General features: G+C 40.6%; 5 protein-coding genes, 1 long non-coding RNA gene and 1 other non-coding gene across 18 annotated transcripts; 3 read left to right on the top strand and 4 right to left on the bottom strand.

Annotated features, from left to right (window-relative positions):
- Window positions 1–28852: 28852 nt before the first annotated feature.
- Window positions 28853–106275, bottom strand: TASP1 (taspase 1). Of its 11 annotated transcripts, none has more exons than XM_040060010.1 (14): window positions 106201–106275; window positions 103409–103626; window positions 101678–101745; window positions 100132–100200; window positions 92384–92504; window positions 91183–91267; window positions 85469–85548; window positions 75028–75134; window positions 68718–68837; window positions 67658–67736; window positions 52383–52493; window positions 43188–43298; window positions 39689–39762; window positions 28853–30340 (listed from the first exon to the last, which is right to left on the bottom strand). In XM_040060010.1, the coding sequence occupies exons 2-14, from the start codon at window positions 103545–103547 to the stop codon at window positions 30245–30247; spliced, it is 1260 nt and encodes a 419-aa protein (XP_039915944.1). In that variant the 5' UTR covers window positions 103548–103626; window positions 106201–106275; the 3' UTR covers window positions 28853–30244. The 11 variants fall into 11 exon arrangements, with proteins under 11 accessions (XP_039915944.1, XP_039915952.1, XP_039915949.1 ...); XM_040060015.1 differs by having other exon boundaries at window positions 28854–30340; window positions 85484–85548; XM_040060011.2 differs by lacking the exon at window positions 106201–106275 and adding an exon at window positions 105643–105915 and having other exon boundaries at window positions 28861–30340.
- Window positions 106276–117953: 11678 nt separating this feature from the next.
- On the bottom strand, window positions 117954–146578 carry ESF1 (ESF1 nucleolar pre-rRNA processing protein homolog). Its single transcript, XM_040060354.2, has 14 exons — window positions 146522–146578; window positions 144183–144879; window positions 143146–143474; window positions 142271–142384; window positions 141409–141509; window positions 140404–140556; window positions 138882–138996; window positions 137809–137947; window positions 132003–132164; window positions 125628–125749; window positions 124349–124439; window positions 119816–119883; window positions 118994–119140; window positions 117954–118842 (listed from the first exon to the last, which is right to left on the bottom strand). Exons 2-14 carry the CDS (start codon window positions 144877–144879, stop codon window positions 118543–118545), a joined length of 2538 nt encoding a protein of 845 aa, XP_039916288.1. The 5' UTR covers window positions 146522–146578; the 3' UTR covers window positions 117954–118542.
- Window positions 146579–146659: 81 nt separating this feature from the next.
- On the top strand, window positions 146660–154142 carry NDUFAF5 (NADH:ubiquinone oxidoreductase complex assembly factor 5). Its single transcript, XM_040060149.2, has 11 exons — window positions 146660–146875; window positions 147412–147452; window positions 147666–147729; window positions 148395–148442; window positions 148544–148647; window positions 149131–149170; window positions 150878–151075; window positions 151674–151734; window positions 153241–153324; window positions 153681–153763; window positions 153910–154142. The coding sequence occupies exons 1-11, from the start codon at window positions 146660–146662 to the stop codon at window positions 153994–153996; spliced, it is 1026 nt and encodes a 341-aa protein (XP_039916083.1). The 3' UTR covers window positions 153997–154142.
- A 42736-nt stretch (window positions 154143–196878) lies between these two features.
- On the bottom strand, window positions 196879–200271 carry LOC120750562 (uncharacterized). Its single transcript, XR_005700045.1, has 3 exons — window positions 199459–200271; window positions 198816–198884; window positions 196879–198373 (listed from the first exon to the last, which is right to left on the bottom strand). It is a non-coding gene; the product is annotated as an uncharacterized LOC120750562 (long non-coding RNA).
- Window positions 200272–200816: 545 nt separating this feature from the next.
- Window positions 200817–1043876, top strand: MACROD2 (mono-ADP ribosylhydrolase 2). Of its 2 annotated transcripts, XM_058419895.1 has the most exons (18): window positions 200817–201027; window positions 204925–205041; window positions 220631–220738; window positions 380986–381015; window positions 459418–459534; window positions 692887–693008; window positions 766954–766984; window positions 793973–794046; window positions 962272–962353; window positions 977353–977394; window positions 986778–986846; window positions 998597–998659; window positions 1002016–1002081; window positions 1010876–1010953; window positions 1011556–1011633; window positions 1012127–1012223; window positions 1038307–1038389; window positions 1043802–1043876. In XM_058419895.1, the coding sequence occupies exons 1-18, from the start codon at window positions 200982–200984 to the stop codon at window positions 1043861–1043863; spliced, it is 1365 nt and encodes a 454-aa protein (XP_058275878.1). In that variant the 5' UTR covers window positions 200817–200981; the 3' UTR covers window positions 1043864–1043876. The 2 variants fall into 2 exon arrangements, with proteins under 2 accessions (XP_058275878.1, XP_039915098.1); XM_040059164.2 differs by lacking the exons at window positions 1038307–1038389; window positions 1043802–1043876 and having other exon boundaries at window positions 1012127–1012522.
- On the bottom strand, window positions 294100–308963 carry FLRT3 (fibronectin leucine rich transmembrane protein 3). Its single transcript, XM_040059157.2, has 3 exons — window positions 308873–308963; window positions 300885–301630; window positions 294100–299794 (listed from the first exon to the last, which is right to left on the bottom strand). The coding sequence occupies exon 3, from the start codon at window positions 299747–299749 to the stop codon at window positions 297800–297802; it is 1950 nt and encodes a 649-aa protein (XP_039915091.1). The 5' UTR covers window positions 299750–299794; window positions 300885–301630; window positions 308873–308963; the 3' UTR covers window positions 294100–297799.
- On the top strand, window positions 583840–584015 carry LOC120751335 (U2 spliceosomal RNA). Its single transcript, XR_005700398.1, has one exon. It is a non-coding gene; the product is annotated as a U2 spliceosomal RNA (small nuclear RNA).
- Window positions 1043877–1088741: the final 44865 nt, after the last annotated feature.

Here is a 1088741-nt window from a genome sequence, read left to right as displayed (position 1 = left end):
AAATTGACAGCAGATGGATGGAAGGCACAAGGAGCTCCAGGATCACTTCACAGGGAAGACAGGTATTTTCAGGGAGAAAGCTCTGCTTCTTACTTAACAGTGTGGGGGGGAACAACATTCTCAGGTTTCTCTGGGAGAGAGATGAGAGAGCTGTTGGTCACAATTCTTGAAATATAAAACACATCCCTGCCCTTTGTGGATTAGTAAATTATGGTGCTATTGAGAAACACTACCACACTATTAATGCAGAGCGTAGCACATAAAGTGTCAGGGAAGAGGAAAAATTATTCTAATAAATGAAATGACGCACAAAGTTTCGAGTCTAACCACTCGTAATTTGCTGAGGCTGGAAACTCTGAAGGAGCCAAGTAACTTCTGATAGGACCTACAAGGTGTTTCGTAGGACGAGTCCCGGAGTGCAGACTGAGATAGTCTGTTCTCCTAAGCAACAGTCTTTGTTAAAAACAAAGCCTGTCCTACTTCATGATAAATTATGATCCATTCAGAGCCCGGCTGCTTATTTCATTTTCTGTTTTCTTTATCTCCTCTCCAATGACCAAAATTGTACATGAAATGACTTTGTGTAGTTGACTTCAGCGAGGTGCTGGAGTTTACCATGGCCAAATTTGGCTCCGTCTTTTAAGTATGGGAACTCCTCATATTCGAACAAGCCCCGAGGAAGGGTTTGTGGCTCACATTCCCAGGCACAGGTCGATGGTTAGGAGAAGCTGCTGGTGTGTTCCTTACGTTACCACAGAACAGGCATGTTGGAACACTCAACCAAAGATATGGGGGGGGGTGCTTTGAAACAAGCATAACTGAACAGGGAGACTGAAACAAGGAACCAGTCAAGTCATCCAACTTATTTTTAACCCCTGATCAATCAGCAGATACAAATTGCAGCACAGCTTCTGAGTCAAGTTGGTGGGAATGCATTAAGCTGGCACAGCTGCTCTGAAAGATGTGTGGAGCAGTGCCCCGAGGCAGCCATAAATGGGTTGAATCGTACCTTTGATGGTTAAAAGGATGAGTGGGCCTGGCTTCACATTGCCCGGACAGCTGCTGAGCAGCAAAATTCCACTCACATAACCCACAGTGATGCATATGGGTTATAGGACAATATAGCGAAAACCAGAACCATACACACATCCACGAATCCCCGCAGCCCTGCATTAGTTACCAGCTGCTCTTCCCCCCTCCCGCTGTGCAGGCTGGTTAGCACTGTCAACACAAGGCATTCTTTGGAAAAACGCTCTTTGGAGCTCGTGGGGCTGTTCCAGATACAGCGATCGCGGTGAGGTTGCAGGGCTGGTCGCTGGTGAGCTGCTGATGCACCTGGCGCTTACATCTGAGTGGGGCCGGGCCAGATGAAGGCAGGAAAGGGGGAAATTTACCTTTTCCCGTTGAAGAATCTGCCCTGCCTGAATGGTGGGGCCGTAAATGCCACGGTGTCTTACTTGTGGTGTCCCCATGGTTGGCGGTGGGAAGGGAGTGAGGGAGAGCTGAGTGATGGCCCAGCGAGCTGCCTCTCCTGAGGAGCCACCGCTGCTCCCCCAGGCCTTCCCTTTCCCCCCTTCCCTCGCTCTCCATCAGGACACCCCTGGAACAGCCCAGCAGCCGACGTGGCTCACGGCAGCTTGGCTGTGGCTTTTGCCACACGCTCATCCATGCCTGGGGAAAGTCACGTTCAGGCTGGACACACTGCGCGGAAACCCGGCACGTGCCGCTCCTGGCGAGGGCAGGGAGCTGTCAGGGCAGGGAGCCTGTTCATCCCCCACCCAGGCACAGCAGCCCACTGTCACCCACAGGACCATGCAGCACCACACAAGGGGCAGTGGCGTGCTGAGGCTCGCTCTCACCCAGAGGAGGAAAGCTGCAGAAGAGATACGGACAAACCCGGATTTCCTCATGTTCACGGCATCCACCTGCACAGGCACCAGCACGGCCACGTCCCCCCCCTCCAAACACACAGAACCCAGCACGCCGAGGAGGGAGAGCATCAGCAGGAAGAGCAGCAGAATAAAGATGACGCTTTTCCCAGCAAACTGGAGCGAGTGTGTGTTGCCTCCTGGCTCCATGGCATTTCTGTGCCAGCTGAGAGAGCATGTGTTTTTCTATCACCGATTCCCCGCTTCTTTCCCTTTGTAACTTTTAATGGAAAAATGTGTGGGCAGTTTCCATTATGCCTGTGCTGTTTCAGACAAATTAAGGGGTTGGCTAAGAAATGGCTGGTTTCATATTTCATACAGAAAACACACACATGCATATATTTATATGTCTGTGTAAATTAATTTAGGATATCCTCTAGTCATGTGCTGTACAGCGGTTCGCTGCTGAGTGGTGCCTTCAGGAAGGGTCCCACGGCAGAGCACTCCCCTGCCTCCTGCACAGGGCATGAGGCTATTTTTGGACTTTCACAGGGGGAGAGAAGGGCCAGGAGGCTAAAATGGCAGCAGTCATTCTTCAGCTCTGCCTCTTACTTTATGACTGGCAGGTTTATTCATTTTTCCCTTTCAGCTGCACTGCTAAAGCCACAGACGCCTTTTATGACTGTGCTAATTTTCTATCAGTTCAGGGAGTTATAAAGTTTTTCCTTATTTATTCTCTATCACAAGAAGGATCTGGGAACGGGGAGGGATTTTTAAACATACAGAGAAACTTTTCATTCAATACGTTGCACAATTTATAAGGGTTTCAGAATGTTATACTCTGGAAGTGATAGCAATATTGCACAGGTCGAACTGGCCAAACCTAACACAGCTAAGTGTGGGTGGCTCTGATCTTCAGAGGAGTGCTTAGATAATATTTCCTTTTTAAAACTGGGCAAACAGTATTACATGTGTTAAATGTCAGAGCTCGCTGTTTATTATGGGTCTGACCAATGCTTTGCTTGAAGTGGAACAGTGCTTCACTTATGGATTTCAGGAGGACTCTGGTAAGGACTCTGAAACATGCCTGAAGCAAGGGACAGCATGTGCACATCATGGTGGTGGATACAGGATGTGAGTCAGAAAGTTTGGGGAGCAGAGGAGGCTTGGGAACAAATTTCCACTCCAGGCACCATATTCCAGGCTGGCTCCTGCCTCTGCACAGCTGTGCTTAACCCATTTGCTTTGCTTAGCCCGTTCCTTTGTCCCCAGATCCAAGCTGCAGCCATTCCCCTTTCCACACTTCCCAGGGGCAGCTCTTGAGGGGACGTTGCTCAGCCATGAAACACAGAACTAGGACACAGCTGGCCTTGGAAAAGTCCCATCTGCCTGAGCAGGGCTCCCTGAGCTGGGTAAGGAAATGGGAGAAGTGCAAATGAACTGGACCACGCAGACACAGGGATTCCTGTGTCCCACTGTCTCTGGCAGTGTTTACCATCAAGCAGTCCATGGGGAGCACCTTCTAACCACGGTGCAGCCCGACTTCATGCACCTCCTGCCTGCCAAAAATCATGACGGCAAGCCGTAAGCAGCTTTCCAGCCCTGCTGCTGTTCCTGTTACCCCAAAAAGGACAGGGGGTCCAGCCTGGCGTGACATCTCCGTCCAGGAGCCAGCTCCTACCAGGAGGCAGAAGCACAGCTCCATCTCATGTGCAAGTGTCCCAGCTATTCCAGTAGAACCAGCAAGTGACAGCTTGGAGAAACAGCAAGGTCTGCCTCTACTGCCCTGCAGCAGGAACCACATCTGAACACCCTGAGTTCTGTGCATCAGTTCTCCTACACATCCCTCTTCTTACAACCTGCCTGAGAAACACCAAGAAAGAGTGTGGGAACAGGAGGATCCTTGTTGGGTTGAGAGGATGCAGTAACAGGAATGGAAAGAACCTCTGCCCAGCGCGGAGAGGAAAGAACAGTGCATTGAATTACCTTGTGGCCTCATTAAGGGTCATCCCAATTTAAATCAGTGCGTGGATAATGATATCCTGAAGGAGGGTGGTCTCAGACGGGGGCAAGCCAGAAGGATCAAAGCAAATCTTGAAAAGGAGCAGAGCAAACACAGTGTCTACGTGCAAAGCAGGCTGAGGGCTTCCCTTGCCTGGCTGTCCACTGACAGAGCCATTCCCCAAACATTTCACCGCGTGTTAAATCACCACTAGGTACACGAGCCCAGAAAAGCCAAATTAAAAGGTGCAGCTGGTAGGTGCAAGGGGAGGAGACATTCCCGAGCCGTTTTCCCGGATAGCAGCGCCCGTGGCCGCGTGCTCAGGGAGGCCGCGGCACAGCGGTGGCTGCACCACAGCTCCCAGCTGCTCCATGGCGGTGGTTAACCTTGACAAATAACTGGGTTTTGCCCTTGCCCATAGCGGCACAGCCCTCAGCACTCCTGTAATTTAGTGCAGCTTTCGCTCAGAAGGCCAGCCCCCCTTCCCCTCACCCCCTTATCCGAGGTTTGCCCCGCTCCCGGCGCCACTGGGAGCGCTGCCTGGGGTCTCTTTTCCCACAAGGAAAGGGGGACCTGGCCTCGACTTCCCAGCACACAGGCAGGAGGCACGAAGCCACCGGAGCAGCGCAGGCTGGAGGTGGGGGAGGAAGCTGACTCAACCTCAAACACAACCGCATCCATCACCGCTGGGCTGGGTGGCCCGGTTGGAAAGGCTGGGCTGTTTTCGCAGCCCCGCGCGTTCAGTCTGTGAGCCGGAGGGAAAGCAGGGCCGTGCTCCGTGTCTGACTGCTCAGCACTGCTGGGGAGGAGGAAGGTGGGAAGCACCGGGAGCTGTGTGCTTTTAGATCCAGCCGCATCCAGGAGCCAGCACTGCCAATCTGAATCTCAGTCCTGGGATCCCATAGCGCCCAGGCAGCCACACAGGGAGCTGGGGCCGAAGGGGCACATGGAAGGAGAGCCCAGCTTTGATGTCTAGGTCACTGTCAGGGTGGGTTTGGTCTGCATTTGAAAGGTGAGACCAGAAAATTCCAGCTTTAGAAGAGGAGATCTGCAAGGCCAGGGAATCCCACAGGACTCTCTACTCCATCTGACGCCTCCAGGCTGGCAATTCTACCATGAGCTGCAGAAGTCTTTTTGAACAGAGCTTGAACAGGGCAGAGCAAATTTAATAGAAAGAGATTTTTTTCTTCCCAAGAATATCCACCTATTTCTCGCAAAGATTGCCTTCTGCAAAACTTCCCGATGCTTTCAGCAGATGTAGAGCTTCTCTCCAACATTTTCAAATCCAGAGCCCTCTAGAGAGGATCATGGTTTGGGTTGGAAGGGAGCTCAAAGCTCATCTTGTTCCACCCACTTTGCCACAGGCAGGGACAACTCCGACTGCACCAGGCTGCTCAGAGCTCCATCTCACCCAGCCTCGAAAGGTTCATTGGCAGCAAATCCTTGAAGGGAGACAGCAGCAATATAGCCAGCCCCCCCACAGCTCAGTCACCACTGTGTCATTGCACCCCCAAAAATGCCAAGAGCTGCCAGGCCCGTTTTGAAACAGCACTCCCAACTTTCCTGCCCGCTGGCTGAGTTGTTCAGGTCAATCCAGCTGTGGACTTCAATGAAAAGGCTTAAAAGCCTTCTCTAGGGGACACTGATCTGATATTCTTGCTGCTAGCCCTGGGGCACAGGGGACAAGTGACAGCCCCTCTCCTACCAGGAACTTGCCCTGTGTTGGTTTTGCAAAGGCATCGCAGCATCCCTGAGCATTCAGGCCTGGCAGCACAGCCCAGCACCCCTGGCCATGGCCACTGCATCCCAAGACACTTCTCATGCCAGATTTTTGGTTTTTTAATGGGAAGAGACACAAATCCAGACCTCGTGTATGAAGACAATTTGTCTCTTCTGGATAAGTTCCAGCATGAGGAGGGTACTTTAAACATATGGGCTCTCTTTCATGTTTGATTGCTGGACTAAGACCACATTGTTGTCCAGCCCAAGGAAGGGAGAAAAAAAAAAACAGCAAAAAACCACACAAATCAGGAAAACATTAGGTAAACTTAGCCCAGAATACATCTTCTGACCAAATGGAGAGCAACGCTCTCTCTTATAATTAGACCGTCTGCCGGAAGTCAAACAGAACAAATTGTGATATTTTCAGTGCTGTGGGAGCTGTGCAGTCCCCAGGAGATGATCACATCTTCCCCACAGCATTAGCTGTCACCCCTGAACAGGTTGCGAGGGCAGACTGAGGTTTAGAAAACCCTCAGAAACTCTTTCATTTCACTGCAGTTCCAAATGCCATTCCTCAGTCACAGAATCACAGAGAGTTTTGGATAGGAAGGGACTTTGGAGACGATCCAGTTCCATCCCCCCTGCCATGGGCAGGGATGCCACCCCCAAAACAAGTTGCTCAGGCGCCCATCCACCCTGGCCAGTCAATGAAGAGACACTCATGCGGGAAGACGAGATGTGAAAACAAACCCTGACTGACCAAAAAGCATTTGAACATCGCCTTCAAATTTGCATCAGGTGAGCAAAACGCTGCGTTTGGCAGCAAAGGGAAAGTGGCACAGCCAACAGGAGAGCAGGTCCAAACACTGGAGGGAAAGCACTCTGTACCGACACGTGATATCAAAGAGTAAATGATCCTGTCCTTCAGGTAAGGTTTCTTCCAACAATAACCCTTTCTGTAACTGGAGAGGCACAAATGGCTTTGAAACACACAGGCACAAGCAGTGGGGATTCAAAGGGCCCCCAAAGCCAACAGCAAGGCTCAAATCATCCGTAGCCCGATCTGTTGTTTCGGGAATCGACTCTTTACCGAGAAGAAACGAGTAAAAATTTTCCATCCTTTTCTCTTCCTAGACGTTAAGCAAGAGTAACTTGTAAATTGCTTCCAGCAACTTCCAGACAACAAGGGAACAAACAACTATCAACAGGCATTACATTCATTGCTTCACATGAGAACGGTTATGAGGCTGAAGGGGTCCTGACAGGCAATTGGAAAGCAGTCCTTTTTATGCTAAATTTACTGTATTTTAGTACTATTTTCCATTATTTAAAATGTGTGATGCAATAAAGAGCCGGAATGCCTTCTTTTGTCACAATATTTCACACCCAAGGCCTCAGAACACTTTTGTGAATCAAGCTCTCTGCAGTAGTTTTGCAAAGCCAATGGTTTAGGAAGCAATGAACTGGAAAGAGAGGGAAGTTTCCAGAGCTGTTGGTGGTCACAGAGGAGCCTATAACGAAACCGAAGCAGCATCCCGATATCTGGGCTGCCTGATCCCGTGCCCTCCTTGGGCAGATGTCTGCCGCCAGCCCACCAGATCTCCTCACCTGGAGCTGGAGCCCCTCACCTGCGCTGCCATGAGAGGAACGCAGAAAGAAAGATGAGATGGGTTCATCGAGGGAGGAAAACGCAGGGAGAGAAACATCGCACATTTTGCTGCATCCCAGATTCTTCCTGGGAGGAAAACAGCGCCAGCTGTCTTGGCACCACTGCCGAGCAGACCATAGCTAACTGGGACCGTTTGAGGGTCCCAGCTCAGTTCCCGTGGAGCCAGTTGTAACCAGCGCTGTAGACAAAGGGCTCAAAGCCCGAGCAGACGGGGGGCTGAGCTGGTTTTGGATATCCCACACACATGTGGGTGACGGTTTTAGGACTTCCAAGCAGAGGAACTCGCCTGTAACCATAGGCCATGGTAACGGAAATTCCTTCGGTTATCAGCACGTAACCAAATGGTCTCAGGGTTAAGCTGTTAGCTCAACTACACTTCTAGAGCAGAGCCCTTCCTGAGGGCATTCACAGAACCCTGGAATCATTAAGGTTGGCAAAGACCTCCAAGATCATCAAGCCCAGTCAACCGAATATCTCCATGTCCACTAAAAGATATCCTCCACCACGGGCAGGATTTCCACTCAAAATGGGGAAGGAGCCGACGCCTTTCTAGTAACACAGGCTTTCTCATTATGTTAAAACCAAAATCAGGGGTGTCTTAGTGAGCCAAAGTCAGCCCCTACACAGTGGGACAGGACAGGCTTAAGCAGCAGGATCACAACCATACCTTGGTGTGGTTCTCCATACTCAGAGCATTTCTATGCTACATTACAAAATGTCTCTAAGTCCCTCCTGGGGATCTCAGCTCAACAAACTTTCATTACCCAATTTCCCCACAGTTTTTAAAGCACGATAGTAATATTAAGAAAAATCATGGTGTCAAGAAAATTAACCTGGCTGAAGTCAGAGAGGAAGAGCTGTGGCAAAACTGGGACCTGACTGCAAATCCCTTTTCCCTTAGGGCTCCATCTTACTTCTAAAAGCATGAGCACTATTATGAAAGATCACCGAAACACAGGTGGTATTAATGCTGGTATTTCTGAGGATTCCAGTAATTGTGTCTCATACCCACCAGTGGCTTAGACAGAAACTGAGCAGCCACCAGGCTGTGCGAGGCAAGAACAGGTTTGTGTTCACGTTAAACGCTGTCCACACCTCAAAGCAGCACGCAGACAAATCCCTCAAAGAACCGGGAACGGGTGGAGGCAGTCAGGGCACACTGTGCAGGATTTGGTCTCAGTGCCTCTCTGCAGTGTGCCACTCACAGAGGATGCATTGTCCTGCATCCAGGATCCCTCTGGGGTGAAACCTCAGCCCTCAGTTTATTAAATGCGATTGCAGAAGCCGAAGGGGTGGGTCACAGCCAGCTGTGTGAGCACACATATGATGGAAGCCCACAGGACACGTAATTCCATCACATGGATTGCTTGGGTCCAGCAAAACCCTTTGGATGGGCACAGGTTGGGACACAGCCCCAGCCATCACCTCGCACCTGGTGCCAGACAGCGCTCAGGCAGACACTCTGTCCTCCAGCCCCTCTGAAAAGATAAATTAGGAAATGGGAAAGGGAGGGGAAGGGGGATGAGAGCTTCTAAAGCTCCCCCAGGAGAAGCTGCTGGCACAGGACACCTTTGCAGACAGTGCTGACAGCGGGATGCAGAGCCCACGGAAGCGAGGGCTGCAGCACGTCCTGGCTCCAGCTGGGAGGTGTTTTCCTGACCCCTCTGCTCAGCAGACTGCAAAGCCTTCACTGGGATTAAACACCTGCCCCACCACGGGAGCCACAGCGGGGCAGGGGGCTGCTGGCCAGAACAGGTTCCCGACTCTCCTCTGCACCGGGCTGATCGACTGGATCATGCTTGGGAAAACCAAGGATGCCCTTGGAGCAGCACCAGGGGAGAGGAAAGGGGGAGCAAACACCTGCGGGTGCTGCTGCTGCCGTGGCAGAGATGTCTTGACCTCAGAGAGGAACCTGCTGTATCCCCACAGGGTCTGGAAGGAAAACAAAAGCTACAACTGAAAATCATCTCCAGGGCCAGCTGTGCCTTTGCATCACCATCGCTCACAAGTTTCCATCCCACGGCTGTGACCGCCTTTGGTGGTGTAGGTAGACACACAGAAAAGCAGCCAGGGGTCGGATCCCCTTTGTTCTCCTCGCTCAGACTGTCTCTTTTCCTTACCCCCTGCCTCCAGCCAGATGTGCTCACCGCCTCTCTCCTGCCAGCCTTTGCGTTCACCCTGGTGTTCGTTCAGCAATTCAATTCAGGAAGCTGATCCAGCTGAAATCCTCAGCAAGGAAAAAAGAAGAAGTTTCCAACCAGAATATAAGCAGTGTCTTTGAACACACACACACACAAAAAAACAACCTTCCTAATTTGTTGGGTTTTTTTTTTTTAATAGAAGAAAGAAAGTGATTGAACTGTCTTCATAAAAATTTCCTTTCAAGTTGAAGAGAAATGCCATAAAAAATACCAACCTTCTAACACCGTAAATTGAGTTGTAGAGGAGATGGTGCCTTTACCGAAAGAGGCTGTATGGAATTCATCACTGCTTTACTCTTTTAAAATAAATCAGCTGGCAAGGTTGTGACGTGACCTACTTAATTTGTTGTCTTGAAACTTGATGAGGATTTAAGATTTGTTCCCAACGCCTGGAAAATGAGAGAAAGGGGGAAAGTGCAGGCACCGTATCCAAATCCCTGTGTTGAGATGCTGCTTTCTTTCAGACACTACAGGAGTCAGTGGCTGCAGCAGCGCTGCTTGTGAGAGGGAAACTGGGCTCCAGTGGCCCTCACCAGGAGTTCCAGCCATCGTCCTGCCTTAAAGCAGGTCAGATACTGCTTCTAGCAGGGATTTGTTCCATACATCTTGAGAAGTTTCCACTGCTGGAGGTTTTACTCCACACCTGAGCAAGCCGTCTTCCTCACCACTAAGTTTTTTCAGAAGCCTTCTCCCTTTCTGCTTCCAAGGCACGCTTTTCTACAGGTGACAGACACAGAGAGCAACACTCTCCCTCTCTCCATGCACAGTTGGAGGCTGTCACCATTCCAAGCCTTGCAACTCCTTGCACTTTCTCTCTTGCTCTCTTCTCACTTCCCCATTTTTATTCACTTTCCACAAAATGTGGAGCCCAAATCCATGGGGCTTTCTCTGCCAGGGTGCACTTCTGGGGACATGCTTTTGTCCCAACGCACCACAGCTCCAACACACTCATTTCAGGTTCAGTGCACGCCCTCATGCTGCCAACCCACCCTTTGGAAAAGTATCCACAACTCACTCAAAATCTATTTACCTCTGTTATTATTGTCATGACCTAAGACTATCCAGACTTCCATATCTGAAACAACAACAAAAAAATAATCAAACACCACAAAGCCCTCTCAAAAATCCCAAATGTCCCTACTCTTCCCCAGGTGAGACACTGAAAACCCCCCCTGACACCTCCAGAAGCACAGCACTGCACCAAAAATGTGGCTCAAGGGCTCCGAAAACCAAAGGTTTGGTGAGTAGATCTTGGCCCTCTGACTAAAAATCCTTACGAAGTTTAAAAGTGTTTGGGTGTTTGGGGAATTTATTTGTAGGCAGAGAAATCAATTACATCTACCTGTTTGTGTTTATGGCAGCTTAACCTTCTTGGAGATTTTGTTTCTTCTCCGATTTGATAAGATTGTGGCCCTTTAATAAGCTGAAGTATTCATATCCTTATGACAATCTGGCGCTGGAATTGTTTGCTTTAGCGCTGCAGATTGCACAAGAGACATGAAAGGTTTCAGCGTAGCTGGAAAGTCACTTTTGATGAAATCACCCATCGCTCCAGGGGCTGCATTCCTTACAATTTGTGCATACTGATGATATGTGTCTTCAGATGCGTTTTGGCAACCCCGTGCCATTTTCAGAAATCCATCTGGGACTCAGGAACAAAGCAAACGCACACGAACATGAGGAAGACAGAGCTGGCACAGCTACTGGGTGGAATTTCTTTAAGGAAGCTCAATGGCTTGTTCGTTCTGCTGGCAGGAAAAGATAGGAAAATGAGTGTTCCTGTTCTCGATGAACTTTGTGATACTGTTAAATCCCTCAGACAACATATAATTCATGGCAAAGCTGTGGCAGAATTCCTTTGCACTTATCCACAATGTGGCTCTCCCCCAAAACGCAGATCTCTGCCTTCATTTCATACACAAAAATTGCCCAGATGAACAATGGCTCTAACTTTAGAAAAAAATCAGAACACTTGCTCTTATTTTTTTGCTTCAAAACTGCCAAAATTTAATATTATTATTCCATCGGTGGAAAAAGTGCATCTTTTCTTGCACTAAAACACAGAAGCACACTCCATGCTGGAGTGATGTGGATTGGGAGGTGACTTTTGGAGAGAGTTTCCCCACTGATGGCTCGAGCTTTGTGCTGGAAACCCTGAAAGAGAAGGCCCAGATTATGCCCCGTACCTGGCACTGCCCCTGAGCACCAAGGGCACCCAGCAGCGCTCCCGAGGCAGCACGAGGGCACATCCCAGAATGAGGAGGTGGCACGAGCTCTGATCCAGCTCTGATCACCAACCCAGCCTAAATCTCCTCCATAGGTGCCGGTGGATATTTGAGTTGCACCAGCCATGGATGTAGCCCCAGACTGCAACCCGTAATCAATACCCATCCCAGCTTTGCATTTCTTTTGGAGAAGAGCCGTGACTCACTGAAGTGGAGCCTTGCAGAGGAAATCCTCAGCCACAACAAAAAGATTTCGTGCTTTATCTCCCCCTCTCAAGTATTTTAGCAGACAGACGGAGGATTTTCCTCCCAGTGACAACAATAACTACGCTCATTGAAGAAAAATATGTGGAACAGGAAGACCTACATTCCTTGTGTGAAAAATAAGAGTGGTCTGTGCCAACTGCATTTTTCAGGAACAACTCATCCACAAGAAAAAATGGCTGCTGTGATAGTGTCCCGAACAGCGAGGCAACGGTAATGTGCTATACAACTGACAGATGGGAAAAGAAGAGGGAAAAACAAGGCTTGGTCTTTGTTTATTCCTAATATTCCATTTTTAATATGCTCCTTTGACTCACATTTGAATGACTTGCACCTTCTCCACTCCCTGCTCCTGCTGCTTTGTGTAGCAGCTGTACCTTACTCCTAAATTCACCGTTCTCAGAAGTTTTATTACTTTGTGTTTAAGAATCTTCATGAAGTAAATCATGATGTCTTGGGGTGTTCAGGGCATGGATTTGGAAAGCTTGTGCTTCAGTCATTTAGGTATGAACTCAACTTAATTTGTATGTCCCTAAATTAATTCAGCTTACCCAAGAGGTGTGGCAGCCTGGTAGTCCAGACAACTGTATTGTCATGATGATCACAATGATCACGATAATTATGGTGATGAATTATTATTGTTGTTGTTGTTGTTATTGGTATTACCACCATTGTTGTTGCTGTTACTTTTTTTGCTGTCGTTATTATTATTTTTAAAAGAGAACTCAAAAGAGGAATAAAGAGCTAGGGAATATTTCCTAACCCGAGATTAGCTCAGTTGGTTGGAGCATGATGCTCGTATCACGAGGGCTGTGAGTTCAATCCCATTTAAGAATTGGACTCCATGATCCTTGTGGAGGATCCAACTCAGAATATTTTATGAGTCTGGGAACCTCTTCTAAAAGGGAAAGAATGACGAGGACACACATATGAGGTAAGGCAGCACCCACATTTTACAAAATCGGGTCTTTAAAACACAAGGAGAACACAATTCCTACTTCCAACCTGAGCACTGTCATCTTCAGTGCAGGAGGTTTCCCAGTTCCAGACTCCCTGATGGCACTGGTGCGAGTGCTTCTCCCGCACCCAGTGGGTTTGCCCAAGCCCCCCACGGCCGTGAGAGCAAAGGGCAGAGTCTCCTTTAAACGGGGCTGCTGTGACTCCTTCCCGTGGTGACAGACCTGCAGGAAACACGGGGCAAAATCAAAGGCAGAGGAAGAGCCTTTGCCAAAGTGTGAAGGAGGAGTGGCAGCACAGGCGGCCGCGGGCTCGGAGCGGGCATCGGCGCCAGCTGAAGGAGCAGAGGCTGAGCCGTGCCAGTCCCACCGAGCACAAACACTCAGCTCCCTTTCAGCCGTTAAAATGAATGAAGAGCAAGACTGTTTGGATAAACATCAGCCAAAAGAAACCTTGGAGGCAGTTAGAAGGCTACTGCTTCATACAATATGGACCATGTTTCCAAATACAAATATTACACTTGGCAGAGACGCTCCTTTGCTTCATGAGTTATGTTGCACTTTTTGTTATGTTTAAGTTTGTGCAAGAGGTATAAATAGCTGGGCTGGTATTAAATGAGCTTTTCATTCTTTTTTTCTTTTTTTTTTTCTTCAAAATATCAAAATGGTCCCAGCTCTTCATGGAACAAACACACACTATATTCCTGTGCCTGAATTTTTGTTGCTAATTACAGAAAATAACATGTAACCGACAAACAATGTTCAAGAGCCAGACGTGAAAAACACATCTTTCCTATATGAAGTCATTTTTTTTTCAGAAGGCTGTCTGGAGGAGGGCATCTGGATCACCCTAGAATTGACATGTGTGCATATATGCTCTGTGGCCTCACAGAACAGCAGTTTCCGCTCACGCTGCGGGGTGGAAAGCCCCATGTCCCAGCTGAGGAGGGGCTGAGTGAGACAGAGGGACCTGGTCTGGGGTGCTGATCACAACTTTGGCTGATCCTGTACTCCCTAAGAGCAGAGATAACAGGCAGTCCTGATTATGTCCCGATTATGGACACGAGACGATGCCGTGTACTGTGTACAGCGACAATTATGGGCAGGAGGAAAATCCCAGCAACCACCCAAGCCTCCCCATCTCAACGTGAGAAGATACAACAGTTTGAAGGCCTAAAGGCATTTTCATTTCTCTTTGGTAAATCTGAGTGTGCATAAGCACAGGAGCACAGCTGGGCCCTCACTAGGCAAATCCCCACTTCTTTGTCACCGCAATGGCAGCGTCCAGCTGGTTTAGCCAATTCCTGCCTGAAGGGAGAAAAGAGTCACTTTTGAAGATGGATGCAGACTGAACTGTCCAACGTGGATGCAACATGAACTGACTGTCTTAGATAAACCAGAGAGAGCAGTCCAAACTCTCAGGTTAGTTTAGCACAGAAAAGGGTTATCAACTTCAGACAGCACAAAGGGCCGTCTATTCCCACTGAAGTCAGTATTTATTTCCATAAAAAAAAAAAAAAAATCTTCCTAAATATTCCCAAGTTTTTTTCAAAGTGTACAAAGACCACCAAACCAATAGAGCAGACATCGACTGAAAATGTGAGATTAGTGATTAATGATCACAACTTCTGCGGCCCACAGAAAATGAATAATGAATACTGTTGAGTTGCGGGGACGTTAAAGGGAGTGGTTCACAAAATCCCTCCTTAAATGAAAGATATTTTGCTTGCAAGTGGACATGGGGAATGTGATTATTCAATGTGTCGTGCAGAACCTTTCCACCCATTCATTCCACCTCAGCAGTCAGGTGAGAGCAACCAAAGAGAGTCTCACCTCACAAATGCCTTGGGGCTCAGATGTTGGAGCAGAGTCAGATCAAATGCTGTGGATTAACAGGAAAAAGTACAGGAAGAAACACAAAGCCATTTTCTCCTCTAATCCCTCATGCTTTTGCTGACCCACTCATCAGAAGCAGATGAGCGTGCATTGCATTATATTTTTATAAATAGCTCGTTGACTGTTCTTCTGGTTATTTCCTCCTAGTACCAATGTAGGGAAAAATATTGGTGGCCACTCTTACAGTGGCTGATGGAACAGAATAAGAATTACTTTCAGAACCCCACAGAAGTATTGGCAATTTTAGCTCCTGTCCAACCAGCAACAGCCATCCTACAGCACTGTGGCCAATCTCAGTCAAAGGGCTTCTGCTTATCTCACAATCAATGGCTCTTGGGCTCATTTTCAGTTCACATTTTTGGCTGTGAAAGGCAGCCTGTTTTTCAGCCAGCATGACAATCCCCAGAAAGCACACTTGCAAAGAGCTGGGTTAGACTTAGGCAGCTCTAGACGCGTTTTCTACAAAAACAGCGTCTCCCAAAACAAAGGTGTGGGACAAAGCAAACACAACTGTGAACTAGAGAAGAGCCGTTCCCAGTGTTTGTTTGCTGCCATTTCTCGTTTGGAAAAAAGTGTATTTTTAACAACACAGAATTAGTGTGGTGAGCTTTAAGCTGTCATTAGAGGCTGCCAAACGAGCCAGTGTCCCTTGTGCTGGTGAGTAAACAGGGGTGTACGAGGGCTGAGCAAACAAACAAACAGAGCAGGCAGGGGTGGCTTTTTGGACTCCAGCAGAGGTCAGTGGTGTGGGAGTGAAGAGAAGCCCTGAGCTATTTTTTCTCTCTGCTTTCACACCAGACACTGGTAGGGGTGCCTGGGGTCCGTGTCTGGAGTGGCGAGGTCAGCCCACTCTCCTGCTTCCCTGTGGTTAAACCCATCCAAGCATCATTCCACTCACAGTGGAGCCCCTCGCAGTACTGTTGAAGAAGCACAACGTGGAAGAAATCCAGCCTCTGGATGGATGGTGAGTGAGATTCCTTTACAAACCAGGCAGATGCCAGCCCATCAGAGCTGCAGGATATATGCGCAGAGTTTTATACTTCTTAACACGTGTAGCTTGCACGGAGCCGCATCACAGCAGGAGCTGGGCCTGGGAACCCTCCAGTGCAACCTCCTGTGCACGGTCAGACACACCTGGGTGAATCGTACCAGTGTAAATCTGACATGCAGACCGCTCTGTGAATGGTTTGGGCTCTGTGCCTGCCCGTGCACGGTGACTTCAAACGTTCTCAAACATTCTCTTCTCAATCACCTCCCTGGGAAATCAAATGCCAGCCAGACTTGGGACACCTCTCTGAGGGTGGCCTTGCCAGCTGAGCTCAGACAAAACTCCCTGCATTCATGTGGAGAAATAAAAGTATCATCCTTCAGTTCCTTTCCCCAGCCTGCCCACAAAAGCCTAGCAGAATTTCTGCTGAAATTAAAATCTTACTCGTGCATAAAGGAGGAAAAAAAAAGGAGGCTGATGTGCACAGACTTGGCAAACACCAGTCTTGGTTTCTGCGTGGGGATTAGGACAGCCCAGCCTATAGCCTCTCTGGGCCATCTCACAGCTATATTTATGCTAGCTGTGCTTCTGCTATGGATTTGTTTTCCCATTCACACAATATTCCACACCTTCTTACTCCATCTTCACCCTGAATCCAAAATTGTCCATCTACTTTGAAGCCTTACTGACTCAACTCCTTCTCCTTGACTAAGATAGTTCTGTCAAGGAAAGGTAACACCTTAAAAATGCTTTGACTTTGCTTTTTGTACTTACTGCGCACTTAAGAGATTAAAGTTTTCTTCTCATTTTTTAAAATGTAAAACTATCATTGTGCTAAACGCGTCCATCAAAGGCAACAACTGCTTTCACTTGCATATTGTTACCATAAAATCTCTCTGAATGACCTGCAGAACCGACATTCTCACACAGGCAACAACGACAAAGAGCATGCTGTGCATGCATTTTTGGTTTTTTAAGTCATGATCTAAAGGTAGAAAGAAAGCAGTGAGCTACCAATTGTCTGTTGACATTCTGAGGTTTCTCTCCCTCACTGCTCTGTGTAAAACAAACAGGTGAAAGCAGCCCCCTTCCAGCACCAAGAGTACCCACTGCCAAGAAATGGATGTGGCGCTGGCTGTTGCCTTTCAGAGGCGCGATGTTTGTTTTCCGAGGGGGGGGAGTTCAGGGAATTTCCCTCCCCCTTCCCGTGCACACACATTCCTTTGGCCATGCACTCACAGGCTGCCTCCCCTGCACCTCTAGCTGGTGCAGGCTGTGCCTGACCTGTGGAGATTCTGCCTGAGGTGGCTCCGTTGGGAAGCTCTGCCCATGGACCCTGGTGAGCCTGAGCTCTGTTATGCAGTTTGAAAGGAGTTTCCCTACATAATTCACAGGCATCATTCAACCAAAGCCAAACACTTGCCTTCTGTATCCCCCTAAACACTGTCCCTGCTTCTGCTCCAGGGTTCATTTAAGTTACTGGCGTTTAGCAGGCTGTCAAAAAGTTCCCAAAGTTCCTGCAGTTTGCAGAGGTGGGTGGTGCTGTGGAAACCCAGGAGCTGCGCAGCTGAGACAGGGATGGGCATCCCCCCCCTGGAATGCCCCACAGCCCCTCGTGTTTCCTGTCCTTCTCCCCATCCCTGGGTGCCAGGTGGCTCCAAACTCCAGCACGTTCACGAGTCAGGGACATTTCTAGGGGAGCACACACAGAGCATGAGGCAGCCGTGATTTAGCTGGTGAGGAAGCAATGATTGATATTAACATTTGAAGCACGTCACTAAATACGACCCCCTCACTGCAAACCCCACGCTGACCAAGATATTTTCTTGTAAATGATTTACCAGCAAGGTTTCATGCTTTCAGCCTTGTAGGTTTTCCATGAGTGAAGTCAGGCTCACTCACTTTTCCCAAACCCTGGTAGCAGCTTTGCTTCGAACTGTGAACACATCTGAAGGCTGCTGCAAATTGGCTGGGACAGGTCAGCAAGGAAGCAGAATTTGGGGTTGTTTGTGGCTTTTTCTGTCCCAGTTCTGTGATGAGGTGTATGAGAAGTCCAGGAGGTTTTCCTTGGGGCAGCCAGGCAACCTCCGGTTGACTTTATCTAATGTCTGGATCTCAGTGGATGGACCTCACACCTGCCAAGGAAGGGGCACTGCTCTTCTCTGAGCTCTCAGCTCCAAGGCCAGCTGAGCCTGCAGGTGGGTCCCCGCCTGCACGTGGACCCTTGTGTCTGCTACACTCCTGCAACAGCACAGGGATTTCTGCTGCGGCTGCTCTTCCCGGGATGGCAGCTCCTGCACTCCAGCCAGGGAAACTCAGGTCATGGTGGAGGGCAGCAGCACGGGCAGCAGGTCAGGGGAGGGGATTCTCCCCCTCTGCTCTTCTCTGGTGAGACCCCACCTGGGGTGCTGCCTCCAAGTCTGGGATCCTCAGCACAGGAAGGACACGGACTTGTTGGAGCAGGTCCGGATGAAGATAACCAGAGCTCTGGGCACCTGTGCTGTGAAAACAAGCTGAGAGAGGGGGGCTTGCTCAGCCTGGAGAAGAGAAGGCTCCAGGGAAGTCTTCAAGCCCCTTCCAATACCTAAAGGGGGCTTCTAAAAAAGGTGGGGATAAACTTTGTAGCAGATCCTGTTGCCGTAGGATAAAGTGTATCTTAAACTGAAGGAGGGTTGATTTAGAGTAGGTATTAGGAAGAATTTTTTTACAGTGAGGATGGTGAAACACCGGCATAAAGGTGTCCAGAGAAGCTGTGGATGCTCCATCCCTGGAAACATTTAAGGGCAGGTTGGATGGTGTTTTGAGCAACCTGATGTAGTGGAAGATGTCCTTGCTCACTGCAAAGGGGTTGGACTAGCTGGCCTTTAATGGTTCCCTCAAACCCAACCCATTCCATGATTCTGTGATAATGGAGCACCCGGAGCTGTTCTCCTTGACGGGGAAACCCCAAATCCTGCTTGCACGCCCTCCTCTGGGAGTGACCATCTTCAACAGGAATCTGCAGAACACCTTTTCAAGGCAGAGGTTTGGGAGACTGAAGCAGTCGCCGCAGTGCCCATACCCCGTTTTTTCCATCACGGATTAAGTTGTACTCGTGTCCTTCAGAGAGGCATTTTTAGTTTTGCAACCTCCCGTCATCCAATCCAAACTCCCACTGAAGTCCATGGAAGCAATCTATCTTGTGTTGTGTCAGTTTCAGGCCAGGCTTCAGTCTCCAAAGGACAATCACAGCTGAAGATAAACAAACAAGCTGCACAGTTCTGTTTGATTTTGCCTTTTAAGTATAATTTTTCATCTGTCTAACTAGAACTGTTCCTTCACAAATGAGGCTGGATCATATTGCATGCTGCTTTTGATAGTATGAGAAACAAAATATTCGCGTTTATTTAGCTGGCAGATTGCTTTCTCCTTCTGTGGAGGGGGAAAAGGACCTCTCTCAAAAAATGAGAATATTTATTCTCATCATAAAGAACACTGATTTCTGGTATTCTGAGCATCTGAAGTGTCTTAAAGAAGAAGATCCTTATAAAATCAAATAATAAACATGATTAAAGGATAAGTAATAAAGCCCCATTCTTGCTTTAGGAGCAGCCACATATGAGGTATCAATATTGAAAACATGCAGTATTTGATGTCAAGCAAGTTCATACCTACACCACAAGCAGCTGGAAGATGACAACACTGCCAGGAAGGCAGATAATTTTTTTTTTTTTTTTTTTTTTTTTTTTTTTTTTTTTTTTTTTTTTTTTTTTTTTTTACAGAGTCTCATGTAAACCATACAAGGGAAAACTATTTGCTCGTGAGCATGCTTGTAACTTTAATTTTTTTTTTTTTTCTTAAAATTCTCCAGCCTTTGGACGATTCCAGGTGCCCTGGTTGATGCCAGTGTCGTTCCTGCCTGGTGCAATCCATGCAGCTGCTCCAGCCCAGCCACAGAGCCGAGCCCGGCGTGTCCGGAGCCACCAGGGAGATGACTGGATGCGCTGGCGCTCAGCTCATCCTCTAGGTCCCTGAGAAGGGAAAGGAGGATGTGTTGAATTCCAGCCTCCCCGAGCAAGGCGGGTTTTTCCCGGACCGCCTCACTCTCCGTTTTCCCCCGGGGCAGGGTGTGAAGCATCCCCGCTGCCCAACCTGCCGTGCCCGGCAGCCCCAGCCCCTGCCTCGCACCTCAGGGGCTCCATCCGGCATACCAGGAGATGGCTCCATCCTGCGGATCCCCAGCACTCGGCGGAGAAAGCTCTGCGAGGGATTCCCCTGCGGAGACACATGGGGCTGAGCCCTGACCGCCGCCCTGCTGCCACCCTGGATACAAACCAGGCAGGAGAGGGAAGGGAGCAGCGCGGTGTGCTGTGTCCCAGCGCTGTCAGTGCGGCTGCCGGCAGCGTGTCCCGGTGTCCCCGTGTCCCGGTCTCCCCGTGTCCCGATGTCCCGGTGTTCCCGTGTCCCGGTGTCCCCGTGTTCCCGTGTCCCGGTGTCCCCGTGTCCCGGTGTTCCCGTGTCCCGGTGTCCTGATATCCCGGAGTCCCGGTCTCCCCGTGTCCTGATGTCCCGGTGTCCCCCTGTCCCGGTGTCCCGGTGTCCCCGTGTCCCGGTGTCCCGGTGTTCCCGTGTTCCTATGTCCCCGTGTCCCGGTGTCCCCGTGTCCCCGTGTTCCCGTGTCCCGGTGTCCCCGTGTCCCGGTGTCCCCGTGTCCCGATGTTCCCGTGTCCCGGTGTTCCCGTGTTCCCGTGTTCCCGTGTCCCGGTGTCCCGGTGTTCCCGTGTCCCCGTGTCCCGGTGTTCCCCTGTCCCCGTGTCCCGGTGTCCCGATGTCCCGGTGTTCCCGTGTCCCAGTGTTCCCGTGTCCCCGTGTCCCCGGTACCCTCCTGTGGCCAGCCCTGACATAGCAGCGGCCCCGCACCTGCCGGGCTCCAGCCGGGAGCGGCTTGGGATGGCAGGGACCTTCACAGGCGCCTGATCCAACCCCGCTGCCCTGAGCAGGGACATCTTCGACCACACCGGGCTGCTCAGAGCCCCATCCAGCCCCACCCCGGGTGTTTCCAGGGATGGGGAATCCAACCCGCGCCGGCGTTTCTGGCGCAAACCTTCACCCGTGCCACCGCGGTGCCTCTCCCCGAGGGATCAGCATCCCTTGCGCTCATCCAGAGCCCCCTCCAAGCCACCCGCAGCGCTGCTGCCTCCCCAGCGATCCCCAGGCCACTCTTGGTGCTTGTCCCGGCCTTTGGAGCCCGCTGGGAGCCGCTCGGGGCTCAGCAGCTCGGCAGGCAGCGGCTGCCGCGCCCGGTGGGGCGAGTTTGGGCTGGAAAACCAAAGGAAATGGTGCGGGGACACCGGGTCCTCATCGCCGCCCAGGTCTGCGGCACGCTCAGCGGGCACCGGGCGCTCCTGCTTTTGGAGGATGCTGAAGATGCAGGGGAGCCCAGGGATGCGGGAACTCTCCCGACTGGTCTGGCACGACAGCAATTGTTTTCCCCATGCCCCCTGTCTATCATCTCCTTCACATTCCAAGCAAAAAGGCTGTTCTTGCTGAAGCGGGGGAGGGAGGAGAAGGGTAATTTTGGGGGTTTTTTTGCCTTTTCCCGATATGGCAAAGCAATGCCAACAGATGGAGCTGTGCGGAGCGGACGCCGCTCGCTTCGGCCGAGCGCAGGGGAAGCAGCAGCCCAGCGCGGAATTCCAATCCTTGAGCACAACGACAGATGAATCATCTCCGAGCAGGAGACAAACTTTTATTTACTACGCTCGAGTGAAAAATAAGGCTGTCAACAAAGCTGTAGGCCAGAATGGGGGAATCCCAGGATTTCTGCATCCCTTCATGTGAGGATGTTCTGTCCCAGGAGAGAGGAAGGGCTCATCACAGCCCTTCAGCACAGGCTGGAGCCTCGAAGTCCTGAGCTGAACTCACATCATCACTCACCAGAGCTTCACATCAAAAGGATATATCGTGCAGGACCTCTTCCTTCCCCCAGCCTAATCCCAGACTTCAAAGCCCGGACACAAGAGCATGGCACAGAGCTTCCACCCATCATCTCCTTGGAGCTGGATCAAAGTTCTCGACAGAGGCCTCTTCCCTAAGCCAAGGCCACAGGCACACTATGAAAACTCCACAGCTCACCAGCAACCAGGAAAGCAGGGACACAGGAGCAGCAGGATCAGAGGGACAGAAAGAGAAAAGGATCAGCAGCAGGTGACCTTTTCTGAATTTGTATGTGCGTGCGGCGAATTTGAGAGCTGCATTGTTTCACCAACACATAAACTTACCTTGTTTAGCTAAACTTATAGACTTAAAAGTCCACTGTTAAGGTGGTGCTTTTTTTTTTTTTTTTTTTCTTGACAAGATGGATTGAAACAAAATGTACTTGGCAACCTCGCTGGCGCATGACTTAACAAGAGCAAGGTCTTGCAGCCTATCTGCATGGGAGATAGAAACAATTAGAATATTTAAGGTGAGGAGGAGATGTCAGCTCTCATTTGGTATTTTCAGGTGAGGAGAATTAGTTACCAGGAAGGAAAAAGGGATTATATCTTCTTGCCAGCCACATGAAAGGTTCCAGCAAAGAAGAAACAAAAGCTTATGTGGTCCTTCTCTTACAAGCCCTGTTCAAGAAAGTCACTGTATCTATTTTTATGTCATGAATAGAGGATTTTTCAAGGCAAAATTACACGAACACCCTATCGGTCTTTGCAAAAGGACTGCATGAAGCAACACCTTTGATGGAGAATTTTTAGGGCAGAAAAATTAAAGCCACCAGAAAGTACAAAAAGCAGGGATGGCTCCTTTGCCCCCCTCACCAGCTCCCCTGTTGTCAGCAGGGATGCACGCCTTCTTCAGGTGATATTCAGTGTAAGACTGGCACTACATTGCTGTGCAGGTGATTTTTACCAGTTGTGAAAAGTCTGAGAAGTGAAGAATATGAGAAATTAAATAGTTAAAAAAAAAAAAAAAAGTGAAACTAAACAGAAATAAAAATTCAAAACCTTTGCACCAGCTTAAAAGGTTCTCATTTGTGAATGAAGCTGTTCTGTAATCAACAGATTACAGATGTTCTGGATCAAACAATGCCTGGTCTCTTCCACATTTGTGCCAACAGAGCTCACAGCAACCTACATTTTAGCTCTAACTTGGGAAAAAAACCCTGCACAAAGGCTTTTTTTGGGCATGGATCCTTGAGGGACTCATCAGACTCCTTTCAATTCAGGAACTTGATGTATTTCCTTGTTCTTTCTAGCCACACACATTCATTTCACAGGGGAAATTTAATTACTGACCCTCTGTTAATAGTACTGAAGCGAAACAAGTGATGGTGCTGGGGAAAGAGAAAATAAAGATGAAAAGAGTGGAGAGAGCAGGACATAATGTGGACAGGAATAAAAACAACACACACACATGCAATCCAGGAGCACACTGGCCTGAAAGAGCCTACACCTAGGATTTCCAAATGAATAGTCAGTCACACTCATTAGCCAGCCTGGTCACCATTATTGCTAAAAAACACACTGAAATGTAGTTTTTGGAGTCTCTTGACTTTTTTAAGGTGGAGACCTCAAGCGTTTTCACAGGCAAATTATTCTGCTGATTCAGACACCTGAATGCATTTGGATGCCATTCTCTGCAGGGTTAGTTCCTACTGACCTGGGCTTGGCATCCCCACAGAAGTAAAAGCATCTTTGTTTTAAATTAATTTGTGTGACTTCCGAGATAGCTAAAGCAGAAATGGTTTAGCAAGGCAAAAGCAAAGACATCTTAATTTCAAAACTGAAAACAAATAAAACAGAAAAGTACCAAAAGAAGAAAAGGGCATTAGCTGTTTTAAGTTCATACCTGAACTTAACATTCTGTCTAAGCCACACCTTGGAGAACAGGATAATTCAGTTGCCTTGTGCATGAACAGTGAGCTTTTTGCCAGGTTTCTGCTCATCATTTTTAGCTGGGTGTTTCCTTATTTTTGAGTTCTTTCCTAATTCAGGTACCTCCCTAATGCTGGTCAAGATTCTTTAAACTGATCTGGGAGTAACGATCCTTTTGATGTGCAAAGAAGATACTCAAAATAATGTTTTTTCCTATCCATTAATCCTTTCCCCCGAGGAATTAATGGAATTACAGTTTGCAAATCATCTATCCTACAGCAGTCTCTGCTGTGCTATGGCGTTGTCTTTTGGTTGGATAAATTTTCTTTCAGGGACACATTACTACAATAAAATGGGGTGTGAAACAATATCCCTCCCCCCCACAGACCCACAGTTAGTTTCAAAGGCCATCATGGCACAACATTGACCATTAATTATCTCAAGCCTCAGCCTGTTCTTATCTCCCCAGAGGAGTTCACTGCCTCCAAACTTTGGAAACTCTTTCTTCATTGGATCAAGAATCGTACTTCACTAGGATTGATTCCCATAAAATCAGCCACAAATTCTGTTTTATAAACATTGAAATGTTTTCCCAACAAGATCCATGGTGCCTTGCAGCAGTTACTTCCAGGGATGGACTGGGAGCACTATGAGCAACATCCAACATGAAGAGCAATCACAGTGAGCAGGATGATGAGGATGATGGGGGCAGTTTCATTTAATGCCCAATTTAACATCAGTTAAAAGCAAGGTTTTCTGTCTTCCCCATCCCTCTTCCAGCCATTCATTCCCATGTTTCCTTTACACTGTCATGGAGCTGCAGGGCCCAAAAACATCATCCCCTCGTGCAAGAGAAAATTAACCTACCAGAAGAATATTTTCTGCGAAATTTTACTCTTTGGATCCAGTCCTGAAGAGAACCGCGGCTGCAGAGGTGATTGATACTGGTATCTTCATGGGCAAAAGAAACTCGGCTAGGAGAAAATTAATTCAATGTATGGCTAATTAAAATAGGTTTGGATAGTGACAGACAAAGGCAAATTAAAACACCACCTTCTCTCTTTCCCACCCCATATCCTCTTTCCCAGGCTCAGTGTTACTCCCTCATCCATAAATCCTGCAAGAAGGGCTTGTGGGGCTTTCTCACATTTTTTTTTCTCACTCCTTGCTACCCATCCTGCTTCTCTAGAGCCAGGGCCCTGACACCTGTCCACAGTACAATACCAGAGGCAGAAGGGGTTACTCTGAGCTGCAAAAAACAGCAGTATTTTCAAGTATGGAGAATTTGATCCCAACTTTAGCCCAAATCTCAGGCTGACAGGGAGCAGGACCAGGAGATCTCCAGCACAGAACTGCATTGTGTGGCTGTTATCAGTGACAACTCACATTTTAAGGAAAATATTCTAACAACTCAATAGGATTTCTGTCACAGGTACAGTACATCCAGCAGATGTTACAATCCAGGCTGGTGCTGTGGTTTATTGGCACTCAGCTGGGACACAGTGCTTTGCCACAGGTGAGCTGTACCACGGGAATCCTTGCCTGAGGTTGGGCTCTGGTGGTTTGTTGTTGGTATCATCCACACACACGTTCCTGAAGGGAAAGCAGGGCTGCAGAAATGATCATCTTTAGGAAAACCTGGGAATTATAAAACAGTGCTGAGAGCCCTCTAGCTCCTTTTAGCGCAGTCATTGCTTGGCTACAGCAGATTATTTGCCCAGAGGAGTCTGTGGTTGGTTCCTCCACTTGGCTTGCTGGAGCCTTACACGCCCAGCAGATATTCCCAGATAATCCAAAAAATAGGTATGAGTCATCCAAACATCTCACACCACCTCATTTCCAAAGCCTCCAGTATTGGCATTAAGGGACCCATAAAGTTTGAGTCCTCGAAGATAAATACCTCCAAGGATGACACCCTGGCTCCACTGAAGCTGATGGCTGAGCTCCAAGCGACCTCACCAGGGACAGGATCTCACCTCAGACACTTGCCTTCGTGTGATGCTCTCTCAAAATGGCATTTCACTTTGAAAGGCTTTTTGTTTCAGGCAGATGAGCTTAGCTGGTCTCTGTCTCTGTGCCCCAGTGGATATTTGCAGCAATACGTTATCACTGAGACCTCGGAGGTAAGGGAGGGTACGATGGTTTAGGCACAAGGCCAAGGGAAAGCAGGTCTCACAGTACCTGCTGCTCATGCCAACACACTTTATTTGCTTCATCAGGCAGACAGGAGTGGGTAACAAGACACATTTGTGGTGTTTAAATCACCACCAAGTGATGCTAATGGTCTCTCTGGGATGTAAGGCCCAGGTTTATGTGGAACGTGTACAATCTAATCCATGTCGCTGTAGCATCTAAAACAACAGAAGTCAGTGTACAAGTCCTCCTTATCTCTGTGTTATCTCCCAATGGACTGAATAATCGAGCATGGGGCTCTCACAGCAGCAAAACCTCCCCCAAGCCTTCCTGTAAAAAATGAGCAAAAAGGGAAGAGGTAAGTTTCATCAATCAGAAATGCTGTCTTTAGGCCCACTACAGGAGTCCTTTGCCACAAGCTTCCATATAAAATCTCAAGACATTTTCCTGCAAGTTACGGGTTCTCAGCACTTCTTGGCAGATCTGGCCTCTGGTGTGAGGCAGTGGCCCTTTCCCAACCCTCGTGCAAGGAATCTACAAAACCTCCGCTGACATCCATGGAGGCTAAAAGCCACAGAAATTCTGTGTTTGACTTCACTTTGCTGCAAACCAAAACAAGTCTTTCACGCGGAAACCAAGTGTAATGGAGCAGTTCATACTTTGTCTCTTCAAATACCCCTTGGAAGATGAGCCCTAATAGCATGTGAAGGACATATCAATTCTTTGAAAACCCAGGTTTCTTGGTTATTGCATCTTATCCTTTTTTTTCCTTCAAAATAATTTTGTTTTTCCTCTACCACTTTCCATTAATTTCTGCTCTCCCTGTTGGTAATTCTGTGTACTCTGCTAACAAGAGCCCTTATTTCCCTACCCAGCTACAGTATGAACGTTCCCTTCAACTCTTCAATTCTCTCCTAAACCTTCTCCTATCGACCAAGCTGACATGAAAACAAGGATCTTCGCCTAAGTCATATTTTAATATGAAAAAGTGACTCTCTGCTAAGAGGGTGGGATGTCAGCCACCCAGAATTACACTGATCCCAATTCTGTTTAGAGTGGCAAACCCGAGAATGAAACGAACTGAGGTGGTTCAGTTACTTGCACACATAGCACTATAAAAACTGGCCGTGAAATTCGGTGTCTTTCAACAGATAAATCCTGCCACCGCTGACTGACAGAACTCTTGATATATCTCACTGACTCAAAACTACTCACATAACAACTGGAAGAAAAAGAAATCATTGAACTGCAAGCCTTCATTTTAACAAGCATGTAAATACACACTTGAGAGCTTCCCATCTAATTCTGCATCATTCTGCTCAAAACTGGGTTACAAAGACTGTCCAGCTGCACAGTTACCACGTGCCACTGTGAAATATTGTACCTGTAATGTCACAACCACCAATTCCTTTGGCTACTTTTTCTATATTCTGCTTTTAATTCACATTTTAAGTAACAACAGCAGCTACCCCAACCTTGCTAGTAACCCTAGATTTATTAACAGCTTTGTTTTCTTTTAGGCTTCCTTCTTTTCACAGCACCTTCGGTATTGTCCTTTACAGGTGACAGCTCCCCTAAATCAGCTCCTCTACCTCAGTCAAAGCTCTCATTTGCCTCTCACAGGTTAATTTACAAGCAGAAAAGCATAGTCTTCATATGTACAGAGTATAAAACCTGCAGTTTTTATTAAAAAACCCCAAACCAACCAAAACCCCTCACAACTGGAATTCAAATCAGCTCTTCAGATTTTTAGTGTAACAAGCCTGTCTTCCATAACTTGCTCGGTTGGAACCCTTTGAAACCACTCACCATAGGCTCATGCTGCAAACGCACATGAGCAAAGTAAGACAAAAAAAAAAATGGGTAATGTGTCAGGTTTGGTTTAGCCTATTAGAAACTTTCAACAAGAAAATTCATTGTGGCTCAAGACTGAATCGGACCGCTCTGGCACCGACCTGTCTGCCGCAAAATCCTCTAGGACACGTAATTGTGAGTTTGAGTATAAAATCAACAGCACTCAAATTTTATTTCTATGTATTTCACTTGCTCATCCTTCCTTTATAATTTCAGCAGCTATTGCTGTCGACTGTGTAATTTCCTCTTGAGCTGTATCTGGTTACTCATCACACCCAGGGCTTACAGACCACGTCACTGCAAGGTCCCTCCTCACCATTTATATTTCATAAGCCTCTTTTAACCTCAAAATAGAACTAGTAGCACAATTAGACCCATAATTAAAGCAGTGTAAGATATTTCATTGGCTTAAGTGGGAGTTTGATAGGAAATTCTGCTCCTGTCAGTCTTCGTAATTGCTGATACCAAAATTCGTACGTGCTAAGGCAGATTTCTTCTCATAGAAAACTCTGCACCAAAAAGAAGGAAAAAAAATTGACTGGGGTATTGTATAGACACAGAAGTAAAGTAAAAACAAACCCAAAAAATCCTATGCTGGAATCTAAACCTCCAAAAAGAGAGACTAAACACGTAAGGGGAAGAGACAATTTATCCATTTACACATTTTACAAGGTGTCCTGCCACGCTTATGGCATGAAAGAGTGAACTTCCGCCAAAATTTCTACAATGTCAGTACAGAAAAGCACTTTTAAAATAAAAGCAGGCTAACACTGTTCCTCTAGCTTTTCTAATAACAAGGCCATTTTCGAATTTGGGTATGTACAAAGCCACATACATCACCTTCAAATTTTCACTCACCACACAGTGAAGGGTGCCCACAATCATTTACTCATTAACCATGTCAGAGCAGTTCTAAGGGCTGTGACAACACAGCTTCTGCTGCATCATTTCTGGAGTGCTGCAGGACAGTCCTTCATCTCCTCAGACCACGAGTGTACCACTGAGGATCCAACCTCAAGCACTGTATTTGGGCACAAACTACACTTCAAGGCAGGTACATTCCACCTTGTTGTTGTGCAATCTGGAAAGCTGCTGTTTCATATTATTTACACAACCGTATTGAAATATCTTCAACTATAGGGCCACATTGAAGCCACAATTTAAAAAAAAACACACACTGATGACAGTGTCTCAATGTATGCTGTAGTATAATAGTGAAAATGAACTCAGGCTATTAAAAAAATTTTATTTTTTCCATGAAAGATCGGTACTACAATCAATATAACAATTTCATCAGTCAAGTATGTCTGTTATAGGCAGGCACAACATTACAGAACAGGCAAGTACAATGCCTGATTAAGCAAATACAGTCTGAATATCTATTCATCCACTATTTGTGAAAACAGTATTATCAAATATCCACCAGGGAAAAAGATGAACTAATTTCAGTTTCTCTTTGGCATACTTATCAGGACAACGAATCAATTACAAAAGTCTTCTATTGCTGCCAGTGCTGTGAAGGAAAAAGGACTGAGCGGAAGGCTGCACGTCAGAACTCGCCTTCAGGACTTGGGCAGCCTGGCTGACGTATCCAAACAGGAGACAAATGACAGTTCAGCTGCCAATGCTTCTTCACGAGGCAGACAAGGATTTCCGTTGTTTTACACTGCACGCTTGTCGAGGGTATCAAAAGAGTTACAGTAAATTTATGCACAGTACATACATATTACACACAGTTATATAAATACCCATGCTGCGGCCAGACTCGAGGGAGTTGCTCAGTATCAGACCTCCCACCAGCCACTTAATACACATTGCACTTTGCATCCAGGAATATGTCCATTTCTGTACCTCTCTTAAAAATAGATTTAAAGCAGAAGTGAAGAATAATATCGAATCTTTCCATAAACTTTGCTTTCTTATTTACACTGTAATATTCCATTATACATAAAGACTGCGTAACGATACATTATCTTCATATAGCTTTTTGCAATACATACAGCTTGGAGCTATTAACATCTTGGTTTGGGAACACAGATATGACCTATAAGACTATTTAAAAACAATTTGAGCCTTTATTTTGCTCTAGTTCGTTTCACTGAAACCATTCTTTGAACAACAAAAAAAATATCCTCCTTACTGGAGAGGAAAAAAACAACTCCTGTTTAAACCACCTCTGGATTTCCCTAAACCACTGAGAAACTTAGAAACCATAATCATTTTTTGCATAATTATAACGCCACTTCAAAGGCCTGTTACTTTTAAATTTAGAATATGAATGACAATTGTGACCATATCTTTAAATCATTTTTTTCCTAACTTTCGACTACTTTTTAACACAAAAAAAAAAAAAGAAAATGCAATCATTAATCATACATGATTCTTTGCACAGCTGGGGAGTGTTCCTATTTTATTCGTGGGACAAAATGAACATGCACAGGACCCCCGTTCACAGAGTGAGAACGTAAACTACAGCAGCACTTGTCTCAAGTTATGGTGCACATGGTTGCAATACGGAGTATAAAACAAAAGCAGAACTTCCAACATCTGTTAAAACACGAAAGAAAACCCCCTTATTGTACAAAAAGTCATTCACATTCTTTGCAATGAAGTGAAGGATCAGCTGCTTTCTGGACTCTCCAGCCTGCAAACTCCTCCTTCTATTGCCACGGACTGTCCTGCCACAGCTCCAGGAGGAAGTCTTGAAATGTGAGTCTGTGGAAAAGTCAAAAGAATATTATGGACTGAGAAAAAGGCAAAATTATGCAGGACAAAGTAAGCTTGTAACTATTGAACAATTAATCTGTTCCCTCACTGAAGGCTGAGAACAAACTACAAAGCAACTTGAAAAGCAACTGAGATTCTTTTTCTATTTTGTTTGCATTCATGTTTAACACATGAAGAGAAAGACCATGACACGTGCATAGAAAAGGAAAATTGGATGAATCAATGCACTGAAAGTACAAAGAAAGATCCAAAGTGAAGACAAAAGAAAAGAATTCTGGCATTTCATGGTTTATAGGTCTTTTTTTTAGGGAGATTCCGAAGTCTTTATTATCGCATACAGAAATACACCTTCAAGAAACCTCAGACAGAATTAAATATCTGACAAACTAACACTTCAGAGCATAAGACAACTGCAATGATCAGGATGCAAGGAAGAAATTTCTCTGCATAAAATACCTACTCATCCACCTAAAAAACTCCAAAGATTCCTATTGCCAGCTACCAAACAAATCAACCCAAAGAACAATTGTGTTTCCACCAACAGGCATCTTTTCCACAGAAAGTTTTAAAAGCCTTTGAGAAGGCACCGGGATATTTCAGCCAGGAAGTGGGTACGTCTGTCTGTGTACACAAAACTCCAGTTTACAGCTGAATTGTAACTCAGTGACCCTAAAAATCTGTTAATGATCCTTTATGTACTGGGGTATGTTTTATTACTGATGGGCAAAAGCACCTGCTTATGAAAAGATACTCTGACTTACTGTTAAGAATAATGATATTTTATCCCCTTTTGCACGTGTTTTTACACTGTGAAAGCTGCTGCTATATTAAATTAGGAACTAGAAATGATTCTTACTATGGTGTAAAGCTCACAACATAACGTTGCTGGTATTTAGAAACTACAGCTTCCTCTAAGTGCAGCCCACCACATACTTGCTTGTGCATACATTATCCCATTTAAAAGATCCCATTTAGTTGTTGCAAAACGTGCAACTTGCAATGAGGCAACAGGTTGTCACAAAAAGTACAGATACAAAAGTTCAGTAAGAAAAATTTGCATCAAATGAGCAGAAAGTGATTTGAGACTCTAAACTCAGTTCATCACACTGAAGAAATATTTTTGTGTCTCGGGCAGCTTCTTTTAATTCCTTTCTTGATAAGGGTATCCTGGTGCCTGTACTTAGGTGGTCTTGTTTTCAGTTAAATCACAGAATAAGATTTAATTAAAAACATGTCAATGTTTTCCTTTTATGGCTAAAACTTTGATCTCTGGCTTTCCTGCTTGATGTACAAACATGTTCCCGCTTTCAGAACAATTTCAGTTACAATTGTAATTTACTCTCTTCAAATCTGTTACAGTTTCCCCCAAAATGTAATTTTTCAAATTTCAAAATTTTCAAAATGACAATTTTTCTGTAGATGTCATTTCATAAATTTAAAAGAACAAATTAAAAGGAAGAAAATCTAGTGGAAGAAAGGCATTTTTTTATTCTGTGACTGACAGATCCAAGATATTTTCCAGGTCTGTGAAAATTTCAAAATGAAAAGGATGACAGTATAAAAGCAGCACTGATGGATGGGCATGGTAGCAAATTTGTTTCCTCAGAGGAAGAACGCTACTGGTTGTTTAGCGAGGTACTGGAATCAGAGCAAACCAGGAAGTTAATCCTAATAAGTTTTTGAGCAAGGGAAGGAAAATGTACAAGAGGGAATAGCAGGTATTCACTATTTATTAATACATTAGCAAGTAGCTATGCTTAAATAGCTGCCCAAAACACATTTCCTACAGAAAACCTCATTTCCTGTGTCAGGAGAAACACATTTCCCATACACAAGACCCCAAACCACTACACTCCAGCATCTGAAGATTTCCACTGACAGAAACATTGAAACCACATATAACAAAGCATTTCTCAAAGCCTTCACTTGCATCCTGTTTATTTCCATACTTTCTATGATGGAGTAAATACAAACCTGGTTTACACTGACTACCTTTTATGACTTTCACCAATGGCTGCCTTATGTAGAACAAAAATGAGACAAATCTAAGATGATAATGTTTAAGATGTTACTTAATAAATAATTTGAAAGGATAACATTGCCCTGTCAAGACAACTTCAGAAAACTCCCAAATGAATTCTTACAATTATATCTCCCTTGTTCTTAACCATAAGAACAAACTCCAGTAAATAAAAAGAAACATCAAAGAACACTGAATATTTTTAAATGAACCACAGAACTTATTTGTAAAGTTAGTTACATTTTTATATCCCAACATCATATTTTACATTAAGTCCAGATTGTATAGTCAACTTAAAAATAAAAAAGAACGGCAAGGAAAGGTTTTAATTGAACTCAATTAGTCTGTCAGCTTTACAAGTTGAATGAACCCACACCTGGAAGAAATTGTGCCTGGGACCAGAAGAAAAAAAAAAAAAAAAAGGAAAATTATTTATTTTCATGAATTCATCCTCCACTCAACTCCACAGAAAACCCTTTTTGAAGGAAGCATTTGTCAAAGAATGGTAGATTAAGAATGATGTTGTTATCCATATTTCAGCTTCATATATAGGCGTTTTACTGTCCCAAGAATATTTGGATTTGCTTTGCTTTCCCAGAGAAAAGCAAGGTTGGTGAGGGCCCAACAGAAGATGAGACACCAGTCAGTCACCACAGATTTTTGCTGCAGCTTAAATTAAGGAGGAACCTCTTGCCCACAGTTCCACAGGACAAAAGGTAAATGCTGAAAGAAACATTGGATCTTTTGCTTCCTACCCCCCCACAAAGCCCAAACGAGCTAACCAACCTTCAGATGCTGATTCTTGCTCCATGTTCTTGCCTCCCAAACACACAGTGGTTCCCTCCTTCCCTCCTAACCAAACCAACATCATGGAACTACTGATCCCCTCAACTCAGTGCTGCAGACACTGGAATGTTTCTCTCTCCCAGTGCTTTTTTTTGATGGAAAGTTCCCCGCTGCTTACAGAACTACTAGGTCTTTCTGCTCTGGAATACACAGAATACAACTACTACAGGAACAATACATGGTTTCATCTTTTTGACTTATTTCATGTATCATAGACAAGGATTCTAAAACAACCTTGGGACCAAGGAATATGAAAAAGGTTTTCTTTTAAAGAGCTAGTCTCCTCCTTCTATTCACATGAAAGTATCAGTTTGTCACAACAACTTAGAGAATTTTTCTTTCATTAAATAGCGTAAATACAAAGTAAAATGAATATATAAAATTTAAGCCAAGGGACAGACAGTGCTGCATGAGAAAGCTGAAATCAATCAAATGCTGCCAAGAGGACAGAGTACAACTACCAGATGGCAGCACATTCAGTTCTTAAGCAAATCTAGGGAGTACTTCATGTGTTTAGCACTCTTATTACACACTCAGGATGTGCTTTAGACAGAATAATTCATAAAACAAACTTTTTCCATTCATTACACTACAGAGATGAAATATAATGAAAGACCAAGGACACCATATCCTTAAGGAAATTGCTTCCTACAGCTTTGCTCCCTGAAAAAAAGAGCATCACCAAACCTACATATTCTTTAGAAATTTGGAGCCTTCTAGCTGGGTACACACTTCCACCATCAGAACCATTCCGAATTTATTTTCTAAACACTAAGAGCCCATTTTGGCAGCAACTCTGCTACTCTGTCCCCTGGTAATCTCTGCTCCTGGTCTGTATGTACACCTGTGGTATGGCAGGAGAAGTTGCCCCACTAAATAATGGCAACTGCTACTATCAGAAAATGTCACATGCATCTTGTTTGATGAAACCTTAATAAAGAAAAAAAAAATGGGGAAAAAATAAAAGGAGAGGCTCCAGAATAACGTCCTTGTTGGGAAACAACAGAAAGACACAGTGATGGGGTACTTCTGGTCTCACTGCCCTGAAAATAATGATTTTACACGCAGGTTGTTCAGGAAGTCAACAGTCTTCTGAGCTCAGATTCATACTGTGGGTTAAATACATTACCATAAACTATTTATGCAGCTAACTAAATCACTCATACCTGCATCACGACAGCCTACAGACACATACCAACCAATCATCCCATCAGCTCAGCATCCCAGGGTTTTGTAGAGGCATTTAAAACCCTGTCATGAATCTTCAAACGTGATTCGTATCACTGTGAGTTGCAGGGGCAGTCAGGTTATCGCGTTTACATTTGCATATCTGCACACACAATCCCACCTTCCCTACTCCACTCTATCAGCCAAATCCAAGGAGAGTTCCAGAACTGCTGGCTTTATGCAAGAACCCAACCCAAAAAGTGAACTTATCTTCTCATCTCAGAGCCAGTTAATTTCCGTGAAGGTCTACGAGCCAAACATTTTAAGCGGTATTTTAGCACTGAAGGTTATTTCCAACAAACAGAAAAACCTTATTTTTTATGAGAGAACTGGATGGTCCGCTGTATGCACAGAGTAGTGTTCAAATGAAATTTTCTGACTGATTCCCCAGTCTCCAAACAAGAGCGAAGATTAAAGAAAATAAGTAGAACAGTGACATATACTTTTCCTGTCTCATGAAGTTAAAAGACTGTCTCTGTAGTCTGAAATGAATGACTGAATTATTTGACTTCATATTTCTGCTCACTAAACAGGCTCAGTAAATTTTTCCACTAATTTCCAAATTAGAATTAGGATTCTTCCAAGATGTGTTTCTTCACCCAATGAGCACTGGAAAGCTGCCCTTCTCCTGACAAAGGGCTTTCTCAGACCTTTCGCTCACAAATACAGAAGCTCACTCTCGGAAAACCAACAACAATCGCTACGATCAGTGTTTGTCACATGTATCACTTCAAACACAGAGGGAAGGACTTCTGCTAAATTTTACAGCGTCAGTAAAGGAGAATAAATCTGATGATGACAGCTTACATCTCCACAGGAAAAGTGAACTGGAGATGGTCTCCCGTGTCCACCATGTTTGCTCGTACTGGCAAATGAAATTAACTGTCAAAGATAAAAGTTTCTGTTTGCACATCGCGACCACAACATTTGGTGTGGACAGCAGTTGCTGCTGATGGATGTTTTCAAACTCGGCAATATGCAACACTCCACTGCTGCTGCACCACGTCTTGCAAAACATTGTGAATTCAGTTCATTTGAGAATGGAAAGAACGGCTTATGCAGCTTTGCATTATTAAAACCTGCCATAACATAAAGCTTAGCAGTTCTAAGAACTGAATAGCTGCCAAAAGGAGATTTAAACTGGCAACTGAATTGGATTATACTCAATATTGCAACTGAGCTTTTTAAATTTGCTGTCTAAGTCATCCAGCCGTTAGAAAAACTAAAACCTAGGAGTCTGAACCACTACTCAAAAATATTGCAACATTTACAATAATTGCCAACATTTGCAACATTTATAAAGATCATATAGCAGATTTATAATGCTAAGAAATATAGCAAGCTGAGAAATTATTTCAAATACTTACACAAAATAAATTACCAAAACTGCATTTTACTGGTATTGAGACTGGATCTTGCACTGGAAAAAAAGCACCCTGACTGCGAATACTGTTGAAAACAAAGTGAGGAATCACCTATCTTCAAGCAGAAACTCAGCCACCACCAACTGCTCTCAATCACCATGACAAGACACTTGTCAGATCCAGGAAAAAGTAAGTATCCCAGCCACTTACACTTTCTGCATACAGATCACTGCAGGACTTGAGCAAACAAATACTCTGCAGACCCTGCCTGAGATAAAAGGGCTCCTGTCTGATTATGCACAGATACACAACGTTAAATCAAAGAAAGGCTGCCTACCCATAGCCAGAACCTTCAAGAGATGCCACTGGTATGTGAACTCGCATTGCAGGCATACGCTGCACTCTCATTTGAGATTGAAGAATTTATTTTCCTTTGAAGCATCCTCCACTGAGCAAGCAGACATGGAACAAGAAGATACGAAGTCTTTATAACTAAGAAGAGTCAATTAACTTGTGCAACCTAACCATTAACACCCTTCCTTCCCATTCCTCATTTTAATCTAAAATCACATTACGGGTGAACTGAAGGAGTTATTTCCTCCCACCCCAAATTACACGACAGAAAGTCTGCGAGCCCTTTGTGCCAGCTGACACTGAAATTGCTCTACCAAATGCTGCATAAACTGTTAAGGCCTGAAGTATTGCACGTTGTCCATGACTGTATGGACAGAGCTGCAAGAAGCAACACCTTAGAGCAGAGCTACCTCTCCAGTAGTGACAACAAAAATTAAGTTTTTAAGTTCTCAGAACATAACCCAGTCAGTCCAGGAAAACAGGGAAAGATAATTGAACCCTCCCAGAGTAATGTTAAGGAAGTCAGAGCCACAGTAACAGGGTGACTTTCTTAGCTTATGCCAAGATCAGTTGTTAGATCTATTATGGATCCATAAAAAACCCCAAGCATCCGAAGACCAACTAGTATCTCAGAAAGAGAAGAAAATTTGGACTGGAAAAAGAAATAATTGCTTATCAAAGAACTGAAATTCATATCAAGTAACTAACGAGTCAAGAACACAATAATAAAAAATACCCAAACTTCTCAGTTCATGCAGTTACTTCATCCCCCAGTCCTTCAATCTAGAAGTCATAACCTTTGTGGATGCAGCAGTACTCCTCCAAAAGGAGCTGTGTGAGTACAGAGAGACTCCACAAACTAACATTTTCTACCTGCTTCTATGTATTCTCACGGATGCAGCCAGAAACTTCTGCTGCAGCCCAGAATATTCCAACAGCCTCACTAACAGACAGACAGAAAGAGCTGAGCATCAGCTACTGTGACAATTCTACCATCACAGAGGTGGCAAGACAAGACCTTGCTTCAAGAGGTCTTGGGAAGCCTGTTCATCTTCCAAAGAACAGGGCAGATCTTGAAACAATCTGCCCCAGTATTGCTGCAGGAAGGAGGTTTGGCTCCAGCAGCTCCTAAACCAGAGGCTATCAGCCCCTTAAGCTCATGATAACCAGCCTGGGTCAGGTGCAGCCCCTGGTGGTGCAGGTTAGTTCAAGAAGTATAGGAGAGAGCCAAAACGTTCAGATGAAAAGCTTGCGTCCTTCCACATCCAATTTATGACAAATGCTGGCAACCAAGTGATTATGAAGTTGCTTGTGTTGAGAAGGAAGACAAGAAAAAAAGAAAAGCACAGTTGAAGCAGCTGAGATATGCCCTGATTAGCTGTTTGTGGCATAAGAATCTGAGGGAAGCCACTGGGACATCCACTGTGCAGGTGCTGGAGATGACATTTCCAGAGCTATGAGCGCTGGAGGAGCTGAAATAGTTCCAGCATCAAGAAAGAGCTGACAGGACACACAACCAGAGGTGACTGTATCAGCAGTAAGGTGTGAACTTGGCTCATCTGGCAAGGCTTAGGCAGGATTTTTAAAGCAACGTGTGAATTGCATTAACCTCCCGTGCCCAAAGAATCACACCAAGGTGGTAAAGCAGGCTCCTTTTCTCTTTAGTATGTATCCCCTTATATGACTCTAATATTAGTCCAACTCGTAACAGCAGATACTTTAAAACCTCCTCACTTTTTAAGTCTTGCTTTTGTTTCATATTCATTAAATTGTTGATTAATTTGAACCAGGTCAACATCATCCATTGTGACAACCCCTCGGTTTAAGAACAAAACTCAAGTCCTTGTCTGATGAAAGAAATAAAACCTGAAGGCCTTTACCACCTTAGAAAAACAGGAAAGCAAATGTTTCCTTACAAGCTGCTGCCTAATCATTTTGCTATGGCCCTCATAAACAAGTGATATTTTATACTTTTATGAACTCTTATCCCATTATTCTTTCATGGCAAGCAGTCAAAATTAACTGTAGCAAAACAGTCACTCTATTAAAGAACAGAGATCTTTTTTTTTCTTCACTTGCAATACATTGTGTTCTATTTCAAGCCCAGTTTTCCATCTATAACTTAGTCCTAGTTGTAGCAGAACAAAATTCCAGCTTTTATGACAGAAGACTTTTTTTGATCAATAGAAGTCAGCAGCAAAAGCATTTGTGGTTTTTCTCTGGAAAGCATTTGTGGCCACAGACTCAAAGAAGGAAGAAAGGGAGGGGGATTAACTCTTCAGTGAAGGTCAAAAACATAATTTAAAAGTGAACCAAGAAGAGCAGCTGTGTCTGTCAGCACAATCAGGATTACCAGCTGGAGAATTTACCAGCAGTATGAAAACAATGCACACCAGATGTCAAATGTTGCAACTGTGAGTAGGAAAGCGACTCTGGGCATGGCACTGTCATGTTAATACTCATTACCAGAGAGATTTCATATTTAGTATTTATTTAATAATTAGACACTGCCAGGAAGAAACAATAACATTTTGAGCTTCACAGTGTAAGTCAGAGGCAGGTGTGCACTGGAAATATTTTACATCCTTTACTCTCAGTTATTCTTTCACTGCAAATGCAAGAAAACAATTTTAAAGCTAACTAGCAAATACTAGAACATCTGTGGCTGAACTTGCCTGAGTTTCATTCAGTTCAATCTGAACTTTTAACTTCAGTTTGGACTTTTTTTTCAACTAAATCTGAAATAAATATTAAGAAAAGAAGTAAAACCACACTCTATTCCATGGATAGCTATCTGGAAAAAATTGTACCTAAGTTATTCAAAAGTGAAACAAAATACTTCACTTACACCTCTACCAGAACTCCCTTCATCAGCTGCTTGTTATCTTTCTTGTCTTTCTGGGGCATTCTTGTCTTCTTTTTCCTGCACGTTTTATGCCTTGAAGATGAACTCATTCATTCCAGTGCTTGACTAATCCCTACTCCTTGATCATGATGTGAGAGAATTTTCCAGTTTTCATTGTAAAATTCAATTTTAACTACTATTTCTCTCATTAAAAATCAATTATAAGGCCCCAAGAAACTGAAAATACGGATGGGAATATTGGAATTATTTATCACAGAGGCTATTCTAGGAAGCTGTTTGAAGTTTGTTTTATATCTTCCTTGATGGTGCAATTGCTTTATCTGGAGGAAGACATGCCCACAGAAAAATATGGTACCAGCATAACTGAATCAAGATGAATAAAGTTATTCATATACAATTAACTGTCAGCAGAGGGAATGGAAACATGTTTGTGGCACCTTATCTTGAATATATGTTAGTATAGGGTTGTTAACTGCTGCAATTAGAAAAAGAAAATAGAAATGCCTAATCAATGGACCCATTTAACGGCTTATGCTACCATTACTACTTCTGTTCTCTTAAAGGAAGGAATTTCTTATATATTTGATTATCATTAATTCAAATTCTCCTTAGCTTCTGCACTCATTCTGCTGTATTACAGCCTGTTCCTCATGGCTTACCTTAGCTTTGCCATCCTGTGCAGACATGTACCCAACACACATGCTCTCTGTTGTATGGCTCCACAGAAATTCCACTGTAAAGGAAAATGCAAGAATTGCTTTAAAATACAAGATGCCATTTAACAAGATTGGTGTCTTGAGGAACAAATACAGCAAGGATAAAAAAAAGACAAAGAACAAAAACTGCTTAGAGCAATTAAATCTCCAAAGAAACAGCTATCAAACAAACAAGGTTTTCCTGAGTATTCGCAGCCACACACTGCAGAACTCTTACCCAGAGCGAGAATGTTACTTTGATGACACGGACCCTCTAAAATGAGAAATCCATCAGCTCCAACTGCAGTCTAAAACTGGAGCAACTTCTAAAGCAGTGGCCTGTTCCACCCATCAGTAAAAAGTGACAGAACTTGCACTTGCCTGCCTTGAACCCAGACAAAAGCACCCTGCAACAGCATAAAGCCACATGGCCGACTTGCAACAGGTAAAGGGGGATTTGTGGCTGAGCTGCCCAAGCGGGATACAGGCAAACATGCAGAAATAGTCAAGTCTGCAATATGGGAATTGAAGGGACAGAGCAGGCAGGAAAGACATCTGGTCAAAGCAAAATTGTCCTGCAGAAGAAGGAGGAGAGGTGTCTGATGGAATCAGAGTAACACGCACAATAAGAAAGAAAGGTTTCTGGCAAAATTAGAGGAAGTCCTGCGTTCGGAAGTATGCTGAATTACAACAGCAGATGAAAACACCCCCCTTCTCTGTGAGGAGTGCAAGGAGCACCAAAGGTAAGACAGGAAAGAAAGATGAAGAAACCTCTATCAAAGCACTCCAGGTCTGATTACCTGGACTTCCAGCACCAGGTATACAACATCAGCTCTCTGCTACTGCACTCACAGCTAATTCAGGATATCAGCGTTAAAAACCAACTGTCATGTGATAATGTGTCAGTGATAATGATTAAGAAAACTAATCACTGCTCACATGTATTGTTAATGCCTGTTAGTCCAGTAAGGTGCTGTCCTGAAGTCTGAAAGCATCCTGATTAATTATTTAACAGTCTGCTCCAGTTATCCTTAATTGCCTGATACATATGCAGGTATCTTTATGTACACAAACACACTCCTACTCAGCTGCAATGCAAAGTTCAGACAAAGAGCATGTTATTTTTATGTTCAGCTCTCTGTCAGAGGAGCTTTATAAATTGCCACAGTTTTCTTCCTGCTCTCTGTCACGGTCGTTTTTCTTTGTGTTCACAAAGTCCGTAACTTGGAAAAGGGGAAATTAAAAAAAATTAGCTGATCAGAATTCAAGGCATTTCACAGAATTCTGTTAAAGGTTAAAAAAAAGAAAATGCACTGAAGCACAAATTCTTCTTCTGGATTATGGGAGGTGTCTTACATGAATTACACAAGATGCCATGAACAGACATTTCCACACATTTCTCATGAGAGTGACTTTCACAGAGTGCAAAAAAAGCATCGCTGGATGGCTTTAAAAGTTTTACTCATTCCTATTGCTCACGTTCCTTTAACGTGGCTGACGAAGGTCACAGCCTGCTGAGCACGCTTATCCTTTGAACCACTTCTCCTTGCATAGCAATGAAACCAGAGCAGGAGATCAAAAGGTTGGACGAGCCCAGCAAGACCTGAAGATTTCTGACAGATATGCAGATACCATCATAAAAGAAAAATGAACTTCATCGTGGTGTGTGCTCTGCTCCTAACAGACTCATGACTGACACCACCAAAGGTGAATCAAAAGCTTTCAGAGAGTGAAACATATCCAGCACAATCAACGTGTGTTTGATGGGGCCAACCTCTCTGTGGCACCCCTAAGGCTCCACTGTCAGTGAAAGCGTTTTTTTTAAAGACATATTTAATCCAATCTTTCAATTTTGAGAAGTTGGGAAACAGTTCAGGCCAAATAGCCTCAAAATATTGTATCTTTGCCTTTGATAACTACCAGAAGTAGCCTGTACTAGCACAAACCTTGGCTATTGTTAGCCATTACAAGTAGTGAACTATAATGAAAATTCTAAATTACATGTATCTTCAGATAAGTGTACATTCAACCATTTAATAAGTCACTTCCTTGCCATTTGTTTCAATATTAAAACAAAACAAAAAGGTGATCCCTGTAACAAAGACATGAGCATTCCTTATTCTATACACCAAGTTTTTCGATATTAACTAACTTATTTTCAGTCCAAACAACAGAAGTACTACATATGCTTAGTTATGTATAATCTCTGCATTCATTATGAGGCAGGATATTTCCAAAGGTACAGAAAAAGTACCGTGTTACAGTTAATCTCAGTGTTATTTCAGTGGAAAGAAAACCAAGAATCAATGGACAAATAGTCTTACTTACGATGTATGATATATGGGAATTTTAAAAATTAATTTCTGAGGAAAAAATGCCAAATGTTCATCAATAGAATATGTTCTCTTACATGAATGACAAACACTAAATGAATAGAAAAAATTCTCTCACTTCCAAATCTCGGGAATTGAAGGTTAAGTTGATCTTGTTTGTTCTTACTTAATCAGACTTGTATTTTCATTCTCTTAACTCTTTTTTTAAGGATAGAATTTATGTTGCAGGATGCTGTTGCACTAGATAATGTCACAGTTGGGTAAATAATAATAAAGCAGAGTATTATACAAAGGCAAAACACTTTAATTCTGGTAACATAACCCCAATCTATATTAGACAGGTCAGTGTCACCCAGTAAATAAGAACATAGCTCCACATCTGAGGAGCACCACAGGAAAGGAGATGGCACAAGTGTCATCCTGAAGTAATTCATATGCCCCCAGTCCCAAATTCCTTCCCTTAAAGAGGCTTTATTGTCTCAGGGTTGTATTTCCACCCTGTTCTGCTCTTAGTCTACAGCCTTCAGTTCCCATCTGTTTCTCCCACACGAACCATGTGACAGTTTTCCATAACAGATTTTTCTGTTGTAAAGCAGCAAGATAGAGATTGTGTTACCAGGACAGAAAGGGAGATGAAGGGATGTTTCCTGGCCATTATCAAGAATAAGCAACCATGAACAACTTTCCTTAAAAGTTTTAAGTTTATCCTCCAAATTCACACATTTTCTTCTGCTAAAAGGAGGAATAAAGAACTTTTTAGAAAGCATTTTTCACAAATAAGCTACTGAGAAGGAAGGAGTAAACAGCTACATGCATTACCCCCAGCTATAGATGTAATTTTTCCTACGAGGAACACATCCTGCCTCTCCACAAGCAACTCTTACATCCATGCCATAGATTTAGAAGGATCCCACCCAATCCTCTCAATGACAATTCTGCTTAGCAATAACGACTCAGAAAGAACGCTCTTTTCTGGAGTTTTATTGATATTAGCCTTGTTCGTTCCCTATTTCGCTTTCTAGATTTTTTTTGTTCTTTCAGCATCTATTCCTTTTTGCACAGAGATTTTATTTCACCCTTCACTTTGAGTTAGCACCCAGCTGAATTAAAAATGTGTACGAGTTTCTTACCTAGTAAAGTTGGCTTTTCCTGTGAGGACTCGGGGTCTGCTGAACACCTGCAGGAGCGGAGAACTATCACACCTCCGAGTACACCATCTTCATTGGCCAGAAAAGGTGAACCTGGGCAACATTGTCGGGGAGGATTACTTGCAACAGGAATAGTCTTTTTTATTATTTTACTTTCTGCCTTTCCCCTTTAATCTCGTCACGAAGGGTTGAAAAGACTGACAGATCAAACAGCGCTTTTACAAAAGCATCAGTTCTCTTTTTTCCTGGTTTTTCAAAATAACAATTCTATAGAACGTTAATCTACTAATTCACCAGTAATCAAAAAAATGAAGAGCTACATGGAATAAAACAAGAATGTTAAACATTGCATTTGTGAGCGCAAACCCATTTGTTCACGGATCGAGGAAAATATAATGAAAAATGGAGTGTCAAGTTGAAAAAAAAAATTGTGACTCAATATTTAGTTCTTTCTGTTCTATAAAGACGTATCTCAAAAATCAAGCAAGTTTAGGGAATTTTTACATTTATTCCTTTTTGCCAATTTAAAGCCCTTTGTACAGAGACATCATCAAACTGCTATACTGTCTGCATTGCCGTTTGATGAATACTAGCAGAAAAGCCTAAGCACATCCTTTTCACAGTGGCTCCTCTGTTGTTAATTTAAGACATAGGATATAAAAGTCTTCTATCAGAAGCTGGAAAAGCTTTAAAGGTAGCTGAGCCAAGCCTAAGTATTTCTCTGGTCTGCAATTTGAAAAAAGATTCCTATAGCTTTAAATGTGGAAACGATGGTATAATTTACATATAATTTAAAATGTCTTGAGTCACAAAATTAATCAAGTTCTTGCACTTAGGCCCATAGACATCCTAGTTAAACACCTGCATTATACTGTCATTTAAAATTGAACATACAATTGCAATAGCCATTTAATGTAATTCTTTTCAATTCTTTCTTTAAAATAAATTAGTGTACAGACACTGGAATTTGCCAGCCACAAGAACATTACAGCAGATCTATTCATCAGACTCCTTTAACTTGCCCACAGCTATTTGTATGATTAAAATTACTCCTTTAATGCAAATAACAACAAAAAAACAGCCCAATAAAATCCCACTTTGAGCTTTACCATAAAGAAAACTAAAAGCTTTATTGTGTTTTCTCTAAACATTAGAGCAGCCACCTTCAAAAGTGATACATGGTGATCACTGCAATAGAAGCCCACGTTGCAGGAAAATAATGAATGTACTATGCTTAATAAGCAGTAATATCTTATTTGATCTAATGCAAACAGATATTATCTTTAAAGTGCCACTTGCTTTGTAAAAGAACTATTACCAGTTACAGTTACAGCTCCTGTACGCCCTGACTGTGACCAAATCCCTGTGAAACAAGAATCCAGCCCATGATAAGGATATAGAGAACAAACCAGGAAAATATGTTTGGTTAAAATAGAAACACAAGGCTCGGAAAGTTGTGAAGAGTTTTACCACCCAAGTCAAAACCAGGCACTTCAAAGACAATGCCTCTACCTGGACTTGGTCTGCAGACTTAATCTCACACTAAACTGCACAAATGATTTAGGCTCTAAGCCATGCTGTGGCAAAAAGCCATTGCAATGAGACAGAAAAAGTTCTGGTTTGGTTTTTAATAAGCAGTTTCTCCTTCCCTTTCAAGGCCTGTGAAGGATTCCTCCAAGGTTCTAGTGAAAAATATGAATTCTCTCTCTAATTAGAATGGTTAAAAATGTTCTATTTCATCACAACACCGCCAGAAATCAGTATATTCAAGGCCACAGTAAAACACTGGGACTGGATGAATGCACATAATACCAGACAGAAACGACTGATTATAGTTTATGGAGTTGGTGCCACTGAAGTCTTGTTCTAGAAATGCTTCCATTAGAATAATCCCTTTTTTGGGGGGATTTTGTTTCTCCCACACTGAAAAAAACAGATGAAAGGGAAGTCTGTAAATAAGCTAATTACATATTTCTTCATTTTCCCAGTATTTTTTCCAATATGCCATCATAACTGATCAAAATTTCAGTAACCTGAGTAACGTGCACATCATCTTTTGAAATCTTACAAGGTTTACAAGGCTTCTTTCCATGTAGAGACTGCAGAAAAGCACGTAACACTGCATTTTCATCAGAATTCTTCCATTTTTACAGGGATTTCTTTGCAAGAACTAAATATTCATCTTCAGTAAAACACAGACTAAAATAAAACAATCACTCAAAGCAAGTGTTTTGTGAAACTTATTTTGAAAGAGGGCTTGAATAAGTTATTTAAAACTTGAGCTTCAAGCACATAAGACAAAGTCTTCAGCTTACAACTTGATCCAAGAAGATGCTCAACCTCTACACGAACAACTGCGAGCCCCAGTTCTGTCAGCATAAACAGCATTTATTTACTGACATTAAACATGGTGTCCATTATACTGCCCCTAAGAATGCACACAATTGTTTTCTGAACAAATTACTTCCTTCGACAACGATGCACCATGGAAGCTTTTATTACCAGTCCACAAAACTCAAAGGCTTTGAAGACCACTCAAAAGTTGAAAAACCAATTGTATTAATTCAGCCTTTGTTAAAGTCCACTGCCACCCTGCTGCAGCTGGAAAACTCCAGGAGAGGATTAACTTAATAGCACTGCACCTGAGATAAAAGTCTTAATTTCAATATCCATAAAACACAATAGATGGGCAAGACACTGACTTTCTGAGAATGACACAGGTTGGGCTCTTGGACTAAGAAGAAATGTTGGTTATGTCACATGAAACCAGGTCACACTGCACTAACTTTGTAACAGTACTATTGGTGAGACAGAGATTAATAAAATAATTTTAAGTGACTTGTAGCAGGTAATTTGAATGGAGTATTGACTCAAATGTCTTAAAAGTTTGTGTTACGCAAACAAAGCAAGGATGATGGGAGACATTATCTCTCCTACAGACAAAAACATAGCCTTGCTTGCCCTTTTGATCTTCTACACCATTTCATCATCCCCTGCAGAACGAGCATTATTCTGGAACGGTGGGAGAAGTCTGAAGAAAGAACTCACCCCTTGTTTTCATCTCCAAACACAAGCAGCAAACGAAGACGCAGTCACTTGCGCTACCCCGCAAAGGTTCAGCATCTTCCCACCCACACCTCTTCCAAGGGCCACCCTGCTTCCCCGTTTGTGCTGAAGGCTGCCATTCCCAGAGACATCAGAAGCAAATTCTGTGACTACACCCTCACCCATCCCAAATGCCTTCAGCAGCAAGTTCAGCTCAATCATCTCGAGTGCAAAATCAGCAACAAAGCGGTGCATGTCTCCAACTCACTGCCTGAGCTGTGGGGAATCGACCTCTAAAAAGTGTCAGTAAAAACAAGTTGCCTGCAATAATAACGTGACAATATTCTAGGTTCCAGTACATTCAGGCTGTTTCTCTGCTCTTTAAAATCAGACCCTAGGCCAAATTAAATACATGCTGAACAGCATATTGTTTAAAAGTTACTTATTTTCCAATTAAAGCAAATTTTCAAGAATGTTAAAAGAAGGATTCAGTATAATACCTTTTTTAAACAAGGATCTTTCTAGATTTGCAGACGTACTGATGATGACTACAATTGTGCTAAAGAGTGCATTTTAACAAACCAGACAGTGCAAATGAGGAGGTTTATGGCACGCAAAATTCCAGACAGATGAATGCTATGCATCCATCATTAAATCTGTAAAAATAATGGTACAAAAGCAGTATTATACTTTATTTCTAAAGAGAATCCATGTACCATACACAGGAATTAATCTGAGTGTTCTCAAAACACTGTGAATTCAAAAGTTAGGAACATGTTTCATTAATTTAGTTCTAAAACTCATTTTGTTACAGCTGACCCATTGAGAAAAAGAAATAACAGAGCAGACTTTGGTAAAAAATACCAATATAGGTAATGGCTTTTTAATATATATATTTAATTAGTATTTCAAGAGGAGGAGAAAAAGCGGAAGTAAAATACTGCCACTTATATTAAAGGCAGGATGGCTTCTCATTAGAAGGAAAAAGTTATCTGGCTCCCACCTCCTACACAATTTTTGCTCTCTCTTTACTCTTCAGAAAGATAGATTTTCCTGTACAAATTCAAAATTTAGTTAAAATAGAGCCAAAAATATGCCTACTAGCAAAAACCACTGTTTTCCACTGCAATAAAATAGAATTGCTGCATAAATCTTTGATTTAATAGCTTGCTAATGACAAAATTAAAAAAACCTGGGGCTTTAAATATAATTTTAAGTCTCATGAAGCTCCGTGCTCCTTTCCCAGTTACACTGGCATACCACTGAGGAATGTGGCATGAAAAATCCAAAGTAAAACTCCAACTGCAGCATTAACTAATAACGTTAGCACTGACTGGCCACACCAGAGAGAAGGGGGAGGATAAAACCAAACAGACCCCATATTTCAATAGTTTTGGTCAAGTCCTCACCTGCCCCAGTCACAAAACTACATTTTACAAAACACATTTCAAAAGCTCGACTACTCTGTTATTGCTGTGCGGCACACAGAAAGCATTCTTACATTTTTATTTGTGTATTTTGTATGTTATTAACCTGCAGCAACGGTGTCTCAAAAACAAGCAAGCAGGTCTTCACAGCAACTCCACATTCACTGATCCCTTGAAGTTCTGCAAGAGCAGCCAGAGCTGAACACCACGACCCAGATCCAGCCACTGAGCAGGGACAGAGCTGAGAGACTTCACAAGTGTTAAAGCAAATAATGGCCTCAACAACCAGCCTTGCTCTGAAGGAGCTCCAGTTACAAGTTACTTTTTCTTCAGTGTCTCTTGCGATGAAGAATGTTTCCTCCAGATCGTGGGATTGATAGGAGTTGTTCATTTCTGATCCTCTGCCTTTTTTCCCCATAGAACCATTCCAGCTCAGATTCAACACTAAGCTGTAAATGAAGTGTTTTATTTACACTTACCCAGCTGTTCATCAGATGTTTTTACACTCATACTCTTCCGTAGCACAGAAACCATTACCAGCTTCATTGCTTACATCAGCTTTCAAAGGCTTAAAGCTTGGGTCTAAACACTGACTGTGGTGTAACCAATTAAGTGCTTCAGCATCCCCCGGTTTTAACAGAGGGCATTAAACAATTCTAAACCTTCTCAAGCACTGTGTGAGTGGAACTCTGGCTTTTTCAGGTCAACAGTCTGCAGATCACCTCAGCCACTGGACTGTCAGCTCGTGTACAGAACGTGGTGGAAGCCAAGCTGTTTGCCACTCTGCTTTTCTGCTATGTATCCCACTAAACTCCAAGGTAACAACTGAAATAAACATTAGAGGAATATAATAAGCACTAAATGAAGCCTGCTTTTAATTTCATGCACCATTATTTGGTGAATGTTTAAGCACAAGCTGTCTCAAGTCAGAGGTCTTTATATTTCATGATACATTAAGTTACGACATCTATGCTGAATTTTTAAAGAAGGTGCAAGGGAAAACACCTGCATTTTAAAACTTTACAGGGAAGATTTTAAGAAATTAAACAACTGAGGATACCACAGACCAATAAAATCCCAGTGCTTTTGACATGGAGATGCACAGGGAAGACCCATACAAATCCTTGTGGAACATCACCACACTGTGTTTATGAAACGTCAGGATCACTTCATTCTCTGCTGAAATCTTTTCCTCTGTCATGGAGAAGCATAATAATGCTTCCATAGTTTGTCTCCTCTGCTAGAAAACCACAAAGGATACTACAAAGTTTAGAGTGATGCAGCACCAAAGGAAACTATAATGTAAAGTAAATAGAACACTGTGCAATGCCAGTCACAGTCTTGTTACTGTTAAAGTACGAGGCATTTTCCTCCCCAGCAAGCATAACTAATAATCAGGAGATTAATATTCTAAGGTTCCTAGCGGTCCAAAGTCCTGCTCAGAAGAGAGGATTTTGACACTAAATTTCTAGAAGGGAAAGTATCAGCCTTATCCTTCTGCTATTACCTTTCTGCAGACTTCACTCAACTGAAGCATTGTTTAAAAATATAAGAATAGAGAAACATATCTCTGCTAAGGAAAGAATAAATATCAGATTCCAACTGTGTCTTTCAGCTCATTATTTTCTAGTACTTCATAAGAAGTTTTAAAGCACCATTGGTATCGCTGCCATTGTTAAAAGCCCAGATTTCCCGCCAATGAGATGACACAAATATTTACTCTTAAGTCTACATTCCACAAACTTGGCTGCATTTGAAAGGAATGATGAGTAACAAAATCCTCTGTTCTGTTTGGAAGGTATTTGTGTTTACAGAACACCATTCTTTAACTGTGAACCAAGCCTTTCGTGCTCTTTGACTGAAGATATAGAACCCATTCCATTTACAAAAAAGTCTAGATTTGATTTCTCTCACCTCTGATTCAACCACCAGTTGTGCATTCTCCACAGTAAGCTGGCTCTGAGAAAGGATGAGAGAAGCACATCTGACATGAGTTTGCTCATCACCTGCTGTTTAAACAGCACTCGCTGTCTAAGCCAGGCATTCCCTAGCTGGAAGGATTCCCAGGGCTCTGCAGAGACTCGGAGAATCCTATAAACAGGAAGCACCAAACTGATGGCAAGTGCCAAAATCAGCTGTTCATTCCTCTGATATAAGTAATACACATTTGGACTTCTGATAAAACGTTCTAGCTCAGCTTTGTTAAAGACTGGGTTTTTTTTTTCCAGTGCCTTTGGTCCATTATAATTCTGATGACAGTTTGACAAGAGCACAAAGCAGGGCTCTAAGGCAGGCAAGGGAAGCCTCCATGCACGCAGCAAGGCATCTATTAGCCCATTTTACTCTGTTCTTTCACAGTAACAAATCCTGCACCATACCACACATCCCGTGCTAGCAACTAGCACAGCACCTACGAAAAGTCAAGGCAAAAAAACATGTTTAGTACAAACCTACTGCTCTAAGTGCAATGCACGTTTTTAACTGTTGCTCTGTATTTGCTGCATGTAACTTTGCAGTCCATCTGCAGAACTGCCAAGATCTCCAAAATTTCTCTACCAGCTACAAACACAATACTATTCTCACATGTTACCAGCAAGATGTATCCGGATTTTGATGTTTTCCTCTATCAGTCTTCAATCGCAGGACAGCTGAGCACAAATAGATTTTATGTTTTCTAACCCAACCACTTCATCTACACAAAAAATAAAAGTGGTTGTGTCTTTTTTCCCCACATCAGCACTGCCCAGAGTATAACTGAGCAGATCCTACGCATTCCTGCTGTCAGGCAGCAGAAGCTTGCAAGTTTCTGAAAACACAAGCCAGACCTGTCCTGAATTAAAACTATAAAAAAGGAATTACAAAGCATTTCTATAATTGTTAAATAAACCTTTTTTTTTCAAATTTTCTTTTCATGAAGAGCATTAATTTGATCCTGTCTCTCACCCTTTTCACTTTCTGCTGTTTAGCTGGGTTCAGTGTTTTCCCAAGGCAGTAACACATCACACTGATAACCTGGTACCTCTGTGCAGCTCCTCTTTTCTCTGCAATTGATAACTCAGGCGTAACAAAAACTTCTGCAACATTTAACGGGCTCTTATCTCCGACAGAAACATTTTCATATTTCCACTAAAGAACTCAAGGTGTGTATCACATAGGAGCCAGTTAACATTTAAATGAAAACACCTGTTACGAAAAGTGGTGGCAAAATATGTTTGCGTTAAACAGCAAAACGAGAATTGGGGTTTTTTGCTAACCGTTACCAAACACAACAAAGCAAGCCCAGAAAAGTCGAAGCAACTTAAAGAAGGTACCTTTAACTAAAAAAAAAAAATTAAATTTTGGGCTTTTATCAGCCAGTCTCTATGAATTACCTCGTCAGTAGCTTTCCATCTTGTGTGTGTATATGCGCTAATATGAAATTGCGGAAGGCAACATGCTATTTGGGCTTGCTTTTAGTACTCTTACCACAAACAGCACAATGAATTTTGAGAGTGTGGACTAAAGATCTGACTTTCCTAAAGTTAGGCCACTTCCATACAACATCTGCAAAGCTGGTTACAAATTAGGAAAGCCACCACAAGCACCCTTCCTAAACGCTTCTTTTGGGTACACAAATTCCTAATTTTGTGCCTCACAGCATGGGAATGCATGATTAAATATAAAAAGCTACATTTTTGCTGCTTGGATCAGAATTTGTTTTAGGTAACACACAGAGTGTTCCGCACTCCTGTAACACCTAGAAATGACTGCAGCACAGCAGCACATTATCAAGCGCAGTCTTCCAATGTGAAGGTGACTTCCCCTCAAACAGTCAAATGTCAGAAGCAGAATCTAACATGAATTCAGCATTATAAAAGAAATCAAAAGTTGCTTGCCAAGACCAAGGGCATCAGTCCTTGGGACTCCAAAAGGTGTGTGTATGTCCCTCTTCCAGTTCTAAATAAAGTCTCGCAAAATGAGCTCTGGCAACACAGTGCATGAGTATTATGTTGTCCGTAAGAAATTTTGGAGATGGAAATTGTCTGAAGATTAAAGCATGAAAAATTTTAAGAGGTATGAAAACACTGCAAGTCAACATATGTGCCACAAGTTTCACCAGAATTTTCAAAAGGGCAAGACTTCATGGTTATTTTAAAAATCCACATTCATATTTTGCTTATGACTTGAGGAAAGATCTATAATTACAAGAAATTGAAGACATATTGCACAATTCTCTTAAATCAAAGAAAAATTTGGTTTTTTTAACAAAGTCCATTTCACTTTTTCAAGGAATTAATTTTATGATATAAATAACAAACCAGAATCTGTATGTCCAAAGCATTTAATTAGAACATGAAATGGTTTTGAGGTCTACTATTTTTAAAAGGGTTAACATGAGGAATAATTTTTACTAATGCTCCTAACCCATCAATTCTAAAATATGCAATCGTACACCACAGCTCATGATTCAGACAGGAAATTCCTTCTTCAAACCTCTCCGGGTATTCTATGACTCACATAACAATTGAGGTATTTCCAAGGGTTTTCCTTTAAATTTCCTAATATATTCTTCTGTAGTTTAACATTTTTCAGATGTAACACAGCGCTAAATCTGAAGCCAACCGCAACACGAGGCTTCAACAGAAAACACAAGAAAAAGTATCTTCATTTAATAGAGTTACTTGCATTTTCAACGATGTTGGGTGACATTTAGGCAAATACTCACCAATAAACTTGTTTTGCATAGTCTCTAGGAGAGCTTGGTGGGCATCCTCTGTTTGCAAAGCACACGAACATTCTCTGGCCAGTATGGTCCGGACAAGGTGCTCTCCACAACCTAAAGAAATATTAAGATTGGGAACAGTCAAAATACAGACATCACGATGAAGAAACCCTGCCATTAATTTATATCATCACATTAATTTGGCTGTGATGATGCAAAATAATGACAGTTTCTTCACAGCGATGTACACGACAAGTTTCTGCCACGTATTTATATTTTTTCAAAAGGTTGACACAGAGTCACTCAAAAACTCAACTAAGTCAGGGGTTTCCTCAAAACTTTCCTGAAATTTTGACTTCACAAAGTCATAAACCAAACAAAAGTTAAGTACAGTAAGAAGAAACAGCAACACTATCTCTGACTTGGCATCTCTATCCAAATAGAATCCTCTTACTAATCATTCTCTTGGGAATGATCCTTGCATGCAGCTCTTCGAACCAAGAACAACTTCAGTGACACAGTAACTCCTTTTGCATGACAGAATCTTCTACTTAGTCCATCTGATTCAGCCTTTTTGCAACAAAGGAATACATGAATTCACCCGTGCTTTTATTGCCAAAGTGGCTGGTCATTGGACTCCTAATACAAATTCCTGTAATTTTTAAAGGTTCGTCCTCAAGAAACGAAAAAGCTTCTGCAAACAACCATTTATTGCCTCAGTGCTTTCTGTACCTATCCCCTGAAACCTATTTTTGGTGAAGACAAGCAGGTCATTACTGCTACTCTTGTTCTGTAGGAACACTCACACCTGCTGTTTTTTCTCCTGCATCCTTTTTCATTCCTGTGCTTTGGGACACACAGCTGCAGCCAAAGGGCACCGTGAATATTTACTGGACCAACTGCACTTTCTTGGACAGGAAAACTCACTGCTGATATCTTCCCCACATAGACCAAGGTCATCACACTGCTTCTGCCTCCTGTTTGTTGACATTTTTCCCCAATGGCAGGGAACCAGACAGAGTAGCTAGAAGAGGTTTAATGAAGAGCCAGGTGAACTGTGTTATCCAGTTAGGAAAGAAAAAAAATCCCATAACTAATGTAGACCTATAAGGTAACAATGAATCCAAGTTATCTAAATGTAACTGACTACATTTTGATCAGATTTGTAACTCATCAGGACCTAAAACTGCATTAGACACCAAAATGTACAGAGAGAAATCCGATACAGTCCGTTCACAATTACATATAAATATTTCTAGCACACTTCTCATTAAATACAAGATGATGCAAGCACTGGAACCAAAAGAAAAAAAAAAAAAAAAGAAAATCTGCTATAATCCAGTTGGACTTCTTAGCTCAGGTACAGAACTACATAAATACACCTACACAACCTCCAGAAACAAATTTATGGCTGGAAACAGCCTAGTTGCTTCCAAGTGGCAGGGAGCTGGAGCTGGTAAGACATCAGACCTAGGCTGGCTTCAGACAAAGGCAGCTCAGTCTCCACGGGTAGCTCCCACTTTACTGGAAGCACTAACAAGCCCAGAAGAGAGCTGAAGCCAGCCTAGATGTGGCATAAAGAAAGATTTCATAATTAAACCCAACCCAAAGTGGCTCCAGTGCAGCCTGCTGAGCGTCTCATCGCTGGGCATATGCTGAGTTTAGAGCTCTGACTGGTTTGGGTACGGCACAAACATGTTGGCAGGTCTGGCACTGCGTATTGCAGCTACTCACAGACTGGTTTCTAGCTCTTCTCACCATTTTAAACCCTAATTAACATGGCAACCTACTCCAAGAATCACCCTCTCTGGCTACTTGTAACACAGTTATACCCATCCCCTTAAATGCACAGTGAGTTCCCACCTTTCTTCAAACATTGCTAGTACAGAAGGAAAAGGAGAAAACCACCCTCCTCATTTTCAAGATTTTTAAAAAAAACCAACAAACCAACCCCCCCACCCTCTGGAGCACTATGGGTGCATTAGATGTCAGAGAATCAGCCCAGAGACCAGATTGCTGAAAAATTGTGTACACGTGTTCCAAAATCCTGCTATGTTCAATGATCAAAAAAATACCTTGGTCTTCAGTTATGTGTCCCTGCTAATGGGCAGCGTCTCCTGATTAATACAATTCAGCTAAACTGAGTTGTTTGAAGTGGGACGCTTTGGCACTGAATCTACAAAGAACTGGCACAACAGAAAGACAAAAAATTCTTTGTATAGCAAACAGATTGAGTAAAAACCAGTTACAAATTTAGAGGAAAATGAAAGAGCCAGAATACTACAACAATTACACAGCCAAGGGAAGTCGTTCTTGAGAGAGCACAAGGGAAAAAGTGTTTTCATTGAGACTGTCAAGCTCTCAAGTTAATGAAAGAAGTGTCCTGGTTAGGAGATAATCTTCAAGAGGCTCGTGCAATAGAGCAACCTCAGCAGCTGCTTACAGGAGGGTCTGTCCATTCATTTCCCTCATTCCACCCACACTCAGAAGCTGCTGCCCACATAGAATTGCGAGTTATCTACTACTTATTCCAAAGTGATGGATGAAGAACATGAAAAAACCCCACAAGATGCATTTTACCCATAGATAAAAACAGGGACATTACTTTTTTTTAACTAAGAAACTTTATCCACCATCAAGTTTTACTGTAAAGAACAAAACAGGCCATTTTTTTCTTGAAAAAACCTGTTAGTACCTTTAAAATATAACATGTATTACCTTTAAATAGAACTATATTAATAAGGAGCAGAGGACTTAGACTAGGAATCAAACAAATGAGACACAGATATCAGAGCGAGCCTATGCATCTCCAGTGCATCAAGTAATAAAACCAGATGTTACTACTTCACAATTTTCAAGTATTTCCTAAATTGGCATCAAAAAAAACAATGGCCATTTTTTAGCATGACGTATAATGTCATTTCCCCCTCCCCAAGAGAATGACTTTATTGAAGAGTTCCCATAACATCAAGTCTGCTCCAAAAAAATTTCAGAGAGAGAAAACTTAATATGGGTTAAGAACAGCTGCAGCCCACGGATGTGATCCAGGATCAACCACAAGGAAAGCAGCTTTGCAGTTCTACTAACACATCACACATCTCTACATCCCCACAGACAAAGTTATTTCTTTTTGTCATATTTATGTCAACCTATAAGGCAGCAAACTTACAGACTGCTGCTGGCAGCGTATGTAAAAATCTTTCAACACATCACTTGCTGGCAGTCTTCAGGGACAGATAACTAAGGAAAACAATTCCCCCATTTGGAAAAGAAAAATTTGTTACTGTAGTTTTTGATGTAGGAACACCTATTTTTGAAGAAGAAAAAAGAACAGCTAAGCAGCGTTTCACATATTTTGACCAGATACAGGCTGAGAAAAAGAATTACACTTTCTATTATCTCAAGTCAGAACCAAACTTCTTGGAGGTTTAGCAGATCCATATATCTATATAGCCTATAACTGGGGACACACTGCACGTAGTACTAGGACTAGGCACAAAATTAATGTATACATTACTAGGGGCAATCAAAACTGATTTATAACTTACAATATAAAGTTGTGGGTTCAAATTTATAGTTCAGTCACTTTAGTCTAACCGCCAGCACTAGCCAACTTCCAAAAGAGTTGTATTAACATGACTCAAGACAGCAACTCCAGTGAAAGCTACTTAAACACATCTCCAAATCATGCACACAAGCTGATGAAAATGTAAATCTGGTTCAATTGCTTAACTATCTCACATTATACTACATTTAACGGCAAGTGTTAATACATTTGGCATTTCCTTCACTGAATAGTACTAAAACCAAACCAAGAGGGACTCCCACAAAGAATCTTTCAATTCTGCATTAAAGTCTCAAATACATTCATTTTACTAACTTTCCTGTAAACAGAGTTTAAATCATTTTATTATCCTTTCCCAGTTATGATGATGACTTCTTCAGTAACCTGAAGCTCATTATATTTCAGAGATGAGCATTTTGCAATGACAGACAAATGCTTCCCTAAGACTTCACACGAGTGACTCAAGAATGAGATGACTAGCTGGAAAAATTTACTGGGTTAAATTAGTGCTTCACACTGAAGTAACTGTTTCATATAGTAAACAATTAATTTTCCTAACACAGTAATATTTTGCAAACACCATGTTGCCTTCTCGTAACTCCTCCACTGACAAAAACACTGTTGTTGGAACTGCTGCTGTCAGTTTTTGCAGGGCTAAGTACAATTAACTGCCTTCCTCTAGGATTGCTGCTGGCAAAGGCAAAAATGCTTCTACAGAAAACAAAGAGTTTACAGAGATTATTTTGATAAATCATGCCTGACAAATTTGGTGACCTCCTACGATGAGGTTACGGCATTGAAGGGTAGGAGAAGAGCAACTGGTGCCATCCAGCTGGACTTGTGCAAAATATTTGACACAGTCCTGCACAACATCCTTGTCTCTGCTTTAGGGAGGTGTGGATTTGATGGGCAGATAGCTCAGAGGACAAGGAACTGGCTGGACAGCCACACCAGAGGAGTTGTGGCAATGGCTCGACGTCCAAGGGGACACCAGTGACGAGTGGTGCTCCTCAATCTCTGGGACACTGGGATTGAGAGCACCCCCAGCAAGTTCAACAAGGCCAAGAACAAGGTGCTGCACCCGGGCAACCACAAATAGAGGCTGGAGGAGAAGGGATTGAGAGCAGCCCTGAGGACTTCTGGGTTTTTGGTGGACAAGCTGCTCAACGTGACCTGACAATGTGTGCTCACAGCCCAAAAAACCAACTGCATCCCAGGCTGCACCCAAGACAAGAGCATATAGTAACAGGACAAGGGGGAATGTCTTTACAGGGAAGGAGGGTTGATTTAAATTAGGTACTAGGGGGAAAATTCTTTACTGTGATGGTGGTGAGACACTGGAACTGGTTGCCCAGGGAAGTTCTCAACGTGCCATCCCTGGAAGTGTTCATGTCCAAGCTGGAAGGGACTTTAAGCAACCTGTTCTAGTGGAAGGTGTTCCTGCCCATAGCAGGGTGTTGGAACAGGATGATCTTTAAGGTCCCTCCCAACCCAAACCATTCCAATATCCTACAAAAAAATCAACAGAAACATACAGACGGGTATTTTGACGCAAATTTCCAGTCTCCTAGATTAAGGGGAAAGAATACACAGATTCCTAAAGGCTCCAGGGATATATGGCAACAGATTCCTATGACAAGGGAAGGAAAGAAAAATGCGGTCTAATGGCCACAACACCTTCATTTTGTAAACAAACTACAAACCCAAACAAAACTCTAAGAGATCCCAAAACACCTGTCTTCAACCAGAAGTTTCAATTCCAGTCTGAAAATTACTTGGAGATCCTACACAAAATCACTTGAAGATCATACAGAAACAGCGACACTGCTTTTCAGAGAGACATATCCCGGATCATGCCACAGTACAGATTCTGATGCAGTGCTTCTTTCAAAGTGCCAGGCACACTAAGGGTGAAATAGAACTTGCCTTTTCTGCAGTTATTGAAATGAATAATTACTGAGAATAATACAGTTTTACCTCCTGTTTAAATACTCCTCATTGTTTACTACAAGATTTGCACAGGAACAGTCAGGAATCAACAACCTTTTTTTTTTTTTTTATAGGCTCTTTTTCTTCTGTTATCTTACGAAAATATAGCTGTTTCGGATGTATCAGTAATCCTGTCAAGTTACTATTTCAGCAGTAGTAATTTGCTAGTTAGCCTATACACAGCCTATGCACAGCTTCCACAACGACCAAGTTATTAGGGGGGATTTCGTGATATTTTTATTTTTTAAGATTGATAACATCTTCAATTTTTAGCTATTATATTAGATACTATCTTACATTGCAAACAATTTTGAAAAAAGGTACGAAATCTGAGCTATAATTTCTAAATGTTCGTCTTTCTGATAATTAGTTACCAAACAGTAACTAATACCCAACTCACGGGTTATACAAACCTTAACCTGCTACAGACTTGCATCTTCCATTTGAGCTCCATGCAAGAAACCAAGGATTAAACCACCGGGGTTTTTCCTCAGCATAGTGACTTCTCAAGACGTCTAATGCTTGAAATTACCACAACAAGAGGAGAAAGAGCCCAGCACAATGTAAGCTGCACATCCCATTCAATGCGTGCTCTGCATCTCATAACGTTCCTCCGATGGAACCAAGATGGCAAAGGAAAGGAAGGCCTTGTGCAAAGCCAGGGCCTCCGAGCAGCGTGTCAGAGAGAAATTGTTTTTCTGCTTCTTTTGATGGGAGATGCTTTCAAGTCAGGAAATTAGAAACAGGTGTGCCAGAGGGCACACACACACACACACACACACACATCCATGCACCACACTGAAAAACACGCGTTTTCAATTTTCAGACATGAAAGAGGCTCCTGTTGAATGGAAGGAGAAATGAAAATCTCGTTTGCTTTCTACGAGCCACAAGCAGAGGGCTTATGGAGCTCTGACAGGCTGCAGGAGCCTGTCTAGCTAGGAAACACACAGTACACCTCGACACAAAGTGTTGGAACTTCTTTTAAAGGAGTACAGAATGGAAACTTGCATTACATAAGGTCAAGAATGGAAAAATTAATCTAGTTTACTCCACTGCCAAAGTATGACTCTTCGCTTTTCAGACGCTAAAGACAGAAGTTACACGTTATCTGTATTTTATCATCTATTCTATGCAGCAGAGTCTGAACCTGGCCCTGTTGTTTCTGTCCTGTTAAGCTTTGATGTTATTTTCAGTTCAATAGCAGTCTCTAAAGTGTCAGCTAACAAGTTAAAGAACTACTATTTCTGCTTTATTTCCTGGATAACTTTTAGTTATGCCTAATGGAAACACAGTGAAACCTAGTAAGTTCTGCTCGTCATTTCCTGCATCTCTAGAAAGAGCTGACTAAAAACTTGCAGGCAATGATTTTAAAGAACAGAATACAGTACAATAAAAATATTTGGTTGGCAAGACACTGATACAGGTAGTTACATACTGAAATAAAATTTTAATGTATAACTCTCAAAAGACAAAATGCTGCAGTCTAGCAGGATGCACTACAGTGTTAAATTAAAGTTACATAACTTAGATTTTTTTTTTTTACTCCTATCAGCTGCTGTATCTTGTCTTCATACTAGCAGGGGAAATTTTTAAATTACTGACCTGCTGCCAGAAAAAACACCTGCAGACAAAGTCCTGTCCAATTCCTAAAGCATTGATCCTGGAGGGCTCAATGGAGCACATTCCTGCAGCAGACAGAATACTCTCAGATGATTTACCGACTAAGAAAATGCAATGGAAATTTTCCAAAAGGTTGAAACTTTAGTAAATTTGGGCAGTTTTCAAAGATAACAAAAGACAAATTCAACATGCAGACAAACTTGTGTCTAAAGTATCTTCTCTAAGGAAAGGTAGAAAAATTGTCTCTAAGTTTTTCATATGAGAAAAAGAAACTAAAATCACTCTAAAGAACAACTCATTCAGCTTTTCTACAATATGACAGATAAGAAAAAAAAAGTTATAGAGATACAATGCCGAACGAATGAATCCCTAAATTCTAAACAGTGGTAAATGGCAGATAATTTATTTTAAAAGCTTCTTGTTTGAATTACTATGAACAAAAAGAATATCAGATGTACCTCCAAGAGAGGTTAGGATGAAGAAAAAACGTAGGTCCCTTAAAGAGGATGTACTTTTTACATTCTTCATTACATTTAATACATTTTGAAAGATTAATTTCAGTTCAGATGTAAAGAAAGAAGCCTACACTTTTGCCCATGCCTTCCTCAAAAGCGAGCCCGGAGCCTTCCGCAGGAGGCTACAACTTCCACAAGCCTCTGCCACCTTCAAGCCTAATAAACATCATAACATCAAGTCCAACTAAAATTTCGAGAGGCAATAAGCACTCTGATTACTGTATCCATCCAGTTCTGCTTCCCAACAAGCCTTCCAAGGGCAATTCAAACAGCCATTGTGATCCTCGTGATGACAAACCCCTCCGCTCTGAACGCTGCAGCGCTGCGTTTCATTGACCGCTTCTCGATGCTCCCATTCCCACAAATCCTCTCTGCCTGGGACCTCCTCTCTCCTGCCAGCCTCGTGGTGGTGCTGGGTTACTTCACACACCGCATGCCACAAGCACTGAAGCCTCCCAACTGCATCTGTACACAAAGGCTGAATGAACTCCTGACAGAAACATTCCCTTCACAAGGTAAACGCTGATCCGCCTGGAGATCGACCTCCTCTTCCTCCACCCTACTCCCTGGTTCACGGTAACAAGGACATAACTCTTCTCCAGATGCAGCTGCTTCATCTGGGATGCATTAAATTACCTCTTATTCCCCAAATCTTACAGGACCAGACTGATTTTGAGAGATAATACATATGTCTACGAAGAGATCAATTGTATGATAATACCTATCTCACGTAGTGTAGCTCAAACAAGCTGCACAGGATACAAGATTTGCATGTGAAATTCCTCTGGGCATTCGGGAGCGTGGACTCGGAAGGACAGGCCAGACAGACAATGCTGCATTTGTGTGTTATAGAAGGGCTAATAACAAGTTTGAAGAAAGATTTATGATCACATTATAAATGTCAATCACTAGCACAAGTTGCTCAGAGAAACTGTGGATGTCCCATCCCTGGAACTGTTCAAGGCCAGGCTGGATGGAGCTTTGAGGAAAAAGTATCCTTGCCCAGGGTAGAGGGGTTTCATCCATTAAGGTCCTTCCAACTCAAGCTATTCCATGGCTCTATGAAACAGCACTGGCCAGGTATTCACTCACTGGATCCTAACACAGCCACTACTGCCCTCAACAAAAAGGAATCACAAAGCTGAAGTTATGCATTACAAGTTAATTTGTTCGCATTAAAGCTTCCCTGAAAAGTATTCACTCTAGATTTGCACATCACTGTGGTTTGTTTGGAAAAGGAGTTTTCAAGCAAGAATCTACAGAACAGCTTCCTTAAGGAGACCAAAAGGCTGGCTGAGAGCACAGCTCAACAAACAATTTAACAACCACAGCCCACCTCTGCACAGGTGACACTCCTATTCCATCCTATTCCATGTTACCCATTCCATATTGCCTGCAAAAGTACCCACAGGACACACAATGGACTGGAAAGAACGACAGGTGTGAACACACAATTTGAGCAGGAAAAGGTGGGGCAAGGAAAAGTGAATATATTCATTCCCTTATTGACATCCATTTCAAAAACAAGAGAAGCCTCCTTGAGCAGGGGGCTAGACTAGACCTCCAGAGGTTCTTTTCAAATTAAACAACTCTGTGATTCTTCACAGCACAAAGTGTGCTATTTTTCCTTCATGGAATGATGAATTATATATACAAATGTCTATCCAACATGGCTTTTAAAGCATTATGATCTAATCTCCTTTATGAGAACAGAGGCCACTGCTTTTGTCATGAGATCTTAGCAGTTTTTTAGGATCTTGGTGAATTCACCAACCCCAAAAACTGTCAAGAAAGTTTACACAGAATAAATACAGTTTATTTACATGTATTCCTAAAACACTGATGTTTTCTCGATCTGATTTTCATTCCATTCAAGAAAAGATTCTGTGCAGGGGAGAAGAGCAAGAGATCACTTAAAGACCTGTCCCAGACAGAATCCTCAACTACATCTCATAAATTAAATCTGGTATTTCCAGAAATCTGATATCCCTGCTACCTTCTCAAGAAAACACAACTCTGGCTCAGCCCTAAAACCAAATTATGTTTGGTAGCATCCTTAATTTTTCTGAATGAGTTCAATGTATTTCAAGTTTCTACTTCTTCTTCTTCGGGATCATAAATCAGGTCATATTTTAAATCTCCCTAGGATAACCTATGTGCCTTTCTTGTATCAAATAGTCTCTTCAAATACATTTTAGTAAAAGCTGGAGATTTTGCAGCTTTGTGTTAAAGAATTTCTGCATTTTTAAGATAATGCAAGACTGTCTATCTTCAGAAATGCAATATTAAAGGTTTGCTTGCTTCAATGGCTGGTACCTAGAGACAAAACACACCCATCCCTTGCATGCCTTTTACTTCCCGCTGTTGTAAAGACGAAAGAAATGCAAGGCATCATTTTCAGTCTTTACACTTCCACTCAAAGACTCCACTTACATTTGCCCACATTAGCTCTTACTGTAATTTTATATTTATCTTTGTATTTATTGTTTAAGGTTCTGTATATCCAAAGAGAATGACTATTTTTCAGTTCATCTCCTGGGAAAGCTACAGCCTGCTTCTTACCCAGCAGTATTACTTTTGGCACAGTTAGTGAATGAATATTCACAATCATCACGGATATTCCAGCTGGGTAGGAGATTCAGTGTCACACTTGGTATTATTCCGAATGAGAAGACTATGCACAAAGTCTTTGATTCTTCTTATGCTCAGGAAAAAATAGGAAATGTTTTCTTAAAGCACGGCCAAAAAACCGGACTATTGTTTCTCATGTGGTTGGGTTTTGTTCACAAATGTTTTCCCTCCAAATAACACCCATCTTCCTATGTTTACATTCATATACCAACAAAAAACACCCACTAAAGAGTTCCAAGCAGCCTTAGAAGTGTGGTTCTAGCCTCTTTTTGGGGAGAGGTGGTGGGGGTGCTTAAAGGGAAGCCCGTTTTGCTTGCGTCTGTGTGCACACACGCATGGAGAATCTTTTCAACACCACACATTTGGCTTCTACTACGTTGATCCAAAACCCAGTTTAGCTGTTTATTACATTTATACTAAATAAAAGCCACTGCTCATCTCATTTAACAAGCTCTCACTCCATCTCTGCCATCATTCCTGCCCAGGATGGCCCTTGCACAGTTGTTAGACGTCACAGTTAAGGTTGCCCAGGTATCCTGGCTGTGCCTGCAACTGCAACGTTCTCTGAATTTCTTGAATTTTAATGCTGGTTTTGAGATACTTAAATTCCTGTAATGTTTAGCCTTCAGCTGCCAATGAAGACTCACAACCATTTTTTCCCTGAACAAAATATTAATTTTAATATAATTCAGGATTTATACATCAAAGTGTCTGAAAAAAGTGATGGGAAGAAAAAAAATCAGAAAGGCTTTACTCATTTACACAAAAACTGAATTTTAGACTGAGTGTTACAGAATAAACCTTGGATTTAAGGCCCCCTACGTTTCACCATCTCCCCCACTGTGTTTTTAGAAAGTCTCCATCTTTTGATTTCAGTTGTCCCGGGCCCTGTTAAACTATAGCCATAAAATGTGAGTTTTACAATACCCTGTATTTTGTAAACCTTGAAGTAAATTTTGAAAAGCCAAAAAAAAAAAACCCCAAAACCAAACCACCCAAAAAAACCCCCAGAGACACTGTGGTTAAACAACAAGGCCAAGTGACTGTTAGAGGTATGAAATTACCGTGCAAAAAGTTGAAGTCATGCCCAAACAAGTTCAGAACCACCACCTTTGGCACAGTCATCATAAAAACATGATAAAAATAGCCAAAAATATTTATGAAATAACTTGCTAAAAGGCATAAGAACTAATACCAAATCCTTCCTGAACAGGCAAAAGCAGGAAGTCTCCCAGCAGCCACAGGGCCAACAGAAGATCCAAATTGTCTTCAAATTAAATACACAACCACTGAAAGAAAACTGCAGGAACTTGGAATTACTTTTAAGTACTTGTGTGGTGACATCTTCCCCCAGCCTGCTTCTTTTTTTCCTAATGCAGCAGGTACTGAAAGACATTGAAGCTTCAACTGGAGCATTTAAAAACAAAATTAATAAAAATTCAAGAATAAAGCCTACTGTGTTATTAACTGTGGCAGTTAAACTAAAACTTTTCCTTTTCCAAAGAAGTTTCTACAAAGGTAACCACAGAATAAAACTATTCCCAACAAAATTTAAATATCCGGTCTCCTAAGAACAAAATCTTGAGAAGTCACCCCGACCTATTAGAACAAATATATCTCCACTTTATAAAGACCCAATATCATCAATTGCCAGAAGCCTGGCTTAAGCAGTGGTGGTGCTTTTCCCAGTCCTGCACTTTTCCCTGGAGAACTGCAAACACCCTCTAAGTGAGACAGAACCAAACTGGAGCTCTGGTTCGACCCAATGTGCCCATTCCTGGTGGATTTCAATGTGCAAGAGTTTGCACTCTGCCTGCTCTCAATTACTATGCCAAACTCTCCTCTCTCCACACCCCAGCTTTCCCCCAACCTGTTCAATCTCTAACTGATCATCACTTCCAAGACCCAAAGACATGAGTAATTTCTTAAGTATAGAGTGAAAAGAGTTTACAAAACCTGACCTTCAGAATTGCTTGTATGAAACCAATGCCCAAGAAGATCCTTCTTCATGACTGAATATAGAGCCTGACATAACAAACTCTCAAGTTTTAAATTTCTATTCTTAGAGATCACTAAAAAGGTTAAAAGTAAAAATCAGCACAAAAGAGAAACCTTTTACTTCCCAAAGAATTATTCAGCCAAAATTATTTGGTTTAGCACACATTGATACCAAATAATTTTGAGGACAGTTTTGATAAAGCTTTAGGGGAATTAGAGCCTAACTTTTTATTCAAGATTTTTTTTTTTTTAATTCCAAATGTGATTTGATGAGTCAGCTATTCTCTGAAGTCATGTAACAATAAACATCAAGCATTACTCAATACCCACAGCAACCACAGTCTAATTTTACTCTTTTTTTCCTTCTCCCCACAAAACGGAAAAATATTCCCTGTAGAAACTATTAGATTTCTGCCAAATTTATGACTCAAAGACAAATAAAATAAATAGACACGTGAAATTAAAACAATAAAATGTTATATTGTGAAAAACCACAGAAAGTTAAACTGATTGTAGACTTCTTTTATGTACATCCTTTAAATACATTTACATACAGGTGTAAATGTCTGAATGTAAAATGAAACATAAAAAAAATGTACACATGTACACAGTTTTTATTTATATAGAACATGCAAGTTGCATTTGTTGCCGAATATCCACACAAAACTCATTTAGAAATCTACTAGAGGGGGTATAAACACTATTACAAATACACTCTGGGTTCAGTTACATCCAGGGACAGTGGTGATATTCTATTGAGAATCACTGTCCATCTTGGAGCTTTCTAAATCAAGGAATCTTCTAGAGTTTAGACAGTACATTTATTTTCTAAACATTTAACAATGATATCTCTTAATGCATTATTCTTTTCCTTGGCCATGGCAGTTTCACCTGAATATTTGCAGATGTTTATGCCCCCATTCTCATCTCCTGTTGTGATCCAGCCAAGCTGTAAGTTTCATTCTTCCAACTTTTCCTACAATTTAATTTTCCATCCCTTTACTCCTTAATTAAATTCATGGTTCACATTGTTGAATGTTCATATTTTAAACAAGAGTCAGGCATCAATACATTTTAGAACTGCGCTAAACATAAAGTTCATTATAAAATAAAACATTATGAGCTTCTGAAATGGAAAAAAGAATGGTATTGATTACAGAAGAGTTCTCACTTCCCGTAAACATTTCTATCTCCCTCCCTCTCACAGACATACACGTACTTTAAAGGAAAACCAGAAACAAGAGTTTAATTAAACACCACTAGTCTGAATTTCAAATCCATGAATGAACAGAAACAAGAGTTTAATTAAACACCACTAGTCTGAATTTCAAATCCTTGAATGAACAGATGGCCACGCTTCACAGCCCGGCAGCAGGCCACTCCAATTAACTGGGACTGGGATCAGGGAAATGTCATGGAAGCTAGATTTGAACCAAACACCCATCTATGTGTGTTTGGGACAGTTATAAATAGTATAGCATTGAAGTATTTAGCACTATACAAAAGCGGTACCAGCAAAAAGAGAGGAGGCTTCTATTTCAGGGCATCATTGAATCTAGTCATCTCCTGTGAGTGCACCAGGATGCTTGTCAGTACTCACACAGACTTCAAATCCAGCTGACTTTGCAAAGAACAGCTTTAAAAACTAAATAAGTTGTCCACTCGAGCTTTTTCACAAACAATCTCTAATACTGGACTTGTGCTGACTAATTAACATTAAATATTTAAATGCACTTGGTTACATCGGTAAGCATTTATTAAACTAAAATCAGTACTGTGTCCCTTGAGTAAAAACGTCTTCTGACACTCCTGCACTCAGCAGAACCATCCCTTGAGTAAGTACCAAAGAGGACATCTGCTTTTACTGACATTAAACTTAAGGATGAACATCCACACAAATTTTCAACAGCGCAAGACAGACGTGAACACAGGGGAAATAAACGCAATACAGAATATTCTTGAATATTATCTTCAGCCTCTATCAAATTTTAATTCTGCAACCTTGCTCCCCCCAGTATTTCTGTAGCAGGACTCTAACTCTGCACTGCCCATGGGATATAGCTGACACGACCTGAATCTGAACTCTGCAGATTTTCTTCACCTCTCCCTGTGCTGAATGCTGGTAACTCTCACCACTGAGCAGTGGGCAATACAATAAATTTTACAACCTGACATAAGCACTTATGAAAAAGTGTTACAAGTGTTTTTTCTGATTGAGGCTGTCCATACAACTAGGAGGGGAAAAAAAAGAAAAATAAAAGCAACTCCTACATAATTTCACCTTAAGACTTTTGTGCTCTGCAAGGCATCAAATAAGCACAAGACTTCTGTGTGTCCAGGTCCCTGTGCCCTCCAAAGAGAACAGAAGCTCTCTTAATTCTTACATCACTTTCACAATTGCTGAATGAATATTTTCTGATATACTCATCCCAGTATTTTTGGTTTGCCTCTTCCCTTTCAGAAGGAAAAGAGAGATGAAGAAAAAATTCACTTAAATACTCATATGAAATAGTTATTAAATATTTTTGAGAAAAATACACTGTATGTAGTGGTTTTGTATCCAAAGGACCCTCTTAGATTATCTTAGTCCTTTACACAAGGCTTCCACCCCAGAAGTATTGTGCATTTAATACAATACTGGGCTAAGAAGCAGCTCTTCACAGGAATACAAGTTTCTTAACACTTAACAAACACAGCACATCCTTTCAGTGCAATACAAAACAGGATAAAAATTCCCGTGGTTGCTAATTAAGTAAAAAGGGTAATGCAAGCAACCAACAAGAGATCAATTAATGGATTTAAAGACAATACTGACACACACAGACATACATATATATGGCAAATAAATTATATAAATTTAGACTATAGTCCGGAAATGATGTTGGTATTTTAAATTTGCAAACTAATTACAGAGAAAGATAGCAACTTCATTAAATATTTATAAAAGTAGTAAATACCTGAAGTACTCACAGCAGTGGAATAAGGGTTATGAGCTCCTGTATTTTCAGCCCAGCAGCCACAACCATAAAGAGCTGCCTAAGGGAAAAAGCACATTGTTCATAAATTTTAAGTGTATGAGGTTTTTGGTTTATTCCCGTTCCTTAAATTATATATACATATATATATATATATAAACAACCTCAAACCAACAAGAATAACAAAAAAAGAAACCCAAAAAAGAAGATCCAAACATTAATATAAAAGATGAGTAAGAATATCATAACCATACTGTAATTCCACTCCATTTTGCTACATCCTTTTACTGTTCTTGAGATCTGAGTGCGTTTGTCATAGACACAGTATTTTAGACTAGCTTAACAGAAAATGAGGGTAGAGATAACCTTGTTCATATAAAGTGTCTTTCACTCTGCTATTCAAAACACATGCAAAAAATAAAAACACTTCAAAAGAGAACCACATTTTGAACAGTAGAAAATGTCCAAAAATACAGCTGTACAGCAGTGGAGGGTAAAATTTCTGATGCACTTCAAAATTCCCTAACAACAACAGGGTGACACATGATAAATATATTATTAACATTAATAATAAATAGAACTATACATAATTTATAAACATAATAATAATTATATGTAACACATCATAAATACCTAATGTGTTCTTTTATTACTTTTGTCACTTCCTCCAATTCACAAGATCATTTAAAAATGAATTAGGACAGCTTCCCTAAATATTGAGAGAAATCTTATTTTAAGAGTATAAGCATGTAAGAGACCATTTCTGGTATTAAGTAGGTATTTGAGCCCAAGAAATTAACTTCATGATATTTCTATCAAAAGGTAACTGACTACAAAGCATCTACCCATCACTGTTTTATTACACTGATGGAGGACACCAAAAACAACACGTGCACATCGACACAATGAAAATGCCTTCAGCCTCTAACAGGAAGGAACGGAGAACAGAATTTTGCTGTCAAAGCTCTTGTTTGACACCTGCCTGTGACACTGAACAACCATTCCCAACTAAAAAAATAAAACAAAAAAGTACAATGATCACCTGACCAACTCTTCCAGGATGCTTCAGTGCTAAACCTCCACTGGAGACAGCAGCAGCAACATTTCCTTCTTGGTCAACAACAACTGCACCAACTGTATCCAACGTTCCTGAGTCGTTCTCCTGCAGGACATACAAACAGAAAAATATAGCAAAAATAGCAGATTAAAGTCAGATCATACTCTCCTCAGGAGTGTGCAAGAGGCCTAGTAACAAAATGGAATTGTTATCATGCACTTTGTACCCACTGCCATACATCTTCCCAAAACGCTGGTTTGCCTCAGACAGGACCTTAATAAAGCTTCTCCAGTAATAAACAGGTAAAAATAAGAAGGTAATAAACATCTCAGAACTCATGCAATGCTTGGATCACCTGCTTTTACTCACAGAAGTGCCAGAAATCATTTTTTTAGTGGTTGGTACTTGTCCACTAAGAAATGATTCAGCAACTGATGCCACATCAAAAGGCCCAAGAGAACATTTTCAGAGGCTCTGATCTTTAAAGATGTGATTTTTTTAAAAAAAATTAAATGAAAACAAAACCAAACCCAACAAAGTACCACAAAAAAACCCCAAGCAGCTGTTTATCATGTAAAGAGAAAATACTGATACTTTGAGCAAGAAAATTGTGATATTCTGAGCAAGACAGTAAATAGAAGCCTCAAGAAAAAAAAAAATCTCCCTAGGAGAGATTCTTTCTGACTCGTTGTCACTTCAGGAATCTTTAGGGAGTGAAGCAATTTTTGCTCCCTGTAACTAGAGGGTAACTAGGAAAATGTCTTTACTTCCATGACTTCTGAGGTAGGTTAATTCCCCCAAGGAGCAGGGGTCTGTCTTTATATCCTTCCCCATTCCTCAATACACCACACCAAGCCCCTCTTAGAGAGGGAGCAGTTTTCCCCTCTCTGCTTAAGCTTGGCCTAGATTCCCCTCTCTGCAGAACCCAGGGCAAGGCACTCAGACCTCATGCTCCACCACACACACAGCATGCAGTGTACAGAAAATAAATGAACAAAACTGATCCATCACCCATCACGTACTCCAGAGAAGCACACTGCTGCTGCACAAGCCTCAAGCCTCTTATATAGAATTACCCAGTGAAAAAATGGCAAAGGTTACTAAGTTTTTCATATAAGTGTGAATTTTCTGGGCTAGAATTCAGAGAGAGGAATTCAAACAAACAAACGAACACCTAACTATTCAACTTCAAATTATCAGGTTCCCACCATCAATTAAAATTTCCTTGGGCATCCTATGTCACTTATCAAGCACCATTTCTAGTACCACAATGCTCATAGTACTCTGGCCACACTTAAGAGTGAACACTTGGGTTAATTGTGTGTCAGTCTCAAAAGGAAAAATAGGCAGTACTTTTCAAGCAACTGGAACTCCCAGGCAAGAGTTTCATCCTCTTTTACCCAGAGAAACAGCAAGCTTCTCCTCTGCACCTACACCTAGATCTCTGGCTCTGCACTCAGGTGCTGGCACTGACCATACTCAATACTAAAACAAATGGATGGATGCCCCAACAATAAAACAGAGTAACTGCTTAACTGGGAAGAATAAGAAGTTGAAAAAACACAGGAAGGAAGGATTACGGATCAGGGAGGGTAGGGAAAAGTAGAAACAAAAGGAGTTCTGACGATGGAAGCAAAGGGGTTAAGAAAAGAGCCAGCTCCCTTCCAAGTTCTAAAGATGAAAGAAAACTTTTTTAACATCTCATGTGCAAAAGTATTTCCCAACTCCCAGGACACCCAGACACACCCTGAGCTGATACTAACCCAGTTCAAACAATACTACTCAGAGGATTGAAAAGACTTTAAGCAGCAGAGCAGGCTGCTCACAGGAGGTGCAGATTCCCATCCTTGGAGATTTCCAGCACCAGACTGGACAAAGCTCTTCTCAACATGATTTATATGTAGAGAAGAACTACTATAATACAGGTGCTGCTGTCTACCCCCTGCACCCTTTTATCAAAGGAAATTATACCCATGACAAAAAATTCAATTAATAGACAACTACACATATTTAAAAAAAAAAAAATCAAGCCTGTCAAAGGTAGTTTAAATGAGGCAACTTCAAGGCTGGATATCTTTTCTAAAGGAAGCATTGCTAAGGGAAGGTTGAGCTGGCCCACACAACCTTCTGAAGGAAGTCTGTATCACTGAAGCAAAGGAATTCTGTATTTTTCTTCTCAGTGATATAGGTTTGGTGTTGAAGGGGCTGGTTTGTGAGTGAAAAAAAAGAAGTCACTGATATTGATGCTGTATTAATCCTTATTCAGCAAACTGAAAACCAGTGATGACCAGTTCTATCCCACATCCAATGGGAAAAAAAAACATTGTCAGTATCTTCTGCCTATGTGAACTGTATTGGCAATCCTACGATTTCCAGGTCAGTAAATAAAGAGCTCATCACAATTTAACAGAGGAATTTCCTGTGCACCTCCCTACAGAAAAGCATCACGTGCCTGAGAAGTCACTGCAAGACTGCACCTTCTGAGAAGACTTTCAGTGTCACACACTTCATCTCTTCAAATCACATGAATGTTGAAAAGCAGAGGATCCTGTTAAGCTAGTGTAGGGACAATAAAAGCAACTATGATAAACAGTACAATTTACAAAGTCTAAAATAAGATCAAGCTTTATATAGGTCCAACAGGGACTAAACAAGATTCAGCTTGCTTGTCCTTATCTTTCCATTGATTGATTTATTTAGCTATTGAAGTTTTAAAATTCTGTGCATTCCAAAGGAAACTTGGTGATATCTGTTTGCAAATTCTGTATCTGACTTCAGCTAATAAATGATACTTGTCCACTGCAAAAGTAGTTTGGAGGTTTTCACAATGCAGTATTGTAACCTAAATATAATCTATTATGTAGTTAATAATTTGCACAGAAACAATAAAGTCAGCGTTCTAAGTCAGACCTCACATTTCTTAATTTGCACCTTGCAGCAGGAAAGGAAATTAATTTATTAAACCACGGTCCAAATGCTCAAATTTTGCTAAGAACACGCACACAAAACAGGAAGGTGCTCATCTGCACAAAGGCAGAGTTCTATCAAGCATTTTTAAAAAACCCTCCTTACCTCCTGCACATAGAAAAATGTTACTATTCATCACAACAAGCCCCTAAGGAAGCAATTAGCAGATTAGGAGAGCTCTACCCAGTGCCCACTGAAAGATTCTACACACAGGGCCTTTGCCCTCTCCACCTGAGATAGTTTTAAAATGCCATGAAAAGTAATCACCACTAAATCTCATCTCTGAGTATAATGACAAAACACAAAATTAATCAGATTGAAGCAATTAACATTTATATGCTATTGCCCAACTATCTAATTATACAAAGCTTGATGAACAATCCCAACCTTCCCAGTTTAACAGTTGTTTGGTGTGTAAAAAAGCACATTTTGTCTGATCTTCATGTGCAAGATGAGGAAATCATTCCATACTCAATTTCCACAGATAAGCTTTGTTGTTTTGGCTTTAACTAGAATGGGTGAAAATTATTTAGGTTTCTTTTCCTGTATTAAATGGATTTTGAAGCATACTTTTGAAAACTGTCAGGTATTATTATCAAAGACCACTTGCACACAAATGTGGGATGGAACATTTATTTCTTTTTTAAGGAAATTTCCAAACTGCAAGACTAAATAAGACAGACACTAGGATTGTCATAGTTGACTGCTACACTCACAATTACCTGCACATAGACAAAAATATTTTCTAAATATGTTCAGTCTTAATACAGTAACTGAAGGACATGGAACCCTTGACTCCACGCATATAATTCCAACTGGTGTACACATATATCAGTACCTCTGTTAAACTAGATAAAAAACAAGCCACTTTTAACAAAACTCAACCAAAAAACGTTATTTATGGAGCTAAATAACTAGAATATAAAATACTAACTTACAAACATTAATCTGTTCCAAAAAACTCATGTGTACTGGGGGTTCTTAAAGTCATTTATTCAAATCAAGGAGGATAACTTTCTTCAGAGATGCTGAGATCACTGGTAAAAGTTTGTAATGGCAGAAGACAAATTAAAATCAGGGCTTCTAGCCAAACTCTGCTAAGATATTTTCAATGGCAATTTCCTCTGGCAAAAGACAGACTAACAGTAAGCAGACAAATATTTACTTCTGATATTTACTGGTGCTTGAGGGGAGAATTTGAGAATGGCATCTGGCCATAGTCACCCTCCATGAGAATGTTTAGTTAATTTTTCTGTGTGTATTACTTCTCAGCTACGTAAATCAGTAAGACTCCACAACTTTAAAAAGACTAAATTTTTACACCTTCAAAATTTGTTTATTAATGGATCTTCCCTCTGCAAAACCTACATTGGGTGCATGACGAAAAACACAGCAAAGAGAAAACTCCATTTATCAGGAAATAAAACTCCTTTAGTAAGTTACACTGCCAAGTTTTTCCCATACAAACTCTAACAAATTTAAACAGCCTCATTTTTTTTAAGGCTGGTATAATTACACTTCTATTGAAAACTAATTTTTAAGCCTATTTTTTTTTTTTTTTAAGCTGGTGACATTTATCAGTAGCTCAAATTTCCAAGTAATTTCAGTCTGTTTTGGTCTGCAGTACTGTCTCTTCATACTGGCCTAGCAGTTTTGATCCCATTTAACTCCAGCTTTGTTAACATCCTTTCCACCTTGCTCTCCCCACAGCCTGCAGTACGACAGCAGAGCTACACAAGCTCAGCTGTAGCAGAGTTGAAGTGAGTGAGACCAGTCTGCAGCTCCAGAGAAGCGCAGCTGATAAAAAAGTTACATGAGTATTTATCAATTAAAATCACTTTGACGAGAAGATTAACTTCTAATTACTCAAGTATTTAAATGGTTTTAGACTGGTTATTTTAAAATCTTTTATGCGAGCACAGCTGTGACACTGTGAGCTTTAGGGCAACAAATCACACGCTTTGTCCTTGCTAAATGACCTTTTTCTATTAGTTTGGGGAGATATATTCTAGTTTTTCTTTTAGAATTTGATTTCTCATTTCTATTCCATTCTGAAAAACTGCTTTGAAAACCTCACTTCCTGTAAAGCTGCAATCACCCTACACTCTGTGGATAGCACGAGAACTCCATATTGAGAGCACGGGTTGGTTTTCATCCCTGCTCCACGGACAGGATGCGCCCAGAGAGCTGAAAAAAGCAGCGTGGATTATTCACCAGGGAGAAGAGCTCTGGCTGGGCACCTCCTTTACCTACTGGCCATTGGGAATCTCCCACAGGAGCTGCATAGGACTCTGGAGCCCTTGAAATTTCCAACTGCAGGTCGGTAAGCTCATGCACTGGCATATGTTTCAAGCATTGACTTGCCCCTTATTATGTGAACAGCAATCCAGCACAGGGCCCCCTCCTCCTCCCTCAGGTCCACAAGGAGGTAACTGAAGTCCTGTGAACGAGGAAAGTTCCAAAATGAACAACTAACTTCCACGGCTCCCCCATCCTTCATGTCTTCACAGGTCTTAGCTCCTCAGAAAAACAAAAATTAGCACCCTGCTAGAAAAGACACCTAAGAACACAGATGTAAATTGCCTAATTTATCACTGTTTGCATTTGCAGACCACAGAGAATACACTTTTGCTAACAATTCTCTGGGATTTATACTTTATTTCTATCAACATATGGAACTACTCCGTGGTCAGAAGCTCAGCAAAGAGAAATGGCCAATCCAAAGGCCCAGAAGCCCCAAATAAAGCACAGGCACTTAATTTCATGAGCTATACTTTGATATTCAGCATTAAACAAAAATTCTCTCAGTGACATTCTCACAGGTAACCAAAGCTCTACATTTCAACTAAGAATGAGGGGAACAGAGGGAATCCTGGTCATTTTGTAGCACAAGTAATATGGGCCAGGTCAATGCCAGATGCATGCACAGATGCACATGTTTACCTACCTGATATTTCAAATTTCACCAATTCCAGTTCCACAATGCAGTGTGCTCAGGAAACATTAAAAAGTGGGAAACAGTGACAGAGATCCCAAGCTAAAGAAAATGTTTTGGTAAATAATTATCTGTTTGTATTTATATGTCATATTTCCAGTTGAAAAAGAGCAAAATACTTTTCTTAGCACAAGCAAGATATAAAGCGATGGTATGGTTTTGAAACAGCAAGGCAGGAAACTTTACCTGCACTAAGTTTTCATTATATCATCTAAACATCAAGATGGACAACAGGCTTCTGAGGCTACATCAGTCTTATCAAATAAGACATGAAATTTATTAGCAGTCAGCTGTAAGTTTAGGATGAGACAAGAATTTGAAACAAGAGCTAACCTTTTCATTTGATTGTCTTCTTTTCTTTAGTTGAATGAGATCTGTTTCCACCTTTTCGGCCAACTCCAGCTTCCTCTTGTTCCTCTTAAAAGCTGCTAAACTAAACCCTATAAAAATAGTTCAAAAGCACGTAACTAAGTAAAATTTACTTGTTTTAAGCAAATATTGATAAGTTGACATTTTGAAGGACACATCCCCCACTTCTTTACTGATGCAAAAAGCATCAATAAAAAGCCAAAACCTAAGTATTCAAGCTCCAGTGCAAGATGTTCACATCTTTTCCTAAGTTAAAAAGGTTCTACTATCGTTCAGCAACGGTGATGAGTAAAATATCTGGTAGAAACACAGCGTGAACACATGGAAGCTGGTCTAAGTATCTTTGGCAAAGAAGCAGCACTGCACAGAAGAGAGCAGAATAAGCAGCTTGTGTTAAAATTGTTTTTGACTGCTGACAAGTAAATAGGTACCATGTGAGCTCATTCTGATAGCCATAAAATCAGGCTACTATTTTATTACCTCAATCACATATCTGTATGTTTACCCACATATTTAGAGCCACACACAAGTCTAGCAGTAGTTTATGCTCCATAATCCGACACAGTCTAAAGACCACCTAGGTCTCAAGAAGACAAACATCTACTTTCCACATCTAAGCCCCACGTTCAGAAAGGAAGTGCTCTCTAAAGTGGACTAAAAAATAGAATTGTTATGCTTAAGAGACCAAAATGACAGGTTCCCATTTTAGAAGTTTCAGTTCATGAACAAATTGTAGATACTGACGTACTTAGTTTAAATTAGTTTTGACTCAATAGCATCCCCAGGCTGTTTTAACATCCTCTGTAAAATGTAAAGAGGTGGGGAGAAAATGGCTTCTGTCACTTGTTGAACCACACCAAATCAAGCTATTGGGAGAATGGAGCAATTTGAACCTTTTACTTACACGAGTAAGTCATAGATTCAATGGAAATGAAAAAGCACAGGTTTTTCTATAAACTTCAAAAAATGCCATTTTAAATGAAATTCTGAATACAGCTACATCACTATTATTCAGAAGACTGGAACAGCTGCATGAACTCTAGCAATAAACTCAGTATTGCAGAGCCAATGGAACCCAGAGCTTTCATTTACAATTCTCACAAAGAACACAGACAGTGAGCATTTTACTTCAAAACTTCTCCACGCAGGTGTCAAATTCACCCAGTGAACTCTTTTAATCATGTCTTTAAGTATTTAAAACTGAACCTTAATGTGCACAGAGTTATTCAAATGTGTAACCCAAAAAGCAGTGAGAAAGCTGAAATTTCTCTCCAAAAACCTAATGAATATCAGTTTTCTACAAATGTAAACCCATATTAATCTGCCATCACCAAGAAAGGTATTCATTCTACTATATAGAGCTGATTAATGCAGCTACTTAGGATAACACATTTCTGTGTTTGAAATGAGGACAAAGAGGTAAAACCTGAATACTTGATAAGGGGGAGCAGGCGAAGAATCATTTTAGTCAAGAACTAATTGGCAGTGGGGAGAAACAAACTAAAAACCTCTCACAGATCAAGAACTTAGTAAACAGAAGTGCCCCCAAATAAACTAAGCTAGCACGTTGTTTTTAAGAGAATTTTTAAACAGGGAAACTTGTAAATTGACACAAGTTCACCAAGCACAGCAAATACCTATGGGCAGAGCCATATGGGGTGAGCATGAATGGTGTGTGGCTGTGGTATTCCTCAAAAGCAGGCATCACAAAGGGATAAATCTGCCCAAGCCTGTTACCTGCTGCTGCCACTGCCTCTGACAAGCTGGAAAAAAGTGGACCCAGAAAGACAAAAGGGTGCAGGAGCCCACACATGCAAACCTGAACAGGTTCTTCATATTTCAGAGTGGAATGTCAGCAGTGTCCTGAAAGCTTCTGCAGTATTTGCATGTTCACCATGCAAATACATGCACAAAAATCACATCAAATACAGAGAACACATGGACTAGCTCCAAGCTGCCCTGCTAGCTGCACAGAGTGCTGCCATATGGCCTCTCAGCATCTCCACTCCACCTATACCTTGGTAGCATATTTATCCTGCCATTTTTCCACAACACACAAAATTCTCCAAGCTTGAGAGATGTTTCATTCACTTAAGACCGCGGTCCCTAGCTAAGCAATTAATTTTCAGAGGTTACCCTGTGCTTTAAGATTGTTTGTCTTTCCAAAACAAGAAAAAAACCTGAAGATTTGCTCTGAATGATCTGTTAACAGTAACTTCTTATCTGCATTGTTAATTCAAAGTGGTATCAGTAAGTTGTGAAATGCAGGGCAGAAAAAAAATTGTCATGAGCAGTAAGGACGTATACATCTCTTGGGCCAGACAGATGAAGACAGCTTTTTAGCAACACTTAATGATGTAGGTTGGAAGGGATATCAGGAGGTTGTGCAGTCCAACCTCCAAAAAAAGCCCCGAATCAAATTTAAAAGGATTTGTCAGATTCTGCGTATTTTCAACAATGGAGATTTCACAACTCCTCTGGGCCTCTGCTTCAACATTGGATCAACCTCAGGTTTAAATAAATAAAGTATGAATTCATACTATTCAGTTTTGTTCAGTTTACCATGAAACATCATACCTTTCATACCTGTGAGGGAACATCAATCTAGTCAGACATCCCCTAGCAGGGAAATTCTTGTGCCCGGGCTACATTCAACTTCAGAATAGTTAATAGGATTAACTTTCATCTAGAAGGTGAAGATCTTGTTTTAGCAAGGACTGATGAATAACAGCCTTTCATCATTTAAGGAAAATAATTACTAGCAGTAATTATCTATTCCTCTTAGCAGGATAAGCCTGTTACTGCCTCCAAAGTGACCAAATAACCCTGAAATAAAGGACCAGGTTACAACTCAAAACCTGGCAATTTTTTCCTCTGATACTTCCATTTTAAAAAATGCCTTGAACCTTACTTGAATCTTAGATTTGTTTTTTTTCTCCCCAGAATAAGGGAATAAAGACTAAAGTGACAGGCTGCCTGCCCTCAGTTTATTCCTGCCTTTGTGATGTTCTATCTATGTAAAACCACTATAAATGCCATTAAAAGGAGCAGTACTCTCATTGCTTCATCTTGGTCTGCTAGTGACAAAAGAAACTGAGGAACACAAGTGAGCTTCAAACTACACACATGAAAGATGAAATTAGAGTTTTCTGAAAACATCCTCTAAGTTTGGTCCTTGACAAAGAACATACTAAAACATTAAATTAAAACATTTCATGAACTAAAATACAATCCGGGATTCAAATGTGCTTGGTTAACAACGCACACACAACACAGAAAAACAACCCACAGAAAATTTACTTTGAAAAGCAGCACTACAGACAGAAACAAAACACTTACACACAATTTGAGTTCATAGTTCCCATTAAATCTAAAACAAAACCTCAACTTTGTGGTGCAAAGACACTACAAAATTCCATTTGTCCTTAATGACAGTATAAAAACCACCCTCACCTTCTCCTACCAGATAGTGTATGCCAAGCTTGGGAAAAGGAAAGGGTCACAACACAGCGATGAAGGCAAGCATGTTTGCCTAAAACAAATGCAATACTGCTACATCAGCCTGATGTTGCCTGGGTCCAAGAGGAAGGGAATTAAGAGCAGCAGAGTTTACTCACCGGGGAGAAAGCTAGGAAGAGAGGTAAAGGAGCTGATGGAATTTTAGCTTGAAAAAGTTTTGGATCGCAGCCCAGTGGTATTGTTGTTGAAATCTATGGAAAGGTATTCAGTAAGACATGCTTTGATTTTGCTCAAGAATTTAAAAGTTTAGATGTAATTCAAACAAGAACTTTCAGATAAAACCCCCGGCAGTTATTACCCTACCCAGTAACAGCATGTACACTCCACACCATGCTTAGAAGAGCTGAGAATTGAGTCTTGGGAGCCACAGAGTACAACCAGCCCATCTCTTCTGCTCCCTCATTTATGCACCTACTGGCATAAGCAAACTGCCTCAGAGCTGCTGGGAGGGGAAGGAAAAAAAGAAAAAAGCCCCACAGCTTTACAAAATTACTGTTCTTGTTTAAACACCATTCTCAGGCTTCATCCAGACTAAGGACTTAGTGAGAACCAAAGTATTATAAATAAATCCAACCTCATTTATAGCATTTATCACACATCCCTGCCTTGCAGCATGGGGGTGCCTCTTCTGGCACAAATAATCTTGAAGGATTATTTGGAAACACCTTCCTAATCCTGCACATCTCCCCTTCAGCCTCCAGGGCACCAAGAGGAGAGGCCCACGTGTACTCTGCAATTTGGGTGCAACTGTGCCAGCCAGGGGAGGCACTGGTGGAATAAACACTTGGTCAAGGCAGAGGTGAGACAAGTGTAGGGGTTTGCCTGGAGAAGGGTCAGTGGCTGAGCACAGAAGAGGTGGAAGCAGCTCCTGCTCAACATCACTGGCCTGCTGGAGAGGTTGGCATTAGTGGATGTGGTATCATTTATCTGTAAATGCAGAACAAAAGTCTCACACTCCTCTTGTTCAAAGCTAAGGCAGCTGTAGATGTTCAAAAGGTTCTGATGCTCCTGCATACCCTGATGAGAAAGGGCCACAAGATCTCCATTACATGATTAATTAGCACAAGATTCACCTCCTAAACTATCACTGCTAGACAATAAATACACCTTTTTTACAGGCTTTTTTTCATTGTTATCACCACGTAACAGAGATGAGAAAGTAATTTCCAGCAAGGAGGTCACTGGAACAGGTCATTAGCCTCTGAGTCAGTTCAGAGATTCATCTGTGCCACTTGTTTGCCATAAAACTTCCACGTCATTTACTCATCACCTGTACTCTGATCATTCCCTTAACTCCTTTAACCATTTTACTATGTACAAGTAAAAATTTAATCAAAAATCCTGACAGTTCTATTAGATAATGCTGCAGTGACTAAGTAAATGAAACACAACTGTATTGCCTATTCCACATAGCTCTTCAGGAGTTTTTCTTAGTCACCTTTCCTAGCCCACTAGAAATGATTCAGAGAGGACGGGCAAATGAAAAGCAGACTTGACCTACACATGGAGTCCCTGAAATTACTGAATTGTACATACAGACCTAAATAAAACACTGAGACACCTTTTCATTTTTTAAATAATGGTACAACTGATACATATCTAAATGTTAATTCTAGCCCTGTGTACTTTAAACAGGCCTGCAGACAACAGGCTGGTTAATAGAATACGCTATTAACTTCTTGCCCAAAGTTATTGCAAAACATTTTTTACTATGAAGTCCAAGTTTCCTTAAAATCCCCATGCTTTTATAAGCCACATCTTTTCCCTTCTTTATTTTCAGCAAGGTGGAAGATTTAGAAAATGGCTATGTGAACAACTATATTTTGAAACAGGGGTAGGAAATACAAATTTTTAGCACCACTAAATGACAAACCAAGTTCAGGACAATATTCAAACCTTCCCAGTTACAGTGGTGGAACAGCGTGCTGGGAACACAAACACCAAACACAAACTTTCTATCACACACATTACAAATTATTATGCAACCAAACATTACGCAACCCGTAAGCGTTCAGCAATCCTCGTTTAAAAACAAACTATAAACTGAAAATATTAAGAAAATTCCAAGAATATTTTTAAATCTTTGAAGTAGTGCTAGAGCTTTGGCCAATCATATAGCACCCCCTGGCAGACAGTGCTTAGAGTCAGCTGGGAGAAGCTTTCTGCATTTTATCTTCCTATTCCATATTAAAAGAGAATGCAGCTATTGGAGAAGAGAATTAAAAAGGAATATACTAACAAATTAGTTAACCCACAGGAATTCAAATGATCCTGTGAAGAATTCTGTTGAGTAGTTGCTAAAATAAATGACACAAATGAAAACAGACAGATGAAAATAAATTTCTTTTTAACAAAGCTATTTTAAATGACAAATTAACACCATTTAGGCTTGTGTTGGGACAAAAAGACTACTAGAGATAGCTTCCATGTTGCCATACTTTGACAGAAACAGCAACATGAATGGGGGAAAAAAGCACTTTGCAAAAGCATATTAAAAAAAATAACCTATCTCTCAGAGCACTACTCTATAGATCTGTTCTTTATAACACAAACTCAGGGTAAACTACTGCTGGACATAGAATTTCTTACTACTTCCTGGAAGAAATCTTGTTTTCTATCAAGCAGCCTTTCCTGAGCCTGGAAGATTTTCATTCCAAGCATCTTCTGGGCACTTTAGACCAATCTTTTTCCTGGGCAACTTACAGCTGTTCTCTCAGCTGCACTCAGCTGTTCTTTCAGAACAGCAAGTGACCCTACAAACACAGCCTCCAAGTTCAGGGAGGATTTACATTAATGACTCAGATTAATCAAGCTTCCTTACCAATTCTCTAGAACCCTTGAATTTTTCTCCAAATCTTTCATCCTCCCCTCAAAAATAAAGAAAAATGGTCTGAAACACTGCCTGAAATTTATAGCACAGTTCCAGCAATACGGCAAAAGTTTTTCTTAATACAGTAATAATGAAATAATGAGAGAACTGGGAGTGAGGTGAGATTTGGGGTTTTGGAAGAGAGGCAGGCAATACTGATAGTGAGGGAGACAGTGTCACTAGAAACAGCAGAGTCTTGCACTACACTCATCCAGAAAAGACTCTTCCTCATTAAAGAATCCAAGCAGCCCTAAGATAAACAAGAATTTCCTTGCACGCACACAGTTAGTTAAAAAAACCCCAACAAAGTACAAGTAAAAAAATGGTCTGTTACAAGCAGAACACCAAACTAACCCATATCAACCCTCAGTTTGTTGAACAAAATGTGATTTTACTGATGACATAAGTTATCCAAGGTAATTAGAGAATTTGACTGAAGAAGGATTCTAATAATGAAGCAGCAGCTTCAATTCAGCAAGTCTCAAAACAAGGACAATGAGGTAACCCAGAGTTGTAAAGGTTTTTGCAGGTGCTGGAAACTAATTTGGGTTCCAAAGGAAGCAAAAATTTCACGTCAGAAAATGCCACTGTTTACTTTCCAGGTATGCAGGAGTCACTAACAAGTCAGGAACAATATAAAGGACAGGGGAAGGGAAGCAAATACTTGCTCTGTTCTTACATCCTTCCTTAAGCATCTTATTTGTGGCTACTCTTGAACTGCAGTTAACAAGTTATGTGGACTGCTGCTAGTTTTGTCCTTATATAATATTATTCACTGAGGTGCTTACAGTCACTTCCACATTGTTACAAGTTTGCTGCATGAGTAGGTGCCTTCCTTCTCTTTCCCTTTGGAGACTTAAAATTGCAAGCAAATGCAAGATGCTGTGTTACACCATGTTATCTTTGTCAAAGGTAATTTGCATCTATTATAGGCTGAACTGATAATTTCAGATAGAAGTGTTTTGGTTATTACCACTGCAGGCACCGATATTGGCAGTCAAGGATGTAACTCAAATACAAGTTGTATATTTAAAGTGTACTTTTAACATTTTTAAGAGACTGCATTGTACAGTTATTCAGCACTTCTAAATTGTATTTACACGGTAACACTTGGATTACACTTTCAAAGCAGTTCTCTAGCAACAAAGTGCTGGGATAAGCCACTATGGGCTGTGTACTGGCAGGCTCTAGTTTGGGCAGGGATTAATAAATTCAGTTTCCTTGCAGACTGTGAGCCATACAGACAGATCACATTTCAGGTGTTTGGGGGTCTTTTTAAACCACCCACTCTGTACACTGGAAAGTCACCAGGTTTCTACAAACAGTAGAAATCCCATTTCCTCACACACTTGACAAACCAAAGTAGCCAAAGCACGTGAGCCTTGACAAAACTTTGATGTAATTCAACAGGTAACACAGTTTAAATCACGCTTCCAGTTTGGTGCTCAGATACTTTGATAGTTCTGAGAGAATTACGGAGTGTGACGGCCAAGCTGATCCCGACCCGTTCTTTGATACCAATCCCAGGGAAGCTCCATCCGTGCAAACCAACCACCCAATCCCCCAGCCTTACTTACAGCAGCTAGAACATTACTCTTCTCATCTCAGGGCCAAGGAAAGGGAGACAGAACAAGACAACTGCAAGAATGTATTTTCCATGTGCAGCACAGAGAAGCCAAAACATGCACAACGTTCTCCCTGCCAATACTTACTGCAAGTACACGTCTGAATTTGGATTCGAGGTTTTTGGGGGGGATTTGGGTTTGGTTGTTTGTCAATAAGTTGCTAAGAATGTTTTCCTGATGTTTGGCAATTAGTTCAGTTCTTTGTTTTACAGAGCTAGTCAGAAGATACGTGATTTCCAGTTAATTTACCCCCCGTTCTCCGCGCAAACTTTACCACAGCAATGGTAGCAAGTACAGCCAAAAAAGTCTCTTTTTTTTCATAGATTGGTACATTATTTAACAAAACAGCTCACTTCAGATGAGATCTCTTTGTGGTTGCTTGGAAACAACATTCTCTTTGTTTCTTAAGCATATCTAACTTTCCTTTCCATGGTAACATTGGACAAATTAAATTTGGCTTCTTACATGTTACCTGTGAGAGCTTCCAATTTCTTTTCACTTGTAACAACCCCATGTTGTTAATGGTATTTTTCAATCCCACTGACCAGAGGTCAATGAAGTACAAGATTTACTTGGCTAAGGACTGGGACAGGAATCAGCGTAACATTTTTTCAAACCAATTTTTTAGGTTTTTGTTTACTCTTGCCTTTTCTTTTTTCCCAAAAAAAAACCCCTCAGATCTACTACTATAACTAACTGTACTGCAAAATTAACTTGTCAGTCCTGGTTGTTTTAACTGCTTTAATGCAAATTGCTTTGTCAAATAGAAGTATGCTGAACGTACTACAGAAACAAAATGCAATTAGTGGTCTTCTGGAGTGGGATTGTGAAAATACATTGGCTGGGATTATTCTTCTGGTGTTTCCCCAATGTAAATTCATTGTATGGATTAGGCAAACCAAACTAGCAGCGGCCATCCCTATTTTTAAGACTGTAATGCGTAGGTTTGATTGGGTACATTGTAGCTAGCAAATGTATCATCTGGCAATTAATGTCACAATCTAATCATCTCTGTCACAACAGAAACACACACTGGTACTAGAAACAGTAGAAATCTGTGCATGCAAACAGAATTATTCAAGGCACCTTCTTGTGGAAGTACCTCCTGCATGTAAGTAACAACTACTTTCCTATAAAGAAAAAAAAAAGGCAAATGCCCTCCTCCCTAAAAAACCTTCAAAGTCTTAGGTGTGTTTACTCTTTCTAGAGCCACAGAAATAAAGGTGTTCTGCTCAACTCAGCACAACAGTTTTTGCGCAAATGCCGTTTTGGACAGTAGATAGGTAGAGCAAAAGTTTCAGTCATGTCGAGCTAGAGATCAAAACTTTCTTTCCAAAATGAAATGTGTTGTGAATACGGATGAAAACTGGCGCAATCAAATAAAACAGTGCCACTCTTTCAGGGGCTATACTCCAGCACTGAGTATTGACAATTCTGAGCTGCAGTTTCCAGGTATTTATCTACATTTAAAATTAGACCCAATAAAAGGCTTAATGGGAGCTCTGATCTAGGGACGAGTCAGATATTGGAAGTAGTACTGTTTACTGTAATATAAACATTGCTAATCTCCTGTGTTCTCTTTCTTTAGGTAATAACTTCTGATTTCTTTCCTGCATAAGCTCAACAGGCAGCACAGGGCATGTTCTCACCTACGACAAACTACAGACTGGTGGTAATGGCACTTTCCAAAAGGGAGGGGAGCTGAAGAAGAGAAGGAAGGGAACCACATCCGCCTCATTTTTAGCCTAGTTCATAGATGATGTATGAATATAACACAATCACTTATTTCATTTTAAGACAAGAAGCTTTTCTAAGAAACTAGGGTTAGTATACAGTATAATCCAAGTCTGTTTTCCAGACTGGGTTGTTCTATCAGATTAGGTAAAGTGAAGTTCTAGGTCGTTAAAAAAAAAAAAAAAAAAAAGGCAAGTTAATTTGACAGCAGCCTGTTTAGAGAAGAGCAGTTCTGGACAAAGACCCAGAGATGGGTGTAACTACATAATCTCAGAGACAAACTGGCACCTGCTGAATTTTGATACATGGCTAGCTGGTGCTGTTAGGATCCAAGATGGATCACTTGGAGACTTGTAAGACTGAACTTTTAAAGAGCCTACATTTTGGTCAAAAAGAAGCCCATCACTGGATTTAGGCCTAAAATCACAGAATCACTCAAATTAGATGTTGCTAAAATGCAGCTAAAGTAATAGTTGACATTTTTTTTCTATTTAGATACTTATTAGAAAATTAGCAAACTTAAACAACCCTTATAGACCATAACACCATAAGCTAGTTGACTGTTAAGAACAATGAAGTGACGTACACCTCAAAAGATGAGGCACCATTTAAAGTTACTCTGCCCTGTTCTTCCTACTGACACCACCAGTTTACTCACTTGTAGCCATGATACCTGGAGGACATGCTGGTATCCCGTGATCAACTGCCCATCTGAAAGCTCCTTCACCAACTAAAAAGCTAGGAGACACAGAAGAGGGAGTTTAAACAAAACCATATAACAAATCCCCCTTTGCTTGCAATTATTTTTTTCCATTTGGTTTGGTCATTTTTTAAATCATAAGCTGTCTATATTTCACAGGACTGTCTGCTATAATTACATTTGGCAACCTTATGTAGTTTCATTAAAAGATTATGCAGCTCTGGCATTAAATTTATTACTGGAAAAAAACAAGTGCTATAAAATTTGAAACTCATTACAAAACAGCATCAGCTTTCAACTGCAGCTAAAACAGGACAGAGCCGTCTTGAGGCTTACTCTCTATAACAACTTAGCAAGATCCCAAAGACCAAAAGTATGGGATGAAAAAGGTGAGAATGCTAAGGTATTTCCAGTCAAGCCAGGCAGTGCCAAAGGAATACCAAGAAGTATTGTGAGAAGTACAACACAAGCTAAAAACTAACCTTATTTAGAAGGATTAAGGTCTATTTGGTGGAGTTTTATCGAGCATTTGCAAATGAGACTAGCCCACTAATTTTTAAATATACTTGTACAAAAACTCCAGCCATCTGACAAGCTGTTTTCTAGTCAGTACTGAACACTTTACCATAGTGAGACAGTACACACTGCTATGACAACAAACAAGAGCAAGAAATATACACACATACACATACGGAACTTCTAGGGATAGAAGAAAAAGCAAACCTCAAAAGGTTGTTTCCCCTTAAAGAAATTAATCTTATTGCCAAAAGAAGGGTATGCAGTAGCTGGAAATGAGATACTTTCATAAAGCTGCTGTGCAACACAATAAAGGACAACTACTTCCCATCTTATTTCAAAAATGAACACTGAAGTTAAGAATAACACAACTGTCTAATGGACACAACAAGCAAAGACTAGGAATTTTCAGCAAATTGGAAAAAGTTTTAGAGAAATACCAGAGTTATGAAGAGGAGTTTAAACAAGCTATTCCAGTTACAAAGTAGTCCCTGGGGCCATGCAGTTCTCAGTTTCTGAGAACACTATTGATACAGCAAATTTGTTGGCATTAATGCTGCTGGAAGTTTTCCTGACAGTGCTACATCCAACACCTGCAGCTTTCTTATACAGTATTTTGTGATGGAATTTCCATCTTCTACACGATTTAACCAATCCAAGAGGCATGCCCCGTCTTTCTTTACAAAAAAAAAAAAGGTTGATCTAAATGAGAATTTGAATTGTTAAATGCGTATTTCTTACCATTGTTAGTGCAGCTCCAGGTAAGAATTGTTCACGTTGCAAGATACTGTAGGTTAAGTTATTGGGTACTTTGGCAGAACTCAAGCAGCTACTGTTAGGTAAGTTAGTGCTCAAGAAACAACCTGGCACTGACACATAACATAAAATGCTTTCAATATTAACATAGGAAAGAAAGATATGCAAACTGTAGCCAAACCTCATTTAGTAGTATTCATTGTCTAAAAGAAGGTGGGTTTGGTCTTTATCAAACAATACTTCTTTGGGCGGTAAATAAGCACTTCCTTTTCAATAAAATAATTTACACAGAGAGAAAGGTTAAGCGGGAAAAGCATCAAACTCAACATGGGGAGTTTGATATACGGCAACTCCAGCACAGGTCAGTCAGAAACTTGTGCTTAACAAGCAGTTTCACAACTGCCTTTTTAATACTTAAAATCAGAAAATGTCACTTGTATTTATGAAGAATGCAAAAAAGCATCCCCAAGAGTGTCTGCTAACTTATGTGATGTGACTTTTAGTTTGTTCACTTTTCTGTCTCAATTCCTAGATTCCTTTCCCTCCTATTAACACACACAGTTTTAGTCCCAAAGAGTGATTAAATTAGTTAGAACAGAAAACTAATTGAGGCTCCATGTCACCACAGAGATCATCCACCTTTTTTAAAACTGTTCAGTTCGGACCTTTAAAGGACACCATGATCACAGAAAAGTTCAAATAAATTGTTTACAGGACAAGTAACATCAGGATCTCAGAGCTTTGTTATCTGTACACAAAAACAAAACTACCACCAACTTGATTTATTGGGGGAGAGGGAAGAGGGAGTAAAGCCAGTACACTATAGAAAGCAGTCAAAACCACCCCAAGTTTCAAAAGCCTTCAGGCTAATTCAGAATACAGTTTTCCAGAGGGAGGGGATAAACAAAGGATGAATGAGTTTATTCTCTGCTACTCTGAAAGCTGAGTCTGCACAAACAGGATGTAAAGATCTTTCTTGCAAATATATCAGACAGGGTACTCTGCAGTTCTTACAGGCTCAGAAGATGAAAATACCCTCCCAGCAAGGAGGTGCTGCTCAGATGTGCTTTCCAGTTCCAGGCACTTTAGGCCATATTAATAGAAAATATAAGTAAAGGTCTCTAAAATGGTTTTTTTAAGCAATTTTAACATGATTATGCTGGTGCTGAATACTCCAAACAGGGCCATTTAATATGGGCTGTGGGGATACAGGCTGCTCCAAGCTAAACAGAAGTGTCAGAAGGTTTCCTTCATGGTCAAGGTGATCCTGAATGTAATAAATACACTTTGTAACATTTTATCATAAAATGCAGCAATCACTATGAAATCAGTGTTGCAAGAAAGAAATTGTTCTGAAGAAATACAGAGCAGAGATGATAGAAGGTGGTGCAAGTCTTCTTTCACTCTGGGAACTTTCACGACTACCCACTGCCCTACCAATCAGGCAACGTTTGTATCCTGCACACAATATTGTAAAGTTGCAAAGCAATTACGAATTCCTGTATATCCAAAGCAGGGAAAACCTAAGAAGGAATTATTTCCCATACAGTAATTATTGAGAATGGGATATGGATGTGGACTTGGCGTCAGTACTGCTAAGGAGTTCTAAGAAAGGAAGCATTTTAGGAGCATTTGTGCTGTCCTGCAAAGCTTACCAACAGGCATCTAAGAGCAGACAGATGTAAAGATGCCTTTTTACTTAGGTCAAAGTTTCATAGTAGGGTAACAGAAAATCCTCAAGCTTATTACTACAAAACATCTAATTCATTAATCTGGGCTCAAAGACCATTTCCAAGGTTTGTAACCAGGCAATTACAAAAGAACTCTCTTTCGTAAAAGTTATACAGGGAACAAGAATATCTTACACGAGATTATGCAATATTTACAAGTTAAGTATTTTCTGTTCCTCCATCAGAGAAAATCCTGACAACACCAAGCTGAATGAAGTGCGACAGAAAGATGTCAGGACCTTAGAGGTTTCAACAACTGCACCATGCATTCAGGGTTTCTCTGAACTTTTAAAATTCTATTTTGGAGAGTGGAATTCTGTGTTTTAAACAACACAAGAGATTGATCCAGAAGGACACACTCCGCAGAGCAATTTACAGCACGTTAGATACATCAGTTCAGACACTTGATCCCTCCCTTCCCAATAAGTTTACCATCTCTGAACAACTTAAATCACACTCATTGGAATCTCTCCTGTGGAAAATCAGAAATATACCACTTTGAATTGGTTTTGAACTGCCACTATGAAAATGTATGCTGCACAGGGGTAAAAAGGCCAAGCAAACTGTCTCCACGTGTTCTTTTAGAGTGAAAAAACTCCCTAATGCCACTTTTACTAACCTCACAGCTCCCAAACTTTTCCTGTTTGGTCATGTACCAAATGTTTTTGGCAGAAAACATTAAGGCAGCTTAGCCCATGCTACAGAAACAGTCTGTACCATAGGTTTCTTTAAGCAGGTTCTTAGGCTAAGCAGTATCTGGAAGATTCCCCAATATATTATGTGCCAGTGAGAACCAAGATGAAAATGAATCTTTACAATTAAACAATCACTTACTAGAATCCTGACGCTTCCTAGGAATGCCAAAATACGGCCAATCTCTTGTCATTTGACTCTAAAGCATTCCCAGCTTGGGCAGGAATATATTTCAGTCCCAAAACAATGTCATGCCAACCCCAGCCAGAAAGGCAAGGCATGAAATCCTCCATACCATCACCTTCAATGTACATGAACTTTATCACTCTGAACTCAACACACTGTGGGTACAGAAGCATCCACCACAGCAAGCCCAAAGCATAACCCATCATATCCCACCAGTATAGACTGTTTCCAGGGTAAAAAAAAAATGCCTTAATAAGATGTGCATTCTAAATCCAGAAGGGGGAATAGAGGAAATGAAAATACTTCTCAGGTAACCCAAGTGCACAACATTGGCACAATAAACTGCACGTGTTGGTTCCAAAGACAACTCCTCTCTCACCTGAAGATTTGAGTTTCCCTGTCTCTAAAAGCATCTACTAGCCTTGCATAGTACTCAAAAGATTTAGTCTTGCCCTTGGAGGGCAAGAGGATATAGTTCCTTTTCCACTCAGTATTTTTTAAATAATAGCATCATAAACTAGGTCATAAAGTCACAGCAAGTGCTCTTCTTTACAATAATTCTAGAACACTGATGACAGAAGTATACAATCCCAGGTGTTTGCTCCTCTAGCTGACTTCAGTACTACTTCTGGAACACCAAAAAACCCACATTTCACACTCATTTCCCATTCTAATGTACCTCAGCAAAGCCTCATTTCTTTCTGACAGCTAAAGAAACGAGCAGCTAACAGCTATTGAAATTAAAGCTCCTACTCTTTAGTAAACCTCTCCACAATCACTCTGTTCTTTATCCATTAAGGAAAAGTGTTTAAAATGTAAAATTTGTCTGTGGATGGTTTGATTCCAGGGTGGGGTTTTTTTGATCTATGAACTTTTTTTGCACGTGACAGAACACTGAAATCCTCGCTGTTTAAACTGGAATACTGCACCATCCAACTATAGGCTACTTGGCTGATTTTACTACAGTAAGGAAAGTAAAATTTTCAAATCTATTTTTTTTTTTTTAACTAGATAAATGCTGGTTTAATACTTCTGCAAATACTGACCACTAGCTGGCAGAGGGGAGCAAGTTCTGCCAAAAGTATAACTGATGATAGCAGTAAATTAACATGAATGCATTATTCAAGTTCTCTACCTGTCAATTTAAACTGCTAATGAAAATAAGATGGTTTTAAGAGCAATCAGCTCTGACACATTTCTTGGATTCTTTCCAAAGTGAGGCAATAACATGTGAACTTAATCTGTGTTTAAGACTTACCTCTTCCATCTAAGTTTTATATCCATCTCAATGAGGGACTGCTTGTTTTCATTTTTGTTGTAAATATTATTAAATTTATCTTCAAAATAAGAGGATGTTACTAAACACTGGACATTTCCACAAAGCCACAAAGGCAGTAAAATAGGATTGTTTTCTATGCTCATTAAGCTGCTTTTTGTTAAAGGTAGACAGAGGCAAAGGCAAGAGAATTTCCCTTTAATCATGACTTTTTTGGGGATTTCTCAAAAGGCTACAGTATCCAACATTAAGAATGAAGTATGACAACTGGAAATAATCAGACAGACAGAAACTATCACAAAATGATGTTGCCATTTATATCTCCTACTCCCTTCCACTGAGTGCACAAGAAGTTTCAAGATCAGACAACAAAGCTTATCTTCTTTTTAAAGGCACACTATCAGTGGTATGTAAAACAGCAAGAGCCTTCCTGGGTGAGATAAAACCTTCAAACATTGCATCCACTCAGCAGAGACGAAAGACTGAAGCAAAGTCAAGCAGAACAAAGCAATTACCAAGGTGGAATTCTGCCAGCAGAGAGTTTCCCCTTCTGCCCTTCACACAACAATCTATTTGCAACCGAAACGGGATTCTTGATTCCTAAAAAAAAAAAAAAATCAGCAAAAAATGGGACCAAAACATTCAAATATCTTTCCTCGTAGCATTACAGTGTTCGTTTTGGCAGTGGAACTCAGCTTCCTTTAATTTCCAAGGCTTTGTCAAGTCATTAAGGGACACCTTATGTTTCAATGTAGTAACTTTTTCAGTTTTCCCTTCACACGCTGCTAGCAGTGACCAAGCCTTCCAGTCAACACCTGCCCTACATTTTTTTTTTTTAAAGAAAGAACAAACCATTGAAATAGGAGGAGTGATCTCCTAGCACAAAAATCTCATCTAAAATGTACTGTAATTAAGGGTCAAAGATGTTTATAAGCATTAATTTTTCTAGGTGGAATTTCCATTTGGATCTATCCAGCCAGAACAGAAATTACAGGATTCAGGCTTAAATGTCTCTCAATTTCCTCCTTCCCCATGGTTGGAAGGATACATTTTGTAACAAACAAAGCTTGAAACACTTAATTTTACTATTTCTTTTAGATTTATATCTACATGAGGAAGCTATTACCAGTTTAGAACTCTTCTAGGATAAAGAACAAAGCTTGAAATCTTGTCAGAAAAGCTGTAACAGCTAAGCCTGTTCATGTGCTTAGAATGAAACCTCAACAATCCCTGTTTGGGATTTTATATCTATATTAGTTTTATACTGAAAGCTAACACTAGACAAAAGAGAAACACATTAGTTCTCATATTAAATAAGTCCCATATGGAAATAAATGCCTGAGCACAAGAAACAAATAAAAAGCCTAATTTAAATACTTGTAATATTTTTTAACAATTGAATTTTACTATGAAAATACTGCTCCTCAAATTCATCTGAGCAAACTGAGTCCCACTGTGAATACTGTGTGGTATCACACAATTGTGCAACGTCAAAAGATTATCAGTGAATTAATAAGACAACATGTTACACAAAGAAATTATCACAAATCAGTATTTCAGGGAGCAGGAATGCCTCTCCCTTTTTTAAAGGAGCAGAATTTATTTAAGCACAGCAGAATTTACAATGAGTCCCCCTTCAAAACAGCAGCAAAAAAACCCAAAATTGATCTTTGCACTTAAATCAGTAGTTAACCTTGTAATACATAATTAACATACCACTCAGGGCTCCAACTGCTCCAAAATTCAATGACTTTCCATCCATTATACTGGCATCACATTCTATCTCACCCAGAAGGTTTAGGTTAGATCCCAATCCTGCATTTGTAAAAGGAGAATCCTAAAAATAAGAATGAAACACTATAAGGCCACATCCATAACAGACTAGAACAAAATCTCTGTATAACTGATCTGATGACACTGATCTTGGGGCAGTGTATTTCCTTATTTTAGTAGTTTAATCTTCCACAAAAAAAACATGGGCAATTTGAACAGAGCAACTAAAATTACACCAATGGACAGCAACTAAAATTACACCAATGGACAGCTTTCACACCTGTAGGGTGTGATATAACTCAGATGTAATAATGCACTAATATAAAAACCAATCACCCAACCATTTAAAATTATCATTTCTGCGCAAGCAAAAGTCTTACAATACAAGTGAAAATCTCTCCCTCCCCCAAAGTACACGCTTCCCTTGGTCCTTAACCCATCAAGTAACATTTGAGTAACATCTTATAATCACTGCACCAGTCTACCTTTGAAACTCCTAAGTATGACACTACAGCAGAACAGAACTGTCCTTTTTCTGAACATTCTAAGCCCGTTTCTGCAGCTCCACACACAGAAATGAAGAACTGGCATCACTAACGATTCACTTTGTAAAATTCCTATCCAACCATTAGCACAAATACTGTGGTCTGGAAGCTTCTTGACTAAAAACCAATACTTATTTCATAGAAGCTATGGAGCAACATTTTAACAACATCATGAACTTAACTCCTTTTTTGTTAACACCTGCTGTGGCTGTTAACAAACCCAAGGTTGTCAAAGAGTAAGTTCTGCATGCTAGAACTAAATCCCTTTTTTATCCCTCCATTTCATCCGAGCATACCCATGACTTTAAAACCACAACATTTCAAAGCAGCACAGTTCAGCAGTCACTGCCAGCCCAATGCAATCCCCTCTTCTAGATGCAAGGAATATAAGACAGAGAATAGCTAAATCCAATTTCAGGGAGATACTGCATGCTTTCAGAGCTTCCTATATTTAAATTACAAGAGTGTAACAACCTGATGTGACAAAGACCAATGTTTGTCTAGACCAGGTGTGAACATGCACTGTAGAAGTATGACATTTCACTGATGAGGCATAAAAGCTGAATCAGGAAACTAATTACTGGAAACAGCTCAAAGTTCTGCCTTACATTTAAAATGAACAGGATGGGTCTTGAACATACTAATTTGCAATGAATTTATAGAAATAAAAGAGAGGTGAACACATAGAAATGACAAATAAATCTGATGTCAGTTAGCTTTTATTAACTTTCAAGTGAGCAAATTCACAATCTGCTCTGCAAGACATTGATTCAAATTTACAGAGACACGTAAAGAGTTCTCAGCGTTTGAGTCACCAAAACACTGTCCTTCTGAAGAATCATGAATACAAGATCTCTGACTAATACATAATCATGAAACTGGCCTTCATTTTCTGCTGTTTACTTCTGTAGCAGCACAAGATTTTATCCTATTTTATCCCATCCTGTTGTACTCCACACCACAACACTTCTTCCAATTCACTGCGTACATTTGGTCTGTTGTTCATTTTGACAGCTACACCTCACAACAAATGAGTAAATTTGAAAGGATTTTAGGATAATGAAACATCTACAGTTCAGACTGCACAAGTAACCTTCTGTAAAAAGGAGATGGATGGGGGAAAATATGTTTAGAAACAGATTACGGCCTTGAAAAGGCAGAAGACTCAGAGCAGCCGCTGGCTAAACTGGCCTCATTGCTCCCCAGGCTCTACAAATATGAAGAAAATTAAGTCAGGTTTAGAAAAATGAGAGCAGAGAAGTGGTGGAAAGAACTGAAAGCAAACAGTGGAAGGTACTTGAAAGACACAGTAAAACCAGGAATGCTTAGGATGAACAATGCTCCCTCCTAGTGCTGTCCAAATCCTCTGCCCTTGGGTAATCAGAGTGCAAAGACCAGTGAGTCTGAAGACAAATCTCTAATGTTCTGTTCCAAACACAATCACTCAGTGCATTATACCCTAAAAAGAATTAGCAAAGAGGAAAAATGTTGTGCTCCACAGATTTGTCGCTGCCACAGAGACAGCTTATTATCTTAAGAATAGATGTCATGGCCAAATAAACGGAGTAAGAAGGACCCACCAGAAAAGAAGTCCTGCTGTAACACTGTCCAGAATCCCTCTGACTCAAGGCACAAAGGTCTCTACCATCTAGTAAAGGTAATAATCAATGAGGGAAGGGAAAAAATACGGGATACAGAGTTCACCTTATTTCTAAGGATCAGTATGTGCTATGTGCTTTGGCATAGCACCTTCACTGGCACAACCTCAAGGATGCACAAGAGATAATTTACTCTGAGGATCTAAGAACAACGGGAACATCATCTATTTCTCCCTACAGAATATTTATCAGAATACTACAGAATTTTTAGTAAGTAAGAACTCCACACCAAATTGCAGATGTCTGTTTGGTGGGGTAACACTTATTTTAGGACTCAGAAGGAATCTTACCTGTAACAACACGAGTTACTTCTCCAGTAAAAAGAAATAAAGACCAAATTCCAAGCATCTGCTCAAAATTTCTGTGGAGTTTCACTTATCTTTAGAACCAGATTGCATTCAATTAAGAAAATAGTCTCAGAATTCCTAAGAGGAAGATGGTTTAACTTCACACATCTGAAAGATAATCTGAAAACAGCTTTAGAGAAACTGGGTGTGAACCCATGGAATTTTTGATATCTACCTGAGTGACTCTGAGGTGAGATAAAAGCCTTTGAAACAAGATAGGGGGAAAACCTTTATTAATAAAATGGAAACAAGACATTCACACCTACTGCTACGAATAGGTAAAGACACAAAATACACCACACAATCTCTTTTTGAAAACATGAATCTCTGCGAAGTCTGACCAAAAGATTTCAAGAATCTGATATGCAAGTGGAGGAATATGATGTGTGAACATCAAGGTGTATTTTGAAATGAAAATCCAAAACTTTCAAGGAATGCAGAAACATTTAACCAGAAGCATGAATGCCTTCCAAGAGGGAAGAAACAAACTGACCTAAGTGCAAGTCCCTTCATACCCCCAGAGAGAAAAATGCAGCACTGCAAGACCTGACTTCCATAAAATGGGGAAGAACCCAGCCAAAGCATGTGTCCACGAGAAGGGAGGACAGGAAAAGACAAAAGGGTATCTTCAGGAATATACTTTTATTTAAAATCACAAGCAGCAATCAGCCTTTGTGTTTTTAAGGAAAAGGAAAAAGACAAGTAAGCAAACCAAGCCTGAGCTTTGCATGTTAGCAGCAAGCCTTGCTTCCATAGAACAGCAGGAGAGAAAAGACAAACAGATAGTTATTCAAAGCATTTTAACAAAATGTAACTCTTCAATTACCTGAAAAATACTAGACTTCCTGGCAATTACTCCACAAAGTATCTCTAACTTACCATGTAAACCTGTAGCAAAGAAGGTGAGAATGCTTTAAGACCTGAAATAAGAGTTTGGTTTTCCCAAGTTACCCATCTTGCAAAAACTCTCAAGCTTCTGAAGGTATAATTTTTATTTTTAGAATCCTTTTTACTCAAAAATGTATTTATAAATGTTCTGGCAGCGAATATAGGCATCCTGAAATTTGTAGCTGCAGTCAAGAGCTGGAATGCTTGAAGGTCTTACTCAGCTCTGTAACAGCTAGGCAAATAGTTGAAATGCTCAGTTTTCAATGAACATAAAAGAACATTCCATCCATCTTTGATACAGTTTTGGCCATGGCTTATTTGTAATTTCTAAAACAAATTCAAAGTTTACAGGCACTTCTTTCCACATACTGTAATTTTAAAAGTTACTTTTCTGGAGAATTTCACGACAATCAATAGTCTACAGGGATGAGTCACATCCCTTTCCACTACATGAGCAAAAATGTTTTTAGACAACACTATTAACACAAATTACTGTAAGTCACTGCAGCAGCACATCATAGTACTGCTTTTAACTAGAATTAACAACTTCTAGTTCATTACCCATTAGAAGTTCATCTATGGTGACTGCCTTAATATTACAAGGATGCTTCTGCTTGAAAGAGAAATCCTTGGGACTAAGTCTGTATATTCAAAAGTCTTAATTACTAGGAAAATAATTAAGAAAAAAAAAAAAGAGAAAAAACAATTCATCAAGAAAAAGGTTCTTTCACTGCAAAATTTTGCTGACAACCACAGAAACACATTGCTTGAGTATAATAAGTCCAAAATATTCTTTGCATTGATCCACAATAACAACATGCAAAATACACGGAGCAATTTCAGTAGCAAGGAGATTGCAACCCAAAATGTGACATCCGCTTCCCCATCAATCATATTAACTCCCAATTTAAATGATGTTCAGAAAGTATATTCTACTAAAGTCAGATAAAGAAACAAGTAACCTACATACATATTAATAAAGGATTACACTAAACTCAGAAACAATTTGAAATCTTCATCATTCTTTACAACCACTGCATGTTCCTGTCTCTAGTACCTGATCAGCAGACTTCATTAAGTGCTCCATAGTCAAAGAAAAGCTTGGAATTGCATAATTTTCTCACAGCCAGACATAAATGTAAATCAACATGTGGTTTTGCAGCACGTTTCAAGTGGGTTGTATGGGGTCTGCTCCCCGCCACCGAAAAAAAAAAATTAATAACTTCATTGTGTTTCAAGAAAAATCCAGGCATCTTATGATAGCAAGAGTGCAAAAATTAACAGCACTGCAATAATGTCTTTGTAGAAGTTACCAGAGTAGATAATGGTCATATGAAATACCTTGTCCGGACCATATCATTACCAAAGGATGACAGAGGTAACACGTTCATTTGTTTCTCTGCAATGCCAGAGTTCTCAAACCAGAAAACACACCTGCCTTAATGACCTTATCAAATACAGCTGATGCTTATGAAGACCAGCACAGCTGTTTTAACAATATTCTGCGTCAGTCTTGTCCCTTTGCAAAAGAAATCCACCTTTTTTCCTCTAGTTAACTATTAGCATTTTTATCATATTCACAAAACAGCATTTCACTTGAGTCGCACAGTCCAGCAAAGAAAGGCTCTTCTTTCTGCACTTAGAGCCTGAAAAATTAAAACACGGGCAGCATACCACAAGCAAACTGTCAGCTTGCTCATAAAAGATCAAGAGCAACTCTTGTGCCTCAACAAGTCTTTGAAGTGATGCCTTTTGGATGAGCTGTAATCCTGTGTAACAGGAGTTTTGTAATTGAGCAGAACCGAGGAAAAATATTCATCTTTTGTGAGATTTCCACAAAAAGGTATTTGTGCCTTGCAAAGACTACAAATGTTTGGAATACAGTATTAAAAGTCTGAGAGAACTGTAAAAGTGATTAAATATTTCAGACAAACTCAGAGCAATGTGTCCTACAGAAACCAAAATATCAAGAAGTTACAGTCAGTACACTTGGCAATGAAATCTGTTATCATTTAATATAATCTTTGTTGTTCTACATCTTCATGTGTGTTACGGGGAGACAAGAAAACAAACAGTTTCACACAGATTTTTGTTATGTATTTGCCAACTTCAAATGCTAAAACAGATTATGTTTATGCTTTAGCATAAACAAAAGGGAGTGACAGATCACTAGAGACCGTCAACACAAACCTATATCTTCACTCATAAAATCTTGCAATTAGTGAGAAAAACTATTCTGATTGCTTTGTTGATTTGCCATGTGTAGTTTGTTTTCCACCAGAAAAACCACCAGTACTAAACCAGAAGATGCAGCACCAGAAACAACAGAGATGTCTGGAGGTGGTGCTCAGAACGAGGTATGAGTAGATACAAAACTTTCCATATTTTGGAAGCTGACAGTCTAACACTTGGGAGTTTCTCATATCAGATCCAAAAAACTGCCACTGCAAACCACAACATTTTCTGGTTTAGGTACAAATTTGACAAATTAGGTACAAAACATTTTCTGGTTTAGGTACAAATTTCCTCAGTGCAACTGCATAATTAACTATTTAAATCTGCAAGAAGCCCAAATCCCAAAGCCAGTACTCCTATTCCAGTAACAGACAAAACATTCAATTAAGAGATTATATAAATCACTTAATGAATAAATGAAAGTGAATAATTAGATTAATGACTGCAGTACAACCAGAACAAAATAACATTTTATCTTAAAAACAGGGGAAAGGGAGAAAAAAGGTTTTGTGCAACAGAACACAAAAATACTACCTAAGACAATTGCAGAACCAGAAAGTGGAATGACGGCAGGCATCAGCACAGAACTAGCAAGATAGATAAGGAGAAAAAGGTTTCTGATTGGAGTAACTGGAAAAAACTTTTTCATTTCATCTGAAAGCCATAACTTGTTCTACAGAAGCTACTTCAGAGTATTTAAATCTACTAAAGTCTCTTGGGGATAACAAAAACATATAATATTTACCCCAGACACAGCTGCAAAGAGATCTATAACTGTTCGGTTAAGCTTCTCAAAATATGTCTTCCTCTGCAGCTCAGGAACATGATAAAAATCACAACCCAAAGTAGGTTTTTATTTTTGTTTTCCCCTGAGGAGGGAGCTGACACAAAAACCAGTCTGGTGGAGTGAGAGCAGCCGCAGTGAGCTTAGGGAAGCGCAGTGTAAATAATCCCATTAGGGAGACACCCGCTGCTTTCTGCGAGCTATACTCTAACGTGTAAGATAACACATGAAAGCATATCTCAACAGCTCAGGGAGACCCACAGGAGCGCTGGGAGCCAAGGCACTTGCCAAGTTCACAGTGTGACTGAAGCCTTGGCTCCTAGTCAGCATGTCTAACACATACCGAAGTCTGCACTTACTGCCTGCCTTACGCTAACCCCGGCAAGTACATTAATGAACGCTTTCCCAACATCTGGGTAAGCAAATCCACTGCTAATCCTCTTGGAATACTACCATAAATTCCAAGCGCAGGAAATTATTTTTACAGCACAACACTTACCTTGCCTTCCTTTTTTTTAATAATAAAGTCAGAGAGGAAGAAGCAATTACTACTTACAGCAGAAGAATACCTGTTTCCATCATTACTGTCATGAGGGATTAGTGGATCTGGGACAATGACCAAACTGCCTCATTTACCTCCCAGAAATGTTTAGCTTTACTCACTTGTAAATTATTTCATGGGGACCTTCACTGAAGGCAGATGCTATAAAAATCTCATCACTCCAAAAAGACACTTTTTCCAAAAACCTCACCAGCAGCTGCTCGTCAAGATGTTCTATCTTAATTAACAAGTACTCTTTTGAAATAAGTGTTACTTGTCCTATTCCTCTGCATGTATTTTGTCATAATAATCAGAACCAGTAGGATATTTTTTCTCTAAGAAGCAGAGCCAGAAGAATTTGTCTGTAGCTCAGCAAGTCAGAAACAAAGTTCCTTACAAAGTGTTCAATGTGTCTTTAATCACTACATTTATTCTTAAAGGGTAAAGACTACCTGATAAGACATAGCTAGGATGACAACCAAACAGCATCGACTAGTAAACTTCTATTCAATTTGCATTTTTATAAAGTACTTCAACACATTTATACCAAAATATAGTGGAAAAGCAGAAGATAAAAATCAGCATAGCACAAAACCAAAAATCCACTGAGATACCCCATTTAACACCCCCCTACAGAAAGGTCTGGCAAGATTTACCTAAGAGACATATTTACTACTAGTCAGAAATTCATACCTCTAATTCTATAAGTGCTGCAGTCACTGCATCTGTTGCAAGAGCACCAGCCTGTAGCTTTTCAATTGCCTGTAAAACAAAAGTTTTAGCTGATATTAAGGAAATTCTATAATTCTGTGACTGAGCCCTACATTTTCCCTAGTCCTGTACCAAATAAAATCTTCACCAAATTAGTTCAAAATGTAAGAGGGTGTAAAAACAAGAGGCACTGGAAAAAGTCAGTATGAACCATGTGAGGGCAGATCTGAAGGTATGATTTTACTACTATGACATTGTGACACTGCACTGAGTAGCAGATTTCCGCATAGCCAAATTTATATTAAAGTAACTTCTTATACTTGATGTCCTCAAACACCAAATGTTTCAGTCAACAAGTTTCAACTTCTCCTTCCAAGATTCAACAAAAATTTCTAGTACCACATATAGCAATTACCATAAAATTGAAGAGAATTTCACAACCTCATCTAAAAGCGAACACAAATCAAGTAAGATAACGTCACCTTCAAATTACATACACACACAACAATGAACTTGTAGAGTCTAATAGTATTTATTAGATCCATACTGAACAAGACCTTGCAGACAAAGCTTTCTCAGGAAATTCCAGATAACAACTCTGGCTGCAAGACAAACCTGAAATTGTTTGTTCCTCACAGAAGTTACTCATGTTGGCTACTCAGCTCAAGAGTAGCTACACAGAATCTCAAGCTGGACTTGAATTCAACAGCAGATCTCACATCACTAGCTGGAAAATGACTTTCACTAAGGCTAATAAAACCAGTGTTAAGTTAGGATGATTTGTGAGGCCTCTCATTACATAATTAGATTGGTATTAGGATTGAGCAACAAACTGTAACACAAAGTGATAATTATCAGAGACCAACTCTGAGACTCTTCTAAAAATCCTGCCAAGCTCCCAAGCTCCTTCTCCCTGGAGAAAGCAAAAGACATTAAAAATTTTAGAGAGAGGTCTTCCAGATACTCATTCAACACTTAAAAGACAGGACTTGCCTGTTCCAAAGCAAAGTTCTTGGAAGAGATAAAAACATATTAGTTTCAATGGAAATTAACATCTTGCTATTTCTCCCTTTCCAGCTTCGGTATTTTTGGTTTTGTTTTCCCTTTTTCTACTTCCCTTCCTATTAAGAGGGTAAGAGCGACCAAGAAGAAAATAATTCTAGAAACCTCTGTGTTCACAGAGCAACTTGGATGCTAGAGTTAAATAAACTCCAAAGAGTGAACATGGAAGAAACCAAAATACAGACACCATATTTAGCTCCAGAAACCCAGGAGAAGTGCAGGAAGCTGTAGGAAACCCCCCTGTAGGCATCACTGGGACCTTCTCTTGTTCTCCAACTGTTCCTTTGGTGTCTGCTATTTGCCAGCACTGATGAGAATGTTGCTGCAGCTCACGGCCACATATTGTCCTGTTTCATGTCAACTGTTTCTGCTCTGTTTTCCCCCATTTCCCTCTATAAACCCATAGAGCTAAGTCCAGATATTTCTTGTGTACCCAGTACAGGACTGTGGAGCTGGTGACACCTACCTTCTGGCAGGCTCTTTTGCACACATGCTTGTACTCTTTAGCTTTGGATTCGGAATGATAACCTGCACCTGCAATTGAAGCAAAAGGAAAACGTATTACAGTACCTGGCAAAAGACAGCCTGCAGTTCACAGAGAGATTTAAAACACAGGCAGATGCAGCGTTCCTTATTCTGGCATTTCCTTTTTCTGCCAGTGATTGACAACTTCATGCATTCCAACACAGAATCAAACACACTCAGTAAAACACGGGATACAGATCGTATATCCAGAAGCATGCAGGTATAAATATCAGCATCAATCTCTGCCTATTAAAACGTTCCAAGAGATTTCAGTTTCACTCGTTCTTGGAGGATTTTCAGCATAGTTTTTTTCTTTACTGTCCATGATTTGGCAAACCCCTCAGTTTTATGTCAAACTCTGATTTTCTTTCTACCACCATTACCATTCGGTTCATTTTCTCATGTTTATGCTACATTTTTAGAGCTTGTTAGTTAGAATAAGGAGTTCTTTGAAATGAAGATCATACAGATTTTTCACCTTTCTCTTATTTTCAGTCTTTATATCTATCCTGTTATATTGAACCATTCTGTCCTATTCTGAAGCTACTGCTTCTACTTCCACACCTGAAAAATTTATCAATGTCACCATTCAACTAAATGCAGCATCAGAAAAACAAGAATGGCACACTTATATTTAAAATCAACTTCTGTTTTACCAGGTTTTTCACCTAAAGACGTGCTTGTATTTATCTGAACTTCCCTTTGCTCACCTTTAGAAATACTAGTTTTGAGAAACTCTAATAAAATAAGCTTTCACACTAATACCAAAGTGACCCAGAGTAAAGGACACTATATTGAGCAATTTCATTTGCCCTTAAAATAGAATACCAGAGTCATCAAACATCAACTCAGAATAAATTATTTGAGGTTTGGGGTTGTTTTTTTCAACCTTAATGATTTTATAAAGCAAGTAACATGCTGGCTTTCCAAATATTTTAGGCGTGACCAGGCCACTTTTCTCTATTTCACCTCATGTACTCACACAGATGCCCAAAACAAATACACACCCAAATATAAGCACTGTTAACTTCATGATTCATGGTATTTAATAAAAAACCTATGAGAGAAGAATTTATGAGCAAGACACACATAACGTACAATTTTTGTATCAGATCTGAGTAGAGGAGCCCTTCATTACATGTGGAAAGAATAAAGAGTAACTCATTTAAACATGAACAAGATCAAAATAACAGACTTGGAAGAAAAATGTCAGAAGGGTAAAAAAAGTTCTGCAACAAACAGCCCAAGGAGATTTCAGATGGTCTTAGCTGGACTGTCCTCATGGACAAGCTAAACAAGAAACCATCAATAATGAAACCACTGTATCTGATCCTTCCATAGGTAAAGAAACAGATGAAATAGCTCCCTCATTTTGAAAGTTTGCCAAGCTTAGCAGACAACTGCAGAACATGACATTTTACAGCCATTTAAATTTAGGGGTTTTCATTGTCAAGGAGAACAAAAATACCACCCAGAACACCCAAACAGCTACATTTTGATTAAGAGTTTCCAGTGCAATTTCCAATCGAACACCCTATTCCTGCACACAGAGTTAACATCACTTTATTAGCACATTAGTAGTCCAAAGCCACTACAAAATTTTTGTTGGTATCTAGTTTGCTATCAAAATATGCATTATTTCCATTGCAGCTGTTCTGCTCCCACATCTTACCTGCATGGACAAGCACAAATCCCACTCGTTTCCCTCTTTGGGTTTGCTTTGTTTCGGGCTCTTTGACCACCACTTTTACAGCTGTAACCTGAGATGATTTGGAAGGTAACACTTCTACTGAACTTAGCCCCTTCTCCATGATCGTACATTAGGATCACCATCTTCTACTGGGAAGGAGCACACTTCCATTCAAAAATAAACTCTGGAGAGAAATCATCCTAAAACCAGATCAGATGTACACGTTAGACACCGATTTCAAGAGGTGAATGTCACACAAATAACCTCACAAAGAACTTTTGGGAGAGAGGTTTGAACCAAGGGGAACGCATCTCTCCAAAGCAAGGCTTCCAACTTCTGCCTCTTCCCTAGCCAGCAGCATTAATTAATGAGACCGAAAATAATCAAAGTTCATGTTGCAAGCTGAAAGCACTGCAACATAACTCGAACCTAATGATCTCGCCAGACACTGGAAGGAACTGTTAATGTAAGTTTTGCTTTCCATGGTGTCCTGTTTTCCAACAATATAACTAATTTCTCCACCCATCACATCTAACTAGCACACGAGTACCTATTTAAAACACCACACCTTTTCCTTTCTTTAGCAAGGAACACCTGTTTAAGACCCCATAAGGAACTCCTATTCTTCTACACTGTTTCATCCCATCTCCTTATAATTCCCCACTAATTTGCACCAGGAAAAGACAATAATAAATTAGCTTTTTTTTTTAATTACGAAGTATTTCTAAAGCAAAACCAAGTAAGCCTTAAACAGTCAAATAATGTTTATCTGGGTAAGTAGAGCCACTGTGATTTCTAGTGAACCACAGCTTGCTTAAGTCAAGCTCAAATAATTTAGTAACTACATCGGTTTTGATGGTTATCCCTAAGATGTTAAGGCAAATAATGTTTATAGAAAGCTAACGGAAATAATGTCAGTACTGTATCGCACACGAAACAAAAAAGTAGCAATGCAGAATGATGTATTTATCAGGAGTTGCCAAACAAACTCTCTGTATTTACTGCTGCTCGTATCCACAGCTTATTACATATTAATCCTGACACAAAAGCATTTGTCTAGTTCAGCAGGTAAAATAGAAACAGAGACATTCCACACACTGAATTACTAAAGGAAGTGAAAAGCACGTAGTGTTAATGCAGAAATGGAGAAAACCTCTGTAATACATTAGGAGAGTTTATATATTAAGCACCAGATGAATTTTAAGCTCCCTTCCAATCCAAACCATTCTCAGACTCTACGCCTCTATACTCCAGTGTAATGTCCACCACTCCTACCATCTCGAAAAGGACTCTGTAACACAAGAACACTGGAAGGTGAACAGAAGTGGGAAAATGAGATGTTTATTGCATGAGACTTAAACCACTGACTTTGCATATGCTGTATGCCTTACTCCAGCAATTAAATACCACTCCATTTAAACGGCCCAAACTATGCAAATGTTGTTTAGCAAGATTCAGCACTGCCACAGAACAAACCCAGTGGTTTGCCATAACTCTTCATAAGAAGAATCAGCACAGCTCTGGAGGAAATTATTTATTTACTATCACTTCTTAAATGCTAAACTTAGTAATCTTCATACATTACTAAATTTACTTATCAAAATTAAATACGAACTTACTGTTATAATTTTATTTGTCCTGACACAAAATGAAAGGCCTCTACAACACATAGGCTCTACAGAAAGAGTGTTTATGGATTACATCCAATTGTAATGGTCACTTGAAAAAGCTTCAGTGCTAGAATTAAAGTATTCATCATTGCATTTACTTTCGTTTTACCAATAACACTAAAGAGAGCCCCAGCAACCATTGCTCCTCTTTGCTGCACCTTGTTACACTCTACAGAAAGTCACTCCTGCAACAGGGGCACAGCACAGACTTGGGTAAAGAGACAGAGGAGCAAGTAACGAATTTAAACTCTCCCAGTAAAGAAATAGCGTGGTGGTAAGGGAAAGCAATAATGATGAGAAAACGGCTTTTGAAAATTAAGACGGAGATGTCACTTACAGACTTACTGACAGTGTAACTGCAGGCTGAAAATCCTAATTAGGCCTTTGCAGCTGGGTCTAAGGATGTGTTCATTTCTACAGAGAACATACAGGCAACCTATCTCTCTCGTTTGTTTCCATTTCTAACTCTTCCTCCGCACCAACTCAATTTTCTCAAACCCCTCCCATCTCCAACTGTTCAAGTCCTTTCACATTTCATTCACAAACCTGCCTCTTCCACTCGTTAAGCTCCCACCGGACCCAACTTTTCCCTTTCAAGCCTCCTCCAGGATTTATCAGTTCTCCCTACTGGCTGTCGTACTTCCACCGCTCCTGACTTCATTCCTCCTCGCTACACATTCCCTGTTCTCCACGCGTACAGCGGCAGAAACCTTGGAAGAACACACAACAGCGTGCCAGCCGGAGAACGGGAACCAAAAACAATTTCACCGAAACAGCCAATGCCCTGACCGCGCCGCAAAAGTAACTTCGACCGCTAGGAAAAACACAACCGCACGCGAGGGCGCGGCCGGGGCAGCCCCGCGGGCCCGGGGTGCCGCAGAGGAGCGGCCGGGAGCGCGGGGCGGGCAGGGCCCGCCGCTCCCCCGCCTCCCTCCCGAGCCCGGCGGCGCGCCGCTCCCGCCGCCCGGCCCGTGACGTCAGGCGGGGCAGCCCCCGCCGGCGCGGCCCCTGCCCGGCCCGCTCAGCGCCGCGGGCGGGACGCGCCGCGCCGGGGGAGGCGGGAGCGGCGGGTCGGGGCAGACCCCGCCACGGCGCCGCACTCACCCTGCACCGCCGCCATCCGGGACCGCCCGCCCGCCCGTTGCCTCGGTGAGCGCGAGGCGTCCCGCCCCCGCCCCGCGCCCGTTGGCCGGGCCGCGCCTGGCGGCCGGAAGTGGCGCCGGTGTTGATTGGCGTTCCGCGGGGCCAATGGCGCGGCGGGGCAGGGCGCTCCCCGGTCCGGTCCGGTCCGGTCCGGTTCGGTCGGGCACGGCGGTGCCGCTCCATCGGCGCCGGGCAGGGCCTCCTGGCGAAGCAGCACAACCCCACGGATGCCATCTGTGTGTCAGGGGGGTGGAGAGCGGCCTCCGTGCGCACCAGGGCAATATACATACATCTCTTATCAATACACGTATTTATCGTACCCATATGCGCACATCAAAGAATATGTAATGTAGATTTATATCTATGCAATATACATATATATCATATATATCACCCAATATGCAATGTACAAATATATAAATGTGTTACATACCTATTTATCATATCAATACACATATTTCTATCAATATGCATATAGAGTCAATATACATATATATCATCCAATATGCAATACATCTATATGTCAACATACAAGGTAGATATATATCATCAATATATACCATACAATATGCAATATACATATGTATCATATCACTATACATATATATAACACAGTATACCGTGTATAGCACAATACACAATATACACAAATATGGATATGCAGGATACATACACGTCTACACGTGTGACTCCTCATAGCTGCCCAAAACTAACCTTATTGATTAAAAACACATATTTCATAATAGACTTGCTAAGAAATTCTCACAACAGTCATATCTTTTACATCTTTCTGCTTCAGTGAGCATTGGACTATAGTGTTCTGCTAGAGGTACTAAGTTTTTATTAATTTCTGTCCACTTTGTTGTAGAGGTGACACATTGTTTCCTGAAGCTGCCTTCCCAGCATCAAGGACAGCTGTATATGAATCCCATTTCCATGATACTTTCTCTGATGGTCACTATTATCAGTCCTGGGAGCCAGCTATGTGTGTGTGAGACATTATCCCAGTCCACAATGTCCACTGTTTCCAAAGTGCCTCCACACTTCCAGCCCCTTGCTCCTCTTCTTTGTAGAACCATGAAATGAGTCCAGACGTCCTTACGGATTTACTTACATTGTAAATTTATTTCAGCTGACACCCCAAATTCTCATTTGCAAAGCTCAGCCTTTTAAAGTCGAAACTCTAAAGCTTTGATTAGATCAAGACAAGGCTGTTCTGCTTGCAGAATTCACGTGCTGTCTTGCTCAAGCTCCACCATGGGATGTGAAAGGATGCATATTAAACAAAAGATTATCCCGACCCCTCTAGATGAAGTAGATTTTAACTGCTCTGTTTTGTTTTCCTAGAAGTAAGCCCAGCATGTAGCTGTTACACTGGTTCCTGCAACAGTGGACAGTAACATTCATTCTCTGCCAACAACCTGACAGAAAATCGCCCGCTTCAGCCAAACAACAATTTTTCCAAATAAAATTTCTATGGTACGTCTCTGACAATGAATTCATTCACTACTAATAAAAGCTTTCTAAGTAAACAGTTTTAATAATAATACTAGAAAGCTGTACGAGGAATCTTGCAGTGTATCGATCCATTTCCTAGCAGGTGTTTTCTTCTCCATCAGAGAAAATCGCTGCCTCCTTGTCTAAGCCCTCGCACACTTTCTTGTTCCCTCCTCTCTGGAGCAGCTCCCCACGCAGAGCCCCAGGAGCATGGAGAGCCCCGGGCGGAGCATGGCCGAGCTGCCCCAGGAGCTGCGGTCCCCGACCCCGGGCTGTGCCCGTGGGCTGTGAGCGAGGTGGTGGCATCAGCTGCGATGTCCAAGGCTGTTGCCTGGCAGCCAGAGGCTGGGAATGTCAAAGCGAGGCCCGACCAGAGGGTCTGAGTGAGTGGCTACTCCGTCTCACTCTGCCTTTGCATTTGAAAATGAAGATAGAGATGCCATTTCAACACTAACTAGGAGCATAACTCCAGGCTGAGAATCCTAATTAGGCCTTTGCATATATTTGGGTCTCAGGATATATTTATTTCTACATATGGTTGACTCATCTCAGTAATTTCATAACACTTCCTCCTCATCAGGTCAATTTGGCCAAACCACTTCCATCTCAAAATATTATTCATGTCCATTTACATTTCATTTAGGAAACTGCTGCTTCCACCTTGTAAGATCACATTGGACCCATCCTTTCACTTTCAAACTTCTAGTATTTATCAGTTCCTCTTCCTGGCTGTCATGCTTTTATCAGTCCTGATCTTGACCCTCCTTGTCATACATTTTGCTGTTCTCCATCTGTATAGCTAATGAAACAGTAGAGGAGGAATACAAAGTAATGTGACGTCTGAAGAACATGAACAAAAAGGATTTAAGGACTTGGTGGTGCTGGTGTATGAGGGGCTGGATATGATGTGGCAATGTGCTCTGGCAGCCCAGAAGCCAGCCCTGTTCTGGGCTGTGTCCAAAGCCCTGTGGGCAGCAGGTGAGGGGGGATTCTGCCCCTCTGCCCCTCTCTGGTGTGACCCCACCTGCAGGGCTGTGTCCAGACCTGGGGTCCAGCACAGGAAGGACATGGAGCTGTTGGAGTGAGGCCAGAAGAGGCGTCCAGGATGATCAGAGGGATGGAGCAGCTTTCCTCGAGGAAAAACTGAGAGATTTCGGGTTGCTCGGGTGAGGGGTGACCTAACTGTGGCCTTCCAGTACCTGAAGGGAGCCACAGGAAAGATGGAGAGGGACTGTTCACAAGGGCTTGGAGTGACAGCACAAGGGAGAATGGCTTCAAACTGACAGAGAGCAGGTTCAGATTAGATATGAGGAGGAAGTTCCGAGCTGTGAGGGTGCTGAGGCCCTGGCACAGGTTGCCCAGAGAAGTTATGGACGCCCTATCCCTGGAAGCGTTCAAGGCCAGGTTGGATGGAGCTCTGAGCAACCTGGTCTCCTGGAAGGTGCCCAAAACCCTGACTGGACCGCAAAAACAACTCTGAATCCTAAGCAGGCGCCGGGAGAACAACAAACGCACGCGAGGGTCACGCCGAGGCATCAGGAGCCTCTGAGCCGCCCGAGGAACCCCGCAGGACGCGAAGCCCGGCAGGGAACGGCCACGGAGCGAGCGGAGCGCAGGGGCGGGCAGGGCCCGACGCTGCCATGTCCGTGTATCAGCGCTGCCGTGTCCGTGTGTCAGCACCACAGCGCGGCGGAGCTCGTTCCCAGGCGGGTTCCGGTCCCACAGCGAGCCCCGGCCCGGGCGGACCCCGGCCCGCCGCCTCCTCCCGCCGCCCGCCCCGTGACGTCACCCGGAGCGGCCCGTGACGTCACGCCGAGCGGCTGCGCGCGGCCGCCTCGCGGCGCTGCCCTCAGCGCCCTCAGGGGCTCGCCCGCCGGAGTTCCGTTTTCGAAGGGAATTTTGGCAAATTTCTGCAGCATTTGACTGTCGTAAATGGCAGTAGAATATTGGCTGTCGCATTTATGTATCAGCTGCTGCGTGTTGCTGTTGTCATGAGTGTTTTGATGTAGTACAATTTATAATTCCTTTCAGCTGTTCGTTAGTATAATATAATCTATCCATTTATAGATGCACCATATGACCTATATAAATGATAGCGTGAAAAACAGATATCATAAGCCTTAGCAATATATAAAAATGGAGACTATGCAATGTTAAAATGCTTTGATGTAACTAACTCAGAAAATAGTGTAAAACAATTATGTTGTTTCTCACATCTGTAAACTGGCCTCTCCAAGTGAGAACAGTGACAAAAACCAGAGCACCAGAGAAGAATTTTACCAGGGAGTGTGAAACAACAAGATAGAACCACAAGAAGAAATAAAATATATTGACCTAATATACAAGATGTTATGCAAACAAGTCAAAGGTTACAACCAAACAAAAAACATAAAAAACTAACAAAAATGCTTGAATAATGTATAAACTCATAAATATGTATGTACCCCCATGTAACAGTATATCAAGAACATTATTTTAAGTTGACTGTGTGTTCTTTGGCCAATTGCCAGTGCTGGATGTTGTTCCTTTATCCCTTATTAAACTTTTCTAAAAGTTCTAGAAAGATTTTATAAAAATTCTAGAAAGTGAACTTTGTTTTTCACACTTACTATAGGACTTCCTAAAAATCACCATTTCATTCACCAGCCAAAATACGTTTTGTAACAAATGATAACTAGTAACAGATATCTTACGCTTCTCGCCATCAGCAAGAGAAGTGCCATTTGCTTTTGTGTTTGTGGCGAGCACAGGTTATTTTGTGTATTAGTGGCAAGAACCAAACACAGAATCGTAGAACCGTAGACTGGTTTGGGTTGGATGGAGCCTTTAAAGAGCATCCAGTTCAAACCCCCCTGCTGTGCATAGGGACATCTGGAAACTAACATTTTCACCCCTAGATTTTATTCTATCTCCACCACATCCTAATCATCCTACATCGGATCTCCCCCAGGAATTCGGAAGGCTCCTTCCTGGCCTGCCTAATAGTCACAGAAACCCTTTCTATGGCTTTTTTCCCAATAAAAATATGCTTCCACTTTTGTATTACTGATTTCTGTTTTTTTTTTTTTTTTCAAAGACCAGCCTTACATTTTTTTAACAATGCAAAATATGTCAGGAACAAATGCAAGTCTTTTTCAACACAAGTTTCTGGCACATGAAACTATGTGGCTTTTGGAGAGCAGCTTTTGTCTTCCACATTACCAGGTGCTTCCTATTCTGTTGGACAAAACTACAAGGAAATAACATGCAACCCACAAACCCTCAGGAAATCTTTGGCCACCTTTCACAGATTTTAACCTGAGGTCCAAATCCCAGTTGCGAGTTGCCTCATTGCCTTTTTTAAATTTTTTTTTCCCCCTTTTGTTTTATTTAAAGCCCTTGTAATTCTTGACAGTGCTGCAGTGGAACAAGGAGATTCCTCAAAGTACTTTTTTTTGCATCTCAGATGGAAATAGGTACATTTGAGTGAAGACAGGATGATTTGAGGGAAAGGAGGGTGTTGTGGAAATATTGCAACGCATTTGCCTTCTCTCTGCAGCCCCTCTTCGATGTGCAGCATTGGCCACCCCCAAGGCAACTTTGGTTTGACCTTGTGCATTCACCTCTGTCCTGTGCAAGGTCCTGTGCACCCTCTGCCTCCCATTTTCCCTCTCTGTGTCCAGCTGTTACGTCTGTGGCTAAGAAAGAGGCAGCACAGGTGTCTGACTCTCAGCTACACACAGTTTGACTTGCATTGCCCGTCAAATCTCCTTGAAGTTTGCAATAGGTTTTAATTACAAAGGTAGGGCTGTCACACTGATAGACAATATCACAGAGCACTTCGTTCTTTAGCAGGGAAGCTAAAGCCTTGTCATTGTTTGGTCCTATACCATTTTCCAGAGCTGGATTTCAAACCCAAATGTCTGTTTTCACTTTTTTTTTGATGCCTTTACATACCTTGTCCTCTGCTGCTGGTGACAGTTTTCAAACTGGCCAAATATTTCTTGAGTTTTTTTCCTATTTTCTGGTCCTTACTTTCCTGTAGATTTGATTCTGTAATGTTGCTACTCCAATAAAAAGGTGATCTCATTCTGTAAACTGTTCCTCAGCATCCAGGTTTGAAGTGAAAGATTTTCTTAATTCCTTTTGCAAATATTCTAACTGTGTTTTAAAGCCTGTGGGGTTTTTTTTATTCTGTTTCTTCTTGATTATTTTAGATTTCTTCTTGCACTTTGTCTTTTGAGGCACACTTTACTGGTTTTACTTCCTAATAATATAAAGAGCTTATCTGCTCCTTTAATTTATTCTGGGTGAAAGTGGCTATTGAAGTTCTTAGACTTCAGTGAGGTTTCACAAAAGATGTTCTCAGCAAGAAATACCTGAACCTTTGGTTTGGGAGGTTTCAGTGCTTTTGGACACCTGCTAAGGACAAAGCTGATGGGAAAGGGCAGTAGAAGAGGAGAGGACTCACATCCCTTTTCTATAACTTTTAACCCTGGTGAGAGGGTTAACCAATCAATTAAACCAATCAGTTAAAGATAACTTTAATGTTTTAATGAAGGATTTGTCCGGAAAGTTGCCACGAGGAAAAGAGGGAAAAAAAAAAAAAAAAAAAAAAGCAAGTACATAGAAATACAGCCCTGTATGAACCATTCCAGCTTCAGTTAGGAGCTTTGCAACTCACTTCTACAGTCAACAGAAAAAGCAGCTGAATGCACCCGTAAATACAAACAGGAACTGTTGTCTGGATGATGGCATGCAAGAGGAGAATAGCAGCTGAAGGCTGGAATCAATCCACTCAAACACCACATCATCAATCCCCCCAAAAGACTGGCTGATCCTTGCAGGTAGCATAAAAAAGCCTGCAGTCTCCTCCAGGCATGCTTGTTGCTTCCTCTCCATGTGAAGAGGCCCCTTCTTTGACTTCCAGCCAGTAAAATAATGTTTTTTCCAGATAATGAGCTACTTCAGATGAAGAAAATACTCTAGCATCCTGGACCTGTCTATTTAGCATTCCACATACTCCCCGCTGCTCAACACCCACACGCGATTATTTCCAGCGCTCATTCCATTGCAGCTCAGAAAGCTCTAACTCGGTGTGATTGCGATCTGTCAGCCAGCTTTTCAGGGGGGCCAAATCACAAGACACGGGACTTTTGAGAAATGCAGCTTCAAAAATGTGTTCATCACTCGTTGCCAAAATAACCACAAGTAGTAAATCCCGGCAAGGTTTTGTCTTCATTCCTTGAAAAGTGAGTTAAATGTGTACTGGGTACATACTGGCCACTGCAGTAGGTAGAACAGTCATCTCCGAGTGACAGCTACAGGAAATCAGGAAGCCAAGACTTGCAGAAAAGTGGTTTCCAGAATCAGAGAACATTTTTCTTCATGCCTACGAAGTACGGTGAAGGTTTAAATATGACGATCTAAAAATACATATTTTGGCAAAACGGGTCACGTTGGCAACTAAGTAATTCCTGAACTAGGAATTACTCTAGGCTTTCTCCACAGGTTAGATCATCTCATTATTGTTATGGATTTTGACCTGCGTGGTTGCTCTCTGCAGCTCTCCATGGCTAATGATTCAGTCCAAACCGGAGCTGGTTTATTGTACCCAGGGTATGATTTCAGTAGCTTAGCCTTCGCAGCATCCTTTTTCAAGGATCTTCAAATTCTGTGATACTGATCCCATTGCAACAGAGAGATTTCAGGGTTCCTAAGTGTACTATGATTTAAGAATAATTAGCAGAATCATTCTCTAACTGGGGAAGTTCTGATCTTCAAGATACAAAATGAGGAGAAAAAAAAATATCTGTTCTCATCCCTCAGACAAATGAGCTCTATCAGCAAATTCATATTTTGGTGAAGTTGAGATCAGTACAAAAATCAGTGCAGGTTTATCTTAGGACAAATTTAAACTATATCTTAATACACAACTAAATTGATTACTGTTACCCTTTTTCTGTATTTTGTACCTTCTGTCTTTCAAAAAATGTAACTCACAGAAAAACAAAGCAGTTATTCTGTGATCAAATCATCTTTGTTTACCAAGGCAACTTACTTTGCTATCAAAGGTGAATTTTGGGCCTCTTAAGAAAAGCAGATAACTTAAGTGATAGATTCATATTCCTTTTAAGAGTGGTCTGCTACACCTGTTTTGATTTTACTACAGGAGTGTTGCAGTAGCTGTATGGCCACCGCCCCGTGAAGCATTTCTACTCCTCTGCAGAGGGCATAAAAAGCACAGGAATGAGATGTTGGAGTGTTCACTTGGGATGTTCACTCAAGTGCCCAGTCTCCTCTTCTGGTTTGAGGGGATCATCCATCCATGAGACAGCTGAGTTTCTGTGGAGCATAAAGGTTGTGGCTTTTATTTCATTAAAATAAAGGAAAATTAATACCCTGCTGACAAAACAGTTATTTTGCAAAGTTGAGCACTTGGACACCAAAATATCGAATAATGAAGACTGCTTCCCTTAACACAGTATTTTCTTGCCAGGTTAGAGCTTAAAGAAAAGCATCTGTTCAGGTAACTGCAACAAATTCCAGAGCTTATTTCACATTTACTCTGCTCGATTTTCTCTCTGATGTGGTTTTGGTTCCTAGGCACTTGTATTTCGTTTCCTCATAGGGAGCTCTAAAATTCACCAAACAAGAAATACATGGGGGGGCGGGGGGGGGGGGGGGGGGAAGTCTCTCTTCTGCTTGGTTCAAGAATTGCAGACCCTCTTTCCCCCCTCCAACTGCAAGGACACCCTTAAACTCTCTGCCATCCCCAGAGGCATCGCTCATCACTGCACATCTTCTCAGGCTCTCTCCCTGCTGACGCTCCTCAGTCTCTAGAACTGCTCAGCAGAAGTAACTTCTGCTGAGGAAAAGGACCAGCCTGTCCCTCCAAAGCCCAAGGCATCCATTCTTGGGCCAGCTCATGTACCTACTCCCTCTTTGAGTGCCCAGGCATTGACCTAAGGGGAAAAGCAGACACGGGGCACTGAGGAAGGGAAGCAGCTTATGCTTGAGAGTCTTGCATTCCACAGAATTGATTTCATCTCTTAATCACCTGTAGCAATCACAGCCACCCTAAACCATTCCTTTGCTATTCCCAGGCCCTCTGGTAACTTCTATTAACATGCATTTTTCATGGACAGCCTGCCAGCCCCTTTGGGCAGCGGTTCAGCCACACACGTTGCTGACTGCCCTGGGCAGTTTTTCTGTTCACGCTTACAATGCCCATCCTTGATCCCGCTGTCAGAAGTCACTACAAACCCCATCTGCCTCAGCTGTCCTTTCCCCCCTTCCTTGCCCCAGAAATACAAAAGGAGGAAGGTCTAAGTGCACTGGGCAGGATTTCAATGCAAAGCCAAGAGGTTTGTGCAGTGCCAAGGAGCTCATGGGACGCAGTCCAGGAGCATTTGCCCATGAAATTGCGGCAACCAGCCGGGGGACCGGGTGTCTGTGAGGATGGGAGAGGAGCGAGGTTTGCCAGTTTAAATGTTGTTTAAAACTCAGTGCTGCATGGCTGAAATACAGAGCTGGAACAGTTCTGAGTAGGGATTACTCCCATGTTAGTGCTGAGAGGGATAGAAAGTAGTAATGACCTTAGGTGACGTTCATCTAGACCGGGTCCAGAATCCAGACAAAAATACTCCCATTTATAATGCTGTATGTTAAGGACAGAAAACTTCAGAACAGACCTTTCTGCCACTTTGTCTTGCTTCTTACAGGAATGCAGTAACATAGCCCTCCACATGAAAAGGTCCATTTTTACACTAAGAAATTACAGTTCTTTAAACTATCCCAGGAATTAATAAAATTGCTGTGCCATCAGAAGTACCAGTGTTGTTTTCCTAATCACAGCTACAAAACTTGACTAAGGCATTTAACGTATTTAAGGTAAATGCAAAGCAAACTAAGTACTCTAGTACTTTTAAATATAGATCATATATAACGTAAGTTTCTAAGACTTTCTTTAGAAAACCCACAGTATTTTGGTTGTTTGCTTTGTTTGCTAAAAAAGTATGTGATGGCACAACTTACTGTTATTTTTGGATACTATCAAAATATGAAAAGAACAAAAAGCCAGCTTGCTATTAATTGGAAATAATACATTTAATTTTTAGACAGAAGGAATGATTGAAAACACACATGGTTCTTCATCTCTTGTTGTCTGATCTTACTCAGTTTTTAAATAAATCAAAGCCTCTTGTGATTTCCACTTTTAATATTAGAGCTTTAAAGGCCTGGCTTACATTCAATATGAGCTTTGCTAGCTGCCAATTTGGAGACAAATTACTTTATAACAGACCTCCATAAGTTGCTAGAAAAATTATTTGTCTCACTTTTAACAGTCCCAGTTTTTAATATGTTATTTTACTTCACTGCCTTCACTTTTGCAGGTTACATGACGCCTAGTGAAAGTAAAAAGTAAAATCATATTTTAAAGTTGAGAGGTTGGAACTTCTAGATCCTATTTCCAAGTTTAAAAGAACGAGATGGTCAAAACAATCATTTATTTTGTTTACACCAAGGGATGTGGATTGCAGGGAATTCTAGATTCTTACCAGATTTTCAAGATATGCTTCTGCTGTTGACACAGAAAGCATGTCAGATTTTGCTCACATTGATCTGGAATCATGAGGATTAGATGATGGGATTTGAATTACTAATTAGCAATTCAAACTTTTTTTTAAAGGGGAGAAGGGAAAAGATGTTTTAGAGCTAATAATTTTCTAAACAAACAAAATTTCCATCTAAGATGGATGCTAGGACAGATCCTGAAGTTCTCCAGTTCTTCCCAACCAAGATGCCCCCTCAGCACTCGGTAACTTGAGAACAAAACCATCAACAAAAATATTTGATTACATAAAATGATCATACATTAAGCATGTACAGGAATACATGTTACCATAGAACAAAATAATTATTTCAACCAATAATTAAAATCACTGTGAAGTCTGCCTTCATCTTTCCATGCATTTTGTCTTGCTATGACATCCAAGTAGAGGCCAGGTTTCCTAAAAGGATAAAGTAGCCGGCATACACCCATGTGAAGACAGAACATAATTAATACAATCTAATTTCAATTAGAAGTCCTCACAATTCGTGACTTTTTAATTTTAACAACCAGAGTTTTCAAATGAAAAATTCCAGCAAAGTTCGTGTCAAGGACACAGGGGTTGCAGGAGTACAGAAGTTCTGGTGGAGAGCTTTGTACCAGTGAGTAACTCAGCACATCTGGGCAATCTGCAGGAGCAGAGATCCACCAGTTCCACAACAATTCCCAGTTATAAAAGCGCCAAGCTGGAAAGAAAAGCACCGGTAACACACAAGTGTTTGGTAGAACTCGGCAGAGCCAGTGCAGTTTGTGGCTGCCTTTCATTCCCCAACGAATTTGTTTTCCATACAAATTACTAAACAAAGTTATGGGAGATTCTCTATGGGCCTGGTATTAAAACAAAGTAACTCTGAAGATGTTCAAATGTTTATGGAGAGTAATTACATTTAGAACACTCAAGGTCTGCAAGTATTCCACAGGCACATCATTGCAAAGCACTTCTTCAAAATCTATCTGCACCTGTTTTTTGTATATTATGTTCCTTAATACCTGTGGCTGTTTTGGTCACTCTACAGCCTTCCATGCTCTCATCCAGCTCTCTTATCTCCTTTTCATATTGAGATAAATTTACTTTATTTAAACACTGGTTTTCTGGTTATCTATCATTTTAACCTCTGTTTTCATAGAAGTCTTTGTTTAGATTAGTAGAACATCTTAGAAATTAAAAATTATGCCTTTAAAATGGAAAATTACCTTTCAGCTCCTTGTTTCTCAAGTTTTCAGCCTTTTTTGTAAAGCCATGTTGTTTTCCATTATACCTGATAAGAGCAAACATTTTAAAAAATTCTAACACCCCAAACCACACCAAACCTTAAGACAAATCAGTGGCCACACTCTAGGGAAGAGTGATCATTTTCTACTTACTGTATTCTCCCTGCACCTTTGATACCTTCATCACCAACACCAACATGGCCAAACAACATGGTTTCTAAAACTGCACCATTTACAGCTCCCTTTGATTTTTTCCTTTCCCCCTCTCCTCACTTTTTTTTTTTTTTTAATGCTGGAAGACTTTGTATAAGTATCATATTCATGGAAATGTAGTAACAATAGCAAAAAAGTTTATTTTGATGTAATTTAATTTAGGCGTGAGAGAAAAGAACACAGCTAGTACCCAAAGTTCTTTTGGGCCAATTTAAACTATTTATTTCCATAGTATGTTAAGGAAACACTTCTAAATGACAATATTTCCGGTAACTAATTGTATAACCTTCAAGTATTTAAAAGAGAAGTTAATACAGCATTTATGCAATTTTTTTTTAAATCTACAAAACACTTGCATACAAAATTTCTTCCATTTGTAGTTATATTATTACTTTCTTTATCAAGACTTCTGTGGAATAAAAAACTTTAAAACCACTTAGTTTCAGCAGTAAATCTCTGCAGAATTGTTTTTATTATTTATAAATAAAACCATAATTAGGATTTTTGTAGGCATCTTCAGCACATCTATTATTTTTAACAGATGACAAGATAGAAAAGAAACTACTCCAAAACCATCATTTCCTTACATATGTGCAAAACAGTATTTGCTGTGGCAAAAGAAAAGAGCAATAATTCTCTGAACACTTCAAAATTCTCCAACGTAGTTAAATGACTTTTCAGGACATTTTAGGTGGACAGGAATTGGAGCAGGCTGCAGTAACATTAACAGGAATCTCCAGTTAGAAGGGCTGGGACTAAAGTAAAGTCTGAGTAAGAACAAAGTACAATTATTTGAATTTCTGCTTTTTCCGTGCCTGAAACTCTTCGGTTTTATTTTTGACAGACTTTATTAGCATTGACAGGGCAGGATCTATGGCTTTCTTGGCAACCTCTCCTTTCTTTGCCATCCTGTTCTCCTGGCCCTTGTTTGCCTCCTTAAGATCTTGCTCCTTTTCTTCTCTTCGGCGAGCTTTCTCTTCCAGGATCTTTTCCACTGCTTTTGTCTTCTTGAAATTTGGATCTGAAGGATCCAAATTAAACAGGGGAGAAGTAAACATGGCCTGGAATCTTGTATCAGCAACATTTACCTGAAGGGAGAAAAGACACATTTATTTTAGGCAAACTTCTCCCATGAGAGGAAAGCTTTTAAGCCCAATAAAACATGAGCTGCTTCAGAAATCACAGTTCATGAGATTCCTGGAACTGCTCCAGTCACAAAGTCAACAAGTACACAATTACCTGGAAGTCATCTTCTAGTAATTCTTTCCTTTTCATAAGAAGTTTCTTTTTCCTCTTGCTCAAATTCTGTTGTTCTACAATCTTTTTATAATTAAAATGTTTTCTGCTGTCATCCTCATCATCCATCATCAGTAGGGCCATTTCAGCCTGTTACAAAATAAGAAAGTCCATGAACACAATGAAAGTCTTCTGTGAAAAAATTCAGCATCTCATTACTAAAGCCTGTATGAGTCTACATTTATTTAAACAAGTTGAAACAGGGTCATCAGAGCAGTATTATTTCATCCATAAAAACATTATTTTAACATTTTGAGGTGTAGTATTAGTACAAATTGATTTCCTTCTTACTAGATATAAAATAAATGCAAATACCCACATTCAATTTTCAAACACTAACAATCTCACCTGAAAATTGTACACCACAGCTTAGAAGTAACTAATGGATACAATTTAATACTGGTATTCATACAGCAAAATAAAAACTAACTTATCTGCATTTAAGTAATTTCTTTAGCTAACTTGTTCTGAGACGGAAATGAAAAGAAAACACAAAATAGCAAATAACTCAATCTTCAAGGACAAAAATGTCCAGGACAAGGTTTGAACTCACAAATGTTTCATACAGTACTGACGTTAAAAAAATAAAAACCTGGCACTGCCCAACGCACAAACTTCTTGGTAGTTTTTGTTCCAAAAGCTCTCACTATTAAAATTGTAGAGTTTTATTCTACTGCCATCCTATGAAATTCTGCAGACCCACTCATAAACACATACCAAAAACTTGCAGAATTCATGCAGTGCAACATTTTTACATCACTTTACCTTCTGTTTTTCAACTTCATCTTCATCTTCTGAGGCACTTTCCACAGATTCTGGCTTCTTCTTTAAACCTAAGTGCAAATACAGGGCATGAACACATTGATCCAAGCTTAAGCATGAGGGCACAATTTACCTATAGCTAGAACTTATGAGTACATCTCATTTTCTTGCAGTCAGTATTTAAATATCAGGTGTGAGAAAAGGCTGCAAAGTTAAGAAAACCCAAGGAGACTTAAAGCAATAAAAATAGTTGAATAAACTGGATGGTTGCTCAGTTTAAGGAGGTAGCACCATTCAAATGGCATAAATAAGTTAAACCCATGGTTTTACAGTATTTTTCAGAGAAGTACCACAATAGTGCAGGCAAAGCCATGACATCACACCACTCCCAGGGTGTTTTCTAATGGAAATCAGAGGATGATTGACTCTGCTCAGACTGAATATTGTTCTGAGGAAGCTCTCCTATTCCCTTAGCATCAGAGACACAGTGCTGATTAGACAGACATAATGAACAGGAACAGCATAAAGCATTAGTCAAACCTAACATCTAATGAAAACAGACCTGTTTATAAATCCTACTAAATCAGATTCTTCTCTTTGGAATGCCTGTACATCTTGATCAAGAAAAAGCAGGAAAAGCAGAAGGTTTCCTGACCTGAACCACACACTCTGACCTTTGAGCTTGGAATGACATTCCCAGGCAATTTACTGCAGTCCACTGGGGGTACTCTTCAGGAAGATATTTGGCTTCATTTTGTTGAGACAGGTTTGTACTCAGATTGGAAATACAGACATGCCAGACACATGTCAAGTTATATCACTAAGGATACTCTGGAAGAGGATGTATTTCTTGAGGAAGGCTTTTTCCTGCCTTGACTATTCCCTTGACTATTTCTACATGGATTCCAAACTGGAAGTGGATTTCCAGAAGAAACAAACCACTACCATGAAAAAATAAACTACCCTCATGCACAGTGACATCAGGTCAAATACTATTGATTTAGTAGTTCCAGAAAATGTGCAGGAAAATCAGATTCAGATATGATATTGTTACCTAAACTACACGATTTAAGTTAATTTGTAGAAGGGAGAAATAAATGTTTTCTGTAGGACTTCAACAACTATGGAATCTTTTCTGTCTTTCAGAAGTGGCTAAACTACAGAAAAGGAGCACAGAGATACAATTGGAGACAATTAGATGAGCAGTTAGAGCAGTAAATTTCTTTTTTTTCCACACATTTCCCAAAGGAAAGTCATTCAAGTCACCTTCCCTCCTCTTTCACTCTATGGGGAATCACAGAAGTGATCCTTATGGCTTCAGAGTTTTCTGTGGCTGCAGATGGGGCTGAACAAGGAGTCGGTATCAAACTGAGCTCTTCTCCATGAAAATAAATAAACTAGTAAACCCTTTATGCCTTACTTTGACACTAGGCAGCTAATAAAACCAACTTGGGACCAAAAATCACCCTTGGGACTCAAACATTTCTATCATACCGTCCCACCTACGGCAGAAGATACGTCAGTGTGACGCAGAACTAATTGGTAGCTGCCGGCAGCCAGTACAAAAAGTGTCCAGTTTCTGCTGGAATCCCCACTCAAGCTGCCATTTGACTCTTTCTCAGCTCAAGAATTTTGTTTGCAACGTTAACTTTGCGCACCAACAACTTTCCAGCTGACAGCAAAAGCTTATCTTAACTTTGAGACTTCAGGCACAGAAACTGACCTCAAATCGAAAACTCCTCTCACAAGAACTCTGCCTTAGTCAGAAACTTGAGTCAGTCTCAAAAAGCCTTACAAAGACACGCAGTAAATGAATCTTTTCATCTACTTTATCTTTCAAGTACAGGTTCTACAACTATACTCTGATTTTGTTGTTAAGCTCTTAGGTCCTTGCGCTTGTACTGCTCCCTTCTGGCTTTAAAAAGCCATCAATGCCTACCAACGTCCTAAATTAGATCATGAGAAGGCATCCAATGGTTTGGGGCTAACAGGAGTTACAATAATGTGTGAAGAATTCCTCACAGGTTCAACAGAAACTATGTTTAATAGTCTAATGTGTTCTGAAACTGTTCGGTGATCTCCAAAAGCAGGACCTTGCTCTCATGTTAATAAGCAATTACATTATTTAGCTAATAATTTTTCAGCAGTTTAGGTTACAAGAGTAGTTCTGTCTCCCTCTTTTAAGACCCCACAGAAGCTGATGCAGTGACAGTGAAACTGCCCAAGTCAAACCCAAGTCTTCCAAGGCTTTTTCAAACAGTATGGGCATCAGTGCAAAATGAAAGTGACAATTGTTATTTTTTTTCTTGACAATATGAAGCTTCTAGAATGCATCAAGGCTCGTGTATCGGCAGCATCTGACATTTTAGCCTGTGGGACTATTAAAAAGTCACATGAAAACTGTGCAAAGCAAGTACTACCATGAACCCCACACAGACAGCTTTTGGGCACAGCAGGCACAAAGAGTTTGTTCCACCTTGTCTCTCCCTAGGTGAAGCACCCGCAGTGTAAGAATCACTGCCTCCTTATCAGGAACAGTTATCTGAACAAAGACATACCTGAGGAACATACGCTTTGGAAGACTTCCCACAAATTCCAGTTTTCCTTTCACAGCACTCAGAGTTTTTAGGCCCTTGGTCTAGCAGCTCCTTATGTTCTTGTTTCCCTTCAATTGCCTCAGCTTGACAGAAACCAAGCTACACAAGAGCCATGCATGTTACAGCCAGCAAATGAATCCAGCACTACTGCATCCTCAGTTTCTGCATTGGTCCACAGGAGTCTGCAAATAAACTCTGTCATATGCTCTTTCAGCATAATTTAAATAATCTGACAGCCAATTTAAGGGTGAAATTTCAATCTTGCAGGGGAATTTTGGAAGGCTTGTGAAAAATGACGGTTATTTAAGTCGCCTGTACCCTAAATACAAAGTTGGCAGAATTACAGCCAAGTTCAGAGATGACTGTAATCCATTCTCCCTCTCTGGATAAGTTGTGCTTAAAAGCAACCCCAGCTGTGAGACAGAGGCTGTTCTGGGTGAACTTGGTGAAAGCCAAAGTTGTGCTGTGTAATTACCATTAAAATGTAAACTGGCTCGTAGCCAGCCACTGAACTGTCCCTTTAGAACTTCTCCAGGGCTAACCACGTTCTGGTCTTCTCCTGTATCTCAGTAATTAGCAGCAATCTTGAAGACAAAAGCTTCACTTTCTTAACCTTTATGTGTATTCAACTATCCCCAAAGACTCCACAAACATTAAAGTCTATTCTCCATGTTATGGACAAGGTTTAAAAAGGTGCAGATAAGCTCATTCTCTGCCAGCCCGTTTAGGACACAACTTCTCACATAATGCAGAAGAAACCATTTTTTTCAGAGATTTCACAGAGAACAGCACACATCATATGGGAGTAGCCTAGGTATTTCTTGCTATTAAAGAAAAATTAAACAATTTGGTGCAAGGAATGCTTATCTCTACAACGAGTTACTTTAACCTATACACGAGCCACGCAGAAGGCATGGCAGAAAACAGCACTACGTGACACTTTGGACTGTGGTGGTTTCTTCTAAAACATGGACAGGACTCACACTCCTCTTCTGTATTTCAGATTATTAAGCACAAAACCATCCAGATTTTGGAGTTTAGTGATTTATTTTATCCTAGGATACATTTTAACATTCAGGACAGAAGCTTGTGCTGCCAAGTATAAAAGTAACTTACCCTTTTTAAATGGAACTTGGATCTACATCTCTATGCTCAAAAAACCCCCAACCAAATAACAGATTGGCAGTATTAGTAAATCTGTTGCTATCTTCTTTATGCTTTTCTTCTTTTGTTTTTATGTCATTTTTCTTCTTTTAATATACAATAATATGAGCCACCCTTAGGATCTGGCTCCCAGAAGTATGGAACATCAGAAACTTACCTTTATTGATTTTACTCAGCAAAATCACTCAAAATAAATTTGCTGCTACCATGGCAAAAGCTAATTTAAACATCAGAATAAAAAGCTTGTGAAAAAGGTATCCTAGAAATCTAAACCGGGTAAGTTATTTTCTAAAATACTACATTTTACTATTGGGGTTTCTAAGCAGCCAAGAGTACTCCAGTAAAAACGTGCATCAGACTAAGAGGAAAGTGGTTTCTTCTCAAAGACAACTTCTTTTATGATGCAAAAACATTTGATGTTTTTGTAATTGACCCAAGCTTCAAAGGGACACACACATATATATATATAAAGACTTCAAAAGCGATGGAGTTCTTTTCTCTGGAATACTTTGGGGAGCAGCTCGTTTTTAACAGCCATCCCCAGAAACTGGATAACTAATGGTCTCTGGTGAAAGCCAAGGGAGTATTCCCTACCATTCCATCTATTATATAATATCCATAATTTTACAGGAACAGCAATGTTAGGCAAATGACATCTACTTCATTTAATTCTGAACATTCTATCTCTGTGTTTAGTCCAGCCTGACTTTGTTTTGAAAACTCAGTATTTAACAAAAGGGCAGTTTTACTCTAGAAGCTGTCTGTCTTGACTGACCTGTTTTCTCAAATTCTTCAGCAAAATAGGGGTCATTGAGATCAACATCAGGTGGAAGCTCATCTTCACTCTCTTCTCTCTCAGCAGCAGCCTGTAACAAAGCACAAACATTATTTCAATCAACATGTAACTACTATTTAAGCTTCACTGGAATGAGATGTTCTGTTAGAAGCTAGGAAGATGAAAAGTGAAACACTGTACATGGAACATCAAAAAGCAAGAGCACACTAATAATTGATAGTACAGACAAATCAACAATTTCAACCCTCTTCCATACATTTTGATGGGGCATATCCCCAGACTGTGATGTATCAGACAACCATTCCAACAAATTACAGGATCAGAACTGTTAATGTCCTTACTTTATGTTCCACAAAAGCTATGCTTAGGGACAAACTTAGTAAGAAAGTTCATTCTGTGCTGCAAATTTCAAAAAGCTGGAGTTTAGATTTAAAAGAACAAATTATCTTACTGGCAGTAGTGTGTCATACTCCTTGCTCCCTGACTTAACTTATCAAAGTGGACAAGAATGTTATGCTAGACAAAGCTGCTCTGCTGCAGACCCGTGCTGCTTATTCCATTTTGAGCACTTACCAGCTTAAAGAAGTTACTCATCAAGTGCCAGTTACAACTAAGTGACATGCACAGAGTAACTCAAGGTGTAGAGTTACTCTTTGAAGTGTAATTCAGCAATGTGAGTTACACTGGGAGTAACTTAAGACTTCAGAGAACCTAGATTCTGCATGCCACATGCCTTTTTTTGTTTGTTTGTGTGTTTGTTTAGTTTTGTTTTGTTTTCTTTTTCCCTCTTGCAACTTGAAATTTGAATAGTACTTTGCAACTATTAATTCTTTGCTATTGCAGCTTTGGGAAACAAGCCTTTATTATTTTAGCCCCAAAATTTCCAAACCTACAATTATCACTGTCATAACAACTTAGAATTGATAGGCACACAGCAGCCAAAAGACTGCTTCTAATGCAAATTAAAGCAAATTATTGTTATTATGATTAATTTATCTTTACAGCAGCACACATAGATAGAAGATGTTTTGTGTAAGCATATGTATGGTCAGCAGTGTGCTGAACATCCTTTTGCTCTGTAGGTTTGATGAAGCACTCTCAGTACTTCCAGGTGAGTGACCATTGCATATATTCTAACCTTAAAATAGCACTGGCAGCTGGACAATTTATTTTGTTTATCTGAAAAAGAAACATTAACAACAAAATAAGAAAACAAACAAACAACAACTCCCCCTCAAATGGCCAATATAAACATTACCTTTCTCTTTTTCTTAAGGATTCTTTTTTCTTTCTTCTTCTCTAGATATTTTTGCCATGGAGTCAGGTTATCCTTTCCTTCCAACCTGTTTTTGACCATTTCTTCAGCAGTTTCTTTGAGACCTAGAAAAAAAGCCATAGTAAATTTAAAAAATGTGATGAATCTGAGTTTTTTTTAATCAACTGCTTTCTCCTTTGTAAAAGAACTATCTAGCTTTTCTTCAACAAGTCTGTGGAAACAGCACAAATATTGCTTAAAACCCCATCTTTACAAAGAAGATCGCTTTACAGGATGTGTTTTTCCAAATAAAACATTCCTTTGGTAAAAACTGTACAAGAGTCAGAAGAAGAGTTTGCTATGTGATGTGTGATTCCCAACACTCCTGCTGTTCCTTAGAAAGGTCTCTTCTCCAGACATTCAACTGTGCAGTCTACAGATGCCAGAATGAGTGACACTGATGCCTTGGGAAGGCTGACTGGAGACTGGATAGAGATAAGAGAATAAAGTAGGTATTTATTAAAAGACCTTTAAGGATACACCTTGGGCAGGACAAGAGCCTGACCAGGGCTACACCCAAGGTGGATCCAAAATGGTCGCAGAATGGACAACCGGTCACCAGGTCTCACACTTTTATAAGTCTTGGTCCATTTGCATATTGGGGTTTAATTGTCCAATTACAGCTTCAGATTACAAAGTCCCATCCTTGTTTTCTCTCTTCAGCCTGTTGTTGTTCGTGCTTTTGGGCCTGAAAACTTTTAACAGTTGTCCTTGGTCTCCAGCAGGAAGAGGATTTGTTTTGTCTCCCTACTCTGTGAAGAGAGCTGGCTAACACTCCATATGAGGCTCAGGACTGCACCCCTGGCCAGCACAGAGTCTGGAAAACACAGAAACTGAAACTTAGGCATCAACACAATAAAACCAACAGACATACACAGAGCCCTTATGTTTCATGTACCACACTATGATTAGTTAAGATTCTGAATTAATTTAGATTCTGAATTGCTGAAGCTTTGCCTCTGTGACGATACTTTGACAATGCTGCAGGATCTCTGCTGACCACTTGTATTTTTTGTTCTAGAAAAGTAAACCCCATACAAGTGCAACGGGACCAGACAGTTAAGTTTGGATGTGTGAATTAGGTTTACATTGAATTCCACAATTTAGCACAGACATCCACAGTTTCTATGCCCAGCACCTGCACCTGCACAGACAAGTGTGTCCTAACATTTAAACTTTTTGTAAACAGAACAGAGTGAAGTTTTCTATCAACATGCATCATTAGAGTATTCAATGATGTAAGAACATCACCTTAAAAATAAATCCGTTAAATAACTGAGGCATTCCCATTTTACATGTAGAATACTTAAATCCAGAGTATACACTTCATTTAAAAGCAGTCTTCTGATTCTGGTAAAAAAAATCCACACACTTTTCTAAAGTTCATTGCATCACAGAGCATTTGGATGTTACGAGGATGAAAACTGATTTCTGATGTACCTTATAAACTTTCAGCCCACTCTTCACAAGATGGGCACTTGCAAAAACAAAATTTCATGATCGAAGGAGATTAAGTGACTTGCCTTGCAATGCACTGGAGCACAATTCAGTGGAAGAAACAGAATCCACTTCCCTGGTAGGAGGTAACAGCCTGGGCAACGAAGTCTTTTTCTCCTACCTGCAATTCCTTGCTTCATTCCTCCACACTTTTTTTTTAAACTTCTGGAACACATCAGTCAGATATCCTACAGGTAACACCGTCTCCCATGAAGTAACTGAATTATCGTGGGAGTTTGTAGGAATCCTCTTTCTGCTTTGCCCTCCAAGCCTGACATTTGTTACCTCTTCCCCAGTCCTGCTTCTAGTGGTCTCTCCTCAGCATTCTCTTCTGCCACCCCAGTCCAGCCCTGACCTGACCATGTCCAACTCTCCCACCCCTCATTCCAGTCTTATTGCTTAGAAATCATCCTCAGACCGCTCCAGATGTCTCAGACTAGATCCCATTCTTTCTCCCAGATTTCTCAGTTGCCAGATCCCCACTCCTCATCATTCCTTCCAGCTCCCCTCAGTATGGAGGAGCTGAAAACAGTGATCATGATGGAAGAAACGGGGCAGCTTTCATGGACAGTTCTAGCCCACCCCAGAAGAGCAGGCAGAAGATTTTTCTGAAAAACTGCAAACACCAATCCCTGGCTTTGTGCTCCTGGATACTCCAAAAATAATTTCCAAGGCTGGGGAGCTGGTTACAACTTGTCTGAAAGACGAAGTGTGGACAAGATCTAAAATCATATTAAACCATAGAATCGTAGGAGGAAAAGAGTGGAGCGAAAACAAGATAAAGGATCCTTCTACTACTCTGGAAAGGTGCCAGAATGAACAGTAAAGTGGCAAACTCTTACAGCCACAAAACCTGGGTACTTAACCAGCAAACAAATCAGAGCCACGATAAAGGAAGGGTTTTGCATAGATTCCCTGAAAACACGCCATTAAGAAACTCTCATGCAACAACAACAAATATTTAGTTATCTTCAAAGTCCATGAAAGCAGAGTCATTAGCTTCCTTGAAATTGAACCACTATAACTTTGGCTACTTTGTAGTACTTTCATGGGAAAAAGAAAAAAAAAAAATACTGGTCAGGTAACAACCTTGCAGATTCTCTTTGAAGATAGTAAATAGAGAATTAAAAAAAAAACGTATGTCACATCTCCAGCAAAAGAGAGACCCAAAATCTGAAAGGAAGTTACAATATTTCTGATTTATTTGCCTGGAAAATGGAATCATTTGATCCATCTGGCACTGAAGAACTTGGAGAAAAATCCAGCCCTTTCTTGTGGTATTTGGCAGACTCATGAAAGGCATTACAGTTTCTCCACAGATTAGAATGGCTTAGAAACTACTGTCCAGACCACTTCCCGAGAATAAGAGTGTATTTAAGTGGTCAAAAGGATTTTGATTGCAGAAGGGGAAAGGAATTGTCTACTTTAGGTAGAAATATTAGCTGGCCATAGAAAGGTCTAATTTATATACCCTTATTGATACTGTTTTTTGGGTTTTTTTAGAATTAATGGATCACAATAGTTTTATTTAATCTTCACAAACGTGGACAAGGAAAGAGAGGAAAAAGTTCATCTATAATAGCATGCAGCAAAATCATACTTCAGCTAAAGGATGAAAAGTGTAAATACTACAGCAAACCTAAACACACTGCTGTTCACACTGGTGGGACAGCAAGGGATGGGTGCAGGCCAGAATTTTAACCTCATCAAGAAATGCAGTTGTGGTCTTCTCTCTTTTCACTTTCTAAGGGGACCTTTGAGAGCTGGATAAGGATTCATCGTAATTGTTGTTTAAATCAGATATGATTAAGAAAACAGATGGATGCTTAAATATAACACTGATTTTGTGCCTAGAAGAAACAGACCAAAGGGAGTTGGAACTACATCTATTTTATTTTTGCTGGCACTGTGGTTTATTTAAAACTATCATGATTCAAGAATAACTGAATCATTGACAAAGTATGCTTTCTATAACCATGTGTAAATAACTCTGCCAAAACTCAAAATTTTGAATTAATTCAAATATCTGCCTTTCAACTGAACAACTTCCTAGATTTGTTGTAACTCTTCCATGCATTAAACATTTGGGCAGGAAAAAAGATTTTGCAGTAAGTCAAGCACGTTAAGGCAGAACTTGATAATAAAAATATTTCAGCAGACGTAAACTAGTTCTGAAAAAAAATTAAGGAGTCTTCAGAGATTATAACAGAAACTATTTTTGAATGCCCAGAATGCTCCAAGTGAACATAAATGCTTTTGAAATTTAAAAGATCCCATTTGTTCAAGAAAAAATAACATAAGGAAGCACAGCCTCGAGCGTGTAGAAACTGCCAGAGCCATAAACTACTGTTCAGTGTGTGCTGCCCATGCTCCACCATATCAAAAACATATATAAAAGAGCATTCCCTTCAGGTGTGCAGGACCTCTTCTCCAAATGCTGGCTGAATTTTTGACTCAAAAGCAAACTTAAGACACCCATTTTCACTCTTATGACTCGTGTTTTTGACAAAACCACATTGCAGGGGTCAACAGCCAGAAGTGGCCCTGCTGCCCTTGTGGAGGTGGACAGTCCCCAACAAAGGCGAGTGAGCACCTCTGTGATTTCCAGAACTTCTGCTCTCCAATAAACCTCTCACTTTTTCAGGGTGAGAAATGAGGAGATGTTAACATATACTGTAAAATCATGGTTGCTAAATTAACATCAAATACTATAAACTATCCATGTAAAATGCATTGTGCACACATGCACACTGAACCTAAAATTATATGAACAAACCTGACCCTGTGCATGGACATCCAGCTAAATTTAGACAAAATCAGTCAACTTTATCAAGATGAGGGGGGTTTTCTTTGGCTGTTTGGGTTTTTTTACCATCCCTCCCTCAAAAGAGTTAAGGACCTAGCGAAAGTCCCAAGAGTCCTACGAGAAGGTGCAGTAGGGAAGGGGTTGGCCAGGTATAAGCATGGAACAAATCCAATTTTCTAAAGTCAAGTTCCATTGCAAAGAGGGAGCCCATGAACCAGGGAACTGGATTCCATCTCTACTACAGTTAATATTCCATTGCTACTAAATACTAATGCAATTTACTCACAGCAGGCAAGGTACAGTCTTAAGGACAGCCTCTTAGAAAACTTCTTGCTCTCTCAGGGCAAGCAAGGCTAAAGACTTTCCTTTGGTCTTCCTTAAAACTATTTTCCACCTCCTCAAATGAATGGTTTGCTCTAGAGTCCTGACTATGTTATCACATTAAGTTGCTCAAACTTTTTTAAATTTACAGGACTTCTTTCATACAATTTGCAAAATTCTTCAAATAAAACAGAAAGCATAATAAACAAAACCACCCTCCAAACGTGTTTTTCAAAACCAACACAAAAAATGATTGCTTTAACAACACCTAAATCCAAAACACACTCCTAGGAGCAACCGATTCACCTGTGGTTTCCACCTTCACTCTGAAAGGCGGCAACAACAAATCTCTGTGGAAATCTTATAAAGCTATTTATGTATGAAAACTCCTTGGCCTTGAATGCTCAGTGACACAGTGGATTAACTACTGAGTGAGCAGCATTGTGAATGCAAGTGCTGACACGCTGTGGACAGATGGAGTACGAGCACATGTCCTGGCTGCATGATACATGCTTTTTCAGCAAGGTTTTGACAGAATTCACGGCAGAAATTCCTGGAATTATAAAAGCACGGTTGAAAGCACATCTTTAATGCCCATGTATCCTTCTCAATACAGGTCTGATGAAGAAACAGGCATGAAATCATTCTGTTCAGTTTAATCCATTTCAGTGAACTGCTACAGACCGGAATATTTCAAACCGAGCAGAACTCCTATTCAGCAGAATTACCTGAGTGAACTCAGAATAAAATTCTGTATAAATCAGACCATTAGCTATGCATTCCTAGCTAGGATTAACCCATCAGCAGTGAAGGGCCCGGATTCTGCTGTGTGTCTGGTCCTGCAAAACACAGCAACAGAACGGGGCTGTGTCCTGCCATAGGCTGCAGTCCCACACCTGCTGCATCTTGCTGCTCCCAGAAGGGAATCTCATCCTTCCCTATTCTTTCATTTGTACATTTAACCCTCTGAACATTTGCCTATCTGACATGCTAACTCAGTGGAAAAGATCCAGATATTTTCTTTTCCAGAGTAGTTCTGTTATTTTAGCAAACAAAATTAGGCTTGCAAAGAGACCTACCAAGTGCTAGGGCTGGTAGAGGCAGTCAGAATGAGCTCTGGGCCAGGATCAAGGTGATGCCACGGTGCAAACCTCTCCCTTCATGGATATAGTGAGCTGTTAAACTGGCTCATTGCACTTCAGGGAAAGCATTCAGTCTGAGTGGGGTTTTGTCACAAAGAAAAAGAGAATTAGACACGGGTGTTTGGCTCTCTGGATGAGCTCTGCTGGGATGCTTGTATGGTGAAGTTTCCTCTCACTGATTTCCATGTTTCCAAATCATACTGGGTTTCATTTTTAGAAGTGTAAGTAAGTTTTATGACTCTTATAGCAAACACATGAATTCTACTTTAAAAAAAATCTATAAAGTGATAACTGAAAAAGCAAACACAAAAAATCCTAGCAAAAAAGAACCTATAAAGAGAAACTTACAGCCGAGGAACTGAGTTCAGTCATGTTATTTCTTCTTTTTCCCTCACTGTAAACAATCTGGATTTCAATTTATGGGTTAAAAAAAAAAAAAAAAGGGTTTGTTTCTCCTACTATAAATTCAGCACCTTACACTATATCCCTGTCAGCAGACCAATACTGCATATCTGCCAAGGCAGGAAAAGGAAAAAATAAAATAAACCCTACCTGGAACCCATTTAATCTCCATTCCTATATCCTTTTCTTCCTGTTTTTTCTCTTTTTCTTGGATACTTTGCAAAAGTTCTCTATACTTGGCAATTTGCTCTTCATCATCTTTTTGGCTTTTCCTCGGTTTGTCATCTTCCATTTCATTAGCTTCATCACCATCTAGGAGAAGAGTGCAAAGTTATCACAGAGACCCTCAAGAAAGGGAGAAACTGAAGTTAATCTTTAGGAAATAAACCTGTGAAACACACATTATTTCCAGAAGATAATATAAAATATTTCCACCTATTATTACCCCACAGAGAAGTCAGTTTAAGAATTTCCTTATTTAAATGAAATAAAAGTGGTATCTGAAAAGGCAAAAGACAGTTTGTCCAGTAAAGGAAATCAATGACTGGACACAGCAGCCTTCACTGTATTTTAAAATTAATATTAGAGTCCCTTCCAGCAGAGTAGAATTTAAATCCCCAAACCCAGCCCTTCCAGCCCTTTGTGTAGATGGGCATTACATCTGCTAACTTCCAGTCAACTGGGACCTCCCTGACTATCCAGGACTGCTGAAAAATGATGGAAAGTGGCTAAGTGAGCACGTGCTATCTGCCAGCTCCCTCTGTACCCTTGGGTGGATCCCATCTGACCCCACAGACTCGTGTGTCTCTAAGTGGTGCAGCAGGTCACTCAGCATTTCCCTTTGGATTAGGGGGCTTCTCTCTGCTCCCTGTTCCTGCCTCCCAGTTCAGAGAACTGGCATTGCTGTTAAAGACTGAGGCAGAGGAGGCATTCAGTACTGCAGTCTTTCCCTCATTCTTTGTCACAGTGCTTCCCTCTACATCCAGTAAAGGATGGAGATGCTCCTTAGCTTCCTTCTATTGCAAATGTATTTATAGAGATAATTTTTGTCTTTCACAGCAGCAACCAGGTTAAGCTCTAGCTTGGCTGTGACCCTTCTAATTTTCTCCCTGCATAACCTCCCAACACCCTTGTACTCCCCCTGAATTGCCTGCCCCTTCTCCTGAGGTTCATCAACCCTCCTTTCTTCCCTAAGTTGCAGGCAAAGCTCTCTGTTCAGCCGGGCTGGGCTCGTTCCCTGCCGGCTCATCTTCGCACGGCACACGGGGACAAGTCAGCTGCGGCTGCTTTTCCGCTCTCCTCATCAGAAGCTGAGATCTAAGAGGGAAGCATCTGCTCATCCAGAAAGAAAAAGGCAACTCTGTTTGGAAGGCAAGTAGAAAAAGAAGACATTTGGTTGTTTCTTCCTCCTAGTGTCCTGAGAGAGAAGAAGCTGTAGCGGATGGGAACTGAAAAAATCCTGAAGCTAAAAGAGGATCCCTAGAACCTGGATAGGCAAGAGGCTAGAAGTTTGTATTTATCACTCATTTTGCTAGGAGAAATTGAAGCGGTAATGCATGTTGTCATTCTTTCCCATTTAGACAGAACTTGCATTTCTCCTGTCAAAATGAAGTTTTAAAACAAATGTTCACCGTCGCCTTCAAAAGAACTGTAGGAGCTTCTAATTCTGTAAGCAAATAAAGCACATTTGACAACAGCTGCAAGAAAGGAAAGTGAGCTGAGTATGTTCTCAAAGTTTGTTCAGAGTTCAAATGACCTTGTCAGTGGCTTTCAAGTCTCACGCTGTATTGCACAACATCAGGAACCACTTTCTGATGGATATTAAGGCAGCAATGCTTTCTGCCAACAGCTTGCTCAAAGGCTTTTTGAACAAAACACACAAAGTGAAAAGTTCTGGGGCATTAACCGCTGCACTGAAAGAGAAATACAATCAACCTGGGAAGGAGAAAAAGGCAAAAAACACTGATGAAATTTAGAGTATAAAATACAAGTATATTATTATTGTTTTCAAAAGGAAGCAGCAATAGAAGTGCTAAAAGATTTTATAAGAAGAAAGTTCAGATTGTGAGGCTGGTCAGGAACATTCCAATACAATTTGTTTTTAGAAGATGATATTAATACAAAATATAACCAAATGCAGAGGTTCAATATATTAAATTGGTGACCGGCAGCTGAGTTAGCTGAGATCACGTTCTTGTAGTCAGAGCGTTGTAAAGAGATCCTGTTCTTAGTCTGAGAAGATTATCTTGCAATAGCTGATTACTTTTTTAAAAAAACCTCACCCTTAGAGACTAAAGACAGTGGAAAACTTGTAGCAGATATAACATCTGACAAGAGGTCTGCTGCAAAGATGAATTTTTCTGAAGATGAGGGGGAATTTTCTTTCTGTGATGTAACTGGCAAAGCAGAAAACTCAGCTACTGGCTTGGATGCTGATGGCCATACCATAAAAATTGCCCTAAATGAATGCCTCAATTCTATCCAGGGTAGTTATTCAAATTCAGATAGATAAAAAACAAACCCCAAAAAACGTACAATGCACGTAGACCCACAGAACTAAAACTAAAAGGCTTTACACTATAGTGTTCAAGAATCAAGTCTGAGGTAAAGGCTTTTGCACTGCACTACAGCATGCTATGAAAAATTAAACGTGTTGACGTCAGTCTTGAGCCAGAAAATAATGTAAAAAAAATCCCACTGGGGTTTAACCCCATTTTCCACACATTCTAAGCACTTCCTGAACAGGGACTTGTGCAAATCCCATTAGTCCATCCCAATGATAATTAATAAAAAAAATCGAATCAAAAAGAAGTTTATTCAAAGCCTATCAGAGTTGATGCCTTTTTGCAAGATTTTTAAGATTTTTCAGGAAGAAAAGATACTGGAAGAAGAGAATGCAAAAAGACAGATAACAGTAAATGAACGTTAAACATTGAATTAAGGTGTTTTCTTAGATTTTTTTGCATTTTCCTTTGGGTCTGTCTAGTCTAACTATTGAAGGGTGTGCACTGGGTGGAATTTTAAACCTCCCCTTACAAACCAGGTTGAGTTTTGTAGCTGCAGCCTCTAAGCACCTGTCTGTGCAGAGGTGACCTGGCATCACCAGAGCCATGCCTCTGAGCCAGCCAGGCCTAAGGCAAGGTTAATCTGGCAATCAGAGTCAGCTCTGAGCCTGAAAAAGCACAGGGAGAAGTGTTCTTTAACTCCAAGTTGCTGGACACCTCCAACAGTTTATATGAAATTCCTAGAAGGAATGCTGACATGATCCTTTTTGGTCTTCCAAGCATCTTTAATTACAAAACAAACCCAACCCAACACTTCCTGCAAACATGCATTGGAAAAGTATCCAACACCTTTGTATCGTGGTTCTGATGCTTCACAGAAAGAAATTAATCAGGTTGTGGTATTTGTATTCTGAAATTCCCATGAAATCCCATCCAGGCTTGGCCAACTCATAAACTGCTAAACCCTCTTGCTTCTTCTTTACAGAGACAATAATAACTGCATGTTCTGTCACCCTCCTTTTCTCAGCCTTCTGAAACAGCTTTAGCAAATAAACACATGTGGATGCTGCTCCTTTTTAAGAGAAAAAGGCTGTACCATTATCTAATAAAATGCTATATATGCATTTAAATTTATATACATAGCCATCAGTTATTGCACCAAACAGATTTAACAACTCATCTGATTCTATTTAACCTTAATTCTTGATAATAAGATTTAGCAGCATGATTTACACAAAAACTCCTCCCTCCCAACCACTACATTTCCTTTCTCTGCCCTTGTGCACCTCTGGCATCAGGGCAGCAGCACAAAACAAGAGACCAAAGGCAACAAAAGACAAAAAGGCTTTGTGGAGCCTTATATTGGAAGTCAAATACCACAGGAGACTGGGTAGGCTCAGATTCCTACTGAGGAGAGCAGGGATCTGCACGGAGCTCCCTCCAAGCCTGGTGGTGTTCGGTGTCTGCACAACTCTTAGGTTTAACTTTTAGGTTGCCCTTTGTGGAGTCACAACTTGGACCCAGTGATTCTCATGGGTCCCTTCCAACTCAGGATATTCCATATTGATTCCATCAGGACCAGCTAATTAAAAAAAAAAAAAGTCCTATAAAAGTATTTTGTCATATAGTCTGTTTCAGTGTTTGTGTGCTGTGCAAAGCAGAACAGCTGAAAAGATGGTGCTCTTGTAAAGATTAAAAAGAAAACAGATTAAAAGCTTTGACACAAACCCCATAATGCTTAATTTGAAGCATATTCAAAATGCCATACACGAAGTCACTGGTGCTCATTGTCAAAATAGCAATTATGGGCTGGATTTGATGAATGCCACAAACACTTCCCAACTGGGATAAATGTACCCAAGTAACAGAAAATTCAGAAGCAATGTAAAGGAGAAATTTTGTGCTATGAGCCACAGCATTCCAGGTCACTGGAATCCTTGCTGTTGCAGAACTGTTGTTTAACAGTAATACTAACATTCATGATGCACATATTTTAAGATGAAAAATTCCATGGAAAAAAAAAAAAAGTATTACAACAGGCCAACAGGCCATTTATAAATGAAACACTTTAATAAGTTTGAAAAGTATGAATAGAATCCAGGACATTTTTTCCTCCTTATCAGACTCCTACATTTCCATTCAAGCAGCTGACATTGATTTTTCCCATTTGTGCATAGCACCACGTAATTCTGCTGGATGGAACCCTGACAGATGGAATCCTGTTTTGCATCACATCACTGAATGGATAAAATGTCAGGAACACATTAAAGACATGACAACATAATTCCTCTATTAGGAACTTACTTTTCAAAGCATCACTTGAATCCAGACATTTCCAGGTTTAAAATTTATTAGTTTGATAAGATTATTTAAGGTCTTTTTTTTTTTTTTTTCCTTTCCTTCCCAGCAATGGAATTTTGCTCTTTAAAATTCCTGAAGTGTTGTTCACAGGAATATTTGCTTTCATCACCACCCTATCACAGATGCTCTTCTTTAACATCACAGTAGCCTTGTAGGTGAAAGGAGATGGAGTCTGTGAGGTTTTATGTCAGGTGAGAAACAAATGGACATTGCTGCTGCCAAGACAATGCCAAGATGAGTTTGCTGCCACGAGATTTCCCAACTCTACAAGCAGAGGAATCTGTAATTTTTTTTTGCATGCTCCAAGCTCATCTCTGATTGAAGCAACCTGCTTTAATGCAGTATAAATCAATTTCAACATCTGTTTGGAAGAGCTAATTAAGGCTTAATGAAATTTTATTTGCCTTGTAATCCAGGCTGTATATGTTATTAAGAGCAGGATGAATTTTAGAATGAAAACAAGCAATTTAAATCAGGAATTTAAACACTGCTGCACCATATGCAGAAGACTCGTGTTCGTTACAAAGTTAGATGAACTTCTCTTTATATTCTTAAGAAGTATGTGAATCAAAAAGCATTTGAAAGATGTTCCTGTTCCTTTAGTCATTATCCACCTTGCATTTCAAACGAGGATTTTCCTCTGACAAGGAAACACTTCAAGTTCTGTGGGCCTATAACCTATCTCAGAAATGAACAGATTAAAAGCTGATATTGCCACACTTGACAAAGAGATGTCAAGATACCCTGAAAAAAGAGAAAAAAGGGAGTAGGAGGAGAAATAAAATGCAAGAAAATTATTTTCCATTCAGGGGTGTAAGCTCCTATTCAGAAAGCAGCTACTGTATCCAGTGGAAGGTGTCCCTGTCAATGGCAGGGGGCTGGAGCTGGATGGTCTTTAAGGTCCCTTCCAATCTGAACCATTTAGTGATTTTGCTCAGGGGCACAGTCATTATACAACAAATATAATATTGTCCTTGTAAAGGATGACATTCCAAGCATTTTCTGTAGATACGACATTTGAATACGGAAATAATTTGTATTGAAAACCCTGCAGCTAACGACTTTGTGTACAACATTTATCACCACAGTACCTTGCTGCTGTTCCTCCTCTTCTTCACTTGATGAAGCCAAATAAGCTTGAAAATCCATGTCTAGAAGCTCCTCTTTGTTAAAAGTCCTGCTGAGTGACGTCACTCGCTCGTGATCTGTCTCATCCCATGTGATATCTACCTTCAAAGTAAGAACACCAGGTGTACAAGCTGGAACGCTAAAACTCAACACTGTAACGCTGTCTTTTTAGGGACAATTATTTTACACTTTCCATTCAATATAAATCTGTTAGCAATGCTCTCTACAATAAGCAGTCAGTAACATGATTTTAATGATAACATTTTGGGATTTATTCTACAGTCAGTTTGAGCTACGAGAACTGAACAAATCTCCTCACGCACGGGTTCTGTAACAGCAGATCCCACAGCACAAAACCTCTGTAAGCCAAATTTCCTTTGTGGCATCAGATGCTGGCTTTGAAGCAGCCACCAAGCCCTCCCTTTTCCTTTTCCAGCAGCAACGCGCTGCCGGAATCACACACGGACTGCAGCGGGGACAATGGAAGCGTTTGCGCAAGCGCAACCCTCAAGCGGGACGTGGAGCAGATCTGACTGAAAAATGATCCAGCACAAAGTGCTTCCTTCTCAACTAATCACTTCTCCACTCCGGTTCACTTCATGGCCAGATGGAAATTCCGGCTGTCAGGAGGACAGAGGAGGAATGAATTGTTACAAGGAGGGGATGCAACTGTTGAAGCCTGGCATTACTACCAAAGAAGCTCTTAGTGATTTATACACTAGCGTCCATTTAAGGCAAATTAAAAGATTTAACTGTAAATAACGAAGTCATTTCATGTGCAGCTTGTCACAGAGATAGAATGAGGTCAAAATTCAATATTTAATTTGTAACAGAGAAGCCCAATCTCCTTTAAAATCCAAACCAGGGTTGCAACTTGTGGGTGCATAGCATGCTTAAATCTTTTAATACGTTTGATGTCTTTATTTTGAAATGACAGAGATCATCGGGAACCTTTTCCCCAGTACATACATCATTCATAAGCTGACAGCAAAACTAAACAAATAAGAAAAACATTGCAAAAACACTGTAAAGATACCTTTGATGTTCCCATAGCAGCAGATGTGAAGTACTTTGGCTTATAAGCAGCTATGTTCACTTCTGAGGCTACATCTTTTGGCTTATCATCAAATGTAACATTATCTGGAATAAATCTTAAAAGGCAAATAAAACATGTTACTCTTCAAATACACTGGGAAATTGCATAGTATAAACAGTCTAAGCTTTCATGAGTATGGTACATCAGCATGAAAGAATTAGCTAAAATAAAAAGGGGGTAAGCCTGAAAAGGGGAAAAAAAAGAAATGGACAAATACTCCACACGTGTAAGATTCACTGCCTGGCTTCTGCAGATCTGTCCCACCGGGTTTCAGGGTATAACAACACCCTGTTTGGGGAGCATTTCAATTTTCAGTCTGGTATAAACAGGGTCACGGGTGGTTTTTTGGGTGGTTTTCTTTGTTTTAAGAACCATCTTTTCAGAAAGGTTAACATTAAAAATTAAAAAGTGAATAAAATAGGGTTTGGAAATAGATGAATAAGAAATTCCAAACCTTTTAGGAAAGCCTGCTACATCTTGAGAATTGTAATTAGTAAGGAGAAAAAAAGTTTAAAAGAACAAAGTCATGAGTAACAATTGAAGAACTTAGTTTAAAAAAAAACCTTGGTATACTACATGAGAAATTACTTGGGATTTTTTTAAAATCTTTGCAAATGTAATCTGATAAATAGTATTCAACATGAAAATTTAACAAAGCAGAAGATTAGGAAAACCACTGCAGAATTTCAAACAGCTGTATTTGTTGTAAAACATTCTAAGTGTTTAAAATGATGAAAAGTTACAGGATCCCTTAGCAAAGATGTCTTTTCCATAATGTTTCAAAGCAAATTAACTGAGTTCCTCTAGAAAAGGATTCAAAGCAAAAAACCCTTAACTTTCACTGACTTCCAAGAGTGTCCATAACAGAGGCCCCAGCAGACAAACAGGGCTTTTGTCACAACTTATGATTTAGTAACTTTCCTGCTTAGAATGAAAGGGGTTTTTTTTGCAACAAAAGGAAACACTAGCAATAAGCCAAACCATAATTTAAAATCCTTTCTTCCCCAAACATGACTTTTGAAATATCAGAGCATCCAGCAGCTCATTCACAAGGACTAACAGATCTATTGCAGCTTTGTGACAACAGCAGCAATACTCTCACCCTTGGAATCACAAAATCACAAAAAAAGACCCTTGGGGAGAGATAGAGAAAAAAAGTTTTATTTTCTGAATCCTATCACTTTACTTAATTATACCAAAAGCTTGAAGATGTAAGCACAACTTTTTATCTGGCTTTTCTGAAAAGACTATGCAGAGATCCTCCTGAACTTCCCATTTTACAATAAAAATGGTCAAAAAGAAGAAAGAAGGACCAAAGGGAAACCTAACAACTCACTGGATGCCCAATTTATCTTCATATCTTGTTTTGCTTAGAGAATAAAGCCAACATTGTTTATTCCAAATTATTATAAACTGCCTTTAATTCACACTCCCTGGCCCAACATGTCACCAGTGGAGTTACCTCAGGTCTATGAAAGAACAGCTACTCTCAAATTCCAGTCCATCACATTCCTCATAAATCTTATTGGCTGTTTCAGGAGAATCACATTCTACGACTGCATAGAAGTATTTCAGCCGCTTGAACTGGTATTCCCGCAGTTTCTCCCTGTAAATCCTGCAAAAGTGGAGAAAAGACCCATCAGGTGAGCTGGCTTCAACACCTCTTTATTCACCAAATCTTCTAATTCAAGTCATTAAAAACCTGTGCCCAGCAACCTGCTCTCCTAATCCTGTAAAACTTGTTAAACAGAATCAAGGTCCACCAGCACTGAGTTTTCTTCGAGTAAAAAGCCAATTTCAGACAGTTTTATTAAGTGGAAAATCTGTACATGAAAGGTCACAGGGAGGAGGTTCAGTGAAATATGAAGGGCACAGGGATCACTGAGATAGCAGGGGCCGCCAAACATCTGGAAATTCTGGAAAAATATCGAAGCAAAACCTTGAGCTAAAGTTTAAAAAAGGCAAAAAAGACATGCCTGAAGAAGCCAAGGCAATGACAGGACTGAGGAGCTCAGCCTAGCAGGCCAGGGCTGCTGCTGGTGGCACTCCGGAAATCTCAGTCTGGGAATTCTTGCACTAAGGTCCCTGTTGATTCACAGAGAAGAATGCTGACAGTGAGCACTGAAGGGAGTTCACTGCAAAAATGGCAATTTGTAGAGGAGAAATGCTGGGTTTTTAAGCTACCCATGTATTTGTTCCATTGATTATTCCAATGAGCTACATCCTAAAATGTTGAGCTCACAACAACAAGCAAATCTTTTCAAGTTTCATCATAATGCAGTTATTAAATGCCCTGATAAGGGACCAGTGCCTGTTGTAAAACAACCTTTGGAAAAAAAACTAAAAAATTAAGGTGTCCACAGGACACTTCCACACGTGAACTCCTAGAAAGAGGACTTGATTTGGATTTCCACTAAGAATTAAACATATTACATCTCTCATTTGAAGACAAAATTAAAATTAATACCCATCATCCTCTGTGGTATTCTCTGGAAGATCAAACAGTTCCACAGGTCCCTTTTGTTCTTCCTCTTTCAATCTCTCTTTTCCAAACTCTGAAGGATAAATCTACAAAATAAATCTCTTATTTTCTAAATACAAGAACACAAAACTAAATTTTTAACCGTAGTGTAGTGTACACTAGCTAAGAAAAAAAAAAATCTCTCTCCAGGCTTTTACACTTTACGGTTTTTATTTAAGATCAGTAAAGGGATCAATTCCATAAATTTTAATACCTGCCTAATTTTATCATATGGAAAAGACAGTAGAATAACCAAACTGCCTGCTAGGAATCTTGAGGCAGAGGAGGAACAGGAACCCTGACTTTGTTCATTGTACTGTGGCCTTCTTCAGAAAGAGGTATCTGATTAAATTTTCTCAGAGGGCTGAGGCAGACAGGAATAATGGAAAAATACAACTTAATTGGCCAGAATATGAGCAATTTATTAGGAAGGTGAGAGGCTGGAACTTAAGTCTGAGGTTGGGTTACCTGCCATATAGACCACTGAATATTAAACTAATCAAGGAAATGTATATTAAACTAATCAAGGAAATGTAGTCTCCTCCTGCTAGAACTGAGAATTCAGTATTAGTCTCAGAAAACCAGACTGAGAGCCAACCTCATAAACATGAGAAGTCAATGGCTTTGGCCTCTAACTCTGCCAAATACATGCCTGCTACAGCAAGTTAAACTGCAACACAGTTTCTCTCTTTAAACACATTAATATTTCTCTTGGTTCTCCACAGCACTGTCTTACTTCTTATTTTGTAATCTATTTTTTTTTAACAGTAAAAGCCAGTACTCCTTTCAGAAACCAGGAATTTCTTACCTTAACAGAAAATACTGTTCCTCCTTTGGGTGTGAAAGAATTAAATAGAGCCAGCAAATCCTTAGCCTTCAACCTGTCCCAATCCATATTACAAACTGCCAATCTACTTGTGATCTGAAAGAAAAGAACAAAAGAACATGTTCAATTGTTAACTGTTGTGGGGAATACACAGTTCCCTAGCAGAACTCAGTGGTAAAAATCAAAGTCAGCAATAAACTTTGCTGAAAAGCAGCACTGTCATCATGACTTTTTATCACTTAAACTAGCAAAGGTGAGAAGCAGCAATTACCAGAGCATATAAAAAGGACATAAATAGTGAAGCACCACAGAACAGACTGCACCAATCACAGATTTAGAACAATATAATCACTTAAGATTTTGTTATCATCAAACACTGACAGTCTCAGGAGCAATGACTATCACTATTGTGACAGCACTAGAGTACTGTGGTTTCTTACACACTGATTGTGCTTGTTGTAAAATCCTATTTCACTGTCTCATGATGCCTTAATTTCCTAAAGTGTGAGTTAAATAACTCAATTTTTGAAAAGTGAAAAAAAATCAGTCATGAATGAAAGCAGTACTGTTTAAATTCTGGAATTTCTGAAAGGCTCAATTTTGTTTGTCCTTTCACCTGTAGACACTTTATCCATAGGAATGGGTAAGTGTGCTTAGGGAAAGAGGAGAAACCATTGAAAACTGCAAGCCTCTCACTGCCAGACAATTCCATCACCACTTCCATTTGTCACTAAAGGGCTGAAAAACCTTTATGAAAAATACTTCCACGAACTGCTCCATACATGATGGCCTACAGCGAGCTCATAACACTTCTGAGTTTGTCATGCAGCAACTTTTCCCATGCCAAGTGCTGTCACCTCATCTCCACGAGGGGCATCCTTATCCAGCTCACGCCACGAGTGCTCGATCTCTGGCTCCTTTGGAAACAGCTCATTTAAATCCTCATCATCTTCTGAGCTCGTTTCAATGTTCCCTATGCCTCTGGCTAGATCAGGCCCACTATCGCTTTCTTCATCATCTTCTGAGTCACTGTCATCTTCACCCGTTTCCCCATCATCTTCTGGCTCCTCTTCCTCGCCTGTTTCTCCAGCATCTTCTGATTCCTCCTCTTCCGATTCTGCACCCTCACTTGCAGAGGTTTCTTCCTCTAACTGGCTTTTACATTTGACACTTTGGTCACAGATGTCTGTTCACAGAAAGATAAACACGAGATACATTTTTATGTTAGAATTACACATGACCCTTCTCAAAAAGGAAGACTTCAGGGCTTTTCCACACCTGTTTACAGGATTCCTGAAAGGTGTAATGATGCAGGAGCAAATAAGAGAAAACATCTTTTGTTTGTCTGGTCTAATCTAATCTAATTACTCTTTAGGTCCAAAATTGTATTATCAGTCTCAACTGCAATGACATTTTCTGCTATTTTATTTATATTACAGAACCAACAGGTAGAAATCTATTTAATAATGGAGGCTATACACATACACATGCACGAGCAATATAAGGTTTTTCATTAAGTTACCTGTTCTTTCTGATCCCCTCTAAAATTAATGGCTCAATGCTGCCACAGCTACAATTTCAGTCCAGGAGTTGTGCCTCCATGGTATCAGTTCATGTATCTGCTGGTCAGTTTCATAAATACAGCATTGTACACGCTGTTGTAAATTTTACCAACAAGTTCAGTGCCAGCAATTAAAAGGACAGGAATGTTCACAGTCTTTCTGAAAGATCAGAAGTGATTCTATACAGAGCTGACCAATCCTTCAGCGGCGCTGAATCTGAGTCAGTCAGCTGTTTTATAACTAATCTTGCAAAGTATCTTCTATGGATAAAACAAAAGCAGCAACATCCAAACAAACAGAGCTGAATTCTCCTTGTTATTTGAACAACTAACCTGATTCTTTTATTTTCCCTCCTGAGGAGTGGTCCTTCCTGGGAGCTTTGGCTGATGTAGCAGCACTTCCTCGTGAAGACTTTTCCTTGTTTTGAACTGAAATGGATCTTCCCCCTGACACACCTCCTTGCTTGTTTTGCCCTTTGGGTAAGAGGCCCTTGTTTCCCTGAGAGCAATCAACTCCCACTGCAGGTTTCTGTGAGTCCTCTTTCAAGCTGCACTTAGATTTACTTTTTTGTCCTTCCTTTTTAAGGTCATTCAGTTCAGTCGCCGCTTCACACGTTTGGTCCACGCCTTGCTGGTTTTTTTTGCTCTCCTCCTTTGTGAGGCCACCAGCAAGGGCTTTTGCAGAATCTGCTTCTCCTTTACCTTTAGCTTTCTTTTTCTTTTTTTTCTTCGCCCTGAGCTCTTTACTCTCACTTTCCGAAAGATCCGAGTCGGATTCCGACAAGGCGTAAAACTTCCTGAGGTTCTCTGTAGAGGTGTAGTTAACAGGGCGGCCTCTTTTGTCCACAGTGTACCTCAGCTTGAACTTCTTGTCGTGGAACATGGCTCGGAATCGCTTGTCAATCTTGACTTTACGCTCCTTTTCGGGCATCTCCCAAAACCTGGGATCCCTTGCGATGCAGCTGAACCGGCCATCGCTCAGGATTTCCTCCTGGGATGACATTTTCGATGCCATTGCAGGCTTGGACATCTACAATATGGGAAAAAAAAAACCCAAACACTTCTGATTAAAAAAAAAATACTCAACCATTTAACATTGGTTTAGATACGTAACTGAAAACAAGCCAAGCATTAAACGAAGCTGGATTTTTAACCTGTCTCTAAAAAGTTCTTTCCAAAAGCACAGTTTCATGGCATCACACAACACCTGGTTGGAAGGGACCTCAAGGACCACCTGGCCCAACGTTTCTTGGCAAAAAGCATTGCGTAGATGAGATGGCACAGCACTCTGTCCAGCCAAATCTTGTAGGTGGAAATCCACCACTTCCCTGGCAAGATTATTCCAGGGTTTGCACATTGAGGAAAATTTTCCTCTTGTACCTAAATGAAATCTCCCCAGGAATAACTTGTACCTATTGCCCTCGGTCTTTTGCTTGTGACTTCTGGTAAAAACGGAGTCTCCACCTTCTCTGCAGCCACCTTTTAAACACTGGAACATGAGGAAAAGATCTCCCCTGAGCCTTCTTTCCTCAAGGCAGAACAAACCCAGCTCTCTCTGCCTTTCCTCACATGGCAGCTTCCCAGTTCTTTGCTCATCCTTGTGGCTCTTCTCTGGACCCTCTCCAGCCTGTCCACATCTTTTTTGTACAGCAGGAACCAAAACTCGCCACAGAATTCCAGATGTGACCTGAGAAGCACCAAGTGGGATAAAGACTTCTTTATCTCTGCTAGTGATGCCTGGTTGATGGAACCCAGCACCCCTGGGTTGGCTTTGATGCAGCAGCAGATTTAAACAAGTCACAAATAATCCTGTACCTAACCACAGTCTCAGCCACAAATCTTTGCTTTGCCAGCTGTGCTGGCAGCCCAGAAATCCCCTGTGCCCAAAGCTCCATGGACAGCAGGTGAGGAAGGGAATTCTGGCCCTCTGCTCTGCTCAGGGGAGAGCCCACCTAAAGTGCTGCGGGTCCCAACACAGGAAGAACACGGAGCTGTTGGAGCAAGTCCAGAGATCACCAAGATAATTAGAGGGATGGAGATTGTCTCCTATGAGAAAAGCCTGAGAGAATTGAAATTGTTCAGCCTGGAGAAGAGAAGGCTTCAGGAGACCTAACTGTGGCCCTCCAGTATCTGAAGGGAGCCTACAAGAAAGGTGGAGAAAGATTATTTACAAGGGTCTGGAGTAACAGGACAACGGGGGATGGCTTCAACCCATTAGAAGGTAGGTTTAAATTAGATGGGGGGGGGGAAGTTCTTCCCTGTGAGGGTGGTGAGACAGTGGTAGAGGCTGCCCGGAGAAGCTGTGGCTGCCTCATCCCTGGAAGCGTTCACGGGCAGGGTGGATGGGGCTCTGAGCAGCCTGGTCTGGTGGAAGGTGCCCCTGCTCGTGAGAGAAGGCTTCGAACGAGACTAAATTTAAGATCCCTTTCATCCCAGGCCCTTCCACGATTCTACGGTAACCTGGGTACACCTGGGCTGCAAACACATCCCTCCGCGACTCCCCACCGCCCCACGTACGGGACCTTCCACGAGATCAGCCCGGTGCCCATCGCAGCTACCAGCATCACCAGCCGCGCCAAGGCCGCCGCAGCCCCCGCACCCGCTCCGTCCCCGACCCCAGCTCCGGAGGCGGCCGCAGGGAGGAGCCCCGAGGTCGCTCCGTTCGCACCCACCGTGCCCGGCGCCCGCCGCTCCCTCGCCGCCCGCACGCCGCCGCCGCTGCACGGCCACTTCCGGCGGCGCTACGGCGGCCGCGGCGGGACACGCCTCCCCCGCACTGCGCACGCGCAGAGGCGCGCCAGGCCGAGCCGATGAGGGGTCTGGCCCGGCCGGCGCTGAGGGCGCCGTGGTGCCGCCGGCTCTGGGCGCTGCCCGCCAGGGCCGCCGCCGCTTCGCCGTCTCCTCCCGCCGGAGCCTCGCCGGGCTCGGGCGCGCTGAACCCGTTCGACCGCCGGCTGAAGCGGAAGCAGAAGAACTGGGCGGCGCTGCAGGCCGAGCCCGCCAAGTGCGATTACCTGCGGGAGGAGGTGCGGGGCCGGGGGCGTTGGCGGGGGTCACCTCCAGTGCTGTGGCGTGTTCTGGGCTCCACAGCTCAGGGACGATATTGGGAAGCTGTAGCGGGGCTGGTGGAGGGGCTGGAGCCCAAGGCCCCTGAGGGAGCTGGGATGTTCAGCCTGGAAACCCCAGAGATAAAAGAAGGCTCAGGGGTCACCTTATCACTGTCTGTAACTCTTACAGATGGTGGCTGTAGCCAGGTAGAGGTCGGTCTCTTTTCCTAGGCAGCTTGTGACAGGATAGGAGAACTATCCGTCTCAAGCTCTGCCAGGGGAAGTTTAGGTTGGACGTTAGCAATTTCTTCACAAAAAAGAGTGATCAGACATTGGAATGGGCTGCCCAGGGAGGTGGTGGAGTCACCGTCCCCGGAGGTGTCGAAGGAAAGACACACTCGGTGCCGCGGTTTAGTTGACGAGGTGCTGTTTACTAATAGGCTGTACTTGAAGATCTCAGAGGCCTTTTCCAGCCTCATTGGTGCTGTGGTTCTGACCGCCGGCTCTCTCCGCAGGTCGGCGGCAGGATCGCGGACCGCGTGTTTGACATCACCAGGTGAGCCCCGCCCTGTCCCCTCATCGCCAGGGACGGGACCCTGGCGAGACCCGCGGGGTGCGGAGCGCCCTTCCCCGGGGTGCCACAAAAGGGTGCTCGGTGGGCTGAGTTCAGTAAGGCGCTTGGAGATGAGCAGGTGAAGCGTAATGCAGTCTAAAGTTAAAAATATCTTAAGACTTGGTCATGTTTTGTGTTGCTGATCTTATCCTTTAGGACGTTTCCTCTCGCTTTGGATGTCGGCTCTGGAAGAGGTTACATAGCTCAGCACTTAACCAAGGTACTGTCGTTCTCTTCATACTTAAAATTATTTAAAGGAAGTTCCCTCCCTTTCAAATAGGGCTCTGTTACAACTCAAAATGATCACCTGAGTCTTGAGTTAATCTTCCCCCCCCCCCCCCCCCGCCTCTACCCCTACACCTTTAGTTACAGTTCAAAGCTGTGCGTTGTGCAGGCTATTCTTGGTTTATTGCCACTGAAAACTGGACAAATGGTAGTGCAAGGGAGGTTGTCTGTTTTAGTACAGTTAACTTTTAGTTTTGGGTAGGAACATGCGTGGTTTTTTGGTGACGCTATTGGCCACAGTTAGTTGTTAAAGAGAAGTGTCATTATGGAGACTTTGAAGGCATTAAGAGTTTACCCTTCATGAACCAGGCTGTAAGTAAAGATGCTTCCTTGGCTGTTAGTCCATGGTTTATGTTTAACTAAACTTAGGCCTAAAATTCCAGAACGTGCTTTCTGTTACCACTTCTGCCTCAGCTGTTGTCCCAGGGAGCAGGTGTCATGCTGGGTGGGGAAAAGTGCTTTCTGCTTTAGATGAAGCTTTTATCAAGAGTGGAAATGATTCTGAGTTAGTATAAATAGGTGTAAGTGCCAAAAAAATTACTTAACGTCCATTTACAAAATAATTTACACATTTAATAGGCTTTTAAAATTCTATTTCAGGAAACAGTTGAAAAGCTTGTTCAAGTTGATATCGCAGAGAATGCTTTAGTAAGTAGCTTTTTGAATGCTAAAGTGCTTCAGTTCTGTAATACAGGAAAGCAAAAGAAGTGAGTGTCTGATGAGCTGTTTTCCTTCTAACCCAACTTTAGAAAAATGCTGTAGAGTCTGAAATCCCAACGGTCAGGGTCGTTGCTGATGAGGAATTCCTTCCTTTCAAAGAAGATACCTTTGATCTTGTTGTCAGCAGCTTAAGGTATGTATTAATAATTTGTTTATTTTGTTTTGTTTAAGTTGTTCATAATGTTCTTTTCAGAGTAGCTTTAAGAAAATCAATCCAGCAAAGATTACTAGTCCATTAAAAAGCAATAAGAAATGTACTTGCATAGTTAATATGAGCTTGCATTAGGAAAAACTGCTGTCCTGGTTATTCTTCCTGTTCTGTTTGTTTATTTTCCTACAAAACACTTGGAGCTTCTCTCTTTCCTGCATTTTGACAAACGAGTCTCCAGGACTTGCACTTTCTCAACCAAAAAAAAGAAAGAAAAAAGTGCTACGTGGATAAACTTTGGTTCTTGTTTAGTATCAGTTTCAAGCAGGTGTTTCAGCATGGTTGCACCTTGAGAAACCAGTTTGTAGCTTTGGCTCCTGAAACTTACATAGATCATTAAACAGTTACTTGCATTCCCTAAATTTGATTTAATCTGAAATTATAAAATGTTCGCTTTTGTTATTTCAGTTTACATTGGGTGAATGACCTTCCTAAAGCTTTCAGAGAGGTAAGAAACTATTTTTTAATGCTTTAAGTCAGCACTTGCCACTGCTTGCATTCAGAGCACTCTGTATTTCCAGGTCTTCTTTAAAGAAGAGGCACACAAGTAACTCATGTTGCACTCAAGTGTTGTTTGCAATCCTTCGGGCAGTTTGAGGAGCATTAGTTGATATTGCTACTGATTTGCTTCCTCAAATCAATTTGGAATGACTGAAACAACATGTTTATGTGATATTTTGGTAACTAATGTTACCTGAGGCAGTGCTCGTGATTTTTATTGTTAGCTCTTACTATTTGTAGTACAATGCTGCACTTCTCCAGAACTGCTTTATGGAGCTTGAGTTATTTTTGTGTCTCAGCTGTTTATTTTGAAATACAGCTTTGATCAAGGCTTTCTGATTTTGAAATTAAGCAAATAACTTGTTAAGGACAGAAATTGATTTTCTTTTTTTCAGTAACTGTTTTGGTCATTTTGGATTAGTTCATCTCTTTCTTGCAGGTGTAAACTTTAGTCCAATCAAAAACGTGGCACAAGATCAAGGAGCACATTAACCAGTTTGCTGTTTTTTCATTTATTTCAAATTGATCAGTTATTGCAGCGCTGTTCTGTCACCTGTTGGTAAGAATAGGACTACCCTACTGTTACTGAAATAATGAAAATCAATTGAAATGCATTCAGTACTTATAAAAGAAACTTTGCAAGAAATATACATTTTTCTCTGGAATTTAAGTGTTCTGTAGAGTGTCAGATACGTTCTCCCTCAGTAAATATAACTGACACTGTCTTACAGTGGGGAGGGAACTGGGCTTTTTGGCCAACTTTCATGATTTCCTGTGTTGCTACCACTGTCTTTAACTAGTGGAAACTGCTTTTAACTCCCTGATTTTCTTACCTGTCAATTAAAGGCTTTTTTACTAGCACAGAAAAGGTAGCTTGATGAATACTTCATTAAAAAGCTGTTGAAAGTATTGTTTTTAAAAAGCACTGGAAACACTTGCTGTCTTGTTAGCCTGGTTATATTATCAGGCTCTTCTGGATGCCTTAACCAGAGATCCTTTCCAGCTCTTAAACAAGAAAGCATGAATTTATTGGCCTTCTCACTAGGAACTTAGGAGACCAGAAAGCAGCTTGTCAGCCTTGGTGTTTGAGTTATGACATTGCTGTTCTGGCAAGTTAATAATAAGTAATCGTAGACATAATAAAAATGGCATTACTCTCTTGTCTCAGAAGTGCAGAGATCACTACTGGAAACTAAAGCCTCCATTCCTCTTAAGTCAGGCCATTAAAAAGTGCTTTTGCTGCTCTCAGAAGGTAAAAGTAAATATCATACTTACCTTAATCTACCCTCCTTTCAGAAGGAAATCAATTGAGAATATTGTTTTAGGAGTATTCTGCTGAAAATAGTTTTACCCTCAGTTTCCACGGTTTGTTCCGTGTTTCCTGACTGTAAGTGAAATTGACTGAAATTACACTTAGAGTCAGGAAACACAGAACATTTCTGAAGATTTACTCTTAAAAATAGAAAACAGTCTCTCTCCAGCCAGAGTGTTTGTTTGCAGCGTGCCCAGAAGCTGCATCACAGCGTGCGCTGCAGAGCGCAGGCGATATTAAAAGTCTGTTACAGCTCTTGGAACGATTGCCTTGGATTTCATTCACATACAAAGTCTCAGAACCGCGTGGCAAAGCCGTGACCTGCGTGTGTGTGCTCCGCAGATCCACCAGGTGCTGAAGCCGGACGGGGTGTTCATCGGGGCCATGTTTGGGGGGGACACTCTGTACGAGCTGCGCTGCTCCCTGCAGCTGGCCGAGCTGGAGAGGGAGGGCGGCTTCTCCCCTCACGTGTCGCCCTTCACTGCCGTCGCCGATCTGGGACGTCTGCTCTCCAGGGCTGGCTTCAACACGCTCACCGTGGTAATTATAAGTAAGAGAACCGTCAGGCAGAGCAATCCAGAACGTCAGAGCCGCTGGAAGGTGTAAAAATCACCGTTTGCTAATGGAGTAGTAACGTGCCGCTTCCTTCGGCGTGCCGCGCCTCGCGGAGCAGGGTGCAGAAGCAGCCTGGACTGCCACTGCTCTTGGCTTTGTGGTGATTAATGGAACCAACTGAAGTGTGTCTTTGGCTCGTGGCCCGGTAGAATCTGGATGGTTTTCTTGGAGAAATGTCAGAGAATGCTAGACCTGCATGAAAAAATTACAGACACTTGCTCTTCTTTCTAAAACTGAGAAGAAAGTAATGGCATTTAAATTAAAATTTGATTGCATTTGGGCTACTAAGTAAAACTTTTTAGAAATGTTGAAATAGTACATGCTTTCTAGAAATACATGATATGAGCAGAAGAGGCAGATAAACAGAATTGTAGAATGGTTTGTGTTGGAAGGGACCTCAAAAATCATCTAGTTCCAACCCTCCTGCCATGGGCAGGGAATAGTTTGGTAGTACAGCAAGGCTGAAATAATGCTATTGGTTTAGCTTGATATTCTCTAAAACTGAACTTCCCAATTCTTCTAGGATACTGATGAAATCCAGGTGAACTACCCAGGGTTATTTGAGGTTATGGAAGACTTACAAGGCAAGTATATTCTTTGTGGAAATATAAATGTTTTCTGTATCAGTGGTGCAGACACAGAAGAGTTTTACTGTGTGTTTCTTAACTCCAAATCACACATGCAACCAGTTGGGTTGGAAAGAACTTTTAAAGGCCATCTCGTCCAACTCCCTGCAGTGAGCAGGGACATCTTGAATTAGATCAGGTTGCTCAGTGTAGGAGAAGGGAATACAGGTGGCCTGGCCCCTGCCCAGTAACAGCTGTGTTAATTACCTACAGCCTCACCCCTGAGGAGTCACAGCTGTATCCAATAAAGATGAGTGATAAAAGGGAGTGGGTCAGCTGGTGAGGGGGAGTCATGAAGGAGGAGGAGTTTTGAGGAAGAGGGAAGGAGAGGAGCATGAAGGATCCTGAGGAGAGAGAATCCCTGCTCTGAGGTCAGTCTGGGTGTGCAGTCAGAGCCTGTTGGAATCTGCAGTCAGAGTCCAGCAGGAAATAACCAGCAGTCAGAGGCTGCAAGGGAAACCTCCAGTAGGAGCTTGCTGCAGCCAGGGTCAGTGAATGGTTGGAGTCAGGATAACTGAATTGTAACGAGGAATAAACCAGGACCCTTTTGATACTGTGATAAACGAGAAGCCTGTGTCTCAGCTCATTTCTACCCTCTAACAAAGAGGGCTGCTGCAACAGCTCAGCTCTGTGCAACCTGGTCTTGGATGTTTCCAGGTCCCTGAGCAACCTGAGCTGGTGTTCCACCATCTTCATCACAAAACATTTCTTTCTTAAAAAAATATAAATCTTCTTGCAGCAGGGGAAGCATTAGTTTTTTTTCCTGCTGTCTAGTGAGTCAGGAGATTATGCCTTTCAGGAGATTTGTGTTGGGAAGCACAAGTCAAAGACTTGCTGCTTCATGGTCTGCTCTGAGTGTTTTGCTTCCCTGGGGTTGCTGTTCTGCATGAGCCTGTTCAGTGTCAGGTGCAGAAAAACCCTTAAAGGGAGGCAGAAGCCCGAATCCCACACGCTGACCTTTCCTGTGAGCCTTTCTAATCACCAGGGCAATCAGCAAGCTGCTTTGGAATGAGAATAAATATATCCTCAGTTTGGAGTCTGCTGAGGAACAGCAAAGAGTTGAGTAAGGATTTTGTTAATATTCTGATTGCATTTGTCATGGATTGTAAAGATTATCAGTTAAAACAATGTGGTCATGTGTCTGAACAAACTCTTTGCACTCATTCTTAAAATTAGGTATACTTAAAAGCCTAAGTGTTTGAAGACTCAGGCTGAAGAAGTAATAATTTGAAAAGATTCCTAGCAATGCAAACTGTAAATTACAAAGCCTAGGAATGAAAAGTTTTGGATTCTTACACGTAAGAATCAACCTCACCTAATGAGCTGTGGTATGTTCTCTCTTACATGAAGTGCAGAAGATTCTGTACTTATTCTGGTTTAGTAAGAATCTGTCCTTAGTGCATGACATTTAACTCATGGCATGTGCTGTATCTTCTTTTTCTTAAAGCTAAAACATATTTTTAGGTATGGGGGAGAGTAATTGCTCTTGGAATAGAAAACCTCTGCTACACAGGGAGACAATGCTGGCAGCTGCTGCAATATACCAAGGTCAGTATTTGAGAGGCAATGAGTTCATCTAAAATGACTTTAAGAACTTTTTTTCTGTCTTTTTCCATGACCTTTGTGTAAAAAACCCTCAAAACCAAAACAAGCCTAAAGCAAAACCAAATACCCCAAATACTTCAGAACAAAATGCCATTACCACAAGCTATTTTTAACCTTAATTGTAATGCCGGGATTTGAACTGTACTGATGCACCAGTGTGAGGTATTTTTATTGTCCCAAATCTTTCACCAGGAGTCATTATGATGAATATGTCACACTCAGTTCTGCTGCTCTGAGAACTGAGTGTATCCTAGAGCTGATGGTCTGTTCCTTTTCTCTCTCCCTTCCTACCCTGACAGAAATGTATGGAAACAGCGATGGCTCGGTACCTGCCACGTTTCAGATCTACTATATGATTGGCTGGAAATACCATGAGTCACAGGTAATGTGAAGCTGTTATTTTCTCTTTGAAAGAACTATTTAAATAAGCATTGTTTTAAAAGCTTTTAACAAAACATTTTAATTTAAAATTACCCCATATGTATTTTCTTCTTTCTTTCTTTCTTTTTTTTTTTTTTTTTTTCTTAGGCAAAACCAGCCCAGCGAGGTTCTGCAACAGTTTCATTTGGAGATCTGGCAAAAATAGAAGGACTTCTTAAAAGAGAAAAAAAATAGTTGTTCATCAGAAATAGTAATTGTCTTGGAACTTCTATAAAAGCTTTAATTGCAGACAGTCTTCACTTGTGTTTATTTAGTGATGACATCCTGAAATGATAATAAAGTACGCATAGTAGAGGTTTTTATACTGTGCCACAGCATCATCTGTGTGAAATGGTGTTAATTTTTTGTTTCTAGATAAATATTTGAGCAGTTTGTTCCCTCAAGTCTTTGAGAGAGCAGTTCAGCTCTCAGCTTTTTATTGAATTTACTGTTTTCAAAAATAATGCCTCTTCCAGCATCACAGGCTGCTCCAGGTATGGTCTACATGTCATGAATGTATTTTTGAATTATTTCTCAATGATAGTAGATGATAATATAAGTAAAGAATGGTAGCCAGGTGCATTGATGAGACATCCTATAAGAGAAACTACCAGCAAATGCAAAAGATATAAATTCTTATGGTTTTTATGAGTTGGAAAGTATGGGTAAAAAGTTACTGTAAGTATTGTTTGAGAGTTGAATAATTAAGTGATACTTTGTCTAAATGTTAGTTGAAAATTACATTTGCACATTACTTTCCACTTTTCTATCACAGAGAGCAAGAAGAGTAATTTTCTCTTTAGCTGTGCCATGGAGCTATGACTTTTCCTGTCTATATAACTGCATTACCAGAAATTGATATTAATTGCAACCATGACCCATTAATATGAGAGGTTTAGAAAAAGTATCTGCCCAGAGATTCTGCTTGATTGTAGCACTCACAGAGATGGGGAGAAACAGAAAGGATGAAGACTCTACAACCAAGTACACACTTCAATAAGTTTTATCAGAGTATCTGAGTGTTGTATCAATCCTGGTGGAACTAAAGCCTTTTAAAGTTTATTTCCTAGCCTTTTTAAGATTATCCACCAGGTGGAGTCTGACAGAGCTTGTGCACGGCACAAACCAGGCCGGGCAGGCAGAAGCCTTCTTGTCTATAAGGTCCTGATTGGAGGTTATTTTATCAACCAGGCTTTGACTTTGAATAAGAAATGGGCAGAGAAGGTGGAAATCATGAGAAGGAGGGCAGCAATATCCTGTCCTGGTTTTGTTTACAAGCCTGACCTGTAATTATTCGAGGGAAATGAGTTCATCTTTTGCTTTCCTAGGAAAGAACAGTAATGCTGCTGGAAAAAGGGGGAGAGATTCTAAATGGTCTGATAACCTTTAAAGCCCTCTAAAGGCTACATCTAAAACAAGAGCTTGTTTCTGTGAAAGTTTCTTTTTTGTTTAATGCTACATGGGTGGACTCTGTAAAAGATACTGCATCTCTCCGCAGGTCTTCTCTGGCTTAAAAAACATTCCCTTGTTTCTGGAGGAATCTCTGGTTTCCCAGATGGAGGTTTCTGTGAAGTTGTGTGTCAAATGAACGTAACTTTGTGAATCCTTGCTTTAGTAGGTTAATTTCCAGTCACTTGAGCTGCAGGTTGTGACTCAGACGAGTTTAAGGGAATGAGGAGGTGGAATATGCTGGGTAAATGTTAATTGGAGAAGTGCTCCTCCTGTGCTCCTTTGAAGTACTCAAGTTAGGGAGAAAAGCAAGGATTTTTACTTCTTTGATTTCACATTTCATAGATGGCATACATAAATAGTTAAATGTTTTGGTAGTGGGAAAACATATCTTCTGAACAGGGAGAAAAGGTGAGTAGCTTTTTTCCTAGCCCTTGGGGGGAAAAAGGTGTAGATATTCCACTAATATGGGAAAGGGCTGGGGAGCAATAGAAGTGAGAAGTAGTAAATATGGCATTGGAGCAGCATGGGTTGGAATTAGGGAACATGCAACATGCAGGCAAGGTATTAGTTTCCCTGGCTGTGTTGGAATAACTGCCTTTTCTGGTCAGTTTTAACTGCAGTTTTTTCTGTAGTACATCTTGGGATTCTAGGTTACTCCTGGTTTCGACTAGTTGCTTGAATAAGTAACTTTGAAAACACTTAGTTTACTATGAGCAGATGTTTTTGTCACAAGGCTCTGTTTCACTTTAATTCTTTTTCAGATTTAAGTCTTTATGGCTTTCTGAAATTGTTATGAAGAAGAACATGATTGCCAATTGCTAGCCTAGTACTTCATGTATGCTGAAAGTCAGCTCTTGCAGAGTGAGTAACTTCTAAAAAATATTTGTAAAGGTGACATAATGTCTCCTGTAAGCTTAGTTAATTTAAAAAGCTTTATGCATAATACAGAATATTTTTCTCCTGAATACAGAAGGAGAAAAGAATTCAAGGAGCTAATTATTTTGATTAATCAAAAGCTAGGAGCCTGTATATAAAGTAAAAATAAGTTTAGAAAAGAAGCATGGTTCCACTTAATGAACATGAGTGTTTTATTTTAGAGTTTGAGTCACAGATTGGTGAATAAGCTTGCTCTGGGTCTTGGGTTTCAAGATCTGTCAATAGTTTTATTCAAGCCTGTTTAGGATAAAGGAATGAGATCCTGTACTTTCAAGATTAAGAATTTTTGAAGTTAAAACATGAGAAGAGATTCTTCATTACCTCTAATTTATAAAAATGTCATCAGCAGAAGTACAAAAGTGAACCATACAAAAATAAACTTTATTTCTTTATGCTGTTTAGAAAAGAAAAATACGAATGACACTCTTAATGTTTTCTGGAAGAACCAGGAGCTAACACTGAGCTTTCAGTTGCAGGGGGAGAAACACACCAAGCTTTCATATGATGTTTAATTGGAATTTCCTGAAGCAAAAACCTGATCTCAGGGATTAAAATCATTAGAGCATCTTGTGTAAGAAGCCGCAATTTAGAAGGCTAGCATGTATGTTAAACCTCTTAAGTTTTCATCTGTCTAACCCAGAGACTTAATACGCACTCTTCAAAGATGTGATCCAGTTTTGCCCAGGTTTTGTAGCCCATTACTTTGGAGGAGTGCAATTATTGCAGTTCTTTGATTGGAATCATTCTGAGTACCGAAGCAGGTGTGACCTGTGTAGATAATGGTTTGATTTCCTGAATATCTTGGGCACCTTCAGGTGAAAGAAAACGAAGAAGAGAATAAAAGAGAAAAATAAAAACCTGAAATAGGTAAGTTTAGCTCAAGGCTACATGTCAGAGTGAAGCAGAAGACACAAGGAGTGCATTTGCTGCTCGTAAGGAAAAAACAGCTCATGCCTTACTTAAATCAAGTTAGAATGGAAGTAATTTGCTGATTTATTGATAGCTTGTAATTAATAGTCCATTAACTATAGATGCAGGATTAATAGCAGCAATCTAACAGATAAATGACTGCTACACCCTTACAAAACTTTAGTAAACACCTTCACATACCTAAACACACTCCTATAACAACCCCCACACATATGCCTCAAATTAGCAGGTAAGTGCTCACCCCGTCCCCTTACCAGGGGGTTTCAGTGGAATGAGCCCACCCTTGTCAGAAGATTTTTCTTATCCTGTGTGCATCCATCATCTGAGCAGATGCAGGTGCTGTGGCTGTGTTCTCAGCTGGGCTGTTCCTGTCATCTGCTGATCCCAAAGGTGACACCCCAGGAGTGACCTGTGCTTGTTGCACCCTGTGTTCTCAGCCCATTGCCAGGGGAGGGTGTTCCCTCAAGCCTCCACAGAGCTTGAGGTGCCAGGGGCTCCTTCTTGGTTTAAAACAAGTTTTTCACTGTTTTTTTTTTTTTCTCCCTGTTAGAAATGTTAAGGCTTTTTGTATTTGATTTTTAAGCTGATTTTTCTTTCCCACCTGAGGTCTCTTGGCGACTGCCCAGTTACTATTTCACTTGAATGAAGATTATCTTCATTTTCAGACAATCTTTGCAGATTTTGAGCAAACATCCTCTCAGTACTGCGTGTTTTGTTCATACACCTTGCACTTGTATTTCTGTCATAGCAGCTGATGTCCAGGATTTTTTGCCATATTGTTCTCCGTGTAGGTTTCCCCCATTATTTGGAGCTGGGATACAAGGTGTGTTGATAAAGGAAGAGAACAAATTCCACAGAAAGAATGTTCCTGTTTGGAACCCTTTTTTGAGGCAGTGAATGATGAATGCTGGGGAATGCTATTTGGCCTCAAACTGTTCATAGGCCAGAATATATTGAAATTTGCAAGTTTTCTAATAATTGTAAAATAAGGAGGATGTTTCATTATTCAGATGCAATCTGTATGATGTATATCAGATAGAATTTCTGCTTTCATAGATGACAAAACTGCAGGGACAGTAACACATTAGATACATTTCACCAGCTTTCCAGTACTAAAGGGGCTGCAAAAGAGCTGCTGAGGGACTTTTTGAGGAGGTGTGGGGGGGTTGGAACAAGGCAAGCTTTAACATTTCTCTCAACCCAAGCATTCTATGATCCTTTGTATAAAATACCACCTTTTTAGCCAAATTACAATGTAAAAGGAAGTTACTGTTTTACTCAGTAGCTGCATTGGTTTAAATGCTTTGAATCTCTAACCTTGAAATTTTTTACATCTAAAGCACCCTAATATTAAAATATAACTTATTTTGTGGAAATCCTAGCCAAAATGAACAATTTACTAAGGGAATCTACTGGGTAACAGGTCTAAGAAGTATTAACTTAGTTTTTGTTGATAGTGGAATCGTACTCCCTAAGGTTTTTTTTCCCCTCTGGAATTGTTTTCTCCCTGAACTGAGCCACAGATGATTGTATGTGATGCCCATTTTTTTTAGCTGTTCTATTATCTTGTCTTCACAAAGTGTGTATTGCTGTAGCATTCAGGTGCCAGAGGCATCAGTTCTTACCAAAAACTCCTTAAGAAATGTTTTGAAGTCTCCCATTTTTCTACCATATATTCTAATTTTTAGTTTTGTGAAGGTCTGTTACTTGATTCCACTTCTAGAACTATTGTTTGCTTTAATTTGATGCAGAACTTATATTTGTTACAGAACTCTTGATGTTATTTCCTAATGTCAGTTGCTTTCACTTCTGTAATTAAAAGTGTAATTCCCATCAAGCACCAGTTCAGATTTGGTGATTATATTCGCAGTCAATTTCTTTTCTTACTCAAAACCAAGATGCCCAATCTTTGAGTAATATTGCAGTTCTGAGGCAGCAGCTGTAATAAGCTTTACCTGGTAAACTAATGCTGAACTTCATAAGTAGCTAAATTCAAAATATAAGCCAGTCATAACTCAGTACAGTTTATATAGCATCTTGTCCAGGTCTTGCTTTTTATATGTGATTTTTTTTCACTATCGTTGTTTTCTGAAATTCTAAAAGAATAGCTGAGCTGCAGCTACTGCCAAGAGGTTTTGTTAATCACATCTCAAACAAAGCATTCCTCAGATGATTTTGCCTCCAGGATTCAACTTGGAAGGCATTCTCAGGAGGAGCTGCAGTGCTGTCACAGCACTGTTGAGTCAACAGATGTAGAGCACTTGTTTGATGCATGGGTGACTGATCTTCGATTACCACCTTTCACAAACAAAAACATCTGTTCTTTTATTTATATGTGAGCTTTCCAAGTAGATGTGTACAATTTTCTTTTGTTTGTTTTTGTTGCTGTGTTCTTTTTCCCTCCTGACTCTCTGAATCTTCATTGTATGGAAGGTGAAATTTGGAGCCCTGAATGGATTGGGTGATGGCATCTCTATTCAGGATGCTTTCTACAGTGTGGTATAAAAACTTTTTGTACCTAAAAGTTTATTGTCCCTTAGAAGAGGGCTAAGCACAGAATTTTAAATTAAATTCTGTCCCAAACATTTGGCATTAAGACAATAGTATGATAATTTATTAGCTTATGTTTGGAGCAGATTTAGTTGTTCTGCTTTGGGAAAGAATTCGGGTTTATGAGCGCAAAGGCTTCCAAAGTGCAGGGCAGAGAGTTAGTAAATCTTCACAAATATAAAATGACTCAGTCCCTGCACACCTTTCTGGCATTTTCTGCTGGATGGCTTAGCTTTGTTATACTGGCCCTCCTAGGTGTCTGAACGGTCACATGGAGACTGTGCATGATTTTAGAAGTCCTGAGGACTGAAATCTGAGCCCCTTAGCTGTAAAAAGGATCTGAGTTAGATCACAGAATGGCTTGGGTTGGAAGGGACCTTAAAGCTCACCTGGTTCCAACCCCCTTGCCATGGGCTGGGGCACCTTTCACCAGAGCACGGCCCTGAGTGCTGCAGCAATACAAATGCTCCTGTGCACCTGCTTGTTCAGTCTCTGCTTTTGAGTATTGCTGCATAACTCCATTTAACTGTGCTGTAAATATTATTTGTTTTCGAGCAGTTAACCATCTTGAAAACACATCAACGCGACTTAGTCAGTGTAACACTTGATGAATTTACAAATGGATCTTGGCATAAGGCAGGGCGCATTTTAACGCTGCGGTTTGTGTGCCTGCTCCCTGCATATTTATTTTCAACTTCCAGTTGATTAGCTGCTTTGTCTTGTGTGTAGAAATGGCCTGTTTAATGCAGTGGGAAGTCGAGTAGAAGCCAGCATTTGTTAATGGATGCTTTGAACGGGCACAGTCAGACATTTGAAATTATTCGAACTAAGCAGGAATTCTAATTTATTTCTAAAGATAGAAGTACAACAACCCAATTACCTAGTTTTCTCACAGACTGTAATGAGTATAATTAGCATAAAATTGGTCTATAAATTTAATGGGCAATTTCTTGTGTGGACATTGAAAACACTAGTAAAAATGTGGCAAGCTATATTAGAGTCCATATAATAACTTGTTCCCATTGGATGCTTCCTGGACAGAAGGCATTGCTGTAAAACACCAATTAAATCTGTTCTGCACAAGGAGTTTTTAAGGTGTTGGTTCAAACAGGCATGCCAGTAGGTTTGAGAGTTCCCTCAGTCAGAGAATTGTTTTGTTTGGGTTGGCAGTAGGGTTTTTACCTTTTAAAGATTGTGTTCTGGCTTTGTTCAAACTTATATATGTGAGGATGTGACTAGCTCTGTGTGTAGCCTCATAAGAATAGCTGGAGCAGTTGTTCTAGATGTAGAATATACAGCTGGCAATAAAGATAATAAAATACTGTTTATTGCTCTTGAAAGTGGAAAGGGTGCTGGAGTCCCACACCTGATGCAGAGATTCTCAGATCATGATTCAGGTTGGTGCCAGCACTTGTGCAGTTGGTTGGATGTAACCAGCTGTGGGGCATTTCAGAAGTTCTAGATGATGGAATTTCGGGGATAATTTTCCCTCCCTTCTAACAGCTGATTGGTTTATGATGGAGAATTCTCTATGTAAATGCATTTTCATCTAGTACAGTAAACTCAGAGATAGCAAAGTTGTGGTGACCTGCTGAGACTAAAATGGTGAGAATTAATGCTGTGAGGGAGAACATTTACTTAGAAGAACATGAAGTTTCTTCTGCTTTGTCTGTTCCCTAGAGGGTGAATAAACAAACAAAAAAATCCAGCCCTGAGTCTTGAAGATTAGGACCAAGTTCTTCAGAGTATGTTTTCATGATGGATTTTTGATTTCACCCTCGTGCAAGCTGACACTACTGGAAAGAGAGATAAATGTAAGAAACTGTTCTCTAAAACAAACTTACCAATCATGAAAATGCTTTAATTCCTTCAGGAGTGCATCTATTTTAAAGGTACTTTTATCGCATTATTCTGTTAAGTACAATGAATAAAATTATAGCTGCAACTGTGAAAATAAAAATAACAAGTTCTTCCTTGTTAGAACAGCAACTCTTAGGGATTTATGCCCTACCACGTTTTTCCCTGTCTGATAATTTCATGGAGTGCACTTTCCTGCCTTCATCTTTTGCCTTATCATTGAGCAAAGGAAATAGTTTGTAGATTCTGGGCTGCTTTGGAGGGCTGGTGGGCTACTGTGTGTTCTCTGTGGCTAGCAGCCTGCCAAAAAAAATGGGCAGTGTGTTCAATTTACTTGGTTGTAGGGCTGTGCATATTTACATTTCTAGGATTTAACTCCGGGCAATGTAAGTTATTTTATTATTTTTTTTTTAACATGTAGTTAATAATTCTGTTCCAGGTTAAACCCAAATCTTTCTTATTTGGGTTTATTCAAGAAATAGTATTTTAAAGTAGGTATTTTTTAAAAAAGGGGTTTTTTTAAAGTTCCTGAACTCAATGTGAACCCCACAGTGAGGGGAGAAAAGCAAGGAGCAGTCTGTTACTGGCCTCCCTCAAACTGAGCTGTACTCTGCTAAAATAGAACTTCTTATGGAGGAGAAGTCTTCTGAGGTCTTTTTTTTCCACAGAGAGTCACGGAAAAGATAGGTCAAAGTTTTAAATAAATCTCTTAGGAGAGTGTATTCATATCTTACCTGGTAAATCAGTGCATCTCTTCACTAGTAGCTGAAGATTAAAGATGTCATTCTATAATAAGGGAGTTTTGGCAGTAGAACATGTAAGAAGTAAAATATTTTGTTGGTCTGTGTAGGAATTTGGGTGTGTTTAACTTGGAATATGAGAACCACCTCATTAATCCCAATCATAGGAATAAAGTTATTCATAGGCAGTGCAGGAGGGGGCTGATTTTTGTGGCTGTGCTCACAGGGCTAGCTGATCCCAAGCCCTAGCAATGTTTCAGGGCTGCTCTCACCTATGCAGGCAAAAACAAACAAACAAAACCACCACCAACAAAAAAATTAAAAGCTGCCATCTCTGGAAATATGGTCAAGCTGGATGGGCCTGTGAGCAACCTAAAGGTGTCCCTGCTCTTTGCAGGGAGGTTGGACTAGACGGCCTTTAAGGGGCCTTTAAACCCAAACTGTTCTATGATTCTGCCATCTTACTGAAGTGGAAATTATAATGTATTTCTCTCCTAAAATGCTTTGTGATCAACAAAATAGAACCAGGTGTAAGCACAAAGCAACCCCCTTTCCCAAGGAGTTTCAGAAGCTAAAAATGGATGTGTAGATAAGTTTGGAATTTGACTGCAAGGCCAGGTAAGTAGAGCAACATTGTTGCTTGTAAAAATAATTGTGTTGATTTTTCATTTCTGTGGGTTTGTCTTTTTTTCAGCACAGGCTTTTACCATCTATTGGAAGCAGAGCACTTGTGCTCTGAAATGAATAATTAGCTGTTGAAGTAGGTCTGTGCTGTGTCAGTACTCTCTTCCACTTGCCTTCTCTTATGTAACAGAGATTGAAACTAAAACAGGGAAAAGTTACCAAATGCTGTACAGAGGTTTAACTTTTAAGTGAAAATGGGATTGTGATGTTAGGAAGATGCTGCTTGGGAAAGACACCTTTCCTCCTAGTGTTCTAGTAATCATGTTTTCAGCAGTGTTCTTGCAGAACTGAATTTCTGAGCATATTTCATTAAAAAAAAAAAAATAGTAATTTAAATTCTAACATGGTGCCATGAACTGGCTCTTTTTGCAAAATGGCACCATGAGAAGCAAATCACTTGACATTATAAGGACATTAAATTCAGGATTCTATGGATCATATATGGTTTTTATTTTAGTAAAACATGCACATTTAATTTTTTATAACATCCTTTGCATAAATGCTGAATGTGATTACTTTTTTTTTACTCTGGTTGCAGATATTGTCACTTGCATCAAGTTGTTTTGCAACTTGTCCAGTGCTGTTGAATACAGCTAACTGTATGTTGGTGTCTAATGTAGTTAACTTTTTTATTAAAAGGCATAATTATTTATAAAACAAATTATGAAAATCCCTGTTCTGATAGTTTACCCATAACCACAGAAGAATGAAATCTCTGATGGAAGGGAAAGGTAATTGGAAAGGTCCAGCTCTAATAGAGGAATGTGTGTGAACACCATGAAGACCTGTCTCTTTCACTGAGAACTGGAATAATGAAGACAAGGGCTGGAAACTGAGGAGAGAAAGATCACTCATAACCTAAATGTTGAAATTCACACTCAAAACTAATGAGACAGGTTATTGCCAGCTCAAGATTTTAAAAAGAAAAGTATAATATTTTTCATTAGCCTTCTTTAATAATTTAGATTTCATGTGTGTTTTTCCATTTCACCTTTTCATGCCCTGCCTTCCCCTTTATATACTGTAGATAACTCTCTGCTGATTTTTAATTTCCAAGCTGTGTTACTTAGAGGTACTCAATTATATATCACAATAGTGTCATTCTTTCCATTTACAGAATGACAAAGTGCATAATTTCTGCATTGATTCATATGTTAGGTTGCCATAAATGCTTACGCTTAAGACCTTGACATTAATTCTTTCTCCACAGCCATTTATATCAAGAAAACTCAATTGTTTGAGCACTTGTGGAAAGTAAATGCAAGAAGTGCCCTGATATCATGAAATTAATTTAAAAATGTGCCAAGTTGAAGGTATGTGGCTGCAGATCTGGAGTTTGGTGGGACATGGAGATGAGCCTTGTAGCCTGCTTGAGCTCAGCTATTTTTATTGCTTATGCAGGAATTAGCTGGATATATAATCTGCCAGCAGGTCACGTAGCAGTTTGACTAGAACTTCAACCTCCAGATTGCCAGCTTACTGCAGCTGGTGTTTGCTGCAGGCACTTGTCACTGGTTTTTAAAGCTGGTGATTATTATCATACGCTGTGCTGAAAGGAAGCAAAGGGTATAGCTACAAACAGTGAAAGTGTGGCCAACACATAAATAATGTCATTGTTCTGAGCACTCCTAGATAGTTGTAGGGATGGAAGTTTAGGCTCCTGATAAGGAGCCTCCTCAAAGGAAAGGCAGAAGGCACAAAGAATTGAGGAATGAATCCTAATTGTACTTTCTGTTTGCTCCTTGTTGCTCAGGCCTTGAAGTGCCAAGGTTGCTAAGTGGCTTGAAAATTTCTGAGGGTTTTTTTTTTTTTTCCCCAAGTGGAATAAAAGCACTACAGAGCAGCATATTTGTTACAGTTCTGTGTTTAGCTAGAACGTAGAGGGACTTGTGAGGCCAAAACCCTTGTCTTGGGATCTGACTCAAGAAAGCATTTTTGCTTCCTCTTCCTGTTACCAAAAATAAAAAGCATCCTTAAGCAATGTTGTTTGCAGCTATGCCAGGGAGCTGTATTGCTTCCATGTGATTGCACAGAGTATTGACAGAGAGCACTATGAAAAGGGCCCAGAAACATGGGGCATTTGGAGAGGAGAGCTCAGAGGGCACCACAGGCAAAGCTAAAGCCTGAGATATCAGCTCACATAAGGGGCAGAGAGTTTTGAATCTGAAAATGAAAAGCTTAAGTGTCAAAGGTAAAGGAATGATAAAAGCAGCTGTCAAGGGTGGGGTGGTCAACAGCTGGATTCCCAATACATTGAAGGACTTAGGGTGATGAGCAGGAAAAGGGGTACTGTCAAAAGCATCTACTATGGTTTCAGGATCAGAGAGAGAGGGGAAAACAGGTTTATAGAACAACATGAAAGGAAGGCAGATAGGATTCAGCAACAGCTTCACTAAAGGAGAAATAGGTTGAATGTTCAAATGGGTGGAAGAGAAGGACAAGTTTGAGTGAGAGGAGAGGGATCTGACTAACTTGAAACTTTCTTTTTGTTAGTAAGCTGAAGGTGACAAGGCATACCTTCGATTCTGGTGCTAAAAATGGGTGCTTGGAGGACAGCCAGAAGATATTTAGATCACTCAAAGGCAGAAATTACTTTTGAAAATACTGAGAAGAGGTGATGTCATTTAAGTGAAAGAGGGAAAGTGCACCAAAAGAGGCTGCAGGAAAATCTGTCTTTTTATCAGCTTATTAAATCAGGCTTTCTTTTAGGAGGAGAAGTAGTTATTGCTTCTCCTTTCTTCTTTGACACTATATAGATTGATAGGTGTAGTCACTGAAAATATTTTAAAAGTTAGTATGGAGATAGGATTTGGACTTTGTCATCGTGGTCACTCAGATACGTCAAATTTCAGTGAAGGAAAGGAAAAAGTATGTTATAGATTGAAAAGGATTAGAAGTAGTAGAGCAACAGGAATTACTTTGCTATACCAAACACTGAAGAAGTTTTGGAGAGAGGTTGGCTGGAACAGGTTCAGTGATGAAGGTGAGAGGCTGAAAACGAGAGGAGTCAGTGTGGGGAGTGATGTAGGTTGACTCCTACTCTATGTGAAATTCACGGTCAGCTCAGTATTTCTTGGCACTGTGAACAAGGTTGAGTTTTAATGCCTAAGAGGTGAGGGGAAAATAAATTTCCTCTCCCAGAGAGGATGAAAACCAACTCCTGTGGCTGCTGCTACCTGTTAAAGAGTGAGTAAATCTGCAGCTATTGTAGAGAAGAAGTCAGATGCAGTGCCATGGCAACTGCTCTGAGACCAAGCAAGTCTGCCTCTTCTTGCTTTCTTATGTTATGCTTTTTCCATCCCATGAGTCTAAAAGGTTATCTTTTCTCTCCCTCCCCCCACCCCAGTAGTTACTTGCTTTGATAATAGTGCATAAAAATGAGGAGAGACATCAAATTGTTAAAGAAAGATAAGAACACAGGGATTAAATCACTTGAGAAGGCATCAAAAATACTGATTGTTTTTAATGGACAGATGAGAAGGTATGTTTCTGTTTTTTGAATAAGAACTCTTCCTCAGTACAGTAGTAAAATTAAATCTGTCAGTCCCTTAGTGTTTGAGGGCTCCTGTGGAGTCGTGCTGGCTTGAAAGTTTCTTAAGAGTTTTGATGCTGATTGGTAAAACTTTTTTGTGCCTGGGGTCGTCAGGAGCTCAGTACCTGTCTTTGGGGCATCACCTCCTAGGGACATCACCTCCTAGGGACATCATTCAGAATGCTGAAGAAGTCTTGGTGACTTCAGTAAAGGACCCAAATGATATTTAATCTTGATTTGAAAGCTGAATTGCAGGAGAAGCTACCACAGGCCTTATTTGCAATGATTGATTATTCACTATTTTAAAAATGTGAACCTTACTTTCAGCCTGAAGTCTGGAGCTTGCAGCTGTTGGGTTGGTTATGGATTGCTGTGTAAGACTGTAGCCCTTCAGAGTAGAAACAAACCTGAGAGGGGATGGTGATCAAATTATATTTTAACATACTTGGATGAAAAAGAAAGTGTCTTTAGAACTGCTTATTCTTTAAACAGCATTTAATTGAACTAAGTACTGTATGTTTAACAGGGAAAATCTTTTTACCCATTTCCCTCAATTTTTATGCTTAATTTATTTCAATTTTTTGAGGAAACATGATGACTTTTCTTCTAGAAGAGATTAATTTAGTGAAAGACTTTTTTTCTCTTTTACAGTTTTACCAACTGTAGATATGGTACAGAGTGGATAACTTAGATAACTTAATGATGCAAAGAATATTTATGTATGATGATTATGTAAGTGAGAGGTATGGTTGCACAACCCGAGGATGTGAAAACCTGCTGTGCATCACTTTTAATATGCATAAAGCTTCATAGCATGTTATTTTGTGAACTGATCACAGAATAAATCCTTTGATGACAGAGTAACTGCATTCTCAGGACCAAATGTGGATTGATTTCACCAGTGTGAGAAAGAAAATACACAGTACAGAAGTTCTTAGAGCAGCTTTCCTGTTCAAAAGCACTTAGGTAAAGCTGGACAGAAAAGTAGCAGTAGAACTCAGATTTTACACGTCTGCAGCACAGCTAAGCAATGAGCCAGACCTGAGTGTTTAAATATGCATGAAGCATTCTCTGCTTTAATGAGACCTTGAGCTTTGGCTCTGAAGATTGTTAGTGCCCTGGTGAATAGCCCTTCAGACTTCAGGCATACAATGAGAATTTGCTTCCTCTTTCAATTCTTCAACTTCTTGGATAGAATTTATTATTTCCCTAAATATGCTGTCAAAATTCTTTATATATTATAGTACCCCTTTTTGCTATTTTTAACTCCATCTCATTAAGTGAATTACATGGTTGCCTTTATTAATTAAGTGCAGATTAAATATGATATTAAAACCATAAGAAATTACACCTTTTCAATGCCATTATGAATTTTTTTAAAGGCAAAAGAATGACTGATTTTTTTTTTTCCCAGAAATGTTGGTCAATAAAATAAATACATCTTGTTCTTGTTGATGTGATCATATAATCAAAAATGTCAAGATGAAATATGCTTTGTTCTTTCCCACTTAAATTCCGTTCAAAGGTAATTAATTTCTTTTGCCTATTTTATCCTTTCATTCTTTGGGTAATAATGACTTCCTTCCAAGATTATTGTTGGCTATGGGTTATCTGGACACCAGGAAACCCTGAATAGTAGTAGAGTCAGTGAACAGAGAAAAAATGGAAATCTAGTAGGGGCTTGCATATTAATTCGATAAATACTGGCTTTATTTGATAATAAAATAGCATTTCTATTCCCACCAGCTGCATAGAGTCAAACCAATCCATGAAAACTACTTATAAAAATTCTGCCTGTTATAAAACTTGATCAAGACAAGCATGATGAACCCAAAGGTTTCTTCATATCAACTTGCGGAGTCCCAAATCTAAACTCAACCTATTTAACATCAATCAGTTAAGACTCTCCATAGAAACAAGAGAGGTATTAGTTCTTCCAGAGATTTGATTCCCGCCTCAGACTTGCATCACCCCTGGAAGCACCTCTCTGCAGTTACTGCCCATGAGGTGAGGCAGCCACTCTCCTGCTCCCAGTGCCCCATTAATGCCTAAAGCCGGGGGAATAGAAACTTGGTGGTCCCCACTGATTCCAGTGAAGCCAGACTGCTTCATGTAACTTGGTCTTGTATTTTTGGAGTTAAGCTCTTTGTTCTCCTCCTGCTTTTCTTGGAGTTTGGCTCAGCTGTGGCATTGAAATTCTCACTGAGCCAGCTGGTTTTAGCTCCACAAGGGCTCAATACACTCTGAGGGTGTCCAGCACCTCACAGAAATAGCTTAAAACAATTGCGAGACGGCTCATTGGGTGGTGCTTTGAAAAGGAAAAGGTTTTAATAAATGAGATAATAACAAATGATAAAAAAAAACCCCAAAAAACAGAAAATGTGCACAGATGCAGGAAAGCCCCTTACACCCGGCTAAGATATGCCAAAAAGCACTGTGAGGGGTGTTGTGCTTGTTCTTAAGTACTTTATGTTTTAGCAGGGCTTTTTACTTGCTGCCCAACAGAAACTAGCTACATTTCTGAAGAACTGCTGCAGAGACCAACAGGTGCCTTTGTCTGGGCACTGAGCCAACCACGGTAAGAAGAGCACAGAAGATTCTCCTTTTTTCTTCCTTTAAAGTCTTGAGGTGAAACTGAAACCCTTTTCCTTATTTGGAAACATCCACTTGGGTGTGAGGATGCACTGCAGCAATATGGTTTGAGTACAAAGTGTGTGTTATTAACTATCTCAATCTGGATCCTAGAGAGATTACTTTGGGTAATACTGTTGCTAATTCTAATTTATCTGATTTCAAACTAAGTCAGCAATTGCATGATTTCTAGGAACTAAGTTCTCTTCCCGGGAATGGGATGTAATGACAATCAGCCCATTTTGTCACCAGCGCTCAAGTGAAGCTACAGCTTCTGGAAAAGAACATTTTCTGGAAAAGAACAAAAAGCAGCCATCATACTACTCATATGCACCTGAGCAGCTGCATTAGACTTAGCCATTATCAAGTCCTTAATGATGGCAATTTATCAAATTGGCCTTAAAATAATACATACCTTTTCCCAAATGCTGTACCATTAGCGTGCCCAATTTTGACTGTCGTTATCAAATAGTAAAAAGTTTTCTTTAAAATAGGTCTTTCCACTCACCCCCAAAAAGGTGAAATGAGTTTAATATAGTCTACATTTTCATTTTGTTTCCTATGAATTGAAAAATATTAAAATGCACTAAAATGTGTCCCCCTGATTAGCTTTTTAATCTGATTTCTTGCTAAATGTGGTTGTTACAGATGCGGTCCCACTCAGCAGATTTGTCATGACAAAATAGCCATAGTTTAGCGTGGGAGGTGGAAAGTGGCTGAATCTGAGGTTGTATGTGAGGAGTTAGATATTTCAGCTGGAAAAAAATCTTTCTAAAGAACAAGATCAGGTTAACTCTGCTAGAACCAGACAAACCAGCAATTTGGAATGCTTGTTGTGGTGCATTGGTATGTATGGAAGATGGTACTTTTTGTGGAAACATGAAATGGTGTTCCAAAGTATTTTCACTGAAAATAGATTTCCTGCTCTGCCCAGCTGATACTAGTATCTCTGAAAGTGCTCAGCAAAGTATAAAAATAATGGGTATATATATATATTTATGTGTGTATGATTTATATAAATGTCTTTTGAGAGGGCAAGCCTTAGGCACAAGGAGGTACTTACATCTTTGTTGTTTTGCAAAGCCTTGCAGACTATGCTGACCTAGTAAGTAAGAATTGTTCCTTCTTTTCTGGCAGTGGGGATAGAAAGAAAAGAGACTAACCTTCTGATTCAATTGCTTTTCCTTGCAGCACTAAAGTAGGAAGGAACTTTCTCCTAGCTTGATGCTGTCTGGCAACCTCAGTTCCCCTTTTGCTGGAGACCTGGAATCTACTTTGATTCCATATTTGCAGCCTTTTATCTTTCTTTCATATTTCTAGGTTTTATTACTATTGCAGTATTGGATCTTAGGTTCTAGATTGAAGTCTCATTGTTCTGGGCACAGTGAAAACAAGTACAAGGACTGGCTTCCACCCTGAGAAGTCCTGAAATACAAGCTGCTCTTCCTCAAGATTTTCAGTTCTGCAGGCTGCGTCTTTGTTAGCAAACAGTGTGGAGCAGTGGATGTGGAATCTGCAGGAGCAAACAGGCTGCAGGTACCCACTTGTGTGGGTTTTGAAGGGGTGAGGTTGACTCTAAGATCTCATTCTGTGAACTAATTGCCCATTTGTGGCTGATGTGCACTTCCAATTTAGCTGCACCTTAAAGTAATCGAGTCAGTGCATATCAAAACTGGTCCACAATGTGAACCAAATCAGGTGAATGGGGACAGTGAGATTTGCTTTGAAAAGTATATTCTTGAGCACCAGCAGCAAACCCAGGACTGTTTGTGTAAAATTTGCTGTTGTAGTAGTGAAATATGATTGGTGTCCGAGACAGACACATGCTGAGTGCCCCATGCTGGGGAACCATGAATCTAAATGGATACAGTTGAAACCATTGGCTTTATATCTTCTGGTTGGGTTCTACGATTTTCTGTGCCCAAAACACAGGGCTTAATGACTTACACACACCACACTCACAAGTTTTTCGTGTGTGACAGTACCTACCTTGAGCAGAGGGCTGAAACACATCCCCATAAACTCCAAATCACTGTTGCCTTTTGTGTTGCTCCCGTTTCGCCCCAGGCAATTTAAACAAAATATCTGAGCGTTTCCCCCAAACCTTGTTACCAACACAGAGCTTAGTGCTTAAATGCTCAGCTATTGTCCATCTTCAATCTTTTTAATCCAACAGCAGTTGTTAATAAACTGGAAGACCTGAGGCTGAGATGAAAAAAGAGCAGTGTATAGTGACCCAGAGATATCAAACCAGCCAGCTTATGCTAAACATAATGAAACTGCATAAACGTCTTGGGTAACTAGAATAAACATGCACAAGGAAATACTTCTAATATTTATTTATCTTCTTAGTAATTATTGGACAGTTCAGTAAAAAAAAGAACAGTAGCTGGAAGAATTCCATGCCAGGGCTTAAACTGGAAATTATCAACAATTCACCCTTCATGTGGCTGCAGATACAAGGCCAACAAGAAATGAGAAATAATGGTCTTATTTACCAAAATATAGGGTTTCTGTTAGCTCTGTATGTCTCTGTTAGCTCTGTATTTGCTATTGCTGCACTAAGGACGCTATTTCAAGACTGTTGGTTTGTGAAATAAGATACTTTCATTTTACCATCACTCATGTAAACTGGATGATGCTTTAAGGATAAAATTGCCTCTAACGAAAAGGTAATAATATAAGAAAACTCAAATTGACTATGCTAGCTTCAAATATTAAAATATGGTTTCAGCCATTACAAATAGAATTTCTTATGAAGCTCACTATGCTTCAGAAACAGAGTTAAAAGTAAAAATTTATGACTTAAAAATTATTACTTTTTTTTTGTTTGTTTTTGAAGTACAGCATAATCTTGGGAATTAGGGGAGCTTCTAATTGGTGCTTCAGTATCTGGGCCAGAAATGTTCCCATCCCTACCCACCTGCAGAACGGAGCTTGGCACCATTTCCCACAGGAAGCTTAGTCAGCTCTGTTAAATAAATTGCAATAGTAGGGTTTCAAATTGCATGACAAAACTTAACACCTACTCTCGCAGTTAATGTAGGGTACAGTCATTTTAAAAGAATAAAGTATTTGGGGAACTCGTAACTCAGAGGGCCGAACTGGTTTTGCTTGTAACAACGTCAGGGAAGCAGCACAGGTCTCGTGAGCTAAGGCTCTGCTGGCTCAGCTTGATTTCGAAGAAGCCTTAAATGTAGTTCTCTCATGCTCTGCAAGACAAAATGGGATATAAATGCAATCAAATATGAAGCCATTAGAGCTGTACAATCAGGTTAATTTCTTGGCTTAAAGCACTAGTGCACACTTCAAATTTGACATGCAAGGCTACAGTGGCACAAAACGCAGCAAGTTGTCTCATGGAATCTCTGCATGGTGGAGTTGTTCTGTTTCATTTTGGGTGTCTTTTGGTTGGGTTTGTTTTGTTTTTGTTTTGGGGTTGTTTTATGGAATATGTCAACTACTGAACCTAGAAATGTTTTTCAGGAATAGGTATGCCCATTTGGTGTTGAGTAAAGTTTTCATAGCACACTTTGGAAATTCCCATGAATAGCTGGAAGAGATTTAATTGGCTTGTGGCTTTCATTTTAAAAAAAGTCCCACCCACCACAAAACCGTAAGTTTTTAATGGAATTTAGGATAAAAACGGTCTTGATTGCAATATCTTTGACCTTTCCAGTGTGGGCTGCTGAGAATGACAGAGTCCAGTGAACTCTATGGCTCAGAAATGCAGATAATCACAAAATCATAGAGGCTGGGAGCCCACAAATTAAGCCAATGGCAACTGATGTAGAGTCTGGGGTATGCCATTTTTGCTGTGTATTCCAAGATTTTTGGTAGCTACAATCTGGAATTAAAACCATGAATTATTAGAAAGAGGGAAATCTACAGCAGATCCTGCAGACAGTCCAGTGAAGCTCCATCCACACATTCAAGGAAATAGTACTGGAGCATATTCAAAATAAGAATTACAATTCTTAGAGATAATTCTAGACAATTATTATATCAGACATTAGTTTTATTATTTTGATTGAATTAATGTTCATTTTATGTATTAATGTATTTTTGTAAGGAATATAGAATTCTTCAGAGCCTTTAAAATGAATTAATGGGAAAGATAAGTGCATAATTCATGGACCATTTGCATCCCACTATTCTGCACAAGAGGGAAAGTTCAGAGAAATAAAAGGCAATCACCTGTACAATTTAAAAGAAGCTGTTGTGATGTTAAATAAGGAAGAAATAGAACTTCTCTTCCTCAATTTCCTCTGAAGCCTGAGTTAAGTCTAAAGGAAAAGCATGCTGGAGCACTGGAGAGACTTTTGACCAAGGCAATGGAGGTTTCACAGTCAAGAGTGACAATTTCTAAATAGAACTGCATAGCTGCACCCTGTTTCTTGCAAAGCTGTAACAAACTGCCGTCCTAACAAGCTCTTATTATACAACTGCACCTTAAATTGTCACTTACTGCAGCACCCCTTGTTGGTCATGGCGCTTTTTAATCTTATCTACTGTAAAACAACAGGAAATATTGCAAAGGAACATTATAGGAAAAAATAAATGTTATTTTTCCAGGTTCTCTGCAGGAGACCGGAGCAGTCTGCCAGGCAGAAATTCCAAAAGCAGCCTTGCTGTCTGAGATGCTTTGGGGGGAGCATGGAGCAGCTGAGGAACAGAGAATTACTGTTATATAAGCCTTCTTATTTCCTGGCTGAACAAGACGGGTATCTTGTAGAAACTGAAGCCACGAGCTAACATCAATCCCTAATACGTGTGACAAAGTGTAACAGTGAAGTGGGAAAAGGCATCCCCAAGTGTCAGAGCTCTGCAGGATGTGCCCAGCTTGTGGCTGTCTCTGGGTGCTTCAGATGAAATGTAGGTGAGTGAAATTATTTTACTGGTAAAAAAAAAAAAAAAAAAAAACTTTCACACAAGAAGCGGAATGGGCAGATCTGGTTTGTAGGGACAAGGGAAGCGGTAAATGGTGCTGGGGCCAGCGTGTTCCTTCTTTCCAGCTGGTGCCTCCCATGGCAGTTTTTATCAACTCCTTAGCAGTGGAATGCGGTTACCAAAGTGTGCCGTGTGTGGTATTTCACTCCTTTGAAGCTCATACTTCAAGGGGAAGAGCAAAGAGAGATCCTGCCAGAGTACTCGGGTGGATTCAGTTCAGCTGCCTTTGTAGCTTAAGAAGGAAGTGAAAAAAGGCAAAGTAAGTGGAGAGGGAAAAGAAGTTCTTGCTCAGTCCAGGACTGGGTAAAGTTGATTCAAATCTTGGTTTGATTAGCATGTATAGGAGTCATTTACCGTAATTTACCTGCCTTTTCCCTAGTGCTTTTGTCCTAAACTCATTTTGCACTGCAAAGTAAGGCAGTTATCAGCTGCTTTTCTGTTACCCTCTGAGGGGAGCATTTTCTGCAGCTGCTGAATTGCACTCCGAAGAGTCGAGAATGATCACCATGATTTACAAGGAGGCTTCAGGTCAATACCCTGCTGAGGAAGTGAAGGAGCAGGGGCTGATCAGACAGAGATAACTGCTTCTGCCTGGAGGTTAAACGGCTGCCCTTGAGGGGAGACTGCCCAGGAATCGCAGGTTCAATCGCTCCAGGGATGTGGTAATCACTAGATGGGTCATTTACCTAAGGAGTCTGGAGACAGCGATAACTATTCATTACTGCAGAGCTATCAAGTTGATGACTCTCTTTTTTCCTTATTTTCTTGGGCTTAGCACGTAAAGAACAAAACAGGAACGCCATTATATTAAACAGCTCTTAAATAAGATGTAACAATGAGCTTAGTTATAAGTAGTGTTTGTAAATGGTACTGAAGAAGAATAAAATCCAGAGAGGACGGTCTATTGCTATTAAACACAAATTATCTCCAGTCATGGGTTTGTAAAGTTCTTAATCCAAATTAACTGGACTTCCTGCTTTGGAGAGAGTAATGCCACAAGAGATTGGCAGTCTTCCCTTTTGAGCACTGGAGTAAAAGGAGAAAGATGGGCATTCAAATTGGTGTCATCCGAAGAAAGGTAGAATCATGCCAAAGAAACCTGAAGTTCAAACTGCCTGGGGCACTACGTGGCACAAGATTTAAACACGATGTTCAAACTGCATGGTTAAAGAGCACAGGTTACAGAGGCCAGACAGCTGAGACCCAGTAAAGGGAGAGCTGATCCCGTGCTGGTAAAACTGATCTGTTGGCTCAGGCATTTAGCTGGAATGCAGTAGAATTGTCTTCTATTTCAGGTTTTATAAAGACAGCCCATGCTCCCTGGACAGATAGTTATCCAACTTCTTCTGTAGTTCCTACGTGAGAAATTGGTGTAATAATTCTCTTGCTCATGGTCATGTGCTGGTAAGCAGCAGAAAAGATCACTGCCATGGTGCTTGAACTCAACTCCCTTCCACTAAAAGTTCAGAGAAACAAGGATGAATGTGTTTTTCCTGTGGGCTTTGCTTATGAAATATGTTTTCACTGAATCGAAGCAGAGGTTGATGCATGCTTATTTGCCTGACCTAATGTTTACTGAAGTCAGCAGAAATATTTCACGGGGTGTTTAATGTCTTCCCCTCCCTGTCTTGCCATGATGCTTTATGGTCAGCGGAGCAGCTGAGGAAAAATGCTTGAGATTAAAAGCTCTTAGGATGAGTATTAAGGCAACAGGGTTCCAGCAAAAATAATCTGAAGGGTCACCCAGTTTATATTTAAAAAGTGATTGTAGTCCTACAGAGACAGTGTTAGTGTAAGGTCTGTTGCAGCCTTGATGGTATATGGGAAATAAGGTTGTTTAACTTAAGGTCTAAATCAAATTTAAATGCATTTATTCTAGCATTTATTACACTTATCCCCATGGTCTGTACTGCAGAACAGAGTGTTCAATAAGCTGAGCACTGACCCAATAAATCTTTGTATTTTATCAGGTAAAGCAATTGAATTTTGAAGTGGAAAATGTTGTTTCAACTTTTGGAACTCTTTGCTTGACACATAACCTTCATTAGATAACAGTGTCTTGAATTTGCCTTCTTTTCCCACAAAGACTTTCAATAATAACCTGGAATACAGGCAAGGACCAGAAGCAGGAGGAGCATGCTGTACAGGGAAAGGCTGTGTCCGGCCACAGCCCACCCAGCTCTGCTCCAGGACAAGTGGTCCTGGTCATAGAGAGGAGCTTGGCCACTGAGGGGTCACATTCAAGCTCTGGGAACACCAGTGGCAGCTCCAGACAAACTCAGTGCACAAGGATGTGGGCAATGCTGAAAGAAGACAGGGAGGTAGTTCCTGAAATTGCAGGATTTTGTTCGGACAGGAATGAGGAAGATTTCAGTTTTTACTTCTCTTGGGAAAAATAAAATTTTAGTGTAGCATTCTTTCTTCTTCACTCCTGTTCTGTGATTCGCAAATCCTGACTTATTTTCTCATGTGTAATAGTTACGTGATGAACTCCAGCCATAACTTGGGCACGTTGAGCCTCTTTTCGCATCAAATGCTTATTTAGGAAATAGCTAGAGGACTGTTTGTAATTATTATGACACATTCAGTATGTCCATGGAGTGTTCAGAAGGGGATTTACTGTTATCTATTTCCTTTATCTCTCTGTTTATCGTTTCCAGAGTGCTTTTTATGTCTTTAAGACAAATTAAATGATGAACTTGGCCTGAGAAGTAGCATTTAGACCTAAAGACCAAAATTCCTAAAAGGAATTTGAAGTTCTTTTCTTGTTCTTCAAGTTCTACAGCTGTGGGATTTTTATGAATGAATAAGGAGCAGACACAAGAGGTCTTCAGGTAAGACACTTTGCACAGTCTCAGCAGTAAGTGAAAATGCCTTGAAAATTCTGCCATCACTTGATATTTATTCTTCTGTCCCTTGTGCGTTATCTTTTAGACTATGTTTTCTATACCACATTGTTATGCAGTGATAATGGGTTCAACAAAATGAAAAATTATTTGAATGAAAAATGGGAATAAGACTATGACTTGCATGGTTTGTACAGATAAGGGAGTATATGAAATATCATGTTATCAGCTTAATCCATGTTACTTTGGACATTGCCACACTTATATTTTATTAACAGTAGGATTTCTGCTCTGTAGGTTTTGTACCAGCTAAGTTGCTTAGCAACCTTAACTCCAAGATAACTATGTCTTGCTGCCTGTGATTAAAGAATCATTTTTTCCCCATATTCTGTTTATGATATATCTAACTTACATATTTTGTTGTTTGCAAAGTCTTTCCCTCAATTTTCATTCCAAATATAGCAAGGTGTATATATATGTTCCTTGAAGCACTTTATCTTTGAAATTCACCACAGTCACCTACTTGAGTGAATGCAAGTAGCACAACAGTATTATGAGAAAACCCACACCACACAGTAATGCAAAGAACATAAAATGGAGAAGCAGCCTATAGAACTGCTCCTGATACTGCTGCATAAATCCTTAAAATCTTTTCAGCACAAGTGCATTGCTAATAACGGTGGATAATGCTCTAGTTCTGTGGTTTAATTCTCCTCTTAAATAAATAAATAGAAAGCTCTGGGACTTGCCCGTATGTGATGCTGTGCTTTGGAACTGGTCCAGAAATGTGAAAAAATGTACTTTAAATGGTAGCAAATGCCTCTTGATAAAGCTGGGAGATAGATCAATTGCTCTAATAGTATTACAGAAGTCCACTGGACCTCAGCATTAACAGTATTGTGAGCTAGAGTCTGAAGGATGGCACACATTAAAATGGATATGGAATGGCATTAATATATTAATATATTTCAAAATATTATGTTAATTCCTGAACAGCTTATCACCATGGTTACTGTGACAGGAAATTAAACAAATAGGAAAAAAAATTAAATTAATCCATCCTGGATAAGATTCCAATGGAATCTGGACTCTTATTTAAACATTGGGACCCACAATAAAGAGTGGCAGCTCTTTGGATAATGATATAACCCATGCCTGCTGGAAGAGGGAGGAGTTCTGCCCTGGGATTTGGGATGTCTGTCATAAAATACCTCCCATATTGTAGGAAGCAATGGGTGTGTGATGGAGAACCTAGATGGGAGCTACTGATGTAAACCGGCTGCTCCCAGCAGACTGGAATTAAATCGGTAACTCTTCATGATGCAGAGGGTTGTAAATGAAGTGTTGGTATTGGTAGGGATGCAATGGGAATATCTGTGTGTTACAGCACCAGAGGTTACAGCAAAGTATTGTGAGCTTGGGATCTGTCTTGAACTCCCAAGACATGGTACCCAATGGTAACACTGAGGAGAATTCTGTTTAAATCCAAGTGAGAAAGGGGCACAGCACAGATGCTTCCTCGAGGCAAGGCCCCCGCATTGCTAAACTCAGGATGCAACAAGTTGTGGGGCATCATGTGTGCCAGTCCTTTCCTTTTTCCCCAACAGGAACACTTACATTTCAATCAAAAAAACCAAACAGACAAGGCATAATGAGCTGACCAAAATTTACAGCACTACTGGAGTCAAGAGCAAAGTACTACCTGTCAAAATTGGTAAATGTCTTGTCTTTGTATTTAAGTATTAATGCTACATTCACCGCTCTTCATCTAAGAGATGTGACCAAATCCTGTAGTATGGCATTTACCTGCTGCTTTGAAGGGTTTCTAATGTATCAAGTTTGCAGTTTCTCGCTGTTTATTTGAACAATTATCATTTCTCAGCAATTCTGCTCTGAGTATTTGGAGCATGATTTTGGTTACTGACCTGGACTGGCTTCTGTTGCAGTGGTGGGTGTGTGAGGGTGTTACAGAAGCAGGAGGGGAAGGTATCTGTGATACACAATGATGTTAATGTCTGTAGTGAACCGTTCTGTAGAGCAACAATTGAAAAATCTGAGCATTTCTACAGTGAATTCCTGCTCCATCAGCCTGGTGTTTCTTGAATATTTTTGTGAAGAATACTTTAAAGAACAAAAGTACTGCCTCAATGGAAATAGGAGTTGTCCCATGCAGGATATAGTTCCCTTACGTGAAGCATTTGTTTCAAATGTCTCCCTGCCAGGTGGATAAAGTCTGAGATTGTGTTTGGTGCTTAGTTTAAAGTGGAAACTCTGTTCTTCTGTCTGTTCATCCTATTGTTGCCATAGGTGCCACGGGATCTGAAACAGATGACAAAACTGTTCTTTCCAAGGAAATTCATACAACCAACACGCAAAACCTTGGCCAGAGCAACACCAAGGCATAACAGGATCACTTTAATGTCAATTAAAAGATCTTCTTGAGTGACAGGTTTATGCCACATTTACTTTACTTCACTTCACCAAACAAACACGTTTATGCAAGTAAATATTTGGCATCTGGAGATCCCCCTTGACTTGAAATTAGGCATCAATTAAAGCACTTTAGCTTACGCTGAACTAGATATTAGTCTGTGCTGGACAATACAGTGAGAAGCGTCTTAATAGATATACATGTGGAGGACCTCATCCACTGATAATTATGAATGAAATTAATAGAATCTGGAGTACCTGATTTTGCAGTGACATTCCCAGGGGGGAGCTCACAGTGATAATGCTGGCTGGCTCTGGAAATGAAGGTGCATTAAATGACAGTGAGTTGTAATGGGAAGTGAATCTGGAATGAGTCATCAGAAAAGAGCAACTGGGAAAAACATTGTTTTTAAGGGAAGACCTTTAACCCAAGTACTTAATGCATATATAGTCACAAAGGAGCTTCACTCAGACTAAAATTCTTCAAAATTACATCTGGTATTCAAGAGATTTAGGCAAATCAGAAAGTCTTCACTGTGAGAAGTTAAAGTATTTTCTATTTTTGAATTATAGTTAATGTTTTTCCACAGGAAAGTATTTTGACCTTTTTAGCATTCAAAGATGAACCTATAACTCTGACAGCTAAATATAGTTTTTGGTGTAGTGTAAGAACATCTGAATTGAAACAGTCAAAACATCTCTCACATTATGCATTCACTCAGAATTCAGGTTTAAAACCTTCTTGGGGATTAATATTTAATATTTAGTTAAACATTGCCAATTATCTTTGGAGCCATGGTATAAAACAGAACTTTAGTAATTGTCACAAAAAATGACATGGAACAGCTTATTCCAATGTGAATGAACATAAGTAATTCTTTTAAAGAATAAAAAGGAAATACATTAAAAGTTCAGTATCAGTCATTAATATTAGTTATTTCCAACACTGATCAGGAAATGTGATCCTCTAAAACTATCTCAAAGAGGATGCTGTCATTTGGATAATTACATGTGACCCCAATTAATGCCAAGACATATGTAGAAGTAAACCAATTCTTATGCTATTCAAATCTATATAAGCTTTCCAGCTGAGTAATGCTAATTAAAGCTTTATACACTTACAAAGAAAATTTAAAATAGTCCTTTTAGCTTGGCTTTTATAAAATCCTTTTCTTTATTTCTTTTCCCCAAGATGTCATACAGCAGCACAGCTGCAGGGGCACCGTGTGCAGAAGTCCGGGAGGTCTGAAGAGTAAACCAGGATCTCTTTTTTCCATTCAGCTTTCCTATGGCTGTTGTTTTGCTGGCATTGCTAGACTCTAATTCAGAATCGAGGGGTTCAAACTGAATTTAAATGTTTCCTGAGGTGTTTAAGAGTAGTTACAGAGCAATGGCCTGAACACCAGTAGCTACTATTCCACTGTCTGCCAGCTAACTGCAGCACGTTTTTCTGGCAACAAAGATCTTTCAAGTTCTGTTTCTCCTCCCACACTCCCAGGGTAGTAGTTCCAACTTAATGTGACTATTACTTGGTAACATTAATATTTACATGAGGTTAGGGTTAATAACATTAAGGAATAAAAAAGATGACCTGCAAATTAACTTGCAGGGAAAACTGGTTCAGACTTAGATAAAGCTTCTGGTAAGGGAGAGAGGACTTCTGAAGCCCTTTGCATTTATTAAAGGTGGGGCTGGATATACACCCGAAGCTGTAGAAACCTAAAGGAAGCCACCAGAGGGACAGTAAAAATACTGTCAGGACACTCAGTAAAATACTGCCAGGTCACTGATAGCCCAGACCAGTTTCTTCACCCAGATCAATATTTGTGCCAATGCAAGGGGGAGGGTGGCACGAGGTGAGAATAAGGAACCAAGGATTATTTGTTTTGGTGCCAATGCATTTCCAGCTTAAACTTTGTGTGAAAAGATAAGATAGCTGTCTTCGGTGTAAAGGAAATTCTGCTTGACAATTAAGCTGAAGAGAAAGAAACAGTATTTTCCTCCATTCTATGTAAGGTACCATTAATTCCTCTGTTGGAATTGCATTATTGTGAAGCCTGATTTCTGGGTACAAAGGATGTGGGTTTGGAAGTGTTGTTTCTACCGGAGTCATAGAGGTTTCCTCTGAGTAAAAGAGGGGCAGAGCACGTAACGCATGTGAATCTGTGCACGCTATACAACTGCTCGGCACCTTGGTAGCCAGTTGGGTTGTTCTGGGGGATAGATGGGGCAATACTTCCACCAAAAGGAAAAATACGCAGCCTGAAATTGGTGGTTCCAAATGTTTGTCACTGGCTAAAATAAAACATCTCACTGTTGTTACTATTTGGTAAGCAGAGTGCTGCAACAACAAGTGCTCTCTCTGTAGCAGTGTCCTGTGCTTCGGGCAGAAGTTCTTTATAGGAAGGTGCCTTAGGTGCTAAAATCTGTCTTAGATCTTTAGTGAGGTTTTTTGTTTTGGTTTTTTTTTTTTTTTTTTTTTTTTTTTTTTTTTTTTTTTTAAATAAAGATGAGCAAAGGGATGCCAAGTTATTTCTTGAATTCTTTAGTAGACTTTTGTGCTGTGAATGGCTGCTGGAAAAGTACTAATTGCTTCTCCCTCACAAAGAACACGCTTCCTTCTCAATCTATCTTCCCTCATCCTCAACATCTAAATGAGGATTTCACCTGTTTTTGTGTGTGTTTTTAAGGATTAGAAGTTAACATTATCTTGCATGTTTCTTCCTTTTGGTTTTGTTATGTTAAAACCTACAACTACTTGAAGGAGAAGGTTATATGAAAGATTGGTACCTATAAAATCTGTTAAGTCTTAATGTGTTTTATTCAAGTATGGCTGTGCTAGTTTTTATCTAAGCTGAATTCTAAATGGATGTCACTGGTTTTCAAAAGCTTTATTTCGATGCATAACTTGTAAAAAATATATAATGCCTTATTTTTATAGAGTTATTTAATTTGTCATAGCCACACATTGATATCAGACAAATTAATCAAAGCATTTGTCATTTGAGTACTCACATTAATATACCTGCATAAAGTAGCATAATCTTTCTTGCAGTGATATTGTAAAATGACACCTGTTATTGTCACATTTACTGAGAGGTTTATACTGTGTTTGACACTTCCCAGTGGTCACACAGTTCAGACCACAGTTCAGCCCAGGCACTGACCAGTGCTCACCAGATCATGTATATTTGAGGATAGCAGTAAGTGCTGTCAAAGGTGGTCTGGATCTCTTCCTTCTCTTATTTTTTTCTGTTCTTCATTTTGGTCTCCCCCTGCACCTTTTCTGTTTCCTGTCTTCTGTAATTATTTGTTTCTTTCTGCATTGCTTAGGGAGAACACTTCAGCCTGTCCTGAAATGGAGACTCAAGGGAAGAGTGACTGAATGGGGAATGTTCCTGAAAAATTACTAAAGGGGTAAGTACACAGGATACTTTCTAGTCTCCATCTGCTGAGAAGCTCAGAGACTTCTTGATCTAGATACAGTGCTTGAATATGTAATAACTATCACTGGTTTTATTTTCTGTGAGGTTGTTCAGTGTTCCCTAGAACTCCTGCAAGTTTTTGGCACCCACTGCACCTTTTGGCATGTAGTTCCTTAGCTCCCCTCTCTGCTACATGAAGAAAACTTTCATTTATTTCTAGTGTAGCTCCTAATAGCTTCATTTGATCCCCCACAGGTTTTGTTTTGAAAGAGGCAATGCATACTTGGTTTCTCTCCAACTTCTCCATACAACTTGTGATTTTTGTAGATCCTTGTCATACCCCTTTTTAGTCATCCCTCTTTCAGATAAGAGAAAAAAACTTCTTGGACAAGTTCAAGAAAAAAACAAAACAGAACCGTTTTTAAGGCTTTCAGGAAACACTACTGCCTAGGTATTACATCATCCATTGTGTAGAACAATGGGCAGCGTTCTGCTTTGCTCCATGATTAATAGATGGTGGAGCTGTCTAATTTCATGTTTGCTGTGCCTTTATCATCACTTGCAAGGTAGCAATCCTTATCATGATGGGGTTTGCTATAGTTTGCCAGGTTGTTTTGCAGGCAAAAAAACCCACCCAAATAAATTACAGCGCCAAGCATAGCTAAGAGATGTTTCCTTTCTTCCTATTTATTATCTTACTGAGACAGCTTTAGTAGTTAACAGAGACACTTGTCAATGTATTTTTAGGAAGGACTGCCAATCACAATGAAAGTAAGGTAATCCCATCTCCAATCAGACACAGCTATAATAATCAAAAGAATTCTACTATCAATGCACTACTTGGGAAAAGCCAGCAGTCAAATTAAATAAGAAATTATTATTCTTTGACTACTTGAGTATAGATTAGATTATGTTAAGGGAAAAATACCAAGACTCCAGCTTCTTTTGCAGTAAAGAAAAATTGCTTTCTTTACTGAATTTTATCACAGAGTGGATGAGATTGGGTGGGATCTCTAGAGATCACCTGCTTAGTGCTTGTGATCAGGCGTGGTCTCCAGAGAGGTTGTGGCAGCTTCATCCTTGGAGATATTCAAAACCTGTTGTAGTGATCACCTTCACATAAATAAGCATTTTCTTATATTTAGCTGGGGTTTCCTGTATTTTAAGATGCTTCTTGTCCTGTCTAGATACCACTGAGAAGACAGCGGCAGTTTTCTTTACCAAAAGTCAGATTGAAGTGAAAAAGGCATTGAGTACTTTGCTCTTTTCTGTGTCCTCTGTCATCAGTTCCCTGTCCTGCTCAGGGGTAGTCCCAAAATTTCCCTAGACTTCCTCTTGCTGCTGATCTACTTGTAGAAACCCATTTTTTGCACCTCACATTTTTTCAGTAGTTCATCTGCAGATGAGTTTCAGTTTAAATGTAACAGATGAGTTTCGATAGATTTAGCTAATTCCAAAACTTCTTGCAAATTAGTCTGGTTGAGTTTTACAGATGCTACTTGTTACTTGTTTACCTGAGGAAATAAAATGTCCTTATTTCTCAGTTTAGCTGGAGCTTATGTAAAACAGGTATCATACTAGATTTAGCTTGTGTATAACATATACTTCTCTAATTATATTTAATTGATTTCTGAGTAATGATAAAAAAAAAATATTTGGTTTCGGTGGTTTAGCATTCTGAAAGCTCTAGGTTAGAAAATTTCTTTGCCTCACAAGTCCCTCAAACATCTGCTACAGCACTGAAAATCACTATTGACCACGATATAGACCTAAAGACTGTGTACTTCACAGTTAAAATATAGCAAACATTTCAGAAATCTTCATGATTTTGTTTCATGACTATTTCTTCATTTTGATGTACTCACTGCACACTTCCCCACTGAGTCACTTTCTTGGATCATCAAACAATCTATAATCTGCATTTTACAGAACAGTTTTCAAAAAATAATAACCTACTCCCAAATGCAAATCAAAGGAACAATGAGGAATTGGGCCCACATTCAATTAAAACTTTAGGCAAATGCTCAAAAATTTCACCTCATGGAAGCACTTCTGAATGTGAATTGAAAATTAACCCCGTATGGGATTAAAAAGCTGAACTGGGAAGGCAGAGCCTGTGAACGCCCAGAAATCAAATGTGACACTTGTATTTATTGGCTCATTCATTGTCCTCTTTTATGGCACTATTAAGGAAGATTAGATGGGGATGTATTGAGCTTGCATGGCCTGGTTTTGGTAGCAGTGGGGCTGCAGGGGTGGCTTCTGCAAGGAGCTGCCAGAAGCTTCCACCATGTCTGGCAGAGACAATTCCTGGCAGCTCCAAAGACAGAATTGCCACTGGCAAGCCTGGGACAATTAGAAATGGTGGGAAAGCCTCTGTGGTAACACATTTAAGATGAAAGAATAAAGAAGTTGTTGTGCAGTTGTAATTGCCAGAGAAGAGTGGGGTGGAACAACTCTGCAGACACCAAGGTGAGTGCAGAAGGAGGGGCAGGAGGTGCTCCAGGCACCGGAGCTGGGATTCCTCTGCAGCCTGTGGTGAAGACCACAGTGAGGCAGCTGTGCCCTGCAGCCCATGGGTATCCATGGGGATGCAGAAAGCCACCTGCAGCCCATGGGGATCCATGGGGATGCAGAGATCCACCTGCAGCCCATGGAGGAGACCCTGCCAGAGCAGGCGGATGCCTGAGAGGAGGCTGTGACCCCGTGGGAGGCCCCTGGAGAGAGGAACCCATGCCAGAGCAGCCTGTCCTTGAAGGACTGCACCCCATGGAAGAGTGACCCGCACTGCAGTGGATTTGGGAGGACTGCTGCTCATGGGATGGAGTCACACTGCAGCACTTGGCAGGGAGCTGCTGCTCATGGGATGAGCTCACATCGGAGAAGTTAACGGAGAACTGTCTCCCGTGGGAAGGACCCCACAGTGCGGCAGGGGAACATCTGGAGTGGACATGATGTAACAGGTAAAAGTAGAAGAAAGTGAATTTTTTTGTTAAAGATGATGCTTTAAATTTTTGAGACATGTCTGCTTCAGAAAAGCTTTGTAATTCCATTGTCTCACACTGCCAGCATGCTTTACACAGGGCAAGCATCATGTGGGGAAAGCAGACACTTAAAGCCAAGGCTGTTACTTGCAGTGAGGTGACGTCTTCCACTCTTAATCTTTGAAATTCATTCAGTATGTCCTGGATATGAGAAGGAAAGAAATGATGCACCATTTCTTTCAAAGCAATCTTTATTTTTGAGGTATGCACACAACTTTCTGTGTATTTCTAGGTATCGTTCATCATTCATATTAGCAATAACTGACGTAAAATGTCACTCAGTTCTCTACTTTTATTCTTAATATATAGGATTTCAACAGTCTTGTTATGCTGCTGAGCTGTATTTGCAACATTTGTTGAGACTGACATCCCATACATAAAACATCTAAAAATTCAGCTTATCTGCTTTTGAGATGGCACAAATGTATTCACATATTTGTATGAGCTGAAGGAGTCTGGGCTCCTTAGGTTGAAGAAAAGCAGGTTATAATTGGTAGCTGGAAACAGTGTGATCATTGAAAAAATATACACTGTAGGTACTTTTAAAAAGCAGGATTAATGGCCCATTCACTCTTTAGAAGACATTTCAATAAGTATTTACAGATTCTGTTTTATTAGCACTAGGAATTCAGTAGTAACAGATAACAGAACTCCAGTGTTATAATTGAAATCTCATATTTAATGATATTTAATGTTTATCAGATTTTGTAGAAAGCAAAAAATAAAAGAAGATATAGTCGTGTAGCAAACATCTTCCATTTGTTACTATTCATAATTTTGCACCTGTGCTTCTCTATTTAATTTAATTTTTTTTCTTAAACCGTTCTCATTAAAGGAGGCTGCTCTTTTCCCAGAGACGCATCTGCTTAAATGTGCACCATAGAGGTTTCACCCAAGTCAGCATGTTTCTAGAACTCACAAACCTGGAACCAAAACACTTGTCTCAAAAAGTAAGTAAATCTGATAGACCCTTTCCAAATAGAGTATCTGACAGAATAACTGAGATAAAAGTTCACTGAAAATAAAAGTTTACGGAAATTCCCAAAAAACTATTGTTTCATTTAGTGTGCCATGGGCATCACAAACACTTGAACATCTTTTTTTTTTTCTCTGAGTGTTTGCCTGATTGTGTTTCACATTAGCCTGACCTAATTTACCCATGCCAGGTTTGATTCCCTGTATGTCAGCATAGCCTTCACAGACAGCCTGGGGATATGTACAGATCCAGTGAATGTACCTGTAGCCTTGTTTTATTACTGCTGGAATTTGACCTATAAGAAGGGACCTTGCTTCCATTTTTATCCTGCCAAAGCTATTCCTTAAGCCAAAATTCTGATTTTTCCTAAGAAAACAAACAAACTCCAATAAATCGCGTACCCAATTTCCCACCCCTCTCCACCCACCAAAACACTGTCCATGGCTACTGATATAAATCTTGTTAATGACCCTCACTTTTACTTCCTGTTTGGAGCTATCCTTGATCTACATTTTGTTCCTGAAGAAAACTTTCATAATCAACTTTGCTATAAGGGAAGAATCATAAGTCTTTGTAGAAATAAAATTTTAGCATTCCCATTACTTTTTTCTTCAGAATCTGGAGCATGATGTCTGGTGTTCAGGTAGTTCCCATTTTAGTTTTCTCTTTTGCAGTGTTAGTTTCTCAGCTGAAACTTGACGTCACTTCTGAAATGGCATTTGTGACCACATATGATACTCAATCATCACTGAAGGTAATGGGCACTTTTGCCTGCAGCATCTGCCCTTTGGGACTAAAAACCTCTTCAGGCTTGTCTCTAATCCTGCTCAGATGCAGGAATATACCAGAAGAATCCAACAAGACTGGCATCAGACCAGTTTTGATGGTTTTATGCAGTTTGCTAACATTAAACTAGCATACAAAAAAGTTCAAACATTTTAAAGCTGTAGCTGTCATTGCTGAATCACTGCAGTATTTCATTTAGACAGCACGATGTGAAACTGCCTAAACAGGGTGATGGCCAATTAAGGGTGGAAAGAAAGGCAGAGGCAGATCTTGTATGAGGCTGGATAATACACACCAAAAAGTCTGCTGGCAGAGTTATATCAGTAAATGAGTGTTTTGGCAAGGATTGGTTCATCAAGCAAATCAGCTATGCTAACAAAAGCACTTTAATATCAGACTTGTGTCTATGCTGGAAGGACAGTGGAGAACTAATAAAAGATAACTAATGAAAACACCGGTGTTTCTAATTTAGAACTTTTTTTAGACTGGGTTTAAATTGATTTTTCACTAAATAATTATCCCTAGGATTTCTATTTTCTGTTTTTTCATTTCCCTCTCTCCATGATTTGCACTGTGATGACCTCCTTAATCTAGATTTTAAATCATCTCTATCAAACTAAGATCAAACGATCTCATCTTGGTATTACAATATTAATATACTTTGCTCTTTTTCAGCTTGGCAGCCTTGTTCAGAAATGCACATCATTTATATTCAGGTAAGTCTTTATTTGCATGAAGGAGTTCAAGTGCAGCAGCTTTTCTATTTTCCCTGGAATATTTTTCACGTTTGAAACCTGTAACCGTTCTAGATCACCTTTTCCACAGCTTGTGTAAGTCTATCAAAATCAAATTTGCTCTAGGCAATAAACCAACCTAAAGCTGAAATACTGGCTGTGACCCTTTGGAAAGATGTAAAGAATTCATCAGTGAAAGTGTTACGTCCCTTTGGCAGTGTCTCAATTAATTATCCTTGTGCCACTGTAGGTCTGGCAGGTATATTGCCATCAAATGGCCAGGGTAAACTAAAATACATTCTGTTATTCCATTTTTCATGCCCAAACTATTTTAAAGCTAAGCAGAGACTGTTATTGTAGAAAGGGGGGAATTGAGCAAATTTACTGCAGAGCTCTGCTAAGGCGGATGTGGTTGTACACTGTTAATCTGGTGGTTTAACTTCTCATAGAGGTTGTGGTCTGCACCTTCTGACACGATCTTAAGTTGTGTGTTTAACCAGACAAACAGAAGTAGAAACCACAGAAAAACTGTGAATGTTACCTGCCGCATACGGCTTAGTGTTGGGGGGCTGATGGAGAGAGGGTTGTTCTGTCAGCTCCACTTGAACTAACCTCATTACCTTTGGATTCTTCCCTGAGGCTATTTCTACCCCATTTTGTACAACTAGAGCAACATGACGAGACTGAAGTTTTGCAGGCTTGAGTCTATAACATGAAATACTAATTTTTTTTTTTTTTTTTTAAGGAGTAGTTGATTTCCCTTGTACAGGGAACTTGTTAAATTGTCCAATTAAATTGCCAGAAGGGACAATTTATTATTAAGGTCTGAGTAGTCATATTCTACGTGGGTTTTTTTGTGGATTTACATCTGTTATGATTAAATAATATTTTTTGGCAACATTTCGTATCACTTAATTTTTAGGGTGATGTTAAATAGGGGAAATTATCAGCAATTAAGAGGAGTGTCAAATCCAGAAATCATCATGAAAACTGGTTTGCTGCCTTACAGAGGCAGGCTAAAATAATGGCATTTTAAAAAAACTGTAATACATATTCTGTGAACAGAAAATTGTTAATATTTCACAAACCACAGAAGGGCTTCATGATGAACATAGTATTTTTCTTCTTGTTAACAGTGCTTTTTGCCAATCCAGAAAAGTTAACCTTGTTTTCAAATGCAACTGAAGCAAGGCCCAAAGAACTATCTCAATTATTTAATACCCTGGTTCCAGATGGATTGTGTATCGATAAACCTGTTTATTATTACCCCACATGCAAAGCATCAGCACAAAATAAATTCAGTCTAAAATATGTGCAAGTCTCCAGCGGAAAAAAAAATTAACCATAACGAGCTTATGGAGAGCAGCCTGTGATTCTCTTGTTCACAGGCAAGACTGTCTCTGTTACAGCTTATTTCCAATAAAAACATTCAAATGCAACTGGATTTACTTCTAAAATAAGGTTTTATTGAAAAACTTACTACCAAAATAATTGCATTTGGAAGCAAATACTTGGTAAACATTTCTTACGTACATCTCAACTACAGCTTAGCACTTGAAATTGAACTCATTTTTAATGAGTGCCCTTTTCACAAATCATGTCTATGAGGTATTGATTTGGATACTAAAAATGAGCAGAACCAAAATTAATGACCACTTTGCAAAATGTGATTGTATTCAAATATGGTGGGGCAACTCCAGCTGTATGTGGTGAATTTCCATTTCGACCTGACTCCTGCTTTAAGAACCTGGACTGATTCATCAGTCTTGGAGGGACTTTTCAGGTTCCTGCTTTATCAGCAGCAAGGTACAGCTGCTGGTATATACAAGTATATGCTGCTATATATAACAGCAGCTTAATGCTGTTTCATTTTTCCAATAATAACAATATATTTCACCACGGTAAAGATAGCACATTGTTAGACTTTATTGAAAATTGCAATTTTTAGTGATCACTTTTGAGAACACTTACTGTAAGAAACAGTCTTTCAGACTCAGGACTTTAAAGTGAGCTCTCGTTAGCTCTGCCCATTTCTGCGCTCAAATGTATTTCACTGCCCAGTTCTGTAGTGCTGAACAGCTATCAGAGAGAGAGACAGATAATGAGAGATGCTTATGGCTCAGCTAATTACTAGTAAAGTAGATGTGTGGTAAAATGTGTGGCTGGGGAGGGAGAACAATTTCTGTGAGGTGGCAGCTGTTTACTGAATTAATTTCCGGGTCCTGGGGACAAATGCCAGGCAATGTGTCCCACTGATGGTCCTGCTCCTCCCGAGCACAGGACATGGCTGCTGGACTTCACTGCTGTGTGAAGTGCAGACCTGAGATCTCCAGGGACTTCTGGTGACAAGTCATTTGGGAACACATGGTCTCGACATCTGTGGTGGCCCCGGCGGGGCAGTCAAATTGTGAAGGTGGGCAGTTGTACTCTGAATTGCATGCACTTATTCTTCAGCAGCTTCTCTGTGGCAGCTGCCCTGCAGAGACTAGTTTAGATTGTGTCCCATTTTAGCCATTCATAAGAGCTGTGAGTGTCCCTGAGACATCATCTGATCTCCCTTGTTCCCGCCTGCTGTGCCCTCAAGTGTCATCTCAGTGTCCAGACAGAACAGTGCCCCTCTGAGCGAGGGCTCGACAAGAAGCACAAATCCCTGCAGCGCTCCCTGAGAGTGACTGGAATTGTTGCCATTGCTTTGTGACCTTCCAGTCCTGGCAGGCTCTGCAAGTCCTTCACACAAATATCGATGGTGCTGTGCTCCCAGCTCCGGGAAGCTCACGGTACACACAGCGACTGACCCTCCCTCGCTGTTACTCCTCAGCGATGCGATCGGCTCATGCTGATTTTTGCCAAGCTTGCCCAACCTCATCACCACGGGGCCCCAGCAGGTTCTGAGCTCCTGCTGGCCCCCACAGCACTGCTTTGGGTCTGCCCAGATACCACCACATACCTGAAAGCTGCTTCCCAGGTGGGCACTAAATGCTCCAGTTCCAAAGGTTCCATTAGCAGTCAGTGTGTGGGACTGCTGCCTATCCTTCAAATAACTGCGTGCAGGCAATTTGGGTGCCAGTAAAAAATACTGGTACTTCGGACCATTTCTCAAATTTATTAAGAGAAGTAATGTGCGACGCATTTTGTGACTGTGTTGGAGGGAGGGAGTAAACCTTCTTCCTGATAAATGACACAATTATGCTTTGAAATGCATTTACTTGTTTTGAAACATTATTTCTCTGTGGTCTTAAAAAAAAAAAAATGTTTTCTGCCTCTGAAAATGAGCAAGTTATTGGTAAGAGGGTTCATTTTGTTATAAAACTGTTCTGTTTCTATCCAAACAGAATGTATCTGAGACAAATGGTCTTAATTTGCTAACTGATTATATATATTTTTTTCTAGATAATTCCTACCACCTTAATAATCCAGTAGGATAGTTATTAAAATACAAGAGATGATATTCTAATGAGAACGCTCCAGGCCGCGTCTGGAAGAGGGCTTTCAGGAAGGGATTGCTAAAAGAAGAAAAGAAAGAGTAAATTCATTTTCCAGCTTATAACAAAAGGCAGCATTGCAGCACCGAGCTGTAGCCACCTACACGAATAATCATAAATTAAGTGGTTTTTTAGCCAGCTAGCTATCCCTTAGACTGCTATGCATGAGCAGGCAGAAAGTCTTCATTTTCCCTGGAACGGATTATTTGGAGAATTTGCCGTGTGTCAGCCTTAACTGTACTACTTCTTGTACATAAGTACAGATGGACTGACAACAAAGAGGGTGTCAGGACCTTTGTCAATCTTGTAGATCACCCATGGAAGAGGATACGCAATGCAAACTCCTGTGTGTCACTGGGCAGTCAGGAAATGGCCTGGAAGCACTGCAGGGCCACGGGGATAAGGCTGCTGGGTCAGGGAGGAGAGTGGGCAAGGACCAGCACCAGAGTGCTGCCCAGCTCCCAGAAGGAGGGAGCAAAATGTTTTATACTCCCTGCTCCAGCTGACGCTGTTAGGATTTGGAGTCACTGTTGCAAAGATCATTCTGTAGCCACAGTAAATCCTTCACTCAGGGTCAAAATAAAAGGAAGGTTTCACGGGGAGTTCGATAGGAACAGAGCTCATAATACAATTCTTGACCAACTTGAGGGGGAATAAAAACAAACCTGCCTCCTACAGGTCAAGAAATACTTGTGGACTAGTAAAAAGGTCTGCACTGATCTGGGCACATTAGGAAAAGCTATTAACATACAAAACATCAAAAGCTGCTGTAGCAAGGCAAAAAAAGTAGTTAACGGCGTTGAGGACTATAAAAAAGAAAATGAAAGTCAGAATTCAAACATCTTGTAATAATTATGATGTAAATCTACTTTTCTTGTCTATCACATAGTATGTCACTGATACAGTAACTGCTACTTACAAAGCAGTAAATTCCAATTATGGGGGAGACATTTTAATTAACACCATTCAGGCTCAGTATTATTACATATAAGAAAATGATTTTTAATTTTATCTCCTTTAAAACCTGAATTCCCAAATTTTGAACGAATTTTTTGCCAAGTGATAAAATTACACTGAATACAATATACACAAAGTGTTATGATACCCAGGTGATTAAAGGTAAAGCAGTTATTTTTACAACATTTCTGTTCTCCCCTCACACCAAACAAATAATTTAGAATAATTTAATTGAGAGGAAAATAGTGAAGTGGGTATGGTGTATATTGCATTAAGATGGAAGAAAAAGAAATGGAAAATGTAGATATGCTTGTGCAGAGCTGGAATCATTGCAAGAAAAGGAGCAGGAGCATGTGTTGCATTTACAGGGGATAAAAATACACTGAGCTACTAATGGAAAGATGAGCAACAAGCACCAAGAAATATTAGGCAAAGCAAACAAAATGCAAGAGAAGACAAAAGAGTAAACTAAAATTAGAGAGAAAAATTACCTAGAAAGCAACCATGCCATTGCTTCAGCAGATGCCCTCCACCCCAGCTCTTTATTTTGTGTTGGGCTCTACAATATAAAGACACGGTTCTTTGCCTAAAAGCCACACTATCCAGCAGAGGTCTGAGGCTACAGCAGGATCAGTGTAGTGCAAGAAAGGTACAGTGTGGGGATACACTCACTCAGCCCTGGGTATTGTGGTACACCAGTCAATTGAACTGAAATTCCTTGGACTATTCCTTTAAAGCTGTTTTGTTCTGGATGAAAATTTAAAAAGGGTGGTGGCAAACTTCAGCCAATCCAGCCAAGGCTGGGACAGGTTGCCTGAAGAGGCTGTGAATTCACTACTCCAGGAGGTGTTCAGCACCTAATCTGTCAAATCTCTGACCACCCTGGAGCAACCTTGCTTTGGACTAAGATCTTCCAGCCACAGTGTTCCTTCATTTTGCACATGCCGGGATTCTGCTTGTATCACACAGAGAATCTCACTAATGTTCACTAGCCCCTGAACTTTCATAATCAAAACACGCCTTGATGTTTGCTTCCAGCCTGTGCACCAAAAGGTGTGTAGGAATGGATGGATTTTAACAAGGAAATCAATCAGAAATGGTGAGAATAGCAAGCCATGAATAGATGGCATCATTTGGAGGGAATAAATCTAAACCAAACAAAATAACCAAGTAAAGGAGAGAGATGGAAAAGCAAACTTGAAAAATTAATTAAGTTATTTCTTGTTACATATGAAATAAACATATATTTGTAGTGGTATAATTCCACTGATTTTGATGTTGCATGTTATCTGTTGAAACAAAAATAGTAAGATGTATAACATCTACATTCAAAATGGCCTCACTTCTAATCACCTGTTCTGTACCAGCTTTACACTGTATGTAATTTTGAAATTTTGAGTTATTTTTCCAATTCTTACATCATTTATCTGTTCTGTCTGCTTGTTCTTTCAACTCTCAATCACCTCTTAGCTTTTTTTTTTCCCTGTCTGGCAACAAAGTTGTTATAAAAGACAAAACAGATAAAATAGCAGAATAATGACAGTGGATGTCCCCTCTGGTGAGATCTGGATTTCCTCAGTGGCGAATGTATGACATTCTTTCATTTCTGACACTTGAAAGCTTTCTTTAATAATGTAATTTCAGCCTAATTTAACGATCAGCATGTTAGATGTCTTTTAAAGGTATCCCATCCTTTATTGGTTTGAGCAACCCATTACTTCCCAGCCCAACCAGCCCCAGTTCAGCTCTAGACTGGCACAGCATGTTGGAATAAATCACTTGCCTTTTGCCCTTTGCAGTCTTAAAATAAAAATCCAAGCATGGATGTGGCTGTGTGCAGTGGTGAGGGAAGAACCAAAACAAGAAAATGCATGTTTGCTTCCTCTTAGGGTCACCTGGCTTGAATGTTTCTAATGCCAGGATGTTGTTTTTCTGGAAAGGAGATATAATTTAAGGAATTTTATAACCAGGAAATATTTTTACTACTACGGCAGATTGACGTTATGCTTTCCTCTGCTAGATGTGATCCCATTTAATTAAGTTCTATCCTTGCAGAGGCACTTGATGATGTGGCTCTCTTGATGATGAGAAGGTTGTACACAGCCTGCCGAGGTCAAGTTCCCAGCAGTCACAGAGTACGTCAGTGGAGCCGGTGAAGTCAACGGAATTGCTTTTATGTACTTTATGTTTGAGCACATGGTTAAACCCTGCTTTTATAATTTTTTTTTTTTTTTTAAGCTCTATTCTTCTCTATTGAAGTCACATCGACTTTCATTCTGTTTGTGGTTTCAGTCTCTATTTTTTACTGAGGACATTGTAGGCTGAACAGGAATTCCACCTTTTCAAGCGGCATACAGAAGAGGAATTTCCTTCTTAAAGTTTTCTTCTCTCTCAAGTACTTTGTGTAATAGTTTGTTCAGATACAGAATGACTGAGATTGAGACTTCTGTTTCCAACAGCCACTGGCAGAGGCCTGGAAAGATTTGTGCAAGCACCACCATCACACCTACACACATCTGAACTGTGGCAAACTCCCAGGGAGCCAGTGTGCCATTCCACTTGACTCTGCATTGAATAATTTCTGAGCTGGGACCCTTCTCTTTGCTTCCTCTTTTCCTCTCCAGGAGTCAGAAATAGTTCCAGGAGCAGAAGACAGTTTCAGTCTGAATCAACTGCTGAATTTTTCAGCTTGTATTTTTATCCCTTCCATATGATGCTGATCCTGGAGAGGAGCCTAAGTTGAACATTCCTGCCTTTTTTTCCTGGGTCTTCTGCTGCACCTAAAAAATCAGGTCTGTGGCGTTATTGTGGAAACTCTGAAAAGCTCTTTCTCTTTTACCTTTCTCCCTTGCCTCCTTTGTCTATGGCTGTAGTGAACAGCAGCATTCACTGCAGAACTCAGGTACAACATGGTAGCAGCATGCAGCAATTATGCATCAGTCCCACATGGTGTACATAACCACACCCAGTATTTCGGAACTGTAATTAAGTCTTGGGGAAATGCTCCACTCATTTACATCACCAGACTGAACTGTGTTAACATACTACTATATCGGAACAATGCTTTCCAAAATAGTTGATTTAAAACAGGTCTGACTTCTAAGGCTCTACAAAATTCTCTTCTAAAAGTTTGTAATGCCGCAACAAATCAAAAATGAGACGTGTATATCAAAATATTAAAAAATTATTCTTGTCATAAATGTCGATAATATGTATATATTAGATTATTTGACTAATTATCTTAAATGATTTATGTGTTTAATGTATTATTTATTTAATATCAAAAATGATGATATCTAGGTACAACTATAACCTTAGCGGTTAAACTGAAACACTCTGCATTTGATTACTTATGAAGCAATAGAATCAGGCAATCATACCAACAGACATATCAGAAGTACAGAAACATTTGTTTTTTCTTTCTTTGAATAGCTTTAGCGATCACATTATTTTATGGACCAAAAGATAGTTCCCTGACAAATTGGATGAAAATCACAAAGCTGTGACTAACACGAGTATATTGCCTTTCATCTTCATCTCCACTCACCCACTTGGACAAATGGGTCTTGCAGTTACTTCTTTCCTCTTCAGCACGTTTGCCCCAGGCAACAAACCAAAGAAATTACAGGTAACAGTTTATCAAATGCTTGCAGGCAGGTAGCTCCCACTCTTCTGTCACTCAGCATCATTTTATTAAGAGAACCTTGACCCAGGTGTGCCATGAGCTTGAAAGTTCAGGAGTTGGGATGCAGCTGTCACATGAAAGATGGATGATGTGCATTTTATGTTTTCAATGCATGTTAGTGTATCTCAGAGAGGACGTGCTAATAAAAAGAGACATCTTACCAGCGATATTGTGGGAGCCTTGGGAAAAGGGCTTGGAACAGTTCCAGCACGTGATAGGAATGGACAGGAGGAGAGACTTCATGGTCAATGTACAGGGGCTGTAAGTTTGCATTTGAATTTCCAGCAGTGGAAACGTGCATGGCACAGGGTTTATCAAAATCAGCAGGACCGTGTGTAGTGCACGGTTTGCTACACAAGCAAGGTTTGAGAAGAGTAATGCTGGCTGAAATAAATTTTTATTAAACATAAATAATTTATAAATGCATTTTAGATTATTATATTGCTCTGTTATTGGTGTAATAAATCAATTTTGTTTAATAGCTACAGATATTATGCATTTAAAAAGGTACTTTCACGTACATGACGAATTTTTTCTTAACATGTGAAACTGTCCATAATGTTCTGTTGCTTTCTTCTTCAATGAGGTATAAATTCAGGAAATAATCTGGATATAGATCTGCATTTTAAAGTTTTATCAATAAATTTGATATTTAAATTATGAAAATTTGAATTACTTAAGAACTTTTAAGATATCTTAATTTCATATCTACCCTTTTCACTGTATTCAAGGAAGAAATTAATAAAGAGTGTAAAAAACAACTGGCTTCCACTGTAAACAATGAAGAGAGCTGCTTATTGCCATTTTCATAAATTTTCTTCTCGTTAAACTTCACGCTTTTTCTCACTAAACTGCCCAGTTTCGCTGCCACGGTTCAATGCCCACCAGCACAGGCTCTGACCCTGCACCACGCTGTGGTTGTGAAGGTGGCACCACTTTGCCCTTCCCTCTTTCGACGCAGAATTTTTCAAACATTTTTAAGGCTATCAAGACTTGGAACAGCCAACTTCCCTTCCCGTCTCTATTTCTTCAGCAACTGATATTTTGATCCTTTCTTCAAAACCTGCATCTCACACCGGCTCTCTCCTGGCGTGCCAGGGCTCCCGCAGCACAGCTGACCCCCACGGATCCAGTGCTCATCCAGCAGCCCCAAAGTGCCTCCTGCAGGGCCCTGGATCTGCTCAGCTTTGCTCTGCAGCGGGCTCAGCGCAGGATCTGCTGTGCCACAGCCTTCGTTTTGGTCAGGATGGCTGATGGCAGTGGAATTGCTGCACGTAGGGGCCTTAATGCTGGTTCGGTTGGACGATCCAGCAGTTTGGATCGAGGCTCTAGCTCTCCTTCGGTACGTTTATTCACTTCTATAGCATGGTATTTGCTCTCATATTAATTTACATTTCCTATTATATCTCTAATGGGAGCCCTCTAACCAGTCATTACTTTATCCATATGTTAAATGTTCATTTTGCAGCTATTAGTATTCTGCCTAGGCTATATATCTGTTAAACACTAATTTTGGACATTGCCCAGTTTTCCTGTCTTCCTCTGCAGAATGTCACCATTCTGAACCTAGTTCCCTAGGCCTTGGACGGACTAAACACACACAGATCAACAGACCAACACCAATTCTTTTTTGTTGCCATTTTCATGCTCACTGTTTCAACAGAACATTTTTAAGCTCTTCTGAGCATTGCTTTAGCCTTCGATGTACACAGCTTGCTACAGTGTTCTCAGAAAATAACCTCCCGGTTTGCAGCGTGATTGGTTTTCATCCGAACACTGAAATGCTACTTTTTTAGGTGAATTTTCCCACTGTGTATGACAATGCTGATTGTTTCTCTGCCTTCAGGCCTCCAGAATCAACAAGTGTAAAAAGGCAGGTCACACTCATATCAGTCAGTGGCACGATTTCTTACTTCTTCAGTGGGATACATTGTATCACCGGCGCCTGAAGAGAAAAAACGTAAAGTACAGTAAGAATTTTCTTGCTGGAATTGCAACGTTTGGACATTTCTGTTTTTAAGCTGAAGATCAGTTTTATTCCTTTTATCTCGTCTTTCATTTTGGTGCTGGTGTAAACGTCAGGCTTAATTTTTTTTCCCTTTTAATATATCTACATACTTGCTTTAGATATTTTCCAAAATTATGGCTATTGTAGCTGCTTTTACAAATGAAACCGCAGAATGCATGCAGATGGCCTCTACAGGAAGAGAGCTAAGTTTTCTCCTTCTCCCCTTCTGGTCCAATAAACATTGATTTATAAAATGTGGAACAGATCCCACAGGACACTAGAATATTCAGTAGCTTGGTAAATATTCAATGATCTAGGATATGCATTCAAATATTTGCTGCGCATAACGGATGTAAAAAGAAGAAAAGAAAAAAATTACCTGTTGGTTCCTCTCTCATTTTTATTAACAAGGTGAGAAAATTGTTCTTGGGGTACCAAGGCACATCACCTGGGCAAAGCGAAGAAATCAGGTAAAGATAACAACAACCCCCAGGAGGTGGTCTAATATGAACATGCTTTCACAAATGCTTTGTAAAGAGGACTCAGTCTGATTTATTAAAAGGTAAACTGGATTCTCCCCTGCATCACTGAGTGGGATAAGATTAACGATTTTACTGTAAGCAACTGTACCAAGATTCATGGTTATAGTAGACATGCTAATGTTTGTGTTTGGCAGAAACTATGAGTGAAGAAGTGAAATGTTGCTAAGTTTTACCTCACCTTTCTTTGATACAGGTGAAGCACAGGAGTGTATCACAAGAGAAAAGCCAGTCCTTGACCTGGGGCTGGGCACGAGACATTCTCTGTATGATTTAGCTGGAATCCCATTTTCCATATGAACAGATGTGGACCCCGTGTTTGACTTCAATCAGAAACCTCTGCACCCCTGTGAACTGTTCTGTCATGGTGAAGCTGTGTCAGATAATAAGCACGGTGAGGCTGCGACGTGTCCTGTGTCACATCACTCCCCCTCATCACCCCTGCTCTATGTCAGGCTGTGCTCCAGGGCTAAATCCACTCACCTGCATGGGGAAAGGCCTTTCCCTCCATGGGGGCACAAGTGAAGCTAAGAGCATCTGTACAGCTGCAGGGAAGCTTTTGTAGGTATTTATTTAGTCCATGGTGTGAAGGACAAAATTACTCTCGGTACAGAGAAGGCTGAGTGGCGCAGGGGCCAAGGTGCCTTCCTTGATCTTTGAACCCAGGCGGACCTTGGCTGCAGGCAGCAGAGGTGAATTTCACAATAGGTGGGAATAGGGCCTGGGGGCGTGGTGTAGGGATCCCAGGAGTCACAGAATCTCAGAATCAATTAGGTTGAGAGATCATCTAGTTCAGCCTTTGAGCTAACACCAGATTGCCAACTACAACGTGGTACTGCGTGCCACATCCAGTGTTTTCCTAAACACCTTCAGGGATAGTAACACCACCACCTCTCTGGGAAGCGCATTCCAATGCCTAATCACCCTTTCTGCAAAGAAATTCCTCCTAATGTCCAACCTGAACCTCCATGGCCCAGCTAAAGACTATGTCCTCTTCTCCTGATGCTGGTTACATGGGGCCACTTGGCTGCAGCCTCCTTTCAGGGGGTTCTAGAGAGTGATAAAGCCACCTCTGAGCTTCCTTTTCTCCAGGCTGAGCATTCCCAGCTCCCTCAGCCGCTTCTCATCGCACTTCTGCTCCAGACCCTACGCCGGCTTTCTTGCCCTTCCCCGGACACACCAGCGGAGCTCCGCTCCCGGAAAGCTCAGCCCGGCACCTGCAGCTCCAGCAGCTGTTTTTAAACCGGCCGGGGCAGTTTCCTGCGTCGCGGACGCTCCGGGGGCCGCGCGGCTGCCGGGGCCGCACGGGAGGCGCTGCCGGGGCCGCACGGGAGGCGCTGCCGGGGCCGCACGGGAGGCGCTGCCGGGGCCGCACGGGAGGCGCTGCCGGGGCCGGCCCGGTTCGGGCCCGGGCCCGGCGCCGTCGCTCGGCAACGGCCCCGCCGCCCCGGGCACAGCCCGGCGCCGCCGCAACCCGGAAGCAGAGGGGCGGAGGAGGCGGGCGGGGGGCGGTGGCGGCGGGGCGGGGCGGGACGGGAGAGGGCTGCCCGCCCGCTCCCTCCCTCCCTCCCTCCCGCCCCGCGGGAGCTCCGAGCGCCGGCACGGCGCGGAGCGCGCAGCGTCGCAGCCGAGCAGCCGCCGCGCCGTGTGCCCCGCACAACACGCTGCCCCGAATCCTGCCGAGCCGGCGCCGCCGCGCTCAGGCTCCTCCCGGTCGGTGCGGGAGGAGGAGGAGGAGGCGGCTGCTGAGCGGCGGCTGCCGGAGCCAACGGGCGGCGGGGAGCGGGGCGGGCGCTGCGGGGGTGTCGGGGTAGAGCGAGGCGTGACCCGGCTGACGGGCACCGTGCGGCGGGCGCGGAGCCGGAGCCGGACCCGGCGGGATCAGCGGTACCAGCGGCGGCGCGGGGCGTCGGTAGCGCTCGGCTCTGGCTCTGGCGCGGCGTCTCCTCCACCCCCTCGTGAGCCTGGGGAACCTGCAGCTCAAAGCCGCCGCCAGCCACACCACCATGTACCCCGGCAACAAGCGGAAAAAGCTGTGGCGGGAGGAGAAAGGTATTATCGCCCTTCCCGGTGGCCGGGCCCGCTTCTCCCGCCTTTAACCCCACGTTGCGCCGGGAGGGAGCGAAGGAGCGGGGCGGGGGGGTCCCGGTGCTCTCGGAGCCGCCGCCGCCGCCGCCTCACCGCGGGCTGTCCGGCAGCGCTTCCCGCCGGCCGCGGCGGAGGGGACGGGGTGGGGACCGGGGAACTCCGTGCTCTCTGCGTTTGTCCTGGGGTCTCCCGGCTGAAAGAGCCTTCATGGCAGCCCGGGCGTGCGGGCATCGGGGATGTTTCCCCCCGCACCTCGGCGTATCCGTGAGGAGTGGAGCCCCGGGGCGGAGGGAGGGCGGTAAACAACCCCTCTCCTGAGGGCTTCCCGCCCCCGAGTCACCTTGTGGGAGTGTTTCAGGCCGAAAAGTTGGGCGCACGCTCTCAAAACGTGCTTTTTCTCCTTCCAGTGCGTTTGTTTCCTGAGGGGAAAACGTGGTTTATCGGAATCATTGGTGTAATCAGTTTAGATCCTAGTGTCGTTCAGCCGGGGTGAAGTGTTTGGGTACGGGAGTCTCAGAGAACCCCTACGTCCCATCTTTTGAACGATGTTATGTATTTTTATATATGTTTTGAGGATCCCCGCCTGGTTATTCTCAGTTTATAAAGCCCCTAAGACAAACTCCGGAGCGTGAAAACTGTGGGCCAAGCATTTGACGCAGACATTGGGGTTTTTTTTGTACTTTATATTGATCCCGAGGAGAGCAACGTTAGAAATTAAGAAATTCACAGAGTAGAAGCGCAGCGTTTATATCTGCGAGGAGGAAAGCTTCTTGCCCAGTGTGTTCCAAATAATGTAGTAATAGATGAGGAGAGGAAGAAGAACAGATCAGAGGGTCATGCTTTAAGTTTTCTCTTTTTTTCTTCCATCACCCTTGTGACTCTTAAGTATGTTTCAGGCTAAGAAGGCAGAAGATCAGTTCAATGAACAGGATTCAAGTGCACCTTTCTAGGGAAAAATTGTTAAAACACAGATGAACTCTTTCTCTAGGTTAGTTGCTCCAGTCAAACTCCTCTCAAATGAAGTGAGTCTTTTTTTCTTTCAAACCGTCTTGGAATACATGTTTCTGTAGTAAAGGTGAGGCAGCAAACTTCTACCTGGCAGAAGTTTCTGTTTTCAACGAAGAAGGTACAGTTAAATTGTTTTAAGCATTGTTTATATGTGATCAATTATAACCAACTTTTCCCTTAATGCTGTATGTTTCACCTTCAAAAAATGCTAGGGGCAGATGGGGAAAAGTTGCTCGTAGGCTCTAGTGAATGTTATTATTACTCCCACTTGTCTCTTTCAGCTCTGTTACTGTCTGTGTGAATTCAGAGCCTGGCAGGTGAGCTCAAACCAGGGCAGAGTGGAGGGTCTGGAAACTGGAGCTGCTGACACACTTTTGGTGTCTCAGTCAGCTGTGAGGATGGTGGTCTCCATCAGCACGGTGATGTTACTGAATGCAAACCAGCGCTGCTGAGGTTTTTCCATCCAGGAGGCATTTTTGAGTGCTAGCTGGCCACAACTCCCTGTCTTTTTGCCTAGTGAGAACGAAGGGCATTTGCCAGTCTTCTGCTCCAGTAACTGTTCCAGCACCATGCTGACAGTGTTGGCCCTGAGTACACTGAGTGAGGAGGGCAGAAAAAGCTCTCTTCATCGCTGGCATTGCCCTTCAGTTTTTAGCCCTGTAGGACTGTTCTTATCAAGTACCTCATTTACTGGAGAGGAAAACTACACAAGCCCAACTTTCTTTTTCCAGGTCTGCCTTCACCTCCCTGAACCCCTGCAAAGCTGGGCTCTGCTCGCTGGCTTTGTTCTTCCCAGGAAGCTCTGAGTGCAGTTGTTCTCAGCCTTTTATATTCTGAAGCACTTCTTTAAAGGGAAAAAAAAAGCACTGATTGCTAAATACTGAGTTCAAACCCACTGACAATACACTCGCTTTTCTTAATTACTTTCTTGGTATTTAAGGGTTGGTCCACATCCTCCCAGGGGAGATCTTCCTTGAGGACAGCTGAAACGGAGCAGGAGTGGAGGTGATTTCAGAGCCTTAGACACAGGACTGGGCTGCCAGCAAACTTCCCAAGTTTCTGCCACAGGCAGAAAACTGTACTTGCGCTTGCGGTGAAGGCTGTTGGGAGCATCCTCCGGGAGGTTTGTGTATAATTAAGGCTCAGTTTAAGTTCTTGCTGCTGACTCACAAGAGCAAACTTTTGTAAAGCCTTCCTGTAGAGAAGAACTCATGTTTTGAAGGCACAGGACTGGCTCTGTCAGCAGAAGGCACCTGGACTTGCTCTGCTTGTCTGTCCCTCGAAACTGACACGCTCTCTCAGCTCTGCCCTACCTGTAGGACTCCCAGTGTGCGCCTCAGATACCTGGAGTTTTGTGTGCCTGGAGCTCAGGGCCGTAGTGCAGAACCGTGACCCTCGTTATGTCAGTGCTGTGTAAATGTTCCACTGAGGCAACCAGGCTGAGTAAGGAGAGAGAAACGTTTCTGTCAGCCAGAGAAACTGGCGATAGTGTCAAAAAATACCAAAATAAACTTACTTTGTTAAGGGAGGCTGTGCTCAAAACTTGCCTTATTAGACTGCTGACTGCAGCCTGCATAATTAGGAAATTTATTTTGAAAAAACACGAACAAAAGAACCCCAAACCAGACCCCTGTGATCTTCTTTATTGTTTTTTTTTAAAGGTTTGATCTAAGAAGCAGTTTCCATGTTCACCTTTTGCTGCTTCTTCAATTTGAGATGAAAATGTTCTTTTTATGTTTGCCTAGTCCTGTATGTAAAATGCAAATAGCATAGGTCTAGCCTTTCCCTGCACCACTAAAAATTCTTCAGTCATTGAAGAGCATTAATTACTGATTAACAGGTCAAGAAAAACTGTTAGTGTGGCTAAAGTAGCACAGTGCTATGGTAAAAACAGACCCAGAAATTTGAGCAGAGTATGAGTGTCGTGATGTCCTCTACTGTTCTTTTTCTTTTCCCACCTTCTTTTGGGAGGGAAAAAAGCTCTGCATCTTGTGCTGAGCTGATACTAAGCATTGATGAGGAAGGGAGGGAAAAGAGGATGTGACTGCAAAAATGAGCAGAAGTGCTGGGGTTGCTTGCAGTTTTGGGTCATTGGGATGGCTTTTTTTTTTTACTGTAAAAGTCCATTTATAGCAGGGTCTGAAGAAGAGTGAAGTTGGCAGTAGCTGTCATACTTGTGCGATGTTTTTGAGGCTTTACTTTTCACTAAACATCTGAAAAAAGAGGTGGTGATGTTCTCAGGAGAAAACAAAAACAACTGTCTATGTGTATTTTAGTGTGGTAGCCAGGTGTGTCCTATTAATGCTGAAATGAAAATCTCTAAAGCTAAACTTGCCTTTTTTACCACCCCAGACTGCAACTGACAGAATGTTTGCTGCAGCTCTGATCTGTTTTGTTATGTAGTAGCATTTTGTTAATTTCCCACCTTGCTCCCCGCCTTTAATTGAACTTACGGGGTTTTTTTTCGTTCTGGTTTACAAATGCAGAACCTACACAGACTTTCCCACCTGAAAACTCCCTATAAAACAATTCCCTACTAAAGTTGCTGTTCTCTGACGCAGGAATTGAAGTGGCAGGAAGAGGCAGCACAGCAGTGATGTGGGGAGGGGGAGCCTGGACAGCTCAGGGTGTGGGGAAGAGGTGTTAACTTTGCAGAACTGGGATAGCCAGAAACAGGAGTGTGCACCGTGGTTAGCTCCTGTTGTAACTCGCTGCAGCGCTCCTGCTTGGTCCTCTCAAGTGGCCTGGATGAGTTTCATTCACCAAGGACACTGCACTGGTCACTGCCAGGCTCATATGCAACAATGTGTGAAAGCTTGCAAAACTTTTCTTACTGCTCTTTCCCCTAAACAGAGCGCTTGCTGAAGATGACCTTGGAAGAAAGACGCAAAGAGTACTTGGGGGATTATGTTGCATTGAAAACTATTCCTACGTGGATGGAAGACTTAAAAAGTAAGAGCGAAAGTGATGGTAAGTAAAATGGAGGAGTCTTAAAATACAGATTACTCTGTTTTGTCTGTCTCCAATTATTTCTAGGAAGGCCAAGCCTTAGAACCTATGTTTTGAACAGTGATAGCCTAAAATGGGGGTCGGGGGGAAGCCCCAACAAAATTTCTGAAAGCCTCACTGGTGTCCCAGAACTCTGCTGGTGTCCCCAGATGGAGTCACTGACCCTTAAGTGTGGTGTAAAATAAATCTTCTCTGCATGAGTCTTCCTTTCCAGATACTCCAGCAGTCAGCCATGCCTAAACTTACTGAGCATAATGATACAGGGGATCTGGGCAAAGCAGTGTTGCAGGTGACCCAAAAGAAGAGGGGAAATGTTCAAGGTGTGTTGTCCTAAGAATGCAGAAACTGGAGAAGATGGGGCCTCTCTTACTTTAGGTCCTGCCTGCTTTCTTGGGCTGAGGAACATCAGTCTGGCCTGGATTAACTCCCATTTCCTGAGCATGTGCAGCCTTACCATGGTTGTGATCACCAGCAGAGTTGTCTAAATACTTGCAGTGAGTTCTGACCAAAAATGTGAATCCTATTTGCTTACAGACTCCTCTACTCTGCAGGTAATTCTGTAACAGTTCCTTGTTCTTCCTCTAGTTCCCTTTTGTCCACACAAGGTGTGGAGGAATAGGGGATGGCTTCTACACTGGTTTACTCCTCTTTTTTTATTTTCCTGTGTTTTGCCATCCTACTTGGCTGAACCCTGTGTTTTTTTGGTTTTTTTTTTTGAAGGAGCATCTAACTATGAGACCTAAAGTGCTTCCTGTCTCTGCAGATATAGGACTAATTTTCTGACCCTTTTGTTATCATTAAAGGCAAATACTGGCCTGGGTGAAGACGTGTGTAGAGTAACTTTGTGGCTGCAGGTGAACATGATCTTTATGGTGATAGTCCAGGTGAAATGAGGCCTGGAACTAAACAGCTGTTTTTAATAAAGTTGGAAGGCTGTAGCACTTCGTTTAGCACAATCTGAAGGAGCCCACAGATTTTCAGAGGTCCTTGTCAAAAGCAGCTATTGCTATTGTCTACTCCTAAAAGCTTCTGGAATAACTTTCTTAGTGAAAATATGCCAAGAGATTGCTGAGCTCTTCAGCCCTGCTGTGAGTAGCTGTATTACATCAGTACCCATAGACCTCTTTCATGGTTTGAATAGGTCATTTATATCTTGCAACATCAGAAAGCCTGTCCATCTAGAAAACAAAGGCTGCAGAAAAATAAAAAAAGATTACCTGACTTCTCGCAAGCTGATTTTGGAGGCCTGTGGTATGTGAATATATGTCATGTGGTTTAACTGGGAGACTCTTTATTCCTCCTAGCCTAAACTATGTTTTTATTCCAGTTACTCTCAGATTCTCTATAAAGCACTGAAATTCAGGGATGTTGCATTACTTGGGCTGCTGAAAGTGACAAGGTTGTGGATTTATGTTGTGATTGCTGTTACACTTCACAGAAACAAAATGTCAGTGTCTAATATGTGGGTATTGAATCACGGCAGTGGTGAATTTATTTCCTTGTAGCTGCTCTTGCATTCTTTCTGTTAGTACCCAAGTACATTGCAAAAAATGCTGGAAGGCAAAAATTGTGCTGGAACACTTCTCTGCTATTTGAAGGCTTTGTTATGCTGTACGTTCAGGAGAAAATATCCATAGTCACTCTTTTTCTTTGATGTATTTGTTGTAAGTAAGCCATGTGTAATAGTGAACCTGTGGAAGGCTGGCCTGCTGAAATGTTTCCACGTTCCAACTGATTAGGACAATTAAAGGAACTACATTTATTAATGTGACTGTTACTTCTCTCTTTCAAACTTTATTTCTCTTAAATGTTGACCCTGTGCTGAAGGTATCAAGCGTGTCTAAAAGCTGTCTTTTTGAGCTGAATTACAGAAAAACTAGACTTTAAATTTTATTGCTCATGAGAACTTTTGCTCTCTTTGATGGGACGTGCAGAGGGCAACAGGTGCAGGCTGAAAGAGATTCTGGAGAGGACGAGTGAAGCCCCAGGTGTGATGGAATCAGTGATGATCTGACAAATGCCATGCTCAAGTTCTGATATTTTCTTCAAGTGAAAGGTGGCTGCTTGCACTGACAAGCAGAAGGGGTCTGAAGGGTGGTGAAAATAAAATCTTTGGTGTATTTGTCAAGCCAAAACAACTGATGGAGAATTTGGAAACATTTCCTTACAATTCACTCCCAATACCATGTACAGTAAAAAAATGACAGATTGATTAGTAAAGCACAGTGTGGCTGTTCAGGAAGAGTGATGAGGAGAAATCAAGAAAGCAACCAAGAACAAATCAAGTGAAGCAGGCACAATCAATCAGCTGCTGGAGTAAGAAGCTATAGGAGAAGGGCAGAGCATCTGAGCTGGCAGCCGTCCCCACAGACACTCAGTGCTCATCTGGAGATTACGGCTGTTCAGTCCTGCACAAATCTTTGTACTGGCTATTAGGAAAAATTGTACAATGTAAAACCGTCACAGAGCCCATTTTTAAATGCTGGTGACTCACTGGAGGGTGTTGGGAGGTTCCAGTTAGGCTTTTGTTATGTGGAAGTCCAATGGAAGATTATTGAAAAGTCTGTATGCAGAATTATGCAAACTGAAATGACCCAAGAGGTTCATATTGGGAAGGAGCTAATCTCACTTCATGTGTGCTCTTTATTGGCAAATTGGAAGAACATACCTTAGTTTGTGGAAGAAAGTTTTTCCCTATCCCTCCTCCACCTTTTGATAGAGGTGTTCAGAACCAAGTTCTGATGAAAACCAGCAAAGCTTGGTGGATGTTCAGTGTTTTGGTGAGGATGGAAGCCTTTGTAATCGAGTAACATAACAAAGGGATGTGCATCTATATGTAAAGACTCCCGAGGAGTGAAGTTACTGAATTCTGAATGGCAGCTGACAAGGGCTTTGTCTCTTTGTAGCAGCAAAGCTATTAGAAAACGTTTGGAAGTTCAAAGAAGCAGTGTCTTTTAAAATGCTCTGCTGTGACTAAAAAAAAAAACCCTTAGATTTTTTTACAGATCTCCTCATATGGACACAACTAGCTGTAAGAAATTAGGTTGGTGTATGTTTTGGCACGGAATTTGGTCAATGGTTGTGTTAAGCCTTGGTTTTGGGAAGAGGGTGGCACGATGTGGAATGCAAAGACATGGTGCCCACTTTCCTGAGCTAAGGGAAGCAATCTGATGTGGGCATGTTTGTTTCCAGAAGGGCTGTGCTGTTAACACCCCTGATTTTCGGTGTGCCGCCTGCCGGGCTGCGCAAGTGGATCTTGGCAATCGAGCATTGCAGCAGTGGAAGGGAAAGGGACAGTTAGTGGCAAGTGGCCCTCTTTAATGTCAAGAGGGGATGGTAGGAAGACAGAGCTCTTGTTCTTGAAGTGGTCCTGTAAATATAAGCTTTCTCTGGTTTAACTGTATTTATTAAGGAAATGAGGAGTTGCCCACTTTGGAAAGGAAGAATGACCTTGCCGTGGAGGGCTGGCTGTAATGCATTGTTCTCCCCTCTTGTTATCCTTCAGATACATCAGAAGCACGCACATCTCATCTGTTTTCTCATGTACTTTGAAACAAAGTGTCTTCCTGACAACATGTCAATAATGAACTTGTTTTATGTAGCTCTGGAATTTACACCCTTTGTTTCAATGCTGTTTGTTACATACCACTTTGTTAGGCACTCTTCTTGTATGGCAACAGGAGCTAATGCTGCTCAGTGAATAAAATGCCACCATGTAGGCTAACAACTAGAGTGTATTATGAAGTTAAATACCTATATTAGCATTTGGTTGGGTACACACTTATTCCCAAAGATACCTTTACACTGCAGTGGTGAATTTAAGAGATGACTTCTGAAAACTTTGCTGGAAAGCTTTTTGTAAGAATTAGGGTCTTGGGAATTTTGTTGTCGCCGAGTTTTGTGTGTCACTGGTAGAAAAACGTTTTGTTATATTAATTGGGTAATTCAGAAAATGGCATAAGTGATATTGTTTAACCCCAGGCAGCTGATAGTCCTGCTGACTCTCACAGCCCCTGGAATTCATTGGTATGACAGTGATGCCAAGAAAACAGCAAATTCAGGTGGTGGTTTAAAGAACTTTGCTAGTGATAAGAACTACTTATCATAGGATGAAGCTAAAATGGAAGGACATGGTAACTGAATTTATTTTTGTTTAAGATTAAATGATACAAAAGGTATGCAGTCCTTTTAAACATCTTGAAATATGTTTAGATGTTTTGGCAGTCTCTGAATCTTTTTAATCTGCTTTTTTTTAAGAAAATGATATGGCTCAAACTATTCAAATCAATCTATTTTAACACTGAGGGTTTTATGTATAATAATAAGGTTTGGATTTAATAAAAGCATTGTTGTACTATGAATGTGTAGCTTTCTAAATATTCACAGCGGGTTGACACAAGATTACAGAGACAAAGCATATAGATAAGCCACTCCAAATGCTTTGTGGTGGGAAGAAAATGTGTGGTAACACTGAGCTCTGACGAGCATTTCTTGAGATGGGTAACTAACACAAGTACTCTCCAAAGAACCCCAGTATCTCTGTGCAGCCCTGCTTGATATGAATATCTGTCCTGCAGGAACTAGGAGCCAAGGTGATGAGTACTAAACACACTTGGGAAAGTGACACCACTAGTAAACTGCAGTGAAATTCAGCCAGATATCTACAAGTAAGAAACGGCATCTCTCTAAACTGCTCAATATTATAAGTGATTTTTACAGAAAAAGAAATTATGTTCAGCTAGAACATTGAGATTTAGACAAGTTTGACAATCCCAAGTTCTGTTGGTAAGAGCTGTGTGAAACCTGTGTGCTTCAAGACCATCCCCCCCACCAAAAATCCAAGTCCATCAGCTTTCATTGTGATTTTTTTTTTCTTCTTACAATGACTGTAACAATGGTCTTTAAAACAGATTTTTAGCTTTTAGCTGAGTGACAAGGAGGAAAATAAATTGAGGCATCCCAGTGTAATTTTTGCTATCTCTCAAAAAAAAAAAAAAAAAAAAAAAAAAAAAAAAAAAAAATTATGCTTTTGCTACTGAAACTCTTGGTTTGATGAAGCTCAGAGTGCAGCAGTTTTTCTGCTGAGTACACACAGAAAACAGCAATAACTTGTGTGCCACCGTTCAGGGTCTCTGTTACCTGTGGCCCTGAGTGAGAATTCCAGCTTCACTTAAACTTGTGCTGTATTTGGCTTTGTCCTTACTTTTCACATGTTGGCATGCCACTGTTACTGATGCTAAACATCACAAGGACTTGGTGTGTTTAAGGTTACAAAACCGTGTCTACTAGATGCATATGGAGAGTGCTGCTTATTAATCGTTGTGTTTAATAGCTGGGGGAGCGCCGTGAAAAAATGCACTGTGGTTTCTGTGAGTTGTCTGAGGATCGTGGTAATTAAGTATTTCGGATGCTTGTGAAACATGCTTTTTGTGGAGGTGACTGAAAATCTGCTCATTTCTGCTCTCTGTCCACGTTACATGCATATTAAGGATGCAGCAAAGGATTGAGAGGGGCGAGAAGAGCAAACCATGTTTGCAGCTTCTTAGTCTGTGCTGAAGGTGTCCAGGATTCCGTGTGCCCGTGGCATAATGTGGAGTAGCTTTAAGGCTGAGTTGGTATTTGTTTGGCTGCAGCAGATACCCAAGGCTGCCAGGGCAGGAGGGTGTAACCAGAGCCCTGTGGGCTCTGCTTTGCTCAGGCTCTTGGCTGCCCTTTCAGGATGTGTCCTGAGCACATGCAAAGCTGCCGAGTGGTGCGTATCTGATCTGGTGACCCCACACACCTTTCTGGCTTTCCCAACGCACACCTTGGCTATTGATTTCCAAAGACAGACTTGCACAGTACAGAGATGGGAATAACTCTTCAGGTGCAAGTTTACTTGATCATAAACGGAGTAGTCATCTCTGTGTGTGTGTTGGTTTGTTTCTGGAGGTGAATTATCTCTAGTTAGTGATATCCTTGATAGAAGGAGATAAATTAGTGTGCTTAGAGTAAGGGGTGAAGGGAAGCTACAGTAAACAAAAGGACTGAAGCTGTATTCAATTTCGGTTGACCTTGTAATTCTCTGGGGAGCTTCATGCGAATAACCTTTGTAGGACGGAACAGCTGCCAAAGAGATGACGCTCGTTTTACAGTTTGCATTAAAGGGTTTTGGGGAAAAACAAAAAAGTTTCTTGCTTTCAGCAAGTATGAGATTATGATCATTAAAAAGTTCGGATCTGTTTATGTAGATTACGAACACAAAATCCAGTGTAGCTAATCCTCTCTCTAAGAAAGTAAATCAGTTGTCCTTGATGTAATTAAGATGATGACTTCTCTTTAAGCTGCTGCTCTGTGACTTTTTTAACAAGGTAACTTCCATACAGCAGTAAGCTTATACAGGTCCTGGATAGAGTTATTATTTTGTGGCTCTTCTGCCTGCAGCTGAGAAAGCTCTCTTATCTGCAGTGCCAGACAGCTCCTTGAGGGGCAAAAGTTAACCATAGGAAAGGATGCTGCTCTCAACAATAAATTGATAAACTGGTGTCCTTATTGAGACTCTGCAAGCTCTTGATGGGCTTTAGAGAGGGATAGCAGGTGGAGATGCAAAGGGAAGTTAGGCACATCTTTGCCAGAAAGAGCAGTTTTAATATTTAATCACTGGTGACATGAATCTTGACCAGATGAATAACTTTCAAGTTTCTGTCCTGTGCAATGTGAGAAACAATCCTATTTTTTTATAGCTGCTGAATGTCACTGCACTGAAGTTTTGTACAGAGGTCCCTAAGGAAGCATTTAGTAGAGTTAGGAAGTCAAGATGATGTGCTGTGCTGTCAGCTGGCAGGGTTGTTCAGGGTGTGAGGGAGGATGGCTTTAGCACCAGTGATGCTTTAAGTTGGGATGTTCTGTTCTTCAGAAACTGCTGAGGAAAGTTGTTGGTTCCATCTTGGAATATTTTGGTGGCTGACTTGAGTAAGATAGTTTAATATATGCAGGGGAAAAGTAACACTTTATGTATTTTGACTTCTGTCTTTGATATTTTTTTCTATTCTTTTTTTTTTTTTTTTTTAATATATATAAAGGGTGAGTTTCTTTTGAGTGTGGGGGACTGCAAGATCCAACCCCCAAATTAATGTACTGCTCTACAAAGACAATTTCAGTAAGTTGTCTAGCTTGCTCAGTATGGTAGCTTGGCTAATGCCCTCATCTATAATTTATCATGGATTGTGGCGTATGTCCTCACAGTCTTTTGCAGACAGATGTGAGCCAATGTGCCAGTGTGATTAGAAGCCATGTGCCTATGATTAGGTGAGGCCAAAACCAAGCTGTTAAACTGGACCCTTGTCATGGCTTGCTAATGTGGGTCTGCTGCCTGGCTATGTGACATTAAGATATTTTCAAATGCAGGTGGAAAAAGCTGATGTCCTTCTGCAGAAGATGGAACCCTCTTTTGATTAGACAGGTAGAGACTGGTATGTCTTGGTTTAATTTGATGTAGTTTAGATATATGACAGGTATTTATGAAGGTGTTGAACTATTGCCTCAACGAGGATTTGCTGCCTTGCTCTTTTTAATTGGTGATGACACAGGGTAGGCCACCCAGCTCTGGGTGTGGGAAGTTTGCAGTAAGTTTGAAAACTAACCTGACACTCGAAGTAATGATCATGCTTTAACTCCCTTGATGGTGTTGGGGGATCGCTGGTGCAGTTTAAGCTCACCAAACTCTCTGTTTGGATCATGTTAACTAACTTTTATGCGTAGCTGTATTTGCTTCGTGCACGGTTAAACACCCATTTACACATGTGTTATAAACCCAGTCGCTGGAAATAACATAAGGCTTCCCCTTTTTGATTCAGTAGACCCAAACTGCTCAGCATGTAGAAATGTGTCTTAACAAGCCAGCGAGGGTCTCAATAATTGTAGTGTAGAATTACAGGATTGTTAAGGCTGCAAAAGACCTCTAAATTCATTGAGTCCAACCAAGAAATGGTAGTAGTTAGTCTGTGAAGTGACCCGTGGCTTTCTCCAGTGGGGGCATCTGGCTGGAGTGTGTTTGGAAACACTCTTCAGCCGGTGCCCTGTGGATGGAGAAATGAGCTGCAAGGGCAGGGACGAGCGGAATCCTGGAATTGTAAAGGAGATGTATCAGAAACTCGGCAGCTGGAGCCTTGGGCTGTCCCAGCAGGTGTGGGGCTGCAGTGTAGCAAAAACCCCGGAGCAGTGGCTGCCGGCTCCCCTTTAGGGCCGGGAGAGGCTCCTTGGGAGGGAAAAGGGCTCCAGGATCCCGGGGTTTCCCCTCAGGCACCCAGGTAGATGGTGGAGGGTCCTTCGTTTGGCGAGGTCAGGTGTTAATAAGATCCCAGTGCTACAGAGCTCCACTCGTGGTAGGGGAAGGCAGCAGGAGACAGAACCCCGCAGTGGTAGCAAATTCTTACCACAGCGACTGCAGCCTGACTCCAGATGCCAAGAGCACAAGAGAAATCTAGGAGCTGCACCCAACCCCTTCCGCCAGCCCAAATCTTGTGATAGGTCTGCCCTTCCCAGAGGAATCCCCAAGTAAAGAGAGAGAGTAGCCGGCTGCACCCCTCCCTTGAGCTTGGCAACTTCTTTTGTCTCCCTCAAGTACCCGGTCGTTTTTCTCTCCTAGCAACATATGGTAGAAAATTACCTGAGAGAAAGAACAAAAGGTGAAAAACCTAAACCCCAACACCTACCTGTCCCAATACTAGAAAACTGAAGTTCCTTCTCCCACGGGGTAAGCTGTTGTCACAAAAACTGAGAGGTTTTTGAATGACAATGCCACGAAATATTTGCTGATGGTTTTGCACAAGTTTTGTAGATTTCTGGTAGTAGCACTTGATTTCCAAGCTTTACTTCAAGTACTACAAAAGCCTGTAATACTCAACCAGAGAAGTAATTGCTCAGCAATGGTGTAGAGAATTAAAAGAGCAGAAAATGTAGAATAAAAATTGTCTGACAGCTTAATAAGTTAGCGAAAGAAAGTAATGAATTTGTGGTTCCCCCCAATAAACTTATTTTAATCCTCCTTGATGCTGTATGTGCTCACCTATTTAAATAAAGTTCTCACATTTTGGTAAGTAAAACAGGTGCTGCTGAGGACTAAATACCTGGTTGGTCATGAAAAGTAATTTTTTTTCCAGTTTGTAAAGGTGAGTGGAGGAATGCTGCCCTGCTTGGTGGTATGTTTTGGGTGAAGGCTCATCATTACCCCAAGTGGTACTGGATCAGTTTGAACACACCAGGAGTAGTTGTATGAATGCTGTGATATTGCCAAGACAGCTCTTGCAGTGAAGGGGTCTGCTTTCTCTTGGAAGGAATCTAGTGAAGCAGAATCACGTGGAGTCCTCTAGTTTTATAGACAAGTGTCAACATACTCATGGGGCAATGAACAGCGATAGGAAGCAGTGTCGTATGTTTGTGCCTCCATTTTTGAACTTCCATTGTTAATGACTCTCTGTAGCAGGGGGAGGTTGTAAAGCAGGAACTGAGTTTGAGGCAATGCAGTGTAGTTCTTGCCTTCATGTGACCTTGGCTGACCATTTGATGGACTTCAGTACAACTCAGGCTGCCATTCACTGAGAAGAATCTGTAATTGAAATTCTTGGTATCACTTGGAGTGAGGTACTGATATTCAGGCTTGGGCAAGAACTTAGCAAAATACCATATCCAACAGCATTTTTATTCCACTATATCATTACAGAGTCTGTAAGCCCTCTGAAGGTCCACGTTATGAAACCAACCAGACAAGACAGTGATTGAATGGGTTTCTTCGCACAGGCAAAGCACAGCTCCTTCTGAGTCGCAGCTGAACCAGCAGCCTTTTCTATGGACCCTAAATCATGAAACCTCCAGCCAGCATAGCAACCAGAGCAGCTGGATGCTGACTCTCCAAGTAAACACACAAATACCCAAGGGTCCCAGCCTACTTATGTCGTGTCTTTGCTGTCAGTGTGCATGCTGATGAAGTGAGAAGACTGATTTATGAATTGACAGTTGCATGTCCCTGCAGATAAGGGTGCATCACAAATTAGAATGGAGAATGTATTCCTGTTCTTGTTCTCGTTTGTTGTTGCTCCTTTCTCAAACTTTGTTCTTCGGTACTTTAGCATTCCATACCAAGTCTTCTCTCGGTTTACAAAAACTTCATAAAAAAGGCAAGCTCTTCCTTTCCTTCTGCTTCTTTCTCTCCCAGACTTAAAGGGTTTTATTTGCCACTCAGCTTTGTTATTTTGGGGATATAGAGAGCTGTGTGGGATAGACTGAGAAAAAGGTTGTTTAAGGACTATGCAAGACCTTGTAACACAAGCAAATAGCATTTTTCATGAGTGTTGTGTGGGTTGTTCAGAGTGACTGGCTGTTTTGATCAATTCTCATGGTGCACCGTTCTTACTGTCGGTAATGTGTAAATGTCTTCAATGGCTTCCATTTAAATGTGGCTGAAAAGTCAAGGCTCACGCTTACAACCTTGACTGAGGGCTGCTAGTAGCTTTATCACTTTGTTAAACTTGGCCTGAGGGAGCGAGCTCGGGGCTTTTTTGCGGTCGTTGTACAGGGGTAATAGCCCATCAGACTGGGGATATTTCATGCCTCTTGTGGAGCCTTGAATAGGAGATACCATGACCGCCTGACCTGGAAGGTGGGGCAGAGTGTGACCTCAGGAGAGGTTGGTCGATGGTGCAGAACGGGAAAGTAGTTCATGCACCAGATGAGCCACAAAGATGATTAAAACATGATTAGGGGGCTGGAGCATCTCCTGTGCCTGGAGAGACTGAGGGAGCTGAAGTTTAGCCTGAAGAAGAGATACCCCAGGTGGGGTCTGATCAGTGTTTATAAACATAGAGTGGAAGGTGTAAAAGAGATCTCTCCAGACTCCTCTCTGTGGTACACAGTGACAGGACAAGGGGTCGTAGGCACAAGTTGAAAGAGGAAATTATTTCTGAGCGTTGAACCCCAAATCTACACATATACTGTGAGGCTGGCTGAACACTGGAACAGGTTACTTGGAGAGGTTGTAGAATCTCTGTCTTTGGAGGTACTTTAAACTCAACTGGGACAGGTCCTGGACAGCTTGCTCTGGGTGACTTGATCACTAGAGGTGCCACCCAGCCACACCCATTCCGCGATTCGTGGTGTCTGTTTGCCTCCTGTGTTGGTACTTGGCTCTAGTCCTCAGCTAATCCAATTATGCCACTTGGTAATTAGCTGAAACAGACCATATTGGCGGAGTGTGCAGCCAGGGAGAAGGTGTTGGTGTTCATCATCAAGTGCTTTTGACTTGCACGTTGTGCTGCATTTTTGGCTGGGTAGAGAGTCATTTGTCTGCAGCAGATGTTTCCTCCTTGTGCTCCGGTTCGGATCTCGTTTAAGTCCAAGAAGCGATAGAGCAAATCTGTACTACAAATCTGAAGTACTACAGTGCATCTGTGAATGCTTTCCCCCTGGTGATGGAACATATGGAAATAATGCTTATCTTGATTTAGATAAGCAATTGCCTTTCCTGTACAATCAATCCGTGCTTAGTAGGAGTAGAAGCAGACACATAATATTACAGGACTTATAATTTGTCTTTTCCAACGCTCCATAAGCCTATGCAGAAACAAATGGAATGGAAAGTTGGGTTAGATGTGAGATTAGTAATTGCTAATAGTTCATCATTTTTAGTCTCTACAGGAAACTTGTGGAAACAAAGCCTTAGGCACTGAAGGGAAGAAACACAGAGTTTGTAGCAGAATTGCTGCTGCACATTCCGCCTGGGTCAGATGCACTCCTAAAGCTCGCTCATCTCTTTTGCGTTTTCAGCAACCCAAGGAAAGTTGGTTTAGTGTCCCAGCCAAGTGTTTGCTGAGGATTCTTCCGGGAGTGGAGGGGCTGCATCTCGTGTGGGGATAATGTGATTCTTGTCCCTTGCTCAGGTTCTTTTTCCAGATCCTCTTAGAGAAGCCTTCCTTGTGGGAATATGTCTCTGCTAGTAGCTGTTGTAACAGGGTTGAGGTAGTGGGTAGATTTACTTCTGTTGAACTTGGAATTAATTTACTTCTTTCAGCTGTGGATTGAAAAGCTGACTAGAAATGATGAAACTTTCTTATTTTCAGTTTATTTTTTTTCTTGCAATCCAGTCTGCTACTTGTGTTTATGAACTTGAGAAATGTGTCATGTAACTTTGTTTAACAAACTTCCCTTATAACAGTGCGAGCCTGTGAGCCTTGCTGCCGTCAATCCTTCTCACTTTTCTCTCTTTGATTTCTTCTCTTATCGGCCTTTGCTCATGGAGTGCCAAGAGACTTTTACTTTGCCACAGGTATTGTTTTATACTATGGGGCTTTAGCACCTATTTTTTACTTTGTGTGTGCTCTTCTCTTTCACGAGCAGTCGTTTGAAAATGCAAATGCAGTGTTTTCTTTATAATGAGCTCTTCAAGCTGTAGGTTTTTCTCTTCCTTCTTGTGGCAAGCTCTTTGGTATTGCTGTAGGGATTTCTGTAATTGGATGCCTGAGACCTGTTTAAGAAATTAATACACTTTAAAATATATTAGACTTTAAAACTCTGGATATTTGAGCAGACATTGAGTTTCAGGGCTGATTGTAGGTTTGTGCCATCCTTGTCCGTTGCACCGAGTACATTTATGTTCTGGGTGGGGGCTCCCTCTAGTGAGATGTTCCTTTGTCCGCTTGGTTCAGATGAATTCAACCCGGTTTTTTTTCAAGTGCAGTTTTGGCGAGATCGGTCTAATTCGGTTTTTTATCCTTGTGTAAGCTGTAAAGCCCCTTTTCCTTAGGAGCGATCTGGAAGGAGTTGTAAACAAAGCTGAGGGCTAGGACTGCCTGTTTTCTCTATTGGGTGTGAAGAGCGCAGGTAATCAACCTCATCCTACTTCAAGCTGTGGCTCTTTGAACTCTTTCAGTTGTTCTGAACATGACTGAAGGACCAAAGGATGATGTAGGAGGAAGAGCTAAATGAAATTGGATTGTATAGGCAGAGGGGTAGAAAGATGATGGGTGATTCTAGAGGGGAAAAGTGGGGGTGGGACATGAACGTTCAGCTGTTTCTGCTGAAGATTTTCAGCTGTAATGTCTTACTGAGGCTGGGGCAGAGGAGACAAGAGGAGGACCTACAGCAGTGTTTCCACTTTTGTGTGTCATAAGTAATAGCTTAATCCCCCAGATTTTGGTAAGGATTTACCAGGATCAACTCCATGCTTCGTGAGTGTGTGTGCAGAGATGATTTAGTGAGGATTGACTTCACTTTCTCGTAAGAGTTACAATCAACTTGTTTGCAGGACTGAAGTTAAAACAGAAATAAAAGCTGTCTTACTTAATAAATTATTTTAATAATACTAGAAAGCTGTACGAGCAATCTTGCAGTATCTTGATCCATTTCCTAGCAGACGTTTTCTCCATCAGAGAACATCGCTGCCTCCTCGTCCAAGTGCCTGCACACGTTCTTGTTCCCTCCTCTCTGGAGCACGTCCCCCCGCAGGCAGCGCTGGCGCAGGTGCCTCAGGAAGCTCTTGATGGAGGCAGAGCTTTCCTTGTCTTGGCCGATCACCTCGTCATGGAGCGGGGAGCTCCTTGGCCGTGCCGAGCGTGTCCAGCCTTTCTCCTGGGAGGCACAGGGCGGGGAGCGGGATGAAGAGGGGCAGAGGGGCTGCGGGGCTGGGCCCCCTTGGGCTCTCCTGGGCAATCCGGCTGCCCCAGGCTGCAGCTTGTGTGGAGAAGACCTCGGGCACGTTCTGTCTCGTCCCGGTGGCGTCCCGGTGGCTCAGCCTGTCCTCGTTTCCTCCTGGGAGGAAGGCGGCCGAGCCCCACCTCTGCCCCTGGGCCGGGGGAAGCGGCAGAGGCCCCTCGGTGCCCGCCCAGCCTCTCCTCTGCGCGGGGGCCGGCGCTCCTCACCCCGCGGGCTGCAGCCGCCGGCCCCCGGCACCGTCCCGCCCGCCCGCTGCCCGTCCCTCACCTCTCTCCGCCGCCTCCGGGCTTTTCCCCGCAGGCTGCGGCCGAGGCACAGCGCGGCCAGCAGCAGGGCCAGGGCTAAGACGGGGCAGCAGCGCAGCCGCACGGAGCAGAGGCCGGCGCTGCCCGAGTCCGGCCGGCGCTGCCCGTCCTGGGCCCGCACGGGCAGCCGCGCCGCGCTCCCGGCGGGACAGCTGCGGGCTCCGGCCGTGCCGGGGAGCAGCGAGGCCACGCAGAGCCCCAGCAGCACGGAGAGCCCCGGGCGGAGCATGGCCGAGCTGCCCGAGGAGCTGCGGTCCCAGACCCCGGGCTGTGCCCGCGGGCTGTGAGCGAGGTGGTGGCATCAGCTGCGATGTCACAAGGCTCTTTATTGCGTGACAGCCAGAGGCTGGGAATGTCAAAGCAAGGCCGGACCAGAGGGTCTGAGCTTGTGGATGTCTCAGCCTTCTGCGTTGTCTCACCGGTGTGGGACAGGTTTCAGGAGCCTGGGGATGTGTTCCCTGTGTGCTCAGCAAGGAGCTGCTGGCGTGTCCGAGTTGGTACTCTTGAGTCGATGGAAATGGAGGGTAAGACTAGAGGGACAAAATTTGTTTGGACTGCTTGTATTTTCTCACTAAATATTGTGGACTCTTTGCTTACCAACAATGTTTACTTGTTTTGAAGATTTGAAATTGATTCACCTTTTGTTTTCCTCAGCAAATGAGTTCTATTCCTGACCAGCAGGCGAACTCAAGCTTCTTGAGTCTTATGTTGGAAGGACTTTGAAAAAAGTAATAGTAAAAGTGATAATCTTCCCTCCTCCGTTCATTTCTGGTGATGTGCATGTCTAACTTGGTGAAGTGCTGGGCAGTATGTTTGTGAAAGGGTTTAAGGTAACTGAGCTGTTCTGTAGACTGAATCGGATATAAGTGAAGTGATTCGGCGATGCAAAAATCATGAGAGTTTACAGGAATAAGGGTCCTATGGTAACATTATTTAGTAACAAATCTGTTGCAAGCTAGTGTATGTTGTCTTCACCGCCTGCCTCCTCCTAGCTGAGCAGTTTAAGGTGCCACAGCTCCAAGTTTAAATTTTGCATGGATTTTTTTTTTTTTTTTTTCCCCCCCCAGGCTTGTTGTCTAGCTACGTGTCTTCAGAAGTCATTCTGAATTTTGGGGCTGTTGGCAAATGGCGTGCTTGTGTATTTTTGTACTCATTTGGTACAATTCTGGATTGGCAAAGTTATTACGCTGGTTAGGAGGGTAATCTTAATTCCTCAATTTATTTTTGCAATTTACACCCTCGTGATTACCAAATAAAATTAACTTGATGGATCTCACTCCACAAATATATATGTTTCTACAGGTTTGGGTTTTTTTTACAGTAACCAAATGGTATGTGGATAAGGATTCAGTGCTTCCCACTAGCTTGTATTTGGAAACAATAAGCAAGCAGCCTGGTTTTAGGGCAGTGCTGGTGTCTCTGTGGGTTACCGGTGCCCTCTCGAGGTGAAACCGAAAGATGCTGCAGTCTGACAGCGGCGGTCACCTGCCTGTTCAGGGCTTGTAAATGATGACCCCGGACCCACACGTATAACCTGGTTTTTCTGCTTTCTTGGTTTGTAGGTGAAAACGCTAAAGAAGATCTGCAGGGGAAGAAAAGCCTGAGTGAGAAAGTTTCCCTCTACAGAGGTGACATTACGCTGCTTGAGGTTGATGCCATCGTTAATGCTGGTAGGTGGTTAAATATTTTATGTAGCTATGGCTTGAAAATCCTTTATAGCTCCATGGTGCAAGTGAGAACTCTGAAAAGTTGCCTAAAACTGGTGCGTCCTGTGGGGATCCGTTGGAAATACGGCTTTTTCCCCAGTTCCTTCGTATTGCATCATTTCATCCTGTGTGCATTTATTGCGGCAGGGATTATTGTGAAACTTCTATAGCATGGTGGCCATGAAGAAATTAATGATCTCGTGTCCATCTTTTGACTGAACTTGGTTAGCTGAGCCTTCACACTTTACATTGTAGAAGGCTCATTTCTGTTACTAAGCCAATGCAGTACATTCCAGCCTGCTTTTATAAATCAAGCCGTTTGTGGGCTAGGTAATGTGAGAACTTGAACAACGAGGTGATAGGAAAACAGAATTTGGTTTATGTGGTTCTCATGTTTGCTTTCTTGTTGGGAGATTGTATTTTTCAAGTTTTTGGCTGTGATCTACAGAGTTTTAAGTGTTTTAGTATCTCTTCATGCTCAGTGAGCGTGTCTCCGTGTGTGCAGCTGAGGTGAGGAACTGTGTGTAGCATCTTGTGACCAAAAAAAGGAAATGCCCATGCAGTTAATTAATTAGTGTATTAGATTTTAATAAGATAGATCATTTTTTGTAAAGAAATGATGGGACAGTTTACCCCTATGCACGTACCCATGACCAAATCTTGCTTGCACTTTCCATTCCAAAAAGAGTGTGTGGTTTGTGTGTCCCGAGGACGAAATTTTTTTCCCCCTGGTATTTGAGTGGCATTGACTAATTTTCAAGAAGTAATTTTGGCGGTACTCATTTCTTGGAAGGAAATGTGCTGCAGTATCTTCTCTGTGATGGAATAAAGTTCAGATATTCCCAGGGCTGTAATGGCCAAAATTGATGTGTTTGCTTCTCAGAGGAAAATGCCGTGTGGAGCTAGTGGTTCATGTGTGTAAAGAGCACAGGAATGTTTGCTCACACAGTGTACAGAGTAGTGAACAGACTCTCCCGGACTGATTGATTGTGTGACGTCCCACTTTGCCAGTGGACTCTGCTAATGGGTTTTGTGAAGTACAGGTGGAATCCTTAGCCATTTCAAAATAAGTTTTTGCATTCCAAGTACTGAGGCTGGTACTCCCAGGCAAAAAAAAAAAAAAAAAAAAAAAATTAATCTTCTAGCTTACTGATGCACAAAAGCCTTCCTAAATAACAAACACTACAGTAGCATCCATGTAGCATGATCCTCTCCTCACTGCGTTGACAAGGCCACTGAAGCTTTCATATTTTAATATTTTTTCCTCATTCTTTTTTGAAGATGATTTTTCCAGCACTGCTGTTGCTGACTTCCTTACTTTATTGCTTTCCAGTAAGTCAATATTAGCATACTTCTCTCCATTTATATTTAGCTTCTCTTTGTTCATAGGCCCCCCCCCCACCCTTGAATTACAGACTGGAACTTGTTAAGGATTAGCTTTAGAATAGGAATACTTCACTTTTCTTGATTTAATTCCCCCTTTAATTCTCCTGAAAGGTCCAAAAAACCTATATCCCAGACTGCAAATGATATTATCTGCCTATAAACCTATTATCTGCCTGCCATCCTGGTGAGAAATCCATCTCTCTGAGCAGAAAAGAAAAGGAATCAAATTAACACGTATTGATATGCTATTCTGAGAAAAAGTTTAAAGGCCACTCAAAACAGATTGAGGTTGAAACTCCTGAAGAGGGACATAACACTCTGAAAGTATCTAGAAAGCTTTTGGTAAAAAATAAGTTGTTTCTACTGTTGTCTTCTGTACGCTGAATTTGGGCTTAAAGGGAGATTCAGATTAGATGTTGGCAAAGCTGCTTATGGAAAGGAACATGTTTATACAGTGATACTTTGTTGTATCAGACTGACACAAACAGCAGTCCTAGAGCCAGGGCATTGGTACAGGTGGATTTTAAAAATTCTTCCAACTCTTTGGTAACCTTCTGTAGTTCCTAAAGGGCATAATATGTTAACTGTCATGAGCTACTAATAAGTTTAGGTTAAAATACTAACCTACAGTTTCTTTGGAAAAACCGTATGCTCTCTATATGTCAGTGCAGTAATTAAGTCTAAGCCTTTGATTTGCTCATGGTTTCAGTGTTGCTTTTTTTCTTTTACCCTTTCAAACTGTGGGGGATGGCTGCAAAGCTACACAGGGAAGGTGTTTTGGTTCAAGATCCATATTATTTATGCAAAACATCTGCTGTGCTGAGATTCTTTTTAAATCCAACAGTTTCAGTGAAAGTGTAGTGTCTCTTAGATGGTATTTAAGCCCATGTTTCTGCACCATATGATGCTTTTGCAAAGAACTGTTTTTTTTCCATTGTGTTTTCTTCTGCAACTGAAGTTATCCAAGCCTCAAAGACATAAAGCAGTAAGTAGCCACAGTACCAGTTTCTGTGTGTAAGTGGAATAAAATGCTGCCTGTTGAATATGGAACAGGAGATGGATTTTTGGAGATAAATCTGTGTAAAATCTTTTTATACTTAATGCTTTTTGACTACCTCAAATGTTTATGATGGACTCCCTCCTATCTGTTGCAAGCTGTGGGTTAGGAAAGGGGGGAAGAGACCCTCTGGAGACTTTCTCTCTGAATTTAGAAATTCCATTAACTGTCTCCTGTAATAAATAGTTTAAAATACAGCAAGTCATATCCAAATTAAAACTACAGGAAGACACAGGTTGCATGTTTATATTGACTTAAGTGAAGAAATAAACATGCTTGAAGTAAAGGGAATGGTCGGGCAAATTCTGGGGCTGTGGAAGAGGTTCCAGGTGGTTCAGATTGTCTCCAGATTTGGATGCAAACATACTGGCAAAAAGAAAAAAAGGCGTGTTCTCAAATATGTAAGGAAGAGATGAGACATAAATTAATATAAATGGTGATCTTCTGTAGCTAAATATCAGGATATCATTGATGAACACTGCTGCAAAAGCATCCTTTTTTTGTCCTAGACTTTTAGCAGACAAATTGAACGTTGCTTACTTTCCAAAAATACTTTATATATAGTTTGTGTCTTAGCTCATTGTCAAAAGAACCGCATCAAAACAGCCTCTTTGAAATCATTCAAGACTAGAGCTAGGAACTGAGATGCATTGTGAGAGAAAAAGGAGCTGATGTGCCATTTTGCTAAAATTGATGTCAATTATCTACCCCTGTAAATGTCTTTTCCTTACACAATGGTTTCCTAAAACTTCCTCGCTACTGATTGCATTGCAGACAGGTATTAGTTTAACTTCATATTTTGCTTAAGGTGTCCTGTTATGCCATTTCCTTCACACATTTTTTTAAAGGATTCAGGTAAGACTTGTATGAAAATCTTATTTTTACTCCCATATCCTCCTCTGTGCTTTGTCAATACACTCAGAGAATGTAAACAGGCTCTCCTTGAGGCATGTGCTTACTGCATTAATCTGTGCTGACTGGCCTTTTTAACAGATTAAATGTTCCTGGATGTCACTTCATCCTGATGCCAAAAGTGCTTCAAGCACTTGGAAGCCAGATAACCACAATTAGCCATCATCTGACTAAACCATCAGAGCAGAGCTCCGAGAGGGTGTGGTGTGTCTGTGTCTAGGGAGGGCAGAGAGGGGCCACTTATTCCCTCTGGCAACCCCAAATACAGAAATCAGCAGTAAAGGCCTGAGTAAGGCTTGAAAAACAACTTCTTCAATATTTATAGTACCAACTGAGCAGTGGAGGGCTACATTTCCTCTGCATTTTTGGCGAGGAGAGCTGTGTTGTTATTTCTGTCCCGTGCAGTAACTGTCTGAGGTTGGTACGGGAGTGGCATTTTGGGAGTGGGTGTGACGGGGATGCCTGTGTGCCTCACACACCTTCAGCAGCAGTTCATCACTACTGACCTCAGGTATTCATTCCCTTCCCACCTGTTCATAAATCTTGCTGTCCACTTGTAAGATAAGGAGGCATGTACGAATATGCTTGTGAGGGAGTTTTTGCTAGGAGGAAGAACAAAGGGAAACCATTATGTCAGGGGGAAAAAAGGATTCTCCTTATTTTTATCTGACAGGGAGGAGGAAAGATGATGACTTGCAGAACACTAGAAGAGATAATATTTCTTCTGATCTTTGAAAAATATTCTTGGTATCAGCACCAAAGTATGGTACTGAGAACAGAAACCTTTAATCTTCAGGAAGAAGGAAGATGTTCACGTCTATTCAACTAGATATTTCTGGTAATAGGTCTGTACTACTGCATCTACGTTTGCAATTAGAGAGTTGCTACGGTTATAGCAACTAGGTGTCTCCCTTTAAACTGTATTTGAGTGCTGGAATCATTTCTCTAATACTCAAAAAAAATCAGGGAAGAAACTCTCAGTTTGTAAAATGAATATCTTTTCTATGTGACAAAACAAACATGATTTGAAATAACATAAGTATCATAAGTAAACAACTCTTTATGTCCCATTTTTATTAAGCCCTGATGCTGGAATTTAGTTACTGAGCCTCACATAGCTCAAGGAGAGGTTTCCTCTGCAGGAAAGCTCCTTCCTGTGTGCAGTGAGTTGGCTCAGCTGGGAATGCTGGTTTGACAGGCACAGGTAGGTTCCTCAGCTTCCTTGGCTCCGTGTGCAGGGCCAGCCGAGGGAAGGAGCATGGAGGTGATGGTTTCCTGTGCTTTAAGAGGCAGAGTTGTTTCCAGGGAGAGGATTACAGCTGAGTTTTTAAACAAATTTGTACGAGTTTGGAATGCTTGTCCTGCTGTACATCCCTGTCCCGGTACTGAACATATGTGGAAGTGAAAAATATTCCATTTTAAATGCAACTTTTTTATCTGGAGATGGCAACATACTTTCTTCCAGATTCATCATTTCCCGGCCTTGACCTTGAATATGACTGTTTAACTCAATGAGGTGTCCCTTTTTTTTTTCCCCCCACAAACTCAAAATTACACATCAAGTTAGGAGAGCTATGTATTGATACTGAGAACTGAATATATTATCAGTGAATTATGCTTATACAAATGTGTAAGTATAGGCAGGGACTGAACTCTGCCGTTCCACACAAACAGCTCGTTAATGCGCAATCAGTCACTGCAGTTGCCTTGAACTTGGTGCTTAATGAACAGGTGGGGAAAAAGGATGGATTCTAATCTGGAACAGATCTGACATCAGGCAATTTCACTGATTGCTAATCCATTTCATTTGGCAACTTAATTTATCACACAGAATTTTTATCTTGTAACTTCTGAAGTAGAAATTACTTCAGAAGTGGCCTGCCTGAATATTATGAAGGTATTTGAGTCAGTCACTGGGCCTGATCTGGTATTGTGTGTATACTTATTCTTCCCCTTTTTATTTTACAGTGACTAGTAATTCTTACTCTGAAGCTCATTTGAAATTATTCTTCTATAATTTGCCATGAAAATAAGTCCCATAACTCAAATGTTCCTGATATTGAATATGGAAGAAAAAAAAAAAAAAAGTAAAATCTGCCCTTGTAGCATTTTTGACATGGAATTTTTACATTTACTAGGACTGATTTTTTGGTGGGGTTTTTATTTTCATTTTTTTTTTCAGTTGGGCTAAACATAAATGGTTGATTATACTGGGAGCTTCTTAGCAAGCTTGCTGTCCATTAGAACGTTTTATAAACATACTTGACAGGTTTTATCTCCCGCGGTAGGATGGGAAAATGGAAATCTTGTATTGAAATCTCTTGTATGGAGTCATCTGGCATCTGCCTATGAAACTTACACTGTTGTAATTTCCTCTAGGAATAGAACCAATATTGCTAACCAATTGTTGTTAATTCGGTTTTCATCTTTACTGTGAGCAGACTGTGGTGTTAATCAAAGGTTTCTCAAGTTAATTTACAGTTGGCACAATTACACTTGCGTGTAAAACCCCAGACTCATTTATACATAGTCCTCACTTACTCATCAGGAAAGTCAATGTTAATAGTTGAGGGAATCGGTCATGCTCAATTGTGACATCTGTGAGTGAGTTTATTACTGCTTTCTGTAGAAAATGCTCTAAGCCTGGCTGGTGAGCAGTAGCTGTGGTTAAACTTGCCCTCTGCTTTCAGTCTAATTTCATTCCAATGCTGTTCTTCCCTGCAGTGTAATAGTCGTATTGCGTGAAAAGTCTGTGTGTAGTGGCAGTGTTTGAGAGAACGAAATGGGAGGCAAGTACTGCTGGAGGTGTGGTTTAATTTAGGTGGAGAACTGCAGCAGCTGCCTCAGTCAAACGCCGTTTGCTGTAACAGCGTGGCCGAGGAGGCTCACTCAGAATTGCACTGCAGCAACGGTGGTCGCGAAGCACTTTGAAAATATCTCAGGTATAATTAGCATCACTCAAGCATTAAAAAAAAGAGAAAGGTTTGGCAGTGCTGCAGGCGCATATCAGGGAAGAACTTTTGTTCCTTGTTCTGGGGTGCTTTGGGAAGGGGAAATGAATTGTGGTGAAGTGTTTTCTTTCCAATATCCCAGCATGTAGGTAATTGAGGTGCCTCCTCACCGGGACGTTTTCCTGTCACACTGTGCGTGGTTCCCGTGAGCCAGAGAGTCTTGGGTGATGGAATGGAGACCTAAACCTCGCTGGCCTCAAGGAGAGCTTTGCCACTCAACCTGCCATATGGCCAGGCACTGCAAGCAGATAGGCACTGCATGTTAATGATAATCAAGTGATGATCTCAGGCAGTGGGATGTGAGTGTTCAGTGACTTACTGAGAAGCCATTAAAAAAACGGTAGAGAAGGAAATGTACTTTGCGCTGGAACAATGCACTCAAAAGGCTCCTTAAACGAACAGATTGTGGGCTGAAGCACCAGGCACAGATGCTGAGGTTCAGAGCTATGCTTTTCATCTTTTCACGTTATTCTGTGCTCCCACAGAATTCTGAGTGGAATGAGAGGAGCGTGCACGATCCTTAAGTGTCTGGTACCTGGCAATCTAAAACAGTTTGACCAGACAAGTTGTGGATGCCCCATCCCTGGAAATGTTCAAGGTCAGGTTGGAGGGAAGTCGAGCAATCTGGATTAGTGAAACATGTCCCTGCTCATGGTGAGGAGGAGTTGAACTAGATGATCTTGGATTCCTTCCAAAACAGGCCATTTTGTGATTCTAGGAAATCAACCTGACACAAAGTTAATGGCCAAGTCTCTCCTCTGACAGGATTCAGCATAGTCTGTCGTCTGAAAATCTAATACAAAATGGGCAAGGTAGATGTTTTAGTAGCCTTATCTAACCTGATGGTCTGTGGTAGCTGGATTTATTTACAAGTCTGTTTTCAGTCTTGATGCTTTCAGGACAGTATCTCTTTTACCTAGACAAGTGTGTTCTCATTTCTTTGTGCATCAGTTGTCGAACCCATTTATTATCTCTGACCCCAAAGTGATTATTGATCCTTCCTGCCGTGGTTACCCTGGACTTTTTTTGTGTGTGCTCTTTATAGGGAAAAGTAGCAAAAGGCAATCAGAACACCTGTGAATTTGGATTTCTTACAAAAGCCTGTGACTTCCCTCACTTGGGGAGCAGGAGGTGGAGTGGGATGCCGTGAATCCTCTCTGACAGCAGGTGGCAATAGTGCCCCGTTATCGTAAAACCACTCCTCGGCCTGCGTACCTTAATTTTCCCGGACATAAAATCGGTGATGACTTCAGCGGAGGAAACAAAATGCATGTGTCCGAGGCGTGCTTGTTGGATCGGCCGTCGATACAGCTCGTGCTTATTAAATGCCGACTCCATTCCATTATGTGTGTTCAGTGTGTGTTTGAAATAGAGCAGGAGACAGGCGTGGTTTGGAAGAACTGTAAGCATCTGTTTTACTTCACAGAGGAAAATATTTTGGAGAGACCTCGCTACCAGCCTGTCTTATCATGCATTTGACAGTGCAGCTGTCATCCTGACTGCGCCGATGGAGCGGAGTGGTGTAAGGAACTACTCAAGGTCGTCTTGAACAATTATGCTTCGTTTCATAATATTAAATCCACTTTTAATCAGGACTTGTGGGGGATTATCTGAAGGATTGCGGGGTTTTTAAGCCGATAGTTGCAACAGTGTGTTGTCAGTCAAGACAGGCGTGCAATGCTGTGGGTTTTTTCAAGCTTTTGCATTTAAAAAAACCCAAACCAGTCAAGTAATTTCCAAATGTTGGGACACAGAAGAGAAGACTTCTTTGAGATCTCTAGGTAGTGAGAGGTCGGCTGGTCGGCTGAGATGATCCCTGTAGTGTTAATACTGCCCTCCACACGTCTCTGTCCAGATGTATGTTCGTTGTTCCCTGCCTTTCTGTTTCTAACCATGCACACATTGGGTTTTTCTGGGTTTGCACAGATCAACACTATCTCAGTCGCTGTAAGTAGTACAGTAAGGTCAGCATGGGAATTAGCATTTCTATGTGCAACGTAATCTCGTTAAATATACGCGGTTAAGTATGGAACGGGGGGAAGGTCTGCTTTGATTGGAGCAAGTAAGCTTTAGGTTTATCTTACCTAATTTGCTAGCTGCAGAAAATCAGAGTTGATGTTCGAGACTGCTGTTGTGCAGCTGCCTGACCTCGTCTGTCTCCCCTGCATTCTCGGGCAGGAGGAGCTGCTTTTGCTTAATTCTCTTAGCTGCTGAGTCTTCCACCCTTTGCTAGGGTTTTGGGTTTGCCATTTGCTGCGGGTCTTGGAAATGTTAGTCCCTTGAAATACAGCTTCCATTACTTGTTAAATAAATAGTTATGGACTGTGAAATGCAGTTTAGGTTTTGTTTTGACCTATGGCTGTTAGCAACTGATTTTCTGAGAAAAGAAAAACATTTCTGTCTGCAAAAACACAAGTTGCTTTCTTTAGGAATTCAGAGTGCCTCTCACTTAGAAATTAGTATTGAGGGTACAGTTTGGCTTTAAAAATCCGGGCTCCGAACTCCTTTGTGTGACCCGCTGTCACAGTCATAAAAATTAGTAATGGCAGCTAAATAGACATCAAAGGTCGGTGGAAGCTTGTGAAAAGCGGTATTTGCCTGTTAATCCAAGCACAATGGCAAGTGTGTTTGTGTGCGAGGAGTAGTCACTTGTTAATATACCGTTGTTGGGATGTGTTCGGGAATTGTTTTAATTGCGGTATTGAAGGCGCTCTCCTCACAGCAGTGGGGCGATGAGATGCTGCTGCTCCCAAACCTCTTTCCCTTCACTCTGAGGTGACAGGAGCTATTCCAGGTTCACCTTAGTATCTCCAGCCTGGATTGTCACTTGCACAACGTGTGTGAATGGCCGAGGTGGGGGACCCACCCTCGGGGTACCCTGTCCCTAACACGTTCCTCCTGGATGCAGAGGAGCTGCTTGGAGCTCCGCAGCAGTCTCAGGAAGAAAGAATGACTTGGCGATGTTGTAATGGCCCCTGTTCTCAGATGGTTTCACCAGTGAAGCCTTGAAGCCTGGGGCTTTCATTGTCTATTGTGTCTGAGTGGTTGAAACTTGTGGGGGAAAAGCACCGATTTGGAGAACTTTTTAGGATTATTGCTCCTTCTCTCTTTTATCGCTTGCACGTCTGTGCCGCAGTAACTTTAATCTGGTGTGCGACATGAATCACTAAAGGATGTCTCTGTAGCACCTTCATTTTATGCTTGAAAGCCGGTTTCTGTCGAGTAATAAATAGAAATAGTTAATATCTGGCATGCCTGGTTGTGGGCAAAAAGATGGTTCTGTCAGCTATATTTGATTTGTATTTAGAATGTTTTGCATTGCAAATCCATGTTAGAAATGCTTTTTAAATTTAAAGTGCGAACCATATTGCTTTTTCAAGGGAACTGTACTCTTGTGTCGTGTGAAATAAGTTTTTATGTAAGGAAGAGGTGGTATTGCTTTCAACTCTATCAAACCAGGTTATAGAGGAGTGTAAGTCTTCCCTGTGACTTGATATGCCAAATAATAGTAGCTGGCAACCCATTCCCTTTACATTTCTAAGAATTTGTGGTGTACAGGCTATTTCTCTTTTCTCATCCTGTCAGTTTCAGTCCGCTTTGAAGGGATCACGTTGAGCAGTGTGGTCCAGGTCACTTGGCTAGTCCTGAATTTCTACAAATCTGAGTAATTTTATTACTCTTTCTGAAATGAAAGCCAAATCTTAGGATGATTTTTCAGAATTGCCAGTCAGCGAAGAATGGTACATTTTTGTGGGAGAACAGATAGAGGCAGTGCTGAAGGCACTCTTGCCCCTGATATATTGCAGCTGTGTTAATTACCAAAGAGTGGGAACAGCTTTGCCCTCGCAGGTGTGGGTGATTAAAGAGTGATTTAGCTGGTGGAGTGGTCAGTTGGAGTTTGCTGGCCCTGCTGTGAGGAGCAAGGGATGGGAAACAGTGAGCTGGAAATGCAGAAAAAAAGAGAGAAAAAGGAAAGAGTCAGAACTGTGTGGAACAACTCATGGAACTGCAACTTAGCAGAGGTATGGAAGAGTTTTTAAATAACATGGGACTGCAGTGTAGAGGAGGTACTGATGCTTGAGGCCCTCTGAAGTCTTGAAGAAGCACTCTTGAGTGCTGTGGCCATCTCAATGAAGACAACACATTTTACCTGCAGAGTTCACTGAAACAGGGAAGCTGAGAGAGGGGGGAGAAAACTGAGGGCATTTATTAATAATAACTTATTTCTTAGGTTCTGAAACTATTTTCATTTTAGGCTACCCATTACCTTAAAAAATAAAACAACAAAATCAGCCTTGGGGGAAGGGTAGACCAGAGCAAATGCTTACTTCTTGGTTTCCTTTGATTCCTTGGATGAAGGCATCTCTGAGTGCTGGATGCCAGACAGTTTTTGCGATGTCCCAGCAGAGTTTTGCCAACCAGCAGTTCGAGCCTTGGCCATGGTTCAACTAATTACAGCCCCCTTCCTCCACTAGATAACAAACACAGCATTTCAGGGAGCTGAGTGATCAGTATTAGGGCTGTTTCGCCACTAGGAGTGATTTCTCTATCTTCCTTCTGATATAAAAAAACCCTGCCCAAATGTGGAGTTTTGGCAGGGCTTACAGCCCAAAGGCTCTTTAGGTCAGGAGTTTACAGCTTCAGAAGCTGCAACTCTTGTTCAGAGGAGTCCCCACCACCAGTAATAGGCAAGATTAAAACAGAAACTGTTTCTTAAATCCGAAGTGAATCCCTGACGAACGGGCCAAAGGGGTGTTTTTAGGTGGGAGTGCTTATCTCTGTAGTTCTTATCAAACACCCAGCAAAAGGTTTTGGGCTCCCTACTTCTTTCTTAGCACCCATGTCCCAGGGGCCGAGTTACACGTGGCTTCACCTCTTTGTCATGCTGTTACTGTCAGACTGACACGAGAATTTGAGTCAGAAAGTATAGCTTAGTGATATCTCTGCTGCCTTCCTCTCCTGTCTTGTCCATCCAGCAGAGCAGCTTGTGTTGGCTGCAGCCTCCCTTTCTGCCCTTATCACTGGGGAGAAGGATGTGAGAGTGGGGGTGTGCACGGTGCTGCCTCTCTCCTTTAGAAAGGCCCCTGTGAGCTGGAACTGGATGTTGGAACTGGATGTAGCCTTGTAGCTGCAAAGTGGTGTCTCAAATCACAACTTCCCCGCCTGTGATTTCAGCAGCTAGGCAAGATGTGCTGATGTATTTAAGATTTCCTACTTGAGCCACTGCTAATCATCCAGGAAAGCCAGGTTTTGCTCTTCTTGGCGGCCTCTTTTGGAGAGCCAAGGCTGTTCTGCTTTGCCTGAGGGTGAGAGTGAGATGGATGGCACTTTGGTGTCTCTGCTATAGACACCGTGCCTCAGGAGTCTCCCTGGAGCGCTGCTGGAGTCACTTCATATTTCATAATTCCTTGCTGACAATTAAGTCAATTTGCTGGTGCAGGCATGATGAAGCTAAGCTAGGACTCGTTTCTTTTTTAGCCAAGATACGTAGTGAAAAGCTCACTCTTTTGCCTTGATTAAATTGAAAACTGAAGTATATCGTTACCTCTCCCTGGCTTGGAATGTGAATCTGATTTATCAGTGGCATTGTTGTCCTCTCTGGACTTCTTGCTCATGAATTTTTTTGTGTTGTTGTTGGTTTGTTTGTTTTGTTTAATGAGAGGAAGTCTCAAGGCAGGCACGCCTTGATATTGGGTGCTGAAGGTGGTAAAGCATCACTCCTCAGTAAGAAAAGATGCAGCTGTGAGCTGGGGCCTGTGGAACTCCAGTGGGCTTGGGCTTGATTGGCTGTGATGGAAGAGCATAGTTTCATGATCCAGGGCTTTAGGAAAAGGGCACAGGCACTTTGGATTTGTGCAAACTGAGTAAATCTCTCTCTTGCCTCCTGTGGTCTGAATCAAGGGATTTTTTTTTTTTTTTAAATTTTTTTTTTTTTTTTTAATTCCTTGGCCAAATGCAACATTCCTCCTGTTAGAAATATTGTTTTGAGCTTTAATTTTTTTTCACGTTTTTTTTACCTCTGTTAAATAGTGGTGCTGTCTTAGGTCTAATTTTTCTCCAGTCCTGGCATGAACACAGTGCTGCAAATGTGCACTTAGTCTGGTGAGACAGAGAATGATTTAATGTCAGAAGTGGAATTTTGGGTGCTTTCTGGTTGTGGTGAAATCAGTTAATGAATTGGCTTAACTTTTTTGCTTGGGGTTGTTATGCCTATGTTTAGACATGGGCTCTGTCTAGATGATGTTTATACACTTCAAGCATAGTATTTAATTTTCAATACTTGTACTGCAGCATGTAATATCTGTGTATATTTGCATTCTTTGTGTTTTACTTAAAAAAAAAAAAAATTAGCTGCAGTTTTAAATGTTTCTTCCAGACCAGCTAAAGAAATAGTCTGAACCATCAGCAGTCTGCATGGCATTGTGCAAATACAGAAGATAAATCCTATAAAATTAGTGAAACTGAAGAGTTTTTAGTTACAATCCTGAATTTTGATCCCTTGTCAGTGAGTATAATGAATCTATGAATTAGGTGAGAAAGAAAATGTGCATATGAACAGGAAATTAAATCAGTTGCTGAACAGCCCTAGGCTTTTAATTCAACTTTGGTATGAACTGGTCCAAGTAACCCAGAGGGCCGGTTCTTAGCAATATTGAGGTAAATCTATTAAATCTAACGCTTTTTATGTTCCAGAAGTTTCTTTCAATTAGATCTTCTTTTAAATGCTTTTTTTCTTTTTCTGTAGACTGTCATAATTGAACTGCCTGCCATGTAACAGGCATGCTTGTGTGAAGGTAGCTGATGGGAGAAGGGAATGGCAAGAAAGCTTGCCATTGTTTATGGATTGTTATTACTGTTCTTTTACACCAGTGCAACTGGTGGCTGACTTTTTTTCTTTTTAACACCTCGCTGAGAGAAGGTGTTAAATGTTACTTGTTAATGGATGTAGGATTTCTATTCTCAGCTCATGTCAACTATTTCATCTTAAGGACGGGAAATCCGCATCTGGTGCTTCCAAAGCATTTTTCTTCCTCCTTTGTCCAAAATATTTCCTTTCCAGAGTGCACAGTTGACTCTTTTTGGTACCAATGCATTATGCTTCTGAAGCTTAATACCTACATCACATATAATAGCTTGCAAGTTTAATGAAAATGCTGATTTTAAATAAGGCATTTGTGTCACTCAAAAGATTTGAGTTTAAGAGTTGAACCTGGAAAAAGCTGCACAAGTTCTTAAATTTAGTGCAGGCGTAGTCACGTTCACTTGGGAGGATTGTTCATACATAATTTAAGGACACATAAAATCTTGAAAAATGATGTGTTAAAGGACTATTTCTCATTGAAGCTGGTTTTGGTTTTTTTTTCTCCCCCGGTATTTAATAAAAAGGCACTAAGTCTTGTTCTCCTTAAAAGCTGCTCTCTAATCATGTAGTTCATTATTTCAGCTTCAAAGTGTAGTCTGTACAAAGAGGCAATGAGGTGTATCCACATCTAGAAATTAAGCAATAATCTGTAGTTTAGTGTTTCAACAGGGTTTGTTCATTAGTAGGTACAATGATCCATTGTAAGTACTTGCTGTAGTCATGATGTTCTTAACAGTCTGAAACTTAAACTCTCCAAAATTATTTTTTTTGGAGTGTATATTCCTGACTGAAGTGGTGCTACCATGGGCACCAAACGTGTCTTGTGAAATGGTAATTGTTCTGTGAAGTCATTCATTATGGGAAGGATGCCAAACATTTTGTGTTGGTGTAGTGTGTGTGTGCAGATGGACATGGCTTTGGATTAACCAATAATTCACGCCTGCACTAAGAAGAGGAGCAACAACTCTAGACATGGCAGAATGATTGGAAAAGCTTCTTGAATTTAAGCGCTTTTAAACAAAATGTAGCAAGAGAAGGTGAAACAAAGGCGCACTGGGAGTCACAGAGAAACACTGGGAGAAGCAGAGAAAGGGGAGAATTAAAACTGAAGTGCTGCAAATGAGTGGGAGAAGGAAGTTGGCGCTGAAATGCAGGAAGGCACATGGGGGAAAAAATCAGTGGTTTGATGGGTTTGAATTATTGAGGCTTATTTTGTCACTGAGTCCATGGAGTCACTAAGACAACACCTTCAGATTGTGAAGGTTGGTCAGTAAATCCACATGATGTGAAAAAATTTATGCTTTAATTTGAGAAGATAAAGGAATGATGGGCTAAAGGTGTGAGTGGGAAATGGCCACTTGACCAAGGTGTTGTGGCTTGGGGCTGTAGTTATATTGCAATTTAGAAGTTTCTCAGAAATTGAATTGAGGAATACTTTACCCTGAATGAGGGGGGGGTCTGTCTGTGTGCTTGAGTTCTTCCTCTAGGACCTGCCAAGCCAGGGCTGTTCTGGGTGAGTGCATGAAAACTCAGCCGTGCTGAATTGCTTTTATGATTTTTTTTCTGGATTTCTTTCACTTTTCCAGCCTCAGTGAAGCAAATGGCTTTGGGACTGGACATAAATTACTTTTTCTTGATAGTGTTGTGCAAGGTAACTGTAAAATGCTTACGGGGGTGGGGAGCAAGAGAAGTCCATGTTTTTAGTTATTTTTGGTATTGCAAATGAACTGTTTGTTGCAGAAGCACCTGTTGAAAAGCTGCTGATTTTCAGTTACATTTTACAGTGCAGACTGTGTGTGTAGCCTAGAAACTGCAAGAATAAGGCATGGTGTGCAGAGATCCCTGGAATCTGGTGGTTTGTGAGGAGGAGCGTCCTGGTTGCGGTGCTGCTGGAGCGCTGCTGTGGCATCTGCATGCAGGTCCTGCGCTGTTGTCTGCTGCAGGTGAGTTCTCAGCCAGTAGGACAAAGTGCAGAGCCATAGCTCATCGATGATTAATTATCAGTGTTTAAATCTGCCCCAAAGGAGTGGTAAACTGCGTATTAACCACAGTTGCCTTCACAGGGCAAGAGGGGGAACAAGCTTGGTGGTCCCAGACAAAGAGTGGTCAATCCTTTGCCTCCTAACAAGCATCAGATGGAGGCAGAGTTCAAACCACTGCTCCTTATCTTTTTTGGGGAGCTCAGCATTGAATTGATTTAGTTTTTACTGTGGAGACTTCGGGTCACTAGAGTGTGCTGCAGTCCCAGCCCTGGGCTGGAGCTCGCTCGCCCCAGTGCCTTCCCTGCCACTGGGCGACTGGGAATTTTTCATCACGTTGCTTTGCTGTCGCCTGGGCAACTTAAGCGAATCTCCCCGCTGTTTTCTTTGTGCTGCACCCTGCTTCCCTGGCAGTGAATGACTTGGTGGCTCGTTAGCTCGGTACCTGTGTGCCCCAGGAGAACATCTTGCTGTTAAGCATTGTACCGTCCCTATGGCCGCCTTTATTTTGCTGACTGAGGAGCCCATGAGAGGTTGCCACGCTGACAGCTTATAAAGAGTTGGTATCAACAGCGTTTAATTAAGCCATTTATAGGTGCCTGCCGTGTGGTGTAATGTTTATGGAGTTCAGCTTTGGAGCTTTGTAGTGGTGAATGTGGGGAAGACAATGCAGACCTCCTGCACAGGGCTGTGTGTAGAAGAAGGCATGTGGTGTATACGGAGTCAGGAAATGTATTAGTTTTATTTACCGAAATGTCTCAGTTCAGTCTTTTTAGAATAAATATGGTCTGTTTTCTATGTTACTGCAAGTTACTCTTTGATAGAGAGGCGCAAGTTGAAAGCAGTAATTTTTTTTGACATTCAGTGCTTTTTTTGCTTGCTCAGGAAAACTTTGTGAGTTGAATTCCTTTCATAGTTTTGGTGAAGGCTGAGGCAGTCTGGATGTCTAGCTTGAGGACAAATCCAAAACCGTAGAAATGTAATTAAAAGGTTTTTTATTACTTCTGCTGTCCTGTCTTATTTTAATTAAGTTCATCCTCTGATGAAAATTGCGCTCTGAATTATAGCGGGAAATCCATAATGTCGTCTCCTCTTCTTGGAAGAAGATCACGGTTGACAATCCTCCTCTGCGGGCACGGCGAGGCTGATGTGAAAAGAGAAGCTCATCCGTGCAGGGAGCAGTTTTCATGGGGACAGGGCTAAAGTTTTGAGGCTTCACACAGAAGCAAGGGACAGTTGCCTTCCATCTGAAGTATGAGATTAACCCGCCTTCCATGTTTTTCAAGCTGTGATTTTTCCAAAACCTGTTTAGAAAAAGCCCCGTTACATGTGCATTTCTATACCCGCACATTTTGCAACTTGTTACTTAAAACTCTGCTGGAAGGGAAGCGAAGGCCAGTGCAGAGCCCACCTGAGCACGCTGATACACCATGGGATTACCCATGGTTATGAGCTTCAGGCCCCTGTCATAGCCCCTCTTTCATTTCCCTCGCAGCTCCGTGTGCTGTTCCACCCTCCAGGATTCATCTCAGGACTGGCTCTGTGAAGCAGGCACGCTGTCTTGTGCAATTCAGCAGAAAACTCTGGGAAATACTAGTGTGGATGAGGACAGTTAGGGAAAAATGTTCTGCTGAAGGGCCCCCCTTTCCCTGTTCTCTCTGAGAACTTTGACTTTATGCAAAAAGAGGTTGCCCAGCTCTTTCCTGTTGAGCTTGTGGGTGAGGTGGCCAGATCAGAGCCGGCTGAATCTTTAAGTGCTGTTAGTGTTTTATAGCAACGTGATAAGATTATTTAATCTGGAAACAGTTACGGCTGCTAATATGTCAGGAATTCGTGCCAGATGGTCATTTTCTTGTCTAGAATGATAGAAGCTAAACCTGAAAAAAAGCCCAAACCCCAGCCGTACAAACAGGTCCAGCAGCTTTGCTGTGCTTACACTGCGCAGAGCTGCTGTGTCCGGTGTCTTTGATTGAACGTGATGAACATAGGTTTGGCATAGCAGCTTCTGAAAAATAAAAATTCTCTTTACAGGCCAGTGAGAGATGGGGGCTTCTTGTTAATTTTTGTTTCACTAATATGAGAAATACTTTTTTTTGAAACTATTATTTTTGAGCTGTATGTTAAGGCTGTAAATTTCCTTGGAAAGCTAGCAAATGGAACATGCCTATGAAGAGATTAAAGTAATTATACTGCAATGCTCCACTAGAAACAGAGAGCAGGCTGGGATAAAATTATTTGGAGAGACGCCAAAGCCAAGTTTGGTTCCGTTTTAAGCTAAAACTAATTAAAGCTGTCAGGTCTTACAGTGGTCAAAGGTTGCTTAGCTGCTACTTGAAATAAATGAATCTTTTCCTCAGTCGGTAACGCTAACAGCTACGTGTTTGCAGCTGTCTCATAACAAAGCTCCAAGAACCTTCTAGTTCTTGTGTGTATGTTTCCCTTTGTGCATGCCTATTTTAGCATGTCAAATAGTATATCCTGGCCACCATATAGAGTTTTGAGTCTTTTTGTCTGCCTGCCTTCTCCTTTGTGATTTAATTTCACTTGTGAGGAGGAATTCTTATGGAAGAAACTTCCTCAGGAAGCTGCTTTAACTCTTTCTGATTCAGGAAAACTCCTTTGTGTCTGCACATTCTGTATACTTAAAATAGCCATACAAGACTCATGAAAGCATATATAGGCTCTTTTGAATGTATTAGATTTCCTAAAATATTCCAGTACCCACAGGGAGCCTACTTTTTCAAGCGCATGTAGTGACAGGATGAGGTGGAATGGATTCAAACTGGAAGGGAGAAGGTTTAGATTAGATATTAGGAGAAAGTTCTTTGCTGTGAGGGTGCCCAGAAAAGCTGTGGATGCTCCATCCCTGGAAATGCTTAAGGCCAGGCTGGATGGGGCTCTGAGCAGTGTGGTTCAGTGGAAAGTGTCCCTTCCCACGACAAGGGTTTGGAAATAAATTATCATTAAGGTCCTTTCAAATGCAAACTATTCTGTGCTTCTATAACTCTAAGTTTTTCAAATGTCTTGTGCCAGATACAATTGATCCCAAATTCTGTTGAATGATGAGCTGTTGATCATTAGTAATGTTTCCAGTAAAAACTGACATCAAAATATTCTCGTGACATTTTGAAGAAGGGGTTTATGGCTCCAGTCACTAGTAGGTTTTTGTAAGAATCTGTATAGGGAATAACATTATTTGTAACAAGGATACACTATCCATATGCTCCTAAAGATGAGAAATTATTTAAAAGCATGGAATTGTAGATTGTTGTTCTTTTGTTCTTGTGATGTGGTGTTAGGTGTATTACTCGAGGTTTGATCTTGGCATCCTAAAACTGAATTTCTGCCATCTTGCATTTTGCAGTTTGTAGGAGGAAAGTTTGCAAATGTGTTTTGATGTTTTCCATACTCAGTTCTGGCTGCCTGACACAAATTTGGAAACTGCTTCACTTACGCACCTGTGCATATGTGCGAGCACACATGTGTTAAAAAATATAGCCAAGCAGGCCATTCCTTCATGCTTTTCTTATAGATGAGTTGTAAAACTTAGGCACTGTTTGCCTTTTTTTTAATCATTGTAGGGCTCAGTAGTGGTGCTGGGCCAGATTGCTGAGTGGAAGTGGTGGTTTTGCCTGTCTAGAAATAAATTTCTTTGCATTGCTCATTAGTTCAACTCCAAAATCATCAACAACAAATTTTCAAAACTAATTTTAAGGTTTTTTTATTAAATTTAGTGAGATCTGTTTGTATGTTGAGGAAAAAAAAAAAGATCTGAGAAGACATAGTAAAAAGGCTGATGCCAGTTTTATATATTACTGCTGCTAAATAAACTTTTATCTATAATACCACCAAGCTCTACTGTAGATTTACCATGAAATTTATGTCAGAATTGACCAGCTAAATTCCAGCTGGGATAATGAATAATTTGGCTTTGCCTTTTTTTTAAAATTTATTTTTAATTTTTAAAATTTATTTTATTTTAGGGAACAGCTTTGAAGTGGTATTTCTAGGTATACTGTGTGTGTATACGTGTATTTTAATACTGATATCCTTTGTATGTGAATATAATTAGGAGAATTGAGGAGATGAGCTTAAAAGTATGAGTTGGGATTGGATGTCTGTTGGCTTTCTGTGGTTTTGGGTGTCTCAACCCTGATATTTCATTGAAGGTTAAATTGACCTCGAGTGTTAGTCTTAGGAAGTAAAAAAGCTCAGTGGATATTGCAGGCTGCAAAGAGGTACTTTTACAGCAGCTATGTTGCCGTGGTATTTTTCATAGATGAAAATTGTAAACATATGAGATCAAACTGGTTGTGTAAGACTTGCTTTGAGTCTTTATGTCTATAGCGTCTGTGCATAATTTCAGCAGTCCTGTTTTAGTGCATTTATGAAATAATACTTTCATTCCTTTCCTGTAAATTTTTTTTTTTTTTTTTTTTGGTAGTTGTAGACTTTGCCCTTACAGCCAGTTCTTCTCTCTGTAGCTCTTCACAACAAGCTCTCAAAAGCAGCTACACAGAGGAGGCTTATTTAACCTGACTGGAGTGGCGATCTAAAGCGACGCTAACAAACCCTGTGGGATTGGGATAACTCCTACTTGGAGCAGGTGCTCTCTGAGCTGAGGTTTAGCAATTCATTGCCTCAAACTGTGAGGAAGGCAACCTGTCTGACCAGAATGTCAGTTTGTGAAGCTTCCATGGAGATGACTTGCATGATCGATGTGTAATGTTAAAAACTTAATGAACCCTTTCTATTAAAAGGAAAAATAGACTTAGGCTGAGCGCTTTTTGGAAAATTAAGGAAGTGCAATTGCAAGGCTTAATTTTTGGGTGAAAGAATCTTGAAACTATTTATTAACAACATAAAAAGGTGCATAATAATCATGTTAGACTGGATGCCTGTCTTGAGTTGTTACTTCCTGAGAGCTACTCAGCCATGGCAGTTCCTCCATGCCTGTTGAGGCAGGCACTGTTCAATCATACTGTGTTGTTCTGTGTCAATGGATGCAGGGAATTTTGAGTTCTACATTGAGCACAAACCTCTAAATGCCAGCTTTCTTAAGGCAGAAAGTACTTTAGGTTGTCTGCTGCTGTTGCTGCAAGTTTCCTTGTATTTCCTTACCGATCTCTGTTTTGGCCATCCCACTCCCCGTGGGAGTGACCTTTCAGAACACACGTAGCTTCAGTAGTGGACTTCTCTTATGTGATGAGGCAGATTCATAGTCAGCAGGTCATAAATGGACAGCAAAAGGACTGGACATAACTGTATGCTCTAACATCCTTAGTGGATCAGTTGAGAAGGCAGGGGGAATGCAAGGGGAAGAGACTGTGCAGTTGCCAGGCTGACGTGTTCTCCCTGAAAATCATCCCCTGTTGCTCCCATCAGGGAGAAAATCCTGGTTAGACAGACTATTAGTCTTGGGTGGTAAGGCATTTCTTCTTCTTGACAGTATCATGGACTAGGTGTTTCACAGTCTTAAAAACCAAGCTGCTCAGGTTTCTCAGGCTCATTTCCACTAACTGCCTCTGTTAGCAGGAAGAAGTTTAAATTTTCATAAAATATGGAGGAAATGACTCTGCATTTATTTTTTCCATTAGCACGGATATCTGGAGCCGTTTTTCCCTTGCAGGAACAAATGCTGTAAGCCAAGTCCACCTTCCCTAAATCCTTTTTGTTTTGCTTTGATGATGAGTGCCAGTTCAATTATTTCAGCACCATGAACCAGTTTGGGATGCTGTGGAATGGCACATAGATTTTTATATACATGAGCTTCAGTAGTTAAAGCTGACCAAGGCAGCGATGTGAAGTGGAAGCACTCTATTCCTAGAAACAGGAATAGCCAAGTGGCTATAATTGAATGATTGGAATGTGATACCTGTTGGGATTTGCTGTTGGGTGCATTAATAAACAATAACCACTAAAATGGAGAAGGGCAGCAATACACACAGATGTACACACTCACACACGTGTTTCTTGCCACAGCATTTGAATCAAGTACAGAACACATAGAGGGATGTATTTTGCTGTTTCTGTGCACACAGAAGTCTGGGCTATTTTCTTGTGAAGTTCACAGTGGATTACCAGATTTTTTTTGAATTTGCTTTCAAAACTACACCGTGTCAAACTGCACTTGTCGCTCGAGTTGCTAATGATACCTAGGAACCTTGTGTTAATCGCTAAAATCCACAAGCCCCTGAACAAGCAAGCAAGTCAAAGAAGTAATGGATTAGCTTGTTACGCTGTCCTGGATGACTTGTTTTTCAGTATGCTTATGGGGATTGCTTTCTGCTGCCTACTGGTTATTTAATCCTGTTTTAACACAGAAATTTGGTGGAAAAAGCTACTAAATCTCCTTTGCTAAAATAGGTCTTCCTTGTTTATCATGGAACAATTAAAATGAATGTGACTCTCTGTTTATGAAGGCACTAAAGCTTGTAATACCTTTCTTGTTTGCTTTGGGTTTATTTAAAGTGTTTTTTTTGAGGGCTACCAGTGCCAGGTAGGAAGTAAAGGACTTTTGAAGCAGAAACTGCATGGCTTTGTAAATTTTTTTGTTTGAATTTTAGGATTAAGGGATGATTATAAAGGGGACAGGTCTTCAAACAGTGCTAGAACAGTAACTGTAGTGTTTCAGTTAGATGTCTTGTTTAATCAGTAAAAATCATGAACTTTAAGTACTTGTACATCAGAAGATAATTTGAGTGATACTATGTACACTTTTGTAGTGGTTTTTTCTTTTTATCACAGAGTCCTTTGCTGTAAGTATTGAGTATTTCTGATATTCTGTATTTCACTGAGAAATACAATGGCATTTCTTTGCTTACTACTGGTAAAGAGTAAATACTCTCTTCATGTTTCATACCAGGGCTGGAGCAAATAAGTATCTACTGCTTTACCATGAAAGGCCTCCAAAGCTTCCAGGTTGCAGCTGGTGAGAGAGGCCACGTTTATATCTAAGAAGAGATTGATTAGACCTGCCAGCTCTGCTATAATTTGGTTATTACCCATTGCATGATGAATATCCTGCAGACAGAAAACGCGGAGTCCAGGCAGGAATGAAACTTGCTTTTCTTGGTCAGCCGTAACTGAAGGGGCTGCTGTAGGGGCTGCTGCCTGTCTTGAACAGAAAAGCTCTTGCTTTCATCTGAGGACTGCGGTGGAATGACAAAAGGGGAGACTTTCAAAAGCAGTAATGAGAATCGGGAGCTGAAATCCCATTGACTTTTAATGAAGGTTAGGGGCAGATGCTTTTGTTGTGCATCAGAAACTTCCTCTTTCTCAATTGTCCAAGTTGCTGATGGTGGATGAGATCTGCCTGTGCCACCTTTTGGACTCCTACAGGAACAAAAGTTACCTTGAGTTATGTTTGCTCTGTGGCCCGAGCTAAGCACAGATCCCCTTTACTTGTTTCCATGAGGAACTGTCAGTAATCACACTCCCGCCTTTGTCCTTCTCCTCTCTGTGCTGCAGAGCCTCTTGAGAGATAAAAGCCCTGAGAACTTACTGCTTGGTTACTCCGTGCTGCAGCACTGGGTATCTTCAGAAAACAGAGTGAAGATTTCCCCAAAGTTAAGTTGTTCTGTTGTATGAGAGAAACTTTGGTGACCTGCAAAAGGTGCTGCAAAGGTCTCTGTCGAGCAGTGTTGGAGGTACCTTCCATGAACCTACACATGGCTGTGCTTGCAGGAAAGCGAGTTTAATGATTAAAACACTTTGCCGCCTGAAAAAGTCTCCTCCCTAATTTTTCTTTGATAACACGTAAATCTACTGTAATAACTTACACACATTTTACAGTGGTGCCACTCACAACCTTGGAAGAAATGCTGCTAGGGTACTTGGTTTTTTTTGTTTTTAAATTTTTAAAAGCCATTTTAGATCTTCCTCACCAGGTATGCTTTTCCCATGCTGACAGGAAGCTGCTCCCGTGATGAGGATCGGTTGGCACACGCACGCTCACAAAATGCTCCGCAAAGTGCCCACGCACCTTTCCAACTGTGGCCCCAGTGCTCACGGAATAGGGTCACAGCCTCCCGGAGTGGGGAGGGAGGAGGGTTGCTTTGGGAAGTGTATGGGAAAAGCAGAGAAATATTTCTTGGAGACTTGCAGTATTCCTGCATACAAGATGGAATTAAAGCTAGCTGTAAGTCTTGTTTGTGCTCTCCTAATTGCCAGCTGGTTCCCCTCTCTCTGCATCTGTGAATGTATTGTGGGCCATAATCTCTGGGAATTCAGGGCTTCATTTGTAGTTGGTTTTGACAGAATTCTTGATTCCTCTTTTTGTGCTTGAAGGTCTTTGTATTTTGTGTGCTTATTGTAAGCGTAGCATTTAATTTTTAAACATTAAACTAGTTTAACTGTGGGGAACCTGCAGCAAGTCCCTCTATATTTCTGCCTTGTGTTAGGAGTTGAGAAGTATCTGTATGCAACCCTCACTTCTTTTTCAAAAGGTCTTTGGATGCATTATGGATGAAGCTAGAGACAAAGTGCTTTTTAAAAAGTTTATCTTGTGTAGTCACTCTCTGTATGAATGCACAATCTATACTTCTCACAGTGACTAACCTGGTGTCCACCTTTTTTGCTTGTGGCTTTCCTCCGCAGTTCAATAATCTTCTTTATTATTCATATATGACATGATGACTGATTGCTTCATAAAAGTTCACCAATACAGCGTTGGGAGGCATTGAAAGCAACGTAGGCTCACCATTTGCCTTGAGCTGGGTTTCACAAATGCCTGAACTGATACTTGCCAAAGCTGCTCTTCCATATGGGCTGTCTGTAGGAAACCAGTGTTCGTGCAAATTCACGGGCTTACTTCCATGGGTGTTGTACGTGGATTTGACTTTACCATCCCGTATCGGAAAACTCAATATCACAAGAACGAACATACCTTCAATTACAGTTTGAAGTAGTCTACATCACTGCTTGTTTTTCTTAAAGGTTAGAATGTATTTTCATAACCTGAACAGTAAGCTAAGGTCTCTGATTTTGGCTATTAATATTACACCCTTCAGCTGTTCTGTCTGCATCTTTATAGTTATGTAACTTTATTTTTGGTTTAATCTTTTCATTATGTAAGCTTTTGTCATTTTTAAGAACAGATTATGAAAGCACAAGTCTGAAGAAGCTAGTCTTTGGTGCTTCAGGAAAAAACTGAACATAAAGGAAGAAGTATGGAAATACCTTTATGACTGATTTAAGAAAGAAAAACAATTGGACTGGTTTCAACCATCTGAGCAGTATTTTTTTGGCTATTGTCAGTAGGGTCTTTGTGCTGGACAGTAACCTCCTGCCTTACCTTGATCTGTGTTTTATGTTACATTTACTCACAACCTAAACTGTTTTCTGTGTTTTGTTAACTGAGTATGTGACACAACATTATTAATAAAGTACAGATCTTGGAAGTCTGCAAGATAATGAAAGTACATAAACCACCAGTAAGAAGCACATAGCAAACAAGTGGTTGTATTAAACCAATAACTCTTTAACTACATAACCTTAGCAGCTAATGTACTGACATGGAGGCTGTACTACAATTCCTACTAGCATTGTTTTAATGATGGGAAGAGCTGAAATACCGTTTTAGAAACTACATTAAAAACAGAACAAAACAAAAAAAGCTTGGTGGGTTTTAGATTTGATCTCAGCCTCCCTCCCCCATTCACATAGATTTTATTCCTTGGACTGGTGGCCTGCAAACTCTTATGTGGGCTTAAGGATGGAGTTGGTACCTCTCTCTCCTTCTTGTTTAAAAATTAAAATGAAAGTAGGTTTGCTGCATGAGTTTCAGTAAATATGGCCAAGGCTCAAATCATGTTTGTTGCTTTGCTAAGGGAATAAGTGTTATTTTGGAAGCTTTGAAATGAGTGTAGCTGAGAAAGTGCCTCTTGCAGGTTTTTGATGGACTTGGATTTAACATCGTTCCCATCATTTGCTTTCTGTTAACTGGTGAAATTCGGACTCAGGATTGGCAGAGTGAGCTCTAAGGAGAGTTTAGTCTGAGGCTTCTCTACCTTTATATCCATCTGGTTATAGTACCTGCTTATAGTTCTGATGTGTTTGTGAATGCAGCTCTTTCTGGTTTTGCCATGAGATTCACAGAATGAACTAGGTTTGAAAAGACCTTTAAGTTCACCTAGTCCAACCTTCATTTAGTTTCAGCTGCTAGCTAGTGTTATTTTAGGGCTTATTTTGGTTTTGGGCTTTGCACAGCAGCATTGCCAGCTCAAGGATGTCCTTCATATTTCTGTTTTTGCTAGGATCAGTCAGATGGTACCTGATGGATGAATCACTTGCTCTGAATAAACATTTGAATGGTGTTACAGCCATTAGCTGGATATTTGTAGCTATGATAATAAGGACACCTGAGAAAACTTGCAAGCCTAATCTAATTTTTTAAGAGACTTGTTTTTATGGAGCATTATTTCTTTCTTACCTCTGCAGCTTAATTTACCCCTTGGGAAAACAAGCTTGCTCAGTGTACCTCCTGCCACCTCAAGTCCCTTGTCTTTCCAGCCTTGCAGACTTCTTTGGGGATCTATGTCAGGTTGCATTGTGTTTTTGATCAATCCTCAGGACAGGTGTCACACTCATTTTTAGGTATCTAACTTTCATCATGGGGAGAAAGAAGAGCAGGAGTAAAGGAGAAGATTGTATCTCTCCAGGTATTAATTCATTTGTGTGCTTTAACTTTCTCACCTTTCTTTTTTTCTTTCAATCTCTTCATTAAAAAAATAAAAATCTAAAGTAGTGTACTGCAGGTTTGCATGGAGTCCCTAATAACCTCCCTTTTGATGGTGGTAGCTTTAGCTCAGCAGAATTCCTTGGAATGATTCTTTGGTGTTGCTGAATGTCATAATTAATGGGATTTCTCTGGAAATACGACAGGTAGCCAGGGTTTTGGAAGCAGAAATCCTTTGTAGGGAAGAAGTTAATGAGACAGACAAGTTGCAAAAGCATCCACTGAAGTTCTTCAAAATTTTCCTTGCGCTGGGGCAGCTTTCTGCTTCCCTTCCTCTGCAGGCTGCTGCACTAAAACAGAGGAGAAGTACTATTTAAACCTCAGCTTCCCTTGTCTTTCTGCCTCTCTTTAGGAAAAGCAGGGGGCTGGGTTTGCTTACTTATTCTGGAGTGGGACTGCCCAAAATTTGTTTTCTGTCTAATCAATGCAGCTTCATGAACCAGAGATACTTTAGTGGAATGATAACACTGAAGACTTTTTGTTTCCTCAAAAGTTCCATGTGACTTAATTAGGAATTTTTTATTTCCAAAGGAGAACAAGATTTGTGAGTGTATGTGCTTGGGTTTCTCTTAGTCATATCCTTTCAAATTCAGCCTTCTCAGTGCCTTTGGAAGAAAACAACAGAAAAGTCTGAATAATTTAAAGCCATCTTTAAGGCAATATGTTACAACAGTTTACTTTTCGAAATTTCTGTGGCAAGGCAAGATCTACATTCTCTTAGAAGTGTAGTGCAGGAATTTAGTAGGATAGCAAGATGCATCTAGAGTATGTGGCAACAGAAAGATAGCACTGGGTGTTGTGTTAGTTACGGCACTATTAAAAGTTACAGAAATATTCCCTGTTCTTTCTGTGGAAGTTATTTTTTTCCTTGACTCACAACAGGAATGCTCAACTAGTCATTGAAACATCATTGCCAGATATTTTGAATACATTGTTTTCCTTGAGAAGGAAAAATTATCAACAAATTCAAGCGTGTATTTGGTTATGCCATATGTAGAAATAAGAAATTTGAATATTCATAAATAATTTCTCTTGGATTGCTAATGAAGTTGACAGGCAAGAAAACAAGCGGCATGCATTTTTATTTATTAACCTCGTTATTGAATTGAAGAGTTATTGAAAACTTCTTGACTCTCATCTTTATATCAGACTCTTTTTAATCTCTTTTAATTCCCTGTAACTTTTTTTTTTTTCTCCCCAGCTTTTTAAAGCATTGTACATTATCTGAATCCAGACATGTGGGATTTGAGCTATGCCGAATCTGTTCTTCTGGTGTTCTCTGTGCTTTTGGCCATATGGGCATCTTTGTTTTTCTTTTATGAGCCTCCTTTAAAGCCTTATAGCTTACAGTTAACAGGAACAGTTGTTTTTTCCTTCATTTTTATTTTTCCCACTTTTAAAAAGATATCAAAACCCAGGCAAGGGGAGTTTAAAAAAAAAAAAAAAAAGGCTTATTCATGTGAAGCATGGATGTTGTTACTGGCACCTGGGTCAGGGCAGCCCCCAGTTATCTGTCCAGGATATAGGGGATGAAGAGATTGGGAGCAACCCTGCCGGGAAGAAGTTGGAGGTGCTGGTGATGACCTGAGTCAAGGAGGGAGGGCACCAAGTTGATAAGAGAGATGGAGCTCCTCTCCTCGGAGGAAAGGCTGAGAGGATTGGGATTGTTCAGCCTGGAAAAAGACAAGGCTTTGGGGTGATGTAATTGCAGCCGTCCAGTACCTGAAGGGAAGAGTATTGGAGGGGAGACTATTTACAAGGGCGTGATTATTTATTTACAAGGGGGAATGGATCCAAACTGTCAGAGGGCAAATTTAGATTATGTATTAGGAGGGATTCCTTCACTGTGAGGGTGGTGAGGCACTGGCACAGGTTGCACAGAGAGGCTGTGGATGCCCCATCCCTGGCACTGTTCAAGGACAGGTTGGATGAGGCTTGAAGCAACCTGGTTTAGGAGAAGGTGTCCCTGCCCATGGCAGGGCATTGGAGTGATCCTTTCCAATGCAAATAATGTTACGATTTTATCCTAATACACCAAAAAAAGCATCTGTTGGCATTTCAAACTTTGATATAGTGGCATTTTATTGAGCTCTATGCAGACCAGGTTTGAGCTCTATACAGACCGGGTTTTTTCTCATTCGTATATCTGGAGTTGTTTTCTTGGTCTCTTTTCCTTGCTGCACAAATTATAAGTTTTTAAACGGCCAACGTTGCTTTGGAATGTAAATACAAAGGATAAAATTCCTCTAAGACTGAATTTAGGTTTGAGATTGCAGTGTAATGAAGAGAGATGGGAGCAGAGGTAGAACTTGGTCTTTTTTAATGACATTAATTTTTCTTGTGGCTGCTTCGTGCTTCAACATTCTAGCTTGATTAAAGTGAAGCTAAGGGCGCTCCTTTATTCTCCTTGAAATTTCCTACTGGGCTTCTGGAAAGCTTTTGTTAACTAATGTTTGCTGAGCTGATAACAGCAAAACTGTGGCTTTCAGGTGTGTGTCAGCACGCTGGAAGCTGAGACTCGCACCTGGTGGGCTGCATCAGTGGTGAGCCTCGGGGTGAGGCTCCCCATTGCCTTGGCAGTGACAGATTTCCCTCTGTCAGGTTCTGTTTGCCTCTTTGTTTCTTAGCTGTTTCATGCAAGTAACCAAGTTCTTCAGAAATATATACCCTGTGTTTTGAATTCCAAGCGTTTGGAAATCATTGTGGTGTTTATGTTCCTAAAATATGCAGTTGTCTGGGTGACAGCCTGGTGAGGCATCCCCTGGGCGAGGCGGGGAGGGTGAAGGTGTACTCTGTGGGTAAAGGAGGCAGAGTGCACATCCACTCGTTTCTCAGGAGCGTGCCTTCAAGGAGAAATTATGGTTTGGAGATGGGAATAAATGTGAGAGAGCAGAAATTTCAGTTGGATGACAAGGGAGGATTTTCGAGCTTTCTCCTGTGGAAAGCAGTCACAGCAGCTGAACTCTCTAACGTGAAAGCAAATGCAACACGCTGCCTGCACCAGCTCCAAGATGAGGGATGGCCTGGCTTTGCACAGCTTGTGCCTCTAAAGCAGCCAAGAAGCCCGAGAGCATTTGCATTTTCTGCCTTGAATTCAAGTTGCTTCAACACACATTTGTAATTTTGAGGCGTGTAATAGTAATGGAGTCAAAACTGCTTCCTGGAATGGAATTTGCAAGGAAGTGCTGCAAAGGAAGGCATTTCTGGTGCAAGACTCGGATTCATTCATCAAATAACCTGTTGCAGAGTTGGGCTCTCTCTGGGTTCGGCAGATGAGATGCTCGCAAGCCAAGTCTGCATAAAGCTTAACAGCAGGAGGAGTTTTGTGCACTGGAAACAGGAGCTGTGTCCCTTTTCAGGGAACTCGCCAGGCTTCTCATGAGTTGCCAGGTTCTTAAATGAGTCTTGAAACAGGGCAGTGCTGAAGAATTTATGGGATAGGTTTATAATCAACCGATAGTTTAATTAATGTAGCATCTTAACTGCTCGTCTCCAATTTAATTTTTTCCAGATGTTACGTTTTAATGAAAGTCTCTTCAGAGACTCGTGAGGAAGGTAACATCTGGGGAGAGCATTTAGGGCAAGCTTTAATGGAAGTGAAACAATATTCCCTTAGATGTTACCTTACATGTCAGCACAAGGCAGTCCTGAGATTTGGAGAGGTTTTATGTATTTTTACATTTATATGTATACACACGTATACTCTTTTGGATCGGCCAACTTGGCCTCAATACAGCTAATCTCACTCCCATGTTCCACTTTTCAATCCTTGTGTTGACTCTGTTCAGAGGAAAGATTGAGATAAAAACTGCTTTTCAATACCTCAGTAAGCTTTTGCTTTTATAGTACACTGTAGGAATTACAGGACAGGTTATATTTTCTATCCACATGCAAGTACTTAATAACATCAGTATTATTAAAAAAGCAGTGTTATGTCTTAGATGATCTGGTTGCTGTTTCTTTTGTTTGTGTGCCGGAGTGATTTTATTTCCAAATGTTTTCATGTTTTAGGAGAATCCATGTAAAGACTTCTGAATGGCAGCACCCAAACCCAAAGAGTAGTTCTCTCCCAAAGTTGGGACAAGTGAAGCACTTAGAGATGAGTTTAAAGGGTTAAAAAAAAAAAAAAAATCCCCAAAAGCTTTATGTTAAAACACATGTTTGTCCATATGTTTTAGATAGGCTATCTGTATTTTTGTAGAAAACTGATATTAAATGGAAACTCAAGCCTTGGCAGCTTTCTTAACAAAAGACACTTGTGGTCGGAGCTCTGTGGTCCCAGGACAGTTCCATTACTGTAATTCCGCAGCGTGAGCTTTAAACCTATCTGGAGATTTTAATGGATCACATGGGAAGTAAATCTCTTTGTACCTGCCTTAAGCCATATGTTACTGATACAAGATGTTGAGCTGCCTATCTCTTTCACTTGGACACAGCTGTGCACTTCCATAAGGGCTGGGTTTTGAACTGTAAAGGGAAGTTTCAGATTCCATTCTTCTCCCCTGGTACAGGAAATCTCATGCTTTCTAATTTCAGTTGTGTAATTTTATAGATTTTTCCAGAAGAGGTAGGTTTTTGATACATTTCTAAATCTAATGAAGCTTTTAAAAAATGCTTTATGACTTTTAATGTAATCCCTTCATTCTTCTGTTCTTTCATGCATTTCTTGTTGTTGGTCAAGTTTCTTTGTTCTTGCCATTTAAATAGAATGCACAAAGCCTATTTGTACCCAATTGTTATTGCTGAGTATCAATGCAAAGCAAAATTAAACATTAGATTTAAATAATGGACTTGTTTTTCCTGCTCCTTGTTTATTATTTTCTAATATAACTATAATCAGTGAATATTGTAAACAATTCATATAACTGGGAGACAAATAAAGCAGGATTGAAATTTTATGCCTGATAGGACACACAAACTGTTAATGTCTGAGATGCAATTTATCTGTAATAAACTAACAATTCCCATTTGCAACTCTAACCACTTTTCGGAAGGCTGCTTATTTTATTTGTTTTTCAGAAGTCGTATTAGTTACTCCACATTTCTTTTGCGAACACTTTATATCACCGGTTGAACTCCCCACCCTGGAAATCTGAGACCGATGTTCTCCCTCAATAACCAGGAACTTCTCTGCTGCAGTTTCTGGGGGAAAAAAAAAAAATATATATATATATTTATGGCCATCGTTCAGTAAATCATCTATAGCAAAGGGAGGCTTGTTCCATCCAAAATATCTTGGTAGTAATTGTAAGCCCAGGCCTTCTCTCTTACACATGAGTGGCATGGGACTTAAGGCAGTTACTTACCACTCCCTTTAGGCTCGTTTTCTTTCAGTGTCGGAAGAAGCATATATTTAAAAATGGAAAATGTAGGTGGGGAGGAGGTGCTTAGAAATCTGCTCCTCACAGAGCTGAAGCAGTAGGCAGCTCCTTTCTCAAAAGTGTATTTTAAATAGCAGAGAGGAGGAACCTCTGTAGAAAAATTTTTAAGTAGTAGGGGAGTAGTGTGATGACAGCAGAGAGTAATTTTTTACTACTTTTTCTCTTTGTAAGGAGTAGCTGGTTTTGAGAGGATGTTCGTGAATGAGGGGGAAAAGCCTCCACAGACAGTGTTGGGGTAGTGGTGTGTATATGATGAGGTGAAATGGCTAAGGGGGAAGCTAGCTGAACTGAGATAAGGTGTCAATGTTGGTGTGGAGGTTTTGAGAAGAAAAGAAGTTGATGATGTTTACTTGAATCTTCAGGATAGGTTTATTCCAGGCAGAGATGTAAAAGCCCATTTTTAGTATGACTATGGTTTCAGGGAATGACTAGAAGTTTAAATTTCTGTGGAAATCTAAATTTCTTATAGCATTAAGCAATATGAAGCTCATTATTTCAAGAAGAAAACTGTTGCAGTTATTGCTCACTTCAGCAAGATGCAAATTATATATGTAGTATTGTCAATAAAGTTTATACAAGATGCTCTGTATTCCTTGTCTTAGGTTTAATGAGCTGGGCTAATTATACTGTGCCATAACTAACCAAGTAACAACCAGATTGATTTTTTTTTTTTCTACAAGATGCTCTGTGCTTGTAGTTCTCAGATTTAATATACCCATGTAATTGCATAATGTTGCAGTTCAGCAAGTCATCGGGGAGTATTTGAGTTCTTAGTAGCAGCGTGAGAGCCTGTAGCTTCTTGTCCACTTTGTCCACACTTATGAGCCTGCCCTTGGGAATCACAGAATGATTTGGGTTGAGAAGATCATTTAGGTCATACTCCCCCATCCCTGGGCAGGGATTGACTCTGATTTCTGAGGAGAGGCCTTGTTATCTTAAACACAGAGCAGCTGAGTTTCACATGTCTGTGTGTGGGAAAGAAACCTTTCTCAATTTCACATTTCCATTTTCTCTTCCATTTAAGTGAGTCAAAGGCATGATGTTTTTGTAATAATGTATATCTTCTGTATTTTTTTTTTTCATGTCTGGATGAATTTGCCTCCCTTTCCATTGTCCTTTCCTTCTTCCATAGGCAGTGGAGCAGGAATGCCTCTCTGAAGGCAATCCATCCTTTCCTTAAAGAGGTGCCCCACAGCTGAGGTAGATTTCCTTTGGAGTAACTGATATCTCTCCATTTCCTATAGACAGAGACGGGAAGTGGTTAACCCAAGAAAAATGTCTAATTCAGATATTTGTCTTGGTCATAACATGTTAAAAGTAGCATCTTTCATATCTTTGCTTGCAATAACTGTCTTTTTCATATTGCCACTCTGAGTTAGTTGGACTGGATTTTAGTGGATGTTTCTACCTGTTTATGTCAAGCTAAGTGTTCAGGAACATGGGCAGCCTTTGAACTGAGACCCCTTAGCTCAAGAAACTGCTTCCCAACACGTTCTCCAAGTAGCCAGGTGATGTTCCCAGGTAAGCCAGGTAGACTTGACTTCCATAAGCAGATATGGAAGGGTCAGAGTAGGCTTCAGCCACATAAACTGACATAAATATTTTTTATTTTGTAGCTTGGCTTAAGCATAATGATTTTGTCATATTTTCTGTTACCTTAAGCAGGAAGTAAAAAAACCCCCAAAACCCTTGAAATGCTGTAAAATAAACATGTTTATTTCCTTTTAAGTAAGAGAATTAATGGAGCAGCTAATTCTACTTTAAATACCATAGAATCTACTATGCAGGAGGAAGAGACACCAAATTTTAGTGGATTTTGAATCATAATTTGACCATCAGCTGGTTTCTTTCAAATGCTGACCAATTAATACCAGTCTGAATTGTAAAACAAGCAAAATGGCAACCAAGCAAAAACGGCTTCCTTTGAAATATTTTGTGTGAAGTGTTTTGGGTTTAAATTTTTCAGCTGTATTACTTCTTGAACAGGGTAAAACTTTGAGTTCTGGGGCAAGTTGGCCATTATGCCTGTCTTTTTAATAGCTGAAGAAGGCTTGCTTTTATCAACGATATAATTTGTTTGCTTTTCCCCCCTGCATTTTCTTGAAGAGTCAGCAGAATATAAATGACAGATACTCTTCAAACAGGCACCTGGTATTTCACATCATTAGAACTAATGCCGCTGTTGCCGTAATGTTGCAAAAACGCCTCCAGTTGCATGCGTTTTCCTGGGACTGAATTCCAGATGTTAATTTACGGTCTGCCATCTGCTTGGTTTTGGTGGCTGCGTCAAGTCGCGGGTCAAAATGACCACTTGCTTGCTGCCAGGAGAACGGCGGCATTCGCAGCCCTCAAACCTTACGCCGAGTGCTTGGCTGTAATTGCAGCCTAGAGTGTATTTCCCTTACCTTGCTCTGAGTGGTTGAACGCCGATACAGTCACGGACAAAGACCCTCTAACTAATTAAAGTTAGAAAGTGGTATGTTTATTCACTGGCAGGCGGCACGGGAGTCATCTCCAAAAGGCGTGGCTGCCCCAAACAAGGCTCTTTGCTCTCTATTTGTTTTCCAAGATCTTACCTACAGTACATATGCATAACCCCAGCACCTCCCATCCCCGCTCTGTATTAAAATGAGGCTATTAGTCCTTCACGTGTGCACGGTTCTTCCCTTGAACTGGGTCGATGGTATCGAATAGGGTCAGTGGTCTCAGAGGATGAAGTCAGGAGAGTCTTCATCAGGTCTCTGTGACCCTCTGGCACGATCCAAGGTCCCCTGCTTTGTGATTGATTGATAGCAAGTCCAGGTGCTGGCCATTGTTCTTACTGGTTTCAATCTGTTCTTATGACGGTTCACTTACTGTTACCCTGGTTTTTCTGAGTTTTTTATAGCCTTTTGAATTTTCATAAAATGGAGTCAGATCTTTTAGCTATGGTACAATATTAGAAGCAGTTCTACCTTTTTCCCACAGATGTAACATAAACAAATACTTTGTTTTTCATTCTCTGTCCTTTGCATATTTCCAACCTGAAAACAATTGTAACTGACGGCTGGTCTGGCCAGTTGGCTTGAGAGGTGAAAACTCTAAAAGCCAATCTTCTGCTAGACCCACAAATGTATATAAAGTAAGAAATAAACAAGGAGGCTCTCTCCGCCCTGTCTCAGCCTTGAGCTGGATGGAGGAACCTCTGCTCTGCGAAACCTTTTGTCTGCGTGTGGCTGCTTTGTGTGTTGTGGTGACACACTTACTCCACTTTTTCTATAAACAAGCTCATAATGTAACAGTTAGCTCTACCTTGGGCATCTAATAATCATTAACCTACCATTTACTAATCTAACTTACATTTTGATCAATATAAATTGCTTCTAACCCTTAGCTAAAATCTTAACTCTTTAAAATCACGATTCAGCTAGAGGGAATGCACGCATAGCTGGGATTGCTGTGATTGTATGTGGCCCTTCTCGTGTGCTCCTTGGTTTCTGGTGTGTGCAGAGCTGCCAGGCTGTGCAGCTCCTCATTTGATGCTCTCTGAGCCTGTGGAGTGGGTGTGGCGGTGCCAGGGAGCAGACGGTGACCTTCTCATCTTGCGCAAGCCTTGAAGCTCCTCCTTTCTGCAGCCATCAAAAGCTGTTTTGTAATTATGGTTCTACAATGGTAGTAAATGTTGTAATCTCAGTCTTATGACTGTAGTAAATGTTGGGTTTATTGCTAGGTGAAAATACTTTCAGCTATTAACTATGGAATTATAAACTACACCTCTGTGACAGAAAAAACTAAATTCCATTCTCTCACTTTGAACTCTGGCTGAACAGTGTGTGCTAACAAGGTAGTATGATTTTTTTTTTTCCCCAGAGTCTCTGTTTGAATTAATGTGGAATTTGTGACATGTAGCCTTACTTGGAAACTCATTATAGTTCCAATCATTATCTAACACTTCAAAAGATAACTACACTTAATATTTTTTCAGACTTAGGCTGATTGTTGTTTTTTTTTTCCCACCGGAATACGTCTTTTTTGTTGGTTTGGTTTTACTTTTTTTCATGATGAGATAAAAAGGTCGTGAAGAAAGGGGATGATTGATGCTTCTGTGCTGTTGTTTTTGCCCTGGGGACACTGTAGGAGTTTGTTTTGATCCAAAAGTGACAGATCATAGCATCATGGAATGGTTTGGGTTGTGAGGGACCCTAAAGACCATCTTGTTCCCATCCCCTGCCATGGACAGGGACACCTTCCATGAGACCAGGTGCTCAGAGCCCCATCCAGCCTGGCCTGGGGCCGGGTTCTGCAGACACACATGAGCAAAGCTGTGCATATGCACGACTAATGGGAGTAGTCAAAACTCCTTTAATTTAGCTTATGGGCAAGCCTTCCCTGTAATTTGTCATCCTTGCATTCCAAGAGTTCCTGTTATTGAAGTTCCTCAAAGCTGTAAAGCAGCAGCTGAGGATGCTCAAGTGCTGACAGCAGAGTACCTGGGCTGTCAGCTGGGGTTTTTATGTGGTATTGAGCACTGTGCTGTACACTTTTTAAGAAGCAACTGACTCCACTTTTGCAAGATTTGCATTTAGGCAAATTTTATTTCTGTAATTCTGAATTTTAAGAGTTTTTGCTTATAAACGCCACATAGAGGTAGTTAAAATTACTTTATTTTTTCATTTAGCTTCCAGTAACTTGAATTTATGACCCACCTGTTATCAGGCATATCCCCTTTTTTTTTTCCCCTGGTCAGAAATATGTTCTGATATTTTAACTTATCTTCCCTCTTAAATGAAAGTTGCTATTGAGTCACTCTTTTGCAATGGACAGAAGTTTTACTCAGAAACCTTCTGTAGTAATAATTTCTGCTGGGTGCTCTTAACACATCTTTTTGCCAATTGATTTAACTTAGCTCATGTATATTGGCGCTGTGAATGGCCGTGTAAAAATTCTTTCCATTAAAATGCTTCATGCTTAGTGCTACCGTGCAAATGAAATAATTCAGGACAGTTTTTTGCATGTAAATTTTTGAAAGGGATAAAAGCGGTAGAGCAGTAATGCGAGTCTCTAATGTGTTTAGAGAATGAAAGATCAGACTGTAATGACTTCTTGAAAGGCAACAAAAAACTTGTATCTTTGCTTTTATAACCCAAAACTTGGGTGAGGAAATGTTCAGAGCAGGGAAGCACTTAAAGCAGTTTTATTAATGTTTAGCTTTTTTTTCCCTCCCCCTATATAAGAAATGAAACCACTTTTTGATGCAGTTAAAATGGAAATATTTTTTCTGGAAAGGTTACAACATAGAGTAAATAGGACCTTTTCTTTCTTCTACAGATTCACTTTCGTCCTTCACCTTCAACTTCAATTGAGTTTGCTTGCTATATGCAGATAGAGTGGTTTACCCAGATGTGTATGTGATGGTAATTGACAGCCCTGATTTAATTGCTGTTTCCATTTTATTAAGAGCTAAAATCCACCTGCAGATCTCAACTGCAAGGGTTAGGATTAAATTGCAGCTGTCAGTTACAAGGCAGCAAAACAAATCATCTCTAAGTTTTCAGTTACCTCTGTTAAACAAATGTGGGGGTTTGCAAACTCAAATAAGATTAATAAATCTTGTAGCTTAAATTTTCCTGCAATATTGCTAAAGAACTGAGGCCTTTGGTGCGTTTTTTTATATTTCTCTCCTACCCTGTTCTCACTGTATATTGCATTAAACATAAACAACACTTGTTTAAAGAACTGAAAACCTTCAAATCCTGGAACTGGAAAAGATTATCCAAAGGAATGAGAAGCTTCAGGGAGTACTTTCCTCCAGCTAAATTACCTTTTTTTCTCTCTGACCACAGCTCTTCAGTGCTGGATGGCCACACTCTTCTGCTCATTGTGGCATTTGGAGTGGGGATGGTGGTGGTGAGAAATTCAGGATGATGGAGAAGGTGGACAGGTGTCCTTGTCTCTGCTTCCCCTTGCTTCAGCTACTGATTTTTTTCTGCCAGTGGTGTGTGTGCATTGACAGGCCAGACATTGTAAAACCCTTCTCGTACCTTAGCATGGCCATGCTTTTGGTCTTTAATAAAATCTGGTAAAGAAAGCTTGTGAATTAATTATTAAATAATTAATCCACAGTTAGGCATTTGTTCTGACTGTTCAAAGTACATTGGAATAGTTTTTTTTCCCCTGCTCCTTCTCCCTAACCTACTTTTGCTTGTTTCCATCAGCTGCCAAATGCAGTGTAACAAAGCAAAGGGCAGAACCTGGGAACAAAAAAGTCAGATCTTGAGCGTTATTGTTGGAAGCACTTTGCCATGTGTATGTGCCCATCACCAGTTTACATGGGATTTGGTATTGGCTGTGAAATAGGAATTTGTTAACCTCTTAGTTTGCATTTTGGTACTTACATGACATTTTACTTAGTTGTAGTAATTTTCACAGGATGAACTCGAGTTTGCTGGCGTATTTTGTTTCTTGGATGCAATGAAACCAAGTTATTTTTTAAGTATCTTGTTATGCTGTAAAAGTTAGTAGATTTCCCTGAGTGGGCATAGGTAGAAGCTGTGATCAGGAGCTGCTGGGGCCTGTCTGTGGTGATCATGGCACTTATAAAATGTCGAAGTGTGGTGTATTTTTTTGCAAAACCTCCCTTTTTTGCGCATTCTTATGCCCCCAGTTGTGCTGCTACCAGCCAGGGAATCATGGTAATAGTTCCCTTTGCTGAGCTTTTTCCAGATAGAAATCACTTGAGTAAGGAGGAGGAAGATCCCAGGTATCTGATGTTTAAACTTTGTCTGAGGAATACTAGTGAGTGTTTTTGTTTCTTGAAAGAAAAAGAAAAGGAGGAGTGAGGAGAAAAAGTATTGGTGACTGGATTATATCTGTTGTGAAAATGTTTGGTTTATACATTAATGGAAGTAGAAAAGTAGTCATTGTTTGTGCATAAAAGCAGCTGGTACTGCTTGGTGCCAAAGAGAAGTTCCAGCAAATCCTGTGGAACAAAAACAGTGGGGGAGAGAAAAGTTGATTCACAGAAGTGAAGGAGTTACAATGCCAAGAAAAAGGAAAGGCAGCAGCTCCCCCAAAATTGGTTGAGGCAGGGATGTTCCATGGGATGCAGCAAAATACCCTAATGGTGTTCAGCTTCCGCTGGGAGCTCCGAGGGAATCCATTCCATGCACAGGTGGGTGCAGCGCTGGTCTCTGAAGGGGAAAAGACTTTCCTTGCCCAGACTGCTTGAGCTTTATGGACTTAATGCCAAACTTACTACAGTACCTGTGACTTGCTGTTCTCTGTGAAGAAACATGCTGGTTTGACTCAGTTTCTTCAGAGAGTTTTTACAGACCAGTACAAGGAGGGTTGAAGGTAGAGGGTGTTTTTCTGGGGGTGCGTGGAGAAGGTACTGCAGTTGGAATTGAATTTTGTCAAAACCCCTGAAGACTCAGCAAGGTATTCATCAGATTTGACAGAAGAATCCCACATAGGATAGGCACTGGCAAAGCCCAGAAGTGCCACATTTGCAGGAATGTGACAAAACGTGGCAGATTTCTAATGGTCTGTAGAAATAGAGCCTGAGAGGCAGCGTGTGCTGGTGTCTGCATCAGTGAATTTCTTCTCCCTTAATAACGATGCCCTGAAGGCACCGTTCAGCTTAGCTTCAAAATGGTTATGATCATTAAAAGCAACAAGCTGCTTCAAAAGTATATTGGAATTTAGGATACTTGATTTCAAAACAAGAGTAGAAATTACAAAGGCCGGAGCAAACAAGTTGGGACGTGCGGTTCCAGGTTGTAACTCTTCTGCCTTACGAAACCAGCTGTGATGCAGCTGTTCGAGTGCAGCCAGCATCAGTCAGTAATGAGTACTTGGAAAAGAATGGCATTATTACCTTGCTAGAATTGAAAAATACATGAGGGAAAGTTGGTTTCTGAAAGAAATGGATTCAGAAAAAAAATTTTGACTGCGTTGTGCAACGGGGGATGTTACGCTTGCAGTATAAGTGCTTAAATAGTTTAAAAGTTTTGCGTGAAATAGTTAAATAAAACAGGCGAGTAAAGTCAGACTCTCAGAGGAAAAGCACATCTGCAAGGCACAAATGACAGCTTATGGAATGTTTATCCCAGAAAGAACCATTGATATGTATGCGTGTGTATATAAAAATATTAGTACCCCAGTAGAGATAATAGCCAGAAATTACAGGCTGGGTATGAGTCTCAGTTAACTGTTCGATTTTTATCACTTCTGCAATATAAATTTCTAAATGTAGTGTTTAAACAGTAAGTCACTGGAATGTTCATTTTCACACAAAGTGCACAAGGAGTAATTAAAACAGCAATTTGCACAGAATTGTTTATATGATGTCAGTATTCATGTTTAAGGTAGCACATGAATCTGTAATTGCTGTTTTCTTGGTAAATACTATTACTACAAGGGTTTGTATCATTTGAAGAGGAGTAACTGTTTCTACCACATGTATCTTGAGTTGCATGTCTAATTATCAATAGTTGTGTATCAGCATTTTTTACAAATGTGACAGCGTCCTTTAAAATGAATGAGAATAATTTCTTCTGATAGAAATGTGGAACATTTCTTAGACTTCCTAATGAGAGATGATGCAGTTTGTTTTGGAGTTTATTAATTGGGTAATTAGTGATCGGTCAGACCTGTTGCCTGTGCTGTCTGGAGGGCACCAGGATCACCAGCAGTTCATTGCCCCTGTGAGACCATGGACTGACAATCAAGTGAGGCGTTTTGACAACACTTACATAGTAGCTAATTTATAATGTGGCATCTGTTACTACCCAAAATAAATAAATTTCCTGAAGTCAGTTTCTTACCTTCAGGTGTGCACAGTAGTCACATGTGATGCTGCTCCTTGCATCACTGCTTTTGCATCTTTACAAGGAAATACTACCCCTAGTACTACCAGAAAATGAAGAAAAATGTTCTGTTACGAGCTAAAACATTATTTTTGTAAAAACCATCCTAGAAACCTGTGATACTTCAACTTTCTCAGCAATTTTATCTGAATTACTGTTTTATCTCTTACACCCTCTTGCGTAGTAGCACCTGGAGTTTATTCTCATTTGATGCATTCTGGACTCTAAAACATGTCAGGGATGTTGGTTTTGTGTATGCTTTTAGTTTTCAAATATTTCAGGGCTTGTGTATATACAGTCAGCTTGTTCTATAAACATTTCAAGCTGGCCAGTCAACAGTTTGTGGTGTGCAAGAGAGTAGTAAAATGAAGGTGTAATGGTTAATATAAAATGCTTGTTTTCTGAGAGGAAGGAAGGAGAGGAAATTGAAGAGATGATTTGGGATTTTTCCTTTTACTTCTATAGTCACTAAGCTTGGACTGAGCTTTAGATAGCCAGACTTGAAATGGATTCATTCTCATGATACTCTGTATGAGAACTTAGTAAAAATTTTGTAAAATCTGGATCTTGATTAGATGACAAAACTTTTAGTAATGTTCTTGGTTAAATTGTTTGAATCTGTTCTGCTATTCACTTGAGGGAAAGATCCCTCAAACATGAAGAGCAGTATTTTTTTCCAGTTTCATTGTGTCACAAAAAAAAGAGGAAACAAGAGGGTATGTTGTTCTTTATATAGCACAAGAGGATCGCCAGATATTTTTTTTAACTGACTGCTTTTCATTCCCTTCAGTGGGCACTGACCAAGAGTAATATACCAAATATTTATCTTCCGTGTAAACTCAGTACCGCAATCCACGCATTGCTGCAAGAGTGAAAACAATTCTCTTATTCTTTGTGGTGTAAAAGGCCCCTGATTTTTTTCTCTGCAGTGTCTGTGCAGATGTGCATTGGTGTAAATATATTCTTAGACCTAGATGTCAAGAGTACATCTTTCCTTCTGTCTTCAAATGCCGCCTTAACGTGTTTCTTTATTTTTTTTGCTAGGTTTTTTTGTTTTTTTTTTTTTTTTTTTTTTTTAATTTTTATTTTTTTTAATTTTTATTTTCCCACCTGGCTGCTGGCTGGGACAGAGGTCTCTGTGCCCTGGCGCATTCTTGCTTTGTAAAACTGGCAAAGTGTTAACCAGGCCTCTGTAATCCACACCAACTCGATTTGTTGCCAGACATACAACTTAAATACAATACAAACATACAATACCTTTAATCTCTGCCTCTGAGGTTAGCAAGCTGAAGGTTAATGCAGGAGGCAATGATCACAAAAGTCCCTTCCCCTCGGAGAAAAAGATTACATTGGCAACAGTTTTGCCTGTGGTATAATATAATACTTTCCTATCAATCAGAAGCGTAGTCATTTGTTATTGTTTTATAAAGTATTATAGCTCACTCAGGCACAGATGCTATTTACTGCCTTGAATTGAGTTCATGGATCACTGTGCTATTCAAATACTCTTTCTCTGCTCTTTTTGACCCCAGTTGCTGCTGAACTTCTGAATGCGAAGGCTCATTGCGGTTCGGACTGATATTGATTTCTGCTGCTCTTGTGGGGTGTATCTGCTTCCAAACTGAGTGAAACAAAGAAGGTTGTTTCTTAGGCCTGGCTAATCTCTTAATACAACCATTCTCAAGACAGTGATGAAAACCAGCTGTTTTTGTCTCCTGAGGTGCCTTGGCCAATAGCTTCCCTTTTTTACCTTGGAGAAGCTTTGGAGGATGAGGTTCAAAGACTGCCAGTAGCTTGAGTTCTAGAAAATACAGAAATAATATGGATTTAATATTGTACTTCTTGAAGGCGAAATGATGTTGTTGCTAATAGCTGTTAATTCTGCGTTTGAGGACATAGTTGCTGCTCGTTTCTGTAAGAAAAATCAACATTGTTACAAATGTGTAACAAAATGAGTGTTACTAAAAATCTGCTGAATACTTGATTGTGTGTTTTGCAGGAAGATGAGATTTAAAAAAAAATCTTAAATACTGTGAGGTTTATGATCCTGTCCTCTTGGTTTTCAGGCTCTTTCATTCATACATTTTGTCATTCATCAGAATTTCTCATTTCTCTCAAATGTTCTGTAATTCTTAAGGGAATAGGGGATCCTGCCCTGGGTCACATTCCTGTTCATGCACAAGAAATTTCATTTCCCTGCAAATGTTCGTCATTTTTTTATCAGACGTTTTCTGTTTTCGTTTAGAAAAAATTCTGATACTTACTATAGCAGATTGCTTTTTCTGATACCATGAAATTTCATGGAACCTTGTTTCCTCAGATGCTTCTGAGGAAAATCTCTGGGTTTTTTCAGTAACTGTGGCAGTTTTTATATCTCAAGACCCTGTGTTCCCTCAGTCTTACTTGGTTTTCGCAGTCACGCCAACATATTTCTCAAGGTAGTTAAGGAATGATTTCTTTCTTTTTCACTTTAGAGTTACTTTATTCTCCTGAAGGAACAAGGAGAAGAAACAAAGCAGGGGAGAATTGATAGCATTACATAAACCCCTGAATATAAAACAGCTGCAATGTGTTCATGTGTTAGGGGAACTTGTGGCTTTATGAATTAACTGCTTTACCTAACTGCAGAAGCTGACTTATTACCTATGAGAAGTACTGACTTAGGCTGTAAAAATCTGAGGTTCTGTGTCTGTAATGCTGTGAAATAGGTGGTTATGAGTAAGATTGGTGGTTATGAATAAGCTTATGAATTTACCTCTCTTTATTTCCCCTTCTGGGGCATTCAAAGATTGTCTATTTCTCTCATTCAAAGAATGTCTAATTTCTCTGGGTAGGTTTGTTAGGTATCTCAGGGAGCCAATCACTTCATTTGTTGGCTCTGTGTGATGTATATATAATACCTAGTTATATAGAAATGTGCTTGTCAGTTTAGCAGAAATGGATCCAAGATCTTCAGTTTTATTCCTTCCCATCTGTTAACCTGGCTTCTTTGTTCACCAGGCTACGTCTAGGAAATACAAATGCAATAAGCCAGAAAGCTGGTAGGGATCTAAGTCTGCATCGAATCGAAGTAATCTAATTCTATCGCTGCTCAGGGAATTGAAGCCTCAATCCTGGTATTCCTGATTGATCAGTGTAAGAGCATTGATCCAGAAGCTTTGAGTGCAGCAGCAGGAAGGTGATGTAGCGGCAGGAAGGCGACTCCGTTCGTGTCTTGCGCCAGCGCTTCTCTGGACATATGGTGGGACATATGGCCCTGGCAGGACCGCGTGCCTGGGCTGGGCGTAGGTGACGAGCTCTGGATGGGCGAGGTGGCATGCAAACCTCGCCTCTGATGGCTTTGTCGTACCCTACACCATCCCGGGGAGGGCTTCTTACCCTGAATTCATCAGCTGCTCTCTTTCTTGGCAAGAGAAGAGAGACGATAGCACAAAGGTGGCTGACACCATCTCTGAGCCGATGCCACGGGCTGCCTCTGCTGCCAGGAAGCTCACAGGGTCTTCTGCCCACTGGGTGAAAAATTATTTTAGCTGTTTTAAATGGATTTTATCCTACTTTTAAATACTTTTCAGTTTCATGGGGTTTTTTTCAGCTTCTCTACAGAGGGTGCTGCTTTGTAAATCTGGATTTCTGCTTGCCTTTCCCATTCCAGTCTGGAGAGTCCCAGCCTTCCCAGTCTCCTGCTAATGTGAACGCACGAATGCGTGTTTTCAGCTGTATAGTTTTTAAATTGTAGCTTGCTGCGTAAGGTACAGTACTTGAGCAGCATTTGCAGTGAGGATTTGCTGGGAAATAAGCAGGAGTCAGACCCTATTCTTGTAAGTAAAAAGGTTTGGTCTGACAGTTCTACAATGTCTTGTAGAACTGTACTTTATGGATTTGTAAAGAATTAAAAAATGCCTTTAATGAAAGTTCTCAAGAGATTTCAGATGATGAAAACATAAGAGTGAGGCTAAGCCACTGTGTCTTTGTGTTCCTTGAGTTATTCTCAAAAAGTCTTCTGTGACACTGGAGTTCTTGAAAAAGAAGAAGCCAAGCCCTACAATTAAGGGAAATGGTTGGGTTTGACATGAAACCATCCAGCTTCTCTTTTATTTTCTTCAGCCCAGCTTTGCTACACAAGCATTACATTCCTCAGATGTGGGACACTGGGGTTACTCTGTGCACAGGAAAAGCTAGGAAGCTTTTATGGACCTTCTCCCACCATCTGCTGAAGGCAGACAAGCCGTGCAAGTGTGCCTCTCATTGACACCAGTTGCCTAGCTGGGGTTGAAGTGATTAGTTCTGTTTCAGTGTGAAGCATTCCTGCCTTTTGGACAGGTTTACAACCATCTCACACCTAGGGTTTTTGAGAATTGCATGGTTTTGTCCTTGTCTTGCAAGATGACTCCAATTTATTTAGTTAGTTAGTTAGTTAGTTAGTTAATTTTATGTCCATTCTATCCCAATACCCAGATGTCTGGGTAGGCTGCATGAGGAGAGTTGGCAGGCCACTGGGACAGTGGTTTTGACTGCTCTGAGTGAGGCTCATGTGTCACCCAAGTCACATCTTCTCAACTTCTAGCAGTGTTTTGGAGCCATGGCTCTGGTCTTAGCTACCATTGTAGCACAGTAGTTTTTACAGTAATGTTTTATCTAAGCAGATTAGCAAGCATACTTCTAAATTTTGTATCCAACCCTTGTTTTTGTGCCTTTTTTCTATCTTAAACCATCTTCTATTTGTCTCTGCTTCTACCCTCTTGCTGTGTTGCTTATTTCTCCTTCACGGTCTTTTTCTCAGTCAGTGACTTCTTCAATTTTCCTGCCTTCTAAGTTGTCGTAAACAAACTTTCATCTCTGTTTCCTTGTAATCTGGCAATTTATATTTCCTATTCTGCAGCTTTCCCAGAATATGTGTTTGCTAAACCTCTTTCCATGGCCTGTGCTCCTTTCACTGTTCACCAGTCTTGGATGCACTTACATCCTCTCATGTATATCGAGAGTGCTTTTGATTTTCTCGTTCCAAATACTCTTGTTTCGCTCTGGTTCCCTGCTGCCTCACTTCACTTCCCTCCAGTCTTACTCAGGAGCTCTGTTAGGAACCCTTAGAAAGTTATTCCTTCTCCAATTTCTTCCCAAGAAAAGTGGGGAAGAGCAGAAACAGAATCCAGCCTCTCCAGGAGCCTCTGCAACTGTGGATTTTTAAAGAAGGTGTCACTTACGCCCTGAATAGAGACCTTGCCCTGTACCTCACTTAGTCTTCAGGTGAAGCTTTTTCCAAATGTGCTTGGCATAGGAAAATGTGGTTCGCTTTTCCACAAAGACTTATTTTACAAAATGGGATATGAAGATAGGGTCTTGATGATTTGCATAAAAGTATAACAAAAACTTGAGGAGAAAAAGCCTGCTACTATTTTTTTAATCCCTTGTTCTAAGGTAGGATAGAAATTACTCACAGACACAGATAAATTTTATGTATTCATCACTGAGTAATCAAGCTTTAAAGGTGTGGGTTTGTGGTGTTTGTTTGTTTGGTTTTTTTTTTTTTTTTACTTTCCTTTTGGTGTTCCATCATAAAGGTTCATTAGAGAAAATCAGCCACTCATTTCTGGAGACAGTGACATGAGGGACACTCATGTGAGTGACACTCAGATGAGGTTTCACGAGGCAAAAACAATATTAAAATTGTTTTTCTGAAAAAACTATTAAAGGGAATTTGAGCTACATATGGAGCTTACCATTAATGTCTGATTTTTGTTGTTTGTGGATTCTTTGTTTCTTGTTTTGTTTTTTGAACAAGCGGTGGGCATGGTGGTTTTTAGATGTAGGTTTTAGGGTCCTGCTGCCAGGCAGAGCTTAAAGGTGGGTCTGCAATGACTTCAATGAATGATAGAAGGCTTTGAAGCAGGGGGGAAAAAAAGGCAGGTTTTATTATACTATAAACTAGAATAATTGACTGTTTAGACAGAAGTCAAATGATATGGGAAGGTATAAAAGAAATTAAGAGGTTCACATAGAAGTTGTTCCTTGATCGTTGTGTCCTGGGGAGTGGATTCATTCTCCCAGCCTTGATTTCAATTGTCCACTGACCCTGGTGGCAAGTGCTTACCTTGAGATTCAGTGTTCCCCTTGTTCAGTGTTCCCGTTTGTAATGAGGGCGTGGGCAGGGGTTTTGGGGCCTGTCTAGGGTTGGCTGCAGTGGGATCTGAGCAGTGAACAGGCAGTGATAAATTTTCCTTTAGTGAAAGGAGTGCTTTCAGCCTCCTCTGATGGGTAGCTCAGAGACTGCTTCAATACAGGGGCTTAACCTCCGGGGTCTCAGCTGCACATCCTTGACCTTTGCAGCAGGAAGGTCTCTCGTGCTGTGCTGGGAAACAGTCAGGGGATTTCAGCACATCCCTGTTTTATCTCCTTCCCATGATGGACACCATGGTCTTATACCATGTGGGTTTCACCAGTGGTGCTTCTTTGGCCTCGAAACTGGCCACATTCTCTGCATTTCAGTCTCCAGGCCATCTTTCCAGCCACTTTGTTATCCTGAGAAAAGAGCAAACGTTAGTAGACGTATTCCTTTGGGGGTTGGTTTATTTTCTTCCGAGAAAATCTTTCTTTGCTCAGCTCTTAAGCTTTTGAAAGGTGATTTGTTTCCAGTGTTGGGAAACACAGCTATGTTAAAGGACTGAACATCGGGAAAGCTTAATATATTGAGACAGCAAGAAATGAGAATGGAAACTTTCTTGTCTTCCTGGACCCAGCTTTCTATTTCAGTAGTAAACTCAGAAAACAAAGTAGGGGGACAGCGCTAGAAAATACAAAAGCTAATCGATGAAATTATAATTATTTTTGTATATAACTCTTTCTGATTATACTTCCAAATGGGAAAGGCATCTGGTGTCACAGCAGCAATGAAAGTGGCATAAATCTAATAGGAAATTACAAAACTTGTCCGAGACTTGATCCCTTTGTCAAATTCAGGCTGCTGCATGTATTTGTATAGGAGTATTTTATTTCTTATTAAAATAATTGCGCGTTTAGCCATTTTCTTTTTGGTGAAGTGGCAGCCTTAAAGGCAGCTTTGCAATTGCAGATCAGTAGTGACTGTGTTCAGAAAAAAATAATGCATTGTGTTGCATTTACTGGAGCAACAATACCGTAATGTGTCTTTTTGTCCAAAGCAGTCTGAGAAGTGCTTCATCATAGAATTGGTGAATTCAAAGGATAACTGTAGTGCTGACTGAAGAGTTCATTAAATTAACATAATTTCAACTGTATCAAAAGGGTTTTAGTGTATATTTGAATCTTAAAATGCTAGGGAAAAGAAATGTATTTTTCTGATTAAATGTCTATATTTTTTTAAAAAAAATTAGAGGGAATGGCTTTTTTATATGGCAAATGCATCATATTCTTTATAAATACAAACACAGCCTTTCCTATTCTGAAATGGTCTCATTGACCTTGTTTTAAACTTCTGTGTACCTGGACAGAAGAGTTTATATTTTCAATGAAAATTAAACATTTTGAAAGCACAACAGGTAGCATCGTAGTTTTCCTTTAAAAGGAATAACAGCAACAACCCCCCAGTCTATAGGTAATTTTTCCTCTCTGACTTGTATTTGGGAAAGGGGAGAAAAATGCACAGTGACATATTCAGTATAACAATGTCTGATTACAAGATTTTGGTGCATTGGCACAGAACAAGAGGTTATCTGTGTTTCTAGCCGCTTTCTGCCACTCTTCTCTCAATTAAACATGCTAACATGGCAAAAAACCTTTGTGTCACTGACACATGCTTTAAAATCTTTATCTGGAGGCCTGTTCTTATTTCATTCATTTTCCCTTAGGTAGCAGTGCCTAATTATGAGCTGCATTAAAACTTCTAATAAAAGAGGAAAAATCAGATGCAGATAAAAATCAGATTTTCTTTTTATTTTATAGGCTTTCTGGGGGGCAACATTTGAACTGCAATAACTGTAATGACAATTTAAAAAGAAGTCTCTGACTTCAGGGGTCTTTTTGAACCACAGGAACTGGACAAATTGGAATTGAAAGGACCTTGGCAATTAACACGTTGTCTTCTGCTTCTGTGTGGCACAATACACTGAATAGCCAGTTAATTACAGATGCTTCAGCTTGTGTTTTTAGGTCAGAGATGTGGCTCATGCCTCGTGATAGATATTTTTTTCCCTCCTTTTCTGGTGACCTATGGAGGAAAATAAGCAGTCCAGGGACAGTGGGGGGTAAGTTGGTGAGGTGACCTGGATCTAAATGTCACGTTCACATTATTGGACCAAAATTGGACTGTTGGTGTGAGAGGTGCTTTGCTCTGTGGCGGCTCCTGTGCAGTGACCTTGCTTCTCTTCTTCACAGAGGTTTGAAAAGCAAGGGTAGGGTAGCACTGAGAAAATTAGGAGAAGTAAAAACCTGCATATTCCAGTGGTTTTTAAGAAAGCCTGCAAAGGGTAATTGCTGATTATTTCCCCTCGCTGAAAACTTTGTCTTTCTTGAGTTGTTTTTGTTGTAGTAGCTCTGGGGTGCAAGAATTGCCAAGTGGGTGTAGCAGTTGTACTGCCCTGCTTGTTTGCAAACTCAGAAGTAGCTGAGCTTTGATACTGTTGTCTGCAGTTCTAGAGATGAGCCCCAAATCCTTTGAGACAAGGGATTTACTTTACTGACAGCTATTTCAGCCTGGGTTTGTGTGGAAAATTTAAAATAACGTGAATGAAGGTGGTAAGAATGTAGGCTCAAAAGCTTTCTACATCTCACAGGTGTTCTTTCACAAATTCTTGTCCTCCCAAACTCTCTGGACCCCAAAATTCAGGCTGTTCATCTGTGCACATTTATTGTACACTGTGCCTCACCCAAAGACACACTCTCTCTCTCTCTCAGGAGACACACTTGACTTTTCCTTCCTGCAGTACGGCTGTTTGCAAGGCCAGCAGTTCACTGGATGCTGACTATGGATTTCACTTGGCCTATAAACTATACTTTGCACCCACAGAGCAGAAATCTGTGCACCTTCTGCGGCTAGGTAGTGCTGCCAGCTCTCAGCAGCAAAGGCATTGGTTTAAAAAACCCAAAATGCAGCCATGAAAGAGGATTTTGTGTTTTTCTGCCTTTTGTGCATAATATTCTCCTTTACCCTTCAAACTTGGAGGGAAGTCTCCAGTGAGTGACATATGGCTGATTAGGTAGAAAATGTGTGCCTGAGCCATATTAATAGAAATGTTTGTGGCTGAACCACGTTAGTACAAACCTTGCTCGTTGCGATCCTGGGGGACGATGATAATGCTTGTTATGAAATCTGTGAGTGACAAATTAGCCATTAGGATTTTATAGCCAATGTTGTTATTAAATGCTTGATATAGGGTGTTAGGGCCTCAGAATCGATGTGCTACTGCTGTCTCGGGGCCACCTGAGGATGTTATTCCCAGGGGGGCAAGAAAATATTAAAGAACATCTAAATTACATGCAGCATCTTAAAAGGATGCTCAGAACATTGTTATGTACTTCTGATTTTGTTCGGTTTGAGGGACGCTTAGGGCCTGATCCCTGAGAAAGCAGCTGGGTTTATTTGGGAGACAAAAGTGGGGAAAAGCAGGGTGAAGCTGAAGGACTGTTAGGACATGAAGGAGCCTGCTGAGCACCGGTTCTGTGGTTGAACCAGAAAAAACAAGAGCTCTTCTTCCCCTGTGTGTTGTCCCTTTGGGCTGGGCACAGCCCAGCTGTGCTCTGCTGACCGCTGCATGCAGAACTATGTGGATATTTAAAGCTGCCATGCTCAACAGTGGCCACAAACATGTGGTTTCCAAAATCCTGGTTGTTCTGGTCCTGGTGGGGATTTAAGGACTTCTTTAATTCCTTTCTTTTGTTTTGCGAGAAGCGTTTCAATATGGTGGCTACAGTGGGAAAAATTTGAAGTTTCCAGGTATTAAATAATATCTCTCCTTTTCTCCCGGTAATGGAAAGATGGGGTAGAGGGCTCAGGAGTAATTCTGGATCTGTAAAATTGTATTGGAAGAAATGAAGTGCCTCTCAAGTGCCAAATAAATAGGTATATATTGACGTCATCTAATTTTAAGGTAATAGAATATGTTTGCTGCTCAAACCCCATTTAATTTTCTTATATCTGCACATTCAAAATAAGTCTGATTTCAATTTATTCTTGACTTTAAAAAATCGTGTTTAGACATCAAAAAATGAATTAACAATTCCATTATCCTTGTGTACTTCAATTTCAGGTTTATCTGCATCAATGAATCAGTCTTCTAGGAATATTTTTTTTTTTCAACTGGAAAAAGTCTATTATTACTTGCAAAACCTGTGTAGAAAGTTGCACAGTTGCTAATAATCTGGGATTTCCCCAGTGTATATTTTTTCCTTGCTTAGAGTATTTGCAATTAGAAGTCTCCATCTCAATGGGATAATTAAAAAATAATTTACCACTTGGAAAGAATAGGTCTCTTTGGGCAAACTGCACTGCTATTGGTTAATTATTACTAATTTTTGGTTATATCTGATACGGTTCTTCCTGACCTGACATCTGCATAATGTAGAAGCTAATGAGAACAGAAATTAAGCCTGGTAGTTGACATGTCCTCTGTTCAATTTGAGAGAGCAATGTGGAGAGGGAATAAAAACAAAATTGTCAAAGTGGGACATCAGCATTACTGGCAACTTTACATGATGCACCAAATTTTTATATAGATGGATAGATATGTGGAGAGAGAAAGACACACATGTGATTTAGCAACCTTCACTTGATTTTTTTTTTTTCCTGCTAGCTGAAATATTGGCAAAACATGAACATTGCTGTGTACTCTGGGTAACTTTAATGCCTAGTCATTGTGGGTCTTGCCATAAAATCAACATTTTCTTCTTCCTTTGCAATAAGTTTTTTGCTTGAGCACTTCTTAAGGCTATATTTCCATTTCATATCATTCTGTCTTTTACATTTTTAATGTATCTGAGTATCACTCCCATTTACAAATTGCACCGTTGTCGCTCTTCTGCTTGCTCCACTTGGTTGGAGAGGCGAGGTCCTGCTGCAACTTGTGCGAGTCACTCCTGTGGCACCACGCTGGTTCTTGCCCGGTGTTACACCCAACCGGTTTTCTACACCTCTCCTGGCCACAAAATGTTTATCTCAAAGGTGGATCTGTTAAAGGGGCTTCTTTTGAGACGTGATGGGAGGTGGACACTCTGGGATGTGATAGCACTTAGAGTCGCAGAACCACAGAATGGTTTGGGTTGGAAGTTTCCTCTTGTCCTCTCGCACTCCGTGCCCTTGTCAAAAATCCCTCTCTGGGTCTTGTAGCCCTTCTAAGATAGTGGAAGGTGCTCTGAAGTGTCTGTGGTGCCTCCTCTTTTCCAGACTGAACAACCCCAACTGTGTCACCTATCCTGAGGATAGGTGCTCCAGCCCTCTGATCACATTGGTGACCTCCTCTGGACTCACTCCAGCAGAATATTTCATACTTCAAAATACTCTTTAGCATCATTAAAAGTAGCGCATAAATTCTGGTAAAAGGAAAAGACAATCCTTCAGTTGTTAATGCAAATTACAGCTGGTGCGCAGTTAATTAATTGTGGGCACAGGGAGGCAAAAGGCATAAATAGAGTGCACGAGCAAAATAAACTGTGATTGTTTTAAAGCAAATAAAGGTGAGATTATATGACAGGACCATTACAGAAACGCTAACCTGATGTTCACCTGGGGTCCTGCAGCTCTCATACAGTAGTAAAAGGTTGTTTTATTTGGATAAGACCAGTTATTCCAATTAGCTGTGGACATGGAGATGCCTATTCAGAGACAGAAGGCCAACTAACACATTTTGGAGGTAGTTAGCCTATGTGATTGTGGTCTTTATTGATACAGAAGCATTATTAAGTTTTTAAGAAATGCTCCATTTTGCTTTTGTTGACAGCAGAGGGATAGAAGACTGTTGCACTTTGAATTTTTCTTAGTGAGAAAATACCTGTATCCCAATTGAGGGAATTATTATGATAAATGAGCAAAATCTGCTCCCATTTCAAAAACAAAACTTTTTTTTTTTTTTTTTTCCCTATTCAGAAGGCACACGGCTCACAGAAATATGACGACAGATGCAAACAAGCGAGTTACAAAGCCCTTACAATAATATTGCAGCAGAACTTTTGAAAAAGGGGGAGTGCAGCCATCTGTCTCTGTTGCCGAGCATTCCTTCCCTTGGAGAGCATAATTATGGGTCTGGCTTTTCTGTTGCTGGATTTTTATACAAAATTGTCCCTAAGAAAAATAGAATTGACTGAGAATAAGGTGAAACTTGCTTGTGCTACTGTATGTTCTTTGGACTGCAGCCATGGAGTTATAATTTCCATTGCTGTTTTCCATCTCTGCAATGGCACTCGGGGAGAATAGTGGAATCTGTGGTAGTGGGTTACTGACCCTGGTGGCTTGTCATTTAAAAAAGCTTTATCAGTAACAGAATTTATTAAGTTGGAATAAGTTTTTAGGGGTGACAGGTAAATTCTCAGCATGCTGCTTTAAGTGATGAATTGCTTTTGGGCTTGCTAAAGATTAATTAAATCTTTTAAAAGATAAATACATCTTAAATATATTGAAATATCTGTATCTTAATCATATAAAATATATATTACTATATATTATTAATATTATTATATCTTAAAATTGAAACAGCAGCTGAATTGTATTTCTTATAAGAGAGATTGAGCAAATTTTAGTATTTAGCTTAGAATTCTGGAATGTAATTTTTAATCTATTTTCAGACAAAATATTACTGTTTTAAATAATGCACGCTAGTATATGTGAATCAATCAAATTAGCCATCTCTTGTTCCATTTAGTCATAAATGACTTATTAAATAAAAAAAAGGCTTAAACCTTTGTATTGAAGTAGAACTGCATCAGGTCATTTTTACTTGGACCACAGCTGACTTACACTCCTGTCCCAGGTGGTGCAGAAGAATTCAGCACTGCTCCCTGCAAGCTTTTGTATTGCTTATGCAATTTCACATGTGTAAAAAATGAGGTTTCTAAAATAAATGCAGTGTGGGACAGGATCATCTCGAGTGGAAGTAAGATTGCTTTTCTCTCCTCACGTTGGCTTTGAACCTCGCTTCATGATGGAGGTGGTGTCAGGTATGGAAGCGGCACTGAGATGCATCTTGGCACAATAAGTAATAATGCAGTTAAGGGAACCATTAGGAGGGAATGAATTACGATGATCTTTAAATCCTTTCTACTTGGAGAAGTTGAGAACATTCAGCACGTTATTAAAAAATGAAGAAGTTGGTTTATATTTTGTATGTATTGTAGTGGTGAGAAGGAAAATCTCTTTTCTCCCTGTACGCTCTGAATCAGTTGGCCCTGTGAAATCTAGAGTTGTCTTTAATCTGTATTTTAAATACTTGCACAAAAGTTGGGCTCTGAAATGGTTTCCAAGCTTTGTTTCCGTCCAGTCCATCCTCTAGTCTTGCCTTAACTAGGTGCAGCTTTAGTGTCCCTGCTCCCTGACAGTGGACAGGCAGAGCCAGTGACCCACAGCCTTCCTTTTCCTAAACTGTTGTGGTGCTTTGGGTAACATCTGCTTTTCAGATGATCCCTTCCAGTCTTCCAGTAGCAGATGCTTATTTTAAAAACAAATATTAATACATTAGTATGCAATGCTCAGAGGGGCAATTTGAGAACACAGTTAATGTGATTTTCCTGTTCTGTAACACTTGTTTTCCTTGTATGCAAACTCTGGTGGAGCAACTGTGACAGTCTCTCAGTTGAAGTTTGCATATTAATTTTGCACTGGCTATAGGAGCTGGTACCAATGTAAACTTTTAACGAGGCTGGCACTCAGAAGCATTCATGTGTAACTGGTGCTGTCTTGAGAAAAGATGAGAACACTCTCAAGTCACCAAGGGGCAGCTGAAGTCGAGGAGCAGCTTGCCAGCTTTTATTATTTCCTTGACCGTCTCTTCTAGTTGGTTTTTCTCAGTTCAGTTGATGTTCTGCATGAATATGCAGGACTTCTTGCCTTCTCTATTTAAGATTTTCCTGTTAATTTACTACTTTGTCTTTTTTTTTAAAGGCCAAGACTAAACACTTTCAGAGTCAAGCATCAGGCAGCCCCTGAGATCAGAGAATTTGGATAACAAATCCTGTAGGGAACGGAGGATAATTGTTACGTAGCTTCTGATTGCTGACAGAAAACAAAATCCTCTCTATGTAAGACAAGTCAGTGAGGATGTTTGGACACCCTACCACATCCCATGCAGGGAAAGAATTGCTCGAGATGATGGTTATTGTGGTTTTGCACAATTTCCATGTTGCACAATTTCTGTCTGGAGTTTGGTTAACTTAGAAGATAAATTGATGCATAGCAGTGAGTTGCATTCTTTAACAGTAAGTTTAATCCTTTGGTGTGAGTTTTCCCAACAGGTTTTTATTTATCTTGAAGGTATATAGCTATTAATATTCACAAGTGTTCTTAAAAAAAGAACCACCAGAACCACCCACACCTATAAGTAAATGGCCTCCCCACAGTGACCAAAAGTAAGTTGTAAAACCCAGCCCTCCTTAAAGGATCCTCAAAAGATCTTTGGCAGAATTTGGCCAAGAGGCTTTTAGTGCTGGAGCTATAACTTTAAGTGCATTAGTAGGCTTTTTTTTTTTTTTTTTTTAAAGAGGATTAGTTGGACAGATTTTCAATCTAGCCAGTTAAGGAAACTGGGGCAAGTTCTGCTTGCTTTCTGCCATTGGTAATTCCTTGTGGTTACTGGAGCTGCTTATCTGGAGAGAAACACGAACAGAATTTGGTCTGTTATGGATAAGCACTAAAAAGTAAAATAACTGAGTCATAGCAAAATGTGTGTGCTGTGTGGGCAAATGCAGTGAAAACTGTTGGGGGCACATTTGAGTGGGAAAAGGACTTTGAGTATTTACACTGTGTTGTCAATGCATTTCCTTCGTGGCGTTTGGGGGAGCTGATTCTTACTCTGCTGAAGCTGTAGTGATGCTCTGGTTGGTTATGGCAGTGCTTAGGAGAAAATTGAAGACTTGAATCCTTCAGAAATCTGTGAAAGGATTCTCAGTTTGAGAAGCACAGGTTGAAGGATTTTCTGCATTATTTGCAGTGTGTATTGATTTCCTGCTCTGCACCTGAAATATGAAATGTGAGGTAATTTCCTGGTTACATGGAGTATTGGACTAAATCCAGAGGGGGACAGATGACTGCCAGTGGAGCAGAGCTGGTGTGTACTGTAACATGTGTCTTGTTCAGATGCAGGCAGGTAAGGGGTCTGGTGGAGTGACTTAGCAGGAGTCAAGGGAGTGGTTTACAACCAGCAGTTCTGCTCCTAACTTGTGCCACTTGGGGCAAATCACTTCAGCTTGGAGTGAAATACTGTTTTCATTAATTCAGACATAAACTTCTCTTGGTTCCAGTGGAATGTGTTCTCCTCCTCTGCAGTTTCTTGTGTTTTCTTTCAGATATAAGACACAGATGGGGAAAAAAAAAATGATATCATATTGAACATCATCAATGTTATTACAATACTGCCAGCATAGAAGCAAGCAAATAAAACTTATTGCGCCTGCATGTATTAAAGGTTTTCCTTTCACTGATGCTTTCCTTGGTTATTGAATAATTTTGCATTTTGTCATTTCCAAATCTTAGAACCTGTTGTTTTAATGACATTTATTGGCTTGATACATTTTAAAACATATAGTTTCTGCCAAATTTGCCTGTGGTGTTTGCACATCCAACATTTTTTTACTTGTGTGACACTCTTGTCCACTGGGGAAAAAGCCCACCCAACAACTGAAACAGTCGTAAGAAGTACATGTAGAAAATTACTTAATGCTGTAAATGCATAATTAATCTTGCCAACCATCTGAAGAAATCCATTTCATTACATTGTAATCTCTATAATTATTTCCAGATTATGGCATGATTAACAGTTGTCTTGGGTTCCACAAATTAAAGCATACCCAGCAAATGGCTACTGGAGATGGTTGAATAATTCCTGGTGGTGAAGGGTGGACTTTTCCTCTAGGTTAGTCTTAGAGCAGCTTACGTGAATTTATAAATAAAGCTCTTCCTCCCCTGCTCTCCTCCCAGACTGCAGTGCAGTCTGTGCAAGTCCAACTGGTCTTTCTTCCTCTGTTCTGTGTCTGTTTTTAGGCTCCAGCTGGAGCTTACGGCATGGAAAAGTGCTTTTAATCTTTTACAGAGTTGGAAGAACAGGTAGAGAAGTTTCAGGTACCGATCTCCAAGTTTTTTAGAGTGAAAAAGAAAGATAATTATTACCAAGGAATGAAACCATGGTCTAATTTTCTATAACCTGATAACTTTCAGTCACTGCTAACTGTGGCCTGATTTGAGCAAGCCACATAATAGTGAGCAATCATGTACAGGATTATTCAGTATATGCTAAACGTTAATTGTCATGTGGAATGAAACAACGGAATCATTGCTCCTACGCCAGAAAAGAATGCCAGCAGTTTGTATTTCAGCATGAGAATATGCTGGGAATTGGTCCATTGCTAATGAAAGAAGTGGGCAGAATTCTAGTTTTAATAAAAGGCTCCTAAGGACCTTCTCTCACTTGTTAGTTTTTTAGAATTTCAAAGAAAAACTTCTTTGCTAAAAATATTTGTTTGAACTTAGTCTTTATTTTAAAATGTAAAGTTAAAATCAACACTGCCAGCATAGCTCTAACAACGGTGGAATGCAGTGTCATTATATATTTCGTGATAAGTGATTCATTGTATTATAGGTGAAATGTGTGCTTACTTCAGAGACTGAGTATGTGACAAGGAGGAAAAATAGTGGCCAAGAAACTTGTTAGAAGGCAGAACAAGGTCTCATCCCTAGCCTCTTTTTCCCAGCACACTTTCTAAGGTTCATTAAGGCAGCTGCTTTCCTATAATCTTGGCTACACAGAAAAGGAGAAGCAGCTTCAAATGTTTCAGGGCAAAAGCAAAGCTGTGAATTCTGCAGATTACTGAGACCCTTCGCTAGCAACTCACCACTTTCTCACTTTACTGGTGGTAGATGCTTGAGTAATGAAGAAATTACTATTCAGTATACCCCTGTGGTCGTTGCACAAGCTGTGGTCTCTGTGGCTGCTGCAAAGACACCTCTGCCACATGTTGCACCACCTGAGTCTGTGTTTGGAAATGAGGTTTCCCTAAAGGGCTCTCAGGCAAACAAATATTTCCTTTCCAAGTGCTTCTTGGGAGTAGTATCTCCTGAGGAGGACTGTGCTGCAAACCTTCTGTGTGGTGGCTGTAACTCTCACCTTGGGGGAAAGGGTTTAAAGTATTCCCCCATTCCTAGTGGTGTTTAAATGGTTTTTGCCTTCAAGTGTGTCATCTGGAGAGAAAATACACTTAAGTATATCTTACTATGCTCTGTGACAGACAGAAGGTATGAAAGTACACCCTACTCAGGTGAGGTTTGCTAGATGTTAGTTGTAGGGAAATAAAAAGAAAATCTATGAATGAAATCAGTGGCTTTGTATTTTTTTCTAACTTTAAGATTCATCTCTTTGAATTGATAACGTGCTGCTTCACAGAGAAGAGCTTACTGTTTTTGAATCCAAGTCCTTAGTTTTGGAGGTGTGTGTTATTTAAGTATTCATCATTTCAAATTATGACTATGATATAGCCATCTATTGGACTTCATGTGCAGCAATCCTGTTCCAGGCTGGAGTTCTTTGATGTGCAAGCATTAAGAATAAGAGATTAACCTCTCTCCCTGGTGGATGAAGAGATTTATTGTTCATCTTTTTATGAAACCTCCTCCAGAAGTCATCAAAGTCTATGGAAACCATCCTATTTACTTCAATGGGAATTGAATGAGGAACATGATTGTTGTGGTCCAGTGGTTTAAAAAAAAAAAAAAAAAGCAACAAGAACTTTGCAGTAAAGCTATAATTGCATCCAGATGAGTTTCCTGAAGTGGTTGTGAAGCAGCTGATGGAAACACCTTGACATGACCAAATTCAGCATGCTGCTTTTTTCTGTGTGTGGGAAAATCTGACATAATCTGGATGTAATTAGTCTGGAACCAGCAGCACTCCCTGAGCAGTCCTTTTTAAATGAGTTGCAAAGAAAAAGGGCTAGAAAATCCCTAATAATAGGTATATTACCCACTGTGTGTTGTGGTAGGTGTTTTTATCAGTAACATGACTTCCATTTTTTAAATGTGTTTTTGACCTGCGTCACGCTGTACGTGCAGCACACTGTGATCATGGTTGTCTTCCTATTGTTTGATTTTTTTTTTTCCCTGTTCTTCTTTACATTACACAGTCTTCTGAGCCAAAATATCTTTTTTCCTTAACAGCTGGGACACTAGATTGGAATTTCTAAGCAATAATAGTTTGAGGATGTAGGCACAGGAGCATTTCCTGTGGACAATTTTCTGTACTCTGGCTGGGTCCTCTTGTGTATTGGTGCTGAGGAACTAAGAAATTTGAATAAAATACTTAAGAATACAGCTGAGGAGAAGCCCACTTACACAGGGAAATGGAGATAAGTGCACACATAATGTTCAGCAGTGGGTTTATTCTGTGTGGTGCTGCTCTGTCTGTGGTGATTCATTCCCAAGTGCAGCATCTCAGGGCAGAGCATCATCCTGCCTCTGACGGTGTTCTGTAGCAGCTGTGTAAGGAAGACAATAAAAAACCACAAAAAGCTAGTAACAGCCCACCAGAGTTATGTTCCCATCTTCAAAAATGGCCTGTAAATGTATCTCCCCAAATTAAGTGGAATTATTTTGTGCTGTTTCAAGTAAGGGAAATATGGAGGCAGGGTGGCCCTATATCTTGCCTTCCATGAGGTCAGTGCTGAACTGTTGAGCTATTACTGCTTGACCAGAGACCCTGAAAAAACAGGATGGAGCAAAATAGACAAGAAACTAAAAAAAAATTAAAGTCTGATTTGTGGTGGTTTTGTTTTGTTTTTTGTGGGGTTTTTGTTTGTTTGTTTTTTTTGTTGTTGCTGTATTTTTGTTTTGAGAAGCAGCATGTACAAGGATGGAAGCATTCTTTGGTACACTTTTTAAAAGGGCAATAGTACATGGGAGGTATATTTCTTAATGTGGAACGGGAAGAGGGAACAAAAGGGGAATTTCAGAAAAAATGTACTGATTGAAAGCCAGCACGACGTAATATACTCTCTAGCTTCTGAAACAGAGAAACAAAATTAACTTTTTCAATTCTGTTATGACTAGCTGAGCCGTAATGTAATATAGTAAATCTCTCAGTATTATGTAATAAAATTAGTCAAAAGATGACAAAAGCATAAACCATGCATTAATGAAAAAGCCTAGCAGGACTTGTATTTAAATTGGATTGTGCCTGTTTGATTTATGCTGGTGTATAAGTACACTTGGCTCAAGTGTTTGTGGAAGCATGGACAGTAGCCTCTCATTCTGTGTTTGCTGTTCCTTCTCATTGTTTGCCTTTTTTTGACATTTGGACATACATTATTAAATATTACAACAGCATTGTCATTTATAGGGTAGCGGGAATAGATAAGTCTGTTGTGCAGTCTGTGAATATAATTAGGAAGGAGGAAAAAGCCTTATTTTACTCCAGCATGGTAAATGGTAGAATTTGCTAGATTGTCTTGAGCTCACTTGGCTCAGCTTAGATGCACATAAAACCCATCAGCAGCAAACTTTTCACTCAAGCAGTATCAATGCATTTTAAGAGGAAGCACTCCCTTGGTTTCATTTAGATTGCAGGCCAGCTCTGCATGTGTTGATATTTCAGAAAGAAAAATATATTCAAATACCCTTTTTTCCCCAGCACAGTTTTTGATGGTACGTCTAATGATGCTGTGGGTTTAATGATGGTGGCGACTCTTTGTTCATGCATAAGCCTACAAGCTGTGCAGACACTGTCATCAGCTTTTAAAACAGCCCCCTGAATCAGGTATGGAGATGAATATCTAATTTATAGCTGTGAAAAATGAGAGGAAACAGAGGCGGCTCTTCCAGTTCCAAATCAATTCCTTTCCTTCTGTCTGAGTCTCATTTATGCTCTCTGCTCCTGTCTGCTGATAGAAAACACCCCTTGATGCTTCCTCAGTATATTGTTTTCAGCTGCAGCATGCAAACACTGTCAGGGTTTTCTTATCCCAAGACACGAGAGCTTAGCTCTTCCCTATTTCCATTCAGCTTGGCAGATGTTTGAGACCTCTGTCCTGAAGAAAAAAATGCACAGATAGAGGAAGCTGCTCTCCAACACAAGTTGTAAAGAAAGCAGCATAACGCTGTGGGAAGGATTAAAGAAATACATTAAAATTGAGCTTTTCTTTGTAAAAATGAAGTCAATTTAAATGAGGCAAAGAGAGAGATTGAATGTAAGCAAACATGATGCTAGCTGCTCTGGAATGAAATAGAATGGGCTGGGGACTCAGATGTGTTCCTGCTTTCAGAATCCAGTTTGCTTCCAGCACTACTCCTGGATTGATTCCTGCCTTGCACTCCAGCCAGGCCAGGAGGCTCTGTGCAGTGGTAGCGGGGTGATCAGGACTGCTCCCTTTTCCCTGGTGGCGTGGGATGTCTGCCATCACCTTGTCTGCTGTGGAAGGCACACCTGTCCTGTCCCCAGGGCTGCACCTCCCATGGAGCAAATCCCTGGCTGGCTCTTGGGCGCTCCCAGGCTTGCAGGATGTGGGGATCCCGTATCCCAGCTGGTTGGTGTGGCGTGCACGTGGCTGGTGTGCCAGTCGGTGAGGTTTGGTGTGCCGGCCAGCGTGCCCTGGCACATCCCATCCTCGTGTCACCTGCCCACCTGCGAGGCGTTACCGGAGCGGGAGCGGGTGGGAGGCAGCATCTGTCTGACAAGGCTTCCTCGAGTGCCGCAGGGATGAGGTAACGTTGCGGGGTTTAACGGGATCCACGTGACTCAAGCTGCTGATAACCAGTGCACTGGTTTGTGTGCTGATGGATCTGACAGGTGCCCCGTCTCCTTCGAGCCCTCCACCCCGGCCCGCCTTACGGAGATGCAACGAGGTAACGCTCATCCCGCGGTGGTTTCAGTCCACCCACACGCACCATATGCATAATTTTTCCATAAAGGATGACTGTTGGGATGTATGCGATCTCAGTTTAAGACAGTTGCACGTACTCTTCTTTTTCACGTACAACTGTTAAGCTGTATAATTTATCTAACTAAAACCGGTTGTTGAACACCCGAGCAAAGCTAATTGTTGCACTGACGGAATGCACCGTGCGATGCTTATTTAGCAAGAGTCCTGATACTTGCTATCTTAGTTTTCTGTTTCTCAGTTCCGCTGGGGTATCTTGTGTTTGTTAACATAAATGCTTTTACGGGAATTTTTGATAAATGCGAGGGTATTGTTTGCATTCCGAGTTAAAGATAATGGTCGGCTTTTCAGAAGTGCTCATTGTTGGGTGACTCATCTCATTTAAGTTGGTGGTTAAATCCTTCATTAGTATCAAAACTAGTACAGTTAAGGGAGCACACAGGCAGTTTTGGAAATGATGCTCTCAGAAGGTGTTTGCTTGCAGGACTGACAGGATAACAAGCTCATTGCTTCTGTTACAATGCTAGGATTTGGCTATTTGCATAATACAGAGCAGTAACACTTCAATTTACAGTTCACGAGTAGACATTTCAGGGAGTGGTTTCAGACACAACTGAAGTTTGTGAATGCTTCTCAGATAAATCGAAGGTTTTGAGCACATTTTGTTTATATCGGAAGGCTGAAATTATAATCAGCTGCCCAAGCCTGAAAACAGAACGTAATTTGGCATTCGTGTGTAAATGCTTCCTGAACAAGGGGAAATACTGATACAATTTAGTGTTTAGTTGTGCATGTAATAGATACTAACTTGGTCATTCTGAACTCGCATTGTAAACTTGCTGGTTTTGTTAATTGGTTGGCCATAAAGAGAAAAGGCTGCAGTTCAGAGAGACTCAGGATAAACTTTTTTCGTCTCTTAATCAATATTTAAGGGTAGTGCTAGTACCAAAGAAGGCCTGCTTGCTTTAGAGCTGTAATAAACCCTGCTAGGTTTGAGGCGGCCTCCTGTTCATCTGTGCACTTGTCGCAGCTGAACGATGTTGCTGGAGGTTTTTCCCCTGGTTGCTGCGCTGGTTCTTTTGGTTTAGAGTGTGATAAAGCATGGGGTGGGGCTTGGGAAGCGTTTGGTGGTGGTGCTCCTGGGCTGCAAGAACGTGTCTCCCAGCCACGGGATTGTGGTGTTCCCTGATGCCAGGGGAGCTGTGTGAAGATGAATGTGGGAGTAGGGGCAGATCAGATGTGCTGACTGAGGAGCTGCATCAGGAGATGCAGAGCTGAGAGAGAGATAGACGGTAAAGTCACGTATGATGTCTGTGATAGGCACGATAAAAACTTGCTGAGGAGCAGCTTGGATTACAAAGGACTTTCTGCCTCTTTCATGTCTCACGATAATTAAATGGTCCATTTTTATTCAACTTCTTTCAAATGGAGTTTTAATTAAGCAATAACTAATGAAATACGAGATTAAGCGGATCTCTGCTGGTCAGAGACGTGCCCAGGGCAAAGTTTAAAACAGTTTTGTAAAACTTGTGTTTGAAACAAAGCAAAAATATTTATTACTGAAGCAGGAGGCAGATTCTGTGAGTGTAAATGCAGATTGAATTAATTTTCTTAGTGTTATGCTGAACTGAAAGAGCATAAAATCCAATATGTATTCCTTTTAATGTGGTTGCGATATCATCACCGCAAATTTTTAAAAAATGCGTCTGCAACCAGATAAGAAGATGCTATCAGGCACTTCTAATTTTAATTAAGGTTCAACCTATTGGAGGAATATATATTTAAAGAATTAATTAAAATGCTGTTCGCTGTATAAGAGATATCAGTATAGGAAATTAGCTAATTGCAGTATCTTAGGGGATCTGTGCTTTGCAAGCTGTTTCATGATGCTAAGAAAGCATCTTCATGTGGATGAGGGGGGACATCTTGGGGGAGCCAGGAAGCGATGGCAATGACCTTTTTTTTCTGGGTTAGTTTGAGTAAAAGTGGTCACTGGGCTTGTTGCATCTGCGTATGTCAAACCGTGTTATATCAGCTTTTTGTTTTTCTTCGGGGTGGGTGGCTGGCACACATGCTTGAGATAATTGGACCTAATTTGATTGCATCATGGTAATCCTGTCTCCTTCGAGAAGGGCTTTTGAGGTGGTTAAGATACCTTTAAAGACTGGAGTCTTTCAGTGCTGTCATTCTTGATAACCTTTTTATCGCTGCAAGTTTGTGCAAAGGTACTGCTGGAGCTCCTCAAAGATCAAATCGTGCTTTATTTAATATTTTCATTAGCAGCCTTTACAGAAGAATTAAAAGCTTGCTAAATAAATTTGCCAACTCCAAAGCTGAGAGACACTGGCAAGGCGGGGGAGGACTGGATTATTAAGTGAGAAGAACTGCTTTCCTCTGCCATTAATTGGTTTCAGGAGAATGTCATGTGCTTAAGGACAGACAATATGATTTCCTTCTGTAAGCTCAACATCACCGTTTGAGAGCAGTAAAGGATGAAGGTGTCCTATCTGTACTTAGGAAGATGAGTTTAAACAGCCACAGGTCAAGGGAGGGTAATTAGGATAATAGTGGAAGGATCAGCCAGCTTTTTACCAGTAGCCTGGAAGAGCTTGGCTTCAGCCTAGAAAAACATAAGCTGACAGGAACTAGGATTGTTTTCTGTAAGTTTGTGGTAGAAGCATACCCCAAGAAGACCAAAATTATTTAAGCTAAAGGATGGCTTTAGAAGGTTGCATGGGGTGTGAATATGGACTCCACTTCATCTGGCAGGCAGGTGATTTTTCATCCTTTTCGGTGCTTCCATGGACACGGTGCCTTGAGCATTTGCTAGTTTTGGCAAACCCCAAGGTCAAGTGTTGGAAGTGTCGTTACCCCCCTCAAAAAAAAGCACATTTATTGGGAGTTACTTTAAATGATTTCTTTGAAAAGAAAGAACAAAGCTTCTAGAGAGAAGTACTTAAAAAGTGAACTTAATGCACAGGCAGCCCTGTCTTCTTTAAGAATTTAGTGCTGCTCTTGGTGGGTGTGTGGATGCGCCAGACGTCTTCCAACACCTCTGAGTAGGTGCCAGTCTGTCAGATTAACTCAACTAAAATAAACCTTTCTCCCACTCCCTGCCTGCTATCAGCCCTTTGAGAGAGAATTGCCTTTTAAAAAGTACTGGGGGGTTCGCTGGGCTTTTATTCTGCCGTTTTAAGCTAGTTTTGAAATGAGCAGAGAGAAGGTGAAAAATGTTAGACGCTTTTAACACTCATTTAATGATCTCATCCTTTGAGCCTGTTTGTGGAGAGGTGGCTTATCTTGAGCTGTTCTCTCCTTTCCTTGCCTGCTTTCCACGAGAATGTCTCCTATTGTGTTAAGCCAATAACCCTTTTTAATAGGTCAGCGCAGAGTATTAATGAGCTTTTCCACCGTGGTTGTAAATGTCACATGTGCTTCTAAGAGCAGGAGTGGGAAATAGAAAATATTGCCTGAATTTGTTCTCTTATTTTCAACAGCTTGAAACAGTTGATCTTCTGATTAAAAAAAAATAAAGCTTTGATCAATCAGATCTAGCTTTTGTTATTTAAAATGCAATCCTAAGGACCAGGCATGGTAGCACTTGCCTTCGTTAAGAACCTGCTTTAGGAAAGTTAAAAAAAAATGTAACTTTGCTGTGACATAGATGTGTCTGTAACAAGAAAATTTTGCAGGACAACCTGCAGATAAAAGTTGAGAGCTTTTATTTGTCACGTGAACCCGCAGTATGTTCACTTGGCTGCGACGAACCTCTGCTTGCAGCACAGCGGAGTTTTGTCACCTCCTCAAAAAGCAGCAGAATTAGTGCTGACAGAGGTATAAGTCTGATAGGCTTGGTTTATACCAGGAGTGGCCAGCATGACTGACTTGGTGTAACCTGTCCGAGCGTCCATATGGGTGGCAGGTCTAAGAAAACACACTGCACAGCCCAGAGAACAGCACAGTGGGCAAGGGACACCGTGGTTCATAGAAGGGAGGTGGTGGCAGCTCTCCGAGGCTCCCAGTCCTGCCTCCTTGCCAGTCTGAATTGCAGAGCTCCCCAGTAATGTCATCCTTCAGAGTTTCTACAGTTTAATTTCCTCCAGCAGCAGCCGCTCCAGCGCAGCGTTGCTGCTGGCAAGGCGAGGTAGCCCTGGTGCTGTCACTTCCATTTCGTTCTCAGCCGCAGCTACCTTAGTAAACAAAGGGCTGAACATCTGCAGTTTTGCTTTATCAAATGGCCCTATACTGCTGCAAACAAAGGAAAAGGGAAGCTGAAGGCATTTGAAAGTAGCATAATAAATTAGTATTAGTATTGTAATTTGCTCACTCTTTACTTTTGGCTGCTTAGCAGAAATTGCTTGGAAGACCTATTAATTTTATCGTAAGAATGATGATGCTGTATACAGAAAAATATCTGTCCGTGTACTTGTGTCTTTAAAGGACAAAGATTAATGAAATGTAATTTAAAAGGAAAAATAATTTATTATTATACATTAGGCTTTGAAATAAAATGGGGAATAGATTTAGAGCACTAGTGTTCCCATTTGTACTGTGGCTATGTATATAATATGTGGTTTTGTGAGATCAGGGTAGGTGTCATGTAAAGAGTGTTCTTGAATGGCAGAGTAAATATCACAAATTCTGCAGTGTTAAACAGACAATCTGATGCAGACTTGCACGGGTTTCAGTATTGTGTAGCTGACTTCATATCTTGTTAGTACATTTTACCTTCCTCTGGCATGTTATGCTGATTCCTTCTATTGCTGCTATAGCTCAGCCAAAAATTACCGGTCCCTTTCAAGCTGATTAGAAGAATATTTAAGAATCATTAGTAAAGGAAGAATGTTACAAAAAAGGCCTTACAGAGCATATTTTTAAAAAAGACTGTTCTGGACACAGAATATTTCCAGATTTTTTAAAATAAAGTTGGAATGTGTGAGTTGATCACTATGGTTGGAGGAGTGGGCGGAAGTGGGGTTTGTTTTTCTCTTCCTGCTAGTTTTCTTCTAACATGAAATACCTGCAATTAACACTGTTGCCTTTCCCCATATAGGAAATACTGGGTTTTTTTTTTTCTAGGCAGGTACTGTGATTACTCCTGCAAAACTGTCGATTTAGCAACAAATACCCCCAGCACTTTGCAGCGTTCAAGGAGCCTGCATCATCAGCATATAATCATGTTCTGCAGGTATTAAGTAGCAAGTAGTTTTATTACCATTAGAGTAACAGTCAAATCTGGGTCAGCTCCCAGAATAATAAGAGTTTAAAGGTCTTGGACAACTTCCTAGTGCCCGCTTCCCTGTTGTGCTTCAGTGGTTCAGGAAACATTGGCAGTTTTTCATGTGCTCTCCCAGTCCTGTGCTGAGGTTGCTCATCTGCGGGCTCACTGTGCTGCTGCCATCATTTGAAAGAGGGAGATGCTTCAGGCTGGCATGTGGCATCTCGGGATTGGTAACAGAGCTGCTGTTAGATGTCTGTCCTGCACCTCAACAAGTGATCCCCCAAAAATTTATTGTTTACTCATATCAGGTCATTGGGATGCACAACGTCCTAAAGTAACCCTGGTGCTACTGTTAATTTTTCTATTAATGGGCCCAAAAGAAAAAAAATAAATCAGATCTTGAAGAAGATGGGTCTTCTATCTTGGAAGTGTTTCAAAATGTCTGTGGGAGCTCAGGACCACTCCTTGCCTTGCTGTTCTCACTGCTATTGAGCAGAGTACAGCAATAATACAGCGCTAACCTGCTCAGCCAGATGGTGAATGTCATAGAGATATCTTCATGTTTGTTTGGGGTTTTTTCTTCAGTGTAAGGTGAAGTAGACTTCAGTAAATCTCTCATCTGATCATGGAGAGTAAATGTGATGTTGCTTTTGGGCATACTTATTCCGTATCCTCTTTCTTACTTGTTTTCAGGACATAAGTGACAGTAATTTGCACTTGCACAGTTCCTCTATCTTGATTACCGAGCAGGCTGGATGATGTGGAGATTAGCGATGACATTTTGAAAGACCAAACGCTTGCCAGCGTCTTTAAAATTCCCTGCTTTTCCTTCGCTGTTATGATCAAGCCCTGGGGGAAGATGTCAGAGGCAGCTTCCTACAAATGTGAAAGCACTAGAAAACATGATCCCTGGCTTGTTTGACAGATGAAAGTTTATCCCAGTGTTTGTTTTTTTTGCATTGACTGTCTGCTGACCAGGCCAAGCACAAGTAACAGCACCTGCCTGAGCTCCTTCTCAGCGGGGGAAAAAATTGTTTTTTCCCCTCCGTAGTGGCATTTTAGCTGGTTTTAAGAGACAGGAACAGATGCCTTGGCAGGTCTGCAGCCCCCATTGACACCTAGTGTGGTTTATTCCCCTGTCCTCAGGAATTCTTGCTTCATTCCTGGGAAGGCTCACGCATGTCCTAGATGGGTTCCTCAGCTGATGGTGATGCACCCAAGCATACCCAGACACGAGCTGCTTCTGTTTTTAAGACATTTTCCTATTTGATATCCTTAAGCACCAATTTATAGCAGCACCGTAGAGATTTCCATGAATGAGTATGGGAGACATCACTCATCACTCACGTATTGACTTGCAAACCTCAAAAAGAGGTCAATGCTGTGGGAGTTTGACCTAGCAACTTCCTAGAGCTGCTGAGCAAAACAGAGTAAGAAACACTTTGAAGAGCTAGATTTATTTTCTTTTCCTGGAAGTATTGCCACAGAAATCTTTGCATCAGTCATTTGCCGCACAAATTTTGCATAATCCAAACCAGGCTTTTGTTAATACTTCACTAGTATCCTTTCAGCCCGCTGAATGCGTTTTAATTGATTTGGCGGGATTATGCTGAAGGATAAAGTTAGTCTTTATTAGCACAAAGGAGAGCAGTACGTAATTTTAAATTTTATTTTCTTTTATCTAAATAAACCAGCAGTATCTAATGTAGCAAGTGAGTGCTTTCAGTAGCGTTAGGTATTCTGTGGAGGAAAAATAAAATACCTGATGATGGCAGCCTGCCCAGAGCTGAACTCATTGTAATAAAACCTCCTGGACTGGAATGGGTGCTGTTCACGCTCCTTGCCTCCCAAGCTGTTTTTGCAGTGTGAAACCCACAGCCAGCAGCCCTCAGGCCCGTGGGGCTCCTGTCCTTTGCAGGAGGTGTCAGCCGGGCCATGGCAACGGGGGCTGGAGCCTGGAGGAGCTCAAAGAGTGGGATTAGAAGAGCTTACATCCTTTGACTGTGTACCGGATCACTGGGCTGAAATCACTTTGATAGGTGCTTTTGGAGGATTTTGCAGGGTTGGTTTTTTGGTGGTTTTTTTTTTTTTTTTTTTAATTTGTTTGGGGGTTTATTTGAAGTCCCTGAGACTGAGTTGCTTTGCTCCCTAGTTTTGCAGCAACACCAAGCATTGAGTTTAAAATGGGTATGAAGGCAATCCAGCTTATTCTGACTCACCAGCGGGGTGCTCCTTCATGGGATGGAGGATATCACCTTCAAATCCATATCAAAGAGAGACACTCTCTTCCCCTCCCTTCCCAAAGTGGTGTGGTTGCTTTGGGAACAAGATGTATTCCTTGCATGAGCAGATCCTTTTGTCAAAATAGCTGCATTTGTGCAAGTTTGGTGGGTTTTTTTTTCCTCTCAGTAAAACAAGGAAAATCTCCCTGCAGCGTACAATAGCACCCTTTTTCCTCTAATTAGCATCCTAGTATAATGTCTCTGTCCTTTCCCTCTCACATCTCTAAGACCCTAAAAAAAATTTGGCAAACCACTTCTTGCACTTTTAGTATTTAATGGCTAAAATGATATCAGTGTTAAAGAAGTCAGTTGGTAACCCAGGGAAAATGGGTGGAAACTGTACTGCACAAGCAGCCATTTACTTCTGTGCAGAACATGTACTGAAAAACACTGGGGAGGTCCTCAAAAAACATGTGCTCATCATAGCATCGGGTATGAAGTCATATAAACAAAACCTTTAAAACTTATTTTACAGGTAAGGCTGAGCATTACATCAAATTTTCCATGCTTGAAAGATAAGCTGCGTGGTGTTTTTTTTTTTTTTTTTTTTTTTTTTTTTTTTAAGATGTGTAGGATAATAGTATATTTCAGAGTTTGGGACAAAATATTTTGGACAAAACACAGACATTTAGGAGATTTTTTTTTTTTTTAAACAGAACCAGTCCCTATTACTTTTGTTTAGGTATATTTGGCTTCTTTTAATGCCTCTCTCTGTACCCAAGGAACGCTCTGATCAGTGCAGCTCTGTCCCTAGGCCAGCAGATAATGGAAGTGGTGAGCATTTCCTGAGACAGATAAGTTATCATAAACCAAGTAGTTGTTCGGCATAATTCAATTCTCAGTAGCAGGAATGTGATTTTGTGGTATTGCACCTCGCCTCCAAAATTCTCTTTAATTGATTTTGTTTATTTCAACTTCTTAAATTCATATATGGAACATGGGAAAGCAACAGGGGTAAGAGCAACTTCCTAGGAACATATTCATATCTTGTTCCCCCCACCCTTAACATCATGTATCTGTAAGTTCAGGAAACAGTGGAGATTTCCAGGGAAAACATTTTGTGATGTGCCTGCCCTGGATTTAAGTGCAAACTCTTTAAGGAGGGTTCAGCACTACTCCACTATGTATCAACAAGTGCAATTAGCAATGAAGAGGTTTTTACACGCCCAACAGTCCTGTTTACTGAACAAACTCTCTCAATGAGCTTTATTTAATTAACAAAGGGAAAAAATAAAAAGAAGAAAGAATATAGAAAAGAGCTTAGGTATGGTGGTTGTCCAGCTGGTGCTCGACGTTTTTTGACCCTTGAAGGTACTTACAAATTTTCCTGTAGTCAAAAGCACCAAGGTGTGCATAACTGGGATAGGTGAGGGTCTGTCTGAGACAACCATGCTTGAGCTGCTGAGGTCCTACATGCAGTTCCATCGCTGCCTTTTCCTTTATCCAAGGAAATTGCATGAGGTCAGCAAGTTAGCTCCCCCAGTGATATTCTCCTGACTGCTTACTTCATTGGGCTGCACAGTGCTGAATTTCAGCAACCAGAAAACCTTCCAGGACCTTGGAAGTACTGCTGTGTTTCTCTTTAGTTTTTATTTTAGCATGGTGTATGTCACTGCTGTATCAGGGAGAAATGAAAAGGTTTTTAGTGGATGAAGTAGGTTACATGCCATTAAGGAGTTCTTAAGGTAAAATAATTGCTTTGAAGACATTAGGTGGAGGTTCTGTGTTATCAGCTAATGCCCTAAAATTGTATTTACTCACTGGGTTAGCATTTTCCCCGTATATGGCTTTCGTTCTATTAATGAGCTCATGTTCCTCGTGGGCAGTAATTTATTCCATCAGGCCTTGGAAATAATTGTCTTAATGTTTCTTGAGAAGATTACTGGAACCAGGTAAACAAACAAAATACCACAGATTCTGCAGCTATCCACATTCTTACGTTGTTGCTCAAACTGTGTGGAAAATGAAAATAGTTTCAAGAGGAGTGCAATGCAAATAACTTGAGTCCATTAAACGTAGCTTAAACAGGGGGTGAGCATATTGTACACACAATCAGGAGGTGTGTAGGGTTCACACAGGCTTGCATTTGGGATGTAATTCTGGAATAAGGGTTAAAACATCGTTCCTTAAATCCTCTACTTTGTCAGCATTCCTTGGCAGAAGGGCATGCCTTTTTAAAAGCTGTCACTTCTGTAGTTCTTCATTGAATCCATGGAAAAAAAACCACTTAGGGGAGCCACATTAACTCCACACACACAAACCGGTAGCTGAAGATGATGTGGAAGGTAAGGAGGCTTTTTCTTACTGCCCATTGAAGCTGCTGATGCTTGGTCTAGTAATTTAGGAAATTTTGTTAATGCAGCAGAGACTGGACTCTGACTTTGTCAGAGGTGGACAAAGGTTTAGATTGGCCATGGCATCCTGTGTGTAACCTTAAGGGCAGCCATGCCTGCATTATGGAAATACAACTGCTCGTGTGCGTATCAAAATTTAGAGGTCCCCAGTTTTCCTCTTGCGGCAGTGAAAACAGATTTCATTACCTTTTTGCAATCCTTGCAATAAAAGCAAGGCTTCAAGTTAAAAGCCTGGAAAGCATTATTGTGAGGCGAGATGGGAAAGCAGAGTTTGTGGGGACATCTTTTTGTCACACCAGCCGTGTCTGAGGGCATTCATTTAAAATGATCAACCAGTTGACTTCTGTATCCTATTAAAAATGGAAAGATTTGCAGTAAAATTATTTATTGTTCTTAATCACAAAAAAAAACCCCAAAGCAAAAGACAAGAAAAATTATTCAACAAAACCAGTCCCCACAGCCACAAAAAAAATCTGTTTTCATATGGAAAGCCAGTTTCCTGGTAAGCATTTATCAGGGACTGAGGCCACTGGAGGAAGTGGTATTACATAAATCAGAGCCAAATAAATTTTTAACTATTTTGCATAAATTAGGGACATTAAATTATGCATAAAGTGCATAATTTTGTCCTTTTGTAAATGATAGTTCCCACAGTTCGTGATTAAAGAACATGGTGCATCCCCTCGAGTTTGAACAATTAGACCTTCCACGGCTCTGCCGATAGATACTCCTTAAGCTGAGCCAGGGGATGGGAATGTGTGCTAGCACTTGGGTATGATCTGCTCCCTGTTTTTGATGACTTAAGAGGGCTGTTCAGGACAGAGTATCAGCCTATATGAACACCATCAACCAGCTTGAACAAGTCAGATTATTTAATTAGCCCTATTAAGACCATTCTATTTTTATAACTTATTTATGAGTGTTCTTGCTAAGCTTAGAAGGTCCAGCTTCAGATATCAAAAAGATGCTTTCAGCTCATGTTGTTAATCTTGAGGGGTTTTATACTGTGACTCTATTACATTTTCATCCTAAGGAGACAAAGAGGGGCTCTGAAAAGCAACTGAAGGTGGGAAATTCACATCTGCAGTCCCGACCCGCAGGTCTCAGGCATAGGGCATTTATGATGGACATTTGCTCAGTTGCCAAAATGGGTATTGTATGCCTTTGCATTAGACCATCAAAAATCCAGAGGATGTTTATTTAACACCCATTTGAAGTGCCTTGGTGTTTCCCCTCAGGGGAGAAATGTTCCTCAGGCATCGCTTAAAGACTGCTGTGCTGTGAGTATCTTACTTGATGTCCTGTGCTGAGAAAAGCAAGGTGATGGATGCTTGTTTTGAGCATCTGCTTTGCCACCCTTTCACTGAGATCCACGTTCTGCTTTGATCTAGGTTTTTCTTAAGGGAGGAGCAGGAAATTACTTGATGAAATAACTATTAAATCAAACGTTCATGTTTACCAAAAGAAAAAAACTTTTAAAGCGGTTGTGAGCAGAATGTAATACCTGTGTCATGGTTGTGCCTTCAGAGTGTTTGAAATAGCTCTAATTTCATCACAAAAGTGAGACTCCTATCCACCACCCCCAAATTAAATTCATTTGCAGAGGAAAAAAAAAAACCCAAAAAGGTAAAATTCTGATGTCTGAATTCAGTCAAAGAGCTTTTTCTCTGTGATGAAATCACTCTGGGCTAGTTTGGAAGATAAAAACTTTTCTGGTATGGAGTAACTTTATGCTTTGAAAAAAAAAAAAATCACTGATGGTAAGTGCTGGCCTGTGGCTTGAAGCTCTGGCTGTTCTGGTATCAGTAAAGAAACGGTTAATTAAATAAAGATCAGTCCCAAGGTGATGCTGTAACAATATATGGATTTGGAAGTAAGGTTAAGGCATTTTGAAAGTGGAGGGAACGTGTGTGAATTACGGTTCTGTCCAAAACTACCTCAAACAAACGTGGTTTGGATAAATCCGGGCAGATGTCATCTGCCAGCTCACTTCTGAAGATCTTATCCAACTTCAGCTGCAGGTGAATGTGCAAAATTTCATCCTCTCAGCAGGGAAGCTTATATGTATGCTTTAATGCACTATGTCATCAGTAAATTATTTGAATAGCAAATAAGCCTTTATTGTTTTTGCTCTTGCTTTATTGCATTTGCTGCTCTACATTCAATATGTACAGCATTGGCACAAGATAGCTTGCATGCTCGCTAGTGCATTAGCAGGAGAGATGGAAACTGTGTTCCAAGACCATAATACTTTGAATTTGGTACTGTTAAAGCCAGAAGAAAAAAACCCAAAAAAACCAAAAAAACCAAACAAAAACAAAACAAAAAAACAAAAAACCCTAACAGTTGCTGCACATCAGGCTCTGGTAGAAAGCTAGGAAATAACAGCTTATAAATGAAGCAAGTTTCTCACAGAATCATAGGATATACTGAGTACAAAGGACTCATTAGGATCACTGAGTCCAGCTCCTGGCCCTAGTTCTGGAATGTGCCAAAATCGGACAAAATTAATATGGTTTCCAAAGTACCAGGGTGTTTTTAGAGACAGCTTTCAGGTCAAAACAGAACTGTGGGCAAGTCAGGATAGCAATATAGATTTAAAAAGGGCATGGAATTTGAATATGGAGAGTACTGATCAAGTGAACTCACACAGGTTTAGGCAGCACTGAGGAAAAAAAACCCCACCCCTTGCTCCACAATTAAATATTGAGCAGTACACAGAAATAACATGGAATTCAAAAATGGAGATAAATTTAATGTGGGTTAATTTGGGTTATTTTGATAAACATGTTTATGAATAAACTGCCTACTGTAGTAATCAGCTTTGCCCGCACATATTACCTGTCTGACAGAAGGGATTTATGATGGTGCTGGGGAGCACTGCATGCAGGAAACTGCAGCACTAGGATAAGCAGCAGTCTTGAAGAAATGGGCCTGACGTGGAGAGGAACAGAAATTTATACAAACAGCCAAAGGAAAAAACAGACAGTTTAGCTTGAAAGCAATCTTTCACTTGCCAAATTAATTTTAACATGGCGTTTGTGGAGTAAAAGTTGCTGTAGAACCCGAGGAAGGTCTTGTACACTCTGGTGTGCCATTTTTTGCATTGACATCACACGTGGTAAGAGGACACCAGCTCTCCTGCAAGCCTGACCTGGTTTCCTGAGAAGACAGAGCCTTGTCCAGGTTTTCACTCTTGCTGGTGGAAGGTGAAGTAGGAATGAGTGGGTTGATTTACTGAAGTTGCTTTGGATTTGTACCCTATTGCCTCACAGATAAACACATCACATGAAAAGTCATTTCACTTAAGACTGTCATGCAATTATCTCTTCAAATGCCAACTTTTTTATGCTCTTATGACCTTGCATGGCATCACTGGAGTTGGTACATACCATTACCAGGCACTTCTGGCTTAGGTGCCTCAGAAGGCAAAGTAGTAATCACTAAATATAACTTTACATTTTTCAACATGAATTTGCAACATAAATTGAGCGTCAGTTGGGGGCAAGGTTTTTAAATAGCTTGAAAATCCAACAAAGCCTGTTTAATTTTGTTACTGGAGAACTGCTGGCAAAGAATTAGACTCTCTTGCCAGTGACCCAGCCATTAAATGGGCTCAGATACCAGGGATCCATGGGTGAGAGCAAAGAGAACAGGCCTGTCCAGTCTCTTTCTGTCATTTTCCTTTCCTGCTCACTGCTTGGGAAGGTTTTTGCCCATCAGCATAATGAGGCTCCGCGTGCTCAGTCTTTGCTTCTTGCCCTTCCCTAGACTGGCACCAGATGGATTAAAAGAGCAAAATAGTGTTGTTTGGTGCGTTACACTGAGCTGAGCACAGCATTACACTCCCCCTTCCATGGATCCATTCAATGCTCCCTGCAAAGGAGGCGTGGTTTGGGTAAGGTCAGTAGGGAAGCACAGTGCTGCGCCTCCACTGCTCGGGAAACTGCAGGAGACATTTTCGAGAGTGACGTGCCAACAATTCCATCGCACAGGGAGTTTGGAGAGCAACTTCCCTGGGCACATCCGGAAAATGAGGATGGAAAAAAAAGTGTGTTACTGGAAATTTGGGGTCTGCGCGGTTGATGGATCCCTGGTAGGAGATTCATTTTCAGGCTGATTGCTGAAACCATCAGTCTCAGTGCTGGTCACTCTTTCTTCTTCTGATCTCTCATTCTTTACCACTCTCAGGGAAGCAGGCCAAGCACCACTAATATTCTCATAGAATTGAACTGCATTTGGTATACATTCCTTCCTGTCTGAGATATTGTCTGAAATACTAAATATTTTTCATTTGCTATTTTTTTAAAAACCTGTATTTCACTGGGCTGTAACTCCACGCCTTCCCTCCTTTTCATTGTTCACACTGTTCACTGTTGTGAAAACTTTTTTCCAAGTAGTTAATAATGAAGAAAACCTACAAGTGTAATACTCTTAACCTGAACACAGAGAGAGGTGAAGCTCATGGCCTGAAAAGTAGTAGCTTCCAAGTGGGTTTCTTATCAGTGCACTGCAGAGGTGCAGCATAATTTTGAAGTAGCTTTTCAACTTGATTCATGAATAAGACCAGTATTTTTCATAGTTAAGTTACGTATGAAAAAGTGGGTATTTTATTATTTCCTTTTTTCTTAGTTTTTAAAAGCTTGATACATGTAGCGTTGGATCAAGGCACACACAAGACTGGCCAAAGGGCGTACAAAGCACTTTGGTTTTCAGTTGAAGAAACAGAATGAGTATTGCAACAAAGAGTGGCTTGGGGTTTTAACATGAAATAGCTCTTAGTTCAGCAGGAAGGCAGAAAGAAACACGTTACCTTACAGATTTGCCAAGGAATTTCTGGATAACTGTGACAGTAATGGGCAGTATTCCTGACCGTAACAGCAGTATACTGAACACAGACTCGTATATGCTTCAGAATAGCTGCATTCCCCATTTGTCTGCTCACCTTTGGGACCACAGTTTTTGAGACCTTGCTTTTATTGCCTTGGGTTTGGTCCTGCTCTCTTTTTTTTTGTGAAACTGCCCTTTCAGCCCTTTTCCTTTTCGAAGCAGTTTCAAAGTGTTGTCTCTGTCTTCCTGCCCTTGTCTCCCAAATGCCTGTGAGCATCCATCACTATTTTCTCTGCAAAATACAGACCACTGATTCTGATAACCAAAAATCTATTCCTAACCTCTATCTACCCCCTTGGTTTGTAGAACTTACCACCTTTTTTTTTTTTTTTTAAATTCCTTGTTAGGAATTTGGTTATGCTTTCCTGTAGGGATTAGATTTTTTAAACACTTGTCAAAAGCTTCCATCTCATGCATGTCATCAATTTGATTATTCTCATTTAAATTGGATTTCACCACTGTTGAATGGATATATCCAGACAGCTGATATTGCCCATTACTACACGCATTTTTGTTTATTGAATATTGTTGTGGTTTACAGATTTAATAGACCCAACACTGGAAGTTCTGTGAGCTTTTGTAACCGCTTTTTGATCTTCCTGATTTGCCAGGTTCAACATTATTTTATTGATACCAAAGTGAAAAATGGTCTGTGCTTACACTTACAAGGATCTCAGATGAATGTTCTGACTGCTCAACACGGCAAGAAAATTCACTTTCACAGTCAACAAGTCATCTTACTCAGTAGAACACAAAAGTTAAATGGTCTGTAACTTCAATATTAGCAAGGAAAATACAGTACAAATTACTAAAAAATACTAAAATATAGAATTGTGGTCAGGTATCCCCACTACATTAATCGCAGCAGTAGCCTGAAATTTGAAACTTTTAATAAAAAGTTCTTAAATATAAATTATATGGCAAATGTACAGTACATTGCTTTGTCAGTCTTTTAATCCAGTGTTTTGCAGTAGAACAGCAACTGTTAAGTCAGTCTTTTCTTGTTTTCTTTAAAAAACAAAACATACCCAAAAAACCCAACAAAACCCAAACCAGTCTTTTCACGTCCCTCAGTATCATGAGTGTGAATGATCTGAATCTGGAATACCACTGTCTCTGTAGCTCCTGTTACTACTGCTTTCACTGTGGCTGTTCTTGTACAGATTCATGCCGTTAGGTGGGAAAATGGTGTGTATTACAAATTCCTCCTTGGACACTTGGTCACTGGTTATTGGTATCATCTGGAAAGAAGTCTCCCTGATTTCCAGGATGGAGTTATCCTTCTTGGTTCCCGCTTCGGCGTAGTCATCTTTTCTCCGGCGTCCCTTGCTGTAGGTGCAGTTCCGGGAGAACAGGGACCCGTTTCTGTGGACGTACCAGCAGACTAGGGCCAGCAGCCCTATGGCCACCAGCGCCACCGCGCCGCCGATGATGGCGGCCAGGGGCAGGCTGGAGTTTTTGTAAGGCTCTTTCTCCTGCTCCCGATTGAGGGTGGTGGTAGGGTTGTACATCTTCAGAGGCGCCGTCTCGGTCTCGATGCATTCGGGCGTTTCGTCGGAGAGATAGATGTTGCTGGTTTCCATGGGAACCATGCACACACGGTATGGCGACTCTGGTTCGAGAGCCGTGAGCAGATAGTCGTTTCTGTCGCCCGTAACTATCGTTTCAGTTATAGATCCAAAGGCAGGGCTGTGACCCATCTTGAGCCAGCTCAGTCTCAAAGCAGTCATCGGCAGTGCAACTTTCCAGGAGATGTGAATAGTCTCTGTGCTTACAGATTTCACGAATATCGTAATGATTTTGCGTACCGGGCTTGCCGTGGTTCTGTAGTTCTTATTTAGGTTGGGGGTCTTGATGTCGGGTTGTTTGGTCACAGAAACGGGCCAGTGTCCCTGGGCCGGGTATAAGGTGTTTGGTACTGCAGTAGTGATCTGGATGGTGCTTATCACGCTATCATCCTTACAGTCAAACAGCTCTGCGCTGAGGTCTTTGATAGCCATCCCACGCACTTTTTCTGGTGCCTGACACATCAGCCCACGTACGTTCACTTTTAAAGGCAGTGACTGTAACCAGTCACGCACCCATTTCATTTTGCACCCGCAGTGCCAAGGGTTGTTGCGAAGAAAAAGCTGAGTGATGTTGTCCAGATCGTCAAAGACCCCCTGAGGTAAATTGCTGAGATTGTTATTGGACATATCTAGTCGGTACAGTTGCCGTAGGTAAGAGAAAGCATTGGGTGGCACACGGTTGATGTGGTTTTCTTGGAGGTAAAGCTTTCTTAGGTTTGTCCCTGGCAAATTCACCGGTGCAGCTGTGAGTGAATTGCGGACCAATGACAATTCCGTAAGATTGACTAGATTCATGAAGACTTTGTCTCCTAATCCATGATTATTTAGAAGATTCCCATCTAAAACAAGGCGTTTTAGATTTGTAAGGTCTTGAAGGGACAGCTCAGAAATTGTGGAAATACGATTATCATCCAAGCGTAGCTCTTCTATGGTTTTAGGCAAACCCCAGGGAATGGTGCTAAGGTGATTTCGCGAGAGGAAAAGAAGTCTGAGATAGATGTTGTCCCGGAAAGCTCCATCCTCGATGCTAACGGCGGAAACAGAATTATCATCCAAATGCAATTCTTCCAGATAAGGAATTTTTGAGAGTGAATCATAAGTAATGGTCCTTATATTGTTCTCCTGCAAATGCAGTTCCTTAATGTACTTAGGGAGGTTAGTGGGGAATTCATCTAGGCTGTTGCGGTATAAATAGATTCTTTCCACCCTAAGCAAGTTCTTCAGTTCTGAAGGAATCCCAGCATTATTTATTTGATTGTTCTGAAGGAAGAGGGTGGTTGCATCCTCTGGGATTCCTGTAGGAATAGACGTCAAATCGCGATCATTACAATATATGAAACCCACATCACAGCGACATACTGAAGGGCATGGTTTGGCACTAACAGAATAAGGTGCCATGTCAAGTAACAGCCCTATTTTAGTCCAAACTAGGAAGATGCTCCAGGTAACACTAATCATGGTCAGGAATGATGAGCTTTCTATACAGTTCTGATCTTCAACAATCTAAAAAAACCAAACAAACAAAATTATCCAGATCATCATTGAAGAAAACCGCATTAAAAAAAATCAACTTCAACATTACAGAAGACATCTGAAACACACATTAAACCAAAATTCAAGTGTGTGGATGCATTTTACTCTCTTTTCCTTACATTGATAATTCTACTGCTTGTACTAATTCAATTAACTTAATAACTGCACAGTGATTGAAAATAATATAATCAAGTATGCCTCATCTGTGAATGATTTTGCTTAAGCAACAAGACTCTTTCTAAGGATTCCTTCACGTTTCACGTGTACCAACAATCTTTGTTCACAGATAACCAGATAAGTACAGGACTGAAGTCACACCAGAGTTCAAGTAAATCATTCTGTATCTGAAAGATAAGAAGTAATTCCTAAGCCAGCTAACTTCCTCAGGAGCCCTTAAGTGAACTATAAAACCCTTACCAAACCCACAAGTCTAGTGGTAGCTATTTCAGAAGTTAAAAAAAGCCCTAAAGGCAAAGCATAAAATGCAGACAGAAGAGTGAGGGCCAGTAAAGACTTTTTCCCAAGTCTTTCCCAGTGCTCAACTTCACTGTGTGTAACTTACACACACTGTGGACTATTTTGCTTGGTTTTCAGGCTGAAGTGAGTGTTCAGAAAGGTGGATGTTACAACTGGCAGGTAACTGGTAGAGCTGTGGCTTTCTAGTTCACTGGATGAAATATTTCATTACATGCTTAATTTCATGTTTAAATATTTGTCCTTCTCAAAAGTCATCCTACTAAGTAGCACGCTCATAAGAGTCTATTTGGCAGGTTTAACCACATTTTCCCACCTTATTAGCAGCGTAGTATGAATTAACTCTTGAGACTGAGATTGTGCTTTGCATTGGTAGTGTGTTTGTACACTGAGCTCAGGTAATTAGCATTTTTATAGCTTTTAAGACAACATAATTCAATTACCATTGTAATTAGGGTTGTGAGAACTCCTGCAAGATGACCTATGCATTAAGCAGTGTCATGACCTTTTCTCTTATGGGTTCATGTATTAATTGAACTTTATTCTCAGAGGCATGAAAAGCAAAATAAATTAATATTGATCCTACCGTATTTCAAGGTATGAGTAAATTTTGTGCTTGAGGATATCCAGTTAAGGGATGTCTTTCTGCCCAGTCACTTTTACAGTTTACTCCATGAAGCAGTTTTCTCTCGATGGTGTTTACTCAGATGGTCCTTGGTGGTGGTGTGTGTTTCCTGGCTCCTGGCACGATACTCAATGAGCATTCCAACCAAGATTTATCATGGTACATAAGCACACCAGGCCCCAGTGTAGAAAAGCTTCAGCTTCCTTCTATTTTTGTCCTCGTGTAAAGTCTGTGAATGAAGAGCCTCTTTTGTTTGGTTTAATGCCTTTAGCAGGAATTACTTTCTTTGTAGCTCTTACAAACTCTTCTGTGCAGCGTAGTAGTCAGAGGAGGGAACTTTAGTGCCGCGTGATAGAAACCATTCATTATGCTGAGGCTCCAAGGACTGCAGCCTCTTCAGGAGGTCAGGAAAGGGATGCTTTTTCCTATCCACAATTATCCAAGTATGACCTTTGTGTACAGTAGCTACATCCTGGTACATCCACACCTCTTTCAGAGAACCATTTTCCAACTCCCACTTTTTAACGCTTCTTCCAAATTTGTAATGCGGGAAAGAATTCCTCCTGTGCTGCAAGAATGCAAGTTACATTACCACGGAAACATCAGGCAATTCAGATGGTTTTCTTCCTTATAAAAAACCCTCACAAAAATATGATTTCCTTCCCAGAAAACTCGCCTTTGAAAGCTTTCCTCGAACTCCTAATGTCCTGCAAAGGTAAAAACAAAAAAAATGGAGTTAATAACAACTGGTGCACACTAGTTTTAAGAGTTGCATCCCCTGTACATGAGTAGCACACCTTGTTTCCCCAAAGCATTGGTGTTTCAGCAAAATCCACAGAGCTCTTTCAAAAAATGTTTTGCTGTGTAGTTTCACGTTACTGCAGTTTTGCCGGAACTGTGTTTTCCTTTGTTTCAGTAGAAAAATAAAGGCAGAGAGTAACAAAGTATTTGTAAATTATGTTTTTCATCTGATGTCAAATGCTAGTGTTACCTCCTTGGAGGAGGCCAAAATGGTTGCTTGCTTTGTGTTCCTGGTAGATAGAGACAGATAATGATCTTCAGGGTTTTAAGAGTTAAAGGGAGCTAATTAGTTACTGGGTGAAGGGGAAAGCATTTTTGCCAAAATATTATAGGAATATTTCCCATTTGCAGCATGTGGATTCTGAGCTACGGACTAGCCAGGCATCTGTATCAGCTTTTTGGCAATACATAGGTCAGTTTAGTCTGTAAAATTTCTAAAAAGAAGAAAAATATTATTTCTTTTGTTGGTACTTTTTACAGAACACTAATTCTTTTTTAAACAGCGTTCTTAACTTAGGCTGCTTCGTATCACTACTGCATCAAGTATACAGTGAGATACCAACCCCCTCCCCCAAGAACCTGTAGGTAGCATGCCTGAAATAAAAGTGGTTAAATCTGAAATTAAACAAATCCTAAGCGTTTGCTTGCTTTTTTCCCTTTTGTGACTTCTCGTTTGTCCAAGGGACTGAGCACGATCCTTGGAGCCAAAACGCTTGGCAGGAGCAGTGTGCTGAGTAATGCTTGCTTCCTGGGAGCTAAACTAGAGCAGCTTCTGGTCCCCTGTAAAATACCTGAGCTAAACGCAAACTCTCTCCCTTTTAAAACTGTCTTTTGCGATTTGTAGCAGGTCAATTATGAAACAGACCAGTCATACTCCTCACAGCAACACAGAACATGCAGTGATACATTTAAATAGATACAAATTATGCTGCCCTTTTTCACAGAAGAATGTTAGCCATTCAAAAAAAAAACCAAACAAAACCAAAGCCCCCCATTTGAGAGATGGTGTGACTACCCAGTAAGAGAGTGGAAAAGACTTTTCTCTCTTGCTGCTGCTTTCCTGCTCCTTCTGAGCTTTGTTTTCAGCATCTTGTTATCAGCAGTTGTCCAATGAGAAAAAAAAAAAACAACTCAAAATGAGAGGCCCCCACTGTGGCAGAAATAAATATTTTTATGTATGCTTTATTTAAGGCACAAAACTCAATCTGTGTGGCCACATTTTAGACTAGAGGAGAATGCATGTTTATTGGTAACTTATGTAATTTGAGTAAATTATATAATCATGATGAAATGGAACAAAAAAAGCTCTGTATTCTTCCAGTGTCTAGTTTGCCTGCTCTGTACTACTCAAGTGTTTGGGGAGAGAAGCCCAGGCCCTATTCCTAAAACTTGGAAATAAACAGCAGCTTAAAAGCTGTGGAAAAAAAAAAGGTGTCTCTTAGGAACTAATGTGAAGTCGTGATAGAAGGTATTTTCTGGAAGGGTATGGTGAAATAGGAATATAAATTCCTTTAATAGGCCTTTGAAGGCTACAATAACTTTTAAGTACTTAAAATCATAAATTTTCTTTAGAACTCTGAGCTGTAAAAAACTTGTTAGCGTTAAGCAAAACGTCGGCTGTAGTATGCATGCATTACATAGATCTGTGCACACACAGAAAGTTCATTTGTTTTACCTTTCTAGCACATAAACTGTTTCCGCCGTGCTTCATTTGATAGTCATCTCTTCATTTATTGCCACTATTACAATAGCAGTAATGTGTAGGATTAAAATGAAAGCACTAAAGCTCATTAAGTTCCTGGAATTTTTTTTATCCCCATCTCTCAAAATTACATGAAAACAAGAGCAAGAAAAAGAAAAGGTCTCTTTGGAGAAGACGACACTGTTTCAAAAATGTGGATTAGGACTATACCCCCCACTCCCTTTTCTGAACTTAGAATAGTTTTTCTTCAGGTCTTGATTGTTTGATATCTCGCACTCCCCTTTCATATCTCAAGCTATAGCTGAAAACAATGTTTTTGCATATCAAAGGCTCCAGTGATCTGTCTACAGAGAAGAAGGGAATCCTGCTGCCATGCTCCAACTTTCCCCTTCTTGAGCTGTCTCTAAATATTCCCTGACACCAAGTCATTATAGCTGATCCGGCAGGATGAAAAGAAAAGTGACCCCCACTGGTACAGACACTGTGTCCAGGTTTCTGCAGCATCAGACCGGGAGGCTTCATGGACACATGGTTTTGAAAGAAGCCATTATTTCCGAGCAGACCAGATTTTAGGAACTCTGTGCTAAAATTGATTTCTTAAGTGCAAAAATCTCTCCTTGTTTTTTGGTAACGTTGGAAAAACTGAACAGCAGCCTTTTTGCTCTTCATCCTGAGCTGAATGTTTTCCTGAAGTTTTCTGAACCACGTGGTTAAATTAGTTTTCCTGGGACTGTGTAAGCAAGTGAATTACTAGAGATAGCAGGAACCTGTGGGCCTTGCACGTGGACTTACCACTGTGGTACAGCTAAGGGGACATCTCATTTTAAAATGTTCAACATAAGTTGAGCTATACAAGGAAAAAAAAAAAGTACCTAAGAAGAACATTGTATTTACTCTAAAATATGGAGTCCAGCTGTACTGCAGGCAGGCGATGGCTTAACAAAATAAATCATTTTGGTATATTTGAAAAGTAGGGATTTTTTTCTAAAAACAGTGTCAAAGATTTCTTTCCTAGCTGTGATAAAATGTGAATAAAATGAAGACCTGCCTCACTTGAGGTCACACAATGCTTATTTGAATTTCTAATTTACCTCTGTGTTCTCCAGCAGGAACTCTGGTAGCTCAGTGGCTTCTTTCTTACCATCAAATTAACAGAGGAAAGGGAAACTACTAGGTATTTTTAGGTTGTAAAAGACAAAACTATTGCTCAAAGCCACCACTAGAATATACATACTTGATAAGCCAATTTGCTTAACTATTGCAAAATTAACCCTTTAGAATCTGAAACATATCAGAAACACAAAATGTGCTTATTTTTTAAAATACTTGTTAAGTTCATCTACTGCTTATAATGTCAGTTGTGCTTACAAAGGTCATGCTGCAGCTTAAATGGCAACTTTTTTTTTTCCTTTTTAAATAAGTTCCACAGTGCTAATCTAGACTTAAAGCAATGTCCACACTTTGTTTTCTTTTAAGTGTATTACTCAGGGTTAGTTGATAGTGACAGCAAAATGCTTTCTAAGCACCCTGTCTAGGAGCTGCCATTTCCACGATCATCATATTTCAGGAAGGTGCCCCAGTCTTTTGTTTGGTGCTAGGCAAGCAGAAGGTCCTCTAGCTGTCTTTCCAAGGGGTAAAAAATGCAGAGGAGGTTGTTAAAGTGAGATTGAGCCCTTCTGTCAGGCTGCAGCACTGCACGTTGGCGAAATTCTTTTTTGTTGCTGTTTTTTTTTTTTTGTTGTAGATTTCATTTAGTTGCAGAAAACTTGCTCCCACTTCTTGTGCAGTAGGAATAATATTGCTTGTGTCTTATTAAGTCTAACTCGAGTGTCCTAAAAAATGCAAATTTTTATGTGATCTTCCCTCAAATGCAAGTAAATCTGACTTAGAAATTAATTCTGAGTAAAAGCTTGACTCCACACCTAAGCTCAGCCAAACCTGTATTTGCTGTAGAGGATGGAAATGAACTACGAGTGGTTCTCTTCTGAAGTTTACTTCTAAAATCTTTCCTAGGTTTGAAAGTGCTGGGTTGAAAAGACCCAGACTATTACTCTATTCCTTCTCGCTCTCTTGTTTTGACTACTCTGCTGTAGGAAAGGTTGCACGTTAAGAAAACACTTGGAGGGGGAGTCTTTTTTGCAATGGATTTTAGGTTTGTGTTTTAGTGCTCTTTGAGTTTAGCCAATTATGGCTTCTCGGTTTTCTTTTGAGAGCTGCTGCTGAGGTAACTTGTCTGGGCATTAAATAAAAGAATAGAGAACAAATGCTGCCGTTGTTTCAAGGGGGAAAAAAAAAAAATCTGTTTTTCCCCTCTTGACAAGTTTAGGTAGAATTATACCTGATATGGAGTTTCTGGCACAAAACTCACGACATGTAAAAACATTACTTAAACACTAGATAAAGTTTCAGTAGTTTTGTTTCTTTCCTTTTGAAGGCAGTTGTTTGCTCCTCTCCTGCTTATTAAGTTTGCTCCTCTAAAAATGAGAGAAAAAAAAGTGGAGCTGTAAGAATGTTTGGATTCATACCGCTCATGAAAGGCAGAAAAGAGTTAGTGATGCCATAAGATATGTACTGAACGCTTTTCAAGATTCCTGCCCCGAGTGCTATTTGGCTGCTTATTAAAAATAAGTGCAAGCAATCACTTATTAATTCTTTGTGCATTCCTGTGCTTTGAAGTGATTAAGGAAAAAACTTGAGAGCTAACTAGCCATTAGCATCCGTGCTTCCTGCTGCAAGGAGACAAAGATGGCCATTTCCCAACTGAAGCCACTTCAAATAACTGCAACTGCAAAGTTTGCAAACTCCAGCAATTGCTTCCATTAGTCACCATTGCCTTACACAATATCTGACAACTTCTAGCTACTGGTGACACAGGAAAAAAAAAAAATAAAACAAAACCGAACCAAAGCAAGCACCAAAAAGCCGGACCCAGAAACTCATCTTTATTTTTGTTCTTGCTGTAAAATGTATCCACTTTATTTCTGGAGATCAAAGCTGGCTGTGAGTTTACTAGAGTTTTTTGCCCACTGGGGGGTGGTACATGCTACAAAACCTGTGCTTTTAAGAGCCACAAGTCAGATGTTTTTTGCTGCTGTCCAGTTTTCTCTGCTTTAATTACAACAAAGTCTCCTGTTGAGAAAAACAGAGGCAGCCTGCAAAGGAGGGAATTATAAAAAAATAAAAGAAATCACTCTTTTAAAGAGTTTACAGAATTTCCCATGCTGATTACTTGCAGTATTTATCTGGTTGTTCTCCAGTTAAAATGGTATAAGTGTACAAAAAAAAAAAAAGAAGGAGGAGAATTAGCATTTTAAATATATGCCAAGGGCTGTCACTGTTTCTGGTACACAGGAGGAACACAGAAGACAGGAAAAAATACAGCTTTTAGAAGTGATTAAATGTAGATGGAAAAATAAAAAAGCTTGATAGCAGCATGAAGTAGGATTAGAATAAACTCAGTGCATTTTAAGATAATTGGCTTTCTGTAAACCCAGGTATACCTTTCATTTATGAAATATTTGAAACCCTATCTTCAACAGGGCTGTATTGTATGGTTTTGGAATAAATTAAAGGAAACTTGAAGGTGGGCTTTCTTTTGAGGGAGGAAGGGCACTGAAACCTCTTGAGTATGACCTAATGCATGGCATATATTGACAAGGAAAACACGGACTGATCTTTCTGTTTTACAGCAAATAATTCTTTCCTTTATACACTCGAATTGATGAATGCTTTTTTCAGTCTAATTCAGAGAAATGTTCATTAAAACGCCATATCCCCAGGCAGCAGATGGTGAGCATAACTGATGCTTCTATCTTTTTGGGTAGTATATTTTAGACAAGGAAATTGGGGTCAGGATAATGAACTGTTTTTTACAAAGTCTGAACATTTTCAGCCTCTTTGTATACTTTTTCTTTGTAGAAATGATTTACATGGAAATGCAAAATGTGCATTTTCTTATTTCGAAGAGGCAAAGAGAAAATGCATTCAGCTAACGTGCAGGAATAAGACTTAACTGTAAAGTAATTCTGCATTTTGGTGTGAATCTGGTGTAGAAAACACTCCACTGTACTCTTTTAACTGAGCAGAATTGATCCCTTGCAGAAGGGAAGCGACTTGCCTTCAGCCCAAATTAATAACCCGTCGGTAACAGCATTCCACGAATTAGTTAATTACACCCAGTCGTCCTCGCGTTTGCAACACTCCTCGCAACTTTGCCTGGATGTGCCAGGGTTGAGCTCAAACCCCTTTGCGGTCAGAGAGATTAAAATTGAGGCGACCTCAAAGAGCAGGACTGAGCCAGAAAGGCAGCTGTCTGTACAAGAGCTGAGCTTTTATTCACCAAGGGGATGAGCTTGGAAACTAAGCAGGAATAAAAAAAAAAAAAAAAAAAAGAACCAGCCAACCAACCCTAAAACCAGAAAGCTGTGCCTGGGTGCTGTGAGCTATGGCAGATGCTGGGAAGCAGGACCACTACGTTGGGAAATGCAGGAATACTCGGGCTTTGCCTGATCAACTAAGTTGCAGCTCCTAATTGCTTTTGAGGAGGAGGATTAAAACAAAAGATTCTGGCACAGCCAGCAGTCGTGAAACGATTTTTGGGGTCAGAATAACCTAGAGATGAGGTGTGCAACCAAGTGCGTGGTGAATTATTTATTTGCAGGCCATCTATAAATTAATTAGCTGCGCCTGTACGAGGGCAGACAATCACTTAATACACGGAAAACGGCAGAAAAGTTGATTACAACTAGGCGAGGACCTATGGAATGGCAGGAGGATTATGAGCCAGCTCTTCGTCCCCAAGAAAGTGGGGCGTCGGGGCGGGAATTCGGGCCTGTTGCATTCTTTCTGTGCAACCATTTTGTTGCCCATCTTCTCGCCCGCAGACTTTGTGGTGCGGGGGGCAGCGCTGCGCAGGGGCGCGAACGCATCTCCTCTTTTTTTTTTTTTCCCTTCTTTTTTTTTTTTTTTTAAATAGATGCAGCAAGAAGGGATGTAGGGAGGGGGAAGTTTCCCAGCCGATGCAGGGTACGGACAGGAGCACCCCGAAGCATCCGCGTTAAAACGCGCGGCCGGGGTCCCTGCGCCGCGGGGCGCGGGCGCCGCTCCGCGGGTCCCCCCGCGCTGCTCGCCGCCCCCGCGCACGGCGCCTTTGCCTTCGCTGCCTCCTGCTCCCGGGGCAGCGCCGGCACCGCACGCCCGGCTCGGGGAGCCCCCGGGTGCGCTCCAGATGTGCGGGCTGAGCCCTCTGCGCGCCCCGCCGGGAGGGCGGGCGGCTGGCTCTTCCCCGCCGCAGCGCCGTGCCCGCACCCCGGCGCTGGGAAGCGGGCGGCGGAGTGGGGAGCGCGCCCGAACTTCCTTCCACATCCTCCTCCTCCGCACCCCCCACCCCCCTCCTGGAGCCGCGCAAGTCCCGCGGAGGAGAAAAGAGCGCTTCTCCCTTGCTTACCTGCGGAGAGGCTGGCAGGGGCGGTCCCGGCGGCGGTGCCGGCGGTGCCGGGAGCGGAGCGCGGAGCGGAGCGGGCGCTGCGCTGTCGCGGGGCGGCCGCGGACGGAGCTCGGCGCGCGCCCCTCAAGTCGCGGCAGCAGCGGCGGCGCCGCGGGGGCGGGGCCGGACGTCACGGGGGGGCGGGGCCGGGCCCGGGGCGTGGCGCGGGGCCGCCGCTAGGGGGAGCAGCCGGCGGCGCCACGGCCGTTCATGAGGCGGGGTGTGTGAGGCGCGGGACGTGGCGCCTGGGCCCCGCACGGGGGGCTTTTAAAATTATTTCTTTACCCCCTTTTTTTTTTTTTTTTTTGTTTTTTTTTGTTTTGTTTTGTTTTTTTCCCCGTGGCATGGTGCCGCTGGTGGCCATGCCGGGAGCGGAATGGCTCCCCTTGATCCCCGAGTTCATCCCCCAGTGCCCGGTTTTGGTCTGGGCAGGTGATTTCCTGGGTTTTGGTCCAAGGACCAGGACAGGCCGCGAGTTTCACGAAGGTGCTTAAAAAAAGCCCTGTTTAAAACACAAATCAGTAAATTTCCTCAGTCTCAGTCACCACATGGCTGTGAGAGCCTGACACCTCCCTGGCTGTGGGGCATTCGTGTAAGGCATTGCAGGCTACGGCAGCTTTGGAAGATTTGAGGGTTTTCCCGAGGTGATTCCTTTTGGAATCGTCCATTGCATACGAACTGCGCGGTTCCTGCTCCACCCGGGACGGCGCTCACCGGGAAATACCTTATCGTGCCGGGCGGGACTGAGATTGAGGGGGATTGTGACCTGGCCAGGCTGCAGTCCTTAGGGATTTTTCCCTGAAATTTCACAACTCAAAATATATGGTAGTTAAAGGGCAAACTAGAACGCATCTTCTCTAGGTATTTTTTTTTATAAAACCCAGTTTCCTTTACCCGTAGCTCACAAGCACACAAGTAGCGTTAGTTTTGGCAGATGTGCGTGATGTTTCAATTTTTTTTTAAATTTTCCATCAAAAGGGGTGTCTTTCCCAGCAAGACAGCTGCTGGCTTCATGAGCATCCTGTTCCCTTCGTTAGCCGTGCCCAAGTGAACCTTGGCCACCTCATGTAGGGTTTTGACCAAGGTGTTCTCCAGCACAGAACCGGTGTCTGGGGGAAGGCAGACTCCTGAAAACTGTCTCCGCTGATCCTAGTTATCATCCCATATCGTACATCCAACATCCTATATCATCCTATTATCCTAGTTATAATCCTGTATCATCCATCCAACTGGATCCTTTAGTTGCACTTTTTGCTGGTATCAGAGGACTACAAGGCCAAGCTCCATTGATTTCAAAGAGGTCTTTACGTCTGTAAATCCTATGGAAACTGCCACCTTCTGTGTAAAATTTCAGTACTTCAATTTCTGTTGGTATCTTTTCTCAAAAACAAAGCCAGACAAAAGTGTCAAACCTCGTCCTTTTTCAAGAGGTTTCTAATAAATTTTTGAATGCTACTTGATGGATTTGATACTTAGATGTATGAAATGTTGTATTCATGCTATATTTATTTTACTAATTAAAAAAAAAAGTCTGGATTGATTTTCCTTGATAAGGAAGGAAAAGGATTTTTTCGCTGTCACTTCAATTCTAATCTTTCCCTGAGGAGAGTAAAAACTAATAATAAATTGACTTCAGGTTAAGGTGTAATTGTCTGTATTGATAGTCCTGGCAGCGAGCTGTGCCCTAACCAGCTCCGAGTAATCAGCTGTATTGCATATACATCTTAATGCACATCAGGCATGTTATAGGCATATGGATACATATGTGCATGTATTATATGAACAGTGATACATCTGGTACTACAGCATGCCCGCATCTCATCATGTGGGACAGAACAGTGGGCTGTGGAAATGCTAAGAGTTTGGAAACGCTGCAGCTATCCTGTTGGTTTTTTTATTTTTATTTTATTATTTTTTTTTTAAACTGAGATTCTTTTTAAGATTAGAGTGGTATTTTTCAAAAGCGTTGTGTGTTTGGTATTTCTCATGCCTGACTTAGCTGTATTAGTTAACAGATTCCAGGGTTATGTTGCTGTGCCATGTTGCTAAGCCTCAACACAGATCTGTGGGATGCTTATAAAAGATGTATATGGTACTCATCCAGCTATCTCTCAGCATAATTCCGAGGCTGGCCCAGTGCTTATGGCACTGGTTAGAAATTACAGTACATATTCCTAGAGAATTCCAAAGGGCATGTGAAAAATAATTAGATTTTACCCGGTCACAGCTGCTCTGGAGTACTGAAAGGTCTTTAATGTGCTGTTGCAAGCAGATTTTTGACTGTATTCTTTTATGTAAACTCCATAAATATACTTCTTAAGAACGTGGGTAGCCTTTAAAACACTCTCCACAAAAAAACCCTTGTACATGGAGATCTTGTATCTTTTTCTTAAAATGTAGGAATTCAAGGTGTTTTCAATTCCAGGAGAAGGGAGAAGTTCTGTTAATAAGGATGCAGTTACTCATATGTTGGGAATAAAACTATGAATATTTAACACTGACGTGCCAAAGCCTAGGAATATAATGAGAGATTTTAATTGAATTTCTAAGTTAAAATAGTGTTTTACCTGTATTTTGTTTATAGAATTAATTCATGCTCATGACACTGAGATTAAAGTTCTTGTCAGACCTACTGGGAAATTACCTTTCGGAAGGCACAGTAATCTTGTTAATGCTGAGGGGGTTTAAAAGGTTTGGGGTGGGAAATTCGGAGTATTCACACTACATAATGTGTTTTACAGAATTTTACTGCCAAGCTTATAGCACGCTCTTGTAAGGTGCTATTAGGTCAATGTGGTAATGATGATGCCTTTTTTCTTTCCTGGGCATGCTGATGGTGTGATAAGAATTGAAGTTCTGGGAACTCCCTCAGCCAAGGGTTGACCTGAATGACTCTCCCTGTGACTTGACAGACTTTTTGGATATACTTTGTCCTGCTGTAGATCAGGTTCCAGTCATATACATTTCCAGGCAGGGCATTTATGAAATATTGAGAAACCAAACACCTTGACTGGGAAGTGAAATTGAATCTGAGATCACTCATCCTCAGTGAAGGAGAGGGGCTGGCTGTCTTCAAGAATCAAAACTGAACCCTTGCTTCGTTGAGCATCTCAAGGACAGATTTCTGTCAGATAAAGCTGAGAGTAATAGTTTGATATTCAATGGAATAAGCTGAAATGAATGTTAGTGGGTTTTAGCTTCAGGCTTTTATGAGGTTATATTGATTTTCCAAAGCAAGCTGTCCCAAATCCAAGTTAGGCACAGGCTGATTTGTAGAGACGCGTAAAGAAAGAGGACACTATGATATATGAACTTTGGTGTGATACATGTTCTGTGAGGTTTCCTGATATTCACTAAGTCAAGTTTCTCAGCAAATACGTGTTGTATTTTGTAGTAGACTTTAGTCTTTAAGTGATCGGAGCCATTTCAGAATTAGAATCCAGTTTTGGATATATTCCTTCCAAGTACAAACGTCTGTCAAATTCAGCCTTCAGCGTTGTTTATGTACATAGAGCACCTTGTCAAAGTTGGTGCAGCAGCTGCGTATCAAACGCAACAAAAATGGAAGTGTAATTATGTGAGACAATCCATAGCAGAGCTATAAAGGTATGATGAGTCTAAAACTAAATACTCGTTTAAAATTAGGTGGGCTCAAGTGTGTTTCTTTCTTTTCCCCTGCCAGAGGAATGTGAGAGATAATAGTTGTAATTGTGGTTATTTTGTCTCTCTGTAAAGGCCAGGAGGTTAGACCACTGCACCTGTATTTTCTGCCATTCCTCCGTCTTCTCTCCATGCTTTCCCCCCATTCTTCTTTCCAGCTCTCCCAAACAGCCCCAGGGAAAAGCCCTGTCAACTCAGAAACACCCGTGATGCAATCACATCTGTATTTTCCCTAAGGCAAATAAATAGCTTTGCTTGTGAGATCATGTGCTATGGATAGCAAAATTAGGTAACTTAATAGGGTACTTGAAATTGCAAAGCCTTTGAGTAAGGTATTTATTTTTTATTATTTACCGGACACTGCAATTGGGTAAGGAAAGCTGACTACATAAACATAACTTTCCATTCCAGGAAAGTTTGCTCCTAATGCTTAAAGTTGATTTTTCTATTTAAAAAGCAATTTCCTCTATTTGTTAGATGTCAAACCATGAAGCCACCATGACAACATTTTTAGGAGAAGCAGTGCTAACTCCTTCACAGCTATGAAGAACATGGAGTTTTTCCTTGCTTACTTGACAAAGTAAGCGATGCTGTCAGAACAGAATAGACTTCCCTTTCACTTGATGTGGCTTTGAAAGTGTGTTAAAGGGAGGAAAAATAGTGTTCCTCCCAAACAACCTTGAGAACCTTCACTGAGATTGTTAGTAATGCCTAGTGTTTGTGAGGAAGAATCCTGTGAAGGAAACAACCTGCTGTTCTGCCCTCAGGGTAGTTTTGCATTTGCAAATTCACATTTTTATTGATGAGGCCTATACTGAGCTGAGCAAAGTGGTAAATGCGTTTTTACACCTACCTCTATAAAAAGGGTTCCAGTGATACAGGAATACACTAAAAAAAACCCAACCACAAAACAAAAAAAACAGCAAAAAACCAACAAAAATAAAAACTAACCTGAAACCTTCTGAAATGGCAGGAAGAAAAAAATCTGGTAGAATTTTGGTTTTGGGCTCTTTCTCAGAGCTTTGTTTGCTGCTTATGCAATGGTTGCCCAGAGCCAGCCTTCCAGGATAGAGAGATGAGCAAGGCAGGGGTGATTTGGGGATTGCTAAGAAGGGGCTTGGGGTGGATGACTCCTTTCTGTCCATGTTCCTCTTTTGCCTGTTAATGGTGGAACTCATTGCTGCTCCTGCTGTTGCCTGTTTAGATACTGGTCAGACAATCAGCTGGGCAAAATTCACGTTTCTTGTTGTATTTTCACATGCAGTTTTCATAAATCTCAGTTCTTCATAGGTTTATTCTGAAAGCTTGAAAGTCACATGCTGTCTCTCAAGTCTATTTGCAGGCCATGAAAATATTTCTTCTGGTCCTTTCTCTTTGTTTTTACTTCCTGATAGCCCCAGAGGATTTTCCGCCTTTGCCTTTCCTCTCTCTGTACTCAGCCTCCCTCTGCCAAGCTTTCTGCATACGCCCTGCCTCTTACCCAGCTCCTCTCATCCTCCCGCAGTGCCCAGCAGTTGTTTCTCCACACATCAACCCACATGGGAACATTCGCATTCCAGCTTCTTGTGCATTGATGTTATGCTGAGAGAAGCTGCTTCTGCTGAACTTTTTTCTCCCTCATTGTCCTTCTTTGGCCCCTTTTACATGCTAGAGAGTTTCCTATTTTCTTTCCTCCTCCTCTTAGCTGAGCAGTTTCACTTAGGTCTGATCTGGTAAAATTAGAGTGGCCAAGTTTTCTGCACTTGTATAATGTATGAGTTGCCCGATTTGAATATTTAGCATTCTTGGTAAACTCAAAGCAAGTGTATGGGGATACAGTGCTGCTGAAGGCATTAGGTGGTGATCTGTAATCTCTACAAAAATGTACACCCCCTGCTTTGCAGGCAAATCAAATCAAAGCATTAGCACACTATTTTGGCCAAATGCACCACCCTAGTTGTTTGTGTCTAGTCTGTGTTAGCATCCAGCAATGAGCCGGAGTCTGTGCATTTGCTGATTTGCTTGTGTAATACCTGGGTTTGAAATTACGAAAGACTGTGCCAGCGTTGAATATATGAATAACTCAAAAGTGTTTATTCTCAGGAAGGGCTAAGTTTACATTGTCTGAACAGATTTATTTAGTCGTGAGCAGGAGTTATTATTCTGTCTTCTTCTGCTCAGCAAGAGAGGCTGTTTCAGGAATGGCTTTGCACAACAGCAGTAAATAGGGTTGGCAGAAAGGTATGGGTTGATATGGTCATTAAAAGTGAGTTAATAGGAATTTTGAAATTTCCCTGGCCATGAAAAGCATAGTGATGAAATTCTGACTCAGGAAAAGGACACACATGCAGAAACTTTATCTTGGTTGAGAAGAGAAGTAAGTTTTGTACAAGGCTCAACCCCACCAGCACCATCTGCGTGAATTGGTGTGGGCGCTGGCGTGTTTTCAGCATCTGCGGGCTGAATGTGCTGTGGAAAGTTCCTTGAAGCTAAACAACAACAACAAAAATAGTTGTAAGGCATATGTATGTGTTCTTTCACATTTCCTTTCCTAGTGGTACATTATTAATGGTAATTTTACTTTTTAGCCATGAATTTTTGTTTAGGATTTATCTCAAATGCAAAGGAGATCTCATTCCTAAAGCACTGGCATGCTCAGCAGAGGCATCCTACCTCCTTTGAGCCTCAGAAGTACATTCGTGTTGGAGGGTTTCCCAGGTATTCCCAGAGCAATTTCTCTTCAGTTTTCACCCAGTGCCAATGCCTAGAATAATTAGGGATGCTGAGAAGTGAGAGAAGCTCTCCCCCACCTGGTGTCTGCCCAGAACTTGCTGGTGAGCAGGGAAGTTAGGAGAAGGCCTGAGACCTGAAAATTACTTTGAGCAGGTGATGGACATGCATTATTTAGTGGGTATGACTTGCTGCTACTGAGGATAAGGTTCATTGAAGTGGTAAGAGGCTGAATTTTTATGGGAATGGGAATCTGAAATTAATTTCAAGCTTCGTATCTGGAGCAGTGTTCCTTCTTCTTTCTTTTTTTTTTTTTTTTTCCCCCTTCCTTAATCCATCTTTAATCTCCTTCCTCAAAGGTTTTCTTCTTTGGCCTTTGGTGAGCACACACTAATTGCTGCTGCCAATCCCAAGGCCTTGGGGGAAGTGTTGGGAATCCTAAAGAGAAGTAACCTGTAGGAACCCATAAGAGACCTTCAGCTCTGTGACTCAGGAAAGCAAAGGCATTTTGGCTGACCTTGGGATGAATGCAGCTGTGCGTGATGAGCGGCACGTAAGAGAGTTGACTTGCCTGAGAAGGTGACAACAGCAGCTTTGCTAGGGAAGAACAGAGTTTGACTCTCTGAGTTCATTTTTTCTCTTCTCACCTTACAAGTAAGAAAACCAAATTCCTGCCTTTCACATACACAGCTGAGTGTGTTTTTGTCTCCCCTAGGAGTGGTCTACACTGTAGTAGCTTTGCATCCCAAGTCATTGGTAAGGAAAGAGATTTTCAAAGCTGCTTTACCATCACTCTTCCACTTGCTTCTCCACCTAAACCCCACTGTTCTTCACTGAAGGTTTGTGGCATGGATGCCAGAGGCTTCATCTCCGTTCCCTTTTGTAAAAAATGTCCAAGGCAGGCCTAGCTCTTCCAGGACAGCAGGTTAAACACAAGGCTTGTAGCACAGTCATTACTGTGCAAGGGATGTCATGGGGTAGAGAGATCAGTGATATACACTCTTAAATGGTTTGGCTTTTCATTTCTTTGCTTGGTACTCTAGATGGGTTTTAAAACCAGGATACAAATCTTTTTCTAATCTTTGGGTATTTTGACAAAACTCGGTGGTGCAAAACTCGGTTTTGCACATTGCTGTGAAAGCAGAGACTTACGTGGTGGTGGTATTGACAGGGCTAGCTGGACCCATGATCTGAATCAAATATGGTATATCTGTAGTCCTAATGAAGGCATTACTGTATCTCTTTCCACATAAGCAGGCTTTCAGCTACAGTAGAATGTGTGAGAGCTATTTAATTACCACTTATTGACAAAGAAAAAATAAAATCTTCATTTGAAATGAGAGAAGCAGGCAGAGTCCCTCATTAAAACTGGAGTAGTTCTTGACCTTAGCAATGATTCTTTAAAATCACGCATTTCTCAAACCACCAGCAGCCCAAACTAGCACATCATTTATAGGTTTTGTTCACCTGATACACACCCCAGTGTGTCTTCGGGTAGATTAAAAACCATGCAAGGTGCTTGTTAAAACAGCAACGTAGTTTTGTACATGAAACCTCAAACCTTTTGCAAATAAATTGACCACAGTACCCCCTGAGATGCAAAGTATGATTTTTGAAGGTGATGCCTGAAACATCTGCTTTTGTAGCTGTAGTGCACTGAAACCAGAAGTTTGCCTTGCAAATGCCAGCAGATGCAACACCCAAACTCCAAGAGAAGCTCAGGAAGAGCTGTTAACAGCTGCACTGGGAAATTACCTTCATATTTAAATATGAATGCATCTAAAAATAGCCCCAGTGAGAAATAAAAACTCCATTTGTTGTTAGCCTGCCTAGTATTTGTCTTTATTTCTAGTTGATGTTATTTTACGTTATTGTTCGTGAATATAACAAAGCCTATTTCATTTCTTCTTGATCATTTTTCCCAGGGGTTGCAGGGAGGTTCTGATTGCAATTGTAAATTCTTTAGCGAACAAGTCGTGATTGCTATGGATTGTTCAGCCACAATCATTTTGAGCCTGTGCCGGGTCAGCTCTCTGCTCTGTGCATGCAGTGGAGCCTAGAAGCACATAACAGAAGGGGTTCAGGTTATTGAGTTCAGATCCTCAATACTCCAGGCAAGAGCATCTAAAAATGGGTTTGCGGAACACATCTGGTCGGCTGCTGCCGCAGAGGGCAGCCCCATCTCAATTTTTGCATCAGCTTGTGTTTGGCCAGGCCTTCAGTCAGCTCAGCTGCCAAAAATGCAGACTTCCTCCCAGAATGAAGTACGTTTTGCTGGTGCTGCTTTCCCATGCAGCTCATGATGGAGCCAGACAAGTGCTGGTGCCTCCTTCCACTGCGCTTTGGTTGTTGGGTCCGGCGTGCTGCACTGTGGAGCTGAAGTTGCCTTCTGTGGTCAGCTTTAACTGGGCTGCAGGTATGCTTTTCAGAGAGGTGAAAAGTCAAGTTTTTAGGTCTCATTAGGTGCTCTATTTAGTCTCTGTGGATTTGATGGAAACTTTCTCTGTGTGTGCGCATGGAACGGTTTCAAGTCAAATCCATCCGCTCGAAGAGCAGATGAGCCAGCTCTGAATGACAGCCAGTCACACTGCACGTCACAAACTGCTGCTGGCTCAGTTTCACTTATTTGTTTATTTACTTCACCGTTCTGAGCTGCCTGCAAAACAACTGCAAAGCCCTGCTGCCTGCTAGTTATGGTTTTCCACTCACCATCGCCATTCAAAACCGACTTCAGCGCTGCATCTGTGAACTTCTGCCTTAGAGGTCTCGTACAGGCTTGTTCTTAGTAAATGTACGAGTCTGGCATATGCAGCTGTCAAATTTCTTACGGTTTATGTCGCCTGTCATATTACTACAAAAACATTTTTCTTCTTTGCTTTTCAATTTCTGAAACTTAAAAAACCCCCCCACTCAGCTCTTTTTGTAACCTGTAATTCTACATCTGCTGTATTTTTAATAACAATAGATGCCATAACACGCTGGTTCTGTTACTGTGGAATTGCTTTGTTGCTTTCCCGATGGTCTAAGGATTTTAATATGTTGGCCAAATGCCTCATTGAAAGGATCGTGGTATTGGCATGGGAAACTGGCACTTTCATCAAATTGTGTGGCAGCTGTTCGTTTTGTCGTGACTGTAGCAACCCTTTGCTCTCGCAATGTGGTGCTTGCGTTACTTAAGGTTTCAAGTGGAAACAGTCTCATGTAACTATTGATGAAATGTGCAGCGCTTGTTCTGGGAGTCCCTGAGCAGTGGGTGCTGCTAAAGACAGGGCAGGATCTCTTCACTCTTGTGACCAGTGACTCAAGGAAATGGAATGGAGCTGAGTCAGGGGAGGCTTGGGCTGAATATCGGAAGGGGGTTTTTTACCCACAGGGTGGGCGTGCACTGAACAGGCTCCCCAGGGCAGTGGTCACAGCACCAAGCCTGGCAGAGCTCCAGAAGCATTTGCACGACGCTCTTAGGCACATGGTGGGATTCTTAGGATGTGCTGTGCGGGGCCAGGAGTTGGACTCAATGATCCTGATAGGTCCCTTCCAACTCAGCATGGTCTGTGATTATATGATTATTAATCCTATGTAGCCAGCTCTGAAGGCTACCTGCCCTTCCATCCTAGGGTTGTTTGGGTTCGTTCCCTTCTTAGAAATGAAGAGAAGTTATTAACGTTTACCATTAGCTGCTTTTGGAGTGACTGCTGGGAAAACATCACTGTACCTCTGTAATCCCAGGAATGCTGTGCAGAAACCCAGGGAATGTCAGTTTGTCCTTTGCTGTAGTACCCCAGTCTGTAGAATGCTGTGTACTAGGAAAACACATTTACATAAGCTGGGCCAGAGAGCCAGGAGGACATGGTAGGGATTTGCATTTTTATTCCGGTGAGCAAACACGTTGCTGTGTTGTGTTTGTAGCAAAAAGCAGAGGTAGATGGGAGTGAAGGCAGCAGCGGCAGCCAAACCAGGAGTCATTTACCAGAGGAACGATGAGGCATCGCTGGAACAGGCACTGACCTGTTGCTGGCCCGTGAAGGGTTGTACCTCTCCTCTTTGAAGCTCTACAAGTCTAATAGTTTTAACCCAAAGGCTTTCGAATTCTGTTGGATATCCTTATAATACCATAGATGGCTTTGCCTACGTGTTTTTTATTTCATCTCGTGGCAGTGATATGCTGCCTGGATTATAGGCATCTTTTTGAAATTGTTAATTAAGATTCCTTTAAAGTTTTGGGATTTGCAGGCTGAGCTGTCTTCTGTATTGTTTCAAAAGTGGGTGTTATAAATTTTGTAGGCATTAGTGTGTTGTTTAGGAAGCAGATGTTATTTGGTATCTTCAAGTCATCTGACTTTTTCTGGGTAAGAGGGAGGGCACTGCAGACAAAGAGGGATTTAAAAACCTGGGCTCTCAATCTGTGTGTCCTGTGGCCTGCCAGCTCCTTTACCTTTTTCAGGCTTAGTCATCCATCCAGTTAGTGGTGAGTCTGCTTTAATTTAGGCACTTGAGGCCTGTGTTTTGGGTCTTTTATTTGAAGTGGAGTCCATAGCATTTTAAATTTTAAAACCATTACTTTGTAATAGTATATTGCAGTGATCTGCAGCAGAGAAAACAAATTGGTTAGTACAGGAGTAAACAATCTTCTAGAATAAGGGGGAAACAAAATGTAGAAGAATGAAGGAAATGTTTTATGGCTTCTAGAACTTTTTTTTAATTATCAAATTTGACTGCTTTTCTCCCTGTCTGTGCTCTGCACACACATGCACATACATATTTTCCTTCCATTACAAATATTTCTGATCAGAACAGCTAGTTGCAGGCACAAATGCTGTTAGGAAAATATCAGTCCTAGAAACAGCAGCTATTGAAAGATTAGAAGTGACTGAAAACAAAATCCTGTAGAAGAATGTCTAATGTAATTGTAACATAATTTGTTGCTGCTCTCGCTCTGCTATGGCATGATTAAGTACTGAATTTGAATCAGCTTTTAAAAGAAAATGCTTAGTTTCATTCCACAGCACAATTGGCAACTAAATAAAAGTTCAGACTGGATTTTTTTTTTTTTTCCCCAGCCCTCTTTTCACAGAGAAAGAAAAATGTACATAGGGTCTTTTGTATTTTGCGGAGAGGAAGTGTAGCACAATAGACCGTCGGGGGAAAGCAATTCCAATAATCAGTTTTCAGTACTACTTATTACAACTGGTCAGGACTGAGGTTTAATTAAATTTTAGGGATAAAGGACAATAGAGTGTGCTAAGGATGGCGAGTCAGCTTAAACTTAGAATTTCCTGGCTTTAATCCATTTCTGTGCCAACTCAGTAGTACTTCAATGTATGACTTCAGATGGGAGTCTCTTGTATAGAAAGTAATAACTGTTGAGGTTTTACAAGTTTTCCAGGGTCTCTTTTGACTTCCAGAGTAATTATTCGTTCATGTGTGGGTAATGGGACTGTGGCACCTGGGAATGCCCCCCTTCTGTGCCAAGTTTCAGCCCCGTGGGTTTATGCAGTAAGTTGCCAAGTTTGTTCATTTGTCACTGTTTTTAAAACAGTGCTAAAATAGAGTGATTTCAAAAGGATAGCCTATTAAGAGCAAATGTGTTTTGACTCTTCAATGCTTTCTATCAAGTTGAGAGAAGATGGAAAATAACCTAGTGTGCCATTATGACATTCAGAGTGACCTTCTGTATAATGGGGCCCAAATAACCTTTTGACACTATTTTTTGGTGTCACAGCTGTCACAGGCACAGCTTCAAAAGACATCCCATCTTCCGAGGTGAAGAGTCTGCTGCCTATTTTAAATATGAACTGTTGCATGCTTGTCCTCCCAACTGCCCTCGCTGTTCAAAGCTGTTCCAGTTTGTGATCTGCTTGGTGGCAGTGGTTTTGGATATTCTCAGCAAGACGAGTAATCTACATGATAAGAATTGTCACGTGTTCTGGGGTTTGATGGCTGCAGGTAAATCACTCCTGCCTTGCTGTTGGATGCCTATTAATTGCATTCTTCTGTTTGTCCACATTGAAACACAATTTCTAGGTCTTGGATTGTTTCTTTAGAGCTTTTCTAGTGCTTTTCTAGAGCCGTTAATTTTTTTTTCTCCAGGATAGATGCAGATGCAACAGTGTTTCCTTCAGTTTGTGCTCAACCAACAGTGCAAATTCAGAATAAAAAAGAATGAAACAAAATTTGAATTCCGTATTGATGGCATTCATACCCTGGCATCACTTTAGGCCATGCTTTTTTTGTCAGATTGACAGTCTACATACCTTTTAAAACCAGTTTTGTAGAATTGCATTTCTCAGGCACATCTGGAGTATTAAAAAAAAAAGAAAAGAATGAAGGACTATCTTGCAGGATGCCTGGAATTTTGCTTTTGTATTCTTTAACAGTCATAAGAAGCTTTAGCTGGTACTTCTCCCTGCACTGTACTTCTGTAGTACATTAATGTTTCTTAATGAACAAGTGCTACTCTTTTAGCATCCACTCACATAATTACTAGATAATTAAATAAAATATACTAATTGTGGAGAACCCTAAAACACTATGTTGAGATATGTTTAATTTTCCCACTGTGAAAGAAGATGCTGCTTCACAAACTTTTGTTTTCATGCTTTTTCCTTCGTACAGTTTATACTTTTGTGGGTGATATGCTCAGCTAAACTGGCATGTTATGCCCAGTCTGTGCTGCACTTCTGCATTACAGTAGTTTTTCTTAAGTAATGATGTGAGAAATTAAAAAATCCCAGCGTGATAACTCAGTACACAACTTAGACATTTTGTCTCTATCTGCCTTTTAGCTGCTCTTACAGGAGACATTTGTGGTCCTGCACAGTATGGGTTGGAAGACCTAAAATTTGAAAAACAAATAGGTTTGTAACTAGTTAATTCTGATGTAGAATAATTTTATTAATTTAATTGAATTGAATTAGAAACTATAATAAAATGGAGGAGACACCTATGAATTTTGCTGATGCATGACTAAAGTGAAAACTGCTTCACGCCACCTAATTGTATAAACAGTGTTAGTAAGCCTAATTTTATAGACTGTAAATATTTGGATTGGTATTTGTCATAGCATTTAGTTAGGACAAGCCCCTATACTGTATTTATTCCCAGACTAAGACATATGCTGCTTTTACACAGATGTTCCAAATCAGTGTATTCGGGCTGCTTATTCCCACCTACTTTCATGAATCATTTGAAAAGGGAAGATGGAAAACACTGACAATTTTAGCAAAGGCAATCCCAGAAACTCATTAATAAATACGTTTCACATGCCCCCAAACCTTGAATTAACAATAAACACAATGAGAACGTGAAAATGATATCTACTGCCCATTTTTTCCCGGTGTTTGTGCTGTAAATGGAACAGAGAAGGCTGCTGAGTAATTTTGCTCAGTGATGGGCTACATACTGCTTTTACAGAGACCAATTTTCTACTTCAGACAACAAAAGCTCTAGATTTTGTTGTTTGGTTTTTTTCCCCCAATTCTAATTGCTGAAAAATTATTTCAGCTACTCTTGCTTATCATATAACAATGAAGCTTTAGGGCAATTGACCTGCTGACCTTAATTCCCAGGAAACTGTCACATTTCTTCTTTATTCCTTTGTTCATCCTAACAATGTGACCCAAAATACTACGGAGCTTTAAAGTTTCTCAGCGTAGTAAGGTCAAGCTTTAGTCGCCATAGTTACAGTTCAGCTCCGCGGGTCAGAGGGCGAATAGATTAATGATGTCAGACACATCTTTAAATGGTTCTTAAACTGCTTCGCCATGCGGTGAGCAGCTGAGCATATTTGAGATGACAAAGGCCTCCTTAAGCCTTGCTAATAGGAGGATCTTTGGAGATGTCTGATGGAAAGGTCCTTTCCGCTGCGCGCCGGCGTTCCACGTCGAGCGGCGCTGGGCACCGGCGGCGGCTGCTCCGCTTCACACTGTCAGAAGAATATTGCAAGGAGTGGATAAATAGCTGCTGCTCCCCTGCGCCTTTCGTTCTGGGCACCCGATTCCTTTGTCCGCGATTCACTCCAGTGGTTAAAAGCCTCAGAGAGGATGTAAAGTAGTAAGCTGGAGGAAAATATTGCCATTCTCGATGAAAGACGTGCGCTTTCCTCCGCGGAGGTGAGGTGAAGCCAAGAGATCTGTGGTTGGCGTGCCTGTTTCCTGGTAGTTATTAATAAGAGCCCTTCTTCATACGTGTAATAGTCAGAAAGATATTAAAAACGTATCTGCATTCTTCCTCTAGATAATGAAACTTTTTAAATTAAACAAGGAAATATGGCTCACTTGATGACTTACACGTATTCCTTGTGGAATAGGCCGTGGTGCTTTGCTCTCACGTAGCCTGTTTGTATCAGGATTCAACAAGTCTAAGTAGCTGCCTGATCCTTTTACTTTACGAGCAAGAATGTTTTTCCTTTATAAGATCTTATTACTTGCACACCTGCACTGTTGTACTTTCTTTGGAGAATGATGCACGTTGCACAAAAATGAGAAGCTCTGGGTGACTTGACATCATTGCTGTGGTAGTTAAAAAAACCCAACAAATCAAACCCCCCCTCCCCCCAAACCTTAGCAAAGCACTTTCACATGCACTATAGCCCAGTATCCTTCAGCAAGCTTCTGATTTTGAAATAACATCTGTATGAACCATAAATTTATTCTTGAAATGGAAATCCAGCTAATGGCTTGTGTAAATCTCCGAACTGAATAAAAAGAATAAAAAAACTTTATCATGAAGTATGGAAGCAACATCAATATTTTTTTGTTATATGTGTACACTGTCCTTCATCAAAATGCATTATCAATTCATCATTGGGTAGCTGACAGCAGGAAAGTAGGAACTGTTGATGTAAATCTAATTTAGATGAAGAGGGGAGTCAGAGCCTTTCTGCAACAGTGTCCTGATGGTGTTGGATGGAAAAATATTTTCAGTCCTGGGAAGGACTTGGTTACCTGTTGCTGTGTCACAGCCTTTGCTTGTGACTGGCAGAACTGTGTAGTATTTCCTCCTCAATCCTCTGGAATTATTTGCAACAGAAGAATTTGGACACCCAATGGTCAGCAAAATAAATACTGATCTGTCAGGGCTTATTCTATTGGGCTGTGTCAAGGGCATAACAAACATTTATGTTCTTTCAGAGTCATTAATATATTACTTATGCCTCTGAAAGGTGCACTGTAAGCTTTTTGGATCATTTTCATAAACCTTTTTTATCTTCATATTTGATACTTAACAGATTCTGTTCCTTTTGATATGGAGTTCTGGGAGTGCAGTGTTGTCTTTGTTCTAATACTCAAGAAGAACAGACCACTCCAATCAGGTTTAAATACTTTTTTCATTGTTGCTGTGAGGTGAAAGAAGCAGCTCCTTATTTTCCAGTATTGCTTTTCCAGCCTCACAGGATATATTATAGCCTCTTTCTCTATAGCTCTCTCATTCCTTTGGTCAAGTGCAGTTTCCGTTTCTCCCTCGGAGCACTAATCCAGTACTTGAGAGTTAAGCGCTGCCCCCATTTCTTGCGTTCACAGGTGCCCTTCTCCACCAGTCCAAATTGTTTCACTGATATTCACATCCTCCCCTGTGTGAGGTTGCTGCTTTTGTACCTGAAGTAAGTTTAGATTCCATCAATGCATAGAACCATGCATGGAAAGTTTGGGGCTGGAAGGGACCTTAACAATTATCCAGTTCCAGCCTCCTGCCAAGGACAGGGACACTGTGCACTAGACTGGGTTGCTCAAAGCCCTTTCCAGCCTGACCTTGAGCAGTTCCAGGGATGGGGCAGCCACACCATCTCTGGACAGCCTGTTTCAGTTCCACCCTCACAGTAAATAATTTTTTCCTAATATCTGATCTAAACCTATTCTCTGTCAGTTTGGATCCTTTCCCCCTTTTCCTGTCGCTCGATGCTCTTGGAAATAATCCCTCTCCATCCTTCTTGCAGACTCCTTTCAGGTACTGGGAATGTCACTCCTAAGCTTTCTGTTGTATAAATTCTTTCAAACTTTTTAGTGTTTTGGAGACTTTTATATGTCAGCTGCATTTAAGAAGTTAACTGATATTTTGAAGAATATTTCTTGTAAAGAGTAAGTGAGTTTGTCTTGGCCTTGGGAGAACTGAGGAGTTCCATATGTGTGGCATACCCGGATATCCTAAATTCTGCAGCTGGGCCTGTGGCATGCAACCAGAGTGTGGGAGAGAGGGGGTCTGACTGCACAAGAACTGGGGCAGAGCACCAACAATTCACATCGACAGTAAATCATGGATTGAGCACTGGGCGCTGAACGAGCGAGGCACTGCTGGTCCTTGTGTAGGTGTCATACCAGGACGGGGAAAACTGTTTTCAGACAAAGATGTTCTCCTTCAAGGTGAAAAAGCAGCTGCTGCAAACTTTCTGCGGGAAACTCTTCCACTTGTTTCCTTACAGCTCTGTGCACCTTTCAGTTCTTTATTGGTAGAACAGCTCAGCTAAGGGACTTCTTAATGTGGCAGCTTCTGGACTGACAGCACTTGTATCCCCTGGGAGCTGTCAGATAATGTTGCTGGGGTTCGATTTGCCTGTGATCATTCAGTGATTAGTAATGACACTATTTCTTTATGGTCATTATTTTGAGGGAATTTTATGTGATTGACAGAACCACATAATTAAGAAACATGAAGAAAAAAACAAACAAAAACCAGCCCGCCCCAAACTTTGAGCTAGCCAGCTCTCAAAATGTGCTTTGTGATGTGGGAAAATGAGTTTGTCATTCTGTAGATGTGTTCATTTAGACATTGATGATGTAACCTCAGATCCCTTGGCTTCTGGAGCCTTACTGTGTGTACTTTACTGGCCTGTTCAAATCGTTAGGAACTGTATCCCAAATCGAATTATTTTCTGTAACACTGCAGAAGACAAAAGCTAGCCTCAGTTTCCATGTCATGAAGTGTATTAAAGGGCCCTGCATCTCCTTAACAAATGGATAGTGATTCTCTACTGGATGCAGACTGTTGGAATATAATAAACTAATTCTAAACCTGATAAAACAAACACTAGAAGAGTAAAAAAGGTATTAGAGGCTCTGGCTACAGGTTTACATGCTATGTCCTCCCAAAAAACCAAAATCAAGGAAATTTGACAGTTTAATAGTGCGTTTTGCTAGGTTTTAGTTCGTATATTTTGACAGATGTTGTAGCCAGATGTTCTGGTAGGTTTTTTGGTGTCCATAAAGCACCGATACTCTTCCTTGGCTTCAGCCATGGCATGAGAGATGGCGGTGAGCGCCTTTGCAAAACCTCTGCAGAAAGGGACTCCCTTGGTCCAGCTCCAAAGATCCCTTGGAATGACTGACAGCAGAGCCTGCTTTCCCTGCTTTGAACAGTCAAGAGTCCTTTCGTTAGCAGCCACTTTTTAGGATAGTTCTATGAATTTTCCTTGTGCTCCCGAGCATTGCCCCTCCACTCATCCCCATGTCCAACCTTTCATTCCTGGTGAAACTCAAGGCACCGTTACTGGCCCAAGTCTTTCCCTATCTGAAACTAATTCTTCTTCCTGATGGTCTTGAGGGCAGCCTGTGCTAGTCACGTCAAAGGTCTGGTTTCTTTCAGGGCGGTACTCGATGGGGATGGAAATTTCCACAATCCTTTCCTGATGTTAATAGAGGAGCTCTGATTTATGAGAGATATAATTCTTCCAGTTTTAAGTTTTACAATTCACAAAGCCACTCGTGTCTGGGGTATTATTTGATTAGGTATCCATTTTCTTAATAAAAAACGTGGATAAGTGGAGGCTCAACATGAAGTTTCAGAAAGGGAACTGTAAAAAAATTACTGAACACTATAATTATTTTTCAGGATAATTTGTTTTATACTAACCTTACTGTGCAAAATGCGCCCCAGCACAGCTTGCAGTGAATTGCAGTCTACTTCTGTAAAACATTTTTCATGTATGATAATTAAGTAACTTCTGATAACTCTGTGCTGTCAAGTACTGTGGTTTTTTTCTTTTTCAACAGTGTATAACAAACCACTGCTGTCCTCATCACTGCATCAAAACAAACCTGTTGAACTAAAATTTTCACCATTTTTGTGTTTCAAAAATTTTATTTGGGAAGTTTGTAATGAAAACTAATGAAAAGTACATTCCCTGGACTTGGAAAATGGCACAAAAGCAGATTTTTCGAGGTGATTTCCTAAAAACAGAGGCTTGGATCTTGGTGTGTGTGGTGAGCGCTGTGTACAGCGACTTTTAAGCCATTTACCAATATAAGACAAATGGGAATTAAATGATGGGGGAAACCTGTAGTAGCCAAATCTACTGACATGCTGCTTCTTTAATGTGAAGTTTATAAAAAACCCTTGAGTGTCGTGTCTGATCTGATTGTCTGCCATTATAAATGGTGTCTGGCAGAGTGGATGTAATTTGTGTACAAAATGAAACGAGCGCTTAAGGGTAAAAAGTACCGCAGCTTTTTTAATATAAACACAAGCATAATGCAGGCTGCTTACGGAGGCCTTGCTATTTTCCTGTATTAAATCTCATCATTTACTGTGCACCCCTACTTAGGTAATGTTTCATTTTAATTCCGTTCATAGTGAACATTCTTATTTTTATAAAGCATCTGAGATTTCTTTTTGGTCGAGAACTCTTTTGAAGTGCTCGGGAGTACTACTTGCAGCTGCAGAAATGGTTTGGTACTGTAATTATGATCCCATTTCTCTAAGGTATACGAGAGGAGAAACAAAAAAAGGGCTTCCCCTAATCTTGTTTACATCAAAAAATGGCAAGAACAAATCAGAGACTATAAAAATAATAGTAGCAGATGTAGAGAAAGTCAGGAGCAGGCGAGGAGTTGTGGGAGGTACATTTCCTTTGCAGATGTTTAGAGCAGACTCTAAATAGTGTGACATACCTAATACTGTAAAAACAATATTTAAAAAGTTGATTTAGAAGCAGATTCAGAAAGAGGGAGGCGTTTTTCCCTTGATAGAGCTGGAGATAGGGTAATCATCTTAGAGAAGGCTTGAAAATCAAAAGGCATAAACAAAGTTCAATTTAGTTGTACATGTGTATCCTTTCAGCTGGCAGACCAAATTATTCTGATTGTTTCTCATCAGATTTTAGTCCTTCTGTTCCATGCTGTTTATATTAACTTCCATTAACCTACATGTTTTGAGTGAAAGTTTAAAATGGGCTATGAAAATTGCTTTCATCACTTCTCGATTTTAAAATGCGCATCAACACTGGATTGTTCTGTGCCTATAATAGATCAGTTTTAATCAATAGCATATTGATAAAGTACAGTGACATAACTCAGAATGACTGCATGCCTTTAAATCAAGTTTAAGTACTTAATTTTTTTTTTTTTTGGTCAGTGATTTGAATAGGTTTGCAATGCCCAAAGAAAGAGAGTTTTGTTTCTTTAATTCTGGAATTTAGATATTTAGGAGTTACTGCTTTTGCAGTTGTGATGTCTTACTGCACTTTAATGCAAGGGACTTAATAATAGTAAATCTATAAATTGAGAACCCTGAACTTGCTGTTTCCATGTGCAGGTTAGCTTTGAGTTAATTTTCCATTCCTTCAAAATCATCAGTGATGAATATAGTCCAAGGATCCAAGAGTATATATATGCATATATTTTAAGCATTGTTATTCACTGAATAATTAATGTGAAAGCTGCTCATAAACCTTGGCCAGTAATGTACCTTTGAAAGGTATTACCATCAATATCTGACATGACTTTGATTTCCACTAATGATATGTAACCAGGAAGACTGCTTAATCTGTCACTGCGTATAAATCACACTGGCTGGGTGGTCAAGGAGACCACTGTACTTGGTAGTTTGGGAATGTAAATCCCTAATCCATCACTTGCAAGCTGGATTTCTAAGTGCTGCTTTATATGTTCTGTTGTAGGTCTTTGTTTATAAGGTATTTCATGGGTTTGGAACTCGTAAGAGGTGAAACTGGGCAGAAAAGCATTTATTTAATGTTAAAATCCCAGCACGTAATGCTCATTTAAATAAGGAGAACTAAAATGTAGAGCAACAAAAGGTGAATAAACTATAAATGAGCTATGAACTACTAACCAGCTGTTACATTCCATTTTAGAAGCAAAACAAATTAATGCAAAGGGGGGGGGGAGGAAAAAAAACCTAAGGAGAAAAGAAAAGGAGTTTTGAAGCAGAACACGAATAAACAAGTAGTGCCAGGAATGGAGTGGGAGACTGGGACAGGCAAGGATGCAAGCATTAATTGTTTGGTAAGGCACACCCAGACATGGGGTGTGTGAACTTGGGGTGTTTTATCCTCATTCTCCAGCTGAAGAAGTAAAGATGCTTTAGCCAGCGCTACGGAAAGACTTGGTATGGAGCCGAGATTGGAATTGGGTTTGATCATCACTTCTTTCAGTGAGAAAGAAGCAAAGGCAATTAGAAAGCGATGAAGAGCCTGTCAGTACGCCTGTAGAAGACTTTGCTGGGCGGAAAAATTATTCTGTGTAGGTTTGGGTGACCACACATCATCAACTGGGTAAGAAATTAGTTCATTTCATGCAATTACTGCAGTTACCTTCAGAATCATATTTTAGGCTGATCCTGTTGGAGAAAAGCAAAGGGAGCAGTGGGGATTCATATTTCAAGTCTGGTGAACAGTGAAGAAAATAATCTTAATTTTTTTTATTGAGTAAAAACTGTCTTTAGTATCCGATTAAATCCTTCCCTTTTGGGAAGGGAAAACAAAGAAGCCAGTGGATAATGGAGCTGTGAGCAGTAAGTGTGATGAGTTGAAATAATCAGGCATTGCTGGAAAAAAAAAACCCAACTTCTTGAGATTATTAAAAGTTTAGCACAAAGAACATAGGGTAGTCTAATTGAATCCCAGCCTTTTGTATGCATCACATGAAGTAAGCGTTGTGAAAAATAAATTACTGTTGAGTACTGTTTGACACTCTGCAATGTATTGGAAACTGGTTAAAGAATCACGAACAAAGCGATGCAGTCAGTTGATGAATCGGTTGGCCATTTGCATTTTATGAAGATTTATTAGTATATATGTTGTTTTAGGGCATCAGGCTGAAATGATAGATAAGTAAACTCGTGTACTTTGAAGATAATACTTAGTTTGAAGAGTTCAGAAAGAAGCAATGTAGAAAATGCAGTTGAGGAAAGGAAGAGGAAGTTATCCTTCATGGAAAGTGTTTTGTGTATCCAGGGGATAAAAGGCACCTGGTAAATAAAAAAAAGAAAACAGGGTAACAAGTGGTTATGGCGAGAAAGCACTTAGTGAATAACAAAAAATATGGGTATAATGTCATAACTTGGTTGTTCTCTGAAGAATTGAAAGTTGGGGTTGTCCCCTAGTTGCAAACAAGTCAGATACTCATTATACAAAGCAGCAATCACTGGCTGTGCCTAAGCAGCCCAAACCTCAGGGGCATCCCATCTCTCATATCAGAATCCCAGCAGAGTCCACCACTGCCCTGAGATCTGCTGCACCATGTTCTCTTCCCGTCTCTCCAAGGTGGTCTGAAGGTTGGAGCGGAATAGAAAATTGCTAACTGAGCCCTCCCCTGAAAAGCTTCAACTCTTCACTTTTTGCATCAAGCTGAAAGTGGTTCTTGTGTCAAGAAGTAAAAGCAAGCTAATGTGCATTTTTCCTTAGAAGTGAGAGGGTGAAGGATGTGACACACGGATAAAGTATTGAACACAACTTAAAAGGCAAAATAACACTGTAGTGTCTTAATTGGATCCTGTAAAAACATTTACATCAGTATGGTAGTTACCCTTTTGTCGTTGTTTTTGCAGTCTCTGAGACATTATAGAGCAATAATTTAATTTCTGTGTTTAGTTTGAAATTAACTAATGCAGAGTGCTGGGTTTTCTGGCTTATGACTTGCATTATTGCTTCACTGTATTAAAATCCTCTCAAAGGTCTTTAAGCAGCACAGATCTGTTGATAATTGAAATCTAAGAATCAGCTCTCTAAACAAAGGTCATATATTCTTTTCTCCTATGCTCAAATAAATATTCTTTAAGTACACGGCATGGCAGCAGAAAAGCTAAAGCGAAAGGATGTTTCTGGTTCTTTGGTTCCTTTTTTTCTGAAGTGTAAGGACATTTAGGCAGTGTGCAGGAGTAGAGATCATGAGGCTGATGTGGAAGCAAAACCTCAACAGGAGTTACTTGGTCCACAAACGTTTCTGCCTTGAAGTGAAGTGATTTGCAAATCCCAAAGTACCAAAAATTAATAGGCCGAGTTTCCTTGGTTTTAACAGAAGCTAACTGATTTTTTTTTTTTTTTTTTTAACTAATCTTTGCACATCTCCTAATACATTCTTAACAAATTTAATTCTGCTTTCAAGAAGCTTTTAAAAACAGAATTATATCCCCCCCTTTCTTCTAGAGCTGAGTTTGGAGGGGTTTTCTGTGTCATTCTTACAGCCCTAATGGTCACGGTTGACCCCTCAGACTTTCTACCCAGTGCAAAGTTCCCATCCTGCACCCATTTTCAGTTTTGCCTTTAAAACTGTAACAGGAGCTGTAGCAGAGTGCAATTTCATACAGACATCTGGCTGACTTTCTTCCCCTGTTTAAGCAGAAACAAATATTCCTTCTGATTTTGGTGACAAGGTGCTGTGTATGTAATTTGAGTACTAGTTCAGGACAGTAATTGCTACCGTGTGACATTTTGTGAATTGACACCACGATTTGTCAGGTTTTCACGGATTTTTGAATTATAGTGGATCACCAGTCACTGCTGATTATTGCTTTGCAGCGCAGAATTTTAAGAAACAATGCAAAGATGAGGTTTCATGTAAGAGCAAGCCCCGAGCTGCATTCCGTGGGATTCAAGGGAGGCTGATGAAGTGTTCTGGAGGAGCTTTTTCTGCTCATGATGAGCTGCTTAGTTGATTGAATAGGTGATTCAATTCCTGACAGCTGTCAATCTTAATGTTTGCTTCTGAATGTCCGTTTTGCCTCATTCATCTTAATCTCTGAATTTTTTTTTTTTTTTTTTTTTTTTTTTGCTTTGTCTCCTGTTCTCATTTCCATTCTGGTCTCTGCATTGGCCTCATCCTTTTCATCGCTTTTCCCGAGTCCACTCCATGTGCAAAGATTAAAGCAGGCTGCTGGTTTTTAATTCTAATTAAAAAAACCCCAAACAAACAAATACCAGAATCTGCAGGAAGATGTTATATTTTAAAATCTTAAAAAACAATCTAAATATGAGTAATGAACTTTTTGTCCAGAATGGCTAAGATAAAATAGAGAGATGTATAAAAGATACCTCGGCTGGGAAATGGCTGGTCAAAAATCAAGATGAAAATGTCAGAATGAATATGTATGTATCTGTCCCAACAAATCTTTAAACGTGCTTTGACCATCTCCTAAATTGAGTTCCACTGTTTTTTTTTCTGGGTGAAAAGAAAAACCCAGCAGGAGGGGGATGTCTTTTAAAGTTTCTCAGAATTTATACTAATTTTTTTTTTTTTTTTTTTTTGTACACACAGAACCTACTCCCCAGCTTATGAATAAAGTATTGTTTTTGTTGTATCCAGTGGTGAATTATGAATAGGAATGCCTAAAAAATGGAAAGCTACAGTAGTTTGCAGGGTATTGACTGAAATTAAAGATGTTTAATACTTCATTTCTTCTAGACTGACTCTCCAAGTACTGTAGTTGACTAACCTTGCAATTTTTAAAAAGAATTAAAATTACATACATCATGCTGTTTATTGAACTGAAAGTCGAGCGCATTGTTCATATAGATAACACTGCTTAAATATTAAATACATTTTAAAACTGAAATAAGCTTATTCCAGTGCTAGAGCGCTGAAACCAGGAGGCCTCGAGCCCGTCCTCAGATGTACTGCAATTTTGGGACCTATTGTGTGCAGTCTGTCAGTGTTTGTGTCCCGTACCTCAGGAATACTTAGCCTGGTTATGATTTATAGAAGATGAAATTATCAGTAACCCCCACGCACAAAACCTCCAAATGCTGTATTTGCTCAAAAATCAAGTATGCAATTTAAAAATAATGTTTGAGTTCTGTTGGGGAGCGTGACAGTATTTCAGAATTATTGGAAAGCTCTTGTTCCTGTGGAAGCTTTCAAATGAGAACGGAGATTTTATCTCTTCTCCTATTCTGATGCTCATGTGTTCCTCTGTGTCAGATCTGCAAATGTTTTGGATCCAGTACTGTGTGTTGCTAGGTGGCACAGATGATAAAAGATGAATTTTCCCTGTTCCTCTAAATGATTTTGTTTGTGGTTGATCCATGTGTAGTGATGACTCTTTTTTCTGGGGGTGGTGTGATGGTGGGGAGGAGGAGAGGTGCTAAATTCAGGTTTATAAACTGAATAATAAAAGATGTTCGCACCTTCAGAAATGTAATCAAAATGGTAGTTTGGCCAAAAGTGTGGTAGTTTTGCAAGTTTTTCTAACATGTTTATTCAAGAGTAGAGGGAGCTTTTCCCTCTCTGAGTGAAAATTGTCAAAACCAGGATGATGTGCAACTGGGACTGCTTTCCTGTACGTGGCTATAGAGGCTGGTTTTGCAGCACATGATGCTGTTTGCTGAAAGGACAGGTGCGGGATACAAAGGGTTGAAATGGATTTCTGGACTCTTGCAGTCCAACCCTGTGTTCAGCTAGATCAGTTTGCTCAGAGTAGAGTTTAGCCCAGCTTCCAATGGCTCCCAGGATGGAGATTCCACAACCTTCCTGGGCTATCTCCTTAACTGCCCAAATGGTGCCTTATGTCTCACTGGAATTTCCAGGTAATGGAAATCTAAGATGGCAGATGCCAGGACATCGTGTGGAGGATAGATAAACATGCACTGGGGTGTTTCTTAGCAGTCCAGTGTGTGACATTTCTTGCCAGAGCAACAAGATAAATGCTTTGACATTCTGTGTTCTGCCTCTGCTCTCTCGGCTTCTTTGTTGCGGAGGGAAAGATTGGTTGGACTCTGGCTAAGCTGACCAGAAACATAATGTCGTGTTATTCCTGAAGGCATGAGCATCAGGGCTCAGGAATCTTGCATCAGGTCCTTAGCACATGCCTGCAAAAATCGGAGTGCTTGAGTGATAGGATCCACTGATCATCAGTCCAAGGGATTTTGTTGCCTGCACTATCTGTGACAGCCATCAATTGTCAGATCAGATTGTGTTCCTGCTGTAGATGCTGCTTCTCCACGCTCTCATTTTTTAAGCCCAGACCATCTCTGTGCTTGTGTTTATAGCAAGATCTTGGTTTTTGCTAGAAATATGCACTGTGTATTTTCATGAAACTGCCACAATTCTCAAATCCCTTGAACTTGCTGTGGTGGAAACCTTTTTTTCTCAATCTCATGCTTTAGGAGGAAACATGTTAGTAAGGTAAGATCCATCTTACTTCCTCTTACATGTCTAACCTTTGAACACCTAAATGTGAGCTACACGTCTCTCAGGTTACAATGAATGGAGAGAAATAAATCACAGAAAGAGATTCAGCTTGATTAAATTAGGATCTGAAGATAAGTTAGAGTAATTGCTGTCTTAAGCTGTTTATTCCTTTCCATTGTCTGTAGGAAACTCTGACAGATAAATATGAGCTGGTTGCGTTAACCCGTGGAAACCTTACCTGAGGTGACTGAAATCCCACCTTCCTGTTATTGTACCACACTTCATATGTTCTGCTTGCTTAATTATGGATGCTGCTTTTAGCAGACAGCCGTTCTGTCTGTTTAATGTCACAAATTCAGTGCCCGATACGCTTTGGAAAGAGATTTTGGGGTGAGCGACGTGTCCCAATTTAAATGTCTGAATGTATTTTGATGTGACAGCTATGTTGTCTAACTAGGAATCAGTATTTTATGAGTTCTGAGAAGGATGCAGCATTGCATAAAGGTAGCTGACAGCTTGTGCATGCTGTTCTGGAATTTCCAGACACAAAGACTGCGCAAATGTTGACAAGATATAAAAATAAGTACTTGTGAAGTATTGTACTTTGTCTGGGTAGTAATAAGACTGGTTTTAGCCAAGCTGTTTCCCCTGGTGGCCAGCACTCGAGTGTTTCGGATGACACCAGATGACCTCTGAAGAGAAGTCATGGGGTTTTTTGTTTGCTTGGTGCTTTGTGGTTTTTGCCTTTTTTTCTTTTTTTTCTTTTTTTTTCTCTCTTTTTTTTCCCCCCCTTTTCTTTTCCTTTTTTTTTTTTTTTTTTTTTTAAGGCAGCTAAACTATCTGAACTTGGTGGCATGAGCTGTCAGAAAAATCCTGCTTTGAAACATGGAGACTGACTAGTATTTTCAAGTTAGGAGTAAAGGCAGAAAAAAAACTTAATGTAGAAGCCTGAATCTATTACAAGTTTGTTGGCATGGTTTTTTTTTTCATAATACTATCAACTTTGTGGATTGATGGCATGGAAACTGTTTTGTCTAAGAAGTGAAAAATTAGATGACCACTTGTTCCTGAGAGGTAAAAAGAAGATGTACCTGACACTTAAAATTTATGGGATAATTCCCTGCAAATGCTGGACTTGAACTGAATACTTATACTTTGAGATTGGGGTAAAGTTGTGGCGACACTCAATTGTTCAGGGGGATAGAGCTTCTTACTTGTGGTTGGGATTTGATGTTTATTTTAGAGCTCTTCAAGAGCATGATAGTATTTGGAAGATACTTTAACAACCAGTGAGGCTGTCACATATAGGTGATAAAATGCATTTTATTATGTGCTATTGCAATTCACCAAATGGATAACCCTGTGCTAAGTGTAGAATTTATAGGTAGAAAAGCATTGGAAGAATATAGCTCAATATTCAGAAATACGCTGTCTATAAGAGGCAATGAAAACATGTCTCAGCACTCGGAATGGCATTCATTCATTCTTCATCACCAGCTATTGTGAAAGGAATGTCCAGTAAAATACTCCAGCATTTGATTTTTTTTTTTTTTTTTTTTTGATGTTAGACTATAAGGCCCCTGAGATTTTTTTTGTAATTTTTTTTTTTTTTTTTTTTTTTTTTTTTTTAGTTTTCCATTCTGTCTTCAATAACTTCCCAGTTTTGTCTTTCTTTCCATCCATGCATGTTTTCTTTCACCAGGATGGAAGTGTGCACTCAAAATGTTAACCTTTCCAGCATCCCTGTGAGATATTCATGCGTGAACACTGTCTCAGTCTTCTGGGATATTATTTCCCCGGAGCTACAGGGGGATATTGTAAGAACTTGGGCTAAAGCTCTGGGGTCCCTTGCTGTAGAGCTCGTGCTCAGGGAGGTGGATGATGCTGTTCCAGGCAGTGACAGGCTTTTTGGGGCGAGTCAGGAGGTGCTGGTCTCATGAGAAATGTTTTGACTAGGAACAACTCCAATCAAACAGATCTTTAGGGATATGACTGTCATGTTTCTGAACAAAGAGTGATCAAACAAAAGCTTACAGTAAGGTTTAATTCAGTCCATGACAATGCATCCTCTGACTTAATTGAGGTCAGATTACATTCTGAGTATAGAAAACCTGCCTAAAAATTCCTACCTTTCTTATACATTTTTAAAAGTAAATTGTAATAATAGATGTCGTTCTCGTGGCATTTTGGTATAGATTAGAGATTAAAGAGATGAATAACTTTTCCATTGTACCTTAATATTTAACTGACTCCAGAGATTTTTGTCTATGTAATAAATGAAAAGTGTTGTCTGAATGGTTCAACTCGGAGTCTTCAGAGTTACCAACTGTAAATTTTCTGTACTGCATTTAATACTGAAAGAAGAGTCCTAAAGTAATTTTAAGTAACATCAGAATTTTGCTATGTGCTTTAAACATCTTCAATGATGTAAGAGAGTGACTTTTCCCTGCTTACAAAAAAAAAAAAAAAAAAAAAAAAAAAAAGAGAGAGAGAGAGAAGTACTTTCTGCAAGAGAGCAAATGCCATGTATTGTGTTTAGGTGTAAGTGTTAAAAAGTCACCCAGGTAGAAGAGGCTTCTTTCTCCTCTTGATCTGCAAAAATAAATGTGAACATTCCAGCTGCAGGCCCTCTGATTAGACCTTCTCAAATTAAAAGATGCTGAAGCATACTGTCCCACAGGTATTCCATCCTGACTTTGAGTGATTCAAAGAAGTACTTTCATTAAAAATTCGAGTGTCAGTTTTGTTGTTTAGCTTCTTTATTGGAACTTCTAAACTTCAGGCTCATGGCAGTGCCTTCGAGATGCTTTTGATTTACCTATTAGTAAAATCTGAATCCCATTCTGACTACACATTTTCCAGATTAGTCTTAAGTTGATTTATTTTAGTGAAAAGAGATATGTAGTCCTTTCAAACAAAAAAATTGCCAGAGATGATTTTTTTATTTGCTAGCTGAGCAGAAAAAGAAAGCATAAACACATTAGTGTATTCACTCAGTTTTGTGAGCAGTTCTGGCTGGTGAAGGCTGTGGTAGAAGGTTGGTCCACGATTCTTGGGGAGAAATGTTGAACTTTGGGATCACCCAAGTTACCTTTCCTCTCCCATACAGTCATTAACTTTGTTGGGGTATTTTTTCATACAATCATAGCATGATTTGGGTGGGAAAGGACCTTTAAAGATCATCCAGTTCTTACCCTGTGCCATGGACAGGGACACCTTTCACTAGACCAGGTTGCTCAGAGCCCCATCCAACCTGGCCTTGAACATTTCTAGAGGTGTGATATCTCTGACTTCTCTGGGCCACCCGTTCCAGTGCCTCACCACTGTCAGAGGAAATTCCTTCTTAATAGCCAATCTGGCCCTACCCTCTGTCACTTTGAAGCCATTTCCACTTGTGCTATCATTCCATGCCCGGCTCTGTTGTATCCTCCTTTGGGAATATTTGCCTATTTTCTGGAGTTCTTGGTTGTTTGTTTTAATTGTAACCAATGGAAGCTTTCTCCTGCTGCTGCTAAGAAGAAAATGTTTACTTTTTGCAGTGTTCCCATTTATCTCTTCAGCTCTTGCCTGGAGGCTGTGTATGTGTATATTCTTTCGCTGATATGAATTATATTTTCTGTCCGGAGATCATAGGTTTTTTTGAAAGTGAAACAAAATGATTAAAGTGGAGTCAACTATATTATTTGAAGCTGCTGTATGTGTTTATCCTCATAGTGCTTAATCCTTGACTTTGCCTCAGGCTACTAACCCTGGCTGGTTATTAATTCCTTGAAAATGCCCTGAGCCAACATTGCTGCTGTTATAACTTGTTTGGGGCTGAAATGAAGTTGATGTTTTTCTTAGCTACAGCATCTTCTCGCTGTAATGTCACCAGATCAATTGGTTTCAGCAGTGCTGCTATTTCACCATGTGCCTTGAAAAATTTATTTCTTGTACAGCATCTGTTTAGACTTCTCAAGTTAACGTTTAGTCTGCCAGGGATGTAACCTGCTCTAATGAAGGGATGCCAGATCTTTTGGAAATACTCTCACTACACAGGTCCTGAGTGGCCTATTACTAAGAAATCCGTGGTTTTATTTTATGAAACAAAACAAAACAAAACCCTTTGGCAGGATCAGAAACTTGGGCCATTTCGGTGTGGGAAGAGGACAACTGTGAAATTGGGGTGAAATACAATACGGTTTGAAATGCTATAAACGCCTTTTTGTATACATTTTAGGGATTATTTCATAAACTACTTAAGAAATATTGGCCTGACATGCATGTGGCTGAGATATTCCTCTTCTGAACGTGCAGCTGAGCTTCTTCCAGTCTGGCATTTAGATTTTTCTGTTTTAATAGAAGCCTCCCTATAAAAATCAAAACGCTGTAAAATTACAGATCAGCTTTCAGGAGCAGCAAAACACCTTGGCAAATTATCTCCTAGCGCTCAGGCCTGTCCCTCCCTCATCAGCTGGCATGAGCTGAGTCAAAGCCCGTGTAGCACAGACAGTCTGGGCTGCTGGATGCCCAGCTGGGCTCTGGCTGGCTCTGTAGTGATGGGGGCACATCTCAGAGGAAGGATGAGTCTGGAGGATGTGGTGGTGTGTGGAGCCTCTGCTCTTCTGCACCTGAAATGCAGTTGAGATGTCTTGGTAGATCCCACAAGTGCGTAGTTGTGTGCAAGCCCCGCCCACGAAGGAGAAGGAGCAGCGTGCATCTGCCAAAACCCCACCTCACTGTGCCTTTGTACATCTGCACTTTATTTTTCATGTTAAACGTCTCTGTTTCTAAGGGTTCTCTGAGACACGCGACACGCTCTTGGTGGTTTTTTTTTTGTTTTTTTTTTTTTTTTTTTTTTTTTTTTTTTTTATGAGGAAAAACATCTTTTAAAGTAGTAGGATCGCTTAAACACCTTCAAAAAATCCCCACCCTACTCCCCTTTTCTCCCACTCTAAATTTTTCATTATGAAGGAAATTTTGTCTCCAGGTTTCTATTTCAAAAATGAGTAACTTCAATGACCGCTGGAGAAATCACATCCCAAACCTCTTCTGCTACCTTCCGGGAAACCTTCCCTGAGGTTATCTTGGAAGAAAAAAATAATTTGATTAATATAGAGCAACAGAAGGAGGTCATCCATCATCCATTACCACGAGTAAAACTTAGTAATCTGCTCCTCCCTTCTGAGCACAGAAATCTACAATGTAGAATACTTTTAAGGTTCCTGGTGTGTCCAGCCTCCAGAGCAGCTTCCGGCTCTTGTTTAGACCAGGCAGATAATGCTGTTTCTAATCCTTGTGTGAGGGAAAACGCAGAGTATTATTTCAATGCATCTTCGTATCAATCTATAAAGAAAACTTCAATATTTGAATAGTAAAATGACAACTTTTTAGCCCAGAATGTTACATTTATTATGTTTCATTGACCTATTTGCATCACATCAGTGTAAAGCTTCCTCCTTTCTCATAGTGCCAGAAATGATTCAGTTTACCATTTAAATGGTAGTTAATCATTACAGATAATTAAAGGAAAGCCCGTGTGAAGAATGCTGAAATTCTGTGAATATTAGGGCATGAAATTATTTTATGCAAGATTCCTGTCATGAATATAATATGAAATAATTTAATCCATGCTAAACAACTTAATTAACTATAAACTTGGTGAGATTTCAAGTATCTCACCATTTTCCCTGCGATGACACTTGTGGGAGACAAAGTTTACAGGATGATGAGCAGAGACAAGTGGTGGCCCCACGGCCTGGGAGTTCCAAGGCAGCTAGCTTTGAGTCAGCGGTTATAAATTATACTTCTATGTTTGTTTTCAATGTAATATTTATAATGTTTTTCCATGATGATATAATAATTTACCGAAGTCAGAATGTGAGATGCATAACACTCGTGGTATGCAAAGCACTTCAGAAATTAAATGGAGGCTTCCAGCTGCCTTTTCTCCAGGGAAGGAAGTGTGTCTCCTTTGGGAGATGCGTGAATTTTCCTTAGATCTGGGAAGTTACTGTGTTACATGGGAGGGGAAGAGAAGGGTCAGGGCTGGGTCTGTAATGCTTCCCGAAAATCCCTTTTGGAGCTGCTTCTGTCACTGCTGTTCTGCAGCAGACTTTCTCTTTGGATGGTGTCGATCCCAAAGCAAATGGCACCGGGAGAGCCTGGATCGATGTTGGACAGTCTATAAAAGCGGTGGAGAAGCTTATTTAGACAAGTGCTGGTTCTCATGCATTAAAAGCTAGGAATTAAATGCTGGAAATGAAAGATGTTAAAGTAGGACAGATTTAGTTTCTGTGTTGAGCTTGGTTCTTCTGGCTGCACAGAGAAATCTGTGAAGATTCTGAGCACTGAGCGGAATTGGGCTTGGCATCACGGCAGTCTGGAGGTTGAATGGAGTGAGGCTGTTCTGCTTCCAGCAGAGTTCCCCGCCGCAAATTGAGGTTCTTCTCCCTGAAACATGCAGCACAGGCTGTGGAGCGGGGCAGGGCGGGAGTGGAATTAGCAAAGGGTTAAGAAGCAGGAGTGGTTGATGAGAACAGCTAAAATTTTTGGAAGCGCTTTTTGTGTTTTCCAAGCCACGTCGCTGGGGCTGGCGCAGGAGAAGGCAGGGAGCTCCTAGCAAAGCTCATCCCGGCTTCACAACGCGACCAAATTCCGCCAGTGGCTGGGGCCGGGGCATGCGGTGCATTAAAGATCTGCTAGTCAGGGGAAAAAAAAAAAAAAAAAGGTGAGTCCCTTCAGCACCATCCCCCCCGATCTTCCACAGCCCCTCTCCGTGCCCTTGCTTCCTGCACAGCCCTGGAGGCACGATCTGGTTGTTTTAAGAGGAGTTCTGATCTGGAAAACAGCCCCTTTCTTACTCGCCGGAGCTGCCAAAGATTATTGAAAGCCGGTATCTGCTGACTCCAGTGACAATTTCTAATAAGTTTCCCATCACCAATTTCTATGGTGATGCGTGAACAAAAAAGAACACAAGCTTGACTTTCAGCTCCGGAGCTATTTTTACAAGGCTGGCTCTTAAAGACAAAAGAAAACATTTTCTTTCTAAACTGAGCATATTTGACACTGAAGGTCAGTCAGAGATAATACGACCAGAACTCTGGTGTTTATGCACTCATTTGCTTATAGAGCAAATTAAACGATTTAATGACCTGATGACTTCCTCTTCTATCATCCCTAAATGAAATATAACCCTCTTCACCCCTTCGTGTGCCTCTCAGCCCATTTAAAGATCTTTTAGGGTTTTTTGGTCCATGAAATCGGCACCTTCCATTACCCTTACCAGGTGCAGCAACTGGAATTCCTGAAATGAGATTCAGGGGCGTTGTGTGACTGCTCCTGCCATTATGCGGATGGTAATTTATTCCCATGCTAATTATTATCAAACAGCTAAGAGAAAGATTAAAAAGCACCGTGTTCCTCAACCACACCCCCCCGCCCTGCTTTCCCCCCCCCCAATTATATTTTCTGAAAGAAAGGAAAAAAAATAATCCTGCAAACCAGTTAGTCAGGGAAATGCAGAGAATGAGTATCTGCTCAGAGCCTCACATGAACCTGGCCCCTCCTCTGAGGACAGGGAGAGGGAGGGAATGAGGGGGAGAGAGAGGTGTGGATGTTTTTATCAGAAGGTGCTTTTCTCACGGTGTCCGAGATAAAGGGACTGACATTCTTGCAGTGCTGTAATGGGGGTGGAAAAGTAACTGGATCCTGAATTAGGTGGTTCACTAATGTGCCTATTTTTTCCAGTCCATGTAGTTCTGCCTAGTGCCTCAGGCTTCTGGAATGGTGTTTTTATGCCACTTAAGGTCTTAGATTTGTACTTTTCAAACTAAACAAGATGCAAGGCTTGTAATTTCATCATCCTCAGCCTCTTTTTGTGTTTGTTTTTTTTTTTTTTTAATACTAAGTTCAGTCGAACTGATGGTTTTGATTTTGGGGATTTTTCTGGTTGTTGTTTGGGTCTTTTTTCCCCCCTTTTTTTTTTTTTTTTTAAATTGGTCTAATTGTGACATTCTGTGATTAATTTTACTTGGATGGAAATGTAGCACATACTGTATTGAGATCCTGATTTTTTTTTTTTTTTTTTTTTTTTTTTTTGTCGAGTTTACAGTCTTTTTTCCAATGTGGGCTGTGGTTTCATTACAGTAAGTTCCTGCTTTGGATGCAGAGACTTACGTCAGATTCACCAGCTGCTGCTCTCTCAAAATAGGCAGCGTGCCAGTACCAAGGATTAGCTGGGTTACTGTTTGTCCCACCAGTTGTTTTTAAAATCTTTAACTGTGCAGAAACATCCCTGTATGCCATCCATGCAACTCAGTGCCTGATGCCTTCTGTTCCCACCCTACTTTTAAATTTTCTTCCCCGGGTTATCTATTTTGCCTGCATTTTTGGTATTTGTTAACTTGATTGGGAAAACACTTTCCGTACATTTGTGTTTTTTCATAAGTTATCAAGCTTCCATATAAATACCTTTCTTGTCTTAGGTGAAGGCTTTTTGGGAATGGGTTTCCTCTGTGTATCACAGTGGCTGCAGTATTAGGATACTGTCATTGAAATGCTTATCACAGGGGTGAACGACTCGCTTTCTGATAACCCTGGAGGGGAACACAGCAGGAGTAAGCAATGCTCACCTAAACCACAGTTTATTCCACCTGTGGAACAGTTTTGTCAATAAAATTACCTCCATGATACAAGAGCCATGGCTCGGAGACCACGGCTCTGTGCGAGTTCTTCTCAGTCCATCAACTTCACTAATAGAGCTGAACTGAAATCCTAAACTGGTTCCTAAATTAAGCTCAGAGTTGAGCAGCAGGGGCTGTATTCCAGTCGAGGCAGCCAGGGATTCGCCTTGCAGGGGTTGCCTGAAGTACCAAGTGTGTGTTTTTCCCTGGAGGAGCTGAGACTGCGAGTGGAGGAGCCCAGGGCTGAGCATTGTTGTGCCCGTGCTGGGAGCAGAGATGCACCCCTGTTACTGTCGGTGCACTAGTTCTGTGCTCCCATGAGAGCCTCTTGGGACTTACCATGGGTTTCTTTCTCCTAAGAAGCTTCTGCAGCCTTCAACTCTGCCCCTTGTCCAAGTTAATCGTGACAGTTTTGGAGCAGGCATGTCCTTTAGGGCAAATAGCAGGAAAGTTAACGGAAGACCACGAACACTTTGATGTATTTGCTGCTGTGCTCCCTGAAAAGATGACAGGTTTTAGCCCAAGTTTAAAATAGAAATGTGAAATGTAGCTGCAGCCCAAGACAGAGCAGCTAGTCTGGAGATACAGAGGTCTTTGTACCAAAGGTGATGGTATTGGACCAAAACAAGCGTAGGAGCTTTGGGGAACCAGTAGTTAAATGAAGAGAGACCATAGGGCTGTTCCTCTGCTCCAGGGCAGCTTCTTCCTTCCAGTGGGCTGCAGGCATGAGCTCTGGGTGTTTTCTGGGTTTTCAGTCCAGGACAGGTTTAAACAGTTCGAAAGAAAAGAAAAAAAAAAAACACCCAAAAAACAAAACCAGTCCAGGGAACTTCTCTGTCTCAGCCAGCTAAAAACTAACTAAAAAGCAAAGGAGAGTTTCTCTCTCACTGTCTGTGCTGCAGACAACCCAGTCCAGGAGCAGAATGTGGAGGAGTGCAGTTTCTGAAAACAAGCTGCACGCTTCTTCTTCCACCCCCTTCGCTCTTAGAAGCAATCTGAAATGTGTAGAACTCAATATCCGGCATAAACAGGACAGACAATTGGGGTTACAAGCATCATAAAGTCACCCCAAGACACAGGCTATGGGATTTAACTTCACTGACCACACTAGGTCTATCAGAGTGTGTTTTAAGACCTGCAGAAGATTTATTCTCAAAAGGAGGAAGAAGATTTTGAGGCCTGTAAGATAATGTGCTGTGAGCATAGAGAAAAGCTGTGTGGCAGGAGCAAGAGGTAGCTCGTCTGGGGAAGAAGATGGCAGATTTAAGAGGATGTTTTCCCTCTTTGCCTCTAAAACCTTTCAGACTGAAGGAGGGTCTTCACCCTCAAACCCTGTTGTTGTCCCCCTGCTCTCGATTTTGCCAGGTGTCTAACTTGTGATGAGAAGTGTGTGGAGTTTGGCATTACATCCCCTTCAGTGCCCATCTTTGTCAGGAACCATCCAAGGAAATGGGAAGCAGGAATATTTAGGCTGTTAGTGTGTCCTGAGCTAACAAGTATTGAAAAGCTTATGTTGAGAACTCCCCTGGGTGCTGCAGCTTTCATCAGCTCTTCAAAGTGTCTGATGAGAGCAACCCAGCTGCTGCTGCACTGCTGCTCTGCCCAAGCCATGTTGTTTCTCTTTAAAGAGCTTGTCTTTTGCCTTGCCTCGCCACACTTGTCCAGCAAAGAACTCAGGAACATCACCAGGTGATGTTTTAGGGGAGGACACGGTTGGCATTCATCCATCAGCTGTCTAACAGATGTGTCCTACCCAGAGGAATGCGCATCAGGCCTCCACTCAAACACACTTCTGCTGGATTTAGGATCACCTGAGGAAGCCAGAGTGAAAATAATGGGAGAGGAAAAAGATGCGCCCTAATTGTAGTTTAATTGATTTCTGTGCAGTTTTAAAAATGTATATGAGAGTTATAGCACTTCATTAATAGGCACACACGTTTTAAGAAGGCCTCATGTAAATCTTTGAAACTGCACATCCCAGGCTTGGGAGTACAGTCGTGGTCCTTGGGTGCAGCCTGGTTGAGGCCACCCTGCCCAGGATTCAGTGCTGTTCCATCAGGGTGGACACCAGATGCTGTCAGTGGCTGGCTTGGAGGCTGAAAGGCTTGAGCATCTTGGTACTGCTTCCAAAGATTATTTTTAAATCTCTACCTCTTTTAAATCTCTACCGGTTTAAAGGTATCATCAGCATGTACTGATTGTAGTACATCCTTCTCCCTTCTCTTTCTCCTGCCTTTCTGTCTCATCATTTCTGTCTTTGTTTTCCCTCTCTGGGACTACAAAGTGAGCTGAAAAACTTGCTCTCTTTAAAAATTTTATGAAATCTTCCCCATCCCTGGAAGTGTTCAAGGTTGGGCTGGATGGGGCCCTGAGTAACCTGGCCAGGTGGAAGGTGTCCCTCCCTGTTCCAGGAGGGTTGGAACAAGATTTTCTTCAGGGTTATCTTCCAGCCCAAAACATTCCATGAGCCTGTGAAACCTGATAGTTGCCAAGGTATTGAGGATTAATTAATTGGGGGATTCAGTGAAAAGATCTTGCAGGTATCTTCCACCTTAAACAATTCTATAATTGTCTATGATGTCTATGCCAATTGATTGATTTGAATTTTTTTTTAAAAATGTTTTCTTATTGTTACTTTCACAAGTAAAAAAGTTAACCTTGTCATGCCTCCACCAAACTCTCTTTGGTGGACTATTGTGTAGTGCAAAAGCCAAAAGGTTCCTCTGCTGTTTATTTATTTTTTTTTTAACTTGAGCAGTATCTCTGTTCTGATGGTAATGTGCCTGGGTTGCCAGCACTCTTGAGTGACAGGAGGAAAAGGTGATGTCTTTGATGCTCTGACAGCTTGGACCTACTTAGCAAGCATCCTACCTAGAAGATATTCTTTCTTTGTCAAGTGCCATGTTTCATTTTGTGGATGACATATAACTGTGTTGGCCCATGTCTCTGTGGCTTTCCCTGGAGACAGAAAATACAAAATGGTTCAATTTTCTGGAAGCATTTCATTGTCCCATGCACTGATACTAAAGACTGTATAAATCAGGCCTTTTTAATTGTTGGCAAAATGACATTGCCATGCCACTAAAGGATGTTCTTTGTTGAGGGGAGAAAAATACGCTTTCTGACTTAAATGGATTTCCTTAAAAAAAACAACTTAACTTAAGGAAGTTAAAAAGAAGACAGTCAAAAATGCTTTGCAGTACAAGGAGTGAAATGTAATGGTAGCCTGAACTGTGGTAGCTTGATTGTGTTAGTTTTATGTTCAGGTGCCAGTTAACAGCATGATTCCAGCAATATGGTTTCATTGATCCCCAAACCCTGTTTTGATTTGATTTAACTGTTGTCTGCGGTTGATAAAACCACGCTCTCGATGATTCAGTGAACTGTCATAATGGTCCATCTTGTCTCTGTACCTTTTTTTTCCTATTTCCCCATGCCATCTTCTGAGGCCCTGTGAGCGCACAGAGGATCAGCAGCAGATTAAGTGGGTAACCAACTGTGGACTAGGACCTGATCCAGCAAACTATTAACATGGGCCTTTTTCATTTACGTCACTTGCGTGCTCCTAAAGGTGAACATATGCTTTGGTGCTCTAGTGAATCAGCCTGCAAGAGCGTTCCTAAGTTAACATCAGGGCTGTCTCAAAGAGGAAAAAGGTGTTGTTTTTTTTTTTTCCTTAGCAGTGCTGATTCAGTGGTGTCCAGTAGAGCTTTTTGGAGACACTACCTGAAAATTATTGTAGGTTTTATTGCTGGAGAAAAAAAAAAAAAAATAAAAAAAATCTGGCCTATTTCACTGTAGATAAGAAAATCAGACTTAACATGAAATCTAGGAAGAGATGCTTCTATCTGGCATGGACAAATGCTGCTTTCTCCTTGGCTGAGATTTGTCAAATTACTATGTCCAAAGCTTAGGGGCTAATTAGAGAGTTTCCTGCTGTTTGTGGTTGGAGCCATGCTTCTTCTGCAAAGAGAAGTAAGACTGTCCAAAATGCTTACCTAGTCCTCAGCTGAATTGAATATTTTGCTTTATACTAGCAATAAAGTTGTATGTGTGAGTTGGTATGGAAAGGATTATTCAAAGCATAAAGATTGAAAATAAATTCCTTCTCAAATGTTTGGAAGCACCCAGACCACATTTATCAAAGGTGCCTGCGATGTTTGCACATTGTTACAGGTGAAAGTTTGCAAATATACCAAAACAAGAGAATTACACATTTAAAGTGAAATGTATTGTTTTGACTGTTATTTGAAGGTAGTGTGGAAATAGAATAGAGCGTGATCCATCACAAGGTTGGCTGTAATGGCTGCAGTCTTTGTCATTACCAGTTCAATACTGGGAAGCTCTAGAACCCTAGAAAGTTACGGCTATTTAGGAAAAACTTATTTTTGTCCTGTATGTGAAATATTTACGCTGGTGACTTAACTGCTTGAAAGTAGTCCAGTTCTTTCAAAACTGTGACTCTTAAAGACCAGATTTCCAGAATAGAAATACCAGCTATTACACAAGGGCTCCTTTGCAACTTACAAGAAAGAGAAGCATCAAATGGTATGAAGATACTATTCTAAATATAAAAACAATCTTAATATCAAGCTTGTGTAGTTTATATAAAAATAATAGCTTCCTAGAAGGGTGGTACCTTTGTATCTTGATAAAAATATCATTACTATAGTGAGTCAATCTTACAAAGGGGATTTTTTGAAACAGCACTTGAGAAAACCGTGGAAAAAGAATCCAGGTGGAGAGGTGGCGTTAGATTTTAGATTTCTTTTTTGCCATTCAAGTGGAAGATGGCAATTAATGCAGTCATCTTGATATTTTTTGCGTTTAGTCACTCGGCACAAAGCATGAAGCTCCCAATTCAAGCCTGCATATAGCGGGTGATTGCTTCGTACTATGCTGAATAAGGCTGTTTCTGAACTGCGACTGCATCTAATCAGCACAGAGTGGGCTGACTTCACACCAGTTATTGAAAGCACATTTTCATAAGTCTTCTTTCCTGATAAATATCCAGCCAGAATTCTCTTATATGTAGTAGTATGCATAGCTATTGAGAAATGTTTAGCGATGCATGTATAATGCCAACCGTACAAATACGGGTTTGTAATATTTCTTAGCATATGTGTTATGAATTCTTGAAGTTATCTCAGCCCTACAGTATATCTGTGCTGAGCAAACCATGGCTGGGGGCCAAATCCATTTTACAGCTGTCCAAAACAGTCTTGTGACCAATCAATCAAGTTTACACTTATAAAATACCCATAGTATAAGCACCTAAGGCACTGTGCATAATCCATATGAAAATAAATACGATATACTATCTCTGAATGGTGAAGTCAGGTGGAATTAGACATGTTCCTCTGAGGTTGTACTAGATAAAGGAAGCTGGTTCTGTAGGAGGAGATGATTAACACGTGGTACAAGCGCAAACAACTTGTAAGGCCAGTCGCACTTTTGAGATGTGGATGAAAAATTGATTGAATGTCTGAAGGGAATGGAAGGGTACTGAATAAGAAGGGTTTTTATAAATGGGACACAGTCAGGCTGCTGAGACTCCTTCCACAAATTGCTGTTTTGCCTTGTGGAGAAGGCTCCTCTCTCACAAAGACAACTCCACGAGCTTCAACTATTTCTGAAATTTACCTGCTGTTCGTGAGAGTAGGCAGCCCTGAGGCTTACTGGATTTTGCAATAAGAGCATTGCAGATTAGTCAAGTGTGCGCTTGGCAGTATTTTTTTTCTAAAGAAAAGGAGATGACCTCCATGTCATGAATGAGAAACATTAAAAAAAAAAAAAAAAATGGGGACAAACCCCCTACAGTACATAGTATCTCTGTTTGAGAACCAACAAGATGAGAAGCTTTACCCTGATTCATGATCTGTGCCCTTCCCCACAAGGATGATCTTGGCCATAGGAGGTGGGACTGAAAGTCAGGCTCACGGGTAGCTCCTGATACCCGCCCCCCCATGCAGGAGCCTGAGCTCCAGGATCCAACCAGCATCTTCCCTTCCTTCTTCCCACTTCCCAGGCCTCTCATTTTCCCAGTCTGCCAGTCCCACGTGCAGAAGCACGTGCGATCCGCCTCCTCGTTCTGGGTTCTGTCTCGTGTCCGTACCAGCTGCAGCTCGCGAGGTTTGCGTTCGAGCATTCGCGAGTTCAGTTTTGCTGCCCCCAATTATCTGCCACCCATTAGCTGTTACAACTTAAGTGACTTTATTTTTTTTTTTTGCCAACAGCAGCCCGGCACTCAGCTATTAGTAGGCTGCTGGTGCAGCTCCCAGCATCCCGCCGCTCTGTGTGTGTCACAGCAGGAGCGATCCAAAGAAAGCGGCGGTTTTTTTTTTGAGAAGGGGTGAAATGGTTTAGACAGTGTAGAATTTATTCTGATACATGAATGCGGTGTTTAAACGCGCAGGTAGGCAGAATTGCTTCCTGTTCTGCTAATCCTTTGCTGGATAATTTACAGCCTTCTGGAACTTCATTTCTAGTCTTTTCAGCTTTTGTTGATAAAGATGCAAAAAAAGACACGTACAAAAGGACTGTATATAGCGTATAATTCATTTCGCAGAGCTGGGACATCTAGCTGAATGTGCCATTGATTTACCCTGGCACTAATTCCTAGTGAGTAGCTCATTTTGAAAGTAGCTACAAGTTGGCATATTTGCAGGAGCATTGAATTCTGGCATGCAGTCACTGTTGTATTAAAAACATGATGTGCAGTGAGTCTGGAGAGCCTTTGAAAGTGAGATCTCAATAGAAGCTATGAGTTGTATTGTTACTCTCGGTGCACACAGCGTAGAAACACCCCAAAAAGAGTAAGCTATGTATGTTACCAACAGTGCGCAGTTTAGGAAATGGATTTTTCTTCCAAAATGTGTCAGTGATGTTGTGTTTATTAAAAAATGGTTCTCAAAGCCACTTTAAAGTCCATATGGTATCTGTTATGATTGCCTTAATAACAATAGCATAATTATGTGTATTATATCCTTATAGGATTGAATGTGCAACAAACATTGCTTGTGAGCAGCAAGTTTTTATGAGATGACAGCTGTTTTAGAACCAAAATTATAGCTTATTTATTGTGTGTATGCATTCGAGCTGGGCGAAAAATAGCGAAAGAATGAAATCTGCTAAAGGACTATTTCTCACTAAGTGTTATTTTGCAATAAAAAAGCTGGTTGTGTTCTAAATGAACAATAAGAATGGGTTGGTTGGAAATAACATATTTCTGTAAAATAAGATGTTTGAAAAGGATGCAGAATGTACCAGCTATCAAGGCTTTTTCCCCTTTCCTTGGATGAGAAAGGGGGCCTCCTTCAGAACCGGGTAACTTTGCTCTGTAGTGGAAAGTTGTAGTAAAAAAGATGAGAGATGAGTAATCATCCCTTTCATAGAGCAAGGATCGGCATGCCTGGGTGGGAGCAGAGGGGAGGAAAGGGAGGAGCTGTTGAAGGTTCATATTTTTGTGGATCTTGTAATGGAAAGTCTCTGTGTTCTGGTTTGGCAGGGCCAGTGCTGGTCTGCAGACGCTGCACCTTGTATTGTTACCCCAGGCATTATGTACCAGGGTGAGTTGAATTGAAAGGATTGGTAGCAAGAAGATTAGGGTTCTCTTTTCCCCATTTTCCTTGCTTTTACAAAGGTCTGCCTGTCTGAAGGAGTGGCAAGTACAGTACCACTGAAAATATGAGGTACCTCAAGCCTTTCATGCTCTGTAATCGCTATGTCCAAAATAATGGTCAGGGCTTTAAAATAAGTTGCAAAAAAGAAAAAAAAAAACAACCCCTTGTGAAAACAAGTATTTTAATTGATAGTTTTCTCATGGTATTTACTTGTCAGAGAAATGTGTGTCAGTTACAGGTTTTAGGAACTTGTTGAAGGTTACACAAAATCCAGATTTTTACCTTGCGCATTGTTATTTGCAGAGATTGTCACCTTCTCAGGGAATTTAGGAAGTGCAAGGTGGGAGCCTGTAAAGCTGTGCTGAGGAGGCTGTGGGGGAGGAGTTCAGGTGGGTGTCTTCATTCCTGCAGATGAGCTGGAGCGTGGTTTCCAAGAAGGGGAAGAAAAGGTACATGCAGTGCAAATGAACAGACGTTTCATAACGAGGCTTATAAAGCATTAAAATTCAGGCACAGCTTCTGTACAAACACAGACCAAGGCTCTTGCATATCCAGAAGGAAGCTCTCATTCTGTGTGAACAATCTTGGCACAAAGGGAGTTTTCAAAATATTATAAGGTTGTTAAAAAGTGGTTCCCCAGCATAAATGAATGTAAAATTCCTGGTGTGTGCTGTGAGTGAGTGTCCCACTGGTTGAGCCTCAGGGAGATCTAAAACTAGGAGTAAGAGCGACAGCTCAGCTTTACCCTGCGGTGATACTGTGACAACACCGTTGGACAAATTCCCTGTAAGAACACAGGAGAAAGGGCGATCACAAATCAGCTAGGCTACAAAGAGCAACTTCAGTTGTTCCAAAAATCCCGAGTGCCGTGAGGCAAAAATAACAGTGGACAGAAATTGTGTGTAATCCTTGCTTAAGCTGCGGATCTCATTCCTGCAGGTAAAGCGTCTGTGGCTGAAGGGCTCCTGCCTGGGAGGTTGCTGGGTTGTGTCTTATAAAGAAAACCAAAGTGAGGTGATGGAGAAAAGGAGAACTCAGGAAACAGCAAGGCTTTGAGTTGCTTGGAGTCTATCACTGCTGAGGATCAGAGCTCAGAGGCTGGGCTCGGGCTGCATCTACCTCTGGGTTTTTCCGAAATTCCAGCTCTCAAATGCCTCACCAGTATTCGCTTTACTTGGATGCAACTGCACACGAGGTGGGGGGCTTGGTTTCAGGGAGTTTTTCGGAGAGCTGCAGCCATGGCAAGCGAAGGGCTGTGGAACATGGGATTGCGTGGTTCTTTCACAGGCAGAGTGTTGCAGAAAAACCTTCCCTGAGCTGCTCCCGAGGCTCTGCTGCTGCCTGGCACCCGGGATCCCCGGGGACTGCACAGGAGCCAGCAAATCCTCTGGAGCCTCCAGCTGCACACTGCTGGTGCCTTCCCAGCATCAAAACAAGTCTGCTTGGAAATCCAGTGGCAGGGAGTTCATGTGCTCTGACAACTGACGTGGGCAGAAGGGAGATCTCTCTTCTGTAGGGCAGGGATTTTCCAGATGGCCTTGTGGAAAGAAGTACTGTGTGATGGCTTCCTTTGAAAATGCTTTGTAAACTCAGAATTCTTCCCTGCTGTGTAACAAAACAAAACTGGTTTGGGTTTGTTATTTTTATTTTTTTTCCCATTTTCATTTTCAGGTTCATTTTAGACATAGAGGTGTGCCAGATCCTTTGAACAGAAAATACTGGCAGATTGGATCATCTCTCTTTTGTGATAGAAATTATCGTCAACAGTGTGAAACAGTGATGTTGGCTATTTATGCCAGTGATAGTTGTGTTTAAGTAGCTGCAAATTGTGTGGCTCTTGTTAATCTCTCTGAAAAAAAATAAGCCAAATAGAAGGCAGTAGAGTTTTATGGTCTTGGTTTTTATTCTGTGGCTACATCATTTTTTATTTTTACCAGAGCTATGAAATGGTTGTTGGGCTCATAATTTGATGGAAATACTTTGTAAAATAGTAAGCAGGTTATTCGGTGTTGTCTGTTGTCTCTGATGTGATTTAAAGCAGTTAAAAAAAAATTTTACAAATTTCCACAACTCATTACCTAATGCACTGAAAAACAGATGGAAAGAAATTATACAAGTATAATGGCTGATCCTATTGGGACCAGGCTGCAGGATCTTTCAAGTGTGTGTATCCTAAGTATAAGAGAAGGTGTAATTTTGAGGCACAAATACTCATTCCAATGTTGGCTTTTGTTTGGAAACTATTTTACTGAACTCCAGAACGCCTTGCACAGAAATTCAACAGATTAGGTTATGTTAGACAGGAAAGGTGTTTATTTCTTTTAATAGTAACAGTCAACAGGTTTTCCAGTGGCCTTGGAAGCTTGTTTGCAATTTAAAGGACTGCTGGACTGCTTTTCCTTTAGGAGAAAGTTGTGTGATCAAATGCTAAGTTCTGATGGAAAAAGAGTTGTAGCTTCTAGGTGAAAAATCCCAAAACTGTCTTAGCATAACATGTTTGGATCTAAAACATCTTCCTAGTTCTAATTTTTGCTAGCATAAGCTTGTATTAAAATATATATATGTATGTCTATCTAGAACAAAATGTTACCCTGAAACTAAAAAGTAAGACATTTTTTCTTTTTCCAGAAATGAGCTGCAGAAACTTGTGACTGTCTTTTGGCTTTTTTTCCACTTCAGAATATGAAAGGATTTAGATGTGGGATATTTGGCGTAACAGAAAATATAATTCCAGATGAATTCTAGTCTCTGCAAAGCAGTCAGATAAAAGATTGTAATTTCGATTTTAAGTTTTTACAGTTCAGGCCTTGTAAGGGTGTGCATGTTACAAAGCATCATAGAAGCATTTGCTGGTTGGGTGTTATAATAATATTTGAGGCAATAAATTGTGTTACTTAAAGAAGTTTTGGATTCTAAGCAAAATACTATATTTCCAAGGTGGTGTGACAGGTTTGCTGGATTCTACTGACATTAGTTCAGTGCTGTTAATATTTTGTGGTACTTTTTTCTGTCCCGAGTTTCCAATTTAGGAGGTTCTCCAAGACGTTGTATCTGTGGTTACTGCATTGTTGCTGTTTGTCTTTCCCTTGCTTGAAGCGGGTGTTTGGGAGCGAACAAGCCATCTGTTGTGATGAATCTATTGAGGAATTAATTTAGGAAACAGTCAGTCTTTCAGAGTTATTTTTAATGATGGAAATGACTCAAGAAGGAAGAAAAATACTGCTGATTGCATCTGTCCTGAATGTTGTAGGTGCGTAATGCCATTCACTAGGACGATACAGGTCTTGCTAGGGTTCCCACTTCAGCTGGAAGATTTCCCTTCACTTAACTGGACACTGAGTCTGCTGTGAGTAAACACTTAGACCTATCTTTCACCTTCTTGGCACAGTCATCTGCAAACTCTGTGGTGGTGAAAATGGGCTGAAATGTATGGTGTGCCACAGCGACCCTTTATGCCAACAGGCAAGGACAGGCAGTGGGATCAGAACAGATATGTTGAAAAAACAGTGTTTAATCTGTCGTAAGAGACCCTTGCACCGAGCTAGGATCATTTCCAAAGTGTTGCAGTATTTTTCCCTCTTTGATTTGTAGGTCCCAAACGTTGCAGTGGAAGCGTGTGTTATATAAATTGCACTGGATGTCAGAAATCAGTTTTCAGGTGAATATTCTGGTACCAAAGCTTGTCTCCTCTTAAATCTGGAAGTATATGATGAAGACTTTTGGTAGAACATATGGAATGATGTTGCTGTGTTACAGTACACATTCCAGAAGGGATTTGCACTGAAATGCTGGTAACCACGAAGAGCAAAGAATTTTCCTTTCCTGATTTCCAGTATCAGAGACATTCTAACATGGATTAGACCATCCATCCGGGGAGAAGTGCCTGCTTGACACAATACAGGCTGAATATTGCTTTGGGATCAAATCAACACCTCTCTTGCTTTCAAGAAATATATATTGAAGAAAAAAGTACAGTATAGAATTATCGGCTTTGCTTTGCTTACTTTCAGGTGAATGCCAAAAGTAAAACTGCAACAACTTTGGTCAACCGTTTAATGATTAGAATCATCAGTTCAGTTGAAATAGCATGCCACTTTAAGGCCTGTTTTTAAATCTAAACCTGTTCAGGCTAGGAAGGAGCTTGAAAATAAAACAACATCAGAATCTTAATGTTGCAGACAAACACCTACATGTTCCCACTGAGCAATTCTGCTGCTTAAATATTCTTTGCTCTTCCGGTTCTTTATCTGCCTGTAGTCTTCGGGACGATTCCTTGGAGATCAAGGAGTCAAGCCAACCAACACAAATATAGAAGTGTTGACAGCAGAGGAGAAATCTGCCTCTCTGCAATCGGAGTCTTGGGTTTGTCTGAGTTTCAGTGTTGTGCAAAAGCCTAGAGGATGGGGCTCTGAGCACTGGGCTGAGTTGCTCATTTTCCTGAAGAGAACATTAACGTGAAAGTCCAAAATCATAACTTAAACTGGCACACTCCTTTTGCAATTCTTATTTACATATTCCTAATTGATTGGACTGTTTGAATTTCTTTAACTCAGAAGACTAATTTTAATTATTAACGTGTTTCTCTCTGTTTCTTATTAGTTCATTTGGTGATTGGAATATTTTTTCTTTGAAAAAAGGTATAGATGCCATCACTAGAAATAGATTTTAAACTGTGTTCATTACATTACATGACTTTGCCAGAGAGGTTGATAGGTCTGAAATTCTGGGTTAGGACAAATCATCATAGTCTTTTTTTCAAACGATTAAACAAAGAATTTTGGTTTTGTATTTAATACATTCAAAATAAGTTGCTAATTGATGGCGTCAGCTATTCATGAAGAAGAGTTGCACAGACCAAAATATATTTATAAAATTAATATTTTTATTGAAATATCACCGTCTTTATATGCTATTATGCAAGTTTCATGTCTAAAATGGAGCATAAAAATTCAAGTAAAGTTTTTTAATATGTTAAAATTCTACATGCGTGAAAGTCTTACCTCATACTTGTCAGATGAAATTTGTTTCCTGCAATAAGAAAATAACAGGAGTTTTCTTAATTAAGTAGCATTTTCCTATTCAAATTCATTTGTTCAAACTCATTTTGTCATCAATTAAAGAAGAGGTTGTAGAGACAAGTTGCCTGCCTGTATGCCAGGATGATCAGGTCAAAAAACTGTGATTAATAAAGTCTTTTTTGTTACAAATATATTCCAGACAATTCCATCTATTTTGTTCTCATCAGAATCAAATTATAGCAAATACTTGCTTTACCCAAGATCCTCTGTTCCCCAAGAGCCCTTCAGCATTACTTGTAGCACTACCTGGAAATACTAATGAATTTAAAAGTACCAAAAGAATTTAAGCTGATTACATTTAGTGCCTTTTTTCTTCTGAAGGTGTCTCAGGCTCACTTGTCTTTCCTTAAGTGGAGCATTTCGGGAGGTTTTTCCATTTGCACGCTTTGCATGTGATGCCTTCCAGGATAAGGCCTGTACCACTGACAGTCTGCAAATCAGAAAAGAAAAAAAAGCAAACTCTTATGTCAAAACTGAAGATGGAAAAGATGTGAAAATATCTTTAATGTAATTGCCATAAGTAAGGCTCATAGCAAAAAAAGTCTGCTGAGGTGAGGGAAGGTCAGTGATGAGCTCATTTCTGTGGAATTTTGGGTGGGGATATACAAAATGCTGTGAGTGCTCCCCAACCTCTCTCAACTAGAGAGATCGATGCTACAGCAAACCATCTTGTTGGAGACTTGAAGATTCTGTCTTGAGATAAAACAAATATTTTGCAAACTTCGTGAAGAATGAAAAAGGTGAATTACTAAAGGTGTAAAATGGCTGGTGTGCAGAGTGGCAGCTGTAATGGCATTATGTTGAACACAGCTTGAGACAGCCGAGGACTGTAGGCATTTTACGTTCTGAGTAAGTTATTAAGAAGTGTAATAAAAAAAATAAAGCTTCCAACACCTGCATAAATAGAGCCAGTGCCAGGTTCGAAGTGTGCAGGAGCCAGACTTGCTGTGCAGTGAGTGCAAGGCATGTGAAACCTGCTGCCAAATGGTATCGCAGTTGCTTATGGCTTAAAGAGAGGCTCATGAGTTCATGGATGAGAAAGTCACTGGGGGTTGTTTAGAAACTAAAGGCAACTGCAAGTATGTGGAGTATTAACTAGAGTAACTGTATTTGGGGAATATTGTGCTTGATTATCCTGTCCTTGGTCATCTTCTCACGCCTCTGTAGGGGTAGGATCTCAGGCCTGGTGGGTCTTTGCTTTCAAAGTACTGCAGTTCTCGTGGTCTTTCCTTCCAGGACACCACCTGCCATGTAGGAAAGGCCAGTTAGGAAAACAAACCAGCAAACGGCAGAAAATACAGTCTATTAGAAAAATCCCCTGGCGGTACGTGGGAAGAAGTCATTAGACCAGTCATGTATCCATCATGTCTGGCTGTTGTCTTTTCCTCTCTGCAGAGCAAGGATGAGTTTAAACAAGGAGACAAAGAAATGCTGGAAGGAAGATTAGGGCAGAGCCTCTGAGTTTGTGCTCTTATGGAGGCTTGAAAAGAATTTCAGAATCTCTTTCTTATCCCATGCTCTGCCTGGTATGAAAGGCACAGGTGGGAACATTGGAGAGGAGTGGGAGATCTCAGTGCTCGGTTTTCCTTAGGGACTCGCGTTCCCTGCTCCCAGTTATGTGCCCCTGAGCTCCTGCAATGCCGCTCTCCATGCCCTGTGCCAGCATCAGCGCTTTCCCTGGGGTTGGGGCTTCTCTGCTCCATTCCCAGGCCGGTCTATGGAAAGGGGAGGAGCAAGTGCTTCTCCTGAGGGCAGGACATTTCAGATCTGATTTTGCTGCTCCTGTACGAAGTGGCAGCCTGTCTTTTTTAGCTGAGATTAGCGGGCACGAGCTTGTCAGCAGGAGCACTCATTTCCTGGAAGCAGGACGTGGAAAGGGCAGTTGCAGGGGACAGGTTAAAACACAATCCAGTAAGAAGTTGTATGTAAAAAGCAACATGGATTTCAAACTCTCCATAAGCCTCCGTATTACTGTCAAACAAGCCTTGCTGAAAAGTACAAAGTATGCATACTGGATCATCCTTTGGGAATAAATGGCAAATGGAGCCTCATTTTTGCTTCATTCAGTTGCTTCGTTATACTGGCCCTCTGTTTTTGGAGGAGCTGAATTTGTAGAGGTGGAATAGGTATCGATTTCCTTTCCTCTCTTCTTGAAAGAATAGGCTTTTTGGATCTTTTTTTTTTTCAGTTTCTGAGGCTGTAAATCAGAGAAACGTTGTATGGAACTGGAAGCGTAGAGGTCTTTAACTTCTATTTGTCCAGCCATGGGAGTATTGAAACAGTCTGATTATGAAAAATCCTATCAAATCCCATCAGAATTTGCAAAGTTTTGCAGTTCTGGGCCGCTGTGACCTTGAGGCAGCACGCAGTGGGCCAGCAGCACTTGGCAAGGGTGAAAATGTCATCTGCTTTGTCCCTAGATGCTGTCACAGGGGGGTCTCTTCCTGGTGCAGGAGCGGGCAGTGTGGTTACACTTAGAAGGCTGTGATTCTTTTAATTGTAAGCAATGGTTTTTGAGTGCACCATGGAATTGTTTAGCCCTCTGGTTAGTGGCAGAAGCAGCAGCGACACTCAGTCTGACACAGGCAATTAAGTATTATATTTTCAGGACTGGAAATGCAAGGCTGCTTTAGAAAGAAGAATCAGAGAATTATGATTATGAAGCCTAGATAACGCTTTTAATATTTAAGAAATATATATACTTGGACAATGACTTGCATTGCAATGATTTAGGAATTGATTTGTAGAGGCAGGGTTGTAATACTTTATGTTTTTAATTACAGCTGATAGCACTGAAGCCAACAGCAAAAAATTGCGTGATGGAAAACCAGCTAATTAGGGTCTTAAACCCAAACCCAGCCCTCTCTAGAGGCAATGTTGTTAACAATTTTTCCATTGTTGCAGAGGGTGGATTCAGTTTTAGTCTGTAATAAAAGATGCTGAAATAGATTTCCTGGAGTTGTCTGTGAGAATAATCACCCTCAGTGGCTGTGGAAGTATGGGGGAATATCTGTTTATACAAGTTGCACATTCTCTGGCAATCAGCGTTCGCTCCTTTTAATTAGAATTTAAGATTGACCGGCGTATTTTCCATATCGTATGTTGGAGTGTAGAAAACTCTTCACTATTTCTGTGTGTGAGTTGCACTCTTAATTTCTGTCAAATTTCTGAACTTCACTTTGGGTAATCCTGAGGTATCCTCAAAAAAGTTCCACAGACTTGTGACGGGACTTAGCTGATAACTCATACAGCAACTCTTAAATAACGAGTCACTGAAGTTAATTGGTTCTTTGAGTACCCAAGCTGGATTCCACTGTCTTATTTTAAGTCTGTACATTATGTTAATAACAAGAGAATCCTAAATAATACTGTAAATACTTCTAAATAGCAGGCTTTTGACCACTGTTACGGGCATGGTTTCTGGAATATATCCTTCAGTGCAATTCAGTACCCCAGGAGCAGAAGAAGGGAGGAGTACCTGCCTTGGAGCAAGAAGATTTTTCTCTCCTAGTCAAAGGAGAAAGCGAAGATACAAATGAAAAATAACAAAACAAACCAACCAGATATGCAGTGGTATTTCCTGGGGAGGCCGACATGGCTGCTAAAATAAAGATGTTTGCAAATTCTTAGAAATCATACTCCTTTTGGAATTGCCTGGGAGGATATTAGCATAGGATTGGTTTTTGGTTAAGCACCCCAAAGAAATGAGCGTTCACTGTATCTCCATCTAAATAAACAAAATAATAATAATAATAATATAATAAAACAAAACCAAAAAAACCCACAAACAAACAAACAAAAAAACCCTACAAACACCAAAAGCCCCTATTTTGGCTCAGAATATTTTTTTCTTTCTGGAAAACTGGGCCTAGCCTGAGCATCTCTTCCTTAGGCTGACTAGTCAGCCAGCAGGTTTTCCATCGATAGGGAAGAGGCTGTTGTGATAGTATTAGGAAAAATGGTCCTTGACCTTCTAAGCCGCTCAGAGTCAGTGGTTTAGAAATTCATAGCCTTTAAAGTCATGCTTTTTGAGAGTCAATATATCAGCCAGGAATTCAGCTAATGCTGTCTATTGTCTGTGGTTTTGTGCGTAAAGCACTGCGTTTAGTTAATGCTTTGCTATTTCTTCCCAGTTATTTAACCTTTGTTTAGAACGACTGAGGTTGTTTCCCTGCTGTTGCCAGATGCAAGTGGCATCTTTTTGTCTCTGTTAAACGGGCAATGATGGTGTGCTTCAGGTACTCCAAAGGGTTTTTCCCCTTTTTAATGCTGTAAAACAGGAGCAGCAACAACAAAAATAGCTACAGTTGAACTTCTAAAGCGTGGTGGTTTTTTTTTTTTTTTTTTTTTTTTTTTTTTTTTTCCCCCCAGCACTGGCACTCAGATGAAAAGTACTGATGCTTGTTCTTTCTTCTGTAGATTTTGACTAAACCTGATGCTTTTTGGTGCAGATGGAGCTGAAGACTGGGTGAATCTCTTACTGATAACATTTTTATGCGTGGCTCTTCCCTCATTATGACTCTTTGTGGCTCTGAGCATTGTTGGTTTTTCAGAGGCCAGGGTACTTGCGATTGCCATGTTTTGCTATGTAAAATCAATAAAATTTAGGAGAAAACAGGATGGATAAGTGAGTTTGCCAATATTTTGTCTTTTTAGTTTTGAGATGCTCTGGTCACCTTGCCCACATCCTGACGGGCAGCATGCAAACCATATCAAGGGAACAATTACCATTAGAGAGTAGTGCTGAGGAAGGACTAAACTTTATAAAGGAATGACTCAGGCCTGCCTGCACGGAGAAAAACAAGCCAAGTGCTGTGTGAACATGACTTCTGTGCTGTCCATCGTGCCGAGGTCGATGGGTGAGGGTTGGCACTGCCATGGGAAGCAGGAGTTCCGTGACTTGCCTGGCAGCAGCTGGAAAGCTGCGCTGAGAGTTGTGCCAAATGTCAAAGTGCCGAGTTTTCCACTTTGTGTAAGCTGTTCCTAGTCTGTCTCATTTTTGTCACAAGTGGCATTTTGTGAAGAGTATCCCAACAGTTTTATTTCTGAACAAGGAAGGGGAGAATATCTTTATTCTCCCCATTGTCGAGAAAATAGCTGTTTTATGTCCACCCACTTGAAGCAAAACTACTTTGCTGCGTTTGAACTGAGCCTCCTGAGCACTTCCTTTGCAAGACAGGCAGCTATTCCCATAATCGCAATTTGTAAACTCCCCTTAGTAAGACCTGCTCATGTTTTACTTCAGAAGAGCTTCTGGGCCCAGGAGTACCCAAGCTCTACTGACATCCACGCACCAGATCTGCTGTGGCATCTGGAGGTAGTTTAGAGTGGCTGAGGGGACCATATTCCTTCCTGGAGCTAAACTGTGCCCATGCCATTTTCTGCAGGGTTTGATCTGCTCTGTTAGGTGCTCTGTGTTTTCTCTGCCTTCATATTTAAGGGCTTCTAGATGGAATTATTTTTCAAATATAACTGCTCAGTCTCTGCTTTCCAGGTGATGTATTACGGTGTTAAACTTCTAGTTTAAACATCACTTAAAATCTGAACCGCACAGAGGTACAGAGCCCGACTTCACCCCGAGGAGTTCCTGTAGAGCAGGTGGCAGGACTCTGGCAGGTTAATTTATGTAGTAAAGCCTCCAGTTCTGTTGTTAATTCCGGTTTCTACTGTCTGCTTCTGTGGCTAGAACCTAGAAGCTGCCATCGGCATTCCATCGTGAAAATACGGGATAAAAATCGAGACAAACGGTCATAAGTAAAAAAACCCAAAACTTTGGGGTTTAATCACAAAGTTAGTTTTCAGTTAATGGCAGGAGGAGGGTTGTTGTTTGATCTACACCAGTGGAAATGTAATTTTGATATGGGATTTTGCAGCTTGATTTGTTGTTAATTGCATAAACAAATAGAAGAAAGGATGGGGTGAGTAAAGTTAATTTGAGAACAGGTAACTCTCCTGAGACAAATCTTGAATCTTGCTGAAACAGGGAGGTTAAAATAGTACTCACTGAGCACTAAATTTAACTTTTCCAGTATTTCTTTCCTGTGGGCTGATTAAATTGTCCAGTCTCAAGGGAAGCAAGGTTTTTTTTCCACATTGTGGTAATGCTTGGTATTCAATATCCAATTTAGGTTGTTTGTTTAATAATTCAATATTTCTGGTGAGTCTTGGTAAGTGAAACTTTTTCCTTATACATCTGAGTTATTGTTGAAAAATGCCTTAATATCTGATCTTAAAAGTCTTAAGACATTTATGTCTCACCTACTTGTTTTTCAATAAATGGTGTGATTTCACAACACATCTCTTGTTTGCAGTTTCATAATTATATTGCCAATGCTTAGAAGACTCCACGGGACAAATTGTAAATTATCAATGTGGTGTCCAGTAGAATATTCTTCAGAGCTTTGATTTTGCTAGAAGAAGCTTACCATAATGCATAGGAAAAGATAAATGGCTATTCTTCAATCAGCTACTCCCTAGTCTCCTGTGACCTTTTAACTCCCAGGCTATCAGATAAGGTTTTCCAGTTAGCAGCTGCATTCCCTCTCAAGAGAAAGCCCCGATAAATTAATTTGAATCTGAATTTTTTCCTTGACTTACCCAAGAATGTTGAGGTGTCTTTGCTGAAGGATGACCCTGGAAGACAGAAAATAAGGGAAGTTTCAGGCAATATTTACTGGGGCAATTAAAAGCCGGGGTTGCTTTCTCAAACATGCACGCTGCTTGAATGAAACCTGCGTTAGGCACTTTTATCTCATAGCTGCTTGTTTACATATTTGCCTTCTTTCTGATTTAAGTCCCTTTAATCCGGTTACTGGAAGCTGAAAGGCAAAATGTCATCTCGCAGTGGAAAGCTGGGTAGCAAATGGGCAGAGGGCAGCTCAGGAAAGCAGCAAGGCGGGGTCAGAGGGATGTAGAGAAATAAACTGGCTGGGCAACACAAACCTGGGGGTGTTAGAAAGCAGCTGAGAGAGCAACCAAAGAAAGGAGAAGTACCTGTAGACAATGTGGTAGTGAGAAAATGTCATATGTACAGCCTTGGGAAGGGGTGAAATGTAGGGATTAGATCAAGGGAGAGGGAAACCATGAGTGGGATATCAGAGGTATTAGAGCTGAGACAAGATGAAAGAAATTTGTGGCGACAACATCTTTGTCTCTGGTAGAAAATCTTGGACAAATAGTGCTTATTGCTCCTTATTGCTCCTGATAACAGTGCCTCATTTGGGCTCAAGATTGTTTCTTTGCTCAGAAGTAGCAGTTCCCAAAAGGCTGCTTTCAGTTAAATACTACAGGTTGTGGATTTTTTGGCAACTGTCTTTGTTGGAACGTAACTGCAGTCATGGAAGGGTGAAATGGTTGTAGCAGACAATCCCTCCCAGGAGTCTCAGGGTAGAAGGATGCCATGAGCAACGTGAAAGTACAGCTGCTAACTTGATGTTCATGCAAGCCGACTTGAACTTGTGTGAGTGGCAGCAGACCTGGTCGGAGTGGGGTCTCTGATGCATTTCCAAGTCTCCTGAGTGCTGGAATCCTCCCACTGTCCCTGCTGCGTGCTTCTGCCAAGGGCTCGCTGCAGTTCCCAACACTGCATTTGGGTGTGTCTTACTGTGGGTGAAAGCCTGGGCTTCCCTGCTGCGTTGTAGCGCTGTATCGTACCAAAGTGGACACCCTGATCTGCTCCCAAACCACCAGGTCCTCTTATGCTTCAAGGCTGTCTCTAAATCTTCTTCAGAGTGCAGATTTCCAGCCCTCAATATGCGTGGGGATAGTGCTTTTGGGTCTGAAGCGAACTGCATCCCTCACACAGTCATTGGAAAGAGGGAGTTTGCTCCTTGGGATGGGAAGTTCAGTGGCTAAGTCCAGCTTTCTTTCTAAGAAAGACTGGTGGCTGCCTGGGGAACCAAGGAGAGCAGCACATTATGGAAATTATTATTTGTGAACATCCTGTGAGATCCAATCTCCCAAACACTGTCATTTACCAATTCCCAGTTTGCTTTCTGCCCATGTGGTTTCAGCAGCATTAGTTGCAGTTGGTTGGTTTAGCAAACATTTTTTGTCGTTATGTGTATTTGCTCTTACATTCTTCCAAGTGTAAATCATGGAAAGTAAAATCACTAGGCTGTTGAATCGTAATAAGAGTATCTCAACCCAATGTTCTGGAGATACCCGTGTAGCCATTTATTAAAAAAATGAAAGAGAGAAGAAGGGAGTATCAGAGGGAAAATATGTGTTCCTGCAAGTTTTCAAAGCTGCTGTGTGTTTCAATAGTTTCCTTTTTCACCAAAAGAAATTAATATTTTTTCCAGTTTCGTGAATTTAATAAGTGGATAATACTATACAGAATTCATAGTTACCACTGTTTTTAACTGCAGCTGAGTAAATTCTCCAAGTATTTCTTGTGTAACAGAATGAAAGATGGTAGTTTTTAAAAAAGATTTCTTTGGGATGCAGCAAGTTTTCTTACAATTTTCAGACTTTAAGGTATTCCATGAATAAACAATGTCTTGCGCCTTTTCTCATGGATTTTGTTCCTTCTGGTTAGTTTTTTAAACAGTGTGTAAAAGTAGAACATGTCATCCTTTTTCACTGTATTTCTTTTAATCAAATTCTTTCACATTAATTCAGCACCATTTACAAATGTTTGCAGTCCATTATTAAATAGATGATGTTAATAAAGCATTCTTAATGCATTTACCATTTACCATTTTCACTAAAATTGGTAAAACCTGTTTTTATTAATATTACAAATGTTACCATTTTATCAATTCCCTTGAGAAGTAATGCACGATTCAGTTCCAGCTGGCTGGGTCTTTATCAACCCTGCTCAAAGCTGTCAGGGTCTGATGCCTCCCATGCCTCTACTTCACCTTTACCTGTTGAATATGATTTTGATGACAAACGTAGGGAAAGTTCCTGTATGGAATAATACTTTTTCACCATGGCAACAGTATCCAAACATCACTGCTCTTCCTGCGCTCATTTTCCTTTACTGGCTAGAAAAGCGGTTGGTTTGTGACTGGGGAGTTGGACAGACTTGGGAAAGCAGAAAATTGAGACTTTTCAGGGTTGTGGGTTTTCTTTCCCCTTTGCTAGATCTCAGGTCAGAAGTTCCAAGACAAAAATTATGCGCAGATTAAAATGAACTAGTACAACTAGAATGCATGGAATCATAGAATATTCTCAGTTGGAAGGGATTCACAAGAATCATGAAAGTCCAGCTGCCGGCCCTGCACAGGACAGCCCCAGGAATCACACAGACTCCCCCTAAATAAATAAGCAAAGCACCCAAATGAACTGGCTTTGACATAAAGATACACAGAACTTTTTCCTCCTCAATAATAGCCCTACAGTTCTCTCTTGCAGCGGGTTAAATTGAGCCCACTGCGGGTTATTGGGACGCCGGTCTGTAGAAAGGTTGTTCAGACACTTCCTTTGCTCTGAAGATAAAAAGTATAAAAGCTCCCATGCTGTGGAGCCGAAAGCCTAGCTGGAAGCCTGGATTCCCAAAGTGCTGGCCGGGTGCTGGGCCATGCTGGCACAGCAGATCTGTGCTGGCATTGCTGGGCTGGGCACGGAGACCCGTGCAAGCTGGCTGACAGCGTGAGTGGCTGGCTGGAGGGGGGAGGTCAGAACATCTGATAACTGGGGCTTCTAGCACTTTCCAACTGCAAGAGGTATTAATTTTGTCTGTCAAAACAGAGGAAAGATGTACTTAGGAGCTGAAGATTATTCATTTGAATTATGAAAAGGCTGAAGTTACAGTGATGGATGTTTTGGAGGATGCAAGAGGGGACTTAGTTCTATTTAAATATGAATTCACTGTGGAGCTGTCATAACATCCCTTACCGTAAAGAGTGGAATTGCTGAGCTGCAAGATTTGTTTTCTGAAACTATGCACAGGGCTTATCCGGTCTTCTGCTTCAATGGTATTTCTCAGATTAGAGAATTTAATCTTTTTAAGCTTGGCTGTTTAGTCAGTGGTGACCCTCGAGGCAGTTGTGGCATGAGAGCTTTCCATGCGGCTCTGAGCTTTGGCTGGATCCCATGGGTGCCTTGTAGGTTACATGAAAGGGACTCAGACCTCCAGAAGGACAATCCTCTAGAATGCATTTCCTGTAGGAAATGCAGGTTAACGCATTCATTCTTCTCAAGGATCCTTTGGGCCCACGAGCAGGTGAATTTGTCTTTCAAAAAGGCTGTTTTGTGCACCAGACATTATACACCCCAAATCTCAGCTTCATTCACTGCTATTTCATAATGGCAGTGATAGAGTAAACGTTAATATCCTGTAAATTAATGTGGAATTTTTAATTCCAGTTTAGCTTCTTTTTCTTCCTTTTAAAGAACTATCTTAGATGCCTCAAGCAAATACAGTTTTATTATTTTAAAGATTAAGTTTTAACTAGTGATGGTGGAACACATCATGCAGTTGCCTTTTTAGCAGTTGTCTGCTCCTGCTGTGTGAGATGCAGTCCGTGTGGAGTCTTGGTCAGTTTGTTACAGGAAAGGGACTCATGCTGAAGTTGGGGGTATTCCTTACTAACACACACAACTGATTTTTGTGCTGTTTCTTGTAGGACCTGTTGCAGGTTTTATAGCCATAGTTCTTATAAAAAACTTCATAAAGGTGTACTTAAAATGCAAAATGTGAATTTAAAGTACAGCTACATTGGTGTAACTTCTGGGGGTAAAGGAAGTGACAGAGTTTTTGCAAATCGTACTTTACGGTCTTGCTTTTGTGTGCTTTCTTGTGGCTGTTTCTTGGCTTTTTTTGTGTGTGTCTTTCAGGGTTTTTTTTGCTTGTTTGTTTCTTTTTTTTGTTCGTTTTTCTTCGTGTTGTGTTTTTGTTTGCTTTTAATTTCTCCTCTGTTCCTCTCTTCTTCCTCTAACTGCTGATCTTGCAGAGGAAAACCAAATTTTATCATGAATGGAGCAGAAAATAGCCATCAACTAGTAAGGAGTTAACTGCTAGTAGAACTGTGCTTTGAGAATATTGAAGTTCTTTCCCCATTTTATTCACTGCTGGTTTAATGAGGGCATCAAAAGTCAGAACCTTCAGGAATTTCAAGGTATTTCTCTGCAACTTTCCACATCTTCTAAGAGGAAAAAGTCTAGGAAAAGGTTGGGAAAGGGTTTTGAAAAATACCCTCTTAATTGACTGGGATAAAACAATTGGGAGTGCATAAGGATATATGCAGACATCTTATCTGAGTCTAGAACTTGTTTTGAACTTTGAGATTTATTGTTCTTTTAGATATGCTTCATCCCATTACAGCCTTTAAAATGCTCAAGGCCAAGCATTTTGGAACAAAACTGGTGAATAAGTGACTCGCGTTTAACATAAATACGAGGCTTCTCCACCCTGGGGGTTCCTATCTCCACCTTGATTAAACAGTCCCTCCAGGAGAGTCAGACAAAGGCTTGGGGTGTGTTTGCTCAGAGAGATACTGCTGCTTTCTGCAGCTCTTTACAAACTAAAGGGACTTCTTAAAGGCTTCTTGGCCACAGACACCTTGGCAGGGAAGGGGCTTGGTGGAAAGCACGTGTGTTGCCTTGCAGCAAAGTGGCCTTTTTGTAAGAGACACGACATATTTCTCTAGGAGCATGCCCGCTTTGCCTGTTGGTAAGGTCTGTATAGTTCACCTTTCCGTGTTTCTGAGCACATTCCAAGATGCTTATGAATGTTTCCGTGGTATTCTGTCTACCCTCTGGCTCCCCAGAGTCTCCATTATTAAGAGATCGTGCGCATAATTAGTTAAAAACTTGCCTCAGATTTAGCGAGTTTCCTTTTTGGAGGAGGATTGCATTTTTCATGGTGAGACAGAATTTCTCTTTTCTGCAGTGCGCACGACAGAATGCAGGGGCTGGCTGATTGGTGAATTCAGCAAAAATGAAGTAACTTGTTCCAATATTTTTAGACTTTTAAATGCCGCTATCTCTCTTGCTGGCACCAGTCCTTGATTTATGGCAGTTTTGCTTGTGCAGGGATTGCAGTGTCTTCTACTAAGACTTCACCACTCTGCTCCTTCACCTTCCTTGCACATATCAGATGTCTGTGCAGCATTAGTAGAATGGAAACTAGCAGTTTAAATGAGGTTACTGGGATTAGTCATCTGGATGGAGAAGATTTAAAGTGGCCTTGGTTGGGCTCCTTAGAATTGTGAAGTAGACAGCAAAGCCATTATGGACAAAGAGGAGAAATGAAAAATGGGAAATGATACAACAGAAGAATGGATTTGGTTTATTCTTTAGGTATTTCAGAGGAAATAAAGGCATTATATTGCCTTTCATTGCTCTAATCACCATGGTGGTCTTCTTGTGGCAAGAAGTAAGAAGCATACAGTGAAATAATGTCTTTTTAAATGGGGAGTTTCATAACAGTAAGAAATACTTCTGCTGTGGGAATCAAGTGAAGGAAACATACTTTCTCTCTAAATGTATCTCTGTAGTGCCATGTGTGCCCAAAAGACTTGCTTAAGACACCTTTCATCTCATTATTTTTATATTACAGCAAAAAGCCTTTTATATATGGCCAAAAGACTGAGTAGGAAATACAGATTAAGACTCAGTGGGTCTACACAAGTCCTGTGTAATCAAGGTGTTGCAATATTGAAGTAATAAACTCTCCCCACAACTTCACGCCTTGGAAGTAGTCTGTGCTGAGTTTTATTCTTGGCTTGTAGCTTGCTATTTCCCCCTCCTCAGTCTGATAGCCGTTGTCTAAGGAATATTGGAATTTGTCTTTATTTTTGGTCTTTTCCTCTCTCTCATGTGCAGTATCAAAGTGTTGTCACCCTGTTCTCTTCTGCTGCCATGTGTAGCTTTTCTCCTTTGTTCTAGCGTTATAATTATTTGTTTTTTTTTTTTTTTTTTTTTTTTCTTGTAATTTTCAGTAATTAAACTGATTAGAATTAAACTGGTGGGGAAACTGCATTTGATTACGCAGGCAATACAGAGGAGGTAAAACTCATCTAACTAGGTTCCTTTCCAGCCTTTAGGCCTTTAATAGCTAAGTTAATTTCCTAGAGGAGTATGGGCTGATTGAAGGAAAAACTATAATCATTAATTGCAGTAGATTTAATTTGTTGGAAGTATAAAGAAAAGACTGCCTGAGACTTTGGGGGAAGAAAAGAGCCATACTCCAGCACAGCCCCTTATCCCAGCCAGATCACTGTGGGTTTTGCTGCCTGTAACATCCTCTGGTAACATTTTGGGACTGTTGGTGGGTTTCATACGTATTGGTAGGGATGATATCAGCATTCCATGAGATAAATGAGCAGGACATCCTTTCCTGCAAATAATGACTTGTGCAGGGTATTTGGTCACGTGGGATTCACGCTGCAGTCTCCTTGCCTGATGCTTTGGGGACAGCAGATCCTCCCTGGCTCCACTGAGCCCCCCTCTTTGCTAATGTGCATAAAGGATGTGTGATCCATGTGGCTGCTTTTCAAGAGAAAACAGAATTTTCCATATTCACTAAAGTTTGGGGGGTTTCATTGTCATATAATTTGTTTCTCCCTGATGGTTAGAGCGTGTGACTGGTATTCTGGGGCCTCTCTCTATTAATTGCCACTAGAAAAGTAATTTTATATAGAGCTATAAAAGATGATTCATCTTTTTCTTTTCTGAACAGCTATAAAAACATACTTTACCTGCATCACAGATGTGCTTTTGTATGGCATATAAGATTCCTGTGATATCCTTTGACATTATTGGTCTCTGTATTCATATAAACAACATTTGTACTTTGCCTAATTTTGTCTTTGTTTTCTTAGTGCATTTTTCAGAATTACTCAGCTGCCTCATAAATCACTCTAGCAGTATTAGGATAGTGAAATGAAGTGTTTGCTCTGCACAGATTAGATTATAGCATCCTTGTTTGTATTTCCTAGACATGGAACGGACCACTGGGAGTTACATACTGATCCAATTGGTCTGGGTGAAAGCTTGGAGGTTCTTAAGATCTTTATTTTACCTCGAGGTAAAGTATAGAAGGAAAAATAACTCATTAAAATATCATCTCATTGACAGTGAGGTGTTAAAAAATTGCTCTAGATGGACTGCATGTATTGCAGCATTTTGGAGAAAAATGATTCAGCTTGGACCAGTGTGGTTTTTGAACCATCGTTCGTCCCAGCGTGGTTTTTCAGCTACATGTGTTTGTCTCCCTTTTTGCCTTACAGAGAGATTGATAAACCAAAAGCATAGGAGTTCTTATTTAAGCGGCACTTTAAAAATGCTCAGTAGCAGCACAAAAAAGAAGCAGTATACTATGAAGTGATTAATCAGCTTTCCCCAGTTTATCTTTGGTTTATTTATCTGTAGAAATTGTTTGTAGGATTTTTCTTTCTCGTTCTCAGTCCTAAGCTCTGATTCAGGAGCCCCAGTTCTTTTTATTGAAACTCTCGGTGAGGATAATTTGTAGGCTATACAAAATAGCTTGTGATTGAGTTGTGGCCCAGGCAAAGGGGCAAATGTCTTCTGTTACTTGTTTTACTTGCTGATATTGCTCTTGAATTAATGGGCAGACTGTGACTAGAAGCAGTGAAAAACAAAAGTAGCAAAAATAGCGAGTACGAGCAGTTCTTGCAGTTTTGGGTAGCAGTTATGGCTGAAAGGATTTGTGGTGGAAGTGCTTGTGGTGATGGTGGTAAATTAACCACAAGCATCTTTGCAACCAGAGGGTGAGTTCACATCGTCTCTCTTGGGTTCACAAAGCACAGATGTTGTCCCACATTGCCATCGGAGAGTGCCTGCCTGTCACCATGGGCTGTGTGGGGAAATCAGCCTTCCACGTGTGTTCTGCACCCAAACCTCTTGTCTCATCTAGATGATGGAAATGTGTTGCATCTCTGGGAATAGCCTACATGACAAGGTAGCATGAGTCCTGCTTGATACAGGCAACATTTCCATATCTAAATTGACCAGCGGACTCATCAAGAAGCAAGGACATGAAATTCTAAGGATGGCCCACTGGTGCCTCCATGATGAAGTTATTGATTAGGGGTTGCAGCTCGATGATTATTTTTCTGTCTGCACGGCATTATCAGCGTTGGCAGTGCGACATCCTGCCCTCCCATTGTGCTTCACAGAAAACGAAAGCTCCTTGTCCGGCACAACCTCAGTAAATTTTTCATCAAAGCATTTAATGCTGCTTCTGCCAGATATTACCTGCTGGAATGCTCAACCTTATAGCAACGCTGCCAGTTTACTGCAAATTTCTGCATAATAGCTTTAATCTCCGTTGTCATTAAGAAGTGCCTGTAGTCTTAGCGTTAAAGAGGGATTTTAAGAGTATAACAAATGGGCTCCTTGCTTTATTACTCAGGCAGCCATGGGGAGCACGAGGAGCTCACATCACTCAGGTGATGCCCGGGGAAATGGGGTGCAGGGCACTGTTTGCCAGGGGAGTAACCGCACGGCACAGCTCGATCCGATGGGTGTTGGGGTAAATCACGGACCGTGAGCATCTGCAGCTAGGAAAGATTAGAAACCCTCCGCAAGCTGACAGGAACAAAGAATTGTCCCACACAATCTAAAATCTGTCATTGCCGGGGATTTCATCTGGGCTCCTGGCTCTGTCACGCCTTTGAAAATATCTTCAGGCATTCCCATCATTTTGATTATTTGTGATCTTCCTTTTCCTTTAAAGTTCCTGAATAGAGTTTTTAAAGTTTTCAGGGGATGTGAAAATGGTAAGCTAACAGTATTTTTTTACCGTGTTTTTTTCAAACTTTAGTTTACGTTTCTTCATTTTAAGATGTGTCACGGACTGTACCTTCCAGGAGCAGTAAAATGGAGAGGATGATCGATCTGACTAAGCTGACTTACTTTTTATCATAAAAGGGGCAATTTCTGATGTCTCTGATAGAGTAAGTTGATGGCTACACTTCATTCTTACTGTCTTTTACGGTCTTCTCCAGATTTTTTCAGGCTATAGCTTTTTGAAACAGGCAGTTAAGATAAAGTATGGATAGTATATTTGACAACAGGAGGCAGAAATATTTGGGACAATATTCTTAGAGGCGGTGTATGATGTCCAGTCCATATTTTACCACAATGCATTATTCCTGCTTTGACTGAAATATTGAGGTTATTAAGTTCCACTTTCCCTCACAAAGGAATACATGACTGTCGTTATACAAATATTTAGCCCTATAGGAACAGTTTGGGCCTGTGTTTGAAAACAACACCCCCACGACTTTAAAATACATAACCAGATTCTCCGTTTCTTCTGTAATGTGGCTCCCACTGACCACAGTGGGAGCTGCTTCTAATTTCAGGCTATATAAAGAAAGGACCATTAGAGGTGATGCAACACGATCATGTGCAGAGCATGTTACACTCACCCAGTTGGACACATTTTAAAGTCGACTTCAGTGCTTTGCAGGCTCTTCAGCTCCTACAAGTCTGCGCTAGTTGCTTGCAAGAGCTTGTAATTCATTGTCAAAATCTTCCTTCCAGGCTGCTCTTGCAAAAACAGTGCAATAACAGCTTGCCTTCCTCTAACTCGGAGGCAAAATTTGCAAGTGAAGTCTTGTCTGCGTAGCTGAGAAAAAACCAAACCGTACCCAACCAAAACACCAGGGCTGTTTCTGTTTTGTAGGACATCAGGTGTGCCTTTCTTCTTCTCTTTTTTCCCAAACTGAATTGTTCATGAGCGTTACCACCCTAAGAAAACACAGTGGTGTGGACATAGAGTACTTTGAGTTGAAAATACACCCACTGAGGTGGCCCTGCAGCTGGAGCCATGACTACCCTTGGCTTGGTTTGCCTGTGAGGAAAGCAGGAGCAGTGTGGGATGTGCTTGCACCACAGGGAAACTCTTCCTGCTGGTTGCCCCATGGAAAAATGGCAGGACAAGGCCCCAGGTAGCTTCTTTTCAGCAGCGGTCTTTGATTTCGTAACAAATTAGGGTTTTTGAAAATTGATTTGAAGCCTGAACGTTGAATATTAATGTTTCAGGACTGAAATATGTTAGTTTTTCTTGCCTTTTAACTTGGTTTTCATTTTCAGAAGGTAACTGTTACTTTATTACAGCTTTTTGCAATCTGACATTTTCCTTAGAGAAGACAAATATTGGCAGGTTTTTAGTAGCAAAATATTGAAATGAAACGTAGTGATAAGCTACACCGTAAGTACCATATTTATGTTTTAAAAATTAAAAACAGAAGAAAAAGGTCATAAGATACAGGTAGGCTTTGGTACGTTCAAAGCTGGCTGTAATTTTGAAAAGACAAAGTCAACAAAAGCTTGAAGAACTTCACTCTGATTTTTTTTTTTTTCCCTGTTTTCCAGATAACATATTCTAGTTCCTTTGGGATACTGGAAAGATGCATGAGTTATATAAATTTCACTAATTATTTTGGAATAATTACTACCAAAACTGTTTTTCTAATTGTGCTAGTAGAACCTTGGACCACGTCTTACTTTATTTTGCATGGGCTTTTAAGTATTGATGGTGATTCTAGTTAAATGGATTAATTATATACTGCAGCACTCTGATTCCCTTTAGTGCTGCATTTACAAACCGCACAAATGGCCCAAACTGTGTGATGAAGAATGGGCTCTAGTAGACCTGAATATTTTTGTCCTCATTATTCTGCGCTGAAAGAAGTTCCCGTTGCTTTGCACTTCAGCTCAGCTGGATTGTTAGATACCTTCATGATCTAGAAGGCAACTTTTAAGTGGCTGAGCAAACCACAAACTGATGCACGAAATGGATGAAATCTTAATTAATCTCTTTCCCTTTATCATCTGCTAGCACGTGTGACAGTTTATCACCCTGTGTTTTAGAATGACATTATTCTAAATAATTTTGGGCTTTTCTGATGTTTCCCGAAATGAGAGGAGTGGGGACGATGAGCATGGCTTCTGCAAAGAGGCACGCAGCAAACATGAACGTGGATCTTTCTGTGCTGACCAGCCACTTTTAGCCTTTTCTGACTCCTTCCCTTCAAACTGCAGGTTCTGATTCAACAAGTCTGTAGTTTTCTGCCTCCCAAGGATGACATCAGCCTCATCAAACAGGTTTTTCTAACTGTCCTTCTTGAGGCACTGGCAGGAAACCTCCTCCTTCTGCATCACTTTCTTCCTTTTGGTTTGGAATAGGTGGTCCTGTGTAGCTGAAATTAATACCACTGGGTGGGTGTGAAAAGTATGAATTTCATTGGTAGGGAAGCATGAACTGCTGTTTTTGCAAAAATTTCACTTGGAAGTATTTTGTGTAGTTTGTGTTCGGGACCATTCTTTAAAAAACAAGTTTAATTTGGTTTTTGGGATATTCTTTTTAAGTTACATTTTTTTGTTGTGGTTGTCTGACTTCCCCACCAAGAAGTAATTTTGGTGGAGTCCTGAGGCTACTGCAAAGTTTAGGCTTCTTGTAAAGCTGCAGCCTGAACTTCAGACCATCTGGAAGTTTATACAGCAGCATTTAGGAAGTACTCTGGGCCAAACACCTCCTCTCATGGATTTTTCTCAGGATGTGTTAGTCAACTTCAATTTCTGTTAATTTTCTTTCACCCTGCATTAAAGCAATTACTGTATTTCACTGTATGGTAAAAAAACCCATCATTCTGCTCCCTCTGCTTTGAAGTTAAGCCTCCGATTAGGCCAAGTTGAAAATGTTACCCTGATAGCTGTGTGCTCATTTCTGTCCCATGCTGCTGACTGCTGCCTTGCCTGCGTTGGGTTTTTGGTGCATTTGGCGGGGATTTTTTACTCTTCATATCAGATTTCAGAGGTGCTTTGCATATGACTGATTAAGCTTAATGGATGTAATATATAACTTTCAAAAATAACCTTCTTGCAGAAATGCACATCATGTATTGAGTTGGTAATGTATTAGAAGAAGAAAAATAACTGAGACCTTATGACAGTTATTGTTTCCTTATTGAATTCAGAATGTTGTGAAGGCAATTTCCTTGACAGGATCAACTCCAGAGCACTTACTAGTCTGCTGATTATTTTTTTTTCCCCTTAATCTACCTCTGACATACCCTTTACAAGCCTGAAATTGGAGACAATGACTACTTTATTTGCAAAGTTAGGAAACCTTAGTTTAAAAAAATCTTTTCTATGTACAGAATTTGTGAGTGGGGAAGAGAAAATCACAGGTTGCGACAAGTGAGCCACAAAGCTATTTTATTGGTTCCAAATACAAAACCTGTGCTTCCAACTGCTCAAAGCCTTCCATTAGGTTTTTTGTTTTGTTTTGTTTTGTTTTAAATCTTTAACTTGTGCTATGCAGTTTCAGTATCAGAAAAAAAGGTGAGATGTGGAAAACTCAATCCCTTCTGTAGCATCCCACTTCATCTGTTCTGCTAAAACAAAGATGGTGGAAACTTCATGAGCTGAATTGTTCAGCCATGCTTCTTAGGGATCTTGGCCTTTTAGACAGAGAGCTTGAAGTTGGTACTTCCCGCGATGAATAAAATGAGACTGGGCAGACCATTGCTTCTATTTACGGCGGGGTTTTATGGGCAGAAGAGGAAAATTTTTAGTACATGAAGCTGAAGTCTTTTGAGTGTGTATCGAGAGTATGATGTGCTCTTGATCACACATTGAAAGCAAGCAAACCTGGAGAGGAGCAAGTTGTTTGTAGAAATCTTCTGTACATTGTCCCACTTGCATTCTGGAGCTGTTTCTGGGGTGTAGTAACGTAAGTGTTTTAAGTCAGTCTTATTTCGAAGGCCTAGTGGTTTTCTAATTTCCAGTAGTGTCTGCTTTGCATCATTAGCCTCTGACATAACTTTGCCAATCTGGCCCTGTCTGTTGTTATAATGTTATTTTACCTCTCCTGATTGCTGTGGCTTAGTATGGAGGGAAGCATTTTAAGTAGAGTGGTGACTGTTTTATTTACTATATTGGCTGCAAAATGGCTTCATGATCTTTAAGCCTAGCACTTTTTACTTTAAGGCGCCCAAACACTTCTCTTGCTAAAAAATGTTTGGATGTACAAGGCTCAGCTGTTATCTCACTCCTCTTTGTTCTCTCTGGTTTCTTGAGAGAAGATGAAACGAAATGCAGTGACAGGTAAGGATGTCTCACAAAACACGTAGCTTCCCATTCCATAAATTACTGTTACTCTGCTCACCAGCTGACTCTTATGATGTTTTATTGATGAATAAAAATGGTGTCTGAGGCAATAGAATGTCTTGCATCTTACAATACTGCCAGTTATAAAGATGTCTCCTTGAATAAATTTCACAATTAGAAAGTATTGACAAAAATATTCAATCTTTTTTACATCAAAATAAGCTCAAACATCTGCTGCCAAAGTCAGACAATATCAACTAATCTTTTAAAAGTATATTTTTATTATACTGACAGATGCATGGCTGCATGACATAGATGTCAATTTAAGTTACTAGTGCCATTAATACTTGACAAAGACACGCTCCCAGAAGAATTTATGTTCTTAAATTGTTGTCAGATGAGTATATGCCAACAAAAAGCAACCGGTTATTCAGCTATGTTTTTAACAAAGCTAAAAGTGTGTTATCTCCAGAGACATCACAAAAATTGCTATTCACGTCTTTCCTATTCTCTAAATTCCTCAGAATTGACAGCAGAAAAAATAATGCTGTGCCTGAAAATGCCTGTTTAACCAACCCATACCTTCATCCCTCTTCACTTTTTGTATGTTCTGGCTGGCAGCACAGGAAGATTTCCAGTTTCGTTTGAGGTGAACTTCTTCAGCATTCAATTGCTTCCCTCAAAATTTCAAATAACCCTACTCTTTGGCAAGAATGTTGATGTAAAGAGAACAGTGATGAAAATATTAATGCCACACCAGAGTTTCTGGTCTGCTTATTCAGTCAAAAAAGTGTTGGAAAGTGATACAGCGTAACTCATTAAGAAGGCTGAGATTTAAAACATTGATATTCGGTTCTTATTTTTTAAGTGTGCTGGTATATTCATTATTAAAATTTGTATATTTTAGTAACCTGAGCTTTCATTGTGGTTATTCCATAATGAGCAACTAAGCTTGCTTTAAATTCTTTCCTTCCAGGTATTTTATTTTCTTTTTTTCCCTTCTCTCCCCACACTAGTTTTTAAAAGGATTTTGTTTCTTAAAGCAAGAGTTGAATTCTCAGGGTATAGCAGACCTTGAGAACGTGGTTCACCGGGTTTCTTTACTAGGGCTGTCCTGCTGCTGTTAAAAAGCATGTATATCTAGTCCATCGAGGTTTTAAGTAATTTGAAATACTGACTTTCTGGTTGAATCTGGGGCTATAAACTTCTCATTAAGGGCTAAATTGTTACCCTCAGCGTTCAGATGCCGTTTGTTTGTCGAAGTGATTTTTTTTTAGAGTGGATTTTTTCTTAGAGGTGTAGCTGAACTTTGTAGAAACACTTTTTCTGCTAATGGTTCAAATGTCCCTGTTAAAAAGAAACCCAGAGCTAAAGGGCTGAAAGCCATCTTAATGCTTCAAGATGTATTTCTGTTCGCTGTACTGAGACAAGCTGTGGAGATGAGATCTGTCTCTCAGAATGCAGCACTCAAGTCTCCTTTGAAAGCAGTGGTGATGCACAGCATCTCTAGAGCTGCAAATTTGTGTCATCGTGAAGACACTGTCTAAAGGACACCGCAGGAACTGGTCCCAAGATATGGTGCTCTTGTTTGTTTGTTTGTTTTGGTTTGTTTTGGTTTTTTTTTTGTGCGTGTGTGTGCGTGCTTCTTTTTTTTAACTGAAGCCCATGTTACTGGTGTAGGCAAAAATATTTAAAATTAGATGAGCTCTCACCTCTGTTGCCTCTTGAGGGCCATTGCCAATGATGTTTTGGATGGGGCTCTATCAGCACGTCTTGTATTTCAGTCTGGCACGGCAGTACGTAGTCTGCTGGCTGCCTGACCTCTCAGTGTATGTATTAAAATAATATTTCAAGTTTGTATTATGAGTAGATTTTCAGAGTTAATGGCCAGGAATCTATTGTGGGCTGTAGTTTTTAAGGAGGCAATTTCAGAGAACTTGGGCAGGTCACTTTGAAAGGATGATACAGGACTGAAATGAGGTGCAAGAAGCCTTTACTCACGTTTCTTTGGAGCCCCTCTTACTCTTGTTTGCTTTCTTTTATTTTTCTTTGTTTTGGTAACTTGGTAGCAGTTCTGTCTTCCTATTTCCTCCCACCCCAAGTCTCCTGTACCTTGAGAATCTTGCGCAGCTCTGGAAAAGAGAAGTAAGGACAAGGGGTTAGCCAAGGTGGATTTACAATCTGCAGTCACAGAATCATAGAGTCATAGAATCATAAACTCATTGCATCATAGAATCATAGACTCATTGCATCATAGAATCATAGACTCATAGCATCATAGAATCATAGAATCATAGCATCATAGAATCATAGAGTGATTTGGCTTGGAAGGGACCCTAAAGATCATCCATGGCCACGCTTGCTCCAATACAACACGATGTGATTGCAGCCATGGGGCTGTGCTGACCTCTGGGTGGGAGAAGATTCATTTGGTGCTAAGTGATGAGTTACTTCTGTAGTGGTAAGACTTTCCAAATATGGAAAGAGACGTGTGTTTTATTGAACCTTCCAGGGAGAGTCTGAAAAATCTGAAAATAGAAATTGCTTTTTGACACATTCTCTTTCTAGAAAAGAAACTGTAAATATAAATCAATCTTGTTCTTTCTTGGGATCATAAGAAAATGGTTTGATTTTCCTTGTATTATGCAAGCAAAATTTTTTTAAAAAAAGAGTGCCTGTGAATTATTAGTGCATTTTCAATAGCTGTAGTTGATGCATTGCCAAAAATCCATTTGAACTGTTTTTACTGTTTCTATAGAGAACTATGTGGGGCTGACTTACATTATATGTTATTAAGAAGTTTTTGGAAAGTATTGGAAAGATGAACATTGTCAGGAAAACTTAATGAGAGAAACATAATTGAGAAGCCATTGAATGAAAGTTTGCAGCAGGGATGTTGGCTGGGTATCCGAAGAAACTTTTTTAGTAGTGGAAACTTTGGTAACAGGTTTTAGCTGTGTGTCTCCAGTCTTGAAACATCATAACTGAAATCCCAGAACATGACTCATGTAATGATTACAATAGTTTAATTGTAGGTGTATTCTGCAGTGCTAAAAAAGAATAAGCTTCCACAGCAGGCAGTAGATGACACTTGGTTCCTTTTAGTTTATTCTGATAAGAACTCTGCTGATTTCTATAGCAGATAAGTATTTTTTTACTGCAGAGAAAGTGACGTTGCCTGTTACAGGAGGTCTTTGGAAGCACCTGTAAAAAAACATGAGGCCGGCTTTATTTGTTTCTTTGTTTAACAGTGAATTTCAGTCAGGGTAAGAGTAGGTAAATATAGGAAGATTGACGTTCTTTGCAGCATGTCTGCACACATTTATTATTGCCATCATTATATCTTTGTCACTGGCAACATATACATGGCAGAGTTTGTTCCCTGCTAGCACTTTAGAGAGGATAGCCAAGAGATATTCATCACTTATAAATAATTGTGGTGTCGTTTTTAAAGTTTTCCATTTTGTGCCTATTGCTCCAACCTTTCTGTGTCTCCGAACAAGCGCTTCTTTGAAAATGGCTCCAAATCACTTTGTTTCAGAAAAAAAAAATTTTTATTTGGTCCCATTTTCCTTTCTCTAATGTTCCAGGGTACTAGAACCAGACTTGGATGAGAAAAATGCAGGAGAATACCTCTCTAGGTCTTGGTTTCAAGGATTCCTCAGTGACTGTAGGGCAACTAATCCTAGGATGAGTGGTTAATTAGTTTGCTTTGGTTTGATATAGTCAGCTGTGCTGGATATAAAGCTGCATTTTTTTTTTTTTTCTTTAATGAACATTGCATTTTGACTAATGTAGAAGTACTTTGTGAGTAATGTAGAGGTGCTTTCGAACACAGATCTTGGCTGTGATGGAAAATGTGGCTTTCTGATGAAGGCAGTTTTACTGAAGTGTCAGGGAAAGCGGGCTGCAAATGTTTGAGCTGGAAATGGGTATTAAGTCAAAGGTGCTTGCAGAATATCTGATAAAGGAGAAAACAAAGATGGTTGTCATTTTATGTAAAAGTCTCAAAAAAGTGATGAAAAAAACCCAACAGCAGGGAAATTGCTGTTTACAGATTTGTATTGAAGAAGCAGAGGAAAATTATATAAACAATAATGTATAGAAAATACCTAATTTATTCTGTGTATCTTGCTATATACCCTTGTCCTGAAGCAGGGTTATCTGTTCTTTATTCATCATCAGGAAACAATAAGAAATAACCTGTGTCTCTCCTTTATCCTCTTACTTTGTTTTAAATATATTCTGATACAACAAGGATTTGTTTCCCACACATCTGAAGGGCAGATTTAGAAGCTTAGGCATTCCTTCTGTTTCTGCCTAGGCAGTGAAAGGAAAATATTTGGCATGACTCCAGTTGTGCTAGCTTAATTTGAAGGACCATCTTGTATCTGAAAATTGCTTTCCATAAGTGATTTATCAAGTTCTGGCCTGGGTAGCTGGATGGTTACAGTGCTGAGTCAATTAAGCCTTCTGAGGGAAATCCCAGCTCAGTTGCTCAAACCTTTTTACATCAATGGAGCCAGGATTTCTCATCGTCATCCCCAAAGGTCCCACGGCATAGAAAAACAAGGAGAGATAATCAGAAGTTGCATCAAAGTCTATTTAAGTTTCTCTGCAATGAAAATTTTGAATTAATTTGGTGATCACAAAGGAATACGGTTTATAGAATTCTAAATGCAGGATTGTAATTTCATAACCTATTCAGTGCATTAGCTTTAGTAATTGTATTATTGTTTTATTTATTAGCTTCCATTTTCAAAGATATTGCAAAGGTAAAGATTGTAATTGCAATTTACAATTAGTGATTGTTTTTGAATTAAATGTTTTCGGGTAAGGGAAGCGTAGCAAAGTTACTGAAACAATGGAAAACCTCTTGTGAAACATCTTCTGCTTTGGTTCCATGTATATTTAGGAAGCTCAATGCTAACAATTCCCTTTTTGTTTTTCTTACAGCTAATTCCAGCCTTCTTGGAGGTGGAGGAGGTGAGTCGTGGCTTAATGCTTAATTCATTCTTAAACCAAACTTGAAATATATGCTGGACCAATGCAGAGGTTAGTTGGTTGTAAAAGAATGTAAGTTCAAAAGTTGGAAATACAAATTTATTAGATGGAAAACTTCACCAAAGTCGACAATGTTTCCTATCATCAAGAGGTAAGGTTTGCAACTGCTGCTGAATTGGGTTTCAGCTCTGGGTCAGAGTAGGGGCTGACACGTATATGAGGCTGACTAAAACATAAAGGAACTGCTGAACTGCCTTATGCTGCGTTGTGTTTTTAAGTGCTTAGGCTTTTTAATTTACCCCACGGGAATATCAAATGTGTGATTAATAAACAATTTTAACAGAAATGCTGAAATATTAAAATACAGTAAAACGTAATTTTAGTAAATGAGTGGGGCTTTATCTCTGGTTGGTGTTTTAATTTTATTTTTGTGGTTTAAACTTGGTTACTTACCTTACTCTGTTTGCCAGAATGGTCAAGTAGATTTGAATCCGAATCTTTGGAGCAGGTCAGAGACACTACTAACGTGTCCACTGGTAGGGCAGGGATGCTCAAGTATGTATCATTGTATTGTTTCCAAATAGATGGATGCTGTTCTATTTCAGTAGATTGATGCTGTTTTACTTTTGGTGTTACTGTAGTACTGTGGCTGTGTAAAATCTACGTGAGTGGTAACAATTCAGGAAAGATGAACCCATAAAGAGCTTGATCTCAGTTTTCAGTGACTTTCCCTGCCACCCAGAGGGAAGTAAGAGAGCTCAGTTCTGGAAGTTTCACAGCGCAGGAGCAGTGCAGGCAGCAACTAATCTTCCTTCCTGGTGGGAGTTAAAAGAGCTCTATGATCAGAGCTTACATGTGTAAGGGTAAAGGAAAGGGCTCTGTAAAAAGACAGGAGATCTCTGTTGCTTGTGAGGCTGCAGGATAAGTCGTCAAAGCCTTTGTTTTAACTGAACAGGCGGCTCTTATTTTGGACTATGAAAAGGTGCTTGACTACTAAATAACATCATCTAAATAAAACCATTCACGTTCCTTGACTGTGTGTCTGGACTTTAAAGTACAGGGCGGCCTTACCTGTTAATCCTGTTGGATTAATCTGTTTCTTTTGATTTGAGTTAGTTGTTTGCAGTATACCAAATTTTTCTTTGTTTAAAAGATAATCCTTTAGGAGGTAATCCTTCTTCGCTAGCTGTTCCTGTTTTTGCAGAGCTGTTCCTGTACTTCCTCTCCAGCACTTGCTCCCAGCTGGTAACATTGAAAAAAAAATATATAAATCAATGCAAATGTTCAAATTCCAATCAGGTTCCTGGAGCACTGCTGCTGCTGAAAGGATTTGGCTATTAACTTTCTGTGTTATTTATTCAGCTGGACTGTACTTCAGAAGTTGATGTCTGTTCAGTGTGGCCCTTGATAATGTGGCTCTCCCTTTGCAGCAGATGGGATGAGCCTGTGCTGTGGGTCAAGTTGGGATTTTCCCTGTATTTTATGCGTTACGAGCGACGATTAAAAATATTTTCTCTCCCCTCATGGCGGGCTGAGGTGATGGCAGCCCCAGGTGCTGCTGCCCCTTCTCCTCATCTTCTGCCTCCCTCCCTCCTCCTGCCCTGACATCCTTTGGGGCTTTTGCTGCCATTTTAAAAATCAGTGTCTTCAGGGCTCTGGGGGAGCTGCTGTGGGAGCTTGGGTTTGGGCACGCTGTGGGTTCCTCCAGGCTGCTGCAGCCCCCGTGGCCAGACCCCCAATCCCACAGCCCTTGATCTCTGCTGGAAGGGTAACAGTGCACCCTCCTGCTCGTGGTACAGGTAAAATACCAAATATTTTGGTATATAAAATACCAAATCTGAGTTTTATGGCTTAGAGGATGACTGCTCATGCTGAGGGGCTTCATTTGTGAAGGTGCCATCAGCCGCCCATGGGTAGGGCGGCTGATGACCTCAGAGCACACTGGCTTGGGGTTTCCAAGTTTTCTGAATAAAAATCCTGAGAATTTCATTGCCAAAGTACTCCAGATTTTGGTCAGGCCCCATGGGTGCATGTTTTGGAGAAGGGTGAAGTGTGTGGAGTCTGCAGACTGGACCTGCTCAGGGGTACACAAGATGGAGACAGCCCTGGCCAGCCACAGGCAGATGGAGCCTGGAGCCCCTGGCTTTTGGAAGAATAGCTTGGTACTCTTCCACAGACACTTTCATTCCCAGTGGAATGGCTGTGGATTTTAAATTCTGGGCGTATTTTTTCTTTTACCCAGAAGAAAGTGACGGTAGCACGCTGCGTGAAATATTGATAGTGAATTATTAAAACTTTATTATATACGTAAACACCAAAGCCTTCTTTTGATTGCAGATGCTGAATATTTATGATAATGCATAATACCAGTGTAGTTTCTCCAATAATGGGATTCAGATCTCCTCAGTAGTGCTCGTTAATTTAATCTCTCTGTCACTGCTGGAGGTATGAATACATGTTCTTAGTTTTACTGAAAATGTAAACTGGAAATTTCCGCTTGTCCAAGCTCATGCAACAGGTGGTGTGATTTTGAGCCGCTTTTGAGCTCTTCTGTGTTTGAAATCTTTTCACAACTGAACGCAAATTAATTGGAAATAGTTATTTGCACATCCTGATCTAACGCTTGCAAATTACTTTCCCTGGGTGTTAAAACAATTTTCTGGAAGAGACCTGCCAAGAAACCCAATGGCCAACATTGTGGGTGAACGTTCTGCACTTGCTTGCGAGTTCAGGGGCTGGTGGCTTTGGGTGGCTGCTTATCATCCCTGCATCACCTCGGAGCCACATCAGGGCATCCCTGCACTTCGATTTCCCGGAGCCAGAGCAGTGGTTTGTCCTTGCATTCCCAATTTAAACGCTGTCTGTTCGTTTTCATGACCATTTGGAATGAAGCGATAAAAGCACAGAAGTTACCAGAAACAGTTTTTCACAGAACTGTTCAATCATAAAATCAAGAAACCCACAATGGAGTCTTTAGTTAAATATAGATGTTGGATATTGGAGGTTTCTTTCTGCTTTTCACATAACTCTGAAGTTTCCAGGATTTCATTATGAGTTTGGAGAGTGAGCTTTTTTTTTTTTTTTTTTTCTTTTTCATTCTTTACTGTTTTTAATAATTGATTTTTAATTAGGAGGCATATTTCACTTTCGGGTCTAGATTTATCACACATTCAGCATCTCACTGCTAATAACTTGCATGGAGCATCATAACTTATTTGTGCATCATGTATTATTCGTCCCATTATGCTCAACAGTGCAAAGGTGAAAATTGTGAAGAAAATTACCTGCATTTGGAGGGAGTGAAGAAAAACACTTGGTATTTTGAGAAAAAGTAAGCTCTTTTAAAAATGTGTCACGGATTTTGACTTCAGAAATCTAAGTGCTCTCTTTTGCATGGCAATGTTTTTTTCTTTGCAATATTTTACATTTTTTTCGAGGAAATAAAGCGTATGATTTTATGTACTTTATTCAAGCAAAGCGAGCAGGAGCTGAGGTTTGCCCTCCCTTATGGCTTTGGGTAGGCTGTGGGGATTTTTGTTGGGTATTGTGCACTGCTGTTCCCACCTAGTATTCAGTTATTTTCCTCATGGTTTCTTTTTCCTGTACTTGATTTGCTCACGGTAATCACATTTTTGTTGCTTGCTGATTTCTTTATTGGCTTGATTTCTTTGACCTCAAATTGATGGCATATTTAATTTTGGATTTCTTTTTTTTCCCCATAAGATTTTGTTGCCTGTGCTAGAATTTGGGAAGGAGACATCACCTTTTAGTATGTTCTATTTATTACAAGCATGGTTTCTTTCAGCTCTGTACTTAAAATGGGTAATTTTGTCTTTACAAACTCAGAGAGAGGACAGATTATATTTGCAGTCTCTTGGAAGCATCATTTGAACCCAGTTTAAGTTGGTTATCCCAGAAGATCTGTCTGCTTTTCTGTTTCTCTCATTCTCTCTCTTTCTTTTGGCCAGTGTAACTATTTTTTTCCTAGGGCTTTTGCAAGCATGGAGAAGAATTAATTCCCATATAACCATAAGTATTTTAGCATATCTTAAATGTGGACCAGACCTACCTGTCTTCCCTGCCAAAATACAGTTTGTAGGCACAGTTTAAACAATTCTTTTGGCATGGGGAACTTGTGTTCATGGTCACAGCAAAGAGCTGGTTTTCTCTGTACTTCATTGCATAGACACTATTTTGAACTTGGGATTTGCTGCTATTATAGCTATGTTGCCTTATAACAGTGATAAAAAAGAGTGTTTTCTCCTGAAAGAAATTACGACAGACTGACTTTTATCCTGGAGTTGTGTCCCTTCAAATGTGTCAACTGCTGTTTGCCAGCCACCCTGTCCATTTGTCAATTAATTGAGAGCTAATGAGCTAAAATTTCTAGTGATTATCCAGTCAGTAGGGTCTGGAAGAAACAGCTGACACAAATATCTTAACATCCCTCTTCTTAGCCAGGGATAAATTTTTATTGTCATGGCTGTGTCTTAGGTACATTGCTTGCCGTGTCCAGCCATCTTCTGGTAGTTAAGTCTCTAGGGAAAAAAAAAACAAAAACCGAAAACAAACAAGAAAGGAGGTTTTCTTAATAGTAACTTGACATCAGTTTACCAAATTAATATTAATGACACCAAAGAGTGAAAGTTGCAAAAGAGAAAATTGGAGACAGGAATGAGACGAATTGCAGAGCACCCTGTAGCAATACGTATAACAGCAGAAGCCTTTAAATACCAGACTTGCCCTGCACTCACTCATTCAAAATGTGTAACAGGAAGAAGACAAGCCTGTTTTGTCCTAAACGAGGACTAGATGCTCTCTGTTTTGGATTTCACAGGGCTTGGGTTTGATATTTACATAATTTAAGTGCAAGTGAAGCAGGGGTTTAAATCCAAAGTTCAAATTTGTGCCTGACGTGCACATAACATGAAATGCGTCCCGTGAGATGGAGAAGAAGGAGTTTGGGAAAGGAGCACTGACAGGATTCTTTCCTCAAGAAAAGAAGTGTTATTATTTTGTAATTTTTTTTTTATGTCAGTCTGTTGGCATGTTCTTGTATCACATCAAATGCATTTGTCAGATTGGGGTGTGCTCACAACAAACGGCTCCATGGAAAATATGTGCTTCATCTGGGATTTCAGCTATCTTCAAAAGCTCTCAATCGCTTTGTACACTGCATCGTCATAGCCTAGGTATGTAGATAATGGCTATGAAGGTACAAAGATTTTCCTGGTGAATAATGACCATGAGAAGAACTGATAATTTAAGGCAAATGGCCATTTCCCTTTGTTGCTAATTAATCCCTTTTTGCTGGAAGATTGCTGCTGCAATTCTGTAGGGTTGTTAAAGTGTTTTATCTCCTTTTACTATTTGCATGCTGTTCTTTTTCATCTCTGTAAATAGAGAGGGTTTGAGAGGGCTGTATCCACAAGTTCCCCACTGTGACAGTGCATCAGCCAATTAAAATGTTAATATTTATGTATTTTTTTCTGCACAGCTGTAATAGTTCCATTGGTAGGCCGGTGGCTCTGGGTAGACTGTAACCCTTTCAAGGTGTTTGGTTCAGCCCAAAATCTTGTTATTCATGAGCTTTTTGTTGCATCAGATCAAAGCAAATAGATTTCTCAAATTAACATATTTTATAGGATTTATTCAAATTTCCTATGCAAGCAAAGTCTTACTTTACAGGTCAGTTATTCTTGTAATCTTTCTTTCTTTCTTTCTTTCTTTCTTTCTTTCTTTCTTTCTTTCTTTCTTTCTTTCTTTCTTTCTTTCTTTCTTTCTTTCTTTCTTTCTTTCTTTCTTTCTTTCTTTCTTTCTTTCTTTCTTTCTTTCTTTCTTTCTTTCTTTCTTTCTTTCTTTCTTTCTTTCTTTCTTGTATATATGTTTGGTTTTTCTTTCTGTTACTGCAGTGAAGTTTTAGTTCAGCTTTAAAAGGAAATTAGTGGATTTTCTCATTTCGTAGTGCACCTAGAGATATAATGATGAAAGCTCTATAAATAAATAAGCAAGCACGGTTTATTTCAAAGGACCCTTAACATAAACTGCTGTGGCTGTATTTAAAATGTGTGCTCTACTCCACTTTCTTTCTTGTTTTTGTTAAAATATGATATATATTTTGCTCTTTGGCTAAATAGGGTGCCAGCTTCCTTTCTCCAGTCTTTTTATACAATCTTATGGGTAATAATCATAAACAGGAAGTCTCTGGATTGATTTTAAGTATTTCTCAGTTGTTGCCTAATTGTATCCTGCTAATTACTCTTTCCGAGCAGTTAGTTAAAAATAAATAAATTATGTTTTGCTATTTACAGGAACTGATACAGCTATGCGATCAGTTCGGGTTTTTCTGATTTGGTTTTTTTTTTTTTTTTAAATACATGTTCAGCCTGTGATTCTTTAAGGGGGTGCTCCGGTTCCAGCTGGTGATATAGAAACATGATTGTCTGTTTCGTTCATGAAAATAATCTAAGATTTAGTCCATCCAGTCATGCTCACTGCTGTCCTCAGCCTTTTAATATTGCTGCTGCATTGCCTTAATTGGGCATTAGGAAGTGATGTTTTGTTTTTCACTCATCAGTTGCTGAGTGCTGAGTCCACAACACTCTGAACTTGATTGTGAGGTCTCTTTCTGTCTCAGATAGACCATTGCACTAGCTCTCCTCATGTAATTTAATTTCATTATGAGGTAATTACAGTGTTATGTACTCACAAGTAAAGCATGAACATACACACTTCCTACTCTCTATCTGTACATGACTTTCATATTTATATGTACATATATATATATATGTGTGTCGCTATATATGTAGTTTTTGACTTCATCTTGCAATTGCTTCATGAAGTCAGATTTAGCATGCGTGTACATCTATAAATGCATAAAAATAGGACATTAATTTTCTTAGACTGGGACCTTTAGTTCATGGTCATTGAAAATTTGAGGCGCTCTTGATACAAATCCAAGGTGAAAAGGCAGGTGGTTACGTAAGGAATGTATTTCTTCCCTTTTTCCTTTTTGTTTCATCTTGGGGCACAGAGCTGCAAATCTGGGAAAGAGGATCACAATCCTTCCCTAAATCACAGATCCCACATGATGTATGGCAATTCACCGTCCGTTTGTTACGTCAATGCAGTGTGGTCTAGAAAAATGTCAACGCTTCTTCCCCGCACAGGCAAATACCTGAACGTGTCTTGTATGCAGAAAACACAATTTCTTTTCCGTTTAATAAGGTGCTGCTCTGTCATCTTAGGAACTTTCTGTTGAGGCTCTCTTCCCGTAGCTGAAGATGAGGGGCGCGGTTTCCGAGGGAGAGCAGGCTGGGAGTGCCGGACGTGACGCGCAGCGCTGCGCGTTGCAGTGAGAATGAAGATGAGCATTTGAGCGTGTACCAGTCTGTGGTAGGCATTGAGTATGCTCCAGTCTACAGAAGATGGTTTTTAAAATCAAGCGTTTGGTTGGTTTCCCTAAAGGAAAATCTGTAGATTGGGACATCTGTCAAAGTTGTTCAGTTTCATGCTGACCGATCTCGACAGTGTCCCTTTCGGTGAGGTAAGAATGAGGTGAACACGGCAGGAAAGACGTGTTTTGTTAGGCTCAGACAGGGGGTGGTGATGTTTTTAAATCTGTTATTCAGAGGTTAAGATCTACAGCTGTTTTCCTGGTCCTGAGGAGAACCAGGAAAGAATGTTCTGTAGGAGGACCAGGCTACAATTAGGAGGAAAATGCGAAATGCAATTTAAAATGCTTAGAATTGTTTTAATTGGTGTTACAGGGGGGTATTAAAAGAAATGCAAGTGAAATAAAGGAGTGATGGAGGTACTTGACTTGTAGCTATAGAGGCACTTTTGAATATCAACCTGTTTACTGAAGCCTTCATGCTGGTATGCCTAAATACAAAACAAAGTCCTTAATCAGTAGAATGTTCCTTAAAGGTATCTCTAAGCCCCAAACTCATTAATTTCTACATCAAATGTGTATACAGGTGTGAGCATGAAGGCATAGAAAAATGGCACCAGCTGTTTGCTGATTCTTGTAGGTTATTACTTTAAAATGTGCACGTTGAATAAAATGAGAATGTGGACATTACATGACACTCACATCTCCCAGAAGGAGGGAGAAGGTGGCTGTGCTGCTGTCTGCTGATGTACTGACCCCGAAGGTCAGAGATTGGAGATTGTCATCGTCCTTAATTCCCCACCTCCTGTAATGAAAAGAATTTACAATGGTTTCTTCTTTCTGTTTCTAATGAAAGCAATTACTTCTTAGTCACTATATTTTCAAAGACAATTTTGAATAAAACCCAGGATTAAGCTACGGAGCCAAGGAAAACCCAAGTATTGAAATTACAGATATTACAGAAAGAGTTCACAACTCTCCTCTTGCTGCATAGAATGAAGGAATATGAAATCAGCTCTGCATTCACCTCTCACCTTCTATTTCAAATTTTCTGCTCTTTCTGCAGAGCTTCACTACTCATTTATGAGTCGCTCTTTCCTGATCACATTTTTCCAGAGTTCTTTCTTCTAAGCAAAGCGCTTATGGATTATAATATGCAGCTTTTCAAAGGCCAAGAAAATCTCCAGCAGAGTAGATGGCAAGATTGTTGAGTTTTGGAAGAATCTGTCCTCCTTTGTTTTCAGTGTGCTTTTCTTCCTTGCAGCTTTAAGAGCCCTGTATGAGACAGTGTGAAGTGGAATGAACTTGTGTTATAATACAGAAAATGAAATGTCGTGATTGGTAATGAAGGATTAAAACCCTTACATCCGTGGAGCTGCTTTTTAAGAAGCATTAGTGGAAGACCTGCATGTACAAGTCTGTCTTTGCAGTTGCTCATCTTTTTGAATTGATAATATTGGGTGGCAGTGCAGCTTAGAGTTGCTAATTTTCATTCTAATGACATATGGAAGAGTGCAAAGTAGGCAGCTTCTGTGATTTAAGAGACAAATAAAAACCTCCCTGCCCTTTCTAGGGCTTCAAGTTTAGCCTGAATGGCTTTGTAGCAACAATTTAGACTTTATTTTTAAAACCAAATGTAGTGGGGAAAGAGTAACCTGAGATGTGAAGTGACCAGGGCCAGTGACTGCTGAAGATGGCGTTGATATGAAAGAAAACACATGGCAAACCTCATTTCTATGAGCATTATTATCACAGAGTCTAAAATACTCCACAGACCTAATTACTTTGTGAACAGAGAGGTAATGTTTTCTCCAGCTTCCAGTTGGAAAATGAGCCTAGGAAACAGTATGTTTTGTAAAAGGCCCATGTAGAAAAGGGCAAAAATCAGCTCCCTGAAGGCGAAGCAAAAATGTAAAAACCCAGATCGGTTTTGCAGGTAGAAATTTTGATTCCTGTTTGGAAGGAAGAGGAATTTTAATTTGTGTATAAGTGTTACTGGTAAAAACAGGATGATGTTTGGAGAAAGGGAAAACATACTCTACTGAGAGCAACTTTCTGACAATTAGACCTTAATTGGTGATACAGCAAATTCTCTAAGGGAATGGCAGGACTACCAACTGGAAATAAGTACTGCTAGATAAACAGTTCTGCACTAAGGGGAGAAAATCTGTATATAGAACAAATGTGATATATTTGAGGCTACTGCTGTTAATAATTCTAAATACAGAAAATTCACTGTTCTTACTTGTGCCTTTTTTCATTATGTTAGGGAAACACTGTTTATTTCTAATTTTAATTTGTGTAGTACTACTAATAAAGTGTTTTAAAATATTTGATGACTGAAAAAAAAGTCTTTTGCATTAAGAAAATACCTTATTTTATTATCAATCAAATCTAGCCTCTTTCAACAGCTGGAGAATTTCAATGATTCTCCTACAAAAAATGCTACCTTATGATTATTTGTAGAATAGTTTTTTTCTTTACAAATTCACCTAATTTACTTATTTTCCCTTGTTCTTCATGTAACTGCCTCAAAATGCGTAGAGTTTATAATTCAAGTTTCTTTTAGAGTTTATTTTCTTTTTAAAATGATGGTTGTGCCATTTGGACTGGCAGATCTGTAGTGTTGTAGTTTTGGCTACATATACAGTAGCAAAGAACAAAATATGTTTTGTCACACTTCTGTTACAGTTCAGTCTGTTCCTTTTACATTATCAGCTTGTTTCTCTGGGCTTCACAGAGGCATCTGCTTTAATTTCTATTGGGCAGGGCTGCAACTTAGCAAACTGGGGTAAGCTTCCCAAATAATTCACAAATGTGGTTGATTAAATCAATTATGTCTCGGCTGAGCGATCTATGAGCGTATTATACACGAGGATGTTATTAAGGTGCAAATCCAAGTACTTAAGGTTGGGAAGTGCCAAAATTCAAGTTGCCTGGAGGCTCGCAGGCTCTGTGCATGTGTGTATGGATATGCTGTTGCCTCTAACTGCACAACTTCACTGCTCTTCCAGCTGGAACATCATCTCAGTCATCCTCCTCGCTCAAAGCAAGCCTAAGGTTTCCGTGTTGAATACGTCAAGTCTGGTCTGCAAACCAGTGTTTGGTATGGTGCTTGCCAGTTTGGTGTATGATTTGATAAGTAAATTAAAGGTTTCATAGGTAGTTTATTTGTCTTCCCCAAAACAGTGGCGTTGCCTTCATCAAAAGAAGAAGGAAAAAAAACCAAAACCAGAGATTAACATCAGAATTCTAATTTTAAGACCCAGGCTATACAGCAGGGGGCTGATTTAGTTGAGGAATGGAAGAAGTCCTATTCTTTCCAAAAGTAGGTCTCATAAATTCCAAGTGATTCTTCAAACTGGAACTTGTATGCCGCTTTAGGATGTAACACCAGATTATAAATCAACTGGTTGAAATGTACCTTGAGATTCCCACCTTATTCTCTATTTCTTGTTCCCAGCCCCATTACCTGCATTTTACAGTTTACTGCTCCCTTATTCTCATCCATTTGGAAGACTGCAGGCCTAAATTTCCATATTAAAGAGGAATTGTGTTTAGGGAGCATTTTTACTTAGACAGTTTCAAACTGTGGTCTTAGAAACGTGCTTTGATGTGATTAAGGAGCAGAGAGCTGATTGAGAGAGGAGTGATGGGTGTGGAAACAAGTGTGGAGGGGAAGAGATGAGTGATAACTTCCTCCGCTGCTGGGCAGATGGTAATGTGAGACTGTGTTCTCAAACATTTGGGGCGCAGGAAGTGTGTGTCCCCTTTCTAACTTTTTACCTCACTGTTCACTTCTAAAAACAAGTCTTCATGTCTAGCTAGTCGCGGTTCCTCTCTGCTCCTGGCTTACCATCCCGTTTTTTTTCCTGGGAAATGGCCTGGTTTTAGTCCCAGGCCAATTTCCCAGATTGTCTCTCTTTGAATTTGCGTGTGCCCTTTCATTGCCAGCTTTATTCTTATGCCATATCCTAATCACAGCTTTAGTCACCAGTCCCTCTCATCTTCAATCAAATCATCAGCCTCTAAATGCAGGTAGTGGCATTTCTTCCTTTCACCAGTTTGTGATGGGATGAAGGGAAAAGGTTCTGAGCAGGCAGTAATTTCTTAAGCGAAATGAATTCATTACTCAGGCAAATGAAAGAGAACTGCCGATTTCAGAGCTGCTGCAAGTGAAGGGAAGCTTACGAAAGCCTGCAGTTGTGGTTGTCATCTTTGTTTATCTTCCCATCACCATTTTGGTTTAAACCGTTTCACCCAGTCCAGCTGTACCGCAGTGGTCATTCCGCTGTTCCATGGCTTTAGGAATGAAGGTGGTATTGTCGCTTCAAAAGGATAAAAACCCCTGGTGTTACTACCTTCTTTGTGTTTCTTCACCCTTGATGACTGAGCAGTAATTTCTCCGTGGGGATTATTTGTCCAGGGATGGGGCCTCTGTTCAATCCAGATGTAACCCAGCTGCGGTGGAATTTCACCCCTTCTCCGGGCTCCCAAGCAATTAGCGCTGCAGGCAGGACTGCCTGCCCTTGCAGGGAACAAAAGGTGCAGCAGAAAACCTTCCCTTGAAATGGCAGCTGGACAAGGAATTGGAAGATTGACCAGAAAATTATTTCAAGTCACGTTTTACAGCAAGGAAAAAGTCACATGTCCATGAAATAAGATGAGAGCTCTTGCATGTGTAAGTTTATACATAGATAACTGGTGGAATGGGTCCCAAAAAAGGGGATGTTTCTTAATAACACCAGGTACAGATAACAGTCATGTGTGGGTTTTGGAGGAAGTTTGCTCTGATGACCGGTCAGTTTTTGATCAGGAGCTGGAAAATTGCAAGCATATGATTATTCAAATAAGATGATACCTGCAAATAAGATATACTGAGCAAATACTGTGAAGTTCATATGAGATATTATTATCTTTCCCTTTGAGACTTGATTCAGCAGGAGCAGTTGATTTTTTTTTTTCAGCATAAATAATGTGGATGTTTAGAGGAAATTGTTTGATTATAAAGGAAAGAAGTACCAAGGCACATCAAATATTAAATAGGATTTTCTATTTTTCAAAATTAGTTCCCAATTTTGATGCTATAAAATTTTAGCAGTAGTGGGAGAGCTCCCAGAAGACCCTTCATTATGTCTCATTATTGCAGCATATGTGAGGCCATGGTACCCTTGGTTGCTATAGTTCCTTATTTAATCAGGAAAGATATGTTTCATGGCTGCACAGCTGGGTAACCTTATGTATATGTAGATTTCTCCAGAAACAATCTTATCTATAACCCATAATACCTTGGTTTTCCCTCAAGAGGTCATGAACCAGGCTTCTTTCTTTTATTTTTAATTTTTTATTTCTTAACATGGTAAAGTTCATTGTGAGACCACAACTTTGTCTGGCGCTTCTCTGGGTTTTCTTAATAAAGGGAAGGTTTTTTTACCTTTTGGGAGGAGAAATTGCAAATTTTAGTATTGCAGCACAAGTATGGCAGAGTTCACGCTCACCTGACGACAGGTTTGCCGCCAAGGATAAAGGATATGGCTGTACTTTTCAAAAAAACAACCTGAATTCTTAGTCACGTGTTTTTCCTCATTTATATTATTTAAATCCAACTTATTGAACAACAAGTTGGATCAGGTCTCCTCTGGAACTCTTTGCAAAAAGCTCTTTAAATAATACGTAGCTTTAGGTGCTAGATTTAGTTAAATATCTGTCCTGCCAGGGGAGACAGCTGCGAGCAAGGCTTGTCTGGCTTTACAATTCCAGGGGTAATGATTAAATTATTTCACAGGCATGAACTATCCAGGAAGGCTGCTGTGGTCCCTAAGAGCTTTTTTTGGGCAAATTAATGCCCTAAAACTCAGGGAGTATTTGTAGTGCAGTAATTGAGGGGAGCTGATTAAATATACGAAGCATTTAAACACCCATTTTTAATTACTGACAAATTGGAGTATCTTGGCATTTAGAGAACTACAGACTTGCAGCGGTGTGTCCATTTGATGTGAAGCAGAACCTTTGGGATGACATGTTTGTGACATCCATGGTTGTCTTTGGTCACATGGGGTCTGATCTGTCGTGGTGGTTGGATCTGAAGATTTGTGAGTGCAGTCCCCCCTAAGGTGGTAGAAGACAATTGGAAGAGTACTTGTTTGATTATAACCGTGGAGATCATTCCTTTCCCTCGTGTGACTCTGCACTCAGGCAGATCTTCAGCAGGTCTGGGAAAGGCTATTCCAGCTACTTTAAAGGATTCTAAATATAATCGGGGGAAAGCAAGGCTCATTCAGACAGTATCACTTTTGTTTAGGTCACTTTTGGTGGATCATTCTCAAACTCCTCCTTGCCTTCTTGATTGTTACTTTGCAGCTTCCACAGGCAATCTTTTCAAGTTTATCACTACCTATACCATCACACCCTTGAAACGCTTTCCCTGAAATCTTAATTTATATCTTTTGGCTGTTGGTACAGCTTTAAGCCTGAAATTAAAGGATTCCTGTTGCTTTCAGCTGGGGGAGAGTCTGTCCTAAGATTCACTGCCTCATCTGTGAGCAAAGCAGGTGTCTGTGAAAGGATCAGGACACACAGGAGCTTTGTAGAGTCATCAGGTTGTTCCACACTGCCCAATCTGGTTTTGCTTTTGTAGCAGAAAACGTCTGTCAACAAGAGTGCACCTGAATTTCTGGGGAGAGAGATGCCAGCAGTACTCCTGCCTTCTCCTTTTTGGGTAAATCTCACCTAGATGCTGTTGTCCTGAAATTACAAAAGGGAGCGAATCTCTGTCTCCTTCTCATGTGTGGGAATAAATCAGAAATGGGAGTTGTGGGCTTGGCATTTAAGCATTTCCATTTGTAGTACACTGACATACTAATGATGGTAATTTTGTATTTGTTACTACATGCCTAATCTAATTAAGTTTCTCTTAGGGTACAATTGTTGTTTTCTGTGTTTAATTATGTAACCACCAGGTGCAAGTGTTAATAGTAGCTGAATTCAGAAGGCAGTCTTTTATCTTTGTACTATGCAAGAACTTTTTTCTGTATTTGCAGTTTCCAGTGAAAAAAAGTGCTTACAGTATTTGATTGCTCCAAGGAGTTATAGTAGCATTTCTGATTGATATACATAGGAGACACTAACGAGGACTGAACACTTGCATTACTCTTAATTTAGATGTGTTCAGAACCATTTATGAGCTCTACATTTTTGGTTTCAGGTGTTGCAGTAGTTCAAATTTCCTTTCCCAGCTCTCCTGTTGATTTTGAGGGCTGGCAGTCTTGTCTCACTCCCCGACAGATCTGCTCCTGTCTGTTTGAAAAAGTCTGAGCTATGTAGGGGTCTGTTGTCTGAAGCTGAATTTCGTGGAGCCCTGGTAAGAGCGTGACTTCTGTGACTGCCAGCCTGGCTCTGTGAACTTTTTGCTACCATTTCATCGATGCTTGTTCAAACATTTTGAAAGAGTTTTCAGCAGAATTCTTTGCCTGCAAGAATAAAGTCAAGTATTGTTTTTAAAGCTCAACGATCTGAGCTTTGCAATGACGTCAGAGTGTGCTCGGAGGCGTTTGACTCTCAAAAGGTTTTGAAATTATAACGTTATTTTTTAAATAAAGTGAACAGGAATTGCTGTAAACGTTTCCACCCACAGACTGGCAATTGTTTTAATCTACTGCGTAAAAATAAGTAATGCTTGTATTTTCTAGCTTCTAGTCATTCATTAGTAATCTATAATGGGATAAATTTGGCAGCGTAATAGAAAAATTAAAGAAATGATTGATGCATGTTTGTTCTAAAGCATAAGGTGCCCATGCAACATTCCCATTGCTAATGAAAGAAAATTGTCTGCAGAAGCATTTTGCAGCCATTTGTGAACAAGTGGACATTCCTTAGTAGAAGTATGGCCTGTACCTACCATGAGTTCAAGCCTGCTGCCAGCATGCCGCCTTCTTTTAGTTACTTTCCGTGGATTCATTCAAAGAAGGATTTTAAGCTGACCATGGACCACAAGTCATTGGTAGTGAACCAAAATCCACTGCTTTTCCTTCAAGGATCCTGTGGGATCATTTTGCCTTGAGCTGTGAAGTGTGATTTTACAGTTGAACCATTTTCAGTACAGAAACAAAAAAATTCCAGTTTATTCTGGTGCAAGAATGACAGTATCCATTGGTTTAATTCTACATCCAAATAACCAAACTCTATCTGATTTTTTTTTTCTTTTACCATTAAGCTTTCCAAAGCTGTTAATGATAGAGATTTCCCCCACTCCTACCATGTTTCTTAAAGACCTAAGTTATTTCAAGTTTAGTTTGTTTCTTATCCTTCAGGCCCCTTTACTTCAAACTCTCCTCCTTTGATGGTTTATCACAAAATTTGTTCAGAGGCTTCCATTTTTTTAAGGTAGTCTTTTAATTACTGCTGATTATGCATTGCATCAAAGAAAAGCGGTTGAAAACTTTAAAACCACAAATAAAATATACATCAATGGGTTACAGTAATGAATGCTAACATACTGTTTCTTCAGAAAGAACCTGCTAGGGACAGAAGAGCATGCTTCAGGTGATGTGAAAAATAGTAAGCCTGACTTTTGAGAATTAGCTTGCTAGAGTTAGTGGTCAGGTTTCATTAAAAATGAGTTTAAAAAATATTAGAATAGGTATGTTAAGTATTAGTTCATAGAAGTCTTCAAATTAGCATCAGCATTAGGTCCTCAAATTAGTATCAGGATTAATGCTTTGTGGCATCAAGGCCTGATGCTGATGGGAATAACAACTTTTCACTTTGTTCCTAGATGCTTTTGGCTTTTGGATTTGTTTTTCCATTATTCCAATTCCAGGAGCTGCTTTTCCCTCCAGAAGTACAGTGATTTATTTGGGTGATAACACTCAGGCTGTGGTATTTCAGAAGCTGTTATCAGTTTCCATGTAGGAATGCTTGAAAAAAAAAGAAAATAACACTATCTTGCAAAAAATACGCTGGCCTCATTAGGTGCAAAAGTGTCTCAAATGGCCCTTAAGCAGCACTTCGGCTTCTCCAGCTTCTCAGCATGAAAACATGTCTAAGTAAGTTATATTATTTCAGGACAGTGAACAGCTTGCTTCAGATCCAGCAACTGTGTTTATTCTTTGGTTTTGGTTTTTCTCCCAAGTGAAGAATGTCACTCTGCACTGTTTACATTTGCATCTCAAAACAATTAAGCTAAAACAGCTTTGTAAGATTGGGAGCTGGCTTCCTCTCAGAGAGAGCTTTACATTCAGTTTCCAGAGTCATGCAGTAGATAGACTTATTTTTGTGGGGTGGTTTATATTATTTATTTTTTAAAATAAATTATTATATCTTTTTTTTTTTTTTTTTTTTTAATTTTTTTTTTTTTTTTCAAGCTGCTGCGATTTTATCTACATTCGTCTTTCTGAAGACACTTGAATGCTGTTGATTTTGAATTGTGCACACTGGTAGGAACACTTAGATGTATTTTCTGTATAGTGCTTTAATTATGAGAAGAACAACTGACTGATTTATTCTGTATTTGGTGATATTTCCTATTATATCTTTGAGTATCTTACTAAAATACATTTTTAATGAAAAAGCCGAGTAGTAAGCGGTAAAAGCTTTCCTGTCTTTGATTACAGGACCAGGTACTAACAAAATGCAGAGACTTGACTCCTTTTATTTTTCCACGTCCTTGTACTATATCCATCTGTGAAATAGATGAAGAGCTTTTCTAGTCTGAACTGACCTTGATTTATGGCATAATTGTATTGTTCTAGTGCTTCACAGCAGTACTACAATACGTAGAGAACTTCGAACAGACCCTGTGTTGCCAAGTTTTAGGGCACCATCCTAAGAGTTCTTTCATCCCTACCTCATTTCCAGATTTCATCAACCTACAATACATGTGGATGAGTAGGCAATCCAATACTCCTTTGCTCCCTCTTACAATAACCGGTGTTTCTTTCTCAGAAGACTAAGCTTTAAAAGTAATTTTTGCCCCAGGGTGAGGCACTGGGGTGAAGATTCAGAAGTCTGTAAAGCTTAAGACCTTCTGAGCCTTCTTGTTTCTGTATCCTGATTCTGTTTGCTCCTTGTGGGATGAAAGGGGATGCCTGAGGTTTGAGTGACCTGCCTGCTGTGTGCAGTTGCTTCCTCCTCCTGTTCATTTGCAGGGGCAAAGCCCTGTTTCGGCCCAGAACACCAGGTGGATGGACTGGATTTTGTCAGAGAACGCCAGGTGGATGGGCTGAATTTTGTCAGAGAACACCAGGTGGATGGGCTGGATTTGGGCAGAGAACACCAAGTGGATGGGCTGAATTTTGTCAGAGAACACCAGGTGGATGGGCTGAATTTGGGCAGAGAACACCAGGTGGATGGGCTGAATTTTGTCAGAGAACACCAAGTGGATGGGCTGAATTTTGTCAGAGAACAGCAAGTGGATGGGCTGAATTTTGTCAGAGAACACCAGGTGGATGGGCTGAATTTTGTCAGAGAACACCAAGTGCATGGGCTGGATTTTGGCCTGGAACACCAAGTGGAGGGACTGGATTTTGGCAGAGAACACCAGATGGATGTACTGGATTTTGGCCCAGAACACCAAGTGGAAGGACTGGATGAGCTGTGCAGGTCTGAAGAGGGCAGAACCGATGTGTATCCTTCGTGTGGCATCTGCTGGAACAGCCTCCCGGCAGGGCTGTGTCAAGGTCTGCTACATGGGGCATCATTTTTGTGTCCTGTGTTTGTCATTCCCTAAACACTGCCCAGACTAAGCAGGAATGATCCTCTACAGACCCTCTGTCGTCCTCTGACCTGAACAAGTTCCATGAAAAGTCCCAGAGTGTTTTCATGTCCCTCCTACTTGCCAGTGGACAGAGCAGGCGTGGAGCAGGACAAACGGGGGCTCAGTTTCTTACAGGCTGAAGGAGCCCCTGCTTTTCCTCGCTGTGTTTGTCATGCCCCTGCCTGCAGGTTGTCCCTATGGAGCCACCCCGGGAGAGGGTTGGTGGTCAGCAGAGGCAGGCTGTGGGAAAGGTGCTCCTGGGCTAGTGCTGTCACCTCTGACATTCCCTGTGCCCCCTGCAGCCACGCTTGAGGCCAGCATCATTTCCTCCGCTGGTTTTGCAGGCAGTGCAATCCCAGTTCAGAGGCCAGCTGTCAGCAGGGGTTCAGAGGGCATCGTGTGGGATTTAGCCACTGTTGCATATACAGTTCAGAATTATTTTCTGCTCCTTTGATAGCTCTTGATGTGTTTTATTGAGTTCCAGTCTAATCAAGTTAACTGTTTTAGCACATTGTCTTTCTTCAGACCTTTTTACAGAAGGCTGGTGTAATCTCTCTTAAAAAGAAAAAGAAAAAAATAATTCCCCTTTCATCTTTCCGGGGAGATCACTTTATTCATGTGTAGTGACCTGGCTCAGCATTTGATAACTAATGTGTCACTGAAAGTTCCTCATTACGGCCCCAGCTTGCAGACCACCTGGAGTGCTCCATTATTAATGTGAACTTCAGGTTCAATTTTTAGCTCTGTGCAGGTGCATAGGCACTATTCATTGCAGGCTGGTGGCGCTGGCCCCGTGAAGGGACGAGAGTGCGCGTGCCTGAATGTGTCTTACGGGCCGATGGAGCACTTGTCGTTTTGAGAGCACCCGTAAGATGAGTACAAGCGCTGAGGCTCCGGCTCTGTGTTGATTATAATCTAACTTTTGCTTTCCTTGGCAATTGTCCTTTGATACGTAGGCACTTAATTTCAGTGCCTGGAGAACAGGAGTAGAGAAGCCAGAGAGGGGAGCATAAAGGGGGGAAGCCACACTCCGGTTAAACCAATAGTATGGGAAAAGCTTAGTTCTTATTCCAGACATAAATGTATCTTCGGATGGTAAATTATAGTTACACGGCAACCAGGTGCTGCAGGGCCCTTCCAGGTTGCTGCTGGTTGTAGTGCAAGATGTCAGTAATCTTGTTGATGCAGCCAGGATGCTGTTAAGACGATGAATTTAGGAAGGATCTTGCATCTCCTTGATGGAAGCTTAATTTTGTCTGGGTTGTTTTTTTTTCAGTAGTTGCTTAAGCCACCTAAACTCCTCCAGCCATCCATCTTTGCATCCTGAAATCAAATGAGTGACCTACTGAATTAAATCTCTGATCTTAACTTGTTTGTTTTATGGTCTAAATAAATGAAAAGGCAGGAGATAACGGAGTCTAATGCTGCATACAAATCAGCGGAGCTCGGTACAGTTGCAGCGTTATTCATTGGTTTTCTGAGGTTTGATTTTCAGGGTTATTTCCCTTTTCTCTTTTTAAGGGGGAATTTCTTTGTGAGCTTCCTTTTTGTTTTGTTTTCTTTTAAAAGAAATATGGAAATAGCAGAAGTGGGAGGAGAGGTGGATTCATAGGAGCAATGGAGCTAGAAGGACAAAGGGAGATGGGCTGAAAAGAAAGGGGGAAAGAATAGTTCTGAGTGTGTGAAAGAGAGTGGGAGGAACAGGAAATCGGAGTGTGGGATTGCAAGCAGTGGGAAGTGTGGGCAGGAGTAAATTGGACTGGGAAAGAAAATTCCTGAAATGTCTTGTTTTCTTCAAAGACACCAGCCTGTTTATTGTAAAATAGCTTCTGCTTTACTCACTGAGGACCAGGTCTTGTCATACTGTATCTGCTAAAAACAAGCAGTAGAATGCATTAGTGGATTTTTTTTATGAAGAGATAAAGCACAAAATGGTACTTGCTCAATAGCTTAGTATTTTAAATAAACATCTCCCTCAAGTGCCAAAGGATTAAGGGTTTTAAAATCTTATACAACTGTATATGATTTGTGTAGTTCGTCTTTGTAGTCATTTTACTCTTATTTAAACTGGATATACGCTGATTTGGGTTTTGGACACATGTAAGAGTGGTGCTCTCTTCTCACAGGTTACTGTAGACAAGTGAGAGTAAGGGTATTTCAGACTAATGTTTCCAGTTATGGCCAGTAGCACTAAAAGATGAAAACTCTGAGATGACTCTGAAAATTTTGGTTTTCCTTTAAAAAAACACCAGTAAATTAGATCTCTAGGCACTGATTTTCTAAATTTGCTGTTATTACAGTGATTTTGCCTTTTGGAGTTGTTTTCAAATAGGTGGATATACCTGTCTTGTACCATTTTAAAGTGCTAAAGTGCCATTTAAAGGATTAAAGAAGTCTAAAAATTTACTGAATAATTTAGAATTCATTTAAAATACCAGTTAATGTTATTTAATATCTGATATATTTCTCCTCCACACCTTAAATATTTATGGAAGAACATCCAAGAATTTGTATGGTATATATAAAATGTGTCTGGTAAATGCCCCTTGTGAAATAAATTATTTTTATTGCAATTTAGAAAAGTACATATTTAATAGTGAAATGCTTTGCTTATGTACTTGCATAACTCCAGTGTATAATACAGGTCCAAAGGTCTTTAATTTATTATAAAGATAAGACTTTAATGACAAAATAATGGCTCTGATGTATCTGTACCATTGGGTTTAGATATTAGAAAGGTTTCATATCTTTCAACTCTTCCTTATGTGCTGTTACACTGGTGCCCCAGACATTTTTTTAATGCATGAGCAATCAACATAAATGAAAACTAGAAAGCATTCATGTTAAGACAAGAGGCAATGTTACTTTCAATAAGGTGACTTCAGAAAACTGTCACGCAGATATTTCACTGGAGACATTCTCGTTTGACCTCTATCTCATCATGCCTTTTTTTTTTTTAATGTGTCTCTCTCTCTCTCTCTCTTTTTTTTTTTTTTTTGGGGTTTTTTTTTTTTTTGTTTTTTTGTTTTTTTGTTTTAATGATTAAACAGAGGAGAAGGGGTTTGTGAAAGGCCTCCAGAAAACTGGCAGAAATTCCTTGTAGAATTGCACGTCTTTCTAATTTCCACGTATTTTCCTGCAGGAGAATGGCTTTCTAAGAGCACGTTAGCCTTCAACCTTGGCAAGTGTAGAAGTACATCTGCAGTATTATGATTGAAATGTTATACCTGCTTATTCTAAAACTGACATGAGAGGTGACAAATGACAGAAGCATTACTGGGTCAGGTGAAGTCTTTGTCATAATCCCTTTTCCCTGAACTTTTAGCTGATGCAGCAAAGAGAATCCCGTTTCGGGGATTATTAACACCACCTGCTACAAAATTCCTTTGGGAAGGACTGGAGCGCTTTGGATTCAGACCCTGGCTTTGAAACGTGCAGGAAAATGGCACAATCTCTGCAGACACTCTAATGACTACTTTGGGTTTGGTATAAGCCAGTCCTTCCACTGCAGAAATGTGTTATTAAGGATATAAATGCTGTTTCTCCCATTGCAATGTAAAAGTGAATTCCAATGAATTCCTCAAGTTCTTGTGTTTGACAGGATTCAGAGGTACAGTCTGCTGCAATGGATTGTGCAGCAGCATTGAACTGATCTCTGGTTGAAGCCCCTTAGTTTTGCATAGCACAAGTAGAAAGCTCTCTATCTCCATTATACAGGATTTTTTACTTCTCTTTCTTCTCAAGCACCGTTTCATGTTTTGTAAGCTTCGCTTTGTGTCTGGTTCACCCACGAGGCTGATTCTTCCCTCAGGAAGCGAAAAGTGGAAAGCCTGTGGGAAAAGTGTTTTTTCTCTTTGGTCGACTCCTCGTGTCCTACTTCTCTGGCGTAAGTGCAGCCCACGGGCAGGGCAGGAACGCAGTGCCTCCCTGGCTGGCTGTGGGGCACGTGCCTCAAGCTCCAGCTGGAGAGCAGAGATGAAAGGTACTCCAACAGAACCTGGGCACCGAGTTTGACTCCTGTTCCTGTTCCTATGCTGGCTTTTGGATTTTTTTTCAAAAGCCAGCTGAGGGAAAAGTGCCTCCTCTTAGTTGTCGGCATTGATAGGACTGGAATCCCGCTGGAGCTGCCCGAGGCGGAACAGGCAGAGCAGAGGAACAGGCAAAGTCCTGGGCTCTTTTCATCACGATCTCTGATTGCAGATCCCCCTGGAACTAGGAGGTGAATCTGTCCCTTTTTATTTCTGAGTGAAGTGAGTGCTGATTGATTTGTCAAGTGATTACACGCTCAGATGAGGTACTGGGATGTACAGTTTGATTCCTATTCAGCACCACAGCAATGCTCAGGCGAAGCTTCATACAGTACAAGAAAGATTGTAGGAGAATGTGTACACAGAAATCACCTTTCTGAATGGCTTTCTTGAACCTTGCTCACCATTGCCTCTCTTAGTTTGTTTTGCCTTGGCAGAGTTTTCTGACTTTGCCCTTGCAAAGAGCAGAATCTGCTGTTTCACTGTTGGCCAGGAGGAGCTGTTTCCAGATAAACAGTCCCGGTGTGCGCTGGAGTTAATTGCCTTTTTTGGCTATGTCCGTCTTTTTCAACCTCAGGGGCTGTAACGTTTACCTAGGCCATGAGGAGGCTTCAACTTATCAAAAAGAGCTTTAAACAAAGGTTGCTTGGCACCTTTATACGTTGGAAGATGTTTCTCCTGTGAATATAAATCCTAGGAGGGCGTCCTTCAGCAGAAATGCCCCCTTTCTCTCTCAAAATGAAGCCCCCCAAGGTCCAACTCCCCATAGTTTGTTCTTGGCTGACCATTTTGTTCTGCCACCCCCTGTCTGACATCATTGCAGCATATTACGAGAGTCAGATTTACAGTGTTAGGGAATCCGCAGTCTCCCGTAAGACAAAGCTGTTTTCTGCAGTTTTAAGCTTTGAAACCTAGAAAGAGATGGCATGTTGCAGAGTTTTTAGGAAATATGTGGGCGCTGTTTACTACAGTTACCATTTCCTAATATGTATGTGTCTCTTGAAAGGTAGTTTTCAGTATCTGAGGCATAACGTGCTGTGAGTAATTCCTTTCTTTTAATGCAGAAGAGGATTTTTGTATAAGACAATCAGTTTTTATGATGTGGTGTGAATGTAGTGTGGTATCTGAGCTAATCTTGGAGTCTATTTTAGAAATTTGAGGCTATTTAAAACAATTCCTGGCGTAGTAGTTGCATTTCTAAGCAGCGGCTCTGCTTTGGTGCAAGCAGGGTTTTTTCTCCTTCTACTGCACATTAATCACACATGTTCAGAAGAAGTGCCTCTCTGATTAAGGACATTGCTGTAACAGAAGAAAAATAATAGTTTTTTAAGTTTTATTGCCATCAAGCCACTACTAAAATGAATGTTTTTTGTACTTGCTAGAATCTTGAACTCCTTTGAAGTTCCTTTGAAGTTGTGGGTTTGAGTTGATTTTGAGCTCAACCAAAGCTCTTTCCTCTGCAGTTTGGGCATCTGAAACCTGAGAAATAGCAACTAATTGTAATTTGTTTTGCAAAAGCCTGGTTGGATGTTCCCAGACTGAAACTTCTGGGTCTGAAAATGGAGCAAAGAATGAATAGTCTTAAACTGAGAAAGATGCAAATTGATAAACCAAAGACAGCCTTAATATTAAATATGAAATTGAGGTTTTTTTCCACATATTGGTAGAAACACCAATGAAGAAGGGGCTGAACTGGTGAGAACTAAAAACACAGCTGCTGAGGTGGAATGAGTCTGAATCCCTCAGCTCTCTGCGAGTCACTTGGTGGTGGTGGTCAGAGGCTTAGGGAGTCCCTTGGCACTGGCTTTCTTTGCCTCAGGGGCAAGTGTGGGCGTCTGTCTATCCATCTAAAGATGTTTGTATACACAGATACGTGAATTTAGAAAATCTCATTTCAGTTTTCAATGCTCTCACTTTTTTGACAGCTGTTACAGTTACAAAGGGTTGTTTGAGACCGGCTGGGTAAAATTGTCTAAACTTCTGGGACCTGCAAGAGCTCAAAGCACAATTAAAAAAAAAACTTGAAGTGCGTTTTTGAAGTGATGTATGGACACAAAAGTGATTGACAAACTCCTCAGCGTGGGCCTGATCTTTTGAAGTCTCAGAACGATATAGCTTTTTTTCTGTTTGTTTATTCCTTCTCTAGAAGCCAAGTTTCTGAGTTTTTCTGAGAGGTCAGAAAAACCACTTTCAGCTCTTCTTGGGGCAAAATAATGCTGCTCCTCAGGGGTTTGTCTTCTCAGTGCTGGCGAGGAACCCAAGCAGAATTCTGCTCTCTTCTGCTTGAGTATTGTGACAACTTCTCCCGGTATCTCTTGAATTACCAGTGGTAATCCAAAACACTGATCTTCCTTCCAGACTGAGATCCTGGTGTCCAGACATCAACATAGATTATTTAGGAAGAGAGGAGAATTCATAAATGAATACCAGGAAGTCCTAAAGGATATATTGTCGTTCTGATGTCCTCAAGACGGAGCAAGGAAGGATTGTGTGTCTTCCCCTTCGCTGCTTCATGGTTAGAGCAGGGAATAGGGCAGATGTTTGCACGGTCTGAGAGGAAATCGGGTTCTTGTTCCGAAAAAATGCATGAATAAGATGAAAGGGACTATGTGTAGTACTTAAATGTTATCTGGATTGCTGCTGGGTAAGGGCATGAAAGGGAGGCCTTTTGGGAGGAAGCTGCAAGACAATACAGCCTTTCTGGGCACAAGATCATTGTCTCCTGTCTGGACTGATCTCTGGAAATCTACTTCAGGGAGTAATTTTCAACTTCCTTTAGACATCACTGGCTTGCTGAAGTGATCAATGTTTTAATTTCATTTTGTTGACACGTTTCAAGAAATCTATGGCTCTCTACTGAAATTCAGAAACGAGAACAGGCTCTGCCCAACGGTTCGTACGTGTGAGAATTTCTCTCTGCCTTGGCCGTGTGCTAAATGCTTAATTTCCTTTGGACAGGATAGTACATTTTTTAAAATAAATATGACATATTAAGAAGATGGCAGTCGTACCTTCATTGCCAGTCTGGAATGTGCCATTTATAAAATGGAAAGAAATCTCTCTTAACTTGCAAAAATAAAGATATCCCTTGAAACACAGGCAAGGGAATATGACTCGTTCCTTTATTCCACAGAGGTATTTTGATGACCAAAGCAGATACAGAATTCCTGTGTGTTATGGTTTCCCTTAGAGTTATGCATCTATTTCCTTATTTCGCGTTTAACACTTCATGAAACATACGATCATCTGTGTTGGAGTAATTTATTTTCAATCCTGAAAGGTAAAGAGATTGCTGATGCTCACCCATGTTTCTTTGGCACATACATGTATCTCTTCCTGCAAAGTGCTGCAAATAACAAAAAGTAATTCTCCATTTCATTAGGGCACCTCAGCTTTGTTATTTGAACTTCCTGTCTCATATATGTAATAAGTGGAAAGGAAATGAGGCTTTGGAGGAGATAATGTAAACACACAATATTTCTGTGGTTTCGCTGAAATGAAATAAATGCCTTTTGTAAAAATTTAATTATTGCATTCAGAATCCTGCATGGACCTGGCCAAGTCTGTAGTGCCTCCATTATTTCAGGCTTCAGGTTTTATGAAATACAGTACTTCATACTGTAAATATTAAGACGCTTTGTTCTCCTCTGACTTTTGCATGTAAAGCAAAAGGAAAACAAAAATCAGTTTTCTTCTCTCTTGAGTCTCATCAGTTTCCTCTCATCAGTCTCTTAATGTTTGTTAACTTAGAGATAGGGACAATTTAATTTTTGGTACATCAGATTTCACTGTGAGGGTGTGTTCTTTTATGTGCTGCATGTAGGTAAAATAAACTGAGAATAAAGTAACTTAAACATAACACAGAAATATTTAAATGAGTGCTCAGGCCTCCCTGCTTGTAACCTCTTCTCTGATTCTTAACTCTTTTGTCCTGGATTATTTTCCCACCCTTCCAAGTAGGAGTTCCACAAGTCCATGTTTCTGTCTAGTTTCCTTCCCCTGCCCCCAAGCTGTTGTGATTCAGTCCTTAAATAGTCCAGACGTGTTCTTAAAAGCATTGAATTTTTTTGGCTGAAACTTGTTCCTCTTTTTTCGGTTTTGGTTTTGTTTGTTTGTTGGGGTTTTTTGTTTGTTTGTTGGGGGGTTCAGGGACTTTTTTTATTCTAAAGTGTAAAATTTAAAATCTGCTGAAGACAAAACTTTTGTCCTTTTAACAGATTTAATTTTTTTTTTCTTTTTTGTGATGCATTTCATCCTTCTTTGCATTACGAGTTCTAGAAATGAGAAGAGATTTATATTTCTCCTGCATATATTTTTTCCTTTGAATACTTAATTCCTGTCAGTTCTGACCACTGTCTCTCTCTTTATATTATACAATATTGGGACTGCAGAATGATAATATTTTTCATGTTTTTATCCCTCTTCCTCTGGGCAGTTCTGTGGGCTGGGGGTTGATAAGTAGATAAGTTCACTCAACCAAATGCCCATCAGGCTCACTTTTATTTTTAGTTTCTGTGTTTTGAAAAGTACAAAAAAGCCCTCTCTTCAGTTTTGAATCTAATAAAATGGCCTATCCCTAATCTGTGAGTAGAATATTTAAATTATCTTCATAATCCTAAGAGAAGGAAGTATTTGTTAGGTAATTTGTATGTGTCACATTTAGATGACTGAGATGACTTTGCAGGAATTGCCTTTGGTCTTCTAATGGCAATTAAAAATCTTTCTCTGTCCTCACCAAATACCTGAATAAGGGCATAGTAACTTCAATACTTGTCATTTTAGAAATTTCACCAGCATTGTCAAAGTTGCACAGAGACTTTTTTAAAAGTACAGAACCAGTGCTGTGCTGTCTGGTTTGTGTGTTTGCTGAGGAATGATAAATAGCATATAAACATCAGAAATACTGCGTCCAGTTCTGGGCTCCCCAGTACAAGAGAGATACGGAGCTTAATTGGCTGTTAAAGGCTTTCCTGCAGTCTGAAATATCTGAGAACCTCCACACATCCAGCAGCTACAAAGGGTTTGGTGAAGGTTGGCCCTGGGTTTTTAAAGATACAGGAGTCTGAATGATTAAAGTGAAATACCTTTCTCATGCCGGAGGAGGACTCAAGATGCCTTTTAGCATCCCATATTTCTCAGTTCGCTCCTCATGCAGGCAGTTTTAGAGAGGAAAATGCAGGGAAATGTGTCAAACTCAAATATATTTAAAACCTGATCTTTGAGAAGAAGCTGACAGACTTGGATCTGTTCTGTATAAAAGAGAATAGTGATCTATTGTTTTCTGTGCCTGGTGGCTACATTAGCAGGAATAACAGCTTTGAGTTGTAGTAAGGGGAGAGACTTCCTCCTTAAACTAGGAGAAAGTCTCAGCTACATAACCATTAAATAGTAGATAGGCAGAAAAGCTTTTTAAATATTGGCCAAATATTTGGCAGGGATAACACAGATATTTAAGTAGCGTCAGGGAGCATGAGATTATAAACTGGGTGACTTCTTGAGATCTCTTCTTAATTTCTGTGCATTCTGTCTGCAGCAGTATCTCCTTATTTACATCAGCATATTAAGAGAGACTTCAGGGGATTTTTTGGGTAGAAAACTCAGAGTTTCTGAGGAGTCCTTCACTTACTATGGTTTCTTTAATTGGACATCCAAGCAAAGAAGGTGTCAGATTATAGAACTGAGCTTTATTGCTGCTGGATAAGGAGGGGAATTAAGAGATTGCCAGAATTACATTAACCATCTGAAGTGCAGCCTTCATGAAATGCTTTGTCTGGATCATTCCTAGAGCCATCCACATCTTCAGCACATTTCTCCAGTGAAATCAAGCCAAATACCCACAGGTCCACCAAATCTATTTTCATAGGATATCAGCAAGCTAAATTTTCTGTATAAAATGTTATCGAGTCACCACAAAAAATATGTTGATAAACAATGTAGGGATGTGAGGCCATGAGCACCTTATTGTCCTCAGCAGTATAAAGGAGCAGAGGAGTATTTTGGGACTCTCCTCCAGCTGCCCAGTGTGTAGATTAGGAGTAGCTGATGTCTCAGTCATCATTCTAAGTACACATATAATTAACATTCTTAGCTTCTGTCTTAAGTATATAGACATTCTCTGTGGAATTGAAATGGTTTTATTTCAATGAACTTGGAAACGTTTTGCACAGTCCTCTGGCAAGTATGAAGTGCTTACCCCATGCATTATAATAAAAGATATTCCAATAATAGTCTATAGCTTTTCTAATAATGTTAGTTCAGTTAAGAGAGGATTACTTGTGTGCAAAACCCTTCTGGGAGGTTCTTTGATGTAAACACTTGCCTTTAAGTGAGAGAGAAATTGCTCTTGCGAGCCATAATGTGCTGGTTGTGTAACACTGTAGTACTTTTGAATTTGCAGTGGGAAACACAGGCTCCTGTTATGGCTGGAGCAGTGAAATCGAGTCCATTTCCACACTGCCCTGAAATCCCCTTTTCTTGGGTTGTGTCAGCAACAGGCTGGTGTGTTCCAGAGCTGATTGGCCACTAGCAGACTTTTGTGCTGGAGAAATACTGTTCTGATGTGTGAATATTGATATTGCAAAGATATGTTTGAAAGCTGAATGCTTGAGAACATCTGTGCTTTGTATCCTCCATAATACTCCTCCTTCCCTCTTCTCCTTTTAATCTTTCATTCCTGTGTTTTCTTTGTGATTGTTAGGCTTAAATTTTAGTGTTAGTGTTGTCTTCTCTGGGTATCTGTTGGGAACTTTCTCAGTCTTTAAATCTAAGAGTAAGGACTCATTAACCACTGAGCAATGTCTTGCCTTCCTTTGTTCACAGTCATTAAATAATAAGAGAGATTTGGTCATAAAATACTACTAAATAGTTGGTTTAAGCAATTTGTATGAATGTTGTTTTTCTCAGAATCAAATTTAACTCCTCTCTTAATCTGGAATTTTACTTTGCCACTTTTCTATACTGTTATGAAAAACGATATAGGAAAAAAAAGTTGAGTCTTCTAATTAAAAATTAAAAAGCAGTCTGTCCAGAGGTCTTGCATGTTCTATATCCATCACAACAATCTGCACTGCAAAAAAAAAAAAAAAAAAAAAAAAAAAAAAAAAAAAAAAAAAAAAAAAAAAAAAAAAAAAAAGTTATTTTTCTGCAGTAATATCAATTTAAAAGATGACTAATTTCTAGGAAGACCCATTTAAAGAGATGAAGGATTATGCAGTCTCTAAAAATTGATCCTTTGTGTACAAAAATATGTGCTTTTTCTCCTCCTTTATCAGGAGGACTTGGATGATGGTGTGCAATATTAGATCATTGTGTAGAAGGAAGAGATATTAGCTTCTTAGTCATTGGGAATTACCTAAATACAGTCTCTGGTGCTTAGTGTGAAGTGTGTCCCACATAAAAACTCAAGAGTTGATATACTCTGGCTCTACTGTGTTGCTTAATAAATTGATTTTTTAAAATTTTATTGTTACAATGTTATTCTCCGTAGAAGTGTTTTCATTTGCTTTATTTGACTTGAACGTTTCCACAAGTCAAACAGCTCAAGCAAGTTATTTTGATAGCTCCTGCAGTGGTGTTACAAACTTCAGTCCTCTGCGAGCTTTTGTTCTTACTGATAACAGTGATACATCTCTTTAAAGCTAGACTGAAGCAATCAGGTTTATTTTAACCTCTGCAAGGTGATCAGGCCTTTCAAAAATTTGGGAATGATGAGCTAGAAGATTCAGTGTTTCATTACTTAGTCCTGAGCTGTGCAGATTGCAGCCCTCAATTTTCAGGTCTGAAAGCTGAGGCCCATTTAAAAGGCGACTGTAGCGGACTAGAGAATTTTAATTTCTGATAAAATAGTATAATAGTTTTTTGCTGTTATTCACTCACATTGTCAAATGCCATTAATCTTTGTGTCAGTTTTAGAGGTTTAGGAGAAGCCAAGGATCTGATTACAGAGTATTTAGAGAGTGGTAAATGCAGCTGTTTAAGGAAGGGCAATGGTGGATGGGGTGGGTACATGGGTGAAAGAGCTTGCCCAGATCCTTCCCCTCGCCATAAATTTTATGCATGTTCAAAATTAGTATTTAAGCAAATAATAATATTTTTTTTTTTTTACTCCTCTGAGTCTTAGTGCATAAAAATATTCATAGTTTGAGAGGTGAGCAAAATCCAGATTACAAGTGTTCTTTGTGACTAAGTATTCTAGATCTCCTGAATCATATAGAGCCTTTTATTGCAGTTGGTCTGTAAAGTGCAAAGCACCCTGAAATGGAAGAAATGCAGAAACCTACAATACATCAGGAGAGGGTTAGAGATTGATGAACTCAATATCTGAAGGAAGTACTGAAACATCATCATGAGATCAAAATGAAAGGGCAAATAAGAAGAGCTTAGGTCAGCTTTTAAAATGTAATATTCTTTGGCTAAGATCCTACTTCTTCATGCTTCGATTTAATCTGTCAGGGCAAAAGGGCAAAGGTTCACATGATTGCTGGGGAGGGTACAAGATGCATGACAGAGCAATTTGCTGAGTTTCTCTAGATGAGTGTAGACAAAGCTTGCATGTCTTTGCTCTTTGTCTCTCTGACAGTAGCCTTTAACATAGGCTTATTGTTCACTTTTTGGGTCACTGAAAGGCATTTATAAGGCATTTGTGGTGCAGAAAGCACATGAAACTGTTTTCTAATTTGTCTTAATTGCTTGTCGCAGTAAATGGTTAATTCCCATTTGTACGTGCTCAGCAGTTCAGAAAAAAAGGTGTTTGTTCATATTTGAAATCACTGTAATTGCCAAAAGCCCCTAGAGGTGTTGGTGGATGATCAGCTGTAGACCACCTAAACCCCTTCATTGTCACTTCTCCTACTTTACTTTCAAAAATGCTGGATGATTATTTTATGATTTGTACCACTTTGCTGAAGTTGTACTCAGTCCTTTTTCTCCTTGGAGCGATGTTTTGTCATTTGAGGTTGTAGTTCTTGATTTCCTTTGGTGACAGCGTGTGTGTTAACCCTTTGTTGTGCTGTTAAAACCCCGTGTACTCCGATTGGCCATTGAGTTACCAACCAGTACATGTCCCTCTCCAAGTAAATCAGGTTTTGGTAGCAAACTGAAAGAAATGTGTGAGCACAGGCACCTACCTAAAAATGTTTTAATTTGGCCAGAACACAGTTATTTCTACATCCGGAGAGAATTCCAAAACTCTTCAGCTGTTCTGTGCATTACCACCTATATGCATAACTTCTAAGGGAAATGGAACAGTGCTGGCTTTTCAGGCTTGTAAATCGAGTTATTGATCCTGCAACTGATTATTCCCAAATAGAAGGGCTTTCCAACTAAATGCAATGGCCTGTTTCAGAAATGTGTCAGAGATCTGGAGTTGAAGTCCACGTGAAATATCATCTTAGTTTAAAGAGTTAAATAGCATGGTACAATTTACAGAAATAGGTTAGAGGCTTCATGTCTCTTGCTTCATTTAATTCAGCTATACTCTGCTGATACTGAGGGAGAGAAAATGCCTTGCAAACCTAAATTTGCCATTATCTGGATAAATGTAATATCTTATATACATCTTGCATGTTATAGTAATGTTTGGTAAGTTACTCATAGTGGCAACAAATGACTTAGATCATTTGGTGAGGAATGGCAAGACCACTGGTAGGCATAAAAAAAGAGAGGGTAAAACTTCACAATGTATTTGGAAAGTTTTTAAAAGCAGTCTTCTTCAATCTATATGCAGAGTCATTCCCACTGCATTTCTGAACAAAAGAGGAACATGACTAATGAGCTTACAGCAGGTCTTTTTACGGTCCAAGTTTGTGTCATCATATTAAGCAAAGAGTGATAGGTATTTAAAGGAAATTATTCAATGCATCACAGCATTCTGGATGTGAGCAGTGATTCCCAACAGCCAATGCAGTCATGGCATGCAGGATATCAGTTTGCCAATACTTCAGACTTTGGGAAAAAAAGCGCTACTTGTTGGTCAGACTTAATAATCACCTTAGAGTCATCCTCTTTGCTTGTCCCCCTGCTTTTTAATAACTGCCTTTCAGTTGCTTTATTTGAAGAGAAAAAAATACATTAGGCAGCCCATAATGCTTCGGAATGCTGACCTGATCCGGGCAATGTCCAGACTCAGGGAATGATTTGAGCAAAGGTCAGCACCTGTGCAGTGCAAGCTGCACGGTCAGTGAGGGGACCCAAGGCTGAGGCTTAACAGAGGATCCTGATACCAGTGTTTGCAAAGTGCCAGCCAGAGTTTGGAACCATTTGAGCTGAGCAGTGCTTCCCTTATCAGTTGCCTAATTTTGGCTTGTGTTTTTCAAAGGTATAATTCCACTGTTCTGCCAGACACGATGGCGTGTTCGTAGCCTTGGAACCTTAAGGCAAATAACAAATGTTAGAGGACGCTAACCTGCTGGCTTTGGAAGTAACTAGCCATCATTTTTGTGAGTGTGTTAACCTAAATTAACTCTGCTAATGCACGTGCCTGTCTCAGCAGCATCACCTGGTCTGTGTCCATAGAGACACCCTGCCTCAATGCCCAAGAGGAGCAAGAACCATTCCTATTGTAGCATTTCTCTGTTTTACCCTGACTGAACACATTCCTGTTTCCAGGACTGTTCCAGCTCCTTAAAAGAAAAGCAAAGAAAACTTATTTCAGCACCATTTGTTTGCAGAAGTCAAAGGAGCAATGAAAACCGGCGTTTACATTTAGATCTTTCAGACAAATGAAAATGAAGTGGAATTTTTGTTTTGCCTTCAAGTATTTTGTGCTGCATCATAGGATAAATCAGTATCCAAGATTTTAAGTAGCTTTATTGTTCGTTATGTCTTTGCTATTTTTCTGTTATTTTTGGCATGCCTTCCTCTGCTGATGCTTATGTTGACATTTATTCTGATTAGCTTAAATAAAGGTTTTAACCCTGCCTTTATCCTTTTAGATGGCATTGCTTATGAAAAAGTAGGAATAGTAATTGTATCTAACTATGCAATGCATTTAGGTAGTTTGTATTTAATGTCTGCAACAATACATTTCTTTTCCGAAGGAAATGAGCCGTGCACTTTCTGTGAAAAATCTGTGTTCCTATGTTCAGTGGCTCAATGGAAAATTCCCTTTTCAGGTAGCATGTTTGCTATACTGAGGGTATAAAGTTTTGAAGCTTCTGACATTGTGCAAAGGCTGGGAAGATTGTTCTCCTGCGTGTATGTACCCAGTGGTGGAAGGTGCATGGAGTCAGGGTGGTTTTTGTTTGTTTATTTGGCTGTGCTTTTAAATGAAAAATAAATGGCATCGAGGTGTCCTGTTTCATTCTTTCTGGGTCCAATTTGGTAACTTATTGGATTCCTGTGACTGTTAGTAATGTAATGTGAGGTGAGGGCACTCAACACCCTGTAGATCTGATCACATATGAACCTTTTCCTGAATGGTGCAGTTACTGATTCTAAGTCATTCTGTCTTTCCCTCATTTGTGTCTCTGTGTTGAAGGATTTCTACCTGCAAAACCTGCGTGAGACTTGCCTATGAACATTTTCAGTGAAATGTAGATACAACATTCTTAATTCCTACTTTTTCCTTAATTTAAAACCTTTTTTTGTTCCTTTTGAATGAAATATAAATAGGGTAGGAGATCCTTTTTACTATTGGGATTAAAGAACAAAGAAAAACATTTAATCCCTGATAATAGTTTCCTTTCATTGGTTTTGTGAGATATGCTTCAGGAAAACATTTCTTCCTACACAACCTGTTTCATTGACCCGAGAGTATCATATCACAGGCAGTTGGAAATTACGTATTTGTGGGGAGCACACTGTTCATTCCCTGTGAACTAAAGGGTTTTCATGTTCTCAATGCCTGTCATTTGAAGAAGAGTTTGAGAAGAATAGTAAAGCTAAAGTTGGCTTTTGCTAAGTGAAAACACTCATTTTGATAAAAGCAAATCCTTCACATCCATAGCCTACCGAAATGGTGTGTAAACTATCTGGATTAAATCATTAAATGCCCAGGATGATTTCTGCAGGCTTGCATATCTAGAAGCATTGGCATTCAGTTACCAGGACAAGTCTGTAAGCGTTCCCACAGGGCTAAAACCTGGCATCCAAAGTATCCAAATCAAACATACAGATAGTTAGTTAGTTGATATAAGAAACCTTTGTCCTGTTTAATTATGTATTCCAGTTTATGTGCTGCTAATAATACATCTGTTTTCTAACTAGCATTGGAGGTTTTTTTCAGCTGAAGGTGAAAAAATAACTAGACTTGGTTCGAGCAGTCATTAGTATTGGACTTTTTTGTTTTGTGGACAGAGTAAGGAGACAGATGAATAGGGAGGCTGAAGAAGTTATGTTCTTAAGACTAACACGGAGTAACTCCTCACTCTCTTTGGTTATATCACTTTGTCTGCAACTGTGGGTTTTGACAGTCTAGTATTGGCTTATTTTATGGCTGTGAGCTGAACGAAGCCTCCCTTTTCTCATACAAATAAATCTGAGAGCTCCTAAAGAAAATAAAAATCTGTGTACCAAAACAGTTTGTAACAACTTAACTCCTGACAGTGAAGGATATCTATCTCCTGTGGAACACTGGTGGCTGGTTTGGTTTAGTTACTCATTGATTTGCAGACAAAAAAATAACGACAAATTATGTAAACTGGTCTGAAAACTCAAATTTGTTTCCCTTAGCCTTTACTTTGCAATTTTCAACCCAGTTTCCAACATTTTATGTTTCTACAGCAGTAATTGAACTTGAAAAGTAAGTGATAATTGACGTACCAAACCTGCTGTAGGGTGATTTACGTTATCCAGTAAGTCAGGCTTCTCTCTGACGCTGGAGAGATGGCATAGCATGTTTCAGATGATTAAAGCAATGTACTGCTAAGGCTTGAATGTTGTGCATTTAAAAGTAGTGGGCACGCAGAATATTGCTGGAAAATGTGGAAAAAGTGGATGTTATTTCATAACATTAAAAGAAACAAAACACACTCATGTAATTAGTACCCTAAGGAAAGGAATCAAAGCTATGTAAGGTAATTAAAAAGGCTTGTGATAAGCACAACTTCTAAACTAGTTTGTTGTGGATGCACTGTTTTGATTTCTTGTGATGGCTACGTTCTTGGAATCTCGTTTGAGAGGTCAAAGTGAGTCCCAGGAGCTTATCAGGCTCAGACAAATAACAGCCGTGTTATAAAACAGAAAATAATGCCGGGAGGAGAGAGGAGAAGGACAGAAAAGTACATTTGGAAAGGTCAAAGATATTCTCATAAGTACTGGTGGTCAGTTTTCTACTGCTTTGTATATTTTCTGTTTTAAGGGTGTTTGCTTTATTGTGTTGTAGAAAAAGTACCAAATTTAAAATAGTCTATTCTAAAGATAATAAAGCCGATGATTAAGGGTGGTATACTCTTAACCTTATCTTTAATTTACGAAGCTCATAAATCTATTTGAACAAGGGCAAGACCACTATCTAGAAAGCAGATGTGAGAGCCAAGAGCTTTGGCTCTTTTCCAGGTGGTTCTTTTGGGCTCTCTACCAGATCTATGTCCAGTGGTAAAAAATGATTTTCTGGGGTCCATTCACAGTAGAGTGACCACTTGGTCAGAGCTGCAGAGAGTATCTTCCCAGCCTGCTACCACTGAGCCGTGAGTCTCACAGCTCTTGCTCCATCCTGGGAGATTTGCTCTCCTTTCTTGGATCTGTGCACAAATGGGACTTTTTTGTTATTTTGATTTTTATTTCTCTCGTTGTCCATTGTGAAATGCGCCGTACTGAAACGGTGTTTGAAATACTTGCGTGGCCAAACCTTGTGCATGTAATTTTCGGTGAATGTTTTGAACAATACTGAAGCAATTTGGAAACTCCTTTTAGTACACAATTAATTCACAGTCTTGCTTTTTTTCTCATATGTGAACCAAGATTTTATCTTCTTATAGTCCACATTTCTCTAGAGCAGAAATTGTTGTCAGTGATAGAAAGTACAAGGAAGTCACAGCTGTGAGTTAGAATGAACATTCTCATGTTTTCTTTTTATTTTAACTTAATTCCTATCCAAGTTTGTTCTTGTACGTTTAAACTATATCCTTCCTGTTATCAGTAGATGCTCCCTAATTAAAAGCCTCTAAAATGTAACATAAATTAAGTACAGAGGAAGGAGTCAAGAATAAACAAATGCTTATAACTAGCTTGCTGTGAGTCTGGGGTGTAGCTGGTTTGCATGGATGGTTGAATAAAGCTTAAAAAACATCCAGCTGTAGATGCTGAGATGAAAAAATTTGGAGCAAGCTGGATTACTACCTGAGACAAAAAGCCCTGTATAATTCAGGAGCTGGAGATAAAAACTGGATCATTAGCCATGTATTCCTTGCCTTTCTGTCCGAACTATGCCGGCATGAGTGAATCTAGATGTCGAAATATTCCTTGAATTTTTTGCAAGTCAGAAGTGGTAACTTATTCTTTCTTTTGCCTTATTGAGATGGGTTTTTTGTGTAGTGAGTTATTGCTTCTGACCCAGCTCCTCCTGTGCTCTGCAGCACTGAAAGTCTGCCGAAGGACGGGTGAAACATAATAAAGTACATCTCAGCGACAGTAATTCTCAAGCCATTGACACAAATTATTGCTATTATTGCTGTGGTAGATTGTGCTGTGTCAGGCTGAAATTGCATTTGGGTGCCTTTTAAGTTTCTCCGCTCTTCTCTGCAGTTGGGCAGAACATCAGCTCAAGACCCCAAGGGCCATGTTAATTACAGCATCACTTTGCAAATTTACTTCCACTTTTTTTTTTTTTTTTTTTTTTTCCTTGTCCTTTCTTTTTAGCTGTATTAATGTCAGCAGTGTATTCTAATTTCCTCATTTTGGATAGCAATGATTCTGCCAGAACTAGTTACCTTGGAATTTCTTGTGGCCAGCTACATGATGATTTTGCATATTAAGTCCCACTGATTTTTTTTTTTTTTTTTTTTTTTTTTAACAAATATGTGAAACGGTTTAGCTGGTAGTCCTTGTGGAATAAATTGTCTTGTCAGACAGTGGAAAATATAAACTTCTTCTCCCGGGCCAAAGAGAATAACTTGTAATAAGAGAAGTACCTGGCTAGGATGTAAAAAATTGTGCTAATTGCTTTTGATGGGAAAATGAGATTTTAATTTATTTAATGCCTTCTTCTGATACATTCAAGACACTTGCTATTAGTAATGAACAAGGAAAATCAAGAGCAGCTGTACTTTCTGAGGAACTAGCTACCAGAAACTGAGCTGAGATTACTAATATCTAGCTTTTTATATTATTCAGATGGACAGCATCCACATTTCCCTCTATTTTTAGGGCTTTTTTCATTCCAGTATTTGAGAAGTCGCAGTGAGACAAGAACTTGACGAATTCTCATAACCACTTGAATAATACCTTTACTCTCAAACATGCCATGACATTAATTGTACCAATATTTAGCGTTGCTAAAGGAGTTTTAGTCATCATGTCTTAAAAAACTGTGCACATATAGATTGGAAATCTTAATTCCGGCGTGCAGATAGGAAAAACGAAGCAAAATAATTTTGTACATTTTGATGGTGAGACGTTTGAGAAGCTGGCATTGCGTTCGTCAGTTCTCTCATTTCCCGTCCGTTCCTCGAGCAGCTGCACCTGCACGGATTTTTCTCTTTGCCCCAGCTGCGGGCAGAGAAGGGAGCCGGGTGAGACTCGAGCACGCCAGTTCCCTGCCTCTGGCTCAGGTTCTTGGGTGTGCGTGGGTAGCTGGCAGGAAGGGCATGGGACCAGTTGGAGGAGAGATAACACGGGGGAGAGGAGGGAGCAGGATGCTTTGCATGCTGCCTGCCCTCTGTGATGTGGCTTTACGGAGGAAGAGTGTCACTGAGATGAAACAGGCTCAGAATAGAGATCGACTTGGCAGGAGCCTGTCAAACCAGTTGCATGTGAAGCTTTCAGACTTTGGAGGTGTTCCTGGTCTCCCCATTCCCACCATTTTCTGCTCCAGCCTATGTGATCTGCGGCTGTGTGTTCATCTGTCCTCTCTCAAGCGCTCCTTTTTAGTCTAATATGAACTTCATTGCTGTTTTCCGTGACTCTTTTTCTCTCTTTGTTTCCTTATTTTACTTTCATTTCGTTTGATCTTCTGATTATGCCCTTTCTTACATCATCTTTGTTGTTTTTACTTCCCTAATCATTTCCTGGCAAAGCCCCTTCCAGCAGTAGGGAAGGAACATACACACCTCATTCAATATTTACTGACCATCATATTCCCTCTGCTTCCGAGTTGTATTAGCAAATCCTTGTCTGTTTTGTCAGCTCCTGTGAGCAGGACTGACTGCTAAATATTGGACATTTAGAGAAGGGAGCTGTCATTTTGAAAACTCTTTATCCATGAGTCTGTATTTGCCTATTCATAATCCTCTGTCTCATAAGCCCTTGGAAAATTCCATGGTGCGCAGCGCCAAGCTGTTCCTCCAGAGGCTCAGAGCTCTGTCAGCTCTCCCTAACTGGAGGGCAGGCAGCAGGTTAGACTTGCCCACATCAGATCGCTTGGCTGTGGCCATCTATTTCCATGTGTTTAAAGTCAAATCAGTACAGGGTGCCTGAAAAATCTCAGCCGTGAAGTTTTCAATACATAGTTTAAGCAGCTCAGGTTCCCGATGACAGTCTTGGTCTCATGTCTGGGTACTGAGTCCTAAAAAATGTGTGTGAGTTTGTGTATATACCTACAGACAGCCCTGACTTGGGCTTCTTTTGTCTATTCATTACATAAACGGAATTTTTTTTTTTCTTAAAATTACTTCTGGGTCATTCTAAGTTATTGTATGAAGAACTATTAACAGAAATATATTATGATTATAATGTTTTACAAAGCATGTAAAACATTTTAAAATAGGCATATTTTAAGCATGTAATTTAATAATAAAACATTATTAATATTGGGTATCAGTAAAGAGCCTAAGAGCAGAATTGCTTGACCTTGATTTTCTGACTGTATCACTTCCATGGCCACATTATTCATTTGCTATGGTCAAAATGAGAAAAAAAAAAAAGAACTTGGAATTGTTTTCATAGCCCAAGGAAAATATGTGAGCAGTAATAAGAAGACTGGCCATGTCAAAATCTGGAATCATTCTTCAAATTTGCTTTGAAAATTAAGCTTTTAACACCAAGCAACTGGCTCTCCTAAATATCTTGTTTCAAGGAAAATACTGCAAGCAATAAATTGCAGTATCAAATGGCCACTGTAACTAAATCTTGTTCTTCCTTCAGTGGCCTCAGGACAATTGGTCTAAAGTCTCCTTTAAAGAAAAGAGCTATAATTACTACTGCAATTGTTTGCTTTGCCTCAGATGTAGAAAATGTGCTTCCTCCTCTTTTGTCCTTTTTTATGGCTATTTTGGCTTCATCTTTCAGTGTTTAACTGTTTTTGTCTAAGTAGATTCTCTGCAAGGTTTGGAGACTGCAAGTGACTAACACGCAAATTGGCAGCTTTTCTGATAAGTTCAACATCAAAATTAATTAATATTCCAAAATAAAAAAAAATTGTGTTTGTTCTCAATGTACAGAAATAGTAATGTTTACATAACAAACGATCTACTGATTATACTTCTAATGAGATAAAAAATCACACACTAATTAAAAATATTAAAAATCCTTTGGAAATTGTTTTTGCTGGAAATTAATGCCCAACATTTTACAGGACAGAGGGTCTTGGCAGATCTAAACAAAGCTGTTTCCACACAGTTGCTGATATTTATAATCTACAATAGAGAAAAGAGTGTTTTTCGAATGTTGAGAAAAGATCAACACTAACACCTAACAGATGGGCTGTATCAGGAGAACATTTGCTAACAATACTTGATCTCAAAGACCTGCTGATACTTCATGGAAAAGATTTGAAAAACGATTCAGCGTAGATTAAAGAAAAAAAAGGCTTCTAGTAACACAGTTTTCACAGCCGTAGAAGTAGTTTTAGTGGAGGAATTAATCAGATCTCATTCTCCACATTGGTTGTTCCACATGTCAGTTTATTTGGTCATGGGTTCTTTTGTCAGGCTGTAGGGTTTGGCCTCAGCATTACAAATAGACTTCTGTACGTTGCGTTCTTAAACTGCGTACGCAGAAACGTTTGAGAGAAATAATTAGATTTACATATTTAATTGAGTTTAAATACCAAGCACACTGTGGAAAGATCATTTGTGCAGAAACTTTCTGGCTTTTCTAGCTCTCTAAGATGGCAAACCAGGCTTAAACAGTTTGTAACTGGAGAGGAATAAGAATTCAGAGGCAGAGACATGGAAGTTAATTGTTTGTAAAATATTTATTTTGCTCCAGTGCATGAAAGTAATGGATTTTGGGGGGCATTAAATGATTCATATCCTCTATAAAGGAAAAAAAAAAAAAAAGTTCTTCTTGCAGTAGTATGAATTATTTTAAAAATACATTTGCTGAAATCTGCTGTTAGCACAGAGTATCTCTAGCTGCCTTGGGTACCCCCGTGACTGCCAGCCCAGACAAGTGGGAGCGTGTCAGTGCCTCGGATGCGTTCCTCTCTTTTGCACTGGGAGCTGAAGGACAGGGCCAATGTCTGAACTGAGGGGACCTAAACTCGCGTCTCTCGTTACTAAGCTGGAGTTGCACCTACTTGGTGCGATGCCAAAGGGAAGACGGTGAACATCTTGGCAGCAGCGTTTGCGAGTAAAGCTCTGCTGCGTGGGGTTTGCATGGGAAGGTCTGGGGGGACGGTGGGGGCTTGGTGCTACCAGGGTGGCCTCTGTGAAGCTTCCAGAAGCTTCTCCCATGTCCAATAGAGCCAATGCCGGCCGGCTCCAAGATGGGCCCGCCGCTGGCCAAGGCTGAGCTCAGCAGGAATGGTGGCAGAGTCTCTGATAGCAGAAAAAGGGTTCTTGAGCAAGAGCAATTGCAGCTGGAGAGAGGAGAGAAAACACCTGAGAGCAGCAGCCCTGCAGACACCATGGTGAGTGCAGAAGGAAGGCAAGGAGGTGCTTCAGGCACCGGAGCTGGGATTCCTCCACAGCCTGTGGTGAGGCAGCTGTGCCCTGCAGCCCCTGGAGACCTGCACTGGAGCAGGGGGATGCTCCAAGGAGGCTGGGACCCCGTAGGAAGCCTGTGCTGGAGCAGGTTTGCTGGCAGGACTTGTGATCCCCTGGGGGGCTTATGCTGGAGTAGCCTGTTCCTGAGGGACTGCACCCCATGGAATGGAGCCACAATGGAAAACGTAGTGAGGGACTGTGTCCCATGGCAGGGATTCCATGCTGGAGCAGGGAAAGAGTGTAAAAAATCTCTCCCTGGGGAGGAAGGAGCAGCAGAAACGACGTGTGTGAGATGAACTGACCACAGGCCACCCCTCTACCCCCATGCCCTGTCTCCTTGTGCTCTTCTAGAGGAGACAGAGACAGCAGGAGTGAAGTTGAGCCCAGGAAGAAGGAAGAGGTAGAGAGGAAGGTGTTTTAAGGTTTAAGATTATTTTCTCTCATTACTCTTCTCTGATTTGATTGCTGAGAAATCCAATTTCCCCAAGCTGAGTTTGTTTTGCCCAGTATGGTAATTGGTGAGTGATCTCTCCTGCCCTCATCTCAACCCGTGAGCCCTTCATTATATTTTCTCTCCCCAGTCAAGCTGAGGAGTGGAATGATAGCACAGCTCTGGTAGGCACCTGGCATCCAGCTGGGGTCAACCCACCACAGTTGGATACTTCAGAGGCGGATTGACCCTGTGCATACAACCAGCTTCTTATTGCTTGTAAATTTGTCCCCTTGTTTGTGCAAAGTGAAATATTCATCGCCGGATGTTTGCCAGGTTTACTCACTTTCCTTATTTTTCAGGTAAAATGGCTCTCCAGTTCCCAAGAATAAGACTGGTATTGTTCTTTTCCTGACATAGCTGTAACACTTCTGAGTTTTGGAGTTTGGATTCGATATTTGGCTACAGGACAAGCAACTGCCCCTGTCTGATAGTGTTTTATTGCTTAGACGAGTTTTAACCATCGTTGAATTTTCAGGCTTCTTAATATTTTAACAAACGTATTCAGCAAAGAGTGCATCCATGTGGAACGTGGTCTGCTTCAGAGATGAAAGAGACTTTTTGGGTAAATATGTTTCCATGCAGTTCTCAAATGCAAATAATAGTGCTATTTCATTAGTATGAAAATAAGCTGAGGAACATTATTAAGCATGCAGGTAATTCCATGTCAAATGTCATGACTCCTGCCAGGATATTTTTATAAACTGATTTTCATGGTTGATTTTGAGCAGCACCTGAGGGGGGAAAAAAAAAAAAAAAAAAAAAAAAAAAAAAAAGCCTCCTACTCAACAGCAAAAATTAAATTTTTTATTATTTAGTACATCCATTCCTTCTTCTGACTCAGGCAGATGTTATTTGGGGAAAAGCAGCCACTCATGTAGTACAATACAATGGACCAAATCAAGTCTATACACATTAAGTTCCAACTAGCATTTCCTAACTCTCAAGTGCTTCTCCACACAACAATTATCTTAAAGCATACTTTTGCTGTAAAAGAAACATTTCAGTGTAGCTAGTGCTATTGCTATCAACCTGTGCGCTGAGGAGAGCTGTATCTGAAATTGTGCAGAATAATTTGCTGTTATTACGGATCTTTAGCTGCTTTGGCCCTGTTTGTAGTCTCAGGTTTTTGTTTTTTTTTTTTCCTAAACTACTGTATATGTAAGTGTTTGCCCTTATAAAACATGTCTGTGAACATCCTGTTGCTCTCTAAATGCTTCAAGTCAAGTGTTTGCAAATGTTTTCAGAGCACGGCCCACGTTTTTGCTGTACTTTAAGTTGCAGAGTCTGTGCCTTCCAGTTCTGACTTTATATCCTGCCTTTCCACTTTATCCAGACTTCAGCTGTTGCTCAGAAGGAAAATAAATATTTCAGGAGTATTTTGTTCCTCCTAATGCAGTTCAGCAGTTGCAGAGGACCCGTTGCTATCAGATAATAGCAAGCTTATCTAGAAACTTCTTAGCTCAGCACTGGTGAAGCACGGATGACATTATGAGAATCTGTGCCATAACTGATATTTTTCCCACAGATACTGTAAATTCCAGGTAATGAGCAAAGAGTTTCTTTCCTAATTTGTTCGAATTAGTTATATGCATCAATGCTTAACAGGAACTTTTTTCATCATTACAAAAATCTGGCTCTGGGAAAGAAATGCACTCCTCATTCCCAAAGGTGGGCTGTTTGAATGGCAGACTCGAAGCCAAATGCTGCCTCACTGTTGAAAAAGCTTTGTTAAATCGAGCTGAATTCTGCCTCTTGCATAAGCCTAGAAAAAAATATTGCTGCCTTTGAATTGGGTAAATGAGAACTTCTGTTAACAGAGCCCACAGCAGCATGAAAATGGCCTGTGCTTTTAGGAGAAAAACTGTAGCCAGAAAACTCTGTTAACAGGCCCTTGCTACAGCCTCAGGGGATAGACAGTAGGCTGGGACGGGGAAAAAAAAATCTTCCAGGCAGAAATGACAATTACGCTTTGCAAACACGTGAAGAGGGCGAGAAACACGGTCAGATTTTTTCCCTGGAACTTGTTTACCAAGCGAGCTAAGTTCTAAAACTTGTTGGGCACAAACTAAGCCTAGATCGGTGTCCTGGGCTGTGTCCAAAGCCCTGTGGGCAGCAGGTGAGGGGGGATTCTGCCCCTCTGCCCCACCCTGGTGTGACCCCACCTGCAGGGCTGTGTCCAGATCCGGGGTCCCCAGCACAGGAAGGACATGGAGCTGTTGGAATGAGGCCAGAAGAGGCCTCCAGGATGATCAGAGGGATGGAGCTTTCCTCGAGGAAAAACTGAGAGATTTGGGGTTGTTCAGCCTGGAGAAGAGAAGGCTCAGGGGTGGCTTGATTGTGATCTTCCAGTACCTGAAGAGAGCCCATGAGGAAGATGCAGAGGGACTGTTCACTAGAGCATGGAGTGACAGGACAAGGGGGAATGGACCCAAACTGACAGAGAGTAGGTTTAGATCAGATGTTAGAAAAAAAATTCCTCCCTGTGAGGGTGCTGAGGCCCTGGCACAGGTTGCGCACAGAAGTTGTGGATGTCCCATCCCCAGAAGTGTTCAAGGCCAGGTTGGATGGGGCTTTGAGCAGCCTGGTCTGGTGGGGAGTGTCCCTGCCCATGGCAGGGGAGTTGGATCTGAATGATCTTTAAGGTCCTTTCCAACCTAAACTATTCTATGATTCTATGGTGTATTACTTAGTCTTCAGACTGGCTTTTTTTACACTTTTGGTGTTTAATTGTCTTCATATTTGTGCTTCTAGCTTACCCATTCATGCCTGTTGAGGATGGTATTTTACCATGGCACTCTGTGTTTCTTTGGAAGTGTTGCTCTCCCTTAGTGCTGGATGCTCACTTATATCAAGAGGCCATTAAAATCAAGCTTTAATTATAATTTTGAGCTAGGGCTCCTCCCTTCAGTGGAAATTTGGAGAAGACAAGGGTTCCCAAGGGTGTGAATGGAAACCTCCTTGGGCACATTTTTATTTTTTGTCTGGGTGATCTCCACCATGGACTGAAGCAGGGAGCTGCACATTTTGCTTCTCCTGGGCACCTCTCCTGGAGGAAGAGTGACTCTTCACGCCCCAGGCAGTGTCTGGCAGCTATGCTCTCTCTTTTGTGATGATGACAGCTAACAGGAAAAAACTCATCGTTTCCTGATGAATTGGTTCATCACCATCCCTTGAGGTTCTCACTTTTGACAAGTTGAATCTTGTTAGGTCATCTCTCCCATCTCCTGGCTCATTCAGGGTTGTCCCACAAAAGCAGTGGTAGCTTTTTGTCCAGTTTAGTCCTTCACTTTCCCCTGGAGACGAGACTTTAGGCGATGATCTAATGCATCTCAGTGGCAGCTACTTTGTGAGACGCGACATAGAAATGTCTGGATTTTTAATGCAATGTGTCAGCTTATGATTCATATTTAAAATACTTCACCTGCATGAGTAATAACAATTTAAAAAGTACTCTCCTTAATAATCTATTGTGTGTCTTGTAAGAACAATTTCCAGGGCAGGAACAGATTAATGGAGTCAGGACTGATTTAGCATAATTCCCTGTAGAGATTCTGCAACACATGGACTACACATTTTGTTTGTTTGCAAAGGCTTTGAGGCTTGTGTCTCTTTTTTAGGAAAAAGCCATCTCACAGTCACGTATTTATAAAAATTCTCCTCTAACCTTTAGTACCTGTTTTGATTGTGTCTTTTTTTCCCCCTCTTTGCTGGGGTCAAAATAGCATTTCTGTAGAAAGTTTTAAATGAAGATTTGCCAAAAAAAGTCGGAGTTATGTGCTCCTAAGTAATTTACAGCATCCTGTGTCAGAAGCTGTTCCAGGTGGTTAATTATATATATGTTAGATATGAACCTTATTTCTGCCTGAGCTTTGCTGGACTCAGATTTTTGCATAGTTTATGATATCATAGAGTCATAGAACGGTTTGAGTTGAAAAGGACCTTAAAGATCATTCAGATCCAACTCCCCTGCCATGGGTAGGGACACTTCCCACCAGACCAGGCTGCTCAAAGCCCTGTCCAACGTGGCCTTGAACACTTCCAGGGTGGGAAAGCCACAACTTCTCCGGGTAATCTGTGCCTCAGCACCCTCACAGTGAGGAATTTCTTTGTAACATCTGTTCTAAACCTACTTTCTGTCAGTTTGGATCCATTCTCCCTTGTCCTGTCACTCCATGCTCTAGTGAACAGTCCCTCTCCATCTTCCTCATGGGCTCCCTTCAGGTACTGGAGGGTCACAGTCAGGTCACCCCTGAGCCTTCTCTTCTCCAGGCTGAACAATCCCAACTCTCTCAGCCTTTCCCCATAGCAGAGGTGCCCTATCCCTCTAATTATCCTGACTTGCTCCAGCAGCTCCCTGTCCCTCCGGTACTGGGGATATCCAAGAGTGTTTTCAGTGTCAGATCTGTCTGCTGATGTGTGCTGCAGGAACTGCTGGGTACACATCCTGCTCCCTGTCTCACTATAATTTCTCTGCCCATTGGGTAGAAGCTTCATTAGGTTGTTACCCATTCCTCCTCTTAGCTCCAGATGTGGTGGGTTCAAGACAACCATTTCTTGGTCAACTCTTGCTTAATTTGATGGATCCTGCGCCTTGTGGGGCTGGGAAGCCATGGTCCAAGGTCTTGGTTTGTTACATCTCAAGCCTTAACAACAGTAACACAGCACTGGACATCCGAGCTTATCCTAGAGTCACAGGCCTCAGCTGCTAGCTGGTTTGGTTTTAATCAGGCATACATTCCTATTTAATTTTATTTTTTTTCTTCTCCTTTCTTTCTTTAAAATATACCGGAAAAATACCTTAGCATTTATTTTAATACTCAGCTAGCGATTTAATATTCACCAAAATTATTTAAATGATGTAAAATCTGTTACTGTCCTTAGGGGTAAAGGGAAGGGGCAGTTAAGGTCTCTAGCATCTAGGATTTGATGCTGTTGTCCCCGTGTTGTGAGCTGGCCCCGCAGGAGTCACTGAGTGGCAGTGGCTCAAGGGTTAAGTGACGTTTGGGGAGCTCCTGGCACACCCTTGGCACCTCCCAGATACAGACCTCCAGCGAGCAGCAGCATATGAGCTCATCAAAGATTTATAAACTCGCGGGAGGGCGCAATGCCAAGTGATAAAAGCGGACAAAAGACACCAGAGGAATGGACTGGAAGCTTCTGACACCTTGTATTGTAAGGAACAGAAGCAAGCAAGACAGAAATGTTTTTACCAACTCCCAGAGGAAGGGAAGAATGACACTTCATGCTGTTTTTGTCAGAAAACTCTTCGTGGAGATGAATTATAACCTCACTAAACCATACCCCCCACTGCTACTTCTGTGTCCAAGACAAGAGATATTGTTGTTGGGAAAAAAGTAGTTGCTGGGTCTGATTCTTTCTATTATCTTCTTCTTTTGTTTTAAGGCAATAAAGGTCTACAGCTGTGAACTGATCCAATGTAAACATATGCAGAGATAAATATTTTTGGTCTATTAATTTGATCTCAGCCTTTAATCTCTTGGTGTTTTAATAGAATTTATTTATAAAGTTACCATGTTCCTGTAAGGACTCTCACCCTTACAGACATCCATTGCCATTTCCAAAAAGGATGCTCAGCTCCACCACAGACCATTTTAGATTTGGAAAATCTGTGATTAGTTCAAATTTCTGTCCTAGTGAGCTTGTCAATATCACTCTGAGAAATAATCTCATTCCACATTACTAACTTCCTTTAATTTGAGTCTATGTAAAGTCATTCTAGGTAATAAGGACTTAATAGTTTACAAAATCTTAGTAGTAACTTTGAAGTTAAATCACATTTCTCCGACCAAGTTAAAAAATAAATCCTAACAATACGGTTTTATAATCAACATTCTGGCAGGACTTTATTCATGGCTGTATAAATACCAGTGCTTAGATGTAGCCCTGAAATACAGAACTACCTGTTTGTAATTTTAGATACAGTTATATAAATTTGTTCTGTTTGTGTCACGTAATGAACTGAAGCAATGCTGCAGGCAGTTAATGAGGTTTGCTCCAACTTATAAATATAATATCTGCAGAATTCTTCTGCGTATGTTGTGGCATTAAAATATTGTTATGCTGTACTGCTACTGACATTGTTGCTCTTAACAATAACATCAAAATGTTGGGTGGTTACTGCTGTTTATTTGAAGTGGGGGGGTTACATCTTTTTTTTTTTTTTTTGTGGAGAGTAATGTCTTTTTTCAGCCTGAAAAATGTAATTTTTTAGGAATGTCTTTACTCTGAAGGACGCAGAATGTATTTCCTTTTTGAAGGCTGCTATCTCCCACTGGCAGTCCGTTCTGAGCGTCAGCTGGGCTTTTTTTTCAGGGGCAGGGTGTCAAGGGGTCTTGTAACATCTGGTGTTGTGATCCTTCTGCTTCCCCTCACAGAGTGAGGAACTTTTCCTTTTTCAGTTTCTGAGGCACAGCAATTCCTTGGACAAAAAATGTATAGGTGCAAAGCACATTTTCATGGGCTGGAAAGACGTTTTGCTCCTGGAACCGCCCCGTTCTGCTGTTAGCCTGCTCACCAGCGTTTAGCATGAAGTCATTCTTAACATCACAAACACATCCCACCTCCTGTACCCACTGTGAATTTCCAATCCAGTGGTGAATGGCGGGTGCTGGGTCTCATGTTTTGCACTAGGAAGTCACTGACCTGCATGAAATAAATGTTGTCTGGGATAGAAGAAAACCTAACAGGAAGGACAATGCATTTAAGGGTGGTAAAATACCCTAAATAATGTTGTGGTCATGTAAGTTGGGTTAACCCTGGGAGGAGGGGAGAGGCAAAGTTGTTTTAAGACCTTGAGTTGGCCGGAGCTGAGAAATCTGTCCCATGGCAGAGCCATTAGACTCCAAAAGCCACGTTGTATTTGGTTACATCTTACACAGAGAAAAAATGAAGTGATTAAGCAGGACAGAACCAAAATAATAAAGTTTTGCAGACAGTTTCCCCTTTTGTCCTCGCTGGCAGCTTCCTGATTTCAAGCTCTGTTTCAGTCAGCTCGGTTCCCTTGGATAACAACAGCAGGGTGATGGGAAGAAGGTTCTGGAGAGCTGACTGCCCTCTGTCAGAGCGTGGGCTCCCCACATCTTGCTGTGGGCTGTCCGCCACAACCAGCCAGGGAAACCCTCTGCTGTGGGCAGGGGCATCTCCTTCCGTCAGAGAGCCAGTCTGTCCTCCTTCCCAGGCCCCTGTATGGGGGCAACACTTGGAATCAGGAAGCGAAACAAAATCCTGCCTCTCAAAGTAGATTCCTTTCAGATAAAATGAAAGATGGGGGGAAAACGGCACTCTGTGGTAAAAAGCAGCTTTCAGACTGCAGCTCTTTGACTTTGTTCTGCAGGAGAATTACTCTTCGGGTTTGGATTAGATACTCAGGTGTATGTCAAAGCCAGCTTTTTCTCATAAAGAAGGTTGTGGTTTCTCTTTTTCTGTACTAAATCTGCTGTTCTTGACTTCTTCTGAGGCTGCCTGGGGGCTGTGGTCACTGCAGGTCCTGTTGGCCATTAGCAGTGACTGGGAGACACTGGAGCTGGCAAATAAACACCCAGGCAGGTGATTTATCCCAGCTCTGGGCTGCCCTGGGGATTTTAAGACCCGTGTCCACATCTGTGCACTACACTGCAGCAGAGGCACAGCAGCACAAGCTGGCTCCTAAACTGAGTCCCAGTCTCTGTGATTCCTGGTTGTTTCAGCCAGTAAGCACCTCTGAGTGTCCCACGGACCCGCCTGCAGCTCCCTTTTATCACAGACATCCTCCTCCAAGAGCCTTCTGCAGACCCAGTGCTGCCTCACTCCCGCCTTCCCCAACTTCTGTGGTTCCAGCTTGCATGATTATGAGTCAATTCAGTGCTCTGAATTCTAATTTTCATGTCAAGTGTCTGTTCTTCACACAGCAAATGAATGTGTGCAGTGTCAGAGTTGTCTTTGCTGTGTTTTTTGGAAGGCAGACATTCTTCCTAAAGTTCTCAAATAATTAGTTCCCTTTGATTAGTTTATGGTTTTGTTATATATATATATATTGTTGTTGTTGTTGTTGTTGTTGTTATATGTTATACAGGAGTGATTCTTACCAAAGCAGGTTTGTTACTGGAACAGATGTGTTACTGGAGAGATGGAAATCTATTACTTCACTGTTAATTTCTGTGTCTGGCAGCTTTGTTACATCTCTGGTCAGTAGGAGTTTTGCCCCAAAGCATATAATAGAACTTACCTCTTCTGCTACCCTTTAGAAATGACTCCAGGTTGAACTTCCAGTGCTGTACCTTGCTGAGGACTATTAGAGAGCATCACTGTGCTGATACACCCCGGAGGTGCAGCTCCCTCAAAGTGCTGTTCATGTGACTGAAGGATTTCTGCAGAGGGAGCTGAAGGTAAAAGGGAGAGAGAGGAGTTAGGACATTTCTGCTTGTTGTAAATCAAAAAATTAACTGTTGTCATTCACTAGCCTCTGCCTTGCCTCACAGAGCATTTCTATGCTATTCTGTTGTAAGACAGTACTGTGGAGCTTCTCGTAACATTTCCATCACTGATCCCAAGTGTTATCATTTGTTACATGCCGTATGTTCCGACTACTTAACAAATTCTCATTATTCCTTAATTGCCTACCTTTTAAAATGAGGTGTGGAGTTGTGAGACAGAATATTCAGGCACTTACCTAGACTTTGAATCATAAACTAGACAAATGTTTCTTTTTAGAAAGCAGAAAAGAGAACATTATCTAAAGAAAGAATTGCACTCATGGGCTCTTGGCAGCTACATATGGATCGCTTGCTTTTATACCTATGAAACTAAATTTCAGAACACATTGGGTTTGTTTAATGTACACCTTGTTTATAGAGCTTTTTACTTAAAATTATCTACCCAGATGTTTGATCATCAAGAGGAAGCCAGTTTAAGCACAAATTAGTGCAGTGGTCAGTTATTTAGTATTTAATTTTCAGCAGTGGCCCATTTTAACAATTTTTGTGTCTCTGTACAATATAGTTAGGTATTAATTAAAGAGAGGGTTGACTTATACATTGAAAAAGGAGAAGTTGGTAAGTCGTAGCGCGGAAAAACAGTAGTAAAAAAATAACTTCAAGTAATACATAGAAATTGTAGGAGTTAGTATTTATTGACGTATGTTGAATATGGCTCTTCAATCTTTGCTGGTGAAGGCGTTATTAGATCTGTCTCCAATTTGTTTACAAAATGTGCCTGCATCCACTTCTACTTGTAGCAAAGGTGAAGCCTTCATCCTTGGCTCTGGAGGCCCTGGGCACTGACAGGGTTTAGCTCGCACAGACATCTTAGCCTGTTTCAGGACAGTACCTGTCACTGCTTCAGTGCACCATTAAAGAGAGGAGAGCCTTGCAAATCAAGAACAAAATGAAGTTAGGACTAAAATCCAACCAGCTCACTTAAATGCCATTTTTTATTGACAGCCCATCACTCCATGCTGTGGGGGAAGCTTGTTGTTTTCAGCAGAGTCTGGGGCATATGTGCACTTCCATGTTTTTATTGCAAGGCCAGGCAGCTCTGTCATGCTAACATGATGCATGGTGCTTCAGCATCGCTGAATCTGATGCCTTCAGTTTTAGCTTTCATGTTTTTCAGACTCTGTGCTGCCTAGGGGTGCAGTTCTGAGTCTTGTATTCAGTGTTAGTAAGCTTTCTTCACAGAGTGGGAAACAAAACAAATCTTTTTCCTGCTGGAGACCAAGGGCAATGAGTACAACCTTCAGGCCCAAAAGCACAAACAATGGTGGACTGAAGAGAGAAAACAAGAAGGATGAGACCTCACAACCTGAGGCTGTGGTTGGACAATTAAACCTCAATATGCAAATGCACCAAAACTTATAAAAATGTGAGACCTCGTGACTGCTTGTCCATTTTGTGACCATTTTGGATCCACCTTGGGTGGGGCCCTGGTCAGGCTCTTGTCCTGCCCGAGGTGTACCCTAAAGACCCTTCAATAAACACCTACTTTATTCTCTAGCTCTGTCCAGTCTCTATTTCAGGTCAGCCTTCCCAAGGCATCAAATCATCAGGGTGCCATGGCTCACTGGATCTCCATGGCCGCCTCTCTGACACTCAGTCTGTGACATTGTTCCCTGGTGGCAGAAGCAGAGCAAGACAGATGGCAAAAGCCATTCTCCTGCTGGAAAAGCTGAGGTGGAGACAGGAAAATGGAAGCAGAAAGTATCTGTACAAATGTGTACAATGAGGAGGACCAGGAAGGACAGTAAACAATGTCTCACAAGGGTTAAGAAGCAGAAAAAATCAGTGTCCTGTTTCTTGGTTAATGTACCCCATTGATTTCAGATCTCTGCTGCAAATTGTCTTTCTTTACTCGTTTTTCTGAAAGAAGATGATCCAGCAGTAGTATTCTCACCATCTCTGTTTCTGTCTAGCCTTCAAAGTTAAAATTTCCTGTTCACAAAGATGCCACGTTCTGGCGCATAAAGCTTGCTCCAGCATCAGCCTTTAGTTTTGGGGCTCTGGAGCATTTTACTCAGAAATGGGAGAAGCAGTCAGAAACTGTGTGAATTGTGGGTGGACAGAGGTAGTGCTGAAGGCACTCTTGCCCCTGATGCATCGCAGGTGTGTTAATTACCAAAGAGTGGGAACAGCCCTGCCCTCACAGCTGTGGGTGATGAAGAGTGATTAGCTGGGAGAGGGGCAGTTGGAGTCTGCTGGTCGTGATGTGAGGAGGAAGGGACAGAAAGGGCAAGATGTCACATGAGGGACAGACAGGGTTTGGTGGCCGTGCTGGGGACAGGAAGGAGGGAGCTGGAAATGCAGAAGGAAGAGACAAAGAGCCAGAGCTGCATGGAGCTGCCCACGGGAGGCTACACAGAAAAAGGTATGAGAGACTTTCAGATAACAAGGTGCTGGAAGCTTTCTTTGGTGGGAGCTGAACCTTCCCTGTCAGTTAATAAATGAGACAGACATTGTGCGGCTACATAAACTCAGGAAAATTAAACTGGCAGTACTTTTTTAGTCATCGTGGGAAGCTAAGTCACAGGTTATCGGGTTGGCAAGTACCTTTGTTGCTTCCCTTCCGTCAGGCTGCAAACCCCTCAGACAGATGGTGCTTCATTGCCCTGCAACGTGCCAGGGGTGCAAAGAGCCCACAGCCAGTACAGATCCCAGTGCATACCTTGCTCTTCCCACCTCAGCCTGCCTCCTCATCCTTCCCATCACAGTCCTCACAACTGCTTTCCACTCCATCACTCCCTGGTGAGATTTCGCTGGAGACTTGCTGTTTCATATAATGATCCAGGAACAAGATGGTTCTATATACACATAAATATAAGAAAAATAAATCCTCAGTGATTCTCTAATATCTCCATAAGCAGTCTCATCACATTCTTTTTAATTTGTTTGTCTGCTAGTAATTTTCAGCAGGGATATTGGAAAGTCTGAGCTGGGTTGCAGTATGTTCTGATAGTCGACTGCAAAATTGTTTTGCATTGTCTCTTTCTTGACACACTTTTATCTCTCAGGAATGATTTTACATTTCTGTTTCACTCCAAGTCCTTCTGTGCCACTCAGGGACACACCAGGCAGGGCTAATCTTACAGAAGTGATAGAGAAGGTGCTAAGGAAGGAGGCAGCAATTTATAGTGTAAACATATTTTTTTCTGCTTCTGTGTGGAGGGAAGGTTCAGATTGGACTTTAGGAGGATTTTCTTCACAGAAAGGCTGATTAGAAGTTGGAGTGGGCTGCCCAGGGCAGTGGTGGAGTAACCATCCCTGGAGGTGTTTAAGAAAAGACTGGATGTCAGGGCTGTGTTGCAGTTGACAAGGTGGTTTATGGTCAAAGGTTGAACTTGATGATCTCAGAGGTCTTTTCCAACCTTATTGATTCTGTGACACAGATTAGCTGTTTGGTTCAAAAATTTTTTTTTTTCAAATGTTCCCATCAAAGAAGAAGCCTGTCTCACTTGACTCAGAAAAGCAAAATACTGATAAGGGATACCAGCATCTGGAAACAGTGCTCTGCCCTGGAAAATCATGGGCTGTGGTTTGTCTGCAGTGTCCACATACACGATTGGAAAATTATTCTGTTCTTGGGAAGTCTAATTTTGTTAGGTCTGATATGCCTTCCTCTGATGGGGCTTTGTGAACCTTTTAACTTCGCTCTGTATTCCTTAAATCTGGATTTTTATGCCAGTTATTTCTACCCTATTCCTTCACACTGCCCTTCCACTGACTGCTTTAAAACAAGTCAAGCTTTTCCAGCACATGTGGCTTTCCACAGCTCAGCTATGCTCCCTGGAATAGTAATTGCTTTGCCAGATCAGTTTTTTCGGAAAGGCTTCCAAACAGTGATCTAATAAACCTGACATGTTAAAATGCTTCAGTATTCAACAAGTGTTTGGCGAGACGAAGGATGTTCTTGGACTCAGTATCCAAGGACTGCAGAACACGTAGTGTCTTACTGTGCTTGCAGTGCCGTGACTGATTTTATACTTTGGTGCCTGTAGAGTTGTTCAGGTTTTATTTTCTCCCCCCCAGTCTTTGATTTTTTTCCCTGGTCTGCAATGTTGATTCCTGAGGTACAAGCATGTACATTGGGCAGGTCAGCGTTCAGGAGTGGCTCTCTCCAGCTGCGTGCTCTCTGTGCTTGTTTGCCTGGTGAGAATTTGCACTAATCCATTTCCTTTAACTGGATGCCGAGCTGATTGACTCTGTCATCACCTGCTGGATTTCTTCAGACCTGGGGGGTATGGGGAGGCCAGTGGGGAGGTGGAACTGCTGTTCAGCAAAGCCCAGTTTAGTTGTTCCTCCTCCTTCCCAGAAACAGAAGGACTGTTTCCAAAGTAACTGATGGATAGAAAGGAGGTAGAAATCTTAAAAAGGCATTAAGTGTTTTGTTTTGGTGGTGATTTTTTTTTTTTTTTTTTTTTTTTTTTTTTTTTTGGGAGAGAGAGAATTTTTCTAGGAATAGATGGAAGCCTAAGGAAGACCTAGGGTCTTGTCAAGGACTAGTTTTTATGTCTTTATATTCCTGGATTTTTTATATATATGTATAAAAGCTATTTTAAAAAAAGGAATGAGGTTTCCTGTCCCTGCAGTGTTGGCCCGTTGGCTTGGAAAGCCCTAGATTTTCCTGTCTACCCATATTTTTTTTTTTTCTCATTGAAAAGAGTTTTGTCCTTTCTAACACTTTTCCCCAGTTAATAGAAAAGCGAGGTCAGCGATGGTAATCCCGATGAGCAGGGCCTGAGGCTGTTGCTCTCACAAGTCTGCTTTTGTTCTGTCAAGGGTCCTTGCTTTGGTGGGAAATTCTTGAATCCTGTAGTTTTGCTGCCTCCAATGTCTCTGAGAAGGTTTAAAAACCCTTTTAAAAATTGCAGCAGCTCCAGGTGGCTCTGATTAGTGACCATAGATAGCACTGCTGTTTTCCCTCTTGAAAGACCATCCCAGCCCTGAAGAGCTCATGGTGTAAGGAGAGGGCAAGAGACAGCAAGCAGGCCTGGAAAGCCCAAGGATGAAGTGGTGAATTTTGAGTCAGTCAGTAGCAGCTGCCTCCAAAGAATCCCTTCTGCCAGCAGCTGGCTAGATGGAGCAGGCCACTCTAGGTCTTTATTTGCATGCAGTCTGGACCATGAAATAAACATCAATGCTGGTGAGAGCACCTGAATTTCATAAATAAGTCATTAATATGAGAAAATAGGCAAAATGTTTTTTTCCAGCAGAGGAGAGGGGTCTAGTGTGAGGCGAAATGTGCCACATGAGAGTGGGGAATGGAAGGAATAACTCATTCTGTGCTTAGGGGAGGGATCTGTGCTTACTGTGGGCTTCAGTACATGTTGCACATCATGTCCAACCCGTGTTTTATGCTTTCCAGGAAATGCACCAGTTCTGTTTCCCTAAGTCAGTGCAGGCATGTACTGTACACAGACTTTTGATGAAGGGTGAAATAATGGTGTTCTAATAAAACATTTGATGACTTGGATTTCTCATATCTAGATATGGTTTTTAATTGTGTAAAGATCAAAAATGAACTGAATCCTTTTAGCTGCCATGTCATGTCCCAATTTAAAATGTTTGAGTTAATCTATAACATATAGCCGTTTTTTGTTTCCCTAGTCTCTTCTGAGGTTATGCAGTGTACTAAATTTTCAGAAATAGATGTTTCAGCTCTGAGAACATGAAACTGGACTGTCTGCTTTTCTCCTTCTTGTTCAAAACTTTTTGTAGCTTGAAAACACTGTTGACTTAGATTGGTTAAAGATGTTCTCTTCCATTCTGTTTTTATCAGTGATGGTATTCTGCCTGTGTAATACGTACCCAACTCAAAACATCGTTACAAGATCAAGTGGGTAATAGAGGTTCATGACACCTTGCTTTCTTCCCAGAAAAATACACGAGGTGGTGAAATAGAAGCCCAAACAAATAATTAATTATTGACTTCAAAAATAAAAAGAAAGAGACAAGCTACATAAAAATAATGAGGTCCTGTCTTCAGAGACGACTATTTAGCCGCACATAAAAGAGTAGTGACCTATGTTTCTTGTGAAGAAAAGATGATGGCAATTAATGTTTTTCTACAAAGCTTCCCTTCTAAAACACTTTCTGCTGAATTACAGAAAAAGATATAATGGGAATACTACAGAACAAAAAACCAAAGTGGATTTAAATTAACAACAAACAGTCGTGATAAATTAGCACTCACTATCGTGATAGAAGTCTAATAAGGGAAAATTTAAAAAAACCCCCTACATTTACCTTCTCGCCCTCCACTCCTGAAGAAATTAAATAACATTGACAGTTCAGACACTTGCTAGAGAAAGCAACCTGGGTGATTAATCTGTTTAGTTCTCTGACTGACATTTGCACAGCTAATTGTGTAGTGATGATGCCTCTTTAATAGCTCTGACTATTAATAGAAGATTTGGTTAAAGCTGGAATTTTGTTTGTTTAAGAGTATCACTGGAGAAATAATAATGCTTCATCAACTTCAGAGTTTCATCGCAGGTTTGATGACATCTCATGGAACTTTAGTGCTTTTATGACTTGGAAAAAAACTTGCTTGGACGTTTGACATTCTGTGCTTCAAGGAATCCTGATTGGCAGTTGATTAGCCTTTTGCTCAAGTCATTATCTTCTTTAGTGAAATTAGTTGGCTAGAAAATTGCATTGTATTTCATCAAGGGGAAAGGAGCATTTCAAAAGCTCTTGAGAGTATGATCCTTTTTATTTAGTATACAATATGAATTATTTTCCTAGCAGTCTCTTCTAAAATGTCCTATTCATCATATTATAGCGGCTTGTATTGAGTTATTATCTTGGTCTTCATTTCAGTCTTTTCACCGAAACGTGGTGATACCTGTGTTTAAATTAGCTCATGAGTAATACTGGAGGATGTGTGCACAAGAGTTTGGCTTTGAATCAGAAAAGCACTGAAACAGGCCTCCAGAAACTATCCCAAATGCATGGAAAACTCCTCTCTTAAATTCTATTTAGCACAGCGCTAGTAGTCAGGGCTTACTCATTGAAAAGGAAAGTTTTTCTTGCAAAACCCGTGCTCATAAATAATGCACAAATGTTATGGTAAGGTGAAGAAAATGTATCTGCAGGAAGAGCGTTAGCTTTGCAGAGTGCATAGCGTACTGAAAAAAGCCAAGGCGGTAGTTTTGACGAATGTTCCTCATTACCTGAGTGGGAAAGCAGGGTGCCTGAAGCGCAGTGCTGATGAGGGGGGGAGCGTGGTGGAGGTGATCTGCTGGGAGCACCGGGGGGACATTTTTCCCTGCCTTGGCTTCAGGGAGCCGACCTGTCTCCTCCTGGCACCTCCCTGCCCTCCCAGAGCTCGTGGTCAGAGCGTGACATGAAACAGCGACGAGAGGGCAGGGACTGCATTCCTCTGGAGGGGTGGGATCCACCCAGTCCCCTGCAGCCGCCTCTGATGACACCTGCAGAGACAGAGCAGCTCTGGTGTCTGGGGGCTGTCATGCCCTGCGTGGGGGGCTGCACTGTGGGTTTCTTCTCACCCATATTTCTGGTGAGTTTCAGTTCGATTCCCTTCTCACATTTAGGTTTTAGAATATAACTGGTCTTCTGTGGTGGTGTTTCATGCAGTGGAGATCATTCTCTCTTTCTCTTTGTCTTAGAAGTTCTTTGGTCTCCAGCCACGGCTTAAGGTCACCTTAGGCATAAAGAGATGCCTTTTTGACACACAGTGACACCAGCTTCATTAACTTCAGTTGCTTTATACAATTAACAAGTTTTTTTTGATGGTGTTTTACTGCAAGCATGTTTGGGTTTAGAGGTTTTAAAGCAGCATCTTCATATGAGAAATTCTAGTTGAATTAAATACATGTTAAAGTGAAATACAGCCACATGTGTACCTTATAAAATTAGCTACGATGCAGTGATTGTCCAGGGGGATTTAATTCTTAGCTTACTGATAATCTCATCCTACACAGAGAAACAGAAAACATTTTTATCATTAGGTTTAGCATTTCTCCTGGGAGAGCCTGTAAGAAAACACGTGTCAGACGAAATAAGAACATTCTTTGTATGTGTTTTAATAACAATTAACTCAACTGGCCTTCCTCTAAGTCCTTAATTAAAACGATGGGTTTGTATGTAGCTTTGTTCCAGTATTGACAGACCATTTAATGAATCACCTCACCATTGAAAATAATGGGCATCTCCCATAAACTCGAGCATCACCAAACTTCTCTGTCTGTCTTCTCTGTGCTGGGACGGGCTTATTCATCATGCCATTCCATTTTCACTGCCCCATTATTATGGCCACTGTTGCCTCTTGTCTGATAGATGAGCAGCAAAAAATAATTTGGGCAAAACCAAGTCCATTTAAATTGTATTTACTGTAAACGATCTGGAAAAAAACAAGTGTTGCAGAAAGTTGCCCTCCCTACTTTGAAATTCAGAGTTTTGCACATTTGGTGTTCCAAGTTTTGGATCCTTCCTCCTTTAATTATTGTTGTTATAATAGAACAGGTTTGTTTTTTTTTTTTATGTAAAGTCTTAAATTCCTGGATTAATAAAACATACCTATATCGCACTCTGTACAAAATATTTGTCAGAAGGAGTAATTAAAATTAATTGGTGCTTTTGGTAAAGGTGTAATTGTGCCCTAAAGGTATTGAGCACTGGACTGGAGGATGTTTTTCACAGCTTCCAACAAAGTAAACAAAACAAATTTCTTTAAAAGCCAGCCTGCTTTGAGAGTTCACCCATATCATTGCAGCTTACTGATCACTTCTTGTCTTCCCAAGAGGAGCTCTGCAGTCTCTCCAGGAAGCATTTTCAGCCCCAAGCTGTTCCTCTTGGCCAGCGTGCTCTGACCACACCAGAAATTATTACTACTCATGCATAAAATATAGGATGGAGGGGTTGGTCATGTGTGCTCCTCCCATCCCCAGATGTTCCATTAGGATATGCTTACCCAGAGTAATGTCATCACAGCCTTTCATTATTTCCAGAAATGAGAGCAGCAGCTCTGACTGGTGCAACGATGATGGTGTTTGGTGTATCTGTAGTTCTTCTATCTGAGGAATGTAAAATACTTTTCAAACACTAGTTAAACAAGTGTTATCGTTCCATCATTACTATTAAGTGGCCCTACTGGAATAATCAGCCTGCTATTAACTGAAGTTTCTCTCTTCTCTGCTCATATTTAGCATGGTGAAATAGTTGACATACTTGCTGCATGCTCTTATTTCCTTACTTCCCCTGTCCCTTTGTACCTTACTCCTCTAGGACTAGTTTTGGGGGAAGGAACTTGATTTTCATAGAATTTTTGTTCTCTAACTGTGAAACTGAAAAAAAAAAAAAAAAAAAATTTGCTTCATAGGAAGGTTGTTTAATAAATTAAGAAATTGTATGAGGTCAGCCTCTAAAGTCAGGCTCTCTGAGGCCCTGTCTCAGTGAGCGTTGCAGAGTAGCTGGAGAATATGCTGCTTTCTTGAGTGTTTTTAGAGTTGCCAGAGCACCTTTCAGACAGAGGGAGAAATAGAATCTTAAAAAATTGTTTGGCAGTAGTGATGGGCTACCCTGTATGGTTCTAAAGCTTCTTGGCAATATTGTATAACTGTTCTGTCTAGGAAAAATATAAAAGTTACAGACAGCTTTTATCTAACCTGACAGGGTGCAGTAAAATGTGGTACTCACAGCTCAGGAGGTGCTATCTCTCCAAATGCTGCCAAAATATATTGGTGTGCCACAATACAGGGCTGCTTTATTAAACTCCCTAAACGAGGAAGTGGGATGGGATTTACACATTTCCTGCCTCACTAGCCAGAAGTACCTCTGTTCCCTTTCTTAGGGAAAACCATGTACTTGTAGGATATTCGCTTTACGATTTGAGACCTCGTATCACTCATTTGCTTGAAAAGTGTGATGGAGGAAATCCAGCAGAAAAGGCTTTGCTCTGTGGCTTTGCTGGTTGTTTCTGATGGGCATTTTGTAAACTCTGGTGTTGCTAAGTCAAGAAGTCATGAGGGGCGAGGGATATCCTACAGCTACAAGGAGATGTGCTTTTCTCCAGAAAAAGATGTGCTTTTCTGCACAGAAACAGTGCGGGTCCTTTCACAGCATATTTTCAACTCCTTTCCCTGGCATATGCCAAAGTAACACCATTTGAAAAGGCAGGGGAATGTGGGGCATCTTCTAGGTTGTAACTTTAGGTCATTAATACCAGTCCTGGAAGAATTTCCAAAATTGGCCCTTCCAGTTTCTGCTCTGTTTCTGAATCTTCTGGGCTACATGAAGTATTTGAACACAACTTTATGTTCCCATTCTTTAATGTGATTATTGTGCTTGACAGAGGATATGTATTATGTAGTAAGAAAAAAAGTACAAGTGTAGATTTATGCTTAAAATTTGTAGTATTTTGTCTTCTGGTAAAATTGACTAGGAGCATTACAGAAGGTCTGACGCATAAGGAAAAGAAATCAAATTTCATGTTTTCTAATCTTACACATTAAATTCCTTTTACAATGATTTTTAAGCTGTACTGTGTTAGGTCAGGTCTGTTACTTGCCTCTTCTGGGGAATGTCTGCATGTGTTCCTGAGTGTAACAACTTTTTTTTTTTTTTTTTTTTTTTTTTTTTTTTTTTTGTAGCTTTTCTTTTCAGTAGTGCAGAAGAATTACATTTATGCTCTTGGGAACTGTTAATGGTTTTGATTCAGTAAAGCACTTTCTGTATGAATAGATAACATTTATCATTCGCTTAATAACTGTCAATTTATGTGCTAGTGTTGAATAATCAAAAGTAAGATAGAGAAAACACATTTGGTTATTTAACAATGCCGTTGGACTGTTTGGAGTGTTTTAAGAGGGGCTGTATAATTATACATGTGAGAGAGACATTGGCAGCACAGGTATTTAGAAAGAATTTGTTTGCTTGTTGAAAGAAGGGTATGTTTGACAAAAGCCTAATTGTTGTTTTCCCATACCTGCGCCAAGGAACAGGAGCGCTGCAGTTGGTGTGGTGGCTTGTGCATTCACCCAAGCATCTCTGCATCCAGTGGAGGATGCTCCCAGAATCCTCATTTATGCAGAGACCTTTCAGAGATCCACATTTACCTTCTGTGGTGCCTCATGTGTATTGTATCCAATTTTTTTTTTTAAGAATTATGCCTTGTTTTGTACAGCGTAAATCCATTTCTGCTGTACTTTGTAGCGGTTTTTTGTTTTGATGGGCAGCGAAGCGGTGATCTGGCCTAGTGTAAGTAAATGGAGCGCGAGAATTGGGGAAAAAGTACAACAATCACACCTACTGCAGCAGGAGTGGGAGCAGAGCCATGAATACCTAATTGACTGTAGTGATGGCTGTGCCCATACACACGTTACTTCTGAGTGTGTTTTAGCAAGGTTTGGGTTTTAACTCTTTCGTAAAGCTCAAAACCAGAATATGTTTGGAGAGGACCATTAAAGAGACCAATGGCAGCAAAGGGGGAAGCTTTCCTCTCAGCTAAGGAATCTTGTGTATTGCAAGAAATCTCTCTCCTTGCTGTCCTCTGCATCGTGGGAACGATTTATTTTGTCCTTGAGAATTATTTAGGAATTCATCCATGGAAATGAGAACAGTGAACCCTGGCTGCTGGGTCTTCTGGCTCATCCTAGCATTGATAGACTACAAAGAGCTTTACATACAAGTCTCTGCGCTGCTCCCTTCCCCCTGCTGCAGTCCCTCTGAATTTTGGTGTTTGAAGGCATTGAACCCTGGGTTACATGGATATATAATGCTACTATTAAAGCACTTCTGCATCACTTTAAGTTTAAGCATAGCCTGAAGCCAGTAAGTAGAAAGAGGTTTAAGAGGAAGGAAGGGGCTCTTTTGGAGCTGTTCTGCAGTGGTTTTTCTGATTGTTCGCAGAGTTCTGGAGGCAGATGTAGCCGAAGGTCTTACAGATGTAGAGGCTGGTTGGACTCCTGAATCAAAAAGATCTTTTATGATGAACAGAAGGTGCCAAATTTTGGACTAATTCCATTGTGGAATTACCAAGGGATGTTCTCTTTTTGGGAAATGCTGTTTAAATGTGTCTCTGCGTTTGACAGGGACAAAGTATACCTCCTGATTTGCTGGAATTAAAACTTAATTAGGCCAGATTTCTCTGAGAAGCCCTAACAACTGCCTTCTCCCTTAAAACTTGCAGGTTAATGAATAATAGAAGAGAGAGATTGAGCATGGCTATCTAAACTTTTTTTCTTGTCACTTTTTATTGTGGACTTTTCTGGGGTATCTATTTAAAATATCAAGGGAACATCTGTAGTTTCACAACGGGTGAACTCTGGCTCTAAAAAAAGTGCAAATGCTGGCTCATAGGGCTATTTTGTTGCTTTCAAGTAGGTAGACTTGCAACACTAACTCATATTTGATAGGGGATCTGCTGAACATGAGAAAAGGTTCAGATGGAATGATGGTCAATATTCCACCAATAAATGCTGGAGGTGGAAGTTCAAGTCATGATGTTCACTGAGTCATCCTGTCAGTCACGTCCATGATCTTTCCTGTGTTTCACAAGTGTCCTGACCACAGGTGCCCAGACTTCTCTTACTCATTCACAGATAGGCAGAATCCTGGGACTCCTTGAAGTCCGAGACAGTTTTGTCAGGGATTTCTTGTCCAACTGGAAAGGAAATAAGTGATAATATCAATTTGTGCTCTGGTTGTGCCCCATCCTATATAAGCAGTCTGCAGATTTTGAAACACTCTTACTCTGGTTTCCTTGTGCTGTCTGTTACCTACTATTAATTCCCAACACATTATTTAGTGTAAGGGTTATTTGCAGATGTGTGTGATAGAGAGTTGCAAGGTTCAAAACAAGTACATTTCTAAAAAGTGACATCCAGAGAGAAGCTAAAGCCTCTGTTAAGCTGGGGAAATCCAGGGAGACTCTTCCATTATTGATTTTCTTGGAATATCCTGGCTGGTTGTATTTTGGATTAGCTGTAGCACATATGACTTTTACCTGGCCAGCTAGTCACAAAAGTCCAGGCTGAAGGTGCAGAAGAGTGAGGTGAGCGGAGACAGGACATCTGTGGCTTTCTGGAGCTACAGGAAGGGTCTGAATAGTATGGGAAATACTGCCCATCATTTTACCCTCAATTTCCCCTGCTGTGTTTTCTTATTTGTTGTCCATCTCCTTTACCAAGTACATAAAATTCTTCAATGAACGAGCTGTTCAAAACAAATATTCTTGTAATATCTCTGTGCTGACATGCGCATAAGGCATTAATTGAGGAGGAATGATGTGTTGGTACTCAATTAAAAAAAAAAAATCCTATTTATTTAAAAAAAAAACCCATGAAAAAAGTGTAGTTCAAGAGGGAAAAATGTCTTTCGGAAAGTCATGAACATCACTCTTTACAACATTACTCTATGCTACTGAGTTCTGTATAATAATACTTTAAAAAACATTTTAAAAAACCTTTTGTTGGGAAGTTTATATAAGAGATTTCAATGGGCAAATAGGTTTGTTCAGGCAAAGCAATACTTCAGCTCCAGGCCTTTGCGTGTCAGTGTGAACTAATTAAAATCGTATTGTGCAATAGGTCAAGAGATCAGGAAGTTGGTCTTCTAATTAGAAGAGATAGTTATAAATAAAACCTTGTTGTTGAAAAGGAAGAGCAAAATTAAGAAGAAGATCTGGATGTGAGAAAAATAAATCAGAACCCTGGGTATCTGCTGAAGGCTGTGTTAGGAGTCACCCCTTTCTCTTTTGCCTCTCACCCTGTTACACAGACGGAGACTTGAGGCTCCAGCTTGTCCCTCATTAAGGCTCTCTGGGCTCATCCCTGCGCCTGACCACGTTGTGCACGCCTCAGTCCTCAGATAACAAATAATAGCCTGGCCTCCCCAAACACAGTCTGGCTGGAGAATTCAGATCTGGTTTGTATTTGCTGTCAGCTTACACCTTTCATCCTCCTTAATACTTTAGCTACGCCTATTTTTTTTTTTTTGTGGTTCTTGCTATCACCGCAAATGGCACCTTGCCAAGCCGCATAGGTGTCGTCTTGGGACTGTTTCTGCGTGAGCCTTTTGTGCCAGTTATTGTTTAGCTTTCGTTCTTCCATCTTAATAATTGAAAAGCATTTATTTTCAATAACATGTAGGTGTTGGGTGTTGTTTTACCCTGGAGCGTAAACATAATTAGTAAAAAAATAATAACAATAAACAGATTTTAGATGGTGGAACAGCTCTTCAACTTTTTCTGTAGTTTTTCATCACTTCAGAAGGATGGAAGGCCGATCTAGTTCAACCATGCATTTGTTTTGTTAAAGGGAACCTGAGCAGGTGGTGGGACTGCATACCCTTAAGGCTCCAATCCAGCCTAATTTATTCTCTGACTCTTTGAAAGCATATATATTGAAAGTAAAAGGCATTAATAATGTTAAAGCTTGTAAATCTAAGATTTCCATTTATCAGGGTGAAAGACGCCATCTTTCCATAGGACCATGACCAGCTTGTCTTTACGGTGTGATGCTGGTAATAGTGGAATACAGGGAATATTTGTGGTGTGGGACTGTAAGTTAACCACTGGTCTTCTGGAGACTGTCTTGTAAAATGTTTCCTCAGCATATTCACATGTTGCTTTTAGTTTGACCCTAGATGTGTAATTCACAAGGACTTTGCTGTGTAAAATGTTGTGCATTGTATTGTGAAGGGGGGGGAAGGATTCCTTTTCTCCATCTTCCCATCAGAATTAACTAGAACTATGGGGTTAGGTTATTTGTGTAAGTCTTCTTGATGCTCTGGAAGAGTTTTGTCTATCCTGCCCTCAGTCTCCTTGGTTCCTGATGCTTCATCCTTGACATCCCCACTGCCAGCAGAACGTATCAGTCATTGTAAGACAGGGCTTGTTTGTGCCTGTACCCTGGGGTTGCTGCTGAATGTTTTTGTTCTGCCATTGCTCAGTTGTTTGTTAGTGCCTGTTTACAGCTAAAACCTTAAGCAATGAATATCCTATCACGCTGACTTCTGTGTGTGGCTGATACAGAGCTCGTTGTTACTTTGATCTTTTCAACTTTGATTCGTACAGGTTGTGGGGCTCAGTGCCAAACTGCTGCTTTGAAATTGTGGAGATGTGGTTTATTTGAGTGAGAATGGGGCTTTTCCCCTTTATTTGCAAATACACTAACTCAGGCGTGGCTAAAAATCCTGAAAATTTCAACTCCAAACTAATAAAAGGTGCATTCACTTTTCTTTTTTTAGTTAGGGCCCAGCATGTGCTTTTCAAGGAAATTTCCATGTCCTGTGGCTAAATACTTTGGTATTTAGCATTTTCGTGTACTTCGGAGCACATGAGCTAGGTTTCTTTCTCGTACAAGCAGACTGGAAAAGGTGTCCCTAATGCCTTCCACTGGAAAATTGGCATTCAGCCCTAGGAACAGACAAGATCTAGCTCAAAATAATAATAAATGAAATCCCCAAACAAGCAAAAACCCTCTCCACCATCAAAAAGCACCTAAACTATGTGTAGTATTTATACAACAGGTTCTCCCCACCAGCTGCTGTACTCCCCAGGTGTGCTCTCATTGGTCCTCTGTATTTGCTAATGAAGATGTGCCCAAAGTGGTAAATTTTAATAGAAAGATGCAGATGAGTCTTAATATCCCCTTTGTATAGATGGCTGTAAGCAATGCTTTGCCCAATTCACCATAGAACAATTCTCTTCTCATAATCCAGCCTATGACTTGCTGCTTGCAAGCCTTTGACTACTGTGAAAGTGAGTAGGTGAAGCTGTTTTTAAAGGTATGTTTTCTGAGAGGGGGTGGATTAATATTAAGAATTTTGTTGAACTTCATTCTGCATTTGATACCACTGGCAAACTAGTAAGATTTTTTTTTTTTTTAATTTTTCTAAATATGGGTAAATATTTTGTGCTATAAATGTTTCCAGAAAGGAGGCCAAACTTGAAGAGGAGTTTATTCCCAGGGTTCACTAGTCTTTGTAGCTTCGGTATCTTCAGCCAGCGTTACCTATCCTCTTACTTCATCACATTGAAGCGGTTTCTCCTTTCTAACGATACCGGGCTGCAGTTTAGATATGAACTACCTATGGTTTAATGCCCCTGACATAAACATTCCAATGTAACTTCTCAGAAACAGATCAACTCTTTGTGATTTTGTTTTCTCTGGGAGCTTTTCAGCCGGGCACCATCTTTTTTGTACAATGCTACAAGAATCTCTCATTCCCTCTCCTCCCTTTAAAGAAAGCTGGAAAATAAAATTTGGAGGCTTAAGTATAATAGCAAATATCACAGGATATATATTGTTCAGTCTTTCTACTCATGATTATATGTATTTTCTTTTAAAACTGTTTTTTTAATATATTGGAAATATGCACACTTGAACGTGTTTACTACAGCTTTTATGGCCTAATGTTGAGCTGCTTTTCCATTTTAAAGCCATGTCTCAGTGCTCTTGTATTATTTCGTTAATATTGCTCAAGCTGCAGAGCACTTGAGATGCTTTGGCCAAAGTGTTGTTCAGAATTACCTCTTTAAAAAATCAGTTAATATTGATCCATATCCGTAGAACGTTGCTATGGAATTGATGCTGTTTACTCGTTAATCACTGCAGACTGCAGCTCACAGTGTTGGCAATGTGACTTGTTTGTTACATGCGATGATCGCTTTATAAATGTCAATAAAATCAAGACAAAAACCTCTAGTACCACTGGAACTAGCAACTCAGTATTTTCCTCATTATTTTTGGCAGCAAAGTAGTCTTACAGAACAGTATGCAATAAAACACCAGCCAACTGAGTCCCACACTGTGGCTATAATTACATATTTTTGTTTGCTAATCAGTAGAATTTTTCTGTGTACACTATTATACTTTAATGGTTCTGTTGCAACACCAAATTTACTACAATGTTCTCTTGAAGAAAATGGCACATAATGATTTTGTATTTACTACAAGAAGATATTAAACTAAATAATACATAATGATGCTACACAGATTAACCAGCTCTTTAGTTCTTCTGTTCCTTATCTATGCTTTAATGGTGTTTTAGGACAAACATAAAGTTATTTGGGAGGGAATTACCGAACTAGTAAATATAGCCATCTGTGTGGGATGTCTTGTTTCTTACTTGAAAACTATTGGATTGTAAATTTAAGCTGTGCTTAGTACTTTAATTTCTCTTCCCACAAGTCATGGAGCATAAGGAGGGTTGCAGCCAGCTCAGATAAGTAATAAGTTCATTAATTACAGGTTTACCTTTTTTGCAGGTTAAAAAAGCTTGTGTGGGACTTGATTAAACAAGCTGTTGTGGTGTGGCCCTGTGGAGGACTGGGCAGGGAACAGCTCAGAGAAACTCCCCATGCAACTTTTGGAATCAGTCTTCCATTTAACTCTAAAGGCTGCTTGCTGTGTTCAGGCTTTGTGCCCTTCTTGGATTTTTTTTGTTATTTCTGTCCAAAGTGGTTGCACTGCAAATAACCCCCAAGTACAGCGGGCAGTGTGGAAGGCATGTTATCTCAAGCTTTGCCTTTGTCTTGTTTTTATTTCTGTCATTGAATACACAAACACTGAAGGTTTTTTGTTCCTTTCCTTTTTATTCATTATTATTCTGTCACTAATTTCCACTTTTGAATATATCTGACAATCTTAAGGTAGTCGGAGGCTTTTCCATTTACCTTGGGAACAGAACTTTGCTGTCAGACACAATCTGTCTAGCAGTGGAAAAGGAAGGCGTGGTCTGATGATGGCAGCTTCCCCCGTACTGCAGATACAGTTAATTTTGTGTGAAGGTTGTGGCTTTTTTACAGATGGAGATATAGATCTAATATTTTTTATAGATTTTTCAGTTTCTGCAATGCAATCTGACATATTAGTGTGAGTAAATAATTTCGCTTCTGCAATTGATTTGCAGTGTGAGTCTGTGTCAGGATATGATGCTGCTTTTATGGAGGGGGGGTGTATTTAATGTGTGAGATATTTTTGCACGTGGCTGAACAAGTTGATATTTCAGCATTGCTGGATGTTGACTGTCTCCTAGGTCTAGTAAGTTATCTTTTGGCAAGATCTAGTAAGTTATCTTTTTCTTGATTGTGTTGCACATATGATTTGTCACAGCATCCTAACAAAAGGAAAGAATATTTGAGAATATTTGCTTTTATGGGTAATTACTTCTCAGGCTTGTGTTAAAAGGCTGTCTGAAAGAACCTTGTTCATACATAATTTTCTGGTTAATCTAGTGTTTACCTTTTTCTTTCCTTGTATTTATTCTATTAGAATACATTGTAATGTGTTCAATTGGATTCACCTATTGCAAGTCAATTTTTGTATAATTAATACTGTTAATTAATCTGGTTTGAAACAGCACTCCAAATTGAGAGGATGTCTCTGTGATTGCAGGCTGAGAAGTATCTCAACCAAGTTTTCTCCCTTCAGTGGTTCACAATAAAAGTAAATTAGCACAAGTGAAAATGATCCAGGAAATAACAAAACCAGCTGCTCCTCAGTAAATAACTTGGAGTTTTCCTAGAGCCTGTTAAGCCTTGCTGCAAGCCCGAGAGTATCTCCTTTGTTGATGCTCAGTCTAACTCCTTTGTACATTCCAGCTGCTGCCCAAATTCAGAATCCCTAGGATCCCTGTGGTTTTTTTAAAGTCCCTTTTGAAGCATGCCCAGCACTGAAGGTACTTTGCTTCTATAACTGACCTTTCCTCTGGTACTTTTCTTCACTCTCTCTCCCAGCTGGTGAAACCATCCTGGAAACTTCCAGGAAGATTCTGTGCTGCTGCATGGCTGAACTAAACCTGTCTGGGTTAGAGGGGAAGGGAAGAGATGGCTCTTAAAAACAAGCAATCAAAAATTGCTTACAAAAATTGTCTAGAATGTAATATTTGAAGTTGTGGATCATGAAAGCTTCTCCTTGGTGGGTCTGCCCACCTTTCTTTTGAAAGATTTTTTTCAGCTGTGGAGCTATTCACCTTGCACCACGTGCCTCCTTTGTCTGGCTGCGGCTCGGTGTCTTCTCCCAGGCTTTCTCAGAAGCTTTAATGTATTCTTTCGTTCCAGCAGTGATGTATAGTGTTCTGGTGCTTGGTGCGCCCTATGGCTAAAGAGAAAAATCACCTTCTCCTGTGTCTGGATTAGTTATATTTAATTAGAAGTCATATTTCCTTATGGAAGCCCTCAGGCTTCAAATCTGCAAAGATTTGAGAATGTCTTCCTTCCACGTTCTCTGTCGGGAAGGGCTTATATCCCTTCCCCTTGCATTTTTGTGGGAAAAGAGTGGTTAACATTTTACTTTTTTAAAAAAAAATATTTCACTGTGCCTTTAAAATTCTCTGGAATGACATGCCGAAAGCCTTTTGGGCCGTGAGGATGCATCCCTGTTATAAGGCTTCCTTTTACACAGTCGTTTTACAATTATTACTTGATAGCCTGCTCCGTCTAAATCCTTGACCTGTGCCTGTCAACTGCTGGCTGATAGTAGTGAATAAATTTGTATAATCACTGCACGATGACTGCTTAATAACTGTACTCCAAATATGCAAATACCTCTTCTGGCTTAATAAATTCATCTGCTTTGACCAGCCTGTGCACTTAGTATTTTCGAAACCTTTGTAAGTAATGGAGCAGTCTCCTGTGCTGAGCTCTAAGATGCTGAAACAGAGAAGAAGTGTTACCAAAAATCCAAAGAAAAATAGGCATCAAACAATAGAGAAAGAAGCACTTGTCTGTATGTGTTGTGAATGAGGGGAAAAAAGCTCCCCAGACAAAAAACTTCCCTAAGGATTATGGAAAGTTTTTCTTATTTGCATTCTGTTTTCTAGGTTAGCAATATGCCTTTACTCAGGATAACCTGTGGTGCTAATTTCCTTGTCTGCGTTACACCGAAGACTTACATCAGTTTGGAAGATAGAAATTCAAAAGTGTGTTTGAGTCTGAGGCACTAAAAGAATGCTCAAAAAAACCCAAAAAAACAAAACAAACCAAAACCACCAAAACAGCAAGATAAAAAGCAAGGCCATAGTCATACAGAAAAGACATCTTTCCCACATCTGTGATTTTTCCAGTGCTGTGGAAGCCCCAGTAATTTCGTTCTTTGATCTTGCCCTTTTCTTTTAAGCATTTTCTTTGGCCATCAAGTGACGTAGGTTGCTGAGACAGAGAATCATACCAGCTTGTCCATTTCTGTGTTCTTTATTGCAACATCAGAACATCAGTAAATAGCTTTTTAAAACTAAAACCTGATTTTCATTGCCCTATAGGACATGCTTTTTATCTTATTATCAGATACTTGTTCCTTTAGCCTTTCTCTGAGTTTAACTTAATGTGCCTGAACGGTACAAGGGGAAAAAGAGAATCTGTAGTTCAGCTCACCAGACAGAGCTTGGTGTGACTTTGGAGATTTTGAAGTCAACAATATGGATGTTTACTAAAGAATGACAGTCCTGTAATAATAGCACAGTAGCATGAATGAATATCCAGGGCAAACGAAATGTAGATAAACCTTTGTCATCTTTCCAATCTGTCTGGTATCCAGCTGGAAGCAAAGTACTGTGGCTGCCCAGGAGGCTGAGGGAAAGGATTTTGGAGTGGCCAGACCCATTTCTGCAGGGTGATACCACCCAGAAAAACTTGCACCTCCTTAATAGTTGTTTTGTGGAGGTGGGAGAGCAAGTTGGGAGCAGTGTGAGCAGAGCTGGGTTTCTTAAACCAAGCAGAGAGTCGCCTGAATTTCTCCAGACTTACCGCCTCCCTCCTCGGTAAACAACAACAAGCAGTTTTCGCGCTCACTGCCGGGAGGTATTTAGGGCTTAGCTGTCTCCTTTCCATCTGGAAAAGAGTGTGGCATGTCAGGTGTCTCAACACCAACACAATTAAAAGGAAGTGGATGGCTCCTTCACACATGCCTTAATGTCAGCAGTTTGGACTGGGAAAAACTGGAAGAGCACTATTGGAGCCTTTCCTACTGTTTTTTCTTGCCAAAAGTGTGACATTCAGACAGGTTTATCAGCCCCGTGTTTCTCTGAGCCCTTATGCTGCTTGAGTGGGCTGACAAAAGTGTGAATCCTATTGACATTATAGCTCTTGTCTACAAAACTGGAGCAGAGCACTCGAAGACTAAGAAAGGTGACGTCATAAGTGTGAGATAGAACCAACACTCTCTTCATTGTTTAGTTGTTTATGGGAGGAATTTGCCTTGACAGGACAGCTTTGACTTGGCTTTTTGTTTATTTTTAATATGAGTTTCTGGTGTCCTGAGATATTTAACTAAAATAAAAAAATCTGCCAAAATTTGTGAGTTTCCTGTTGGTTTGTGTTTTGTCAGAGTAGGAAGAGTTGGCTGTGTGCATTAAATGTAGGACGCTTAAAATTTAGCAGATTCGTGGGTAAGTGAGCTTTATTTTGAATTGTTGTTGATTTCTTTATCCATACGGGCTTTTTTGCCAGTTTATGGCAAGGACATTGACTATGTTGGATGTTTCAGCTGCTTTTAACTGCATCCAGATAAGGACAATCTTCTCTAAAACAACGAGCAGGCTTTAAAATTTAATTCCCAGTACTTTTCACCATGGCAGGCAATTTCTGGTGGTTTGCAATGCTAAATTTATAGGATTTCAGCTCAACAGTACTCTAAAAGATGAGATTCCTGTGTCTGACTGTACAATAAGGTTTACACCTGCCATTGTTATGAGATATTCCTTGCAGTAGATACTGAAATAATGGTTTATTGTGTTTTATTATTACTTTTCATTAAACTTGCTCTGCAGCATGATTGGTTGGAGCTGGGAGGATCCCCAGTTGTAATTCTAGCTGCCAGAAGGCCCCTTGTGCAGCCTCAGAATGTTGATCCTTAAAAAAAGAAGGCACTGTACAGAGGATGTGGGTTGACACATTGGGTGATCACTAGTTTAAGCATCAAGACTTGCAGGTCCTTTTTTGGCCTAAAATAAGGTGCACTCACTAAGAGTTTCTGGAAGGAAGAATACTTAAGGAACATGAATTTAGATGGTGATAAGATGTGAACCTAATTTGGGGAACTAGCCACCTAGAAATAACTGGTTCATCTGTGCTTTTTGTGTTTGGAAAGGAGAATTTTAAACATAAAGCTTAAGATCATGCTTTTAAATACTGAGATTTTGGCCAGGAAACACTGTATTAATTGCTAAGTTTTTAAAATTAATTGTGTTGGAGGCCTATAAACCAGTGCATTGATTAAACATCTTCAGTTCATTAAACCTCCCAATGACAGAGGCCATCTCAGTAATAAAAACCGCCGTTCCTAGCAGTGAACTGGCATCTGTGTTATAATCTTTTTAAGATCCCCACCTTTGTTCGTTCGACCAGCACCTGTTGTGTCTCGGTGGGCAGGATTCATTTCCTCTCGACATTGGTCTCAGAGGTGCAGTTGCAGCTTTGGCAGCAGTTGATTCCAATGAGCTGTTCAGAGGTGCTTTACCAGGTTAGCAGAACGAGGCTGGGTCTCCTCGTGAGTTGGTTCTTTGATTGTTACGTGGGGGTTCAGCGGTGGTTTTTTGGAGAGTGGTGGTTTTTTGTTTGTTCTCCTTCTGGTTGTCGCACACATCCTTGCGATGGTCATTTTTGGAAGGTCCACAAGAACGGAGGATGTGTGTAGCAGAGATTCTACAGTGCACGAGGCAGTCTTCTCTTCTGTCCCCAGCAGTGCATCTAATGCAGTGACATTATTCTGGTTTTATGCACTTGTGGCATTTGCCATGTGGAAGAGCAGTACCACTTCAGAGCTATATCAAGCACAGGTGACTCTTCTTAAAATAAGCAAGCCTCACAAATTTCCTACTGAAAACAAGAACTGAAAATCTGTAAAAGCACCGGAGAACAGGAATTACTATGGAAAAAAGACTGTATAGATTCTTGAAATGTAACACAATAAATCTGCATATGTTGTTTACATCATAGCTTCACTTTATTCAGCCTTGCGTACAAGGTCACAAAAGAGATTTGGGCCTTATTATTCCTGGAGGAGTTTGTATTTTTTGCTGTGGTGTTAGATTACCTTACCCTTTTTTATTACCATCTGCACTGCAAGGCTAGTTTTGCTGAGGTTATTTTTTTTTTTTTAAGCAGCATCCCATGATACCCTTAATTCTGTGTTTCCCATGCTTTTGCTTCATTTGCAATTTTAAGAGATTTTTCTCTAAGAAATAGGTTTGTTCTATATTGTATACCAGTAAATTAACTACATTTTTTATATACTACTATATAACTTTAACCCTTTAATTCTGGAGCACAAATGCAATTGTTTTACAAAAAATTAGTTAAGAAAGGATTTTTACCTTTTAGCATTCTTCAGTATACAGAGAGAAAGATGTGTCAAAGATTACATATTTTTGTTTAACGTGTTAATATGCTGTCCTTTGCGTAGGCTTTTTATTTTGATAAAAACCTGACTTTGTTCGTGTATTTCAAGCAATTATTTTCAGCTGACTTCTTTGTGCAACCAATGCCATTGACTGCAGTAGCTTTGAAAATAGTTTTTCTTCATTAATGGCTTCTGGTGAATTGTTGGGAGAACAAAGTGCTGTCCCTCGTGGCTCCTGAAACTTATGGAAGCATGCAATGAAATATCTATTATTTTTCCAGAAAAAAATTTACAGTACTACTTTTAATAGCTTTACACAAGCATGAACAACTTGAACTACAGAGATGAATTGAATCTGAAGTTTCTTGAGACATTTTTCAACCCTCAAAATATAGTTCCTGTTTGTAGGTCTTCAGAATTGAGAAGCCTTTTCCAAGTTCTTGCCCACCCAAGCATGGTGAAACAATAAATACAGAAACCTGGTTTTTCTGGGCTCTCCACACATGAAGGCACCGGGTAACAGGATCACTTTTCAAAAGACAGGTCGACCTGCACGGGGTCTTTGCAGTCATTCAAATGTCGTGTGTTATTTCAGAGTTTTTATGGGGCCTCAGATTGTGGGGTACCAGTTTGTTGGGATGGGAGGCAGAAGAGAAGAGGGTGTTCTTCCACCATCCCGTGGGTGTCTCCTGCCTCTCTGGTGGCCCTAGGCAGGACTCGGTGCTCTCAAAAACCCTTCAAAGTAGCTTGGTTTCTAAGCCTCAAACTCATTTTGGTGTCAATAAGATAGTACTGTCAAGTGTTGTCAATTGATTATCCTGCAGATCAGACATGGGGTTTCTTTCAGTTGTGATTGACAGTTTTGGCTGTGGGGTTTTCCCACATCTTTCCCCTGGCTCGTAAGTGACGGGTCACTTGTGTATGAAAATGACCCAAAGTGTATTTCTGTGACTTCCATAAACCTGAGCAGGAAGGCAGCCTGTAGAAAATAGGTGCACTGTGAGGCAGAGTGAGGGCTTCAAAGTGAAATCACATTTTTTATTGGTTGTAGAAAGCAGGGATGAAGCACAATTCCTCATCGCTGTCATGTGATGCCAAATGCAATCTGACTGGGTTTTTCAGCCAGTTGCACAGTGAACAGTGGGATATGGTCTAAATGTTTTCCAGATCTGTTTGGAATAATGCAGATGTGCATCTATATAGCAGAGGGAGAACTGAAAATATAGATAAAATATCTGAAACCAATATGTCAAGGGTTCTTAATTTTCCTGTTAATTTGGCAACATGCCATTATAATCATATAAATTTCTTCCTCGTTACTACAGAATAACAAAATGTCTTTGACCATCATTTTTCCTTCCTGAGGTTGTTGTCCTTATCTGTAACTTCCACAGTTTCCCTGTTAATAGTGCTTGCCTCTCTGTACACTGACATTACTAGCTGTTGCACACCTCCAGAAAACAGAATATCTCATGTAAATATTTTGTACATGCCTGTTCCATGTGTTGTTTTTTTTTTAAATTAATGTGGCTAAGACATGTTTTAGCAGAGGCTGAAGAATCAGATTTAGATTTGTTAATCTACTCTATCTTTGCAATTATTTTACTTTCAGAGTGCTCCTATTTGGCGATATATTTCAGTGCTTGGGGTTTATTTCAAGAATTATCAAGTGTATATATTATTGGAAACACAGGGTATTTCTAGCATGGGTTATTGAGTTATGAAATGAAAATTGAATGCATAGACCAGAGGTCACATCTTTTCATGCATTTAATAAAGTATGGTAGGAAAAAGAAGTTATTATGAAAGTTTTGGGTGGTTTGGTGTTTGGGTTTTGGGGTTTGATTTTGTTGGTGGTGTTCTCCCTCTTCCTGTGCCCCTCTTTCATTTTTCTGTGTCATCTGAAGTACATCAAATGCTAATTTCTGCTTTTCCATCTAAGCCTGTCTGGAGTATTCAATCATTTCCTCTTGTGACACCTTTATAGGGGAAGTATGCACATCTACTTGTTCCCTTCTGGCAGATGTCTTCCATTTTCCTTGTCATGTGTCAGGATTGGTTGTGATAGAATTGATTTTTCTCTGTTAAGAATTCAATTTTTTTCAATTATTCTTTCATCCTTCTGGAGCTTCTTTGCTTATAAAGGCTGGACACAGACGTGTGGAACCATCTCCAGGAAACTACAGATAGACCATCTTTATCTTAGCTGTATTTGCATCCAGAGCACCCTTCCAACATGAGAGGGGTTATAGAGGGGAGCTGGGACCTCCTGCGTGATCACAGCTGCTCTGACACCTGGAATGCTGGTATTGGGAGTTTTAATCCATCACGGGTTTAGGAGTGGCAAACCCGTGCTTCCACTTTGCTGGCAGAGGCGATGGTTTCTGTCTGCAGGTCCTGTTGTTTGGCTCCGTGGAGTCTGAGGAAGAGGAGGTTGGTTTATGCAGTTGAGAGAGTAGTTGAGCATTTGAGAGAGTTTATACAATTGAGAGAGTAGCTGAGCCTTGTACAGGCACTGCTCAAAGTGTGAGACTGCTGAACTGGTGGGGACAGAGAGAATCTCAGGGGTGGAAATGATTCGTCGGCCACCAAGCGAATCCTTGCATGGACTTGAGTCCTTGTCCATTATTCCTAAGGACTCCTTTCCCTGTAAAGAATCATGGAAGAAGTGCTAGTCCTAAGCATCTGTGCTGTTTTTTTGTGGGTGTCTCAGGAGGTACTAAGGTTGGTAAAGATTGTGGTGGTGCTGCTTATAAAAATAGGTTTCAATGCTTGCTGGTTTACTTATCCTGCTTGGTTTGGAAAGGTATTTAGTAATTAGGTTAAAACAATTAAATTGAGTACTATGAGCACAGGATAGATTTCAAACATTCTTTCTTCCCCTCAATGTTACAAAATATTATTCTTGCATTAGCATCTTGGAGTCTGTTGAGCAGAGATTTTGGGTAAGGTAAAAACAGAAGTTCAGCTGAAGAAGAATAAGAAGCCTTGGTGTCTTGGCACAGAGCATGTGCAATGTGCTTACAGGTGGCTTGGCATCCGTGGTCTTTTCAATAAACAATTTTAGACAATTTCATTGAAAGTGCACTATCACATGATTCTGTAGTTATCTTTTTTTAACATAGAGTACTACGAAAACCATTTTGAAAATCTGTGACCATGCATTCAGGATGGGCATGGAGTGTTGCAAGGAACTGCTTATCCAATTTCACCGTGTCACCTGAATATGGACTGGGGTATAGAACTGCTCACAAGGGACAGTCGGGCTTTTAACACTTAGCAGAAGACAGTTTCATCCACTAGAAGATGTCATCTGCCTCCTCACTTGGGGATGCCTGACTTCAGGAGATAACACCTGATAAAACCAGATATGGCCTTAAGGTAGAAAGGACTGCTGTTGTTTCCACTGCAGCTCCCAGGCCCATCTTGGGATGAGGGAGCAGTGAGGACACTGGGTGCCATGGGTTGCCAAATGTGAGCCTGTAGAAAGCTCTGCAGCTCCTGCTGTGACCAGGTGATGGAAATCTCTTGAAAACCTGTCCCCCCCCTTGGCTTTCCAAACCTGTTCTGGTTTAATTGCTTCAAACATGCTGCCAGGCACAGCTCTCAGTTTGAACTAGTTGAATCTGAAATAAATCTTAAGTGATGTTCATACAGACTCTTCTTTTCTTATCTCCATAAGTATTTGTTTTGCCTTTTTATTTGAGCTTATTTTACTTTTTGAGTTGATGTTGTAGTTTATGTGAAGATTTTCTTCTAGTTGAACTCCATAGCTACTGCTGAATTAGGGCTTTACTCTAGTTAGTTAACATGTTCATGCATACGCTACTTCCTTTATAATTTTCTATCCTTTTTCTCAAACTTTTTTGCTATAATTACAGTTAATGATTTCTTGGATTGCATGTTGAGAGGGCAGAATTGCTGTGCCAGCAGCCTTGTTTTATTCTTTTCCTGGCTCCTGAGGGTAATAAGATCTATGCACTCTACTAATTTTCTTGCATACTTAGCTGCAATTGCATCCTTTAGTAATTATTTTTTAATTAACTCCAAAATATTGCATGAATAATGCCATTTTTTTTTAATGGAAAAAATAAAAAAGCTCGAAAGTAGGTATTTTTTATATTTCAAATCAATAAGCATTTTTTCTTGGAATCTTTCTATAAGGAATTAGTAGCATGGTGATGTTAAATGACCTCCACAGTTGTAGAGGTATTAGAGGTATGTTGTAAAAGAGAGTTCGTCAATTTAGATGGAGATCAAAGTTTGTTTTCATAATTCATAGTGAGAATTTCTTAGAGCCTTCAATAAGGTCCTTTTCTAATACTGGAACTTTTATTCTACTTTGCATTTTCTAGATGTTTGCTTTTCAATTAGCAGAAGTTGGCTAAACATTAGGTTTTTGCTAATTCTAATTAGGTTTTGACTAATTCTGTCAGAAGAAAGAATTGTATATATTTAGGGATTAACTTAAAGATCAGTTGGTCTTTTGACTCTTCACAGAGTGGGTAGACAAAACAAATCCTTCTCCTGCTGGAGACCAAGGAAAACTTGTTACAGGTTTTCATGCCCAAAAGCACAAACAAGGGTGGACTGAAGGGAGGAACAAGAAGGATTGGACTTTGTAATCTGGAGCTGTAATTAGACAATCAAACCCCAATATGCAAATGGACCAAAACTTATAAAAACGTGGGATCTCGTGACCGGTTGACAATTTTGGGTCCACCTTGGGTGCAGCCCTGGCCAAGCTCTTGTCCTGCCCGAGGTGTATCCTAAACACCTTTCAATAAATACCTACCTTATTCTCTAGCTCTGCCCAGTCTCTATTCCAGGTCAGCCTTCCCAAGGCATCAAAGGCACCATAAAAAGCGGTTTTTCCTAAATCCCTGGCTCTGGGTTTGTTTTGTAGTGGATGGCTGCATACACCGAGCTGCCGGGCCCTGCTTAGTTGCCGAGTGTCGTAACCTGAGCGGCTGTGAGACCGGACAGGCCAAAATTACCTGTGGATACGACCTACCTGCAAAATGTAAGTCAAGCCTTTTCCTCAGCGCTTTTGTTTCCAGCGTGTGTTGCTGGTGTGCACGGTTCGTTTCCCCGCAGTCTAATTCAACAGGGTATTCATTTTACGAAATTAGCAGTGGGACTTAATTAAGCATGTTCTGTAATAATGTCTTCCCCTCAAAGCAATTCAGGCATTTCTAAAGGATTATTTCACCTATGTTATCCGATGGAAACTTGCATGTCTCCAAAATATAAAGCATCTTTCATGTTTACTTTTTGCAAGCTAAAACCCATCCTTTCATATGCATAATAAAGGATTGGAAATGCTCTATGAAATATGAACAAAATATACATTATCATATTTAACTTCCGCGGAGACAGTTTTTGGAAATGTTGCATATTTGATGTTCCTCATGCAGATTGCTTGATTGTGAATACTTTTGAGGGCCCAGGAGATCAAAGTGATGTATTGTGTTTTCAGCTGCTACGTAGTGTCTGATTGGCAATTACTGTGAAGGCATCTGTCACACTTTAGCTTTCGACAGAGTTTAGCTAGGTGCTGGAATGTTTTTGCGCTTTTAAAGTGGAATTGTCGAAAATTTTCCTCCTATTTCAAACAGGAAGATGGTTATTTGACTGTGTAGTGTAGATGCTGAGCTTGTCTTGGAAAACACTAACACGTTGACAGCACATTGGTCGGCCAGTCTATTATGTGAGAATATGAAGTAGGAAATCTTTGCAAATTGGGATCTTACGGAATAGTATTTAAAACATGAAGGTACAAAGGCCAGGAAAGCATTGCAAGCTCCATATAACTAGAATTCAAGCTCTCCTTTTTATCTATTTATTCATTTATTTATTTTGATAGGCAGGCTGCAGCAGGAACATAGCTCATTCAAAAATATTTAGATCACTCTTAACTGTCATGTAAAAGCAAATGCTGGCTGGAGTAGCAGGTATCTCTCTAGGCTCCTGTAGCCCTTAATGTCTTAGCAAGATATGAAAATTGTTTTCCCAGTCTTTTTTTTTTTTTTTTTTTTTTTCCTTTCGGTGATGATGATGAGATCTTCCAATTATTTCCTTGACAGTCGTAATTTCTATGTGCAGGAAAACTTTGGTATGTTTTATACATAGTTTTACCAAATGGTAAGGGCCATTTACAAAAGTCTAATTTGACTAGAGGTCAGGGAAATTGTTGAGGAAGATTCAGTGTGGTAGTTAGGGTGGGTTTGTATATGGCCCAGATCTTCTCCAGATTCCCATAAAAGGGATAGATGGGGTTGTTGGATGACTCCTCATAATTTACTTTGCAGGGAACGGTCAATGTTTAATTCTTCCCCTTTAGCTAAAAAGTATCTCTGGAGGGACAGAAAAGCTGCTCATCGGTAGGTGCATGATTCCTCCCATGTATTTTAGTGATAGAAATGAAATACAGAGCATGAAGGCAACTGATGTGTGTTAGAAAGAGGAAGGGTCATGTTTGAGGTGTGACCTCCCTTTGAATCTTGAAGCAGTTTCAGGGGTTGCTTAAGTTAGGTTTGAAAAACAGGATCCTGTTTGAAGGCTACAGGAAAATCTTAGTTCTTTGTGTAGGAATAATAACCAAAACAATGAAGGAACCTATTATCACTTGAAGTTGGAAACAAAACCTGCAGCTAGGCATGGGGAAAAGCCAATATTTTTCCTAATCAGTATTCTTAGGAACTGAAATTGCATCAAAGCCATGTCTGTTTGTATTTGATCGTGCATTGACAAGAGAGGCAGAAAGGATACCTTTAACAGGCACAGACAGGGAGGCAAACATACAATTTACATGCAGAGGCTGAGAATGAAAAACTCTTGATTTCTTAGCTTTTTTCCCTTAAAATGTATTTGTGTTCTCACCAACTCTTGTTTTCTTTTACTTTTGCCTTTACAAGGTTTAGGTTGTAGGCTCATTAATTTATTGTATCATTTAAAACATTCATCTGAAAGTGATCAAGCAGTCAAGACTGGTTTCATGTTTTAGAGAGCTGTAAAGCTACTGGTTTTCTTTTGTCACTCTGTCACTTTGTCTTAAAATTATGACAGTTTAACTGTGGGAACTATTTTGCATTTGATTTTTGTGAGGAAAGCAGCACCATGACAAGAGGTCCAGACTCTGCTGTCCAGATCTGCTGTGAGGCAAGGTTGTGTGCCAGCAATTTTCCAACTTTCACAAGCAGTTAGCTTTTCATTGATCTGTTGGTGTAGAGAAGACCAACTACAGTAGTCAATTAACTCTTTTTTTTGAGTAGGGAACTCTTTATTCTGTTGCCTCTGTTCTTCTTGTGGCTGTAGTTGGACAAACAATTATAGTAAATGTAAAAATGCATTCCTTAGCATGATAAATTGTTGGTTTGGGGCGGAGGTTTTTTTCGTTGTTTAACAGAATTCTAAAGTGTTGCAGTTTTATTTCCTGCCTCTGGGATTTTCCCATTTCAAGTTCTTGATCCTGAAATGCTTTGCTTGGAAAGAGTTTTTGAATTCAGCAAAGCTGCTCTGGGACAGCAGCGGTGTGAGTGTGCTGTATGAACTTTTCAAAGATCATGCAGCATATTGCTTTGTTTTATAAATGATTTGGAGGAAGCTGGGGTTAAGTTTGGCACTGAAGGGAAGGTGTGCTTTGTTAGGAAGGTAGTAGTTGGTAAATAAAAACCACAGTGGCCATCTCTTTTATGATCTGTTGTATTTTTATCGATTACATTGCTGTATTTACTTAGGTTAAATGAGAACAGGTCTGGCAAATAACGTCTTCGTAGCGGAAAAATTGAAAAATAATATCTGATTGAAAAATGCAAAGGTTTAGGGTATAGGCTGGCTTTCTGTGATTTGTTCTTAGTGCAGCTGAGTCAGAAATCCATTTGTGAAATACACAAGTAACAGCAAATGTTCAGGGAGAGAATACATAAAGTAGTTCATCGTTTTTCTCAGCTCTTTCTTGTGACAATGTGAACAGACCATGTCTGTGACCTGGACGTATTTTCTGTGAACTTTTGAAGATAATGCGCTCTTTTATGCCCAAAAGTATTCTGTCTGAAAATAGAAGGGAAGTCAAATAGAGTTTTCTAATTACCAGTTAATGTAACATTCAGTATACTTTTACAGAAATCAGTGTAATCACCATCTGCCTCCTGTGCTGCAAAAGCCTACACAAAGACCCCCCCAAATGCCAACCAAGTTATTTGCTGAATGCGTAATTTGGCTGATGTCATTTATTGTTGTTTTTCAGCAAACACCTGTGCAGGCACCCAAATTTCCACAGTGCTCTGGAGGGCTGAAAAAGGCAGTGCCTTTTGCTTTGAGATAAGTTCCATAATTGATTATTGTTCTGGTACAGCATTAAGAGAAACTAGGTACTTCATATTGTTGTTCCTTTTGAGAACAGTTCATTCTAAATATTGTAGAGCTGATTCAAACATTGAGCAGTACTCTGATACTGACATGCTTTAAATAACAGATGAACAGTGTCTGTTTAAAGCTCTGCAAATGCTTGTTTTCTTTCTGATTTGATTAATAGTCTCAGTTGGCTCTACTGGCAGAAAGTGGCCTGGATGTAAATTGTGTTTATGGCTGGAACGAGGGGTCCATAACAGCTTTGTGAATTGTTATCTGCTTGCAGAGGTTCACTATTAAAAAAAAAAAAAAAAAAAAAAAGAAAACCAAACCGAAAAAACCCTCTCAGGACACATTAGAAAATAGAGTCTCATTCTGCCTGGTATTTATCAGGCCTAAAAACAATTGAAAACCAGCACAGGTATGTGGTACCCTGACCTAGGCAGGAAAGGACCCCCAGACTACTTTTCTGTTGTTACCAAGTCTTGTAACAATTTCTTTCTTTTTTTCTGAAAAATGTCTGATAATAAAACCCCTAAACCTAGGAAAATAAAATCTTACAGCCTCTAATATGGGATAGAGCCAACTATCAGTAAATCTGAAAGGTGTGGACTTTTGGTGGAGACACATTGCTAGACAGTTTCTAATACAATGGTTTATGTTCATAATAAATCTATAATATTTAGAATAATTTTTTTCTGTTTGCTTGACATTTTTAGTGCTTTAAGCACTGTCCCTGAGTAAATAGCATATATAGCAAGTCTTCTGGTCCAAGATCAGCCTGGAGGAATAATGTGAATGTGCTCTCAGAGACAGTTCCTGCTGTGAAATAAGTAGTTAGCAGAAGTACTAGTATTAAACACAGTAGGAGGAATGAGCTTTTAAATTTGTCTAATCAGATTAAAAAGTGGAGATTAAAAAGCAGAGATTAGAAAGTTTGCTGCTGTTATATAGATATAATTTCCAGTCTTTAAAAGATGAATATTTGCAGAGTATTATTTTAAAGTAAGGCTGTAATGGTGCTGATTTTTAAATCTCTCCTCATTTTCTTGGAGATCAGTTGCAGAGCTATAATTAAAAGGTTGATTTATGCAGAAATGGGACTCCAAAACTCCACTGCACTACTAAACTGACCAGTTGGGAGAACGGGGCATAACGTTCCAGGATATTTTTTAGATTTCCAGGATTCCACAAAGAAATCTGTTTACTTATTTTTGTTACCTTGTTTATAAAATAATACGCAAGTTTTCTTTCAAATTATTCTAAATTTCTGATATTTGAGGTTTGAAGAGTTGCTTTCCTCTGCATGCTTCTGTTGGTTGTTCAATTTGCTACCTCCCTGTTTATTCTGGTAAAAGGTAAGTCTGGGAATTGGAAAGGAAGGTGTAAAAGTGAACAATGTGTGGACAAGACAAGATTGCTTAGAGACAACTGACTTTGCTACTAACTCTCAGTTGGTCAAGGTCCATGATCTCCTCCCACAACTGATGCATAATTGACTGATGTTTGATGAAAATTCAAACCCACAGGTGACACAATCATTAATAGCATATAAACTCATAAAAGTTAGGATGGTTTTCCAGCAGGGATGTATTTCTACTCTTTATCTTAGTTGAGTGGCTTTGTATTATTGTCAGCCACGTGCCCAAACTGCATGACACCTCCTGGGATAAGCAACATGTAGCTGGAAAAACTCAGGGAGTTCCTGCAGCAGCTCTTTGCCATCCCTTTAAATCATTATCATTGCCGGTATATTAAAAACCAATTTGAAAATTAAGCAAAGCAAGTTAATACTAAACAAAGGTCCAAGACCCCTTTTTCTTGGGAGATATTTTTCATTTTCAGATTCCTTTGGGAAGGGCTTTCTTTATAGTTAACAAAACCACTTACCACATATTTGTGTCTTTCTTCTGCGTGGTTTCTGGGTTTCAAACTTTTTTTTTATTAGATCATATTGCGCATTTTATGACCATTTTGAAAGTAAGTGCAGTCGTGTCCTTATTGTGTTTTAATTTGATCTAATTGGCTCCAGTCATCCTAATGACCTGCTGTATTCACCATGAACACTCACATACCTGCCAGCACTGTTAATGTGTTGGAAGGGAAGTATTAATGGTTACTTCTTTGGGCCTAAAACCTCCTCTGATTTTAGAGAGGGTTTTATTGTAAAGCTTTATGGCTTTGTCTCTTCCTTATGTACATCCCCACACCCATACAAGAAGGAGAAGTTAGGGCTCCTGGGGATGATGGGGAATGCATGTATCGACTTCACCGCAACAAGTTCAAACATCTCCTTCTCTTCCAAGTCTGTGCAAGGTCTGCCATCAGCTTGGGAAGAAAAGGGAAAAGTGCTGTAGCTACCAGAGGTTATGAATCAGCAAGAATCTTCCGTCACAAGAGTATATGGTCTTTTGTCCTTGGATTTGAGCCTAGCTCATAAACTTTTTTTTTTAATAGGATAGATTCTTTAAAATTTAATTTGTGAATGGACCCAAGCATGTGCTTGTTAGTGTTCTGTGCAGTGTCATGCTGTGGTTAACTCATGGCATGCACTGCTGGAAGCTGTCATTTCACATCTAATTGTTTGGTTACAAATGTACGCGTGTTGGCTAAAGGAAATGTTTTACTATCGATCCTCGCTGCTGAATCTAGATCCTCCTCTTCTGGGCTCCACTTGTTACAATCTGGTCACTGAATGCTGAACTCCAGGACAGCAGTGGGTGCTGAGAAATTCAGAGGAGCCCTGAGCCATTTGCTCAGTAATTGGGCCCATCATTGGCATATAATGTGTGCATTAATATCCTGTAGCAGAAACCTGATGCCATGGATTTCCCTCCCTCGCCTTATCTCTGTAATTCTGGACAGCTACATTTTCTGCAAAGGTTTGATGCTCAGTTGCTCCTGAAAGCAGTCACAGACCTGAGTTTCCAGGGTGCTGTGTTGGGGACAGCAGCCCGCATTGTTTACCCCAGTTGTTCGGCATCAGCCTCCAGCACCGTCTGGAAACCCCCTCGATGGAACAGGGAGTGAGTTACGAGGTGTAAACACTTTCCCGGTGCTTAATTTATGCACAAGTTACTATTTAAAATGTCTCTTAATTAGGTGCAAAATAACTTGCTGGAATATGCCTCTCCACACTGGTGGGGCAGAGTCATTCCTCAGGTATGCTGGCCCTGGAGCAGGGCGTCGTGCCCCTTAAGGCTAATACATTTTATTTCCTCCATGCTTGAATATAGCTGGTCCTTTTTACTCAAATAATAATAAAAAAAGAAGAAAAAGGTCTAATGCATGGCAGAAAAACAAACAAAATTCCCATCACTACAGTCAGCTGACAAGGAGAAGGGGTTAGAATGGAGGTATTTATACTCCTTTAAGTGCAGCGGTTGCTGCTCCCACTCTAATATGTTCCCTCAGCAGCCAAAGCCAATGCTCAGTACTTGAAAATTAATCTTTGATGCATGAGATTTTTGTCTGCCTGAATTTCGCTTGTCTCATTTTAAATGGTGATAGAAATTGCTTACTGTAGTAAAACACAACATTAACCTCATAGTGTGTTGGCACTTTGTGATTTATGCTGGTTCAGTCTCTGAAAAATATGCAGCCTGTCTCCCAAACCTGGATTTAGTTTATAAAGTGTGTTGGCACAGGCTTGGGGCTCGAATTAGAACGCTAACTGCTGATCCTCCCATTTCCCCAGGGGAGCAAAAAAGGTTTAAAATTGGAGCCCCTCAGAGGTCATTACCTTCATATCATTTCTTCAGATTAATAATAATTATATGATTGTAGCTGGAATGTTTTAAAGCAGTACAGCCTAATTTTCTTTCTTGAGAGTGAAGAATAGGATTCCTTTTTGTGCTGAAACTGCACATTACGCAGCCAAAAATATGACGAATTATTTGCAAATGGAAGTAATCAGATCATAAGTAATAAATTAAGGATTTTCTTTCTACTATTTTGAAACAAAGCAGAAGGAATAATTTGAATCTGAAAGGTGCTGTGATTTTTTTTTTTTTTTTGAATTCTCCTTCACTCAACGAATCTCGCAGCTGAGATTTAAAGCTGCTAATTTGGTTTTGGTTTTTTTTCTGATTGTCTTTTGAAGGAATAAGACAGACAAAAAGCAGGACTGCTTTGTGAGTTCTTTATCTGTAATGTAATTGCTTTAGACCAGGCTTAAGTGGAGAGGATGAGAAGGTTATGTAAAATGGTTTTTAAAAAGATCTTTGTTCGCCCAGCAGAGGAATTTTGAGGCTGTTCCACGTAACAATGTTTTGATCTATGTACTTAGGGGGTTTTTTTGGTGAAAACTAAGGTCAAGCATTTGAAACATTTCTCTTTAGTAAGGAAACAGCAGATGTGAGGCTACGGGGTATAAATAATGTTTTAATTGTTGTGGGAAGGAATCTAAATACGGATTAATCAGATAGTAAAAAGAAGTGAAATTGGTGTTGTTTTGCACATTGGAGATGTTGTTTCACTACTGGTGAAAACAGAAAACATCATCCAGGATGTTTTGCCTTCAAGTATGGGGATCAAATTCACGTGGATTTTTGTTGTTGATGCTGTTCAACACTGGAAATTATTTCTCCCTTTATTTTAGATTTCTGATAGTGTTCTCCTTTTCTTAATACTGCCTTCACACAGATTATTTTTCTTGAAGTTTTCCTTGACTCGTCATGCAAGTTGAAAACCATACTCTGGGGATGTTTTTTCATTTCTTATAATTCTCAGATAGATATCATCCTTTTTTGGTATTTGTGAGTTTTCAATTATGAGATTCTTGAGTTGTCATCATTGTTTTGTTTTATTTTTACCTTTTTCAAACATAAAAAAAAGCCAAAGCAAGTGATAGAGGGGACACATTTACATTACTGTGTATCTGTAGCTCTGTGCAAGCTGGTCAGGGTTGCAGGTTATTTACACCACTGCACGGCTTGCAAGTGTTGTGTTCCTATTCTCCTCTGAATAGATGGCAATAAATTTTAGATTATTAGCTGATAATCAGAAATAGATTCCGTGCATGGTTCAATTTTGGCCATTTACAGACTGCTTGGAGAAGTTTTTAATGGTTGCAGCACAGGGTTCTCAGCTTGCTGGACTGGGACTGAAGTTTCACTGCTGGAAATACAGAGGAGTTTTTAAATCCACCATCTGCAGGGCACAGCAGTCACTTTGCTCTGGGGTTTAGACTTTTCTGGATGTCTTTAAATGTTAACAGAAAACCCAAGCTGTGACTTAAAATACTCAGCAGTACTCCAAGGGACGGATAATAGTTCTAGGACCAGGTTTAGGAGGAAACTGTATGCATGAAAGATCTGATACTCTCAGCATAAACTTTTTATGGCTGTTTCTGCCTGTCATGTGTTGGTTTGTAGGTGAGTATAATTTGTGTAATATAATTTATGCAGTAAGAAGCTAGAAGAAATTATTAATTAAGCAACTGTCACCAACTTTGAATTACATCTTCTTACATACTCTTGCTTAGCTATTTGTCATGATATGAATCTCTCTTCTGGCTCCTTGGGAAAGGGAGTTACACTGAATTTCCTTTAACACAGTGGTCTGAATTTCTTGTATTTCCTAGTGATATATCAGAGACATGGACAGAGAAATGTCTGACCAGCTTAATATTTCAACATGACAATGTGTTGGAGCATCGCTGCGCTCTTCTAAGAATGCTTCCTATTTAGTTTTTCGATAAAAATAGCTGGTAGCTTTCCAAGGCTCATAAATAAATAAATACATAGATGTGAAATGCTTTGCAACACTAAAAATAACCCCTTTGATATCTGATTATATCTATGTCTGTTTGGATCCTTTTTTTTTAATTTCAACTTTCTCACTATGCTTTCAGTGTAATTTTATACAATGTTTTCATTGGAATTAAAACACGTGGGTTGGTTTTGAGAAAGTAAGAATACAATAAGAATATTGTTTAAATATCTCATAGTCTTCATGAGCTGTAAACAGCAGGTCATCGAGACAAGGCTACAAACTCTTTGAAGTACCCATGAAGACAACAGATTCTATTGAAGTGTTTTTATTTTAACAGCTGCATTATTCAATTTTATTCCTCCAACAGAATTAGGGAAGCTCCACGTGTATTCATATGTGACACAGAGGGGGGGAAAAAAAACCCCCCTGAGACTCTGAGAGGTGTCATGGATGCAAAATAATGTCATGTAATACACTCTGAAGGCTTGCAATTTTGAAAATCACAATTCACTCACGTAAAATACTACATTTTTGTCAGGTGTAATCCTGTCAGAGGTGTAATCTTGTTTAAAACATTTTTTTTTTTCCCCCCTACAAGATGAAGTAGAAATGGTCCCAGGAAAGACTTCATTTAAAATAAGTTTGTTGCAGTACAGCCCTGTTTATTAGAAGATGAAGGTGAAGTTGATACCAAATTGACTGGGAAGCTGTGGATATTGTTGGATTTCTTTCACTTTAGAAAGCTGAACAGGACAAATATGCAAAAAAGGTCACTGTAAATCACAGTCTTAGGCTTGGCAAAGAAAGACAATTTCTGAGAGCGAGTTTTGCCTTTGAATGTTTGGCCCTAGCCAGAGGAAGGGCCAAACATCCCCTTCTATCACTGGCTCCAGAACTGCCTGATCCCTGCTGTGTGCTTGTTTTCTACAGGACATAAAACTCCCATCGTGTTGTGATTTATTGCTCAAGAATATTTATTACCTGTCTTGCTTAGGGACTACCACTATGTTAGCTTGGGAATAATTAGGGTGCAAGTAATAAAACTTGTACTAGACAGGTTTCCCACCATGGGGAATTCAGAGGCATCAGAGAAGAGGCAGAAGATGGCCAATGGAGGTCTCTGAGTCTTTCAGATACGTGGATGTCCTTTTGCACCTACACATCCATGAGTCCTCTTTCTGTATGCAACTTTTAATTCTTCAGTTGGAGTACCTGGAGTTCTCTCTACGTTCCCCAGATACTTTTTGTCCACCTAATGTAGCTTGTAACACTTTAAGATCTCTAAAACCACACTAATTTTTTTTTTTTTTTTTGTTCCCTGTCTCTCTGTTGTTCATCTGAGACAATGCTTTATTTAGCTTTCCTACCAGCTGGTTGTGTCAAAAAGAGCAGTTAGTTCATGGGTCAGAGAATCCCTTGTGACCGTACACAGAGGGTGAGGCTGAAAATGGGAAAAGACTTCTTTGGTCTTTATTTTAGTAACAATATTTTAGAGGCCCAAAGACCATGAATCAGAAGTGAGTCAACACGAATGAGTAAATCCCCTGTGTGGCAGGCAGAGCATTTCTGAAAGGAAATCCTCTAAGGTGGAACAAACCCTCGCCTCATATACAAAAGAACTGGGGGGCTCTTGCCTTTTTCACGTGTTGTCGTGCTGCATTGGGCTGTAGCACATGAAGAAATTGTAGCTTCAGAGCTCATTCCACTGCTCCTCCCAAACAGCTCAGAGTCACCCTCATGCCTGCAGGGATGCAGGATTTAAGTGCTTGTTTAAAATAAAACAATACCTCTCCATGTGAGTAACCCGCACTAGACACATGGACTGGCATAACAACAATGGGACGGAGAAAGATTCCAAATCTTATTTAGGCTGGTTTTTAATAAGAGAGGAACATTCAGTTTTTGGACTATTCTGTGCTTTAAAAGTATTCTTTGATTTAATTCCGAGTGTGGAAGTGACTTTTGTGTCGAAGTGATACCCAATGACGACAAACTGAGGGTATTAGAGCAGTTTGAGTAATCCATTGAGCTGGCATAATTTGGTCATAATTTTCTGTCACTCCTATTCAGTGTTGGATTTGACTCAGAACTGTATAAGCAATTGCTCTGTAACCCATCATCTAATCTGCTTCCTTGTGAGAATTTTATTTTATTAAATAAATGGTGGTTCATTTTAGGTGCAGGTGTGCTAAGTCCCTGTCTTGTGTTGTTTTCTGAGATTTTGATGTACCCCTGTGGGGTGAATGAATGCTTTCCTCGGCTGCCTGGTTTTTAGGAGGTGAATTCCAGTGTCTTCAAACCTGGGAGAGCTTTAGGCAGGGCAGGTTACTTCAGGCACTGAGCCCTGCTCCAAAATAAGTGCTTCCAAGGTGGTTGCCTCTTGGTAGTGCCCCTTTTAGCCTCACGTGCAAAATATGTTTGTTCCCCTCCCATGCTTTCCTCACTTTTCCGTATCATCCAAGCAGTCAAACATGTGTTCCAGCCTATGGCAGAGGAATTTAGTGTGTTTCTTTGGGGGCTTTGCTTTCAACTCTTACCTTCAGGCCCTCCTTAATACAAGCCAGTGATAGTGCTCATTTGAGTTAGTGAGTGTTTTATTGGAGAAATTGTAGCGGGGATGTGCTGTTGATGTTTGGCTAGCAAAGTATTTACCTGCCAGTATTTTAAATTATAAAAGCACTTCTATTGGCTTACAGTATCTGGATGTTCAACATCAGGAGCTGGGATTTGGCTCCAAGCCCAGCATCCATTATGTGTTGCACCTTTAGCCTCCAAACTGGTGAAATGGCAGGGCTACAATTAACAGTGTACAATTAACTACACTTTCTTCTTTACATGCTGCTCCTGGCAAGTATATCATCCTTCTCCTACCTCTGCACTTTTCTACTTCTTCAAGCTTTCCTTCATCTTTCCAGCACTTTCTTGTGCAGCCGTTTAGAGTAGTGATTCCTCAGTATTATGATGTTGTATTTTCATGGCTGTTTTATTCTTCATCTGTTATGTACCTTGTTTTAATATAAGCATAAAGAGGATAATAGACATTTCTTTTTTTCTGACATGAGGTTTGCTACATGCCATACTCTCAGGGAATCCTCCTTCATTTTTACCAATCACAGCTCTTGAAACATGGCTTGTGTATCAATGATCAAACCATACCCATTTTAAAATTCATTTCTTCTTCTTCCTGCCTATCAGATATTGAGAAATGGTTGACTGCAATTTCTCAAAGTTGCAAGAACTAGTCTAAGCTTGCCTTCTGATCAAATAAAGTCTTAAGACATAATGCTTTATAACAGGCCAGACTATGATTAAACACATGGAGATTTAACTTGTGAATACTTGACCAAATAAATGCCATAATCAGCTGGAATAGATGGCATGTGATGATTTGCTGGGTGTGAAAAACTTTCTTTCTTACCTTCTTTATTTCTTACCTTGCTGACCTGAGTTTTCATTTGCAATCAGTCTCACACCATACATAATATATTTAAAATTGTCAGTTGGTTGGTTTTTTTTAAGAAGTTGTGGCTTTCTAGAGGGTTGTGTTTTGGGTTTTCTTGGGGAATCGTGTTCCACTGGTGGACTGAGCAAATATTTTTTTGTCTTGACTACTGTAACATCACTCATGACAAGTTCCTATTAAAACTGTCTTTGGTAAAAATCATGTTTTCTCCCTTTTAAAAGGATTTCACTGTTTTTGAAAGCTAGGGAGGCTTCTTTGTCTCTTAGCTTTTCGTCTCAAACAAAATGCATTTCTTTAGCTTCAAAATGCGGAGTTTCTGTTTAACCACAGATTGTGAGATCCCTTCTTTTGTACATTTATGTTTGAAGGTATTAATTTGAGGGTAATTCCAAGTAAAAAGCAAGTCTCTTGTAGCACACTTGGATGGCTGCAGGTGTTCTAATCTCCTGCTATATCACTGTCTGGGAGATTTCACCTTCATGTTTAGGGAGTTCATTCGGGCTAATCAGGATTGGCAACTCTGTGCAAATGAGGTTGTAAATGAAGCTTGAAAGTGGAATTTATTTTAAAGAAAATGTTTGGGTTAAAGAGGCTGTGTTATATTTATCTTCCTAATTTCCTCTTCCAGCTGAACACCCTTCACATTTTCATATTTTCTTATATTAAAAATTTTGAAAATCAAAGAAATTAAGGTGGATCTTTAATATAAACTGCTGGGTTTTTTTCCTGAGTATCATCATGCTTAATGCATTCAGAATGTGATTGTAGTGTATGGAGAATTTGGTCCTAACAAACAAGCTGAGAAAGAGACAAGTAAATTGTCTTTCCTTCTTCATTTTGAAGTGTTTTCTCGAGAACAGTGTTCTGCAGCGAAGAAGGTTAAATTATGGCTCCCATTTAGGTAGCAGCTCTGTGTTTTAGGAGCAGCCAGAGATGTTATTAAATGCCATTTCTCCCTGAAGTCCTTCCTAAACTCAGTGGAGTTGGTTTGAAAACTGATAGCGCTTTGCCCTTCATGAGCAGCTAGCTTATCTTTATGTTCCTGGAGACTTGTGGAATTTATTAAATCCTTTAAGGAATAAAAATGGCATATACTTTATACACAGAGATTTTTATCTATTTCCTTTTACTTTATTGGCGTTCTGTGTGCCTGCAAGGTCAGTGGTGTCTCTGGTGCTGCCCGTGCTGGCGGAGCCGTGCTGCTCTCACGAGCACTCCCAGTTCTTCTCCTTCAAGTTCCTACTTGACTAACGAAACGTTTGCGTTGCTCTTTTGCCCAGTTCCTAACAATTCCCTGAGGAGCTGTTTTCACCTTCTGCAGAGCATTTACATTTTATCTTTTGTAAGAGACGAGTTTTGGCATCAATCTTTTTTTTTTTTTTTTTTTTTTTTTTAACCCCAATGGGATTGTTTTTGGAGTTACCTACACAACCATTCCCACATTCCTGCTTAAGTATAAGCCTTCAGAACAATAACCATTACATATCAGAAGATTAACTAGACCGGAGAACAATAAAACTTAGTGAAGCAGGAATCGTCAAGTGATGTGGAATGATTTTTGAAGCTTATGTCAGTTTTGTGAGAGCTTTAATTTTACATCCCTGCACGTTTCAGATTACTTGACAATAGCAAGCTAATGGTAGGGTGTACTTTTTCTTCTTAGAGAAAGGAACGGAACAATTAAAAAAGAAAAAAAGTTCTTGCTTGAGAGGCAGAATGGTGCTTGTGTTTGAGGCTTTCTGTGAGGAAAAAGTTCAGTTTGCCCTCCGAGGTTTCAGCAACCAGAACAAGAGAATGTGGCAGAGAATTTTTGCTTGTAAAGCCTTTTGGGGAGCTTAATGTAGTTTGCAAGTTTTCCTGTGACATTTGACAATAACTGGTTAGGTTGTGGCAGTGTCACAATACATATTTACGCATCAGAGGTTGGTTTTCTTACCTTGGCTTGTGCCCTTTCTGTTAAAATGGTTGCTGTCGAGTTAAATGTGCTGTCTATGTAAATCTGTTTCCATATTGTGGGACAGCACTGTAGCATATGGTCATGCTCTTCAAACAAGGGGAATCTAAAAAGAGGGAAATTCTCAAATACGTCAACGAGCACAGATCTTTCCGAAGGACAGCAATTTCTTGACAGTCAAAATAATTTTACAATCTTTTTTTTCTTCTCATTTTTTCTCCTGGGCTTTCCCAGGCATGTTTGATGCATGTGTGTAATTCCAAAATAATGGAAAGAATAACATTCTGGGATGTCCTTTTGAACAAAAGAAATGCAAAGTTGGAATGCTGAAATTAAGGCTGGAATAGCTGAGGGGAAAAAGACAGTTGGTTAAGAGATGTATAATTTTGAAGGTATTAATTCCTTGCAGCCTGAGCTGTCATGTTTCAGACTGCTTCCTGCAGCAGAGTATCAGAAGCTACCAATTCAAATTGTCAACACAGAGTAAACAGTCAAAATAAATTAAAATTGCCCTCTGTGATTCGTTGTCCCGAGGAATTTGAAAGGAAGTGGTGTTATTGAGATATGTTATTTTCTCAGCAGGGAAAGCGAATGCGCCTTCCTAAGACTTATCTGTCACTTCCTAAGTACCTTATTCAAAACCATGCATATATTTTAATTTGTTTGTGATAGGCATAGAAGTGGGAAGTCCCCATTCATCCCTACTGCTCTCAACATAATATCTAACAAGGTTGACAGGTCTTGTAATTTGTTTGCTGCTTCTATTCTTTCTTTTCTTTTCTTTCAGCTCACAAAAGAGCTGTATTCTAACTCCTGTCACTTTTTGTGTGCTAAACTCACTTAAAGTGAACCTACATTTAAATCTCAAATCTTCTGCTCTGAATTAAAAGGTGACTGCGCTTACATGAATAGATTTTGAGGATGAAAATAATAAGCTTCAGTAGCTTAAAATTTCATTGCCTAAATCTGTTAATACAGACTAATTCTAAGCACTCCAGTGCTGATTTAAGATCTTACTAGGAGCCTTTTCAGAGAGGTCGCAGAATGAGTGCAGGGTACTAAGCACATGGGAAAGTCTGGCCATTAAATAGTTCTTCAGATAAAAAAAAAAAATAAAAAGGCAAAAAGGCACTGGGGAGCCTGGAGACTCTTGCTTAAAGTTGCCTCGGGTTGAAAATTCATTCTGGCAGTCTATGATTGCTGCAAGCATCCAAATAAATGCCTTAAGAAAAGGTTGCAGCTGCTTTATGGGGCACATTGCTTGATGGAAGATGCTGCTGTCAGCCTCCAAGTATGCATTTGCATTGCCTGGGAGTGTCACCCTGGCTGTAGGAGCTTGAATTGAGGGCTTAAAGTATTATGTTGTAGGGTGAAGGGAGAAGAGGGATTTAGAACTTCGAACAAATACAGAATTTAGGCCAAAACATTGCCTCTTAGCTCCCTGCCATTTTCCTTGCTAAAATTCAGTGGGATGTAAAAAGAAGAGGAATAATTGAGTTGCTGCGTGAGAATTTCAAGGAGGAGTCTCTGTTTTGCGGCTCTGTGTTAGGAGCTTTCTTACTGTGTGGCTGTTTCATCAAGTGAGCAGAGAGTGGTGGTTGAAAATGTGGGCGTATGGAAGGTGTTTACAGTAAACTGTCATTAAATGACCAAGATTGTTTACCCCGTGTGACTGCTCTGCCCGTGCCCCAAACACCGAATCCTGTCAGGCTCTGGGCACCTCCAGAGCTACTAGTGGAGTAGCAGAGCCACTGCTAAAAATCCCAACTTGCTTTACAGGTTTCCTGGCACCTTTCAGCAGTAGATGGAGGAAGAATGTACCAGACTTGTTGAAACAGAGTGATCTGTGAGTGCATGGAAAAAATTCTTCCAGCCATACCATGACTGGAGAATAGGGTGCGTCCTGTGCGGCTTGGGATGGGAAAGATTGTTTCCTGGAGGCAATCCTCGTCCTCCTGCGCCTGCCTCTCCCCAGAGTGAGCTCAGAGGTGTGTGTAGGAGGAGCCCCATTCATCACGGCCCAGCTCTGCTGTCAGAGCCTGCTCCTGTGTGTGGCTGTAGGGATCTGCCTCGGAGTTGTGCTCCTTCCATCCGTTCACGCTCTGCCTGCAGAACGCAGCCTCTGTGCTTGGCATCACGGTGCCCAGCTTGGTCTTGCGAGCAGAGGAGCAAGGCAGTCTTGCATCTTCCTTGTGCCTCATTTCCTTGGCAATAACAATGAAGGAATCCAGCATTTTAAAGTTTGGGAAGGATTTAGACCTCGCTGCGCGTTCGTTTTGGATTTTCTAATTTGTGATTCCTCAAGGCACTAGTTTATAAAAATAGAAGGTACATGCTTTTCCTGATCTGGTCACTAGTAATGAAATATCAAACCATCTTTTAATTGTTAGTAGATCAGACTTCTAGACATTTGTCTTAATGTTTGATTCCATGTTTAATAAATGGTGGAGAAAAAAAAAAAAACCCAGAAATAGCTGTTTCATGATCTTGTGCAGGGCCAGGAGTTGGACTTCTCTGTGCTCCTTCTGGGTGCCTTCTTCCAACTCAGTATATCTATCATTCTTAGATAATTTATTCAGTATTTGGGGAAAGTTAGTCCAGGTTTAAGGTGTCTGTTGCAGTGTGCTTCACCTCTGAGCTCCATGATTTGCTTCTAACCAAGGGCTGTGTGCAGCATGGAGGATCATGGTGTTGGAGATAACAGGGTGGACTGCATTATAGCATTTCCCTCCCTTTTCCTTTTATGCTTTCACAAAGCAGAGGAATGTTTTCCGTCGTGTTTCTTGAAGGAATCAGTGAGTAACTTTAGGAAAATAAGATTATTTTCTTGGAAGACATGGGGCTTAAACCTAATACTGAAGCAGCAGGTGAAAAATCATAGTGAAGCTGGTTTTAATGTGGGAAGTGGAGAATGTGTAATTGAAACAGTATGCTGATGAAAAGGCATTATGTGAAACTGTCAGAAGTCATTATAATACACTAATTAACATGCTTTGCACCTTAGCTTATGCTGTTGTGTGCTAATATTTCTTCCTCTTTTGCCTATTATATTCCTTAACCTTCTTTGCGAGTATTTGGAGGCAGGCCCATGGTATTTTCCATACTTTGCTCTTTTAAATGCTTCGTTAGAAAAACCTGTCACCTGTATAATATGGATTTTCCTCTTGATAGCAATTTAATGTGTGTGCTTGGGCTTTTCTTTTCTTAATACTTAAAACAGATTATAGCATAGATTGTCTTTCATCCTAAGCAGATAATGTCAGATTGTAAAGGGAAAACTTTATTCCGTGCATGTGACTGAAACTTCCCCTTGCTTGGGGCTTATCTCCCTTATGTCGTGAGCTTTTTCTGGAGAAAGCCTCCTGAACATAACAAATTGAAACAGCCCAATAGATCTTCATACCTCACAGGCCTTCTGGAAATGCCTCAGTGTGAAATCATGCTGCTTAAAGTGCCATCATAGCGTTTATGCACTACCTGAGGAAATAACAGCTTAGGCAATAGGCAGGGCAGGAATTGGTTCTGTGAATGCATTTCATCCAGTGCACTAAATTTAGCTAATAGTAATTTAGACTGATCACCACGATCTTTACATGCTTAGGAATTTTGCTGCTGCTCTTCTATTCTCACTAGCACATCTACATACTGTGAAGTTTAATGCCTGCTGCAGATTTTCAGTGCCTTTCTAGGCTTCAAAATACAAAAGGCAGGGCATAAGCTGATGCCCAGCTTTTCCTACCACACCCACACTTTGCGAGGTTCAGTTGATGAGCCCTCCATCCCCAGACGTCCCAGCTGATTCTATGCACTGACAGGGCTTCCTGCTGCTCAGATACATTTGTCCCTCTGCATAAGCCTTACCTCTGTTAATATTTTCGGAATGGAGGATTCAAAAGTTAAAGATGAAAACGGGGGGAAGTACCATGTGTTGAAGTAAATCTGGGATGAGAACAAACACAGTGAAATCAGACTCCTGTTTCTCTCCCTGGTGATGGATTTGAGATGGGAGCAGTTCTTTCAGTCCTGAAGTATTTAGAGCAATTTTGCTTTTTTCCAAGGCCAAACATGGAAAACTTTAGTACAGCAGGGGGAAAGCTCTCAACAGAAAATTCTGTTTATGGAAACCGTTGTGCAATCCATGACTGTCGGGGCTTTTCTTGCTCCAGTGTGCATGCCCACGAACACATCCCTGCTGAAAAATACCATTTACAGTTAATGCCTTAGGCACATCTCCAGTGTAGTGAACATGTATAATTTCTAACATAATATTATGTGGTAACTGTTGGCAAACTGTTCACACCATGATGGAAGTCAGCTTAGATTAATTACTTCTTGATGTTAGGAAATGGCAGCTCTGAGAGGTACAAGCTGTCCCCTGTGCTTCAGAGGCAAGTTACTGTCACGTCTGGGCTAGTTCCTCCTGTAAGTCACTGCCTTGGATGAGCTGGGAACACAGGAGTCTATCTGAGGATGCTGCTGGGGCAGGGTGTGGATACAAGGCAGGGAACAAAGTTTGAGCTGTGAAGGAGTAGCCTGGGGGAAGGGGGTCACTTCCACTTCAGGGTACTGTTGGAAGGATGTGTTTTTCCTCAGGCTGTGGTTGCAATGATCTGTTCCTGAACTTTGACACGGTTTCTGAAATTGCGTTTCCTCCTCTTTACGCTCTTTGCGTAATCCTGTGAGAAATCGCTAGATATGCATCAATCCCAGTGCTGCTTCAGGACTTTGTGATTTCCCAGGATCCTGGGGATAAGGTGGGACCTCCTGGCTGGGATCCTTTCTTCACTGAGTTTAGCAAAATATGTTTTATGTAGGTGAAATTTTGCAAAGGCACAAACAGGCAAGTTTTGGCTGTTTGTGAACCTCCACTCCTTGGCATTTTGTGAAAACCAGGCCTTTTGCTCCATGCAGAAAATTATAAATAACGCTTTTGGAAAAGCATTTTGGTTTGCTCTCTAAGGCTGTGTCTTCATGATAGCTCTTCCCTAGATTTGTTCTCAGTTTACAGATGTAGCTGAGTGGTAAGAGTAGCGCAAAAAAAATTCCTTAAATCCTCATCTTCTCTTTTAATTTGACCAGAACAATTTATGTAGTAAGACAGTCCTGCAGTTTTAATTTGGAAGGTCTCTGGTGCCTTGAATAACACACATAATGTGAATTATACCTGTAAATTATAACTGGTGTTGGAATCATCTTTATCTTTTATATCAAGTCTATTTGATTTGCTCAAGTTCCTTTGTAATACTGGATTGCTTTCCGTGTCTGCCATTTTAGATCGATTGGTTTGCTTTTCTGCTGTCAAGGCTTGCCGCTCCGTTGTTATTATTGGCCATTTTTGGAACACTTTTAATGTCCACTCAGTAAACTGAACGTTCATTGACAGTTGTTTTTCACAGCTGCTAATACAGTGTGTCATCTCAGTTATTTCCTTCTTTAATGTCTATTTGAGTCAGAAAATAATGAGCTTTACCTGGGCAAAGCTGATTCTTTTTCCTTTGCTTAGTAAATGTACTGTACCTACAAAATTTAGGATATGTTCAAGTAAGGAACCAGTAAAAAAGAACATTAATATTGAATCTCTGAGATGAAACTTGTAGGCATGTAGCATGCTGCCTGATGTGATAAGCTCACTTTTCAAATGTGCTGTAAGTAAAAGAATTTTTTTTTTTTTTTCCTTCCCTGGCCATACTGTGGTCTCCACTAGTAAAAAATTGTTTACTCCTTCCTTTTTAATTTTTATTTGGTAGAAAAGAAACTCCTTAACGCTAACACTAGAAGACTTGCACTTACATGACAAGAGGGAAATGGCTTTAAACTGACAGAGGGCGGGGTTAGCTTGGATATTAGGAAAAAATTCTTGTCTTTGAAGGTGATTGAAGAGGTTGTGGATGCCCCATCCCTGAAAGTGTTCAAGGCCAGGTTGGATGGAGTTCGGAGCAACCTGCTGTAGTGAAAGATGTCCCTGCCCATGGCGGGGGGTTTGAACAAGGTGATTTGTAAGGTCCCTTCCAACACGACCCATTCTGTGACTCTGGGAAATCTATCAGGCAGTCAACAAAGAGTTTTCTAAATCTCACTCTATTACTTTTCAGTAGCACTGTCAGATATTTATAGCAAAAAGCAATTATGCTTGGTGGGGGTGGTGGTGATGGGGACAGACAGGATGGAACGCGGTTATAAAATGCCATTTCTCACAAACGGTAGATGTCAAACAAAATGTAAAATCTAAAGGTGCCATGTAAGCTCGGTTCTCAGAACCTTTGTTTGGAAAGCATGAGTTTTACTGACAGCTTATGACAGAAAGCTTGCATTTTCCAGGGTGGGCTGAAATGGGTGGCAGTCAATCTCAGCCATTCACATCTCTGGTTTTCACATTTTGATGCAGCTAGAATGAAATGAAAAAAAGTACTAAAGAAGCACAAATGAAGTAATTGGAACCTAATCATGCTTAATTATTAGGCATGTGTTTAATTTTAGGCATATAAATAGGCCTGCTGAAGGGAAAAGGACATATTCTTTTCATTGCCTAATAAGACTTTTGTCGTATGTACGCTCTTCAAGTTGCTGGATGTTCCTGATATTTTAACATGAGGATCCTTACAGCCTTCCAGTTACGCAGGCTTTTTGTTAAATAGGCTTTAACTCTTTATTGGGGTTAGTTAAATGGGCTTTAACTTGTTCCCTGAGAATAAATAATCTGACAATGGGATTATCCAAGGGGATACTGCAGCTATGTTTCATTGCCTTAGTTAGGATTTATACCAGACACTTGTTTTACCCTTGTTATTTACATTTGTCATTTTCATCCTTTTTTATTTCTGCTGCTGCAAAAAGGAGCGCAGGTTTCTCACTGTTTGCATTAATGAGCCTTAGGTTCCATTGCTAAATGTAGCAGGTGGGGGAAACTTATCCTTGATGTCTGCTAATGATTGCACACAGCATTATTGATTTCTCATGTGGAGAGGACCTGTTGCTATACTCTTATATATTCTCCAGACTGGATGCTGAGTTTTGTCCAAGGAAAGTCTTTTTTGTGGCATTAGAAGTCTGACCCAGATAGAAAAGTATTTGTTTTTCCATCATACATTGGCACAGGTGGAACTTTTACATGAAAATAAAGTTCTTCCTGCTCAGAATGCCTGCATCAGGGTTGGCTAGACAATTGCTTTAATAATAACCTGTAACTTCCAACCATCACAGGGAAAATTACTTAAGCAGTAAAGAGTTGTATTTTTTACCATAAAGGCTAAGAGTTTTAAACGTTTTTTTTATAGATCTGGCACTAAAGGGAAGGTATTTTAAATGGATTCTCTTCCTGTTTGCAGCATGTATTATTAGAGCAAAAGTGTGTTGAGCTTAGACTTAGATCTGCTTTTCTACCTCCAGAGATATACAGCATAAGTTTTCACTTTCTGAAAGTTCATCTGTGCTGACATTCTCATTTTTAACTCATTAGGAGCCTCTAGAGCAGAGAGGCTTGAGGTATGCTTTGTGGTCCTGAATTTATATATCTCTTGGGTAACAGTAGAGCCTTAAAAGCTCCAGAGAGCTGAGTTTCAAAGAACATGGCAAGCCAAAAGGTTGACTAAAATCATGTGTCCCTGCACCTAACCCCATCACCCCAGTCATTTTCAATTGTTCATTGGCATATGCTTTTCAGCCTTGTTCAATAACAGGTTTGCAGACCTTTGACATCTCTATTTAGAAATGAACTGACAGCTTTCCAGCAACAGCTGGTAAAAGGCACTTCTAACTGTTCATTATGAAATGGATGTTAGAAAAGCACACAGTTTCGTATTTCCTACTTTGTCTCCAAGCTCAGAATGATTTTTACTAGAATTTTTGTTTCTGCCTGACATAGATTTAGCTTATATGTAGCATGTGCTTTTTACTTTACCGAACATTTCCTTACGTGGGAAGTGTGAAACCAACAGTCTTGCTGTGGTGTGTCAGCATTGTGAGTAAATTTTATAATTGGTTTGAATTGCTTTTAAAATGTTACCTACAATAATTTCCTCAGATGCTGCATCTCCAATTTTTCTATACAGTTTAAAGAGACCACACAGCTGATTGCAGTTTGAATTGTTTTTGCAATTTAAACATAGCAAATTGAAATCTAACTCGGGGCATCCCATTGAAATGCAGTAGCAACTATTGGTAATATTTCTCTCTAAATTACTTTATAAATAGGTCAATTTCCCATGCATATTCCTGGTTAATCTAAGCAGCCAGGTATAGGGGGAAAGTCAGGGCTTTTCTGGAGTCTGCTGGCAAAGGTTTCAACAAGGAAATAGTTTCTTAACGTAAAAGCCTGTCCACATGCTTACACATTCCTCAATGCAAATTTCAAAGCTAATTTCCATTTCAGTATTCAGATATTTCCTTAGACTGATGGCTGGAATTTTCTTAATAATATGAAGTACACAGCTGTGTGTTTATGGAAAAATCTGAAGCCTTAAATTTTCAGTGATGGCAGTAATCATCATCTGAGCAAAAAGCATTCACCTCCCTGCTCTGATCTTCAACCACTACCATCATGCTATTGAAAGCTCCCCAAATATGTCAATTTGCTTTCAGACTTTGATCCCTGACTTTTCTCTTGAGTTCCCCCAGGGCAACATTCCACTTCCCTGACCATCTTGTATGTAAATTGTTTTCAAATGAGTGAATTAATCAACATTGCAGAACCTTAATTGAAAATACAACTGATGATGCATGTCAGTTCATTCAAGTTATAAATATATTTTAATTTTCATGTTCCCCTGAGCAATTAGCATTTCTCACTTTAACTTTTCAACCCTTCAAAATTACATAGGGATTTGAACCTGAAAGATGCTGAAATTACCATTGTAAAATGCCAACTTTTAACTTCACTTCTGTTAAATGCAGTGAAGACATCCTAAAAAATTTTCATCAAAAATTTTTGAGGACAGATAAAAGGAAGAAGCTCCAGCAAGGAGATAAATGATGGCAGTAGATGTGCAAAGGGATGGCCTGGTTGCTATCACAGACAAACATTTGAGTTTAGAGTATTTCACCTTTTTTTCCTCTACAGTTGCCCCTCCAGTTTGTTGCTAATGCAGTTGTTACTGTTGGCCTCAAGCAATGCCTTCCCCACCTTTTTCAGGATATTAAATGAATGAAGTGGTTCATGTGATTCAAACAGCTGTACTAGGAAGAAGGTGGGGTTTTTTTAAACTGTTCTTATTTTTAAATTGAAGAGGTTATTAAAAAAGAAGCACTTCAGCAAGTTAAATTACTTAATGCTGCACATCCTTGGAACCCTAATCACTTCCAGATGGAGCAATTTATACTTCTAAGAGAGCACTAATTTTTAAAGTGAATCGGGGTTTTGGGTATCTGCATCTTAGAGCACCCTTGTACACTGCAGAGCCAAAGCCCTTAAAAAATTAAGCAATCTAGTTTCGAAAATAAGTACTTTATTTTTAAACTTTATTTAAGTAGTTCCTATTAAAACCAGATTTTATTTCCTGCTGCTGTTCATATGGTGCTCATATGCATTCATTTGAAGCTGCAGTAAACAGAGGCAGGAGAGTGGGAAATGTAATTTGGTGAAATACCTCTGGAAAGGCAATGTCTGTGTAGGTGAAAGTGAGGTAACTTTATATATATTCAAGGTGCTTCATAATAATTGCTGTCTTTGCTAAAAATATTGTTTCTCCTCACATATATTGCTTTTAAATCCCATTTTCATGTTATCTTTTACAGTTAATTGCTTTCAATAACGAATCCATTTCTTTTTTGTCTTGTGGGCACGAGGAAATGAACACACCACTCACTGTTGCAGTGTTCAGACATCCTCTCTGTAAAATCAATGCAAAATCACAGTGTCATGACTCACTTCTTGGCCTCTTGGGGTGCTTTCTTACAACAGTGACGATTTCTTAGTGATCTAAACACGATGTAGCAGAATCTTTTCCCCAGCAGTGCTACACAGGCTCCTATTCCCTGGAAAAAGGGCTGAGTGCCTTGGTGTTTGTTGCTCAGAGCCATAACCATCCTTACAAAGTGGCGAGACTGTGTGTCTGTCTCTACAGCTGAAAAGAAAACATAGTAAATACCAAGAAAATACAGCTTCTGTAGAGGATTCTACTTGAAATTTTAGCTGTTTCTAATTGGGAGTGTTGTATTTCTTTCAGCGAGTGCGATTTCAAAGATGGAGTCATGGTTAGCCCCACTGCTCATTTCTGTATCAGTGCTTAGCAGGCAAAAGGAAAGAACAGTACGACTTATCCAGTACTTTAAATTAAGTCTTGAAAATGCTAAATTACACATTCATTTTGCTGTACGGATATATGTAAAAAAATTAATGCGGAGTTCTGTATAATTCGCTTTTTCTTTTCGGGTCGGTGGAGCATAGGCTGGCAAACATGATAGATCATGGAAAATTATAGACATAATTTTTCTCTTTATGCTCAGAAGAAAAAGGGGAAGCAGCAAGGGAGCTGTACTGGGATAAACTGGGCTGTAAGGACCAAGTGAATCACTCCACGTTCCCTGGCGTTGTTGATACCAAGAGAACACCGAGTGTACGTCATCGCTTTTCACCTTGTGACTTTTTCTGTTTGTGTGGTGATTTCTTGGACAGCCAAAGGCAGGTTCCAAATCACACCCCCGTTGTCCCTAAAGATGGTATGAAGGGCTGGCACTGGAACCTGCCTGGGCCATCCCATCAGCTCAGTGTTTGAGTAACAAGTCATTGTTTCTAATAACCAAGGGAAAAGCGACAGCACAGCCCACACGTGCTGCTTTCCTTCTTTAAAGTGCACCTCTGTCACTTTCCCCTGGAGACAGAAGGTTTTATTTAATAATGAGTCCTGTTAGAAAAGAAAAAAGGCGCATTTTATCATGTTTTGTGTTTGTCAGAGGTGTTTTTTTATTTACTTTGAAGTCAGTTGAATCCTGAAACAAGCCCGGATTCTCTTTGTGTTTCCTCCCTACCCGAAGCCTCGGTAATTTATGCAGACATTTTATTGTTAAATATCACAATATTTTAATTATCTGTAAATTAACGTTCCACGTTTTCCCATCATAGATTGTCACAGAAAATCTAATTCTCAAAATAGATCAAAATACAGTGTATAAATTGAAAGAAGTTCACGTATTCTATCATTGTAGGCTAAGAATTTTTCCTACCATCACAATGAGTTTTTAAGTTGTAAATGCAACCTATTTTAATGGTAATGTATTAGCAATTAGTTTCTGAAAGCTGCAGTTTCTGTCATTATTGTGTGTCTATGGCAAACTCCATGTACAGTTACTGGAAGACACATGTGGAACACTTTTTACCATTTTGAATTTGTTAAATATTACTTGAGGAAAGCAGGATTTTTTTTTTTTTTTTAACCATTTTTCATGCTACAGTAATTGAGTGATAACAACTTTAGCATGGGGAAGAGTAAAAGAGAAGAGCAGTGTTATGAAATGCCACCATTACAGAAACTACCAGCTCATGAAAATGTGTAAATCTGTGGTGTTCACGTTTGATACTCTGGGTTGTTGGAAATATCCTTCATTTTTGGATTGTTCTTTTAAGTTTTCTTCAATCACAGGCTTATATCAAAACCAGAAGTGTATGCCTTGATGTATATTTACTAAATATGTTTATAAAAGCTGACACTGTAAAATGATCTGAAGTAAAACCTCTTTTTTCTGGAGCAGGTCATACTCTCAGGACACAAGATTTTATAGTGGTGTGCGTTGGTTCAGCATAGAATTTACAGACTTGAAAATTTGCTACTGCTCATTTTATGAAAGCTACATTATGAATGAAAGACTATGTATTCATGTGATATGTGAAGCCTAGGCCTGCCTTGCCAGCTGGTCAGCTGCCAGGTATAAATTATGCTGTAGGTATTTTCATGTAGAATATGGATAACATACTGCAATTTCTGTGTTTAATTTATTAAAGTACAGTGAAAAGCAATATATAGTCAGCATTTGTGTCCTTTAACTGCACACTAGGCATATGCTTTTGTTCTAAATGTAATCAAAATTATGGTATCTCGGATACCACTTAGTGAAATCCATTGGCAAAGGCTACAGTTTTTATTGTGATGACTGTATTTTTTGCATGTCTTTAAACTAAATGGTTTGCTGTTACTGCTGATTTTGGAGGCGATGTTCTTTTCCTTGCAGCATGGTGCACAGCTGCTTTGTGGAGCAGGGAATGTGGTAAGGTTGGTGGTACTCCCACTACTAATAACAGGGAAAATAAATCAAAATCATTACTCTGATGCCCTTCCACGTGTTTTGAGCACCTGCTTCCATGGGTGACCACGGATAAATTCTTAAGTGGTCCCATGGCTCAGTTTAAAGTGCCTCGGTCTGTATTGGCAGCAGTTTCCTTGTGCTGGGAGGAACATCCCACAGGCACAGACTCTCTTGGAAGATCATTATAGCATAGGATATGCGGCTTAGCGTAGTTTAAAAAAATTCACATGCAAATCTTCCGTTTGGACTCAGTACAGGTATAGTGAGTAGAAAATTATTGCATGATGCCTTCTTCCTTCCTGAAGTAGCTTAAAAGTTGATGCAAAGTTATCTTTGAAGATTCAACTGCCAATTAAAGCAAGAGCAACGTAATCAGTCATTACAGCATACTTTATTTTAATGACCTGAAGAGCTAAATCTTCTTTTTCATCTTTGACCACGTCTCCACATATTTTATTTGAGATGTCAGACATTCAAATGGTTTTCAAAAATTGGGCATCTGCTCCTGGTGGCCAGGATGACTTTATTTCAGCTAGTCCATAAGGAAGTTTGAGTTCTAGGGAAATATGTATGCAAGAAATATTTATACTGATATTTATTGTTAACTCTTATTGTCTGATCTTTGTTGCATAAAGAAGGTCATGTGTCAATTTTTAAATTGCTTTGAAATTTGCTTAGTATTCCATCGGTGCGGATAGAAGCTCTGTCCAAAGAAAAAGATATGTCTTGTGGTCCTGACACAAAAGAGCCCAACAATCCTTTGTAATCAGGGCAAAACTTGGGTTCTGAGCCCAAATCTGTGGGCTTCTCCAGCCTCTGTACAGTGAATTAGAACCTCGAATATTTTTATAGCTATAACCTTGAGCAGTTGTTTTGGGATAGATACCAATAAATATAATGGGTCCACGGGGAAGAGACAGAGCATTTTCAGATTTATGAAGGGGGAAAAAAAATCAATAGTCTCCCTGAGGCTGTATAAGTCATGAGTAGTACCAGTAGTTTTATGCAAAGTTGACAATATCATGAAATATAAACCCTTGGTTTGGAATTTTACCAGGAATTAAAGTGGCATTAAAAAGAAAAGTAAATGTTTTGGCATATGGATTAAGAAGGTGGTTTGTATTTCTTATCGTTTTGCGCTGCAAATTCCTTTCAACTGAGCAATAAAAGACGGTTCAGAAAAGATTTAAGAAGAGGTTGGTTCTCAGTCCACATGTCTCATCTGAATTATGTCTTTCACCACCCCCTATTAAATGCGTCTGTCTCTGAGGAATGCTCATTCTGTAAATGGTGGATTGCTGGCATTGCTCTTAAGCTAGCTGGATGTCATGGAATCAGGAATAGTTGCTGATTTTGAAACAGTTTTATGCACTTTTCACTTAATGCATAGCAATAGCAATTAAATCACAAATCTACTTACACAACAGTTTTGGGAAGTCTTCTAGTTGCTCCCAAGTCTCCCTGATTGTCCTCCTCTGTACATGCTGGTTTGGTTTTCAGGTGGTTGGTGAGTTTTGTCTCAAAACAAATAGAAAAGAAAAAGAAAATGCACTTGAGTTTAGAGATACATATCTATATACAAAAACATCAACTGTTACATGAGTAATGCAAACTGCACTGTGGCATGAATTGATGTGTGCTTATTGGAAATTGTACTTTTGTCTTCGAAGGATTACTTCCATAGGAGTGACCTGTATTTGTGAGTGAAACAAAGGGAAAATAATTCTGTACTGGAAATACCGTGGTTCATTGCTGTCCTTTCAGCAATTGGACTGTCCAATTTGCAAACCATCTTGTTCTGCTGCTACCCCATCAGCATTTTTAAAATTATAATTCTTCATTTTCCTGCTTACATTGTAGTATATCCAAAGAGTAACATTGTCCATAGGTGTTTCACTTTTAGTTGCTTTAAAAAGTCTGTTGGCAAGGAATTTGGGGTGACTTCTTGTAGTACTCTGCCGTGTTGTGATTGTAGTGTGTTGTTTGAAGATGAGGAAGATTCATATTTATTTTACCTCAGTATACTACAAATTTAGATACCACAGGAAAGATACCACACAGTAAGAATGTAGGGGATGTTACTTTGAGAAGTGTTGAGAAGTATTGTATTTCTGCTCTTCCCCAAAAAAGAAAGTGGTGTTGCTGCTGGAAAACTGAGAAGTTTTGACAGCATGTGAAAGATTTTTCCTCTCTTGATCTACAGCATAAAAGCCTTAGAGGAGATACCTGTTTTACATATAGACTGGAAGAGAATCCTGCTTACTCCTTGTTAGTTATGGTAATAGAGGTATAAATAAGAAGACCTATGCAATCTCCACTTGCATCTGTGGAGCAGCTTTCTGCTCGGAGCTCGGGGCTGGGTTGCCCAAGCAGGAGATGCTGGCTCTGCCTGCACAGGTCGATTCATGTGGCCAAACCTCCTTCCCCCAGCAGCCTTTGAGGTGGGCAGGGAGGGCTGGGTGTTAGACACGTTCCCCTCCATGTGCTGTGAGCAGAGGGTAGCTGTGTCTCTTCCCAAGTGAAGAAAAGTGCGTGTGTTGAAAGGTGCGTCAAAAAAATACAGGACCCCGTGCTGGGGTGCAATCCTTGGCAGGATGGGATTTGCAGGGCTGGTTGCTTCCACCACCCGCCGTGATGCTCACTCATCCTTCCTCCCTGGACTTTGCAGAGGGGAGAGGACTGGAATTCTGCACTCCCCATCTCAGGATTTGGCCGTGAGTGTGGTCAAGAAGATTGAATTATATCATGCTCTGTTTTAAATGTATTACCTGCCTGTAGTTTTTAAAATGGGAGGAAAAAAAAAAAAAAAAACAAACCAAAACCCAAAACAAAGGAGAGAAAATGTTTCAGCTGTTTGGGACGTGCACACAGTTTGGATATGCACAAGTGGAAATAAATTTAAACATGCAGTCCCAAAGTAAACAGATATGACTGCGAATATACACAGGGAACAGATCAGTTGAGCTTTACACAGTCATTTTTCAAGTTAAACATGCTTTAATGTAAGCCATAAATTTCATCATATGAATATTTTTATGAGCTGCATTTCATCCATTTATTACTCTGGAGTTCCAGATAGTGACAACAGGTAAATACAGTGCCAGTTCGCCTGCATGTTGAGTCACCAGAGCCTTCTCTCTCCTACACATTGTTTGAGCAAGGGTAACAAATTACTGCTATCGTTTCAGGCATATTTCAGTGAGATTTTTATTTGACAGTGCAGCTGCCATGATTTCATGTGTTAGTCCAGGCTGCTAATTTCTGACTTCAGGTTCAAAGTGGAGGTTCTAGTTTCGAGGATTCAAATGTGTTAATAACGGCAGCTTCTTCACAGTATTTTCACCATTTTGGGTCAGATTTTACATTTACTTGGCTCTTGACTCTCAGCTTGTAAATGAAAATGATTTCTAGATCTGTAAGACAGTAGTGCTCATGAAGCAAGGAAATACACTGGAAGTAATATACGTGAGAACAATTTGTTATAGAATTCAGACAGATTATTGTACATATGCCATATTACATGCCCCTGTGTTATTAAAAAAAAGTCTGGAGTGACTAAGAACCCTTTGAGAAACAGGGTTGTGAAAGAGAGCTCTGCCATAGTCTGCCTTGGGCAAACAAAATCTCGATTCCACAAGAATATTCAGGTGAGGACGTGAAGCCTGTTGGGGAGACTGTGGCCTGCTAAGGACCAGATTGGTGCTGTCTGCCTTTGGATGCTTAACTCTGAGGGATCTGCAGATGGGAGTGAAGGAGTTGATAATTTGGGCATATTTGTGGAGTGTCTGATGGATAAACACCACCCTTAGGCATGGGCAAAAGACAGCTGGTTATTGGAAAAGTGCTTTTTGAGGATGGCAGTACATGTTGGACATTACGTACGTCCTGTATCTTTAGAGGCCAGTTCAGTATTTTTCCTTTTCTCAGTGTACCTGAGAAGTAACAGTCTCTTTTGAAAGCTTTACTGAGCAGGAGTAGGTCACAGCACAGTCCAAGAGCCAATGTAGCTCCCTAAATTTGCTTTTCCTCTTTCAGTCTTATTAGTATTTTCATCACTACCTTCAAATTAATCAGGGCAGACAAGTCCTTGCAGCCATGAAGCAAAGCGCTGGAAGCAGTCACAGCTTTTGTGAGTGCTGTACCGTAGCAACCCTGTCTGTGGCATGTACCAGAGCACTGCAATTTGAATTTTGGGAGATGAAGGGACTAGCTCTAGTGTTAGAAACCTTAATCTGCAAATGGTATGGAGCTTTGAATGCGGGGTGACCTTGTTTGCCAGGCGAGGTGCCGTGCCTGAGAGCTGTACAGTAGCTTCCTAATTCTTTTCCAAGAGTAATGACATCTCTCATCCGTGTGTTGATGACAAAATTGCCATGTTTCTAGAAAAAGGATTGTACTGTATCATGTAATCTTTTTCTCTGTCTTCACTCAGGAAGGGATTATATTTGCTTCAAAACATCACAGTAACAAGAAACTGATTCTGTGAATTTGAGAATAACATCCTCTCATTGCTCCAAATACCCAAGTCTTTTTTTTTTTTTTGATTGTTATTCATTCCTTTATGCCAGGAAATCCACCGTTGCCTTTGGTCATAGCAGCTTCTTATATCTTCTACTAGTGCTACATTTAAAGATTTTGTCATGCCAGTTGAAATAAAAATTATATGCCGAATTGGAAATGCTTTATGGTCCTTACAGTGGATAAAATATGTTAATTTGTGTAAATGCTCTTCTGAGTGCAGATGCTTGCACTGAAAGCATGCTTATCTTAAAAGCTGCATGTCTTTCATTCTTTTATATGCACGGTTTATTTTTTTAGTATGTCTAACATTTCAGAAGAGTTTTTAAAGGAGATATTGGAAGCTAAGTGAAAAAAAAAAAAAAAAACACCTCCTTGCTTTTTCATAAATATTCATGGCTTCATAGAAAATCTTATAACTGAATTGCTATTTTCTTTTGAGGTTTTGTGTGTTCTTCCCCTTTCTCCCCTTTTTCCCCCTCCTCCTTTTATGCTTCATTTCATTGCTATAGATTAGCAATGCTAAAGAATGCTGGGTTGGCTGTGCCATTATATGCTTGACATCAAATCTGGTATGTGAAGTGTTAGTCTGCTCACTTTTTTACATACGTTTTATGTATCTTAATAATGTGTGATAACACACAAGTGGATTAAGCAGAGTTAACGTGATGAACTATGAACTTCCAAGGTTCAGAGTATAAGCCGAAGCATTTATTTGTGTGTCATAGTTATTTAGCTTATAGTAGAAATATATGCACATTGCCTTTGAGGTCAGCAGCCACAATATTGCGTTGTAGGTTTATTGTGAAGGAAAACTTATTAAGAAACTTATTTTGGAAGTACTTCTGTTTGAGTGCTCCTCATTGAAAAAGATTTCTGTCAGAGCTCACCTGGTTAATTCGTATTCTGAATCCAGTGGTCGTTTACTTGAGGTGAGGCTACAGCTTGGTTCCCAGACACAGGTATGAGCATAGACTAATTCTGATTCAAGGGAAGTGGCATTTGTTTTATCAGATTCAGTATTTTTTTTCATTGATGAGATGCCATCTTGGCCTTCCTGTTTTTAGTGGAACCTCTTTTACTTGAAGGAATTGGCAGAAGTAAGGCCAGGTTAAGCAGAAATAAATGTCTGCTGCCAACAACGGGGCAGTACCATTGCAAATACTGACCTGCTAGAAAAACATGTGCAGCAAAATACACGCATACATTTTCCTTACTATGAAATGCGGGCATATATAATATTATAATCATTAAATATTCATTTTTTAGGTTTTCAAGTCTACAGCTCCCGTAAATCGGTGCACTATATAATGCATAAAAAGATGGATGGTGTAGTGTGGCAAGAGTAATGAATTTCACTTTTCCTGCTATGAAACCTACAGAGCCTGGTACCAGCTGATCATAAATAAATGCCCAGTCAACAGCAATGTCAGTCCCTGTAAGGAGAACTTTGGGGTAGATAAATCAAATGTTGTTTAGGATGTTTTTCTCAGTAGGAAAGAAATACACAAGTGCTTTCTGGATGTTATTCACTGCTGATTATTCACTGCGCAGTTTTATTCCATCTCATTCACTGAATTTCAATGTATTAGATGTTTAAAATTCTGTCGAATGCTGGGGAGAGAGGGTAAAAATGGCAAAGGATGGCAAAGGACGAGGATATTCAAATCTCTGTGGAGAAGTGAGTATATAAAGCTAAAAGCTGGCAGTGCACTATAATAGCGGAGACCTGTAGTCCTTTTTCTCTGGTCAATAACTTAGTCAAAAAGACAGCTTTGCATGTATTACAGATACATCCTTTAATAATGTCTTTCTCTTTCAGAGATTTGCCCGTCTTCCTGTCTTTTTTGCCTGTTTTTCACCATGGGCAGTTTCCGTTCATGTAACATGCTCCTGTTTGAGTAACACGGACACACAGTGTCATTTATACAACCCACACCTGCCCTTGGCTTTCTTTGGGGCAGAGCAGGAATGGGTATTAAAATCCCAAATTTGCTTGTTACTGCTTACCATGGATTGCACTGGGTTGGAAAAGTATTGTGGAGAAAGCTCTGTTTTAGTTTTTTTTTCTGACCTTAAAGTTTCTACTATTGCTTCTAGGAAAGCTAAATAAACAGAAATGGAGGTTACAAATTCAGACAATTTCTTGTCCTTTCAGTTCTTTTTTTTTGTGTGTGGCCATGGGAATGGAAAATCCAGTTACTTTGTCCCTGGTCACATCTAGGACTCCAATAGAAAGAGAAGTCTTGAAGAACTGAGTGTAGGGAAAGGTGAATATACAAATAAAATGTGTGTTTAGTTAAAAAAAATAAACTTGTTTCTATGTTATATATTCTGGTCTGAAATTAAAAAAAATTGATGCAAGTCATTCCTAGAAGGAAATAATATTTAAAAAGTATTAAGCGTAGGCTTTAAATCCTCTAGCCTAATGCAGCCTGTGTTCCAGTGGCATAGAATTTAATGATTCAATCAGGAATGAAACTGAGATTGAGATTTATTCCTCTGCTACAGATGAGCCACAGTGGAGTGTAGGGCTGTTGTGGTCAAGTTTGAAGTTGGCCATACATGTCTGTATTTTCTCCCTGCTTCCCTTCATTAGGGTTCTTTTTTAGTTTTAGGGGTGTTAGATTTCTGCCCATTCCAATTTCTTTTGCTAGCGTGTTTGAAGATAGCAGGGAGTCTAAGGGATTAAGAGCTTCTGAGATGAGTTACATACGTAAAATGTCACAGCAATTATGGCCCTGTCATCAACTCCTTTCTTTCAACAAATAGACCAAATTATAAAACCAATGCATGTAAAGAAATTGCCTCCTCCTACTTATTTCAAGTGCCTTTGAGTGGAAAAGGTCCACCAACATTCATGTGAAACACTTAAATAAAACTGCTCTGGCTGTTTGAGCTCAGCTGTGGTGCTACCAAGGAGAGTTGTTGAAATAACTTCGGAAGTCTTGCAGATGGTTCTCCTGGCTGCTGGAACTGTAGATTCTGACTTGCTGAAATGCTTGTCTGTGCCCTGGCAGATTGGAGGCTCCTCTTCCTTGTCATTTTGGTTACTATATGTACATATCTATGAAGTAAAGATACCACAGGTTGTGACTTAGCTCACTGTGAAAGCCAGCTCTTTGACCGCTTCTGATGTTGAATAACAAAACCAGCATCATCATTATTAATAAAAATATCAACTTCCAGTGCAAGTCTTGCATACTACAGTGGTGCTAAAGTTGATGACACAATGAATGTCTTTCACCTCTAATGGTAATATGGGTTAATATAATATTACACGGATGAGTAAAGTGATTAGTTGTACTTTGTTTAAATAAAGGTTAATAGCTAAATATGAATAAGCATAAGCTGGACACAACCAAAGTGACAGGAGAGGTGAAATGCCTTGGCTGACAATATTCTGGATGTATATAAAAGGAATTATGGAAGATAACAGGGATACCTGGAAGTGCAAGAATAGGAGGATCCTTTCATCTTAATTAAAAATATTTAGGACCTGAATGGGAAACATTGAGGGGCTGAAGAGATAGCTACTAAAAATTCTGCAATGGGTAGATAAATAAAAAACTATAGAAGAGGCTATTGGGAAGGAAAAAAGCAGGGCAAACCAAGAAGTATGATTTTCATTTGATAGTGGAGCAGTGGCAATGTCACTGATAGTCGGAACCATAAGGGATGCCACAAGAAAGAGGAATGACTGATTTTTTTTTTTCTGTTCATGTTTTTAAGATAGTGCTTGCCTGGAAATAAGTAATGTGGCAAGGGAATGAAGGAAAGGAGAATATAAAATGGCCTGAGAAAAAAATTAGTTCCATTTTATTCTACTTTACTGCAATAATAAACGAAAAGGAAATAGTGATGTAAAATGAAAGAGCAAGGCAGACATAAGTTAACACATTTAAAGGACTTGATCTGGTTGGTTTAATGTGTTTAAGAGCTCAGTGTATATCCTGTTGTGTCTCAGATGAAATGCTCACTGATACACACTAAAAGAAAATAGATGAAAGACTCAAATTTTCAAGGCAGGTATTATTTTTTTTTTTTAAGCTGTGAAATCTGACTGCCAATGCATAAAGATTTCCTGTTAAGTGAAAACAGAACAAAGGAGAACAGATAAAATCTCTTCCATCAAACTCTACTGCATCAAAGCCTATAAGGCAAATCTTCCTTTCACATTTATTTAGTGAATGTTAGCGTCTGGATCTTTGAGGAGACTTCGGTCCGCAAAATATCATCGTCCTTTGGTTTTGCCAACACCGCTCTGTAGTTTTCAGGAGGGAAGTGGAAGGGAATTAAGAATTCCCCTGCAAGTAAACTCCTCACAGTGTTGTAACTAGCCACAGGATGAAACGTGGGCCTATTACAGCGGCAATAAAGTGCCAAGGCTTCAGAGAGCTTTAATGTCCCCCCAAAATCCTGCCATCACGCATTTAACCCCTTTATGCCGTGACTCGTGGTTTTGTGCCGTAGGACTTGTGGACAATGGAGCAGCTGCCATTTGCTGGCTCTCTGCTGCCAGCCTTTGAATCAGACACGTCAATGGCAACGGTGGCAGAGTGAGGGGTGCTCTGTGAGGGGACGGTTCTGACCTCTGTGCCTGGGTTGGGAGCAGAAACAGAGGAAATGCTATAGGCGTCAAGGAATTCCATGTTTAATGAGATCACCCTGTGGGCCTGTCTGCTTTAAACATCTTAGGCTACTGAAAATCACTCTTGATTTTCAGCCTTGAAATCAGTCTTAAGATTTTACATCTTAAGGAATTGTAACCTTTTCATTGTCAGAAAATAGAACATAATTAATATGGAAATATCTGGATATATTATGTCCATGCCTTTTTTTTTTTTTTAAACACACTGTAAACAGAGACGAAACCAGTGTATTTACTGCAAAAGTCTCTTGAGCTACCATGGTGCTGTATTTTTTTAGTCAGTAGTGACTTTTTTACCCAGAATCTCCACCCAGATGATCTCAGTATCTAGCTTAGATATGAGGTGACACAACAGAGAGTAAGAAAACCTTAGGCCTGGGAAAGGGAGGACATTTACATAAAGTAAATGAAGGTCTTTGATTGCACTCAGTTACACAAGATAATGGGTTAGTGTGGTCATTTCTTTGGGGAAGGTTTTTATTTTTTGTTTATGAATAGATTTAAGGAGCAGAAGACTAATGCTATGGCTCAAACTGTTCAAACTGAAAGAGCGGATTTGGCCTAATACAGTTTGATAGAAGCATCTAGGAAAAAATGATTCAAAAGGCTTTTTCTGAATTCCTTTGATCGTGTATCTTTCAAAGCATAATCAGACTGCTCTTTGGTTCTAAAGTAGGGCATTATCAAAGAACATGTGCTGCATAACATCTTGCTTCTCTGTAGTCAACCAACTGCATCACTTAGTCTTTACTTGGAAAGATGCGACACAAACCTGTATAGTTTGTCTCAGTTTCTCTTGTTTGTTTTTTACACCTTTAATGTGTTGTATTAATAGAAAAAGAGGAGCCTCTGGCAGCAGTGCCTCTGGGAATGTCACTCCAATGCAAAGAAAAATGCGATGCCACCTGTGTAGAGCCGTCACATACGTCCGTGTTTGCAGTACACCAAGATCTAGGGTTTTAGTTGCCTTTTATATATCGCTGTGTTTACAGCTCACTTCCCTCCATAGGCTTTTTTCCTGTGTGCTTCTGCACAGCCAAGCATTCTGTACTCTTATCCACATCTTTGTGACACAGCTCTCTTTGTCTTGCTGTCCCTTGGGCTGCTTCCAGCCTCTTGAGACGAGAGGTGTTTACGCTCCTTGTCGCAGATAGCAGTGAACTCTTGATTAGGCAGCCGGGCTGATGTTACTTGCTTGGGTGTTGTGCAGTTGGAAATCACAACCCTCAGCAGTAATGACCTGTGTGTCTTGGGTGTTTAATTCATGCATTAAATAGAAAGCTTTCCTGTGCCTGCTTCAGTTTTGTGAACTTAACCACATGAAAGGGATTCTTTGCACTCCTGAGGTCCCGTGGGCATTGATCCATAGTCTTTATCTGTGCACATAGTTGCTCTGGGAGAACACAAGCTTTGGAAAGCTTGTCCTTTGGTACAATCCAGACTAGCAGGTATGTTTGTGTTCTTGGTGGACGTGTTTGTCTGATTGCCTGGGTGAGATAGTAGGTTTGGAGATAGTCTGTATCCAACATTCAAGCTTGTTTGCCAGAGGTAGCTGGCTGATCCTGCCTGTCTCCAAAGCAGATGAATTGCATTTCATCTATTTTCAGCAACAAGGAATTTGGGGTTTCTGAAACGGTACGTTGGGCTGAACTTTGGAATTAATTGAATTCAAGTTTTGTAATTTGTTGGAGCTGGTATGGAAATGGGTGGCTCGGATATGGGTGATTTAGAAAGTATAGCAGCTCTTTTGATTAGAAAATCGGGGACCACTGTGATGGGAATACTTTGGCAGATTTTCACAAACACAAAGAAGCATTTTTTTGTACTAAACTCTTACGCTATCACTTCAACAACTAAAATCAAGTGTTAATCCAACAGATTAGTCAAGCCCTAGTCATTCAGTACCATACACCTGCTGCTGTATTGTGGGCTCTGCTGGCTGCAGACTGTGATGGCCCCTCATCCCTGAGGGAGAGCTGGCTCAGCACAAGGAAAAGCCAGTGGGGGGACACCTTTCTTCCCCAACTTCCACTTGCATTTATACACACTTATTCCACACATTCTGCACCAGTCTCGTCCAAAGGATTGCATCCTTTCTTCATAGGTCAGAACTAGTCTGTCCCAGTGTGTCCAGAGGGCACGCTCCAGAGAGAGCTCGTCCATTCTGACCTCTTAAGATGCATGTTACCTATTTTCAGACTGGGTCATAGGTTGTCATGTTTCCTCAGGGTGCTGCAGTCTTTGTATGACTTATGCCTGGGTATGATTATCTTTGCCTTACTACTTTTTCTTTCAACTGTGCCAAGCACAGTCACTACCAAGTACTTCAGTTCCTACCCTGTGACATGCCCTCTTGAGGTATTTTTGGGGTAGAGGGCAAATGAGATGCGTTCCACAAATAGTCCTTATGCTGCAGTGGAATGGGGATGGCCCTGAAATTACAGGCACCTCACATCACCTACATCAAGATAGCATTACAAAGGAATTCAGCTGCAGCGTCAGATCCTTTCTAATTGAAGGGATATCACTTGGGTCTCTTTTCCTTGAAGACTACCCACACATCTTCTTTGAGATTCGATCAGGAGATCCTTTAGTGAGGAGACACCCATGGAGCTGCTGAGCAGTTGCCTTTGTAATCTGTTTGTCTGTCTAAAGTCATTAAAGGTGAGGACTTCTATATAAAAAAAGCCCCAAACCTCCAACAACTCACCTGTGTTAATTTTGCATTATGTGTCTTCCTAGACTAAAACACGACCATTTTCTGTATGGTCAAGACAACAAATCCATGCCAACCTTGACTTACTCAGGCTACCAAGGATGTTCACTAAGAGGCATGATGTGGGATTTTTTTTTTTTTTTTTTTTGCCAAATGTACATACATACTTATGCAAAAGAATTTTGCATAAAAAGAATTTCAGGAAGGCTCTCTGATGGGTGACAGGTTGACTTGTTTGAAGAGACCCTCTCTGAAGTATTTATCTCTGAGCGTGGCTTGTGGGCAAGGAATGAGCTCGACAGAGTCCTGTCCAAGTCTCTGAGAGAAAGGGAAACCCTGCACCACCTATCTGACTCAACAAAGTGCAGCTCAAGTTTCATCAAAGCTGTGGGGAAATCCTGTCGTTTCTGCTTTATTGCTTCAACGAAATGAAAAAAAAAAAAAGAAATATTTTGAAAAGCAATCTTTTATCTTATTTGGCAGATGTGGCCAAGTTCTGCCACCAAATTTCCCAGATGTAGTTTATGTAATCACATGGTGCAACTCCTTGTTAAAAGAGGCAGATATTATGCATGTGTCAACATACAGCTTGCATATATTAGAGTGAAGGAGATCTTCCCACGTGTGGAATTCTCCCTTCTCTGGAGCTCTGGCACGAGAAGAGCAGGAGAATCAGGATTCAGAACACATCATTGCAATTTTATTGTAAAACACAGACAACTTTTTTTTCCTTCATTTCTCTGTTTTAGGATAATAATATTTTTTGAGCAGTGAAGTAGTGCACAATTATGCTATCTTGGCTTGCTAGGTATCAAATTTCGTGAAATGTTGCAGGGCTTTAGGAAAAAACCTCCTGTCTTCCTGTGTTTACAGAACTCTGTCTACTAAAACATAAAGCTTCTTGGTTATTATTAAATGTTTTGAAGTGTAATGATTGTGTGAATCAGACATTTTCCCAACAGAGGAAGAATTTCTGAGAATTGAGAGTTTTGTGAAAAAAGAGTTCATCTTCCATGGATTGGATGCACTGCTATAAATTTGATTGCTCCCTAATCAGCTCTGAGTATGAACATAATTTCCATAAAACTTACCCTCTGTAATGGTTTTTCACAGGTTCACAGCTTCAGAGAGGCTGTGATATGCTGAGACTCGAAGACAGTGTGTATTATACCATAAATACTTCCTTGCTTTGTGAAGAAATCTCCCGTGCTCAGCGTTTGCATGTCATTACCTTGCTCCCAGCTGTTTACGAGCAGCGCTGCTGTCTCAGCTCTGGGAACAAACAGGTTTGGGCATGCATGTGAATGACATGGTTTGTTCCTGTCTGTTTTGCAAGCCGGAATCGTGGAAGTATCTCCATTCTCAGCTTGAGCGTTATTCTCAGTAGTAAGTCTTATTTTCCCAGGCAGGTTGTTGAAAGGTGCTAATGAGCCTCCAAAGAATAGAAAATAAGGGCTCCCATGGTTGCACGTTTTCCAGTTCAAAAGCTACTTCTTGTGGCAGACCCAGGTCCAGCACTCTGACGCCATCTGAGATCATTTGCTGTGCAGTTTGCCTGCCCACACCCAGAATGCCCATCTAGTTTGCTCTTGTAACATGAGCGCTGGCTGAGACCTGGGCATTAAAATATTTGGCCTGAGGTGGTTTTTTGATGCACGCTCATTTTCTTTCCGTACCAAACCGATGCTAACAGCTTCTTCCGAAGTGAACTAGAAAGCAAATGTATATACGTAGCCTGTTGCTCAGTAATAATCTTATTTTCAGACTAAAGTAGCATTGCTTTACAAAGTTAGTCTACACCGTGGCAGCTTCAGTCCAGACCTGTAAGCTATCCATACATTCGTTAGATTTTTGTCATGTACTACCTTCCTTGCATTGAGTGAGTTCTCTGAGAAAGTGATCCTCCGAGTCTCACAGGCATCTTCTACAGTTTTTGTTTCAGGAAAAAAAGCCGTGTTCTTGAAACACAACTCTTCTTTCCCATGCCACCGACATTGTCTCCGGCACAAAGGGATACCTGCCAAAATTGTGTGTTATCCTGATACGAGTAGCCTTAAGCAGCTCTTGACTTCATGCCTCAATAACATGTGTGACTTGCTTGATTGCATGTCAGCTGGCACGGTGTGCCAGCCTCCTGCCCTTTCTGGGTCTCTGGTACCTGGGGGAATGGGGAGGGCAGAAAGTGTGGCTATTCCCATCGAAGTGCATTCAGCCCTCTCAGGCCCCTGCAGTATGAGTATTCAAATTAAATTTTCAAAGGAGGTGGTGACTTTTTTTTCCTATGTCTGTAATCTTAATCACAAAGTAATTAACGTGCATGCTTCCACTAGTACGCTCTTGGCTGTGCACAAGCATGTAAATGCTTGGCTTTGTAAAGCTGAGGACTTTGTCTTTGAAACATTTTGCCAGATTCCCAAATGGGAAATAGCTTGGTGATTTTAATGGCAGTAAACTATGTCAACTGAGCTTAATTCTTTATCATTTTGCTCCATTTTTTGAAAAGAATATTTCCGGTGGACAATACTTGAATTTTTGATTACATTTTTTTCCAGACTGTTTAGCTCAGCTCAGTTCAAAATGTTCCATAAAGTTGAAGACTCAGTGAGTGTCCTTCCATGGTTTCAAAGAAAACGTTGATGACTTCACTTTTTGTTGGTTTTGGAGCACTCTGTGTTGTTGTTTTTTTTCTTTTTTTTTTTTTGCAAGGTACCTTTCATTTGGGCCCCTTTCTGAGTTTTGGTAGGAAAAGAAAAAAAAATCACAGCTTTATTAAATTGGCAACGTGGTTCTTATTCTGTCACCTATTTGGAAGTGTGAAACCCTTTTTGGTGGAAAAAGTAATGCTTAAATATTTCTTACGAAGAAGCATTAAACTTCACCTACAAGCATTATGAGTAGGTGGTATTAACCAAATCAGTACCACATGGTGCTACACTGTGGTCTTTTAAAAGCAAGGTACATTATTTTTTTCACTGATTGAGATGAGTTTACCTGCATTTTGGTAACTCTTTGCTGACTCACAAGGTTGTGTTAAGTGTCATTCATAAATATTGTTTCCACAACCCTCTCCTGAATCAGATAGGAAGCAGCGCGAGTGCATGGTAGTAGTGCTTGTCCCAGGAAAGTCTGTCCATGTGAATCCAGTTCACTGGAGCATCCTGTCTGCACTGGCAAGAGGCAATGGCTCACTTGGACAAAAGCCAGTAGACAGCAATTTCAGATGTTACTGTCAGGAGTTTTATCCCAATCTCTCCGTTCTGTGGTGTCCCTTCCCCTCATAACTCCCACACCTTGGCTGTTCTTTACAGCGTTCTCTGAGCTGAGTTAGCAACGAGAGGGGTCAGAGCACGACCTCTGTGAGTCACTGCTGCTCCTTGAAATGAATTCGAGCTGGACTTACCTGTTCACCTGTTTTCCGTTTGTTTTCCATGGAGGAACACTAATGCTAAACGTATTCGTTAGGGATTTTTGTTAGATTTCCTTGAGTCCCTGGGTTATAATTAATTATTGATCTCTAAAAGTACCTTAAAGAACAAAGAAAAGAGAACTGATTTTAAACATTGACGCAAAGTACCTTCTATGTTTTGTTAACAATTTTAAGGGAATAGGAATGATTTTTTGGGAGGGTCTCATTTTACCTCTCCCAATCTTCTTCAGAAGTGAAGAGAGAAAAGTGTCCTTGCAGGAGCTGAGTGCTTTCCGTTGTGTAAATTAGATGCATTTAGTGTCTTGTGAATAAAACAGAGCGAGCGTCTAGTGAAAACACTGCTCTAACCCAACATGAGCGTACCATGTGTTTCAGTTAAGAGTGTGAAAAACTATCAGAGGTCCAACGTAAACTTTGGATCCACGGCAGGGTAAAGTGCACCAACAATATGTAAATGAAAGTAGAATTCTCTTCGGGGATGGCAATGTTTCTGTATTTCAGAGTAATGCAATTTATTAATATGACATTTACAGTTGAGAGTATCTTCCAACCATCTGTGACATTCAGAGATGTTAGTTCTTAATGATTTTGTCTCTCTATGCAATGGCATTATAAAGTATCTCTCCAAAACTTCTGGCCTTGGAGTGTGTGTATTCACAGTCAAAGTGTGCAGCAGCTTGAAAAAGAAGTGTGATGTTATTAGGCCTAATTGTGTGTAATTTTAAAAGGTGTTTGACATCTAAGGAGGGATAAATGTTTTCACACTTCAGCGTTCAAACACAGCACACTGTTCTCACACCAATTGCACTGCTGTATCCTACGATGTGACCTCTTTAATTTTCGAGCTTCTCCTTTTTATCAATTTATATCCTCGATATTAAGTAGATACTCTGCTTAGAGATTTGTAAAGAATTGGATTTTTCTGCATTTGTACTTTTTTGCTATATGCTAATTAAGGTAAAGATAGTTTTGGAATTAATGTGCCCTAACATAATCCTTGAACCTAAAATTAAAATCAGATTCACATCTATACAGAATAATACTTGGAGAAGAAAAATTTCAAATTTCAAAGCATGTATCCCATTGAGATTAACTTACTGTTAATTGTCCAAATTAAGTCTTATACACTGGATCACTTAGTGTTGGGTTTTATTGTAGAAAAGCTTGGAATTTCCTTCTGGGTTACAAGGAGCCAGCATTTATTTGCTTTTGAATGCAAGTAGGATCTCTCTTCCTCAGATTTTCATATCTGATCCAAGAATTTGTATTTTAATATCTACATAATACCATTTCTGTTTAGATTTGTATCTCTTCTCAGTAGAATAAAGAATAAGGATACGGTTATAACATGTTTTACATATGCTAAGAATACTTAAAGAAAGGAAGAAAGAATGTCAGTTAAAAACCCCTCAAAATAACAAAGGGGTAGTGCACAATTGTGCAGTGAAATGTGGGTGTCGTAAGTTGTTGAATCTGTGTATTTGAACCTCTGAGGTTTACTTTTCTCAGTCCCTCAAATAAATATTTTAATTCTCAGCCAGAACCAGTAACTCTCAAGAAATGCTCATTCACTCTTACACTTTGGCATAGCAACCTCCACGGGTCCTTCAGGAATGATGATTTTCTGAGCGGTGTTTTCTCAGTCGCGCTCTTCACCGGTTGCTTTCTCTTTTGAGCGGGCAGGTGAGATGGAGCTAAGGAAGCAGAAGTGACTGAACGCTGCTGGTGGCTATGGTTGCAGCAGGGAGGGATTTTTAGGAAACAGATGGCTGTCTGCCAGCAGCGGAAGGAAAGCCCTTCACCTGAGGGCTTAAAGAACACCTCCCTACTTTGATTACAGTGCGGTGTGAATGGGGGGTAGAGCTGTCGGGTGCCATGGGTGGGAAAAGTCAGAATGCCAGGGAATGAGAACCAAAAATCTAGAGAATGTGTGTTGGGTATGTGGAGAAGCCTGGATGAAGTTCTTGGCTTGTATGTGTTAGAGGACAGTCTGAGCAAAATAAAGGTACAGACAGAGAGCTAAATGCAGGAATGAGAAAGTGTTCATATGATACATTTAATTAAAAATTCACCTTCAGTGACAGGGTTCAGATGGAGACCTAGAGAAGAGAGGCAGTGCTGATCTAAAGGCAAGGGGAAAGAAGCTTAGTTAGGAATTGTCACACTTCCAGTGGAAAATAGTAAGAGGAAATCGTGTGAGAGAGAGAATGGAACAATGAATGCAGAAACACCCAAAGGTGAGGCAGTGCTGTAGTTCTAATATCGATGGAAACAGCAGGCTAGGTAGTGGAGCCCGTGGAAGAATATCGAGTTGTGCTAGTGAGCAGAAAAACTACTTCTTGTGCTTTAGAGGAGCCCCGCAGTTTTCCTTACAAGCCTCTTCTTCAAGAGTGAAAATAATGGAAGGTTAAAAGGCTAGAGCGCATTCAGAGAGTAGCAGAAAGCAGCTCATTTTGGAGTGTATCCAAAAAAAAAGCCATCAGTTTGGGTCGGTAGTGGTACAGCAATGGCTGAGGGGAATCAGTTCAGGTCTGCGGGAGGAGGGGAAAACAGGAAGGAAGAGATACAGAATGTTTTTGATGGAAAATACCCAAATTTCTGAGGGCTACCTGCAGTTTTAGGTTTGTCAGTCATGACACCAAGTGTCTTCAACAAACACTAGATGGAAACCTTATCTGTTTTTGAAGAATAAAAACATAGGAGCATGAATCTGTCAAATTGTAGTATGTGGCACGCTAAATTAAATACCAAATTCCACAGAGACTGAAGAAACATAGTAAAAAAGAAGAGGGCCCTGTAGGTGAATGCTGTGAATGGCATAACTTGCATGACCAAACATGCAATCTCAGAAATGCGAGTTAAAAGCTGCATGGTTATGAATTGGAGAAAATCTCTAAATACTCCGTCTTTATTTTGAAGACCTAAAGCAGAAAGGATGTTCCCTTCTTTTTTTCTTTCAAGGAGAGAAATCTTTTGGTCCTTATGACAGAAATGTCAGCATTGTAATAATAAACCACTGACAAACAATTGGGACTTGTCATGGATTTCAGGGGACCATAAGAAATATTGTCCACATAGTTATTTGCTGAAGCAGATATTAAGTGATCCATTTCTCCTGCAGTTTTCCAGGTGACATTTTAATGCTAGCCTGTGACAGCTGCATACTTTAAAAAAATAATAATAAAAGCAGTCCTGGTAATGTGTGAAAAAATATGGAAGTGATTTATTCAGACCTCACAAGTATAAAAAACATCCTGGTTAACAAGAACACTAATTTAAGTGGCAACAGTGGGAGTTCAGAGAATATAAAAAGGATGTTCTTATTTGGTAGCTTGTGCACTAAAACACAATACTTAGTAATGCCTCTTTCAAACACAAAAGCTTTATGAGAAAAGCTTGAATGTCTAAAAGAGGTCTTTTTAGAAACATGCATGTTTTCACACTCCATTTTCTTGTTAGACATATGGATTTCAGTAATTTTCACATCACCAGAATGCTGCATCGGATATGTGTCGAATATTTTCCTATTAAAGAAGTTTAGTTGCCAAAAGGCAAGTAGAAAAGAAATAGGAAATACCTTAAATAGCTGTTTGAGATTCATTTATGCAGTGCTGAGAAGCCACATAGAAAGTCTAGAAAGAAATTATTTAGAGTCCCATAAAAATAAGTAAGATTTGCTATTAGAAGAGAATCATTCTTATATAATGCTCATTCCACAGCCCATTTGATACCATTTCAGCACTGTGCTATGTTAGCTTCATTATTTCATGGTTAAGAGGGCTCTCAGGCTAAGCCCAGTAAAGGATGGGTGCATCTGTGCTCATCTATAGGACCAGTAGATTTGAATTTATCAAATTCTTAGGCCATCCTGGAAAGGGACAGTTATCTTTTTTTTTTCTTTTTTTTTTTTCCTTCTGTCCCTAGCAGTTAGAGGAGCATGTTATGTCTCACATGAGACAGTTTTACTGTACCAGGTTGCATGTTTTATTTAACCACCAGTTTCTGGCCTGGAGCAAGACAGAAAAAAGGTGATTTTTAAAAAAGTTTGTAGCTGTGTGCACTGAGAGTTGATGGAACCTGTCAGTGGGATGGGGCCAGTTCCCATCCCTGACTGATCCTCAGCTTCTCAGCAGGGAATAATCAGCAGAAAGCAGCATCTGTGCTTTCCCAGGTGAAGGCCACTGAGAGTTATTCGGGAGTCAGGGGTGTGGAGCAGGATGGAACCAGCAGAAACCTCGGGTTTAGGGAAAGATGATGGGAGCTTTTTGGGGGCCACAGCTGGGCAGGATACAGGGATAAGCAAATTGAAACCGAAGTCGTCCTCTCTTCTGGTACTCAGCTTTGAGTTTGAGCTTTGTTTGGTTTAACTTTACTTTGGGTTTTTGTGGGGATTTTTTTTTTTTTGGTGGCTATCATAGAGATTTTTCCAGTTTCTTAGTCAATTCCTATTACCCTTCCTCTGACCTTTGGTCAGCAATAGCATATGTACTGTGCTTATGGCAGCAAGAACAGCGTCTCTGCTAGCCCTCTACCCGTTCTCCAGAGATTATTAAATTCTTGTCTTTATGGATTCACTTGTTTCTAATGCTCTGTACATCAGGAGTTTTTACTTTCCTCTAAAAAGTAATTTCAGGCATTGAAACCAGTAGATACCCTATTTCCCAACGGTATAGCAGGAGAGATTAAAAAGAAAACAAACCAGTACATTGCTGAGGGACCAACGTGCTCTTACCTAACTAATCAGTATTCAACCATTAATCCTCTTCTTTCCCAGAAAGCAAAATCTCTCCCTTCAAGGTTGCAGTTAGGAACTATTCACATACCCAGATGGGTTATGGGCATTATCATGACTTGTGAGTTGAATTATTCTTCATGTGGAGCTCCATTTTTCTACTGCCCTGAGTTGTATTTGCATAACTTACGGCAAGGGTGCACTGAGAGCAGGCTTCACTTGGAGCCCTCCTCCTTTTTCCTGTGGCATTGCGGTGGCCAGCAGCGCCTGAGAACAATAACACTATTTCAAATGCCTGACAGGCATTCACTGCTTTATACATGATATAGACTTTTCCTCCAAAAACAGGTTTTCATCATCGGTACTTGGCATCGCTGATAGGCTGTCAGTGGGAAAAGAAAGAGTTCAACGTGGTCATGATGAATGAATTTGAGAATGCACGATGTTGCCTTTAAAGGTTTAGAAGCAGCATTGCCTGGGTAGATACACTGGATACCAGCATTTTACATGGTGTAAATAAATAAATGCAGATGCTCCATCTTTATCTCTGTTACACACACTGACATCTGCCATAAGCATTGAATTTGCTTCCTGAAAAAGAGCATTTTCCAGCGCCCTTTATGATGCACAGCCACGTTCTGAAATGAGTCTTTTCTCCACATTAGCCGCATTTATTAATTCCAGCAGAATTTTTTTCCCTACCAATTGAGAAATTTTAACATGTTCACCTGCAGCCTATTGTAATTCAGGTCACTGCAGGGAAATGGAAGCTCAACATTTGCAAATAGGCTCTATTTCACTGGACGTGATGGATGTAGGTATAGATTCCCTGTACACTGAATGGGGTGCACGTAAAAGCAAGTATTCTGCCTTGCTCTGAACGTGATGAATGTGAGACTTGAATGCCTGAGTATTGAAAACGCACAATGCCTGAATGGGCAGGTAGGCTGTATCCACACTTCTGATCTCTGCTGCATACCTATCCACACTAGTCATTTTCTTTGGTGCCTGCTGAGTGCCAGATTGCAAGTCTCATGGAGGGGGAATTCAGTGGGAATCTAAAACCCAGGATTTGTGGGCCACTAATTGAGACAACACAGGAAATATCAAGGAACATCTGCTCCCTACACTCACGTAGTCTAAAATAATAATAAAAAAAAAGGCAAGGGAAGTTTCATCCTTTCATTGCTTTGGTAGCCTTTGGTGTAAAGAATTAGTAGGGGATGTTTGTTGGGGTTCAGAGGTCCTTTTCTAAAAGGGCTCAGTTGTCCATAGCCGCCTCGCAGTGATGCAGGATACCTGCTCTGCTTTTCCCTGCTGGAGGTGAGGGCATCAGCATTGCTTGGTCATGCTCCAAGAGCTGCTCCAAGTTTCTTACAGCTCAGGCTGCAGCTCAGCACTCCTCCCTGGAAAACACCAGTGACCTTTCTCAGAGGGAGAGGACACTCGGTGACATGGAGCTGTGTGATCTGGTGGACAGAACAAAGGGCTGCTGTTGTCTCTGGCATGGGCTTCTTTTTTGTAGCATTCTCAGAGCTGCACAAGCCAGGCTTTTCGTGCTGTACAGCCCAAGCTTGGAGAAGATTGGTGCTTGTGATTTCCAACAGGAAACAATGAAAACGTATTAACTCGGAGAAAAGCGTGCTGGATTTAATTTAGGGAAATAAATAGAGATTATGGGATTGATTGGGAATAGAAGGCTGATCTAAAATCAATATCCAAAGCCTTTGAGAAGGGGCTTTAATTACTGGCAAAATCCAGGATGGAGCAGAAAGACTAGTCCTAAAAGGAAGTATAAGCAGGGAATGGCTGGCTTCAGAGAAGCCAAACCTATTCAGGTTGCCAAAAATTATTTTATGCACTCTGGTCCCAAGCAATGCCTGAGGGTTTTCACACTGTACCTGTGCATGCTTTTTCCAGCCAGGCATCAAGACTTTAAAGGTAAAAATGGCCAGAGCAGAAGACTAACTTTAGTGTGGAGCTGGAAGAACAAAAGAGTAAAAGATAATTGATTCAGGAGAGAAAAGGGACTTGCAGAAGCTTAGCTGCTCTGAAACAGAATCTCAATTTTATTACACAGTGTAGATTGCAATTCTCAGTGACAGACCTCTGCTTCTCTTCTGACTTGAGTTTCTCCAGTCATTCTGACAAAATAGTAAAAAATTACATTTTAGGCCCTCAGGGGGTGATGAGGAGCTGTTGGGATTTACAGTGTTGATTAATAGAGTACGAACTGTCAAATCTGAAAGGTAGCTATCCCGAAATGCCAGGAACATCCCTCTGACACACAGCACGAGCGCACGTGAGCCGCTCCAAGTGTTTATTGTAATATTAATAGTCACGCGAGGCGTGCGCTGCGCTCCTGTGCTTTGATGTGACAGCGCTTTTCAGGTTGTTCTTGACAAAGTGTCTGATGGTGCATCCCCACAGCACCGAGTGAACGCGTTCCATGGTCTGTCGGCTGCCTGAACAAACCTTGCTGCCTGCCGCTTCCTCCTCCTGCCATTGGAGCCAAGGCCTGCTCCCAGCACCTTTTTTTTGGTGTCCCACAGCTTTTTGAAGGAACTGTTTGGGTTTTTCAGAGTGCCCCCTTCATTTTAGGAGCAGCACGGACAATTCTGAATTTTAACTGTGTCTCAGTGAAAGGGATTGGAAACATCAGTGTTTTGCAGAAGAAGAGTAAGTTCTTCTGCAAAGGCTAAGTAGGGTCCACGCCAGGCAAGTGGACAGGGATAAGAAAGCCAAGAAGTATTTCTGTCTGTACTCTTCAGATTTATGTAAGCTGGTGCTAGTTGTCTGATTTGTACTGTGCATGTGCAAAAGGATAAGTTCTGCTGAGCTGGCCTTAATTATTTGTCCGATGATTTTTTCCTTCCCCCCCCCCCCCCCCCCCCCCCCCCCCCCCGGTGGGCAATGGAAACATAGGTTTTTTCCTATTGATTTCTTCTCTGTCAGTCTGATGGTGCAGTAAGTGCCATACTTGTGACATTCAGTCTAAATTTCAGAGATTTAACAGGTCCTGGTTTAGGTGAAAAAGAGATTTTTGGGGCCTTGAAATACTCCAGACTAAATATTCATCCCTTTCCTTGATGAGCTGAAGTAGGAGTGTAGATGCGTTTGACTTTGTGACTAACCTAAGTGTCTGTAACTTTTAAGAAAATAAAAACCAAACCCAAAACTAGAAAACCCCCTCACTGTTCCCACTGTTAGCTTTCTGTACATATAGGGCTGAAAAACTTATTCAGGAAAGAGAATTTCACCTAAAAATGTAGCATGGATTCTTGCCCTGGTAAATGAAAGGTTTATTTCTCTGATACAAAGAAAAAAGTAATATAAATATTGGGGTATTTTTGCTTTTCAAAAAGAATAAGAATTGGTTTTGCAGACAGCACACATTTGTTTTATGCTTTAGTCTGTGTTTATAAAAAGCACATGCTATTGGTAGTAACCAAAGTAGAAAGAGATCTGTGGAGCTTTATTTGGTAAAAGCTCTTCAGTAGAAGCATTTAAAGATTATACAATTCCATTTGTGTAACTCTTTTGGTATTTTCTGAGGTGCTTTAAATTTTCAGTGTAAAAGAGACATTTGAATTATTTTAATTGTGTTTAACTAGAGGCCAATGGAAACAAGTTTGTTTAACACTTCTCAAGCAAAACACGATTCAGGAACAGTTCCTCTCTTCAATAAGAATTCGAATAACTGCAGATTTGTCTATAGAGATCTGCAGGTGTAAATGACTGGTCATTATTAGGAAATATGCAACTCATAGTTTGTTTTTCTTTATAAAGTTAGAAGTTGACAGTTCAGGCTGTGAGATATGGTGCAAATTTTAAATAGGATGCTCTAGGAGGAGAGGCTGGGATGCTCTAGGAGAGAAGGAGGTTTAGCGGGTCAAGAGGCATTAGCACTTTTGCTGGACAACTAAATACATTGGTAATAACAGTTTTGGGTTAAATATAGTATTAACTGCACTTTTAATAACTTACAGGTGGGGGGGCTTTATATTTATTGTCCTTTTTTTAAAAAAAAAATTTGGAAGTATTTTAAATACATTTTTTATGCATCCTTATTCAGACCAAACCAAACAAACAGTAATCTCTGTTACGAAAATCTCTTGCTTATTGACACTTACAGCTCAGAAAAGAGAGAAGTAGCTTCCTGTAAAATTTCCAGGAATGCTTCAGCCACAGCAGCCATAGTGCGCTTTGCTTCTGAAGCTTTCAGGCTGTTTTCTGACAGCAGTCGCAGCTTGTGCTTTGTGTGCACACACACGTTTTGATAAAAGGGAAAATTACAAAAGTGGAGAAGATGAATTCTGCCGTGAGTGACCTTGGGCTCCTAATTGCTGGCTAGTGAAGAAACACCCTTTTGAAGTGCAGAAGACTGGGGCTGCACAAGTGGGAAAACAATCTCTTGGATATTTTTCATTGCACAAGTGGATCTGTAAATGATAATCAAAGAGCAGGCTATTCAAGTGTTTCTTCTCCTCTTGTTCTTTTCAATGCGTCCTATTCTTGTGCCGCATTCCTTGTGCCCGCTTTGGCATTTTGGAGATGAATGCCATCTCATATAGGGTGACAATAAGGCTGATTCAGTGCCCTTCTGCAGGACATGAGGCTGTATGTCCAGCTACACGTAAGGGATTCATGAAATAGCTGTGAATGGCATATTTGAGACAGAAAGGTCACTGTCAGCACTTGGTGTGCTTATGCTAACCCGTTATGTTAGGAGAATAAAATGATGCATTAAGCGTAATTAAATGTGAATTTCAGATGCTTCATCTGAATTTCAGATGCTTCAAAGCAGAGCCAGTTATTGTCACTTAGTTGGCTTGGTTGTGTTTTGTGTAAAGGGTTCTTCAGACTTTGTTAGTAGTGGGATATCCTTGTATTTTTATGAGGTGTTTATTCTCTTAGCAGCCTTACTCAGTCTTCTTGTCAGCTTGCCATTCTTTGGTAGCATAATTGTATTTATAACTAAGTTATTATATCTTGGTTATCAACTGCTATATGCTCTAAAGAAGAAAATACGTATTTGGAAAAACACTCTGTCTAAAATCCTTTTTGGAAGAAGGCCGTATCTGCTGTTTTGTAATAACTTACAGGTGTGGTTTTGTAATGACAGAGGAGGATAAGAGGGGCAAAGAAAAGAGAGAGATGAGTGAAAACTCTATATGCCGATGATGTCAGGCCTGCAAGTACATTCATGTCTCGGCCACATGGATCAGGCTGTGATGCCCTCTTCCTTTGTTCTTGTCTTGGATGGAGCTCAGGGCCAGGAGAGCTGAGTTGGAGCACAACCAAATCCTTGCACTGTTTTCTTGCTCTGTCCCGAGTTCGCTGCACGTGCCAGCAAATCTCTCCCGCCTGCTCTGCCCCACTGCTGTGACCTTCCCTGGCTTCTTACCGGCCTTGGGTCAAGAGGTTGAGTCACAGAGGGTCCCCACCAGGAAAGGAAATCCCATCATCTTCATGGCCCCGTGGCATCAGGCTTCCCTCGGCTGTGCCCGTGTGCAGGCGCAGGTTCTTCCGTGCATCCTCAGTGGCAGACGAGCTGCAGACTGCAACCTCCCGGACACCAGCTCCGCGTTACAAACTGCACGCTCTCTTTTCGCTTATTGCCGACATAAATTGAGCACCACTGTGCTGGGCGCTGTAGGGGTGGATAATAAATGGCAGTCGTTGTCACAAAGAGTTACCGGTTGAGATTGTTTTGTGGTAAGTGATGAGGCAATAGGCTGCTAATGCACAAATTGCTCAGGCACAGGGGAAATACTTAAGTACTACTGTCATGATGTTTTCTATGCTTAATTTGCTGGCGTTATTATGTCATACTGGTGAGTTCATCACCCTCTCATATTGCTCTGTGTTCATAATTTAATTTGTGTACTGTTCTTTGAAATGATTTCACATTCACAGTGTATTCTAAAAAAGAAGATACAGAGAGCAGAAATGCTGACTATTGTTTGGGCAGGTTGTTTGCCTGAGTTTTCAATAATGGCAGATAAAGACATTTATTAGGTGTATTCAGCTGGCTTTTCTCACAACGAGAGGTTATCACTTCGGTACTGCAGGGTAAGACTTTAATTGCATTCATCATACGTGGCAGGGGATTGGCTAGGATGGCCTCTGAGGATTAAAACTGTTTATCTGAGTATGAAGGAATCATTTGGTGATCTGCCAGAGCACTCTTGTTGTGAGGGGAGGTTTTGCTGTCAAGCTGAAGAACCACTGAGGTAAACAGGCTTTCTGTGCACTTACCTTGGGTGCATGAAGGCATTAGCTCAAGACACCTGCACCTCTAAACCCTTGGCTTACCCAGCCTGCTCCAGACTCCGGTGCTTACACATTAAACATCTGTATTTCAGTCCCTGGGGCCATGTTAACATTCTTTCTTATCATACTACAAATACATCGCCAGAGCTCGTTCTGGACTTTATTTTCGTGGTTTTCCTCTTCAGCTGATAAAGGCACGTCTCATCCAGTGCTCAGTAACTGGTAACTCTTACTGGAGAAACAGGAGCCCCATGTGCAGATGATGCCACATCCATCACCTTCTGGAAATTAATGAGTTACCCAGAAGTGTAACTTCAATTAAGACAAACTGATAATGCATACAGAAAGTACCACAAAAAATGCATTCTTTAAAAAAATTAAAAAAATTAAATGCCTTTTTAATGGAGGAAAACAGCATTTGGTATTAAAGAGTTACAGACCTAGTAAATGTGAACTTCTTTTATTGAATCCTGCTGACAGACAAGTAACCTAAATCTTTATATGTAGAAACCTTATTTATAGGGAGGTTCTGCAATAGTGAGAAGTCAGGCTCTTGCATCGCCAGCAGAGCCTCACTGGAAAAATATTATTTCATTTATGAATTTATACTGCGTCTCTGATGCACCATGTAGAATTAACTTTTATCTCTAGACAAGATCTAAAACGTTTCCAGCAGTTCACTTGAAAGGATTGGGAAAAAGAACTGTGTGTTAACTAAGAAGATGACATCTTGCCTGAGGCAGTCTGCTTTTCTCCTGGCTCTAGGAGGAATTCCCTGTCTCCTAAAGGTCTGGTTCTTTGTCAGAGTTTTGTTTTCTTTCTTTCTCTTTAAAAAATATGTAGCTGTGGTCTTCTCAGATATTTTATGAGTCCCAGTTGCCAAAATAAAACAAAAAAAAGAATAAAAATAACCAATATTCCTGGATAAGGTGAATCACCCGTTAGCCTTCCTCATCTCCGGCTTAAGAGCGGTGTTTGATCCGCGTGGCTCTGGGGAGCGTTCTGATCCTGAAACAACTGGAATCCATAAGAGCAAATTGATCTGGTTTTAAAACATGGGAGGGGATGTGTCTCACAAGTGCTTTTCATTGGGAAAGCGATAATGGAACACTGTTTCAGCAGCGCTGCAGAGGTTAAGCTGCCGTGTGTCCCACAGAAAGAATCCCACACCCGTGTGCCCTAGACAAAGGGATTGTGCTCCCAGCTCCGTGTGCCGCAGATCTCAGCTTTACAGGTGTACTTATGGACAGTGAAATACCATCTGCTTTATAAACTTTGAGAAGAGCGAGTGGCAAAAACTCCTCGGCAGTAGCAAAGAAGTTTTCTGGTGAAAAAGTGAACAAGTTTCAAGTGCAGTGTGACTTCATGAGGAGCCTGCCTCTGCTCAGGAAAATCCTGAAATCCAGGACCTGGGTTTCAGAGTGTGCCGCTGATCAGAGCCCTGATGCTGCTTTGAAAATCACCATGGGAATGTCTACAAATAACAGCCATTTCTGCGTAAATTAAAATATAAATGAACCCGTACATAAACGCTGTCATCAACGTTAATGCTCAAAATGCTGCTGAGCTTTAATGTGTTTTTCTGTCCACTTAGGCAGGAATTCTGCTCTGATTCATTCTCAGGTGTAATATTTGGCCTCGATACCTGTTTTAAAAGTCCTCATGTAGAAACTGATCCTAAGCTCCTCAAAGTCTTTGCACATCTGATATCCGTCTTATTTTACTGATTTTTAATGTCAGCAATTTGGGGTAAAATTAATTTCCTTTTATTGCCACAGAAAAACTTCTTAACTAGGAACGCTCTGTTGTTTTTTCTCAAGTTTGTCTTCCGTGAGGACTTTGCATTTCCAGTAGGTGAGCCTAAGGTTGTTAAGAGTGTGGGAATAGGTCCCTGTGTCACATCTTGATGCCTCCAAAGGTTAAATAAGTGGAATAAATGTATGAAGCAGATAAGCAGAGATGGGCACAAGCATGATCACAAACTCTACACATCACTTGGGTATGGAAAAAGTAAAACTGTTTGGTGATGATGTGGTAGGAGCTGGAAAAGTGTAGGAGTACCTGTTCTTTTTCTTCCTTGTATTTTTGTAGTCCTTAAATCTGTCACTTGAAAGGTCTCTTTCTCAGGTGGTTGGCTGTGTATTTGTCTAATGGGTTTATGCAGCTTTGTTTAAAATGGGGCCTTATTTTTGGTATAATTGTGATAGAAGCCAACATTTTACAGACCTCCCGAGATTTCTTTAAAATTGGAAACAAGTAATTTTTTAAAATTTTGTTTTTAATCCCAAATCACAGGAATGCCAGCTTCTGGGGATATGAAAACCAGTGCTTTATGATTCCTGTGCAAAATACGCCAAAACAATACACTGGAAGCCAAATTATTTTACTTAGTCACAGGTCTTAGTGTCATGAGTTAGATTTTAGGGAAGGTAATAGCAGAAATGTTGACATACTTTAAGTCAGTATACTTAAGCACCAAAGGATGAAAAATACTACTGGCCTTGGGGAACCTTCTCCTTCCAGTGGTGCTGTTCAGCTGTAAGCCATTCTCCCTGTGAGAATTTCCCATTCAAAGCAGGAATAAGAATGCATGAAATCAAGTGAAAATAATTGCTTCTAGCACCTCCTAAGATTTTGTAGTAATGGGTATAAATACTTGTCCATAACGGAGTTGTTGCTTTTCGTTTTGAAAAGTGTGCTGCAGATATTAAACCACGTGAAGAGAGACTGTCTCCATTTTTGAACCAATGCTTTGAAGGAGGCTGTCTTCCTTGAAAGCTTTGTTGATCTGACCATTTGTGCTTTGTAACGTACAGAACTAAGGTGCTTCGGCACGTCCCTTTCTTCTGGAATACTTTGGTGCTAGAGACGATGAAACCAACGGGCCAACTCGTGAGCCTCTGTCCTGGCAGCTGAGTGAGTCCTGGATATTTTCCAGCGACCTGCAGAGCCCATACTTCCTTAGGTTACCTGTAGCTTAGGGTCTCAGAGGGAGCTCTGTTGGCTGTAAGTCTGTGAACCAAAAGGCCATTAACTGGAAGGGTCAAAGTGTTAATGGAAGGAATGGTCTCCGCTTGCCATTATCTCCCAAACCTTCTGCGGGAACCAGGGAACCATAACACTCGCTCCCTTTTTTTTCCCGTAGGTGGTTTCTAAATAGGTGACCTCAGTGTTCTGTGACTAAATAAAGAGATTAGATGCAAATACAGAGGCCAACGAAACTGAACTTGCTCAAACTGCTGGTGGAGAGCCATGCTCCATTATATGGCCACTTTGGTAGCATCAGGTCAAATTCCTCTTGGATGAGTAAAGGTCACAGAGATTGTGTTGCTTAATTGCCTAACTTTCTCTTTGTACTCTCTGTTCTTATCCTTCCAAGTGCTCCAGGAGAAGAGCACTCAATCTCTCTGGGACTTGGCTGGGTGGAAGGTACAGCATGGAGAAAAGATAAAAGGAAAATTTCGGATTAGGGTCATGCCACTGATATGCTGACCAACTGAACAGTTTTCCAGAGTGTTTAAAAATGCCAAAAAAATAGTGGAAAGCATTAAAAATAAAATGTGTAACTTTCTTCAAGGTATACATATTGTTCCTTAAACAGAACCAGGAGCCTGTTCTTTAGAGGATTTCTGTTCAGGATTGTTGTGAAGCTGCTTCATGTGTCATAAATTCTTTTATTAAGTATTAACGCTTCTTATAAACTCAGTTTTGATGTTTGGATGGTCTTCTGGAAATTTAGAAACAAATATAAAACATAAAGGTAGTCCATGATACATGGTATAAAAAAGTCACTCCCTGACAAATAAGTAAGGTGACATTATATCAGAAAATTGGAGAGGATCCCACACAAGAAGGTTTAGATTTGCTTTTTTGACATCCAGCTTGCATTTGATATCTCTCCAGCTATCCACTATCCATTTAACAGTTGTCAGGGAGGATAACAGAGGTTCCAAAAGCAAAAAAGAATAAGAGGAGAGTCCAAACTGAAAATTTAAAGATGCTGTATGCTGATTTATTTATTTATTTATTTATTTTTCTTCTTCCCTTCTTATGTTTTATGCTTGGGTGCTTCTTATGTAAATTGTATGGGTTATGCAAATGGGTTTGGGACAAGTCAATATGAACTGAATTTTTAGCTATAAGAGATAGAAGTTTAAAGTTTCTTGGTCCAAAGTAGCACTTTTTAATACGTTTTTTTAATACTGTGCTAAAACCCAGAAGACTCTTGATAGTCTCAGTTCAGCTTCCAGACTACATTTCCTGTGTTCGTCTCCATATTACCTTAAAGCTGGCTTAGAACTGGAGTGAATAAACTGATTGTGACTTCAGATTAGAATGCATAGGCAAAAGCAGATGATAAAGCATTAATTAAAACTACACATATGTATATGTAGAGAGTTTATCTAAAGCGTAGTTCCAAGAGGTTTCTAAAGGAGTAGCATGTCCTTTGGGGTTTTTTGAGCCTAAATTAGGTCAGAGTCATCACTGATGATCTTGTTCCCAAATCTGTGTTCTGAGCGGAATGAAATACAAGTATTCTTTTGATAATCCTGGTTAAAAATGCCTTCTATGCGTGCCCGTAAGGGTCATTAGGGCAGCACGAGGAGACTGAGGGAGAGGAGCAAACCCAAGACCAGATTATACCCAGGGCACTGTGAGTTCTGGCCAGCTGTGCAGATGTGTTGGCAATCCCAGGATGCTGTGGATCTGAAGTTAGGGTGAAGCTGTTGACAGCACCACTTAGGGCTGCTGCTGGATTGCACTGATTCATAAGAGATCCAGGTTTTGATCAAACAAAGGGGAGTAGAACTGCTCTCATGTTTAATGTTATCTGAGATGGCTCCATCCATTTCACCTCTGGCTCCAGTTATTTTGGGTCATACAGTAATTCACTTTTCTATTTATTTTTTCCTCTCCATTCCAGTAAGGTGCATTAGTGAGCAGAGCCACCCTACTGTGGAGAATATCTGGCAAAATTCTGCTCTTGTCTTTGTCAGTTGTCAGGGTATTTTTTCAGTTTCTTTCCAAATTACACTATTTCTTTTTACTTGCCATGTATTAAGCACTCCAGTTCTTAAAATTACGAGTGTCTTGACCGTTTTATTCCTGCACTGTGAATATGCTGCTTAAGGGACATGCCACACATGTTAAGCTAAGAGCAGAAGATACTTTCGGGAAAAGCAGTAGACCATTCTCAATTACAATTAAGAGGGAAGACTAAAATTGCAAACTCAACCCATTGTTGAAAACCTTGCCTTCAGTTTGACCTCTATCATATGGTTTCTTATTTCATTGCACTAAACCAAAATTTGTCACGAGTCCAGTTAAACAATTTTGCATATTTAAAAGCCCCTGCAAATTCTTACAACAGCTTTCTTATTTTCTTTGCTGCTGTTTTTGATTTGGTGTCCTATAACTGAATCTTAGTCCTTTTGGTGTTTTGATTCATAATCTGTTTAAGAGAAAGCTGCATACAGCTTGTGAATAAAGTCACGTAGCGTCTACCAGCTTTAATTGTAGAAGGGAAAGCAGACTCGAGGTGCTTGTGCCGTATTCACATCCATGAGTTACCTCTTGCTGTGCATGTCCAATAAAAGTTACATAAACTTAATCAACAAAATAGTTTTCTGTCTTTTCAGGTGAATAAATATTGTTCATTAAGATAAATTATTAACTCACTGTTATTCTTTGCAAGGGAAGAAGGATTAATTTAATATTTTTACATTGCTGATTTCATAGATAGTATTCATGCCAATTCATTTCTGGCTCTTTACAAGATTTTAAACAATTTCTCCATTCTCCTGTAAAAGGTCCTTTCTCACTTATTTTGGCTTCTGTGATCCTAAGCCAGCAGATTTTGTCTTCTTTTAAGGCTGGAGGTTAATTTGACAAAGCATTTCTTCATTCACATTTCAAAGTCTTCGATCTGATTTTTCACATTGTGGAAAGACTTTGAACTTCTCTTGGAATGTCAGATCTCTAAAAAGACTTCGGGGAACCCATTTTTTTTTTCTCTACTTCAGGGGTCGGGGCAATGAATGATTTTTAGGCCTTTCTTTGGAGGCTGCACAGCTAATTCCACCTGCTTCAATTATCGTGGCCACGAGTCTCCGGTAACTTGGCTTCCCTTCCACAGAAAGGGGGTGACCTTTTTGACTGACGCGTAAATGAAAGAACAACACGCATGAAGTCTGTCAGAAGTATTTGAGACTAGCCACCAAAGAGAGCCTTTCTTGGGCTAATCAGAGGGAGAAAGTGGGGAGTGCTGAGCCAGTGCTGAGGCAGATGTTGGGAATTTCAGTCAGTGAGGTAGATCAGAGTGTTGGGCTTCCATAGCCCCGTCAAAAATATTTTGTAGATGCTGTATTTTGCAGCTGTGAAAGCATGTGACAGAATAACTACTAATAGTGATGTACTTCTCTAATGCGTGTTTTCTGACGTGGATCTTCCATCTTGTCTTTGAAATGGATTTTTTTTTAAATATATTATCTGCTGTGTTTTTTTGCCGTACATCTTTGAGACCCAATAACTCGGGGAGAATTTAGTTTAAGAAAAAAGAGTGAGTCCCGCAGCGAGTGAGTGGAGCCTTCTCCCATGTAAGTTGTAATTGAGGTTATGGCATGGCACATTGCCTTTGGCAGGGTTCTCTTGCTGAGAAACTCAAACCATGGTTTGGAGGCTGCTGCAGTGTAAGCAAAATGAATTAATTATTAGAGACATAGGAAGGCTTAGAGGAACAGAAAATGGCTTCTGGAGTGAAATATGGCATATTGACTTTGGGAAAGAGAGAGGAGGAGAGTAAACAACTTAGTAATGAATAATCCACTTTCATGTAGCTAATGACACCTTCGCAGATCTGCAGGAGTTATTCTGCTGGTTGGGTTGGCTCTCCACTGGCTGTCAAATGTTTCTTAGAAAACTAATTTTTGTTACCTAACTCTTTCCATGGATTTAACTGTGATGCTCTGTTAAGGAGCTTGACAGGTATCAAGTCACGAATATTACAGCCTGCAAGTTGGTTTTAAATATATTTTTAAATTAATTACATAAGCTCTCACCTCAGGAAAAGAAAACAAGTGGAAAAGAAAGAAACAAAATGTGGGTTTTCATAAATTTGCGTAAAACTAAAAAAACTTTTTAAACCTGATTAAAAAACCTTTTCAAGTTTAGTATTTAAAGAACATGGAATATACTATTGAAGTCAGTCTTCAATAGTATGTTCAAGGTGCCCCTCTTCATCATTTGTTGAATCAAGCCTTTCTTCCACAGAGGTACACAGCACTTCAATTTTGTGTGTTTTATTACTCTCTGCTTTGAAAGAATGTTTGTTTAAAATATTGGATGGTCTCCGGGTGAATTTAGGTCCATATAGCAAAATAACCAACCTACGCTTGGATTTCCCTGCATCTACGCATGTAATTTTATACCCTCTGAGATGTTCTTGTAGAGGTGGCAAGGAGAAGGGACTTTTTGACATGTACAAAACATAGCAAACTTGCCCTTCCCTCATTTTTTCCTGTCTTGCCCTTCATTACTTTGTTGCTTACCTTTCCTTTATTTTCACACTTTTATTTTTAGAATTTCTCATTGAGCTCCATTATTTTGAGCAGACATCAGTGAAGCCATTATGTTGTACTTCTCGAGGGTCAAGGAATGCCATGAGTCTCCCTGCACTGACCAAAAGGGATTTTTTTAATCTTCTTAGAAGAAATGTGTGAGGAAACTCAATCTCATGTCTTGAAAATGTTCCTGCTGGGTAGCATGGGAATGCTCTGGGTGTAGCACAGGTGGATCTGATCGGTTCAGTCTCTTTCCTCTGATAAAGGAGGGTAAATCTGCTATGGTACAATGCTGTTCTGCAGCAGTCTGCAGGAACTGATGATCACAGATGAGCCCGCTGCCTCTGTGCTTAGTGCTTTAAAATGTGAGAAGGGTTTTGAAAACACACAGGTCACAGGTTTGCATGGTGTTTTTAAGAGTTCACAGGAGTACCCTTATCCCTTTGTTTTACTTATTAAAGCAATTTTTAAATAAGAGGGCGCATCTCTCCAACTCTCATCTGTATACAGCCATGGTTTCCACCCTGTGGGGAAATCGAAATTTGTGAGAAAACAGTAAAAGGTTTCAGATATCAAAGATTCTACAAGATAGAACTGTTTGTGGGGGTATAAAATCTAAGGAACTCTGTTAGTAAAATAGTTCAGATCCACGCTGGAGTAGGTAAGAGGAGAGGAAAACTTCTAAAAACTCTTACCTTGAAGTAAAAAGGGGGATGTTAAATTCCCACCCATTCCCAACTTCTCTTTGAGGTTGGAATATGAATTTTCTTGAAAGTCAGGTGCACTTGTGCGTTTGCAAAAGGTACCTTTCACCATTTCTGAGATGGTTTAATGTGGAGGTGTTATAAGTTCACATATTAATCTGTTCAAGTTGGGTTCAGATTGGAATTCAGACTGATTGAAGAAGGGAACACTGATCTCTTAAGTCCTTTCACCATTTTTTTTAGTACGCTTGATATTTTTATAACAGACTCCAGTTTGCCTTTCTGTGCGTGGTGCTGACACCCTGAATTGAGAATTATGGCACAGCTCAAGGATGAGATCAATTGAAGTGCTTTTTATTACAGACTGTTCCAAGGCAAAATGTTTTAAGTAAACTGTGTAATGGAGTGAAATTACATTATATGGGGTGCTGGCCTTAAAGAGATCTTTATATTATGCCTTCTGATAAAACAGACGTGCATTCAAATGAGTAATTGCAGCGTGTATACAGGGAAAAAAAAAAGTGTTTTGACTTCTTAAATGAATGAAACTGAAAATCCACAAAATTGAGTTGGTTTTTAAGTTGTTTGATGGAGGACATCCAGTCTGTTGGAAGGCTACTTTAAAAACTCCAACTTTTAAATTTGAAGGAGCCTGAAAAGCTGACAGGTCCAAGCAGGCAACTTTTGAGAAGTCTGTAGCTCTTTGTGTCAAAGCACCCGTGTCATGGGTTTGGAAGTGAAGTTTAAAGGTTGCAATCCCCCACAGCCATCTACAGATTATACCAGTTTTGAAAAAAATAAATGTTTCTGGGTGTAGTGGATCAGACTGAAGATGTGTTCAGCCCAGTGTCATGTCAGGTGCCAATGAGAATATTCTCAAATCTCAGATAATAGCCCATTTTCCGAGTATTTGTAACAGAGATGTCCTTGGCCAACAGCACTGTTTTTTTCCTTAAAATAAACTTACTAGACTTTAATTTCCTGAATGTTTATCGTTGCTTTTGAACTCTCATGATGCTTCACATTGGAGTATTCTGTCACTTTTTTTTCATTTTTTTATTGCACGTTTATTAGAGAGCCTTGTTTCTGTTTGGGGTTTCCTTCAGCCTCCTGGCAGCCTGTTATAGGTGACTGTAGTTCTTGCACACAGAGAGGGGGTGAACAGCTGCTGCTTCCTCACCTTCTCCAGGCCACTCAGGGTTACTGTAATCCTCCATCATAACTTTTTAAAGTAATTAGTGTTAGAGTTGACGTTTTAACATATTTAATGTTGGTTAATGAAAGAGAGTGGGGCTTTTTTAAAATGCTTAATGGCTGCTGTCTGTTGGTTAGGGCTACGTGCTGAGCTCCTGGAGCCCTCTGCGGCGTTTGGAGGAGAGTAGTTCTCTGTTAAGAGAAGAGGGTGGTGTCCATGTGTTCATATAAACACAGGGAATTACGTGATTGCTGCAGGGGTGTGTAGATCTGCATTTTCTTTTTTTTTTTTGATTTGTCTATTTTTACCACTCCAAGGTAATACCTTTGATCTGTCCTTGTGGTTGGTGTTGCGCCCGGGAAGCAGCCGGCTCTCTGTTCTCCAGGGTGAGCTTTACCTGTGCTGCTCCTAGGAGAGAGGCACAATCATTTACATCCAAGCACCCTCTTTTTTCTTAATGCAGCGCTGCTGCTTATATGGTCAGGTAGCTCATGTTTCAAAGGGCGACGTGCTGTGGTTCATTTCCATCTGTTTTGCGTGGTGCGTGTTTTGTTTTGCATCTGCCTTAATGTAATTTGCTTTACGTTTGCCTTAGTGTTGGCTCTAAGAGAGGCAGGCGTCCCTCTTAATGCAATTGTGGCTTATCTTTCCTTCAGGTTTTCCATCCTGCTGTGGGACCAGGTAGTTCTGAGGGCTGGCAGAGATGCACCAAAACCTCCCTTACAGGATCAGCTGTCCTTTCTAGCTGACATTGAGTAGCTCACACCAGAACCTACCTTGATACGAGTGCACATTAGCCAGCAGCGATAGCAGAGAGGTCAGAGCCACGTGTGGGCCTCTTCCTGACCTGACCCTGCTTCCCTCTGCTGCCTGGTGTGTTTGGACAGCGTTGATACAAACTTCACAATCAGCTCAGAATTCCTCTCTGAAGCGTGAACTTCAGTCACCTGTTGGTGACTCGATCTGGCTGGGTTTGTAGGAGTAGATAACAGGCAGCTAGGCATAAAAGAGAGAGTGGGTTTCATGAAATCTTGTAACAGCTGATGATGGTTTATTTGAGAAGAATAGCAGGCAAAATGGGAAAGGGTAAAAACACACTGAGAAAAAAGGGAATGCTTGCCTACAATTAATTAAAACAGATCTCAGCAGTTATCATAGCTGTCTTCCTCATCTAGTGATCCTTCTCTGTTCATGACAGATTGCCTCTGACAAGGAGATAGTGTGTCGTTTCATAGATAAACCCTTTTTTCAAGATTTATTTTATTTTTAAGGATTTATTTGGTTTGTTTTTGTTGTGGTTGGCTTTTTTTTTTTTTTTTTTTTTTTTTTTAAATAGTGGTTGTGATGGATAAGGTGCCGTGGCTCTGGTTCACCAAAGCACTTAAGCAAGGGCTGAAGAGCCCTGGTGAGCAAATGGCTGATAAGGGAACTTCTTTAGCTGTCTGATAAAAAAGTCCATTTTTCCTTTTTCTGGTATCGTATCTTCCTGCCAGTTGCCATGGTTTTTGCACTAGTGTTCGATATAACATGGTAGGATTAGAAGAATAGCTGTTCAGGCTGGTTTTGCAAGGCACAGTTTGGCAGAAATTAGTGCCACCGAGCTGCGGAACCATGCACTTTTCCTTCTCAATTTGCTTGTGTTGAGCAGTTTGAAAATTGGTCATTGTGCCCTGAGGATACACGCATATATTTACTCTGCTAATTTTGGGACAGGCACGTTGTTAGAGCACAGTTGGTCTTCACCACCTGTGTGGAACACGCTGTATTCAGCGAGGCTGCTGAGCTCTATCCTGCTTGGGGTTTAGGATGTCATGCCTTGGTGACCAGATTGAGAGGATCTTCATTTGCCTTTCACAGTGAATTTATGGCCCTCGGCCAAATTAAGTTCTCTTGATGCAATATGTGCATGGGCGTGGAAGCATGGATAGAAGTCCTGGCTTCCCTGTAATGGGATAATGGAAAGTCTGTGGGGAATGGGACAATAATTTCCCCATTATGAATGGGCCTAAGAAATGAATTTTCAGTTCCACTAATGTAAGTCTTCTGTATGCCCACTCAATTTACTGTCTGCTGTGCCTCTGGGTCTGCTCTAAGAAATGCTTCTGCACATGTCTAGACTGATTAAGATTCATATAAATAGATGCTTCCTATATGAAATGCATTTTGGCACTGTATTGACATTGGAATATATTACTCTCTTAGCCTTTAACAGTTGAACAAATTTAAATGAAGTGATGGCTCATTTTTACAAGGTGATAAAATGAACATAATTGGGTTAATAACTTAATCTGGGAGCCTGGAATTAGATTACATGTACCTGTATGCACAAAATTTGATTAGAGAAAATCAGATTTTCCATTCCACTTGCTGCTTGTGTGACCTTTGGTTATTCCATACCACTGCCTAGAAGGAGCCAGTTCAGACCAGCCGCTCCAAATCCGACGGTGTCACTCGTTCCAACCCCAATTGCTTTTTGTCTGTATTGTTTTCTTACTGCAGGACAACATTTGTTTTCCTTTAGTATTGCTAAATAAACTTCCTGTAGGAATGTCAGACACAAGATGAGGGGTTTAGGGATGCTTTGGCAGATGGCTCTCACAATTATTTCCCAGCGGAAGCAAATCAAATTGGCTGAGGGGAATTTTGGGGATACTGGCAGTGGTTACTTTGGCTATTTGTGGTTTTTTTGGGTGTTTTAAAGACGTTTAGCATCAGTTTTCCTTGCAAAGAGCCCCACAGTGGAGCTGATTGCAGACACTTGCTCAGTCCCTGAGCCATCAGCGACTTCTGTCACCAGGACTTTGGGAATAGAGCAAAAACTGCCAGAACCCACTCCTGGACACACTAAAATTACCAGCCCTGCCTAGAAGCTGCGGTAACATCACTCTGCTTCAAATGAATGTGTCCTTTGACAGAAAATGCTAAGTGTGATGATAAAGCCCAGCTTGTTGAGTCTTGTGCACAGACTCATAGGCAATGGTCACTAAGTGTTTTATGTCACTAATCATCGCTGACCTGCATGTTACTAGTTGTGTTGATGTGCCTCCATCACAGTCTGCTTTGTAGCCACTCCCTTTCCCTCTTAAAATATTAAAATACTGCCCTGGGATCATCAGGTGATATTTGTGACATGTGCTCATGGTATGGCATAATAAATGGATTCTAATTGATTTATTACCCTTTCAGGTTGGAACACTTGTGTGCAACTGATTTGAATGCTGACAGCAGATGAAAAGCTTACGTACCAATTGCTGTTCCAGGAGAAAAGTTGTTTTAAATTAATCACTTAAAATTCAAATTTAATGTAGTCAAGTTTAGCGACTGAATAGACTACTTAAATAGGGCGTCAAATTAATAGATCTGGAAGCCTCTAATGTTCAAATGAACAAATTAAGGCATCAATGCTCATTATTTAGCCTTTTAAGGATGAACTAATGTCGAAGCTGGACGAAGGCTGGCAAAAGTTACTTTTCTCTAGGACGTGTTCATTAGCCCTTTGTAGTATTGTCAGCAGGTGCAGTAGCCCTTCCTCTGTGTGATGATTATATTTTCAGTGCTGTGTGCTCGGGTGTGTCAGGGTGGTGTGCATCATCCAGGCGCTGTGTGAGGTTGATCCCCGTGCCTTGGCATGCGCACGGTGAAGGTTATATGTTCAAGGTTATATGTGGAAGGCTGTAAGGGTACAAGTTCAGCCTATATTCTGATATGGGTGAACTGTTCCTTTTTGTTCCAGATGTTTTTCCCGCCCCGTGCGCATGTTATTAGCAATTTTATTCAATAGAACCTGTGACAGTAAATTCCTGTGGTATTGTTCACTTCTGGTTATGCTTTTTAAATTGCTTTTTCTTGCGTCCTGTTGCTGATGCAAACTTTGTGTGTGTATCCTCTGTGATAAAACAGGTTTGCATTGATTACAACATCCTTGAAAGTTCAATCCAATTTGTAGTAAGTACTTTTATTGTGCTTATTAGCAGATAGTATATATTCCTGGTGTTTTATTGTAGTATTATGTCTGTCATTGTAGCACCTACAAGGAAATGCAGATGAAATTCATCTCAGTTTCAGACATCTTTGTGGTGTCTCTGAATTCCTTCTCCCGTACAGGTTTTTATTCCTAGTATAGCGTCCTTCTGTGTAAAACACATTGAATCTCAGATGCCCTCCTTTTAAGAAATGATTGCTTTCATAGGCTCTTGACCAATGTATGATTGCAACTAAAAAACTGAACCAAGTGTTACCTTGTCTAAGGCATGGACTGTGAGTGTGCAGAAGAGAATGTATGACTGTATTAGCTGAGTGTTTGCACTTAGATGCTTCTAGACATGTTTTCTAAGAGAAAACCTGTCATGGAACATAACATAATCCATATTTAAGAGGTGAAAATAATTTAGGGGCACAGAAAGAGTTGGGTTTTTTTTACAGAAAGACTCAAAAGATTGTTTTCCCTGTAGAGGAAGGCGTAGAAAACATCAAATATTGTTGCTATATGCAATGACACAGTGGGGAGAACTTGGTTTGTTTGTGGTGCATGCAGAGAATGGGAGAAGTTTAATGAAACTGAGCAAGCTGCGGAAATCAACAGCTGATGTTAAAAGTGTGTAATGCTTGATTACTTACAGCTCTAAAATATTAAGCCAGGTCTTTAAAAGAAGTAAAAGCAAAAGGTGGAAGGTGAGGTGCGGGGATTAGACCTTTGTAGGTCAATACTTAGACGGGAAAGGAAAAGCCTCTCAGGTTACTTGGTGTTCAGTCAAATGAATGAAGCCAGGTTTCCTCTGGGGATGTGTCCCTTGTCACCTGAATATCCCCAGTGAATTAACAACATCTCCTTTTCTTTCTCCTGCCCTGGACTGTACGGGGGACCCTTACCTCTGCTGGGTCAAAAGGCTTTGGCTTGGGTGAGGCGTGATTTGGCTGCTGGGCCTGAGTGTGATGTGATGGATTGTCCGAGTGCTGCCAGACGGGATGCACGGCTGCAGGCAGTGGCCTGTCTCTCCCTCAGCAGATGCTGGAATGGAGGTGTTTCTTTAGGTCTGTCAGCCGGTGTTCGTGATGCTCTGGGAGCTTAATTGTCTCAAAGACTTTGATGCCCTTTCATTTCAGTTTTGATGAAGTTGGCTGAAAGGCTCCAAAGTCACGTTTTGGTGATGGAAGAAGGGAAACTGTCATGGCCAGAGCAGTCACATGAGCTTTTTTTGCTGTGTGAAACTAGAGCTAAATGAGTAAAATTGGGTTTTGGAAGAAATTTGAATAACTCTGCTTCAGGGCAAAAGATGAAGCTGGATTAAGTTCACAAAGCGGAGAAGACATTTATCTTTAAGCATAATTTTATCCTTTAACTGTGTCCATCTGGATTTCTTATATCTTCCTTGGAAACATTTGGTATTTGGCCACAGTTGGTGAAATGATACTGAAGAAGTTGAATCATGATCTTGTCTGGCAGTTCCTAGACTGCTAAGTCTACCATGCTGTCCTCATTACCCTGATGAATACAGCATACAAATACTCTTCTCTCACTAAGTCATTTGATTGTACGTGCTGATAATTTTGAAGACATTTTTATTCCTTCCAGAATTTTAAGCCCAACTTCTGTTGCGTTTGAGAGCTGGAGTGGCTTGTGAAGGGATAGGAAAGTGCTACCTTGCTGCCTTCCTTCTTAAACGTGCCTGAAGAGCAAACTGGAACAGTCCCTCCCTGACTTTTGAGTGTAGCATATGTTCTGTGTTGATCCAGCTCTCTGCTCTATAAAAAAAGGGGAGCGCTAAAAGAGTTGCTGACAGACCAGCACAGTTTTTGTGGTGTGTGATATGTGCCAAACTTCCAGTGATCCAACAAAGCCATCTGGTTTCACATTTATCAAAGGTCAGTACTTATGCATTCCAGCAGCACAGCTGAATTGATTCACTGACATGAAGGTAATTATGAGCTCAGGTCAGAGTGATGAAGGTATAGCAGTGAAAAATTCTGTCTTTTGATGTCAATCCTTTAGACTGTCTAGACTGTGCTAAACTGAAGTGTTGTTAAATTCTGACTTTTCTTCAGGGTATATGGACTTTGGTGCCCACCAAACTTCTGAGAGAAAAGCATTGACTTATTAGAACTGTCTGTATAATATGGTTTATTTTTTTTTTTAATATATTATTATTATTTAATTTTTTAATTTTTGGCAAAAGCTCTAGAAATTAAAATAAAAAACTGGGAAACTTTAAACATGGCATTGGAAAGGGAAGGTTTGAAGAATCTGGTAGATGTCTTTCTGACACAAAAACCAATAAAGCAGCTCTTGATTTGTGACTTCATTTTAATGATTCCAAGGTTATAGATTGTGTCATTACATTTGTTAAAATTCATTGATACAACTAATTGTCAGGATCCTTATGAAACAGTGTTCTTTTGGTTAAATTTTCATTAGCTCCTCATATTAAAAGCAGCAGAAACAGGGCAGAGTTTTGTTCCTCTGGGTTCACACATTTGTCTCTAGTTAGCCCAGATTCTAGTTAGCACTAGAATCTTTTCATGCATAGTCTAAGCTATGAGGTTATGTGGTTTAGAAGCATCACAGCCAAATGACAATTCTGCTTATAAACAGAGATGTTGTAGCTTCAGAGTGAAATGTGCCTTAAGACTGAAGGGATATACTTATTTCCAGAAAGGATCTACCATCCTTGTGTTGGAGGTTGGACTTAGAGGATCAGAAGTTCCTTGATAGTATTATATTTTTGTTCACTGATATTATGCCATGATTTTAGTCTGTTGATATAATTCCCATTTTACAGATGAAGATTGGAAAGCAGGTTCATCCTCCTGGACCTGACATAGAGGTGAAATGCAGTGTATCGGTGACCACTATACGACTTCATTTATTCCAGTGCCAAGCACACTAGATTAGTTTCTTTTATCCTCTCCTCAGAAAATCTCCTGTGCCAGTGTGCCTGTGAAACCTCAGTTAAGTGCTCTGGAGAAGTTATTTTCCCCCTTAACACAGGGTTTTTCTAGGAGTCTTTTAAGAATAAGGTCCCAAGTCCATTCATTTGCTATTCAGCTTGAATAAGTATGCCATGTGCCACTTCTGCTCCTTCAGGAGGAAGGGAGAGAGAGATCTGTGACATAATAATCTTTGCTGTAGTTCTTACAGCCAGGAAGGAAAGATTTTTTTTTTTCCTTATTGCTCCTCATCATTACCCTCTGAAGGGAAAGTTTCTATGGTCTTGAAGTTCATGAAGAATTATTCCTCCATCCCAGTTTGAACTCTTCTGAGGCAAACAACTTTTGCTAAGTCATCAGCATCCAAATTCTTCCCTTTCAACAAGAAAGCAGTCAGAGGTATTGATGACTTTTCTTCCTTTCTTTTTCCTCTGTTATGCTCTAGTGAGAAAAGTCTAATCTGTTGCTAAGGCCCATACTTCCTCAGCAGATTCTGCTGCTTTCTGTGGAGACATATCTTATCATGCAGCCTGCTTGAGTCCAAGAATGTTTTGGAAGAGAAACACTTAGCAGGTAACCCATAATTGTCCTTTGCGCTGTGAAAGGCTCTCCATCCCTCTGATCAAAGTTTTCATTTTGGCACAGTTTGCCAGCTGACAGCACTCACGTGCCATACATACTTTAATTACTCTTTTAGAAAACATTTTGCAGGTTGGAAGACGTCTGTATCAAACTCCACCAGTCAGAACTGAGTGGAGGTTTTGCTGTTGACTTTAGCGAGGTCAGGATTGCATCTTTTAGCACTGTTAAGTGGAAAGACAGAAACCATTCCTGTCAGTAACCATTAGTTGTGGAACTGCACTGGAATTATTACTGGAACTTTAATGGCCCAATAAATCAAAGTGGTTCAAGCTATTGAGGGCAGCCTAAGATAGTGCCGGGTACAAACCAAGGGATCGTGATTCCTTTCACTGCTTTTCAACATTTATTTCATCTCCTCTTACTGCTCACTGTCCCCCACTTTTGGGGGGAGGCAGAGTGGGAAGAAGGAAGCCAATCCTGCACTGCAAAGTTACAATTCTATCGTGGTTAGCTTTTTACAGATTTAAAGGGTAACTATTAATCCATGGTTGACTACATTGCTGTAAAATACAGTTATTGAGTGGTTTTGCTTCTTAGCTTTTACCTTTTCTCCATAAAATTTCTGCCTGATTGGCCAGGATTCAGTGAAACCTCTCATTAGGGCCCCATGGTTCGTTAGAGCTTAAAGAGGCATCGCTGAAAATTGAATTGACTGTGCTGTGATTCTCTAGCTGCTGTGGTTAGTAATCATCTGACATGATGCTGCATCCTTTTCATGCATAAATCTTTCTCTACTCCATAGTATGTTTTATGGAGTTAATTCATTTAATATCTAAGTTCTGAAATGCCGGATCGGTGAAGAAACGCTTCGTACAATGTAAAAGAATATAAACAGGGAATGTATTTCATTCTGAAATGTTTTCAAGAAATTACTGTGATGATCTGTACAAAACACCAGTTTTCACACTTGGGTTTTCTTCATTATCTTTTGATTTGAGAGATGAGACTGACAATTCCTTAGGCTTGCTACTGCCATTAGCCAGATTGATAGAGGAACAAATGCCATCATGAAAAATCAGTCTTTAAAACTTTTCTCCCCATCCCCCAATAAATGGAGTAATAAAGCATAATTATGTTTTTTTAATCAAACTTAGAGTCATGTTTGCCAGAGCATGAATGTGATTTGCATACGTAATTCATTGACACTATAAAACTGAGTCTGTCCTGATTTTAATCATGAAATAAAATATATGGAAGGGGATGGGCTCTAATTTATGAAACTAATGACTGAATTGGTGAAAGCAGCAACAACAGAAATGTTTCTGCATGTGCAGGCACAGAGAATCCTGCTTGCCTCCTTGTGAGGACAGCTATACCTATTAACATGTTTTTTTTGGTGAAACAGGGATGGGGGGAGCTCATGACATGTGAAATGATGGCACAGCTGGTAATGGACCTTTGATCTGGATAGATGGTGATGTGACTCTATTTGACCCAGGAACTGGTACCTTCTTGCCCTCCCCCCAAAAATCTGGCATTTTGCAAAATACTGCTCTTTTAAATGGCAGTGTCAAGCTTCTTAAACAGGCAGAAAATGCTTCTTTTGAGGAACTAGGCCTTCCCTGCCTTGCTGTGGAGGTGCAGAGTACCTGGAGGAGGAGAAACACAGGATGGCTGTCTTCCTAAGAGCAGGGAGGGACCTCATTGGTCTTCTCGTGAGAAAATAAATATGAATTCATTTATTTTGTTGCTTTCATGCATAAATCATCTGCTAATTTCCAAGAAATGTAAGGGTAATATGTGGCTGCAGGTAGACAAGGGAGGTTTTGGATTAGGTGAACGTGTTCGGGAAGAGCTTGCGAGCCTCTGCTGTGGGTATCAGCGTTGTTTAAATTTGTTATGAGAAAATATTGTAGCTGGTAAAGAATTTTTTTGTTGGCATCACATAAACTTGGGTTTATCTCAATAAACAGAGAGTAAGAAGCAATGATAATCTCCATTTTAATCTATGTACTCTGTGAAATGAAACATCATGCAAAATTACTGGGTTTTGTCTCTGAGGAGCTAGAGCATGCTGATACAATGACATATTTAATCAGAAGGAATATATTTAATAAGAAGGATTTGTGTGTCAAAAACTGCGACTAAATGACACAGGAGCTGCTTAGAGATATGAAGACACAAAATTTACACTTTCTATTCCATTTCTATGAAATGAACATTTAAAGGTCAGGAAGAAAGGCTAGTATTTGCATTTAAATGGTGATATTTTAAGTTGAAATGGTGATTGCTGACCTCTGTCCTGACTCAAGTGGATTTTTGTTTTGTTTTTGGGACTGAGAGTAAGGCACAAAGAAAAAAGAAGAAAAAAAAAGGTTAAATTACTATAAATCAATAAAATGTTAAAACTAGCCTCAGCTTCTGTGTTATTACCACCTATTTGCACATATTTGATCTTCATCAATCTGTTCTGTGCTTTCTGTAATTTTAAATAATTTTAAATAGTGTATGGCCTCTAACCATAGCCGCTGTAGGGTCTTCTGAAGGGGAATACTTTACAAATTCAAGGAATCTGAGTAAGAAAATACCACGGGAAAGTGCCAATCCACACGTTCAAGCTCCTTTTTTTCTCGGAGCAGACGCATTTCTCACGGTGTGCATGAGACACTTGAGAAGTTTATGCTGTTCATAGGTCTGAGGTTCAGCCCAGTACGCACTTGAGAGTGTTATCACATTTTCTTTGTGCACTGGTGGTGCACAAAGTGGTGTTCCAGCTTTGGAGCTGCACCAAAGCATCTCAAGGAGTCAGGTTTGATGGGGAAGCATGATTTTCTTTCTGCCTACTCTGATTTTTCTACTCATATTTTTCTTTCTACTGATATTTTTCTTTGTACTGCTGGTGGGTGGGATGTTTGTAGCCCGTAGCTGAGTATCTCCATGCTCAGTTCTGTGTGCCATTCTGCAGCAAGCAGTGCTGGCAGCGTGCTCTGTGCTCAGGAGCTGAGGCATGTTTGTCGCATTAACTTGCATTGAGTGAAAATATTAATGACTGAAGATTGTTTTTTTTCCGTTCTCCTCTTGCTCTGTGAGAGGTAGGTGTAGGCTAGACAAAAGATGAAGATACAGCTGTTGGCTCTCTGTTGGTCCCAGCTTGGGCCAGGCTGTGTGAGTACAGAAGTCGCAATCCCGAGGTTCTGGATTCACCGTTCCGGTGCTGACACCTGTTCTGTGGTGGCACCTTAGCTAAGACTCAGCTTGGTCTGTACAAAGTTCTTGAGAGAATTTTCACTTTCTGTCACACCACTTACAAGTGTGTGCAGAAGGAATGCCGTGCTACCTTCTGAGAACTGCCTCTGAATTTTGTCACCTGCATCATCTTCTGAGCTGTCAAGAGCGGCATCAAAACTTTGATTTATTTGTTGAAGAACCTCCTCGCAGCAGGGGTTTGCTGCATTGGAAGTAGTGCAGTAGATGAGAGAGATGTGGAAAGCACACAACCTCAAAGAGACTTAAAAGATGCTAGTATTTAAAAAGCAACCAGCTATTCTTAAAACTTTGATAAATAACTCTGTGTGTTCATGCAGTATATTATACTGTAGGTAATCTCTAATTAGGTAGCATTTAGATTGCCTGTATATTTTACTCTCTTTAAACATAGGCTATATATTTCAAATTTGCAAGAGAAAGAAGATTCTGGTATTTCACTGCTGATATATTCCTTAAAAATTGTAGCATTAAAACCACATGGTTGTGACTTGTTTTTATAATTCTGAAATATGAAATACCCGTGAACTATTTGGAGGTACATGTCCAGACTGGCATCTGCATGTAGAGAACTGGAGGAAAATGAAAAAAAACCACAACAGGGGAAGTTTTTATTACCCCTTGGTAATGATAATATCTTAAGACGTATTGGTAATAAAATTTTCAGCTAGAAATATGAGTTTTTAATTGATCCTGCCCTTTTAATAAATCATGTCCAGGGCTTAAAGATTCCCCTTCCCAGAGACTGAAGGGTCAGCTCTCCTTGTAACTACTCACCTCTTGAAAAAGGAAGAACTCCTTCTTTCTCAGCCCTCAGTTACAGGCAAAACAAGATATTGAATTTCTAGTTTCATCTGTGCTGCCTCATGAGTGACTTCCAAAGCTGCCAGGGTGACTCCTGGTTTTTTTTTCCCCTCACAACACTGCATTGCGGTATATCTTGGTCTTGAGGTGTCAACGCATTTTTTTTTCAGTCAGAAACACACTTTGTTTTTTCATGACATGACTTCAAGAGTCTTGCTGCTCTGGGGGAAGTGTTTCCTGCCTCATGTTGTTTTTAAGTTATTGATCATATTAATTATGACTGATACCTATCAAGGCTCCTCATCTTCGGATGTCAGTTTTGTAGCAAGCACCCCACCTCTGCATGATGGACTTTTTCTTTCCTTATTAATGCTGAGAGATGCCAGAACTCATGGCTGAGCAGTCAAGTAGCTGAAAGTTCACAGCTTCCTGCAGTTGCGTTCCCTAGTGTCAGAATTCTGCCTGAAGAGACGCTGCTTGAGTTGCTGGTAGGAATGGTTTGAAAATTAATGAGTTTGCTTTGCGTGTGTGGACCATTACATCTGCATGTAAATACAGTGATTATTTGATCTTCAGCTGTAAAAGGAGTCAGTCTGCGGAAGAAACGTGGGACGTGTTGATAAATACATTTGAGCTCTACCACCTTGATTTCATCAAGGATTTGTCATATTTTTTGATACCTGTCGTCTTTTGGGGTGATACAGAAAGAGGTCCATGTTTTTGCTGGTGATCCATCCATCATGTTAGCAGCTGGAGCCAGCGTAAGTGTTCTTACACGAGTAAGATTGGCATCTCCTGAGCAAGAACCTAAGCTTAGTTGTACTTTTCAAATTTTGAGTATCCAACACTTACTGTTGACCTTGGGCTTAGCCACTGGAGGGGTTTTTCTGGATGGTTTGTGTATTAAACCGTCAGCGTGTCAGTAGACCAACGACTTCACTGTGTGACAGCAGGTTACCTTGTTCTTTTTAAACAAGATGTGCTTGTAGACCTAAAATCTCTCTCTACTAAAACATATTTCATATGAACGCACATTTCACTGTCAGGAAGTAACAACGTATTCTGTTTTAGCTGAGGAAGGTGAGACTGTTTAAAACCCAAGATTGTTAGTGTAGAAGCTTCTAAATTCGGGGCTCATTAATCAATTTTACAATCAGAGCAGCAAAAATAAAAAGTGTATCATTTAGAGCTGTGATTATTCCCATCAACGACAGCAGTTTAAAATGTGACTTGTGTAAATAAGGTAGTAAGTAGGAAATTAAAAAAAGAAAAAAAAAAAAAAAATCCCCCAAGACTATAACATTTTTAATTGGAGGTGATATAACAAGCGGGAAGCAGCCAGGAAAACTTCTTCATTCTGCAGAGTGAAGAGTGAACTTTTGACATGCTGACTTAGAGTCTTCATCTGAATTTGCCTAATTTGAGATACTCTAGCTTCATATCTTCTGACATTCACCCAGGACCCAGTTACTTCTGGCCAAATTCCTGAGTCACAGGAATCCTTCTAATTATCTCAGCCAAACCCCTTTTTTACAAGCTGCGCTAGCATTTCACATTTCTGTTGGGGACATTTGTAAGGGGAAGGAAATAAATTGAGTAATAAAAGCGAAAAGATAATTGTCAGGAAAGCAAAATAGCAAAGGAGGAAAAGTGATTTAAACAAAAGAAGGAAAATCCAGCTAGGAATTATGTACAATTTCTTTGGTCTGCTTCCATTAATGTGGAAACCAACTTGCTGAAGGAATGAGAACCTCCTGTGTTAGTCTATGGAGAGAAGAAATAGCAGAAAACATTTTCAGTGCTATGAACCTGGTCTTGCTGGTTTTGTTTTGATTTCCCTGGTGCTAATAGCTTTGAAAGCAGCAATAAAGATGGACTGTCTGCTGCCACATCTTATTAAACACTCTGTGTTGATCTGACCTGAATGAGGTGGCCGGGCAAGGTGGTTTCTGACATCCTCCAGAGTACAAAAGGGACCAGCAACCTTCTTAGTTTTATGAAAACAGCCCAAAGAAACAGTGAATTGTTTTTTCTTGGTATCATATGGAAATAGCAAGTCAGGGAAAGAGATTCTCAGTCTAGCATGGGAAGCAGACCAGGCATTGCTATCAGCAGGCTCCTCAGCCACTGCTCACAGAGCTGCCCACATCCAGAGATGGTGTTTTCAGAACAACCATTCTCTACTGTCTGCTTTTGAATAGTTAATTTTGCATTTTGTATTAAAAAAATATTTAATACTAATGGAGATTCTGATTTTTTGTGTGTGTCTTTAAGTGGCATTTTGGAAAACAGATGAGGTTCAAACTGTGCTACACTGACATAGAGTAGATCTGCAACGACTCATCAAATGTCAGAGAAGTCACTGACCTTAAATTTTGCATATGTGATCCTGTTGGGGTTTTAAGGTTTCTATAAATCTTTCTTAAGTTAATAACTTTCTATTGACCAGTACTTAAATATTCCCAAGCCTGGGAAAAGTTGAGTTAGGTGCAACATTCCTGTGGTTGCATAAGCACGTACGTCATCTGTAGCCGGCACCACAGACAGCACAAACGTGGCAGGATGCGTGCCTGGCTGTGTAACAATGAGAAATCTCATGATCTTCTTTGCAGTGACGTTTGGAAACCATAAATATAACAAAGCATAAAGCTGTGAGAGTATGTGATAGTGGCAACCCACTGAGAAGATAATCTTCATGCAGTTAAGGTTGTTCATAGTGGGTTTTGACCAGTAAGTGATTGTAAATTGGAGATGCAGCAGCAGCAATAGGGACACATCAAATATACAGCTGCCCTAGGATGTGCATGCCAGGCAGTCACTTTCTCACTTTCGGAATTACAAACACCGTAGAAGTCTCATTTGCTCATATATATATATATATATATATATATATATATATATATATATATATATATATATTTTTTTTTTTTTTTTTTTGCCTTTGTATGGACATGATTTCCATGGAAGAGCAGACTTGCACTGTCGAAATAAAATACTGCAAAAATGAATCCTCCACCCTCGGCTGACCTGAGGAAATTCTAGCTGAGTACTCATCTTCACAGCTTTGTATTTCCAGTTCCTTTAAAAATATTTTTTAAATTTTTTTATCAAGGCTTACAGAATTAAAGATAAATATACAGAGATGCGTATAATGACACATTAAGGTGACAATTTTCCCACTTATATCATGACTGCATTGTGTGATGCCAAGAATAATTTGTTAAAATTTCTATACTGAGAATGGATATAGATCCTGTGAAGTTTGAGGTCTCCTTTTTGCTCCATGTTCAGTTTTTTTAAAAAAATGGACTTGATAGTATCAGGAATCTAACTGAGTCTGACAGATCAATGGAAATTTAAAGTTGTCTTGTCTGTCCTTTTTATGTTCCTTTTTCACCAATGAAAATACTGCCACATGGACATTGTCAGTCATCAAATAGCACTGGGATAAGTTTCCTTATGAGTTTTGGCTGTCAGCAGCATGTATGGAGCGTAACACAGAATGGTTTCAAATTCCCTCGGCCCCCATACGTTACTCAACAGGAGCACAGGTCTTGATCCTTTCCCCCTTAATTTTAAATAATGTTTTTCCCAATACATGCGACGTCTTTACAGATTTTATTTTAGATTTGCTTAGGATGCAAGATCCTGATGTGATCACATGTTCTGTACAGGATTTTCCCGTGCATGGCCTAAGTTTTGATTTAGGAGCTAGTAAATTGGAATGAGTATATAAGAATACAGTTGGCAATTAGTGTTTAATGTCATCAAAAACTTTCCTATAACCCCCTTTGCATGGACTTGCAAGCAGAATGACAGACACTAAAGAGAAGATTTAATTAGATGTCAGCTTTGATAAACTAATTTGTTTAGAGATGTATCTGGCAAAAAGTTGGGCTGCGCTGCAGGTTCCTGTTTGTATCTGACAATTTACATAGGGCTGCCTTCATCTGCTCTCCCTTCCTGATCTGATTTCTGTCTGGGGTCCGTCTCATCCTTGTAGCAGGCATTAGAGCTCAGCCAGGGGCCTTAACTTCTGTTGTCTTCACCTTCCTGCTCATTTCAAGGAACCAGACTTCCATGGAAAAGCTACTTGCCCTGGACATCTGCTGATTGCTAATTGATTTAGTTTAAGCAGCGACATCCTGATCTGCCTGGGTTGGATACTGAAAGCGTCCATGGGGTGCTGCTGGTGGTGACGGGGGTGAAAGGAATTTGAATATGCAAGAGAGAACCCTGACAGGGATTCCCCATCCTGAGAAGGCCATCAAAGGCAATGAAATTTTGTCTTGCTGAGAGCCTGTGGCTACAAAAGTGGGCCTCAGTTGAGAAAAATGTGTCGGTGTGCCACATGCCTTGTCAGCGAGGACAGAAAAGGTCCTGCCTTAGACCTCTTTCAAAACCAAGTAATTGAAACAGGACCTGAGGATATGAACCATAAACTAGAGAAGGTCCATGACCTCTTTCATCCTGCTTGACCAGCAAGAGCTGCCCTGTCTCTGAGGCTGTGCCAATCATATTTTCTCATTCCAGCTTTGCATTGTGTTAAATGCTGTTTTTAATTAAAAATAAATAGGCAAAATGACTCCTTAGAAGTGGTATCCCAGGAACAGAATTCTTCAGGGTATTTTGCTAAACTTAGGCTTGTTTTCATCAATTTTGCTGGCAGACCTGGGGGATAGGTGTCAATTCTGTGATCTCACTTATGTATGTTAAAGCTAAAGGAATAGTTAAAAGGTTACAGCCGAAATTGACCTTAAAGTTGTTTGATGTTAAAATCTTTCATGTGTTGACAGGCCCGCTCAAGTGGAGGGCACTGCTTCAGCAGGAGTTTTCCACTTCTGTGTAGTGCTCACCCCACTCTTAAAAATCTCACATTTGGAGTGGAATTTATGGGGCTGTTGACTTTCAGCTTCTGGATAGGTCAAACGGGGTCCCCCGTAATGGTCCATTGATCCATTTCCCAACAAATACACATTTTAAAGCTGGTTATACACTACTATCAGGACAGGTTTGCTGTCCAGTATGTGTACCTTTTTCCTCAGAGATATGTGAGCAGTGCTTCTAGCTATAGGTGATTAGTGAATTATTATTAGGCATAAATTTTATGGATCTTTGTTGAACCCATTCCACCAAATAATATATACCCTCAGATAAACCTCAATACCTTATCTTGTCCTTCCCATTGACAGCCTTCACAGTATGGAAATGGTTAAGCCCTTGGAATGCTTAATCATTCTCTAGCCAAAGAATGGATGGAATTTATTCAAGATGCACTGTTCTCTATGGGTCTTATGCTACACTGAAGTATGTCAGAAATGTCCAGCATTTCAACAAGCCTGGAGCTGAGCAACGGGGCTGATTCCTGACACTCCTGTTTGTTCCCTACCTCCACCACCAATGGGAGAAAGGTGCAGGGACCAGAATTCCGTTTCTGCAGGGTCTCGTGCTGCTTTTCCTTAGCCTGCTCCATCCCTAATTCTGTGCTAGCTTTGGTGTGCAGTTACGAGCGTGATTGTTCAGTCATGGCAAACCTGTGCCAACCCCACTATTGTTTTTTTTCTTTTTAACTCTCATTTTGTAACTCATTCTTGCCAGCCCACAGTCTTTGGGTTTTTTCTTTCTGAATCCCTGCAGTTTGTCTCCATCATTTGTGGGAGTCAGCGTGGTACAGTGCCTAGGTAATAAATCTGGGTTCCTGGCTCTGGCTCAGACTTCCCACGTGAGCTTGATAAATCGTTTACCCTTATTGCCTCAATTACGAAGCAAAAAGAGGTAATATTTACTTACCTCAGAGGCACTGTAAAGTTAAAATGCTTGAAGGCTCTTTCACCTATTTCACTGGCTAGTTATGTGTCATTTGTCTTTGTGGTGTTTTTGCTTCCATACTAAACTTTGTCTTTTTCCCCCCCACTTTTCTCCCTCGGCGTCCACTACCCGTTTTGTACCACAGTTATTTTCTCCACAGTGGAGGGTTACAGTCTCTGGCTTATGATCTGTTACTGTATGGGTCAACCTGAAACCCTTACCTTGGAAAGTCTCGTTGAATCTTTTATTACGCTGCAATTCTTTGGTGGTTTTTTTTACGTCCAAAGTTGGCAAAATTGTGGCTTTATAATGTGTTTCTGCTTTGTTAGTTTTCAGTTAAGTTCTCATATAAAGGTTCAAAGCCACAGAGCCCTTTCATATATTCTACTTGTGCTTTTTTCTTTCACTTAACCTTTCTTTATTGGTTTAAGAAGCATCTCAAGGAAATCGCGCTATATTCTCTGTTAGGGAACAGTGAGTTGTTCAGTGGTAATTACCTCCTTACAAATACACCTGTATTTTTAAACAAAGCAAAACCTTTTAAGTTTTGAGGCAGAATAGAAGCGCCTGAGCACCTGAGCTACTTCAATACAACTGTTTGTGCAGTTGTATCAGCAGTGAAGACATATTTTATGTGCCACCATGAGCGCCTGTCACAGGGATTATGTAAAAGACAGATGGAAAAACAATTGTGTGAAGAGGAATATGCTTGAAAGTTGAGTACTATCGTTCTTTTTGTTTGCACATTTGTTTTGCATGACAGATTTTTAGAACAACAAATCCGTAAAATTTGGGCTTATTTTGTTCAATTTCCTTGGGACATGAACTACCATCTTTGAAAAGGATGTTTTTAAGTAAATCTGGGTCTCTCCTCTAATTTTTGTACTGATAAAATATTCCAAATATTTGTAAGTTTTAAGGAGATTAATATAATAATAACCTTTTAATGAGGCTATGCCTATTTAAAATGCACTAGTGGTACCTGTCAGGATTGCAGGTGAAAACAGTCTTGGCCCTGGTCACTCAGCAAACAGGATGTGCAGCCACGCTGTTATTGTGAAATATACTGTCTGGCTTTGGGGTTTTTTTCATCTCTCCCCACTGCTACAAAACTTCAGGCTTCAATTTTTTTTGGCCTGCACTCCATACTGTCCCTGATAGAACTTGGAGAAATGTTTACTTCAAATCCAGAGCCTGTCAGGGATTGCAGGCTTAATCAAAAGACCCCATGAGAGATGACTAGAAAAGCGATTTAAGCTCTCAAGATTTAGACATTTTCTGCAATCCTTCAACTTCCACGGGCGTGTGGTGGAGCCTCTTAACCCCAGTTCTCTCCATCTCTCTCTCTCAGAGGCTCTGGGATTTAGTTTGACATACCTTACATTCTCAAAGGGTTCTGAATCTCACAGAGCGGATTCAGACCTCACGGAGCACAGAACCGTGGTAGGCGCTTTTTATTTTTAGCAACAGGTCTGTTCAGAGGTGGTTCTTTTAATGATCCCGTCTGTGGCTGGAGTTCCCGTTCCTCTGTAACTCTCCCACAGCGAAGAAGTCTGATAGCTTGGCATTTGGAAGCTAAATCAATAGCTTACATTCAGGGGGATGGAGATCTGCTAGCATCAGTGGGAGCAGCTCTTGCTCCCGTGCCACTAACTCTTGTGCCTGAAACACTGAGTGAGAGGCACTTGCTGGAACTGCAGTGTGTGTGGGAGTTCAGTGCTCGTGGTTAGTCCCCCTTCTGTAGTGTTAACTCTAAGGTATCAATTAGAATAATGATCATGCTGTTTAAACAGCAGCTGTTTTTTTTAGTTTTTTTTTTTTTTTTTTTTTTTTCCTCCTCTCCCTATTTTGAATTGGCACTTTGAAAGCCGGTGATCAAGTTACTGCTTTATTAATGTAGATTTGGTGAATATACTAACTAATGACTTCAGAATTTGATGCGACGTGAATGTTCTGTTAATGCAGAGGAAAAATTAGGCTATCATCCCTGTCAAGCAGGAAACAAAGGGATGATAAATGGGGTGAATAGTTACCCTAGCTCCATGCAGCTTCACGCAACTTTGAGGTACCACCCTTAAATTATCATTTGAGGAGTTATTTTTAGAGTGCAAAAAGAATGAAATGAGGCAGCACTTGCCATGTGTTAGATCCCTGAATGACAATGTAATGGGACTTTTCCTGGGCGCACAGGACAGGAAAGTCATCTTGTTTCAACTTCAGCATCCATCACTGGTACTTACTGCAGTGCAGTGCTGTGAATTAGAGTTAATGCCACAATTTTCAGCAAACTGGAGCTTCATCTCCCTATTTTTTTGTTATTTAAAAGGCAGTAGAGTCCCCCACAATGAAATTGCGTCTGCCAAGTGTTAGGGAGCTGTTCTGTGGTATCTTCAGCATTGTGCTGAGGACTGCCTTAGCAGGTACCATTTAATAGAATGAATACTGCAAGCATTTGTTCCAGAGGTATATTCTTCTAAAAGGTTTCTTTATTGATTTTTTTTTTTTTCCCCAGTGTTCCCTTTCTGTGATTTCTGTAGAGTTTTAATTATTAGCTCCAGGTATCCTGATTGAACCCCAGACTATAAGAAATGGAGGTATAAATTGAGACTTGTTTTTTGGAGTGCTGTAGAATAGTTTTAATGTAGTTGCTGTAATGTATGATTTTCTGTTTACACTGATGGGTAAACAAGATGAAAATGAGAGCTTCTGTCTGAATTTTGGTATATGAAGCCAGAGTCCCAGAGCAAATGTCTGTGTGATTAAAGTGGTATTGAAGCATTATTAAAAAGCTGTAATTTCAAATATTTTATGCTTTGTTTCACATATAGTGCATCTACAGTGAAGATAAGTTTCTTAATGTAATTTTGGTGCTTGCACTCTACTGAAGTCAAAGAAGCTTTTCACTGGTCCCTGTTGGCTTTGGATCAAGCTCTTGGTTTGAAGTATTGATTAAAAGAGAAACTCAATCTGAATTGAAAGCCAAGATAATTGATACGGCCAATGTGGTGAATTAGCAAAAAGAAAAAAACAAACACAAAAAAGTAGCTCCCAGAAGATTGCATCCACGAATGTAATTTGTTCCTTTTGATTTGACAAATCTGGTTCCAGGTGCTTATTTAAAAAGCATCTAAACAATGATTTTTTGTCCGTACCTACCCACGCTTGGTTTTCTCCTCTTTATTTTTTTTCCTAATAACTCTGCCATTTAGTATATTTCATTTTCCTAGTATTTATTAGATTGCTATGCAGTAAGAAAAAAATATGATCAGAAGAGACTTAATTAAGGGCTGCTGCAGCTGCTGAACCTTAGAAGACAATATACTGCAGCAGTGAAGATTGTCAAGCACCCCAATAAAAGAGGATGTGCCCGCTGGGAGAACCAATATTGTCAGTTAAAATCAGATAGCCTAGGAGGGAAAATCAGAATGGTTCAAAGTGTCTGCTGTATTCCTGTCTTTCCTAAATCACAGTCCTCAACAACACAAATGCATGTTTAAAAGGAAAGGGGAAAGCAGAACGGAGTGGCTTCTCAAACAGCTCCCTGAGGTCTGCCATATCTAAACACTGCTGAATGAAAACTGCAGAATTCAATTCATGCAGTCTGTTCAACAAATCACATGCTTATTATACCTGGGTTTTTATAGCCTTGGGAGGATTATGCAGCAGAGAAAACAACTCCAAAAATAATGCAAATCCAGGGGGCATCACAGAACTTCGTTGTGCAAGCCAGCCGCGTTTCAGGTTGTGTTGATTGGACAGACCAGTATTTGTAGTTTAGAAACTAAATTTCAACAGAGGAAATAATGTTTTACATACCCCTTAAGGTGGCTGACATTTCAACCATCCAGATTAGTAAAATAAAAAGAATTTTGAAGGACATCTAAAACTGCATTCCAGATGGGAAGCAGAGTAATGTGTGTATCATTTGTTGCAGCCCTGCCCTCTGGGATGTGGTCAGGTTTTGATCTACAGACAGAAATACAGAGGAGAAGGATTGCGTTTTAGGGATGTACTCTTGATGATGGTTAGCCCTGCCTCTCTTAGACAGCACAGCCTTTTCCCTGTGTACCTTCTTCCTTTGGCAGATCAGGCAAATCTATAACCCTTCTGACAGGAAAGCAGAGTGCTGCTGATTCGGTCGCTTTATTGGGCTGCAGCTGAGACCCCTTCCTAACACTGAGGCCAAATGATTCCTGGCCTGGTCTTCAGGTAGGGAGGAAACTTGGAAGACTCCCAGTGAGCAGTGAAAGCATCTGTAACAGCAGAAGACCTTGTATTTTGGCTTTTCATTGGGTCGGCTGTTCCACTGGTGGAATTTAACGGGGTGGGGAAGTACTCTGGGGACAAAGAGAGGAGGAGAGCGAGGAGTTCTGCATCCTTACATAGCCAGTGGTTTAGTCACGCACAAATCACCATCCATGTCTTCAAAACGCAGTTCATTGTCATAAAGCTCAGTCCTGCTCCTGGGAAGGGCCAATGTGAGACGCTATTTTACTGTAAGTGTGTGCTTTACAAACCTGTCACTGAAGTGTGGTCCCAGTGTCCTGCAATCATGTACTCCCAAACAGATAAAATGGAATCCAGTGCAGGTTTCTTTTCCTTAACCTTCTTTCTAAAGAAAGAAGGAAAATAGGTGACTAATAGTAGACATAAGGAAGGGAAAGCACAACTGGTCTTTTTCCTGAGAGAGCTTGTTCTCATTATTTAATGCGTCTGTAAAAGGGGGTTTTGGTTCCCGTTTTGATACCCAGCATTTGGTGGCTTTTATTTCTGAACAGGCTCTTGCAACTTCTGGTCCTCAGGTTCTGCTTTCTAAACAAGCATAAATACACCAAACAAAGGAAGGTTAACAGTATTTTTTCTGTTCAGAAGTTGAGGTGAGATCACGTTTCTTTTCAAAAGATTTATATTTTTAAATGCGGTTGTGTATGTTTGCTGGGTTTTAGATGTTTTGTCATCCCGTCTGATCAATTGCATTTCAGAGTCATAGCCAGAGAAGATATATTATATTATTAGTCAAGTATTTTTTTAAACATTTCTTTCATTCTGAGTTTGTCTAGCCTCACTGAAAATTCTATTATATAAGTCTGTGATTTTAGGCAGAGCTGGTCAAGAATTTTCCAGTATCATTTTTTATTTTCCTCTTCAGAGCTCACCAAAAAATGTTCTTCAAAAGAGAAACATTTTCAAGAAATTTATTTCACATGCAGCTGATGGACCAGAATTAGTAGTAATTGAGATGTTATCATTCTGTTGCTTGCTTTTTAAAGTTTAATAATTTTTTTCATTTTCTACCTTGGTTCTTGGTATTGATTGGTGAGTATCAAACAGGTGTGTTTCCTTGAGTCTTTGCAGTTAAATTTTCAGTGGCCCATGAAAAGGGAAGAAAGCATATTTAGCGATAAATTGTGGAAAATTTCTTGATAGATAAACCAACTTGGAAATTACTTTGATTTTCTTCTTATCAACTTATCTGTGCAACTGGAAAAAGAGAGAGTTTATTCAGGAATGAGTATGTGAAGTTTTGATACCCAATCAAAATTATACACTTCTGCTTTTTCTGTGCTGTTATTTTATTTTTACCAGAGAATAAAAGTGTCTTTGAGCATCCCTCATAATATTTTTTGGGTAGAAGACCAATGAAAGGGTGTCTAATAAATTAAAAAATAAGTTTTATTCCTATATTCAAAGGGGAGCTTAATGAGTTTTTCACACAGTAAACTGTAGTGGGTTTTTTTATGAACAGGCTTACCATGCTTGTGGTGAAGGCTGTGTAAATTACACCCATGCATATTTATTCATGTACTTCTTGTGGGAATATATTTAGGGGCCTATAAGCATATATCAGAATTTGTTACAGGGAAGGGAACTTATGAGGAAGGCTTATTATCCCAGGAGTGGAATTAAGGTGAAATTAACAAGTAATTGAAGTTATCTTTGATCATGATTTTTCATTCCCTTTTTTTCCCTGCTCTAAGGAAGTGAATATTTTTGATGTTCAGTAGAGCAGTACAATGCAGCACAGAGAGAGGCATAGTGCTGAATTTTCATAATAATGTTTGTAATGCAAATGAGGGACACTTCAAAAACAGGTTGATTAGCATTTCTTAATAAATTGCCAGTCTCCTCCTTTTTTCTTCATTAATTCTCTCGGCAGATTACATAGCTAGATTTTAGCGCCAGTGAATGTGAAGTGTGCGGTGGCTTCTTGTGATATAATTATTTGGTGGCTCTAAATAGTTTCAGATTGTGCGTTTACAGCACTTCCTCCAGCACTAAAGCGCTACGGTGAATTAATGAGCTGCCTGTCACCTCTGGGACCTTTCCTTTGAAATCCAGTCTGGCTTCATGTGAACTGATACCATTGCAGGCCAGCAGCTGGGAAAAGGTTAGAAAATGAATGAGCTCCGGGGACGTTGCTGAACTTCCACAGGAGCATATATTTACTTTAGTGCTGTTTCTCAGAGATCAAACCTGGGGAAATGCAGAGCTGCTTGCAGTGCCTCCCGCTGAGCACATCAGCCAGCCAGGCAGAGTATTCCCCCATGGTGTGGCTCTTGGTGATGTGCTGTGCTCCCCTCTGCCTTCTTTCCCATGGTCCTGCAAAGGGGGATGTTGGCAACACAGCCCCTTGAGCAAACAAGTGGCTTCTCTTCCCTGTGTGTCATTCAGGTTCCTTCCTAAATATTTTTGTTGCCTTTTTAATTGCCAAAGACTCCTCTTGTTCCCTCTTAGCGTTTATTTCATTTTTTAAAATAATTTATTCCCTTCCTTATCTCCCAGATCTTGCTTTTGCCTCAGTGTGTGTGTTTTTTTAGTCTCCTTTTCCTCTGTTGTTTCCCACTGGGAGACCCAACAAGTGATCTTCCCTGCCAGACACCTGTGAGGAGCTATCTGCTACCCCTTTTTTGTTCTCGTTAGAGAGACTTCAGAGAATGGAATGCTCATTGTACTGCTTTGATTTTAGAGGAGAAACAAGAGTGACATTGTGAGAGCTTTCAGTTCAGAGCATCAGTTGGTGAGCATAAGTCCCTGTCCAGTTTTGATTCCAGTTGAGCATCGCTCTGCTGGTCAAATTACTTTTCCTGACTGCTCAAGGCAACAACAGATTGAGTTTTCAGGGACTGTGTTTAAGTGATACGTGCAACTTGTGATAAGCATTCAGATTGCACAGCTGAAAGTTGGAAATTTAAAAGCCGTGGAATAGAATCATAGATTCATGGAACAATTTGGGTTGGAAGGGACCTTTAAAGGTCACGTAGCTCAGCCCCCTGCAGGAGACATCTTCAACTGGATTGGGTTGCTCTGAGGACAAACTGCAACTCCTGCGTGTTCCTGGAGAAGCTCTGAGTTAGGGATACTTTAATCTGCTCTAATTTTTGGGTCCTAATGTTGCCTTGCTAGTGGTTTCCAGCGTGGGGCTGGATGGCTGTGACTGCACTCTGTAACTCAACATTGCTGCTTCTAAGATTCTACACGGGATTTTTTTTTTTTTTTTTTTTTTTTTTTTTTCTCCAAAAAGGAATGTAGAAATGATGTATGACACTTCCTCTCACTAAGATGGTCCTGGACTCTTGTCTTTGTTAGTAAATCGTCTTGGCAGTCTCCTTCCTTTGGTGTGTGTTGGTTTTGATGAGGTAGTTCATCAAAAGTCTGTTGTAAGCTATTTTGTGGCCTTCTGTCATTTTAGCTGGTCGTAGATTACCACTGAGCAGTCAAGCCAAGGCTGGAAGCTCTGTTCTCTGATTTCCCCTCCAATACTGCAGGGAAGTCATGTGCTGCTCTCCTTTCTCACTAACAGAGTCACTTAAATTTGACATTTAGGATAAACCCATGATTTGCGCTACTGATGATTACTTGAGCTCTTTGCTTCTGATTTTGTGTGGGATCTTAACCATTCTGAAAAGGAACGTGGCTCCAAGAATCTGTGTAGTTTTACAACACAGCAGTGTGTGGCAGGTTACACTGATGACTTTTGCTGTCCTGTTCTTTTTTATTGGATTTGAGAAGAGAGGGAGATACATTATTTTAAAAATACTGTTGCTAGATGAATCAAGTGAAGGAAATTTATTTGTGGAATTGCCTTCATTTCAAGAAAAATGTTGCTTCCCTCCCCCCCTTACACTTTAGGACTTGAAACCACAGCAAAGCATGGTTTGGAAGGGACTTCTGGAGATCATTTGTTTGGAGATCTCTCTGTTGCAGGACTTAGTTTGAGTATTCAGGACATTACCAAGCTGAGCCTCATTTTTTTTTCCAGCAAGAAGATTCCACCACTTTTTTGAGCAATCTTTTCCAAAGTTCAGTTGTTCTCACTGAATGTTTTTCCCCCTGTATTCATCTGTACTTTTCTCCTGCAGCAACTTGTGGGCAATACCTCTGTTTTGTAAAAATACATCCTGATGGGAAGAGTACCTCTGCTTTCTCTATATGTACGTCTCTTTTAGGTGGTGGAAGTTATAACGAGGTCTTCTGAGCCTTTTCTTCATGTGAGAAGTTTTCCAATTCTCTAATCATCCTGGTTGCCCTTCACTGGACCCTATCCAATTTTTCATTTGAAAAGTTGAGGGCACCAAAACCAGACAATCATTCCAGGAATGACATAACTGATCAGAGTGCAGAAATCCCATCCCTTGGCCTGCTGTGGTCTAGGACAAGGTTGTCTTCACTGCCTCAAAGGTGCCCTGCTGCCTCACATCCATCTTGCTGCCTGCCAGGGCCCTCACATTTTTTACAGCAGAGCTATTTCGTGGATTTGTTACGTCCGTGTTGTGCAGCTGGTCCCTAACTCAGCCCTGCTCTACAACTCCAGGCATCACCAGCCTGGCTGTGTGGAGGGGTGTTGGGTCATGACTCTGGGAACAGGAGGCGCTGGGAGGGAATGACTTAGGAGTGTTCTGGAGGAAGGCCAGGATGTGTACACCCACACAGCCCCTTCTCTGAGCTGCCCTGGTACTAATGAAGGGAGCTGGTGGTTTAGTTTCTGCATGCCTACAGGAGCAGTCTGGTTTTTGATCATAAAGAAATTGTAGGAGTATGAACTGCTTCTGCCTTGCTTAAAAATGCCTGTCTGGCCTCAGACACTCCTGGAAGTGATGCAGGAACTTGCCAGGCTGCCTGGTTTTTTTTGTTTTTTTTTTTTCCTTTCCCTTTTGCAAGGTGACCTGCTCACTTTGCCTGTGCTCCAAGGCTGGCATTGAGATCCCAAATCCAGAAACGGAGGCCGTGTGAGCATGATCTTTCTCAGCAGGGCCCAAGGGCTCAGTGAAGTGGTTTCCAGACACACTTGGACTGGAGCACCAAGTAAACTCCAGTCTGCTGAGAAAGACCTGTCATATTTCTCACAGTGCCTTACCTAGCAAGGCACAAGAGGGGAGGAGGCAAGAGGATGCCCTGCACAGCCTCCCAGTAGTGTGGCTTGTTCATCCTCTGCTACTGCCTCCAGCAGCTCCCGTATGAAAGTTTTTTGGAACACAGGCAGCAAACTCAGTCTTTATGCAGCTCTGCCAGCCATTGTGCTGCAGATTTACTGCCAAAATTCTGATAATTTCCTGAGCTGACAATTGAATCCATTTGTTCCGTGGAAAATGGGGCTGTGCTGCCTGCCGCGTTCAGGTGGAACAGCTGGAAGAGCCGTGGGAGGATGAGCTGGCTCAGAGCACGAGGCTGGGATGGGAGAGATGCCCAAACACAACACACACACTGCTGGCTGGCCAAGAAGGAGCAGTGATGGTGCTTCTGCTCCCTCCTGTCCTTTCACCCCATACCTAATGGCTCCATGGGCTGTCAGGTGGTCTGGACAGCCTTGCAAGAGGGGCTAAGGAAGCAAAATGCTGTTATTGATTGTGAAGAGCTGGATACCTGGACTGCTTGGGGAGTCTGTGGCTCTTTCTGTGCCTTGTATCACTTGAGGCAGCCACACAGGACTCCTGATAGATGGCTGATGCAGGGCCAGCCTCTCTGTTAAGCCTGTGGCTGTTTGTATGATTGGATTAGGACGCTTCCTAATCGGATCTTTTTCCCTATCACAAGCCAGACCCAGTACAATGTAACCAGAGAAGAGCAGCAAGAACGCTAGCACGGCTTATTCTAATAAAGTGAAAAATCAACTTAGCTTTTTTTTTTTTTTTTTTTTTTTTTTTTTTTTTTTTTTTTTAAGTTGTTGCAGTAATTTATTTTAGCAATTAAAAATTAATTCAGTCAGAAATATGCTACCAAGACATGATAGTGTTGCTAAGAGCCAGAGTAGGAAGCGTTCCTGGTTTCCCTGAGAGCCAGTGGTGAACCAAGAGAGGATCAGCATGGAGTCTGACACATTGACAGGCACTCAATATATTCAAAGTCTGCATTCTTATTAGGTGTTCAGAACCTGACTCCAAATGACTTTCTGTATGTATGGAGGGGAAACGCAAAAGGAAAATATGTAAATGTGGCAAGTTTTAATTTAGGCTTGAGAGGACAATAGCTTTGCCAGTTTATTAGCATTCACCTTCAGAAATGGTTTTGTTGTGCACCCTATTTTATATAAATCTTCAGTGAATAAAGAAAAGCAGATACTGTTTCTCTGGTAACAAGTAAAGCACAACGCCCTTTTTCAGTAATGGTGCAGAAACAATCCTTTTTTCCCCATCACTTTAAGCTTCCAATCACTTTTCCTTCTCTTCTTCCTTCATTCATAACTTAAAACATATTCAAAATTGTGCTCACATTGCTTGATGAAGGTGAAATTTAAGAAAGTTAAACATTTGGAAACAGGACTAATTTGATTTACGTTAGCTGTCCTCCTGGGAGCATTGCTTTGCTTCCAGGTATAAAGACTAAGGAAAGTCAAACAGTCCCCATATATTCCCACTGTTACATCCCCTGTATCTGATACTGCAAGAGTTTGGCCCAAGACCTCAGGGAGTGTGACTTTTGCAGGCCTGTGACTGGTGGGAATGAGAAGACAGATGTTGTCATATTCTGATCATAACACCAAAAAAGGATCTGAAATGCCTTATTTACCTTGACAGTTTCCTTGGCAGAGCTGGACAGGAATCTGCTAAATGAAAGCGTGAGAGTATGGCCCCAAGTTTGATCCTGAAGTTCCAGGAATGCTGGAATATTTTGAACAGGCTAATGATGGATAGCATATTCATGCTAAGAAAAGATTTTGGTGAGCAAAATAAACTCCCCCAATTAGTTTCCACTGTGATTCATTTAGATGTAATTTTCAGTTGGACTTACATCTGGACTACTGTTAGCACTGGAAGATCAGTTTGCTACTGAGGAATGTGAAATTGTATCTGGAAGGGCATGGTAAGGAAGTGGGATCCATTTCATCAATTTCTTAGGAAATTAAGTTTTCAATTAAAATCAAATGAATTTATCTTCCTAGAGATAGGCCTGTAGAGACTTCCATTTGGGTCATTATTCAAACATCCAAACAAACAGATGGCTCCCATGTTTCTTTACTTATAACCTACCCAAGCAGAGAGAAAAGACCCACCAAAAATAAAACCCCACCAAAAAATAGTCCATGTCTGGAATATCAAAACAGTTCCCTGAAACGGTCCTGCCAGTTCAGGGTACTTGACTTGTTTTGATCTCCACTGGTGTGCAAGAAGGAAATATTAAAATAGGTAGGTATGTCTCAGTGTTTGGTTTTTGATATTTTAAAAAGTTCGTCTTCTGAAAGCTGTAGTCAAAGAAGGTCAGTAACTATTTTTTGAATGTATGCAAAAATGTTGTGATCTGAGTTGGAGGAAATAACCTTGTTGAGCTGGAAGCCTCCAGCAGAGCTTGGGAAAGGTGTGAAGTTTTCCACTTAGGATCATTCCAAAAATATCCCCATCCCATGTGTTTACATATGGCTCTTGAAGTATTTGCTAACGTGTGCAAAATTTCCAAAATGTCTGGTGCTATTGAAAATTCTCTTTTCTGAACGGAGGTTCAATCTTTTTTCACAGACACAGGTTTATGGCCAGGGAGGCAGGGGTTTGTAAGCAAGGAGCTCATATTTGCTCTCACTTGGTGCTAGGTGGACGTTTGAGACTGCTCAAACCCTCCCCTTCTCTTCATCCCAAAGTTGGAAACGCTACAGATATGCCAGGCAAATGGAAAGGCATTTTTAGGCAGAGAAGAAAAAAAAAAAAAAAAAAAGAAAAAGATTAAAGATCAAATAGCATTCACTACTGCAATTCAGTGTGAACACCTGGAGGTGGCAAACAGAAAATGGAAGAATTATAATAATCCTATATTTGCATTCCCAAATCCATAGAAAGAATTTCTCTTCAAAACTACCCAACCCTGAGATGTGTGCAACCAGACCATAAAACGTATTATAAAGGTTGAAGGTATGGCAGAGTAGAGGCAAGCGCTGACCAAGAATGTCAGTTTGGAGAAAATAAAACAGGATGAAGGGAAAAATAAAAGAAGAATTTTAAAGGGAAACATGTTGAAGGATAAAAGCTGGCACTGGAAAGCAGTCTAATGTGCTGAGGTATTGATCCAAATGCCCTCTGAGCTTTGCAAGGAATAATGTGATGCTTTGCTTTCCCTGGAGGATACAGGTAGGATAACTTTGAAGCAATTCAGATCAAGGGGAGAAAAAGACAAATCTCAAGTCTAGTAGAAAGATGAACCTTCTGTCATTTTCTAAACCCAAGGTATAATGCATTTTTCCACACTTGAAATGCAATCCTAATTTGGGAATCACTAGGATCTGGGATTACAAATTTCTCTTTCAAAAGTCAGAGAGTTGTGCAAATGAATTTATGAGAAGCCCCCAAATTGGCATGTACTTCATACAAAAATATTATAGAGAAAAGGACAGATAGAGAAATTCATCTACAGAAAGAAATACAAAAAATATTCTTCAAGTAAAACTGAATTCCAAGTAGCTGCTGAGTATTGGTATTGACGTGACAAGAGCGGAAAGGGACCATTTGCAGTGAATAGTGTATTAAGTAGTTGGAATGTGAAGTGTTTACTTAAATAACAGTAATTATTCAAACCAAGCTAATGGCAGTGAAGTTGTTGGGAGGCCTGTGGGATGTGATATGTTTGTTTGCTGCAGCATGAATGCTGTGGGTAAGATTTTGTGTTTTGTTTTGGTTCTGGTTTGTTTTTTTTTTTTACAAAATGCTATGAAATTTTAAAGAGTTCTTTATTTATTTTTTTTAAATAAGCTTGTACCACAGCATAATCTAATTAAAAGGGAAAAATAAAAATGGTTCTTCAGCATCTTCTGTCTGGAGGCAATAGCTAACAATATATTGCAGTACATTTGACTGTGACATTCCAGAGATTTTCTGTTTATTATAAGGGCTGCATCCATATCACTCAAATACAGCTAGAAGCCTATTAAGGAACTTTTGTGTCTCAACTGCAAAATGAAACTGATTCTGTGCCTACCAGCAAAGGCTGAAGTTTTCATTGACAAATGCACGCAATATGTAAAGGCTTCGATTTTGTGGTTTTGACAGCCAAAATGCTTTAATGTTGTTAAGAATGTATTAGAATACTGTCAAAAGGTACTTTTAATGTTTTTATTCATTACTCAACATGTTTTCTAATGTTTTATTTGTCTTTTGCCTTTTAGTATGAAAGTTAATCTGTTATCTGCTGTCATTATCTCTTTGGATATGCAGATGTCCTTTTTCATAATGCACACATGTGTTAAGTAACAGAGAGCTACTTAGCTATGAAACTTGGAATCCAACCCCAAGCAGTAGGTGCCAAATGAGAATGGATTTTTGGTTTTCAGTTTATACAAAGGCAACAAACCACTGACACACCATCTTTAGAAGAATTTTCACGGAAAATTTTTTCACAGTTTCAGTTATTCACCTTTTGTTGCATTTTTTTAAACTAGCTGGCAAAAACCCCCCTCTTCCAGATATTTCAGGTAGGATGTTTTGTGAGAAGCAGGGTGGGTTTTTTTTCTTCCAACAGCCTGCTTTGTTCTTCGTATAATTTATAAGGGAGGACATAAAGTAAGCTAATGAAATACCTGGGAATGGATTGGCATGTCACATACAGGAGGGCACCCAGCTCTCGTTGGAGTGACTGTGATGAATGGTGGGCATGGCGAGATGAAGCGGTTGCCGGTGCTCGGTATGATCCGTAACCTCCGGCTTCAGAAAGCATCCTTAATCATGACAGCTGTTGGGAAAGAGAGAGCCCTGTGGATAGCAGGGGAAAAAAAAAAAAAAACAAAACCACAAAAAACTGGGTTTTCTCAAAATTTCTGTGGTTGGTTGCTGAACCCCTTTGGTGTTGCAGAGCACTTCAAAGGCAGGAGCAGGAGGAGCAGCTGTCTGGCACCTGTGGGATCTGCCCGGCGGGGCCAGCGCTGCGGGATCGGCTCGCTCTGGGATGGGTGTCAATAGAGGGGCCTCCCCTCTGCCCGCCTGGTGATTTCACAAACTGAGGGGAAATTAATTGCCTGCCATTTTCCACTGCTCTTCCAGGTCTATTTGAGGCTGACTAATGGCTTCCAAATGCGTCTGAAGACAACTTCCATGGGAGGAAATTGCCAGGGCCTTGTTTATTCTAGGGGGCCATGATCACGGGAGAGCCCATGTGCGCGTTGCATGAATTCATGTAGGATTGAGGGCTCATCCATGTTTGGCTCCATTGCCAACACCTCCCTCCCCGGCACCGTGGGTTGAGACCTTTGCCTCCCAACTCTGCATTTTGAGCGGGACTGCTGCGGCTCGGGTCTTGGCGGAGCATTATCGGGTCCCGCGCGTGCAGGAAATTCATTTGGAACGGTTTTGCTCCTGAGGGTCGGGTATTGGAAACTGGGGCCTCCAGTGATCCTGGGGTCAGGTGAATAAACTGCTCCAGTTACAAGGAAGCACCTTGTTATTGAGAAATTGACTGCTGTGCAGTAGTAATTGTATAAATTTGCATTCATTTTTTTTTTTTTAAGAAAACCATAGCATCAGGAGATTTTGCAGAACGGTTTAGCGAACGTTATATGCGAAAAGGACGGAATAGTAGGCCTCAGAGGTTAGGCTGTACAAAGAAGCAAAGAAAACCATTACAGTAAGTGCTACCAGCAGTGATGGAGAGTGTTTCAGCAACTTGACTTTCTCAGCATAAAAAGGTGTGTGTGCATAAAAGCATCAAGATGCCAACCTAGGGGAAAGTTGCATCTCTAGTTGTTTTGTAATATAAATGATAATTAATGAAGGTGGACCCAGCTGGTTCAGTTTAAACATATCCAACAAGTTGTGTATGGTAGAAGGCAACTCAGCAGAGCTCTGTTTAAAAGCAAAATCTGCCCTGTGTGAAACTCTACGTATTTTCTGTGGATGCAGTCTCTTGGTGGCCATTTATATTTTAGGAACTGACATGTTCACTTTCATTAAACTTGCCTGAAAATGGAGAGCAACTGTTTAAGAACAGAGCTGTTGACCTTATATTTCACAAGTAATAAGATTTTATTTAATGTAGTTACTGCAGGCATACTAAAACTGGGAAAATATTTTAATACTTTCCCTTTTCTGATACATAAATGTAGATACATACACTGTTCCTATATATTGTTCAAATGAACAACCAAAAAATAGTTTTAAAAATATGAAACCGGGCTGAAAAACATCTGAATGCACAAATGCTGGTTTTAGTTTAGCAAAACTAAAATTTTCAAGGCAAAACATGTACCAGTTTCACAGTTGTGGGTTTTTTTTTTTTTTTAATTTAGTTTGACATGCAAGTCCTTCAGGAAGCAGATGGACTTGTGGCATTGGTATCACCCTTAGAAAAAAACAGGTTTCATTTTAGCCAAAGAGTGGTTAAACTTTTTTTTTTTTCCCCTTCTGTGTATATTTTCATGTCTTTCCCTGTGATTCCTGCCTGTAGCTTTGCTGTACTATATAGCAGCAGTGCTTTCACTTGGAGTTTTATTTATAATTTTCCTGTGTTTGACTTTCTGAATCTTCCCAGTCAGGAGAAAAAATAACACATATTATTCATAATCTGAAATTATTTCTGATTTAGGTAGGTCCCAAAAGATTTTTGAAAAGCTCATTAATATTTTGTACAGGATTTGATTTCCTCTGGAGTTGTACTGACTTTTCCTTTGGACTGTGTGATGCTTCCCTGTCCCAGCTACAGATCTGAGATTCCAGATGGGAAGCTGCTGGCTTTTTTAATTTGGTTTTCATACTTTTTTGTTTTGTTTTCTGAGGAAATGCATCCAATTAAGTAATAAAGTAGCTTGCAATTAAGATTTGGGGTTTTCTTTTTCAATCATCTGTATTGTCACAGGGAATTACAAGTCATTACTTTTCTTACTGGGGTGCTTCAGCTGGGAACCCGTCCGTCAAACTGTGATTTAGGGATTTTGGCTGTGCCCTGTGGGAGGCTACAGGATATGTGGAATCCCCCATCTTGCCGTGGTTTCTGACACATACATTTTCCAGAAGAGAGCAAAGGGACTGGATCTGCTTCGACATCCATGGCACATCAAATAACTCTCATGACTGTGACTGATCAAATAACTCCTCCACTGCAGCCCCGTCAGAAGTTGGGCGAGTTCAGAGGGGGGAAAAGCCTCAATGGCAAAAACATATAGAAGGGGTTGGGAGAGGCAGGCTAGGGTGGAAAAAGCAAACGAGTCCTTTTTCATAACAAAGTGTCCTGTTTGAGTGTACCAGCAACATCAAGGCGGAGGGGGAGAAAGAGATATTCCATAAGTTAAAATAAATAGTAAATAGTTTGGTTAGGTCAAAAAATTACTTGCTTTTCCTCCATGATGGTGACTGACCCAGGAAGATGCTGGCAGATCTGCTGGGTTGCTGTGTATCTTTCTCTGCTGCTGCTGCATCCAGAGCACTCACAGAATAATTTACTGCAAGGTTCAGTACCAATCATTTAGCTAACCCTGTCAGCATTAACTGAGAACAGAGAGAAAATACTGTTTTCTTTTGATCTTCCTGTGACCTGGCTGCTACAGGACATAAAAATATATACTGTGATTATTATGGGGCTTTTATTAATTTGCTTATTTATTCATTTATTTATTTATTTGATATCCCTTTAAATAGAGGATTGCGGCATGACAGTGTTCTGGATTCCTAAACCAGGCTTATTCTTCAATTCTTTTTTAGATCAGAAAATTGTTCTTTGTAACAAAATGGCTGAAGCTGACAGTTTGATGGTGAAGCAAAGGCAACTGGCTTAAAGAAGTTCTTTTGTATACCTGTGGAAAACCCAAGAGAATGGCAGATTTATAACTCAGTCAAATCACATGCCGATAATTTAGGTGTCTCTGTCTTAGAGATGTTAGGCTCGTGCTTCAGCATGCAAAGTGACAGCTAAATTTTAACTCAACTCTGTTTAATTTCCTGAATGGATTCCTAATTACTTGCCAAAACAATATTGATGTTAGATTATGGACCAATGCTAGGTTCCCTGAGGTACAGATTTTTAGCAAACAGGCAGGAGGTCTGAGATCTCCTATGATATATTTAAAAATTTTGCATTCTCTCGTCTCCCTCGTTGGCATTTATGCTCCCTCTCTTGACGGTGAGCTGGAAGTGACACTTATCAAAATAACTTGACAAAGGTGCTTTCAAAACTGTCACTTCCTTATGATAATTTAATTATTCCTTATTTCTTCAGATTTGAAGCTTCTCATGTGCATTTTTATCTACTGCTTTTGGAACTGGAGCATAATATTACTGAAAGGTAACTGCAAGAATTATCTAGAGATTGTCGCTTACAAATGTAGGTTTTGGTCTTACAAATGCACAGTTTTTGAAATCAAAAAGCAGTACTAAAATCTGACCCAAATGCTGATTTTGCATTTAAACTGTCAAATAATCACTTAACAATTTAACTCCTTTTCCTACCTATTAATGAATTGCATTATAATGCAATAGCAACAGGCTAGGTTATAATTTTCCAAGAGTAAATACTGCGCTTCATAAAATTGTGCTTTTATTGTATGGACAGTTTTGCTTTCCTCTGGAAGACTCTGGAGAGAATCTAGATGATTAAAGTAGAGTTTCAATAAAAAGTACAGGTGTGTTTAACATGAATTAAATGTAGTGGGTTTTAATTGGATTCTTCTTACAACTTCAGGTTAGTTATATGTAACAGAACTTGGCAGTAGCAAGACTTAGGTAACCATTCTGATGAGGCAGTTCTCTTCATGCTATTCTCTGCTTCAGTGACAATATCCATGGCTATAAGAATGCGCATTTTAGAATTTCATCCAACCTGAAGGACGTGATATTATGTGGAGCCTTTCTCAGTGTTTGCTGCGTTCCTTGCAGGATGAGCTGGAGATCCTCTTTGGATTCCAGAGCTTGAGCTGCCAGCCAGAGGTTCCTGAAGCACCTTTGCCCTCTGAAGTGTCGTGATGTTGGCTTTTTATCCTCCTATATGTATATGAAGACTGGCTGATTAGTGTTAGTGAACTATTTGCAAAATTCTATTCCAGTTCCTAGGACGGGAGCATTATTTTGGTGTCTTTTTTAAAAATATGCTTCCATATTTGGGTTTATCTGTCCACACACACAAACACCATGTATATTATTGACATTACATCCTATATATAATTATGTATATTTTTAACATCAAAACAGTGATGGCCCTAAAATATGTATTTTCTTCTGTAGTAGTGACCGTTTTAATTTGTGGACAGACGCTTGCAAATTGAAAGGAAAAAGGGGGCACTTTCAGAAAGCAGTAATGTCACAGTAGTACAATCTCCGCATTGGATGTAATACTGTAAATACTGCATTGTAAATCTCCCCCTCCAAGGGGAATGGGATGTCTGTAGGCGTGTCCCTAAAACTCTTGTTAGTTGTTAATGTATAGAGTAACTGAACATTGTTGTAAAGACCATTTTTTAAATCTCCAGTATTGGAGGAGTCGGCTGAAAATAGCTGTGTGACATGCCTGAAACAGATTCAGATGTCTCTGCCGAGCAGAAGGGAAGACCTGAATACCGGGATTACAGATCCCACAAATCCCCTGCTCAGTTTCACAGAAGGATCGGGCAGTTTATGTACGCAGTTAATCTATTTTCACTTCAGTGGAGTGACTTGCAGCTGCTGCAGCCCCACTTCACTGGCAGATCAGAAGCTGCCCTGTAGTATCTGTCCAGCCTGCACCATTTTTCTTGGAGGGCTCATTGTTTAGCTTACAGAATGTTTTATTTTCTCAGGGTGTGCTTAGAAACAAGCAGAGCTCAGCCTAAGCCTTGCTCCTCGGTGCTAGCTCGGCCGTGCCTGGGGCGCTTGGAAGAGCAGCTGGAGGAGCCCAGGCATTGCAAATTCAGCTCAGCAGAGCACGCCTGGGTGGTCTGTCCACGTGTCTTTGGGGACACTTCCACAGATCCTGTTCAGATGTTTTACTACAGCCAGTGCTTGAAAACCCTTGTGCTCACCCCCAGACAGAAATGCTCTGGGGGACTGTCAGCAGGACAGGCAGGTTTGCCAGCTTGTCATTATCCAAAGTTAAGAGGATAACAGCCTCCAAAACCACAGTGCCTCTTCAGGCCTTCAGTCTTTTATTTATTTTTGAAACATCCCTCTCAAGCTGTCTTATTCAATTTCACAACGAGCAGCTTCCTTTGCTGCTGTCTAGTATTAGCACGTATCAAGGGCCAAGTCTGGAAGTCTGGCTCTACATTTCAGGGAAAACAAACTCAGAGCCTGGCTGCTGGTATGCAGCACTTAGGGTAGCTGAGCCATGAAACATGTTCTGTAAGGTTTCATAAAATTGCAGATGCTCTGATGTTTTGCTGAGCTAGGAGGAAGTTTGTTGGCGAATCAATAAACTCTCAACTTTTCAAGTCATCAGAGGACTTGAAAATGAGAAGGTTCTTCTTTTCTGACAAAAAAGCGTTCAAATATTTCCAATACGAAGTGATTTGGGCTCATAGGATTGGATCATCTGTATCCTTTGGGAGGTGGGACGAAGTTATCAAGGCTGTTAGGAAAACTCCACATCAAAGCTTCAGTGTGCCAGCGCAAACCTACTGTGCATGAACACGAGGATGGAAAGGCATCATTTGTCTGTTCTCTGCCAGGAGACACAGAGCGTTCCCTGCCCCGAGCCAGGGCACACCCGATGGTGAGGAGAGCTTCCACATCCAAACACGGCCCCTGATGAGCAGGGCTCAGCCAGTGTTTATTTATTTGGGTGCAGATTTTCATCGCATCAGCCTTTCAGCATTTGCGTATGCAAACAGGAGATCTGAAGGGTGACAGCTGTGCCTATGACCTTCCTTACACACACTACATGCAACCTTGTGATGTGAATTTTATACGGGTTAAAAAAATTACAAGCACACGTATGCAGGCACACCATCAAGTTCCCTGCTTCGTTGTGTGTGTTTTGGACTTTATTAGCTTCCATCCACAAGGAATTTGATGTACAGTCCAGAAATACTTCAGAGTGCTCCATTTCTTCTTCTATCGCTTCGGATTCCGGTCAGCTCGCTTGGAGCTCAGCATTTAGTGCAAACTCCTGGAATTAAACCCTTCCCCATGGCATTTTACCACATGGTGTCATGCTGCGGCACTATTTACCTAATCGCCTTGCTTTGCTAGATGTTTCATTAGGACCTGTGAGGAATTTGTTTTAATGCAACATAATCTAATGAGGGCTTGTCTCCAGTCAGGACACGTTTGGATTGCTGGTTGATGTGATTATGTAGGTAAAGCTTCAGTATAAACTGGGCTAGGGAGCCTTTTGCACACACTTTAAAAACAGAATTATGTTACTGCTAAATGAGTACCGGCAAGGCTTGGTATGCTTCGTTTCATAGCTCAGCTGAGAAATAACGCGAAATACTTTTCTTTTAAAAAGTTCAGACAACTAATTTAATATGTAAACAGTAATTCTTTGGAGAGATACCACGGCTGTGTAATATTAGTGCCATTCTTTTTTTATTGTGGACAGACTTAAATTTAGCATTGTGTCGTAAAAACATGATGCATGCTTTTAATTTGATTTATAAAAGTGAGTTGAAACATTGCCTTCCAGGTGTTTGAACTGAGTCCTCATCTTTGATTTTGCTAAGAGAAAAGTTAGTGGTGGGAATTGGTTTAAGGGATGTGATTCAAATTCATTCACTTGCAAGAGCCTCAATTCAGGGTGTGATCTAGAGTTTGGCGCTGCTAATGAAGGTGAAGCGTAATTATTTGCCAAATGGCATTGAAATGGCACCTGTGTTAAGGACTAAGCACATGCTGAATTATATAAAGGATAAAGTCAACCCGTGCTTTCAGTGTTACTCAATGGGAAAATGCTGTGACTTCCTATGAGGACCATGGGTGTGTTCAGCTTTCATGTCCCCACTGTGTCTCCTTCACCTCCTTTTTCAGACCTTGTGTAAATCTCTGAGCCAGATTGTATATTAATAAGAATCAAATGCAGATTTCTAGGAGGCTAGGATGATTGCAAATGGGCAACTTAATATTGTTTTTATGTCTTATTTAATTGCATGTTGTCAAGAAATGGAATTTTGCAACTTTTTTTCCTCCTTTCTCTCGCTTTGTGGGATTTTTGGTCTCCATTTTGCCCTTTCACCCCCTTTTCTGCTTTCCCTGAATTCGATTCCCCGATTGCACACATTTTGGAAGTGTAAAACGTTGAGGGGTGAATCTCAGTCCTTGTCAGTAAATATTTCCAGCACATTTGCACTATTTCCACCCCGTTCTGCACTTGATTTACGCTCCAGTCTGCAATCCCATGGTACCAGATTCCAGTGTGCAGCAGACTTGGCTCTGCACATGGGAAAGGCCTTGGGAAGGACATCGACTGCCACTTCAGCCAGTTCTCTTTGTGTGCAAAGCTCATATAAGTCCAGAGAAAGGGATCTGGGAAATCCATTTCTCCCTGCAGCATGTGGAGCTGGAAGGGCTGAGCTACAGAGGAACCCAAGTAAGACACAGAGTCTGGAGTATTCATCATCTGGACACAGTTTGACACTGCTTTGTGGCTTTATTTTTAAAAGAAAGAGGAAAGAAGAAAGCCCTTCACAAAACCCCAACTCCCAAGCCTTTATCTCTGTCTGCTTGGGAGCTGCTAGCTTATTTTCTAGAAAAATATGTATGGTATTTGGTGCCAAACATCCTTTTAGTTGAAAGTTTGAAGAGGCTTTATAAGGTATGTGCAGAAATTATTGTTGGCACCAGATATTTGAGCTTTTCCTAGATGAGGCGAGATGATGTAGCTTGGTGTTACGCTGAAATGCTGATCTAGAATCCTGAATTCCTAATCTGTTCCTGGGGCTCCCGTTGCTGGATTCCAGATGTGGAAGATAACAGTGCTGCTTCCTTCCTTTCCATCCTGCAGAGTTTCAGTTCTTTCTCTTCTGTGCTCCATCTCCTCCTCTAAGATAAGATTTATGGATTCCTGAACATCATCAGGAGGGAGCAATGCTCTGTCCCAGCAAACTAATTTTGCATGATTGTATTTATACTCAGGATGAGCAGTTCTCTCACAATTTGAACTCAACCTTTTGCTCTGCCCCTACTCTTCGACTGAGAGGTGCCTTTAGGACTTTTGCCATAATAATGCTTTTGAATATCAATTAAAAAAATGTAGTGTAGGCTGATTTAATAAGTATCTGAAGCATTGAAAGCAGGTACTTTGCAGTTTTCTTGTGTGCAGGTTCTCCCAAACCTCTGGACAAGTAGTTCTTTGCATGTATTTGGTGCCAATTTAATTTACAGACGGTGTTTAAAATTATATAGGAGTAATTATTATTTATTATGGGGTATTAGAAATACATATATTTAATAATAGGTATATCAGATTCCAGTCAGTTAGCATTTATTACCCAGAAGATTCTCCCTTAAACAATGGAAATATGGCTTGCACAGCGTAATTATAGGCTATGGTTTCCTTCTTCTGATGCTGTTCTTGGGATTGGTTAGTAGGAAATCAGTTGTACCTCCATTCCAAGGACACCTTTGTACTCTTGCACATGTATGCACACAGCTAAAGCAGGATTTGAGAGCTGGATGTATTCGGTTCCAGCCCATACTGTAGGATTTAGTGTAGACTAAAGGAGTACACAATATATATTTTTTTAACATACAGATTTAAAGCGTGAGGTAGCTGCCTGTCCTTTTGTTTCCTCCCAGCTCTTCCTGGAAAAAACAACAAACCTGTAAGAAACAGGTGGGAGAAGTAGTCATTTGAGTTTCATATTGTGGTATGGACGGCCTCAAAAGGATTTTATAAATTTATGGCCTCTATCATCCAAAATTCTGTTCTTTCATAGCACTGCAGTGGGTTGGCTGCCGAGTTCTCTGTTCCTGTGCTCTACTTGAGCTGTTTGGAATATTACTTTGAGAATTGGAAGGGCTCCGGGGTGCTAAAAGTGATTATGAGATTTTTCTTTGCTTGACAAGATGAGCAGGTCCAAGTGAAGTATAAGGCAGTTATGTGGATTGACGGCAGACGGGTTTCAATCACAGAATCGTGTTGTGATTTGCTCATCTTTGTGGTGGGATGCCACTGGAATTGAGTTTCAAGAGGATAATTGCAGCTCAAGTTTCATGTCTCTTTTTTTTCTTTTTTTTTTTGTTTTAATTACTCTTGAAAAGATTCCTTCCGGTGACTCGTTGAATTCTGAGGGTTCTTCAGAAACTTTATAATTTGTCTTTGTGAAAACTGGAGTAAAAGATGATATCCTGAGCAAAAACTCCAACTGTCCAAAAATCTTTATTTCAGAATCTGAAAAATCAGTGTTCTCCAGTCCTTATCAGTAAATATTTCCAGTTGTAAGTGAGTTTTATCCCTCAGCATGCATTTGACAGTGGTTTTGTGTGCTGATACCTCTGCTGTGTAGGAGTCTCTGAAGCCTGGTTAAGTGATCCCGGCTTGTTACTTCCCACCCCAGAGATAACCTTCCCTACTCAAGTACCTGACCCTCTTAAAAATCAGGAATTAATTCTATGAATGAGGACTGTTTTGAGTGGTGAAATAATCCCTTTGGCTAGCCAGGATAAACCCAGAGACCAGACAGAGCCCTTTGAGGAAATTACAGTTACGTTCTTCCCAATAATAACACAACTTTCACAACTCCCCATGGATCATGAGACAATTTATTGGGCTCTGCCCACAGAGGTTGGCTGAGGGCTGTGGCTTTTACTAATCTGCTTTCTTGAGAACCACTTGCTGCAGTTCCTGATTTTCATTTGTGCCCTGGAAAGTCTCAGTTCAGGCTGCTGTTGCTCAAGTTGTCCCTCTTGCCAGCCCCTTTACACTCCCCCTCTTTTCAGGTGACGTGTCATGCTTTAGATTTTGTGACTGTAACACACAGTTCTGTCGTTTCAAGATTCTGCCATTTTTAAATTTCTGTTATTTTCGTTAGTTGTAATCATTCTTTTGTACAATCCTGAGCTTTCTCTACTTATTTCTTCATCTGCAATGATACCATATCTGAGTTGAAGGAAGCTGAGTTTTAACTCTGAAATGATGCTAGTGTGATTCAGCCGTGTCCCAGGATACGAAATGATAGATTTTGTTATGCTGGAGTTTGCTTTTGATCTGGAAACAAACCTCCCAAGATGCCTGTGAAGAAATTTAAATTCCTTGAACAGAATTTTGTATTCACCTGCCCCAAAGCAGTCATCTGGGAGCCTGGCAAGCTATAATCAATAGACTGAGAAATTTTTGGTAGTTATGTACAATGATGGGAATGGAAATGTAGCTTTTCCTCACTCTAAATAATCTAGGGACGGTGGATGTTAACCCTGAGACAAAATTCAGCTGAAGTGTACCAGTCAAGATTCAGTTTAAGTGATTCTGATGTTTTTCTTTCAAATTCATTGCTTGGCAGTGGGTAATTCTTTAATACAAAGCAGTTGTTTTCATTTTCAACCTTAGTTGCAAGAAAATTTATGATGTATTGTACTTCTCTGCAAACGTTCAAGTACTTCTCTGGAAGAAGGTAGGCAATAAATAATGTTGCTCCATGCACTGAGTGGACATTAATACATTTATTGGCATAATAAGAGAGCCTTGAACTAAAATTGTTGTGGATTTTCTAAAAGCATTTTTACTGGGTTTTGCAGTTACGTTCTTTAATGGAAAACTTTCCTTCCTGCTAGTATACATTAAGTCTTGTCTGAAAATTAGTATATGGCAAAATATCTGCTGTAACTACAAAACAGAGATACAGGGGACACAGAAAAATTATCTGTGTTAAATCATGATGCTTTAATCTAAAGTATTTACATGCCTTTTAAGAATACCAACAAATCAGAGTGCCTGTCTACCACTTACATTAGCTTAAATTTGCAAATACCAAAATCAAGAAATAAAGTGTGGGGTTTTTTCAGGGTCTAGTGATTTCTTTTAATTACTTGAGACTCATTGTTCCTGAGAAAATGGGTTGTTGGTTTTATTTCTCAGGGCTACTGTTACATAACCACCCCCCCAAAACCCTTAGTACTATAGTTTTCTCCTTAAGTGGGCTTAAAACACACATGGGAGCTTTAACATCTAGAGAGATCCGCATTCAGCAAGGACTGACTGCAAGACTGACAGTGCCAAAGCCTCTGAGCTGGAGAAGTGACTTCATTAGCTGGCATCACCTTTTATGATCAAGTTCTTAGGCTTCATCCCTGTGAGTGCCTGTCCCAAACACTCGGATTTTCATCCCTGCAGCCCTGCTTTAGCCTGGTAACAATTCCCTGCACAGGAAGGCTCAGTCCTCAGCCGTTTTTTTTCTCTTTCAGAGGTGTCCCCGTGCTCTAAAAAGCGAACGCAGAAGATGTAATGGTAGAAGTGAAGCTTTTGCATTTCATTTGTCTCAGTGACTCAGATTCAATGTCATGTGCACAAATAAAAATACTTGTCTGTAGCTGGCTCTTCTTCCAAGAGTGACAGAGTCGGGCTTTGTCCTTCCTAACCAGCTAAAGATCATTTCCTTCTCTGGCCTCAGACTAAATTCTGGAGGCATGGGCAGGAGATCCCAAGATAGGAGGAGCTATCTTCAACTTGTCACCCTTCAGGATAAAATTGCACTCAGAAGATTTGAAGGACTGAGAGTCAAATTGCTGTTTCTGCTTTGATTCCAACAAGGGTGGAAATCCTGTGTCTGTTTGGGAGAACCTGGCCTCAGAAAAAGGTGCAGGTAGTGATTTCTCCCTGCTCTGCAGTGGTGCAAGGCTGCTGTTGGATTCTGTCCCTGCATCGCTATCTAGAAATACCTTATCAGAATTGATCAAAATTAGATCAGGTTCTTAGTCTGTGAGGGTGACATGTCAGAAGATGTGAAATAACTTGTGTATCAGTGAGATATGCCTGCATGCATTCCTGTGTACAGCGAGAACACCCACAGATCCGCTTTTATTGCCTTCTTTCCTCCAGTTGAGATCCCGTGAAATCCCACTCAGAGGAGGGCAGATTTTATGGCTGGATTTTATTTTATTGTTTCTGCTTGTGCATTTGCTCCATGTATATTTTTGAACTCCCTGTGTATGCCTCCGTACCGTGTCAGAAATTTAGGAATAAATTTACAATTAATCTTCAAGAAACCGTTGCAGTGCAATGCTTTCCTTCAGGAAGGCTTTTCGGTCCTGTCTTTGCTTTTGTGAGCATGTGGAAATTGGCTGAAATACTCAAGAGAAAATAAGAGAGAATTTATTTTGCACTTAGTGTGGATTTTAAGCTGTGGTTAACAAAACCTTAGTGCCTGATGCAGCACAGCAGCTCCTCCAGCCATATGCATTCACTCTTTCAAGACATTCCGCCGTGAAGGATTTTTGTTGTTGTTGATTTTGTTTCTGTGGTTTTTAGTCGCCTCTTTGTTCTGCAAACGTGAAGTGTGGTATGTTTCAATTCCTTTGCTCCCTGGAAATGTTAAAGCCATTTGCTGTTCTAACTGATCCCTGCTTGGAGTGTTTCATTACTGATGCAATCTCGAGGTGAGCATTATAAAGTGAAGTATTATTCTTGATCTCACTGCGAAGCTGTAGGGAGTCAAACTGCAGGCAGCCAATGTCAAAATCGCCTTTTCTAAAGGATTTTTTTTTTCCTTTTTTTTTTTTTTTTTTCCTTTTTAGAGTGAGGGTGAAGTGCATTTAAGGCTGTGTTTGCTGATCTTGAAGCTCAGGATGTAACAAGTAAAATGGCAGAGAAAAATTTGACCTTGCAAAGAATGAGACGAATAAAATCTACATGAGCTTTGGGAATAATGGAAATGAGGCACAGCCCAAATGAATGAGACCTTTAAAGGTTGCCTTTCCCTTCAAAAAGGTTTTTGATACAATATGAAGCTTCTAACAAACGGTTAAGAGAAGACAATTATGGTACTATCCATAGGGTTCAGAATTCAAGGTGCTCAGACTTGCTGCAGTTTGGCAGCCATAGAAACTGTTTCCATTTAATCTATTTAACAAGAATGAAAGAGTGTTTTCGTGCTCTAAGTGTGTAGAATATTTAGTCATTAATTTGGTTTTATACTGTTTTCACTGCTGAGATTTGAGCATATTGTGGGAAATTAATTATCTTAGCGCATACCATACTTATGAAGTATTGATTTGCCTTTTCCAGTTAGAGAAAATTGTAGCTTTCTTCCCTCTCAAATTGAATTTATTTCTTCAGAGGAGTTAGACTGGAAAATGCTTCATGAAAAGCCAGGATTTTGAAAAGCAGGGTGTATTGAGTGGATCTTTTGAAACGAATTTGAAATATCTTGGGCACCTTTCTTTCACTGCCCCTCTTGAAATGTATCAGTCCCCAAAGAAATTATGTAGTGCATCTTCAGCCATTAAGGAATGAGTTGATGATGATGATGAGGGTGGTTGTTATTGTTATTATTATTGGTTAATCATGTCCAAAACATCTTCCTCTGTCCTTGTCTTAATGTAACTGAACTGATGTGTTTTTTTACATTCATTCTAGAGCGGCTGGTTTTGGAAAAGGGAAAGAGAGATGAGAATGGGAAGGAAGTTGGTTGGTTTGGTACACGGGGTTTGTTCTAGTTTGGTTTGTTGTGTTGGTGTTTTTCTTGGAGCAAAATCTGTAGCTTTAGAAACAACAGAAAAACAAATTATATATATATTCACTTCCGTTTTTCTGTTGGTTTTTGCTTTCTATTCCAAATGCTCCTCAGCACCTCTTGTGAGTGGTGCCGGTTGCACGTTGGTGCTCTTCTTGCAAATCACGTTGTTACTACGCTGTGTGTGATGAACCCTCCCTCTCCCTCTGTTGCCCTGCCGTGCTTCTCCTTTCTCCTGCTCTGCCAGATTTCGCTTGTGTTTCCTGTACCTGACACATGAATGCTCAGAATTTCAAAACAGCCCAGGGCTGCAATTAGCCATTTGTCAAGGTGTGCATGAACCACGGGGCCTGCTTGCTGCGGTCCTGTACTTCTCTTGATCTGCTGACACACCGCAGAATTATCCTCTCAGCCTGACGGATGAGAGAAGTCCCACAGCAACAGAAGCCCGTCTGGGTAATACATAAAAACCCCATTGTGTGTATCCACCCTGCCCCCCTCAATGCAGAGTTGTTTTCCACTTTCATCTCAGTGTTTCTAAGGGCAATAAAAGCTTTGTCCAGCAGCAGTTATAAATATCTGCTTGTGCCACACCCCCAGTTCAGCGCTGTTACGCTTTGGCTTGTATGGCTGGAACCCCACGAGGCATTTTCAAGTTATCTTCTCCATCCAGCTCAAGCAGTTCTCATCACTCCAGAAATGTCTTTCTTTAGCTTATAGGACAGAAGAATGAGCTCCCTTCAGAGCTTAATGGACCTCTGCTTCACTCAGCAGCTGAAGGGGGTGCTGAGGTAGTGTAATGAGAGCACAAGTTAGAAGTAAAATACATTTTCCCTGTGATGTGCTCAACCTTTTCTGCCCTGGGGCTTAAAAACTGAAATCGACTCTTTAATTTAGCGTTCTCCTCCGTACACTGAAATTCTGCTAATGATTTGAGAGAGTTAACAAGAGGGTAGCAAAAAAGATGCGTCAGATATGTCTGAAACTGTAAAAATTCTAGAGGCAAAACAATTCGAGTCACGTCAATGGATTTTGAAAAATACCACTTTCTGTATACTGGAGGCCAAGGAAGAGAACATACTGAGTTTATTTGTGTCACAGTATTTTTACAAACTCCTCATTAAATCAAACTTGAATTAAAGATTGGTTTAACCACAGTTAGAGTGTTATTGCCCTTGTTTCTTTAGAATAGCGGGATAGATGAATTTTCAGGTTTAAAAAGAATGTAGAAAAATCTAAAGCACTTCAAAACACAGATGTATTTTGATGATTTTTTTTTTCTTTTTTTTTTTTTTTTTCCTTCTGTAGAAGCCGTGCTCTTGGGAGAAAGGCTGGGATTGGTGATTCACCAGTTCAGTTGTTCTTACAAATGTGACATGTGTGTCAGTTTTTCTGATTTTTTTTTTTTTTCTATGAGTTTTTATTGGGCAAGCTTGCTGTGCGTCATGGGTGCAAGGTTTCAAGGAGATTAATATCCATTTCCAGAAACATGGCAATTTGTTATGATTTGTGATTCATAAAGGTGGCTATTTACACCATCTAAAAATGTTGAATAGGGCATCTATTATTTAGCCTGTCTAATTTTTTTTAAGTGCTACAAAGAAGTTCATTTATTCAGTAAGATAATCGCTTTTCATGACACTTTAACATCTGTTTCCAAATGATATCTTCAGCTCTGTAGCAACACTTAAATCTACTTCGGAGTTGGAAGCTATTACGTGTTAGCAACAGCATACGATGCAATTTTAAGCTGTTCATGTGTATTTAAAATAAGATTGATTTGCACCAGTTTCTTTTCTCGAGAACTGCAACTTAAACTAATTCTTAATGATCCAAATGCATTTAAAACTGGTTCATAAAATGCTCACTCGAAACTGCAAGACTCAGAAGTCTTTCAAAGGCAGTTTACTCCAGCATTACTGTCACGGCTGAAAATGCCCAGCTTCCTGGCAACTGTTTAGTGAGCTCCTTTTTTTCTTTTTTTCTTTTTTTTTTTTTTCCTTGATATTGCCTGTTCTCATCTCACAGAATGCAACGCAAAAATAAATTCTTGCAGTATATCCTTTGGTGCAAATCAGCTGGAGATACAATTGGGAGGGTAGATTCCTCAGAGAATAGGTGTGGGTTTTTAACAGAAAACTTGCAACTAAGAACAAATCCCCAATCTTGCCTGTAGGTACCTGTTTCATACACCTACTTGGGGTGTGCAATAGTGCCTGGTCCCAATTTGGTCTTTGGCTGGCTTTAGCTGTATGGGCCCAGCTGAGGAAACAGTCCTGAACTCATCAGGAGAGTAAATTAAAAAAAAAAAAAAAAAAAAAAAAAAAAAAAAAAGAGAATTTGTTTTGTTTTGTTTTGTTTAAAATAGTGTACTCTTGGCAGCTCCTCCCATCTTGTCACGGGGCTTATATTTAGCTGGACATCATATCTATTATCTGGCTTCTTCCAGTTAGGAAGAGAGCTGTTTCAGCTGCAGGGGATCCTCTGTTTCTTACTGAGTGGGAGTGAGAAAGAAAGACAATGAAAAGCCAGGAAAAATATGATCTAAGCTTTTCCATGTGCTGGCTGGTGGGCGATCACTATTTCAGGTTCTGGATTTGAAGAGGATATTGCAAAGGTATGAATATAGGGAGGGATGCTCAGCAGAATGGATAATACTTTGGGAGTACCCCTTGCCTGAGAACTCCACGGGTCCTTCCTTGTGACCTGCAGGCAGGGCCGAAGCTCCCCTGTGTTGTGACCAGTGCTTTTTGCAGATCCGTGGTGGGATGGAAATGCAGCTCAATGTCCTGTTAGATCCCATTGTCAAGGCAAAGGGAGATATCAGTTATTGCTGTCTAATTAACATCACAGTAAATGGGATCTGTTAAATCTAAACAAAAATTGCTTTGGTCCCCACTTTTGAGCATACCTTTATTATTTTTAATGAATTGAAGCTGACAGGAGATTTGCGTAAGACGATTTTGCAGAATTCTAATGAGAGCGAGTTCTTTGTCAGCACGCGACAAAATCCCGAATCATTCACAGAGTGAAAGATGGTGTTAGTGTTATCCAAGATTGTTTACAGAATATTTATAAATGGTTAAATAGTTTTCTGTTGTGTATTGCAGACATCCGTGGGCTCTGGAAGCCCTGAGGCAGCAAACAAAATAGGAAGGGAGTGGGTAATTACTGTCAGTAATCTGCAGGAGATGGGGAGGGCTGTGTGGGCATGGAGGCTGCACTCTGTGCCGGGAAGGGGCAGAGGTGAAGAAATCACAGAATATTCTGAGTTGGAAGGGACCCACAAGGATCACTGAGTCCAACTCTCAGCCCTGCAGGGGACAGCCCCAAGAATCTTACTGTGGTGTGTCTGAGAGCATTGTCCAAACGTTTCTTGAGCTCTGTCAGACTTGGTGCTGACAACTTCAGTTCCTTGGGGCCCTGTTACTTGTCACACAGAGAAGAGCTCAGAGTCTGACCTTCCTCTTCCCCTCATGAGAGGAAGTTGTAGACTGAGGTAGAGTCTTAGAGTCTCCCCTCAGTCTTCTCCAGCTGTACAGACTAAGTGCCCTCAGCCACTCCTCATACAACCTCCCTCCAAGGCCTTTCACCATCCTCGTGGCCCTCCTTGGGATGCTTCCTAATACCTTGATGTCTTTTTTATATTGCCGTGCTTAAAACTGCACACACACGGCCCTCAAGGTGAGGCTGCACCAGTGCAGAACAGAGAGGGACAATCACTTTTCTTGAGCAGCTGCTGATGCTGCGCCTGGAACAGGGTTGGCACAGGGCACGCTGTTGATTGATATTCGACTTGTTGTCGGCCAGGGCTCCCAGGTTCCTTGCCATGGCCAGGTGAGAACTGTGTAAACCCAAAGAGGGAAAGCAGAAACCCTCAAGGTCCTCTGTTGCTGCCTCTCCCCTGGCCCCATACACCTGCTGCCGTGGTTTTGTGGCTGTCAGTAAGCCAGCAATGGGACAGCAGCTCAGCCAAGCCTGCCTTGGGTGCTGGATGCTGTGCAGCCTGTCAGCATTTCCCCAGGGCAAAGGCAGCAGCAGCAGCAGGGAGTTGTGCAGGTCCAGCGTAGCTGAGGTGTTTGATGGCCATTCCTGAGCACACCTGCTTCTCTCCCAGCAGTTGCAGGTGTGCAGTGTTGCAGGTTGGCTCTCTTCTGAGGGGGTAATTGCAGTGTTCCACGTGTAGCCATGAGTGGATGTAAACTTCTGCAAAGGCAAGAAATACTGCATGAGGTATTTAATCCCCGTTACACATGTAGCCTGCTTTCAGTACCTTCCTCAAGTCCTGTTCTGCTCTCTGGGAGCATATGGGCACTGCTAAAATAATACGTTAAGGAGGAAGCAGAATTTTCCAGCTGCCTCAGTAGTAGGCTTCAATTTCTGGGCTTCGTAGATTTGTGTAAAATTTTTCTTATCAGTGTCTCGTGTTTTGATGACTGTTTAGCAATAATGGTCACCCACACAGTGTGCTGGGACACCATGCTGTGTGGTAATGAGCACTCCCAGAGTTCTGTGAAGGCCTCAATTAATCATCATAGTGCCAATTAAAAAGGCCATTAGAAATACTGTCCGTAGCTATCAATCCTGCATAGCCCGTTCCTTCTCCAAGAGGTGCATGTGTAATGCACTCAGATATGCACACACGTGCAGTCTCCTTTTTCCAGGTCGATAGGACCTGGCAGAGCGATTGGGTAAGGTATATCAGCAGTGGCAATGAATTTCTATTCTGTCTCATGTCGTAGCTGCAGTTGGATCCCAAATTTATTCTGATCCGCTAACTCTTAAATCAGGCTTTGTTTCTCCAAGTAAGACCTGGGTCTTCATGTGGTACAGTTACACTCAAGCTCTCTTTAGAGTTTCATTGCACTGTTATCAAGGTATGTTTTTTAGGGCCTACATTCATTAAATCCTTTGGGAACAGTGACTTTGTTATATCCAGGAGTTTGTGGTGGCTTCCTGTTGATGCTGTTGCTGTTTTTTTTTAGGAAGTAGACCTCATCCTTTGAGCAAGGGTCTAAAAATTCTTAAGGGGCTATGGTTCTAGTTTTTTTTTTTTTCTTGTAAAACATCTGCCTAAGTTGTTCCAAGTTAGAGTGAGGCTCTGGAAACCCCTGTGTTCTCATGCTCAGCAGGTGTGAGCTGTGCTCTGCAGGAACAATGGAACGGGATGGGAGAGATCTGTAATAATTGCATGTTTATTGAGAATCTGGAAGTGAACTCAGGATTTTCCCCTCCTGTTAGCAAGCAGTTTATGAAACAAGTAGCAGATATGTGTGCTATCAGAGAAGATAATCTGCTAGCTCTGTCTTTTACTTCAATTGTTTCGGTAATTTTTGATAAGTGCATCTTGATATGGATGTCGGCATCAATGTGCTGTTTCATCGTGGGATATCAGTTCGGCTTTTTAGTTGACAGAAAGAAAGCAAGAATCCAAACAACCGGTTTACATCAAAAAATAATAATCCGAACAAAACCAATTCCAAATTTTTGCAGTTTCCAAATCCCGGAAATTACATACAGAGGCTATGCGTTAGAAGAAGCTCAGAGAGTTACAAGTACTTGCAGTTTTGCCTAAGTCTTCACCTTTGTATATGATTGTCATAGTTTAGTTTTTGATAATGTGATCTTAGAGCTTGAAAGATTTTTTTGATTGCAGAAGAGGATACAGCTCTAGGAATCAGGTTTGTGGCGTGAAGGAGCTCGATGTCTGCTTTATTGGCTGAAATCACAAGGTGGGAGTTGTGTGAAAGAAAAGAGATAGAACCGTTACCATTTCATTGCGTGCCCACCGTCCTCTCCTCGGTGGAGGACGTGGCATCATCCCCTCAGGCAGACAGCACCAGCTGACATTCCCATTCCCAAAGCAAAGAGCTGGAGGCCAGGGCAACCACAGTTCCTCCAGCTGCCCCTGAGATCAGCGGGGAGATGCTCTGAGCCCCATGAAAAGCTGAGGAGTGCTGCATACCCTTAGTGGGTGGATCTGCTGGCTTTCCACATGGGCATGCAGGAATCTTGGAGTCAATTGACCTTTGTGTTGCTGTGCCCCCGGATCCCAGCTTTTATCCAGGAAATGATAAAATGCTTTTGTCAGAAGGGAGTGGTGGGAGAGTTTGCAAACAGTAAATAGCTTTGTTGTAAGTTAGCATACTGACCACCAGGAAAACTTGATGATATTAAGCATTTTGCATTCACAGCGAAATCCAGAAGGGTGGTACAAGGCAGCCAGAAATCACAATAAGGCCAATTATTAACTGGTTTTCTTTTCATTCAGTGAGACCCTGTGTTTGTCATTTGTAGTGGGGCAGAGGAAAGATGCAGCTTGTTAACAAGTGCTCGGAGCTTAAAAGGGTGACATTTTAAATTAGCATAGTTGTAATAATAAAGGAACATAAAGCTTGTATCTGTTAAAAGGAAATTTAAAAATGAAATCTCTTTCCTGCCCTTTAACTGAGAATCTTATGATTATGTTAAATCCCAAAATGTGGCTTCATTATTCATTTCCTTTTGACCAGAATGTAAAATAACAGGAGCTTGAGGGTTTAGTGTATTAAAAAAGAAACAATCCTTTTTGATTATAACTTCTGGTAGTGTTTTAATTAAAGGTATTAGGAGAACCATCATGGGTAACACATTTTTAAATTCTTGTACATTGTGCTGAAGAATACCTAGGAAGGAGATTATGTGCATAACTTGTTCACTCACAGTGAAGTAAACCAGATTTTGTTATTCTTTACTGCTTATCACCTGCAATTTGATCATGTATATTTATTTACATGGCAGAGAGGAAGAACAGGAGTGTCTTCGTGCGTGAGCTGTCTGCAGTTCATAACAAATTGAGACTGTTCTTGGCGGAGTTCAGTGTTGTTTATTCATACTCAAAGAGACTGAAACTACCAAAAAATTTGACAAACATTTAAAGTTAAGACCAAGAAAAGTATTTCCCTGGCTCTGTGGCTTTCTTTTCTTTCTCATTTCACCCCACCATCCTTCCCCACGTGCCTCCCATGTGTGGCCCTTGCTGTTCTGTTGGAATCACATGGTGTTACCTGCCTGCACCCTGGGATTGCTCTGCCCCAGCCATGAGGTGGTGCCTTTCTGCAAATCCCAGCAATTTAAGAGAGTAATCCAACAGGATTCTTTGCAAGCTTCCCCTGATCTGGGGATCAGCGTTGTAAGCCAGTGTTTTCCCTTTTTTCTTGGAGAGTTTCCATGATGTCGCTACCTGTAAAACTGTGCCCAAAGTACTTTACAGGAATGATGATGAGCAGTACAGAGTAATGTATGATGCACTTGTTGCTGTTTGGGGTTTTAACCTCCAATATCCTGAATGAGGAGAGGATGGAGGAAACAGTTGAGGTTGCCCCCAGAAATTTTACTGTGATATTCTTTGGGGATAGATTTTGAACAGCTTAAACTGTAAGCTTCTGGGAGGACATTTGAAAAGTAGAATGGCGTTTCCCCCAACTCCCAGGCATCTGTGTAGGCAAGGAGTGTCACCACTTTAACAGCTGCCAGTGCAGCTGACCTGGGTTTGAATGGAAAGGTCTTGTTGATTGACGTTTAAACAAAATGTTAATTTGTTGACATGCCATGTGGTCCCAGGGGGACTTGCTTAGATGACCACATGCCTTGAAAAGCCAAAGTTTTAGACTGTCACAAGGAATTTGTGAGGTTTTTTTTCTGTTTGTTCTTTGTACTGTTGTTTTCCCCCAGCAGATGTGATTGATTTAAAGGTGGCTTTAAGCAGGACTTTTTACTTTCATATTTAGCTGAAAGAAGTTTTAACTTGTGCCTGAATTCAGCTGCAGTTACTGTCTATAAACACATAAACCCAATTATTAGGTGAGTCAGGGTTATTTTTCAGGGAGGAAAGGATACCCCTGAAATAATAGCATATGCTGCCTTCTCTGCTTGGGTGAGAGGAAGCTGTGTGGTTTCACTACTGTTGTCCTCTTTTTTAACAATTAGTGAATAATCTGAGTTAACTTTTTCCTCTTTCATTTTTGAGTTATTTAGCTGACTGCTGGCTGACCGGCTGTGCTGAAAGCAGGTGGGAAAATCTTTTCAGATGGCCCTATTTTTTTTTTTTTCTTACCTTTTTTCTTTTTCCTGTTATTTTTCTTAGTAGGATCTCACCTCATTACAAGGTTGGTAGGGTGGCTGTAGCCTAATTGTTTTTACCTAGATAATTACCATCCATTCAGAAATGTGGGTCTTCATTGCATTTTTTTCCCCAGATGAATGGTTCTCAAATTTAGTTACAATAATACAGTAAATGTAAATTTATATTCCTGTGAACATAACAAAGGGAGCATAAAATAAATTCATACTTATTCCCCCGTCTGTGCTTGGTATGAGTGCTGATACACTCCTAAAAAAAAATTAGATCCAAGTGTTTAATCAAACACAGCATTTTGTCTTTTCTTATTACACAAAAGCAAACTATTTATCTTGCAAGCATTTGAAGATTTATAGAGTCCATGTGAAGAAATTTCTGCCCATTAATGCACATTATTAATGAATGCCTCTGGTTCACTCGGGAGTTTTCTATGTAGGGAAACAACATTAATAGACTGGTGCATGAAAATTTGTCTAAAGTGCCTGCAACAGTATTTACTTAAGTGGAGACATCCCATAGAGATTTGGCAATTCCAGCACTTCAGCAGAGTGCCCAAGGTGAAATTTTATACATTATACCTCAGGTGTTTCAGCTGGTTGTAACATTAACCAACTACAACAGACGTCATAAATAGTATTGTAAAAAGTAAATAATAGGACTGTTTGAGAAATTACTAAGGGTAAATAATTGTTAGTTATTAGTTGAGGTGATCTGAGATGCTGAATCTGAAAGAGTACAGAATTGTGTAGTGTGTCATCTGACATGTCATGGGGTGAGCTCTGTCATTCTGCTGCCCCATCTGACCACTCCAAGAACAGAATAAATTTGAAATAGCGGACGATATCCTTTTCAAAGTACCCTCAGTGAAATATTTTCTGTCGTTCTGCTTGAGAGTGTGTATATGCAGACAGAGGCACACTATTTGTCAGACATCTCAGAAGACAAAACTGGAGCCTCTGCAATTTTGGATTTAATGGCTGTTGCGGCAATCTCTCAGTTGTTAGCAGTTTGACACTCAGCAAGCGCCGCTTTAGCTGCACTTTGGGCCATTGAGTGAATTTTTGAATTGAATTTTGAATTGAAGCTCTCTCCTTGGCAGCAGATTTCAGAGAAGCGCGGTGAGCTATAGGGACTGGTTTAAAATCCCAGATAAGATGGAAAAACAGCCCCCTAGGTGTCAAGTGTCTCTACAGTGAATTTGAGGGCACTTTTCATTTCCTTGTCAATGAGATGAAAATGGAGCTCTTTCCCTGAGAAAGTGGGGGAAAGCAGCCAGGCCGTGTAATAGCATTTTGAAGGAGAGGTAATGTCCTCTCCCACAGGAAGCAGGAAAGCAAGCTGGTGTCTGTCACCTTCCTCCCCTCCACAGCTGCACATTAAGCTGTGGGTAGAGGGCCAGGCACTGGATAAGTGGGGAGAACAAATAGCTCTTAGGGAGTTTATTCCCATTGTCCTTCCTGCAAAGCCGAGGGAAGCGTCTGATAATTCACTGCTGGTGAAAATGATACATACACTTTATTTTCTTTTGATCTGTTTCAATCTTTTTGATCTGTTGGGCAAAGTGAAGAAGTGTAAAATTGAAGCAGGGGCACAAGAAGGGTGGGGAAAAAAAGGAAAAGAGCAAGTCCTAAAGAGCGAGTCATGCAATGCCAGCCCTTAAAGCTAGAAAAATGCTGCTCAAAACTGCTGAGTGCGAAGCAAACATCACCTGGATCAGCTTTCCAGCATGACAGTGATAAACATGTGAGACCAATAATTCAACCTGGCAGAGAAGCCGTGCAGGAATACGAATATCCACGAACGCTCTGCTCTGGTTATGCACCAGAAACGCAACGTGCGAGCCAGGACTTCCCTGACAGCGCGCCGTCTCTCCTGGCTTCGCCTTGGACGAGCGTCTTCCATGGGAAAGATCCCATCCTTTCTGATCCCATTAGAGGAGAGAGGCTCTGTCTCTGTGGTCCTTTCTGCAACCCATGAGCTTTGTGAGCCGTGCCATGCACGGGGGATTTGTTGAGGGATGTGTTGGGACCTAGCGTGTCACAGGCAGGCTTGTTACAGATGAAACCCCGTTGACAGAAAGGATTAGCTGCAACCGGGGGAGGAAAACAAGAAGTCGTATATTTTAAGGACAATGGTGGTACAAAATTTTGATTATTTATTGGGCAAGGAGATGGTCAGGGCTTTGTGTTATTAGAGATTCTGTACCCTCGGAAACTGGCAGCGATTTCAGCATGGTGCTGCCAAACTGTACTCCAGAATCTGAGGTTTCATACAAAAGAGCGGGGGAAAAAGCAAAACAAACAGAAAACCCTCTATACCCTGCAGCTGCAGAGAAAATACTCAGAAACTCACTGTGACCAGGGCTGTGTTCTTGTCTTGAGTCAGCAATCAGCTTGAAGCAATACCTTTGGAGAAGAGCGAACTGTGCTGGTCATTTCAATGTACGTGAGGTGTGATGCCTGACATGTTTACGCAGCAGCTGGCTCATTTCAGTGGTTTTTTTTTTTGTGAAAATCTCAATGTCGTGCCTGCTGTTTGAGAACATGTTTTCTTAGGACACAAGAAATGAACCAGAAAGAATTAATTTACGTGACATATTTGTCACATAAATAAGAATTAATATTAAACATAACTTCTGTCCTTCTTCTCTCTCCACCCCACACCTCCCAAAGAAAAAGGGGGAGGAAAAAAAAAGCAAGTAACTTTTCAAATTATGGAGAAATGGGTAAACAAGGGATATTTTCTTAGCCCACTGGAAAAAGCTTTAGTCATATCCAGGCTCTTGAAAAAAAAATCAAAACAAAACCCCCTTCTTCCTACTGAGCCCTACATTCTCTGTAGTACCATATGCCCCAACTTACAATTACCCAGCTTTTCATGCATTCCACTTCTGCTCTGACAGCCATACAATGTACAACAATTGCACAGTCAGAAGGCAAATATGGGAGGCACCAAGAAGAAAGAATTCCGTGCCAGTTTAAAACGTACGTAGCGAATGTGGAAGTAAATAACACAAGTGAAAACTGGATACTGACGGTGTTTTTTTCATTTCTACGTGACTGTCGAAATGTCCAGTCTCCAATTCATGTAAACAGTGCCGTGAATTTCCCTTTTTGCTTCAGCTTTGCTGAATTTACACATAGAGGCTGAAAAATGCAGGGGATCTTGAACTTCATGCTCATGATCACCCCGAGGAACCTGTTAATCAGTGGGACTATTGTATGGTTATGCGGCTCACATCGTGTTTGAGCACTGGAGCTCAACATGAGAAAAGCACTGTAATTGCTAACAATTAGAACTGGGTAAGCCTCACTTAAAGAGTCCCCTCATGCCAGATTCACATCCAAAATGTATCTCAAGTATCTGAACCATTTAAGAGTCTGGGAGGTAATACTTTGTCATTGCATAAGGCAGAAGACTTGTGTATGGAAAGGGCAAGGGGATTGTGAAATAATTACTGGCTCTGCATTTAATTTGAGTCAATGAAAATGCCAGAATGATTGAAGTGTTTATGCTGAAGATCAAGGAGTTATATTGGAATAGGGTAATCAAAACCAGGGACATCTCCTTTACATTTTTTAATATTTCTCAGGGAGGAGATAATGGAGGACTACCAGAGTATAGCGAGGGGAGTGTTGGAAGGAAAGTCAGGATCAGAGGTCACACCTGTGTGAAGTGATGGTTTGAAAATGACAAGTAAAAATAGAAATATGCTTCACTTGACAGTGATGAATGAGGAGGTGATGAATTCCTCCTCTTCCTTGACCTGAGGAGGAAGACTAGGGGTGGCTTTGCGCTGTGGAGATGGTAATTTGATAGTGGCAATTATAGGTGAAAAAGTTAGCCAGTAAAAATATGGTGGGGAAAATGCCTGCCCTCAATTAGGAATGGTACTCGTGCCCCTGGGCCTCATCTGCCAGGGTAGCTGTGCTTCTCTCCAGCCTGGGATCCTTCCAGTTTGCTATTTTTCCATGCTTTCAGTGGGATTCTCCCATCCCTATTTTCATCCCACCTATTCTCAGTATGCCTTCTGCTTCGTGTCTGTCTATGCTTTGCTTACCTTCAGTGCAGGTAATTCTTCTTCTAACATTCTAACATTGCATTCTTCTTCTAACAACACAAAACCTCATAAAGTTGGTGAACTGCTGGGCCTGGCTCAGAGTCAATACTGCTGAACCTGGGAGTGTACGTAGAGTTTCCACGATGTGGGTGGTGGGATCAGTCGTATCTTGCTCACATATCTCTCGTATCTCAAGGGCAGGAAAACATTTGCCAGTGGCCTGTAACTGTGCCTCCCTGCCAGCAATAAATGCCAAGAGTCTTGTCAGCTTTTAAATTCTGGGGCAAAAAGTATGTTATAGGCTGCTGGTGGCCTCAGCTAGAACATGAAGCATGGATTTTGAGGTTAAGAGAGGTTTGCTTGCTTAAAAGAGGTTTTGATCAAGATGAATTATGAAAATGGCAATAAATCCTACATTTTAAAAGGTAATAAACTGACTATTAATGTTCAAGGCAGCGCTCCAGGCAAACATGAGCAGCAGACTGAACCACCTACCTTTATGTATCCTCTTCCTCCATGGCACTCAGCAGGAGATGCTGAAACATCCTGAACCCTACAGGCCACAAGAGTCAAAAGTGCTTCAGACACCATGTTCATGGATTTTGTTCCTTTTTGTGGAGGCTTCTGTCCATCTGACCACATGAGTCCCCAAGTGACCTTGAGCCACTTCTCAGCTAAAAGTGCTGAGTACGTTGCAGTCTAGTGTGGTGCACTTAATCATGTGTTCAGGCACCACAAATTTTATTTTGTTGTGAAACGTGGTGGATGGAAAATTGACAACAATAAATAGTGAGGTGCCATGTTTAGCACAGTTCTTTTCTTCTACAATTCTTGGTACAAAAATGTACCAAAGGTATCTTCTAAAGAGCTGGTTTTGAAATGAATAATTTTCCTACATTGGATTGGGGTTTGATTGCTTGCCCACCCAGTCAGGAGATACCAGCTTCTTGCCAAGTTTCAATCCTTATGCTGTCATAAATCCAGTTTGGAGACTCTCAACCCCAATGACCCATTTGGGGAACGCTCATATCCACAGTTCGCCCTCGTTCTCCTGCCCTGGATGTGAAGTCTGATCAGTGTTTAGACGTTGCTTTGAGATAATGATAATGTGCCTTTTAATTAGCACCAATATTTCTAGTCTTTTGGGAAATAATAATGTGCTTCTTTTTTACTCCTTGACTGTTGACAGATGGCCACTTACTAAACATCATTAAATTCCGGTATCAATCATTTTTCTGCTTTATAAAATATGCTCATTGTTTAAAGGAAATGATAAATACAGGATGAAGGTTTTCCACATGGATTGTGCAGGCTTTGATGCAGTGCTGCAGCAGCAATGGATGGAGGGAGGCCTTGTTTTTTAAGACATTTCAAGTATAATCTCTGAGGCCCTGTTAACTCCCTTTCAGTGGATACGTGTGTGTGTTAGAGGCGGCTCTTGGATGGAAGCAGCCCGAATGCTTCTGAGACAAAGCCACTATTTAAACCTTTGAAAACATGAACTTTTGAGGAGCCTGTGCTTGTGTGCAGAAAACATTTCATGCATTTACACAGGAATCCATGTCGTACGTGGCTTTGTTGAATGCCATGAAAAAGTGGAGACGGATTCCTGTGCGTCTGTTGTTTGCAGCAGGGCTTTATTTGACTTGATGCATTCTTGGCAAGAGCCTCCAATTCATTACTTGTGAAACTTTGTTTAATGGGTACAATTACGATCTGCATTGTGCCCTTGCTCATCTTAATAGCAGTATTAATTTGCAGGAAGGGACAAAAATCATCTTGCGGAGTTATCAAGCCGTGTTTAGGCTTTCTGAATGCTAATTAATTCAGAGCTCAAATGCTGTACCTGCTGTTTAAAAGGCTGGCAGCTTGTATTCATCACCTGAATGACAGCTGTTCCTTGCCTTTTTTACTCTTAGAAAAAGACTGCGGAGGATTAACTCCTTCCATGCTGATAACTGCCATTTTGAAGTAAGGATTATGTTCAACTTTTAAATGTTAATTTTTTTTTTTTTCTTTAATGGATGTGCTGATTTTGACAGCATATTAGAGAAAGGATTGGTGACTGTATGTTTTTAAGAGAAATTGCTAAATATTTCTCCAAATCACTGTTATTTTTTTTCTGGGCAGGACAAAAAAAAAAACCCAAACAGTCTCAGTGACATTTGATGCCAAAATCAGATCCTCCACGTAAGCTAAAAGAGAAAGAATTACAATATTGTTAAGTCAGATTGAACTTTTGTAGTGAATATGGAATCTGAAGAATTTTTCTCCTGGAATCAACCCCCCTTTTTTTCATACTTACTGTCAAGAAAATATTTATTAATTGCAATTAAATTAAATGATCATTAGGCCATTTAAATGTCACAGAAAATAGAAAAGTACGGTTTTATATTTTATATGCTGCATTCAAAGCTCATTGAGTTGCTATTCGTTAAAACTGAACTCACCTGCTCTAGGAAGAAGTGGTAATCTTTGGTAGTAAAGAAGGGGGCTTAAAGGCATGCAGGTGATTTTATTTAATCCAGTCTGAGAAAAAGTTATGACTGGTACAATGCAGATTCCATGTGCAGGTGTCAGAGGATTACAGAGTTTGCCTGAGTGACTGGGGAGGTGAGATAGTGATATTGGATTAAGTTCCTTCTTTTTCACAGAGGAACAGATAACTAAAATATCTACGTTAGCTCCATTCCTTCATTCCCTCCTGCCCCAAATCAAAACACCTAAATTATACTACATTTTCGATTTTGGAGGAAACATGAGACAAACCAGCAGTTGTTTCATGTCAAAGGGTATTGCTGGGCTACTGACACAAAAAAAAAATTCCACAAAATCTTCCAGCTAGTATTTTAGGGTAAATCCAAAGGTTTTTCTTTTGTTACTTTAAAGACGTACAAAGTCTGGTATGTGTTTTGATAAATAAATATTTCAGACATATGGGTGTGCAGTAGACATGTCATAATAACATAAAATTTTCATTCACCTTTTGGAGGCCCTGTATCTTTAGGGAAACTCGGGGTGGACTTGGCTAATACCTCAGGGCTTTGATTCTGCTCACATTGGGTTTTATGCATTCTGACTCAGTAAATCTCATTAAGCACATGCTTAACTTCAGTATTCACTGTTCATTCCTTTGACTTCAATAGCAAATTAAGCACATGCTTAAATGTTGTTCAGAGCCTTAGGGAAAGGTGATTAAACAAAATAACAAAGCTATGCTATTAAAATATTTTAACTCATTAAAATCCAGTGGATTTGCTGGTGCCAATTCACTGAAAACTCTGTATTGAGAGTTAAACAATTAAAACAAAGTTATAACTGACTGCCTGTCTTGTGCAGCTGGGAGCGCCGACATCAGGATATTGGATGGTCATTGCTGTGACAATACCTTTCCTTTTACTTCTGACCTGCTGTTATTTTTGCATATAATCAGTGATTATGATGAGTGGCTGAAAATATCATTGGTAATAAAACGGCTTCCAAAGTGTTTACAAAGTGTTCTTGAAAACAGAAAATTATTTTGAAGAAATAGGTGTCTTTTTCCATGTTACTAAAATACCTTTTGTTATTACTCATTAACTTCAAAAGACATTTTTTGTTTCCATGCGCAGAGATGACTTTTTGATGCTTTAACAGTATTGACTTAGTGCTCTTCATGTCTGGACAATTTCTCTGCTAATTTACGGTGGAGTTTGATACTGAGTAATTGTGCTTTAGCAAGACTGATATTTAGTCTTTGAATTAGCGTGCAACATGCTCTAATGCCAGGATTAAGAAAATACAGAGAGTAGTTCTGTTTTTAATAAGTTATTTATTAAAAATTCCCTCAACTTTTTTAGAATTTTGTGATACAGTTTCTGTAGGGGAGATGTATTTTATAAATACAACCTTTATGATTCAGAAAACAGAAGATTCCTTAAATATTTGGGGCCCTGGGTCATTGAAGCAGCAGGAGCTTGGAGGTCAGAGGGAAGGGCTAGGTGTTTTTGCTTGTTACTCAGTTTACCGTAGAAGAAATAATCAGATCAAGACTGAAATATTTTGGGAGGCTAGACACGGCACCGTTAACTTTCCCAAGTTCCTGTCCTGAAGCAGTTCCTGTGTGCGCAAAATCATGAGCTCACTGAGATCCTGGGGTGAGTTATTTGGGATCTGTAATCTGTCTGCAGCTTTTTAAAATAAATCTGAGTGATAAAGCTGCATAGTGGTTGTTACCGTGGCGTTAAAATGTTGGGATGATTCAGTCTCAGCGTGCGCACTGAGTCAGACCTAGAAGCCATCGAGGCTGCCGATTCGTGTTTGCCTCTTGACCTTTTAGCAAAGATCAAGTGCAGCATATGTTTTTATCAGTTTAATATCTGTTATGTCCTCAACTGCAGGATTTTATATTAAATGAGTTTGGGGACTGGGAAATGTACTAGGAGCTTACGCCATCCTCTCCATGCGTGAAGCGTTCTACTGCCGTGTTTCTAGAAAGGTGTGAAAAGAAAAAAGGAAAAGAAAAAAAAAAAAAAAAAAAAAGGCAACAAGTCCCTTAATGACCATAAAAGAGTGCAAAGGGAAGAGCAGGAACAGAGCAAACATAGATTATGCCTCTCCACAGTGTTCTCTTAATTCCCACCAATTTTCAGCTCAGGGAGTTCCCAAGCCTCGATAAAACCCCTGATAAAACAAGACAAAATAAAATATTTCTGATATTATTTCAATCTTTTTTTCACTGCCTTCTCAGTCTGTATTAACATCTTTTTTGTAATGTTCAGTGGCATAAAATCAGTTACCATCCTGAGGACTGGGCCTTACCTACTGGATACAGTGAGCCTACACTTGGTCTCATCCTTGCTGAAGAATTCTTGCATCGCTGGTCCTGTTTATTTTCACTGGCCACTCTTACAGGTAGTGTTTTTCTGAAAAATGAGATAAATAGCCATCAGAAATAACTGCAGAGTCCAGCAGATTGGAAACACTTTGCATGGTGGTGAAATGTAACATTCAGGATTTGATTTGGTTTGATTAAGGAGCATTGGAAAGAAATAAATGCGATCGATATCTTTGAGGAAACACTATTTTTTAAACACAAGTGTTTAAAATACATAAAAAGGCCAAAAACCGTGGAGAGCTGGTGTTCACTTGAATGTTTCTGACGGATTAAATACCAACTCAGTCCATTTAGTAAATGGGAGGTCCAGAACTGCCCATGCGTGCTGCAGTCAGTGGGTGGCTAACAGGAGCTGGTTTTGTTCTTCGCTGGGGTCCATGTTGTGCAGCGGGTGATCACAAGCATGGCTCGTGGCGTCTTTTGAAACACAGCCAGGTCACAGTGATATGGCAGGGTGAAAACTGGGTGCTCTATTAGAAATAAAATTAATGCAGTTCAGATAGAGAGTGATCAAAACCGTTTTTAGGTGACATAAGAATTTGACCCTTCAAGGATGTTTTATTAAGTACGTGAGGTAATACAGAATGGAGGAACCCATGTCATTGTAAATTAGTGTCCTTGAGTTAAGTCTCATTACCAAGACACCTTCACTTTTTAAAATTATTTGACCTGCCATGGTTACTAAAAAGGAAATTAATTTGGTGTGACATTTTTGGGGGCAGCTTGGTGCACTACCAGCTTAATTGCGGTAAAATAAAATAATAGTTTCAAAAAAAACCCCTAAACTACAGGTTCCTTGCATTTTGAATCACCAAGTGATTTACTACTCATTATTTATAGCCTCAGTATTTCAATTAGGAGACATTAAGTAAAGCTTATGTGGGGGATGTGGAAGTAAGTGTTTGTTGATTGTAATTATTTTAATGTTACTCTTTAATGGAAAATAATATATTTTGATTATTTAATATTTCTGCTTGGATTCAAACCCAGAAGTCCACAAGATAGAAATCCACTGCAGCAAAATGCCACCTTATTACTATGCATACTACGACGCTCATAGGTTATTGTCAATATCCAGCGTCTACTGGCGAGGAAGCTTTTGTTTGTCATGCGAACGAAATGATCGCTCCTCGTTTTCCTAGACTGCTGAGTTCTTTAAACGAAAAGCATTTTGATCCTGGAGTAAATATTGATCCTCTCTCTGAGAAAATTAATTTAGTGCGTGTTATATGCACCCAGGTGAGGTAAGGCCGGCTCAGGACCCCACAGGCTGCTTAAACCTGTGACACAGGCCAGCATTCAGGAAGTGGCTTCATTACCCCCAGGTCAGCACATCCATGCTGGTCCTTTTGGAGAGCATCTCCTACAGCAGAGCAGAGGAGGATTCATGTGCCACTTGCCTCCAGCAGCAGGATCCCAGATTTCTCATTTTCAGCCAAACAGTAGTGGTGTCAATTTGCCTTTTTTTTCCCCACCCCCTTCTGAGTGGCTCTGTGCCTTAAACCCAGGCGGTGTGGGTGAGGCCGCCGGTACTAATGCACTGTGCCTCCCAGAGACAGCCTTTAGAGAGGCACAGAGATCTGCATTGTGCCGTGCAGATGTTTAGAAATCCTCTTCATAGTGCATTGGGGTAAAAGTAGAGCGGTTGGCAATATCCGAGTCGTCTCTTTATCAACAGACTGAAAACATGAAAAAGGGAGTGCAGAGCATTAATTCATTTACTGAGCATCCCTTGCTGTTGCCACTCCTCAGCTGACTGGGGGCATCCTGGGAGAGGAGCTCCTCAGCACATCTTAAATGCACAAAATGAAAGATTTGGCAAGAACAACAGAAATTTAAGGACAGATTTCCTTAAAGAATTGCACACTTCCACCTCATCGTTTTTGCAGATCTCTCAAGAGGAAACTGAGAAATACCTGAGCCTTTGCAAATGACCCCAGTGGGTCTGGTGCTGTCACAGTGTTTGTTATCAATCCCTGTCTGTGTGCATCCCCATAAGATTCAAAGCATAATCTCACATTACTGTGGAAGCTGTGCCTTGCAAGTGCAAAATTTCTCCTGCCCCAACTTAAAACTCGGTTTTCTGTCAGTAAATAAACATTTAGACCGGATTGATTGCATCCCTTTAGAGAGTGATAATATGGGATTGTGATTTCACCATTACAAGAGACAGCATTCTAAGGAAGTAGTTCTAGTGAAATTTATTGCAACATGATTAGCTTTATTATTTGTAAAGTCTGTGTTGTAAGCTTCTGACATCTTGAATCCCGGAATATCACTGTAAAACTGGGGGTTTTTTCACATTTTTGTGTGGTACACTGGTTTTTGTACTGTATCATCAGCCATTTCCTTAGTGAAATGTTTTGAAAGGATGAAGAAAAATGCAAAAGGAGAAGGAAATGTACGTCTGAGACGCTGTGTTATCATGCCTTTCTTCCAGAGCCAGCACTGTTGAATTAATGTTGAATTCACATTTGATTTCATATTTTATTTTTGACTCCTAGTATTATTTTTTAAGAACTTCCACCACAAATAGAAAAAAAAAAAATACAAAAAGGGCTAACATATAGTTATATGCTTCTTATGTGCCTCAAAAGGCACTGAGTTTCTGAAAACAGTGAAGATTGTTTAACAAGGTTTGAAACTAAAACAGGGACTCTGATTATGACCCGCCTTACCTCTCCTCAAGGGAATGCATTTTCTTAAAGGGATGATTTATGGGATTCAATACTAATGTCAAACTTCATTCTGGTATATGGTGTAACATAATTAAAACACCAAAATAGCAGAACACGAGCAGCAGAACATTGTTGAACTTGTAGATATTTCCACATAGGTGATGTAAAGTTTGATGGAAAAGTGATACGAGTGCTTTAGGCATGTCCATGTGAGATGTAAGAAAAACAAGCCTTAAGCAAGTCTGCTATTTTCCTCAGGAAGATTTTATCCAGAGAGGGAAATGGAATATATATGTGCAATAGCAGCTGCATATTTTTAGAATAATTTTGAATTCTTTTATAGTAAGTCTCTGTGTGATTAGAAAATAGATACAAATCAGATGAGGTAACAGTTTGTCCCATTTGTGTGAAGTGGTTTTCCAGGATAAAATTACATTTCCTTCTAAATGCAGTATTCATTTGGGAGTAAATTAATTAAGGCTGAGTGGATAAGTATCTGCTGTCGTTCTGCAGTCATGACATGGCAAGACACTAGCTATCTACATGCAAAACTCATTTGTACATGAAAAAATTAAAGCGCCCGTGCCTTTTGCTTTTAGTGCTGCTATGTGATACTTTGAATAAATAACTTAATTCCATGTTCAAAATACTCAAAGGTATAGTATTTTATTATTGGTATTCTTAACTTAGATTGCAATGGTGTAACAGCTCTTTCCTCGCTTGAGAGCTTCGCTCATGAGACAGGAATGTGGTCTCAGCCCTAACAGGTTTATTATTTTATCTGGCTTGAAAAATTGAAGAGGAATATAATGTAGAGTAAGCATCCCACGATGACTCTCAGGCTGGGCTTCCCTCAGTGACCGTCACTGATGGGGAGCACTGATGCAGGGGGGTTGTCAGAGGGGTCATGATTTGAGTTCCTTAATTACTCTGCAGATGCTGGAAAACTGAGTTGTGTCCTTGTTCCTCTTCGAGGGGAGATTTCTTGCAGAAGCAGCGCACGAATTTCTTTCACGTTTAAAGCAGTCCATTAAGACAGCAGAGAAGTGCACATTGGCTTTGCATTGAGCTGCTGCAGATCATTGGCTTGATGTCTGCATGTGTTTAAACAAAATTGCCTTCTGTGCTTAGTCCAGTCATCCTGTGTCACATGCTGTTGAATTACTTTTCTACCCTAAAACTAAGCTAATTGCAAAATGGTTTTTACGTAACATTGACCGTAGAGGTATGTGTTTCACTGTAAGTGTTCTTTTGTATGGCTTCTCTGCAATGCTATTTCAAAGAGGCGGATGAAAAATCGAGTGCTGAATCTTTGCTGTCTTCAAGCAAGTATTATGAGAGATGATATAGCTGGAGTTTAATCATAAACTTTTCCCTTTCCTGACAGTACTGACATTTATTTTCCAGACAAACAGATGAATCTTAGATAACGAGTTGATTTGATCATGTATGGTGTTGATGCAAAACTAAGACACCATATATTTTTACCGCAGACCTGTGAATTGTCTTTAAAAGACTGAAAAGCTAAGAGCTGATACTGTGCAAAGACTTATGAACTACTCTAAAAGTTACTCCATTCAGCTGGCTTAAGCCTGGGCTACCAAACCACTTCTGATCCATGTGTAGGGCAATCCATCATCCAGTGGACATGTCCTGGCATATAGCACTGGAGCCTGTATATTCAGAATATAGAATATTCAGTAACATTCTTTTTCTTTTTTTTTCTTTTCTTTTTTTCTGAGTCACTGTTCAAATAGCCTCCACCAAACAAGAAAAGGAAATGTGGGTATGTGAAAGAGGAAAAAGCAATAGAGCAGGGAGATGCTAGATACAGAAAATAAAGGGAAAGCCCTGACCAGATCGGAGGTGAGAACTTACATCTTTCATTTTTATCATCCCTTCTTGTATGAAGAACGTAAAGGAGCATGGTGTTCCAAAGTGTGGGGATTGTGTTGTAGGATACTGTAGCAAAATTTTGGTCCTGTGGTTGGCTGCCATAGTCACTTTGGGAAGCATGATATTGAGTATTTCTTCACAGAGGAGTATTAAAGCAGAAGTAATTTAGCTGAGGTAGCAAATTTAGTCCTTAAACCTTTGTGTTTCTGTGATTTTAAAAATATTTTGCAGTGTGTAGGGTTTGTGGTTTTTTTTTTTTTTTTTTTTTTAAATGGGTTGTCTAATCTAAAGGCCACATAAAAGCCTTCAAGTCTAACCTTTTCATTTTGCTTGACACTGTTGAAGAAGATAAGAGGGGAATGCTGTCAGAGAGTTTACACAGAGGATGGAGAGGAGTGGTGGTGAAGGGGATAATGACTTTGGCTCTGATTTTCTCCCTCCTGCTGCAGCAAGGCATCCGTATTCTCTGCTGGGTGCAACCAGCCTGCAGGAAGCTTTCCTTCCTGCAAGCAGCAAGCAAGTCAGGAAATCATCTGGGAAATTAAAGAGACATCAGAACTGGGCTTGTGGGGACTTGTTTTAAAAAAAAAGAAAAGTTATGGATGGATATTGAAGGGTAATGACGGGAAGATGGTGAGGAAGGGCTTGGTATACTTCCATCTGCAGTATTTGTGGAATTATACTGCTCTGGCATCAGGTGCCCTGAGCTTCCAGCCATCCATGGAGTCAGATCCTCCATTTCAGTCAAAACTCAGCTTGCAGCTGCTTGACACTTCGGGGGTACCACTGGCTGTGGCAAAGGAAGATGATGGGAAGTTCCTGGGCTGAAATTAGCTGAAGCCTTCTCTTAGCACATAATAGCTTGTTACGCCGTCATGTTCAGGCAGAGATGTGTGCAGTGTAACAGTATGCCAGTTATTTTGCCTAGCAGTCAGACTCTTCATTTTGTGCTGCAGAAACAAACGACTTCTTTTTTCAATTCCTTTAATATGCTGTGCTCTTTAATTAGATGGTCTATAGGCAGCAGGAAAACAGCACTCTCCAATATTGTTTCAGAAAATGAATAGCATGTGTGATGCCTACACCGAGCTGCAAGAGAAGTGCAGACTGACATAAGTTCTTGTTGTTTGCTTCCATATGAACAGCTCTAAGTGTCCCTTTTTGAGAAATGCACATTTGCTGCATTCTGGCTCAGGGAAGGCTGCATGTCTATTTGACATGCTCTCAGTGGAGAATTGCTTATCCATGCCTGCTCCCGACGGGTTTCACCTTCCAAAAGTAACTAGCATAGGTCAAAAGTTGGCAAGATGGATTGAAAAGTGTTTCCAGCTGATGGAAAGGCTTCTGGTAACTAAGTGGGGGAATTTGAAATCCTATCTATTCCTAATGGAAAACCAGCAAATAGTCCATGTTTCAACACAGACAAGCTATTCCAGTATCTAAGTGCTGACGTATGGGAGTTTTAAAAACAACACAGACTTGAATCAACTTACATCAAAGGTATAAATTCGGAGTATCTTTTTTAATGGTCTGCTATGTGCCTAAAGAACTTATTTGTTTACTAGTTCAGTGCAATGTTAATGGTCACACCTGGATGTGAATGTCTCCAGACTCCCCTTCCTCCACCAGGTCTTACATTCATTGATTCTGGCATGCCATTTTTCTTGTTTCTTTTCCTATCTAAATTCATAGTATTTTCCCTTCTGTAGCTGAATCCTTCCTTCCTTCATCCGAATAGACAACATTTTCATCTTTCCTATCTTCTCATCCAAATTTCTTTTTTCCTGTTTACTTTTTTCACTCTTGCCTGTTTGCCATGTTTAGGTTTTTCCATATGCCGTTTCTTCACAAGTTGTTCCCATATTGTCCAATACTTTGAGGGAAACACAAGTTCTCAGTTGTTACCTATTCCTCCACATGAAGGAGAGCATGTTGTGAGCGTGGGATGGAAGGGTGGTTGGGCAAAGATGATTTTGTTCCTGATTTTCTTAGCTGCTTTTATTTGCCTTCCATTCCTTCCATCTGTCTGTGACTGTAAGCAGCAAGTAAAGCAAAGGAAGGGCCAAGTGTCTGTTAAGTTTCCTGTTAAAATACAGAATAATGATGATGATGGATGTGAGTCAGAGACTGGGCATAACAGCATAGAAGTGCTTTACATATATTTCTTTATTATAATTTTCCTTAATTTTATTCCGCTGTTTGTCCTTCCCCCCCCCCCCCCCCCCCCGGTTTGTACCTCTCCTAGCTGATGTACACAACACACAACTAATAGAGGTATTGTAGGAGATCTTTCATCAAAGATGGTTACTTTCTCCTTTCCCTGCAACAGGGGACTGCTTTGGTAGAGGAATTGTACCTGAAGTGCTGAGCTGCCCTTCATGGCTTTGTGCAGGGCTAATGAAACCCCTTGTTCCACCTACACTCACACATCCTCAGCCTGCCCTTTTCAGATCACAGATTCCTTACTCAAGCTGGGGTATGCAAATTTCTAGTTTAAATTCAGAACTAAACAAGGCAAGGAGTTTTTAGAGTTGTTTTCGTATAATCTTTAAAAACAGTCTCAAAACCTAATTTCTCCCAACAAGGACAATCAGCAAAGACAGATTTCCATAGTACAGGAGCAATCTTGTTTGACTGTCTTGAGCAAATTCTCCAAACTACTGACTGACTACCGAGATTACGTGGAATTTCTAACAAGTCTGGTTACAATGGGTCAGTTATCTCTAGTTGTACTTAGGTGTTGCAAGCCTTATGTGTTCCAGTAGAGATTTGTTTTAGCACAGTCATTTTATGGTGCTTAGAATATTTTCCTAGTCTGCATTGCTGCTGCTGTGGATAATGGATGACCACTTGGTTAATGTTTGATGGCAGTGACAATGCACCTCTCCCAACGTTAAGTGTCCTTACATCTTTATACTAGAACTGACCTTCAGGGACAGTAAACATATTGTTTGGCAACAAGTTAATTACAGACTTTATCTTCCAAAAACATTCATGTCATGGGTGGGATAATTAAGATGTCCTTGCAAGTGAAAAAACTTTGTGACTTATAGTAATGCTCCGGCATAGGTGTTAGAAACCGAGGTCACAAATGTATTACAAGAGCTTTGTGTACTCAGGTTATTTTGACGAAATAATTCTCCTCTTCAGGCTATAAAAGTGAAAGATGAACTTAAATGATATGTATGGCAATAAATTCTCTAAGTCTGTAAAGAAAAACAAAGGAATTGGTTTGTCCAGGGTTATGACGGGCAAGCAGAACTGATTGTATTTGATTTACTGTGGGATTCATTACTAGGGTTTATTTTGTTTTTCTCCCCTTTCCTCCTTTTAAGGCCTCTGTCTTTTGTTAAATGGTTAGAATCATATTGACCCTTTCTGATTTCGTAATGTGAACTTCATGGTGATAAATAGCTAATTATTTGCAATTGAATTAGGCCATGAATTTAAATACGACAGAAACAGATGTACTTGTGAGTACCTTCAGCATGGCTCAGGGGGTTTAACACAGTATAAATACTTTTGTGGATATATAATTTCTGAAATGGAATACTGCAACTAGTGGAGACCATCATAAAGATGTTAATGAGCTCTGTGGTCCATAATTTTTTTTTTTTTTTTCCCCCTGAAAAATTTCAGGGAGGGAAGGGAGGAGTGTCCAGGAGTGACAACTGAAGTTCCACTTCTGGAGTGTTCAATCTCTAAGCTGGAAGCATTTAGTTTGGGTGAGGTAATGAAGTATTTTTTCCACAATGTACACTCAAAAGAGGACCCTGAGCATTCTGAAAATTTGGAGCCCCTGGAGGGGCACAGTGCAGTGTTACTTTGTGAGTGCCACTTGAATTCAAGTCCTTGTTGGCTGGCTGAATTAGGGCAGGATGCTCAGTTTAACATCATCATGTCTGTGCTAACACCAAGCTAAGGATGAATACACGCACATCAGTGTAATTTAAAGATCTGAATAGTAATGTTTGAAAAAAAAGCATGAATTCTGCACATGTTCTCTTTCTCAAAACCTGGCTCAAGGAGATGAACAGGTGTGCTAATGAGCTACTTGTGAGCTGCTGTATTCAGTTTCAGGCTTTTACTCAGAAACTTACATTCCAGCAGAAATAAGTAGTTCCTTTTTTAATGGTAAGTATCATCATGAACAGTCAAATAACTTCAGAATGAATTTTATTTTCTTCAGCAGAAGGGAAGTCACAGTACAGCCACAATATATGGCAGGTGATGAGTCATTCCTTGCCAAAATGTAGCAGGAGTATGAAGGATTGAAACATACATTTTGAGTTCTTATTCTGGGTATCTGCTTGGTAGGATGAGAATATTGAAGCACCTCAGCATTTGAGAATAAGAGGATAAAATGGGATCTAAGCACAAAGACTTTGATTGATGGCGTGATGTGGCTGGTGTGTAGTGCAGCACTGTTAACATCCTCATGTGTAAGTGATGCAGTTGCACAGAGCGTCCTGGCTGGGTGTAAACTGACTGCAAAGCAATAGAATAACACCTTTAAAATGATTAATTTTGAGGCTGTCTTGGTGACTGTCTTGAAAGTTAAATCCCCCTGCCTTTGCATTTATGAAAATGTTGTCCATATATTTGGGCATGGTGCGTTCAAGAGAAGTCAGATAATCTCTTCCAGATTCCTTTGTTATTAAATGGCACTGGAATGCGATTTTGGCTGTGCAAGTTGTTTCAGAGATTCCATATTTTGAAATTCCATCTCCAGCCCTAATCCGGAAGCTAGTTCACATTTGTTTTACCTTCTGCAGTACATGAGAGCTGAGCTCCGCTGATCTCTCAGTCAGAATGAGGTACATCTTAAAATGAAGTTATCAATGAACATCACATGCACCATATAGCATCTTTATTTTCATATAAACTCGGCAGTTGTTGGGAGCAAGCTTTTCACTTTTGCGTGTTTCAATTTTTTAAATATCCGGTTTCCCCTTTGATTTATTTTTGTTTTAGAAACTTCATAGCCTGTTTTCACATTATCTGTGCTGTTTATCAGGTTTACTTGTGTTTTCTGCATAATATGGTTCTGTTAAATTTCATTTGAGGTGATTTTTTTTCTGCATAACCGTGTGCAAATAAGGGTTCTGATAACCCCTTTCTTTTCAAATCAGCCAGTTTAATACTTTTGTCACTGTTGCATGGAGATGAGAGACTTGACCTATTTTTAAAAATAAGCTTTTTAGCTTTGTTAGCTGCAGGAGAACGGAATTTTAGAATTTTTAGAATTTACTATCTAATAAGTTGACATTTGGATTTTCTGGTGCACACATGAATGATATTTTCCTTTTAATTGTGATCATTTGCGATGGAACTTGGTGGAATTCTTTCCTTCTTGTAACTCCTCGGTGCTTCCTAACCTTGTTAGTGTTCTTCAGCCTTTGATTTTGACCTGCTGTATCGGCTTCAGCTTTGCTACATCAAAATTGCTTGGATTCTGCTGAAATATATAGATTATTCCATTTCACATGCATCCAGCAAAAGGCATGAAAGGTGATTCATCTGTGATTACAATTATTTCTGATGTGACATTTACCCCAGAACGACATTAAGTTGTTAGTATTTGTTAATGCTATTCTGTATTCAATGGCTTTGATGGCACTTGTTGCAGATGTCTCAGATTACTGTCAAAACTTCATTATCAGTGATAATATATTAATGCAATAAGTTGACAGAGGGGATGACTGAATGACTATTGGAATATATATAATTAGGTTGGTGTAATAAGATACGTATGAACTGATCCTCTACAGCCTTTATATAAAATCTGTTAGAGACTGAATTCCCGTGCTGCACTGTTAGCATTCCCAGAGTGACTACTACCAATTTTTTCTAGGATTCTTGAAGAGGGTATGCGTATGTTACAGAGCTGAAAATACATTTTCTTTCAATTTTTATTTCGATATTCATATCATTGAAACTAATATCATCACTATAAAGTTAGCAGAATGTGTAGCCTTGCATCAGTCTAATAAACCATATCAAAATACAGTATTTCTATTATATATAATCAGTACATATATATAATATAACCATATATTACCATTATTTACAAGTATTAAGTCATTTGAGAGCTCTTGTAGTTTCTGTACAAACAAAAAAATTGCTTGCAGAGATGTTTGCAAAGAAAAAAAAAGAAGAAATTTTAATGGAATCCTTCCAATAGGTGTCAGTTTCTTCCTTTCAGTTTGATAATTGAAAGGTTTGTTATTTTTTTTTTTTTAGGAAGGGAAGATGGTTTCGATTATCCAAAGGCAGTGGAATGTTTAACTACCCTTCTGCTATCAGTGGACTTGTTTACATTAGGATTTTGACTAAATTGAGGTTGCACATATCCAGATGTTATCTGCCTGGGTGACTTTTTCATTTACTTTGGCAAGGGATTTGATGCTGTATTGCTACCATCCCTTTGTCATTTTTCCCATTTTTCACATCACATTTCAGGCTACGCTTAGTCCTTTCCTTTTCTAAACTTCCACTAAATTTTTAAGTCCTAAACAACTTTTGCTCTTTTTTCCTAAGGAAGAATCCTTACTGAAACCACAAGTGGGATTCTGATCTTTACCGCGGGTTTTCTCATTGGTTGCCATGAGTAAAGCCAAAGTCCCAGACAAACAAACCCAAGATACAAAAGAAACTTTTTTTTTGTTCTTGGCTTTTATCTCTGTCCGTTTTTGTTGTGCTGAGGGGCAAGAGATGTATCTCAAAGGCATCCGCTCTGCTATGTCCTCCAGCAAGGCAGGGAAGACAAAGCTCTCCAGCGGGAACGGCTTTCTTCCCAGCACCCAGTGTGACCTGTGGTGCCAGTGGCTCTCACAGAGAAGCAAGGGCTCCTCGTACAAGTAGGATGCAGCAGGATAACGTTCCTGAGAGTATCACTGGGGAATTGTGGAAAACATTCGCTGGGACTGCGCAGTAGAGAGAAATAGTCTCTAGTTCTGAATCACAGCAACAGTTTGGGCAGGGCTGTCGTTCAGTTCACTGCTGTCACATCATTCTTCAGCACTGCTAGGGGTCGGGAGTGGGTTGGGATGGAGAAATATCCAAGCCCAGAAACCTGCTGCTTTGGATGTGCCAGGTTGGGCACCAGTTTGAATAAAGAATTCCTGTTTTATAGCTTTTTTTAATATATTTTTAAAGATGTAAAGTGGGTGAGCACTCAGGCTCAGCAGCGATCAAGCAGAAGAGCTGCAGCCAACAGAAACAGACATTTGAAAGTGTAAGATCCTAATCTACGTCCTAGTGAACCTTTCTGCTGAGTTCTTTTATCTCTCTCAACCTCCAGACCTTCTGGTTGCAAATTGAAAAGAGTTCATGCTGGTGCTCACGTGACTCACGGATACATTAGCTCTGAATGGAGCTCCACTTATTAATGTTTATACAGTCGTGGTAGATCTAATCCTATTTGCAGCCCTTTAAAATGCCAACTTTTTAATTTTAAGCCTGGTTTACTTTAAACTGCGATATTTAGCCTCAGAATGTGTTTGTGGGATTTTTCCTCAAAGGCATTTTCCCTCAATGGCATTTTAAAAAGCGTGAGGTTTTAAATCAGTAAAAGTAATGAAATCTCACACGCTCTTTTGCATGTGTCATTTAAGCAACTCTGTGGTGTAACCACACATTGGAGGATTTGAATCAAGCAGATCTAAGACTCTGTGATCTTGAAGGTCTCTTCCAACCTAGTGATTCTGTGAATTGTTGCTAATACTGTTCCCTTTGGCAGTGCCTAGAAAACAGCTATTTATACCAGTGCAGAAGCACGTGGAGATGGGTTTATGTTCTCTTGTAGTAGCCAGGGGTGAGTGATGTTGGTAGGAGTTTAAGTTAAAATCCACAGCGCTGATGTCAGCAAGTATCAGAGTAGTTCCAGTTAGACTATGGGAGAAAGAAGAGGAAAGGGAGGAGAAAAATTATGGATTATGGAGATGCAAGATAGCTGGAAGGAGATGTGATGCTGAAGAGGGAGACATTAATACACAATGAAACTGAATTGACTGAGATGGAAGTAAAGACGATCTGCCAAGCAAAAGGGCAGCTAGCACAGAAGAGTAACAGAAGAAGACACTTATGGATCACCAGAAGTACCTCTCTTTGGCAGCTGTTGCAGCTGCTTTTACAGGTTGGAGAGTGATAGGTCTCTCTGAGTATTTCTCCCCAGGCCAAGCGATGGACTGAGAGTTGACATCTGCAGTGAACTATCTGCTGTCAATAAATTAGTGCCAATAATGAGATAGTTTTAGATGTGTGCCTACAGTTTGCACAGGGCTGTGCAAGAAGTGAACACAGAACTTTTTCCAGTTACTTCCCAGCCTGCCTGACAGGCAGAGAACAAACAGGCTGTGCGTTATGGTGGTGAGAGCTCTACCTCCTTTTCTTCCTATTTGTGAATTTTATAAGAGAGCAGGGGTTTACTCCACTTTGTGAGTCTTTGTTTGCAGTAGGCAGCTGACTCACTGTGTAAGGGCCTGATATCTCTATGGGATTTGTGAGATTTGGGAAGATTATTTTTAAATGTTGGGTCTGAAAAACAGGACAAAAATAAGTCTGGTGGACCTTAGGACATCTGCTGGGCGGGGAACTGCCCTACAGAGTTACCTTTGTGCGCATTTGAACAAAATCTTGCTTAGGACCAATGGCAGAGTATCATAAAACTCTGAGGGAATCAGTTATCATACTTTCTCCATTGGCATTTCTGTGGACACGTTTGTTCTTCATAGATGTTTTTCGAAAATGGTGTTGAAATGCTTGGAATTTTGTTTTTTATGGCATCACTTTACACGGAAAGAGTAAGGCTTGTGGTGGGCAAGTGTTGTAAGGCTGTGTTTTCCCTCTCCCTTTAGTCCTTTACAATGGCACTGGTCAGGTGCTTGGTGTTAAATTGCACTGCGTCATTGGCAATTACTGCGTGCTCAGAAGGAAAGGGCAAGGGCAGGGGAAAATTTACCAGTGTTGCTTTTCAGTTCAGCCAAGTTGCCTTCAGGAGATCCCAGTAGATCATTCTGCTCTTTGCTCCTGGCCTTGTATATAATTAATTTGGGCTGAGTGACTGCTTTTAAATTGAGTTTTGTGGTAGCTGCTGGTTCAGAGAGCAGGTCCGAGCTGTCAGCCTCTGAGCTGTTTACTGCTCACAGGTGTCTTCTCAATTGATGGTAATAATTCACTTAGAACAAAATAACCCATGGGCTGAGATTCCTGTGTCCTCTTCCCCTGCAGAGGTGGGACTCTTGAGGTAGGAAATTTAATAAAAACTGGAGCGAAGCAAAGAAGCCAGGATTAGTGGTAGAATCAAAATAGTTCTGCAGCATTTGGGGAGCCGGAGCAATGTGGTTGGAGGACAGAGGGACATTGTTGCCTAGACAGAAAACTGATTGCCAAAGGACATCACTAGAAGGTTCTGCTAAATTCCAAAGCCATTCAGGAGTGAAGAAAGTGAGGCTTTGGGATGGAGGGGTGTTCATTAAAATTTTTTTTTTTAGATCCTTCTAGCTCTTGGTATGTCCAAAGTTGAGGTTCACAGGACCTCTTTGCAAAGCTTTATGGCACATGTGTTATCCAGCCCTGGCCACTGCAGCAGTGTAATGCAGGGTCCCCAGAGGGAGGGAGCCATGAGAAACAAGTAGATTTAGGCTATCAGGTTGTTAATTTTTTTGTGAGAGATGTTGTGAAGGTCTGGGGAAGCTGGGGATTACCCCAGTAATGCTTGCCTGAAGACTGAGCTGGTACCAACTTACACCGAAGGAAACTGGAGAGCGCCTGGATACACACCACATCCCATTACAGCAGAAGAAATGCAACTGACACTGTTTCCCTGACAGCTTGGCAGGTTGGAATAACAGTGGGAGACTGGAAAAGAGCAGAAAGAAATATTGTACAAAGAGCTGCATGGCTGATTGCATCGGTGCCTTTATGTCAGTGAGTCTTTACCTTGAGACGTGCACAAAGGCTCTAGAGCATACACACACGTATGGTGGCATACACATCTTGTGAGGTGCCATTAAAAATAACAGCTCTTTTTTCTCAAGATTTCCAGGAATCATATTTAAATAAAAAGATCAGTACCAATTGCTACTTGAAGCAGATTTTCAGACTCCAATATTCAACACACTGTATTTCATTTCATGTTTTTTTCCTGCTAACAGACAGGATTAGCTGGAAGCAGGAAGGCACAAACTGGTTTTGAGGAAAGGTAAATTTTACAGGATGACATGAGCAAAACTCAGAATTCCAGGTTTAGAATCTCAGTTATTAGTTACTTTGCTTCTTGAGTCTCTGAATTGTAGCTCACAAAAGCAAAACTAAGCAAAACTGTTACCAAACTTTATCAATCCAAGCAGAATGTGCAGAGGTCTGCAGATATCAGCTGTAGTCTACCAAGTCCTGCCCTGGTGACTTGATATCCTCTCAGTCCCATTTCTCAAGTGAGTTCCCTGGTCCCAGGTGGGCTTTGGAGGGATGTTACTGAGCTGTCTGCATCCTGAGTGATCTTGGAGATCAGGATATCTCCAAGCTTTTGACTAGGAACTGCAGGAGAAAAAGAGTATGCTCCCAGATGATTTCCCCATTCCCTCCGCTCTCATGTTCCTTTAATTTGGCCTTTTTTAATAAAGATGCTGTTAATCCACTTTCTCTAGACTAAATTCAGTAATTATTCACCCACTTCATAACAGCACTCACCTATATTTAATATTATTCCCCAAAGTAAATTTGAACTCAGTGTAACGGTGTAAATGCAAATGCAGCAAGGACAAAATAACATGTATAAATTCACTGGCTGACATTTGCCCTTGTTTCTAAAAGAAGTCTATAAATTCTTTACTCTTTAATCTTCCTAATTTCAAGTTTCACGCACAAGCTTTTATCTTCTGTAGAAACTACAAAATCAGTGCATACATTCTGAATGCTTCAGAGCTAGGAGGTGTTAATCTTTTTCTCTTGAGTTCAGATGCTCTTCACCTCTTCCTAGAAGTGTTTCCTTAGCTCAAATTTGCTATGCTTGTCTCAAGCACGGGAATGTTGCCTTGGATCATTTGCAATGAACAGCTGCAAGGAGCTCTCAGAAAGAGAATATGCTAAGTAAATTAGAGGGTTTAACTGCACAGCAGTCAGCAGTCTTTCATCTGCGATACTGTGTGCTTGTCTGTGAATTTGGGAGTAAGTTTCCAGAGTTCCAGAAAGCTCCTGGTTTTGATATGTGGAATCCCAATGAGCAGGAACCTCTGACAGCAGCTTTTCCCAATCTTTAATCTTCACAGTGCCAATGAGGGGAAGCTCAGATTTTTTTTTTTTCTCCCCTTCACCCCTTTGTGCACAGTTAACAGTGACTATTCAGAAACTCCCCTTCTGAAGCTTTACTGATGAACCTACACTCACCCAGAACACCATGGGGGGATGAAAGCAACATCCCTTGACCTTCTTTACATCAAGAGGGAAGGTGTTAAAACAACCATATTTTATCCATACAGCTGTTGCCTTGGCTGTCACTCATGCTTTAGCACCACTCTTTGATGTCGGAGAATTTCAGCATAAAGTGGCAGCCATAAATCTCTGTATCGGTAAAATTCCTGAAATGTAGTTGCTACACGCACTTTGTTGTATGTTCTGTACTTTAGCCTGCTACCTGCTGATTAAATTGAAAGCGTTTGGGAGAAGGAGGGAAGGGAAGGGGTTGGGTGGATTTTTTTTTTTACATTTTTGAAGTGAAAGAACATTTGGTATATTCACGTCATTACAGTATATGACATCATTTAATGGTCATTTATGTAAGGTGGTAAAAGAACTGTTCCCAACTGCTTCTCCATTGTGAAGTTGCACAGACTGTTAGAACAATTTTGTGAAACAGGTTTGAAAAAGTATGCTGTCAAAAAATGTGGTTAAAACTTGTAGAAAGCACGGCATATTTGAGATTCGGGTCTATGAAAAATTTCATTTTCTCCCTTTAAAATACTGAGAGCAGAGAAGTTCTGAATTCACTTGACAAATGAAAAAATTAGGAAAATATGAATTGAGGAAAATTGGTCCTTGATTTGCATGCTGTATGTCAGGATAGAGCAAAATTAATAACTTATGAATAAGTTGCTAATGGTAATAAAGGTTATACAAGATATATTAGTTCATGCCATCTTTCAGAAACCTCTGAAATACGTGGAGGTTTTTGAAAAATAAGAGTGGTTGCTGAGCCACCCTAAGAAGCACCACTTTCATCTAAAAATATGGATAGATCTTGTTTACCTGCTGAACTGTAATTTGTCATCTGAAGGTTTATCTGTCATTTTATATAGGCACAGCAGCATGCTTCCTCCAATATTTTATCTGTAACCATCACAAAACAAGCTGGTTTTCATTTTCAAAGCAGTATTTCCTTCGTGTCCATAACTAGAATGTACCGTATTTTCAATTGGTACATCAGAGACATATTGATAAATACCTTTTATACTCCCTGAAAACTCTTGGCTTTATTAGAGATTGTGTTTTAGAATTTTTTTGCTACCAGAGCAATGGATAAGATGGCTCTACATTAGCACTTCCAGGATTAATGCAGTATTTTACACTTTAGCTGTTAAAAATCACTTGCACAAGCACCTGCACGTGTGGAAGAAGAATTATCCTAGACCAGCAATAGTTACAAAACCTGTTATTTTGCTGCTGGGAACCAGGATTTCAACGCAGCATTCCAGCTGCTAATGGATATTCAGAGCCCTTCCGGATGGAGCCTTGATTAGTAGATGACAGATTAACAGAAGAGCTGTGTTTTATGGTTAGGGAGGTTAAACAAAACTCATGTTGCCTTCTGGATGGAGGAGGAAGCAGGATCATTCAGAGACTTCAGAGGAAGTCACGGGGGGAGAATGCCGTGGTGATTGATGGAAGTGGTCCATTATCAAGCACTTTGAGAAAACTTTCATTCCCTCTGAGTAAATCACAGAGTTTGTGCAGGGCACAAGTAGAGAATTAATTTTGTTGCCTTTTGCTGGAAATATGTCAAATGGTATTCAAGCCAAAATTTAGGAAGGGAAATTGCATAGTGTGTTTAAGCCAATTGTGTGGTTGATATCCCCTTTGAATTTAGCAGCTTTTATTGTTTGGTAAATGATGTTTTGTCAAAAATTCTCTTTTTATGTCAAGGTCATTTAGATTTCTATGTCCAGACACGTGAAATAGACCAACAGAAATTAAAACCTTTTTCTGTGAACTAAAGATGTAAATAGGTTGATTCTTTTCATCTAACTCAGAATACTGCAATTTTATTTTATTCTTGCAAAACGCTGTGTAAATACTGCTTAAGGAAATTACATCCTCTCAGTTGCTATCAGTATTTGGGTTTGGTCTGCCCCCTGGGTAAGGAAATCCAAGGTTGGAGAACAGTAATTTTGTACATGCTGCATATTGTGAAAGTGTACTTTTGGCTGGAGAAGCCGGGAAGGAGTTCAGACTCAATAAAAACTTTGGAGGAATCCTTTCAAGCAGGGATGGTACGTGCAGCCACCAAAGGGCTTTGCAGACTGCAGAGTCCCCAGGGAATGCAGCCCTTGATTGATAAAGGTGGGACTGGTTCTGTTGGACAGCCCTGGAGACTGGGATTGAGATTTTCATCTCGAATAAATGTGGGCTGGAATCTACCGGGAGCATAAGGAAACATCCACGAAGGAACGTGGAACAAATCATTCCTTTCTAGTTGCAGAAAGGCTACTGAGTGTTTCTGAGCAGCCACATTTTGCACAAGCTCGTACCTCTGTATTAACTCTAGGTGTGCCTCAGTATGGCAGGAGAATCCCTATGGTGTCTGAATCACCATCAACAGGACTTTGTCCGTGGGTAAAGGATCAGGTTTTAAGCCCTGTGCAATTTGGAGAGGAGCTTTCTGTAGGCAATTATTTTGGTCTGCCATCTTAATTAAATAATAATTTAAGTATGATTCAAGGCTTCCCATCACTCTGGAAGAACAGATGGGGAAGATATTGCTCAGGAAGTCCTCTAAAAAAATATTCACATCGGACTTATTCGGGTTTATTTGGTGCCAGGTGTTTCTTTGTGCAAGAAACCGATACTCCTGGCAGTCCTGAATAATCAGGATTTACACATCTTCTTTTAGACTCTGGCATAGCTTGTAATCTCTGAGACAAAAGAGAGATCAGCTTTAGCTCCTTTTATCTGACACCGAGTTTCTGTGACCTACATGTCTTGTGACAGATAGCTGGAAATCCTACTGCAGTCGGCTTCTTCATGCACCAAAGTGTGTTGTCAGCTGAAATATGCAAAATCGCATGTTGGCTACACAGGTGAGCTGTGTAAGCATCCAATGTAAGCCAGAATCCAGGGGTTCAAGTGCGCCACTGTTCCCTTAGAGCCTGCCAGCCGGCCCAGAGGTGCCAAAATTCGGGTCTGCGCTGCTTCTATTAAAAATTCCCTGCATGGCTGCCTGACTCACGTAACACAGATTGTGCCGTGCACTCCGAATTGCCGTCAATCTCCTTTAAAACTTCCGTCTGATAAAAGTGAATGAAACAAAATAATCTGAAGTTCAAGGACCTCAGAGGCCAATACAGATTTTCTCCTTGCATGTAGAGCTCCTTGGAGCTGTTTGTCAAGGAATCTACAACAAAAATCTCTGCTAAGATTTTCTTCTAAGAGGAAGATGCAGGAAGACAAGATATCCTGGCCATTTCCTGTCCCAATACCAAGTTCTCATCTTTTGATTAGTTAGAATTTTGCTCCAAATTTTTATGAAAGAGATTCTACTGAGGCATTAACAGCCTGTTAACTGGCCTGTGTTTCTGCCTCAGAAAAGAGGTGTGTGTTGGAAAAATGTCAAAATTGGGAGATCTGATCACTTTTCCTGCTTTTAACTTCAGATTGGATGTAAAGCAAACCCCTAGTTTAAGTCAGATGCAGCAAAAGCTTCTATCCTCAGATACATAGACAGCATCATTCAGGCTGGAGAATTTCACTGCATCTTTTATTACTCAAAGCCAGATTCCAGGTAAAAATCCCTGGCTTTCTGTTCCTAGGAAGTTCAGCAAATGGAAGCACATTTACACCGAGTTCTGTTTGCAGCAAACATTAGCTTAGTTTTAGTTGTCCCCCCTTTATTCTCCCCCTGTTCTCTAATACAGTTTATCCATTACTTTATGTTTATCTTTTTCCTGCTGATTTTACTTTTTAATTTTTCCCCTGTCTTACCTACTCTCCTTTTTTTTTTTTCTTTTTTCTTTTTTTTTTTTCTTTTTTTTTTTTTTCTTTTTTTTTTTTTTTTCTGCTTTGAAAAGCAAATGCTTCTGTCTTGGTGCTGTTCTTCTGTCTGTTGTCTTTTGCTTCTTGTCCAAATATTTTTGTTGTTTATTTGCTCAGCCTTCTCTGGTGATTCTGCTCTGCCAGCTTTAAACTACATCTTCTAAATGGTTCTTTTTCAATGGAATTTGCCTTGCTCCACATATTCAGCTGTGCTCTTTTGTCTCTCATGGCCCGTTCTTACCTCTAGGTACAATTAAATAACACTATAATATATTAATTGTTAAAGCATCATTAAAAATAGCTAAACAGCTATCATTATTCTTGTATTCTGGGTGGAGAAGCACGGATAAATGGAGAGACTGCTCATGACACAGGATTGTTAAGTGATAATTTCTTATGGTTTTCCCTCTAAGGTTCCTCGCAAACACAGTGCCTCTGAAAATTGTGCTTTATTGCCATGATTTACCTGGAGCAGAGTGTAGATAATGGAGTGAAAATACCTGCAATTGCTCCATCAGTGCTTCTGAGCTGCCTGATCCCTGATGAACAGCATTAGCATTGCTGGTGGGGTGCTGGGAGAGTTAAGAGGATGCAGGAACTATACTGACATCAGCCCCAGAGCTGTTCTGCCCTTGCTGGAGCAGGAAACCTCTTTGTAAAATCAAAGTGAGGAAAGGTGGTTTCCAAGAGCCTGGCACGGGCTCACGCAGCGTAGCAAAGGTTTTCACACCTTGGGAAAGGTGCTTTGAGTACTTCACTGAGAGATCTGCAACAGCCACCCCAACACCACAGCGGTGGGACTCCCCTGGCCCTCCCTGCTTATTAGGGGTTCCTACAAGTTTGGCTGTCTGTTTATTTTTGGTTCCTAGACCCTCAGTGCCTTGCTCGTGTGCAAATGATGGAAGTGTTTCAGGGTGTTCCTTCACGGGCAGCGAGTGGGTTGTTCGCACAGTGGCCTTTTTTCCTGTGCTGTCCCTGGTTCTGGTCTGTTCTAGCAGTACAAAGTGCTGAATGAAAATGAATTTAAAAGAAGCTTTTGAGGAGGCCTCCATTACATAGTGGTGGTGGAGTCCTCTCTATTGCGTTTGACCTTATTTGACACATAACGGTAACTGGCACTTTTTAAAATTTCTGTCACTTTGGCTTTTTAACTTTAAATGCTTTCTCCCAAATAATACGACCAGGTCTTGAACTGAAGTCAGCTTATCCAAGTTCATGGTCCTCTGTGTAACTCTCCTGGCCAAATTTCCACAATGGATTTTGGAGGGAAGCAAAGAAATGGATTGAACTCCTCTTTTTCTCTTTCTGAAACTGACCTCCCGGTAGAGATGCCTTTAATTTCAGGAGGCGTGCAGCATAAATCCTGTGCGTTCTATTGCTTGATGTAGTGAACATAGGCTTTCTGTGCCAGTGAGGTGAAATGTTACAGTAAAACAAGGAGCCTGTTATTGCTATATTTTAATTTTGTGTTACTAAAGATTCCAGCCGACTCGAGCCATTAAAACTGTAGCATTACCAGGTGACCAACAACGCAGGCTTGAAGTCTGTGATAGGAAAATGACAGAATGTTTTCTACAGATAAATATGAAAGAAATAATACAATAATAAATAAAAAGACTCCTTAAACTCTCTGTCTTTTCTACCCACCTGACTCACTCCACAGCCTTCAGAATTTTGAGAATTACACTTCACCTTCCCTTTGTGGTGGGTCTCCATGCTCACACCCAGCCTAACTTCCTTAAGCTGCATTGAGACTTCTTCCAGTTTTTCCTGCATCGACGTTCCCCACCAATGCTGCTTTTAAACTTCACTCGAGCAGCAACACTTTATCTTCCACAAGTGTTTCACAGTTCTTACCGTTTCTGTTTAGTAGAAGGAGGCACCTGGGGGTGGAGCTGTAAACAGATTTTCCACCGTGGTCTCCATGTCCTGCCTCCCTCCATCTTCAAGAAAGAGGCTTCCAACTTGAATGATTTTTTAGTATCAAAATCCATTTTCTGTTGGATTCAAATGGGGTTCCTCATCAATCAAACTCTCCATGTGTAGAAGATTTTGGACATCTTTTGCACCCATTTTGCTATATTAGTGAGAAACTGTTGCAAAAGGTTACCAGTAGCAATAGAAGCTCTTGCATGGAAATTGTTATCTAAACGAGAAATACAGATTTTTATTAGTGAACTGCTTCTAGCAGTAAGCAGCTTATTTGTTCCTGGTGGAAGGAGTTTTCAGTGTGAGCTTTTGGGGTATTGATAATGTTCACCTGAAGACAATCCAAGCAAATTGCCACACACCTGGTGGTATTGCATGTTGTACAAACTACTCAGGCTGTAGCAAAATCCTTAGTAGATTGAAAATAAAATCTTACGTGGATGACAGTTTTGTCAAAATATGATCTCAGTCTTCGTATGAAAATTCATCATCCTGGCTCATTATTTGATTTTTGTTATGTTCTGAATGCAAAAACTGCGACTCTTTAGATTTACTTACATGTGACATCCTTGTTTCCTTTATTTTGACAACTAGCTTGTAAATAATTTTTTAAAAAACCTCTTTCACATGACTTCTTTCACTTAACTTCTTCAGGATCTACTTAACGTTAAGCATAAGGCAGTTTCAGATGGTTCGGATATAATTTCACTTCTGAATGATCATGTCCTTAATTGCTTTGCTGAATTGAGCAGCGGCTTCCAGTCAGCAATGGCATGTAAGCATGTGTCTGCTTAACTTCACGCTCAGATGGATTTTTGAGTAGGGATATTTTGACTGTGGGCCTCTCATCCCGCTGGGAGCTGAATGATCCAGAAGAAGGAGGTGGTATGAAGAATTGCTTTTCAGAACAGATCTGTGAACTTGTTTTTGGCATTACTGCTGCCAAATTTCCTTTTTTCGGAGCTTCACAGGTACAGGCTGGTCCCTTTCCAAACCAGCACCTTTCTGAGCGGCGCCAGGTCTCGTTTTGTTTAATTTGTAGCCCTGGCTTTGTTATTTTGGGGACTGCTTTTGGTTCGTCCCAGAAGTTCATCCAGCTGGAGCATTGTTCTGAAACTAGAAATACACCATAGTTTATCACATTACATTTGTGATGATAAAAGTCCTTCCTTTTTGAGTTTGTGCGCTTTTCACTTTGACTAATTAAGGGAAAATGGTTTAACTACTAGCATGTAAAGAAAGTTTAGTTTCTTCATTGCATGAGTGTTGGTGCAGTCTCTGCCATTCTTACAAGGGAAGAACAGTTGTGAAGAATTTTAAGACTTTGATAGTGAAGGTCATTGAATGGGCTCATTTTCAGAGTTTCCCCAGAAACAGACCTTAAAAAATCAGCAATAAGTTTTTCCCCTTATGTGCAATGATTTAAAAAGTGGCGTAGAGGATCTTGTAGAAATCAGAGAATACTGAGGGCTTTTATCATAGTTTTTTTTGTTAATATAAAAAGAAAATCAGGGATAAAATATTTTATTCTGTTACTTATAACTCCTTTCCAGCTGCCTGGATATTTCGGAAAGTGTGTGCAGGAGCCTGGAAGTGTCATGAGTTACACAAGACAAATCCACTGCAGTAGTCCAGTTGTGCAATTCATCCCACCATGTTTCCGTGATGGAAGCACAGCTTTCCTGCTGTGCCCTGGCTTCCAGCTCCTCGTCTTTGTCACCCCTGCTGTATGCATTAGTGCACATGCACTGCAGCAGGGATGCTGACTTCACCCAGCTCTGGCTCACCACCCTTAGGGTCCTCTCTGGAGAGCCTGGTTTCACCTCCTTCCCCCTTCAAAGCCCTCTCAGTCAGCCCTGCCAGCTCACGGGCAAGAACCCTTTTGCCCTTGTTAGATAGATGGAGCCCATCTACCTGACAAGGCAGATCTCAAGCAGGCATGATGCTCTAGAAGTTGTCCCATGATCAAAAATTCCAAAATTCCGCTGATGGCACCAGCCCTTTAACCACTCATTGATCCAGGTGGGTTTTCCTGGGATGCAGTGCACCCAAGAGCCCCAAGCACAGTGTGAGGGAGGGTGAGCTCCTGAAATCCTGTACGATCCTGATCCTCAAGAGGGATCTCTCTGGGTCAGCTGAAGAGTTCTTGGGTTGTTGGAGGAGACAGAGGTATCCCTCAGAACAGGATGGGTGGGTGTCAGGTGTGGAGGTAGGAGAGAAATACTCATTAGCAATAGCATGAGCTGGGGCCTGCAAAATGTAGGTTGTGGTGCTGGCTTGGGGAGAGGGTGGAGAAGGAACTTAGAATGGTTATGAAAGGATTTGTGTCATGTTGGCGTGTTTTTAGTGGCCACTCTTTATGTTCCCCTGTACTAACTGGGTATTAGCACTTGCTGCTACCCTGTTAAGGGAAAAGTGGTTTTCACGGAATTCAGGTAAGAAGCCTTTTTTTATATACTGCAAAGAATTTCATTAATGTGTTCTTCAGGTGTGTTTTTCCTGCTGTTACTTTTGCTGAGGAAACTTGAGCTTGAATTGCTTTGCATGCTGTAGTGGGACGGGTTGGATTTAGAGAGCAAATGATGAGGTGAAGAATGTATACTGAAAATAACAAATGGTCATTTATTTATTTTGTTAGGGTACTGATTATTGTTTTTGGATATGGTGGTGGAAGTAAATTATCTATAATCTAGCTCAATGCAGTTATTTGGATTAATGTGCTTCTCATACTGTATCAAAAGTTCCCATCAAATCATGAAATATAACAAGTCTTGATTTAAAAAAGAAAACCCCAAACCCAACAACCACTCCAGCAGAGTTAAGTGTGTTGTTTTGCCCTTAATTCTGTATTTGACTTTCTGCATGCAATCATTTGTATTATTTGGCAATCATTATGTGGTGTAATGGAAGTGAGCCGAAACACTCTAAGTGCAGAGCTGTCTTTTATAAAGAGATTTTTAGAAATAAATGGGCTGTGGCAAGGGATTATTATATAAAGTACATCAGCATACACAGAGTATCTTCCATATTTAGTGGCACTACAAAAACACTCATAATTGTGTTATGTGTGGCGGAATTCTCACGGGAGCCATTTCATATAATTAATTTCCAATAATTGCATTACTGTGTAATATCATGTCGCATGAGTAGATGGATACTCTGTATGGTGGCTAGAAACTATAAATGGCTAATTTTGTAGTTCTTTAAAGAGAACAGATCCGCACAGAAATGACTTTTTGCAAGGATGATAAGGCAGATGAAGTGTTGCCTGCTCTGTGAGGAAGCAGCATCCGGCTTTTTCCGTCAGGTCTCTATTAGGAGTGCCAAAGAACTTAAGCTTTGGGTCAGGGTATCCTTCTTTATTTATGGTTTTGGAGCTTACTGCGTTCAAGTCACAAATGAATTTGGCTTTTTTTTTTTTAAATTTTCACCTCACTTTTGAAATCATGGTACATGAGAATTCTTTGAAGTAAGTTTACTTCATGTATAACATTGTTTCATTAAAATGTTAAGACTGGTGTCTTGCAGCCTATTCAAGTCCCTTGTATGTCCTCTAATAATTAATAGGAGGCCTGATTAAAAATGCAAAGGCCTTGTCAGACTGTGGGAGGTGCTTTACCGAGCTTTTGGGCAGAATTCTACAAAGAAAAGCTGATACCTATCTTTCACAACGTTTTTTAAATCTTCCATTTCTCCCCACCCACTTCTGTATTACCTTGTACAGTGATGGCAATAGCAATAAATATAATAGAAATGTCACTCAGAAGCTAAATCACTGTCTATTATAGCTATCAAAATTATATTTAATTTGGTATACTTGGTTGGAGATATTAGTTTCTGACAGTCAATTATTGCTCACTAATTATGGCCATCCTCATGCCAGTAGAGTGGATCCTGAGTAATACCTGAGGTTATACTGATTATTTGAAAATCAAAATAAAATTATTTTATTTTCGAAGTTTAAAGATGTTAAGCTTATTTATTTTTGAAGTTTGAAGATGTTAAGCTTATTTTCAACGCTGTTGCCTTGTTGGCCCCTTTAGGCCAAGTCCATCACAGCTCAGTACTGACAGGGAGGCTCTGATGCAGTCTGAATGACTTGGCTTGCCTGAGAAGGTGGGGGAAAGGTGGCATATTGACATTTTGGGTATTTTTTTTTCCAGATCTTTTTATTTTTACCTCTTAATTTTCGCCATCTCCATTTAGTGTGCGTAGCAAATATTTCAGGGTAAGGGCAGTATCAGGGTGAGTGATTTAGTCAGTTGGGATCACAAGGTATATGGGAAGAGATGAAGGATAAGTAGAGGAGAGAGAGCTAAAAAAATACAGCTGTCATGATCCGCTAGGATCTAAACCAAAATACTTCAGCTTTGTTCCTGCAATGGAGAGGGAGTCTCCCATGAAAAAGTAGCCTTTTTCTTGTGGTAACAGCTGGGAAGAATCAGGCTAACTCACATTGTTAAAGAAAAAATAATAAAAAAAAAAAAATTAAAAAAAAAAAAAAAAAAGTCTTGAGCTTCTGTTTCGAAAGGTTTGCGCTAACAGAAATGTCAGATTGGTTCCTTTGGCTGTGGCTTGGCAGAGCTGTGCCAGTGCCACCCCTGCTCTGTGGATTGCAGAGCGACACCTCTGCCCTGCCGCCAGGTTTTCGCCAGACTTCGTTTTCTGAGCTTCCCATGGGGAGAGGGAAGTGTTTAAAACGCTACTTGACTGATGATTTTTGAGTGGATGCTTATCTCACAGCTAGGTCAGCAGGAGGTGAGTGTTGGCTCCTCAGCACGAGTGTGTGTCCCTGGGCTGGCCCCTGCCATCCACCCGAAGGGTGCCAGGAGTTCTGCTTCTCCTTGAGGTGCTTCTCCACAGTGAAACAAAGCCAGAACACGGCACAAGCCTATTTCTGCTCTAAGTCACGAGAGAAATGGGTTTGGGAGGATGAGGGAATTGGGTTTGTTCAGCCTGGAAAAGAGGTGGCCTTGGGGTGACCCTATTGCAGCCTTCCTGTAGCTGGAGGGAGTGTAGAGGAGTACATGCGGTACAGGTGGCTGGGGGTGCAGGTTGAGTTCTGGGTGGGAGCCCCACAAAAGAGGCCATGAACTTCTGATCCTTTGCATAACAAAGGGCAGGAATGTGGGAGGATGGATTGTTAGAGAACAGGGACAGTACTGAAGGCAATCTCCCATGAAGGCAATCCCCCCAGTGCATTGCAGCTGTGCTGATTGCCAGAGTGGGAGCAGCCTTGCCCTCGGTGAGGTCACAGGCTCTGTCTAGGGAGAGTGGGTGCTATAAAGGAGTGGGTTGGCTGGTCCTGGGTCAGCTGGGGTCTGCTGTGCTGTGAGGAGGAAGGGACAGGCAGTCGTGCAGGGGACAGATGAGGTAAGATGCTGCACAAGGGACAAACTGGGTTGGGTGGTTGTGTGAGGGGCAGGAAGGAGTTGGCTGGTGCAGAGAAGGGGTCTGTGTTGTGTGGAGCTGCCCATGGGAGGGTACAGAGGAAAAGTCAGTGCACTAAGGGGTGGCTAACTGGCTGATGCTTGGAACCTTCATGGGTGTCAGTCATAGTTCCACTGTCACAGGAAGATGGGTAGTGCCAGGCAGGTGAATGGACATGGAGAGGCACAGTAGGAACTGAGGACTCAGGAGGAGGAGTGAGATTTGTAAGGGGATAAAAGCCCAGAGGTTCCTTTGCTGGGGTCCCTCCTCAAAGGCACCATCTCGAGTTGTTGCTCTGTTGCTGCGCCATGAATAAATTGCTTTATAGAATGAGACATCTGAGGCTCTGCCATGGGAATCCTGGGGTTGAACTGGTGAGGAAACCTGGTCTGACTGTGGGAGTGTGCGCTGTGCAGGGGTGCCACTTACTACACCTGGTGTCTCAGGGTCCCATCCAGTCTGGCCTTGAACACTTCCAAGGATGGGGTGCTGAGAACCTCTCTGGGCAACCTGTTCCCCTCCTTCAGCACCCTCACAGTGCAGAATTTCTCCCTAACTAATCTCCCTCTCTAATCTAAGCACGCTCTCTCTCAGTTTAAAACCAAATCTGTGTGTGACTGATGGAATGCATTGTTATTAGAATGTGAAAACAGGTACAGGTGTGGTTTTGTTTGGGTTTTTTTTTTTTTTTTCTTTTAGTGTATGTTTAACTTTTCTATGGTAATAAAATGCTGAATTCTATGTAATACATATTAGATTTAACATGCTTGAGAAAATCTTTGTTAGCTGCATCTGACTTCAGTAAGACTGCAATCGTCGTATGGTAAATGTGATGCCTTTTGGAGACAAAATCATAAGGACATTTTTCCTTGCCACTTCCCTCAAGGCCATGGAAATGGAGAAGAATTTCAGCAGGTACATCTGTGTGCCTGGTTTTACACTTGGATTTTGAACAAATGCAGGACGAAATACTGTAGGTTGTACATTTTCAGGTATGCAACATTGGCTGCTCTTCTGCAGTGTCAGTGCTCTGAAATAGTCGTTGCCTTGGTCACATGTAAATCACAAAAGATGAGTGATTCTGGCAAATTGAGAATGTAAAAGAGATGTTTCCACTGTTTAAAAATGCAGGAGTATACCCACTGATTTGTTAAATCTTCATGTAAATGCCTGGTGTGTATTCATTTAGCATGTTGTGTGGTCTGGCAGGTGGATGACTAATGTCACTAATACACTTTGTATTAGTCATAGACGCAGAGGTGAAGAACAGAAAACACCCAGAAACAGTTAATTCATCCATTCACCCCACCTGAGCAGCTCTTAAAACCCCTGCAAGACCGAGCTGCCTCTCCAGTTTTCCTAATGTAATGTAGCATCTACATTAATTAGTGGTTTTGGTAAGAGGCCAAAAGGAATGTATTTGTTTCTTAATAAGAAAATAATTATTGTATAATTTTCTTTGACTGCATCAGCATTTTGCAGTAGTTTTCATAGGAGTTAATGAGAATCTCTTTGCAGAGGAATAATATTTCCTCTTTTGGTGGGTAAGATTCTGTGCGGGAGGAAAAAGTCCTGCTGGCCCGTGTGGTTGTAATGTCTGTGGCACTGAGTACTGCTCAGAATGCATTCCTTTATTTTCCGTGCTTTTTAGGAATTCTGTGTTGGTTGTTTACATGAGGAGTTAACGGACTAGCTTTTTTTAGTCTTAATGGCCCCTCCTGATGTGCTAGGTCATCTGCTAATTTGTAAAGTGCATAACTCGAGGAAAATGAGATCATTTACTGCGCCCACATTAAAATTCATATCATTTTTATTTGAATGTATTAATACCTCCCATTTGCTAACTACCCCACGTTACATTATGGAAACCTGACAGTCTGAAGTAAGGTAGGGGGAGCTGGTGACAGAAGATTTTTGATTACCTTTTTTTATCCCTGGAAGCAGCCACAAATGCTGTCCAAACCTATTTGATGTTACAGTACCGCTGTGTCTCCCCTCTGCCCACCTGTCCATGATTTGTGAACAGATCATTTAACAAATGATCATCTAAACCCTGTGGCTCTACAAAAAGGTAGGAAAAGCTGGTAGCCAGGAAAGATTCTCTAAATGCAGGGGAATTAAGTGCTTGATACGATTAATAATGGTCTGGCCATCACAGGGCTGACATTTCTTAGCTGACAGAAAGATGAAAAGAAAAGCAAGCATTTAGACCATCTGTATGTCTTTAAAGTGATTTGGGATCTGAGGAGACATCTGATTTCACTAAAGAAGCTAAACATTCCCAAGGAGATAGTGGTAACAGTGTGAGCTAAAGGGTGATCCTATTTTACTTTTCTCAAGGCTAATGGGAAACAGCTCATCAGAGAGAGCTCCTGTTTTCTCTGTGAATTGGCACAATTTGCTTAAACTGGAAGACTAACTGCGCCGTTCTCCAGGCCTAAAATATTTTAATGGCCTCATTGTTTGGATGAATAACAGGGAAATGATACTCTAAATAAATAATATATATTCTAAATAAAAATTAAAAAAAAAAAAAAAATTACCTGTACCCGGTAAAGGTAAATATCCCTAATAAAACTACCAGCACTGCTTTCCTGAGTCAGAATGTGCATGAACACTGAGTGTAATCTTCAGCCCTGTGGAAAATGATTTTGTGGAATCCTTTTGTCATTATTGTGCAGTGAGACACTTGGACTCCTAATGTGTGTTTCCAGATTGTGGGCAGGTCATGGTTTTCGTGTTCAGAGAGCTTCAACTTTTGTGGGGAGTGAAGTTTGATTTGGCTTTATTTCTGCTTATGACAAAGCTAAGAGCAGAAAATCTGTCCTGCTTGAGTAGGAGGTGACCTGAGCAGTGTCACGGCTCTTGGATCATCTGGCACCGGGATGATCTTGCTCCACAAGAGCAATGAGAGTGAATTTTCCAGCAGGAAAGATCTCCCTCCTTTTGTGTCGCGTTAAAGAGCTCATCTCTTCCATCCCTGTGCAAGGCAGCAGGTCACCACTAATTAAACAGTCCGGTTTAAGGCAGAGATGTGTCATCAGACTAGAAATTACAGGGATTTCCCACTGTGGTCTGGTTTCCTTTGGGTGTTTGCAGTGGGTTCACCCATCACTGCAAATGTTGGCTTCTGGCAGTGCATGCACCAGCTCAGAGCAACAGATGTTTCCAGCTGTGCAGATTAAAAATTCTCACTTAATGCTTGCTGTATCAATTTAGGATTGTTGGTGGATAATAATTTGTGGTTGATTAACAAACAAACGTGCCACTTGTTGCAATTGCCTGTGCTGGCACCTGGAGATGAATGAGGCAAATGCTCAGGAAGGATCATGTCCCAAAGGTGATGAATGCAATTACTCCTAAATTGGTAGCCTCATCTTTTTATTGAGATGCTAAGAAATAAGTCCAAATTTGGCAATTCTAATAATATGAACTGCTGGTGACTTTTGAGTCTTTCATATATAGGTCTGTAGGCTCTTTGGAAGAGTTACCAATGGGAAAAGACTAGTATTTAATAAAGGAAGTTTTGTTCACAGGCATAATAAGTTACTTTCTCTATTTTTTTAAAAAAAGAACACTTACTCTTGAATGAATGCAATAGTTTCTGGCAAAGAGGTTTAGCCCAGTTTTTCAATGCAACATCTGGCTGGGAAGGTTGCTGGGATGATACCTGGACTTGTAAATGTCACTGTGGAGTCAGAGTTTTGTGTTATGGATTTATATTTCTAAAGGCGAATACTTTTTGTCACCAGCAAAATGATCGTGGTCTTCACCAGGATTATGGTTATCTCTCAGAAAGAAAAACTTGTAGAACAATTTTTCATTGAAAAGGAGTGATAAAAACATTGCATATATGAAGATGAATTAATCCTAGGTTGCAAAAGGTCATACCTGTAAAGGTTTTCTTTTTCATCTGAAGTGCCTCTTCACAGGCTAATCTTGTCCTAGGCAATCTGGGTATAAAAGTCACCTTATCAGTGTAGAAGGAAACGATCATTTAAAAACCAGCTTTGGCTGAATAACATTCTTAAAGAGCACAGCCTTGTTGAAGATGCCATTTTTAGATACTGTACAATTTTATACATTTTTCTTGGTTTCTGTCCAAACTCTTAAAATAATGGACCAGCTACATCAGGGACTTGCAGAGGACCTCCTGCTGTGTGTTGTTGGTTTTTATCTACGTGAGATAATTTTGTGTCTGTTGTAGTTGATGCTTAAAATGGCTTACCTTACAGTTTTAAAACCAAAGAGCAATCATGACATTATGTGATAATTTACAACATTAATGGTTGTATCCTCATTTTTGACGGTATAAATGCATTGAGGGGAGAACTGCATCTTAGTGAGCCTAATGGTATTGATAGAATATCTCTAGTCTTAATCAGTCCCTGGAGCAACCTAAATCTGTATATAATGAGCATTCTGGAAACTGTGTGTCTACCTCTATTGTTAGAAATAAGAGCTTAGTAGGTTTTTGTTTTTTTGCTTTTGTAATTGGTGTGATGTTCAACTTGAGTAAATTTCATTCACATTAACCTTGAAGTAAGGAGCTTCAAGTTTCTGGTTGCTATTTTTTCATGTCTCAAGTGTTTTGTTTCTCATGTCTTTGTGCTTTTTATCATAGGAAAATTAAATAGAGTTAATAACTTTTATTTGTAACAATGTCTTTTATATTCTTTGCTTAAAAAGAACTTATTTCAGTTGCTTGCCTAAGCAATGGAAATTAAAAACAGGTGATATCAGCTCTGCTGCGCTTTCAAAGAGACGCTAACGAGGCTGCTGGGTTTAGAGGTTTATTGACAGAAAACAAATTATTTTTATTCCTTTTCTTTTCTTCACTGCTTCTTCCTTCATTTTTCCTCTTAGCTGTGCTTTTCAGGCATAATTGGAGTGTGCAGCACATGATTGCCACTGCTGGTCAGTACTAGCAATGTGATCCAGTCTGCGCATGGCTCTTGGCTTTGCTGCGTGTGTGTTGGAGTCAGTTGTTTTACAGCTTCTTTCAGGAAAGGTTTGAAAACAACTGAGGAAAGGTAGATTACATTTTGGTGCCTTACAACACCCTGTTCCAGGCATAAAATACTCCAGCTTAATTTAAGACTCTGAAAAATACTGTAGATATTTTTACATAGAAGAGGACAAAATTTGCCTTGTAACTTTTTGTCATTAATGTTATCCATCATTGTGAGTCATTTCTCACTCAGGGATGTCACTCAAGGTGGAATTCTCTTCTGAGGGTTTTTCTTGGCTTTCCTGTAAGTTTGTTGTGTTTTTTTGGCTTTTCTTAACTAGTCCCAGTGTACAGAATATGGAGGATAACACCAGTGTTGTGTGGTGGATGTTCTGTTACCCAAGGGAATTCTGTTTCCTTCTTCACTGATTTGTTTTCCACTTTTCCCTCTCAGCATGTATTTTTTGTGCCTTCATATGGAGGTCTGCCTTTTAGTGGATGATCTTGTTTTCTTGTTTTTTTGCATCAAGGTGTTGTTTCCCATTTCTTCATCCTTTTACTTTGCTAAAGTCGGTGGTTTTTTAAGAACAGTGTTGCAATCTTATCTGTTTATACATGTTTATAAAAGATGTTTGGTGTCCATATAATTATTTCTACATCATAAAAACAACACCCAGAATGTCTGGGTCTGTTCTACAAGGGGAGGTGTGCTGAGCAGCACATACTGTTTCCCTCAAGGATTGCATGCGTGTTTCCTTAGCTGTGTGTTTTCCAGCCCTTTCACATGGAGATGGTATTGAGCCAAGGAAGAAAATGTAGTAGCTAAAAAGGCGGCAGAGAATGTGCTCAATCCTTTGTACCATCTCCTAAACAGGGTATTATCTTGTTTCAGGCATTCCTGGCCATTTCAGCAGAGATTTTTTTTATCTAATAAGTATTTGATGTCTTGCACGTATTCCCTTCACATCTATCAGTGAGCCTGGATTTTTCATTGCTGCCTCTGGTTTAAATGGAGGAGGCTCTTGCACTTGTCCTGTTGCAGAATATGCATGCAAAAATGGGAATTATCGTGGTCATCCTTTGCACAACAGGAATAATCACACTGCATTGGCATGTTACCATGTAACACGGGACATACATGTTCTGGTTTGGGTTTGATGTTCAGTGACAAAAGCACGTGGAAGAATGTAAGAGGTCTAGTACACATTTAATTTGCAGTGGTTGCTTAATGCTTTGCTCTGAGTTTCTCTTGGATTTGTCAGGTTTTTTGTATATTCTCTGAAATTGCTGGTTGTGTTTAGAGAAAAGCATTTGGTGGGAAGCGTCCATGTCTTTGTCATGAGTTGAAATTATTGTAAACAAGATTTCTGTTGAAGGACTTGTTCTGAAACACTCAGATTTTCCATACGTTTTTGGTCAATTAATTTATTTTATAGACGAGTAAATCTTGCCAATAAACATTTGTTTAATTTTTAATGCTGTATTGTGAGATACTAACAAGCTGCTATCCTTAACAGGTAAAGACAAATCCTTTTACTGTTTTATACATCACATGGAACTTTGAGTACCATGAATGAAATTTGCATATTACTTTATAAAATATTATAGCTGCAATTTAATGATGTTTACAACAAAAGCAGAATTTTTTCTGATGGTGCCATACTGAAGAACATTTGTGCATACAATTATGCTCATAACTTATTAAAGCTGGTATGAAATTTAAATAAGACAGAGTTAAAGCTGAACTGAAATCTGTTTAGTTGTGGAGGTTAGAAAATTACAGTTCAGGTCTGCTAAGTAGCTAGGGGTTTTTTCAGTTTTACATTTAATCACATTTATTCCCTGTTCAGCCACATTATTTGCTTGTTAAATGCACAGGAGAATATTTTTTGTAAATTATCTAAACTTTTAATAGCTTATGCACACAGATTCTAGAGAGAATTAATACTGCCAACGGAAATACATTTTAGATTAACTGCTAGTTAAAATGTCTAGATGCAGAGGTCAGGTGATTTTTTCATGTATACAGTAGAAACACCCCTCCCATAGCAGATCTGTGAACTGTTAAGATTCCCTGATCCAGGGTGAATTGAAGAGACTTCCCATCTGTTTTGGGTCTGTGTTTGCAGAGATGAGGAGAATTGTTTAAAGCTCTTTTCATTTTCTTTTGTTTGTTTGTTTTGTTTTGTTTAAAGCTCTTTTTTTTTTTTTTTTTTCCGTTTTGTTGTTTTTGGGGTAGTTCGCACAAAACCTATTAACATTTTGTCTAATGGCATATTTGATACCAGAACCCTTCTTGGTCATCTTGGTGTGGTTCCTTCTAATTATCTTTCTGATTTTGGAGGAAAGCAGCTGTTTGACCTTCAGAAGGAATGCTGTTGCTGCGCCTGGTGCCACTCCCACACGTGGGAATACCGCTGAGGTGGGATCTCCCTTTCCACGCTGTGGGCTGTAGCAACACTGAGCACTTCCCGCATGAATTTGCAATGGAAAACAGAAGATAAGTTGGATGACTGTAGCCCCAGGTCATTAGGAAAAAACCAAACAAACCACTGAAATGCTTCATACAAAAAGCCATTCTTTCATCTTGGGACTTCTTGGTTTATTGCACTGTAAGTCTTTTATTTGTGGTGCGTAAGAAACGTCCCAATGACATTTCTGTGAAGCTAGTCAACATTTTTGACTGCCAGTCAAAGCAGTAAGAACGTGGCTGTGCCTAGCCAGAAGTTGCATTTCATGAGGCAAAACTGCAAGTTCTCAGAATATTTGTGCCCAATTCAATAATTACCGTTTTAAACAAGGTTTGTTTGGGGGGAAAAGAAATTTAAAAACCTAATTGAGAACCTTAAAGATTAATGCTCGTTAAACACTTTGGAGGTGTAAAATGCTGTTTCCAGTAGAAGTAATTTAATCTGTTTGGGTTTTGTTTGGGTTTTTTTTTGTTATGGCATGGGTTTGTGTTGTTTTGATTCAGAATGAGCCGTTACAGTCGGAGGATTCACACTTGTAGGTACCAAAGGTGCTTGCCTTCTCCCCGGCTCCTTGCTGCCCAGCTGGGGATGTGCATCCTCAGCACTCCTCTGTCTTGCTGGTTAATTATCTTTGTGTGCAAAGCTGAGAAGAGAACACAGGGAAGAAAAATGTCTTTGCACAGCAATAATCAATAAGACCAGCGGTATTTTAGCCCTCTGGTGATCGCAATTTCGTTGTTTTGAAAACAATCACAAGAAAGACTAATGATGTAGAACTTGTCATTTGCTGGTCGTTCCTGACAGCTCAGAAGAAATTGTGTTAGGGATGGGATTAATTAAATATTCTGTTCATCTGATTGTCTTAGTGGAGGTTTGAAATACTAACTGTAAATTGTACTACAAGGTTTCAAATCAATGGCCAGCTTTATTGCTCTGCAAGAAGAGAAGAACCTGGGGGCGTCCATGCACCCTGCCAGGTCCAGCTCCATTTTAACTACTGGGAGTTGATGCAGCTCTGCGGCACAAACTGCTGGAATAATACTGAATTTCTTGCTTAGAGGTTAATGACCTTTATCTAAAAAATTACTCCTTTATTTCATGAAAGTGGTTAGGCTAGAAGTGCCAGGATTATTTTTTTTTCCGTATTTATGTGTAAGATGGGAGGGGAAAATGCTATATAATTTTCTGTTATGTTTCTGCTAAGCAAATTCGTTGGACTATTGGAAAATACTTTAGTTGTAAGCAAACCAACTCTCTTTTTCTAGAGTTAAAATGAATGTATATTTTTACTACGATAACTTTTCCAAGGTGAGTGAGCCACCTAAGTGCCAATGGGTATTTATCATCTTGAATGCTAAGGCCAAGTTTGCTTTTGGGAATAAAATTCCTAGATTCAAGGAATTACCGGTGGGTTAGCATACATCTTGTGCAGCAAGTAATATGCTGTGTTCAGACTATTTTATGTAAGGAACTACAGCTAACTTAAAACTGAGAGAACATCAAAAGCTGCAGCCTTTGAGACTCCAAATAATGTGTCTGAAGGTAGGCTTGGTAACAAAATGCGATCTCCTTGTGAATTTGTTGCAAATATGAAGTAAAATGTATTAAGAAGTAACTTTGACTGAGCCGTAGGACTGCACAGCAGGTGCTGTGAGGACAAAAACAACAAAGATATGAGGTGTAGAAATGTCCAGCGAGCTCTCAGCTGGTTACTGTGGCATGAACACTGGTGTGGGCTGCCCATCATCAGGGAGAGAGTGTGTAAAGTCTTTGAAAATCAACAATGTTTCTGAAGTTATGTTTTGCTGACCACGGTGTGCTCAGTATGATGGAGATGGAAAAAAGTGCCCAAGTGAGCGCGGAGCTAGGAAATGCCTGCCTGAGTTTGGGGTGTGGAGCCGCAGTTCTCATTCAGTGCAGGGGCTGCTCACTCACAGCTAAACTGCCTGTTCCAAAGAAAGAAAGAAACTTTGTAGGAGGTGTAGAAATAATGAACTAAGAGGAGAAAGCGTAGCATCTCCATTAAAAAAAAAAGGACAGAGTCTAGGTCTTTCATATTAAAAGGTTTTGGTTTAGAAATATAGTAGTCATTAATTTTCTGTGTCTCGTGGGAAGAGCTCAAGAGGCAATTGGTTCCATTTGAAGCAAAGATGGTTCTCCTTAGATGTCCAAAATCCTTTTAAGTCACAGACTTAAAACAAATTTTAATGGAATTTCCTTTATAGGAGAGAATTCACATATACTTATCTGTTGATCTAAAGCAGCCTTGTAGATATGCAAATATATTTCTGTAGAAGTTATAATGGAAATGTATTTCCATAGAAAACTCAAGACTACGTAATATCTTCCAGCTCCAAATTTCTTTGACCCTCTGGTGATTTTTTTTTTCCCCCCTTGCTTTTGCCAAGAGAGCTACTTGAAATGTGCATTACTATTTACTTCTTGTGGTAGGTCCTTGAGAGAATGCACTGAAATTCATTTTAAGCTGCAGGCGCTACAATCTGCAATCTGTGAGTCTCTTGTAATTTTTTTTTTTGCCTTGGAGATTGAAGTAGTACACAGGAATGGAAGAGAAGCCTCAGGCTAGACCCTGCTGCTCTCCTGGGCGGGAATGTGCCCTCCTGAGGTGATGGGAAGAAAGCTGCTTAAGCAGACTGTGTTTAAAGGCTGGGCTTCGTGATCAAAATGTAACACGTTTCCGTGTTTTAACACGTGTTCCTGCACTTGAGAAAAACAGTGGAAGGAGGATTCATGATCTAGTGGAAGGTGTCCCTGCCTGTGGCAGAGCAGTTGGAGATAAATGGCCTTTAAGGTCTTTTCCAACCCAAACCATTCTGTAATTAATTAAGTTTAATTTACATAAGCAGCTTCTCATGCAGTGCTTTGATACTCTATCCTTTCCTTGCAGTAAGTCTCACTTCTATAGGAGATTGCTGAAAAACAGGTGTTTGGTGTGTTTTTTTTTTTTTTTTAAATCTGTTTTTCAGCCAATAAATTTAAATTTGCATTAAAATCAGGCAATATCCCCTTCAGCAGGACTTCCCAGGATGTGGCTCAATGACTCTTGCCTGGAGTCGTGTGTAGTGCTCCACTCCTTGCAAACAGTCAGAAACAAGCCTTCCTTATATTTGTTTCATGGCTAATAATTTCAAACAAATTTGCTTTCATTGCTCCTTTGGAGTTTTACAGGACTAAAAGTTTATAAATAATACTTTTGGGCTGTTGTTAACCCTCTATTATGTAGATTAGAGAGAGGCAATAGAAATTTTTTTGTTTCTACAATGAATCATCATTGCTCATCGCTAAAAGACTCCATTTCCACACAGTGTACTAGAGAATGCTTAAAATTACAAGCAAGCAGGCAGTAGAGACCCGGATAATTTTTTTTTCCAGTTATCTGCCTTTGATATGCTGGGATTTAATCAAAGAAAAAGGAAGGTAACATCTCTTGAGGCAACGTAACCTATTGAACAAAACTTCAGCATTTAAAATGTTGCAGTTCCAAAGCTCTTCAAATTATTAAGAGCAATGTTTCTAAAATGACATGCTGCTGTGCGTGAGAACTTCTTCTAACACGGTATCAAACGCAATTATTGAAGTTTTAAAAGAAGTGAAAAGAGTCACTGAGTTCAGCAGCAGTGTATAGATAGGCCCAGTGGCTTATCCTGGAACTTTTTGACATTTTTGATTTGAAATCTAAGCTGCTGCTTGTGTCTTCTGTCTGTGGAATGTGGCTTTGGGAGGGAAATAATGTGTGTGGTGCCTGTTTCCCTGGAGTAAGAAAGATAAACACAAGGGGAAAAAAAGAACTTTAATACACCCCCAGAGTGGTCGCTTACGGTTACGGTCTGAATTGTTCTGCATATGTTGGAGAGGAAGAGTAAAAAAATTTAACTTTCCCAATGAAAAGGGATGAAAGGCAGGGATGGAGTTTCAGTGATGGAAAGCAAGACAGAGGGAGCCTGCTGTGCTGGAAAACTAAGGGGAACTTCTGCAGAGTGAAAACATTGGGAAGCAATTGGAGCCTTGTTACCAGTGTTGACGCTTGAGAGTGTCAGTGCTTCATCTTGGTCTTCTCTGATACCTGATCCAAGGGCAAGTTCCCTCCATGGCATGTTTATCTTGCCCCCATCCCTTCAGGGCCCTAAAGGTGAAATGTGACTGATACATGCTGTGGAGATCCTTCCCTGTGTGGGATTTATTCCTGCAGAGTTTGGAAACCCACAAAAGCAGGAGGGCAGTGTTTGGGCCAATCTGGTCCATTTTCAGCTCCTGTGTGCTGCAGAGCTGCTTTGCTGCTGTGGCAGGGATTTCTGAGCCCACCTGCCTTGTAGGAGAAATCTGCAGTGTCAGTAACCTTTTAATTTAATTTTTTTTTTTTTTCTGAATGCTATTTTAAACTTTATGTTAAAGTTGTAGTGAAGATTTTAGTTGGGAATTGTTTAGGAGACTTGGTGAAATTTGAGATGCTCTGGGCACCTCACCTCTGAAACGTCCAGCTTGAATATAAAATATGACTTCTGAGCAATACGTGATGGACTTTGAATACAAATATTTGCCTTTGCAAATATCTTTAGAATTTAATTAAGGGGAAGGTATTTTTTGGCTTTACTGATGTGGTTCAGTTAAGGCCAGCCTGCTACCAATATGGAAAAAGATACATTTACATATTACGTGTTTACATGTGTGCGTTATCATTTATCGAGGCAAATAGTTTCTGGCTTGTTGTTTTGGGATGGCTCATGTTGAATATTAGGAAGAGAATTTTGGAAAACTTATTCTAGCTAAAAACAGTTTAATCAGTCATGTATTTTGATGTTCGTTCTTGTATTTCAGTTTTTCCTAATGCACAGGACAGAAAAGACTTCAAAAACACTCTACCTTTATTTCTGAAAGTTTTCTTGAAATGTTCTGTTTCTAAGCCATGCTATTCAGAGCATGAATTCACATGAGGATCATAACAAGTTTTCTGGAAATTTTTGCATTGATTTTAGCTTAGCAACGTGACTAAATCAGGTAAATTTCTTCAAGGAATTTATTATTATTTGCTTTTTTTAAAAAAAAAAAGCTTATTGAATTTCAATGTGCGTTTCAAAATCCAGTAATAAAATAAGTAATATGGCTGAAAAATGCACATTAGAATTAGAATTGACATCCTTATTTGCTTTATGTCCACCTTTATCTTATGATGCATTATTCACTGGTATTATACAGACTATTTTATTAAGTCTTAATCAAATGCGTTTTCTCATAAGTGTCAATTCAATATTTTGCTATTGTATTTCTGTTTTAAAGTACTGAGCTTTTTGTAGGGGCATGATAAAAATGATAAACGTATGGCAGTTTGGTCGGGAAGGGACAGTTTTCTATCGGCATTTTGTAAAATTATCTATGAGTTGTAATTGTGCATTCTGCTCTGAAACGCCCGTGGATTCAATTGCAAAATTGGGGAAGCAAGGCGGCTGTTGCACGTTTATCCCATTGGGATGTGTTGGCAGAAGTGTTCACATGTGGATGTGAATTAAGACTTTTTGATGAGTGCAGGCTGTTCCAGAACAACTCAGTTACGTGGATGTGGCATTTAGGGTGTGTGTCCAATGTGTAAAAACACAAGCCAGATAATTGTGCCTGTTGCCGTGCACACCTCTCTAATTGCATAGGTAAGGATAATTTGGTTTCATACATCCTTATGGTCTGCCCTTTGGACTCCTAGGTACTTGGATTTGCATAGACTGTACTCAAAAAAATAATTATTTTCTGCCTTTAGTTGGCTGGATGATGTAAAACACCAATTAGTAGCTGTTTTAAATTAGGATGTTGGCCCTCTTTCCTTCTTAGTAGCACAGCCCACTTGTGCTTTAGGAGCAGAGCTGGACGCCTCACCACACCTGGGGCTGTAAGAAGGCTGGAGTCTTGCAGGCAGGTAAAAATTAAAGATGATAATTTGGAGTTTTCAGCATCTCAGCTGAAGACTTGCATTTAATTTTCCTTACAAAACACAAATAAGTTAAATGGTTGCTTAACAGTCTCCCATCTGGGAAGCAGGAATTAAGTGGTTTCCATGTCACTAATCAATTTGTTTTGTTATTCCCATAAATTTACATTTCTCTGCAGCAACAAAGACTTGTCTAACTACAAAGCATGCTTAGAAGGAAGTGCTATTTTTCATTAAGAGGCACCAAAAGACAGAGCAACCCATTTACTCAGGCTAATTCAAAACCTTCATTTTTCTCTGTAAATTCTGCATTAAGCTACACTAATGCTGGTGGGAATTAAGCCACGTATATGGCCTCGGAGGCTGCAAAAAAAAAATCTTTCACAAACAGAATAGATGATGTTCACTGCTGATACTTTTTTTTTCCCCCCACCTCCAGGCTGACTGCACTGTGTGGTAGGAATACACATCACAACAAACAAAGCAGTATTTGTGGTACCATTAGGAAGTTTATAAGCTCTGAAGCAGTGCAGCAGTTTGCACTGTCACACGTTCTGGCTCTTTTGTCTCAATTTTATGACCCTGAACGCGTGGCATCTAGGAAAAAAATGAGGAAATCCAGTCCTGAAGAAGGGTTGGGAAGTGTCTAAGTTATTCTTTCTGATGTCACTTGTTAATAGAGCCAAAGTGAAGGTAGAAATGTGAAATACAATCAGAGCTCTCAGTGCTTCTCTGCTGTCTCCATCAGGCGATGCTTTGCTGCTGATGGTCTGTGCATTTAAGGACCAAAACAGTAAAAAAAAAGCTTACATAAAATTTCTGCTGTGCCAGATTCAGTCCTGCCCTTCTCAAATACGTAAAATCTGTTTAAATGAAGTGATGCCCGTGTGTAGGAGCAGCCTTTAACTTGGAAGGAAAAAAAAAAAGGCAATTTAAATATGTGGCCAGCCTTTCCTTGCATGAATGCTATTGGATGCTGTTTTTCCAAATGTGCTTGAGTGAACGAAATTGGGCCCGTATAAAAGAAATACAAGAACTTTGCTTTGAGCCATGAATAGCAGATGGAACAGTGCTGGAGTTGACACACTTGACTTTTTCAGCCTTACACACAATAGTCACTTGGATGACTTTCTAATGTAAATTTAACAGGTCTGTAGGGGTTTTAAGACAATGGAAGCTGTAAGAATGGGTAGCTGCAGCTCAAGAGCAGTTAGGAAATACTTATGTGCTGAGAGCATTGGAAGTCTGCTGAAGTTTAGTTTCAGAATTTTAAAGGGTAGAATGGAAGTAGGTGTCAGAAAATGTGACTATTTACTGTGAATTTTTTAGGTTGGTTTTTTTGTGCCTTTTTTAAAATTTTATTTTACATTTAAAAATATTAAAATGCATTCTGAAATTTATTCTCATTCGGGTTGCAATGCCTACCCTCCTCCCTTTTGGGAAAACGACCTGTTCAATAGGAGGCTTTCCTAAATTCCTACTTAACCTGCTTGGGCTTGGAAGGGTTTATCTTTGCTTTGCTGGCAGTGCTGTGGTCTGAGCTGGGTGGACATTCTGTGAGTTGTTCTTTCTGAAAGTGAGACAAAATCTTAGTTGAATACTGTGGCACAGAATTTGCATCCTGGGATGCATTGTTATCAATTCTGATTTCCTTAAAGATTTTGTAGTTGTCCTCAAGCTATGCAGAAGCTTCTCAGGCCTTCATAAATCACACATATATATAGTCAAGATACGTAAACAATCTATTCATAAAACTGCTGTTTTGGGTGAGTACTCTGTTCATACTTGACCCCTCTGTGAAAAGTGTTTTCTTTGAAAACACAAAGTCATTAAAGGGAATGGGGAGAGAGATGAACATAACAGCCATAGAGTGTATGGAAAAATTGGTATGGCTTTTTTAGTTACTTATATTGCCTTTTTTTTTTTTCCCCTGGCAGTCATCGGATCCCTTTGTATTAAAACGCTTGACAGATGTCATGATGTTTTCCTTGCTTTACCTACTTCGTTTTTATGGCTTCCAAAAATTCAAAGTCTTGCTGTGCTTTATAAGCTGGCACCACAGCACGTGTCTGAAGTCTCTTAATAGAAGAACATACAAGAGCTACTGCAGCCTTTTGTCTTCTGGTACATTTCTACTGCCAGCTAATGGACTTTACTCCTTGCTTTTAGTATTTTGCCAGTGGGATTTACAGAGGATTTGCTTTAGGTTTTCTTTCTTGATAGGTAGAAAAAAGATGTTTTCAAATCTTCACTATTTTTGGATTTGTAGGTGCCTCTGGTAATGCCAGAAGAGGTGTTTGCTTTTTTTGTTTTATTTTTCTTTTTTTTTATTTTTTTTTTTTTTTATTTTTTTTTTTATATTGTAGTAAAAACTAAAGCTAGGGAGGTGATTGACTGAAAATTTGCTCACGTTTTTTATTTCCAATTTGGGTTCAGACAACGGATTTTTGTAGCTTGAATAAGAGAAAACAATTTGTGGTTCCACGTGTATGTATAGATATTAAACATAATGGATTGTTTTAAAAACAAAACAAAATGTTTTATTATAGGTTTCTGTGTTCTGGATTTATTTTAAAGAAGTGAGAATGGTGCTTGCCCTGTCTTGCAGAGAAATTAATGGTTCTCTTTTGAAAAATGCTTGCAATTCCCACAGGTAAACATTAAACATCAGATACATGCCACAGTTCACTGGAGGGCTGAGAAGACAGAGCTTATGATCATTCATTGGGACTCTGCCACCCTCTGAAGTAGTAATTCCTAGGAATTGCACACATTCTTTCAGTATTTTCTGTACCTTTATCCTCCCTTCCTGACCAACAGCTATTTTCCCAGTTTCCACAATTAGTCTACGGGAACTGCTGAGGGAATTGTGCCTGGACACCGTGTTTCACGTCCCCAGAGATGTGTGTGTTTATGAGCCCCAAACTTTAAATTCTCAGTATTACAAATTTTCAATATAAAGAACTATAAATGTCAGGACTATGACTCTAAAAAAAACCCTGTAGAAGAACCCATTATGTGTGTTCTTCCTGGGAACCTTTTTACCTTTCAGGGTAAAAAGTCCTGATCTTACTTTCAAGTGTGTCTTGGGCTGGGGATTTATTTCAGGTCTTCAAAACACAAACCCTTAGATCCTGGAAACATGATCTTTTATAAATTACGATAGTATCACTCTTTTAAAATCGATTTTTATGTAAAAGTCTAGGAGTAATTTGCAAGAGGAGGGCATTTTCCCTTTGGGATGTTGTAATTATTTTGGAGACTTAATTTGTCATGTATTCCCCGTGGGGTCCTTGAAATATTAGTTTGCTTTCTTGAGGTTTCTCTGATGAGCAGGGGCAAATTTGGATATTTAGTTCTCCAGCTAGAGCTGCTATTGGTATGACAAATAGATCAATTTGTGTTTCTAATTATGCTGATAATGTCATAGTCAAATGCTTGATGACAAACAAGCAGATACATACATTGTGGGGGAAAAAAAAAATAAGAAGTCTTTTCCAAAAAAGCACTCCAGAAGATGTTTATCGGAAATTTTTTCAGTCATTATACTTTGAAATGTAACATTTATCTTGGCATTCAGTTTCATTCTGTACTCTTGAAGGCCCCTCTCCCATTTATTACCGTTAGCATACCAGAACAAATGTCTTTCAGATGTGAAAAATCAATCATCTCAGAAACGTCGCCAGTAGTTATTTGGGTGGATTAATGCAAGGTGTTGGGAGAGGAAGGTTGAAATGAAATGTCATAATTGAGCAGCACGAGTCACCAGAGAAATAATAGTCAATTGATCAAGGCTCCAGCTTGAGAAGCCTTTTAAAAAGTAGAACAGGGGGAAGAAGAAGCTGCCTAAAAAAATAATGTAAAACCCTCTACCAAAAAAAGGCAACGTAGGGAAGGAACTGGCACAGTGATATACAAACCATTGAATTCTGTAATGGGCACACACTTTGTGATTTCAGTTCATTGAATACAGCATGAAATTATTTTCAGATTTTTTATTTGTTGGTCTGGAATCTGTTTTCAGAGCTACTTCCTATTCTCTGGAAAACAGAAAATGGAGGCCCTTCATGGACTTATTCTGTAATCTCTAATGCTGGAGTGTCAAGCACAGAATCTTTCTCCTCAAGTCCGTGTAGCTTTGCTCCTGCAAAGGGGAAGATGAATAGGGATGGTCTTACCAAATGAGTTGCAGAGAAATAAACTATTTTTCTTCTACTAACAGCTTAAATCAGCTGTCTACGAATGTTGAGTGTTTCAGCTGATTTGGGGTAGGATAAATCCCATCTGTGTAGCTGAGAGGATGTTGTTCAGATAACAAACAAATTGTAACAAATCTCTTTTCCCCTGTAAGGTACTGAAGAATAACTCTTATGAATAAGAGATCACGCACATTTACATTGCTCCACTGAAATGATGGAAAACACATTGCTGGCTCCCACCACATTCCTGCTTTTGTCTTCAGTGACTGAAGCTTCCGTGAGAGGGAGGGAGGGAGGAGGGTCATTAATATATTATTAGGAGAATAATGTATTATTAATACAGAATATTTTGAAATCACAGGAATCCCTCAGTATCCTGATGGTCTTAATTTAGTATGTAGATGATTACTCCCTTTGCAGCATACAAGTAAACATGATGGAATCAGAAATACGTTATGTAACTCTGTTAGGGTTTCTGGTACGTTCTCAGTGAAGGAATGTTGGTTCCATTTTCTTGTATGGATGGACCAAACAGTGAAGGTGATTTTGAGAGAAGGAATATTTGTGAAAGCTAAATGATTTCACTTTGGGGAAGACAGGAGGAGATTAACTTCCAGCAATGCTTGCAGCCATTTAGATTTTTAGGGCAAGAAAAAACATGATGGACTTGTGATATGTAAGGCCTCAATGTAGTACATCCATTGCAGTAAAACTTAGAGACTCATGACAAGAATATTTTGGGGTTTGTTTAGGATTTTTTTCTTTAAATAATTTATAGTGGTGTTTAAAAAAGCTTAATTTAATAGCTTGATTTGGTTTGCAATTTGTATTGAATAAGCCATTTCTTTTCCAGAAAAACTAAGTGAGGGTAAAGGCTCTGTGTGCAAACTACCCACAGGTCATATTTTCTGAAATCAGAGCGCTTTCGTGGAAATTGTGAAGCTAATTATTAAATGCCAGTTGTCATTGGTGCAAACTTGTAAGACTGCGAGAGAAACAAGATTTTAATATAAAACACAAAGCAGAATATGACAGATGTTTCAGAGTGAACCTTGAGTTGAAAGGGAGTGGGGGGGGAAAGGCATTGTTTGATATTTTTTTGACATAGATTTCCACTCATGGAGTTGAGTTATGCACTGTGATGTATTTTTAGTGCAGATGCAAAAGAAGGTATTGAGAAGAAGCAAGGGAGTGATACAAGGTAGGCAAAAATAAAATGTTGATTTGTGATCTTGTATATCTTTTCTCAACACAGGCTTGACAGGTCTGCACAGAACTGTTCTGGGGGGAAGTTTAGGTCAAAATTCAATGTTTGCCCAAGCTGATGAGACAGTGGTTTGTTAGTGATAATGCTGTCGATATTCTGCTTCCAACATTCAGGATATTAGCTTGAGCAGAGAGACCTAGTGAGTTTAGCAGTATATATATTATTTAAGGTCGGAGATATAACTGGAACTCTTTAAAGTTCCTGGGCTACTTCTTTGTTTTCCCAGGGATACTCAAGGGAGTAACCCTTGGTCCCATTGAGTTAAATGGAAAATTTAATACGGACTCTCAAGTCAGAATTTTTTTTCTACAGCCATAGAAAACTGGTCTGTTGAATGCAGTTTATCTTAAAACAAGCCCCTTATCTAACATGTTACTTGTGAGCTTTCCTTAATGATATATGATTAAATTAACTGAGACTTATATAAAAATTTGCTCAATAGTGATTTTCTCCTTCCTTGCAGTCAGTTCACTTAAATGTGGATTGGTTCCTTTAACTGTGCTCTGACTTTGAGGTCGGCATTCAGTTGGGAACATCCTCTAAAAGAGGAGCACCGAGTGATCTGGGTTTAAAATCCGTGTATTAATTTGGATCCAGCATAGCCCTCTCAGGAGACCTGAACACTGCAGGTCTGTGCAGTCATATATCACACTTGAAAGTGCCTCCTCCAAGGTGAGCTGTAGCTTCTGTTTATGAAAAACATTTATAAATTAGTAGAGATGAAACAGCAAAATTCAAACCCAGTAAGAAATTAAATAGTTTTGTTTAGATGGTAAGTAATTCAGCATGGATCATTAAAATTAATTAGAACTGTAAGCGTATTTTGAAGCTGTAAGAATTCAAAGCAGATGGGATTTTGAAGGAAAGGATAATCACCCTTCCTGTATCTTTAAAGAATTTTAAAAATAATTTTGTGGTTTTAATAACACTCAGGCTAGTTCAGGTTCCTTCAGCTGGTGTGCTAACGGTGTAGTGATGCTTTCCCTTCTATAGCATCCCTTTAGGTGCTGTACTCAGTTTTCTAACTCACAGTTAAATAACAAAGCTTTTGAAAATATTAATCTTCCTATTAATAAACATGGTATTTGTTAAGTTTATCAAGAGTCTCCAATTAGGGAATGCACACTGTTATGGAAGAAACTGTGGTATGTGGATTGGAGCAATTATTTGAGCAGCATAATTAGTGACTAGTTATTAAGATGCATTGCTTTGTGTCTTGGTTGGAATTTGGTACAAACGTGTGCTTTCAGTTTGCCATTGCCAAGCCTGGCTCAAGAAGCTGAAGTTGTAAGGTTTGGAAGAAGGCCAATATGCAGATTGCACAGGTGCTTAGTAAGTGAAGAAGAGCAATAAAGAGCATCCTTTAGAATACCCACCTAATAATTTTACATTTTAGCATTCAAATTGCTCCCACGTCCAAATAGCCATTTCTGATTTTCAGCCATTACTTTGTCCTGGTAACTACTCTGGCAAAGGGCACCGAGGTTTTGTTCTTTGTATGGTAGGAGAGTGTCTGCTGCTTGTTTTGGAGGTTATATGGTTGTCTGTGGGATGGTGAAGATCCAGACCAAGGACACCTGGTGATCCCAGAGTCAGGCAGTGGCTGGGAAGCAGTGTGATCATACTGGAGTACCTTCAGTGGACTGGATGTCTGAGGGAGCCTTTGGTTTGAACCTGGGCCCAATATAGGAATAGTCCCTTAATTGTTCCATTTGCTGATGTTTCAGTTTATCTTCTGACCATGCTACATTCTTAAACTTTCATGATTTTGAGTCAAAAAGAAATAATGAGTCAAAAGAAATAAAGATTCCATTTTATTCCAAGTCCTTCAGCAATACTGTCTGTGGCCTTTCTAAGCAGATAGACTTTGGCCAGGTGTTTTCCTGGTGAGCCAAACTCCTTGCTGGAAGCCCAGGTATTTGAAGCTCAGGTTATATTTTCCATGTCCTACTTAGTCTTCTTTCAGTGACTGCAAAGGAAGCCTTTGCTGTGGGCTGATGAAGACGTGAGCTGTCACTTCACAGGTACCCACTCGCTTCTCAGAGGACTGGAGATCATAAAGTACTTTAAAGGCAAATCAATGGCTTCAATAATCTATTAATTGACACCATGTAAGTTTAAAGGGAACATTGAGTGAGTCAGTTAGCCAAATGTCAGTGCAGAGCCCTGGGAAGAGCAGAGCTTTGAAGCACAGCAGCTTTTACAAATGAAGCCGCAGGTTAGGGCTAACCCAGTCTGTTTCTTTTTCAGCGTGCTTGCTCCTTACACATACATTATCTTCTTTGGGGGAGAACCCTCCCTGCCCTCTCCAAACCTCAATTCCTCTGTGTTAGATAATGTATGCGGTTAGTACTCCTTCAGTGTGTTTGGAAATAACTCTGCCAGAACAAAAGAGCTATTTTAATATAGCTTTTTTTTTTTTTCTAATAATAGATTTCTCTCCGGCTGTTGTATTTTTGACTTACTCATAGACTCAGCTATCAGCTCAAACTGGGGGAGTTTACAGGAACTTGTCGCTACCAGGGTTGATATTTACCAGTTCTGAAATGTTTTTAAGAGTGAGGAAAAGGGGCTTGAGTTCCACGTGTTCCCATGTACATATTTTTGGGTAGATACTGAACAAATATCTTATTTATGCTTTGTTTTATGGGGCTGTATAGGGTAAACATGCAAACACTCCCCAACCTCTGTTCCTGTGAGAGCTGTTGAAATCTGTAATATGGTTGGATTCAAGGAACTGGCAAAGTGTCAGGGCTATCACCAGGCACAAACCTGAGTGGTATTTTCCAGAGTGTCCTGGGTGATGTAATGGAGTGCGTGCCCATTTGGAAAAAGAAAAACAATTTACAGAAAATCCAGTGGAGAATGATTGGGGATATAGTAAATGTGACTCCGTGAGGTAGGAATAGGAGGAGGAGAGATTTAGACTGAGGAAAATAATAAAGGAGATAAAAGTGTTTTTTTTAAATACGTAGTTTTGCATTTTCAAAAAACAGAATGATGTTTGTGAAGTACAAGAGGAGCAGACATAGGATAAAAGATAGTTTAAAGCCTAGGAAAAGCTGTCTGTTTATTAAAACAGGAATGGAATAAAACAACATGAGAAGGCGATGGAGGTCTCATTTCTGAAAATCTTTTAGGATTTAGAAAGAACACCTTATTTAGTTGATTTCATTTTAAAATTGGGAAATAACTTCTCAAAATGCCTGACAACTCTTCTCTCCAACAGGGAACAATGTCCCTGTTCTGGGTGAAAGGGATTGCTGCACTGGCTTGGGAATGGGAGAGAGTAACTGGGTTTAGACTTGCTGGGGTTTTACGTATTTAGTCACTTTGCTGGTTAGAATCATTAAATGGTTTAGGTTGAAAAAAAATTCTATGATCATTGAGTCCAATCGTTTAACATAGAAGAAATGCAAGTGCTTACATATCTTGTAAGTGTTGACAGCTCTTTCCATAACTAAAGGAGGTCTTTTGCAGCTTTGTAGGAAGCCCCTGTACTGCAGGGAATTTTGTAGCAGGGGAGCTACAAAATTAGCACGTGAAAATGCGGATTAAGCTGTGAAAAACTGGCTTTTGAAATATTCCTTCGTTAACACCAAGAGTGTGTGTAGTATGATGCAAGACTTGTCAGAAAGCTGACAGGGAATAAAGCTGATAGCCTTGCCCATAGGTGAGCTCCTGATGGGCTCCCTGTAGTCAGATAGCTTGAAATAGCTTGTGGTTTATTTTTTTAAAAATTTAATTGAAAAATATGAGATGAAGTTCATTACAAATCCAGAAAGTAAGAAGGTCAGACACCTCGCTGCTTCGCTGAAGAGTCTGATTAATCAACTGTTGATCTATAGTGAGAGAAACAATGTGATTAGAAAAATGGATTAACTGTAAGTAAGCTTAAATCACACCGTTTAAAAAATTGCGTAGAAGAAAATCCTTTCTCGCAAATTAAAATAATAATAAATTTGGGGTTGCAAGCATGTTGCTTTTCCTTTAGAGATGAAGCCTTGTTTATGTTACCAAAAAAACCAAAAACAAAGAAAAAACAAACAACCCCCCCCCCCCCCCAAAAAAAAAAAAAGTGACAACCATGTTGCCAATCCAGACTTGTGCAGAATGGATTTTCCTGTGCTGGGAGGATAAATGCTGTCAGGAGAGCTGTGCTGCTGTAATGCAACCATATCTGCTATCCTGGGGACAAAGACAAAACCCTTTTTGGGGGTGGAAAACATTAAAAAAAAAAAAAAAGAAACATCCATCAACAAGGTATTTTCTCGACCAAACCAAACAATCATCAGCAATTAAAAATACAGTTCTACCTCCCATCCAGAGTGGGATTTGTGTGCCTATAAGTGCTGTGTGTCTTGGGAGCAGAAGTGCTGCCCAGTGGGGGCTGAGGAACAGCTGGTCTCTGTTTCCTAGGGCCTGGGAAATCTTCAGTTTGAGGTGACACTTTGTGACTCCAGGTTGCTGTAAATGTGGAAGGAAATGTAGTATGAACAGTGAGTGAACACAACTTACAAAATAATAGTTTATTGCCTTTTTTTTTTTTTTTTGTAACCTCACTATATAAACCACTGCATTTCTCTCTCCAGAAGGGAAAAGGAGTGCCTCACTCATCTGCCTCCTCCTCATTTCTTTATTTGCCCTGCTTAGCTTGAAGAAGATAGATGGGTGTCTCTTAGTGAAAGAGAGCAAAGCTTTCATTTATTTGCCTCTTCTGAATGGGAACACACAGATGTAAATTCTGTCTTGTCTGACTGGGAAACAACGCTGTGTTTCCCTCCTCCCCATCCCCGAGGAGAGGTGCTGTGCCTGTTCTGGGGCCCTTCCCAAGGCTCACGTCCTCTGTGCAGCTGTGGCAGGTGTAGGGAGTCACCACAGCGAGCAGTTCCAGCAGTCAGCAGGAGCCGAAGCACTCATTTTTGCTCAGTGAAAGACCTGGAGGAAAAGCTTGTGAGCCATTGAAGCTAAAAGCTGTAGGAGGCTCAGCTGGGTCTCTCTTCATTTCAGGACTTGACTTGTATTTGGTAATGCTCAATATTTTTGGAAGCTTAGCCTAACTTTGTGTTGTCGATAAATGTTTAATTTTATACATTCTGCATTCGGTGTGTGTGATCTCTTTTCAAGCCTAACCAGCTTAGCCAGTGACAATGTCCAAACCTTTCTGTGTGTTGCTTTCTCAGTTATCATCACAGGATTATCTGTGGGCTGGAAAGCCTTTCTGGTTACTAATGTGTGATTAAGTTCTCTTCGTAGCTTGCAGAATTGTTTTTGGTTTTTGTTTTGCTGGTCATTTGTTCCCAGCTGTCTTCCAGCGGGAGCCCTGTGTTACGTGCTGGTGGTGGGAGATCTTCCTCACAGCCTGTTTCTTCATGTACTTCACTTTTCTCACCACTTTCCCAGACTCTCTTGCCATTTTCCCTTTGCCTTGCAGCGACCTTCTCATCTTCCCCCTGTTGCCCTTTTCCATTGTTCCTTTCTCTTTTGTTTCCTCTCCCGTGGCTATTCCCTACTCCCCCTCACTCCTTTCTGATTGTTTGCCAAATGCAGGACATCCAGTGGGGTTGGCCAAGACGTGTTTTTGCAGCTGCTGTATGAATCCAGAAGGGACATTCTGGATATAGAAGCTGCTATTTTCCTTGTCACTCTGTATGCCTGAGTTACCACCTCGAGCAATAGATCTGCTCTGAGAACCAAGGGAGGATGGGAGAGGGGTTTTCAAGCTGCTAGCTTTTTATCCATGGTTTAGGGATATGCCCACAGTGGATGGGCATAATCCCTAAACACAACTTTGCAGCTCTGCAACTTATTTACAAAGATACACAACTTTGCAGCTCTGCAACTTTTATCTCCCCTGTATCTGGCCGTGCTAACTCCAATAGGATTTCAAGTGGTGAACACGCTTTTGTACTGAAGTTTAAAATCAGTTATTACTTAGGTTAAGCTACGTTCTGTAGAAAGGATGCAAAGATTTTCAGGTGTCACAGAGCGGGAGGTGGTCAGAAGAACAGACCATGCAAGCACCAGGGGAAGATGGTTGCATGGGCTGAGGCAGGGCAGGCAGTGAGGCTGGGCACTGGGATTTTGTGGCTGGTGGATTAAGGGAGCTGAGGTTTTACTTGTTAGTGTTTTTCATATGTTTCACTGCTCTGGCACGTCTAAATTTAGGGAAAGTATTGCATGTTGCTCAGGTGACTGATTTCTGAGAATTTCTAACACCACGGGAAGCCGTGAAGTGTGAGCCGGTACTTTTTAGGTGGGGTGGTGGGAAGTGACAACCATGGAAGGGTTTAGAGACTGAAGCCAACAGGTACCAAATTTCCATTTCACCTACGAGCTTGCATTGAACTCAAACAATTGTAAATCCTCAAATGCAGTGGCTTGGATTGCTCCTAGGATGGATGGGTTTTTCACCTGCATAGTCCTCAGTTTGCAGGGGCTTGGTAGGAAACTTCTGGCTGCTGCTTGGGCAGAAACTCTGGGTGGTTTCTGGCTGTCGGTGGATCCCAGTCTCTGGAGGTAGAGCCAGGCCTGGGCAATGCCTAACACTGGAATAGCAATTAAGATACACAGTTAATTTCACAATTACCTGTGAGCAAGAGCGTGGCATGTAATTTCTTTCTAATTCAAATACTATGTGGACAGAAAATCCAGTGTCTTTTTTGGTGGTGGTGTTTTTGTGTTGCGGGCTTGTTTTTTCTTTTCGGTTTTTTTTTTTTTTTTTTTTTATTTTTTTATTTTTTAATTTTATTTTTATTTTTATTTTTTATTTTATTTTTATTTTTTTTATTTGTAATAAACCTAGAAGATTGACAAAATATGTTGAGAGATATAAAGCTGCTTAAAACTCACCAACTTTGAGACAGGTTTTTCTGTGAAATGACATTTGTCATTATTGCTTTCTTTAGCTGCACACATTATTTGAAAGGAAATCTAGCTGTAAGCCCTCCAGAGCTGTAGATGTTTAATTTCTATTTTCACAGCATCCCACTAAAATCAAAATTCAGCGTGATTTGTGATTGCTTAACTGCTCAACATGTCTTGTTCAGTCATGGCTCCTTTTTCAGCTCCTTTTTCTATGGTCATATTTTTCAGCCAAGAGTCCCTTTTAAGGTGACAGGAATAAAGTAATTTTGCATCCTAAGGTTATAACAGTTTGGAGCTGATGGCTTCTCTTTCTTCCTTCCTTTTTCATGTTTCTATTTTCTTTTGAAATTTAAGGTGGATAGGCCAGCCCTGTTGAGCCAGCTTTTTCCTGTATTTCTTTGAAATAAGAAAGCTTTCATGAAAACATGGTTCCTTGAACAATTTATTTATTTAATGGTTTAGAAATTTTTTTTTTCCTTTTTGATTAAATATATCACTTTGTCTTATGCTCATGAGTTACAGGGGAGCATTAGCACCGAACTGTTCTGTGGTTGGTTGTTTGTTTGTTTTTTTCCCCATGTTCCTTGCTCTATTCTATTGCTTGATCCTTATTGAAAGAGAGTTTCTGGGGGAAATGTCATGCCTGTGCAACGCAGACCAAATCTGGTGCCTGTCAAAAAAAGGTTGAGGTTCTGCCATTCCAGGGGGTTAAATTGCTCAACGTACCTGTGCAATTACTGCTGCTGTGGTGGAAGGGGGAGAGGGGATTGTTGGCCACTGACCTTGCAAGGGCAAGGCGAGCCCCCCTCTGTGCTGGTTCAGGCTTGGGGCTGGTGGCAGCTGATCAGTCAGTGCTGTGCGCCACTCCACCTGGAGTGCCGCGGCCAGCAAATTAAATCACACTGCCTGGCAGTCACAAGGGCTTGGGATTTGGGGCCAGCAAGCATCAGCTTGAATGGAAACTCGTGTGAAAGAAGGCAGGGCTGCCTTTGATGCGTGTGGGTTGCTTTTTCACATTAATACGGTCTTAAAAAAGCGAACAGAACCCCCAATCTTATCCATAGCAGAGTTTAGGGTTCAGTCTGGTTTGGCTTACCAAAAAAAACCCAAAAAAACCCAAAAACAAAATCAGCAGCTTTTCTAGACTAAAAAAAAAAAAAAAAATCAGCAATTTTTTCTAGATAACGGAAGAAACAGCAGTTTTGGATATGCAGTGCTGTCTTCAGTTTTGCTAACATACAAAAGATGATAAGGGAAGAAATCGATGCAGAACCATTCCAGTAACTAAATGGATCCCTCTTAGTTTTCAGGCAATCGATTTATAGGGGGCATTTGAGCATGTGAGGTGCTCTGCTGTTGGGAGGGAGATGGTATTAGACTTTGACTGTCAGTTATTTACCAAGCATGTTTTGTTACTGGCTGTGTTCTACATAAGGGATGAGGGTAGAAAAAGGCAAAAAGTCTTTTTCTGATCAGAATGAATGCAACATTTTCCCATTATGCCTTTGTTACAGGCATCTTTCCTAACACCTTGATTTTTCCCAGTGCTATTGCTTTTCATTCTTAGGTTTGGGTTTCTGGGGAAAGATTATGCTATAATCAGATTGGCTTCATGGAAATACCTGCTGTATCATTACAGTGATGCAGGACAGCACCTGTATAAAGCATAAAAGAGGAAGAATGGTTTCAAATTTTATATTTGAATTTTACTGCTTTTCTGTTAGTAGCATCAGTCCTGATTAGTTTTAGTCAAATAAACTCAAAGCTACTCTGTTGGGGCTGTGAAGCATAATGGAATGTATCAGATAAATCTGTATTTTTACTGTAGGGCGCAGCTACTACAGCTACTCTGCCCCTTTTAGGGCTTGTATTCATAATATATCATTAAAAAGAAAATAACACTTTGCATTCATATCTCACTCACCTTTTAAGCCATTTCAGTTTCGCTAAATGAGGCCGAATTTGTAAGCCACTAAAGGTGACTAAAATGACAGTGGCAGTAGCAGGGAAAATCTTGCATGGCAGTAAACTAAATCTATTGATCTTGAAATGAAAGTTCAGTGGAAAAGCTGATGGAAAAAGTAGCAGAGCACAAAAAGACAAGCTGCACAACTAATTCAAATCAACTGGCTGGCTGTGAACATTCATGTGAAAGAAATGCTAATGTACACTGTGCAGAAGAAACCAAAATGAAGGGGGAAAAATACTGCCAGTATTGTCACTTCTTGAGTACACATAAGATATGGTTTCATATAGAAGAAGAAGAGTTAGTGGTTAGTCAAATAAACTGAAATATTCTGTGTTGCCTGTGGAGGCAGGAGTGGAATGCCTAAGATTTCTCTGCAAACCCTACTCTTGAGTATGTAATGACTGGAAGTCCAAAACTTCCACAGCATTTTTGAGAGAATATTGTGAACATGCTACTCGATCATAATGTGTATTGAAAGGGAAATGCAATCAAAGTCCATTATAGTTTATCACTGGGTGCAGGAAAACAATGTCAGCTCCAAAGACATTTTGAAAATAGCTGACAGGCAGCTGTAGAAAGGATGCAAATTTCTGTTCCTTGTAATGCACCCGTGAACATGTGGCTTACATGATGTAAAGAATTCCGCTGTGGGAAGGATGCCCTTCAAAAATACAATTGATTTTCCTGGAGTGAGATGTAGAAAAATCTGACATGGCACCTTGCAGTTTCGGGCAAGTCTGCTGGGGAGTGAATCCCATTTTTTCTCAGACATGTACTTGTGAGTTTAGAGTCTCACCATATACACTGAAGGGTGGGGTCGCTTCCCTTAAAACATAACTGAACAATGAGAGGAAAATTCTAGGAACAGAGGTTGAAGTTGATCAGGGAAGATGTCCTTCCTGTAAGAGGTGCCACACAGGACCCATCAAGAGAGCCTTTTAGAAGAAAGTGGCCAAGTACAAGGAGGAATCAGAGGAGCAGTTTTATTTTCTACATTATTACTGTCAGTATAAAAATTCAAAAAGTGATGTATTCATTTTCTCTCAAATCGATCATGCAGCATAGCTGGTCTCCCATAAGACTACTGAATTTTCTGACTTCAATATTGCAGGTAACAAATAGGGAGATAAAAAGAGATAGGGAAGATGATACCCAGAGTTATCAACAACAAAAAACCACTTTACCCAAAATAAATATACTGATGTATCGTACACAGTTGCCAAAAGGCTAATGTTACACAGACTCATAAAATTGCATAAATGCACGCGGCATGGAAAAGGGATGTGATATAAATCAATTCCTTTGTGAATTGTTTACAGCCTGCATCTTATTTGCAGGTCACATCCAGCCGGCGGTGTCAGGAAAGCCTGCGGTATTTGGGATTTGGATTTAGACTGTTACACAGGTTTTAAGTTGGTTTATGACTGAAGCTTTGTTTTAAAGGGCAAACTTCATTGCAGTTAGGAAAGAAATAATTGTTCTATAGTGTTTCAGTTTACCAATCTTCTGATGGTCACAAAAGCCCCCAATACCCCAGGCTGTTGCTTTTTAAGGGCTGATCTGCTGATGTTTTCCACAAGCACGCCTTGATCTTGGATGTATGTCATAATGAGCCTCGTCTGTACTGCACATAAACTGCACAGCCACGGATACTGGAGAAATGCATCAGGATTTTTTATTTTTAAATACACTTTTCAGCTTTCATATAAACAGTCAGCGATGATCAAAATGAAAGACAAAGCGTAACCCAGATGAAGGGTCAGCATCTGTGCAGACTTTTGTGCTAAGCGCGTGTGGGGCTGGGTTGATTCCTCTGCAGGAGTGTTATTTATCCTGTGGTTTTGCAGCACTTAGAAGCCCTCAAAAACCACCCCGTCTCCAAAACAAACGCAGTACATCCCAATTTAAAATAGTGTAAGTATGTTTGCATAATGAGCGAGTCGAAGTTGACGTCGGGTAAAATATTATCAGGAATCTGGAACAGCTCTTCTTATGCCTGAGACTGAATCACACAACTAGTTCCTGGAGCAAGACAACGTACTCAAGAGCAATATGTCCCCCATTGTGTTATAGCTCTACAATATACATTAACCCATGCCATTCTGTAATTTCATTTTTCTGCAGGAGTTTAACAGCTGAATAAATAACCTGTGTTTCAGCCTTATGTATTAATGTACGCAAGCTGACAGCTCTAAGCAGAGAAAAATATGTAAAATGTGTTAGGGAAATGCTTTGGGTGGATTCTGCTGTGGTTGAAGAGGATTTTGTAGCATGAAAGCATGACAACAGAAAGTTCAGTGCTTTAATATCTAAAATTAGCTATCAGTGTAAGTGCTAATTGAGTAGAAATATGTTTTCAAGAAGCTGCTAGATAGTGTATACTCGTCTGATGACTCCTCCTCTTTAACAGCTCTGCTTTTATCCGTGAAGGGTATTGCCTCAGCACAGATCAAAGTCATCAGATATACGCTGCTTTACAACTAACATATCTATTTTCTTTTCCTTCTAAAAGATATTCCAAATAAAGAGAGTTATTATACCTTTCAAGGCAATTTAAAGAAGATGATAGTCGGTGGTGGCGTTGAGTTGCCAAAAACAAATGATACAGTGTCAACATTAGAAGAAGAAACTATTCTCCTGGCGGTCTGTTGGGCTTTCATGCCAATCAGACCGCGCCGTGTTCTGTTCTCAAATACAGTCTCCAGTTCTCTGATAGCTCCCCCAGACTGTGATAGAAGTATTCCAGCAGATTCTGAGCGCTTCAGCAGCTGGGGTTTGGGGAGGATGAGGAGCCCCCGTTGTGTTGGTGCGGGCTGGGCAGCGCTGTCTCCGCTGTCGATGCCTGCTGCCCAATTTGCAACATCTGCAAGTGCAGCTGGGCTGCAGGGGGCTGACACGGCTCGGATAAGCGCCAGTTTTACGTCCTGACGGATGAAGTTCGGGTGGAAACGGATCATAATAGATTAAATTCCTGTGAGCTTGCCTTTTGTGTCTCTTGCCATGTACGTACAAGTAGCAGAAGAAATTGCCAGCCATCAGCCTTCAAGGGTTTATCTACCCCCACCCTCTCTTTCCCTTCCTTGCGTTGCATTCAGTGGCAGCAGTCAGAAGAAAACTAAGTACCCGGATTATGTATTATTTACATAAGTTGACATTAAAGAAAATAAAACTACTGCTGCTATATCTGTGAGACTCTGCAGTTGCATTAAGGCATCTCTTCTGGTTTAAAATACAGGACTGGAAATGAAAAGATGAGCAGTCTGCTTGAGCAGAACTGTGCTAACGTGGTAAATGCAGTGGTTGTCCAGACAAATGTCATTTTAATTCTTTGCAGGGAGCATAAAGAAACACATGGAATTTATAAACTTTGCTGAGGTAATACAGCTGGAGTTTGTGATGGTACACATTGGCAGTGGATGCTGATGAGACGTGTAGCCAGACAGATGAGAAGAAAATGACTGGAGGGATGAAGGAAATGTATGGCAGCGTGGCAAAGCATGTGGTTTTGTACAGAGATACATGTTTCATTTCCCAACAGCAATTGTTTAGAGAAGTAAAATGTTTCAATTACCTTATTACACAGAGTGTCTGAAACTGTCTTTAAAAATTAAGAAAAAAGATATTCTGATTGTCTGTCTAATTATCTGGAAGCTTAAATGTGACATCTGTTACTCTGCAAAGTTTCCCAACCTTTTTTCTGTATCCACAGTTTATTATTATAGGATTTCTGAAGAGATTTGACTTTGTCACTTGGCTGTTTTGCAAAGCAAAAGGCAGTGTGAAAACATGAGCTTTTTCCAAAAGAGTCTCTAAACAAAATCAGATAGACTTCCAGCATAAAAAGAAAAAGGAATGAGAAAATGATAGCCTAGGCTCAATGTTCTGAAGGGTGTAATGCCTGTTTGGCATTTGGTGTCTGTTTTTGCAGGATAGAACGCAGGATGGGTTCAGGCAGGGAAGAGCTGGGGAAGGCAGACCTGGACTGTAAAGACAGTCCAATCCTTCTTCAGGATTGCATTTTTTAATCCTAAGTAGAAGCTTGCTGTCCCAGAATTTGTAGGTGTTCCTCAAACACGTGAACTAGGAAGGGATAATAGTTTAAATTCGGATTTTTCACGTGTGTAGTCTGAAGCACATTGGCTATAGCTCCCCTGCTGTTTTCTGCTGTTCGTGCAAGCCTTCACTCCTTCATTCCAGATAGTTAGTTCCAATTTTGCAATAATATCAGAAAGCGTTGGATTGTTTTTATATATTGGAAGTTTCTGAGAGAGTTGGACAGCTCTACAAAACATTCAGTCCTGAATTTCTAGCTGAGGAGTATACGATATGAATTGAGAGGGAAGTCGAGAAATGTGGGACGGGGTAATATTTATTAAAAGAAAATATTATGCATATCTCAGGTTTAGTTGCTTTCTGAAATTGCACAATATTCTGCAAACATAGGAGAGCTCAAATTTTTGCATAGTTTGCAGTTGGACGTATTAGGACTATGATAGTTTCAAAAAGTAAAACATCCCACAAAACCAGTTGAAAGCAATCACTCAGACTGTAGCTGCAGAAGAATTGATTGTGCTAATGTGTCATTATGTGAGGGTGCATCCATATCTTTATGCCAGGAAACTGTATGATTACTTTTTTCATCTCTTACTGTGGGAATGCTTTCTGGCTCTCCAGTACATCTGTATGTGATTGTATGACTGTATCTAACCATGTAAACCATACTTATAATTATATTTCTTTCCACAGGAGCATAGATAAAAAGTTTTGCTATTTTCTTTTTTTTTTTCTGAATATTGATAGGAAGATTCTCTGTACAAAAAGAAGGAAAATCTGAATCCAAACTTAAATTTGGGATTAGCCATAGAAGTAAAGCAGAAAAGCAGTTAAGAATTTTGGTAATGCCATGCATAGGAGAAAGGGATCTGCACTCCAGGTAAAATAAATAAGTAGTCTATCCCTGCTGGTTGCACTGATCCTCTTCCACACAACCTTGTAAGCTGAGAAGTAACTTTGCTGTGGTGTTATCCTGAGTCTTTCCAGAAGATTGCATTGTAAAACCAAATTGTTTATTGTGTAGGGAGTTAAAGGCAATCACTAGCCTTGTGGTCTTGCAAGAGTGGGTAATCGAGTCTAGGACGGTGCCTCTGTAAAGTGTATTTAATACTGTGCTTACTTGTTATGCAAAATAGATGTAAATTTATGTAGATATACATGCAGAATAATAGCTTTGACCCTCAGGCTGTTGGCAAAATGCCAGCGTGGCCTTGGGTACTGCAGCACTTTCGATCTCTATATCCTGGCAATTTCCTGGGATTATGTTATCATTTGACTTTTAATGTGAGTTTCAGCCACTTAACAGTCTGATCGGTTTCCCCTTTACCACCAGCTTTGCTCGTGCAGGAGTAAACAAACGTATTTATCACCCCTGGGATCAGTAAGTGCTAATAAAGTTGCTGTTGCTTGCATTTTGGGTTTGGTTTCGTGACAGATGCTTTGTAAACGGATATGGCGTTGTACTTGTGCCACAGTGCAGCAGGAAAGGGAGAGATCCGAGGTGAGAGCATCCGTGGTGATGGGTGGATCAGCCCTGAGATGGGCTTCTCACCAGCCTAGAGAGCCCCTGGAGCTCCCCAAAAGCCAACCACATTGGTGGCACATCAATTCTGACGTTTTGGAGGTGTCTTCATTTGATTTTAGTTCCAATAACTTGGTGTTTACCAGGGATGCATCTGTAACAAGCTGCTGTGGGGTTTTTGTTTGCCTTTTTAAAAAGGTGGTTTTTGGAAGGGATACTGCTTGTCTTGTTATGTGTGAAAATCCTGTAATTACATCTCTGAAAGTCTACTTAGATGTCTGGTCTTACGTGTGTCCCTCTGGGAATCCATAATAATGCATTCCCTTCTGTTTAAAAAAAAGAAAAAAAGTCATTCTGGCACCTCAGGACATTCTCATCCACATTTGTATTTTAAGATATTCTAACTCCTGGCCTTAGCTATGCCTTTTAAACTAATTTTTTTGCTGTTCCTGGCAGATACTGCGAGTGGACATTTTCTGTTAAAAGTTTTAGGTTTGGGATTTTTAAAGCAATATATACAGATATAATTAATTGCTGAAGACTAACAGACATTACAGCTGCCCTGGCTGTGTGGCTCCAGAATTTCTTGCAAGGTGATTTTTTTTGTAGTACAGATTGTTTTAAGATATAAAAAATAATTTCCACATTAAGGTGTGGTGCTTGATTTATAGAAGAAAATGTTATTGTTTAATTTGCCCGCAGAAGCAATTTAAGTTATAGGCTCCCACTCATGTTACCAAATTTGTAAAATAAATAGAAAGTGGACAAATAAAATGTCGCCTCTCCCTGCACTCCAGCTGGGAATTTTGAGTCTTTTTAAATTAGTGAGTCCACTTGTGTCTTTTCATTTTGCCATTTCCTATGACAGTAACGTTATAGGACTAACAGCGCTTTCTGAGCACTATTAGTTCTGTGCGTTCTGAACTATTAGTTCCTCTTGCATCTTCATTTCCCATTTCTTACGAGTGAACTTGCTGTTCATCAGCTCAGCACAGACCTTGGAAATATGACCAGAGCTGCTCTCATATACATCAGAGCACACTGCTGTTCAGGAACACAGAGACACGGTGAGTTGGCGAGGCAGGAAGATCATGCTGCCTTCACACGTGCATTAAAACAACTTCGTATGAAGTCACCCAGAAAATGCTTAGATAAACTTGGGTGAAATAGTTGTGAGAACAAAAAAACTAAAGAGCTGTTGCATTCCCTAAACAGAGATGCCTTCTTTTCATGTTGTCCTTTTTTCCTGCCCTTCACCTGCTTTCAACCCACCTTCCTTCTAATTTATTGGAATCGTAGAATGGTTTGGCTTAGAAAGAACTTGAAAGACCTTCTGGTTTAAACCCCTGCTCTTGGTCAGGAATTTCAATAGAGCAGGCTGCTCCAAATCCCATCCAGCCTGGCTTGAACACTTCTAAACTGCTTTAAGGGTAAAACATGAACCTGATGATGATGATGCAGGTGTGCCTCTTCCCAGAGGGCTGTCTCTTCTGTAGTCCTCCCCATGGATTTAAGATTTCTGGAGCAGGAATAATACAGTGCTGGATTTTCTTGAATGGTTTGTCAACCAAACCGTTGGGTTTGCTTGGCTTCTGTTAAGCCTTGTCACAACTGTATTTGCAGTTTTGGGGTGTCTCTTAGGAAAAAATTCCTGTGCATACATTTGTTCTTGGATTGTGTTGTTTTTTTGCGTCTGTTGGCTGTAGATTTTCTTGTTAGCCTTGAAGATCGCTTTCTAAATAAGCAACAGCTTCCTTGTTTACTGAATGGAAAAAATCTGTCGATAGAAATGGGGTATGGAAAATGAGAAACCATTCCAAAAAAAGAATGGAAAGTGTAATGCAAGTAGCTTCGAGCTAAAGGTTTTGTGGTTTCGCACAAAGGCAGACAACAGGATCTCTTGGATTTTGAGCCTCCTGTTGGGCTCATTATATTTTCCTAAATGTTTTCCAAATAATAATCCAGAGTGAAATTGAAACCAGTATCTCTGTCAGGCTTTTAGAGCTTTGATGCTTACAATGACATCATAGGAGCCTTACATTTTGGAGACAAACCGCACACGGAACAGAGATGCTGCACTGAAATTTTCTGTGTTTTAAAAGGGTGTTTGATGTTTTTACTGACCTGGACTTTGATTGCAGAGTCCTGTAGTGTTCTGTGGGTGCTAAATCCTCTGTAGTGGTAAATTATCATAGAAGCATAGAATGGCTTGAGTTGGAAGGGGCCTTAAAGGTCATCTAGTTTCAATCCTCCAATGTACTTTATTACAAAGAATTTCAGTGATTTTTGATAAATAGCTTTAATTTCTAATCTTGCTTCTTTAAGATGAAGAAAATACAGACTTTTCTTACAGAATGTAGACATTTAGTTTTAGAGTGATGTTTACAGAAAAAGAGGATTGTCTTGGGGAGGTGTTTCCTTGTTAGTGAAAGGACTTAGGGAGGTAAGTACTTAATAAGCAAAAGTGCCATCTTTTTGTTATGCCCAGTCTTTGGAGCAACACTGAGCTGGATCAATGGCTGGAATGGCAAAGGGATTATTCAGATTTAAAAAAGATTCAGTTGTGTTGCCATGCAAAGGCTTCATTGGAGCTCAGATATAAAACTATTACAAAACTGTTGCAATACTTTTTCTGTAATGCCTGATATCGCTCATTTGTGATAGCATTCATGTAGCCACTTGGTGGAATTGGACAGCTGGGGTGTTCTTGCCTTTTCTCTCGGACTTTGTTTCATCCAGATGTCCGGGCACATGCAACTTCTGTGATCCTACCACATGATCTTCAACCCTGGGCTTTCCAAACACTTGTTTCCACAGAGAATTTTCTCTCCTCATTCCAAGTAGTTCCTTCCATCGCCTCTATTCCTGGCAGGATAGAGTGTGTAGTTCATGACTCTGGACTCTTATGAAGGAACACCTAAGCTGGCAGTGTTTTGTTCTTTTTCATATTGATACGCATTCATTTCACCCTCTCAGTACCTTCCTTTTTTTTTTTTTTTTTTTTTCTTCATATCAGGGAAATTTCAAAAGAGGAGGAGTGAATGGGGGAAACCTCTTATTTGTACATTGTACAAAGGGCCAAATGCTTTTAAAAAAAAAGTAATAAAAGTAATAAAATCATTAGTTCTCTTCAGCAGTGTCTTTGTGATAACAGCATTTTCCTGGAGTCCTCTGATTTTAATGACCTCAACTGGAAGATGCTTATTGGGGTCAGTATGTTGCAGTAAGCTCTTGCTTGATTGATGACTACTGATAAAGGTCTGCCTTGGTTTTAGCTGCAGGGTTCACTATTTTACATGTATGAGAATGATCCCTTTAGTTTACATTCCTCTTCCATGCTGCAGTGTTTGGGCAGAAATGTCACATTTGGTCTTGGAGCACTGTGGGCAGGGCAGTACAGAACATGCTCTGGTGAGAGAGAAACCTGTGGGTTAAAATGAGATGGTGAAACCTGGTATTTTTCCCAGATGTGAATAAGTCACCTCTGAAGTTTGTGCAGTCTGTTTTGATTTTGCTATTCCTCGTTGCTTATCTGAATTTCTCTTATCCCCACGTTTGCATGTATTTTAAATAATTCATTAATTTTAAATGATTTTTTTGAAACCTCTCAGCCACAATCTGCTTCATTTTGTTTAAAATTATTTTTTTTTTAAATAGAAGTAGTAAAGATATCCTGGTGAACTGCTGGCAAGTTGCTAATTTGTCTTGCAGATACACAGGTCAGACAAATAGAAACACTGAAATTCTGGGTTTGTTGGGTTGTGATATAGAAATGTTTGTTCTTTAATTGTTCACTTCAGGATCCCAGAAACACAAACGCCATCTCATCAATATGCACTCGAGGCTTAAGGGCTCCGTGCTGTTACATCTGTGTAATTTAGGAAGTTTAAAATAGGCTTTGCAGATGTTGGGAGTAATGGAGTATGTTGTTTATTTTTTATTCATTTCCATTGTATGTCATGCTCTGTATATGAATAGTCAATCACGTTGGAGTATGTCTTCCGTAAGGATTTCCTGGGCTTCCAGTGTGCCTTGTTTATAAATATTTAACTTTTCTTTCTTAAATTTGGGTTAGGCAATATTTCACCAAGGGTCTCTTATGTAAGCATGAAACACAGATTAATTTGTTTTATAGGCACCAAACCCTTGAGTTATTGGTGGTTTTGCCGATATGGATGGCTTGCAGTACCGCCGTCATCCTTCTAAAACAAGGTGGTGGAGGTTTTTTTCAAGTGCGTATTGGAACAGCCATAAGCTGATACCAAAGATCAGTCATTGTCACTTGGCCTGTGCTGATGTGATTCAATCAGTGTTCAGTGTGCTGCAGTTTACAGGTACAGTGCAGTCAACGAAGTAAGAAATGTTCACTGTAAACTGGGAAGTTACTGCTTTTCCTAAAAAGATGCTCAACAGAAAATTAGCGTGATGTCAATCCTGCTGGGCAACACGCCTTTCGTAACGCTTTGGATTTGGCTTCAACATGGATCCCAATGTGCAAATTAATTATTATTCATTACATTAAGGCAGTTAAGGCAATGTTATGCCTGTTGCATACTGGAGTTATTGGTGCTGCTTTCATTACTGAAGGCCTGAATGCACTTTGACATCTGCAAGAACAAATCCTTCCCTCACCTGATTCACCCCTTCTCCACCTCTCTCTTTTGCATACGTATATGCTGTGCTAAAGAATGAACATGAGATCAAATTCAGTCACAGACCTGCTCTCCAGACATCTTCTAGGTCAGCCCAGTGTTTTTTTTTGAAGACACAACAGAAATATTTGATTTTCAGGAGCACATTCCAGACTAAGAGCAAAAGTTTGTATCCCTCATTTAAATCTTTAATATTAGATTAGGAAACAAGTAGCACGCCCACGTATCTTTCATCCATGTTGAAAGAGGAGGAAGTGAAGCTGAAGCTGGCCCTGAGTACTATTATCTTGTTCCCTGTTTCTCGGGGAGAGCTGCATTGCTTTAGGAAAGAGTAAAATGTCAAACAAGCATTTGCTGTAGGTATAATGAAATTTTCTGTACTGATTTTACTAGCAACTGCACTTTGGGAAAGAAATGTTTATATCTTAGCCAGCTGGAACGGCATTGGACTGTAACTTAACCATTCGTGCTGGATTTGTGGTGTCCATGTGTTCATAACCACAAATCTTGTTAAATTAGATCCAGCACTTGCATTTATGTGCGTAGTATGATATTTAAGAAGATAAACTGTTATGCATCTGCTTTTTTTAGTGTACAATCAGGCTTAACATGTAAATGGTCATCCTCAATGCCAAATTTTACTCATCAGTTACAGTATTAGGCTCATTCTAAACTGCACGTTTTTGATTACATGATATTATAGATACTCAATATGCAAACAAAGAAATGTTTGGGTTTGACTTTCCTCCATATGCAGTGCTTTATTCATACATCCTGAAACTAAAATTTGAGGCTTTTAATTTTCTAAGTAACATGCTGCTAACACTTAATATTTAAAATAGGCACAGAATGCAAGTAATTGTTTAATTGCCATCGACATATGTCTCTCTATTATTGTTCTGGCTTTTGCCCTGGGTGAGTTAGGAGGTGGCAACCATGACTTTTAATATTCTCACCCCCCTGCCTCTTTTTCTTTCCCTATTTTTTTTTTTTCTTACTAGTTGCAAAGAAAATTAGCTTTTAAGTTTTTTTTAATCTAGGCTCATACTTGTACCCTACTGTCTTCCAGTCTTTTTAGATTTTAATGTGACCTGGTGAGAGAGAGAGGAAACAATATAAAATCTCAGTTTTATTTTCTCTGCTATGGAAGACATACCTAGAGAAATTAGTGAGTGAAAGACTTTTTTATTCTGAAGCCCAAAGAACAGGAATGATACATCTTCACCCAGGGACCTAAGAAATTTACTATATGAAGAAAATCCCTACTTGAAAGGAGAATCTCAATTCCTAGGACTTACCAGAAGGCGAACGATAGTCTACATGATATGGGAAAAAAAAAAGGAAAAATAATTGCCTGCACCTTTGGAAATGAAAGAGTTATCTCTAGAATTATTTAGTTATCTCTGGAATTATTACTCTCAGTAGTACTGTCCTGCAATGTTGTATTCTTCCCAGTGGAAGTCAAGGAGCTGAGCTTTGAGCTTTGAACAAATAGTGCTCTAACATTTTTGTAATCTGCCAGAAACTTATTACTTTTAAAATTTGTTCTTTAGCAGAAGCATGTCAGCTGGAGGAGATTTGGGTTCTGTTTTGGGTTTTGTTGTGAGCATGAGGGTTCTGTAATGCAGGGATCTGCCAAGATCCCTTGGCTTTGGAGCTGATTCCCTGTGTGGTCTTTCTGGATGTGCTTGAAAAGCTGCCTTCCTCTGAGGCTGGGGAGGGTTTGTTTGGTCAGGTGATGTTTTCTGAGGTGTATGGGATAGGAGCAAGGGCATGGATGGCATAATGGTAAAGCCAGTGGTCAAATTTGGCTCCAGCTATGCAGTTACCAATATGATTGTAAACTGAAGGGATGAAATACATGGAGTTGAAACTCATGAAAAGGTTTGTAAGAAAGAATGTTGCTACAAGGAGATTAGAAGAAGAGGAGCAGGGGGCTCTGGGTCAACAGTTTTTATTAGATTGGCTTTCAAAGCCAGTTTGGTATGGGGTGAGTTTCCATTTCCGATGTTTCCATTGTGGGCTCACACTGCTGCTGCAGCAGGTGATGGTTGTGAGTGTCCAGGTCTGCTCCAGGAAACCAGATTTCTCTGGAGACTTCAGAGAGACTGTGTGGGAGTGACCTCCCCTGAAGGAGGAACCCTCAATATTTGTAATTACAAAGTGCAGGAGGGACGTCCACAGTCGGAAGGCCTGGCAACAGTAGATTGGTGACAGCTACCTCAGTGCTGTGATTCAGCTCTGCCTCAGAAATAGGAAACAACATGATGATATCAAAGGCCAGCTTAAATTTCACTTTCCGCTCCTTCAAGATTAATTTCTAAATAAATGTGCTGGGATGCTACTTATTTCCCAATCAGTTATAAAAGTTATTTCAATGAAGGGTAGTAATTTCTGCTCTTAGTCTAAAACATTCTTCTGAAGATCAAATATTTCTCATGTCTTGAAGAAGAACTTGATAAGTAGCTGGAGAAACAGCGCAAAAGCTCAGCTATGCTTAAAATGTAATATATGCCACATCAGTGCTAATCACTTAGTGCTATGTGGCATGATGCCTTTAATCACCTATGAGAACTTTCAGGAGCTGTTAACATTTTCTTTCATTTGTATAGCAATGTCATTCTCTGTTTTTTTGAGGAAAGAATAACCCTCTGTTGGCATATGCAAATAAATAATCTCTTACTGCACTTGAAACAGAATGATTCCCGAAGGAAGATGAGTGGCAAATCAAACTGGCTGCAAATGAAAGTAACCTCTCAGACCAGAGTTACAAATGTTTTATTCAGATGAACAAAGCGTCTTTATTTTAGTACTTTAATCTATTTTCCTTTCACTTTTTTCTAAATAGTACTGTCATTCTGAGATGACAAGGATTGATCGTTAAATTACCGTTGCCTAATTTACCTCATCGCTCCTCTGTAGACAGTGTTTGATGGAAGGTTCAAGTCTTTTGATGGGTATAGCTAATACGGAATTTTTAAAGTTTGGGGCAATGTATTTCAATTTTTTGACAAAAATGTAAACAGTTTGCTGCTTGGATGATTAACATTTCAAAAAGAGACGATTAACATTTGCAAAAGAATCAAATGTCTTGGTCTTAATTAGTTAAAGGGCTCTATATCTGGTGCATCCCAACATGATAGATTTTCCCCAAGTCACCTCTGTAGCTGCTTATTTAAAATTCTGGATGTTGCCTTGATGTGGGTAGCTTTTGCAGTCAGCATATTCGAAGTTTGCTGAAGTTTTTTCTCTCTGTTATTCTGCTGTGAATTATCTGCTGAATAATGTCCTGTAAGCATTAGTGTAGCATTTTCATCTTTGAACACAGTAAGAGTGTCATTGTTACGATTAGATAAAAAAGACCTGTTTTTTGGCAAAAGTCCTCCAGATAAGCCAATATGTTTCAGTGAAACTGCCCTCAACCAGCTGCCATGGATTACATAGCAGTATTTATACCTGCAGGATTGATGGGGAAAGTTTCATCAGAAAAGAAAAAAAATGACAAGCGGGGAAACGCTGTATTGCTTTTGCCAATTTCCGAGGCTGAATGGGAAAGAATTGGCTGCTTTTGCCTGTAAGCATGAGCTTTTCTATTTGTTCCTGCCCTGAACCTGCCTTTGCTGAGTGCGTTGGATGGCTGTCTCTGTGCCAACGCTGCATGTGTTTCCACGTTCAGGAGGGGTTTGGATGATCCAGCTCTCGGCTGCCAGAAGTGGAGCCAAGGAACTGATGCTCCCCAAGGTCGTCCGTAACGCGCACTGGGTGTATTTCCCTGCTCTAAACTGTGTTCACAGCCATCCCAGGAAATGGGACTGGCTTTGGTTTTTAGCTTTGGCCAGAGCTTCAGACAAACCTGTCTCTTCCCTTAAGGCTGGGGGGAGAGAAGGCTGATGTATGGAGGGGGAAAAAATAAGCAGAAACAATGCAGTTTAAATGGCTGGTGGCTTTAATTATAATCCCAATGCAAAGTTTACCAAATGCAGGCTTAACAGTTTATGCTAAAGTTTAGTAAAAGCTTATTTAAGGGCTCATTTGTTAAGCAGTCAGTTTTTTTAGGCAAAGGATAGTTGATGCTGGCAGTGTAGAAGATTCATTTGTATTTCTGGATTGCAGTTGATTTTATTGGTTTTATAATATTCTGATGCCAAGCAAAGGAAACACTGCATGTAATGAGGCATTTTTAAAAGTGTTCGAAAGCAACAGAAATTCCTGTAGATTAAAATCAGTTTTCTGTAAAGCAGAAGATGAAGATCCCCTTACATAAATGCATGTTTGTATATGTGTGAATGTATCTTTATCAAGAGAGGACCTACGTTTTTTTTCTACAAATGCTCATAAGTGATGAGCATTTATTTCATTGTTACTTTCTTCCTTTTTTTTTTTTTTTCCTTTTTTTTTCCCCAAAATACAAGTTACTTTTGTATTTGAACATATAGAGGGCCAGCTTTGTGCTCAGTTTTACGTGAATGGAAGCAGATATCCAAATCACTGTAATCATTTGGTCTGATTTTTTTCACGCCTCTTCTGGGCAACATAGGAGGTGTTTGGACTGGATTCCCCTGATGTCTCAAGTCATGTGGTGCAGGCACCACTGCTGGCGTTAGCTGCTCCATAAAAGAGAGCTTTATATTTGCATGTGTGTTCCCAGTGGGTTGCATGTAATGCACAAGGAACAGCCTCCTCAGCAGGACACCCCGACTCTGGCAGTCATGTTTATCTCAGTGGTCTCTCCACTACAACCCCTCTGAGAATCCAGATAAAGCCTGATGTCTTGTACACTGCCATGTGAACCTTTCGTCCAGAAAGCTCAGAAAGTGAAAACTTAATTGAAGACCCTGGTGTGAGTCTATAGGTAGCTTGGGGAGATGTAAGCAGACAGCTGTGGGCTGTGTATTGATTTCTCTCTTCTTTAAATTCAGGACCGATGACTGCGCTATCACCCAGTCAGCAGCACAGAAGGACCATGACCTTGCTCTTGCTGAAGTCAGTGGCAGTTTTGCTGTTGACTACAACAAGAGCACAAGTCTGAGGTGAGAGCTGCCTAGAGGTCTTTAAATGAAAACGCCTATCGAGTTTTATTTCTTTGGGGTGATATTTAACTGTTTAGGTTTCTCCCTCTGACATCTACACAGAAAAGAAAGTTTTTCCCTGGAGGAGTTCATTGCAAGACTAATGCTGAAGTTTTATACTGCTGCTCGATGTTTCTTAGCTCCTCTTGCAAGGGTTTTAATAATTGGCATTATTATTTTAGGTGTAACAAATGAAGGATGAAGGGAGACTGTAAGATTTAGTGAAAGCGTTTGTCCCAACAGCATGGCATTAGTTGTGGGTTTGAAGATGGTGAGCACTGATGGTCATTTAGTATTCCTGATAATCAAGTCCATCACCCTGGCAAACTAGTATAGCGTCCAGATCAGTCAGAGGTGTGGCACTGGAGATGTGCATCCAGACCAGAAATCATTTTCTGCAGAGGGTTTTAAAGATCTTTTTGCTTTATGACGACAGGCTGACTTCCAGAGACTTATCCCTATAATCCTGGAGAAACATCTTTACCAGTTAATGTGGGAATTCTCCCACATGACCCAACAGGAGCAAAAAAAAAAAAAAAAAAAAAAAAAAAAAAAAAAAAAAAAAAAAAAAAAAGTATAATTTTTCTCTTTTTTTTTTCTGATAAGCCTGTGTCAGAGATCTGATCAATTGAGAGAGGAGCTGAGAGCTGATCTGGTGTATTAATATTTCTCTAGCTATACTGGCACTTACACGTGAATGGTCTAAATGTGGCACCTGAGATCTGACAGAATTGAGAGCAGGGTGGTTATAATGAGATCAGGAGGAAACCAGGGTCCTTACCCTGTTGGTAACAGGCTGGGGCTGTGCATGACTGCTTCACTGACTGAGGTGCACAGTTCAGATCACACCATATCACAGTTCATATCACACTGTGTGGGTTTTTTGAGATGAAATTCATACTTTCATGGTCTGCCTTTATTTGGCTGCATACAGACTTCCTTTCTGAGTTTGTGGTTATCGCAACAAAAGGTTGAGTATGCAATCTCCTCAGTGTCTTGCTTCACTTTTGTGTGATATGGTTGCTTAGTTCGTTCTGTCTGTTGCCTTCACATCCAACTGGGGCAGCTTCTCCGTGAGCCTCCATCTTCTCCACCTTTTTGTGGAGGCTGGCTCAGGAGCTTCTGCAGTTTTTAAGGATAACTCTGGAGAAAAACTAGATAAAAGTCAGCGCCCTTGCCCCATGCAGTCTGTTCATTTGGTTTGCGTTTTGAAGATAGCTTGTCAGAAGGACTAGAACTTGATTTTAACAAAAAATAAATAGGAGGGGGGAAGGCAGGTCCCAGGATTGTGCTGTGCCAAAATAATGTGGTTCTCCCATTTCATATTCAAAATAGTTTGCTTTAATCACGTTTGCTGTTACTCAGAAGGAAAACATGAACAAGTGTTACATCCTAGTTCTGTTGTGACCTCATAAGTAGGAGCTGATGCTCTATTTTTTTCTTTCCTTGCTCCTCCTGGTGTTTTGAAGAAGGTGAATACAATTCTAGTGTTTCATTTACTGGAGAAAGTCAGCAGGTGTATGCTAAGTGTCTCGCCCTAGACATGCAACCTGTGTGTGCTAAAGGCTTGAACAATAACTGGATTGTCTTGTGTTCTTTATTGCATATATTTGTGAGAAGCACTTTGTAAGCTGCTTGAAAGGAAATGCAGGGAGGAGGGGGTCTTACAGGCCTGCTTAGCCATAATAATATTTTGAATGCTGGCTTTTCAAGTTTTGATTAATGAAAGAGAAAAGAATGAATAAAGTAGCCTTGTAAAAAATAACTTTCCAGCTTTTGAAAGAAGTGGAAAGTCCATTCTGAAAAATCCTGGCTGTTCAGAAATCCATTTCAATTTCAGTAGCCGCCTCTGATCCACAGCCTTCCAGTTGTGCTTTAAGGATGAGAAGTTATTGACAGTCCTACACATCCGTGAAAGGATAAGTAAATGAATTGTTATTAAGGAGTGCTGAAAGAGGTGATTGTCATTGAAGAGTTAGGAAAATGTTAATGCAAGGATTGACAAGGAGGTAATTATACTTCAGTATGTTCGTATTCAATTGATGTTTACTGGCAGGAAATCTGGAAAGTATTTCAGAGGTCTATAGCCTGCCTCCTCCTTATTTACATTTTCTGTCTCTTCTCTGTCCTCTGGTCCTGTTTGTCCTTTTAATCTATGCACACTTGTGTGTGTATTCACTTGGGAGGGGTGGGTTTAAAAAGTTGAAACTCTCTTTCTCCTTTCACTGGATGTAAAAAGATTTTTTTCATTCCAGTTTGAACCGAGTTCAGTTTGCTGGAATCCATTATTAGTTATGATAACCATATGGGCCCTGTTCTTACATTTCATGTACTTTCTGTGCCCTTGGTTACCTGTGTCAGGGGGATGGTTCTCTGTTCAAATTATGAGATGTTGGGGTCTCCTCCTCTCCAATGCCCGAGTGTTTTTAAGGCACTGCTCAGAAAACTGCTAGCACTGGGCTTATTTCCTCACAAGGAGCTAAACATAGCATGACTGGGGGCTCAGTGCAATGGGTTTGGGCTTATTTATTGATTGAAGTATTTCACAGCTGAAGTTTGCCATGACTGGGAAGTTGCATGTTCCATCTGGTCCAAAGCTAGAGGCTCTGGTACCTCAAGAATCTTCCCATGTCCTGTCCTTGTGTGCCCAGGAATTCATGCCATTACCTACTAAGATGGACATCTTCGTAGCACTGCGTAAATGAAAAGCTTTTTTTTTTTTTTTTCTTTCCAGCGCCATCTAAATATTTCTCTCTTAGATGTTTTGGCATCTTGCAGCTGCAAGATGTATTTGGGCCAGCACCAATAGCAAAGGATTTGGAGGAATAATTAAAAAGAATACTTTTATATATTTAACACCAGTACTGCCAGCCTATTTATGGAGAAAATACAGTGGTTGATTTTTTTTCCTTCTGAAGTGCCTGGGCAGAAGATGCAGGTAATTGTCTCACTAATGAGTGTACCAAGAAAATGATGTCCTTGCTGTGATACAGCAGTCCTTTTTTCGGAATCTGAGGGGCAGTGGGAAATGACCCTGTGACAAATGGCCTCTTCAGGTGAAGGAGCCTCTCTAGGCTGCTCTCCAAAGGACAGCTGCTTGGGCAGGAGAGACCCAAAAGATCCAAAATGTTAGAAAGCTTCAGAGCATCTTCTGGTAGTGCCCCCTTCCCATGGCAGCTGCTGCAGGGGATGTTTCTGGCACGGACAGGGAAGGGCTGGTGCTGTTGCTGTGCTTTTACCCAGCCAGTCACTCAAGGGCTCCTGCCTGTGCTGTGGCAGAACCTGGTTTTTCTCCCAAGGCAGAGCAGCCTCAGTTCCCTGCTTTAGGGATATGAGGTCTTACCTTTATCCTCAGCGTGCCAAAAACGGGCAGCACGGTTGGGTCTGGTGGTTTTTTTTTGGTGCCAGCACTGCAGAGATCATGAAGCTGTCTCAGTCCTGAGGCACTGAGTCCTCTTTGATGTGCCTTTCCTGTGGCAGAGGTTGGTGCTTGCTGCCTTGGGGCTGGCGAGCGCAGGAGACAACGTCTTGGCCTTTGGGAAGTGGGGTATGAAAAACAAATTGTGAGCACCTCCTGTGTCTGTCAGTGGTGCCAGCAGCTCTCCGTAGCTGGCCTTAGCGAAACAATCAGCTGGCAGTTTACCAACAGGAAGAGCTGCAGTGCTGGGTTTTAGAGGTGCTCAGCACCATCTGCTCTCACAGGACTCACCTTACTGAAGAGAAGGTTAAGTGGCTATTTAATCATGGTCTGTAAGTACCCACTGAGGGATAAGATGCCTGGAGCAAAGGACTCTAGCTAGCAGGCAAAGCCACAGGATCCAGCGGCTGAGAGTTGAAGTCAGCAAAGATCAAACGGGAAACGCAAAGCGTTTTTTTAAGAGAGGGTAATTAGCCCTTGGAACAACTTGCTGGTGGGTGTGGTGGAGCTGTCTCTCACTGCAAGCATTTAAATGGCATCTTACACTCTATTGCCATCACAAGTAGTTGGGCTAGACAGAGTGGCTTGGCAGGGAGGGAGCTCTGTGACCTGCATCATGCAGGAGGTCACCCGAGATGGTAATGTAATCCTTCTGTCTGTAAAGCACTCCACCTGCAGCCCAGGATGCTTCACAGACCCCAGCGTGAGGGGAGGATTCCTTACAGCACCTCTCCAACTTCCATAATAGGTTTTCATTCCCTGGCGAGCCACAAAAGCCTCTTTGTGTGCAGAAGATGCATAAGCCCTACTATGGACTGACAGTTGCATTACTGAGCTGGGGATAAAAATTTAAGTCCTTGATCTGTGTCAAGCAGGGCAAGCTTTTTCAGCAAAAGTTACAGAATTAGTCAATGTATAGGATTGAGTCCAGCCTGCCCCAACTTCTTAGTGACTCAACAAACCTGTTGACTCAAGCACTTGAGGTCTATCCCTGAAAGCTAGTTCGGAAAAGAAAATGTGCACCTCTGTGAAATATTTCAGTTCCAATTAAATGTGATATTTTTATTAAAATTTTCTGTTAGATCATGACCTGGCTTTGAGCAAACAGGAAATGAAACAATGCCATCATGGTTCGGGCTGGAAGAAGTTTTGCTGTTGCACTGAAGGAGTAGTGCCACTCTGAAAGCGGAGAATTAGCCATGGCAATCTTCTTGAGGGACAGGGTGAGATGTTTTGTTGTGGATTCAAAAAGAGAGGGAGGCCAGCTGGGGCAGGCAGTGAAAGGTCTTTCAGTTCGCAGTGTGCACTGTGAATAAAGATGCTGAGGGTCACGGGAGGGAGGCAGTAAGGGCGAAGTGTTGCCCTTGCTGCTTGGGCAAACTCCCCAGCTGAGGTCACTGGGCACGGTTTATCAGGATGTGCCACAGATGGGATCAGATCTGAGTGTGCAGCACTCGTGTCCGTGAGGAAGCAGAGCCCGAGGTCGAGAACAGAAAGAAAGGCTGAGATTGAACCTTCCTGCTCCAAGTGTATGGGATGTTCTACAATAAATTAATGATGATCTGTGATTGTTGGACTCCACCTAAGTGCTTAGGCGTGTGTGTTCTGTAGAGTGTTTGTAGGAGGTGGTTGCCTAGATTTAGGTTTTGGTTTATTTGAGGGGTTTTGAATTGCTTTCCTGATGCTGAGAAAAGCATCTGGGATCTGAACTCTCTGGACCCACAGCAGGAATGATGATTTCCTCTTGTAGCATGAGTTAGTTAGCTCTCCTGCGATGACAGTGGTCACCCTTACAGATAACACCTTTTCTGGTGGTGAAGCACCGTGTTTGTCCCTGTATCTGAAACTGAAATCTTGGTTCACACAACTGCAGCTTTTATCAGATCCGCTTGTTGGGTCAGCATTTCGCAGGCTCTAAGGCGCATAAGACACACAAACTCAATTCCAAGACAGGTTGGAAAGAAAAAGCAGAGTCTGTCTGGGCTCCTCAGTGTTTCAAGTCCGTCAGTCACTGCTGTTCTGCCCATGGAGGGCTTAGCTCCACAGGAAAAGCTTTTCCTTATCAATGTTGCCACAGAGCACAGGGGTTTGCTTTAAAGCTTCTAAAGAAAGTCAAGAGGTTTTAGAGATGTAAGCTTTCCCTGGAATCCACTGTCACTTGTATGTTTCACTGTTAATACTAAGAAGTTAATACTTTATATGCCTGGAAACAAATGCTTTTCCATTAGCACTGGGAAGGTCTGGAGGCTATTGGATTTGTATGCTTGCTTGATGAAATTACAGTCTATTGGTGGTCAAAAGGATGTTACATGGTAATTTACATGAGAGGGCAAGTCAGAGAATAGTTTTAGCTGACACGCCTGGTAAAATGTGCAGTTACAGTGGTTTTGGTTCCTTAATTTGTCTCTGGGGTATTACATGAGTTTTGATTTTGCACAGGCAGTTTGGAAGTGTGAAGCATTTGGATATTTAGCCTTTTCAATCTTTTGGTATGTGAATTTTTTTTTTTTTCCCTGCATATTTTAAGCATGTCTGAAATCATTGGTAAACTTGACAAAACAACTGAGAAAGTTGATGTGGAAGGAAAGTACAGCCCTCAATAGATGGATGATTTTGGACAGTAACTTTTGATACAAGATTTGTCTTGTGACAATCAGAGAAGAATCACAGATGTCCATGCATCACAGGAACTCTGTTGTGGTCTCTGTGTCCAGTCTCAGCTAAATTTTGCCAAATCTGTTCTTCTGTTTTGTTTTGAGAGCAGCCCTATTACTTAGCAGCACACTGCTTTGCCTCCTTGTTGAACACAGTCTGACCTTATTGAATAAGATGTGACAAGTGTAACAAGGTGTAGCAATAACAGAAGATCAAAACAAGCGCCTTCAAAGCTCGGACTGCAAGTCCCCAAAGACGTCTGCAGTTTTTCCACCCCCCTTCCACAAACAGATATTAGAATAAATTGTCCAAATAAAGTGTGCCAAGGGGAAAGGGGCATGTTCTTCATGTTGAAGAGGAAGAATGTGCACTCAGTTGCAGTCGGGTAACCACAAGTAATTTGGGCTAGCATCTGGCGTTTTATGTCTGTGGGCTTCATCTGCAGCTATTATCATCAGGGGACTGGGGTGGAGAGGGAAGGAGGGAGAAGGGACTAGACTTGATTGGTTTCTGTGTTTTGGCGAAGACGGTTTAAACTTTGCGAGAGTCATCTGCTTTACTTCACCGAAACGAGAAGCAGATGGGGAAGAGGAGATAAACCAGAGAACAGTTAAGGTGCGAGGTTAACAGGAATAGCTGCGTCTGCTGTTGGGATACCTGCATATTTCTTTGAATAACATAATACACGATTTAAAAAAAAAAAAAGAGGTGTAATAAGATTTGTATTCATTAGCAATAATGCGGTTGTAATTGTTCTATCATTGTACCACGTTAGCAGGAAAAGATTTATGTTTGCTGACATACACTGGAGAAAAAAAAAAAAGCTGGATCAGCAGTAATAGGATAAAGGGATCTGTTTTGAAATATATGACAAATATTATAACACTGCCAGTAGCATCATTTAGGTGGGTGTTTCCATTTTAAAGTTGACTGGGTGGGAGTTGCTTCTGCCTGCAGAAGCTTGAGCAGAGTTAACCCATCCCCGGCGAGACTCGTAGCTGGAGTTGCTTTGCCCGAGTGCCCTGTGCCAGCCGTTTCAAAACTGTGAAGTGGACAGTCTAGGAGAGCTACAGGGGCTGCTAGTGAAAGCCTTGCTGACCTTATTTTGGCAAGAATGTTCTCTGATTTGGGAAAGAGAGAGAGAGAGAAAAGTATTTCTAATCCTTTCAGTATCACAAGACCAAGCTGCTGTTCAGCTGCATCTTTAGCTACATGAGAAGAAATCAGCTACAGTCCTGCTCTCTTCTGCTCCCAGGCCAAGCACAGCACTGGAGTGACTCAAAGCAATAAATTGCCAGTGTGGTCCTAATTCAGGCTGGAATAATTTGCACATTCATTTGAGAAAGATCCTTTGGATCTCGCTCGTAAAGCCCTGGGTTTCCTTGCAGCTTTGAATACAAGCTGAAGGAGCTCGGAACATAAGGGTTTCACAGTGAAATAACCAATGTCAGGTAGTTTCTGTAAACAAATACTGGGGTTTTTTTCTTGGTAGGTGATATGTCATCATTCCTGGAAGTGTCCACGGTCAGGCTTGGATGGGACTTCACACAACCTAATCTAGCTCGCCATCATGAGATGCTTGTACTTTGCTTCACAAACTTTTTAGGCTATTTATCCCATAAAACCTGCAAGTTTATAGCCTCAAACCCAGGCTCGCATCCAAGGGGGGGCTCAGGTGAGACTTAGCCACCTCAGGCCCCATACAACACTGTCATCTCTCTGCCAAGCCCAGCACAGGTTTTACCCTCGTTGGTTAAACCCTTCCAGCACCCTGGGCTGCTCAAGTCACTCAGACATTTTGGCGCTCTGATGTTTTATTGGCGTTTCTGCAGAACTTTAGTGGGAAACATTTACTGACTTCTTGCATTACGTTTGCTCAGTCGTATGCAATGAGGCTTTGGGGAAGAAAATGTTCGTGTATCCTTCACAATAACTGGGTGCTTGTGTGCGTGATGAGGAGTGGAAACACACGTTGAGGCAAACAATCAGGCACACACACACTTTCTTTTATCTTCTGCTATCATGGTGACCCATTTTGTAGAGATAATTATGTAGTTATGGACTAAATACTTCATTTTTGCTAATGCTCTAATTGTATTTATAAATGTATGAAAACATGCTGAAGTATGTTTTCAAACGACGTCTAAATAGTTACTTGTGCGTCTCCTAGGATTTTATGTGCCTAGACTGTTTTAATGACAGTTTTCCAAATATGTGTTTGGCTCTTCCTTTACAAAAAAAAAGCAAGGAGTTAAGAAATAAATTTAGGAATCTTCTGGTGTTAAAAATGTATTAGTTTTTCCTCATACTCCCACCGACTTCAGTCGACAATTTCTAATGAAATGCAAACATTCGGTACTCATGTTCATTGTGAGAGTTAAATATGAATATGGCACAAAAGTGTTTAATTCTGGTATTGTTTAAGCTAATCTTTTCTCTAAGAACTACAGAAATATCACATTTCCAATGGTTTCCAGTGCTTTGTAGCCATTGTTTGCTATTTTTTTTTTTCAATGCAAGCATAGATTTTTGGTGGCTTTTATCTTAAAAGATTAGAAGATGTATTTGTTATATGCAAATACTGTATCTTCTGGCAGTTACAAAACTGTAATAATATAGTACAGTAGAACTATAGTATAGTAGAAATACAGCATAGTTCTGTATAGTAGAACTGTGGGAAGCTTTGGAAAAAGCAACCAAATTTCTTTTTAGTCTTTGCAAACTTGGCCGTGTTAAATGTGAATAACAATAATAATAATAAATGTTATTATTCTGCTTTGACAGATATGCAACTTGTGTGCATTTCCTTATTCAAAGACATTACTAATTTAATTTGTATTCTAACAGCTAAACTATAAACCTAGGACACAATTCACATTAATTATGTCTCAGATCAAGACCCAGTTTGGGTATGAATTGCCAGGATAATGATCACAAATAGAGTTTATGCTTTCTGCCTTAATTTTTTTGTTGGACTCTGGCTTTGCTAGGAGCCTGGCTATTAATTCCTGAATTACACCTGTGTAGTGATAAAAACAGATTCTGTACATGTGGCTTTTTTTAAAGCCAAGAGTAACCTGCACAATGGAAAGTAAACTGAGAGTCAGATGGAAAAAATCCCACAAGTCTGAGGAGGGAGAAGGAGGCAAAATATTGTCAAGAAGTGGAATTGGGTGATTTCTGATTTTTTTTCCCCCCTTTATTTACTACATAAAAGGCAGTACCTTACTAGACCTGGCAACTCAGAAAATGATTTTCCAGTAGAAAAGAAGGGCTACATTTACTGAGCGTGGGTGAAAAGACCATTGTTAAGCTAATCTAATTCTGCACAACACAGAATTCATTCTCTTTCAGGAGAATTTTAGAAACTGGCTGGATTTCAAGCTATGTTTTAATGCAACTTTTTGGCTGCCTGCCTCCTCGGAAAGTCAAGGGCCTCTGCTCAATAACTGGGTATAAATACAGTCAGTGCAGTAGGCCTTTGTTTCAGTCATGCAGAACCAATTTCTAGTTTGATGGTATCACTGTTGCATATTTTTAATTGAAACTGTTGTGAGAAATACTGACGTAAATCCTCATTATTGTTCTGTTTTCCCCTTGTAAGATTATGGCGCTGTCTGACTTCGTTTGATATTGCTGTGATCAGCAGTACTTATATTCAAACATAGAAATATCCCCAAATTTGGGAATTGGGATAAGAACTACCTTTCAGTGATTAAAACCAGAGTACCAGAGAGTACCAGGGTATTCATTAGCCTGTTAATGAAATGCTTCTGCTAATGCCAGTTGTTATAAAGATTTAATAGGTTTAACATGGTGCTGTGGCTCAGCCCCAGCAGCCCTCAGTGCTCTTACTGAATCTAAATATTCATCTTGATAAGTACACCTGATGCTTATTCCACAGTGATGGTTTCCTCTGCTGCCCAACAAAAAGAAGCGAACCCCTAGTGTGTGTTAAACACACCCTTCAGAACAACATTCTTAAAATAACAAGCGTTCCTTGAAAATCTGGTTTTCTTCCTTCTTAAAATCAACAGTTCTATTAATAAGGTATCTCTTTTACAAAGACATTCTTTTAATCAGTAATTCTTTCTTTCGCTGGCTCTTGTACAGAGAGTTCGGTGCTGAAAAAAGGTGTCAGCATAGCTGAACTGTAAGTCACAAAAAGTGAAATAACTCATACTGTGTCTATAAAGTTTGTGTTTGGAAAATTCTTTCTGCCCCTAACCGGTGCCTGACTCCCAGGAGGAAGGTGAAGGTCCTAAATATTCAATTTAGAAAATTAATGCAGTCTTAGAGAGTGAAAAGTTTTTTTTTTTCCAGCAAGGATCAGATTTTGAAATCCATCCACAGCTTTTGCTTGGCCTTGCATTTGAAATGGTTATCTGAGGTTTATCTTGGTGACCTCTTCCAGCCCCTTCAATCTTTCAGGTATCTCGGGAAGAATTTTGAATGCAGCTCTGCAGTACTATTGCTGTTCAGGGAAATAGGGCTTTTTTCAGTCTCTTGTTTTTAAAGGGTGATGCTGAAGCAAAAGCAAGACAAAAGGATGCAAGCTGTTTGCTGAGTGTCACTCTTTGAAGGCTATTTTTCCTGGTCTGTGTTTTCAGACAGCCCTTGGGGGGATAGATGTGTTCTGTGACCTGTCCCAGTGAGAATCCCAGCACGCTGAACACTTGGCCCCTTTTTTGAAGTTGGGATTGGACAAGATCTGGTTGATTTTTCTTCATGTATCTGTAGCCATGAAAATTAGTCCGGTCCTTAACTGATTTGTAACTCTTTTCTGTACTGTTGTGATCTATCAGCTCTTTAGTTTATGGGATAAGGTGATAGGAATTAGTAGCAACACTTAGCACCAGTGGTGACAGCTAGAATGCTTCAATATCAAAACATCTCACTTCCTTTGGTCCTCGGTGCCTATCACAGTGTTGTTGTATTGTCTTATTTGATTTTGCCACATAACAAACCTGGAATTTTAGAAATAAGGTTATAAGTAGTAGAGTTTTACGTTTGCCTTCAGTTCACCTTTGTTTTTAAACGGATATTACTGTGTCTGCTCAGGGCAGATCTGGTTATTCCCTCTACTTTTTAATGCTTATATGGTAGTCAATGTGTTTTTGTCTCCTCCTGTTTCTTGCTCTTTACTCTGTAAATGTAATTTAAGCTATGAAAATCCACCTGCAGCACTTTGCCATCCTAGTCACTTGAAATAGGTGACATTCTCTATTATGGGAAGGAAAAGTAAATTTCTAGGTTTTCTGTGTGCTGACTGAGTAGTTAAATATTTGAATGTTCTCAATATTTAATCAATTAGATTTTTCAAAGGCACACAAAAAAGCTGGCAATCCTTTTGTTTGTTTATTAGCAGTAGGCTCAGGTAGGGTGATTATATGTTGTGTCATTAACAGCCTGAAAGGAATATTTGGGAGGACTCTGAAATGTAAATTTGGTGAACAGCCTACCAAGAGGGAACAAAGACAGGGATTATAGGAAAGAATTTACAGGCAAAGGCAGATTAAAGAGACTTTGTTTTATTCATTAGGTTCTGTTCCTTCAGGACATCGGCTACAAATCATCTGAAAAGCTCAAGTCCACTTGCAGGTTCTGTGCACTTGAAATTGAGGCATGACTTTAAAGAGTTAAGATTTTAGCTAAGGGTTAGAAGAAATTTATATTGATCAAGATGTAAGTTAGGTTAGTAAATGGCAGTTTAATGATTATTAGATGCCCAAGCTAGAGCTAACTGTTACATTATGAGCTTGTTTATAGAAAAAGTGGAGTAAGTGAACCGTCATAAGAACAGATTGAAACCAGTAAGAACAATGGCCAGCACCTGGACTTGGTATCAATCAATCACAAAGCAGGGGACCTTGGACTGTGCCAGAGGGTCACAGAGACCTGATGAAGACTCTCCTGACTTCATCCTTTGAGACCACTGACCCAATTCGAGACCACCGACCCAATTCAAGAGAAGAACTGCGCACGTGTGAAGGACTGATAGCCTCATTTTAATACAGAGCAGGGATGGGAGATGCTGGGGTTATGCATATGCATTGTAGGTAAGATCTTGGAAAATAAACAGAGAGCAAAGAGCTTTGTTCGGGGCGGCCACGCCTTTAGGAGATGACTCCTGTGCTGCCCGACGGTGAATAAACATACCACTTTCTGACTTTAATTAGTTAGAGGGTCTTTGTCCGCGACTATATCGGTTTTCAATGACTCAAATTGTGTTGAGTTTTGCCCTCACTTCTCCCTCGAATACCAAACTGTTTGGAAAGAAAAAGTATGACTGATGGGTCAGTATAGAGTGTTACAAAAAGTGTGCAAATCTAATTTCTTAGCTGTCTTCCCATACTGTTGTTCAGTAAGGAAAACACGGCCCAATCTCTGCCCCGGCTCAGTGTGGTCGGAGCACTGGGTGGACTATCTGGGGCAGTATATTGCTCTGAAATTTGAGCAGTAAATACCTACAGAGATACTCACTGATGGCAATTTCACGGATGGACTCGGTTCCCGTGGCCAGTTTTAGGTCCCACCAAGACAAGGAGGCTGTAAAGCTCCCAGCGGCCGAAGGAAAGCTGTGAAGATGGTGAAGGGCCTCGAGCGGAGCCGTGTGAGGAGCGGCTGAGGTTGTTCCGTGTCAGGAAAGCGGTCACTGCACCGAGCCCGCCAGGTTTCCAGAAGCATTTGGGCAGCACTCTCAGGCACGCGGTGTGATTCTTGGGGTTGTGCTGTTCGAGACTGGGTGGACTTGATCCTTGTGGATTCCTTCTAACTCAGGATATTGTGATTCTTAGTAGGACAAGCAGGGGTAGGATGCAAGTAACTTTCAATGCTTGGGGCCTTGAGACCCGTTCTGCTTCTGTCTCCTGGGTACGCCTGGGCTAGGGGATGCATTTGCCTTCTCTGGTCTCTATAGGTGTGTAGTTTTAAGTTGGAGCAAGTTTTACTCTTCCCTCTTTTTCCCCACTGAAGCCATTGGCAAAGATCCCCAGTTTTGCAGGCAGTGCTATGTCTATTTTCTAGGAAGTGTTTAAAGTACGTTATTTAACGATGTGAGGAAGGAATTTTTCTTCTAGCTCCTGGGAGCTTTAGAAATTTTCTCTTCTTGTCACGGAAAATCCAGTAGGCCTGAAATCTCTTTTCCAGCTCCGCGTGGTGATCAGGCAAAGTCTCATGGTGACCAGGCAAAGTCTCCTGTTGATCGCTGAGGAACACACAAATACAGCACAATTTTCCTAATTCCGTCAAAAGTAATTTATCCAGTGGCTTGGCCAGCCAGTGTATGTGCAGCTTGAGATTCATATTAGGTAATCTGAGCAGACAGGTAGAACAAATTAAAGGAATAGCATGGTGGCATGGAGGAGGATTGGCGGAGCATTCATTGCTTCTACTCCCTCATTTCCCCTCCAACTCTGTGAATGCCAGGCTGAATCGCTCTGGACACTTGGACCCTGATATTCTGCTTTGCACTATTCCTGCTTTCACCAGGTGTCACTTGGCAGGGCCTCGTTGGGACTCCTCAAAACCTGATCTGTAGGGAGACAGGAATGACCAATTTATTATTTCCTTGGTGATTTTTTTTTTTTTTTTTTTTTAAGTGATAGGCTTTTCTCTTCCATGTGACTTCCCTTTTCCCTGCAGCTCAGTCTCTGATGCTGCGCTAAGACTAAAATCCTTAATCACCACAAAAAATTGCAAATTCTTTTTTGCGAGGAATTACTCTAGGGTCTGCCAGAGTGAAAAATTACTTTTAAAAATTGCGTGTCGGTAAGTTTGATGTGGATTGTGTTCTGCAGTGATCCCTAGTGAGTTTTTTCTTTTTTGCACCCCTATTTTAACTCTGAATGCGGTTTGTGTGGGGGGAAGAAGGGCTGCCATTCTGTGCAAGACAGACTTGCAAAACTTTTTGTGCCTTATTGTACTAGGACTTAAGGTTTGGGGGTTTTTTTCATGAAAAAAGCAGTTATTGTGTGCAGAATTTGAAATCTATGTGACAATTAAATATTTTGGTTTTGTATTATTAACATCCTAATATACTATAAGTGCTAATAAAGTGTCTGTTAAAAGACATGTGGTGAGCGAACTCAGTATTTCAGTTCTCTGCCTTGCATTTGGTAATGTAACAGAAGGGGTCTTGAACACATGGCTCCTTATGCTTGAAATAAAAATAACATCCTTTATTCAACATACAAAAGATTGTCTTTAAAAAGAAAAGTTAAAACAAGTTGTTATGAAAATACTAGCTGCTGAGGAGAATAAACATGTCATTAGGTGTTCAAAAACATAGTTTGCCTTAAGCATTGTAATTGTCATTCGCATTCATTTCTGTTGAAAAGATTCTGTCTAATGTATTGACTTTATGCCTGCAAATTATGCTTTTTTGCTGATAGTGTGGATGAAGTTCTTGAAACCTGAATAAGAGACATATTTGCAGGCAATGGTCCCATGCAACACCTTAGTATTCCATTTAAAAATAAAAACTAAAAGTCAAATAATTGCAGATTTTAATAGCATAACAATTTACATTGGCTGTAGATTTGCTTAGGTGCTTTCTTTGACTGTTAAATACTGATTTTGGATCTAGATTGTCCTGAACAAGATGTTTTCCTGCCTGCTGTTGTGTGGCCCAGAGTTTGTAGGAGAAGGCTGGGATGGGGTTGGGACATAAGTACAGCAGTGTTATTTGGGTTTTAATTGCTTTGGAATTTATGGAATTTTCAGTAAATCTGTACTGCTGCCGGAATGCCATCAGGCAGTGAATTTACAAAGTCTTTTTTACATGATGTCTAGACTGCAGTGGGTCTCTCAGGCTTTAGTGATGTAGCATTTTTGTCTATGTGAGTGCATCAATATGGTTGTATTTGTAAACTGTTTTTGGGGTTTCAGTTGATTCAGTGCTTCAGGACAAGAGTAACTGGCCAAATTTCTTTGCTGTTATGAAGCATGGGATAGCCCTCTTTTCCTTGTGTTGAGATCTTTCAGCATAAAACATTTTAGTCAAAGATCATCATCATCTCTCTGACTTTGCTGACAGGGTTTTGGGAATCATAACATCTGTCATCTAACTCTAATAATTTTGGCACTGAGCAGGGCTCTGTGCTGAGCAGAAGCACAGTGCAGGACACAAATAATCTGTATTTGTGAGCCATCCATAGAGCCTTGAATCTGACTCGTGGCTGTGCTTGCTATACTTTCTTTTTGTTCCACTTATTCACAAAATAAATCATCTTCGTTTCAGTCCATCTGTGTTGGAAATGTCCACAAAACTTCCTCCAACATGGACAGAACAACAAGCTTTGCCTTTGCACCAAGGCAGCTGGTCCTCAAAATTTGCCTTTCATTCAGTGCTTTGAGTTTTGAAATGAAAATACAAAGTCTGCTGCTGACAGCTGGTGAGGGTATTCTTGGTGATGGCTTGGAAAGTCCTGGGCTCTATAGACGTGGCTGAGTGGGGCACGGGAATGATTCTGCTAAAATTGGTGCTTCTGGTGCAGCTAATAAAAATTACAGAAACCCAGTCAATAACTGCTAGTCTTGCACCAAAGGACTATCTTCTTTGGATTATTTCTGTAGCAGGAGTTGTGACTTCTTTTCACAAAATACTAATCAGGTTCTGTCACAGGGATGGTCAAATGATGGGGAGGGGTGGAAATTACAGCTTCAGAGACATCATACTTGTTTCCTACTGCAGGTTAACAGTCTCTTTTTGCAAACACATTTTTAAATGTGTTTACTGTACTGGCAACCTTTCACGCGCTACATGGTCAGTCCCTGGTGTCTGAACCCTATGATTAAGCATCTGTCAACACTCTAACCATGACATGTCATAGTGTCTAGGCTGGCATTCTTTTTCATGTGCTCCAAATGTTTTAGCTTTAAATCTCATTCTTCTGACTGTATAGTGTTGTTTCTCAGTGATTTGCAATGTAACTTTGCATAACAATACAATATTGTTTTGAAGTTCCTAAAGAGTTGTTTTTTTTAATATATAAATCAGTAAATCTAGACCAACAAATCAGATGGTGGACAGTGCATTGATTTTGGTTTATTCACTTGAAAATTGAGAGCCTAATTCTTGGTAAGTAGTGGGAATGCTCTTATGCTAACTAGTGCCCAAGAAGAGGAATACTATCCTTCATCACTGAGTTAATTGCAGTTTGTATTCTCTCAGGGAGACTGGCCCAGCATTGTTAATTATGTCAAGCTTCTCTGATTTATGTTTAGTGTAACACTTTTTTGGTGTAAGACTTACTATCTGTTTCAAAACACAGTGGTCCAAGGGTGGGTATAAAATAACTAGGTGGGTTTGAATGACTCACTGTTATTTTGCTACTGTTGTGCTTCTCAAAATCTGGTACAATGCTTCTTCAGAAGGGGGTGTGGTGCAGTTGGTTTTACTTTTAAATTGTGTGAAAACCATGTTAAAATTAAATTCAATATTAAGCTTAAAACTCGGCTCAGTTCTGAACAATGTCACTGTCAAATTCTTGTGCTTGCATCTGTTTGATTCTGGTACGATTGAAATACAAACACATGGTTATGTGCTCTGCTGGATATACAGAGTATTTACTGCTGAGCATCTATTTCAGTATGGGGATGAAATCTGGAACTGACTGGTTGCCCTCTTATTCTGTGTCTAATTTTATTTTTTTAACACATAAACAAGAGAAAAAAGTAAAATGCTTTTCTCTTTGGTTCTTCTGGTACAGATAATGCTTAAAGTAATTTGCTTTATTGTTTGAATATCAGATCTATGCAAAGAAATAATACTTTAAGATGCATCACCCTGCTGACTTCAAAGCATTAAATAAAAATACCCTGCGTGATTCCTTAGTACACTGCCCTGCTTTTAGCCTGGCATAACTTTGCTTGCTCTGCAGCAGATTTTTTGGCTAAGGTGGGTAGTGAGCAGGTGAAATGTGGTGGGACGGGGACCCAGATCTGAATGTGGTGGTGGCTGCCAGAGTTGGTCATGCCCAGGGTCACTCTGAGTCCTAGTGGCCCTGGCTGAGCCACAGAGTGAGGTCATTTTTCTCTTGACTCACCAGCCAGGAAATTATTCTGTGGAGATATTAATTCGGCCCAGGGAATTGACCTCCTGCTCTTTGGAAGGAATATCAAGTCACTGGTTAATAGTGTCGTACGCTTCCACTAACAAGGAGGTTGATTTAAAGTCTTTTCAGCCGCTCTTCTCACACGGGCCTACATTGAGGAGACTTGGTTGAGAAAAGTGCTGAGCTAAAATGGAAATAAATATACACTGGGCGGGGGGGAATAGCAGTGCTATAAAAAGATCCATAAAGCCTGTGTTTAACTAACACAGTGCAGCATCTTTGGACGGATGCATATTGTGTGTAATAAAGTAAACATTTTAGGTTAACTGCCGTAGGTGGAGGTTATATGCCAATGAAGCAAACCCTTCTGTCCTGCCTGTGAGTTACTTGGCAGAGCCTGACTGTGAATAGTGCAAGAGGGCACGTAGGACTGATAGGACAAGGGGGAACAGCTATAAACTGAAGGAATGGGTTTAGATTAGATGACAGGAAAAACTTCTTCCCTATGAGCATGGTGAGGCACTGGCACAGGTTGCCCAGATAAGAAGTGGATGCCCCATCCCTGGAAGTGCTCGAGGCCTGGTTAGGTTGATGCCAAAGAAGACTGACCTGAAACAGAGATTTAAAGTAGGTATTTATTGAGAGGCATCCAGGATCCACCTTGGGCAGGACTGGAGCCAGACCAAGGCTGCAGCCAGGGTGGACCAAGAATGGTCATAAAATGGCTGACCAGTCACGAGATCTTACCTTTTTAATAAGTTTTGGTCCATTTGCATATTGGTTTTTAGTTGTCCAATTACAGCTTCAGGTTGTAAGGTCCCATCCTTCTTGTTTTCTCTCTTCAATCCACCGTTGTTTGTGCTGTTGGGCTGAAGGTTGTCCTTGGTCCTCAGCAGGAAAAGGATTTTTTTTGCCTACCCACTCTGGGAAGGGAGCTGACTGGCTCTTAATATGAGGCTCAGAACTGCACCCCTAGGCAGCATAGAATCTGCGAATATGAAAGCTAAAACTTAAGGCATCAAGATGGGGCTTTGAGGGACCTGGTCTAGTGGAAGGTGTCCCTGACCATGGCAGGGGAGTTGGAACTGAATGATCTTTACGGTGCCTCCCAACCTAAACCATTCCATGATGACAGATGATGTGTCTTCTGGCGGCAGTTTACCTTTCAGGCCTGCTGCCTAGTTTCTGAATTATTTGCTTTAAGTATGTAATAGCTTGCTTCAGTAAATATGTTATTCTCTACTGACATTTGTTTCCAAATTTTCTACTTCTCCTTAATCTTCCACACCTCTTTTTCTCACACTTTATTGTAACTTAGTTGTAAAAGTATGCAGCTATAGTAGTCTGGTAATAGACATGCAGTAGGTACTCAAATATTTCCTGAGGCAGCTTATGAATATTTCCCACTCTTTATTGTAGGGATGGCAAATAGGAAATAAAGGCTTGTTGATTGCTCTCCTTGGGCACGCTCTGTGTGCCTGTTTGCAGGGAGGAATAGGGGGATGTCCAGATTCGTGTGGGTATTCTTGCTCTGCACAAGATCAACTGCCTTAATTGCTCGTTCTCCCTTCATTCATCTTCCTTAAGATGCTGAATCAAAGCCCCATTCCTCTGCTAATCTCTCTCCACGTCATGTATTAGGTTTCATAACGGCTCCATAATTTCCACAAGAACTAACAGATCGTCAGGCGCTTGCAATAAAAGTGCTGTTTCATTCCAGTTGACTGCACAGCACAGTCACACAGCCCTGGGTACCGCAAGGCTTTGAACCGGCTGATGGAAAAGGGAGCGGCAAGAAAACGTGCCGAAAATGCACCAGGTGCGGCAGAACTGCGCTTCAGTCCAGAGCTGTGAGGGGTGAGATACTGCACCTCTCAGCTAATAATTTGCAGTCCCATTATCTCCGAGCCATGAACTGCATTGTTGCTGATGTACAGGCTGGATTATCCTATCTACTTTTTGTACCATCTATCCAAAAGTTGACGCTTTTTTGTTGTCCGACAGTAGATCAAGTTTTACAGCAGCAACAAAGGATTAAAACTGTTTTATACTGGGGACGTTCAGAGGATAAACAGTGCTGTGTTATAAGAGGGAACAGCAGTCAGCTGTGTTACCATCTGGGAGAGAAACAGTGAAGTGCTATTAATATGTAAACATTTTAATTTTTATCTTTTTTTTTTTTTTTAATTGGTAGCATTCCTAAAGAACCAATTACAACTCTTTTTGGCGTGAAAGGATGCTGCAAATAGTATTACAGCAACAATTCACATGAGCACAACTATCTTCTCATTTGCTTTTAAGGTGTCTTCTTCAGACACCAGAGAAGCAGGGTAACATCAGATCAGGTTTTGTGTATGGCAATAAATCCCCCCTGTTGCATAAGCACTCCATTTGACACAGAAGAGGACAGCGCAGATTCTTCTCTATCTCAGCAGAATTTATCCATATGTATGGCAGTTATTCTTCCAATTCAATGTGGTAATCACTTAAATATCCTAATTGGCTAATTTTATTATTGCATTCACCGCTAATGTGCTAATTGTTTTATTTCTGGGAAAGCTGTAAAAAAATGATACTTGATGTTGATTTATTTATCTTCTGCTCCATTTAGTTTTGTGACAATATGGTTTGATTTCATTCTGTATTTCAGGAAATCATTATCATACATAAATATTTTAGTGAAGATGGGTAGGGGCAGAGTAAAAATGGGAGAAAACAGATAAATACAAGGTAGAAATTTTGTGTTTAAACGAATTTCTTGCGTGATCAGAACACATTTGGCTGCATTTCATTAATTTCATTTCCTTGCAATAAAAAACAAAAATAAAAAGCCAATCAGTACAAACTCTCCAGGGTTTTAATGTCCTGGATTCTGGTCAACATGGCCCAATTGCCTCTTTACTCTGGGGGAAAGCATCAGCCCTTTGACGAGGCTCATATAGCTGTGCAGAATTGCTGAGACTCTGCACAGCCCTGAGCTGGGGAAGGGAATGAGCTCCCCCGAGCCAGGATGCTTTCCTTTGAGGGAAAGCAGGGGAGGAACAGCTTCTCATCAAGATGGTACCAGGTGAAGCACAGAAATGTCTTAATCCCCTCCGGGAGGTGCAGCTCCCTCTGTTACAGGCAGAGATTTGTATAATACCAATTCATCAGCTTATTTGCTACACTTTTGCTGTGCTGATTATTTTGATGGCTGTGTTAGTTGCTCCACAGGCCAGTGCTGACACTTTTAGGTGTGAAAAGCAAGTAAATTCTGAAGGTAAGCTTCAGTTCAGAAAATAAAGGGACGCTTACATTTAAAATTGAGCCCATACTGGATGTAGGTCTGCAGCATTTTCCTCCTTTTGAATTTACTGGGTCAAAACTTGGAGTAAGACCCATGATTTTGTCTTAGCAGTTGTAGGTAATTCTAGAAACTCTTTTCAGCTTGCAGCATTTGTGGAAGGTGCACAGGTTTATCTTGATTCAGGGCTGTTAATGACTGTCAATATGGTTAAGGGCTCATTCTTTCCTCTTCCTGATATGGGAAAGGAAAAAAGTGCATTCTAGCATCTGTAATTTCTCTATTTTGTTGCAGCACATCTTAAACTCTAACACATGCCTGATTTCTAAGTGGTCCAAGTCTTCTGGTTTTGAATTTTCCTTTTAGTCATGGAAATAAGGAAAGAATTCAAATTCACTGAACCATGAAGCCATTAAAGAATCAAATACAGCATTTGGAAGGGTCAGCTGGATAAAAACAAGACTTGAATATCCAAATAGCAGAGAATGCTTTTCTTAAATGTCCTCTTTTTGAGAAGTTACTGAATTGGGGGGGAAAAAAAGTGCCTCTTTTAATGAGAAGATATATTTGGTAATTTTATAGCTTGTTGGTTAAAAGATGCGTTTTTAAAGTGTGTTGCCTGTTTTCTCATCATAGACATCTCCTTTACATGACCTTAGAGATGCCTCATTGACTTTCTCGCAGTCAGTGGACTTTCCAAGTCATCTAAAGGTTTTTGGGTTCATTCTCTGATGTAGATATCCCTCCTGTCTCAGAAACCCTTTTCAGCACTAAAACATAGTGTTAGGTGTTCCTAGAAGTCAAAGAGTTTTTGGGTAACAAGTTTTCAGGATTAAATAAATTCTGCTTTGTCTCCCTAACCATATTGAGCACACTTCTATCCATTGTTTGGTGGTGTTTTGTTTGTTTGTTTGTTTTTTGGTGTGTGTGTTTGTGTGTGTGTTTTGTTTTGTTTTTATAATTGTGCCTTTTAATGAAATGTGTGGGGTTTAAAATCCCAGATTACAGGATTTGGGCAGGGGTACTAGCAAGTTCACTTTTAAGGCTCTTTAATAATTTTTAAAAAAAGCTTTCTGTGGCCTTTAGCAAGGCTGAAAACCAGTGAGAAGGATACTGTTCAGAGACTTTGAAATAAAGGTGGGTGCCAACAAGACTTTCATGAATTTTTAAGAGCCTTCCACTTGTCCCTCTCTGTCTGTATTGCAATACAACAAATCTTTGCTTCTATAGGAAGCAAAACTTTATTTCTACCCAGGGCTATATGTTTCATGTGTGCTATCTATTCTTAATATGAAGTTTGAACAGTACAAGCAGCTGACATCCACAGTAGCCATCTATCACTTGAAAGAAGGTTTTAATTAACAGAACCCTAATTTTAATGAGGTACTCAGCCATGATCTTGTAAATTCTGTGGCACAGAGAATCGCTTCGTTCAGGTTCAGTCCTGACAACCCTCAGCAGCATGGCGTGTTTTATGACTGTTTAACAGATTTTGATGTTAATCTAGGAACCCCTTCTGGTGCCACTTTGTTCTTTTACCTCGTAAGCATATTTTGAATTAATTGTGTTAAGTTTTTAAAGCACAACTGTTACTTGCCTTCTGATCAAAATGTCTGGTATATCTGAACTATTCACTCTGGGCCTCCAAGGAGATCTGCTGCTCTCAAATCCTTTCCAAAAGTGTCTTTGCTGCAGTACCTAGGCCAGGGTTAGGTATCATTTTTGCAGAGACCGCTCGCATCTAACAGCTGCAGCAAAGTAAACAGGTTATGCCATTTCCCTTATCTCCTCCTCCCGTGACTTCAGGACTGTGCTGGGCAGGAGGAAAGGGCAGTTTTTGGTGTCCTGGTTGGTGCCCTGGCTGAGATGTGCTAATTTAAACGTGCTGCACTTGACACAAAAGCAGGAGGTGGGGAAGTGAGGCATCCTGGCGTTCCTGTATCCTCACGTCTGAGCTGGTCTGCGACTGATCCAAAGTGACAGCAGCACGCTGAGCTGCTGCAACCTGTAACGAGCTCTCCCCGCTCCCCAGGGGCAATTCCGGCATGCTGAAGACAGCAGGACGCATCTCCAAGCTCCCTTTCCCTGAAAATGCTGCGTGGGGCGAAGACGGTGGCTCTGCAGCAGTACAAAAATGTTCTCTTTGTGGGAGGGATGGCCCTGGGGCAGCACTGCCTGCTGCTTTCCCTGCTGTTTCCCAGAGCCCTCGCTAAGCAGAGCACGTAGGGGAATTTAAGAATGAATCCCTGTGTGAAGGGGTTTTTTTTTGGTTTTTTTTTTGGTGGTTTTTTTTTGGTTTTTTTTTTTTTTTTTTTTTTTTTTTTTACCGCTTCTTTTGAAGTATTATCACTTACAAGAAGCCATTCAGGTTGTTGTGAATGTTTTTTTTTTTTTTTTTTTTTTTTTTAATGGGGATGTTGTAAAGACAGGGCTCCCCCATGGAATGAAGAATGAGCAATGTTGAAATAGTTCCCTGACAATGGGAATAGAGTGCCATTTTGAGAGATTTGAAGTGCTAAATAGGCAGCTGTTAATCCATAGCAAAATATGAAATTAATAAGACTCAAAGCATGAGGTACAGTTTTCCAGGTAATCATCATGCATTAAACTAAATTGTTATTATTTTATAATCCAAATGGGCCAGTATTTAACAGGGTTTTTTTCTACTGATATATACCTTTGGTAGTATTTTTTTAAAAAGACTGAGTAGAATCAAAAAAGTCTTGGGTTGGAAGGAAGGGACATTAAAGCCCATCTGGTTCCAATCCTCTTTCTGTGGGCAGGGGCGCCTTCCCCTACATCAGGTCACTCAGAGCCCCATCTAACCGGGCCTCGAGCACTTTCAGGGATGGTGCATCCACTTCTTTTCTGGGCAACCTCTGCCAATGCCTCACCACCCTCATAGGGAAGAAGTTTTTCCTGTTGTCTAATCTAAACCTATCCCTTCAGTTCATCAGCCATTCCCGATTGTCCTATCAGTCCTATGTGCCCACTTCAGGCTCTGGAAGTGATGCCTTGGGAAGGCTGACCTGGAACAGACACTGGGCAGAGGTAGAGGATAAAGTAGGTATTTATTGAAAGGTCTTTAGGATCCACCTTGGGCCAGGACAAGAGCCTGGCCAGGGCTACACTCAAGGTGGACCCAAAATGGTCACAAAATGGCTGAGCGGTCACAAAGTCTTACATTTTTGTAAGTTTTGGTCCGTTTGCATATTGGGGTTTAATTGTCCAATTACAGCCTCAGGTTGTGAGGTCTTATCCTTGTTTTCTCTCTTCAATTCACTGTTGTTTGTGCTGTTGGGCTGAAGGTTGTCCTTGGTCTTCAGCGGGAAAAGGATTTGTTTTGTCTACTCGTTCTGGGAAGAGAGCTTACTAACACTTAATATGTGGCTCAGAACTGCACTCCTGGGCAGCACAGAGTCTGAAAAACATGAAAGCTAAAACTTAAGGCATCAGAAAAGGCTGTAAGGTCTCCATAGAACCTTCTCCTCCCCAGGATGAGGAGCACCTTTCAGCCTGTCTTCAAAGAAGAGGTGCTCCAGCCCTCTGAGCATCTTCAAGGTCCTCCTCTGCACTCACCTCAGCATGTCCATGCTCCCATGTTGGGGCTCCAGATCTGGACACAGCACTGCAGGTGGGGTCACACCAGCATGGAGCAAAGGGCAGAATCCCCTCCTCACCTGCTGCCCACAGGGCTTTGAATGCTTCTCTGGTGGTTTCTGGGCTGCACTGAGTTTCTCCCACCCAATTCCTTCTCTGCAGGGTTGTTCTCATTCCATTCTCTGCCCAACCTGTACTTGTGCTTGGGGTTATGCTGACCTTTGTGCTGGAAATAAGTTTTTAGCAAATTGATATATTATTTAACATCTCCCTGATTACACTAATGTTATGTGAGCAAATAACATTATCCCCATCTCTGTACTGTCAGTATTCACACTTAAAGTGTGGACTTCTTTTGCATTTTTAAAAAATGAGCATTTTGTAATGTTGGAGTTCAGCATCTTTCGACTTCCCAATCAACCTCTATTTTATATTATTAAGGAGCTTCACTTCTAGAATTCAACTGATGCTTTTGTTCAAATTAGTGGTAAATTGTTTTCTACTAAGATCAGCAAACTATGAGAATAATTTTATTTGAATCTAAGTAGTCTTCCTGTTCAAGCACTATTGAAAGAAAACTTAAATCAGCATTCAAGTTACTATTCAGACTGGTTTTTTTAAGTGATGGTGCATTGTCTTGTCCTACTCATGTTGTGATGAGCATGTAGAATTATACCTTCTGGCATCTGTGGTTTGTACCACAGATAAATACAACTCTACCCTACTTGTTCATCAGCTGGTAATTGAGAACATCAGCAGTAGTTTCCATTTTAGTCCCAAGTTCCGACAGTTTTGTTTGTGGAGTTGGTGTTTTCTTTTTTTGCTTTGGTTTGAGGTGTTTTTTTTTGTGGTTGGGTGGGGTTTTTTGGGTTTTTTTTTTTGGGAGGGGGTGGTCTTTGTTTGTTTGTTTTTGGGTTTTTTTGGTTGTTGTTGTAGTTGTGGGGGTCTTTTTGTGTTGTTTTTGTTGTTGTTGTTGTTTGTTTTGTTTGTTTGTTTTGTGCATTTATTTTTGTTTTTTTCCTCCAGAATTTAGCTGAAGTGAACATGTATTACCTTAGCAATCCTATTTCAGGGGATGTTATTAGGGATTCCTTTTTCGTAGCATCAGTGTATTCTTCTTGGACCTGAACCCCAAGACTATTCAAGTAGTTTTTACAATCTGTTGTCCTGTAAAGTAATAAATAGCCCAAATTTTCTACACACTAATTAAAATTCCATTTCTCATGAATTCCTTAATTGAGAGCAAGTCATTATGTGCTTTGTTGATTCTTAAGTGCAAAGATAATTGCAATGGGCAGCATGAAAGTGGTTTGATTATTGCCTGTCGACTCTTGTGAATTCTAATAGGTCTAATTGCATAGCATCAATTCATCATCTTAGCATCACTTTTTATTATTAGCTCTCTGAATTGTAATGTGCTCATAAAGAAGTGTAGTAGTATATCAAGGATGACATGGTACCTGGCCTATTGTAATTTTCCTTCCTTTCCTAATGTTACTAGTGAAATTAGAAGTTTATTATGTGGTCCCCTTTTCCAGAAACTACTTCAGAATTTGTCTCCATGAAGAAAAGGATACTGTCTTCTTCTGAATTAGCATTTATAATTTCTCTGCTAAATGATAGTCCTATTTTTTTTTTTTTACTTTTCTAAATCATTCCCATAAATCCTGACCATAATGTGCTGGCTATGAAACATCTATCAAAAGCCTTATGACAGGGTCCTTTGTTATTGCTGAACATTATTTAAATTATGAGGACTCTAATGAGGTGAAGTTCCCAACAAAACTTCTGTTGGTTAAGAAGCAGGGGGGAAGGAGCACTTAGTTATTATTAGAATTTCATTCTGTGAAAATTTGGGAAGGATGATTTGTTTTGTGGGGTGTCCTTTGTTTTGTTTTGTTTTGTTTCTGGTTTGGTTTGTTTTTGTTTTGTTTGTTTGTTTGATTGGTTTTTTTTCGTTTTTTGTTTTGTTGTTGTTGTTGTTGTTGTTGGGTTTTTTTGTCCCTAAAGCCAAGGGTATCAGTCTAGACAATCTAGAAGATGGCTGAATATAACTAGAGAGGAACACACAATATTTTAGCTGAAGGTTATGAGGTTCTGGATCAGTAATTCTTAATAAGTTTTACTGCAAATATGCAGAAAAAATCCTAGCTTCCTAGAAAGATGAAGTTTCTACTAAGCCAAATATTTAAATTACAAACCATGAACACTGTCAGCACTAACATGGGGTAGAAGTTCCCTTTTGATTTTTTTTTTGAGGGTAAAAAGATGCCTTTGTGCTTACGTTAAAGCTTTGCCTTTTTCAAAAGCTTCAAAGCGTGGTGAAATCATCATCCGAGATTCCTCATCCTTGGCCTCTTCCATCTGGTACTATTTACAGACTTCTCAAACAACAGCCACCAACAACCAGTGCTGCAAAGGGATTTTTCCAAGTGGTGCAGCAGCCCAGGTGGGTTTTAGCACTTGACTGGGTAAATGGCACTGTTGAAGCAATTGGATTTACCTCTCTCAGCGTGTTGCTTTCAGGCCCAGCATCCACATTGAAAACACTCACATGTGTAAGGTCAGGCCATTTGGCAGGGTTAGTATCAAGCACTTGGTTTGCTTTGAAAAAGGAGAAAGTGCAGTGGTATCACAAGAACATGTGAAAGTACACATGTGTGTGTACTTTGATTTTTCTTTTCTGCCATCTTGCCCAACGTCTTTTTGCTTGCTTGGCTGGATGTTGCTCAGCTGGTAAGGTCAGCCAAGCGGTTTGCTGCTTCTCGTGCTCCGATTTCTGGCACTTTGTGAACAATGGGAGCTGACATCATTCTTGAAGCGATTGCTTTCACCGTGGAAATACCAGTTTGTCTTTCCCACAGCCCACGCAAGGGGAAACAGCGTGTGAAGTACGACTTTGCACATAGACTTCCAAAAAGTCCCTCTGATCCCCAGGCAGGTGTTCAAGCAGTAACGTGGTTTTGCAGACATTTCTTCTGGCTTGAAGGCATTGAATTTGTGGACACTGCAGATGGCAAAATAACCATTTTGCCTCAATAACAAGTGCACTAAAATTTGCAACTATTTTTCTCAATATGTTTTCCCAGAAACGAAGCAGTTCCCTTCAGCAAGGAACAGTCTTGGGTTTGGAAATGGCACGTGGTCCTGACACTTGTCACCCTCGCAAGTTTCGCCATCTCCCCATTAGTTTTTTGGGTGTTTTTTTTTTTTTTTTTTAAAAGGCATTGCTGCTATTTCTAGCCCCAGTGTTTCTGGTTCCCAGTTCTTAAACCCCAGTATCCCTTCTGAGTGACTTGAGTTGGAAATTTTCCACTGGTGATTATTGTACAGTGCTTGTGACAGGCTAATGGCATACTACAATATTACTGAGCGCACAGGTTGATTATATTTACATCTGTGTTTCCTTTACAGGAAGTCAAAGCTGAAGAATGTCCTTCAGCCGCTCTTTTAGCTCATTACATGACTTTCCAGAAGGTTGTTTAAGTACATTTTTCTCAATTGAGCTGAACAAGAGGTGACACCAGCGTTTCTCCAAGGGTTATTCCTAGTGACATTGACATGTAGAACATTAGCGGTGCAGTAAGCTTCAGCAAGTTGCTAACAGTTCACTTTGCAATACATTTTTTATCTTGGGAAGAAAAAGTAGCTTCCCTGTTTCTTATTTTGGTATGTTTGCTCGTGCTGAAAATTCAACTGTTTACAACTTTCACTGATGTAAAACACTTTCAAGATGTTTGTCAAAGCTTGTTTTTCACTTGAAACCACAGGAGCATTGCGTATCGTGTGAAATATCATACCACAGTTTTTGCTAAATGCCCTCGTTGGATGCATTTTGTGTTTGTACTTCTCTTTTTTTTTGTCTGCCAGCAATTCTGAACACGTTTGCTGGCGACTTTTAGCTCCTTTCCACCTCGGTGGTGCTTACCTGTGGTGTTGCTGAGCTGATCTGTGTTGTAGGCTGGCAGCCTCTGTACCCCAGCTGGCGAATAGCCTGGCTGAGCTGGTCACAGTCCATGGGAAGGTGTGTATGCCTTAATAAGAAATATTGCTCAGTTACATGTTGTATCACGAGCACAATCCAGAGAGTAAGCAGAGTAAAGGTGGAGTGGCATTTTCTTGTCATCTTCTGTTCTCTCCTTTTGGTATCTTTCTGAGCTGGAAGGCTGAAGAGATCAGATGATTTCCATGTGATGCTTGTGTTATCTGTGGAAGCTCAGTTCTGAAAGAAAACTGGTAAAAGCATTAAGGGCAGAACACCATGGCCAGGCACGGCCATATTCATTTCTTTGTCCCCTCACCTGCCGTGAGTCACATCTTGCTGCCCTGTCAGCGTGTGTGTAACAAAGTAGTGTTAGGCCAATTCTACCTCTGCTGTACCCCTGCTCTCCCAGGGAAAATGGCTGCTCTCAGTCTTGATTCAGGACTTATATTTACTTTAGTTCTGCTAAAACAGTAGTTGGATTTATTAACAATATAAATTAGCCTCTCATTTAGTTTGAAGTATTCAGAGAAGTAATAGCTCTTAATTACGAAGCATGCAGGTCACAGGGTTGAAGCACTGAAATTCTTCTCTAAATCAGTTATTTTTTTTCCCCTGTTCCATATCTATAGCATAGATAATCTGTCTATAGTCTGTACAGACACATGTCTTTCTATTTCCCTCCTCCCTCTAGGACCAGGCTTGCTTGTGCCCTGCCTCCATCATCTGCTGGGTTTTCTTTTAGGATGGATTGCAGAGCACTGGATTCCAAGTGCTAATATTTGTCTCATTGCCAGTGGATGAAACTAAACCATCTTTCAAACTAGAGAGCATCTCATGGTCAAAGGAATTTATCTTGGCATGTACAGCATTCTCACAACTCGCTGTCTGGAATACGTTGATATCAGGATGGTGCTTTACTGTGGTTTCAGCCAACCAAAATTAAAATACAGTTGATGATAGAAAGCGATTTTCTTCTAGGCAAGAAGTCTCATCCTATGGTTCAAAGAGCTGTCCAGTTATTTCACTTATCACACTTGTGTAAGGCAATTAAAGTGGCACTGCCAACTGGAAATCTAGTTGGCTTTTATAAATGAGTTGGGCTTGCTTTTGAGTGCTGCATCATAGGTTCCTCTTTCCATTGACTGTGTTTGACTGAGTTTGGGAGGGAGGTTTCAGTAGTAAATTTAATTTTTTCCTCTTTTTGTTGTTTTGTGATGGGCTCACAGATGTAGCGGGGCAACCATCTTTTAAGGAACTGACTGTAGACAAAGATTTGTTAAATGCAGCTTGCTGAAAGTACAGAAGATAAATGCTTAAGGTCAAGTAAATCAGAGACTATGTTTTTCTTGTGAAAGTAAAATGGTAGTAAAAGTGAGATTTTTCAGTAATGCCCTTTAAAAGATGAAATGGGAAGTGTGCATTCTTTCATCCTGGTGGCATGCTCTCATTTCCTTTTCTGGTGTTTGCTTCCTTGTTGCCTTTAAGCAGAAGTCTCAAGAGTTTCTGGGAGATTGCTCCCAAGCTTAGAAGCCGTTCGCCGGTTTGGAGCTATAATCACCGTGTTTATTGCTATGAGGAGAATACAGTATTCTGTGTAGAGTGGAGTCCTGTAGCACAGTTCAAATAAATCCTCAGCTCTGTCTTTAAACTGGGATTTATTGCATTTTAAAAAATATTTAATGATTTCGGTATTTTAGTTTCTAACCTCCTCCTCCATCTGCATGCACCTGGATTTGAGAGGTGATAAATGGTGCCAAGAGGCTGCACAAGGCTCTCCTATCTGTATTGCAAGAACTGTGTTGTATTGTTCGTGTCAAGGGAAATACTGAACTTTCCTTCTGTGGTTTCCAGTGTTCAAACTTGAAAGTTATTAAGGCTGATTTAGCTGCCACTGGTTTCTTTAGAAGATACATGGAGAACCTGTAATTTTTCATCCTTTTCTGTTTTTCTTAAGGAAGACATGCAAAATCCTTAGCAAAGCATCTAATTTCTGCTGTGAGGGATATGTAGATTAGAGAAGTGTCAAACAAAATAGATGTGCTCCAATTTGTGAGGTGAAAGAAGTATATTTATCCCCAAGAAATAGTACAGTAATAGTAAATTTATAAATAAATAAATAAATAAATACAGGAACTTTTTTTAATATACTACCCTTAAGGAATAGGTGCACAATTGAAGCGATGAATATAATAAATTTGCCTTTGAAACTCCTAAGTCATACTTTGCCTCTTGAATAAGCCAATAAAACTTCCTCTTAAGGAAACAATTCTTTTAGTCTTTTTAAAAACCTTTTTACCTGGGGTGATCAGATTAAAAATTTTGTATCCCTTCAATGGGCAGATAAAACCAGTGCTGGGAGTTTGCTCTCATTTCACCTGAGGTTATGCTGCTGCTAATTTGTGATTAAGGGTTGTTTAGTTTGGTCTTCTGAAAACTTCCAGCTATAATCACCAATCCTTTCAAATGAAGGTCAGTGTTTCGTAAGCTTTTATGCTAATATTCTCAAATTCTACATGAAGGACATAAAATTTGAGTTAAAAGTTGAATAAATTGAATAAGGGAAAGAAAGCCTTGAAGTATTGGCACAGTATCCAGGGATCTGCTTGTATTTAAGATCTCTCATGGCCATGGTTAACATAGCATGTTGGATTGTTTTTCTTGTTTCTTGGGATGTCTTCCTTTATTTTGATATCCCTACAATGAGCTTTACCAAATAATAAAGAGAATCTTAATAAGAAATGCTGGAAGTTATCAAAACAGAATTTTTAGGAAAAAAATCCTTAAAATAGGAAATAAAGAGCATTTGCTATGGCTTGTTGTTAAATTATCAGAGCACTTTGTAGCACTGTTCAGCACTCAGAGGAAAGCATAAGAAATTTTGTTCTGAAAATTAATCTTTTCTGGATAAAAGCAATTTATGTTTTATAGTGAGGCTGAGTGATGTTTTTTGTAGATTTTTTTTTTTTTTTTTTTTGGTGGATGGTTAGTTTGTTATGGTTTATTTTTGTTTTGTTTGGGGATTTTTGTTTTGTTTTGCTGTTTTTTATTTTCCCCATATCCTAAAGGGTGTATTTATGCTTTAATTGTGCAGCACCCCTGCAGAGGTAACTAAATTTACTTCAACAGAACTAGGCTGGACACTGAGACCAGGTGAAATGTGACAAGGGGGGTCCATGCTTTGAGAAGCTGAGAACATAAATTAGCTTATTTATGATTTCTGTGCCTCTATAATTAATCCAATTCCAAAACTAGAACTGAAGTTAACTTAATCCCCATTTGCATTTTTATGACTTGATTAGTGTTGCGTGGTTTTGGGGGCAATATTTGCAAGATTCTCTACTGAATTAAGAATGAAGTGGGATTAAATATCCCTTGAATTTACGTGGCTGTTATTATATCCTTCACCAGGCTGTGGATTTTGGTGGAAAATTTTTATGGAGTGGTAGACTGAAACTCTGTCTTAATGTCTGGAGAGTAAATACTCTCAGTTTAGGGCAAGCAAGTTTATTTTTGAGTGTTGAAAAGCCTTTTCAAATTATTTAAACCCAAACTCACTCACAAACATCTTTTGCTGTTCAATATAGTGAAAATAGAGAATCTTTGTGGCTCATGCTTTCCTGTGTGTAGCAAACATTAACAAAAAGACATTTCAGGACTTTTTTGTCCATAGCACCGTCCACTTATGAACAATAACAGTGAAAGGTGGCGAGCATTGCTTGGGCCAAGGGGGTCACTTGGTGTGTATTTTCATGAGCTCCTCCGCTGCTACAGCAGAGTGAAGTTTCCTCTAGTATGTGAACAAAATCTGCTTGGGGCAGCACAGTTTCATCTCTTCTGGTTTTCCTAGGTATATTTAGGTCTTTTTTTGGGTAGGAAGGTAGGGAGCGAGGATAACATTTGAGCGTTCCTGCTGCAAATCCTTCCAGCAGAGATTAAAAAAGAAACCAGGAATGACAAGTTGTGAATGCCATAACTTCGTGTTCAGTCTTGTCATGTTCATTTCACGTTCACTCGTATCACACTCTGAATATCCCAAGTAGAGCCGCTGCCTTTTAGCTTTACACGTAGGCAATTATTTCCGTGGAAGTTACTGGCCCGTCTGTCTAGCCGCTGCCTTGACATCTGTCATCGTGGCGCTAAATTGCTTTGTAAAACCTATTACTTTGGGATACATAGTGTCTCTTAATTGCACCGCTTGCTCCTCCTGCCTGAACAGAGCCTACTTTTGTTCCCGCCGTTAATGGTGAGGCCCTGACGGCGGGGCGATGCTGGAAATTCATTGATGGGAGGGGAACTGCTCTGGGATTACACAGACATACTTGGGCCTTGTATTTTATGACAAGCACGAGTGCCAAAAAGGCTTGGGCTTTGACTTGTGTGACTTAATTCTCTGGCTGGCTGTCGAGGCAGCGGTGGGACCATGGCAAACAAGCTCTCTGTGTTTTTCAGCCTCCCACAGATGCCGAGCGGTCGCTCCCTGCTAAATGCAGGCTATTGAGTGCAACCTTCTGCAGCTCCCCAAAGGGTCTCTCAGACTCAGCAAATCCCCTGCCTCTCCCTTTGGGAATATTGTTTTCTGGCTGTCTGTGCTGTCTTGTAGTCAGGATATACGTCCAACCCACAATGAGGGATGCTGGTTAATAATTTACAGTAAATATATTCTTTACCTTTCCTTGGCAGACAATGCCATTTAGGTGAAAAATGGCTTAAATATTTCACACAAATGACTTCTAGATATCGTGGCTTTTGCAGCTAGTGAAACATTTTTTTTGTGTTCACCCAAAACAGCTAATTAATCACTGAGGGCAGTTATAAAAGGTACAAAGTTCAGATCAAGCAGTGCTTCTTGCCCCAAGCCTGAAAACCTGAGACTGACTCTTTAACTGCTCATAAACACAATATATACCTATACAAAGCAGAGAAATGCTTTTGAACTTAGGAGTTGTTTTGAATGTAATCACATACAGAATTCAGTGATTTATATAAGATGTCTTAACATTTGTAATATTCAGCTCTGCTAAATCTACTTTTGGAGACACACAGTTAGACTGCGGTCCTGTGGGATTCATTTCAGCCGAACTTAAAATTAACAGTTGTTTCTTGCACACTGAAATTGCACTTTTTATGTGCAAGTGGGTGTAGCTAGAAATAGAAAATGAAAAAGCTGAGCACTTTGTATACCAAAGTAATAGGCTGCTCACATTCCTGGAGAATAGGTATGAATATCTCGAGGTAATTTCCATTTTCCACCAACTGAACCTCAGCTATTCCTTTTCATCACCAATACGGTGGGTGCTTATTGTGTAAATCAGTGGATAATATCTACAAATGGAGCCCTTAGTACCCTGAATTTTTACCTTTTTTTAAAAAAAAAAAAAAAAAAAAAAAAAATCAGTGGCGCATGCAGTGTGGTACCTTCCTCCTTGAAATTCATATGGTTCGTTCTGTGAGTGACAGGGTACAACTTCATTAATTGAATTATATAATTTGAATTATATATTCAACATGCAGTTGGCTGGATGGGCAGATTATGGCTATGAATGTGTAAATGGGGTGAATGAGAGAAATATGTAATTGATTCTGGCTGTGGTTCCTTAAGAGTGTGCATGCACCACACTCACATCTGTAAGGGAAGGAATGAGAGAAACTTACTTGTATTTTTTTAGTTGTTGGGAAAAGCTTGCTGTGCTATTATTTTTGCCATCTTGTTTCACATTTTCAAGGAACAAGGGCAGTGTAATTTACATTGTGAGTATTTTACGTCAGTCCTTCTGGTTGGTTTTTGAAGCACAGTCACTTCTCTTCACCCTTTTCAACTGGAAGTCGTGCTTCATCCTTGCCCTTGCTGCTCTGCCCTTTCTCCACAGCAACACAGTTAAAAACTTACGTGAGAAAACAGCAAGTTTAAGGTGTGTGGATTGACTTTTTTTTAAGAAAAAGACCTGAGAAAAGAAGCCTCATTGGCCCTTTTATGCATAAAGTTTCTGCTTTACAGCAGTTGTAGTTTTGTTTCTGAATATCTCCTTTCCTTATAAACACTGTTTTAAACCAACAATTCCATTAGCATTAAAAGCAATTTGATCCATTGTTGTGGCCTGAGTCCCAGATAAGGATGTACCTTCCTTGAGGGCTCCTCCACCTCAATGTACTATTAAAAATGTAAGCAAACATCTCTGCTCTGTGTACACAAAGTGATTTATGTACCCAGGGATTGCAGCTTTCTTTAATGAAGTTTTCTATCAGTGCACTTGGCTAGAAGACTGGCCACGGTAAATCAGCAACTTCACAGCAGTGCTGGCAGCTCCTTTTGACATAAAAGTCAAAATACTACAGGTGGTCAGTGTGGCATTCTCTGAGTGATGACTGTTCCATTTTTTGACCTGTTTACTTTGTTATGAAGATCAAAAAACCTGTGTTTTGGTTTTTGGGAAATGTTTGCATCCCTCACGCCTGTTCGGCTTCACTGAGGCGTGCTCGGACCCCAAGGGGTGCAGATGCTACAAGAGCGAACAGAAGCCAGCTTTTCCAGCCAAACTAAATCTCTTTGGAGTTTCTCTAGATTTTCTCCAGTTTACAAGTCTTTAGGTGGTGAGACCACTTCTGTTTCATGCCATTGTGTCCACAGTGTGCCTTCAGACCACGGTCATGCCCATCCCCACTGCCTCGCTGCTGCAGTCGGTTTGCCTTCTCTAATTCATTCCTGTGACAGTCCTTTACTGCTGTGTTTTCCTTCAGAAAGCCCATGCTCTTCCCCAGGATGGATCTTTGTTCTGGCTGGGTGTGGAAGGTGCCAGCTAGGGCTCGCACATCCATGGTTGTCCTTGCCAGTGGTCCTGGAAGTTTACACGTGAGGCTGGCTGCCGTAGTGGGTGGCCAGAACAGCGGGACAGCAGTTCTGCTTGAATTTTCTGGTGGACAAATGCTCGTAGACATCCCCTATGGCACATACTCCTCCATCTCTCTGCAGGGGATAATATGTGAGCAGAAAGGAAACTTTATTGTCACAGACAAGCTTGAAGCTTGACAGTCTTTGTTGATGTATTAAAAATAAATGATGCTGCTTCAGCCTGTGAAGTCTGATTTTTCAGGTAGTAACTGCATGGATTGAAGGAGGGGGAAGAGCTGTTTTGTTTTCTGGTTTGTTGCCTTTATGCCTGTATAATCTCAAAGGATCTTGCCCTCCTGCAAACTTCAAGGTATTTTGGAACAGCTTGAGCAGAATAACATGTAGTTTAGGAAATGTATGTATACACTGATTTTCTTGACAATGTAAAACAATAAAATTATTACTTCTCTGTTTGTCTGCTGACCATAAAGCACTGGCATATTAGTAAGGCTGATCTGCAAATAAAATTTTTATCATGTGTTTCAGAATAATAACGGCCCTAAGAAAAGGATTTCTTTGCCAATAATATGCTGTAAACAATTACAATAGTTGTGATATTTTATAAACCAGTTCATAGAATCAGAATGCTTTGGGTTGGAAGCGACCTTAAACATCATCTAATTCCAAAGCCCGTGCCATAGGATGTCTCCCATTGGATTGGGTTGGTCAGGGCCTGTTTAATTCATAATCAACTTTTGTGTCCTGCCCACCTATGATGGACTTGGGAAAATTTAACCATAAAAGCTAATAACTGCATTAAAGGTTACATATTTACATGGAGCATCTGGTGAGGCAATACAGCATTGCTGACAAGTTGCTATGAAAATGCTAAACTGGGAATTCTGAAAAAAAAGTTGACAAAAACATTTTGCATTTATTGAGCAGAGGTTCAAAACTAGTGTTCAATAATGAAAGAATAAAGGAATGGAGCTAAAGATTTAGTGAGTGAAATGCATCTAGAAATTATCCTGTGGGAGTTTTATACAGAAAGACCCTGGCAAGAATTTGGTACTTGATCTGCTTCCCAAAACTCCTCCTTACCTTCAAGTAAGCAGTGAATAATTTAAGCCATTATACTTCACATTTCGTGTTGAAATGCAAGAAACTCAGCCTTAGCTGAAAAGAGGAAATGTTTATGATTCTTTTCTTATTCATCCTTTACACATTCTTTTTAAGTTGGTTTTATAGTTGTCCCTTTATTTGGTTGTTGGCTGCTGGGTATTTTGGATTTGAAATTCATCATGATAACTCTGATCTTGGTGTCTGTAAATATAAAGGGAACTTGACTGAGATGAGATTGATGAATTTATTCCTTTCCCTGTGGAATCATAGAATTATTTAGGTGGGAAAAGACCTCTAAGGTCATGGAGTTGATCCGGTAACCCAGGCTGCCAAGTCCACTGTTAAATCGTGTCTCTGGCTCAGTAATTGAAATTCACCTGCTGTAAAATAAAAAACAAAGGAAAAAAGTCAAGAAGTTTGGTTTTTTTCCTTTGTCTGAGGTTGCCAGCACTTCCAAACAGAAATGTTCTGTGGAAAGTTCCAACCTCCAGTAAACTGCTATAGCCATGAACAGAAATTACAGTCTTTGGTAATGGAAGTACTCGCACAACCTCATCTCTGCGCACAGGTGCAAATGTTAAACCAGCTCTTTCCCTTTTCCAAGGCCTTTCTTAACAGTTCTCAGTTTATGATAGTAGCTAAAACACGTGTAAGAGTATAACTCTTTTCTGCACTCACAGGTTGTTTTAGTGACCTGCTGTCATCCTGCTTGTCAGTGGATTAAGGCTCAGCACCTGCTTGATGGCTCAGTTGTGGGGAGGGTTCTCCAGAGTCGCTATCTGGCAGCTGTGACATTCGACAGAAATTATCCAATCTGCCCATCTTGCTCCCACAACTGGAGAAAATTACTGTGATCAAAATGGAAAGAAGAGTTCTCAACCTTTTATTTGCTTCCCAGGAGGGGGCGTTTTCTGAAGCAGTTGGGAAGTTTAGCTGTTGTAGGTTTCAGTTTCCATCACAGCGGGTTCCTCAGGGTTTTCTGAGCGCTGGGAATCAGATGTGTTTTTATTTCCTGTTTTATCAATACTTTGTGGCTAATGTATAGGAAAGATTTTGAATTTTTCAGAGCAGACAGCATAAAAGCCGCATTTCAGGTAGCAGAAAGCAGGACTTGACAGATGATGTCTGAGTTTAAAAAAAAAAGACAGTCTACATTTTAATATTAGTTTGTCCATTTTCTCTTACACTTTGGCATATGTGGGATGGAAATCATCAAAACCAGCTTGGACAAATAATAATGGTGTTAATTCTGTAGGATTTGTGAGTAAATTAAAATATTCTGGAGTGCAGCAACAGCAGATGTTTCTTGGAAACCTGACCCATATGGGACAGAAACACAACCTAAAAAGGGACCAGCAGTACTGCAGTTGAAAGCGTTGGGATAATCCCTGTTTGTGCAACATGGAAAATAAAAAATGAATAGTGCCACTGCTTGTTTCTGCTATACATTGTGGGAAATTATAAAGAAAGGCAAATAAAAATGTACGTCTGCCACCATAACTCATTTTATTATGCTCACATATGCTGTAGAAGAATGACATGTAAAATGTAAATGTGCTTCCATAATAATTGGGGGGATAGGAAGGAGGGAGATTAAAAAATAAATAAATAAATCACAGTACCTTTTAATTTGTAGATTCCTTTTCAATGTTTTTTTTTTTACTCCAGGCTCTTAAATTCATTTTTCTTACAGCACTTTAGAGACTTTGATTGATTGCATCATCTGATTTTGATGATTCCAGAGGCATCATACCTAAGATGACTGTGCTTTCTCTTTTTGCTCGTTACAAATTTCTTCAAACAGAATATTTTGTTTTATTGCGTGGCATCTCCATCTGCTCTGATGTGAGAGGAAGGCATGTTTTTTGAATAACCAACACATTCCTAACTTTCCTTCTTTTCAAATGGCTGCTGAGGAAAAACAGAGATGACCTGTGTAACATCAGTGACATGTGCATCATGTATTACCTGTGCCAGCAATGTGCTGAAGTTCTGAACTTTCCCAGCAAGTGGGCTTGGAGGAGCGAGAACAACAGTTTCAAAGTTCTGCAGTATTTACAGTTCTGGAGCTGTAGATTTAGAGGATTTGTGCAAACATTTCATCTCTCCTGTGTGTGCATTGCAGTAGACACGTAACAAGCAATCACTGTATCTTTCTCATTTCCTCCTTTAGTCCAAATTCTTCAAGATTTAACCTTTTACTGATTTAGGTTTAGTTATTGCACGTGTAGATTATGATGTGTTTTCCAGCTGAATACATTTGCTTGCATTGTTTTTCCTACCTTTGCATGTAGCTACGATGCCAGATTGGATTTACGTGCTATACAGCAGCATCTTTAATGTTCCTTCATCTTCTTCTTTTCTTTTTTTTTTTTTTAATTCACTGCAGATGTGATCCACACTGTTGGGCCGATTGCAAGAGGCCATCTCACCGAAACTCATAAAGAAAACTTAGAAAGTTGCTATAAGTCTTCTCTGAAACTGGCAAAAGAACACAACATCAGATCAATCGTAAGTGTTGTGGGAGAACACGTCATTGCTTTTTTCCAGTTTGGGTCTTACTTTCCTTGACGTAGAATAATTATGATTGCAAGCTTCCGGATACATTTCTTGCTCTTTGTGCTGTGAAAACCCCCCAAATTAAACACGATTTGGCCAAAACAACTGCTAGATGAAAGGGGTGAGCCTGCTTTAGGAGTTAGGGAAAGCGTGCCTGGTAGTAGGAGCGCAAGCAGCTGTCTCATTAAAGAAGGGAGGAAGCTGATCCCATGGCTCATTCTTATACTGTATTATTTATTTTAAAAAACCTAGGAAACCGCTGGTCAGGAGGATCATGCATTATAGGCTCCTAAATCGCTGAGAAGTGATTAATTTGTTGCTCATTCTACCCATTAGTATTTCTTCCTGAAAATAAGGGTATTGGTCAGTTGTCATTGGTTTTAGCACCCTCTCACCAAAATCAATCATAAAATAGCCTATTTTATGATATTTCATTGAACCTATAAAGTTTATTGAACTTGAAATACGTGGTACAGTTTTATACCCCAAAAGGAGCTTTTCCAGCTCCAGAGTTTTAATTCTGTAGCTCACGCAGTTGCAGCTTAAGTCTTCACATATGCAGAGGTCAGTTCCTTGTAGGTTTGAGAAAGAATTTGTGTTCTGAGTCTGACTTCACACTTTTGGGGTCATTTTGGCTGGTTATACGATAGCACATATGTTTGGCAACTTAAAATGCAAACATACAATCTTAAAAAAGTGTTAGCTGAGCCAATGGTGTTATATGAGGATGTAATATTCAGTAAGGGGAAGCTATTAACGCTTAAATATCACCAATGGAAAACAAAGCTTTTTGGGGAGAGGGGCAGGACAGTTTGCAGGGCTTTGAACTGAAGTTAGGTCTGTTCTTCAGAGGCAGACCTGATGAATATCATTTATTTCTTTCTTTTTGGTGAGAGTTCTGCTCTTCAGCACTTTTTGTGCTCATGGCATCCTCTCTCTGCTTCTCAAAATGGTGCCCAGCAAACCCTCATTTTGCCATTATACAAACCACTGTGGGGGTCTTTTTGTTGTTTTTTTTTTTTTAATTTTAGTCATAAAAATTAGTGCTGGAAACAATCTTGGGTTGGTGGGCATGTTTTGAGCCCCTCTCTGGTGGTGTTTGAACACTGAAGGATGTTTGTGTCCTGCTGTGATTCTCATTGGAGCCAGTAAGAGCTTTGCTCCTACATCCATCCTTGTTTCTGCCTGTTCTGGGCAATTACAGGCTTTGGGGGGCATTCAGGTTAGTGTAAATAAGGTTCTTAATATCATTTGGGAAAAAAGAAAATAGAATAATGGTTATGAAAGGATGTAAAAAAAAGAGTATTGAAATAACAAAGGAAAAACTTGAGTGGGCATTCGTCAATGCAGGTAATGCTCGGACTCTGCAGGGAGTCTGTAATTTTTAGGGCATTGTAGGTGGTAGCATGGTGTTTTAACATGGAATAATAAAAAGGGATTGTACACATGGAAACTGGCCTGATATTTCATGAAAACTGGCCTGATATCTTAATGAGAAAAGATAACCACAGGAGGAATCATCCACAGGTTATTTCCTTGCTGGTTAAGAGTTGTTGACCATGCACCTGTTTGAGATAAAAAATGCTCAGCACCCAGACTGGCAGAACACAGCTGCACAAACTGAACAGGAGCCAAGAGCCATTCATTCATAGCAGCATTTAGAAGCTTAGCAAGCAATATGGATTTTAAAGTCCACATGACAGATCACGGACCCTTTTGAAAAGCCCTAAGCCCGGTGATTTCGGTGACGCCTTGGGGAAGCGAAGGCCACTCGAGTGCCTGTGCTAATGAACAAATCAAGCCTGGAGAAATGTAAAATGTACAATTCATTCAATTAGAGAGCAGTCCAGATTACTGCGAGTCCAAAGGAAAAGAGTGCAAAGTGTAAGTGGGTTTCACAAGATCCAGTACTGCAGGTGTAGAAGGAAGGGAAAGAAAGTGAGTTAAAATATCTACAGGTTTCTGAGGCTTGCAGACACCCAGAGAGAGGGAGCAAAGGATTAAAATTGACTGAAATGGACAACATTTGAGTGTAGATTGGGTTATGGCAACAGAAATATTTGCAGTACGAAGAAGATAGGCAAAAACTGGTGGGGCAAAAAGGTTACCTGTGTAAAATAAGGAAGAAAAAATCAGCTGTGCCAATGGATGGCCTATTTTGATTGCTTCTTTAACAAGAAGATGAAATAAGAGTGTGAAGGAGAAAAGCAATGAATTTTAAAGCAGATAATGAGGAAAAGGAGGAAAAGCCATATGTTAATGGCAGATAAATAAATAGGTATTGGCGATAGCAAGTTGCAGTGTGCTAAAAGAATTAACTAAACCAGAGAGCATCGGTGCACTAGCAATTGTAATAACTGGCAGGAAGACATTAGCTTGTAACAGCACAGATCTGTTACCTTCAGAACAGAAAGGGCAAGTCTGGAAATTATTGCAAAAAGAGAAAAAAGCCCCACCACAATTGAAAGTATTTTGAGTGTGAATTGTGTCAAAGGAGTTAGAATTGCTGCAGGCATTATGAATCAAGAGTGATGATGAATGGCAATGTATTGAGCTGGACCAAAGCACGCAGGGTGACTCAGGGTGCACCACTAAACACAGTTCAATTTAACATCTTAATGATTTTTGAAGAGTACATAAACACCTCATTAATTACATTTACAAATGATACTACGATAGGCAGCATTGCAACCGCTGGAAAAGGACAGAGATATATGATAACAATTGATCAGAGACTGTGGATATAACCTCATCAGCATCCACTCCAGTACCAGAAGGGAGGTTCTGCCTTTGTTGCAATGGAAGAGAGGTCAGAAATGTAGCTGACAGCTACAGCAGAACTCAGCACAGGAAACGATGGAGTAGCATCTGGTGGGGAAAAATAACCCAGTTCACAAACAGTCAAAGTCAGAAAACCAGCAGAATGAGGAAATGGTCTTGAATAATAAGTCTCAAATTAGATGTACTTAAAACAGTTTCTTGCTTGAAATACTTTCACTATTACATATTGTTGATCTGCCTCTGGAGAAATGATGGATTGCCACAGGGATTGTATTTCAGTTCCAAGTGGACTGGGGAGAAGAGGAATAGGGTTCAAAATTGACCCAAACTCTCTTATACATATGTGTATGTCATTGTTTTACACACAGGAAGGGAAGCAGTGGCCTTGAAATACTGTGTAAATTCTGAGATGCAGCTTTATGGAGGGGAGGAGAGAACAATGTCATCATCTATGTGACAACAGGGCAATTATGTGGTGTGGCTGACAGTAATTTAGGTTGCATTGACATCCAAGGTGTCCAGGCATGGATCAGAACAACTCTGGCTAACTCCGAAGGGAGCACTGATAGCTCATCTGAACAGGTTATTATCTTGGTGTCTTTAAAAAAAAAAAAAAAAAAAAAAAAAGAAATACGGGTACAACTGAAAATGAGATGAGGAAATGTAATGAAATGCTTGTCAGAATGATTGCCAAGGTTCATAATCCACCAGCAGCCCAGCCGTGGGTGAGGATCTGCATAGCCATTAAGGCAGGAAGAAAAGCCTCAGGAACAAATTTGATCATCCTCAGGACTGCTCAGAGAAATCACACAGCCCCTGACATTTGTCTCCTGAGCCTGTTTTCTGAAAGGTTTTATATTCAATATGAGGTTTCAAATGCCCTATCAGCTATTTTGTACAGAGTTAGCCTCTCTCAGGTCATCTGCTCCATCTGCCTCCCAGGTTACCGGAGTCTGTGTTAGCGTGTCCTTGTCATCTTGCATTCCCAAATCCACGCCTTGCTTTTTTCCTCAGCGCTTGTTTGTGTAGCTGTGCTCCCTCTAGGACACTTGTGCTGCTGTCTGACTATTTGTGTGGTCAGGGGGAACCTTTTGTGTTGGATGAGTCTTATTTATATAATCCTCTGTCTGGAGAAAGAGGATACTTGAGACAGGTTTGTGTTTATCTCCACTTAAGTTGGTACAGCTGAATGGGAGGGAAAAAAATATTTAAGGCAATTCAAAGAGAGTAAGTAGTTGGTGTTTGGGTAAATTAATTTTCTGAAATGTTCAGAATAATCTCTTAATAGTAAAAAAAAAAAAATAGTATTTTGATGTTGGTCTCTTTTGCACAGTACTAGGGATTGCTATCATGCATCAGTCAAATCTCTGCTGCCTGAAACACTGGAAATACCTAATAGGCACTAAATCTTTACTGAAAGAAGTTACAGTAAAAAATCAATGTAATAAGTGCTTTTCCCCCCTGTTTTTCTGCACTGGTATTCTAAATAAGGAGTCTTACAGGCCAATTAATTGTAAGGTTAGCAGGCAGAGTGGGGGAGTTGTAATCACTGTTTTCAGATTTTAAATTGGTCCCCTGTTTACGCAGTCTTTGAAATTATTTACTCTGCACGCTCTAAGTTTTTCATGGGACCTCTCATCCTGCTTTTCCTTGCCTGCACTTCTTTGAAGCCATCTGATACCCTGGAAGCTTTCTGAACATCAAACACTTCCCTTCCACCTATTTCATTCAGATTTAGCTTGTGGTTAAAAAAATTTCAATCAGCTGCTGTCAGTCAGAGCCAGGAGTGCAGTTAGATGGGAACTTTATGAACTGCTCAGAAAATATATATATAAAAAAAAAGATGGTGTGTGTTGCTGTGGGTGGGATCCAAGCCAGAGGAGCTGCAGTGTGTTTGCAGAGAAGGGAAATTGATGCTGGTCCCCGACTCAGGAGGCAGGGCAGGCTTTCTCCACAATGGTTAAGGAAATGGGGGAGTTCTGTTTGGGACTACAACTCTGCTGTTGTTCAGCGCTGTGTGTGCAATTGCAGTCTTCAGGAACACTTCGTGTTGGCAGGGGGGGAATTGTAAAGCTTTAACAAGAAGCATTTCTTTAGCCTGCACCCTCTGACCTCCACCTCGAGGGAGAATTACAGGGGACCAGAGAGGGCGGGAGGAAATCCTCTAAGAATGTGGCTTTTTGAGTTGCAAAAGGAGCTCTGCTTATCACCAACTAATGTATTAATGACATTTTATTCAAAATGCAGCATTTTTTGCCTGTTGGTCCCCTAGAGTCAGGTAGGGAAGAGTTCATGCTGTTACTAGATGAGCTTGGCGTGGCATTAAAAAAAAAAACACCACCCCAAAAGAGATCTGTCTCTTTCTGCCTGGGTGTTTGTGCTGTGGCTGCAGAAAGTTTTCCTGCTCCAGGGAAAACCTCTTAGCTGGGCTTCTCAGAACAAGCACGCTGCCGCTGCTGTCTGAAGTACATAAAAAGGCAAAAGGGCATCTGGAAATAGCAGTGAGAGCGTCTGTTCAGGGGCTGGCTTGCTCATCATCAGGTCGAGTGGAAAAGCCATGGCTTGGTGGTGGGATGGCCAGTGACCTGTGATGATGGGATATTAACTGGGAGAGTAGGTTGTGTCTTTGGGCTCTGGATAAAGCGTGTCCCTCCTGTGCACACAGCTTGTGCTGCGTTTTTGGGGAGCTTTTTGACAAAAGTCTGTTAAATAGGATCAGGACGTGCTTTTTGAAGACTTTCTGTGCATTTGCAGGGGCTTTAAAATTTGAGTATTTGGGGCTTCGTTAGATCATTTATAGTTAAGTTAATCTATAGGGAATTTCAACTCATCCCCCCCCCCTTTTTTTTTTTTTTTGTAAACAAAGTTTATATAATTATATTTTGTCTGATTGGTAGAGTTAATACAATCACTACTTCAACTTGTTTGTGCAGAAACCCAGCTTGATAATTATTCAGAGCAGCATATAAAAATACATCAGGAAGGGTACCTGCCACTTACCTGTTTGTAGTACTTGAGAAACAAACAAATTTTTTTCATTGTCTAAAATACTTTTAGGGATTTTAAAAATGGGTATGCACCAGTATTCTTGGTACTTGTATCCACTTTGAAAAGGAAGCTGTACTTCTGCTAGGCTGCACAGTTTCACTGAACTCCGCTTGAGTGGAGGCACCTTTAGCCTCTGTGATGCCTGAATCTTCAATTATAACTCATAGGCTGCAATTTTCAATATCTATTTCAAACCCAGCGTGTTTTCAGCTCCTCCTGTTGTAAATTTTAAAATTAAAGAAGGCGGAGTTTTATTTGAATCGTAGGAAGATGCTTTAAAAGGTGCACGGTTGTGTATTGGCCTAAGTTTGGTTTGCACTCTTGCCTTTACCTGTCTTGTCCTCTTATGCTGTAGTTATGTTTTAGGGAAAAGTAAAGTGATTTTTTTTTTTCCCATCAAAAATTATTTCTTGCGGAGAATGTTGCCATAGCAATGAGTTGTAAGTCTGAAATTCCTGAAGGTTGGCTTTATCATCTTGTTTTCTGATACAGATTCATATCCATCAATCAGAAGAGTTGCTTTGGAAGGAAATTTCCACAGTATTGTAAATCCACTTAATTTGTTTCTTTGAAACACTTGTTTAACTTGTAAGGTATGATATGAGTGATGTTACATTTTTGGACTTAGTTTTGTCTCCAGCTTAGCCTTCATTTTTTATTATTATTTTTTAATTTTTTTTTTTTCTTTTTTTGCCCTCTTTTTACCTTTCTTCTTTTAGGTATTTTCCAGATAATACCCTTAAAAATTAATCTACTAGTCTAAGTGCTTCAGTTTGCTTAATCATCATGTTGGCATCAAATGAGGAGGTTGAGATCTTTCCCTATGGTTCCAGAAATTATATACTTATATATTTAAATCCCCAAATATTATTATATTATGGGTTATTATATATTAATATAATTATTTATGTATATATTATTTATGTATATAATGCAGAGTTGGCCATACTTTTCTTACTCAAAGGTGAATCTGCTGCTTTGTTTTGGATGTGGTCCCAACCATTTTCTTCCAAAATTATCTCGGTAGATTGAATTGCAATCCTGCTTCTTCGACGAGGCTTTCATTAAATGAGATTTATTCGGTGAGATCAAGTGTAAATTGCTACACCTAAACAGAGGTGCTCATTCAATTGAGAAGGGCTGAGGAGTGATTGAAGCACTGGACAGGGATTCCTCAGAGAATAAGCTGAAGTTTGTAGTGGATCGTGTGCTGGAGGTGTGTTGACAACATTGCACTGTTATGGGAAAAACCAGGAAAGGAGCAGCTGGAGAATGACAATTGAACAGGAAAAATTGTGAGGTTACCTATTGTGCTGCTGTGTCCAGTGAGGGGAACACAGCGTCTCAGCCAGGAGTGGAGTTAGAAAAACACACCAAAAGCAGAGTGAAAGAGAAAGGATTTTCAGCCCAGAGGAGAGGAGGATAAAAACACCCTAATCCATTAAAAAGCTATTGAGGAGTGAAAATAAATAGTTGTCATGGCTGGCGACAGGCCAAGAAGAAACAAACTGAAATTACAGGATTGGACATTTAGGTTTGAGTAACTTCCTAGCTGGAAGTTTGGTAAAACATTGGGAAAATTGCTCAGGAAAATTGTGGCTCCACCAGTATGTGTAGGTGGGCCATCACTAGCATTTAAATTTTAATTCTGCCCCCGTCTGGTTTTACATATGCAGTATGTATTTGCTAGGAGGAAGCAGATTTGTTTGGTTTGATGCTTGAAATGTATTACAGTGTTTGCTTGCTGTGGCTAAGAGTGGCAGAAGCAGCTCAGGGGCACCCAGTGATCAGCTGTGAATGTTTTTTTTAGCAAGGCACCGGGTAGAAATTATTTGTTGTAACAGTGACGATGCTGTGACCTGCTGTGACCCTTCCTTTTTTTTTTTTTTAAAGTTTGTAGTGGAGTACATATGAGATGCTTCCTGAATAGGAATATCCACACCCCCGCCTCAGTGAGCACCTTAGCTGAGGTGTTCAAAAGTGTTTTGAGTGCAAACAGGGACAGGGAGAGCCCAAAACTGGGCGAGTGCTTGAACCTCTGCCAGCAGATGGGTTTCAGGATGCTAGGGCTCAGGTGCTGCACCAAGAACAAAAGCTAATACCGCCCTTTCACCCACCTGGGTCATCTTTGACCACAAAGATGGTATAAAGAAATAACTGGTGCTGTAACAAGCTGCATTGCCAGGCAGTCTCAGTTCCTCATTTTGTTGTTCTGTGGTGTTGCTGTTATAGCTGCCCTGTAACACCGTGATATTTGTGATGAAAAATGGGAGAAAAGTGAGTTATTTGGAGGGGGGTGGTTAATGAAGCACTGACTGAACACTTTGGGAAAAAAAAAAAAAACCAAACATCCTGAACTGGTGGGGAAAGGAAGGAAATTACTTGTTCAGGAATAAATTCCACACGTTTGTGTATGCGATGGGTTTAATGTGTGATAATTTGCCAATCACCCTGTGGGAATTCTGTGCTTAAAAGGGCGAAACTTTCTAGAGAAACACTGCCTGTTGGCTCAATAATTGGGGAACTGTCTCATTAGGGAAGGATAAAGTACAGATCTGTCAGACAGTGGACCACAATGTTCATTATATGAGACAGCTCATAAAATCCAGGGATTGCTGGAAAGTCTACATCATAAAACGTAGAGGAAGAGAATGCTTGATGTTTCTTTGCAGAGGAAATTGTGCTTCATTTGGATTGAAAGAGAATTAAAAAAATAATAAAAGTAGGCTAGAGGGATTCTTATTTGCATGCACATCTCGGCTGTGCAGAGACAAGTATTTAAGAAGCTTGTCATTTGAATAGCACATTCGCTAATGGAAATTCATAGTAAAAGTTAAGCACGTACAAATTCCTGTCAAATCCCAGGGAACTGGTGAGCTGTGGCCATCAGGCTCTGTGCAAAGCTCTTGTTGTCCTTGTATCTGGCTTTCTTTCATTGCCCTGTTCCCTGTCACCTTGCTGGCAGTTTGTGGGCTCTTCAGGAGGGCTTGTGTCGGCTCCATAAAAGCAATCCCTGCAATCCCAGTTATTGCAATTCCTGCAATCCCTGTTAAGACTCATGGGATTCCTCAGCAACAGCAGTACTACGAAATAAAAGTTGCGACAGAGTTGGTTTGTTTGGGTTTTGGGTTGTTTTTTTTTGGCACTGACTGCTGTGATTCTTTCCATGACCAGAAGTGGAGTCAAATTTTGCTGTAATTAGAAATTGCTTATTCACTGTTTTTTTTTTCTGCTGGAGGTACCTTCTGTGATGCCTAAAACTGTATGAAGAGCTTTCTGGCAGATAGTGACTTATCTGTACCAGATTTTTTTTTTTTTCCCCCCTTGCAATTTGATGTTGAGGAAGAGAATGTGTGATGCTGTAATTTAGCACTGCGCTGTTCTCCCAACATCCTTGTCACTTGGCATTTTTTCATCTGATAATTTTGAGACACTTCGGTACATCCCATTTGCATTTTTTTAAACATGGACTTATCTATGCAAGGAACAAACAATAGCATGAAATTTCTATTTTATTTTTTTTTATTATTTGAAATCAGTCAATTTTTCAAATATAAAAACAATGTTCAAAATAATTGGGTTTTTAAATTTTCTATTTATATAGCTAGTATGAAGCAAAGAAACAAACAATTAAAAGCATCAATTATTCTGTGTATCAGATGGGCATCATAATACTTACCTAGGTTAAAAAAAAAGGAAATTGTGACAGCATAATCTCTATTTATGATCAGAGCAGATATATTGGAAAGTAGTTTTGAGGAATAATCAGAAGGGGCATGCTTTTGTGAGCCTTATTTGACAACTCATTAAATATGATTTTCCTGAATTGCTAGTAGTTGCTTGGAGCCGTTTACATTCTGCAGAAATGATATATTAAATCATAGTTACGTACATAGAAACAGCCATGTTCACTAGTGAGTTACAAAATTTATATCCTTACCTGAGAGGTTTTTTAATATTATTCCTGTGGGATGATGTCACATTATCTTTTAAGGTCTCTAAAGTATAAAACCACTGTAATTGGAATAATGTAATTTAAGTAATATGACTGGTACTTCAGTATTTATTCCGATGAAATATTAATTTCTTTCATCTGAAAAACTGTTCTCACCAAATGTAAAGCTACACGCAGTCCATATTCAAGTAAACCGTTTAGCAGCCTGATTTTTTCAAAGCTGACTGCCATATCAACTCCTAGTGATGCCTGTCAGTTGGGATTTAGAGTTTTGTTCATAGCAGAGATGAAAAGAAATATAATGAATAGAGTTGGTTGCTTTGGTAGCAGAAAATATGACATAAAAGACGTGTTACTGTAGTGGGGCTTGTCATGGAAGGGCATCACTGCTAGGGGAAAGAATAATTACTTTTTCGTTTGCTCTTGTTATGCCTTTCCTAAAAGACAACTGCATGAGCAAAAGTTGTGAGCCAAGAACACACATTTCTGCAGGCTGTAATTAGCTGTAACACATTTAGTTTACTAGTGGTCTTACTAAAAACTATTATTTGTTCTATTCTCATTGAAATATCCCCTTGTAAATCTTTTTCTAACGAGGTAGATCAGTGTATTGCTGGGTTTTATGAGTTTCCATAGATTTCTGAACTTTCTTTGACATATACTGGCTGTATTAAAACTCTGTGAATTAAATCTTAGCCACAGAACCATGCACTTCCAGACAGGTGGAACGCACACAAGACAGTGTTTTGGGTTTTTTTCCATGCTGCTTGATGTAGTTTGGACAGAAACCTTGGGTGGTGATCTCAGTGTTTGGGCAGAATTATCCACTGACACGTCCTCCTTGAACAGCTGAGTCCACACTTCCATAACCTGAGGGCAGTTTTTCCCTTGCTTGTGTGAAAAAGGAAGACTGAAAGCATGTCAGAACCCATGAGAAAGGTGGGAGAACATTTATTTAAACAAAATTTTATATTCATTACCTGTTGGTATTCCTTATTGTGGAATGCATCCCTCCCTCAGTCAAGCAGAGAGAGTCAGGCTTTTTGCAGGGAATTTTTCTGGCCTGGTAGTGCTGGGATTGATCCTCCCTAGCTTGTAAGCAGATGATGTTGCTTCAGCACGACTTCTCTGTGTTCCTTACTTTGGCATGCACTGGGTTTGTCCATGGCTGCCTTTGTACATGTGCTTCTTTGTATTTTGGCATGCTGAAACCAAATTGTGCCTGCCCCAACCATTGTCGTGTCCCTGGAGTTCAACATCCGAGTGTTTGTGCAGCACAGAAAACTTTGTCCCTGCCTACCTCCTGCAGGAGGAGGAAATGCTGCCATTAATGATTCTGGACCACTGAAATGTGTCTGGTATTGATCTCAAATCTCCATCTCCTACTCAGTTCTCATTTATGTTTCAAGTCCTTGTGAGAGTGTTTTTTCCAGCTGGATCATTGCAGATCAGATTTTTTTATTATTATTATTATTTTTTTTTTTTAAGCAAAATACACAATGGTTCAAAGCATTTCTCACACTTCTGTTACGTGCCAGCATTCCTATTTGACCATTCCTTATCTGTTCTTCCATTTCCAAATAAAAGACTAAGTTTGGTGGTAAGGACAAGCCCAAGACAAATATAAATCATCATACTGTCACTTCTACTTTCTTTCTGCTAAATTCATGTCTCCCTTGCATTCTAATTTCCCTGTTTATGTACTGTGGTGCCATATTTTCTTTTCTTAACAGAGAAACATGTTGTTCCAAACGTGATATTATTACTTACTGCAGTCTTGAATAGTTACATTGTTGTCTGTAGCTTTGTTTCTTTCTTCTTCTCACTCACTGTTTATGTACGCCCCTTTTTTGATCCCTCAAAGTGTGCTTCACAGTGTTCGAATTCCATAGGATATTTATTTATCTCTGCATTTTTCTAAGCTTTCCTCATCACCCTTTTGTTCTTTACTCTCATGTGTCTTCATTATTTCAGCCCTTTTGGATAATCTGTCAGATTCTTAAGGGTCTGTGGCTATCAAAGCTGATGAGTTGCATTAAATAGAAGTAAAGTTTTATCCAGGCCCAGCTAAAACAGCAGATGCTTAGAGGGTTATCTCTCCCTAACCATCTCTTCTCCATTGCCCTGGCAGGATGTGACATAGAAGCTCAATTTCTGCTGCAGTATTAATTTCGGAATGCTCGTAATTCACCGGTTCAGTTCTCTGCTTTCTCAGGAAAGCAAGCAAGCCCACAGCACCATATCCAGGCATATTCAAAATAAAATAGAACAACTAAAAGAGTCGGTGTTCTTAAAAGAAAAATACGGTTTGACTAGACCACCAACCATTTGGTGCTCCAAGAACCGGGCTGTAGAAAACTGTGAGGTGGCAATGCCGCCTGACAGTGGTTCGGTCGAACAAGCTGCCATCCGAGATGATGTACGTTCATCGTACTTCACCCCCAGGAGCTAATGACGTTAATGACGGCTAATTCTGCTTAGGCCTGATGGTAGCAGTGGCTGCAGCTTGTAATCAGGCCTTAGAAACATCCCACTTGATAAATTCGTGGATGCTGAGCCAAATCACCTTACTCCGCTGTTGGGTTTAATTAAAATTGCTCGTGATCGATGTTTTTAAAAGCAGGAGCTGCTGATGTTGTTAATCACCATTTATTGTGCATCGTATCAGTGGTACATCTGTTGCCCTCATTTATAGTTGGGGAGGGGAGGTATTTTGCTGTTGTCACGTCGGGCCAATTTTTTGGAAGGCCTAATCCAGTGTTGCCTCCATCATCTGAAGAGTTCCTGCAGGAACCAGAGATGATTGAAATAACTTATCCTGTTCTGACTAAACACTCACAAATCTTGACCACGAAGAGCTCCATCGCAGTCACGCCATCTGTAGTCTCCGAACCGGGGTGGCTTGGCTGTGTGGGTACGATTTATCATCATACCTTCCTTTTGAAGTGCAAATGTACTTTGAATAAATGAAATCATTTTTCTTTATTATCTTCTCGTTAAGAAAACCAGCCCTTGCTTTTTCCCCAAGTGAAGGGCTTCTCTGAATAAATATGCAAAGTATCATCTCACAAAATGACTTTCCCCCGAATCCCTTTGTACTTAGTCCCAGCAGAGAAGGGAGATGGTTTATAAAACAAATGCTTGCACCTTGCAAGTCTTTATGAGGCAGTTTGGGGAAAAAAATGGAATGCTACAAAAGAGCTGGGGAGATTCTGGTTATATGACAGGCTCCGGAGAATGCCTTGGAGTAGAAAATGCGAAGTTAAATTCTCACTAGTACCTAAATTGCTGTCCGGACTTAATAAAAGCATTTTCAGCCAAATCAAATGTTATGTAGTTTGGACTGAATTGTGAAAGGTTTTGTTAGTTAAAGGTAACAATTCCCTTGTAGTTCTGGCTTCTGAGCAGTACCTATTTCAGCAGTTAAGTCTAAACAGGAGAATAGCAAATAGGCAGGAATACCCAGGCATTAATGCGGCTCTTGAAAAATCCTACCCAAGGCAAACTTGCTATATATAAAATATAAATAAATAAAAATCAGACATGTAACCTTTGCAGTTCTTGTGACGTTACGAATGTACAAGTGGTATTGTTTATTAAACTGTTCCTAGAGAGAGACACTTGGTGTTTTCCTGGTTGTACATCCATTTTTCACCCTAGTGTGTGCTGAGGGTGTGGCAGCACCAGCGTCAGCAGGAAAGTTTTTACTGAGGTGATTGCATGTCTCGTCTGTGTATCTTCTGGTATGCAAAAAAGCTTGGGTTTTGTTAGAGAAATGGCAGCTGATCAAAGTTAAGTGTTCTTTTAAAAATTGGTAAGCAACAGTGGCACTGGTAATAGTCCAAAGATTTCTCATTCAGGAAGGAAGAACTGATTTATATTAATTAAAAAATTTCAACTGTTAGGAGTGCACATGGAGGCTTTTGCCTTATAAAAGTCTCAGGAAGCCTGCTGTGCCTCTATACTCTTAAGTTTTTGGGGGTTTTCTTCTTTTTCTTTCTTTGAAAATGGCTCAGTAGATTTTTTTTTTTTTTTGTGAATCCTGTGGAGGTCAAGGGAAGCACAACTCTGAAAGATTTAGTCAGTGAGCTAAGTTCATGTCAAATGATGGCTCACTTAGAATGAAATGGTGTTTTGTGTAAAATTTTGGGAGCCATGAAATCTCTAAAAAAAAGGCTATATGTACAGTGGGTTTTCTGTTTTCTCCAAAGTTTTTTTGTTATATTTATTAAGCTCCTCCAGAATACATTGTGATGTAATAAATTAAACCCTTTAATGCAGTAGGCTCTCCTAATGGAGAACAATAAGCTTGCAGCTACACCACTGTCCTCATCTGAGTTTGTTACCAGAAGTAAAATCTTTGAAGGGCTCTTGAACACAATGGTATTTATTGTGTGTATACATTGGGAAATGCTTGGTTTTAAGAAAAAAACCCAAGCAACCCACCAAAACCAAACCAGCACCCCCTCCCCAGCCCCAAAAGAAATGTAAACGTTTGTATTTAAATTGAATGATCATAAGTGCGTTCTCCTAGCCACTGAGGATGAAAAGTTTGGATTCAGCTGAAGCTACTGATGTCAAACTCCCATGTAGCATATCTGAAGCAAATCTCATAAATTCTCAGCATTCAAAATGTCTTCAGCTGGCATAACAACTGCCATCAAGAAGTAATAATCAAATCTCAGACGGGCAGAGGGAAGGCTCTGTACATATTCTGGTAAATCACTCGTTGCCACATTGATGTCAGGAAACAGTGCCAATGGAAATTATCAAAGTGGGGTAGAACTCTAGAGCAGAACAGTGTCAAAAATATAAGTTTTTGCAAAAAGGCTCTCACGCAGTTCCGTATAAATTTTCATTTTATTATGACCTTAATCATTGTATACTTGGGGTTTCACTTCAGAAGTGCCTCAGCTTTTGCTGCAAGCAATTTAAATGTGCTTATCACAGATTATGGTCCCTGCCTTCCAATCCCTTAAATGGAATAACATTTTATAAAGGCTTATGGAAAGTCAGTTTAAAAGACCAAAATGCTGGTATACTTTGAAAGCTAATAGGTGACATTTACCATGAGGAGCACTGATGGACAAAGCCTAGCAGTGGAGTAGTTGCAAATAATTGGACATCTACTGGGAGCTGATTCATATGGGTGGGTTTTGGATTCATAAACTGTAGCCAATTTATGAATCCAAACTGTGCATGGGGAACCGAGGCTGATCTTATATTTGATTTTTTTTCCTTGCCTTGGTTTTAACATTTTTCCCTAGTGAGGCTTGAGTGTGAGTGCTTCACGCAGGAAGGATTGTGTTCTTTTTGGATTGACTGAGAGGGGGTTAAAAACCTTGGCACACTTTGAACTTGGAGACATTCCTGTACTAATGTCCGCCATGGAAAAAGACACACTTAAGTGATTAGGATATGAAATGTAGAGAGGGACTGATTATAGGCTCTCTGACAGAAATAGTGAAGAATAATACAGTTGGAAAAATTATCTGGTTGCAGAACGTAGTTTCAGGTACAGTACCTCAGAAATGGAAGGAGGCAGAATAGATAGCAAGTGTTTTTATTTTTTTAAAGGAATTCTGGGTCGAAATCACGGATGTTTTGAGAGGTGACTTAAGGGTTGCACCCTCTATAAAATATGGCAGGATGAGAGGCTAGAAAAGAAAGAATTAAGATCGAGGCTCTCTGAAAGGGAAGGAGGAAAAGACAAGGAGGCATTTACCAAGTAGATATTTTCATGGTACAACCTGGAGGTTTGGGGGTTTTTTTGTTTGTTTGTTTGTTTGTTTGTGTGTTGTTGTTGTTGTTGTTGTTTTTCCCTTGTAAAAGCATATAGGGGCAGGCTGGATCAGAAGACGGTTCCATTCAAAGCAGTGCAGGAGTGCCTTGGCCACCCCATGGAGGCCTTATACACGTGTAAATATTTTCATGGGATATGAAGTTTACTTCCTTCTGCATGGTGCAGCTGTTGTGAAACAGGTATCTCTGAATCCTAATGACTAACTTTCCACTTGTTACTTAACTGAAGGAGTGTGGCAGGATGTAAAAATACTGGGGGCTGTCAATGGCAATCATAACCTGACTCATTAATGCAGCCTCTGGAGTTTTCCCTGGTACATCTGGAGTCAGTAATTAGCCAGTGACACTGTCAGCACTGCACTAGTGTTTTTATTCTTCCTATGGATGAGCTGCTCTTAGGTGACTTGTCACTCCATTACACAAACTTGAACTGTAGTCCACACGGAATTTTGAAATACAGCAGGTGGGAGAGGATCTGAGACTTTTCTGAAGCAGAATAATAAGAAAAGCCCGGGGTAAAAGGCTGGCACATCCCAAACACCAAGTGCTGCGTGTGCTGCTGAGCAGAGGAGCTGGCTCTTTGACTGAGAGTGATTCACCTCAGCTCCTGGTGCTGCTCACGGTGCTGTGGGCACATCCCCATCCTCTGCAATCACAGGGATGTGCAGCCTGGCACACCAAATCTCCTTCCCTAACCTGGGCTTGGGGCTGCCAGAGTGCTGGGGAAAATTGTGGGGAAAATAGTTCCTACTTCTAATTCTCTTGCTGCTTCTTCGCTTTTAGTTGACACGAAAGGCTGGGGGAGAGATTACAAATACTTTAGAAGCGTGCTGTTGTTAGACACTTTACTGCATCTTACATGTTTTCCCAGCAGATGCGGATTTTTGTGTTGTCGGGGTTTTTTTCATTGCATAGACAGTGTTTAAGATAAGGATTGTTTTGGAGAAGTCTTTGTAACACTCCTGAAGTCTGTAACGTGAGCGCCATAGCTTAGCCTGAACTGCTTTTAATTAGCAGTGCTTTGTTTTCCTACATTGTTACCCAGATAAAGGGAACAAATGGAGAAAGGCTAATTGATTTACCTTGCTCAGTTTATGGCAATGCTTTTGATAACGTTTGACATCATTTTATTAAACGTGATAGAGAAGGGAGAGTTGTGGAATGTTTTGTTCTTCCTCGTGTGTTATTTTTGGTAAGTGTCTGGGGTGCATTTAGATAAACTACAGCGCTAAGTCTAAGCAAGAAAGACCTAAATGTCCACTGAATTACTCCTATTTGCATGGAGAAATTAACTGTAATTAGCATTCAAGTTTTAATGATACTGTATTTGTGGAGCTGATAAGGCCTCTGGGAGTGTGATCACAAGAAACTTCTATTGTTTACTTTATGCAAATCCAGACACTTAGCTTTAATTAGAGGTTGAAACCTGGAGCAATTATCAGCAGTTGTTTTAGTATTAATGAGCTTGACAAAGCTGTCCATCATAGTGTTTTATAAGACTGAGAATTAGAATATTTAATCCCGGTTGGTTCACCATTCAAAGAATGCGCAGCCTTCGTCAAAACCATTTCATTTTGTACGCCATCCATTTCATTGGTTCCAGTCACTGCAAAGACTGAAATCCCTACGAATTTGTATAGCTGTTATTTTCTGCAGGGTGGTTTGAGAATATATGAGACAATTTCCTTTAAGGCTTATATTACCAGTATTTTTATTTTTTTTTTTTAATGAGTTGTTCTAAGAGCAGTTGTGCGGTTGCAGTACAGAATTTAGTTGCTTGACATCTGACTATTACAGCTTACAATAACTATTGACTGATGAATTTCCTCACAAAATTAGCTGATGTCTCCTCATGTGTGATGGTGATGGATATTTCCTTTCACGTTCTGATTTTAGTAGAGGATAACAAAAGAGATATAAGGGAAAGAGAAAAAGCTTATAATGCCTAGCCCCTGAAATGGTTTTTATTTCTCTCTCAATGGAAGCACTAACCATTAGGGTGTTCTGTTGCTGCTCTTTAATGGTTTTTGCTTTTTAAAAGCAGATTTTGTGTTAAAGAAGTAAAAAGTTTCAATTTTTTAGAAGATCTAAATAGTGGGGAGGAGGGGGGGCTTAGAAATTGCCACTTGAATGTTAGTGCTTTTAAATACACAGTTGAAAGTTTTCTATTTTTGGACTAATTCTTTGTGAAGCACTTCTCTCTTCCACAAGCCTTTAAGTAATTATAATAGGTACTTTATGTAGGCGGATATATATGTGTGTGTATATATATATAAATATGTATACACACACACACACACATATATATATATAAAGTCTTCATTTTTTTTAAATTGTCATTTCATAGAGAACAAAACCTAATTGTGAACTTTCTCATGCTCTCACAGGTGAGGCTGAATTGAATCCACCCATGGATCTTTTTAGCATATCTCAGGTTTCTTAGGATGCAGAAAGCTTTACTGTATTGAATGACGATGCAATGCTGTCTAACTGCTGACCATTTGTATGAATGAAACGGGGTTTTAGTCTGTCTATTTTTAAATACTGGAGGTTGTGTTTTCAATAGAGATGGCAGACTAGAAGCCCTTACAGAGCATGATTTTATGAGGTGCTATTGAAGGACCCCAACTTCGAAGGTACAAAGTGGGGGTGAGTTATGGGAAGCATTGGGAAGCATTTTTGGGGGTCCTGCTCTGCCATCAGGAGGGACATCTGGGTTCTGGTGTGGGTGATGGTTGCTGCCCTCACTTGCAGGGTGGGTTTTTTCCTTTGATGCCTTGGGAAGGCTGACCTGAAACAGAGACTGGGCAGAGCTAAGAGAATAAAGCAGATTGTTATTGAAAGGCCTCCAGGGTATACCTTGGGCAGGACAAGAGCCTGACCAGGGCTGCATCCAAGGTGGACTAAAAATGGTCACAAAATGGACAAACAGTCACAAGGTCTCACATTTTTGTAAGTTTTGGTCCATTTGCTTATTGGGGTTTAATTGTCCAATTACAGCTTCAGGTTGTGAAGTCTCATCCTTCTTGTTTCTCTCTTCAGTCCACCATTGTTTGTGCTTTTGGGCCTGAAGGCTGTCCTTGGTCTCCAGCAGGAAAAGGATTTGTTTTGTTTCCCCTACTCTGTGAAGAGAGCTTAGTGACACTGAATGTGAGCTCAGAACTGCACCCCTGGGCAGCACAGAGTCTGAAATACATGAAAGCTAAAACTTGAGGCATCACCTTCTGCCAGGGGTTCTCCTGGTTGCCTCCTGTCCCGTGCCATTCCAGAGCACCTGCCACTCCAAAGAGAAAGCCTGGTTGCATTCTTAGTCTTGGGAAAGAAAGCCTTGCTTTCCGGGGGAAGGACAGCTGAAGAAAGTTTCAAAAGGTTAAATAACTATGCATGTTCTAGATCAGTATCTCTGACAGCTGAATACTTTGGGGAAAGTAACACTGACTCTCATTTGTTTGTAATTCTGAGTAAGCCAGAGCAAGGTGGAAGAGAATGATGAATCAGATGTGGAGATGCTAGTACTAATTTATTCCTCCGGGAAAACACAATCTCATGTGCTTTTTGGTGGAGCCACACTTCTGAAAACATCCTAGGTGAAGAGAATCAAGGTTAAGGGACTAATGCTCTATCTCATAGGCAATCAGTTGGGGTTTTATGCAGCCATGTTGTATAGGAAATGTAATATGCAAGTAGCTCTTTCATCTTTGGGAAAAGGCAAGTTAGGGATCACCAAAGAAGTGGTCAGAAGCCATTCATTACTGACTGACCAAATCACCATCCTTCCACTTCTGGCCTGTGACTTACTGCTCTGGTTGTCCGTGTTGGGCCAACTCTGGTATAATCATATGTCACAGTAATGTGTATTTCACATCAGGTGACTTGGTTTAAGCAACAGACCAAACAGGCCACTAAAAGATAAAAGACAGCATGTAAGTTACTTTAGTGAAGCTCATTCTGTGATAGTTTATTATTAAGTAGTGACAATGGGATTCATTTTGCCCCTTTATCCTCTGGCGTGAGAAGTAATTTAAAAATTGCTGCATTTATAATTTCCTTATTGATACTTTCCCTGCTATTAACTTTATAATAATACCATATTCCATTTTTAATACCTAAATTACATGAAGCATTCATTCCTCAGAAGTTTATTTTTTCTATCTTTTCTCAGCAAGGAAACTGTGATTTAGTCTTGCCCTAATTCACTCTGAAGGTTAAATGTGGTTTCAAGAAAAGGAGAAATTGGTGGTGGTGTTGTTTTTAGATGCACCAAGACTTTTAAAGTATTTTTGGCATACTGAAAATTTACCATTATTACATAGTACTGTATATTTAGCATTTGTCATCTTTTTTTTTCCTGGCTCCTTTTAGTTATTATATTCATAAAGTTAAAAGACCCATAAATTACCAGTGAATCAAAACCACATTTAGCTATAGTTACTAATTCAGTCAGGCAGTGTTTCTGGTTTTGTTTAGAGCTCTTCGTGCCCCATTACTTTTTTATATTTATAGCAATTTTACCCTCAACGTCTTTGTTTATTTTTTTTGCAAATAGGTGACACACTCAGCATTTCTTAAACCCTTCCAGTGGCAGAACCTTTTGTTGGTGTGTTTTCATTTTCATGTGTTACCCACTTTGTTTAAAGTTTATTTGAAGTTGTCATGGCAAAAAAAAACCTGGAGGGGGAAAATTTGGGTATTTCTATTGCATTTATTTTATTTTATCTGAAAATTCGAAGTAGGCTTAACATTAACTTTTCTCTTAGGAAAGATTTTGCCTGTTCTCTGATCAGATGTGAACCCTTTCAAACAAGCATCACTCTGAATGTAATAAAATTTGGAAGCAGAGATTGCATTTGCCGGGCTGCCACAGGCGTTTTAGAAGGTGCAGTGTTGTTTGTTCTAGATAGAACTCTTTGAGTTTGTTTACATTAAATATCCCTTGCACTCGCCTAAGTGGTGGCTCTGATAAGTCCCTCAGTAAACATCACAAGGTCATTGCATTTCATTCCTGGGAGCTGCTTCTCGCTGTGGAGCAATCACTTCAAGGCACACATTTGTTGTTTAGCAAAGAGCAAAAGAGGGATGGGACGTGGTCGCTGCTTTAGAGCAGCTTTGATCTTCTCTTCCCTAACAACAGTGCACAATGGTAATTACAGATCCTTTTAAAACGTGTTACAGGGGTAGGATAATAAGTGAAAAGGGAATTTTCAGTCGTTTTCGGTGTCGATGAATGCGTTGTTAACTCCCAGTGATTTTGCAGATGCTATTTCTGCCAGATGAGCCTGAATGAGAAGCGCTTGCCAGATCAGCTATTTCAGGAACTCTGTTTTCTGCACTCAGCAAGGGATGGTTCCAGTCAAGTCTAGTTGTAAATCCGAATCCGGGAGACGGGGTGTCTGTTCCAGCTGCCAGCGTATTATGTTACCCCAGCTCTGATTCCTTTGTCTAGAGCAAAACTGAAAACTCTGCTAGAAAATTCCTCTTTTTTGATGACTGCAGCCTTGCCTGGCTGGCTGGCTTAGCTCTGCGTTGTGGAAGGGCAATTAGCTTTGCAGATGTCTCTGGGCAAGGCAATGAAGCTGGGGAAGGCTGCAGAGAGAGGCCCTTCCAATACGAAATGGACCACCCCAGATGGCTGTTAGAGCACCAACGCCCATGCTAGGAAATCCTAGCATCATAGAATCTTTGAGAACGGAAAAGACCTCTAGGATTATTGAGTTCAGCCATTAACCTGAAACCGCCTGGTCGCCAAGTGCGCTGTCTACAAATTTGCATTTTCTCTCTGTGACACTGTCACTAGGGAACCCTCTGGGCTTCTTCCTGTTTTGTGGTGTATGAAATTTGAATAAAGACACTCCAAGTGACTGTGACTGCCTCAAAATCAAAATATCTAAATCTACCTGTCCCTGGGCAGCTGGTATGTTTTTTTGGTTGTTTTTTTTTTTTTTTTTAAGGAAGAATTTGGAATTACTTCTAAATTTAAAATCTTTAAGTTTCAAAAATTATTCTGACCCACAGATTTTTTATAATTTTTCTTTGAAATTAACTTGAGTGTTTAGACCAGCTCCATGTTTAGTGGAGACTGTAATGGTGTTCCTGAGCTTATAAATAGCAACAAAGCTAGCCATCAGTTTTAGTAATCCACTGGCAGCATTGCTTACCAAAAGAAAATGGTATGGGCATTTTGAAATTACTTCAGCAAAAAGCTAATCAAGCTTAGTCACACTCTCTGAATGACTAACTTCTGCCCAGCAAGTTTGCTTGACTCTACATATGCTACAAGAATTGCAGTTTTGTGGTTTCATGGAAGATTATCTAAACTAATAGCTTTTCAGAACAACTCTGCTGTTAAAGAATGTGAGAGGATTTCCTTGATTTGTATTTCACTTGTTTTCCCCCTGGACAATATTGCAGGACTAAACTTGTCTTTCATTATTACATTCAGTCTTGACAGTTGTAGCTCCTAATATGCTTTAGTTATCATTCTCTACAGCAGTTTTGATGCAGTGAAGGAAAATAATTACACCCAGTCAAAGCATTCGTGTGAAGCTGCAGATTCTTTTTCTGTGTTACATTAGGAAGTTGAATCTCAGATTCGTAATTTGAAATTTGTGTTCCGTAGAATTGGAAACCAGAAAAGAATTTCTTGAGCAAGCAAATAATATAGCACCTGTAGCAACATGACTGCAATCTGTTTCCCCTGTTATCTTTAAAATGCTGATCTTTTTTTTTTTTTTTTTAGAAATCCATCAAAACCTCTGTTCCTAAGAGATTATTTTTTATCAGATCAGTTGGGAAGGTTTCTAAGATGACTTCTTTGATTCATATGCATTTTCTAGTATAACCTGATGGCAAATATTTGCAGGACTGGTAAATGTAAGTAAAATTCAGTAATTATTACAATTAAGTTAAAGAATTGTTCTAATATTTTTTCAAAGTCAAAATAATATTATCTATTCTGAGTGGATGTTTTTTGAAAAGAAAGCTTTGATCAAATTTTCTTGTGAGGATAGTGCTCCTTTTTTAGGATTCACTTGCAGCATTATTTCTAGCAAATGTGACAATCAAAGACATTTTCAGAGGACTTGGACTTAATGCTCTTTTCTCGAACACCAAGGAATTTAAATGGGGTTCTCCATTGTTTATATGTATTTTTCTTGAATATCTTCTAATTTTATTTAATGTCTTACATATATTGTTATTAATTTACTTAATTTCTCTTTGGGCCCCTCAGTGTATCTGAGGCCTAGAATTCACAGAAGTGACTCAAGGGTTTTACAGTAGAGTGGCTTCAGCAGGAAAACAATTCATTTTACAGCATTATTTGGTGTGTCTTCTGTAAGAGCTGGTAGCACAGGAACATTTATTAAGAAGCATGCACGTTCTCCTTGCAGTTGTCTTGAATAACTCGTGTCAGGATTGAAGCTGTTAACCTGGTGGTGACACGCCGTTGTCCCTCGCACACTGATGAGGGAGTTATTTTAGAATCATAGAATAATTTAGATGAGGAAAGCCCTTTAAGTGGAGTCCAGGCATGAGCCCAGCGCTGCCAAGTCCACCACCGAACCTTGTCCCCAGCTGCTGCATCTTTTACTGCAATCTTACTGCAGTTTCAGCTGGTTATCCTCTATAACAATTTTGGATTTTTTGAGGGTTTTTTTATACAGGTAGAAGAGTTTCCCCACCCTGTTGACCTCAGTGGGACTTGATTTCAGTCCATGTTGAGCTAAAAGTTGTTCTAAAGAGCTCTGTATAACTGTCCTCGTTATATATTCTGTATTTTGGTCACCATTTAGAGGCACAGTGTTATAGATGGTGTTGAGGCACCTTAAAACCTAATTTGCTTCCTTTAGGCCTGCACTGGCAATATAGAATAATAAACCTTTCCAAATTTGTATCTGTTTTTGTTGAGCCATCTGGCTCATCCTGTAAATAAAACATGTAGCTATCAGGAAAGCATTTATAGCTTATCTAGTGCTGTTACTATTAATTTGAAATTCTTGTAAACTTAATAATGTTTTAATCTGCAGTCCCTTTATCAAATTGTGCTGTTCTTGTAGCAGGAGAACTAGAAAGGTTTCACTGAGCCAGACCATGGCTCTCACTAATTCTTGTGTCTGCTCTCAAGGAGTGGCAAAGAGCAAATACTTGGAGAAAAGGATGAGCAAAGGAGTAGCATGCAGCAATATTATTTTTTTTTCCTCTTTGTTTGCTTTTCTTAATCTCTGCTAAGCACTGAGCTAATGGTTTTTGGTTTTTTTTTTTTTCACGTTTACACGTAACTCCCAGCTCTTGTTTCTGAGTCCTAATAGCTAAATTACAGCTTACCATTGTGTAAGTAAAGTCGGGGCTGTTTTTCCAATGCGTGTTAATTTGCATTTGTCAACACAGCATTTCGTCTGCCATTTCATCACCTAAGCAGTCAATTACTGTGGCATCCACAGCTCAGCTGTTTGCAGTGGGATTTGTTTGTGGGCTGCCTCCAACAGCTTTGCCCAGGCACAGGTCCCCACCACAGGGCAGGGTTGGTGCATGCATGGATCCTCTCTCCGTGGCGCTCCGTGTGGAGCCTTGGGGGTAAGGTGAGAGGGCTGTGGCTGTCCCAATATGTAAATTTCAAGTCTTGTAGCTCTTCAGAATGGTTCTGTAAGGGCTGAACTGTAGGTGTCAGCCTTAGAAATGCTTCTCACCTTTTGTCAAGCTTCCTTTCCTTGCCTTCATTTCTTGGCTTAAGTTTTTGAAGCAGATCATTGAAGCTTTCTTACGGTGTTAGAGATGGCTCACCGACTCCTCAAAGTCCTTGTTGCCCATCTGAATGGGCACCTGTCTTAGTCTCATTTCACTTGTATAGAAAACATGTTTACAATCAGAAAAAATACACCTGCAAGATGGCAGGGGTGTTTGGGTGTGGGTGAGGCCTCTGACACAAGACACCACTTTTGCTGGGTCCAAATCTGACAGATTTTATAATTTATCACCTCTTCTAGAAATGATGCTCCCGGTTGTAGAGCTGCTGGCTCTGAATGACCAGGCTGCCTTTTCTGCTCATGTCATTGAGCAGCGCTGTTATCGTTGTCCGTGCTTTTTTCATAATCAGTCCTTTCTCACAGAATTGCCAAAGGAGTTCCTCAGCACGTCATTTTGCCGTGGCACTGGCTAAGGCATCTTCCGTGAGCTGCTTACAGCAGCCAGGCTGCAAATTTTTGTAGCAGGAAATTAAATTAAACTGCTGCCAGCTTTTTCAGATAGCTACTGATGAGAGGCATTGGGATGCTTGGCTCCCAGTGGGGAGTGAGAGTCAACAAATGAGTGCTGGTGTGAAATAATAAGGGAGTTCTGCTTAACATTTGCTTCCTTGTCTTTCATTTGTGCCTTAAGAACATTATTGTCAAAAGATTATTTGTCTCCTCAGAAGAAATGTCAGACATCTGTAGTGGTGTATTCTTGGGGGGAAAAATGGAACTCCCCATCTTAGGCAGCATCCTTAATTTGGATTTGGGTGCATTTTTGTGGGGGAAGAGTTGGTTGTGGCTGCTTATTGTTGTGATATTTGGTTTGGTCTGTTTTGGTTTTTTAATTACTTTAAAATATGTCTCATTAGATGGTATAGATGTGTAAATCTTCTGCCCAGATATGTCTGGGTTTTTTGATCAATGTGTGCCTGGGAAGAAGCAGCACTTTCCTACCTCCTTCGAGAAAATTCTGTTAGTTTGATGAGGACTGTGTTTCTGTTTTTAATTATTTTATTATGTGCCTTCCAAATAAACTTTCTCCTAAAGGACTATTGTGCAGGACGAGTTAGAAAAGCTCATTAATGGTGATAGGAATTAAAACACAAACTGGTAAGAAAGGATGTGACTGAATCATGGGACTGTGTCTAACTGATGATATCTTCCTCTTAAACAATTAGTTTAAATAAAAAAACAAAGCCCTGTCTTTATTCTTCCCTGGCTAAGTGATGCTTTGAGACACTGTCGAGGTGTTGTGTGAGGTTTTTATGTTCATAAGTTGATAAAGAAATACAAAGAAAGGTTTAACAGGGGATTTATTTGAAAGGAAAAAACTTAATGCTGTAGTCATTTAGGAGACTGCCATGGGACACCTTATTTTCCCAATAATTATTACACTTAATATTTTTTGATGATTCATCTTTTGCCACAGAACACCATTAAAATGTCAGCTTTTAAATAATAGTTTCAATAATAGTTTCAATAATATCTCTGCTTTTATTCATGTTACTGGGGACTTCCAATAAAGATTTTTTTTAAATCAGTAGCAGTTCCATTTCTTGATAATTAAATGCAAGTTTCATAATCTTACCACTTTTAATTTGTCCCCGAATGATGTGAGACAGCTGGGAGGTTGGTGTAATGCTCATAGTGGAGGACACACTGTTTTAAATCTGAATCTTAGGAATCTTGCAAATCCAGTGTTTGGGCAGCTTTCTAAAATGCATATAAATTCATGCTTGCTGTTGGAAAGTGATAGAAGAAACAGGTTGTGGCAAAGCAGTTGGCAGGAATATTGGATTTTTGAAGATTCATTAAAATCTCAAAATCTGATCTCACAGGCAGGCAAAATCTTTTCTGAATGATTTTCAAGGGACCACAGAAAGATGCAGGAGTTTAACTGCCCTATTAATCACACTTTACTGCTGCTTTACCCTCTGGAAGTAGGGTAGCCAGAAGTGCCTTGCAGTTTCGGGTTCCCATTTCACTGGAGCTGGGTGTTAATAGTTAATATTTTGACCCAGCTGAAAGCTTTGGGATTTTTAACTGCATGGTGATTCCAGTGATGGATAGATTTGCAGTTCTGTTTTGAAAGATTTGGGAGGGGACAGGTTTATGCAAGCCTCTTTTTTTTTTTTTTTTTTTTTTTTAATTAATAATTTTGAGTTCTAATTCAGTTTCTGGAAGGAAAAGAAATGATAATTGAAAATGTCACACAACTCCATTGAGGTATCTTAGTGAAAAAATGTAGAGAATGAAAGTGATTGCCAAAACAGAGTAAGAAAGACATAGGGAAAATGCTACAGGGTGCAATTTCATGAATAAATATCAGAGAAAAAATAATCTTTACTAATAATGAGGAAGTCCATATGGATGTGCTTGCCTTGTTCAAATGTGAAAGAGAAACAGTCAGCACTCTCTCCCATTTCTGTTCAGAAATGTCATCAGGTTTATTATTCCTTGCTGTATTTGGGCAGACATTGCAATTGCATCATTAAAGATGTTCAATTCTTTAGCTTCCACAAGAGACCCTGCCCTACCCCTGATTCATTCTCAGAACTCCCATCTAAACTTTGAATTGATGTAAATATTGTCTATTATTCAATATTAAGAAAATTGAAGCTTTACTGAAACCTTTGTCTCGAAGGCTAAGTCCTGTAAATTTATTTTTGAACTGTCCTGTGGCGAGGAGTTCCACAGTTGAATCTTACATTATTGGCAAGAGTGTTGGTGGCAATATGAAAAAAGGGAAAATAAAGTCATAATTTGTTTTCCTCTATATTAGTCACTTCAATCTTCTTCCTTGTTACGCAGCTTCCTTTCCAATGTGTGAGTGCACGGATGGTTTAAATCGGCATAAAACGAGCCAGCTGGGACACCAAAAGCAGAGCAGCAATACCGTGTGGGCATCGGCACAGCTGGATTTGCTCTGCCTCATTGCACGTAACCCTGGGTGATGTAGATACAGCCCAAAGTAAATGATCCCAGTGCTTTCAGTCTCTTTCCATGAGGGGTTTTCTGGGCAGTTCAGCAGTTCTTTGAACTCTCTGTAATCCTACAAAATACTTTCGGCGGTACTTGGTGTGCTCGTAACCTCGCAAATCATCCGTGCTGGCACCTGTCTATTGTATGCCTGACTCTTTCCAGAGCTTTCCCGATGGCAGTGATTCCACCTCACAGTTTTCCAATATCAAAACGCATAGCAGCTGCCATGAAATGTTTGTTATCTTTAACTCTGGTTTAACTTGATTTTATTAATGTCAGTCCATAAACTTTAATGGAATGCTTAATGTGGCCGAACATTATTAGATGGTTTGTTCCTCTGCTTTCTCCCCCGCTTCCTTAAGGCTAAAATGTTCTTGCTTTCCTACTCTGCTGTGTCCAAAGAATTGTTTGAAAAAGCCAATGCTCTCCCATGTCTTGAGATCAGTGTGCACTCACACGAAGATCTGCAAGGGATGACTGGAAACAAAGGAAAGATCCTTTTTCAAACTAGAACTTTTTGTAAGACTTAGAGAAATTTGAAATACAGCAGAAGCCTTTGTCACAGTTTGCTGTATTTCTGGAATGGAAGCTTCCCCAATGAGGAAGAGGTGAAACTATGATTTAAATGAGCATAGAACTGCCAAAGCAAAACTGTTTCAAAAATACCATCCCACTTGATTTTTATAGTGGTTGCATACGTTGTTGAGCTCCCTTGTCTTTTAAAAATCATAACACAAATCAATTTTCTCTTTAGTTCTATATTTAAATGTACTTAAAATATAATGGTCGTGTTCTGGACTCAGGAAAAGATATAGCAAGAGTAAGCAAGTAGATGTTTCACATATTTACGTCTTTTGCATGTAGGCATTACAATATGTTGACTGTTAGTCAGGAGACATCACGTTGTTGCAGTGTTTATGATACTACAATTAAATTATCAGACAGCCTTTTTAATGGCAACACAGAGAATATTTGTGTCAGAGTTCTTTCAGTATTCTAAATACTTTGTAAGTGAGGCAAATGGAGGTTATTTAAAATGCTGGGAGGCACATTCCCCGAACAAGCATATTTTATGGATTTTTCTATTCAGAACCATTAAAAAACATAAAACAACAGTGTAAAACGTCGATACGTGTGTTTGAAGGATTGTTTCTTTGAAGTTGTGCGGTGTTCAGTACAAATAGATAGTTTGGAAGAATTACCCTTTTAACGATGATTTGTGGCCACTTAACAATATGATAAACACAAGAGTTGCATTGGCATGGTGTTATTGATGGTCCACGTTGGGAGGGACGGGTCATTTGCTCCATTAGTTACACCAGCCCTGCACAGCTGGGATGACAAGAGTAGGACAGAATGACTGGTTGCTGTGACACCAGAGAACTTCTGAAGAAGCAGAGGCAATTTAGGGGAATTGCAGAGGAGAGGCTTCCTGGGAGTGGGCCAAACCACCAAAGGTTCCATCTGTGTTACATCTTGTCTCCTTTCTCTCTCCAACCACCCTTTAAGCCTGCTTCAGTTTCTCTTGTCTCCTCTGCACAGCTGATTCCCGTTAAGTTTACCATGGAGGTTAGTGATCCTGAAGCGCCGTAAGCTGGGAGAATAACGTTTGTTATCTCCCAGTTCTAATTCAGATTTTCACGGTGGCAAATGACCTAGGTAATCTGCAGGAGAAAAGCAGTGGGACCTGAGAAAAACCTTCTTTATATATACTGCGTGATCTAGGCCATGTCTTCTGCTCTGGTGTCAGAAATAAATGGGACAAGAATATCAGGAACCTGGGGGTGGGGTACTTGTACGTCTCTTGCGCCCCAAACCTTTGCTCAAAGTCTTGCTTGAACCTAATAAGATGCCTAAAAAGTTTGCAGTACTTTGGGAAGTGAGAAACTACTTAGACTCTTGGGGGAGCTCCCTCTAACATTTTGTATCCCTTAATTCATAACTACCAGCTTGGATTCGCAGTGGTTTGCTGTAGGATTAGCTGGTATCTGTCCCACAGTGACATGAACAAAGCCCTATCACAGCTGTGTGTCTGCTTTCCAGCAAGCTCAATGCATCTGGACATGCTATGGATAAATTCTTGGTGGGCTGATACATTCTTTTCTCCTCTGTCTTTTGGACGGAGGGAAGGAAGAGAGGAAGTGGCTCCCTATTTGATGCATATAAATACCAACATAGTAAGCCAAGTTAGGTGATTAGAGGCATAATATTAAATATTACTCGCTACCAATCTAGAGAACATGAATGTCTGTGCTGTGGAAGTCCCTTTTCCTCTAATGGTAAAAAAATAATAAAAATCCTTCCAGAAAGAACTCCAAACAAACATAGGAACAACCAAAAAACCTTTCTCACAACCAGATTTGAATGTGAAACTATCAAAACACATGGGTGGGATCAAGGTAAAATGCAGCTTTGAATTTTTTATTTTTTTTTCCCTCTCCATGTTCCTGGTGACATGTTTTTCCTGTCTTAAGTCAGCTACTGCATGATTTCCAGTCAGTGACTTCTTCCCTGCGTATTAGGAGTAAGAAAATGAGGCTTGGAGGAACAAGGTAGCATGAACCAACTTAGGTTATCACATCATACCTGCCTGTGCAGTATGCCGTTGTTTCCCAGAGACAAGTCACATTATTTAATTTGTCACTTTTGTTCTTAAGACTTTTGTACATCTTTTGTGAATAGTTTCAAAATCCTGAATCAAAATACTGTTCACTGGAAAACTTAATTACTTATCACTGAAGGGTACTTTGCAGAGAAATGTAATTTTTCGACTCCCAGCTTTTTCAGTATTGAAGAAGTTGAACATAAAGATTTTTTTAATTGTATTTTTTTAGGAAAAATGTGTTTTGACTGTTCATGCAAAGGTGTTTGAATCAATTTCTTCAAAGTATCTAAAAAATTCAGCTTAGGACATAGCCTGGGAGATGAAAATTTGAGACTGTATTGAAACTGCAATACTCAAATAGAAGTGCTGTAATTTTAGACAATCTTAAAGCTACTACTCTGCATGCTCCATCTGCAATAAAAATCTGAGAGAATTCATGTAATTTTAATCCATAAAGTTCATTTTAACAAGAGCATAGGTTGGTGAAGACATTTTATTAACTTGTATAACTTGCTGAGTCATAGACTCAAATATGAAGTAAAAGAAACTCTTTTAACTTGAATGGTTAAAAAAATTTACAAGGGAAGTAAGTGATGTAGAGTAAACTTTTAAACTGAAAATTTTAATGAGTTTTACCCTTTCCCCTTTCTGCCAGTTGCAGCCTGGTATGGAACTGCCAGTAACTTTGGTACAGCGGTTCTGTGGGTCATACAGATTCCATTTGTCAATTTTTCTGATCGCTAAACCCATTTTTGTAGCTAACGGGTTTTTTGCTGTCTCTGGTATGTCTTATGTATCCTGTAGTGAGTGACTTTGGCGGCCTGAAGGGATCCTCCATATCTAAAGTTGGAATTGCATTGTTGCAGGTAAATTTTACACCCTGCATCCCTTTAATCACTAGAAAAATAATGCATTTATGAAATGCACCACTGTATTCTATCCACGTGGTTTCAGTACTGAGTCAGCACCTCAGTGCAGGTGTTGCTATAACATCCCTTTGAAATTAATGAGAGCTCATTCAGTCAACCTGCCTGTTTGTTTGTATTTGTGGGTTGTCTTCACAAGAGCACCTTCCCAGAGTCTCAACAGAAAATATGAATGTTATGGTCTGCCAGTGACAAAAATGCATTGCAGCTCTTCAGAGCAGCCTTGTCTCGCTGATACTTCACTAAATCTCTCTCAGTGTAATTTGCTGATGTCTTGGGGTCTGTATTTCAGGCAGTCTTTCAGCCTCTACTGTTTAGCATCTTCTCTGTCATACTTCAGCTTTTCCCTGATCTTGCTTCTCTTTTCAACAACCTTTGATGTCTCAGTGCCTGAGAGATGTTAAATATAATTTTTATTACTGAAGTGCAACCAGGCAGTCACATCTCTGTTGTTGTCCCTTGCTCTAGATTCAGTCCTGAGTGCCTAACTCCATCAGACTTGCTGTCTCTCCATCCTCAGCCCTGACGCTGGCGTGTCTGGGTGCTTCAGAGAGGCAGCTCTAGTACTGAGCTGCTGAAAAACAGGCAAAAGTCATTCCTAATTTGGGAGATCATGTTGAAAATACTTGCGCTTCCTTACTTTTTATTCTTAAATAAAAGGGTAGGGGCAATCTATAGGCAACTGAGCAGCTGATCTCTGGCAAACTCCTAACAAACCTACTAATGATCTACCAAACCTCACTGACAACAATTTCTGTCTCTTAAGTTTGGGATAGTACCTCTTTTCCCTCTAATTTTAAAGGTTGGTTAATTAAAATACTTGGGTGATGAAATGTTGTTAATAAATGAACTGTTTGAGAGGCCGCTTTTGCAAATAATTTTTAGGTCTGGAGTTGAACAAGAGTCTTTTTGTGACCAAAGAAATGTGTTTCCCTAAACAAAGCAAGATGTAGTAATCTGCTTTAGGCCAGCAAGAGCCCCATAAGACAGGGTTATCTCCTGAGCTGTGGGAGATGGATGCTTCCCTGGTGCCACAGCTTTCCCCTGAACCTCAGGTGATTTTGTCAGCCTCTTCCTTGGCTCCTCCTGATGTCCCTGTTTTATTTATTTTAGATAATTAAATGTTCTCTCGGCTGGATACTTGATATGGAGAGACAGCTTGGGGGGGGGCTTTTTCCAAGATTTTGGAGACCCAGGGTTCCCTGTAACAGTCTGTCCAGTCGTCTCCCAAGTTTACTGTGTAAACTGGAGCATCTTCAACAGGGTTTTAAATTGTAAAAATTTAAATTTATAGGATATGAATCTATTATCACTTAAACTTTATGTAAGTTAAGCTTACATTTAACTTAAACTTAACAGTGCCCAAATTTATAAAACTTAATCTTAGATTTAACTAAACAGACTGACTGAGAGACACCAGCTCCTCAATCAGCTAGGCAGGGAAGTGCTTTTGAGATATGAAGAAAGAGGAATTTAACTTTTTCCATCATCTTATACCATAATATGTGCTCTTCTCTCGTACTGAAGGAACATTTACAAAGGGACTGTGTGAGAAATAGCTATGGGATCTCACCAGGTTTTAGAAAACGCTTCCTTTGTGTTATTTGATTTGTGTATCTGAAGCATCTAGTCATAGCAAAAAGCTTTATTTTATGAGTGACAGAAGAGGAAGAAACACATGAGTTGGAAAGAGATGTCAAATAGGTCACCTCTGAAATCAGTCTGTTTCAGTCAACCACCTTATTGATCTGCTGTGTTCTGCCCTTAAAGCTATGCCTGTGGCTGAGAAAAAATATTTCTTTAGCAAAGTATGATATAGTATGATTGCCTGCTCCACAACAGCTTCTCTTTCTTTAATCTGCTGACTTCAATGCAGTGTCAATCAAGTGTGTATAAGGTATTTTAGTTGGATATTGAGTTGCTCTTTAATCTGGGTTTAATTGAAGACTATTTCATGGTAATGGCACTGTTTTGCTCCCTCACTGGAAGTTAGATTCAAGATGCTAGAAAGCAGCCTTCACTATCTCTGGTACTTGCTTAGAGTTTTCCTTTGGGCTGAAAAAACAAGGTTTGTAGGGAGAAAAGAGTGTGTTCCATATAATGAATCAAATCAGTCTCTAAGGAATGTTAATGAGTCTAATTACTTAAAATTATGTGATGCTTGATTGTTTTAATAATTTGGGAGGAGCTGGTGTTTTATCTTGACTGCAGTAAGCAGTTTTGATGACATTTAAAAAACTCTTTTCTTCAGGGAAAAAGCTAATCCAATTTTCATTTATTCTTTCATTTACTTTTGGTTTCATGCAAATATTTTCAGATTATTGTCAAAAAATTAAGGTAGGATTCTGTTTTGGTTATCACAGACTATTAATTCCCTAAGTTATTATTGTACACAGTGAAGATTAGATAGGCTTGGGTAAAGGGCAGATGTCTTAGAGATATCTGGTGCCTTTTTTATGACATACCCTAGAACCTTTGTTCTGATCTTTTCAAATCACATGGAGAAAATATTGAATCTGGGTTAGAGTCAGGCAAATAGTTATGACCTTCATTTGAGGCATTAAACCTCTGTTTTGGAACCAAGATTTTGTTAGGCTGAGGTGTTACAGCTCAAATTCAGAATGCTGAAGGGCTGAAGTGGAGAATAACCTAAAGCAAGTACGTGAATGCCCTTGACTTCTGACGTAACTCACGTAACAGACACCCGAGATGGCGAGTCACGAACCTTCAGGAGGAAATGGCCGCTTTCAGGGTCTCAACATTCGAGGCAAAATATCATCATTCTTCATTGTGGAACATTTTAGAGCTGAGACGTTGTTACACTGCACCCCCCACGACCAGGCGGATGTTTTCTAAATAAGGAAAACGGTTCCAGTTTCACCCCAGGATCTTTTAAGGGAAGAATGCCAGAAACCTCTTGGCTGTCCTGGCAATAATTGGTTCAATGCCAGGATGAAAACATTGATAGGTCTCTTTAGCTGTTCCTCAGAAATGTAGCTGTTTTCTATTGGGCTGTTTGCCAGAAAAACCCCACCTAAATCGTTTATATTTAAGGAAGAGCACAAGGCTTCTCGCAGCTTTTTGGGGTGTCTTAGCCAGGTGTCAGGGGCTCCTCTGACACCTGTGGATGCCTTTCGTTCTTTTGTTTTTGTATGTTTTGTTATTTTCTCTTTCATTAAAACCTTTGCTTTACAAAACACCGCAAGAGCTGTCTGGCAAATATTATTAAGCCATTTCTGAGAAGTCACAGGCCAACCCTCAGGACTTGATACCTCTTAGTGGGGCTCATTACGCGCTGGCCGCGTGTAAGATCGTATCAAGACGCGGCAGTGGCATCAGTTTGCCCGGTTTGGCGATTCAGCTGCGAGTTACTGGCTGTGCCTCGCGGACTGGCACAGCACATGTGATGCTCTGGGGCTGGAGGGGGTCCTTACGTGGTGTCCTTTAAAAATGAAGATGTAGCTGATGCATTCAGCGTGTACTCACCTGCTTCTCTCTGCCAGTGCATTTGTCACCTCATAGCCTCAGTTTCACTGGGTTCCTTTGATCCGCTTCATTTGTGAAATTGCTTATTATAAGTCAGAGATGGAATTAGTGATTATAGGGGTGGTTTTTTAGTTCTCTCTTACTTGATGCCCTAAGAAATTATGCTTATAATAGTTGAGAACTGTTTAACCATTGCACACCTGCACTTAGCCTTTCACAAATGATGTGTAACTTTATTTTTCGCTCTCACTTAGCTGGTCTTGGGCTGGCTGTTTCATTTCATGTTATTCCATGTGCAGAGCCAACTTTGCTGATGCTCCTGCACCTGTTTCTAAAGCCAAGCACATTTTTCTTTGTCTTCACCTACTGTGTATCTTGGTTCTGAATTTAACACCATGATTCAGATGCATAATTGTATCTCATTACTTAAATCACCAATTTCTCTTAGCTACAAAGGCAGGGCACTTTTTTTTTTTTTTTTTTGCTGTGACAAGGTCTTTTATTATTAGCCATTATCTAATAAGACAAATTTTGACCAAATAACCTAAAATAGAGGTGAGCTAAAATTTGCCTAAGGAGTACCCATAAATTCAGCTGTGTTAACACTGTGGGTGGATATGGACGCTATTTAAAACAGAACATTGCAGAAGTAAAATTGGTTGCAGATCTTCCTTATCTATTTTGAGAATTTCTCTGCCAAGGTTGCTGTAACTCCTGTTGCTTTTCACTTATGAAGCTCAGTGTTATCCCAGAATTAGCAAAGTCTGCATTTTCTCTCGTCCTTTAGCCTTTTCAGGCTGAAAGGATGTCTATGTATCCCTACATCACTATGTGTGATATATGAATATTAATGTTTTATATAACATAAAAGAGATTGTGTCTGACGGATTGATGTTTTTTAAAGCAGTGTTTTACTAATGTGCCATTCTGAAAAATGAAAGGTAACTGCTGAAGTATTAAAATACTATTTCTTAAAAAAGAATATCCTTTAACGCAATGCTACATAAGATAAGGGTTCTAAGCTATCTCATCACTATGTTATGATGGGATAAACTGGGTCAGAAAAAGAACCACAGAATGGTTTGGTTTGGGAAGGACCTTAAAGATCATCTACTTCCAACCCCCCTGCAATCAGCAGGGACATCTGCCAGTAGATCAAGTTGCTCAAAGCAACCTGTCTCTGGATGCTTCTGGGGATGGGGAAATACCAGTACATTTGTCTTACAAAACTTCTTTTGGAATGGCTGGTATGAATACACACACATTATTTCCCCAGAGTTGTGGCAGCCCCAGACACAGGCAGCAGACTTCCTCTCTAATTTTGGCAGTAGCTTTCTGAGTAGACTTTCCTCCAGAGTTTTAGAAATGTCAAACTCCCATTAATACCTAAGCAATCTCTTACAGACGTGAAGCACTTACCTTGAAGACTTGCATGTGCTGTACTACATTTAGTCCAGGATTATTTTGTTTGACTGTTTCTGATGGTGGTGGTGAAAGTAAAAAGTAAAAAAAAAAAAAAAGGTACTTTTATGAACAGTGCCATTTCCTTTGAAATGAGATTAGTAGGTGTATGTACATCTGTTTGTGAGAGAAGTGTTTATGGAATTGGGGGAATAAAAGGTGCTGGGGAAGTTTCACCTTACAGATGTCATAGCACCATGTCCTTGTTTTCCATTAGATTTAGCTGTGGCTGTAATAGTGGGAATAAATTGCATTTGCACTTTGTGCTTGGCATGTATCCACCCCTAAATACTTTTACTGTGCTTGATGTAAGCAAAATCAGTTAACTTTTGTATAATTGTTCTAGTCAAACTGTTGTAGGCACTACAGATGCAGAGAAAGCAGCTTAAAAACACTAAATATACCAGGAATGGGGGGGAAAACATGCATGGACGTTATTGTATGCGCATGCATGAATATCTACTGTTAGTGCAAGTTAATTTACCTTAGATCAGTTTTAATTGATATCTGTAATATTTTTAGTCAAGGATCTGGCTGAAGGTTTCCGAGTATGTTAAATTCACTGGAGTCAAGAGCAGTTCTACCCTGACTTCATAACAAATGGATTGAGTGGTGCTCAGGAGTTACTGAAGGACCCTTCTCTTAACGTTTTTATGGTCATTAGGGAATGTGGTGTTTTTCCAGAAATCCCCATATGGCTGAGGTAATGCCTCCTTCTGTGTTGCAGCGGGACACACAGTTATGCAGTGTTTCTTGTAGGGCTCTCCATGCTCCGTTGCGTGGAGATCTAAAGAACTCTTCCCTTTCCTCACCCTAACTTTAGGCCACGGAGGAATCATGATGGGAAGACAGCAGGATGCACAGCAGAGATAAATGGATTTTGCTGAAATCTCAAAATGGATTTCAACCAATCTGGGTTTTTATCTGCTGGAGTGTGGGAAGGAAATCTATACTTCATTTTTGACTTGGTTGGTGGTTTGAGCTTTTTATTATCTGAGCTTATGCTGGTTTCTTCCGTTCCTGTTGTCAAGCTCACCTCCATGAACATGGTGAAGCTGAAGTGAGTGAATTGCCATGGGGTGAGACACAAATATGAGTGGGCTGGTGTGGCACCACAGCTCAATGATAAATTTGTGGTTTGTGACTTAATGTATAGTACTGTGCTGAATGAGCTCAAAGATCCCAGCTCTGACCAGTGGATAAATGGCCTCAGACATTTGCATAGAATTGGTGGGTTTCTGTGTTCATTAGAGGCTTATGCTGTGAGCCATTACAAAACTGGAGTTATTTCTCCGCTTTATAACAAATTTTCTACGGATCATTATTGAGGTCAACGGCTTGAGCTTTAGAAAAGAGTATCTGCAGGGTTATTTGAAAGATCTGTTTCTCCAAGGGACAGTGAAGTTAGTTATTTTTAAAATATTTATGTGACTGTCACTAATGAAATTGGATGATTATAAAGGGGAATTGGGTGACTGAACACAAAGTGGGAGAAAAGACTGTTTGTTTTTGAGATAGACATGAGAAAGAAGATATAGTGAGTAAAATTGAATTCCCCTTATTCCCCAATACATTATAACCATAAGATTCATGGTATCATCTAGAAGCAGTTCTGGCACTTCTGCTCAATCGATGAATATACTGCTGTCCCTTTGTGCACCTGAACATGTCCAAGAGCTGAATGAGTATTCAGAATAAAATTGCTTTTCTCTGTGAGGCAGCAGAAAATGGAGGTGATTTTTCACATTAGTGCATTTGCGTGCTCCCTGGTGGTAATCTGGGAGTTGGGGATTACATAAAAACCTGATTCCTTAGTGCTGTCCTGTCTTTCTTTTCTAAAAGAAAAGCTGTTTGAGTTTTATTTTTTAAAGTGATGGGAGAAAAAAAAATCACCTCACTAAAGCAGAGAGTGGTGCTGACCCAGCATGGCAGCATGGTTCATTAACAGAGGCTCGAAGCACTCCCATTTTCATATCAATTCTCAGTAATATATGGGAACCTGCGAAAGCAGATAAGATTTATTATTTAATAATATGACCTTATCCTTTCCAGTGGCATATAAAACATATTTGACAAAGCCTTGTTCAGTGTTGACTTTTTTCCTGCATGCATAAAAAGCAAACTGAAGTTTTAACTGCAGGGAGTAGCTTCTTGATATGAAGAATTGTTTGGTGGGGAGGGTGAAGATGTTTCTGTGACCACGGATTTTTTTCTCTACAAAATCCGCCTGTATTTTGAATTATAATTAGTTATTAATGAACCACATGCAGACTAAAATTAATATGATCTTTTGTAGACTGTAGTGTTGTCTATAATTCATGAATATTTTTCACGTAATCACAGAAGACCTGAGTCTGGGCAGGGCCCCTGGAGATCTGGAGATTTTTTTTTCCTACTTTCTCCACTCAAAACATGGCCACTGGTAGCAGGTTGCTAAGCATAATGGTCCTTTGGGGTGTGAATATCTTGAAAGATGGGCACACTGTGACCTTGCTGGCCAAACTGTTTGGTTGTTTGACCAGCTTCTCAATAAGTGTTGTTATAACCAGTGAATTTTTAATTTTGGGGAAGTGTTAATTTCAGGTGGGCAGATAACACAGATTTATTAAACAAAAAGAAAGGAGTTTATAAGTAACTCTTCAGAGCTGAGTAACATCTCCACTGTAGTAATTTACTCTAAGGTAGCTCCAGATGAAATCAGTAAAAATCCCAGTGTCAGCTTTGGTGTGCACTTGGGTAAGATGAGAAGACTTGAGCTTGTGAAGGTAACTGTGTCTCACTGTGGTCTTTTGAGGACATTAATCAGGAAACCTGCTTCAGCAAGGTGTCATTTAATTCCAAATGTGGTATTTTTTCCTCTCAGCTGAGGAGGCTGATTCATTTTATTTGTCAGAGTTGCACTGAAATGAGAAAACATCAAATGAGTTCTCCCTGAGAAACTTTTCATTTCATTTGAGCAACCCACATCTTCCTTTTCAAGCCGGTGTCAGCACGTCACAGATACTGTTTTGGATGGAGTGATCCACAACAGGTTATTTTGTCATGGAACGAGTTAACTGATTTTTTCTGCAAAGCTTGTGAGAACCGAAGACTACCAGGATTCATCTCTGTTTATTAGAATGAATCCTTGAGGTCATTCGCAGGATATCAAAGCAAAGATCTTAATTAGGATAAGTTCCAGGTCTTTAAAAAATTGATTGTGATAGCTTAGGAAACTGGAAAAGATCTGAAGTGTGCTGTTCTTAGCATTGTCAGAGCTGAAATTTTTGATTGAATTAGAAAAAGAGTTTTAATGGCTCTTTTTTTTTTTTTTTTTTTTTTTTTTTTTTTTTTTTTTTTTTTTTTTTTTTAGGCAGAGGAGGCTTTTTTTTAACGTGCTGGTTAAAGAATTTCACTTTTTTTTTTTTTTTTTTTTTTTTTTAATAAGGCTTAATCTGTTGAAACCAGACAGAGAGGTGCACATAATTAAAGTAACTCCTGCATTCCTCATTTGCATCAATCCAAGGCTTTCCAGTTACTGTGGAGCTGTAAATCCACATATATATATATATATATATGGATTTTTAGGTATTAATAGGTTTGTCTTATGTATTTCTGTAGAATTGCAGTGAGACTTGTGCAATACACAGAAATAACCTAGTTTAGGTTTCTGCTTTACATTTTAAATTGTTGCAATAGAATGATTTTGTTAGTTTGCTCCCATTAGTAATTTAGCCTAATTTCCATCTTCAGGGTGGGAGGGGGGATCAAGCTGCCAATTGATACATATTGCTGCCAGGTTTTCCAGAAACTTTAGGTTAGTTGTTAGTCTTTCACAACGGGAGAGTAAATCTTTTTATCAGAAGAGAAGATTAATTTGGCGGTGTCAGCCCTGAGCCGCGTTCGTCGACGTTGCAGAGCCACCACCTCGTTTGACAATTTTGCTTGTCCGATTTGGGAGCAGTTTAGAACTGAAATGATGGGTTTACTTCAGATGAAGCGAGCGAGGCTCGACAAAGAGGTTGCTCCTAGCCGCTGGCACTCTGCCTGGAGCTGGGTAGATCAGAGGGGGAGTCCATCCCAGGCTTGCTGTCCAACAGCTGCTTCAGAAGAGCAAGTTAAGAAGCCTGTGGCAGGCAGTTAAGGGATATCCTGCCCCTGACCTACTTTTTAGCAGGTCTAGCTTCAGCCCTCATGCAAGAACACATCGCATCTCTTCTGGAATGCTTTATAATGCATTCAAATCTATTGGTTGATATTTCTGTGTACTGCTTATTCGCTGTGTAAAAAACCAAACAAGCACGAAGTCGAAAATGCTCATGCATTTTCAACTATTTTTCAGTTTCATTCTCTGACAATTGGATCTCTGAGAGGGACTAGAAGCTCCTAGTACGTATTTCTCGTGCGATTTATTTCTTGCGTCATCCTGTGGTTTGCGTGCCTTCCTCTCTCTGGGCGCCTGCTGTGCTGTCCGGCAGGATAGCCATCAGAGAGGGGTCATGCCAGGTTGGAGAAGGGAAAGTGATTCCTGGTCTGGCATGCAGCTTATGTCTCGTATGCAAGTCCAAAACAGCAGCTGGAGTCACTTGCAGGCAGATCTCTGAGGCGAGGGGGTGCTCGTGCTTTATTCACTTCAGTTAAAACATACCCGTGTGCCTGTTCCCTGCATTACGTTTTGTTCGCTGCTTTTGAGGTGCAAAACATACAAACACTTCCTGCACGGTACCAGTTTCCATGAGCCGACACGGAGCAACAGTATCACGTGTGTTTTCCAGTTACAGAATAGACTGTAGAACAAATGCTGGGCCTGATACGTAGATTTTTATTTTAAGTGGTGTCTTTCTTGTGAACGGTGTGTTATAAAGTGATTACTGTTGGTGAGAGAAAATAAAGGAAGGTTGAAGAGTGTATAGAATTCCTGTTACTATTACAAAAGTACAGTTGGTCACTTGCTGTAATTACTTTATGCTATAAAGCACCTATCCTGTCTAGCTTCACTGTGATTTTCTTACAGCTCAGTTTGATTTACGGTACGTACTGAGCCCTCTTGGAATGCTGCTATGCATTAGTATGAGCATAAATCTTTTATTTTCTTTTTGAATTTGACGTTTTTGCTTAGCCCAACTTGCCACTATTAAATCCTACAATATCCTTCGCATGTGTTTTCCAAGAGTCAAGCCCATGGTGGCCAGCTATGTTTTGTTCTCATTATAGGTGTTAAAATGATGAAAGACCCTATTCTTGAGCTCCACTGCCCTGGGTGTATCTCAGCACTTGATGGTGTAATGCTTCTCTGGGCCTTTTAATCCCTATAAAAATGAGGGGAAATGATACATGGAAATGAATATGGAACAGTTTGGTGAGGTTTGGGGTTCATTTTTTACAACTGTTTGTCCTGCCTATAGTGCATTTGAGCAGTGATGCAGTAAAGGTGAAGGGTAACCTGGAAAACTTAAGAGCTTTAAAAACAGTTGGAGAGGGAAAACCTTTGGCATCTGGAGCAGAAAAGGGCAGACTCAACGGACACATTTCCAGCTCCCTAACCCACAGTAACAGCACACTGCTCCTAAACCAGCTTGGTCCTTTATTATTTATGGCATGCGAGTTATCTTAAAAGAGCTTCATAACAACAGTCCCATTTCATTCCTGTCTTTTCTCCAACTGCTTTTCCCCCACCACTTTGTTTTCAGCCCCAGCATTCCAACTGTGTGGCACGCTGCAACCAAATCACCGAATTTCCACTCGCTGCAGGTCTGTGGTGGAACGTGTTCGTGCTCAGTAGCTAAAGCACATCCTGTGTAGGTAGATCCAAGGTGGGATACGCTTTGGTCTCGCACATTGGTTTTGAATTTGCCGTTTTTGAGAATGAATGCATGCTGTGCAAGCCGAATGCAGCACGGGGAGGACGTTGCAGCTTGGCTAAATCTGTCACTGAATTTCCCAAGCGACGGAGGCAACCAGCGCCACTGGCTGCTGTGCCTGCCAAGTACCTACAACTCGCATTATGTGCCAAAAATACTTCCCACAGCTTGCCATGTGTTGGCTGCAATGACTTGAGTCAAATGTGGGTGCTGGAGGAAAATAGCAAGGGATAAGAAAACCGGTTTGGGAGTTCAGTGTGAAGCCACAACTTAGAAAGGGAAAAGGGATCAGATTATGGACCCTCTCTTTATGGTGGGTTTGAGCCTTTAAAAATATTAAGCAAGGGATTAATGGTTTGGTCTCTTGACTTCTGCTTCAGCATGAACTCCAAATCTTATCATTCGGTCTCTTGTTGCCACTCCCTTAACATTTGTATGGAATTTTATTTTTTCCCAGCTTATGTTACCTTCCCTCTGCAATTTACATTTGATTCTGTTTGGCTAAAAATAATATTAGAAATACCCTTATCCAGTCCTGATGTTGCCTTTCCTAATGAAAATTATTGAAAAAGTACTTTTAATTCCCCCCCCCCCCACCCCGAGCACCCTCCCCAATGATTTGTTGCAACCTGGGTTTGGTTTGGTTGTATTATTGAAATGGCTTTCTTGAGAGTTTTATGTTATCCCTCACCTTTGTGGTTACGAGAGTCGTCCCCCGTTTTCTCCCCCTTCTACTTGCCCTTTGAAAACATGCGTTTCGATATCACTGCCTCAGCAATTTCTGGTAGGTTGGCTTGTTTTCTTCTGCCATGCCAATGCTAACCAAGAAATCAAAGTGCTTTCCCTTTTGCTAGCGACTGTCCTCCTACTTTGTGACTCTTGGCCAGGACGAACTCCTCCCAAATGTGACTATTTCTGGAGCTCCAAACATCCTTTCCCCAGCTCTTTGCCTGGGGGGACCAGTCTGATATCTGGTTAGGGATGCTATTCTTCACTCACTGGGCACTTGGTCCCACCAGTGCCCGGTCTGGACCTGGCAGCTCCTGGGAAAGCTGGGGCTGGGCTGTGCCTGTGGCTGTTCCTGGGGCTCTGGAGAGCCACACAACATGTGCGGAGTGGCGGCACCACGGGCTCTGCCCCTTTGTCCCTTAGTAAGAAGAGTCGTGGCAACTCCTCAGGGATCCAAGGTCTCCCCACCTGTCCCCTCTCCTAGACATCTCTGCCATCCAGGATTTGTGAGCGAAGACCAAATGAGTTGGTTTGATTGCAGTAAGAGTTAAAAAGCTGGTAGGAGATGAGAAATAAAAGTTGCCAGCTGACCGTACCCTGGTGTTGCTGCCAGCTCAGTAGCTGGCAAGTCCCTCCCAGGCTCTGGAGTGTGTCCTGCTGCTTTGCTGGCTGTATCCTGGCATGTCCCACTGTCAGACCACAAGCTGAGCAGCTTGCAGAGTCTCATTGCTTGTGAGGGACCCCCAGCTGCCATCTAATCAAAACTGCCAGCTCAGAGCAAGTCCTGGTAAAGCCGAAAGTAGAATTTAAGAAGCAGGAGATATTCCGACAGCTGATTAATATAACACCCTTGGCTCTGCACAGAGATTAGGCGTGACAGTTAACTGGAACAAAAGGGGCTGGGAGAGGGAATTTTGACCTGCATAATACTCCCTCTGTGCTGATCACTGGATTCATGGGACACCGTCAGAGAGCAGATGAGAGACAAGTTGGTGGAGGTGAGAGAGAGCAGAAGGTTGTTAGGAGAACTCACTAAACTGGAAAATTAAAAACAAATGCTTGTTTGTGTACTGTGTGCTGAGAAAGGAATGGACAACCTTGCTCAGCCTAGAGAGGAGAGGGCTCCAGGGAAACTTTAGCACCTTCCAGTGCATGAAAGGGCTCCAAGAGAGCAGGAGAAGGACTTTTGACAAGAGCATGTGGTGAAGAACAAGAGGAAATGGCTTTAAAATTATGGAGGACAGGGTTAGATGAGATATTGGGAAGAAATTCTTTACTGTGAGGGTGGTGAGGCACTGGCACAGGTTTCCTGGAGAAGATGTGGGATGCCCCATCCCTAGAAATGTTCAAGGCCAGGCTGGATGGGGCTTGGAGCACCCTGGTCTGGTGTAACGTGTCCATGCCCACAGCAGGGGGTTGGAGCAGGATGATCTTTGATGTCCCTTCCAACCCAAACCGTTCTGTAATTCTATGAACAGAAATAAAGTGAAAAAACATCATCACATGTAATTCTTGAAATCCGAGAGATTTTGCTTCTAGCGCTTGGGGTATTCAGGTATCGGCATGTATTTCATTTGAGTGTTATTTTATTTGCATTAATTGTGACCATTCCAAACTTTCTTTTTCACTTACTGCTTAAATTTGCAGGCTTTCTTAAAATTGGAAAAATACTCTGTGTTGACACACCATAGTCATGTCCAAGTCATAACATCAGGGGCAGATCATAGCAAGGGATTGGATTTGCTCCATTCCCAGGTATCTGCAGGGTGCACAAAATATGATACCAATACTTTTGTATGCAAAGCTTTGTGATGGAAACAACCCTACCACATTTTCTAAATGCACTCATAGAATTAAGGAGTAAAGTTACATTTGAATCCATCGATTCATTATGATGTAACGCAGACCCAATTTGGTTCATATTGTTTATTGCAGAAATACGCAGGTAGCATGTAAGATTCGAACACTGCAAATTCAGTATAGACACAGGTAGGACCTTGTCAAAACTACCAAAAGAGAATGACATGGTTATTTGGAAATGAAGAAGCTGAGCCCACAAAGTAACAGCTGCAAAGTTTTTATCTCTAATGTCTCCAGTTGTGTTGCAGTGAAAACAAAACCTTTTGAGAAAGAAAATAATTTCCATTAACTTTGCTCAGTGTTCTGCAAGGAGTAATTGATTTGCTAGAAATACTGAAATTTGCTAATATTTTCCTTTAGATCTTGCTTAAGAAAAAGAAATACTGCTTCTGCAGTGGAAAGGCACTGATAAGCAGAAGATGAGTTACCAAGGAAATATTCTCCAACAGCGCTTGGGATCCCTTCTCCTGCTGAGCTGTGGGCGAGAGAAGTGTTTCCATAGCCAGTTCTTCCATCTGTCCTCCAGCAGGCTGGCAGCCAGGGATAGAGCCTGATCAACAGCCTCAAGGGGATGTGGCTTACCAGCCAATGAGTAATCTGTTTGGCCATTTTGTGTTTTGTAGATTGATTTTTTTTTTTTTTTTTTTTTGGTCCAACTCGAAATTGCCAGAGTAGCAGCCCACCTGCCAGTAGTCCAGCCTTTGCCAAGTAATTTGTGCTGGTATTCAAATTATCTGGAAAGTCCAATTCAAAAAAAAAAAGGAAAGAGTTGCCGACAGGAGAAGAAGAGCATTGAAGACACTTTCAAACTGTATCTCAGGCAGGAAAAGATTCTTTTTTTTTTTTTTTTTCCCCAAGCGAATACAATTTGTTTTGATTTCTGCGTCTTAGGAATGCACAGTACTTCCCTACACAGTGTACGGCCTGCAGTGGGGGTGCAAAGCAGAGGTTTAAGTGACCTGAGCTGAGGAGACCTTGATGGAAGCTCTCCAAGAAAAAAAATCTGTGCACTTGGAGGGCCATGAGGAGTGGGTTTGGTAGGTGGCCGCCCTCTTTCCTGTGAAGGCTGTCTGTCCCCCAGCTGACTGGGCACGGCGTGTGCGCCTTGGGTTTACTGAGGCAGTGCAGCTCACAGTTGTATTAATTAACAAGAGAGTAGGTTGAATTCTAGGTGAACTGTGCATTTTTTGTAGACAGGCGAGGTAAGAAATTGGAGTAGAAAGGATGTGGATGTAGAGAGATGGGTAACAACAGGAGATGGCAGGTGTGTAGCATCATCCAGGCAGTGTGTTCTGCAGAAGGTGGGTCACTCTGGAAACTGAGGCATCCCAGGAGGCCAAAGACTGGAATGCTTTTGTGGTGAAGGGAGTTCAGCCCTCCCTTATCCTTCATAATGCTATTCCATCATCTTTAGATGTCAGATGTTTTCTTCTGGTAGTTCTGTGAGTCCAAAACATTCTTTGGAGGACAAGGTGTTTCGTAGCAGATTTTAGCAGTTGATTCTTCGCAGAACAAAATGCCAGTGATGTCTTACGTTTGCTTGTTCGTCCCTTTACATTAAAGCAGTAGCTCAAGGGATGTGTCCCACCTAGAGACTGAATGATGGCACCCAAGACAGGTGATCTGTCCAGGCAGAGTGGTGAATGGAATGAAGGTCCCTTGAACTGGATGGTGCTCTGGGTTTCTGGTGTAACATCTCCCTTGAAGAGGTTCTGCTGCCCCTCTGATTTCAGTACCAGCCAGCTGCAGGCTATGGACTTCTTTTCAAACTTCTCTGTTTACTTTGGGCAGAGCAAAGACCTACTGCAGCCAGCAAGACCTCTAGTCTTTGGAACAAGTTTTCCAAAGAAATGTCTAAGGCTCATGCTATGGCAAACCTTCTGGCACATGAACAAAGGTTTTTAGGCCAGCTTGTACAAGCTTGGCAGTGTGTACAATCTTGTGCAGTTGGGCTTAGCAAAATGCTGTGTTCAGCCTCTGCAAAGTATTTAAATATGTGCTTAACTGTGGGAGAAGGGAACACAGGTGACCTGGCCCCTGCCCGGTAACAGCTGTGTTAATTACCCAGTACAGCCCCAACCCTGAGGAGTCACGGCTGTAGCCAATAAAGGTAAGTGATAAAAGGGAATGGGTTTGGTGATGAGGGGAGATTCATGAAGGAATCTTGAGAAAGAGAGAAGGAGAGGAACATGAAGAAGAGGGATCCTGAGGAGAGAGAATCCCTGCTCTGAGGTCAGTCTGGGTGTGCAGTCAGAGCCTGTTGGAATCTGCAGTCAGAGTCTGCAAACTGATCCCTGCAGTCAGAGTCCAGCAGGAAATAACCAGCAGTCAGAGGCTGCAAGGGAAACCTCCAGCAGGAGCTTGCTGCAGCCAGGGTCAGTGAATGGTTGGAGTCAGGATAACTGAATTGTAACAAGGAATAAACCAGGACCCTTTTGATACTGTGATAAACAAGAAGTCTGTATCTCAGCTCATTTCTACCCTCTAACAGGAGGGCTGCTGCAACACTTACGTGTTTTGCTAAACTGCAATGAAGTTAAGAACCTTAATGCTTTGTTCCCGGTGGGCCGTAGTGCAGGAATTTAAGTCGTTTTCACAATCAGAGCTCATATTGTTTCTCAACAAAGGAAGAAAAACAGCAACAGATACTTCTGTTAGAATTCTCAGTTATTCAGTTTGCTACAGTAAAAATAGCCATTTCAGAAGACTTATTGTGAGACTAATGTAGCTGATAAAAAGCATTTACATTTCAAATATGGAAAGCAAATAAGATATATTCTAACGGAACATTCATTTTTCGGAGAACAGCGGGACTTGGGTTGCAGTGATTACCATGTTCTTTCTCTCGCTGCATTGCTGGCTAAGACAGCTATTTGTTGTATGTTGATTTTGGCTAACAAAGTTATACTTAATGATTTCTTTTGTTTGCATGAATTTATGGAGTGCGCTTTACCAACGTTCCCGGTTGCACTCTCTATTGGGTACTTTTCTTTCAGTGTGTTTCATTTGCATGCCAGCTTACAATATCTTGTGCCTTACTAGTCATTGTAGGATTGGGTTTAAGATTCAGCATTTTCATTACTTTTGTGAGTGTGTTTTCCCCCTTTCTTTTCCACTTGGCATAATTGTGTGCTCACGATTATTACCTGCATATGTCAGCTAAGCACTTCTTTGCTTGAATGTTAATCTTTGTCAATTCTTCACCCACTAAGTGTGAAGGTAATAGTATTGCTAACTGGTTTCTGTGAAGCTGCATGCAGGAGAACGTTTCACATTAACAGGGTAATTGAAACTGTGGCTAATGTATTGGTCAAAGTTGGTAAGCTTTCTAAAGGCTCCTCGCAGAGAAATCCTGTGGCAATTATCCTAAAGAATAGACAATGTGTGTAGTGAGCTATTCGGACTGGAAATTCAATGCTTTACATGCCATTTGGGGCGCTGATTTCATCACTCTCCCTGTTTTGGACATTGGAAGGACTATTTGTGGAGTAAAGTCTCATTCAAACAGAACAAAAGGCACCGTAAATTTGTTTTGTTCTGTAATGAATGATCCTCATGATTCAGTGTGTGGGTCATGCTTGCATCCTGTGGACAGACTTTGATTTTTACGATTTTTATGTAACTAGAGCGGGTTTTAAAGTTTTTAGCTCAACAGAGAGTACTGAAAATCCTTACATTTCACCTACCTGTTTTTAAATTTAAGGGCTGTGTTTGCTTCTGCGTAACTAGGGCTGAATTTGGTTTTCTGTATAACATCTGTGTTCCCTCTGTCTCTCTTTTAGCTGTCTATATAAGCCAGTTGTCTGAAATTTTACATGGCTTTGAGTTTTCCCCTGGGGAAGCTGGGGAAAAATGAGAAGGGGTACAATCTGTCTCTAAAAGTTAGCAGCAAAACTCTGAACACACAGGCACAAGATCATCCTAGTCTGTGTGCTGATTCCTTTAGACAAGAGGGCAAATTGGTTAACACAGAGATTGCAAGTTGTTTTGATAAATTTTGTACACTAAGCCCACCACATTCATTACAGGAGCCAGAATCTCTAGAGGCAGCAGGATGGAAAAAACTGGATGTTGCTCTCAACTCTTCTTTAAAAACAAACTTGAAGTCAAGAGAACCTGTGGAATGAAATTGATGCCTGTTCAACTGTATAATATGCCAAACCTCTGCCACTTTAATTGTTAGAGTAACTGATAGCTGCATGCTGGTGGGTAGGGAGAGGAGTCTGGGACACAGAGGTAGGGAACCAGAAGGAGAAATAGTATAAAATTAACTTAGGTGGTTTCCTGCCAAACATGGCTTTTGTTTTGAAATAAGGTTTTGGGTTTCTCTAAGCTCTGTTCAGTGAAGTTTTTAAAGTAAAAGGCAATATCTTTCCAGAAATATCTTCTGGTAAACTTCAGTTATATTATACATAATAAATATTCCTCATCAAAGTACTATGAATATGTTGCAGTTTGGTCAGAATGCATTATTACAGTGATTATTTCTGGGTTTGGACTGCTATAAACTTTATAAAAGTAATTTGCCTCGAGGGCATGGAAAAAGGAAGAAATTCAAACGTGTGGTTACTTCAGCAGCTATGGGTTTCTCCTGAAAACTTCACAGTTTATGCCGTGGATGCTGTATGGATCGGTGCCCAGAGTATCTTAAGTATTTTGGCATTCCACGTGTGTGCTGAGCTGTGGCGTGGCGGAGCAGCTCCGTGGAGCTCTGTGAGGAGGAGCCTCGGGGATTGTAGGAGAGCCTGGTCCTTTTTTGTCAGAGTGCTGTGCAGAATCGTGATGCTCATCCAGCTCTCCAACACAGCAGCGTGTTTTGCTTCACTTCAAAGAGTAATAATCAGGTCAGGTACATGCAGGTGTTTTTCAGTGAGCAGCAAACAGAATGAAACAGACCCCTGGATGCTGCCAAGAGGAAGGAAAAGCGGCATTGTCTGTGCGTGGCAGAGAGACACGTGTGTCAGGTGAGGACGTGCAGGCTTGCCCTTCTCTCTGTGCCCTCTCTCCACAGTCTGAACAAAAAAGGACATGGGAGCAGTAGGAACACAGTGAGAACTTGCTACATTTTGAGTAAGGACCAGATGATGAGATGATGGTATGTCTGCCAGCTTGTGCCCCATAGACAAAAATCAGTATTTGCAGTCAACCGGCAATAGTGCCAGTGTAACTCCCTTAAAAACTGTCTCCTGGAGCCTCCCAAGGCCACAGCTCTCCCAGTGCCTCCAGGGGTGGGCTTTGGTGTGACAAATTCAGCACTAATCTCATTCACCTGCACAGGCTGGGTTGATGGCTGGATGACTGAGCAGTCACAGTCACCAGTCTGACCGTGAATTTAGAGCATTTTGATCAGCATTAATATGCAATGACAGGTTTCTTTGTTTGCTGCAGTTCTCTCAGCTGGACCTCCAACCGGGTTTTCAGGATTCCCCCTCCCTCTTTCTAAAGATCTGCTTCCAAGAAGTCCCTTTAGCAGAGATTAGGACATATGTGCAACAAGTAGCTGTGATTTTCAGGATGCTGAATGCAGTACCCATGTGGGCACTGCAGACTCTGTATCTTTTCTGTCAGCTCCTACGAAAGAGAAATTTATGTTGGACTTTGCTAAGTTCTTTTGACATGCAATTTCCAAATTTCATTGAGACAACACCTCAGATCTGGGCTGAGGACAGGAAAAATGAAGATTTGGAGTTGTTTTTGCAGTTCTGTTGAAATTGAGTCTTTGGCTTTATTGCAGCAACTTGTCCCTTCAAGGTCATGAAAGCTTACTGCTTGCTGGTTTTTAGCATATCAACTTGCAGCAGAGCTGAAAGGTAATCGTACAGCTCAACAGGGATTTTACAAGATATTTACAGTATTTTAAGGCTGTTATCAGGAAGAAATACAGGTGTAAAAGAGAAAGGTATTCACAACAAAAATTGGAAAACTACTGTGCTCCTAAACTAGGTGCTCTTTAATTTTCTTTAACTAGTCTCACAGACTTGTATGATCTGAAGGAAAAACAGGTTATTATCTTTATCACATTTGATATGAAATTTTTTGGAGAGGGGAGCTGGTAACACTTAGAGACAATACTCTTGGTAAGGTAACATGAAATTTAAGACTGCAAAGGTCAGAATTTCTTTTCATTTTTCACTATTGGTTTCGGCCTTAGCTTTGCATCCACTTTCCTTCCAACTTACAGGCGTCCTTTTGAACACGTGGTTTTATTCCTAGATGCAGCAGAAAAGCAACTGCCATCGTATCTCCTGGCAGATCTTGCATTAATAAGGGCATTTTCTGCTTCAGAGCATTCCTGGTGCAGTCAGAAAACTCACAGCCGCCCACATGTTCCACTACACACTTGTGAAAAAGTAGTTACCCAGCAAAAGCTCCCCAGGTAGTGCACCGTGTCTTGCTTTCTGCAGTTGCTAAGTATTTTAATAGCATTTTAAAAAGTCCTGTATCCATTGTAGATATTTATAAAGATGTTGTCACCTAAGATGAATTAGAGTGGCATCTAAAAAGTCCTGGCAGAATCCTGGAAGTTAAAGTCAGTACAAAAAAAATAAAAAAGGATGCTTATGGTATGCAAGCTCTTGTTTTGCTCCTCTACATGGCCCAGCCTGAGTAACTGAACCTTTTAATTATTTATACTACATTTACCTCATATTTAGTTTTTGTGTTATTATTGACCAAAGCGTTGCACATATTTAAAGAAAACCTAATGTTTAATATCCTTACTTGATGTTTGTTGTGAAATTCTGTATCTTACAGGTCTCAGGTGTTGTTAAAAATACATGTAAGATGAAAATAGTGTTGTATTAGAAGCCTAGCATTGTACACACTATTTTAGAAAATGTTTATTGTATATTATTTTAATATAATAAATGTTATTTTAGCAATTTATATTATTTCTTTAATAATGGACAGTGTTACAGAGATAATTGTAGTCACAGCAAAGTTTACTGAAACTGTTTCTTTCTCACATGATATGTAACATGAAAGAAAAATTATATATTATATAATTAGTAATTATATATAATCAATGCATATGGTATGAAAACAGAATTATTCTAGTAACAATCATATATGATATAGGAACATTTCAGAAGAGAAGAACAGAATTATGTTTTCTCATGATGAAGGCTAGAAAAGGCAATATTTAATGTGTGTGCTGAGTTAATTTGAAGACATCTAGTTACAGGTCTGGCTTTGTAATCATTATTAAGATCTTCCTTTACTTAGTGTTTTTATTATTGTTGTCCTTCTCTGTTACTTTTTTTCACATTTGTCAATCCTGCTTCTGACTCTTACCTGTAAACTGTTTTAAAATCTTATCTCTTTAAAGACAATCCTTTTATTTCCTGCTTCTTACTTCATACTACATGCTGGAAGAGCACAGAGATTGTAGTGGTGGATTCACCACTACACTGGGTACATTTTATTTCCCTCTTCACTTCTGACTTTATTAAAATAATAGAGACAGCTCAGATCTACTGCCAGCCCCTGCCCCTTCCTCCAAGTCCCAAGAACTTGCTTTTTTCACTAAAAGGTAGATGGAATATTTTGGAAAAAGAGCTTGAAAGCCTCAGCCATCATCTCTTACCCATTAGAGGTATAAGGAATTGTTTGATGTGTTTTCAGTAGGCAGGGAATGAGGCTGGAAAGGCTGATTTGCCAGCAGACTGGTCAACACTGCAATAAGCATGCAGACCAAAACGGGGGTGGGGGTTTATCAGATAAAATCTCAGACATGCATTCAGCAAAGGGAAAGATTGGTCTCCAGCAACCTGCTACAGCTAAAGACATGTGAGATCTTGACAGCCAGTATCACAACCACTCCAAATGTTACCCTGGTACTTAGAAATTCCTTCCAAAAGATGCCCAGTCTCTCTATGGATCAGCTGGGGAAGTAGGGTCTCTTTTTTCAGGTTCCCTTTCCAGACAGTTTAGGAAAATCCCAGGCTCCAAATGGCAATTCTGTATATTTTTAAGCCTTGTCTGGGCTCTTTCCCTAGGTAGTTATTTTGGTGGGTTGGTGGTTTTTTTTTTTTTTTAGCTGCCTGTTTTTCAGCTTTGCAGCGAACTGTGCACTGAGGCAAACCAACCACAGTAACAACTCTCTGGTTGTTAGTCGTGTCCATCCTGCACCCTTTGCAGACAAAAGAAGCGTACACGTCACTTCCCCGGTTGGGATAATGAGGTTTTTCTGTCAGCGCATTCACCACCAGCCGCCCCTCTGACTGCTACAGCTGCAGTCTGTGTGGGCTGGCATGCCAAGGCTTTGTCATAAGATCTCTGCTGTGTGGGTCCTGCTTCCAGGAAAATGATGTAGAGGTTCTTTTTCCACTCCCCCCCCCGCCCCGTAATTAAATCAGCCCCGTGATCGTGATTGAAATATTGGTCTGACCGAAGAAAATCCATCTTCTAGCAAGTTGCTAAAGCGGCAGGAGTGATTTTTGTTGTCCTAGGGATTGCCCAGGGGAAAAAAAAAAAAAAAAAAAAATTTGATAGACTTCGGGCAGCGATGCGCTGACAAATTAATTCAGAGCAGGCTTTGGCATCGCCATGGCCCTGCTGACACCCAAATGGCAATGACACAGCTGGTAGAAGAGAGGTAACTCATGTAACCATCTTCAGAGAAGGGATGACTTAGATTAAACCACCTAAAAATAGCTCCGGGAAGTAACCTACAGAAATAGGTTAATTAAATAGTGAATGGGCATTGGGAGAACAGACAGGGACTAATGTGATCATTAAGTTGACTCTGTGCTAAATTTATTCGGTAGCGGAATTCAATTTTTCCCCAAGGTTAAAAAATTACAATTTGGGAGTGCAGAGAGTTGTAGGGCAGCTGACGTCAGTCCCCATCCCCTTTCACTCCCCAGCACAAAGCACATCCCTTTTGGGATGGTAGCTCTTTATAGATAATATAACACAGCGCACAATTAAAACTGCCGGGTTTTCTGATTACTATTGTAAATTTTAAATGGATATGTTCTGTGAAGTTTTGCCATACAACAGTCAGATTACAAAGATGGGTCTGGTGAAACCTACTGTGTCTGTAGCTCAAGAAAATGGGAAAATATTTTGGGGAGGAATGTCAACATTTTGGAGCTATTCCCATTTTACCTTGTTCGTTGTTAGTTTTTGCAAGGTATTTTGATTTAATAGTCGAAGCTGGAGAGTGTTGATGGATATGGAACCTGTAAACTTCAGCTGCTGATGCAAGATTAGTGATCTTTATGCCTGTCTTTATAGTTGAACTCATGAATAATAGATCAGATGAGGAGAGTGCAGTACTTTCAAGCCTTAGGCAGCCCAACCTGGCCAAACTCAAAGACAAGAGAACAGTGGGAGATAATTATTTATTTTGTCAAGTTTTTTTCATCTTGTTTTTGCTGGGATCTTCTGGGTTTTTTTTTTTTTTTTTGCTGTGGACCAGCCAGCAGCACATTCAGCTTTGGTGTATCAGCTAGCTGTGCTGTACCTGCCTTGCAAGGGGAATGCTGGCCATGATGTGACTGTGTACTGATCCCACATCTCAAACTGAAGAAAACATATCTGTTGGAAGAAAGCTCCCTTTTTGGTCTTTTTCTTGGCCACAGGCTCTGCAAGGAGGAGGAGAAGGAGTAACTGGAGTTTGGTGTCTCTGTAGCACTGATGGTATTCAGTGTTGCAGACAGAATCCAGAAAAGCCTGGAAGAATTGCTTAATGCCTTCCAGGGTAGAGAGGGAAAGCTTTACAGCATGAGGCAAAAGAGATTTTGCAGGTAAGCTTCAACCTGCAGAGACATTTTCCTGAAACCTGACATTTACTCCATGTTGCTAAAATGCGCGGGGCAAAGACAAGGGGTGATGTAGTGGTGGTAATTTGGATGTGCTGAGAGCTGGGAAAAAAACAACTTGTGGATGTGACCAAAACTAGAAACAGGCAGTTTTGGCCGTAGGGTTTCTCAGAGCAGTGTTGGGGTTTACTATTAGAACTTCTGGTTCCAGCAGAAGTCATCGTAGTCCATTGCCCTGTCACGTTTTCGTCCTTGGCCTGTGACTCCTAAGAAATCCGTGATTTCCCTAGGACAGGAGCCCTGGGGTGAGAGCCAGTCACCAGCTCAACCTTCCAGCCTTGGATGCCTCCGCAGGCAAGGAGCTGCCTGAGGCTCCCTGTTTCTGCTTTGTTAGGGAAACAGGTTTTTAATGTGTGGGGTTTTCTGTAAGCTAACATGATTATGTTAATTATGTACCTGATTCATGCTGGTAATTTATTACATTGTGAAAACGACTCTGTGAAGCCCCAGCCTTGAGATGTGCTAGGAGAGCATACTGCAGAGAGCAAGGACAGACTGGAAAAGCTGCTCAGGGAGCTTTTATATATTTCTGAAATATATAAGTTTAGAGAACTCTTACAGGTGGAGCAAGCAAGGCTATTTCTTCACAGAGTTTGATTAGCAAAATGCAGCTAGCGTGGGAAACTTCCAAAAAGATATTTTTTTCCAGAAAGAAACAGTGAGGGAGAAAATCTGCAAGCATCTGTTTGATAAAACATAATCCAGCTGGGGTAATTAGATCCCAGTAGGATGACTTCTGGTTTTATTTGTCTCCAACCAAAGGTTGATTTACAGCAAGATGTCATCGCTTCGGGAAGGAAAACGGAATATTTAATAAAGATCAGGGTAACAAAAACAAAAGCAAGTTAATTTGGAATTTAGAAGTGTACCAAAATGTAAATTAATTCTAAAGTTTCTCAGTTCTGTATTCTGGTAAGGTGAAAAGCTTTTAGCCTTTTGTTTGCTTGGGGTTGTTCAATTGGTTTATTTTGGTTTTTTTTTAAGTGGCTGAATATTTTCTTTGATGCTCTGTAACCAGACATTGCCTGTCCAAAAGCGTTTCTCACTGTGAGGGTAGCTTGTATTGCACTGTTATTATAGGAAGGCAGATAATGCAGCCTTCCTGTGTTTATTAATGAGCAGCTGATGGACACCATTTTACCATGAAAAAAACCCAGGAAAATTATAGAGCTTTGCAGACACTGTGGAAGGTATGTCTGATCAACTAGTTGACTGATGTTTGAAGTCACCAGGAACAGCAGAATTCCAGCCTGTGTTGCTTGGGCTGCTGCTTAAGATGCAGCAGGATGTCTCAAAGTAAGACTTGACGCCTCTGGAAAAGAAATCCTGGAGGTGGTATTGTGGATCAAGCAAATGTGTGTATGGAGCTGAAATTCTTGTTCAATTGTTACAGAAAAACTATTGCTTTTAGCAGAAGTTCAGGAATGACTTCTTTCCTGAGCTTTTTGTTTCTCAGCTCCTTGCGCCGCATGAATTCGTGTTCGCTCTGAAGGTTTGGTTCTTCTGACTATAGTTTTGAAGTCAACGTGTTGAAACTGCAAAGGAATAATTTATTTCAGTAGTTGAAAGTGGGAAAACTGTCTGCTGTTGGGAGGCAGCTGTACAAGGGATGCTGAGCAGGGCTGAGAATGGTGTTTCTGCGGTTTGGAGGCTGCCTGAGCACCTCTGTCTGTGGGATACAGCCGGCTTTCATGTCCCCACGCGGTGCTGGGTCAGTGCTCACACTGAGAGTCTGAAAATATTATCTGGGGTTTGGCAAGAATCCTGTTTCCTCTGCATTGCTGCTGATGATGCACGAGCTCAGATTCCATTTCATCACTGCTGGGAGCAGAGGAGTTGTCTGAAGTGGGGATGGAGCAGTGCAGCCACGTGATGTGCTGCAGGCTTGCATTCCAGATCAGACAGGCTCAGGGGTGGGTGTGTGCTGTTTCCAGAAATTCTTCTGCTGATCTAAATGTAAAAAGCTGGATATAAAGGGAGTTCATCAGCAATGAAGAGAAATGCCCAGATTTGCACCCCAGGCTGCAAATTTCTAGTAAAAAAAACCCCAAACAAACAGTGAACTCTGGTGCATCAGGCAGCTACGTATCCATCTCTGAAACTTGGATTTCTTTTCATTTCACTTTTTTTTTTTTTTTTTTTTTTTTTTTTTTTTTTTTTTTTGGTTGTTGTTGTTGTTAATACACTAGGAAACTAAGTTATTTCATTTTCAACTGTGGTTTGATGACACAGTAAATCTGTTTTGGGGCTCTTAATGCTACAGAAAGGCTGCCACAGCCACGTGGCAGCCTGTAAACTACTGTAAACAGTACTGGTCTGGCATAAAATCATTACACTGATTCAATTCTAAAACCTTCTCATATTAGGTGTAACGTATCTGCACCTCACTAGTGTGGTTTTCTGGATTAAAATTTGTCTGCTACAGTACAGCCAGCTCAAAGCCAACAGAAACTTTGTGTATGGGATTCTGTCTCCTTCAGCAGAAACAGAGTCATGGGCCCATCAGAACCACAGTAAATTTTATGACACTGGTGTATCCAAGTATTCACAGATCCTTTTCTCAAGTGTTTTGTGGCTTTAGGAATACTTTGGAGTGGGGAAGGCCCAGGAAGCTTGAGGCACTCCCTTCAGAAGATGCTTAGAGTTACCTAGCTCATGCTAGTGACATGAATTGTGCTTTTAAAAGATATTTGAGGCAGCGGCATGAAGAACTGTGCAACAATCTTAATTCTAGAGTTTTGTGACTTTTGAACGCATTGGCAGCCCTAAAAAACTTTCAGACCTATTTTTATATATGGAGTATTATTACAGTAGATCCCAGGAACTAAACGATGTAATAGGGAGCTCAGAGAGCATATCTTTCTAGAAATGTACAGGAAATAGAGATGGCTGAACAAAATTTTTTTTTTGTTTGCTGAAGGAAATAAATACCTTGGGAGGTTCAAAACCACTTTTATTTGGAAGTGCTCTTGACAACACTTCTCTCCCATTCCTCCCTCATCTTTAATGTCATGGCATGTTTTTATAGCAAAGCCTGTTAATAAGTAAATAATTCCTTGATGGAGAAATCGGCTTAGTCAATATGCATCAGCCTTCCTAGGGCTTGCAGGTTTTACAGGGCCAGTAAAATCTCTCACCATGGTGTGCTGCAGCTGGGTCCATTTGAGTGGCATATTCGTAGTACTTCAGTCCTTGAAAGTTGTCACCCAGCAGCTGAGACCCGCAGTGGGCTGGGGGAAAGAATCAGAAGAGCACGGTGAAAAAACTCGTGGGTTAAGACGAGCACAGTTTAATGGGGGAAATCAAAAGCGCACAAGCAAAGCAAGGAATTCATTTCACGGCTTCCCATGGGCAGGCAGGTGTTCAGGTGTTCTGTCATCCCCAGGAAAGCAAGGCCCCATCACAAATACAATGGTCACTTGGAAAGCCAAATGTCATCGCTCGTGCTGTCCCCTCCATCCTCCTCCTTCCCGCACCTTTACAGACTCAGCGTGTTGTTGTGTGGTCTGGAATGTCCCTTTGGCCACTTGGGGTCAGCTGTCCTGGTTGTGTCCCCTCCCATGGTTTCCCAAACAAATCCAAAGCACAGTCCCATACCAGCTACTGAGAAGAAAATTAACTCTATCCCAGCCCAAAGCAGCAGAGAAATGTTGGCTTTTCCCCCCACTCTTTCAATATGGAGAAGTATCTCACCAGAAAAATGTTTTCTTGATTAGAGTATGTTCAGCTATGCCTATTGCTGCAGTTCTGGTAGCACCAGGAATATGGTTTTCTTGAAATGAGAGAGATAATGGACTAATCCAAAGACTACACTGTGGGTCGGATCCAGATTTTTATGTATCTGAGTTGAAACAAGATAAATTATGTCTGAGACACCTCTGCTGGAAGTATTTCAGGTGATGGCTTCTGTGTGCTCTTTCTGTAGGGTTTCCAGTTTCCCAATTTGGTCTTTTTATTGTGATGCTTTAATAAAATATTAGCTGTTTGTCCTTAAATTTTGATTAACTATAGAACAAAGCTTAAATGAAGCTGATGTTCACCTAGTATGCACAATCCACCTTTAGCTTTGTTTCCTCCTCAACTTTGCTCTCTTGGGAGAGAACTGAACATATTGGTGAGACTGAAAATCATGTTTATGTGAAAGAAAGGTATTGACAAAAAGGCAGCTCCAGTAAGAGGTTTCAGTGGTATCAGGAAATGAGTAGACCACGTTTGGACTGTCAGTGGCTCCATCAGTGTGTGACAGGATTGGCTTCACCCCCACAACAGGGGCAATTATAGAGAACAATATGCAATCCTATTGTTTTTATTTGAGGAGATCACTCTTTCTACTACTCAAAAGCCAATATTGCAAAAATTGAACACAAGGCTTCAGCAGAGCACACTCAATGTCAGCAGAGACAAATATTGGAATGCCATCCTACTGCATCTCGAGGCATTTTGTTGCTGATCCTACAGCCTATTCCATGTTAGAAGGATGTGGGATCCCCCTCTGAGTGCTGTATTGCCTTTCAGTACTAGACTCCGAGCACAGACTGTATAAAATATACTGCCAGTCTTTATCACATGTGGACACTTTCCCTTCCTGACTAGTACAGTAAGAGGTTGTTGTTTTCATTTTTTTAAAGGCAAACAGTTGCCTTATTCTAATTTCTGATGACAAAGCTTTGTCAATTTATGCTGTTTCTCATAATAATTAATAGCCTAGACTCAGGATCTAAGACAGTGTGCTAGACTCAGGATTTAAGACTGTGTGGATTTCATTGTGAAACATAGGATCTAGGTTGTGGCTGTGGCAGAGAGTATTGCCTAGCAGCCGCCTTCTTCTTCCTCTTTTTTTTTTTTTTTTTTTTTTTTTTTTTTTGGTGGAGTAAAATTTATTTATTTGCTAATTTCCTTTTGTATCTAATAATTAGGAACAACATTAGGTAAATGTAAATTTTGGCACGAAGTAGAAGAGAATCGACCTTCCAGCCCTTTATGAAGTGAATTATTATTGTGCAATAGAAAAACATTGATATTGCACTATAACTTGAATTGCTCCATTCTTAAAGTGCATTTGGAAATTCAGGTTAGTGTACAGCCATCTACTAACTCTTTACATTATCTCTCTCTTTTTGGGGGGTATACAATTCATGATAATAAGGAAGCATAGTGAAACTACTGGTTTGGGCCATTGGTTCTTGGATTTAATTCACTTCTTGAGAAGTGAATTAAAGACCTCAAAAATCATCTTGTTCCAAGTCCCCTGCTGTGGGCAAGGACCCCTTATGGTATCCCAGATTGCTCCAAGCCCTGTCCAGTCTGGCCTTGAACACTTCCAGGGATGGAGCATCCACAGCTTCTCTGGGCAACCTGTGCCAGGGCCTCACCACCCTCATGTTTAAGTTTCTTTTTTCCCTCCTGCTCTTATTTATCCACACAGCTACATGTAGTGAGGAAAGTTGTTTCGTGAGCAGGAAGCATTAGTATTTTATGAAGTAGGTTTGCTACTTGCATGTCCTTGGAGTTTCTGCATTAAAATCCTGATACTGATAAATTTAAGATTTACAGTGTCTGCAGTTGCAGCCAAATGCTCTCTGAAACTCTTTGATCTTACAGGTGCTCTTAGAGTAAAACTCATATCCTCATTGCCTTTCCCCTTCTATCCTCCATCATTACGTGGTTTTCCTTCCAGTTCTCAGACAGGGTTTTTCTGTGGATGGAAATCCATTACAAGTGTCCTTCACTATCCTGGAAAATGTCCTCCACATGTCCTGGAAACTCTCAGGGTTTGAGCAGAAAGGACTACAGTTTTTGCCAGATCACTATACAGATTTTTCTCCGAGTCACATTATAGAATGGCCACTTTTTATTCCATACCATAATGCTGGACTTATGGCCATACTGGTTCTAATATGGTAAAATGTATTAGCGTCAATGTTAATTATAGGTGAAGTGGTAGCCAAAATCCTGAAGTGTATTAAAGTTTGTTCAGCTTAATCTGTGTGTTTTAATTTTATGCTTTTTAGTTCATAAAGAATTTGTGGGTTGTCTGGACTGATCCCAGCAGCTGAAGAGATGAAATCAGTCTCAGCTTATGCTTTTTTATTGCTGGTGTGTTTAAGATGGCTGTTCAAGGACCAGGAGCCCACTGAAGAGGTAATGTCAGCTGTTAGGTTTTGACAAAGTGAAACACCAACTTAGGATTTGTCAAGTTTTTCAGATACTAGCTTTGAAGGAATATTTTGAAGGAGAGAAATGAGACAGCTTTGTGCTACATTTGTAGTCCTATGTTGGTCATCAGCCAAATCATCCCAAATATATTCCGTGTACAGCTAAAACCACGGCATTTTGATTTCCCATTTGTCAACGTACCACTTTTTTTATGAGGAGCGCTTACTGTCGCAACATCTGTAAAATAAAATAATTTCTTCTTTAAGAAGAAAAACCCGAATCGTTAGCTGTGCTCTTTGTCCCGTGGCCAGAGCTCGCTCGGGCGAGCTGGAGTTGCTGTCACAGGCTCCTTTTGCCAGGGAAGGCAAAGGGCTGACGCTGCTTGCGGTGTGTGGGCTGAGAAAGGTCAGGGTCCGCTGCTCAATAACAAGTAATGTTCAAGCTACTCCCCTGGTTTATTATTAGAACGGCTCAAGACTTGGCTGAACAGCCACACGTATTGGCCGCCCTGCTTTCTTTTTCCTCCTTGCCCTCCGAATTGCTATTTTTGCCCAGCTCTACCCATCTGTCCTGGGCAGTGCGTGCCCCTTTAGCTGAGCTAAGGATCAAAGTCTTGACTATCTTGTCTGGATGCTCCGGAGAGAGTCTCCTACTTTTTTTTCTGGCACCAGCTAAGCCACGAAGGCTTGTGCTGCGGTGGCAGCCCTCCCTCCTTGCTGGGTGTTTTTGGAAACCAAGCAGCGTTGTTTATTGACCGAGTAATAGACCCAAAAGGATTCATGGGATGGAGAAATCGATAGCCTTTGGATGGATTAAAAATCAATTAGCAAATTAGAATTTAATACAAAGGGAAAAAAAAAAAAAAGAAGCTGTTCTCTCAATGGAAGAGGTTAACAGCAGTATTAGGGGGAGCGGTGTCAGGACCAGTTTTGCTTCATATATTTGACAGTGTTTCCAGCAGCACAGTAAAGAGGATTGTAACTCGCTAATGACTGACATTGTATATAAACTTCAAAGACTTTAGATAAAAACTGCAGAATCCACAATGGAATCATGTAAATGAATAACCCATGCGTGGACTCTTAATTAGTTGTAAATCCTTGGGGAGGAATTTTCTGAAAGTGATTTTTGGATGACTTCTTGAAGACAGTTCTGTCTGGAAAGGCAAATCAAATGCTCAACTCTTAAGATGTTGCTGGGGATGGTATGTTTCTTAGGGGGCTCTATAATGAGAATGCTTCTCTCAGGTGGAACAGTGAGTTACCAGAAAAAATAAGATACAGCAGGAAGTAGAGATTTGTCAAATATTTTGAACATTAGTAAAATTGTTGCATTCAATATGTTTAAGAAAGGTGAGCATAAAACACATCTGTCCTAAAGGTAAGGCAATGTAGTGTTTTATGTTTGGGATTCAGAGAGCTGTTCATTGTACAGTGATGAAGTCTTTCCTAAAGCCTCCACGAGCAGCACGTTGGGAAGAAACGAAGGAGACCAGAGGGAGAGGGGCTTCACAAGGGAAGCGAGAATGCTGCCTGGTGGCTGCAGCAAATCCAGCAAGGATCAGGAGGATCCGCAGTCCCTTTTATGATGAGCTAATACGATACACATTTCTTGTTCATGCCACAGAGAAGCAAGAGCACATCATGCAGTATGCTCTCCTGCTTGCTTTACATCTTTACGTACAGAGATGTCTTTTGCTCAAAAGGACATCTGCAGGAGCAAATGGGGTGGAAGCCTTGCTCTCCAAAACCCTGTCTTGGTCAGGTCAGAGGAGACTTGTGGTCGTTCGCTATTTTGGCAATTGCTGTTCTAATGCAGTTGTTTTGTTTTCACAGATTTCAGCTTACAGAAACCCCAAAAAACTGTGCCTCTTGCCAGTTTGTTCATACTTTTCTGCATAATCATGCAGAAAATTTGCTGAGGAGTATATGAAGGGTCAGCCCAGTATATTTGAGTCAGCTGAAATGTGTCTTGGTGCCCTGCCTTTGCTTTGGCCAAGAGGTGGTGCTCAGTGGGGAGTGTAGAGATGGGGTAAGCGTTTTATGACAGCTATCAGAACACTTCCCTAGTCCTGGATTTTCATCACTTAGGGACTTTCTGATGCACAGCTTTTCTCTTCATGCTCTAAATTGCTCGTTGGCTTTTTTTTTCCTTAGGTGAATTCATATTATTGATTTTCAACTCCCATAAGCTTGTCCCGTTTCTGTGGCATCCACTGTTTTATGTGAAGAAGAATCTCCTTTTATTCATTTTTAATTTGCAACATGTTGGTTTCATCTGATATCCCCTATTTTTCTTTTTTTCTTCACCTGGGGGTTTGAGTTGAAGGAACCTTAGTTGTTGTAAACTACAAGGTGGTTGTAACTACAGCATTACTTTTATAACATAATGTCAGTGTGTGCCGTGTTATTATAATAAGTTTTGTTGTGTTGGTTATTTCGTTGTAGGGCTTTACTGATGTGTAAAGGGGACAATGCATTAGATGGAGAGATTTTGTTTGTTGTTCATTTTAATTTTAACTTCAGCTGTTTGGTTTTTTTTAATATAGAATTAGTCTTGATAATCTGTTAAGTTTAATGTAGTGTTACTTAGTGCTATATTGCAAGTGATTTAGCGTTGTAATTCAACTCCGCCGTGTGATTATTCAAATATATTTCTTTTTTCACAACTAGGTAATTCTTGACTATAATAATAATTTCTGAATATTACTCTGTTCTTGAACTGATGTTTACTAATGTCAACTTTTAGGGAAATAAACACTGTGTCTCCATCTACTGGATACACAAAGGGACCTACACATTTTGTCCATATGTGATCTCCTCTTTGCTAGCTAGCGTGGGAAGAATGTAGAAAACATGAGTGGGAGTTCTGTCAGGTGTGGGCAGTGGATGAATGCGTCCTGGTGAGTAGGGTTTGAGGGGAGGAAGGACAGAAAGGGATGGAGAGATACACTCTCCCAAAGCACAATGTGCAAAAAAGGTCAGAGAAAATGTGGCGATGCCTACAGGAACAACAATCAAATCCCTTAACTAGTTGAAGAAACATTTAAAGGACTGTGAAAACAGATGGTGCACGAGTTAAAACTGTACAGGAGCAACTTACCTTCTGCAGCAATTTCAGCAAGACACTTATTTCCGTGGTTGTTACTCTCTCCTTCGATCACAACATGCAATTACTATAGCGAACCTTCTGTCACATTGCACACGTTTTCACACTTGTCAGAGGAAAAGTCATAGATTAAACAATATGGTTTAAAGTGCTGTTTAGTTACGAATTTCATAACTGTATTTTAATGCAAGACAGAAGCGTTCTGTTGGAGCAGATCTTAAAAGCAGGAGAACCAGGGGAACAGACTCCGGAAGAACAACAAGTGGTGTTGGCCATACAAATCCCATGAGCACAAATGGAAATTTGTGCATATTAGTGCCTTCAAATCAGTCTGAAAAGAAGCAATTACAGCCCCGTTGTGGAGTCACTGCATGTGAAGAGCACTCACTGTAGTCAGTGGGTGCTTGGAGAAAAGACAGAAGAAAGAACTGGGGCTTTAATGCTCTACCAACATTTTCCCCTTTGCTTTTATACGCTCTTTACCATGGCATGTGGTAAGGAACCTTTCAGTTAATTCTTAATTCTATTCAAGGTATTTGAAAACAAGAAACTGTAAAACCGTCTAACCATGCTAAACCTTTACCATCCTCAGGTACAAGTTCATAATTTCCTTCATTTTCCTCTCGGCTTTGGGATTTTTTGGTATTGGCTGTTTTTTTGTTGGGTTTTTTTTCCCCCTTTTCTGTTTGCTATATTTGTTCTCCAGAGCTGGTATCTCTGGCATACACATAGCTGGAGATATATATATAGTCTGCTTTTGTCTCTCATGCTAAATAGTTTGCATGAATGATAAATATTAGTAATGCAAGTGGTTATTCCTTATAATGTTTCTTGAATAATAATGTGTCTCTGGTTTAGACCTTTTCATGCTTGTCTTTCCTTTAAAAAAAAAAAGGAAAGCAACAGCACAGAGATTTCAATATGCTTTTTTTTTTTTTTTTTTAAAATGAAAAAGGCATCGCATCTTGAGGGTATCTCAGCCAGAAAAGACAGGGAAATCAAAGTGATAGCTATATTTTTATTTTTCATTTAGATTGCTCGGTGCAGTTTTCTTCATTTGGGAAATATGTATTTAAAGAGAGAGAAATCTTTATGCCTGTTATTCACTTCTGCTGTTTTTGCCATTTTAAAAATATACATACCAGTTATTTCCATACAGAACATTTAAAAGCAGGAAGAATTTGACAAGTCATTATGTTACTTGAATTCAAAAAAACCCAAAGCCCTGTCTGGATCAATATATTAAGCAGGGGAACATAGAAAATTAAAGTTCCATTTAAAATTGTTAACCTTGTATTTTTGCAGCAACATCTCTCAAGAGGAGGAATAAATGTCTGTAAGAGAATGAAAGCTGAAGGAATTTAGAGAAAATAGACATATTTTTTCAGATTTGGGGTTTTTTTTTTTTCCTTTCTACTTATCCCATATGTGTGACGGCCTTTCTTTCATTGACATTGAAGTTTTATTGAGACAAATCTTGACACATTTACCAATGCCAAGGAAAGTGCTATGCAGATTCATTCAGCTTGGTAAGAAATGCTGTTGGGGTTACTCAGAATGAGGAAATGTGTCAGAACCTGCAAACCCGGATTGGCCTCTCTTCAGGACTCCTCATTTTCTGAGTGCCCCGTTGAACACATCGCCGCTGATATTTCCAGAACCTTCTTTCAGGCAGCAAGTGCGTTGTTTTCTGAACCAAACCCAGTGTGCCAGAAATGAGGTATCCAGAGTTGCTGACCTGGTTTTGGTAATGCTGGTGCAGTTTAACTTGTTTATTTGTGTCATTCAACAGCGGTTTGAAAGGGAAAAACCAGTGGTAATAAGATCTGGGTTGCAGTTGAAGCTGAGGGTTTCTTGCTGCTTGCAGTGGCTCTGAATCAAGCCACAGATGGTGGCGAGATTCCCGTAGCTGCTGCTTTCCTTGCACAGGCATTCCAGCAATGCTGAGAGCAAGGCAAAAGCCTTAGGAAAAAATTGTAAAGTGGATCTGAGAGCAGATGTGCTCCAGCTGCAAGGGAAGTGATAATGGAGGCAGTGAATTTGGAACAGGGTGGATGGCAGCAATCCGTGATTGGGGAGGAGTCTGCAGAAGGAAGGAGCAGAATAAAACGAGTGTGGGGCGAGAGCAGATAATAAATAGGGAGGGTAAAAACACTGCACTGAGGGGACTCAGGATAGCCATAAAAATACCTGCAGGGATTGTGCCTGGGAAAAGTAGAATATAAGCTAAAAATATAAATAACCTCCTTGGTCTTTAAAGAGAGTCTCAAGTTGTCTTTACTGTGATTTATGTTACCAGACCTCCTCCACAGAATTACAGTCACATAATGTACAACTGCTGTTATTTATTCTGGATAAAGAAGGCAGTTTTGACTGTGATCTCCCTTGACATTTTCCAAGGTGTACGCCTGCCTCATACCTTTCATCATCGTGTACTTCTTCAAGGCGTCTCTCTTGCCTCCCTCAAAAAGAAACATGCGCTGCAGTCGCTCACCCTGGACCAGAGTGACACAGACGTTACAGGTTAGGGGAGATCAATTGCACAGCCCTGCTCCTCTTCACCTGGGAGGATCTTTGATGTGTTGACGAGGTTGGAATCCAAATATGGCATCAACCCACTGTGTTGCAGTGGTTAGGGTGGCAGGGATGATATGAAATAGCATCTCACTCACCAAGGTATTCTCTCTTTTTCATTTTGCAGTCTGTGTCAATGGCAGTTGGAACTATTAGACCTGCATTAAAATTACATATTACTTTATATAAATGGAAGCTATAAATATCACAAATAGTAAAACACTAAAATTACACTGAGGTTCAGTAGACAGTATGTCTAAAGCCTTCAAAATTAAGGACATTTAGAGGAAAGCCTCAATATCCATCTGCCCTTAATTTACCTCATTATTCTTGTTTGTCAGAGTATGATCTCACTACTGTATTAATGTCATTTAATAACATTTCTTGCAAGGTTGGCTCAGATCTGAATCAAGCCACAGTAAAGGTGCAGCGGTATTTCCTTGAATATGTTGGTGTAGATGAAGCAGTAAGAACAGGCTAAACTGGTGTTAAGGATGAAGTAGTTGTCACTGTGGTCAGTAAATACTTTTGTCACTGAATATCTCCTTTCTAAAGCTTTTATATCAATATATAGCCTTGCGGTTTCTTAATTTTTTTCATTTGAAAATATTTTAAGTGTAAAGCTGCTATTGATCTGTAGATGTGACACAATACTGATTCGAATGAGGGACCTAGACACTGAAATTGAGCTCATTAAGCAGTTGGTAGTAAGTAATGACCTGGATGCTGGAAATGCTGATGCTGCAGTGGGTGTGTCCTCTCCTACCAACCCGTGTGGGCTTGGGCCAGGCTTGCAACGCCTGTGTCTTCTGAGCGCCATGTATGGCTCAGCATTGGCATTTCCTGGGATGGAAATCTCCCTGGGCTGCCAGGGAACCTGCACTGAGTCCAGCAGATCTGATTCTCACAGCCATGTGCTCCTAGACATGAAACCAATGAGAAAAACTGAGGGTTCTGAGGTCTCTGTTCTCTACTCTTTGGAGAAACAGAGTGGATTTGCTGGCCTTGGAAGTCCCTGCTTGTCTCGTGAAGCTGGAGAAGTCTGGCTCAACATTTTTCATTAAAAGTAATTTTATATTGAATCAATGGAATAATATTCCTGTGGTGAGGACTCAGGAGAGAGAGAGAGTTCGTTCCTGAATCTTTCTGTTGAGTGCATATGATTTCCTGTTCTGAGGGAAGGATTTCTTTCACCTAAATTTAGCTTGGGTAACTAGCTTCACTCTGTAGTCAACAGTTCCCCACGAGAGCCATTCATTTGACCTGAAACAGCTGAATTACCCTCTTTATTAACTGTAGAGAGAACCTCAGGCCAGAAGTCCAGCCTGGAAATGGGCAAGCAGAGATGAAACGGGATCCCAGCTTTCCTCTTAGCAATACGCACATAAGATGAGCTCTGTGGATACCACGGGATCGTGTGATTTGAAATATGCCAGATGGGGAAGACATGCCCAAAGCCTGCTGTGCTGAAGGAATGGAATCCATTAACACAAGAGGTGTTTTTAAGTCAATATGATTAAACAGAATTATTATTCTTCAGAAAACAGTCCATAACCTTCATTCAAAATAAAAAAAGTAATAAGGGCTGTATTTGCATTGTTCTTATGAAGGAATTCTCATCTTCAAGCTCTTCTCAGGGTAATGAGACACTGAGAGTTCAGGGACTCTAGAGGCAAACCTAGAAACTGCTCTGTAACACCATGAGGCTGATGCGATGAGGGGCACGTAGCTGAGTGTTCCTTTCTGTTCTTGAAAAGGAGGAAGGATTTTTTTAATTTCTTGCTCTTCAGCATGAAGGAAACTCATAACTGTTCTCTACTGGGGCTGAAAGCACATAACCGGTGTGGTTCAAAATCGGTTTGTCATTCATTTCAAGCCTGCATTGGCACAGGATGGTATAGAAAGGAAAAAAAAAATAAATAAAGCTGTTCTAAATTTGCATTTGATATTTTATTCTTTCCTATCATCTGCATTTTTGCTGCTTTAATTGCTATTTCAACAGCAACGGCTTCTAAACATCCTAGGCAAATGCTGTCTCATAAGCCCAGTTATTGTATTTCTGAATTTTATTTTCTTCTACTGTGCAGGAGGTGGACTAAAAACTAGCTGAGCTGCTGGGATTTACGGGGTGGTGGTCAGTGACACGAGGTCCAGCTGGAACCAGTCACTAGTCACGTACCTCAGGGAGGTACTGCAGGGCCAATGCTATTAAAGATCTTCATTAGTGACTCAGATGATGGGGAACAAAGCACCCCGGGGAGTCTTCAGACAGCAGAGAGCTGGGAGGGTTGGTGTTTAAACACAAGAATTGACTGGCTCACTCTCTGGTTGGATAAACAGCAGAAGAGGCTCCCCATAGACATTGCAGGGTCTCCATCGTTGGAGATATTCCAACCTACATGTGCCCATGGTCCTGGGTGACTGGCTCTAGGCGGTCCTGCTTTGAGCAGTTGGGGTTTATATCTCAGTATTTCTAAATATAAATGCATGATGATTTTTAAAATACGTGCCAAACTGTTAATTTGTAGCTACCCCATAATTTTTTCACTTTAACTGCAGATATTCAAATAGTTCAGGGAAAAAAAAACAGGCAAACCTCACCCCACAACTCAGTTTATATGTGGAGAAATCAAATTATTTGACCCAATTTTAGTCCATACCTTTATCCAGGCAGCTAATGGAGCTATTACTTTCCATTACTGAAAGAGTCCAAATTTGAAAAATATAAAATAAAAATTTTGTGGGATTTCTCAAGTAGTGAACCATCTTAATTCCATATTACAATGCTCAACTGTCTTGTGTAGGTCATTGTAACATCTGGTTTCAGTGTCTTCAAAAGTCTGTCTTAAATTCATGTAAAGTTAGAATACGCAGATGCTAAAAAGAATTTTTAATTCTTAGTAGTCATTCCTTGATATTTTTTTTCACCGCACTCATTGTTGAATGAGTGTCATTTGGTTGAAGTTTTTGATTATTTCAGTTAAAAAAAAAAAAAAAAGTCATTCATTGTGTAAACTGAGACGCATAATTTAACAATGAGACTATTGCCATGCGGCAAACAGGTCATCAAAGGATGATGTTCCCCTGCAGCCACCTGATCTGTTTAGTTCTGTTAACAGGACATTTTAAAGACAATCTTTTAGCCATTTTAACCTCTTAAGTGGCCTCTCTCAGTGACTGCCCTCTTGTGTAAACAAACAAACTTAAAGAAGACCTCAACCTTTGTGGGTCTGAATCCGAGCTTCGGCTGTAGTTGCTTGTCCAGCACTTTGTCAGCTCTCAGCAGCCTTTGAGACCCTCCCCACAGCTGGTGTGTAAACTTTTCGGCTTGTGAAATAGCTGAATGTTTTATGCTTCTTCCAAAAAATTCCCTCCAGCTTTTTTGGTGCTTGGGTGCCCGGTGTTTGCCTCTGATGAAGAGAACCTTCCCGTGTTTGGGTGAGGGATGAGCTTGTACAAATGCCTAAAGGCTTGCACATGACATGCCGTGTTCAGTACATTGATTATTTTGAGGTGATAATTTTTTTTTTTTTTTAATTCTTTAAATAAATAACAAAAATGTTAGTATTGTCTGTAATCAAAACTGAGCTGGCCATGTTCAACTGTTCCCTTTTTTTTTTTTTTCCCTCTTCACTTTCAGGATAGGAAATTATGTTGGAATTCTCTATTTATGAATGGAGAATTTTCTTTGAATAATAGTTACTTCCAAAATCCATTGTTTGCTAAGTTATGGTTTGGCATTATGACCAAAAGAGAATTAATTTCAGAAGGGAGATTTTCCATCTGATGGAAAATACCATCAGATTTTAATTTATTTTTCTTTCAGATAGCAGTTAAAAGGATTTTTAAAAGGCAAAAGGATAGTATTATAGTTAGTGATTTATAAAATCATTTAGTTGATAAGTTTGATCTAGTAACAGCAGCAAAACTTCTCTGAGTGTTTGATGTTACTGATCTTAAATATGTGTATAGGTACCTTGTGAATAGTTTGTGCAGCAGATGATGTACAATAGTCCCTGAAGTTTGTAGCTTTATTGTGTTTTTGAAGTTCAGTGTTTTTATATAGCATGTTGTTTTGGAAGGCATCTGAGGTGCACAAGCTTTTTAGGAGCTTTGGCTGATGAACAGGAATATCAGTAATGCAAGGTGCGTGAAGGAATGGCTCTCAAACGGGAGAATTCGTAAGATGATGCAGCAAAATCAGAGAAGGATTTGTGCTTGACATTATTTTTGTCTGCTGTCTTATGTGCTGGAAGAAAAGTGCTTACCTTGCATATGGCTCGGCTGTGGCAGAAATGACACTGGGAGACCACTTCAGAATGCCAAACGCTTAATTTGAAGGAAGTCCTTGCTCTGTGTAAGCAATTAGGAGCTGTGGCTGCAGTAGGAGGCATCTGGTCATGTAGACTTAGCAATTGTGTTCATCTCACGTATAACAGTTAATACATTGCAGCTCAGTGTGAATCAGAACCCCTTGATGTAGATAAGCCCTTAAGTGTTTAAATACCCAGGTCCTTCTTGCTGAAACGTCTCGGAGTCCAACTTGGCCTCCACATGGTGACAATTGTAAATGTTCCTCATAAAGCTGCATTACATTTCATCCTAATTAGCACTGCTGCTGGAGCCTCGGTAAAGACACATTGGATTAAAAAGAACCGGAGGCTGAGCGCCCACATCCGCTCCTACAGGAATTAAATCAATTTCAGTCTCACAGTATTCACAGAACTGATTTAATTTGGCCTCTTTCTCTAGATGATTGCAAAACCACAGTAGTACTAGGAAGCTCCCGCCTTTGTTTCTTGTTTTCAACTTTGGAGTTGTGTCTATTTTGAGTGCTATCAGGGTAGCATTTCTTATTAGTCCCCAAATAAAGCGAACATGCTATTTTGGTAGCAAAGAAGTGAAAGGTTCATAAATAAACAGTGGTTACCAGCAGCAAATTAAGATGAGAAACATTTTTATTGTGGAAATAGGAATGAATGTTACCTGCTGCGAGATGGATATTTTCTTTTTTTTTTAATTGAAATCAGATATATAATTAAGTTGTTATTAATTATGCACAGAAAAGGTTAGAAACCTTAACATCTTTTGTCCATAAGCCAAATATTGTAGTATGTTGATATCCATGCTGCGAATTCCCCATTACTGCTCTGCCAGTAATTTCAACCTGGCATCTAGACTAAATTGTCTCCCTGGGAGCCAAGAGGAAACACGGTTGATATGCGATCCTGGGCATGGGTCTTTCTTGAATGAATAAAAGCACTGTCACATTTTACGAAATTACATCTGCTGGTTATGTGCTGTGATCATCCCTGAATGAGGGAGAGGGCAGAGCTCATCTGAGTTATGGCGCAGACCCACATTCCAAAGGAACTTGATGGGATTTTACGCAGCCTTGTAGCTCCGTTCCAGATACGTTTCAGCTGCACGACAGAAACCGAAAGCGAGGTAGCGATTGTGCCTACCCAGTGATTTTTGAAGCGTTCAGAAACGCACACGGATTTCCAGCCGGGGCTTGCTGAGCGGCCTCAGAGCGCGTTATTCTGTGAATGGAGGTGGACGGCTTTGACGAGCGGCCGCCGTGCAGCGCTGAAAATGCAGTTCTCATCTTCTCTCTCTGAGCAGCGATGAGAAGGAAGCTGGTTCCCCTGGAGCCCTCGGGTGCTCGGATCCAACACCCTGTGACACCCTCGGATCCAACGCAGCTGTGGTGCCAGATGTTGGCAGCGTGTGCTGAGCCTGTCCCACAGCGCAGCGGCCGGCCCTGTAAATCCCTTCAAGGTCCCTGTCAGGGCTTTAAGGAGGTTCATTTACTGGTTGGGCTGGGTGATCTTAGAGGTCCTTTAGACCCTTAAGAGTCTGTGATCTTGCTCACACGCCCTTTGCTTTGCTGCAGTGATGGGTGCTGCCCCAGGACTGCAGAGCCACTGCAGCCCAAGGTCCCCCATGGGGGTGGCTTTGTCACACTTTGTGGGTGTAGCAGTGCATCTGAAGGACTTAGGCAGTAATGTACTCTTGTCAAACTGCTTGTGGTTATCCTTATTAAACCCTTTAGAGTTCCCATCAAGGTTACTGAGACGTTAGTGGTACTAAAGTGAGAAAAGAAGAGCCTTAGAAACAAAACAGCAAGAATGCCAGAGCTAGATAAAAGAGGCCCACGAAGCAATAAACTGTAACCAGTCATATTTCCTGAAGGGTGCGCGCTAAACACATAGACAGGATAGGAGCTCCAATCAAATAATCTGTGATCACGTAAGCAGTAGACTTAGAATGTATAAATATAGCTCAATGTGACCAATAAATGTCTTCTGCTCAACAGTACTGGTTAGCGGTACAAAAGTCCTGAACTCTTGCACGTGGGGATCTGAAGTTAGTAGTGGGGCTGTGTCCCATGGGCACCAGGTGGGGTGTTGCCCAAGGAGCCACGGGATTGATGGAGTTTTAGACATGCTGCAGGGCTGCTTCCCCTTAGCTGGCTGAGGGGCCAGTAAGAGAAGGAACCGTGAATACTCCATTACTCGTTCTCTGAGGCAAATGGATATCTAAGTCCCGTGTTGTTACTAAAATTCTGCAAAGAATAGAAAACAAAACACTTGTTTGGAGCAATTATCTCTTAACAAGTGGGACTGCAAGAGTGGTGAATTTTAAGATATTTTTCTAAACTGGACGGAATCGTCCTTTATGCTTTCCTCTGGTTGCTGAAGTGTCTGTTGCCACTTCAGCCTGAGCCCTGTAACCATATGGTGGTTGTTTTTCCTTTTCTCTGCTCTATTCTTCATTTCTTTAAAGAGCTGATTTTTGTGATTTATTGGGTACAAACTACAAAGCTAAGTACTTTTCAGGATGTAAGCTGTAGTGGCTATGAGAAGGAACGAGACTATAATTCTCCTCCACTTTATTTTAGTTAAGTATTTTCGGAGGGGAGGGGAGGATGTATTCTTTCCATTAGACCTCTCCTTTCTTAATCACCATTCCCTAATTAATTCCCTGGTTAAATATAAAGCAAGCATTAGCTTTGAATAATGTTTTCCTGTGTGATTAAGTAAAGAAGAATTTCTTTCTTTTGTATGATGACTCATTGCTGGGGGATCTGGAGGGAGCCTCGGGGTGGATATTTGAGACCTTGGTCCCAGGTGCTCTCATACCTTTGAGCTGTGTCTGCTGTCAGTCCAGAGGTGGGAGGCAAAGGTGATATCACATATCAGCTGAACACGAAGAAAATTGCCTCTCCTGTGAAATGACAGCTTTGTGGGTTGTTTTGGTTTTTTTTTCCGGGTGGAAAACTGACTCTGGCTCACAGAAATGCAAATCTCAAGACAGCACAGACAGCTTAGCAGAAATGTAAATTATTGTTCGTGCTGGCACAGTGTCTGTAATGTTTCTTGTTCCATGATGTATATTTTTTGATGTCCAGGCTGCCCCAAAAATGTACTCTTTCTTTTCACCAGCATCTTCCAGTTCCTCCCCCTGCACCAGTTTGCAAACCCTTGGCTTGTAGCAATACAGCTGTGTTGGGTCACACCATAAACCACAGGTCTGAAAGAGCTGAGGTTAAGAGCTGAATCTAAAAAGGAGATTATAGTGAATGAGGCCAGGGCAAAGAGGCATAACATAGTCTAAGCTGGCCAAGCTTATTTTACTGGTGAAGAAACATTGTCTAACTCTACCCAGATGATATGATTTTTTTTTTTTTCTGCTGCTGTAGTAGCTTATGGCATTAATTTTTAGCTTATAGCATTAAATTTTAGCTCAAAGGGCAGTTTTAAGAATGAATCTGTGTTCAAATGTTGCTTATAGCTCAAGATGTGAAAAAGAATGCGGCTTTATTAACGTGGCAGCAAGGAAAGCATATGGAGTATGTTTCATATAGTGACGTGAGAATGCCTGTGATTTGACTGCTGTATCAGTGAATGCTACAATATATAATCTCTGGGTGTTGAAAAACAGGCCCTTAAGAACACTCTTGGTTTTGATAAAAAAGTATGGTAAACAGAAATCCCACTGATTTTTTTTTTTCCCTTTGTTTTACAGGCATTTCCCTGCATTTCAACTGGAATTTATGGTAAGACACACTTTTGATGTCACTTAATTTTTGTTTTTCAAGCAGTGATATTTCATATCAGATGTCTCATCAGTCATTTTGTCTCACCAATATATTTATACTGTGTTAAATAACAGAGACCCAAAGCCTTTGGCTGTGGCTGGATGCTGTTGTGCAGTCCTTAGCAGAACCCTCAGAGCCTGTGAGCCAAAACCTGTGATTACACTTCTGCAGGAACTCTTAAACTCTTAAACAGGCTGCTGTTGTATAGGAAAAAAAATGAAAAATAGGGGTCTGGTTAAATTTTTCATCCAGGAGGAAAGAAAGAAAAACATCACGATGTCCAAGACTGGCAAAAAACCCCCCCAAAACTAAAAAAGCCAAGCCAACTTTCTAGAGTAACAGGAAATTATCTTAGTTCCCCTGAGTTTTGTTTCCACCATTTTAGTTTATTAATTTACATGCAAATTTACATGGCCCGAAGGAACTGGAAGGAAACATTTATTGTAAGTCTCTTTCTTTGTTGTAATCATAAGATAATCCATCACTAGCAGTCTGCTGGCTTTTGGTGAAAGAAGCGAGCATGATATTTGACGGAGGAAAAGAACAAGAAGTTCAATATTTAGAAAAAAAAAGGAAGAGTTTGAGAAAACAAGCAAACTACAAAGGGATTTGCATTTTTTTTTTTTTTCCTTAAACAGTAACCTGTGCTGATTTTTCTTCCATTTGGATCCAATAAATGATTGTAGGTTTGATTAATTCACAATTTAATTTTTTTTTTAAATGAGGATGTTTTAAAGAAATGTGGATGCTCCATCCCTTGAACTGTTGAAGGCCAGGCTGGATGGGACTTTGACCAACTTGGTCTAGTGGAAGATGTCCCAAGGGGGATTGGAACCAGATGACTTCCAACCCAAACTATTCAATGATTTTATGCTAAACAGCAATATTTTTTTTTAAAAAAGCCATTATCATGTAACAATGTGGTATGACATAAGTCATAACATATAGTAATTGTAGATAAGATAATTGTAGCTTTGACTAATTAGATAGTTCAGATTCAGGAGGGGAGACAGGAAGGCAGAAATATTTAAGCTTACTCCTCCTTTTTCAAGGACCTCTTATTAAAATTTGTTTGATTGTAAATCTGAAATAGGCTTCAGAAGGTAAAATATAGTTCAATTTGGGTGCTCTGTTCCCTTTAATTTGAGCTACACTTCCATTGTTGCAGAAGAACATGCAGGTGCCATTTGTGCGAGCACTGGAATTGGCTGAATATAAATCTGGTTTCAGATAAATCTCTGCCTCATTTCTCAGTTTTTGGTGCCCCTTTTGAACTTGGAGGCAAGCTTTGCAATTTAGTCCTTGACACATTGGCTTAAATCTTGATCTTTTACATAGATTCACTTTTGTTATTATTTTAGAAAAAACAAGCAAGGTATGCTGTAAATATATGGGAATTATTAGTAAGTGGGAAGTACAAATAATAACAGTTCACTTTATTTTAGAATTGGCCTAGTTAAAAGAAAAGTCTCAGCAGGTGAGAAACAAGGTTCTCTGAAGACAGCAGAGAAAGTTGGAAAGGATCTCTGATGAGAATCTTGAGTTTATGTGGGGTTTTCAATGCTTTTCTTGAAGGTAGCTGAAACACTGTGGCAGGTGCTTTTTCTGTAATCATTTCCTGTTTCACTCTTGCATTTGTGCTAAGATGCTCTGGTTTTCTGAGGCTGCTTTTTGGTTTTTTTGGGGGGAGAATACAACCTCTAATTGATTCTACTGTTTACATTTTAATAAATACTTTCTATTCCTCAATTAAAAAAAAAAAAAACAAAAAACTTCCCTTCTTTTCAGACTTTCAGATGCATTGCCTTGAGAGTAAAAATTAAACAGGCAGCCCTGCATCTGGCTTCAGGTGTCAGTGTTTTCAAGAATGTTTGATAGCAGTTACATTGCTAAAACTACACTCTGGGTGGTGGCATGTTTGCAATGTAAAATACACACAAACCCCACAAAACTGTGCTTCGGTCTTTTTGGGGTTTTCCCCTTATTCCTTTAGATAAAGGTGGTGTCAAGATGGAAAAGTGGATCAGCCTCATGTCTGGTGGGTCAGGCTGATTAGAGTATCTTTGTGCTGTGCTCATAACACTGGACTGTCCAAAAAAAAAAGTTATAGAAGGAATACACTTGTTGTTTCCTCATCTTGGATTCATACAAACAAGTTCTTTCCCTTCAGAAACCCCTGGCTGAGGATACAATTTCTCCTACAAACTGAAGTACAGAAATTTGCAAGAGATCAGCTGAGTGTATGCAGTTTGAGAATCTGGACTGAGTTCTGCTCCAGACTCTTGTACGTGTATAGATTGCTCACCTTCACTCTTGTCATTAGGACAGTCTCTGGGGAGCAGTCCATTCTCGTTTTCATCGCTGCAGAGCGTTCTTTTACCCCCATAAAAAGGAAATCTGTGAAGAAACAAGCAAGCAAGGCTTTTTCTGAGGTCTTGGCTAAGGGCAGATTGCTTTTCATGGGAAGAGTGTTGGATAGGGAAGAAGTCTGCCCTCCTCCCCAGACTCTTTCCTGCTGCTCCATCTCCACCCATCAGGCTGTGGATGTTTCAGCTGGAACAAGTTACAGCCTTGAGGAGGCTGTTTGGCTGCTGCACCGTGCCAGCAGTCAAAACTTTGATTTTTCGCCTGCTCCTGTGTAAAGAATGCAGGCAGCAAACCCACTCACAAAGGGGCTTTGATTTAGAACTTTGATTCCGATGAGGGATTCCATCTTCGAAAAATGACAGAGAAAGTAACCAATGCTAAAAGCAAGTGAGAGTCTGCCCATAGGCACTCTGGGAAAAAGAAAAAATTCCTTACGAGATCCCAAGTCCCTGATCTATTTTCCTAAGAGATCCCTGTCGCCTTTAATAAGCTTAAGAACTGCTAATCGGTCTAAGAAAGCAAAGGTTGTGAAGGTTTATATCCCTGTGGATCCCTGGGTCTCACTCTTCCATTGCAATAAATGCTTTCATTTATACCAAGAGCATGAAGTTTCCCAAATAAAACTGTTTTGGGAGGAGGACTGAGGAATTACATTCCTCCTGTGGCATTAGGGAGGTGTTGGAGTACCAAGCTACACACATCCTCAGCAACTGTTTAGTAACACACAAACATAAGCCAGGCCAGTTCGGTTTTTTAGGAATTTTCTTACGTTTTGGCTCTTTTTCCTTTTTAAAGCAGTTTTACTATCTGTTTGGAAAGAAAAAAAAAAAAAAAATAAATAGGGATGAAAAAATCTGTAGACAAACCTGTAGTTCAGAGGGTACAAAGTGCTGTTTTAGGCTGTAGTGTGTCAGATTTTCGTGTTATACCAGTGGATCACCATTTACATGTCGGGTTTCCCCTTAATTACTGTCTTATTATCTCTGAGGTTCCTCCAGAAGAGGGAATTGCCACTTCCTTTAGTAGATTTTCTGGAAGAGCACCTCATTAAGAAGCTCTCCACAAATTGTGGCATTTGCAGCCCCAGTGAACGAGGGTTTGGATATGGTGCTGCAAACCTTCCAAGCCACAAAATTAAAACAAGGCTCTGCAGATGGATGTAAGGAGAAGGGTTTTTTTTTTTCATCTTTGTCACAAACGTGTAGGGAGATAATTGTGGGATAGGCTGCATACCGAAGGAGTTGAAGATTTTTTATGGTCTATGCACACCTGTGTCTTACCTTCTTACTGTTACTTTACAGTAATAGAGGGTTTGGCTTTGTTCTGAGATACTTATGTTGGCAACATAAGCTGCTCTTCAACAACAGAAACTAGTATTTAAGTGTTATTTTGAACTTAAGGGAGGGAGAGGCGAGAAAAAGGAGAAATAAAGTAGAGGGAGAAAAATGAAACTCTGAATTCTCCAACTGGTGTGTATTTATATCTCTACATTCAATATAGCTGTGTGTTGTTCCTTAGCTTGATTTCGTGAAAATTATGTCCTCCATCCTTTCTGAGATGAAAGACTGAGGAAGCTCTTAGTTTTCTTATGAATTTATACTTGCATTAATTTTAAAAAGACAGAGAGATGACCAAATGCCAAGAAAGCGCAGAACATCTGTGGTGATTCAGGTGGTGGAAATGCAGTTTCATCACATTTTAAATATCATCATTACATTGGAGTAAATCTCACTGCTTGCAGAATCACGCCACTGAGGCTTACTTGTAGTTTTTGGTCCGATCATGGCAAAATATTCATGATTTTATTTGCTATGCGTTGCTAGAGGGAAAAGGAAATTAAAAAAAAGTAGAGTAAACTAGGGTGTGTGTATAGGAAATAGAAGCATATAATCTGTTCTCAAGGGAGGATGCAGAGAGGGAGCACAGATCCTCTGGGCCGCTTTAGATTTGGGGGAATCTAAATTTGGTTTTGTGCCAGCTTGAGTCACCACTGTCCTGAGCCCCAGTTGTCCTGCTCAGGGTCCAGAGAGTGGTTCCTCCTGCCACAGAGGGCTGGGAGCATATCCATCAGCTCTTCTCCCCGTGAGGTGAGCCAAGGTGGATTATAACAAGGGATTAACCAACAGGTGTTCTGCTGAAGGATTATAAAAGCACTCAGAAAATCTGAGTCAGAAGACTAAACCAAATGTTTCCAAAGGCAGAGTAAATTCCTGACGCAGGGTTAAAGGTTGAGGCCATCTATTTCCATCTTTCTCATCTGTTTCTTTTTCTCATTTTTCTGTTGGCATTTCATTTCTGGAAGAGATGTTTCTTTAATGAGCAATTGTAATAAGGCTTGCACTGTCACCTTTCCGAGGAAGGAGTTAGCTGTAAATTTTTCAGAGCTGCTATATACAAATGTGTAATCAGTGTTTTGTATTTATCTCCAGTCTGTATTTATCACCATTAAAAAGGCCCGATGCTTATGTGATCATCAGGATCTGGATATTGTGATGTCTGTTGAGGTTATCCAGGAAAATTGATATTATCATATAAATTCTTTGATTAAAAAAAAAAAAAAAAATCCCAATCCAGTAGGCCACACAGGAAAAGTTCCTATTAAGAAGATTTTCATAACTAAGCTAATTTTTAAACTTCATCAGCAGGTCCTCATCCTTCAACTCAGACCACATCAACTTTTTTGACACTGTGTTGTTTTAAAAGGCCTTTTTTGTAACTCATTGAGAGTTAATTACATTTTGTTATTTGCTCCATAACTGGCATAATGTAATATGTTTGCAAAAATGAAGATGTATGAGAACTCATTCTTTGACACTTCTCTAGGGTCTGATCACCAATTAAATAGATTATTATTAAAAATAATGGTAACAGCTATGAAATTGCTATTATAATATTCAAGTAATCCTAGAAATCTAATTACTACTTGTATAAAAATTTGTTACATGCATTATTTAACAGTGTTCTTATTTCAGACAGTGTGGTGTCCATGATACTAATTGGTGTCTTCCCATAATTTAAATACTAAAAAAATTATTACAGGGAAGTGTAAATTGATGAGCTCTCAGCAGTCTAAAATTAACATTCATGTGATGCATTTAGCAAGGAGAAATCTCTAAGTTGATTCCAGATGAGAGACTTAATAAGATCTCTTTTTTTAGTGGAAATTAGCTTTTTATGGATAATGTAGCTTGGCTATCTAGAATTTTATCTATTCTGAAGGTCTTGCTGACTGGTACAATTTGCAGCATTTCCCCTGAACACTGGAGGATGAGTCCTGTCCTTCATTCAAATGGTATTCAGTGACTGTCCTTAAAAATGTCCCTTTGAAATCTTAGACTGTCCACTGAATAGTCAGTTGCCTCATGGCCTCTCTTTTAGTCTTTTCCACGTTCTTTCTTTTCTTTAGGAAGAAGTTCTATTCATATCTTTAGGAAGAAATGAAAGTCTATGTAGATACTTTTTTCCTTTTAAAATTACTTTTGTATATATATTCATATTTCAGCCATATTTATATTAGATATATATTATTACATTCTTGCACCTTTCAGCCTTGCAGCTGCCCACCCTCTTTAACCTCACTGCCTGGGTTGTACTCTGCAAGAAAAAGTTGTGTGCTCTCTTGCTCTTATTTCATAATATTTTCCATCTTGAAGCTCCTAGCATGGCTCAAGTTGCTTTTGCTGTGAGCTCTGTAGGTATCTCCAGGCCGCTGAGGAAAATCCAGGAACATCTCCAAAGGCATCAAGAACATCATGGGCTTTGGGCACTTTCCCCCTTTTCCCTTTCACTTTTTGTATTATTGTTGGGGGTTTTTGTTTGTTTGTTTGTTTTTGTTTTGTTTTGGTTTTTTTGTCAGGTGACTATCCTGTAAAACATAAATAAGCTGGAAAAGTTCTCTTCTTTTCAGAAAGCATATTGAAGAAGTCATAAACAGGGCTTCAGCTGGTCAGATACATTATTTGCTTTCATATTTGTGGTTTTCTATTCAAAGAATTAGGAATGTCTCAATTACCATGATGAACATTAAAATTCTGTATTGTTGTATACCAACAGAATCACTTAATTCTCTTTCCTAAATTTCCTTGGCTGATGTCAACAAGATAATCTGATATGTTTGTTCTGTGCCTTTGCACTCCGGAAAAGCTAAAGCTCTTTGAAGCTAATTTGTTAAGAAATTAATTGAAGTAAGGAAACAAAGCAGTATGGACCTCATTGTAGAGACATTACGTTAAGATGATTCATGAAGTATAAAATATTTCTTGGTAAAAGGCCCAGTTATTGCTATCCAAATTTTTTCTTTGATGTAATCTTGCCCCTTGCCCCAGGAAAGAGCACGTCTCTAAAAACGTAACTTGGAACACAATCCATTAATGCATTCTACCATGTTGTTGTGGATGTCTTTTAACCATATTCATGATTAGATGTAGTGTGAAAACACAGGCATTATTGTAATCTTTTTTCATGCCTTCCCACATCTTAGCAGTGATTTCATTTACCTGTGCGCTGTGGCATAACTAGTCTTGTACGCAATCTTAGTTATACCACACATTCTGTATACTTCAGCAGCTACAAAAATCTCACCAACAGCAAGATTTCTATTCCTAGATCATCGCCCACCATCATTTTAATAGCACGCAGTTGTTTTATCTGGAGTTTACAAACAGAAGGAAGCTGCCATGAAGCCTGATGAACATGATGCCCTCAGTCCTGTGAATTAATTTTAGCTAGTCCTGTGAGGAGCAGAGGGTCTGAATCAATAATCCTCGTGGCTCCCGTTCAGCCTGAGAGATCCTGTGACTCTGAGTGTATTCAGCTGAGTCCCACTCACAGCTCAAACCTCATTCTGTGAGGACAGAACGGTAGTGCAAATCTTTGTCTGTGTGTCCTTGCAGAGCTTTTAAAAGCCCTGACGCACTTGAGTAGGAGTAATATTTGGGATGTCAGGTATATCAAATAATTTTACCACAAAAGTGTTGACCTTTGGTATTTTTTGAACTTCTGTGACTGCACTAGGTAGCAAATGCCTCAGGAAAACAGCTTCTGTTTCCTACTAATTCCTTAGTTTTTAATGCAGAGGGTCTGTTTGTGGTCTGGCCGCAGGATATTGTGATGCTGGGCCTTATTTGTCCTACCTTTTATTCTCCACAGCAGACATTATCTCTTCCTGTTTATTTACGTAATATCTATTGTAATGGTCCTAGTCAGGGTCAGAGACCCTTAACGCTACTCCAGTACAAACACAGAAAAATCACTATATACATAAATTTACTTTCCCAAAGTCATTTCTTGTTCATAGCTTCGGTCCCTCCACAAAGTTTGGAAGAAGTGTGTGTGGAGAATATGGAGACTTTCAGGTGAAAGGCAAAAATGTGTTGCTGTTAGGGCAAATATCTTTCTCCTGAAATGAAAGAAAGGATCAGCAGAAATGGAGCTGCTGTTCTGAGTCTCATCAAAGTACCTGAAAGTCGAGCTAAAGGCGTTGCTGGCGCTCTGAGGGTCGTTCAAAGGGTGTTGTCCTTTTTCCTGCATCTTTGTTAAACTGGGAAGCTGCCATCTATCACTGGAAAGGGCAGCTGCCATTGAGGCAGAATAGCGGAGCTGAATGATCCTGTGTAGTGAGTGAGTAATCCTGTTTCTAAGCCAGAATCCTGTTTATAAGATGTATTCTGCAGCTCTGCACACCGCAGATCGCCTTGGTGGCTGGGTTAATGGGAGGCTGCCTTGGGCCTGGAGGAGAGTTAGTTGTGCTTTTTTGTCTTGGGAATGCATTTAGAGATATTGTGCGCCACGAAATGTTCACCTGTCTTCTGTCTCAAGGTGTGTGATGCGCCAGAAAATAGCATAAAATACCATGAGTTACAACAGTGGAAGGAAGCATCTATTACAATGATCTGAGTTTTTGACTGATATATATATATATATATATATACACACACACACACACACACACACATATATATATATATATATATATATATATATATTTTAGAAAAAAGGATTTTCTTTTTAACCGGTAATTTCTGAGGTAATAAAAAGTTAGATTTATACACATACTTCGAATTTATGTAGCTCAAGTGACTTGCTGGCGACAGTATCAGTGAATAAAACAAATTGCACGTGCGCATTGCCAGGACTGCGGTGTTATTTCTCAAATTTAATATCGATAATAACTAATAAAATATCACGTTGTGGAATTGTTTCCTGTTTAATTAATCTATCAGAATCTGATTATTTAATTTAAGCTAGTTTCTTATATCAGTGAAATATTACGTAGCTAGTAAGAACACATGAGGCTTATTGCAGAGGAAATGCAGCAAGAGTCAGAATTTACCTTTCTGTGAGTGCTGTCAAGGAGAAAGTTCGAATCCTTTCCAGAGCTTCTGTGTGGAGCAGGATCATTTCTAGGTTTGTTTACTTGGCATTAGTTGTATACACATTAAATTCCCCTTCAGGGCGAGTTTTGCAGAAACAAATGTGCACCTTTTTGTTGAAGAGTGTTAAGTCAGGAATTCAGTACATATTAACTACGAAAACAAATGTGAGCGGGCTTTTTGTGCCTGCCAGGCAGGCAGGATAGAAGAAAACCATTTACTCTGCAGAGCTGGTTTGGGCAGGGGGAAGTCACCTTCTGCTTTAAAATACACTTTGGGTCAGGCTTCTGCTCAATAGAGCTGCATTTGGTTTATTTCTGAGCTGTCACTGCTGCAGAAAAGGACTGGTTCAAGGGGCGTTCTGCGAGAAGATAACTGTAATTGGCAATCCATTTCTTCATTTCCATGCTGTAGCCAGCCTTGACGAATTAATCATGATCAAATGCAGGCTGAGGGAAGGGGGTGACCCACGTAGCACAGAAGAAAAATGAGGCCCTGGTTTGGCATGACAGACTAATCCTTCAATTCACCCGTTTGACTGAATGAGGGGACTTGTTGTTGTGGCTGTCACCAGCGCCGCCCACAAACAAACTGTTCACCCTCAGTCAGAGGGTTTGGCGGGTGTGATAAAGGTTTTGGAGAGCGTCCCAACACCCCATCCATCACTGATGTGGGACGTGGAGCTCCTGGATAAGTCCTAAGGAGGAAAAGTCACGGTGGGCTTGCAAGATCTTGCCTTGGAGAGAGAACAACCTAAAATTGTGTTTGTGGAGTGATTTTGTGTCTTATCCCACACTAACCAGAATGACTCCTTGGTTTGGCTGGATGTGTTATGGCTACTGCAAGAAAACCAGCAAAAATTTGGGGTTGAAATTTAGATGATATAAGGGTCCCCTCCAACCCGAGCCATTCCGTGGTTCTGTTAACATTGCTGGCAGGTCTGAGTGGTTATAGCTTCACACAGACCCCAGTTTTGTCCCAGGGAACAGGAGGCAAGTTTGGTTCCAGATGGAAAGGAAAACAGTGGCAGACTAAAGAAAATTATTTACTCTGACAGCTGTGTAGAGAACTTTGGAACTTTTGGTAGATGTTTGCTTAACTTTCTTCTTTCTCCTTATCTGTTTTTTTGGAATTGTGCAGCAGCTGTGTGGCTTCTGGGTTACTTTAGGAATATGGGGCTCTTTTAACTGGTCTACTCATAGTAGTACTCACAGTTATGTTCTTTTCTTAATAATGTACTTTATCCTGTCTGTGGCCATGATTTTAGGTTTTTATCTGGTAGCTAAAATGAGCTAAGTTCATGCTGGAGCACATGGGTTTCAGAGAAGCTGTGGTGATTTGCACTAGCTGTGGAATATTCCACTGCCTTGAGAGGAATAAATGCAGATTTTTGTCATCGACCTTATTTGCTTTGAATAACTGCATTGAACTCAGCAGAGGAGAAATCTAGATCGAAGTATTGTACCTTTTGTAAAATATTTGATTTGGGCAGGGAAGACTTTATCTTACTTTTTCTTGAAAGAGTATCTAGCCCCTCAGAAAGAACATTACTTTAAAGTCTGATCTGTAAACTATTTGTATATCTCTTTTATTCCTTTCAGTATATTACTTATATATAAGAGAATGAAAGTACTTGCTGTCCTACATATTATTAGATGGTAATCTGTATCTATCATTTTCCAATTTAGTTTTGGACAATGCAGCATAGAATTTTTTTCCCCCTTCTCCCTGTGATGTTTGAAAGAACCTTTAATAGAAATACAGTATAATACGATTTAAAGGGTAATAATTTCTTGTATGTGATGCTGTGGCAGTGGAAGACTTTTTGCCCCCTTCTGTTTCATTTTTCTCTGGACTATGAACACTAAACCTTCATTTTCACTGAGTATTCCATATAGAAAATATAATAGTTCATCACACGTTGTGACTTGTTTCTTTTACAAACCAAATTTTGGGTTGCTTAGTCCAATTGAGTAGCAATTCTAGGTCATTCACTGAGGAACACGCTATTCAATGTGAATAATTTTGTGCCACCACTGCATGGGGAAGGCCTGGTTCAGAAACCCCTGAGCTAAATAAAAGCTGCTGTGAATGTCAGCACACTGTTCTAGCTAACAGCCATTTCTGTATTTTCTTTATCCATTTTCTTCTTTCTCAGTTTTGATGAACAAAACCATATTTCTAAAATGCAAGTGAAGTGTTTGGCAGTTTGATGATAAAAATACAGGACAGGAATATCTAGAACTTAATATTGAGGAAAACAAGTGCATCCTTAGGGGTGAGAGTAAATCGACTGTTCGAGTGGTGACCAGCGTGTGGTGCGTGGTTTCAGCTTTATGTACCAGCTCATTATCCAGTGTTGGAAAAATGGAGTATCAGTTTTATGCAGGATGCTTATCACCTGAAATTGCCCAGTACAGGCTGTGAGCTTCAGACAGTGCAATCATAATAGCTTCCAAACCGATGCAGTTTTATGGATTCAGAACATTAGTCATTCTCTTATGCCCTTAATTACCCTTAGGTAGTTACACTTGTGTCTGTAATAGGTGCTGAGCATTCTGCCACTGATAGGTTTTTAACTATTCTTTTTGTTGTAGCAGTAAACACGCTGTAGCTGACTATTAGGAGGCCAGAACATTATCTTTTAGCCTGGTGTCGTTAGGAGCATGTCCAGTGGCATTTTGGGCTGTATTTGCTGGTTGATTGTAGCCTTCTGGGTTTGGTTTGGTTTTCAGGGTGGTTTTTTTCCTGTCTTTAGGAATGAGAGTAAAGAACAATTCTGTTGCTAAGCTGGCACTGCTTAATTAAGAGATGATGTTTTCTTCCCTTTTTGCCTAGTTTACGGAGTGAGAAAGAAACCTGATAGAATTTTCACAGCGCTAAAAACAATATAGAAGAAACAAGTGATGCTATTTACGTGCTGGCCATGCCAGTCAGTGCCCTAGATATCTGCTGTATTTTGCTATCAACATTATAAGCTACAATTTACTAGTTTTCAGTAAAGCAGTGAATCACTGGTAGGCCCGTCCCAAAAAAAAAAAAAAAAAAAAAGACGTGAGATTCAAAGCTCCCTTTCAATCAAAGCTGCTAGCCATGAGTCAGGTGTTGGCAATGCTTCCGAGTCATTCCCAATAAGGATTTGGGGTTATGGAACCTTCTCTCAGCTGTGTGGCTTTGGTGTAGTTGTCACCATTTTATTGACAGTAGGTAAACAGAGGCAGCGACTGTAGTTACCCTGACAGGTGGCCGGGAGTTAGAGAATGTACAGCTGACAAATTCTAGTGTAACTCCCCACAAATATTTTCAGTTGATATTTTCCGAAAGTGACATGGGAATATGTAACTACTCTGGCCTCAAGTTTCTTTAATAATGCCAGCATGTTCAAAATTGTCTTACTAAGGGCAGTCAGTGATGCTCTGGGTGTGGAATTTGAGGCATTTGATGGTAAAGAGTTTGCCTCCAAATCCTTTCTTAACTTGCTCCATGTTTTCGACACTCTCTTTCCTAGTTGTTGACCTTCTTCTGAGTTTTCCATGTTGATTACGTGGCATTTATGCTGACCTTAACTAAGCTGAGCATTTTCTCAAAAGGAATAAGTAGAAATGTTTCTCCATCAGCGCTGATACCAATAAAACATAGGCCTAAAGTTCATAAATATATATTAAGTTTAAATTGCATATGATTTCAAGAAATTATCTACTTTTTAAAAATTGCATTTGATAACAAGTTTGCTTGATTGACCAATTTTCACAAATTATTGAAGTTTTGTGGTATCAAAGGTTTCTGCTGGGAAGAGGTCACCTTGATATTTGTGCTGAATACATTTCAGCCTTGGCTCCACATTTTATCATTCTTGATGTCTTAAATTTTCCCTTACCTCCACAGTTTTTTTTAATCTACTTATTTTTATTATTTGTTTTTATGACTTAGTGTCAACATATTTCACTGATTTTCTACTTACTAAAAAAATGGTTCTGTCTGAATTTCACGTGTAGACTTAATTTTGTGACTTTTAATGTACGAGCCGTGCTATTTAGGTTACTCTGTATTTATTGCTTGTTTTTGTCGTTGCCTACTAAATAGATTAATACCTGCAGATCTCTAAATTGTGAGGCTCCTCTCTTCCCCAAAATTGTCAGGACTGATGATGAAACTTTTTCTTTTCCTTTATTATAAATCTAAATATCCACATAGTAAAGGCTAGAAGATAATCATGGGCTTCAGTCCAGTCCTGAATTATCTGTCTATAATTTACAGTGCTTAAAACAGTATCATCCCATTAGCACACGATAGATGCAGTTATTTAAAAGACACTTTGTTTTATCAAAAACAGCCAAAGCCACCATCATAAAAAACCCAGAAAATCCTGTCTGAGGACTGTTTGGCTCCTCCACTTCCACCTGGAGTGAGAATGCTCAGCCCACAGCTGCCCAAGCAGGGACTCACAGCCTCCTCAGGTCTGTCAGTCCACCTCCTACCCAACCCATTTCAATCCCAAAAAGTGTGGCTGGGTGAAAAACCACCTGCACTGATGCTGTTGAATCCAATCCAACCCACTTTTTTGGCCCAAGGCAAAGACCACACCAACATTTCAGCCAGCAGGTCTGAGCGTGTCGTAACTCCTGGGGGACAAGGATGTGACAGCAGCACCTTCATTTCTTAAAATGGTATTGGTAGTGCTTTTCCACGCTCTGAACTTGCTTTGTTCCGACTGGTTTGTGGGCTTTTTTATTTGTTTACCAGATTTTCAGAAGTGCTTCAATCCTTTAGAAGCATCAGTTCTTTTTGGTGTGTTTCTGGTGATATTATCCCATGCAGCACATGAGAAAGGTAGAGGTGGAATCTGGTGGAAAATCATAAGAGACAAGACTGATGTTAAAATTTTAGCACAGGAGATGTCCCAGAAGCTCACACCTTCATTGTTCGCTCCCTTGACTCTGTTATTGCACACAAGCTCTTTAAAATGTCTCCTAAGCTGTTTTTTAACTGTTTGCAAAAACATGTATGACTGCTAACTTTTTTTTTTTTTTTTCCTTCTTCCTGCTCTTTCAATCTGTTCAGAGGATTTTTTTTTTCCAAATTCTTGCTGAAGAGGAGGTGTCTTAATTTGACTTCAGTTCCCTTCTTTTGGTGTTTGCATGAACTCAGATAATCTGCAGCAAATCAGTGTTCTGGTTTCTTCAAATTATTTTGTTTCATAGAGGTTTAATTGTAATCTTCTATTTTCAGAGTAATGCAAGTCCTTTTTCTTTATCCTTTCTGAATTTTAGAGATTCTTTCATTTGGATGCCCACCACTTGATTTCTGTATTCCTAGAATATTTTTAAGTTAAGACTGCTGGTTATATTGGTGGTTTCAATGTAGCTTGTTTTGTATCCATTACAGTGCTAGAATAATTTATTTTTACTTATTCTTAAATGGCTTATATAGCAACTGTGCCTTTCCTTTTTATTTGTTCATAATATAATAAATATAATCATATTTATTTTAGTATTATTATTTAATAATTTTAAATAATAATATTCAGACTTTCAGTGGCATAACACCACAAACTTGGAGTATGTTATTCTTGTTCTGTCTCCTGGTAGTTACTGTAAGTTCATCAGGTTTTACTTGTATCAGCACCAAACTGCATGAGATTATTTTGCAAAGTTCATATACAAATATGTAGAATACACATAAACATAGGTATTGATCTCATTGGGTTTGACTCATCAGAACTTTGAGTTTCCCTGCTTTTCTGTCGAGGTCCTTTCTTTAGCAATTGATCTCTAAATAACAACCATGTGTTTTTTAAACTTAATGTATTGTCATTTAAAATAGATTTACCTAGTGAGAGGCAAAGGTCTCCCCTGAACCCCATATTTCCCAGGCTAAACATCACCCCTCACTCTCAAATCTTCTCCCACCTCCAGCAAGAGGAGCTCACAGAACTGTTTCTGGTTTTTTTCCCTCACTCCCAGGTACTGTTTTCCCCTTTTTAGATTTTGACCTGTGCATTGATACATCCATACAAGTTTCTGTCCTTCATGCAGTTTTGGGGTGGTTTTTTTTTTTACTGGTTTCTGTTCCCAGAGATGTGAGGAAGACTGAGCTGTGAAGGGTGGTGTCTGCATACCAGTAATTCACTGAAATAATCCCAATCCAACTCAGTATTGCAGTGGTGTTTTTCACAATCTGGAGATGTGCAGCTGCCATGATAAAGTGAACTGTCTTGAGTGTAATTTTATATGTAGCGAGGACGCTTTGATAAAATTAATGGAAATCACATTGGTTAAAGCTGTTCTCTAAGCTTGATTCTAAGTCTTACCTTATTTCTGATGATGTAAGTAGCTCTTTGAATTGGCAACTTCTTTTTACATGTGCCCAGATTAAAAATCTTCTGTTTCCCCTAATTTCCCTCATTGCTTAACAATCAATGAGGTTTCTCCATGCTACACATTTAATGCTTTTCCATATCCCTCCTGCTAAATTGCCTGGGATGTCATGTTTCCGAGAGGATTAGTTTGTATTTGACTGTGGCATGGACCTGCCTTGAAATTGTGGATTTCCCCAGGGGTAGCGTGGGTCATCTCATGCTGACCATACACATAACCTAAATTTAATAAAGTGCTGGAACGAGCAACCCCTTTGTGGCCACATGGCCACATTTAAAAGGAAATTGAGGTGGGAGGTCAATTTTTACTTTAAGACTAGGTTTGGAGATGCCTGGGTTTTTAAGTGGAGGTCTTTAAATCTCATTTGTCTGAAGTAAGAAATTTCCATTTAAATTGTCCAGATCAGGTTCTTATTTGTACTGCATTTTTCAGCAAAGGAGATTTAGTCTTCCAAATCCTTTGCTGCTTGATCTGACCAACCATAGCCTTGGTTCCTTTGTTCCAAATCTGGATGTTTCTTCTGATTACAGTAATTGTCATTTGCTCTGTCATTGCTTTTCCACCTGTCTCAATTTGAATATTGTTCAGAATTACTTGAAAAAACCTGTGTGTTTGGGCTTTGTCTCCCCCTGAAGAGCGGCATCTCACAAAAGTAAATCATTTTACTTTAAAGGCTGGATTTACTGCTCTTGATCTAACCAGAAACGTTGATGTTTGTTAAACCTTTCTGAATGCTAGGAAATCCCATTCCTTGCTAAAGCAGCACACGTTTGCTCATATAATGATTTGGAAATAAATTTTAAAAACCCCAACAATACACTGGCAGCTTACCAGAATACATGTTAAAAATGCTATTTAAAACAAGTTCAATAAGACCTAAAGTTCATATCAAGACTAAATTGGATTTGAGTTTGTGGAATTGCAAGTGTCATTAACTGGTTATTTAATTTCCTTTTTGACTGAAGAATACAAGGCTCAATAAAAGCACAATTGTGAGTGAAATGCAAATTAGAGATGTTAGGAGAAATCGTATTTGTAACAAACGCTTGCTTGACACTTAATACTGTGATCTTTTTGAAACACTGAAGAATCTGAAGAGATCTGGGTTATTTTGTTGATCAGCTACCAGTACTGGGCTTAAAAAGCAACTGCTTCTTGGGGAGATTGTTAGCCAAAAGTGTTCACATGAGGGTGTTCCAAGAGATAAGGTTACTTTCATATTTTACCCATTAATGGGTTTTTTTAAATACCTTTTAGCATTTGAGGTCTTGCTAAGAGCATCAGAAGTGTGTAATGGCACTGTTGTAACCAGGCAGGTTTGCTGAAATCAGAGTTTTGAGTTGTAATTATTCCTTATTTTTGCTTTAATCCAGTTTTCCCCATTATTCCAAACTTTAAGTGTAGGAGAAGGGAGTACAGGTGACCTGGCCCCTGCCCAGTAACAGCTGTGTTAATTACCCAATACAGCCCCAACCCTGGAGTCACAGCTGTATCCAATAAAGATGAGTGTGATAAAAGGGAGTGGGTCAGCTGGTGAGGGGGAGTCATGAAGGAGGAGGAAGTTTGAGGAAGAAGAGGATCATGAAGAAGAAGGAACCTGAAGAGAGAGACTCCCTGTTCTGAGGTCAGTCTGGGTGTGCAGTCAGAGCCTGTTGTTGGAACCTGCAGTCACAGTCTGGCTGGGTAAAAGCTGCAGTCAGAGTCTGCAAACTGATCCCTGCAGTCAGAGTTCAGCAGGAAATAACCAGCAGTCAGAGGCTGCAAGGGAAACCTCCAGCAGGAGCTTGCTGCAGCCAGGGTCAGTGAATGGTTGGGGTCAGGATAACTGAATTGTAACGAGGAATAAACCAGGACCCTTTTTGTGCTGTGATAAATGAGAAGCCTGTGTCTCAGCTCCTTTCTACCCTTTCTACCCTCTAACAAGAGGGCTTCCAGAATCTTAAAAGATTTAACAATCTTTTAAGCACTTTTCATCTGTTGTGTATTCTGCTGTAATTTCAGGACGTGCAAAAAGGCTTTTCGGTGCAGCATTGGGAGGAAGGTTGGAGAGGTGCTAGTGGATTCTATGCAGTTTTTGTTGACAAAGCTGTTGCTGCAATACGTCCTGAAATGCAAATAAATAGTGTAGTTTGGCTGGTTGCTGATAGATACAGGAGCATAAAATCAAGTAAGGCACATTGTGACCCTTGCAGGACCAAAAGGAGCATGTGTGGAGCTGATCTCTTGCCAGGCAAATGTCTACTACAGAAATGAAGCAGCATCTGGGCAAGGGGAAAAAATTCTTCCTCTTAAAAAATTAATGCATAAAATTGTTGAGACAGTGCAATGATGCATCAAGTCCAACAACCTGCACAAGCACTTGTTTTAGTAGCGTGCATGTAGTGTGTGTTCAAGTAGCGTGAAGTGCCTTTTTGTACAGGGAAAAACAGGCCATTAAGCATCAAATTTAGAATGCACCCCCTCTCTGTTCCTCCCAAGTGTACTGGCATTTTTGAACTCCAGATTGGGTGGAAATATTTCAGTTTTGAGCTGCTGTAGATTTCCTGAATACAGTAGCTGCTGGTGTGACCCTTTAGTATGGTTTACTGCTGCCTGAGGCAAGAATTGAAAAAATCCACTGTGAGAATAATAAAAACAAACCAAGAATCAATAATGTATTTGTTAAAGGGGCTAAACTAAGTAGATTAAATGTGCCAGACATCGTGTCTTGCTTTTTCACCCAACCTGCCCTATAACTTTCTTCCTCTTATGTCTTTTGGGAAAAAAAAATAAAAGAACATAAGAATATCTTTGTCTTTCTCTCTCTCTTTTTTTTTTTTTTTTTTTTTTTTTTTTTTTTTTTTTTTCCCTCCCTTTTTATTTCACAAGGAGTAAGTGTATATTTTTTCAGCTGATTATATGCTCTTAGGAAATCTTTGATTTTCCTTGGAGAGGAGATAAGAGCAGTGCTTCAGTAGAACTAATGTCAGATAGTTTTGTTAGTTCTTGTACGTGGATGGCCTTTCCCAAATACTGTGTTGGTTTTAGATAATCCAGCCAGGTCTCTGTGTTGCATCTGCTGCATGGTGGGAGTGATTTAAAGGCTAGAGCTGGGCTGGCAGTGCTATCTATGTTCTTTATGGGATTTTGTATTTTTTTCACTATTGCCTATGAATGTTTGATTCCTTTAAAGTTTCTCAGACTTTCTATGCTGCCATCTTCCTTGATTTCACTGTGATGGCTCACATGCATTACATACATGTGTGTCCCTGAGTTCTTGTAACTCCTGTCATGCTGTGCTGCCTATTCCAGACAAAGCACTGAGAGCTCCAGCAAAGCCCTGAGATTTTCTCTTGCATTCAGCCCTTCTTCCCAAAATCCTGCTCCCCATCTTGCAGCAAGAAGTTCCATGCTCCCTCCTGTTGGAACCCTGGGCACTGAGAATTCCAGGCTTTCTGTGCTCACAGGCACTGACCCCCAAGAAAACACGGCATTTGACCTGACGGCTTGGGAGAAGGCTCCCAAAACTGAGTGATAGAACTGGGATTGTGGGTGTGCAGTTTGAATAGAAGTGTGTGATATCACAGGGTGGAAAACTTAGAGTTTAAGGTTTTAGAATATAGTAAGAGATATAAAGCAATATGGAGGATTTAGGGTGGAGGCTGAGTCCTTCCTTTTCACCTTCCTCTTCATGGGACTGGGTGGTATTTTGTAATTGGATAGAAAAATCCACATTGCGGGCCGCGGGTGGTTGGTTATTGGGTTAAAAGTAAAAATAATCTAGGTGTCATTTCTTAATTGGACAGTTTATCCTTAAAAGGCCTTGCAGAGAGAAAGATGGGGGACATTTTTTGCTTTGTTAGCTAGAAGTGCTGTAGAACTCATAGTTTGTGAGGCTGTCATGTAGATAAGTTAGCAAACATCTGAGTCCGGACAAGAAATACCATCTGGCACATTTAATCCCGACTCTGGCAGAAAAAGAAGAAAAAATGCAACACCCTCCCTCTCTTCCTCTTCCCTCCACCTCAATCTGCTGCTCCTCAGGGCATTTTCCTGCAGTCTGCACAAAGATCCATCAGCAAGAAGAGAGAGCCTCTCATGGCAATTCCTACCTCTTCCTTCTCCCCCTGCCTGGCCTGTAGTGGCAGATATATTAGCAGGCATCAGGAACTCAGTAAGGAGTGGCACATCAAGAATATCTCTACTTCAATTAGAGCCTGCAATCAATAGCAAAATGCCATGAGGAGCAGTGCTTGGCGAGGCACAGTCGTGACTTTATTCCCACTGCTGAACAGATCATCCCTTGGTGCTCAGAGACAGCGTGTGTCAAGGAGGGCCTGGAATAGTGTCAGAGGAGGTTAAGGAGGTGTAATGCTCTGGACCACACGTTTAAAGAGAAAGTGCCAGTTTAAAGTGGAATTCAGATCCCTGTGGGTGCGTGGGGGTTGGTTTGGTTGGGTTTTATCTCCCGTGGCATTAGCAAGACACTTCAGGAAGGCAGGATTGATTCCTTTCACTTTGCTGCACTTGAGAACAACAAGGTATTTTTATTTAAATCAGTGGGTAGAATAAATATTTAACCTTGTTGGAATTGTATCTACACTGAAGCCGATATCCCATTGCTGTGCAATTCAGTGTATGATGGGTGATTTCACAGCTGGCTAGTGCTTTACACTTTGTTTCAAATTACTTTGGCTGTATTATGTTGCCGCCCTAAACCCAAACTTGCTTGCTACATATGGCAAAGTAGAAGATTTAATTGTCTGCATTAGGAAGCTCATGTACCCTTTGAAATCTCTTCCAATTAACATTTCTTTGTACAACGTTTGTTCCTGGAATACCAGTTCTGGTTATGGTATGACGTGTATTTAAAGGAGAATGATGTGCTGGAGTTCAGGAGCAGCTGCATACGTGTGTTCAAACAGCTGTGTAATTTACACAGACGTTGCATATACACTCTCATAGGTAGATTTTGTAATTGCAGAACTACCTGCATGAGTATATCTTCCATTTGCATTTGCACTGTGTGCGCTTTCTCCTCCCGTAGGAGAGTGCTAATGGCCAGAGCAGTGAGATCTTTTTCCTTTCAGTTGTGCAATGGTGTCTTTCTGCTCTTTCCCATGCTACGCTCAGGTTGAACCCTTAATTTTTTACTTAGGCATTAGAAATTCTCTGACAGACAGCAAAGCTCCATCACACAGCGCTGTAAACAGCACAGCTACGATGCAGTTTCTCTTCCCGGAGTCTCCAAGTATTGCTTGCTATGTTTCTTTTTTTTTTTTTTTTTACAAGACTGCTACAGAATCCATTTCTCCATGATGTGATCCCCTGCAAGCAATACTCCTTTACAAATGCTTCTAATAAAAAACATCTACTGACTACTGCAGAAAAATGAAATTCTTACACATGTGCAGCTCTCCTTCAGAATGGCATTATGATACTTATTGCAGCTAGGTAGTTGTGGGAGAACTCTATTCCTCCTCAGTAGTCCAGGTGTAAACGCATTTTGACTAAAACTTCTTCCCCCAATACTTGGTATTTATTTAAAATTTATAAATAAATATCAAGTATTATTTATAATGCTTCCCCCAATATTTGATATTTTTTAGTCCAGTACTAATAAATATCTAACAACTCAGTAAACTTGAAATCTGGTTTTTTCTTCTGTGGAATCTTTAGACTTCTTGGTGCAAGCCTCTGCTCACATGACCTATATAATTGCAGTATATGTCTCTGTTCAGCTGACACATTTAACACAGTTACGTGGCAGGTATTTTTCCGATGATATCAGCATGGCAGTGTGTGAAACATGGTGTGATACTGTGTATTTCAGGGAAAACAGCTGTGACCTAATTTGCCTTGCATGGTAGCCGCCTTTTGGCAACCGACTTCTTTCAGCTGCAGCCCTAATCTGAGCCCAGATATATGACAGAGGTGAGCCTGAGTTGGAGGTGGTGCAGGTGAGTTGATGTGCTGATCACACAAGAGGCTCCTGTCAGCTTCTTAACCAGGGATCCCTGTCTTACCCAGGGTGCTTTGGTGGATGAAGAAAGCCTCTCCCTTATTTCCATTCTCTACCGGCTTTGTGTCACTGTATCGGACCAGAAAAGTTATTTTGAGTTTCTTTATTAACCACCTTCCACCAGCTGCATCTGTCATGTCAGTTGCATGCAAATGGAAATGATTCTTCAGGAACTGAATGTAGTTTTCCTGCTGAATTTTTTTTCACTCAAGGAAAATGTAAAGGCATGTGTCTTTCTTGGGAGGAACCGAGAAGCATGTAATGATTTCTTCAGAATAATGTTTTGTTTACGCATTTTGAAAATTTCGTATTTCCCCTCTTTGTTTTACATGGATGATAATTAATTACTGTAGCACAGCCTGTGAAGGATACAGTGAATTGGTGCAGCTTTGTTTCTCAGGTTAACAGAAAGGTTACTGGCTTTTCAGAGTGCTTAATTTCACTTCCTTAGAGTTAGATTTTGAGTGGACAGCAAATAAGGTTTTCTCTGGCTGAGTGAGTTCAGTAAGGCAAGGTAGGTTATTTAGCAGAAGATTCATGGTTCTTCTGTTTAGTCTTCAACATAGCTGATCCAAATGAGGGTACTTTCTTTCCAGGTTATGAGTGTCCACAAAAATGATCCAAGTAGGAACTTAGCTTGTTTGTCCAATCACTGTGTGACAGTGGTTATTTAAAAAATATAGAGAGAGAGAGGAGAGAAAGAAAAAAGCAAAAAGCTCAAAAATAGCAACACAATAAGCTTATTGGTAGAATACTATCATCTCTTTCCAAACAGAACGGATTTACCATGGTAATGGGAATCAACCTAGCATGAGCGAATTCATTTTGACGACTAAAATACATCTTTGACAAGATGATTATATGGGATCAGTTGCAAGATTATTCTGTCTATTTTGCAGCTGAAGGACAAGTGGATGTATTGAGTTAACCCTACCTCAGGCACGCTGGGCTGTGCATCTCATTTGTTCTCTTTTATTGTCATAAGCACTATCATCTGTGTTGTCAATAGCTGGCCTTAACCCACGTGGCCGTAACGAAGCGCAGTTATTCACGCGTTGGTTGCGATTCAGGAGGCATTTACAGTACCAGTAATAATGCTGGGTTTCAGAACATGTATGGAATAAATGCTTAGTACCTTTTTTCTCTTCTTTCCCACTTCTTCTTTCCTTTAAAACATCTTTATATTCCGTGCCATCTGGTGCTGATGATTCCCACATAGCAAGTACTTGATGCATGGTGGAGATCCCTGTCACACTGACTGCAGAGATGGCCTTCAGTGCAGTCCCACAGTTTAAAGATGTGACAAGCTACTATTTGAAGAGCATCATTACGTATATATCTGTAAACATGCTGACAAATTTATAAACTTAACACGTGGAAGTTGTTCCATTTTAACAGTCTTGTTGATTAAGCTGTGGGACTCAGGGTTGATTTTAGCGCACAGGAACAGTCTGCAAACTGTTACATCTTGATATATGCACAAATATGCCAGTGTAGATGGGTTTTTTTTTTCTGAGCAAATATGAAAACACATAATGATTATTTGTGTTGATGTGCATTTGGTTCTTTTCGTGATTTGCTTCAAAATGAAATCATTAAAACTGGAAAATAAGAATATTAAGCCTGTGATGAGCCTTTTAGAATCCAGAGATGGAAGCATGCTTTAAATGACTAAAAACCTGCCTAGCACTTGGGCTGTGCTAACAAAAAAGGATACAGACCTTTTTTTACCAGGACGAGTTGATTTACAGAAAACATTAGTCATCTCAGTTAAACTGACAAATTACAACACTTATCCCTACAGCTACCGAAGTGATTTTTCTGGATTGACATTTGCTTCTTAGTGTTATAGACCTCCTGTTATAATCTGTTATCTTAATCCTCGGATAGATCATATTAAAGCCTGATTACTTAATACCTGTGTTTTGTTAATGGGCTTTTCATGGGGAGGTGGAATCATTCCCTGATTGTGAGTTAGGCATTTTTTGTAGCATTGGATCAAGACCAGTAAAAGAGGCAGATAGAGCTATCAGCATCTCCACGCAGTTTGGGACTCCCTGAAATAGATTTCTGTTAGTTTCGTGTCACAAAATCCTTGTTGCACCGTCATGCTTTGAAGAACTTTGTGCAGGGGCAGGAGTTGGGCTCTGTGATCCCTGTAGGTACATTTCAGCCTCAGAATAATCTATGATTCCATGGACTACTTTTGTACATTTTTCTGATGCTGCACAGATAAATTAGGCAAAGAGTAACAGGCATTCACAGCTGAGTAAATGTTTCTCCAGTGAATCCCCCAAGCACAAAAAGACTGAGCATTTGCACAGGGGTGTCCAACAACAGGGAATTGATTGCATATTTTCTGTACTTTGATGAAACAGGGGGACTTATGCTCTTACCAGTTGCGTTCCGGGGAATAAATACAAAATGCGATGGGGATGTCAGCGTGTATCTCTAGTTACTATCTTAGCTTTCCTCCTCGAAAACAGCACATTTATTTCATATCCAATACATCAAAATAATTCTGCCGTATCTTATCGTGCCTTTGCAGGAAAATTATGGCCATGACGACCGCACAGACTAGAGCTTGCTTTGCCCGCCTTTTCGCGGGTCAGGGTTACAATTTCCAGGAATAAGTTGGTAAAGCCCTGGAAAGAGTTGCAAAATCTTACTAAGTTTGAAGGCTCTCAAAGGCTTTCCTAGGCTGTCGTTGCGGGTAGAATCTGTGCAAAGACCTCCCAAGAAGCAGTAGAGTTCAGATGAGGTGTGCTTTATGTGGTGGTAGCAGGGTGCACACCCTCGTTCCTACTGGCTTAGGAAGCTTGTACCCACTGTGCCATCAGCTGTGATGATGAGAGCTGTGCTGTGAAGGACAGCTCCTGAACTCAGAGGGCCACCAGAGGAGTGGCTGCTCCCATCCGGGATTTTTCTGTGCTTGAGGAGTTGGGATCCTGGTAATGGATGATGGGATGTGATCAGCTGGCACTGCAAAACGCAGCTGGTGGCAGTAAAATTCTCACCTGCTGAAGCAGCTCTCGAGGAACCAGGCACTGCCTGCACTGTTTTTGCGGTACAGCTGCGCCGAGGTGTTTGCTGTGGCAGTGGAGGATGTGGAAAGCTCAGCCCAAGTTAGATACCTGTGTCTGTGGGTAGGTACACTTTGCCACACACCTGGCCATCGCATGTGACCTGCCAGCCCTCTCTTTCTCCAGGCAGATAAGCCCAGTGAAGTCCTGCACCTCATGGCCAGTGTGTGCTTTTTTTTGTGCCCTTGTCCTTTTCAGTATGCTGGAGGAACGCTCACTGCAGTAACATGGCCTGGTGTCACTCATTACTTTACCTGTTTTATCTTTTGTGAAATTGAGCCTTTAGCCAGAATTGCCTGAGCTGCTGCTCCAGCAGTCAGTAAACTGTGAGGCACCTCGAGCTCATTTCTCTCAAGTAATTTGATTCCCACATGCTTCCTGAGATTGCTTTCTTGCTGAAAGTGGGAAAGGGGGATGGGGGTGTGCAGATGCGAGCAGGCCAGAAGTGTTATGGCAGGCAAATGTGGGTTAGAGATAAAAACAATGCAAAGGCATGTTTTAAAAGAGCCCATCTCGTTTTATCCTTCTTTGACCCAGTCCTATAAACAAAAATGTTTCTCTGTTTGAGAATTAGAGACACAGGGGCTTTTGTGCTGGTGCAAGGTCTGCAACAGGAGGCTAATTCCATCCTGTTTCTGCATGTAGTCGGTAAAATAATCCTTTCCATAAAATTACCAGAAATGTGTGCAAAATGCTAACTAGATGATTCTTTTTGGGGCCTAGCTGATCGTGAAAGGCTCTGATGGATTTCAACATATTTCCTGAAATCCTACACGGAATTCAAGGCTGTTTATTTAGGTTGCTGAACTGTTTCCTTTACATTGTGGTGACTTGGTTGTAATTGAACACCCGTTTTCTAGATAACGTTCTATTTAAGACTGGTTAGTTTGGCAGTGTACAATTCGTGGAGAGATTCTATACTGTGCTTTATCACTGCTTTGGCCAACCTGCTGCAAGGGAGTGAAAAAACAAGCCTGAGACGTTAATCTTGCTGGAGGGAGAATTGTTCTGAAAATAAACCATTCAGTGCATAAACAATAGTATATCAGTTGTCTGAAATACGCATTTGTCCCTCTGCATGGTGCTCATTTTGTGTCCAGGCACAGCTACCGCACTCAGGGCATGGAATTTCTGTGTGGAAAGAGGCCCAGTTTGTTAGCTAGGATATTACTAATTTGAGCAGATGGTCTGCTTAGAGCTCTGTTATTTTATATGATGAAAATGAGGCTGTTGGAAGTCCCCGCTTTGGGTTTCGTTAGTGGTCGTTTGTTGGTGTCATGAGACATATGCCTTGATGATATCAGCAGCATTATTAAATGTTATAAGAATTTATTTTCCCTGCAGCAATAGAAGTATCTACAGTAACATTTGTAGGGTCTAAGCTATTTTTTTTTTTTTAATCTTGGAATTTGTAAGTATGTTATTTAAAACGTAAAAATATGCTTTATTGAGAAATGTATTCAAAGGAAGCACATGCTAGATGTTGGTACTATCCAAAATTGACTATTTTACTTGCTTTTCTTGATGAATGGTTGTCATCTGTCACTTCAGAACAGTACACATGCTGCTGGAGCAAATCTTTGCAGAGTCAATTTACAGGGAGCGATGTTTTGGGAATGTGATTCAGTGCAGCGATTTCATTTTGGGTTGGGTTTTTTTTTCCCCTAATTTTGCATTGCATTGCACAAGTTCTGAGAAAGGGTTAAAGAAGATATAAATCAAAACCTTGAAATTTTTTAAATTTTTGCAGTTGTCTGTGTTTTAGTTTATGGTGCAAAAGTGATGTATGTTGTAAGAAAGGCTGTATCCACACAGCTGTGCGCCGAATTTCATGACTCTTGCTAACCCTGTTGCTTGCTTGTCCACTGTGCCTGCAGCTCCACCTCTTCAAAGCCTGTTCTATTAATGTAACCTACTGAGAGCGATTCATGCAGCTTATGGGGTTTTATTTTTAAATCCTCCCAGAAATGATTTGCTGCCCCCAAGTTAGGAATTTAAAGGAAAATTAAATTAAGGTGCCTAAGTAATGACAGCATCCTTGGATTTGATAGGTAGAAACCATCAAAGCAAAAAAGTCTGCATCCCTGGCAAGATTTTTGATATTGTTTAATGCTGGAGGGAATTACTATTGCTAATGTATCGTGCAAGGCCGTGTATAAGGCCTTAAGTTCATATGCTAATGCTTCGTGAACTCTTTAATTTCCAAAGCTGTTTGTTATGATTTAGGTCATAAATTGAGAGATTTCCAACTCAAACATTTCTCTCTTTATAAGGCCTGTGGCACTGGGGTCATAGTGTGGTATAGTTTTGCTGACAGATGGATTAAAGAAAGAGAGCCTTAAGAAAGCCCTTATGCCTTAAGAAATGTCTGAATTTTTCTTGCTGCCGTGAAACATAAGCCTAGTATTTGTTACTGTGATGTATGTGTTGAATGGTTGTCTGCCTAGTATGACACATGGATAGCTCTCTATTGTTTCTTCTTCTCTTGAGTGGTGGACTTTTCTTAACTAAAATAAAAAAATAATCCAATAAAGCATTGTTGTGCCTATTTTCAATTTATTTAGCTGGGGAAAAATGTAACAGATGTTACCTAAAAGCGTTATACAGATCTGTGTATAGAAAGGAGTTGACCTACTGTAACTCCAAAATATTTTAAAGAATAGGAAGAAAAAAAGCCCAGATTTTTGTTTTCTTATATATAAAAAAATAAATGCCTTTTATTTATCTCTCATTTCTTCTCTTTTTAGGTTTTCCAAATGAGCCTGCTGCTGTCATCGCCCTTAACACTATTAAGGAATGGTTAAGCAAGAATCACAATGAGGTAGGGAATAATTATATATTTTTTTCAGATTTCTGTTTAAGGTTATGGTCTTTGACTCCAAAACTGTGCAAAGAGTAAACATAGGCTTGAGAATTGAAGTATTTTACTATTTAGTCTTAAGATCAGTGAAGTGAGGTCAGGACAATATAGCCAGGGGAAGACTTTTATATTTAAAAGCTATACTAGAGTTCAAAGGAAATACCTTTGTTTGAAACCGTACTGTGCATTTCCTGTGCATTGTAATCTTTCCTGGCGAAGCAGAAGACTGTTCTCTTCCTGAGCTGTTTCTGAGTGTCAGAGTTTTTGGATAATAATGAGGAGATTCTTGGAAAGGAAATGTGCATAGCTGTTGTCAGTGGAAACGGCCGCCAAAGGTCAGTGGTGTTCCAGAGGTGACTTTACAGTAAAGAGCTGTAGGATCCTATTTTCTATTTTCATTAATTTTTTTTTTTGTTTGTTTGCTTACTATCAAGTGTTCATTTTCCCAGAAGCACTCGCTAAATATATGGCTTTTTAGTAGTACTGGTCATCTTCCAGTGGCAGCATAATAGTGGTTATTTGTACAAGACAAAAAATGGTTTTAACAGACCGGTCTGTGTCTCTCCCCTCTCTTGCTTTTGTCTTTCTGTGTTCCTAGTGTTGGATTGGAGAAGCGCAGCAAAAAAAGAGGCAAAACAAATAAAATAATCGTGTCTTAAACTGACAGGCAGCCTGTTTCCATGTGACAACAGCCAGCAGATTTCAGACAGTTAAAGTTGTGTGATATTTTGTCTGAAAACATTGCACAAAGCATTCAGTGGAGAAGCGCTGCGTACAAGGGCATAATTAGTAGTATTATTCCTCTAGCTGTATATTCAGGGAGCCCGTTTTTTCCCAAGAATCTGATACGTCAGGGTATGCATTAAGCGGGTTTATGTGATTTGGTTTGGGGTTTTTTTGCTGAATTTGAACTGAGAGGAAGTAATATGTTGAGAATTTGAGCGGTACAGTTGAGGTTTTCAAGCCTGGAAGTGCACTAAGGAGTGCGCACCTGTTTGGACTCTGGTTCTTTGTAGCACTGAGTAGTTGGTTGCTGTAGCTTTTTCTGCTGTCACAGTTGGCTTCCCACAGCGAGAAATCTGAGTTTTGGATGGACAGACTTCATTAACGCTGTTAGGGCCTGAATCTCATCGGTTTAGCCTTAAACTTACATTTTTGGGATCTTGTCTGTTTGTAATTTTAACCTTTGCGTGTGAGGCTACAACCAATGTTTGTGGTGCTTACCGGCTTATAATTTCTTCTAGCTTAATTTTTACCACATAATTTGAAAAACGGGGTGAAAGGTTTGTTTGGGGTTTTATTTTGCTACAGAAATAAGTTGGTTTTTTTTTTTTTCAAAAGCTGAGTCTGTATTGTATATACACCTCCTGCCTTGCTTCTCACAAACCCCAGTTTAACCAGAATTACTTTTAAGTAAGTGGCTGTAGTTTATAACGTGTGGACGGTGAAAGGAACCCAGGCTGTCCTAACCACAAAGCAATTATTTAAAGTTATCCTACTCACCTTACACCACAGTTGTTTTCTTCAGTTTGGACTATGACTGATCACAGTTATTGTCTTGAATGTTTTCTTAACATCCTGAATCCAGCCTCACCAAGCTGATGTCTCACTCTGATGCACTTGAAGACGCATGGGTGGTGCAATTATTGCATATTACTGATTATGATGATTCAGAGCTGTTCCCCCAGAGTTTTTGTTTTAGGGTTTCAAAGGAAGAGGAGTATTAGGTTTCTGTCAAGATCAGTTTTGAAGGTTTGGTTATCCCCAGCTTTGTACACATGCTTATCACATGAAGTTTACCCTTTTCCTAAAGTTTTTTCCGCAATCCACTGGCTTAAGTTTTAGGTTATGGCATAATAGTATGTTTAGCATGTCATAAACAGGACAGCAGGAAAATAAAGATACTTTATTTTATTGAAGACAGCAGTAACTTCTGCAGTAAAAGGGATCTTTGGGAAGCATATCACTACTGGGTTGCTGTTATTTAATATGTGTAGCAAGGTGAGCATTGTTACCTGGTTTAAAAGAACTGATGTAGCTCTGTGCCAGGTGTCAGTCTGATCCATTTTATGTCGTCATGGAATCACAGAATGTTTTGCATTGGGAGGTGCCTTAAAGCACATCTAGTTCCAGCCCCTGCTATGGGCTGCCCACTAGACCAGGCTGCTCAGGGCCCCGTCCATCCTGGCCTTGAACACTTCCAGGGTTGTGTACGCTTACTCCCTCGGACTGGATTTTGTGTTTTGAGTAGTAATATTATACATTACCCAAGCTTTTCCCCAAAGTAGCTCATCATACAGCAATGGGACGAAGAGGACTTTCTGTGCTTCACAGTCTCCTCTTACTGCACACGACCGTATGACACAGTCCTTTCTACAAAGTTGTCTTAAAGACAGATCAATTCCCGCTGCACCCACTGGATATTTAAATTCACATTTTCTACTCTGGGAGCAAAACCTCTAGTGATCTGGCACGAGGGGGGCTTTTCGGAGTGCTGTCCATGTCTCATTCCTGTTACCACTGCCCAAACCTGCTCCCCTGGTCCCGTCAGGGTGAGTTGGTGTGTCCTGCTAATGGCTTCTGCTGAACAAGAGAGGCCTCCTAGGCTTGGCTCTGCCAGAGTTAAATTAATCAAAGTTGGCTTCTTTCCCTCAGCCTTTGCTCTGCAATCTGCCTCACCTGTGAGAAGGTTCTGCTCCTTTAGTCCCAAAGGAGTCTGGCAGCCAGTTACGCCCTTGGACCTTAACCACTCACTGAGGTCTCAACCTCTTCCATTGTGGAATGTGAATGGACTGATTGAATTCAAGAAGTTTTAGTGCAAGACAGATAGCGTGCTCACTAGGGAATCTGCCTCCATTGCAATATGCCTAGCGCAAATAGGTAGGTGGAGAAGAGGGAAAGCTGACAAATTTCCGAGTCTTTTGTTTTTCTCTACAGCGGCCCTGGCTCCTCTGCCTTCCAGCAACCCAGGAATCTGTGACAGATTTGGGAAAGACAAGGCAATAGTCTTGTTTTCACCTCTCTACCTTCCTGTAGTATTTCTTCCCTTTGATGCTATAATGAAGATTTTTTTTAGATATTAATTCAAAATATAAATAAATCAGTTGCTGTATTCCTTAGTCAGCCCAGGGGCCTGAAAATGTAACTTGAATGACTCCTACAAGCTGTGTTAGAGTACTGCCAATTTCTCTGTCATAGTATTTAAAAGACAAGTGATTTGCATTTAAAAAAAGGTTTTCTCATCCAAGCCCAAGGTTGTGCTTGACCCCTCAGGTGTTTGTATAAAAACTTATTAGCATGCTTAACTCTGATGTCACTTAGATGAATGTGTCATTACCATGCAAATGGAGTTAGCTCCTTCCCGAGGTTAATTGTTACAAAGCATCAGAGAGATATTTCTGTTGTCATTTACTCAACATACACCCAGCATAGTCCAGCAGCCTAAAAGTCAACCACGTGAAGCTGGCTGGGAAAAACAATCCTTATTTGTAAGTAGTGCTCTGGGCTCAGTTGGGTGTGACAGCAGCGCCGTTCCGCTCTTGAAATGAACCCTTTAGCCAAACTGATCTCTGGCCGTGCTTTACACCAAGGTTTGCTGACTTGCAGCTGGAGGGTAAATCTAGTTTAGAAGCTGGTAAATGGTGCTGTGCTGTGAGTGTAGAAATCCCTTGGAGCAAGCTCCCCGGTATGGCCTCAGCCAGCAGTAGTGGTTAATTTGCTGCAGGCCACCTAGGCTATCTCCTTAGCAGACTGTGTTTTCACGTTGCACAAAGTGCTCCAGAGGTTTAATAGAATTCTTCAGAGCACAAAGTAGAACGGGAATCCACTCTTTAGGAAATTACACCCTGGGATTCGTTTTTAAAATGCACGTTACTTTCTTTGAACAGGTGAGAATGTTTCTTTCTGGGATAATTTGGCGAGGTTTGAGGTGCTGCCAGCTGATTTCCTGTAATGGTATCTCAAAAACACTGTGGCAACTTCAAGTATGGACCTCCTACATTATTGGGGGTGATGGGGAGAGGGTTATCTTTATTTTTTTGTGGCAGATATCTAGAAATATTTGCCACGATGGAAATCATCTACTTTCATTTTGCTATGTTTCTCAAAAGGGTGGAAAATAAAAATACCTAAGTGTATGCCTCAACATACAATACACTGACATGAAAAGCCTCAGGACTTTTTTAATGCTCAAGGAATGACTTTAATTTAACAGCACATTTAGTTCAAAGTATTGTTCTTTCTCTTGCACAATATCTTACAACATTTATTATACACCCTGGTTAGGACAGCAACTAGGAAAGTGCAATGGCAGTGTATGTGCTGTTGAAATAACTGATACAAATTAAAAGCACAGAAATGGAAAATAAATCAAGACATCCTTGATTCCTTTCCATTAGACTCATTGCTGAAGAGAGACTTTTTTCTTTTTTTGCCAGAAGCACATGAAACTTAGGTCCTTGTCTTCTAGCAGGTAGTTACGTATCATCCCACAGCCAAAAAATAGTGAACATTTCCAGCAAAGCAGGATGAGCCAAATCCCAGCCAAATCCAGCTGAAATCAGTGGAACTCTTGTTTTAGTGAGGGTGGGGAGGTGGCCAGGATCACACTTGCTGATCTCCTCCTGACAAAAATGTTCATGAGGAAACCCCTGTTCGTCTAGTGAGGTGTGCTCCAAGGCTGGTGCCCCGCACCTGTGCTTCCTTTGGCGCTGTGCTCCATCCAGATATGACCTGTGGGGGTATTTTCCACTACTAAGGTGGCTAAAGGCAGGATATCTCACACACCTAAAGTGGTGCTGGGTACTGGTGACCAGTTTGGAGAGAGATGTGGTGATGACCAGGTACTGCCCGGGAGGGCAGAGCAAAGGGAGCTGCCACCGCTCTCTACTGCACAAAGCAGTCTTGCCTGAAAGATCATTTAAATATTAATTTTATTTTGTTTTTAATTTCTCCAACCCCCCCCCCCCCCCCTTTCGGTGGTCTCAGCAGTTTAATTCTGGCTCTTCATCCTTCAGAGACAATTAAGCAAAGTGGCATCTTGAGACGGGGTCTAGTCTTTATCTCTGCAGAAGGATGCAGATGGAGACAGCGTGTCTTGGAAGATGTTGCCTGATGCAGTTCCATTTAATGTAACCTCAGTTAGATTCCCCGAGGGCAGAGCAACTAAATTTCAACATGTATTCCAGAAAGGAGTGGAGCAGCTAGCTGACAATATTTAATTAATGAAAGCAAGTTAAAAAAAAAAAAAACCAAAAAACAACCCAAACATGTATATTAATGCAAGCAACTCTCATTAAGGCAGCATGACTTTTAGTTTTGATTTGTTAGTTTTCATGTTTACAGTTTTACAGTTGTCTACGAAACCATGTGAAATTTTAACAAAAATATATGTATTTATGCCTGAGGGCGATACCTTTTGGTTTGGGCCTGCGGTGACATGTATTTATTTTAAAGAATATTTATTATTCAGAAATAAAGCTCTGAAAATACAGGTTTTGATTGAAGCCACTGACAGATCTTCAAGGACAGTAAGGGTGCCGATAAAAATTCATCCGGCTATTTCGGTCGCTCTGATATGCCAGTATCACTTGATTAACATAATCTCCTCCCCTCCCCCAGCACTGTTCTCTTGGGTAGGTTAAAAAATGATCTCCTTTCTATTTCTACATTCTAATTAGGTGGTAATCATATGCTGCTCTGATTGAAATGAAAATCAGCCATCATGCCACTGTCATCCTGCTGAAGTTGAGGGGAAAAAAAAAAAAATGCTTTTCAACCGGTACAAAATTAAAATGATTTATTTGCTCTGTGTAGCTGCTCTCTCAGCAGGCTCAGAGAGATTCAGTGCTGTCCCCAAAGCCCAAATCTAACTATCATCCCAACAGAAAAGTCATTTTCTGAAATGATAAGGCAGCTACCACGGCAGCAGTGCTTTTCTTCTATGTTCTTCGGGCTGCTGTTTAGTTAGAGGGGTGATAAAGTGAAGTGGACAAAGCCTGTCTTTGTTACACATAATACTTTATTCATTAACTAGAAAGGGTTTTGAAACTTGAAAATTTTTGCTACAGCTACTGAGAAACAGGCAGGAAGGATCCCTCCTGGACAGAACTGTTAGAGCTCGTGATGGCTGGGAATGTCCCAGGGCGGTCTCCTGTGGTAATGGTTTCTGAGATGCTTATTTGTGACCAAAATGAAACTGGGAGGAAGGATTTGGAGGCATGGCTTTCTGTCAGCTCTTCCCTCTTAAAATTTGTGGAGGATCAAGAAAATCCATTGCACAGTGTAGATGTTTTTGCTGGATACATCTTTGTAAAGGTTTGTCTAACCTTTGTGTACTGCATCAAAAACACCTTCAGCAACTCTGCTGCAGCTAATGAGTGTCACTAATACAAAACAGAGCTCTGCATGGGTTCTTTCGTGTTTACAGCAGTTAACTATCTAATAATTGAAATTTGCCAAAGAATTTGTTCTTTTTATCCTTACAGTTTAATAGCAGTTATGATAGAAGGAGCCTGGATAGCTTCAAAATCCTACAGGGGTGTAGCTAAATTAACAAAATTGTCTCTGCTTCAGGGCTGAGATTTCGCCTTGTTTCTTTGATTTTTTTTTTTTTTTTTCCTTGTGGTTTCTGGGTGTTTGGAGGGGCCTTACAACTGTAGTGAGCAGTGAGAAAAAAATACTTAAAAATAAGTAGAAACAATGGCTTTATTTTCCTTCTTGTTGCTCCTTGCATGGCAAAAAAAGATCAAGGTAACATCCTGTTATTCCTGTACCGGCTTTCAGCCAGAAATCTGATAATTTCAACTGGCTCTTCAAGTCAATGCAATGCAGAAGAGGTCCAGCCTTCATTTTGGATGGATTCAGTTACTGTTGCTGGCCTTCTGGGGACTTTAATTCGGCTTGTGTTCCTCACCCTGTTGTGTGTATGTAGGAATAAATAACTGAGGAATAACAATCCGCGTAGCTCGAGTGAGATTCATGGATAAAATACTTCCCAAGTAATGGAGAATTGCTGCTGCAGTCTTTGTTTTGCTTCTGAGCTCTTCACATCAGTAAATCTGTTGCGATTTGTGTTGTGCTCTACTTTGGGGTCTGACTGAACTGTGTCAGTGGATTACAGCTGGGTCTTAGTGGGGGCTGCGCTGAGATGGGGTGGGAGGAAAGGGATGGAGCAGGTTTTCCTTCTCCTCTGTGGAATTTTGCAAGGAGGCTCCCGTTGTGGAGACAGCGCTTTGGGAGACTCACAGGAGAGGCTGCCTGCCAGGGATGGGTTCTGCTGGCAGACAGCAGCAGAGAGAAACCAGGTGGGATGGATGGGCACCAGCTGGTGGCCAGGCTGCCTGCCCAGCCACAGGCCCCAGGGAGAGAGATGGCACAAGACAAGAGCCGGTGCTTGTTCCTGCTGGCACTTCCCTGCAGAGCCCCTGATGGCTTTTTCGGGTGTCCCGTTTCCAATAGACTCATGTGGCTGTTTTTCTTCTGGAAAAGTGCCACTTGGGTTTAAATTCAGCTCTCTTGCCTACAGTTCTTCCTGAAACAGACCGTCCAGTGTGGAACATGGGGGTGAAATAATACTAAAATCAAAAAAAAAAAAACCCAACCAAACAAAAAAAGCATTAGGTGAGTTTTGTACCGAAGCAAACATCAGCTCGCCCTATGAGGGACCAAACTGGCATGAAAGAAATAACTGTAAACAGAATATTTTGTTAGGTTTTATTCCACTTTCCCATGTAAGATCTGGCCAGTTCCTACCATCATTTCCGACCACATCAGCCATCAACAGTAGATCACAACCAAATATACACAGGAGTGAAACCCACACGGATCCTTACAGCCGGAGTGCATTCCCTGTGAGGAACAGAATGGGTTTATTGCTGCTAGACTTCAGCATCTTGACATATAGTTTGAGATATATGATTCTGACATTTAATAGGTTAGATGATATTGGCCACATACTTCATAGGTTCTGTATCCTACTGTATTCCTGGGAAGGTGAAAAATAGGTCTGTCTATTAAATATGAAATGACAGAACAGATGAGAAGAGAGCTGTGGATGTGGAGAGCATTGACAATGAGGACCTGGGGAAACATGGGAATGGTGGCAGGCTTCCAAGATAAAATAACTGAAAATTAATACAGAATAAATTGCTTAAATTCAGATGTGAGCACAGTTTAAGGGTGTGTATCACCTTCCTACTTAGACTTCAGGACAGATTATGTGATTCTTTCATTTATTTGGGATTAATGAAAAAACGGAAAATAAATTAGGTGATCTGTGAAATTCTTCACTTCCATAGGAATTGTAAGCAATGCTTCGTGCAAGGAGTTTTTCAAAAAACACCACACAGAGACTTACTCAGGTTTCTCCTTACCTCTAACCTGATCTCATGAGACAAAAAAAACGAAGATCAACTTTTACAAGCATGGACTGTTTACAGCTACTAGATCTAAATAGAATTAATATTTTAAGGCCTTATTTTCTTTTCACCTGCATAAAAAAAAGGATGAATGTACTCTGGGGCTAGTAAAATAAGTAAAAAACAACCAATGGTTAGATGATAAATACGGGCGAGGGTGAAGGCAGAATTAAGTAGCTTTAAAAGCAATATAATTTTACAGTTGAGATGAAAGTTCCCATGGCACAGAGCACAGCTTTGACTTGCAGTTATATGCCTTGTAAATAACAAGGTCGGCTTTGCCATGTCTCTCTTCTTTTCTGTCTGTCTTCATCCTGATTCAGGAGCACGTTTCATTCAGGAGTAAATTTACATTTACCAGAAGTGAATTTGGGATGCTTTTCTGGACCAGGACTATTGAACTTCTCTGAGCTAGTATATTTGTCTCATCTTTGCAATTTGACCTAAGATGCCACTTGGTAGGACACTTCCCGTCTCCTTAGTACTTCAGGCTGAAAAGAAATACTAAGAATCAGCTTCTGTATCTTCACCTGCACAATCACTGCCCATTAAATCCAGAGGAATAAGTGCAAATCTTTATGATTTCTCCCCCTGGCAAGAAACTAGGGTCTTTCAGGGACCCACGTCTAAATTTCCTAGATTTGATGATGTGCGAGGGCGGGATTTTTCAGGTTCTGCATTTTTTTCCTGGTTTCTTCCATACAGCTTTTTCACACGCTTAGAAGGCACTGTGCATTTAAACCTCAATCCAGCTACATATTTTTAGGTTGGGGGGAGGAGTTTTATATGTCATTTTCAGCCTTTTCTGCTGGGAATTTCACCTTTCGTGTGATCCAAAAGGTCAGAAAACCTTACTTATAGAAAACCTCTTCCATTTGTATATCAATAGTCTTATCCTTTAGTTGAGATGGTGGTGGAGAGTTTTATAGAGAAAATGCAGTCTGTATGAATAATTTCATGTATTCTTTTTGCTTCCACATTTTTTTGAAAAGTGAGTGTCAAATGCCTTCTCTGTGTGTGGAAACGAGTCTTTGAACTTGCACTGTTGTTGTTATTGTTGTGCTCAAACCTAGTATGAAACAAACTTGTCACAGAGCACTTTGACTCCCCTGAATTCAGTCCTGATGCCTGTTGGATGATAACCTCTTCCCTGTGGACATTTAAACAAACATCTCCCCTTGGGGTTGCATATAATAATAAATGATCTGTATGATGGTAACCTCCTGATGGGAAGTGTTTCAGGAGGGACAGTAGAAATCAAGTGCTTTAGTCCTGCTTGACTGTGTTCTCTGTTAAAATCTCTCCCCACAGACATCACATAAAGTTCATTAATGTTTACAAAGCATATCTGTTTCCCTTCAATCAGTTGAGGTGCCACAGCCCTTGATTTTTGTTGGGTTCTATGAACTTTGATACAGTGTTCTAAAGCATAACTGCAATATCTCATTAATATGCATGCCTAGATTTGTAGAATATCCTAGACGTTTTTTATCTACCCTGATTTTTATGGGGCATATCATTTGAGAATAAAAATCTCATTATGGCTACAGGTTGCTTATGTGTGTATGCTTGTCAGATGGAGTCAGAGCCTTCATGGGAGTTTGGGAAATGCCTGGCATGCTGTTGGTACTGAATTGCTTATTAGGAAGGTGGAGCTGTGTATATAGGAAATTGCTGTACTGCAAATTATCAAAGATACTTGTAATTCAGTGCTCTGAGTGGAAATCCAATGGGTAAGCTTCTACAGAGTCACACTGGTCTTCAAAGCCTTCCTAAATTTTACTAGAGGTGCAATTTTTGCAGTGAAGGTGCTATTGCATCATGGTTGCTAACAAGGAAGGGCAGGCATAAGAATCCCTAGTCACGGAATCGCAGACTGCTCTGAGATGGAAGGGACACACAGGAATTGCCAAGTCCAACTAGGGTGGCAGTATGTGTTTGTTATAGCAGATCGAGAAAAAGCCTGAATTAGCTCCCATGTTGAAAGCAGAAGCATTTGCAAAAAATACAGTGGTTTATTTATTAGCACTTGTGGTAGTGTGAGCGTGGTGCTTCAGTTTCTGCAACGCTCTCTTTGAGACAGAGAGGTCTTTGAGGGACAATCCCATGACGTGCAATTTATAGCCACGGTACTCCAAAAATAAATCTAGCTTGTACGATGCCTCCAAATAGCAGAAGCTGAGAAGGAAACAAGCAACTATAAATTTTTTTCTGAGATATGAAGAGAATAAAGAATTATAGGTGTATATAATACCAGTAGAAATTACTGCTTCAATGTGAGATTGCTCAGTGAACTGGGATTTCCACCTAAATGTTGAGTAACTGGTCTTTATTGGTGATTCATGGTCACTTTCTATGTTGTGTATGTGGGGAAAAAGGGATCCTGCTTTCAAATGAGCTAAGATCTGGGGCAGATGTCTAGCTGTGGGATAGCCATGGGGACCTTGTATGGCTCTTCCCTCTGGCCTAGATTGGAAATAAGCAGGGGCAGGGAAGGCTGGCACTGTCTCTTTCCCCAGAGTATAGCCTGAACTTTAGAAACAAAGTGCTGAGAAGCTGTTCAATCCAGACTTTTAGCTGAAAAAAATCTCTTAGGTTGGAAGGGAGAACTGCCATAGCTCTTGTAAGTGCACTCTTAGCTGGTGGGTTTTCTGAAGTGTGCTGCTCGAAAAAGTTGATCTTGGATGTCCAGCATGTCCAGAGCAGACACATGGAGTAAAAATGAACTGCTGATACAGGGATCTGGCAGGTTCCATTACGCCTTGCTCTCCCCTGCTTTGTACGTTATTTTGCAGTTTCTTCCTTTCAGCCATCCCTGTTCTGCCCCCTGTGTGCGTGGTGAACTCGTCTATTTATATTCTGCTTTATTGCCTGGGCATTTAGCTGAGTGCTTTGGATCAGGATGTGGAAAACAAAGGCTGTACCTCCACTCTGGGTCTATCTCATGTGCTGCAGCTGTTGTTTTTAGGTAGGGATTTCAAGTCCAGCTGCTCCTTATTGACCCTGTGGGGAAGTGGCAGGTTGAATCAATTATTTGACATGCACATTCTCTGTTGGCACAATTCTCTGGAGCCTTATAATGGCACAAATTATGATACTTGCTAGTGAAAAAAAGAAAGTTACAATTGGGTGTAGCAATTAATATGCAATTAAGAAGGCATTCTTTTTTTCTTCCCAAGTATTTTTTTTTTTTTTTTTCGGCTATTTTTAGGTTTGAATTGACTGAATAGTTAAAGAATTGCTTTTGGAAAGGAGGATGGGAGTAGTATTTTTTTTTCCTGCATTAGCTTTGATTTTTCTTCCTGCAGGGACAGCAAGAAGCGCAGACAGCTGTTATTTAAAACAAAATTGAACATAAAATGCTATCAATCCATTTACTCTCTCTGAACTATAATGCAGCAGTTTTGTGTTTTAATGATGTATTGTTTTTTATTACTCACGGCATCGGTGTTCAAACTTAACATTCGTTTAGAAAAATAATGAGACCTGAAGGTAAGTGGAGTGTATATCTGGAAACAATCTAAGTCTAAGGTGTTTTGTTAAGTTCCTTGCTGCCCAGGGCAGCGACATTGCCTGGCAGGATGAAAGGAGGAAGAGGCTGAAGGGTGTTGCGCGGGTTGAGATGTCAGCGCAATCTGAAATGACAACGTCTGGGAGCAGAAGAACTAAGCAGCCCCAGCCCCCCTTTGGCCTTGCGGCAGCGCTGCTGAGGCTCCAGCACGGGTATCAATTTGTGGCAGCGCCTGGAGCGCTTTTTGTGGCGGTGACACGTCGCTTTGAACCTGGGCTGAGACACTCAGGGCCACCAAGCAGCCCCAGTTCGGCAGCCGTGCCCCCTCCGACATGTGTCGCTTGCGCTGCGTTTGACCTTGTGATGTACGAGCAATAAGGGCTCTGTATTTTATAGCAGTCTCCAGAGCTGTCATGTCCCAGTTTTCAGCTAGATTAATTAGCACCCCTGTGAGTAGTTCCACGCGCAGTCGTTTTGAGCTGTTAATTTTCTTCCAGATTATTTTCTTCTAAATGCTCTAGAAAGTGGTTTGGAAGAAATGCTCAGTGGTTAATGAAAGTATCTGTGCATGTGAGGCTGTAGATGGTGTATGTTTTATAAAGCTTCGTTAAATGAAAATATATGACAAGTATAAGGTTTTGCTGGCTGGGTGGCCTCTGTGGGCTTTTGCTAAAAGAGGTCAAATTGGTTCTGTGAACTTTAAACCACAACTGTACTAATTAATGTGATAGGAAAATGGTAGGAAATGCAATATAATTATTCACAGAACTGGGTCATAATTTCTTTTTCAGTTAGTTTTTGAGCATGTTGCCACACCGCAATGCTTTCCATTAATAATGAAGACATTTTGGAGAAATAGTATTAGCAGCTGGTTGACTGTCGTTAATTGATATATTACTGTATTCCAGCGCATTCTGTCAGGGACTGCTGTGAATGCCTTAAAGGCTTCTAGGGAGAAATAAAACCAAGATAACCAAGGAGAAGCTGTTTAACTTAATAGTTTTCAGGCTCTGTATACCCTGATTCAAAGGAGGCAAATTACTGAAATATGTAGAGAATTTTGGTTTAGAAAATAACAATATAATGATTTAATAGATGTTGTCTGTGGGAATGGCACATGAGCTCTTGTAGGAGTAGGGTAATGCAGTGGAGCTCGGGAGAGTTTTAAACCTGAGTGGCTAAATGACATAAATCCATTTACTTATGGATTTAATCCAGGCATCTTTGTCAAAAATTGGAATAATGAATTGACAGGGAGTTTAAGGAATGAACCCTTCACGTAACCGAGGCGTGCTAATTACTGCCTTCCCCCCTCACAAAATCAACACAGCTCCATATAAATGCATCTTTGTTTTCGGAGTGAGGACAAGAGAAGAGAGGCAGAGGGAATGGAGAGGATTTAGCAAGTCCTTCACCTTCAGGTCACCAATTCCAACCCAGATTATTTTTCCCATGCTTGAGAGCTTCCCAGCCTCTGCACTAGTCTGGCCCCTATAAAATGAAATGGAGAACGTGGCTTTGGTCCTGATCCCGAGTGGCATGACTCTAGTTGGAGTGATGGACATTATGCATTGGAAGAGTCTCATTCGGCAGCCACGGCACCCAGCTGGAGATTTGGCTTTCCTCTCCAGAGAAGCTGGGATTAGGCACAAAACAGCAGCCTCTGGTGTGAGTAATTGCAGGTGTTCCAGGGTGTAAGAATGAATTTCTCCTTAGATGCGCTTATTGCAGGAAAGGGAAAGTGAGTACTTCAAAAGAACTGAGCTATTTGATCACAGAACATTTTATTGTACAGTTAATTATGTCAAAGGGGCTGAACTGAGATAGGGTTCTTAGTGACTTTTTTGCTGTGTGTATAATTAGATCTACAGAGCTGTTTCCTCAGCTGGTGTCAGGCTGCTTAGCTCTATTTAAGTCAATTTGCGTCAGCTCAGAAGCTGGACCCCGGTATTTATGGAACCACTGACTGTTTATTATACCCAAGTAACACACAGCCAAGTTCTATGCCCTCGGGAAATACAGGCCGAGATGTATAAAGTCAGAAAAATTGGTACTGTGTTCGCTTTTAGGTAATGATGGGCTAATCTCAACCTTCAGCACTTTTTAGAACTCACAGCAATTAGGTACAGAAGTAAAGAATTGCCACGGTGTTTTAGGGGTGGACTTGAAATTCAGATGCAAACTTGTGGTGGGGGATTTTTGGTATTTGTAGTCTGTACAGGTATGGAAAAGTTTAACAATTGAAAAATATAGGAACTCTCCATCTTCAAGCTTCCAGACTCTTTTAAAAGGTGACACTAAAAATACCAGCTTTCCCATACTAGCCCCATTTTAAGTTTGAGGCCAGTGTTAGCCTGATGCTTCCTACAGCTGAAAACACAGGTATCCCAAGAGAGTAGCACGATCGGTTAAATTATTTTAATACAGTTAATCTTTTGAATCATGTTCAAGCTGTTAATGGATATTTTTAGGTCTGTAGGCCTTGGAATACCCGGTTTGTTACACTCTGCTTGTATGTTCATCACTCCTAGAAAACAGGTTTAACGGATGAATTAAAAATACTGCAGTAGACGCCAACGTCTGATATAGTGATTAATAAAGTTACAGTCATTTACTCCAACTACTGCTTTGAAAATATGCTTTCCCTCACAGTCATTATTTCTGTGCTGTCCTTATTTGCATCACAAGCATTTCACATCACAGGCTGTTCTTCATCTTAACTTGTTAAATCCTCCTTGCTCATGCGTGAATCTGGACAGCTGGATGCCGCTAATGGAGCAGCCAGTGCTACCCAGCGGTCTGTAATCAACATTCTGTTGCCACACATTAGCATCACACTGCATGCCTGAAAGGACTAAGAAATTTGATTTGTAAAGCAACAGCTGATTAGGGATGATTAACAAAAAAGAGGGTCATGGATATTGTATAACACTGACTCTTGTCCTTTCAGAATCCAGCCTGGAATGGCATATCTGCTCTGTCAGTGTGAACAAAAATAGATGAACCATTATCCACATGTTTTTTATCGCTAATCATTTCTCAAAGGCTGTTCAAAACCAAACGTATTTAATAGCGTTTAAATGCAAAGAAAGATGGAAATTGTCATGAAACCACAACAAAGAAAATACGTCTATTTTAAACAAAACCGATTCTTTTTTTGCAATGTCAATGGAATACAATATGCCATGATAAATACATAAAAATATTACTAAATCTGCCTTAAATGCCTTGGTATGTACTGCAATCTTCCAGATACTGAGGTTGATTTGAAGGCTGTAAATAGAAGCAGTGAGTTTTCAATGGAGGGTGAGACACACTGGGAAACCCAAGATTGTAGCAGGCATTCTTGAATGACCACTGAATAATACAGTCAATAGTTTCAGGGTAATTTATTTTATACCTTCATGGTATCTCCATTTCTTCAGAGTGCACTGTAAGCATTACCTGCACTGTATGCAGGACTGTTTTCAGTTTTGGATGGCAATGCTTTTTTTTCCATTAAAAAAAAAAAGGTAACAACAAAGCCCCAAAAAACCTGCACAACACAGAAACTCACAAAACATCAACACCAAAAAACCAACCAAACAGAAAACCCCAATAAAAGCTGTGAATCCAACAGTTCTTCCATATCTTTCCTCATTCCTGATCCTGGGGACCTCAATGTGTGTCTCTGCTAATGATGGAATGGTTTAGGTTAAAGATCATCTTGTTCCAGCTCCCCTGCCACACCTCCTACTAGACCAGGTTGTTCAGAGCTCCGTCCAACCTGCCCTTGAACACTTCCAGAGATGGGGCGTTCAAACTTTCTCCAGGCAACCTGTTCCAGCATCTCACCATCCTCACCGGGAAGAATTTCTTCCTAAATATCTGATCTAAACCTAACTCTCTTTCAGCAGGAAGCTATTCCCCCTTGTGCCGTCACCCCAGGCCTTTGCAAATTATCCCTCTCTGTCCTTCTAGGCTCCCTTCAGGTACTGGAAAGCCGCAGTTAGGTTACCCCGAATCCTTCTCTTTTCCAGGCTGAGCAATCCCTATTCTCTGAGCCTTTCCTCAGTGCGCTAATGCTTTTCTAGTGCCATAGGTATCCAAGAGAGGAGACAATTCTGATCTTATTGTTAACCTGCCCTGCTACAGGGTGATTTTGAATGGGAAGCACTAAGTGGGATCATCTCAGTGCTGCCTGTGTTCAGCTGTTACCAGCGCTAGAAGAATCATTCAATGCCCTCTGCTGTGGGATTTTCACAGTATTCCCCTTATTTCAGCTTCTTGGCTACATCAGTGTTTGGCTTCGGTTGGATCTCAGCAGCAGTGGACAGAAAGTGGACAGCATGGCATTTCCATGGTTCAGTAATGCTGAGTTTGTATTTGCTAGGAATTTTTTTTCCCCCCCTTTTTTTTTTCCACAAAAGGATGTGATGTAGCTGTCTAGGTTCTAATTTGGGAAAGGTTGGGAAACAAAGCAACAAAAAATTATTTTGTAATACTTATAAATGTATTACACAGGAAAAGGAATAGGTTACCTGCTTCCTTCTGTCATGTTTTCACTGGTAATTACTAAAACAAAATAAAATTATGTTTGTATTAAAAATTGGGAAGAAAGTGAAATACTAATTGCTGCACTCTGGGTTACAAACCATAAAGGGATGCGGATTACAGAGCTGTTGGTGCACTCCTGAGGTGCCTGTAGGCAGCAAAACCTAATGCAATCACAGGGTACATAAATAGCCTTCTAATGTACAAACTGTTTCAGTTCATCACTGTAGTGGACATTATTAAGATAATTATTTGATCCTTTGTGACTCACCATTCTGCTGTGCTGTGTTATACATCAATCTAATCTAATGAATGTGTTTTGAGGTACAATTTTCATCTCTTCTTGCAAAAATGCTTTATTGCAGAAGGCAGCCTTATTAAAGATTTGTCACTTCCAAGATCTGGTGACAATAAATGCTTGGCTGTTCATTTACTGGCAGGTCACGCAGTTAAAAACAAAAGCAGTGCAGAAAGTGGCGTGAAAAAATGGATTGTTTAGCTCTCTGCCTTGGCTGGTTCTATTTCTTGTCCTTTTGCTTGAGTTCAAGTTGGCCTTAAAACAGGACATTTTGTTCAACCTGCAAAAGTTCAGAAGGTGCCTGAACATACATATAAAATGCATTTCAGGGTCCAAGCAGAAATTTATTCTTGACCCTAGTCTTTTGTTTGTGTCTGATAGCATTTTTCCTTGCTGGTTATTCTTCAAGGACCAATTCTACATAGGGAAATGATAGTGGCAGACAGAAAATACTACAAGTAATACTAAAATATCATCATTTCTATGGCTTTTTTTCCCCGTGAACTTCTTCATCTGTGTTTTCTGAGGTCAGTGATATCCAGCTAGAATGCAGTAGATATAGATTAGCTATATTATAGCTCTGCTTTCATTGAGAATATGTCAACAGAGCTGTCACAGGCTTGTTTAAAAAGGAACACTGATATTTACATTGGATAAAGACTTTTGGGGAGGGAGTCACAGGCCTACAGTTCTGATGGATTTGGATGAACACACAGACGTATGTGTTTTTTGTCGCGCTGAGCCTCTAGGTGATGTTTTTGAGATTTTTTTTTAAGTCTGATTACTACCAAAATACCGGCAAATTTTGCAGCTTAAAGGGGGGGGGGGGGGGGGGGGGAAAGAATTGCAATTCACTATGTGCACCATATGGCAAAAACATGTTTAAGAGAAGGCAGCACTAGAAAATTAGATTAAAAGCTATTGTCTGGAATTCAGGATGTTAATAGCAATTTGTGTCTTTAGAATGAGAACAGAAGAACACGAGGTATTGTTTGTAATTGCGATTATAAGCACAGTAAAAATGGCAACAGGCAGCCAGTTTAAGGCAGCCCCAAGCCACGGTTCCTTGCGTTGGCCAGCAGTTGTGATTGCAGAGGCATTTTGCGTTGGGGACCAAATTCAGCGTATCAACGTTTGCATGTGGCAAACCAGCAGTGACTGGCGGCTGTGGATAAAGATGCATCACCCTCTGCTTCTGCTCTTCCTCGTCAGCACGAGGTGACCCAGGGATGTGCAGGCTCTTTATCTCTTCCACAAGGGTTGTCTTTGCCACACAGTGCAAGGCTGGGCACTCATTTCTTGTTTTGTGAGACAGCGAACAGATCCAATTATTTCCAGTGCTTCAGAGGCTGGCCTTCTGTACAAGTGTTTAAAAAGGAGGAAAACAAGTGCGTGATAAAGGGCTCAATGGCTTTTCTTCTGGGTTTTTCTATACCTTCCTCTCCTTTCCCTCCACAGAAGTAAAGAAAGTAAGCAGCAGCTTTCTAACATTTATCATGGACGTTAATGATACTATCTCCCGCTTCCAGAACTAGGATATTGCGAGGGGTGTATTAACAATTTTTGCCTTTTTGAAAGTGGTACATTATTAATATAATTAAGTAGGAGTACAGGGTCAGCAAGTGAGGGAAAGCACATATCAAGAGCGTTCTCTTGATTTCGGAATCAATAGTTAATTTCATAAAGCAGTCCTTAATTACTTATGGGTAAATATATCTGGGGAGTGTGTATTAGCTACTTGTTTATCTCAGAGCTTTGTTTTCTGATCTAAGCAATGCAAAGTCTTTCTTGAATTAAAGTTAACTCTGGGGAACAAACTGAATTGTTTAGTGCAAAATTACGAATTAGCATTTAGATTCTGTATAATTCTACTTATTTTTTGATGTAAGAGAAGACACCTTCAACATTTTGCAGCAGTAGCGCTTGCATTATAAAGGCTTTAACAAATGTCTTAGTTGTGAATAATATAAATGCCATCTCCCTTTTGATGAGATCCTAAATGAAGTCCTCCTGTACTGTCATTATAATGGAAGGATGCTTGCAACAAACTGATAGTTATTTGTCCAGGCAAATTTATAATTTTAATTCACATACGGATTCTTTTAGAGGTGACACAGAAAATATTTCCAGGAGAAGCCAGTTTAAAATCATACTTAGCAACTGAGCCTTACCATGAAAAAACATGATATTGGTCTTTGCGGATCGTGAGAGATCTCTGAGAGATAATGACAGGGAGGCTATTTAAATTTAGATGTACCCAATCTACTTCTTGTAATAGAAAAGTAGTTTTTATTAAATATTGGGGGGAAAATGGCTTTAACTGTGAAATAAAAATTATGTTAGAATAAAAGTGTCTGAATATATGGTCAGTGAAATATATGAAATGATAGTTTTGAAAAATATATGGAGACAAACCAAAAGTTAAGATAGTTTCTCACCACTGAAACATGATTTCAGTATCAGGGCCACTTCCCAGCTCCTGTCAGGGGAGTTTGGAGGCTTTATCACACATGAACACCTGGCCCTACTCAGGGCAGGTAATTTAACATTTCACCTCTCAGATTATACAATTTGAATGAAGAATCCAAGTACATTTTCTTTTTGTAATCTTGTAAGATTTTTCCTTTTAATTCTTGAATAAGGTTTATGAATTTCATCAGGTTAATTTTATCTTTCTTAATGAGCTTTCCTAATCAAAAAGTCAGAGGTCAAAAGCAACATAGGTACTACTTTAAGCTAGTGGGCAACTGAGTAAATTTTGAAATGTGAATTTATAGAGCCTGGCACATTTTCTCTGCTTTTGGTGGTGGTGAACATCAAGAGCAGAGTTTTGAGCGAGAGCCATTCAAATCTGGATGCAACGCTGACAAATCTGCCAGCTTGTACTGCAGCTATTTCTGCTGTATTGGAGGAAGTTCTCCATGCTTCCACACAAGGCATGCAAGGTCTTTTTTTCGCTGTTATGATAATGTTGAGGAAGATGTTGTTTACAAGTATTTTCTTCCTCTTGGTACTTGCATCCCAGCAATGTAACAAAAGGTCATAAGTAGATGACAGAGTGGAGTCATAAATGAATTATTCTCTTTCAGCTACAAGTATGCCATGCTATTTTTATCATTTCCAAAAAAATTACTAAAATGCCCCTTGAGACCTAGAGGAAACTACTGAAGTTTTGTGATCGTTCTCTATCCTTTTTTTTCTGCATCATTTTAGGCAGATACAGCTTGTAAATTGGCATGAAAAACAAAGATGAAACTTCCAGCTGGATTGAATAGGGTGGAAGATGTTGGAGTTTTAGTTATTTGTTTAAAAATAATTTATTTTTCCGTGCTGGAAGTCTCTGTGGATCTGACTGTGTGGTATATGTTTTGATAACACTGGAAGTTGCCTATTCTTCTTAGAACGTGTGTGTAGGCACGATGCTGCAAAAATGGAGGGTGGTTTTACTACACACAGTTTAATTGAAATCAGTAGCTGTTTCAGTGCTATTTTTTTTTTTCACACTAGTTCTTCCCCAAAACACTGATTTAGGTGGTGTTTTTATTGCAGTTGGCCAGATGTACATTGTCCATTTTCCTGCAACTAAAGACACTTTTTGCAGGGGTAGAATGGAAAAGGGTATGCCCTATGTCTCAGAGCATTCCCTGTTGTGGTGAAGGATTGTACTGTCTTGTGCAGGAAAAATTCCCTTTTTCCTGAAGGCTGTGGCCACTGTAGAATTTTCCCTGAACTGAGCTACATACAGTGGGCATGCAAGCAGTTGGAGGATAATGAAATAAAAGTGTTCCTGCCGTGCCTTCTTTCACCTCTGTTTGGAAGCAGTGTGTTGTCTCATCATGGGATTATTTAAAATACTGATTCCTTCTCTTGCCGGTGTTTTTTTCAGACTTTTATCATCTCCATGATGAGACTAACACGAACTGTAGAAGAATTTCAGAAAGAAGTCTCTTAGGTAGAGGTTCAGATAGTATCCAGCAACAACGCTGCTCTGAGTACACTTATATTGATTTTACTCTCTGTTCATTCTCTTATCAGTTTCAGATGCTTTTATCATATTGTCATCATCTTCCAGGATGCAAGGAGTAGCATCCATAAAAATTCGGTGACCCAATAAAATTTGGATTTATTACCAGATGTTTTGAAACTTTGCCATTAAGTCTCTCAGTTCAGAATGTATGCAGGGCATACAGATAAGCAATTTACATATGCTAGTGTTACTCAGGTTTCTAAGTCTTACAAGCCCCCCTGAGCTGGCAAGGCTGTGCCTCAGTGTGATTCTTGTCATATGGGCTCTGTCACTTCCAGTCTAAGGTTGCTTCCACCAGTATCATCCTGCAAGGGCGCTGTGCCCAGGACAAAAAAAATCAACGTGCCCTCCAGCAAAATGATAGCACCATGATTTTAGAAGGTCACTGATCATCTCTTTGGCACCTGGCATTTATATATTAGGTGGGGAACCCTCCAAAGTGACATTTCAGGTAATGAAAACTAAACCAGTGTGAGGCCTGGTACACGCCCGTACAGATTTGAACTGATGCCAAAGCACATCAGTGACATTTAAGACCTGATATTAGAAAACCTTCAGTCAGAAGTTCAGGCCTTCTACTAAGGACAAGTTGGAAGTTGTCATTTTGTGGCGTTCTAAAGGTATATTTTTCCAAATCTGGTGTAAATCTGTTATGTCAGGTTTGTGTGAGATTACCTACAGCCCATTTCCACTGCTGGAACAATCAAGGTTATGAAGCAACAGATTCAAATCTGTTCTGTTCTATGACTAAAGACCCTCTGAAGCAGCATTATCATTATCTTCTTGTGCCTAATAGTGAAATGCAACTGGAGATTTGATACAAACAAAACAAATCATGTGCCTTACAGTGCAGGATAGGTCACTGAGGTATATCTAAAAACCTTCTTGTTTTAAAAGTATCTCTTCAGCAGAATACCTGCTAATTATTTGACAGCTGATACAGCTTTTAACCAACTACAGTGTACTGCCATCATGCTCTGTCTCTTCCAGATTTCTTGATTTATGCTTTCTTGAATCGCAGAGGCATCAATCTATGGATGTGGTCCATTTTTTTCTAACCAAGTCTCACTAAATTCAATTGAGCTGTGTAAAGAAATGGAGATTCCCACATACATGCATTCTCACAATGAAGCACTTATTTAATCTGTCCTTTGTTTCCAGAGCAGGAATTTTAATCAATATATTTATTATTAGGGAGGCTTGGGCTTAAGGAGAAATCCAATGAAATGATGTTCTCTTCATTGAGAAAGCATTTATCATTTGGTGCTGCAGCTATCCAGGATGCTGCAAAATTATGACTTTTGGCAAATGTACAAGGAGCACATAGAAAGATGAAAGAATTTCATGGGATGCTCACAGTCCACTTAATACCCATGTGCCTATAAATCAGTGGTACAAAATAAATATTAGGCTGCAAATCAGCTACATGAGACTCCTGTTGATGGTCTGATGTAGTGCTGATAAACTGTTTAGTCCTCTGTTGTAAGCAGATCTCTCTTCTGGGCTGTCCAAGCTCCTCTTCTTCCTGCTTTAAGAAGAAAGAAGAGAAAAAGGTATTTTTTCCTGTGTTGGGTTGCTCAGAGAATTGACCCCTCAGGATTGCTAGGTACATGCACAGCAGCTTGGGGGAATAAATCTCTTGCCTTTATGAATCCGTGGAGCACTTGTCTCTTTTTCTCAGCAGGATCAAGCCCTTCAGGCAGGCAAAAGCAGACATCATTTTAACATGTGTTTAACTCTTTCCTGTCTCATTTTGTACTTAAATCCATCATTCTTCAGTGCTTCTTTAAGCTTAGATGAAACCATCAGCTGAATGGATTTCACTGGGGAGTGAAAAGTGTGCGTGCAGAGATGGATAAACATTTAATAAAGTTTCTACGGTTTTCATCATCTTTTATATTAGATGTGCCTTGACTCTTTTAGGAGTTACTGTCAGAGGAAACGATGGAAATTCATGATTGAGCTATCTGTGCCCTAGTGGTTGCAATAAAGTAAAAAAAAAAAAAAAAAAAAAAAAAAGCTTTGCAAGTCTTTGTAAATGTGCTCCTAACTTTGAGACACGTGTTTGTCAAATATTTGGATTATGCCTTTGTATACTGTCTGTGCTTCCGAGCTGATAGTTTCGATAGTTTCTACAGGTTTGGCATAGAAACAAGGATTTGATTGATTTGCAATGTCACTGTCATAAAGATTGGCACACAGCAATTGATTCTCTAGCATTTAACACCGGTTCAGAAGTGTTAATGTACAAAATAGAATGCAAAGTTGTCCTTTTTTTGATGAATGCTTTGTCGAAGGAGCGCTCACAGTCTTGAGCAGTACCAGTAGAAGTGAAATTATGGAATCTACCTTGGGAGCCACGTAACCAATAGCTTGTCTAAGCACCCTGTAAGTTTAATAGCTGTGCTGAGAGTTCCTGTGTCAAAGCGTGGCCATCTCCCGTGTTTTGCTGTAAACAATCTGTAAGAGAATGTTTCTTTTCCTTTCTGAGGTTTTATACCAAAGCTGTAAGTTATTGTGGACCTGAATACATATGAGACTATAGGCTTTCATATTAGGCTTTGTTTTCTAAGTTTTCTCCTCCCTTCCACATCTGGAAATTGTTTCTTAGAAGGTATCCTACCCTATTCTGTCCTCTTCAGTCGATGTTTTTTTGATACTGAATTTCCTTTGTGTTAGGATAGCTGCATTCCTGCCTTCCTCAAAGATTGCTTCACTCTGTTTTGCTTTTATCTGGGCATTTTCAGAGAAGATCTTTTACTTTGGTATCAAATTCCTTTTCCACCTCTAAGAGCCATTACAGATCTTGAACTGGATTTAAGTTATGGCATTAAAAAAAAAAAGAAAAAAAATATATTTATATATAAAATAAAAAAAAAAAACCCACACCACTAAATTGAATGCTAGAGGCTTGAACCCTGGATCTGGTGGTTTGGTGTTTTTTTTCTTCTTCTTCTACCAAAATGCTGTTTTTAAGGGACGATACAGAAAACTCTGATATCATTCACTTCTTTCATCCCAGGTAAACTTCCAGACAAATGTTACTTGCCACTAAGAAGAGTCAACTACAAATTGTGCCACGGAAAAAGAGGAGCTTGAAATGTTCCTTTCCCCAGACTGCAAAATGAATCAGATTCTTGCGTGGAAAAACCCAGAAATTCTTAGCTTTAGCCAGAAAACACCCAAAACTTTTAAAATGCCCCTGTTCTTTCTACAATAAATGCAAATTACGTTTCAACACCTTGGCGTCCGTGGTCCCCTGCGGAGTCAACATGCAGAGCTGAACCAGACAGCAGTAGCACCACGATACCTTTTCTTGCCAACCCACTGGTGCTGAAGGGAATCAGCAGCACTTTTGGCCTCCCTCTTATCCATCACGAACAAGAAAATGAGAGTGTCAATGGAAACGTCACCCTGGCCCCACAAAGAAAACTATCAGCAGTTTCTAATCAGGAGCCTCATTAGGGTGTATCTGCTTACAGAAATGTTTCTGAGTAACAGAGGACGCTTCTCTCTGTGTCACCACAGCACGTGAGTCTCCTCCGTGCCCTCGTGGCTGTTCCTCTGCCAAACCTTGATTCAGTGGCAAACAGCTGAGCTGGTTCAGCGTCTCTGGTTACCTGCTTTTAACGAAGCCATGCTCTGGTGGGGCTGGCCACCACAAGCTGTGCTGGTGGGAGCATCGCAGAACTGTGGAATGGTTTGGGTTGGAAGGAGGTTAAACATCATCTCCTTCCAACCCCTCTGCCATGGGTGGGACACCTTCCACTAGGCCAGGTTGCTCAGGGCCGTGTCTGAGCCTGGCCAGTGTATTCATTGACATGGTATTCGTGGACGTGAGCAGTCCCTGCAGCGTTGTTTACAATGTCTTTCTGCTGAATTTGATATCACTATCTTCTCTGCTTATCTTTTTCTTTGTCCAGTTATTGGCCCTTCCTTAACTAATCTTTCTGAGAGCAGAATTGGCTTTGGGTGTTTGATGTGAGGAAGCGCAGCTCGCATCCCTGTCTCCTGACGTGCTGTCCTCTTCTGATGGATGCTGCTGCAATGATTCCTGGACATTCTGCCAGGAGCAGCATCTGCCTCTTCGCCTCTCTCCTCAGGCACTTTATTTGCAGCTTTGAGCTTGCCTCTGTGTGTTTCACACTGTTCACGTGTCACTGTCTTCCATTACCCTTCCCGACTGCTGTGCACTCGGTTGGCAGTTTCCAAAGGCAGCCTTTAAATTTTGAGTAAATTGTAGTCCCTGTGAGTTTTTGAGAGCCCTGCTTTGAAGGAGGATCCTCTCTTCACCTGTCACGTTGCACAGAGCAGGAGTTCAGGTCGCACGTTCCTGTGCATGGTAAATTCAAGGATCTGTTCAAGACCACGGGAAGGCCATCAGAATTCCTGCATTGCTTTCACATGCTGTTACTTCCTGATAAAAACAGGATTTTTTTTTTTTTTTTTTTTTTGCCCCTACTCATCCTGAACAGTTCTATGCTCTGTGCAAAGGGTCTGAAGCTATAGTGCTTGACGTTGTTATCGCTCATCAATGTTGATTATGGCAACAAAGGCTTTCTGTTATGGAATACTCACTTAGGTTTTTTGTAGGCTTATCAATGGGAAATATGTAATTCTGGATTTATTAACTTGGCATCTGCTAACAGACAAGTATTTTTTAAAAGAATCATAAGATGAAGATCATGTGATACAGAGTACTTTGTTTTCACTGTGTATGCAGGAGGGTTTGAAAAATTGGCTTCATATTTTTATGGAATTTTCCTTTGGCTTGTTAATGCCTGGTAGCTGCAGAATCACTTTTGTTGATCTAAAATGAACTATGCATGAATTTACACCTCATGTAAGAGCAGCACCAGTTGAGGTGAGATCGATACCCACTGTGGGTAAATTTCAGTTCCGTGCTGGTGACCGGTTTGAAGTCACATACGTCACGTGCATTAAGTCCTAATTTAAAGTCCTAAATGAGACTGAAATAGTTCACAGGTTTTATGCTGTCCCTCTTCACAGGAATGAATGTTACCCAGTGTGCACACAGAGAAGATATATGTCAAATTACTTTGATGTCTCATGAAAATGCTATAATTATTTCTTCTGATAATTTTGGGTTCTGCTGACCTGATTTCATTATGAATTTTGCACTGTTTGCTCACCTTAAAGCTTCAAATCCTAGTATCCTGTAAGAATCACTCAGGAATCTTGTAGCTTTTATTGAAAAGGAAAGAGTTTTTTCCTCTGCTGGTTGTTCTAAAGGAAACTGAAGACCCAGTGTAAAAGGAACCCAGAGGCAGAGAACAGAAACACCATTCTTGTAAAAACACGACCTAACAATGTGGAAAGAGTTAAAATGACTAAAGCCAAATGTCAGACTGACCCCATTCTGTTTCTGTCACTGACCAATGCTAGGTGCTTAGACGAGGAGAAAATAAAAAAAAGGAAACAGAAGAGGAAATTATGGGGTAAATGCAAAGTGTTCTCCCCCACCTTCCTGTTCTTTTCTGCCAGTCTACTAGTAATTTCTTTGGGTAATTTCTCTGATTTGTTTTTGTTGGACTGGCATAATAAGATAATTAACTTCCATGAAATTACTAGATATGCTGTACCAGATTTAAGGCTGTCCTCGAGTCTTTTGTCGTGGCCCAACCCTGCCTCCAAAACTCAAGAGGCTGATGTATATTTGTATTGTTTTGGCAGCATGAAATTTATTTGTTGCTGATCGGTGCCACTAATGAAGCCTCTTTGATGCAAACTGAATATTAAGTATTTACTTGTGTATGCGCCAGGGCAGTCACGAGGTTTATGCATAGGGGAGCTAGATGTGAGTTTATAGAAGCATCAGGAGATGCACACTTCACATGCAGTGTGACTGAGGATCCCCTGCTATCTCTTACTCAATTTGTAGGGGATTTTACTCAGGGAATACCAAATAGTGGCAAGAGCATCTGGCTATGAATGTTTGTTTATTATCACAAGCAGCCCTTCACACTAGCAGATCCTCCACTAGCAGAACAGGAGCTGCATAGGAGATAAGTGCACTTACATAAATAAACAGAATTTTATTCTGGTTTAGTCAATATGTTGGGGGGTTTTTTGTTTATTAGATGATCAAATGCCTCCCTGAAGCTGCTCATGCTTCAGTCCTGAATTGGACATTTAATTATGTGTCAGCTGACTCAGTATTGAAGGAACACTCCTCACGCAAATTTCTTAATCTCCAAGTTTCTTCCTTTAAAATTCTGTGTAAGGAGCACTGATTGCAAGAGGAGAGAGCAAGTGCTGATACAATTTAGGGATAAAACAAGTGCTAATCCCATCAGCCAGCTGGTCTGGGGAGCAGTGGTTATGCATGGAGTTGTTCTGCTTGGGAAGTAGATGCTCTTCTGTAGTTTCCTAATTCCTTAGACAATGCAAAACCTTCAGCTCCAAGTCTTGTAGCTCTGATGTGCTTTCCTTTGGTGCCCAACTGATGGTAAGACAAAGTGTGCTAAACAGATAAACAGAAATCTCTTCCTCTTGTTGCTTATTCTTTGTTCCCATTTTTTTTTCAAGACAGACAGAACTTATTGCTCAGCTGATAAATAGCAGAGAATCCTTTTTTCCTGCCCTGATAATAAAATGACCAGTTCCTAAATATGAAAAATCATAAAACACTTCTGTGATCGTATCTCTGTCTTCAGAGTACACGGAAATGGTTTGCTGGAAATGCTTGCCATTCATAATTTGTGGAGCACTAATTAGACTGGGTTGAATGAACAGCCATCTCAGCATTAATCAGAAAGTCAGCACGTGGACATACTGTAGATAATATTCTTCTGAATGTTTCTTTAACTACAGTCAAAATGTGCTGTTGATGAGTAGCACAGTGAGTAAACCCATGTGCCTTGGATTTTGGTGGGTAAGGAGCACAAAATAGATGTTCAGAAATGCGTTGTGAAATGACTATTTGCAGAGTGTGTTTTCCATCATTACTGGTTTCCTACTCTGTAAGAATATTGGTTGGTTTGCCGTGAATAACATTTCCAACTGTAGAAAGATGAGAAAACATTCTGCTTCTGTAGTTTCAGCTGTTTAGAATATAAATTCCTTCTGTGATCCTATGAACAATTCCATGTCCTAGCAATACAATTTAATCTGAAAGTCATTTCAGGGAAGTAGCCTACTGGATGGTGTCACGAAGACGGTATCACAACCAGGAAGATTTGCTCTTAGTTAGCTAAAAATAATTTACTGTGAGCATCGTGAGGACCAGTGAGATGCCGTGGAGAACTGATGACATTTCAGGTTTATGGCCTCTGCTTATCTTGGATTCTTCACCCACAGCAATTTTGCAAATTAGTTTGGTGGTATTTTCAGCTCTGCGGAGTGTTCAGATGGGGAAGTAGCTGAGTGAAGATTCTTTACCAAGATCCAGTGCCCTGATCCCTCTTTCCCAGGAGCCACAAACAGAGTGCTCACTTTCACCGCTCTTGGAGACCTGCTGCTGAGCTCTGTCTCGTTCAGCCAAGCATACAGACTCAGAGGAGAAAAATTAAAAAGGGTCGTATAAGTCTTTGTTTCCTTTCAGGCATGTCATGAGAACAGCCTTCCTGGGAACACGATAAAAGCTTTACCCATCTGTCCAGTTCAGAGCGTTTGGGGAGCATTCGCTTCTGGTGTCTTGCAGAATAGTGTTGTCATGGCATGGTGCATATGAACAAGGTGAATTCCTGGGAGGCTGAAAACTGGATGCAAGCAGTAGATTGGTGTCATTTTTTTTTTTTCATGCAGAAACATTTAGATTTACGATTCTACTGAGTTAGACTATGAATTCTTGCTTGTTTTTCCTGAAGCCCTTATTTATATTGAGGTGATTTACTTGCAACAGAAATGAGCTTACTTGTGTGAGTTGTGTCAAGTAAATAGTAGGTTTTTGATATACTGCTGTCTTACGGTTTCCCTATTAAACATGGGATGTTATTTATGGTTATATGCTTCCTCCTCAGTGATCCTGAGTAACTGAAGTGTGTAGCACAGTGTAATAGATGTTTCTAACTCTAGAAGACCTGGTTTAAAGTTAATGCTCCCCTTTTTTACTTCAATTAGCGTGCTAAATAGTGTCTGTACGCGTACACAAACACTTTCTAAGTGCATGCAATATATATTATGCACTCTAGAAAATTTGTTTCTGAGAGATGGAGAGTTTTTCTTCGTTGTTTGCCTTTGGGAAAGAACGGAGCCGTGTCAGGAGAGCACTTTGCTCCGGTGAACACTCATCAAGCTCTGGGAATAGCTGTTGGGAAGTCAGTGTTTTCAGTGGCCTTGCTCCACAGGTGTGTCCTCCACCCAGCAAAGTGCTAAAGCGTGTGCAGTTTCTAGGATGTGCTTGAATCCCTTGCTAACCCTTTCCACATTTCTTAATGTCATTTCAGGCTTGCATTGTTCCTTTAGGTGTTTGGTGGCAGTAAGAGCTGAAATCAAAGTAACTTTGTATGGAGGATCCAAATTCAGCTGCCTCTCCAGGCTTTCATCTTTCTTGGTATTTTGGAGTGGCATGAAGCACTATTTATTGTTATAATACATAATGTCTGTGTGTGTAATATAAATATTTATTCTACAGGAGAAGTAGAATATTGAAGCAAAGCTGATATCCCTCATCTCTACTAAGCTGTTTGTCTTTTGGGCTGCGAGGGAGGTTTAAATCTTCCTGTTTCTTGATTTGCCATCATATTACCTTCTAAACATATTAAGCAAACATTTTATTTTTATATATGCTGTTCACTGTGCAGAACGTCATAAACTGCTTTACAGTCAGAGAAAGTAGAAGAACAGCGTGTTGCAGTCAGCCAAAAAGGGAAAGAGCAGTGCATTAAGATGCAGTAAAAAAAAAAAAAAAAAGAAAGTTGAAATTTTAAAGTAGTAAAAATGCTAATCAGCATGCTGGAGTGATTCATTGCAGCCTCTTTTCAGAGATGTGCGCTGTTGTACGCTGCTTTCAGTGCTGGTGTTTGCAAGTATCAGCATATGCTGTGCATCTTCCTGCCTTCTGAATGCTGGAGCGTGAACATTAATGGGACAGAAAAAGCACAAATTTTATGGGAAATTGGATAAGATCTGGGGAAAGAACCAACAAGGCAGTGAATGAAGTGAATGAATATTACTGTGTTGTATTTCTAATGATCACAAATACCTGCTTGCCTTTGAGAAATCAACAGCCTGTTCCATTACTGTTGACAGAGTTTGTGTTTGAGGTGGCCTGGAGGCTTTGGCAAGCTGTTTATTTGTTTAAAGCATTTGCCTAGGTGCATTAGAAGAAAGTTTTCTCTATTGCTGTGACAAAAAAAAAAAAAAAAAATTAGCTCCTATAAATCAATTATAGCACCCCTTGCTGAGCTAGCTTATGCAGTCACAGCTTTTCTGGAAAGACAATGACAAACACTATTCTTGGTGTAGCAGAGCTGCTATTTTAGTGAGAGGAGGCACGTGGGCTCTTTTATGTAAGATGCAGCATGCTTGGTCTACTTTTGGTCTCCAGTATTCTGACAGCTATAGAATCCTGCCAGTCAGTGGTCCCCAAACTACTAGATCTTATTACCATTTTTTTAATCCCCCTCCTGTGGGTAGGCAAATGTGAGAGGTGTGATTCACATGGAATAAGAATAGCCTTTAAATTTAATCTCTGAAATAAAAAGGAACGTCAGGGGAACAGAGAAGCACACAGTCAGTCTCACCATCAAAGTATGCCATTGTCCTACATGTCTTGAATTTCTTTATTTTTGGGATCCAGCTAGAGCTCCAAACTCCATGAGAAGAGCTTTTCTTGGCAGATTATCAGCCCTGTTCCATTCACTGCAGAAAGTTTCTGGTTGTTTTCTTTGAAGAAGTTCGGAATGTGTTGGTGCTTGTATACTGTGTCAGGCAGGATACACTAAACTGTATTCAAACACAAACCTTCCCTTGAATACTGTTATTTCAGTGTGAACTGCTTTTTCACAAGCTACTGCTTTCAAAAATATATTGCAATCTACTTGATGATGTTCAGGATGTTTTAATTTGGCTGGAAATAACAATATATTTTGCAACCTTAACCCAAATTACATCATAGAGCACATAGTATGACTATTCAAACATATTTTTCTGAAGATGTATTTGAGATTGAGATTTAAAATTCCTAGGAAGATTAAAGTGCTGACTTTTAAAAATGAACTTTCCACTACAGGTTATCATCAGCTGCATGCCAGCGTAACTGGGGCAGACTTTTATCATGTTTTATTAGTGTGTTCTATGTGAAGTTGTATAAAAGTGACATGTCTGCCACCAGTAGACCAAAGCTAAATGCTATCATCGCTACAAGGGCTTTGTTTTCTGAAATCAGCACTTTTCTGTGCTTGTCAGTGACAGGGTTTTGCCTCTGGCTTTTGGATAAAAATCAAACAAGATCTTTTGGCACTGAAATTGAGATGGTGAAGGTGCACAGAATGTTCCTGTGGCATCTTCACATAACTCTTAAGCCTTTGTTGTTTGCAGGAAATTATTTAACAACAGTTATCATTAAACTGGCACAAACAGGGGCTTTGAGGTGCTTTTTGCTTTGTAACACTATAAACCCAAGGTAATTCTGAAGGAATTAAAAGAATTATCAAGACACGATGTAGTAAGAGATGTTGTAGAATCTTTTCCTGGCATCTTTATGTTGAACAACTACCTCTTTAGTGCCTTGAGAACATATTATTATGTATTATTTTAGAATGTCTACCATTTAGATCATTGTGCCATACAGCTAGAAGTCCTGGTTTAAAGTAGTAACAGCCTAATTTGAAGTGCAAGGGTGACAAACGGAAAGGGAAAACAGCAAATAGTGTGAACTAGAATTGTGCTGTTACCCTGGCTATTTGTAGCATGGTTGTTTTCAAAAAGCATATTTTTTGCATCAGCTATCCTCGGTACTACTTAACCATAATTGGTTAGCTGGGTTTGTTTGAGGTTTTTTTGTCTGGCTTCTAAGCAGAGATGAATCTTGAGGGAGGATTTGAAGTGGGAGAGAGATGGTGCAGATTAGTTCAGAATCAAGGCAATTTTGTCCCTGGCCAGTCAAGCTTTGGAAGGAATCATCGAATCTCAAAGGTTGAGAAGACCTTCTAGATCATTGAATCCAACCATCAACTCAGCACTGCCAACCCACTACTGAACCACGACCCTGAGCACCTCATATATGTGTTTTCTGAACACTTACACTTCCCTGCACAGCCTGCTCCAATGTCTGGGTTTTCCTAATTTTCCTAATATCCAGTCTAAGCCAGCCTAAAGAGATCTGTGCTGGGTAATGACGTTACTCTTTGTTATGTGCTGCGAGAGTAGGAATACAGATGCAATCATCCTTTTGTGTGTTTTTTTTTTATTTACGAAACTGTGACAGAAAATTGGGAAAAATACCTTGGGATTTCCTGTGGTGTGGATGTGATTTTCCCTGGGAAGGGCTACTTAATAACCAAGGCCAGGGTAATGAAACCACTTTGAGAATTTGTTCTATTTAACAGCCTCTGCTCTGCTTTAGGAAGACTCCATCTCCAGCCACTGTGCTGACATTGCCTCATTTAGAAAGGAGCAGCTTCCTTTGTTCTTGCCTTTGTTTCTTCACTCTTTTTCTTCCCACTCTGTGCCCTTGCTGCCACCACCAGGCTTTGCAGTCCTTGGATAGCAGAAACTCTGAGCCCTCCTACATCTTAAACAACTTCTGCTTGTCGTAATGGGTTGGTGTTTCCAGTCCCTTTCCCAGCCGCGGCTGATGGCGCCTTTTGCTGCGGAAGCGCTGCTCATCCCTCTTAGTTCACACATTGAAAAGCTCTCTTAAACTGTCAATTTCATCTGCCCAAGCTGACACCTCTCCTCCTCACACAGATCAGTTTCACATTCGCAGTCTTAAGTATAGATTAGTTTCATATTTGTGACCCAGCAAGAATGCTGCCTGTCCCTGGCTGCTGTCAATCTCTGTTCTGTCTCCTGGGAGAAAATTGGGTGACCATGGGAAAGCACTGCCAGAACTGCTTTTCTTCCCTGTGTGATGCAATCTGACAGGTGCCCTTCCTATCTCTGAGAGATGCAGGCTTTCATTGAGGTGAGCGTCTCTTCTTCCTTCAAAGAACCTGGCTGGAGAATCTCCATTTCTTCTCGTGCTTGTCTCAGAGGCAGTTACATTTCTGTGATTTCTTTTCCTCACACAGACTGATTGTTTTTCTGTCCACGTTAATCCTACAGATGTTGTTCAGCTGGTCTGTATCTCAGAGTAAATCTTAAAACCCTTATGCCGTCTCTCCTCACAGCAGATCATTTCTCTTCTGTGAGAAACCCCACCAGTGTCCCCATAACTTTGGAATTCACCCTTCCTCAGCATGCACACGCATTCATTAACATTGGCCACATCGTGGAAATACAGTTCTCTGCAAAATTAAAGCTCATACAGATACAGTTCAAATGAAGACATTCACTTAAAAGGTAGGGCAGAGGTAGGGTGCCTCACAGGAATTCATGTATGGAAATTAGCATTATCATAATGAAGGTGGAAGCCAGGCTCTAAAGGCCTTACATATAAGTGCCCTGAAGTCAGAGGAATCAACATAATCTCCTTTCCAGAATTCTGAAGGACATAATAATATGAAATGGCTTCTCTAAGAGCAAGGGTCGGTAACAAATCTTTCAGATCAGGGATGCCGAATCAACAGAGGACGATAAAGTGATCTGGCCCAGTACAAAGCTGTTAGTCTGTTCTGAGCAATATGCAGATCTTTTGAAGATAAAAGGGAAATGGAGAGCAGTTAAAGGCACGGAGTTTAATGGGGAACTCGGTTAAAGCGCAAAGACATTGTTTCAGATATTACTGAGCACCCTTCTTTGATAAAACATTTGACTTTCTATTTGAAGGCAAACCATTAGCTCTTAGCTGCATTTTGTGAAAGCACAAGGTGCAATATTCAGTAGGAGATTTTCCTTAGCTGAAGAAAGTGGAGATCTGTCGAAAATTGTATGATGGCCAGCTGGAGATACAGGGGTGATGAGATGCCTACAAGCAGTTGTGAGCTAGGGAAAGGCCACAGTTTCCTGAACTATGGCCATGGTTTTGATTTTCTATGTTATTTCTAGTGGTGGCTTCTATGTAAGAGTCAGATGAAACCAGTGGAATTTCTTGATGAAAGTTGTGGGGCTTTTTCTGCCCATAACAATAATAGATAATGTTGTAGACTGAGTAACAAAGACATGATTAAATTTGCAGGGGAGTTGTAAGGTAATAGGCATTGGGGTTAATAAAATTTTCTGCTGTATGAAGTAAGTTCATCAATTGGAAATGACAGAGGAGAAATACTCAGAATTATTAAATCACATAATGGCTGAGAATGAGTGATGTGATGGAGCCATGGCCAGGGCAAATGCAGTCTGGGGAGGGGTGTTAGGAAATACTTCAGTGAAAATAGGCACGCATTCATGACCTGAAAAACACTGGAGAAACCCGATTGTGAAAGCATCGTACCGTTGTGATCACTCGTGTTTAAGAACCATAGAATCGTGGAATGTTTTTGTTTGGGAGATTCCCTGAAGGCCATCGCATTGCAACACTCCAACATGAGCAGTTCTCCTTCCCTACACCGGGTTGCTCCAAGCCCTATCCAGCTTCACCCTCGACTAGTTACAGGAACGGGGTGTCCATGGCTTCTCTGGGAAATCAGATTTAAAGGAGTGCAGACTGGAGCTGGCAAACAGTGGGGAGAACTTAATTTTTGAGAGGGGAGTATAAAATTTGGCTCATTAAACGCAGGAAGGGTTAGCTGAGAGAGGGGATATCGTTGCTTTCTGTAGGGTCATCAGGCAGGGAACAGCTGCTGAAGCTGGCACAGGAGCAAATTGAGATAAACTGACCTGAAGCTGGTGAGAAAGTGCTCAACTCTCCGAGTGGGAAATGGTGAGCAGCCTGTCCGGTGTGGGACAAAACAGCTTAAATCGTGTTAGACAGAGCTTTATCCCTTTAAGGGAGGGAGTTCATGACTTGGTTGTCAGTGACCAAAGGAGTCGGAGCTCAGAGAGGAGGAGTGGGACAGTCCAAGTTTTCTAACAGGACCACCTGATGCTACACTGTTTATTCTATATTTGAGCAGCCAAATGAAAACAGTCTAGGGTTTTTAGGTTTTGGTTTCCTCAAGAAATACTGCTTGGGTTTAGACAGATAGGTATATCCTCAAGTTTTCACTTAGTTATTTTGGTATATAAACACGCAGAGGGGTTTAACACCAAGAAGAGCTGCTGCTGCAGCAAAACATTTAAACACCATAATTCCAGAGAAGTCAAATGTGAGGTTTCAGAATGTGACCTCATTTTTTTTTTTTTTAATAGAAGTAAAAATGTTCTATCTAGTTTTCTTCAGTTAATATTTATAAGTACATCATTAGTATGTACAGTTGGTATGTACATCATTAGGATCTGTACAGTTAATAAAATGGATATGGCAGATTCCCTATATTGTTCCTATCTAAAAAGGGTATTGGGACAGGGTGGTAATTTTCAGAGGGACAGTTGGCAGCTAGACAGTGGCATTTATGAATGGTCATATTACACTTTGGGTTTTTTTAATGCATGTAGTGGGTGAGGATTATGTGATTTGAAAATATTACAAAACACAGCTGCCAAGTCTTAGCAATATTAATGTTTCTGACATTAAAATAATATCCAACTGATAAATAAAAATATTTTTCATCACTCCCCCACCCTTTGCCATAAGAAAATAAGCACACACCTCTCTCCCCCACATAAAATCCAAACCCAGCAAAATAGGATTTTTCTTCATAGAGAGAAATAAAAAAGAAGTGATTGTACAGATAAGGTAATATTACTTTATCATTCTCCAGAGTTTAAAAATGATCCATGGACTGGACTGGATCAGAATCTCAATTAACTATTTAAATGGTATTTAGCTAGGAAAAGGGTGTGCTGTGTGTCCTGGGCTGAACGTGACAAGAGAAGTTTGTGCAGTCTTCCACTGCTCCGGTTTCATCGCTGTTGAATAAAGGGTCAGCATTTTTTTCTCTTTGTTTCTACACTGTTTCTTGATCTTGAACTGCTTTCTTTTCCCCAGTACCATTTCACCATATCAGACTGTAATTTTATTTTAGACATCCTTCTACTCCTGCAGCGGCCTGCACGCATCACACTGTAATATTGCACAGAATATAGCTCTAAACCACTCCAGATTGTGCAGAGGATGTTGCACATCCAGTGGTGACAGAGCTGGTAAAAGGCCGGTGGATGGTACCATGAACCTTGGTTAGCAAAGCTACAGATCACAGGAACACAGAGCAGATCCCTCTGTGGTCTATTGTAATAAAACTTTTATTTACGCACAGTGTTTTTATGGTTCTTTTTATAAATGATTCAATGTTTTCCATTTGTGAGCTGCTCCACTTAGCCTGTCAGTTAACCTGTAACCTCCTCAGTAAAGGGTTCTGGGCAGAAGGCTTAACAAATGCAAATTTCCTTTCAGAATTCTTAAGAGAGATTGCCTAAAGGTGAAAACTGAAGCAATGATAAAAGATGCTTCCAAGGACAACTTTTAAGTCTGCTAAATGCTCTGATAACTGTATGTGGGATTCTCTAATCAACCCTTTCAGAATAAAAATGGAGATGTCCTCATTAAAACATCATATTAGCTAATAGCCTGGCTGGTGTTCTGGAGGGATTTTATTTGCCTGTTTTGTTTGGGCAGACTTGAATAATTTTAGCAGAAGACAGTGTTGTAAATGAATCATCTTGCACGATAATACTGAAAAGGGTTTTTCTGTGAATCTGAACAGAACTGGCTCAAGTATTTGAAAAATGGCATCGAGGCTTTAATAAAAAATAAATGTTATTCCACAGACGTGGCAAAATGTCAAGGACATATGTACACTTAAGCAGCATTAATGAGGGTGAACTTTGCTCATCTGCAGGGTTTTTGATAAAGTAAAAATTTGAAAAGTCATTGTATTTAAACCATTTCCACTAAAAATGAGACAAGTTAGAAAAGGACTGAATTTCTGCAGTCTGATGGTAAAAATACCATACTCTTCACCTTCAAGACATATGCTTTATTCTGTTTCTTGGTTCTTATCGACCTGTCCTAAATAAAATACTTCCATATAATCAAGGAAAAAAAAAAAAAAAAGGCCCCAGAGTGAACCACAGTCATTTCTAAAATCCTCAGAAGTCTTATAGTTGATTTTTTTTGTGTTCTCTCATCCCTTCCAGTTTCACTTTCAGATCTGGTATCAGGGAAACAAGTGGAGACTGGGAGGGTCCTGAGGCTGGTCCTTCCAATTCCTCTGCTTTCAGCAGAGGTAGCAGCACAACCAGCCATGTGCTTTCGAGCCCCAGGCAGTGGCAGAGTAAAGTGGTTGGAGTGATTGGGTTTTTGGTGATGCTACATATCTAACAGGAAAGGAGAAAAGAGGCAGAACATTGTGACAAGAAGAAGTCACTTCTTTTAATCACTTTCACTCTGTGTTGCTGTCATACGCTTCCCCCCACCCCTCCCTTTCCATAGAGGCTTTTTCTGTCCAGAAATCAAAATTTTTTTCTGGCCAGAAATCATGATCATTTGACAACTGCTGGCCTCTGTGAAATGAGCTGAATAGACCCATGCCAGGTGTCCATTTCACAACACAGAGAGCATTATCTTCGTTGGCAGCAATTAGCCTGTGTGTTGGCAGCCTCACAGGGGAGATGAAGGATTGAGTGGTCAGGGGAGTAATGGTCACCCTTTGAGGTCTCTGTGGAGAGGCATCTTGGCAGAGCATTAAGCTCTATGTCATAAAAGTCGATGAATTATGTTTCTTTACCAGGCTTTTGTCATTTATTTTTAGCTGCTTTAATTTTTTTTAAAGGCAAAGGAAATAAAAACCTTGGGGAAGCATCAATGTTAACTGGGGTACATTTGCATCCTGAAATCTTGTCTCTTATTTTGATGCTGGTGGATTCTTTTTTTTCCCCCCTTCTCTAATCTCAGGGAGTGGAATTACTTATGCTTTTACACATGGAGGTCCCTCTGTACCCATTGAGGAAGAAGGGCCAGATCTTCTAGATCTGTGGTGATTGTTTTGAGTGTTGTGAAATGCATTGAACTATATTCTTATGTCTCCCCAAATTTCCAACAGAGCAAAACCCAGCATTGGTGGCTGTGGCTTGTCATGCAGATCTGTGATTTAGATTCAGTGTGTTCCATCAATATACGACAGCAAAATTAACATAAAATGCTCTAGATGGATAATTTAGGGAGGTCTGATTTCCAGATCTCTAGCCCAATATGTCCCATTTTATGACCTGCTTTCCATTGCCTAAGAGTGTGCCATATACATTCAGTAGCTGCAGGGTTTTTTTTTCTCTCCAGGATGCACAGATGGCATGTGCTTTGGACAAATCACAGCTAAGAAAAAAGATGCTGTTGTTTCAAGGAGCTTCATAAGGATGTTGTGTCACACCATATGCGGCAGGATCAAGAAGATGGGAAAAAAAATTTATGGGTTCTTGTAAAAGAGGGAAAGGATCGAATGGTGGCCAAGAAAGCTGCCTTGAGAACTGGTGCCTGTCTGGGCCTGTGAATGAGTCATGTTCAATGGAGCTTCTTGATGTGTCCAAGGAGAAGTATTAAGGTCTGGCTTTTGATGGCTAAATGACTAGAGTCAGCACTAGTGAGAATGTAGGTTACTCAAATAGGATGCTTAAAAACAGGGGATGTTTCTTTAGCTCCTGCTCCTTGCTGTCCCCAGTTCTCTGCCTGTATGTTGTGTTGCAGCAGCGCTCGTTCACCCCGCTGCCATAAATTCACGAACGTCCCTGAAATTTGGAGACACGTTATACTCGGATGCTAGGGAAAAGCTAGCATTTTTTAAGAATGCTTTCAAGCCATGAGGGCTTAACAAGATGGGGAGGAGAAGAAAGTGTGCTTTAGCTCTTTAGTTCTTCACCTTCTTCAGAGGTACAGAGCATTAAACCCATGCTTGTTTTGTGAACGTTAGTATTGCACCTACGAGTTGAAGGATAAGGAATTTGCAGGAATACACTCTACAATCATATACTCATGTAATTCAGCTTAATTATCTCTTTGCCTCTTGCTTCAGCGTGCTTTGTGTGTGTTTAAGGCAGTAAACAGAGCAAGCAGGAAGCTTTTCATAGCAAGTTAACAAAGGTTGATATAGGTGCATTCTTGCAGGTCGTCTTTACTGTGTAGTGAGGGCTGCACAGCAAAGCAGGCTGGGCTTACCAAAGGGCAGGACACACACAAGAGCAGTGTGACTGCATTAAAACTTCCAGGCTATCGAATTGATTTGCTGCAGGAGTGAGTCACTCACTCTTTTACCTTGGGGAGAGTGCCCATGACATGCAGGAGTTCGTTAACAGCATGGCAAAGTTTGTGATTACGCTCAAGGACGATAGAAAGGGATTTGTGCGTTTAGTAGCTCTTGTCGCTTTTCCTGACCGGAGTTCGGAATGGTTCCGTCACCCTTCTGCCTATTCAACTGCAGAAATGTTTTCCTGAAAACTGAATGAACATTAAATCCTATTTCCCAAGCTGCAGGGAAAAGACTGACCTGATGGAAAGGGAGTAGAACAGAGCAAGTACCATCTTTTATGCACCTTACTGCCCATCCAAAACAGGTAGTTAAACATCTGCACCCACCAGGTATCTATGCTGAAACTTCTTTCAGCCCTTGGAACCACTTGAAGAAGTGTCTGAAAGATGTGAGGAAATTGCTAAGTGTTTATGTCAGAAGTGTGTTTTATTCAGAAAGGGTCAAGTGGGTAACTCCCAAGAGGGGTGGGATATATTTTACTACTGTTCCGAAAATCTGAGAAAGGTGGTGGGGGATACAAGATAGGATGTGGGAGGGCACATTGCTGACCATGCGGGCATTACACCAGCAGGAATCTAAACATGAGAATAAGGATGTAATTTAGCATTAATTTAAAAAAAAAAAAAAAAAAAGGTCATGTGACTCCCCTATATTAACCCAGAAAAAATGTATTAACGTGGTGTTTGTCTAGAGTCAGATCAGGAGTTCATGTGCTTATGTACCTGCTAGGTGTTGATATCTGATGTAGCTGTAGTGCTCAATGCAGAAGCACTGCAGTAAGTCAGGAAAGGATGGAGAGGTTTCCCTCTTTTATGAGAGGAAGCAGAGCTGCCCAGTAACTGCTCAGTGCTGGAGTTGTGTCTTACAGAGACATTTGCCTCTCCAAGGGACGAAAGCAGTCATTATTTTACTAGGAAAAAATAGCAAGACCACCCTCTGGTTAAGGTGAAATTAGAGTGCGTTTTGGAATGAAAGATCAAGTCTGTCTGGACACCTGGGAAACTTAAAATGAGAGATTTGCTGTAAAAGTTTAAAGGGAAGATGGGGACACTGAGGGTGAGCTCTCATAAGTATTTCCAAGGGTTTTCTTTTATTGGAAGCTGTCCATGGGGAAACCTCTCCCTTACAAGGAAATCTTCTGATAAAACTCAGGTGTAGACACTGTCTAGCAGATACACCCTCAGACGTCAACTCTGCACAGAGAGTGGAACTGTGCAATGAGCAGAGAGATGTCTGAAGGAAAAAGTGTTATTAAAGCATTGCTTTACTGTCATTTCTTCACCTATGTCCTTTATAAAGTTGTGTAACTGTGCTGCTTATTTTGGATAGTCTAAATAAAATTATTTTATTTTAGTTTATGTTAAATTGTCCTCAGACAGTAATGCCATCTTAACTACGAGAGCCAGGTGGGAAAGCTGGGCACCACAGGGGTCAGGAGAGGAAGGAGTGTCAAGGGATGAGCCTGGCACGTGTTGGTAAAATATCAGGGTGTCTGCACAAATCCAAAACCTTCAAGGGAGCATGCTGCACATGCTGCTAGTCTAAGTGTTATTTTACTCATCTTTGTCTCGTGTTTTAGGAGCACGGTGTGGCCAAGCCACTGAGCTGGGGGATATTCTATGATTTATCTGGATTTGGTTCCAACAAGCGTGACTTAGAGATGATTTAATGGACTGAGCTTTTTGGCCTGATTCTATTATTGTTTCATTACAGAACTTTGAACTGAATGTAGTAAAAGGCAAGCTTGGCTTTTACCTAGGAGCCTTGTTCCACAGAGAGAGCCATAACCTACGATTCACAGTTTGTTAGACAGGGTTTGGTAGGACCTTGAAGTGAAAAATACGTACCCAGACAGAATCTTACTGTGCTGTTTTCTGTTTGAATTCGTCTAGCCTAGAAAGGCTGAGACAAGCTGCTGATTGTTTCCCAGTGTTGCCTTTTTCAAACCTCACTTTGTGTGTGTCTGATGCATTCTGCTTGAAGCTTTTAGGACCTGCAAGCCTCGCTTACCTTCTCAGGTTTGCCAAAATCAGCTGCCCCTTCCTCGCTTTATCAGTACTAGGCAAAATTGACACTTTTGCTGCATTGATTTGATCATTATCTTGTGAAGCTTTAAGAATTAACATCATAAAGTACGTTTTCTTCTTTTCTTAAAAGGCATTTTTAGTTCTGTTGGAAAAGGAGTTTGTACTAATTGTCTGTTAAATATTTAATTTTTACTTATTCTGATCATTTCCTAAAATGTTGCAAGCTTCCTCCCTTGGGGGGAGAGAAATATCATTGAAACTGGTATTTAATTTAAAGTAAAAGCAGTGGGTCTGTAAAATTATTTGTGCGTTGAGCTGCATTTGTGCTGTGAACTGTTTTTGAGTATTTATTTGGGTACATAGGATGATTATGTGCAATATCCAAAGAAGCTGAGCAATGGTATTAGGTGCCCATGGATATGACAAATTTATGATGGGACTTGCAAATATCCATTTTCTTCGTTGCGCCGTGCATCCCTAGGTTTGGAACAAGGGTGGATGAGATGACATCCTAAAAAACTCTTTGGCTAAAACTGTCTTTTCTGGCAGTAAAACAGATTGGGATGTGGGCTTCCAGCATGGAAATGCTCCTTGCAGTGTGATATTAAGTTATGGGGAGAGACAGCAACACTTTTTCTTTTTTTGTTAAAGCAGTATGAGTGCTTGCCAAAACCACTTCTGTAGATCAATACAAGCACAGCTGTAAATCCTGAGCATTTAGACCAAATTAGTAGTATTGTTTCTTTATAATATTTATCTTTTATCAACCTGTGCAGTGAAACATTTATCTGCGGCTTTTTGCTTTTCCATGTTTCATTTTCAAAAAGGGTTGTCAACATTCATTAGTCCATAAATCTAGATAGTTGGGGAAGGAGGGATGGGGGGACTGCTTGAAGGTCAAGGAGAGGTGTGTTTATTTGTTGGCAGGGGGTTGTTCTGGTTTTTGTTGTTGTTTTTCTTGTTTGGTGGAAGGGTGGGTTTTGTTCCTCTCTTGCTCTCTCTCTCTCTCTCTCTTTTTTTTTTTTTTTTTTTTTTTTTTTTTTTTAATTGGAGAGATTTGGGAAAATATAAAAGGTCATTTTTTTTCCTTTTTTTTTTTCTGAAGAACGTGATGTGGGCTGACAAACTAGCACCTGAACTCTGTTGCAGTGTTACCTTAAAGGCAGGTTTATTGGAAGTGTGAAAAACGAGGTTCACTTTCTTGGTAAAATTTTAGAAGTTTAATAAAAAAGACAATTAGGAGACAGATATAAAGCAAAAGGGTTATTGGCTGGGTGCTTGGCATTCAGCCAAAAAGCATGCCTACTAACTCAGGAGCATTTCTTTAAATGCATCAGCATGTTGCATATTCATTAACCCTCCATGCATTAATCAAACATTCCTTTGCGTTTAGATGTTCTTTTGCTTGGTTAAACTTACCCCCATTCCACCCTGCAGATCAAATCAGCATTTTTATTTATTTCTCCTTGTGGCTCCATCCTGCCATCCCCACACTCCCTGATAACAGAGGGTCAATAAATTCCTCCCCTGAGGCTCTGGTGTGAGGAATTTCCTGATTGTCTTCACCCTTCTCTGAGTTAGCTGCATGAACAAGAGCATTCTACATGACATAGTCTCCATTTTAATACCATGCTGTAGCCCAAGTAATATATATATATATATAAATATATATATATATATCACACTGCTATTTCTAGCTTTTGTTAATAGCAGAAATAATAATAAAAAAAAGAATATATTAATACAGCAAATAAAGAATAAAGTTTTCCAACATTATACATATAGCATTAATTTTAATATTTGCGAAAAGCCAATAATATAATATGTACTTGTACCAAAAGAGAAAACAACACACGTACGTTTTTAGGGCACATTCAGTATATGTACAGAGGAACTCCAAGGGGTGATCCAGGAGAAGCCAGTGGATAATCACACTCCTGCTGAGGCTCAGTGGTTAAGCTCTTTCGAACTTGAGTGGCCTCAAGCACCGCTTGCTCATTTTATTAAGGGTGGAGTGGGAGTGTCAGTGCACATTTTCATAACTCGGGAAGGAGTCAGGAATTTTTAGGTGCTCCATCCAGCCCTGGGGCTAATGCTCCTTATTTTGCACTGTATAATCATAGATACCGTTCCCCAAGGCAGCAAAGACTAACAGTGTGGAAAGCCTGTGAAGTAGCAAAGCCTGAAGTAATGAAAGAGCCTAATTTTCCTGCTTTTTAAAGGAGATGTCAGAAATTAATTTTTCAGTCTGTTTTCATTTATAAAGAATTCTGCAGATGAAGCGTACTTTTTAAATTATTACCCATTTTCTAAAGATTACCTTCCCTAACCTCTGGCAGGTTTTGAGTGCAGAGCATATATTTTTAAGTGGATTTTACAGGAACATGTCAACATATGCCTCATGGAAGGAGCGAAAGGTATGACTTTAAAACCATGAACCTCTAAATCAGCAGGAGACTTTAAAAAAAATAAAATAAAATATTTGCACCATTTCTGCTTGGAAGCATCTGAAACTAAAGGAGTTCTGAGCTACCCTAAGTCTACTTTTTTTTTTTTTTCCCCCCCCCCTTCTGTGTTTCGCCTAATGTTGCATACATGATGCAGTTATTGGAATCTAACATCTTGTGAGGGACAGATCAAGCTCTACGGGATGTCGTGCTTAAAATCTGGAACAAGATTATTTTTATTGCTGGCAAAGGCAGCTAAAGGAAGTGGAAGAATGTAGCTGTTCATGATGCAACAGTTAGCTAACCTTCCACATTTCCATCTCATCACTGAACCAGGATTGTCTTCTTCATTAAGTTCATGTAGTAACTTAGTTTAAACCTTCTTCAGCCATGCTCATAAAATGAAATGCTAGTTGAACTAGGGTTGTGATGATATGATAATATGAGATGTCTTTTCTATTTTCACTCTAATTTCCTTGCCTGTGGACATTTTTCTGATCTCAGACGAAGGTGACCTTGCCTGATTTTTCAGACTATGAAATGTCTCTCGAAACACCACTATTCAAAAATTTTTTATGCTACATTCCTTCAGTATTTGCAAGAGGATAATTACCTTTTCTGAGAGAAAGAACCTGGTGAAACATTTGCATTGTAATTTGGAAGTTAATACCTCTCCTTTATACAGTCTGCCAATCCAGCAGCTCCTGTTGCACTGAAGGCTTAAGTTTGTATTTCTCTCCAGGACTTCTGTTTATTCTACCTGCACGCTGCTTTAAAATAACTTCTGTTCTTTCACTAGGAGTACACTTGGGGTTTTTTACAACTTTCTAGCATTCTTCCTCATTTTCCTGAGTGATTTTGAGAAACCTAAGCCCTCCCTAAGTGTAGAGTCATAGAATTGCTGCAGTTGGAAGAGGAGTTAAAGATCATCTCGTTCTAAACCCCAGCCATGGGCAGAGACACCTTCTACCAGACCAGGTTGCTCAGAGCCCTGTCCAGCCTGGCCTTGAACACTTCCAAGGATGGGGCATCCACAGGTTCTCTGAGCAACCTGTACCAGTGCCTCACCACTCTCTGTGTAAAGTTTTTGGTTTTTTTTTTTTTTTTGCAATATCTGATCTGAACCTACTCTTTTACAGCTTAAAGCCATTAGCTGAAAAAGAACGGTAACAGAAGAGAGAGAGACAGAGAGAGATGGCATGTTGCTTTCTGTTTGACAAAGTAGAGGACTTCACATTAGGTGCCTAAAGTTTCCATGAGATTCCATCAGAAAATCTGAATTAACCACTGCCAAAGCACTCGTGGTCCTCTTTGGCTTCAGTCAGCATTGGCTCATTTAAAAAGATTAAGAATGAGATTTTCAGAAAGATGCTACTCTGTTGTCAGGTTTTACTTCTGATTTTAAAGGACCAAACACCATCTGTAAGGAGTGTACCTTAGTGGATTTGTTCTGGTTTTATTCCTGTGACTGAAATCAGAATGCAATTTCGCTTTTTTTCCTCTCTGCTGTCTGTCCCAGTAATGCTATGTTTGATAGCCATAGGTCAGAGCTGATCCGTCTACATTAGAAAGGCATTTTTTCACTCAGTCAAAAATACTGCAGGTTTGCAGGCAGGAATAACTGTGTTGCAGATAATGTGTGTCTTTTGTAAGTGTTGAATTCTTCAGTACTGACCTAGGGCTGTGTGTCTGCTCCTCATCATCTGCTCAGTGTGCCAAATACTGGGAACAACGTTGCAACTGGGATGAGAAACAGCCTTTGTCAGGAAACTTTTCTTCTGTGAGAAATACAATTGTTGGAGATGCTTCATCTCCCAAATCTATGTTCTCTAGAAATTTTAGAGTTAAGACTGTCCTGAGTTTACATTTCTTTATGTTTTATTATTAGTAAATGGCTTTTCGCATTTGTGAGATGATTTTCCTTTGTGAGTTCATCAACTTGTATTGTTGCGTTGCCATTTTGATAACTGTTGGAGCTAATGTTTTGGTCCCAGGAGGATGTGAGCCAGTGAGTAATCCCAAGTCACAATTTGAATTATGCATGTAGCTATTGGCTGCCACCTCCCATTTCCCAGTGTGCTTCCATATAATGATTCTCCTGATTATAGACTTTTTTGATACACAAAAATGTACTTCTCTGACTAGATCGTAATTAAGCCCAGGAAGGAAGTGTGTTTAGGTCCTTACACTGTTCAGATATGTAATGATTTACTGTTTGCATTTGTAGACTATTTTAAGGCCTTCTACTGGAAAGCTTTTCAAGGACACCAAGTTCAGAACTACCTGTTAATCTCCCTGGCTCTCATGGGGTCATTAATGCCTTCCAGTTTATTCTCACCATGTGATTGTACATACCTGTCCTGCATTCTGCTGTCGTTCAGTTCATTGAGCAGGGCTGAACTAGGTGACCACCTATTTCTAGTTAAGACAGCACAACTTAACACCAGCATCAATGAAAGTTCAGTGTTTAGTTAATTAGTGAATAAAGGATCTGGAATATGTAAAAGACAACCAGGTCTATGGCAGCAATAAATTCTTATTTTCATTCAGTGTTACCAAAGAGGTACTTAAAGGTTGAGGGTGTCCCTGAGGTTTTAAAATTCCTGGTTTTTGATGAAAGGCACAGTGGATTTTTCAATGTGTTGTCTCTGCCTGTTAATAGAAATGTCCTACTGACACAGCCAGGTGAGTGGAATGGGACAGGAGTGGCTGGTGTTCAAGCAGCTGTTTCAGACTTCACAGCCTTGTGTATGGGCATGTACAGCTATCTGTATTTGTGCTGTTTAGGCATCAGTTAAGTTTTTGTAGCAATAATACAGGAAGCTGGGAAGCAGAAGTACACTCAGGACCCTTTTTCCTCCAGTTCTGTAAGCAGGGTCTCCAGTTCCTTGCTTCTGCTGCCTCTGCACCCTGTATCCTCTGTAAAAAACAAGGATCATGATCACAGTCCTTTCCTGACAGACATTGTGGATGCATTGAATGACATCCTGAGCCTTCATGTGGCATTGGCTGAACAGCTGCATATCAGTAAAAAACTTAAGGGCAGCTGGATTTTGATCTAATGACAGAAGTCTCAACCTCGATTTGCAATCAGGCTGCTTTCCATCATTTTTCCTGCCACGTGTCTCCATTTCCCATTCTGCCTTAAAAAAAAAAAAAAAAAAAAAAAAAAAAAGAAGCAGGTTTCTGCTATTCTTCAGCTCAAGTTATTTTACCTTTGATCATCATGCAAATTTCTGGCCAATTCAGGCAGAGCTTTTCAAACCATGTTCCACCGAGCAAGCAGGGGTTTTCAGTCCCTCTTCAGCACAAAGCCTCGCAATCTAGCTCTTTGTTGCTCGTGTTCAACTTCCAGGCTGTACTCCCTCTATTAGTGACTCTTCCCATGTAATTATTCCCAGCCCTATTTTGGCTCTTTATGAGGAAACTTGTCCCAGCATCCGGCACACCACGCCTGTTGCAGATGATGCTGCAGTTTCTGTGTCTTTTTTCCTCCAGGGTTTAAGATCAGTGCAGAGCCATAGAAGCACCCTGAAAGATTTTTTTTTTTTTTTTTTTTTTTCATTTTGCTTCATTTGTTTCCAACCTTTCAAGGTAACAGGCAACAGTGGGAATATCGTTGCTGTACTTTTGCAAAGTTGTTTGGCCACATCCAAGGTTACTCCCATGGTGGCGTTGTCTTCACGAGTGGTACGGATTAGATCTAGGAAATAAAATTCCTAGGGTTGGCAATTAATTGGCAAGTACGTGATTTAAGGTGTATCAAGGTATAACTTGGGGGCTTTTTAGTGCTTACCTTGTTTCTCATTTCAAAGTGTGCTTATGGAGCAGCTGCCAAGAATGGGGTGAGAGTCTCCTTCTTCCAATCAAACGCTCAAACATTAATCTTGGTTGTCATCCTCCCTTGCTCCTTGCCGACTCCTGTTTGTCACCGTGTCATCTCTTCCCACCAGAGGAGTGGGAAGCATAGTCAGGGCAGACTCTTGTCTGTGCCTGGTTGTGTTGATGCAGAGGTGCAAAACCCGGCCTTGGGAGAGTGTTAACTCCGCCAGGACACAAATTCTCCAGGTGGGATTAGGGCTTATGAGCTGCAGTGTGTATCCAGCTTCTCTTTCTGAGTGCAAAAATGCCTGCTCTTTCAGTCCAGGCGATAGACATCAGATAGGCTAGTGCATTTCAGGTTTGTTTCACAGGTAGGAGGATGTATAACCTTGGTTTTTGTAAAAAGCTGAGCACTAGAGTGTCTGCAGCAATATTAAACCCTATTGCCCTGGGACTATCTGATACCTCCTAGGCTGTTAGTTGGATTTAGAAGAATAAAATTATATTATAATTAGAAAATTACGAAGAATTAAATGCACAATATAAAATTATGATTTTGCAGTGTTATATTTTGACTGTTGAGTTGTAAATTCAGTTGTAATACTTTAATAATGAAATAACTTTATTTAATAATAAATGCAGGGTTATTGAAAAATTCAATATTCATTATAAAAATATTTATTGAATAATTACGTTCCAGATTTTGGCTGATTTAATTTACTCTCAAAACTCTTTTTACCTCTCTGTCTTCTTGGTGGTTCAAAAAATTAGACTTGAATGTAGACCTCAGAAGTTCTTGTTTTATTGTTAAAGGTTCCATGATTTCCAACAGGCGTGGCCATCCTTTGGTGCTGCTGTCTCAAACCTCTTTTCCCTCTCTGTCTCTTTATTCCTTGTTCTGCTAACAAAAGTCTTTTAGTTTGATTTTGCAAGTTAAAAAGATTTCCGTGTGACAATTTGTATGGAAACTCTCCAGGCTGGTTTTGTCAATATACAGCCCACCTAGTGGTGTTTGCACTATATAAAGTCCTGTCATGATGCCTGTGCTGTATCCTCATCCCACACTGGACAACTTGCTACACTGTTTGTTTTTCAACATGAAGTGTGTCTCCTGTGCTGTTTATTTTAAAATATTTTAAAGATACTATAGCTAAGAGTCCTTTCTTTTCTCCAGCTACGGAATAGTGTTGTTTTATGTCTTGGACTTCCACAACTCCTGACTTTTATTTCATTGCTGATGAGCTTTTAAAGGTCCTTCCCTGAAATACCCTGGAGATTGATTTATATGAGTTTTGAGTTCTGCGCATATAGCCTGGTTGATAGTCACTACTGCTGCACAAGTGCTATTCCTATAGATGAGGATTTTTATTCTCATTAGGTATTGCAATCTCTTTCTACTGTGTACACAGGTAATTTTTTTCTCTGTATTTCACTGATAGATTTGATTGGTTTGACTTTGTGTCAAATCCTGGTAAGGGAGGGTGGGAGTACCTGAAAAAGATTTCTGAAACAAACCATTAGATTAGATTGTAATTTTCAAGATATCTTAAGTGTTAGGTAATTTTGTTTCTCATCAGGTTTTACCTGAGTTAAATTTACCTTCCAAACTGTTTTTGCCTCTCTTCCTTCTCAGTGGTTCAGTAAAACAATTTTACCTCTTCTGTTGTGAGAGAAAACAGCTGCTTATTACCCTCCAAAACAGAGACAATGCAAGCAATCATCAGTTTTGGAAGATCTGTAATTACTTTTGGCCAAGGCACTAGTGCACATTAAAACCTGTGTTCTTAGAAAACTGAATGTACATTACACGGGCTTGGCATCTGACATTTCCATTCTAATGTGAGCCGGGCTCTTCAAAACCTCTCAAAGTAACTTCCCAGACTTCTGTGCAAGCTGTAACAAATCTAAGCCTCGAATTGTCCTACTCCATGTCACTGGACTTCTCTTACATCCTCAAGTACAAGCTGTGCATGTTTCTCTTAGTTTGCAAACTGACGCAGAAAACTTAAGTTTTTGATTTAGGCTTTACTAGATATTGGATTTTATGTCAGTATTATAAGATCCAGTGGTGTTTTATCTGCTGATTAGTTTTATAATGTAAAGTGCCTGGTGATGCATGGTCTAGAAGATGCTATAAAAGTAGTTTATGGTGTGATAGCAAGGAGAAATGTGAGGAGAGCAGATTCACTTTATTAGATGAGCAGGAGTCCCCGAGCAATCATTTATCAACAGTAGTTAACAATTGGTTTATCTTCAATCACTGAACCCTTAATAAACATGTTTTTAGCTGAAGTGAAATGGTTATATTGAAAATAAAGTAAAGGGAATTTATAGGTTTGTGTCAGTTCCATCTATTAAGGGAAGAAATTTGGATGCATATCTAATTTTTCCACTAAGTATCTTTTCCAATAACTGCGTTGACGAAAACAGGAATAATAAAATAGTCTTTCTCAATGTTATGTAAACAAAGTAATTTTCTGTGAATAAAACAGATGAAATTATATGTATTTGTTTAATTCTATTGTGTCTATTATATTTGGTAGGAGTAAGTGCAGTCATTCTATATGGAGAGGTCCCATTACCTGCAAACACAGATGTTTCTTTAAAGCTATTTTTCAAGTGCAGTCTATCATATTTTGTCTTACTTGGTAGAGGGCAGTTTGTTTTCAGGCTTTATTGGACATTTATTTATTAGCCTCGGAGAGTAAGAATTTTAACAAAGTCAGCACCAAAGGGCAACTTTGGCAGTTGGCTCTTCACATCTATTAGCCAAGGGATTTCTGCCAGCCCTGGTAGGTACTGCGGCTGTTTTCATCTTAGTTTTACAAATGGAGAGCTGGAGACTTTGGTTAAAGCTTTCTGAGCACCTGAACCTGCGTGGGTTGGTTTTGTTGTTTGGGATGGGTTTGTTTTTTGGGACAGACTTCGAAAGTACTACCAGAATTCCTGAATCTTGGAATAAAGTTTGTTGTAAGACCTTTTAAGCAACAGCAGTAGTTTCACAAAGGGGCTGTGTGCGAGGGCACTGCATCAGCTTGGGCTGAAGTTTGGGCTGAATCTAGAAGAGATGTATTTTTTCATGTGTGGGCTCGCTTCTGCTGAACATAATCGTGTCATACCTGAGCTTTAATGTGGGATTTGGGTAAACTTTGTTTCAGAGGCCAATAACGGCACATCAATGTTAGATAAAAGGATTGTCTTGGGCTGGTTTTGTCTGCTTGTAGTTTAGGGACAATTTTGCTCACCCACTATTTCTGAAGTCAGTGAAATTGAGGGAAATTGGCTTTCAGCAAGTGAAATGTGTACCTTAACTGTGCTTTTCAAAATGGATATGTTCTTTGTGTGTAATTGGATAACCAGCATTTGTGGCTGTGACATCTGATCTTTTTATCAAAGACGAGACTTCTGAATAGTTAGTGTTTGAAAAGTCAGGATTGACGTGGACAAGAGCAACCTCCTGTCTTTTCTCGTATGCGTACTGAACTCTGAGCATGACGGTGGAAATGTAAATGTCACAAGCTCTAGAGTATTCACAGGAACACAGAACGCTTTGAGTTGAGGGGGACCTTAAAGATCATCTCATTCCAACACCCTTGCTGTGGGCAGAGACACCTTCTGCTAGACCAGGTTGCTGGAATTTCTGTGCCAAGCAGTTGTGGACTCCATTGAATACTAGGCATGTACGTGCTTTGAAAACCGCTTATTGATGTTAAATTGCACACCTGTGAAAATGAAAGTGTGAATTCTTTCCCAACAGTTGCAGTGCCTCTGACTGATAAGTGCTTTTCCATCAGCTGAGATAGAGGATTTCTTTCCTTGGGTGTATGTTGTAGCTATTATTGCTAATTTACACTCATTAGCAGTTCTTCTAATTAGCTTGATGGTAAGGCATTAAGCCCTGCCATTTTTTCCTTTAGAGTTCTAGATATCTTAAGAGGGTGGGAAGTAAAGTGAGGGAAACATCACTTTAGGCAAGAGCAATTTAAAGATGACTTCTGCCAAGAGCTTTTACTGACACGACATTGGATCCTTTTATATTGTGGGTATCTAGTTAATGAAAAATAAAAATCTGCCTCTTCATAATTAAAAGGAAAAGTCTTTACTACAAGCTACCAAAATCTACAAGAGAATAGTTGAGAATTTAAAAAATTTTGAGAAGAAATACAATAATGTGAAAAACAGGAACAATTTGAACAAAGCCACTCTAAGTAGGCTCTGGTGAGGTTAAAGAAAGAAAAATAAATTAGTCCTTTTGAGTATATATTCCATTATGGAAAATTGTAGAAATCATATATATATATATATTTGTCATTATTAATGCAAAAATAAGGGAAGTTTCACTTTTTTTTTAAGTGACCTTTCTTCAAATTCTAAGAATTTTAATGCAATATAAACAGTTTTTTCCTATTTCCGAAGGGAGAATGAGTAATACATGTTATTATTGAAACCGAAAAACAATTTTGTGAGTCTTCAAATTGGTCAGTTATCGTTTTCTAAAAATCCCCATCTCTAACAAAATTCAGTGCAAGCCCTCCTGAGTGGCATTGTTATAATAATTGAATATCAGAGTTAATGCAATATTCAAAAGGCTCCCTTCCTTGTTCTCTCTCTTGCCTGTCTGTTCGTGAGATCAGCAGTTAATGAATCTCGAGGCAGCACAATTGTTCTGTTAGCCTCTCAATATATATATGGACTTTCAGTAGAAAGGGAATTTTTAAATCTACAATTTAATGTCTTTTCATTGTCTAAGAGCTGTCTTTTGCTAGAAAATATTATTTCTATGTATTGAAAGGCTGAGAAATGAAATATGCTAATAAAAGGATATCTGATTCATTATCCAGAGAATAATTTAATGGGGTGGGGGATGGGGGCAGGGCAGAGGGATTAGAAAATTTATGATTCATATTAAAATGTGGTTTTCAGTTGAATCCATGACACATTTTTCTGGTTTTTTTTTTTTTTTTTTTACAGTAAAAGATAGACTGTGACTAATACTAAATGGGTTATTGGAAAAGAAGAAGAAGTTTTGTAATGGATTTGGATCCTCAGGGCCAAATCAGCATGCCAGGCTGTAGGATTTTGAACGTATATGAAGTTTCTAATTATTTCGTTTTCAGTAGTACCAAAAGCATCAGCTGCTGCGTAGACACCCTTGATAGAATAAACTCAGTCCTGGAAGTTTCTGTTCTTAAGGAAGTTAAAAAATAGGGTGAGGAGAGGGCAAAGCTTGTTCTTTTTGACCTGCTGCATCACTTTAGCAGCCTCAATGAGCTCAAGGAGGGATGTGGGGGCTGCAGTGAAGTGTCCTGTGTCCCAGTGCCAGGGCGTGTGGTCCCACCAGTCTCTCCTGTAGGAAAAGGTACAAGGGCATCACAGAGGAGCTTCAGTTCCCTGTGGGATTAGCCCAGTGTTCTTCATCTCCCTATCCCTTTAATAAAGGAAATAAGTTGGCCTTTTATTTTAAAATACTGCTTTCCAGGCTGACTTTGCACCCAACCCATGTTGGGTCTCTTCAGGCAAATTGATAAGGTGGGCTTGTTTTAGTCTTCACTGTGTTAGAGGTAACATCTCTAATATTTACAGCTGCTGTTAAGTGCATCTCCTGATAGGACCATTGTCCTCTCATTCGCAAGACTGACTTGTGCCCTGATTTCTGTGGCAGCAGGACTCCTGAAGCCACTCTAGAGAAGCTGCCAAGCTGAGCTGCGCTAGTTCTGTCATCACTGTCATTACTGAGAAGAAAAGCATTTTCCTTCAGCAAGTGTCTGCTGCTTCTCCTTTATTGCTAGAAAGCACTTTGCATGTGCTGTTCCTCTCATAACACTTTCTCTGTCGTGTCAGCAGTCAAGTGGAGGAACAAAAGTGCAACTTGCTCTCAGTGAAGCAGGGAAGGAAACCTTCCCACTCTTTTCCAGTCAGGTTTACTGAAATAGCTGTGCCCCTTCAGCTGTTAGTTGGTGTTTGGACCCAATGATCTCAGAGGTTTTTTCCAGGCTTTATGATTCTGCTATTGCCTTGCTGCTGGTGGCAGCACCATTATCTCTCTCCTATTAAGGACCAGAGCTCAGGAGCACTGACTATTGCTCCCAGCCTGGAAGGCAGTGCTGGGATCATGCTTTAGACCTCACTGAGGGCCAGAGGATTTCATTCATGACCAAAATATCTGAGTACCAAGGGGAACAGAGGGGCAGGCTGCCCCTCAGGTGCTGAAGCTTTTCTGTACCTACCAGGGCTTTGTGAAGTCACCTGCATGACTGTAACTCTGGGAGATAAAGTGACTTAAAGCTACACTCGAGCAACATTAGTATAGAAATATCTGTGTGTCTTAAGGATCTCAGAGCTAATGTAGTGCTGTGAGAACTTTCGGCATGGCAGTGAAATTTGGAGTTAAAAACATCCCTGCAATCATGTTCTTTGCAATAAAAGCTGGTGTGAAGCTACCGATCTTGTTCAGTGGAGATACCTGGCAAAATTTAAAAATCTCTCTGACCATTTGTGCAGATGTAAGATAGTTCAAATTCCAGGACTTTATAAGCATTGAACAGTGCCTTGGAGTATATAAAGTTCTCAGACCTGTGTAAATCCCATCAGTCTTTAAAGCATTACACATACAAAATGAATATTTTCCTTGTAGATCCCAAACCAATGAAGATTCAGGAACTGGTGAATGTCCCTTATTTTTTCAAACCTTAGTTTTAATGATTCCAGTTTATCTAAATATTTTCAGTACATCTCTAGGTTCGCAGAAACAGAATCTGACTTTCCAGCCTGCAGCAAGAAACCTGAAATTGTTGTGACGCAAAGTAATTTAGTTTTAAGCAACTACCACTTTGGTATGAGCTGATATTTTAAAGTACAGTAAAAGAATATGGATAAGAAATCAACAGATAATAAGTATTTTCATGCTGCTCTCTAATCCTGCTGAGGGAAACAATAATGTGTCTTCCACTTAGCAAAGCTGGCATTTGAAAAACTTAAGAATGGAGATTTATGGCGCAATGAAAATTTCATGACTCTTCATGGTTTCAGGAGGTTTTTCCCTATTCCTGATTATTACCAGAGGTACTGCAGTAAACAGAAATTGTTTGCCTAATAATTGCTAACACATATTTTCGAAACCTCTTCCGTAACTTTCTTGCTTTTTAAACCCAGCATCATTTAACACCAAACATCTAAATCTTAAAATAAACTGTCAATGTTGGTTGTTTCTCACAGCTGGTATAAATATGAACAATATAAGTAGGCGAACGTTCTTCAAGTAACAACACATTCAGTTGCTCAACTGAAATGCTGATTGCCTCTTTCAGAGTATTTTAAATAGGGGTTTTAAATGAGCTAAAGTAATGTGTAAAAGATGGGAAATGGTGCAAAAGGCTCTATATGGTAGGAATTTGTAGACTTCTAATGCAGTCAGGCTCTTTAGTATGGTTTTTGAAGGAGAAAAGATCAGGCAAAAATGTTGCGTTATTCCTTCCGTTGCCGTCCTGTCTTCAAGTATTGGTGCGTGTAGATACCGTGTATGGGTGAACAACCCAACTCAAAGAAGCAGTGCATTGGTCAAATTGCCAAGGAGTGTTTCATCACCCTTGTGTTCTACCACTTTCTCTGTGTTTGGTGGGTGATGCTTGGTGTAACATCTGCCAAACGCCGGTGACCCAGCACACGCACGAAACGAGCTTTGCTCCTGGTTTGGTTTTTTTTTTTTTTGGGCTGTGATAACACGAGCCAGGCTGCAGCCAGCTGTTACCAAGACCATTGGTAACACCAATTGGTTTGGGTGCCTGGGTGAAGGTTTATACAGGTCTCTCATGTGGGATTAAATGTCAAGCTAGATTTTATATTACTTGTCCATAACTCTGCGCAAGCCTTCTGCACTGCAGGGCTGGGAGGAGCTTAGTCTGTACTCCAGAACAAAGGAAAACTGAGTTCTCTGGCACTTTTCTCAGGGAAAGTTGGACAGCTACTGCTGCTCTCTTTCACCTCTTGACATTTGACTCCTGGCTGTCTGGCTGCCCTGAGCCCTCTTCCCCTTTCCTGCTGAGCTGTGAGTGCATATGAAGGTTGCTTCCCCTGTGTGGTATCTGTTGTCTTTGTGAGAAGAACGTGAGATGCCTTCCTTGCTTTGGGGCAGGACAGATAATGTTCACTGCCCTACAGCTGCAGCCAGCTCCAGTCTCCAATTTTCCCTCACTTTGTCCAGAGCAAGTAAAGACTGATGACTGCCCTAAGATACAAGCTCTTCTGCTTGTCTTCTTTCACCTGGTCTCCTTTCCGGGATCCCAAGTATCAGAGGAAGAATAACAACTTGCCTTGTGACAGTTCAAAGCCTGTGTTTCTTTCCTGACCAGTCAAATGCCCCTGCTAGTGAAATCAGCACAGCCCATAGCCATGTACACACGGAAATGTGACTGCAAACACTTCTGTTCATCTCAATCTGGCAATTCCAGGATCGGGGGTGCTTCTTTTTAAGACTCATAAGTCTCAAAATTTAAATTTCACAGGGAAAATCAGAATGGAAATAAAAGAAAACATAGTAAAAGATTCCAGCAGTAGTGGAAAGGGTGTAGTTAGTGATGCTGTGATCACAAGCCGAGTTTAAGAGTGAGCGTGGGTAAGAGGCAATGAAAGTTAAGGACCATTCTTGTGTTTATCTTAGCAATTACTGTGGTGCCTTTAATGCTGGCAGAGAAGGCCAGTACCATTTTCAGCTAAATAAAAGGAACCACAACAATGAGTGACAATTGATGATGCAGTACACTCACAGAAAATTTACATTTTGAAAGGTGTAACAAAAGCTATATAGACTAGAGCTTTATTTAATAACAAAAGTTTTGCCTGATTCTCTAAGAAGTCTCCCTCAAGTGAGATATTTTTATTCTATGCCTTTGAAAGATGTGTGCTGTGTGTCACCTGACTAAAAATTGTCATAAATGCCTATTTTCCCCTTTTACTTTTGTGCATTTAGTTTAGGCACCCTCAGCCTGAGCGTTTAGAACAGGAATTCTCTTCAGACCTGTCTCTCCACAGTCACAGAGTCATATGATCACAGAATGGTTTAGATTGGGAGGGACCATAACCCCCTGCCACGGTCGGGGACACCTCCTGTTAGATGAGGGTGCTGGCCACCCAACCTGGCCCTGAACACTTCCAGAGATGGCTCATCCACAGCTTCTCTGGGCAACTCTTCCAGCGCCTCATCACCCTCACAGGAAGTTGGTGTTTTGTGGTTGTTTTTTTTGGGGGGGTGTTTTGGGTGTTTTTTTTTTTTTTTTTTGGTTTGTGTTTTGTTTTGGTTTTTTGGGGTTTGGTTGTTGTGGTGGTTTTGTTTGTTTGTTTGTTTGTTTTTTTGGTTGGTGGGTTTTGTTGGTTTTGTTTTGTGTTTTTTTTTGGGTTTTTTGGTTTTGTTTGTTTTTGTTTGGGGGGTTGGGGGGGGGGGTGGGGGTTTTTTTTGTTTGTTTTTGTGTTTTGGGGGGTTTTTTGCTAACATCTAATCTAAATCTCTCCTCTTTTAGGTTAAAAGCATTGTCCTATTGCTATCGGCTCCTGTAAAAAGTCACTCTCCCTCCTTTATATAAACCCCTTTAGTACTGGAAGGCTGTTAATAAGATCTCCCTGGAGTTTTCTCCAGGCTGAGCAGCCCCAGCTCTCTCAGCCTGTCTTCATGGGAGGGGTGCTCCAGCCCTCTGAGCGTCTTGTTGGCTCCTATTGAAGGACTACCTAGCACTAAACCTTCCTGAGACTGACCATGTACACCCCACATTAAGTGATCATTTGATGGATCGTCACTGATCACGTGGGTGGGAATTATCTGCGGAGGTTTTAAAGAAATAAGGAAAAGCAAGAGAAATTGCTGTCTGGGTAAATAAGCATTGTAACTAGATTTGAACAGGGAATAGCAATTGCAACTAAGTTTAGACCGCAATTTTATGCCTGTAAATAATCAGATCTGTGCATTATAGCATCGAATGGAAGCACAGATTTTATCTGATCTGGTATTGGATGTATGATCAAATTACCTGAAGCATGTGATATGGGGCTTATGATCACTTCAGTTATTAAGAATGAAGGTGAAAAGACACAGATAATTCCAAATACATGGTTTATCCCTCTATGGCGCTGTTAATCTACCAAAACAATTTCTGACTGGTGCGATTTTGTAGATTAAATTTATTTCAGTCAGTCTTTGCCTCACGGAGTTGGAGGCTTTCATAACTTAACGATGGATATTCCAAAGTGGAAGGTCCTGTGTTATTTACCCCACAGATCTTTGGGATCTGTCTACCCAAACTTGATCTACAGAAGAGGAAGCTGAAGGGCCAGCCCCTCTCTCTTCCCTCTGGTCACTAGTGACAGGGCACCGGGGAACGACGTGAAGTTGTGTCACAGGTCGTTTATGTTGCATATTAGAAAAAAGTTCTTCACAGAGAGAGGGTGGTTGGGCACTGGAACAGGTTCCCCAGGAAAGTGGCCACAGCACCAAGCCTGACAAAGCTCAAGAAGCATTTGGGCAACACTCAGGCATGTGGTGTGATTATGGGATGGTCCTGTGCAGGGCTAAGAGCTGGATTTGATGATCCTTGTGCATCCTTTCCAACTCAGGATATTCTAGTAGTCAAATTTGGTTTAATTTTAATGCGTCATTACTGGTGTTATTTTGGTTTGTATCAGCTGAATCAGATTGTCTTGCTAGAATGCCGACATTGGGTCAGTAGCAGAAATGCTTTAAATCTATTTTCATTTATCTGACAGGGCAGAAAAGCAGTCCCTGAAAAGCTAGGGAAATCCGCTTAGTACCCTATGAAAGTATACTTGAATATGCTGAAGTCAGCCACGGAAAATGCCACACAGGGGAATCAGGAGAGAATAATAGGTACATAAAAATATCTATCATTTCAGAAGGGCTGGTGGAGTTATGAGTTTTACAGGCTAATGTGAGTAATCTGCATGTTTGTAAGCACTTCACTGATGTCCCCAGCTTAAACAGAGGAGCCTTTAATACTTCTAAAATATGGAATTGGCTGCTAAGTTGCAGAAAACAGAAATAAAATTTGTTGCCCTTGTTAATGTTGTAATTAAATATCCTTGTCTCTTTGCCTATCTCTTCTTAAACCACAGTAAACGGAGCTCAGAGTTACACAGTCATGGTTGAATGCCCTTTCTCTATTGCATACATTTAAATGCTCAGGCTTTGCATCTTGGTGAGCTGTATGTCATGTTTGCTCGTCTCTGTGTGACAGCGCTAAAGTAACATGAATATTTATCAGGCTGATGGAAAGTATATTAGAAATCAGGATCATTAAATTAAATTTAAAAAACTGATCAGTGCTTAGTGTCATGATCATTTTATGTAAAGTGAAATTCTTTTATCTTTTTAAATGTTCTTCGTGAGCTCATGCTTATTGAAATTGTCTGTTGTTCTGCATCATATTTTGGCCAAGGAATTTTCCAAGGGTTCTACAAGCCAGCATTTTACATTTACATTATTTTACATGACTTTATTACTGATATGCAAACTTGTATTTTAATTTTATTGGCAAATACCAAACCATTATACTGAGGACGTCAGAGCCGCCAGTACATGAATATATCTCATTATGGTTTTGGTTAGAGGGGACCTTAAAGATCATCTAGTTTCACCCAGCCTCCATATATCCATCCTCATGCATACAGCAGTAAACCAGCAGTCTGGGCAGTTGAAGATACCCATTCCATTCCTGGGAGCAGGCATAGCACAGAAGCTGCAGATGGAAGGGTGGGACCCACCTCAAATCTACAGATGTCTTCAGAATCTCATTTGACATCAGTTCTTTAAAAGCCCTCAAATCTGATTTTTTTTTTTTTTTTCTTTTGGGGGCATGTGCATTTTATTGCATCTGTCATCTCTGAGTTCACATTTAAGAGGTGCTGGTTCTAGCAGAACGTCAGTATGGAAACCACAAACACACAAATAATGGGGATGCAGTGGTAGACACAGACTGTGCATTGCAGAATCCACAGCAAGCATTGGCTGGCGTGACATGGAAGCTCACCAGGATGGCATATGTTAGATGGGATGGAGGAAAACGGTTCATTTTTAACACCAGTCCTACCTGGTTTTTATTTTATTTTACTTTACTTCATTTTATTAGCAGAGCAGAGCATGCTTCTGTTCTGAGCCCAGGCACAAGCCATTTTGTTCTTTATCTGATAATTGTTTTGTATGGTTTCCATGATTAATGCTGACCTGCAGTTCTGTACTGCGTGAGATAGCATCACCTTCAGACTCTGAGTCCCAGTGAATGCTTGAGTTTCTGCTTTCTAATAACTGGGAAGGCAAGAAGCATTGTTAGAATATAACGCAGGCACTTTTCAAAGTATTGAAATGCTTGCCAATGGTTAATCTAAGTGGCAATCCAATATTTGCTGCTAAAATATAAGACCCAAAGATTCAGAATAAGACACAGAGCTTAGTCCTACCTTCCTTTGGTAGCTGGTTTATGGGTTCATTTAGGTTTTAGCTTGTGTGCATGTTTAAGACAGAGTTTCATACTGCTCTGTGAAGCTGCAAACCACTTTCCTGTTATTCTATGCTGTTTACACTCAGGACCTTACAAAACTTTTCATGGCCTTTAACATAGATGACAGTGCTGGGGATTCATTACATGGCTGCCTAAGTACTTTCTTTTTATATCAAAATGATTTATATGTTCTGCACCTTTCCCATTTCCTCTTTGGAGCATGCCAGAAAAGTAAGGCCAGTGCAGCAATTGCTGTGATTGATACTCTGCTTTGGAAGACAGATGGGAATTATTTAATGCGGGGGGACTTTCCAATTAGCTCTCTATCCTACCAGTGTTTGGAATTATCAGTTAATTTTCTGTGCAGGGTTAGCTCAGCAGTTCCTTTGGTGGGCACGCTTAGCTGCATCAAGAACTGAGGAGCTCATATCAAATCAGCTGAATATGATATCACCTGAGCTGAAATAGTTTTCCAGGTATTTATTCAGGAGTGTTGAAGATATTTCATATCAGTATGGGGCCGCTGCCCTTGAGGAAATTTTTCCAAAGTCAAGCCCTTTAGAAGCGACCTTCGTTTAATTACCTGGTTTTCCATTGCTGATGAAGGGAAGCAAAGCTAAATGTGATTGATGTTCTGTTCTTACTGATCTACTCTGAAATTTAGCAAAGAGTGGTGAAGCACAGACAAGTGGAGGTTTTAATGGCTGGTGAGTGGTCAGAGACTCTTGAGACACTGTGTTTTTGCAAGGCAGCACTCTGACACCCAAAGTATAGAGCGCAGAATATCCTGATGTATTTCAAGCAGTGTGATATGGACAGCAGCTCCTGGAATTGCCATTTCAACAAATGTGTTGGGTGATGACTCTGACACTAGAATTTTATTGTCTGCTGTTTAAGAGGAGTAAGACTGTTGTAAGTGAATGCTGGAAATCTGTAACAAGAGTCTGTGCAGGCAATTATGAATATTAGTCACTGTAAACAGGACACACAAGGTTTTCTCTCTGATAATTATCCAATACTTGGCACAGTTTCCTGCTCTCCAGCTCCACCTGATTGACCTTTAAGTCACCTGGCAAGAGCACCCAATTTTAAGAATCCAGTTCCTTGTAACTGTGGAAATACATTGAATTCTGCGAGAACCCAAGTGATAGACCTTTGCTGGGAGATTGTAGACTACTCTGCTGGTGTTGTAGCATTCCTCTCGGCTAAAAAGCTTCGATTGTGCTGTGTAATCAGTACTACCTCCCTCATTCAGGTTTGCAGAGGCAGTAGTTTGAGTAGGACATTTTCCTAGAAACACCCTTTCCTGTGGAACCATGTTTATCAACAGTAGGTTTGTTTGTGCGTGACATATATTTCTTTAAATACCCAGAAGAATGTGACCCAGTCCTGCACTTATCTGAGGACTGAAACTACTATTCACTGGGAACAATGTAATTCAATGTAAGAGGTATTTCTATTTTTTGGGCTAAATAATAACGATTGGTGTTGCACTGCTGCACGGCCATTCTGAAAAGACACATTTGCCTTTTGCATTATCAGAGAAATAGGAACACCACCAGTGAATTCTTTCTTTATCTCCTGTGGGCAATGGGTCATTTATATGTATATTTATATGTATATTGTGAGAATTAGTTATTTTCTTGCTTCTTACAGATCAGAGTGAAAAGACTGACAGGTAGCATGCAAAGGAATTTATCAGTTATTTTCTACATTAGATTCACTGCTATCCTTTGTTTTATTAGACTGTAATAATATTAAATTCTCATTACTGAGGAGATTGAAATTTGTGAAAAATCTCACATTCCTTTGAGGTAAAGGGAGAATAAGGAATGTGTGAGTCTAGAAATCCCAGGGAAGTAAATTCCTTAAAAAAGAATGCTTCTGCAATTCTAATGACTGAGCTCATCAAATGTCACCTACACTTGCATAGGTATTCTAGATTAATTTTTTTTTCCAAATCTTTTTTTTCTTTTTTTTTTTTTTTTCCTTGCAAACATTCATTTTTCTTTTGTTCATCTAATCAGGTAACAAGTACCTGCCCATTGTTATCTCCATGTTAACTTGAATATTGCACCGTAATTGAACTCTTTCTTTAACCTTATCTAGCAACAAACTTAATGAATTGAAAATCTCTAATATCATCATAATCCTTTACTTATCTTTGCTTATGAGATAACATACCCTTTGAGCTTGAGTCACCTGGAAGATTTATGGAATATTAGTACTCTGAAAATTGCTGATTCAGTCTCTTCAAATTCCCATGGTTTATGCAGTTGCATTCAACTTATCTGTCTGTCCAACCATTGATATGCTGCTCTGTGTCTGCTGTTGCTAGAATTTAAATTCAAAACCTCCTTGCAGCAGGGATTGGAGGCCGACTCCAGCTCTTTTGGCTCCAAGGGGAGTGATGCCAGTAGCTTGTGTAGGTCAGGATTGACTTCCTAACCTTTGCTGTGCTCTTGAGTCACTGGTTAACAGTGTGATCTCATTAACACTGCACGAATATGTAGAATTGTCTACGCTTCTGGTGTACGTGTGTGGTCTTGTCTGCCACTCTGATAATATGGGACACCTGCCCCATAATAGTAAATGCATTCCCTGATTGACTTGGGTATGGCAAAAATTGCTTAGAAAGCTTTTTTTCTTAGGCTGCTTATCATAAACAGAATGTGGAGGGTTCCTGATATTCATCCTGCATTCAGTGTATCTTATACCTGGGTTTTATTTTCACTTATCTGGAGACAGCCTGCCTTCATGGTAATTGAAAATAAATCACAGAGGGAAAAAAAAAATAAATGGGACTTTGTGGTTTCATTTTTATTAGCTCATCTTTGGAGTGTGAGAGAGATTTTCTTTCTGGTGCTGCACTGTGATTGAGACAGGATGTGATCCACTGTTTAGGTAGTTGCTTAATAATTATCCTTAAAACCATAGATAATGCTGTCAGGTTTGCAGAACATCTCCTCATCTTCCACAACACTGCACTGTCTTTACTCCTAAAAATCCTTCCTGTTCCTTCAGCTCCTAGGGCTCCAGGCCAGTGGAAAGCAGAATGAGCACTTTGCAAAATACATTTTTTAAGCCCGTGCAGCTAGATTGTTTTCTCTCTCCTTTTTATTTGTCAGCCCTCTCCCCATTCTACTCCGGGTTAGTGGAGAAAATCAGGCAGTCAGCTCAGGGCCTTTTTTTTCCATTATCTGTCTGTCTCCAACTGTTTGGCCAGAATCTGGCTGTTGAATTGCCCTCCAGAGCTTTAATTTATTTTGATAATGTAGGTTTAGTGACCTGTGCCTCTCCTCTCCTAGCTGTGGGGGAGAAAGGAGGAGCCACAGCCAAGTTGTGCTCTGATGCTGCAGAGCTGCATATGCCTTTCCAAGGGTCCTAGGTGTTAACAGGTGGGATGTCAGGTACAAAATTCTGACTGAAAGAGAATCAGATTTTAATAGGTACATTTTTTTTAAAAGTACCTTAGGTCTTTTAATTTTAGCTTTATTATGGTAGGTAAACTGTTAGGGTTGATGTGTGGTTAGGCAATTACATTCTGGTTATTACAGAATCTGATTCTGCTGTAGAAAATCATCTAGTTTCAACCCCCCCAATGAATGTTCAAAGTCTTTTTTTTAAAAAAAAAATCCTTTTTCTGACATGTTGTTTTAATGTGACAGTCGAGCATTATAAACCCATTCCCATCAGATCCTGTTCAGCTCCTCTCTGTTTGCACCATCTCTCCTCTTTGCAAGTTTGCACTTGCCTAATGTCACTTGCAAACTCGAGCTGCCTTGGTGCTTGTACCCCTGCTGAATGCAGACATTCCTAATGGTATTTGTCTCCAAAATGGTCATGATTGTACACCCAGACATTTCGTAGGAGCTGCTCTTGGCCTCCCAAAGCCTTGCAGTTTACATTATTAATGGATGTGGTTGTGGTTTGGGCTCTTCATGCCAACAGAGATCACACAGGTCCCAATTACTTTTGCACTTGTCTAACCGATTTTCTACTCTAAGTCAGATGTTTCTGGAGAAACAAAAGCCTAAGAGCAGATTTTTGTTGCTTGACAGATGTTTGAAGGGGTAAGAGATTTAAGAGAGCTTTGTAGAACAAGCTCTAAGTTAATTAGAATCCCTTTAGAAAGGGATGTTTTCAGTGCCTCATCATCAGGCAGTCATACCATCCTACATTTTCCTTAGGTCAAGCTTTATGTAAGTAAAATGTCGTCATAATAAAGCGAGATACTCTCTTCTCCCTCTTTCCTTTCTATTCCTTCTCCCTCCTCCTCCTGTGTTTTCAGGGAATGGATTGTGTGACTTCTTTTTTTTCAAAGGCCTGCTTCTTTCAGTGAACCTCACTGCTGTGGTGCTCGGTTTGTGTAATCCAGCATCCTACAGGAAATGTCTCATTGATTGTTATAATAGCAGTGGGCAAGAAATTGTTCAAAGTCCATTTATTCATATTGAAGTAGTTTTTGTGTCTATCCCTTGTTTCACAGGCTCTCCTCTTTGCTTTATTCCTGATGTTTGGCATTTCAGACAAATGCACTTGTACTGAGCAGAGCAATTAAACATCTGGTCAGTCATGTCACAACAGTATTTTTTCTATTCACAGAAAGCACTTGTGCTTGCTCTGTGAAAATGCCGTGCCTGCTCTAAAGCCACTTGGACTGCTTCAGGGGTTTAGATCAGCTGCAAGCTCCTCTTTGGCTGCTCCAAACCTTGAAAATTGAAATAAGTATTTCTGTTGATGTGTCAAGATGTGATAATACAAGATGAAAGTTACTTGTGTTATGCCAGCTACCACAGCCAATGTCTGTTTCTGCATTTCCTTGGAAAAAATCCCCCACTCCATCATAGCCAGGCATTTCTGTCAGATTATAGTAAATTTATTTGTTTGCTGATTTTATATATTTGGATGGATAAGGAACCCCACCACACAGCAATTTAAGCTTTCCTCTGTCACAACAGGAACTTACTCCTGCATGGGATGTGCCCGCATATTTGGGTTTTAATGCAAGTCATCCTTCCCATGCTGTTTGCCATGGTGTAAACAGGAAGGGTATGTCCCAGATGTGTGCAGATGAAGTGCCTCTCAGCCTGGCACTGATGGATGGATGCAGAAAACAGAAATAAAATTTGGCTACTCATGCAGGGAGAAGCAGTGTTAGTCGCAGGTGCCATTTGCAGTGCGGAGTGTGCCGTTGATTTCCGCTGGCTGCCTTCTGCACCCTCCAGCATTTGGGAGCCAAGAACCATACCTGACTTCAGCAGGAGCTCTCTCTCCCCTAAAACCCAAATCCTCATGCTGGGGAGGACAGAGGTTCCCAGCCCTGCTCTGGCTGCCATTGCAGCTTGGTGACTTCCTATGGAGCCAATGTGTGGTTTTCCTGGTTTGGAAAGACAGGTGTCTGCCAGGAAAAGCTGAAGCTTCCTTTGAAATGGAGAATGTAAACCCCCTCCCTCCAAATTATTATAATTTTGCGATTAGGGGCTTTCAGGCAAAGATATGGGAATAGAAATAACAGTTCTTTACTAGGAATATTAAAAGTACAAATGTAGTAGTACAAAAAATAAACCCCAAGCAAACAACAACAAAAAAATCCTAGAAACACTGACAGAGTCAGAATACAGCCTGACACCTTGTTGGTCAGGGTATTGGGAGCAGTCCAAATAAGTCCTCCTGGAGTGACAGATGTGGTTCTGTTGGAGTAGAGATGGTCCTGAAGAAGTGTCCCGTGGTGGTGAGATGGGTCTGGTCTTCCTCTGGGAATCCAGTGCAAACAGGCTGTCCTGGTGCTCTGAATCTCAGGTTTTATCCAGGTAGGAATGCTTGGCTCCTCCCACTGGGTGGAGCATCTCCCAATGGGATGATGTAATTGTATCAGCCATGCAGTGAGCCTCGATGGCCCATTAACAGCAGATATCCCCTGGAGGGAGGATGGGTCCTGGAAGAGATAAAGAACACTGCCCCACCTGGGGTGAACAGCTGGTCCATTAACACCCCCCCCACCCGGTTTCAGCAGAGGATAATAGAATGCACGCCCCTGGTTACAACCTGCATTGCAATCCTGCATTGCAACCCAGGGCAGTGGTGAAGGCAGGGGAGCCCTGCTCCTGCACACCAGTACGTGCCAGTAAGAACAAAGCCGTGACAGATTGCAGGATGGGAAAGTGCTGCGTACAAGCACATTTCCAGTGCTGTCCTCACCTCTGCAGAACACGAATGAAAGTGGCATCACGCAGATCTTGTTAAAAAGGGAAAAAAAAAAAAAAAAAAAAAAAAAAAAAAAGCCATCCGGAAAAAGGATCGGACCTATCTGTAGCTCTGTGTTGCAGAGCATTTTAGCATCTCTTGTGAATTGCTGGCTGCTCTCAATTCACACTTATTAAATGGACATTTGAGGCACTTAGCACCTTGCAGGGGGCATTCAGCACTGTTTAGCATCAGTGTCTTACTAGGTCTTCACTCCTGAAACAACGGGCTCTGCAGAGCAGAGTAGAAGTTTGTTTTGACAACCTGTTGTGATGTATGGGTCCAATTACTGAAGTCTCCACACTCATGTTAGTTCTGGAATTTTTTTTCTTTTCTTTTTTTTGGATAGTAGAAGCATAATCTGAAACAAGGAATTCTCCTTTATGTTACATTCCCTCTAGGCAAAAAAGTAAATATAGGGAGGAAAGGAATTAATGGAGCCTATAACTCATACGGGTGTTGTTTGTTCATATACATCACATTACTCTGCCACGCTTACTCAGTTTTTCTCATCATTCTTTCTCCACTCCCAGCTCTCCCTTCTCTTATCATATTTTTACATCAGCATAACATTCCGGTTTTCATAGAATCCGCTCGTAATTTACTCTAATGCTCAACAACGTGAATGTTGGAGATGTAATTTACACCGTTGAGTTGAACCTGGGCCAGGCACGTCTCTAAGAGTTGCACCTGCTTTCTCTAGGCTGTATTTAGTGGAATTTTTCCTATAATGTGTAATTCATATTCATTCTGGGAAAATGCTTAGTGAGCTAACAATTGAAGTTAGGGTTAGGGGAACAATACAGCTTGGAGTTCTGTAATGTAGATAAAACATTTTCCAAACGTTTCAGAGATCACAAAATGAGTTTTGAATTGTGTGAGTTTCTCCCTCTGCTCTTTCTCATTATTAAATTCATGTTCACTTTCATTTCATTTCCATTAAGGGCATATCCTTTTTCTGCCTCAAGGAGAAAGCAAACAAACAAAAACCCTAACACACACATACAGGACAAACCCCAAACCAACCAAACACAGACAAACAAGCAAAAAGCACACACACACTCACAAAAAAACCCCCCCACAAACAAACAAAAAAAAGCACCAAAACCCCCACAACCATTAAAAAAAAAAAAAAAAAAAAAAAAAAAAGATAAAAATAGGCTACCAAAAAAAAAAAAAAAAAGCCACCAAGAAAACAAAACACTTTTGTACTTTTGTACAAGTAAGCTTTCTAATTTATCCTTCTGATCTGGAGTGATAGTCAATCACAGACCCTTCCCTCTTACAGGAGTGAAATAAAAGAATTGTGCCTTGTGAAGTAATGTCCCATTTTCAAAATAGAATATGGAAAGTGCGTGCTCAGACATACTGATAGAGATATAAAGAATTTTAAGACTTATTTGTGGCATGTTGTTATCTGAAATTAGTGTAATTTAGTCAAGACAATTCTTTTTCTCTGTTCACTTCTACATTAATCAATTCAATGTTCAATTCTTCATTAAAAACTGTAGGCCAGGGCTTTGAGCAACCAGGTCTGCTGGAAGGTGTCCCTGCCCATGGCAGAGGGGCTGGAACAAGATCATCTTTAAGGTAACTTCAAACCAAAACCATTCTATGATTCCCTGGAAAATGAACTCATGCTTATTATCTACAAAATTGGAACAGTTCCCTCCCCACCTTTGGCACAGATCAACGTTAGATTGTCCTACTTGGGATTAGGAACAATCTGTCTGTACTTAAAAATGGTGTTTGTTCTCTTGCTTCCTAATTTTTCATCTTTAGCTTTATTAAGAAAAGTTAGCCCCTGAAAACAGCAATTTACTTTTTAGTGGCATGAAACAAGATTCTGTGACCACGTGTTAGGAGCTCAGTCCTGGGAGGCGCAGGTGATGATGAGAAAAGGTTCCTGATGGATATGAGGGGAAGTGAGGCCAGCAGGTTCAGGTCCCTTCTGACTGACTCTCAGATTTCTTGGGGTTTCTAAATGAGATAACGATTCTTGTCTTTAAAATGGGGAAGTCTTTTGAAGGTGGTCAAAATCCTTTTCTCTTCCAACAGTATTGAGTCACACATCCATCAGCAAGCTGGGATGCATTGACTTTCAGGTTTTCTTTTCTAGAAGTCTCCCAGGTAGTTTTTGTCTTTTCTGTCTCTCTTATTTAAATTAATGGAAAGTTCTCCACATCCCATGTAGTACAATGGCTTTGTGGTTTTGAGTGCTACAGGAGGGCAAATCTCTTTGTTGATTGCTTTAAGGTACCAAGAAACTGACTGTTGTTTGATAAATCTAAGAAAATACATGAGCTAAGCATACTTGTCATTGGACTGCATGAAGATGCCTGGTACAAGTACCTAAAACTTCTAAAATGTCTGGGGTACATAGCAGAGGAAAAGATGTTTACAGAAATTCACTTTGCAATTTGTTATCAGGATAGTACTCCTGTGTGGCTGTAACCTGTGGAAGGTCTTGTGTCAAAAATGATAAATGGTCAGAATGCTGGTAGTAATTTGTGTTTGCTATTGAATTTCTGCTCAGCTAAACATCCACTTAGAGCATATACTTCTTGGTAGAAAACATTAAAATAAAAGATAAATTTTTTGTTTTCTGGTAAGAAGGGAACAGCTTGTGGGACCCTTAAAGAGCTCGTTGCAGCAAAGCCAAGAAAGAAAAAAAAAAGGCAAAACAAAAACCCAGAACAGATTGCTCAGCCTGTGGCTGGACTGGTACGAGCAATCTGTCCAAGATTTCTCCAGAGGAAAACTCTTGAGGTTTCTGCTTCTGAGAAACATAGCATAGAGTGGTGAACTGAAAATTGTTGAAAAAGCAGAACCTTTACTTAAGACGAAAACCGATCCCAAAGAGTTCTGCTGTGCCTGCGATTCTGCTGTTCAGCCTGCATTCCTTTCTGCAGTGTTTTTCTGTTCTAAATGAGTGTTCTGCTGGGCTGGAAGTGGAGTCTGCAGAAACTTCACACCTGGGCTGTTATAGGAACAACCTGCTCCTATAATTTAATCCTTTAATTTAACTTCTAGTCTACCACCACCACCAAAAAAAATCCCCTATTTATGAAAACTACATGGTTCCCTTGGTTCATCTTGCAGTGCACTGTTGATTCCAGATGGAAATTTGATGCCAATCAATCCTGCAATACCTTCCTGTTTTCTTGCATGTTTATGCATGTTGTCTACTTTCATAACACTAACGCTGTCAGCGTTCGCTTGATCCCTTGTTTATAAGTGAGGAATTTTCTTTCCTAGAGGAGACACACCTGGAATAAAAATAACAATTTGCATAAATTGTGCCTTTGCCTAGTATGGAATTTGGAATTTGTCTGGAATTCGTTACAAAAAGCGGGGCGAGTGGCAACTAATGATGGAATAAATATCTCAGTATGGCAAAGCCACGTCCTTTTTAGCAGTGGGAGCTGTGAGTTGTGGGGAGAAGAGGATCCGCCTCAGGCAGTCCACCACTGTGCTCCCAGAGGACGGAGCAGCGTGGACAAAGTGAAACCTGGGTCAGCACAGACCTGGAGCACAGTGGCATGTGATATTTCTGCAGGCACGAGGGCTGACTGAGCAGGGAGCGGCACCACGGCTGAACACCCGAGGCAGTGCTCGGTGTTGTAAACACCACAGTGCTGGACTGGGGTGGGAGGAAGATGAGCCTCAGCCTAGAAAACCCACTTCTTGAGTATCAAGTGCTGATACTCAGTTTAGTTTTCTGTTGGTTCTGCCCTCCCCTCCTGTTAGCTGTTTGCTTAAAGCTGATTTCTCAGAGCTCTTTCCCCAGGATGGCGAAACTACTCCAAAATCAGCGGCGGGGTCATCTCTGTAACCTGCATGTTGACAACATGTTGAACCTGCATGTTCCTGTTCCACCATAGCATATGCCAGACAGGATTTTTTGTTGTAAACATGTCCTGGAAAGGGTTTTTTGTTGGTTTGGGTTTTTTTAATATGGTATTCCCCCCCTGACACACACACACACCTCTGAGCTAAACAAGCTACTTGGATTCTTTGGCAAATGAATCAAACCAACACCTTCTTCTCATGCCATTGATTAACATATTTGTGAATTTGCCACTCAGTCTTCTGAAAATCAAGCTAGGTACACGACTTGTGTGTGTGCACAAGGTGTATCACCTGTTGACAGCCTCACCCTGGAGTGCTTTAAAGCTGTCTGAGTCGTGGTTGTTCTCGTTCTGTTTGAAGAAAATATCACTTTTCTTTCAAATTAAAATGCCTGCAGATTAAATGCTCTGAGCTTTTGAAAGACTTCTGTGGGGATCTGTGCCATTTGCAGTAGATATTGTCAAAGGCAGTCAATGAGCAATGACAGCTATGTCATCTCAAGTCTAATTACCTGAAATACATTGCTCTCCCCTCACAGTCTTTGTGCATCTTTATGATTGAAACACATCAGGCTTAATGCATTAAGGGAGTTTCTTTCAGAAAGCTCTTTCTCCTGCCAATATCAGGTATTACAATTCTGTGTATTTGGAAAGCTGCGCCACTGCTGTCAGCCCAATTAGTTCTTTAAGGCTGTCTGGAAGGGAGAGGGAGAAGTGGTTTCCTACTGTTGTGGGGTTGGGTCTGTTATTCAGAAACCTGTTTAAAGCACATACAGAAGTGAGGGTGAGCTCTCTTACCCAAGCATGAGGTTTTTCAGTCCTTGTCTCAGCTCTTAAGCAGTCACATTTCCCAAAACAATTCCCTCAGTCTCCTTCACTTGTCACTGCAACCTAAATTGCTAACCCTTAGATAAAATGAGTGGCTGCTGCTGTTTCACTAGACCTTCACCCGGGCCTCACGTTCACATGTCAGAGGCTGGAAGATTTTTAAATTAAACCTTCTTTCTACTTTTTTAATTGGTTAACCACAGAATTGGAACTCTAGTTCAAACATCATCTCACATTTTGGTTCCAGATATCTGTGTTATTTCTGTGGATTTCCCAAATTGAGTTGTGGCCTCTCCTTACCTGTTTGGGAGGCTACTGTAAGGGCCATAGCCTTCTCTTTTGCCTTGGTCATTTTACTCTTTTTTTTGGTTTTTTTTTTTTTTTTTTTTTTTTTTTTTTTTTTTTTTTTTTGTGTGTGTGTTTTTTGTGGTGGTGGTGTTTTGTTTTTTGGGGTGGTGGTGTTTTGTTTTGTTGGGGTTTTTTTGTTTGTTTTGTTTTGGTGTGGGTTTTTTTGTGGTTTTTTGGGGGTTTTTTTTGTTTTTTTGGTTTTTTTTTGGGGGGGGGAGGGGGTTGGGGTTTTTTTCTATGCCTTTTTTCTAGCACAACAGATGGATGTGTTCACTTCTGTGGATTTTTTTCCCTTATGACACCACACTGTGAATTCACCTCTTCGGCTAGACCAGCCTCTCAGTTGTATTCTTAGATAAGATCTTTTGTACACCCTCCGAATTATTCCCCTTGTTCTCCCCGAAAACATTTGTTAAAATTTGTTAAATCCTTGAAGTCCTCCCTTAAAATACCCTTTGGCATAATAATCACAAAGCAGTTGACATCTCTCCTCGTCCCATCTGTTGTCTCTTATAATGAGGCAGTAAAATTCAGGGCTTTTTTTTTTTTTTTTTTTTTTTTTTTTCTTGTTCACACAATATTTCTGAAGTGAGCCTTGCTGTTGCGGTGACCTCTGACAAAACTGCAGCAGCGACTGTTGTCAGGGCCAGACAGGCTGTTGGTAGCTGAAGGCTTTTCTCCCTGTGCGTTATCATCACAGTCTTCGCCCTCAGCATCCCTTTTGTGTCACCTGTTCTTAGGTGACATCAGGGAGAAGTTCCCAGGTGGTGAGGAGACTGTATTTCCTTATGCTTTGCTGAAGTGTACCACCCGTAACATCCCTGGCAATCCAGAAAATACACCTTGTAGGTAGCCAGCTGTTCTTCCTTCTGAGAACAGGTTCTGCTGCTGGAAGTATCAAATCTCATCGTTAACTACATGAGGCACAGCCTTGTCTGCTTTCTGCATTTCGGTGTAAGTCCTTGGGGGGAAGAGAGAGAAGTAGCGTGGGTTTGGTGGAGATTCATCATTGTGTAAACAAAACAAAGCCAGTTTTTAGGTTTATTTAGCAACAATTGTGCCCTTTTAATGCCAAGCAGGCCTTCAGCAGTTGCAGGTGACGCTGAAATCAAGGTGTTTACAGAGCAGTGGTGATCCTCTCAGGTGCAGAAAACTGTATGGCACAAGAACTACTGGCATCTTTCTCTAAAGTGTGACAACAGTGCCATCCATTTGCACAGTACCATCAAGGGCCTTTCATTAGCAAGAGCTACATCTGCATATTTTCATTAATTCCCTAATAACAGCACACATTCCAGGGAGTTTTGCATGAGCAGTACATTTCCTCTGAGGCATCCTGAGGAAATCGGATTCACTCAGTAGGTGTGGGACAACCCGGCTGGACATGCCCTGGTGTCCAGACCATGTCCCTCAGTGGAGTACAGCGTGCAGACAGTGGTTCCTGTAGCACTGCTGCAAAGGGATCATTGCTAATTTTAAGTGATCTGAAACTGACTCCTTAAGACCCGTTTCTGCAGCTTATTCTGGCACAGTTCTTGCAAGAAAAGAAATCGAGTCTTAGACCGGCGTCTGAAATAAATGAGGTGTGGTTGCATCATTCATGGTGTTTATGCTTTGTTATCCCAAGGTGACATTTCCCACTGGCACGACGCAGTGGCCAATTAGGGGCAAAGCAACAGCATCCACACAGAGTAAAGGCATTCCTAATTATCTTTTTCCCTTGCTTCCCCTCTAGTCATAGATCCTTTATGTGTACCACTGTGCAACATTTTTCCATCTTCCTTGCCTGTTGTTGTTTCCTCTTCCATCACCTTCCATGCTGGCAGCCATTGCAGGCTGGAGAGATCTTGGAAAGTATTTCTGGATTTCTAGTCCCTGGGGATCTGCCCCATTCCATGAAGAGCCATTCCACTCAGGCAGAGGGTGTTTTACTAGCAGGGAAACCAACATCTCTATTACCAGGATAAAAGGGAGAACTCTTCTTCTCTTGGTTAAGCTTGAAAAGCTGGGCTGAACTCTGATTCCTGTGAAAACAGGGCATCTTCTTCCATCTTTATCCACTGATTTTAGCAGCATACACTCAGCAATACCTTTTTGCTTTGCTGTTTCTTGTCGTTATCAGATTTATGTAGCTGTTGGGTATGTATTATTTTCCAAGGCTGAGAAGACTAATATCATCAGCCATAATTCAGTGGGTTTCTCCTGAAGCCATTACCATAATTAAGATAATGACATTTAAAGCGAGTGTTTATTTCATACTACTTTGTATGGCAAAATATAATTAGATGTTTGGCTGGATATTTATATGGTTGAAAAGGATTTTAAAGGCTGAATAAAGCAGTAGTTTAACTCACAGTGAATTTGGAACTTACAGCAAATATGCAATGAGCCCACCATGCAATCTGCTAGTAGAGAGTAAGAAGATTTTCCTAATTCTCCTGCACTTCAGGAATTCTTTGTCCTGAGTGACGAGTGTGCCTTTAAATTTACAGAAATTCCACAAGTCTTGTGCTAACTGTGCCAAGTTAATCTTGTAAGTATTTGTTTGCCTTACATTTGAAGCAAAATAAGGAACAGCTTCTTAGCATACTCTGTAGTGCAATGTGGGCTTTTCCCCCCCCTGTAGGAACTTGTTTATGTTGCCCACACACACATTTTAAGCCTGAGATCCCAAGCAGAGAAGCAGATGCAAGTGGAGACTTTAGTTGGCTACCATGTGGCTCTAATCCTTCATTTTTTCATTTTGAAATAGCAAGTTTTGGAGATATAGATATGGCTAAAGGTGTGTGAAAAAGAAGCTGATTTCATGCTTCACAATGACATTTTAGGCTTCGCTTGATGCCATTTGTCTTTTTCCTTTCAGATGGAAGTCCTCTATTTTTTGAATGTTAGCCAAGGGTAAGACATAACCTGGCTAGATGAAGTGCACCTTCTATGTATCTCACTTGACATTTAAAAGAAAAAAACAAAAACCAGAGGGAGTGGAGAAAAGAATGCCCTATCTAATAAGTAACTGAATAACATGAGGGTCAGAGAACATGAGAAGAGGAAAAAAATATTTAAGCTTAAATATGTCAACTTTTTTCAAATACAGTTGAGTGCTGATTTAGTTATTCAAGTCAGTGCTTGTTGCACACAGTAGTAATGCTTCCAGTTCAGTATTAGGTGAAATGTTTAATCACTTAATCACAGGATATTTTGGGTTGGAAGGACCTTAAAGGTCATCTTGTTCCAACTCCCCTGCCATGCCTACGGACACCTTCAACTAGAGCAGGTTGCTCATCAGCCAGGTTGCTCGTTGAACCCCATTCAACCCAGTCTTGAACGCCTGAGCAGTGGTTTAAACTATTATATCTCTGAGGAAACCATTTCTTTGTTGGCATACTCCCAGGAGCTCTCATCCTAAACACGTGCTTTCTCAGCCAAGTCCTGGAGAAGGTCTCTCTTTCCCAACAATTGTAGCACACGCTACGTCCATCATCCACTTCACCTTTCCTTTACTTCCTTTGTGAATACTTCTGCCAGCTTGAAAAATGATTTCTCTGTTTTCTGTCAGTCTGTGATCCCTGATAATATTTATTCTTCTCTCTGCTAGCACAGTGTAGTGGATGGCATCCATTTCCGTGGAATAACTGAAGGTCAATTTTTGGAACAGCGTTGCTCTCAGAGTTTCTAATGAAAGCCTTCTTCCATCATATTGGCCATGCCATTTTTCTGTGTCTGTGGAACTTTTTTTGCCCCTCTTAGTCTAGTTTTTCTGGTTTCCTTCCCTTCTTCTAAGTCTCTTCTCATGGAACATAACATCGGATGGGTTATAAGGCTTTCTGTGTTCAGTGGGCTAAGTCTGTGCTGTGGTAGGTGATGTTATGCAGTATTCACTCTTTTCCCAATGTTCCTTAATTTTCTAGTTTGCCAGAAAACTTCTGTGTGTTTTTACCTCTTGAGAATATTTTGCTTTTTTCCTTTGTGCCTATCCAGTGTAAAAGATCCTTGGTTTAGCCCTAGGTTTGAGTGACCAGGCTGTAAAGACACTTCATTCTTTTTTACAAATCCCACCATAAAAGCTCACTCACCAATCACCTTTTGTGCATGAAATGATCTAATTTCTAACTGGGATGAGCGTCTGGAAGGGATACTGTGCTTGTGTGTACACACTGTAGATGGAGAGACAGGAGCCAGCAGTGAGGTCTGGAAAAGTCTGATGGTATATTTTCAAGAGGCTGGTCATTTAAAGCATATTCTGTTTTGTTCTCAGCTTGGTTTAGTCTTAAATCTTTCTGTGGTTTTAATTCCTTCTCAGTTCAAGGCCTGCCCTTATCTGGAATCTTATTCCCATTGAATTTTAGACCGGATTTGCTGGGTTCGGTGAAACTAGTTTTATTTCCTGTGTTTAGCTGCACTTCAGAGCATGGTGCCAAATTTGGCAAAATACAGGAAAATTGAAAATAAAGTGAAAACTAGGCCATTAATATGATTTATCTTGATAGTGGACATACATGCCTCCCACCTGAATAGAGTTTTACAACTAAGATTACAAATTTGGGTACAATGAAGATTTTTTTTTTTTTTTTTTTAAATTAGACCCATGAAGATGCTTATCTTAAACAGCTGTTTCCAGTGTTGAATTTTGCTGTAATTGAGCTTTTCCTTCAACTGAAGTCCAAGATGAAGTTCCATTGGAAAACTGAAGAGGGGTAGATGAAGGGGCTGTATAGTTTGGTGGTAGGGAGAGGCATGTTGAACCCTAAGGTGTGTGTGAATGAGGTTCTCCTTCAATGGCCAAGGGTGAGGGTACTGCTGTTATCACCACGTGGAGGAAATGTCCTTTAGCTCTGTTGATGAACAGACAAATTGTTTTGGAGATAAAAGGCAACAAGTCTGGCTCTGGTGACTACATTAGTGATTGCATTTGCATATGAGCTTTGCCTTGCTTGTACATTCCTTCAAAAAAAAGTACTGCCATCATGATTTCTAGCATTTCAAGTAAGCTGGAAGGCTAGAAAAGTATTGTAAAGAAAAAAAAAGTTAAGAAGGCTGTAAAATTTTTTAAAATCTTTGTTAAATGCTTTACCAGATTCATGAGCTTTTGGTAGTCTGTTTTGTGATTCTTAAAATCACAAAACCTCAGAACTTGTACCCCCAGTTGTTACACTGTCTGTGTTTAAAAGTTACCAGAAACTGACAATAATTTTTTCTGAGCCCTTTACATCTCATGAGGAGTGTGCAGGTTACTGGAACTGGCTGTGTAAGTATTTTAGATTCCTTTATAAAAAAGACAGTCTTCATCCTGTAAAAGAGAGAGTTGCAGCTGTCATGCTACTTGCTCTATATATAAAAATGTTTTCAACATCGCACACAAGGATATATATTTACTGTGAGATTTCTCTGAGAATCATTCTTGACTGTGGTATTGGACAGGTTTTAGAGGAGAAATTACTTTGAAGTATCAGGTATCTAAGATTGAAATGGCCCCTTTTGTGGAAAGAGCTGTCTAGGAACTTCAGTACTGGTGGTGTTTTTGAAAACACGTCAAATTCAGTAGACCCTAATAGCAGCAAATTATTTTTCAGTCTGTGTCTTTTAGAGTTCTGTTACTCTGGCTTTCCACCACTTTCCTCCTTTGATTTACGGACTTTGTGTGTAAGATGCAGTACATTTAGGCAGATGTAAGCAGCTGGAAGCAATAGAGTTTGAGCACTTTGAAAGGCTGAATTTTCACAAGTGGTTTGGGGTTTAGATGCTGGGAGTCATTATGTGGTGCTTCAGAATAACATTTAGAGAATTTGCTCTCATGGCAGAGATTTGAAAGAGTTTATTCATGGGTTGTATTTCACTTCTAAAAAGTTGAATAAAATTACATTGCATTATATTTTTAAATGAAGGAATCTGATTGAGCCACATAGACACATTTTAGAAGGATATATATTCTAATGGTACAAATCACTACTTTTATTCTATGTATTCATAAAACATATGCTCCCAGAAGCTTTGGAGCGAACCTTTTTTCTTGCCAGCTATATATAGCATAGTGAATGTTTCCTTTAAACTCAAGCCAACATCCCATGTAAACATGATAAAGTTAGCTACAGCAGTTTTATGGGCAGCAAGAATTTGTGGTCTTACATTGTGCTTTTTTTTCTTCTTCATTGCTGTGTTTCTTTCACGACTATCCTTTCTATCCTTGGAGGCTGGTTTCATTAGCTGTTACACAGGTTTCCCATGTTTTATCCATACCTCTCTGTGATTTAATGTCCTCCACTAATTTTGTTTTCTTCCAGTAGGTTTTTTTGCAATACTGACAACAGTTGGAGGGGCACCTAATTATAAGCCACACAGGGCATTATTTGCTCATGTTATCCTTTCCTTTAGCTATTTCACTTGCTACTTCAGTAGCAGGGTAAATTTTCCCGCATCTGTCTGTTCCTGCTCATGTAAGAGAGGAGCGCCATACCAATTATTCGTGGATAGTGTCGTACACTGATGCGCCCAGACAGAAAACATGGATGTGTGTGACCTATAAAGGTACATCAGAGCACGTGCTGCATCCCTGATTTCTGCAGGGCCCAGGCAGCACAGAACTGATACCTTCATCCATCAAGCTTTCATTTCTGTACGCTGTTACATTCTTTTCACTAAACAAAAAGGCTTGAGAGGGACTTTTTACGCAGGGCAAGAGGGAATGGCTGAACAAGGGAAGGTTTAGGTTAGGTGTCAGTGATGCCTTGGGAAGGCTGACCTGAAACAGAGACTGGGCAGAGGTAAGAGAATAAAGTAGGTTTTTAATGAAAGGCCTTTAGGGATACACCTTGGGCAGGACAAGAGCTTGACCAGGGCTATATCCAAGGTGGACTAAAATGGTCACAAAATGGCTGAGCGGTCACAAAGTCTTACATTTTTGTAAGTTTTTGTCCATTTGCGTATTGGGGTTTAATTGTCCAGTGACAGCTTCAGGTTGTGAGGTCTCATCCTCCTTGTTCCTCCCTTCAGCCACTGTTGTTTGCGCTTTTGGGCCTGAAAGTTGTCCTTGGTCTCCAGCAGGAAAAGGATTTGTTTTGTCTCCCAGCTCTGTGAAGAGAGCTTGCCAGCATCCAATATAAGGCTCAGAACAACACCCCTAGGCAGCACAGAGTCTGAAATACATGAAAGCTAAAACTTAAGGCATCATTAGGAAGAAATTCTTCCCTGTGAGGGTGCTGAGGCACTGAGGTTGCCCAGAGAAGCTGTGGATGCCCCATCCCTGGAAGTGTTCAAGGCCAGGTTAGATGGAACTCTGAGCAACCTGATCTAGTGGAAGGTGTCCCTGCCCATGGCAGAGGGCTTGGAACTACATGAGTTTTGAGGTCCCTTCTAACCCAAACCATGCTATGATATAAGAAAGCATTAAAATGGTTTCAGGTGCTCCCCTTTCAGAGTGGAACAGAAATTACAGTCTGGGCCTTCTTTAGAATGAGTGTGATCAGAGCATCACTTTTTTTAGGAATATGAGCATGCAGAGTAACATTCTCAGGGAGCTGGAACCTGACAGGTTGCCTGTGCTGAACTTACAGAATAGCAAAATACTACAGCAGAAAGAACTGGAAAGGCTGGGATAATGCTGTAGGGGATACAGAGGAGTCTGGAATTCTTCAAAAGAAATGGTGAAATATCGTAAGATCAACCTCTCGCAACAATATGCATGGTCTTAGTGGACCTGTAGTTGTGTAGGTGTCCATATTTGCAACTCTGGTGGCAGTGTGTGTTCAAGACCAATTTTTTCCATTCTTGCTTAAAAAAGGATAAAAAATCCAGGCAGACTTTACTATCTAGCTTAATTTCAATCTGTTTTGAACTATTTTTTCTCCATTTTTAAAAGCACCGGGCTTTGAGTGTCTCTGAAAAGACAGTTTTAGAAAGACTATAACCTCCACCCTGCTTTTGTTAAATAAGAAGACATAGTTACTCACATTCTGTTCTCAGAATGTCTGTTGCATGGAGGTGATTTGAAATACGCCTTTAGCAGAAGATGCATTTTGATGATACATTTACATGCAGTTTCAAAATAATGGCAAGATAAATCTTTTACTTCTCTATATAGACTGGATACTCTCTGGGGTAATTTCTAGCAAATTCTGGTGGTTACTTATATAGTTGGTATATTCTACCTAGAGAAATAAAAAATGTGAAGGAAAAGTTGGAATGAGCAGCTAAAATGGTCCCATTTCCTGCCAGACAATTTCCCTTTTGTTTGTATTGAAGTTGATGTGGTCTGGAAGAAAATAATGGACTGGTTTTACATTGCAGTTCTTTAAAAATTATTACCCTTATCTTCTATTCTGTTCAACTCTACTATCCCAGTCTGAACAAAATTGAGGTCAAAAGGCCCCTAAATAACCATTTGGTCAGTAGCAATACAGGAAACTGATAGTATTGGTATTTTCTACAAAATATCAGGTGCCAGCTGTCACTTGATATTTGCCTACTCCACTTCCACAAAAAAATTCATCCGGATTGTTATGATTTTCTGAATATTTAAAATTTTGCATTTGGAGTATGAAAGGAGAAAGATATATTTCTTTTTAAAGGGGAAAAAGAGGAAAATAAAATAATGATATCTATACTTGATCTGTTTTCCACTCAGTGCTTTCACTCTAGAAAATATCTTAATTTTGTTTTCTGCATTCCCAGTTTTTAAGTGCATTTGCAAGTCACAGAAGGTCTTGCTGACAGTGAAATTCTGTGCCAGGTGTCATTGATTGTTCATATTACTATGTTGAAAGAAAAATAAAGCCCAAGTTGCTCAAGTAAGATGTTTCTACCCATACCCACAGTCCCTTTAGAAGTGTTGCATTAGACATTTTTCTCTTCCAGGGGCCAGTCAATCTGAATTTTCAACGATTCCAAAATTCTTAGCACCAGAAAGCAAGTGCTCCTAACAGAGAGGAGCTTTTGACTTACAGACCGTGAAATTCCTTCCCAAAAGAATGAATGGCTCACTTCACTGTTCAGCTTGTAAGGTGCCGTGCGGGCAGCGTTATTTGGATTGATGTAATGCCACTCAGCAGATTGCAAAATCCTTCCCACTCGTGGGGAAGCACATGGGAACAGGTTCATTTTTGTTCCTGGAGAGGCAGTAAAATACCGTTCAGTGGAAAGATTTGAGTGCAGCTTGCAGTCTGCCTCAGAAGTCAGGGTTTGGTGGCCTCGAGATGTGGTTACAGATGATGATCAGCACATTCAGCTGCTGCTGCTGCCAAATCACCTGGAGGTCCTTGGCCTTTAGAAATGCTTTCTTCCTGCTAATGAAATGATGTTCAGGGGAGGTACCATTGTTTGCATGCCCAGTTCATCCAGGATTGATTGGGCCCCTGGTGGAAAGGACAAGTAGCAATTTGGAAGCTAGGGGCACAGAAAGGCTTTAGAGAGAATGAAAATGTTGTTAAAAAATAACACCAAGTTGTTGGCAGCTGTTCATCCTTCTGTGAAAGGAGGCTTCACCGATTCCTGAGAGCAGGTAGGGAGCACTGTTCTCCGAGAAAACACCTCATGTGATGCTGAGGAGTTTAGAGGATGGATCCCCTAGAGCATGGATTCTGGGATCTGACCTTTGCTGCCTTATTAGCATCATTGTTAACGGTGTCAGACACCTGGCAGGGGATGGCTAACTGGGAATTGATCTTAAAGAGTTGGAGGATGCAAATGGAAAGCTCCGTGCAGGTGCTGCCTGCAGTCGCCACCATCTGCTCTCCTTGTCATCCCCACCCATCCCAACTGCCGGCAAGAGCCACACTCTGCTCCCAAGAAAAGGCTGTTCCTGCTTGGAATCTGATCCCTGAAAGGGTAAACCTCTGCTAAATTAATGAATATGTGTTTTTTCTGCAAAAGACTTTTATTCTTTCAGGAGTATTGTTTATTATTTCTGTCCAGAAATCAACTCTGCCATGCCAAGGCTTTGCTGCATTTAGCAGTAGTTTTTCTGTTATATCAAAGACGTGTTTCTTGAGGTGGTTTCTTTGAGTGTGTGTGTTGTTGTTTGGGGTTTTTGGGGTTGGGTTTTTTTGGTGTTTTTTTTTTGTTGTTGTTTTTTTTTGTTTGTTTGTTTGTTTTGTTTTTTTTGGTTTTGTTTGGTTTGGTTTGTTTGTTTGTTTTAAGTTTGGTGAAATTTCACTTTTAATCATTAATTTCAACATTCAGTATTGATTTATATATCCCCATTTATACGCTTATAGTGATTAAAAAAAAAAAAAAAAAGCAAAGCCCGTGTTTGTGAAACAGCTTCTAGATACTGAACATACTCTTTTTTTAAGTATGTGTAGAATGAAAAGAGAAGGACTTGAATTAGAAAACAGTGTTTCCAGGCAATTAGATACTAACTTCAGATGCTCTAACTGCAAAACCGGTTAATGAGTGCACTGTGTACCCACCAACATTGTCAGGGTTAGCCCTAATAAGGTACAAGGCAATAGCAACTCAGCAACTTTAATATTTAAAGGGGAATGAGCTCCTGGCACATGATAATTTAAAGAATTGTCCTTCCCTTTCCTGGGATATATATCAGTGTCACTTTAGTGGCAGTTAAAGGGCAGGGTAACAAAGTGAAAAATGACAGCTCAGTCCTCAAAGTGAAAAAGTGTTCGGCGTGTATGGCCAAGAAATGATGTGATGGGACATGGCAGAAGACTGACCGCAGCAAATTGAATGGCAGGGCTGGCACTGATCTTGCCAGGCTGCCAGAATGTCGTTTGTAAGCTACTGTCTGTGCTGATGCTGTTCTTTGTGGAGGAAAATTGGTTGAACTGCTTCTCCTGTTGTGTTTGTCTGTTCCCTGCTCTCACAGCTCTCTAAGTTCTGCCCATTGCAGCGTATGAGACACAGAGAGGGAGTTTTGTAGGATAAAGTATCATCATCTTTGTTGTCCTGTATTTATTGAGGTGATAGCCCAGGGGCATTATTTTAATGATGCACAAATCTTCCTAATCAGTTTACTGTCCTACTTTTTACATTCTGTTTGTCATATTGCAAGAGAGAGATCTTGCTCTCTTCCCTTCCCCAAAGGCCTGTTGATTTTTGTTGAGAAAGGTCTGGGATCATTAATTTTTTTAAAGCTGGACACTGGTCAGCTGTATCTAAAGGTTTTCCATCTTTAGGAAAATGAGTTTGCACTCTGTACAGTGGTTATCAGTCCTATCAGTTCTGATTTTTTGCTCTGCTAGATATAAAGTATGACCTGAAATGTTGCTCTCTCCCCATTCAGTGTAAACAGTGTATTTTAGAGCTGTCAAGTCTGTGTATTATGCTCCTGTCCATGTGCTTTTATTTATCTTTATGAAAAACTTTTGAAGTTCTCACTAATAAATCAGGAATGCAGCAACTAGTTTAGAAAAGTACAAATCTTGGCAGTTTTACTGGTTCCATAATTTACCCAGTCTTTCTGGTTAATGCCGACAAAACTGCCTAACTTTGGGATGTTTTTCTAGTCAGCATCTCAAATATATGCCTGTCTTAAAAAGATGAGGGGTAAAGTACCTTAAATATAAAATATATAAACATAAAAATACCTCTGCTCAGTATTTGCATAATTGAATTATTAATTTGTGACATACTTTTATAGTGGTCCAGGTGAAAACACAGCATCACTGCCAACCCCAAAGCTTGGTGTTAACTGAGTTTGGAATGCTTTAACATTCCGTATATGTTTTAACATCAGAGACCTCACAAATCCTTTAAACTAAGTCGGGAGAGTAAATGGTGAGGAAGTGCTTTTGACAGCTCATTGTACGGCATGCCATTTATAATTCACACCTATATAATGTTATCTACACATCGACCCTGGGGGCACCTTGCAAAGGCCCCTTTCTCTTCAGGGCCCCCAGTGGGGTAAGTAGGTGTGTCTGATGACTGGGAGAGGAGGATGTGAATCTATTGTTTGTACCTGTACGTGGCACTTTCACACAAACGCTTCAACACTGCCCAGCTTCACGCATGCCATTAGTCACAGCTTGGATTTAAGCAGGTTTTCTTTTTTTTTTTTTTTTCCTTGAAACTGCATCCCAGTTGCTGCAGTTTCTCTGCATGCTGTTAGGTGGTTATGATGCGAGCAGGAAAACATGGGGATAAAATCAGTTTAAAGAGGTAAACGCCCCTTTCCTGATGCGCTGCTTTGTGGCAAACTTGAGGAAGGATTATACCATTCTCTCACTTTAAAGTTGTAGAAGAAAAGATCATAAAACCATAGAACGGTTTGGGTTTGAAGGGACCTTTAAGATCATCTAGTTCCAATCCCCAATCAGCCAGTCACTGTGAAAATGTAGAAATACTCTGTAGAATACATAGTATGCATAGAAACCATTATAGCCAAGTCAAATAGTACTCAATGATGGTAATATTTTGGGGGTTGATGTCTGTTGGTTAAGAATGTCATGTTTACAGCAATACAGAAATCTGTTGTGTTTGAATGAAACTTAACCCAGGGCCTAATTTTCTGTGTGCCTTTAGTTGTGTATGGTCTGGAAAGGATTCAGTGTGTCTGTTGGCTTTGTAAGTGCAGAATCAGTTTCTGGTGTTCTTGGTGGAGCAGATTCAACATCAAATGGAACGGTCAGAGAGTATGCAGCATTGGTAGGTGAAGATCTGTTGGATGCCCATGACTGTAACCACTTCAAGTCAGGAAGATGGCAAGAAAACAACTGACTAAAAGCATGCTTTTATTATTATTGTTATTGTTATTATTATTTTTGATGGTTTCCATGGTGGTAAGGCCTCCCACTCTTGGTGCTTTCACCTGTTGTATTTTTTCCCCAGAAACTTCAATGTTTTCAGTCCTGGCAGGAGAGCTCAAAGTAGCTTGGAGTTTAGACTAAAGTCTAGTAAAATACTCAAGTATTCTCTGATGTATATGGTTACTATATATACACACACACACACATATATATATAGTAACCATATAGATAGTATACTATCTATACCTGAGCTGTTCTGGCATGGGAGGCTCAGTCCTGTAGCTGACTGGTGAGGTGTTAAAGGAGCTCCCTGAGCTGCACATCCCCTAGGGCCAGAGTTATCTGCAATTCCAGGCTTCTCTAAGAGTCTCAGCTTCTTCCAACCTGTCTGTGCACCTGGGCATGGAAAAAAAAAAACGGTGACACGTGGCTAACACTGGTCAGCTTTTCATCATCAACCACCCAAAGTCATGGGAGGAGAGCTGAAGCTAAAGGCAATTAGCAGGTGCCCTTGGGGATTGGAATGTCACTTGAAAGACTTATGCTGATTTACTGCTTGCTCATTTTCCTCTCTTTTTTCCCTCATGTTTCTTCCTTTCCCACATACCAGCAGAATTCTCAGTGGTTTAAACCCTGCAATTCAATAAAGCAACCCTTCAGTTCAGGAAAGAAATGTTTCCTATAGTGTTTGCTCGAGGGAAGTTTTCAAGGCTTCCTGTATTTCTGGGTGGGGACCTGGGTGGTGGCATTTAAATTATAAAGAGGAATCCATGGATAATTGAAAATGGTTCTTTTTGCTGCTGACTGCACCTGGAAGAAGCAGTGATAATGGTAATTAAGGCTTGCTGTACACTTGTGTACAATAAATCACTGTTGTGCCGTGCTTTTTACCTGCGTTTCTATTAAGAAGAGAACAATGCAGTGTAGTTTTCAGTGATGCTCGGAAGACCACAGCGACAGGGATTGCCATCTGGACCAAAGCAATAGGTAGTCCCATTTTCTTCCCTGACAGCTGCACAACCTGAAACTCAAGATTGTTTCTCTTTTTAAAACATTAGGACATTGGTGCAAACTAATCACTTGATCCCCAACCTTGGCTAATAACCAGCGTTTCTCAGTGCTGCTTTCCTGCAGGTGGTGTAGCCAGGACCTGGGGTTTTTTTGGTTTTTTTTTCTCAGTGACAAGGTTTTCATGTGCCATTTCAGCCTGACATCAACAATTTGTACTAACAGCTTCCTGGGGGGGAAGGCTTAAGGTTGCTGTGAATTTTTGTTATGATGCAGTCAAAAATGGATGATTAGACAGAGAGATGGAACTGATATTAATCAGTCAACAGTTCCAGCCTGAGAAATCATCACAGACATCATCTACCCCTGCATTTTAATATCACAACAAGGATTTTCCTTTGAAGTATGAATGGTAGCCTTGAGGCACTTTGAGGGCACTTATACACTGCCTTTCCGTGTTGCAGATTTTGGTAAAAATTGCTTTGGGGGATTTTTGAGACTTGTAAATGAATTCCTACTGCTGCATTTGAGTCAAATATATTGTCTTGGCATGCAGTTGAATTTCAGAAACAGAGATGTGAGTGACTTGGGAGTGTTTAAGTATCAAAGTTTTAATGGATTTTCTTCATTTTACAGATTTAATCGCCACGTAGCAGGCATGTAATTGATTTTTAAGCATATTTCATTACTGACTCAAGTTGGGAGTTTATTTTAAAAATCAGTGCGGTGATACGGCCACATGTCATTCTGCCGCTCTCTGCAATTTGTGTAGGGCTGGGGCTTGATCACTGGTTTGTATTAATTCAATGAATTAATTGGGCATGGTTTACACGAAAAACACTCTGCTGTCTGAAGTTGCTTCATAATTTTTGAGTATCTGAAAGAGAGAAGATAAAAGGTGATGAGCTGAATTTGCTAAAGTAGTGAATGAGAGAAGCAGAGCAGCTTTGCCATCACTGCTGTGCACTGACAGTGGAATGGGCTCAGATTTCATCCCCAACACCCAGAAATCCACTGTCGACATCAGAGCATGAGACAGTATAATTTTCAGATCTCAGAAAAAGCCCTTTACATCTGATCTCTCCATCACTTATCATTCCTTCTAAAACTGCACTGCTGGGTATTTTTCCCTGATTTTTTTTCCCCCCCTACATGGGTTTCTGCCACCATTTCTGGCACTGGCTGAGATTTTAGAGACGGAGGGGAAGGAAAAAAAAACCCCAGCCTATCGAATTCACTTTCTTCAAAGTTCTGGTCTCCGTTTTGGGTAGTAAATTGATAGGACAAAACATAATTTAATTTTTTTACTGTTCATAGCTTTACTTGAGCCTATGAAATATAGGTAGATAAATAGCAGTCAATGTCTATAAAAGTCTAGAGTGAGAGTGAAAAACTGGATAAAATCCTTTTGCGTAGGGGATGGTTTGGTACAAAATAGCCAAGCGAAGGAGGTTGGTGATGAATGATTAGAAGGAGATTGAGACATTTATCCCCAGGGCAGGAAGAGGGAATGGCTGGATGTAGGAAATGATTTGGAGGATTAACTGCAGTTTGAAGAAAGGGAGGAGAGGGAAAATAACCGACAATAGTTTGCAGCAATGATTTGTATCACAAAAATCGTGTTTCAAACCAATGCCTCCCACCCAGAGGTTTCCAGGATATAAGGACTGGAAATTATATCTTTACTTTGTTTCAAGTGAAGATGGGTAAATACAGAAAAGTACAAAATGATCAGCAAATTATTTGGAATTGGTACAAGCGATTTTTTTACAGGCATGTAAATGCACCAGTTTTGCTGGGGGTGGGTAAGAAATACAGAAAACTAATAAAATCTCATTTTGTGTGACACGTGCAGACACCAGTTATATTAATGACAGAGGGAAATGTCTGTTTTGGGGTTCTGACATTTTAGCAACAGAAAGTATGTTCCTTTCTCAGCTTGGCATCCCCAAGAGTTAAAACAGTATCTCATAGCCTGGTTTAGGAAGCAATATAAGATTTAGTGGCATCACATCTAGCACAACGCTTCCAGATTCATAAAACTGCATTGACTAAATCTTCTGTGTTCACACATGAACAGATGAAATTCAAGGGCATACACATGTAGGTCTAAGCGTTGTAGCACAGCAAAAGGACCTGTCTGAATTTTGTAAGATGTCTGCTTCACCTGCAACATATTTGTAAGAGGCTGCAAGTGCCTCTCTGACATTTACTGTTTGTAGTCCAGGCACTGACGTCTCATTTCTTCCACCTGGGGCTTCGCTGCCCGTGATAGTTTTGAGTTACTGTAAACAATAAGCTGAAAATTCCGCTCGTCGTATTTTCCTGTCAGAAATCTTTCTTCTGTAGCCTTCCCTGGTTGTGTCAGTGGAGTTTATGCAGCAGAGGGGATGTTGGCCCTCAGATCTACTGATGTTTTCAGGAGATAATTATTTTGTAATGAGCACGTCTAAGTTGAAAGGCATTAAATTTTGCAAGCTCTGTCATTGCCAACTGTTCTAATTCCTGGTGCTAATCCATGTTATTCCTCTTACTTAAAGCCCAAAAAATCAGTGCTTTCTTGTATTTTGATGCCCTATTGTATCTTCCCTTCTAAAAGTGACCAAGGTTGACAAAAATTAATTTTTTGAAGAGTAATAATAAAACTCACCGTTAATGAGCAGATTGTCACAATATTTTAATTGATAGATTGTATAATATTTACAAGTCACTGGCTTCGCTTTCCTTGAAAGCTAGTATTGAATTTATTGAACCCCATGGATAAGCATTAGTTACAATGACAAGAATAAATTGATGGTTTTCTCCATGATTTTTCAGGAGTGATGCTGCAGCAGCACTTAATCTCCTCTCAGCATTTATCATAAAGTGTAGAGCTTCTCTGAGAGTAAGTTTGTTTAGTAACGGTTGGCAACAGATTTAAGAAGTTGTTTTAGTGCATAAATAACTCAGGAATGAAACGTTCAAAAGGTTGGGGGGGGAAGTGTGCTGCCAAGCATTTCAGAAATAATAACATCTGGAATCCCTGTTTCACAGCTTTTTTTTTTTTAACAAGACTTAAATATTGTGAGCGCCTTTAGTGAGGTAAATGCAGCACAGACGAGAAAGCATGACAAAAGTAAGACATCGGGCCACAGGAAAAAAATCCTCCTTCTGTGAGGGGCTTTTATTTGCCTAAAAGCTTTTTTGTTCTAATAGACTTCTCTGCCTAGGGGTGTAAAGAGGGTCAGGCTGGAAATGTGAAGATATAGATTGTTAACAGCTCTCTACTGACTGCCCTGTGGCATGGACCTGCTTGCCCAGGCACTTTTTTTAGAAGGTTGTGAGGTTTTTGTGGTGGTTCAGAGCAAGGACCTGCCCTCTGAGCGCTTCTGCAGATTTCTCCTCTCTGAGAGAATATCCTAGCTGCTGAAAAAGACTAAATCTGGTACTGTGGATACTCAGCTCCTGAGACGCTACTGTGTTGGGTAAATTCAGGTACTTCTAGTGCTTCTCAAATCTGTGACACAGATAGAAAATAGCTGCCCTGAGAGGGTGTGACGCAGCATGTTGTAGGCTACTGTCCCATTTTCTCTGTGACTTGTACTGATTATTTTTTAATAGCCTTGTAGCTAATTATTTTAAGCAAAATTGGGTATATTGTTGGCCGTCTTTTCCATTTGGTTATCATCACACAGCGGCTTTCTAAGGTGCAGCAATGTCGTAAAGAGCTGCATCTGAAGAAAAAGCAGGTTTCCTAGCAGAAAAAGAATGTCTTCACACCTGGGGGTCTGGGGTGGCTCTCAGGAGCTATGACCTTGGCTGGTTACCCAGGCTTCTGGTTTTGAACACATGCCAGGGTGTGATAAGCTGAAATTAATGTGAGGATGGTATTAAAAATGAGGCAAAAAAGTTGCCCTCCCCAGGAGAAGCGCTGAAGGCTGGGGATGTTGCTAGGTACCTCTTCAGGGTTTTCTGACTCAGGAGGAACCATTTCCTCTCATCTAAATGCTAGCACAAGAATTGTGTCTGAATTTTCTTTGGGCTGTGAGTCTTCCTCGTGTCTCTTTCCCCGTCTGCTGCAGCTTGGCCTCAGTGTAGCCGGCTCTGTTTCCCAAATGGACCCTGTAAGGGTGGTGCACATCATGTGGTCTCCGTGAGCCAGCCCTTTCCCTCTATATTTTCAGGCATTTCCTTTGTTGTTCACTTTCTGCAGCCCTGGTAGTCAATCTGTATTAGCCCCATCCCTGTTGACCATAATGCTAGAATGAAACCTTTCTTTCACTTCAAATTGTTTATAGGCCCAAAGCCAAAGGGCTGGAGTGGATTTGTGACCCTGTCTGTGTAAAGCAATCTGTAGAATGCCATGATTTTGAAAAACTCAGCCGTCTCTGTGGGTATCTGTAATGAAAAAAGCACATTTAACAAGTTTTTCAGGTGCTTCTTTATTACCTTATCATAGGTCCTCACAGTAGCTTAATGTAATGGTTTGAGCATATAAAACACCTGTGATAAAATTGAATTCCTGATAATGATTTGCACTGTGAACCTAAGAGAATTCGTTTAAAGCCCACCTTGTGAACCTTTCCTTCCATATCAGAGCAGCTAGTTTCACAGAACTTAGTGCTGAAGCAATGCAATGATTCCAAGGGGCTGAAATGCTTCCAACCATGGACCTGGAGCTGTCTCCACTGGCTTCCATAAAAGGAAATGGGATATTTACCTGTCTCACAAATGGCTGTGAAGATCAGGTGTCTGGCGTTTAAGATCCGTTCAAACATAATTTTTCACGGAAGAAGAGAAATTAATTACAGTTGCTCTTCTTTTTGAAACCTAAAGCCAGTGTGCACCTTCTCTGTCGTTTCTGGGGTTCAAGGAGGGTTTCACTTTGCATTTTATTCTTTGGCCAGTTTATCTGTGGCAGCGTGCACTTGGAATTAAGCACAGAAGATTTTCAAGTTCACCAGCCAAATATATGACAATACCAAGGCAATGGGATGAAGCTCATATTTTTATGTTTTTCTGGCCGGATGCCCTGCTAATTGTGAGAAACAGAGAATGACATGCTGAGGACAGGTCACTGTGTGCACCAGGACCCACTTTCTGCCTGGAGGGGGACAGCTACGTGCAATGAAGTCTGCTTTGCATTGAGGGTTTTTTTTCCTGGCATAACTTTTGCGTCTGATACTGAAAATCTGGTCCAGCACATTTTACAAACCAACCCTAGAGGCTGCACGTACGCTAAAATAGCACTTTGTATTTTGTTTACATTCCTCGCAGAAGATTGGTATAACATAAATTACTGGTTGAGAGATCCTATTTCTGTATTTGCTTTAGGCAGGTGCTCATTTTAGCTTTATAGTTCTGCAAAAAAAAAGGACCCAAAACGAGGAGCTGTAGAAAGTTTTGAGCAGCAAAAAAGCATTACTCTATATTGTTGCCTTTAGCCCAAGCAGGCAGAGTTTACAAACTCTCTCCCTTAGGAGACAGGCTGTCTGTACACCGATTTTGCTGGCTCAGTCTGTGACTCAAACTGGAAAAGTTCAAACATCCAGTAGCTACTGACAGCCCCGCATCTTCTTCACAGAGTTTTTTTCTTTTGATCAGCCTTGTTTGTGCTGGGCTCTTGCCAAGGGTGTCTTGTGATTAATGTGTTTGCCCCCTTGAAGCAGGGAATAACCTGGAACATCCCAGCTGCTCTATCTGTGTCAGCTTAAGCAGAAAGCAGCATCTTGGTAAATACTGAGTCCTAGCTTGTCCTGAGTAATGGCACTTAATCCTGAGCCTGATATCTAATCTTATCTGGAAACAGCCCCCCCTCTTCAGTGGACTCTGCTGCTTCTTGCTCTGTTCCAGTGCTTTACTGAATGTGCAGCGAGGTAATTTGCTCTAGCACCTTAAATTTGTGTTGGTCCAAGTTCAGGGTATGAGCTTGGGTATTTTTTCATCTTTTTTCTTTGTTGAACTTGATTATGCTTAAGGGTTTGCTCACAATGGAACGTTTTTGTGAAGAGTGAAGCCAAAAGGCATTGAATGCATCAGTTGTGTCCATTTCTCTACTTACAAGCAAAGGATCTTCCCCTTCCCTCTTCCCCTTGCTCTCCTTTTATTGCTCCTAATGTATTTACAAGTTCCTTTTTTACTCCATCTTTCCTTACAGCATTCTATATCCTCATACCAGAATGTAGGATCACTGTCAGGCTCATAACCCACTAGCTCAGGAATTGTGGCCACATGGTAACTGATGTTCATTCTGCACAATAGTCAGGAATACCCAGTAGTATTTATGTAGAAGATGCTCTTTATTTGATGGCTTAGCTTTTTTTTTTTTTAAAAACAAGTATGGTAGAAAACTAAAATCTAGGAAAACAAAAAACTAGAAACAAAACAACCCCTCTAAACCGAACAAAATACACACCCCCCCCCCCCCCCCCCCCAAAAAAAAAAAAAGGCAGATAAGCAAACCAAAACAAACAACAACAACAAAAAACAACCAGAAAAGGATCTGGGAAATATGTTTTCCCACCTTTGGTTTGGTCAGGGCATTTTCCACCTTTGGTTTGGCTTTATCACCTCTTGTGGTTGCCAGTTCACAACTTGATACAGGGAAATCATTTCCCTTTTGTAAAGGAAGGGGATTTTCTCCCATCTCCTCTTCATTTTTCTCTGAGGATGGGGAACCATTTGGCCCTATTTTCATGAGGTGGGAGTTAGAAAAGTCCTTAGAAAGCAGTGACAGAAGTGCATATGGCAAGGACTGTATAGATTGTGGACATCACAGAATGTCTGTTCCATTGAAATTCAAACCATGAGGCTGTGTGTGTGGGTGGTCAGAGATGAAAGCAGGATCTGATAGCAGAGAGAGGATAAAAGATAACTGCACGTGGCAGTTGAGTCTTTGCCTATATTTAAATTGGGAAATGTGTGTCCCTAAGTGTCAAGTGTTTGAGTGGGCAGATCCAAATAGGGGTGAACTGCTGAAGCTTTTGTGGAACTATTTTCTCAACATCTGGCAATATCTTGGACTTTCATACCTCCAATCCATTGGGCTTAGCATTTGTTATTGGGGGGAAAAAACCCAACAGGATCTTACGATGGAACTGTCTTGGTGGTAGGAACTAACTTACGCGCTGGTCAGAATGCACGAGTAAAAGGATATAATTGCGTTAAGTAATGCTGGTCTCAGTTCTCTTTTTAATTTGAAGACAGAAGCACTTTGAATGTGTAATTAACTTCTTCAAATTGCCTATGATGCTATGACCAATCTTAATCAATTTTATTTTGAAATTGCATCCATGCAATTCAGTGCATTGAGTAACATCATAATCAAGAATAAAATTTTCAAAATATTGTTTTCACTGGAGAAGGTTGCAGAAGGAATCCTGTAAATCTTGTTATTTTGGGCCCATATAAGCATTACAGGCAAAGTTTTATGCTCTGACTATTCTGTGTGTTTTCCAGGTTTTTTTACTAGTGACTTTTTTTTTTTTTTAATTTCTAACTTTTTTTGGCTCTAGAAGATGTTTACATCAAATGTTCATAGGGAAAAATATTTTCAGTAAAAATGAGGTCTCATGAAGTGCAAAGAATTTTTATTATGTCGCTTTATGCACGAAGCGTTTGTTTTCTAAACACTATGGGCATATAAACATTTAAGAAGTAATGCTGTATACCCACAACGTGATGTGCCTATCACTTCTTTTTGTCACAATTTCTCCCCAAGTGATACTTGCAATTGTAGAGTTCCTAATAGTTTACCCAGCTTTTTACTTCTGATGGCATCCTGGAGCGGTGATTTAATGTTCTGCCGGGACTAATTTCAGTGCTTGAATTCTTGGATGCTGGAACATTACTCTTGGTTTATTTGCGCTGCAGTTGTTTCACCTTCCCTTATTATGTCTTCCTTCCATCTATGGGATAACAGAGTACAGTTCTCCTAAGGATAAGGACTGGGGGGGGAAGACCCATCACTTCCCTGTCACAGATGCACAAATTATAAGGCTGGAGAAGGGAATGGTGATGAACTCGTAGGCTTTCTGGAGCACGCAAGATATCGAAGTACTCTGACTTTCATGTCTTAATTTTTGACTACATCTTAGACAATCCATCACTGGCAAGGTCACTGAAGTTCTGGTTACATTGCTGTTAACTTTTGCCCCTTATTTCTAGCCTGAATTCAGTGAACTTGTTTTTTTACCCATTTTCTTTAATCTGCAAGGTTAAAGACTCTATAATGTTGTATTAGGAGCTTACGCTCGGTTGATTATAGAGCTGAATCAAAGTAATTCAGGTTGGCAGGGAGCGCTGGAGACGTGTTCTCCAATTTCCTTGCTCAAAGCTCTGCTGTGGGCTGCGTCTGGTTGGGTTTTGGATCTCTCCAAGGTTCAAGATCCCACATTATAAATCCTTTATCCAAATATACAAGGTACTGTAGTGAGTATAGCTTTACTGAGATAGGGGTCACCAGTCCTCTTTCCAGTCCTCCTTTATCCTCCAAGCTGTGGAAGACAACCAGGTTTGTCAGGCAGGATTTGATCTTGGTGTTTCCCTGATGATTTTTCCCGTCCCCTTCTTGTCCTTTTTGTGCCTGGAGGTGGCTTTGGGGGAATTTCCTCCATAATTTCCCCGGGAGATGAGGTGAGCTCAACTGGCCTGTTGTTTCTTCTAACAGCCTCTTCTCCCTTCTTGGACAAGGGGACAGTTGTCAGAAGTTTTTGAAGATGCAGTAGCATCAAGTGGCTGCCCAAGACCCTCACTCATCGTGAGCAGCATGTCCTTCTCACTTGCTGCTTTCTTGGATAAAGTCCTCACTCCTTAAATAAGGTCTTTTTTCTTTGTTTCTGGATTTATGTCCAGTAGCAGTTGGGTGGATGTTTAGTCCTTTCTGGCCTCTGCTTGGAAAACATCCAATTCAATTTTAAAACCCATCAGTTAGCTGATCTTTGATATATTTAATGTATTGCATTAAATTTGTAGTTTTCCTATTTCTTAAACAAAAGATTACTCGCCACTGACTTGCATACCTCAGGGAAATTTATCATCTCAGCACCTTTAACTTTATTAACCTTATGTGTGTAATGTCATTGCCACAGATCTTGAGTTAGATTGACAAGACCATAAACACTTGTAACTGATATAGTCCTTCTTTAATTGCTTAAAAAACAGTTGTTTTGCTTATTCCATGATTTTTCCCAGGGCTGATTTCAGGTGACAAGTCTCTACCTACTTAATTTCTGCTATGTTAGCATGTTTGCTTTTTTCCAAACCTGTTGAATTTCTGTGCTGTTCAAAGAGTTATTCAGAATTGACGTTGATGGTAAAAATTGCTCCTTGTAAACTCCTCTTTGAAGGTGTTGCCCTGAAGCTTATGCAGGCCTGCTGCTTTAGAAAGGTCTGAATCCAGCAGCTTCATTTAAACATCACCCTTGGCTACTTTTTGAATGAAAGATAAATGTTATCATCATTAAGTGGTGTGACATATCTACCGACTTATTTTCCAGATACAGGAAGAGAGATTTATTGACTGCTTCTACCTTTTACAGCATTATTAACAGCTAGTCACTTCTGTTCGCTAATCAACAAGAAAAATTGCTGTGACTCATTTTGCTCCCAACGCAGTTTTAAAGAAAGACCCTTTTATTACTCGTTACCAACGACTGCCGATTTCTTCCGTCTCCTCTTGCCTTCCATTTCATTCCTACTTGCAATGCACCACCGCTTCTGTTCAGTGCCTTACTGATACAGCATGTAGCAGAAGTAATGGAATCTATTTCTGTGCTGATCTCCACACAGTGACATTGCGGGGCGATGCATATCCATAGACCGAATCTTTGTTTTTCCTTCAAGGTTTTAATGGCCATCACTTTTTCGCTGTTGAAGCCGTTCACTGAGTATCTGTGCCTGTTTATTCATGGAGAGCTGTTTTCCCTCTTTCTTGTGACAGTTTTTTTCCTGTATTTACATAGCCATCTTTCTTGATGGTGAGTTATGAGGCGGTTGGTTCTATATTTAAAGCTTTTAATTATCTGACATAGTTCTTATTTGTTCTTTGGTACATAAACGTTTTTGGTTTTGGTGAAATCACTTTTCTTAGGAAGCCTCAGACTATTACAGATGATTTTCTTTGTACAATGGAAATAACCATGTCCAGATCATTTTTATGAAGGCAGTCAAGATTTTTATATGCAACCAATCTGTTCTTATTTATCCTGTTCATATCTAATGCTGAATTTATCTTTGTACAGACTTTCAGAATTTTCCAAATTTTTTAAATTCGGAAGAAATTGTTCCTGCAATGCATGGCTGCATTGAAAAAATTATCACAAATCCACTGTGTGATAGTAGTTGTGAAATTAAATTTACTTGGTGCTCACCATTGCACTATCTCTGATGACCTGAGCAGGGTCTGTGTAATTTCATCAGCCAAGATAGCCTGTAAGTATATTTCAGGGAAGCAAAAAATTTGAAAAATGGATGGAATTCTACTCTTCATTTTTTTCTTTGTACTCTAAATCAAAAGGTATAGAAACACATGCTTTTGAGTAGTTAATAAGCAAAAAAAAAAAAAAAAAAAAAAAGAACAAGTCCAGGCTTCGTCTTCTGATATGCTAATTCTGGAAACAAAAAAGAGCAGTGAAACTCTCTGTAAATGGAAATCGCAGACAACAATCGTGTGACAACAGTACCCTTGCCAGAACGCTGAGAACCATTTCTTATCTCAGCAAATCCTTCCAGCCTTGACTGTCATATTAGCCAGTTTTATTCTACATGGCTTGTCTTCGACCATCTGCTGCATGTTCCCATGGGGGAAAGTTGTGCCCATTTGCCTGTGAGCAGCTCGCAGTGTTTAATGAGCACCTGCACGTTCTATCAAGGTTCTAAAGCGCTTCTGCTCGGATAAATTGAGCAGTCCTTTCATTAGCTTGATGCATGCAGACTTGCTGTTCCTCTCAAATACAGTAAGGCATTTGAGGGGGTTTTTGGGGTTTGTTGTTGTTGTTTTGTTGTTTTTTATTTTGTGGACTTGCAGATTACTCTTTTTTTTTAAGGATATTTTTGCCAGTGTTGTCATTTCAGCTGGATCTGGAGACTTTTTCTGGTTTCTGCATTATGGTGCAATGCTACCTCTGTCAAGTGCCTTTCCAAAGAGGCAGTAAAAGATTACATTTGTAAGCACTTGTGTGTTGACATATTAAAATAAAAGGTATCTTATTGACTGTGACATCTGACAAGTTTTTCATTGAGCATATCCCAAAATAGACTAGTAGTATTTCTTGCCACTGTCTGCCTTAAAGTGGTTTAGGTCAATCTCTTACAAGCGAGTGCTTAGAAAATGCTTAATTAATCCAAGTCCTTCAATTATTATTTTTTAATATAAATTAAATGTCACTTTTATCTTGCCTTTTCCGAAAGTTAATAGTGTCAATGGTATATAGGTGCAAAATTGACCTAAAGAACTGCAGTGTAAGCATATAATGGGTAAATCTCTTGTCCATTGCATTTTATGTTGGATAATAATTTACTTTCTTTTTTTTTTTTTTGCTTATTTTAGACCGTCTCAATTTAATCTTCAGTTCCTCAGTACCTGTAAGATGTTCCAAATACCGTTAAAGCTGTTTCCTCAAAAAATAATTTGTTATCGTGGAACATGATAACTTCAAGTATCCTTAATGTTAAGGACCTTGACTTAACTTTGGTGTCTCTGTGATAATTAGGAAGAAAGGGGAGAAATCTGACCACTGAGAAATGTTCCTCAAGGCTGAAAAAGAAAGTCACGCAATGGAGCTCTACAGGCCTCCTGAGCCAGCTGGTTCCTGGGAATAGCAGGAGATCTTTTTGTGCCCAAATTTAGACAGCAAAATGCATCAGTGGTACAAGCACCATTTAGAAATCAGGCCAGCCAGAAATGGGAACTCTTTGAAAAATTAACTATTTTTTTTTTTTATTTCCTTTGTCAGAGAACTTTAATTTCATGCATAGATTTTCAAGCTACATATTGTTACTATGGAGTGCTTTGAAAACAAATAATCGTTGAAGATAAATTTTGTAGTTCTTTAAAAGAGTTTTGGAATAAGCCTTTGGACTGTTCAAAGTTTTCAATTAAAATTAAAACATGGACGGTTCTTTTTGGTGCCGGCAGGCTGGTGGGGACAGAGACCTCCTCTTTGCTCTGCCAGTCTGGATTGTGTTGGAAACTCATTTGCCTGTCAATTCTGTGTATACAGAGTACAGAGCTTCTGTTTGAAAGAATATTCCCCACCTTTAGTGAAGCATTAAGGGTAAAAATGCTGGTTTTACAGCAGATAAGATGGAGTTTGTATTTCCTCCCTGTGCATTTTTAGCCTTGTGAACCGGCACATGATACTGCTTCTTTCTTAATAATCATGGAAGGCAAATGGGAAAGTGTACCATGACTTCAATTATTAGAGGGCATGGGAAAAAACCTACTTGAGGTTGTTTTGTTTTGTTTTTTAATATTCCAGTGGACTTGCAAGCTTGCTGTACATGTCTGCTGGAGAAGGATGTTCTCTAGATACGGCAGCTGCTACCTTGTGGTTTCATAGCTCACTCGGTGCCTCGTTAACTGAGCAAAGCTTCAGAAACCAAAAACACGTGGCAGATGATTTCCCAGCATGGAGGAACTCACAGGCTGCTTCCTCTCTTTTGCTCCCTCCTCAAAGGAAAAAGAAAGGGAAAGATGAATTCCTAAGTAAGCAGGAGGAAGATGGAGCAAACTTCTAGGAGATCAGTGATTATAGTTTTTGGTTTCTGCAAGTAGAAGTTTGCAATAATACAACTCAAGGCTTAATAGGTAATGATAGCTAAGGAGGAATTATTTAACTCATGTAATAGATACCTTTGTTTTGAATTGAAGATACTTTTTCTGTGAGAGTTGGATTTATAAGTAGCTCTGTTGGCCTGCAGGAAGTGAGAAAGGGAGGAAAGTTTGGGCAGTAGCACTGGAGCAAGGGGCAGCCTGGCAGATGTGTCTCACGCAAATGTGAGAAACTAAATGATGAGAAGAAAGTAATTTATTGGTTTTGCAGCTGAGTTGTAGGTTGTAAATATGCCTGGTAGGCAAAGGCGGTGTGTGCATGGAGCACCAATAAGAAGTCAAACATTTATTGTCAAAGATTGCAGTGTTTAACCCACAGGGAAATCTGACAGCCAGGACTTCCCTGGGCTATGACTGAAGGGCTGCAGTGCTGTGAATCCACTGACATAATTTCTGCACCATTCAGCTCATTTCAGTGCTGGACCCCTTGTGCTTTTCTCAGATTTTATGAACTTGAGTAGGTGAATTCACTGTCATCTAGCCAGTTGCCTGTTGGAATGTGCCCAAAGCATAGTAAGTATTAGTTGGAGCTGGCTACAGAAAAACTAATCAAACAAAACTCTTCCACTCAAACTCAAACCTTTATTACTGCTCAGGATACAGAAGGGAAAAGGAGTTAGTTCAGTAATTGGAGGACAGAGCTCATAATTCAGAAAATCCTGTTGTCAAATACTCAGTAATAAATTTAAAATCCTAGTTTTAGTGTATATATATTGGCTGTCCTTCAATTCTGTGATACAGCTTAGCCCCTTTCTCATGAAAAGATCATTTGCTAAATGTATTCTGAGTTATTTGGACACTGCTGTATGGTACAGCTGGAAATGTTTTTCCCTTCAAACTGCTTGGGTGCTGTATGTGACAGCCCCTCCACTTTTATACCACAGAAGATCAGATACATCAAATGACTTCCAAGATAAAAGTAGTTTGAATGTGTTCCTGTTCTTTTAGAAGGCACATTCCAGATGTTTGTTAACTCCTTGACCACCAGCAAAAGTATGATATAAATGCTAATGTAGCAGAGTACTTTCTAAATGAAATGGAAATGGTCTTCAGCTATTAGCAGGGCAAGGGTTAATCAAACCTGTTTCTTTACACGTGGTCCAAGTTCCACTCTTAACTTGGCACAACTTAAGCTTCATAAAATAATGTCAATATGCTGCTCAACAGGCTGTATTTATAACCATCTCATCCTAATATTGCTCTTTATTTGTAATTAGTACAAATAGAAAATTATGTGGTGCTAGTCACTTTCAAGTTGATTTAAAGAACGAGAAATAATTTTCAAAAATCTATAAACAGATCTTCTAATAAGATAACCTTAGAAGAGACTTTTACTGATGACATTTCAGGCTGTTGCCTCAACAGTCCTATAATTAGCTATTAAGAAAGAAAATTCTTTTTGATTCCTGAATAATAGCATAAATAAAACTTGAAGCTAGTGGTACCAAGTTTTGGTAGAAAGTTTGGGTACAGAGTTTTCCTGCCTGGATTTCCTTCCTACTGAAGATACACATGAGTCTCAGATCCCAGATCCAGGCTAGCAGGAGAGGATTATTGATTACAGATGCCTTTAATCGGGTTGGTCAGCACAGGACGGTTGTGTGCAGTAATTGAAGGTGGGATTTAACACAGAACATGACCTACTCTGCTTTAGCTGTCATGTGAACATTCTTGATGTGCACTAAAACTGGGTGATGCAGCCTGCTGGATTTTCTGAGTTGACTTGGGGAGCTTCAGTTTGCCCCCATTTGCCTGAAAATGCAGAGGGGTTTCAATTCCTGGAGGTCTCTGATGTTTGCTGCATTTTGGGGCAACCCTGATGGAATCCATGTAAAGGATTTTATATAGGCATAGTAGAAAACAGTAACAATTGGAGAGATTTAATGGCATTAGGCTTCATTTTGCTCATTTGCATGGAGTGATTCTCAAGACTGTCCGAAGAGCAGTCAGCCAGCAGGTGACAGGCAGATAGCTAGGAATTGCATCAGCATCTTCTTAAGGACTTCTCCATAAAAGTTCTAACTTCCGAAGAACTTTTTTTTTTCTATGGGTGCATCTTCCCAGAAACAAAACACCGTGGAAAAGTTATCTCAAAAGAGAGCACCTGGACAAAAAACCCAGCCTCTCCTGGGCTGGGAAGAAAGAAAGGAGCTTAATAATTAATTTTTAAATTAACAATTAATGAATAATTTTTCAGAGATGCAGGATCATTAGTTAACTGCATAATAAACATCATGAAACCACCCTGACCAGGTGTCTTAACAACTTCACAACATGTAGGTAGCTAATGGTGAAATCATCGTAGGGTGGGTAAAATCCAGCTCAGGAAAAGACACAAAATTCTATGGATCATTGCTTTGGTTCTCTCTATCCATTCACTACAGACCTTTGTCTCCAGGAAAATGTTTTTCATTCCTTGGTGGGAGAATCATGTGTTAATATTGTTGTAGTGTTGCACCCAGTACATAAAACGTCAGTACTTCTCTCTTTCACAATCGTGTCGCTCTCATAAAACTACTGAGAGAATCCCTGGGAATGGTTTTAAGGATCTAAGACAAACATCTCAATATTAAGGAAATGGTCCAAGTCCTTACCTCATTACACTGCCAGAATGACTGTTCTAACAGTTAATAAAGACACTTGTAAATTCTTCCTCATGGAAGTCTGTCTTGATTTCTTTCTGTAGCTTCTAAATGATAAAATAAGCTGAGAACAGCAAAATATTTAATTGGGTTACTAATTAAATGTCAGGCGTGGGCTGCCTGTTAAAATCAAAGGTTAACTGGCAGCTAAGAGCATTTATGACAGATTTCTAAATTCAGTGTCTAGAGATATGCAAAATAAGGTAAACGTCTCTGGAATATGTTGTTTTCCAGCCTTAAAATGCATCTTTAGACTTCTTATCACTATTTCTTAGTTCATGGTACTGCCGATTGCAGAGAAGCCCATATTTTCTTTCTCAATAAGTGTCCTTTTAAAAATCAGGTATTAAAAGATAAAGTAATTACTATGCTGAGATTGCAGCCAGCTCAGGAAATTATTTTTGTTCAGATTCTGCAGAGGAGAAGATTTTGTGTTTTAAAAAGAGATGTTAAAATATAATACTGAATTAAAGCCCAATTTTTTTTTTTTTTTTTTTTCCCCCCCCATTGGACTCAAATGAGCTTATTTGCAGTGGTACTTGGGAATTTGTGGTTCATGTCATGTGATTGAAGAACCTGACACACTCTAATATATTGCAGAGCTTCTTTTTTGGCATAGACTAATCCTCATTTTATAGTTGGGGAATAGAGCACAAAGAGATCAAGGTATGCTGACACTCCCAGTGGGAGTTCAGTCTAGATAAAAGCTTTAGAGGAGCTGTTTAGGCCTGGAAGTGTATGGGGAGACACTGCTTAAATTTCCCTATCCTGGTTTTCATCAAGGTAAATGAACCTTTATGCCAATGTAGCATGCATTTTTCTGAAGAAGTTTGAAGATCTCACATTCTCTCATGCAGAAGAAAAAAAAGATGTTTTTCTTTCCTGAAAGAATCTGTTTAGAATGACTTACTTGCATTAGTGCTGATAGAAATAATGGTAATTATAAACCACTTGAATACATTTTGAATACATACTTGTAGGTATATTCTTTTATGTATACATATCTATGTGTGTGTGTGTATCTGAAACTGAGTTTTCTAAAAGAGACATTGAATGGCAAGAGAGTTTTTGATTTTTTTATTTTTTATTTTTTTAAAACCTTTTTAAGAAGCTTTGAGCCACAGGATTCTGGAGAAGAATTTATAAACCTCCACCTAATAGAAATGTACTGCAACATAATACTGGAATTTCAGTTCACTGAGTATATTTTTTAAACCAGAACAAAACCACCTTACAACTCTTATCTTGTGCTGAATGCTTCATCACCATCATGATGACGGGCAACAAATCCTTGAAGCCCTTGTATTGGCTGGGTAGTATATTAGTATTAATTGGGTGAGACAGATCAAATAGTGCCAGAAAACATTCAAAGATGATATTCTTGTAGCCTCAAGCTAAGTTTATTGTAGGCTGACAGCTTTTTGCCTTTATTATGCTGGACTTGTGGCTAGTTTGTCAGTTCATCTATTGTTGGTATAAAACGGAGATCAGATGGTCTGTTTGGCAAAGGCAGGTGATGTGCTTTGATCAGGATCCCCAGAGATTACAGTCAAGTCTGGTTTTGTGCTTAAACACAAGAGTTAGCTGTCCTGAGGAGTTTCTCACTTGTTTCTCGCTTTGGGAGCTGATAGTCTACTCCTTTCCCTCCTCTGTCAAAAACTCAGCTTGGTGACTGAGAATAAAACCTTAATGTTTCATACCAGTCTTTTCACTCCTTTTGAAAACTCATTTTGAGCAGCAGAGAGCACATTGTGTTTTTCTACGTGCAAAGTTGCTGGCCATCATATTCAATCAAGAGATTTTCCTCCTCCTTCTGAGCTGTGAAATCAGCAAAGGAAAAAACTCCCTAACCCCTCGAAAAGCAAAATACAGATCCATGAAGGCACTTGAAGTACTTTTGCATACTTTGAAATAGATGTGATTTCATAGTGAGTGTTAGCTCGCTGGAACTGAGCTACTTGGATTGCTACTGGGGAGTAAAGAAAACATTTAGGAATTTTCTTGGGTTGGGGGCTACTCCTTCATCATGTTCAATTTGCATGTGCTCCAAATGTGCCAAATACTCAAATATTTTTCCTGAGAAAGGAGATAAGATGGAAGGATGGCTCCTTATATGAGAAAATCAGTTCTAGCACATGTATTTAGATACATGGTCATTGCATTGGTCTCCTTGGATGGATAAAATATGCTGGCCCTGCACCAGCAACATTTACTTGCAAACCTTCTCCAAAAGGAGTAATTTTACCCAACTTCTTTTGTGTCTTTGTCCCAAAAAAAGAATGAAAAATTTGATAAGTCTTATTTCAGCTGATGGAGACGTTTCCTCAAATGCAATCACAGAATGGTTTGGGTTGGAAGGGATCTTAAAGCTCAGCTGGTTCCAGCCATTCTGCCAGAGGGGACAACTTCCACTATCCCAGGTCGCTCAAAGCCCCATCCAACCTGGCCTTGGACACTTCCAGGGATGAGGATCCACAGCTTCATTGGGCAACCTGTGCCAGTGTCTTCCCACCCTCATATTGAAGTATTTCTTCCTAATAATGATGAATTCTGATTTTCATGTCCACCAGAAGAAATGCAGCGCCTGTCTGCACTTTGGATTGACAGAAGTAGTCATCCTGCTCAGGTTCCCATGGCAGCCTGAGCATCTGCAAGGGATGGGAAACAAAAAAGATCTACTGAAAACCATTTAACTAGCCAGCAAAGATTGTAGTACCCAAATAAGTTGGCTCCAGGGCTCTAAGGCCATATTAATCTCTCTGTAGCTCTGATGAACAAAGTAGTTTAGGCTGAAGCTTTAGTAAAAACCTGCAAAGTCGGAGAGTTTTTACATTACAGATCGCTCAGCATCAGAGCTTTATTCCTACTGTGTGGTGCTGTACTTCACGTGCAGCCATTCAGCAGTCTGTTTGAGATTTAAATCTGTCTGGGGTCCTAATAAAATATGAAGGAAAGGTGCATCTTAAGATCCAGCATGTCTGGGAACTGGAATTTTTTATGCTGAAGTCTGGCTTTTTTTTCTCTATAGGTAAATCTGTAAGTTTTTCTCTATAGGTAAATCTCTCTGGAAGTTCATCCTGAGGCTGAGCAAAGTTGTTGTGAGTAACAGCTCTTGCTATGAAAGGGTTCTGGTGTTTTACTTGAAGGTTGTCCTAGAGCAAATCAGAATGTTTTTGAAGATTTCTTATGCCACCCTATGTGGCCAGGCTTTTCCACCTTTAATCCAGCTCACATAGAAATGCCAATTGAATCTCATGATGGAATTTCAAAGGTGGGTTGCTTTGGTTTAGAAGTGTGGAGTTTGTTTTTTGGCTTAGAATGCTGAGGTGCAGGGTGGTACCAAAGAATAGACTGTCTGTAAAGAAATTTCTGAGGCTGGGGATTTGTAGGAGGAGTTCTTTGGTGTGTTTTTTGTCAAAATCTTCAGCAAGTCACCTGTGAAAGCAATTGCTTTATAATTGCTGCAGTCACAATTCAATGAAGATATTGCTAAAGCCCTCATGCAAATGGTGTGTGTTGCATAGACCAAAAAACTTGCTTTTTTTAATGTGAAACATTTTTCTGAGCTCTAGTTCTTCAAGATGACTAATATCCCTTTCAAAAACTCTTTCAAATCAGACCAGACTCTGATTCTTCTAAAGCTCCCTCCTATTGACTTGATTTTCTACCGTTATGTGAATGACTTCAAAATTGCACCCCCCCAAAAAAACCAAAACAAAACACCAAAACAAAAACTCAGACATTTTATTAAAAATCTTTCTTATTAATTTGTGATGAAGTGGCTGGTACAGGAAAAGCAGAGGCTGATTTTTGGTCCATTCAGGCTGCCAGATATTAAGAAGGGAGCGAGATTCATGAATGAGTGGCAGTTATGGTCTGGATATATAGCACAGTTCTCAGTCTTGCATCTGTGCAGAAAAGATAGAAAGATCAGAGTGATATTGTTGGCTAATAATGAAGAAGTTATCTGGTGCATGATCTCTGTTTGGAACACAGATGAAAGACCAGCTGTTATCTGTATAATGCACACATCATTGAATTGGTAAGTGGAGCAAAGTTTGCATTTAAAATCATTTGGATCTGTGATACCGAGTCTATTTTAAATCCAGAAAGGCACCATATGAAATATTAGTGAATGCAGGTATTCTTCCAACATATTATTAACAGCCATCTCTCTGTGTTAGAGTGCTTTGCTTATTTAAATTGCTCTGTTGTGATGTTATATATGTAGTAGATGGTGCCCTATACACCATAAAGAAATCAGGTGATGAAGTAAGGAGGGATTTGTCACCTGTTCATTAGAGAAACATCACAGGTCTAAGTTCAGACTGGAATGTAAAGTGAACTTCTCATGATTAGTAAGGTCCGGCTGTTGTTACTTGACAGTGGGCTCGCATACTGTAAGGGTAAAAATGTTAGAATTTGGAAAGGTTCTTTCTACCTGCAGGAAAGCATGACAAACAAGGATTACAGCATACCACATATTTAATTGCATTTACCGTGACATCTAGCAGATGCTGGAGAAAAGAGGATCAATAGTTTTGTGTCCTGAGGGAAGGTCAGCTCACACCAGATGTACCAGTTTTCTTCCCCTTCTTATATAATAAAAAAAAATGTGCAGTGAATTGATTTAAATCTTACTTGAGTCTCCCTAGAGAAGTATGTATGCAATAGCATTTCAGCTTTACTGACAATATAGGTACCATTCATTTACCCAAACTCATTCCACCATGCTAATGAGGTAATCTTATTCTGAAAGAACAAGCCATTAGGAGGAAAGTTTGTGTAGGGAAGCATAATGCTTCTGAATGGGGTATACAGAGAATTTTGCTGGTAATCACTGGGGAGCCTAAAGTAGGAAATAATGCAATTTTGCCAGTTATATTTATACATTATTTACTTAATCAAAAATGCAAGGCTTGAGTTAAGCTTGGATACAAGCTTAGACACAAGAATGAAAATCACCTTTATAGGAGAATATAAAGTGTGGCGTGATGTGCTGTGTGAAATGTCATTACGGTAGCACTGGGAAGAAAAATGTATACTTTAGAGGGAGAATCAAAGTTGATGGATGGTGTGTTATCAAAGATGAATTTTGACACCTGCCTATCTTTTGATCTCAAATAAACCATCTACTCAATTCTGAGTTTGTTTAATCCTTACTTTATAGGCATGTTTTCTGCTAGATAGCTCAAGCTCTATCTTAAAAATGGCAATGGTTTAAGAAAAGAGATAATTAATGTGTTCACCTTCCAAATTTCAGACTGCTGAAAGTGGAGAAAGTTACTGTATCTCTGCTCACGTGAAAGTTAAATCTGCTGGATGCTGTCAAGCATTTAAATTGATAAAAGAATAATTTTACAGATGGGCCCATCATTTTTTGGGTACCACCTGAGAACTCACTGTTATGCAGAGAAGCTGTATGCATAGAAATGTGTAGTCACTTGGTGCTTTGGAAGAGGTTTCCTGGAGAAACTGTTTATTAACTCCGTGGTGTGGTTTGCAGCCTTGTACTGCTGAACACACAGAGCAAGTGGTTATCAAAGAGAGGGCATTGCAAGGTCATGAAATTCCTTTCCGTGCTGGGTAATCACAGCTTTTGTGGATAACCAGTTGCCCTGTGCTCTCAGCCTTGCAGCAGGGTAAATTACAGGATCCCTGCAGGCGCAGTTATTGATTTTGGCGTGTCACGTCTGCAGGCCAATTATTTACTTACAGCAAACACAGGGTGTGTAGTTGGCTATTGATGGGTGCCTGTTCCGTTCCTTCTGGCATCACCAAAATGCTAGAATGGCAAGATCCTGCCTTTGTCTCCTTTCTGAAAGAGTGGCTGTACCTCAAGCGTTTGGTCTTGTTTCTGTTTACACCAATTAACAATGTAAGTGACGATGGAAAATTCTGTTTGGAAATAAGTGGCTGTTCCTCCACGAGCATCAGCCTTTGATGTGCACTTACTATTTGGTTTACCTGGTCTATGAAGATGATGTAAAGTCAGGTACAGTTGATGAAATAGTAGTAAATAATATTCCCCGAGACTTCTGATTATGTGAACAAATGAGTTCAGTCATTGAAAGTGAGGTTAAGAGATGAGGATACTGAGGATCATCAGTGATCCAATGAATTTTGCCTCAAGTGTGAGTAGAAAAGCTGGTGGCAATAATTGCTGTTTCCAGTTTAATTGCTTGTCTAAATCTGGGTTTGAATAGCGTTCACAGCAGTAATGAGAATCTGATATTTTCTTGCGGAATTTCAAAGTCTGTCTAGTTCCTCAAAGACAGACGGAGCACTCGCAGTCTTTATGCAGAGTGAATAAAGAGTTCTCATCCTCACAAGAAGGAAATGAAGACAATTTCTTTAAAACGTCTCTTTTTTGGCTTCTACAACCTTAGTGCAGAGGACATAGGCAGTGTAATAGGCAAGCAAGAAATCAGCTGCAAAAAAGGGCAAAGCAGAGCTGAGGTGAAGTCGGAAAGGGGAGGGTTTAGGAAACAAACCACAGCCACCGTGCGTGCTCAGTGAAAAACAATATCTAGCTCTCCATTTTACTGCCAGGTAGCATCCTTGGAAGGTGTGACCTAAACCCATTGTGCCCTTTATGTATTGGTTGCATTTTTGCCAAGGAAATTGAAGATACAACGTGGTGACAAGGAAAGCAATCTTTGCAGATTGAATACTATGGAGTTTTAATAGTTTTGCAAAACGAGTTCTCAGTTTTTAGCCTACAGGTGAAATTTTATTGACTGATATAGCGTTTTACACCTCTTAGAATCAGGGCCATTCCCCATGTGAAATGAGGAGACCATCCAGGAAGACAAGATTATTTGGGGCTTTCCAGAAAGGGTTTGTTACAAATGGAGAGAGGAGTGTTCAGAAAAGTTCTGTCTCTGCCCAGACCTCTGGCAGTGGACAGTTTCATTATTGAGGCCCAAAACCCCCTCTTGATTTTCAGGTTCTTTATAATGGCTGATTAGGTCTATTGTAACATGAATTATTTATGGAATAGACCAAGGAAAACAGACATAAGACTTTAACAGGTTGCTTAGCACACAGGATAAGCAAAAGAAGCGCTACTAGCAGATAAACAAGTCAGAGCATGAGTGAAGTACCTATAATTTTATAGCTAGTGAAGAAATAGTACAGATTAGGATTCAATATATCTTACAATCCAGTTTCTGATGGGACATACATATGGTCCTTTCTCTCAGTTTCTGGGAGTGTATCCACAGAGGTGCATCCAAACTTCCTGGGAGAAGTCCTGCACGTTTCCAGGGAGTGTGTAGGAGCATTCTGTCTCAGTGAAAAATTTGGGTAGCTTTTAATAGTGTAAAGCAGTGTGTTTCAGTCAATGACACCTCATTTTTTGTCTCTCTCTACATCTCGCTCTCCAGACAAAGATATTTATTCTTAGCTGGGGGTCTCGCCCTCTTGGTGCCAGAGATAACCCCCCTGTCAGGCATCTCTCCCCTGGGTTATCTCATCCGTATGCACCAGCTATCTGAGGGATGAGGAGGGGAACATCCTGCCACGGGGGATCCTTGCAGGATTTTCAGATGCTTCTTAACGGCTTTGTTGTTGCTCTTTTCGGCAGACCGGGGGGGCAGGCTGTAAAGATGTTCACTGGATTTAATGAATAGTCATTAGTTAACATTGTCAATAACACATCAGATAAACGCATCAGAGGGAATTCCTCGAGCGAATGTCTCTCACTGCAAAAACCTGCCGCGTCTTCTCAATTCAGCGTACAGAATGTGCAGGGAAAGAAAATTAGTTCAGATAATCTACTTACCCAGCCATAAATATATATATATCACCCCCAAAGAACTCTGAAAACGAACGTTTTCTGTTATACACGAGTGTTTCCCACGTATTTTAGGTTGTTTTTTCTTTGTTTGGTAGGAAAAGTTTTCAATCATTTAATGACAGTTTTCCCACACTTTTCAGCTGTACATGATGAGGACTTTTCAAAGTAAGGATTTTTTTTTTTTTTTCCGAGAAAAGAATGAACTACTGCTAATCTGACCTGAGTGCTTTGAGTACTCAGATTAGATTTATAATCTGACACAAACCAATTAACCTAGTTTTACTCTGGGCTCATAAAATATTAATTTTGATGAAGTATTTTGAATAATTGAAAAACGGATGTGGCTTCTAGAAATACGAAATACAGGCATAGTATTTGTGTTGGAGGGGAAAAAAGGCCCAAGGCTGCTGGCACTGTTCTGAGGTTTTTGCTGTCCAGCTCAGTTTTTGGTTCACTAATGGTACAAATATTGATGAATGAGTTCAGTAAAGACGTGACAAAGCTGTTGCTGCTGCCTCATGTTTGCTTTCCCTTTTCATGACACACTGAGCAAGATACGGAATCTTGTCCAAAAGATTATAAGTGATAAAAACATTACAGTCATGGGAGAAATGTACTGTGAATGGCATCTTGTAGCTGTGATTTCTGCCTTCCATCAGCAAATAGTGATTGAATCTACTAAATGAGAGAAGGCTGCTGTGCCAGTTAGGGTATTATTGAAATGGATTTTGACATAGACTGTTGCCTAAACAGCGAAAGATATCATCAAGAATAGGATACTGGGTATACAGTGTATGTATCTACTCTGTATAATGTTTAAGCAACTTGAGGATTTTTTTTTTTCCTTGTGGCTCCTGACTATAAGCATTTTCTTAGCTGATGTTTTTGATGTCTACAATTGGTATGGCTTCACTTGGTTCTGTTGTTGAAAAATGAGAAACCATACGAGTCCCCAGAATATTGGAATAAGACCAGAAGTTACTCTTATAGCTAAGCTTTGTGAAAACAGAAACGATGTAGAAGTATGTGAGTGAGAAAAAAGGGGAAATACAAGGGGCTGTTGAGAGGAAAAGTATCTCAGACAATATTTAGAGTAACCATGGTACTGTATACCTGGAAGAGAAAAAAAAAAGGAAGTGCTGATTAAAGAGAAAGTGCCTCTATCCTTTCATCCCTGTGGTCACTTCACCTTAGGAATGGTGTCCTTGCTTACATCAGGGCAGCTCACATAGTAGGATATGATTTGTTTTGTGTAGCTGCCTCAAAGCACAACCTTAAAAAAGCAGGTGAGTTGTGAGGGGCAAAGAAAACCCAGAGAGTGCTTTTTTTAAAAAATCCCAAAGGGCAGAAGCAGAGTCAGGTACATGGAGTGCCACCCAGGCCATGGAACAGCGTTAGCCTTTCTCTCTCCTGAGCGCACGCACATCGATCATACGGGATCTAAAAGCACTTACAACAAATCCTGTTGTGCCACGGCTGCCCGAGATTGCTAGGCTAAATTCGCTCTTAAACCAAGGCTCATCTGGCTCCTGTCTTCTCCTACCCCCACCTCTGCTCTTGCTTTTTACTGTTACTGCCATTTTTAACGTGTAACTCTAGGAATGAGCTGGGGTTGAATCAATCTCACGCCACGGAATGGAGTGGTCCAGCAGGGAAGTTGGCTGGTATGGATGGATGCACGCCGAGCAGTGCTGCAATCTGCATTTCATATGATGCTTGATCCATGGGCTGTTCTGGAAAACTGTTTTAGCTCCCTTTAAGCAAAGGGAATTAGGAATGCTGTAAGTCATCAGTCTTTATATTCTTTTTGGGTTTGTGGGGAAAAAAAGGTAAATGACAGATTTGTTTTGCATTTCTGTAAGCAGTAATAGCATTTCAAAAAGAATGCAGCTGGAAATATTCTGTGGCGAAATCCTAGTACAAAAAGATTACCTATGGCAGATGGATTCACGTTGCATTCTCATAATTGCTACCAGAGCCATGATATATAAAGTCTCCAAAATATCTGGAAACATGGAGACATTATCAAGAGGAAAATTATTTAAAAATATATTAACACAGCTTTTTGTTAAACTCTGGTGATTTTTCTAGGAGGATTAAGATCTCCTTCACATCAGCAAGTGAGAAGCTCATGAGGCGTATAATTAGCAAGTTCCTGCTTCTTCCAGATCTTCTTTTGGGCCAATCTGTTTTTATCATGATATTGGACTAATCAGATTCTACCGAATGGTGGCTTGTGCAGAGAAGGTTTCTTCTTTATTTTCTTTGTGTGAGTTCTGTGCTCCTTTAGCAGCCTAGGGATGGAAATTTTTACTGGAGCACTGGTTTCGCTTTCTCCCAGCTCTGTTTCTCTTGGGTGGTTGTTGGAGTGGTGCCTCCATGTTGGGCTCTGTGTTTGTAAGAGATCAGGCTTTCAAAGGATTATGGACAGACTTGAATAAGGATTACACAGGAAAGATTTCATGGAGAAGTTTTTTTGCAGACCAGCAGAGCTATAAAAATACATTCATTTTAGTGGAACTCCTCCTTCAAAAATCCCTCAGCTAAGAGAATACTGAAATGGTGGAATAGGTAAATGTTCTCTCTTGCCCAGTTCTTATGATCTCGGTGTTGCTCCCATGGGAGCCCAGGTTCAGCTGCCAGCACCCAGGAGAAAGACACAGCTTAGGAATGTTTCTAACCAACCTCCCAATCCTGCCATTTCTCTTGCAAACTCCTGCCAGGAAAGCGTGAGGTGACACATCAACACTTCGTACTGTGGCAGGCTCTTGTGAATCCCCTTGGTGACTCCATCCATCATTTATATCTTTATATTTCTAAGAAAAAAATAGCTGAAGCTTCTACCCTGGATGCTTAAAATGATACTATATTTTGTGAATGCAGGACCTGACAGTGTGCATAGCAATCTGGAGTACTCTTTTTTTCTTTTTCCTTTTCCTTTTTTTTTTTTTTTTTTAAATAATAATTAGCTATCTAATTGCATGTCCAAGCCCTGTTGATGCATTTCCACTTGTACATAATTAGGGTTTATTTGAAATCGTGCTGGTTTAATGGTTTGTCTCCACTTTCTACAAATGAAATTAGAGATAAATTTAATTTGAAGTAATAAAGTTAAAACAAACAAACAAACAAAACCTGACAAAACACACACCAATCAAAAATAAAGCAAACAAACAAACAAAACCCCCATAAATTACGCTGAACATATTGATCAATCCCAGCTCATGCAGCGCTGGCTTCTGCAAGCTTTCATCACTGAGAATTTGCCCTGAATCCTGTTGAACTTGCCTGAGTAGTATTTACTCTCTCAAGTAGTAGCTGGAAGCACATTGTGGAGCCATTAAATGTGTGCCATATTTGTAATAAACCCGCAGAACTAAGTACCAATTACAGGTACATACCTGCCTGATAATTTGTTATACCCAAATTATATCCCACAGTATCTGCCTTTTTGTCTGAATGCCAACAACCTCATTTGTCTTGCTCCTAGCCTGGATGCTTAACAAAGATTAGACAGTATAACAAATGGTATCATTATCTTCCTAAATGAATATAATGGAGAGGAAATAAAATTAAGAGTGAGGCAGGAAATTGTTAATATGTTTATGGAATTATTGTTATTGCATTAGTGAAAATAGGTTTTCATCTACTTCTGACTTTCCTTTCAATTGCAGCAGACGTTTGGGTAAACAGGGTCAGGATATTACTGGCTTTTTAAGTTGTTTCTATGCAATTGCAGGCAGGTATTATATTGATAAGCAAGAGGTCAAGGACAGATATATTACCATAAAGGAAGAGTACTCTCAAAGTTCAGTTGTGATTTGCCATTTCAGATGCTCTGGTTTAAGATCCATCTGTAGAATTTACTGAGATGAGTAGAATCATAGAGTCGTTAAGGCTGGAAAAAATGAATGGTAATACACGTATTATTTGGTTGTGTTTATATTCTTCCTTTGTTCCTTTTCTCTGGGGAGAAGAGGCTTTGCATTAGAAAATTCACTGATGATAACTGAAAATTCACTGGTCATAACTTTCCTTCAGATGCCTCTGTATGCCTTAGCCTCATCATTTTAATAGTGTCCTGGAAAAAAAGGGAATACCCTGAGGTGCCAGGGCTGCTCTATTCTGGTTTGGGAGTCCAGAGAACAAAGACTGAGATCTGGAGATGATGAGAGGTTCCTTCCCTAAGGTGGTGGAGTGGTCGGTGCTTCATGGCTGGTTTGTGTTGACTCTGCTCTCAGGAGAATCTTTTTTCATAAAAAGTGGAGCAAATCTGCAAAGCAGTTACTTTCAGAGAAGCGTTGAATTGGCATAAAATTATTTTTCTTATTTGAGGATGAGTGCCATCTGAAATATAAATGGTCCCTGAAGGCATTGATGATCAAGGTCAAAGCCTCTGAGGTGCCATTAGATCATCTCACAGGGTTAAGCTACAATTTCCGTGAGGCCATGGACATGTGTGCCCATTACAGCTGTGTCAGTGGGGGGAATTTCAGCCAAGAGTCTGGAAAAAATGCTCTGCATGTCTAGCAAGATGCCATAACTGTTCTGTCGCTGTTTCTCCTCTGCTTCCACCAGCTACTTAATTTGTAGTGTGGAAATATTCCCATTTATTTTTATGTGACATTGTGCATATGGTTAGACCTTATGGGATGCTTAAAATGTATGTTTTAAAGATTACCTTTTGGCTTTGTAGCCTTTTTTTTTTTTTTTTTTTTCTCTAACTGTGGGCAAAATCATCCCAGAACTAGATTGTTTATGAAAAAATATTGCCTACTGGCAGTGAAGGAAGAGGCAGATAGAGTGTTTTATGTCATGGTGACAGCTTTCAAAGCAGCTCGTTCCGACCATTTAGTCCAGGAGGAAAAAGCATTAGTTGTGCGCCTGAAGGAATTTTGTGCTACAAAACTTACATGTAAGTTCATATTAGAAAAGATTACATGCATTGAACAAAAAGGCATGATGATCTCAAGGAGGTTCTATTTCAATCCCGATCCTCTGAGAGCAGGTACAAAGAATGTGACGTTGCATGGGCCCCATAATTATGGCATTCATAAGACTTCTAGTAAAGAACATTAAAATGGCACTAAGTGTTAAAAGAAACGATTTTTTTTTTTCTGGTTGCAGAATAGTCAGAAATTAGGAAATGGTAATTTTGAAAGTGTTTTTCCAGTGTGAGTCCTCTTGTTCTGTGTGCTGGTGTTCTGGGTTGCCACATCTGCATATGGAGGAGGGAGGTTTTATGAGCTATTTATTTCATGTATTTCTTAACTTCCTAGCAGGGAGAGCCTTCCTGATGTTCTTTTGTGTAGGTCTTGAATTGCAGCTGCCTGTGATTTTAGAGGAAGAAATTGTGATGAGGCATCCACTTGATGTCTTTTGTCACTCATCAGGGCCCCGTGTCCTTGGCTGAGAGAGGAGCCGGTGGCAGAAGTTGCTGTCCCTGGGAGGCACCACGGAGGTTTTTGGGGATGTTTGCTGGAACTCAGTACGGCCAGATGCCACCATGACTCCTTCTCCTGTAGGAGAAACTACCCACTCCCCTAACCTGGTCATTTTTGGTGCCCCCTAAGGATTCCTGTCCCCTTGTCCTTCCTGATGCCCAGTGAAGCAAAGTCTTTGCTAGTGAGGCTCCCAACTCTCTTCATGGTCTTTGTACCCACACAGAATCCTAGTCTCGTTCTCCAGCCTCATGTTTTTCATCCAGATTTAGAGATACCAGTCTGTTTTCTCCTCTCCCAGTTTACATTTACCCATGGAGTGCTTACCCTTACGCAGAGCAGGACCAGCTCCCTTCTCCCAGCTGCTCTCCTGACAGATCTGCCTCCCCTCTCCTCTTTTGTGGACCCATTTTCCACATTGTATTTTAGTTTCTCATCAGCAATTTTTTTTTTTTTTTTAATCAGTCTTTAAAATGAGAGGCAAGTAGTTATTTTAGGATGGCTTACATGGCAGTGGCTCTGACAATGGATAATCCTTCAATAATCAGCATTTGGGAGTAACATTCTTGGCAGAGATTTTGAGAGTAGGAGCGTGAAGCCCGGTGGTGTTTCAGTGGTTCTGTGAGTTCCCACTGCAGCCCATCCTGCTTGATCTGGAGTTATAAATATCAGAGCAGTTAACACTACCGAGGAGGTCGTTGGCTATGTCCAAATGTAAAGCTGTAAAGTGCATATGAGCGGGGATGTAATGTGCAATATGAACAATTTGCTTAGAGCCAAGTGATCGTTCTGCTGTGTTTTTGAGATTAATTGGCAACATCTTAGTGTATCCAAACTTGGATTTCAACAAATGGAGAGGAGGGAAAAAAACAGTTTTTGAAAAATGAGTGCTTTATGCATTTATAGTTGCATGTGGCCTGTGATTGCTGAGGTTAATAGCTGCTCATTTTATTTCTGCTGATTTTTCAATCATAAAATAATATCCTGTTCCAAGCAGAGGATTTTAGGAAAATACTGGAACAGATGAATAATATTAGCAAGTTACTAACTAAATATAATAGAAGAGGTATGCATTTCAATGTATTCAATTTTTGAGATTATGGATTTAGCATAGCATTAAAATGGGTCCTTACTATTAAGCTATCAGACACTAAAAATGATTGCATGTCATATTATCATTTATTCGATTTCTAATTTGGCTTCAGACAAACTCTATTACCCAAATATTCACACAATTATAAAAATTGGATAGTCAGTGTAAGCCTGCTGCTCCCTAGGACTGAGTGAATCCTGGGTGTTTACTGGTGATATAAAAGGCATGATGTAGGCAGATATAAAAAATAAGTAGGCAGAAGGAGTAAGGGATTCTCTTCGGAGACCTTAACATTCTCAAGCTCCTTTGAGCAGTATGCATAGGGTAATAATGATACCTTAATTAGCAAAAATTACAGCTCCATCTCACTGCTTGGAGGGACCACTTAATAATGTAAAAAAGCAAGGTTGCATTTTTTATAACCGTTACTTTTCAGAACTGGATTGAACAAAAGAATTTCTTTCATTGGTCTTTACAGCTGTACGTTGTCGCTGGGGAGGCTATCACCCCACAAATTCCCTTTATTGGGAACTTGCCCTAACCAGCAGCTGAGGATCTGAAAATGTATAAATTTGGTGTGTCTCTGTGAGCACCCATTATTCTTCTGCTTTTTTGCGACTGAAATAAGCAACATGATGTAATTTAAAATATGAATTTTTTCTTTACCAATGCAAAAACTGAGAACATGTCAGGTATTTGTATGTATTATGTCTTGCAGCATCATCACAATGCTTAATAAATATTTATATTTGGTGTTTGATTTGGCACTTGCAAAGTCCATAATCTAAATAAGATCACAGAAAATCTGGAAATTTTTTTTTTTTTTTTTTTTTTTTTTTTTTTTTAATAAGAAGCTTCACATTCACTACTATGCTTCGTATTTCAAGGCACAGTCATTTTTGGTATAGCTTTCATAGTATTTTTAGAAACAGCTAGAAAAAGCTATTTTCAGCCAAAAAGAGGAGGTGCACTGTAGCCTCCAGCATTCAACGATAGTGGTTGAGATTTCAGTGCAAAGTGGGGAAATGGGCTGACAAACGTATGTTTATTCCCAGCTCTGTGGTAATTAGCTAATGAGCTAATGAGCTACAATTGTTGTCTTTAATGGTTCCTGCCAGAAATCTAACTTAAAATTATTAAAATTGATACCTCACCCCCCTGAAGTAATGACCATTCTGGAGAATGCAGAGAAGAAGCAGAGGAGGGCAGAGGGGATGCCAGTCTGGGGAGAGCATGACCCAAAATGTGACAGATAGCTTACGAGTATCACGATGTGACAGAAATATCAGATGTCCAGGAAGGATGGCTTTGTTTTGAAAAATCATACGACTAATGGCAGCATGGCAGTCCTTTTTTTCTTTTTTTTTTTCCTTTTTTTTTTTTCCTCCCCTTTTTTTTAGAGTTTTGCATTAATATGATGAAAAGGGTACACTTCATTTATCTGTTGTTAATTTAGCAGGCAAGGATAATTCACAACTTAGAAATCTCACACACTTATTTATATTTTTTGAAGGCTGATACAATCCCATTTCCCAGATGTAATGCAAGCAGGGCATTAGTTCAGAAGCTGCTGCCACATCCACTTAATTAATAATATTCACCTAGTTTAAAATCTGGGTGAGAATAATGAATTAGAGGAACACAGCTGTATTCGGGGGAGATGTCAAACACATATCTAGCATCAAACTGAAAAGGCAGGGGGAAAAAAATGAACTTCAGCTCTATTTCAAGTGTTTTCTTGGATTTTGAAGTTTTTATTTCCTGAAGCAATGCATGGGGGAAAAGCACTCCAGTGTTTGCCAGAGCAGCGGTAGCTGTACACTTAGCACACAGCAGACTCTGCATTATTTCACAGCTGTTTCAAGGGAAAAAGCATTTTTATCTCTTTTTCTATGCTGCCTCAGCACAAAAGCAGTGCTTCCCATGTAGGTCAAGAGATCATGATGGTGCTGGTCTCTTTATGCCACCATCAGAAGTGTGGAAGTGTTAGCTTAGAGTCCCAGTGGGGCTTGCTTTCTGATTTTTTTATTTTTATTATTTGGGCGCAGAGAGGGTGAATAAAAGGTCTTGTTAAATATAAATAGAAGCTTACAAAGCAGAAAAAAAAAAAAAGTGTATTATAAAAAATACAGGAGCAGTGCTCTGTGTGATAACTATGTTAAGCATGAGTAGATGCAGGTTTTTTCACAGCTGATCTTTTTGCTGCTGTGGGTTTTTTTCCCCCCCCCTTTCTCCCTGTGATTACACTTTGCTCCCTCTCCGGTCACTTCCACACCTCTTAGCCTTTCCTGACCCGTGTGATACTGTGAAAGTGCACTGAGCATGTGGAATGCCCTCATCTCGAGTTCACTCACCCCGATGCAGAGCACTGCCTTCAGGTTCAGTGACAGCAGAGATCCTGCTCAGGCTCTTCCATGGAATCGCTTCCCTGCTGTCAAAACGCACTCCTGAAGTGTGAGCAGCAGCCCAACACAGAGTGAAAACAAGCACAGAGGATAGGCAAGGTAGGGGTAGAGACAAGATGGCTTCAAACTCTGAAAGACAGCAGTTTTGGTTTGGATATTAGAAAGAAATCCCGTATTGGAGGGTGCTGAGGCACTGGCACAGGTTGCTCAGAGAAGTTGGGCATTCCCCCCATCCCTGGAAATGTTCAAGGCCAGGTTGGGTGGAGCTCAGAACATCCTGGTCTAGTGGAATGTGTCCTTGTCCATGGCAAGAGGATTGGATAAGATGGTCTTTAAGATCCATTTCAACCCAAACTGTTTTATGGTTCTTTGAGAAGACAGCAGCTCTGCCTGCTCCCTCTGTGTCCCACTCGACCTCACCCAAAGCTTTTTCATGTCAACATCTAAAATAATCCTATATGTGCCTGTGTAAACCAGCAGCCTTGAAATTAACTCAGTCATGGGTAGTGAAAGCTCAGTCAACAAGATCAGGAGTCGTGTCAGTAAGACTAGAAGGAGTTGGGGTTGCCTCCCAAAAAGGTGCACGGGCTGAAGCTTTTAGTCTTTCAGTGACACTGGTCCAGTAAATCCATTTCCTTTACCTAAGGCTTGTTTTGTAAGGAAGAATACTGTGATATTTTGTGAAATGTCAAGTGATTATCTCAGCGAAGAGTGAATATCAGTGGCTTAGCTGAACAAAAAAAAAAAAAAAAAAAAAGGAGAATCTCATCTTTTCAATAAATGAGAGAAAAGCCTAAATAACTCTGTAGGCCCTGATCTCCAGTTTGTTGTAGGAGCACATCACAAAGCTTCCCACAGTGGAACGTGGCTTCAAACAGGGACCTCTAAGTCACTGCTACATCACTCAAGCCTGACTGATGATGTCCAATTTAAAAAATTGCTCTGTGCATATGATAATAGGAAAATCGAGATCATATTAATTCATACTGCAGCGCAGTTGGAAAATTGGGATTTGCTGGTTGATTCCACCTGAGGGCACAGACAAACTATTACAAACTATGAAGAAGGGATACTTAAAATGAGTCTAGTTTTGAATGTAGCATATTTAGGTCAGATTATTTCCTATTTTTTTAAAGTTATTTCAGGATTTTTGCCTATGCCATGACTTCAGGTGGGGTTAGGATTGCTTATTTTTTTTCCCTTCTAGAAAAAAAAAAACCCCAACCCATTCCTCCTGAGGTAGGTAAGATGAAAATATTCTAAAATAGAACCTAAAATAAGAAATGTTCATGTCTCAGCAGATATGCCTAAGCCATTCAAATTACTGCCTTGATAGAGAATTTGCCCTAAAGGAAAACACAATGCTGGAGCTGGTCCTTCAGCAAGACTTCCATATATCTCAGTTTTATGATTGTCAGGTCATGATTTCTTTCTCTGCCACCCAGCAAAGCAGTAGTTTGACACTTATTCCTGGCTCCTGCCCCACCCTCATAGAACCCTTAAGGGTAGAAAAGGCCTCTAAGATCATTGTCCCAGCACCACAGTGTTCACCACTGAACCATCTCCCCAAATTCCACATCCACATGCCTTTTGATCGCTTGTAGGGATGGTGATTCCATCCTTACTCCAGCCCTGGGGAAATGGTGAATGGCAATGATGAAGAGGAAAATGAGCCCTTCTGATCCAAAATAATTTTTACAATGAGATGGTGTCAGGGTGAAAGTGACTCAAGAGCGGGGAAGCAGCTGGGGTGGGTGTGAGAGGACAGGCTCTCTTATTTTAGCCGTGCAACTCTCATATCCATGAACCCATGTTATTAAGAGTTTGTCATCAGTCTCCCCTGTACTTAGGGGATTAATAATGTGAAATTAGCTATTGCAATTTAAGCATTAAGTGTAATTAATGTAAAAGTGTAATCTACATGCCTGCCCCATCTACACTTTTTTGTATGTGCTGGGGTTTTTTTTATTAGAATGCACCAAAATACTAATTTTTGGATTATAAAATAATGAAATTACCTGTATTCAGTAAATTTTAAAAGGAACCACCCGAAATAAGAAAAATGCCTGTTATCTTATGCATCTGGACATGCATGTTTCCATAACAGTGAATATACAATTATAAATAAACATGTGGGAGTATTTATTTGTATGTATATATTTTAAAATTGTATCCATATTGTAAATGTGTCCGTGTAGGCATTTGCTGTAAATGCAGGATCAGATGCAGGGAGGTCAGTTACACTGAAGTCGCTTGCAAATGACACTAATTTGTTTGTGCTGCATGAGAAAAGCACAGTCTTTTCCTTGCTTGCTGTGGTTCAGTTATTGACTCACATCTCATATCTTGAAACACACCGACGATAAACACCAATGAGCAAATAGAATACTCCGTAAAATATTCTGCAGGAGACTTGTTGCTCAGTGTAATGACTTTCTGAGCAGCGTCGAAACTCTTTGAGGGCTAGTGCTTGATGTACCCGTCTTTGTCTGTTGACAGTGTAAATTTTAATTTAGTGGATTTAATTTGTATTTTAAGTGGCAAGAACGTGTGTTATTGGAGTAATTACTGTAAAGCTCTTTAATTATTGATTTCCCCGACATAGCAGGCTCGCCAGTTTACCAGATATAATGAAGGAAAAGATGCACATTAGCAGGATGGATATGGAGCAAACAAGCCCTTTCAATAGAGGCTTAATTCATTTTAATAGATGTACAGCAATTACCTAGGAAGTAGGACTGTTTTCTTCATTGTGACATTAACGATTCAGATGAATCAACAGAGAGGTGATGTGTAGGTATATTGTAACTGTGTTTAAAAGATCACTGTTGGCTTATGGAGGACACCAGGGTTGGCTTTAAAGCTCCATAAAACCTTCATATTTACTCATCTCTTTACTGCTAAATGGAGTTTGGTAATAACAGGTGTGTACTCCCCACATCCCTGTCATCTTTTCACAATTTACCATCTTTGTTTGAATTACCCAGGAGAAAAGGAATCAGCATTGCTCCTAGGTAGAGCATGCAGGGCCAAAGGAATGAGATGAGACTCCATACCCTAAAGCACACCCTCTACAGTTTGCTTTTCCTAGAGAGCTGAAGGCATGAGGCAGCCCTAATGGGCTTCAAATGTGTGGGTTTGGGCATCCCCAGGCATTTTAAACCTGCTTTGTGGGCTGACAGATCCTGTATCTCTGTATGTGACCATCCGGGGACTGTTAACTGAGGCCACCATTGTGGAGAACTTCAGCTGGCGCAGATGCCACCTTTTCCTCATTTTTAAAATATGCTTTTGTTATTTTCCATTTCTTGATGTGCAGTTGTAGCAGAGCTAACTTCCCTAGAAGCACAGCCTGGGTCAGCTCCAGCCCTTGGGAAGGAGCTTACCATCCCATCATCACTGGCCTGTTCCCAAATTGACAAAATCCACTTTTAAAAGCAGCATGAATGTGTTGTTATGGTGAAGTGTTGTACCTTCTTTGAGGCATATTTCAGCCACATTATAGACCATAGGTAAGAGCACAGAAGGATGCTCCAAGGGCTCAGGTTTATCTAGGATCTGAGAGTTTTTAAGCTATTAGTGTGTATTCATGTCCAGGGAGAGTAAAGATGCCTTGTAAGTGCTGTGATTTTCTCTACAGCTGATACTATCATACAGAAGGCAAACCCAGGTACCAGCAAAAAAAAAAAAACCAAAAAACCAAACCCCACCCCCCCCAAACAAAAACAAAACAAAAAACCAAAAAAAACCCACCACAAAAAAAACCCCTAGTAATAACAAGGCAACAACCACTTTTGATTATTCCGTGGTTCTAAAATACAGGTTCCTCCAAGCAAGATGGGTTGTAGGGCTTTCCCACGGATGAACAGCACCTACATCATGGTGCATTTTACAGAAATTTTAAGACTATGCCTTAGAAGAGTTTGGGGTTTGTGTTGGGAAGCTGTGGGGAGTCTGTCTCATTTACCCAAAGCAGGAGCTGGAGGAATTACTGAATCAATATCATGACAAGTCCTTAAACGGTTTGACAGAGTCACCTGAAGTTTCAATTCCTTGCTTGAATTTAAGAGCTGTGAAAAGGAAATGAGTGCACAGAGGCAAAGGAGACAGCAAACTGTGTCTGTTTCTGACCCACTGCCTGCTGTGTATCTGGTCGGTATCAGAATTCTGTGTGGGAACTGGCTGTGCTGTGAGCAATGGGATGGGGAGGGGGCAGTGGGATGCAGCATCCTTTCAAACACACACATGCAGTTTCTGGTGGCGTTCGTAAGTTAATGTCAGGAAAAGTGTACAAAGCTTCAGTAGCTTTGCAGGCTGCTGCAGCTCCTGTTGAAATGGAAGATTTGCTGGTGACTGCAAAGGTTTAAGCCCTGACTTAGGGCAGCTGATTGTGAAAACTGCTATTGTTGTGCATAAAGAAGAAAATGGCATAAAGAAAGAAAAGGCTAGATTGTAGCTAGGCAAATTTTCTTTATTCCTTCAAAGCCAGCTGCCCAGATTGTGAGTACTGCCAAGCTAAAGAGCTGCTTGAGCATGTAGATGCCTTGCTGTTTCCAGCTGGGGTTGGAGCCAGCGCTCTTCAGGGATGCCTTGGTTTGGGAAGACAGGTATCTGCCAGGGAAAGCTGGAGCTTCCTTTGGAATGGAGAATATAAACCCCTTCTCTCCAAATCATTATAATTTTGCGATTAGGGGCTTTCAGGCAAAGCTATGGGAATAAGGAATAACAGTTTACTAGGATTATTAAAAACACAAATGTAGTAGTACCAAAAAAACCAACCAACCAACCAAAAAAAAACCACCAAAAAACAAAAAACAAACAAACAAAAAAAAAACCCAAAAACCAACGACAACAACAAAAAAACCACCCCACAAGCAAACAAACAAAAGAAAATTCTAGAAACCCTGACAGAGTCAGAATGCAACCTGACACCTTGTTGGTCAGGGTGTTGGGAGCAGTCCGAGTAAGTCCTCCTGGAGTGACAGATGTGGTTCTGTTGGAGTAGAGATGATCCTGTAGAAGTGTCCAGTGGTGGCAAGTTGGGTCCCATCTTCCTCTGGGAATCCAGTGCAAATAGCCTGTCCTGGTGTTCGGACTCTCAGTTTTTATCTGGGTAGGAATGGTTGGCTCCTCCTGCTGGGTGGAGCATCTCCCCATGGGATGCTGTAATTGTATCAGCCATGCAGTGAGCCTCGATGGCCCATTAACAGCAGATATCCCCTGGAGGGAGGATGGGTCCTGGAAGAGATAAAGAACACTGCCCCACCTGGGGTGAACAGCTCTTTTAATAGAAGACACTTGCCCCCTCCCTCCCAGAGTTATAAGGAATGGGTTATACAAGAGATAAAGAAAAAAACACCTCTCTAGCTGGTTTCAACAGATGGCAAATAGAATACACACTTTTGGTTACATGTTGTAACGCAAGACAAGTGGATACCTCACAGAAGGTCTCTGCTTTTGACGGACAGCTCACCTTTACAAGCAAAGAGAAAACCCATTGGGCCAGCAGAGTCTCTCGTGACAGACTCTTGGCAAACCTGAGAGGTCAGAAAGCGGAGTTTTCTGCCGTGTCTGTCCCGTGATGGATCAGTTCCTCACTGCCATTCACTGTGCTCAGTGCCTAGATTGTGGAGACTGGAGCAGGGCTGGGAGGCAATTGGGGAAAGTTGAGGGAACACTGCTACCGACAATGAATAGACCAGCAAAAATAAACAACTCCTGGAAGATGCAAAGTCAAAATGAAAAGCTGACACTCACGCCATGGCTGTTTCACAGGCATCAAAGCAGAAACACAGACACAAGGAAGGGTGGGTGGGGATTCAGTGCTGTCAAAGGGGGGGTCAGGAGGAGTATGGGGTGACTCAGCCCAAATTCGGAGGTTCTGGGTGTTGGGTGGTCTCAAATTTGGGGGTTCCGGGCTGATTTTGGAGGGGCTTTGAGTCCAAATTTGGGATTCTGGGGGGTTTTTTTGGATGTCTTAACCTCCCAAATTTGGAGGATTCTAGGGTGCTTTTGGGATGTTTTCCCTCCAGATTTGGAGGATTTGGGGTTTTCAGCCAGAATTTGGGGCTTGTGGTATGATTTGGGCTGGGTAGTGGGAGTGTTAACCCCAAATTTAAGGGGTTTGGGGTGATTTCAGTGGGATTTCATCCCACTTTTGGGGGTTCTGGGGTGATTTTGGGGTTTTGATGGATTTGATGATTGAGTGGTGCAAACTGGGAGCCCGTCGTGTCCATGTCTCATCTTGTCACCAGCAAAGGGATGAACAGACCTGCATACCAAATGCACACAGAAAAGTTTTATTCACATTAATGGTTTCAAATAATTACATTAAGGAGTTCACCTAATTCTTTTACTAATAATGTGACAAAGTCATTCTGAGTGTAGTGGCGACAGTGCTAGAATGGATGACTGCAGTCTCTAAACTTAATTAGACGGCGATTTGTTTTCCCGTGTAAAAGTGATAACATAGTAAAAAAACTGAAGAAACAATGTAAATATGAATTTGTAAGCAAGAAATCCTTAGCTACTACCAATCTGCCTACAGCTGTGTCCATACAGGCCTGTTGAGCCCTGAATAAGGGCTTAGGAAGATATTGTTGACCACTGGATTTATACTCAGCATGTGGCTGTTCGTCAACTTACAGGACTGGAGATAGCACTTAATTTCCTTTAATTCCTGTGCAACTTAAAGGTCTCTAAAATCACAAAAAGAAAAAATGCATATTCATGAAGAAGATAAATGTGAAAAAACATTTTTTTGTTGTAATCTTGGTTTGTACAACAGAGGAAACACTGAATTTTTCATTGCAAAGGACTTGACAGGTAGCATAACAATACTACTCTGTTTTATGCATCCTTGGAAAATATTACGAAAAGCTGAATGCTTACTCTTTGTGAATCCAAGTGTGTCGTACTTAGCTGGAAAACTAAGAGTCTAAAAGCAAATGTCTTATTTCTTGCCATCTGTGTGAATGCCATTTTTCGAGAAATTGTAACCTTTCCTTGACTAGGAAAACTATTTCAGCACCGTGACTGAATTTCAGAGGAGTACTCAAGATAGTACAATTCTGTGGAAAAGTAATTCTGCATTTTTAGGAGGAAAACATAAACATATGGCAAAAGTTTCTTGTATTTTGAAGCTTTCCAGTAATTTGAGAGGTAATTTTTGCATGTAAAATGAAGGACCCGTGCTGGCCTCATTGGTATTGGTAAATCACTAATGAGAAATCCATGAGAGAAAACAGATAGAGACCATCTTCTTTAAGTTAATATCCTCAGATTGCTTTAATTTGTTCCTTACCTTTTCTTTGACTTGTCTATGTGTAAGGCATGAAGAACTGAGTGTGTAATTCATTAGTGTCATAATTTTTATAGGCAAAATTCTTGATTATCTTTTAAAACTAGGGTAGAGACTTCTTACAGGTTTAATGCCCTTATGGCATAATCAGTATGTATGAAGGGAAAGACGTTTACATACTCATCAAAAAGTGGATTTCTGGGCCTATTTCTTGTGCATTAAATTTTTGGCCTCTTTAATGTATGAAAATTGTCAACAAGAAACATTTGAGCTTTGAAGGTTGAGGCTGGGGCTCCTGGAATTGCGCAATCTATTCTTAACAGCATCGCATCCACTTGCTCAGACTTAAAGATATCAGATTTCCCTTTTCCCTTATCCTTTCTCACTTCTCCCTTTTCCTTTTCTGTTTGAAATGATAAACAGTATTCTTTGAGGAGATTCTTTTTTTCCTCATATGAGACTTGTGATGTTCTTTAAGCCCTGCAATTTTCAAATTGCTTTCACAATTTATTCATTAGAAGTTCTGCTTGGTTTTCTGAACTTTTGGTCACCAGACTGCACCAATTCTCTATTAAATAATTTAAATGTTATTTTTCAACAGGAAACAAAGAGCGTTGAATGGCTTGGGTAGAAAATCTCACAAAGATGCAGTATAATGTGCTTAAGAAACTATGATAATAATTGCTCTAATGAGCAATCAAATGTGCATTCTTAAAGTCTCAAGCAGTTAAAAAAAAATAATATGCCATTTTGAGAGTGACATATCTTCTTTCTGTTTTGACATTTAGCTGCATTAGCGTGCACTTGTCACACTCTTGTGGCTCTAAATCCCCCTTGTCAGATATTCTGAAATCTACTTACACTTTCACCCAGGGCTCAAGTTCCTTCACCCTCAAACCACTTCACACATTTCAAGTACCTAAGTGCCAACAAAGTCTACCCTCCATCACAGAATGTGCTGCTATTATCACTTCCCAAAAATACTTTTAAGGCATGCAATGGGTAATTAATAAACTTGAATGCTAATAAGGAAGAAATAGTGCTGCTAAAAGCAAAGTAGGGTTGAAAAGGAGCCTTTCATTAGAATTCACTTAAAACACTTAAAATCCACTTTGCTTGCAGAAATCGCCCTAGACAAAACCCTGGCCGTAGAGAATAATGTTTTCAAGTGTACTTTGCCATCCTAAACGTCTTTTCCTCTTTTTATGGATTTATGGGGGTTTTTTGTCCTTCTGTATGTTTAAAGAAATAATATATATACGCTATAGATACAAAACCAAATGTGACCTTGAGGTCATTCATTTTTCTTTCTTCATGGGATAAAAAAACCCAGGATGTACCACATTCCAAAGTGCTGAATTTGTTTTAAAGGAAGAAGAAAACTGATCTTCAGCCTTAGCACAGGTCTGCCTCTCTCCCTTATTGCTGGAGACATGGATTCTGTGCACATCCTCCAAACTTTTCAGTTATCTCAGCATCAAGCATTAGCAACTCTCAATATAATGGCAGCTGATGGTGTTTATCTAGTGCAAGATTAAGCTGTTTGGACTCAATTCTGAATGTATTTAATTCTGTAATTAAGCATTTGCTTATGGTCCACTGGCTTTAAAGACCCTCAGTGCTTAGCTCAGGGGTTTGCTAAAGTGCTGTGCTGAACAGGAGCCAGAATCGGTACCCAAAGCCCCTTGTTCCTCTTGCCCCCGGGTCGTATATAGAAATGTTCTCGGATTGACAGCCCTTCACTAATATAATTGCATTGCTGAGCAGGTTGTTCTAATGTACATAGCTGTCAAAAGGTTATGTAAACCTGCAGGAAGCCATCTCCTTTCCTCCAGGACTAACAGTGCTGCCTGCGAAATGTAAAGGAGCTGGTATTGATTGGAATGAATTGTAGAATGAGTGGCGTTAGACTTTCACAGTACTTCCAATAGTGATGGGCAGATGAGTTAAACCCTCTTAGGAGCCTGCCAGAGTCGGTGATGACTAGGAGGGATGCGTGCAACAGGATAATGAAAGATAGTTCAAAATACTTGCTTACCACGTGAATTCAGTAACCTTAAGATGTGCCTGCTAAACAGGTGATTATTGCTCTTTCAATTTGTGCTCTTTCAATTTGATGGAGTTCTATGCTCTGTTTGCTTATGTGTTTGGGATGTATCTTATTTTCATTACAGCTAGAAACCCCATCCGTGAAAAAAGCAGGTTGGACACAGTGTGGGGGCACAAGATGTACAACCCTTATCCATAAATGCAGCATACATGGGACCTAAACAGTCACTCCACTTAGGAAATGAGAGATTCATATGTATGATCCAATTCCTTAATCATTCAGAACGATGAATATATTTATCACCCAGGAACTAACCCAAGATTTAATGTTTTGTCTTATTTAATTTCAGGTTTTTTTATGTTTATCATGTGTTGTGTGTCTCCTCTGGAACATAAATTGCTGCCAATAAATTAATAACCCTCACTGAGACACCCCAGAGTATGAACCCAGTCTTTTACCAATACAGCCAGATTAATGTCATTGATATTAAAAGCTGATACGAAACAGAAATGAAGACACAGTAAATCTGATGACTAAAAATTCCTTTGTGGAAGTCTGTGCTTGTGCTGCTAAAGCATCCATATGACTAGAAATTGCCATGAAAAATGCTTGGAAAATATATTTTCTAAGGACTACTTATGCATTTAACTTCAAATGTCACTGTTTCTCAGAAGGATTAATTCTTCCATACATTTTTCCCATAACATTTGCCATATAAGCAACATATTGTTCATTGCATGTATTCTTAAGGTTCCAGGGTAAACTATAAATTAGTGGGGAAATTATGAGTTTAAACTAATTCTTAAGAATAGCTGAAGTAAGAGTACTCTTTTATTTACAGTTGTTAGAGACCAAGACATTTTAGGTATCCGCCACACCAAATGGGAAAAGGATTGAGCATCACTGGTGCTTTTAGCCTCTCTTTTAAGTAAACAGTGTTCCAGAGACATTATTTAGCCTTAGTGGTGCTGGCCCAGCTGTGAGATTATGAGGGTTTTTTTTTTTTTTATTGTTTTGTTCAGTTTTATTGACTTTTGGGGTGTCTTTTGGAATACTGAATTTCTGTTCAGCAAAAACACCAGAATGGTGTGTGCAGTCATGATTTGCTAGTTCACTTCTAAAGGTTTAATCTAAACTCCATTCAGATGGTGACTTCTTTTTTTTCAAGTTACTTACCTGATTGATAGCTAGATGTTCTGTGCATATGAACTGCAGTGGTTGCTTTTGATTGCAGTGAGAGGTTGGCATCATCATTTAGTCTCTGACAGAAATATGTGTTGAAAGTCTGAGCTGGGAAAAATGTAGTTGATGTAGTCTAACCTGCTGTTTTCATTCTTAGAAGCAATTCAGGTGTTATTTTAAAGTAGTTGTTTGATTTCTCAGCTATGCTTTCATGCAGCACTTGTCTCATAGTGGATCTACAGGCAACTAAAAGTGGCCTGAGGATCTCGTGCAGGGATTCTTTGGGTTTTCTTTAAAGCAAAGGCTTCGACCTAATCTCGACCCAGCTTTCATTCTTGTCTGTTCAACCTCAGAACCATAAAGTTGGATTTGGAGCACAATTTGGTGTTCCCCTTAAAAAAACCACCACAACACCCACCCACACACACAAAAAATCCAAACCAACCAACCAACCAAAAAACAGACATACAAAACCACAAAAAAAAATACAAACAAAAAAACCTGACTAGTTTGCGTTTGAGAACACCAGTGTTCTTTTTAAGTCTTTTTCTTAAACAAGTGGGAGCTCTTCTGCTTTGGTGTTGTTAATGTATCATATATGGTCTGATGATCCCTGGGTTGGCCCTTCTGAGAGAAAGCCATGAGAGGAAACTTACGGATGAGATGGAACCAGCTGTGTGCAGCCAGCAGCCTTCCAGAGCCACTGCATCCCAAGGCTCATGCTGCTTCTGTTCACTGCATCACTTTTGGTAGGAATGAGGATGAAGTCCTCACCTTTCTTCCTGCTTCAAATTTTGGGATGTCGGTGTTCTTGCCTGGTAACACAGTGCTGAATAGGAGTTATATTTTCAGGTGGCAGTCACAGACACCTGCATTTACTGTCTAAAAATCTACTTGGCTCCTTTGCTGTTCAGTGCAGTGACACAGCAGTGGTGGGGAGAAGGCAGAACTGGATGGGACTGCTTTTGTTTGAAGGTTAAGTGCAGCCTCCCCTGTATTGTCTGTTCTTCTTAGAGCCTGTTGTACAGAATGAAAGCGGTCTGCTGTGAGCAAGTTGAACGAATGCTGCATGAATTTAATTCATTCTGAAAAGCATATATGGTAAAATGCATTTGTTTACTTCATCCTGCGGAATGGGGCCTTTAAGTCTGTTTCTAATTTATTCCAAGTTAGAAATATGAGGTAAACGCAGAAATCATGCATTAATAGAGTCTCTTTATGTTCCCAGCTGGCAGGAGGAATAACAGTTGTGGTTGGTTGAAAATTACTCTGGGCCAACAATTTTGATGTGATTTTAGGTTTTATTTTCAGCCATGCAGGAATTCTCCTGCCATGCTTTCTTTTTTTGCGTTTTATGAGCAGTTAGTCTTTTTGTTCGTCCCTAAAGAAGGCGTAAAGAATTTTCTTTTATTTCTTTTCTTTTTTTTTCCCTTTTTTTTTTTCCCTCCCCCCAGAAGAGAGCATCAGCAAAGTCAGTGTTTATCCAGTGTTTATCACCAATGGAAGAGCTAGTAAAAATAAATACATAAAATGAAAGGACGCATTTGCAAGTAGTTATTTATGGAGCAGACAGTGTCAGTGAATTATTTGGATCTGCCTAACAGCAAAATTTAGCAGCCACAAAATAGCCTTTATTTCTGAAACGCTTTCTTCTGTGCTTGGCATCAGAATTGTTTCTGATCCCATTCCCCTTCATTTCATCTCTCCATAGAACATGCATCCTTCCACTCCTCGTTTCTCTCCATCTTTTTCTCCCTGTGCCATTCCCTATTTTGCAATGTTGTCTAGCATCTTTATTTCTCCACTTCATGAATTTTTCCTCTTCTGGATCCTGTCTGCTCCATGAATTCCAGAAGTCCTGTGACTATATTTGCAACTTGACATTGCCAGAAAGAAAGTTCTCCTTTAAGCTGCAACTTGACAGTGCTCATGTATTTGTATTTTCAACAGAAGCTGTTATGCCTTGTCAGTTTATACAATATTTTGTCAATGAGCTTGTTCCTATTGTGGAATATGGAAGAGGAGTGTGATTAGTATGCAAATTGACCTCTGAAATATGAAAATGTACAAGACCAGAATCTCATTTTCAATAAATCCTCGTATTTCCTTTGGAAATAGAAAAAGTCAGCAAGGAAAAGAGATAGCTCTATATTAAAGAGAGAATATTATTTAGTAATTAAAATGTTCAATGATTTTTTACTTCAATCTGATCTCCAGAGAGGGGTTTTTTTAATGTATAGCAGAGCAAGTTAGTTGTTAGAAAGTCTATTTTGCTTCATCTCATTGCTCCCTAAATAAATGATGTGGTCATTTTCTTCTGTTCTGTTAGAACATTGACATAAGCACCTACTGCATCCCCACCAAAAGCTCCTTAAAAGTGCAGGATGAAGTCCATTGTTTTAAAGAGGTTTGAAATGGCTTTTTCCCCTCTCCTGAAGGAGAAAAATCTTCCTGATTTGCATCTTCATTGCCATGCTTGTAATGGCTGAGCCTAAACCTCTATGGTTAATGACAGGGTAGTCCTTTCTGAGGCAACTCTCAAACACTCTAATACTCCTCTCTGAAGTCAGGGCCATGCCAGAGTCAAGGGTTGTTTGGTCCCTCAGCATTTCATCCTGCTGCTGCAGCCATTAATGCCATGGGCAGTTATTTGTCTTACTGTCAACTTAATCGTTGTTTTGAAAGCATTGTCTGACTTGAGCTGTACGACCTATAGTATTCTCGTAAAGATCTGTATGCAATTCTTTTGCACTGTTTAACTTGAAAATGCAATCTGAGCATCAAAATATTATTTCTCATGGGTCAATTGGTGAAGCATGCTTTTGTTGTTCTTCAACATGTCAAAACAGATAACAGAATTCTGAAAATAGCTCAGAACTTGTCTACCTTTGCTGTCAGGGAAGTCAGGATTGAAACACTCTTCTGTTTTTCCAGCACATTAGAGCCCATACTGTTAATGAATGCCAGCAAGTTCCACCCAGAATCATTATTTCTTGTGCTATTTTTTTGCTGAATGCAGTAAGGGATACTTTTTCCCTCATGAAGGAAATTCCAATATATAAAAGCTGAAAACTTAGGAAGATGATTTCCTGGAGAGAAAAAAGCTCCAGAACTTCTCAAATAAATACGCACAGCATTTAGTTATCATTCAACAAAATGACATGGGTGTGGGTTTGTTTGTTTTGGGGAGTTGGTTTTTGTGTGTGTGTGTGTGTTTTGTTTGTTTGGGGGTTGGTTTTTTTTCTATTTTATTGGATTATAGTTGTCTATCTAACAACATTTTTAAAATGTGGCTTGAATTCTACAAACATTTATTCCTGTTCAATAAGACTGGCACTTTTCCTATGTATTGATTGGACTTCTCTCTAGCTTTACTCCAGGTTTCTCACACAAGCTTGGCAAGTGGCTTCAGCTTTTTCATCATAAATTCCCCATATGTAAAATGAATAGAATAATTCTTACCCCAGGGGGATCTTTGTGGCTTAGTTCATGAATGGGGGTAAGGGACTAAAGAGAGAAAGGCACTGTAGAAGTTTGGAATGTCACTACTGATACAGCTGTGAGTCTACAGGCATTCAGTTGTCACAGACTAGAGGATGAGTGAATTCAAATCAAAGCCACAGTGCAAGTTTCTATAAGTGCAGTCTACATCTGGAGTGAGAACCAATTCCTACATTATGTTCCCCAAAGAAATGTTTACTCAGCTGCAGAATATGTATTGTTTTAGCAAACATCAAAAATTACTGGAGTTTACAGCACTCTACTGCAGTAATCTAATTAACTCACTGTTGATGAAATATTTCAGATGCCAGAACCAAAATAATTATATCTGCAGTCTCAGCTGAGGACAGTATGCTGGGAAATAACATAGGGTCAGTTCTTAGACTAGTGTTCAATACCACAGATTTGTTGATTTTGGTGGAACCACACTGATTAACTGCAGCTGAGGGACTGGTCTGCCCCATTTCAGCTGGAAGCTAAAAGAGAGTTGGGCTTTCAAAAACAAGCTCAAGTCTTTTAAGCTGGAAAGGTTATACTTTTCACCAGCACTGAGTTTTGCAGAATATGCTGCACTGGAGGGGAAATTCTGGTTCTGAAGTGTGGGTGAAATACTGTGTCTGTTACTTTGTCCCCTGGATTGATTAAACTTGGAATATAACTAGCAGGGTAATTACTCTCTCTGTTTATTCATCTTAAATGTGTATTGTGGGGTTTAATGCCTTAGTTGCTTGCTTTTCTTTCAACAAATTTATCATAGCAGGCTATCAATTATTGAGTGCATTATGATTCTCTTACAAGATACACTTAATCTAATGCTAAACTATGCCAGAGCATGTTTTGACTGAGAGGGAAAACCTCAAAATCTAGTCAGGACATCTCAGATTCTGATGGGGAACCCTGATGTCTCAGGCTCCTTGGGAGTGAACTTGACAAAACAAAGCAGAAAAAGGACAAAATCTGGATATAGGTAATGAATTTCTAACAGTTAAACTTTTTTTTTTTTCTCTTTTAATTGCTCCAAATGACTTTATATTATGAAATGTTGGCTAGGGAGTAATCACCATGCATGATTTAGGAAGCAAGTTTGAGTGTTCAACATAGACAAAATGCTGTAAAAGCTGAGTCATGGCTTTGTCACTTCTTTGCTTGCTTAGAGTTCAGAGTGAAAGCCTCGAAAGTCAACTCCCAACTTTTAGACCTTCTGGGCCATTGTTTGTCAGAACATAAGAACTTCAGAAATAGCAATAGAACATTTTATTTCATTGTGTTGGACTGCTATCTCTTATCTCTTCAATACAGTCCTTGGCTGTTCGGCCTCACTCAGGTAATTGATTTGTTTGTGCAACTGTGATATTTTATAGGATTACTTCACACTATTAGGGAAGTTTATATCTCTTGAATATTAAGTGATTTGCTTCAAGCTCAATCAAATTGCTATTGTGAGAGTTTGCAGAAAAAAAGAGATGGACACTTAAATACTGTTTTCCCCAGGAATGATTTAGTGGTAGAATCCAGGACTCTCCTGGCTATCATGCTTCATTGCCTTTCATCAATTCAAATGCTTCTCATTCAGCAATCTTTTTTTCTGGGGGGGGGAGTTGGGGGTTCTTGGTTTCTTGGGTTTTGTTTGTTGGGGTTTTTTTGTAGGTTTGTTTGTTTGGTTTGGGGAGGGGTTAATTTTGCATTTCATTATGTATTTGCTGACTAAAACATCTCAGCGTTGTCTTATTTTCTGTTACTTTATGATATTAGAATATTTGCCACAGTTCTTCCAGTGGCAGGCTTTTCAGACGACACCTCCTCATGGCTCTCTTTCTTTCTATAGAAAAAAGGACTAGAGACTTTCTAACAGCTATAGAATTAGCCCTTAGACAAAGGTGTTAATGGTGCCTTTTTTCCTTGTAAAGTGTACCTCGGAATGTGGACCGGCTAGTAAAATCAACACCCCCTGTGTTCTTTGGCTTAGGATGTAATAACATCAAAGGGTAATTTATGGTTCTGTTTGCCAGGTGTCACTTTGTTCAAGGGGCTAATTGAAGTTGTGTGGGGATATATTGGTTAAAAAGTGGAAAGATCAATGAATTGATTTATTGTAAACTGCTGTCACAAATTTTACTTTTTGCTGCAGTTAGAAGGCAGACTTTGTGTGTATTGGGGCATGAATGGGCATGGAGATTTACACAGGCCAGTCATGCTGCTAATTCTTTCAGCATTTTAGAAGAGGTTGAGCTTTTGATGGGATCTTTTCATATTTTTTGGCTATCAAGTTTCAGATAGAGGACAGAAATTGGTAACATGTGGAATGTGGTGTCTTACAGTCCCATGGTATCTATAGGCTTGGAGAAGAGACTTTATGTGGCTTTTTTGTGCTTTGGAGTGCCCCGGTTTTTACTGTTTTTGTGGCAATAATCATGGGGAAAAGGTATTTCCTTGCTTTTAAGCCTCCCACTCTTCCCCTGTGGCCACAGTGTTGTTCAGCCCTACTGCAAAGGCTGTGGCACAGTCTCCCTAGAACTCTGTGTGTAATGGGCACTCAGGAATGGAATTCCTGCCCCATCCACCCAGTTCTGTTGTGTAGAAATGCACGGAGCTGGGTATGATGCTCCAGTAAGAAGAATGTAGGGCTGAGCTCCCAGTGCCCACCACAGGCCTTAGAGCTGTCTGACAGCATCTCGGCGATAGCAGAGGAAATGTGGGGCTGATGCCAGGAGCGCTGCTGGTCACAGAAGTGGGTACATGTATTGTTTTGGTATGGCCTGGTTTTTGGTAGCTGGGAGGCCTTAGAGACGGCTCCCTGTGAGGAGCTGCAAGAAGCTGCCATCATGTCCGGCAGAGCCAATCCCTGATGGCTCTGAAGATGGACATGCTGCTGGCCGAGGCGGGGCCAATAAGAGAGGCTGGTAATACCTCTGTGCTGACATATTTAAGAAGAAATTAGAAAAAAAAAATCACAGGGGGCTTTCCTTTGAGTCAGAGAAGAGGAGGAGGTGAGAACATGTGAGGGGAAACAAGACAGAGACATCCAGGTCAGTGCAGGAGTCAGGGTAGGACGTGCTTCAGGTACCGCAGCCGAGTCTCTACTGCAGGCCGTGGTGGTTACCATGGTGAAGCAGCTGTGCTCCTGAAGCCCCTGGGGATCCACAGGGTTGCAGAGATGCATCCCAGAGCCTGTGGGAAACAATGGAGATTCAGAGATCCATGCACAGCACATAGGGGCAGTGCCCATGCTAGACCATGTGCTTACCTGAAGGAGGCTGTGATTAAGTGGGAGATGTAGAGCAAGAGGGCCCTGATTGCAGCTAGAACAGCCTGGCCTTGGAGGACTGCACACAATAGGAATATACTTTCCAGCCAAGGAGTGATGCTGTTTTCCCACCAACGGGGTGGCTCCATTCCGGTTTTCCGGGGATAATCCAGTCAACTGGGTAGCTCCATTCCGGTTTTCCTGGGGGTAATCTGGTCCAGGTTTTCCCTCCAACCGGGAGACTCCATTCCAGTTTTCCAGGAGGAATCCGGTCCGGGTTTTCCCTCCAACCGGGAGACTCCATTCCAGTTTTTCCGGGTGAATCCGGTCCGGGTTTTCCCTCCAACCGGGAGACTCCATTCCAGTTTTCCAGGCGGAATCCGGTCCGGGTTTTCCCTCCAACCGGGAGACTCCATTCCAGTTTTCCGGGCAAATCCGGTCCGGGTTTTCCCTCCAACCGGGAGACTCCATTCCAGTTTTCCGGGCGAATCCGGTCCGGGTTTTCCCTCCAACCGGGAGACTCCATTCCAGTTTTCCAGGAGGAATCCGGTCCGGGTTTTCCCTCCAACCGGGAGACTCCATTCCAGTTTTCCGGGCGAATCCGGTCCGGGTTTTCCCTCCAACCAGGAGACTCCATTCCAGTTTTCCAGGAGGAATCCGGTCCGGGTTTTCCCTCCAACCGGGAGACTCCATTCCAGTTTTCCGGGCGAATCCGGTCCGGGTTTTCCCTCCAACCGGGAGACTCCATTCCAGTTTTTGCCAGAAATCCAGTCCGGGTTTTCCCTCCAACCGGGAGACTCCATTCCAGTTTTTGCCAGAAATCCAGTCCGGGTTTTCCCTCCAACCGGGAGACTCCATTCCAGTTTTCCAGGCGAATCCGGTCCGGGTTTTCCCTCCAACCGGGAGACTCCATTCCAGTTTTTGCCAGAAATCCAGTCCGGGTTTTCCCTCCAACCGGGAGACTCCATTCCAGTTTTCCAGGCGAATCCGGTCCGGGTTTTCCCTCCAACCGGGAGACTCCATTCCAGTTTTTGCCAGAAATCCAGTCCGGGTTTTCCCTCCAACCAGGTGACTCCATTCCAGTTTTTGCCAGAAATCCAGTCCGGGTTTTCCCCCCAACTGGGTGACTCCATTCCAGTTTTTGCCAGAAATCCAGTCCGGGTTTTCCCTCCAACTTGGCATCTTCTCTCTATTTTTTCCCAGAAATTTGCTCGGGGTTTTCCCTCCAGATAGGGTTTTTTTTTCCAGTTTTTCAGGTGACATCCGGTCTGGGTTTTTCTCTCCAAATGGGTAGCTCCATTTCAGTTTTTAGGGGGACTCCCATCCAGGTTTTCCCTCCGACCAGGCAACTCTATTCTGGACTTTCAGTGAGATCCGGTCTGGGTTTTCCTGCATGCTGGGCAGCTCCATTCCAGATTCTTGGGTAAATCTGGTCCAGGTTTTTTGGCATGCTATGCAACTCTCTTCCAACACCTTGATGTTTTTCAGGGTATTTCATTTCGGCATTCCCTAGGAACTTAATGAAAAGGGCCTGTAATTACAAGGAAATAAAGATTCAAAGTGATGTGGCTACACAATGAGAGGGAAGAGAAATCTGAAATGTTATATTTCACCAACAGTATTTAATTAATGGTTCAAGGGATTGATCGTCCTGATACGCTGTTCAGAGTGAAAAATAAATAATGAAATACCAGTATTTAAAAACTGTGTTCAAAACTAGTTGCCTGGCTTTTCTGATTTTTTTTTTTTTAACCCTCTGTCTTGGTTAGAAAAGACAGGTGTCTGCTAGGGAGAGGCAGGCCTCTCTAGGAATAGGAAATTCAAATCCTTCCCTCTGTGTTATTATAATTTGGAAGATTAAAAAAAAAACTTTTCAGTCAGAGCTATGGGGAAAGGAATAACAGTCCTTTACTAATAACTATAACAGGACAGACAAACAACAACAGCAATTATAATGATAGTAAAACAGAACCAAGAACCCCGAGGGCAAACGGTGGAAGCTCCGGTGCTGATGGCTGGAAGCGGTGGATTGTCCTCGGCAGGCAGGGGGGTGTCCTCGGCAGGCAGAGGTGGCAGTGCCGGAGAACCCGCAGCAGCTGGACCTGGGCTGATCCAAAATCCAGCAGGGCAGCGAAGAAACTCCGAATTCCTGGGCGCTCCAATAGATGATAGAATTCCCAGGACCAGACTTCTCCGTTAACCGTGGACTCCACGCAGCTACCCATCACTTGACCATCCTTTCCGGAAAAAAACCCAGAGCAGTGAGCCTACCACCCTCAGCTCCCAGGAGCCTTTTCCCTCCCCCCAAAAACTAAGTGATCAACTTCCTTTGTCCAGGTTGAGCACCCTTTAACTATCAGTATTTAGTCTCCTAGCAACTTATGGGGAGGGGGGAAATTCCACAGGAAAACTTAACCTCCAACACCTTCGCAGTAAGATGAACTCTTCCTCTGAAATGTGCCTGGTGAAAGCTCTTCGTGCCAGGAGAGGAGCTGGGAAAACACAAAATCAGACTGCCCCAGGGGAAGTTCCCGTGAACATTAAGGAAAGGGGAGTCTGTTTGCTTTTGCTGGCCAGATAATTGCAAGCTGGGGATTTATCCATTCGTCCTCCAGCAGACTCCTATTTCCCATGTTTTTCCTGATGCATTGGGATGAAGCTGTAGCGGTGTAGCAACTGCTGCTCTGCTGACTGTGAAAAATTGCTGTGGGACGTGGCTGAAACAAAAAGCTGTTTCTGCTCCCACATATAATAAATACGATAGACCAAATTCAATAAATCAAAATTTAGAATTTTATTTTGAGACAAAATAGCAGTCTCCGATAGCCACAATTAAAAGGTCAGCGTCGAACCCCGGGGTTTCGGCACTGGGTGAACACGGTAACACACTCTGTCAGTATGTCACCCCCCAAGTTCACTTTTTTGGTCTGGGGCTGTCGACTTTTATACACTGGTTCGCGGAGAGAAAATCGGGATCCTAAGGCTCCCTCTTCCGAGGCAGCTTCATTAGGTATTCATGTTTGAGTTCTGGCGAGTTGAATGGATTTGAGCTGGAAAACAATGTCTTAATTGCTGCGTCCGGGGACGGTGTAGAGATGTTAATGTCGGGCGGGGACGGATAAGATATCGATCTGATGTAATCATTCCGTCCTCCGGGTTCTCCATCTCCCTTTTCCGTCCTTTTGTGTTCTCCTCTAACGATTCCTGGCAGAAGTCTCCTTGTGTCCCTTTTCGTGTAATTCTTGGCATAGTTTTCTCGTGTCCCTCCAGTGCAATCTTTTAGCAAAAGAATTCCTTTTGCCCCTCTCCGTGCTGTTTCAGTCCCAGATAACCCGTTGTATACTGGATTAGAAATAAAACTTGCAGTTTACAGAGAACGAATTACCTATTATAACATTTAACACGAATTAACTTTAGGACATATATCACACCCAGAACAAGTCCCATGGAGCTCACAGGGCAAAGCCAGATTGCCTCTCCTGGTTTACATCTATAGGGTCGAGGGTATTGGCAGAGTTTTCAAACATCCCTGCGTGATTCAGTGTATTAACCTGCTGAAAGCCAGCAGAGCCAAAGGGCAAAGGTTGCTTGGGCACTCCTGAAAATGTTATGCTGTAACGTTATTCTCAAAGATCAAAACCCCAAATTGGTTACACCAGCTTAAATGAAATTACCACTGCACGCCAATCTTCTCTCAAATCACTTTTGCTCCGGGGCATCATCTGTTTTGGTCAGAAAAAAAATCTTTCTTATTTCTCATGCTGGAAATTGTACAGTAAGGGTCAAAATGTGGTCGGGCTCACCGGTGTCATGGTTTCAGCTGAGTTGATTAGAACGTGAATTAATCTTGCTAGCAGAAAAATTGAATCTAACTTATTTGGAAGCATCTGGCACTGACAAGGATGCTGGACCCTCAGTCTGTTTTGACGTAGCAAAAAACATCTCCTGTGTTTCAGAGCTGAAATTCACATACTTTGGATGCGAGCCCACTGTCAGTGGCCATCTCTTTGTGAGATTGCTGCTCAAGGCAAAGCTGCCTTAGTTCAAGAACTGTTTTGAACTAAACTCAGGGAAAATAATTCAGAGTTCAAGGTTTCTTAGAATCACAGGATGTTTTGGGTTGGAGGGGACCTTAAAGGTCACTTCATTCCAACTCTTGCTGCCATTGGCAGGGACACCTTCCCTTAGACCAGGTTGCTCAAAGCCTAGAAAAGCAGAAGGGAAGGAAATCCTTCCCAGATGTCGTTGCACAGAAGGCACGGTTAGGACTGGAGCTTCACCCCATGTCCAGCCACCACCTCTGTACATTAAGTCCCTGTACATCCTTCTCCTCCAGCCAAAGCTCCACTGGAGAGGAGGGAGCTGTGCATTATTCAGCACAGTACAGAACCCTCATCTTCATTTCCTCGGGCATATGCAGTTAGGGAGGGAAAAAAAGAGAGAGAGAAATTTTATATGTATAAAAAATATAAATACTTTTATATTACGTAAAATATAAATAGTATTAAATGCAATGCATTTTATATAATTTATTAAATATAGATACATAATATTTTATATATAAAGTAAACATACTAATGTATAAATACTTATATATACCATACAGTAGCTGTCTTTGCAACTGTTGCAGTAATTTTGGTTTAACCACAGGGGATTCCTATTACAAATTATATTCTTTGTAGGAAAGAGGGGTTTGACTCTTCTTTTCATTACATTGGCTGGTACCACTGCACAGCTATTCCTCCTGTACAGATGTGTGCTCTTACCAAATTAATGTGTTTGCACCGGAATTAATTAAGGATTACTTTCTGTTTCCACAGGAAGTTAATAAAAAATACTTTCTCCTTTTTGCACGAGTTTTACATCTGAAAGTGCTGAATCAGAATCTACTACGGTCAGAATAGTTCATAGAAGCAAGGTAGAAATGTCCTATATAAATATAGTTATAACAACTGCCTCGCGTATCTGCAGAGCTTTAGAAGGGTTCAGCTGATGTTTTATTTAGTAATGACACGATGAAATAACTTACAGAACATTAATAATGCTGAACGCTCAGGCCCCATGAAATGTCTCAGGCTGCTTGCCTTGAAAAGTGGGATTTTTCAAACGGTTTTTGAGAACAAAAAGCTCCTTTTTTGAATGAAGTTGAAGGGAATACTCAAGGACAGTAAAACATAAGGTACCTGTTGGCCACACCTGTGTGTGGTGCTGAGCATGGAGAGTTGTGGGTGCACATGGGTGCAGGGAGAGGTGGTGGCACAGGGACCTTTGCCATCAGTCATCCTTGCTCCATAACCAGCAAAGAGGTTTGTTGGTTCACGCCCAACACCTGACCAAAGGTGTCTGCGCCTCTGCACTTCTGTGCATGCAGAATCACCTCTAGAATAAGCTGCACAGACCTGCCACGGTGTTTTACTCACAGTATTACAGAGCAGTTAAATGCTGCCTTTCATAAATATCTATTGGATGCGTTTGTGCTTTTCAATTTATTATGTTAGGTAGGGAATATCAGCGCTGCATTTTTAAAGCAGCTATCTCCTTCTCTGTGCATTTGTCTTTATATCCCCAAAGAGAAGAAAATTGTTTTAACTACCTCGCTTCCCACACAGAGCCAGGGATGTGTTTTAGTGGCATTGTTTGGTATTTAATTAAAATAAACATAGAGAGGAGAGATTTCCCTAAGGAAAGAAACTGACTAATTGAGGCTTCTCCACACTAATTCAGATTATTGAGGCTTTAATGCTTTTATAAAACTTTTTGATCTGCCTAGGTACAGGTATTATTAGAAGCTCCTGTCACTGGTTCTGATTTGTCCATATAGAAAAAAAAAATGCGTGTGTTTCCGTAATGCTCCATTTTAAGTGGCTTACGATCTGTGTAATAAGTGGGCATGAATAAAAGTAACGGGATTCATGTGCTGCCAGTTACTCTTTCACTTACAAATCTCTGGTGCTGGGAGGGATGAGTTACTGTGCTCAGGTGAGGAGCTGAGAGTTGTTAACTTGCATTAACTTGATCACCTTTCTTAGCTTCTAACCTAAATTATAAAATGTTAAATGTTAATTCTTCCCTTGGCTCTCCCTTCCTGACCTTGGCAGGATCCATGGTGCAAAAAGCAGGCTAGAGCTGGTCTGCGTGTATGCCTAAAAGGATCTTTATCCTTTATCTTTATGGCTGTCTTTTTAACAGCCTCCAAGGTGTGGGCTATAGACAATATTCCTTGATCCATTTTAGTCAGGATTTTTTTTTGCACCAAGTCTTTAAGAACTTCCATTCGTTTTGATTCTCATATTTTTTAAATACCCATTTCATTTATTTTCCCCCAGACTAACGTGCATGTGTTCAAGTACTTTTTATGTAGTAAATATACCACCAAATATGAAATTCTTTCCCTTATGAAAAATCACTGTAAAATGTAAGTAATGGTAATATTTCTGCAGAGGTTTTTGTTTTTGTTTTTAAGTGTTATGTCCATGGCATAGAAACTATAAGGTGGTTCAAAACTGTATAAAGAACTTGTCATTCTCTGATAAATTCTTCATATTTTCAGACTATTTTCCTATTCAACTCAATTAGTTTTAGCTAAAGGCATCTACAGGCATCTTCCTTATAGGATTTGATGAGATTATTTATCGGGTAATTTTGATGTTGTAATTATGCAAAATTATTAATTTTTCATGCAGAATGCTTAACTTCTTTTTCCCCCCTAAAACGCATCTGATTATTTTTATTATAATTCAACATTTCTGGAAAAGACCAATACAAGTGAGTGATAATGAAATATGTGGTTTCTGTGAATATTTACTAGATCTGTGCAGTCATTGTCTTGGAAAACAACCACATTTGATAGTGAATATGGCGCTTTCTAAATGCTGCTTTTGCATATAGTATACTTAGATACTATGTGATATTTTGACAAATATGTGTACTATGTATCATATAGGATCTGTGGGTCAGGTGCTTCCTGCTCTTGGCACCTCAGTGCCGCTCATCAATATGTTGTCTGAGAATCATCCGAATGGATTTTGAATGTGTTTCCACTTTTAAAAGTTAAGAAAATATAATTTGAGCTTTCTCTCCTATAGGAGCTAGGAAAGAGTGATTCCCATTTTCTTGCTAATAATGATCCACAAATACAGGTGCTGCTGGGGTTTCTCTTTCAGTTTTCCAATATATCCTATTTACATTAATTGTAATCCTTCTGGATATTTTAGATGGATTTTTTCTTCTGTCTGGTATTTCAAGAAATTGATGATAAATGACCTTTCGATTCTTTGGCACTGATTAATTCCAGTTCTAATGAGCTGTTAAAAGAATAATATGTCCAGTAAACTGTTTGTCACTACTAATGAGGATAGAGAGGGCTGAATTTTGAGACAAGCTAAACTAATTGACTTAAAAATAGTAGAATGGCCCCTGTGGGTGGCAGGCTACGGGCAGGTTTTTGTGGTTTTTTTCCCCTTAGTGAAGTCAGAACTTTTAATATGTTTGTACTATTGCATGTGCATAATCTTCCTTTTGCATTAATTATTGGTTCTGTAGTGACTTTAGAAGAGGGTGCTGAAAGTGATGGCAATCTTCCAGTTAGTACCTCTGAGACATGGCTCGATTTGAAGATTAAAGCAACTCCACGCCAGTGGAATTTTTAATAACTATTAGCCTATCCAAATAGTGCTATTTTTGTATGGGAGATGACTGCCTTCCAACCTTCATCCCTATGACTTTAATGGAGCTGTGCCAGTTTAGATCCATTTAAAATCTGTAGCATCGGTTTAGTTTTGCTTTGTCATTTTGCATTTGTGGAAGCAATGCTAATTTGCATATTTTCTGCTCTAGTAAGTTGAAATACAGTACACATTCTTATGCCCCTGTGTTTGTAGCAGGGGACAAAAAGGAAGGCAATTTGATTTTTATTTGAGTTTTAATATTACCTGGTTCTCTGCTTATGTTTCTGTAACTCAGTTGTCCTGACTGTGCGTTTGTTTATATATTAATAAGATAACACTTCTGTTTAGATTGATGCAACAATTGAAAATGAACTTTGGCATCTTAAATCGCACTGGAAACTTCTGTTTTAAAGCTCAGGGACCTGTTCTCAACATGAGAAAACTGCACTGCATGTTTTGGAATTGTGCCAAGCAATTGTACCACAAGGATTACACAAGCCCTATCAGTTAAGTGATAAAAGGGACATAATTTGTGTGCTTTGTTACAAGGAGTCAGAACTGGCCAGGATTTAGCTGCTTTCTCAGTTGGGAGTACCAAACTACAGGTAGCTGTTGGGTAAAAATAGTGCATTTTACAGATGAACTAGAATAAATATCCATAAATATCAGAAATGTTCCGGTTTTCTGCATTTAAATACTGAATTTCCCAACGCTAATTTGCAGGATGGCATAAAATTTTCTGGGTTGCATCTAGTAGCTCACAGCCTGGATGCTGATTTCTTCTTGGAAAAGTCAGAGGCAGATTGCCTGCCATGGCATAGGAATCTGGACACCAAAGCAAGGCTAGGAAGACTGGGGATGCTGTTCGTGTCTCATTATCAGGAATTCATTTTGGAGTGGTCCTGAATCAAAAACTCACTTTAATTGCCATTTGTTTTTTCTGTTGGATGGGGCTCTGATCAACCCAGTCCAGTGGAAGGCATCCCTGCCTACAGCAGGGGAGTTGGAACAAGATGTTCTTCAACGTCCCTTCCAACCCAAACTATTTGTTTCTGTGCAGAAGCTAGGCAGGCTCTTCTGGTCTATGTGTTTGGAAGTGTAAAATCATAATACTTATTTCTGAGCCAGACTCACAAAGTTTCCTAAAACACCACATTTGGCCCACGTGGTTCCAGTCACAGTGGTTCCAGTGGTTTCCTTTCCCTGGATCAGTCCAGGGGGCAGGGGATGTGTTTTAGAGGCATTGTGCAGCAGGACCGTACCCAAGCCTGCTTGCCTTTTAAGCAAATTTAAGCCCATACCTCCCAAGTACCCCTTTGAAATATTACTCTCAATTTAGCTCTTTGCTGCAGGTGTCAAGCAACAAATTTCAGGTCCCACTTGTGCTGACATTTGCTCTTGGGGAGAAGGAAATTAGATTTCTACCAGTCTGAAACCAGAAACAAATGTTAGAACTGAGAGCAGTTTGTTTGAGCCGTAGTTTGGAAGGATGCAAAAATAACGAGGTTGGTAGCTGAAGCTGCTTTTTGCCCTTCTGTGCAGGAAAGCAGAAATGATTCCTTCTTTATTCTCAGGTTTTCTTTTTTTCTCTAATGTGTGAGGTAAAAGGAGGGAATTTTCTGACTGTAAATCCACCCTTCAGAATTGCCTGGTCTTTCTGCTTTCGCATCTGGCTGACACCGGTGCAGATTTTCCTCCTTTTCTGTGCAGCTTGGCATTAGAGGCTGAGGAAAAGATTTTCCCCAGTGTTCATGGTGAAAATTCCTTACAAGCTGGGGCTGTTCTGGTGCTGGAAGGGAGGCACAGGAGCCATGGTTATGGAAAGAAGCTGCCCTATGAAACAGGGAAATAAGGGCAGAGCGAGTCCCCAGCTCCTTCAGGGACCACATGCGCCCCAGTCCTACATGAACACATCCACACGTGTGGAAAGAGAGGGGTTCAAAGACTCTCAGCCTCTCATGAGTTTTTCTTCTTGCCTACGTAGGGAACACCTGAGCTGATCTAAGGGAAGGAAGCCATGAGCAAGCCAAGCTCCTCTCTGGAGCAGGCCGGAATATCTCACAGGTGTCCTTGGCATATGCCAGAGCTGCACTATGTGTGCTAGCTGAGAGTGGGACCATACTTCCCTCTTTAGAGAAACAGCTCTTTTCTGTGTTTATTGATGTTCTTAGTTTATTTATCAAGCCATCTGCCAGGTATGGTATGAAGATTTTGACATCAATATGTTAAGAATTACAAGTTCTCTTCTTTCCCTCACATTGAAGGGAATGCTATAGCTGCCTAAAACTAGGGTAACTGGATGAAAAAGAGTTAAAGAAAACATCAAAAAACCCTGTCCATCCTCACACTGGTCCTTTAAAGCAGTGTGAAACTTCATAGTTACTGTTTATTCTCTGGGAATAATTGTTCCATCCAGCTTGTACTCATAGAATCAGAGAACAGTCTGGGTTGGAAGAGACCTTAAAGCTCATCCAGTTCCAACTGCCCTGCCCTGGGCAGGGACACTTTCAGCTAGATCAGATTGCTCAGAGCACCATCCAGCCTGGCCTTGAGCACCAGTTGTCAGGTGGGAACTAGTCTACAATTCTCTGAATGTTCAAAGGCAGGTCTGGTGCCCAGACTGAGGAGTTTGGGGTCATTTATTTCATCCACAGCGGTACGAATGTCAGGAATCTTGTTAGCATACAGGCACCAGTATTTTCTTCCCATCCTAGGGGCTTATTTTCGTAAATCCACATTTCTGCTAGGAAATTTAAATACCCAACTTTTCTTTGCCAATTGAAATTCATTATAGAATATTTTCAGTAAAATACGCAGCACAATGTATGTTTTGGGGTTTTTTTAGTAGTTTCTGTAATTAGTCCCCAGCCACAGGCTCAGAGCAGGTGATTAGAGAGAGCTTAAGTGACAGATCTTTAAATGTTCTTTAACTGTTGGGAAAAGGCAGACATAAATTGCAGGGGTACAAAATGATGGCAGAATTTTCTAGACTTAGCCAGTGAACAAACGTGATGTTTTTCTTCAGTGACACTGCCCTGGACATTGTTTCTGCCATTTCTGTTTCAGTATCGTTTTTTGAGACTGTCAAAAATCAGTGCTTTGACTCTTGAACTTAAATGTACTTTTGGAGATAACTGATCAGTACTGGTCTCCTCTTTTTTTTTTTTTTTTGGTTAACAAAAGCTAGAACTTAAAATAAATTAAAAGAAACAACCGCAACCACTAACCCCACCAACATCCTTTAACCAGTTTGGATTTGGTATTATGGCTCCTTATCAACACTGGAGGTGGATGTCTACATCCTCACATGGTGACAACCTTAGCCTTTATGATCCATATGAGGATGACCAGAATTTCCTGGAATATATTGGACAAACAGGGAAATGCAGTACCAAGAAGTCATGGTTCATGACTGCCATCCAAACCTCCAGCACCTTAGGAAAAAGAATCAAAAGCACCAAAGGAAGCAGCTTGTTAGAGGTGGAATTTCTGAAAGCACGTCAGAAAGGTGCTTCAAAATAATTCAGACTCTTTTGAATATCAGGTGAAATTGCCATAGTCCTCAGAGGAGCTCCAGAAACAGGAGACAGCAGATTTATTTTTTTTCATGACGCATTGTGACTTTTTTCCTTGCTACGCTTTAGAAGGGTGATGTATAAATATTTGTTCTCTCTTTCTTTGACCTTGTGGTGACTTTTAGCAAAGTATCATCCATAAATGTGGAATTGGTCTCCATGTAATTTAATACCTAATCTTCAGGAGGCATGTGTTCTGGCACCTTTCAAGTGGATATTAAAATATTTTGGCCTCTCAGCCTAGAGCATCCATGCAAGAGTATAGACACAAAGAGTATGTCAAGTTATTTTTGATGCATTTTCGGTACCTTGTAATTATGGATGACTTCACATCGAATAGCACAGCCTTTTTTTTTTTTAAGTGAAATAGAGCAATTTAAGAAACGTCAGAAGAGCGGTGTGGAATGCTTTTTAACAGGGCCAATAATGTGATGGCTAAAGAGATGGTGAGCCCAGTAATGCTGCCAGCCAATATCAGAGTGAATGAGCTGCAGATGAGGTGAGAGAGATACATTCATCCAAAGCTGCAGAAGCACAACTAATCCATAGGCTGAGCACCAAAATCACCCCTCAAGTGACTTCACAGCCCTGGAACTGCTGTGAGGAGTGTACCAATGTCCTACTGATTAAACCCCAAGGTTTAATCCTCTTCTGTCTGTTCCTCCAGAATAGTTTTTTTTTTTTTTTCTTGTCCTTTTTTCTGGTACTTGATTTTTTTTTCTAATGTCCCCACTGTGGACACCACCACTTGGCTTTCCTGGTAGGGTTGTGGAGCCACATCAGCCTGTGATCCATCATACCAGGCACTAACAAAGCTTAGCAAGCAGAACATCCAAAGTGGGGCATTAAGGTCCTCTTAAAACTCTTCCATTGTGCCTCCTTGAGAAGAATGGGAGTGGAATGTGTTGTTTAGGCATCTCTCTGGGGTAGGGAGCTAAAGCACTAGAAAGATAGATGACCAGCTTCAGGAGATTGGAGAACTTCAGTTGTCCTTGGTGGAGAAGTTGGATATAAACCTGTTTATAAGGCATGTTTGGGGGAAAACTAAAGATAGAAGATGACTGTTAAGCATTTTGAGGTAAACTGATGTATTGGGACTGCTTCAGATGATGGAAGTAACCAACACGCCGAGGTCTGACTGCTTTAAAAGTCAGGGGAGTCGCAAGGCACTGACAGGATTACATCTTGGACAGAAGAAGACGGAAGAAGACTTCAGGGGGTGGAGTAGTGCTGTGAGCAGCTTCCTTCAAAGAGAAAGGATTACTCATAGTACACAGTCAAGGATTTTGTGGGGCTAGAAAGAGTAAGGGATAGGTAAAAGGTAAAGTTGAATGAGGAAGACCTTGTGCACAGGGCAGCCCCATCACACACATGACTGTGCTGTGCTGGAAGGACCACATGCCATTTGTGTTGGGCTCCCACCAAGGCACAAGGAGTTGTTAATCTAGACGTCTGTAGATGATATTGACTGTGCATAGCAAGGAGCAGAGCGTTGCTGCTCGTAATTAATGCTAATTAAAGTGTAAATTTATTCACAGAGCCAAAAACATTGCAAATGTATTTTAAACTGATACCTGATATGGGCAGAATGAAGTAAGGAAGAGGTGATGTCATCATATTTATGGGGGCTCGTTGCAGAAACGTGTTTTGATAAGGCATACATCAGAGGCCCAGGGAGAAGGCAGTACCTTGAAAAGATAAAAGTACCTCAAAAAGATAAACATACCTTCAGCATGGGCTTCCATCCATGCTTTTACTTCTTTCCCCTCAGCTACTTAAAGCCCACTAGAAAACTGTCCTCATTAGAGCATCACTTGACAACACTTCAAGTGGTTTGCTTACAACAATGGGATTTTAAAAGGAAGCTGAAGTGTAAATCTTTAAATTAAATGAATACGCCAAAGTTGTTAAGATTATTTTACGAACAATCCTCAGTGAAAGGAGAGCACAGATAGGAGTTGGAAATCTTAACATGTAGGTGTTAGTGTCTGGAAAGTGTACATAATTATTTAGCTTATTAGCTTGTTAACCAGGCGCTCCTTGCACTTAACCTTATTTTCTAAACTCAGGCTGTGCCTAATATTTACCTGCAGGTAATGAGGTAATGTTGTTAGATGTGGAGGACACCTACTTCTTTCTTGGATTTCTTCTTCCTTTCAGGCTTTGGCATTCTAACAGCTTGTCAGAGAGGGACATCTGGAATGTGACTGTTTATTGGAGATGGCTGAAAATGTCTGTTACAGCATTTTTTTCTCAGAAGGAGGGGGTTTTGTTCAAAATTTGTGGAAGGTATCTTATTTTCTTAGTTAAAAGCAGAATTCTTTGGAAGATGGAGCCTCCATTTCTCCTCGGTCCTTTTCTGCCCCTGATTTGGGGCCAGAGACTAGTTTTTGGGCTGGGAAATTTTATCTTGAGATTTATAGTGATTTAAAGGATGAACCTTTCTAAAAAGAGACAGCACTTTACAAGAGGACACTGGTTAAATATCTGTCTGCCCAAGATGTACATTTGCCTTCATTACCATACGTAAGCATGCAGGAAACTTTCACATTTCTCGAGACTTGCAGCCTGAACTTGTTTCATTTTATTTCACCATTTGTAAAATACATCTAATTCTCCTTTATTCGTCTTTTCCAATCCGTATTTGTGCTCATTTTTAGTCAGAGCCGAAAGAATTCTCAGCACAAAATCATAGCTGTTCTTTTCATGAGTCCAGCCCTTCTTCTGGCACATTGTGCTGCCTTTCCTAAAATACAGCTCTCCTCTGCTCCCCTTATGTGTCTGGAATAGTCTTTTCCTTTGTATGCAGCCTGAGCCCTGTAAACATGGACACGGCAGGAGTCCTTTAATAAATTAGCTGTTAGCACATTCAAAACTTCTAAACGATGGGGTGTTTTGCTGCAGTGAGGGAGGAATTTTCATCAGATCAGAAGCTGCTATCGCACTGGGAGTTTCAGCTCAGGGAACTGCCACCAGTGTTATTAGCAGCAGATCCCTGACATGCCAGGGGAACCCAGAGATCCATGCTTAACCCTTCCAGCGCCCTTGCTCACTTAATTGGTCATCCAAATGAGCACGAGAGAAACCACTGTGCAGAGAATCAAAGAGTTTAAAAGCTGAGGTCTCCATCCTAGAAATGCAGTCAGAAGGATTATTTTAGTGCAGTAACCTTTGGTACTGAGTCAAACCCGGCAGCAGGAGGTCAGCATGGATACCCCATATCTGGTTTTATTTCCTTCTCATATCCGGTTTTATTTCCTTCCCTATATCACAGGCTTTGCAGAGCAGCTCTAAACAATGTGCCAGTTGAATTGGAGATGGTGTAGTTGTTGGAAATAGATTCCTGCAGGATTATAGGTGTAATCACAGTGACTGACTCTTGAGGCCTGTCTTGATAAGAAGTCCTCTAATTGATTTCCCTTTATGTTGAGAAGTGGGGCGATCAGAGGAGATGGAGATAGAGAAGCACATTTCCACTTGGATGAGGACTGCTTAGGGTCTGCTGAAAATCCCATTGCTTTGGAAGAGAAAAGTCCTCTGTTGCTTTCCAAGATATTTATCTGTTTGTGATTACTTTATTAAAAATACCTCTGACTGTTCTAATAGCATTGTCATTTATGGGTTTAACCACATAATCATCTCCCGATATTTGCTAGCTATTTTTGTTCCCCTCTTATTTCTTTAAACATTTGCCATCAAATACTTAAGGGATGCTCTCAGTTTATAGTTCTGAGATTCAGGTGGTTTTAGAGTCTTTTTGCCCTCTGCAAAGCCCTGAGCCAAACGCAAGAAAGAGTCGGAGTTTTCAGGTTCTGATTTTTCAAGGTTGCGTGCTTCGTTTGTTGTTTCTTATCTTACAAATTTCTCAGTGCCCAGCAAAGGTCTGTGCAGCTGCTCGGGCATCTGGTGACTCCTCGACTCCTCCCGAACTGGGCTGTTGCTATCTTTTATACTAATTGTTACATGTTCTTTATTTACTGTTATTTGCCAATATCTATCACTTATACTAAACAGGTCATCTCTACTTTGACCCAATCTCTTTAAACTACTTTGTGCCACCGTCATTGCTGAAAATGGAGTGAGGGAAGAAGAAAGAAGAAGCAGGAGACAACACCCCAAATCCTCCATCTTGCTCCCAATCACTTTGATACTAAAACCCCAAATCTACTGTTTTCTCACCCTGTGATAAGCTAAGCTACTATCTTTCACACTCTTGTGGCTTGCAATCCTTCCCGCAGTGCAGGAAGCCTTTCCCATGGACTAGGATCAAAGCCAGTGTCCCTCTGGGCTCTGGGCCAGGGTCCCAGACCCCCCTGTCCAGGTCTCTGACCCTCCAGGGCAGCCAAAGGAATGCCCTGGACTCCAACAGGATGCATTCAGACAAGGGCCAGAGGTAGTTGCTTGAACAAGAGAGCCACCAGAGAAATTGGTGTTTTAATACCAGCCTGGGATGGCCATTCCCTGTCAGACTATAAGAAAAGCAGTGTCATATTAGGGTAAGCCTCACCGCTTTCAGGGGAAATCACATAAATACCTAGCAGCCAGGAGTTTAGCAACAGAAGATAGGGGAAAAAAAAAAAAAAAAAAAAGAAAATACCACAACAATTTCTTTGTAGACTATCCAGCTGTGTATTAGGTATAATATTCCTAGGAGTGGTTGCCTCTGTAAATGGAAACAGACGGGGGAAATGCTGTGTGCCTGCCTAACCTCTGCTCATGCTAATGAGAAAATCCTTGGCCTGGCTTCACTCGGTGTTGCTGTTTTTCTTGGAAGGCTGGCTGGGCATCTTACGTGGTATATAATGCACAATGTCTGCCTAGATATGCTTTATGAAGTGTTTTGTGTATATCTGTTCTTGGAGATTTGGCATTGTCCGCAGGGCTTTCATAGTGTAGGCCTTGAAAAACAGCCATCCTCCAAAAATAACCCACCAGAAAAAAGCAGAGACCCAAACAGCCTCCAAACACACCGGCTTTGGTAATTCAATACCACCACCCATTCCTTTGCTGTTAAATTGATGCCTTTTGGCCCCTAAAATCACGAGCCAGACAAAAGAAGTGGAAAGGACCCCACAGCTTGAAAATTGGAGCTCTTTTGGCCTCTAGCAAAAGCCTTTGTTTTGAAAAAGAAAAGATGTTTGTTAAACTACTTAAGGAATTAATTTTCAGGCACTGAAGGCAGCTGAGATACAAAAAACGAAAAGTAAAAAAAATAATGTTAAAACAAGCATTGCAAGACTTTTTTTTTTTTTTTTTTTTTTTTTTTTTTTTTTTTTCCTGTCAGGAAATTAAAACAGTAGTTTGTGGATGCTGATTCTGATGCAGATTCAGCACTGAAGAAGAATGTGGCCCACGGGGCAAATTTTCCACCCTGCACATCAGCAATGATCTTCCACTTCAATGTGTGGTTCTGCCCTTTTCCTGTTTTGGGGCTTATGTGGAGAGAATCGGGCAGGGGTCCGGGGGTGGGGAAGAGGAGGAGGAGGAATGTGGGCTGTGCGTTCTGCTACCTTTTATTATTGATTTCCCAAATTCAGAAGTCTGTTCCTAATAGAGAGGAGGCTTAAAAGCAATCAATAGTGTTTCTCTTACACCACGATAGTTCAAACTGCACTGGAAAGTGCTGTAATTCACCCTTCCCCTTTTTACTGACCGCCTCACTTAGTGCAGTGCTGCACAACAGCTCTGGGGCTTGATGCTGTAAATCCCTTAATTATGCACTCCCCAAATATGTTAAAAATAATATAAAAGTGTTAGCCAGGCAATTCTGGTTTAATCTCCCTCCTCCAGTACTCATATTCTGTTTGCAACTCACTACAACTAAACCGTGTGACTTGTATTGGAAAGCTTTTCTTTCTTTTTTTTTTTTGGTTCATTTCACTTTATTATATTTCAGCAGAGCTGTGACATCCACTTAGATCTCTTTACTGCAATTGTTTCATGATGAGATCAGATTGCTGCTGTATATACATCACAATAACAAGTAAAGGGGAAATTCAAAATTGTTTTGATGAGCTGCTGTAGCCTGGCTTCACAGGAGAGAAAAAAGAATAAAGGGAAATAGAAAAGGAAAAAATTGGAGGAAAAAAGGAAAAAAAAAAGAACGATAAAAAAAATTAAATCAAAATAGCACCGATTTAGGGCAGATTGAACTTTTTAAAGAGGCACAACAAGTAGATTGTTCTGAAAGTTATGATGGGGTAAAAAAACCCATTAAAACTCCTAAAAACTGTGATTTGTAGATTTGTCTTATTTCAACAGAAATCACATTCTGGTTCTTCTGATAAAAAAATATTTTTAATGGCTACTTTATGTAGCTTTCAGGCTTCAAAACCTGTCTGTGGCTGTGCTATTTATTGAAAAACAACATTTTCTTTTCAAGCTGTACTGATGGTCACTGAAGGAATCCTATCTGCAACACCTCCCAGCTCAGCTCACACCTGGACCCTCAGATCAAGTAATTCACACTCACAGGAGCTGGCAACAGGCAATATGATTGAAGTAATTACCTTTCCAGATAAACCCTGATAATAGGTCAGGTCATATATAGGAAGCCCCACAAAGGCTTCCAAGGCTACAGGAAAAATCCTCTCAAGGTTTATTTTTGAGTTTTCTTGAGCCTTTTTTCTTAGTGAAGGAAAAGTTGGGGCAGTGATCGCTGTGTGGCTGGGAGCTCCAGCTGACTGCAGCTCCTTGGCTTGCTCCATGCCTGGCAGCGTTGCAGCGGCAGGTTCTTCATTTCACTGGAATTATTCCCCAGTGCAGCATTCCAGGCTCCTGTGAAAGAGCTCTCTGCAGAGAAGGGAAGCCTAGAAGCACAGATCCAAGCGGCAGTACATCCTGCAGCTTGTGGCAAGAAAAGTGCAGCAGGAAAAAAAAAAGGTCTTGTTTCCAGAGCCGTTCCTTCTCCTGCTGCTTCAAATCACCAGAGCTGCTCCTTCGATGTTCCAGGAGAAAATGAACCCATTCTACCAAAAAAATTAGATGGTTCTTCCCTTTTCGGCATGGTAAAGAGAAAATACCCGTTTGGGGACATTTGTATAGAGGTGATGGCAGGAGGGAAGTGGCCCATCTTCCACAGAGGCAGAAGGGAGCAGTGGTGATCACAGCTGAGCCTGGCCCAAGTCCCCTCACAGTTAAAGAAGCCCAACTGAGCTCAGTGTGAACAGGTCACAACCAGAGCAGCCTTGCAAATCGTATTGGGGAGTTTCAACCTCATCTGCCTCTGCTTTGGTGTTTATCTTGATGTTTCTCTGAAAGCTGGAATCTTGAAGGCTTGCAAGACAGAGATTTTAGGGTTTTTTAAGCTATTTCACACGTGTTTATAATATGTTCTAGTCTTTTGTAGTTGTAAAACGTGGGTGAGAGCATGACCCGAGTGCCCAAAAGCTCAGAAATTACAAGGCAGAAGAGATGCCCACATTTATTAGTATGTGAAATGCTGTGATTTTTTAAGCTGTCATCATGATTAAGGCTGTAAATATGGTGTTTACAGCCACAGTATGTTTTTAGTCCTGCAGACAGCGCGAGGCAGTATGAACAGAACGCTGTGTTAATCCCACAGAATTTCAATCCCTCCAACAGAATTTCTTAGTAGGCAGAGTTGCCTCCTAAAGAGGAGGATGCCACCTTCCTCCTGCACGGTCACTGAAAAATAATAGAAGTCTTCCTCCTCCAAGATAGTATCAGCTTGCCATTGATCAAGAGGCAGCTGAAACCATCAGATGACATCCCTTGAAAACTGGCATTTTTAGGGGTGGCACATTTGAAATGTTACAGTTATAGGACTTCCATTGTCTGTATTATAAATCCACATTTTAGAGAGTTGTGATTTAACCATATACAGTCACCGTGCTTTGACACTTGGCACAAAAATCACAGCCCTGGAGGAGATATTTTTACAAGAGAAGACGTTTGAGAAAATTGATTTGGCTTTTCAGAGATTGAGACGTGTTCAAGTTATCTCTCAGCCCATTTGTCTTAGAGAAGTGAAATTTGAGTGAGTTACCGGACGCAAGAATGTGGAGCTTTGGGTGGGTATGACACGATCAACAGCAAGTAACAATTTGGTTTTGATGGTGATGAATAATGTAAGTGCAGGGGCATGCTGTGTGGGTTTTAACATGGGACTACTGAACGTTGGAGCCAGAGGCTGAATCAGGTGGAGTTGTCTCCAGGATCAGCTTTGTGGATGCTCCACGGGTGCTTGCGGGCGAAATCAGAAGTCACGAATCTGGAAGGAGCTGCTTGACTCCGTAGGTGTTACAGTCATGTCCTCACTGTGTGGTGTGGAAAAGGGCCACAAATTACCCTTTCTGTGAGAAAAGAAAGGGTAATTTTTTCTCTTGACCTGCTGGTGAGTCAAGAATTCCCTGTTCTCTCGGCGCTTAAGGTTGCAGGGAATAGGCTGGAGTTATTAAAAAGAGGTGCCAGATAGACTCACATCTCTTCTGGGTGTTGGTTGTGTTGGAATTTAAATGGTTTATTTGCTGCATTCGCATGAGGTATGCTTTTTTTTCTTTCTTTTGTTCCCCCTCCACCTGCAGCAGATATTCAGCTAGTGCAGAATATTACATAAGTCTGTGACTGATTATTATTGAGTGATGTATATATCTGGAATCCTGACAGTGCCATATGGATTTTTTAACACTAAGTATTACTGAACCTTTGGAAAGCGAGGTGCCAGGAGAGAGGCTTTGCTGTGGGAAATTGCTGTAGCCCTCCAGGAGCCACACTGACGTGCACCAGCCCACTGTGTCACAGCAGCTGACTCTCCTCTGCCTTCCCTGCTCTTTCCCCATTTCTGTCTGGCTAAAATGAGACAAAGATGTTGCTTTCTGAGTGGGAAAGGCTGAGAGCTCGCCACAGAGCCAGGCAGAATTAGAGCAGGAGCTGAGCGATGTTTTGACAGGCTGGGAGCACCCTTCATTTTGAGCATGGGGCCCCCCCAAAGCTCAGCTTGGCCGTGCAAGTCCTGCACAGCCACATGATGCTGGGAGCTGCTGCGGGATCTCTCTGTGTTTGCCTTATGAATAAGATATGCAGTGTAGCTGCTCCCCTGGAAAAGTCTGTAAGCTGACACAGTAAACCTGTTAAAAAAAAAAAAAAAAAAAAATCTGTTCAAAGCCTGTCAGTTCAAATATCCTTCCTTTCTTTTCTTTCTTTTTAAAAATCTCAGAATTAATTTCTCTGTTTCGAGTGGAACGAATCGGTCCAAACTTTACTAAGCAATGTTGACCACATCAGATATTTCCCACTCTTGTTTTCCTTTCTCCATTAATTGGAGAATAACAGATGATGCTGAATAAATATACCTATCAGTCATCAAGGGTATAGTAGGGGAGTTGTTAATAGAGATGGGTGCAGTGTGTTACAGACGAGGTTCTTGAAAACTCTTTAAATCCGAACATCCGGAAAAACTTTTACCAGAGAAATTCTTGGCTAGGTTAATCCCACACAGACTAATTTATATTATGGAGAGGCGTGTCTTTAAGCAAATATAAGGCATGCATAAAATATCTCCTGATTTGAGAGCTATAACAGGGATGGAGTGTATTACCACCAGGTCAGCCAGGAAGCTGGAAGCATGGGCCTGACCTGTTCACAGGTGGTACTCAGGCCAGCTGTAAGTCATCACTGTTCCTCTTAACTAATCAGGAGAATGATGTGCTTTTATTGGTTTCTGGTTATTTTAGACTTTCCCCTGCAAATGTGATCACGGGGAAGCAATTTTGTGCAAGGCAGGGATAGCCAGGCTTATTTCTGTCAAGACAGATGCAGCAGATGTGCTTGTAGGTGCAAAACACGACCCTTGTGAAAGCTCTCTGAGAGAGAGAAAGAATGGGAAGGAAAACTCATTGACATTGCATCTCCTCAGTCACAAAGGCTAGAGGGGGAGGAATAACAAAGTCCAGTCAGAGGGGGATTAGAGGGAAGCAAATCACAGCGATGGTAGGGATAGATAATGATGGTACCATCAAGTTCTTACATAATCACCTTTTCACGTGATCTCCTTTTCGCCAGGAGGTCAGTAAATAATCTGAGATCTACAGCTCTCACAAAGGTCAAAGGGAATCCCAATCCTGCGTTGCATCCATTACACCTGCTGCACCTTGAACAGGTCAAAGAGAATGAGTTAAATCACGGCTAACATCAGTGAGCCACTCTTCTCAAATGTTTTGTGCAAATGAGGAGAATGCAAGAAAATGTTTACAATCTCTCTATACAACGTTAATTACAGAGTTTTGAAGGAGCTGTGTACCTGGTATATATTGTGAAGGACTCAGTAATGAATGTGTTGCAGAAAATTTCCAGCTGGAGTCCAAATAGGACCATTTAAAGATGTTTTACTGAACAGAAGTGCCAAATCTCTAGGTTAGGCTTTGGCAGTGAACCAAAAATACTTTCCACGAGAAGTGATTATTATGTATGATTCATACAGCGCATCCACATGAGTGAAAATAATACTGCTTAGCTCCCAGTGCTGAAAGTGCTTTTACATTTTCAAAGCGCTGTGCACACATTACTTAATTAATGGGATAAAATAAGTTACAGTTTTATGCATTTAGCATTGACATTTTGACAATAAATGGTTTGGGAGACTTTATATGCATCAGTGCATTTGAGCAGCTTGCATAATTTGTTCTGATGTTCTCAATTGTATTTGAGCACTATCTTAGTAATTTAGATGCATTTTACCTTACGATGAGCAGATAGATAGAACGAAGGTTATCTGTTGATAGTGACGTACCATAAAAAAGGCAACTTCTTGTCCTTTCTAGTAAATCTTAAATCTGCTCACTTGCTCGTGCTCTGCAGTCCACAGCAGAACTGAACACGCCAGTGGAAGTCAAAACCCACGAAGAGCCATCGTTAGTATTCTAACTGCAGAAACAGAGCTCCATCCAGAAGATGGATTTTGTGGAATTGGCATACCCAGTGTTAGGCACAGGGACTTGGTAAAGTGCTAGAACATCTGCTGGCTGTTTTCAGAGGACTGTCAGCCTGTTACCATCTATTAAAATTAATTTAAAAGTGATTCCTTAGAGATGAATCTCATTTTTCCCCTATCAATCCTTATGAAAAGCGTTGGCAAACTGTCGACATTTATGTCCCATTGTTTAGTGGTGGTTTTTTTTTTCTGAACAATCTATATTAGAGTTGCAATATCCTCTGTGGAAGGCATCTGTCAGTCGTATCAGGCTGCCTTAATGACCTTTTACATGAGGGTGTTTTGGCTGGATTGCTGTGCCAGCTCACAATGCCAAATCTGTAATCGTATCTGCTCTCAAGCACAGATCTTCCTTATTGGTCCCAGCCTCTCACAGCTAGAGACATTCCAAAAGCTGGCTCCTTCCTGTAGCCATTCCACAAGTTGAGCCAGTCACCAGCTCAAGTTCTTGAGTCTTTGGGAATAAGTATTTTACATCCGACTTGCATGACTTGCTGCTCGTTGTCCCTCCTGACATCCCTTCTGATCTACCAGAAATGTGCAGAGGTTGCATTTAGGTCATGCAGACTCCTGGCATGGATTCTTTCAGGATGCTGGGAATCAAGCACTGCAAAATCTTACAAAGATAACTCATGGTTCTACAGTCGCTATTTAATAAAAATGGCATTATTTTGTTGAGCCTGAGTGTTTCAGGTAAAAATAGAGTGTACCTCTAAGCATGCAGTAAGCAAATGGTCCTGAATTTATCTCATTTTTGGAAGATACACTGGAGTTAGCATCCTGGGAATGGAAGTATTTTTTCTAGCAGTACTGTAAATTTAACAGCATCCCTTTTTGTCTGGTTCTGTCTTTTTCTGGTGGCAAAAGCATTCTCTCCAGCATTAGAATGAGACACGTACAGTATTTAAGAAAATCAGCTTTTGTCCTTGGAAAATGGTCTTTAATAGCTTGCATTAATGAGATTAATTTGATCTCTAAATGACAAGTAACTTAATCCTAAAACATTTTCTTCAAGGAGAGAGATTAGGTAATGTTTACACAAATGAGATTCAGTACAGGTTTTAGTAGAAGGCAATGGTTTCAGTGCTGTTTCAAGTTATGCCACGTGGCATTTATTCTTGGGAAAGCAGGTCTGTTACCCCTTCACTTCACTTCCACAACAGGAGTTTCAATCACCTCATTGGGTAGGAATTAATAACTTCCTACACTAGTGTTATCTCTACCCATGCTCTTCTCTAACAGAGTCTGTATTGAGGTGTTGGGAGAAGAATTTCTGGTACATTTCTGTGGGTTAGGTGAGAGCTTTTCATCCCCTAAAAGTGCGCCTTTTTTTGATATCTGTTGAATTTTTGGAAACCTAGATGCAGTCAGGCAAAATTGGTGTCCAAGTGCTGCTGTCATCTTCCCAGCAGGGTGGGAAACATTTGGTTGCGCTGACCCAAATGTCCTGTGAAATCATCAGCCTTTGGATAAAGAGTGACAAATGTGAACATTCATGGAGGATGAAGGTGAGAATGATAAAAGAAGTGATAGCAAACAAGGGAAATACTCAGTGGGAGTTTTCTTCTGGACTGCTCTCATTTACATTGGGTTTGAGAGACTTCATTAAGTCTTGTATTTTGAAAAGCTTTCTGAGGTGAAACTTTCTGGGTTTTAGATGCTTATATAATTTTGTACGTGGGAGTCATCTGTCCTCTTTTGATGGACTCATCTGTTTTCTTTTGATGAAAACACTTCAACAAGTTGAATTTTAAACCAACTTTGTAACATCCAGCCTGTTGTTGTTGTTTTGTTTATTTGGTTGTTTTTTGTTTTTTTTTTTTTCTTTGTCAGTCATTTAGAAAATAATGTGAAAACAGCTGGAAAGTATCCCAGCCCCTGAGGTGGGGTGAAACCTTTGCTCAGCCTCAGTGAGAAAATTGCTGCCGAGTTTAGCATGACTGCCATTTACCCTGCCGGTAACAGTGCACTTTAAAAGTTGTTTAAACCATCATCATCTTCCAGGAATTGTTTCTCCTGCCCTTTTCCTGCAGTTCAACTATTGTGCACCCTTCAGGAGCCACAGGAACAGCAGTAGGGAGCTTTGCTTTCCAGGACAATGGATCCCCACTGCTTTTTCTGCTGGTTCCCAGCGTCGTGTGGTGCTGCCTCCTCCCGGCACTGGCTCTAGCATCCAAACTTAAATGACTCATAATTTAGCCACTGAAACAGTTTGCCCAGAGAAATTGTGGATGTCCCATTCCTGGAAGTATTCAAGGAAAGGCTGGATGGGGCCCTCATCCACCTGATCTAGTGGGAGACATCCCTGTCCGTGGCAGGGGGATTGGAACTAGATGATCTTTAAGGTCTTCTCCAACCCAAACCTGTGATTTTTTTTGATTCTCATACCTGTTTGAAGTGTAGGAGGTACCATTACTTGATCTTTCTGTGTGGTTTTAAGTCCTGGGGCTGTTTTGTATTCAGAATCTTGCAGCGGCCACTAAGACAATGGCAAGGAGGTGATCACATTTCTGTGTTCAAGCATATTTTGGTTTTAGACTGGTGGAGTCTGAGCGAGTAGTGCTGATTGTCCCACTGGCCCTGGGAAGGAGTGGGAATTTTATCAGTAGATATCATCTGGTACTGCAACAAAACTGGAAAAAAAGCATCAAAGCCATGAGATTTTTCCAAAGTGACACTTCAATCCAGCAAAGAGCTGGAGCACAACAGTCTTGGGAATTAGTCTTCCACAGGTTCAGTGCCCAGAAAGGTTTAAGATGCTCGTAATCATAAAGAACTTTGGGATATTTAAGTCCAGCTTACACTAAAAAGATTGTGAAAAACTGATGTTGTAAGGTAAAATGCGATGCAAAAACTTGGCTTACGGGATCGCAACGCCCTGCTTGATTGTATGCCACAATTCCATCTTATTCAGCGGAGCTCCACAATGAGGATGTAATGATAACTCTAAGTAATCTGATGATTTATCTCCTCCATGAGGCATGGTTGTTGCAAAACCGCCTATCGGATATTTTCAGAGTGCTATCCTTCACAAGCCCTTATTTAATGCAGTTATATTTGCATGCACACCCTCTCTTCCCATTTGCCATTTGTCACTGAGATAGCAAATTGCGTTCATCAGAATCCATTCATTCCCCCGGTTCCGCTGAATACAGGATTATCTCGGCTGTGTCAGCTGCCCTATGACTGGGAACTGTGAAAAATGGAGGTCGCCTTCACATATTCCAAACGTGTATCTTCAAAGGACAGTAGGTATTAAGCTGGAAAAGATTAATGGGCTTTATGTCACCGTGTTTGTGTGGCACAGAAGTGAATTGTGCAGATTGATGGATATCTTGGTAAAAACAAATGCATTCTTAAACTACTCTCCTGGCCCTTCCCTGACAAGTTTTAGTGACCATCGAAAGAAATACACTGAGACATTCCCTTAAATCCTAGGCTGGTTTTGCAGGTTTTTTTTCACCTTTAGGAAAATGAAAAACTTTTTGTAGTTGAGAACAGAACCACATGTGGACCATTAAGGACCGGTTATTTCATAGCCTGTGTGTGTTTATTATTGCCACTACAGGACTGTCACATCTTATTTGTCATATAATCGTGCAGTAAGTAACTGGGACGTGCACAAATGGCTGACAACAAAATTGTGAATTCCTGTGAAAATGCTGTTATAATTTCTTGTTTGAGATCCAGGTTGGTTCTTTAGGACGATCATTCTGCTTGTCAGGCAGATGCTTTGTTCACACACAAAAAAGGAACAGCTCGGCACAAAGAAGGCCAAAAGGGAAAGCTCTACCTGCCCTTGAATAATACACTGCATTAAAAAAGTATTGAAGGTATTCACAGAGTGAATTCTCTCACAAAGAATAAGTAACTTTTAAAAAACAATCAATGTATAAGGGGAAAAGAGTTATCAGTATTGATTCACAGAATATATGGATGCATTGAATAGATATTTCTACCAGAGGAAAAGCAGTGGTGTGCAGCGAAGCTTGTGAACTTTGCATGTGACCATTGATGGGATTTTTTTAAAATTGTTTATTTCATCTGTAGCATCTGTGGTCGAAAGAGAGCAGGAGGAAAACAAAACAGGGTTCTACTCTACTTCTGCTGTTCTTGTTTCTCTGTGACCTTGGACACATCAAATCTTCACCTGACAGCAGGGATCTATCAGAACTATCACAAAACTGGCATGCTGACCCGTGCTTGAGAACTGTGGGTTAAAGTGGTTCTCCACTGGAAAGTTTTGTGGGTTTTAATACGTTTCAGTTACGTGGAGATAGGCTTGGGCCATACTGATAACTGCGCTGGTGTATCTGGTGCCTGTGTGATACTGGGAGTACCAACAGCCCTCAGCTGTTGAGTATGAGCAGACCTGTAGGACCAGGCACAAAGGACAGGGAGAGACATTCTGGCCAGATTTTGAATTTTTATTGAGTTTCACTGTTAAACGTGTTGCTGCTTCATTTTGGTTTAGAGGCAGAGATTGCTGCAAAGCCTTGTGTACTAGGATGTTGCTTGTATTAATATTTTAAGCTGGCAGTAGATTTCTGGTGGTGGTTTTGTTGGATTTGTTTTGGTTTTTTAAATTGCCCTTAGACTTCTAATTGTCTTTCATTCCAAGCACATACTTATGTGTTCCATCATGAAGTAGGATATTAAAGCACCAATAATAACTTTCTAATTCTGTTTTTTAACAACAGCAGTACCACCATAGAAACCATTCCACTCTGTGATAAGCATAAATAATTGTATAATTCAAATGGTTTCTATTATTTTTTTTCTTCAATGGCTAAGTAATATGGTGGTTTAAGTAAGAGTTGCTTCTTCACAGCTAGTCCTCCACAGGTATTTGCTCTTGATGCGATATCATAACTCTCCATTAATATCATTGCTTGCAAGAAGTTTGCAGTAATGTGAATTTTCATTTAGGCTTTTGCTTTGGATTCCAAAGAATCTCAAAATTCAGATCCATGAAAACCAGAGAGCAGTGTCCTGTGAGAGTGCATTTCTCTCTGGATTGAAGGGCAACCCAGAGATGTCCTGTTTGCCTGCAGCTGGGCTCATTTGTATGATTGCAAGGTCAAGTAAACAGAGGGTGTTTTGGCTCAAGTCTGCAATGGATTTGAAGCTGTGCCAAGAGAAATGCTCTTAAGGCTAGGTGAATAGCTTTGTGAACATCATCACACAGTTCGTTGATTGTCAAATTCACCGTGTCACCAGTCTGACACCTCTGCCCTGCTTAAATCTTGTTCCCAGGGTGAAGGCAGCACCAAAGCTTTCTATTTGCCATAAATATGTGACTGGGGTTCTTTTTAGGAGTAATTCTGCAATTATGGACCGTGATGTCATGCCAAAAGGAGCAGACATTCAGCCAGGCTTTATGCTCGAATGGTTTCTGTGAAATTAGTAATAATACCAGGAGGCTGAATTTTAATTTACGGCGCTATGAAATTAGTATTTATGGGGCCTGAAGCATTCAACTTCAGAAAATGTGTGAACACTTCTGGCCTCAACCCTGCTGGTCTCCAAGGGGAGATGCAGTCCTCTCTGCTCTGCTTGGACAGACAGGCTGCTATCTGGACAGCTGGCCAGATGTTCATGGTGCTCGAGAAAGGCAGCACCTCTGGCAAAGTGGATCACAGCTGCTGGGAGGTATATGGCAGATGGCTGTGTTATCCCACAAAGCTGGTATTTCCATCTGTTGGTTGCAATGGGATTACCAGAGGATCACATCAGGCAGAGGCCAGGCCGAGGGGGAGACTGTCAGCATCAGGAGTGTCATCTCCCAGTTCTTTAGTGGGGCAGAAAGAGATGTTGGTCTCTGTATGTGGTCAGTTCAGTGCATCAGCCCACTTACAGGCAGAGGGGAACTCTGTCAGAGAAACAGAAAAGAAAGAGATGGCAAATAGGGTGCCTGAAGATAAGCAAGAGGGAGATACGAACTTCAGAAATGAAACCTGAGCCCTTGTCACAGAAAAAGAAGGGGTTTTACATCACTTGCAGGGACCAGCTAAGAGCACTCTTAGCCCGGTCCTGGAGTGCATTAAAAATCTCTTGCTCCTTGTTCTGAGCTTCTCACAGCTGAGATTTTGATTCTGCGAGAGCACACCTACGAAACCTGACTTAGGTTGCATTGTCCTCACTGGCCTCTACAAGGGAAGTTTTCCCAGGCAGTTTAAGCTAACAGGGCTGCCCATGCAATCATGATCCAAACAAAGGGAAGTGCTCAGCTTTGTTGAATCATAAGAAGGTTTGGGTTGGGTTGGGAGGAGCCTTACAGACCATCTCATTCCAAACTCCCTGCTGTGGGGGTCTCTTACGAGACCAGGTTACTCAAAGCCCCTTACAACTTTGAAGGTTCAGAGCTCCTTTCTTACAAGCAATGTGGTCAAGGCACATTGATGGCTTCAGGCAGCTCTGAACTGTGACTGTTTAGGATATCTTTGAGAAGGTATGTAACATTTAGGGTAATGAAATGTCTCTGTCAGAAGAGCTTGAATTCTTGAGGAGGCAAATGTTCTGTCTGGTGCTGCAGAGTATAGGTGCCAATCCAAGCACGCTGAAGTCAATGAAAAAAAAAAAATCTGTTTCGCTTCACTGTGTTTTGAATTAAATCCATGGAATTTTGATAAACTGAAAGTGTTTCCTCAAGCTTCTGGTTTTCACTGTTGCCTTATGACAGTAGGTCCTAATGGGATCAGGCAGGAGTGTTTCATGAAAGGGATGTGCTACACCTACAAAAAGCTGCTTCCTTCTCTTTGTGCTGTATTATCATTCATTTGATTTGGGATTGGGAAACATTTTTTTGCAAGTTCTCATTGTTTCTCTATCATGTATTTTCTGGTCAGATTTAAGCGATGATGAAACTTTCTGTCACGTACAAAAAGTAGTCGCTTCCTGCTAGAGAAATGTCTTGGTGCTGGAGTCATGCATGAAACACGCTTGGGTTTGTTTTCATTGCAAGCAGTTATTTTGTTAGGACACAGGGTGGCAATGACCTGGAAACACTCATTTTATGAAATAGTCTAGAAAGCCTTTTGATCAGTGTTCTTCTGCTTCAGGTCTGTGTTTGATATATGCATAGGTGCACAGCCAGGTGTCCCCTAGGCAGAGAGGGAAACGAAGCCAGGGGAATCACACAACCTGCCCCAGACCACAGCAAAAGAGCTGAGATGAAAACAGATATTTTCGATGCTAAAGTATATAGAGAATCACAGGCAGGCTTGGGTTGGCAGGGACCTTAAAGTTCATCTCATTCCAACCCCCATGCCATGGCCAGGAGCATCTTCCACTAGACCAGGTTACTCAGAGCTCCATCCAGCGTGGCCTTAAACACTTCCAGGGATGGGACATCCCCAGCTTCTCTGGGCATCCTGTGCCAGGTCCTCACCACCCTCATTGTAAGGAATTTCTTCCTAACATCTAATCTTAGTCTCTTTTCATTTAAAACCACTCCCTCTTATCCTATCTCTATATGTCCATGTAAGAAATCGCTCTCTGTCTTTTTTATATAGGTACAGCTGTAAATTCCTACTATAGCAGCAGCTACCTGCAGAGATGTGCATGTAAACCTGCAGCGTGCTCCCATGCAGTGCAGTGGAGGGCAGGTTCCTTTAGGATGAGTTTAAGGGATCCTCAGCAGCTTTCCCTCATTCCTGTGCGTGTCCCTGAGCACCCACGTGCCCAGCCTTCCATGGAGCTCTCACACACCATCAGTGGTCTGTGAGTGAACTACCCAAAGTGCAGCAACTCACCAATAAATTGAAAACTCATGCAAAAGTGCTCTCAAAGCCACCAACTAACAAAACCCCAAAGATCAAAAACCAGGAAGAAATATTTTTGTCATTTTCTTTGCATTGAGATCAGTGCTGCTGCTATTGGACCAACTGTGCTTTTATACCCATATCTCATGAGCTGAAAACACCAGATGTTGTCAGTTCATGAGATATGGCTGTGTCCTTCTAAAACTCTGGTGGTAGGGTCCATTCTACTGCAAAAAATGTGTCCAAGGACAGTCTGAATGGGGCTTGGAAGAATCAGATCTGGTGGAAGGTGTTCTTGCCCATGATGGGGGAATTGGAACTGGATTATCTTTGAGGTCCCTTCCAACCCAAACCATTCTGTGTTTCTAAGAAAATAGCCTGAATCCTGTAAGCCCTGCAGAAGTTTACTAATTCTTATCAGGTCCTGCTAACAAAACCACCTGGAAGTTATCCCCATCAAAATTAAATAAAGTCTGGCAAGGAAAGCAGGGCCCAAGCTTACCAAAAAAAAAAAAAAAAAAAAAAAAAAAAAAAAAAAAAAATCAAATGTACTCACAGCCTTGAGCTGTAAAGATGTCTAAGTGACCACCTCATGCATTTTAACTCCCTTCCTCCTGTACTGCAGTGCTCTTGATTTTGGGGTTCTTTGATCCACCTATTCATAGCTGCAAAGTGAGCAGAATTTAATCAGGCTCTGACAGGGCATGGTTGATTTTAACACCAGCCTTCAAAAAAGGAGCTGTCAATCAGGGATCAGCTTTAATACCTTCAACCTGGGGCTCCTTGACAGTTCTGCTGCAGTTGAGCTGTGCTTGGTCAGCAGTGGAGGAGCTGGGCATCTGCAAAAGGCACTGGGGGTTATCTGGGCACTATCAGGGGAGTCCACAGGGGCTTTTCCTCTCTGAAGGGGTGGTGTGACACCCTAATGAGGCTGGTTTTCCAAGCCACATGAGAGGAGGGATTGCCTTGTTGAATAAGGAGTGGCTTTCCTAACTGCGCCTCCCAAAAATCCTGCTGAGCTTTTGTGAGCCAGCAGGCAAAGTAGGTTGATAAGCACTTGGATTAAACCTTTCCTTGTTGTAGCTGGAATGGGCGTAGTGAGGACAAGGGTTACTTTCCCCACCTAATCTCAAGTTATTTTAGCAGGGGATGCTAGATAAAATAATCAGTGACTGGCAGAACGATAGAATAGGTGTTAATTTCAGATTTACTATCTGCCAACACACGCCGTTCAATCAGATAAACACAGGATTTCAGCTGTCATCACAATATCTTATGCATACTTGAAAATAGAGAAGTTTTTCTCACATCGAGAGAAAATGGAACAGGTTTATATATAGGATGTATACACATCCTATCAGGATGGCTAGAAATTTTGAAACAGTTTGCCAATTCTAGAGAGATTCCCTATTTTTAAATTGAGGAATTATATTAGAAGCAGTAGAAATTCTCACAGAGAAGTTTTGTTATTGCCAGCTGTACGGAATAAATGAAAGTTGGACTATACAGAATCAGGCAAATTTCTGTAGGATTTTCAGCAGAGAATATGAGACTGTGTAGAGACTCTGAAACTTCTCTGTGTGGGAATATCCTTCCTCCTCTGCTTCATACATTTCCGTCCTTGCTCTTTTGTCTGTTCTGGTTCATTGGGCCTATCACTTTTAATGCTTGAATGTCTGCAAGGCAGACAGGGAAGATGACAATCTAGCAACACCCCAGCAATATCTTAATTCAATTTTCACAAGAAATGTAATTTAAGCACTTGCTGATTAAAGCCTCCCTCCCTCCTGAAAACACCCAGCTTAGGCAGAATCATAGAATAGTTTGGATTGGTAGGGACCTTAAAGATTGTGTCAAATCTCACGTAGATAAGATGTAACACTTCTTGGCAATGATGCTTTACATTATGAATTTGTGAGTATGGAGATGAGTATGGCTTTTTGGCTTGAGCACATAACTGGTATTGGAGTTTTTTATTATATCTCTTTTGAAGAGTAGCTGATGCCATGGGCCAGAATATTTTTGAGATCCAGCCGGGTTTGTTTACGAGGGATGCGCAGAACAGCTTGGCTCTGTAAGCATCACATGCGCAGACAGCAGCAGGCAGTTTTCTTGCTGAAAAATCTGCTGATAGGCTTCCCTGTTCTTGCTGCCTTCTCTCCTGCCCACAAGCCTCCTTCTTCCTTAAAACCAATGTAGCTTGTAGCTTCAGTCCCGTAGAGTGTCATGGAATCAGTAAGGCTGGAGATCTCCAAGGTCTTCACATTCAACCTTTGAGTGAATTCTACTTTTCCCACTAACCTGTATTGTGACGTGCCACATATATTCAGTTTTTGATCATTTCTAGGGGTGGGAACTCCATCACATCCCTGAGGAACCTGTTCTAATGCTTAACCACTCTTTCAATGAAGAAATTTTTCCGGATATCGAACCTGATCCTCCCCTGGTGCAACTTGAGGCTGTTACCCCTTGCGCTATTGCTAGTTGTGATATTTATCTACCTTGTCTGAGCATTCAGGTTTTGTCATCACCTTTCATTCTGAGATGTCCTTGTTAGTAGGACTAACTGCTGCTGGTGTTTTCCAGCATAACCATTGCTTGCTTCCCCTTCTGTATTCGACTGGGCTGTGCCAAAGTGAGCTCAAAAATGATGTCTTGAGCTGTTCAGCATTACGATGTCTTTGAAGCTGAGGCTTGGACTTCACTTCTAAGACCAGCTGCAGCAAAAGGACAACATTTTCTAGTGAAGATAAGGGAAAGGATTCACATCTTGAGAGCATTTCTCTCACTGTTTCCCTGTGGGGAGAAGGCTTTTATAGCACATGCAAGGCACTCTTGAGGAGTTCTGCTACGACAGATTGTCTTATTGCCCATGGAGACGCCATGACAGCATAGGATGCCAAATTTCCTGTTGCTTGGGCTTCATCCCTTTGTGGTTAAACTCTTACACACTTGAGAGAAAGAAATGATTACTGGGTTGCAGGTCTCTCAGCTCAGCTGTAAGAGGGTCTTTGTTTTCCACAGCGCCCCTCCAAGCTGGGTTTTGGCCACAGAGGCATTCTGTGCTGGGCAATGCAAATAAATAAAACAAAGGTATTACAAGGCTGAAGTCTAGTGTGGGTGTTTTTCAGCCTTAAGGGCTTTAGATTTCTGGCTTTTGTTTTGTTTAGCTTTTTTTATTATTTTTGGTCTGTTTCAGAAAATCTTTTCACGTAATGTGATCTCCCAAAGAATTTATTTGAACTCATTGGTGGGTGGTGCATACGTTATGGGCTGTGGTTTCATTGATATGCTCAGCCTCGCTAAGTAGATGGCATATTAAATGTTTTATTTACCCTGTGTGCTACCTGTCATCTAATCAGCTTTTGTGTTTCTGCTGCATTTTGTTTGTATTATAGTGAGAATAAATGGTAAACTAAAACCACATGAAACCTTTTAAAGCCATTTTAAAATACTAAATGGGTTTGCAAATAGGTTTGTCGGACAAGGATTGGAAAAAGAGCTCTTTGCTTACTCATTTACTCTTCTGTATGCTTATTAGAAATCCCCATGTGACTTTTTCATCAAACATTGCATCCCAGTTCTCATCTAGAATGCCAAAGTCATTTATATTGTGCTCGAGAGCAGTTTGCATAAACAGGAGGCAGTTAACAAAGAATACAGTTGTGAGCTGTGATTGCAAAGGTTATATTATAAATTACAACACAGATGTACAATAAAGTCAAGACATGCAGCCCTGTTTTCTTGTTTGCCTGGAGCATAAAAGCACGTTGGCTTAAAAGTTTCTTTGCCTTTATTGACTGTTGTTGCCAATAGGGATGATCGTGATGCTTTCACTGTGAATCATTTTGTTTCTTACAGGTGGATCGTATCATCTTCTGCGTCTTTTTGGAGGTTGACTACAAAATTTTCAAGAAGAAAATGGGCGAGTTTTTCCCACTAGGTAGGTATAGTAATCAAGTACCATCTGACTTTAAAAAAGCATGCAGTAAAAACGCAACAGTTGGCATCTTTTCTTCTTTCCAAAGCCAGATACTGAAATCAGAACTTTCTTTAAAGATCAGCTGCACATAGAGGCTCTGATCCTGGACAAATGCAGACATTTAAAATGTGTGAACCGTTTCGAATACTGCTTTTGTATGCCCAGTACAGCTAATCTCTTCATTCCATGCTGTATGTGTATCTTCTCCCAAAACTTGGTGCACGATCCTGGCTCTCTTGACTCTTGAGAAGGAAATTATTTGCACTAATGTATATAGCTCCTAGTGTATATTGCTTTTCCATACACTTGGTGCACACTTTGCTCTTTCATTAACTATGCTGGCAAGGTTTCTCTGGGTCTCAAAAAGATACCACAGGGGTTAGAGCCCAGCTGTGTCTAAATGAGGACTTTAAACTTGAGCTGTCCCTGTGCAAGCATGAATGGGAGAAAGATGGCTCTCACTGGAGCACTTGGATTTCACACAGGAGGTTGCTTTCTAGATTTAAGGAAACCTGGTGGATAGTAAATTTGCTAATCCCCCTCCTCCTATAAACCTGCAATTTATTTGTATCGTACATCATTAGAAATCTGCTCTCTGTAATTTTATCAAGCCTAAAACTCCTCCCATTTCAGTTTGCTTTGTGCTTACATCAGTCCAACTAAGTGTGTGAAAAGATACAGACTTTAGTGTTTTGTTTTATCTCCCATGCTGTCTGCCTAGTGGAAATGGCCCTGGAGTACCAGGAAGCAGAGCTTTGGTATGTTCAGAGTCCATTAATTTCACAGGACTCTGTTGTCACTGTAGCCACGGTGGTTTTTTTCTTTTTGCTTTGTCTGGTAGCATGGAAATTGTGATATATTTTTGTCTCATCTCACTAGAACAAAGCTTTTTTGTAGATGACTCTGTAATCGCCAGTTTGCAGTGACTGGCGGCTGAAACTTAAAGATCTATTGAATTATTCAGGTAGCATTGAATGATGTCTAACCACTTAATAATATTTTTGTCTGGAGCACACTGAACACGCATTTTAAGAAGCTGCATTCATGTCTAATCTATTCATTGAGTGATTTTATTTCCTTGTAATCATACCCAACCCAAAGGATAAAGTGGCATAACCTGCCTACTGTGGCATAACCTGCCTACTGTTGCTGACTGTGTTACTGCCCTTCAGCTTAGGTGAGAAGAGAATATAGCATCAGTTTGTCAACAAATCAAGAGTATTAATGCTTACTTTCATCTCTAAGGCCTTGGAAATTGTGGTGTAAAGCCTGGTATTGTTTCTATAAATGTAAAACCCGCTTGGGTTTGAAAGTTTGAGAGACAGGAAGATGCTTCAGAGCTCTATCATGACAAGCCCAAAGTCAGAAAGACAGCAAAGTGGAAGATTAATTTCATTTGGATTCTTTTTCTTTTTTTTCAAACCTGACACTGTTGAGCTCCTGTCTACAAAGAACCTGTGCAGCTGGGTCTCATGTCATAGAAAAACATGATTGCACTACACCACATAGCATAGTTTTAAAAGTATGTTTATTCTCATGTGCTTAAAGGTTTTATGGGTTTTTTTTTTCTCAAACTAAAATTGAAATTCTGATATGGGACCACAGACAGGTGGTCATGGTAGGGACCCTATAAGTTCAGTGTTTTCCATACGTGGCTATACAAAAGGTTCATCCAAATTTTACAGCTGTCCAGAGAAAATTTATTTCTCTGTATCCAAAATTTAGATAGGTTATTATAGGATTAGGTATAGATTCTTAAAATACCTTAGGACCCATTTTCATGGACTCCTGGATGCAGTTTTCTCATAACTAATGATTCTGATTTTGATATGCCTTAATGTTACTGGGCATCTGCTGTCTGATTACCCAGAGCCTTAAAAGGAACCAGTTTAGCTCTAAAACTATATTCCTGGTGCAGTGAAGGATTTCCTGTGGGTGGGTCAGTAGCCAGGGATTCAGGAAGTTTTTATTTTAGTGTTTTATTTGTAGTGTCTTTAGATCTTCAACTTTTGAGGAGACAGGGAGAGGCAGGACTTTGATCCCAAATGACTCTCCTGTGGTGTGACTGGAGAAATGGTCAGTATGGTCAGGGTCTGGGTCTCTCTTCTGGACTGCCCTAACCATCAATGTACAGTCTCAGGCTTTCTTTGCCGACTCGAAACAACACTTTTCCACAGGGTCCCCCCACTTCTACAGGATGCCAGCTGGAGTCAGCCCCATGCCAAACTGCCTCCTGGTGAGAACATGAGCTGAAGGGCTGGATGGAGATCACCAGATGACCATCATGTCTGCCATTTGTTCCTTTTTTCAGATGTCTTGGGATTTGCCATCTACATTTAACATAGCAGACTTGGACAAGCTATCAGCAGACTCTCTTACTGTAGAGATAACCAATCTCTCTGCAGGACTGGTTTCCTGCACAGAAGACTTAGCTAACACGGCTCTGTGTCAAGGAGTTAGAAACTACCTCTGTCTTTGGCAGTAAATTCCTATTATTTCTACTGTGAAAGAAAATAATGAAACTGGTGTTTTTGTTTTCGTTTAAAGGAAATCTATTAATTTAGTGAAATTAAAGTCTTTAAGGATAGACTTGCCCTAAATTTAAATTGATAGGACACTATCTAAATACTCACAGGAGAGAATAACACTGAGGTATTGCTTTAAGCTTAGGGGAAAAAAAATCAAGGCATCTTAAAAGTGCATCCTGGATTCAGAAACATTGTGAAATATATCTGCTTTAACAGATGTGGACAAAAATGCTTAGAAAGGAGAATATATTCATGGAGTTATATACATAAATAGTTATTACTTTAAACCCACTGCATTAATAAATCCAAAAATGCATGCAAGTGCTTGAGCTAGTCAAGTGATAATGAAATGAAGCTAGAATTACACCTCAGTGCATTAGAGTAAGTGGAATATAGATATAGGGAAATTGTTCCATTAGTTGAACATATCATTAGCCCTATTTTTCAAGTGGAATGCCAGAGAAATTAGTCAAGTAATAATATTGATATCAAGACAACTGCCAAGAGCCTTGTCATTTTCAAACTCTAAATATATAGGGGAAGAGACAGACCTCGAAGTAATGTCTTGTCTTAGCAGTGTAGCAAAGTTGTGCAGTAACTGAGCAATTGTAACTGTCTCAGCATTTCTGATTCAATCCCAGTGATTACAGAACCCAAGCCAGAGCCAGCATGCTCCAAAGGGGAACAGAGCACCACTTATCTTTAATGCAGACATAGGTTCTCAGTCAATGTTGTCCAGAAGAGTTCTGGTTTGGTTAAGGGTCTGAGTCAAGGCAGAATTTTCTGTTGATACTCCAGGGTTTTGCTGAGAAGATTTTTGTATATTCTAGTAAGAAAAGAGCAGTAGAAAGAACAACTTTATTTGCCAAAGATGGGTCACTGTTTTAATATATTAAACAGTGCCGCAGTGATGTTTTTTTTCTTTTAATGAATTGAGTCCTGTCTCCTTGTACAACGACAGCCCAGCTATTCTCCCTTCACCTCTGTTGGAACATTCTCTCTGCTTAAACTGAGAGAATGTCTTTCAGGCAAATAAAATTCCTTTGCCTGCAGTTCTGGCTCATATGCGTAGTTCTTACATTGCTGGATTCATTGCTATTAGTACTATGAGTAAATTTTCTGGGAAGGGAGCTGTTACTTAGATAATTTTTGCTTTTAGAATGCATTGTGTCTTCCAACAGAACTCTGTATGGAGTCCAGACATTAGGTGTTATTTTTCTTGCTAACTGTACATATTTATAAGACTTACCAGAAAATTGGACCTCCCTTGAAAAGCTAGATTTGCCAACATTTACCTTGGAGCGATACATACTTCTAGGATTCTATATACATAGGAGGAAAATTAAGAGCATTTGTAAATAGTTGCCAGCTGGAGCAAAGTTATCTTTTTTTCTTTTCTTCCTGTATTCCGTGTACACAAAGCTACTTAATATGTCAGACAGATAATCTTGTAAGGACCTTTGGCAAATGCTTATTTTTCATGGTGGCTGTCAAATATTATAAATGGTTTATCTTCAATTGTAATGCTTAAAGTATTTCTAAATCTACCACCTGTTACCAGTGGATTGGAGAGGAGAAACATTTTTTTTTCCTGAAAATGTTTTTAGGCAAAAATAATGCTATAAAAGGGATGTCCTGTGAAGCTGCAGCATCCAAGGTTATATTACTTCTTGCCTCTTTAAACAGAATAACAAAATTACTTCACTAAAACATTGCACAATTTTTTGAAGAAAGGACATTTGCACTTTCATTAGGCCAGTTGACAGATGGAAGGTGCATGCTTTTAGACTCGTGTTCTTTTAGAGCTAATGAAAGGGAGCTTTTTTTTTTTTTTTTTTTTTTTTTTTTTTTTTTTTTTTTTTTTTTTTTTCTTTTTTTTTAAGCCATTATCAGTTGGTGCTAGGAAAAAGAGAGAGGGATTGCTTCATCTTGAGAAAACTTTCTCTTCCCTCTATTACAGGTTATGATATTTAATGCATTTTCTGCTTTCATCCCGGTTCATGAAAACACTGTTTCCCCTACCCAAACCATATGGATGAGAGCTACTGCCTCATAATAATTCTCCTATCACTTCAGGAGGGTGCACAGCATCCCGCTTGTGCATAAAATGTGCAAATATATTACAATTGCAGAGGAAATTCATTGTTAAGAGATCTCCCAGGCTTGGAATCAAATTGGAAACTGTCTAAATGGCTGAATGAAGGCCTTTGTATTAGAAAGGCCAATCTCTGCACTAATACGTGAGTGAACTCCTAAGCAGGGGCTGTAATTTCTGTACTGGTGTTGAGAGGCATCGCTCTCTCTGCTTACTATGGCAGACTGCACTGGGGCTGGAGCATTTCTCTGCATGAGCTAAGGAGTCATAAGTTAGCCCTTAGCAAGTAATCCAGTATCAAATGCATAATTCATCTGATAAATTTAGCCTCTCTATTTGCATTTGTGGCGTTCATGAGCCAATTCGTTTCCATAATTCATCACCTGAATGTATTCCACAAAATATTTTTCATGGGCTTTATTTTACTCTGTGGCAAGGTGCCAAGCAGTTTACTGGAAGTGCCCAATATCCTTTATGGGAGGTTTCACCTGGTCAGTGATTTGCCTCATAAGTCACAAGGCTGTGGTTTTCTGACTGGTTCAGGCTGGAGTACAAAGGCTACCAGGGCTTGGGGCCCCACAGAAACGTCCCTTAGGGAGTAAGATTTGGGGGAGCGTTTGATATCACTTTGGCTTTCTTCTCCTGATCAATAAGGGCCATCCTGAAGAGTTTGGTTGCAGTTGCTTTTCCTGTCTCCATGCAGGTTTTCCAAGTTGTTGTCTTCATAGCCTGTGATCTCACAGGGTGAAACTGGAAGCAGTCAGACCATCATATCACCTCTCTTCACTGCTTTCCCCCATGAAGCTTGCAAGGTGCTGTTTGCTGTCTTGCTTCCCCAACCCCACAGTTCTGATGGAGCTGTTGTATTGGGTTGCTTGGGGAAACTCTGATTTCTCTGCCTCATGAAACTTTAGTCTTATCCCTTGGAGATCCTGGCTTTTCAGATGGTGACAGTGCCATGGCCATGCACCCCTTTCCTTTCCAGAGCTGTGGATCAAGCCATGGAGAGCGTACCAGGGTGCCCCTCAGTGCTGATGCAGTCACAGCCATCCAGCCTGCTCTGGATTCCATGCCAGCATTTAGCATTCCCCTTAGATTTCCAGTCTTGTGGGAGTCTTGTGTTGAGGCAGGGGTGAGTGAGGATTTTTAGGTGGGTGGAAGGGAGCAGTCAGTTTGCAGAAGCTGTGGCACACTGATGTTTTCATGAGGGTGCAAAATGCCCTCTGCATCCCTTTGAACTGTCTGTATGTTGGAAGATGTCATACTCAGATGGCTCCTGCAGGGTCCCTTGTTGAAGGATTTAATTCCAAACAGCGGGGGAGAAGCACAGCCCCACTGTTTCTCCTGATAGTTCCTTGGCCTTCAGCAGGGTTCCAAGGAAGCACTGCCCCTCTGGGGGAGCTGGAGGAGCCTGTGCACTCAAAGAGGACGTTGGCTTTGCTCTAGTTCTCTCCCACTCTGATAAAATACCCTCCAGTGTAAATAGGTTGCTGTAAAAATTGTTCTCAATCCAAAAGCTTAAAATAGCCACAATGTTTAAAATACCTCTCCATTTTGAGACAAAAACAAAAACCATTTTGTTTTGTGTTGGAAAGCAACTTACCTCAGGAAAATCTCAAGGTCACTTAAAGCTAAATGTGTTCATAAAACCGCAAACCAAAACTTTTCTATGACCTCCTGTCTTTATTTGCCGTGGTAAAGACTCTGCCAGTCCTACCACTTGTTGGTGTTGTCTGTTTCGCCTGTTTTGCCAACATCTCAGTGTAGTGCAGGAGAGTGATCCAGCAGCAGCTCAGAAGTGGTGCTTGGAGGACAGAGTATATAGTTGATGGTTCAGGGACTGTCTTCAGTATCTGAGAAAATATGCAGATCAAGAAAGATTCCCCAGTACCTTCCAACATGGCAGTGGGTTTCCAGTACCTAAAAAAAGGTTTATGCATAGTTTCTCGCTTCCTTCTGAATCACAATAAAACTTCCTGGTATGATCTCATTGGAATTATTTTCCGGTCAGCTGCTGACAGAGAATTGCTCTAGACTTTGTGTGTCGCAAGTATCAGTCTAAAAACATGGTTTGAGAGAGGCTTGTGATACTGCCTGCACTATGGTCTGGAAAATTGTTTACCTCCTCATTCCTGATGGCAGCAGTGTTGCAGCCTGGAGCAGGGCAAAGAGCGGCAATGGGACTATAACCTATAAAAGCGCTGTTGTCAGGAGTTTTTGCTTTTGCTTTGCTAAATGGAGTATCTTCATCTTTGCTTCTTTGCATCTTGTAGGGATTTTTCTTGTCTCCTTTTGTGAGACTGACAACAGAGCCTGCAATCAATCCAGAAGTCTGGGGAAATGGCTGTTTCTATATATTTGTCCACTCACTCCAAATCCACGAGCTTTCCAGTTCCTGGGAGACTCCTGGGTAGGAGCTGCATTGAAACAGCGAAGTGGCAGGTGGATGAGGATGCCCTTGAAGGCACAGGGGTCATTTAGAGGCAAGGATTAGGTTGCTGTGCATGATAACAGCATGGGGGAGCACAGGAAGATGATGAGCCTGGTAATTAGAAAGGTGAATATGGAGCAGATATTTACCATCTCTTGTAACAGAAGGAGTGCAAGATGTTCCAGGAAATGATGAATCTGGATGAAAACAAGCAAAAGGAAGTAGTTTTTCACCCAGCATAAAGTTAGGATCTAAGAGTACTTGATACAGGGTGCTGCAGAGCCTGTAGGTCTTAAATACAGTTTAAAAAAGCATTAGCTCAACCAAGAGAAGATTGGTGCAAGAACAGCTATTAATCTTCATGGCCTATGTGTAACCTTAGGCTCAAGGAGTGGCTGAGATAGAGAAGTGTGTTGCTGTTCCCCTCTGTACTCAGCCTTTCACACATGGATGCCTGGTGCCAGAAAATGAACAAGCAGCTTTTTCTGTTTAATACATTATGTGACTACATCTTTGATCAGGCATCTTTTCTTCCTACTCTGTTGGGTATTGTGGCATCTCATTAAAGCATTTGAAATGCGTTTTATGTCATCATCAAAAATATCCTGTCCTCTCTGGCCACAGACTCCAGATTACTTCATGTGCTCAACTGCTTCTTATTTCCAAGGATGCAGTTAAATTTGTGTTTGTCTCATTTGGTTGCCTCTGCCATAGGTTACTGATGAGATGTTGTTAGAAGCTTGTATTTGCAAATGTATGACCATATGCAAAACATGCCATTTTGTGTGTGACTACTTCATTAACGTCCAATGTAGCACTTGTGTGAGCAAAACTTTGTTATTTTCAGTATTTTAGGGTAGAGAGGAAATATGAAATAGGGACTTTTAAAAACCTGATACCTGTTTCCCCAGGGAGTGCCTAGTTCCTTTTATGTAAGGTAGAAGCATCTGGAAAAAAGAAGTCCAAATCTGATCCTAGTGTGAGTACCATTTCCTTCACTGGGCTGAGCTTGTCCAGTTCCCTCACTGTGGGAGCAGCAGTTACTGCACAGTCTCGGAAAGCAGCTGAGGTTCATATGGTTTGTATGGTATGTATTTTACAGCAGATCAGGTGAGGCAGTTCATAAAAGAGGTCATCGATGTGATGACCAAAAAAAAAAACCAAAAAACAAACCAACCCAGTGCCTAACTTCTTAGGAGACTGGTAGTAAGGATTTCTATTTGATACAGCTTCAAAAGCTACAGAAACATTCTACATTCTGTGAGGCTCCAGTGTTGTGAGGCTGGTGTAACTAAGCAACACAGGAAGGAAGCACTGCTGTAGTGTGGCCAGGATGTACAGTGTATCAGTGGAAGTTTCTTTATAATCAGACAAAAAAATTTAATGAAACTTGCTCAGTATCAGGTGGAGATTTATGTAGTATGCTCTGTATGCAGGACTGTGTGATGAAAGGGTAGAAACAGGAGCAAAAGAAGTCCTATTTTCACTTCCAAAGCAGAAGAATGTACCCTTTTTGTTAAAGATTTTTTTTTTTTTTTTTTTTTTCCCCTTCCTCTTAGGAGCACTGAGGATGAGAAAAAGCTTTATAGAAAATATAACTTTTTACTAGGAGGGGAGAAAAGAGTCAGGCCTGTTTTAGTTGATCTCATCTGCCAGAGATTTCCAAACCTGCTTTTCCTCAAAGAAAATATTGCCCCTTTTTTTGTGCTATTTTCTGTCACATTTCCCCAGCAGAGGACTGAGTTGGAGGAATCAAAACAACCAAAAGAGCTTGGGAGATCCTGGGTTATTGCAAGCCTCATATGTATCTTTGGCCTTCAAGAAGCCTTCCTGTGTGGCTCACTGTGCTACAACAACATTGACTCTTATGCTGAGGTGGACATAAAGCCTGTAGGCTGTCATGAAGCTCCTTTTGGGTCTCAGCACTGGTTGTAAGCCGCCAAAAGAAATGATTTTTCAGTTACTAGGTATGGTAAATAGATATAAGATATGATTATAAATCCCCCTAAGGCTGTGAAGGTGATCATGCAGTTGGGTGACTGAAGATTTGGGATAAAATTTTGGAAAGAAAGGTGTGGGAGAGAGAAATATGGACACTGAGAACCTGCTTGGTCTTTTCAGCTGCTAGAAACCCGATATTATCGTGGCTTAGATGTTTTGCCTCAGGTGGGTGCCCTCACCCACACTGCTGGCTCCTCTGAGAATGGACACAAAAAGTTTTTCAAGACTGACCTGAAATGGGATCCATTTTCCTCAAAGGTGTAAGACTGCTGCGATGCTCCTCCTCTGTAATACCAGTGGAAACAGTACAGGCAGATTGTGGAATGCATCCTAGGGAAATGCTTGACAGTAGAAACTTTTCGAGCCAGTCTATTTTTGCACTGCAAATAAGCTCAAGAGGATGGCTGAAGTTTTCAGTGCTGAAATTTTGGTGGGTTTCTTTTGGTTTGAGCTTTTATTTTAAGACATCAGCATTATGATCACCAACTTGTCGTTTCAGCCTCCTGTACAGCTCTGCCCATCTCATAGTTCTGTTTGGCAGAGGGGAACATTCAAACAAGCTGCAGAAGGGATTTTTATCCATTCCCACAGTGCCCTGCCAGTTCTCCCCTGGCTGTGGTCCAGACATGGAGCCACGCTTGCAAGGAGGAGCAGACCGAGACATGTAGATTGACTAGAAATAGGGAAACATCTGGAAATCAGGAAACTGCAGAAAATGCTGGGTAAAAATAAAAATCCTGAAGGATGCAACTAGGCAGCTGAGGAAAGATTAGAGCGAGGCAGGGAGGAAGGAGCCGGCAGCCCAGGATGCAGGACCTGAACACAGATGAAGCTGCAGCCTCCTGCAGCTGGCTCTCATGTAGGGGCTTCTCAATGCACAGTGTTTGTGCAGTGCTGACTTTCCACATGCTGACATGAAGGAGAATGCAAATGGAAGCGTGAGCAACAAGGAGGAGGTGGTTTAATGGCTTTGGGGACTAGTGGCAGTATTTAGAGCTTTTCACCTCTCTGTTCCTAACATAAATCTTAACACAGATTGATGATTTTAGCCATCTGGCTTGCGTTTGCTTGTATGCCACAACTAGGGAGACGGGGAAACAACCTGGGCAGCAAGGCAAAAGACAAAACAAAGGATCTGACAGAAGGCATCCCCTTCTTCTGTGTCAGTAAGAGCAGATATGGTGTAATTATTCCATTTCCCAAAGCTCAGCAGGTAACAAGGGAGAGGGCAATGAAAGAGCCACAGGCATCGCTTAGTGTGTGAGCCCACCAGGGAGCCTGTGGCTTACACAAGAGCTTTGAGCACCTTGCTCCCAAACGTAAAGCTCTCTGATCTTTAGAGATATATTTACCCCAGCTAGCCTGGGAGTTAGAGGGAGACTTTCAATCATAGGTTGACTTTCAAATGTAAATGATTTTGTACTTGAGTGGAAACTTCTCCCACACGTCACCCATTTATGGTGATTACTTAATTTTATGTAGTATACATAATTTACACCATTTGTGGTGACTACTTAGTTTTATGTAGTATACCTCAACTAATAAACTGGAAAATCTTGCGCACATTTTGGATTAGAAGGTTTTCTTGTCTCCTAAGCCTTCTAAATACTGATGTGACTTTTCCTGGGGATGAGCTGACCCTTTCTGGTAGTTTTCTTCTCACTCAAGATTGCAAGGTCAGTCATTCCTTTTCTACCAAAGTCATCTTGATAGAACTTCCTAAAATCCAGGGCTTTAATGGGGCAGCAATGTGAAAGGTCATTGTTCTGCTTCCCTGGCCAGAGGAGTAACCAAGTGTGGGTAGATGTGCGCACACACGAGAGCATGTTTTGCTAGTCAGTTATTTTTCAACAGCTCTCAAGTGAGGGTGATAGGTACAGAGGATCTCACCTCTGGTCTTTCCAGTGGGGGAGTTTGGACAAGAAGTATTGACAATACGTATTTAAGGAAATGTTTGCTGCTGTCAAAGATGCACTCTGAGATTCTTCTGTGGTTTTATCCAGTTTTGCTTTGGGATTGACTGTCAGTGGCGCATATTTCAAACCAAAACAAACCTTTCAAAGGCTTCATCTAGATAGGGTAAGAAATTACAGAGGTAAAATAAATAATAATAATAATAAAATAAAAAAAAACGAAAAACAAAACAAATCTAATTTATGGTAACTTGGCACTGACTTTGCTTTATATTAGGCAGGTAGAGCTTCAGTAAAAAAATATTTCTACATATTTAGAACCAGTAACCAAGAAGGGGCCTTTAATATCATTTTTTTCAGAGGGTAAGTGAATGCATTTTGGATATAGACTTCTAAACCACTGGATTTTATCTCAAATAATTGGTTTTGGCATAGAGGTCTGTCAGCTAAACAGGGTGTTTATAACTTCAGCCAGCCACACCAAGGTCAGTGAAAGAGAGTATTTTATATTTAAGAGGGAAATGCTTCTACCAGATGGATTAATAGTGTGAGAGTAATAACTACAGACACATGAAGTGGCTGGGGATTGCTGTGTGCTAAAGCAAAACTCAGATTCATACCTAGATTGGGGTAAATTTTTCAAAGGCACCACAATGACTCAGAGATTGTTTCACCAAGTTATTGGGAGCCCAGCTTCCATTTTCAGAAATGATGCAGAGATTTCATTACCTTTCAGCAAGCCTTAGGTCCTTTTTCCCAGAGAAAACCCCAGCCTTTAATTCACAATTAGTTCACAAAAGCAGTCTTTGCCTCGTCATAATTATATTGCATAATGACTTCCATGCTTTTTAATAACATAAGATTTATTGTCTGTGTCCATTATCACTAGCTTAGAAACTCTTCTGTTGCTTTGGGAATTTCATATTCCAAGTCACTTACAGAACTATAATTGAGAACTTCCGTGGAAGACCAGGTGATATATGTATGTTAAGATTCTGCAGATTTAGTGTCACATCTTAGATTAATTTGAAACCTTATCATGCTGGTTTCATTTTAAATGCTTCCATGGAAAGAACATGTTATTGGAAACTGAATAATTATAATCGCTATATTGCCAAATGTTTTCTGAGCAGTTTGTTGAAGAATAGCAGAACTCCAGTTGAAAATCCTGGCTCTGTTGAAGCCAATGACCGAATTCCCATGGGCTTGAGCAATATTTTTCATTTCCTTATCTTAAAAATTACTTGTCAAAGCTTCTTAACGTTGTGTGTATGTTGGGGGTTAGCATTTTTTCCTTTTGTTTTCTTTCTTAGGGAATTTTCTCCCATTTGTTGCTAATAAACAATAGCAACTGGGACATAAGAGAGACAAAGGGTGTGTAGCCATGAAGGAGGGGTGTAGCTGGCTGCTACTCCCTTACCGGAGGGATTTTCCCTTGGGAAGGCCAGAGCTGCTGCAAGATTTTGGGGTTTGGAGAAGGGGTTTGGCACAGCCTCTAGATCACTCCCACTCTCAGCATCAGAGGGGAGACAGGCTGCAGTTGGTGTCGGAAGAATTCACCACCACTGAGGGGTTCCGTCTCTTGCTGCCTTCGCCTACTGTGAGTAGAGCTCTGCTTGTAAGAGCGGCCAGTAGCACTGGGACCTTAACACCTGACCTCACTAGAAAGGACCCTTCACCCTCCACCCGGGTGCCTGAGGGGAAAGCCAGGCACCCTGAGCTCCTCCCCATCTGAGGGAGCCTCTTTCCAACCATGTTCAGGAGCCAGGCTGTGGCTGCCCAGCTGCGCGGCTTCCCTGCCACTGCTGTGGGGTTTTTGCTATACTGCAACCCCACACCCCCTGCCTGCTGCGACAGCCCAAGTTCTAGCTCCAGCAAAGTTTCTGATACATTTAGTTTACTATGCCGGGATCTACTCATCCCTGCCGTTCCAGCCTGGTGCTTCTGAGGTTCCTGCTTCAGCCCATTTTTCCATCTCTATCACCAGCCTGCCCACCATGGCTGCCTGACGGGGACGTGGCCGAGCTCACAGCACAGCGCCCCCTGCAGGCGTGGGGGGGGAATCATCTCACCCGGCCAGGAGCCAGCAGCGCCCCTGCTGGCTGTGAGCAGAACTGCATGAAAGGGGGAAGTGCCACAGCTGAGAGAGAGAAGGCTGGGACTGGCTTTGTGTTCTGGTTGTTGCTGCTGCTGTCGTTGTTTTTTTGCCTTGGTATTCATACCTGTACCAGTAAAGAACTGTTACTCCTTTTCCCATATCTTTGCCTGAAAGCCTCTCAATTTCAAAGTTATAGTAATTCAGAGGGAAGGGAATCATACTCTCCATTCCAAGGAAGGTTCCTGCCTTTCAGATCACAACAGTGTACAAATTTATACTTGAACAGTAGAGGTCTATGTGCCTGTTTCGCCTCCAAGGAATTGTTTGAAGAATATGGAAAAAGGAAGTAAAATATGCAGTGACCTTTTTCAGTCCTTTGGGCCAGAATAAAGTGTACTCAGGAGAAATGGAATCTGCTATTGTTTAGTGCCTTCTGAAAGTTGTGCCCCCCCGACCATGTCTGAATGAGAGGAAAAGGGGAGAAGAGTGGATGCACATCCATGTACTGAGATTTAAAAGCATGAAAAGTCTCCTGACTCCATGAAAACACTCCTGACTTCAATGCTTATAATGAATTATAATTCCCAGCAGAGGCCTCTATTATTAATGATTTTTTCTGCTCTTATGCTACTTAGAATAAAGTTTCAGGCTTCAAATCTTGGTAAGACCAGAGCCTAATCCTCATAGCCAATCACAGCATTTGGATCTCAGCAGAGTTTCTGATGTAAAGTTCCAACTCTGTAAATTTGGACCTAAATACTGCTGTTAATTTCCATTAGCATTGCTTATTATATTGCAAATAATGAGTTTGTATGGTAGTCCAGTCATAATATGCATATATGCCAGTTTGAAAGATACTAAGCCTCAGACAGAAGTTGTGGGCTTGCTACAGAATTTTCACACGCCCAAATCATGGAATCATAAAATGGCTGTTTGGAAGGGACCTGACCATCTGATTCCAACCCACCCTGCCACAGGCTGGGACACCTTCCACTAGACCAGGTTCTCCAAGCTCTCCCAGGCATAGGACATCCACAGCTTCTCTGTCAACTTGTTCTACTGCCTCAACACACTCACAATGAAGAATTTTGTCCCAATATCTCTTTTAAACCTGTCATCTGTTAGTTAAAAGCCATTCCCTCTTGTCCTGTCACTACAGGCTCTGGTAAAAAGTCCCTCAGCAACTCCATTTAAAAGGCTATAAATGGAGGCTGTATGAATTAGGAACATAATTTACATAAACGTCTATGATCAGTGAGCTCTCCATTAGATGATTGAGACTCTAGAACATGGAGTTACCAAGATGTTAATTAAGGCTAAAAATTTTGTTTTAACTCGGGAAAAAACATCTTGTAAGAAATTCCCTTGATACCAAAATGGAACTTTTTGCAAAAGGAATCTTCTTTTCTTGTCTCTCATCTTAGGCTTAAAAATTATCTGTTACTAGTTAGCCCAAGTTTGGTCTTCACAAATTCATTTTGTTCTTTTCAATTTGCCTGTCTGGCAAATATGTAGTAACTTCCTTACATGGTTTTCTAGTAGGGTAGCTGGTTCTCTTCTTAGCATAGCCAGCTGTTCCAGGGAAACAAAGCAAACTGAAACTTGTCAAGTAAACCAACAACTCTGCAGGAAAGAGAATGGAATTTCATATTATACCTATCTTTACTTGCAGACTTTTATTCCCTGTCTTCATTCCCTGCATTACCTGTATCTGGTAGTAACCAGTAGCAAAATCTTCTTCCGCATCCAGCTCCAGATTTCACTGCAAAATGTTAAACTGGAGAAGGCAAACTAAGATATGGACAATTTGAAACATGGAATATTTAATGTCAGATATTTGCTACTGGTATTCCCAGTAACCTTTCTTCTTTCAATTTTTTTTTTTTTTTGACAGATTATGCTAATAAAGAAGGGGCTCAGCTGAGTGAAGAGACAGGTGAGTAAAGAAATTTGTATACTAAAATATATCACTTCTATGAAGCATAAGCCAAACCAAAAAAAATCTAGAAATTAGTTGTCTTAATCGAGATAAGCAGTGTTAATCACTATTGCCAATGTTACAACAGTCATCTCTGGTTTTTACACAAAATTAGGGTGAACCATCCCTGATAATAAATAGTGTGTGGTAAGACCAGCTGAGACTACTTTTTTAACGTCATCATCTTATCAGCCTCTGGGCGATATTTCATTGTTTTTTATCAATAGCTAGTTTGAACATGAAGGGGGATAATTACAGTTCTTCAGTCTATTTGTCTGTAAAATGTGTGAATAGAGCAATTCTTGACTCATTTGCCATTCTGAATAGTGGCAGTGATACGTTCACAATGAAAACAGTAGGAAAAGTCTTCCACAAACTCTTAAATACACTGAGCTTGGTCAGACAACGGTTCAGAGGATTTTTTTCCTGGTCCTCATAGTTTGCTGTTTAAAACAAGGGTCACTGTTTAGGGTTTGTGGATGACATGAAATGGAAATGATGCATAAGTATAAGGGGAAGAAAGGCCATAGGAACACGAAAAGGAGAGGACAGAGGATTAGATAACTCTCATGAGGACAAAAATTTCCATTCAGGGGATTTCTGCTAGTTTTTTCGAGAAAGCTGCATCCAGTTAATCCTGATCAGGTTTTTTGTAACAGACTTCCACCACAGCACCTTCTGATACTTTCCCTGATGACCTCACCTTGAGGTCCTCAGTGAACATCTCCTGTTCCCTATGGATTTCTGTGCAGTGCATGTCGTTTTATGTGCAGAGTAGCCCTCTATACTCCTCTGCCTCGCCTTCCAAACCAGCTAATTCCCCAAGGTCTCTGTGACCCTGATCCCATGGTCCAGTGACTGTGCAGGAACATCCAGCTCTCTTTATGAAAACATACAGGGTCAGAAAGGAGTGCCACATGGGGAGAGGCAGGGATATACCAGCCAGAAAATAGAGGTAAAAGCTTTTGAAGCGGAATATTGACTACTTAAATTGGCAAGATTGTCCTAAAGACAAATGGTTTATTATCATTTATGTAACCACTTAATTACCTGAGAAATTAGAAATACTTGAAGAATGGTGAATATATGAAGATGTGAAAACACAGATATACACAGATATGTGTTATACTGATGGATTAGCACATCCTTTTATGGCTGTTCTGGCCTGATGATTTTATTACACATAACTGTAATTACATTTTGGTGTCAAGATTACTGGATGGGAACTTCTGGTAATTTTAATACAGTTAGTGCAACTGATATAGCTGTACAAACATACATAAAAGTAAAAACAAACAAACAAACAAACAAACAAACCCAGTTGTCATTTTATAGCAAACATTTGCCAAAGATAATACTACAGTTAAATTTGCAGTATTCACCTAACATTTCTAATTTAATTTTTTATATTTATTGTGGCATGTGTATTTTTATATGCCAAATTATTTTTCCATTTTTCGTCTTGTTGTTTTTATGAGGATTATGCAAATTAAATTGGTGTAGGCTTTTTAAAAAAGCATTTAAAATTAGAATTAAAAGAAAGTGCAATTCTACTTAATAGCCAGTCTCTTCCTTTTTGCCTTGTATCCTTCACAGCTTCATTACTTTAGATGAAGCTGCTTAGATACTCTGGGAAATTGTGGTGGTGCAGAACTGTTTTATTAGATTTTTGTAAGAAGTTTATGTTATTGTTCGTTTCACTGTATCCCCAATTCTGTATCCCTTTTGTGTTGTCTGTATAATAAGGTGTTTTGTGTCAATCATCCCATACCTCACATGACATGTAACATCCCCTCTGCCCCAACCCCCTTCTCTGGGGCAGATTGTCTATCACTCCCGGGGTCCCTCCTGGATTGTGAAATCTCCGGCAGAGGGCTTCAGGTGATAGGTAGCCTGGGGGAAATTCCTTTGGCTCTGGATTTTAGTGGTCTGAAGCTTGGGGGTGGGCACATCTTTTTACCCCCTGAATTCCCTGATTTGTTGTCTTCTTGTATCCTCCCTGGGACCCTCCCCCGCTTATAGGGGGTAGGAGGGAGGAGGAAGCTCTCTCAGCCGCTGGGTTCTCAGCCTGGAAGCTCTCAGCCGCTGGGTTCTCAGCCTGGAAGCTCTCAGCCGCTCGCCTCGGAGCTTGGAGATCTCTGCTAATAAACATCCTTTAACCTGCTAAGCTGAGAGCCAGCCTTTTCTCTTCTGCTGCTGTTGACTGTCACCTTTGGGTCCAGCTGCTAAGCCGAGAAGCCAAAACAAACTGGAAACTTTGTGTCTGTGTTGACCCGAGCTAGCTGGGGGTCAGCTCCCACCTGGAGCGGGGACACAACCGGACGCAGGAAATTATCACTGAATTATTATCACTGAAATTATATAATTTCAGGAAGATATTTCCCTACCTGTCTCTTACTTTTATGCGTATGGGATAGATCAGGGCTGCCCTCACAGGTCTAGGATGCTGTGAGCTTCAACAGCACATCCTTGGTTGTTTCTTTATCAGCTGGAGATATTTTGGGAATCAGTGCATTGGCTGTAAGCAATCAATACATACAGGGCTAAAAATAAATATCTTTTGTATATCCACCCCAATAGTGTAGCAGATATACAAAAGTTTTTCCCTTTTGACCTATTTTTGTATGAAGTTTTTAATGATTGTAGGATGTGTTTACTGAAACTATAAATACAGACATAATTTTTTACATTGAGGGGAGTTTTCCTTTTTATACTCAAATTTTTATTAGTTTGGAGGATATCTGCTTTTTATTCCTTAAAGGAGAAAATAGAGAAGTAAGTAGTAAGTAAGTAGTAGTCACCACTAAAAGATATTAATCGAATAATCATTCTTCATTCCACTTGACTTCATGGGTCGTGACTGCACCAGATAGGGTCAAGAGTTGGCACCAATATTGATGACCCTTTTTCCTTGAGCTGTCCATAGCCAATCTGCTTTGGGGTGTTTCTGCCAATTATTTTGCTTAAAGTGAAAAAGAGAGGTTGGATTCCTAGAGAGCACATGTTGCAGACTAGACATGTGTAGACCTTTGGCAAGGATTGAAATCTAAATTTCATCTAAATTCCTGTGCCTCAGCTTCCTTTTGGTAGGTGTTTCTGAGGGTTAATATCAGACCAAGAGAAAAAACAGAGAAATGCAAGGACGCAAATGAATCATGGGCTCATTGTGTCTGTACCAATCACACTTCGACGAATGTGACAGGATGGTGAGGTTACAGAATCTGTCCGAGTCTAAATCTGGTGGCAAAAATTAGAGGGGAAAAAGAAGATCCTGATCCTGGTTTGATGTCTGCTGAAGGCAGTGGGAACATATCCATTGGCTTCAATGCACACCAGATTAGGCTTTAGGGATAGACAGAAAATTAACTGGGAGTAAAAAATAACAGATTACCAAATGGATGTACTACTGAGTGATGGATACATTATGAAAGTAATCTATCATGTGTTGCTACTGCCCTGAAATACAAATATCTCATTACATGCAGAAAGGCCTTCCTTTCTTTATTTAATCTTCAAAATAAGTAAGAGAATATCCTAATTACATTTGTGTCCAGGTTTAAAGACCAGGTGTCTGCCAAGGAAGGCGGGAGCATCCCTTGGAACGGAAAATGTGACCCTCCCCTCCATTCCAAATTATTATAACTTTGAAATTACAGGGCTTTCCGGCAATAGTGTATATATGTGTACAACATGGCAACCAGACAACAACGGCAGCAACACCCAGCAGAGCACAAATCCGGTCCCAGCCTTCTTTCGGCTGTGGCTCTTTCCCCTTTGGTGCAGTTCTGCTCACAGCCACCGGGGGCGCTGCTGGCTCCCCGCCGGGCAGGGCGGATGCGATGATTCCCCCCGTGCCTGCAGGGGGCGCTGTGCCGCGAGCTCGGCCACGTCCCGCTCACGGTAATGGCGGGCGGGCCGGAGTGGGGGAGAGCAAGAGGATGCGCTTTCCTTTGCAAACTCATGGGAAGCAGCCAGTCCCAGTGCCACGCAGGAAACCGAATGGACAGCAGCAGGAAACCTCGGGAACGGTAAACCGGAATGGCAGAGGCAGGCACACACAGGGGCAGCAAACAAAAACATAGCAGTAACTCCAGGGCCCAAAGCCGTGGGACGTCCAGTGTCGGGTTCCAGCCCTGAGGCAGCAGCAGAGAACAGCGGGGCTGGATGGGGAATCGCTGCCATGGGTAGCTCACTGGTGGTGGCTTGTTCCTGGGGCCGGGCTGTGCAGAGAGGGTCCCAGCAGGGGACAGGGTGCTCCAGGGTTCCGGGGCCGCACGCACCCACTCTGAGCTCGCGAGCCGCAGAGAAACAAACCGGTAAGCTCCAGTCACAGTGCCAAAGGGAAAGGAAAAAAAAAATGGGCAAAAACCACAGGGCAACAAGTATCACTGTTCAGAGGGATCGTGGGGCATGACCATGGAGATGAAATTACCCTCCTGGAAGGAAGCACCTGTCCTTCTCAGCTCTCACAGTAAATCCCAGGCTGGCTCTGACCCCTTGCGATACTCCCAGAGCTGGGGGAGAAGGGGAGGGACGCAGCGACAACATCGGACACAAAACAGAAATGAAAATGGGTATGGGATAAAAAACCATCCCCAAGACAATCTCCTAGATAACATCCATTAATATCTGTATTTATTCTATAAAATCAACAAGCAGGAATGACTGCTTTGGTGAGTTTATCACATAACATCACTGCTTATATTGTGTAGGAGAAGGGAATACAGGTGACTTCACCCCTGATAAGTAACAGCTGTGTTAATTACCCAGTACAGCCAATGACCCTGACAAGTCATACCCAATAAGGATGAGTGAGATAAAAGAGAGGGTGAGCTAGTACAGGGAGGATCATCGTGGGGGAGGAACTCTGAGGAGTATGAAGGAGAGACTCATGAAGCAGGCTCCTGGGGAGAGAGAATTGCTGCTGTGAGGTCAGTCTGGGTCTGCAGTTAGAGCCTGTTATTGGAACCTCCAGTTGTAGTCTAGCTAGGTAAAAACCTACATTCAGAGTCTGCAAACTGATCCCTGCAGTCAGAGTTCAGCAGGAAATAACCAGCAGTCAGAGGCTGCCAAGGAAACTTCCAGTAGGAGCTTGCTACAGCCAGCATCAGTGAATAGTTGCAGTTAAGATAACTAAGCCATGAAGAGGAATAAACCAGGACCATTTTTATGCTGTGTTTAACAAGGAGTCATTTTTGACCTCTGATAAGAAGACTGCTGCAACAATAGTGGACATACTAAAATAAGAATAAGCATTTAAAAATAATCCACTCTTGTTAAATACACACACTCAAACCTACTCGTCTGATGGCGTTTGACTTACAGGCCTTTAACCCAATCTGTTATTCTGAGTACTGAGTCTCGTAGCAGTTGCTGGCTTAACACCACTGCTTAATTTGAAGTGCTTTGAGGTTATCGTGTGTCACGCAGTTGGTGTTAGAAGGTTTGAGTCAAAAGGGCAGACATAGAAATAGCAGGTCCAGGCTTGTGCAGGTCTACATCTCAGCTTTACTTTGTGAATGATTTCCTACTTAACCCAAAACAAGGACCAGATGACCCAGCAGTTAGTTTTCCCTGAGTGTTTTCATTTCCTTTTTTCCCTAATAATGGTAAGAGAATTGACTTATGTCAGCACATAATAATGTTGTTATGTGCTGACATAAGTCAATTCTCTAACCATTGCCATTAAAAAAAAAACAAAACAAAACCAAAAAAACCCAAAAAACCCAACAACACAAAAAACACACTACAGTCAGGAAAAACTTTTGGATCTGAATCTATTGTCCCTCAACCTGTTCAGCTTTGTTCTCTGACAGATACTGAAGCCTTTTGACATCTCTATGTCTGTTGCCACACGACTGTCATTTCCCATCAAGTAGTTGTTCCTAATAAATGCCCTGCTGGTTATCCTGTTTCTAGCCTGATCATCCTAATTAATCACCTGTTCATTTAAACAAGATGAAGGATCTCATTCACGCTAACAGGGCTTAATAACTGATTGCACCCTATTACAATTGAGACATAATTACAGATTTTTTTGTGTGTGTTCCACTGTATTCTCCTGAGATGAAAATAGCAATGACTTGCACTAAGGCAAATCTGGGAGTTGTGAAGGATTTTGGAAATAGGTTTTGTGGTCTGTGAGATTTAAATGGCTTATAGACCCTCTGAATTAGCCTCTAAAGAACAACGTCTCCCAGTAGTAGAGCTAAGAAACCTTTTTGCACAAAGGATCACAATTAGAAGGCTTTTAATATGGGTAGTTCAGACACCTGTCCAGATGTGCTCATGTGTGCCCATGTTTTTAAAATGAAATTAGCACACAAAATTTCTGTAGTATTTGGCTGAATGTTTGGAAGGATGTACACACTGCTGGAGAGCAGAAGGAGTTAAGAGTTGTTTTTTGACCATAATAAAAACAGATCATTTTTGGTCTCCGGAATAAGGGATATCTGCTAAAAAATAGTGAAATTGTGACTGAAATCTTGTTCTCCTGGGACACTGCCTTTACATCCTTTTGTGAGCATTTTGAAAGCTCTTTATAGAGTGCAAAAAGATGGTTTCTTCTGAGATAGCAACAGTTCTGACTTCTCTGAATGTACACCTCCTCTCTCTGCATCTTTGAGCTGTCAGTTAAGATGTTGGTTATATTATCTAATATATTCAAATAGTTCTGACAGACCTGGCTGGACATTTGCACTTTAGCTTGATTGACATTTGATGTGTGGGACTGGAGGAACCTTCACAGATTGGTTAGATGATAAAATTCCTCAGTAGAGTGGCAAGTGTTGATTAAAGCATTCCTCTTGATTCAGTCTCGTAATGTGAATTATTCTCAAATAAAAAAGAAAATGTAGCAGGTGGTTCAGAGTGGCATTTGAACCAAAGAAGCTCTGTGTTGATACAGTCCACCATAAATATTCAAGTTATTTTTTAAAAGAAAGTGAGAGCATTGGCATGAATAAGTCTTCAGAAGTCTGGTTATTTTCAGGATCTCTCTTTTGTTTTACAGTTCTTGTTGAACTCTATCAGCATTGCTTCCGAGCCCCTTAAAGGGTTGACAAAGCATGTCTTTATCTGGCAGGTTTTACTTTTTTTTTTTTTTTTTTTTTTTTTTTTTTTTTTTTTTTTTTTTTCCCCCCATGGATTTTCTTGTGGTTACTCCTGCCTTCTTCACTCTAGAAAAACATTCATCTTGGCACTTGAAAACTCCTGTTTTCCTCAAAATACTGTGTTTGAATCTCAAATTCAGACGAACAAACACGACACATGACATGTCCTGTATTAAGTGCTCTCAGGAACAGTCTACCACCAAGCCAAGCTTCAAGGCTGGTTCTGCTTTGCTGTAACTGGCTTTATTTACTGATTGCTAAGGGCTCTTTGTGCTCTAAGCTGTATGTAGTTCTAGAAAGAGGTGTAAATTCCCTTCTAGTAGAAATTTATAAGGGGGACGATGTTCAGTTTGGCCTTTTTTACATATATATATATATATATATATAAAATGCTCTTTCATTAAAATTAAGAAATTTAATTACTCACATACAGATCTCAATTTTGGAATTTTTTCTGACATTTTGAGCTGTCCTGTCACCTTCCCAATCCACAGCTCTTCTGGGGTTTTTGTGCATAAATATGGTAGAATAACCAAGAGGGAGGCAGAGGATATTTCTGTGTTCCCTAGGATCCATGCAAAGCAAATGATTCACTCCCTTTTTGTCTTTTGAATGAACATGATATTTTTAGAGTTACAGAATATCCTGAATTGAGGGGACCCACAAGGATCATTAAGTTCCATCTACCCCTTGAATCTGCAAGTTCCTTTTTCCCATCCTAACTACTTTCATACCTCCTGTTTCAAAGTGTTCAGCATTTTGGTTCTAGATATATATAATTGTGAAAGGGTAGAAGATAAAAGGGGAGAATTTACAGCTCTCAGCAGAGCCTGGTCCTTCATGAGAGCTGGGCATCTGATTGTCAAGAGCTGTTTAAAACTCTAGCAACATAAAGAGTGGATGATTGTGTGGCATATATGTGACAGCAGGAGAGACCCTGGGGGTTTCTGAAACACTTACGCAATTTTTAAAACATGTGTACATAGTTTTTTTTCCTAGATGTTCATTAGCTAATCAGTTTTAAGTAATGCCATGATTCTTATTTTCTAATGGCAACAGCAGTAAGGGTGAATCATGTGAGGTCATATGTTTTCCTAAATTTCCTGGTTACAAGTGGTCAAGGTCTATTTCCAGCACACACAAAAGTATATTTTATTTAGGCTTCTCCTGCACCCAAGCCCTCGGTTAGGCACAAGGAATCAGGAGGTTTGACAGAAAGTCAAATGACAGAAAGTCATTTTCCCATTATGGTTGAACACATTCAGTAGGCACAGTGAATTGAGTTTTAATTATCTGTCAATCTCTGCTTTCATGGTTAAGCAACAAAGTAGCAACAAAGTTTAAAGAATGTTTTAATTAGGGAACCTGCTGCATGAAATGTCTTCATTTAGGAATACCTTTTATGCTTAATTTCCAGCTTGGTCTCCCTTTTTCTTAACAGTCTCTCTGCTACCAGTTTGTGCTTTGAGGTGTGTCAGACAAACAGTGATGTCATCATTTATGTTAAGAAGACAGGATATTTTGAAAATATTGTAGAAAAAGTTTATAGTATTCAAAGTATAACCAACTGATACTAAACACTGTGTGCTTCAGTCCCTATAAGTAAGGGAGATCTCACATTTAATTGGCCTCAATTACTTCTTTTACTCCCTTTCCTCCAACTTGATATTGCCTGCTGTATGAAAGGCTGGACTGGATTTTTTTCAACTCAAACATTTCTATCTTGTAAAGCTTTCATTTCCTTAACTTCACTAACAAATTTGTTTCCCTACCTTTCATTTAATTATTACTTTCAGTCTATATTTTGTGGTGTTAAAACAGTGAATGGAGAATTGAGCTGAGAGAAGAAAATCATTCAGTTCAGATTAATTCTCGGCAGTTCTATAATGCAGTATAATAAATACTATGTTTACAACTACAAATTAAAACATTATTTAGTTGGAGGTTATGAGTATTGTTCCTGTAGTGCTTGTGATGCAGTTGTTTCAGTATGAGCTTTCTTCACTTCTGTCCTGTGAAAGTCAGAGAAAGTCCAGTCCAGGCTGAAAGACACTTATATATTATAAATTTCATATGAGATGATGCAATAATTAACAGAAAGTTAAGCACTGAGTACTGAATAGAGTGCTGAGATAAAACATACAGTTGTGGTATCACACATGGTAATATCTGATACAATGATACCATTTCCAAATAATATATGTAATTTATATTTTTTTATTTTTAAAGAAGGCCAGCCTCCATCTCCCACAAAGAGCGAAGAAGAGCAGCCTGAGGACCTGCAGGATGATGCCGAAGGTAGGTGGTCTAACAACTTCTCAGGGCTGTTAATCATTTCACATTTTGAGTAAAAGTTTGGTTTGAATTCTTGGGAAAGAACTGGAAAACTTTTAGTTAAGAATGTTCTTTGAGAGTTCTTTTTGGCCTAGATAAAGAGATTATAAATCTTCTGTAGTATATTTCATCCTAAGGTAGATTCACAATTATAAACCCCATTTTTATGTGATGGGCTACTGATTATTGCTGCTACATCTCAGTAAATTGCTGCTGTTTTATCTCTAACCAGTTCTGACTTTATGCAATTAAAAAGCCCAAGTGTAATTCATGTTGTGCGGGGTTAGGGTCATAGTCTGGTTGGTGAAGTTGGTCAGGTACCTGCTGCTAAACATGGAGCAATATAATCCTCACTTTCCTTTTCTACAAGAAATTTTTGCTGTTTTCCTTTTTACAATGTTTATGTTTCTGGACCTTACACAGTGTAGTACATCTCTCCCCACTTAGAAGTCACAGGATATTAACATTACGCCTGTAGTGTTGTTCCTCTGAGGATACCTTCCTCTACTTCAGCCTGCTCAGGGAAGCTTGTCCATGTGCAGGGACGTAAACGTGGTCTATGTTGTTCTAAAACTGGATCAAAGTATATTTTCTTAATCTCTATCTCATTGGAAGAATTATTTATAAGAGGCTAACATCAAAGGCTTCTTTTCAGAGTGCACAGTTTCACACTGCTTTCAGATGTGTGTAAGAGGAAAACACCCAAATGCTGAAGAAATTTCCCTTCTGTGAAATAGTTAAAAGGATGAACCTTAATCTTTAATCCATGACAGTTTCCTTATCATGGATTCTTTTTGACCTAATGTTTCTCAAATGACACATCTAATTTTGGACCTCAACCAGTGGCTCCACAATCTTCAGCATTTTGACCTAGCACTGTGTGTTCAGCTTCTAAAATATTCTGACTAGGGTATAGAGAGAGTCACAAAGAGCAGAAAAGTGTTAACATCTATCATTTTAAGTAACTGCTAGTAACATGCTGTCACTAACATTGTGACTGGTTGTTACGGGCAAGTCCTTTAAGCAAGAACTGTCATAACCTGGAAGGGACCCAAGAAATTTCATCACACCTGAGCGTCTTTCCTTTCATGCTGCACTGAACCCAGATTAAATTAAAATACCAGTTTTATGTTTGAATTAGAGAATTTGGCGATGACAAACCACATGTCCATTTGTATGCAGGCTAACCCATGGCTGGGATCATGGTGACACTTTCAGTGTTCCTAAACAGGCAGAACATTAATTGTTTTATGATGTTTTGTATTATGTTTTATGATATTTTTTATTATGTTTTATTCTTACATGGAGTGTGGCTAAAAGTTTTCATTGTATCAGTATCTTGGAAAAAAACTAAACAAAATGAAAGGAAGAGAGAAAGTATTGTCAATTGTAAGGTTTTCCTTTCATTCAAAAATTAACTGATGTTGTTTCACTCTTTCTGTGGCTCCCTAGTTACAGTTTCCTATTTCTCTGTGCCTCTCGGTTTTTCCCAGTGACCTACTGTTCACTCTGTGAAGCACAAATAAATGTGCTGGAAGGGCAAAGTAAACAGTATGGCAATAGAATTATTGCATTGCTCCTGAGCTGTAAAATGCCTGAATTCCTTGAATTTGATGCCATAAAGGAGATTTTGCTGTAAGTCTGTAAAATGTAATCACTGCTGCTGGATTTAATATAGCTGGTGGCAGAGCCCCCATCTGGTAGGCAGGGAGCAAATCTGTAATGTTTAGGATTGAAAGTTCAAGCTTAGCCTTGAGAGTTGTTGTGATGGAGAAAAGAATTGGTGATTAGTGTTTGCTGAGGGGCCTGTGGAGAAACCTGGATCAGATTTCTTTGGCATTACCTGTGCCTCTGGAAGAGGAGACAAAAAGTTGGGTTCCAGACAGTGAATTACTGTCAAGTTGCCAAGTGGCTGGTGTCTAATGTATCACACCTGTGAGCCAATTTCAGTTGAAGTAAATGGGATTTGCACACATTTGTCTGAGAAGAGGATTTAGTTTCTCCTGGTCCAATTATTAGCTGCTGATTTTTATGAATTAAAAGAACTTTTAATGGGGAGCCTTGAAGATCATGAAAGTTCTGAATATGTGACATGAACCACAAGTGCATGTCTGAATAATTTTATTTGGGTAGGGGTCTGTCTTGACTTCCAAGAAGCTAGCTTTTTTTTTTTTTTTTTTCCTTTTTAAAAGAAAAACTGAGTGGCTAATGCATATAAACAGTCTTGAATTAAACACAACAAAGGCAAACGCTGCCTGAGGTCAACTTGGTTGAATTTCCCTTAGGGTAAAACTGAAGTGCTTTGTGGTTTGGTGTGTTTAAACTATGGGATAGATCACTTTTGGTACTCCAAGTTTAAAAAAAAAAAAAAAAAAAGAAAAACCCACCCAAAATCACAGAGGAAAAAGTAAACAAATATAAAAAACAAATCCCCACAAAACAAACGAAAACTCCCAAAAGCCCAACCCCTTTTATCAATAAAAGCAAGTCCAAATTTAACATAGGATATATTTTCCCCTTGGTAACATGACCAGCTGTAGAATATGTAACAAATATACGCTGAGACATGGGAAGAACCTAGTGTATTTTCCTCTGCTTGGTTGTGAGTGTCCTTTTAGATTGAAGACAGGAGTACAATTTGAGATGATATCAGCCTTGTGCCTGCCCTCGTGGCAGTCTCTGAAACCTATTCCACTGAGTTCAGCAATATTTCTGCTGTAATATTTTTCTCCAGCTCACCAGGCTGGTTCATTGGCTAGAGGCAATGGAGCAATATAATTTCAGTGCATGTTAAAACCTCCGCAGAATATTGGGGAAAATAAGTTCCTTTATTATTGCCCTCTTTGCAATCAAGGAAAGGTGAGTTAGTGGCTGTGTGTAAGAAGCTTGTTTTGCAGTAAGCTAAAATAAACACTTGACATGCTAGTGAAAGCCATCTTATACCAAACCACTGAAGTATTAGTGGTGTCTGTTATCATTCTATTAGATATATTGTTCCCTGCCTCCAGGCTGTTGGTAGAGAAAAGTAAGTGTGAACTGCACCGCAGATTCTTATGTCGGTGCTTGTATTCCATAGATTTTCACTGCAGAGGTATTGTCTGTGAAAATGGATAGACTAGGAAACATCTTTTACTCACAGGTTCCCTGCAGTATTTCAGGTTTGACATGTGCAAACATGCCATATATATATATATATATATGTGTGTGTGTGTGTGTGTGTGTGTGTGTGTGTGTGTGTATATATATATTTATTTTTTTCCCCCACTCCTGCTGCTTTCCTGCATCCTGGGAGACTAAAAACAGCCAGGGATAATTTTGCCATTCCCCCAGTCAGGTGCATTCATTGATTGAGTGATTGTGAAGTGTCAGGTGAACAAAATATGTTGGGTACTAAACAAAGCATATGCATGTTTTATTCAGTAGTTTCATAACATTCTTAAAGTGATTACATAGACAAAATGGCAGTACTTGCCACAACATACCAGCCAGGAGTTGGCACAAATGCCACCATCATCACCTATTCTTATCCTATTTATTGTCACTAGGCAAACGCAAACCATTTTTTACAGAAGTCTAACAAGACAAAAATTTTAAATGTTCCTTGTTTCTCTTATCTACCTCCTCATACTGCAGAAAACAGCGTAGTGTGTGCAGTAGGGAGATGCAAAACTCTTTCCTTCCTTCTTTCTGGGATTTCTCAGATATAAAGCAGAGCCTGCCAAAGGGCTTCCCCATCCATTCTTTTCATGGTCTGTGTGAGATCAATATTGTATCAAAGATGAGTAACCCATCTAGTAACAGCATCACAAATGCCTGCTTTTTCTCTTCCTCCAGCAGAAAAATAATCAATCCATGCAGCAAAAGCTATTTTCTTGCTGTCCTTCAAGGGATGTGAAGACAAAACTGGAGCTCTGGATGTTGTCTTACTCCAATTTCTGTCATAAGCTGCTCTCCAGATGAAGGAGCAAATTCCTGCTGATAGATTGATAGGCTGTTGGTCTCCCAGGATCACCTGTGGAAGGAGCAGGTCTTTTGGAGTTATTTGTCCAGGACATACTTTTGTCTGCTTTCTATTCACTTGGTGGGAAGGAGAACAGGTTGGTGAATAAGGCAAACCACAAACTTCAAAATGAACACAAATCATCTTTAACAGAGTTGATAGTGTTGGTTCCTTTGCCTGATGGGGTCATCACAATTTGGCCTTTCGGCTTTCAAAGGTGACGTCACGTGTGTCTGAATGCGTCAGAAATCCAGGCTCACCAGCTGGCACCAGCATGACTTGATGGATGCTCTGTCCATGTGAGATGTCAGTCTGGTGATTGAGGTACACAGCAGAAATGAGGCAAAATAAAACTGCATCTTATCTTTACAACTCATTGGTCCAGCAGGTCATGGCCGTTCAGAAGGATTCTCACCAAGAGAATCACACCCTGGCTCCTCATCCCTTCTCCCAAAAAAGGTTTTGTGAAATGGTAAAAAGTGCGTAGTCTTGTGACCTGAAAAATAAACCTCTGTTTATGGCTTATTCCTCTGATTGTGAGATTAACATAAGGCTTCCCCTTCCTGTTTCTCCTTTATTTTCTGTGAATTTTGCCATGCACTAGATCCCTCCCTTCATGGAGCAGGATCTAGTGTATGCACCCACCATAGTCCATGGCACTTGGCTTGTGGTACATCCCTCCAAGGTGGGCTTAATCCTCTCTGGAGTTGGTGGGATGCACACAGTAGCTGCTCTTTCTTGCCATTACACAGAGATGTTCTAAGCATCTCTTCTAAGGGTCTTCTAGCACTGTGCAGGCCTGATTGTCTCTTTAAATTATATAGATTAGACTTCTGATTAGTTTTAATATGTTCTGCATTTTATAGCAAGGGGTTCTTTTATCCCTTGATAAACTGTAGCTACATTTGTGCTTCACATCCCATGGGGCAGTCATATTCTTCAGTAAATTTCTGCTCCAATCATAATCTACTAAAAATGAACATCCAGACACATAATTATACTTCAAAAAACACGGTCATTTGTTCAACCTTAAAAGTGTTTCTTTTTATTAAGATAGCTTAGAATTGACTGTCTTCTTTTTGCCACCAAACCTAATCCTTTAATAAAATGTTAAATGAAAATAAAGTACTACAGAAGAAATTCCCTGGGAAGTATGTGTATCAAACATGTCTGTGAGATGCTTCACGTTAATGCAGATGGGTTATATTTAAAAAGTGGCCATTAACCTCCATCCACTGTGGTTGATAGCTTCTCTTTTCACTTCTGTTTTGAAGTCCACCATCTGTCCTGACTGATTACAGCTTTCAGAATATTAGGTGATCACCTTGCAATTAGCCAGGGGTAAAATAGGATGTTACCTGTATTTTCAGTTGTATTTTCTCTCTGAGCAAACATTTCTTAGAAGATCCTTTTCATCGGTGAAGTGGCTTCTGCTGTTCCATTAAATTGCTGTGCAGTGGCTGTGCAAAACTCGGAAAACACAGCTCATTTTGGCCTCCACTGGTGATGTGCTGTCCTGTTGTGTTGGCCATTTACCCATTTGGGTTTCTTTTAGCAACTGAATGTACATCTGTGTAACAGCACCAGAAAGACACTTGCAATTCCTGTTTTCAATCTAAATGCTTTGGAGTAGATTGTCTTCCTTCTGAGATGAGCTGAGGTGCAAAAGGCTAAGTTACTGTGGTGACTAATGCAGTGTTGTCAGAGGAGAATTCTACCCAGGGACACACCCCGAGGCACGTGTAGGGGGCTCATCTGTCAGGGAATTCATTGCTCATTTCTATGCATGACGCAAATAACAGTAAACCATCAGGATTATTCAGGTCCAGTGCAGGAGATGAGGCTGGTCCCTTCATTCCAAAACACTGATGCTAAGTAGTCCATGGTTTTGTTTGCATTTTGTGAGGGTTTTTATGAGTGTAGTCTCCTCTGTGTCTTCTCTGTCTGTTCCTTCAATTTGTGAAAAATCAAAATAGGTCTCAAGTTTTATTTTGACTGTCTCTTGGAAAAGAATACGTGTGGCCATTCCTTGTAGTATGTAGTTACTCAGACTTCAGACACGCTGTAAAAGTATGAACAAAGACTAAATTTCTATAGTAATGATAAAATTTGTGGGTTTATTTTGCACTTGCCCTCGTGCGGTCATTTTATACACTACAAGAACAGTGGCAATACTGTGCAGCACCTGTATTGCACAATCTGAGCCAATGGAGAGTTAGACCCAGTGCAAAGCCAGGTGAGCACAGTGTTCCCAGCAGTGAGTTGAGACAAACAGGCATGTTCCTGTCTTCCCAGGGCTTAATTTGATGCTGTACCTGTTGTCTTCTGGTTCTTCCCTACCTGGGGGGGTTATGATGAAGATGAACTAGTTGTCTTCTGAGCCACAGAAGACTGAAGGAAGGGGAACATGCACAGTGACTTTCAGTGAGCTTTAGCCAACACTCTTGTATTTCTCAGGATGTTAAATATGTGAAATACAATAGTTTTATTTTTAATCTCCGAGATAAGCCACTCAAGCTACAGTTTTCTCATTCTTTTCCCACACTCTTGGACAAAATGCGGCATGGAAATGAAACCCTGTTATTTATTGGACTGACAGCTTCACTGGGCTGGGTGCATTCACAGTAGCGTGTTCAGGGCTGCATCTGCAGCATGGTAATTTGTTGAAGCAGCACAGAGGGCAGAGTCTCATAACTCCATTAAACAACTACTGCAGATAACTCATTACTAACCCTTCTTAAAATTTACCCCAAAGGGGTTATATACAAGTAATGATTAAAACTGACCTAAATCATAATTTAATTAAAAGAAATTAAAATGAAAACTGAAAATGTTCAGCAATCTCAGGCCACCACATTAATGATTCACTTTAATGTGTTTGTAGTTCTGCAGTAATGGCCTTTGTGTGCATGTGCTTCTTGGTTTATGTCTGATATTATTTTACCACTGGAATACTTTGAAAATGGTTGCAGGCTGTATGATCTCAAGTGCCTATATGGATGTACATGTGCTTTCTTCTCACATTTTAGGGGTTTCAGTGAAGCCAGCATGTCTACTTACGTGCAGAACGCAGATCAAGGCCTATATTTTTCACTTCATCATTAATTAGTTTCTCTGCTATACAATAAGGACCTTCATGTCATTAGTATGATTACCATGGCAGTGTTTCAGTGCTGTAAAAAAGCTAGTTCAAAACTGGCATCTCTTGCCTGTCAGATCTTGGTTGTGCTTGCATGTGTTACACAAGAAAGAAGCACAGGTCAGACCGGTGGAGAGATGCCAAAGTCACTGACCATGCAGAAAAGCAGAAGTTGCTCCTGAACTTCCATGGCAGAGCCATTCAGAGACATAACAGAATCAAACCTGGTGTCCCAGAATGTGGCACCTGCACAAATATGGATGAAAGCATCAGGTCTTGGCCCTTTTTTACTTTTATTTCTACCCTAGGAAGGAGAAGGTTTGAAGAAACCTCATTCTGAACATTGACACATTTTATGGATGATATAAATAAAGGTTTCTCAGTAGTTAAAACAATTTTATTATTAATAGCCGCTGTGTTTGTGAGTTGGACTTGAGGATCCTTTCCAGATCAGGATATTGTGTGATTCCTTGTTGGAGGGGTAGAAATGAAATGGTTTATACTGGTTATGCAGAATTTCTTCCTTTAAATAAAAATATACAGTGTCTGCAGTTCTGTCTTCTGAAAAATGTCTTTTTGCACCAGTTTTTGGGACACTGACTTCAGCCTCATCTCTAAGTGTGTCACCAGCTGCTTGTGAAGGAAGGTGCTGCTGAAGAGGAGTAGGTGTGCGAGCAGACCTAGCACCTCCTCAGCTCCAAAATGGGAAGAGCCAAAAGGCCAGCAGGCTGTTAATATTTTTGACTTGCCATGTTTGTCACAAGAACAGTGGAAGATGTAAGAAGCCACATGTTTCCAGGCTCTTGCAGAGAAAACGTGAAGGATACTAAAACCTGCTCCAAGGGTTTGTTCCCTGACCTTTCATCGGGATCTTGTCCCAGCCCTCTTCTGATGGCTGGATTATTATTTATTATATTATCTGCTGCTTCATTTGGGGGCTGCCACTGCAGCTGGCACCTCACTGTGCATGCTAAATGCCTCTCCATAACAGAAAGCAGGCAGGCTCTCCTGGAGAATCCTCTTTTCTCATGGAGTTAGAAGTGCCACTTAGTCTGCCAGCTTGCTGAGCATGCTGATTGATCCTTGTTTATCCTCTTTTCTAACAAATATATCGTTTGGGGTGGGGGAAGGGGAATGGATTTTCTTGATGACCTCAAAGAAAATGCCAATGGAAGGCAGCAAGAAACTATGAGGCAGTAGTCAACTTGGCAAGAGAAAGCAGAATATATGGACAGAAGGAGGTACTTTAGTGTCTGATGCTGCTTATTTTGTTTGTACAGTACTACTGTAACTCTCAAACTTCTATTTTTTAGAACTGACTGTCATGCCAGGGGGAAAGGAACAGATGTTCCCATTTGTCTTGTGATGTGGCTCAAAATAATTTACATTTTCTGGCCTAAAATGACACGACATGTCATTTGCCACTTTTTGTATCTCCTTTGGAGTGAGTGACAGATTGCTGTCCAATTACCAGTGTAATAGAAAAGCAAGTATTGTGAGGACAGCTTTCACCTAAAGGAAATGCAATCACTGATTGCTGCAGTAGTGGGAAGAGAAGGATGGCAGATACCGTAGGAGCCATCCAGTGGAAAGGACATTTTTATTATAAATAATATCATGAGGAAGACTCAAGGAAAATGTACTGGCTCTGGCTTTTCTGCCTGGAGTAAAGGAGAGCCAGAGGTGAATAAAAATATGGTGGAAAAAAAAGTCTCACTACTCTTTTAAAATATATTTCCAGCTCTTTGCCTTGAGGACATGCTCCTTAAAACCTTTCCATTTGCTCTGCACCCAGTTCCAGTGGAGAGCAATAACTGCAAAAAGACTCTTCATCAGTCAAAGACACTAAGTAAGAGACTCATTAGAAGTGTTTTTTAAAAGCGGAAAAACGTGTTTGTCAAAGACTTTGGGGTTAGTCGCTTCTCCACTCTATAGTTTGCTTTCTTGTCAGTGTATTCATGCTCTGCTTCCTCCGTTTCTCACAAGATAAATAGATACTCCAGGCCAAGCAGAGCTTAACCATTCCTTCTGCAAGTTATTTACTTGATCATCATTTGCCCAGTCTTAATTTTTAGCATTTCCTTTTCTCTGTTTCTGCCAAAGTCGCTTGCCAGGCACAACGCTTACTGTCAGCACACTGATCAAAATGGATTCTCATGTCGTGATCCAGTCAGTCCATTGGATTGGGTCAGAGTGTTAGAGGTGAAGCTTCTGCGCAAAGTATTTTACATTTTTCTTTCTAAAGGAACAAAATGAAGTGAAAACACGTTGAGAATCCTGTAATTTATGTTCTGTTGGGCTAGTTCTAAACAGGGAATGTCCAGTGAAATAATACATTTAGGATTGAGAAAATGTGTTTTTTCTGATAATCTGCTGAACCAGATGATCATTTAAACTTTCTCTTGTAGTTTAAGTTTTCTCTGAGTGACTTAAAAGATATAGTTCCTTGGCAATAAATACGAATTAACCCTTGAAATACCTGGTTTTAGTCAAATAAGTTGTGGTTATAATCATAATAGTGAATGTAGAAACAAGTATCATCTGGAAATGGAGTTTTGAATTTTGAACGCAGTAAGATAACGGCTGGAATTAATTTCAGTGATAGATCAGTAGTTACATTTATGCCTGACCTGCTTTTTCTGGTTGTGAAGTTCTTTCTGCATAGAGTGAAACATGTTACACTTGACCATGATTGAATCCTTGAAGCTTTGGCACTGCTCATTTTACAGTGATGCAATAATCTCTTTAGGTCTGACCTTTTGGTAAAGGTGTTTCCAGTACCGCTACACTGCTGTGTTACAGGATTGTCTTTATTTACGAATTCCTTGCTGCATAGCTTGATGGTGACAAGCCTGTGTTCTAAGAGAAAAGGGATGGGGGAGAGAAAAGTTTAGCTAACTTTCTATTTTGCATGTGGTCCTCCTGTTGTGTGTGGACAGGCAGAAAACAATACCTTTTGATTTCAAGTCAGGGAAAGAAAAGCCCCGCAGGTTTTGTCACTCCGTTTTGGTCATCCACATAACGCAATGTTTTACAGGTTAGAGCTCACTAATGTGCTAAGAAATCACTATGGCAAGTCATCCATTCAGGTTAGGATTCACACAAAGAGTTACCAGGAGGGCAGCAAGCCCATGTCCCTGCTGATGGCCATCAGCCACACCCTGCCCGCCTATCTTCTCTCAGGTGAGGGGTGTCAAGTTCCTGCTCCTTCTCCTCTCCTCCACAGAGCAGCTCTGTGCAGGGCCAGCCTTGGAAATAATTCTCCACTAGTCCCATCTGCTGGATGCCAGGAAGAATTGCCTGCTGGAAAGAGGGAAAGCATCGTAACTCAGCCTTTAAATATCAGCTGGGCGCAGTGTGCCACCAGATGTACATCTGCCAGTGGAAAATATGTGCCCTCTCTGTTTTCCTTCCATCCTCCTGATCGCATTTGGACCACTGCTATTCCCACCACCAGGTTCCATGTGTTAAATAAAAGCAAGGTGGCCGACACAGGGAACTTTAGCTGTGTTGCTTTAGAGAAGCTGTAATCAGAAAACCCGGCAGCCAGCAAAGATCACAGCAAAAACAAAACAAAACAAAAAAAACCCCAAAACCGTGTATCATCATCATCCAAGCATTTCCAGGCCTGGGAAAGAATTTCTCTTCTCGCAATGTATGTGCTCAGCAATCAGCTTTTCAAATACTTATTAAGGCTGGTGCTCAACTGTTGTTGTGGTGCTGCAGAGAAGGAAACGCAGCCATGGCATCCCGCATGCAGCTCTGCAGCCTCTCATGTCATTATGAAGCTAAAAGAGCCTTTTCCATCCCTGGCAATAGAGAATTCCTGATATATTTCTACTCAGGGCAAGCAAAGTTTAGGAGACCCATAGATATTTTTCAGGGTTTTAGCCGTTCTCAGTGGTTATTTGCTGTTTGGTACTTGCCTTCTGAAGGGGAGCTGGAGGGTAGAAAATGGATCATGAATGTGTAGTAGTGGAGAAAATTAAGAATGAATGTGAATGTAAAAAGGGGGGAAATTCATTCAGTCCTAGCAATCTTACTTTGGTTTGATGTGCTCTCTTCATTACAGCCATTTGTGACACATTTTTATACTTTACATGAAGTGGCTTTTATTTTAAAATTCAATTCAGTTGATTCTTACCTTCCATAGGCATTGAAGTGAGTTCTGCAGGTCAGAAACACAGCCACTTCAAGGATCCTGTTGAAATGTTATGGGAGGAAAATAATCCTAGGAAAAAAACTCTTTATAAAATACATGGAAGTTCAAGCAACAATTTTATTTATTGCAGACTGTGTTTAGGGAAGCATCCCTTTATTTGGTATTATTTCCAGTGGTCCTATTGAGATAAAATCAATAATCCTCATCTTGAGCTATAGAAACATGACTGATTTAAATGGAACTGGTCATGCTGGCAGGTTTTTTCAGCTTACATTTACATCTCTCCTTTTTTATCACAGCGCCCTGCTGTAAATTAGCAGTTTGTGCTAAATTGGTTACAATTAATATTGCACTGCTCCAGTTACCAATAAAAAGATGTGCCATAAATAATTTTTATGTGTTTTTCTCAATAGGTGGTAATGGTGCAGTGGATAAGCGAAACACTGATGAAAGCAAGACCCAGAGCCAAGAAGCAGGTTTGTGCCCAGCTCCTTAAAAGGCCTGTCTTAGGTTTTAATCACTTTGAGGAACAATAACCTTAGTGAGTGCTTTTGAAGGGGAATGCTTGTATGTTTTCACCAGATTACCTCAGGTCTTGAGCAATTCTCCCATTAGAGACAGAATCTTCATTCATTAAGAACGAATGTGTTGCAGTGCAGGAATGCAGGCTCCTTTCCAGTTTACCAGCTCAACGTGCTCCCTTTAAGGTGCCTAATCTAGCTAATCCTCTCACAAGGAATAAATATTTGTTTCCCCTCTGCGTAGAATAGGAATGAGGGAAAGAAATGTGGGGAAGGAGGAAGCAAGCAGCAGGCTCCTTCTGATGAAAACTCAGCTCCTGAATATTTTTAAAGGGTGTTTTCAAGTTTTAAAAAATTGTCTACATAAGTCACTGTGGTTATGAAGATTTAAATCCATAGAGAAAAATATTGCATATGCTGTCAGTGAATGTCAGAATTCACGAGTGGTGGACTTTGCAGGTGACATGCTTATAAATTAATGTGAGTTCAGTATGTTGGAATACAGTGTAACTCCATGCTCACAAGAGGTTTGTTTTTTTTTTTTTTTTTTTTGTTTATGGTTGTATTTTTCATGCTACACAACACTGTGCTTTGCAAGAGACTTCTATGAACTGATAGAATGAATTAGCTGCCAAAAGACCTGAAGTGGCAATCAAAATGTCTGTCTATTCCCTTATTTCTTAAGTATTTCTTTAACTGTAGTATTACATGTAGCATACTGCTTTTCTCATTTGGTTAGGATTTTTTTTCCCATTGTAAAGCAGAATGTTCCCTAAACGTTACTGAACCAGAGAGGGTAAAAGGGTTTTTTTCGAAATTTCTTGAGCCAAGCGTGGCCAGTCAGCAAACAGAGAAAATAAATTTAGAAGGCCTGGATTCCTGACTTACCTGATTTGTTTCTTGTACTGTGTTAATGAGAAATCCATTGAATGAGGGTCTTCCTTTTGTCCTGTGCATTGGTCACCGTGTAGGTAAGAGGGCAGCTTTTCTCCCTGCCTTCCACAGGTCACTGTTCTGCAACTGAGTGTTAACATCTGATGCTGCCTGTACGTGCTTGAAGTCCTTCTGTGTTTCGTGTCCTTTTCATCACCTCTTCTGTATGTCCTAATGAGGGGCAGGCAGTGGGAGGTGAAGCCAGAAGCAAACAGTATTAGAGAAGAAAATAGACACCCATGGACCTCAGCAAACTTTATCCTCCCAAGATAAGTGCATGGTGGTGTTCTGTAAGTGTGGGAGGGCAACCACATATCCTTCTCTGTTTTTTTCACTTCCATGCCACTTGTATTTTAAACAGGCCAAGGGGACCAGGGAGAAGAATGAGTTATTCAGTGTGAATTGAGATTCTGTTTTGAATCTCTGACTAGACTGGGGCATATCTCTTTCCAAGCAGTTTTGAGCTTTTAACTTTACCAAGTGCTGCTTGACTGCTAGCTCACCTAAGAGCTAATAGTGCCTGGAGCTCCTGGCTCCAGTTGCAGAGATTCCTGTTAAACCTGATTATGACAACTGCAGACGCCCAGTGCAGCCCACTGTGCTTATCAGTGACAGTCACTCTGATGGGGTGAATATTTCGGTTTGATTGAATAAAATACTCTAATTTTTTTTTTTTTTTTTCCCTAAGAGAATTAAGGAATATTTACCTCTTGAAACTACTGCTTTGCTACTGTAGGTGTTTTAAATGCACTGTGCTTTTTCCCAAAACTCCTTGTTATGACTTGTTGCAGTATGAGCTGTCAGAGCTGGTTTATCAGAGCCATGATATGCATTCTTTTGCTATCTTGTATTGGTACTCATGTTTCATTATTCTCGTGAAGAGTGTCAAAGAAAAGATCCAGACATTTGAGGTCCCAGATCCAGAAAATGTCATACTTTAGGAATGTGGTATAGGTACATGCCTAAACGTAATGTCATTCCCACTCATAGCCCAATAGTCACCTCCTTGGCCATGGGCAGATGGTGTTGCAGAAAAAAAAAAAATTATTTGGCTTAGCAATTTTCCCTCCTGGTTTACACAGTGACAGGAGCAGAGAGGGCCACGATTACCTCACGTTAGTTAAATCCACTTAGTGAGTCTCTGCTGCTTTCTGCTCTGTGCATTGCGGAGACAAAGCATCACCAGGAACTTTGAGGTTGCTGCTTTTGCACCTTTTCTTGGCTGTATAAAATGACCTGATTTTCCAAGGTACAGAGTTGTATGCCTAGAAGATTTCTAAGCACTGTTAGGAGCAATCCCATCAAATGTTAAAGTTATTTGTACTATCTAAACCAAAAGGCATAAATTTCCTCTGAGTGTGACAAATCGTGTACTTCAAGACTGTGAAAGAAAATGTAGGACAAAAAATTGATGCTCTATTCTTACCTGGTCCATTACATAAAGATTTGTATATTCTCATTATAGCGAAAAGCATCATGATATTATGGAGAAAAGTATATATTATAAAGAAAAGTATAGTAGTGGAAAAAAACAGTAATAGTTTGAAAAGACTGAAAATTTTCAACTGTGTGGGGTTTTTTTAAAGTCTGACCTCTACCCTATCATCAATGAGCTTCACAGTTAACACATGGAAAAACAACATGGCAGGTGGTTCTGAGCTCTTGTTTCAGTCTAGTTAAAAGTACTAGATGGCTAAAAAAATTTGTCAGAATCATCAATGATTGACAATGATTGTCTTTTGAAAGAAATGAAAGTCTAGAAATTAAAATGAAAGTTTATAAAGATTTTAGAACTATAAAAATCAGCAAGAAAAATCAACAGTGCAAGTGAAAACATCTTATTAAGTTCAGGTACCACTTGTATCTATTTAACTAGAATAATTTAACCTGTGTGCTCTACTATTACAAAAACTCCACGCTGCAGATTTTTAGGCCTGATTCATGAAAGCTTCTATTTTTGGGAAAGCATTTGCATCTAGTCATTTGGATTCCAGTGGGATTCATGGACATGATTCAAGTTAAGAGTGACTTAATTGTTTTTTCTCAAAATATGTGGATTAAATTAAAAAAGGAAATCTCAGAGCAAATAGAACACCAGCCTACCCATGAAACCAATAGCTGTTCCTCTCTTTATATTATGAGAAATTGAAATACAGGTTTGATCTGGCTGTATTGGAATGGTGGTTACATCTTGCTTAGGGAAGACAATCAGACCAGTAATAGCTAGCGAATGGATGGATGCCATGAATTTAAAGGTAAATGAAATTCAGGTCCAATATCTTGTCTCAATAAGGCCTAACACTTTTTTTTTCAGTAAAGTGGTTCATCAATCGTCTGTTTAATGAATAAGTTCTCTTTCATTTCCTATGCTCTTATAGGTGAAACAAAACCTTCAGCTGTAGCCAGCCTATCATCAGAAGACATGGAGCTGAGTGAGAATAAAGGTAGAGATTGGAAATTGTGTTTTGAAATATCCCGTCCCAAGAGGACATTTCATTAAACTGTTTTTTCCTTTGTCTGGAAATAGCCAAAAATCACAGTTAAACAATACAGAAATAGGTAAATGCTCGGATTTTCATTTATAGAAGTCTTTGTAATATGGTTCAGTATGCACATCTATCTCAGCAATATCAGCTCCCTCTTCAGCGCTCTCCTGATGGGGGAAAAGAAAAATGCAATAGCTGTAAACACATCAGGAGGAGATGAAGTCATAATAGAGAGGCAGAAAGTAATGTTTATCTTGTGCAGACTGTGCTGGGCACTCAGATCATTTGTTTGTAATAAATATTTAAAAGTGTCACAGGGCCAAATGACAGGGAGTTTAGGAAACAAGAGAGATTATCTAATTTAAATGTTTCAAGCTGAGTTTTTCCCTGTGGAGTTGTTGGTTTACCAACAGATAGGAACCAGTGCACAGCTGCATTGTTTTTGGTATTCCTGCTATTAGTTGCTTGTGCTGGTCTATGTTTTTTAGCATTTTTGTGGGGGTACATCAGGAGAAAGTCTGGGTGGTAGACGAAATGTTTCCTACTGGTAATCCAAAACAGGAGTTATGCTATCTCGATAAGAAATGTAATCCATCAGTGCGGCCTTCAAGAAAAACTAATAGAAAATTTTCATGCATTTTACTGAGATAACATAATTATTAACATTGATTAACTTATTTATTTTAAAAGATTTAATGTTTAATTCAGCATTGCTGCTCGACTCTTTTGTCATTTTTCTAGATAACTGTGACAGGGTGTGAGATCCTGCCCTTTTGTTCCAAAGCCACAGGCTGGACAGCCCACATACTTACCTGATTATGAGTTCAAAGCCTTGTGCAGGTTGATTTAAGTGCTCTTTTAACAGATTGATTGATCCTACAAAGGAGAAAAAAGAGCCACAAGTCTTTGCTAGAGCACTGGCTGTTGCTTGTGATACATCAGAAACTGAAGTCGTGGCAAGGATAGTGGAAGGCAGAAAATAGTGATGGATTCAATCCGAGCGTGGTTGGTGGTTGCCTGTCATTAATTTCTCTTGTTTTGATGGTGTTTGGACTGTTTGTCTATTCTGTATCTTGAAGACTCCCCATTTTGTGGAGTTCACAATGCGAGGGTCACAGTGAGGCTTTGGGTTTGGATTTTCCTTTTCTGTCTGCAGTCAGCTGATGATCCCAACAAATTGGTATTGCTCCGAGTGCTTGTTCTAGCTAAGAAGATGACTGTCTTCCCAGTGTGTAAGCCCTCCAGGTTTTTCCACTGTTGCATTAGAAGTCTCTTCTTAGGAAAGAAATCATCTTTGTGTGACAAGTCTCACTTTTCATATAATCTATTAAGAGTATATACAATGTTCTCTCCTCTTCTCTTTGGGGGCTGACAGAAGAGATAGTGCCCTGAGAGATCCAAAGTGCATTATCTCTTTGACATCCTACCTCTCCTCAAAAGAAAGATGAGAAGCATCTGGTAGGGAAAAAGTGAGACGAACTCTCCTCCATAGATTTTGTTTGCAAAATTCTACAAGTTAAAAAAAAAAAAAAAAAAAAAAAAAAAAAAGAAGAAAGAAGAGCTAAGACCGTGTTTTCATATTTGCTTGCTGGTTTCTTTGATGGAAACATGAATTTTGAACAGCAAGGCCACCATGGACCAGGCCATGGGTTTAATCCGTATTTCCATTGGTAGGCTTTCAGCTTTGCAGATTTTTACTGTGAGGATACTGAGGCATTGACAGAGGTTGGGCAGAGAAGGGGATGGATGCCCCATCCCTGGAAGTGTTCAAGGCCAGGTTGGACAGGGCTTTGAGCTGCATGGTCTAGTGGAAGGTGTCCCTGGTAGGGGGTTGGAATGAAATTATCTTCAAGATCCCTTCCAACCCAAACCACTCTGTGACTCTTCAATGTTTCTGTAATTTCAGATTTCAAGGGTTTTTTTGAAATAAATACTACTGGTATTTAAAAGGTGCTTTTTTTTTTTTTTTTTTTTTTTTTTTTTTTTTTTTGAGAAATGGCACTTCTACAAAATCCTGGCATTTCTGAAAACACCTGATGCTCCCAAAATAAATTCCAGCTTTCAAATTGCTTGCCCACTGAGTTAACATGGCTAAAACCTCCAGGTTCTGGAACGTCTCATTTCTCTGGTTTATCTTCAACTAAATGAACAGAACATAAAGCATTTGGAGAAATTATGTTTTTCCACTCCTTCCACCTAATTACTGTAAAATATTTTTGGCAAAGAAGTCTAGCTGCACATTCCCAAAATGCACAGTTTAAACCACTCAGAATGGGAAGTTTCCTGCTATGAAAGTTTAGGTCTTTCAAATGTCAGCTCACTTGTGAGTGCACCAAAACAAGTATTTTGAGTCCAATTAAATACAGCAAACACATTGACATGGTTATTTATTGCTGAAAAATGTGATAATATTCAAAGTAGAGCACATCCATCTCAGCTACTATGAAGATCTAGTATTTTTCTTGTAAGTCAGTCCTCTTTATAATTTTTTTTAAGGAAAATGAGAAGGATGGGAACATGAAAGGGATTTTCATGATAAGAGTGGGGAACAGTGCAGGAATTATGTTTTGAGGGGTTTAGATTAAAATGAAAACCTCCTGTGGGACCGCAAGTCTCACATTAATTTAAAAGTTTGTCTTCTTTCACCATAGGAGAGATACTGTCCAGAAAAAAGCTCACACAAGTTTGCACATGGCCTTTGAGCAAACTGAATTTTTTGACGTTCACCTGTCTACAGAAAAAAAAAAAAATGGGGGGTGGGGAGAATGGGGGGAACAGTCATATTTCAAGAATATCAGGATTTTCAATGCAACACTGTAGAGATGTCCTCTTATTCCAGTCTGTGCTGAGTTTCTCTTTCCACTGTCTGCAAAGAGCTGTTGCAATTTTACCCTTAAAAACTTGCATGCTTAGCTGTGATCTCTTGGGGGAGAGCTGACCCCTCCAGGCAGCACCTTTGCAAGTGCTTCATTACTGTGCATACGGAAATAGATCCTTTATAAATGGTGTGAGAGAAGCCTCTTTCTATGAAGTGCAAGGGCAGAACAAAGTGATTAAAGTCATTAGTGTTTATGTTGCAGCAGAATAAAGGGTGTATCAGGCAGGCTGCACTCGGTCTGGTACGTCTGTCTGCACAAGGTTGTGCTGGGGCTACAAATTAATTTTAAATTGACCATGTATAGGTTGGACTGAACCTGTGTTTACGTTTTGTTACGGAGAGTATTTGTACATGCACGTGTGTGTGTGACAGAGAGTGTTCTGCATCTTCATCTCAGTTGCCTCTTCTACCAACTACTAATTAACCTAACTTAATGATTAGATTTTCTGTCAGGAAAATGTAAAAAGGAACTGAGTTTAACTCCCTACTATGCAAAGATTCCGTGCACAATACGTTGATTGTAATTCATTAGCACTTAATAAGAACTGAATTTTCATTTGAAGGTCAGCTAAATTAAATCGTATACTAATTAATTTTTAAAATAAAGTAGTGATTAATTATTTCCAGGTGTTCACCAAAGTCTGGGCTTCTGTGGGAGTGCCACTGAAAGCAAGTCACTGTTTTTCTGAAATGGAGTCAGATTCGGTTGGCTGAAGGGTTTGTGTTTTCAGAAACAGAATTAGGTATATGACTTGGCTAGGGGTTAGCCCTAAAAATTCTCTTTGGGCAACCCAGAAGCTGGTAAGTATCCTGCCTGTAAAATGCAATGGGTATAAATACCTCTTTGGCCAGCTGTAGCTCTCAGTATGGAAAAATCTTGATGTCCTAAAGATATAAATGATTGGGAAGGGATAAACTGAAAGATAGAGCATTTTAAATGCAGGGGAGCTGTGCAAATTGTCATAAATTAGTCATTGGTAAGTGCCTGAAAAAGATTGACTAAAAGGCCAATATATTCAGAAAGAGGTGTTTAAAGTGAGCTCTTAGGTATGTATTAAGACATCTAAATGACTGACCTAATTTTGAAAAGTGCTGAGCATTCAGCAGCTACCAATGAAATGTTTTTACTTCACCCTTGGGCTATGATTAGACCTAAGATTTCAGCCTGGAAAATTTCAGTTATAGGTAACTGAAAAAGAACCTTTTTTAATGGAAGCATTTCAACACCCTCAGCCATACCTGTGGCTTTGCATGCCTACTCAAGTGATAATGTTTTTCTGTCCCTTGGTTAGAAGGATTCCTGTGAAAGCAAACTGCCTAACACGAGCTAATTTTAGTGGTTTGGGGTTTTTAACCAGGGATGTCAGCACCACCATCCAACCAGACACTCTCTTAACAACTTCCACAGGGTTCACTTTGAGCTGTTTGTAATGTGGGTTATTCCCACACATTCCACTTCACATTTAATCTGACCTGAGCTGTGTATCCAGATGGGGTCCAGCCCCTGAACTACTCAAGAGGTATTTCTGCTCGACCCTTCACCACTACTGGCATCTGCAGCAGTGAACACTAATCCACTTAGCTGGTTTATTTAAATCCTCCCTATTTTTCAGTATTAGCTGACCTGGAGCCATTCAGCTGCGCTCCCATCAGTCCAACGTGAGATCCTGCTCTTTCATCTCCTCCCTCCAATCCTTTCCCCTGGACAGGCTCTAACCAAGGCAATAAGGTTTTTCTCAGCTTTTTTATTTCCCAGAGCCCTGGACAATAGGTCCTGCCCCTTATGTCAGGAGAAGGATGCCCACAGTTTTAATACCAGCTGCACCTGGAGTTTTTCATGTGGACAGAAGGGGAGAATCTGTCAGCTTGAAGCACAAACGGGTGGGAGAGGTACTCAGTGGATCCCACCTGCAGAGATGAACAGTGTGGTCTATTACCTGGAAAGTTGATAAAAGAGCTCTACAAGCTGTTGCACCTAAATAGGTCTGGTTTGCCAAGCATTTTAAACTTTGGCTCCAATAAATCTAATCTTCTTTCCTAATGACCTGCATTTTCCCTCTTTGATCATCTTACAGCTCCCTAAAACATGGTCATTTATCTATGCTGTGTACAGGACCCAGGTATTTTGCACATTAGAAACAACTCAGTAAATAAGCTGCACAGAGAGTAGCTGGGGAAGTGAATTTTAATCTATTGTTAAAACCACTTAATTCAGTTCTTACCATCTCCCCTCTTCCTTAGCTTTTGCAAAATTGTGTTTGAGCAGCATTGCCTTATATAGTCAAAAGAAAGAAAGAATGGTATGGAAAAGCATGGGGATTTATGCAGGATTTAAACAAAATAGTGCCAGACTATTGGCAGGAAGGATAGGATTGATAGTTTACTGCAAGCCACATGCTTTTCTTGGAGGTGAATTCAACATACAGTTGATAGGAGCAGTGAATATACTTGTGGAGTATTCTGATCAGTTTATTTAAAGCCTAAATATTTTGTAAACAGTTTGTTAAAGACTGGGGCTAATTCTCAGATGGATTTAAGCATGCAGTCCCATGAGACACTTGTTTCAATAAAATGGAGGGTAGCAGAGGCAAGCGCTCCTGACATGGACACTGCCACTCCAGTCAGCAAGAAAGAGTTTTGAGTTTTGAGAGATCTAAGTGGTGCTTAACTTAAGCTCCTGATGTGTAGTAGATAAATGTGCTCTATCTTTGGCTTATTTATGCAATTAAATGTCCTGTTTGGTTCATTCATCTGTGGTGTTAGGAGCTGTGCTCCAGTGTGGTAACAGAAACACAGATTTTTTTTTTTTTAGTCCTGACTGAGGGAGTGTAAAGTTCTACAGTCCCACTTTGTACTTACCCAAAGTAAATAATGCCCAGTGTGTATGTTATCAAAAAGTTAAGCAATACAGTGCTGTGAAAGAATATCCTGGCTTGGATTCTCCGGTATGAATTAACAGGTAATTTACTGTGTTAGGAGAAGACTAGCACTGCTTTATGCTGTTTTAAAAAATCAGGTGAATGAGAGGTGAACAAAGGCCTTAGGGACAGACAGAGCTCTTGTAGACCCTGGAATCACATAGGACTATAATACTGGGCTTAAGCACAGCTGCAGAAGGCTCCAAAGGGCTGAGTGAGCACAGAGGATCAGCTGAGCCTGAGGAATACCACTACCCTCCTGAAAACATGTACACAGAAAGTAGTCTATCATCAGCATTTTTATTGATCACTGCCTTTGGTTTTACACATTTGCTTCATAAATCTGGGTTTATTCCTTCGCTTTATTTTATTCTTGTTAATCCTAAAAGTAAATCTGTCTTTGGACCTTTTGGCTTGAATATTTATTGCAATATTTGGATTTGAAAAGAAGGGATATATAGTTTGATACAGTCTTGACCTTAAGGATTTTGGAACTCAGAATCTGCATGGTAAAACCAATCAAGACAGGTTCCTGCTGCTGAAGTAAAACTGGGAGCCTCTTACAGCTAGGCGGTGACTCCTGTCTGTTGCCTGTTATTTTCAGAGACACGCTTTGCAAAAAAACAACTTGCGAAAAAATTATCATTGTATCTTGCGTGGGATAATTTGGACTTCAGTGCAGTTAAATCGCTTTCTCAAACACTGGAGCAAGAGGACAGCTGTTTATGATAAAAATGAAGCCTGAACACAGAATTACAATGCCTTTTAAGAGTAAAGCCCACGGGACAGACTGCCAGCTGTGCCAAGAGGTGGGAACAGCGACGACGCCCCTCCCTCTGTGGTGCTGCACAACATGCAGCAGCGTGATAGGGCACATCCCTCAGCCAACAGATTGGGGTTTGAATGAAATTGGAGTCATTCCTCATTCTGGGCAAAATGGTGGCACCGGTGAACTGGCATTAAGGGCACTGGCATTAAGGAGTATTGTGCAATGGGTGTGGGGTAAGAGAGATCTCAGGGAATGATGGGGCAGAGCTGCTTGCGTCTCTCCCTCCTCAATGCATGTCATGATATATTTATCATCACTTTTGACTGCTTGAAGGGATGTGTTTGGGTCCTGGCATCATGGTACTCAAGGCAGAGGACTTCTGATTCCAGCTTTGCCAGTACAGTTCCTTTTACAAGCATTCAGCTGTATCATGCAGAAAAAAAATATATTAATTTAAGGTATGGAGTTACAGGTAGTACAAATCATGGCTTGTCTGAAATCCTGAGAGCTTTGTCAAAAACTTCAGCAAAGCTAGAATTTCCCTCAATGTGTTTCAAGTTTGCTTGAAAAATTCCCTATAGAATTTTTGTTATTCCCATTTATACCAAGAGATCCTTCAACTGGATTTTTGGTTAAACCTGGAATTTGATAAAATTCTAATTTAGTTTTGCTCTGATTCAGGCTGATAAGGATAATCCTTTGGACCTCATTGTGGAATATGGTATGAAAGACTGGTGCAGTGATCCACCTGAGAAGAATGAGTAGAAATTTAAAATAACTATAGGGCAACAAACAGAGCAACAAGTATAAAGTTTAGCAAATTGTACATCAGTGAGTTATTCTACTTTCAAACTTGGGTTTTTTAAACTTATTGTCATGCCATGAAAGAAGTGAGAAACTGTGCAGGTAATTAAATATTTGCCGTGGGGGATTATTTGCAGTTAATTAAAGCCACACAATTTCAGCACATAGCTTTCCTATAGATTATTAAATTTGGATCAGATATTAACAACCCAGCTTTCTACCTATCCATCAGAGATTATTTTTTTTCAGGAACAGAATTTTACAGGAGCATCCTTGGGTATATTGTAAGATTTGTTCAGCTATGTTGTAGAGAGGGACCTTCCTGAATTTAAGCTGTAAAATCACTATCATAACGTAATTTATCATCTCATGCTATAGATCTTTTGGCACTGTCACTTAGATTTTCCATTTTAGAAAGCATCTCACATGGGAACACAAACTCTTATAATCTGTTGCTGCTGTTATGACATGGAGTGGACTTACCCCTGTGGTTTGCACAATGTCCAGTTAGATCAGCACTTGTTTTTAATGAGGCTCTAAGAGAGCTCTTTATCCAGTGAAATCTGTGCGTGATGAGGATGAGCAAAACTAAATCGAGTGTGGGTGTTGCTGTATTACCTGAATGCAGTGGATTTATGCATTATGTATTTCTCCATCCCCATGCAAAAACTGACTGTTGTCAGAAGATGCTGTTTGACACAACAAAATAATGCCTGGTGTTTATGAAGGCCCCAGATAGCACAGCAATTGGACTTTCTGCCAAAATGTAATTTAAGTCTCACTATGCCACTGGTTCCAAGTATTGCTTTGGGCAGTTCATTTTGATAGTCTGCCCCAAAAAAGAAAAACACTCTCAGCCACAGTAATGACCTTGGGAGCTCTGTCATCAAGTGACATGAGGCTAAGATTTGCACAGGGATTTATGGGATTTAATGTTTCTGGAAAGATTTAAAGTTTGTGGAAATCTAACCATGAAAAACTATTATTCTAAATAAATAATAAATCACTTTATTTATCAAGTAGGTGGTTTGTGCTATTTCTCATAGATTTGTGCTGCTCCACTCATTAGGACTAAAATCCTTGCTGCTGTTTATTCTTAGGCATCCTTCCTTGCCAGCTCCTGGTTTAAGGTTTGTACTACCAGCAAAAAACTGCTCAGTAAGGGCAGGGATTCTGAAATCAATTTGAATAATTGAAACCCACAAATATATTTCTATAAGGTTATATTTCTATAAGTTTATAAGGTTGCAGTTAGATGGAAAATTGGTCAGTGTATCAAAATGCCACATATGAAGCTGGCACCTAAGACCTCCTCTAACTCAAGCAACTACTTTTCTATCATGAAAACTGCTTCAGGATTTATTTGTTTGCTTTTTTCCTCAGATTCCCCAAAAGACTCCAAAGGCACTCAGAAGGGTGATTCGGTGCATCCTGTGGTGTGTGAACAAGACCAAGACAAAGGTAAAGTTTTGTATCAAAGTTTTTTAAGACAGAGGTAATGAACCAGTGTGAAACTTCAGTTCTTCCCGTGTCAGCATCCAGTGGGTTTCAGCCTGACTTCTGCCACCTTAAGGAAATGCATTTGGCTAGTAGAGGTTGTGTCAGCTGGTTATAGAGCAGTAATCCCTGGTGCTACTGGGAAAGACACATGTTTCTAAACAGGTTTAGCCATACTGATCCTGGGTGCATAGCATTGCTATCATGTCCTGCTCTGTTGTTATTGTGGCTCTGAAAGCCTTTGGGGTGTTTCTGTTCCTTCTGCTGACAGTCAAGTGCGAGCACTTTGCAACGTCTCCTGTCAGAAACAGTGTCAAGGCTGAGCTGCAAAAGAAGAAAACTTTCCGTGCTGCAGGTCCAGCTATTTAACTAACTTAATGCTTAGTATTGCTAAGTGATACCTTCATATATAAAATGTGACTTACATTGTTCACTTAAGAGAAAAAAAAAGCGATGCTTGGCTTAGAAGTACCATGCTGTGTGTGAGGTTCGTGTTCTGTTTTAATGAATTTAGCGTCGCCTGCACACAGCATCATCCTGATACCATTTTCTGTTTGTTGTATTAGCAGGACAACAGGATGTTTCTGCAAGTGAGGAGGTAAAAACTGGGTCAGATTCCCAAGGCTCCTGCATGGAAATAGAAGGTACTCCTCGTGTCTTGAAATCAAAAAGCAAGATTAACAAGCAAAAACACTAACGGAGAATCGTGGAATCATAGAATGTCTGGGATTGAAGGGACCTTAAAGATCATCTAGTTCCAACCCCCCTGCCATAGGCAGGTACACCTTCTACTAGGCCAGGTTGCTCCAAGCTGCATCCAACCTGGCCTTGAGCACTTCAAGGGATGGGGCATGCTCTCTATGTGTCTCTGGGATTGCAGTGAGTCCCGGTGAAGAGCCATGCTTGGAGTGATAGACACATGGGATTTTGTGCTAAATCCCAGAAAGTTCAGTAACTTCAAGGCTCTGCTCTGGAGACCCTTGGATTTCCTTGGACAGCTTTTTTATTTGTACTCGTGGAGGAAAAGATCCTTTTCCTCTGCCGGTGTTTTTGATGGCAAGGTTTCCAGTGGGTGTTAATCCTTTTATGTCCATTCTGAAAAGTCTTACTCCTTATCTTTTTATCAAATTTCTTCAGATCCACTGTTGAACCAAGAAGACACAACAGAAGCTGAGATACCTTTGATTCGTGGTGCAGAGGAAAAGGAAGAGGCAAAAGAAGAAGAAGAGGGAGGTGAACCTATTATAAAACAGATGGAGACAGAGAATGCTGCAGGACTGATGTTATCCTTTTCTGTTGTGAGGAAACATGGAAAGGGCACATAAAAGTGCTTTTCTTCCTAAGGAAAAAACTTCTGTTGTCTTATCTTTGAGTGTAGTTTTGATGTATTGGACTTGGATTTGTATAAGAAGCTAAGTGCAAAAAAGTGCCCACTCAGGTTCAAAAGCGGCATTTTTAAATACTCTTCTCGTGTTTGGTTTTTTGCATTTGAGTGCATAATGCTGATTAAACAACCAATTTATGTCTATATAAGTATCCTTTTGATCACATTTGCTAGAAGCATTCGGAGTACTTAAAATAAATGGGTATGATATTGAGATTATTAATAGAGATTTAACTAAAGAGTAACTAGAACTAGTAATTCTAATGAAGAAACCAATATTTGGAGTGAGAATGCAGAGTCTTCTGAAGCAGTATGTTTTTTTTTTACTGGAGTAAAATATATGAAACCTTGGGAATGCTTCTGCAAGGAGATGTAAAAGTTTAAGGTGTTGGGTGCCTCTGAGAACCCTTCAGTCATCTCACCATTTGTAAAGGCACATGGTTATATGAAAAATAATGTATTATGTAAATAATTCTCTAATTTTGAAGTAACTGCAAGTTAATTATATGGTCATTTGTAGAGCCCAACGATGACTTTTACAGTTCCAAATTAAAATGCAGGCATGATTTTTATTGGAAATTCAGGTCAATACTAACTGTGTTGTCCTAATTATGAAGGTCTTTTCTCATCAACATTGACACCAACTTACTTGCAGACCTGTAGTAGCAATATTGACAGTTTTCTTCATTGCAAAACCAGGTTAATAGAACCTCTTTGTTCATATACAGCTAAAGAATATTTCCCTTCCTTTTTTTTTTTTTTTAATTTTAATTGCCTGTCCAAGTTGAGACTAATCACATCTCCTTGTTATCATTTGTGTTAACAGTATTGGTTTTGTGCTGTGTTAATGATGATGAAGGTAGGCTTGATATAATTCTTATGTTCAGGTAAATGGTACCACACTTACCTCAGTTGCCAACCCAGCTTATATAATGCAGGCTCACTCTGATTGCAAATAGCAATGTCGTTATGTCAATCTCCTCCAAATAGAAATTATTTACATATAATTTAATGCATCATCACAACTAAATTGGACAAAATGTACCTTCATTATTTGCACATTTTCTCCTCTTTACTACTTTAGTGTCCCCGACAGCTAGGGACTATAATTTAGTTCTCGGAAGAGAGATTATATTTCAACATCAGTTCTACTTACTATTAAAATATGCAATGTTAGGGAAAAGCAGGTAATGTCAGAAAAAGGTTGTTCTTGGCACCTTTCCTTTTCCTGCCCTTGATTTAAAAGTTTCAAATACTAAGTATAAAGTTCTTGCTAAATATTTTGGAACTTGTTCCTACCTGGGGTCTCAGGTGTTGATACTGTGCAGGATTCATCTGATGCAAAGTTTGTTGAAGTCCACAGAAGGAGTGGACTATCAATTTAAGTGATCTTTTGGTAAGTTCCGTGATAAGAGGAGATGTGTTGAGTCTGCGTGCAGGATAACAGCATAAATATTCTGTTCAGCTTCTTCCAAATGTACTGCCTTTGGTGCAAGGAAAATAAATGGGTGCTCTTGCAGAGCAGGAGCAGAGAAGGAAATAAAGCCTTTCCCTTGCCTTGTTTCATTCTTATGGGTATAGGCACCCTCATAGCTCATCTTGCTAGATGCTTCTTGTTCTGGTGGGCACAAATTCTGCCACATGGGTTTTGAAAGTTTGCCATAAAGTGAAGTGGGTCTGGACAAAAAGAGGTAAAAAAAAAAAAAAAAAATCAGCTGAAGTTCAGACTGATACAATAAGATATATTTCCTAAAGAGAGACTCCTCTTAATGGAAAGAGATTACCCGACATTAAAAAGAGATTTAATATGTGACATTATTTTCTGTAACCCAAGTGCTATGTCCTAAAGTAATTCAGCTGAATTGTTTTCCAGTAGCACAAATGCAGTACATTGGACACAGGATGTAATACTGTATTTTTGTCTGAGAATTTGGGGAAAAAGGCTGACGCGGGACTGCTAGTCCTGTTAAACAGAAATTCATGGATCTTAAGTTAGTTTGGCCCATTCTGGATCTGTATGCATAGCCAAATGTAGCAACTCCTAAATTCCAAACTACCTGGTCTTTCTGTTCTACATGAGATATTTTTGTGTACGTTTTCAAACTCATCCCAGAGCAAAAGGTGACATGTAGCTGCCCCTCTCTTCTCTCTGTCTCACTGGGAGCATTAATTCTTGGGAGTCATCTGCAATCCCTTCAGTCCTCAGAACTGGAGCTGCGTGAGCCACCAAAGGACCGACAAAGTCCCTTTTCCAACCTAAAGCCGGATTTCTGCTCAGTTACTGATTGCAGCTTTGAAGCGTGCTAGGAATTTTTTCAATGGTGTGGTTTTCCGTGGAAAAAAATGTCTCTTTCTTGCTGTTTTAGAGATGTGTTTCAGTTTACATGAACTTCTGACAAACCATAGGTTATCTTCTGATTTAATTGTGTGAATTTTACTGCCAGCTCATCTCTGTGTTTTGGGGTTTTTTAAAGCTTGCAGGGTCCTTCCTTTATAGCTCATTTCACTTCACAGCTCCAGGCTCATGCTGTAGTGTGAATCCCCAAGGAGTGCCAGATCCTGGTGCTTTCAAGGTTCTGGGATGCTGGGAGCCCAGAGGAATGAAGAATCAAAATCTTGGCAGTCACACTTGTAATATCCCATTGCCAGCAGTGAGAACCAAGCCAGATTACCCTGAAGAATATAACAATGTGAGGCACTGTGTGTTTGATAAAAACCTGCTGTTGCTTTTTTCAAAATCAGTAATAAAATATCACATGTGCCCTTTTTTCCTACTGCAACTTGAAGTTATATATTTTGAGAGAGCAGCTGAAGAAAAAAGGCAAACTAAGATGCCTTTTTCTTTTTTTTTTCCAACTACTATTATGCACTCATTCTGGCTCACAAAAGAATAATGAAAATGTATGTTTCTTATAAGATTGGTGAATATTCTCAAATTCCTTTATTAAAAACCAGAGCAAGTGGTGTTCACTGACCTATTTGCTGACTAGGTAAGCGTACACAGTTTTAACAGACCTTTTGGCAGTCCCTTTGTATGTACACTTGGAAGTAGTCCTGTTGTGTTGCAATGACCATGCACTCAACATTTATTTGTAGGTTTAATCAGCACGTTCATTCCACAACACAATTTGCAGCACACAGAAGTAAATCCCATATTTGCATGAACATGCAGCCAGTTTCTCCTCTGAGCCCACTCTCACCTTTGTGATTTCCAAACTCTTTCTGTCTCCCTTCATCAAGACATTCGTTATGATGATTTCCCTCACTAATCACCCTTAGAAGCCCTTTAACTCTTTGAAGGGGTAGGATATCGGTCAGAGCACTAGAAAATGAACAGTTACTGCTGTCATTTCTCTGTTTGGGCTGAAATTTTGTCATCTTGTGCCTTTTGGAACATAGTTTGAGTTTGACCCGTGATGTTTCTCCACATGAGAAGCTTATAAGAGTGATTGGGTAGAATCCTCACCTTAACCATGAGGTCAGGGCTGCCTCAGGGACAGACTGGGGGAAGTTTCCATCGTTTGCAGTACATGTGATTTCCTTTGTCAATCTTCTGATCAGTTCTTTTTAATCTAGATTTGAAGTTTGGCTAATTTCAAATTTGAAGTCTGCCAAGTTCTGTTCTAGCTAAGCCCCGTTTTGGTCAACAATCTTTGTAACATGAAGAGCTATAACCTGTAACTTTGCAGGCAACACTTTGTCCATTCTTCAGTTGTCCATTTTGCTTTAGCAGGAGTGGTAATTTTAATGGCACAATCTTGCAGAGAACTGAATGTTTCAAAACCTGGGGAAAAGAGCTCTCACGTTTTATAGGTTCAGTCTCAGGCATTTATAGGCTTATATATGCATTGGTACAGTCGTAAATAATGGCAAAATAATGACTTTGTTATCAGTCAAAAATTTCAAAATGACATTGTGGTTATAGAGAAATTCTTGAGAAATATAAATATAAAAATATAAAGAATTCTTGAGAAAGATCTTTTTGGACAAATGTGATGTTTTTATTACTGATTCATGGCAATTTTATTGCTTAACCAAACTATTTTAATTCTTCAAGTGGAGAGAGATAAGACATTTCTGGGGAAAAAAAAAAAGATAAAAGTCTTCTCTAGAATCTTTAAATAGGTAATTTCACTTTGTTTGGAAAGAAAAGAATATTTTGGAGTGCTGTGGCTTCTGAAGATCTAGTGTAAAGGCTCCAGGTTACTTTATTCGGTTGCTCAAAGAGGAGAGGAAAAAAATATCCTGAGCCAGATATAGTGCGCTTGGTATTTGATAAGAACCCTTACTGAATAGATCAGATGCCATTTTTGGGGGGCTGTTACAGTGTATTCAGACACTAAATATGAAATATGTCTTTAAAATCCTGTTCTAACAGATACTGATATTTGGCAAAGAAAAGAAAAATGCACCATTAGACCTTTTGCTGAAATGCTGTAAAGGCTGTGGAAGCAGAAAGTTGCAAATGGGTATTTAAAGCTCTAAGCTATGCAGAGATTATGGGCTGTTGGGAAGCAGTATGTGGGACTAGTGGGAGGTGCACAGACAGATTATGAGTGGAAATCCTGAAAGGTGCCTCGCCTGTGAAGCCTCGCTTTGCATACCTTTATTTTTTTGAGAACTTCACCAATCTCCAGTAAACTTTTCAGCTGCAGTATCAACCAGCTGAGGAGATTTTGTCACCAGATTATGTTTGCAAGCCCACTGTGCTGAGTGTGTGGTGGTGCAAGGGCTGTTTGGTCCATATCAAGCACTGCCCTCCTGAAGGCATTAGAGCTGTGGCAGAAAAGGATTGCCAAGTAATTTCTATGCCAGGTGAGGTTCACCTGCATCTTCTCTGCTCCACTTACACATTGCAGACTGCAGAAGAGGAATGGGGGATTTGGCCCCACTGTCTGTGGGTTGATGTTTGTGTGAAGTGGGAGGTGTCCAGGCTCTTAAATCATCAAAGAGGCTTCGCTGATGGTGCAGGATGGGGCAGCAAATGGGATGCAGACCTCCTGCAGGATTTTCCTGAGGGTGCTTCCCTGAGGATGCCGTGCGACACTGCGCGTTGGCAGTCAGGGGGGTTATTACACTGTCAGTAGTCTGCTCTAGATATTGATTTCAGTCTCTTGAGGGGAAAAAAGTCATATTTATTTTTCTGCCACGGAAGAAATCTCTTTCTTTTCATTACTCTCCATATATCAGGTTCTAGCCTGAATGTGCGTAAAAAATAGGTGGTGCAAGATTAATTTGAAGTTTTAATTATTTTTCATCTCTTGCAAGGGAAAATAATTTATTTTTTTCTGTGTGCTTTTCTAATAAGAAAGTGGAAAATGTAAGGAATTTTTCAGCTTAAATGTTTTGCTTGCTGTCACAGTCACTTTATGTTACCAGACATGATGGTAAGGCTAAAAGACAAAAAGCCAAAAGGAAAGAAAACAGGAAAACAACAATAGGGAATACTGTAACAATGATAACATATAAGGTTTATTATCTCTATTTGATTGTTTTCTTCATTTCATTTAAAGTAAGCAGAATAGAAATAGTACTATGAATTGGCAATTTTTATTGCATTTAAAAATATCATCTCTTTGTTCCTGCTGAAAGCATTGACAATGCAGCCTTTGTTTAGTTTAATTAACTTATGTTACAGCACTGAATTGAATCACATTCAGCATTAAATCAAGAGAAAGAAGCTTTAGAATGCTTTTCCATGCACAGAAAATAAAAAGAAAGAGAAGAAATTAAATCCTTGATGACGCTGGAGGAGAAACTGGATATTTTTAATGGAATATATTGAAGTGCCCTTTTCATTTTGATTTTCCATGCTGGGAATGCCAAAAAATATAAAATCATGAAATCCCAGTGAACAGCAGATGCTATGATGTCATTCTTAGTCCTCATATGTTTATAATAGTATTAGTTTTTTACTTGTGAGCTTGCAAGTCTTGAAGGGATTTAAGATACTGATGATGCCCTTTTCACATATGAAAACTGGGGAGATAATAGAATCCATATTCCAAATGGTGGGGTCCAAGCCTACCAGGGTTTGGTTTTAGCTCACCTCTCCAGAGATACAGCAGTGCCTTATGCAAACAAAACATGTACCTCTTTCAAACTGTCTCAAATAGCACCTGAGGAATGAGGGGAAAGGGATATGGGAGAGAGTCTGACATCTTAGAAACAATTTCCTGTAACTTATTGAAAAAGTAGGGCTCGCTGGCCAAGGACTGCTCTGTTGCAGATGGCATCGTAGCCAGCAGTATTTCTGGAAATGAGCTTTAACACCTCCAGAGATATGGCACCACTTTAACATATACTGTACAGCTACAGAGGTATCTGTTTGAACAGTGAGCTTAGCTCCTGTGTGTCACAGTAAGAAATCCAGTCTTAAATTAGAATTGGTCCAGCAGACCAAAGGAGTGCAAGCAGTTTCACCAGGAAACAATTTGGTCCCTCACAGACAAGTGTTATGTCTTTGTGCTGTCTTCTATAAAAGGAGCCTTCATTTTGTTAAGCACTGATAAATTTTAGATCCTTACCTCTTTTCATGAAGTTTGTTTATGGTGGAATACACACAGATCCAACTGACCTGGCTCTGGAACTGGAAATTCTGTGTTCCCACTTGCCTAGGTTATGTATGGATGTATTGCCTTGCCTAGGTTATGGCACTGTGTTATAGCTGTTTCAAAAACTCAAACGGCCATACACTTAGGGCAACATTTCACCAAGGATTTTGATAAAATAAAGTGGAGTCCAGTCATAACTGTGTGGAAACCACAGCCAGTGGGCGTAAAGAAGGTATGATTTGGAGAGCTGTCTTTTTTTTTTTTTTTTTTTTTTTTTTTTTTTTTTTTTCTTCCCACAAGTACAGAACAGGAAGGAATTAAAAGAAAGCATCATATGTCCTAGGATTGAAAGATTCTCTGGCTTGTTCTTTGAGGAGTGGCAGAGCATTTTCACTTCACTGTCTGTTCCTGTAGTTTTGCGTAGTGCTGTGGTGAGGAGTAAACCTTGTTCTCATATGAGAAGGGTGGCATTTACTCACTCTACACTGTCACGTGGATCAAGAGACACACTTTTTGATTCAGCTCTATTCTGTTTTCTCTTCCATGTATTCCCACTTCTGGCTCTGCTAGTGAGGTGTACACCATGGCTTCATAGGTGTCCTTGCTTCTTGTGCTTGGAGGGGGAGGCCAGAGCTGTACAAGAAGCTGTACAATAGTGTGGAGAAATGTGTATACAGCCTTGTAAAGTAGAGGTTGCTTTGCTAGGGCATGACCCCAACTGAGATGAAACCTTTCTCACTGCTGCTGACCCAGAGCAGGAAAAATCCCACCCAGTCTCACTCAGATCTTTGAAGCATAATGCTTTCCTCTGGATTTTCTCTTCCTTTTTTCTCCACTTAACTCATAACTTTTTGGCAGCAGGTTTTCTGTCCTCTCACCTTTTCCTAATGTGTTTACAGGTGAGTGTTCTTTTGAGATCTTGCCATCTGGAATGGTTTTCCTCATTATTTCCTTTTGTGGATATGCCTTTACTGTTTGTTTGTTCTGCAGTCATTGTGCCAGTAATCATACCTACCACAGAGGCCAAAACCACCTTTATTCCATTTACATCATCCTAAAACCTCTCAATACTTAGATTACTTGACAGTCCTTGAAAGACAGCATCTCTACACATCCAGCATTTTCCCTGTGGAGGAAATAAGCAGTCATTTACAGGCTATACCATTCTTACCTGAATAGAAAAACTGGTTAAACTATGTTCTGGATTTTGAGCAAAAAAAGTCATTAGTCTCTTCTCCATTGCCTCCTGGTTACAGCTAACAGTGGTGTTTAATCAGAGGGTCAGGATGGTAAATTCACTGTATCAGGACCAAGAAAACATTAAGATCCCCAATTTGTCACCAGATGCTATCACAGTTACAAATCACAGTTGCAGTTACGCAGGTTTTTCATCAGGTAAAGCACAACTGCTGGACATGTTTTCATGGTCTGTCAGCCTGAAATGTGGCACAAAGGTGTCAAATGAGAACAGATGGATGTACCTCAGGTGTTTCAAAATAAGATGTCAGTATGCTGAAAAATCAATGCCTAACTCCAGCAGCTGGAGTCAAGGAAATTAACTTACCTGATTCTTCCAGCTATCCTAGCTAGAAGGAAGATGAGCTCACAGTCTGAGCAGGGAGGTAGTCAGCACAGCTGGGTCTGAGCATCACCCCCTCTCTGGGGTGCTGGTACCTAAACATGGTGCCTTCATCAACCCAGCTGGTCTGGAGAGGTCAGAAAACTGAGGAGGACTTGCTGCTATGAGTGTACAGCAGCTTCATTGCTTTTTGTTTTCTCTTTTCTGAGCATTGAAAGATTTCTGCAGGTGACACATTCTCATTGGTGCTGTCCCAGCTCATGGCTGTCTTGCAGGAATCTTTAAGATACAAGGACAGGGATGGAACCTTTCCAGCATCAATTCAGATTTATTTCCAGCATGTTCTGATCAACAGGGTAAGCAATGGGATGGTCCCTCTCCCTCACTTGAGTTCAGATCCTCATTGCTCCAAGTTTTTCATGGCTGTTGCCATCACACCTCAGTTAAGCCCTTGGCTCTTCTTCTTGTGATCTCACCTCACAGATTCTGTGACCCTTGCCAGAACACACAATTCTTTATTTAGATACCAGGAGCTCCTGCCGGGTGGTCACATTGATCTAAACAGCTGGATCACCAAAAGAGACCAGAGCTGTGCTCTCATTTTTTGGGACTTCCTCCTTGGGACAACAGATATTTTACAATTACCCTCACATGAGCATAACTGACAGCTTCCACACTCATCCTGGTCTGGTAAAACTGGCGTCCTCTGTGGTTTTGGTTTATCTCTCTGTCTTCCAGTGAGCGTTAGGTACAGCTACTGTGGTCTTTTTAAACCATTGTCAATGTTTTTAATGCCTGTATCATCATAAATCTGCTTGCACGTGGAAACCTGAGTCTTGAATTGCAGATGACTGGGGTTACTGGGGAGTTACTGACACGTCTCAGTAACCACACAGTGGTACTGCAGGCCCCTGCAGCTGGAACACAGCTGGTTTTCAGGTAAATGTCCAAACAGTTGGATGCTTCTGTAGCTTGGCTTTGAATCTTCTGGCACTGCGATATGGGCAAGTTTGCTTTTAAAAGAAAAGAAAGTTAAAGGGAAAAGTCTTTAAACAATATTCCTGGTATTGCCTGCTTCCAGCATGGCATAGAATCGATTTCCTGGACGCCATTCTGCTTGCAGATCCAGCTGGCTCTTGAAGTGTGTGAGCATGAAAAGCAGATGATAAGAAATACATATATATTTTGTACCTACCTAAAGGAAGCCAAGTAATCTTGGAAATGGATGCATACAGAGATCACAGAATCTACTCATGAAACTGTTCCCTCTGGCATTAAACACAGGCAGTGTTTAACAGTACTAAGTCAAAGGTGTGATATTTAAGACACGGGAAATCTTTCCAAAGTGAAAAGAACTTTCAAGAGGAGCCTGGGGGAGAGATGGTCATGTCAAGAATTGGCTGTAAATATGGTTAATGCAATTTGTTCTTATCACAACTGCTATGGGATATTTAACCACCAGAGGTCGCCATGACCTGAGGCTTCCATCTGATCTTGGAAGCAGCAGTGCCATGCAATGTGTTAGATTGCCAGAACCATTTCCTTCTTGTAATGAGGTCTGCCATTCAAGGATAGATACAGCTTGTGAATCCAACTGGATCGCCAGCTCACAGCTGAAAAATCTGGAGAAGGATCTGCACGTGGGAGGGAAGGAAATCAGCCCTACATATTCACATTCCAAAAGTGAGAATGAGCACAGCAATTTTGCAAAGGTTTGGTCCCAGCTTTGGGTTTCGAACGAAGCTAGCTTGCTCCTCGCTAACCTGCACCTGTAATCAGCTGGATACACATCTATCTCCTCCAAGAGGAGAAAGCAGGATGGCACTGGCACTTCCACAGCTCCTAACTTGCAAAGTGAATCCTTACAGGCTAGTCATAGGTGCAGTTAGCGGTATTTAGTTGTTTGTTCTTTCTTCTCTCTCTTCCATCTGTCTGTCTGTCTTCCCATCCATCCATCCATCCATCCATCCATCCATCCATCCATCCATCCATCCATCCATCCATCCATCCATCCTGTTTTAATCTGTTTAGACCCCCTAGATAAAAAAAAAAAGGCAAATATAATTAGCCAACCAGCACTAGGAGACCATTGAATTAAAGTATTTTGATTTAGGGTTTGGGATTCTTTTTTTTTTTTTTTTTTGCTTGCTTAATTCTCTTGTTTGAGACTAGCTTGTAAGCTTTATTTACAAGATCAGAGCAGTTGAAATGAAAGCCTGGTTAAATAACAGAAAAATACATTTGCATCTTGCTTTGTGTTTGACATTGAACATCATTTGTTACTGCATTGTCACATACACTCTTTTATTATTAATCTGTAAGCTGTAACTGTACAGCTGCAAATGAGATTTAAAAAAAAAAAAAGACCACAAAGCACAACTTTTCCCTTCTTCCTTCCCTCCCTATAAACCATGAGAGCTAGCTGCTTAACCATGTGAAGCACAGATTTTGTGTGGTATTCCAAATACCTCAGAGATACCTGTCACATAATTTTGCCACTTAATTGAATTCAGTGGCTGGTGTTTTGCATTTACAGGTAGATGAGAGCATCCAGCCATCAGGTGTTTGCATCACTAGAATTAAATGCCTACTGGTTTATCTGCTCAGGAGATAAATATTTAGATATCATTAAAATGGTTAGCTGTATATACATGGAAATATCCATATGACAAGGGAAAATGTGTGAGGGGGTTTCCTTGCATTGACAGAGGATGTGACCTCAATTGCTGCAGTTTTCTCCCTCACACTTTCTTTCATGTTGCACATAAAGTCGTTGCTGCTGGGTGCTCGCTGCTCAGAGGAGGAAAGTGCCTTATCTAAGGCTAGATTAAAATGCTCTTCACATGCTATTCCAATTCCTGGCATTTTTTTTAATCCACTGAGGGAAATAAACTGCAAAGAGTGTGTCTAAACGGATGCACAGTGTAGGTTTGTGTCACTGGGGAGTGTTATCTCTGTAAGGGTGCTCCCTCCAACTAGGTATCTCAGGTTGTGGCTGAGGAGGAGCATGGCTCCCCAGTGTATTACCATTCCTGTTTACAGACCACGTCGCAATCTTGGAAGTGCTAATTGGCTTTCTTTTAAGTGAGTTGTTGCATTTTTCTTTTCTATTTGTTTCCCACTAAAAGGAATGTTAGTATTTTTGTGATGTCTGGCGCTTCGCGGAGCTCCTCTGTGTAAAGATAACAAATGAGTTGTGCGACCTGACATTCTCCCTGGGACTGTGCTTAGAACAAAGCAAGCCAGTGGCATTTCAAAGCCTGCTTTTAAAGTAGCTGGTTATATACTCTATTTATCAGAACCACTAGGAAATGCCATTTCTCTGGTATTTTGCACCTTGTCTTAATTGACTGGGAGGTGGAAAAATCTTTGGGCAAAAACTTACGGCAGGGGTGTTGGAACTAGATGATCTTTAGGATTCCTTCCCAAACTATTCTATGACCTCAGGACCCAAAGGACACATATGTAGAAAGCTTGAAGCTGTTCCATGCTTTCTGTATTCCTGTGCTTCAAGAAGTTGGGTCTACTGCAGGCTTTGGGAAAGAAGAGGTGAGCTCTAAACTTTTGAGAGCAGCTACTGCAGGTACAGATTTCTGGGCACACTTTGGAATTGGCATCTCAATTTTCCTTTTCCTGCCCTGCTGCTGGGAGTTGCTGAGGAGGCATTGCCCGGAGCAGGGTCTACCCAGTTGCTCGCTGAGCACCCCTGCTGCTGATAACATGGAATAAATCAGAATTTGGAGAATATGTCCTGAGGAAAGCTGGAGGAAGGAGCAGGGGGCTGGTCCAGCCTTGGCTGTGCTCAACCAGTGTGGCTGAGGACACCAGCATCCCCAAAGCCTTGGTGACGAGGTTTGTGCTAGTGCTGTGCTTGTGCAAAATACTTTGTCTTTGATCCAACACTCTATATAACCAAGAATTTTGTTTTGGTGAGAAGGCAGGTCTTTCCCCTCACATTTCACAGGTTTCTAGTTTCTGGAGACTTTACAGTTTTGTTGGTATAAACCAACACACACTTCCACTGATTGGGCCACTAGCAGCCCTTCACAAAACTTTTTAAATAAAGCCACCTTTTTGAGACCTGATACTCAGATCACTGCTGTGCTCCCCCTGGGAGGGATGGCCTTTTGTTATAAGTGTTGCTCCATCAGTGGAAACCTGGCTGCACGTGGCCACAACACCAGTGATGCAAGGACTGGACTGTAATGATCAGTGCCAAAAAGGACTACTGCGTAGGCTTACCCTGGGGAAGCCATTCTGTGTACAGAATGTGATCCATGGCACCTAGAGTTCTTGTCATTTCCTTCAGCTGTTTGCACAGTTCTGTCATGTGTGGGCTTTGAGAAGAGCTGCATTAATTCAGGGTTTGGAAATCGGAGGGCAGGCAGAAATAAAGTGGGTCTAAACTTTTAGGCTTGCTCTAGCATATATGTCATGAGATGAAGAGTAGGTAAACTGAATTTAGAGAACTTTGAGTTCATTTTCATTATACTTTCTATTGTACATTAATGGTTACACTGTTAAGTTTTCACTTAGGGTATGAATTGCTCTGTGTTAAGGAAATGAAACTTAAGTGAAGAAGTTTTCTGATAGGAAACATAGAGAAGGATAAGCAGGATCTTTTTGCCTATTAATATTGTTACTATCATCATTAATGATGACTGCTGTATAGTCCAGACTCTTAACTTAAACTGGAAACACCATGAAAAATGCCCTTCACAGTTTTCTTTACCCAAGGAGTGCACAGCCTAAATTCCATGATTTTGCATACTCATCAGCCTAATTGAGGCATCCCTTTCATGAACTGCCAGCACAGTGGCACCACTGTCTTGTACATTGATGCTCTGTGACCAACAGGCTTCCTCCAGCTCTGCTGCTTAAAAAATAGCTTGCTTGCCTCTGCCAGAACTACTTGTGTCATGAATGACCAGTAAACACATTCTTAAATGCTTCCTGCTGGGTAATCAGAAGCAGTTCCTTCTTGTTCCTTCCTCCATGAAAATGTCTGACAAAACTGAAAAATGCTCATGTCCTTTTAAATTGAGGGGGGCTTCACTTTTCTTTTAATTTTTTTAACAGCAATGTGGTAGCTTCAGTTTTTAGTTTTGGCAAGAGCCAGCCAGTTTCCTCTGGAAATATTGGGCTTCACAGGATACATTCGTATGACTCTCTGAAAACATGTAATTTCCCATTATACTATCTGTTCCTTTAAACCAATAAAAACAAAGCATAGTTTGATTCAGGAGAAGGTTTTGTTAGAAATATTTTGATGGACTCCACATGTGCCTTTGCAGCGGGTTGCCCGTACAGCAGGACCACCCCCTGCCTGCAGAATGCAGTAGCTGCAGCAGCTTTGTCACAGTGTCAGGGATTCTGCCAGCCTCCAGCTTGAGTTGGGCACAATACTTCCAGATTATGGCAGGTTTTATCAGTCTGAGGATCAATGCTTGGGTCCCTCCTATGATTTTCAATCAGTTCTCAATGTTGTCACAGATACCCAGGGTGACTTGAAATACCCCTTTAAGGCACAAGGCTTATTTCTTCCCTACCACCCCAAATAATCTCTACACCTGTTAACTGAAATCCCACAGACTCTGGACTTAAAGCACATCTCATGTATGGATTTCATTTTGGTACTTACATCAAAATAACTGCGCAGCTAAGTAGGGAATACCTAGATTTGCTATGAGCTATAAACTTTCTAGGCAAAGAGCAATTTTCTATCTAACACACGCTCCCCCTTTTAGGGTCTGTATCATTTAAAATAGGTTCTATGTTAAGAGAGCCATGCAAGGTGTTTATTTTCTTTCCTGTATTTTCTTAGCTACATAGACATCCAGTGCAGAGTTGTAAAAGAAATTTGTTTGCTCTCTTTGGATTGTCAGATTGATGGTTTTTAGTGCACTGAAGTGTAGTAAAAAATGGAAACTATACAATCATTAAGTAGACTTCTAAGCCTACTCAGGAAATCAAGATATTTATCTAAAATATGTTTATATATATATTTAAAGAAACACAATAAAGCTTGTTTTTAAGATGGTGAAACTTGCTATTTTCAGTGCCCAACAAAACCACAATTCAAGGCCAGTGACTTAATTCTAGGTGACACCTCTCCTAATCCTTTATGGCTTAATCCTTCAGTTTTATCTGTGACTCTGAGGAAATCTCTGCCAGGGCTGAAGTCACTTGCACCAGGCAATTAACACTCCTGCATCCTTTTGAAAGCTTCAGTAGTTCCCATGAAAGTAAGAGATGCCAAGGTATTTGTGGACACTGTGGGCAGTGACAATCCTTACACCAGCGTACAAATTCTCGCAGACGTGAGCCACGTGCACGTTTGTAGGGAGCACACCTGTAGCCTCTAATTCTTACCCTTGTGCTGTGTGCTGGCAAAAGCTCTGTATTACCCTCCAGCTGTGGGTGTTCAAGGGAAGAAGAAGAGGGGAGATGTTGCTGGGTTTTGACCCAAGGCTGGAACCACTATGTCAGGTTTTTTTCCCTAAGCTCAAAATATTTGAAAGATATATAATGGAAAGGCTCTAGACATATGCAGGTTCCTAAGCTAAGAAGGAATTTATTATGGATAAATCATAAAGTGTGGTCCAAATCCAGCAGTCTGAAGAATTTAGCTTGAGGAAGTGTTTTAGTGTGTGCGTGTCATCCTGCTTTAGCAGGACAGAAGTCTGCCACTATCAGTTACTAATACAATTATTCTCTTCTGGTTTAATTGGTAGTGGTCTTGGCTTTGGTGCTAAGATTGCAAATACAATCCCTTAACTTTTCTGGCACTCCCTAGGAGGGAGCTGGCATTCCAGGAAGGGTTAAGTACTCCAACATGCCAGCCTGAAATTCAATACTTTTTTACCACCTGTGGTATTTCTGAGTATCCCACAGCCCTAGCTGCTGCATTCTGGCTGCCCTTCAGGACAGCTCTTAGTAAGGAACTCGTGCTACTCATCAATTACATAGAGGATTTGAGGAGGATTAGCTTCAAGGGAAATTATGGATATCCTTTTTGACTCCAGTCTGCTAGTTTTCGTGACAGACACCAGTTTTATTAGGAATTCTACAAACTCTCTTGAGGGAAAAAGAAGGGAAAAGCCAGGTTGTTGGTTATAATGTCACTTAGCTTTCTAAGCACAGATTAAAGGGGTGGTGCCATCCTTAGTGCAGAGAGAATTGGCATGGATTTTTAAAGTCCATATTTAGGCTTTGAAATAGGTGCCCTGAATTTCAAAAATGATGAGCACATCCAAAACACTATATGAAGTGAGCCCTTTTTGAAGCCAGACGGAGCTACTGGGAGCTTGAAGCTTTTGGAAAAAAGGGTCTAAACTCCCTTTTAAAGCGCTCCTAATGTTAGTCAGCTATTGTTGAAAATGCTGACCTGTGTGTACTGGCATCTGGAAGAACCTCTGTGTTAAAAGATAGTTTGATGGATAGAGGGGATATGATCTCCAGTGCTAAAGGGAAAAATCCTGCATTTTTTTGTAAGTGTATTCTCTGATAAAAAACATACTGAGACAGTTTTGTCCTCCTCTTTTTCCTCCCTCTCTCTCTTTTTTTTTTTTTTTTTTTCTTAAAGACTTTTGTTCAGTCTCTGTGCTATATTGTTTTGGCCTCCAGTTTCTATTTGGTGCCTTGAGATATAACAGAACTTTGAGAAATTTTCCATAATATGGAGCGTAGGCAGGATGATTGAGGAAAAACCTGCTTCAGCTTTCCCAAAAAATTGGTCCAGTTTTTACCTGATGTCACAGTAATGATCTAGACATAAGCCAGCCTTGGTCTAACTTGCTGTTTGAATTTATGATCTTTTGATACAAATAAGTGTCTGATGTATGTGAAATCTTGCGTAAATTTCTGATCCCTTGTTCTCCTGCTTGTAAAGTTGCCAAGAGTGGCCAGTAACAGCAGGGTGGACTTCTTCAAACAGAGGGAATGAGGCTGTGTAAGGGGAAGCATTGTTCGGAATAAAGTGGTTTGGGAGATGAAGGAGCCCACCATATATGCCCCCTCCACCTAAACTGAGCGGAAAATCTCATAAATCACAGGACCTGTGTCTCAGCAATGATAGATGTCAGAATTGATGAACCTGACTGAAGACTTATCCATAGCAATTTATTATAGTTCTGATGTATGTTGCTAGCTTTTTGCCTGCCTGCTACTACTGAGTCCTTGCATTGGGGTTGAGAAGAAAAGCTGCCTCTCTTAAGTGTCCTGCAATCACAAAGCTGTTCTTGGTGGTGTCTGCTAACTACTTTTTTAGGTGACTCTGAAAAACACAGCGGCCTTTCTCTTGTAGTTACTGCTGTGCTCAGGTTCTTTTCCCAGACAACAAACTGGAGCCAGCTCCATGACTAGAGACTAATTCAGCACAAGCACAGCAAGTGAGACTCTCTAAAATCAAGAAAAAGTGGGGAGGGACAGGACACAAACAAATACTCATTAAAGAACACGCTGTGTTATGTTTCTCCTAACTGGAGAAGGAGAAGCAAATATTCAGTTTCAAGCAAATAGGTCAGATCTCTGTTTTACAAATCTGAGGTCAGTTGGGCAATGCTCTGGAGCTGTTTCTAGAAAGGGATGATGATGGTTGTTATTATTCTTTGCATTATGTTATCTGAATTCCTGTCTCTGATATAATGTCCTAGTTAGACCCTAGAATTTATGAACCAAAGAAAGGATGAAATGTGAAAAATTTTAGAGGAACAATGAAATGTGAAAAAGTTTAGAGGAAAAAATATGCATCTGTCTGTGTAATTTTTACTGAGCGCTGATATAAATTGAAGAAAAATCAAAGGCAACAGTAGCACTGCACGTTTTATCTCACACCCTGTGATGCGTATTAGTGTTGTTTCCCATAGTGAGCCAGAAAGAGCATTTACAATTTTTGAAAACTGCATAATGGCTCTCTACAAGAAAAAGAAGCAAGTATGCAACTGCCAGCACTGACACTTGGTTTTTCCTCACCTGTCAAGTTGCTGTTCTGGAAGCACTATTGTGGACAAAATTTTTGTGTTCCACAGTGGTAATTTTGAATTTGGTCTTCAAGTTTCCTTCAAGAAATGGTGCAAAGATAATTCACTAATGTGACAATCTAAATCCATTCTGTAGCCTTGCCAGGAAATATTGGCTAAGTCTATCATCATGTGGAAATACTCTCCTGTGGTGCAGGTATTAACACCTAGGCTGGTGGATTACTTTATTCTAAAGCAACCTACTAGAAGTAACTTCTCCATTGTGGTTTTCAGTGTTTTGGAAATACTTTTGGCTTCATGCTAGGAGATGAGTGTCAGGAGGGCAGATAGATTTTTCAAGTGTCAAACACCAGCTACACTGTCACTATCTGGCTGTGCACCTTCCTTGGTCCCCAAGAAATCTGATTCTTAAGAGGTGCCCCCAAAATTGGTAGAAGAGCATGGTTGCCACCATGCAGCTGAATTGCTTGCCAAAGTATGGAGGTTGTTCTTCTAGGCTTGTCTCAGTTTGGGAATATGTGGCATATGATTACATCTGGCACGGCTGTTATCATGCAGTGTTTTGGGTTGGAAGGGACCTTAAGAACTCCTTGATTCCCATCCCTCTGCTATGTGCAGGGACACTTTCCAGTGGACCAGGTTGCTGAGAGCCCCATACAACCTGACCTTGAACACTTCCAGGGGTGGGTCATCCACAACTTCTCTGGGCAACCTGTGGCAGTGCCTCACCACACTTGATTTGGGATACAAATCACCACTCATGATTTAGGTCCTCACATGCCTTAGTTGTATACAGTCTCTATTCAGAAGAGGATGTGGTTATTCCCTGTTGGCATAGAGCAGATGAAGATTAGAACAACACTTCCTCTCATTTAGTCCTGTTATTTGCTGGGGAAACATCTTGCTCCATGTCACTGCTATAAAGTTTTTGCTCTTATATTCATCCAGGTATCAGCAGAAATGAAAAATGGCATCCATGCTTAGGAGCATGAAAATACACATTTTCAGTATGTTTGCTTTCCCTCACATTCCTTTGAGGCTTGGCTCACTGCTGTGAAGAATGTTGCCAGGCTTTCAGAGGAGAAAGCGGGGCAGCCATCTGCATTAATGATGTCCTCTGACAGCAAAAGCTACATGGATCTCCAAAAGCCAAATTTCAGCCTTGGCTTCTCTCCACAGGCCTTTTCAGAGCAGGGTGGGAAGTATCACCTTGGTCAACATATCCATGTCTCTGCTATTCCCTTCTTTACAGAGGGAAAATAACTCCCAGACATTGATTTATGAAAAATTATTTACTGCCCTTGAACACAGATATGTACACAAAAGCATGCCTGTGTGTGTTTTATTTAAACACCTGTTCTGCTTTGATGAGTCACACTGAAGATCTGAAAAGAACAGTCCTGAGAACTTGGTGAGGACCTCAGTAGCAACATGAGTCCTTTAGAACAGATTTGTATTTAGATTCGTATTTATCACCATGTAGTTAAAGCTGACTGTAAAATTTTAGCCCTGAAGGAATTGGAACAGGATTCTGCTTTAAAAAAAGAAACAATGTTACCTTTCTGTCTCTGTTTGAAAAACAGGTGTCTGCCAAGAAAGCGGGAGCTTCCCTTGGAATGGAGAATATGACCTTCTTCCCTCCGAATTACTATGACTTTGAAATTAAGGGGCCTTCAGCCAAAGATAGGGGAAAAGGAATAACAGCTCTTTACTAGTGTGTGTGTGGATAACAAGGCAAACAAACACCAAGCAGAGTACAAATCCGGTCTCAGCCTTCTCTCTCTCAGCTGTGGCACTTTCCCCTTTGGTGCAGTTCTGCTCACAGCCACCGGGGGACGCTGCTGGGTCCCAGCCGGGCGGGGGGGGGGCCGATGATTCCCTCGCCCCTGCAGGGGGCGCTGTGGCACCTCAGTGTGCCCTGTGGAGGGAGTGGATTCTCCATGAAAGGTGTGGGTGCTTCTCTGAAGAGACCTCTTCTGACTTGCAGCTCTTGAGCGCTTTGAGGTTCTCTGAGGTTCTTCCCATCTTCTTCCCCGTCTTTTCCTTATAATTTCTATTTTAAATATTGTTTCTTCTCACTACAGATACCCATCCGGTTCTTGCCATGCTGCTCAAAGCTGGGGACTGGCTCAGTCTCCTTTATGTATGTATGTATGTATGTATGTATGTATGTATGTATGTATGTATGTATGTATGTATGTATGCTGCAAAATGGAAAGTTTCTTCCTTTTTTTAACAAACAGTGTTACATTCTGACAAATCTGTCCTCCTTAGGAGATCCAGGATCTCTTTGCTATCTCAGTCTGCTTTTCTGCGGTTTCCTCAAGATCATTTGAAGTGCTCAGAAAATACAGTGAGTGCAAGGTTGAAAAGGGCAGAGTATGTGCTGCTGATGGCAGTACAGGTTAAATTGTTCTTGTTTTTAGTGGGTGGACCAAAGGAAAAGTAAAGCCTATTAAAGCTTTTGAGTTCCCACATTGGCTCATCAGAATTAATGCCAGGAGTCCTCACCACAGATTAATGGTGCCAAGAGGAATTAAAGGTATTGGAGAGAGCTGTTGTGCTACCCGGTATGTTTTGTTGAGCCTGGTAAGTGTGTGAGGACAGTGATATTGTGATGGGAATAGAGATGCAGATATCATTCTGGCAGGCAGCTGTCTTCCAACAGGCTGGCTCATATGGCCATGGAATTCAGAAGATATTTCTGAATGCCCAGCATCATTCCCTCTGGTAAAAGGTGTGCCTTAGGAAATATGTGGATGTCCTGAGGCTTACACAAAAGGGTGCCCTAGTGCTCTAATTCCTTGCACCGGCTTTTAGGATGAGGCAGGTAGTGATCAGGAACTGAACCAAATCACTCATGAGTGTCATAAACAGCAAGAAAAAAATGACAGAATGGGAAAGAGAGGTAAATAACCAGAGCATTTCTGTTCCCTTCCCTTGTCATACTGCTAGTGAGCATGCTATCTGCCTTATTTGTAGGCAGGGATGGAGCACAAGCGCTTTGGAAGCCAGTCAGGACAGGTGATCTACTAGTTTGATCACAACCAGGCAACATTTTAATTATGTTAACAGCCAGCAACTGAGGGATGAGATGACATTTTCTGGCTGCTCCATTTCAAACATTCTATGCTGCAGGCTTCTTCTCTGATGAGAGGTTTCACAAAAGGAGCATCTGGAAAACAATGACATGGCCTTTTACACATTTTCCAGAGTAAAAAGAAAAAAATCAAAAAGGCTTTTCTTAAAACAATGTACCTTGTATTCAAGAGCCTTCTGTGTGCAGTTTTATCCTTTATCTCTTTAGAGACAGAAAAAATACACAAAGTGCTCCTGATGGACAAGAATGATTTTAGATGTGCCAGATTTGTGTGGCTCTTGTGGACCATACAATCCTCACTAGCCTTCTCTTCCCACCTTTGCAGAATGGTAGGCACAAAGAGATTTACTAACACATTTAATAAAGGGCTGGAAGCAGATAGGGATAAGCAGATCTTAGACACTTTTAAATTGTGTTTTTAAAAAATTGCCATTCAGCTTGAGCTGGCAATAACAGTGGCTGGGGGCAGCACGATGCCTTTAGGTACAGTTGTGTGTACAGAGAGCTGAGCTGATGCACATTGCACTGGAGGGACAGGGAGATTCATCACTCTTTGTTGCTGTGGAAAACAAAGCCAAAATGCCAAAAAGGAGGGTACATACTCCATTTAACAATGAAGGGGCTGCAGCACAAATCTGGAATGATGCTCACTCAGTGCCCTGAAAAGCCCAGCAAAGCTGGTACCGTAACCAGCACACCCCCCTCTGAAATCTGCATCCTTGAGTTTTCTTTCATCTCTGTGGTGCATAATTGCTGGGGATAGGGTGGAGGTTGATCGAGGTGTAACATTCCTGATATCACAGATGGAGTTGTTTGTTATTTACTGAGCCACACTGAATAGTGAGAGGCATGGTGATGGCAGTGCCCTTTCTGCCGATTCAGAACAGTAGAGCTTGACCTGTGCATTGCAGAAGGACAGCAAGGGAGAAAACTGTTCTCCAGCTCAAACTTAATGAAGTACAGATGGAAAATGATTGCTGTTTTTTTCCTTAGGGCCCCAGGAGTGGCTGGCTGGGTGCTTATACCTGTAGAGCCATGCAAGAAGACAGCACAAATATTTGATGTGCCATCAAATCCCAGATGGATATGGAACAGGAGTCAAACAGAATCCTTGTGTCACAGACAGCTTCAGTTTCTAAATGAGGCAGCATTTATAATGTGACTGAAATACAGCAGTAAACAAAGCACATGAAGGCTTGACAGTCACATTAGCAAAGTGCTACAATGAGGAGACTGGAAAGAAGGGGAAAAAAACAACTCTGGCTATTTGCAGAGCAAGAAAATGGGAACTGGTTTTGACAGATAAGACAATGCAACTCTTGGCCAGAAAAGCTTTGTCTGTTTTTTGAGGTGTTTTGTTACTGCAGATGAAAAAAATGGTGTATTACAATTTTAAACAGAGAAAATTGGATTTATTCTTTCTTAACATGCCTGACTCTCACAGAGTCTCATGATTAGGGGAAGCATATTTACATCTAAACCCAAAACAATAACATTTGTTCAGTGGGCATGAATTGGAGAAATTTGGATTGTTCAGAATAGCTGTAACATGGTTTTCATATTGCATAATGACAGAGGTGATTTTTTTCAAAGTATATAACGCAAGTAGAAGCAACTGCTTTACAAATAATTTACAGCTAATGAATTTCGTCAGGTTGCACATTGTCCATGGGTAGGATAGTATTTTATTTGAATTCCTGCAGCAACACCCAAAACTGCGGAGCAGACCAGCTATGGGAATGATGGCATTGCCATTTTGCCTGTTAGAATAGTACTTTTCTGGATTGTTGCAGTACTGACAACTCTTTTCTCCCTCAAATATATAGAATTATCTTAGGACCAGGATTTCCCACTTATTACAAGACTTCTAAAATTGAGGAAATTTTTAAAGATTTAAGTTAACATGCAGCTTCTAAGCCTGCATTGTTGCCTGCTTTTGTTGCTTGAAATAGATGTAAACCTTGTGCAAAGGCAGGAGGATGACGAGGTAGACAAGGGTTACACTTCTTACTTGTTAGAATTTATTGGGGGTTTGGAACAGGGATGTCTAACCTCTATATTTGGGCAATTTTAAAATCGATGCTAAGGTACCGAGAGCTACACAAGAGCTTCTTGTTAGTCTTGTAAATAGTATGTGAATCTAGAGAGGAAAAAAAATCATATATCTCTAGAGAAAACGGAGTATTAATTGTAAGCACATGGAACAAGTGACTATTCAGGGGAAAAAGGAAGCGATGAAATAAGAGTCCAGGGATTTCTGTCTTGCTGGTATATACTTGTCTTAGGCATTGGAAAAGGCTGGGAGCCCTGCTTGCCCATGCCAGCAGCCCATTGTCTCTTAGTGCTGGGCTGGTTGTGTAACCAGCTGGCAAAGGGTTCAGGTAATGAGCTCTGGCAGGAGCACAATTGGAAATGGGAATTGATACTGAAAGTGGTCTCTCCTGGGCTCCCTCTCCTTCAGGAACCCTCTCCTCCCGCATGGAGACCTGAAACCCTTTGCTTGTCGGTGCTTTAACCTGAAGGAATTAAATAAAGGGAGAGGCCTCATGAATAAATTGTTGAGGCAGTTTCTGGCATTGGTCAAGATCTGCTGTTTGTGTGAATTAGGCTGATCTCGGAGTGAACTTGAACTGAAAGCACTGCAGGGGAGCTATTTTGGATAATACCCTTTCCACATGCATGGCAGTATAGTGAATGTTCCTGTGTCCATCCTACAGTAATAATAAAGGAAGAAATTAAATTTATATTAACTGAATTTGTAAGTCTTCCCAAAAAAATGGGATGGTAAACTGTGCAAACCTCCTCGTAAGGTTTGCAGTGTTGCTCAGCTTTGTAAAAGTTTGAAATGTCTTCTGCCTAGTCTGCCCCTGAACATTGTTTCCCACTATAATTTTCTTGCTGACAATATCCAACAATAAACTCCCACTGTAAAAACCATTGATACTGCAACAACTCCGTCCTAGAAAGGATGGGGAATCAAATGTGGAAAGAAGGTGAAAAGGCAGAACAAAAGCAACTCTTCTGACAGTATTTATGATTCTAAACCTCTGAAAAAAGTAATTTTGCAGATCTGTTGATGCTGTTGTTACTCTTCCTAGCCTCTTTCTAGGCTTGCCACCCTCCATCCCATCCCTGATGTTATCGCTGCAAATGGGAGACAACTGGAACAAAGCACATATGCAGAAATTCACACGTGCACATGTGTCCATAAAATTCTCTTTCCTTAGCCTCCATCATCACCTCGCACTATGCCAATAAACCTTTGCACCTGTCAGCTGCATGAGAGATTTCTGAAATGGAAAGAGAGAAACCTTTCAGCAGCGTGGCAAAGCCAGGTATGCCGGCGAGTTAAAGATCTTGTGATAAGGGCTGGGAACTTCATGTGGTGATCTTCAGGCAGTGAGAAGGGGAGAAACTGGGAGGCAAGACATGACCTGTCGTATCATACCTCCTTTATTTGGTTAATAGATGGTGGTTTAAAGGAGTCAAAGTCAGACTCAGAGGCAGCAGCTGCCAGCCAGAACATGTAGGTGTTTAGCAGACATCCCAAATACTTATATCAGACATCAAGACTGTCTTGGTGGGTGGGGCTGCATCCACTGTGGGCTGCACTCATGTAGAGAAGGTCAACAGGACAAGGGGGAATGGTTTTAACGTGAGAGAGTAGGTTTAAGACTGATATTAGGACGAAATCCTTTACTCAGTGGGTGGTGAGGCCCTGGCACAAACTGCTTTGTGAAGCTGTCATTACCCCGTCCCTTGAAGTATTCAGTGTCAGGTTGGATGAGGCTTGGGACAACCTGCTCTAATGAAAGGTGTCCCTGCCCATGGCAGGGGGATTGGAACGAAATGGTTTTTAAGCTTTCTCCCAGCCTGCCTGATATTTTCAAAATTTTATTTTTCGTAGAGCTGCTTCTCTCAGATAATCAAAATGTATCACAACTGGAATAGCTGCGTATCTTCCTTGATTAATCAGTGTTTTCATGGTCCCTTAAATTTCATATGGATTTTGCTAGAAGTCAGGCAGGGATTTTGAAACACCTGTTCAGTCTTGTACTTGACAAATTCCTGCCATATCCTGGCATTATTTGTGTGGGGTCACCGGGGCTTATCTTTTGCATGAGCCAAAAGGACAGGTGAGTGAGCACTGGGAAATCTTGGGGATGTTGGTACATAAAAACCCCCCACAGGAGATACCCACACTCACTCCCATGAATTCCATGGAGTTTGATGCACCCACAAAAGGGCCATTTCAGGCAGATATGCAGCATTCTCAGTCACAGATGTTTACAGGCATTTTGTTTGTGTCTGTGGGGAGATGATTTTAAACCAGTGAGGAAGAGGTGAAGCTGGTGATGCAATGATCCACTGAAAAGTTTCTGCACGAGGAGTAAGGTCTGTTAAAGTGATGAGTAATATTTCTATCACTGTAAAGTCATCCATCCTCCAAGCTTGGTAGGACCATAGGTCAGGGTGCCCAGGGAAGTGGTGGGATCCCCAGCCCTGGAAGTGTTCAGAGGGTGAGTGGATGTGGCACTTGAGGACATGGTTTTGTGGTGTACTTGGTTAACAGCTGGTCTCTGTCTTAGAGGTATTTTCCTACCTTAATGATTCTATGATTCTACAGGTAGTGTGCTGGAAGTCGCCAGTGGAAATAGCATTGTCCATCACAGTGAGCAGAGGGGAAACTGAATTTCCCATTATACCATTGGTTTGCAGATAAAATTAGAAGGAAAAGTGGCTGAAATTTTCAGAGGTAGATACATTTTTATGGACTAAATAAATGTAGTACACTCTGGTGGACTTAAAAACCCCCACTTTAGAATTCCACAGGAAAAGGAAGGAGGCTTTTTGAGAGACAGTGAAGGTTTCGTCTGTGTTGTTGAAGGGGTAAAATATTTCAGTTTCAGAATAAAATGTTTCTGAAATACCTGAGTCCTTGCTGCACTCTGCTGTCTCATTATAACCACCCCAAAGCCTGGATCACTTAGTGACCAGTCCCCTGATATCCTAGAGTTCAGTCACAAGATGGGTGCAACAGGCTTTACAGTGGCCACAGCAGTAGAGAAGTAGCATGATGGAATGTAAATAAAAATTGGTTTCTTGGCCAGTGGCAGAATAGTAGAACTCTGTCTAAAACAGCAAATCCATGTTTTTTTCCTTTTCAAATATTGCTAGGAGTTTGAATCTAAGCTTCCAGACAAGCCTGAGGCAGAAGAGATAAAAATGTTGAGTTACAGTGATAAAATGCATTTTCCTACATTCATATTTTAGTTTGTGTCTGACTACCCGGTGTATCTGAACTTTTCACTGTATTTATTTTCTTTCTGCTAGCTAGAGAAACTTTATAACTGTGATTAAGTCCCCATCACATAGTGCATTTTATGAGCAGAAGGGATTCTTTAAAAGTGATGAGAAAAAAAATGGTGGGGAGGCAGAAACACATACCATGATGCGATTTTAGCAGTCCCAGTTAAAAAAGAATGAATTGCTGAAATTATTCAGGCAATTATTTTCAAACTATGTTCTTCCTATATCCTCTGTCCTCTTATCGAGTGGGTGCCACTGTAAAACAGTGGAGTCTTACAAAGGTAAGAGCATGCCAGAAGGAAAACAAAAAAAAAGCCAGGCATGAGGAGTCTCAGAATTAGACAAATAATCAGATACTGATTTGTATTGAGTATTGATTTTTTTCTCCTTCTTTGGCTTTTATTATAAGGATACAAGAGCGAGAGGAAACTTCTGTGGAGCCTATGAAAATTGACCTTGCAAGTCAAGCAGCAGATGTTTCGAATAAGGATGGTATGTTGTTCTATTATTTTCGATTACTTTTTTAGGGTAATGACTTTAAACTGACAAAGAGTGTATTTAGATTGGATATTAGTAAAGGGATTGTTCACTGTGAGGGTAGGGAGGCAGTGGAACAGGTTGTCCAGAGAGCTGTGGATGCCCCATTCCTGGAAGTGTTCAAGGCCAGGCTTGTGGGGACTTGGAACAACCTGGTCTGGTAAAAGCTGTCCTTATCCATGGCAGGAGAGTACAACTAGATGGTCTTTAAAGTCCTTCCTAAGCAAAAACATTCTGTGATTCTGTATATTGTCCTGAAGTTGATACCTAGCATTGCCTTTCTGGAGTTTGTTTATATGTTTCCTCCTTAAAAAAATTAGTTATATTTATAATCTCTTCAACTGAGTCTTTTTGAGAGTTTACACCATCTCTACTGTCTTGTGCGTCTGGTGGAAGTAACTTTCAGCGCTGTAGCCCTGCTTTTTGAGTTGATTGTGTTAAAGTGTTCGGTTGGTGTGCTCCACACTGGCTGCCTTTTAACTAATATTTTAGACCCACTGTAACGTTGGTCTTGAATATAATCGGCCAAGAGGTTGCGGGGCTAGCTGCAGTCAGAAGATTATTTCTGAGTATTTCTGTGCAAGTGCCCAACTCCATTGAGAGGGAAGCGTTTGGCAGAATAACCACTCTGAACTTGGATGTTAGTCTTACTCTAGGTCAGCTCTGATTCCCTTTCCTCCTCCTTCAGTATCCATTTATAGCTCAGTCTGGTAACAATTTTCTCATTAGGACTTTTAATAAAACAATCACAATTTAGTTGACCTAACAGCAGTTCCAGTCAGGTTTGTGGACATAATCAACCCCAAATTCCTGACTTGGAAATTATATTCCTCCAACACTGACCTCAGTGAGCTGATGACCCATCTGTGTGGCGAATTCTGGCAAGGGCTGAGTACTAGGATGCTACTCAAGAACTGCAGTGTGTAACATCCTTGTGAACAAAAAATAATTGACCTTCTTGACTCATCCTGTAAAGCAATAATGGCAGGAATCAGTGTTACTGGTGCTTAGGCTTTGCTGGGGCAGACCCTTTTTCACTTGTCTCAGTCATCTCTCGTAGTGTAAGAGCTACATGCAGGGTTTTGTTGGGTTTTACACAGGGGAGATTTTTACTGCCCCAAACAGCAGTGGGTTTGGGATTGGGTGCCCCATCCTCATTTTATACTCATGGACTCCTCTCTGTTGTGAAGGCTGTTTTTTAACTCTTTCTGTAACATCCTCAACACTGACACAATGTAAATTGAAAGCACACTTTTTTACATCTGAAAGACAAACCAAATATTCTTTTTGCTATTAGTTACCAAAGAATCCGATGCTGATTTCTTTTCTCTGATGTCAGATTGTGCTGCAGCATTTGAATCGGTGACTGATTAGATACTGGACTGTAAAGAAGTTTGCAAGCACAGGAAAAGCAAGTGTGCATAATGGATTTTCTTTTTTAAAAAATACTAGAGATTATGCTATTACAAGTAGAAGTGCAGAATAAAGCCAAAGCAGCCTTCTTGACTCGTGCTTTGAACAAACCCAAAAGCCATAGCACATTAAAACATTTGAATTGTGAATCCATGGGATAGTTTGGGCTACTTAGTGAAAACAAATCCAAATTTACTAAAGGAATATCTTAAGGGTTTTCTGTCTGGAAAGGAAACATAACTGTTTCAACACGTGCCATAGGACAGGACAGCAGGACCAGCTAGCGGTTTCTGAAATGAGGATCTTGATAGGTTTCTCTGTTTCAGGTCTTATCTTGTACGGTCTTCTACATATGACTCATCTTGTACCTTCCTTTTCTTTGAACTTTCTAACTTACATGAAAGTACAGGAAAAGGGTGTTTGCTTCGGCTGGCAAAAAATACTTCACTTGTCAGGGAAGGCTGTTTCTAGACAGCGTAAACTGCTATTTGGATTATATTACAGGGCGTTTTCCCTTGTGGACATACACTGCATGTTTAAAAAAAAAAAAAAAAGAGAGAGGAAGGATCAAACTCATTCCCTTTAATACTAATTTTTATGTAAATTGCTTTTTTTTTTTTTTTTTTTTTTTTCTCTGCCCCTTCTTTCTGCCCCAGGAGATCTCATTGCTTCACAGCTGAAAGCACAAGCATATGTCACTGCATCCCCCTTGGCAGCTCAGCTCTTGTGCTTTAATTTCGTGTACAATGGCACAGTGAAAAGTGCATTAGAGATGCAGAGAGTTTAGACAGCTTAGGTGGATCTCAATATTGGTTCATCCAGTGGGCAGGTCCACGAGAGTGATATATTTGAGAAATTATTATTATTTGAGACCTGGGCTTGATTCTTCATCAGGGAAACTGTCAGAAGGTGCATCTGTAGCCTGGATTGGGGCCATGTATACAGACACATTTGTTCTGCCAGTTTCCATCAGCCATCAGAGCAAAGACCCCTGTATATTAAATTTCTTGTACCCAGGACAGATTTGCTGATTAGTTTTTCTTAATGATGGCAAACGTCACATTTGGTGATTGGGTTCGTAGATTGTCTTTCCCTGACAGTAGCCTTATTTTTCCTTCTTTTTTCTTTCCTTATTTTTTCTTTGTCTGTCTTTCTTGCTTGCTTTCTGTCTTGCTTGCTTGCTTGTTTTCTTACTTTATTTCTACCACCAGAGCTGTAGAGATAACCAAGGGAGTTTTTAGTTTCCAGCTGGTATTAGTCAGATCAAACTTTTCACTGTGGGATTGCTCAATCATTTTTTTTTTTTTTTTGTTTCAAACCTGTGCAAAGCTGCATCCTGATTTAAATCAAAACACTTTGGTGTTTTGGTGTCATCTGCTGTCCAGGTCTATGGCATGATACCCTGAGCTAAAGAAATGCACTCACTCTCTCACAGATGACTTTAACTTGGCCCTCCAATCTCCTGGACAGAGAGACAGGCTCTCCAAAGACAGACTTTGCCTGTCATCTCCACTTGGATGCAGTGCTGTCACTACTGGCTAGCTAACCTTTAGGCACATACCTGTCTTGCAGGGATGAGGAATAATGTTGCACTGCCAAAGCACATCTCCCAGGCCAGCAACAACCACAGTGCTGTGATGGATGGGAATTATTTGCTGGGTTATTCTCCTCTTGCAAGGAACTTTCTTGTCTTTGGAGGAGATATTCCTGCCTGGTCATCATTTGAGAGGTGGTAATTTTGGCCCCCAGTGGGTCAAAATTTAAGAGAAATGAGACAGAGAATGTCCATATCGCACTGAGATGTCAATTTCTGGCATAAAAACCATCTGTGAAGGTGCAGAAGGAGGTGCAGGTAAAACTGAATTTAGGAGATGCGCACCACTTTGCACTCCAGGTGCTCCTCTGAGTTGTTGGCTGATGTGGCACATTATGAGGAGGTGCAACAAGACTGCTAAAGCGAGTTAGCAGTTTAAAGCCTCTAAAAACCTTGCTTATCAGGGATAAGCCTTCTTTTGGTTTGCAATGTGATTGGATGTAGGACACCCAGGGCTAATGATGCCTTTCTGACACCACCTCGTGCTGGGAGGAACTGAGGACTGTGAGTCACATCCCCACCATAGCTGATGGCAGCTCTTCTATGTGTTCTTGTGCTGTGTGCTTCGCTGCTGTGCTGTTTTCCAGCTAAACAGAGCTGTTGTGTGGCTGTCCTCATAGCAACGTATGCTGGGGTTCACTCAGCAGTCTGCAGAAGCCCCATCCTTCAGTCAGACCTCCCTGTCCCTAGGAGAGCTCATGCAAAGAGCCGAGCTCAGCCACAAAAACATAGGAAAATGTTCATCTGGGATGCTGACGGAGCCCAACCACAGGTTTCAAGTCCAGATTTATTTTGCAGGAGGTTTCTGTAGAACGTGAGTGAAGGCTGAAGGTATTTTCTGCCGGTGAAGCTGTCCAGCATAATGAGGCTGGGAGAGGATGCTGATGTCAGTGTGCAGTAGCCTTCCTTCAGTGATTTTTTTATTAAGCATCCTGTCTTCGCTATGCAAATATGGTTAAAGAACACAAGCTTGCTAAATGTGATGCGCATCAGAGCTCTGTAATCAGGAGAGGATACTTCTTGTATTATTCATCACAAACATCCAGGAAGCCTTTACAGTACCTTTTCTGCATATGGATGATCCACCACAGATGATAAATAATTTACAAATAATTCAGCAAAACTGTAACAGGTACATTGACATGGTATTGATTCAGAAAAGACATCATATTGCCTGGCTGGAGGTAGCCTTGTTACTGATTTGGGGTTGTTTTCCTTCCTCTCCCCCACTTTATCTTAATTTCCAAAACTCCTACTCATGTTTGAGGATTTTGCCTGTCGCCCATGTCAAATGCCTCATAATCTAAAGGTGATAACACAGCACAAAGCCAGGGTAGAGAAAGAAAAAAAAAAGGTTTTAATATAAATGGCTGCACTGAAATTCAGTTTCAGTGCAGAACAAATACTGGACACTAGTCTTAAAACTGCAGGTATTTATGTTTAGCCTCACTACGACCGATCACACCTGCCATAGTTTAGATGATAGTTTTGGCAAATGTCATGGTGACATGAGTTTAAGCCTTCTATTTAATTTTTAAACCATTTTTATTGGTTTTTTGGTCTTGTTTTTGTAATTTTCAATGAAAATACGGTTGGCTTTTAAATGGATGTTACACTAACTATTATTGTAGGAATATAGTGACATTGCTTCCAAATCCTTTCCTAGGTTCCAGCAATTTGCAGTACAAGAACTTCTGGAAGCAGCATCTCTGTGACTGAGATGGCATCAAAAGCGTCACAGCTTGACTCCTGCAAGTTAGGGACATGGTTTAGTGGGTCTTGGCAGTGTTAGATTTTTGGTTGGACTCAGTGATCTTAAGGGTCTTTTTCCAGCCTAAATGATTCTATGTTTCTATGGAAATGGATCTGTGTCCATCCTGCAGCTCAGCCCTGAGTCCTACCAGGGACTTTTTCAGACTCCAGCATTTGAATCAGAGGGTCAAGGTTTGGATCTGAGGGTCAAGACCACTTAGTCCAGCAAACCTCTAGATCACTCCTTGGCAATACCTGTATCTCTGCCTGTGGCCTACAGAGAGAAGAGATGAAGGTCCTTTTGACCTTGAGCTGGGCTCCTTGGTTATATGCCAAAGTCAGACTGGATGGATGCGGACCGAAGAGAAAACCTAGAGCCAGAGGCTTGCAGTTCTAGTGACGCTAAAGCCTTCCCCCTTGCAGGACTGTTTGTCACGGTGTCCGGGGAACTCCAGGTTAGGATGGGTCCCTGAAGAGACCTATTTGATGACTTAAGAGATTTCTTAATGCAATAAATGTCTCTTTTGGTTTAAAAGCAGTTATTACTCCACATGATAAACTTAAGGAGTATCATTAATAGTTTAATGGCCATCTCATTTCTTTTTCAGCTGAAATGAATAGTCAAATTGAAAGTATAAATGATCCAATGGAAACAGAGCGGAAACCTTAAGTAACAGGCAAGACCTTCACAACTATTTTTTCTCCCCTATTTTCCATACAGTTTCTGTATGAAAACTTGCTTTGAAAGCACCTGAATTAAAGTTAAAATTTACCAAACATTAAAAAAAAAAAAAAATAGGAAGACAGAATACAAAGGGGAAGTTAATTGTCTAACATGGCCTGTATTACATCATAAAAAGAAAAACTTGATTTGTCGAACAAATATTATGGCAGCAATCTGCAGCTGTAATGGGTTTAGGTAGTGCATGGTCTGAGATCATCAGAAAGCAAAGCATCACTGAGATAAGGAACAGAAGAATAAATGAGCAAAAAAATTTTGGCATTGCTTTGGAAAATGGAAGGCAATTTAAAGTGGTTGGAACGAAGGTCACTTCTGTATGAGCTGTGTTCTGGGAGCAGAGGGTTCACATCCTAAGCGGTTTGTTGCCCTTGGCTCTCCAGTACCTAAGGTCTCTTCAGCAGTACCACTGAAAAGCAAGGCAAACTCAGAGAGCTGTCTTCTGGAGCTCTGCTGCCTTTTGTAGCCTTTTTTTGGCTTTCCACACTAAATGACAGTGCTGTGGCTGTTGAGGCAGAGTTTCTCATAGGCATAAAATAGCATTTCTTCTGGACTAAAATGAATAATGTAGTGGGAAGACAGAAATCCAAGGCTGATCCCTAACAAAAAGAAGCAGTAGCCCTTTCTCCCTCGGAAGTGGGTTCCAGTGGACACTGCTTCCTTTGCTGTAGGGTTTTTGAGAAATACCGATATCATCAAGAGCAACATGCTATATTTACCCTTGTAATGGGCTTTCATGTAACACAAGAGCAAAGTATACAATGGCAGCAGCAGCTGGAAGGCAGAGATTTAAAACACAAGGTCCTATTATTGAACGTGACTCTTGGTCCTTATCAGCGTACAGGTGATGTACTACTCTACTGCCGCAGTGAGAAGTAGCCCTGATGGTGTCCTGTTTAAAAAGTACTGAAGTAAAAATAGGAGGCACCTTCAAAATAATAATCAAAATACAGCATCCGTAACTCTTCCTCCTCCTCCCTTAACTTCTTGCTCAAACAAAAAAGAGGAAATGATGAAACCCTTAACTTAAAAATACATCAATATGTTAATACCCCTCTTCTGTTAAAAAAAGGTATTTGAATATTAGTTTTCATGTGTCCCTTCAGAAGACTGTTTCTCATGCTGCATTTTTCCATAGAAATTATTATCTGTGAATGTTGGAGTAATTTTTCCTCATGAATTAACAATCATTTAATAAATCTCTTCAGTTCCACTGCAAGATGTGGCTTTGCAGGCATCTTTCTGATACAAAGGGGCCAGATCCTGGCCACACCATGTCTTGCTCAGCAGTTCAGTGGCACACACAGGATTAGACGCAGGCATCGAATTCATTGCAGCTCTCTGTCAAAGTTGTCCAAACTCCATTGCTACTGTTTTAATTCCTAGGAGTGATCCCCAGGGAGGATTGATCAGCCTGTTAAACCTCAGAGAATCTCACAAGGGTGGATTTGCTGCCTGGTTTTGGTACTTTAATGTGTTGTTTGTCACCAAAGCACCTGCCAGAGCTGGAGGTGTCTGGTATCAAGCTGTTGCTTGATGATGCTCGGGAAAGCCAAGACAGCCTGATAAGCACAGGTAATTTGCTCACCCAATATCAGCTGTTATATATAAGCTGAGTCACACACACACGTTGAACAGAAAAAGAAACCATAGGCATCTGTTTCTGGAAACATGAGACCTGGGTTCTGTGCAGGCATTTGACAATTTTACTTTTTTCTTTCCACTTTTCTCTCTACTGCAGTGGCGAAGGAAGGATGCAGGAGAGGAGAGACCCAAGGAAAGCCTACGGGCAGGCGCTGACATCCTACAGCATCATCCTCGACCGAAAAGAGCACACAGAGATGATCAGCGCGTTGGGAGGGGGGGAGCTTTTGGGGGAATGAGTCTTTGCTTTTAATTTCTCTTTGTTCTTCATTACTTTTTGTTCCGTAAGCCTGTTGGAAAGAGTCATAACTTCCCAGGTCTAACAATGTTTTGCGATTAACCCTGCATTTACAACAGTTTCTTCTGAAATGTGAGTCCCTCTCCTACATTGGGTCTTTTTTCCTCCTGCATCATACCATCAGTAGCCTGTTTCCAGGCCCACCCCTTTTCTAGCATCTTTATCTTCTTTCCTATGGTCAGCCTATGCTATGCCATGTCCTTACATGTGAATAACACATGTGGCCTCCAGCAGCCAGCACCCCAAATCCATCCTGCTTTTTCCAGGTAGTTCTGCACATCTCAAAACCAGCGCTGTAAGTATGACCTTTGGGTACAAGTAGGCAACAGACATTTCCTCGATGCTGGGAAGACTATGCATTCGAGGCATTTTTAAATACAGCTCCCGGCTTTAACAGCTTCACACAGTAGCTTTTGTGAGCCCTCATCACATTTTCTGCTGCATATGCATGAATTTTTATTTTTATTTTTTTTTAAAAGCAATTAACAGTTATTTGGATAAGAATGTCTCTCCATATGTCAGTCGTTCTGCCAGCAAGTGCTGCACTGAAATTTGTAGAAAAGGAACAAAAGGTTTTCGTGTACATTTCCCAACTGTACTGTAACTGAAACTGACAGAAAATACACTGGATGGAAGAGCACGTGACCTGTGTCCCTAGTGGGATGTGCTACAAACTGTATTTTAAAGTGCTGCTATGAATAATTTGGTCATTTTAAGCAAAGTAATCAGTTCAAATTTGATAATTTTAAGAAAAATAATTGGTTCTGTTCTTTTCTTTTTTTTCCACCCAAAATATTCCTTAATCACAGAATAGGAGTTTAATACCTGGCCAGGAAAAAAAAAAAAAAGTGGGAAAAAAAAAGAAGACATATCTCTATCCTCATGTGATCTGGGTTCATCCCAGCTAGAACAGGTTCGGTGATAAATCCTGTGCTGGAGTAACAGCAAGTCAAGGGTGACCCAAGCGTTCCTAATGGGGGCTACGACAGTCAGTGGTTGTTGTTAATTCAAAAGGGTGTCAAGGAGAAACAAGGATTAGAAAGGAAAACAGGAAAAGCATGAGATTACACACTGAGAGTACAGTCTCTAGAAAGGCAGCCCCTCCCCACGTCCCCTTCTCTATGGGACTCCAGGATGTTTGCTTGAGGTGGGATCAGAAGGGTACTTCTGTGTGCTGCCTTTAGTGGTATTTTCACCCAGGTGTGACTAGTGCCAGAGAGGCTCTCAAGAAGTTTCTTCATCACCTGGAGTGGATGGACAACTCCAGATTGGACCAGTTGTAGGAGTAAATGAGCTGACGTTAGTCTATTAATCGGTTTGAGAATTTTGCTAAGATTACCTGTATTTGGTAACTACAGTTCCTCTGGTTCTTGTTCTCTCCAAATACTCTCAAAGGGACTCCTTGTTCCCTTTGAGGTGTCTCTGATGCGTTCCTTTCCCAACATTGGGGTCATGCTTGACAGAATATGTCTTTTGGGATGTGCACTTTCTGCATGGTCCCTTATGTTTCTGTGTATTTTCCGTACTGTGTTATTACGATTGAAACGGGCTGTCATAATAGCTAGGTCAGGAGTGGATAAACACATCAGGAGGATGGTGTAACTCTGATGGTCCTCTAATGTAGTTCTGTACCTGTTTTGATTGTGCTTCCCCATGGGCAACATTAACACTAGCCATGAGTCAGATGTCACTCTTTTTGCACCAACTTTGGTTTTAGCAAGCGAGCCAAGGGGACGGATCCACAGGAGGCTGGATGCTGAGGTGTGGTCATTCAGAAGGAGATAAAGATGTATTAAATGTCTTGTGAAGACTGACTGGCAGTTAAAGGAAAAAATTAGGTGCAAAGATGTGTCATATTAGGCACTCTCTAATGCCTGACTGTAATTTCATTTTGCTTTTTAGTTAGCCTTGGTAGACAATAGTGAGTCTTCAAAACAACTATTTGCCCAATGACTTCGGCAAAGCATGAAGTCCAGAAAGTGTAAAGCAAGGAACCCTATGAGTAGATTTAGTCCTTACTGTACTATTTGCAGCCTTGTTTATTTCTGTCTTCCTTTGGGTGGGTTTTGATTTGAGTTGATAGCATTTTTCACCACTCATAATGTGAATATACCTTGGCAGCACAGAGCTGTGCTAATAAATCAGTGCAGTCAGTCTCTGATGTTCTTCTGGAGATGGAGAAAGGTAAGGAGCTGGTTTTGTAGAAGAACAAGTGTTAGATGGAGAATCACCACACTTGTATTTATGTCAAGGATTTTTGACTTAGACTCAAAATGTATTCACAGTAGGTGATGTAAATGGAGTAGCTGTCTTTGGGTGCTGATGTTTGCATTCTGCGTAAGAGGCTGTGCTTAATTGTTGTTTCTCCTGTGTCTGAAAGTGCTCACCCCTGCCATTAGGCACAATATTCCTCAGGCTGGTGGCTGCTCCCGTGATGACATCCAAAGGTGATACTAGACATCGTCTGTAATAATGGGTCACTGCAGCTAATTGTCACTCTTTCTATAAAGCACTGAGAAAGCCTCTCTTTGAATTAACACTGTTGTGCTTTAGGACTTGAATGAAATTATATATTAAAAAAAAAAAAAAAAGTTTTCTCTATATGCAGTGCATGCTGGCTTTGCTTTTAAAATTACAAAATTTAACAGAGTATGTGGATCTATTTTCTTGGGGAATAGGGATTTTTATCATATTGTTCATCCAGGATTTGTCTTACCCTGACATTTGTGATATGAGTTTTAAAAATGTGTAAAAATGGAAAAAAGATAATTTTCTTGACCAAAAAAATATGTTTTTATTTCAATGCAAAGAAATGTAGAATGTTGCTTGCAAAATGTCTTCTAATAGATGGTCTAGTAGTTACATGGGTTAACATAAACCTTTTTTGTTACTTTGTCATTTACATGCTGAACCTGAGTCTTGTTACTTTCCTTGTAACTTAAAGAGCAAATGCCTTCATAACTACCTTGTTAAAGCAAACCATTAATAAAGCTTGTCCTGAAGACAAGGCAATGCCACTCATGTGTTTATGCCCTCCTCACCATGCTGATTGGTGCAGAGGTCATTTTGGTTGTCCATGAAGGACATTTTGGTTCGGATGTGCCATCAGCAACCCATGCAACTAGATCCCCATTAAAATTTCTCATTTGGCAGATTCTTGTAAGAACCAGATACTTCCTGGCAGGAGGGGTTTTTAGAAGATTTTGCAGCTGAAAGGGGAGAAGGCATCTTGACTGGCCCCATTGCTGCACAAGAGATGTTACAAAAGCTGTCCTGTTGCACTAAATCTCAGCATCTGTCAAAGAATACTCCATATATATATGCAAACCACAGGTATAATAGAGAATTATGTCTGCTAGATGTTATCTGTCCTTTCTACCATCACTTATTTCAAAAATGGATAGACAGAGGATACTTCAAAGATTGCGAAAGTGGCTTTTTCTCTTCCATGGCACCGACACAGGTGAAACTGTGTGTACCAACCCAGCCTTACTCTTCTCAGCCAAGGCTTTAATCATCAGTAACTGCAGTGAGGGGTGTGGGGGCTGGCCGTGTGGGTTCAACACTCTCCAACAAATGTCTTCCTTCTCTGAAATGTCACCTTTCCTTGTGTGCAACCCTTGGACTGCCAAGTGGAAGAGGACAAAGTTCAGGCGATGCATGGCAGCGGGGACTGTCTGCCTTTTTGCTGTATGCAGGCCCCAAATGTGTGTATGGTCTGAGTGAACCTGAGAGAGAGAAATACCAGCAATAGCTGTACTTCTCACTGGCTTCAGCTGCTTTCACTTTATCTCAACTGTGTATCTCTTCAGCTGTTTTCACTTTATCTCCAGAACTGCACAGGAGTAGAAGCACCAACTTTACCCACACTGTAGCCTATTTCTGCTGCAACAGTGTGTATGTTTAAAGAGGGAGCAAATAAATCACCCTCTTAGCTAAGTACTGAAAGTACTGTCCATCCCACCCTTCTTGACCAGCACATCAAGAGGAAAAACTCCATGCCATTGGACTATGAAGAAGGGCATGTGTTTGAAGTGGCACAGATCATGTCAGAGATGGATGTTTTTCCAAATGATGTGGATTAGGAGAGTCTTCTTGACAGGTTTCTGAACAAGGTCTGAAAGGGAAGGTGTTAAAGTGGTGGATTTGTGCCTGGGAAAGTCTTCTGTGGAGCTGATTACGTTGGATGTCAATCTATGTCTACAGAAACAGAGATCCTATTACCAATTTCCCTAATCAGCTTCTCAGAGAGAGTTTCCAAGAGAAATTAGGTTACTGTTCAGGATTTCCATATGAATCTCCTCAGAGGGTTATGTGCATGCTTTAAATTGGCTTTAGTTCCTCTCCCTAGCCCCCTCACTCAGCTTCCAAAGGAGTCATTATGACCTTGGTTTATTTGTAAGGTAAAAACTGTGCTTTGGGATTTTAATTAGTCTTGGGGTTGGGCTTTTTTTTTTTTTTTTTTAACCGAAGTAAAAATGTCCAGAGACATTTAAATACCCTAATTTCTCATTCCACTAGAATTATCAGCAGCTCCGTAAAGTAAATGTCAAATCACTGTTAATTATTTCAGAATTCACTGATAAAATATTTATCATAATGAATTCCCTCAGAAAAAAAAAAATTTAAAAAAAGGAAACCAAAAAAGATTCCTGATGAAAATATAGACGGTGGAGGAGAGGAGGTATTCGGGGAGGCTGCTCCATCTGGTGGCAGCTCAGGGCTCATGGTTTGGGGGGGGAGAACCTCTGTTTGCATTACACAGGTGGAATTTTCCTCCAGTTTAATCCTGCTGAGCATCATCCACTCCTTGGTCCATAAACATAAGTCCATGCACTTGGTTGATGTTGGAAAACGTGGCTGGCATTTGCCACTAGATACACCTCACCTACTAAAAATAATCACCAAGATCTTGCTGTTTTCCCAGGAAAAAAAAGGAACAAGCTTTTATAAATAATTTTCAGTGCAAGTCTGGGTAGCAGTGCTGCCACCAGCTGTTCCAGAGGCTAGGGAGCCTCTTTGGCCTTTGCCCTGTACTCCCAAATCCTACTAATTTCACACCAGTTTCCAAGCACCTGCTTGTAGAAGCGTCCTTCTGGATGGGAAAGGTAAGCCTTAAATTATGAGATTTTGATATGTTTTTAAACTATATCGCAGCAGCAAGTCAGGAAATTGTTTTGAAATAAAAGCAGAAACAGAAGGAGAGATCAAATCACAAGACAGTTGAAACAAGCAGCAGAGACCCACAAATCCAGAAGCACACAAATGGGCATCGAAATTAAAAATCTCTTCTCTGCCTGGTGTGCCCTTCACAGCACTCCCACACCAGAGCAGGGTGTGTTTATTTTTTTCTGCAGAGAAGGGAAAGGAGAGGCCAGGTGCTGAGGAGACACTGATTACCTCTTTCCCCTTGTCAAAGCGATTTTTATGCAGTATATATTCTGTATTTAATATAAACTAGATTTAGCAGATGATGGGTAGTTAATGTATTTCAGACCACATAGTGTATATTATTATATACTGTCTGTGTGCTACACCTAATTTAATTAGATAAAATGCGTGCTCTATAGAAAATGTATTAAATCAAACTTGGGTTTATATAATCCCTAAACACAGGTAGAAGCTGTAACAGAAAGTCAATATTTGCATATTTTGTATTATGTAAACTAAACCATCCAGATATCGTCTAACATCTCAGGAAAGCTGACAGCCTCTTTACACTCCTGGTTTGTGTGTGTGTCTAAGTATTTCGTTTATTCTAGAGGCAATACTTGACCTTGAAGGGTAAGGGTGTGCAAGGAGTGGTACAAGCAAGTTTCGTGTCCCTGCAGACTCATGCTAACACTTGGGAGAAAGGCAAGGATTGGTGGTTTGTTTATTGCCTGGCTTTTTACACCCTTTTAATTTATTTATTTAATCTCGTGATTTTCAAGTTAAGCTTTTCATTTTTTTTCCAGGAGTGCAGGGGACCTGAATGGATTAAGAAGGGATGTGTCACATAGCAAATATGTCTTGGGCTGGTTCACTACCAGCAATCCTCTACAGCACCCCAAAACCACCAGCAAGATCTATACAGCTTTGAAAGACATCTCCCGACCTCATTACGCTGGACACATGACTACGTTTATTCCAGTTCTCCCAAAGCCTAAATTTGTTTATCCAAAACTACCAACATACAGAGATCTCCTTTTGTTCTTGGATCTGGGTTGCACAAAGGTGAGATGGGTGGCACTGTGAAAGAGTGTGAAGAGTCAAAGAGACTGTGGAAAACATGTCTCTTTGAAAAAGAAGTTTAAAAATCCCACTCCAACCATGAAGAGGAGAATTTGGCATCCTGTGATGAAGCCATGCATGGAGTTAGTTTGTGCCCTGGTTCCCTCACTGCACCACTTCTCCTCCAGGACAGGTTGGGGAAAAGTTGGATGGCTGATTTCATTAGCATCAAACTTCATTACTGAAAAGCAGGTGATAGGAAGGGTAGAATAATTGTTTTAATTTGCCTAGTAATTTATCAAACAACATGTTCTTCAACTTGCATCGGACCCTCATTTCCCACCTCTCGTGTCCACGCAGGGGCTCATTCCTGACCTGTGAACCTGCATGTCTTCAGTTCAACACTCACCCCCTTCTCCAGGCTCGCCTTCACTTCTCCCCAAGAGACTACTCCCAAAAAATCTACTGGGCAAGAAAATATTGGGCGAGAAACTACTCCCCAAAAAAACTACTGGGCAAGAAAATAAGACAGAGTAATTCTCTTCTTAGGAAATTAGAGTGTTGACACGATCGTTTTCCTCACTTGAAACACCAAACAACCGAGTCACGGCTTATTAGGGCTGCAATATTCATCAAATATGCCATATTGATTACAACATGCTCTGAAACCAATCAGTCTCTCCATTTTAGATATTGTAAGTGAAGCATCAAGCACATAGCCGATGTTTCCTGATTGCTATCGATAACTTCACACCCTGTTCAAACACCCAGAGATCAAAAAGATTTCAAACCCATCATCCTAGTCTTTTAACACATCTCTTCCCACCCTTCACACGCTCCTTATTTTGGGGGATGTGCAGTGCATTCCTATTTTGGGGAATGTGCAATGCACTCAATGCTATATCAGCTAGAAATGTGGTGACAAAACCAAACTATGACTGGTGGTCTCTATGGATGGTTGGCTGGCACTTAAATGCATTTTTAGATATTGGAAGGGAATCTGCATGCCGTGGATCAGCTCTTAAAAAGGGATTTGCTTAATTTTTAATCTGCTTTTTTAAAAATTTTTAAATTAGCTCTTAATCAAATGAATTTATATTTCAATCCATTGAGCCTTATTTTCTAGAGAGCTTAAAACACACACTCATCATATTTCTCCAGACAGACATATGTCTAACCTGGAGTGAGGAAAAAACAGGGTAATAGGAGGGTTTCCCACCTAACTGATTTCTCTCTTCCTCCCCAAATCTCCATTACTGAAAAAATATCTGCTGGGCATTAAGAACAGGCACACATGTACCCTTTCCCTTCTAGCTCAAGTTTAAGTGGGAAGGCAGGTCACAGCAAGCCTTGGGCATAGGCTGGGGGAGATGATGTGATGAGAAATCACCTTTTACCCAGTATTCCAGTTTATTGTATGCTTTAAGCTCAACTCCATGCCATCTCTTCCCACCTTAAGATCCCTCTGTCTTTTCTCTGTCCCTTCCTTCAGTATTCCTTATCAAGGCAATGGTATTATAGTCAGGAGCTCATAAAGAAGCAATCAAACTAAAAGGCAGAGTACTTAATAAATTTAGCACAGTGGTTTTCTTCTAGAAAGCAGCAAAGATTCTGAGCCCATTATTTAAGGAAACCTGTCTGCAGCTTATAAGAACATTTGAGATGAGATGATGATTATTTTTAAAAATCTGTGATCTCCCACTAGTCATCTACTTGTAAAGAACAACAAAAAATTTCATTTTTATTGTTGCCCATCCATTTTCTTCAATGATAAAATATTTCTGTTCAGGTTGTTGTTGTTGGGGTTTTTTTCTGGTGAAAGCCTTCATGAGCAAGAATTCCCTCATTAAGCTGATAAGACCGTTTCACTTTACTGAACCATTCCAAATGTTCCTGCCCAGGTTCTGAGGTGGCTTCAATCTCTAACTCATGCCAAAAGCACTTGATCTTGTAGGTAAAACCATCCAATTCAGGAATGAGAAAATAAAAAATATTGAATAATAACACTTAAAAAAAAAAAAAAAAAAAAATCTATGCCTGGTGGAGTTCACCACAGCGCAGCTCAACCTGACCATTGTGACGCCTTTCTTTTCCTTCTCCCTGCCGCAGAGATATTAGCATGCTGCCTTGGGGTGATTTTTCTATTCCCTAATCACAGCTTTAAGGATGCTCCGAGGGAGGGACAGAGCCTGGGAGCCCCAGCGTGGGCTTTGCTCAAAGACTCTCTCCGGACCGTGCTGGGCGCAGCGCCGACCGGATGATGGATTTTTGCTTCGCTACATTAGGTTTTTTCTAACTTAAGCAAGAAGTTTCCTTTTTTTTTTTTTTTTTTTTTTTTTTTTAATTTCCCTGGCTCAGAGGCTGCCCTGGCCATCCTTTTGGTGGCTTCTGTTATGTTTTCTCTTCAATTGTTTGGCTTGGTTTTGGTCCGAAGTCGGGCGGTTGCTGAGGTGGGTGACCAGCGGGGGCCCCTCCGGCCAGCCCGAGACCTCGGGAAAAACTGCGCCGACAAGGACAAAAAAATCCACCAGCTTCCTCTGCTGTGACGAGGAGACCAGCTCCAGAGGTTCAACAGGTTTCCATTTGTTTTGCCTAAGCTGCTGCATGAACTCCGTTTTCCCTTCCCTGAGACAAAGAGAAGACCAACCTTTTGCCTTCCCTGCCAGCGGCCAGCCAGTGTGTTTTCTTCCCCAGTCATTTTTAGATTTTTGTTCTGCTATGGGTGGGGGATGGGGAGGGGGTTTAAGGTTCTGAAATTTCAATATCTAGCATTTATTCTTCTTTTTTCTTTTTTTTTTTTTTTTTTTTTTTTTTTTTTTTTCCCTGTGCTATGCAGGCCCCTTGTTTTGTTAATAAACAGTTGGGGTTTTTTCACTTTCACCCGCTGGTATTCATTTCTTTCATTTGCAGAAAAAGGGGATTACTGAAGCCCTTCTCTTCAGAGAAAACACTCATTGCAGGGCGTTTTTCTTCTAAGTTTGTCTCTAAACTGAGACACATGCCATGTGCTCTGGCTGTCTCGTATTTGCTTCACCATCTTTGACCTTTCAATATCTCGTGGTTATGTCAAAACAGATTTTGCCCAGCGAACAGTCGCAGAGGGAATTGGCTCGCACAGCCCACTCCAACATTTCCGAGCCAGGACCGAGGTAGCCTTATTGGCCTCCTTGGGGTGATAACACGTTAAAAAGCCCCTTTTGTCATCTCGTTTATTACCCAAAATGGCATTGCATGGAAATGTGAGAAGATCCAGTATCCGCAGAGATAAGCTAATTTTAATGATTAACTGAGGAACTATTAAATTTTACTTCACTGCTCCACTGTCATTATGGCATTAGTATTAACGGCCATGTACTCACTGCAAGAGATGTAATGAGACTTGCTGGAAATGACAACGCCAAGGATCTGGACCTCTATAATTATAAACTCAGCACATACAATTTAGAAAGGAAAAAAAAAATTTAAAAAATCTCTCATGAGCCTCAGTTAGTTGCCAAATTGTGCTTGGGTCCCTAAAATGTGAAGCCAAATAATTTTAATTTTCCTCCCTCTCATCTTCTCTCTGACTCTCTTGCTCTCTCTGGTTGCTTTTAATTAATCCTGGATAAAATTAGCAGACAGAAAATCAACACTTTTAAAAATGTCTCATTGCAGGATGATGGCAGGACAGCTTCTTAAAAACTCCAGGAGTTTTTCATTGCAATGGCCATAAAGAGTAGTGCAGTAATGTCAAACCTCCTGGGTTTAACTGTCATGGCTGCTTGGGAAAACTGAGAACCAGAAGAGAGCAAATCCAAGGCTTGTGGCATTGCTCTTTCCCCCATTTAAGTTCTATATCAGTATGTCAAAATTTGCCACTCCTTGCTTTGGTGGCAATTCCCTCCCCATGAAACACATCTCTCTTTGGCCCCACCAGCACCACACTGTGTGTCATTTTTCTCCAGCATTTGACTCCATTTCTACATCCTATTTGCCCTTTTCAACACTTTTCTGAATGTATCCTTAGTTCAAAGCACCTCAGTCTTCCAGTGAATAGCCTGGTGCTCTTTGAGGATCTAAGCTCCCTCCTCATCACTTGTTTTGGCTGTTTTTACTTTTCTGTCATGAGCTCTGATCCACCCACTGGAGCTTCCTAGTCTCTGACAGCCATTTATGCCTCATCGTCTCCTCCACAATTGCATTTTTCACCTTGTCTTCTCTTCTTGATCTTCCCAATCCTTCTAAAACGTTTGTTTTCACATATATTTCAACTTTCTATTATTTTCTTGCGCTAATATCTCGTACCCTTACACCATCTTCAGGGCAATGCTCACCTTTAAGTGATAAATCTTCCTCTTATCCTGAAGGACTCCCTGCCCCTTCGGGCTCTCACATATTCAGTAGATGAACAACTGATTCTCTGGACAGATTAATCAAGTAGGATCTTTTTTTTTTTTTTCCATGATGAGTCCTGGTCCTCTTCTGTAAAAACGAAGAATATCCTGTGGATGGCAGAGGGTCTAAAATGGAGGCTCTTACAGTACAAAGAGACATCTTGGCTTTGATATTTTTTTCTCCAATCTTTTTCTCCCCAGGGATGATGGACAAATGTAATCCTCCTTCTCACCATCATTTTGTAATACTCATATGGGCTTGACCTGTCACCTTCTGTCCAAAACTGAATTTTATCTCCAGTCCCGCATGTTCTCTGTTATCTTCCAGACAGAAGATAACTGATTTATCACTGACTTTGAATAGCAGCTCTTGCCCTCAAGGAAGTCCGCTGTAGCCACCTGCAAATTTACTTAAATTGCCCTTTTTCCCTTTAGCCTAACCACAGTTCAAAACCCTGCTCTGTATCACCCAAAATACAGATACAGTTTTTATTTTAAACACTCCCTTCTTCACAAGATACAGCCAGTGCACTGTTTGGTTACCTGTAGGGAATGTCTTTGTGATGCTCTCTCTTTCCTAACTTCCCTCTCTAACATTTACAACAACTGCATTTGATACTGTTTTCTAAGATTTTTTTTTTAAGTGAAAATACGGGAGAGTATTTTTACTCCATCAAATACTCCCCTTCCGTGGCTCCTCTTCATTGAGACATCTCTACTAAGTTGATAGTGAGTACAGCGCATCCTAGAAAAGTTGTCCTGAGCTGTCCCAGATCTTCCAGGAGATGCCACTGAATGTGTTAAAAGTGATTGCAGAGATGCCCTTCAGTGTCCACACCGGCAGACTGTTGTCAGGAGAGCCAAGGATCTGTCAGCAAATAACTGTTCTATTTGTGTTATTGTTGACAGTATTTCTGTAAACTCTGCATCACAACAGAGGGAGAAGTGCAGGTGGCAAGGCAGTTCAGTTGCTGTGGATTTGTCTCTGGAGGTAGAAGGGATTAACAGATTTTTCTTAGATGACTCTGACTTGTGCCCCCTCCCAGACAAAGTTACAACAGTTTTTTTTCCCAAGACATACAGCTTTGGGATTTAAAAGAATAAATTGGTAGTGGTATTTTAATGACAACACAAAGAAGCACACACAAGGACAGAAAATGTGGCTTGGATGCATGAATTTGGGCCCTCACAGTGGGAATAAAAAGATATATCGGTGAATGAAATAAGATAGTCAGTATTTTTATGGAGTAACTAAGCAAAAAAAAAAAAAAAAAAAAAAAAAAAAAAAAAAAAAAAAAAAAAAGGAAGAGCAGGCTAAAAATTCCTTGTGGCCACACAAATCTGCCCTTGTTCAATAGGGTGTTGATTTTATTTTTGAAATTCACCCTGTGGTGCCAGAGTGCCCACCCCTGTATCCTAATTGCAGATGCTGTCTGTGCTGCTAACGGATGGAGTTTCAAGGTACCCCCAACAAATAAGTGTAAACTGCTGTAAGCCAGCACCCTTGAATACATTTCAATATTTGAAGCCAATTTGTGGGACACTTGTGCTCCTATTGCTCACCTGTCTCTCCTTTCTCCCCTCATTCCTCCTTTTCTGCCTCTGTCAGTAGCAACCTGTCTCTGCCAGCCCAATCAGGGCTTTTTTTTTTTTTTTTTTTAAATCAGCTGCTGTGAGTCCGTGATCAAAACAAACCTTGAAATATTTTGAACAGACAGATGATTATACACCTGGTCCAAGATTTTGAGTGACTGTTATTACCACGTACTGTGCTTACCTTTCTTCATCAATGAAGCTACAAGAAAAAGACAGAAGTGGAGGGAAAACCTGCGTTTCCCAGAGACAGTGTTCTAATTTCTCCTTTTTGACATCTGCACATACTGTTTTGTCTTCAAGAATATAGGATATGCCCTTCACAACAAAAGAAACTGAAACTAAGCTGTTCAAGCCTTTTGAGCATCCAAAGGAGGTGCATGAGGATGGTGAAAGGTCTGGAAGAGAAGCTGCATGAGGAGCAGCTGAGGTCACTTATCTTCTTCAGCCTGGAGGAAACTGACAGAAGACATCACTGCTGTCTTCAGCTTTCACACAAGGACAAGAGGAGGGGCACTGAACTCTTCCTGGGGACCAATGACAGGACTCAAGGGTATGGCCTGAAGCCGAGCCAGGTGATGCTTGGTTTAAACTTCAGGAAAATGTTTCTCACTCAGAGGGTGTTTGGGCACTGAAAGGGGCTCCCCAGGGAACTGCTCACAGCAGCAAGTCTGGCACACTTTCAGAAAGTTTTGAACAACAGTCTCAGGCCTGTGGTGGGGTTTTGGGCTTGTTCCCTGCACAGTCAGGGGCTGGACTTGATCACCCTTGTGGGTCCCTTCCAACTCAGGATATGATTCTTTCTCTCCTGTCTTCTGGGAAATATTTGGGTCACCTTCAAGTTAACAGACAGCTGAGTCAGAGGCCTCTCCTTTCCTTTAAAGGAAAAGAAAGAAAAAAACAGCATTTTTGATGCCATTGAGTGTGTAGAAGTCAAAAGCTACCATAGAGAGATGCATGCTGAGTTATGTGGCATTGCTTAGTGCCAAAACCACTGTACTTCCTATCACCCTGTGCTTCCTATAGCCTTTTATTCCCGGTGGCAGAAAAAAGCAAGTGGGGAATGACATCATGGCGGCATGTTCCATTGCACAGCTTCTCTGGGGACACATCTGGATGGTCCTCTTGGTACGGCTTGTGCACAGCCTGCCTTGCTGCCCAGACTGCAGTAGTAAATATATACTATTAAATATATTAAGTATATTTCCCAGCATAGCTCAGAAGCTGTTGCCCATTGGTTTCTCCACTTCCTGCTTTATGTTTTATCCAAAGTCACAGGTCCAGACAACCAAGTATTTGGAAGCCTTCCCTGATTATTTGCTGGAGACAGTTTATTGTGGAAACAAATGTTGTCAGAGTGTTAATTGACCTCCTTTCTTGTATTTACTCTTTCCAGTGGTTTACAGAATGAAGGTGTTTAATGTAATAGATATTGCTTCCTTTTCTTTGCGTTCCTTCAGGCAAAGTTGGTGTCACCCCTCATTTTCTCCATAGCATCTCCACATAACAAGCCTGAGCAAGCTGCCAACTTCCCTGTCACGGTGGGAGGTTTGCACTCTCCCAAGTGGCTGCTGCACTCTGGTAGCAAGCAGCAGATACAGGGCCATGAAATGAAGCTTCAGGAAGGAGATGGAGAACTGCCTGGAGGTGGGACCTGTTGATTGGTGCTGCATTTTGCTGCTGCGGCAAATAAGGGAGATGTTCTTATCTGCAATGTCAGTGATGCTGGAGCATCAAGAATAGGAGTAAAATTATTAACAATAACTTCAAATAAGCAGGGAACAAGATGAGAACCAACTGTAGGCTGTGAGGCCTTCTTAAGCCAGAAAAAAAAAAAAAAAAAAAAAAAAAAAAAAAAAAAAAAAAAAAAAAAAAAAAAGGTTAGTTAACTTTGCCACCTCAATGAACATTATAGGGACAAATATTCTGTACACATGCACCATTCAGCAGCATGTTTAATTTGTTAAGCACAAATAGATTCAAAAAGTGAGCCCCTTTGTCTTCATTAAAACTGATGAGAATGAATTGCAAGATGTGGCATTATTATTCGGGCATGATTCACTTGATGTGGAAACCTCTGGACCATTAAGGAGCACAAATAGGCTGCAGCACGGCCACGTTAGGCTTTGCCATAACCACCTTGACAAATCTGAGCCTTTTTTACTCCTGCACCACAGGACGCCTTAAAAATAATGTCAGCCCAACTGCAGCAGCAAATAAAACCAGGCAGAAAGCTCTCTCACGTAAGAAGGTATTAAAAGAATATGCCTTCTATTTTCAAAAGAGATTGCCACAGTAAGATGCCTACACAGCTCTTCAGCCTTTGCGAAATATTGCTTCATGTTCCTCATTTTATGGCAAAAGAGGTCATTTATTTTGAAGCTGCTCTTTCTAGGCTTACAGGAATTTTAATTAACTTCTTCATTATAAAGAGGTAGAGCTGTGTCACTTTTGCTCTTATGTTTCCACACTACATGCCTTTCTTTTGGGCTCTCTCCCCCTTGTGCTGTCGTTGCTCACAGAGCTTTTCAAGGCTTCCTGAAAAAGGCCATTACTTGAGCCATCAGTCTAAATTAAGGCAAAAAAGAAATTTAAGGGTGAACAAAGCCTGTACACAGATTGCTTCAGCCAGCAGGTGCCGGTGGGTTGGGCAGAACACCCTTGAGTTTCATAGCCGTCACCATAAGCCTTATGTTGAATGTCAATACCCCAACAAAGTTCTACAAAATGCTGATGGCTTGGTGACAGTGGTGTCACAGCTCTGGGAAAAGGCATATATGGGACTGTCAATGAATTTGCACTGCGTGGGAAGAGGAGTAAAACTCTACCTCTGAAGGCAGAGACAGTTTTCAGCAAACCCTTGCTTTCATGGTAAAACCCTTCCATGTAACTCCACGTGGATGCCAAGGTCCTTGAACACAAGAGTCCAAGCAGTCAAGTGAGGAACCAGGAGTTCACCACTGCCAGAACCACAGCAGTAAATTATTTTTGCCCCTGGGACAGTGCAATGGCCTGGTCATCTGAAGCATCTCAGAAGATTTTGACCTAATATCTCATTAGGACCATCCCCTTACCACTATTAGTTTGTGATGAAGCTGCTCCCATCTCTGGTTTTCTGGAGATGAGCTAGAGTTCACTCAGAGGTGCCTCAGAAATGATAAGTCCTAAATTCACATGTAGAATAGATTAGACCTTCTATATTATAGCTCCATTACAGCAAATCCATAGCCTTTCACGGACACAAGCAGAGTGATTGCCATTTAAGAATAAGACTTCTTCTTGTGGCCAAAAATATGTCTTCCCCCCAACTCCCAATTAGATCACAATCACAGCATTTCAAATCAACAGCTAATCAACACCTCTATGTACTTTCTAGCCGGGGATGCAACCTGATCATTCATTCATTCATTCATTCATTCATTCATTCATTCATTCATTCATTCATTCATGCCTTAATCATCTCCCTTTTTTTAGACCTGTTGCTTTAAATCCTTGGGGCAGGAGCAGAGGCCTGTGTGAAGTTTTGAATGATCCCTACAGACTATTTCCCACAAGAGGCACCCCAGCGACACTGCTCTCAATTTCCTTTCTGCAATTCAACAGCTGGTCCCCCCGTAGTGGGTTAAGTTTCTCAGTGAATTTCTTCCCATTTGTCACCTGAAAAGACACTGGGAGGAGGAGATGATGCCTCAAGGGATGGATGGGAGGGTAATTGAGTCACAAAAGTGTAGCTGATGGCTCTGGCATACCACCGGAATGGTTTGTGGAAGGAGAGGGGAAGGGAGTGGCAGCTTTTAGCTGTGTGTGTGCAGTTTGTCCATGCTGGGAGCCGGGACAGTCTCTCGCAGTTTTGACCTGGACTTTCTTGCCTGTGCCCGCTTCTTACAAGACAGAGAGAGGTCTGCTGTTGTGTTTGTGTTTGTTCTGTTCTGTTATAGATACATTTTACAGTAAAGCACTGTTATTTCTTTTCCTACATTTTTGCTTGGAAGCCCCATAATTTTCAAAGTTATAACAATTTGGAGGAAGGGATCTTCTTCCCATTCCAGGAAGGTTCCCACTTTCCTTGTGAGACATTTGTCTTTTAAACCAAGACACCCTCCCATCCGTGATTTGGGTCTAGTGATGATAGATTCCTCTGGCATATCAGGTCCAGCCTTCATCAAAGATTAAATTCAAGACCCTTAACTAAAGTGCCTCTGAGGCTCTGGTTCAGTTTGCTGTTGCGAGACCAGGTGTCCCCAACAGATCCTGGTATCAGATCTTGACTGGCTCTTCCACTCCTTTCTTTTTCCTTCTCCCTGGGTTTTGCTAAACCCCAAACAGTCTCTCCTTATCCTTGTGTGTCCTGCTGGTGCACACTGTGACCTCTCTTTGCTGTCGAGGAGGGATGAGGAGGGAATCAATCCCAGCATATCGGTCATTAGATTTTGAGGAACAAAAGGCTTTTCCTGGCATTTGAATCACAGACAGAGACAGCTCTGTTCTTCTTACAAATATGGGAATAAGGAAAATTTCAGAAACAAGAGGCTGGGAGAAGGAAACAGGCTGGCTCTGACCTTGGGGTGGGTGCTCACTTGTTCACTAGCTTTGCTGGTATTGAATCGATAAATAGATGTATATATCCAGAGCAAGGTTTTTTCCTGTGTATTTGCTTTCTAAAATTGTTAGACAAACCAGATTATCCCTTGGGTGTTTGGCCACATCACAGCTTCTTAGGAAGAGATTTGCATATTAAAATCTCTTCTCTCTGCTGGAAAACTTGTAGCTTCTCCCTTGGCACCACTGGGTGCAGCCCTTGGGCACCAAGGAACAGATGAAGCTTTTGTGTTGCCATTTCTGTCTGCAGAGGGATAGGGAGAGAATGATGGGACAGGGGGAGCACAGAAACCCCTCATTCCCTGAGTCAAAAGAGCAGGCAGGCACACAGCTTAATTTAGAGAAATTAATACTTGGCTCGCCAAAGGACCTCAAGGCATCACTAAATACTTTCAGGGGGAAACCCATGCTGGGGAGCTTTAATTAAACTAAACAGCTGGCAAAAAAAAAAAGGGTAGCAAAAAAATGGATAAAAAATGTGCAGTGTCAACGAATTACTAATACAAACCCTCACCCGAAATCTCACCAGGGATGAAATTCTCCCCTGCTGTTGCAGAATGCCCAGCTCCTCATCCTCCCTATCAGCTGATTCAGGATTAAAAGGTCTCACCCTGAAGGATGGGGAAGCAGTTTGCCAGAAGGGATTCTTGCTCTTGTTGGAAGAGGGAGAAATTACACAGCTAGGAAGCCGGCTTTCCTCTCATTGCACCAGCTCTGGCTCATGGCCAGGTCCTCTGGAGCTGCCTCGCCTTGGCTGGGAGCAAGGTGCCAGAACCACTCCATCTTGTATTTTGGAGAGTACTGAAATGAATTTTCCTTCAAACTGTCTCCTTTCAGACAGCACAACTCAACTCTGCCCAGATTGTATAATTTTTCCCCAGGCTTCTCTGGACTGTGTTGTGATATTTTTCTTGGCACCAGGATTTTGCTGCCCTTTCCCTGCTGACTGTCTGAAGTTGGACGCTCTCTCTCTGCTCTTGTTTGAAACCCCCATCTGAAAAATTTAGGCATTGGCTTTGCTGTCAATTTCATTATTTTTTATGGTCAGCGCTGAATAAATTTATTTTTATCTGGAAAGCTGCCTCCTTTGCTTAAGTAAGCATGAAAGCTCTTAAAAATAAAGACTCATAGCATAAAATAAGCGGACACATTTGAATGTGAATCCTCTTTATTTCACGATATCTATCACTCAGCAGCAAACTCTACGCTTTACACTACAGCACACTGCAGCTCCTAAGTGAACCTGAGGATTTTGTGATTCCTCGTGAGAGGGGTTTGTCACATGGCTGTTTGAGACAAGCCGAAAAAAATCAATGGCTGGATCAATGCAAGTGAATATTTTACCTCTGCAAAAGGCACAAAGCATCATCCACCCCAGCTCACGGTGCCTGACTGCTGGGGAAGGTTATTTGGATACCGGCAGAAGTATATGGAATAAGGATTTTCAGAGGAGAAGGTTCAAAATTTATTTCAGGGTTGGTTTGCTGATCTTCATGGTTACAGGGGCGTGAGTTCAGACACAGTTGGTTCAGAGTCGCCCTTTCCGGGCTTGAAAACCGATAGTCAGAATCAAATCACAAATCACAAATCACTGGCAGCAGTGTTTCCTGGACCACAGAAACACTCCTGGCAAGGCAGGCCAAGCATGAACTCGCTTCCTCTGTTATGCAGTGCCATGCCAGCTCTGAAGACCGAGAGCCCAGAGGATGCAGATCACAACCCTTGGCGCTGGGCGTCACAAATGTGCTTGGTGACTGTAATAAACACGATGGACCAAATTTAGCAAATCAAAATTTAGAGTTTTGTATTGAGACAAAATAACAGTCTCCGATAGCCACAATTAAAAGGTCAGCGTCGAACCCCTGGGTTTTGGCACTGGGTGAACACGGTAACACACTCTGTCAGTCTGTCACCCCCCAAGTTCACATTTTCGGTCTGAGGCGGTCCATTTTTATACACTGGTTTGCTGAGGAGAAATCGGGACTCCAAGACTCCCCCTTCCGAGGCAGCCTCATTGGATGTTCATGGTCGGGTTCTGGTGGGGTTGAATGGATCTTCTCGGGAGAGCAATGTCTTGATTGCTGTGTCCGGATACAGTGTGGAGATGTTAATGTCAGGCGGGGACGGATAAGATATCGATCTGATGTAATCATTCGGTTCTCCGGGTTCTCCATCTCCCTTTTCCATCGTTTTGTTCTCCTCTCACGATTCCCGGCAGAATTTTTCTCGTGTCCCTCTTCATGTAATTCTTGGCATACTTTTCTCATGTCCCTCCCGTGCAATCTCTAGCAAAAGAATTCCTCGTGTCCCCCTTCGTACTGTCTCAGTCCCAGTTAACCCGTGGTATACTCGACTAGAAATGAACTTACATCTTACGGAGAATGAATTGCATATTATAACATTTAACACGAATTAACTCTAGGACATGTATCACAGTGACGCTCCTCAAAGCAGCACATGAACCTGCGATGTGATGCACATCAAAAGTCAGTGTGGAGCGAGGTTTCTTCCCCCACCACCGGGAATCGTGATGATGGATGCACACCAGAAGTCTCTCAGGCTGTGATGGGGCATGTTGGAGCCAAAGGGACTGTGCCAGGTGCCTGCTCCTCAGCCACTCACCTCCGCAAGGTCTGTGCTTTGCATATTGCCAATCCATGGGAACTTTTAAATAATCATTGTTCGAGGGAAGGATAATTACTAGCTCTTAGTTTGCCCACTGACACCAATGCTATCAAAGAAGCCTAAATGCACACTACCTTGTCTGGGGAATTATCACACTGTAACACAATACCTTTGGCTTCTATTGATCCACCCATTGAGGATTATGCAGAGTTGTTGACAGATAAGACTGAAAATATGAAACAGCCGCCTTGAAGTGCTGGTACCGTACAAAGCTGTTACTGAATACCAATCTGAACATTCAGACTGCTCCTCGCAGATAACCTAATATTTTTCTGTGTTAACACTCCGCAATGAAAGGAATCAATTATATCTATCAGGCCATATAGATTTGGCACTGCATTTCTGGAAGCTTACTCTTGTTCCTTCATTGTTGAGCAATCAATAAAACATTTCAGTAGGAGCATTTTACGATTACATAATGCAAAACCCCGTATATGTTTGGCTGTGTTGCTCTTTTGTGGAGGCTGGATTTATAAATGTTTTTTTCCCTATGACTATTCATTATATAAAGCAGCAGTGACATAGAAATCCAATCTGTTCTTTCACAAACAGAGCATTCTGTTTTGCTGCTTATAAGGAAAAACAAAAAAAAATCAGCGATACCAAAACAAAAGTCAGATGTAAATGTTTCATACATTCATTTTCCTTGAATTAACTGTGACTCTTCCCTTTTCAATGAGCTACAGAATAATTGTCACAGCAGCACTGGCAGCTCACTGAGGGAGCTAGAATTGAAATACAATCCTAGCTGTGCAGGGGGGGCTGCAGCAGTGTCGCAGATTGGTCCAGCCAGGCTGTGAACACAAGCAGTCCACAAAGAAAGGTGTCAGTAAGATTTTACAGCAGTGTTTGGGGCAGTGGATGCTGCTCCTTGTCCTCCCAGGTTTTCTTACCTTGATCTCCTCTTTCCTCAGAGAGTTCTATCACTCTCTCTGCATCGTATCATATGTCCCTGCAAAGCTTCTTCAGCACTCGTCTGCCAAAAAAGAGGTGAATAAGACAGTGAGTTTAAGCAAAAACCTTCAATAACACCTGCTTTGCCAATCGATGGGTGTGACAGAAAGGACACAGACACCAATGTAAAGAATGCTCTTTTTTTTTTCTATTAATATCAAAGCCACACAGAAATAAAATAATACATTTAATAAAGCAATAAGCTTACTGTGCACTCAGTTCCAGCAACAAACAAAATAAGCAAGATACCAAACCATTGCTGTATGAGAAAGAGAACAGTGATCGAGAAAGATACATCACCAACTGCTCTAACACGTTACCACCATCCAGATCCACAGGTTGCTGGGGAGCCCCTGTCTGCTGCAGCAACGATTTGGAGACTTTTCCCAGGAATAGGGAAGTCCTAGTAGTGCACCCATGCCTAAGCTGCTGCAAGAGGGTCCAGCTTTTACAGACCCGAGTCAGAGCGACTTGCATATCCTTCTGTGCAGAAACATCTGGGGGTACCCTTCCCAAACTCCCGGAACCAGAGCTTGGCTGGAGTCCAGAACATGGCTGGGAGGATTCTCAAAATATCTCGCAGACAAACATTTGGTGATATAGGCTGGGAGGATTTTTTGACACACCATGCAGACAATTACACAAGATCATGCAAAAATCTCTAAAGCATGCAGTTTGGCGTTAAAACAGTGAGCATAAGCGGTTTGATGAGTCTGCAAACAAGTTTGTCTATTTTTAAATAACTGGCATAAGGTGGTGTTACTTATATAACATACAGGATTCATCTGTAAGTCACCTCTGGCTCAGACCTGTTGTCCAGACCTTAGCACTTCAAAAACCCCATTTTAAAAACTAATCAGAACAGAAGTTTCCAGATTCCCTAGAGAACTTGGCGTATGTCCCCAAGGTCAGCACGAGAGCACCTGGGTTTTTCTTTTAAACACAAATATCTAGAACACAATGTGGGTTTATCTAGTTTTGTGAAGGATGTTTTCAGATTTAAAAAAACCTATGTGAGAGAAAACTGTACCTTTGACTTTGGATTAAAAAACCAGCATTCTCCACTAGCAATAACTTTTGAAAACAAGTTGTGTTTTTATGGTGTGTTTTCTCACAAACACTTTTTGTGAGAAATTTTTGAAAACAAGTTGTGTTTTATGAGCTAGATATACAAACCACCAAAAGAGTACCTAAAGAATGCAATAGTTATTATAATTGCTTTTTTTTGTTTGTTTGTTTGTTTGTTTTTTTTTTTTTTTTTGTTAGGATTTATCTTAGTATTGTTTCCCAGTCTTTTTCTGTAAACATGAAGGGTACAAACCTGGAGGAGCAGGGTGATTCCTCCAAAGCCTTCCTTGCCCACTAGCACAGCCTGCTCAGCACGGTGCTCTCACACCCAGCGATTTTGTTAAGTGCTGGTTTGCTTCCATCTCATTCACTAAGACTTAAAGTCTCCCCTGCCTCCCTTCTGAGGCTGGAAATAGAGGACAGTGTTCAGCTTTTAAGGTGTGTCTGAAATGCCTTCAGGGTTTACCTTCTGTCAACCACTGAATGCTCTTAGTGCCAGCGAACATACTGGATCATCACCAGGAAACAGTGACAGGTGAGCAGAACATCAAGGTGTACGAATGAGAAAAGATGACTATCAGACAAGTCTATGCATCTGTAAGAACAGCATTGCACTAAAGAAGATGTCAGGGAGACTTAACAAAGTGTTAGCAGAAATGGATTTTCAGGCTTTACTGAGTTAAACAAACAAACAAACAAACAAACAAATTTGAAAACATCGCCAAGGAGTCATCAATGCAATAGCAATTCTGTAATTCACTCTGGGAGCCTGAGAGAATGCTCTGGAAAGGATTCTGCATCCCAGAGCTTTTCAACGGGTTGTTGGCAGCTCCCTCCTCCCCTGAACCCGCAAAGCGGACTGCACAAAAACCCAGCTGTCACTAGAGGATGCAGAGAGAAATGATATTCACACTCAAGTCGTCAAGGCAAAAAGAACGGCAGTTTATTTGCGTGACCTCGTTTATATAGATCCTGGGCAATGACCAGGGATTGGAGAACAAGGTTACCACCTCTCCATCCCAATGGCCAGGCTAGAAGTCAATCAATTGTCCCTCATCAGGGAGGAATGCAAAAAACAACTCCTGTTTATGTTACAAGCCTGAGAAGATTCCACTACAGGAATATAAACATCAGAAGGCTAAAACTCAGGGCAACACCCAGCCCCAAACCTCTGGGGTGGACCCCTCCCCTTTCTTCTCCAGCAACCTGCCCCCAGCCAGGGCCATTTCAATGGAATGTTGTGACACCCAGCTACATACTTTGTTTTCTGATTGACCCAATTTGTCTTTCAGGCAAGGCATTGTCCTTCTTCCAGAGAGCAGGTAGGAGAAAATTCACTGAGAAGGCAAACCCAGAACAACCATTTGTCTCGAAAGCATGCACATGCATATATGTGAAAAAGCATTTTAAAGATGTTTTCTGTTATAATGAGGTGCAGAAATTGTAAGCAAAGCTCAGAAAGTGACAAAATGAACTGTCCTTGCTCTTGAAAACAGCTATGAATCAATGAAAAAGGATCCTCTAAGTCATTCTTCAGCTTTTTAATCTAATTTTCTTTTTGCATGTGGTAGAGAGAAGAACTCTTCCTCCTTCCCTCATGCTGTTCCCCTAGTGGACAGGATTTAATCTAAAAGGAAGTATGAGCATCCATGCTGCCAGGCTGGATGAGGAGAGTGTCTTCATCACCTGTGACACCAGCAACAAACAATACACCAGCATGCATGCTCTTTTCTGCTGACATCTTGCAAGCAAAAGGAGAAGGATGATGGAGAGGAAAGATGTGAGCAAAGCTGGAGCACTTCTGGTTCACCTGAGATGACACTGAGCTGGACAGGCTTGAGAGGAATGACAAGATTTGTCTTTACAAACAAGCCCTGAGTCTGCTGGTAGATGAAACTAGCACTGAGGGATAAGAGAAACCATGGGAAGGATTCTACTGATTGATGGATGGAAAAGAAACACTTGCCTTCACAAACAAACCGTAGGTTTGTTTATAAATGAAATTGGATATTGAAAGATGAAAGTAACAATGGGGAAAACCCATAAATCCCACAAGAATTAAAAATTAGGGAGATTATACATTAAAAGGGGAATCTTAAGTCTTGGGCATTTTGGGAAGTCTGTACCTCTCAAGTACCTCAGCCAATGGGGAAAGAGAGAGAGAAATGTGGCCGGGAAATTGGGATAAGAAGGAGGCTGCGTCCTCTGAAAATCTGAGAGACCCCAGGGGAAATGCCCCATGGCCTCACCCTTTATTCGAATAAAGTAAAAGGACTCCTCTGTCTCCTTTTTGGACATAAACCTCTGGTGTTCATAGATTAATTTTCCTAACAGGCTGAAGGAGTGGAGAGCAGTGACAGGTACAGACCAATATCCAAACACCTGGCTCTAAAACAGGCTGGTCTCACTATAAAGTATTCATATGGCAATATGTGGAAACCTAATTCCAAACACAACACAAGACCCTCCCAACTGCATCAGTTCTGAAGGTCTGTGACTATCACAGGATTTCTCCCCCTGCTGCAGCTCTGAGCGTATCATCCTTGGTCCCTAAAGCTGAGACGCCATGAGCCGTGTCTCTATACCATCTTGGGATCTTGAGCTCTGGGGAGTTCAGTTGTAGTGAGGAAAAAGCAACAAATCCAAAAGAAGCCCAGGATGGCCACAGCTGGTCTGTTGAAAAAGAAGTTGCTCACTCTGCACCGGTCCCACGGCGGTGGTCGCACGTTTGAGGATGCACTGGAGCCACCAAGAGGTACGTCTGGACAAGAAGTCCTCCAAGCACAAAGGCATTTAAAGAACACTGACCCAATGGCTGAGACCTGTTTTCCAGACATGTATTTATCTTTCCTTGACTTCTTAGGACGACCACTGAGGTGCTTTTCTTTTTGCAGCAAGGCTGTGCCTTGCCACATGCACTGAGCAAAGGAATTCTCAGCCTTGGCACTGTAGAACTGAGAAATTTGCTGCTGCAAGTAAAAAGGGGAAACATCAAAACCTACATCTTGGTGAAGCCCATCTGATGATGCCTCCTGGTTCCCTGGTTAATCTGTCCTGGAATGACAGCATCATCTCTCACATGCTCTTGGATTTTTTTCCTGTTTTGCTTTTAGAATCATTGAATATTTTGGGATGGAAAAGACCTTTAAGATCATAAAATACAACCATTGTCCCAGCCCTGCCAAGTCCACCACTAAGCCGTTTCCCCAGCTGTCACACACACATTTTTAATTACCTCCAGAATATTTACCCCATGTTTAGTCCTTCATTTGACTTGTTTACAGTCTTTTAAAGTTAGTAACAGAGAACAGATTTAAAGTTAATATTAAAGCAGAAAAAAAAAGCTTTTTTGAGAAAAAGCAATTTTTTTAAGGAAAAAAAATTAAACTTTTATTCTTGCCCATCTATTTGTCAATTGCCTACTGAAAGTGAGTATATTCAGCATTCCTGAATGTATCACCCTGGAGGGAAGAAAAAAAAAAAGACAAATGTATCTACTTCACATAATTTATTTTAACACTATGTCTTTTATGTTTATAGCTTTACCAACTACAGTGCTCAGCACAGAGGAGCAACATTACACCAATGGTCTGCCCCAGGACAACCTGGAAACATCTCAGAGAAATATCTCAACAGCCAAACTTGTCTAGAGTAGCTAAGACCCCCAAAGAAAACCTGCAAACCAGGTAAATTTCATTGGATCATTTATTTTCTCTTTTCCCTGCCTTCTCTGAACAGTAATAAATGCCTTGTGCACTATGTAAGGATGAACTTCTGTGAGAGCTCAGGGCAGAGTTCGGCACGTGGGTGCTTCTTCTTCATGATTCTGAAACCTTCCTTCTATATCCTTCTCCCACTGCCAACAGATTTTTATTTAAACAAATTCTTAGCTATGCATTCTAATGAAGAACAACAGTTCATGAGCAAGAGGTGTCTGGGACTGCTCTGATGGAGTGGCATTACTTGCTGTATCAGGTGCCAGAATAGCACTTTTTAACATCTATCTCTGCTGAGGCCTCGAGAGCTCAAAGGTGGATTCTACAGCCGGCACACCAAAAGGAGAAACAAGAAAAAATCCCACCATTAATTAAACATTTACAAAATAGGTATTAAATTTTAACTTCCCCTGGTGCACAAGATAATGGAGGAGGATTGTTGGGATTGTTGAGTTTGGGTTTTTTCATTTGGATTTGTTCGGATTCAAAGACTGTTATTATGAGACTCATGATCAATAAGAAATGCTTTAATGCTTTTTATTTATTTTAGGGAAAGTCTACAGGTATAATGAAAAGTTTTAATCTTATTTCAGAGATGTAATTTAAAAAATCACAGCTTCTAAGAAGGTCAATATGGCTTGATGACTACATTGATTTTTGGAGTATTACTGATACACATACTGAGGGCCTTTTTTAAGATAACTTCCATCTTTTCAAGACCTCTGTCAGATATAATTTGATTGGTAAATACCTACTCTACATTAAACTCACACAGTAATTACAGTGCCTCATCACAATTTATTGGAAAACTATTCAAAATGGTTAAGCAAGTAATAAATTTTCTTTTACTTCACATTTGGGACTAGACTTTTTTTTTGTGATGGTTACAGGGCACAGGACATCCCTGAAGCGCAAACTTGGTCCTACTGAACTTCAAGAGTTTTAAATATTTGTTTGCAGGGGGCAATAATTTTCACACTGGTTTTTAAGTCAGACTCCTTGGACAAACTGGGTCTTTCTTGCCTGCAAATTGAGGCTTGCAGTTTGCTGTCTGTCTCTCATAGCCTTACTGTAATTCATGCTTAGCAAGCACTTTGGAAACTTTAATTGGAAGGGTAGGGTGTCTTTAATTACTCATTATTGTATTGCCCAGAGAGAACACCAAGCTTGGAGCAGGGATCACTGCTACAGAATAGCCGTCTGATAAATCTGTCTCACTGATTTTTGCTTTCCTTTATGGGGAAAAAAATGGGAGTAGCCTTCTGCTGGGGCTGGAGTGAGAATGAGCTTGCAGCCAGTGTGGAGGGCTCACTCGAAAGGACAGAGTAGCTTTAGTTTCAGCCTGCTCTGCTCTGTGTGTGGGGGCAGCTGGTCTGACTTGCCTTAGCCTCACTTTACCAGCAGAACCAGCCATTTTCCAGGAGTACATTAGCCACACTGTCAGCACAACCACCTGCTTATTGCATCTCCCACTCAGCCCTTCCATGGCTCCTTGAAGCGATTTCACACTACTCCGGCATGCAAAGCGGATTTGTGGCTGTAACTCTGAGGGGAAGGAAGGATAAAAGTTTCATTCCCACTGAAGCGAGGGATTCCCAATGGCAAAGCATCCATCACTCAACAAGTACACCTTGTTAAGAGGTTTTCAATAAAGAGAAATCCCAGCTGTGGCTCTCTTCAAGGATCGTGTGGTGACGGATATGGATTGAAAACTGTCTGATTTATTAATGGTAAATAACACCTGTGACTGCAAGGATCCTAAATAATCATATCCCCCAAAGTGTACGGCCTTCACAAACGCTGTCTGAGAAATGAGGCCCAGCTGATGTAAAAGAGTGTCACCCCTTTGGGGGGGACTTAGTGACACCTAAGATTTCAGGAGATGAACTATTAGCTTAGAAGTAGATGCAGTGCCATATATAAATAAATTCTTGGCCATAACCATAATTTTAAAAGGTGTTAATGAACACTAAATCAGGTTAAAAAGTTACTCTTGTATCTTTCTACAGCAAAGGAGGTGCCAGCGATTGCTGCAAATTTTCAGACAAAAATAGCATCTTTGTTGGATTTGGGTTTTGTATTTTGGGGTGTTTTTTTGTTTGTTTGGTTTTTTGGTTTTGGGTTTTTTTTGTTTGTTTTTTTTTGGGGGGGGGGGTTTGTTTGTTTTGTTTTGTTTTGTTTTTGTTTTGTTTTGTTTTTTCCTCAGCAGACAAATGGCAAAGGCTCCAAAGATATCTGTTAGCACGCTTGCAGATATTTGGGGTTTGTCCTGCAAACACCTCCTGGTTGTCATTCTGGTGCAAGGAAGGGCTTTTTGCCTGAAAAAACCTCACACAAGAAAAAGGATCCCGGGCACAGGTGTGCTTGTGAATCTAGCTCATAAAGGGGAAAAAATGACCACACTTCATACAGTGCGCTTTTCCAATCATAAAAGGTAAACATTCCTAACCACCTCCTTCGAAACTAAATTTCAAAAAACAAGGGAATGCACAGAGGAGTGTCGCCAAAAATGGTCATTCAAAAATGCTCATCTCACCAAAAATGGTCATTCCTCTCTCATAAACCAAACTAGATTAATCATCTTCAACACCAGCATTATGAATTAACTTTTCATTGACTTCAGGATTTGAGATGTAAATTAGTCTATCCCTGTGAGAAGTAGCACTGCATCAGTGCTTTCCACATCACCCTGAAATACCTGCAACATATCTCATAGCTGTATATGCCCAAACTCCCATTTTCCCTACAAACAACTTGGATTTCCCAGCTTTATAATCTGCATTATCCAGTGAACAGGTATTGGATAAGAGAGAAGGATTTCTGGAGCAAAGCCAAACACTCTCCTAATCTTATGGGGCAAAATCAGAATTACTGAATGAGCCTCCCTTTCCCAGGTTATCTGAGAAGAGAAGAAAAGAGTGTCAGCAGAGGAGGGAAAGCAGTATTTTCCTAGACCAAAACTGTCTCAGTAAAAGCAGACGGGACTCTTGCTTTTTCATGCAGAAAAGGCAATCTTTAATGTTACAGCCCATTTTTAAACAGTTTTCAGACATCATGTGTAACTGTAATTGGTTCATAATTCTCTTGCTGCTCAATTCATTGGTTAGAAAATGCTTGTGTGTGTACATGCTAAGACTCTCTCTTTACCCAGGTGTTCACAGATTTTCTTTGCGGATTCCCATGGTACAGACTTTTTGATCCTACAGGTGCGAACTGTTCTCCTACCAGAATAGATTTTTGTGCTAACCGATTCTCATTCTCATGATTCTTTCACATGGGAACTTACAAGCCAGTTGCTAGCTTAGCCAGAGTACCAGGGCCTAAACCATATTTCACAAGGCCTTTCTTTTGCAAGGTATTACCTATATGCAACACAAAACTAGTCCTAGGTCTATCAAGCAATTGCACTCATCTTTGAGTCTGTTTGTCTTTTCATTCGAGCTGAGAAAAAAGATTTTTGTCAGACTTTGCAGCACTTTTTTCTCTTTTTGGTAAATATGTTCGCAGGAAACTGAATCATCTAAAAGACAGTTAATTCCCTAATTAAGCATTTTCTCCCTCTCTCACCAGTAAAGTGAAAACATATCAGGACAAATTCCCTATACAAGATGCCTGGCAGTGGCAGCCCTCTTTCCAAATTCCCTGGAAAAATTCAGTTAACTGCAGTAAGAGCATGAGGGATAACATCTGAGGGCCCTCTGGCCTTGCAGCCAGGGACCAGAGATGTCTGTTCTCTTTGTAAAGTTTTCCATCTGCTCCCTCTGATCACAGAGAGGATAGAGAGAAGCACATAGTGGAAGTGAACCGTAACTTACACCCTGCATGAGACTCCGCTTCCAAGGGAAAAACAGAAGGAAAAAAATTGGAATGCTTATGAACAGTAGAGTTTGCAGTGGCAAGCAGATGCCTGGTAGGGTGGTTGGACATGGGCAGCCCATGGGCTAAGAAAGCTTTTGTTTAATTTACCTGCATAAATAATTGGAGTGAGACATTTAGTGCAATGAGAAATGAGTCATTTGCCTTTGAGACTTTGGGAAGCATCATGAAAATTATTCACCAGCTCTGGGAGCATGATACTTCTGCAGAAAGTCTCCCGGCCAATCCCTCTTGGCTGGCCATTCCCAGGTCATCTCTCAGCAAAGGCAGAGGGAAGCTGCTGCCGAGTCACAACCAGGATTTAGGTTTCTCCCTTGATGCTCAGCCCCATGGAAGCTCTTTCTGTGCCTCCCAATGCTCAGCTGATCCCTAAAATCCCTCACAGTGGACAGAGAAACCAGCCCTGGGCACTAATAATGTACCCAAATGCTCCAGACCTACTAGGTACATCAGGACAAGGTGTTTGCTCTGGTCAAGAAATTGGATGCTGTGCATGTCCTGGGCACCTGCCACCTGCCTGCCAATCCTCCCCAGCAACAATCTCATAAATGCAATCCTTCCCTTTTACATCTCATGACATATTTTTATTTAGCACCAAGAACAAACTCTGCTCCCAGCTACTTTTCTCCATGCAGAAGCCAAAGTTCAGCTAGAGAGCCGTAAGACACAGCTGCACAACAGAGGAAACACCACAAAGACATATAAGCAACATGACAGTCAGTGAGCATCCTCTAATTATGTTGAAAAAAAAGAGACAAAAAGCCCACACCAGCTGACACTTGGCTGTATCGCCATGGTGCTAATTGGCTGCAATTAATGAGACAGCAGCACTGGTGCTAGAAAGAACTCAGGCCAGAAAGGAATATCACTGATCAGCTAAAGACTTAAGGTAAACCAAGATCTCCCCACACTACTTACACTCTGCAGCCCGCCTTGGAAAATCTTGGCAGGAGAGGGGCAAGAAAATGTGAAGGAGATGTCCCCAAATTCACAGTGCATCAAAACTGACCAGAAAAGGCACAGGTTGTCCACCAACTCCGTGCACACCGTAAAATGTCTTGGCATGTGACAAGCTCAGGTCTGAAAATGAATAGTACACTCAGGCTGTTAATGGTGTAAGAGACAATCCATATGGATTTATTTGCTGCCGATGTCTGTAAGGTGACGCAGAGAGAGGATAAGACAACACCTTTGAAGGGCCAAGAGCTGGGATCACATGGAACCTACACTGAGATCAAGAACAATCCGTGAGGGAGCAGTTTCACACAGCGCAGCCTTCCAGCTTCAGCAAAATCGTTGTCCTGCAAGAAACAAACACTTGGCCAGGAGTGGGGGTTCAAATTTGCATGATTGTTATGTTAGGGAGTTAGGTTTCTTTCCTTTCGTTCCTTTTTCCTTACAGAATTTCTTTCCCATTAGTTGCTAGGATGCACAAACAACTGAGTACTTAAGAAAAACAGATGAAGTGGCCAAACTCAGCGGAGAGGGGCAGGGATACCTCGAGAACTGGGCAGGCAAAAGACGGGACTGGGAAGCTGCTCTGTCGCTCTCGGCATCGCCATCGGACGGTCAAGCTCTGCTTCCTGCGGGGAGAATTCACTGTCACCGCCGGTGCTGTTTCGTCCTTTTCTGTGGGTGAGCCTTTGCTCGGAGGATCAGCTGTTGGACTGGGATCTCATTAACACCCACCTCACTAAAAGAGGAACCCATCCCCATCGGGGATCTTGGGCTCACCCCTCTCTGCCCTGCTGGGAGCCGGGCTGCCGCAGCTCCCTCCGCTGCTTCTTCGGCTCCGCTCCGGGCTCTCGCTGCGCTGCATCCCGCATCCCCTGCCTGCCGAGACGGAGCTTCTGAGACATCTCATCCATCTCCCCAGGATTTTTGCCCATTCCTGTCGGCCCAGCTTGCTGCCTCCGAGAGTCCTGCAGGGGAACCGGGATCGACTGCCTGCCCCAGGGCGTTTGTGAAGAAAAACCTCTCTTCCATCCCTTCCCTTGTCTCAGCTGAGAAGGCTCTCACTGCGTTCCTGCTTCTTTTGCTGTTAAAATCAGTAGTTGTTGTAGTTTGTTTGCTTTGTTATACATACCAGTAAAGAACTGTTACTCCTATTGTCACATCTTTGCTTGAGGGCCGCCTTAATTTCAAAATTATAATCATTCCGAGGGAGGGGGTTTACGTTTTCCATTCCAAGGGAGGCTCCTGCCTTCCTTAGCAGACACTTGCCTTTCAAACGAAGACAATGAGCAGCCTTAGCCCAGGTCTCATCATGTTCCTTTACTGAATCAAACAGAAAAAAACCACAAACCAGGAAGCAACCTAACATAAAGGGGGTTGAACTGCCACACAAATTTGTTTCCAAGAAAATGTTGATGTCTTATCCAAGGCTCTGGAGTCAGCTGTCATCGTCTCACTGTCCCTAAAGATCTGTTCAGACATGTATAACATATCTTGTCCATTTCTTCGTGCACATAGAAAGCTATAATAAAGGCAAGAGGAATCCATTAATTTTAAACAACAGTAGGGCTGTTCATTCTCTTCATAGCTGTTGTGGGGACTAGTAGTAATTCCAGTGCAGATCCCAGGCACATAATTTTGAAATGGAGAAGATCTGTAATTTTTAAAGAATTTTGAAAGAAAACCGCGAAGTCTAATAAAGCCTCTCCTCCTGAGTTCTCTGACTTCTGATTTTTATCAGTCCCCACGCTGGATTCCTCACTCTGCACATAAATAATCTTCTTGCAAAAGGGCGGTTAACATTCTTGACACTGATTCCAAAGAATTATTTTTGAGTGAAATGTACATACTGCAATGACGAGATGACCTAAGAAATTAAAAATATTTTTTAAAAACAGCATAAGGAAAGCCTAACTAGTCACGGATACATCAGGACTGAAGACAATACAAGGGGCTGTGATATTTTCCAGTTCCGTCAGTGTGAATGTGCTGCAGTGATTTAGAGACCTGCCATACAGAGCAAAAACATGGTTACATACCCAGAGGTGAGAAACATTGATATCACAGCTGTGAAGACTTGGCTCCTGCCTGCAGGTCGAGGAAGGGATTCAGAGCGCCTCTATGAGCCTGAGTCAGGTTTCTGACAAAGTCATTGGGAACAATTATGTGCTTAAGCATCCGCTGTTCTCCGAACACCTCCCGAATCTAAGGGTTGTGTGATGAGGAGAACACCAACTCACCGCAGCATTTGGCTTTGCTCAGGACAGCGAGGCCTTTTACCACCCACACAGTGAATAACTGGAAACAACCCTCCTCCCGCTCTTGCCTCAGCATCATTTGCATAAGATTTCCAAGCCCTAGGATTGCTTATTTCCCATGTCTTCCTAATTTTGCTTTCAGGAGAAAGGCTTGCCTGTGCTGTCAATCACGCTTTCATTCTTGGGGTCCTGGTGAGGGAAACTCGCTGCATTTTATTAGGCTCTCATAAATCTTCCAGATTCTGAGGATTTTACCAACTTCTCTGCTCAATCTTGGCAGCGATCTCATCCTTTTATCTTGTCCCATTCACTCCCTGAGAGTACTTCAGCCTTCAGAAGTCCCCTGGTCCCACCTTTCCCTCAGCTCTGCCGCTCTCTCCGTTTAGTCTGATTTGGTTAGTGATGCTGTTCACCTCAGATGCAGGGGCAAACCACACCTGAATCTCAGCAGATGAAGGGATTGCTATCAGTCTCTGCCTCACGCCTGTATCCAGGAGGAGGTTCAGGAAGAAGCAGAAAGGGGTTTCTCAGAGCCCTTTACCGAGATGATGTTGCAGATAGAATCTGCTTTAATTAAGCTTGTGCATGAATTAAATATCACCCCTTCCCCAAGCACACTCTTTACCAGGTGGATAGGGGGAGCAATCACAGCTGATTGCAGCAGGATTTATGTTGGGCTGCCAAGGGAAACATCCTGTGCTCCTCCAAAGCCTTTTATTTTTCACGAGTTCTGGAATGAGTTGATTTTTAAGCATAGCCATGAAACCTGACAAGCACACCTCATACTTCTCAAGCACATCCTCAGAGCATCATCACATAAATCCTCTGGCACCTTTCCAGAGCATATTCCCCTTAACCCTTCCACAGCACCTCTATCCAGGACATTTGAAGGACAGCTGGAGGCAACAGAGTTTACTCAAACAGACATATAATATCTATAGGAGAGTAGGTTATCAACAGCCAATCAAAGGATTTATCAGCACAGTTGTGGATCGTGGCATTAAATGGGAAGAACTAGAAGACCTTGAGGAACTGGGAAAAGTTGAAGCAGAAGGAAGCTCTGTATTGCAAGGAGACTGTCAGGCACCTTTCACAAAGCATTTACCTTAAGTTTTGGGGTGCAAAAGTTGAGTGTGTATTGAGGGGAGGTAATGTAAAGCAAAAAATGACAAGATTTTAGCAAGGGACCTGGGCTGAACCACCATCAGCTCACAGAAAATGTCCTCCTAAATGGTGATATGAACAAATATTTACAGTGGAGCCAGAGATGCCAATATCTGTGCACAGTCATCATTCGATTTTACGCAGCAGTGAGATTCCTGGAGCGTACTGCTTAACTCTTATTGCTGCTCTGATTTTGTTTGCCATGTAAATTGGATCTTGGTGAAAAATTATGCCTCTTATTTCTGAGCCAGGGGGAAAGGAGCACCATGGGATGAGATGCTGAGTGAATCTGGCCATGGGATTTGCTGGGAGATTGTGTTTGATCACTTCCAAGCCTTCCTGGGCCAAGTAATTCACAGTGATCCCCAACCTCTCCCAACAGGTGCTTATTTATACACAGAAATCATAAAATGATCATAGATATCCTTGGAAGCGGTCAAGACCAGGGGCCATGAGCAAGCTGATCCAGTGGGAGACATCCTTGCCCATGGTGAAGGGGTTGAAACTGAATGAACCCAACCAGTTCTAGGGTTCCATCTTCATTTGATGATTTTATTCCTGTACACATTTACCTCAAAGGAGCTTGGCATTACCCAAACAAAAATAATTTTCCAAATCTAGCAGGAGAAAAGGCACTCTGTTTTGCTCTCAAGATGGGTATTTTCTTGAAGATCTGTGAGCCAGTTCAGCTGGGCAATACATGGAGCTGCTCTTCTTCCTGGGGGATTTTCTGGCTCTGTTTTCCTGATATCACTTCTCGGTTGTCAGTCCTTTTCTGTAAGCATGCCCTTCTCCAGATTAACTTTCAGGCAGGTGAGATCCCCAGACAGATAATTTTATGGTGAAATAACTGGATAGTACAGGGTTCTATAGGTCCCATCGAGAGCAGTGCACATCACTCACGGAGCAGTACAAGCCATCACTCACCGAAGAGTGAGACAGAAGTAAGAAAAATCACTGTGGGAAAGTAAAACCAAATTAGCCCAAATTCACAGCAGCACTCTATCACAAGTATATCGCAAGAGACAGTTTCACATCTGAAAGGGCTTTCCAATCCACATCTGAAGGGTAGTATAAAAATGTTACAGGTTATTCAATTTGGCTTTTCAAACAGTATATGTTGGCAAGTCAGCCCCAATATTAATCACAAAATAAATGTTAAGGCAACCTGAGCTCTTTTTGTTGGATTTTTCAGCCTGCACTGCCATTTTTGTGACCATTTTTCTCACGTCACGAGGACTGAAGTAAAAAATCAAACACTTTTTTGATGAAAGCTGATACTCAGAGAGAACCAAAAAATTCCCACTACCTGTGGTGCTTTGCAACCTCCAACACCACGAGACACATGGTGGGAGCTCACAACTGTTAAACCTCTGCAGGGCTGTGCCTCCACCGCAGTCCAAGCCCTCACCATTGGGTTACTTCTCCCAGAAATGCTCCTCTGCAAGATCCCACACCGTTCCCCTTGAAAGTTCACCAGGTTGTGTTACATATCACGACACACAATAACAAACAAAATGCTATCTGCTTTGTCCCCAGAAGGCAGCTTTTTAACAAGAGAATAATACATTATTTACAAGATTTCTTAGCAACACATTCAAACATTCAGGAAAAGGACCCTTTGAGCACAGTCAGTCCTGGAATGAATCATCATTCTCTCCAGCTGTTTAATTACTCTGAGATTATGAGTGCCTATGATGGTCTGCACTTTCATTAATGAAATATCCATTCTTTTTCTTTTATGTGAAGCCAGGGCACACTAGGAGGCCTGCAGCTGAGTCCTTTATGCCTACAATATGACTTAGGCAAAATATGCCCTCAAACACTTTTGGCTCGTGATGGATTTAGCTGCTAGTGATCCTGGTCTAATCATAAAGTGACTTTGAAATACAATACGTGTGGGAAAAAAAAAAAAAAAAGTCTAAGTTCTTCAGGAAAAAGGTTTTGGGCATATTCAGGTGATAGGGAGGAATGTGTCTTGCTGAGAACAGCACTTTGAAGTTGCTCCCATCTGGATAATGAACGATTAAAGAACAAATGAGTTAAGCCAAGTTAAATGCATAGATGTGCCCTGAGCACCCTTCATCTGTGGAGCACCCAGAGCATTTCAAAAGGGAGGAAGTACTTCTGTGCAAAGGAGCATTAGATACAGATCTGTGTGCCCCCTGCTGCTGACAGTGCTCAGAAAAGCGCGTGTGAGCAAACAGAAACCGTGTGTGATCCAACAAACTCAGTTCCACGTGGATGACATGCGTTGGATCTGTAGACCTGGGTTAAGAGATGCATCGTTTGTGGTTAGGAAAAAGGCACCTAAAGACTCATCTCGAGTTCATGGATGCTATAGGGGAAATGCCACAAGATCTGATACAAAAGCATTCGCCCAGAGGAAGAAAATTGTCAACACCAGGACTTATTTTCTAGGTGCAGAGAAGGGATTCCTGCAGAATGCCTGCAGAGAAGGGATCAGGTACATTCTCTGGTCCCTAAATTTAAGTGCTGTGTTGATTCCTATCTCCCTTCCAGGGCTGTTGCCAACTGTACTTTTCCTGCACCCAGCTCTGTTTGCATGATGGCAGTGCTAAGAGCTTTTGAGCTTCTCCTTCCATCTCAAACAGGTGGGACAGATCCATACTTCATGACCCTCAGGGAGGTCAGGGAAGGGATTTCCATTTGGGAAACTCCCCCCTGAGTTACACAGCCCTTGATGGAGCAATCGATGCAGAGCCCTGAATAGATTATAGATAATTAATTACGGTGGAGAAAAGGCAGACATTCCCCAGACATCTGGGCTTTTCCTATTTAAAATCAAAGGAATGGCAGTAAATAAATAAACATATGGAGGAATTGAGGACAGAAAAGGCAAATAATGCCTGGTGGTCCCCTGGAGCTAAGGGATTCCCCAATCACCTGCAGAAACACCATCTGAAAAGCACAGACAGGAACTGAAAGCAGATATATTTAGCTCAAGAGGAATTAGATGCAAGCTACTGGCATTCGAATTTGAAATATCCTGAGAAAGGATACCAAAGGCTAAATCCTCCTTTTTTCAATCTGACAACCCAACTTCCACGTGAGACTAATGTCCAGTAAAACACCACTTAGATCACCAGAGGAGCTGCAAAAGACAGCGATGCTCTGACACGGTTTTTATCTCTGGACATCACTGTGTCACTGTGAGCAGCAGGGGATGCATAAGGAGGTGGCAGAACGCTTGTTTGCAGGACTTTTATGGCTAATTGACATTACTGCAGAGGTCCCCAGACAGTCTCTGGTAGCGCTGGATGGCTGAGCCATGGAAAACTGTCTAATGCTGCCTCCTGTGTGGTACCCAAAACGGGGCCATATTTCTGACAGAGACCCCAGCAAAGAATTCATGGACATAAATACATCCAAACGTGTTCAATCTGAGCAAAGACACTTGTAACGAATCTTTCTTCAACCAATATGATTTCTTTACACATTGCATATTTCCCTTAAATTCCACATTCATTTTGAGACAAGCTAAGTCCCCGATGGACCATCAAAGCATCTCATTTAAGAAATATCAACATGTACAAAGGAAAGGTTTCCTTTCAACCAGAAAGCTCAGCTGAAGAAGCTCACAAAGGGCTTTTTTTTTTCTTTTCTTTGTTATTCTCTGTGTTTAGCCCATCCATCCAGGCAAGTAACAGGATGTGAAGAAAAATTGCAGGAGAAGGAGAATGTTGCTAATTACTTCCCTTTCAACTGCTTGCTCAGCTTTACCTTTGCTAGGAAGGATTACCTGTTGCTGAAAAAAGATGTCATCTTCATTCAGATTAATTGCACTCAAATTAATTACTGGCATGGACCAAGGCTGGCTAGGTGTAACATTATTTCTGCATGTTAAATTCAGAAAGTTTTAAGCAGAACTTGCTGTAATAGGACAGCACATGGTTTGTCCAGTTAGATATAGAATTTCTGACCCTGTTACTCACATCTAAATAATCCTTTTAATGTGATTTGAACCATGATGCTTGAGTTTTCAAGCCTTTTCTTTCTCATTACATCTCCTCCCTTTATGTCTGCTTTTCCTGCTTTCCAGCATAATTCATCACAGCACATTTCCCCGAGCTTTATTAGGTGACTTGTGGCAGCCCATTTCCCAGCTAAGAGCCCTGCAGGAGCAGTGTTCTGGGCTGCTGAAATTGCATCTCCCTAAAATATGCCACTTTCATGATTATATTTCCCCACAGCTCATGGTGAGTGCCTCACACTCTATAAAACACTGTAACACCGCTGACTTCACCCAAGGCCCAGCAGCAGGCACATGTTGAGGATTGAAGCCAGCTTCAACAGCCCTGTTTAAGATTTTCCTGATGCAATGGAGACAACAAATCTCTCCATCTACCAAAGCCTCCAAGGAAATTCATGATGCAGCCATCAGGTGACACTGACTTATGGATGATGTGCTGGTGCCACTCCAAAAGGGAGAGGACCACAGCTCTGCTTCCGAGGTTTCATCACACTGGGGTTGGGATTAGCGTTAGCATCACCACTTGTAAATTTTCACTAGGTTCAGACCTGCCCCATTAGCTATGAAAGAATATCAGAAACTAAAAGAACCGTGAACATGTCACTCTGTCCAGACCCAAACTCGGCACTCAGCGATGTTGCAAGTGTTCATTTGCCACCAGCCTGAGGGACTGCCCCGAGTCAAAGCTCTGGAGGAATTACTCCACAGCAAGGCTCTACCTGGAGATCAGAGGAGCAGAGCCGAGGAATCAGGCTCCCTCACCTCTAGATGCAATCTGCTTTGAGAGGCCAAGCACCCCTGAGCCTGGCCAAAGCTTTTTTACAGGCTAAGCCAGGAGAGAGACCTGGACTTAAAAAAAAATGCTCATTGATGGGTATATAAAGGGTTTTATTTCACTAGAACTGAGCTTGGCGCTTGACAGGACAAAACTGAGGGTTTGGGATCACCGTAAGCAGAACAACTTTGCGTGCAGGGAGCTTGCAAATTTCAGTGATTTCTCATACAGCCACAGGGCAAGATGCAATGATTACACCAAACAGCTTGGCATTTCCCCTCATGTTTTCTTAATAAATCAATAATGTGAAATGCAAAAAGTCAGCTACTCTGAGGAGACCCTGTCCCTGGCTGCATCCAGGCCAGCCTTACCATCATGGGATGACCACACCATGACATTGTGGCCGCACTGCAGAGCCCCAAATTACAAACACAACCACGGGCACTCCTGTTCATGGTTCTGAGCAAAACTCAGACACACAGAGCTCCTCTCAGGCCCAATCCTGGAGACTGGTCAATCAGAATGGAGGCTGCCATCTTTTTGCAGGGCTTACTTAGGCAAAGCTCTGTTACATACCTCACGTGCCGAACTGGGGTGTCCCACAACCGGAACCCAGGAGAAGACATCCATGGGCCCGAAGGAAGACAGCAGGATCTGCTGCCCAAGCCCCGTGATCCCACATGAGCTTCTTCTTTTGAGCTGCCACCACAAACCCAAATGAACACAAAGCCCCACAATTCCCGATCAATATGTGGTCAGCTGTGCCCAGCACAGCTCAGCTCAGCTGCTTTGTGACAATCAGGTACCCCCATTACCAAAGGTTCTGTCAATATGCTGGCAAGCAGCAAGAAAGTTAAATTAGTTGAGTTCATGCATATTTAAGTACCATGACCTGCATTATCAAGCTCAGGCTTCAAATATTTGTAATGGCACAATTAGCCCCAGGCATGTTATCTCACTAGTATCAGCAACTGTATATATTTATCTACAAATCACACAGAGGGGAATTAAATGTTGCTGTCAGTGTTGTCAGGGAAACAAACTTCTTCTAAATTTTTAATTTTTTAATTTAAAATGTTGTATTCTAAGCAGGGATAGTCATTAAAATTGCATGAGGATAAAGGGAAAACAAAATCTGGTGTATCTACCTATGGTGGAATTGATGTACACTGTAATTACAGCGGGTTACGGAGGGAAAAATGTAGCTTTCATGCAGGAAAGCTGGTTATGAATGTTTCTGCACATTACTTATGATTACTGTTGCTTAAGAAGAAAAAATAAGTCATTGTGCATGTGTAAATTCTTGTCAAAAATTGTAGGTTGGAATACACAATTTACCTTGTGTGCCGCAATTTTTATGTAAATAGGAAGATCATCACCATAAAAATGGTTGCTCAGTAGAGACAGACTTTCAATTATATAAATGGTAATTTGTGTAGTAAGATGTAATAACCGATATCCTAATTTAGTACTTTCACGGAATTGGTGGTATGGTGAATGCTTCCTCTTTGAGCAAATATCTTCCAAAGCCCCCAGAGGTGGACTATCATATCTGTTGGGAAAATAGCTGCAATGTCTTGTCAAGGCATTTCTGTACAAGAAAAACCAGGCAAGGGTAAGAGGAAAACAACATATTTTGAATAACATAAGGTAAAGTCAGCCAGTCTCCAGCCTTACAGACCCTGGGATTACTTGTAATCCGTGTTTCACTGAGCAAGAGAATGCCTATAAATCTTTTTTTGGGCCCGCTCCTCCAAAAACCTGGATGCACCGTCCTCTGCGAATCCAAACTCACTGCCACATCCTCTCCACCTTCCATCTGCCTGTGCTAAATCACATCCAGAGTTTGCTTTTCAAACTAACGTGTGGTCTGTGCAGCCAGAAAATGACGCTGTGTTCCCAGTCCATATCGGAGCAGTGTGGGAAACGTGGCAGATCACAGTGCAGAGCCGGGAGCAGAGGTGGGCAGAACTCGTCCCAGGGCTGCCTGCACCCTTGGGATCCTCCTCACCATCTGGCCAGAACTCTTCTTTCCACGCCAGGCAGTGAAGGAGCATTTGGCAACGGAGTCAGAAGGAAAGTTTTTTCTGCTTTTCCTGGCCTTGTTTGTGTTACCTGAGCTAATGGCTGGCAAGGAGGGGCTCTCTGGGGTACCCCGCGTGCCTGCAGAAATCCTGGCTTTGGTTTCTCGAACATGCAAGCCATCTGTCGCACTGGGAGCGTGGGCAGGGGGATGCCTTGGAGCCTTTCACTGCTCCTGTGTCCTGGCATGGCCCTCTGGAGCATAAACGTGCCCTTACCCAGCCCTGCACCCGAGTTGGTCACAGGTACGCACTGTCACACAGCCAGACTGGCTGCTAGGGGATGTGCCCAGAGCTGGGAGATGTGCAGGACAGCCTGGCTAAACCCAAGAGCCCTCCTGCAGCCAGCCACCCCACACCAGTGTGCCCAGTGCGCTCCGGGCCCCTGTGCACCATCCCCGTGCAGCTGCACGGAGATTAGAGAACTGGAGGAATTTTTCATAATTGGATTTGGCCTGTTAACATGGGATACAATAACTTGGGCTCTTAACATGGGATACAATTCTGCTGGTTTCCACTTCCAGGCCCTTTGTTCCTTTTCCTTTTAAACAACTGTGATTTTGTTTGGTTTTCTCTCAAGCCTGTCCCTGAACTAAAGACGTGACAGCATCAGTTCTTGGACATTTTTCTGATGGGGTTAGTAAATCAATGTACAGCATTAGCTGCGGGTTTAACCCCTTGGTGTGTCAGTAAATTCCCAGCTTCAGTGAATTCCACTTGATGGGAGTTGGAAAACCCTTGACATTTTGCACCAAGGGGTTAATTTGAAAAGGGTCAAGAGTTCAGTTTCACCTACAAGCTTAGGTTTAATAATAAGGGAATGAAAACTTTCGGTTACCTGGACATCAACAAGTATAAAATTGTCCTTGAAGGTGTATTTCTTTGTGAAGGTGGAAACAGGGGGTTCACATCATAAACCTGGAGGAAGAGAGAAGAAAAACAACAAAAAAAGGTACTTCAGCTTCCTTTTTTTCCTCACACGTCTCTGTAATATACAAGGGAACAGTAAAATTGCACAAGGCAGTGAAAAGGGATCAAAAATGACACATGCATTTAATCAACGAAACAAATGCAACTGGAAAAGTGATTTACTTTAAAAAGGGCTTGAGCAAAGGAACCAGAGGAATGGAACCTCATTGGTAACCTGCAGAGAAACCACAAAGCAGCCCCTTCACCGTGATGTGTGGGAAATGGTAGGAATTTAGCAGTGAGTCCTGAGCTTCATCAAGCAGGATAACGTGGGGAAGGGGTGTTAGACTCGGCTGTTGAGGTGCCCAAGTGGAACCATCACCTTTCTTGGTCCCCTTTTGCCGCTACCGTCCAGCCACACGCTACTTTCTTGCATTTTGAACGGGTATCTGCCAAAGGGAGAGATGCATCTACTTAAATGGTGAATATTGGCCAAAGTACAGACAAATCAAAGGCTCACAGAGCAAATCCGTTATTTGAAGTTCAATGTATCTTGTCCTGGTTTTGGCTGGGGTAGAGCTACTTTTCTTCCTACAGGCTGGTACAGTGTTGTGCCTTGGATTTAGGACGAGGAAATGTTGCTAAAACACTGATTAGCTGATGCTAAGCAGTGTTTACACTAAGGCAAGGATTTTCCTGCTTCTCAAACCACACCACCATGGAAGAGGCTGAGAGGGGCACAAGTGCTGGGACAGCTGACCCTGACTCATCAAAAGGATATTCCAGATCACATGGTCCAGCATAAAACTGGGGAAAATCTGCTCGGGAGCCACTGCTTCAGAATTGTCAGGGCAGCGCTCAGCAAGCAGTGAGCAACTGCACAGTACATCGCTTGATTTGTATATCCTTTTTCATTATTATTACTATTAATAATAATAATTTAATATCAATTAATTAAATTAATAATAATAATATTAATATCCCTTCTATTTTTGTCCCACTTCAATCCACAATTCTTACTTTTTTTCCTCAGTTCTCTCCACCATAGCACAAGGGGTGGGGAGTGAGTGAGCTCCTGTGTGGTATATGCTTCTTCCTCCAGTTAAACCATGACAGCACCTTCCTGGAAAGAGATACGGTTGGAGGTTGGGATTTTTTTTATTTTTTTTTTCCCCCCCAGAGAATTTTGTCCCATTTGTCGCCTAAGAAATCGGAATGATACTTAGACAAAAGATGTGGCCAATATGGGGGTAAGAGGTGCAGCGGCTGCACTGTCTTAGCTGGGGGCTTTTTCTTGGGAAGGGCAGAGACACCATGAGATTTTGGCAGCGGGGTGAGGGGCTGGGCTCAGCTCCTCTCTCACCCTCGCTCTTGGGACTGGAGGTGAGACAGTGCTGCTGTTGATGAGGGGACAATTCACTGCCACTGCGGAGTTCTGTCCTTCACTGCTTCTCCTCCCATGAATGAGGCTTTGCTCTTAAGAGCGGCCATTGAACTGGAACCTTTGCAAACCACAGCCTCACTGGGAAGGGCCCTCACCATCTACTCGGGTCCCTCAGGGAAAATCCCTGTATCCCAATCCCTTCCCCCGCTCCAGAGGGAGCATCTCTGGGCTGTTTGCAGGAGCCTGGCTGCCGCTGCCCAGCCCGGCTGGT

This window comes from Hirundo rustica, chromosome 3, assembly GCF_015227805.2.
Source record: "Hirundo rustica isolate bHirRus1 chromosome 3, bHirRus1.pri.v3, whole genome shotgun sequence".
Lineage (NCBI taxonomy): Eukaryota > Metazoa > Chordata > Aves > Passeriformes > Hirundinidae > Hirundo > Hirundo rustica.
This window is presented reverse-complemented; position numbering and strand designations above follow the sequence as displayed.

Excerpts from the sequence above, each read along its gene's own strand:
- MACROD2 (XM_058419895.1), top strand. The coding sequence starts at position 200,982 with ATGTACCCCGGCAACAAGCGGAAAAAGCTGTGGCGGGAGGAGAAAG. Across the intron at positions 977,395-986,777 it reads TCAGCTGAGTGAAGAGACAG|AAGGCCAGCCTCCATCTCCC; the intron begins GTGAGTAAAGAA and ends TTATTTTTAAAG. Across the intron at positions 1,002,082-1,010,875 it reads GGAGCTGAGTGAGAATAAAG|ATTCCCCAAAAGACTCCAAA; the intron begins GTAGAGATTGGA and ends TTTTTTCCTCAG.
- FLRT3 (XM_040059157.2), bottom strand. The coding sequence starts at position 299,749 with ATGATTAGTGTTACCTGGAGCATCTTCCTAGTTTGGACTAAAATAGGG.
- ESF1 (XM_040060354.2), bottom strand. The coding sequence starts at position 144,879 with ATGTCCAAGCCTGCAATGGCATCGAAAATGTCATCCCAGGAGGAAATC. Across the intron at positions 143,475-144,182 it reads AGGGAAAATAAAAGAATCAG|ACATCTGTGACCAAAGTGTC; the intron begins GTTAGTTGTTCA and ends TTCTGTGAACAG. Across the intron at positions 118,843-118,993 it reads TACTAGAAGATGACTTCCAG|GTAAATGTTGCTGATACAAG; the intron begins GTAATTGTGTAC and ends TTCTCCCTTCAG.
- TASP1 (XM_040060010.1), bottom strand. The coding sequence starts at position 103,547 with ATGGAGAAGGGGCTAAGTTCAGTAGAAGTGTTACCTTCCAAATCATCT. Across the intron at positions 101,746-103,408 it reads ATTTGTGCTTGTCCATGCAG|GTGCAGGTTATCATTCCGAA; the intron begins GTAAGATGTGGG and ends CTTCAATTGCAG. Across the intron at positions 92,505-100,131 it reads CAGCACTTATAGAATTAGAG|GATTCTCCTTTTACAAATGC; the intron begins GTATGAATTTCT and ends TCTTATTTTTAG.
- NDUFAF5 (XM_040060149.2), top strand. The coding sequence starts at position 146,660 with ATGAGGGGTCTGGCCCGGCCGGCGCTGAGGGCGCCGTGGTGCCGCCGG. Across the intron at positions 146,876-147,411 it reads GCGATTACCTGCGGGAGGAG|GTCGGCGGCAGGATCGCGGA; the intron begins GTGCGGGGCCGG and ends CTCTCTCCGCAG. Across the intron at positions 153,764-153,909 it reads GGAAATACCATGAGTCACAG|GCAAAACCAGCCCAGCGAGG; the intron begins GTAATGTGAAGC and ends TTTTTTTCTTAG.